Source organism: Pelodiscus sinensis, chromosome 5, assembly GCF_049634645.1.
Source record: "Pelodiscus sinensis isolate JC-2024 chromosome 5, ASM4963464v1, whole genome shotgun sequence".
NCBI classification, from domain to species: domain Eukaryota; kingdom Metazoa; phylum Chordata; order Testudines; family Trionychidae; genus Pelodiscus; species Pelodiscus sinensis.
In genome coordinates, this window is record NC_134715.1 from 55,900,617 (window position 1) to 56,925,706 (window position 1,025,090).

The window sequence follows — 1,025,090 nt, forward strand, 5'->3', positions numbered from 1 at the left end:
CTTGTTCTACAGTTGGAATTAACTCTCTTCTCAGTCATGTCCTCAGCCAGATGGCCTGCTGTCCAGTCTGAACTAATCTCTAGCTGGAGTTACCTAGCATTGGACTTTCTGAGCTGTGTAAAGCAATTTACTGATGAAAAGTGTTATATAAGACCTAGATATTATTTTATCTCTTCTACAATGAATGAAAATGGCCATTGCTTTTACTTTTTGGGGCTACCTTATGATAGATCTTATGATAGTGGATGATCCAGTATAATGAAGGTTGGCTCCTCTACATCTTGTCTGGCTCCGCCTCTGATGTACTTCCAGTCCCCATCCCCAATATATTCCTCCTCCTCGTGCAGGGGAGAGCTAAGGGAGAGTGGGTCAGTACTCTACAAAGTCCCTCACCAAAGGCTGTTGAGATAAGTAAACTGTCATGGGATAGATGAAAGGTCCTCTCATGGATTGGTAATTGGTTAAAAGGAAACAAAAGGGTAAAAATAAATGGCCAGCTCTCAGAATGGAGAGATCTGTACTGGGATCAGTACTATACAAAATATTTGTAAATGATTTGGAGAAAGGAATAAACGGTGAGATGGCAAAATTTGCAGATGATACAAAACTACTCAAGATAGTTAAGTCCCAAGCAAACTGCAAAGAGTTACAAAGTGACAACTTAAAACTGGGTGATTGGACTACAAAATGGCAGATTAAATTCAGTGTTGATAAATGTGAGGTAATGCACGTTGGAAAACATCCCAGCTGTACATATAAAATGATGGGGTCTAAATTAGGTGTTACCACTGAAGAAATTGATCTTGGACTCACTGTGGATTGTTTTCTGAAAATATCCACTCAATGTGTAGCAGCAGTCAAAAAAGCAAACAGGATGTTGGGCATCCTTAGAAAAAGGATAAATAAGAAGACAGAAAATATCAATAAACCCATAGTATGTCCAAATCTTGAATACTTCTTGCAGATGTGATCACCTCATCTCAAAAAAGATATGTTGGCACTGGAAAAAGTTCAGAAAAGGGCAACAAAAATGATTAGGGGTATGGAATGGCTGCCATATGAAGAGAGATTAATAGAACTGGGACTTTTCATCTTGGAAGAGATGACTGGGGGGGGGGGGGCGATAGAGATCTATAAAATCATGACTGGTGTTGAGAAAGTAAATAAGGAAAATTATTTACTTATTCCCATGACACAAGAACTAGGGGTCATTACATGAAATTAATAGGCAGCACATTTAAACCAAACAAAAAGAAGTATTTCTTCACACATAGTCAGCCTGTGAAATTCTTTGCCAGGGGATATTGGGAATTCAAAAAAGCAGAATTCAAAAAAGAACTATATAAATTCACGTAGGATAGGTCCACTAGTGATTATTAACCAACTTGGACAGGAATGGTGTTCCTTGCTTCTGATCTGGGAATGGGTAACAGGGGATGGATCACTTGATGATTACTTGTTCTGCTCATTCCCTCTGAAGCACCTGGCATTGGACATTGTTGGAAGACAAGATACTGGGTTCAATGAACCTTTGGTCTGATCTTGTATGGCTGTTGTTATGTTCTAATCCCATAGATTACCATGCGGGTGAAGTAATATCTTTTAAAACAGTATGTTTCAAACCTGTTTTGGAAGTATCAACTGTAGAGGTGAATGGGTAATCCAACCTTCGTAACCGTTCTCTATGCAGACTGCAAACAGGGGTACTATGTTATGGGAGGGGATGTTTGTTATGGACACCTGTCCACTAGAAATTAAACTGAGCACACAAAGTCATTTCACAGAGGTCACTGAAAACCAGTTGTAGATTACCATTTTATGTCAATACCAACTTGGGCTGGATTTTTTAATGGCTATTATGGAAATTAAAGACTCCATAATCCCATTATGAAGATTCAAACTAACCTATCTTCCAAATACTTTGCTTATAATCTGATCAAATCCTCCCTCTTCATCATTGAGATAGACAAGGTAAACCCCTCTGAATTTGTTGAGAAGATGAAAGAGAAGTAAACAGTAAGGCTATGTCTACACTGGCGCGTTCTTGCGCGAGAACAACTGTTCTCGCGCAAAAACTTGCTGCCTGTCTACACTGCATGCGCGTTCTTGCGCAAGTAAATCTACAGTAGAGCATCTGAAATCAGGGCTTCTTGCGCAAGAGCTCTGGCGCTCCCTCTCAGGAAGAAGCCATCTTGCGCAAGTGTTCTTGTGCAAGAGGCCAGTGTAGACAGGCAGCCAAGAGTTTTTGCGCAAGAACCAGCCAAATGGAAAAAAACCAAGTGGCTACTTAGACACTCTGTACCCACCACAGCACCAGACTTCCTGGTTACCGGAGCCCCCTTAAAGTCACATGCAGCCTGCAGAGGCCATGTGGCAGCAGCACCTCTGCCACCCAGCTCTCCTGGGCGGCTCTGCCTTGATGCAGCAAAGGCCCCACCAGCATGTCTGCTCCAGGGAGGCACCAGCAACCTGCAGCCTTCTTCCAGCAGCCATCCCAGGGGTCTCAGGAGGCCCCGAGGGGCACCAAGAGGTGCACCCTGTCCTGGTCCCCAGCCGAAGTAGAGGCCTTGCTCAACCTGTAGGCCAATGAGGAAGCCCTCCATGACCCCCATGCCTGTTGGCAGAATGCTGACATTTTCTGCCGCATGGCCCAGGCGCTCTACCACCAGGGACATCCAGCCCGGACCCTTGAATAGGTCGGGCTAAGGTGAAGGAGCCGACACCTGCCCCCACTATGACCGGCTCCATGCCATCCTTGGGGAGATGGAAACTGAAGGCCCCTCGGTGCCTGTGGACACCAGCATGCGGCCCCCCGTCATCAGGCCAGTTGAGGCAGAGGAAGAGGCAGAGCTGCCCACCGGGTTGGAGGAGGAGGACGATGACCAGGGCAGCAGCGTCACAGTGCAGACTGAGATGGTGCCAAGCAGCCAGGATGTCTCCCGGGCTTCGTCGGAGGCCGGAGAAGGATTCTCTGGTGAGTGTTGTGCTTTTCACTCACAAGGGCCGGGGGAGCCAGGTGCCCAGGGGTGAGGGGGAGGGAGCGTCACTTAGGCAGTTCGAGCTGCACACTGTGTACCAGTATGCAGCACATGCAACCTCGTGCAGCCTGACTGTGCGGCATGTGGACGCGGCAGGCAGCTACAGGGCATGCCTGGGACTGTGCTGCTCACACACGCCTGGACTGGGGAGGCAGGGGGATGCCGGCTGGAAGCAGCCAAGGCCCCAAAGAGCTCAAGCCAGACCCCACACCTCCCGAAGGATGCCGCACACAGACAGTGCTGGGAAAACCGCAGCGAGCCAGCCCTGTGAGCACAGCCCCCACTGAGCCCCTCGCCTGTTCCTGGCCCCTAGGCTGGGCCCCAAGGGAAGTCCCTCCCCTAGCTAGAGGGGGAGAGGGGAAGTGATTGGCCTGGCCCTAGGGCCACTTGAGTTTTGCTGAAAGGACGGTACACTCCCCAGTCACCCCTGGCTCTGTCTCCGAGGACATCACTTGACAGGGGTCCGAGAGCCCAGACCTTGTCTCCCATCCATGCTCTCATGCAATGTGGGGATTTATCAAGCTCCTCTTCAAACTCTGTTGAATAGTCCTAAGCCTTCGCAGCCTCCTGGCAAGGAGTTCCACAGGTTAACACAAAACATGCCAAGGGGCCAGGACACAGACAAGGGGTTACAATCCATGGAGGATCACTTTACTCCAGGGGGGAGTCCTGTATGAAAACATACACACACGGGGGGAAGTGAGTGGGCCCAAGCCACAGTACTGTGTTGTCACCTGGGCTCAGGACGGAGGGCATGGGGCGCAGGGACAGTGTGGGCAGGTCTGCCTGACCGACCCACAATTTCCTCTGTTCCCTGTAGCTGGACCCTCCAGGAGCAAGGGACCCTCCAGCCCTGCGGCGGCAGCAGCACCCCCAACGATCTAGGTACCAGCCCAGAGGGTCAGGCAGTAGGACCAACTGCTCCTTCACCACGTACGGGCCATCGAGCGCATTGAGGCGGCCATCACTAGGAAGACTGACGCCGACCTGGAGTGACGCCAGCATGCATGGGGGCAGTTTTTGCACCGGTGTGACCGCATGTGTGATGCAATCACGACTCTGACATCGCACATCAGGCAAGCCATGCACTATGGCATGGCATTGCCTCATGCATCTGCCCTCCCTGCCATGCCCATGCCCCCTTCTCCGGCCTTCACTCCTGCTACCGCCCTGCCCCCACCTGCTGCACCCTGTCCTGCCCATCACTCCATGCTACCTGCCCCGATGCAGCCTGAAGGCCATCCAGGACTCCGCTCCCGCAGAGGCACTGGCAGGAGCCACCTCTTCCACCAGTAGCTTCCCCTCCCAGTTCAGAGCCCCCTCCCACTGCCCACCCTTCTCCCCCATTGTAAATAAAAATAAAAGTTTTATGGTTGTTTGAAAAAAAAACTGTTTTGTTTATTGGGAGGTGAGGGGAGTGGGGGAGGGAAGGGTTGGGGATGGGAGGAAGACGTAACTGGGAGACAGAAGCAACCCTACTGTGGGGCCTGGGAGAACATCTTCTTCAGGGCCTCCCGGATGCACACTCCATCATGGTGTGCCTGGCAGATGGCAGCTGTGCGAATGCCTGGCCCTCTGCTGCATCCACACCGGGAGGAAGACCTCCCTATTCTGCTCCACTATGTTGTGGAGCACACAACACGCAGCCACTACTTCTGGAAGGTTCTGCTCACCCATCTTAAGACAGGTGAGCAGACAACGAAAAGCAAACTCAGCTTGGTTGCAGGATCGGTTGAGGCGATCGTTGAAACATGCCCGGTCAGGGTCTGTCCATCCTGTGTACAGCCACATCAACCAGGGCATCGGGGGTAGGCCGCATCCCCCACAACACAAATTGGTATGGGCACATCCCCAATAGTAAAGTCTCACTGGGGGAAGAAAGTGCCCGTCTCCAGCCTGCGAAACAGGCCGGAGTTTCTTAAGATGTGGGCGTCATGTGCTCTGCCGGACCACCCCACATAAATGTCAGTGAAGCAGCCATGAGGGTCCACGAGGGCCTGGAGCATGACAGAGAAGTACCCCTTGCAATTTATGAACTGGGCCGCTTAATGTCCAGGGCACGGACAGGGATGTGGGTCGCATCCAGGGCTCCCCCGCAGTTGGGGAACCCCAGGGCAGCGAAGCCGGCCACTGTTGTGTCCACGTCCCGAAGGTGGATGACTCACTGAAGCAGGATGTCGTTGATGGCGTGGATGACCTGCAGAAGGGTGCACAGAAACACAGGGAATGCACCAAATGAGGCAGGGTGAGTGCATGATCCTTTGGGGGGGTGCCCACCCCCCTATGATGCCCTCTGTCCCCAAACACACCAGGGCCCTCTTGCCCCACAGGCCCCCCCCCCATACCAGCAGGCCTGTGTGAGGGAGGGATGGCACAAACCCCTGGGTGACAGGGAGTCCCCCACTCTCCCAGCCGTGAGTCTTCCCTTCCCCCGGCAGGGAGTGCAGCACCCACCCCAGGACTTACCTGCATCACAATGGAACCAATGGTGGACCTGCCCACCCCGAACTGGTGTGCCACCGAGTGGTAGATGTCCGGGGTGGCCAGCTTCCATATGGCAGTGGCGACCCTCTTGTTCACAGGGATTGCAGCCCACAGCCAGGTGGTGCGTCTCTGGAGTGCAGGGGCGAGCCAGGCACACAGCTCCAGGAACGTTTGCTTTTGCATCTGAAAGTTCTGGAGCCATTGCTAGTCGTCCCATTGCCCCAGGACCAGCTAGTCCCACAGTCGGTACTGGTGTCCAGTTTCTACACATGCCTCTCCACGGTGGGGTGGGGATGCTCCAGGGCCGCCAGAGCATCTGTGAGGAGAGAGTCCAGCTCGAGCTCTGTCTCAAGGTCCTGGAGGAGCAATGCAGCAGCATGGAGCAACTGCTGCAGGCACTCCAAGATGGCCACCCCGGCTCCATGGCACAGCAAGGTGAAAGCACAATGCAGAAAAGGCACTAGGGCTCAAAGCTGTGGTGTCCAACAAGGCAGAGGGCAACCACAACTGGAACTGCTATGGCTATCAGTCCCTACAAGAGGTCCTAAAGTTCACAGCAGGAGAGAAACGGTTGTCCAGGAGTTGGGTGTTAGTAATTAAATACACTGTTCATGCCTGATAATATTATTATTTGCAAATTGAACAAATCCCAGCACGTTGATAATTCAGTCTTGGGTGCTGTAATGAACGCTAAGGTAAACAGAAAAATAAATGTCCACTTTTCAGTACAAAAGGCTAAACAAGTTCAACATCCCTTGTTTAGTTCTATTTAGAAACAATTTTATTTGTATGTGATGCTATGATAGTGCTCCTAGAACTCTAATTTTATTCATGACAGTGTGTTTTTTTTGTAATGGTATTACTCTATTTCACACTCCCACCAAAACACACTTTGCTCCAATTTTATTATTAAGAATTTCAGTATAACTTCCATTTAAAAATTATAATCTAGGCCATATACATTTTGTGAGGTTGCCATGGTAACAGTTTCTCTGAGGGGAAAACTGGCTGTCTGTAGTTTCCACAGAAACCACTCCCTGCTGAGACAGGTGCCTTGAAAGGAAGGGGAGAGAATATAAATGAGACAAAAAGGACACACACACACACACACAGAGTGATGTCATGATCTCTGCAGCATCCTTACGCTGTAGGAAGTCAGTTATATACATTTTTTATTTTATAGTTTTTCATTACAAGGTCAGCTTCCCTGTTCTCCAGTCACGTAAACTCTGATTTGCCAATCCCTCACCTCCATGGAGCTGGGTTTGTGGCCAGTGATTTGGAAATGTTCCATGCCAGCAAAGAACTGAAACAGATTACGTCAGACATTAAGGTCCAGGGTTCTAAGAATCACTTTGCATGACAACATTTAAATGGTAAACAAGAGCTTTCATTCATTTTTTTTCTGAAAAATTCAACCCATTTCCTTTTAAAACGAAGAAGGGGAGGGGAGGAGTAATTCCTGATTAATTCTGGAGGATGTGGGTTTTGTTCTCTTTTGGGGGTGGATATGCCTTGTGCGGAAAATGTATGGTGAAAGATCAGGTAAATAGTAAAAGATGAATGATCTTTGATGTCAGCCTTTGCTATTTGAGGGAGTGGGGGGAAGCAATGTTTTTATTTTTAATGTCATAGTGAAAAACCATTGAATACCATTACCAAGAGCCTTTTTTTCAGACAAAATAGTGTTGATTTATTTTATTTCTTCAATAACATCATGGCATTTGTTCAAGGGTTAGTACAGCCATAACTAGAGATTAACCTGCTGGCTATTTCATTTTTGTCCTATCATCTCTCTGCCTCGTTATGGGGGAAACAGGCTGACATGGTTATTAAATCTGGCAGCTGAGTTGCATGCACGTAGGAAGCAAGCAGAGCAGAGCTTATAGAAAATGAGTAGCTTTCAGATAGCAGCCTTCTTTTCACTGCTACCGGGCTTGAAAAACAGTCTATAAAAAAGCTCTTTCTCTTCTTTTTTCTGGATCAGTGCACAAATATCGCAAACACAATTGCAAATGTAAGTATTCCTGGCTTGTGGCTGCTTTCAGATTGCTAATTAAGGTTTCTAACTTCAGTGTTCTGGTTGAAAAAGCAATGAGATGAAAGCCAAAAACATCCCCAGTGAGAATGTTTCTTTGCGGTATTGTAATGGCTTTTAGTGAAACAGCAAGAGAGAAGGGATCCTTGGTAGCTTAATGGAACAAACAAATTACAGTTGTGTTAGCTGATTTTTTTAGGATGTGTGTGCTGCTTTGTTTGTGAAGGGAAGAGCCAGAACCCTGACAGAAATGCTATTAGAGAGTTTTTGATACACAGGGAGAAAGATACCTCTGCATACAGAGACTATTTACAAGCACAGAAAGGAATTTCTCTTGGCATTTTTCATTTAGCATGCTTTTTTGTTTTGTTTTTTAAACAAAACATATACTTGGACTTCTGATTAAGAAATTTGACAGTAACTTATAGAAGAAAAACCAAATCTCCATCCTCAGACTGCTATTTACCTTACATCTAAAGTGATAAGGACAATGAAAATAACAGGGTGAGCTATAAATGTCACCAAATCTCTCATGCTGTGTAGTGGAAGATGAGCTTTGTTTGTTTTAGGGCATGAATACAGAATAACATGGTGGCTGGGAAGCTGTGGAGTTGCAGGTTTCTCAGTGCCGCAGACAGGAATTGTAAACAAGGACACAGTGTTGCTTGGTATGTTTTGTGCTTTCTATAACCTGATTATAGCATCAAAAATAACATTTTGGTTACAATCTCCTGTATAATGGAAGTATTTTTATAGTGTGGTTATTCCACTGCAGTGAATTTCAACGTACAGCTGGTGAACTCTTAATATGCTATGAATGAAATCTGCCTATTGAAAACAATCTTCAACCAGTAACGTGTACACATTTCAGATAATTGCATGAGAAATGCCTGCCATGGCTAGTTTGTTTGTGCTGTCATGACATGTTTGTTCCTTTGCACTGTTTGTTATTTAGTAGGGGCTGTTTACAGTACTGTAAACCCTTTATAACTCATGTAACAATTTAATTCCTACAGTTCTTTTAAACAGGTGACCAGCATAAAGTGATCATGAAGACTGTGTTAGTTTCATGTATCAATGTACTGCAAATAAAGGGCCAAACACATCCCTCATGCAACTCCAGCAATGTTAATGTAGTTACAACAGGGATGCATTTGGCTGTTTTGCTGATAATCAGTCATCACTGGTGCCTTAATTTCTGAAGATATAGATGTCTCTCTCCATTGCAGCTATTTCACCATTGGCTATATATGAAAATGATCACCTTTGATCACAATTGGTAGAGTTAGGTTCCCCTAGACAGAGTGGCAACAAGCCAACTTCTGAGATAAGTGGTGACCTCTGAGGACTAGGTCTATCACAAACTTATAAACAACATTAAAATATTAAAAGGGCAATGGGGGGTAGGGAAAGGTTGCCAGGTGGGGATGGGATGGAATTATTCAATAAATGTTGAAAGCCAAAAATAAATCTTGTGAATGGAGAGAAATTATCTATGACTTCACTGAATGTATTCTTCCAGGAGAATTTGGAACATGTCTTAAAAATCTTTGCAACATCTTTCTGTCTACTGTCATTCATTTGAAGGGGAAGAAGGGAAAAACAGCTTTATCTTTCAGTTGTGATTCACACTCTCCCAGATTTCATCCAAAATTTTTCATCCCTGCTCTGAACTGAGTGTGATGGAGCCTAAGCAAAATTCAGTGATGTGCAGACATGCAGTGAAATGTGCAAATGTGTGCACTGACTTTTTAGGCATATGCTCATTGAATGTTAAACAACCCCTGCAGTTCCTGGTGCTGCTACTCAGAGACAGAGCTTCACTTTCTATTATGTGCATTAGTGATGATAGACTTTTTAAAAAAAGCTCTGGAGGCGGAACATCCTTTTGTATGCCTATCTCTCTGCAGATATTTTTTGCCTGGATTTGGCTGACCTTAGGATAACCTATTATTTTAAGGTTTGCCTCCCCCTCACAGTACTGAAGGGGAGTACAGTTCACTCAGGACATTTGCTATTGCAGTAGTTACATTTACCCTGGAATTTTTGGTATTTTCCATTCTAAATGCAGGTAAAGGCCAAGATACAATAAATGGCAAGATATGAATGATGGTAAACCCATAACCATCTTCATTATGTACTGAGGTACTGCAGATGAATAGCCTCCTCTTCATACTTTCCTTGGTTTCCCCCTCCCTGGACCAGGGGCCTTGTCTCCCTCTGAGTTACTTTTCCCCACAAAGAAAATTATCTTTCCCATTTTCTTAGTGTCCTCAGGCCCTGATACTAGAACGAACTTTGTCCCCCCAAGCTGACTGAGAGACTTGGACCAGCAGACTTTAGTCTCCATGTTGGTTTTTCTCTCCCCTCAGCTTTTAAAGCAACTCTTCTTCTCCCTCCTGAATCCCAGCAAGAGGAAGCAAGGTAGGTCAGGAAAATTTTTCATATCTATTCTGCTGAATTTTGTAAACCTGTTTGTGCCCTGTGTTTTGTCCTACCATGAACATAATTGTGACTTGAGCTTCACTAGCATTTATACCAGAGACCTAATTAATTAAATAAAATTATGCTCAAGTCATCAGGAAACAGTGCCATATGACCACTCCCAACTAAACTGCACAACTTGAGTTTTGGATTCTGAATTTCAAATAGCAAACCATTGAGTAAACAAAATGTATCAAAACTATTCAGGGAATATTTCAATAGCAAATAAATTAGAGAAAATCAGTCTGTTTGTGGACATTCCATGAAGAGGAAAACTAACAAAAGCTCGTAATAAAATATTTATTAGTAATTCATACAGAATTAATTTTTATTATTAATTAAACTATACTGGGCTGCATTATTACCCCACTTCCTTCGATTCACCTAAACATTGATGTCAGACTGTCACTATGGGGTTAGTCCTACATTTAGTCACTGTGTTTGATTAGGGGACTGGATGTGATAATTTTGTTCTGTGTTTTATTATTATTTGTCTTATACTGCCCAGGAACCATGTTCATGAATGCGATGAGGCACACCCCAATTCCCAACAGAAACAGACTAACAAGCTCCTCTGGTCTCAACTGATATGACATAGGCATACTTGCAGAGCCTGCTCCATTTGGAGGAAGCGAGATTAAAAAAAGGAGTGTTTGTCACAGGAAGGGATGGTAGCCAGGAGGAAAGCAGCTGTGCCCGCAGGTCTGATACAAGGGATGTCATGGGAGTGTAGCATTACTCGGTGGTGGCGCCAGCAGATGTGTCTTCACCTCCCCAGAATGCTATTCTTGTTCACTGTGGTGTAGGCACTCCCTTTTGAGCACAAAAGGGAGCTACTTTCAGGCACTGGGGTTCTATCATTTCACCATCCGCAGGGCATTGGGATAGCCCCAGATATCTTTGACTTTGTGGAAGGTGGACTTATTCCTATGGTGCTAGATGCTGAGGATCCTGTTGTCATTGACTCAGGCATAGGATGGATGCTAGGTCAGAACTTCATCCTGGCTTGCCACCCTAACGCATTGCTCTCTAGTCTAGAATCTTCCCATGACTGAACAGGCAGCCTGACCCTGCACGATGTGAGAATATCATGTAGATGGGCTTTTCTTAGTATGTAATTAAAATAATACTAAAATGGCATAAATCTTTCTGTGACCTGATTCAAAGTAGTTCTGACCCACTGGTAATGTCTCCCTTATGGTGTTTAATATCCAACTGTTAATTTAAGGAAGTATATTTATCTAAATTGAATCACCTCACCAAAACATAAATGTTAATTATGAAAATGTTGTGGACCATTGATAATGATTGCTTTAAGCCCATTAGTATAGAACCATTAATGTAATGGAGCATATTCACCCACATTTAATCACATCACAAAAACATTCAAGTTAAATAGCCACGTATAACAGCTATAGCATAAAGTCTCAGAGGAGTTAGTTCATCATGGAGTAATTTCACTCATTCATTCATGCAGGCTCTGATCCTATATTGTGATCCATGTGTACAAGGTGTGCCTGTACAGGAGCAGACTGTTAGCATGGATATCAGTGCCTTAGTTAGCACAGTCTGATTATATTTTCGAACCTCTTTGCTCCCCTCCATTTCAGCTGTAGATTTCAGAAGTAGTGCTTGATGGAAAACAAGAATTCAGTTTTTATTATGCCCAGTTTTTGGCATTTGGTTTTGTTCTGCACTGGGACAAAACTGAGACCCTTAGAACTTTTTTCTAAAAAAAAACCTGAAGCAGCTGGGATGGCCAATGGCCCACTCTTCTAGGTACAGGTTTTTTGTTAGGGTATACACCTACCAGTCTATACAATAATATTAAATACTATAAGTGTAAGTGAATTTGAATGTCCTGACTTTTTTTTACTTTAAATTCTGAATTCTAATTTGCAGTTACATAGGTTTTTGGTTCAATAGTAGTTTATGTAAATAAGGTGGCATATACATAATCAACTGTCAGTATTGAGATCAGTAAAAATATATCCTGACAGTCACAATGTTGTCCCTTCAATAAAGAAATCATAAAAATCTTAACTAAGGCAAGCCTCTGAACAGGAAGGGCCATTGTATCCCCTTGAATGACTTTTTGGCATGCAAAGAAATGAAGAACGTTTTTCTTGTATTCCAGAGGACAGTGAATAAGATGCTTTTGAAAGATTACTTGAGGGCGCGTAATTACTCAAAATATCCTTTCATCCATCCAGATCAAGCTGGATTTATATCAAGCTGGTTGGCTGGTAGTTTGAAAAGGATTTTACAGTTCTTATTAGTTAAGGGATAATAGGACAGGTGCCTCTTTTTAGGAGGCAATAATATGGTTCCCAAATGGAACTAGAAGGCAAAATAATTTATCCTCATGAGAGACCTTGCTTCTTACCAAAAGGTCAGAGCATCCCCTCCAATCATTCCCCATTATACAGTCCCATCAGACATGCTAACCCGGGGTGGGCAATAATTTTTGATGGGGGGACCCTCCCAAGATTTTGGAAAGTGGCCGAGGGCTGCACTCTTCCATGATGTTAATGGAGGAGGTGCGGGGTCTGGGATGGAGGTTGGGTGCAGAAGGGAGCTTGGGGTAAAGGATTGGCGTGCAAGAGGGAGAATGGAGTCTGGGAGGGAGTTTGGGCAAAGGAGGTAGTTGTGGCTTAGGGCAGGGAAATGTGGTGCAGGGTTTTGGGATGTGACCTAGGTTAGGAGGGGTTTGTGATGTCAGTCAGGAGATTGGGGTGCCGGATCTGGGAGGGGCTATGGGTTCATGTGGAGAAGTGGGGCAGGAGTGTGGGGCAAAGGGTTGGGGAAGGGAGGGGCTGAGATGCCAGAGGCAGGTTTTCACCAGGAGACTTAGCTGCCTGCCTGCCTGCAGACCTAAAGACTTGCAGAGCTTAAAATGTTTCTGCCTGCTCAGCCATGTGCTTGAGTGAGTGATCAGGAGGGTTGTGCTTTGTGGCTGCCTGTTGTTCAAACAGGCAGCTCCCATTGACCAGTGTCTGTCTGGAAACTGGCCAATGGGATTGTGCTGGGGCCGGAGCAGCATTTTAAACCCCCCTCCTCCTCCGGACTCAAAGAAAAAGCGCCCCACAGCCACATTTCTCAGTGGCATGCAGGGTTTATGGGGCAAGCAGGGGAGCTTGGCAGTCCAGATCTGGCCCACAGGCTGTATTTTGCCCAAGCCTGCGCTAACCCTATTTCTAATATGCTATAAACTAGAATGTGTGCACATTCAGCCCTTGTGCTTGCTATTTCCTAGTGCTGAGTCAAGTTGCCAGCACTTTGCAATTTAGGAAACTTTCCAATTTAATTGATGCTGACCTGGAAATCTGTCAGTTGTAATTGTTGGTTAGGGTTAGGACCACAAACAGACACAAAAGAAAAGATTAGACTTGGTCTATTAAATATTCCTTAATTCAGCTCTAAAAAGGGGAATCAAGGATCTGGGATGGGAGAGGAGTGGGATGTACTGAACAAAGGGGGAACAAGGTGTCAAGTTTTGGAGCTGTAATGTGGTGATGCAGCTCCATGGTTTAACTGGCTGAGAATTTCCTTGAATACAGTCAGTGCAATGGGGCAATAAGAGAAAAGACTAATATCGGAGGGTGTGTCTATACTAGTCCCCTAGTTCGAACTAGGGTGGCTAATGTAGGCATTCAAACTTGCAAATGAAGCCCGGGATTTAAATATCCCAGGCTTCATTTGCATGTTCCCGGATGGGCGCCATTTTTAAATCCCCTTAGTTCGAACTGACTGCCCGTGGATACATGCGGCAGTCAGAAATTAATCCGAACTAAGTCTTTAGTTTGGATTAACTGTTACACCTCATTGCAGGAGGAGTAACAGTTAATCCGAACTAAGGATTTAGTTCGGATTAATTTCTGACTGCCACGTGAAGCCGTGGGCAGTCAGTTCAAACTAAGGGGATTTAAAAATGGCGCCCACTCGGGAACATGCAAATGAAGCCCGGGATATTTAAATCCTGGGCTTCATTTGCAAGTTCGAATGCCTACATTAGCCACCCTAGTTCGAACTAAGGGGCTAGTGTAGACATACCCTGATTTCTCATCATTGATAGATTTATTGGGTGAAATATCTATGCATCTATTTAGTGGTTTTTAAGGCTGGAAAGGAATATTTTGATTATCGAGTCTGACTTCTTGCATAAAACAATGGAACTGGTTGAAAAGTAGAAGTTTAATTTGGGGAAGATTTCATTTCAAAACTTTCATGTAATGGGTTTTTCATATCAGTTTTATTATCTTTACAGTATTTCATGACATGTCAATAGTTGTCCTGCATAGTATACAGGCATTACTACTGGTGTCCTAACATAATAGTGGAAATGGATTATTTTTAATCTATTTTATTTTTTAAATCATTAAAGGCAGCTGCTATGTAGTACTCATTGAACATCTTTTCAAGATCAAAGTGTCTCCTGTTTGTGTTGTAATGAACGTTGTATTATTTCAGTGTGTATGTCATATTATAGCATTTCAAGTATAAGCATGCTGACCTGTCATGAAACAATGCAAATACAGTATAATAATCATAGCTACATGACAAAATTAAACCAAACTTGGACATTTTCTGCAATGAAATGTTTCCAAAATTGAAAAAAAAAAATTGTGTTTATAAGAAATTTTGTCAAAAAATGGTTTAATACAAACAGCTTTTTCTAACAAAAACTGTTTTTAATAAAAATGTTCTCATCACCTCCAATAACATGTCAAAAGTCCTCACCCAGTAATTTCTATGTCAATCCTATAACTTGTGTTGGAGCGATAGCATACAGGAGGACAAGATGATGGCAGGAATGGGCACTGTTTGGGGGATGTGTTTGGACACTGTCCCCCTTTGGCCCACTGGGTCTCCCAGGCCAGATTTTTGAATAAGCACTGGCCCATAGGCCATGAGTATGAGACCTTAGTCTATATACTGAAAGAGTTAGTGAGCTTTTTCTATAAAAAGTATTATAATGAACTTATGCCCGTTACAGGATTGAATCTGAACTGCTAAAATGTGTCGTACATGCTATTCTGCAAACAATGATTTCTCTTACATTGTAGGGGCCTGTTTTAGGAATAGGAGCGTTTGGGTTCTATTGATGTGACAATCTAAATACCAATGGTGTGCAGCCTACTGACAAATGGGAAACCCCAGGTGGTCATAGATTGGTTATAATAAATTTAGCCCAAAGACAAATTTTAATCAGTCATTAGTAAATGCTTAGGCATTAGGTAATTACTAAGTAAAAGGTGGAGCACTGAGGCTGAAAATTGGTTAAAGAATTAAATAATCTAATGCCCAACTTACGTTAGCATGTCTGGTGTTCCTAAGGCTATATGTTTAATAATTATAGGCCAAATGTTGTGCATATTTATTTATCTCTATATTTAGTGTTGCCCTATTATAGTCCACATAGTAGGATGGCTGATGCCCTCTCTTCTTTTCAACTAAACTGGAGATTGATTGAGGCAGTTTTCAAAATGTGTAAGATTTTTTTTCAGTGTATTTTAATTTATTGTTTAATCATTTAAAGAACAGTTTTCCTAAAACAGATCAGGCTTGTGACATGGCTAGCTTGGTGTATTGTTCATGACGAACACCACTGCATGGATTAACGTAAAATCCTGTTTTCTAGAAATCAATAGTTATTGATGGGAAAGCAACAATTATTTTCATTGTAATTAGTGGGATGCTAGTGATGGGTTGGTTGTGCTCTGCCCTTGATGCTTCATTCGCTGGAATTAAATAATTGCTGCCAATTCATTATTCCTAATAGCCTGCCTTAGACAATGTAAAAAGAGAAGAAATAGTGCACAAATTACTATTGTTTTTACATCAGGATTTATCACTGGATGGCAGAGAGCGGTTATGGCATTCTTTTCTGGCTCATGTTCATTTAAAAATTGTTCGGATTTTTTTTTTTTAAAAGAGCAGAGCATTTTTGCTATGCTTTGTTGGAAGAGGGAAAGATAAATAGCCACTGAGGGACAGATTCTTCCTCCTACCTAAGTTCAGGGTATAGTAGAGAGTGGGGACTGAACAGAATCAGTTGAAACTTAGAATTCTAGAATCATAGAGCTGCAAGAGACCTCAGGAGGTCATCAAGTCCAGCCCCTTGCCTAAGGCAGGACCAATCTCAACTAAATCAACCCAGCCAGGGCTTTGTCAAGCCAAGACTTAAAAATCTTCAGGGATAGAGATTCCACCACCTCCCTAGGTAACCCATTCCAGTACTTCACCACCCTCCTAGTGAAACAGTTTTTCCTAATTTCCAACCTAGACCTCCCCCACTGGAACTTGAGACCATTGCTCCTTGTTCTGCCATCTGTCACTACTGTGAACAGCCTTTCTCGATCATCTTTGGAACCTCCCTTCAGGAAGTTGAAGGCTGATATCAAATGCCCCCTCACTCATCTCTTCTGCAGACTAAACAAACCCAAATCTGTCAGTCTTTCCTTATAGGTCATGTGCTTCATCCCCCTAACCATTTTGGTCGCCCTCCGCTGGACCTTCTTCAATGCATCCACCTCCTCTTTCTAGTGGGGGCCCCAGAACTGGACACAATTCTCCAGATGTGGCCTCACCAGAGCCAAATAAAGGGGAATAATCACTTCTCTAGATCTGCTGGCAATGCTCCTCCTAATACAACCTAATATGCCATTAGCCTTCTTGGCTACAAGGGCACACTGTTGACTCATATCCAGCTTCTCATCCACTGTAATACCCAGGTCTTTTTCTGCAGAACTTTCTGATACTCAGTCCCATTGTCCTGGCACAAGTTAGAGGAGCATGAGAACACCTCTAGTACTTATGCAACTGCAAAAAGTTGTTTTCAACTTTTCACCAGTGGAGGCACAGTGCAGCTCCACCTCGTCATGTCTTCAACTCTTCCTTCCTCAACCTACTCGTGCCACACCGCAGAATCCCCCATAACATCTCCTTCCCCCCCTTATGGCATTGTGGCTGGTGGGGGGAGAGAAGAAGTGGCATGGTGTGTGGCAGAAGCCTGATAGAATAGCAAAGATTTTTTTTTAATGTAGAGAACAGAACAACTTGTAAAACATAAGCTGAATGCCAGTGCCACAACCACTCACTGCCATCCAAGCAATAAGTTCAAGCTTTCCCAGAAATAACAGGTGTTTTTTTTCAGAGCATTATCGTTGTGTCCCTCTGTACTCTTATATAGCACTGTGACTCTTATGACTTCTATGAACCAGGAAGACAAAAAGTGCTTAATAAAGAGACAGAGAGACAGACAGAGAGCAAGCACACTTTAAATTATTACTGCAATAAGGTATAAAAACTAAAAATAGATGCAGGCTGTCTGTTACACTGGAGGTACAGTTCTTTGGGTTTTTAGATTGCTGTCTGCATTGTGGAAGTGTTTATCTATATGCAGGTCAATCAATGACTAAATGTAAGAATAATTGTGTTTATCTACATACACAGAACAGATGCTGCAGTAACACAACTTTAACCGAGGAGGAATTGATAAAGAGCTGGGGTCTGGGTGGTACAAGAAACTCCATCCATTGTTTTCCAAAATGCGTACTGAATAACTCAATTGTTGCTGCTAACAATTGCTGGCTGTTTTATGCCTGACAGACAAACTACGAACTAAGGCAGGAAAATACAGTGACAGTGAAGTCTGTTTTTTTCCATTAAGTGGGCCCAAGTCATTCCGTAGACTGCCCTGGTTTCCACTGAACCTAAGCTGCACTTGTGAGTATGCTCAACAGCATCCAGTGGCACAAGCTGCCTGCCACCTCCTGTCTCTAAGAGGGTCTAAAATATGCTAACACAGCTTGAAAACTGAACCAACCCAGGAGGCAACAGGGATAGGTAGGTACTCCTTGTTATTTGGTGCTTAAACTTGCCATTGCCTGACTGAAACAGCCCTCATCCCTACTTCTTTACAAAGTGTAAGGTTTTACACGGTTTCCTAAAGATGGTCAGACTCCATTCTCATCTCATCTCCTCTGGAAATTTGTGCCATAGCTGGGTCACTTCAACAGAGAATGTTTTGTTCACAGCTCTGAAAGACTTTGTAATCTGCATTGCTGCAGAGGATCACAGCTGTCATGGTGGTTTATAGATGAAATTTGCTTGGCACTGTAGCTGCAGAGTGATAGCTTAATTGTGCTGAAAAGCCATAAGCTGGCATCAAAAGCTGAGTCTGATCCAGGGAAGACACTTGAGCACAGACCTGATGAACTTGTGGCAGAATAAGCCATTGAGGAGATGGGCAGCCAGGGCTGTGGTCAGAGTTCCCTCTAAGCTGGGTGGCAGCACAGCTTCCCAGGTGATTAATCAGCCCTGCCCAGTCAGAGGCTCAGGGCTCCACACAAGTTGCTGACTGATGGGGCGGGGCTGATTAATCAGCTGTGAAGCTGTGCTGCCCCACAGCTTAGAGGGAGCTCTGACCCTGGTCTCCACTAAGGAGTTATTTCTAAATAATAAGCAAAGCATCCACACTCAAACCTGCTATTTCAAAATAACAGGCTGGCTATTTTGAAATCTGTATTCCTGCTTTCCTGAGGGAATAAGCTTATTTTGAAATAGTTATTTCAAATCTAGTTATTTTGAAATAATTTCCTAGTACAGACATGCCCAGAGTGGTCAACAGACTTCACGGGGCCGTGGGCAAGATGAGGAGGGCAATTCAGGATTCCCAGAAGAAGCAGGGCCAGGGGATAGCCTCCCCTCGCCTGCCCTTCAGCGCTGCCCAGGGCTCTGGAGGTGATTTAAAGGGCCCATTTCTCTGGTTGCTGCTGTTGCCTCTGTAGTGGTAGCAACAGCCGGGAGGCCCAGACCCTTTAAAATCACCAGGCCCTTCCCTTCCCCCTACCATTGGCAGGCCTGTGGGTAGTCACTTTCTATACAGACAAGACCATATGAGTCATGTTCCCATTCAGCTTCAGATTAAGGATGTTAAATTTAGAGTGAATAGTCAGTGTAATTTGCATCAGCTATTCCATTAGTCGATAAGGGAGCCTCTGCATTTGAAATGTAGTGAGAGCCCTGCCAGCTCTTGCTACATTTCAAAAGCAGAAGTGCTATGGTGAGCATGGCCAGTAGAGGACTCAAGCAGCCCCCCACTGGCCCCACGCTCCTGGGGATCTTGTACATTTCAAAAGCAGAGAGTGTGGGGCCAGCAGGGCACTATGAGTCCACAGCTTACCCCAGGCTCCCTGCAGTTTACCTGCTTTTGAAATGTAGCAAGAGCAGGGCTCTTATTCAGAGGCAGACGCGCTGCCAGGAGCTGGTGGCACCTTTCCCCTTTCTCCCCTCGGAGATGATGCAGGGGGAAACAGTCTTTCAAGCCAGCTCCCCCAGCACTGGATCCTGCTCCCTCTTCTTTCTGCCTCTCTCTGATAGAGGCAGCAAGGGGGGGGAGGACTAATTGAGTCACTAGTTGCTAGTCAACTATCCGATAAGCATTTACATCAGATAATCATGAATTACAGCTTGGAGGCACCAAACGCCTGGAACACTGAGTTCAAGTCTGGGAGAAAGGTATGATGTTTCCTAACAAACTGGAGATTAAAGAAGGCATATTGATAAGAAGCATATGATTTAGAATTTTTCCTTTCTCCGTGTTTCCAGCTCTGTGACTTCTGAAAGCAACAGAAGCTTTCTATAATCAAAACTTATCTTCATTTTGCCTTTGTTCTTGTCTGGTTAAAAACCCTCGGGGGCATGACCTCTAAAATCCTAAAATAAATAAAGTAATACAATTGAAAAAAAAATCAGGCTTACAATGAGGAGGAAGACAAACTGAAATATGGAAAACCTTCCATCTCTTCATTATGAGTGCTAATTCTTATTCTGTTACATTACCATGATCATTTTTAGACTTGCTCTTTCTGGGAGAGCTGTTTTCTTCTCCTTAGTATTGGAAACAGCAGATGTAGTTCAATAGGTGCCAATGCTGTGGTCTCCAACCAGTTCTGAAGCAGTAGCCATTATAGTGGCTACTGCTATAGTGAACTAGCCACACTCAACCAGCCAAATAGCCACATGTGGCTAGTGTGTGGGACACCGCAGCTCTAGAACAATACCACACAATCAGATGGGTTCATAGAGGATGTTTTGAGGCAAGCCCCTCCATTTCTAGTGACCAGTTGGCTATGAGAGAATTTTCTATCTGCTGCACATCCAATAATGTCACAATAATGATGTTGGAGCACCCTCTCCTGGAAGCATGGATACAAACTACACTGTTAGGACCAGTTTGGGCCCCAAAGTGCTTCATACAGGGAAGCACTTTGGGGCCCACCAGCAAAGCTCTTTTAATCCATTGTGCCAGCACCTGGCGGACAAGCCCCTGAAGGTAGGTCTTTTCTCCAGAGCACTATCCATGTCGTCTTGCTTATATCCAGGAAATCTAAAACAGTGACCTTCACTCAGATGTAGTTTTGAGCCTGTTTTAGATCAAGGTCACAGTAGGTCTGCTGTGCCAGTCCTATTAGATAAGTGGACTTAGTTTTAGCTCCATGCTCCGGAGGCTATTGAGAGCCCAGTGCCACCTTCTGGAAGATGGTGTGGAATGCCTTTGGAATATCATCTGGGCTAGGGGTGGATAATAATTTTTTAATAGGGGGCAAGATTTTGGTAAGTGGTCAAGGGCCGCACTTCTTTGGAGGAGGCGTGGGGTCTGGGATGGTGGGTGAGGTGTAGAAGGGAGGGTGGGATAGAGGACTTGAGTGCAGAAGGGAGCAGGGCTGGCCCAAGCCCTTTTGGCGCCCCGGGTGCGTGGTGCTGCCTCCAGGGGCAGGGCACGTGTGTGGGCCCACCCATGAGGCACGGGCACGCCCCCCCCCACAGGGTTCGTGGGCCCGCCCCCTGGGGCGCACGGCACATGTGCGAGTCGGCCACGGCCGCTGGCACGCAGCCTGGGGCCCACTCCCAGGGCACATGGTGCATGCGCTGCCCAGGCTGTGGGAGCTGGGCGCGCAGCTTCTGATGGCAGCTGTAAGGGATGCCACACAACCCCCCTTCCAGCTGCCATCAGGTGTCCCTCATTGGTTGGCACCCTGGGCAACTGCCCGGCTTGCCCATGCCTCCATCCGGCCCCGGAAGGGAGTGTGGGGTCTGAGAGGGAGTTTGGATGAAGGAGGGGGTTATGATCTGGGGCAGAGGTTTGGGGGGCAGGGGCAGGGAGGGGAGAGGATTCTGGCCTGGTGGATGGATGTAGGAGGGAGTTGTGATCTGGAGGAGGCGGGGATAGGGTTGCCAGGTGTCCAGTATTCACCCAGACAATCCGGTATTTTCAGCTCCTGTCCTGCTCAACAACTTTGGTCTCCCCTCCCCCTTTGTTTTTCCCCTTCAACAGAATATTTTCCTGGGTGTTTTTTTTTTGGGGGGGGGGGGGTCAGTATTTTTATTTCAACCATCTGGCAACCCTAGGTGGGGATAGAGAGGGTTTAGGTGGTGGCCTGGAACAGGTAGATGGGAGGAGAGGGGGGGTACCAGAGTCAGCCTTTGGCTGTGAGATGCTTATCCAGGTGGCTCCCAGACAGCAGCTCTGCAGAAACCTGAGCCTCCCTGTCTTTGTGCTGGGCAGCTGCTCCAGGTGGCTCTGCTCCAGCACAGGGAGGGAGGAGGAGAGCGAAGCTTCATTCACTGCCTTTCCTTCAGCAGAATTTCTCATCTCCTATTGGCTGAAAACTGGCCAGTGGGAGCTGAGGGATTTTGTTAGGGGGTGGGGACATGCAAAGCTTTCTTCTCCCTGCCCAGACTGCATAGCAATTAGCAGACTGCTGTTTAAAGTGGCTGCAGCTGCACTTTAGTAAGAGTGCTGGTGAGAGAGCTGTGGGCTGGATCTAGTGGCTAGGCAGGCCAGATTCGGCCCACTAGCTGTCTGTTGCCTGCCCCTGATTTGGGCCCATCTTCATTAACTTCACAGGCACATGTGGCAGAGTTCTGCCTGTTGTTGGGCTCTGCAGGGTTTCCTTGGGCAGGCGATTGTGGTTTTAACTATCTCTGGAGTTACTGCTGCTGGGGCACAATTTCCTGCAGCAGCTTCTGTTGCTGCACTACTTGGATCAGCTGCTAGGCCACCTACTGCTGCAAAATTTACTGCTGGAACTACTGTTGGTAATTGACCTGCTGATGCTGCCACCTACTTACACCAGTGCTCAGGGTGAATCTTGGTGGATGCTCCCCTCTCAGTGGACTGGCGTGGAGTCTGTTTCTGTCTCTCAGCCTGGGGCTTCACTGCCTGCATTCTCCATTAATTGCAGGCAACGAGCCTTCAGCCTGGACTTGGCTGCAGTCCCTTCCAGTCTCTTGCCACCATGTCCCCCACTCACTGTGGATCAATCAAAAAGTTTTGTTTTGATTAAATTGAAACAGTTTCAATTTTTAATTTACTTAATATTTTTCAAATTGCACATTTTAATTTTCATGCTCTTAATTTTGTGTTTATTGCTTTTTTTATTTTATAAGGTTTTTTAAACTAAATTTCACTGAGATAAATGTGCAGTATTTTGACAAATGGAAACCTTTCAACTGAGTCCAGTGTTAGTTAATGTTGAATCTAAATCCCTCCAGTGTCTTCAATTATTGTTTAGATTAGGACACAAACAAAGCTCTACTGTTTCTGCCTATTCTGGGTTGCTCTTTGCATGTCCCCCACGTTGCTAAGTCTCATAAGTCTTACCTCTTTAACTATTGTTTGTCAGAGGAATTCTTTCAGTTGGCCCCATTTGCATGTGTCGCCAGCTGATCAATGGGGACACCTGCTGCGGCAGATGCTCTGCCTTTTTTTTTCTTAATGCTTGTTCCTGATATTTCCTCTGTATCCTTGGGATAACTTTAGAGATAAAACGCTGCTCTCTGACAAATCTTGGCACTTGTTATAAATTCATTTCATGTACTACCTAGTATTTTTCTTGGCATTCACTTTCTAAGGCATTTGTTTGTCTGTACCTTTGGGAGATTTCCCACTTTCACATACCTGTGTCAAGGTCGAAATAATATTAAAGATTCACAGTTTGAATGTTAAGGTGTAGATTTCTGTTTAAGCTGCCACTTGATTATATAATTTCCTTCTGATTATCAGTACAGGCTACCATGGTATGGGAATTGACTCACCACTTGTATTTCTTTGCCTTCAGACAATGCTTTTTATTTTTGACTTGGGGGTGGTGCTCCCTGCTTGTTATGTTCATCAATGCCCCTCTCTGAGGGTAGGCAGCCCTGGTTCTCCCTCCCCCAGCTGCCAGGTCCCCCAAGGCCAGACCAGCCCCAGCAATGGATTGGGCCAGGCTGAGGCTGGTCCGGATCTTTCCCCGTGGCTGCTTGAGGGTTGGGCTGACGCTGAGGCTGTAACCCACTGGAATGGTCTGAGGCTACCCCTGTGCCGGCTCTCCCCCTCTGCCTCCTGCTCACCACAGTCCCAAAGCCTTGCTCTTGCTTCCCCCTTGTCCCTTCCTTCCCTCCACCCACCAGCCCTGGCTCTTTCCTCCCCGCGGCTGCCAGGGAGGAGGGCTGGGGCAAAGATGGCCTGGCTCTCCTCTTGACCTAGGAGGTATGTATGGGAACCGAGGTGCAGGGAAGGAGTGTGGCTCCCACTCCCCTAGATCATCAGAGAGGGAGAGTCCTCAGAGAGGAGGAGGCTATGTGACTCACAGCTTCCATCCCCCTCAACACTGGGGAAGGGGGAGGAGAAAAGCCACTTGGCTCCCAGGGCCACACAGCTTGCAGCTTTGCCCCCTGCCTGAGCATAGGGAAGTGGAGAAGCTGCACAGCTTCTGCCCCCACCCAGAGCACCGGAGAGGAGTGGAGTGGAAAGGCCGTGCAGCTCCTGGGCTATATGCCTCTCAGCTTTGCCCGCCTGGTTTTCTCCCCCCCCCCCCCCCCCCCCCCCCCCCGGAGGCAGGAGGTGGGCTGCTCCGGAGTCTCCCCAGGCCCCATGTGGCAACCGAGCACTGGGGAAAGGGGAGGGAGGAAGACTGAAAGCAGACAGGATGCAGAGTGACGTGATGACATCACTCTGTCGTCCCGCAATAAAAGGGTTTTTTAAATATAGAGAGAGATTATTATTATTTATTGTAGCAGCTAGGAGTCCTTGTCATTGGGATTTAATGTTGCTAGTAACAATATGAAATGTTTTTGTAATAGGGATGTAAAAAGTTGTTTAAAATGGTAACTGTGCGACTGCTAAAAATCTTAGTGGTTATATGCACAGTGGACTGTGCAGTATAAAAGGCCTGCACTCTCTGTACCTTTCATCATTCACAGCTCTAATCAAACAGCTATTAAAAGAAAAGAGTCATTAATTCAGTGTCCAGAATAAAAAGTCTATTTTTAGAATGTATTACATTGCAGAGAAGAGTATTCATGTTCATAAGCAATTGGCTTGGTCCATTCTCCCAGTTTATATTGGTGTAACTACATCACTTAGGCTATGTCTACACTGGTGGCTTCTTGCACAAGAACCCTTGCGCAAGATGTCCTTGTGCAAGAAGTCTCGCGCAAGAGAGCATCCACACTGCCATGTGCGAGCTGTACTTTTGTGCAAGAGTGCCCATGGCAGTGTGGATGCTCTCTTGCGTGAGAAAGCTCTGGTGGCCATTTTAGCCATAGGGCTTTCTTGTGTAAGAAATCCCTGCCGAGCATACACACTACCTTCTTGCGCAAGCGCTCCTGCGAAGAGGGCTTACACCTGTTAAAAAAGAGCATAGCTCTTGTGCAAGAATCCCTCTCTTACCACGCCGTACTGTAAATTTCCTTGTGCAAGAGCGGGCGGGCAGTGTGGATGCTCTGCTGATATGTGCGGAAGAAGCTGCGAGTGTAGACATAGCCTCAGGGGTGTAACACAGATATACCAACCTAGACCCTGGTGCAGTTGGTGGGAGGGTTTCTGTCATGACCATGAGGGTTAGCCAGCAGCTTGGGGACTAAGGGGTTAACTATGTCCCTTACCTAACCAGGTAGCTGGCAGCCAATAGAAATGTAGGTAGGAATTTCAAACTGGGACAAAGGAATTTTGGGGTTTTCCCTCCTTTGTCCCTGGGCAGTTTTCTCTCCAGCTACTGAGGGGGACAGACAACATGTCTCGCTCCAAGAAAAGACTCTTTACTATCTGTAAGTAGGGTAAAGTTTAGATAAATGCGTTAAGTTTTATTGTTTTATGGTTTGGGAATGGGAATCTGACGTCTGCATTTAAAAATGGGTTTTCCTCTTCTTTGTAACTAAGCTGTTGGTCCATGGGGATACCCCCATGAGTATATTAATTGGTGACTTTTCCGTCTAGTCATTATGCTTATAACAGGAATATTGTAGTGATAATAAAAGTTCTTTCTCTTTTCTTTTTATTAACCTGGTATTGGTTAAATGTTGTGTCCTGGTTTTACTTTAGGGGCTGAGTTTTCTCAAGTGGTCTCTCCCTGGTTTCCTTATCATTACTTGGGTGGTGGCAGCGGATTTTTATCCCCAAAATCTAGGTTTTTAAGATTGTGAGGGGAAGTTTTATACCAAAGCCTGGAAAGATAAGGTTTTGGGGTACTTTTTCAGGCCCCCACTTCTGCATTCATCATGCCAGACTGGGTAATAAGCCTTAACAGTTTCTCCTTTCAACATAGCTACCACCTCTCAAGGAGTACCTGCCTAGGTAATGTCCTCACTAACTACTATCGTAAGATAGTGATAGAAATGGCTGTGACTATTTTCTTCCACTATTTGATCTGAGGAAGTGGGTCTGGCCCACGAAAGCTCATCATCTAATAAACCATCTTGTTAGTCTTTAAAGTCCTACATAGTCCTGTATTTTGTTTCTACTATAGTAAGAGTAAGACCAGCCCAGAGAAATACACAAACATCCAAACAGGAGTTGTGAAGGCATGCCGCTTACTTACAGGTGGACAACTGGAAAGAGGTCAAATGTGGTTTTGCTTTACAAGCAAAAGTGAAGTCTGTAGATTACAGTCTATTTTGTAGGAATGGTGTGCACACAGGCCATGAAGAATGACTCTGCATGGTCCAGACAGGAGGCTCACAAGCTAAAATGTGATTAAGTGAGTTGATTAGAGAGCCCAAGCGAAGAGAGATGATCTACCAAGAGCCAATTAATTATGAAGAGACCACGAGTCTCTTCCAGAATATTGGGGAGTGGGGTGCAGGAAAAAAAGTCTATTTTTACTTTAATTAAAAAAAGCAGTGTTAGTGAAACTGACTAAATTTGGTGTTACTGAAAATAAAAGATTTCAAGCTATAAGTAAAAATGTAAAGCATGTAGAGCAGTGGTCATGAACTTTAATAACCTGTGAACCCTGTTCATGAAAATGTTAAATCTCGCAAACCTTCTCCTACAAACAAATATTTCCAGGCATTTTCTCCCTAACCTCATCAAAAATTATAAATGCAGTGATTTTGAAAATATAAAAACAAATTTTATAATCACACTTATTAGTATTACACACTATTTATCATTAATTTTATTATTGTGAAAATAGCAACACTCATCCAAGATTTCACTTAACACTCTTGATCACGAATGCATGCGTATAAAGCTGTATTTTATATAATCATCATTTTTTCTGCTTTTTTTTCCTCCCGCCCCCCCCCCCCCCATAAGCAACTTTCCAGGACCATCATGATTATTTGAATTAGATTTTCTACCCTTTGGACTTGGCAAACCACTACCTGATGTTGAATGTTTCCTTTCTTGTGTCTTTACGCTTTCCATTTTCAGCCACTTGTCCATTATTGGCTATGCAACTGTTCACACAAAAATAACACTCTGAGAATGTTAAACTAGTAAAAGAGAAGATGCATGTATGTCTCTCAGGGGCAAAACAGCACACCACATGCCTCTCATTTAGAGTCAGATTATAATTAAGATGTTTCATTTCTCCTCCTGTGTATGGCCAGATAATCTCTACTAATGTAGACATATAGCTCAAGCGATTTTGCATCTTTTTAAGATTTTGTTTATTTCTGCCATATTAAAACAATCAACTTGTGTAAGGCTCTTTTCAGGCTAAGCATTATTTTAAAACATGTTACTCTTAACCCAGTAGATAAAATTTGCAAAAAAGCAATCTAGGTATCATCATTTTCAATTTTAAAAATGATAAATTGAATTACAATTGAAAACAAAATTAAATTCTACCCCTTTTTTACCCATTGTTGTCCTTTGCCTTTTATTTTTAAATACAGATGTACAGTAGTTAATTTTTTTTGGTGGGAATACACTGTATTTTCAAAACTAGCATACAAAAACAACTGGGAGTCCTGTAGCACCTTAAAGATTAACAGATTTATTTGGGCATAAGCTTTTGTAAGTAAAGAGCCACTTCATCAGATGCATGAAGTCCATGCATCTGACAAATGGATTAAAAAAAAACCCCTGAAAGCTCATGTCCAAATAAATCTGTTAGGGCATGTCTACACTACAGCTTTTATCCATATTGTAACTAAGGCAAGGGACAGTTAGTTTTGACTGAGTTCTGTTACTTGGCTATAGTTGCAGTGTAGGTGGGTCCTAATTTGTTGAAATCTCCATTTTGTTGTTTCCTGCCCATTGACTTTGAACTTTTTCCCTCTATTCCTTATGTAGCTTGGAAAATGGGTTTGTCTGACATGCTAGGATGGCAATGTTCATATTTGAGTAAATGATTTGTCCTTCATTACAGCCAGGTGACTCCAGTTAAAATGTTTAATTATTTACATATGTCCATATGCTAGATAACTAGCACATTTCCTCCCTTCTTTGATAACTAACTATGAGGGCCTTATAAAGCATACTGGCTGTAGTGTTTTTCCCTCAGTTTAGAAAATTACATAGGAGCAGGCCTACCTTTCAATGCATGAATAGTCCCACTGAAATCAATGGCACTATTCATGCCCTTAAAAGGTAGGTACATATTAAAGTGTATTTTTTAATCAAGGCCCTTATTCTTAAGCAGTTTTCATGAGAATTTAACATGTGATCTGCAAATATTTCTGGCTTTTGGCACATCCTCAAATCCTGGTGATAGAGGAATCAATCTTGTACCAAAGAAGCCAGTGGGATTTTAGCTGTTGACTTAAATGGGAGGAGAATGTGGGCCTTTAAATGGGAGTTCACGTTGTTCAACATCCTGTAAGATCAGATCATTAATGATAATAAATAATATCATAATTTAATAATAAGCTTCATATTATTATTGTAGCACCCCTACTAGCCCCAGAACTGGATCCACAAAGGATATGATTTGGTTACAATTCCACCTGTAAATTTTAGCTCAAGCTGTAATAGTTCATGCTTTCTGGTCTGCAGGTCTCTATTTCCATCCCAATGTGTTAGCCAAGAGGGTGTCTGTCACATAGGGAGCTCTCCAAACATAAGAGAAAACATCTTGCTCCTCTGTAAGTGAATTTGAGGAGGAGAAGGAACCTTCCTGTTAAACTGCATTTGAGTCTGAAAGCTATCAACACTTTTCAATTCCCCAAGTTAAAATCTGTGTACTACAGAATGGAGAAAATATGTATAGACCTATAATGCATCCATGCTTGGAGTTTAAAGAGGATGGGATAAACATTAATTTATTAAATGCTCCCAATTGCCTTTCATTTTCTTTTTTCATATGAGGCTTAGGAGATAAAGGCACATCCCTAGAGACTTACCTGGCACATGCTGTACTTTGGGAGGTACCATAAAGGGCTTAAATATTTTCATAATAGGTAGTTCTCTCTTGAATTAGGGAATAATCCGAAAGTTAATTGTTCAGAATACTCAGCTCAGTTTTCCATTGATCATGACCCCATTTTTCATTGCACTGTATCTGCCTGTGGCCTACCTTTCAGTTTCTGTTATATACCTTTGTTTTCTTCTAGAAGATTAAAAAAAACCCAGAAAACTTAACTCCTGGAGTTTTACTCCCCCTGGCCCCTGCAGCTCCCTCCCTCCCAGAGTTCTTTAGTTGTGTCTGAGCTTGTGTGTTATCTGAAAGTAACTTGTGACCCACTTTACAATTGAAAGCATGCCAATAAAATGTTAAAAACTGCAAACTGTACTTTGTTCAGCATGGGCAATTTGAAAAGAAAAATACAGGGTTATATGTGTGACAGCTATTCATAGAGAAACGGGTGAGATTTAAACCATGCAGAGGTGAGTTGGGGCCTGGATTGGGTTGCGGTCTGGGAATATAGGGGAAATGATACTGAAGTGGGGTTGCAGTCTGAGAAGGAAAGGGCATGGGGAACAGTGAGAGGCAAGCTGGACTGAGGCCTGAAAACAGGAAAGGGAGACTCTAGTTCCAGAGTGGAGAATAAGGAGAAAGTAGAAAGAAAAATCGCATGAGAAGGGATAGGGAACATAGCCGAAACTTGATTAAAACCCAAAGGCCAGAAAAAAGGGGAGGAGTGTGGATTATGTGATTTTTTTTAAAAAAATTTTTTAAACCAAAAATATTTTTTTGGTCTTGGTTGCACAAAACCGAAATGTTTTTTTCATTGAAAACTTTAAAAAATTGATTTTAAAAAAAGTCCATTTAATAAACAATTTTGAGTGGGGAAAAAAAATTTAAACAAAAATTAATGTTCAGATGTAGAAGTCTGCACTAGAAGTTGCGGCTGTGGCGTTAGTAGCTTTGGGATCCTAAGAGTGATGCACTCAGCAGAGGATTAGTGAGTAAAAACCCAGCACTCAGTCTACACTTGGGCTTACACTGTTGGTAATACCAGTAACAAATTTCCTCTGGTAGACAAGGCCCTAAGGACAAGCAGCCAAATTCATCCTTGGCATAACTCCATTGATGTCAAAGGAATTCTACTGAAAGTGAATTTTTCTGAAGAGCGAGCCTTTTCAGCACAGGCCTCTCAATCAGCTCATTCTTGCATTCTCCTTTCTTCTTTATTGTGGCTACACTACATTAGCATCTTAAAGAAATTGCCATGGGAATCAGAGATGAGACAGCTACCCTTTTTTTTTTTTTTTTTGTACAAACAGATTCACAATTCTGCCACAAACTGTATAAATCTGTCAGTGATATTTGTTGCCAGTCTCTAGCCTAAGACCTAACAGTAGAAGAGACTAAGCAGCATTTGCTGTGTGCATGAGAGGGAGATAATCAAATACACATCATAGTTTACATATATAAATACTTACTTATTTCATATAGGTATAATTTTGAATTGCTTCGTAATTACACAAATACTAATTTCCCCAACATTCTCCAATCTACCTCTCTCTGATGCCTCCTTCCCCACACAAATTAGCCATGACACATTTCTTGAAGGGTTTGTGGCAGAAGTGGTTGCAAAGGGATCTGAAGGGGACTGAATGTCTTGTAGCTCGCATCAGGAAGGCATTTCATGCATGATGGGGAGGGTAAAATGAAAAAGTTTGAGAGAGGAGACAAGTGCACAGTCAACACCAACGTTTTTGGTGGGTGGAGAGGATGGGGCAATGCAAGAGCAGTTAGAGGCATGAGAACTTAGATGCCTGGGGAGGCTAGCCCCTGCCCTCTCCTTCCTATCTAGCTCTGGCCCCATATTTCCTCCTCCCCCACAGGAACCCAGAGCACCCCCACCACAGTCCCTAGCCCCAGCAACAGATGGCAAAGCCCTGGGTTCAGTGCTCTGTGCTGCCCAGAACGGTGGATGGCAACATCTCCAATCCTGGTGCTGCAGGTGGTGTGGCTGCAGAACCTCCAGCCTCTGGGCAACCTTGGTCCCCCCCGCCCGCCCGAGCCTCAGAGTTCAAGATGGTGTTACTGGGAATATTAGGAGGCGCCTTGGCCTAGCCTGGCCTGACTTGGAGGTGGACTGTGAGTACGGCCAAGCTAGGCTGTCAGGGGAGGCACAGCCCTTCCCCACCTATGAGACCTGCCACCCATGGTTAGAGGGGATAAATGGGGAAAGGCGGAGCTGTGAATGGTTTTGAAGGTCTCCACAGAAGCATGACGGAGGAATGCCAACATCGAGTGTGATGTGGTCAGAGCAATGAGCAAAGATGATCTCAGCAATTGCTTTTCTAGGGATGAAATAGGAACAATGTGAGTTTTAGGGAGGCCAGTACAAGGAAAGCAGCAATAATCAAAACTAGAGATGAGGGTGTAGGTGACAATGACAACAAAGAAAGGATGGGCTGTAGAACTGCTATGAGGAAGAAGCAGCAAGATTTTTGTCACAGCTGAGATGAGTGGGCCTGGTAAGATGGTGATGTCAACAATAACAGAGCTTAGACGTATTGGAGAGGTCAAAGTTGGATGAGTGAATAGGCAATATACACCCATGTTTTAGGACACAGATGCTAGTGTCACGTGACTACACCAGAATTCCAGTGTTCATTTAAAACAAGAGTCCTGCTTATGAAGGAAAACTTGAAAATGTGACTCAAACTTACCTGATGCAGTGATGTACGCCTGAGTCTGCAGCCAGCCTAAAACAAACACTCTGACAGGTGTAAACCACCTCATCTTTGCCAATGAGGCATTAATGCTAACACCCACCTTCCTAGGGGGCTCTGCTCTCATACCTGAGCAGATGTGCTTTGGAGTAAAAGTTGGGGCCCTACTGCAATCCCTAATTCTCCAGGTGGGAAAGGGAACTCAGAGTACTAGCCTTATTGTTCCTGAGATTTGGGATGGCCTGCTGCTGGACTGGGGGGGGAAGGCCCTCTTTGGACAGGATTGGAGGGCTCTGGCAGAGGGTTATGAAGATGTAGCCACAGGGGCCCCTGTATTATGATGTGAATAGGACAGTGGATTATTTACTCTGAATGAAGATTTTGAAGGAAAGATCAGGAGATCCTATAGGGAAAAGCTAATTACAATTGACAAGAGGTCTGGGCAGAGAGAGCCAAACAAAAGACTAAAATAAGTGATTAGATGGAAGGAGAAAGCTGAGGAGTGGAAGGGCATAACTCTAAGTCCATGTCAGAAAAGTGTTAAAAGAAATTGCATGAGAAGTTGCATACCACCTGAACAGAGAATGAGAGAGTAACAAAGACTGCAGTCTGTTGCACATCTATAGAGAGTGGCAGATCCTCTGGAGGACACAGTGAAGGCTTAATTAATCAGAAAGACGAGAAGAACCAGAAGAAATTCAATAAGGCACTTGATTTTGAAGGGAAGTTCTGCTGCTTTTGGGTGGAGCTGGAGTATCACACTTGAGATTTATCCAGAGAGGTCATTAGGGATTTGATAGGACCAGGGAGGTAACATGAGAAAAGGGCTAAAAGAGTTTTGGATTAAGGAGAGGAAGGAGATTAGAATAGGGCTGAAGAGGGTAGAGTAAGGTGTTAGACAGCAAGTGAGAGGCCTCAGAGTCAGGGGAAGGAAGGAGAGTGTGCTGGAAGGGGGCCATAGGAAGAAGATCACTGGATTGTATAAACAAATTTTGGAAACATCTGTATGAGTATGCCAGTGAGATTTCTAAAAATGATTATATGTAAGTGAAGCAAATGTGTTTTTTCCTGAAATGACTTATTGATCCCTCCCCCTCCCCTTTTCTGCTCTAAGCCCCTTTCTGGTTAGTTGTAAACAATACAACACTCATTGGTTTCTTCCTAGTCAGCTCCTCTATGGGTCCCCTTCTTAAGAATGAAACACAATATCTTAAACAAACAGAGCCTAAAGAGGCTAATCATTGGCTCTCATTGTCCCCTGATACAGCAGTCCCTCCTCTTTGGCTTGTGCTGACAAGCTGTTTATATTTTTGCAAGGCCACCCTTTAACTCAGCCGCCTGATGACCATAATGGGACCAATTGTCTGAATGCTGCAGGGAACTGAATCTCCTGATCAGAGACTGTATTTCAGCCTCTGATGCTCCTGAATAGACATTATGGAACCCTAGTAAGTAGGCTTCTAACTGTGCCATTATATTTTTATGGATAATCCTCATCTCGCAGTACTGGTAAGAAATTGTGATTCAGATGTGTAGTTGTTAAAATAAATTATATCCTTCTGTCTGAAGTGAAAGAACAGCTGCTTTCTATTCAATGTCAGGGCTACAAACATCGGTCTATTTAATTTCGAATGAGAATGTGATCTGCCTAGATAAAACAAGGAGATAACTTAAACCAGATAGCTTGCATCCTGCTATTTAAAAAAAAATGTTTTTTGAGGAGTAGTGTTAAAGTTTAAACTATCAGCATTTAAGTCTTAAACAAGTTTAAAATATGATGGCAATTTTTGTAGTTGTAACCTTGGAAAAGTGTGAAATAAGTAGATATGAGATTCTGTAAAATTTATGCTTTATAAAAGTGTTGAACTGTGTTATCATATTCTAAGGTATATTCCTATTAATTAAAAAAAAAGAATCCAGGCTCGGCAATTTTAGTTTTCTTTCCTGCCTACCCTTACGAAATGCCTGCAGTTCCGTGAAGGGGGAAACCTTATAGTGGGGATGGTTTTAGCTTTCTGGGTCCTCAACTGTATCCTTTCCAGGCTTCAATATGTGTGGTGCTTTTTTTTGTTTTTTTTGTTTAAAGCCCTTAGCATTTAGCCAGTGCTTTACATCTTTAACGTGTTCTGAAAAGATTAACATACCTCCTTGTGAGGTAAATATTTCCACCCCTTTAGCAATGAGTACAGACCAACCCCCTTTTGAATTTTGGACAAGTCTGCATCTGGATTTAACTTTGTGGCTTGAAACATCTGTTAATTTGGGAAAATTGACACAATTGTTTTGTCAACCCAATATTTTTGGGGCTAGCAGAAGCAAGCCTGCCAGCCTGGGAAGACAGACGTGGGCTAGCAGGGTTGTGCTAGAGCTCTAGAAATTGTTCCACAGACAATGCTTTGACATTATGGCTTGGGCTGGAGCTTGGTTCTGAATCAAGGTTCTGAACAAAAGTCTACTCCCACTCACTCCGACATGCATAGCGAGCCTGGAATAATTTGTGTAGTGGAGGTGCTGAGAGCTATTGAATCCAAATGTAAACCCTGTATATAATGGAAACTCCTTCAAGCTAAGGGGTACAGTAGCACTCTGAGTCGCAGCACCTGTGTGTAGTCCTACTCAAAAACGTAAAGTGACTCTCCAAGGTGACACAGTGAGTCATTGCAAAAGCATGTTAAAACTAGACTTCAGTGTTTTATTTTTTTACAAAATCCCCTCAAAGACCAGCAATTTGAAGTTAAGTGAACCTCAGAAGATTTGCTTTGGTTAAGAGGAACACCCACATGTTTGGCCACTTTTCCAAATGATGGTGACCACTCAGACCTGCTGTGGACTGGAAACCTCAGGGGAGCAGATTCCTGAAATATTTTTAGTGCTTCCTTTTTCTGGTTTGGCTGGAAATGTCCCACAGGATATTATTTATTACTTCATAAAGAATACTGCCAGGATTGCCTTTCCTGCTGCCTTTTAGCTCTTCCTCTTCCAGTACCTCCTTCAAACTGGAGCTGCAGAACAAAGATCAATTCAGGTTTTGGGTAAAGGGATATGGGCAAGAAATATCCTTTTCTAGATCCATGGGAGCTGCGATCGCTGGTACCTGTAGCCGTGTAGGTAAATATATCAGTGGGGGCCTACCAGGACCTAACTCTGGAGGACTGGGTCCAGCCCATGGGTCAGTATTTGCCCACCTCTGGCATACAGCCATCTGCGTGATGTTATCTGATTAGACAGATAAACAAAAAAAATCATTGTTGCTACCACCATTATAGAATTGTGACCTCTTATACCAAGAGTGATACAGAAAGTGATAAGCATCTACAGGATAAATGCCCCAATTTCAGTCTTTCAGGTCATACTGGTAGATGTCTCCCCTATTTATTTTGGTCCTAGATATCCAACACATCTGAAGAAGTGGGCTGTTCCCATGAAACTTAAAGCTCATGATACCATCTACAACATGTTTTGTTAGTCTATAAAGTGCTACCAGACTGTTTGTTGTTTTTTCAGTTTACCTGTACAGAAAACAACAAATAGTCTGGTAGCACTAACTCGACTACCCCCTGAAGCTGTTGGTCTTTTTGTGTGTTTAGATATAGATTGTTAGAGATTAACAATGTAATCAAATGGTTCCTATTGTATTAATCTGTCTTTGAAATATTATGGCAAATATCTGTAAATGGTAAAAAGCAATTGCCTTATGTTAATCCCTATACCTAATTTTGGGTGATGTTTGAGAGGCAGGACTTCAGGCAGTCCCCGGGTTATGTACAAGATAGGGACTGTAGGTTTGTTCTTAAGTTGAATCTGTATGTAAGTCGGAACTGGCGTCCAGATTCAGCCGCTGCTGAAACTGACCGCCAGTTCTGACTTACATACAGAATCAACTTAAGAACCCCAAGCGTCCCCAAGTCAGCTGCTGCTGAAACTGATCAGCAGCTGATTCCAGGAAGCCCGGGGCAGAGCAACTCTGCCTCGGGCTTCCTGTAGTCAGCGCTGGTCAGTTTCAGCAGCGGCTAAATCAGGACGCCTGGGGCAGAGCAGCTGGGGTGCTGCTGGGTTGCTCCAGTAGCGCCGCTCCTCGGCACTACTGGACCAACCCAGCAGCACCCCATCTGCTCTGCCCCAGGCGTCCTGATTAAGCCGCTGCTGAAACTGACCAGTAGCGGCTGAATCAGGACCAGAGCAGCTGGGGTGCTGCTGGGTTGGACCAGTAGCGCCCAGAGCGGCGCTGTGGGACCAACCGGAAGCACCCCAGCTGCTCTGCCACAGGCGTCCGGAGAAAAGCCTAGTCTGCTGGGGGGGGGGGGGCGTACTAGCTGCGCACCCCCCCCACCCCAGCAGACCAGGAAGACACGGGCGGCGGACCGAGACGCACCGCGGTCCCGCCGCCTGGGTCCTCCGCGGCTTTGGAGACCAGCAGACCAGGGAGACGGGGCGCAAAGCCTCTGAGGACGCCGGCAGCGGGACAGCCGTGGGGCGTCTGGGCTGTCCCGCTGCCGGCTTCCCCCGCGGCTTTGCAAAGCCTCGGGGAAGCCGGCAGCGGAGCAGCCCAGGCGCGCCTGAGCTGCCTCGCTGCCTGAGCCCCCCCGCAGCTTTGCAAAGCCGCGGGGAAGCCGGCAGCGGAGCAGTCCAGGCGCGCCTGGGCTGCCTCGCTGCCCGAGCCCCCCCCCCCACCCCCCGCAGCTTTGCAAAGCCGCGGGGAAGCCGGCAGCGGAGCAGTCCATGCGCGCCTGGGCTGCCTTGCTGCCCGAGCCCCCCCGCAGCTTTGCAAAGCCGCGGGGAAGCCGGCAGCGGAGCAGTCCATGCGCGCCTGGGCTGCCTTGCTGCCCGAGCCCCCCCGCAGCTTTGCAAAGCCGCGGGGAAGCCGGCAGCGGAGCAGTCCAGGCGCGCCTGGGGTGCCCCGCTGCCCGAGCCCCCCCGCAGCTTTGCACAGCCGCGGGGGGGGGGGGGGGGCTCAGGCAGCGAGGCAGCCCAGGCGTGCCTGGACTGCTCCGCTGCCGGCTTCCCCATGGCTTTGCAAAGCCGCGGGGGGGGGGGGGGCGAGGGGAGGGGGCGAGGGCAGCCCAGGCACCCCTGGGCTGCCCGAGCCCCTCCGCGGCTTTGCTCTGCGTCTTCCTGGTCTGCAGACCAGGGAGACGCAGAGAAAGCCCCAGAGTACACGGGCGGCAGGACCGCGAGGTCCCGCAGTCCGTGTACTCTGGGGCAGCCCCGTTCGTATCTGCGGATCCGACGTAAGTCAGACCCGTGTAAGTCGGGGACTGCCTGTATTTAGAAGTCTTTATGATTACCTAAGGATTGTGTTCCCAGGACTAAGCTGGAGCACCCTTAATATGATGTTGGACCTTGGACAGTAACCTCTGGACTAAATTCCAAAAGAACTCTTTGCAACTACAAAGCTCACAATCTCTGCTATGAATCTGATCTCAGAACAATACCCATGTCTGTATGTGTATTGATGTTTTAACAAATATTCTCTCTCATTTTAGTTTAGTTAATTAACTAACTAAAAATAAACTAACCCTGTGAGGGTTCAGAACAGCAAACACCCAGGCTGCCCCGACGGAAGGCAGGATAAGGGATGCCCTGAAGACAAGGTGGTGAGGTGGGTTCCAGCATGGCCTAGAGGATAAAGTTATTCACCTGGGGAGGGCAGAGTAGTGGGTTCAAGTCCTGCATCCCTCAGGACAGAATACCCAACACCCAGGCCACCCTGATGAAAGGCAGGATAAGGGGCACCTGGGTAAGGTTTTGGGTTGGGTCCTGGCATAGCCTAGGATAAGATCTGAAATATTAGTTAATGTGGAGGTAATGTCTCTGAGCCTTTGGGATTCATAGAACTTTTTATACGATGAATCCTCATCCTATTTTACATGCGTGTCTGAGTGGAGGACTAAGGCTTGGTTTCATTAAAGCAGTGGTTCCCAACCTTTTCCAGATGGGAACCCATTTTGACAATTCAGGAAGACTTGGTGACCCAGGGCAATTCAGAAAATATGTGAAGAGCTCCTTAAGAACCACCTGGGGAAACACCTGGTGACCCTTTTGAAATGTAATGGTGACCCATATTTGAATCCCAACCCATAGGTTAGGAAACCCTGCATTAAAGGAACTGTGGTGGTGGTTTCTGGTAAGGTATTATAGAAGCTGTTTTGTTCTGACTTGGTAAATCTAGGTTTTGGAATAACCATCAGTTTTGGGGGTTGCCTGCCTCATTCTTTGCAATTCAGCACTAATTTAATAACCTCAACCCACTCCCCTGGGAGTCTTAGTTACATTCAGATATATGGAACAAACCATCATAGTAGGGGAGTCAATGGAAATAAGGTGTTTCTGTGCCCGGCCTGCCATTGTATAGCAAATTAGGTTTCTCTGGATTCCATCTAAGCAGCGCTTTGATTGCAGCTTAAATAGTAGGCTTGATGCAAATATGAACATGGATTTTTTTGTTGTCTTTAAGTCAAAGCTCCCAGACCAGATCCTATTGTCTATATTATTAGGAATAAGCAATTAGCTTACTGTATTGTGTCTAGCTATTGAAAGAAAAGCTGTATGTACCTCGAGTGCAGCACAACACAACTTGTTCAATAGGAGCTAATTATATATGTTTAATTTAGTTCAGTCTAAACAAGCAGCAGATTGAAATTAATTTCTTTCTCCCTTACTGGGAGATCATTTTCCAGATGTTTACAAAGAGATTGAGAAATCAGGGCATTTTCTTGACATCCCCATAAAAAGAGCTGACCAGGGTGTGCCATATATACTATAACACTTTGAGATCCTTAGATGTTACAAACTCTGGGGGGAAGGGGGGAAGTATGTAACAAATATTAATGAACAGAGCCTTAAATACGCTATAAATACTCAATATCAACACTCCATTGTATAAAAAGGGAAAATGAAATGCAGAGACATTTCACATGCATAGTCACAGTCTACAGGAGAGCTGAGAATAGAGTCACGCTCTCCTGCCTCCCAGGGCTGTGACTTTGCCACAAGACCTTTCTTCTTCTTTTTCTTCTTCTGGTTCTGTATTTCTGGCAAACCCTCATTCTGTCCTGCTTTGTCATTTTCTGATGGTTGGGTCTTTAGCCTTGAAGTACATTTGCAAGGTAGCAGCTTTTCTGTATTGTGCAATGACTCAACAAATGATGGAGGGTTTTAATTTCGGATTAATGGTAACCAATGCCTGAATATATAGTCTGTATAGCTGAGTCTGCGGTAATACATTTTCCCCTGGCCAGCTCTTGACAAAATGAATGTAAGACCAGCTCCCAGGCTTAGAAGCCATTTGAACTACTCTTAGAAAATGAGATCCTTGTAAAGAACAGGAGGCATTTTTAATCTGATTAATTGAATCTGGAACTGAGACATTGCTGAGTGTGCCCAATGCCTAGTGAAAGCAGGGATTTGAGGGTACTCATCACCTTGCAGTGGCAGTCCCTTAATGCATGCAGTGCAAGTGTTGATGGTTCATAGTTTTAAACAAGGTACTTTTATCCTCTTTCAGTTAAATTTAAAATCTGAGCTGGGTTAGGGGTAAAATACCTGACCTGCCCAGATATCAATGGCTATGTCTAGACTGCAGGCTTCTTTCGAAAGAGGCTCTTTCGAAAGCATCTTTCGAAGGAGCCTCTTTCGAAAGAGAGCGTCTAGACTGCACGGAGAAATTTCGAAAAAGCGGCTTGCTTTTTCGAAAGAAAGCATCCAGTGAGTCTGGATGCTCTCTTTCGAAGACGCCCTATTTACATTGAAGAACGCCTTCTTTCGAAAGAGGAACTTTCGAAAGAAGGCGTTCTTCCTCGTAAATTGAGGTTTACCGCCATTGAAAGAAAAGCCGCGTTCTTTCGAATTAATTTGAAAGAGTCTGGACGCAGGGGAAGTATTTTCGAAAAAAGGCTACTTTTTTCGAAAAAACCCCTGAGTCTGGACACAGCCAATGTGTCACAACAAAATGATTGACTAGAATGACTAGAAAATTGAGTTAATGAGAGAGCCAGAAAACTTTGAGGGCCCATGTCATGACCATGAGGGTTAGCCAGCAGCCTGGAAACTAAGGGTGTGTCTAGACTGGCAAGCTTTTGCGCAAAGGCAGCCACTTTTGCACAAAATCTTGCCGCCTGTCTACACTGGCCGTGAGTATTTGCGCAAGAACACTGACTTTGTATTGTATAAAATCAGTGGTTCTTGCGCAAATACTCCAATGATCCCGCTCAGGGATAAGCTTTCCTGCGCAAGAGGGCCAGTGTAGACAGCCAAGTTAATTTCTTGCACAAGAAAGCCCGATGGCTAAAATGGCCATTGGAGCTTTCTTGCGCAAGAGAGCGTCTACACTGGCACTGATGCTTTTGTGCAAAAGCAAATCTTTTGTGCAAAGGCACATGCCAGTATAGACGTTCTCTTGTGCAAATACTTTTAACGGAAAAAATTTCCGTTAAAGGTATTTGCGTAAAATCATGCCAGTCTAGACGCAGCCTAAGGGGTTAACTATGTCTCTTACCTAACCAGGTAGCAAGCAGCCAATAGAAATGTAGATAGGAATTTCAAACTGGGACAAAGGAATTTTTGTTTTTTTTCTCTCCTTTATCCCTGGGCAATTTCTCTCCAGCACACATAGTGAAGGCCCTGCTCAAGATGCGGAGGAGGGGCAGCTCAGCACTCCTGGAAGGATCAGAGCCTCAGGTCGAAGGGGTGGGGCTGGGGCCAGCAAGCCCTCTGTGCTGCCGGAATGTGTCCCCCCCCCCCCCCCTCCCAGCTCTGAGAGCTGCATGACACATGTGACACCAGTGGTAATTTAAAGGGCCCGGGGCTCCTGGCTGGCTTAAAGGGACTACGCAAATTCTATCCCAGACATCTTGGCTACGTCTAGGCTACATCCCCTTTTTGTAAAAGGGATGTAAATTAGACATATCGCAATTGCTAATGAAGCGGGGGTTTAAATCTCCCCCACTTCATTAGCATAAAAATGGCTGCCGCTTTTTATCGGCACGGAGCTTTGCCGGAAAAAAGCGCCAGTCTAGATGCTGATCTTGCGGAAAATAAAGCCTTTTCCGAAAGATCCCATATTTCATAGAGGGATAAGGGATCTTTCGGAAAAGGCTTTATTTTCCGCAAGATCGGCGTCTAGACTGGTGCTTTTTTCTGGCAAAGCTCCGTGCCGAAAAAAAGCGGCAGACATTTTTATGCTAATGAAGCGGGGGAGATTTAAATCCCCGCTTCATTAGCAATTGCGATACGTCTAATTTACATCCCCTTTGCAAAAAAAGATGTAGTCTAGACGTACCCCTTATGTAATGTAGCTGGACATTTCCTTTGCTCAGCAATTAGGGTTGCCAGGTGTCCCGTTTTGAACTGGGGAAACAAATTGAGAAAATATAAATGTCTGGTATTTTCTAAATAAGATGTAATGTAGATTGGGATGTAATGTGACGTGTGTCTGGTATTTTTGTTGAAACCAGGGCTCCAGCCACTGTGCCATCACTGCTACTGTGGCAGCCGGGAGCCCTGGGCCCCTTTGAATTGCTGGCAGGCCATACTGTTTCTCTCACTATCATTTGTCCATGAGCTGAATCCTGCTTTCCCACTGGGGATTGATAGGTGTGGAAGGGATGCAATGTCAGTCAACAGTCCCAATATGGAACTAGCTATTGCAGGGTTGCCACATGGTTTCAAGAAAAATACCAGACACACTTGACATTACATCACAATGTACGTTACATCTTATTTAGAAAATACCAGACATTTATATTTCTCAATTTGTTTGCTTAACAGAAAGCTCAAATACTGGACTGTCCAGTTCAAAACCGGACACCTGGCAACCCTAATTGCTGAGCAAAGGAAATGTGCAGCTACATTGCATAAGATGTCAGGGATAGAATTTGCACAGTCCCTTTTTTAAGCCAACCATACTATCAAAAGGCAAGTGAGGAGTTAAATGTTAGCAGTGCGGTGACTGGAAAGACAGCCATTGTCCACCCAACTCTAGTTCATAGGGATATACAAAGGAACAAAGGAAAGGCAAATTGGCTTGGAACTAACTTGAGCTTTCACTCATGTCTCAGTAAAGTTTTGAAAGCCTTTGTCTAAAATGTTATAGTTGACCTGACTTTGCTTTTTTTCAGCCTCAAGGACTGTCTAAAATTACTTTTCATTTCTGGATTCATTTTGTCTTGATTCCTAAGTGGAAACAAGTCATGGGAACATAGGAATTACTAAATTCAGCTGCTGCTGGTCAGAAAAAATATATGTTCATCATTATAAAATACCTAAAGGCATCCTAAATGTATGAACTTTCTTTTTTAAAAAAATAGCACTATGTGTGTACTGAGCTATTGCAGTGATTTAGCAAGAGCAAGTGACCCTCCTCTAATTTACAATCAGTTATGTTAGTCATAAAAAAATAACAAGATACATTTTTTTTTTGAACAAAGCTTTTTTCTTCTGAAAAAGCAGATTTGGGTAAACTACAACATTTTGCAAATTTGATGAATTGTTCAGTGGGGGAAAAATAAAAAAAATGTAAATTTCTCTGACATCTTTTTGAATGTTGCTTCAACTTTATTTTTAAAAAGATAAACATCAAATGAAATGGTGTTTTTGTCCAACCCAAGCCTTTAAAAAAAAAAAATCCATCTAACTGAAAAATGTGAAAGTCTTTTGTCTTGGATTGGCCTGAAACAATTTATTTTTTTTTCGGTCCAGCCACCAAACTGAACAACTGGTTATTCACACAGCTCTGGTACAGAGCAATGCAACAGGGCAGGCCATGCAGCCTTTGGGGGTGGGGGCAAAAGCAGTTTCATGTCATCTTTGCACTGCCTGAATTCTTGGCTCACATGGCGTCTGGTATACATTAGAATACTGGGGCTGCTCACACTTGCAGCAGCCTCCCCAAGAGTGCCCAAGTGGACACAGAACTGACTGCTATGACTTCTGTCCCTCCTCTCTTTAAAGCAAATGATGTAAAATTTAAGTGCACTCAGGTTCTTCTTTCAGAATCTGTTGGAAGCAGCTAATACCAGTCCCAGAAAATAAAGATTTTCTAGCATGGGTGACTCTAAACTAGCCAGGAAATTTTATGGATGCCTCTGCTCCTTCATCCAGAAAGGAGCTTTAAAATATTACCATCTCCTTCCTCTTTGCCTGGGAGCGGGGTCAGAGGTCAGGAGAAAGAAACAATTTAATCTCCTAGAAGAAAATTCCTTAATTGAGCAGCCAGCTCTCTGCATTCTGTCTTGGCTCCTAATATCTGAAAGGCTTGAAAATTCTGTCTTCAGGTTTTCCTCCTTGTCACTGTTTTTCCTGGTGTGAGTATTTGAGAAACACAGGCTGTATCATGCCCATTAAGTTTTAAGACTCTTGCTACCATTTGCTCCATGAAATGAAATGGCTATGGGACTCCCTTCTGTGCTGGGACTCCCAGAACCTGAAAACACATAGATAGAAATCAGATTCCCCAGGTTCTGTAGGTGATAGTCAAATGTTAAAGAATGTCTCAATCTCATGGGCTGCAAAATTCTGTAGACTTTATTCAGACACTATTCCTGTTAAAATCAAGTGAAGTACCGCCTGCTTACACACTGAGACAGGATTGCAACATGTAATTCCAAGATGCTGTTTTATCTTCTGCCATATACTGTTCCAATTCTTTCACTTTTGTTTTGAAAACTCAATCTCAGGGTTGGTTTAGTCTATAAAGTTAGATTGGATTAACTATGGTGCTTACGGTTGCCAGGTGTCCGGTATTCACCTGGACAGTCTGGTATTTTCGCCTCCTATCCGGTAAAAAAAAAATCAGATTCTCTGAATTTTTCCCCAGCCAGGAGGCAAAAATGCAGGGCACCTGGCAACCCTACAAACACTCAGCGCCCGGCCTCGTCCCCCCCCCCCCCAACACCCCCAGCTCCCTGACCCTAGTCTCCATGCTTACCTGGTACCCCAAGGCTGCTGGCACAAAATGGCTGCCAGCCAAAAGACCTAGGGGAAGCAATTTCAAGTAGGAATAAGAGATCCTCCGGAAAAGGGCTTTATTCCGGAGGATCGCGCCAGTCTAGACTCTCTTTTCCGGCTTTTCCCCAAGCCGGAAAAAAAGCAGCAGCCATGTTTATTTAAATCCCGCGGGGGATATTTAAATCCCCCGCGGATTTCCCTATTCCAAAGTTCAAAATTAGCATGCCTCTTCCGGAGAAGGGGCCAGTGTAGACGTAGCCTCTTTGAAATACAAAAATTGAAAGTTTCTGGAAAAAATTTAAAAGGATCAGGCATACTGTTGAGGTGAACTCAGTATTCGCCCTATTCTAGTGAGTGCCATTGTACAAAGCAAAAAAATGTTTTTCTTTACTAAATATGAGAAGGCCAAGAAAGTGAAAGAAAATGAAGTAGCTTTCCATTAACCACTGAACTGTTGGCATGAGTGAAGTGTGTAGTAATGAGAGACAAAAGAGGCCCCATCTTTCTGTCAGGCTTAGAAAGGAAAAGGGCTGCATGTATATCTCTCACGTACTTACTTCCAAAATCTTCCTGTCCTTTCTATCTATCCCTACTCCCCTTTCATTCCCTCCCAGCTCCCTCCCCTGGTTGAAGGGAGCCCTTAAAGGGACAACATTCCTTTTCTTTCAGCTAGCCGGAGAAATGAGTTTCCCTTTGACTTCTGACTATTTGATTAACTAGTTTTCAGAGAACCCTCCACCAACACCAGTACTCTACATAAAATCCTCTGTTAGGTCTAAAATCTTTAGAAATATATTTTAACATAAACATATGGTGAAATTTCATTAACATGTCTAATTTATTTTGTGTGATTTTTCATAACAAGTGTTCCATTTTTCTAAAAGCAATGAACTCTGTTATGAACATATTAAATTGCTCTGATTAATTTAAAATAAGGTCTTTGTTTCAAGAGCTTCAGGGGGATAGCCAAGTTAGTCTGTTACAGGAAAAAACAACAACGAATGGTCTGGTAGCACTTTATAGACGAACAAAACATGTAGATGGTATCATGAGCTTTCGTGTCTACGAAAGCTCATAATACCATCTACATGTTTTGTTCGTCTATAAAGTGCTACCAGACCACTTGTTGTTTTGTCTTTGTTTCAGTGAGTTTTAGTATGTAGCAATCTGGAATGATTACTTTATGAAGGCTTAAGCATATATTTAACATAGAAAATGTAAAACAAAGAAGGGCTGCATCGTGTATTCCATAATATTTAATGGTGTATTCAGCAGGACAACTGAGTTGCCTTTACTATGAAGTTTTTACAAATAAATCTCTGACAAACTTCAGAGTATATAAACCTGTGACTGTCACTTTTTATTCCCAAATGCAGTGCTTTCAATTAGGTACCTCCTGCATGTCCCATCTTTACAATCTGGCACGCAGTGGAAAACGTGCTCCATTTTCTTTAGAAAGACATTTTCAAAGAATGGGTTTCCCCCTCCCCCAATGTCATTTGCTACATTTGGGTTCAGGGATTTGGCTAGAATGGGTGAGAAGAGGGAAACAACGAGGAAGTGCAGGGATGGACAATGCATGGGGCCATACTCTGGGAAGCTTGCCTCCCCAAGCAGCAGCTTCACCCACTACCAATGGGGTCTGGTCTGTGTTCTGGCCAGTCACCTTACTGTGTCATACCCCAAGGATCCTCACAGTTCCACAGGGCAGGCCCACAACTTCTAAAACTCTGAAATGGAATCTTTGTATGCCAGCAGGGTTCTCTTCAGTGAATCCCGGGCAAGCCAGACTTCTGTGGGAGACTTGTTCCTACAGCTTCAGTTCACAGTGCTCTTAGCGCATATCTGCAGTGACACCAGGCAGCCCTTTCAAAACAATATAAGAATGTATTAGTCATGAGAGAGGCAGGCTTAGGATCATAGAATCATAGAACACTAGAACTGAAAGGGACCTCGATAGGTCATTGAGTCCAGTCCCCTGCTCTCATGGCAGGACCAAGCACCGTCTAGACCATTCCTGATAGATGTCTATCTAACCTGCCCTTAAATATCTCCAGAGATGGAGATTTCACAACCTCCCTGGGCAATTTATTCCAGTGTTTAACCACCCTGACAGGAAGTTTTTCCTAATGTCCAACCTAAACCTCCCTTAGTGCAGTTTAAGCCTATTGCTGCTTGTCCTATCCGCCAAGGCGAAGGAGAACAATTTTTCTCCCTTGTCCTTCTGACACCCTTTTAGATACCTGAAAACTGCTATCGTGTCCGCTCTGTCTTCTCCTTTCCAAACTAAACAAGCCCAATTTTTTGTCTTCCTTCACAGGTCATGTTCTCTAGACCTTTAATCATTCTTCTTGTTCTCTATATACAGTAAACTTCCGATAATCTGGCACCTTTAGGACCCAGGGGGTGCCGGATTATCAGATATGCCGGACTATCGGGGGGGGGGGAGCTATGAGGTGTCCAGGGTGGGGTGGGAGGGGAGGAAGCCACCCCAGATCCCTCATAACCCCCCTTTCCAATAGTCCGGCTCTACCCCAGGCATCCCTGATTCAGCTGCTGCTGGTCACTTTCAGCAGCGGCTGAATCGGGGATGGCTTTGGCAGAGCAGCTGGGGTGCTGCCGTGTTGGTCTCGCAGCGCTGAGGGGCGGCACTGTGGGACCAACCCGGCAGCACCCCAGCTGCTCTGCCCTTGGCTTCCCCGATTCAGCTGCTGGTTAGTTTCAGCAGCGGCTGAATCAGGGAAGCTGGGCACAGAGCAGCTCCAATTGTCCGGCTGCCCAGAGCACTTCCGGGTTCCCAATGGTGCTGGACCATCAGGAGTGCTGGAGCATTGGATGCCGGATCAATGGAGTTTTACTGTATATTTGTTGGTGAGAGCCAGGGCTCCATTAACCCTGCTCCCCTTTTGTCTTCCAGTTCCAAGAGATCCCCTCCTCTCAGCCCAGATACCTGACACATTTCCCCCTTTCTTTTATAGCTCTCTTGGATCCTTTGCTCTGCTTCCCTACAGAGAGATGGGGCAGGAGAACTCTATTGGTTGTGAGACATGGCTGTCCCAGGACTGGGGTTTCCATAGTCTCTTCAGAATCCTCCATTCATGTGTTGCCTCTGTCCAGTTAGAGATTCTGGTTTCCTCCTCATGCCTTCCCTTTATGCTCAATGCACAGCAGAACAAAGCCAAGAGGAAACTGAGATGGGCAAGGAAATACTTAAAATATTACCAAAATACACACATTTGTCACAACGCCACCTTTATGTTTCCCCTATTGTTGGGACAGCCAAGATCTTGTTAGAAATTGCCTTAGAGGTTCTTTCTCTTGAACCTGGCAGCCTAGCCTTAAAGTTCTTCCTCCTGAGGTTTTTTTAATCTATTACTTTCCCCGCATAATCCAGAAAAAATGATGGTCATAAACCTTCTTCCTGTTCTCGCCAGAAAACAAGTTATATATATCAGAAATAACAAAATTCACCAAGTAACCCAGCAGAAAAATCTGTAACTATTTCTAATAAATTCCAAAACTAATTCTCACCTAAAATGGGTTAATTATCAGAGCCAAGACCTAGAAGACTACATTCATTCAGCAGTAAAAGTGAATGCATGAATAAATAGATTGATCTAAGATTCCATATTGCGCTTGGGCAAAAGCAAATCGGTCTGTTTATCAGAATTATGTTCACATTCTGTATATGCATTTTATTATGGCTAGCTTGAAATCTGTATGAACGTGTTATAGAGCCCACCAAGCAGTCAATTAAAGCCAAACACACAATTGGCAGGGGGAGGGAAGAAGGGAGAGAATCAGCCTTCCTTGTTAATCTGCAGAATGAAACTGCAGACATTCTGGCATTGTTACTGATCCAAATTAAATGGTATCTTCACCTTTTAAGTGTCACTTACCCCCAGAACAACCTCTGTGGCGAAGTGCAAACAGAACAGAAAGGAGGAAAATCTGCTTTCATTTATTTATTTGGAATCCATCTAGCTTTAACATAAATGTCAGAGGAGAATCTAGTCCCACATAGACTTTTTTTTTTTTTTTTTTTTTTTTTTTTTTTTTTTTTTAAGATATCATCTACCATCCCATCATACTTTGTCATCTGTTAGTCATTGACTGCTGGGATTGACTTTCTATTTGTTGTAATGCAATTTTCTGTTAATCATTAATAAAATAACATACACAACTGGTATGTCTTATTTTTTTTGGTCTGCATTTGTACAGCACCTACCAAAATGAGCTACAGCAATAGACATTAATTATAATAATTAATAAACAGTGTATGAGCTGCACCTGCTGCAATCCCGTTAAGTAGGACTACAGTAACTCAATAACAAAGGAAATCTAATTTTAAAATAAATCAGGATAATCTGTTTGTATCCAAAAACATTGAAATTATGTATTTTAAAAAATAATATTTTAATTAGCATTTTAAAGGCTAATACCTAGGCTACGTCTACATTGGCCCCTTCTCCAGAAGAGGCATGTTAATTACCAGCTTCAGAATAGGGAAATGCGCGGGGGATTTAAATATCCCCCGTGGGATTTAAATAAACATGGCCGCTGCTTTTTTTCCGGCTTGGGGAAAAGCTGGAAAAAAGCGTCTAGACTGGCATGATCCTCCGAAATAAAGCCCTTTTCCGGAGGATCTCTTATTCCTACTTCAAAGCCGGAAAAAAAGCGGCGGCCATGTTTATTTAAATCCCACGGGGGATATTTAAATCCCACGCGTATTTCCCTATTCTGAAGCTGGAAATTTAACATGCCTCTTCCGGAGAAGGGGCCAATGTAGACATACCCCTAGTGTATGTAAAATGTCATTATTTTGGCAGGAAGAAAATGGTTTCTCAGATTCAACTTATTCATCTGGTCTTTTATTAATACTTCAGGTCTCCCCAGATACAACTTTTCACAAATATTTCTCTTCTACCAGTGCACTAGTAAACATTTACCATCCAGTTCCTCTAGAAAACCATGACCCCCTCCACAGCCAGAAAACAGAAAGAAAGGCATGTTGGAGAGGATGGAGCCAGAGCTGCTCTAGTAGGGAAATTGATACTATTAGACGGTGAGATAGGAAGGTAGTTTCTAATGAAGGCCTAGACTCTTGGGTGGAGGAAAGAGGTTATGAAACCAGGTAGCAAGCCTCTATAGAGCATAGTATCAAGGGAGGGGTACAGATGGAGGTGAGAACTTCGCCGATGACTGATTTAGGCCTTGATGAGGGAAAGAGAAACTATGGCTATGTCCACCCTAATCTATGTCAGCCATGCCCTTGGCTCCCTGTGCCGGGAGTGTATGTCCTCACCAAGAGTGCTTGTGTCAATGGTATTGTCAGTGTTGGACACTGTGGCTATATCTATATTGCAGGGTTTTTGCGCAAGAAGTCTTTTGAGGAAGAGTTCTTGAGCAAAAGCACGTCCACACCTTGCTTTTGTACAAGAAAGTGTCCACACTGCATGGATGCTCTTGTGCAAGAAAGCTCTGATGGTCATTCATAGCACCTGTGCTTTTTCGGATAGGCTCTATTTGCGCAAGAAACCCCTGCAGAATGTCCACACATTCCTTTTTGCGCTACAGCTGTAGCTGTGGGATGGCTTTCGGAGTCCAGTAAAAGTTGACATGAGCAATGCAGTGTCTTCACTGATACTGTATCAACCTAATAACATGGACCATGTCTCTATGCCACTCGGGGCGGGGTATTACTAAATTGGTGTATAGAGGCACTTATGTAGGTGGGAGCCAAATTTCAGTGAAGATGCTTCCATAGCTAGGTCGATGCAAGGCAGTTTACATTGACCTATGTTGACCTAACCATGTAGGGTAAGCCAGGTGTAGGCAATATTGCAAGCTGGCTAGTCAGTGTGAATGATGATAGAGTTCTGGGGAGAAGTAAAGGAAATAAAAGAAGCACTATTTTTTCCCATAAAAATGTTGGTCTCCAAGCAATAAAGTAAGGAGACTAGAAGGGTTAATTGCATTCACTTTAATTTCTCAAACAAAGTTTGAGACACAAAGTGGATACGGTCATATCTTTTATTGAGCAATATTACCTCTTCCACCTTGTCTCTCGAGTATTCTAGGGCCAATGCAACTACAATAACACTGCAATTGTCAATGAAAGTTTGAGAGACCATACAAAGGGAAATAATTGAATATGCTCTATACCGTAACAACAGGGAGATGGTCGGCTTTGTCGAGCAAGCCATGCTGAAAGGAGTACTTCATCTTCTAAAGTGAAAAAACTTTCTGGCTTACAAGTTACTACACCAGGGTTAGGGATTTTGGCTACATTAAAACTGTAAGTGCTTAGAAAAATGAAGTCCTTTTATCCCATTCATTTACTAGTGATGGGATGACTCACAGCTGCCAACTGTTTCCATTTACTTTTATTTATATAAAACACTAACCACTTTTCAAATCTACCCCTCCCAAAAAGCTCTTTCAGCTCAGTTTATGGCAGTGGCATTTAAAGTGTGATCTCATTTTTAGCTTGTATATTGGTTGAGGTGGGGACTGTGTGATAAGAGGAAAAGCTAAAATGCAGCCAGAGCCTCTTCTACATTTTTTTAACACATGCTTGATGGTTTCTTGGTGTCAGAATATTTGGATATGGTAGGTGTTTTTGTTGTTTATTTTTAATTGTAATACATTTAAAGGAGACCTAGTTTTGCTTTTTTAGGGCTGGGCTTTTTAAAATTAAATGAATTTAAAGGTGGATTTTTTTTTTTCAAGAAAAGAGGGAGGGAAGGAAAAGGGAAATAGTCTCTGTTTTCCTGAATGTTTAAAGATTGCCTAATTTTTGTTGTTGTAGTATTGTTTGTTTGTGGATTCGATTGGGATTTTTTACATTAGAAATCCATGTGCCATCTTTACTAGAAAAGTCCACAGTAATTAGCCAATAACTAGTGGAATCCTTATATTACATGAAATGGAAAGTTAGCAAATGGGAGAAGTTTTTAGTCAGACTTTATAAAGGTTTTTTTTTGGTTTTTTTTTTTTTGTTAATCTAATTGATGCTTTGGAAGAAGGATGTTTCTGTTAATAGTTTAACATTTGTCCCTTAACTAAAGTCTGACTACGCCTAATACACACACTCAAAGACTTTTTGCAGGTCTTCCAGGAATACTAGATCAGACCTTACATTCCTAGTATTTCTAAACCTCCTCCTAAATGAAATGCAATTCTGCTACTGTCAACCCTTCTTTATCCATGATAGAATAGCAGAAATCAATAAAAAATATTTTGCAGATTATATGTAAACCCTAAAGTATCAGAAAAATGTTCATAAATAATCAGACTTTTGCATATTTATATTAACTGAACAACTGAGGGATTGAAGATATGGGTAAATTTTTGAAAAATGCATGAGTGACTCAGGATTCTATTGACTTTCAACAAGAATTAGGTTGTTAGTCTTTAAAGTGCTACATAGTCCTGTATTTTGTTTCAAAATTTTACTTGTTTGTTGCCTTTTGGTAAGAGATACTCAGCCTAATAATTACTAGCTGCGGGGCTAAGTCCTGGGGTCCCTCCCTAGACCTGAGAGAGAATTTGCCAGTCCAAGAAAGACTTCCATGTTGGTCCCCAAATTCACTTACCCATTTATAAATAATGGGCTATTTTTAAGTCTCTAGTCAATGGTTTAGATCTTTTTCTTCTGGAAGGGCTGTTTGTGTTTATGGGGCAGGGAGAGTAGTTTGCTTGGTGCAGGAGTGAAAATGGGCCAATGCTTTATACATTTATTCATAACCGTATTGGTCTGTTTTTGGAGGATACCTACAGGAGTATTTAGTCATCTGCACTTATGAGACCATTTTAGCACAGGGTGGGAAAGCTGGCTGTTGCTTTTCTGTCTTTGTACCTTTGATTAGTTGCAGGGCCAGTGCTTGGAGAATGCGAGCAAGGCAGGCAATATATTCCATCCAGTTTTAGCAGTAATTTTCAGTTTATGAAAAACAGATGACTTAATGCACTGGACGTGGAAGCAACTGACATATGAACAGCTTGAACAGAAAATCCTGGGTTAAGAAGATTCAGGCTCAAGCTAGATTGTTTTTCCTTTGCTAATTTTTATTACATCATTGGTATGTCTCCAAAGAGAATTGGATATACCACTTGTAAATACAAGGGGATGAAGATTTAACTTTCAGCTCTCTTCAGACTGCAGAGCTCCAGGAGTAAATGAAGTGAGGGGAGAGAGGGAAAGTAAAAGCCCTTCCTGTGGTTTCCTGCTCAGCTGACAACCATTTAAAAAAAGGAGAGGAGGCAACAGCTCTTTCCCATTGTCTTTCTAAATACTGTAAGTTCTCTTACAATTGTTTGCAATTATCCTTGTGTTAATTTTCACTCAGGTATTTTCTGGAAGTGAATCCACTCTTGGTTGTTATGAATTCTGTCAGGGATTCTGCTGTGCAAGTGAGAAAGGAACCAGCTTTTGTTATTTTTCCTCTTTTTGTATATTGTAGACAAATATGTATTGGCGCATTTGACACCTCTCTTGTTGATGGGCATGTCAATGAGACTTTAGAAGTTTAGGTGCTGTTACCATTCCTGGCAGAACCTTTGCTGCATTTGGGAGTTAGCAAAAAGACCACTGTGAATGTTGTGCAGTGCAGAGTGAGTTTTTCAAAGAGAAATTTGTGTAATGATGAATAAACGGGCCAGGACATGACAAGGAAAACAAATGTTTTCTTCTGCTTTTAAAAGAAGCAGCAGAAGAAGGAAAAAAAACTTGACACAAATCCCAGGAATTTGCATGTGAAACAAACCCAAAGCCATTTATTCATCACAAGGTCATGCCTCTGCAGACTTGACAGGACAATATCAAGGTACATTTAGGAATTTTAAAAATAGCTTCCCCTCCCCATTGTTGTTTATCCTTCAGAAGCTTTGAACAAAATTCCATTGCCTTATCAAATTGTTTTCCTCTTCATACAGACTCAGGCAAGTTTCTCATTGTAACATTATTAATTGCTATTTGTCTGCTAATACTGATGGATTGGGAATGATTTCTATTGATTAATTATGTATCTTGACCATTCAGTGCACAAGCAGCTTCGGACAATTTGTAGATAGAGATGGGAGACCAAGTTCATGTGAAAATTCTGGGCCTTCACAATTTATATAGTGTACCCTTGAATCTGATGCTTCCCAGGACAGTACAAAACAAACAATCCAACCCCCGCTCTCAACTTTTATCCTTGAAATACTCTCCGATATCAACCTGTGAAATAAGCAAAACCAGCGCCTTTTTTGAGGTCCAACTTTCAACAGGCACAGCAGGCCAAAAAAAAAAACCCATGCATATGTGTACTGAACTTCCTGTGGGTCTATCAGAAGGCTGAAGTGAAAGATAAACTATAGCAGCTAAACAAATACTTAAGGGATCCATAGGATGGGGGGGGGGGGGGGGGGTAGTGGGCACTGTTGGAGCCTTTCTGGATCCTCCTTCAAATGAAAGGGGGAGGGAATTCCCTTCCTCTCCCACTGAAGATTCTGGAGTGTGGAATTGGAGGGCAGTGAGCCCACCTGTCCGTAACCCCTTGAAGAGCCGAGAAAGCAGTGGTGCCATATCTCATAAATTTATCATGGGTTTCATGATAGTTGGCATTTTCCTTAATGTCCCAGCTCCTGGAGTCAAAGGACTAAATAGGAATCACAATGTACTTTTTTTAAAAAAAATGAAAACTTCTAACCCTCATGATTGTGAGTAAGAGTTTGAAAACATTAACCCTAAAAGCTTTAAAAAAAATAGAGGTAAATAAAAATAACCTAAAATGTATTATGATTTAAAAAAAAATCTCATTATTTATAAGCCAGTCTTACGGGGGATTTTTGGAGTGGGGGAGACTAATTCATGATTTAAAAAAGAGATTTCTAGGGGTGCTGTGTACGTTGAGAGAGAAAGGGAAGTAGAAGTCCCTCTGGACTACTGCACCCAGCTGGAGCACAGCTAAAGATAAAAAGTGAGAGTTTTTCCCTTGAAAACACAAACAAACCGTGATGCTCTTCTTCCCTTTCTAAGGCTTATTCTTATGCAAAGCAAAATCTTCTCTTTTCCAAGCATCTCACATATTCTCTTTGAAAGCAGGACTTTACTTGCCACCAGCCACTCATTTCCTCCTTTTCCTTTTTATCCATGAGCACTATGCATTTGCCAGCCATTGAAACCCTGATTGCCAGGTTGCCTACCAAGCAGATTTGGTAGGAAAAGACTGGTTGTAAGTTTTGATCGTACTTGGGTGACATTGGCCAAACTACCTAGAGATTTTTCTGGACCCAGGGAGAATACGCCTTACCTAGTGACCTCATTTTTAACTTGAAGAAGATTGGATTGTTTCTGGATGTTCTGTGCTTACAATTATCGCAAAGACGTACTGGTTCTGTCCTTGCCTGATAATGAAATTAATCACTCAGCAGCTTATGTAAATATATTTCTGATGCTACTGATTCCTTTGTGGGAAATAATGGGTAAAATGACCCACATAAGTCCAGAATGTCCTGTCTGAGAATGGTGTTGTGTTCCCACATGAAAGCTGAAACTTGTCCAGCTGCATGAGTCTTTAAATATGCACTCTTTTGTGTCAACATGTTGTATTATGTCTTGACACATGGACTATTTGCACAAAACAAATGCTTGATATGGTAAATTAGGATTTGTCCTTGAGCCGAATTTAAAAGAACTGTACTTAATCATTCACCAAGTATATCAGCTCTTCAAAATAATTTCCCAAGGTAAGAAATATTTTAACACAGCTGATTAGTATTATTTGCTTATGTTATACAGCAGCTAAACTATACAGATTTCTTAGAGCAGCAAAAAGGGACCTGGAGTAATAAATGCAAATAGCCCCTTATATTGATGGTTCTACATATAAATCCTTAATGCTACTTTCTTATGCTTTTCTGGCCCTTCAGCAGAAATTAGCTCTTACCTATTTTATAGATGAAGTATTAATAATATCAAGTTCTTGTAGAACACTTTTCATTACTAGATCTCAAAGTGAGGTGCATATTCCTATTCCTAATAGTCTGGTATATCCTGTAAAGACTAATTTGGCTACCCCCTGAAGCTTTTGATTCCTATTCCTATTAATTATGCTGGTGCATAAACAAGAAAGCAAGCAACATGAAGACATGATGGTTTGTTCTAGAATAGTGGTCCCCAACCTTTTGAGGTTGTCGGGCGCCAGGGGTCGTGGCCGTTCGCCCGCCGGGCGCCAGGGGGTGGGGACACTTGCGTGCCCGCCCCCCCCCATAGCCGCATGCCCGGGGCCGGGGCCTCCCCCATAGCCACGCGCCCAGGGCCTCCCCCATAGCCACGCGCACGGGGCCGGGACTGGGACCGGCGCTTCACGCCCTCCCCCCCCGCAAGCGGCGTGCGCCCGGGGCCGACACTCCCCGCAAGTGCCACGCCATGTACCCGGGGCCAGGCCAGCCCTGAGCACCTGGCGGGCACCGTGTTGGGGACCACAGTTCTAGAATCACTGGAACAAAATATTTGCTAAATGAAAGTTTTTTGTTTTTTTTTAAAGGAATTAAAATTCATTTTCAGGATTGCAAGAAAAATGATATAATAAAGGGAAGATAGGACAGTTAAATATCTTTTTTTAAGATATAAAAATATCTTTTAAAGATGTATTTAAAGCCTTCTCTAGACCATATCTGAGAGAGAATCAGCTAGGGCAACAACTCCTAAGAGGGAAGTGTTGTAGTTATAAAAGCGCAGACTAGCTGATGTGATGAATATAAAGGTGGGGATGGATGAGCAGTGATCAGATGTATCTGTCTTAGCTTTACTATTGCTAACTAGCACTAACTGAAGTGTAGCTAATTTAAGAAGTAGACTAGTGGTTCCCAACCTTTTCAAGCATACGGACTCCTTTTCAATCTATTACAATTTTACCGACCCCCAAACAGTATAGCTGTTTTCAAACATTCCATTACCTGATCATCATTTGAAGTGTATAATAGTTCATGTTACCAAAACAAATATAGTAGTATTGAGAGCTAATACACCGTGTCCACAGTGAAATGTAGCAACTTTGAGATGCCATATATTTTTATTGAATAAAATTTTATTGGATCCACCATCCATTTTTGCTAGTGGCCCAACTAAACCCTTCCTGCCACTTTTAATAGCTTTGGAATGGTTAGAGTGGGGTGACATATTTAAATAAGAGGGGAAAAAAATGGTAAAATGTGACTGACCCGTTTATATGTTGACTCCAGAGTATGGTCGCAGCTTGTCAGCTTCAGGATGGGCTGAGTGACATGCGGACTGCAGGGCATGGAGCTTCTCAGTTCCCATTGGCTTCTATTCACCCACGTTGCTTCAACAATTCCTGCCCCCTCCGTCCTCTGCCCATCCACAGAGTCAGGGGGCTCTCATGGCCAAAGGGAACTCTGGAGCTGCCAGCTCCTACAGGACAGAACTTTGGGAGGGTCGGAGGCAAGGACAGAACTTTGGGAGTGCGGGGGAGTAGCAGGGAGAGGGACAGTAGTTGTGCATGCCGGGACATAGCTTGCTTTTGATCTCGTTTCCTGGACACTAAGGGTATGTCTAGACCAGTGGTCCCCAACGCGGTGCCCGCGGGTGCCATGGCGCCCGCCGGGGCATTCGTGGGCGGCCGGCCCCGCCCCGCCCCCGGCGCACGGGAGGCGCCGGCCCCAGGTGCGCGACACGCACCGGCTCTGAGTGCATGGCGCTTGGGCAGCCTCAGCCACAGGGCACATGCGGGCGCTCGGGTGTGCGGTGCTCGCGCGGCACCGGTGCTGGCCCCAGGCACGTGGCTCGGGCGGCAGCGCCGGCCCCGGGCCCACGGCACGAGGCGCTCGGGCGGCCTCAGCCCCGGCCCTACGGCACACGCCAGTGCCGGGTGCAAGGGCATCCCAGTCCCCTGGCGTGCCCCCGGGCGCCCGGCGCGTGAGTGGCCCCCACCTCCCGGGCTCCCGGCGCATGAGTGGCCTCACTTCCCAGGCGCCCGGGAGTCTCTAAAGGTTGGGGACCACTGATCTAGACTACATGGCTCCATCAACGGAGTCATGTAGATAAGTTTACTAGACATAGGAAAATGAAGCAGCGATTTAAATAATTGCAGCTTCATTTACATCAAAATGGCTGCCACGCTGTGCCGATCAGCTGTCTGGTGGTACAGCAGGGCAGTCTGGACGCGCCGCAGTCGACAAAGGAAGGCTTTGTCAACCAATCTGGTATGCCTTGTGAAATGAGGTTTACCGGAGCGGCTGACAAAGGCTTCCCTTGTTGACCGTGGTAAGTCCAGACTGCCCCGCTGTGCCACCAAACAGCTGATTGGCACAGTGTGGTGGCCATTTTTATGTAAATGAAGTGGCAATTATTTAAATCGCCGCTTCATTTTCCTATGTCTAGTAAACTCATCTACATGGCTCCGTCGACAGAGCCATGTTGTCTAGACATACCCTAAGAGAGCAAGGGGAAAGTGCTTGCATCCTGTGCATGTCTCTCATTCATCAGCCCAGGTATGAGAGGCATGCACACCATGCAAGCACTTTCCCCACACTCCCTTAGCTTCCGGGGAACGGGATCAAAAGCAAGTCGTGTCCTGGTATGCATGGCTGCTGTCCCCCCTTGTGCTCGGGGAGGGGGAAGAGGGGGGAAGAGGAAAAAAAGGAAAGCTTTAAAAAATGTAGCATGAGTCTCTAATCATTGCAAAGGTTTTATACAGTTCTTGTTTCATTGTCTATCCAGGATGAGTGGAGCTAATATTTTAATCAAAAGCTTGAAATTGTGCTGTACTATTGCATAGTAGTTGATTTAACAAGAGAAGAACCGTGGCTATGGACTGAGTTATTCTGACTGACTTACCTGTGAGTAGTAAGGAAATATTCATATACAAGTGTGCCCCAAGATTTTGTCTGCATAATCAACTCTCCCCTAAAGTTAGAAGTGCAGTTTTAGGATTATTAGGCTCATAAGTGTGTAAATTATATGAAAATGAGATTTAGGCTCCTAGGTCAGTTAATATTCCAGTGCTTAGCACCATGCCTATATACTTTTTAAAAAATCTGGGCCATACTGTTTATAGTTACAAAATAAGCAAGGCTGCTGTATCTGTTTTTCGTCTCTCCCATCTACATTGCAAGTCCCATTATTTCAGAGTACTCACTAACAGCATGCAGAAGTCCCCGAAAGTGGTAAAAAAAAAAATGGCTCTGTTTTAAATCCTGCCCACTCTGTTTTCATTTTTGTAGAATATTCCCTCTGGCAATGCTAAAAACTAGGTGTGATTGACATGCTCTTAAAGATGCTTTTCTATGCTACAGCTCCCATTGAAACTGTTGAATCGGTGGAAGCAAGGCTGAGGATTTTTTTTTTCTTTTTTGCTAAAAGCCCCTAATATAAACAAGACTCTATTGTGCAGCTGGGCTCGAAGCAGGTGGGCAAACCGTAGAATGCTTCAGCTTTGCATTCTGCAGAGCTGTAGCATAATTGAAAATATTATTCCATCCTATCATAGAATCATAGAACTGGAAGAGACCTCAGAAGGTCATCAAGTCCAGCCCCCTGCTCTAGGCAGGACCAGTTCCAACTAAATCAACCCGGCCAGGGCTTTGTCAAGCCGAGACTTAAACACCTCTAGGGATGGAGACTCCACTACTTCCCTAGGTAACCCATTCCAGTGCTTCACCACCCTCCTAGTGAAATAGTTTTTCCTAATATCCAACCTGGACCTCTCCCACCACAACTTGAGACCATTGCTCCTTGTTCTGCCATCTGTCACTACTGAGAACAGCCTCTCTCCATCCTCTTTGGAACCTCCCTTCAGGAAGTTGAAGGCTGCTATCAAATCCCCCCTCACTCTTTGCTACTGCAGACTAAACAAACCCAAGTCCCTCAGCCTCTCCTCATAAGTCATATGCTCCAGCCCCCTAATCATTTTGGTTGCCCTCCGCTGGACCCTCTCCAATGCGTCCAGATCCTTTTTGTAGTGGGGGGGGGGGGGGCCAGAACTGGACACAATACTCCAGATGCGGCCTCACCAAAGCCGAATAAAGGGGAATGATGACATCTCTGGATCTGCTGGCAATGCTCCTCTTAATGCAACCTAATATGCCATTAGCCTTCTTGGCTACAAGGGCACACTGTTGACTCACATCTAGCTTCTCATCCACTGTAACCCCCAGGTCCTTTTCTGCAGAACTACTACTTAACCGGTTGGTCCCCAGCTTGTAACTATGCTTGGGATTCTTCCGTCCCAAGTGCAGGACTCTACACTTGTCCTTGTTGAACCTCATGAGATTTCTTATGGCCCAATCCTCCAATTTGTCTAAGTCATTCTGTACCCTATCTCTGCCCTTAAGGGTATCTACCTCTCCCCCCAGCTTAGTGTCATCCGCACACTTGCTGAGGGTGCAATCCATCCCCTCATCCAGGTCATTAATAAAGATATTGAACAAAACCGGTCCTAGAACCGAACCTTGGGGCACTCCGCTAGAAACCAACCGCCATCTTGACATCGAGCCATTGATCACTACCCGCTGGGCCCGGCCTTCTATCCATCTTACCGTCCATTTATCCAATCCACAATCCCTTAACTTGCTGGCAAGAATATTGTGGGAGACCGTATCAAAAGCCTTGCTAAAGTCAAGGTATATAACATCCACTGACTTCCCCATGTCCACCGAGCCAGTTACTTCATCATAGAAGCTAATCAGATTGGTCAGGCACGACTTGCCCTTTGTGAATCCATGCTGACTATTCCTAATCACTTTCCTCTCATCCAAGTGCCTCAATATGGATTCCTTAAGGATCCCTTCCATGATTTTTCCTGGAACCGAGGTAAGACTGACCGGCCTATGGTTCCCTGGATCATCCTTCTTCCCTTTTTTGAAGATGGGCACTACATTTTGCCTTTTCCAGTCATCCGGGATTTCTCCCGATCTCCACGACTTTTCAAAGATAATAGCCAAAGGCTCCACAATGACATTTGCCAACTCCCTCAGTACCCTCGGATGCACTAAGTCCGGACCCATGGATTTGTGTATGTTTAGCTTTTCTAAATAGTTCCTAACCTGTTCTTTACCCACCATGGGCTGTCCATCTTCATCCCATCTTGCATCACTTAGCGCAGAAGTCCAGGAGCCGACCTTGTCCGTGAATACAGAGGCAAAGAAAGCATTGAGTACTTCAGCTTTCCCCACATAATCTGTCACTAGGTTACCTCCTTCATCCATTAGGGGCCGCACACCCTCTCTGATCACCTTCTTCTTGTTAACATGCCTGTAGAAACCTCTCTTGTTATCCTTCACATCCTTAGCCAGTCGCAATTCCATTTGCGCTTTCGCCTTCCTGATAACCCCTCGGCATTCTCGAGCTATACCTTTAAACTCTTCCCTGGTCATTTGTCCAAGTTTCCACTCTTTGTAAGCTTCCTTTTTGTGCTTAAGTTCACCAAGGATTTCCCCTGTAAGCCAGTCCGGTTTCCTACCATGTTTGCCTCTCTTGCTACGCGTCGAGATGGCTTCTTTCTGTGCCTTCAATAAGGCTCTTTAAAATACTGCCAGCTGTCCTGGACTCCTTTCCCCTTCATGTTAACATCCCAGGGGATTCTGCCCATCAGATCTCGGAGGGAGTCCAAAGTCTGCTTTTTTGAAGTCCAAGGTGTGTACTTTACTACTCTTTCCTTCCTTTGGTCAGGATCCTGAAATCTACCATCTCATGATCACTGCTTCCCAGGTTGTCACCCACCTCCACTTCCCCTATTAGTTCCTCCCTGTTTGTGAGCAGAAGGTCAAGCTGCGCACGGCCCCTGGTCGGATCCTTCAGCACCTGTGTCAAGAAGTTATCCCCAACATTCTCCAAAAACTTCCTGGATTGCCTGTGTACTGCCGTATAGGTTTCCCAGCAGATGTCAGGGTGATTAAAGTCCCCCACAAGAACCAGGGCCTGCGATCTGGAAGCTTCGCTCAGTTGTCCGAAGAAAGCCTCACTGTCTACACTGTAAGAAGAACTATGTGTTAGCCATGTCTAGCATATTTATAGTTGGGTTCTCCAATACTAAACAAAAAAACAGCCATATTGGATCAGACCAAATGTCTGTCTAGCTCAGTATCCTGTCTTCCAACAGTGGCGACAGAGGGAGTGGCAACAGAGAGAGTGAACAGAACAGGTAATCAAGTGATCCTTCTGTCAGCCATTTCCAGCCTCTGACAAACAGAGGCTAGGGACGCCATTGATGGACCTAACCGCCATGAATTTATCTAGTTCTTTTTTGAACTACTTTTTTGAATACCGTTAGAACTACCATGTAGTTCCTGACCCAATTCTCATGTGACTTTTTTTTTTAATTTGCATCTTCTATATGTGAATGTGACAAAATTACATGATATTTAAGAGATCACAAGTTCTAAATAAATGACTTTATATAGACTGGTGGATGAAGTATATAGGCACTAATTATTTACAGATTAACTCATGGCATTAGTGAATATATTTGTGGGGTTTGGGTTTTTTTGGGTGTGTTGATGTCAAATTCCTGTTTGTTTTAAACATCCTTTTCTGTGTGCATTTGAATGAATGGAAGAAGCTTTCTGAAGTATCTTCAGACAAAATTTAAAATCTGCACACCTGTATATCCTGATTTTTACCATTCTAAAGAGCATGACTCTTTCTTGGACAGCTCAGAATCTCCCTATTGTGAAAAATTAGGTCAGGAGGAGGTGAAATGTATGTGTTCCAGTTTCAAATCTGCGATGTCCCTCAGAAATAGTGCTTTTTTCCCTTTAGCCTATAAACACTTGGAGCCTTGAATATCTTTATCTTTGACTCTTCTACAGGGCTAATATACTGACAGGCTGTGTCTAGACTGGCAAGTTTTTCCGCAAAATCATCTGCTTTTGCGGAAAAACTTGCCAGCTGTCTACACTGGCCCCTTGAATTTCCGCAAGAACGCTGACGATTTCATGTAAGATCTTCAGGGTTCTTGCGGAAATACTGTGCTGCTCCCATTCGGGCAAAAGCCCTCTTGCACAAATCATTTGCGCAAGAGGGCCAGTGTAAACAGCACAGTACTGTTTTCTGCAAAAAAGCCCCGATCGCGAAAATGGCGATTGGGGCTTTTTTGCGGAAAAGCGCATCTAGATTGGCCACGGACGCTTTTCCACAAAAAGTGCTTTTGCGAAAAAGCGTCCTGCCAATCTAGACGTGCTTTTCCGAAAATGCTTTTAACGGAAAACTTTTCCGTTAAAAGCATTTCCGGAAAATCATGCCAGTGTAGACATAGCCACAGTGTAAAACAGAACATTATAACAAAATAGCAGATTCAACCACTCACAAGATCACTGCAAAAACTAGAAAATACTTTAAAGGTAAAATGATTTGATTTGGACTTGGTGGGGGACTCTTACCATATAATTCACTTTAAAAGTGTGAGATATGTTACATGAGCTTGTTTATAGCTGTAAGGTAATTATGGTCACAAGAAGCAATCTTGGAGGGACCCAGCAGGTTAGTGATGATTTCATCTTACTCAGAGATTATATGGCAAGTGGTGATTACGGGACACTACACTATACCTTGCTGAGCTGAACTGTGTTTGACCAACAAAATCCATTCAAAAGTAAATAGGCACTGAAGGAGAGGTTTGGGGGTGGGAGGAGCAGCACATGGTCTGTTGAGAAGCAACCTTTGACTAATCTTCTAATCATATTAATTAGCAGCATTTAGCATGTTACCCACTCTGAATGAAGAACTGAAAAACTGTAAGGACAAATTCTGTCTTGGTTGGTGCAGTGATGCAGAACAGCTGTGTTTGTATGCAGGGTTGGGTGGTTAAAGAGAGCTGCTCGCAGAAAGACTGAGGTGGCTTCTTTAATAGGTTGAACCTTCTCAGTGAGGAGTATCATCCGAGGTACTGAGCATTTACATTTAACTTTTATTTCAGCTTTCAGGTGCTGGGCACTTTTGAAAAGCCGGTCCTAAAAGGACAGATCTTCAGGTGTTTTAGGTGCCTAAAGAGGTAGATAAGTGCCTAGACACTTTTGAAAATCCCACTGGGTGACTTCCCATTGCTGTACAAAAGATAATTTCAGCTGAAGTGCTTATAGAAGTCACAGTAAAATGAGCCAACATTTCAACCCACTTATCAAAGCACTTGCTGTTCTCTTTTGAAGACACATGTAACTAAATGTTGAACAATCAGCCTGTCTGAATTCAGAGTATTTTGATACATATTCACATAATTATTACAGAAGTTCAGACCCAGTTAGATTTGCCAGCTAGGGTTTAAAAAATGTTTTACTCATAGGACGCCCAGGAGAGGGAAATGGAGTAGGGTGTTTTGGAAGAGGGAGCACAAGGGACAGGGAGAGGAGCAGAGAAGGAGAATCAGAAATAACAGCAGAAACTCTTGTTGTAGCAGCAAAGTGGGGATTTCTCCCTCCTACATACGGTGAAGGTGGCATATGCTATAGCACACTTTTCTATTCAGAACTAATTTAACTAACTGCACAGCAGAAAGGGAGGGTGCAGGAAATCCCCAAGGGAAAGTATTTTATTGAAAAACAGAATTTGAAGCAACCAACTAGTAATTGGTGTGCTGGTAAAGTGCAGTAAGGTTGTTCAGTGAACTGTAAATCTATTTCCTCTCCACTGGGGAAAAGAAACCTACATGTCAAACATTAAACATGCAAGAACAAAAGCATCAAGGGAAGCACTACAAGTATTCTTTGTCTCACTTGTGTTGGCACTGTCCCCACACTTATTTTTTCCAACGAAGAACTATTTGGAAAGAGTAAACTCACTGCTGGCTGGCAGATCCTGGGAATTATGAGAGAAGAACTTTAACACACTCTTTCATTTTGAGTTGGTGACACCTAATAACTGCTCCTAGTGAAAGTGACTGACTTCACCAGTGACTACCTTGCAGTCTCCTCCTTTAGCCATGAGGTACATTGTGGTACTGTATTAGCTGTGGTTCAAGGGGTGCATGGTCATTACTGTACTTAAGGCTGCCATTCCTCCAGGATTGTCTGGAGTCTCCTGGAACAGAAAATTAATCTTTAATTTAAAGATTATGTCATGGGATGAAACCTCCAGGAATACATTCTGGCCTAGTGGTTAGGTCCCAGAATTAGCCAGCAGAAAAGGGGTGCAGAATCCTGCTGCTGGTGACCTGGCCTAGAAACTCCAGCCCACCATATGAAATCTCACAATTTCCTATGGATTGGGAATTCTGTTTTTTGACTGGTTCTACTTACATTTTAAGATACAGGGAGAGTTTGTGGTAGACTGTAGAAAACTTAGATAAGCTTTTGAAAGCCTGCCTACACTTGAAAGAAAACCATATTAAATTAATGAGGTTAAGTTCAGTTTATGCTAATATAACTTGCATATTATTTGCCTTGCCAGTGCAGTGGGGGAGTAACTATTTTACGAATGATGTTGAATAGGGTTGACAATTCTGTCAAATCAGACAGACCAGATGTCATCATTGCCGCAAATGGAGTCTGGTGCAACTGAGTTGGCAACCCTCGTGTTTAAAAAGTCTAGATTGAACAATGGTTTTTAAACCATGATTTCTAATAGCATTTTGCCTGATCTAATTAGTATTTCAGTAATCCTTTATCTTTAATGTAGATGGGTCCTTAGAGTCCTTAAGTTTGTGGGAACTTTCGTAACACTTTACAGCTAGAACATTTGCATATGACTTTTTGGTTTTTTCCCCCAAAGAAATGTGGGTTCAGACCTAGAGATGCATATTCTACTTCATATGCAAAAAGACCATGTTAAAGGACAAAACTAATTTTGTTTTGCTTGACTTCAGTAGTTTCTGTGTAGTCAACATCTTTCTGATGGGATCAGTGACCTGCTTTGCTGAGGACATAAAATTGAAAACAAGCTTTTTGTGTTTGTTTCTCAATCTATGATTTTTTTTTTAAACTAGTAAATGGAAGAAGGGAGAGAGGCACAAAACTAGGCATGAGTGACTGGAGAAAAAACTTTTCAGTAGATTGTCAGCTGTGATTTCATTGTTCACTGTTAAGGTAGTAATGTGGATAATAATTGCTGTTTTATCATTTTGCTTGTGTCTGAGTAAACTGAAATCCCAGTTTATAGCAATAAAGTTTCTGTTGGTTTAGTGCCAGAAGTACAATTTTTGTTATTTTTCTAAAAAAAAATTATCTTCTTCTGCTTTATCCACCTGGGAAATAATCACAGACCACTTTTCTCTCACCTTAAATTTGGGGCAAGGTAGGTATATTGAATACAGTTCTAAGGCCTGGAAAATGATTGAAATGCATTAGTCTTGAGCTTTTATCTTCTTAAAATGAAAGCACCTTTATTTATAATCTGCCGTGACTGTACTGATAATCAATATTATGTAATATTCTCTCTGTCAAAATGTAATCCTTATTTTGATGTGAGTAGTATTTGCATATGGATTTCTTAGCTGCATTGGCACACCAGATGCACAGTGGTAGCTGTCTCCGCCTGCTAATCCTGTAATAACATTCTGGTGACCAAATTCAATGGCTTTGCCTGAGCCTTGAAACAGCTGATTGCTGACAAGGAAAGGAGGAAAAAAAGCAGCGAATCTCATTGCAGCTCTCTGCTGCATCCCTATCCCACAATCCCTTGCACAGTTTGCTGCAGTCTTTCAACACCGGCAAGTGAGAGAAAGATATGCTAAATAAAGACTGATTGGTCTGAATCATGAAAGGGTCTCCCACTTGTTAATGATCCAGGGAAGAAAAAAAAATTCATGATGACTTCACTGGGCCTCTTTTTATTTCTTCCATTTTTCTTTACACCTGTTCTCTACGTTGAATGGAGCATCACTACCTAGAGCAAAAAATATGCTGTGCCTCTAATAATGACACTGCTGCCTGGGATTCTTTAACAGCTTCATGCTTGAGGCTCTTAAAGTTGAAAAATTAACAGAATAATGCTTTGTTTATTTGGATTACTGAGGAACTGCAGCTCCATCCCTGAAAGGATCTTATACTCTGCACCCCACTGATTAAGCTATTTATCTACAAAGATGGGTAGGTCTGAAATGTTCAAATTTGCTTAGTATTATGCCTGATGACTACTATTGAGTCACTCCTGGTCTGGCAACTCTGTTTGTTCTTTATGATGCTGCATGCTGTAGTAAATGGAAGATGCTTACTCTATATTTTAAACAGTGGCACCAAACTGGTTACAAGAATGTACTAGGTTTCTGCATATTGATGATGAATTTACTTTGTATCTTGATCTTATGTGTTTGGAGACAGACTAACATTAGAGCAGCTGTTGTAACTGGATTGAATTAATCATTTTATTCCTATGCAGGTAGCTAGGCAGGCATAGTATCCGGTTGATGAAAGTTTACCCATGTCTACTGATATTTCTGAAGCAGCATTATTTAGAATCCCCCATCCTTTCCAACAGAACTCAGTGCCTAACAGTTTCATTGCAAACGTTGCCATTGGAAACCTATTCATTCATAATACATGAATAGACCCTGTAGGTTCTGTATATCATTGATAGGTAACAGACAAGGAACCAGCAAATGATTTGGTTTATTCTGATAGTTTTTCACACAGTCTACTTGCAGTTCTGGGTGGGTGGAGTTCTTGGATAGCACTGTCTGCAAGAAGGGAATGTTCTGCCTTTTTATGAAACTGAACTATGGCATATAATAACTTATTATGATTTTGTTTTAATTTTGTATGGACAATCCTATATAACTTCATAGATAATTAAATTCCTGTTTTAGAAACATAGGGGGAATAATGCATATATTCGTAATGTGAGAGTATTTAACTATTTCAACAATTAACCAAAAGTTGAAATACTGGCAATATTAAAAATCAAAATGGGATGATTTTCTAAAAGGTACGTCTAGGAAATATCATATAGGCCTACAGTATATAGGAGGCCAGAGTAGACAATCACAATGGAGGCTTCTGATCTGGAAATATGTGAATCTATTGAAAGTCTAAAGGCTGGTTTAAAAGAAATGGTAAGAATAATATTAAACTGTGAAGGTTTTTTCGGATAAGTCTTTTAGAATGTCATTTATGGAATCCTAATGGGTTTTATCCCTATGAAATTCTAAATGGGGTGGGGCTGCATGCTGACATTTCTGACTGAATTTGTGTACACTTTCCAAGGGTTTGGATGTTGTTCCACAGAAGTGGCATTTTTCTTCCTTGTGCTTTAAATGACATTTTGAATGAAAATTGATAAATACTTCCATACAGATGGATACCGGAAAGAGACAAAATATTATTTTCAGGAAAGCTGGGAATGTAATTTATGTGCACTGGGTGGGAGACAAAGAATACTTCATTTTTCTGAGCTCTTTCTGGAATTGATTTAGCTAAGATGAGCTGGGTTTCCAAGGCTCTTCTCATAAAATCAGAGGGTGGGGTTTTGATGTATTTGTATTTGACAGTCCATTCATCAGCTTCAGCTTAATAGATAGATATAGATTGAGAGAGAGAGAGTTCTATAGCTGTATATATACATGGAGACTCCCAGGGTCTTACATGAAACAGTGATGACCATTCTTAATCCACCTAGTTGAGAAGTTAAATTATAGTGCCATTAACATGCAGTATAGCTGTAGCCATGTACCTTGTGTCCCTAATGCCATTAACAGAGAGGGGAAAAGAAGTTTCCTGTCTTCTGTAAAACAAAGCAGTAGCCTGTTACACCCAAATGTTAGCCACATGGTTTTTCTGCAATGAGGATATGTGGAAGTTTAACTTAAACCACATAAAAAGAGTCCAAGAAGTTTTGGCTAAATGTGACAATCAAAAAATGGTATTATAGAATGTTTTCCTTTTAAAAATTACTATTACTATTGCTAGATCCATAATTAAAATAGCCCTGAAATATAAGTAACCCTGTGAAGTGCTGCTGCTGCCATAAATAAAAATAAAATTTATCTTCAACCAATTCCTCTGGGGGTTATTTTAGATGGTCAGCTCATACTTAGTGAGTAGTCCTTGATTATTCCTTTAGTAGTCAGTGGGTAAAATTCACTCCACTGATAAGTCCACTGAATTAGTAGAGCTACACTTGGGATGAATTTGGCTCAGTGGGATACTTGCACAAGAAAGGGTTGCAGGATCAGACAGTTAATCCCCAATTGCGCAAACACATATTCAACTATTGCATGGAACTGTTGGTATGTGTAAATTGCATATATAAGTGTTTGCAGGATCAAGGCCTAAGATTGTAATTTGTCAAGCTATTTCCAGCTGCCTGTATGCAGTGACAGGTGCTCACTATATTTTGTTTTTTAAAAGAAGCTTGCAGAGTAAAGACATTTGTTTAATCAAAAATAACTTCTCAGCCTGTATGCCCCTTGATAATATATGTCAGTTTTTTTCTGAAATCCTTAGGGGGGAGGGAGGAGAGCGCCAGTAAAACAACCTTCCATACAAATAAATGCAAATACCTTTTCTAAATCGCACGTTTGAAAATCCATTCATTTGGGCAATGGTAGGTGATAGTCCAGGTGTGGTATGTTTTAGACAAAATATATAGGGAACATTTCAGATGGAATGTAGTTATTTTAAAACTCTTTCCCGTGGTTTCTTTTGGATGATTAGTATCTTAAACCAGTGGACAGAATGAGATTGGTATATGATATTCCATTTACAATGAAATTTGGAACTGTAATTGGTGAGGATGAAGTTAGACAGATGAAATGTCTTTGACAATAAATAAATAAATAAGTCTTTGCATTCAATTAAACATTTTAACTGTAAAGAGCCTGCAGTCCTTAAAGAGCCAAAATTATAGAAATAATGAGAGTTTTGCCTAGGTAATAACTGCAGGAATTGACTTGAAGAATAGTTTTCTTTTATGAATTTCATTGGCTGTGTAAAAGCTCTCTGTGGTGGAGACTAACTAAGCATGTTACTTTTTTTGATTGACAGCCACATAAACTTTATGCTGTTTGTAATCTATTTTGTACTCAGTTTGAAAAACCTGCTTTTTAGTATGCAGTATTCGTATATGTAGTATTTAGTATATGCAGAAATATTTCTGTTTTTCTCTCTCTCTCTTTATATTTTAGGTTAGTATAGAGTGGGGAGCAGATGGAACTGTGAATTTAATGATCAAATAAATTTCCTTCCAATCAAATCTTTGAAATTCACAACCCTCACAGTCCAGTGAACTGATGCATATTCATGTTTGGCTAATACTGTTTCTGATCTCACTTTTAGAAGCTGTTCAGTTTGGCTGCCTGGTTTGGTTTTGTTTTGGTTTTTTAACTTGCACTTTTAAGATGTAACATGATCTCATAAGCAGGAGTTTGTGCGGGTGTGCAAGTGCAAGGGAAATCAGGGACCAGTTTAACCACTATGCATGTAAATTTCATATGTTATGTCTTCAGTTCACAACTTCTTACTGTTTTAATAATGAATAATTTTATAACACTTTGCTCATTATGAGGTGATTCCTAGAGGAGTCTAGCCTCTTAGAAAAGCCAATGCAGCTTTTCCATAGCCATCCTAATTAGTCAAACACACAAAAGAAAAACAGACCAGTAAAATATATGAATCTCGTCAGACACAACTCAGAGAATGCTGGGTTCATCTTTATTAGGTTTATACATTTTTGCCTTTGTAATTGTTGCTATACATAATGGATTCAATAGGAGACCAGACCTTACAATATTTACAAAATACCATGGACCAGATTTTGTGGAATTCATTTGGCTTCTGAATTCATGTGACCATTCATAGAGAGATGGGCACTGTTGTTAAACAAATGTTAGATGTATGAAGGAAACATTTCTTTAAGAAGTTTGCCAACCAAAGTATATCTCTGGTGCAGAAAAGGTATAGGCTTATTGGTTAGAAGGAAAATAAAGTATTACTTCTGAACTCGTACATCACTTCTTTTGTACCTGCAGTGGTCACTTTTTTACTATCATTTCCTAATGCATTTTAGCATGTAGCTATCAATTTCCTTTGTTTGATGCTACTGCTTCTCTTTCCCACATTGTGTCTCTCTAACTATTACCTGCTTTATGTATATTGCCTATCATTTCAGTATTATTCCACTAACCTTGAGACTTTTTTTTTTCTCCTCATGACTCAGTTTTATGGCAATTGTCCTCCTAGAGGAGCAGGATTTTCAAGTGTGCTTCCGATATCTGTTTCCTGAGGAGTAAAAACTTGCTGCTGTGTCAGCAGACTGTCGCATAGATCTCCCACTTTATATCATTTTTGCCATAGTGGTTTTGAGCAGACTTAAGATACAGAAATTTGGGCAATGACCATTTCTTCATTTGGGGGAGGGAGGGGGGAATGTTGTATTATTTCTTACAGCTATTCTCTAACTATCCTTCCTGGATCTCCTTCCTCCCTCTCTTCCAACTGCCACTGGTGGCAGCACTTCAAGTGTGACGGGCAGGATAACGAAAGCTCATGATACCATTTACATGTTTTATTAGTTGTTAAAGTGCTACCAGACTATTTGTTGTTTTTTAAGTTTATCCTGTACTGACTAACTCGGCTGCCCCTTTGAAACATTTATCTGTGTCAGTTTTGGGTCTCCGAGGTATCTAGGCTCTTTTACTGAACCCATTCATGTAGTTTTTGATCACATGCTCCTTCTCAGCGTCAGTTGCTTCAGAAGATGAGATTCCTTTCCTTTCCAGAGACCAAACATGCTTCATTTTTGGCACTGTCTGTACTGACAAGGAAACAATATTAGGCAACTAATTTTAAAATTTAATTTAAAATTTAATTTATACTAAAGTCATTGGGCTGGCTGGCTAATGCAGTCCAAACTATATTCCATATTTTAGAAAATGGTTATGTTTGTGAAGTGCTGGCTAGAGAAACGGGTATGAAGTTACCTTTTACAAGGGTCATGTTTAAAAATGGTTCTGTTGCCAGAGTAGATGGACTAGGGAAGAATTGATAGTGGCTTTAGCAGAAGCAGTCCTGTAATTCTTGCAGTTGAGCTGCAGCATGCTTCTCCAGGGCACTCACTGAGACATTCTGTCACACTAAATCATAAAAGCCTGACTATTTCCAGGCTGTAGGGGGTGATATGACATTTTTAGAAACTTACCTATGTCATTTTGATCTTTATGGAAATATTGCCCCTTAAATCAGGCTGAAGTATATTGGTGAACTGGGTATTGAAACTGGCATTTCATGCTGATTTAACATTGCTCCTCTCTCCTTCTGTTTCAGCAGTGTGCTGGGTAAAAGGGACCGGGACCCATATGTCAGTGGTCTAGGATGGCCAGTGAAGGCTCCAACATCCCAAGTCCTGTGGTGCGTCAGATTGACAAACAGTTTCTGATTTGCAGCATATGCCTGGAACGTTACAAGAACCCTAAAGTACTTCCCTGTCTGCATACTTTCTGTGAGAGGTGAGAGCTGTTTTCCCCATTGCGGTTCACTGGGAATGGGTGACAAGGGATGGATCACATGATGATTACCTGTTCTATTCATTCAGGGGCACTTGGCATTGGCTACAGGATACCAGGCTAGATTGATCTTTGGTCTGAGCCAGTATGGCTGTTCTAAAGTTCTTATTTTCACAGTTTTCTCTCAGTTACCACAATGTGTACCCACAAACGTATAGTTACCTTTAACCGACAGTATACCATCTGTCTGTCTAGATCATCTTGGAGCATGACTCTGAGCTAAAGATTAGAGAGGTGAACTGGCACTATTCATATTAGGCAGTGAGCAGAAGACGGTAACAGAATATCTGTCATCCCAGATTTTTATTTTTATAAATGAATGATTTATGCTTTTTCCTTTCCTTCACTCCACCATCCCCTTTTGGTTTTGCTTTGTTAAAAAAGCAACGACTGAACTTAAAGAGAAATAACTAAGTTAAGGTATGCCTAAACTTCAAAGATGTTTGTATTCTTAACAGAGGTTAGCTAATCACCATTAGCTGGCTTGGGTTAGAGTCCTTTGTTTTCTTTTCAGAGAGAATCATTCTGCTTCTATATTTTCAGTGGCATTACAGTGATGAGTAATTTTAATATCCATGAAGTTTCTTCATTTATACTGGAATGAGAAGAGAATCAAGTCCATGATATTTTAAATTCATTGTCCTTTTTTGTTCACTGTGATTCTACAAGGTTATTTCTAAATGACCGATAAATAGAGGAATGTCTTTGTATGTAGCATAGTGATAGGAATGTAGCCGTGTTAGTCTGGGGTAGCTGAAGCAAAATGCAGGACAATGTAGCACTTTAAAGACTAACAAGATGGTTTATTAGATGATGAGCTTTCATGGGCCAGACCCACTTCCTCAGATCAAATAGTGGAAGAAAATAGTCACAATCATATATACCAAAGGATACAATTTTAAAAATATGAACACATATGAAAAGGACAAATCACATTTCAGAACAGGAGGGGGAGGCGGGGGGAGAGGGGAAGGAAGGAAGGTCAGTGTCTGTGAATTGATGATATTAGAGGTGGGGAGAGTGGGATGTCTGTGAGCTAATGATATTAGAGGTGATAATTGGGGAAGCTATCTTGGTAATGGGTAAGATAGTTTGTATGTAGCCGTACTGAAGGTTCTCCTAGACTGCCATAGGTTTTTAGAGACTTCAAGGCCTGATCCAATTTCATTTATACCATTGTACATTAAAAGCAAATCAATAAAGGTGTTTCAGGGTGTTCTTCTAATATAAAAATGGTGTGAAATCAGAATCAAACCAAAAGATCAACAAGGTCAATTTTATAATTACAGGCAGTCCCCGGGTTACGTACAAGATAGGGACTGTAGGTTTGTTCTTAAGTTGAATCTGTATGTAAGTCGGAACTGGCGTCCAGATTCAGCTGCTGCTGAAACTGACCGCCAGTTCTGACTTACATACAGAATCAACTTAAGAACCCCAAGCGTCTCCAAGTCAGCTGCTGCTGAAACTGATCAGCAGCTGATTCCAGGAAGCCTGGGGCAGAGCAACTCTGCCTCGGGCTTCCTGTAGTCAGCGCTGATCAGTTTCAGCAGCGGCTAAATCAGGACGCCTGGGGCAGAGCAGCTGGGGTGCTGCTGGGTTGCTCCAATAGCGCCGCTCCTCGGCACTACTGGACCAACCCAGCAGCACCCCATCCGCTCTGCCCCAGGCATCCTGACTCAGCTGCTGATGAAACTGACCAGCAGCAGCTGAATCAGGACCAGAGCAGCTGGGGTGCTGCTGGGTTGGACCAGTAGCGCCCAGAGCGGTGCTGCAGGACCAACCGGCAGCACCCCAGCTGCTCTGCCACAGGCGTCCGGAGAAAAGCCTAGTCTGCTGGGGGGGGGGGGGGGGCGTACTAGCTGCGCCCCCCACCCCACCCCAACAGACCAGGACGACACGGGCGGTGGACCGAGACGCACCACGGTCCCGCTGCCTGGGTCCTCCGTGGCTTTGCTCCCCGTCTCCCTGGTCTGCTGGTCTCCAGCAGACCAGGGAGACGGGGAGCAAAGCCTCTGAGGACGCTGGCAGCGGGACAGCCGCGGGGCGCCTGGGGTGCCCCACTGCCCGAGCCCCCCCGCCGCTTTGAAAAGCCTCGGGGAAGCCGGCAGCGGAGCAGCCCAGGCGCGCCTGGGGTGCCCCGCTGCCCGAGCCCCCCCCTCGGCTTTGCAAAGCCTCAGGGAAGCCAGCAGCGGAGCAGCCCAGGCGCGCCTGGGCTGCCACGCTGCCCGAGCCCCCCCCGCAGCTTTGCAGACCAGGGAGACGCAGAGAAAGCCCCAGAGTACACAGGCGGCAGGACCGCGAGGTCCGGCAGTCCGTGTACTCTGGGGCAGCCCCGTTTGTAACTGCGGATCCGACATAAGTCGGATCCAACATAAGTCGGGGACTGCCTGTAGTCCAATAAAAGCAATACAAATGTTGATTTACATTGTAGAGAATAATTATCCCATTCTTTAATGTTCATGTTTTTAGACATGACATATTCAAATATCAATGACTCGTAACTAAGAAATAATTCTTTCATAGTTAGGTAAGAAATTATTTTTACCTACCAATTTTTCTCAGAAAGGAAATCTGAAAATACATCTGATTTCCATTTTGCTCTATTGACTGACACCAGTGCAACTAGCAATAATTTAGAATGATATTTTCCACCAAATTGTAGAGAGAAGGAAAAATGTTTGTTGAAAAATAAATTTTAAAAATACAATTTAGAGTCCTTTGTTTGGCCCAAGAGAGTTAGCTTGTGGTAGACTTTTAGTTTACATACAGAGCTGTTGAAAAATTGAAGTCAAATCATACCTCATGTGAATGTATAGTAAAGGTGTTAATTATCACTTTCTAGCTGGATTTGCAGTGGGTATGACCAATAACACTGAAGTGTAATATTTTCAGTTTTGTTTGCGTGAAGAGCAAAATGATTTCTCTTGGATAGTGGTTGCTTTTGACAGTGAACCAAATGAAATAGCTCTTAGAAGTCACGTAGCATGAAATCCTGGCTTCATAGAAGTAAATGTCAAAGTTGACTTTATTGGGAACAGGATTTGGCCCTAAATGAAAGTTTAAAATTAAAAGAGAATTATATTGAGAAGACAGCAGCTAGTCAATATATACCAATTAACGGGGCACAAATAGTTGATGAAGGAGCTTATATTTGTCAGATCAGATCCATGAAATCTAGTTTCCTGCATTCCTTGCATGTAGCAGTAGGATGTAGGAATGAGAGGACAGATTAAAGAAGAAATTCCTTTCTGATGTTCATGATGGCCAGATTTCACCCTTGCTATGCAAACTGCAGCAGTTGCTAGCTATAAATTATTCTTTCAAAAGCAAAACACCTTCTAAGAGATTTTGGGTTTTGATGCTACTCTCTGTTTTTCAATCTTTCCTCACACTAGGTGTTTGCAGAATTACATTCCAGCCCATAGTTTAACCCTTTCTTGCCCAGTGTGCCGTCAGACCTCCATTCTGCCAGAGAAAGGGGTTTCTGCACTCCAGAACAATTTCTTTATCACCAACCTGATGGATGTCCTGCAGAGAACGCCAGACAACAGCATTGAAGAGTCTTCCATCTTGGAGACTGTCACAGCTGTTGCTGCAGGAAAACCACTCTCCTGCCCCAACCATGATGGAAATGTAAGTGAAATGACTTCAGGTAATGCACAATCAACCAATCACCCTAGCTTGTAATGATGATGGTCTTTCAGATAGCAGGGATAATGAGACCCACAGCAGTTCTCTCTTCAGTACCATCTCGACAAAGGTAAGAAATTTGTTTAAAATGAGCCATGGGGCTGTGCCCCCCTGCTCGCTAGCCCCCCCCCCCTTGCTGGCCAGAGAACCTGTTAATCTTGTACTGAACACAGCTGTACGCCCCATGGCCCCAAGTCACTCGCATCCTTCTCCACTCCCACCCACCATCCCTGGATGGGCCCCTCTATCCAAACACTCTCTGCCTATCCCACCTGCTCTTGCCCTTCATTCACCAGCCAGTCCTCTCCACCCACACCCTCTCCGCTCCTGCCCCATCTGCCAATAAAATAGTCCATGGCTCACAGCCCACCCCCTCCTTCCATCCCTACCCCCACCTCCATTCCTACACCCCCATTCCTCTGCCTCCATTCCTACACCCATCTGTCCTCCCTAACCCCTTCCCCCCTCCACCCCACACTGCCTAGCCTTACCCCCACCTTCCTTAACCCCTCCCCCTCTACACCCCCACACTGCCCATGCCCCCACCTCCATTCCTATATCTCCCTCAACCCCACCATGCCCCCCTTACTGCACCACCCATCCCTCATACACCCTTATCCCCTTTCCTCCGTCCCTAGGCACACCCTGCCCCCTCCCATGAACAGGCAACCTAATCAGCAAGGAAACAACACCAGGCTCGTATGTGGGGCTACGCAGTAAGGGGGTCTCCAGGCACCACCACGCACAGGCAGGCACCCCGTTGACAGCCAGTGTTGACAGCCAGTGTGAAAGCTGTTTGGCCTCTCCTCTGTGATGCCTAGGGGGCTGCCGGGCTGCAGGAGCAGTTTCCATTGGGGTGGCAGAGGAGAGGGTGGTAGGCAGCTGGGGACACGGGGCATAGAGCCTGCCTTCATTCCCGGCACGAGTGGACTGCGCCCAGGGCCTCATACCAGCTGAAGCAGCCCTTGGGCTGGAGGGCTGAGAACCCCCTCTTGGGAGGAGCACCTGTCCCCAGGCAGTGAGCCAAAGCTCAGTCTACCCCATGCATGTGGTCGCGCACCACAGCCAGCTGCCAGAAGTGGACATGGCGCAGTGGTTGCTTCCCCTAAGCAGGGGCTTCCAGACCAGTTCAGCGCACTGCCAGTGCCTCCCCTCAGCCGCCAGGCCCCACACTGCTTCCCTTGTACGCCTGCTACTGCATATCACCTCAGGCCCGTTGGCCCCCAACGTCCCCACACCCAGTCATTCCGGAGTCTCTAGCTGGGGTTTCCCCTGCAAGCTATGGCGGTAGTGCCGTTACAGTCCCACCCCCTGCAGCAGGCTGATCCACAGTGGCACTTAGGCCTTGGATGGAATCACTCCCTGCCCTAGGGTTACCTGATGATTTAAAAAAAATACCAGACACACTTGATCTCAGATGGCGGGGAGAGGGGGCTGGTCGGGGGGAGAAACCGGCTGGCAGGGAGCGGGGCTGGTTGGGGGAAATTAGGGGGGGGAGAGAGGGAGAACCTTCCAGCAGGAAGCAGGACTGGCCAGGAGGGAGCTAGGGGGAGCGGGGCTGGCCGGGGGCGGGGAACCAGCTGGCAGGGAGCAGGGGTGGCCTGGGCACACGCAGATCCCGGGATGGTGCCCGTCCTGCTCACAGTCCCAGCGGGGTGCATGGGCTAGTCCGACCCTGGGTTTTCTATCCCGGCACTGCCCCTATCCCCGTTCTCTCTACTGTGTAGTTGCGTACTGCCTGGCTGGTAGACACGCTCATGCACATGTCTACCAGCCAGGCAGTACGCAACTACATATTGATACTCATAATAATAATAAAATTAACTTAATTAGAAAATACCGGACATTTATATGTCTGGTATTTTCTCAATTTGTTTCCTGGACAGAAAGCTCAAATACTGGACTGTCCGGTTCAAAACTGGACACCTGGCAACCCTACCCTGCCATGGACACAGTTCAGGCACGGCAAAGCCGCCTGGCAGCCTGACTTGGGTGGATTCCACCTCTGAAAGGTCCTGTCCACTCAGCTGTGGCCACAGACTTTCGGGAGGCATAATCTGCCCAGGCACGGCTGCCAGGCGGCTTTGCCTATCCTCGCACAGTAACTGGGGCAGGGAGGCCATGGGAGGGTGGAGTCTGCGGGATGCAGAGTGGCATGATGAAGTCACTCTGTTGTCCCACAGGAAAAACTTTTTTTTATATGTATATAAAGACAATATGAGCATAGAGTGCCTATTCGTTAATAGATTTGATTAAATTATCTTATGTTATTCAGGATATTCTTTTCTTACTGCTCAGCTCAGTTACCATTATCATTGTACTTGTTTATCTGCTTATTTTCTAGGCACAATAAAACACTATCAAATTTATATTATCAACTTTTATGTTCCCTTTTTGATCTTTCTGAATGCCCCCCTTCAAGTGTTAGATTCTGTGCTTTTTACCTATCCTGGGACAGAATTCTACAAATCTCCCACTCCTAGAATACAGTACTCTCAACGGTACCGCCAAGCCTCAAGCCTTATAGAAAAATGGCCTATCTTTAGCCATTCTGTTTTCATCCCGGTTATTTTTCGCGCAGGCCCCTATTAAAAAAAAATTATTCAGGTAATGTTCTAAGTAACCATGTCAACACCGAGCTTTCATGTATTATTACAAAGTAGCTCTGATTCCATCAATCATCAGTTTCCAAATGTTTCAGTGGGCATGGTTTGAAACATAAATGTACCAACCATTAACTCTGTTTATGCACCATAAAAAGCAGACCATGTTGCAAACCTTGTCCTTGTTGTCTTTGTTATATAAGCTAAGAAATCTGTGCTAAAATGTCATAGCAAATTTTTGAGGATTGTTTCATATGTGAATCAGTTTTGATACTGGCATAATAGAAAGTCATTTTATGTGCTGGATATTGGCATTATAGAGTAACGGTTGCTTACTCTTCTATTATTGTGCTGCTGGCTTCATCCAGATTGGCTTGGAAAACAGACTTCTTATGTGCTTGAACTAATGAGAAAACATAGACTTTAACAATTGAACTGTTTTTGTGTGTGTACTCTGATTACTGATTGACCAAAGTTGTCATTCAGGGTTCTTTGTCATTAAAGCGTAAAAAAAAATTTCTCCAGCTCCCCAATACTGTTGGGGAAAGCCCTGAGCCTGGGAGGCTGGATCCAGGCAAGTCGGGCACCACATTCAGCCCCTGGGCCTTACGTTTCCCACCCTTGACCTAGACAATACAAATATGTTAAGTCCACTATTCCTTTAATATGCTGTTATTGTCTCAAATAGTTATTCAGACATTTCCATTTGAACACATTGGATTAGATAAAAGAGCAACGCATGTTTATTAACTACAAAGAGAGGGATTTTAAGGGAGTACAAAGTGAAGCATGCAGATCAGAAATGGTTACAGGAAAATTAAAGATATAACTTTTACTAATCCTTAACTTAACAAAGTATAGTGGATTCAAGCAAAGTTTCTTGACACAAGTTTCAGCAGCATACTTACCAAACTCTCGCATCAGGCCCTCTCTCCCAGAGTCCAACAAATGCTTCCTTTGTCTCATTAGGTGTTGTGAGTTGGGGAAGCAAGTGGTGCCTTTATCTATAGCTTTAATTCCCCTCTTGAAAAAACAATACCAGCTGGGCACTAGGAGAAAGAGTCCATGTGGAAGGATGTTCCTGCTGGCATTTTGTCACCTATTTGAACTTTGTTTACCTCCCTGCTTGATGACTCTGTTTACTGCTTAAAAGCAATTTAAACTGAGTGCTCATTCCTTTGAAAGACCCGTTTGCCAATTTCTGTTTCGGCAGGGCTGTGGGGTGGTAACATGTATTCATAAAATTCTAGAGGGAAATCTTATAACTTGTGTGGCAATATGTATGTGAACAATACTGACTAGCAAATTATACGTTTTTTCACTTTCTCCCATATAGAGAAACTTTGTACAAAGATTATTACAAGACAGTGTAAAATGTGACTACAGAGGAGTATTCTGACACAGTGGCTTGCATATAATCCCTCCTGAGAGCGTAGGAGACCACACTGAACAGTAGCACGGGTTATGCCTTTTAAAAAAGATGCAGGCTTCCACCTTTGTCTTCCATATTACAGCAGTCCTAAGTAAGAATGTTAACGAGCGGCTATTTGGCTAGTCATGCCGTCAATACAATTTGTATCAACTACACAATTAGTCAATAAGGGGGGGGGGGGCTGCTCAGCAGAGTTGCAGCTGGGGTAGCTCCCAGGGCTGGCGTAAGCTGGGACTGAGCAGTCCCAGCTCGTGCTGTCTCTGGAACTGCTTGGTGGCTCTTACTACATTTAAAATGCAGAGATGCAGTGGTCCCAGACTAGCGCAAGCTGAGCCTGCTCAGTCCTAGCTTGTGCAAGGTCCAACAGCTCCAGTCCATGGTGGCCCAGGCTGGCTACTCCAGCAGCAGCCTCCCCTGTCCACAGGGGGGTCCAGCTCCCCACTGGGACCCTTGCAGATAGAGGCTGCTGCTGGAGCACCCTTTGCCCACAGTGAGCCTTGAGTGTTTGACTTTGCAGCCATCATGTTCTATTAACATAGTTTTTTTCTGTGTAGTTATAATTTGGTAGAACCCATAGGAACCCCAGTCATGGACCCATGGCCCCATTGTGCTAGGGGTTGTAGAAACACACCACAACCCATAGGTGCTAGAACTAGGGATGCAGCATCAACCCCTGCCTTGAAGTGGTTTCCATCAAGTGGGTTCTCAGTTTGGTTCAGTAACTCCATGATACAAATGGTTCCAGCATCCCTGGAACAAACAAGACTATCCCTGCTCCAAAGAGCTTAGAATCGAAATTAGAAGTCTACTAAGTCCAGGTATAGTGAAAGTTCTGTCTCTGGTATTCATGAGGCTCTTCCTATTAGCCAATTACTCCATTGGTCTATGGGAACATTCTGGTAGCTGTAATGGGATGCCATGGCACTTCAGGTAGTCAGTCAGTCCCACAATGGCCTCTATGACAAGAGAGATCCTGAACAAAGCTACTCATGAGAGCCAATGATGAAAGTGGCACAACAGGGTGATGTGTTCAATGTAACCCGTGTTTCTAAGCAGACAGGCTGCTGAATTTCATTGCATTTGGAGCTTTTCCACAGTGTTTAGATTAGATTCTTGACATAAGTTTCTATGAATGAGCCCAGATTTTGTGATTATTTAGATCACTCTGGTGAGATCTATGGCTAGGTGCAGATGGAAGTAGACATCTTGTGCTGCTATTGCTAATTTGGGTATCCAGTGCCTCCAAATAAATTGAGCATCCCCAAAGGCCTGGAGAGCTGATGGCAATGTTCCCTCTAATCTTTTTTGTATCCATGTGTCTGGAATAAATTTTATGTGCACAAAGGCATGTATGAATGTGCACCACCAGTAGAAACAAAAAACCTAGCTGTAGATGCTCTGCTAATCAGCTGAGTGGCATTTAAATCTCTTTCACAAGCACCCAGCTTACTGGGAACGCTGGTTTCCAACCAACATGACAGAACTATGTGAGTGTAAATGTCCTAGATAATTGAGACTGTTACAACAAGAGTATATTTTTCAGAATGCTTCTCTTTTGCTACCAGCATCAACATTATTGTGTCTGGACTCAACGTTAGCCAACTGGTCTTCATTTGGGTACTAACTTCAGCTAGCTAATAGGTAAGCTAGGGGATCATGCACATGTTGGAGATCAGTGAGCAGGAACTGGCTGTCCTCTGCATACTGCTGGCATTTCAGCTCATGTTATTTCACCTGCAATCCCAGCAGCTTTATATAAATGTTGAATAATATGGGGAGGAGGACTGAGCACTGTGGGACTCCACAGGCTTTTGGTAGTGGCCGTAATGACCTTCTAAATTCAGTCTGAAGGGAAAGACCTCCGCCATTTTGAGCGTTTCCATTCTTCAGTGCATCTTTTGCCAGATAGTACAAGAATGTGTGTACGTTGTATCAATTTCTGCAGAGAAATGCAACAGAATGAGTATGGCTGCCCTCCTCTTATCTGTGAACTGCACGAGTTTATCCAGCAGAACAAAAACGGCTGTATCATGTCCTGACTGAGACGAATACAGGATATTGGCTGTTTTTTGCTAGCCTCTCATATAATGGCTTAAAACAGGGAAGTTAGATGCTGGGCAGTAATTTTCAAGGTCTCTAGTATGGAATAATAGAATCTTCAGCACTGATGAGTTTTTTGCATATGTCCAGGGATGAGGGGCTGTGTATTTAAATGTTCCCTCTAAAGTGAATTGTGAACAATCTCTGTTAGTAAGTCAGAGTTGCAGACCCTGCTTCCTTTCATCTCCCAAAAAGACGTCATTCCTACTTCACAGAGCTTCTCAGTTATTTATTCTCCATTGGTAACAGCTAGAACCCATCAAAACTGGTAAGGACTTCTGAAAGAGTCTCCTTTAGGCTAGCTGAGAATGAATGGAGTGAATCTGTGACAGTCAGGTGTTGTTACAGGACACTGAAAGTGCATTTGACAACCGTAGAGAAACATGCTGAGAGCTGAATGTAAGATTTGAGAAAAGATGGGACTTTGGACAAGGGGAAAGGCAGGGAGACATGAGTAAAGATGATTATGTGTTTGTGTCATAGTTGTATGACTGGGCAGTCACTTTTCCTATAACCCTTCTCTTCCTGCTGTTCATTACCTTTTCTCATATAGTTTAGGTGTAGCTTTGCATGTTTTTGTGTATTTATTATCAAGGAGAGGGACACACATTTGATACATTGTACGTACATATTACCAGACTTTGTATTTTTTGTTTGGAAATCAAATATGTTTTTATATTATGGAAGCGACTTCTCATCGCTTTAGTGTTGCTGAATTAAGTACATAAAAATCCTCTTGACTAAAATCAGATAAATCCTGGTGTGAGAGAGGGAGGTCATATTTTTTTCCATTGGCTTGGTGCCTGATTTTAGCTTAACCTTTTTCTGTCCTTGTAAATTCTGTGATGTCTCTGCCTCTGTGCCACTTAATCTAACTCTGCTCGTTTTGTTAACTTATTTATCCTTTGATGTGACATCTTGGTCATGTTCTCCCCAGAGATAAGAGAAATTTAGTCTTATATGTCAGTGACCATTTCCTGTATTTGAACTATGAATTGTGATTTCTCATGCTTTTCCTTAAAATTAGGATGATAGGTTATATGTATTAGAGATGCTAAAATGCAGGTAATCAGAGAATCAAGTAGTCGATGGAATTTCCACTGACTATTTGATTAATCGATATGGGGAAGGGGGGGGCTCACTACCCCGCACTGTGGCTCTGCAGTTTAAATATAGTAAGGACTGCCTGGCTCTTACTACATTTAAAAGGCAGAGGTGCAACACTGAGTCCAGACTGCTGCGACTCTGCCTATCTTGCTGCCATCCACACCACTGAAATGGTGCTGAGGGAACCAGCTTTTCAGCTGTCTCCCCACAGCATTGGCTTCCCCTTGTCTCTGATATATATCAACTCAACTATCCTATAAGCCTAGGCTTATCTGGTAGTTAACTATTCGACTACTCTTTTACATCCTTAATAAGTACTGTAAAATTTTTAAACATGAGGATCTAAAGTTTGACTCCAACACTCAGTGGAGTCTGAAGTTGCTCAGCTTCTTTAAAATGAAGCTACTCTTGTCTCGGTGCCAAATATGATATAGGAGTCAAACTTTAGGCACCAAGGTTTGAAGATTTTGGCCTATTATCATAGAAGTTAGAAATGAGAGTCAATTACTAGAGCATCACATCCGTCTGCTGGTAACTGCAGTATATAATTCTATGCTAGAGACTGTGTCAGATGTTAAATTGATATTGTATTTGCTGTTTAAGCAGAAGACCAAAAAGAAGTGACTTGTCAATGAGCATATAACAGAGCCTGTGTAGAACAGGAATTTATTGTAAATTTGTGTGGAGCTACTGTACTGTCCTCTTAAAAATCCACATATCCCTTGATGCTCACAAGAAATGAGGTAAGTGGCATTTCACCCTCTTTTTGTACTTCTCCGTTTGTCACTTATTCATGTATTTCATTAGACAGTAATCTACATTACTGGTGATGTAAGCAACTAGTTGAGTCACTACTCGACTAGTCGCTCTCCCCCCCTTGTTGCCACTGTAGGCAGAAAGAGGGGGAAGCAGGAGCCAGTGCTAGCGGAGCCAGCTTAAAAGCTGGTTCCCCCCAACACCATCTCCGTGGGGGGCAGGAGAGGCAGAGGCGCAGCAGTGGACCTGGTGTGAGCCAGGACTGACAAGTTCTGGCTCATGTGGGGTCCCAGACGCTGCACCCTGCTTTTTAAAGGTAGTAAGAGCTGGTGGCGCTTACTACCTTTAAAAAGCAGAGCCGCAGTCAACCACCTTATCGACTAATCAAGTAGTTGATGGAAATTCTATCAATTATTCAATTAGCATATTAACTGCTATTTAACATCCCTGTCTGTTACCAGGCACTAGCCATGTTCAGTACATTGGCGAGACTAAAAAAATCATAGTGTGTGTCAGAGCTCCCACTCTAATGAATAATGTAAATAGCTGAGGTTATTACTGAGGATACATACAGACATGTGCAAGTTTGCAATTTGCGTATCTTTTTCTGATATAACTGCAGTCTAGACATAGCCACTCTTGCAGTCTAGATGTACCCTTAGAGATAAGAGCTTTTTTTCTCTCTTGGGAAGCATTTAAGATACTATTTGATCTTTAACGTAGCTGGAGAGTCACAGTTTGGGGATTCTGTTACTTTTGTCTGTTTCTGGTTAAATTTATCTCCGGAGTGTATATATATACTTGACTATACAGATTAAGATGTTGCTATAACTGTCAAATGATGGCAGTTAGCATACTCAGGTTGAAAAACAGTTCATTGTGTGATTGGGTGGTTTTTAAGAATTGGTCAATGGGTGGATCTTTAAAATGCATTTAGCATTGGTTTAACTCTGACCTCATTACAGCCAATGGTAAAGCTCTCATTGTCTTCAATGAAAGCCAAAGCTAACTTCTGTAGAATATCCAACCCAGGAAGATCAAGAAGGCCTCTTCTACCTGGAAAGCAGAGGTTCACTTGCTTGTTTTCTCAATAAAAAAGTCAAATAGGATATATATGTAGTTACGGCTAAAAATAAAAGAAAAATAAATGTTAAAAGCGTTAGCAGGTTGAGATGCTAAAATAAAATCTGGGGAAATCAGCTTATCTAAGCAGGACTGACTGTAAACAAAGTAAATTACATAGAAAGTAACTTTTTTCTTTGAGTTGCTATTTCATTATCAGAATGAAAGATGGTTCAGTGAAGCCCTTTAAAATGTATCTGAGCCAAAAGGGATTGCTTTTAGAGAGGCATATGTAAGTCATCTTTAGAACACAGTCACTTTTGCTATTCATGTTTTATATAATTCTTTAGAATTGGAACAAGGAGAGAAGGTTATATAGGATTGATTTTTCTATATGCCAACAAGCTGTATTTGGGTGTGTATGTTCTAACTCGTTCCATTTGAAATATCAGATATGTGTAGCTGCAGACATATCAGAACATATCATATTGTATTCAAAAAGGATAATTCAGTACAGTGCAGTAAAAATGTATTTTAATCATTGCATCTAAAGACAAAAATATGAAATCACTAATAGGCTCTGTAAAGTCTAAGGAATAGAAATAATTAAGAAATTGAAAGCTAACATCTTGATGGTGATATAAAATAAGGGAAAGGAAATGAAGTGCAAGACCATATGGCAAAGACTTTCAAAGTTGTCTGAGGTCTGATTATTTTTCTTTATTTGGTTTTCTTCGTTTCACTACAATTTATAACCGTGAATGGCTCCAGCCTTTGTTGAGCCTTGAAATCTGGAGCTACATTTTCTTTGTCTTAATCTTACTGTCACCGTGTGATTGGACCTATTGATGATTTTTTGTAAAGTGGCAGATCTCACTCTGTGAAGCACCATCAGCATTCAAAGGGTCTCATCCTGTGAGATGCTGAGCTCCCTGAATTCTCAGTGAAATCAGTAGAGGTGGGATGTTCCTCACCACCTTTCACATTTGCTATACTCTTATTTTGTCCATCCTAGACATTCCCCTTCCCACTCCCACTTTTATACTCTACCTAATGCTCTCTTCTCCAGCTACTCTTTTGTCTTCTCTTTTCGTAAAATAGTTTACATGAGCTGCCAATGAGTATAGAAACTCTTGCCATCTGTGCTGCCCCCATCTTGGGATTGTATCAGAGAGGATTCAATAGGTGTGACAGAGAAGCTTAGAGGAAAATACTGATTAAGTCTCTCACCTGATAAAATTCTTCTGTCTTTAATCTCACTAATTCTCAGACTGTCTTGATCTTGCTAGTTAATTTGTATAGCTCCCATAGAATTTTCTTGCCTCATCTGAAAATAGTGGATACACACTTCTGCTCTCAAATTTATTGGTGTCAACATGCTCAGTACAGATGGCTCTGCGTGCCAAAAACATGAACTTAACTACATGTGAAGCTGACACTGTTTGGAATTCACGAGTGTGCCGCCAGCTTCTCCATTTAGCACACATTTTATGTGTCCCTTTACATTCTTTAATAAACCTAGCATGCCTCATACTTTCTCAGCTGGAAAAATACATAATACCATACTCGCTCTGTGTAAGTGTATCATCTCAAATAACCTTTGGATGTTAACCCTAGGAATTATAGGCTCCTTGTCCTTTGTAAATATATACAGTTTCTCACACAGTGGCTATCAAAGGAGACCATCAGCTTTATCTCTAAATAGAATGTAAACATTGGACTGTGTAGCAGGTTGAAATGTTCTTTCTCTTATTAAATGTAGATCACTACTTCTATCAGATCCCCTAGTAAGATTATAATGTATTTAGGGGATTGGAAATGGAATATGGAACTTTTCCCCTTTCGGCTCAGATATTACCCAAGTCAGTAGCAAATAAATGTCATGTTTGGTGATCTCAGTCTCCAGTTCATAGTGCAACATTATGAAAAATCCTGTTTGGTAATCTTAGCAAAAAGGCTATGGATGAATTAGCACCAAGACTAAAGTGATCTGGTTTTCAGTGGCTGTCCATTTCATACCAACGTGTCTCCATTCAGCTATCTCTTGTTACACAGCATCAGGCGGGTGCTAAAGCTAGCTGCTGCTTTACTGGTATTTCAGTTCCAAGGCTGCTGATCTGGTATTTCTTGATAAATTTGTTTATTTCAAACTACCAAATGCAACTGCTTTAAATTAGTGGAAATAATCAGCTTATAAGGACATCACAAATTTTAAAACAATTTATTTTATTAAACATCTATACTTTATATGCTTTGTACCAGGCTATATTCTGAGGACTTAGATAATATATTCAGAACCTCCTTCCTGTTGTCTAAGAAATGCTGTAAGTGACACTGTTGCTGCAATGTTAAATTAAGAGCTGCATTCTCTTGTACCAGGTGATGGAATTTTACTGCCAGTCTTGTGAGACAGCCATGTGCCGGGAATGTACAGAGGGAGAACATGCAGAACATCCCACTGTACCTCTCAAGGATGTGGTAGAACAACACAAGGCTTCACTACAGGTTCAGCTGGATGCTGTCAACAAGAGGTACAGAGATTATTTTGGTTCCTTGACTCACTGCTGTACATTAGCTGAAACAAAAAACAGGACTATGTAGCACTTTAAAGACTAACAAGATGGTTTATTAGGTGATGAGCTTTTGTAGGCCAGACCCACTTCCTCAGATCAAATTGTGGAAGAAAATTGGGATGACCATATATACCAAAGGGATACAATCAAAAAAAGTGAACACATATGAAAAGGACAAATCAAATTTCAGAACGGGGGGAGGTAAATGTCTGGGCACTAATGATATTAGAGGTGATAACTGGGGAAGCTCGTGAAACTACTGTCTAAGATCACACTGCTCGTTGTGGAACTGTTGATGACTGCTCAAAAGTGAGAAGCAAAGAAAAAAAAACCCACCCCTCACTAACATTGCCTCCAAACGAGATGCAGAAAGACACACTCTACATTCCCCTGCATGCCAGAACCTAGGGGGGCCCAAGCTAGTAGATGTTGTGGTTCCCCCTAGGTTATGTGGTGGGGTCAATAATGAGGGGTTCAGTGTATGGGAGGGGGGATGCCAGGAAGTGGGCTTGGGGTGTGGGTCTGGGTGGTTGGGAGGGTTCAAGAATGGATTGGGGGTCGGTGGGTTGGAAAGAATGCAGGAGTGGCTGGGGGTGGGAGGGCTGGGTGGGAAGTAGGGTGCAAGAGTAAAGTGGGGGTGCAGGGTCTGGGTGGATGGGGGGGTGCCAGAGCAGGGTGGAGGTTGGGGGGGTTGGGCGAAGGAGAGGGGGGTGATTACCTGGTGCAGCTCCCTAGGGATACATATGGCTCCATGCCCACCCCCATCTCAAGCACTACCTCTGCTTCTCCTGTTGGCCGTGATGTAGGCAGCACTTTGCTGCACTGCCATTTCACCAGCTGGGAAGAAGGGGAGCAACAGCACACAGAGCCACATCCTTTCCCTGCCAAGCAGAGTCCATGGGTCAGATCTGGTCCTGGATAGCCTGACTCCAGTTCGCAAGGCTCCTGGCTCCCCCCTGCAGCAGGGAGCTGGTGTTGGTGCTCCAGCCCTGCGGGCGGGGACACAGGGTTGGAGCGCCAGCTCCCCAGTGCTGGGGTTGGGGGGAGCCTTGGGAGGCTGGAACCAGGCAGCTGGGGACCAGATCCAGCCCCTGGGCCTTAGATTCCTCACACCTGCTTTACAATGTGGTTTAAACTAATGTTTTGGAATATATAATATTTTAGCTATTTTTTTTTTAAATATATTTGGTCATCATAAAGGTGAGTGATCAAATGCACTGGATTCCCTCTGGGCAAATAGTAGACAGCTGCTTATACAAGCTTCTGTATACAGCTCTGAACATTGTCCTCACTATGCTAGTCCTAGATCCCTCGAGGAGAGATGCAGCATGGCATTTCTGCCCTGTTGTGTGAGGCGTTGCTCATTTAGTTCAGCTAAGATTGTAAGGAAAAATACTTTGAAAAAGTCACTGCTCTTAGGAAAGAGGGAAAGAATCTGTCTCATACAGATAGACCACTGGCCTGGGACTCAAAAGAACTGGGTTCAGTTCCCAGCATAACAAACTTCCTGTGTTACACTGGGCATCTGGGCATTAGTTCTTCACCTGTAAAACAAGGATACTTCTAATCCTGACTCTGAGTTGTGATTGTGAGATTAATGACTGCAACACACTCCAATACGACACAGAAGAGGACAGAGAAAAATATCTTGCTATCTTTTGCATGGTAGTGCCTGGGTCTTGTTTAGGCACTTATAAGAATACACCCCTTCCAAGGAAGGGGAATAGAAGTATGGGGAGAGAAATATTTGGCATGAGCATATAGACACAGAACACATGAATGATACCTGATCTTTAAAAATATATCAGAATTTGTTGGAAAGAGTGAAAGACTGTTCCAATTCCCCACACAACAACAGCATGAATTAAGGACAGCCAGCCAAAGGCCTTCCTTGTGGAGTTCCACCAGTTTCAGTGGAGTTCCACCAGAGAGGATTTTGGCCCTAGAATGTCATCCGGTCATGATCAAACTTTAACCATGTAAAACAAAACCAGATTACTATATTGTAATAAAGGGGTAGAATTCTGTTCCTGAAAAATACTGCCTTTAAAAATAACATGGGAATGGAGTTTTCATCACATTATCTTGTCCCTAAAATCCTGTCTTTTGAGTTGCCAATCTTTGTAATTTGTTTCCCCCACAGACTTCCAGAGATAGATTCTGCACTTCACTTCATATCTGAAATCATACGTCAGTTAGCCAACCAAAAGGCTAGCATTGTAGATGATATTCATTCTACTTTTGATGAACTTCAGAAGACTTTAAATGTGCGAAAGAGTGTGTTGCTTATGGAACTGGAAGTGAATTATGGCCTTAAACACAAAGTAAGAGATGTGTTCTTTCTCACGTGAAAAGTTATTAATTTAATAAGACAACTCTTACAGCAGGCGCACAGTGCCAACAGGTCATGTTGAAAGGACAGGAGACATTGGATGTGGATTAATTAGGCTGCAACTTTATTCTTAATTCTCCAGGAGTGTCAAGTCAGTAAAAATGTACAGCACAGATAATTCTATGATGATAGATATCAATATATATCCAGGGACTTCCATCAGCCCACCCTCATCTGGAACCTTCTCTCTTCTCCCTGCTACCCCTCCAAATGAAGGATATGGTAGGTAATAAAAGAAATGGGGGAGGGGGAGAGTTGGCTCCCTGCCAGGCTAGTCAGAAAAGCCCCAAACCCTCCACCCCTATTTCTGTTCTTCACTGAGACTGGTAAAGGATTTAAAGGAGGTGTATCTGACCACTGTATCTTTTCCCCGTGGAGTATCACTTCACGTAAGCATAATGAGTTGCACATCATAGCCTAACTCCTGGTCAGTGTTCATTCCCAGCTAGTCTCCTCCCCAGAATCTCCTGTGGGGAAGGCAACTGTCCCAGGTACACCTTGCCTAAGCCAATCTGGTGCCGAGGGGAAAATTCCTCACAACCACCCACTCCTGAGAAAGGAGCAACTATCACAGTGTCCACAGTGGAACCTGTCCAAAGTGGAACCTGACCAAACCTGATATTTTACTATTTCCATAGGTGGGAAGGTGAGTGCTGCTCTGCCTGGTCCAGGTAAAAGGGGTTCACCTGTGCCAAGCAGGTACTTGTATAACCTTCCCTCTCTTCAATGTGGGGGAATGGGACTGTCCTTCAGGCTGACCTGCTCTGAGATTGCAAATTCACACTAGCTCTTTATTCCCTAAAGAAATATACACCGTCTTCCAGCAAACTAGGCCAGTGGTGGGCAACCTGCAGCCAATGGGATGCATGCAGCCCATCAGGGGTCGACGTGTGGCCCATGAGACATTTTGCTTACCATTGCCCATGGGCAGGGTTGCCAGATTCCCATCTGTGTAGTGACATTACTAATGTGACCCATGCATAAAGCAAGGGCACGTGAAATGCAGAGCGTGCTGATTGCACACAGCATTGACTGTCAAAGCCAAGCACTCTCTGCTGCATCCAAGCAGACCACTGCTATGGTTCAGTCAGCACATCCTGCAAATTCTAGCTATGCAAGTGCAGCTAGTAAGACCATGTTGGTTATGGCAATATTGCAGCCCACTGAGATGGAGCCCTGGTTGCCCATCACTGAACTATACAATGACCCCCTACCACTTAATACGCAATGCAGCCTTTATATTTGATATCAAATTTTCTTTAGTTTGGAATGTTCCCACAGAATATATTACCATACTTTCCTTTACAGGTACACTTTAATCACTTTTCAGCTCATTTTATATTTTACAAAATCTAGAGGTTTCTTTGCATCAGCAAATTCCAGAAGAAATGTTTTAATGAAATAAATTTGAAATCAATACAGGCAGTCCCCGAGTTACGCGGATCCGACTTATGCTGGATCCGCAGTTACGAACGGGGCTTTTCTCGCCCCGGAGGACGGGAGAAGCGGGACGCCCAGATGCGCCGCGGTCCGCCGCCCCCGTCCTCTGGGGCGAGAAAAGCTGCCTGGTCTGCAGGGAGACGGGGAGCAAAGCCTCTGAGCACGCCAGCAGTGGGACAGCCGCGGCACGCCTGGACTGTCCCACTGCCCGCGTGCTCTGTGGCTTTGCTCCGCGTCTCCCAGGTCAGCAGACCAGGGAAACGGAGCACAGCCGTGGAGGATGCGGGCGGTCCTGCCACCCCCATCTCCCTGGTCTGCTGGGGGGGGTGCAGCTAGTGCCCCCCCCTCCAGTAGACCAGGCTTTTCTTGCCTACCCCTGGGGTAGAGCAGCTGGGGGCTGCCGGGTTGGTCCCGCGGCGCCGCTCCAGACCAACCCAGCAGCACCCCAGCTGCTCTGCCCCAGGAGTCCTGATTCAGCCACTGCTGGTCCGTTTCAGCAGCGGCTGAATCAGGATGCCTGGGGCAGAGCAGCTGGGGTGCTGCTGGGTTGCTCCAGTGACGCCGAGGAGCCGCGCTACTGGATGCAACCCAGCAGCACCCCAGCTGCTCTGCCCCAGGCGTCCCCAAGTCAGCCGCTGCTGAAACTGACCAGCGGCTGACTACAGGAAGCCCGAGGCAGAGTTGCTCTGCCCTAGGCTTCCTGGAATCAGCCGCTGATCAGTTTCAGCAGCAGCTGACTTGGGGACGCTTGAGGTTCTTAAGTTGAATCTGTATGTAAGTTAGAACTGGCGTCCAGATTCAGCCACGGTTGAAACTGATCAGTTTCAGCAGCGGCTGACGCCAGTTCCGACTTACATACAGATTCAACTTAAGAACAAACCTACAGTCCCTATCTTGTACGTAACCCGGGGACTGCCTGTAACTAGAAACAGTTTACATCAAAATGGCTATCACTTCTTTGCAACGTTTCAAACCCAAGTATTCCAGCATACTGCTAATGTACAGTATGAATCTCAAACATGAAATTGTGTATATATTGTATACAAAGTTAGTTGAACAGTATAGTGCAGTCATCTAAGCTGATAGGAATGTATATGTGTTTTAAAAAATATTTGATATATGTTAGAAATGAGTTGTGGTAAGGCTGAATGTAATCACACACAAAAATGTTTGGAATAGAATGATTTTAACTTACAAATGCAAATTGGTTTTCTCCGTAGTTAGTTTGTTCCTGTTACTTTTTAGCCCGTTACAACCACAAGTGGCGCCTGGCCGATTGAGACCGATTGTTAGCTATCGTACCTGTTCAGCTCAGCATGTCCTAAAATAAAGAATAGAACAGAAAAAATGTATGGCGTTTTGTAGATAAGCAAATAATTTTTAATAAAGAATTTTAAGATTGCAAAATGCTTTGTAATTATGTTGCTGCATGTTCATGTCAAAAGCAAATATTCCTGAATTTTCTCTAGTAGGTGGCGAACAGCAGTAAACTATGTAAAATTCCTTAAAAAATTTTTAAAGTGAAGTTAAAGTCAATGGTATGTGTCAATTTAAATGTAAAAATTCTTAAAAGAACATTGTATAGAAATAGGCAAATTAAAGTCAGACTAATTCTAAATTTAAATTTGGTGTACAAGAAGATATAACATTTGTAAGTCTGGACATTCACTTCTATGGCAGACAAATTACCTTATTCCCCCCCCCCCCCCCCCCCCGGAGCAATGCTATGCTGCTGTAGCCCCATGTTTGTTGTTGAAATATCAAACACATGTACCATTTTTTCTTACATTTTCTCTACAATATATCTAAAAGTTGGACTTTCTATGTTTGAGTGAGTTCCTCTATCTTTAGGGTGCCATAATTCAGGAATACTTTTCTAATTTTGTAATATGATTTCTTCCGTGTTTCCAGACTTCGCTTACCAATTCTGGGGTTGATATGATTTTTTTGTGTGTGGATTTTGGAGCCAAGGCTAAATTGAGTGTCTAATGGATATTTTCTTGCACCATTAAGTATGAAGTGGCTACCTTCCCTGCCTACCCAGCAACATTTCCTGATATCCTATTAATGCCCATCTTCCTGGCTGCTGAAAACTCTGAAATAGACTTCCCTCCCCTGGTTCTCTGGTAGAGACTCTTTCCTTTTCTGCTTCTTTTGGCTGAGGGCTATTCCTTCCATTTAGCCATTCTCAGACCCTGCTGCTTGATTTACAAAGGAAAGGAGCCCTCAGAGCTGTTTCTACCTACTGCAAGTGTGAGAGAAGAGGAACTCTGAGGCAACTTCCTGTAGTATCCCATGTAAATAGGAGAATGTCTGGTGTCTCCAAAATACCACAGTCTGTGTGTGTACAGAGTTTAACAACATGGACAATTTGTGACTCTTCTCAGACAAAGGGATGAAAATTCTTTTAGCATGTTCAGTAGTGAGGCAGATGGAGTGGTAATGTAACATGCTGCTGCTGGTGAATTTCTGAGGTCAATGCTGCAGGGTTTCACTTTAGGAAGGCCGCACCAAATTGTGTCCTGGTGATCCATGAATCTTGCTGTAGCTTACTGATGCGTACCAGGGAATTGTCACAACACTTTTGAAAAGCTGAAGCTTTTAACATATATGATGCAATTGCTTGTGCTTTAAAGGTTTGCATACCTATAAGTTTGCTTTTCCAGTTTGATGTCACACAATCTCATTCTGGACATGACCTGAACCAGGTGTTTCACATTTCTTTCAGGTCCTCCAGACACAGCTGGATACTCTGCTTGAAGGGCAAGAGAGTATTAAGAGTTGCAGCAACTTCACAGCCCAAGCACTCAACCATGGCACTGAAACAGAAGTTTTACTGGTTAAGAAGCAAATGAGTGACAAGCTAAATGAGTTGGCTGACCAGGACTTCCCACTGCAGCCCCGTGAAAATGACCAGCTTGACTTCATAGTGGAAACAGATGGACTGAAGAAATCCATTCACAACCTGGGTACGATTTTAACCACTAATGCTGTAGCATCCGAAACAGTTGCCACAGGAGAAGGACTGAAGCAAACTGTGATTGGACAGCCTATGTCTGTTACCATAACAACCAAGGACAAAGATGGAGAGCTCTGTAAATCTGGGAATGCTTACCTCACTGCTGAACTGAGCACACCTGATGGGAGTGTGGCAGATGGAGAAATACTTGACAATAAAAATGGAACTTATGAATTTTTATATACTGTTCAGAAAGAAGGGGACTTTACTCTCTCTCTGAGACTTTATGATCAGCATATCAGGGGCAGTCCATTTAAACTTAAAGTGATCAGATCAGCAGACGTGTCCCCTACTACTGAAGGAGTTAAGAGGCGTGTTAAGTCTCCTGGCAGTGGCCATGTGAAGCAGAAAGCTGTGAAAAGACCAGCTAGTATGTACAGCACTGGCAAAAGAAAAGAGAATCCCATTGAAGATGACTTGATCTTCAGAGTGGGTAAGGAAAGTATCTTCTGTTTGTTGATACTAGGGTCATAGCATTCAAATTATAATTAAAGACACTTTAAGAAATCTGGGTGAAAAGCTAGTTTTAAATTGTCAATACACAACTGAAATTTAAGTGATTAGATCTAGGCTTTTGACATTGTTAGGAGAACAGTAAATGAGGGTTTACATGGGATTTCATTCCATATGCCCTAAAAGAAAACGTCCCCAGAACTTTTGGTCTTGGAATTCCTACCCAATGCATTTATCTCTGACAACTGGAGAGAGAGAAGAAAGGATAGAAATGTTCCTGTGGGTAACATTTGCTGTTGCCTTTAGAACTTAATTTATTGGCTCTCGTGTACTATGAGGTGAAGACTATATTTAACAGATGCCAAACAAATAATCTGAAGTTTAGTGGCGTGTCCTAATTGGTGTAAGTGGGAGCTGAGGCTCAAAAGCAAGAGGCTACAGTCCTACAAGATAAAACAGGGACAGATTTATTGAGGTATCTTGGTGCTGAACTCCTAATGGCACCTAAATATCTTCAAAAATCTGGCCCTTAGAGTATAAAACTTTATTCCTGCCCCAGCTGTAATACAAAAAATGTATTTTTTTTCTACAGAAGAGTCTTTTTAGTTAATTATGGAATTGCCGGTCACAGCCAAGGTGAGGATTTTTTGTTTTGATTTTTTTGCATATAATGTAGAGAGTCAACTTTTTTTAGTACATGAAAGTGTACTTTTTTAGTACACTTGTTCTTTGGGTACTGAATACGTTTTCTGAGAATTTAGAATTGAATCTGTAAGCTCATTTGAGCTAAAGTGAATTAAAAATGGATTCTTAGATATTTAGTTTTCTGTGTTAGACCTCTCTTTCATCCCAAACGGTCAGATAATGCAGATTCCTCCTACTTCCCCAATAGCTAAAACTCCATGAATTCTTGTTCTTAGGCTGCACTCTAAGAAGTTTGTTCTTTTTGTTTGTTTGTTCAGTCTCTTCTTTGCTTGCTTGCTTCCATCCTTCCTTGTTCTCCATAAACGGGGCTGAGTAGAATCTTTTCCAGAAAATTTTGAATAGTTCCCTTCTTTTAAAATGGCTGTTATCTCCTATTGTTTTCAATAAAACTGGGTCCTAAATTGTTCTGTTTAGGTGCCCTCTCAAAAGATAGTCACTATGGCCACATCTATGCAGCAGGGCTAAAGCTGAAATAAACTATGCAATTTGAGCTACATCAACTACATTGCTTAAGCTGAAATAGCACCAAAAGTCAAAATAAGTTGTCTACACAGCAGGAAGTCCAAGAAAGAGCACTCTTCCTCCGACTTCCCTTATTTCTCGTAAAACAAAGGTTACAGTAGTTGTAAAAAGAAGTCCTCCGGCTCAACATTATTCCGAAATAACATAGTCTGCATCTACACTACAATCAGTTATTTTGACATAATGTTGAAATAATGTCAGTTATTCTGAAGTAACACTGCTGTGAAGACATAGCCTATCTTGTATCAAACAGGACCAAGACCATATGCTGTCTTTAGCAAAGGTAGCCACAGATTCCATTTGCCTTTTCCTCACAATGTTTCTTTCCACCACCTGACACCAAGAGAGGCTGTCATGTTCTGTGCAGGAAGTTTAACTCCCCAGCACCCTCCCCTACTGCGAACAACAGAAGGTAGTGTTTATTCTGAAGCAGGGCATATTCACTGAGTTCAGTCTTGGCTCTTGTTCCACTGAGAGATGGTTCCACAGTGAGATAAGGTAATCATTTTGAGAAGACAAATCTTTCTTCGTGAGTTTATCTGAAACAGAAGATTGCATTCTTCTGTCTGTAGTGATAAATTCATTTCAAGCTATAAAGAATGGCAACAATATCTTTGACCCCAATCCTTTTCACCCCCAAGAAAAGCCTATGCATTGCATTAGGTCTTCAGGAGGGACAACAGCTTTGGATCTGAGAGGGTGAGAGGGAAGTGTGATGTGTGCGTCTGGGGAAACATGGGGCAGTAGAAACCCTCTTGTATATGAGCAGGGAAAATGGAATGCTAGAAGAAAGAGAAAACTGAGGTGTATGAACAGGAGAATATATGGTGCAAGAGATAGGAAAACTGTGTTGTATGTGGAGAGCTGGAAGGAGGAGAAAATTGATGTGTGCGCTGGCTGTTTTTATGCTGCTCCGGAACGGTGTTTTTAAGTACAGAGTGTACTGCTGAATTGGGCCCTAAAATTTAATAGTGATACCACAGATCTTCAGAACATTTGAAATAGCACATGATAATATTCTCTTTGGTTACGTCTACACTGCAGGCTTTTTGTGCAAGAATGTCCATTCTTGCGCAAAAACTTGCGGAGCGTCTACACTTCACGCGCGTTCTTGTGCACGTAAATTTACAGTAAGGCATCAGAACTGAGGGCTTCTTGCACAAGAGTTATTCCTCTCCCATGAGGAATAAGCCCTCTTGAGCAAGAGCTCTTGCGCAAGAAGGCTATGTGAACAGGAACAGGGGGTTCTTGCACAAGAAACCCCTAAGGCTTAAATGGCCATCAGAGCTTTCGTGTGCAAGAGAGCATCTACATGGCCATGGCCGCTCTTGCACAAAAGCACATGGCAGTGGATGCGCTGTTGCACAAGAACTTTTGCGCAAAAAGCTCTTGAGCGAGAAGCCTGCAGTGTAGATGTAGCCTTTGGGTTTTTTGTTAATTATTAATGTATGAAAATGTTAATACAGGTTGGATCTTGCTGGTTTGGCACCTGGGGATCTGACTGGTCCCGAACGAGGGGATTTTCTGGACCAGGGAAGGTCTCTCCTCTCCTGACCCAAATTGTGCCTGGGTTAAGGTGCCAGCCTGCTCCCACTTCTGCTCCAGCTCCCCAGGGCTCTCTAAACGCCACTGGTCCCATTACTGCTGGGGCTGAAGTGCCATGTCCAGCGCTCCGCAGGTGGGGTAGAGCTTCGCAGCTGCCTGGCTCCGTGACTGGAGCTGGAGTACCGCAGCTGGGACAGAGTTTTGCAGCCACCTAGCTCGGTGGCTGGGGCCAGAACTCCCTGGCTGCTGCTGGGACTGGAGTTCTACAGCTGTCACTGGGGCTCCCAGCTGAGTTGCTGGTGCCCCCTTTGGCACTTCTACCCCGCTACCAGACCTCCTTGTTCTTGGGCTCTGTGATCCAGGACCATCCATGATCGGTGCCAGACAATGGATGTTGCTGGACCAGGAAGTCCCAGTTAAGGGAGGTACAAGCTGTATTGGTTGTTTAAAAAGGGATATTCCAAGACCAAAAGTGTTAAAATAGGACTCGGGTTGAGAATATGGTCAATGATTTAGGATAAAGAAAATTACAACCTTAACTGTATCCCATAATGACAGTGATACCATTCAGTAACCACGGTATTACATTGATGGTCTCAGATTAAACTTCTTTGTTGAAATTTCTCTCACATAGTAAGTGGCACAAATAGAAAAGAAGAAACCTACGTGTCTTTTAACAAATTTATCTTGGATTACAAAAGCTAAATGCTGAATCATATGCAGCTATAGCATGATGTCACTACAAGGCAGAGTTACAATGGTTTGGATTTCTTATCTGCACGTTTCCATACTTTTAGCGTCTTTGGAAGAGGAGGATTATGGGTGGGGAGAGGTTAGTTTAACCTTATTTCTGAATTTCTGGGCTTTTACAATGCTTGTTTTGGTAATAAATATAACATATTGGGAAAAAAACCAGGACTATAGAAATTCATGTATGGAATTTTGCTGATGAGACATCATGCTGGCTTTGCCAGTCACTGAAGAAAGTGATTGAAATAAATGGTAAAGACCTGAATACATTAAGAGATGAGATAGGTGTACAGTCATAAAAGATGTATTTGTGTATATGATTAGCCATATCTGTCTGAGCTGCGCATAACATCTATCTGTATTTTTAATATGTTCATTATCATAGTAGCTAGGTAAACTTTAATATTATCTTTCTGAAAATGGACCTAGCCATCTTATTTTGGGGAGGAGGGGAAATATTAAAAAGTGAGTGGAGAGCAGTAAAGTGAGTATTGGAGGGAACTGCTCAAAGGATCATCACCCTTTCCTAAAGGGAGAGGAAAGAAACAGATCAGTGTATTGCATTGTGAAATAAATGACCCTGTGAATACAGGCAGTCCCCGGGTTACGTACAAGATAGGGACTGTAGGTTTGTTCTTAAGTTGAGTTTGTACTTAAATCGGAACTGGTGTCCAGATTCAGCCGCTGTTGAAACTGACCAGCGGCTGACTACAGGAAGCCCGAGGCAGAGTTTCTCTGCTCCGGGCTTCCTGGAATCAGCCGCTGGTCAGTTTCAGCAGCGGCTGACTTGGGGACACCTGGGGCAGAGCAGCTAGGGTGCTGCTGGGTTGGTCCAGTAGCGCTGCTCCTCCCAGCAGCACCCCAGCTGCTCTGCCCCAGGCATCCTGATTCAGCCACTGCTGAAACTGACCAGCAGCAGCTGAATCGGGATGCCTGGGGCAGAGCAGCTGGGGTGCTGCCAGGTTGGTCCAGTAGCGCCCAGGAGCGGCGCTGCGGGACCAACCAGGCAGCGCCCCAGCTGCTCTACCACAGGCATCGGCGAGAAAAACCTGGTCTGCCGGGGGGTGGGGGGGCGCACTAGCTGTGCTCCTCCCCCCCAGCAGACCAGGGAGACGCAGGCGGCGGGACTGCTGAGACGCGCCGCGGTCCCGCCGCCTGCATCCTCTACGGCTTTGCTCTGCATCTCCCTGGTCTGCTGGGGGCCCCCCCCCCCAGCAGACCAGGGAGATGCGGAGCAGCTTTTCTCGCCCCGGAGGACGCGGGTGGCAGGACGCGGCGTATCTGGGCGGTCCTGCCGCCCGTGTCCTCCGGGGCGAGATCCGCGTAACCCGGGGACTGCCTGTATAACAGATTCAGTATATATCATTGAGTCTTTTCAGGGAGAAGATGGTGCTCAGTTTTATTGGCAATAACATTTGTTCTGATGGGGGCATGCCAAGCCTTTCACATTTAGTTCACCTGGTTCAAATTCAGCCCACTGAATTTAGTGACCAATCTTTGTATCCTGATGATTGTTTGGAGGATTAAATGAAATGCGTTTAGTTCCTGTTGAACGTTCTCCCATTTCTAGTGAGCAGGTGTTCTTGTCACACACATTCTACAACACACATTACCAATGGAACTATTTCTACTATCTGTACAGGCAGACTGATCATTGAAAGGGCTGTGAAGAATACAGCTTCCTTTTTTGTTTTCATTTAGGCTGTCCCTGCACTAGAAAATGATAAAATCTGTAATTCTCCACCAATGCAGTTCCATTAGTGATAGCAATAGCGAAGAGGTTAGTGCAGACATCTCTGTCACTAGCCCTTCTTGCAAGAAGGTTAAAAACACAATGGCAGAAGTTTCCCATTGTCACCATTGTTGCAGCTACCCCATTGAAAATTGTGGCCTAACTTTCCTAAAGCCCTAAGGATGGTACATCTGGTTCTGTGTTCAGGCCTACCAATGCAGCAGCATAAGGAAAACTTGCACAGCTGCTGAGATGTTCCAGTTCTAAGAATAAACGGGGTACCTCTTTTACAATATCTGTCAATCTGACATCTTTCATGAGCCCTAGTTTCTCTTGCTCATGCGTGTTTGCTCACATGCATCAAGAGAGAAGGCCAAATTCATCCTTGATGTAAGTCATTGGATTGCGCAGGGAAGAATTTGGCCCATCCTTAAAATGAATTATTTTTTACATTTGTCAGATGAGTTTATTATATTTTTTAAAATACTAAAATAGATAAGTTGAAAATAATTTTAAGAGATTTTGATTCATTTTTTAAAATGACCCTGTAGGTAGACATAATTTCTACCTGTAATTTCTGTTAGCACTACAACATTTCTACCTGTAATTTTGGTTAGCACTGCAGCATGTTTTGGTTCAGGTGAGCAGCTCGTACCATGAACTTGATATCTGGTTGGACTGCAATTCACGGGACATTCCCAATTTTTCATTGCCCAATGCTGCATTGGCAAGCTTAGCCAAATGTGTTTTGAAAATTGCAGTATAGCTTTATTCTGTTATAATAGAAACAACAAAATCTGATGGTTTTGTTTTTGTTTTGACTCCTTGGGAAAAATTTTTTAAAACTTGGAGCTTTGTCAGCTGACATTAGAGTAACCCCCCCTCTGGGCTATATGGGTCAATTCATCCCATTCTGTAGAGAATTAATATATATATTTAACAAAATAGTTCTTCCAAACAAAGAACATATGGAGAAGTAGCTGCCCTATTGACCATTGGACTCTGTAGTGTGGATTAGTACTACATGTACATAGTCCATTGGAGAGCTCCAAAACAGCACGAGTACTGGCTGAATAGTTTTGCAACCACAACTCAGTGTATAGATACACCTTTCTGGTAAAGAAGATTGAGTGCAGTCTCTTTCTGAGATGAGTTATCAAGGGTGCTTTCTCTCCCAAGGGCATAATTTATCATCCACTTTTCAGTTCCTCCTGTTTTGGCATTGATAAGACAGTATATGTCTGCTACTGATTCGCCTTTTAAATTTTGAGGCAATTGACCAAAAAGGGCTGTACATACAGTTTATCTCAAGTGACTGTGCAGATAGGAAGGGTTTTCTGTGTACATCTAGCACAAACACTTTTCTCCATCAGTTTTTGTAAATCTGATAAAGTGTACTCAACCTCTTTGCAACTGATGGTCCCAAGAGACTCATTGATTTTCCTTATAGCGAGCCTTCTGCTTCCCACCATGCTAACCTGCATTTATTGTACAGACTCCAGGGTTAGCCAAGTCAAGGACTGGCAGTGGGAAGTTGAGAAGGAATGGATTTGACTGTGTACAGCCACACTTTGCACTATGTAAAATGTGGTGTTCAGATAGGATGTGAAAGTTGCTCAAATTCACCTGGATTTCTTGTTCCTGTCAGGCTGGTCTTAATTTGTTACTATTATTGAGAGCACTGACAGTGGGCTTGGCACTGTACAAAACAGAAAGGTATTAAGAACAGAGTGCATCTATGAGGCTATCATCTCAGCTAACACATGTAAGAATAGTCCCACTGAAGCCAATGTAGCTAGGTCAGTTTGCACCAGCTGAAGATCAAGTCTAGAATGTTGCATGTACATAGAACAACCTCATCAAGTTGTAGGATTTTTATAATTAAATGACTCTGTGGTTATGTCTCCAGTACAAATTGTTTGAAATGTTAAGTAAAAACAAACACAAAATAAGCAGTAAGAAATTGATAGATGCTTTTCATAGCAGACAAATAGTATTTCTGGGCAGATGGAAGAATTAGTTAATTGGTAATGGGACTCGCAGATTTTCATTGCTATGTCATGGCAAGCAGTTCAAAAATTTTTACCAGGGTGGTAGAGACCAGAAATGTGTTGCCTTTTGTTCTTCTGTGTGATATGTGTTTCATCTCCTTCAAGTTTCCAATGACAGATAATCACCTCACACAAACAAACAAACAGAAATCAACCTGCTAACAAAGCGGACGGATCTGCTGCATAAATTTCTGTTGAATTGGTTCTGCTTTTTCAGAAGTTTAAAAAAATTATATACACCTTCCTTACCCTAGTGTACTGATAGAAGTTTTGAAATATATATTTGCATAGTAAATTTGACCATTCATTTTTAAAAATAAAATAAGATTTGTGGGCACTTACGCACGTTCTTCCTCCATTCCCTCAGCATATCTCTGTAGTATTAGGCATTTCTTACTCCTGCTCTAAACTAAATGTTAGCAGGAGGGCGTATGATATGAGATTTGAGTAAATATTTTTTGCAGATGGCTCTCAAAATAAGACAGTGGAAGTGTGGGCCCAAATCTTTGCACACAGTTTGCCCTTTTGCTTCAACATGCCTCCTATCCAAAGGGGAAAATAAATAGAGCTGTGTGAAGAAAGGAAATTCTGTTTTGTGATGTATTTTCATATTTTAAAATTTTGTTTAGGAACAGAACCCTCTAACTTTGAAATCCTCCAAAAAAGAAAGCCCTCGATCCAGAACCCTAAGGCAATCTGCCTAGATGGCTGTTCTGGCATCACAGCCCTGGGGTCTCAAGGAAGTTTACCTGGCGATCTTAGATTGCTGGAGCCTAGAAACATGAGCTCTCCTGCACCAGCCTTTGGTGAACTAGACAGTATCCAATAGGAAGCTGCCTGACATGCAAGTTTCTAGATAGGCTTGGTTTCCAACAGAACTTCATCAAAATCAAACAATCTCCACAAAACATTTTGCTTTTAAATTCCTACAAAAATATTTTGTCTGAGTTTTATAGCCAGCTATAATGGTAAGATACCTATCCTAAAAGTTCAATGTTATTCACTTTACTGTTGAGCGTAAAGTAGGAATAATGCTAGGTAAGCACAATTTTCTCCCTGATGAAAATTCACCCCCATACAAAAGAACTGAACAAAGGCTCATTGCATTTTAAGTTCCACATCAAGGGCTTTCGTAGGCGAATTTCACCCCCTGTGAACTGTGTTAATAAATCACGATTCAGAACGCCTACTGGGAAAAGTCTATAACTTCTGAGAAATCGCTATTCTTTTTTCCTTTCATGAATTTTACAAGGCCCCATTGAAAAGCATTCTAACTACATTTCTGTTACATACTCATTAGAGTATGTCTTTTAAAATGAAAATTCTTGAACTTTCAAGAGCATTCTTTTTGAGGGAAAGGAGTGTGCACTCTATAATGTCGATGTTAGTTGCTTCCAGATGTTTTAGCTTAGGCCTCCTCATTTTATGGTGAATGCTTTCCCCTTTCCACAAGCATTAAAGGGAACACTTCTCACTTACCTTTGGCTGGAGGGCACGACAACAAATTATCATTCAGATATGCAGGAAAAAATTACACATAAAAGGTGTGCCTCATTTTTTTTAAAGTACATAGCAATGAGTCCAGCATGACTGGTGGATAGCTGACTGTTCCCATAACATGTATTAAAAAGGGAAAATACTATAATTATCAAAAATATGTATTGTACTGAGAGAATGAAAGTACTCAGTGGTTGGAAAAAACAGAATGAGAGAAACAAAGGGTTACTGTTTCAGCACAAAGTGCAGAAGAATGAATGTTCTCATTGACCAATAACTGGTGCTGTGCACCAAACATCTATGCATCCCCATGGAAAATACTATTGAAAGGCGGAGCAGGAGTGTTGAATGCATTGCTCTTGAATGTGTATCCCTAACAAGAGCCAAAGGTAAGGTAGGGTTAATAAGTCACTCTTGTATCCAGAAGCATAGCCAGAACATTTTAAATTGCACTAAAGGATATTTTAGGTTCACTAAAACAAAATAAAAATTTTCAATGAAAACTGTATATTGAAATCTCTAAGTAGAAGGTATATTTGGCCAATGGATGCATGTAAAAATGCCCAGTGGAAATAATATTACAGCCAGTTTTTAGAATATCGAATAGAATCTTTTTGAAGATAAATTAATTGTTGAGTGTTACAAGTCACTTTGGTGCAAGTTCTGTCCATTCTTGCATGTTGTAGAAGGCAGAATGAGAACACAATAACTCCTTCACTACCTGTATAGGCATTCAAAGAATCCTGGGGCGTGTGTTCCCAGCTTAGACTCCCAGTGTGGCGTTGGATACGTCATTGTAGGATCAGTATTTTCAAAAGTGTCCACTTATTTTGAGAGGACTCAGAAGTGTCTCACAGTGAATACCCAAAATTAGTTAACACTTCTGAAAATATGGTTTTCACTTCCTGGGGTCCTCACTAAAATTGGGATAGTATCTGATCGCATCACAGCACTGTTGTGAGAATGCATTACAGGTTGTATGTCCCTTAACTGGGACTCTCTGGTCTGGCAACATCCATGATCCAGAAGGTCCACAGATGTTCCTGGACTACAGAGCCCAGGTTTAAAGCGGCCTGGCCATGGGACCGGAGTGCAAAGGAGAGAGCTGCACCATGGGGGGGAAGTGGGCAGCCCAACAGGGAAATCTGGCCCCAACAATTGGAGTAGTAGGAGGCCAGCAGCAGCCATCCAGTTGTGGTACTGGTGGCAGCCAGGAAGCTCCAGCCCTAGCTGCACAGCTTTGGCCCCGGCAGCAGCTAGGGACCGCTGGGTCTGACCATGCAGCTCTGGCCCTGGCCGCAGACCGGCATCTGCAGCCCTGGCCATGTGGCTCTGGCCCTGGTGGCGGACAGAGCACCGGCCCTGACAGCACATCTTCAGGACTGGCGGCAGCGGGAGCTACAAAGCTCCAGCCCAGGGAGCAACCAGGCAGCAGAGGAGGCTGGAGCCTTCAGAGGAGGGGTGAGAGGGAGGAGGTAGCAGTTTAGCATGTGCCAGGAGGGGAGAGACCTCCCCTGGTCTGGCAAATCCCCTCATTCAGGACCAGGTCCCAAGGGTGCCAGACCAGAGGGTAGCATTCAGAGACCCCAATCAGGATTAGGTCCTTGTTGTGTTAGCTGCAGAACATATCCTTAAGAAAACACAATCCCCACCTCAAAACTGTTTACCATCTAAATATGGCCTTAATTTATAAACTGGAAATGATATGTACAGATGACTGGCAAGTGTTTGATATAGAAATGGCTGAAAAGATTCCTCACAAACACACATCAGGTATGTCTAGCTAAATTTCTAATTTCATTGGTCCAGGCATTGTAGGACCATATTATATACTCATCCATTTGTCTAAATTCTTATGGAAATACCCATAGTATTGGATTTCTGAACTAACATGAAGCCTAATAGACAGCATTCTTCTTATAAGCATGTTCCTATTGTCACAGAGAGATGTAAAGTAGGAAGGTACCATGATTTCTGAAACACAAAAGGGATTATTACTTGAATAGGATTAAAATGGCAGTCAGACTGGTAAGTATGAGGACAATGCCTCTGTCTTTTACTGAGATTTGTTACTTTGGGTAGATGTTCCTTCTGACCGGTGACATGATGGTAAAAGGAACAATTCACCTTAGAAATCTAGGATACAAGAACAATTAAAATATGTTTTATTTTGTCAGAATTGAGAGCCCTAACCTGATTTATTATATGCTTTACATTCAATTTTAGGTACCAAAGGAAGAAACAAAGGGGAATTTACAAATCTTCAGGGAGTAGCTGCATCTACAAATGGAAAAATATTAATTGCAGACAGTAACAACCAGTGTGTACAGGTATTACATCCCTTTTAATATTGGTATTTTACTGTATTAAAGAGAAGCCTTGTAAGATACAAGCATGGGTAGAAAATATAGAGAAGCCTGCTTTCTCAGAATTCAGGATCACTCTGATTTTTTTAAAATATAGTAGCAATTTGAAATTCATATCAGATCTGCAGATAGTTGCTTCCTTTTGTATTATATTTGAATGAATATAAAGTTGAGATTGATCAGTAGTCATATTAGAAAAATATTGACTTTTCATTACAAGTTTATATTGCTTTAATTATGTTCCCAAATAAAATCCAGAATAAAGTGCCCAAACTTTCCTTTTCCATAATCTGATTTTGAGGAAATACAAGAACTAATATAGGTTTTATTTTTCAGCTTCACATTAGTCTAATTAATTAACTCTCTTCTGTGGTACTGTAAGCCCCAATGACCACAATAGCCTTTAGGTGTTCAGATCAAGCTGGATGGGTGAGCGGATAGTGCTTCTCCTCCTCCCCCTTTTTCTTCCACTATTAAGGATTTTTCAGCTCCATTCTGACTACACACATGGCTGAAGATGAATGAAACATAGTAGAATAGTTTCTTCTTCCTTGAGAATATTAGATTCACAGAGCCAACTGCAGTAAAAATTTTGTTTTATATTAGTGAACTATAGAGATTTTTAAAGAGACATGGGATCAGATTTCACCTGTCATTTCTAAACATGTTCTTTCATGAAATGTGAGTGCAAAACTGTAAGTGTAGCCACAAATGGAATTTTAGTGTTTAATTACTTGACAGATGGTGGATTAAATTCTGAGAGGTGATAAGCACCTCAGCAGATATTTACCTCTAACATTAGATGTTGAAATTCTATCCTAGGTTCTGTCCCTATCTCTTTCATAGACTTTTTGTGCAATCTTGGCCACGTGTTTTTGTGCTTCATTTTCTTATATAGTTTGGGAATAAGTGCACATCTTTAGCTCAGAGAAATGTTGTGAAGACAAATTCACTAACGTCTGTAAAGCATTTTGAGATTGTTGCAAGAATGGTGCAATGTCAGTGCAAAGTACTACTTCAATATAACTTGAGGGTCCTGGTTGAGGCCTCTCTGTAAACTGGATCCAGAGGTTTCAAATACATGCAATCACAGTGTTTCATTTTTACAGTCTGACTGTAACAATATTTCCTGTGCTTTACATTTATTTTTCTGTTTGCCAAAGACCAGGTCATGAAAAATATATTACCATGATTCATATAGAATAACTTTTTTAAATAAACATTCTTTCTCACAGATATTTTCCAATGATGGCCAGTTCAAAAGTCGTTTTGGTATACGTGGAAGGTCTCCTGGCCAGTTACAGAGGCCCACAGGAGTGGCTGTGCATCCTAGTGGGGACATCATTATTGCAGACTATGATAACAAATGGGTTAGCATATTTTCATCAGATGGAAAATTTAAGGTAAGGCTATAATATGAAGCTTTGATGGTTTTACAAGTGAATATGTTCATGTTGGTTCTATTTCACATCTCCAGTTCTTGAAACTAATTATTCTTTTCCAATGCATTCTTTTCTTGTGGAAAGCCATGATTCACCTAAAATCAAATATAATAAGAAATAGGAAAATTCAAAATTGAGATACAGAAGAATTATACTTTAAATACAATTATTATTCACTAGGTTCTTGGGTCCTACAACTTCAGAATTTCAACAATAATACACAGTGTCGAACTGTTTGGAGTTTGACACCTCAGACATATCAGTAAGTAGTCATCAGTAATTTAAGACTCTGAGGGAAGGCTAACTGATCCTTCGTAGCCCACTTTATAGCTAGGAGGCCACAACTTAAAATGAGTTGAGACCTTCAAATGGTAGTTAGAGGACGAACACATTGGCTGTGTCTAGACTGGCAAGTTTTTCCTCAAAATCAGCTGCTTTTGCGGAAAAACTTGCCAGCTGTCTACACTGGCTGCTTGAATTTCCGCAAGAACACTGACTTCCTACTGTAAGAAATCAGTGCTTCTTGCGGAAATACTATGCTGCTCCCGTTCGGGCAAAAGCCCTCTTGTGCAAATCATTTGCGCAAGAGGGCCAGTGTAGACAGTACAGTATTGTTTTGCGCAAAAAAGCCCCGATGGCTAAAATGGCAATCGGGGCTTTTTTGCACAAAAGTGCGTCTAGATTGGCACGGACGCTTTTCCTCAAAAAGTGCTTTTGCGGAAAAGCGTCCATGCTAATCTAGACGCTCTTTTCCGCAAATGCTTTTACCGGAAAAATTTTCCGTTAAAAGCATTTGCGGAAAATCATGCCAGTCTAGCCGTAGCCAGTGACGGGTGGCAAAGAGAGAACACAGGAAGGTCTGCAATTTGGCATTTGGCTCCTCAAAAGGTGCATCCCACTCTGTTTATTACCTGCATGTCAGCAAAGAATATTTGTAATTCACCCATTGTCCTATTGGCAGGCAGTGCAAAGACAGTAGGACAGGTGTATTATCTTCACAAAAGATTTCCACAGTGCTGTATTATGGGCCATATTTTGTACTTGTTGGCGTGCAGCCATCCCAGATTGGAGGGAGTTACATTATTTGATTAACGCTCAAATGGGGCCTAGCAAAATCTCCAATAGAGGGAAGGGCAAATTCTATAAAAGTTATGAACTTGCTAGAAACACATCTTACTTTTTCTTGTCCTACAGTTCCTTGTGGTCAGTGTGTAGTCATGAAGAACCACTAGTTCTGATCTCGCACTGGTAAAATCTGTTATGTGCTGTCTACATATAGCAAGACAAACTGGGCCTTAAAGTTTGACCAAGAAAATCTCTTGTGGGTCATGTACTCCAATTGCTTAAGAAAAAATATTTATGCATGTAATTTTTTTTTCTTCTCAGTGAAATGAAGTTTATAGTAATATATTGCTTATGTGTATTTGAGTGCATGTTGTTATTCTCTAATGGACAGTACATGGAAATAAGGACATACCATCAGTGCCAGACAGAGGTTTTCTCCTTTCCTTCAAGCAAAAGAGGCTGTGGTCTTGTCCCACCTTCCTGTGATTGTTATGTAAGGACTGATTCTGCAGTCATTATTCACATTAAGTAGTTCTTTTCTCATGCATGTAGGCTTCCACTAGACTTCAAATTGTCCAGTTTAGCACATGTCAAAGGCAGGCACCTTGTCTATATTAGACTCCTCATACACATTAATTAGCATCACACCTTAAGCCCTAGGTTAGATAAAGCCCTGTTGATTTCCAAGGAGTTATTTAAAAAGTAAGGTTACTAGTCATCAAGGGTAAGGGTGGCAGAATTTGCCCACCGTAAATCAGATACTGTTCTTTGTAGAGCATACTTATTACAATAGGTATGTTTCTGTGCTGCATTTAAATAACATACATAGGACAAATAAAGAGACAGGAAAAACCTTTTAGGTTTGAGAGAGCAATGATTACTTCTGGGAGTGGTGAGCCTGTTATCCATATAGGTTATCGTGCTGTTAAAAGGAACAGAGTGAAAAGTCAGCTAATGCTTTAGAAAACAAGGGGCTGTTTGCTGCAGGAATTAGAACCAGGCATCTTTGCTTAGCAGGTGATGTACTCAGGGTCAGGTAGAATTGGAGAGAATTAAAAGTCTTACTCTTAAGTCTGAGATGGAATCTGTGGGATTGAGTCAGATGCCAGTATGTTCATCAGTCGCATAAAAAACCTGCTGAGAAACCACTTACATACCTATTCATTCCCAGAGTCTGGCTTTGGAGCTTAATTTTCCATTTTGCTTTTCCTGGCAGTTAACAACCCAAAATCTCAGGTCCTGAACTCCTCCAGGTGGCTAATAACTGGGAGGAAATGCCTTCCCTTTGTCTGCTATTCACTGAATAACTCATTCTATGGCAGATAGCTATAAGCTCTTCAATGAGACCTCTTTTAGCAAATTGTGCAGTAATGTTACGGTGTGTGCAGCTGTTTCCCTACCTATTGTACTTTTGCCTGAAGATCAGTAATGAATCAATTGTTGATTTTTTTTTAAAAAAGTAACTGATCTGTTAAAGAAACAGATATAGAATGTCTCTAGGTGTGTGCATGAAATATGAGGTACAGGCAGTCCCCGAGTTACGCGGATCCGACTTACGTTGGATCCGCAGTTACGAACGGGGCTTTTCTCGCCCCGGAGGACTGGAGCGGCGGGACGCCCAGATGCACTGCAATCCTGCCGCCCCCGTCCTCCGGGGTGAGAAAAGCTGCTCCCCGTCTCTCTGGTCTGCAGGGAGACCGGGAGCAAAGCCGCGGAGCATGCCCACAGCGAGACAGCCTGGGTGCGCCTGGGCTGTCGCGCTGCGGGCGTGCTCCAAGGCTTTGCTCCCCGTCTCCCTGCAGACCAGAGAGACGGGGAGCAAAGCCCTGGAGCATGCCTGCAGCGGGACAGCCCAGCCCGCTGCGGGCGTGCTCCGCGGCTTTGCTCCCCGTCTCCATGCAGACCAGAGAGACGGGGAGCAAAGCCTTGGAGCACGCCTGCAGCGGGACAGCCCAGGCGCACCCGGGCTGTCCCGCTGTGGGCGTGCTCCGTGGCTTTGCTCCCGGTCTCCCTGGTCAGCAGACCAGGGAGACGGAGCAAAGCCGTGGAGGACGCGGGCGGTCCCGCCACCCGCGTCTCCCTGGTCTGCTGGGGGGGGGTGCAGCTAGTGCCCCCCCCCCCCCAGCAGACCAGGCTTTTCTTGCCTATGCCTGGGGTAGAGCAGCTGGGGCGCTGCCGGGTTGGTCCCGCAGCACCGCTCCTCGGCGCTACTGTACCAACCCGGCAGCACCCCAGCTGCTCTGCCCCAGGCGTCCTGATTCAGCCGCTGCTGGTCAGTTTCAGCAGCGGCTGAATCAGGATGCCTGGGGCAGAGCAGCTGGGGTGCTGCTGGGTTGCTCCAGTAGCACCGAGGAGCGGTGCTACTGGAGCAACCCAGCAGCACCCCAGCTGCTCTGCCCCAGGCGTCTCCAAGTCAGCCACTGCTGAAACTGACCAGGGGCTGAATACAGGAAGCCCGAGGCAGAGTTGCTCTGCCCCGGGCTTCCTGGAATCAGCCGCTGATCAGTTTCAGCAGCAGCTCACTTGGGGACGCCTGGGGTTCTTAAGTTGAACCGTTTGTAAGTCAGAACTGGCGTCCAGATTCAGCCGCTGTTGAAACTGATCAGTTTCAGCAGCGGCTGACGCCAGTTCCGACTTACATACAGATTCAACTTAAGAACAAACCTACAGTCCCTATCTTGTACATAACCCGGGGACTGCCTGTACTTCCCTTATCAAGATGAAATAGCTTTCAGAGTGCTCAGATACTCAGGGGATCTGGTTCTGTTCTCTCAGTAGGGCAAATTACTCCACTGAAATCAATGAATGAACTGAAAAGAAAGATGGTGTTGAACAGGTTCTACTGGGATCAGATTCAAACCTTTGGAACATTATAAAAATAATTGGATAGGAGGTAGACGCTGAAGTGCCATTTTCTTAAAGTCCCCTAGATCAGTGTTTTTCAACCAGTGGTACGACTACCCTGGGAGGTACATCAACACAACTGAAATTTGCAGAAAACTGATTTTTTAAGTTTCACAGTGCTTTATTATTTTTGTACTTTTGACACCCAAAAATTTCATCGCCCACCCGGCTACGATTAAGTTGTTTAAACAAATGTGTTGCAATGGTAGAAAAAAATTGTGTGTCTGAAACTGTAAGTACTGGGGTACTTATAATGTTGTGGGTTTTTTTTTAAAGGGGGTACTTATAATTTGTTTTTGAAAAAGGGGTACTTTGTTTAAAAAAAATTGAGAAACACTGCCATAGATAGAATATAAATTAAGCAAACTCGGTGATTGCTCTGGGGAGCTGTATCCTGTGCAGTATTCCCTGCTGGCACCGAGACCAGTATTTAAAATGTTAATATTAAGGTCATTTACATGACACACAGACCATTTTTGTTTAGTTTAATAAGTGCTTTTGTTGGACTATAGGAGCTCTGCAAAGGAAAAATGTTGGTAATATCTTTGTGTATCTAATACAAGTCACTACATCAGATTTTATCGTGCTAGTGTTTAGAATGATTAAATGGGAGAGGTCTATTTAATTAGAATAAAATACGTTTTATATGTAAGCATAATGCACAAAGTGTAAGTGAGGCACTTATGAGAGAAATTCAAGACTATTGTACAATATTTTATATTTAGTGGGAAGGCTTGGAGTTATGGTTGAAATACAGAACTGGGATTTAGAAGATCGGGTTATATTCCCAGCTCTACTAAAGCTGAATAAATCTTTGTCTCGGTTTCCCATCTCTAAATGGGAGCAATAATACTTTCCTCCTTCACAGGGGTCTTATGAGGTTAAATTTAGCAATGTTTGCCAAGTGTTTTGAAACTGTAGATAAACAAAGTAAATCCTGGGCATGAAATACTGGGCAGCTTATATGATGCAAGGAATCTGCTAGTTGTTACTTGTTAGGCTATATCATAGTTTTGATACAGAGTTTTGATACAGATGACACCAGAGTTTTGTTCTGATCTTATTCTAGGTGTATTTTATTCTAGGTGTATTTTTTATCGCCTTCTTCCTTTCCCCCTCCACTCCTCTCCCATTTCATTCTAGTCACTTCTCCCTTTGCACCATTTGCCAGTAAGAAAATTTCCTGGGAGCTCTGATCAAGCAACTCCATAATTACAAGACTTGGCTGGCTTATTGTAGCTGACTCTCATGCTAAGGAGAAAAGTTTCACTTTCCTTCTGCCTTGTCTCCAGGAGCTACAGGGGTAGAGTCAAAAGTTTGCTCAAGGGTATGAAATTTGGAATATTGCATAAAGTAGACTCAGCAAAACACTGCTGTAACACAACACCAAACCCTGAACTTCTTACAATTGGAGATGGTGCAGCCTAGTGAATAAAGTACTGGGTTGAGACTTAGGATACATGAAGTCTGCTCTCTGCTCTGCCACTGGCCTTCTGGGTAATCTTGGCATCCTCTGTGCCTCAGCTTCCCCTCTGGAAGGAGGGATAATGACATTGTCCTTTTGGAAAGTGGTTGGAGATCTATTTATTTCAGACAGAGGGAATACATGGAGATGTGAAATTATTGATATTAGCAGGGCTATCTGACTCCAAAATTGTGAAGCAACATGGGATTATGTGTATAACTCTCAAACAAGTAGGAGTGATGCCTTTATATTGTACTAACATATGGGTATACATACTGAAAATATTTTAGAAATATTTGAGAGCATTAGAAATGTTGGTTAATTCTGCTTTTTCCACCCTGCTATAGAGACAACATTTCTGTGTGTCATAAGTCCAATTGTAAAAGACAAGGAAGGAGAGAGGAAAACTGACAAACAATTTAAATGCCTCTGAAGGGTTTTAAAATACCCCAAAATAGTTTTTTCTATATGATATGAAGGAATCTTCTAACGCTAAAAGAGGAGGGATCCTTGGCTCTCTGGGGAGATTTTTTTTTCTTCCTTTCCAGCCCTGATGGGTCATATGCCATTAGTCCTTAAACCTATCACTAGTCTAGGATGGCATTGTCATCTTGGGCCTCAGGTCAGGATAGTATTTGAAGGGTGCAAAGGAGTAAAAGGAAACATGTGTCTGGCAGGTTATATATAAAAAAAACACCACCACAAAAGTGGACATTGTTTGAAGTTACTAAGTGTTTTGGACAATTAAAAATAATTCTTGCTATGAGGAGGGGAAAGAGACAAAGTGTAAGTGAGGTACATGATAGACATAGTTTGCTACATAGCTGTCTCCCTCTTTTAAGTAACTCAGAAAATGATTCTTGGACAAAAAAATAGAGCAGTATGTACATACACCCAAAAAGCTAAGGACTATAAATTAATTTCCATGCATTATGACCCTTCACAGCCACATGATCAGCAAAAATTAAACCTTAAAAAATAAAATCTAACATTGAATGTTGTCAGAGGCAAGTCTTTAAATTTTAGATATAAAGCAACTAATGATTTCAGGTGCACACACATCCCTTGGTGTAAAGCATTTTCCATGTATACAGGGTGACTGTACGAACACAAGGAATTTGGAACACAAGAAGGGGAAAAGAATATCTTACAGTTATAAGGGCATATAAAATAAGGGACATAGTATCCTTGACAGAACCCATTTAACACACAATTTTTGTGTGAAAGATTTAGATGAATCGTTACACTTTTTCTTTCCCAGTAGCAGAAAGCTCTAAAAATGTTTCCAGTCTCATCATTAACAGGAGCAACTAGATTTCATAATATTTTGTTTTAAATAATCAAGTTTATAATTCTGGGAGATTTTCAAGAAACACAAAGACAAAAAGGGTGTGTCTAGACTACATGGCTCCGTCGACGGAGCCATGTAGTCTACACACACCCAAACATTTGTTGCTTCAAACTAATGACCTATTACCTGCCTGTTTAGAGATAAACTCAAGATGGTATTTTTAATTGCAAGTGCTACAAACCTTAGCTGGATTTAATCTATATGATGTCTGCAAATTACTTTCAAAATATTGACCCGAAGTAATTATTTCATTGCTTCACCCTTTCAATGCCCATTAGTGTACTGTATAGTTTTTATTTGTTATTTTATACAAAGTATATGGGCAGGAAGAAACTGGGGAATGAATATTTTTCCCTATAAATTCTGGAAACGTCTTGAATTTTTTTAAAAGCAAGATTTAATCAATTCAGAGAATTAACTAGATCTAATAGTCTGGGTCTAGTGGATGCCTTTGCTTGTCACTCTGTAAACCTTAACAGATTTCCTAGATAAGATGTGGCTGTTCATTTTTCCCCCATGCCCAAAACATGCTTATTTTTACAATTTTCATTGATATTTAATTACATTTTTTTCAGTAAGTCTTTTTTTCTAATAGAAATTTTCAGAAGCATAATCTAAGAAAAAAGTATTATTAGCATACAAATACAAGGCCAGGTGTTCCCAGTGGTGGGAAAACCCATTAGAAATGAAATAAATATGCAGGATGTTGGAGAGTTCACTTTATGGAGTTTTCTCCATATGCTCCCTTCAAGAGAGAAGGGTTCAGGCAATCGTGTAGAAGTTGAGGCTCCCTGAGGAAAGGTAAGTTCTGTTATCTCAGAGTATAGGGCAACTTCAGCATTTTGCCCTTGATTCTCTACTAGGGATGTAATAACATAGTCAATTAACCAATAAGCAAAAGCTTATAGGTTAATGCTATAGACTACATTCATTTCCCACTGCCCCAGTACATTTTTTTGCAGGCTGGCCAGCAGCCCAGCTAAGTCCTGGCTTGCACCAGGTTTGGGACCTACCCTTGCTGCGGCTCTGCTTTTAAAGTGTATTAGGAGTCGGGTGGGCAGGTAGCCTGGCTCAGTTCTGGCTCACACTGTGTCTGGGAGTCCAGACCACCTCCCCCCACTCCCAGACAGGGGCTGCTGCTACCCCGCACTGCTGCCTCTCTATCTGAGGCAACAGTGCAGGGCAGCAGGCAGCTGGTCTGCGAGGGGAGCTGTTTTTTAAACTGGCTCCTCTTGTGGACCAGCTCTTACCTGGTATCGCATATGGCTGCCTGCAATATAGAGTGGCAGGGGGCTCCTTGGTAGAGAGGCTGGAGTGCACTGGCTGCCAGCCCTATCCCTGGGGGCTGTAGAATGGATGAGTAACCAATAAGAATTCATGAGATTAAATGATTATTTAATTAACTGATATTTAACATCCCTAAACCCTACCATTCAAAGTGGTTCATAAGGTATTGCCTTTCTTTTTCAGAATCTGTGCCCTAGCAACTCCACATGGGGAAGCCATGAAAATTGAGACAAAATTAAAACCACATTAACAAGCCCAAGCTACCATAAGGATGTCATCTGGTAGTCAAGGGAAACATGCTGTATAAAGTACCTTTTCCATATCTCTACCTCCTGCTATCCTGGTACAGCTGCTCCCAACCCCACAGATTCTCCAACTGCACCTGTAGGATCTCAGGAAGAAGCTTGTGGGGATTATGTTACAGAAGCACTGTTCACCCCAATCTTGACAGGTTGTGTGTCTGTCCCATCCCATACCTATCAACCTCAACGTGGTAGAGCCATGTGGAGAAAGGAAATCATGTTTCAAAAATATTAAAATTGTCCATGAAATATGATTTCATTCCTGTTTGGAAGAAACTCCCCACATTTTGGAATTCTTATTGAAAGAGAAGCCCTAGTTCTGGGGCAATCTGTATGTCAGGGCTTCCCCAGACCTGAGGAACCTGGTAGCCCTAGGGTCTCTAACTCTGAGGCAGTCTACCAGGCAGGTGAGCTGAAGAGAAACCAGGCAGAGTTCCAATGGAACTTTTATCAACATGGAATTATCTTCATAAAATGTTTCAATGAACTGGCGAATTCTAATGGGGGGAAAACATCTCTCGTTAGAATTTTTCTGAACCAGCTGTATTTGAAAGCTACAACATTTCAAGATTTTATGTAAATGAGCCCATGCTCAAATTTACATCTTTGGTTAATACATATTGCCATATTTACAAAAATGATAGCAGATGTTCTAATTATTACAATTTCTACCTGACAAGGTGAAAGCATGAACTAAGCTTTTTAGAAACAAGGGAGTTGCTGTGTGCCCAAGGAGCCTTGTCATTGCCCTGGGCTGATGTCCAGGTAACTTGAGCGGCTTCTTTGAGACTCTGGCCTAGTTCCTTCTCTTGGACTGGGTGAAGTGCTGTGGATAGGTTGCTGGATGCCTTAGGCCTGACTGCAGCTTTTTCTGAACCAGTCAGGGAATATGGCTGAGCTGTTGGCCCTTAGCTGTGTCCCCTTCTCGGATAGCTCTCTACTGCTTGCTCCCTGGCTGATAGGAGGGATTCTGACTGTGGTTGCCCCATGGGAGCACACTGAGCCCTATGACAGCCAGGCTGCACTACTGGCTCCCCAGTCACAGGGCTCCTCTGCCACTCTGCATCTTCCCCTGTCTGTGCTTCTCCCCCTCCCACCCTCTTTCCCTGATCCTGAGCGCCACCCGGGTAGAAGAAGCGTAGACGCTGGTACACTCATGTGGGGCTGAGTAGGGAACTCAGCTGCTTCTGAATCCCAGCCTGCAGTACCAACTGCTGGATCTGGAGCCCAAACTGCGCTTTGTTCAGAGTTACAAACATTTCAGCATCACAGACAACCTCTATACCTGAGGTATTGGTAACTCTGAGATTCAACTGTATTTGCACTTGCTATGGAGCGAGGTGTTTGGCTTTATTTGTGCTTGGTTTCTATAACTGCTGACACAGAAATTATTCTATGCAAGGTTAAGTCTGCCTACTTATGCCTTGAATGCTATTGGCTTTGCATCCTAGAAAGGGTCTATATTTCAGCAAGTTATCATCTTCTACTGAAGAAAAAAAATGTTATGAAAATGTTTGTAATAAATCTTATGGTGGCAGTTAAACTGTCCAGTACATTTTAAAGGATTAAGTTTTACTTGGCACACAATGCTTATAGAAAGAGTATAAGTAACAGGAGATCCCTTGAATTCTACTTGCTTATGTGTATCACACAAACTCACTCTTTTTCTTTCTTTCTTTCTTTTTCTTTCTTTCTTTCTTTCTTTCTTTTTTTTATAGGCAAAAATTGGGTCTGGAAAACTTATGGGACCAAAAGGTGTTTCCGTGGATCGTAATGGGCACATTATTGTTGTGGACAACAAAGCATGTTGTGTATTTATCTTCCAGCCAAATGGCAAAATAGTAACCAGGTTTGGTAGCCGAGGAAATGGGGACAAGCAGTTTGCAGGTACACTTGATGGTAATATGTAAATCCCCTTTTCTTGCATCTTCTGCTCACATTTGCATGATGTTTGAGCATGTTGAAGACACTAGTTATGAATTATTTTTCCTTTCCATTTAAAAATGAATGGGAACAAATCCGAAGTATGATCTTCAGCTTTCAGCAGTGGCACTGGAAAAGGTCTTTCTTGAGACTTTTTTTCTGGAAGTTGTTCAGAAATTAATCATGCTAATTTTCTTATTTGTTGCTACATTCTAGAAACTTCAGTCTTCTTAGGTTCACCTTTGAAAGACAACTCTGAGATATTACTTTTATACCTTGTTGAGTTCACATTTCACATAATATTACTCTGCAGTTAATCAGTCAGGAAGATTTAAACAATTTGTTCTTCCCCAATAACCATAACTAATTCTTATTAGCTACCTCTCTTTGCCTAGCTATGTTTCAGACTAATGACCTAGGGAAGATAGATCATAATTGATTAATACCATATAATGTCTGCACTCAACAGCTGATCATAACACTTTTACAGCACTTTATAATCTTCAAAGAACCATTAACTAAACCCATTTAGATAATAAAATACATTTTTCCCCTTTCCTGACATCTTTGAAAGTGGGCAAAGAGACTTTATTTGCAAATTTAGGTATGGATAGTCATAAGTAGAAATGGCTACTTCAGGAAAATAGCCATTATCCAGTGTGCACATTTAATTGTGAAAATTAGGCATATCCTTTTGTGCATACCTAATTTTGAGATGCTGAGTGACTTGCCTAGATCACTTCGCAAGCATTCAGTCACTTTGAATAATGTCCCCAGCCTGGTGCTCTCATAAGTGTGCAGAATGGGAGGAATACTTCCTTAAATTGTACACGGTTATAATCTGTCAAAAATTACTTCTAGTAGAAGTAGGTAGCTGAATGTGTTTTGGGTCTATTAGATCCCTTATTCTAATAGTGCTTTATGGTACATGTGTAACTGTGCATATTACTTACTGGAATTTTGGCTACAGCAATGATAATTAATTGTTCCCAAAACTTTCTGGGTATGTTGTTTTCCTTTTTCTTTTTAAAACTTGTAGGTATGAATTCCCGAGGACAGCTGAACAAGTAATCTCTAACAATGTATTTGATCAGTTTATTTTCTCTTTCTGATGCTGAAATAACAATAGCAGATCACAAGTTACTTAAATTTAGTTATTTGAATGTATGCATTGTATATATTTTCACATTTTATGAAATGATAACAAAACTGAAACTTTGTCTTGTGTTGACTGTAATTACTAAGGTAAATTTTATGGCAATGAGATCTTCTAATCCAAATACTAGTGTGTTTTGGATTTTAAAAATTGGTTTCTACCAAAACTTGGATGTGCAATTTTGATATATGGAGCTGGGTAAAAAATGCTTTTTTCTGCTAATATTTGTCCACTTAAGTGAATTTGCTTTATGGTAGTATCAGTTTTGTGTTTGTTCTAAAACTTGGTGACTCAAATATTTGTATATTTCATTTAAAAATATGCATCAGTATTTCAGAAAATCTGCTCTATCCCTGAACATTAGTATCCTTAAGTACCAATGTTAGTTAATAATCAGTGCATAAATGGGGAGGGGACAATAGGCATTACAGATAGACAACTATAACAGATGAGTGGATAGAAGACAGAGTATATGCTTGTTTAAACAAACATGCCATCTTACTGGAAAATGGAGTGGAAAAGATTCTTAATTCTAAATTGTTGCCCCGCCCCCCCAATCCATGATTAGTGATTTCTCAGATGTCAACCTTTAATTTTCTTTAGAGAATGCAATGGATTTTTGTCATTACATACGCTATTAATTAAAAAATGTTTACTTTTGAAGTCTATTTCTTATTATTTTATTTATTTTCCCTCTTCTTTATTGCAGGTCCTCACTTTGCAGCTGTAAACAGTAATAATGAAATTATTGTTACAGATTTCCATAACCATTCTGTTAAGGTACTGTCAATTAATGCCACTTTGCTATTCTGGCGGTTTGTATTAGCTTTTAGCATCATGCTTTCTAAACTAAAATTAAGACCTACTATAATATGATGAAGTTGTTGGTCCAAGGTCTTATTCACAAACTTGGCTAAGAAAGAAAGGCTTCATTAAGAACTGGGAATGCAGATATTTAACAAGGAATTTCTTAATGTAGATATTGTTTGATTTCTTGGATGGGATAATTTTTTTTCTAATGAAATAACATTTAAATGCAAGTTGTAACTGAAATATTTAAAAAAATCAAATGGAGTTCTGTTATTTTGCCCTCCTGCCAAATAATCTCTTACAGTGTATTCTATTATTTATTTTGTGAAAGACTTTTTCCCTACCTTTTGAGAGTCTCCGTAAATGTTTCCCTCACTTCTAGCTTAAAACTAGTACAACAAAGAATAGTAAAAGGAGGGCACATGTTAAATGTACATCTACACTGTCACAGATATATAGGTTTTAAAACAGGATGGACCATTTGTGACTCTCTCATCTTAACCCCTGCATAACACATAGAATTTCACTCAGTAATTCCTACATTGAGCTAGGGATGTGAACAGGTAGACCAGCATGGAGCTGGAAATAGCCAGGCTGGAACCGCCCCGTGTGCCATGTGGAGGCCACTCCAGCCCAACTGCCCCTCTGCTGCTGTCTAATCAGTTAAGTAGTTAAACTTAACATTTAATTGATTAACTAATTGAACGGCATTTTACATTGAGCGGGATTAGTAACTGGGCTTAGATATCTATATTAGCCATAAGAAGAGTCCAGGGGAGGCAGACTTGTATAATTTCTGGTGATACCTAGAATGGATCCAAGTCCCGCTGCTACTCCCTCCCTCCCTTGTAACAGGTGAAAACTCTGACTCTGGGGGTAGTGCTGAGGAATAGGGTTTTGGGAAGGGATCAGGGCAAAGGCAGAGGGTTGAGTTCACAGGTGGGAAGGGTTTCGGCTTGGGTTGCAGGCTCTGTAGTGGGGCCGAGCCAGGGATGAGGACTCCATCTCCCCTTCTCGGCACTCACCCAAGATCCAGAAGAAAGTCCACTATGAGTCACTGTGACTAGTGAGGGGGAGGCTGCCATGCACCTCCTCTTTTCCTCCTCCCGCAGATGCAGCTGTCAGCCAGTTGCTAGTGCCACTCCCTTATAGCCAGCCTGCTGTGGCAGCACCTGGCGAGGGAGAGCAGGGAGCCCAGGGCACATGTCAGGTAAGACAATCAGTGGAAGTGGGCTAGCTGGCAGGGGAGGTTTCAGGGGTGGCTGGCAGGGTGGGGAAAGAGACCCAGCCCTGACATGAGTGGAGCATGGGCACCCTGATCCCGTAGAACTCGCCACCCTGGAAGAGTCCTAGTTCATAACTAATTCAAAAATCCTATGAGAAGTCACTCATAATTCTGTTGCCTCAGGTTAGTAACATACAGGGCCGGAATGATGATTATCACCCATCATTAGATAGGTGTATGATTGTGGGAGGCTGCTGAGTTTGGAAGAAGTTATTCATCTGCATAATGGTTTTTATGGAGTTCAAGCTTCATCTCCAATTTAGAATGCTTGTTTTTCCTTATGTCCTGCAAAAAGCATAAGCCAAACACACCCCATCACTCCCATTATGCTTAAAGAAATTCTCAGATGTATACAATTAAATATATTGGGTGAAATCCTGATGCCAGTGAAGTCAATGGAAGTTTTGACATTGACTTTTAATGCATCTGGGATTTCACCTATTGAGTTTCTGTTCTGCTGAACATTAAGATTTAATTATTTTGATGAACATTCACATTGTACAGCCACAAATCTTAACATTTACTTAAAATACATCACTATCTGATTATTGTTACATGAATAATAAAAGAACTGCAATTTACTCTTTTTAACTTGGTACTAAATCTCTACCTTTTTGAATTGTGACCTTTCTTTCATCTGTTTTTCTGGAATTAGAGAGGCAACAGCAACTCATGTGGTTTAGATTACAAAAGGGGGGAAAAAAACACGGCAGAGGCCATAAAAGCAGATTGCTTACATGGTTCAGCAGCAGGAGGTCTAATTTGATAAATTATACCTTCACCAGCAGGGCTTCCTGAAGTAATAGGAGTGACTGCAGAGAGCTTCAGAAACTAGGAGCAGCTTACAAGACACAAAAGCCAGTCAAAAGAGAAGTAACAAATATGGCAGCTTAGTGAATTTAAAATATTCACATTGCCTTCCTAGTTAATGAGTTCCCATTAGGCCCTGATGTGATATAGTGGGTAACAATATTATGTGTTCTACCTTGATGGTATATAATTGTCAACATGTTGGAAAATTCTGTGCATTCTAGTGATATTTAAATTAATTTAGGCTTAAAGGATTAGAGAAAAGCAGTGAGCAAACCCCTAAAATTCACCTAAAATCTTCCACCAGACACCTATCTGCCAATTTAAATGAAAAATTATCCCTTGACAGTAATTGCCCCTTATATCCCCCATGGAGCTCTGTTTTCTTTTTTCTCTCCTCCACAGCACTTAATGTGACCCTGGCTATGGCCTCTGTATGATCTCCCTGTTCCTCACCAGAAATAGATAAACAAATATCTCTGTCCTCTTTTCTCTTGCCATCAATTGATTTCTTGCCCTCCGTCTTTTTTTTTTTTTTTTTTTTAAATCTCGGGATGCAACCTTATGTTAATTCATTTCCGTCACCCAGGAATTGTTTTCTCTCTCCTTCCACTCTCCAGGTCTTCTACAACCATACGTCTTCTCTTGCCTCCTATCCATTGAGAAAAGTCTTTTGTCCAACCTTTTCTTCCATTCTTCTCTGTCATCTTTTCTTTTCTGGCTAGTTCTGTTGTTTGTATACATGTATAGATGTATTTATTGGTTAGTCCCCATACTAGCTAAATATCTCATTTGCTTGCTAGGTTATTGTGATTCCCCAGCCACAAAACAGAGCTGAAGCGGTTCTATCCCTTGATGTGATGAGGAGACATCCTTTAGGCAGAGTTGAATGAGACTGAAGAGAGATTATTATTTTTCATAGTTTGCAACTGTCCCAGTTTGTCAGGGACCATTCTGGGAAATGATAGTCCCAATCTGAGACCCAGGCAGTTGGAAAAAGCCATAGAGTAATGAAACAGTATGCACATCATCTTAGTCAGCAGAGGGTGCAGCACACTTTATCCTCCGTGGTGAGCCAACTCGGATAGCTGGTATGGATGAAGGCTATGCAAAACAATGTCCCGTTTCACCCACCACTCTTTTGCATCAGTTGAATGTGGTGTACTCTTGCACCTCATTAGTGCCTAGTGCAGGATCCATGTGCCCTCCCCTTGAATACTTATGGCAGTTCAGACCTAAAGTGAAAAGAGGAGGTATATCAGTAGATGGGGAAAGCCAACTCTCTCTTCTTGCATGTATTTCCACATTTCAAAAAGATGCGAGTGGAGGATGGTCCTCTCTTTAACACATTTTCTAATATTTAAAAAGGGATTTTGTTCATATTGGATTCTAGAGACGAGGGTATTCTTATTTTAATAAACTGGTTAGTCAGAGTGTAGAGAATTTCAGGTGCTGGCGGTGAATCCAACAATAATTTCATTCTTGACAGACTTTCCCTTCTCCTTTACACCCCAAAACTGAAATGTTAACAATGTCAGCATCTGAACACAATGAAATGTAGATATAATACAATACACTGGCTATTTAAATTATTACAGATACACACAAACATCTGAGAGTATGGGATGTATACTAGTGCCTTTTTGGTAAGCTTAATATAACACTTCTGAGGGCAAAACTCTCCCAGAAAATAAAAAGAGCACTCTAATTCCCTACACCAGAGAGTACAGAAAAGACACGTTTTTCAAGTAGGGTAGAGAGTATTGTGTGCTTTTTAATACCCGGTTTTGTACTTTACTTACAAATTATTCTCAGGTCAATCCAGTGGCAATGAAATGGACAAACAAAACTGCTCAGGCCAGCTAGAGGTTAAAATAATATTTTACCTAATGCCTTGTTTTAAACTTCATGTAGGTATATAACCAGGAAGGAGAATTCATGCTGAAGTTTGGATCTAATGGAGAAGGCAATGGACAGTTTAATGCTCCAACAGGAGTAGCTGTAGATTCTAATGGAAATATTATTGTAGCAGATTGGGGAAACAGTCGAATACAGGTAAACAACAAGTAATTTTTTAAACTTATAGTGCTTTTGAAAGGTATTGGATTGACAGCCTCGGCCACTGAAACCCTCTTTTCCCCCACAAAAATAGGCACAAGCTTCAATAGGCCTCAATGCTGACCTGCAGGACCACTTTTAGAAGTAGTAGGATAGATAAACTCCATGCTCTTTCAGTCCTTACAGTGTTTAAAGCTGATGGATTCCTTGTGGTAAAGACACCTATTCTATAAAGTGAGCAAATACCACCAGTGGACATTACATATATCACACACGTCCACCAGGAGTCTGCAGGTTTCTGGCTGTCTCCTAATAGGAATAAATATGCCAGCCCTACCCCTTTGGTATTTTACACTAATATTGGTATGCTATTTGTCTCAGCATCGAGACACAGATACACTGCAGTGTTCAGGGTAGGGAAACTGAACAGTGAAATTGCTGAATGGTATTGGTATTGGTGCTTTCTGGCTACCACACAGCTTTTTAAAATTTCAGAAGAAATATTGGGATGCCAGATATTTGTTTTGCTGAGAAGCACTTCTAGTTCTGCCTTCACTTTACTCTTTTCCTGAACAAAACAGGGCAGGAAAGAAGGAGTGAATATTCTCAGCTGGCTTCTCTGTAGAGAACAAAAAGAATGAAGTGAAGCTTTTCAGGCTTTGAAGGAGCTACAGCTTGAAGATGTGAGCTGGCCAGACTCCTTCTTTTCCTTCAACAATACCAGCTCATGTCCCCTAAGATTCTCTCTTCCTCATAGCTGGACCTCTCCTATTGTTTTAATTTGTCATCTTGGAGAAAGGCATTGTAGCCTTCTAGTCTGTCTCTGGTTAGGCTATCTTGTGGACTTCTGGCAGACTCATTTCCCTCATCTTGTTGTAATTTGGGAGCCTGTTCTTCCTAATCCGCCTCCTTGGCAATGAGTAGATTGGTTGCTCCTACTTTTCTGCAAGAGCAGAATGAAAAACCTATTCTGCTGCTGCTACCACTGGTGCATACTGGACCTTTAACATTAAGGCTGAGAGAGTCTGCAGTGATCATACAAATCAGTTGAAGTCAAATGAGAAATTGTGTACAACTACTGCACATAAGAGGTTTATACAGTACAGTGCAGACAATACTAGTGAATAGTCACTGTAACTGAAGACAGAAGATATACTTTAACACGGGGGGGAAAAAAGAGACAAATCCCCAGTAGTTTATCATTGTATTTTTTTAACATATTGAGAAAATGCAGTTGGCTGCTGCATTTATAATGAAAGTTGTACTGCTTGGTTTCAAGTGCAAATCATGGTCCTTTCTCATTAACACAATCCTTTGCCAGAGTGTACTGAACAAGCAACAAAATGACGGATCAGCAGAGATGCTTCAGCTGAAGTTCACTTGATCTAAAAAAGAGGAAGGCTGTGGCAGGAAATTCTATGTGAAGGGCCCTCAACTTTGTCCCTGCTTTTGCTGCACCTGAGGACCTAACTACTATGATTTGGGAGACACATGCTGAAGGCTGTAACTTTTGGGGAAGGAGGGTGGATAGTGGTGGTTTGATTAATTAGAGATGGTTATTTTTAGAGTGAGGAACAGCTGTTTTATTTTTAATTTGGGTATATGTTTATTTTGGGGGCAAAGCTACCTATAGTATTAGCCCTTTCTAATTATTAAAATAAAAATGAATATTTTTAAATGTGAATTTTTGTATTTTGAGAATAGGAATTCAAGTTCTGCTCCCATATACATATCCCGTATAAATCTAGGGTTCTTTAAATATATAGAAATATTTCAGATTTACATTCATCCAGCTGAGACCATAATTTGGCCCATTATTTTTATCCCTATTAATAAATATAACATTACATATGTGTTTTCTCTCCTTAAAGGTTTTTGATGGAAGTGGATCATTTTTATCCTACATTAATACATCTGCTGACCCGCTTTATGGTCCCCAAGGTCTGGCGCTAACTTCAGATGGCCATGTTGTAGTTGCAGACTCTGGAAATCACTGCTTCAAGGTCTATCGATACTTACAGTAACAGTGGGCTTTAGATCTGCCTGGCCCTTAACAAACGACTGATCCTAGAGATCCTTAATCAATCTTTCTGTGCAGGATGTGTACTTTTATTTTTTAATGCTGAAAGAGTCGCCAGTGGACTTTTCATGTTTATTTCCAAACTTACCTTGTTTACATAGGACTTGCACCTCTTATGTTCTTCACTGAATTTATTGTTGTAAGGATAAATAAAACCTTTTGCTGAATTCATCACGACAATGAAATATTAAACATGTGAACTGCAGCTTGTGGAACAGGAATTTAAATAATTGACTAACTTTGCAAATAAAAATAAAATGAAAATATCTAAAGTATTTGACGGGGTTTATTTAACCTGTGAAAAGATAACGCCCGTTCAGAACTTCCAAATTTAAAAGTATCATTGTTATCCATTATTTAACTGGGAGTTTTTTTAACTGGTGAAGACTGGAAGTCTTTTTAAAATCTTATTATCATGGTAGGTACTGCACATGTAACATTCTTCAGTCTTAGTAACTATAACAAATAGGTTCTTTTAGTAAGATACAAGGTTGTGCAAAATCTTTCCAACTCTATTTGCCAGGCTTAACACAGCTCAACTTTTAGTACTATACAAATCAGTGCAAATTCTATATGCTTTGTGAGATTAATGAAGGATTGTTTCATGTGCTTGTTTCCAACCCCTCTTACTGCTCAGTGTGTAGTAAGGACTTTCTAGAGACCTGAAATTCCTACTTCTGTGGGACAAACTATACTGTAATGATACATTAGTTACTGATGATTTTCTGTAGAATGACGGACCCATTAACACCAAACTAAGTCATTAGAATCAGGGTCATGTTGGTCACTCTTCCATACATATTCTTTGCCATACTTTTTAAAGGCAATTTGATGTATGAATCAACATATCACACAGGACAGAAAGCCACACAGGTACCCCTTTGGAGGACCTACACTGTACAACCAAAGGAACTGTGGTTAACAAATGTATAGTGGAAAGCAAGGGTTATGAAAGCTATTTAATGCAAGAAAAGAACATTACAAATAATAATGAATTGAAGCAATTTCTGAAGACCTTAGTCGATGTGATGTTATTCTGAAGACAAAATAAGGACTGCAGAGTATGTGTGAATGTGTATATGTTTGACATGAGAATAAAGAAAGTGTCTGTAATTTGGGCAAGCCCTTTGAGTATGGCTGTACTCTGAAAAGGAGTTTCCCTCTCCCTGACTTAATCCCTGGTAGTCTTCTGAAAACCCAATTTAATTTAAAATGCTTCAGTGGACTCACAAAAGTTGGCTCTGTTTTAAGTATTTTCTCATGCATAATGTAGATCTGCCCATTTTAGGAAGCACTAGCTTTATTAGAAATTGTAAAAACAAGAATCAAAAGATGCGTTGATGCTGTTCAGGAATACAGGGTCATGCCCCCTCTCAACGTTGTGCAGAGAGGCTGTGGTCGGTATGGTGCCAATGCCTGAAATAATCTTGGAGCAGTATTTTTTCTTTATTTAGAAATCTTAATGTTTTATTTTTTTAAAGAGGAAAATGGATGGGGAACCATCTTCAGTATGTCTTCAAAATTTAGGTTGATTTTTGTGAAATTACTTGTATCAGCTTGTTTCAGGTTAAATCTGTTTCAGCTCTTTTTAAGAAACGTGCTTAACATCAGTTTTCTGTAATGAAGCAGAACTTGAAATTCACGAGAATGTAGTGCAGTCTATTTTTTTAAATTAAGTTATATTTCGGGGAGGACGGGGACAGAGTTCCCCTACTCTTGCTTATTTTTTTGCACATACAGCCCAATCTTTCAAACCCTTGCACACAAGATTAGTCTCATGATTAAAGTAGGAGGACTGGCTTGTCTAAGGGCTACAGAGTTGGACTATAAAATGTAGCTGGAAATTTGGTAATAACACTTTCTAGTTTTTAAAAACCAAGGCAAGTATTAGCAAGTGAGGAAGGTATTTTGTGTTTGAACTTAGTTTGTCCGAAAATTCTGCAGGGAGGATAGATGCCATCCAGTATATCACTATAAATTATCCTCTTACTCCCAAGTACAATTGTAATTTTTTTTGTTTTTTAGTAACTATCCTTTTAATCAATACTCTGACACACACAATCAGTCTGGAGCACTTGGAAACTACTAATACAATAAAAACATTTCAATTGCATTTACTAACCAAGAAAAAAAATCCACCCTTTTTTCTTTTTTTTTTAAATTCAAGGGTATGAATAAAATTATATATAATCTATTGCGATGGGTTATTTTAAAGGACAGTATCAATTTGATCCCAAATTTAGATTTTTGTAACAAATATTTTAAAGCTTAAGATGAATGGAGGTGTTTCTGTGGTGGGGGGAAGAGAAGAAGGAAAGAAAAGAAATTAGTACAGGACAAATCCTCCACTGACAGAAATTCTTGGTCTCACAGATATCAATCTCTAAATGATCTCTTGAAAAATTTTGTAAAACACATACTCAAGATGATACATGTCATGTATGTGTACATGTACATTGTTTCTATAAAATTTTCAGAAAATTTGCTTTTATAGTTTGTTTTTGAAACCTTATTACCTAAAACACTTGGATTAAAGATCCCCAAACCACCTGTAATCATGGCAGAAATTTGGTAATATTTTTGTGCTGGCAGATTTTTCTCTTCCAATTAAATAACTGCCAGAATTGCACTACTCAATCTACTGAGTTATTAGCTTATATTAAAGGTTCTAAGTAGAAAACACCTCCTGTATGCCATGTTTCCCCTTACTGTTCCACTGACTTCAGTGGCTTATAGGAGACTGGTCACACAGCAGGAGTGGTGGAGGTATGAGTTCTGTTTAAACTATGGAAGTAATGTCAAAAGGTTTTCTGGGAGTTACGTTCTCTGCAGTATTTTTGGACAAATTATCAGACTATATGTATTAAATTTTTGAAGTGGAAGAAAAGTGGCTGTTCAGTTAAATTTTGAACACATGTAAATGCATTTTTACATAGTCTAAAGTTTCAGCAGTGTAACTGAAAATAAAAATGAAGATGGCTTGAGGCAAAATTGTCTGATGCTGTTGGAGACTTATTAATTAGTAAATGCTGGTATGTCCTGTAAAAGTTACAGGGCTTTCAACTTTATAATTGTTAATTTTTTTTATAACTAAGGATCTAGTGTTGCCATAATGAAAACTATAAGTGCCGAATAAGTTATGATGTTATAAGGAAATAATTTTTGTTTATGGATGACAACAAGTTATGAAGTCAGAACTTTCATGATGAAATGTGAGCAGTGATTGTTTGGTCTGTTTGTGGAAACTGTATGAAAGATATTTGTAGTTAGAGTAGGATAATCCTAAATCCTGATGTTTCTGATGAATGTACAGCACTTCAGTTAATGTTTGTGAGCAACACAGCCTTAACCCTGATGCTTTTGCTTTATGATATTGACATGGGAATGTTCCATACTTTACATAGCGTATTGCAATATCCCTGTGCTAAAAATAGGTATCATTAATACATTGTCCTTTCCAGTCCTAAAAGTAAATATACATTTTTAAGTTTTGTACATTCCATTTTTGTAAGTCAATTTCATACGTTTTGTGTATAGAACATATAAAGTCTTGCATTCTCAAACTGATACTGAAATATTCTAGTCATTTGTTCTTTCTTTTTTTTCCTTGGAGGACAAAATACAAACTGTCTGCTTAAGATTGAGGATGAAAGATGTGCATCAAAAAGTGTTTGTATGTGTGTAGTTTTAGCTTCATGTGTGCCATGCTATTGTTGATGCTTTAGCCTACAATAAAAACTTAAAATTTACTCCTTCTTGGAAACATGGGGAAAAAAGTCAAATGTTGTATCCTTACCACGCACAAAAATTTCAAATAATAAAGCTTGTTTCCTCAACTATTTTCGGAGTTGGACTTTTCAGCGTATCATGTTCATTGTTCTCACAGATATCCCTAATTTGCTGAAAAAAAGGGCAATTGTTTTAAACAGAAAACCTCTTGCTACAGGTCACTTGGCAGGAAAACTGTTTGATATGTGTTTGACCCTTATCGCATACACACACAAGAAGGAGAGAAGGGTTTTTTTGGGGGGGCGGGGTGGGGGGAAGGGGCGGATTTTCTCGTGTCTTCTGTTTTTGAGTGTTTTTATTTATTAGCGGGAATATGATTAAGAACTGTAGAGTTTCTTCACTTAAATCTTTGAAGTATGGTACCTATTGAGCTATGATAGAGTCTTTTAAGATCCATACTACCACTTGTTCTGTAAGCTCTGTTAAAGTGTCTACTGCAGCCAACATCTTAGAAAAATAACAATACTAGTAAGGCATAAGGTTTGGTGTAAAGGAGCGGTCCAGACTCCCTCCCTATGGTAACAGCTTATTGGCCTGTGTTACCTTTCTCTTTTGATAATATTTGGCAATTTCACCATGACTATGAAGAATTCCCAAAGGTTGGATCCTGTGAAAAGACTGTTTCACCAAACTACTCACTTAACAAATAGCATGGATGGCTTGGAAATAGTTGGGTTGCACAGGCTTATGAGAAGTCAGGGCTAGTGTGTGGTTAGCAGGACAATCAAAAATGCAGAGCACCTCAAAGAACAAGCAGCCACCCCATTTATTTTCTCTTGGGCCAGTCCTAAGTAGGCATCTTTTCCCCCTTTCTTTAGTGCACATCTCAGAATATGTCAGCAGCCATATTTCACGGACTCCAGTTTTTCTTCCTAATGCAAAATGTAGTAGTGTAATGAATTAGTAAGGCTTTGTCCTACTTCATCAAGCCTCGCATTAACATATGGCTGTGAGGGACAGCACAACGATGAACTTGACAGAGCACTCAATCTGCTTTGAAGTTTGGCTGTACACAATCCATTTTATATGGCTGCCAGCTAGAATGAAATACAATGAAACAGAGCAGTATTGACTGGAATTTCAGAAGCACTTGCTACTCCCATAGAGGTGGGGGAGGGGGGGAGGAGAAGAGAGAACGTGAAAAGGAAAAGAGAAGAGAACACAGAACTCTTGGGAGAAAGGAAGGTGGAATTAGGTTGTGTTTTGAATGGGGTCTGGTTTCTTTGAACGTTCGTATTTAGAAATGCTAATGGAAAAATCATTGCCTAAATGACACAGTCAGTGTCCTTCAGTGCCTAACTTGGATATTTGTTATAATATATTGTTTAGTACTAATACATCATTCCATATTAACTGTTCCACTTGCTAGTCTTCTGAAAAGATGAGCAACTTTTTTCCAATACTCTGATTAGTCTTTCCATTAAAACTGAATGCCTTCTTACTCCACTAAACTGAATACTTTGAAATTATATATCTATTGATTTATTCTGTATCCCAAATTTCTCCTTCAAGGGAATTTTTACCAAATACTTTAGGGGAAAAACCAAACTGTTTTTTTTTATATTAAACAAAGGTTCAAAATGTAGCACTTACAGATATGACCTGCCAGAATTAAGATTACTTGCATTACAGTAGCAGGTAGGAGCCCTGGTCACGTGGCAGGACTCCGCTGTGTGAAATCAACAAAAAGATTAGTCCCTGTCTCAAGGAACTTACAGTCAAGGTGTTCTCCTCCTCTGTTGCCAACTTCACATAGAGGGAAATCACCAGACAAACCCTGAAAATGTGCTAGATATAGCTGCTTAAGACTCAAGAGTTAATATCACTAAACAAAATTTCCAGAGAATTTAACATATATTAAGGCTGTCAAATAATTAAAATAATTGTAATTAAGTGAGTGATGTAAAAATGTAATTAATTGCACGGTTAATAGCAGAATACCATTCATTTGCATATTGTGGATGTTTTCTACATTTTCACATTTCGATTACAACACACAATACAAAGCATATAGTGCTCACTTTATGCTCTTGTTTACAAATATTTGCTCTGAAAAAAAATAGAATTTTTCAATTCACCTAATACAAATACTGTAATTCAATCTCTTTATCATGAAAGTTTAATTTACAAATGTAGTACTAGGTACAAAAATACCCTGAATTCAAGAATAAAACAAAGTAAAACTTTAGCACTTACAAACCTAAAGTGCTTTAGCATCCACTCAGTCCTACTTCTTATTCAGCTAACCACTCAAATTTGTTTACATTTGCAGGAGCTAATGCTGCCTGCTTTTTGTTTAGTGTCACCTGAAATTGGGAACAGGCATTCACATAGTACTGTTATAAGCACTAACAGGACAAGTTGAGAGCATAGGAAAGAGAGTCTTCCTACTTTTAGTTCCTGTGCTTGACACAATAGTAGCTCCCAGCAGTTGGAGTAACTAAAAAATAAAGGGTTGCTTAGTCCTAGACTGAGCAAAATAAAGGCTATGTCTACACTGTAGCCTTCTTCCAGAAAAGCTTACGCAAATGAAGCATGGAGTGAAATATTGCCACACTTCATTTGCATAATGTGTGTGCCTAACGTAGTGAATACAAACAGAGAGAGGGTAAGTTTAGAAGATAGGATACACAAAGAACAAGTTAAAAATCACTTAGGAAAGTTAGATGTCAGCAAGTCACCAGGTCCTGATGAAATGCATCCCAGGATACTCAAGGAGCTGATAGAGGAGGTATCTGAGCCTTTAGCTATGATCTTTGAAAAATCATGGCAGACAGGGGAGATTCCAGAAGACTGGAAAAGGGCAAATATTGTGCCCATCTATAAAAAGGGGAATAAGAACAACCCAGGAAACTACAGACCAGTCAGTTTAACGTCTGTCCCAGGGAAGATAATGGAGCAGGTAATTAAGGAAATCATATGCAAACACTTGGAAGGTAATAAAGTGATAGGGAATAGCGAGCATGGGTTTGTGAAGAACAAGTCATGCCAAACTAATCTGATAGCTTTCTTTGATAGGATAACGAGCCTTGTGGATAAGGGAGAAGCGGTGGATGTCATATACCTAGACTTTAGTAAGGCATTTGATACGGTCTCACATGATATTCTTATTGATAAACTAGGCAAATATAACTTAGATAGGGCCACGATAAGGTGGGTGCATAATTGGCTGGATAACCGTAGTCAGAGAGTTGTTTAAGGGTGCTAAATCCTGCTGGAAAGGGATAACAAGTGGAGTTCCTCAAGGGACTGTTTTGGGACCCGTACTGTTCAATATCTTAATCAATGATGTAGATATTGGGATAGAGAGTACGCTTATTAAGTTTGCAGATGATACCAAACTGGGTGGGGTTGCAACTTCTTTGGAGGATAGGGACATAATTCAAAATGACCTTAGCAAGTTAGAGAAATGGTCAGAGGTAAACAGGATGAGGTTTAATAAAGAGAAATGCAAAGTGCTCCACTTAGGAAGGAACAATCAGTTCCATACATACAAGATGGGAAGCGACTGTCTAGGAAGGAGCATGGCAGAAAGGGATCTAGGGGTCATAGTGGACCACAAGTTGAATATGAGTCAACAGTGTGATGCTGTTGCAAAAAAAGCAAATATGATTCTAGGTTGTATCAACAGGTGTGTTGTAAGCAAAACTCGTGAAGTCATTCTGCCGCTCTACTCTGCACTAGTTAGGCCTCAGCTGGAGTACTGTGTCCAGTTCTGGGCGCCACATTTCAAGAAAGATGTGGAGAAATTGGAAAGGGTACAGAGAAGAGCGACAAGAATGATTAAAGGTTTAGAGAACATGACCTATGAAGCCAGGCTTCATGAACTGGGCTTGTTTAGTTTGGAAAAAAGAAGATTAAGGGGGGACATGATAGCGGTTTTCAAATATCTAAAAGGGTGTCATAAGGAGGAAGGAGAAAATTTGTTCCTCTTGGTTTCTGAGGACAGGACAAGGAGTAATGGGCTTAAAGTGCAGCAGGGGAGGTTTAGATTGGACATTAGGAAAAAATTCCTAACTGTCAGGGTGGTCAAATATTGGAATAAATTGCCAAGGGAGGTGGTGGAATCTCCCTCTCTGGAGATATTTAAGAACAGGTTAGATAGACATCTGTCAGGGATGGTGTAGATGGAGCTTGGTCCTGCCTTGAGGGCGGGGGGCTGGACTCGATGACCTCTTGAGGTCCCTTCCAGTCCTATTATTCTATGATTCTATAATTAATTAGCAGTCATTTTGCACAAGAGGCTATTGCGCAAAAAGGAGCTTGTGTAGACAGCTCCTTTTTGCGCAAAACCCCCCTCTTGCGCAAGAGCCGTTCTTCCTGCAAAAATGAGGAAGAACAGCTGTTGTGCAAGAGGGAGTTTATGCACAAAAAGGAGTCATCTACATAGCTCCTTTTGCGCAAAAGCCTCTTGTGCAAAATGGCTGCTAATTAACTATGCAAATGAAGCATGGCGATATTCCACTCCACACTTATTTGCATAAGCTTTTCCAGAAGAAGGCTACAGTGTAGATGTGGCCAAAGACTGCTAGAATCTTCGGACAATCTGCCATAATCTAATACATCTCTAATGAGCATTTGTGAACATAGGTTTTTCAGAGGTTCAGAAGTTGACCAAATTTTGATGGATTTTCACAGGGACAGATACTCAGCTGATTTCTCTCAAATTTTCAAAGATATTGCTCCAAAGCATGAAGGCACTGGACCATCTTTATAAAACAGTTGTAAGAATTTAAAGCTGACAAAATAACATTATTCTCTAATATTGTTCTAGGAAACAGCTGAACCATTTTTGCTGAAACTTAAAAATAAACAAAAAATCCAGCCCCAGACATGGAAAATTCCAGCCCAGTCTGTTAAAAGTTGGGAACTTTTTAGGCTACTTAAATCTTATAATGGAAAGTGTTTGATATGTGTTTAGTGAAGGCTGCCTATCAGCTCCTTCTGTTATAACGTTACTGTGCATCATTTAACTTATCTGACAATAATAGTATGATAATAGTTGTATCCTTAATAGCAGCCTTATCAACTAATCATACACTTACAATTGCAAAAATGTAAATTGGCCTGTCTTCCAAAGCCACAGGCTGTTACGTTGTGTGTAAAAGGAGCTGTTGTGCTAATTCAACCAGTAGCAAGAAATGGCAATCCTTTGTCCATGTCTGAAACTCTGTCTGCATTTTCACTATCTTAGTCCACTCCTCCCTACTAAATGCTCTGCTAATTTAGTATTAACCTTACGTTGCCAAATTAGGAAGTGTTAATAAAATTTTTCATTTCACGATGAAGCTGATCTAAAGATTTGGCCAGAGCTCAGGGCCAGCAAATTTGATTGGAGATTGAGTACGTTTACTCCAGAGAAAACAGCCAGAAAAAGTTTGTAACCCTGCGGTCATGCCACTAAGAATGTGACCTTGTAATGCTTCTAAGAAGAGTAGTAGATTGAGTTCTAACACATAGAGGTTTTTTTTTTTTTTTTTTTTTTTTTTTTTGTGAGCCGATATTGAAGCAATGCACCAGAACAAGGTTAATAGGCATTATGATGCTAGAGGTTTATTTTGTTAGATCACTGGTTCTCAGCCAGGGGTATGTGTACCCCTGGCACTACACAGAGATCTTCCAGAGAACACAGCAACTAATTTAGATATTTTCCTAGTTTTACAACAGGCTGCATAGAAAGGACTAGTGAAGTCAGGATTACCTAAAATTTAATACAGACAATGATGTGTTTACATAGTTCTATACATTATATTGGTGGTTTTCAAACTGTGGGCAAGTTCATTTTATTGGGGTCAGCAGGGCCTACATTAGACTCACTGGGGCCCAAGGCAGAAAGCTGAAGTAGATGCCTAAGGCTACGTCTACACTGCAGGTTTCTTGCGCAAGAACTGTTTTGTGCAAGAGTTCTTGCACAAAAGGTCTTGCTCAAGAGCACGTCCACACTGCCATGTGCTCGTGCGCAAGAGATGTGCTTTTGTGCAAGAGCGTCCATGGCAGTGTAGATGCTCTCTTGAGCAAGAAAGCTCTGATGGCCATTTTAGCCATAGGGGTTTCTTGCGCAAGAAACCCCAGTTGCCCGTCCACACTGCCTTCTTGCGCAAGAGCTCTTGTGCAAGAGGGCTTATTCCTCATGGGGAGAGGAATAACTCTTGCGCAAGAAACCCTCTCTTCTGATGCTTTACTGTAAATTTACTTGCGCAAGAACACACGTGCAGTGTAGATGCTCTGCACGTTTTTGCACAAGAATGGTTGTTATTGCGCTAAAAGCCTGCAATGTAGCAAAGTGTTTACGTGAGGTGAAAGTTGGGGTATACAGGACAAAACAGACTCTGCGAAGGAATACAATAGACTGGAAAAGTTGAGTCACTATGTTAGGTGACATAAAACCAAAGTAGTTTAAAGCTCCCATGGCTTTTTCTGTTGTTATAATGGGGTGCTACCCCTGGATATCTGAAAGGGTCATTTTCTAGACTCCCTGCAGGCCAAAGTTGCTGCATGTAATTGGGCAGTGTGTGGAAGCATGCATGGTCTGCCACTTTCTTATTGTGTGGCTAGATAAAGAACTCAGTAGCATGATTTATAGGTGTGGCCGTAAGCACAGCTTTAAAATGGGTGCCCTTTGACACAGCTTACTTCCACTGCTCTGCCTCTTCCCCAATTGCCAATGCCTTCTCTGGTTCAGTCGTGCACTGTCCTACGCACACTTGATGCCTAACACCTCCTGGTAATTCTATGAAACAGCAGCTGTTCATTCCTACTTCAGGTACTCTTTCCTCTTTTGCTTCAGAGTGGTAAACACAGGAGGAGAGCTACACTTAATTATTGGGTATGAAGTAAGTGGGAATAAGACTCAGTGGGGATGGCCACTGTGACAGGAGGAAAGAAACTGTGGAAGGAGGTATGAAGGAAAGATGGTGTGGGAGATGGCCCAAGCAAGGCTCGGCACAGAGACAGATAATTACAGAGTTTTCATAGAGGGGTGGGAGCAGGGATAACAGGGACGGGGGGAGGGGGAAGTGGGGGAATAAGAAAACTAGACTGATTTTGCCAGATAGTGAACTCATACTCATTGTCTAGTCCTGGTTTCTCTCACCTGAGTCAGAAGAGAATGGGAATATTTCGAAGTTCTGGGGAGTGCTCCACTATATTTGATAACATCCTGTCAAAAGTGCAAACACAGGGTAACATAAGAACAAGCATACTATCACAAACATAGCCTGCTCTGAGTCATTTTTTGGCTCAGTATCAGGGAGACGCTTTTTCCTTTCACATAATTGACTTGGGGAAAGGGATGTGCAGCATGGAGGAGGGCTGGTGAGCATTGTAATCTCCTGTTTAGCAGCTCACTCACAGAAGCAGTGGTGATTTAGCATACTTGTTAAGGTTTTAATCCTACTAAGTTTTGGGACGATTCACATACTACATCTAAAGATGTACATAACTGCTTACAGAATTGGGGTCCACAAGCATCTCTAGACAAAGTCTCTGGTTTAAACAAAATTAAGTAGGATTTTCTAAGTTATATCTTGAGAGATATGAAAACAATCCTGTTGCATGGTTGTTATAGTGAAATGTTTAACTATACTGATAAATTGCTGGTTAAAATAGAAATTACGACGTTTCTATTAAAATACAGCAATTGGATTTGTTAATAAAATGTCCCCTTCTAAAAGACATTTTAAGAATGCATAGGCTTTTAAACATTAATCCAGAATCCTGGAATCAGCTATTCTTTGATGTTCAAGGAAAGAATCAAACTTCAAAATCCTCAAATAATTTCTCTGTCGGTGGGTTAGCTGGAAGATCTACTTTATTATTGTCTAAAATGTGAATTTTGCTTATTTAGCTTGAGTTCTATAAGATTAAAGATGTGACTTCAATAAAAGCTATGTTATAAAAACAATGGTACAGAGGGGATACTTTGACACTCCTGAACAGAATGCTGAGGGACAACCTATCCTAAATTCTCAATTACTGAGGCCTTGTCTGCTGTGGTGATCGATCTTCTGCAGTTTGAACTCAGAGGGTGGCCCCACTGGCATCTGGTACTCCTGCTTTTGAGAGTAGTAAGGGAAGCTAATGGGAGCATATTCTACATAGCTGGAGTTGTATTCCTTAAGCTGAGCTGCCAGATCTCATGTAGACCTGGCCTGAGGGCTTGTCTCTACTTATTGGAAGATCAATACTGCAGAGATTGATCTCCCTAGGTTCAATATAGCAGCTCTAGTAAAGTTCTGCTAAATTGACTGCTGATGGTGCCGCCATTGATTCTAGTACTCCATTGCATCACAGGAGCAAGGGAAGTTGATGGGAGAGTTTCTTTTGTTGATCTCCTGCAGTGGGGACGCCACAAAAACATAACCTACCAACCTGTAGATCGGGATCTACGGGTAGATCTTGGAGTCTCTGGCTATGTCTTGGTTACGCTGAACTTTCAAAAGAGGATATGCAAATTCCTCTGGGAATTTGCATATCTTCTTCTGATCTCACTTTCGAAAGCAGAGCTTTTGAAAGTAAAAGTAGTCGGGATGCGGTTTTTTTCCGGCAACCCCCACCCTTTTTTTGAAAAGCCACTCTTCTGCAAAAAATTAGGTTTACGCAGCTTTATGCGGAATTTGCATATCCTCTTTCAAAACTTCAGCATGGTCCAGAGGAGCCCTCAGACAGGTGATCCTGACTGGTTTGGCTGGGAAGCTATCAAAGGCTGGCACTTCAGTTGCCCCTCCACCCCCTGTCATGCTGCTCCTGGTCTCTGCTTTGGAGCTACCCTCCAGGGAGCCTCCTGCTTGCTGTGCAGGGTATGATAGCCCCCACTGCTGTACCCCATCTCCACACAGAGAGAAGGGGATAGAGGGAGCTTGGCAATGCAAATCTGTCACTCTCACACAATGTGTGTGTCTCCGTCATTCTCACAAACACACATTGTCCTTCACTCTCAACTCCCGACCCAGCACACATGTGGGGGTTGTTGTTACTACTTTTACTGCTTGCAAAATGGATTAGTTTTGGTTTATGACGGGTCTGTGCATTTCATAATTTTAATTTCTCTCTTACTCTTAAATTTAATTCTTTGAGTAATGAGTTCTAAAATGCCTAACCTGTTATGGCTGGACTAATTATCCCTGTGGGAATTGTGCTCCTGAAAGTGGCCCTGCAGCCCCTGAGAAAGACAGAGCAGGGGGTCTTCACACTATCGTTGCCTGCAGATACTACTCCTGCAGCTCCCAGTGATCAATAACAGGGAACCATGGCCAGTAGAATCTGTGGGCTCAGTGCCTGTAGAAGAGGGCAACACACGGCACCATGGAGTCATTGCAGTACACACTAGTGCTACGTCTACACTGGCATGAATTTCCGAAAATGCTTTTAACGGAAAAGTTTTCTGTTAAAAGCATTTTCGGAAAAGCGCGTCTAGATTGGCAGGATGTTTTTCCGGAAAAGCACTTTTTGCGGAAAAGCATCCGTGGCCAATCTAGATGCGCTTTTCCGCAAAAAAGCCCCGATCGCCTTTTTCATGATCGGGGCTTTTTTGTGGAAAACAGTACTGTGCTGTCTACACTGGCCCTTTTGCGCAAAAGTATTTCGGAAAAAGACTTTTGCCCGAACGGGAGCAGCATAGTTTTTCCAGAAAAGCACTGATGATTTTACAGTAGATCGTCAGTGCTTTTCTGGAAATTCAAGCGGCCAGTGTAGACAGCTGGCAAGTTTTTCCGGAAAAGTGGCTGATTTTCCGGAAAAACTTGCCAGTCTAGACACAGCCCAGCTGTTTACAGGAGTGGGGAAGGGCCAGGGCAGGAGTAAGTCTGCCTTAACCTCACTGCCCACCCAGAAGCAATCTCAGTTAAGCGGTGCCCAACCAGACCCTACATCCTGAACCCCTGTCCCATCCCTGAACCTCTTGCCCAGACGTGAGCCCCCCTGCATCCAAACTCCTTCCCAGATCTTGCACCCTGAAACCCCTCCTGAACCCCAATGCCTTGCCCTGGACTGAGCCCAGAGCCCCTCCCACACTCCAAACTCCTTGGTCCAAGACCAGAGCCTCTACCCCAGCTTGCTGGAAGCGAGTGTGGTTCAGGGAACAAGGGGAATGGAGTGAGTAGGGTGAGGCCTCGGAGAAGGGGCAGGAAGGAAGCGGGGCAAGAGTATTTGGGTTTGAGGTAGATCTTTCAATGCATTTAAATTGAAAAAGCGATCTTGTGGTTAAAAAGGTTGAAGACCACCAAGCTACACTAGTCACAAAGCTGGAGTTGCCTATCTGAGGTTGACTTTCTTGCCTCCTGTAGACCTGCCTTGAGTAAGGGACAATCACTATTCCTATACAGTATTTACTTTCCACAAGCTACCTCGCCATATAAATTATGAGTGATGTAGTGAATATTTGGATGCTAATATTTTAATTGCATTATTACACTTATTAACCATAAGTTGGGATATCACTAATTATATACTATATGTATTTTATGACTTTTAAACCAAGCGGGGAGAATTTAAGTATTATACCCAGCTGCACAGTGTACACACTTTCCTGTGTATTAGATAATTTTTATAGTAACTTCAATAAGTTTGCAGGCACTTTTGCTTCCTTGGCTAATCAGAGGCACTCTGGGGGATGAGGATGTACATTTTGGAGACCGTAGGTGAGGAGTCAGGGAAATTAATTCTGGCAACTTTCACGTGACGTGCGTTTTCAATGGGTTGCGTATCGCTGTGAACAACTGAGTGCGGGGGGGCAGCCAGCGGCTGGGGCCAGGATCCGCTTGGGGAGGAGGGAGATGAACCAAGGCAGGAAGACGCGAAGGGACTGGGGGCCCCGCCTGCGGCCGCTCCCTCCCTCGGAGGCGCCAGGCGGCGCTGTGAGCCTCGCCACCCCCACCCCCACCACCGCTTCCCGCTGCCCTTTGCCTCCCGGCGGCGGCGCGGAAATCAAACTCCGGCGCCTGCCTGGGCCTTCAGCGCCGCCGCCCCGCTCGGGCGGGAAGGAGGAGACATGGTAAGCGGCGTCCGTCCCGCTCCTCCTGCCCGGGAGCCGCGCTCGGGGACAGAGGCGGCCGCCGCCCAGGGTGGGGCTGAGGCGCTGCCGGCTCGTTGCGGCCCCTCTGGCGAGCCCGGCCGCGGCGCTGACCTGGGGGCGCAGTGGGACGAGCGGGTCGGGCGCGGGGCCTGTTCGGGGCCGCCCGAGCCCAGCGCGGCTCTGCTGGAACCGGCCTCCCTGGCTCGCCGGCGCCACGCTCGCTCGGAGGGGCGCCAGGCCCGTTTCAAACTGCCCCAGTGTGAACTGAGTCCCAGCCTGAGTCCCAGCCTGCCCGGCTCCATCGCTTTCACCCCATACACATCCCGACTCACAAGGGGATTTCATGGGGAGTGCGATTAACTTGTGGAACTCACTGCGACAAAATCTGATTGAGGCGCATAGCTTAACGAGATTATTTTTAAAAGGGTTGATACTGATAGGGATAAGGAGTTGTTATATGGGGGGGGGGAGGTAGCCACCACTTGCTGGAGGATAGAAAGAAACATCCACTGTGGGCAGTAGGGATATATAGGGTTACCCTTATAAGCATTAGCCTTCTCGGCATGTTGACCAGGATCTCCGGTTAACTGGTGGCCCACTCCAGCTGAAGCAGCTGCTCCCCATTCCCATGCATCAGGTTAGGGGGCCAGGCAGTGGGCATTGAGCTAGGTTGGAGCAGCCCTTGCCTTAGGATCCCTGTTAATTGATTAAACCTACTTGTTAACTTTTTAAAACAAGATTTTACATCCCTAATTGGCAGATAATCCTATGATTGCCCATTGCTGGGATTCTTGTACCTGCATTTGGTAACTTTGCCAAAAGATAGGATACCAGATTAAATGGACTGCTTACTCAATATGGCAGTTTCGTATGTTCCTTCACTTGGACTTTGGCTCAGTATTCCAACTGTACTAATACATCACAGGGGTTCAATGTAGAGTTTAAAATGTGCTTAAAATAATTCAGTGGTCTTGTTAAGGAAAGGACTTTTCTTCTTAATAGGGATATATCAACATGTAGTCAACTAAATGATGAACAGATAAGCCTGGCTTTATAGGTTAGTCCTATGTACTACATATACTCCCTCCTAGAGGCAGCAAAGGAGGGAGAGGTAAGAGCCAGTGCCCGGAGGGAACTGTCTTTTAAGCTGGTTCCCCCCCAAACACCGGATCCCACGGAGCTGCCTTCTCTTTCCCCCACTCCCTGCTGCTGCCTCTGATAGAGAAGCAGCAGTGCAGAGGGCGAGGGGGGCAGGCAGGAGCCAGTACTTGCGGGAAGTTGGCTTTTATGCCAGTTCTCCACACATACTGGCTCTGTGGAGTCATCTGCCCTCACTTGCTGCCTCCCACTGGCTCTATGGAGCCACCTGCTGTCCTCCCTTCGACGCTGCTGCTGCTGTATCAGATGCTAGTGCAGCCTCTGTCCATGAAGAGCTCGGGTTCCCTGTGAACAGGGGCTGGTGCCACTGCACGCTGCTGCCTTTGATAGAAAGGCAGCAGTGCAGAGTGACGGGGGGCTCCCTGAGAGTGGTGCCGGGAGCACACTGGCTGCTGGCTGCACCCCCGGGGACTATAGAATAGTCATATAACAACTAAGTTTTGATGCGGTTACACAATTATTCAATTATTCATCATCTAACATTCCTACTCAATAAGATAACTGCTTGTTTCCTTGGAGTGACAGCTGCTGTTGGGGTTATGACAAAGAAAGTTGTAAAAAGAAACTATTGGATAGATTGTAGGGAGCAGAAACTGGCTGAAGGAGGAGAAAAGAGTAGACAAGCAGGACAGAATTGTGGGGAGAACTGAACTTGAATCATGAGAGGATTTTAGAGATTTTGAGAGTTGAACATTACAAAGCTGGATAGATACATTATGGTGCTTTTCTGATTGTCTTTGAAGCATCAAGTATATGTTATTGGTTGCTGATTTCACTACCGAATGAGAGGAGGAGTGGACCAGAGGTTAGAGAACTAGCCTAGGTCTTGGAAGACTTTAGTTCAGCTCTCTGATCTGCTCCAGACTTCCTCTGTGACCTTGGGCAAGTCTTGTAGCATTTCTGCACCTTAGCTCCATCTCTAATATAGGGATAATAGTATTTGCCTATTGCATAGAAGTTTGTGAAGATAAATGTATTAAAAGTTATGGATTGCTTTTATCTCTATTAATGACAAGTGATAGTGATGCAAGTATTATTGTTAATTTGTGGTGTCGAGTATACGATTAACTGATAAGCGTAAGTTTATTGGTTAATCTTCTCTACTACTCCCATTTCCTCTCCTCTCTTTCCCCTTCCTCCCTCCTTCCCTCCCCCCGCTGCCTTTGAATCAGAGACAGCAAGTGGGGGGAAGCAGGAGCGGGTGCTGTGGGGTGCCATCTTAAAAGCCAATTCCCACTAGCTCTGGCTCCATAGTGCTGCCTCCACCCTCCTCTTCTACCTCTGAGAGGCAGCGGCAGGGGAGGCTGTCATGAAGCAACCTCTGTCCATGTTGAGCCTGCGCCCACCATCGACAGAGGCTGCTTTACGGCACCTTTTTCCCCTCCTTCCATAGTGGAGCTTGGAACCCCCGTGGACGGGGCTGCTGCCTCAGGGTGGTAGGCAGTCTGTCTGCGTGGGGAGCTGGTTTTTAACCTGGCTTCCCTTGCAGACCGGCTCCCACCTAGCACCCCCCGCTGCAGCCTCTGATACAGAGGCAGCAGCGTGGGTTGGCAGAGGGCTCCCAGGAATGGGACCGGATTGAACTAGCTGCCATCCCTGTCAACAATAGACTAGTCAAGTAACCGATAATATGTGGTTACTCGACTATTCTGTTACCTGATATCTAACGTCCCTATTGCTAATATCGGGTACTGGTAAAACCTTTGTTTCTCTGCATATGATTGATTTCCTTCATGTTGCTTTTCATCTCTCCATTTTCTCTGTCAGTTGATGAGACAGAGGTAGGCAGAATTTTCTCAGTCATTTTTCTCTAAGTAGGGTAACTTATTAAACCATTTTGTGGATGGTAGTATTTTGTATTACTGTTTCATATAGCTACTTTTCATGCTTCTCTGCCAGGATTTTTCCATTTAAATCCTAATCTAATGTTTCTGTAGCACTAGTCAATGCAAAATTGATTAGCTGCACTCCATATTTCTAATAAAATCTTTTAAAGCTGAATCTGTTCTACGACCTTTTTCCCTTTTAGATTTGATTATGCCAGGTTGCCTATAGATCAGACTAATTTTAGCTGGAGGCTGCCTCTGTTACAAAAGGTCATGTAAAAATAACTTGTACTGGGTCCAGTCTTCTTAGTGTATGCACATTGTGACTCAGGTGCAATGTGACCAGGATTCATCATCCAATTTGGTCTGTTAGCTTCCCCAGATTGGGTTCGGTACTGATGGGAGGTACGACATGAACACTGATCTGTGTCCCCCAACAGCCTCAATGATCAGTAACACAGCTAAAATTGGAATACAGAAGGGTTTTGTGTAGGGATGTAAAATGTGATTATTTTGCCAATCAAATAGTCGATGCAATTTCCAATGGCTATTTGATTATTTGATAAGGGCACTTCCACCTTTGAAGTGTAGAATGGGTATGAATAGAATTAACATGATTGTGATTATACTAGGAATGTTAAAATTAGATTAGTCAACTAATTGAATAGTTGATGGAATTTCCATCGACTATTCGATTAGTTGATAAGGGTGCTTCCACTTTGAAATGTAGCAAAAGACCACTTGGCTGTTGCTATATTTCAAAGGCGGAAGGGCCATGGTGTTCCACCTTTGAATGATGGGGCTCTTATGCATTTCAAAGATTGAAGCACCATGTGGAGTCTGGGGCCAGTGGGGGACTCCATGCAGTGCTTCCGCTTTGAAATGTACAAGAGCCACCCCTACTCCCTACCATGGAGCTAGAGCTGGGGAAACCAGCTTTTAAGCTGGCTCTCCCCAGCATCCCCTCCTCTTCCTTCCACCTCTGCTGCCTCTTTCTGATAGAGGCAGAAAGGTGGGGAGTGGGGAGGTGACTAGTTGACTAGTGAGTTTTTGCTTATTGGATATGTGACTAGTTGATTAGTTGCTTACATCTCTAGGTTATACTATCAACACAATCCTATGAACATTAAGAATGACTTCCACACTTAAGTACATTTCAGAAACTTAATAATACTTCACGTTACCAAAACCTTAGTTAAAATGTCATGTTTCATTCATATATTTATGTTGCTGATTACCAAGATATTTGGGGGAAAAAAGAAAACTTATTAACGTCTAGTCAATTTGCTGTTTTATACAGCAGTGCCACATACTAGTGTTTGTAACATCAAATCTTCCATAATAACTATACAGGCAGTCCCCGAGTTACGCGGATCCGACTTATGTCGGATCCGCAGTTACGAACGGGGCACTTCCTCTCCCTGGTCTCGAGCAGACCAGGGAGAGGAAGCAAAGCGGCGGCGGAACGCGCGGCCACCTGACAGCCCAGACGCGTCTGGGCTGTCAGCTGGCCGCGCGCTCCGCTCTGCTCCCCCCTCCCCCCCTCTGCAGACCGGGGGAGGGGGAGCAGAGCGGAGCAGAGCAGAGCGGCGGAACGCGCAGCCAGCTGACAGCCCAGACGCGTCTGGGCTGTCAGCTGGCCGCGCGTTCTGCCGCTCTGCTCTGCTCCGCTCCGCTCCGCTCTGCTCTGCTCCCCCTCCCCCTGGTCTGCAAACCATGGGGGGGGGGGAGAAGCAGAGCGGAGCACGCGGCCAGCTGACAGCCCAGACGCGTCTGGGCTGCCGCTCTGCTCTACTCTGCTCCCCCTCCCCCTGGTCTGCAGACCTGGGGGACAGGGAGCAGAGCAGAGCAAAGCCACGGAGCCCGAGGGCAGCAGGATAGCCACGGCGCGTCTGGGCTGTCCCGCTGCCCGCGTGTTCCGCCACTTTGCTCCCCGTCCCCCTGGTCTGTAGACCAGGGGGACGGGGAGCAAAGCAGAGCAAAGCCACGGAGCCCGAGGGCAGCAGGATAGCCACGGCGCGTCTGGGCTGTCCCGCTGCCCCCGTGCTCCGCGGCTTTGCTCCGGACGCCTGTGGTACAGCAGCTGGGGCGCTGCCGGTTGGTCCCGTAGCGCCGCTCTGGGTGCCACTGGACCAACCCAGCAGCACCCCAGCTGCTCTGCCCCAGGTGTCCCCTAGTCAGCAGCTGCTGAAAATGACCAGTGGCTGACTACAGGAAGCCCCTGCCCCGGGCTTCCTGGAATCAGCCGCTGATCAGTTTCAGCAGCAGCTGACTTGGGGATGCCTGGGGTTCTTAAGTTGAATCTGTATGTAAGTCAGAACTGGCGTCCAGATTCAGCCACTGTTGAAACTGATCAGTTTCAGCAGCGGCTGAATCTGGACGCCAGTTCCGACTTACATACAGATTCAACTTAAGAACAAACCTACAGTCCCTATCTTGTACGTAACCCGGGGACTGCCTGTATGTGATGTCACCAATACAGGTATGTGACAATGTTGAATAAATTAAAGGGGAAGAGAGAGTTTGTTTAAAAAAAAGCACACAATCAAACAAGGTTTTGATCAAAAATTTTGTAACACTAAATTATTATACTGTTTTAGTATGTTCAGCAGTCACTTATGCTAGGGATGTTAAATTTAGATTAATTAACTAATCGAATAGTCGATGGGATTTCCATCAACTATTCGATTAGTCTGTAAGGGCACCTGGTGGGCTCTTGCTACAGTTCAAAAGTGGAGGCCTCACCCCCAGCAGGGCTCTTGTACATTTCAAAAGCAGAATCGCAGCAGAACTGGTGCAAGCAGAGACTGCTTCATTCCCTGCTCGCACTGTTTCCCACTGTGCTTCTGCCTCCTCTGCTCCCCACGGAGACAATGCTGGGGGGAACCAGCTTTTAAGATGACTCCCCCTAACACCTGCTCCTCCTCTCCCCCTCCCTTGCTGCCTCTCTCTGATAGAGGCAGCAAGTGGTGGGAAGTGACTAGTTGCATCACTAGTTGACTGTCTGATAAGCTTATGCTTATTGGATAGTCGACTAGTCGCTTACATCCCTAACTTATGCACCAAGTTATCTTTCCAAATTAAGATTTTATACAGTATAATTTTAAAAAAATCCAAAACATTCTGGTTCTTGTCCATGATTGTAGATTATAAATTCAAACATTTGTTGCTCTTGCCTATAGCCTGTTCCAGAGTGGAAAAAAAAAAGCTGTGAAACTGACAAGAATCCCATCACTTTCACTCGACTGAGGCTATTCATAGCATATCAAAGCTAAGGCAAAGTATGATCCTCCCTTTTCAAAATCCTATATACCTCTGTGGTCTTGAATGCTACGTACTACTTCTAGGAACTTGCCAAAATCACTTTTTCATCAGTTAGTGGTTTTAATGAGCCTTTTTAGTATGTGAAGATTATGCTTAATATATTTGCAGTGCATAATATGATCAAAGTGATGAGGTACCACTTTCTTTGCATAGGCTCTAAAGAAGGGATAGGTAATCTTTTAAAACCAAAGAGCCAAACAACATAAAAATTCAGAACAAGTGATCTACAAAGAGCTGTATAAGAATGTTCATTTGCATGACTGAAAATGTACAACTTAATATTCTTGATAATTGACATAATGATTGTCAGTTATTATTAATAATAGCACAAATGAAACATACTCACGGACTTTATTTAATGGGACTTATGCTGCCGCATCTTCTCACACAGTTCTTTATAGTTTACATCATAACTGGTCAAATTTAGCCTTATGCGCGCATTCAGGCTGTCTTCTCTCAATCTTATGGCTGGGCTGGTGATATGGGGGTGTATGAGGAGCTCAGGGCAGGAGATTGGTGTGTGTGGAGCTGCAGGCATGTTATGGCAGGGGACTGGGGATGTGGGAGTATATGGGGTTCAAGGCATGGGGTTCAAGTGTATGATGGGCTCATGGTTGGTGTGTGTAGGGTGTAGGAGCATTATGATGCTGCATCCAGATGGGGGCTGGGCCCCGACTGGGGACTTGTTGGCCAGGCTTCATTTTTAAATAAAGTAAAATATTATGTCCAATTCAAAAGGTTTTGACATTGTCTTTATTTATGGGAGGGGTGGGGAAACTTTTTTGGGTCAGTGGCTACTGACCCACAGAAAAATCAGTCGGGGACCACAAAAACTACCACCTTCCAAAAATCCCCAACCCTCACTGATGTGACCCCCCAATTGAAACACCTCATTCCCCTGGTGCTCCAGCCCCATAGTGGGGATAGGAGCAGGGAAGATGGAGGTTCAAAGCCTCAGGCCAGAGTTATTCTTCTGGGGTTCCAAGGTTAGTGGATTTTGTGGGCCTCCGTAGGCTCTGGGTTGGGGCCAAAAATGAGGCGGTAAGTGTGCAGGACAGGGCTACCAGTGAATGGGATAGGGGCAGGAGTGCAGGATTTGGGCGGAAGGTGGGATGTGTGAGGGTGCGAGTTCTGGCCAGGAGGCAGGCTGCCTGGCCAGGTGGCTGGGGGGGGGTTCTAGCCAGGAGGCAGAGGGCGGGGGGGGGGGGCATGGACAGGGAGCAGCAGGCAAGTTGTCTGGTCAGGGGACTGGGGGTAGAGGGCAGGGGGGAATTTGGCCAGGAGACTGGGGGCAGCTATCTGGCTGGGTGGGGGATGAGTGAGGGGATGGGGGTGTAAGCATCAGGGAATGGGGGGGAGGCATTTACTTGTTTTCACTCCACATGGCAGGCACTATGTATCATGCCTCCTGCTGCTCCCATTCGTCCTCTGGGAAAGGCTCGTATGGGAGGCAGCAGGAATTGTGAGAGCCATATTTGGTATCTGGTTTTCCCCATGCGGGGGGAAGGAAATGGCTGTCACGCCAAGGCATGTTTAGTCTGTTGTCTCTCCCCCTCCCCCCACGCCTTGCCTCCCTGGAAGCTGGCACTGGCGTTCCAATCTTGTAGCAGGCTGTAAGGTTGCAATGCCAGCACTGGGTCCATGATGTGGGGGGAGCCAAGAGGGAATGAGCTGGGGCTCCCAAAGAGACATATCTGACTCCCTAGAGAGCCTTATTTGGCTCATGAGCCATAGATTGCTGACCCCTGCTCTAAGGGGACATTATCAATTAAAAAAACCTATTGTTGTAAGTAACACTCAATGAAATTAAGAGATTGGAAAAGAAAATACTTTTAAATTTTACTTTTTTGTATTATACAGCACTTTATATACAATCAATTCCAATGTTTCCCTGTATATTCAGTCAGTTTCCCCTGCTAATTTTTTGACATAGCATGATGAAAAGAAAAATATTTGAAAAATGAAACATAGGATTTGTTCTAATAGGTGAATATAGCTGACCACGATATAATTAAATTTAACATCTCAGTGGCAGGAAAAATACTACAGCAACCCATGCTGGCAGCATTTAATTTCAGAAAGGGGGCCACACAAAAATGAAGAAGTTAAACAGAAAATTAAAGGTACAGTGCCAAAAGTGAAATTCCAGCAAGCTGCATGGAAACCTTTGAAAGACACTATAATAGAGGCTCATCTTAAATGTATACCCCAAATTATGTTTTTTAAGAAGAGAACCAAAAAACTGCCATCATGGCAAAAAAAAAAAACCAGTGAGTGCCTAAGGATTTTAGATATCAGTGAATAATCATGTACTTTCATGAAATTTTAGTGGTTACATGACTATTTGATAGACCCGGGAGAAGGGCTGGCAGCCAGTTTCCTACTGGTTCTACACCCGGGGTGCCAAAAAGGAGCCAGGTCACAAGGGGAGCTGGTTTAATAATCAGCTCCCCACACAGATCGGCTGCCTGCCGCCCTGCACTGCTTCCTCTGATACAGAGGTAGCAGTGTGAGGTGGCAGCAACTCCTGTCCACGGGGGGGGGGGGGGGTTGAGCTCCCCGTGGATAGCGACTGGTCTGTCTCCCCTGTCCACAGAGAGCTCGGACCCCCCCCGTGGACAGAGGCTTCTGCCAGAGTATCCTTTGTCTGTGGTAAGCCTGGGTCCCCTGCATCTGACAGAGGCAGCAGTGGGGGGGGGGGACTTTAAGCCAACTTCCCCCCAGCACTGGCTCCTGCTCCCCCCCCTTTGCTGCCTCTGATACAGAAGCAGCGGGGGAGAGAGGGAGGGGAATGCGTGTAGTCGACAAGATTAACCAATAAGCCTAGGCTGATCGGTTAATCATATAGTTGACTCCATGTTGACATCTCTAAAATGAAGTATAAAAATATAATCAGGAAGGCCAAAAAAGAATTTGAAGTACAGCTACCCAAGAACTCATCTTTTTTTCCTGCTATTACTTTTTAAGTATATCAGAAGCTGGAATTCTGCCTAACAACCAGTGGTGCCACTGGACGATTGGGATATCAAAAGAGCACTCAAGGACAATAATGCCGTTCCAGAGAAACTAAATGAATTATTTGCATCAATTTTCATGTTTTAAGATTAGGATATTAAATTTAGATTGATTAACTAATCGAATAGTCGGTGAGATGCCTTGGTCTACTGGGCTCTTGCTACAGTTCAAAAGCGGAAGCCCTGCATGGAACATGGGGCCTGCAGGGGACTCTTGCTGATCCCACACTTTCTGCAGTGCCTCAGCCTTTGAAATGTATGAGAGTCCAAGGAGAGCTCTTGTACATTTCAGAAGGAAGCCCCACAGGGAGTGTGGGGACAGTGGGGGAGTCCCCCCACTAGTCCTGTGCTCCCTGTGGTGCCTGAACCTTTCAAAAGCAGAATTGCAGCAGAAGTGGCGTGAGCAGAGACTGCTTCAGTCCCCGCTGGCGCCATTTACCACTGTGCTTGTATCTCCCCTGCCCCCCATGGAGATGGTGCTTGGGAACTGGCTTTTAAGCCAGCTCCCACCAGCTTCTGCGGCCCCGCCCCTTCCTGTCTTTCTCTGATAGAGGCAGCAGTGGGGGGGAAGCAACTAGTTGCATCACTAGCTGACTATCCAATAAGCATAAGCTTATCGAATAGTCAACTAGTCGCTTTCATCCCTACTTAGGTTATGAAGAAGATTCCTAAACCTGAGTCATTCTTTTTGGATGATAGTTGTGAGGAACTCTCAGAGATTGAGATGTCAGGTGGTTTTGGAACACATTCATAAACTAAACAGTAATGAAGTCACCAGACCCAGATGATATTCATCCAAGAGTTCTGAAAGAACTCGAATGTGAAATTGCAGAGTTACTATTATTTGTAACCTATCCTTTAAATCGCCTTCTGCACAAAATGACTGGAGGATAGCTGATATGACTCCAGTTTTAAAAAGGGCTCTAACACAGATCCTGGTGACTGCAGGCTGGTAAGATTGACTTCAGTACCAGGCAAACTAGTTAAAATTCTCAGACACATAGATGGACATAATTTGTTGGGAAAAAGTCAATGTATTTTTTGTAAAGAGGAATCATATCTCAACAATCTACTAGAATTCTTTGAGTGGGTCAGCAAGCATGTGGACAAGGGGGGTCCACTGGATATCATGTATAAGGATGTAAAATCTCATTTAATTGACTAATCAGTTAAACAAGCAGGGGTTCTCTGGGCCTATGGTTGGGCCCTGGTCTGCTGCGGACCTACCCTGCAGTCAGGGGCTGCTCTGGCATCTCTGCAGGAGCAGCCCCTGCCTGCGGGATGCCTGGGCCCATTGCAGACGGGTGCACTGGAGCAGCCCCTGTCTACTTGAGGCTGGAGCAGCCTTCTACTCGAGGCAGGTGGGGAACTGTTTCAGCCCCACCAGTTAACCTTCACATCCCTAATAGTGTACTTGATTTTGAGAAGGCATTTGACAAGGTCCCTCACCAGTGGCTTTTAGGCAAAGTAAGCCATCATGGGATAAGAAGGAAGGTCCTCTTATGGATTGGTAATTGGTTAAAAGGAAACAAAAGGGTAGGAATAAATGGTCCGCTCTCAGAATGGAGAGAGGCAAGTGGTGGCATTCCACAGAGGTCTGTCCTGGGGTCAGTACTTTGAATATTGCATAAGATGTCCATCTCAAAAAAGATGTATTGGTATTGGAATTGGAAAAGGTTCAGAAATGGGCAACAAAAATGATTAGAGGCATGGAACAGCTTCCGTATGAGGAGAGATTAATAAGATTGGCACTTTTCAGCCTGGGAAAGAGAGGACTAAGGAAATATATGATAAAGGTCTACAATGGTTTGGAGAATGTAAATAAGGAAGTATTTACTACTTCTCATAACACAAGAACTAGGGTACACCAAATGAAAACAAAAGGCAGCAGGTTTGCAACAAATGAAAGGAAGTATTTCTTCACAGAATACACAGTTAATCCGTGGAACTCGTTGCCAGAGGATGTTGTGAAGGCCAAGTCTATGCCAGGGCTCAAAAATACTAGATGAGTTCATGGAGGATAGATCCATCAATGGCGATTAACCACAATGGGCAGGGAATTCTCACACTATAGACTACATGGGGATTGGTGCCAGCTGTCGAGAGATTGGAATTGGTATGTCTAATGTTGGTAAGGCAAGACAAACAAGGAAATATGGGGATACAATAAAAAGCCTTGGAAACTATGTGAGGTAGGGGATGAATTAGATTATACAACAAATTAGTTCCATACTTAATGTCTTTGAAACAGTATATTTTGAATGGATTAGCCTGGCATGGTTTTCCTTTGTAAAGAAGTCCTATTCCAGGGAGTATTGTGGTATGGTAGAGTATTGAGAGGTCAAGGAAATGCTTCTTGTAGAGGTAACTAGATGTGAAGTCAGAATAAAATTAATTCTCAAGATAGCATTAAAAGATACCAGAGGATGTTGTAAAGGCCAAGTTTATACCAGAGTTAAAAAAATAATAGATAAGTTCATGGAGGATAGGTCCATCAATGGCTATTAACCACAATGCACAATGTTGGCATTAAAGCACTGAATATATTTTATGTTTTAGTCTAAGAAAAAGGGACTGAGTGTTGAAGAGAAGAGAACTCGTATGATGGAAATTTTTTTTGAAACAGTAAGTGTGTTAATTTTCATACATTTCCTGACCATTGGGAACATCCATAAGTTGCTAGTGGCTGAGTGGCCAGGTCACTGAGTCTTGGGTTCAGGTCTTGGCTCTGCTACTGTCCTGCTGGATGACCTTGGGCAAGTCGCTTCCCTGCTCTGTGCCTGTTTCCCCATGTGTAAAGTGCAGATGGTAAATACAGGTTGAACCTCCCTGATCCAGCGCCCTTGAGACCTGAGCATTCCCGAACAAGAGAGTTTACTGGACATGGGGCGGTCAGGCCTCTGGGCCCTCGGCTCTGCCAGCATGCTGCCCTGGCTTGCTTGCCAGGCTCTGCTGCTCCTGGCTGCTTGTGGGGCTCCACTGCTGGGCGCGGGGCTCCCCTCCCCAGCCGCCTCGGCTGCTGGAAATACATGGTTTTGAATTTAGGTACAATAGTCAGGAAATCCAAAGTTAGATTTCCCATAACATCAGTAATTGCTGTGCTTTATGTACTTCTGTGTAGTACTTATTAAACATTTTCCTGTAGAGGGTCTGGCATGTGTAACAGAGATGGATTGCACAAAGCCTTTTCATCTGGCACATTAATAAACTCCAGTCCATATGTGAGGGAGCAGCAAAGTAAAATTCAACAGGACTTAGGGAAGTTTTCAGTATTTGCTTTGTTCCCTCGATTCCAAATCTATCAGTTTCACTTTTCATGCCATAGGAGGAAGAGGGAGGTAGTTAGGGATGCTCAAATCAGACAATGTGGGAGCAGGATGAAACAGCAGAATAGGATGGGGAAGGATGAGAATGCAGCCAAAAGAGGACCATTGTAGGGGAAAGCACATCTTTGTGTTTGTGACTAGAGATGTTAAATTGCAGGTAATCAGCTAATCAAGTAGTCAATGGAACTTTCATTGACTACTCGATTAGTCAATAAGGGGGGAAAACTGCAGAGCTGCGGTGGGGTTAGCCGCTGAACTCTTAATACATTTTAAAAGCAGACCCCAGCTCACTCTCCCTCCCCCCACTGCACATCTGTTTTTTACATGTACTAAGCTGCTGGGCTCTAAATACATTTAAAAAGCAGAGGCGCAGCATCTGGGACTGGGCACGAGCTGGGGCTTAGCTGATTCCCTGCTCGCGCCTGGTTCCCCACTACGTCTGTGCCTCTCCTGCCCCCTGGAGATAGTACTGGGGGAACTGGCTTTTAAGCCGGCTCCCACCAGCTCCTGCCAACCTCTTCTCTGTTTCTATCGGAGACAGGCAGCAAGCTGGGGGGAAGCGACTAGTCAATTTACTACTACCCGATTAGGGGTGTAAAATTTAGATTAATTAACTAATTGAATAGTTGATGGTATTTCCATCGACTATTCGATTAGTCTATAAGGCCGCCTACAGGCTCTTGCTACAGTTCAAAAGTGGAAGCCCCGCAGGTATCGCAGGGCCAGCGGGGACTCTCCCACTGGCCCAGCGCTCCCAGGCACCTGAGCCTTTGAAATGTACAAGAGCTCTGCTGGGGCTCTTCTACATTTCAAGGGCAGAAGCATGCAGGGAGTGTGGCGCAAGTGGTGACCCTCCCTCTTGCTTCACGATCCCTGGCACCTCAGCCTTTGAAATGTACAAGAGCCCTGGGTCAGGGTCCATGCAGCATTTCAAAGCAGCAGTGACGCGTGGAGCCCAGAGTCTGACCCCCGGCTCCACGCGATGCTGCCATCTTGAAGCACCCCCTTTTCTTGCACCCCTTCTTCTTCCCCCCCCCCACTGCCTCTTTCTGATAGAGGCAGCAAATGGGGGGAAAGCGACTTGTCAACTAGTCGCTTACATCCCTATTTGTGACACATCCTACATATTTTAAATATTTAAGTTATTAAAATACATTTATTGTGGTGCAAAAGTAGCTAAATTAGGATATGAGGATCTGACCACAGCGTGCATTACCCTTTGGAGTCTAAATTTAGGTATGAAGCAATTAATTAAGAGTAACAGAGGAAAAACTGGAAGAAATAACAAAGGCTAAAACAAGATAAAATCACTTTTAATTTTCAAAAAACTTCAGCTCTGTCTTGAGAAGCATGCAGTATTTTTCCCAGAGAAATGAAAAAAAAATTAGATATGCTTACTTGTATGTTTGTTGTAATTAATTGAGTATAGAACATAAACATGACTTAAATAAGACTGTCATTTAGAGGAGATGTGCCTCTTGTCTTTTGAACAGAAAGATGTTTTTCAGTTAAAGGATCTGGAGAAGATTGCACCCAAAGAGAAAGGAATTAGTGAGTATTAACATTTTTTTTGATCTAAAATTTTTTTAGACATTCAGAATTGTTTTGTGAACCAGTCACACATTTGAATTTTTGTTTTCAAATAACACTGACTTAAGGATCTTCATAAGAATAACATGAAACAAAAGAAAAATACCTAGCTGTGAGGTGGTACTGGCTTGCATACATTTTATGCATAAACTTCTCAAAACTATGTTACCAGTAGCTGTAACTTATATTGCGCAATAAGGCCAAAATTTTCAAGTTTTGATGTCTAAAGTCTGGAACCTGTATCCCTGATTAGCTTCATAAATACATGGCATGATTCTTAAAAGTGCTAAGGACTCACTGAAGTCATTGGGACCTGTGGGTGCTTATCTTTGAGAATCGTGCTATATGTTTCAGTGTTTAACTAATGATTTAGGTGTCCAACTTTGGTCACCCACATCTTAAAGATTTGGTCCACACACGTGCATACTCAAACTGTAGTGTCTTGCATTTCTCAAGCAAAACTATCCAGTGCAGGAAAGACCTGTTTGAAAGCCCATGAAATTCAACAGAAGGCTCTTTGTTGACTTCCTTTGGCTTTGGATCAGGACCAAGATGACTTTTTGTATATTTTGTGTACTTCCAGTCCTGTTCCTATATTCCTTGTATATTTTTTCCTTTTTACAGCTGTGTTTTAGTACTTGTGTACAAATGTTCACCTTCTTGATCAGCTCATCTTTACAACATCATGCTTCAATCATGGATAAAGAAAAAGTAGTTTTGCTGCAGGGGAGCTCAGTTCTAACCTGAAAAATATTTACTATTGAAACACATTTTTTTAAAAAAGTCACAGAGGATAGAGGCACTTGCAAAAGCTCTATGGAGACAAGATAAGGTTTCAGTTCATTTCTCAACATACTTGCAGTATTAAATATTACGGGAAGAAGCTTAACAGATTTTTAAATACAATTTAAAAATATCTGATGTAGAAACTTTTTCTTGCAATCCTTTATTGAATACCTGAATACTTTGCCAGTTGACTCATGTAGATGACAATGATACCATTTCAAGTCTATAGAAGATTACTTGTGAACTTCATATTTACCATGCTTGAAAAAACCCACTTTGCTAAGTTGAATGGCAAACTTTCCTGGGCAAGTGTGGGGCATTAGTTTTTCAAGAATAAACATTAGTTTGCTTAAAATTGTCTCTCTCCCATCTGATTACAATATGTGTACTTAATATAAACACATACAATTTTGTCCTTTTGAGTCTGTAGACAGAGTGCTCCAGAACCTCTACTGCTGATTAATGCTTCACCCAGAGTACAAGTACATGCAAAATTAAAAAATTAAACATTAAGAAATGCTAGAATTAATGTTGCCCAGACAACTTCTAATTTGCCCTTTTGTCTTAAGATAATTTTAAATTATGTAGTCTCATGCTCCCTTCTCACAGATCACTGCCTCATTTAGTCAAGCTTTGCCCTGCAGTCTCTCGCCTTTTTGGTTTTCTTTCTTCCCACAAATTTGAGTTGTTTTAATATATTTTTGAATGTTAAAATAATCTCCCAGGTCCTTGAGAAATTTAAAGCAATACTATTATGCAAACAGCATCATGGAGGCATATTTTGCCACACATAAACCTATTCTAGATGGGATTGTGGCCCATTTAACTGGATCCTTAGCAACTTTAGAGCCCAAAAGAGCATCAGGCACTGCAGAAGTAATTTGGAGACTGCCATTTGGTCCTCTATCACTTTTACTAAGCACTACAGTTCTGACCTGCAATTTTACACATAATTGTCCTTTTGCACAAAGGTTTTCTCTTTGTAAAGCGGTACTTGTTACTTTAGAAAAGGGGATTGCTAATTTCACTTGATCTGATTGTTTTTCTTTATTGCTTGCTACATTACAAACTGCTTTGGATTATTAGGGGAACAATCATTACCCAACACGGAGAATATCAGGTAACAAATTGTCATCTTATTGTAAGCTACCCTATGCATGATACTGCCATTCACTTCAAAGAGATTCTCTGCATGGAGTGGCTGTGGCACAAGATCTTTATTTTTGATGTCTTCCAAACAGCAAATGAAAAAGGAGATAGACTATTCAGAAATATGCGTTTGTGGATTGGGCTATATTTATGTTGCCGTTAGGGATGTAAAATCCCATTTAATTAGTTAACTGGTTAAACGTTAAGTTAACCAGTTAACGTTCAGTTAAACGTTAAGTTAAATGTTAAGCTGTGGGCAGGGACCACTCTGACCTGGCTGCTTCTGACCCCTCTCGGGGCCGCCAATTCCCAGCTCACGTGTGGCCAACAGAGTTGGTGGTCCTGCGAAGGACTGATGGGAGCCAGCATCCTCAAGTGCGGGTTCACGGGGCTGGGTTCATCTGCAGTGAAAATGTAAACAAGTCTAGTACATTAATCTCAGTTACAGTGATATATTTGCTACTCAGTCATGTTCTTTTAAAATCAAATATAACCACCTAACACGTACACTGAAGAAAAACTGACTTTTGTTTTTGTTGTTAGCTACTATGTCAGTAAAGGAGATCCTGCAAAGTTTAGTTGATGACGGCATGGTGGATACTGATAGAATTGGAACTTCCAATTATTTTTGGGCTTTTCCAAGTAAAGCTCTTCATGCCAGGAAGCGTAAATTGGAAGCACTGGAGTCTCAGGTATATTTGCATTGAAAAAAGCACGTATTTGTCTGAATTGTGTAAGCATGCTGTTTCCCTACAGCCCTTGCTATATCTGTCTCAGTTTGTTACAGAAAATGCTGCCAGCAGGTCCACTGGCACCCAGCTAATAGTTTTTTTTTCTTTTTGTTTAATCAAAAGAGCCTATTCATAAGCCATGGTCACACTGCCAGAACCACAGATGCTTTAAAAAATATTGCCCACAGTTGAGAAGGTTTTTTTTTTTTTTTTTTTGGTTCCATCAATGAAGAAAATATTGTGACCTACTTAATTTTGAATCAAAACACTTTCACTGGGGTAACTATCTTTAAATTATTGGGCAGTATGTATTTTCCTTGTACCCTGCTATATATTGTGGCAGAGTGATGTTCTAAAAAGTATCTGCCTGTTCTAAAGACTAAAGTAGGCAGCATTCTGTTGGGATGCTCTAATGTGAACATCCATTTCTAACTACTGGTTGAAACTCTCTAGACCAGGACTCCCTGGTCCAGCAACATCCGTGGTCCTTCTGGATGTTGTTGTATATTTCAGTATAATTTCTATTTGTTTCTTAAATAAACCTAATCTTTCTGCTTGCTTGTTTGAATTGCTGTTCACTGGAAAGACTTCTTCTCATCACTTCTGTTTATTCCGCGTATTAAAAATAACCAGAACTTGGAGGACAAATTTTTATAAACTTTTTGGTCTGATCTTATGACGTTTCTTTTCAATTGTTCATTTCCTGATTTGGCACAATTAACTGATTCTTCAGTGAATGGGTCATGAATAGAAAATTCTTATTTTTGACCTGTGGGAAATATTTTGTGCCATCAATACAACTTGAGGTGTAATTTTGCCAAGTTATCTTTTTTGATACCCAAATTAAGTTTTAAAAAATGTTCTTTAACTGTAACATGAAATGACAAGGCATGTCCACATTTGTTTTCATAAACAGTCAAAAGATCCTTACCAAATAAATACGATTAGCTGTGCAGAAGATGACACATTTGTAGAGTAGTCCAGAGTGTAATTAGTTCCCCATACAGTAGAACCTAAGTGTTCTGAAAACCAGAGTTATGAACTGACCAGTCATCTGTACACCTAAATGGAACTGGAAGTACACAATCAGGCAATAACACAGGAAAGTGGGGGGAAGGGAAGAGGGGGGAGAGAAAGCAGTTACAGTAGAATACTTTGTTAATGTAAACTACTAAAAAAAAATTAAGGAACAACAGCATTTTTCTTCTGCGTATTAGTGCTTCAAAGCTGTATTAAATCAATAGTCAGTTGTAAATTTTAGAAAGACCAACCATAGCATTTTGTTCAGAGTTACTAACAACTGCTACTCCTGAGATGTTCATAACTAAGGTTCTACTGTAAATATTTCTTGCTAGTTCAGGGATTCTTTTTGTCATCGTACCTATAGATAATGGAATTGTTATACAGTAATTTCCTTTTCTGAAGAATAGTCAAATAAAATCTTGATTGTTTCAGTACCAAAGGTGTGTGTTAATTTTTTGTGAGACTCCCCTATCTTTAGTGTTCAGAAAATCACTTTTAAAAAAAAAGCTGGGATGTTTTAAATGAGACATTTTCAGTTCTTGTTACAGCCTTGTAGGCTTTGCATTTTTCTTAAATAATTCAAAGGTTTATTTTTGGAATATGACTGTTCACTATAAAGATCATGCTTCAGTTTCAAAGATCTCCCATTTTTTGCTATCATAATAACTAGACACTAGGGGGTGCCTGTTGTGCCTGAGCAGTGGCTCTTCAGTGTTAATCTGCAGATCTTTTTGTTTGATCTCCAATACTCAAATGGTATTTTTCCTATCCCCTACTGTTCCTCCGTGTTCCTCTTGGAATTCTTAATTTCACCCTTACTTTACATCACTAATGGTTATTGGTTCCTTGTCACTTTTCTGTCCACAAAGAATTATTTGCTTCAGATCCTGCCAGAACTCTTACTTAATTAACCAAAGGTGGAATGACCTGAGACCTTGTTTACATGAGTTTTTTCTCATTAAGATTCTGCATCCATACCGCTTTATCTAAACTGACCCAGGCCTCCCTTGGGAAACATAGTATCCACACAATGCTGTGCTTTTATTAAAATAGGTCCCTCACGTTCTGGGCAGGTGCCCCCTGGCCTGGTGTTTTGCAACCAAGCTCTGTATATTCTGATTTTTCTCTTGAGGCTTTGTAGAGTACCAATTGAAACCTACTCAGATTTGGGTCAGATTCACAAACTCCAGTAAGGCGTTCCAGATGTATTGAAAGTCATGTAGGCAGGTATTTTGGATGAGTTGGAAGACAAATGCTAGCATGACTGACACTGCATGGCTACTGAATCAGAAATATTGCCCTCATCTCTGTTCCTGATTCCTCCACTGCTTTGCAACACTTACCCTCTTTGTGCCTCAGTTGTTATAGTGGGTATAAACAGCTCCCTCTCAGGTATGTTGTAAGGCCTCAGTGTTTTTAAAGCCTTAGAACGCTCTTGTGTGATATCTATAATTGTCAAATGAAAGGCACTCATGAGCGCAAATTAAAACATAAACTGCTTCCTATGCTCAGTAGGATGATCTTACTGCATTTCTGAGCATGGTGGGGCATAGAAATTAAATTCATTTTTGCCACAAGCCAATATCACTGTGCTCATTCCTGTTTGATGTTTAAACAAGGTTTTTAGTTCTTTGAAAAACTAGATCAGTTTAACTCTTCTCCCCAGATCTATATTAGAATTAGGTTCCTAGCAAAAGTAGTAAAATTCATTACCTCATTAATGTCCAAGTAGGGTTGAGTCAAGACAACTTGGTAGATCTATAAACTGGCCAGTTAAAGAACCTGCCACAAAATAAATAAGCAGCTGAACAATCAACTCAATATATGCCAAAACTCCAGCCTTGTTCGCCCAAATACACCATTACAACTGTGTTGTTGAATGCAAATGATGTAGTTTCGGGCATCCTGTTTCAAGTCTGACTCAGTATAACGTATTTAAAAGAACACAGTCAACTAGCTGAATAATGAAATTGATATTATGTGATCATTATTTTGCCCTTTAGTATATCTTATCATAAACTTAGGGTGTATCTAGACTACATCCCTCTGTCGGCAGAGGACTGTAAATGAAGCACTTCGAAAGTGCAAATGAAGCCGGGATTTAAATATCCCGCACTTACTTTGCATAATCACGTAATGGCGCTCTTTCGAAAGATCCTGTAAACCTCATTTTTTGCGAGTGCCCTATTTTCAAAAGAACCACACCTAGACTGCGGTTTCAGTTTCGAAATAGCACTTTTTTGAAAGAGTACCATTACGTGATTATGCAAATGAAATGCGGGATATTTAAATCCCGGCTTCATTTGCACTTTCGAAGTGCTTCATTTACATCCCTCTGCCGATAGAGGGATGTAGTCTAGACGTAGCCCTTAGAGGCAAATTCTCAGGAAAGTGTCTTGATTCTTCCTCTCTCATATTGATGAATATTATATAGTGACTGCATTAAAATCACACTGAATATTTAAGACTGTATCTACAGTCTCTATTCTCTAATGTTATAATTAAAGTGATATAGCAACCCTAGTGTAGTTATAGTAACATAATAGTGCTTTATATCATGGCTGTTCTCATATGGGAAGGGGAATAAATGACACTGATTGAGCCCTTTTATATTAGTATAACTGCATCCACAATGGTGCTTGTACTGGCATACAACTAATTCAGGAGAAAAATCATTCTCCTAACTGATGTGATTATATTGGTCCAAAACCTATATGACCAGGCCTAAGACATTATTTAGGTTTCTTGGACCCATTATCCTATTTTATTGAAGAGAAGAGAATTTTATAATATTTCAGTAAGAAAAGACAAGTGGACTTGTTTCCTTCTGGATCCGTTCTATTCTTTAAGTAGACCTTTCTGAAGAAAAGTTGCATTTCACTAACTGTAGCTCTCTGGACACTTATTTTTATGGTCTATGATTGCACACTTAAAACAGTTAGCTGCATCTTAGTGTTTATATTCTTGCTTACACGAGCACTTACAGCCTTATTTTTTTTAATTCTTCCCAAATCCAGTCAACAAGTCTCTCAAAATATCCTGTCCATAACATACAAAGCAGCAAATAATTGTAAGTCATTGGTTTACTTCTTTAGTATATCACACTCTTTTCATACAGCCTACAGTGTACAGTGTGATGTTTCCCTTAGGTCTTGTCCAGATCTATTTTATGGTATATGTATTGTCCTCTCCCCATCAGTTTCAGACTCTGCAGAATGTAGGCTTTCATTATGGGAGCAGGGGGGAGCTAGCAGCTTGGTAGAGGGTGAATCTTTTATGTCTTCTGAATTTAACTGACACTATCCAATCTCTGGCTGTGCTATGAAAATTGTATTTTTTGATGGTAATAACAAATGTGGATGTAGTGAAGATAGGACTCTACTAGCAGACAAAATTTTTGTATTCCGGTGTAGACAAGACCTGTGTTTGCAGAACACCTCTCAGTATTGATTCAGGCTAACTCCTTCCGCTCCCTCCCCCATACCAACCTTGCATTGTCTAAAGCAAGGGTGGGCAATAAAAAACTGCAGCCTGCAGAGTTAGTCTCTGGTGGGCCACCACCAGTATGTTTACCTGCACCTCTGCAGGTACTGGAGGATTGCAGTTCTGTTTGGATGCAAACAATGGTTCACAGCCAATGCAAGCAGTGGGAAGCGTTGCGGACTGGGATGTCACTTCCCACCAATTGCATTCAGAGCCGGCTCGAGCCATTCCTGCGCCCCGGGCAGCGGGCGTGCGACGCATGCGTGGCTCCGCCCCGGGCGCACAGCGCATGTGCAACCCCAGCGCACTGTGCACCTTACAGCTGCAGTCAGGCACGCAGCTCCTGATTGCCGCTCTAAGGGCGCCATGCGGCCCCCAGCCCCGGGCATAAGGCGCCTGATTGCAGCTCTAAGGGGCGCTGCGCGGCCGGGTGCATGGAGCCCCTTAGCTGCCATCAGGCACCCCCCAGAGGTTGGCGCCCTGGGCAGCTGCCCAGCTAGCCCTCCCCTTAATCCGGCCCTGATTGCATTGGCTGGGAATGGCAATTTGCAGCCAACAAGAACTGCAAACTTGCGATACCTGCAGAGGCGTAGGTAAATATGTAAATAAGGATCCACCAGGGACTAACCCTGCCGACCAGATCTGGTCTAAAGGGTGGGAATGGGATTTGGGGGAGGTGGGCAAGATAGACCTGCTATAACTATGAGGTTCAGGAGTGTGGATTTTTCACACCAGCGGAGGTCTGAACAGTAGACCTGGCTTAAACCTCTTTCTTCATCTTTAGACGGTGTTAACAAGGATGATCTAACATCACAGATTTCTGTTAATAAAAATAAACAGTTGTGACACAGATGTGCCTGTAAATGTAAAACAGTGGGCCAAATTCCTCCCTGGTGTAACTAAAAAATTAAGCCTAGCCTTCTGCTTGACTAGCACATGTTAAAATCTACAGTTAGAGTTTTTGAATAAGTGTTTTGTTAACATGTTCTAACACACTTCGAAATCCTTGTGAAGACAAGCCTAGGGGCAGTCAGTTCAATAACTGCTTTTGCCACTTAACACTTGTTTGTGTTTTATGAATTACTAAACCACACCCAAATTATTCACTGGCTCACTAGCAATGGAGTCTGACTCACCTATTTGGAACCAAGAAAGTGAGGCACTTTATTCTTGGATGTCTCCGTGTTTTGGTTCAGCTTTCATTATGATTGTGGATTCACTTTTTTGGGGTGGGGTGGGGAGGAGAACTTCATAACATTATGCAAAGTGATGTACTGGGGAGCAACACTGTAACAGTGCTGGAATTCTATAGTTGTGCTTTTGCCTTTGCTATCACTGGAAAACCTTCAACAGTGTGCAACAGTGTGAGATTGAAAAATGCTAGTGCTAGACAAGACTGAAATATTCCACTTTTCAAGCATCTCCACATCCAGTATAGTAACTGTAAATTACTAGAAAGTCCACAGAGAGCAGAAAATACTCCCTGGGTGTTTTTATTTTTGCCTCCGCTGAAATTAACTTGTTTCTCCAATAATGATGTAAGGAGTTCAGGATTAAATCGTGGTTTTAAATGAATATTTTCTTAGAGGAGACACTTTTTTAAGAATCATAATGCATTCTGTCACTTAGTAGATGCTTTCTCATATTTTTTTTCACTTAGTGAATAGTGAGAAAACATGCTAGGCAGTGGTCCTATTGTGGTATCAGGAACATGGCAATTAATCTTGACTTTAATTCACTTTTCATTGTGGATGTTTATCACTGTTATTTGGTTGATTTTTGTTTTTGGTTTCCCATCTTGCTGTTGGTTTTCTGCTCACCGCCCAAGGTGGAATCCTGGCCACATTGAAGTCCATAGCAAAGCTCTCAGGCCATGTCTAAACTACAGATAAGATTGAAGCACCTGCAGTCGATCTTCTGGGGTTCAAATTACCTGGTCTCGTGAACATACTCTAATTTGAACTGAGAGTGCGCTTCCTTCAACTTCCCATAGTGTGGACGGCACCAAAATTTGAGTTAAGATACTTTGACTTAAGCTACATAATTAACATACCTGAAGTTGCATATCTTAATTTGAACTTGTCCCCTTCTATAGATCAGGGAACACTGACTTACATAGAGTCCTGTTTTTCTACCCAGTTTCCTTTTTAAGAACCACAGAACACCTGTGAATAGTAAAGTTTGCAAACATTTTCAATGATATCTGCAGCAAATCTAGCCTAATAAGAACTATTAAATGAGCCTCTGCCAAGAGAACCATTACTGACAGAGTTGAACAACAGTTAAAAAAAATTGCGGGGAATATACAAAAAGGTTTTATTTTCTTCCAAACTTTTCCCAGCATTAGGTCCAGATACCTTGTATGCAGAGTTTTAAAAAGGTTGACCAAGGAGTTTTCTGGATCATTGTTGGTTTTTAATATGCCTTAGAACACTGAGGAAATTCAGGGAACTAGAAGAAAGCTAATGTATATACTAAAATAATAAAATGGTATGCCCTGGATTCATCTACACGCCTGTCAATTTGATATTGATTCAGAGTGTAACAGCTGATATGGGACTTGATAAAGAAGTAAAGACTACTACTAATTAGGGATGTAAAACAGTAGTCAATTGTTGACTATTTGCTTCCCCCCCTCCCCCCCAACTACCTTTATATCAGAGACAGCAGCAGGGAGCTGGCTTAAAAGCTAGTTCCCCCCAGCACCATCTCTGCGGTGCCACTTGCCTCCCCCCACGCTGCTGCCTCTATCAAAGGCAGCAGCATGGTGCGGGGAGTGGGGGGGCGGTCAGGGGAGGCTGCCTCAAACAGAGGCTGCTCCGGCAGCAGTCCCCGTCCAGGGGGGGTCTCAGCTCCTGGCTGGGACGCCTCCCCCCCCCCAATGGACAGGAGCTGCTGGACCCAGCGCTAGCCAGGACTGAGCAAGCCTGGCTCAGTCCTGGCTCACACTGGGTCTAAAAGCTACCCCCGCTGTGGCTCCGCAGTTTAATGTAGTAGGAATTGCCCTGCCTGCATATCTGGTTCCTGCTACATTTAAATTGCAGAGCTGCAGCGGGGGTAGCTCTTGGACTGATGCAAGGTTCAGAAAAGGTCAACAAAAATGTCTAGGGGTTTGGAACAGGTCCATATGAAGCGAGATTAAAAAGACTTGGAATTTTTAGCATAGAAAAGAGGAGACTAAATCATGACTGGTATGGAAAAAGTGAATAAGGAAAAATTATTTACTTATTCCCACAATTTAAGAACTAGGAGTCACCAAATGAAATTTGGCAGCAGGTTTAAAACAAGCAAAAGGAAGTTTTTCTTCACTCAACACACAGTCAACCTGTGGAACTCCTTGCCAGAGGATGCGGTGAAGGCTAGAACTTTAACAGGGTTCAAAAAAGAGCTCGATAGATTCATGGAGGTTAGGTCCATCAATGGCTATTAGTTAGGATGGGTAGGAATGGTGTCCCTAGCCTCTGTCTGGAAAGGGGTGACGGGAGGGATCACGTGAGCATTACCTGTTGTGATCCCTCCTGCTGGAGCATCTGGTATTGGCCAGTGTTGGCAGACAGGATACTGGGCTAGATGGACTTTTGGTCTCACCCAGTATGGCTGTTCTTATGTTCTTAGTGCCTTCCTTTATCGACTAACCGAGTAGTCAATACAAATTTCATCCACCTCATGATTACGCTATTACCCACCTCTTAACGTCCTTACTACTAATGTAATTAATGCCAGTCAGCAGAGCTAAATAGAAAATGTCAAACTAATTTGGTATTTTTATGCGATTATAACTTTGGCTGATAAAGGTAAAAGTTTTAATGTAATATATTTAGACTTCTATAAGGCATTTAAGTTGGTACTGCATGGCAATGCTACAAAATTAATATTACACACATTAAATGGATTAAAACTTTTGCCTCAACATCAGTGAGAGCTGATTTAGGCAGACGTCTGGGTCAGTAATGGAACTACATGTACTGTTACTAGTAGGTGTATTGTGACCCTAAGGCTATGAATACACTTGATGGTATCTATCTTATGTTGACATTAGCTGTCAGTGTAGTATGGTTTATCAAATTCTGTATAATTCGTGGTTCTGGATCCATTTCCTGAAAGATGCTGAGACTTCTTTTGTTTAAAGTTATAGTGTTAACTGTTGTCTTGCAATTTATATGTACCTTTTTTGTATCTTGTATTATTTTAAAATCTAAGTTCTTGAAATGACTTTGACTTGGCTAAGTCTGTAGTGATTATTAGAGAACCAACCTTTAACGCTGTAATTTATTACTGCAGACTTCTGTAATGATATCTAAAGATATGCTTTGGTACTTTAGGACACTTCATTATGGCCTTCCTGGGCAGATGCTGGGAATGTGAATGGTTAACCATTTAATTGGTGGGGGCTTGAGCAGCTACACCCTCTGCCTCCCCCTCTCCCCTGTGAGCAGGGAGCTGCACTAGACTGGCAGGGGGAGCTCTAGACCATCCAGAGCAGCCCCTTTCCGTGGCAGAATTTTACATCCCTAGAAGATATTCTGAAAATGTGATACTCTGGAGATTTTTTATTAGAATTAAGCAAACTACTAATTCTGTTTTCATTTAATGGAATTTCATGCTTTCTCTTTTAGTAGCTATTAATACACAACCAGAATTGATGGCATATCTATGAACTATGGATTCATCCATCATCAGTTGATGTAAAATAGGAGTGATTTCATAGAAAACTTTTTTTTAAAAGCTGGTTGTATATGTATTATAAAGGAATTATGGACTAGATTTTAAAAAAAGAATTAAAAGATGTACATCACCTTATTTGTACCTTGTATCCCAATGATTATCTTTTGAAGGAAAAATATCAGCCTTTTAGATAGAGACTGTGAAACTGAATTCAGAATTTTTAATATCTCTCTCTTCTGAGAAATTACTGGTTCAGACATGTGCCTCATCTGCTTGTGCTGAAGTTGAGGCAAAAATCTCCTTGACTTCAATGTGAACTTATTTTGGGCAGACCTATTTACGGTCAGAGACTGTAACTTGAATTAAATAGTACTTTGCTTCATGAGTGAAGTACCACTGACTTAGTTAGTGAATAAGAAGATTTTAGTAATCTGTGGAATAGATTATGCAACTAAGGATAGCAAAATCTGGTCTTGAGTGAGGAATTTCTAGTATTCTAATGGTACTGTAGTATTTTATTTGGAAGCTTACTGGACACAGGTACCCTCTTTGGAAAGAGTGGCACAATAAAACTTCACAACAAGAATTTAAGGCCATTCATTTTTCTGATCTGTGAATGACATCCTTTGACTTCAGTAAACCTAAATTTCATAAACTTAATTTGAAGCAGGGACAATTCTTTTAAAAGAAAAAGTCACCCACATGGGAAACTTCACAATGGGAGACTGCACAACAAATTGTTACAATACCCATAGTTCCATTACAGTCAGATGTGACTTTAGAAGTGACTTAATTGTCTAAAAATTACTTCTAGTTTATTAAATCTACATAAAATAGAGTAACAAATGCAGCTGTAAAAGGCTGCTGTCAAATTGCTAGATTTAGGGTATGTCTACACTACAACACTATTTCGAAATAACTGGCGCTATTCTGAAAGAACTGAGTCAGCATCTACACAACTGGCAGTTATTTCGAAATAGTGTCAAAATCCTGGCAAGCTCGAGGACTTCTTACTACGAATCCTGTAACCATCATTGTACGAGGAATAAGGGAAGTCGGAGGAAGAGTCTCTATTTTGAAATAAGTGCTGTGCAGACACTCTCTGTTTCGAAACAAGATACTCAATTTATGTAGCTCTATTTAATGTGGATAAGTGTAAAGTAATGCATGTCGGGAAAAATAACCCCAACTATACGTACAGTATGATGGGGGCTAATTTGGCTACAACAAATCAGGAAAGAGATCTTGGCATTATCATGGACAGTTCTCTGAAAACTTCCACACAGTGTGCAGCGGCGGTCAAAAAGGCAAATAGGATACTAGGAATTATTAAGAAAGGGATAGAAAGTAAGACCCAGAATATCTTACTGCCCTTGTATAAAACTATGGTATGCCCACATCTTGAATACTGTGTACAGAAGTTGTCTCCTCACCTCAAAAAAGATATTTTGGCCTTGGAAAGGATTCAGAAAAGGGCAACTAAAATGATTAGGGGTTTGGAACGGGTCCCATATGAGGAGAGGTTAAAGCGACTGGGACTTTTCAGTTTAGAAAAGAGGAGACTGAGGGGGGATATGATAGAGGTCTATAAAATCATGAGTGGTGTGGAGAGGGCAGATAAAGAAAAGTTATTTATTAGTTCCCTAAATAGAAGAACTAGAGGACACCAAATGAAATTAATGGGTAGCAGGTTTAAAACTAATAAAAGAAAGTTCTTTTTCACACAGCGTGTAGTCAACCTGTGAACTCCTTGCCAGAGGAGGCTCTGAAGGCTAGGACTATAATAGATTTTAAAGAGAAGCTAGATAATTTCATGGAGGTTAGGTCCATAAAAGGTTATTAGCCAGGGGATAAAATGGTGTCTTTGGCCTCTGTTTGTCAGAGGCTGGAGAGGAATGGCAGGAGACAAATCGCTTGATCATTGTCTTTGGTCCACCCTCTCTGGGGCACCTGGTGCTGGCCACTGTCAGTAGACAGGATACTGGGCTTGATGGACCTTTGGTCTGACACAGCCATTCTTATGTTCTTATTTGCGTAGATTATTTTGAGGTAAGCCCTGCAGTGTAGAGACACTCTTGGTCTGTGTGTGTGTTCTACTCTGGGTTTTCTGATATGTTTCTAATACATAAATCAGAGGGGTAGCCGTGTTAGTCTGAATCTGCAAAAGCGGCGACTAACAGTCGTTAGTTCGAATTAACTTTGATAGGCGCTACACATACAAACTGCTACTTCGAACTTAATTTGAACTAGCGGAGCGCTTAATTCGAACTAGGTAAACCTCATTCTACGAGGACTAACGCCTAGTTCGAATTAAGCAGTTCGAATTAAGGGCTGTGTAGCCACTTAATTCGAACTAGTGGGAGGCTAGCCCTTCTCAGATTTCCCTGGTGGCCACTCTGGGCACCACCAGGGAAACTCGTCTGCCCCCCTCCTGGCCCTGGAGCCCTTAAAGGGGCACGGGCTGGCTACGGTGCCCGTGCCAGGTGCAAGCCTGCCAGCACCCAGCCAGCAGACCCTGCACCTGGCACAGCACGAACCAGCTACCCGCTGCCACCCAGCCCTCCACCTCTTCCTGGGACCAGGCTGGCGGCTCTCGGGAGCCTGCCCGGGTCCGCAAGAGGCGGGCGCCCACCTGGTCTAGTGCGGACATCGTGGACCTCATCCACGACCTCTGCACTAGGCACAGGAAAGTGGCCATCTAGGGCAGGATAGCTGCCAGCTTGGCCACCCGGAAGCAGGTTTGCATGAAAATCAAGGTGGTCCATTGAGACCCCCGACCCTGAGCCCTGAGCTTAGAATGTCCGTACTGGGTCAGACCAAAGGTCCATCTAGCCCAGTAGCCTGTCTGCCGACAGTGGCCAACACTAGGGACCCTGGAGGGGATGGACCCAAACAATGACCAAGCCATTTGTCTCGTGCCATCCATCTCCAGACTTCCACAAACAGAGGCCAGGGACACCATTTCTACCCCCTGGCTAATAGCACTCCATGGACCCTACCTCCATGACTTTATCTTACTTCTCTTTAAACTCTGTTCTAGTTCTAGCCTTCACAGCCTCCTGCAGCAAGGAGTTCTACAGGTTGACTATTTGCTTTGTGAAGAAGAACTTTCTGTTATTAGTTTGAAGCCTGCTACCCATTCATTTCATTTGGTGTCCTCTAGTCCTTCTTTATGGGAACTTTTCTTTATTAAGAACTTTTCTTTATGCACCCTCTCCACACCACTCCTGCTTTTATAGACCTCTATCATATTCCCCCTCAGTCTCCTCTTTCCTAAGCTGAGAAGTCCCAGTCTCTTTAGCCTCTCTTCGTATGGGACCTGTTCCAAACCCCTCATCATTGTAGTTGCCCTCCCCTCTCCCACCCTCTCTCTTCCCCTCTCCCACCTCCTTTTCCCAGTTTCCCCAAGTTTTGTTCAATAAAGAGAGTTTCTATTTTTGAACACACATGTCCTTTATTTTGTACATCAGGAAGGAGGTCTAGGGGGGGTAAGTGGAAGGAGGTGAGGGAGGAATGGGGTACGAGCCCCCGATGGGGAGGACTGGGGTGGCTCTGTGGGCTTCTCGGGGTGGAAGCTCTCCTGAAGCCCCTTGATTGACCCCCCCTGCAGATGGCAGCCTGCGGCAAGTGCAGCTGGGCTGATAGCCGAGTGCTGTGATGTGCCGAGTGTGGGCACTCAGGGCACTCCAAGCCAGGACTGCTTTGCAAGCCGGGAACCCCTGAGAACTGTCTGTCCGGGGTGGGGGTCAGGTCCCTTTAAGCACAGCCCTCGGCTAGCCTGAGACAGCAGCTCCACGCTCTAAGTCCTAACCTGATGCCCTGCCAGCACTGCTTCCGGCCATCCTTAACCTCGGTTCAGGGTCCACTCAATGTGGCCATGCTAGTTCGAATTAGCAAAATGCTAATTCAAACTAGTTTTTAGGTCTAGATGCACTAATTCAAATTAGCTTAGTTCAAATTAACTAATTCAAATTAAGTTAATTCAAATTAGTGCTGTAGTGTAGACATACCCTTATAGACTAACTGAAATGTAGGAGCATAAGCTTTCGTGGGCAAAGACGAAGTGGGTCGTTGCCCACGAAAGCTTATGCTCCTACACTTCAGTTAGTCTATAAGGTGCCACAGGACTCCTCGCCGCTAATACGTAAATGTAGACCTTAGACTTATGTTTTCAGCTTCCATAATGACTTGAATTATATTTGTACTCTCTTAGACAATAACTGGATGCAGAGTATAATTATCAGCCCATTTTGAGTAACACACATAGTGTCTGAGATTTTTCTGTTTTGTCCCTGAAACTTTGACAGTTAGTGCACTAGATGGTTAGAAAGAGCAATCATTGAAAAGCCCTGTAGGTAAAAGCTGTCAAAATGAGACTTTTTTGTTTATTTTTAGTGGTAGTGTTCCTCAACATTCTTTCTGCTGTTCACAGACCTTGTAGCTATTAATCCCTACTTGGTCTCTTAATTCCTAGTTCAGCAAATTCTAAACTGTGCATTAAGAGAAACAGTGTTAAAGGTTTGTGGGGTTTTGCACATGTTTAAAACTTGCACTGTTTTGTCAGATGTGTGTGATGGCTTTTTGATTGCTGTTTCAGCTCTTACAGTAAGATTGCTTGCTGTTGTGAAGTGAGGATAAAGAATGAGGCATTTCTGCTTGTTCTTGTTGTTGTTCAGGTTGATTTGGCATACTTGATATGTGAGTAGACAGCCATCTGTCCCTCAAGTCTTGCCAATTACACCAATTCTAAAAGCAGTCAGAGAAACTTAATTCTTCCATTTAAAATGGAAACTTGCACATGATTATCTTTTGTCAAATCCATCTTTTGTCTAATTAAAAAACACCTGAACTGTATTTATTTTCTGTTTCCCAGCTGAAGAGTTTACAGCTATCATTATAGATAAAACAAAATGCATACAAATGTGAAACATTTTTTTGGAAGAAGCATTAATGATTTAAGTGTTAGAAGAATTATTCCCAGATTAATTATTCCCAGATTAATATCACCGCTTCATTTAAATTTACATGGCTGCCGCGCTGAGCCGACAAACAGCTGATTAGCCTGCGGCTTCAGTCCGGGAGCCTGTGGTCTGCTGGGGACGGTCCCCAGCAGACCACAGGCACCCAGATTGAAGCGGCAGCAGCGGCGGTTCCCCGCGCCTCTGAGGCTTTGCTCTAGCAAAGCCTCAGAGGCGCGGGACCCCCCCGCGGCTGCGGCTTCAGTCCGGGAGCCTGTGGTCTGCTGGGGACGGTCCCCAGCAGACCACAGGCTCCCGGACTGAAGCCGCAGCCGCGGCGTGGTCCCTCGCCTCTGAGGCTTTGCCAGAGCAAAGCCTCAGAGGCTCTGCTTCCCGTGTCCCTGGTCTGCTGGGGAGGGGGGGGCAGTTAGTGTTCCCCCCCCCCCAGCAGACCAGGCTTTTGTTTTGGACTCTGGGGCAGAGCAGCTGGGGCGCTGCCGATTGGTCATGCAGCGCCCGCTCTGGGCACTACTGGACCAACCCGGCAGCACCGCAGCTGCTCTGCCCCAGGTCCTGATTCAGCCGCTGCTGGTCAGTTTCAGCAGCGGCTGAATCAGGACGCCTGGGGCAGAGCAGATGGGGTGCTGCTAGGTTGGTCCAGTAGCACCCAGGAGCGGCGCTACTGGAGCAACCCAGCAGCACCCCAGCTGCTCTGCCCCAGGCGTCCCCAAGTCAGCTGCTGCTGAAACTGACCAGCGCTGACTACAGGAAGCCCCAGGCAGAGTTGCTCTGCCCCGGGCTTCCTGGAATCAGCTGCTGATCAGTTTCAGCAGCAGCTGACTTGGGGACGCCTGGGGTTCTTAAGTTGATTCTGTATGTAAGTCAGAACTGGCGGTCAGTTTCAGCAGTGTCTGAATCTGGACGCCAGTTCCGACTTACATACAGATTCAACTTAAGAACAAACCTACAGTCCCTATCTTGTACGTAACCCGGGGACTGCCTGTAGTATATAATAATTATGCCCCATTCATTGTCTGCCCTTCACTAAAACTGTGGTTTTTTTGTACTCAGTGAGTCTTTGTGGGACCTGTTTCTACTTGGATTCAGTTCAATCAATTATTGTGCAATGTTATGTGCAGCAGTGGTAGTTTGTGAATGATGATTATGCCTTTTGGAATCAGTGATCTCTGGAGAACAGAGCAAAACTGCTGTCTGGTACACTTTGTCATAAATATGCTGCTTCCACTGTGAGATTCCTGACAGTGCAATTAGCTAGCAAACTTGTATCTTAAGTCTCTCTACCCTGCTTTACCCAGCAAGTGTGTGACTGGAACTATATACATAAGATAAATAATTGTATCATTGGACCTTTGAGTCTTCAGCTAAATGTATCTGAGTGGTACAGCAGAAACCAGATCAGGTTGGACATCTCTTATCCGGCACCCTTGGGACCTGACCACTCCTGAACCAGGGAATTTGTTGGACTTGAGAACATTCCCTGCCACAGCCCTCAGCGGCTGGGGTTGAAGGTCTACCTCCAGCCCCTTCTGGGCTGCCTGCTGAGTTGCTGGTCTCGCTGCTGCTGCTGTGAAGTACTCAGGCTCCAGTCCCAGACCCATGGCAGCCTGCAGGCTCTGGCCCCGCTTCCATGGGCTGTCCCAGGCTCCAGCCCTACCATGCTGTGTGTTGCTAGGGCTGCCGCCAGCCCCGGTCCCAGTCCTGCTGCTGTGGGCTGCCAAGAACCGCAGGCTCCTGTCCCACAGCAGCCCACAGGTTCGGGCTCCGCCTCTGTGGGCTGCCCAGGACTCTGGCCTCAGCCCCGTGCAGCCATGGGCTGTCGCCGGCCCGATCCTGTATTGCTAAGGGCTACCTTGACTTGGTCCCAGTATCATAGGTTGTTGGAAGCTGCCGGGGGCAACCACCAGCCCTAGCCCTGTCCCTCTGCTTCAGCCCAGCTTCTCCTGGATTGCCCTCCTGCCAATAGGCTACCAGGGTTCTCTGATCAAGGCACATCCATAGTCCGGCAGCTGGACCAGAGAATTCCGGTTTTGGGAAGTGCAGCTGGTACAATCACTTGGCTTACAGACTGATTTGCTTTATAAGTAGGCATATTGCTTTAGTTTATAGTTGGAGAGTGCTATTTTTGTAGTGTTTGTATACACTTCTAGAGCAAGGATTATGATTTTTACTTACCGTATCTTCCGGCGTATAAGGCTACTGGGCGTATAAGACGACCCCCTAATATTTTAGTTAAAAGATAGGTTTTTGTCTTATACCCCAGCGCCCCTCCGTCTCCCCGGCTTTGCTCCCGGTGTTCCTGGTCTGCTGGAGACGGTCCCCAGCAGACCAGAGGCACCGGGAGCAAAGCCACAGCAGCGGCGGGGTCCTGCGCCTCTGAGGCTTTGCCAGAGCAAAGCCTCAGAAGCGCGGCACCCCACCACCGCTTCGGCTTTGCTCCCGGTGCCTCTGGTCTGCTGGGGACCGTCTCCAGCAGACCAGGAACACCGGGAGCAAAGCCTCTAAGGACGCCCCGGCAGCGGGACAGCCCCAGCGCGCCTGGGCTGCCCCACTGCCGGCGCCCCTCCGCGGCTTTGCAAAGCCTCGGGGGAAGCCGGCGGCGGGGCATCCCAGGTGCGCCTGGGATGCCCCGCCACCGGCTTCCCCCGAGGCTTTGCAAAGCCGCGGAGGGGCTCGGGCTGCCCCGCCGCCTGTATACCCGGCGTATAAGATGACCCCCGATTTTTGGGGGATGTTTTTTAGCATCAAAAGTAGTCTTATACGCTGGAAAATACGGTAATGGGTCTATCTTTAATGTTTTCGTAGATGAATTGAACGGGATTCTTCTGTACTTCCGTATATCTATATTTTGTTGGACTCCTTTCTAGCTTCAGCTGATGAGTTACTCTTGCCCATAATTTCTGATGAAAACAATATATGGTGTAATAAATGCTGCAAAATTACCTCTTCTCTGTACCTTCTCTGAGATCCAGTTTAGCTAATCTCTTCCATGATGAGCAAGATTTCTGTAATATAGGAAGGAGTATATTATTTGTATACATGTGCAGTTATTTTAATACAAAATAGTCTTTTTGTTCAAATTAAAAAGCACACCAGTGGTAACCGTGGAGCTGAGGCAGAGCATGGAGAAATTTCAGCCCAGAAGGAATTAATTTAACTAAATTATGAACATCTGAGAAAGGGATGTTGGAATTTGGTAACTATTGTGTACTATTCCCACCTGTTATGGTGGTATTTCATCTTACCATCTTTGGTTAGGTTTCTTGACTGAAAGAAAACCAACTATGATCATATTTCTTTTAAAGATCAAAGTGATACCAGTGTGTCATATGAAAAAAATTCTCTTGGTGGTTGGCATGGAGACCTTTGGTTTGATTCCTATCCAGTGTACATACTGGGGACTATGTTTGCATGACTTATGACAGATTTACAGCTGTTTTAATATGATAGCAAGGCAGGTTACATGGTTGGAGGGATATTAGTGGTTAGAGAGCTTGAGAATTTGGGATCAAGAAAGATGATATCCGAGAAAAAAAATCACTGTTGCTCTGAAAAATAAGAGATCGTCACTTTAAGATAATGCACAGATTTTAGGAAGGTTTCAATCTTTGACTGCACCATAGGGAAGAGCAATGGGTGTGAACTGTGAAAACTGCTATTCTTGTGCAGGGAGAATGTATGGACATTGCTCTCAAGGTATATATCAGTGGAGTCCTAGAAATAACTTTAATGCAGTGGTTACACCAGTGCGAAATATAGAGATGAAATAACTTCCCTCCTCCTATTCATTACTTCCCTGTAAAAGCTGGAGTCACGGAGCCCCCCCCAGCAGGCCAGGGAGACGTGGAGCAAAGCCACGGAGGACGCCGGCAGCGGGACAGCCGCGGCGCGTCTGGGCTGTCCCGCTGCCCGCGTGCTCCGCGGCTTTGCTCCGCGTCTCCCTGGTCTGCTGGAGGGGGGGGAGGGAGACGCGGAGCAGCTTTTCTCGCCCCGGAGGACGCCCTGGAGGACCCCGGCGCATCTGGGCGTCCCACCCCTCTCGTCCTCCGGGGCAAGAAAAGCCCCGTTTGTAACTGCGGATCCGACATAAGTCGGATCCGCATAACTCGGGGACTGCCTGTATTTGAAAGTGGATTGTGTATGTCTACACTTGTACCCTCTTTCGAGAGAGGGATGCAAATGAAGATATTCAAAATTGCAAATGAAGCCGGGATTTAAATATCCTGTGCTCATTTGCATATTCATGTTATGGTGCTATTTCGAAATAGCGCTATTTCGAAATTGCGTGAATATGCAAATGAAGCCCAGGATATTTAAATCCCGGCTTCATTTGCAATTTCGAATGTCTTCATTTGCATTCCTCTCTCAAAAGAGGGTGCAAGTGTAGACATACCCTTATATAGAATCCACTTTCAAATATTGCTTCCTCTTCTGAACAAGATTTACCATTATACTGAGTAACTGTAAACACTCTCTGAAAGAGTAGAAGATCCCCCCTCCCCTCCAGTAAACAGTGATAAATTTACATAGAACGTACACTAACAAGTAAGGCACATACATTTGGTGAATTACGTCTACCTATTCCCTCATTACTGACAGTGCAAGTAACCACAAGTACTTAGTGTAGGCATACCCTAAGTGAGTAGTTGTGCAGCTTTCTACACATGCTGGCAGACAGCTGCAGCTTTAGCCTCGTCAGTGCAATTGAGCAGAACAGGACTTAGTGTACCACAGCTTTGCACACCATGGGCTCCTATAAACCAGGTGGTTGGGGCAGTGCCCATGGGTTACCAGACTTTGTGAAAGTTGAAAAGCAGAGCAGGGGGATCTGTTGCATTATGCACACATTAGTCATTGCTTCCATGGAGCAGGGGTGCAGCACTGAGAGACATAACTGCAACATGATGTTTATATGTCCTGGAGTTTATTATACAAAAGTTGGTTTATTGGATTTGGTATGAAATCCAGGGTTTGGGGCTGTTGTTGACAGTGGAATGAGGAAGTAAAATTGTGCCATCAAACCTTTAAATAGCGAATGGAATCCAATCAACATATTTTTTCTTTACTTAGTTTGCTGAAAGTAGCCAGAAGAAAGAGAGGTTACAGCAAAGCATTGAGAAATCAAAAATTGGACGGCAAGATACTGTAAGTTTTGTTTGTAATTTTTCATTTAAAGAATTTGGCTGTGAGGCTGTCCAGTCTGTAGATGTTAACATGTTTATATCAAATAATTGAAAATCTTAATAGAATGGCTAAATATTGGAAGAGAGATGAGGCTGACGTTGATCTGTTGTGAGAATAAGGTGGAGTGTTTCAAAGGGCAGGAAATTTGTGATTGCTTGAGCTGCTCTTTGTAAACTTGGATCAAATTGAAAACACAATAAACAAAATTAATCATAGTTAAGTGCTAAAATGCCCGGAGGCTGCTGAATGACCAAATGACCATAGCTAACTGTGAAGGTTTAAAATTTTGTATCATATAAAATCAAGATATTAACATTAAAATATTTGACTCAATTCAGTTAAGGTCCTTCTATATTGAAAATGTAGAAGGAGAACTGCCAAATAAAACTTAGCATGCTTACGAAGTGGCATGTTTTAGGTAGAAATATTTCATACCATATCCTACCTGAACTGAAAATTGGAGCAGGTAAAAGTAGATTTTTACTGATCAGTAATAAATTTGAATTAGATGATGTTACATTATTCTTTGGAGGGACCTTATAGATCTGAAATTTTTGAATTTGTTTTTGTACTTTGGAGATTCTACAGTGCCTAAATGATGAGAAACAAATGTAAGGCTTCTGTTGGAAACAATAATCCTATTAAAAAAACTATGCTAAGAGAATATTAATATTGCGCAATCAAGTTTCTAGGTATCAGAAAATGTAAAAAAGTTAAGGATTAATTTCTTATGATACAGTCTTGAATTACAGGATCACATACTTATTGCCAAATAACGTAATACAATTCTTCTATAGCCTACAATACGTGTCCATTTGTAATACATTTGTAATAGTTTTTTGTCACTCTCATGAAGTGATCTACAATATGGTACCTTTTAGTGACATAAAATTATATAAAGTGACTTCTCTTTAAAATAGGCTATAGACAGTATTTACTCTTTAGAGTACTGAATGAATAATATTAATAACATTAATCAATTACTGTAGTAAGAGAAACTGTTTCTCAGCAAGATGCTATATCCACATGTTAAAATGTTTAGAATGGAATAGGGATGTAATAGTGTAGCTGGTTGAACTGTTAACTGATAAGTGAAAGCATATGGGTTAATGCTACTGACTACACGCATCTCCCCACTGTCCCTGTGGCTCTGCCAATACATTTTTTAGAGGGCTGACCAGCAGCCTAGCTCAGTGGGAGCTGGGACTGAGCCGGGCTGCCTGCCTGCTGGCTCCGACATTACTTTCCTTGCAGAGCCACCGCAGGGGTAACTCCTGGGATCCAGCACGAGCTAGGACTGAGCTGGGCTGCCTGTCTACTGGCTTCTAAATTACTTTGCATACAGAGTCTCAGATGGTTCAGCTCCTGGAACCTGGCAGAAGCCTGCCCGTCCAGCTCCTGAAATACTCTTAGTGCAGAGCCCCAGCGTGGGTAGTTGCTGGATCTGATACAAACCAGGACTGAGTGCTTGCAGTGCTAACCCTTATTGATTAATTTTGTAGTCGACAAAATGTTTGTCAACTACATGATTAATGAATTACACATTTCTTAATATCCATAGAATGGAAGAGTGAGGCTTTTCTAATATTATTTTTATTTTAACTTTAAGCAAGAATTATCCTTCTCATGTACACTATTCTTAGCTGTCATAATAAAGTTAAAGATCAGTTAACAGAGTATTGCATTTATATTTCTTCCTCACAAATTAATCTAAACTGGAGATTAATTGTTTCACTGGTATATATGCAGTGGCATATTTTTTTAGTTGTTAAATAGTTAAGATTACACATGCTAGTGTGTGCTTAGTAGTAAGGGTACAGCAGAAGTAGTCAGTTAGGGCTCGTCTAGACTGCATTCCTCTCTCGAAAGAGGAATGCAAATGAAGCAGAGTGAAAATTCAAATGAAGCACGGATTTACAAATCTCGCGCTTCATTTGCATAATCGCATCCGAGCGCTTTTTTGAAAAAGGGTTTTTCCGGAAAAAACCCTGCAGTCTAGATGGGGTTCTTTTGAGGGAAAAAAACCCACCTTTTTCAAAAGAACCCGTACACTTCATTTTTTCAAGAGTACAGGTTCTTTCAAAAAAGATTTTTTTTTTTTTAAAAGAACCCTGTCTAGACTGGGTTTTTCTTTTCAAAAAACCCTTTTTCAAAAAAGCACTCCGACGCGATTTTGCAAATGAAGCGTGAGATTTGTAAATCCGTGCTTCATTTGAATTTTTGATCTGCTTCATTTGCATTCCTCTTTTGAGAGTGAAGTGCAGTCTAGATATAGTGTTACACTGTCAAGAAACAATTGCTAATTATTGATTATGAATTATAATGTGTATAGGTAGTATGGTGAGGATCTGAAGTGTGATCTCATATCTTTACATTCTTATTTACCCATGTGTATAATTAGGAACAAATAACAGTTTGGTTACTTAGAATAAGTTTAATTTGTCTTCTTGCTTTGCCTTGATCTTGCGTTCATTATGCACCGAAGACCCACTTTGACATAGGGATTTTGAATGTGCATAAAGTGCAAGATTGGTTTGCCTCCCTTAAAATAATAGGATATGCAGCTGCCAGTAGTGTATCTAATATTTTTGAAGAGTAAAAATTTGCATTTTGCATAAATGTGTAGTAATATTATAGTCACCGTCTATTTAATTTTATTTACTTTTGATTTCTCCCAAAATGCTTTGAATCCAGGCAGAACGTGCTGCCCTAATAAAGGAACTTGCTGCTCTCCGGGAGAAAAAAGAGCAGCTAAAGGCAGAAATAGACACATACCAAGAATGTGATCCAGATGTTGTTGAAGAAATCCGTAAGTTGTATATTGTGTTGCTTTGATGTGTTTGAAATTTCACAGAAGTATAGGTTTAATTAACTGGACTTCTGTTTAAAGGTCTGGAAGGCAAAGAGAAACCAACAAAGAGTGTTTTCTTTTTCAATTTTATAAATAAGAAATCACATGTCTTATGATAATTACTTTCCAGAGCACAGGGGAGGGCCATGAGTCATGCTTGCTTGGAGGACCATGGGGTGTGTATTCACACACCCCCTGTGTATGGGTCTACATAGGGCCGCACTTTGAAAAATTATTATTGAGGAGATGTGTCATTCACTGGTTACGATTCCTCCAAACACTAAGTGAGATATGTGTTCTGTGAGGAAAAAATAACATGACCATATAATTAGCGACTGCATCATCATGCATATGCACAAGGGGGGGTACAAATTAAAGCCTCATGAGCAACCTTTGTTCATGTATTCCCTATCTTTAGAGTGATTGACTTTGAAACTTCAATCTTTTAATATGTTTTTGTATATAACTTCCCAGGTTTTTGTAAAAATAAATACTACAATCCTCCAGACATTTTATGTGCATCTGTAATGACCTTCCCAGTCCATCCATCATCAGCAGGGCAATTTGGATCCTTGAATCCTCTGCATTTCAGCACTTAACTTGAGTTTCTGAATTAATTACAGTCGCTAGCAGCATAAATAAGATGTTATCTTCCATGGGTCGTATACTAGAGCATGGATTCCCAAATTGGGGGCCTGAAGAAATTTCAGGAGGGGCATGAGACAACCCATCTCATCCCACCTCCCTCTCCTCCCCCCGGTTAATGCTCCCTCCCCTCGAGAAAGAGCCTGGGCTGTCAGTCCATTCGGGCTGGCTGGGGCAGACTTCAAAATGAAACCTTAAAAGGGCAATGCCTGCTCTGTTCTTAAAAGGCTTTTTTTTTTTTTTTTTGCTCAACAAGTTTTACTGCAATTTTTTGGGGGGAGTGGAGGAGCGAGACCCCTCAGAAAGCAGAGCTCTTGCTGCACAGCTGTTACCACCTAGCTCCTGAGTGAGAGGCCTGCCTGTTAGGACTCAGACCTTTCAGCTGCAGGTGTTGCCTGCAGCCATTACTAGGGGCGGACTTAAAGCCAAGAGGCTGCCCCTGGTGGCGGGCTGCTCCGAAGGGGCGATCGAAAGGGGGCTGCCCTTTTGGGGAAGCCCTTCGGGGGCAGACCAAGGGCAAGGGTGTGTGCTGTGATGGTAGATTGTAATCGATGTGTGTTTGTGTGTGCTGGTGAGAGCAGCACACTTGGTTGTGTGGTGGCCTATTCAGTCCCTGGTGAGAGCAGGGAGGGCAGGCGAGAGTTCTTGGTGAGAGGAAGTTCCCTTTAGCTACCCAAACCAAAGGTGTGTGTTTGTTCTGCTACCCACCCCCCCTCTGCCAATATGTGGTTTGGCACAGATGGGGTGCCTAAGGAGGAGGGCTCAGATGGCATGGGGGCAGTTGTGACAGGTAAGGGAAGGTATGGAAGTAAGATGCGGACTGGCCAGCTAAGGGGAATGAGGTTTAAACAGTTATGTGCTATTCCTTTTCCCGGTCCTATTCCCAGCCTTAAAAATGTTGGTAACTCTAATACCTGGCCATCAGCCCTGAAGGTGCTGTTGCTGAATCCCAGGTCACTATCCCAGAAGACAGCTGTCATCCACGATTTAATTCTGAATGAAGGGGCTGACCTGGCTTGTATCACTGAGACCTGGCTGAGAGTGGAGGGAGGCATCGACCTTTCCCAATGGTGCCTGGCTGGGTTCTCGGTACAGCATCAGCCACGGCTTAATGGTCGGGGAAGTGGGGTGACAATTGTCTATCGAGATACTATCTCACTGGCTAGGGTTGTGGTCTAGGGATTGTTCAGCCATTATGGCAAATAGTCCTGTAGATACCCTAGTTGATACTTGGAACACTGAGGTAGCCGGGGCAGTTGAAATGATTGCTCCTAAGCGCCCTCTGTGGACCAGTTGAGCCAAGTTTGCTCCCTGGTTTTCTAAGGAGCTGATGGCAGCAAAACAGTCTGTGCAATGGATAGAATGCCGCTGGAGGAGAACTAGAGTAGAGTCTGATCGGCTGTGGGTTAGAGCTGAACTGCGAGCTTACTCTGTGGCAGTGCTGACAGCGAGGAAAAGCAACTTCTCCACCCGTATTGCGTCCGCACAATGCCGTCCAGCGGAATTGTTTCGAGTAGTGCGGGGCCTGTTGCAGTCTGGCACTCATGACAAAATAGTGGAGCCTTTGGCCCCCAGCTGCAATCTGTTTGCAAAGCATTTTGCTAATAAGATCGCCCGCGTCTGGTTGGATTTAGACTCTGGTTGATGTGTAAGTGGGGCACAGAATGTGTTGAGTGCACCACCCAGTCTTTTTTCTCTGGATCAGTTTCAGCTATTGCAGATTGAGGATGTGGACTGGTGCTTGGAGGAGTGCAACTGACCATGTGCTCACTTGACCCCTGCCCTTCATGGTTTATTAAATCTAGCCAGAAAGGGATAACTGGTTGGGTTCAGGGGATTATTAATGCGTCTTTTAGATCTGGTATGGTTCCTGCTGCCTTGAAAGAGGCAGTGATAACACCATTATTCAAGAAGACCTCCCTGGACCCACATGACTTAAATAACTATAGCCCAATTGCTAATATTCCCTTCTTGGGCAAGGTACTCGAGAGGGTGGTGGTGTTGCAACTCCAAGCTTTCTTGGAAGAAACAGACTATTTAGATCCATTTCAATCTGGTTTTAGGCCTGGTTTTGGAACTGAAACAGCTTTGGTCGCCCTGGTAGACGATTTATGCCGGGAGATAGACAAGGGGAGTGCATCCCTGTTGATTCTCCTAGACCTCTCAGCGGCTTTTGATACCATTGACCCTGATATCCTTCTGGGACGCCTGGCGGAGTTGGGTATTGGAGGCACTGTTTTGCAATGGTTCTGGTCCTACCTATCAGGTTGCTTTCAGAAGGTGGAGCTAGGGGGCTACTATTCGACTCTGTGGCGATTGTGCTATGGGGTCCCGCAAAGTTCCATCTTGTCCCCTATACTGTTTAATATCTACAGGAAGCTGCTGGGAGAGGTCATAAGGAGTTTTGGAGGGCGGTGCCATCAATATGCAGATGACACCCAACTTTATTTCCCTGTGACATTAGAACCAGGTGTGGCAATGACTGATCTAAATCACTCTCCGCACGGGACTTAACAAAGACCCCAGCTATCTTACACATTACAAAGATAGCTTCCCCAATTATCACCTCTAATACTATTAACTCACAGACATTTCCCCTTCCCCACCTCTAATATCATTAACTCACTGGCATTCACCTTCCTTGCCCCCCCCCCCCATCCCCCTTCTGTTCTGTAATGTGATTTGTCCTTTTCATGTGTGTTCATTTTTTTTAAATTGTATCCTTTGGTATATATGGTTGTGACTATTTTCTTCCATTATTTGATCTGAGGAAGTGTGTCTGTCCCACGAAAGCTCATAATCTAATAAACCATCTTGTTAGTCTTTAAAGTGCTACATAGTCCTGTATTTTGTTTGATCTAAATCAGTATCTGGAGGCTGTGATGGTTTGGATGAAGTCAAATAAGCTGAAGTTGAACCCAGATAAGACTGAGGTCCTATGGATCAGGAGTCCGTCTGTGCATGAATGTGGCATGGCACCTGTTCTAGACGGGGTTACTCTCCCTCTGAAAGAACAGGTACGCAGCTTGGGAGACCTCCTGGACCCTTTTTTAACATTTGAAAATCAGATTTCTTCGGTGGCCAGGAGTGCCTTTGGACAACTTCGTTTAATCCGCCAGCTGCAACCCTTACTGAACAAACATGACTTGGCCACAGTGATCCATGCTCTTGTTACATCCCGACTGGATTACTGTAATGCACTTTATGTACGGCTGCCTCTAAAGAGTCTTCGGAAACTTCAACTGGTCCAGAATGCAGCTGCTCGAGTTTTAACCAACACTAGTTATACAGAGCACGTTATGCCAGTGCTTCAGCAGCTGCACTGGCTTCCGGTATGTTTCCGGGCACAATTTAAGGTTATAGTTATGACCTATAAAGCCTTAAATGAGTTGGGTCCAGGGTATCTGCAGGACCGTCTTCTCCCATATGAACCTACCCAGGGATTGAGGTCAGCTGGGGAGGCTTTGCTTCTGTTCCCCCACTTGTGGAGATAAGATTAACATCCAAGAGCATTCTCAGCTTTTGCTCCCAGGCTGTGGAATTCTCTTCCTCGGGATATTCACATGGCACCACCGCTAGCGTTATTCCGGTGTCAGGCTAAAGCCACCCTCGTCTGTATGTGTGTGTTCCTCCTCTCTATATGTTTTAGCTGGTTATGTCCCTCTGAGGTCTCATATTTTAAATTTTTATATATAATATTTTAAATAGAAAGGCGGGGTAAAAATATTTAAATAAATAAATACCTTTCTCAAAAATCAAAAAGGGGGCGTGATGCCGAAAAGTTTGGGAATCACTGTACTAGAGGATATCCCCATCTGGAGCAAGACTGTGTGACAAGTGAGATATAGTGTGGTGCATGCACAATACTAGTAGTCGGTTCAGGGCATTTGTCAGCAAGCCAAAGATTTGTGAACCAAACACAAAAGGGAAAACAGCAGTTTTCAACTAGTGCACAGACGATTAGGGTCTGGGACATGGGCAATCAAATAGTCAGAGCACGAGTTGCAGTGGAGGGGTGTCAGAGGCCAGCTCCCAGAGCCAAGTCAAGCTAGAATCAGAGCCAGACTGCAGAACTGAGTCATCAGGAATAGAAAAGGCCAGAGAAGGGCTGGGTCCAAGGTTTGGGAGGGACTGGAACAAGGCAGGAAAAGGAGTTAGTGCAACTGGAGGCAAATGCTTTAAGTAGCCAGAGCCTGCTGCTGGGCTTATGAGCAAGTCTGCCAGTTCCCTCGGCCATCTGAGTGCTTGGACCACGGGTTCAATTGGGGTTTTGCTAGAAGGGAAGCAGCCCAGTTGTGGGCCTTGACTTCTGGCACACACTTGAAATCAGAGCGCTGAGTGTGTTCAGGGCACTTCAGGAACCTCTCAGCAACTTGGAATGGTGGCTTCAAGTAAGCATGTGCACCAAATCTCATTTCTTTGTTCCTCGTATTTACTGTGAAGATGAAGTCTAAAAATGGATTTGGAGTGAATTATTTACAGCGCTGGATACACACAGATAAACATGCGCACGCACAAAAGCAACTGCAGCCGTTTCTATCCATCAAGATTTCTTATTCTTAAATGTTTTGGTTAAAGGAGAATTTAACATCAAACTATGTTATAATATTTATTATAATAATTATAACTTACAATGGAAACAAAATTGAGACTGTTTAGCTATGGTTCCCACAGCATCTGTATCTTGGTTACTCTGTGTGCATAGTATAGTTAATCTTAACAATAATTGTGTACTAGCTGAACACCACTGTTCATATTTGAGGGCAGGCTTTTAGAGGAAGATCATCAACATTCCTGTTTAATCAGTGTGTTTTCTGGTGTGCCTGAGTTTTTATAGTTTTAGCTTTGAAATGGTGAGCTGAAAGTATTTGGAGGCATTTTACTTTAAAGAAGCAGTTTGCAAAATGTTTTATATAACCTTGGGACAGTTTTAACATGAGTAATAGAAGTCAAACTTTTCTCTCCTTAATATCATCTTAAATGATAGGCAGAAGTGTAAGTAGTCAAAAAATTAAGTTTGTTCATCAATTATGTTGCTGATAGGCAGGATTTTTACCTGGAACTGTCCAGAGAGTTGTCATTCAGAGTCTACAGTCCTCTTGTTAAGGGTAGAACCCTACAAATCTTCAGATTTCTGCTTTGTAGCTGCGCATATCTCCAGACCATGTTTACAGATCAGATGCAGATTACAAATGTTGTATCTACACAGGGCCTGTGTCACTACCAATCCAGTTGGAGCTCATTTATCTTTCAGAAATAATTGTTTCTGCAGCTGTGTAAGGATAGTTTTTGGCTATTTTGAGCATAGTATGGCAATGACGCTTTATAATGAAATCTGGCCACATTTCAATCTCAGTCTGGGTTTGTAATAGGAGGCAAACATAACATTACAGTTCATTAAGAGCCATTGATATTAACTGGAATGAGAAACATGAATTTTATAATCAGATAAGAAATTTCCTCTTTTAAGCTACTGATTCATGAGTCAGACCACTGGAAATAGGAACCATGGAAATTTTATACTAGAGTGTGGACTTTAGAAGTTTCCCCAGCTTTGTTTTTTCAGTACCTGTATTTCAGGTTTTCATTTTAAAATCAAATTGTGGAAAGTTGTCTTCACCACCTGGTGAACAGAAGGAGTATTCTCTTCCTGAGCCTCTTAAGAGAATGAAGCAATTTTGAGAGGTGTGAACTGCATGCTGATCTTGAAAACTGATGACAACTTAACTGTTTCACTGCTGATCCCAGTAGAAGCATCTAGTTGTTGTGCTTTAGCCATTGCTTTTGGATTAATTTGAAAGAGCACGCCAGACAGAAAAGTATTACAAGTTTTAAAGATAGAAAAAACTTTATTATTCCACCATCTATTGGCGTTGTTAGTTCCTTAAATTAAAATTACTATTTCCAAAGGAATCCCTAAGGGAAATGAATAATTGAATAGTTGATTAATCTCGTGAATTCTTATCAGTTACTTGACTAGTCTAGTAGCCGTGTTAGGACTGTCCAGTTTGGCTGATGTATATAGCAGCCAGTTGTATATCCAGTTTGGCCGATGTGCCAACAATGCCCCACTGCTATATACATCGGCCAAACTGGACAGTCCCTACGTAAAAGAATCAATGGACACAAATCTGATATTAGGAATGGCAACATACAAAAACCTGTAGGGGAACACTTCAATCTTCCTGGACACACAATTGCAGATCTAAAAGTAACCATCCTGCAGAAAAAAAACTTCAGGACCAGACTTCAAAGAGAAACTGCTGAGCTACAGTTCATCTTTAAGTTTGACACAATCAACTCTGGATTAAACAAAGACTGTGAATGGCTCGCTAACTACAAAAGCAGCTTCTGCTCTCTTGGAATTCACACCTCCAGATCAGCTGCTAGAAGTGGGCCTCATCCTCCTTGATTGGATCCACCTCATCTCCAGCCTGATCCTGGCCTGCATATTTACACCTGCCTCTGGAAATTTCCACTACATGCATCTGACGAAGTGGGTCTTTGCCCACGAAAGCTTATGCTCCTACACTTCAGTTAGTCTATAAGGTGCCACAGGACTCCTTGTCACTTTGACTAGTCTATAGTTCTCAGAGGTGGGGCCAGCAGCCAATGTGCTCTGCCCGCATTCCCGAGGAGCCCCCTGCCACTCCGTGGTGCTGCCTCTGTATCAGAAGCAGTAGTGTGGGATGCCAGGTGGGAGCTGGTTTGTGAAGGAAGCCAGTTTAAAAACCAGCTCCCCTCACAGATCAGCTGCCTGTTGCCCTGCACTGTTGCCTCTGATACAGAGGCAGCAACATGGGGTGGCAGCAGCAACGTGGGGTGGCAGCAGCCTGTGTCCAGGTGAGGGAAGGGGGGCGGGAGGAGTCTGAGCTCCTGGACCCCACTTGAGCCAGAACTGAGCTGGGTGGCTTGGTCTGCCTGGCTCCTAATACACTTTAAAAGCAGAGCCATAGCAGATTTAGGTCCCCAACCTGGCACAAGCCAGGACTGAGCCAGGCTGCTGGCCAGCCTGCCAAAAAATTTACTGATGGGGCAGGCAGGAAATTTGTGTAGTCTATAGCTTTAACCTATAAGCATTTGCTTTATCAGTTAATCAAACCAGTGATGGTCAACCTAGGCTAGCTAAGTGGACTGCCAGATTGAAATTGGGCATGTGTACTAACCATGACCCAAGAATAAATTAAATGCATTCTCCTTCTTTATCATGCTTTTTAAATACAAAGTGATCTGTTCATTATGAGCAAATTAAATTGCCAGCAAAAGTAACATAAAGAAGATGGAGCACATGGCTCTCACAATGTTGTGTGCAATCAGCATGCACCCCACACGTGCCCTTTGCTTTAAATGTGTGTCACTTCTCATTTTGCCAGGAGATGCTTGACCCTCATCTTTTCCCTTTCCCCTCCCCACGCATGCCCCATCCCTTCTCCTCCCTTGCTCTCCTAGCATTTCCAGAGCACTCCTCCTAGTCCTCCCTCCAGAGCTTGAATGTTGCAAAGCAGCTGATTCATAGCATTCAAGCTCTGGAAGGGAGGGAGAGGAGCAGGGACAGGGCATGAATCAGCTGATTCAAAGCGCTACAGAAGTTCTGGGAGGAGGAGGAGGAGGTTAAGTGCAGGACTTCCAGCACATGAGATACTTGGTGAGGAGGGCAGAGGGTGGTTGCACATGCCGCACATAGAACCTGATAGGCTGCAGGTGGGCTGCACATTGCCCACCACTGCTCTAAACTCAATCCAAAGGCCACCGAAGTCAATGGGAGTTGAACCAGGTCCATAGTGAGATTTTCTGACAACTTCCAGATCCAATGTGCTCATTTTACTAATAAAAAGATGTTTTGTAGTTACTCACCATGTCATATGCACCGGATATCAATAATTCAGTTGTGATCTTTGTGTCTTGTGCACTGACACCGGTAGAAAAGCTGCTACAACGGGAATGTAGTTAACAATTCTATGAAAGAAACACAAGCCTGGGTAGACTCTACCAATGGTGGTACTATGTTTACTGTTTAACCGATGTCTTGTTTTGTGAGTGAAATAAGCAGAGGTCACTGAACACACGTAGGGAATATACTGATTTGGGTGTTATTTTTAGGTAATCCCATTTCTGAGTATAATTGTACAAGAATTCACTAGTTTTTAACATTTGTAAATCTTTGTGAGGACATTATAGGTTACAAGTACAGGCAGTCCCCGAGTTACGCGGATCCGACTTACAAACGGGGATTTTCTCGCCCCGGAGGACTGGAGCGGCGGGACGCCTGGTCCCGCCGCCCGCCTCCTCCGGGGCGAGAAAAGCTGCTCCCCGTCTCCCTGGTCTGCTGGGGGAGCCAGCAGACCAGGGAGACGGGGAGCAAAGCGGCGGAGGATCTGGAAGCACCGCGGGTCCGGCCCGGGTCCTCCGCGGCTTTGCTCAGCGTCTCCCTGGTCTGCAGACCAGGAGGACGCTGAGCAAAGCCGCGGAGGACCCGGGCCGGACCGCGGCGCTGATCTGGAAGCGCCGCGGTCCGGCCCGGGTCCTCCTCCGCTTTGCTCCGCGTCTCCTTGGTCTGCTTGGGGGGGACGCAGCTAATGCCCCCCCCCCACAGCAGACCAGGGAGATGTGGAGCAAAGCCCGGGGCCTGTGGTAGAGCAGGTGGGGCGCTGCTGGTTGGTCCCGCTGCACCGCTCCTTGGCGCTACTGGACCAACCCGGCAGCACCCCAGCTGCTCTGCCCCAGGAGTACTGATTCAGCCGCTGGTGATCAGTTTCAGCAGCGGCTGAATCAGGACGCCTGGGGCAGAGCAGCTGGGGTGCTGCTGGGTTGGTCCAGTAGCCGAGGAGCGGCTGCGCTACTGGAGCAACCCAGCAGCACCCGAGCTGCTCTGTCCCAGGCGTCCCCAAGTCAGCCGCTGCTGAAACTGACCAGCGGCTGACTACAGGAAGCCCGAGGCAGAGTTGCTCTGCCCCGGGCTTCCTGGAATCAGCTGCTGATCAGTTTCAGCAGCAGCTGACTTGGGGACGCCTGGGGTTCTTAAGTTGAATCTGTATGTAAGTCGGAACTGGCATCCAGATTCAGCTGCTGTTGAAACTGATCAGTTCCAACTCACATACAGATTCAACTTAAGAACAAACCTACAGTCCCTATCTTGTACGTAACCCGGGGACTGCCTGTAATTGCAGTTTTTGATGGCAAACTCAGTAGAGAGGTCAAGCTTGAATTAATAAATTATTCACAAAAACGGAGAGCCGTGAATTAGGGACGTTAGAGAATAACCAATTAACCGTTTAATGATAAGCTGATGCTTCTCAGTTAATGGTCTCGGTTACATTAATCCGTCTCCCCGGGATGGCACTTTGCTGCAGCAGGACAGCAAAGCCACAGGAGCCTGGCCAGCAGCTTTATACTGCAGAGCCCACAGTGAGGTTAAGTGTGTAATCGCCGAGAATTTTTCAGCAGTTACACAGTTACCCTATTACGTGATTTTTAACATCTTTACCTTGAATTACTGCTGTCTGATTTTGTACACATTCAGTGGCTAGAGAATATCTTTCACATCTGCTGCAGTCAGTCTGGAATAGAAACTAATGTGATAAATGCTGTGACTCTGAGAATATAAATGCATACGTGGTATTTACACTTCAGACAAATTCAGACAAGTCAAAGTGACTAGTCCTCTCTGAGAACTAGTATCTCTGCCAAGTTTGTTTAAAATGAAGCTGTGTTTTAGTTAGCTAAGCAAAAATTAATTTTAAAAAGCTTAAACGCATGTTTTCTTCCACACTGAAATAGCCAATGACTGGCTCAATGCCTTTCGTTCCAGCTTTAGAGCAGAAAAAAAATTAAAACCCAAGAATTTTTTTTTCCTGTTTGTTCTGAGAAGGAAGGAGAAACATTATCCTGTAAGGAATATCTTTACAGTAATTGCAAAAGCAAGTCAAAGTAAGAGTTTCTAATGGAATGGCTCATTCAGACTTATAGGTACAGATCTGGCAATCTTCTTCTCCGCAGGGTCCTACGCAGGCACTTCAAAAGGATTCAGCACAGAATAGGGATTTGCCTTCATGGGTCCAGTTGCAGAATCAGGCTTTTAACTAGCACCTGCAACACCTTGTGTTTCAACCTTGAATAACTGTATTTGCCCTGGCATTTAACTGGTTTTTGGATAAGCTTTTGTTTTTGTGAGTTTAATTACTATTATATTCTAAGAGGAAAAAATATTGGAGGAGAGGAGTGGAAAAGGATGATGGGAGGGAAATTAGTGTTTGTTAGGAGCTGATACAGGTAAACACATGAAGAGTTTTGTGATGTGGACAAATGGCTGCAGAGAAGGAAATGGAGAGCATAACAATTTGCAATAATTTCTCAGTCAAGGAATAAATAAAAGCTAACTTAGAGGTTTCTTAAAAATATTACATGGAAACATACATTGCAATAGTTTGCCATTTACCAGAAAAAAAATGAAAGAAATGAGATGGTTGATACTAATTTGAGAGAGACAGAGACTGGTTATGTCACTTGAACCTTTTCACTGTTAAAGAAAGGAATGGAACATCCTAGTTCCTTGACTTTTCACTAACCAGTTTGCTCACCTCTTTAATGCAGATATTGCTGACTACTTAAAGATAAACTGCAAAGGAAAATTTAAAATATAGGTTTTGTGCCTGTTTTTCTGCTTCATGTTGTATAAAGTAGACCTGGAATTCTTTCTGTTTAACGTTAAAATATCAGGACTTTTCAAGTCTCATCTTCCCCAAGAAAATCTATCCGCATTTTCATGTATTTTGAGAGTGTTGCCATGTCTTCATTGGAGCTAGATGTGGGGCTTGTCTAGACTAGGGAAATTTATTGTTACACACCAAGGCAGACCCCTAATTTGGAGACACTGTGCTGGGCAGCTTACACCAGTAATGTATTGGGGCAGATTGTACTGATGCAAGTCCTGTCTTACATGTGGTGCACATGTACAGTGAAGATTAATGCAATTTTCTCTCCCTCCTTTGTAGGTCAATTTTATTGGAATGGTCAGGATATTAGATTTGTGACTCCCCAAAATATAGGAATATGGAAGAATTTTGGGTGAATCTAGGCTCTATGGAAGTTTCTAAACACAGTACAACAGAATGAAAGTCTTGATGTTCCCCGTGATTAACATCATGGCTGCACAGTACATGAGGGAGAGAATAGGTAACATCAAATGCAGGTAACTTATGAAAATATTGGGGGACAAATTAGGGATGTCAACGTGTAGTCAACTACACAATTAACCAATAAGTCTAGACTTATTGGTTAATCTTGTTGACTACATGCATTCCTCCCTCCCCTTGCTGCCTCTTTATAAGAGGCAGCAAGGGAGGAGGGAACCAGGAGCTAGTGCTGGGGGGAGCTAGTTTAAAAGCCAGTTCACCCCAGCACCAGCTCCATGGTGTCAACTGCCCTCACCACTGCTGCTGCCTCTGTCTGCAGGGAGCTTGGACCCCCCCGCCCCCATGGAGAGGGGCTGCACCTGAATGAGCCTATGTCCACAGTCAGGCCTGGTTGCTTCATGGCAGACTCCCCCACTTCCTCCCCCGTTTCTTCCTGCAGCAGCATCTATCCACGGGGAGCTGGGACCACTGTTGACAGGGGCTGCCAGCTAGCCTGTCTGCACGGGGTGCTGGTTTTTAAACTGGCTTCCCTTGTGGACCAGCTCCCGCTGGGCACTCCTCACAGTAGTCTCTAATTCAGAGGCAGCACCATGGAGTGGCAGTGAGCTCCCCAGGAGTGGGGCTGGAGTGCACTGGCTGCCAGCCCCGCCCCCAGGGACTACTGAATAGTTGTGTAACCGCTAAGGTTTCATGCGGTTACATGACTATTCAATTACCCAATATCTAACATCCTTAGGATAAATACATATAATATGCAGTAATTTAATATGAACATTAATGGTTTCTGAGAGCAGTATGGAATTGCCTTTGTGGGGTGATGTAGTTCCTGGGACTTCATAATGAGGGTATGTGTATACAGCAGTTAGACACCATGGCTGGCCTGTGCCAGCTGACTATGCCTCATGAGGCTTTGACTAAGAAGCTGTTAAATTGTGTAAATGTTTGGACTGGAGGCTGGGCTCTTGGCTCCTGTGAGGTGGGAGGGTATCAGAGCTTGGGCTGCAATTTGAGTCCAAATACGTACAACTCTGTAGCCTGAATCAGCAGGCATGGGCCAGCCATGGGTTTTTAACTGCAATGTAAACCTATCCCGAGTGAACTCTTTGTTTTGTTTTTGAAGTCAAAGGAAATACTCCCACTGATTTCAGTGAATACCAGATCAGGCCCTAAGTCAGTATGGTCACTTTCTCTTTAGGTGCATTGTTTCCCCGCTTGCATTAGCTCTTGTCTGCTTGGGTAAAAGAGGAGGGGCTTGGGATTTTTTTTTTTTTTTGGCTATAAGAATTACGAGAATGAAGGAGTAGGATTTTTTCTTTAAATATCTTGAAGGCTAATTGTGCGTGTGTGTGCACATGTACAAATGTGAATACATGACACTGCATTCTGACCACATTACATATGTACTGATGAGATCTGACAGTCTAACCACCTCATAGAGGATAGAGGATTGATGAGACTTGACAGCCCTTTTTGTTAAATAGACTGGCATAGATCTTAAACACTTTAAAAACACACTCCCAAACACGGGGATTAGATTACCAATAATTTAGTATGTCCTACTATGTCTCGTCGTATAGGCCAGGGTGGGCAATAATTTTTGGGGCAGGGCACTCCAAGGTTTTGGAAAGTGGTCCATGGCTGCAGTTTTCTATGGAGAAGGTACGGAGTCAAGGTTGGGTGCAGAAGCACCCACATGGGAGCCCGGAATCCACAGGACTCCCCACTGGCTCTGTGCTCCATGCAGCATGCCAACTTTGAAATGTACAAGAGTCCCCAGCAGGGGCTCTTGTGCTTTTCAAAGAGGAAGCGCAGCATGGAGCCTGGGGCCAGCTCAGGTCTCTGAGTCCCCTGCTGACCCCAGGCTCCATGCAGCGCTTTCACGTGGAACCTGGGGTCAGTGGGACTCCTTGCTGACCCCGGGCTTCACGCCGCATTCCAACTTTGAAATGCACAAGAACCCCCACTGGTGCTCTTGTACATTTCAAAGGTGGAACATGGAAATTCTTAATTGAGTAATCGAATAGTCGATGGAAAGCCCATCGACTATTCGATTAGTTAATCGAAATTTAACATTCCTGTTGTGGACCCTGACTTGCATAGGTACTTACATATGTGCTGCTGCCCTGCTTTCTCTCTCATGATTGCTGCCTCTTCTATGAACTGGTTTTTTTTTTATCTCCCTCTTATTGCTACAAATAGTCTCTGATGGCAAAATGCAGAATTTTGTTTCCCACTGGCAGTCCCTGGGCCTGACCTGGGAACAGGGAAGAAAGAGGGGCCATGCAGGCTGACCGGCCTTAGCCATGCTGTATGGCAAAGCAGTGCTGACACGGAGGCCACCAGTGGGTCTTGTGGATGGGGGGCGAGAGCTGGGGCTGGGAGGAGGGATGGCGAGACCCATCCCCAGCTGGCCATCCCTTGGTCGGGCTGGGAAAATGTCAGCCTGTGAGTCAGATCCATTCCACAGGGTTAGTGCTTGGTGGGCATCTACCTCTATATTTATGTGCATCTCTGCAGGTATTGGGTGATCGCAGTTCTCGTTGACCACAGATTGCCATTTGTGGCCAATGAGAGTGGTAGGAAGCAGTGTCCTGGTCTGCACCACCACCTGCTGCTCCCATTGGTCGTGAATGGCCGCAGATCACCAATGAGAACTGTGATTGCTCAATACCTGCAGAGACGCAGGTAACATAGAGGTAGAGGCCTGCCAGGGACTAACTACTGTTGTTTTTTTTTTTATTGCACATGGCTGCCCTTGGTAGTGCAGCTCCTCTAGTGGTCACTCTGCAGTATAGCTGTTCACTGCGCACTCTGCCAGCAGTCGTGACTTTGAGTATAGTATCCCTCCTCTTCCTGCCTCCTCCCTTTTCATGTTATGGAAAACAGTTGAATTCCAGGCACATCCCATTTTCTTAGAATAACCAAATCCTGATTTTGCTTTAGATTAGGATTAGAGGAAGCTGCATATCACATTTGGTGGTCCTAGCTTGTATCGTTTAGGAGGAGTTCTTGAATGAACACACCCACACCCTCTGTCTCTGTCTCTCTTTCTCTGTGTCTCTGTTTCTGTCTCTCTCTCTCTGCCTCTCTCTCTTTCTCTCTGTGCCTCTCTGCAGGCTAATTGTTAACAGTGTCCTTGAAGGGTTGCCTATTTTCTTTGCAATATCCATGAACAAATCCTTAAGACCTGCTGAGTTAGTTTGGTAGCTTACATAGTCACCAGCTGCTACTTATTTTGTAAATTTAGCTCCCCTTCGCCTCCCGCCGTGGGGCTCGGCTGACTTCTGCGCCACTCAGCCAGGCCGCCACGTGGGAGCAAGTGGCGCAAGCGATTGTTTAGGCTCCATGCTCCCCATGCAGCATGGGGAGTGTGGAGCCCAAACAGCTGTTTGGGCTCCGTGGTCCCCCGAGTGAGAGGCAGGAGGGAGAGAAGAAGAGAAAGAGAGAGGCAGGAAGCGGAGGAGAACGTGGGGGGGGGAGGCAGTAGGAGGAGGAGAGAGACGAACAGAGCGAGAGACCGGAGGCTCAGGAGAGAAGACCGATGTGGAGGAGAGACCTGAAAATCCTGTCTTATGACGGGCTAATTGGCTAGTTTATTTATTGATAACACTGCTGGGCCTAGATACATTACTTTTGCAGACCAACTTTTGAACATTTTGCCACTCTTTCTACAATAAACCACTAGAGATGGCCTGTGACGGATTTTAAATAAAAAATTTGTCTTGTGTGTCTTTTTGTTGCTTTATGTCTAAGGAGAGCCTAAAGGTTTTTTTTTTAAGATCTATGTTGTTGTTGTTTGTTTGTTTTTTAACTGTAAAAGTATCAGGGATGTCATTGTCAACTCTGCTTTTGCAAGATGGACCTACTGGATGTTTTGGAGCATGCATATTCACACATCTTAACTGAAAGGGTAGGCTATTTAATCTTTGACAAAGATTAATTTTCTAAACAATGTTACTCGCTCATTGAATAGACCTTAGGAAAACAAAGTTTGAAAGTGTGGGTAAAAATCCTTTCTCATCTTAATTGTTAAACTTTCACTTTTCAGCTTTTGTGATGTCATTTCTATACTTCTACAATCAGAAGCAGTGCTTAATTTTTGCCAGCACACTTGCACTTGGCAGTTCACAACCCAGGCATCTCTTGGCTTGCTGCATCAGTTATAAAAGTTAAAAAACAAACAAATAAATGTTACTTGAGTTCCACTCCTTTCATTTCAAATTAAGGACTAATCACTAGGCTTTGCCTGCCAGTGTTTCGGCTCCAGCAGAGAGAATGCTAACAAAGGCAAGGCTCCAGGGTGTTACCAACTTTTTTTAAAATTTAACTTTTTATTTAGAAAATTTTATCAAGTTGCATATCCTTGCTATGTAAATATTAGAGACAAAACAATAATTATCACAGTGACATTTTGTTTAGAGAAACACTTGCTATAGTAAAACAGCAATATAATCATCAGATCTCTCCATTTAACAGCGTGTTACCTTATTACATAGTGAAGTTCTTTAGAGTACCCATGAAATGTTTCTGGTGATATTATTAAAACAATAAAAATCTCTGATTGCTCATATATGACAAACCAAGAATGTCTATCAAATGTTAATATTCAAATTAAATTGAGCAGGTGTGATGTGACTTTTTTTTAAATCAGATAAATGTACTTTGTCTCAGTATTGAATAAATAGTAATTAAATATCTAAGTTTCTATTTAGGCACTATTTGCTGAGTATGTCCCATCATTTGAAGTGCTCCCTAGCCTAACCCTGCTCACAGCGAGTCTATATAATATGCTTTTGTTTAAGCTAGGATAAAAAACCCAAGTGTTAGCTGGGCAAGTTGTATATATTTTTAGTGTACACAAGTGAGTGTAGGTAAGCCCTAGAGTCAGATACATTTTTCCCTATCTATATTAGAGTTTTAAAACATGCTAACTAAAACATTTTAGTTAGCATAATACATTTTAAAGGCTGCACGCTTTATCCTAGACTACATAAGCTCTTATTTTGTAGACCAGCTATGAGCCAGGGTTAGGCCATCCGGTGCACAAAATGCTGATGCTGCCAGTACATTGTAAGTGCTAGCATTTCCATCGATGGAGCTGCTGAACCAGTGGTAGCAACAATGGAAAATTATCAGAGCAAATGCCAGTGCAGAGTCCAGGGTCTCTCAGGACAGACATGACCTGAATTTCCAATATAAAAAACGGAAATCAAATAAATACCTTCTCTTTGCCCTCATACATCATAAAGAAGCAAAAAGGGCACAGGGCCATTTTCTTTTTCATTTTTAGGTCATCTTTAAAGAATTCAAAGCTTTCATCATTATGTTTATCTATGATCTAAACATTCTTCACATTACTGACTGCAGCACATAAGGTTGGTTCTCATTATTCAACCTACCGTGTGCTAACTTTCTTTTGCAAGATAATTAAAATGTGCCTACAGTAGAATTGATGACCATGGACACTTTATCTCATATTCATTCTCAGCACCCCGTGAGACAAACTTTGTACTTCGTGCTGATCATTGTAAATATTGTCATGCAGGCACTAGCAAGGCTGACTGGAAATGATCAAGGAAAATATAAGCATGACAAATATAATGATCCTGATAAGTTTCCAGGCTGATGCAGCATTTATGACAGGGAGGACAAAAAGATGTAACTGAAGAAGTGGGTTGTCCCACAAAAGCTCATGATACCATCTACATGTTTTGTTAGTCTTTAAGGTGCTACTAGACTATTTGTTGTTTAAGGGTTTTTTTTAGAAATTGGTTTGTGTTATAGAAACTCTTGTAAAGCTACTTGCAGTGGAAATGGCTTTTCAAAAAGGAATTTAAACTCTATTTTTGTATTTGTTATCCAGAACATTATTCTATCAGGCTGTGTCTACACTGGCATGAATTTCCGGAACTGCTTAAAACGGAATACTATTCCGTTTTCAGTTTTTCCGGAAAAGGAGCGTCTACATTGGCAGACTGCTTTTCCGGAAAAGCCCTTTTCCCGGAAAAGCATCTGTGGCCAATGTAGACGCGCTTTTCCGGAAAAGACTACTGGGCTGTCTACACTGGCCCTTTTCCAGAACAGTGTTCTGGAATAAGGACTTATGCCCAAGCGGGAGCAGAATAGTTTTTCCAGAATAGCGGCTGATTTTGTACAGTAGAGCGTCGTTGCTTTTCCGGAAATTCAAGGGCCAGTGTAGACAGCTCGCAGCTTATTCCGGAAAAGCGGCTGATTTTCCGGAATAAGTGGCCCAGTGTAGACACAGCCTCAGTGTCTCATCAAAGGGATCCTTACTATCTGTGATGGAGTCCTGAGAACCTTTCTGGTTCTCTCTTCTAAGGCACGTGATATACACTGGATTTCTCTCACAGCCCATTATCATTGCTAGCCATAGGAGTGCAAAGTAGGGATGCAGGGGCGCTGTACCACCACCAGGATTTCCTCCCGGCTTGCCCATGCCCAGGGGCCAGTCCCAGATCCCATCATACCAGAGTCCCGATGTTTGAGCAGCCTCTCTCGGGTTCTGCCACCCACTGTTCCTGGGATTCAGTGGGTCTATAGGCTGCACTGTTGCTCCTGGTCCTGTCATCAGCCTGGGGCTCTGCCGCTGCCTTCAGCTGTGGCTAAGTTGCCAGCACTCTCTGACTGGACAGACCGAACGCCATATTCAGCAATGGCAGAGTTGGCAACCCTAGGTGTGACTCTTCCCCAGCAAAGGGGGTAAGAGGCACAATCAGGTTTCGGGGGGGTGGGGGGGATGGGGGGCACCAAGCAGGCGAAACCAGAATTATTTTCTTTTTGAAATACATTCTTAAAAATAGTTATGGTACTTCAAATGGTATCTTTTTTGGTCCTTTGTTAATGGTTTTTCATTAACCTAGTTTTGGAGAAACTAGACCCCCGGTGAATATTTTCATTATGGTCAGTGGGTTCATAGGAATTGTGTCAGTGTAAACATAATTTCACTGCCTTGAACTTGTTAAATTATGTGACTGTGCCTTGTGTGTACATGGATTTTCTTCTCTTTCAGGTCAAGCAAACAAAGTTGCCAAGGAAGCAGCTAACAGATGGACAGGTGGGTATGCATTTACAATGCTCAACAAGATTTCTAATTATGGTGCTTGAGTATAGCAGAACTCAACTCATAGTTTTTCTTGGTGACCTATAGGGCTTTTAAATTGTATATAATTTTCCGGTAAGCTTCTAGAAGTGCAGGGAAATAACCTCCCTAGAAATGTACTTACATAACTCAAAATCTAATGGCGTAATTTTTCCCCCCAAAATGCACAGCAAGACTACCTTTCCTTTAAAAACTTAGACTGCAAGATTTCAGTCTGGAATTAATTTCCACAGCTGATATCAGGAAATTTCAATAGCAGGGGTCCCTTAATGTTAGTGATATAGTTGGCATTGGCATAATTTTTAAGCTGCACGGAAAATCCCAGTTCCATATAGAGATACTTTGTCTTTAGTCTTCGTACAGATTCTAATATGTATGTAGAGCAGGGGTGGGCAATAATTTTTTTCCGGAGTCCACTTCAGAAATTTTTGAAGTGGCCCCAGGCTGCATCAGAAGGGGCGGGGCCTCAAGTGGAAGGGGTGGGGCCAGGATACTTTCCTGCTTCCCTACCCACAGACCATGATTAGTCTGGGGGTGGAGGAGCGCCTTTGCCCCCTCCCAGAGATTCCCCATAGGTGCCTATGCCCCTGGTGCTGGGAGGAAACTTTGCATGCTCCCTCTTCTGTCCCGAGGCCAATCAGGGCTTGGGGGTGGGGAAACGTGCAAAGTCTCCTCCTGCCCAGCCAGGAGTATGTGGCGCTTCTAAGTGCCACGTGCTCTTAGCAGGGCGGGGGCAGTGCAGAGGAAACTTTGCGTGCTCTCCACGCCCTGAATGGCCTGGGAACAGGGGAGTGCACAAATCCTCCTCCCACCCTGCCATGACCACGTGGCGCTTTGAAGCGCTGTGCGCTCCTTGCAGGGCAGGGGCAGGGTGGAGGAAATTTCGTGAGCTTCCCCCAGTCCCTAACTGGGGGTGGGGAAACAGCAGGAACTCCGCAGGCCAGATCAACCCGCTTGGCAGGCTGGATTCGGCCCACGGAGGCCCTTTTGCCCACCCCGAGGTAGAGTGATAAAGTAATTCTTGCTTAGAGCAGTTCATTTGATCAGTGTTATAGATGTAATCTATATACTGTTAGAGTTTTGAAGAAGATTATTTGCATTATGTGCATATGAAAATATTTTACTCATTATGTTCCCTTCCCTTTTGCTCTGCTGATAATTTGCTGATATTACCCGTTAGTAGAACAAACAATTTGTGTTTTCTTTTCAAAGTTTTAATTATGGGGATACTGTGTTTGGTCTCTTACAATTATTCAGAATGTATCCCTATATGCTGCAATAGGAGTTGAATAGCCCAGTCTTTTCTAGAAACAGAGCAATAGTAGGCAATAATTTGCATTCCATACTTTCTAGAAAAGACTATTTAATGACTAATACTTATTGTTTATATCCAGTCTTTTGAACAGAATTATTGTGAAACAGAAAAAAGTGTTTCAATTTTAAAGATAATTTCTGTATGGGTATTGCGTGTTATCAAGACTTCTGTTTGCTATCATCTGTAAAACTTGTTAATTGTTGTGGCATATATGTGCTTAATAACAATTGTATAATCAAACATCTGTTGGTAAAACTTGACTTAAAAGATAGTATAGAGTAGCTTGATAGATAATTCTTCTTAACCAATACAATTGTACAATTAGAGATTAGCATAATAATCAAATCATTTTTATATTGAAGATGTAATGTACAATATAATCAAAGCATACTGAATAATTATGATAAAATATAATAATCTAATACAACAAAATTTACAAAACTTGGGTATTTAAGTACACTTTTTTATTTTTCCCAAATTTTTCAGACTAAATTCATATTGTGCAACCCCAAAAGGGAAGAAATGTCTTACTTTGTAAATAATTATGACTAGCAGTGAGCAATTTAGCACTAATTCTAAAATTACCTTATATAGTATTATCCCCATTTTATTTCATAGTTAAAATACATTTACTAAAGAAGTAATTTTGCCTCAAGGAGTTTACTTAAAAAACCTTGGTCTTGTGCCTTTATTTGATACTTTATAACAATATATGCATTTTCTAGATTGCAGTATTTTACCATATTTGTTCACAGTTGTCTTCTGTCAAGCTAGATGAAACAACAGACCAAAACTTAGCAGTCAAGTATGGAGCAGAGCAAATCATGTTCAGCTTCATCCTGGTTATCTTATTTAACCGTTGAATAGTGGGGAGGATGTATTCAAAATGACTTTTTAAAGAGCCATTAACTAAACTAGTCCTTTGACCAGTGCTCTCCAGTGTACTGGTGGTCATTTAAAAGTCACCCACAATATACTGCTTCTTGAGTCTGTATTGGAAACTGTTAAGACACAGCCCTCATGGCATTGCAAGTCTAACATTTTAGAACAGTGCATTGCAGATGCATGGCAAAACTTGCAAAGATTAACATGATTCGATATAGATTTACTGAACTGTTTACCTTTACATGAGTTCCAAGCAATTGAATCAGTTACAAATGCTAGGTTTTCTAGTGCACACCAGCCCTAAAATGACTGGAGATCAGGTAAAATGATGACCTGATCAGAAGCAAAAGATGGCTGGGTAATTGAGAGGAGAAAAATTCTTCATCTGATGACTCATGCACATTTCAGTTTGGTTTTGTTATATCTATTTGACTTCACTGATTAACACTTCGTTAACAACTTTAAACTGAGAGCACTCACAGAAAATGTGCATTCTATTGGGCATTCAGCAGGTTCTTAGGTACAAGTATGGGAACACCAGATTTGATATTGCTGATGTTTCTTGGATGAAAAGAATCAGACAGGAATTGCTTTTTAAGGAAGTGCACACCTTTTCACATTTCTGTAATCAAATCTTAAAAAGCAGCCGTCCTCAAAGTAACAACTGCACGAGCCCAATTTTCCTAATCTTTTAAGTAATATTTTAACTATACAAAATAAAATAGCTGCAGAATTTATAATTCAGGACATAATAGTGACTAAGAACTTATTCTGAGCTGAATTTTACTTATTCACATATTTTTACCAAACCCATTTGCCTCATTAGCATTTGTAGCAGTGCTCAGTTACTCCTGAATCTAGTGCCACCCTTCTGCTTGTGAACTGAAACTTTTTTTTTCCCACTCTGTTCACAGATAATATATTTTCAATAAAATCTTGGGCCAAACGGAAGTTTGGATTTGAAGAGAACAGAATTGACAAAAGTTTTGGGATTCCAGAAGACTTTGACTATATTGATTGATGTATTACTGACACGTGTACATAGCTTATTTATAGTGCTCAGTTGACATTTGTCTGCATTGCTTTTCAAAACAAAATCAAAAATCCCCTTGTATTAGTTGCACTTTTCATTAATGTTAATAAAATGTAAAAAATACATTGTCAACTTTTGTTTTCTTCACCCCCGTTTCCCTACAGTTGCTAGGTGTTTGGTTTTGAACTGGACAGTCCAGTATTTGAGCTTTCTGAAAAAATATAAATTTTCTGAAAAAATACAAATTGAAAAAATATAAATGAGAAAATATAAATGTCCGGTATTTTCTAAATAAGATGTAGTGTTGATTGTGATGTAATGTCAAGTGTGCCCAGTATTTTTGTTGAAACAATCTGGCAACCCTACGCCCCCTTCACTTCCTGAACTCTAAATTACCCAGTGCCAGGGTGAGAGAACCCAACTATCAGAGAAGATTGTATTAGGGAAGTTGTCATAAGGTCCTGGTCTTCATGCATCTAGTTGATTGTCATAAGAAGCAGTCCAATCACAGGGAAACCAAAATCTCCAAGTAATTTTCATCTAGGCATGTTTAGCAGTTCAATACTGCTGAAGAGTCTGTGGAATGGGAATAACATTAGAGGACTTTGAAGGAAGGAGGATTCCACTGATCTGAATGAGGACGAACCATCCTAATCAACCAATACATGTCTACCTAGCCATGTGCATGAGTCACAAACTCTGAAATGTGAATAAGGATAATTAAGTCGCAGAGAGTAGACAAGTTGATCTGGATCATTTCATCATAAGAAATAATGACTAAAACTGTTAATCATCCTGGGGGTGTAGTGTTCAAGAGCTGATGGTGGGAAGTCAAGTAGGGTAGGCTGCTTAAGGAACAGTGAATAGACCTTGACACAAGAAGATTGGATAGAGGACTTGCTTCCTGAAAAGCAACAAGTACAGTCAATTGAAAAGACCCTGAGAGGAAGCAGGACATATGTCATACAATATACTACATGAGCTTGGTGATGGTCCACTGGATGTATCATTGTGTGGCCACGAGAAAGGACTGATCCCAGACAGTCAGAGGTGCTACTCATCATGTGTTTCCATAATGCAGTGGTCCTAAAACTTTTGAATGGGTGATTCCTGTCACACAGCAAGCCTCTGTGTGACTCCCCTTATAAATTAAAAAAGACCTTTTCTATATTAACATTATTATAAATGTTGGAGGTGAAGTTGTGGTTTTGGGGTGGAGGCTGACAGCTTGTGACCCTATTAGTGAACCCCTACACTTCTATTTTGTGTAGTTGCCCTGGGTCCTGTCTCCTTGCCAACACGTAAGTAGACTTTATGAACCATATGCTTCTGTATATGCCATTTGGATGGCTTTTGTCACAAGTGTCATAATTTTTGCTTTGACAGACTAATAAATTATTAGCACTTCTGTTTGTTCTTGCAGGAGATGTCTACATGGACTTAAATTCAGGCCTTACCTACGTCTTCTTCCCCTACATTTAACAAGTGTCCATGCTGTTAAGATAACTTCCAATGAACTGTCGCATCTGTGTCCTTGTTTACTTTCCTCTTTCACCCTTTCTTTTTCTGAGAGTGCATTCGGGTGTTACTGGTAAACCTGAATGTCTCTATAGTAACTCACTTTGGAGGTCTTGTTTGATCAGCGTGTGGGAGTCATCTGGAAAAATCTCTCTCTCTCTCTCTCTTTCTCTCTCTCTCAGACCCTCATGATCTTCCACACCTAGCCCCCTTAGCAATAGCATCCAGTACTTTAAGGCAATATGCAGAATGCAGCAAGCCAAAATAGTATTTCACGTTGTTACTGACTTCTGGAGCTAGATGCTACCAGATGTATGTATCTCAGTTTCAAGGTACTGAAAGATCTCTCTGATTGAACTGACACCCTGATGGGTAGCACCACAATTTAACTCTTGGAGATTATTGGGAGTTTGCCGCATAAATCATGAGCCAGGTTTTCAGAAATTAGGTTTTGTCTGCTACAAGCAAACTGTGAGAATTTGGCCAACATTCCCTGTCTGTCTCTGCCTTGATTAAATTGCTAATGTTGGCAAGAGTTCTATTGGAAAAATGAAGTTATGTGCAGAATTTTACTATCAGTGTGCAGAATACTTTTTTTCATTTGTGCAGAGGCATTTGTGAATAGGAACCACCAGTAGAAGAAAAAATATATAGATGTGGGTGCACTGCTAATCAGAATCTCTCCTGAGTGGCTGCGCAAGTTCACAGCTTACAAGGAACACTGTTCCTAGGTATTGGGCAGTTTTGTCTAAGACCATATGATAAACATTGCCAAGGATATATGTACTAATTGGATTGGAACTTTTTTTCTCTTCCTGTGGGTGACTTTGATGGCTGAGCATAGCCTGGCCTAAGGAGACTGTGTATGTAGTCACTGATACAGGAGATACGGAAACTCCAATGTCAGAGACCTAGCTAGTTGACTTATTTGTGCAGCCTTTCCCAGAGTGGTTATTACATTACTCCTGTGTAATGATACCACTGAGAAATGCTTATTACAGCTTAGAGTGGGAGACTTGTCTGATCCATATGGTAGTCCCCAGAACTCTGAAAGACTCCAGGGTGATGGTGATGTGGTTAGGGCACAGATCCTCTGTCTGCCTCTTCCAGATCCTCCAAATGTGCAGTTGAACTGAGAATTTGTCTCTGTTAACTCCATGCATCCCACTGGTTGCTTATGGGCCCTTGATTCTTGATTCCTGGACCTTGGGGTGTATAAGACACTTTTTTCCCCTCCTTTCTCTCTCTCTTTCTCCCATAGCCATTTATGGTACTGCAGCACTGTGAGAGACCCCCATCTATGATGTAATAAACCCAGTGCAGTACTTAAGTGAAGCAACGGTGGGTGCGAGGGTCCCTCTATTTGCTTCTGCAAACATGATGGTTAATGGGGCGATGCAGTGAAAGCGGTGGACTTTGCAATTATTGCAGGATATATCAGGTGCAAAGTGAGGTGCCAAAATAGGTGTCCACATGTGCATGAGTGCAGTTGTTTGAAAATTCCAGGAGCAGATGTAGATTTTTGGATATCCTTTAATATATCCTTCCTGCCAAGTGCACAAACAATAAGGTGTCATTCATCTTCCAGTTGCGTCTTCGATAGAAAATAGAGAAAGCACAGTTGACATTTGCACCTCTTTTTGGAGCACAAAACAGTGCCCTAGAGTGACCCCCACCCACCCACCCATGTGCTGCCTAGGCTTATTAGGTAGTTGACGACTCTCTTAATCCCTAGTCTCCATTAGCTCTAAAGTTTTATTATTAATGTAATTAGTATGTAACAGTTTGAATTTGGCCCCGTGTAATTAACAGGCAGTCTTGGTATAAGCTAGACCAGTTTATTTAAATGGAGTTGCAATTGCTCTGACTACGGTTGGGTATATTATATTAGAGGCCCGTAACCATCATGCGATTGAGCATTTCTAAATTATATTAAAACAAAGTGTTAACCCAGTTTGTGTCTACAGGGTTTTGAGTGGTTCTCCTTTTTCTTGGAATTTGGATTGTGCTGTGGGACACTGGCAAATTCAAAGCTATTTTTTCTTATCTGCTGTTTATTGAATTTATCTGAAAGGCCACATCCTTAATGGAGAAATGCCAAAAATGAAAGTAAAACTGTTCTTTGCTGCTGCTGACCCTAACTGTGGTGTCTGAGTTATTTGGCATAATTCCAATTAAGAGCACGTATGTGCCATGTGAACAGTGGCTCAAAAGGCCTGTGTGTTTTGAAGCAGTGCCTCCCAAACTGAGAGCCATGGCTCCCTTCAGAATCATAGAGGGCTCAGGTCAGAGCCAGGAGTATCTAAGGACAAAAACTGACATTTGAATTTTTGTTTCTTTTCCGATTAAGAAACTATTAAACTAGGCTTAGAAGTCATTGATTTGTTTTTCCTGCTGCAGCCCCCAAAGTTGGGAGCCTTTCCACAGAGAGCCCCCTGCAGAAGAGGAGAGCACAGAGACTTACTGCTCAATGTTTACTCCAGCAGGATGTCTCTGCTGAAGGTCCCCTGCTGGAACAAATAGCAGAGAGGATTCCAAAGCTAGCAGTGGTGCCATTACCAGGTAGGGGGCTGAGGGAGTCACGGGTATGTCTTCTTATTCTAATGAAATGAGACTATCAAGTACTTAGCCTACATGTAGCCAACATGGATCAGGAGAAACAATTTAAAAAAAGTAAAACAGAAAAGGAAGAACAGTAGAGAATGTGATGGTAGTTGCATTGTGTTTAGGGACTTTGTGTTTTTGTAATACTGTGGAAAGTCCCTACAGACATAATTTTATTTGTTTGGAAATTTTAATAAATGAGCCCAGGGATATTTGGAAACCAAGCATCTGGGATTTGTGGTTTTTTTTAAAAAAGTACTTCCCCACCCCCTAGAAATAAGACAAACAAAAACAGCAAAATATAGCCCCAGGCATGTCTAAAGAAGCAGTTGTGCCTCATCTTCTGTTGTGACCATGCTGATTGTAATATGCAGACAAGCCACTACACATCATTGACGAGACCCTACTACTTGCAGCAGCAAAAGACATATGTAGCACTGTAATTAGCGAACAAGCAGTCATAGCACTGACAATATTTCTCTTTCAAATAGTGCTGTCTGCTGACACATTGATGACCTTGCAGAAAACTTCACGGCCCAGCTGACAGAACAAGTTACGGAAAGTCAGTGTTTCGCATTGCAGCTTGAGGAATCCGCAGACATAGCCTACGTGACTCAGCTTTTGGGTTTTGAGAGATTTGTCAAAGCTGGTACAATAAATGAAAAACTTTTACTCTGTAAGCAAATCCCAACCCAACCAGCTGTTGAGAAAATGGTCACAATCCTCACTTTAGAGTGGAGAAACCTTAACTGGGTTTTGTATCTGGGGTTGTGCACTGCTGGGGGAGCAGCCCTGCTCAGAGAGGCTCTGTCTACACTACGAGTTTTGCCACAAGAGCCTATGCAAATGAAGCGCAAATTAGCATTTTCTTGTGCTTCATTTCCATACTTCTTCCAATCCATTTTTGTGCTGAGGGTTTTTGTGCAAAAATAAGCAGAGTGGAATTTTTGTGCAAAAACCCCTAGCGCAAAAACTGATAGGAAGAGAGTATGCAAATGAACCGTGAAAAAAATGCTAATCCGTGCTTCTTTTGCATAGATTTTTGCGACAAAACTCGTAGTGTAGACATAGCCAGAGTGTGGTGGGGTTGTATCACAAAGAAAGTGGTATCATCAGTAATTAGCGTTTGCTGCAAAACTCATCCCAAACTTTTGTCATCAAAGAAATTGCAACTTGAAATATGAGGCCTTCAATATTTTTTTTAAGTTTGTTAATTTTGTAAAATCCTTTGTAGTAAGCCTGCATTGTTTTAGTATACTGGGTCAACAGATAGGGATCTGCCCACACTCAGCTTGTGTTTGACAGTGAAGTCAGGTGGCCAACATGTAGGAAAGTGTTACATGTCTTTGAACTGGATGACAAAATTAGAATGTTCCTCCTTAGAAGAACAGATCTGCAGATTACATGTGGAATTCTTCTCTACATTAGCTTACCTAGAGGACATAATTGGCAAATTTAATGCACCGAACTTCAAGATAGGAATACCGATAGGGATTCATGAAATCGCTTTGTCTTTGGAGATGCCACATGTGAAAAGGGATTAACAAGATCTCTCCAGGATTATTGGACTTTCTTCAACAGAGTGAAAGTGATCAAATTAAAGATTAAATATCATATAGTAATTCATTTGTCTGAGCTGTATTGTCATTCTGATGAATATTTTACTGGAGTTGAACATGAATCTTCAGCTATCAACTGGATCAAAACTTGTTCTTGGTAACAGCTGATTTATTCCAATCTTAAATATCTTGGCTCAAGAAAATCTCTTAACTGTTAAGTAGATCACACACACAAGACCAAATTTTCAAATGTAACAAACTAGAAATTGTGAATTACTGTTAAAGGAAAGTACAGAGAACTCAGGGTATGTCTAGACTGCACTGTTTCCAGGATACTGGAGGTATCCAAGAAAACCTCTGCCGCATCCCAGGAATGCGTCTGCTCTTCTGAAATGTTTTTCAGAAGAGTAGTCATGTTTTTTGGCATCCCTGTAAACCTCATTTTACGAGGAAGAAGGAATGTTCCGAAAAAGTGTAGACGGGCCAAATGTCAGAAAAGCCTCTTTCGGAAAAAGAAGCGGGAAAAGCTATGCAAATTGCAGTTCGCAATTTCTGTATCTTTTTCCGAAAGAACTGATAGTCTAGACACAGCCTCAGTGATGTGACTATGAAAGTACTGTCTCCATTCATTTCCAGTTGTCTCTTTGAGTCTTAGTTTTCATCACTGATTTCTGTGAAAACTAAAATCATTTAAACTTAGTACGTTGTTTTCCATTGGAGAGTCCACCAAACACTGTGCAGGTATGCAATTAGAAACAAGCCTGTTCTTCTCACTGAAATCTTAGGCTGTGTCCAAACATGTCAGAATCCAGCAAGTCAGAATCTTTAGCCAGGTTCTTTGAATATTAACTTAATCCTGAATAAGTAATGGTGTGTAGTATGTTGTTACTGTAAGCTTTTTTCACATAGTTTTAAAAATCCAGATTAGATCAGATGATATGTGTATTTCAAGTCTCAAAGGGGTAGCAGTGTTAGTCTGTTTGTAAAAACAACAAACAAAAGAAGTGCCACAGAACTTCTTGTTAGTGTATTTCAAAGAATCATTCAAACTCTTGCATCCCTCTTGAATTTAATATGTCATGAGTCAGTTAAAAAAGAAGTATTTGATTGTGAGACGCCATGAAGCTTTTAAAGAATCTGTAAAGGAGATACAATACAGGTTGGACCTCCCTGGTCCAGCAACCTCTGGACCTGACTGGTCCCGAATGAGGGAATTTTCCGGACCAGGGGAAGACCTGCACTACCAACCGCCCAGGATACTGCCCCTCCCTCTGGCTGGCTGTGCTTCAGCCCCACTGCCCCTAGGCTCCAGCCCTGCTGCTACAGGGCTTGGGCTCAGCACACTACTGCCAGCCAGCTGGGGCTCTCCGGGGATGGAGCTCCCCAGCTGCCGCGGCCCTGCTTCTGTCCCACCAGCCGAGGCTTCTTGGGGACAGGGCTCCACAGCTGCCCCACTTCTGTTCTTCCTGGGGCCTCCTGAGGACTAGGCTCTGCAGCTACCCCACCAGGGCTTCCCTGGGAGGGGGCTCCATGGTTGCCCCGCTGCTACCACACCAGGACAGGCTCCACAGAGTCAGGGCTTGCCAATCCCACTGCTGCCTCGCCCAGCTGGGGCTCTCCGGGGTCAGAGATCCATGGCTGCCACACTGCTGCTGCACCAGGATGGGCCACTCCAGGATGGAGCTTCCCTGCCTGGCCAGGGCTCTCCAGGAATGGGGCTTACCAGTCTGATGGTGGGCTCTCCTTTGCTGGACTGGCTCGCATTCCCGCGCGCGGGGTTGTCCCAGCAACATCTGTGATGCCAGACTAGAGAGTCCCAATTTAAGAGGTTCAACCTGTAGTAAAAACAAAAATGGGAGGAGGGGTATAGCCTTTAAAGATGTTGACTTTTAACTTTGCTTCTCTTTGCCATAGTCTAGTGTGAACACAAACAGTGCCCTTTCAGGTTTGGGGCATCCACATAGCTTGAAACTTGTTCTCCTGAAGCTGCTGTCTCATAAAATCTATCACAGTAGCAGAGAAAAGGACCTTTTAAATAGTTTTGGTGCTGTTGGGTAATTTCTAAATTTAAGAAGGAATTGAAGATGTCCAGCAGAACGGATGCAACCACAGTGCTTCGTGGTTTCCTGTCTGGATTGGGGGGAGGGAATTGGATTCATTACAGATTGCATCAGTTTAGTGTATTTGAGATAAAAGATTACGCTGCATCTGTAAGATACCAAGGACATCTATAGTGTGCTGTGCATGCAAGGCTTTGTTGAAGTGCTGCAAGCTTGCGAAGTTCCTAGCAGAGTAGTTTGCAATACCTTTTTTTTGCTTCACACAGATGCAGTACTGTAATAGATAAAATGTGGATAGATAGTTACAGCAGTTGTGGACAACCTGTGGCCCCTAAGATTTTGTTTACTGTTGCCCACACGCAGGGCTGCCATGGCCAGATTTGGCTGGTTTCTGTCTACATAGTCCCCCCCCCCACCTCTCAGTATTACTAAAGCGCTACATATAAAGCCAGGGCATGTGAAGTACTTGTTGATTGCACACAACATTGACTGTGAGAGCTGTCCGTTCCCTCTGCATCCAAAGTGCTGCTATAGTTCAACCTCCCTAATTCCCCCTGCAAATTCTAGGCTTGCACGCCCAGTTAGCAAAACTATACTATCCTGGAAAATAGTCTTGGTTATGACGATCCATTGAGATGAAGGAGGTCCACTTGTGCAGCCACTTGTTAGCCTAGATTACCCCTCACTGAGTTAGAAACAGCTCTCAGGCTTCCGGTAACTTACTATTGAGTAAGATAAAGCTGTGAGCTAGAGAAGGGAAGACGCACACTGTTCAACTTGCTCAAGCTCAAATGTGGGCTGCAAATGCAATGGGTGCCAAAGATAGGGATGTTAAATATCAGTTAATTGAATAGTTAAGTAACCTCAGGAATTCTTATCTGTTAGTTAAATATTCTATAGTCCCCAGGGGCAGGGCTAGCAGGCAGTGAACTCTGGCCTCTCCTGGGGAGCCCATTGCCACTTTGTGCTGCTGCCTCTGCATCAGAGGCAGCAGCGCAGAGTGCCAGATGGAAGCTGATTTGAGGGGAGTCAGTGTAAAACCCAGCTTCCCTTGCAGATCAGCTGTCTGTCAACCTGTGATGCTGCCTCTGGTAAAGAGCTCCTGGACTCAGTGCAAGCCAAACTGAGCTGGGCTGCCTCCCTGCCTGCCTGGCTCCTAATATACTTTAAATGCAGAGCTGCAGAGGGGGTAGGTCATGAACCTGGCATGAGCCAGGACTAGGCCGGGCAGCTGGTAAGCCTGCTAAAAAATTTACTGTCAAGGAAGAGGGAAAGGAAATGCATGCAGTCTACAGCATTAGCCTATAAGCTTTTGCTAATTGGTTAATCAACTACACTATTACATCCCTAGTCAAAGACCTAAAATAAAGGGGGAAAATTACACATGCAGGAAACTAAAATGCTCATTTCTTTAGTATAAGTAACTATTTTCTGTGATCTGTGATTCTGATATAAGTACCTTTCAGTAATAAGAATCAAAGCCCAGTGGAGATGAATAGGGACAATTAACACCTCTCTCTTGCCCCAAACTGCTTGCAGGCGTTTCTGCTCACATTTGGAAAGCTTTCTTGTTAGAGAGGTAATAGAGATGTAGCCCTGTTAGTCTAGTCTAGCTGAAACAAAAAACAGGACTATGTAGCACTTTAAAGACTAACAAGATGGTTTATTAGGTGATGAGCTTTCGTAGGCCAGACCCACTTCCTCAGATCAAATAGTGGAAGAAAATTGTCACAACCATATATACCAAAGGATATAATTAAAAAAATGAACACATATGAAAAGGACAAATCAAATTTCAGAACAGAGGGGGGATGAGGGACGGGAAGGTAAATGTCTGTGACCTAATGATATTAGAGGTGATAATTGGGGAAGTTGTCTTTGTAATGGGTAAGATAATTAGCATCTTTGTTAAGACCCCAGTGTAAAGTGTCAAATTTAAGCATGAATGACAGTTCAGAGGTTTCTCTTTCAAGTCTGGTGTTAAAATGCCTTTGAAGCAGTATGCAAGTAATCAAGTCGTTGAGACAATGCCCTTTCTGGTTGAAATGGCAACTGTTTTTTCTTTGTGATACTGTCTGATATCCATTTTGTGTGCATTGATTCTTTGGCAAAGTGTCTGAGACGTTTGTCCAATGTACATAGCAGACGGACACTGTTGGCACATGATGACATAAATTATCCCCAGCAGACCACAGGCACTCAGACTAAAGCGGCAGCAGCGGCGGTTCCCCGCGCCTCTGAGGCTTTGCTCTGGCAAAGCCGTAGAGGCGCGGGACCCCGCCGCGGCTGCGGCTTCAGTCCCGGTGCCTGTGGTCTGCTGGGGACCGTCCCCAGCAGACCACAGGCACCGGGACTGAAGCCGCAGCCGCGGCGGGGTCCCGCGCCTCTACGGCTTTGCCAGAGCAAAGCCTCAGAGGCGCGGCACCCCGCTGCCGCTGCGGCTCTGCTCCCCGTGTCCCTGGTCTGCTGGGGGGGGGGGGGCGCGCAGCTAGTGTGCTCCCCCCCCCCCAGCAGACCAGGCTTTTGTTTTGGACTCTGGGGCAGAGCAGCTGGGGCGCTGCCGATTGGTCCCGCAGCGCCCGCTCTGGGCACTACTGGACCAACCCGGCAGCACCCCAGCTGCTCTGCCCCATGCGTCCTGATTCAGCCGCTGCTGAAACTGACCAGCGCTGACTACAGGAAGCCCCAGGCAGAGTTGCTCTGCCCCGGGCTTCCTGGAATCAGCTGCTGATCAGTTTCAGCAGCAGCTGACTTGGGGACGCCTGGGGTTCTTAAGTTGATTCTGTATGTAAGTCAGAACTGGCGGTCAGTTTCAGCAGTGTCTGAATCTGGACGCCAGTTCCGACTTACATACAGATTCAACTTAAGAACAAACCTACAGTCCCTATCTTGTACGTAACCCGGGGACTGCCTGTATATCTCATTGTATTCATAATACAAATTAGCACAAGTCACTAGTTGCAATCCTGAGTTCCAATTAAGATTTCTTGCGATTTTCTAAGAGAATATTTAGGGCTTTTAAAACAAACATTGTAATGTAAAAGGAAAGTGAAAAAGAGATTCTTTCCTGCAGTCACCCTTGTGGTTCTGTCAGTGCTGCATGGTGTATGTCTTCCTCTTTTTTTTTTTTTTTAATTGCACTGTCGGTTTCTTTGCCCATGTAAGGTAAATATTTTGAGCTGCTGTAGCGAAGTCAGCAGGTCAAGCCCATACTGTGAATCAGGTTTAAAATTAAACTGCCCTGAGTTCTAACATGTAAGAAGCAAATTTTATTTGATCAGTGCTTACAGTCATGTTTACAAACATCTGAAATAATTATGCTGTGTTCAGCCTTTCAAGTAAGACACAATGACAATTAATTAGTGCAAAAGGAGATACAGACTTAGGTTACACTTACTACTTCACACCGTATTTGAGCAGACACTGATGCAAAGCCAAGTACAGAATACATCTGTAAAAGTTGTAGTTCCCATTGTGTTCTCCAGCTAAAAATGTTTTCTTCCCATGTTGTCTGTGAAATCATCTGGGGATATTCTTATGGACTGTTGTGCCCCCAGACTCTTCCAACAGGTATTTCTAAGAATGGAGGTGAACTCACTGCTTGGTATTTACATTATTATGTGGTAATTTTGTAGCATTATAAGTTTTTATATAGGGTTTTACAAGCAACACTACCAAGTATACCAGGAGTAGCACATTTCCTCAGCTTGTACAGATATATGGGCCTCTGTATTTTGCAGTCTGTAGGTATCTGCTGTTATGATTAGTGGGGTATAATATATATTGAAATATTCATGTCTATGGGACTGTACCATGACAAGTGGCACTCTTGCGCCTTTCTCTTTCTGTTCATTCTGACTCCTCTTATTCCCTTTTCTTCCCCTTTTACTTTTCTCCGCTTCCCTCCTTTTGCTGTCCCATGTTTCTGTTATACCAGTCAACAACATACTGGATTCAGTAGAAATGTAGTGGCACAGAGACCTGTACACAGTAAATACAAAAATAAAAGTAGTCTCTTAAAATAGTATATAGAGAAGGTTATATGTCAGGAAGCTTAGAGATCAGCTAGAAACTTGGTAAATCAGGGCATGTGTATGAGAGCAGCTGAGAAAACAAACATGCATACTCACTGCTCTGTACAAGGTCTCTTGAAAACCTTGAAATGTTCCCTGAACAAATGAACATAATCTTTTCTTTGCAGATGAAGCAGTGACATGCTGAGCAAATAGTATAAGATAGAGCTGTTCAGAAATATTTTTTCCCATCAAAAAATTCATTTTTGTCCCTCCCCTAATCCCTTGAAACCCAATGTTTTTTCACAAACCAGCTTTTGGTATTCAGCTTTTCACCAACAAAAAATCAGATGTTTTTGTGTAAAGCAAATGGTGTCCGTACTCGTACGCATGTAGTTGAAAGTTTCATTTTTTGTTGGCAAAGAAGGTTTTGATTAATTTTTTTGACTGGCCCTAATGTAATGGCTTATAGAGTTCCAGTTTTGAGAGCCTACTCAGTATGTTATGGAAGATCATAAAGCTCTGCCATAAAGTTCATGATCTGTTGGAAAAAAAGAAAAAGATGCAAAAGTTTAGTAGGAGCTATATATATATATATATATATATATATATATATATATATAAAAAAATTAGGTAGCCTTTTTTTGGAAAAGGGATACATGTATTGGAAGTGACAATGTTCTGAACATAGACTCCATTCTGAGGCTCTGAATTTAACATTGGTCAGATGTCAAAAGTTGAGGTGCATCTCTTTCTAAATTTTCTAATAGCTGAAAGGGCTCAATTGTCTACCTGTTTCTAGATACTTAGGTAGCCCTGTGGTAACTGGACATCCATGCAATTTTGAAGGCTGGGTAAAAGAGATTTTTTTTTTTATAGCGGGGTGGGGAACCTAAGGCCCAGGGGTTGGATGCAGCTCCCAGCTTGCTTGGACCTAACCCCCAAGGCTCGGGGCTCCTTCCCAATGTCGGAGAGTCAATGATGGCACACTAGCCTTCCCATCTCAACCCCACTGCAGGGCTGGAGCACACACAATCTACTAGTCTTCCCCTCCCCCTCCCCAGGTTATGGTGTGTGAGGTGAATGTCAGGAGTGTCTTTCTGCTTAGTCAAGGGCCACGTCAGTGAGGATTTTTGGGGTGGGTTGCACTTCTCACTTGTGTGCGGCCCCTCACCCAAAAAAGGTTCCTCACCCCTGTAGTATAGACAGTAAATCACGACTCATGCATATTTCCTAGAGTATCATGTAGGTGTTTGTTGCTTGCATTCTCCATTATTTGTTCCACCCTACAAGTGATACAAAATACCAGCATTAGATATATCACATTAGAGCAGTGATTCCCAAACTTTTTGGCATCAGGCCCCCCTTTTTTATTTTTGAGAAATCCTTACGCAATAGGTTTAGGAACCCATGCAATAGAGTTCTAGTTTTTTTAAGGCAGGTAAGAATGATTTTGTAGTTTGTTCTCCACCAGATATTTCAATCAAGGATTTTTCTTACCCATTGCATGATTGTGATTCACTGTACCTTGTAAAAGGGATACCTGCATTATAGGCAACTTTTTGAGTAGGTGAAGGATACTTGAAGCATAATAGATAACTTTTCTGTGTGCTTATTTGCAGTTTAAAGTTCATCCTAGATAGGTCAAACAGGACAGGAGCATTGATTTGTGAGATCTGAGTATGAAAGAAAATTTATGTAGTGTTGGAGAGACACTGAAAAAATATCTAGGTTTTATAACATGTTTCTATCTTATCCCACAGGCAAGGTCATTGGTATCAAATCTGTGTGGGAAGGGAATCTGGAATATAACTTTTAGAAGGGGATTGGTGTAAAATTCTTAGAGACACCTTTATAGTTTTCAGTTTGTGGAATAAAAAAGAAGTCAGAAGTTTTATTTCGTCCTTACAATGATGCATTGCTTTCACTTGGATATTAATCACTGGTGTCGTCAGTGTTAAAAGCAACTCAGTCTGTTCCAGCTCTCTGGCAAAGTGATGATATCAAGAGTTTTCAATCAACTTAGTACTTCTGTGCACCTTCCTCACATTATGCATGTGGTGGGAGAGTTTATTCAATGACTAATCTGACAAGGTTCCATACAAACTGTTTTATAGTCCGTTCAAATAAATGAATACAGAAAATATTGGTCCATTGACTTTGCTGCCTGGATTAAAACTCTCCCAGTTTTGATCAACCTTAGCTTTATTCAAAATTGATTACTGAAGCTTTGAAACCGTCTCTTTTTTCAAATCTTGGGTTTATTTTGTTTTGGATAAATGCAAAAATAATAGCAGGAGGTGGCGAGGGGATCTACCAGAAATAGAATGCATGTCCAAGTGGGGTACAGAAATTCAGGACTCAAACATTGCAACTTACTGAAGGACATGGCCTGAGAGCATTCTCATCACCTGAGATGATAGGAAAGAATAAAGCCATGAGACACTCCACTCATTTTGTTTGCCAGCTGATTTGAGTAGCATCACCTGACTCTGGAAGGAAACACATTCTCTTTGTCTCATCAGAGTGATGTCGGAATTTAGGGACCTTCTGAGGATGGAGATAAGACAAAATGATACAAGTAGGAGCAGCAGCCTGGGGCTTTCAGAGGGGCTTGAGTCCCACTACTGTATTCTTTTCAAGAGGGGAAAAAATAGGAAAGGAATTTTTAAAAATGTCATTTCAAATATTTTTTGAATATTGGGGGGGAGGGATAGCTCTCTGGTTTGAGCATTGGCCTGCTAAACTCAGGATTGTGAGTTCAATCCTTGAGGGGGCCATTTAGGGATCTGGGGAAAATCTGTCAGGGATGGTACTTGGTCCTGCTGTGAGGGCAGGGGACTGGACTCAACCTCTCAAGGTCCCTTCCAGTTCTGTGAGCTAGGTAGATCTCCATGTATTTAGGTATATTTGCCAATGAAAATTATAAGATACTTCTTTCATGAAGAGGCAAGCACATCTCCTACCAAGAGGGCAACAAAATAGATTTCATTTTGATGACTCCTTATCCTTTAACTTTTAAAAGATTGTATCTGCTTTCATGCTGATCTCTAAAGTATTATTGTATTTTCAGTTGTTTGAGCAGGGTGGTAGATGCTTAACATATAAAAGAATTACTGAGGTGTCTAGCTGTGAGCATAGCCATTACTCATGTTGGCAATATAAGCAGTGACTACCCTTAATAGGTTACCTTTCATAGGTAACAAGTTTAAAACAAACAAAAGGAAGTAATTCTTCATGCAGTCCACAGTCAACCTATGGAACTCCTTGCCAGAAGATGTTGTGTAAGCCAGGACTTTAACAGGGTTCAAAAAAGAGATGAATAAATTCATGGAGGATAGGTCCATGAGCCAGGAGGATAGGTCCATGAACCAGGATGGCCTCTATTTGTGAGAAGCTTGGAATGGGTGACAGAGGAGGGATCACTTGATGATTACCTGTTCTGTTCATTCCCTGGGCACCTAGCATTGGCCACTGTTGGAAGACAGGAGACTGGACTGGATGGACCTTTGGTCTGACCCAGTATAGCTGTTCTTATGTTCTTATCCTTCAGGTGCCAACTGGTAAACAGCCTTTCTAAAAGAAGATGGTAAACTTTTCTGCATTCGTGGGCATTGTGAGCATAGGTAACCCTCTAGTAAAAGGAAATCTGGCTCATGGAATCCCTCCATCTTGAAATATCCATAGATCATCCAAGTATTTCGCTCCTTCATTAGATGAAGCTTCTATCAGTTGTTTGGGTACCTTTATGGAGATTTCTTTTGCACTGTTATCCACAGAGCAGATGATCTCTTATGGGCAGAGGGCTGGTGAGGTAGGGGTATAGGAGCCAGAATTGAGAATGAGAAGGGGCTCTGGGCAGGGGACTGAGTGTATGTGTAGGGAGGAAAGGGGCTGAAGCCCTACCAAGATTTGTATCAGGTTGCTTGTTCGTCTCCTTCCTGTCAGGGAGCAGGAGCAAGAGCTAAGTGCACAGCTTGTCTGCCCTCTGTGCTTCCCAGCCAGAGTGAGGAATGCAGCAAACTTTGCACTTTCCCTTCACTCCCTGACAAAGGGAAACAGCCAGCAATGTCCCCGTACAAATGGGCCACTTGGGGAGTTGGAGGCTCAGGGCTGGGCCAGTCCCAAAGCCCCTAGCCAGCCTCTTTCACCTGCCTGGTGATTCTGTCTTTTCTGTGTGCTTTTTCAAAACAGTATATTTCATTGTCTTCCATTTTTGTTAGACAGTGAGCAAAAGTGAATTGGAAGGTTAATCTTTTATCCCCTATCCACTGGGATTTCTGTCTCCATTCCAGCTAGAGTGAATTATCAGAGGGCCAGTATCAAGTACTCCTTTGCTTCATGTTGTGAATTTTTCAGTTAGAAGTTTTCCCTAAAAGCCTTAGGCTAGGAAAATATTTACTCTGAAGGCTAGGAAAATATTTGTTGTTGAAGCATCTGCTGTGAAACTAGGATTTGGTTTAGTAAATTAGTTTCATAACCAAAATATTTTAAATGAAGTTGTGCTGTTCATAAGTCCTAGTTTGATGGGAAATAAGAAAGTTTATTTCAGTTGTTGGGACCAAGTTTTTGGTTTCCCAAGGTTTCAAAAAAAAATATTTTCTACTATGCTATTGTATCAATTGCCTGGAAGTTCAACTACACTGATGAGGAGGCAGTCTTTGAAGGGATCACAAAGTATCCTTTTCCCCTCCATACATGATCAAACACTTCAGATCCTTTCATTTACAAACCTAAAGATAAAAATTAGTTTTCTCTCAGTGGAAGAGCTTATACGAATTTTAAATGTATTATTGGATCCACTGTTCAAGCCAAGGAAAGTGTATCTCTATATCTAGTTATGTGTAAAAGGACATTAGCAACTCCTGTCCTTGATTTTTTTTAAACTTCCTATTTTTACGTGTAACACTTAAGGTTGTTATTTCTGAGGCTAGGTCTACACTACAGCTTTTTCCGATTTTTTTTTTCCAGAGGAGGCTTTTCCGAAATTTGGCCTGTCTACACTGGATCAAATTTCGGAAAATCCCCCTCTTTTGGAAGATCCTTTCTTCGTCATGGAATGAGGAAGAAAGGGCTTCTGAAAGAACGCGTTTGCACTTCTGCAAAAAAAAGTACAAGAGTAAACACGTTCCCTGGACACGGCGGAGTTTTTCCTGGATAACTCCAGTATCCCAGAAAATCCTCACTGTGTACACGTATCCTGAGAGAAGAGAGAACTTTCTCTCTTCAGTTTACTTTGTGTGCTGTCAGTGTGCTGTTTTCTTCAGTATAGTCAGTTTCCTATGTTGCATGAAAGAACCATCCTGACAACAGAGGAAGAAAAACAGGAAATCTTATTGTAAAACTACAGTAATTGTCAGGCATTTTATGTTTCTCAAAATCCAGTCTGCTAATTATGCCTTTTAATATAACTACATGAGACTTTAATTTAGTCAGAGAAAAGGAAATAACTTGATCGGTTCGATTCTTTTATCTCAGTGAGGGGAGTGCTTGCTTACAAACTACATCTAGCTTTTTTTCATTGTTAGGGTCTGTCTGTTTCCTCCAGCTGCTGCTCCTGCTGCAATAGTCTCCAACCAACATCTTTCTTTTGAATTCTGTATTCAGAATGTTCCAGGTCTGAAACATAATACCCCCAAAGTCGCAGCAGTTCCATAAAGCACACTTTCCCTGGGTTATTTTATAATTTAGAGATTTCAGTACTTTGGGTACGTCTTGATTCTCTTTTTCACAGGAGCCAGTCAGGAAGAGCAGCTGTTACTACTTCATCATTCACCTTTACAGAAAGGCTACGTCTACACTGGCATGATCTTGCACAAAAACTCTTCAGCGCAAGAGTTCTTGCATTAAAGTAGTTTTGCAAGAGAGCATCTACACTGGCATGTGCTTTTGCGCAAGAGCATCCATGCCAGTGTAGACGCTCTCTTGCGCAAGAAAGCTCTGACGGACATTTTAACCATAGGGCTTTCTTGCGCAAGAAATTCATGTTCCCTGTCTACACTGGCCTCTTGCGCAAGAACAGCTGCGCAAAAGGGCTTATTCCTGAGCGGGAGCGTCATAGTTCTGGCGCAAGAAGCCCTGATTTCATACAGTAGAACGTCAGTTTACTTGCGCAAGAACACACGGCCAGTATAGACAGGCAGCAAGTTTTTGTGCAAGAGCGGCCGCTTTGGCACAAGATCGCGCCAGTGTAGACACAGCCAAACAGTTTCTGCAATAACCTAATTATTTTTAAACTCAGTTTCTATAGAAGCACTCTCATTGCAATAATCAATTTGTCAATTAAAAGGATAACAATTTTCTCTCTTGATAATTCTGTGGCCTAATGTCCATTAAATTCCCTGTTCATTGGAACCTTTACTGATCCTTTACTGCACCTTTATTGATCAGTACATTTGTTTATCTGTCTTCTCAGCCAGTTATGTCACAGACCCTGATACCTTCTCTTGCAATGCCTATTTTTTGCTCTTTTCCTCGGTGATTTCAAATCAGTGCCGTGTGCTTCAGGAATAAAAAGCTGGGTTTCTTACTCTATTGTATATTCATCTTTTGGCTAAATCATGTGAAATCACATCTGATTCTTATATAAACTAAATAATTTTGCTGGAGTTTCTGTGTAGCAGGTCTGTGGTCTTTTATAGTGCAAGAAAATTTATAATACAATGTTGGGAGACTACCTTCATTATTTTCTAATGTCCTTAGGAGTATCTGCTCAGAAAATGTTCTAACTCACCTGATGATGGGCATTAAAGAGCTGATATGTGGGGTGTGTTACTTAATTTCTCTTGAGGAAAATTTGAATGTCTTCAAACCAACTGATAACTGAGATTGGTTGTACAACAAATCAATCTCTCTGACCAAATCTTACATGGTAACCAAATTCTGCAGCATTTTAGCTATAAAAGCATTTGTCATGGGTTCAAATTGGAAATAAGGCCATCTTTTTTAACTGGAAGGATAATTGCAAACAGACTACCAAGGAAAGTGATGGATTCTCAAATTTTTGACATCTTAATCTAAAGACACGGGTGGCTTTCTGAAAGGGATGATGTAGTGAAACAAAAGTTATTCTGCTCAATAGAGTTAACTGGATGAAATTCTGTGTTATGCAGGAGGTCAGACTACATGGTCTGGTTGTCCCTTCTGGCATTAAAATCCGTGAATCTATATGTATCAACTCTGGTTACCTACATTACCTACAACAAAGTACATTTCCATATTCTTCTTTGACATGGCTTAACCGTTCACATCTGTGAATGGCATGGAATTGTCTGTGGTATTATTTGTTGCCTACTATAGGAAATTAATTTTACTAACTTCTCTTGTAATATCTTTGTCCAAATCTAGCCCCCAGAAAATAACCTCAACCCATACTGTTCATTTTCACTATGTCTTGGTGGTTGTCATGTAATTCAACTCGCACCCTAGCAAGAATATTGCCACTCTCATTTTATTATAAAGTGTTGTTCTGCATTGACAACTCACTTTGTCTAAGACATAAGGCCAGGATTTTGAATTCCTGGTATGATTTATTTAAACAGAAGAGCATATAAACTGCTCTAAAGATTTTTTTTTCTATTTCTATGCATCCCTTACTGTAATTGCAAGGTTATTTAATGTGGCTGCTGACCCACAGAAAAATCAGTTGGGGGCCACACACAAGTGAAAAGTGAAAAATACCAAACAGTTCCTGACTGATGTGGCCCCTGACTGAGAAGTAGAAAGACACTCCCCATTTTCCCCTTTCCTCTTGGGGGGGGCTCAGGCTAGTAGATTCTGTGTGCTCTAGCCCCATGGTGGGGTATTGGGTGCCTGGAGCACCAGTGCAGGCTCTCCAGTGCTGGGAGGGAGCCCTGAGCCTCGGGCCAGATCCAGGCAAGCCGGAGGCTGCATCCAGCCCCTGGGCCTAAGGTTCTCACCCTTGCGTACACTAATTTTGCCTGCTGTTTTCAGATGCAAAAGAATTGAGCATCAGCCTTTATTGTGTTACAGTGAAGCATTGTTCTGGATATAGTAATGATATGTACCCAAGATTAAATGCCACCTCTACATCCCGGCCATGGCAGAGACAAAATACTGTCCTTTGGAACTTGCATTTTTATCATTGCTTCAGTATCAATGATCAAGGTCAATTTCTTTCCTAATTCTTCTTATTGGAGTAAATTCTTGGGATGTGATGGGACGTTTTTGTTTCAGAAAGGTGTAGGAAATAATTGTGGGGCACCACACAAACATTTTAGACTTGGGTCTGACCAACTGGGAGGAATTTGTTGCAAATCTAAAGGTTAAGACAGTTCGGGTGAATGTGATTATAATGTGATTGATTACATGATTGTAAGGAAAGGAAGTAATGAGAATAGCAGAGAAAGGACACTGGATTTCAATAAAGCAGAGAACTGGTAGGTAATGTCCCACGAGAAGAAAATGTAAGAGAAAAAGGAGTTAATGAGACATGGCAGTTCTTCTTAGATTCCAATTCAGGTGTACATGCACTGTGTTCACGAACGTCTGAAACTTTTCCTTTAGCAGTTCCCGTACAGTTGGCTGTGGAAACCCGAAGAGTGGCGCTGGTATATCTGTACATATATACCACTGCCAACCCTACCTTCCCTCAGTTCCTTCTTACTGTCTGTGGTGATGTTGAAACTGTAGCTAGCTCTTGCTTAGTAAGTGCCTAGTCTCATTTTTCCCCAGTCTTTCCTTTGTTTTTCTCCATGATAAAGATCTTCAAGCAAATGAAAGGTGATTCAGAAAGGGGCTGGACAGGTTGTACCCGTATTGTCATCCATCTGTACCTCCTTGGGACATGAACATGGTGCTCAATAAATTTTTGGGTCCACGCTTTGAACTGATGGCTCAGTGTTCTTTGCTACATCTGTCTATGAAGGTAGCTTTCCTGGTAGCTGTTACGTCAGTGAGACAAGGGTCTTAGTTAGGGGACGTATCCTCAGAACCACTGTACACAGTCTTCCAAAGGAAAAAGTGCAGCTGAGGCTACACCCAGCTTTCCTACCAAAAGTGGTCTCTCAATTCCACCTACCAGAAGAGGTCTTCCTTCTAGTTTTTTATCCTAAATCTCATACTAGTGATAGACTGAGGGTATTGCATACACTAGGGCTGTGTCTAGACTGCACCCCTTTTGCAGAAAAGGGATGCAGATTAGACACAACACAATTGCAAATGAAGCGGGGATTTAAATCTTCCCCGCTTCATTTGCATGAACATGGCTACCGCTTTTTTCCGGCTCGGAGCTTTGCCGGAAAAAAGCGCCAATCTAGACGGGGATCTTTCGGAAAATAAAGCCTTTTCCAAAAGATCCCTTGTTCCTGATTTTAAGATGTTTGCATGTTCATGCAAATGAAGCGGGGAAGATTTAAATCCCTGCTTCATTTGCAATTGCACTGTGGCTAATCTGCATCCCTTTTCTGCAAAAGGGGTGCAGTCTAGACACAGCCTAGATGTAAGGAGGTCTTGAGCTTTCTATATAGACTTCATTAGGTCATTTAGGAAATCCATATAGTTGTTTGTGGCACTCTCAGAGCATATGAGGGGAGACCAGGTATATGCATAGTGCATCTTTACCTGGATAGTGTGGTGCATATGCACCTGGTATGACCTAGCTACGCATTGGAATAAGCTTCTAAGGTAAGTTGTGGAATCCCTGTCATAGGAGGACTTTTAAGAACAGGTTGGTAAATACCTGTCAGCAATGGTCTTAAAATAATGGTTCCATTTCAGCATAGGGGACTACACTAAGTGATCTTTTGAGATCCTGTCTAGCCTTACTTTTCTATGATTTAATTACTAAAGTAACAACTACAGGCAGTCCCCGGGTTACGTACAAGATAGGGACTGTAGGTTTGTTCTTAAGTTGAATCTGTAAGTCGGAACTGGCGTCCAGATTCAGCCGCTGCTGAAACTGACCACCAGTTCTGACTTACATAGAGAATCAACTTAAGAACCCCAAGCGTCCCCAAGTCAGCTGCTGCTGAAACTGATCAGCAGCTGATTCCAGGAAGCCCGGGGCAGAGCAACTCTGCCTCGGGCTTCCTGTAGTCAGCGCTGGTCAGTTTCAGCAGCGGCTAAATCAGGACGCCTGGGGCAGAGCAGCTGGGGTGCTGCTGGGTTGCTCCAGTAGCGCCGCTCCTCGGCACTACTGGACCAACCCAGCAGCACCCCATCTGCTCTGCCCCAGGCGTCCTGATTCAGCCGCTGCTGAAACTGACCAGCAGCGGCAGAATCAGGACCAGAGCAGCTGGGGTGCTCCTGGGTTGGACCAGTAGCGCCCAGAGCGGCGCTGCGGGACCAACCGGCAGCACCCCAGCTGCTCTGCCACAGGCATCCGGAGAAAAGCCTAGTCTGCTGAGGGCGGGGGGGGGGGCTACTAGCTGCGCACCCCCCACCCCAGCAGACCAGGAAGACACGGGCGGCGGACCGAGACGCACCGCGGTCCCGCCGCCTGGGTCCTCCGCGGCTTTGCTCCCCGTCTCCCTGGTCTGCTGGAGACCAGCAGACCAGGGAGACGGGGAGCAAAGCCTCTGAGGACGCCGGCAGCGGGACAGCCACGGGGCGTCTGGGCTGTCCCGCTGCCGGCTTCCCCCGCGGCTTTTCAAAGCCGCGGGGAAGCCGGCAGCGGAGCAGCCCAGGAGCGCCTGGGGTGCCCCGCTGCCCGAGCCCCCCCCTCGGCTTTGCAAAGCCGCGGGGAAGCCGGCAGCGGAGCAGCCCAGGCGCGCCTGGGGTGCCCCGCTGCCCGAGCCCCTCCCTCGGCTTTGCAAAGCCGCAGGGAAGCCGGCAGCGGAGCAGTCCAGGCGCGCCTGGGCTGCCTCGCTGCCCAAGCCCCCCCGCAGCTTTGCAAAGCCGCGGGGGGGCGGGGGCTCGGGCAGCGAGGCAGCCCAGGCGTGCCTGGACTGCTCCGCTGCCGGCTTCCCCGCGGCTTTGCAAAGCCGCAGGGGGGGGTGCTCGGGCAGCCCAGGCGTCCCTGGGCTGCCCGAGCCCCTCCGTGGCTTTGCTCTGCGTCTTCCTGGTCTGCAGACCAGGGAGACGCAGAGAAAGCCCCAGAGTATACGGGCGGCAGGACCGCGAGGTCCCGCAGTCCATGTACTCTGGGGCAGCCCCGTTCGTATCTGCGGATCCGACATAAGTCGGATCCACGTAAGTCGGGGACTGCCTGTAATCATCCTTTTTTAGTTTGAGACTAATGCTTTTCAGCTTTTAATATTTTAGATAAAAATGCAACAAGTTTTCTTTACCATCTTTACTGTAAAGGCCCTATCCCCTACTGGAAGAACAGAGCCTGCCAATATTAAAGAAAACTCTGGAATACAATGGATCCATACATTTGAACTATTCAGCTTTTCTTTTTCTTATACTAAAATCTCATTTTTCTTTACATCACAAATCTGTTTTGCATATTTGACAGTCAAGATATTGGCTGTATTGATGTAGACCAAGTTGGAATACATCCATTATCAATAATAATAATTGACTAATATGATGAAAATGATCTCAACATTGATTTAGAGGAATATAGAATATAGAGCAGTATTAGAAATTAGTTTATTTTTTGGAAATGACTAGATTTGAGGCTGATGATGTCGTTTTAGTGTCTGCTGATATGATATTAAGAGATTGGTGTGATCCACATTGTGTCTTCCCTTGCCAAAGTTACATTGGGTATCCTCTTTTTCTTCCCTATGTGTTGGTTTATGTTAAATAAATTAAGAATTTTTTAAATTTACTTTGAATTTCATAAATATGTAGTGTTCCAATACTACATTTGCACAAAGCAAAGGAGTATTAGTTAGCTATTTTGCTGACAGTTCATGAGCTAGCATGGATCCTAATAAGCTTCTCTAGCTTGTTAGAGATCATGCATCAATATCCCCAGCCCAGGTCTTTATAAAGCATGACAGGAAATAAACATGTCTGAGTTGTAAATCACATCTTACTACTTACAGAAAATAAATGTATTCGCCTCCTACCTTTTACTTTTAAAAGGTATAATTATCCTCCGTGATATTATAAATGAATAACACTGGCTATACATTTTTTGCCTGCTTTTAATATATGGCTCTGCTTTGCCTTCGTTTATTTGGTCTTCTGTGGGGGGAACCATTACTCGCTGAGGATGTTTAATTATTTTGTGATTATCCATATTTCATAGTCATAGGTAAATCCAAGCAATGGGACAGCAATTTAGACGTTTGAGTTGAATAATGTACCACCTCCTTATTCAGTCCATTATGGGTGAGGAAAATGTTATGCCAACAAACAATTTAATACCTTTAAATAGCATTTCTAAATGAAGTGGTCAGTCATTTTTATGAGTTCAGTGTTCACATGATGTAATTGCCTCTTTCTGCACTGCCAGACCATTAGCCCCACACTCTCTAACGCTGGGTGCTTAAGTAAGCCAAAAAATATAATTGCAGACTAGGGCTATGTCTAGACTGCAGGCTTCTTTCGAAAGAGGTTCTTTCGAAAGCATCTTTCGAAAGAGCCTCTTTCGAAAGATCGCGTCTAGACTGCAGGCGGATCTTTCGAAAGAGAAATCCGCTTTTTCGAAAGAGAGCACCCAGTGAGTCTGGATTCTCTCTTTCGAAGACGGCCTATTTACATTGAAGAACGCCTTCTTTCGAAAGAGGAACTTTCGAAAGAAGGCGTTCTTCCTCGTAAATTGAGGTTTACCGCCATCGAAAGAAAAGCCGCGTTCTTTCGAAATAATTTTGAAAGAACGCGGCTTGAGTCTGGACGCAGGGGAAGTTTTTTCGGGAAAAGGCTACTTTTCCCGAAAAAACCCCTGAGTCTGGACACGGCCCTAGTGTATTGAGCATTTTTATGTTGGTGGTATAGAATTTTGGAACTCCTCACTCTTTATTTTAGGGTACTCTTTGAGAAAATGATAAGCTGCCCCCCAGGATTTTTATGGTTATAAAATTGTCTAGAGCAGAGCAGTAACAAGGGTGGAGCAAGTGAGGCACTTGCCCCAGGCGCAGTACATTTAGGGGCGCAAAATTAAAAATTAGAAAGTTGAAATATTATTTCATTTATATCTTTACTATTATCTATTTGCAATCTCAATATATGTGCAATTAACATGTGCAATTAATAAAATTAATACAAAAAATTACGAATGTTATCATTTGGGGGGGGCACAGCTTAGTAGCTTGTCCCAGGCGCGGAAAACCTTAGTTACGGCTCTGGTCCAGAGACCAAATAGTTTGTTTTTACTACTGCAAATAAATATCATTAATGGAATGAAACAGTCTGCTGGTATTTTGGCATTAATTCTAGTTAATAAACTTCATGAGACTTGCAATAAGAGTTCAGATAATATGAATGTTATTTAATACAAGAATACCTAATCCCTGACCTGAAGAATTCAGAAACTAGGAGCCTGATCTTGCTCATATCACATGGGCTCCTTTGTCCTCTGCACAGTTCAGTTATGTAAGTGGACCATATCCTTAGAGGAGGCATTTGGGGCAGTTCAGAGTGGGGAGGGAGACAGTTTCACAGTCATAGAACTACAAGGCACAGGCAGTGTTGGACACTCCTGCTGCCTTGCAAAGAGCAGGAAAAGGTGTCATGTGCCAGAAGAATCCCCAGGTAGGTTAAGGCTACTTTACACTGCAGGAGCTGTACAAAACCACATCAGTGGGTACCCAGATTTGCCCTTCTGGGTTGTCACAGCTGTGGAGCTAAGGATCATGTGTACAGAGATTTTTGCAAGACAAAAATCTAACATGAGGTAAAATTATTAAAAGGAGTCATTACAGTTCCAGTGAGAGATGGGATAAAGGTAAGGTTTCCCCAAACCTGTACAACTTACCCAATGGCTGTAAAGTGGGGGGGGGGGGGGGGGGGTTGGGGGGAAGAACCCACAAAGAACCCCCCCCCAAGTTTCAATAATGGTTTCTCCCGTTTCTAATCAGAAAATGGCTAGCAAATTCCTAGACCGTAATTCATTATATAAGAACTTCCATACTGGAGTACATACCATAGCCTGCTGGTAGAGATTTGGAGACATTTTATGGTATGAGATAACACATGTTCTGGATCAGTAGCAATGGATCAAGCATCAAGGAATGCTTGGAACTGTATTATGCTTTCACCATTAACAGTGACTCTCACTGGGCTGGAGCCTTATGTGCGTCTCCAAAAACTAATTCATTAAAAATAATTCTAGCCTTAGGGATATGTTAAAAGTTTAATAAATTAGAATGAACTGGCATTTTTGTGACCAATAATGACTATATCCACAATTAATTTGAATTCAGAATAGTGTTCATTAGCACAGGGTATTTGTTGTTGCTTGTATTTTTGCATTTGGGACTAAACTAGTAGCTTGTTAACAGCATCTTATAAGTGGAGAAAAGAAAAGTGGCATTAAAAGTGACTCTGGTGAGGTGAAAATCAATGGAAAATATGCATTTTAATAAGCCTCTCTGGGTAACTATATATGAGTGGAATAACATCAGTTGTAACCTGATATCCCTAAGGAATGAGGTAAAAGCTAACTGCTTGCTCCAGTGAACCAAAAAATAAGAAACCATGTAAGTCAAGTATGTAATCAGTATAATGTATAATGCATCATAAAGCTGAATGTACAAAGCCCTAAAGTTACATATCGAATGGATAATATTTTCACAAATAGATGTTTTCATCATATGCAAATCTTTGTGCACCTATAGGTCAATGAAAACAATAGGATGTTTTTGTATGTAAAATGGCGCACCATATGTACATACAAAGTTTATCCAGAATATATATTATTAGTAAAATAGACTGATAGATTGAAAGATTCAGGATAGAAAAAAATGTTCTTTGTTGATCTTTTTCTTTCTTCTATGTGCCTGAAACTAAAGCAGTTCTGGATATGAACAAGTAATTTACAATAATAACAAATTTTTGTAGGGTTAAGTGCAGGAAATGCTGGTGACATTTTCAGAAGTTTCCTTGCTTGACATTTTTCTAGGGCTGTTAAGTAATGTCAAGCTACCCTTTATCCCCAATGCCATTATATGGTCTTTGGGTACAGTGGAGTAAATTTTCAGTGTGGTATGCAGGGAATTAGGCACAAAGCTCCTGTCGTCAATAGGAACTGCATGTCTAATTCTCCAAGCACTGTGTCAAAAATGTACCTCTTTTTGTCCAGCTGTTCTTTTTGTACTCTTGAAGATAATGTCAGTGAGCAAACTGGTATGGCAAACTAGTGAGTGTGTGGGGGAAGGGTAGAGGAGCAATGAAGTAAAACAAAATGCACCAAAAAAACAATTCTCCTGTAGTTAGTTATTTTTAATGAAGCCACAGCAGTGAAAATGCTATTTTAAAGGGACTTTTATTGCACTGGCTTGCACAAACATTTTTTTAAAAAAAGAATGAATACATTTCTGGGCAATGAAGTCTTCAGAGTACCCCATAATCATCAAAATTCTGTTTAAACCCTACATGTACTCCGTGTGTCTGTGTGTGTATACGCCCCACACACACGTGTCTTTGGGAAGAGGTTAAAATGTTTAATTTGTCTAGAGTCTAGACTGATTCCCAGTTAGAGGGAATTGAGGATATCTCTGCTTCCTCAGACATATACATTCTGAATGGCCATGACACATCTCTGAGCCTTCCACCCAATGAAAATCAGAAGAGATGAATGTCCTTTAATATTGCTCCATAATTAGCTAGAGGCAACCTCTACTGAATCAAGTGACCCAGTTGCACCACAGAAGTAGAATGTGATGCTTTCACAGCTCTCCCATGCCAGGGCATTAAACGAGGGTGCCTGCACTGCACCAGTCTGCAAAGATAATGAAAATTACAAAATGGAATGGAAATTACAAAACTTACACACAGCCAGATACAAATGACTTACAAGTACAGATTGGACCTCCCTGTCCAGCACCCTCAGGACTTGACCCATCCCAAATCAATGAGTTTGCTATATCAGGGGAGATCAATGCTGGCCCTTCCCCACACACTCTACGGGATATCCTGGGGGGTCACCAGCCTCCTGGCTGCTGGGCTCCCTTCCTGGCCACCTGGGCTGCCCTCCTGGTGCCAACTCCACTCCAGGCCCTGGACAGGCTTCCTACCATCAGGCTCCTGGCTGCCAGTCCAGCTCTGCTCTCGGCCCCTTCAATACTTTGAAAACATTCGTGTCCTCCTTATCCAGGTAATTAGATCCTGCTGTGCTTTATATCCCCTTTAAGAGCTAACATAGTCTCACTGGGTTACTACTCAGCTGTATAAAAGACTCTTTAGGGGAAAAAACAATTTAAAAATAACCAATTTGGTTAAAAATCTAAAAATTATACTGAGCTTCAAACTGGAATTACATACACAACATTTTTGTCAAAAATGGTTAATACTGCTATGAGGGGAATGCAAACATTTATTTCATTCATTCATTTTTTTTATATACTGGGTCCACTTCTCTACCTAGTAAAGTCAATATTAAACACATTATTTTCAATAAGAGTGGTATTGAACCCATTAAGGAGAATTTCGATAACCTTACTCTCTATTACAGTGACTGCCATTAAATGGTCACCATTTACCAAGGATGCTATTGTGGGACTTGTGGGATTTTCTATGTCTAGAATACAAAACATGACAGTGACGTGAGATGCAAGTCCTGAGGGATAGTAAATTATAATATGTAATAATGGCCCAGATACCTGTGGACAAAATTATCTTCAGTTGATCACCATAGTATTTGTTTTTGTAGTCTGTTTTTCCCCACATATGAGAATCTTCCTGATGTCTTCTTGGAATTCAGAACATGTGGAGAAAACAGAATGTTTAAGATAAATATTACCTTAAGAATCCACAAAGAGAATTTATTCCTGCATCCATACCCTCTTAGGCTGTGATCCTTTTAGACCTCTCAGAGCAACAGCGTGGAATCGTTTTGGCACTAAAAGGGAAATACCCAAGAAAAATCCTGAGTGCTGGAAGTTGTTGATACTGATTTGGTAGACAGTACTTTCCATTTTGAGTGTATACATAGCATAACCAATACCCTCCAGCATTGTGAGGGCGCACTTTGCTATTTTTAACTGGCTTAAAGGCAAGTACCTGGCCTCCTTTAAAAATTCCATGGTACTTTTCATTATAGTCAACCTATGATTTATCTAAATTCCCCCTGTAGTTTCAAATGGATATGAAACTTCACTTCCTGTTCCAGCTGTATGTGGCAATGTTAAACAGTTGGCGTGTTTTGTTCCAGAGGTGGCCATCTTTAGCTGGTTGTAATGATTCATGGGATAGTCTTCTAGTCCATTTAAACTATTTCTCTGTCAACCTACAAATTCCAGTTTTTGGAGCTGTGCTTGTAATTGCTCACTGAATTAAACCACAAAAGAAGTAAACATACTCAACTTTTACCCTGTATAGGGGAACAAATATCAGTCAAAACCCTCAAATCCTGTCTTATGATTTTTTTAATCACTCTGGCTCCTGTCCTGACTTTTTACAAAGGGTTTGTCTATACTTCATTTCTCTCTCTAGAGAGAGGAATGCAAATGCAGACACCCGAAATTGCAAATGAAGTGGGGATTTAAATATCCTGCACTTCATTTGCATAATCGCATTATAGATCGAAATAACGCAATTATGCAAATGAAGCACGGTATATTTAAATCCCCGCTTCATTTGCAATTTTGGGTGTCTGCATTTGCATTCCTCTTGAAAGAGAGAGGAATGAAGTATAGACATACCCTTAGACAAAATGAGTAACATGGGAGTTTTGCTTTATTATTAATTATAATCAATTTTCTCTGTTTCTATTGCACTTGTACCTAAACATATGAAACAAAATTAGAACCCACCTCTATTGTGCAGGTTGCATAAGTAACCTTAACACTGGTGTTTCCAATTTGCAGTTGCTTTATTTTGGAATCTCAATTGTCTTTTAACATTGAGGGGGGATAACGGGAATGGGTAGGTGTATTTATATATGGAGCTAGTAGCACCACTTATAGTTAGGGTTTCCCATAAGTTCTATAAGACTCTCTTTTCAGCAACTTATACATTTGTGCAGCTTTAATCATTCAGACTAAAATTTCCCATGCCAGGTGACTGCTTCAGGCTTTTTTTTTTTCCTTCAAGTTTGTGAAAAATTGTCCAGCTATTTCAAAGAACGAGATAAGGGAATATATATTTTACCTGGCCCATTATTTGGGTTTTTTCCCCCTCCCAACCATTTTAGTTGAAAAGTAAAAACTAAGAAATTCTAGTCTCCTCCACTAACCCAGGTGGTGTATGCTCTCCTTTAACCCACTGTGTGGAGGTGGAGAACATTTTTTGGCTTAGAGGCCACTTACCCACAGAAAAATCAGTCGGGGGCTGCAGCTGCACACAAGTGAACCCCCTCCCCCCAGAAAAAACAATAAAAACTCTCTCAAAACCAAAAAACACGCCTCACTGACTCAGAAGGAGAAAGACATTCCCCTCTCATACCAGAGCTTGTATGGCAGGAGGGTGGGGGGCTGGGGAGCACCAGCGCAGGCTCTCCAATGCTGGGACTGGGGGGCTGAGCCTCCAGGGCTAGATCCGGGCAAGCCGGGGGCCACATCCAGCCCCCGGGCCTGACTTTCTTCACCCTAGTCTAGAGCTTTTAATTTGAAGCAGACACCAAATGAAATAGGTGCCACAGTGGAATGGGATCTCATCCAGAAGAGATGACCAAATGTGGTTTATACTGCATCAGTCAAAATACTCAACTTTGATCAATATGATTTTTAGTCTGTGGATTTTAGCTCCTTGTCTGCTTCTAAATTCCCTGACAGCAGCATAGCGAGGAGTTTTTTTCACTTTCCTTTGGCAATGAATTTGCAGCATTTCACTGTAGATGCAGGCCTTGGCAGAGTTATCCAGAGCTTTGTTTCTTTCAAGTGGGATTATGCCAATGTGTTCAGCATGTTGACTCCGAAACATAAGTGGTGCCTCTTGTAGTGACAGTATAACACCAGTTCTCCATAGATTGCACTGCCATCTGATTTTTCCTGGGTACAGTTCAAGGAGTTGATTTTCATTTACAATGTTCTACATTTACAAAGTTGGGCCTTGGCTATTGTAGCAATAACCTCTTTCCTGATCCTCCATCCTAGCAACTGAATTCAGCTGGGAAGTTCTTGCAAACAGGGCCTGATACTTTGGATTTTTATGGGTAAAAATTCAGTTCCTTGGTTGGTCCAACAGAACTAGACTGTGTTGATCTTCAAAGCCTGTATGGTACAGCCTGCCTATTAAAGAGGGCTATCACCTCAAGGCAGTGGGTTTAGTAGGTTGGAGTATTTTCCTCTTGACTCTGTGGAGATATTTAAGAGTAGGTTAGATAAATGTCTATCAGGGATGGTCTAGACAGTATTTGGTCCTGCCATGAGGGCAGGGGACTGGACTTGATGACTTCTTGAGGTCCCTTTCAGTCCTAGTATTCTATGACTTGAGATTATATCTGTTTGTGTTTAATTTATGTGCTTATATAAAGGAGTGTACATGCTTAGAAGTTGTAGCAAGCATGTGTGTAAATTTAAAAATGAGTACTTTAAAGAAAATGTAACATTTAACAACCTGTCTCTCAAGGCTATTTTTTCCCAGTTTATAGACTGTATAGTTGTCATTGTGGCTGGGGAGTGGTTTGAAATGACTGAATTGATTTGAAAATAATAATTTTGAAGTGATGTGTGCAAACAACAAAAAGAAAAATAGAGAGAGAAATAGAAATTATTAGTTATAGAACGCCTGACCTCAAACATTGCTTTAAAATGTTTGAGATCCATAGTCCCGAGAGTGGATTTCATACCTTTTTATAAGCACAACAAAGGATGCACTTTTTTTTTCATAGTAGTCTTTTTTAAAGGCACATAACAATAATTGTGTCATAAATCTGTGCCAAAAGAGAGAATAAATACATGAACAAAATGCAGTGGAGGAGAAGATTCCAAGTTAAGCATTCCTTTCTTTTCTCAATGCACATGCATGATTCAGTAATATAAACTCAAAGACAATAATTATCCCTAATTTTTTGTTAATTCTCCCTTTTGTACCCAGGAATTGCAGGGCTCTGAGATCAGCAAGTATTGTTTCCCACGTGGTGCTATCAGTTCAAAGACTAATGGGGGAACTCGTGGATTTGGGTCCAGCGTTGTTGTCTCTGAAGCTTTCAAAGCTTCACTTTGGTTTTAAATGCCTCTTTAAGCACAGACAATGCTCAAACAGGCTTTCTGAAACTAAATGAAGCTTATAAAGCTTTGAACGCTATTGCAACATGGTGAGTCCTCCAAAATCCCGCTGTGTGTAAGGATCCACCTCACTCTCAAGTGGAAACACTACATATTGCAGAATGTAGGGAAAGGAGAACAAGAAAAGGGGTGTGTGCATGTGTGTACTTTGAATTACCTGGTATATGGTTTTTTACTTTTTAAATTAAAAGTATTTAAGATGTTTTAAAAACCTATTTTAAAGTAGGCAGAAAAAGTTAGGGTAGATACATTTTTCTTCATGGGGATTTCAAAAGCAAGTGCTTATGTGTTGCCTAGTAACCAAAATAATAAGCATTTTCTTATATTATGCAAGCTATTGCATCTAAGTAATCCAAAATGGTCCTATATTCTTCAAGTCTTTAGTGTGACCATGTAGATAGATACTGGGTAAGAGATTTGTTTTACTAGAGGATTTATTGTGAAAGAAGCATAAGGAAAAAGAAAGGTAGGCCAGGTAAATATGCTATTTATCTGCATACATTTAACTGAAGTTTTGTTTAAAAAAAAAGTCCAAGGAAATTGGCAAAAGAGAACCTGCTTATAAACAAGTGTGCGATATTGTCATTTGCAGCAATGAGCCACATTGTCATTAATAGTTTATTAGTGTAGCACAGATTTGCTTGTTTTCTTTCCCTTTCTTAAACAGATGATAGGTTGCTGACCCAGTTAGCGTTTGTAAGATAAGAACGTTTTCTCTCATGCAAGCCCCAACGGGGAAAACTGTTCATTAATTGTAAAAATTCTGCCAGCATGAGGCTTTAGAAACAATTCGAACTTCTCTAATTACGCTGCAAGAGTTGGGTTTGTCTTGTGCAGTCTTATCAGTCTGAATTAATGCTCAAAAGAATTAGCACCGGCCCATCACAAATGACATTTCCCAACTTTGCTAACAAGAAATGATCACCTCTCTCTCTCTCTCCTCCCCCCTTTTTTTTGGGGGGGGGAAGCAGGAAGGTACAATGGTCACTTTGAGTGGAGAGAAGAGAGACTTTTGCTGTTTTATTATTACAATAATGCATAGAGACTCCAAGAGAGAGCAGAGACCCATTGTATAAAAGCATAGTAAGAGATCACCTCTGACCCAAAAAGCTTACAGTCTAAAAAGACAAGATTGGAAAGGGAATGTTACCCCCATCAACAAAGGGGAACTGAGCCTAGAGAATTTTATGACTCAGTACTGCAAGATTTTGAGCCTTTTTGGTCCCAGTCCATCAATGCCCTATAACACATGCTTCACTTCAAGTGACAAATGTGACATTGACTTCAGTGACAAATGACTGCAATGGAATGATGCACATACTTAAAATTAAGCTTTGTAGTATCAGGGCTGGTGTGCTCAGAATCTTGCAGAATCAAACACTCGATGATTTGTTCAAGGTTCCACAAAAAGTCTGAAGCAGAGGTGGTAACTGAACCTAGATCTCTCAAGTTCTACTGAAGTGTTTTCCCTACAAGCCCATCCTTCCTTAGACTAAAAACCAGAAATACTATCTAACCATCTTTTTGTAAAATTGTCATTTTTTTTTACTGAATATGGGTTAGAGTGGGTTATGGACAAATAACGGCTCTTGTCTCCTCTATATCTTTTTTTCCATTTTGGATATTAGACTTGCATTCTGTATTTAGGAAACCTCCCACTGAAGTGGTTGTCCTATGTTTTGTAGGGATATATCTTATGTTCCACAACTACCTTCTAGTGGGAGCGTCTAAGAAGTTGATCAGGGTATTTTCAAGCAACAATCATGCAAAGTATAATACATTGATACAAATAAATGATTTTGTGCTTTGCATAAACCATGTTATGGACTAGAGTTTCTTAAAAATTAGCCTTCTCCAATATTTTTCATATAACTGTCACTTATCTTGAATTCTAGGTGGTCATCCTAAACTGAAGTTAAGGAGAACTGTACTTGAATGAGAATTGCAGAATTAGGTTCATTACTATATTTGTTCTATAATTTGCAATATTTCACAAAAGAATCTTCAGGATAGCCTGAGTAAAATGCAGCAGTTTCATCATAGTTCAAAGATAAAGGAAACAACAGTATAAACAAATATTTCAACAGTGTATTGTATTGTGATGAAAAATCAATCAGAGGAGGTGATCTTAAAGTACGCCAGTCTGGGAATTTGCTTCAGAGGAAAAACAAGTACAGGACTAGTCTCAAAACATGTTCTTTCTTATAGACAATGTAAGATTTTCAACAGATCTCTAAGTACAGGAACTCTGAAAGCAGATTAACACATTTAATAAATAACCTCGGGAAGTTCCACAGACCATTATGCTGTATTTTTCTTAGAAAGATTTTCTTTTATAAACAGTTCCACATTTTGATGCCTAATAGTATTTTGTTTTTCCCAAGATGAGTAAAGTGAATCTATTGGCTGCAGTTTAGGAACTAATTTCTCAGACACAGAATCACTTCCTTGGTGTGATGGCCCATCAAAAAGAGCTACTAAGGTCAGGCCAGTGGAAAGGATGTAAAAGTCTGATTAATCAGTTAACTGATTAAACATTAGATTAACGTTTAACTGGTTAACTGACTACGCAGGATTCCAGGTAGGGTACCGCTCCAGCTCAGCTGGAGCAGCTCCTAGCCTGCAGGAGCCTGGTGGGGCTGGAGCAGCCCTCTGCTCATGGCAGGCTGCAGGTAGGGGACTGCTCCCAGGGAACTGGTTAACCATTACCTGGTAAATTTTACCAGGTAAGTGTAAGATTACCCATTCTCATCCCTAGACAGTGGCTTTTCTTTTCCATCTTCCTGCACCCAACACACTCTCCATCCACTTCTGAATCGCTGAAGGCATTCAAATACAAAGTGTGCTTTCAAAATTTGCCATGCTGTAGATGTAAGGAGAGATCTGGAATCAGCAGAAACTGTGACCATTTTATGCAAGCAGCTGACAAGACTATATTTACAGGGCAGACATGCTTACTGTGTTGTTTAACTGGCTGCAAGTAGGCCACTGAAGTGAAACAGTGTACAAAATAAAATAATGCAACTCCAGGGAGTGAGGTAGCTTATGTAGGTCAGATTTAGCTGGAGAGCTGGCTGTGAAATTGCTGCAGATGTAACCAGAACAGTGCAGTATTATACATACGTAGGACTGTTAAACTAAAGGATAATGGTATTCCATTTTATACACTTACTCTCAATATTATGTGCCACTCCCAAACCCTAACTCTTGAGGAAGTAAGACTAATCTAAAAGCATTATGAAAATACTGAAAATACTTTTAAGCCGGCTCCCTCCGGCAACAGCTCCTGCTTGCTATCAGGTAGCAAGGGGGGCAGGCGGGTCCACGGAGCCGGCATGCACGGAGAGCCAAAAGCCAGCTCCCTATGTATAGAAGCTCCAGCCTGTCCCCCTCACCCTTTGCGCTGCTGCCTCTCTATCAGAGGCAGGAGCACAGGGGTGGGGAGGCAGGTGGATTCGGTGCTCATGGGCAGCCTGCTTAAAGCCAGCTCCTCATGGGCACTGGCTCCCGCCCCCCCTTGCTGCCTCTGATTCTGTGTGGCTACGTCTAGACTGGCCACAAATTCCGGAAAAGGGATGCAAATCAGGTAAGTCAGCATAGGGAAATCCGTGGGGGATTTAAATATCCCCCGCGGATTTAAATAAACATGTCCGCCGCTTTTTTCCGGCTTGGGGAAAAGCCGGAAAAAAAGCGTCTAGACTGGCGCGATCCTCCGGAATAAAGCCCTTTTCCGGAGGATCTCTTATTCCTACTTTCAAGTAGGAAAAAAGCGTCTTTCAGGTAGGAATAAGAGATCCTCCGAAAAAGGGCTTTATTCCGGAGGATTGCGCCAGTCTAGACGCTTTTTTCCGGCTTTTCCCCAAGCCAGAAAAAAAGCGGCGGACATGTTATTTAAATTCCGCGGGGGATATTTAAATCCCCCGCGGATTTCCCTATTCCAAAGTTTGAAATTAGCATGCCTCTTCCGGAGAAGGGGCCAGTGTAGACATAGCCTAGTTGCCTATGACAGTTACTCAAAAACACAATAGAACAAAACAAGAACAGCAACCCCTTTATAGGTAATAATACTAAGTAACACAAAAATAAACCAAATTCTTGCCTTTTCTCTAAACATTACATCCAAATATTTGCTTCTTCAGCAGCCCTCTTAAGAATATCTGCCCTGAAGGTCAGCAGATGTGGGCTGAACCAACCTTTCCTTGCTTCCTCATGCTATGTTTTCCTTCTCCAGACTCTCCTTTTTTAAAAAAATCTCTGCCAACTCTTTTAATCCATTTTTCAAACCGCATTAGTTTTTGGTCCTCAAGATATTCAAAAGGTAATAAAACTAGAAGTGTTTACTGTCTAGTCCTAATTTTAATAATAAATGTTGCTTGACAAGTGTGTGGTTGCATCACTTCTGTCCTCTGACTTTCAATCATCTTCCATGTCTGACAGCGTTAGGATCAGAAGTTTAAGCAATGAGAAATATTTCTAATCACGTACACAAACTGTGGAGCAATCCAGAATTTATTATATAGTTAGTTAAATAAACAGTTGGTTTCCATAGGAAAATACCAGCATGATTTTTCTCTGAATTATTTAACAGGAAATGAGGTAAGTCTCGATAGTTTGACTTTGCAGGAAAGTGTTTCCCATGGCTTTTGCATCTGACAGTGAGGTTGTCAACATTCCACATGAGTTGTGCATTAGTCTATTTCTGTCAACACCTGTTATAAACCTAAGCCTTACCATGAAGTCTCCCCCTTTTTATATTATGTTGAGGTCAGACTCCTGAGTCCTCTGGAAGCGGTCAGTGTCTTGTCACCCTCAGTGACAGCTTGTCAAATTCACCGGATATCCTCACACAACAATTGGCAAGAGGCCATTTAAATATACTTCCCTTTTCCCTTCTAAGTCCCTGTAAGTTTTAACCACCATTCTTTTAGTGATTTCTATGCAGGCTGTTTTAATTGGCAATAAAAATTCTCTGTAGCATGTGTATGCATACATGTGTGCATGCACACGCACACAAAATTAAACACTCCTCTGCTAGCTGTTGGAGACTGGCTTTGGGAGGAATATGGGCAGAATCATTGAGTACTAAAAGGCTATCACCTGCTGTTGGCATGTAATATGTTGCTTTGCACCAGGTCAGAAGAATGCCCTTTGCATTGGCAGCAGCATGGTGAGTAATAAGACAAATTACGGTGTATATGGCATACGCACACCCCGATCATTTGTTTATGAATGCTACTAGCTGGAATGCAAGTGCAGTGGTGGTGCACACTATTTTTCAGTATAAACGTGTGTGTGCATTTTGCATGCCACATATAGATATAGATATATACTCCCTGTGCCCCCGCCCGTGTATAAATGTATGCACGGGGGGGGGGGGAGACTTGCATGCATTACCGTTTTAAAACCCCGTGGAGAATGGAGTTGAGTGACTGGATTTCCCTTCGTTTGAGACAACAGGCCCCCGTCCCGCTCGCCTGATTCGGGCACGGCCTCAGTAAGGCGAGCAAGCTTTGGTCCAGTCCGTGCTGGCTGAAGATGCACCTTCGACCCCCAAGGAGCGCCTCTCGCGTGCCCCCAGGCTCGCTGCGGTTGGCCTCCGGACCATGTGCTCTGCAGCGGCGGCGGCCGCCGGGCGGGGCCCGCGTGGAGCTGCCTTCTCATTGTCAATGTCCCACCCCGCCTCGCCGCGCGGCGCCCAGCCCTCCCTATCGCTGTGGCACACACGCGCAGAGCGGAGCGAGGCGGCGGCAGCAGCCTGCAGCCCACACAGTCTCCGAGCAGCCGGAGCAGCATGGCGGGGCTGCGCTACCCGCAGCAAGGCAGCTACTGCCGCGCAGCCACGGCCGTGAACCTCCTGCTAGGCGTCTTCCAGGTCCTCTTACCCTGCTTTCGCCCGGGGGAAGCGCAGGGCCAAGGTAGGCGCTGGGAAGTCCGCGGGAGGGCGAGGGACTGGCGGAATGCGCGCATGGCGGGGGCAGGGGGCTATTGTCACTGGGGGCAGGCGAGGCTGTGCACGGGCGAGAGCCCTGCTCGAGCGCCGACTGCAGGATCGCGTGGGCTCGCCGAGCCGTGCCCCTGCCCTCCATCCTTTTGTGCCTGCGAGGCGAGCTTTGTGCTGGCTGCAATGGTGCCCAGCCCCGACAGCGGGGGGAGGGGGCGAAGAATGAGGAGGGCTCGGCTTCCTGCAGCATTGTGTGTGCCTCTGCTGTTGGGGCTGGAGTCCTGGGTTTGCCCGTCTTCTAATGCACTGGGCAGTTGTAACCTTGTAACAAGCTGCGAGCCAGCGTGTCAGCCAAATAAGCCGTCTCCCCTCCCCAGCCCCACATCCTTGTGGCTCGCACTCCTCCGTTGTACCGTGCAACGCGCACTGACATTGCAGAGAGAAGGGATCCTCCTCCTTAATCAGTAGAGGCTCCTCGGGGTAGGATTAGCCACCCCCTGTTTTGAGCTAGACACATGATGATCTTTACCCGCTGCTGCAAATTGGCTCCGTAGGTACCTTTATGTGCCAGGTTTGCCTGCCCACTTCAGATGTCACCAGCAGGCTGTGCGGTTGTTAAATATGGACACCCTCCCCCCCCATCTCCCCTTCTCCAGCCCTGGTGAAAAGAGAAACCTAAAATGTCACTCTAAGAGTTCTCTCGCGAGTGTAAAAAGCGATGAGTTATTTTAGTGTGTGTTGTTTTGTTTGGCTTGTTTAGCTATTGACCCAATCCCCACGGTGGTGGAGCTGTGGCAAGCTGAAGAAGGGGAGCTGCTGATGCCCACTCAGGTGAGGAGATATGGTGACAGCACTGAGGGGGTGCACAGATGGAGGAGCAGAAACAGCTTGAACAGCCAGTCCCCAGCAGCAGCGTCCGCTACTAATGTCAGTTTTCTTTGCAAACAAACCGTGTGGCCACTGTACCTGGCAACATAAGTCCCCCATGTGATACCATGAGTCATAGTAGATTCAAGTTCAGGTGTAGGGCGTGTGCAGGGGGTTGAGACTGCACCTTGCCAGGGTTACAGCAGCAAGCAGTACCCATGTTTAAGATTACATCAAGATATCATCAAGCAGCTTCTGATCCCTTTGGGAAAGGAGAGTCTAATTCAGTGTTGGTCTACCTGACTTTCTCAACAAAGACTGAGCTAAGATCTGCAGTGTTGCAGTGCAAGTGGAAGATAAGCAGCAGAATGCTAGGGTTTTATTTATTTGTTTAATATTATTAACAGTTTGCATTGGTACCACGTTTTGGCTGCATTTGGCCAGAGATGTTAATTTAATAATTTTGTTTATTTTTTCTGTCACATATATTCCTCAGTCCCCCCCCCCCATGTTAGCACGATAGAATTTTTTTCAAGTAAATGTGTGAATATATATCATCACATCAAACTAAAAATAACAGTTGTGAACGAGTTTTTCATGAGGAGAAAAATGTATAGTAAAGTATATGGTTGGTATTGGTACAGTAAAAGTGAAAGAGTGCTAAAAACTATGGTACAGACTTTATGGCATTTGAAGCAATCATATTATTTAATGTATATTGATGGATTATGCCCATAGCGTTGAGTTGTGCTTTTCTAGACTTCAAGGCACCAGACTTACAAATGGGAAAGATCAGTCCTTGGGGACATTGCCTTCTAGTGTAGAATGATGATAGAATAATTTTGCTCTCTTAAGCCATTATGTCATTCTTTACTGTTGGATATTGATGGTAGACTAGTCGCTTTGGAAAACTAACAGAAGAGTTGCTTTCCTGGTCAGCTTACTAGTAATTGATGATGTGGACATTGATTTAGAAGTGGGTAGATATCAGGGCTTTCTTTTTGCATTTTAGGGTTAAGGCAGCATTATTTGTAAGCATTTACAAGAATTATTGCTGTTTGTATCATGCTCTTACAATCTTGTCTTGAAGAGCATGGAAAAAGTTAGATTTAATGCTAATTAACAGGAGGCAGAGAATCTGTATAACCAGAGATATGCAGGCTAAAAAGATCAGTTTTATTTTTAAATCCTGAGGCTGAGTTTGCAGAACTGACCACTCAGGAAAAAGTATTTTAACTATAAAGTAAATAGTTTTGTTCTGGAAGATACAGAGACACATTATAGATGAAACCCTACTTTTTTTTTTACTTTTCATAGTAAAGCTGCATGATTTTATAAGGTTCAATTGGGAGGAGCAGGGCCACTTGAAAAAGACCCTTTACAGTTGATTTGTTTTTGAGTTCTCTTAGTAATGTTTTCAATCTTAGCATTAGCTAGTTCCTGTTGAATCCATGGAGAAGAGAAATCTGAAGATCAGGTGAATGTTTATATTTTCCATTATATTCCGTGTTAGATGTAGAAAGAAAAAAACAGCTTTATAATTTCAGCTATGCCAGTGCCACAAGTGTCGTCTTTAGAGGAGCATGGAAAAAGACAATAACTGCAAAATGATATCAACCGAAATTTGGGAAAGAAGTAAAGTTAGAAGGAAAGAAGCTTTACACAAAACACTTACGTGCTTGTAATTGCTTTACATTACTCTCTTAGCATCTTCTTGCTTCCTCTTGCCTACCTGAACAGTATCAAGTTCTGTCTAAGCATTTCCTCCTGCTTTTCTCTCCCATTGTTTTTGTTACTTTTGAGCCCCTCCCAACTTCCCCTCACATTTTCTTCTATGCTGATCCCTATGCTTGAAATCTCTTTTCTCCATTCAACTTTTACAAACGTTTAATCCCCTAAGACTGTTAGTGATGAATCCGCCTTATGCACAGCTTCCATGATATTTGAGACTGAACCATAATTGATGTGTGAAGCGTAATGTCTGTCTGCTTCATGCTGGTTCGTATCTAGCATGCTGACAGTCCTCTATAAATAGTAACTTGCAGCAATCTCTGATACTGATGTCTCACCTTTGGTTTGTATTTGTTTTGAAATAATTTCTTTCTGAATCTGACTTGGGCAGCACTGTTACGTTGGTTTCTTTATTATGTAGTTTCTTTTGTATATGATCTGTAAGTGTATGGAAGAAAAGGGGTGTTAGAACTGGGCTCATGTCTTGTTTTCAGGCCTCCTTGGTACATCACAAGAGAACAAGGTGGTTTTTTGTTTTGTTTTTTTAGTCTAACATGTTTGTAACATTACAAGTGTAGGTCCTGTTTATCCTGAAAGACACTGGATGAATGGAAAACTAGAGGAATGTTGACTTCACAAGTATGAGGAAGGGGAAACTTGATTAGAGCAGATGTAGCTTTTATTTAGACTCTCTAGTTCTGTGGGGTTTTTTGTTTGTTTGTAATTTGTTAATGTATATTTAAGTAAAACACTTGAAATAAAAGTTTCTTTGTAAAGGACTGAACACTCAAATGCTCTCAATTATAGACTGAAAAAACTCCAGATATGCACAGAGGCTCTTGAGTCCTCCAATGGAAAAAAATAGTTTTGATTTTTCTAAAGTAAAAAAACAAGCGCACAGATTTTTTTGACGGGTAGAGAAGATGAATCTTTACTTTCCTTATGTCTGTGCATGTGCGTGCACGCGCACGCACACACAAAATGGGTCAGAGACACTAACACAACTTGTTTTTGTTGACAGATGCTTTTTTAAAAAAGTTATCAGCAGATCAGCATTGTAGTGGCATTTAAAATCAAAGTATATTTTGTTAGTTACTGACAGAATCCTAGAAGCAATGCACGGTAATTAATAATTTGTACTCTACAAGACAGACTCAGTACATTGTTACTAAAGGGAATATTGTGATGTCAGGAGTGACTTGGAAATCCTCCTGGTTGAGAATAACTCAGCTTCCACATAGAAGAGGGTTTTTTTTTCCAATTTAAAAATAAATCCTGGGTATGGATATAAACATTGAAGTTTCCAGTATTAAGGCATCAATCACAGTTAGTTTGCACTGAACTTTACTTTATTTACTGAACTTTTCCTTTGTGGTTTCTGTGTCACGTATATCTTAAATTACTTTAAAATTTTGGAGTTTATATTCTGTCACATTTCTAGACATAAATTAAGTATAATAGGCCAGCAGGATGTTCTGTAAAAGATGTTGCTAGTGTGGATTTGGCGCTGTTTACAAGTGATAGCAGATTTCCACAAGTAGTGATATTAAATTACATGGAGCAGTTTGAATATGTTGGAATAAAAAGTAGTAAAAGGGATTGCAATAATATTCATACGTTTTATAGCCTGTTAAAGAATGCAGTGAGCTGAGGGAGATTAGGCAGGGTGAGACCTGAGTGGTGTTAGATATTAAACATTGGTACCTGTTTATGTCTGGATAATAATAATATAGTAATTTTGGCACACTGGGTGTCAGATGGCAGGGTTCTAACTTCAGTTCTTGTTGTATAATGCGGTATCAGTGGGTGCCAGTGCCTTGCCACCTGGGCCACTGTGCAGTGAGGTGCAAGGGTGAAGTCGTTTGCAGCAGACTGCTCTGGGTGGCCGAGATCCCACCATGCTGCAGGTGTAGGGCAGCTCTGGATGGTCAGGGTCCTTTTGCGGGCGGTGGGCTGTTTCTGCCAGCCAGTGTGGGTGGAGATTGTGCTGGCTGGCTGGGGTCATGTTGCGTTATGGCATGGGCAGAGAACTGCTTCAGCTGGCCAGGGTTTTGTGGGGCCACAGGAGGCAAGGGGTTGCTCTGGAGGAGCGGAGTCCTCCACGCTGCAGTTGGGGGGGCTACTCCATCTATCCAGGGTCAAGCTGCATTGTGGGTGGAAGGCTGCTTTGGCTGGCTGGGGTCCCATTGCACCATGGGTGGAGGGTTGCTCCGACTGTGCAGGGGACCCACTATGGCAGGCTAAGCTGTGGTTTGGGGGCTTCTCTGGTGGGACAGGGTCTGGGAGGGGATCTGCTCCGACCAGCCAGGGTCACGCTGCAGCGGTGGGGGACTGCTCTGGGTGGCTGGGGTTATGTGTGCCACAGAGGGTAGGGGACTGTTCCGGCCAGCCCTCTGATTAACCAGTTTTTAAGTAAGCATGTTGGTAAGGCTAAGGCTTATTGGGTTATCTGGTTAACTTTTTACATCCCTGCATTACAGTACAACCTCAGAATTATGAATACCTTGGGAATGGAGGTTGTTTTTATTTCTGAAGTGTTTGCAATTCTGAACAAAATGTTGTTTTTTTCAAAACAGTGTAACTGAACATTGTCTTAATACAGCTTTGAAACTTTATTATGCAGAAGAAAAACTGCTTTTAGCCATCTTAATTTAAATGAAACAAGTACAGAAACAGTTTCCTTACCTTGTAAAATCTTTTTTTAAACTTCCCCTTTATTTTAATAGTTTACGCTTACCACAGTGTGATATTGAATTTGCTCTTTTATTTATGTATTTATTTATTTAGTCTCTACTACTGCCTAGTTGCATACTTCCAGTTTTAAATGAGGTGAGTGGTTGATCTGTCAGTTTGTAACTCTGGTGTTAACTCCGAGATTCTACTTTACTATATTCCTCTTAATGCAGTGCTAGAGTGTTTGTGACCAGTAGTTCATACTACTAATACAGAAACTGTCCCAGTTTTTGCTAAGAATCTTCTGCTAAATATGGGACTCTACTACATGCTTTCTAGCCTAATACACACAACTGTCCATATGCTGAATCTTGGTTTTTTAAATGAGTTTTGGAGGGAAGAGGTTATATTCTTGTCATGAAAATTACCATTTCTAGCTCTATTGTGAGGTCAGGACTCCCTCTATTGTTGGTCTACCTCCGGAACAGATTAGATTTTGGATGGCTGCTGTTCAGACTGGCAACTTCTTAGATAACATATTGTCCTACCAAACTATCATTTTGTCCTAGAGAGTCAATGAAGTGGTGCCCAGTTAGACTCAGTGTCTGCATGTTCTTCCCAGATGATGATGATATATTGGTCGCCTTTGACAACTAGAAGAAGGAAGATAGTGCTAGAGCTAGAAGGCATGTTCCAAGTCATGAATGTTTGAGATCTTATGCTATAGCTGTACCACAGATGTGGAAGGATACCTTCACCACCGTCACCGTGAATGTGAAGTCTTGAACAGTAGAATTGTTAAAGAATGGTGAAGAGCCTGGTGATGCAGAATGAGATAACACAGGATTAGATTTTAGGTTTTCATGCTTGGAAAATGCTAATGGCTGTGGACAATACCACTTAGAATCAGACTAGATTGCTAGCCTTTGTTGTGATGTAGCTATTTGAGGGGATTCAAATTTAAAGTCTCACAGAGGTTTTGAAATGCATGGGGAATACTGGGAAACCGCATTTACCGCCCTTCTAGTTGGTAAAGTCTAGTGGGGAAGATGATAGCTTATTTATCAGAGGACAATGAAAACCCCTCGCTCTAGGAGGTTCAGAGACTAACATCTCTTGCTACGCTGATGATGAGGAACCATCTGAGGAGATGGTGAATTACTAACCTCCTTTTTAAAGGAAAGTTTATGAAAAGGTTTTGAAGTTATTGGGTTTTCTTAAATCCTAGAAGCCTTGTTGCAAGCCTGGATATGGTATGAAGATTGCACTTGTCTCATTGGTGGTTGATCTGCTTCTGGCAATGGACAAAGATTAGCTGTCTGTGTTGCCTTTTTAAAAAATCTATCAGATGCTTTTAATGCCATTTACCAATGATGCATTGATGCATTTGCTGACCCTGGCAAAGGTAGACACAATTGTATTTGAGTGCTTGTCTTTTTCCTCTCTTCATAGGCCTGTGGCTAGTATTTAGCAGTTGCTCAACTCTCCAGGATGTTTCTTTTCTGCCATAGCCTGCTCAGTGGGTTTGTGAGGCTGCTGGGTGGGCTTTAATCCCCACAGCTCTGAGAGTCCATTTATTGGTCCTCGGTGATAGTTAATCCCTTCTCCAATGTCAAGCCAAAATTGGAGATTGAATCAAGAGCTCTTCCTGGGCTAGAGGTAGCATGGGAAAGCAGTTGGATGAAGTCATTAAAGTTCTGCCTTTTCTTTTCATCATGCAGTGTTTTCCCACCTTTTGCTGTTCAGGTTTGCAAGCTGAGTATCTCGTGGGACTTTCAGCTGGTGCTTCAGTAGCTGAGAGAACATATTAAACTTTACTTTGACTTTGACTATGCAGATTGTATTGTTGTACCGTAATTTGCATTATACCTGAATAGCACTTGGAGAATTCATCTGCTTCTGAACACATCTATTTGCTTGTTTAAAGACATTTCCTGTGACAAGCATATTCAACCACAACTCTGTTTTACTTCTGTGTGCAATTCAAAGTGTTTTGATCTACAAAGTGTCATGATTTGTGCCTTGTGTATTTTGGAGACCACCTCGCTTCTCGTTTTATTTCAGCAATTGTGAGCTGTTATGATGTTTATGCTCATAATCCCTAAAAATGTTTGTGGTCTTATGTGTTCTTTGGCGTGTCTTAGATTTAAGAACCTGCTTCCCTTCCTTTGGTCGGACAAATGCCAGAGTTTGTAGACCTTCAAGGTGTGTTGTGGTCTGTTTTCACAAACCTTGAGTAATGAATGCATTGAATAAGCACAAGTACTTTTAGAGAAGAACTGATTGCTTTTTATGATTTGGGAGTGTTTAATGTTGTTACTGGTTTTTCTTTAATTCTTTCTGTATTTTAATTGTTTGAATTGTACATGTACATCCAGTTCTGAATAGGTACATCTGTCCAATCAGAAATAAATACATTTAGTTCAAAGTTTGGAAAAGATAATGGATTAACCATATTACGTAGCAGTAAAATCCTAAATCTTGCATAGATGTTGTTTGATTACTTAATGTAGGTTTTTTATATACCAAATGGAGCTACTTAATTATTTTATAATTTCTGTCTTTTTCTAGTGACTCATGATTGTGTCAATTTTAGTGGGATTGGGTAGAAGCATAATACATTTTCACTATATGCTGTTATGATACTTAAATCCTTACACAGTGTTTTTTCTGTTCATCAGACTGATTCTGAGGAGGATGTAGAAGAGCATCCACAAGAGCAAAGGTGAGCAAAACCTTAAACCATGGATATTAGAGTTCATGTCAGTTTATAAAACTTGATTATACAGATAAAAACACTTTCAGTTGTCACTGGACAGATTAGTTAACAATTCGTATTCTGACTTCACATTTTGTTTTATAATACACTTGAAATACCCATAACATTAAAGCTAGAGTACTAATATCATTAGCAATTAATTTTAATGCTAGGTGTTGCCAGTGAAGCTGGAAATAAAGTAAAATATTTACCAGGCTCAGAAAAATGTTCTCTTGCCATGTCTTCCTAATTTTTTATCTCTACTTTGTATTTGATTAAATTGTATTTGATGTGTATATTTTTTGCACAAACATTTGCAAACAGACTTTATGTATCTTTCATAATGTGTCAGTTATTTGAACCTGTAATGGGTCTTAAATCTCAGTTGTAAATTATAATAGTCTTACAGTGTTGCTGGCGTTGTGAGTGTTGTTAACACTTGGATATTACAGAGGTATGATAGAAGAATTGGAGTGGGGGGAGGGGCTGAAAGAATCATAGTTCAAAGATAAAGGAAACAACAGTATAAACAAATATTTCAACAGTGTATTGTATTGTGATGAAAAATCAATCAGAGAAGGTGATCTTAAAGTACGCCAGTCTGGGAATTTGCTTCAGAGGAAAAATAAGTACAGGACTAGTCTCAAAATATGTTCTTTCTTATAGACAATGTAAGATTTTCAACAGATCTCTAAGTACAGGAACTCTGAAAGCAGATTAACACATTTAATAAATAACCTCGGGAAGTTCCACAGACCATTATGCTGTATTTTTCTTAGAAAGATTTTCAGGGGGGAGGGGCTGAAAGAATCATTCTCCATATGTTTCCTGAACTTTAAGTTTCTTGAGCTTTTAGATAAATAATAAAGTTCTTAAGAAAGGTAGCTCTTAACTGTATTGTTTCTGTTAATGTTAATCCTTTCATTTTGAAGGGTTGGGTAGTATCTAAAGCTACAGATTTGTTTTAGCATAATTTATCCAAAGTCACTGAGAGGTCACGGTAAATTAAGTTAAAGCACAGGTTCAGGGGAAACAGTATGTAAAATAATGGATATGAAAAATCATTTATCTATGCCTTTTTAAGAGCAATATACATACATACTTCCACAGTAGTCTACAAACGCAGGAAAAACCTCACCTAGGGTACAAATTCAAGGGAGGTCACCAATATGCTAGTGTTCTTCTCTGCTGCTGTTGCTTCCTCACCCCCTACCAAGGGAGCACTGACCACCTTCACCAGCAACCTCCATCCTGGCACTGGTACTCTATTCCCAGCCTGATGAGGAAGGGGGCTCTGGAAAGTAAGGGGTAAGGCAGAGGAGAGACCTGGAGAATGAGCTCACTACAGCCCAGTGAATAGGAAAGGTCCTTGAGGGGAGGATGGAAGAACAAACCCCTCCCACAGTCCTCTCATAGGGCGGTTCTTATCCCACACCTTTAGGCCCAGCTCCCTGCTCCAGGTGTTCTCAGTGCCTGTGACCCTCTGTGTCATTATGATAGGAGGGTGGCTGGGCAAAACTTAAGTGAGTGATGCTGTGATCCCAAGCTCCAGAGCTGGGGAGCTCCAGGACTGATTGATATAGTAGATTTTGTGTGCTCCAGTCCTGCGGTAGGGCAGTGCGTGCGTGTGTGTATGTGGGAGGGGTCAGGGAGCTGGAGAGCCAGCACAGGTTCCTCAATGCTTGGGGGACCCTGAGCGTCGGGGGCTGGATCCAGACAAGCTGAGGACCGCATCTGGCCCCGGGGCCTTAGTTTCCCCACCTCTGGCCTAGAATATGCAGTCAGAAACATGCATAATCCAGGAGAGAATAAAAACTGTTACCTCTGTTGTCTCTGAAGTCCTAGAGAATGATAAAGATGGCATTAGGAATGGAATAGCTCAGTGGCTGTTACCTCTACCAGTTGCTGCTTACAGTTCCTGCTCGTGTACTACATGTGATGTCTTTGGCTGCTGCCCAAGCTATTTAGGGTAATAGATATAACTTTACCTCGTTTTTCCTTCTAAAGAAGGGTCAAATCCTTTAGGTGTTATTTGGGCAAAACTTCCATTGATAACAGTGGGGATTCTGTCTGGATAAATACTGGGGTTTCTTGTCCTGCTGTTTGTGCCTGTGACCTATAAGATTTTCCAGGCAGGGTTTTTAATACATTTCTAAGCATTGCTGAGATGAAGTCAGGACCAAATGAAGATGATGTTTGTGCTTCTGATTAGATGCCAGAAACATGGGGCTTGGGAGAAAAAATGTCCTTTGATGTTTGCTTTTCCCTGTAGTTTGTGTGACTGGCTCAAAGGGCACTGCTAATAAAAATATTGGTAAAAGATTACAATAGCTCCTGAGATTGTGATGGGTCCTGTGACCAATTTTTAACTACTCAGATTGTTTTAAAATATATTAATGGCTAATCCATCTCAAATATGGATCTTAGATGTGAAAGTAAAATTTGTAAGATACCCTGCATGCTCAAACTGTTTTCATACTTGAATGCTCTGGAAATGTATCTACAGTAAACTTCCGATAATCCGGCACCTTTAGGACCCAGGGGGTGCCGGATTATCAGATATGCCAGACTATCAGAAGGGGGGGCTATGAGAGGTCTGGTGTGGGGTGGGAGGGGATGCCACCCCAGACCCCTCATAGCCCCCCCTTACGATAGTCCAGCTCTGCCCCAGGCGTCCCTGATTCAGCTGCTGCTGGTCAGTTTCAGCAGCAGCTGAATCGGGGATTCCTGCAATAGAGCAGCTGGGGTGCTGCCCAGTTGGTCCCGCAGCGCCAATAGGCGGCGCTACGGCACCAACCCAGCAGCACTCCAGCTGCTCTTGGGGACGCCTGGGACAGAACAGCTGGGGTACTGCCCGGTTGGTCCCGTAGCGCTGCCCCTCGGGGCTGCGGGACCAACCCGGCAGCACCCCAGCTGCTCTTGGGGACGCCTGGGGCAGAGACCAACCCCGCAGCACCCCAGCTGCTCTGCCCCAGGCGTCCGGATTCAGCCTGCTGGTGAAACTGATGCTGCTGGTCAGTTTCAGCAACGGCTGAATCCTGACGCCTGGGGCAAAGCAGCTGGGGTGCTGCCGGGTTGGTCCCGCAGCGCCGCCCCTAGGCACTGCGGGCCCAACCCAGCAGCACTCCAGCTGCTCTTGGGGACGCCTGGGACAGAACAGGTGGGGTACTGCCTGGTTGGTCCCGTAGCGCTGCCCCTCGGGGCTGCGGGACCAACCCAGCAGCACCCCAGCTGCTCTTGGGGACGCCTGGGGCAGAGCAGCTGGAGTGCTGCCGGGTTGGTCCCGCAGCGCCAAAGGACGGCGCTGCGGGACCAACACGGCAGGACCCAGCTGCTCTGCCCCAGGGGTCCCCGATTCAGCCGCTGCTGAAACAGATCAGTGGCTGATTCCAGGAAGCCCGGGGCAGAGCTGCTCTGCCCCAGGCTTCCTGGAATCAGCCACTGATCTGTTTCAGCAGCGGCTGACTTGGGGACCCCTGGGGCAGAGCAGCTGGGTCCTGCCGGGTTGGTCCCGCAGCGCCGTCCTTTGGCGCTGCGGGACCAACCCGGCAGCACTCCAGCTGCTCTGCCCCAGGAGTCCCCAAGAGCAGCTGGGGTGCTGCCGGGTTGGTCCCGCAGCCCCGAGGAGCAGGGCTACGAGACCAATCTGGCAGCACCCCAGCTGCTCTGCTCCCGGCTTCCCCGATTCAGCTGCTGGTCAATTTCAGCAGCAGCTGAATGGGGGAAGCCTGTCCGGCTGCCCCAGCACTTCCGGGTTCTTGATGGTGCTGGACCATCAGGAGTCCCGGAGCATTGGATGCTGGACTAATGGAGTTTTATTGTGTATAGCTCTCAATTTGCATATGCCCTTTAAGCTGGTTTTTGTATTTTCTAGCAGATGCCGTAGTTATTTGGACATTGTGAATAAGGGCTAGAAAAGATAGCTAAGAAAGATAGTAATAAAAATTTGATTCCCCTCCTCTATCTAGTTACTTTGTTTTCAGATCCTGTTTCCTGTATTCGGAACATATTTTATTTTCCTAAAGCAGTGAACAGGAAGCTAACTGGTAGTGTACTGTATACCATAGTTGGGAATGTGATGTATGTATTAGGGATGCTAGATATTTTGTCATTGAACATTCATGTAACTGCATGATATCTTAGTGGTTATGCAACTATTTGATAGCTCCCCGGGGAGCTCCCTGCCACCCTGCGCTGCTGCCTCTGTATTAGAGGCAGCAGCAGGTCCTCCAGGGGAGCCAGTTTAAAAATCAGCTCCCTACGCAGACTGAAGCCTGCCTGCTACTCCCCGTGCTGCTGCCTCTGATACAGAGGCAGGAGTGCTGGGTGGCAGCAGCCCCTGTCCACAGGGGTCTGAGGTCCCCATGGACAGATGCTGCTCTGCAGAAGCAGCCTCTGTCTGTGGGAAGTTCGGATCCCCTGTGGACAGGGACTGCTGCTGTGGACAGAGGCTGCTCGTGGCAGATAGAGGCAGCACTGCGGAGGGAAACAGGCAGGTCCACAGAGCTGGTGCTGGGAGGAATTTGCTTTAAAGCTCTGTAGGAGGCAACGGGGGGAGGAAGGGAAGTTGTGCCCTCGGAGCTCCTGCCTGCCCCCCTCGCCCTCCACACTGCTGCTTCTCTATCAGAGGCAGCAGTGCGGGGCCAGGGGGAGGCGGATCTGGTGCTGGTGGGGAGCCTGCTTAAAGCCAGAAACAGGCAGCAAGGGAGGGGTGGGGTGCATTTAGTCAACAAGATTAACCGATAGCCCAGGATTATCAGTTAATTGTGTAGTTGACAATTCCTAGTATATAGCCGTCAGACCTAGGAAACTTGCAAGGCATTCAAAGGAAATTTTGCATACTCTCGGCATTGCTAAAAGTAGCAGGTGTAATGGTGAAAGTCAATCAAAAAGGTCTCCAAAGAAAGCAGAGAGAGTTCTGGATCTTGGGAAACACAGAAAAAGTTATCTTCTCAAAGCATTACATGGTTTGGGAAGTCTAATGCTAGGCTAATGGTTCTTTTGGGAGCTTGTTAATCTAATTTTAGAAAAATGATCACAAAGGCATTAACAGTCTATTGACTGACTTTGTGCATTTCAGAAACATCTGAGGTGTGCTTTGTGTGGTCCGTGTAAGAGGAGTAGATATTATTATTATTATTAATTATATTTGTACCCAAGTATCTACATAGGCTAATGCCTAAACAATATTAAAATATGAATACGGAGAGAGTTGACAAAACCCTTTGTAATACACTTTAGAAAGAACCTTAAACCAACAAGTCTGAAATGCTTTGTTTGGAGTTCTGTGATCTGACAGATGTCTGGCATGAGTGGGGCAGAGGGAGATAGATGTCGCTAGTTACCTCGGTTACAATTCCTGCATCCCTGATTGCTTGTACTCTGCTGGGCAGCTTGCCTCTGTCTTCTGGCTATTAAGGTTAGTGTAGGAAATGCTGCCATTGTGTATTTAGATGGTTGGATGTACTTTTTTGGAATACATTCTTCAACCAAATTAAAAGCTTCATTTACTTAGAAACAACCTTTTATGTTATTTCATTCTATTATTAAAAAAATTCCTGCATTTGAAGAACTGGAGGGAAAGGTCTCTGACTAAAACAACAAATGGTCTGGTAGTACTTTATACTCATGCATCTGACGAAGTGGGTCTTTGCCCACGAAAGCTTATGCTCCTACACTTCAGTTAGTCTATAAGGTGCCACAGGACTCCTCGTCGCTTTTGCAGATTCAGACTAACACGGCTACCCCTCTGATACTTAGTACTTTATAGACGAACAAAACATGTAGACGGTATCATGAGATTACGAATGCTCATGATACCATCTACATGTTTTGTTCGTCTATCAAGTGCCACCAGACCATTTGTTGTTTTTTTTCTTTAACTGACTAACTCGGCTACCCCCATAACTAAAACAAGTTTGGCATCAACAAACTTGTTAGCAGCAGAAGAAAATCAATGACAAGTGCTGACACTTATTTCTTCAAACTGTTGATACTTCAGAGTTTGAACAGCTGAATTTGGACATGCAAATACTGCTTGTGTGAAATGAGGGAAGATAATGTCTGTAATGCTGCCCAATTTTCTAAAATAGTGAAAGATAGAGTACGGTAAGCTCAGACGGATCTTGTGGCTAGACTTAATTTAGCTGAGGGTAAAAATGAAAAACCAAAAAGTGAAGTTGAAACTGTTGAGAGGTTACATGATAAACCAAGCTATGATAAAGGGTTTCCATGCCAAACGCCCATGATGTGGTGAAGGTTGGGGTTGGGGTTGGAAGGAAACTCAATTCGTAGGATTAGAGGCATTCTAGAATAGTTTACTTCTGAGCATTTAACAACATTTATTTTTATTACCCAGTTGTTTCTCATTAGAACATGCACATAGAGTAGCCAAAGATATTGCAAAATCAATTGATAAACAGAGACCGATACCTTTGAAATTTCTAAATGTCCATTATGAAGTCTTTATCCAGTCTACTGGGAAAAAGGAAGAATTATTTCATTAATTAAAAAAAAAGTCTGAATACTTTTCTCCTTCAAGTCTTTTGTTACAGTTTTTCAGTGTGTATTTTATAGAAAAGCTTGTCCTAAAATTACTTCTCACATTGATTAATGTACGCAGAAGGAAAGTTGCTGTGCACTTATATATTATAAAGGCATGTACCATGGTACTTAATGGGAAAGGAAGGACTGAAAACAGATGCTTAAAGAGCCACCCTCCCTCCAATAATATAGTAGTAACAAATATTTTATCCACTTTAACAGGTTAGACATCTTTGTTTCATGTAGACAAGTCTCAAATAACATAAGGAAAGTCATGTGTGATCTACTTATCCCAATCAAATAGTTTTGTTGTGTTGAACTTTTCCCCTTGGCTATTGAGAGGGCATTTGACCTGGTGGAGTAGAACTGCTTAGTGTACTTGAAGATATGGACTTTGAGTTGTTTCCAAACTCCCTAAGAATTCAATGTCGGGAGTAAGAATTAGTGGTTAGAATTCTTTAACCCTTTCACTTGTCAAGGAAAATTACTCTTGTTAATACCAGTCTTTGCTTTATCTGTGTAATACCACCCCAGAGTTGGCAAAGATAGCAGAGATAAATATAGGAAGAGAGAATAACAACATTGTATTATATACTGCTGTCACTTAGTTTTTCTTGGTGTTGGTCATTGAGGTTTAGTTGACATTAGTGAAGTATAATGTGTGTTGTTCTTGATTTATTAGTTGCCATCCTCAAGGACAATAAGATGAAGGTTAAATGTTCAATAGTTCATCTGGACTGGGAAACCGGTGAAGTATTTGTGGATTAACATATTCCCAAATATAAGTGCAATTTAGTTATAATTGCATACTGAAAAGAAGACATGAAAAATTGGCACATTTCACATTAGCTAAAATGAATGTGCACTGCTGTCCATAATCATAAGTTTATAGTGCTGGAGACCAGTTCAGAGTATCTGTGAAGACACCTACAAAGGCAAGAAACTTAGGATAGCTAGTGATGGGTTGTTTTTTGTACGGGACAGGTACTCCTGACCTTGATGTTTTAATTCCTAAATGCCCAGTTTTGGGGGGATAACTGCATGAAGCTATGATATATCCTTAAGCACTGGAGATATACTGAGCAGAAGTCAAATCTTCATAATAGTCTAGTGGAACTTATTTTCTTACTATATATAGATTATTCAGAAAATAAAAAATGCAACACTGTTATTTTTTTAAATTTAAACCTTTTTTACTTTCAATTAAATGGAGTTGCAGCAAATTAAAAATTGCCTCCAGCATATACAGAATGAATTAAGCTTTTGTAGTAGAGCATGGGAGTATCAGAAACATTTCTCTTCAGTTAATTTTTCCTTTTAAAAATAGCTAATACGCCACTGCAATAGCAGGCTTTATATGGCTCCAACAAATTGTCAGGGAGTCAGTAATTTCAGTCTACCGCCACTAGAGTGCAGGGGCTATTTCAGAGTTACATTTTGTTTTTCAGCATTTCTAAATGATCCAAAAACTGGGTGTGTACGTGTGTGCGTTCGTTTGTTCATTCTCTGAACAGAAAAATGTAAATAAATTCCTGGTGGCAATGTGAAGGAAAATGGGATTTAATCTACAGTTGGTGGAGTTACTCCTCCATTGTAAACTAAACTGGAATAATTTTAAAAAAACAACAAATAGTCTAGCAGCACCTTAAAGATTAACAAAACATGTAAATGGTATCATGAACTTTGGGGTACAACCCACTTCTTCATTTGGAGTCTCTGAAGAAGTGGGTTATACCCATGGAAGCTCATGATACCGTCTGCATGTTTTGTTAGTCTTTAAGGTGCTACTAGACTATTCGTTGTTGTTTTAAGTTTTTCCAGTTACAGACTAACATGGCTACCCCTCTTAAGCTTCTAAACTGCAATGTTATTTTGGATATAATCTGTAAAATTTCTCAACAACTTCATCTGGAGGTGCCTTTATTTGCGCTAAAAGAGTAGAAAAGCTCACAAGGTTTGACTGACTGGAAAACTGTCTTTTGCTGTTCCCTGGAGAAAACTATCAAAGTGGTTTGCAAAGGTATAGCATATCTTAATAAGGGAAAAACAGATGGCTGGGAAGGGCAATAACATTTCTAGAATACCCCCATACCTTTCTGGCTTCCTAAATTGGGGGTAGTGATGAAACACCAGCTGGCATCTCCATAGTCCTTTCTTTTACAGGTTTTTTTTGGCTTTCATATGTTTTCATTGAGTCACTGAGACCTGCTGTAGTATCCAAAACAGCCCTGTTACCTATTCAGTCCTTTTCCCAACTATTTATCCTACTGTAATTGTTCTAGAGACCCATACATACTATGTGCTTCTTACTTTCACTGTTTTGTGTTTATATTAGCCCACACAGTTAACTGTTGCATTTTTATTGTATGTTAAATTAATAAAAATCTCTTTCATTCCTCACCCGTCCTCCAAAATATCTTGGAGATGTCATTCTATTAAAGCATTTAGAAGGACCCATATGGAATTTATGGAAGAAAAACAGTCTATTAATAATCAGTGTCTTAAATGCAACTTCCTCAGAAAAACTTTTGCGATGAGACTTGGTTTATCTTTCATCCCTGGATACCAGTAGGTCCAGAGAGCCTGGCATTTTTATCCATTGCTTCATATTAGGTTATTATACATTTATATTTAAAATGTTATGGAGTACTACAAACAGGAGGGCTCATGTGCTATTAACAGGGTATGTCTGCTGACCTGTGGAACAAGAGACCTGAGATTATCCAAAAGTGTATTTCATGGCAGTGCTGTATGCTAACAAATGAGTCATCTACATTTTAAAGAGACTTTTAATCAAAGTCAGAAATTACAGCACCGGTGCAGGCCAAGTGTTTTGTGTTGTGTGTCAGATTCCATGCCTTTCTAAGAACTACTGTTAATGGAATATGAGTCCATCCATCATAATCTGAAAAAAAAAGTCAGACTCCTACCCTCATCTTTTTGATATTCTGGTGAAACATTGTGAAGGAGATGACTCATCTAAATTATTCTTGCTAATGCATTTTAGCTTTTGTGATAGTGTGAGAAAAATACAGAATCTGTACTTGAGCTGGAAAAAATTAAATGTTATGTGTCTCTCTCTTGCCACACTGAACTTTAATTAGCTGGAAGATGCAGGCTGTCATTTCAGTGCACCCTTGGTCTGTAGATTTGCTTTCTCACATAAGCTTAAAACGGACATTCTTGTCCCTCCCCACCTCCCCCCCTGTTTCCTTGGGTGACAGCCCAGTTTAGAAGAACACGCATAGGAACATAGGGCTTGTTGCTACACTTCAAAGGTGAAAGCACTGTGGGGAGCGTGAGGCTAGTGGAAGACTCAAGCAATCCCCCGCTGGCCCCGTGCTCCCCGCAGTGTTTCAAAGCGACAGCACTGTATGGAGCCTAGGGTCCAGCTGACCCCGGTTTTCATGCCCTGCTGCCACTTTGAAAGGGGAGCCTGGCATCAGGCTCCACGCGGTGTTTCAAAGCAACAGTGCCACAGGGAGCCCAGGGTCAGTGGGAGAGTCTCCTGCTGACCCTAGGCTCCATGTGGCATTTCAAAGTGGCAGTGCTGGGTGGAGACCCCCTTCCTCTCTCCACCCCTTTGTTACCTCTTTCTGATAGAGATAGCGGGGGGGGGGGAAGGAGGGCAGCAGCAAATGACTAGTCAACTAGCATGTCGACTATCCGATAAGCATTTGCTTATTGGATAGTTGACTAGTGGTTCACATCCCTGGTTTATTTTTGCATGTAACATTATTCTCTAATAAGGAGACATGACTGATATATCTTTGGGAGCTATTAGGAGCTTCAAAGTACAGTTTGAAACAATGTGAACATACAAAGTTAAGTGGGTTTCCCCAGGATATCTCCAGAGAAGTTAATGCAGATTTTCTTCTTCAGTGATGCAGGTACTTAGCCTTTAAAAGCTTCCCCTTGGGGTGGGGACCTTTGTTAATCACCTGTTATGTGAGGAAGGACAAGATCAGAAGCCCAGACTGTCTAAAGGAGTCACTCATAGGTCAATAGATGTGCTTGTTCTGAGCCAAGGCAGTAATGAGCTTCTGACTTTAGACAGGTCCTGGTAGGGTTTGAAGGACAGATGCTTACTAAAGCCTTTTTGGCAGGTAAGGGTGATCTTTGGTAAATTTATTAGCCTGCGTATAGGTTCTTTTCTTTTCTTTTCTTTTCTTTTCTTTTCTTTTCTTTTTTTTTTAATGTATTCTCTGTAAGGTTTTTACCTTAAGAATAAAAGTGTCTGCTTAGGAAAACTTTGCAGTAACTTACAGCTGTGGGAAATTATGCTGTTTGTAGCCTCTAATAAGTTAAAGCAGGCCTATGTAGGCTGGAAACCCTCCTCAGGGAGAAATGTGCAGATCTCTTTCCAAGAGAGGTGATCTGGGGAGCTGGAAGCCTAAGAGTAAGTGCTCTTTGTGACCAGAGAAGGGGGATACAGAACTGTGACAAAGCTCTCCTGATCTTCCTAGGCTTTGTTAGTCTGGAGAGTGAATTCTTGAGGTTAGCGCTGCTGTGTATCCTGAAACTGAGCCCCACTAGAACGTGGTGTTTTCATGGCCCAGGTGCACACATACCACACTGAGGAGCATCATATAAATGGCCTGCTGATTTCTGTGTTGCAGCTTTATTCAGCCATACCTGGTCTCTGCCTCTTTGTGTCCCTTTCAGCCAGCTGCCAGGGACTTCAAGGATTGGTGGTGGCTAGAGATTACCTCTTCTCTTTTCAGTGGGTTCACTCACTCACTGCCCTGCTATCTTATCTGAGAGATGCAGAGGGAGTTGGGGAGTTGTCCTGAGGGCAGGGAGAAGTGAGCAAGAGGCTGGAGGACAAGAACCCTTGTCAGTGCTTGCTTCACTGTGTTTCAGTTATAGAAAATTGATATAGGGAGGAGGGTGGATATATTTGTGTGGGTGTAACTTGGAAGTATGAGAGGAGGTCAATAGTGAATCATACAATTTGTGGTCCTATGGAAATGTGTGTGTGCGCATGTGCGTGTGCAGTTTTTTGAGCCCACCTGGAATTCATGGTCCTTAGAGCCAGAAAAGTTCTTTTCCTCAATACGTACGGCACAGGGACATCCTATCTGTTTCTCTGTGTCCACGTTTGTTCAGCTCCTAAAACAAGAGCATAGACAGCCGTCAGAGTGTTACAGACTGTTAATGTCTCTCTACAGCAATATGACAAATTGACAAATGCCAGTGCAGTGTACCGTATGATTATATACTCTCCCACTTCAAATGCAGTGCAAGACCATTATGGACATATTACATTTTCTGTGATCCCTGGAATAAAATATGTATCTTGTTAATCCTACCTTGCCCTGTTTGGAACAATAATGACTAATAGAGTAGATTCTTTTTATTATTATTATTTATTAAACAAAGGCAATTATGCTGATTGGGTAAAGGGGCTGCAGAGGATCGATTATATTTGGAAAAGAACATACAGAAAAAAGTGTTAGTACATGACAAGTCTGTCATCATTGATAATTTTATCTTTTCTTTCCCTTATCCTTATTTTATGTTTTTCTTGTGTAAGTTCGGTGTAGTGATTCTCTTCTGTGTGTAAAAATCATGCGAGGAGCTGTTAAAACCAATGTGAAAAGGCAATGATTTATTATTATTATATTTAATACATAAGAATTCTACATTAGAAATGCTCATGTTTATCACAAATTCCACTATCTGATTTTTGGGTAAAGAACCATATGATGGATTGATTATAAAATGCTTTGATTTTACATCACTAATTCAGAATGACTTATTGATGCCTTTTAAAAGAAAATGTAATTCTTATGGGTTGGTACATAAATACAAATGTGGATTTAGAGGATTGCGAGGTAGTTTTAACTGTGTTGAGATGGGGCACTACTACATTACATGTATTCAGATTCTTCTCTTTTACACAAACTATGGCAGACTATTTAAAAGAAAACCCAGAGAATTATATCTTGAGTTATGTAATAAAATTAGCATACAACAGGAAGCTTCATTTCCTGCTTCCCCTTTTCTCAGTTAGCTTAATGCATGTTGACTAACTTGATCTAAATGAAGAAAATATTAGTCCTCCCCTTCAGGAAACTTAAGTGATGTCACAACCTACTTTTCCGCTTTAACAAAGTGCCTCTGGGTGGTTATCTCAATGACTTCTTCCAGCCAAATGATTCTTCCTTATTTATTTCTTACATCAGACATGTACTTCTGGAAAGCTAAATTCCAGCCCTGGAACTAGTTAGGGTTGGTTGGAAATTAGAATTTATCTCTCTCATGTGGAGAAATAAGAGATTGATATCCAGATTCCATACCCTGCAGATGGTGTCTGTACAAAAGGTGGCTAAGTGTAGAAGGTGTGTCAGCCTCAGTCGTTTCAATAATTAGGTATTTGCTCTGGTAATTTGAATATACAATGTGGTCAAAAAAGTGAAGTAAAGCTCTCGTTTTATCTGTTTGTTTTGGCTACTTGCCTCAATTATAAATTCAGCTCTAAGTTTGTAAATATCTAGTTGAACTGGGCTAAATGTTAATTAGTATCCAGTTTGTCCAATAGCTATTTGGGAAGGAAGGTTCTTATTCTGTGACAGCAAGTTACCACTGAGTGGTCAGCTTATTATTCTGGTCAAAGGAGTCACATCTAACTTGGACCGTGGCAAAATGATATTAAGAAATACTGTATTTGTTGTATTTTTCTATTTAATTGTAATAGTGATAGTGTGGTTTGTGCTGTCATCAGACCACTAAAGTATCTTGGATGCAGCGTGATTCACACATTCCCTGTGGTTTTTATATTAGGAAAGTCATGAGATTTTTATAATGAAAATAAGTTTTATTAAAATCTTGTATTTGTGTGTTCATAACAATATCCTGGTTAAGGGAGGATGCAGCAAATAGCTTGATATTCTTTGAGCCAGATTGACTGGGAAACATTTCCCTTTGATGATGGGATCGTGGCAGTTGTGATAAACCTCACATAAATTACTTCAGTTGATTTGCAGGCCCTAAGGATTAAAAGGGTCCAGTCTCAGGGAGTTAATATATCAACTTAATGATAATTTGATGAATTTTCAAATGTTTGGAAAGACTTCCTGAAACATAAACAATTCCAGTGTAGGAGGAAATAGTGTAAGGGACTTTAAGTAATAAATAAGATCTCGGTTGCAATCTTTTTTTTTCTACTTGTTTCTATATTTAATTTTTCATTTGCAGCTATTCATCATTCTTTTTTGTTTCCCCTGAGACCAGATTGTTTTCATTAAGAGGCTGAAGGATAATAGTATGTCCATACTGTATGTCCATACTGTATAACTATGCAACCCGCCACTTCCACTCCACCCCAACTTTGAATTAAGGTTGTAGGTAGCAGGCCTCAGCATCATGAACTATAAAATGCAAGGTAGTAAGCAGTTAAGTCATTTTGCACCCTAGCTATGATCTGTTCATTAGTTCCTCTTCTCAACCTCAACTACCTTCCATCCCCACCCACATATTCTCAGGAATGTGATGTGGGAATTTCCAAGCTTTATGTTGCAGCTGCTTGGGAGCATTGACATTTAATCACACAGATCACCAACAGCACTGATATTTATTGTATTATCATCTTCCATGCCCCTGAGAGCTTCACTTCCCCTTCTGGCTTTCCAAAGAGCCTGGATGTAGATGTCCTTTATTTTGGGTTGAGTCAGGGAGAGAGTAACTTAGTAGCTATAGGGAATAGTTTTCATGCATGAATCTCAAACTTTCAAAATTAACATCTCAGGGTGGACTTTGAATTATTTTAGGCCTGTGACTTTGAAGGAGCTGGGTCCTTTCAGCAGAGGAGGGTGCTTAGCAGAGTGCAAGTCTTAGCTCTAAAAAAATTTTTTTTTTTTTAAAGTTTACTTTTTTTTATATTTAATTTTTTTCAGTATCTCGTAACATAATTCTCTTTGGTAACTTGAGTGTAAAACCAATCCTGTAATCTTCCCTGACCATGAAATTCTGCCTTTTACCCAACAAGTCGCGTGTGTCTTATAGATGCTGGTGAATACTTTCTTGTTTAATATGCTTACAGGTTTGGAACATCCCAGCAGACTCTTGAGTTTTACTCTCTGTTCAGTATTGTGTGAATTTTAGATGCTCATTTCCTATTAGCATGACTAGAAACTGGTTCAAGCCTCATGAGTCAAGCTGAAACTAAACCCCATGTACTACTGAATTGGCTGCCATATCTGGCATTTTGGACCCTAGCCCAGGGTTGCAAGAGTAGTAATGTACATTCCAGTGCCACTGGGAAGACACCTGGAGTGAAGAGGGACTTTGGGACTCCTTTGACATTGAGCCAGCAATAGTAGTGTGATGTACTTGGCTCTGGGAGAGTGAAATAGATGATTTGTGTGTGTTTTTCTTTTTTGCAGAGAATCTTCTTCAAAATATTATTTCCAAAGGGTATCTGAATGATTGAAATCTTTTAAGAGAGGTTTTGAGCTGGTTTTAGGGGGTCCATGAAGCAGGGCTGGTGTTAGACGTGCTAGGACCCAGCACAGAAAGCCAAAGGCCTGCCACAAAGAGCTGCAGTTCATGTCCCCAAGCTCCTCCATTCAGAGCTGAAGCTGAAGTTTGAGCAATGTAGATTCCTGGTGCACCCTGTAGTTTGGACCCCAAGGCAGTTTCCCTGCTTGCTGTCTCTAGTGTCAGCTCTGGTTTTCATATGTAGAAAAATAGTTGTCACAGGTGAATTATGGAATTTTTATAACATGGGGGGAGAAGGGACCAGAAATGGAATGATTGAGAACCTCTACTCTAAGGCTGTGTCTAGACTACATGCTTCTGTCGTCAGAGGCATGTAGATTAGACACATAGGCAAAGGCAAATGAAGCCGCGATTTAAATGATCACGGCTTCATTTAAATTTACATGGCTGCCGCGCTGAGCCGACAAACAGCTGATCAGCTGTTTGTCCGCACAGCGCGCTAGTCTGGACGCTCCCCTGCCGACATCAAAGCCCTTTGTTGGCAGCCCTGGTAAACCTCATCCCACGAGGAATGCCGACAAAGGGCTTTGATGTTGGCAGGGGAGCGTCCAGACTAGCACGCTGAGTGGACAAACAGCTGATCAGCTGTTTGTCAGCTCAGCGCGGCAGCCATGTAAATTTAAATGAAGCCGCGATCATTTAAATCACGGCTTCATTTGCCTTTGCCTATGTGTCTAATCTACATGCCTCTGACGACAGAGGCATGTAGTCTAGACACAGCCTAAGAGAAGCTTATTGGCTTTCTTGATGATCTCTGCCAGAAAGATCAGTGTTCAGATGTGGTCTTTTCTTGTAATCAGCATCCTCTAATGAAATGTACCCAATTTTCAAGATTTTACTCAACAGGAGAATGGAATTTGTCAGTCACCTACTGCCTTCCAAGCTATGTACAGTAAAACCTGTGTTATCCAGCACGCTCGGGGATTAGGGTGTTCTGGTTATCTAAAAATTCCGGTTATCTGAGGGTCCCATCAACCTAGGAAAAATCAATGGACAGTAATAGTAAAATTCATGTTTTTATTCTTGGTGGTTTTGTAGTGAGGCAGTTGGTCTCACGTTTCTATTTTGAATTAAAGATGATTAATACTACTTAAATAAAAAATTAAGCCAATCATGGTAAGCCAAGCCTGGCCTATGCATCTGAAGATGTTACAGTATTGTGGCTGGGGGCAATGCTGGTTAACAAGAGTGCCGGATAACAAAGGTTTCACTGTATTTTGAGTGGTCAATTGCCAATCAACATGCAAACCATCACCACATATTTTGTCTTATCAACAGTGGTGTTTATATTGATTGAAAATCCAGGTTGAAGCCCAGTAGAATTGATATAAAATCAAAATTTCACAAATCTGCATTATTGAATTAAAATGTTGTGTTATCTCGGTAATTTGTTCAATGTGACATTTGCACAGCCTCTTTGAAAGCCATTGATCTTATTTTCTAACCAGTTGCTCTGGATTTCCTTGTTCACTCTCATATTTCTAGTGATGATTATTGCTAATAATACACTGCTTTGAAAATGGCAGTGTATTTTAAATTTATTGAAAGGATACAAAGTGTATCAAGATGAGATGCCATTCTAAAACATGTACTCTATCTTAACCAGAAATTGTTACGTTTCATGCAGGAATTTCTGGGCGAACTTGTTGCTCCTGTTATCTAGTAGAACAGACTAGATAAAAAAGGGTTCTTATCCTTGAATCTTTTAGAAGGCAATGGAACATACAAAATGTTTAGAGGTCAAAAATGCTATCCGTGAAATCTTGACTCGATTGCATTCGATGGCAAAATTCTCATTGATTTCCATAGGTTTAGGGATTTCTTTTCTTAAACTTAATCCAGGCATCGTTTAGCAGCCTGTGCAGCTCATACAGCATTGGGGCTATATGCTGTCAGCAGGAAATGGTACTTAATAAACAAGCCACCACATTCTGGCCTAGTTGCAAGTTCGGTATGGTTTAATAGTCCTTCTCAATACAGTGATCAAACTTCTCAAGTGGTGAGAAAATATATTTTAAGAAATAAAACAAAACCAGAATGTATCTGTCAAGCAAGATGTGTTCATGTTTTGTTGTAATTGCTGTCTCTGCTCTCTGTTTCTCCTTTTTTACCAAGTTAAGACCTTCCCTGTTTTTATGTCAGAATTTAAGCATCAGACCTGAAAAATTGTTCCATGCCAGTAGATTGCTGAACTTTCAGCCAAACAGATTGCAGGAGCAGCCCCTTAGTTTGGATCATAAACCCTTTTTAGAGAAGGATAATGCACTTTTGGGTGCACAAAAGTAGGGATGTTAACTGTTGTGTTTTTATGTAAACATGTAACTGCTTGAAATTTTACCGTTTATATGCTTATATGGAGGGGGGGGCAGGAACTGACACAGAGGCAGCAGATAGGGGGGTAGGGGAGAGGCAGCTTCGCGGAGCCAGCATGCATGGAGTGCCAGCTTAAAAGCTGGCTTCCCATGCATATTGGCTCCTGCCTGTTACTGCTGCTGCCTCTGATAGGGAAGGGCGGGGGCGGGAGTGTGGGGGCTTCCTATATGTACTGGCTTCTACTTGTCTCTTTCATTCTCAGTGCTGCTGTCTGTCTATCAGAGGCAGCAGCACAGGAGGCATGTATGGCAGGCTACTCAGTGGGATCTGGTGCTCGTGGGAAGCTGGCTTTTAAGCACCGGGTCCCACCCGCCTCCTGTGCTGCGATCTCTGTGGGAGGCAGTTGGAGGGTGGGGGAGCTGGCTCCGTGGAATCAGCATGGATGGGAAACCAGCTTTAAAGCCAGCTCCCCAGAGGCATGTCTCCCACCTCCCCACCCCTTTTGCTGCCTCTGATACAGAGACAGCAAGGGTATGTGTGTCTGTGTAGTTGCTTGGATTAACCAATTAAGCCCAGGCTTATCAGTTAATCATTTAAATGACTGTACACTAACATTCCTACTCAAAAGAAATAAATAAGCTTCCCTGGGTATGGTAAGAGCTGTGTCTTTATTTAAAAATAAAAAAGTCAATAAACATTTATAAACATAAATCAAATATTAATATTTTTCTAAAGATTCGGCCATGTTATGTTTTCGTATTTTGTATAGGATAAAAATTTTAAAGTGCTGTTAATGGGAACATATATTTACTTGTATTTTAATTTCTAGATTGAATCTTACAAAAAATATTGGTAGGCTCAGTAATGAAGATCTTCTGTTCTTTGAATAAATCTGTTAAATTTTCATCTCATTTTTATTATGGAAAAATACATAAAAGACTGTTTTGTAAAACACTGAATGTAAAAGTGTGTGTTACATTGAAATCAAAATGGGTTTGCAAAAGTTGCACTATATTGTGTTTCGGGGTATATACCATGGATTAGCAAAGTGAGAGTCTATTGTACATGCTCGGATGGAATATTTGATTAAATATATAAGGAGTTGGTTTATATGAGCCCATTACATACATTCTGTGGGCATATAACAGCATCCAACAGCATAATTATTCTATTTATCATAATACACAAAATAAGCGTTTTATCCAAAAATCTTGGGATGGAGGTTGCAGTTTAGGAAGCAATGTTATTGCTGCTTATACTAGAGTAAATCCACACAAGATAAAGTTACTGTAAGGTTTTATTCAAGGAGAAAATGTGAAGGATGGCATTCCTGGATGCCAGAGTCAGAACAAACAGAAAGAAAGGAGAGTGATAGAAATGTAGCCGTGTTAGTCTGGGGTAGCTGAAGCAAAATGCAGGACAATGTAGCACTTTAAAGACTAACAAGATGGTTTATTAGATGATGAGCTTTCGTGGGCCAGACCCACTTCCTCAGATCAAAAAGTGGGTCTGGCCCACGAAAGCTCATCATCTAATAAACCATCTTGTTAGTTTTTAAAGTGCTACATTGTCCTGCATTTTGCTTCAGAAAGAAAGGAGTCTCTAGTTGATAGTTAATGACAGTTTCGTTGTCCCACAGCACTTCTTGGAAGGGCATCCAAGTGTCAAGATAAACTACCTCCTAGTTCTTTGAGCCACACTACTTATGTATTTGCATTTTTAATTTTTTTGCTGTTCAGATTGTTCAAGGTGTGTGTATTCAACAGTCGATTATCAAAACAATTAACACTGAATGCATGTTACTAATGGAATATATACATACAGAATCTTTAGTCTTTCCTGGAGAGGAAGAAAGCAGCTGTTTTGGGAAGGGAAGATGGACTTAAAGCTGAAGAGTCCTAAATAGTAAGTACTATATATCTCCCTTTCTTTCCTTTCCCATATAGCGGGAAAGTACAACATGGGCATTATGACAAACCAGACAACTTATTTCAAGAAAATGAATGTCTGATGCCGTTGAGACCTTTAAGCCCTTTTCTTGGACTTGGCCCTACCTGGTATTACAGTCATTGCTGCTATTATTTCCCTTGTTGCTATGCCACTGGGCTTCCAACTCTGTATCAAGAACACTCTGCTCCATATTTGCCCATTCTCGGATTCATCCAAGGCATAGTAGCAATGGGTGTCCCACAGACCTGTGTTACCCATGACATGTGGCAAACCAGACAACCTTTTCTCCATTTAGAGCATCGTGTGATACAGTCTGCTGCTTTACCTATCTCAGTTCACACTGGAAGTAACTCTTCAAGGAAACAGTAGAGCAGACATAAGAAAATGAATGCCAGACATATTTTATTTGTCTGTTACACAGGTATGGGCCTGAGGAAGGTACCTAACTGAACTAAAATTGATGCTGCTCGATGCAAGATCCATCCAACAACAAATAGTATGTGATCTCAGCATGCATGTTTCTATATATCTTACATCATAGACTCTTTCTTGGATGATTCCATGGACCTTGTCTTTGCAAACCTAACCCCTCCCCCCCCCGATTACTTGCAATATCACAGGCCCAGACAGCTGTATTAATCTTCTCCTCAAATAGCAAATCCAAAAAGAGCTGCTCCAGGTAAGATGAGTATGTTCAGATTCATTCATTTAACAGTAGAAACGAGAGCCAAAGCTAACCTCCATTTAAAGCTTCTTTACAGACAATGGAAAAAAAAAGGGTCCTCAGGAGTTAGCTGATCCCTTGCCAGTGCTGGTGGTGAAACACTCAGATTAGAGAGTCAGGTTTAGGCTTCAGATACAAGCTCCTTCCCTCCCTGCACCCAAGTTATTCTTTGTTTGGTTCCCTAGGATGCTGGCTAGTCACCTTTGGCCTAGCCTTCATAGCCAGGCCACACCCTGGACCTGGTCTCAGATTAGATGATGTTGTGGGCATCACAATGCAGCCACTATCTTGGACAGATAAGGCTGTTAAGGCGTTGGTCAGAAGTCTCCTAAGTCCCAGGCAGCAAGCCTTGTGAATCTTGATTTCATCTGGAGTTCACCTAGTCTCCATTGAGCTCCAGAGCATGCTAACAGACAGCAGTGCTCCATCAATAAAAACAATGAGTCAAGGAACTGGTGAATATCACCATCGACACACTGGCTCCTAATGGCCTCTTCTTCATTTTGTCCACATGATCATCTTGGTTTTCTAATGCTCTGCACCAGATGAAGAAAGAGGGTTGGAAATTCAAGTACCGATGATGGGAAAGGAGAGGCCGAAGCAGGAGGGTTTAAACATGGATACAGCATTAGTGGCATTGATGGATGAATGCATTGTGAACAGATAATGTGAATGCATTGTGGACAGATAACGTCATCCTTTGCGAACTTTCTGGAGCGTTCAGTGCTGTTGATGAGATATGGCTTTTCTACCTGAGAAAGGTAGCAGGTCCATGGGAATGTATAAAAAGTTTAAAGTTCTTTCTAGAGGGATGCCTCCAAAAGGTAGTGATAGGAATCTCCATCACTCATTTGTAGAACCCTCCCAGAAAGATCAGTTCTTTCTCTATCTCTGTTCCATGTTTGCATACAGACACTAGGTGAACTGGTCAGATGACATGGAGTCAAGTGCCAACCAATATCCAGATGACATACAGAGCTCTATCTGTCCTTCACAATATTTGACCTCACCACTACCTGAAAGAATGCTCGGTGCTTGAACCAGGTTGGTACATAGATGGAAAACAGCTGGTTGAGATAAACCTGAGCAAGGCAGAGATGATATTGATGGACAGAGGAAAACACTTACATTTTGCAGCTGCAGTGCAGTCATGTTTGGTTTAAGGCATACACCTACAGTTGGTCTGTGTGAGAATGCTTATGGATTCCTTGCTGACACCAAGCTCTCACACAGAAGCATCTGCAAGCCGTTTGGAATGGAAATCCATCAACCATACGAAGAAACTCGCACAGATACAGACAGACATCATCTTTCTATCCAAGTGCAAGAAGATGGACATCGTACCCAAAGGACTGAAAGTGAACAATCCATTAAGATCAACATACTGCACTGACTACAGTGAAAGACTCTGCCTCCTTTTCATATTTGTTCATTTTTTTTAATTGTATCCTTTTGGTATATATGGTTGTGACTACTTTCTTCCACTATTTGATCTGAGGAAGTGGGTCTGGCCCACGAAAGCTCATCATCTAATAAACTATCTTGTTAGTCTTTAAAGTGCTACATTGTCCTGCATTTTGCTTCTTTCTAGTATCTCTGTTCCCATTGTGGTTGATGATGGACCTGGTACCATTGGACTACATCAATACAATGTATCTGGGCATGAATTCAACAGCCTTTAAACACCAATACAGAGCTCTGCAGCACTATTCTTCAGCAGCACAAGTTACTACAAGCACATCTAGACTGTCCTCCATCCTCTACACAAGTTTCTCTCAGAATACATATCAAGTTCAAGATCTCACCTCTTTTCTTCAGGTTGCTCAGTGGCCTGGCTGAGGGTATCTAGCAGATTCCATACAGCACATGGATGAAGACTGTGATTGACAACTCTGCTCCTCAAGCACTATGGAACTTTCTGCCATACTGGTAAAGTTTGCACAGGAGATGGAACTTTCTTGGGGTCTGACTGAAACTGTGGACTAAGGTCCTTAGTTTTCACGGGAGTTATCACAAACCTCACCATCCTCTGTTCTGACTATAAGGTACACTTCTTCAACATGCCTTCTTTCATGTAAACACATAGCAGTATGTATGTTTAAAACACCCTTCTCCCCAAAAATTTGAGTTTTCTGTTTGTGTGGTTTGGGAGAAAATATACCATGTAACCGATATGGCTTAATGCCATATTTGAAGCAGCTGAAATTAGAATGTTGGTGAGGTTGGGTTAAGAATCCATCTAGAATTTTGAATGGGAAAAGGACATAAAGCAGAAGTTAATAGGCCAGACAGGGAAAACAAGGAAAGAATGGAGAGAAGCTGTCATGTTACTGGATTTTAAGGGGAGCAGCCAGATCACTGCTGTGCCTACGTGGGGGGTGTTTGCCCCAAAGTCTATACAAAGGGGGCCATGTGAGGTGTCAAATGAAAGCTTATATTCTATTGATTCTATGTATGCTATTCATGTACTTGTGTGATATTTGTATGTGGACTCTGTGCTTATACTGGGAATGCTCTCTGCCTGAGATAGAGCAATGGGCTCTGGACTGCCTGTTGTAAAGAGCAATTGTTCAGTCAATGACTATGCTAACTGGTGAAGCTCCAGGAACAATGGCTTTCAAGTGCCCAATACACACCTGAGGAATGCATCTGCAAACCAGCCAATACCATGACTGCAGCTATGAAACAGACAGGTCACTTGATCGTGTGACCCGCTCCAGCATGGGAGACCCCAGGAATAGATATAAAATGCCATGAGGTGGACTCCATCTTGTCTTCAATTCTGCCACTGATTGATGCAGCCTTGCGAGGGACAGCGAGCCGGGAAGAATTGTCGACCCATCCTGACATGGGACGTACACCAGAGACTTTTAAGATAGCAGTTTGTAACATCTCTACTGAGAGCCTGCATCAAGAAATTGGTGATTGGTGCATGTAATGTATTTTCTTTAACAACCTTACTCTCCACCTTTTCTTCCTTTTATTAATAAACCTTTAGATTTTAGATTCTAAAGGATTGGCCCAGCGTGATCTTGTGGATAAGATCCTAAGTGTAAATCGACCGGGAACTGTGGTTGGTCTTTTGGGACCGGGAGAACCCGTTTGGGGTAGGTGAGATTGGGTTCTATAACCTCTCACCTGTGTGTTAGGCCTGGGGCTGATTGTGGCACAGGGAGAGCTGGAGTGTCTGAGGAGTTTTGCTTGTGAGGCTTCCTGTTGGCCAGATTGGCAGCTGAAGCACTCAGTATAACTGGTTTGTGGCCTATTTGGGAAAGGCCTCCAGTCGGGCTGTAAGGAGCCCTGATTTTGAGCAGTTAGCCCTGATCGGACGCCCTCAGCAGTTCCCAGATCCAGCCCGGTCTGTCCCGCTGCCGGCGTCCTCAGAGGCTTTGCTCCCCATCTCCCTGGTCTGCTGGAGACTAGCAGACCAGAGAGACTGGGAGCAAAGCCGCGGAGCACGCTGGCAGTGGGACAGCCCAGACGCACTGCGGCTGTCCTGCTGCCAGTGTCCTCAGAAGCTTTGCTCCCCGTCTCCCTGGTCTGCTGGTCTCCAGCAGACCAGCAGACCAGGGAGACGGGGAGCAAAGCCGCAGAGGACCTGGGCGGCGGGACCGCGGTGCGTCTCGGTCTGCCGCCAGCGTCTCCCTGGTCTGCTGGGGGGAGGGGGGGCGGCGCAGCTAGTACTCCCCCTCCCCTCCCCCCCCCAGCAGACCAGGCTTTTCTCCGGACGCCTGTGGCAGAGCAGCTGGGGTGATTCTGGGTTGGTCCAGTAGCGCCGAGGAGCGGCGCTACTGGAGCAACCCAGCAGCACCCCAGCTGCTCTGCCCCAGGCGTCTCCAAGTCAGCCGCTGCTGAAACTGACCAGCGCTGACTACAGGAAGCCCGAGGCAGAGTTGCTCTGCCCCGGGCTTCCTGGGATCAGCTGCTGATCAGTTTCAGCAGCAGCTGACTTGGGGACTCCTGGGGTTCTTAAGTTGAATCTGTATGTAAGTTGGAACTGGTGGTCAGTTTCAGCAGTGGCTGAATCTGGAGGCCAGTTCCGACTTACATACAGATTCAACTTAAGAACAAACCTACAGTCCCTATCTTGTACGTAACCTGGGGACTGCCTGTATTTAAATTTCTCTACTTTACAGGTTATAGTGTTTTACATCCACTTTGCACTCATTTGATACTGTTGCAATTACTATATAAGATACAAGGCAGTGGCGAATCATACCTGACAAGTTTAGTTCTGTTTTAAAACTTTTATTATCTGATTAAAATAATGTTTGCTTACATACATTTCTGGTAAATTGAGTCTGATCAGTAACATCATGAGCTGCATTCTGGAGTTTTATTGTACAGTCTTTTCTATTACATTTAAAACCGCTCTTGGTTTTTGTTTTGGCACTGTAACAGAAATTGTATGGCACTTTGTGAAAGAAAGTATTATATGTGATATTTTGGAGTGCATTTTGTGGTTCCTTGCATTAAATCTAGAAAATATACCTTTTTTTATTTTCCCACTTACCTACTGTTGGAGAGAGATGCATTGTGCATCACTTTTTGGCAAATCTAATTCTTGGCAACTGGAGGAGAAACAGACTTGTACTTGACCACTTCTTGACCCAGGATTTGCATTCTTTGTTAGCTGCTTTTCCTCAACAGCTTTTGTTTGATTTCTGTCTAGGTGAATCTGTCGTTTGCGTTCATAGAATCATACAACACTAGGACTGGAAGGGACCTCCAGAGGTCATCGAGTCCAGTCCCCTGTCCTCATGGCAGGACCAAATACTCTGCACTGTGTGCCTGTTGTGCACGAGGTGTGAGACTGCTGCCCCCAGGTATTCCTTTCTAGCCTACTAGAGAGGTTTCTGCAGCATTTAAGGTGCCATTAAAATAAAAAAGGCGCTTGTAGCTCTTGTGGCAATGAATGTGACTTTCTGAAAGTGACCCAGACTGTGTGGCTGATTATGCAGATTCACAGCTGCGATTAGAGGATGATGATCTAATCTGTGTTCATCCTCAGTCTGACTTGATTCCTTTTCTGACAAAAATAAAATGTTTTGCACGAGATTGGGGTCTGGGAGTTTGCTTTTTTGTTCTGATATCATCAGTGGAAATGTTAATATACTATGGTCATTATTATGGGTGACAGTTCATGAACTAGAAAGACTAGAGCATGTACTTCTGATTGTGTAATAAGGTTACACGTAAATTTAGAAAAAGCCCTTTCATTTTACTTGTAGACTGGGCAAATTTAATATGGATGTTACTGTGAGAAAGTGAACACGGTTCTTCATAGTGATGATTTTCCAGAGTATGAGCACAGTGTAAGGTTGATATGCCATACTGTGCCTCTCTGAGAGGTGGAGCACAGTCCTCCCTCTCTAAGGAGGGGGAGGCTGGGACAGTCCTGACATAGCTTTAAGCCACCTTTGTGCCCTCCTGATTTGGGGCTCCCGTGAGATTCGAGAGAGCCCCAATGAAATTGCCTGTTTAAGTGATAGCAGCCACACTGCCTACCCAAAGCCAACAGCAATTTGCACAGTAGCCCCATCTCTGTTTTGCTACTGTCATCCCTTCCATCATTATTAACTCTTTGTTAGGACTTTGCTTTGGTTTGATGTTCTGTTGGTAATGAGTGCTGGATTGGTGGCATTGAGTTTGCTTTTGAGGAGATGTGCACATGTCCCCACCCCACAAAATGACACAGATTTTGTGTGCAGTGTTGTTTTAGCCCTCTTGGTCTCAGGATGTTAGCGTATGTCTACACTACCACCCTAGGGTGGTTAATGTAGGCAACCGAAGTTGCAAATGAAGCCCGGGATTTAAATATCCCGGGCTTCATTTGCATCTTGCCGGGCGCCGCCATTTTTAAAGCCCCGGTACAGTAAAACTCCATTAGTCCGGCATCCAACGCTCCGGGACTCCTGATGGTCCGGCACCATCAGGAACCCGGAAGTGCTGGGGCAGCCGGACAGGCTTCCCCCATTCAGCTGCTGCTGAAACTGACCAGCAGCTGAATTGGGGAAGCCGGGAGCAGAGCAGCTGGGGCACTGCCGGGTTGGTCTTGTAGCGCTGCCCCTCGGGGCTGCGGGACCAACCCGGCAGCACCCCAGCTGCTCTTGGAGACTCCTGGGGCAGAGCAGCTGGAGTGCTGCCAGGTTGGTCCGGCAGCGCCAAAGGACTGCGCTGCGGGACCAACTCGGCAGGACCCCAGCTGCTCTGCCCCAGGGATCCCCGATTCAGCCGCTGCTGAAACAGATCAGCGGCTGATTCCAGGAAGCCTGGGGCAGAGCAGCTCTTCCCCGGGCTTCCTGGAATCAGCCGCTGATCTGTTTCAGCAGCGGATGACTTGGGGACCCCTGGGGCAGAGCAGCTGGAGTGCTGCTGGGTTGGGCCCGCAGTGCCTAGGGGCGGCGCTGCGGGACCAACCCGGCAGCACCCCAGCTGCTTTGCCCCAGGCGTCGGGATTCAGCCGCTGCTGAAACTGACCAGCAGCATCAGTTTCCCCAGCAGGCTGAATCCGGACGCCTGGGGCAGAGCAGCTGGGGTGCTGCGGGGTTGGTCTCTGCCCCAGGCGTCCCCAAAAGCAGCTGGGGTGCTGCCGGGTTGGTCCCGCAGCCCCGAGGGGCAGCGCTACGGGACCAACTGGGCAGTACCCCAGCTGCTCTGTCCCAGGCGTCCCCAAGAGCAGCTGGAGTGCTGCTGGGTTGGTGCCGTAGCGCCGCCTCTTGGCGCTGCGGGACCAACCGGGCAGCACCCCAGCTGCTCTATTGCAGGAATCCCCGATTCAGCTGCTGCTGAAACTGACCAGCAGCAGCTGAATCATTGACGCCTGGGGCAGAGCCGGACTATCGTAAGGGGGGGCTATGAGGGGTCTGGGGTGGCATCCCCTCCCACCCCACTTCAGACCCCTCATAGCCCCCCCTTCTGATAGTCCAGCATATTTGATAATCCGGCACCCCCTGGGTCCTAAAGGTGCCGGATTATCGGAAGTTTACTGTAGTTCGGACTCCGTGCCCACAGCTACATGCGGCATGGAGTAGGTAGTTCGGATTAGGCTCTCTAATCCGAACTACCGGAACACCTCGTTCCAGAGAGCCTAATCCGAACTACCTATTCCGTGCTGCGTGTGGCCACGGGCACGGAGTCCGAACTACCGGGACTTTAAAAATGGCGGCGCCCAGCAAGATGCAAATGAAGCCCGGGATACTTAAATCCCAGGCTTCATTTGCAACTTCGATTGCCTACATTAAGTGTAGTGTAGACATACCCTTAGAGACACAAGATGGGTGACGCAACGTGATATTGGGCCAGTATGGGTTGATGAGCCAAGAAAATAGATCATGAGGAATGGGGAATTGAGAAGACGTGTCACATTTTTATCCTATTGATATTGTATGCAGTTGGCCATGTCTTGAAACAAATAGATTGGACTATCAAATTACAAATTTTCCCTTTCAAATGTCCTAATGCTGATAGCATTAAATAGTCCCTTTGAAAATTACATTCCTAGCAAATCTGTATTTTTAATTTATCATTGTGAGAACACACAAACTAGAAAGACCTACATTTGACATAATTAAAAACTGATTTATACGGGGCGAGATTAATAGGACTGAGACTGTTCATCTTTGGAAAAGAGATGACTAAGTAGGGGGGAGTCTGATAGAGATCTATGATGGTGAGTGTGGAAAAAGTAAATAAGGAAGTGTTCTTCGAATGCTTGTTCACGTCTATTCCAATCAGGCGTATGCACGCTATATGCACGTGTGTCAGAAATGTTTCCGTTCGCAACTCCCGTAGGGTCGGCACATGTGTACCACAGTTGACCCTACTCTCCCTCAGTTCCTTCTTACTGTCCCTGGCAACATTGGAACTCTGTAGCTCTTACCTTAGCAAGTGTCTAGTCCCTAGCAGTTCAGAACTCTGGACATCCTCCGCAACAAGGAGAAGTTGGTGCTAAGTCTGGTGCAGAGAATAGAATTTATTGGGGCAACACTAGACTCAACCCAAGGGAAAGCATTGTTGCCAGAGTCGAGGTCCCAGACATTCGGGACTTGTTTAGGTACCTTCTCCCAGTACCCAGTCACAATGGCAAGGACATTTCTCAGACTTCTAAGCCACATGGCATCGTGTTGCCAAGACTCTTTCAGGGCTGGCTTGCCTCAGTTTATCTACCCACATGCCACAGTCTGGAGATGGTAGTGGCCATCCCCGATGGGGTGATAGTCTCTCAGGTGGTGGATGGACCCATTAAACCTTCAGAAGGTGTGCAATTCGCTCCCTTAAGCCCCACCCTAACAATGATGACCAGTGCCTCAGATCTGGGGTGGAAGGCCCACCTAGGTGACCTGAGGACCCAAGGACTATGGTTGCCCATGGACATGAGTCTTCACATCAATGTGAAAACTAAGAGCAGTCAGACTGGCTTGCCAGGTGTTCCAAGCCCAGATGCAGGGCTGGAGTGTGTCGGTGTGTATGGACAGTACAACTGTGATGTTGTATATAAACAAGCAGGGGGCCGTGCGACAGTCCCCGCTCTGCAGTGAGGCACAGACACTGGCATTATTGCATAAAGCACAAAATCCACTTGGAAGCCCAGTATCTACTGGGTCTACAGAATATGCTGGCGGATGCCCTCAGTAGGACCTTTTTGGTCCACAAGTGGTCAGTCAGGGAAGATGTGATACGATCAGCCTTCTACAGATAAGGGATTCCCCATCTAGATCTGTTTGCCACCTGAGAGAATAAAAAGTGCCTGGACTTTTGCTCATTCCAGAATCACTATCAGGGTTCCATGGGAGAAGCATTCGCTCTCCACTGGGGATGGGAACACTCACCCTGTATGCATTTCCCCCAATTCCTCTGGTACATCAAGTCCTATGAAAAGCCCACAGAAACAGGCCCTAATTTTGTTAGTGCTGGTGTCGCTGTGCCAACATTGGTTCTCCACACTGCTCAACTTGTTGGTGGAAGCCCCAACTGTCCTTCCCCTATACGTGGACTTCCTGATGCAGCATCGGGGGCATCTCGGACATTTGGCTCTGCACTTACTCCATCTAACAGCATGGAAACTGGATGGTTCAATTCACTAGCACTTCAGTGCTTGACCCAGGTACAGGAGGTCCTCTTGGGCAGCAGAAAATCATCTGGGCAGAAAAGGTGAAAAAGGTTCTTCCGCTGGTGTACAGAGTGGGATGTTTCCCCTGGGCAGGTGCCTGTTCCAGTAGTGCTAGAGTACCGGTTGCACTTATGATCTCAGGGCCTCGCACCCTCTTCGGTCATAGTTCACTTAGCAGCGGTATCCACCTTTCACCCGGGTTGCTCCCAGTGTTCCCTGTTTGGCCACCCCATGGTCATACATTTTAGGAAGGGGTTAGACAGTTTAAATCCATACCATCTTCTACTTGTACCTGCTTGCAACATGAACCTAGTGCTCAATAAACTCATGTGACCACCCTTTGACCCCAATGCTGAGTGTTCATTGCTCTAGGAAGGTAGCCTTCCTGGTGGCCATCACCTCAGCAAGGAGAGTGTCTGAGCTGAGGTCCCTATCCTCAGAACCACCGTACACCATCTTCCACAGAGATAAAGTGCAACTCAGGCTGCATCCGTCTTTTCTACCAAAAGTGGTCTACCAATTCCATCTGATCCAAGAGATTTTCCTTCCAGTTTTCTATCCCAAGCCACATTCTAGTGCTAGGCAGAGAGTGCTACACATGCTGGATGTGAGAAGGGCAGTAGCCTTTTACATAGATTGCACTAGGCTGTTTAGAAAGTCCACACAGCGGTTCATGGCATTGGCGGAACATATGAAAGGCAACCTGGTTTCTACGCAGCGTTTATCTTCGTGGATAGTGTGGTGCATATGCACTTGTTGCGACCTACCAGAGTTCTCTCCCCTTCTGACCCTATGGGAGCTGTTAGGGGAAAAGTTTCCGACGCTCACGTACATGGCATGTGGACACCTGATTGGAGTGGACAGGAACAACACATCTCAAAGCACACCAGTTATGAGACTGGGTAACTGTCTTTTTCTTTTCTCCATCACATAACGCAAGAACTAGAGGTTATCAAGTGAAATTAATAGGCAACAGGCTTAACAGACAAAAGAAAGTACTTCTTCACTATGCACAGTCAATCTGTGGAACTCTTTGTCAGAGGAACTAGTGAAGGCCAAGACTAAAAGGGGTTCAAAATAGAACTCCATGATAAATTCATGGAGGATGGGGGTCTATCAGTGATGATTAGCCAGGTTCGGCAGGGATCGTGTTCCTGACCTCTTAATGCCAGAAGATGGGAAGGGCAACAGGATGGATCACTCAGAACCATAGAATACTAGGACTGGAAGGGACCTCGAGAGTCCACTTGATGATTCATGGACCTTTGATCTGACCCAGTATGGTTGTTCTTACGTTCTTAATAGCCACCTTCAGTGGTTAAATTTATTCCAGTATTTCTCCATGAATGACTATGGTGCAGTAAATATGGTATCTTCCTAAATTTTGAGTAGAATGTACTGCAATACAATGACAAATGTTTACAAACAACTGGAATAATCTCATGTTGGAATAGGTGCTTACGCAGCATTAACTGTAGTGGGGGGAAGTGTTGGAACGTCCTTATGTCTGGCATTCATACATCATAATGGTGTTCATATATCCTAAAGAATAACAAAAACTGTATTATGATGGTTGCGTCTCTCTCTGCTATCTAGTGCTGGTTATTGTCAGAGCCAGGATACTGGACTAGATCGAGCCTGGGTCTAATCTAGTCTGTCAGTTCCTGTGTTTCCTACTTCTTCTTGCCTGAGCTTTTGAATCAAAATAATGGAAGACATTTTTTTAACAAGTCTATGGAACAGAGTTTGTTTCATATGGTTCTGCTTTATTTAATAGCAGTGAATCGCAATATTCAGTGCCTTAGAAGAATTGGCTCTGTGAACGATTACCCATAGTATATTCTCTACACTGATTTCAACAGACCCCAGATATTTTTGTTAGGATTTGGCGAATTTCTGCACTGACCTTTATAACTTTACTAATCTTGATCATGCAATTATTTAAAAAATGTTGCTAAATATTTCTGACTTCCTCTGTTTTAAGTTTTTTTTTCATAGTGTACATTTATATTCTTTAAGAGTGGAATTTCATAAAGTATAATAAATACAGTAGAGTAGGTCAAGAATATATTAGAAAAAGGCTTCTTCCTCTTATGAATAGAAGCGCTGAGTGATATGAAGCAGACTTGTAAGCAACATGTTATAAAAAATGTATCTAAAAAATTTCTCCCTTATCTCTGTAGTGTCTTGGAGTTAAAAGTGGTTGACTTTTTGGGTCAGGATGTGGAAATGACTGTAGCATGCAGCATTCAGGATTTCCTCTTTCTCTGACTAGAAAAGGAAAGGGATGTACTTGGGAAGTATAATAGGAGAGAGTTGTCTGGTGTATATAAAGAATAAAAACTTGATTTGAAGGTAGACATTTGTTTGTTGGAGTATATAGTAGATGAAAATGCACACATCTGAGAAACAGTTAATATGTATAAAGAAATACAGGCAGTCCCCGAGTTACGCGGATCCGACTTATGTCGGATCCGCAGTTACGAACGGGGCACTTCCTCTCCCTGGTCTCGAGCAGACCAGGGAGAGGAAGCAAAGCGGCGGCGGAACGCGCCGCCAGCTGACAGCCCAGATGCGTCTGGGCTGTCAGCTGGCCGCGCGCTCCGCTCTGCTCCCCCCCCCCTCTGCAGACCAGGGGGAGGGGGAGCAGAGCGGAGCAGAGCAGAGCGGCGGAACGCGCAGCCAGCTGACACCCCAGACGCTTCTGGGCTGTCAGCTGGCCGCGCGTTCTGCCGCTCTGCTCTGCTCCGCTCCGCTCTGCTCCCCCTCCCCCTGGTCTGCAGACCAGGGGGAGGGGGAGCAGAGCGGAGCACGCGGCCAGCTGACAGCCCAGACGCGTCTGGGCTGTCAGCTGGCCGCGCGTTCTGCCGCTCTGCTCTGCTCCGCTCTGCTCCCCCTCCCCCTGGTCTGCAAACCATGGGGGGGGGGGGGAAGCAGAGCGGAGCACGCGGCCAGCTGACAGCCCAGACGCGTCTGGGCTGTCAGCTGGCCGCGCGTTCCGCCGCTCTGCTCTACTCTGCTCCCCCTCCCCTGGTCTGCAGACCTGGGGGACGGGGAGCAGAGCAGAGCAAAGCCGCGGAGCCCGAGGGCAGCAGGATAGCCACGGCGCGTCTGGGCTGTCCCGCTGCCCCCGTGCTCCGCGGCTTTGCTCCCCGTCCCCCTGGTCAGCAGACCAGGGGGACGGGGAGCAAAGCAGAGCAAAGCCACGGAGCCCGAGGGCAGCAGGATAGCCACGGCGCGTCTGGGCTGTCCCGCTGCCCCCGTGCTCCGCGACTTTGCTCTGGACGCCTGTGGTACAGCAGCTGGGGCGCTGCCGGTTGGTCCCGTAGCACCGCTCTGGGTGCCACTGGACCAACCCAGCAGCACCCCAGCTGCTCTGCCCCATGTGTCCCCTAGTCAGCAGCTGCTGAAAATGACCAGTGGCTGACTACAGGAAGCCCCTGCCCCGGGCTTCCTGGAATCAGCCGCTGATCAGTTTCAGCAGCAGCTGACTTGGGGATGCCTGGGGTTCTTAAGTTGAATCTGTATGTAAGTCAGAACTGGCGTCCAGATTCAGCCACTGTTGAAACTGATCAGTTTCAGCAGCGGCTGAATCTGGACGCCAGTTCCGACTTACATACAGATTCAACTTAAGAACAAACCTACAGTCCCTATCTTGTACGTAACCCGGGGACTGCCTGTAATATAGTATTCTGTAATGCAAGGATGGGGAACCTTTTTTGGGTCGGGGGCGGGTGACCCACATAAAAATCAGTCAGGGGCTGCACACAAGTGAGAAGCAATACATAAATAAATAAATAAGACACTCCTCACATTCCCCTCACACACCAGAGCCTAGGTGACCCAGCCTAATAGCTTTTGTGTGCAGAGCCCTGAGCCTCAGGGATGGAACCCAGGCAAGCTGTAATGGATCAAAGCAATGTAATATGATTGTAGTCAGTATTGAACTATTTACTATAAAATGCTATAGCATGAAGGTATAACTAAAGCTATTTAAAAATGATGATAATCCAGTGGGCTATTGTACCAAAATAAAAAGAAGCTTGGTTAAGCTACTTGTGCTTTTAAACCTTGCTTGAGAGAGAGCAAAGAAGACTTAATCACATTTGAAAAAATATGGTAGTAATATGTTGGCAAGGGGGAAAGAATGTTTTGGACCATGGCTCAAGGAACAAGACTACTGTTTTTTAGTATTTATGATTTTATCTTCCTTTTTTTTTTCTTTCCCTTTCTTCAGCTGTCCTTAAGGTCCCACACTGACACTTGCACAGGAAGTGTATCATTATGTTCATGCATAACAGCACTTTTTCCTGGCTCCTGTTGTTACTGAATTTGAATAGGATTATGTAACCAAAGTCAGTTTCATTCCACAGCAGTGCTGCAGGTAAAGTAAAAAATAGGCAAAAGTGTATCACTGTTCTTTCTCTAAAGATTTAATTATTTGAAATTCTGCAGTTACTGAAATACTGTTTGATGATATGAAAGATGCGGTGATATTAGAAACCTTATCGGTGTGCTCTAAATTCTGATTAGTTTGCACATGCCTCGAAGTATTCTATGTAATTTCCTCTACTGGAGAAGAGAATGAGTTTTAATAAGCAAGGAAAGTTATAGCAGCTATAAAGTTTTTCTAATAAAAATGTAGTTTCCATAGCATTGAGAAAATTGGATTTGTGGTGGAGATTTTTTTTTCTCTAGCATATATTTTGTGAAATGGTTTTTGGAAAAAGACAGCTGTATGTTTGTTTAAGCTTTCAATAGGGACACTGGCCAAGTCTATACTGGCACTTCACTGTGCTGTAACTTTCTGGCTTGGGTATGAAAAAGTACTCCCTCCTCCCCCAAGAGCAGCAAGTTACAGCACTGTAAAGTGCCAGTGTGAACCAGGCTACAGCGCAATTAACTAATCCCCGTTGCAGAGGTGATTTACAGAGAGTGCTGGGAGACCTCTCTCCCAGTGCTCCTGCCATTGCCACAAGTTCAGTTTAAAGTGCCGCTGCGCCTGCACTTTAAACTGCTAAGTGTAGACAAACAGCAGCCGCAGCAGTGCTTTAAACTGAAAGACTGGCCATTGCGCACTTAGCGCTCTGCCAGCACTCTAAGGGTACATCTAGACTACAAGCCTCTTTCAAAAGAGAGCGTCTATACAGCAACTAATATTTTCGAAAGAGAGAGCCACTTTTTCGAAAGAGAGCACCCAGGCAGCCTGGATGCTTTCTTTTGGAAAAGCACTGTTTGTGTTCAATAACGCGTTTTTTCCGAAAGAGCACTTTCAAAAAAAGGCGGTATCGATTTAATTTCAAAAGAATGTGGCAATAGTCTAGACGCAGGTGAAGGTTTTTTTTTTTTTTTTTTGAAAAAAGACTACTTTAAAAAAAAAAAAAAAAAAACCTGTAGTCTAGACACACCTTATGTGAACTATGTCTGCGAGGGGAGTAGCTTGATTCACACTGACACTGGTTCACACTGACACTTGTTGTGCTTGAGGAAGGGGGTGTTTTTTCATGCCCCTGAGCCAGAAAGTTGTAAAATACCAGTGTAGATTTGACCAAAACCCGCGTTTCCACTGTCTTTTAGGAGAGTGAAATACTTCTTTGCTTGGGTCCATCTGCATACCATAATTCAGTGTTTGCTTTTCTATAAAAATGAGTAGTCTGGGGTACCCTAGAGACAAATACAAATATATGATAGTATAATGAGCTTTCATGGGCAATACCACTTCTTCAGATAGGATTTTTTATAGTTTACATAACATTACACTCTGTTCATCCTGATACAGTGTAAATATAGCTCAGTAGTTTTGCATTACTGTTTTTATTTTGTGTTTTACATAATTGTGTGAACAAAAAACTGCACTTGAGATGTACAGATACACTTAGCATTCCTTATTAGCGAAAGCATAAATATAATTAACACAGTGGTTATTAAAGTCTGAGTGAAACATACACAAGGCAGGAAATGCCAAGTCCAGGCCGAAACTCACCACTTTTGAGTAAAACGGTTGTGGCTGGGTATTGCAGTTCATATAGTACATGAAATCACCCAGTGTTCTGTGGGCCCCTGACAGGAGCCAGCTGTTTCAAATGCAACATCTAGTCACAAGGGAATGAGCTACAGTCAGAGTTTGAGTCTGTAAGACTTGGCTCTAGATGTTCTGACATTTGTTTAGTTTCCTTTTTAGTTAGTGTTCCTTTTTATGTTAGTTGTCAGGGAATCAGAGAGAAGAGAAAGGGGTAGGGAATTTTGTGAAGACTTTAATATTTACCAGATACATTTTAAAGCCCTCTTATGATGATCAATGAAGGTCTTTCATGCAAATCTGCATATGGGTATTTCCTGAGTCTGTACACTTTCATTTTAAAAAGTAATGGAAAAGCCTGGGTTATCTTAAAGCAACAGCAAAAAGCAACATCTGCAGGAAGATTGTAAATGTTAATAATTAATTAGATTAGGTTTATCACCTGCTACAGAATTTTTTAATCCTTGTGTTCTGGGTTAGCTTAAAATGGCTTCTGTGAAGATGGAAATTTTTAGTTGCAGCTGTAGATAGAAAAAGGAAATGGTTTGGGTGTAATGATGTTTAACAAGAATGTAACTTCCTATTACTCTGAGTTTTGCAGGCTTATTGTGTTTCCTGTCAATAACCTCCCCCATTCTTTCAAGTGAGGATCTTATTGTTGTATGCAAGATGAATATTAAAATTCATTTATGCCTGAAAGTGAAATATTTGAAGCAGACCTGCTGAATTGCTCAGAATGAGCTGTTCTGTATTTTACCTGGAAAATGTTTTAAATAAATGGCGCTGGTGAAAAACTGATGATCAGTCCTACTCCTGTCTCTAAGAAAATGTGTAAAACCTTATTGTAAAGACCAGATGTTTCAGCATTGTCACCTTTTCATCACCATTTGCCTCCGGTAGTCTCTTTATTTTTTAATTTTCACCTTTTTTCTGTTAACTTCTATTTATTGTAGTGTTCAAGAGAATTTAACAAAGGCGGCCAGGATAAAAATCAATGTTTATTTTGTCACTATTCTTTGGCTCTTTTTACCCTGGAGCTCAAATCATGTTAGTCAGAACTGGGTTTAATAAAAGCTCTTGTCTGAAACAGAGTTTTCCTGGGTAGCATAAATAGGGCCAAATAGTGTTGAAATGTGTTATAGTGTTGTTTACAAAAGCATATGTGGATCAGCGTTAAGTATAGTGTGGTCAGAGACTTGAACAATGTTTCTGTTTCTTAAGAATATATTTTCCTATCTATTTCACAAGGATTTTGTGCAGTTTGGTTAACTTTTATAAAGTGCTTTGTTGTGAACTTTGGATAAAGAAGTACTATTGAAATTCAGTGTATTATTAAGACCTATGTGTATGATGTCTTGCAAACAATTTTATCTGAAGAAAAATTAATACTGCCATTGTAAAAGTGAGTTTTGTGTACAGTAAGTACTTTGCTTTTTTATAATTGTTTTTAAGAGACATAAGAATACTAACATTCTCCAGAGCTAAGCCAGCATTTTCAAAGCTCTTAAACAGGAAGATTTTTCAGTGGTACAGAGCAGTTGGTAGCTCCTAGTGAAGCCGGTGAGAGTTGGGAGTGCTGAGCATTTTTAAAAATTTGTGTGTTTGTTTGTTTGTTTGTTTACTTACATGTAACCAAATTGACTATTTCAATAGATATTTACTAGGGGTGTTAAAATGTGTGTAATTGATTAACTGTGTAACCGCTGAAAATTTCACCCTCAAATGATGCAATTTAAAAAAAAAAAGATATTTGTAAATACATTTGGAGATCCTTTTATTTGCCTTCTGGTTTCTGAGCCTTTAGGGTCAATATTTGAAGGTTTTCTCAGCAATAACGAGGGCTGGAAACTTTTTAAAGTGGAAGTTAAGATTCATACATCATCCTATTGCTACTGCAGCTTGAGATTTAGGGGAAAAAATTAAATATTGCAAAACTCCAGATAAGACCAAATATTGGATTAATTGAATGGATTTGTTTAAATTGATAAGAAAATGAACAATTATAAAACTTCTGATATAGAAAAAAAAGACATCTAAGACTTGTAATTATAAAGAAACTAAAAAAAACCCAGCTCGATCTCAGAAAAGTTCCTAGTTTATGAACACTTGCTCCCCCCCTTTAATATTTTAGATTAAATTAAACAAACTACTTCATCCTGTGTAGACAAAAATGAAGCTAGTTCTCCAGCCTTGTGAGTTTACATGAAGGCCTGCTGGCAGCAAGAAGATATTGTTAGATGGGTGTTCTAGACAAAGGGTCCAATTTAAGCCATAGAGATGACTAAGGGCTTGTCTCCACTACACGGGGGATGTTAAAATGTGTGTAATTAAGTAGCCATGTAACCACTGAAATTTTCAGCGGTTACACATGGGGTGGCAGTCAGCTCTCCTGGCTCACTTTATAAGCTTTATGCTGCAGACGCCTGCAGCATGTAATCATGTAACTGTTAGCATTTTGACAGGTTGCACGGTTAGCATTTTTAATTAATTTTGCACATCACTAGTACAGGAGCCACCTACATCAGTGCAGGGTTTCTTTCTGTGGATGTATTTAACCTATCTCTAAGCAGGAGCTAGATTTCTGGTAGAATTTTTCCATCAACCTGGCTGTGTCTATGCTATGGGTTAGTTTGACCTGACCACAGCACTCGGGGCATGACGTTTTTCACACCCTTGAGTTACATAGGTAGGTTGATCTAATTTGTAAGTGTAAACTGGGCCTAAGGGCCCTTGTTTCAAAGACATTACAATAGGAACAGGCAAAATCTGGCCCACTGGCCAAATCTGGCCCACCATGACCCCCAGCAATTTACAGGGGTCGGCAGCCTGCAGCTCTGGAGCTTCATGTGGCTCTTTGGCTGCCCCTTGCAATCTCCAAGCTACCAAGGTTCCATGGTACGACTGAGCATTCAAATAGACTGCCTGCTGTGGCCCCACACAGCTTCCAGAAGTGGATGGCTGCTGCTGGCATGTCCCTGTTTACCGCTCCTCAGTGCTGTATTCACAGCTCTCATTGGCTGGAAACTGTATGCTAATGTCTGCTTTCTTGAAGTCCATTGCTTTTATTTTGCTCTTTTCCTTCCTACGATTCCTTAGAATCATGAGCAGTTCCACCCAAGCGGCTTCTACCTTCAACTCTCATCTAGTTCAACATTATTCAGTCTCTCCCGTATTTGCTCTCTCCAATTTTGTAATAAAGAGCTATCTCTAAAGCATTCCAAGAACTTGTTGGATAATCTTGTTGTACCCTGCTATACTGTTTTACGCAGGACAATGTAGCACTTTAAAGACTAACAAGATGGTTTATTAGATGATGAGCTTTCGTGGGCCAGACCCACTTCCTCAGATCAAATAGTGGAAGAAAGTAGTCACAACCATATATACCAAAGGATACAATTTAAAAAAATGAACAAATATGAAAAGGACAAATCACATTGCAGAACAGAAGGGGGATGCAATGTGATTTGTCCTTTTCATATTTGTTCATTTTTTTAAATTGTATTCTTTGGTATATATGGTTGTGACTACTTTCTTCCACTATTTGATCTGAGGAAGTGGGTCTGGCCCACGAAAGCTCATCATCTAATAAACCATCTTGTTAGTCTTTAAAGTGCTACATTGTCCTGCATTTTGCTTCAACTACCCCAGACTAACACGGCTACATTTCTATCACTATACTGTTTTACCAACAGATGCCTGAGTGGTTGACTCCTCCATCCCCTCCAAATCTTGTGCTTTGGATGATTTTGTTAGTAGTTTAAAGAAAAAAGCCTCATCCACTTCTTTCTGGTTAATTGGCCTATAGTAGACAGTGCAAGAGTATGCATCTGTGATGTACAAAACACTTCCCCTTTCTTCCTCCCTGTTCATCCTGAAAAAACCATACCATTCTGTACCAATATTCCAATAATGTGAATTATCCCATCAAGTCTATGTGATGCCAGTTATGTTGCAGTAGTGATTACTTGCTGGTATTTCCTGTTCTTCCCCAGATTCTGACACTTTACTCAGGTCTCCGTAGTCTGAACTACCTTTGGGCTTTTGCTTCCTGCCCCTGATGAACCTGATTTAAAGCCCACCTCAGTCTGTGTCTGGAGATACTCTACTCCTTCCTCAATGGTGGACCCTGTCTCTGCTCAGCAGACATTCTTAGAGCAGCATCCCATGTTAAAGAAACCGAAGTGCTCTTAGTGAGACCTTCTTCCTCAGACTTTGAGTCCTTAGTCAGTTCTGGTCTGCTCAGTGCCATACCTCGCAGTATCATTAGTGCACACATGGATGAGCAGCATTGGCAAGTAGTCAGAGGGCCAGATGATCTTTGGCAAGCCTTCCAGAATGTATTGGATATAGCCCTGTGACAGGCAGCACACTTTGCAAGATGCCACATTAGGCTAGCAGATGGATGCCTGCTTCCCCCTTAGAGTATGTCTACACTTTCCCCCTAGTTCGAACTAGGGAGGCAAATGAAGCACACCGAAGTTGCAAATCAAGCGCGGGATTTAAATATGGCCGGTCGCCATTTTAAAATGCCGGTTGCCCGATTTAACTTGCTGCATGTAGTTCGATCGGAAACTCTTCCCTGGAATTAACTGGTACTCCTCATTGCATGGAGTACCATTGCATGAGGAGTACCAGTTAATTCCAGGGAAGGGTTTTAAATCGGACTACGGCGTCTACATGCGGCAAGTTAATTGGGCAACGGCCGCAAATATGCTAATCAAGCGCTGGATATTTAAATCCCGCGCTTGATTTGCAACTTCGGTGTGCTTCATTTGCCTCCCTAGTTCGAACTAGGGGGAAAGTGTAGACATAACCTTAGAGGTTTCTCTCTCTCTGCTCCTCTCTTTCTAATTATACTCTTGGGCCTTATTTGATCTTGATAATTCATAGAATAATAGAACTGGAAGGAACCTTGAGAAGTCATCAGATCCAGTCCCCCTGCACTTTGTCTAACCTGATCTTAAAACTCTCCAGTGATGGAGATTCTACAACCTCCTAAGGCTTAGCCACCCTGACAAGAAGTTTTTCAATTAACATTGAAAACATTCTTATAGTTGTTCTATACTACCATTTCAATTAACAATTAATGATTTGTCTGCACAAATCATATCTGTTCAGTTGCAGGTTTGTCCTATGTCCATTCTTGGACACATTTTCAGTTGCACTAGCTTTTGGGAACCTATGCCATAGAGAGAATTGTGGGAAAAGTGGTCATGGTTCCAGAGTTCCAAGAAAAAAATCATTACGTCCCCCAAACGCGGGTGCCACTTTCTAGTCTTCCTCTTAAAGAAAAAGAAAACTGATAGTCAGGTTTTGGTTTTGAGTTGAAGATACAGCAATTCAGAAAATAGCAGCGTGGACAGGAGAGGTGCTGCTTGGGTGTGTAAAGAGCTGTACAGGGTACATACCTAAGTCTTTACTTGCCTAAGCAAGCACCATCAACACTGTTCTTTGGAGGGTGCGGTGAAGTGTAGACCTAGTGAAAGACTGCATCAATAGTAAGGAACTTTTTAAAAATATATTTAACTCTGGGTGAATAGCTGTTGAAGAAAAGGCTCTGGGATCAGTACCTGTTTTCACTACTATATTTAAATTGGTTGAAAAGTTTAAACATTGACGAAAATGGTTCCATACCCGGAATCCTTCTCTCCACTGGATCTGTAACCCACAGCTGACAATATCTGAGAACTGGTGGGAATTTTTTTGCAATCTTTCCTAGTGCAGAAAAGAGTAAACTTGACAACTGAGGCATACATTATTCCATTATTTCTTCAGTATGCCTTTGGGGAAGAGATGCTAAAGCAATATCTGTAAATCCAGGATTTGCTATTGAAATAATGGTGGATAATGTAAGTATGGTGTCACAGTCCTTGTGGTGATTTCATTCAAATTCTCTTCTGCAGGGAAGAAATATTTTAGCGTGAGTAGTCATTTCACTCATAGTGATTGCCAGTATATTCCATGTCTCAGAAATCTTATAAAAGTGTGGCTAGTGCAACTCTACACAGGATTTATGAAAAGTCATGGAACAGTGTCCTTGGGAAAGGTGTTCCCTGTAAGCTGAGCACTTGGGCAGCCATGCAAGAGAGATTCAGATAATGGCCATCTGATAGTGCACATCTGCAGTTGCCATGGTGCACATAACAAAATGTAGTCCCTCCATGGATGGAAAAAAATAGATGGTACGTTGCTTGGGAGTTAAATTAAGAGAGCACATCATTATTAACACACTTAATGAGAACAAGTGTCATGTGCGTTTTTAGGTAGCAATCTGCCTCAAGTTCAAAATAGAATGTCAACTAACTATCCATTGTTATTTTTTTTTTCTTTTTCAGCTTCTCAGCAAAGATGCCTAATGGGAAGGCCTTATATTTTCATCCTTCAGTTCTGCATTTTGGAATGCAGTGAGTATCTAAAATTATTGCTCTCTAATTAATAATCAAGGGGAAGGTTACTGTATTGGGGCCAGTTTGGAATGAAAGCGCACTGGCCCAGATCATTCCTTTTCATGGGTGGTTCTACAACAGGGGTCTCAAAGGAAGGAAATCATCATAGTGAGCTCTCTAGAAAGATCCCCAGGCACGGGGTCCTATTGAGTGCATCTCCAGACAAGGTCCCCGCTCCCAGCAGCTCTTCTCCTTCCAGCTGCCTAGCAATGTAGTTCAGAGCAAGTCGTAGTGAAAACACAGACATCTTTGTGCACCAGGAGTCTGTTTCTGTCCCACTGATCTAGCCAGGCTAGTGTTGTTAAAAGGAATTTTTAAAGAAAAAGAATAGTATAGACAAAGCATGTAGGTACTCAGTTCATTGCTCCCAAATCATGAGCAATATGACTCACTCATTTGACTGCAGTAAATTTCCTGGGTTTGAGGAACATTGATCATTGGGGGTTGGATGAAACTGGTAGGTTCAAGGTTCGGAAAAGAACACAATGTCAGAAGGAGGATGGGTGATTGTAGACAGGAAACCAGTGAGCATTGAGTAAACAGCATTTGTAGGTAATTCTTGTAGCTGTACCAAATGGGCTCATACCATTGACTGTTTGTTCTCTTAGGATACGTCTAGACTACAGATACTGTCGACAAAGCATCTGTCGACAAAGAGTGTCTAGACTACAGCCAGTTCTATCGACAAAGCAAACCGCTTTGTCGACATGACCGTGTAGATGCAATAATGCCTTCTGTCGACAGAACAGGCATTATTCCTCATAGAATCAGGTTTACAGCCATCGAGAAAACTGCTGAGTTCTGTCAACGTTATGTCGACAGAACTCAGCAGCAGTGTAGACACAGGTATAGTTTTGTCGACAAAAGTCCACTTTTGTCGACAAAACCCTTTAGTCTAGACACACCCTCTATGACCTAAGTTGCCACTGTAGATATGGGAGCGGGCTTGTTGTGGGACAAGATTAAAGAAATGAACTCTCAGAAAGAAAAGAATAACAAATGCATTGATAGCATCTATAATGGTTTCTTTGCTGCTTCAGTTTTGGCTAGAGGAAAGCTTTTAAAGGATGATTAGCTACTTTATCCCAACAGTTATCAGAAAGCACAATCCCCTTGTGAGCTGAAGGAATGTTCCAGAAGAAGCACAGAATGTCTCATCAGAAACAGCTTTCTAACTTTTTACCAAAAATATAAGGTCTCAGAGAGTCATTTTGTCAACTGACCCAGCAAAGCATTGCAACCCTTAAGCATAATGTATTAGTTTCCTCAAAAATATGTACTCAGTAAGTTTAAAACAAAACAAAACAAAACAAACTGACGACTCTAGATATGTTTCACAAACTGTTAGTGACACTGTGGTTTTTGCTATGTGTAACCGATATGTTTCAATGTCATTTATTTTTCCTTATACTTTAAAGGGCAAATTTTGGGTTGTGTAAGCTTAAAAATATTTTAAGCTGATAAATGGTTAATAAAAGCAATATTTGTTGATTTTTCTTGCAAATTACAAATGTTTTTAAAATCAGTAAAGCTTTCTGTTTTTTCCCCCCCGTAGGTTACTTGGCCTGCCCAGATCTAAAATGCTGTATGCTTACAACCCTAGTAGGGATAGAGAAGTTGTAGTGAATTCTGTGTTTACAGCTACTAGACATTTTCATGTGTCTCCTGTTCATAGCAGGGTGAGTGTTGATGTACTCTTGGAAACTATGCAGTGGCAGCATGCCAAAGGTTCATGTTTATGTTGGCCTAAAGTTTCTGTTCTGTGCTTCTTTTCCACGCTTTTCCTCACTACGCCCAACTCATTTTTTCTATATTTGTTAGTTTGTGTTTTTGTTTCACTTATACCTGGGCAGGTAAGGCGAATAATTCAAAAGCCTGCAATTAAAGGGGCTCATTATCATAGCTCAGAAAGGAAAGAGATCATCATTAAGATGGTTTGTTTAATCTCACTCTACTATATGTACTATAGTGTTCAGTAGTTCCAAGGCCTGAAGCTGTTTATAGCCTTGGATTCTCATGAGCATAGTCCTGAACATTCCTTGTAAGGGAGATTTACAATAAAATGCTTTATAAAGATTTTGTATTTCAGTTACAAAAATAACAAACTTCAGGATAATGGTTTGACTGAAACTTTCTGTATGAAGCTTAAGAACATTTAAAGTATTTTAAAAATACACTTCAGTGCTCATAATTTGACAAAACCCACACTCTTCTGCAGGGTTGGTATTTTTTCCACATTATAGCCAACCAGCATTTTGACTAGCGCTGGATGAATAGCTCAGCAAACAAGCTTGAACTTGGCTAAGGCTATGTCTACACTACAGTGATCTATCAGAAAAAGGTACACAAATTGCACTCTGCAATTTGCATACCTTTTTCCAATTGTGTTTTTGGAAGAGGCTTTTCCGAAATTTGGCCCGTTTACACTGGGCCAAATTTTGGAAAAGCCTCCTCTTTCAGAAGAGCCTTTTTTCCTTGTGGGAGGAGGAAGACAGGGCTCCTGAAAGAGCGCGTCTGCTGTTCCACAAAAAAAAGCAGAAGAGCAGATGCGTTCCCTGGACATTGTGGAGTTTTTCTGGGATACATCCGGAACTACCGCACTACACCTGCAGTGTAGACATAGACCCACATAAATGGGGAAGAGTTAGGATTGTCCACACATGAACTTGATTCTGGTTTTATGGGTTAGCCTCAGACATGGTTGCCGAACAGCATGCCCAGCCTTAACTCTGACTCAATTCATTAAGCATTATATAGCGTATGCATTCAGTTCACTGTTACTTCACAGTGTATACTGGACTACAGAGAACCGACTGTTGGACTGAGTAGGTTCTGGACATTGATACTGTGTTGCTGTAGTGTGTACTGTTAAGTGATAGAAATGTAGCCGTGTTAGTCTGGTGTAGCTGAAACAAAATACAGGACTATGTAGCACTTTAAAGACTAACTACTGTTAAGTGTCCTTCTGACTATCCTAAAAATTCTGGGCTCAACATTGCTCGTTACTAATGCTCTCAGTTCTTGTCTTTATTGGTAGCTGATGGGGGACCCTGGATGTGGCCCTGCATTTGTGGAGTTCATGCACCTGGATTCATATATTGAAAAGTGATGATCGATGATGTCAGAGGGAAGGGGCTGAAATTAGCTTTATTGAGCAACAGGCTTTTATGTTGTCTCTTTAGGTGATTCCAGCAATGGGAAAAATTTCTTTTAGAGTCCTCTTTCTGCCAACAGAAGAAGGCAATATTGAAAGTTCATTATTTATAAATACCTCATCTCATGGAGTACTTTCATATCAGGTAACTTTTCAATTGACTTGTGCTTTAAAAATTACCTCCAAAGACATTAATTTAAAAATCTAACTTTGAAAATATGTTGAATTCCTAATGTAACCAGGATAAAGGGAGCAAAGTTTGTTGTTGACTAAGGCACTGATCCTAGAAATATTTATGTATGTGCTTAATGTTACTATAATTACTGGGACTACTCTTGGTAATCCAGGTAAGCACATGTGTGTTTGTAGGATTGGGGTCTACGTCTACCTGCCACAGATAGTTAGTTCTAAACCATGTGGCAGCATAGCATGCAGTGTGCTGGGATGCAACATGTATTAGAAGTGTTTAGGAAACAGAGTCCTGTATAGCTGGTCTTTTGAGCTACACTATGATAGATGAGCTGGTTGATGACCTGAAGACTCCTCTTAATCTGGTTACCTGAAGATTCACTACATATTTCTTAAGGGATGTGTATTTGCTGTTTTTTTCTGCTCTTTGATTAATTTTTAAATTCATTCTTCCATTATTAAAAAACCCAATAACTATTTGAATCACATGCCCACGCTGTCATCCTGAGGCTGATATGGGAAAAAAACCTCAAAATGAGATGTATGTCAACTAAATTGAAAATATACCTGATAATACACAATAGCGCTGTATTGTATTGGTAGAAATGTGGGGAAAGCTAGAAAAATGATACACTGATTTATCAACTCTTTTTTATGGCCAGCCTCTCTTCCCATTTACTTGACTTGTTGCTGCTCTTACAGAGTTCAAAAAAGAGCTAGGTAAATTAATGGATATTAGGTCCATCAATGGCTATGAGCCAGGATGGGTAGGAATGGTGTCCCTAGCCTCTGTTTGTCAGAGTCTGGGAATGGATGACAGGCGTGAGATGACTTGATTATTCTGTTCATGGGACACCTAGCACTGGTCACTCTTAGAAAACATGATATTGGGCTTGATGGAACTTTGGTCTGATCCAGTATGGCTGTTCTTATGGACATCACATTTCACCTTGTCTTTTTGTGGACAAGTGTTAGGAAGGTGTTTTATAAAATGACCAGTCAATTCACGTGCTACTCTTGCCTTCTATGGCTACTCCAAATACCCTGTTGAAACACAATCAGCAAAATCATCTTTAAAAAGCCTTCCTTAATATTGGGTGCAGAGGATTATCATAGGTGTGGAAAAAATTAAAGCCTGGCAGTTTTACAGCCCTCATCATGTTTTTGTTTCATTCATTTCTCTGCAGATTTTAAGTTTGCTTTGAAAAGTCTTATTCAGATCTGAAGATACAAACATTGCATGCAGTGTACTACTGCTCTGTTAACACAATTTTAAAGACGACAGGGTTCAGCCAAATAACAGTAGCAACAGTATGAATTCACTCATTCCCCATGCCGTTTTTTTCAATTGCCTTTTTCAATTGTCTATGAATAGCAAGCCCTGCACAATACATTGTATAGATGGAATTTTAAAACAGTGTTCCCTCATTTGCTTCCTTCTATGTAAAGAAGGTGTGAAATGTGTGTTCTCCAAATGTTCTTTTTGACAGAAAAGTTGTCTGGAGGCGTCTGATATCACAATGTGGTTCATAGGAATCAGCAGCAGCAGCAGCCACATATATGATGCAGCTGTTACAACTAACTGAAAGATAGTTTGCTATTTTTGCATTGTTTAAAGATACTCACATGTTACATTGATGGGTGCCCTTTTATTATGCATACATAACAATGTATGAATTAATGAATGAATGCACAAAGGGAAATGTAGCCACTTTTTAGAGTGGAGCTCTATGCACTTTAATGCTGCATTAACTTTTGCTTCAATGTGTAATTTTAAAAGCTAGTTGATTTTTTGGGGACCTAAGAACATAAAAAGGGTCATACTTGGTCAGACCAACAGTCCATTTACCCCAGTATTCTGTCTGCCAACAGTGGCCGATACCAGATGCCCCAAAGGGAGGGAACACAACAAGAAATTTTCACACGATCCCTCCCTTGTCACCCATTTTCAGACAGAGGCTAGGGGCACCGTTCCTACCCATTCTGGCTAATAGCCATTGATGGAGCTAACCTCTGAATCTGTCTAGCTCTTTTTTGAACCCTGTTAAAGTCCTAGTCTTCACCACATCCTCTGACAAGGAGTTCCAGGGGTTGACTGAACTGAGTGAAGAAAAACTTCCTTTTATTTGTTTTAAATCTGCTACCTATTAATTTCATTTGGTGATCCCTAGTTCTTATATTGTGGGAATAGGTAAATAACTTTTCCTTATTCACTTTTTCCACACCAGTCATGATTTTATAGTCTTCTATCATATCCCTCCTTCGTCTCCTCTTCTCTAAGTTGAAAAGCCCAAGTCTTTTTGATCTCTCTTCATATGGGAGCCGTTCAAACCCCTAATAATTTTTATTGGCCTTTTCTGAACCTTTTCCAATGCTAATATATCTTTTTTGAGATGAGGAGACCACATCTGTACACAGTATTCAAGATGTGGACATATTATGGTTTTAGATAGAGGCAATAAGATATTCTCTTTTTATTCTCTATCCCTTTTATAATAATTCCTAACATTCTATTTGCTTTTTTGACTGCCTCTGCACACTGAGTGGATGTTTTCAGAGAACTATTTACAATGACTCCAAGATCTCTTTCTTGAGTAGCTGTAGCCAAATTACTCCCCATCATATTGTATGTATAGTTGGGATTTTTTTTTCAGTGTGCATTACTTTACATTTATCAACATTAAATTTCATTTGCCATTTTGTTGCCCAATCGCTTAGGATATGTCTAGACTTCTAGAAAAAGCTTCTTTCGAAAGAGAGCATCCACATCTCAAAACCAGATCGAAAAAGCGAGCTGCTTTTTCGAAAGAGAGCGTCCAGACTGCATGGACACTCTCTCAAAAGAAAGCCCTGATTGCTATTCACAGAATGGCCACCAGGACATCTGTGCTTTTTTCCACTGCCTCGTCTTTCGAAAAATGTCCCTATTCTGCATCCTCACACGCCTTTTTTTCAAAAGAGCTCTTTTGAAAAAGACGTTCTTCCTCGTAATTTGAGGAGCACCAATGTCGAACCCCTCCCGGTGTTCTTTCGATTTAATTTTGAAAGAACGCAATTGCAGTGTGGATGCAGGTGAAGCTTTTTTTGAAAAAAGGGCAGTTTTTTCGAAAAAACAATGTAGTCTAGACATACCCTTAGTTTGGTGAGATCGTTTTGAAGCTCTTCACAGTCTGCCTTGGTGTTAACTATCTTGAGCAGTTTGGTATCATCTGCAAATTTTGCCACCTCACTGTTTATTCCTTCCTTTCTATAGATCATTTATAAGTAAGTTGAATAGGACCTACTAGCAAAATAGTTTCATGGTTGCTGATAAATATGAAATGTTGGAATAATATCCTGTTTTTCAACAGGTCTTTGGAATGGGATCTATGGGAACTCCTTCAGAAGATTCTAACAAGCAGCTAGTGAAGACCTGTTTACTGCTTCCACGTATCCAGAACATCCAGATTTCACAAACACTGGTACAGTATTCATTTAAAAAGAAAACCAACATTAATAAACTTAAAAATACAGGAACTTACATTTTTATTTTCAGGTATGTAAATAAAAACATATTGAAGAAAACTTGTATGGCTAGCAAACAAATATTTTTTTTCAAATTTTGACTTTAAATGTGTTCCACTTGAGATGGTGAGGTTTTAAAAAGATTTTTGCATATCGCTTTGAAAGTCGATCTCACTTTCTCTTAATAGTCTCATTGTGTGGTTTCTGTGCAGTGGTACAGTAATGTTATGGTAGGAATTACAACACAAGGGGTAAAGATTAAGTTTAAAAAGATTGGCATGAACAGTTGTTTATATGATTACCCTTTATAGCCATCTAAAGAGCAGGTAAGTTTAAAAGTGTTCTGCAGAGGATTATTTTAAAAAATTGGGGTTTTGCCATGTAAAGATTTTTTCTCCACTTATTACTTAAAAAATCAGGAATATGAACTCTGACCTTACCTAGTTTTGCTAAAGACCTCTTGCAAGTCACAAAAGTGTTCTGCAGAGGATTATTTTAAAAAATTGGGGTTTTGCCATGTAAAGATTTTTTTCCCCACTTATTACTTAAAAAATCAGGAATATGAACTCTGACCTTACCTAGTTTTGCTAAAGACCTCTTGCAAGTCACAAACGGGCCTTTATTAGCTAACCACTACAATTAAAGGAATGGTGGTTGTAAACTGGCCAACATTGATGTTAAACAAGGTTTAACAAAAACAAACAGTTTTAAATAGCCTGAACTAAACATACTTTCCCTACTCAGTTGCTCCACTTTCACACTCTTTATACTTGTGCTATTATTGTTTGGTTAGTTCTACAGTTGTTGCTTTAATATGTCTTTATGCTAGACAGAATCTCAATTTATAGTAAAAATAAAAAGAAGGGGAGGGAAAGCCTTTCAAAGCTCTTTTTAAGTAATTAAAAATCAAAACAAAAAAGGAGTCATAAGCACAATTCCTTTTGCTTTCATGGTTAAGGATTTTTATGTTATAAATTGTTTCCTGTAAAAGTATTTGAAATCTTCCAAAATGCCTGAAATTTTGATACTTAAATTAGTTGTCGGTAAGATGTGCAGGTGAGGCCTCATTATAATTATTTTCTGCCTCAAACAGAATCCTCTTTCTCTGTCAGATCTAATCATTGGTCTCTTCATATATTCTGTCAACATTTTTCTTTTTAAGTAGTGAGCTTTGCTTCTCTAATTTTTCTGTAGTGTTTTCTCTCGTGTTCTTGTAAAGAACAAAGACTTCTTTAATCTCAGTAATGTGTCATGAAGGAGGCAAGAATGAGCTTCTTTTTCACTACTTTGGTTTTGAACATTTTTTAACATTGTTCAGCATCACCTCTAAATAGTTGGCTGATGTCAGGTATTGTCAGAATTTAGGAGGGAAATATTGTTCTTTTCTCCTGTTCCTCTTTATTGTCTGTATTCCTGTGTAGAGGGATTTGGGGGAGCAACAGTCATCCTTATTACTCTATAATGAGGAAAATTCCCTTTTTCCATTACCCTGGAAAGAAGTTTGTGATTGGTACTACAGTAAAACTCCGATGGTCCAGCATCTGATGGTCCGGCACTCCTGATGATCCGGCACCATCAGGAACCCGGAAGTGCTCCGGGCAGCCGGACCATTGGAGCTGCTCTGCCCCCAGCTTCCTCGATTCAGCTGCTGCTAAAACTGACCAGCGGCTGCATCTGGGAAGCTGGGGGAAGAGCAGCTGGAGTGCTGCCGGGTAGGTACCATAGTGCTGCCCCTAGGGGCTGCTGGACCAACCCGGCAGCACCCCAGCTGTCCCCCAATTCAGCCCCTGCTGAAACTGATCAGCAGCTGACTCCAGGAAGCCCGAGGCAGAGTTGCTCTGCCTCGGGCTTCCTGGAATCAGCCCCTGATCAGTTTCAGCAGCAGCTGACTTGGGGACACGTGGGACAGAGCAGCTGGGGTGCTGCCGGGTTGGTCTGGTAGCGCCAACCCTTGGCGCTGTGAGACCAATCCGGCAGCCCCCCAGCTGCTCTGTCCCAGGCGTCCTGATTCAGCTGCTGCTGAAACTGACCAGCGGCTGACTCCAGGAAGCCCGAGGCAGAGCAGCTCTGCCTCTGGCTTCCTGGAGTCAGCCGCTGATCAGTTTCAGCAGCAGCTGAATCAGGACGCCTGGGGCAGAGCAGCTGGGGTGCTGCCGGGTTGGTCCAGTAGTGCCAAGGAGTGGTGCTGCGGGACCAACCCGGCAGCACCCCAGCTGCTCTGCCCCAGGCGTCCCCAAGAGCAGCTGGGGTGCTTCCGGGTTGGTCTCGCCACGCCAAGGGTCGGCGCTACCGGACTAACCCGGCAGCACTCCAGCTGCTTTGCTGCAGGCGTCCCTGATTCAGCCGCTGCTGAAGCTGACCAGCAGCGGCTGAATCAGGGATGCCTGGGGCAGAGCCGGACTATCGGAAGGGGGGGCTATGAGGGGTCTGCGGCTAGACCCCTCATAGCCCCCCCTTCTGATAGTCCAGCATTTCTGATAATCCGGCACCCCCTGGGTCCTAAAGGTGCCGGATTATTGGAAGTTTACTGTATATCATTATTCTCTCTGCATGGTAGTGCAGAAATATGCTTTTGTGTCACTAGAGTGTTCTGGAGTCTGTCTTGTACATAGTACAAAGTTGTAAGTGTTTTGTTCTATATTGTTTAAGTTCTGCTAACTAAAGCTGATCTCTTTGTGTAAATATCCAGGAGTCCTAGAATCATATCACTGTCCTGCTTTAGACTGTGAGCAAAATTAAATGCAGTGAGCCTTTATTGGCACGACAAGCTATATGAGTGTTGCCAAAGCATTCACCCCCCCCCCCCCCCCAAAAAAAAACCAAACAAACCCCAGACTCCTCAAATACCTGTCAGAGGCAATTAGGCAAGATCTGCCCATGATAGGGACATATACTCTTTGGGATTTTATCCCATAGAAAATTGTCTCCAAAAATGTTGTCAACCCCAGAGGTGCATGTCACCCTCTTTTAAATATCCCTGATCCAGAGTCATTTGAAGTGATGGGAATCTTCCCTTTGTCTACTGCGAGCTCTGAATGAAGCCCATAGTGAGGAATGGGAGCCCCTGAAATTAGGTGTACGTACTGTAACCAACAGATATTTGGGGAATAGCAGTTGTGGGAGGGAGAGGAGTGATTTTATGAGCATATGTTGAGACTGGGTGTGTGATTGACAAATAAAAATGGATTTACAAGCTTTGTTATTCATGGACAAAAACAATTACAAAATGGATCATATCCACTGAACTGCACTAGCCGTCTTCTGTGTTTATTTTTAAAGAATGAGATCAGGAGAATGTGTTTCTCAGCTGTAGCAACAAGGAGTCCTGTAGCACCTTATAGACTAACAGATGTATTGGAGCATAAGCTTTCATGGGCAAAGACCCACTTCATCAGATGCATCTGACGAAGTGGGTCTTTGCCCATGAAAGCTTATGCTCCAATACAGCTGTTAGTCTATAAGGTGCTACAGGACTCCTTGTCACTTTTGCAGATCCAGACTAACACGGCTACCCCTCTGATACTTGTCTCAGCTGTGTATTTCTACAACTTTAAGGGGTAATGTCAAAGTTAATTGGCTAAAAATATGACCTTCCTCTGCCTGACACAAAAATGAAACATGGACAGGTCTTGTTATGTGGCACATGTTGTTTGTGTTTCTCTTTCTTAATTACCTTTTATTTCTAAGACCATATTATTATATATTATTATTATATTATTTCCAGTTTCCTTGTATAGATTATGTTAGTGGGAGACAATGTGGTCTGGCTATAGTCACAGGGTCCCAGACCCCCTGGTGGTGGTTGGTTGTTGTGAAATTAGAAGGAGGAGCAACGAGCAGCCTCTTGTACTCAGGCTCTGCCCCCATGTTCATGCAAAAGGGTTTTGGCACAACTAAGCCACTACAGGCAGCAGAACTGGTTTGGGTCATCTGTGCTGCCCCATAGTGGGCAGCACTCTACAAATGTACAGAGGATGACATTAGAGATGGTTGTTGGATGAGTGAACAAAGGGAGGTATGTCTTGCTTATTATTTTGTCCATTTGCCTTGGGAAAAGAGTGGTAGTACTTTCCTGCTCTCCTGATGACCCTCAAGGTGAAGGAGATGGACCAGAGGCATAGGAAACACTGCATGCAGGCAGGATCCAGTACTGGCAGGAGCATAATACTTCAGAAGGTATGTCCTGTGAGGATGGATTGGGGAATCCAAAGGCAATCAATTTCTCAGCCTTGCTTGTGTGAGGGAAGGAATGTAACATGATGGCAGGGCTCTTCTGTTCACCCGTACTGGAGAAAGATGCAGAAATTCTGCTGAATTATTGTGACACGTATAGCTTGCTAACACCACCACGTTGGATAAAATGAGAGAGGGGGGATATCTCTTTTGGAATATGGAATGAGGCATTTAAGATAGAGGATATCCTAAAGGAAAATCCCAGTTGCAACCAAGCTCACAGAGGAAGCTTATTGTATGGCATTGTTTTTATTTATGATTAAAGCTAAACGCCTTGGAGGGAGGGAGTTTGAACAGCATAGCCTTGATCCAGCAAGCACATCTCTGTGCAAATGTTTGCAGAATCAGAGTCTAAGTGAGGACCTCTCTAGGGTGGGTTGTGGACATAGAGGAAAATTATGCCCAAGCTGCACACATTCCCTCTGGTGGTTGATCAGTATTTTGAAAGCTGTCCAGCTAACAGTCTGATCCTTTCTTTGGATGGGGAAACATATTCTTCACTGAGGTGACTATTATTACTCAGAACCACCCGGCTCATTTTTGTTTGTTTGTTTTACAGAATTATCAGAATATAATAATTTTAAGTAGAAACTGTAAACCTTTATGGGTATGTCTACACTACCCCGCTAGTTCGAACTAGGGGGGTAATGTATGCATACCGAACTTGCTAATGAAGCCCCGGATTTGAATTTCCCGGGCTTCATTAGCATAAAGCCGGCGCCGCCATTTTTAAAAGCCGGCTAGTGCGAACCCCGTGCCGCGCGGCTACACGCGGCACGGACTAGATAGTTCGGATTAGGCTTCTAATCCGAACTATCTGTACGTCTCGTGGAACGAGGTGTACAGATAGTTCGGATTAGGAAGCCTAATCCGAACTATCTAGTCCGTGCCGCGTGTAGCCGCGCGGCACGGGGTTCGCACTAGCCGGCTTTTAAAAATGGCGGCGCCGGCTTTATGCTAATGAAGCCTGGGAAATTCAAATCCCGGGCTTCATTAGCAAGTTCGGTATGCATACATTACCCCCCTAGTTCGAACTAGGGGGGTAGTGTAGACATACCCTATGAGAGTTGATCCAATCCCTTGCTCTTTCTTTAAAGGTTTCTCTCTCTGTACCATCTCTGCTTGGTGCTTACCAAGAAGACACTTGAAGATTTGTAATCATTTTTATTCTTACTCAGTTCTATTCTTTTCTCTTTGTACATCAGCATTCTTCCTCTCTCTCCACCCCTGAACATCTCTTCCTCTCTCTTTATCCCCTTTCCCACCTTCCCATTGGCCTTGGAAAGGGTTCAGAAAAGGGCAACTAAAATGATTAGGGGTTTGGAACGGGTCCCATATGAGGAGAGGTTAAAGTGACTGGGTCTTTTCAGTTTAGAAAAGAGGAGACTGAGGGGGGGGATATGACAGAGGTATATAAAATCATGAGTGGTGTGGAGAGGGCAGATAAAGAAAAATTATTTATTAGTTTCCTAAATAGGAGAACGAGAGGACACCAAAAGAAATTAATGGGTAGCAGGTTTAAAACTAATAAAAGAAAGTTCTTCTTCACACAGCGTGTAGTCAACCTGTGGAACTCCTTGCCAGAGGAGGCTCTGAAGGCTAGGACTATAATAGATTTTAAAGAGAAGCTAGATAATTTCATGGAGGTTAGGTTCATAAAAGGCTATTAGCCAGGGGATAAAATGGTGTCCTTGGCCTCTGTTTGTCAGAGGCTGGAGAGGGATGGCAGGAGACAAATCGCTTGATCATTGTCTTCGGTCCACCCTCTCTGGGGCACCTGGTGCTGGCCACTGTCAGCAGACAGGATACTGGGCTAGATGGACCTTTGGTCTGACTCCGTACGGCCGTTCTTATGTTCTTATTAATATTACCATTAAAAATGTCTTTTTTTAGTAAACTGAAGGTGTTGTTGGAAATTATTATTATTATTAGACTAGTTGCTTCTTGCTTATACAATTTTTTTGTAATCTTCTATCCCCGTATATTCAATACAATATTTAGAGTAAAACAAAATGTCCATAATAGCAAACTGCTTCATCAAATATCCATAATTTCCCTTCCCCCCGTAGAAGTTAATGAGAATAAATTGTGTCTAATTACATTTTTACAAACTAATAGGAAGCTTAGAATTTCCAAAATATACCAGTGTTCAAATGGCCCTTTATTAAAGACCGTGTGGCCTTTAATATTTGTGTGTTGGAGTTGAATGGAGGATTTCAAAATTTGATTTCAATTCACAAAGCGAACCAAAAATGTCAGAATTCTCCATGAAAGGGAATTACAGTTTTCCACCCAGTCCTACTAGGAGCCCTGACTCTGAGGCACCTATCCTGGTAGGCTTCCCATGAGTCCAGGCTGCTGAAGAGCCTAAAAGCTTTGGAGCTGGGATTTTTAGGACCTTCCAGCTGCCCATCATGTGTGCTGCCCAGGGGCCACGCAGGCATGCTGGTAGGAAACTAGACAGGTTTCCATTGGAACCCTGTCTGGCTTCTGACAAAATTTTGTGAAAATTGAAGCATTTCCACAAAATGTTTCGACTTTGGCAAATCCTGATGTAAGAGGATTGTCTTGACAGGCACTGTATATTGTTTGTCATAGCAGAATGAAGAACCTTTTCTTCTCTGCAGTTATCTTTGTACATTAAAAAAATCCCTGTAGAGAGCAGATAAACAAAAAATACAGCTATATTTTGGAATTTTTCTTTCTTTCTTTTTTCTTTTTTTTTTTTAAGTAATAGCTTCACTCATTTAAAATACCAAATTCCAGCATTCAAAACCATTATAATTGGGATTGGTTGACTGATGCACCAAACGGGGCTACTTGACTACTGAGCTCCTAGCAATTGTGGGCTACAAAAGGATAGCGGGAATTCTCTGTTCCAAGGCATTTAAAATCTAGATTGGATGGCATGAAATTCATATGTAAAAGTGGAGCCAGATATAAAATTCCATTGACAAGTCAACATTCCATTGACAAGTCAAGAAATCTGGGACAATTATAATTCATCTTTTGAATCCTACTCCTATTAAGGATAAATGTTTCTTAAAGCATGTAGGGCTTTCGTAATACTCACTTCATCACCTAGTCCCTGATTTATGGGCTTACAGTAAACTTCATTCTAGAAATTAAATCACATTTGATATATAATGGGAAAGAGACATGGAGCATGACATGAGAAACCTCCAAAATAACAAAGAGGGCTAAACTGTGAAGCAAAGGTATAAGACTGAGACATAAAATGCTCTTTGCTCCAAGTAGAGAGAGAAGTGGTTCTAACAAAACTATAGAAAAACTTAAGTCAGAGTATTACAGTTGGTTGACCTTTATCTAGAGAAAATATGAATGCATCTTAACTGACCAAGCACTCTGAGCAAAGAAAAAGAATGCATGAAGTAGTGGTGTAGGCTAGTGGGGGGAAAAATTCTCCCCAGGAAGATTCAGAAGGGAAATCTACATTGGAAAAGGTTTATCAGACCAATTTCTTGACTTGTAAATGTCTTCTCACATAAGCCCACTGCCAGTCATACAGTAGTCTCCAACCTTTTTAAACACAAGATCACTTTTTGAATTTAAGTGCAATCCAGGATCTGCCTCAAAGAAAATGCAGAAATAACAGTTTGTTATATAAAGCTGAGATCAAATCCTTGATAGACATAATTATACATTTTCCATATTTACGGAGTCTCAGTGTGGCACTTGTGACTGTACGTTGCCTGCCAGTGTCTTGAAAGGCAGGTTGTGATTTGAAATAATTAATTAAATGAAGTCCTGCAGATGAGCAGGTGGGTGTGATACTTGGATTTGATCATCTTCATTTGTGAGAAGGCGCACTGACACAGATAGGTGGAACCAAAGTAAGCTTTTACTTTTAAAGCACAGGACAGTTTGAGGCCCCTATAATCGCTATTTCTTGATCTGGCTTTCGGCTCAGTGTCACTTTGCATGGTAATTTGGGTTGGGGTGTGGGAAGGGTTCTGGGCTGAGCTTGGGGTAGGGAGTTGGAATGCACAAGGGGGCTGCAGAGGTGGTGTCTGCAGACAAGAGCAGTGTGCAGAGACTCCGAGGGGCCACAGGAACATGCTTGCCACTTCTGGGAACAGTACGAGGCCAGGGCAAGGAAGGGGCCTGCCTTAGCCCCTCTGTGCCTCCATACTGTTAGCAGCAATAGCCCAGTGAGGCTCCATCTATGCTTCGGAGCTTTTTTGGGATACCCAATGTATCCCGAAATAGCTATTCCATGTCTTTAGAGCAAGCCCGTTATTTCAAAATATAACTGGCTTGCTATTCCAACATCCTTGTAAACCTTGTTCCACGAGGAGTAAGGAACGTTTCGGAATAGCGATTTATTTCTAAATAATTTCTGCGTGGACAGTGCCAAATTTCAAAATAAGCTATTTCAAAGTTGACTCTAAATATTTGCGTAGCTTATTTCGAGCTTTGGGTGTAATGTAGACGTACCTGTAGGCTGCAGGAGCCTCCGAGAGTTGAAGTCCAAAGCCGTCAGACTTTTTGCTAAACCGTGAGGATTGGCAGCCCTGGCCTGAGACTGAAATAGACTGTCAGAGGCTCCACAATTGATCAGTCCATTACAATCTATTGCAGTAATAGTTATGGGAGGTTAATTAATGGTGTACATCTTGGTTTTTGGTGCCTGATTTACTTGTATAATTTGATCAGGACAAAAAAGAGTGAAATTGAGAAAAAACAAAAAGATGAATTAGTTGAGACTGCCATTCCTCAAGGGAGCCTATGCTAGAAAGAGAGCTTTTTTAAATTGTTTTTTAAATTATGTGTTTAATCATTGGAGGTGTTAGAACTCCCTCTTGTGGGATTCTGCAATCTTTGCTATATTAAGTGGGTTAATATCAAAGAAATCATGTTGACTTTTTCTTTTGTTGTGCTCTTATGCAGTCACATATCACATTATAAAAGAAGCTTTATGCAGTGGTGATTTGACTATGCGATAAAACAGTCACTACCATCTTAACTGTAGAAAAAGACTTCAAAGTGTCTCCTCATGATTGTGTTTCTTTCACGATTTTAAATGCACCTCTCTTCCCTGAGCAAATAATGGAATAGATTTCTTGTGACGTTTATATACAAAAACTCATCAGAGATAAAGTATGCATTACGTTATAACATCTTTTAACATTTCGTTCTCAGTTCTGATTCTTTCAACTTCAAATTATTTCAGCTTTTTTAAAGGAAATGGATTAGTGGATTTCACTGGCTTCTTGCACCTTTGAAGCTGCTGATTCAAATTTGAGTGAAGTCACAAATGAACAATTGACTGTGATTTTAAATTAGTCCAAAAATCATCCATGTAATTTGGCATGATTGGCAATCACCGATCAAGGGAAGCGCAGAATTATTATGGATGGTATGACAAACTAAGACAATCTTTAATGTAGCTAAAATGCATTATGTCTGGTTTTAGACAGTGATACTGCATAAATATTTTACAAGCTGACAAACATATTCATTTCCTCTTTCAAATCAATAAAAAGGTGAAGCAACAAATAATTTTTGTGGTGTTGTGTTATTTTATTTCTTTGTCTTGATGTGAGGCCTGAACATCAGGGCTGCATTCAGGAAATCTAACCACAAATTTGACCTAGCAGCAGTTTTTCATTGTACAAACAGCAAAGAACTTATACAGGAAAACAAAGGAAGTAAGCCTTAATTGTATATAAAAAGACATTGTAGGGGAAAATTGGGTAGGAACATAAGATTTGTAAGAGTACATCATGTATTGCTGCTGTATAAAATGTTTGATGATGATGATGAATAATTGTTTGATGTGAATAAGATCCTCATCATTGAGCAGTGAGCGTTGGCTTCCGTATAATCCAAAAAGAGTAATCAAATTACTATTTTTTAATTTATCTCTTTGATGATGTTCCTGTCAGACAGTACATTGTATTGAAAAGGAACGAAAATGACTACATTGCCATTTTTTTCACTGTATTGTTGGTTTGCCTTTTGTGTTTCCTTCAGCTAGTAAAATGAAAATAATGAAGTCAACTTCACATTCATTTATAGTGCGTTTTCACTTAGAGTTCTCAGTAGTGCAGTTTTTGGGTGGCATATATTGCATGTAATCAGTGTTTTAGATTTATGCTTTAAAAAAAACAAATGAAAATGTTAGATTTTTTGGAAAAGTTTGGCTTTCAGAAGCCTACGTTCTGGAGAAAAAATACCGTATCTTTTGGTATCTCAATAGAAATGTAATGTGAATAGTTTTATTGGCCTTACAAAATGTAAACTTTGGGCCAGATTTGTCTGGATGGAATCTGTTAAATCACTCTTTCATCTGTTGTCTTTATTTTTACTTTTTCTAGGCAGAAACTACAAATACCAGTCTCTTAAAAGTTCATCTTGAATGCAGTTTACATAACAATGTGTGCCAGCAACTTAAGGTATATCATGTACATTTTACTTTCATGGAACATTGACCTAGGTTTTAGGTATAAAAATGTGTCTACCTTTGTTCCCATAGTAAACATTTTATCTTAAAGGAAAACTCTAACATTATATAAAGTATATTCTGATGAATACTTTTAAATATGCTGAAGAGCAAATCAGAGAACTACAGGTTTTAAGCACCTTAAATAGAATAAATAGAGCCGTTCAAAATTTTGAAACAACTCAAATTTCAGCGGCCCCCCCCCAATTATTTTGTTCACCATTTTTGACCTGCTCGAATTAAAAAAAACAAACAGTTAAATAAGCAGCTGCTATCTAGACAGCCTATGCCCTATTTTCAAAGGGCTTTGAAACATACCCTTACTACAAAGTACGACTAAGGGAAAGCAAGTTCATTGCTTAAGAAACAACAAATTCTGTTGCCTAGGAACTGCCTTTTGTAGGGAAATCACATTAATATCACATCGCCCATTGAGAGACTTTTCTCAGCTATGGAGGTAGTGAAAGCCTCAGGTCTGTTATTAAATTCTATTTTATTATATATGCTTATGTAGTAAATCAGCATTGGTTCACAGTCTTGTTATCTGAGAAGACCCCCTCGACTCTCAATAGTTGTCAGTGACACCTTTCAACAGCTATGGCTGTCCGAGAGACTGCAGCCATTTCTCTTTATTACAAATATTGTAATAGTCATCACCTTCGTTCTCCTCTCAACACTTGACTACTGTACTGTAATGCATTCGAATTACTGCTACCTCTGAAGTTCACATAGAAGAAACAGATCGTGCAGAATGTAGCTGGAATGTGAAGAACGCATAACACCTGTGCTCAGATCTCTGCACTGGCTCCTGGTTCACTTGTGGGTCCATCTCCAAATGTGGTGATCCACAAGGCTGTGAGAAGTCCGAGATCCAGATTGCTTCTCTTACTTAATACCTCACCAAGCTCTTTAAGGTCAGCTGGGCACTCTTTCTGTCAGTCCCGGTGATTGGACACTGTTGCCCAATGTGAAGGTTCCCCACCTTATTCAGAGTGAAGGACTTCACAAATGAAAATGTTTTACATTTCCTGTTGCGTTGGGATTCTTTTGAGGCTTAACCTTTAGTGTCATTTGAATGCTTTTTATTATGTATTACTTGTCTTATGCTAGGACCTTGAAATCCAAGTCTTGGACCAGGACTGTGGTTTTACTTTTTGTGTGTCAACTGAGTGCTTGCAGAATGCCCCCAGGAGACTACAGCCTTCCATTAATCCAGAAGGTGGTTCAAAATTGACAGGAGAGGCTTTCCCATGTTGCACCCTAACATGCTTATTGGAGTGGAATGTGCTCTCTGTATCTGTGCGGCCCTCTGCTGAGAATTCTGTCCAAAGTTCTAATTATTGCCCTGTGATCGGCACCTTTGTGATGGGGACCTTTGTCCATTAGAAATTGGCTGAGACCATCAGTTCAGTGTGGTTTTTTTTTTAAATTCAGATTATTTTATTAAATTTCCCCTCCTTTTTTCCCCCAGAGTTGCTGTTTTATATCTGATGATCCAATGCTGCTAGAAATGAGCTTAGTACTCAGAATGGAACATTCACACCAAGAATTTGTGGATCACAGACAGTACTTACTGGAGAATCTTTTTGTAGTTTACGTAACAATGGACAAAACAGAGACCTCAAGTAAGTCCAAATTGTGACTGTTAATTTTCGCAGAAATTGCTTTTTATACAAATTTCAGAATGGTGTATTGAAAAATATACTGATCTCAGATACACCCTTTTTATATTGCTATTTGATGAGAAGGCCGGATTGGTAAAGTGATGCTGTTGGATGTTTTGTGTTTAATGCAGTTACTGTGGTGGTGTTTCTTACTGAAATAAGTAGCAACCATCTGCAGTTGTAAATGACATCTGTTATGCTCTTTTCCCTTTCCCTTAAGATTTCTGTAAAAAATAGAAATATTGTTTGCTTAGCTGTCTGTTGAAATAACACAAAATGTGTGGTGTTGGTGATTGCTTTTGTTTTCCTCTTTCAGCAAAAGTGTAATTGGTGAAAACTGTAGTACAGTTGGCTGGCTCCCCACCTGCTGCTAACCTCTTTGCCCTGCCGGCCCCACTGGGCTCCTAGCCCCACCATGGTATACCGCTGCCCTGCAGGTTGGGTTACCAGCACTGCCATGGCAGCTCACTGCTTCACTGGAGCCTGCTGGTGCTCTGGCCGCCCTACCAGTGGCCGGACTTGACTCCTGTGGCTGGGCTCTTGGCTGCCGGCTCCTCTGCAGCCAGTCCTGTATGAGCTCCCAGCCCCAGCAGGGCTCCTGCCTCCAGCCCTCCACAGGGACTCTCTTGTCAAGGAACATCTGTGCTTGGACCATGGATGTTGACAGACCAGAGAGTCCCAGTTTAGAGGGGATCAACCTGTATTGTTATTTTCAAGAAATTAAATTAATCGAACTAGACCTGCAAAGAAATCAGGACCTAGAAAGAACAGGCAGTGTGGAGATTATTGTAATAATATACTTCAAAGAATCTTCATGCCATCATTTTTGGAGGCTAGAATTCCACACGCGAAACAACTATCTACTCTACATTTTTTTTCAGTCATACATTTATTGGGTAAATAGGTAATTTTTCTCTCCATGTAAGGGAGGAGGAGATATCCTTGACTTTTAATTATTTATAGCACAGTATTACCTTTATAATCATTTAGGGTTTTTTTGGAACATCAGAACAAAAATATATTTTTAATTGTACTGTCTGATTGAAGGAAAAAAGGCTCGTGAAAATGGATAAATGATTCAGTTATCATTTTTACCACATAGAATTTACCTTTTAAAGGTCTTGATGACCTTTCTGCCTTTTGAGAACTCCAATTCAAGACTTGGGTGCAAAACACATTTATCATTCTTCCAGAGACTGCTCTGTGGTTGGGAGGGTTGGTAGTTGAGTGGAGTGTTATTTAACATTTGACTGACGGAGCTGATATAGCCACAGGAAATCTATTTTCCCTCATATCACATGTCAGTTTTTTGTTGAATAGAGTTATGGGGAGCGTACTTATTCTTGCAAATGTGGATAAATATTCACATCTGTGCAGGGGTGTGGTTACAACATTTTTAATGAGTCAGATGGTAGAAACACATTTTAAAAAAACTACACACTTCTTCAATATAATGCAAAACATAAATCCGTGTATACTAGAGTAAAGGCCTGTCAGAACCCTTTTATGATGCTGGCAGTGGGAAATTTTAGATCTTTAGTGGGCAGCTTTGCAACATCAGATGATGATTGTTTTCTTTGTTTATGTGAGAGAGAGACTAGGAGATTAAATCTCTTTTCACTGCACCCAAGTGAATTGAGAAGTCAATAAGCCAGATCGTGTGTTCTATGGCCTGCAAATTTGGGGTGTTTGGACACATGTGTGCGTGCAAAGGAGGCTTTGTAAAACATTTGCGACTCCTGATCGTGGACCCTACAGTACTTTAGTACTGTTTTAGCAACACCCCTCTCCTGTAGCCATACTTCCTATTGTTTGATGAACTATTGATTATGTATTAATCCTTTGGATTACTACTTAAAAATTCACAGTTAACATTCACAGTTCCTTGTTCCAAGATTATGCCCATTATTTTAAAATTACAATGCTGTTGGGGACCCCAGTAGGCATGGTTACAGCACTTACACATAGGAAGAACCTTCTGTGTTTGTAATAGTTTTATTAACACAGTGAGAAGAGTTACAAACACTCCAACCTAGGATGGTGGATAGAGATAATATGGAATCTCTCTCTGAGAATCCATTTACTTACTAGGAATGTCAATGTGTAGACCACTACATGATTAACTGATAAGCCTTAGTTTTCGGTTAATCTTACCAACTGCACACACTGTCCCCCGCTGCCTCTGATACAGAGGCAGCAAGGAGTGGGGGGGAGCGGGAGCTGATGCCTGTGAGGAGCTGACTTTAAGCAGGCACCCCACGAATACCAGAGCCGCCTGCCCCCCTCCAGCCCTCAAGCTACTGCCTCTGACAGGGAGGCAGCAGCACCAAGGGTGAGGGGGGCAGGCTGGAGCTGATACAAAGCTGGCTCCCTGTGTGTGCTGGCTCTGTGGACCTGCCTGTCCCCACCCCTTGCTGCTCCATCCGGAGGCACTGAGGGGGGTGGGCAGGAGCTGGTGTTGGGGGGAGATTGATTAAAAGCCAGTTCCCCCCAGCACCAGCTCCACGGTGTCGCTTGTCTCCCTTCCTCCCCGGTAGCAGCCCCTGTCCGTGCGGGGGGGGAGGGGGGGGTGTCTGAGCTCTAGACCAGCCTCTGTCCACGGGGAGCTCGGATCCCTGCAGACAGGGACTGCTGCCACCTCACGCTGTATCAGAGACAGCAACATGGGGTGTGTAAACAGCCAGACTATACTGGGAGCTTGTTTTTAAACTGGCTCTCCTCCTGTACCGGCTCCTTCCTGCCACCCCATGATGCCTGCTGTCCTATGCTGCTGCCTCTAATAAACAGGCATCAGCGCAGGATGTCAGGGTGCTCACTGGATTCCAGCCCTGCCCCCGGGGACTCCAGCTTGGAGTCTCTCAAGAGCTACATCTCCTACACAGGCCAGGATCAGTCTTCCCTCTAAAGTGCACAGCAGCACAGCTTCACAATCAGCTCTGCCCAGTCAGAAGCTCAAGGCTCCGTGCATGGATCTGACTGACTGGGTGGGGCTGATAGATCACTTGTGATGGTGTGCTGCCTCGTACTTAGAGGGAACACTGGCCAGGATGCAACTTTTATGTGTAGTTGATGCCACTGTACGTTTTCCTTATTTATATTTCCTCACCCTGCTAATGTTGCAGTTCCTTTCTCTCAGAGTATGTCTACACTACCACCCTAGTTCGAACTAGGGTGGTAATGTAGTCAACCGGAGTTGCAAATGAAGCCCGGGATTTGAATTTCCCAGGCTTCACTTGCATGTTGCCGGGCGCCGCCATTTTTAAATGTCCGCTAGTTCGGACTCCGTGCCCCGCGGCTACACGCGGCACTAACTAGGTAGTTCAGACTAGGCTTCCTATTCCGAACTACCGTTACTCCTCGTTCCACGTTCCACAAGGAGTAACGGTAGTTCGGATTAGGAAGCCTAGTCCGAACTACCTAGTTCGTGCCGCGTGTAGCCGCGGGGCACGGAGTCCGAACTAGCGGACATTTAAAAATGGCGGCGCCCGGCAACATGCAAGTGAAGCCTGGGAAATTCAAATCCCGGGCTTCATTTGCAACTCCGGTTGACTACATTACCATCCTAGTTTGAACTAGGGTGGTAGTGTAGACATACCCACATAGATTACTAACCTGCTTACCTGCAGCTTGTTAGCTAGTGTTATACTCTTGTGGTTAGACCTCTGCTGATGTACCCAACTTAAAATATCCCAAGCTGGTATAAACTGTTACCTTGTGGCTACATGTCTGAAGTTTAGTTCATAGAGCATTCTGTCTTTTATCTTTTCTAATCTCGGGTTACTCCTGGTTAATTGCATATGCTAAGGCTTTTGGGCCTTATGCTTTGTTTACCTAAGCTATTGATTTACAAGCTTTGTAATGGTTCTGCTTTTGCTTATACTTAAGTCTTACTTAGCAAATACCTATTCCTATGGGCTACACTATACCATGGCCTGGACAAAGGGAGGCTATGCTGGCTCTGTGCATAGGATTGTGTGCCAGCTGCAGATTTAGGAGCTGGTAATTATGCCAGCTTCCCAGCTAATTTTTGGCACCAGAATTTGGGCCAAAGATATGGCATGGTGGATTTACAGCAACATAAAATGGTGAGAGAGGAGTCAGGCCCGATGTGTGATTAACTTCTTATTTTTACATGGTACGTTTTTTCATACGGAATTATTAGATAAGTTAGATATTGTTTCTCATATTAATGTCTGACAAAGCAGTGGTACTTTGATCTTTGGTACTTATCTGGATGTTCTTTTTTTGGACAGATGATTCCACAGTAAACATGTATGTATTGCATTCAGGGAACAGCATTTTACGTATACAGGTAATTGTGGGGTTTTTTTTTCATGCTATCGTATTCAGGGATGTTGAATTTCATTAGGATATTAACTAGTTTGACTACTTACTTTTGCTGTTGCCAAAGTAGCCCACTTCTTTATTTTAAGATGAATTTAACATAATTAAATTTGAACATATATCCAACAGAATTTGTATATTTGTAAGCTACAGATCAGTTAATGACTTTAATGAACCCGGTAACCTAATTAAAAATCACAAAATTGTTTATCAGATATGACAAATGACAGTTCCTTCTAAGTTTGTCATGAAGATGAACTAAACAAATACTAAAATTATAATAATACTGGTAATAGTGCTACAGGGATTAGTAATATATCATTTTGATGCAGGACATACAACGTTTCTCACAAAAAGATACATCATCTGTGAGGTTTGAGCCAATACTACTTCCTTCTTCAACCACAAATTTTACAAAAGTTGCTTCCATTGTTTGTAAAGGTACAGTATATATATTTTGTGTATATAATATGATTATATGGGGTACATATTTACCTTTTTGTCAACAGCATAAGGTACTTTGAAAGGGATCATGACCAAGTTCTCTATGCAACTTTGCTCTCTTAAAACATACTGGGTTAAGAGAAGGAAGAATTCTCTGTGCTTATTTCATTTCCATCCAGTTTTATAGACACACACACCCCACCTCTAGCCCCACCCTCACCCCGAATCCTGGATCTTAAGATTCAATACAGGCCATATTAATAAGAAAGGAAAGTAGGTGACAATAAGATTGTCAGCTGATTTGAAAATAAATACATTTATTGCGTGTAACTTTTAGATTCCCTTTAATCCTTTAAATTATTATTTCAGATCAACTGAATAATACACGTTTGTGCTTGGGTGGTTAATTTTTTTGGCATGTTTTGTAAGGATGGTTTTAGTGAATTGCTTAAGACAAAAACATGTTTGTGGAAGAGCTAGGGTAACATTTAGAAGTTGTTCTCTGTTCTCTTGCTACTAGACCATGTTGATGATGGTATATTACTGAAATTTTTATTTAGTTTCCTCTGCCCGGGTCACTGTTGTCATGCAAACTTTGTCACTTATATACTCTGTGGTGTGCTGCACATTTTTGCTATGCTTTCACCCTTCTGATCAGTGCTTTCAAATTCTTTCCTCTTTCCTCTTCTTACAAGACCATGTGTTTTATTTTTTCCGTCTATCTGTTTTGGGAATGGTGACAGAGAAAACGTATTTTGTTTCTGAAAGAGTATACCTCCTAATGGGTGTGTGGGACTCTTCTTCCTTAGAAAGAGAAAGCAAAGAAGGCAGTAGAGAAGAAGAGTGAGTTTGTTATTTGCTTAGGCATTGCTTTTTTGTATTAAGAGTAGAAGCTTAGTTCAGTAGCTAGGGTAGCAGACTCGGATTCAGGAGACAAGTTGTTTTTACGGTGTGATTTTTCTGAAGTGCAGAGCACCCATAAATCCCATCTAAGTCGATATTTAGCACATCTAAAAATCAGAATAGGGGATGAGGTCATTGATGATTTTGCTCTCAGTAAAATGAAGATGTTGGTACTAACTTTCCTTTAAAGGCTCTTTGAAATCTTCATATGAAAAGCATTATTATTAAAAAGATTTTATTCAAGTATATATGTGCATTCTTTTCCTGAATGCAGTTGCATCATGTGACAATGAAATCCATTATGCTGGTGATGTGAAGATGAACGCATTAGAAGGCACCACAACACTAAAAGCATGTCTTTCCCATCCTGTGATGGAAGGGTAGGTTGATGGTAGGAATTTTTAAACATTCACTGGAATTGTAAGGAAACTGTAAAATGTATTCCGATTCTATAGAGTGAAAGCACACTAATTTTCTTACTTCATGGTGCTAAGCACATGAGAATGGAATCCTGCATATTGTTGCTGTGTCTTTCAACAAAACAAAATCCCATGGCATTTCATATAATTGTTTTATATTTCATACACATAAGCCGTCAAGATTTAGTTGAAATAATATATAAACAATTGAGGTCACATAGACCTTATTTAGAATCTGAGATCATTTTTTTCCTTCATAGGAACGGTGGTGAAATGAAAAATGGGTAATTAAACATTCTTCTTTGAGGAGTGTCCCTGTGAGTGCTTCACCTTAGGTGTCTGTGCACCACTGCACTTCTAATCGGAGAATTTAGGTAGGAGTGCCCTCAATCAGCTGTGTACGCAGAACAGCTGGCGCATGTCATTTGAAATGGCTACTCTGCATGCGCAGCCAACCGTCCCTTCTCTACCCGCAGTCACCCTCAAGTGTCAGTTAGTGTTAGCATTTTAGATAGTTATTAATAGCAGTTCAGTGTTTTCTCTCAGTTTAACAGTTCATAGTTGGTAGTGTAGTTGTTTAAAACAAATATTTTTTTTCGTAGGACAGCTAGAGTCAGTTATTTCTAGTTCTAAGCTTTTAAGGTTCCTCCATTGCAGTAACTGCTTTTTTGGGACATGCCCGGTTCTCCTGGGTTTAAAAGCTATAGAATCTGAAGGCTGTCCATTCCTGTCTCAGATGGTCATTCCCAGGGTGTCCGCTGCTTGGGTGAGGAGCACTCTACCTCTCAGTGCCCCTCTCCAAGAAACTCATGTCAAGGACCAGGGAAAATGTTGCTCCAAGAGAAAACAGTCTGACCCGCTTCTGACCTGGAGCACGCTGACCCAGGCAACTGTCTCTGAGAGAGCAGCTCTCACAAGGTTGAGCCCCAAGGACTCTGATAGGGCTTAAGTGCCCAAAAAGAAATCCCATTCCTCTCCAGGGGCTGAGCCCACCTTGAGGAAACGCTCTCTGCAAAAGAAAGCTGTCCCTGCACCGGCTGCACTGGAAAAGGAAGCAGCGGGCAAGTCCGGCACTGACATGTGCCGAGACTCTAAGGAGGACGCTTGATCCTCTCTAAGGCACTGACGGAAGCAAAGCGAAAGCCTTTTATGTCGGCACCAGCCAAAGCACTGCTAGCATCAACTGCGGCACTGACTAGGCCATGCTCAGCATCAGCACCAAGCACTATCATTCCTCCTCCCACAGCACCAACAGTGCCACCGAAACATCTGGCACCCTCAGTGCATACTAAACAAGTGGCACTGCCAGTGCATGCTAAGCATTCAGCACCAGCAGCTCAGCCTACATTGACACAAATCACCCTGGTACTGGTGCCTCTACCAACTATGTCTGCCCCTTTGGGGGCTATGTAGTACTTTTTGTCTGACATCTTGCATGTCGGGGAAGGAGGGGGGGTACTGTGGCTGACGTTTGCATTTGTCAAACGCCAGCCACAATACTCCAGACATGCATCAGACAGAAAGTATTACCTATAGCCCCCCCAAAGGGGCAGACTTCTTATTCTCTCATCCCACCCTAAATTCTCTGGTGGTTGAGGCTGTTAACTAGTGGAGTGGGCAGCAAACAGCCTACCCAACACTTTATGACAAAGATTGGAGAAGATTGGACTTGTTTGGGAGGAAGGTGTACTCTTCAGCCAGCCTACAGCTCAGAGTCTGCAATTATACAGTGCTTCTGGTGAAATACACCCACAACATTTTTCACCAGTTGACAACCTTTATTGGATTCCTCCAAGACAACAAAAAAGAGCAGTTTAAATCAAGTATCAGTGAAGGTGCTCTCATCTCCCAAACAGCTCTGTAGGGCTCATTAGATTCAGGCTGACACAGTGGCTAGATCAATTTCATCTGCTGTAGTGATGAGACGGTCCTCATGGCTGCAGAGAGGTGCAGTCCACAGCTGAAGATCTGCCTTTTGAGGGCACTACACTTTTCGCCTAGTCCACCGATACCTCACTCCACACTTTGAAGGACTCACGAGCAACACGTAAGACACTTGGTATCCACATCTCTGTCACAAAAAGAAAGCATGGAAGGTCATTTACACGCAGACCAATGCCATTTTAACCAACAACACGTTTATGTTAAGTGGATGGTTGTGGGGCTAATGTCTGGTCAGACACTTGTCTACGCCTATTCTAGTGTGGTCAGCACTTGTTGTCGTATTGCCCTACCCATCTTCTATTCTAAACCTCATAAGGACAGCAGGGAAGCAATCTTGCATATCTTAGATGTCTGTAGAGCAGTTGCCTCATACCTACAATGCACAAAACCCTTCCGCAAGTCTCCAAGGTTCTTCATCTCAACCACAGAGAGGTCTCAGGGTCTGGCTATTTCAAAACAGAGACTATCCAGATGGATCTCAGGATACATACATCTCACGTATAACACATTCCAACAGGAGCCCCCTGCAACCATACAGGCCCATTCCACAAGAGCAGTGGCGGCATCCATGGCTTTCCTCTAGACATACGGATAGAGAAATTATATAGAGCTGCTACCTGGGCTTTGGGACATACATTTATCAACCACGATGCCATCCAGATCTATTCTACCTCCGATGCTCAGTTTGGCTTAACAGTACTTGCTGTAACCAATTCAGGTCTCCCAAAGCTCCCTCCACCAAGCACGATTATCTCTGCACAATCACCTATGGTGGTGCACCCACAGGGACACTCCTCCAAGAAGAAGAAGAAAAGATGGTTACTTACCTGGTGCAGTAACTGAGGTTTTTCGAGATGGTTGTCCCTTTGGGCACTCCACCACCCACCTTTCCTCTCCTCTGCTTCGGAATCCTCTGTGTCTGGGACAGAGGAAGAAAAGAACGAACGATTGAGTGTGCATGCAGAGTAGCTGTTCCAAACAGCACACGCCGGCTGCTTCAATGTGCACAGACAGCCGGGGCACTGCTACTTAAATTCTCTGATTAGAAGCGCAGCGGTGCTCAGACACCAAAGGTGGAGCACCCAGAGGAACAACCATCTCAAAGAACCTCAGTTACTGCAGCAGGTGAGTAGCCTTTTTTTATCTAGCCTTCACTCAGCTACCACAAAATAACAGGGAAAGCATTAGGTAGCATTGTATTGTAAAATAGCATGACTAGCTATCCATCCCTCTTCCAGTTACACTTTGTCATCTGATTTTAACTTCATTTTTAATAAAATAATGTGTTCTTCCAGAGTCCTTAGAAACGATCATTGCCCAACAGTAATACTTTCATGAGTCTCAGTGTGAATTGCTTGCACGTTCAAGGACCCTTGCATTTTTTCTCTGTTTCCCTACAGGTATTTCGGCATTGATCCTTCTGCAGCACTATTTCACATAGAGCCACATCACAATGCTTCAGGATTTTGGTCTATATGGTTTACAAACAATTTTGAATTTAGCATTGAACTAAATGATGTCTTTGTAGCCAGAGAGACTAAGAACCTTTTAAAGGTAAGTTTTATTTTAGAATCCTGTAATGTCTTTTCCTTAATTTAAAAGGACTCAGTCCTTTGAGTTGGTTCTTTGCAGAGCTGAATGTTCTCAATTCATGCTGAATTCTGGGGCAGAGAAAAGCACATAGCCTTGTACTACCAGGCCCCAGAGTGGTAGGCTGTCAGTATCCATTATTTGATGTCATGGTATTTTAATATATGTTTAAGCAAATTGTGGCTACAGAGTCATATGTGCAATCAGTATAGTTACAGAGATAAATTAGGTGTACAAATGCATGTACGCAGAACTTTTAGAAATCAAATGCAGTTGTATTTTAAAAAGCTATATTGTAGTGTGCTGATAGTTTACCCTCATGTCCAGTACCTACGTATGTGTATATATAGGAGCAGGAGTGGCCCAAGGCCGGCTGCAGCAGCTGGCGCCCCCTAGGTGGGGCGGCGCAATCAGCGCCCCTGCCTGCACGGTTGTCAATGGCCGTGACCTGATCACAGGGTGCCCAGGCCAGCAGCGCCCTAGGCAGCTGCCTAGCTCACCTAGGCTCACGGGCCACCCCTGTATAGGAATTAAGTATTTCATGATAGAAGAAGGTCAAATTAGAAGCAGATGTCACCTTACAAGTATATAATTCATATCCAAAAGTATGCTTAAATCTTGCAGTTTAGATAAAAACAATTTTTGGCCAATTTGATATGATGATTTTCTTTCTAGATTCTGAATTTCACTGAACCCTTGACTCTACCTCCAGGCTGTTGGAATGTATTTTCTTTGAAGCTTAGTATCAAAGACACTGTAATAAATATATTTTCCAGTGTATTTTTGGCCACAAATGTAGGAGTCACGTTTGCGATACCTCTACGGATTTATTCAACACTATCCAAGGTATTGTATTCCACTGACTTGTATGTGTATTACATACAAAAAACTATGGAAACGTTATTTAGCTTGCAAAGCCAAACACTCTAAAGTGGGGAAATTATAGATGTACTGTTCACTGTGTAAGCTTAATACTTTCCCTAATACGTCCATCTTATGCACTGAACCAAGAAAGGGCCCAGTGGCAAAATAGTACGTGCTCATATAATTAAAGATTGTATAATAATGCAAATTCACAAAGGAGTATAATTAAGGTTCTAGGTTTTTTAGATCTTATTGTTGCTAGAGTCTAGGAATGTCAATTCATAGGTACAGGTTGAACCTCGGAAAACTGGGAATCTCTGGTTTGGCACGGATATTCTTTGACCAGAGAACCCTGGTGGCTGGCAGCCCTGACAGGAGCCCTGCTATGCCAGCAGCAACAGGCCTGGTGGCTATCAGCGAGGCCAGTTCGTGGCAATGGGGACAGTGTTGGGCAGTGGGGCTGGGCTAATGGCCGGCAACTGGATGCAGCGAAGCTAGGAGCCATGCTGGGTTGGCTATGGGAAGGGCCGACTGGTGACTTCCCCTGGCTAAGGTTGCTCCCTTATTTGGGACCAGTAAAGTCCTGAGGGTGCCAGACTAGGAAGGTCCAACCTGTATGAAACTTTTTGGAATAGTAGAATAAGAAATAGGAAGGAAGCTCAATCCAGGCTCTGTGCATGTAGAATCATGAAGCAGCATATCATCCACCCATCATGCTTACTGTTCTTGAATAAATTGTGATTGATTAAAGTTTGTAATGTTCATTGGTTAAATGTGGCTAGGTTTCTTTTATGTAAAGTGTTTCTTTTGTCAGATATTCAATCATTGATTTTCAGCAGGGGGATCTTCAGTTTGAAGCCGTAGCACATTGTGATATACACTGTTACCTGGGAAAGTCTGATACAGGTACGTTTATTTTCTGTAGGTCTCTATTAGCGTTTGGTAATGTAGAAAAAATAGCTAAAAAAAATAATATTTGTAGCCAGATTTGTATTACAAATATATAGTTACTACAAGTAAGTGTATTATGTCATTTAAGAACACCCTGATTTCTTAAAATATTGCTCCTCTATATAGACTTTAGTAACTTGTAACAAACACAATAACTCAGAAATGTTGGAACCAGCTCTAACTTTCAAAATATATGTTTGTCTTTAATGGAATTCTTTTGAGAAAATTATCAGTTGGAAAAGCAGTTGGAAAAGAGAGCATTAAAATGGAAATGAGTATTTGCTACTAGTGGGTACTATAACATGTTATAATTTTGTGCCATTTTGGGAATATTGAATTATGTATATCCCTTTGACTTCAGTTAAGAGCTCTGCTTAAAAATCTATGATAAAATATGGCCCTTAAATGCCAAATGAAAGACCTAACAATAAAGGCCTACTTTAGCATACAAAAGCATGCACAATTAGTTGTAGAAAATAACCGTTTTAACCATTTTATACTCACATACCTATTTTAAGGCTTTCTGTATTGATACCAGTTCTTCAAGTTCTGGGGCAGAATGATAGAGGTAGTAAATGTTGTTATAGTAAAATATCAAAAATCCATTATTTTAGCAAATCTGCTTTGGGAGAGGAGTTTGTCTCTGGACCATTCTACATGGAACGTGGATTCTGAGCTTGCAAGTGAACTTTATGAAAGGTGGCTGAAAATAAAACATGGGGAAGCATGCAGGTTTGTACAAAGATTGTTCATGTTCTCTATTCCAGCAGCTGTTACTAAGCTTCATATTGTTTTATAAGAAACAAATCTTGCTGCGCTATAGTAGTATACTATTAGAGCCAAAACTTTCAGACTTTGGTGCCTAAAATTAGGCTTCTCATTAGGTTTCCTGAGTTTCAGAACAGCTAAGCACCTCAACTCCCATTTTAACTCAGCTTCAATAATTATTTTAAATACCTGTACATTGAGTGTCAATAACATTTTGATTATAGTAACCTCTGCACTGCTACTTCAGTCTGAAAGAGGACAAAACATGCTTTAGAGGATCAGTTATGGTAGCACAAATCCTCTCTGTCAACAGGTTGCATAGTAGTCTCTTCAGGGTCAGGGGTTTTCAATAGGTTTTAAGCTCTTTATTCCCTTGCCTAATGGATGTGACACATTGGGGACATGGGAGGGGAAAAGTGTGTGTCTCTGCATGAGACGTCCTTGTCAAGCTGGTGAATCATTGACATCAGCCCCTTTCCTGCATGAGAAAGAGGAGCTGTGTAAGCAGGGGGTCATCATGCTAGAGGTAGGAGAGCCGAGGTGTAAGGGACAAATGAAGGGTTAAATTGATAGTTAATGCAGGGTCACAGGGCATTACTTTGTTAAAGACTTTTCCAAGAAAAGGTTTTCTACCATAGTAAAGTACTCCTGTAAAATTCATGTCTGGAGACTAAAATCAGTTTCTTTTGGCTTTGACAAAGCTTTCTGTTTTCACCAATGAAACAGGAGGAATTTTCTGGGAATGACTCGAATTGCTCGCCCAAAGAAGCCTGAAGAGGAGTCATTTGCTTTCTTTTTGCCACGTTTGATTACAGAGCCTGGCCTGACATTAAACTTCAGTGCAACTGCACTTAAGAATAGTATGGTAATGATAACTGTTTTCAAGTTTTATCTAAGTTTGTATGTTGTTAGTTAGTGCAAATTATTAAGGGTTCAGTTCAGTGTTATTAATACAGTGTTTTTATATTGTATTCAAACTAGTTTTGAAAAAGGCTTTTGGAAAACTCCATACTAGTATATCTCAAGTCACCAGTTTTTTAAAATCCAATTGGCACATGTAATGGTTGAAGTATCATTAGTTCAGTACATTAACATAAATAAATTGAGGATTAAAACAATATACTGTAGATCTCACCTTCTCAAATGTTCATTAAAGCTTTCATCAGCTAGAGTAGAGTAGCTTGTAGTAGTAGAGTAGCTTATTATGAAACTATTGAATAAAAAGGAATAGTATAAAACAACAAATAGTCTTGCAGCACTTTAACAAAACATGTAGATGGTATGATGAGTTTTCATGGGCACAACCCACTTCTTCTGATGAATGGAGTTATTAAACATTCAGTTTTGAAATAAATAGGGGATTGGATGAGGGAGAGAGAGGGGGGGGGGAAAGGGAAAGAAATAGTCTATTCAAGTCTAATATAGGAATAGTATGTCTAGTATGGTCTAGGAATAATGTGTTTGGATATGCCCTGATGAGGGCTGTCTCTGGGGCTGGAGAATAGGGAAGTCACCCTAGCCACCAGCTTTCAGGGGGTAATGAACTGCTATGCCACTCTTATTTTTTCCTTCCCTCCCAATTAGCTGGCTGTGCTATTTGTTTTGGTTGACCGCTCAGGGGCCTGAAAACATTTTCCGTGCTGACTAGCAAACTATCTAGGACTGCTCCTGGCTATGATGATCTGTACAATTAACGATGTTTATAATTCCCTCTTAATCTTTATTACATTATGCATACATCTTTTATGAATGAATATTGTGCTTGTGAAATATCCCAGATTGGGACTATCAGGTAACACATGTCTTCCTGGAACAAGATTGTTCCCAGCAACTCAGTACTCATCAGCCAGCTTTTGGTCCCTACTAATCTGGCCTTGGCTCGAACCTGTCATATGGAGATGAAAGTCTTCACATGCAAATATGTTTATTTTCTTAATATTCAATTTATGTTTCTTAAACTGTCAGTCAATTGCATTAGCCAACTGGTCCCCTATTCATGTGTCTAAGTGAGGAAGAATATCCTTGCATACTTCACCTGTTTCTTTGGGAAACTTTTATGCCCGTCTACCAGTGGAACCTGATACTAAATCAAAATCCAAATAAAAGGAATACATCTTGAAAATGTAGACTCCCTTTTTGCATGTGTAGTTCTTCAAGCAATGTCATTTGCTTTTGCATCATGAAACTTTGCGCAGGTGTTGCATATATTTTTGTAAAATCCTAATGTGCAAAAAGAGAAGTCAGATCGAGAGTCCTTTGAAAATGAAGCCGGTGTTACCAGGGCTGTATTATTTTTACCTTGTTTTACAATTCTAGCACATAAGTATGTAGTTTTAACTTTTTTTCCCTCCAAACTGTTTAGGTAAAATATTTTATTCTAAGAAACCCCTCATCCTTCCCAGTTATGCTACAACTTCTTCCTCTGTCTTATTATCCTGATCCCCAGGCTTCACTGAGTCTGCTCAGCAAATGGTAATGAATATATTTTTATCTCAGAATACTGTTATACCTTTAAATGATCTATTTCTATCCTTTAGCATTGTTAGCCAACACTTGTTTTAACTTTTTAAAAGAAAGCCGAAGTTATCTGGAGGCATGGTTTCCCTTCAGTTTAAAATCCCATTTTGGGTGGTATATAGTAATCATGTCTAGTCTACCTTGATTTTCTAAACAAGATGTAAACACAAAAGCAGAACATGTTGGCCACGTATACAATCTTTAGGAAACAATTCTTATCAGAATGAATAATTTATTCAATAAATATCCCTTTCTGTTAATGAATTACCCAGAAATAGACTGTGATTTTCTCTAAACCCTAGTGCATTTCAAAGTAACAGGCTTGGTAATGTGGATGCTCCACTTATTCGACCTCAGGGACGTTATTTTGAAATAAAGCCCTAGTGTACACCAGGATTTAAAGAAAACCACAGTCTATTTCTGGGTAATTCATTAACAGAAAGGGATATTTATTGAATAAATTATTCATGAAACTTAGTTGTACGGTAGTCTGTTATTATGCAGAACTTTGTTTCCAAAGTATTCCACATCTGCCAAAATGCAATGGTAGATATTCTTGTCCTAAAAATAAGTGCCAGCATATAACAATACTGTAATTTCTCAAAAAATGAATATAATGATGTAATATAATATAACTAAGTTTAAATGCTTAAATTCTTGTCTTGGTTTATTTAGGTTTGACACAAAAGTGCAAGCTATTAATTTCACAACTACTGAATTTAGGCTCATGGAAGAGTATGCACACAGGGTAAGATGTCTCATTTTGACAGAAATAACATCTGACAAGTTAGAAAAATAAACATATTCCTAGTTACATTATATTTAAATTGCTGCTGAGTGCTGTTTATAGTAATTCAATCATAAGTTTTTTTTCATCTTGCATTATATTCTGTGCTTAACATTCTATCTTTTTCCGGAGTTTTCTTTTCAGTTGTTTCCTTACCACCCCTCCTCCGTGCCAACTGGAAGCTTAGTACAGTAGACTTCTGTTAATCCAGCACCTCTGGGGCACGTGCACTGAGTGGCCGGCTTTTCTGTGAGCTGGCTGGGATGCCGTGCATAACCCAATCCCCTTACCTTCCCCTCCCCTTCCCCAGAGGCAGACATCTCCCCTCCCTGCTGTAACCCACATGAGAGTGGCTAACCTGAGCGGTTCTGGGTTCCGTCCCGGTTCCGTCAGGACCGCTTGCCATTTTGATGCCGGGCTATCGGGGGTGCCGGACTATTGGAGTTTTACTGTACTTCCAAAAAGCATGTGGGTTCAAATCCTATATTAAGAATTTGTGATTACCTTAATATTGATTATATACTTATAGAGCTGTCTGATCATTTTATAATAAAAGAAAATTGAATTGGTCTAGTAGCTAAAACAGAGTTCCAAAATCTGAATTTCTGATTCTTCATCTCAGTTAGAACCCTGACTTGCTGAAAGAGATCTTGGAAATATCATTGAACTTCTAGTTATACTTGGGAGTTGATTTTTCCCATTTATTTGAGAAGTACATTTTGAAATAGTAGGGAGAACATTCCTCATTCCATAATCATTAAGCAGGTATTGAAAAAGAGATCTTGGCTGCAACAGTGCATTTATTTTTAAAATCCCATATAAAACCATAGCATGGCAAAACTCACATTGATTTCAATATAGTCAGGATTTCACCTAGAGCTTTTAAGGTCAGAAATATGGATGGCCTACAACCTGATACAGGCCAGATTCTTTTGCCCAGCAATTCTCTATAGAAGTCTATGGGGCAGATTTTAATGTGTCCTCTCCCTGTTAATTCATTCTGAAGGGGTGATTATGTACCTAACTACTGTGTTTGTGCAACGAGATGTTATAATCACATTTCTATATATATAATTATAGGTTATGTTTGCAAATTGCTCCATATGTTTTGCTTCTCATAAACATTAGCTGTTAATTGTATGTCATGTTTTGTAATTTTATCTTTTGGGTTATAAATTATTACAAATCACAAAAATACTTTTGCTTTTTGGGTGGCTTTTGTTTTTGTTGCATTGTGGAAAAGGAATACATGATCCTACCAAACTAAACCAAATTTGATAGTATTTCCAGACATACTGTGTTGGTGCTATTCTTTAGTTACAATATTAAGGAGTTCTCTGTGGTTTATTTCCAATGGCCCAAGTGATTAGTAATTCCCAACAGTCATTTCATCAATTAAATCAAGTTCTAAAGTTCAGTAGTTACTACATTTTCCTATACAGTTAGTGCACTATCACTTGTCCTGCTTTATAAAGTGGCTTGGGATTCCTTTAATATGAAAGCCACTGTATAAAAATAAACACTTTTTTCCATCTTAGCAAGTAAAATGTGATTAAAAATAAAGTAATACATTCATCATAATAAAAGAAATGTTGTAATATGAACTTTTGATCAAATAAACAGCTTTATCTGATTGATAGGTTTTATGCTTTCAGATTTGAAATAATTTTCATAAAACAAATTAAATGTCAATACTTGTACCTGTACCAGTGATAATTTTACATAGTGCTGAGCAGTGATGCAGTGTCTGCTATATTGGGATGGATGGATTGCTACGTTGTGCCAATTAAATAAATGTGTTTGTGTAGCAGGATGCACAGCAAGAGGGTCTTACCAACATGAAATCCAGTTTAGAGGTGCTTCAGTTACATTTACAACCATTGGAAACCCGAAGGATCGGTGTAGTTTTTACACCAGTTGACTACAAAAGAGTGACTTCCCTTATATTAATCCGGTAGGCCAACTTCTGAATTTTACCTACCTTTGTAAGCAACAAGTATTCATAGTTTCATGAAATTACTGTAGCAGGGACAAATATAGCATGTTTCCATTTTACATACCTCCATTTCATGTTCAAATGTTTTCAAAATCTGGTCTACGCTTTGCACTTGTGACAGTGTAATACTTAGACTTGTAAGTCAAGTAATATTTTTTGGTACACAAGCATATTCAAAAACACAGAGAAACTTACAGTGGCAATGCTTCACATTGCAGAGTTATCGCCTCAATTTCCCTGTCCATTTCATTCCTGTGAATATAGAAGAATATAATTTGGCTCTTGTCACTAAAACATAATTTTCATTTAACTCCTTGATGTTAGGAATCCAGTTAATGTCATGTGGTCTGTTAGACTACATTGGCTCTTACGAGACCAAGTGTAGGGACCCAGAGCCTTGATTGAATAGCAGGCTGATTATTGGCATTTCTTTCAGAAGAGAATGTTGGGGAAAGAATTTTCTCCACCCCTCTCACTGGCTGAGGCTGATGCCATCTGTTGGCAGACCCTCTGGTTCCCAGCTACTCCCTGCCCACTACCTTGAGGAAGATCTCTATGGAATTTGTATCAACAGTGCACAGGGGGTAAAATTCATCTCTGCTCAGAAAGCCTAAATGAGTGGCCTTGTACTGACTTGCTGTATGAGGGTGAATTTGATCCACAGTGTGCACACTGATTCTGCTGCTGCCTGACCTCTGCAGCTATGGGAGTGGGAATTGATAGACTGACACCAAGCACCAAGATGGTGATAGGAATGGGTTGGTTTTGCCGAGTTATCTTTTCTGTATCAAAAGCTGATTGTGTGGTTTTCCTGTTGTGACAGAAATAACTTGACTGTTCTGGATGTGGTCAATGTAGAAGGTTTTGGAGCCAGAGAATTATTAAAAATAGGTGGAAGACTGCCAGGTACAGGGGCATCACTTAGATTTAAGGTGCCAGAAGCTACACTCATGGACTGCAGGCGACGTGAGTAACAAAAACCAAGTCTCTGATCCTGTAGCAACATATTACTGTGTTCCACATAGTTTGTGACTCAGTAGTGATGCTGCTGTTATACATTATTATAGCATAAAGGGGGATAAATCATAATCCTGATTAGCGATGGTGACTGAAATATTTTTTGTAAATTAACATCAACAAAACAACCTAGATGGTCAGAGAATCATCTTTAAAAAGCATTTCCCTCAAGCATGCCCTCCACTACCTTCCTGTAGTTCAGAAATATACTCCATATATGTTAGTGCAGTCAATATATGTAATGGTAAAAAATACTTCTTGAGTTGAATAAAAACCATTGTGGAAGAAATTGCATTTTGGTATTAGTAAAAAGTAATGTGGAGCAGTATGGAAATATTTTTTCTATCAATAATACTGCTGCTATATTTAGTGAAATATAATTTGTCAAAGAACAACTGGATAGCCCAGTAGAGAAACAGATGCAAGTTCTGTTATGTCATAACACAAGACTAATGATCTAACAAATTCTGTGGTATGTTAAACCAAAATGTAACTTATCAAATGAAAAATCTAACTGTTAGTTTTGGAAGTTCTTTTTAAAAATTGAACTATACGCAGTAATTTCTAAAATAATAATATTAAAAGTAAAATTACTATATCTATGCGCTATGTAATTCCTGAATGCTAATTTTGTTTCCTTTAGAACTGAAAGACAGCAAAAAAACTGTATCTATCACAAAGAATTTCAAAGTGGAGAATATTGGGCATCTTCCTATAACTGTATCATCTATGAAGATTAATGGTTACAGTTGTCAAGGATATGGGTTTGAAGTGTTAGATTGTCAGGAATTTTTCCTTGCTCAGAACTCTTCGCGGGAGATCAGCATTGTGTAAGCACTGATTGTGTACCGAGAACATAGTTTATCCTAAGTGTGAATTTGAAATAACAGAAGAACCTCACCTCATTAGTCCACAGAAGAAGTTCAGTCTGTTCTAAATTCACACACATCTCCTCTTTTTAGTTGTTATTATAGCGAGGTACTCAAGTGAGGTCTCATATTAGTAAAATTTTATTATTTTACAAAACATGCTATCATATATTATTACTATATTATGAACTAATTATTTTTGGCTGTTTGATCATAAGTTTACTGATTTGCTATGGCTGTCTGAGTCATTAGTACCAGCTAATCAGATATTTTAAGTGATTTTTTCCTAATGTCCATGTAAATATAACTCAAGATTTCAACCATAAAGCAAATACAGTACACTTTCAACTATTGACTAAAAGTCTCTACATTTTAGTACTGCACAAAGAATTTAATTTAGAATTTATTGATTATCCATTTTCTTTTTCTAGGAGGAAATATCAAAATTGCATAGTACTTTACAGTATGTCACATAGAGAATGCTGGTTTAATTACAGTTGTGAAGCAGGTACACAAGGAGTTCTCTTGACTTAGGCAGATATTAACATCAATATATAAACTGGTCAGCAGGAGGCAATGTTGGAGCAAGCTGCTGTAACCTGTCTTTTTTCATATTATTAAATTGGAAGTTCTTTACTGTTTTTAAATCAATGACGTCTTAATAAAACTAAATCTTATAATTGACAAATAACATGGGCCTCATTTGTTTTGTTGACAGGTTTACGCCTGATTTTACGTCTTCATGGGTAATCCGTGAGCTTACTTTGGTGACTTCTGCTGATGTAGAGTTCCGCTTCACTCTCAATGTTACTCTTCCTCACCATTTGTTACCTTTGTGTGCAGATGTGGTCCCGGGGCCTAGCTGGGAAGAGTCTTTCTGGAAGCTCACAGTTCTCTTTGTTAGGTAATATACTTGCTTCGGTGCCATGCACCTCTCTCCCGAATTAAAAAGAATATAAGATTTATTGTTGCATTTGGTTTTTTGAACTATGTTTCAGCAGCTGCCCTCTTTATATAAAATGACAGTTTTATGGAAATGTATAATTTCATGGTGTGCAATTAAGATCTGATCCTTCAAAGGGTTGGGTACTGAATATAGAGAATACTCAGCACTTTGCAGGATTGGACTTACAACAATTAAGTTTGGGGAGAGAACATATGTTTTCCTGCCTGGAAAGTGCCCTCCACACCAGTGGCACTGTTACATTAGATAACTATCAATTGTTAGCAGGGCTGCAAATAGAAGTTGTTCAAGCTTCTAACAAAGGCATACACTTTATGAACTAATTCTCTGTCTCATCCAAGTCTACTAAAGTGCAATTCTCTGTTGCATCCAAGTGTTCTAACTTGTGCCAGGTGAATATGAACCGTATAGAAACACGCGTCAGCTAAGGATAGTTAGAACAGAGCAGTGCTTTTTTTGTTTAAAAAAAAAAAAAAAAGTCCTGGTACAAGGGTTGCCAGATGGTTTTAAAAAAAAAAATTGATAAAAATGTGTCGATGGGGGGGAAAAAAAACAAAACACCACTGGGGAGTAACCAGGGAGACTTGGGAGGTTGGGGCCTCTTTAATTGCCACGTTTTCCGAGCAGGCTTCCATCCGGCACGGCACAAGTGCTCCCAGGGCCAGCTGGGGGCTGTGCCAGGGAAAGCAGTGAGTGCTCTCAAAAAATGGTGATGGTGCCATACTGCTGCTTACCACCACAAAAAAAGCACTGGAACAGAGTAAACATTAGCCATTTCCCCTTCTACCTCCTGGAGTCCCTTTATCCTACAGTGCATTCCTCCATGCCAAGGAAATCCTTGGCAATAGATGAGTGCAGTTTCAGCCACTGCCTGAGCAGCCCAGAAAGAGCTGAATAGCATTTTTGGTAGGTTTAAATGGATTTCAGTGATGCTGTTTAAAACAAACAGCATACAATGAGGTTTACCAGTTATTTTGAGAGAGAGGTTTTCTCTTGAAATAACTGCATCTTAACAGCGTCTGTTATTTTGAAATAGTGCTATTTCAAAATAGCGCCATAACGCGAATATGCAAATGAAGCACGGGATATTTAAATCCCGGCTTCATTTACAGTTTTGAATGTCTACATTTGCATACCTCTATCGAAAGAGGGTGCAAGTGTAGACATACCCTGACAGATTTATTAGGGCATAAGCTTTCATGGATAAAACCCACTTCATTAGATGAGTTGGAATGGAAATTAGAGGCAGGGAATATATAAGCACAACAGAGAAGTTATTTGTCAAATGTATGACCAGTGTTAATGAGGCCAGGCAAGTCAGGGTGGATGTGGGCTTATACCTAATAAATCTGTTTAGTCTCTAAGGCAGAAGTGAACAATAAAAAATAAAAAAAAAAAGAAAAAAGCAGACCATAAGGGTTAGTCTCTGGCAGGCCACCACCATTAGATTTACCTTACCTCCCCAGTTATCAGGTAATCACAGCTCTCATTGGCTGTGGATTGCTGTTCGTGGCCAATGGGAGCAGCGGGAAGTGGTGCAATCTAGAACACAGTTACCTGCCGCTCTCATTGGCCACGAACAAAGATCTGCCAGCAAGAACTGCAGTCACCCTGCGCAGTTAAATAATGGAGGTGGGTGCGCAGGTAAATATGGAGGTGGGAACCCACCAGAGACTAACCCTGCAGACCACATCCATCCTGCAATCTGGAATTTGCCCACCCCTGTTCTAAGGTGCCACAGGACTCCTCGTTGTCTTTATATTTGTATCATGCGTAGCAATGAGCATGTTATTGGGGCTTAAGAAGTAATGATATCTCAGAATCATAGACGTTTGAGTCAGAGAGGACCTAATAGATCATCCAGTCTATCTTTCTGCAAAAATATGTTTGCATGTCCCATACATGAAAAGTACGTAGTTTAGCATAGTATGCCCATTAGCTAGTGATGTTAAGTAGTGACTAATAAGTTAATTGAGTAGTCGATTGAATTTCCATCAACTACTCGATTGCTTGATAAGGGGATTAGCTGCCGAGGCGGCTTAAGCCGGGACTAAGCAGTCCCGGCTCACGCTGGGTCCCAGAACACTACAGCTCTGCTTTTTAAATGTAGTAAGAGCTGCCTGGCTCTTACTGCATTTAAAAAGCAGAGCCGCAGTGGTCTGGGACCCAGCGCAAACCAGGACTCCTGCTGCCCCTCTCCCTCCCATCTCCCCGCGCCCCTGTGGAGATGGTGCTGGAGGGAACCAGCTTTAGAGCTGGTTCCCCCCAGGACTGGCTCCTGCTCCCCTCCCCTTGCTGCCTCTGGCAAGGGGGGAGAAGCGAGTGGTCGAGTAGTGACGGCTTATCGGGTAGTCTACTACTCAACAAGTTGCTTACATCCCTATCATTAGCACTTGTATTGTTTTGAGACCTATGCTGTATTTAAGCAAAATGAGATATGTCTGCCCTCAGTTTAGTCTGCACATTTTCTTAGTTGGTATAGGTTTGAATATTTTTGTTTTTGCTGTAAAACTAATAGTTCGGTTGTTTTGCTGGAAAATATTCATAGCTCTTAGAACTTAAAAAACAGTAAAAAAATATGACTTTTAAAAACTTTACATTTTACCATACCCTATTCCTCCAGTTTAATGTCAGCTATCTTCATGTTTGGAATTTATCAACACATAGTTTGAAAAACAATCCTTGGTGTGGAATTTATCTGTTTTGTTGATTTGTCTAGAGACATGAATGTACCAAAACCTATTGTTTTCTTTTGCAGTTTCTCCCTATTGGGTGTGATTCTAATAGCCTTCCAACAAGCGCAGTACATTTTGGCAGAATTCATGAAATCAAGACAGAGACCAAATCCCAGTTCTTCGTTACAGCAAAACAGCAATCCTTTGGATATAATCAACTCTGATTCCTACAAGTAAAAATTCTTCTTCTGAACTGCTCTCATTTACACTTTGTCATTTTCTGAATTTTGTAATGTGAACTTCTTTATGGAAATACTGTTCCGGGAAACGTTTCTCATTCAGGGTGCGTCTGCACAGCACCCTAAAATCGAAATAAGATACACAAGTTGCACTAAGCAAATTGCATATCTTATTTCAAAACTATTTCAAAATAGTTTATTTTGAAATTTGGCATGACTACACAGCTCCAAATTTCAAAATAACGTACTATTTCGAGCCATCTGTATCTCTCCTGCAATGAAGTTACTAGGATGGCGAAATAGCTGACCCGTTATTTCAAAAATATTTTGAAATAACAGGTGGTTTATGTAGATGTGGGGTAGCTATTTTGGGATACCTTTGGTATCCCGAAATAGCCATGCAGTTGTACTTTCAGTGAGCTTTCAGATGCACTCTAGTGTTTTAATATTTACACAATAAATAATCTTGTATACTAGATAATGTAATATAAAATGGGTAATGTGAGTAGCTGCTGTTACGGTTTGATAGGAATTACATGTACTTATTTAACAGTCACAGAAATTAGGAACAGAAAACATTCTGTAGACCATCAAATCTTAACCTCTGAATTTAGGTTCTGATTCAGCCAAGCATTTACGCGTGTATTGGAATTGATCCAAGCACTTAAGGTCATACATAAAATCACAGTGAAAGTGTGACATTTAATTAAATATCAGGGTGCCCATAACCTTTGTGTAGGAATTGTTGCTGCTGTTGAAATCTAGATATAAATAAAAATGCAAATTCCTGTGTGGCCAAACAAGATGCACATGCATAAGGCTGATGCTCCTTTGTGGCTGCCTTAGTACTCAGTGGGAGCTATGCATGCAGCTTTGGTGAGAATTTAACCAATAGTCATTACGTGAAATCTTTACACTGTGAGCACCCATTTCTGGTAGGACAGAAAATAGATTCCAATAAATTGTCCCTTCTTGAGTTTTATGCAGAAAGAAGGTAGAAATTCAGTTCTTCTGTTTCATTAATATTCATACCTCTCATTGAATACTGTTTAAAAAGATATAATTTAATGATGGCTTTGCATATATTTAAAAAACACCATAATAATTATTTATTGTGTTTCCAGGGGCAGCTGCAAGACCTTTATGGATTCCTGTAACACCTCTGATAAAGGCAAAGGAAAAGGATTCCTTTCTGTAGCCACTCCATCCAGCCGAAGCCAGAATGCTGCAAAGAGAAGTCCAGCAACCTATAGCCACTCTCAGAAGAAACACAAATGTTCAGTTTACTATAGTAAACAAAAACCAAACACAATAACTGGCAATGTCATTACAACTACTGATGAAAAGCAAAATCAGACTCTAGAGAACCAAACCTCGGCACCAAAAGAGGACATTTGCACTGATATTGTTAGTGAGAACTGGCTAAAGTATGCAAATGGTATAAATGAAAACATGCAGAAGAATTTAACTCTTCCAGAAAACTTTCTGGATAAAGAAGAAAGTGCACTAAAAAATACAGTTCTCATGAAAAGTTCTTCTTCAGTGTGTGATTTGAAGGAGGATCTTCAAACATGTATGTTTCCTAAGGAAACTAACCTTAAAACTTTAGAAAATATAACTGAGCTCAAAGAACAGGAGTTCTATCCTCTGCAAACATCTAAGAAGCTACCTGAAAGTCACTTGTCAAGAAATTCACCCCAGCAGCAGCCAGAATTGCAAGACATTTCCAGGAAAACTAATGGTAATCTTTCCATTTATATAATTCATTTTGAAATTATTGGACTTCTTGGGTGAAAATCTTGACCCCATTGAAATCAATGGCAAAACATTCCTTTATTTCACTGGGGCTAGGATTTCACTCTTTGTGTGGAATAGTGGAGATTTTACTCATGCTTCTTGATTTTGATATGTTTATGCAGATTTGCAAGCAAGAGGATCTGACCAGAAAAAATTCCTTTGTGTTGTAAATCACAGCTGTGGCTAAGATTCAACTTCAAGGGTATTTCTGAAAGTTTGCAGCTGAAAGCAAGTTTCATATCACATGGATATGATAAAGTTTTAGGACTTCACACTTGCTTCAGTGCATAAATCCACACTGTAATATTTGTAAAGGTTAAACAAAGTTTAGATTTGAACACATTTTCATCATAGATATAATTAAAATACTGTTTATCTTTGGTCAGATATTCAAATAATTTAAATCCTTAAAAATAAATAAGTAAATAAACAAACTCTTTGGGGAGTGTAGCTATATCTGATTACTATTTAGGTCCACTAGAAATCTGGGGTATTATTGCTGAGCTGCTAGCATACCCACTGATTTTGTTTGGAGTTGTGCTTAGCACTTCTGAAAGTCACTCATTTGGCTTTTGTAATAATACAATAACCTAGAAAGGCCAAAAGCTGTTACTGCAGTATTTGGCTATTCTCACATTATTAGGAGTTCACAAGTTGCCTCTTTTATCAAGAGACGTTTAGTTTGTGACCTTAAATTAAAAGACGCGCTTTCCCCAGGAAAAAGCATAGGAACTCACAGGAGCAATGCAGGTTAGGAAGTCAAAGGAATATTTCTTGTGGCTGTGTGTTTTCACTGAGAATGTAGCAAAAGCAAATCCATTGATTAAATCCCAGATATTCAGTTGACAAAGTTTGTTTCTGTTGACATCCTGATAAGTAACTCTCTGCTTGTCTGTTGGTGGTGGGACTAGGAAAAAACAAATCTGGGTTTTGTTCTTAGATCTGCCACAAACTTACTATTTGACCCTGAATCAGTCAGTTCCCCTGTATATTCCCTCATCTGTTAAATCTATTTACAATATTACTATTTACTCATCCCAGATATATTGACAAACTAATTTCACTAATATTTATGAAGAGCTTTGAAATGTTTGATGTTCTAGAAGCACAGTGTTGTTGTTAACCTACTTTAGATTCTCACAGCAATGAAGTAAAGTTTAAAAAAGTTGTTTACACTTTTAAACATAACCAAATACATAGGAAAATATCTTCAGTTACGGTTCAGAGAATCATTCTTTATACCTAAACTAAGATGTTTCCTACTGTAAATGGCACTGCACTCTTAACAAAAGTGTTGCATAAAAGCCTCCGCCCGAGGTATTACTTGATTTTACACATGAATTTTCTGGAAATACACTAAACTGTAAGGTCTTGCCAACACATGACTTAGAGACTGACAAAAACCTCCTGCTGACTGCATTGCTGTGGGGGGGATATAATTATTTACAAAGCCATTTTTATCATCACAAAATATAAAATCTCAGAAATGTAAGGTTAGGAGGGATCTCAAGAGGTTATCTAGTCAGATTATCTGCATTGGGGCCAGATCAAGAACACCTGGACCATCACTGTTTGTTAAATTCTCCAGTGATGGGGACTCCACAGCCTCCCTTGGAAGCCCATTGCGATACTTAACTGTCGTTATAATTAGAAGGATTTTCTTAATATCTAACCTAAATCTCCCTTACTCATCCTATCTTCACTGGACATGGAGAACAACTGATCGCAGTCCTCTTTATAATAGCCCTTAAGTTATTTGATGACTGTTATCAGGTCCCCCCCCCCTTAGTTTTCGTTTCTCAAGACTAAACATGCCCAGTTTTTTTTTTTAACCTTTCCTTATAGGTCAGGTTGTTTAAACCTTCTATCATTTGTTCTCTGGACTTTCCAATTTGTCCACATCTTTGTTGAAGTGTGGTGCCCAGAATTGGACACACTATTCCAGGTAAGACTTCATGAATGCCAAGTAGAGCAAGACAGTTACTTCCATATGCCTTGCATATCATACTCCAATTAATACACCCCAGATACTATTTTTGTGCAAAAACATCACATTGTTTGCTCATATTCAATCTATGAACCACTATAACCCCAGTAACTATTCTAGTACTGCTACCTAGCCAGTTATTTCCCACATTGTAGTTGTTCATTCCTTCGTGCTTGTCTTTCTTGAATTTTACCTTGTTGAGTTAACCAATTCTTCAAAGTAGTTTTGAATTATAATCCTGTCCTCCAAATTGCTAGAAACTCCAGCTTGGTTTCATCTGCAGATTTTATAAGTATCCTCTCCACTCTATTATCTAAATCATTAATGAAAATTATATATAATATTGGTCTGACCCAGTGGGACTCCACTAATACATCTCCCTAGTTTTACAGTGAAGCACTGATAACTACTCTTTGAGTTAGGGATGTTAAATATAGTTGAATCAACTAATTGACTCATTGATAAGTGGGGGAGTCTCAGGAAAGAGCTAACCCTGCTGTGGCTCTGCCTTTGAAATGTATTAAGAACCAGCAGGGAACACATACACACCCCGGCTGCACTTTAGCCTCTTAAATGTATTTAGAGCCTGCCAGCTCTTAATGCATTTAAAAGGCTGAAGCGCAGGGGGGGGGGGGGAGACCAGGCACAAGCCAGGAATCAGCTGTCCTAGCTCATACCAGGTCCCTCTCCTCTGTGCTTTTGATTTTTAAATGTATTAAGATTTGGCAGGCTCTTAATACATTTTAAAAGAAGAGGCGCGGTGTCTGGGACTGGGTGTGAGCTGGGAATCAGCTGAAACTTTTAAGCCAGTTTCCCCCCAGCACCGGCTCCTGCTCCTCCCCTTACTGCCTCTGATAGAGGCAGCAGTGTGGGGGAGGAAGCGATTAGTCGAGGGACTAGTGGACTATCCGATAAGCTTTTGTGTATTGGATAGTTGACTAGTTGCTTACATCCCTACTTTGAATATGGTATTTGAATCAGTAATAGTAATTTTATCTTGACCACATTTCCCTAGTTTGTTTATGAGACTGTGAAATGGGACTTGGTCAAAAGTCTTATTGAAATCAAGATATATCATGTCTACCATTTCTACCCATCTGTATCAAAGAAAGAAATTTGTTTGGTTTGGTATGACTTGTTCTCGATAAATTTGTGTTGGTTATTACAAATAAGCCTGTTATCTTCTAGATGCTTACAAATTGGTTGTTTGATAATTTATTCCAGTCTCTTTCCAGGTGTCAGAGTTAGGCTAACTGAGCTATAATTTTCCCAGTCCTCCTTGTTTCCCTTTATAAAGATAAATACTGTGTTTGTCCTTTTCTAGTCCTCTGGGACTACATCCACCCTCCATGAATTCTCAAAGATAATTGCAGATAGTTATTGCTTCAGCAAGTTCCTTAAGTTCCCTAGGATGAATTTCACCAGATCCTGCTGACCAGTTATGTCTAACTTATCTTATATTCTTTAACCTTTTCTTTCCTTACTTGTTTTGTGTTCCTTCCCCTTGTTGTTAATATAAATTGTCTTGAGCATCTGGTCAGTTTTCTTTTTTAGTGAATAATGAGGCAAAATCAGCATTAAACCTTAACCTTCTTAAGGTCTGTTGTTAGCTTTCCTTCCCCACTAAGTAGTGGACCTGTGTTTCCCTTAGTCTTTCTCTTGTTCCTAATATATTTATATGACTTCTTGCATTCTTTTCTGTTCCTTATTAAATATAATTCATTTTGTTTGTTAGTCTTCTCATTTTGTCCCTACGTGCCTGTGCTATTGTTTTGTACTTGTCCTTCACAATTTGTATTGTAGAATTCCTTTTTGATTTTTCAAGTCATGAAAGAGCGCCTGATGGAGCCATATTGGCTTCTTATGATTGTTCCCATCTTTCCTTCATGTTTGGCTAGTTAGCTATTGCACCTTTAATATTGTTTCTTTTTCCCTTAGATTTTCTTATCTATCAGCAGTTTTTAAAATCTGCTGTTTTAAATTCAACTCTTTCATAGAACATCTCTTGGTTATTCAGTATCAAATGTTAAAGAACTAAATGAACAAGCAATGAAACAAACAAGCTGTTTGTTTCAATTATCTGTTGACTCCTTGGCATTCTTGGGGCTTGTTGGTGGTCCAAAGTTCTGAGGTTTAATTTGTAGGTGGTTTGGGACTATAAATTCAATCTGTATCAGACCAGTATGAAACATTCATGAATGTTAATTATAGAGAGTCTTCGTGGCACCAAGCCTTCAGGAAACAATTTACTCTGTGTATTATATCTTAGAAGGCAGTTACACATTTTTAGAAGATCAGTAACTTGATTTTTCCAGCTCCACTCTGTGATCTTGCTCATTGCTTTGTTTTGTGATGATTCTTCACTTCTCCTTATCCCCTCCATGCTCATCCATGCCCCTTTCATTGTAATGCTGCTGTCCACAGAGGGAGGGTTGACCTCTTCAGAGGCTTCAGGCGTTGCTAGTTAACTGGCTAATAAGCAGCACCGAAGAATGCCTCCAAGGATCTGCACTACTGTTCTGTCTGTGGTATAATCATGACTTTTGTTCCTTATGCATGCCATGTGCAGTGCGCCAAGAGCCTTGTCATTGGGTCACAGGGTAATCTGAAATGTTTTTATTTCTTAATCTTCTGAAGCTGAAGAACTGAGTAAGTATTGTTCAGTAATATCAGTGTAGAACATTACAATTAAAAAGAAAGCTGAAAATAGGGGTCAAATCAAATAAAGGCTGCCAGACAAAAGAGAACACTTCTCAAGTAATGCAAAGAATAAGGAAGAAAAAAGAAGCCTGCTCTGACCTCCCCCATGCCCTCAAAAAGTCAAAGGAAAACTTTCAAAAATAAATTGAACTTAAGTCACCTAAAAGCAGCCCGTGAAGGAAATTCAGCTGACTTCTTCTCAGCAACATTGGGCAGCAGGACCGTCTGTTGTCTCAGCACCTTAGCAGCCCAACCACAGACAAGTTTTTGAGGGCATCATAGCAGAAAGCATTTTAAGGGGGGGTTTGAAAGGAAGATAATGAATAAGTACTGATCTACATATGAAAGGTAATTTAGAATAAGGTAGAATGAATTTACTGTGAGATTTACTTTTTCTGATTAGCTCCAACGCTCTTGTTCCAGGATAAGAGTATGTTATTCTGAATTATTTTAGTCATTTGCTTAATCTGTGTTATAGAGGATAAAGATAATTTGAAATAAGGCATTCTCATTCTAGAATAAGATCATCCATATATGGGGCTAGGCAGGCATAGCCTTTCCATTTTCAGCTCCATTCCGTCATCTTGCTCTTTCTCCATGTAGACAAGATGTTAGTTTTGTGGATGATTGTGAGAAGGGGAGCATAGGAGAAAGCAGTAAAGTGCTTGTTTGATAATTTAAACAGTTGGTCTTTGGAGGCTGGCCTGATTTTGGGGTTGGTAGAAACTGACATCTCGATAGAGAAGAAAAAATGGAAGGTAGAGTGGACCGTAAAGAGCCTTGAAAGTAAAACAAGTAGCTTATGTTTAATGTGATGAAAAAAACAGGAGCCAGTAGAGGGATGTAAAAAGAGGACAAATAAGAATGATGCTTGCAGTAGCATTTTGCATAAATATGAGCTGTTCAATTGCATGCATTAAGGACAGGGAAAAGGATGTTGTAGCAATCGAGATGTAAGATGAGAGTCTGGTTGAGAGTTTTAGCTAAATATGCCCCCAGTGTGATTCTAATTGTAGGGGTTAAAGATCCAACTGACCTAGGGTATTTATAGCAGGGTGGAGGAAGTGTATATTAATACCGTTATATAAATAACTGCCTCTTGTAGCCAGGTTTAGAATTTTTGCAACCTCACTGTTAACTTTTGGATGGGGGAGGGACTAAGGAGCAAAAGAAAAAAATGATTATAGTGTTTTGGGAAGCATCCAAATGTGGAAATGTTGGCCAGGGTGAAATGGGAGCGACTGGGGAGCCTCATGTTCTTCACAAAGTTACACTGTTTGTACTGTTTCATTCCAGGGAATAACCAGCAAGTGCCTCTCAGGATTGAAACAGAAAACTGTGAAATTCTGAAAAAGCAGGTTAACATGAAGCCTTCCACTGAGAAAAAGATTAGTAAAGGACCTAAGGAGGATATACCATGCTGCGGAAAACAGGAAGTTGTTTCAGTTGAGGTTTGTATTAAATGATCCTATTTCTTTTCATATTTAAAATGCCTAAAATAAAAAAGAGAAACAGTCGGTAAAGAATAAATCCTAAAATACTGATAATCTGGTGAATGACTAGAATCCTCAGGTTGTGATATTCTCTGTATCCTAGTTATATGCATTAATACTGGATTATAAAATGATAAACATGTTTTGGTAGATTCACAAGTAGGCTCTACATGTAGAGTGGGCGATATCACAGATGTGTTTGTTTCCCTCCAATTAATATTAGTGCAAGCACAAGCTTACATATTTACACAGTCTGACTTAAGTCTAATTAATACTAAGTGTGAGCATCAGTACTGTTGTGTGGGAGCTCCCTCCTCTAGCCCTTGTTAGAGAGCAAACAATGATTGTCCTTCCCCCTTTCACTGGGTTTTTGTTTTTTGTTGGTTTTGGTTTTTTGGAAGGGGTGGGGAGTTTTATGGCTAGAATTATACAGGAGGTCAGAATAGATGATCACAGTGTTCCCTTTCGTCTTTGGTACTGTTACTCTAATCTCTGTGCCAGAATCTGAATTTGAGCATGACAAAAGACAAATTAATTTACACAAAATGGTAACTAGTAATAACCACAAGGAACTTGCAAGTTAGCATCTTTTCATCAAAGATTTCAGAATCTTTTTCTGAATTTGCTATTTACATTACAAAGCAATTAAGTGGCTTTTTAAGGTCACTGGTAGAGCAGGAGATAGAATCAGAAGTGGGATCTATGTAATCCTTTCATGAAGAGCTTTAATAATAAATTACATGCCGTACTTCCGGACTGAAAACGTACTGAATACATTTGCTGTATCCTACTCTTGTTTTCAGAAAATGTTAATGCAGTGATGTTTCTAGTGTTTAGTCCATTAAGATTCGTATAGTTCATTTCCCTTGTCATCCTGTTCATTCCCTACTTCGTTCAGGGACAGGGAAAGAACCAGGAGATTCCAAAATTTTTCTCTCTCAACTGTTGTTGGTGTTATGAAGGTCTGAATCTTGGGTAGGTAGATTAAGTGGTGATCTTGGAAAGTGGCACTAAATCTAGGTGTAACTGTGTAAAAGAGTCATTTTGCGAATGTACTTTGGCTAGATAAGTATCCCTAATACATTTGTATCAGTGGTTTTAATTGATAATAGACAAGTTGTCTTACTCGTTCTTGCCTTTATCTTTTCAGCAGGAAGATGCTTATAGGAAGAAGAGATCGCAGGAGAAGAGAGAAGGAAATTTATTGAATACAAGTTGGAATAGAAATAGGACATCTAGAAAAAACAAGAAAAAGAATGTTAATGCATCTCCAAGGTGTGTGTTGTATCCTCAGATGATCACAATTTTATTACGCCATTTCAAAACTGGAAATGGTTTCATTTCTGGATTTTTAATCTCTTTAGTGCAGGTTATAGTGCACACTATAGAATAGTGTGCAGGTTATGGTATGATAATGCAGTCTGAGGTAGAACTGTCATATTAATACTTTTCTGTACTATATTGCACAGAAAAGTGTGCACGTGCCCACCTGTCTGTGTACCTATGCAAATGTGTATGAATGTGTGTATACCACATTCTGAAAGGAGTCTTGCTGGTTTCAATGGGATATGTTGTGGTTGTGAAGCTTCATCTGGATGGACCTCTTTGCAGAATCAGGACCATGTTTAGAGTTTAGGTAGAGAGAATGGGAGAATTTTAAAAGGGAAGTTAGGTAGCTTTGAAAAGCACTACTTTAATTCTTGAATTTATTTTTCAACTGTAAATTGTTTCTTGCTGGGGACTTCAAATTAAAGGAACAAAACATCCAGAAACTTATGTGCCCGACAACAAATAAAATAATTTTATAATCGCAAAATATACTTTTATAATTGCACTTTTATAAATACAGGCAGTCCCCGGGTTACGTACAAGATAGGAACTGTAGGTTTGTTCTTAAGTTGAATCTGTATGTAAGTCGGAACTGGCGTCCAGATTCAGCCACTGCTGAAACTGACCGCCAGTTCTGACTTACATACAGAATCAACTTAAGAACCTCAAGCGTCCCCAAGTCAGCTGCTGCTGAAACTGATCAGCAGCTGATTCCACGAAGCCCGGGGCAGAGCAACTCTGCCTCGGGCTTCCTGTAGTCAGCGCTGGTCAGTTTCAGCAGCGGCTAAATCAGGACGCCCGGGACAGAGCAGCTGGGGTGCTGCTGGGTTGCTCCAGTAGCGCCGCTGCAGGACCAACTGGCAGCGCCCCAGCTGTTCTGCCACAGGCGTCCGGAGAAAAACCTAGTCTGCTGGGGGGGGCGTACTAGCTGCGCTCCCCCCACCCCAGCAGACCAGGAAGACGCGGGCGGCGGACCGAGACGCACCGCGGTCCCGCTGCCTGGGTCCTGCGCGGCTTTGCTCCCCACTGAAACTTGAGACCATTGCTCCTCATTCTGTCACCACTGAGAAAAGCCTCTCTACATTCTCTTTGGAACCCTCCTTCAGATAGTTGAAGGCTGCTATCAAATCCCCCCTCACTCTTCTCTTCTGCAGACTAACTAAGCCCAAATCCCTCAGCCTCTCCTTGTAAGCCATGTGCTCCAGGCCCATAGCCATTTTTGTTGCCTTCTGCTGGACTTGCTTTAATGCATCCACATCTTTTCTGCAATGGGGGGCCCAGAATTGGAAACAATATAAAAATGTGGCCTCACCAGTGCCGAATAAAGGGGAATAACCTCTTTAACAATATTAACATTTTTAACAATGTTAGATCCTAAGCTTGCAGTCAGATGCCCATGGTCAAACTTTACAGCTCTGCAGAAATAGTTTGACTTCAATGGATTTGATTGCAAGATTGGCATATAGGAGGGCAAATGATATATAGTGTTAGAGAGAGAGAGAGAACATGAAAGATATAAAAATTTTATATTTTAAAGAAATGCGATAATACTTCCCATGTTGTCTCCCAACCTATACTTTCTTGTAGGGATGTCAAAATGTAGTCGACTACACGATTAACCTTGTAATCTTGTCAACTACATGCACTTGCTGCCTCTGTATCAGTGGGGAGAGGAAGCTGGTTTTAAGCAGGCTCCCCATGAGCACCAGATCTACCTGCTTCCCTCTCTCTTCCCACACTGCTACCTCTGATAGCGAGGCAGCAACGCAGAGGGTGAGAGGGGCAGGCTGGAGCTGATATGCACCGGGAGCCAGGTTTCAAGCAGGCTCCCTGTGTGTACCAGCTTTGTGGACCTGCCCGCCCTCATTTGCTGTCTCCTACCGAGGCAGTGAGTGGGGCAGGTAGGAGCCAGTGCTGGGGAAAGCTGGCTTAAAAACCAGTTCCCCCCAGCATTAGCTCCATGGTGCTACCTGCTCTGTCCCTACCTCTCTCCCCCCACTATTAGAGGCAGCAGCGCTGGGGGTGGAGGGCAAGGGAGGTTGCCATGAAGCAGCCTCTTGTCAGCCGACGGTCAGGGCAGTGAGTGGTGTGTATGTGTGTGTGCTATACACCCGAGACTTCAACTGCTGAGACCGGGGTCCCTTGCAGGGGGCAACCTGGAGGAGGTTGACGAGCACCCCAATAAGTTTGCAGGGAGAGCTTATTACACTTCAGATTTTAGCTGCTAGAATCTGTGATTCCTTCACAGCGGGCAGCCTGGGGGAGGCTGAGAAGTGCCCCAACAGATCTGCCACCTGGGAGTGACACAAATCCAAATGCCCAAGCTCTCCCTATATCTGTCCCTTAAGACCGGCTGAAGTTCTTTTAAATTGTGCCTGGTTCTGTTACAGCAACTGAAGGAGTCAGGTTAAAGCTTAAACAGTTACAGGTTTATTGAGGAAGCTTATAAATCATATGGTTGCAATGGCTATTGTTCTATTTCTTAACTGCTAGCAAAATATAGATCTTAAAAATGGTTACAAAGAAGATAAAGATAGGAAAACAGAAATAATAGTACCAAGTAACAGCTTAATCTTTAAAGAGCTCTAAGTCTGTGTACACTTAAGACAGAGGACCACATCCAGGTACAATTTTTACCCCCTTCTGTGCCTCTCGACTCCAGTGTGTCAGGCCAGGGCCGGTCCCTCAATTCCTAGGAAAGACGGAAAGACGAAAATACGAGGTGGGCGTCCCCATAGAACCTCGGGAGGTCAAACACCTAACCCGACCAGCAGGTAGAGGGTAGAATGACACTCAAAAGTGAGTGCGCTGCTGTACCCACCTTTATACCCAATGGGTCACATATTTCTCTTTGTTATCTGGTATGCCAAATGGTGCTGGTCTGTCCTTTGTGAGACCAGTTCTTACAAGGGAGTTGTGAACTTAATTTACACTTGTAAGAGAGATAACTAAATTGGAAGTACTGGGCATTCTTTTCTCAGTGGGAAATTCCTCTCCCAGGGACTGTGTGTTCGTATCAACATGGGTGCTAGCCGGGTACTTCTCGCAGCCTTGAGGCCAGCTTATTGCCTTAATCGTTCTCTCCTCATATCAATGTTTTCAGCTTCTCAGGATCAGATGAGCCAGCATAGACTATGCTGATTTTATTGCTCCTCCTCTGTCCTGAATGCTTCAGGAACCTCAGAGAGGCAAAATAAGATGGATGAGATGGGGGGGCTGTCTGGCTACACCTCTGTCCACAGTAACCCAGTCTCACCTCGGACAGAGACTTGTCCACGGCAGCAGCCCTTGTCCTCAGGGAGTCCAAGCTCCCTGAAGACAGAGGTTACTCTGCATTCCACAGAGCGTTCACTATCCTCAGCGAGCCTCAGCCCACCTCAGACAGAGGCTGGTCTGCAACAGCAGCCCTCATCTGCAGGGGGTCCGAGCTCCACATGGACAGGGGCTGATCCGTGGTAGCAGCCCCTGTCTGAGCTCGGACCCCACAGACATGGGCTGCCTCTTTATCAAGCAGCCGGTCTGCGTGGGGAACTGTTTTTTAAACCGGCTCCTCTTGCCGACCAGCTCCTGCCTTCCACTCCACGCTGCGTCCTCTGATAGAGAAGCTGTAGCGCAAGATGGCAGGGGACTCTCCAGGAGTGGGGCTGGAGTGCACTGGCTGCCGGCCCCACCCCTGGGGACTTATTGAATAGTCATGTAACCACAAAGATTTCAGGCGGTTAAACGACTATTTAATTACATGATGTCTAACATCCCTACTTTCTTGTAGACAACAGAGAAGAAGTGTGATTTGAGGAACAACTTGAAGTAGAGGGTAGTGGCCTTGTGAATCAGTGAAAAGGGGTGCCCCACAGGTAGGGGGATATAACAGGAAAGAAGCATGTGGTGGTTCTGAACTCTTTAAGTTGTTGAAAATATGCAGCCAATTCTTTCATTGCATTGTCTTGTCTGGGCTCTGAGGTTACCTGCCATCTTTGTCTCACTCGCAGTCTCTGCCAACCTGACACATAAGAATCTAGATCTTGGCTTGACTGAGTTGCTAATTTAGTATTTGCAAGGGGGGAAATGGTAGTTGAAATATAATCACGTTTTGTTTTGTGATTATTTTAGGGTTCCTGAACAGAACGAGTTGAAGCGTATTTGCAGTGAATTTGAAAGGCCTGAACTAAGAACTAACATTGGCATAAGAAACTGTTGTGCTCAAAGTAATGGAGAAATTTGTAAAACAGACCAAAAAGTTGTGAGCTTGTCTACGCAGGGAGAAACAGGTATGAAACCATTATTGGAATTGCGTTGGGAAAAAGGTAATACTTAGTTTATGACACCACAGCATTTTAATTCCTTTCCTTAGGGACTTTTATTTTTCTTGCCCTCAAGGACTCCTTAGTGTAGCTACTCTGGAAGCCAACCAGCATGGTTGCTGAGATGCCAAGAAATGCCTAAAAGTATTCCTTTTCTGAGGAGCAATTTATCCACTATACTCCCTAGCCAAAGTTAGAAGATGTGGCAGGGCATGAAACTGTATTGCCTTAAATTGTTTGAGGAACAAAGTGGGTGAGAGAATATCCTTTATCCGAGCAACTTCTGAGAGAGGGAGAGAGGTTTTCCATCTTACAGAGAGCTCTTTTTAGATCAGCTCAGTGTAAGCTCAAAAACTGGTGTCACTCACCAACCAATAAAATATATTATCTCACCCACTTTGTCTCTGATATCCTAGGAACAGCACTGCATTAAATGGTTCAGCATATGCCTAGCTATCAACTGCCTCTTTGTGTGATATAATCATGGTTGAGATCAGTTGAAGTGACAAACCAGAGACCACCTGTGCAGAGTCAGGGTGTGGAATGGGTAGGACATTTTCAGTGAATAACCATAGACTTTAAAACTTGTGCTTTAGTTCACGGGGGCCAGGGCCTGTTCCCCTTTCCTCAAAGTCTACTTGTTTTTCCAAGTTTTTGAGAAGGGGATGTGTTTGGAATTTAAAAGATGAGTTTACATGGTGATTATTCTTATTCTCAATAATAGTACAAGCAAAGTCTGTAATTCACTGCTGGTTTATTCATTAGGTTTGATTTGGTTTTTAATGTGCACATTCCTAGAGTCTCTTACATAAGCTCTCTGCCTACAAGAATATCTGTGCTGCGACAAGAGCAGTATGCACCTCCCATTTCTTACTCCTGTTTTAGCCCTAGTATGCCATGGTTTGTTGTCACTTTTTGTTGTGTTATACACGTAATTTAGATGGTAAGCTCCTCAGGGCAGGAACCTTGTCATATTATATGCCTATAAAATGTCATGTCACTGATGCTATCTATTAACAGTGTTTTCTGCTGAGAAGATTTAAAGGATGAATATAAATTCACATTTGAAAAACAATTTTTATTTGAGGGGCTTTTTTCCAACTTTTTCAGAAAGTTTATATCAACGGTCTAAGAATTGTTTGGAAAAGTTTTGTTCTGATTCAAGCTCTGACTGTGGAAGTTCTTCCGGAAGTGTCCGTGCTAGTCGTGGTAGCTGGGGCAGCTGGAGTAGCACCAGCAGCTCCGATGGAGATAAAAAGCCCATGATTACTTCCAGGCATTTTCTTCCTTCAAGTAAGTGTTGGAAATAGAATATGCATAAGAACATGCAGAGTTTAGGACTTTGTTTTGGACAGTTTGAGGCAATGGAATCCTTACTGATAAAGAGACTGTAACCAGTGCAGCCTGCCCCAGCTTCATTTACCAGTTGCTAAATTTTTTCCAGCTACTTTTTTTCAAGTTGCCATTCAGTTCTGAAAGAGCACATCCTGAGTAAATAATGTACATACATCTTGTGTACAAATATCACAAAGGGAGGTTTGTATTCATCCCTTCATGGTTTGTCTAGTCTAGCCCAGAAATCTAAAAACAAATATCTGCATTAAGACTATAACCATTATAGTATTGTAGGTTAGAAATGAACCAGAACTCGTATATCTGACCTGAACACATTCTGAAGTAGCTGAGATTTTTCTTGTCTCTGAAAATGTGCTGTTTGAATTTTTCAACATGAAAACTTGGAGAATTCCTTGTAAACATTAAAAATGCTCAAAATTCATTCATTGCGCTGCAATACTTTAGTCAAGGCATCTAGTTGCCTCTAGTAATATGTACACCTTTTGTGCTCCTTCATGGGGAATAATGGTCTCCTACTCAAATGTGTCTAAAATGTGCAATAATTTTCCAAGATATATTAGAGTGAATGCATTAGTGATTCAGGTTGCCATGATATTATACCCAGCTGTATGCTTTCTTTGACATATACCAGTGATAGATGCCTGAGGCAATAATTTAATGGTGGGATCCTTGAGCTTAAAATTCAAGTTTGCAGGTGTGCTGCTGCTTAGAAATGTGGAAAGCAGGAAATGTACCAGGCAATCCAAGAACTCATCAGGTAGTGAACTAGGCAGTATTATGTGTGCTAGTTAAAACTTATGAACTAGCACTAAACCATTACATTATATGGGGTAATAGTCTGTCTTTGAACGTCATTGAACACTGAATTTTCATATCAAATCATGAGTGAATTTTAGTTAACACGCTTTTGCTGGGACACACTGTTTTCTTTAGATAATTGCCTGTTTCTCTTCTGTAATAGGAAGTTCTGCTGGTTGTATATTTGGGTTATAATGTAAAATGTTACTTTTAAAAATTTATTTGTATTTTTCCCATTCTAGCATGTTACACTAGTAATGTTTTACGTAACCCCGGATGCATTTTTGTTTCCTTGTTCAATAATCATGTGAACTTCCCCCTCTAATTTCTTGTTGTCATACTACACTTAGAAAAACTTGTTTCTGCTCCATCAACACTATGATACTCATTCTCCAACTCTGGTTACTGCTCTAGATAGGTAACAAAGTTAGAAATAATATAGCAAATAGAGAAACTTGAAGCAAAAAGAGGTTGTTCATTGCCTAATGGCACACACCAGCAGGTAGCAGTGAGGAATAAAGCCTAGATCTCCTGCTTCCTCTTGCTATAGAAATTCTAATTACCATAAGTGAGTAGAGAGAGAAAAAAATAACATGCCCAGGTTTGCTCCTTTAATGTTACTGTTTTCTGTTTGGGGGTATGTTGATACGTGGAAATGCCAGGCTGGCTGAAGCCACTCTTCAAACTTAGCTGTAGAATTTTGTGTTCCACCATATTGAATAATTTGATTCCCTGCTAAGAAAAGTCCGAGATTTGAAAACAAATTATACAATGAGAGCATCACAGAATTGCATTAAAATGGGTATTTCCAGACACTGATGACTTTGTCCTGGGATGGAGCAGGGGAAGGGTGAGTGTGAGTGAAAGGGCTCCAGACATAAGGCTTAGGGCTGTGTGTAAAGGAAGGGGGAATGTAGGAGAAAAACACTTCTTAAATGACAGCTGAGATGTGAGTAAAAGAGTGAGAAAGTGAAGTGGAAAGGGAACAAAGGGAGCCTTTTGGTGTAGCTATGGCCAAGCCCGCACAGGCACAAACTCATAGCATTACAGGCACAAACTCTTTTATAGCATTACAGTGTTTTCATAGAAACTGTCGTGTGGGGAGAAGCCTTCTTCCCCACATGACAACCCCTGGCAACTGGCTATTGTTTTCTACATGGGAGAGTAGTATTAGGAATGTAGTGAAGTTGCTGATGTTCAAGAGTTAGGTCCCTTCTGAAGTGTGCAATTTCATTGTCTGCTTTGCTTTGCATTTTTTCTCTTGCTGTCCACTTGCTTGTGTGCACTTCCTTTTCAAGCCCCACCTCCCTTTTTTTCTCCAAACATTTTTTTGTACTGCCTAGTGCTGTCTCTTCCACCCCCTGTCTCTTCCACGTCATTCTCCTCTTCCACCTTCTCCCCCAGACATTCTATCAGGAAGTTCCACCTCTCAGTAGCTGTGATTCCTCAGGAGAGCTCCTATTTCCCCTCCTCTTCTTTAGTGGCAGCCCCTAGTTAGAAGCAGCTTGTCTTCCAGTTCCTCTCTCCTTCCCCTCTTTTTGTTTCTAGTTTCTTCTGAATATCTCTAGGCACTTCATTTTGAAGGGTTTGGGCACTTATATAAGTAGCTTGAAACTGGAAGGAGAGTAGACAGCATGTGACCAGCCCCTATGCAGATTACCTGCAAGTGCCTCATAGTCTGCAGAGAAACGTTTGCATTAACTGAGTCAGGATCACTTCTAAAACCAGGCAAGGGTAATCAAAATCCAAATGTGAATTACAACATAACGAGAGTAGTAAAAGCACCAGAGGAAGTAGAGAAAGAGTCATCAACATTAAAAGCAAAAGGGGAAAGAGAAAATGTTGATAAACTGAAAAAGTACCTCCTCAGAAATTAAGGAAGCAGTATTAGTCACTTTGGGGAATAGTGCAGAACTGAGAACTACTAACTCTGCCAGCATTTTAATTCAATTCTTACCATCCATCCATGCAACTTTTCAAAAAATTACAGAAAATACCCCAGAATCATGTGCTTGTATTTAGCAATACAGCAGATTATATATGGCAAAAAAGCTAAAAGCACATCACTGACATCAGACATCACAATTATGCTTTACTGCTGTGTCGAATTAAAAAGAATGGAGAAAATCCTTAGTACCAGTAGTATTATCAACAAGTAGCTTGCTGCTGCATTAAAAATAGCTCTCTAGTGAAATTAATAATAGGTTTAATATCTTTAAATTCTATTTTGAATAATATGGAAATAATTTAGTGTCTGAGCAATAACGTATCAACAAACCTGCCTCCAAAGTCAGGAAAAGATTAGCTGTACCTCTCATCTGTTAAAATGAATGGTCTCTTGAATAATTTTCTGTGTATTAATAATGTGCAGTAACTCCTTTCAAACACAGCGTCATTTTGATTGTAACTAGGAATGCAATAATTAACTTAATAAATATTAGCAATAATCATTTTAAGGTGAACATTACACAAAAGACCATGAATAAATGTTAGACTTTATGAAAAAAAAACCCACCACAGAATAACTTACTCTTCCATTAGAATAGTGGTTCTTGATCTTTTCCATACCCTGCACCCATAGTGTAATAGGGGGAAAAAATTACACTCTCCTCTTAGCTAGCCATAAAGAAGGAATTGTGGACTCCGGGGTGAGATGCCACATAATATGTGACAACTATGTAGATGTAGTTTATGAATATACATATTTGATAAATACATTCTGAAATGGTAAGCATTGGTATTGATGTTCCACACTGAAGTAGGTTCGTATACACCATCGGTAAGCAAATTGTATATATGTTTCTATTTTCAAAATCATTTGATTCACAATCATTGTTTTATTTAGGGGAGACTATTTCACAAACTGATTTTCCAACTGAAACTCCCATCACTTTAAGTCTGTCTCATAACATCTGCAATACCAGGTAAATTTTTGTTAAGTCTACCCCAGTAACATGAAAGAAACTCTATAAACTTGAAATATTGTCAGTTAAAAAATAATTAATTAAAAATCATTTCAGGTCTTATACCTTGTTGTGATTCTTAATACTAATTTTTTGTGGTGGTACAGTTACGTTTTCCTATTATTGAAAATGTTTTTCCTTTCCCTGTAGCTGTATGAAAAGACCCACACAAATGATAAGGAAACCCTGTTTATAATGCAGGGGAAATATTGGGATGCATAACAGAAAATAAAGAATTTATTTTTTCCTTATTTTTCCATATTAGTTTTTTAGTGTTAATTTATAGGTAAGAAAATGTCAGGCAAATATGTCACTTTTTTAAGTTGATAGGGTTCATTTTATGAGAATCAAGCTTTATTAAGAAAACTCAATAATTGTTCTTATTCTTTCTCTGACATATCCTCCCCCTTACTATTATATGTGCAGTGTCTAAAGTTTTAGTTACCTAGACCTTCATCTCACTTCCAGTTTGAGACAAATGGGATTCAACTATCAGAGTCAATTCCATCTTTTCAGTGGGGCTCCTGATAACGAAGTATTACAGTGCTGTTTCAGAAGTATTCACCTTGTGTAGTGGCGCAAGGGCCATGGCCAAAATCTTGTAGCTCCAACAACAAATTAAGAACTCTCTGATATTTGCAGGAAGAGAGGTAGAGCCCCAAATGTCACAAACTGGGAGAGAGATGACTCCCAAAAAAGAAAAGTCGGGCTGTCAGTGAGAAGAGCTTTTTCTGCCTCTTAACTTCTGCAGAAGTAAATTTCTGTAGTACAGTATATTGAAAGTTGACCTATTGGTTTTAAATATGGGGGTGAACCTCTTTTGTTTTATCATCACTAATACATAAAACTCACCCCAAATTTAATCTCAATCTGAATCTATGAACTATGCTCTTATTTAGTGTCAGTATAGTATGTGTTCCAGTTAAATTAGAGCTATATGGAATATGTGAATACGCACACATTAAAATATGGAATATGTTATAGAGAGAGCTCTGCACGGATTTAAAATTGGTATCTGCAGCCACAAAAATTATCTGCAGATACCCACAAATTTCCAGATTTTGATACAAAATTTGTATCCTCATCCATATCAGCAAAAAATGAGCCACATCTTGTTCTGTGGATACCCCCAGATGTAAAGCGGATATTCATGGATTTGCAAGGCTCCAGTGCAATATATTATCTTAAAGTAAACTGTGATTATCTGAATGCTTGGGATACATCTGAACCCTTCAGCTAATCAGAATGTTTGATAAATTAAATGTGGCTCCTGTTTTAAGATCATTTACTTGTTTGCCACACATGATAAGTGCTGTAAACAATGGAGTTGTGACTTAGGTGATACTTCAAAATAAGAATAGGCAAAGGAGAAGCTTAATTTGTGGAGTAAAGGGAGACAAATTATTATCTGCATAATCTGTTTGTGTCCCACCACTCCATTCAGTAGCTTGCATTCTAGAGACATCCATCAGAAAACTTTCAACATGAAAAAACTTGAATTTTCTTTCCCAGGAGAAGAATCACTAGGGTATTTTTAATATTGATAATCCAGAATTTTAAAAAGTTCTTTGTCTTCATTCAGCAGAGACATAAATACTGTCTCCCAGTATCCAGAAACCTTATGTCCCAACTTCAGTGACATAACTGCAGATCCTGACAAAAATAAAGGTTAGTTACTTTTTTAGTAGCAGATTTAGTGCCATTGTTTGTATAGTAGTACACATAAGTATTATATGTAATGTTTCTTAACTACATGTATGTATAAATCCACATGGGGTTTTCTGTCATACTACTTTTTTTAGCTCTATTGCTGGGGACTTGCATTTTTTTACAACTTTCTGACTCCTTAAAGGAGTTGGAGAAGACTTTCTTTGCTGTCACTAGCCTTTGTTTATAACCCAAACTTTGTTTATAATAGTCTCACAGGATAAAGGCAGGATTTGGCTGTCATTTAACACTTCCAGTATTCTTTCCTGACTTGCTTTTTGCATAAGCTGAGCACCCAGACTGAAGAGTAACATTTAAACAGTACTGTACCAGCATGTTTGGGAGGTCAGAAGAACTGATTGCTTGTCTCAGTTGAGTTGAGACATGGTTAATGCCATCAGAGGTATCTTTCCTAGTTTTTATAGTCATGACTGAGAAAAAGTCCTCAGCATTTTTTACCTCACTCCACTAACAAAATGAACAATGAATGATGTGATGATTTGGGCTCTTAAATATTGACTTCATTTGTCTTCATTTCAAAGGGAAATAATATTCATTTGCTTGGTGGGGATAATAAATTGTGAAGTAAAAGATTATGGGATAAATTAGAGTTTGTAGAATAGAATTGTTGATCAAAGGAAATCTGAAACTTGCTCTCTTTTTTCACATCTTTTTCCATTTAAGAAGTATATGTGCTTATAGTTTGTTCCAATTTTTAGTGGCTCTCGCAGCAGCATGAGCTCTTCTGTTCAAAACTTCCTTGAGGGAAAATTTTAATATTCTCATTTAGATGTAAAAACAGTCTTGGGAGGAGACTTGTTTTCATGTAGTCCACCAGGTCTCATTACTGATTGGAATGCAAAATCACATTTACTTTCCGCAGGGCGCTTTGCTTTTGCTGGGTTGAATGTCAGAATCCACTCCAATCTTTTTTACCAATAGAAATGTGTCTGATACGTTTTCATCTGCACAGCAAGTTCCATTAAATATAAATATTTGTCAGTATATTCCTCGCTATGAATTTTATCCACTGACCGTACATGCTTAGCACCAGATCTTCAGCTGGTATAAATTGGCCTAGCTCCATTATGTCAATTTATATCAGCTGCAAGAGCTGGCTCTGATAATTTGTTTGTCTTGTAGTCTTTTAGTGAGGTTAAAAAAAAATTAGCAGCCCTCCCCCCCCCTGCTTTTTTTTTTCCAAGTAGCACTAATAGGAGGGAGGGGCAGGTACTATCCTTACTATCCATACAACTGTTTACTGTGGATCTGGGAATCAGATATCACCACAGTATTAAGCTTTGATGGATCCTTCATTTCTGTTCTGTTGCATTTCATATACTGCAATCAAGATCTTTTTGCCTTTCTAGGTTTTTATCCAACAGGAGACTTGTGGCCTGCTCAACCAGTCTGTCTGACAAATAGCTTAAACTATAACCTTGAGAATAATGTTCCATGCATGATCCAGGAAACCCCTGCTATTCACAATAGGCAAGTTATTTTTTGCTTCAGTTTTTGGTACCACGTTCAGCCTACAGCCTTAACAGCGTGAATGTGAATCTGAGCTTATTATACAATAGTTCTTAAACATGTGCTGTTTAAACAGTTTCCATGGTATAAGTTGCATGTTAAAATTAGTAAGCAAGAATATTACTGTGGACAATATGATATTAATATTGTCGGCACAAATTGATCAACTTCCTTAATCATATACAGGTGTTTCAAAACTTCATATTTCTCCTAAATTTAAGCAAATCATTGTTTGGAAGCTTTAATTTCTCTTTTTCCTTCTTACGGACATGAGTGCCTCATCTCCATGTGTGCTTTCCTTTTGCTATAGTTATGAATCCTATATTGCGTGGGTGTATTCTGTAGTATTTATTACCCTTACTATATTAAACGGCAGGATAAATAAATAAAAGGGTTCAAGAAAGATAAACTCAAATACTGTATTCACAAACTGAAAAAATATAAAAATGAGGGTTGGGTTGCCTTTTTTATACTTTATCATAGCTTGAGGACATTGACTTTCCTGTAGTGGTAAACCTCAAGCAGGAAAGATAAATTCTCTCAGAACTGTATCTCCATCCTGTAAATTGTGGAGAAAAATAGCTTAAAGTTCGTGGCACAGCTGTTCCTGAAGGCTACGGACAAACACACCGCTTTTTACTGTCGTCTTCAAGCTGCAGAATACCATTGGCTCTTCCTTTCACAAAAAATGTGTCACCAACCAATGAACTTTTGAGTTAAAGCAGCCCCTGCCTGGGCTTCATGCTTTTGCCCCCTACCAGTTGACCGCAACCAGGAAGTAATTACCCATTTAGGGTTATACTTCCTGGTTAACCTTCCACATCCCTAATGCGAAATAATAGTAATTAGTATTTGAAGCTGTAATTCATAGGCAGAGCAAGCTAATGGTAATATGTGGCTCTAATACGGCTCTTTGAAAGGTTCATATCATAATTTTGGTATTATTTATACAGAATTATACATGGACATTTTGTAAAATTATTTATTTTTAAATGGCAGTGATTCATTTTGGCTTCTTATTGCAGTTAACTGATAACACAACTTTAGAATAAAATTGTTTTACCTTCCTAGCCTATACTGAGGCATTATTGCTCTCTATAGTCACTCTTCAGTAGTGCTTGTTTAATTTCTGATATATCCTTAAGAACTACTCTTGGGAAAAACCTCTTGTAAGATTTAAATAATTTTTGTTTAAAAAATAATACAATAACACATCCAAGTAAATATTTCTATGAGAGGACAATTTGTTTTTCAGAAGCCTCATGTGATTTGAAGGGATTAAGGCTGAAACTCCTATTTTTAGCAGTTTTCTTAATAGAAACATTGAGAGAACCTTGATTATAACACCAGTGTGAGGATTCAGGCAATTTTTGTACAGTCAAATACTATTTCACATTAAGTGGATCTATAGCATTTTAATAGGAAATACTTTCAGATTGCTTTGTATAGATACTAATTAATAAAACTCCCTAAAATTCTATAGTGATAGTATCATAATTCCTTTTTTTTTTTTTTGGTTTTGTTTTGGTTTTTTTTGTTTGTTTGTTTTTGCTGGGAGGGAAGTCAAGTTGCAGAGGGTTTGTCCTTGCTTTAGTAATATAGGAAGTTTGGGGCAGATCTAGACACAGAACTTGTATAACCTGCCTTCCAGTCCTATACTGTAGTCACCAGTCTGTTCTTCTGCCTCATGGGGAAAAGATTAAAAAACGCTCAATGTAAGAATTAATTTTATAGTATCTTAGTGTTTTTAAACTATTTTTGTAAACTCTGTATTTTTGTTGTCGTTTATAATAGCTTCATTGGCTGGAACACAACTTGTGATAGCCAGTTTCCCAACATTTATTGCCCACTAGAGATGAATGAGTACGGTGCTTTTCCAGAAGGTAAGAGTGCTGCAAAACTTCCAAAATATCACTAAGCATTTTTTCTCTCCCCCCTTTCAAAATCCAGATTATTAATGTCTTTCGTGTTTTTTCTTTTAAAACCAGTAGTGTTAGACTATTAGAGAGCTGAGTTTGCTAATTTTTAAAAATAGGTTAAAATAGACTAGGAAAGATTAGTTATTAGATATGTGTATTACGTAGTGCTTAGAGACCCTAGATGATATCAGGTGTCCATTGTGAGAGGCGCTGAACACACACACAAGAGACAGTCCCTGCCCCAAAGAACTTATCTAAGTGGACAAGACAGACAAAGGATGGGAGAAGGGGAGAAAGTGCTGTTACGTCCGTTTTCCAGTTAGGGAACTGAGGCAAAGAGGTGTTAAGTAATTTAATCTATGCCAGATTTCTGAACACAGGTCTCCTGATCTCTGATCTAGTGCCCTAGCCACATGCTCCGCATTCCTTTCAAAAATAGGGGCTTTCAAACCCACTTTCCTCTTCCTCCCTGAGTTCAGATCCTGACTTGGAACAACATTAATGAGTTTTGACCCACTCACCCAAAACCTGGTTTGCATAGCTTCCTAAAGAACTGATTTTTATTTCAGTTATGTCAGTTTTCTACTGTTCTAATGTTACTGCATTAACTCAAGCAGAGGCATCAGGCCCAGGGTGCTATTTTTACCATTCTTTCACTGCAACCCACTCTCAGCACTCTAGTCCCCTTAAACAAATCTCAGACCTCAACTGTGTCATTACTTATTGGTAGAGAACAAGGGAACAAAAACAAATCTATTAATAGAAGACCTGAAAGCTATGTGTTTGGAACCGTTTGAGAAGTTGTTTACTCAAATTTAAGTTTTCAAGACTAAGTACTAGTCATATGCTGGGTGTCCATGTGAGAAACAAGAAGACAACTTAAAATGCTATGCAAAGATCAGGTTTCGCAAAGCAGAAATCCCAATAGATTGTGCACTTTGTGACAGAATTCAGTAGTATGTAGGACGGAATGTCTCTTATGACCCATTTTTTTCCCCACGATGTAAGTTATTTTGCATGTTAAATGCATTCAGTTACTTGGAATATTGTACTACTAGCTAGGACATATTTAAAGCTGAACCTGAAGGAGCATAGGACTGAATCACAATAGTCTCTTGGGAGTTTAGGGCTGAAGCATGTGGGCAGGGAAGGATGGAGAAGCTTTCCCTTAATGTTGTTCATGCTCTGCCTATTTTGTTGCTAATGGGGATTTCAGTCTCTAGCGATAAAAGATTTTATGTAGCCTTTACCCATTCTCCTTTTGTAGCAATTGGCTAATGGCCCCAATAATATCTAATAAAATGTTTAGATTGTAGGTTTGAAAGATGCACAGAAATATGTAAATGTTACCAAGAGATGAGTTCTGTATTGTCGGTTTGTCACTTTGGATTGAAGAAAGCTGGCTAGCGGTTCTAATGTCTCTTATGCTGGGGCAATTCAGCCTCCCACGCAGTAAGTTTACTTTATAATACAAAAGCTTAATTTTGTTCTCCATCTCTCGTCCATTGCAGAAAACATGAATTATCCCAATGGCTTCCCATGTACTGCAGAGGTGCAAAATACAGCCTTCATTGATCACAATTGTCAGTCTACCTGGAGTGCCCCACCCAGCATGACTCCTACCTGGGAACCAGCCAGTTATGTCAACTCTTCAGTGAGTTTTCCTGTCATTAGGTGTTGGTCTAATGCAGGGGTGAGGAAACTTTTTTGGGTCAGAGGCTGCTGACCCACAGAAAAACCATGTGGAGGCCTCACACAAGTGAGGAGCAAAAAACCCCCAACAAACCTTCATTGATGTGGCCCCTGACTGAGAAGCAGAAAGGCACTCCGCACATTCCCCTCACACACCTGACAAAAGTTGGGGGAGGGGGGAGCCAGGCTAGTAGATTTTATGTGCTCCAGCCCCACAGTGAGGGGGCGAGGGATTGGAGTACCACCAGCACAGGTTCCCCAATGCTGGGGGGAGCTCTGAGCCTTGGGGGCTGGACTCAGGGAAGCCAGGGGTTGCATCCGGCCCCCGACCTTAAGTTCCTCATCGCTGGTCTAACGTGCCTCATTAAAGTGCATGTTTTCTCTTTTCCTTTCTTTCCAGTAGGTTACGGTGTTTGATATTGATTTTGTTAGCAGTATTCATAGTTGGTCACCAAAATTTGGCCAAATTTCTGTTGGGTCATATTACTTAAAAAATGTATTGAGGCCCTTGAGAATAGAAATGGGTCTGTTGAATGTGAGTAATCTGTTCACCCCTCTCCCTCCATTTCTTTCTCCCTTCTGCAAAAACCAGGTTTCAGTGGAGGATAGCAGCAAGTGTTGCTGACAACAAAAACAAATCTAAAGTCAAAAACACAAAAGGGAAGACAGAAATTGTACAGTAGCATGTACAGTCTTGGTGCTCTTGATAACGACTACACGTACAGCTCTAACTGACTTCAGCATGAGTCTTTGAGCACTCACTTTGGCTCTTTGTGCTTGTCTCCAAAGAGAAAACTGTAGCAGATGAATGGCAAGAGATGGAACAAGTTAATTTCAGTCCCACAATGCAGTGCACTGTAGTGTTGTTTTTAGATATAATCACCTTTGCAATAGGAGGAAAACCTGCTACTTAGAAATTACGTTGTGTGTGTTTACAAGAGGAAAAGAGTTTAGTAGACAAATCTCATCAGTGAACGCAAGAGATTATTTCAACAGCACACATTCATGCTGGATTCAGTTGGGTAGTGGGTGGAAGAAGTGATAGAAATTTGCATAGGGCAGAGAGGGACATTCTGTATTTTATTTGAATGTATTCTGAAATCACAAAGGTTGAGACTGGAAAAACCTATTAGACAATTCACTAATTTCCTGGCAGAACAGGATTTTCCTTATAACACATTTCTTAGTGTGTGTCTACACTCCACTGTTTTTCCGGAATAATGGAAATTGTGTTATTTCAACAGAAAGTCGAAATAACAGAGGGCTTTTTCTGACGGCAGTAAACCTTATTCCACAAGGAATAAGCCCTTTTGAAAGCTTTTTTGGAAGAGGGTGTGTGTAGACGCTCCACTCCTGCTGTGACGAAATAGCTCCTCACCAGGGCCCTTCTAAAGTTATTCCTCCCCATTGCCTCCTGGGGTTCTAAGTTGAGATAGCGCGTCCACATTAGGGCAGCCTGCCTTGGACTATTTTGTGTCTTTCCTGTAGTGTAGATGCTCTATTTCAAAATAAGCTTGCAGTGTAAATGTACCCTTTGGCTGTGTCTAGACTGGCAAGTTTTTCTGGAAAATCAGCAGCTTTTCCAGGAAAAACTTGCCAGCTGTCTACACTGGCCACTTGAATTTCCGGAAAAGCACTGATGATTTCATGTAAAATCATCAGTGCTTTTCTGGAAAAACTATGCTGCTCCCGTTTGGGTAAAAGTCTTTTTCTGAAAGACTTTTGCCCAAAAGGGACAGTGTAGACAGCATAGTGCTGCTTTCCGCAAAAAAGCCCCGATCGTGAAAATGGCGATCGGGGCTTTTTTGCAGAAAAGCGCATCTAGATTGGCCACGGACGCTTTTCCACAAAAAGTTCTTTTCCAGAAAAGCGTCCTGCCAATCTAGACGCGCTTTTCCGAAAATGCTTTTAACAGAAAACTTTTCCGTTAAAAGCATTTTCGGAAAATCATGCCAGTGTAGATGTAGCCTTAGTGTTTTAGCCATTTTTAAAAGTCCTAAGGCTTCTATGACCACTTTTGGCAGACTACTCCACAGGCTAATATATCTCACTATCAGGTGGTTTTTCTGATATTCATTCTAAAATTCAATTTACTTACACCACATAACCCCTAGTTTCAGCACGGTATTCCATTTCAAATGATTCCTCCTCAACCTGAGTGATTTTAGCCTTCCAGTAGAGCTGTAGCAAGTCCCTCCATTAATCATCTCTTAGCCAAGGTTATACATTGTTAGCTCTTTCTATCTTAAATCAGTCCCCCTGATATTTCTTTATTGCTGTTCTCTAACTTTTGTCCATCTATCTATATTTTTGCTGGAGTAGTAAGTCTGGTCAGAACTGAATATAGTACTCCAATTGTGGTCACATAAGACCCATATATTAAAAAGCTAATACTGCCCTGCTTAGTGAAATTAAACTTCTGTCTGATTTCCTGGATATATGATCTCTGGGTTTCTCTCAGCAGTTCTGTTCCCAGGCCTCTCTTCCCCCCGTGTAGAGTATGTGTTTTCAGATTATCTTTCCCCAAAAGTATTACCTTTCACGATGTCCTGATGCTTTTTTTCTCCTTGTTCTGCAGCCCTACCTCTCAAGCGCCAGAAGCTTGTCTCCAATGTCTGGACTTTTTGGTTCCATCTGGGCACCTCAGAGTGATGTCTATGAAAACTGCTGCCCAGTCAGTGCCACTGGTCAACACTCAGCTCATGTTGAGAACCAGGCAGTTATGTGTAAGCCGGAGTATTATCCAAGATTTAACCCATTCCGTGCCTATATGAACTTGGACATATGGACTACAGCAGCCAACCGGAATGCAAATTTCCCACTTTCTAGGGACTCGGGTTACTGTGGAAACATGTGACAGGAATTTGATTTTTAAAAATGTGAATGACGATGCTTGCGATTTTTGGTTACTAGATTAAGCTGGTTGTTGACTAGATTTCAGTGTTGGTGGATATTTTGGCACTTTTATATGGACAATAAATTTTTTTTACAGAAATCTGTGCATTAAGTACTTTTTAAAAATTATAAAACATGTTAACGTCACGTGAAGGTTAAAAATTTAAAACACAATTGTCAAAGGATAGAAAAAATTCAGATTTTCATAGAAATAGATTCACCCTCATTGCATAAGTTTCGTGTAAAATTTACCCTTAGTGCCCAATTTTCAGCAATGGCCTCTAAATTTTCAGGCACAAAATTACACTCACAACTAATTGCAGCCGCAGCAAATGGTAACAGTTGGCCATCTAACTGTTTGCAAGTACAGCTGCTGATACTTAGATATCCAACTGGTGCTACCAAATGCAGAGTTATTTCTGAGTGCAAAAATTGAACCCACAAAAAATAGTGGTTGGGTTGTAGCCTGATTATAAAACCCTTACTCATAATTTGATAATACTGTATTTGTGCAACATTGGTGAGTCACTGTTTCTGTGAGAAGCTTTCTCCTCCCCCCTACCTCCTAATATATTGTGCCTTAACTTTCATACTGCAGTAGCATTTTTGGTGCATTTTTTACTTTAATGTTATAGGAGCATTCTTTGGTGCATTTAATTTCCTTTGTTTAAAAACGTGAACGTTTAAAGTGGGGCATGCTTGTCATTGAAGGGCGAGTTTATGCTTTTCTGCAAAGCTGCATTAACAGAATAATGACACTTTGGTTTGTCTTATGAAGGCTGAATCTTCATAGATGTAAAGGTTACTAAGAGAGGAGCCAACTCCTTGCTAATTGTATCTGTCAGACAAGTTGTGTCAGTAGCCCACCCCTAAAAACCATCTCCTCAGGCATGGAAAATATGCAGTTCTCCCTGCCCCTTTTTATATATCATAAAGTGGTCAGGAGTTGGTTTGACTCTGCAAAATGTACAGCAATATCTGCAGGACACCTTTCTTTGTCTTAAAGTGTTTTTTGCTGAATTCAGTTATAAAACTCACGTTGATTTCAATGGGACCAAACCTAGGCCAATAATGACTGCTTTTGAAAATCTCATGTTTTTAGTGTTATCGTTTTATTATACTGGTAACCAGCCACGAGATGCTGTGCTGTTCTTTCTGCTGTGTGTTGTTGGACTGTCACAGTGACTGTATATAGAAGTAATAGGTTACAGGGCTCTCTAAATTCAATGTTGCTGGTATACCAGAATTGAGTAGTAGGTCTACAAAGGTAGACGTCACCATTAACATTCCCTTCTATGCCTTTGTCATCTGTGACAGCATGTGAAGACAGGAGATTTTAAAAGATGTGTATTATGAGTGTGTAACAAGATGTGTGAAGAACACTAGTGATCATTTTGTTTGACAGGTTTTAATGTGAGGAAGTCTCTCATTTCCCAGATACTCTGTTTGTTTTGTACCATGTTAATTCCTTGCTGAGCCACAATAAATGCAGTCAGCAGAGGTATCTAGCAAATGTAGAGCCACACTCGGTTGCTATACTTAACCAGTTCTGTTAACCTAATGATGTCTGTAGGACTGGGAAGACCTAATTTTCTCTCTTTGGAGGTAGAGCAATGTAGTTTTTGCTCATTTAGTACAGGCACCAAAGTTCTGCTCCCTGCTTTAGATAACTAGCCTTGCACTCACATTGCACTGCAGCTAGAAATTTCACTGATGACTTAGTCTCTCTGCTCAGCTCTGCTTAGGCTGTAGTGGGAGTTATGTATTCTGCATCTCGCACACAGCATATTTTAAAAAATAAATATAATAGAGAAGGTTCAGTGTTTGGAAAACAAGTCCTCTAAGAAAAAGAATTAATGAGAACTGGCCGTATTCTGGCTAAAAAAAGACCACTGGGAAGTCATACAACACTTCAGATACATAAAAAAATGTTATTAAAACAGGACACACACACGTCAAAATGGCACTGAAAAAAAGTATTAGTTCTTGTGGGAAGTGGGTCATTTTAAGCTAAACATTATAGATAACAAATGTAACAACAGTTTTATAATAGTGTGAGCTGCTAAAAAACTGAGGAATCATCAATACCCCAAGAAAACATTCTCAGTGCTCAACTAGTTGTAATTAACTAATCACATTATGGCTAGTTAAATCACTCCTATTGCAGTGCAGAATAAGGTAGGTGACCTACCACAGGTTCTTCATACCCAAGTGATTTTATGATTCAGTTAGAAGAAAGAGTCAGAAGTCTAAATAAATTATAAGGAAATCTCATTTCTCTTGAGCAATATTATCCATAATTTCTTGCCTCTGATCAGGTAATAATGACAGTAGGAGTAGGGTCTTCACAAATCACTATGAAGCTATTACAAGATATACTTAGGACTGCATAGAAACAACAAGAAAGTGCACATATACAAACTAAATTGTGAAGCAGAGTTTGCGCAGTTGATTAATTATTGCAAATATATATATGTGTTTGTTGCACTTGGACCAGAGATGCATGTTCCATTTCAATCCTACAGTGCAAAGTATTATAGTATTGTCTTAAATTATTATCACCATCAGCATTAGTATGAAAATCTTCCACTTGAAACAAAATTATGTTTACAACAAGGAAAGAGTTAAATAGACAGATCTCATCAGTGAAAGCAAGAAATGATTTCAACTGCACACATTCACACTGTATTCAGTGGGACAGTGGATGGAAGAAATTATAGGAATTGGGCAGGGGGAGGGGGCAGGCCAGAACATTAATTCTAGATTTCATTTATATGCATTTTGGAATCATAGAACGTTGAGACTGGAAAATCCTACTAGATAATTTAGTCCATTATTCTGACAGAAAAGGATTTTCCCTGCAATGCCTTCTAGTGTTTTAGCCTGTTTTAAAAGTCCTAAGGCCTCTATGACTGTCATTGGCAGACTGCTCCACAGGCTAATACATCTCACTGTGAGAAGGTTATTACTGATATTCATCCTAAAATTTCTTTTTGCTCACACATTGTCACTCCCAGTTACAGCACTATATTCAGCTTTAACTATTTCCTTTCCATCCTGAGTGATTCAGCCTTTCAAGAGTGCTATAGCATGTTACCATGTCCGTCCATTAATCATCTCTTAGCCAAGCTTATTTGTTGTTAGCTCTTTCTGTCTTGACCTTTAAATAAGTCCTCCTTCCCCAACATTTTTTGTTATTTTTTAAATTTTGTTCCCATTTGTCTGTGTATAGGCTGGTAAGCCTGGTCAGAACTGATTATAGTTCTCCAGTAGCAGTCACAGCTGAGACATATAGAAGAAGTCTAATACTGCCCTGCTCAGTGAAATACCTTTGCATATGTAGCCAAAAACAGCACTGACTTTTTTTTGTAGCTACGTCATTTCTAAACTCCTGTCTAGTTTCCTAGCAACATAAAGACTGGGTTTCTCTTGGGCTTCCTCCTCCCAGTTAGCGTATGTGTTTTCAGACTCTATTTCACAACACATAGCATCTTACACTTTGCTCTGATGCTTTTTCCTTGTCCTGCAGCCCTACTCCTCAGGCACCAGAAGTTTGTCTCCATTGTCTGGACTTTTGTGTCCATCTGTGCATCTCAGGTGGAATGAGTGTGAAATCCGCTGCCCAGTCAGCTCGTGTTGAGAAGTTGGCACTAAACAGCTAGAAGTGAAGGGCAGTGGTAGTATTACCTGCCTTTAACTTTTAGCCCAACAAACAGGGAGACAGCTGGCACTGACCTTGACACGTACAGAATGAAGCACAGGGTACTCTTTAAACCTCTAATGTTTTACGTTTTCTCAGAGAGTCAACCCTGCTGGGACTTGGAACTGCTTCATTCTTCCACTTGGGGGTATTCTCCTAATTCATTTTGCTCCTGGGTCTGTGTGGGGGTGATTGCTCAGTGCATATGGTGCTTATAATAGTGGGTTCCAGTGTACTCAGCGTGTATAATGATTTCAGTTAACTCAGACTGAGGAGGCCAACCATGAAACAGTAGTACAAAAATTTGAGTACTGCACTCCCCATAAAAACGAACCCTCTGAGAGAGGGTTTTTAAATAGAGAACAAAAGAAGGTGAAACCAAAGCAGAGTTTGTGACTGATCTAAGGCTGAAGAGCCATCTTTCAATTTTGCAGGTCTGAGTTCCTGATAAAAGACCACAGTGTCATTGAGATCTGAAATTTCAGAGTCAGATGACTGGGATAACCAAATTAATCCTTGACAAAGCAATAAGATTTTGCCAAAAAAAGGAAATCCTTCAGAGTGAAGCTTATTAGAGGTAGAGGTGGACAGAGAACCCTAACCCCACAAAGACAGGAAAGCAAGTGACAGTAGTGTCAGCAGAGAACAAGAATGCCTGCACTTGGTGGAAACTCCTATCAGAGCCATAGGGGACTTGCAGACAGCCAAAGGACAGAGAAAGGAAAACAAAAACTCAGTGTGATTTAGGGGGCTAGGAGCTGCCACCACTTCATTAACATGATGCAGCGTATCCTATGATGGGAAACAGTGATTGAAAATGGAAGTGGGGTCACAAGAGATTGCTTTATGTCACCCCAGATGGACATGAATCACTGAGGAATAGTCCCAGAAGGGAGGGAGATAAGGGGCACTGAGTCTTCTGTTTTGCTAGGAGGGAATCAGACAAGCACCAGGAACAAGTTAAAAACAAGTGGACGCTTCCTCCTGAAAACAATAGTGCTGCTTTTCTAGGTGAGCCCCACAGATCCAAGCATCAGTGCCAGCATATCGAAGGCTGATTGAATATTGGTAACAATTGTGTGTTGTATTAATTCTGGGTTTGTAAATGTTTCTGTTACTTGGTTGTGCTTGGTAGGGACTATGTGGTAGTGGGAACTAAGTCTATTAGGGTATGTCTACACTACCCTCCTAGTTCGAACTAGGAGGGTAATGTAGGCATACCGCACTTGCAAATGAAGCCCGGGATCTGAATTTCCCGGGCTTCATTTGCATAAGCGGGGAGCTGCCATTTTTAAATCCCCGCTTGTTCGAACCCCGTGTAGCGCGGCTACACGGGGCTCGAACTAGGTAGTTTGGACTAGGATTCCTATTCCGAACTACCGGTACACCTCGTTCCACAGGATTTAAAAATGGCGGCTCCCCGCTTATGCAAATGAAGCCCGGGAAATTCAAATCCCGGGCTTCATTTGCAAGTGCGGTATGCCTACATTACCCCGCTAGTTCGAACTAGCGGGGTAGTGTAGACATACCCTAAGAGCTGAGTTGGCAGACAGCGTGGAGGGGCTCTGGGGAAGCTCTTGTCACAGCCTGATGGGTTAGAACAGGAGACAGAATAAAGTAGAGTTCTTGCAAGTGCTGAGTGATCATAGGATGGCATTGTTGGGAGTCTCTCTACCTCTCCCCCCATCCCCCTTAACTGAGGAGTCAGAAGGGAGAAGGGGTTTCATTGTCACATAGCTAAAGCAGCAGTATGATGCAACTTTGGAGATTCTGCGTGTCTCTGCAGCTTTGTGATCAATGCAGAACTGACTAACATTGCTCTTCCAGCTCTCTGATCGCTGTAGTAGCGCTCTTTAAAAGTTCCCCACCATCTTGGGTTGACAGAAATTACCCTTTTGCCACAGTGGGACTTCAGCTATGGAACTCATCCTCCTTTGGCATCAGTCTCAAGTTCTTTCTTTCTGCTTCTCAAAAACCCACCACCCATTTTAATTTCATTGTGACCACTCTTGGCTCCTTACTTCTTGCCATCTTTCTTTGCATTGAACACACTGCTGTTCTTTTTTTTAAAATGTGTTGTGTGCCAAAAAAAAACCTGTGCGCTAAAAATATTGCAGTTAATACATGGGCATGCAAAGCTTATGGAAATAGTGTGGTCTTGTTTTTTGTGTGTGCTCCATACTTTGGCTCTTAGAATTTGTTCTATTTATTACCAGAAAAAAAAATTGAAAAGTTTAATAACTATAATATATATATCTCACAAAAAATGGCTTGTTTTGGTGTAGCCTATACCTATTTCTGATTGATTTAAACTAAATTGTAAACAACCACTGTTGAACCAAAATAAGTGTCCATTTTGCGGTTTGCACTAGTTTAACATCCAGCAGCCTTCTTTCCTCTTAGGCTACCTTTTCAGACTCCAAACTCTCTAGAAGATATTGCCCCACCCCTCACATTTTCTGGAACATGTGGGCATGTTAAGGAGATTTATGCCAAAAAGCTAGTTGTGCAAGACCTCACTTCTCAAACTAATAGTGACAAAATTTGTATTTCTGGGTGTTCTTTTTTTTTATTTAATTTTATTTTATTTTTACAGTTTTTGAAAGGAAGTGGTGGTTTTCCACTTCTGGGCAGGCACAGATGTACAGGAAGCTCTATCAGTGTACTTGTCTGACTTCCAGAAACTACTTTGTGCAGCGTGATAGACGTTCAGTAGATTTCTCTCTTTCACCCCAACCATCTCCAAGCAAGTTAAATACATCATTCACTTTCCCCTGAATGTAGCAGCTCAGGCTGCAGTGATGAAACAGTTGGGGCTCATCTACACTGGCCCCTTTTCCGGAAGGGGCATGTAAATTTCATGAGTCGTAGTAGGGAAATGCGCGGGGGATTTAAATATCCCCCGCGGCATTTAAATAAAAATGTCCGCCGCTTTTTTCCGGCTTTTAGAAAAGCCGGAAAAGAGCGTCTACACTGGCCCCGATCCTCCGGAAAAAGCGCCCTTTTCCGGAGGCTCTTATTCCTACTTCGAAGTAGGAATAAGCGCCTCCGGAAAAGGGCGCTTTTTCCGGAGGATCGGGGCCAGTGTAGACGCTCTTTTCCGGCTTTTAAAAAAGCCGGAAAAAAGCGGCGGACATTTTTATTTAAATGCCGCGGGGGATATTTAAATCCCCCGCGCATTTCCCTACTACGACTCATGAAATTTACATGCCGCTTCCGGAAAAGGGGCCAGTGTAGACGTAGCCGTGGCGTTATACATGGGTTTGTTATGGCTGACCATTGTATACTGAAATAAATGGCTTCACATAATTTGCATGGCTTGTTAAGTGAAGGTGTTTTTCTGCGTAGATAAGGAAATGCCAAAGAATAGAACCAGATGTTGAAACTGGCAAGGGAACTTTTCAGGAGTGCAATAAAAGTCAAGTCTGATGAAGAAAAATGGTATCTCCTTCAAAACAGTCTTCTCAAGGCATGGTGACATGTTCAATTAGGCTACACTCTTCTTTTAAGTACTTCTCAAATCAGAAACGAGAGACTATTGCAATATTTCTCCTACTAACTTGTTATTTGCACACAGGGTGAATTACTCTTCATGAAGCGTGGCTCACAAATCCCCATGTAGACCGTGAAAGGAAGAAGTGTGTGTGTGTGTGTGTGTGTGTGTGTGTGTGTGTGTGTTTCAGAATGACCTCATCATTGCCCTATCACTTTTGCAGTGTGTTTAGTTATTTCTGTGTCTGTTGCCCCCGTTTGGTGCCACAATTAATTTTTTAAACAAATTGCTTTTAAACAACTTTTAAGATTGTGAGCTGCTTCATAGCAGAGCTAGAGGAGTTGTTCTCTATGGGATATGGCTACTGGTCTGATCTCTTACCAGTTCAGATGCCCCTCAGCAGGTTGAGAGTATGCCCTCTCTGATATGTCGGATCATTGCTCCTCTCCAGCTGCATTAGAGGATGGGATCTTCTAACCATCTTTCAGTCGTGTGTACAGTCCTTTATAGGACGTTCAACTGAATGGTGAAGCAAATGACACTTTTTTCAGTTCTCTTGCCTTCACATCCAGCCAATGTAGATGCTCTGTAGTCCCAACCTTTTGCTAATAATTAGCCAGGGCTCTCCCCGTCTCCATTCAGCATCACCTTCTTTGTGGCTCTCTCTCTCTGTTGTTAATGTGCTAGCCAGCACAGCCCCATACCACTCATGTTTTGTGGGTTCATCTTTCCTACTGCCCTCTGGAACTTCTCCACCAGATCCCTGCTGCTCCAGTACTTCCCAAGTCCACTCTATCCCCAACCTATCCTAACATTTAGGACCTTCAAATGATGGGCCTTAAGACCTCTCTGAGACAAGCCACTACCACAAGATTGCTTGGCCTTAAATTCCTGCAGCACGGCTCAGTGATCAGTGCACTTTCACAGCCAGCCCATGCACATTTTCCACTTCATCTCTGGCTCATGATATCCCTGATCTTAAGTGCGACTTTGGAGCAGACCGTGTATGGCTCCTAGGTAGTATAATAATAATTCATATGAAAATGTCTGTTGAGGTCTCTTACAGTCCCAACCAGCAAGACAATAGAGCAGAAGGATCACCTGGGAGGGTGAACCCAGGTCTGCTTTGCCCTTCCCAACTGGTTTTCAAATGAAAGCTTAGGATTTTCTTGCTGACAAGATTTGAATTCAAGGTTCTATGTTTCTCTTGTACCAGTTTAACACCTCACACGATACAGAGGAGGAGGTGCGTCGTTTTTACCTTTTTTAGGCAACCTCAGTGTTTGCACGAGAACATTCAACATAGCACTTGGGTTTTTGGCAGGTAAGTATAGAAGGAAATAATTTGAAATGTATTCAGGTGTAGCTTTTAAGGCTTAGAACTGGATTCTTTCAAAAAACAAAAGCTTTCCTGTTCACCCTGAATATACTTCAATGATTCATGCCAAGTAAATTTAATGTAGAATGAGTAATATTTTCCTCCCAAGGCTGTTGAGGCCCACATAATTGTGTAAGAACTTTCAAGGCTTTAAATGAAAGTTGCTGAATGTGTAAAGTATCAGTATTAATAATCATTGATTCTTGTTGGTTAAACGCAGCCCAGGGAAATATATAATACAAAGGAACTTCCTTTAATATCCAGTATAGTGTCAAAGACACACTCAGCTTGTTTCTTATTTACAAAGAGGTCCCTCTCCATGGCAAGAAGGGTATAAACGAGAATCAGACCCACTATTCTCTGTTGTGTGTATCCTTCAGCATAAGTTAAGCGAATGAAAGCTGATGTGCTGTGTTTGTGTATGTTATATGTTACTGGGATCTAAAATATCTTATGTCCAAGATCAAGAAGTCTGAATAACTAACCAAATCGGTGCTTTGCTGAAGGAGATTATGGAGGAGTCTTAAATTATCTACTTGCTTCCTTTCGTTCCTGCTTTGTCTTTTATCTCCTTCCCTTGTCCACTGGTCTGTTGTCTTCAGGATCAGTTCTCCCCATCAACTTCTCAGGCAGGAGGGCACGTCTCAACTGTTTTGGTATTTTCCGTAATGTTGGTAGCTACATGCCAGAGTGTAGGTCTACTAAGAAAGCCTCCAGAGAGTTCTATCAGTTCTATAAACAGAAATAGGAAACAGGTGTCCAATATCTTAAGAAATGAAGTCGCTTTAACCAGTAAACTGTATTCTTCCATGTTACAAAAATTGTATAGCTCTATTTTATAAAGACCAAAAGGCCAAGTTAAAAAGCAATCAGTGCAGAGCGGAATAATGCATTTTAATAGATGATCGATCAGATTTGCCTGCAACACAAATGGGTGCAATCCACTGGTGTCAAGAGCATCCACTTGTGCCAACAGTGGATTTGGCCTGGTTTTATATTTTTTTACAGCTAAAGTTGACACAAACATATACCTTAAGCATTAGGAAATGGGGAAAAAATGTCCAGTGCTTTACATATTTGGTGTATGTGCTGATAGATTATCTTAATAACAAGTCCTCAGCATAATGGGTTTCTCCTATTATAAGATATATACTCTGATTTATAGTTAATTAGTCTTTCTGCTGTATAATAGAAGGATTGGACATTCCATATTAGTAAGAAAGAAACAAGCTGCTCTGGCTGATCATTAGTCTTAACATTCTCAAAGTGCTCTGTATCATAGATTGTGAGTGGAAATACAAACCTTTTTTGTAGTAAAGGAAATGTTGATGTGGTCTGTGCATCCTAGCTGGATTATATAAACTTTTGGGAACAGGCTCAGATTTTAACAAGGGGGACTCGGTATATCAGGCTTGTAAGATCAAGGCACACAGAAGGTATGATGGAAGTAGAAGGACATTAGGCACTACCTGGAAATAACTGTGGGCCAGTGGTTATAATCCCTCTTGCTCCTTTGGAGCAAAGCACATAAGCTGTGGAACTGAAGCAGAGTTGTGTGTCTGACGAAATCAGTTGAGCAGATGAACTTCATTGCCTGAGGGCTGGTGGGGTTTGAAGTAATGTCATTCAGAAGAGAGGAAGGACAATCAGACTTACAGGGAAACAGGTCTCAAAGGTAGAATCAGTGATGTTAAATGGGTTAGTTTGGTTTAAACTATTTGGCATTTATTTAATTTAATTGCTGACCTTGTTATACAGTGCAAGTATAAATTGCAGTGTGGGTTGTTAAAAGCTCATGCTGTCAATAGAAAAGCCTAAGTGAAACCAAAGCAAAAGGTGTGGTGCTTTCTTTGAATCATAAATACAATACAGTAAGTAACATTGTGCTTATGTTATTTGTGAAGTACTTTGGAATCCTAAGAAGGAAAGAGACTCTGTTCAGGTAAAACTTTTTATTCTAACTCCAATGGGTCCTAAAGATATTATATTATCTAATATAAAGTGTGCTTATTGTACATAGTTCACAAACTCTGCCAAAAATCTTCTGTAACTTTAGTATTATCACATGTTGCATTCTGAGCAGGTCTCTAGAAAGTGTTAATGACTTTGCATTTATAACTGAATGAATAATATTTCATTATGATGTCCGAACTGAACAAAATCTGGAAAAACTATTGTTTTTTTTCCCAACCAAAATGAATTTTTTTGTTGTTCTCTCCCCTAACAAAGCCAACAATTAGAAAAAAAATCAAGTTTAAAAAAATGTTTCGAATGTTTTGAAAATGTTGATTCAAAATAGTTTGGTTTGAAATGAAATATTGAAGTGGTTCATTGTGAGAAGGTTGAAATGAAATGTTTTACATTAAAAAAAAGTATTTAACCATTTACCACATTTGTGAAAAAATTTTGCTCAGCTCTACTTGCATTCCTACAGAAAATAGCTTCCCTACAAATGTGGTTGATTTTCTATAATTGATGGCTTTATGTGGCATTAAATGTGCATTTAAAGGCAATGTTTACTTTTTGAAGAAATATGTTGTATTCAAGCACAGTGAGAGAAAAGAAAGGTGATCAAATGATCTGAGGCTATCTTGGGAATTGGGAGACTGAGGACCTCTGCAGATATCTTATATGACCTTTGATAAGTCACTTAGGCTTAGATTTTTAAAGGCATGTAGGCCTCTAAAGACAGACATACAGGGCTTTTGAAGATCCCAGTAGGTATCTCCTTTTAATTTCAGTAGCACTTCCCCACATTTCCGGAGTGTTGTGAGGATAAATACGTTAAAGAGCATGAAGCACTCAATTACTCCTTATTATCTGTACTACTGTAGTGCCAAGGAGCACTAGTCATGAAATCATGACCCCATTGTGGTGGGTGACATTCAAACACCCAACTTCTACTACATTTAAACTGCAAAGCTGCAGTGGCCACTTATCTAATTGTGCACTCAATAAAAATTGGATCGAGTACACAATTAGTCATTTACTCACAACTTAACAGCCTCGCTATGTAGAGTTCTCTGAAAACATCCACTCAATGTGCAGCAGCAGTCAAAAAAGGTAACAATGTTGGAAATCATTAGGAAAAGGATACAGAATAAGATAGAAAATATCATATTGTCCCTAGATAAATCCATGGTATGCCCACATCTTGAATACTGAGTGCAGATCTGGTCACCCCTTCTCAAAAAAGATATATTAGAATTGGAAAAGGTTGAGAAAGGGACATCAAAATGTTTAAGGGTATGAAACAGGTTCCATGTGAGCAGAGATTAATGAGAGTGGGACTTTTCATCTTGGAAAAGAGAGGAACAAAAAGATTGTCTATTAGAATGGTCAGACTGAGTCAAACTAAAGATCCATCTAGCCCAGTATCTTGTCTGCCGACAGCCAATACCAGATACCCCAGAAGGAGTGAATAGAACAGGTAATCATCACATGATCCCTCTCCTATTGACCATTTACAGCTTCTGGGAAACAGTGGCTCGGGACACTATTCCTTATCCATCATAACTACTAGCAGTTTATGGACTTTTCCTTCATGAACTTATTTAGTTCTTTTTTGAACCCTCATATAGGTTGGCCTTTACAACATCCACTGACAGAGAGTTCTACAGGATGACTGCACTGCATGAAGGAATATTTGTTTTAAACCTGCTGCCTATTAATTTCATTTGGTGATCCCTAGCTCTTATGTTATGAGGAGTAAATAACACATTCTTATTTACTTCAGACCAGTCATGATTTTATAGGCCTCTATTATGTCCCCCCTTTGTCCTCTCTTTTCTTTTTCATTCTGCTAAACACACATTCTACCACTATTTACACTTGCTTGGTATGTAATTAAATCTTCTTTAGCCAAGCTTTCTAAGCTCAGGATATACTTTCACAAGGGCAAGACAGAAGAAAGGGAGACATAAGGTCCACCAGAATAACCACGTAGACCGTAACTCTCTTTATGACAATGTCATTTGGTGTGAATAGTGTCCCAGCCTGTTCACGAATGTAGACTCCAGATCCTCTGAAAATCCTGGTGTCATGAACTTTTTCATTACAGTCCCCACTGTTTTGATAAACCAGTGCTCCACAAGGGCCTGCCTTTATAGCTAATGTAGTCATTTGCTATCAGAAGAGGGAACCTATGGGCAGGTGAGTCCCATCTGTGGCCCCACCCAGTTTTTAAACCTCATTTGCTCAAAGCTAGCAATTACTTTGGAAATATTGTTAATTTCCACCACCTGGGGGTCAGCCATCTGCTCAACTGTCTCCATCACCAATTCAAGCACAGCTGATTTTCCAAAACCAATCTGGTTAGAAACAGAACTGGGGCAATCCAGGGTAGCCAGCTTCCAGCAATCTTCAGAAACAGTATGGCCACCCTCCTGCACACATCATGACTAGGACTCTGTGTCTGTAATGGAGAGTGCAGAAGTCACCGATTCCCTGACTTTCTGCAACCTCTCTGACTTCTGCAGGGGGCAGTGTAGCTGACCAGAGGGCTGCCCAATCAGCTGACTCCAGGGCCAGCTGGTCAAGTAAAAGGATAGACTATTATATGGGCCATTGAATGCTATTCCCTCCTTTCTTACAGAGGTGGGAATGTCACAGCAATGGAACTATAGTGCTAAACTGACTAAGGGGAGGATTCCTTCCCCTCGACTGTCATCACGAGTGGCTAGACTAGTTGTAGGACTGACGTTAGCAAAGCCTTATTTAAGCAAGAAGGAAATAGATTAATCAGTAAATGTACTGATTGCAGCAGGTGCAAAGTACAGCATCACTACATCCAGACATATGTGCAGTCTTCTCTGTAGAGTCAATTTTTTTTCAGTGAATAATAAAAATCAAAATTGCAGAGAAATCCCCTTAGCTACATTTTAAAACATGAATTACAGATACAACATTAACACCCTCCTCCAAGATATAAACCCCAAGATTCTTGTCTTCTCATCTTTCAAAAGCAGTTGGGACAATGTCTTCATTCACAATGACATTTCACAATATTTACGTAACAAGGTCTGCCAGACTGGTATTTACACAGTCTGAGATGTTCCTAAATGTAGAACTCAGCTAGTGGAAAGATGACAGCTGGAAATTTCAAAACAATTACCTGATAATTGGATCTGTGTCAAATTTCTTTGCTACCAATGTGCTTTATCAATTCTAGTTCTCCCATGGGTGTTTGCCTTATGAAGATGGTCAGAACTAATCTAAGTAAGCCAGTGATTCCCTGTGAGAAACATTTATTGCAAAAAGGAACTTGTTTTTTAGCATTTTTAAGCATTTCCTGGTTTCAGTGATTTGTGGTTTACCTGACCCAATCAGCCAAACTAAACTAAATCAAGCACTGCCAAGCTACGCAGAAGTTTGCACAGACATGGCCTGTCCCTATCATTTCAGTACATTCACTGTAGGAAATAATAACTTAAGAATTAGAGCCTAAATCCTCTAAGCTATTCAGGATTCCCTAACTTCTATTAAAATGTAATAGGCATGGTATGCCTGAATACGTATGAGGATATGAGCCTTAGGTGATTTTCCTCCACTGCAGTATGTATGCGGCTATAAGGAAGCTTGGCGTATGGCTGTACAAACATTAGATGCCCATTCTTATATCTAACCATAATCAGAAATCTGAAGCTGTGACGGGAAAGACTCTGTAATAATCTAGTGTCTGTCATAGTGTTACCTTGGACAATATTTACATATCTACTTGTGCCAGTGAAGCTATTGAAAATTACAGAGACTGGTGTTCCCTTTGCATTGCTCCCTTTGTCCTACTTCCCAGCAAGAGTGGGAGCTAAAGCAGCATATGCAATGCGGTCCCTGAAAGGTTGTATCAGCAGCAGTTCCATTTGGAAAGTTACCATTGCGAGCATGAAGGCTAGAATTAAATCTTTTTTGAATTGTCAATGACAGCTTAGATTCCTCAATACAAACAGATCCAAGAATAAATAAGGGAAAAGTGGTGGGGGATAGAGGGGGCAAAAACGAGTAGATTGTTCAAGTAGTCACAAAAGGCTGATAAGAACAATTGTCAGAGCTCGACAAACAATGTAATCTACTCGCCCGTGGGGAGTAGATTATACCCCCAGAAGAGCCGGCGCAGAGCGATCTGTGCATGTGCAAAATGATGTGCGCATGCGCAGAGCGTAGAACCGCGTGGCTGGCGAGCGGGGCTACTTGAACAATCTACCTACTGTCCTTTTTCCCCCTCCCCTGCTTTCCCTTATTTTTCTTGGACTTCTAATATTCCAATCATCTGAAGAAGTGGGTTGTGCCCACGAAAGCTCATGATACCATCTACATGTTTTGTTAGTCTTTAAGGTGCTACTAGTCTTTTTTTTTGTTTTTCCTGTTACAGACTAACTTGGCTATCCCTCTGAAACTTTCAATACAGACAGACAGGGAGACCAACAAACTCTGCTCCTCCTCCAGGTTAATGATTGGCCCCATTTCACATTGTTGCGGAGGGGTAGCTGTGTTAGTCTATTACTGAAAACATTGTTTTAAAACCCCACGAATGGTCCTGCAGCACCTTAGAAACTAACAAAAAATGTAGATGGTATCATGAGCTTTTGTGGGCACAACCCACTTCCTTAGATGAATGGAATTAAGGGATCCAGTTTGCAAAACAGCAGAGAAAGAGAAGGGATGGGGAGGGAAAGATATGGGGAAAAAATGGTCAATTAGAGTGTCCATGCTAAATGAAGCTGATAGAGTGGGTTCTAAGTACTCTTAAGTACCTGATACCTGGCTATATATGTCATTAGGATGTGGAATATAGTGTGTAATCCAGTTACCTATTGCAGGTATCAAACTTGTAAATTACATTGTTCTGCAGCTTCCCTTTCAAGCTGGTTTTTTAAATTGGCTTGTAATAATATGGTAATATGAGATCCATTATTGAGTGCCCAGGAAAGTTATATGAGATCTGCATTAAGGATTACGACATGTCAAAGACAATGTAGATTTTGATAAACTGGGGGGGGGGGGGAGGTGTCAGAGAAATAGTGCAAGGACAGAGAAATAGTGCCAACTGGGACCTCGAGTCAGTAGCAATATGCAAATTTGAATTATTCCTTTAAATACAAGATAATTTGTCTGAATAATCTCCATTTAAATCACAGTGGTGTTTTTGGAACTAAAATTAACTAGTCTCCCTTTCACTTCCCATTGAAACGTCCTCCATCTCACCTTCCCCCATCCCAATAAACTGACAGAAAAGAACAGAATGAAATAAAACTTGGAAACATGAAAGCTTCCAGGAGCAAAAATAATTCACAACAACTAAATAGCATAAATCAGGGCTACTCAACTTTGGAAGCCCCAGGGACCACGATACTCACAGCACATGCAACTTAAGTGTGGTTACATATACATGCAAAAATATATGCAAATACATGCAAATAGCTTTTTACACTGACAGGCATGAATACAAAGCACTTCCCACAATGCCCCTGGGAAAGGTGGGAGGTCTGGCTCTGGGGCATCCTGGAAAGGGGGGAGGGGCCTCAGGTGGAAGGGAATGAATGGGGTCTAGCATCCCCGTCAGCCCTTTAGCACTGTCCAGACTGCATGGTCAAGGGCTCTGCCAATGATTTAAAAGGGCCCAGATCTCTGGCTGCTGCCACAGCTGCAGTAGCAGTGGTGACAGCCAGGAACCTTGGGCCCTTATAAATCACCAGACTCTGGGGCAGCTGCCCTCTTTTACTCCCTTCCACCTATGAGTCAGGCCTGGGGTCCAAAAAGGTGGCAGAGGTGTAGTAATTGGTCAGTGCCGAATGTTTCTTCAGGTCTAACCTAGGTTGATCTAGGGCATTTTTCCTTTTTTTACTGTTTCTTAACTCCAGCCCTTGTAAGAGTCTAAATGGGGGGAGGGAGAAAAGAAAAGAAAAGAAAAAAAATTCTCCTGTCAGCTGTCCTATTTCCCTCTTCCTGTATTCAAACCAATGGGACAAGGCCTTTTGGCCATACTTGCCCATGGCTAGATGGGGCAATCAACAAAGCTTTTCTCCTACAAGGGCCCACTTTGATAGCCCTCCTGGAAGAGAAGTGGGAGCTACACTTCCTGTCTGAGTTCACAAGTTCAGAGCAGACATTTTTAAAATGATAAGCAAACTCATTTTATGTTGTGGCACAGAATGAAGACATTTGCAGGTAAGATTAATACACGCAGCAAATTTCAAGCATTTGTGTAAACACTGGGTCTCAACTATGGATGTTAAAATGTGTTTGTTTATGTAATTGTGTAACGGCTAAAAATTTCAGTGGGGGCAGGTGGGACACCCTACGCTACTACCTGTATATCCGAGACAGCAGTGCTGGGGGAGGGAGCAGGCAGGAGTCGGTGCATGATGCTGTCCCTATATCAGAGGCAGCAGCAGGGAGGCAGGCTCTGCTGTTTTTTTAAATAATCAAAACAGAAAGGCGATGAGTTCATCTTCTAGGCTTCTAGTCACAATGTCTCAAGTACACCTAAGATCTCAGTCTGTGACACAGAGTATAAGCCAACCAGTGAAATTAGTTTATTATGCCTCTTTTGCCATGATGCTATCCTCACAGAACCAGTCAAGTCATTCCTAATCAGAGCCTTTGCCCCCGCCCCCCAGCAAGACATAGAAAATCTCTTCTCTGTAGCTCCAGCATGGTAGAGGGGAAAAAAAGGTTTAGTCAGTCTGACTCAGGAGTTTTGACCACCACCGGTGCTTTCCGATCTGTCTCTTTTGCTTCCTCAACTACAAGGAGTAGGTAAACCAGGATACAGGACAAAGGAAGTGTCCAAGAACCATGTGTCAAGAATATTGCTGCCTGTTACTGTAGTTGGGAGCCTTCCCTGTGTAATATATAAAAATAGCAAAGTCCTTAGAGCAATCGTGGCCAACCCACGGCTCACAAGCCGCATGAGAACTTGCCCCCAAAAGTGCAGGTCACAAAGCCATTCCTGCACCCCCCACCCCCCCATGGCCTCCATGCCCTGCTGGCTCCCCCCAGCTTCCCTGTGCTTACCAGGTTGGAGCTGTGGGGTTTTAAAAATGGCACCTAAGATGGCGGCCATCTTAAAAGGGTAGCCTCCTTTTAAAAAAACGTTTTTTTCAATTTTTTTGTTTTTGCTTCACAATTCTGGTGTGGTTCTTCACATTTTTTCCGCCGCTGTTCTGGCTCTCTCTGTTAAATGGGTTGGCCACCCCTGCCTTAGAGAATTGCATGGTGTCATTGGCACAGCTCACTTCATGGAGTGAGAACTCTGCTTGGAGTAGGGTTTTTGTTGTTGTTTGGAGAGTATGTTGGGAGAGTTGGGGATGTAATGGGTATTTGAGAGAGCCTTCCCACTATAAGTGACACTCACTGTTCAAAGAGGAAGATTTTGAACCATTTCTAAAAAGTGGTCAGACTCTAGATTCACCTGATGTTCTCCAGAAGGTAGGCCAGAGTACTGTGTACCAGCTGTGTGTTGTCTTCCCATTTAGCTTCAGACACAATGTAATAACCCATCGTGGAGATGATGAACACATGGATCATGGTGTCATGCACCTGGTCCAACAGGAAGAGATGAAGTTCCCTAGAGAATTGGGGATGAAAGAGAGCATGTTTGCAAATTGATGCTCCCTGGTCATCCAAACTTAGCGAAGAGTCAAACAGGACCCTAGGGCTTCAAACTACATGGATGAATGGGAGCTGCAGGCCTTTAATGGAAGTGGCAATGATTTCTTGACCAGCTCTTTGAAGCATTTCTCTGTTGTGACCGGTATCAGGATTTATCTTGAGCCAGCTGCGATTCATCCATGGGATGAATTTTATGTGGGAGTTATGCCATGTTAACAGTGACAGTGGTTGCATCAGTGAAGAATGAGATATATAATGAAACATCATGACTCATGAGCATAGTATTGGGAGTCAGACCCATGGCATATTACAGTACTGTCTCTTCCAATGATCTCATGTAGGTTTTGAAGGGGAAGGGATACTATTGATCCCTGTAGAATCCTATAAGATGAGAGGAGGAGGAGCAGTTATCCATTCCCACTAAGTTATGCTGAAGGGGGATGACTGGAACCACTGTAGTACTGGACCCTCTACTTCTGATAAGTTATGTAAGCATGTTAGTAGTATCATGTGGTCTCTTGTGTCAAAGTCTACAGATGGGCTTTCTCAACCTAAGCCCAGAGATCTTATTTGTGTCCATGAACATGAGGAGCTCATCTTTGATGTCACTAGAGCAAACTCTTTGCTATGCCCTGTTCTGAATCCTGATTGTGAGGCATCCAATACAGTGACTGATGTCACATGTTGTTGGTGCTTACTACTTTCTCTGTTGTTGTGCAGAGAAAACACCCCCTTATTTCAATGGGTCCATACTTGCTGAAGGTAGGTTATAGAAATGGATGCCACAGGTGAGAAGAAAGTCTGGATCTCAGTACAAAGGAAGTAATGTTGATTTGACCATAACAATGGTGTATTTTATCTACAGAAAGGGGGGCAAGTTGTTTGGTATTTTATATTATTCCTTGCAGTGGGCTAAGAAAGGCTGCTTTTTGCACACACCTATAAAAATGTGATGGTCTTTCCTCATACTGTACATACAGTGTTAGTCAGGGGCCAAGATACTCATTCAGTGTAGTGACTGGAGTGCAGAGCTGAGATGAAGCAATCTGGAAAGCTTGAAGTAGGTTGTTCCAATTTCCTAGTATGGTTTAATTTTAAGTCCCTGTTCATTTCTATGTATTTGCAATTCTGCAATGGAGTTTTGTGACATACTGTACTTGAAAAGGGGCACCAAAATCTGCTATTGGATTTGACGATTAGGAACTGTTACATACATGCTGTAGCTAATTGTAATTCCTAGCATTTATGTCACAAACCAATTCCACTTGTTAGAATCTATATATCTGGAAAAAACTGAATTTAACTTATTTTTGACTGGAACCTTAGAATATTTGTTTTTTTTATCAATTAACTTTTCGATGGGACTTAAAATTACAAGATCCATTGTTCCCCTGAGAGACAATCACGGCAGAATCAGTGACCAGAGGTTATCAAAGGGTTACTATCATGAGACTATGTGGTATGCAATACACCAACGCATTCTCTCCTGTGTAAAAGCAACTGTTGAGCTACCTGTCGTTTCAAATGGAATGTTTCCATAAGTGGCTGGAAAAAAGTTTTCCTGGTTCATGGCACAGAGAGTGAGACTAGCTGACTCTGAGTGTGCTGCTGCTTTTGTGGCTTTGTATATTCTTCTGAGAAAAGGGATCAATCTAGGAACCCCAAGAGGGAAAGCTGTGGAATCTGCTCCTCCAGATTTAAAATTTCAGTTTCTCTTACCAAAGACTGTGGAATGTTCAGCTAGTGACAAACGAGTTCTGAATTAGTGAGGACTGTGGAAGAAACACAAGTTGAAAATGACTTTTTTTTTTGTTACAATTGTTCCACTTTTTGTAGTTAAGACTTAGTGCCCACAGCCATGCAGGCAGGGTGAAGGTATTGGCCCTAATGGTATATTTTTAGAGGCCAGACCCTGCTGCTGGAGGCGGTGGTGATGTCAGGCTCCCGGCTTTCATTTAAATCAATATGAGGTTTCTAGCTGCACAGGCTGTGAAGAAAAGTTTGGAAACATGATGCAAGAGCGGCAGTTGGCGTGAAGTTTGCAGAGACTCTGAACCAATAGCTCAGAGAGGTATGAACTACCACCTTTTGTGAATTGTCGATTCTGAAAACCACTTTGCTGGAGAGACTGCCGGAGAGACGTGAGCAGCATTCCCTGGCCTCTAGTGCTAGTCCTGGTCCATGCATCCATGCTCCTAGACAGATATATCCAGGCTGGTAGGGTAAGTACAGTTGCATATTTCTGTTGCTTCCAAAGGATGGGGATATTTCCTGCTGCTGCTCCCCACTTCCCACTGGATGGAGAAAGACCCCCTGCTATTCCTGCCTCTCTCATCATTGGGATGAAAGGCTTTCTCAGATCACTCTTGGTTTCCTCTCCACCACTTACTCTCATCACTCCCCCTTTCACACACACTCACTCCAGTGGAAGCAATAGAATGCAGAGGGTAGAAAAAAAGAGCAGGAATGAAGGAGTGGGAATAATGAAAGGACAGATGGAAGGAAGGAGGGGAGAGAGAAAGAGACAAAAGGAAAGCCTCACTGCTGTCATCCATCCTGGCGCAGATCTAGTGGGACCGGTGGCCCCACCTCACAGGACCCTCTGCTAGGGTGTAGGAGATTGGACTTTTTATCTTGAGAAAACCCATAGTTCAGCAGGTGGCACAAGTGGACCTTGTCCTTGGTGGCAAAGCCTATGTCTTCAGTGCTGTGCCTTGAGATCCAGATTGCTTTTTTCTGGCCTGCAGCCCAGGGTTGCTGGTTTTGGCTGGATGTACTCCTGGAGGTTTCTTCACTAGGGTTGCCAGGTGTCCAGTATTCAACCAGACAGTTTTTGGGCCCTCAGTCCGGTTTAAAAAAAATCAGAAAATACCAGACATGTGCAATGTCGGGTATTTTCTGGTTTTCCGGCTGGGTGCCCGACGGAAGCCTGGCGGGGGGGGACTGGCGATCCGTGCTGGGCGCCCTCATCTGGTTGCGTGGCATGTAGGAATGACGCCATGCTCCAGAGCACTGTTCAAGCGTGTGGTGGAGCTGCAGACGGACTCGCTCATGCTTTGTTGTGACCGTGCGTGGGATGGGCAGTACCCTGGGATCTGCACGTGCCTGGGTCAGTCCTGCTCCCCGCTGGCCGATTCTCTCCTCCCGCTCCCACCCGACCCTCTCCCGGCCAGCCCTGCTTCCTGCCAGCCAGTTCTCCTCCTCCTGATCTCCCCCAGTCAGCCCTGCTGCCCCCGACCCTCCCCACCAGTCCTGCTTCCCACCTCTCCCCCACCACTGGCCAGCCCTGCTCCCCTCCCAGCCAGTCCTTTCTCCCCCTCCCATTAAGTGTGTGTGTTTTATTTGAAGCTACCTGGTAACCCTATTCTTCACATGAAATCATCTTTAATTAAAGATTAATCTTTAATTCCTGGAGATTCCAGGACAATGCTGGAGGCTTAGAAACCCTACTGAGGCTAGATGGCTCTAGTGCAGGGGTGGGCAATAATTTTTGCAGGGGGCCACTTGCTGAATGTTGGTACTGATCATGGGCTGGCTCCACCCCGTCCCTGGAAGAGTTGTCTGGGGCCAGAGGTTTTGAAGTAAAAACACAGCAAAGGGTTTGCAGCTCCCAGTTCCAGCACTACCGCATTGCCTGGCGGCTGCCTGCGATTGCTATGGTTATTTAAAAGGCTTGAAGCATCAGCCCCTGCTTGGGGTAGCACCATGATTGTGAGCTGTGGGCCATTTAAATAGAATCCTACTGCCTGAGCCACTGCCTGGAAATTAGGTGGCACAGGCAGCTGTGTAGATATAGAAAGAGGCCAGATGCAATCTGCGGGCCAGATCAAAGTGTTAGGCAGGTCAACTCTAGTGTAATTACTACATATGACATAGTTGAGATGCTATATATCAGGGCACTTTAGTATTGCATCACTGACAATTTATTCAGAAGAGAGAAAATTCTAGAAGGGTCTGGAAAACAGAGCAGTATATGGAAATTTGAAAGATAGAAGCAGTACAATGTCACTTTTTTAGAAACCTTGCTACTCAGAAAGACTTCAGAGAGGGATAATGGGACTAGTGACAAATAGCATTCACTAGTGACAAATAGCATTCACTAGTGACAAATAGCATTCACTAGTGTCAGTGTTCGAAAAGAACATCAGGTGAGGAAAAAGGAGGGAGGGAGACAGAAAAATGGAAAGAGGAAATAAGCCTGAGGCTATGTCTATGCTTAAACTGCTGCAGTGGCACAGCATAGCACTTCACTGTGGACACTCATAGCAATGGAAGGGGTTCTCTTGTGACATAGTCAGCCCAGCTCCCTCAGAGGAAGTAGGTAGGTCAACAGAAGAATTCTAACACTGTCTACACCAGAGGTTAGATCAACTTAACTATGTTGCTCAGGGATGTCATTTTTCACGCCCCTGAGTGATGTAGCTGGGCCTTTTTAGTGTGCATCTGGCCAAAATGGATAAATAGCAGCAGCCTAATGCGGAGACAGCAGAGACCTAAGTGGTGGAGCAGCACCATTAACTATGGTGGACAAACCAATTTAGGGCTATATATTCAATCAGTGTTAATTGTGTGTTTTTAAAATCTTCGTCTTTCCTTAGAGTTGTGTCCTGCGCAGAAATATAGATCTATCCATACCAGATCAGACCCCAGTATCTGTTTACTTCAGTATTCTGTCTTTCAAAATCAAGAGATTGTCTTAAAAAAATGAGATTTTAAAAGTCTAATAAATATTGGGTATTTTTAATTTGCCTTTTGTGTTTTGAACCTGTAGGGATAATGATTTTTTACACAATGATGAAGTCTGGAAACTTTCTTTTTTTTAATGGAAGCTGAGATTTTTATGTATTCAAATGATTCCAGGAGCTGGGTATTTAAGGGAAAAAAACCTCAATAGCACAAGTCTCATGATAGAATGATGGGAGTTGGTGATATTGCTCATGCTGTGCAGCCCTTACGTGCCTAGTCCGTAGGGTTGCAGTGAGCCAATTTAAGAATAAATGCTACTCAGTCTGCACAGGGGTGGTAGGCCAGGACATACAGCGAGAAAGAAAGATGGGCACACACTCATGTGACTTGTAATCAAACAAAACCCCACAGACTTACACTAAGGCGAGTATCAATTAAGCAATAAAAGACTTAAAGGGAGAAAACTTTGAAAATAAAATCTCGTCACTCACCTGGCTATGTGACATTTCTGTGTTTCTGCTCACTTCTTGATGAAAAAATTGCCACGTGCAATAATCTGTAGCTTGATGTAAGTGCTTGAAAGGCTATGGTTTCACAAGCAAAGATTTAGTTTCATTTTTGTATTCTTATGCTGGAAAAAAAGAAATAAAATGCTCTCTCCCCCCGCCTTTTTTAAAGCTCTATGAAAGAGGAAGAAAGAGCATCACTTCAGTGTAAAGGACACAAACACTTACTGGACATACTGACGTGTCTGTTTATCTAAGTACTAAACATCAGCCTCTCTTGGCTGGAAATTAGAGGAAGTATTTTGTTCCTTTTCAAAAATATGCATTGAGCGAGTGTGGTTTTTTTAAACTAAGGATAGATGGTTCCAAAAGATTCTTTTTGAGCCAGTCCTCAAGAAACTAACTCTAGATATTCACAATCTGTCTAACCAATTGACAAGGATTCAGTCTCTGACTTTAGGAAAAGTTACCAAGGAGGTTATGACAGAGCAGTTGTGGCTTTTGTCTGAGTCCGGTTCCTTGATGTCTGTTGATTGGGCTATAGCCGGGGTCACCAACCAGTAGATGAGGATCTACCGGTAGATCTTGGAGCCTCTGACAGGTGATCCTGACTGCTTTGGCAAAGAGGCTATTGAGGGCCAGCACTTCAGCTGCCCCTCCTCCCACTGCTGCTCATCTCCTGCCCTTTGCCTTGGAGCTGTTCCTTCCCCCCACCCCCCAGCATCCTCCTTGCTGGGCAGGGCAGGGCAGGGGAGGGAGAAGAGGGCTAAGATGACAAGGTGTCTCCTCTCCCACTTCATATCCTATCTCCACAGAGTAGAGAGGGGGCACAACAGGATTTGAGAGGGAGTTTCTGGCTGCTTTTGGGAGTGCTGCAGAGTCAGGGCAGGGATGAGCCTGCCTTAACTCCACTGTACCACCACTCACGTGCCACCTGAGGTAAGCAGAGCCCAGTTGGAGCCCACATCCCAAACTCCTACCCCAGTCATGAACCCCTTCCTGCACTCCAACCCCCTGCCCCAGCTCTGAGCACCCCTGCCTCCAAACACCCTTCTAGAGTCTGCACGTAGAACTCCCTCCGGCATCCCAACTGCCTGCCCCAAGAGCAGCTCAGGACCCCTCTCACACTCCAGATCCCTTAATCCAAGACCAGAGCCTGCGCCCTAGCCCTCTCCTCTCCTCCAAGTAAATGAGGATGGGCAAGAGAGTGAGGATGGAGTGAGCAGGGGCAGGGCCTCAGAGAAGGGGCAGGAAGGAGGCGGGGCAAGGTTATTTATACTTGAGGTAGATCTTGAATTGCATTTAAATTCAAAAAGTGATCTCGTGCTTTTTGAAGACCACTGGGCTATAGGAATGAAATAGAAACTATGCTGCTTATGATTTCTACCCACCCATGGATGGCAATGAAGTATTTGTATTGATTAGCTTGAATTTTCAGCAGTTTCTTGAATTGAATTGACTCATTAGTGGAATCTACTAAGGATGAATGGAGCTGGTTTTGAGGGACTCCATTTTGATCTTTTAGAGAAATCCCAAAAGACAATTGTGGACAACTGTTCTTATGCCCCAAGAGTACAGTCCTGCATGATACTGTAATGCAGGGCTACTCAACTTTGGAAGCTATGGGGGCCACAATGATACTCACAGCACATGCTGAGGGCCACAACTTAAGTATGGTTGCATAGACAAGCAAATATATATGCAAATATATGCATATAGCTTCTTTCACACTGACAGGCATGAATACAAAAATAAGGTAGGACTACACAACACGCAGGCCCCATTTAAATCATTTCTGCTGATATTAATAAAATGCAATATTTACCTGATTCCCACCCATATGACAGCACTTTTAATGACCAATGACAGCCCAAGAATTTAACTACTTCAATGCATATCAATAGAAGACCATTATATTGACTACTTTTTTGTTTTAGCTCCCACTCACAGGCAATGTGTTGAGGAACCCTGCTGTAATATCTATACAAGCAACCTTTTTGTTTGAATTGTATGTCAGGTTGAACAGAGCGTTAATGAGGAAACACAGGCTGCAAGGTAGTCAATATGTACTTTTCCATGACCTCTGACTCAGCTGGAACAATGGAACCAATAACTCATTGTCTAGATGAATTTGGGATAGGATGAAGGCTTGTTGGCTGCAACTTATGTTCTTATGTTCTTATGACAAGACTGAGAGAATGTCACGGGGTTGGGAAAAGCAGCCAGAAGCGCTGATGTAACTGATTTTGGCTCAGCTGATTGAGGGAATAGGATTGCTATGTGCAACACAGGTATGTTGTTAAATCATGGCCTGGGCCTGGATATCAGGTGAGGTCAATATTTCATTAAATGTCCCAGTATTTCTCACCAATTCCAGATTATACATAATCAAAAGATGTATGTATCAAAAGATAGCAGATACCTCAAAAACAAAACAGTATGGCTATGTCTAGACTGGCATGATTTTCTGCAAATGCTTTTAACGGAAAAGTTTTCCGTTAAAAGCATTTGCGGAAAAAAGCATCTAGATTGGCACGGACATTTTTCCGCAAAAGCACTTTTTGCGGAAAAGCATCCGTGCCAATCTAGACGCGCTTTTGCGCAAAAAAGCCCCGATCGCCATTTTCGCGATCAGGGCTTTTTTGTGCAAAACAAATCTGAGCTGTCTGCACTGGCCCTTTTGCGTAAAAGCTTTTGCGCAAAAGGCCTTTTGCCCGAATGGGATCTGCATAGTATTTTCGCAAGAAGCACTGATTTCTTACATGAGATGGTCAGTGTTCTTGCGGAAATTCAAGCGGCCAGTGTAGACAACTGGCAAGTTTTTCTGCAAAAGCAGCTGCTTTTGCGGAAAAACTTGCCAGTCTAGACACAGCTAAGTATTAAATAGAAAATACATTTATCTCACACTTTTTCATTTTTAAAGTGATTTTACAAACTGAAATCTAGCTTTGGCAGTTTTCATCCTGATTATAAAAAAGCTATTAAAAGTTTTTTCAAAAATCCTAGTAATCCTGCATTGCCTGTCTAAAAATGTTTTATCTAACATTGTTACAACTGAAAGGAATTAGAGGGGGAAGTCTCTGTTTTTCTAGCTTGTTTTCTGTATGCATTTGACGGAACTTCATAAAAAACAACTTCCCTGTTTCCCTTGTATAATAACCTTCACAGAGGAAAAATGCTTTAAGAATGAACAAAATGTGATAAGCTGGGAATTTAAGACGTGCCACATTCACATGGAGGTAACGAATTTTAGTACATGAACTTCATTTTTTTCAAAATATGTAAATATTATTAAATGTATTCATAGGTGATTCACCGAGATAAGTGTACGTGCAAAGTTCTGAACCGAAAAATGCTCAACATATTTTAAAAGTTTGGTGTATAGAATCCAAAAGGTTCCTCTTTCAGATCTGGTAAAAAAAACAACACTTCTACCTTTTTCACTTTTGCAGGTGTGTAACCCCTTTTTTGGTCAGGAAGTGTGATGAGGCACAAACACTTTTAGTCCATCCTTTCCTTTAGAGGTGGCGTGATTGCAGAATTTACAATATCCTTTTTCTTAGTACAGATTCCATGCTGACTTCTAATTAGATGCCCCTTTTCAGTGAGAACTTGAAATTCATGTTCATTAAAATTCTCTTTCTTGGATACAGGATTTTGATCCATTTTTCAGAACTGTTGCCTATTAATTTAATCTTCATTGATAAGAAAAGTCCATTTTGGGTAATGTCTTTGAATACAGTGACTTGGGAAATGAAAATATCTCTAAATAACATTTCTCGATTTTTTTTTCAGGCTAAACAACTTGATTCAGTAAAATATTCTATATATAAACCATAGTATATAGAACCGAACACTTTCTACTCAGAGAGACCTATATAAAAAATAACGTATGTGAGCTGAGATGCTCCATTGCCAAGAGAATAAACTAAGGCAAAAATTATCCAACCCCTAAAATAATACGTACAGATTTAAATGGAAGTAATGGGAATAGAAAAGTACTAATGACTATTCCTGTCAGAGCTGCAGTCACAGATTGTGAAAGAAAAAATTGCACAAAAGCATTGCATCAGTGGTTCCACCAATGACAGCTGACCAAGCAAAAGAAAAGAGACCTACTGCTGAATTCCAGTATTTGGAGAAGATATAATCAGTAACTTCTGTATCTATTTTCTGTTATAAAAATGTGGTGGTAGTAGAAGTTGAGTATAAAGAAAGGTCTAGCTCTGAACAGCTGTGCAGTGGGAATACTGAACCATCCCACTCATTTGTAAAGCAATGAATTAATAGAGTGTGCGCAACAATTACTTGAACCTATTACCCTTACATTTATGGGACACAGATAGTCAATTAATCTTTCGAAATTGTTAGCTTGAACTGTTGCCTACACAGGACAGATCAGAGTGCCTGCCAACTTGAGAGCTGGCACAGCATCAGTCCTCCATCCTTCCATTGTTTTTCAGTCAAAAGATTTTCAGCTTCTGTTGGTGTATGGCAAATATGAGAAGACTCTATGGATTCTAAAGCATGAGATCAATAGGAAGCACTGGCACCAGAGCTGTAAGCCTCAGTAAGAAAGGTAAGCACTTCATCTCTGACTGTTAATGACTGTGAGCCTGTTCTTACTTCCACTAAAGTCAACGACAATAAAGCCAGTGCTGTTCTGGCAGTGGGAAGATAATGTATAGCTGTTCAGTTGTGTACATGTAGAAGGCAGAAAGGACTTGTTTGTTTGAATAGCAGACCAGAATTTCAAAATATAAACTAAATTGCCTGTGGCAACATTTTTAAGGAGTGACAGACCTGCCTTATTCTTTCCTTGATTGTTTATGTGGTTGCATTAGATGTTCTGAGCAACTCCAGGGGCCCATTATATTCGGTATTGTACAAAAATAGAGGCAGAGACTGAGGAGACAGGTGTATATGTAGTTTGATGGTAAAAATATAAGCACTTTTTTTGCAGTTGAACCTTACTGTTAATGAAAGGGAGCCTCAGAAGTCTGAGCATATGCAATCAGCATTAGTTGATTATGTTAAAACATCTAACGATATTAATGACTATTACAATTCCTCCGTGACTTAAACCAGAATTTTTAAATATCCAAAGGCATGTCTCTGTAAAAATAAGGCCAGGTCTGTCACCAGTGAATTTTATTAATATAAATTTATAGTATGAATTTGCTTTAAGGACTTCTTGTACTCCCAAAATAAGGTATCAGGAATGCGAGGGAAAAAATCCAACAGAAAATTGCTATGTAAAAAGAAATCAGAATCTGAATTCCTTCATAATTAAACTTAAACTGGGTTTGAATTCACTTGTATTGATTTTTCTCTTCCCACTGCTCCTTTTCTCTTTTAAGAAATTGAATAAAAGAAAACCAAATACAATGACTAAGCTATTCTGGCTAGTATGGATCTTCTTCATGGTCATAACAGCAAATGTTTCTGAAGAAAAAGCCACAAAACAGCTGTGTCCTTCCTGTGATACCACTCATTTTTGTGACTGTTCTTCAATGAATTTGAGCATCATTCCTTCAGGACTAACAACTGATGTCACAGGGCTAAATCTGTCCTACAACAGAATCAAATCTGTCAAAGAAACTGATTTGCAGCTAGGTCTGAATCTCAGAGTGCTGCTCCTGCAAGCCAATCAAATTTGGACAATAGATAAGGATTCATTTGTTTTCCTTGGAAAATTGGAACATTTGGATTTATCAGATAATAAGTTGACTAACTTGTCATCCAATTGGTTCAGATATCTTTTTTCCTTACAGCACCTAAACATAAAAGGTAATTTATATACAATATTGGGGGACAATCCCTTATTTTTTAACCTCAAAAATTTGAGCTATCTGCATCTGGGGAATAAAAATTCCTTCTCTGCTATACGGAAACAAGACTTTGATGGAATTACAGTTCTTCGGCAACTTGACATTCATGGTCAAAGGCTCAAGCAATATGAGTCAGGGAGTCTGACAACAGTGAACATAAATCATATAATCATAAACATAAATGATGTTCACGTGTTATCGCGGATGGTAGAAGACTTAATACATTCTGTAATATGTTTAGAACTGAGAGAGATAGACTTCAGAACAGCTAATGAATCTTCGTTACTGGAGCCAATGAGTCATTCTGTTATGGAGAAACTTGTGTTAAAAAATGTCTGGTTTATAGATTCAACGATTGTCAAAGTGTTAAACATCCTAGGTCGAGCTAAAAAATTTGTGGAGCTGGAGGTGGACAATTCTGTACTACGGGGGACTGGACAATGGCATGGACAAATTGAAGTAAACAGAGAAATCTCCTTTAAAGTGCTCACAGTACAGAATTTAGTTATAGAACAATTTTATTTGTTTTCAGATCTTACGGGTGTGGAAAATCTTCTAGCTAACATTACCAAAATCACAGTTGTGAATACCAATGTCTTCTTGGTGCCTTGCAGCATTTCAAGACATTTTTCCTCCCTCCTTTATCTTGATCTCAGTGAAAATTTGCTTGCAGATCCAAGTTTGAAACATTCATCTTGTGAAGGTGCATGGCCCTTGCTGCAAACTTTCAATTTAAGTCAAAATTCACTGGGTGATTTAGAAAAGACAGGGCAAAGTCTATCTCATTTAAAACATCTTACTCACCTAGATATTAGCCGAAACAATTTTGGTGAAGTTCCAGAATTGTGTCAATGGCCAGAAAACCTGAGATATTTCAATATCTCAGGCACTCAGATAACCACGCTGACAGCTTGTATTCCTCAAACTCTAGAAGTTTTGGATGTTAGCAGTAATAACCTTAATGATTTTAGATTAAAGCTACCATTTCTCAAAGAGCTCTACATTTCAAATAACAAATTAAAGAACTTGCCAGGTGCTGAATTTATTTCTAACTTGGTGTCCCTAAGAATCAGCAGAAACAAATTAACCAGTTTCTCTAAGGAAGAATTTGGATCATTTAGGGAAATGAAGACACTGGATGCTAGTGACAATAATTTTATCTGCTCTTGTGAATTTCTCACCTTCAGTCAGGGCCAGGAAGGAATAACAAATGTCTTGGCTAACTGGCCAGAAAACTACATCTGTGACTCTCCGTTTTCTGTGAGAGGGCAGCAGGTGAAGGCTGCTCGGCTTTCACTGTTTGAATGTCACATGACTTTGGCTGTGTCCTCAATTTGCATTCTAGTGTTCTTAGTAATCCTGTTTATTGTTATCCTGAGCTACAAACTTCATCTGATCTGGTACATGAGAATGACCTGGGCTTGGCTTCAAGCAAAAAGGAAACCCAAGAAATTACTCAATCAGGACTTTTGCTACGATGCTTTTATTTCCTACAGCGAGAGAGATGCCGAGTGGGTTGAAAACTTAATGGTACAGGAACTCGAGCATGCTCTCCCCCCATTTAAACTGTGCCTTCATAAACGGGACTTTTTGCCTGGGAAGTGGATCGTTGACAACATCATTGACTCCATTGAAAAAAGCCGTAAAACTCTGTTTGTGCTGTCAGAGCACTTTGTTCAGAGTGAGTGGTGCAAGTATGAGCTGGACTTTTCGCATTTCCGTCTGTTTGATGAGAATAATGATGCAGCAATTTTGATCCTTTTGGAGCCCATTCAGGAGCAAACAATTCCCAAAAGGTTCTGTAAACTGAGGAAAATAATGAACACAAAGACCTACGTTGAATGGCCTCGTGACAAAAATCAGCAGCAAATATTTTGGAATAAACTGAAAGCAGCATTAAAATCCTAGGATGAGTCATTTAAAATTGAACTATTAACTCATACTACATTTCCAAGAAGAACATTTTCTAAGCCTTTTTTGGTTAAGAAATGTTTTGTTATGCTCATTGTTGTATCAGTATTGTGGAGGCTTGATTTGAGAGATTACTAAACTAAGTATTGCTTTGTGAAATGAAAGAGGATACTAAGAACATCCAAATGTTGTATTGATTTTTTGTTGTTCTGACCTTTCTCTTAATAACTACCCAAAGCATCCCTGTCTATAAAAATGCATTTGAAAGAAATCTATTGATTACATCATATCTTATTTTTTTTAGATACCATCAGATTATTTAAAATCATTTAATGAAAATGGAGTGGAAAAGTAGAAATTGCCTAAGTAGATTCAAAACAAGATCTCTGAGGCTAGGTCCTCATAGATAATAGATCAAACTTGTAACTCCCATGGAAACAGTGGATTTGTACCAGGACTGTATGTGGCCCAACAATTAAAGAATGAAGCAATCTGACAAATATGTCAGATGCTGGGTGTAAAAATGTTGTGATGTATCTAGGCTCAAAGATCACAGGAATACTGATAGTCTATGTCAGTGGTTGCCAACCTTTTTGAGCATACAGAACCCTTTCCAATCTGTTAAAATTGTATGGACCCCCACAAGAGGAGCGGTGGGAAGCGGCAGCCGGCACATACCTTGGCCTGTGCTACTTTTTCAGTTCCCGCCCCGTCTGTCCTGTGCCCATCCATGGAGGATACGGTGAGGGGGCTTTTGTGGCAAAAGGCAGCTCCTGCCTCAGCACTCCGCCCTTGGCCGGGCAGGGAGCCCTGGGGGAGAAGAAAAAAGAAAAGGAAAAGAAAAGTCAGAATCAGGCCCAATGCCATGCTGGGATGGGGGAGAGGGCTGGAGTATGTACAACAGTGTAGCTGGTGGCAAGAGGATGGATATTGACCCTTATATCAAGAGCCCATCCCGAGAGCAGGAGGCAGTGAGTGCAGCCGCGAATGGTGAGCCCTGGGCAAGAATCACCTGGTGGAAAGTCCCGGTCCCACAGTGGACCCGATCCTTACTTTTTCTTTCCTTTCTTAAACTTTCTGCGGATCTCCTACATTACCATTGCAGACCCCCAGGTGTCCACAGACCTCAGGTTAGGAACCACTGGTCTATGTACTTAATTATTTCTGTGCGTGTATTATTTATGTTGGGGTAGACACTATAAAAACATTAAAGTTGAAGTCCCCATTTCTAATAGCTTACTATTAGATAGTCAAACAGACAAAATGCTTGTGTCTGATGTTAAGTACATACGGTTTCCTCAACCTCTTCCCAGCTAATTTTTTCCACTATTTCTGCCCCAATATTACTCTTCTTTCCTCCTACCTATACCACTATGACATAGGGGTGATGTTGTGTCCCCATATTTTTTATGAAAACATGGTTTTGAACATGAATATGCCTAACACAAATATGCTTTATACAAAATGGGGCATGTAACCTATCATGGAAGAGCCTGTAATCCCCTAAATGTTTATATTCTGTTTGTGTGCATATCTCATCACTGTTTTAAAAGTTAGAAATATGAAGTATAAACCTGTTTATTAATCTAGGTTTGCTAGTGAAAGCTATTAGTGGTACTTAAGGACCTGGTATTCAAGACCTGTGAATAATCTTGTGTTTCCTGTAAGACTGGTTTAGGGTTAGTGCTGCTAAGACATGTGTCTAAGTCACCTGCTGCTGGAATCCATTTGAATCAGCTAAACACAAAGGATTCCTATTTTGGGCAGAATCTATTTATAAATAGGGAACCAGACAATAAGGGTGTTAGCAGATGCCAGACACCAAGACATCCCCTACTTATCATCAAGATGACTGCTGGAAACATCTAAGACTGAGCAAGGGGAAGGATCTGTCTAGCTTGTGAAAAAGATGATTAAACTATTTTTAGGATAAGAAATTATATGTAACTAGTTTCTTAAAATATTAAGCTTAGCTGGTGTGTTTTTTATTTTGCTCAGTAACTGACTTTGACCTGTCTGTTATCACTTGCAACCACTTAAATCCTACTTTTTATACTTAATAAAACCACTTTTATTATTAAACCTGTTGTAAATAGTTGTTATGGGGAGGCAACAGTTGTGCATATTTCTCTTTCATTGATAAAGGGAGCCAACAACATATGAGCTTTCTCTTTGTAAAACTTTTATGCGGAGTAAGATAGATTCGTCTGGGGATTTGTTCTTATTTGGGTTATGTTCCTGGGTACTGTCAAGTCCCCGTGGCTGAGCCTTCACAGAGCTGAGCTGCTCTGTGTCTGTGTTGGTCTGCTTTGTGACCCCAACTCTGGGCCTTTGCTGTGGGAGACCACAGCTCTTGGCTCTACAAGACAGGGTGGTGGGTCAACAGCAGAGCTGACAGCCTCCAGGTGCTTGGGCAAGCTGGGGGATGTGCGGCTGCACCACGTTCCTGGAAGGGGCAGGGCTGAGAGCAGCTGGCTTTCTCAGCACTGCTTGGAGTGCAGCACAATGCACCCCTCACGGCCCATAGCACTGCCCAAAACATACGGTGTAGCCTCCGGCAATAATTTCAGCAGTGGCTGGAGACCTGAGACCCTTTGAATTGTTGGGTTCCAGAGCAACTGCCCCCTGTGCCCCTTTACCCATCTGCAGGCATGTGGAGTGCCTCAAAAGGCTGGTAAGTTGGCCCAGTGATATGATCATCAGGTGAGTTTTAAGGGGATCTCTGTGATCAACCCATCACAATATGTATAGTAGATTCATAGTTTTTAATAGGGTTTTTTTGCACAGATGTACCTTCACCTATGTCATCAGTGCACACCTCATCGGTAAAGACAACATTGTAAAAAGTGAGTTCCACCCATTGTAGTTTGTCATTTTGCATAACTGAGGTACTTCAAGTTAGTCAACATTACTGCAAATATTGGCTACGATCTTTCTGTACCTTAGTTTCCCGTTTGTAAAATGGGGACAATAATACCATCTCCCAGAGAAGTTGTGAAGATAAATTCATTAATGTATGTAAGCCACTAGAAACCTTGATGTTAAACACCATAAACAAATCCCATGAGGAAATTAATGTTATTCAGTATGGGGATTGAATGGTGAGAAGTAAAGTAGCCATGAGACTTCATATTAAATTATGGGCTCGTCTACACTGGCCCCTTTTCCGGAAGGGGCATGTTAATTTCAGCTATCGTAGTAGGGAAATCCGCGGGGGATTTAAATATCCCCCGCGGCATTTAAATAAAAATGTCCGCCGCTTTTTTCAAAGTAGGAATAAGAGCCTCCGGAAAAGGGCGCTTTTTCCGGAGGATCGGGGCCAGTGTAGACGCTCTTTTCCGGCTTTTCTAAAAGCCGGAAAAAGCGGCGGACATTTTTATTTAAATGCCGCGGGGGATATTTAAATCCCCCGCGGATTTCCCTACTACGATAGCTGAAATTAACATGCCCCTTCCGGAAAAGGGGCCAGTGTAGACGTAGCCTATGAGTTTGAAAAGTAATACTGAAGAGTTCCTCATTTGATGAGAAACCTTTTCTCACTCATATTGTCACTTCTTTCAAGTGCTTGACTTCAGAACGTTAATACAGTAAAACTCCGATAGTCCGGCATCCAATTGTTCAGCACTCCGGATACTCCAGCATCAAAATGCCAAGCAATCCTAACCAGCTGATTAAAAAGCCTGCCACAGAGTCCACACGCTGGCTGTAACCAGAGGGAGCATAAGGCTAGGGGAGGGGGGGAAGGGAGTGGGATCGTGTTACACTATGGAGAAGAGCGTTTTGCTTCAGCGAAGGGGAAAGGGAGGAGGATCAGGTTACAGCACAGAGGAGCTGCGAAGAGGAAAGGGGAGGGGAGAGGAGGGAGATTGTGTCCTGGCCAGCTGTTAAACCTTGCAGCTGTATGGGATCTCCTGATTCTCCGGCAAATCTGATAATCTGGCACCACCTAGGTCCAAAAGGTGCTGGATTATCGGAAGTCTACTGTAGTCTATCTACTGTTAATGTAGGTTTTTTTCTGTAATTTATAAATATAGCAGGACTATGTCTTTATATTTTATTGGATGGAATTGAGAGAGAACTGATCACACTGTATCTTAAGAGTACAAAAAAGGAAAACTTTTACAGTGTTTGGTTAACATGTAAAACAAAGACTTTCTGAGTTACTATGCTACTGTGATTGTCTTTGGAAACTGTGTCTGCATAAAGCTATTGAACCTCTGATGTACTAAACAACATTTCCTTTCAGGCTGACACTGCAGACTTTCATATCCCTGACAACAGCTAATAGCTGATGTTGTTAGTTCAACTTGTTAGTGGATTTAGGACTAAATGAGAGTTGGAGTTTTTAGTTTATGTAAGAAAATCAGGACCCATGGTTTATCTGGGAAAAATTGCAATTAAACCCCTTTGACACACAGGAATACTCAGAACTTCACTATTTGTGTAAAATAGTGGCTAGTAAGAAAGACACTTGATGCTCAAAAATATTTTATTCTGTATTAGCTTTTCTATCACCGTTATCTCCATTCTATCTGTAGACCACTAAGGGACATGACTAATATCTGTCTCACGTGTTCCATTCTTTCTTTCCTTTCCCCATGGGTAGAATTGTGTGTACAGTGGGATGTTTTGTTTTTGTAAGAGGGATTTTTTTAATCCTCAGTTGTAAAAAAAATATGGTGGTGCCTCCATATCTTGGGTTCAAAGCATACCTTTGTTGTAGCTTCAGATCCCCTGTTTAGTTTCCATCTTTTAATTTGGGAAATCCACTGGAAGATTTCCCAACATAGTTTCCTTCCTGGAAGCAACAGATATGAGAATTCTAAAATAAAGTAGACTTAGAAAGAAATAGGCACTTGCACCCAATTCAGAGACCTGGATTTGAAAGGAACCATTTCAGGCTTCACGTAAGTTTTCTAGAAGGAAAACCAGATACCGTGTGTAGACTGCTGCAATAGATTATTATTCATGGGTGAGCACCAGGAAATCAGGATTTTAAAAATACACTTGATGAGTTAGAATGATTTGGGGTTTTCAGAAGAAAACAACCTGCTTTTTGGAGTATCCATGTCCCAGAAACGGTAAGCATACCACACAGTTTCTGATGACATATGCAATAGTCTTGGGCCTGGTCTGCACTAAAATTTTACCATGTTTTCATGTGGTTGGAAACAATAGTGCTCATGGACATAAGGTTGAATATGATGAAGCAATCACTGTAGACCAAGATAAAACATGTTTACCATCATACCAGCTAATCATGATGAATCCTTCACCTCAGCAAAGGTCTGTAGAAGGATAAGGAGCAACTACAGGTGATGAACTTAAGCTCTGAAGCAGTGATATTTTTTGCATAGCTGGGGTAACTACAGAAGTTCCACTCATTCGTGTGTGATAACCACTTTTGGATTTTTACTACACTAAAATCTGCATCCTGAGCTATGCACTAAATAATTGCAGCTGAGCAATGAATTAGACAAGTTCATTATCTTATGCTTAAAAAGAAAACTGGGATGAGAAAAGAGGTTAGGAGTGGGAGCAAGTGGGAAAGGCATAGGTGACTCGTAGTAGCACTCAGGAGATGAACTGCTCACTTGTGCCTGACCAAAATTTTAATTGCTAACGGGGATGCCTCCACATGCCCCTCTCTGCCCTCTGCCTCTGCAGGCACCAGTCACCCTTGGGCAAAGGAATGTAACAGTGGTCATATTGGGTCAGATCATTGGCCAATCAAGCCCTATATCTTCACTTCTGACAGTGGCCAATGCCAGGTGCATCAGCGGAAATTAACAGAACAGGGCAATCATGGAGCGATCCATCCTCTGTCATTCACACCCAGCTTCTGGCAGTCCAACCCTAGGGACACCCAAAGAAAGGGACTGCAACCCTGCCCATCTTGGCTAACAGCCACAGATGGTTCTATCCTCCAGGAACTTATCTACTTTTTTTATTTGAACAGTTATAGTTGGGGCTTCACAGTTTTCCCTGCTAAGAAGTTCCACAGGTTGACTGGGCTGTGTAAAGAAGTACTTTTTTTTAGCTTCATTGTGTGATCCCTGGTTCTTGTGTTGTGTGAAGGAATAAATAACTTCCTCATTTTCTCAACACCATTCCTGATGTTATAGACCCTCTATCATATCCCCTGTTAATTTGCTCTTTTCCAAGTTGAACAGTCCAGTGGTTTTTAATCTTGCATATGAAAGTTGTTCCATACCCTTCGTAATTTTTGTTCCCTTTTTCCCCTAGTTCTAATATCTGTTTTTGAAATGCAGTGACCAGAACTACTAACAGTATTCAAAGTGTAGGTTTTCCATGGATTTATATTTATATGGCGGCATATTTACTGTCTAATTACCTTTCCTAATGGGTCCTCACATTTTTTATTTTTGACTGCCACTGCACACTGATTGGATCTTTTCAGAGAATGTATCTATGAAGATCCCAAGATCTCTTCCTTGAGTTATAACAACTAATTTAGATCTTATCATTCTGTATGAATAATTATGAAGTTTTTCAATGTGTATTACTTTGAATTACTCTGCATTTATTGACATTGAATTTCTTTTGCCATTTTGTAGCTCCACCATCCAGTTTTCTGAGATCACTTTGTGACTTGTTGCAGTCAGCTTTGAACTTAATTAGCTTGAGTAATATTTGTAGTATGTGTATAGTTCTGCCACCTCACTGTTCATCCCTTTTCCCAGTTCGTTCATGAATATGTTGTCCTGAACAACACTGTTCCCAGCACTAAACCTTGGGAAACCCCACTATTTTCCTCTTGTCATTCTGAAAACTGACCATTTATTCCCAGGCTAGTTTTCTATCTTCACAGCAGTGATATTCAACCTTTTTGAGCATACAGACCCCTTTTCAATCTGTTAAAATTGTATGGGACCCCCTGTAGCCAGAGAGAAACCTCCTCTCTCTCTCCCCCTCCTCCCTCTGACATCCTTGGGAGAGAGAATCCTTGAGAGCAAAACTCTGTCTTCAAAGGCTCCAGGGCCTCCAGAGGTGCTGGAATAACAATGGCCCTGGATACTAGACAGGAACCAGATAACAGCAGCAATTGGGTCAGCAGGTGGTCAGGGGACCTTGGGCTACCTATGGCTGGTATTAGTATTATTACGCCTACACACACTTCCCAGAAGAGGAATCTGTTGCACCATCAGAAAAAGGATGTCTGGCCCCAATGATTTAGTTACTTCCACCTCACAGGTGCAAATTAAGCTTTGGACCCCCTGTGGGAATGGGCGTCACAAAGACGTTCCAACTTAATTGGCATTTTAATGACAAGAGGAAGCGTCTACGTGACCACAGGGTATAAAGTAGGGCCCTGTGCCCCACTCTAATTGGAGATCCACCCACATACCTGCTGGTCAGGTGGTCTTGGACCCCCAAGACTTTAGGGACACCTTAGTCTTGTACTGACTGCTTCCCATTGGGATTGAGAGGAACCTGGCTTCGCTGGAGTAAGGATCACAGGGGTAAGAATATACCTGCTAGCTGTCTGTTTTTACGCACATTTAATAAGAGCTCAGAGAACCAAAAGGGTTTCATGATACCTGTAAGTTACTTTTTATTGTAATTTCTGTCTTGTCCTTTTTGTAGTGGCTGTGTTATCTGTAACACAGCAGTAACATTTAACAGCTAAGCTTGCCTTGTAACAATAAGATAGTAACTGTTTAAGCTTTAACCTGACTCCTTCAGTTGCTGTAACAGAACCAGACACAGTCAAAAGAATCATAGCCGGTCACTGGGTAAACACAGTAAGAGCTGAGTGTTGGGGCGATGCTGCCTTTATGAGGCAGACCCTTGGGGCACCCGTCAGCCTCCCCTGGCTGCCTGCTGCAAAGGGACCCTGTCCTAGCAGCTAAAGACTTGGGTGTAATAAGCTCTCCCAGAGAACTCTTGGGGCACCCATCAGCCTCCCCTGGCTGCTCGCTGCGAAGGGACCCTGTCCTAGCAGCTAAAGACTTGGGTGTAAAACTTTGGGGCACCCGTCAGCCTTCCCGGCTGCCTGCTGCGAAGGGACCCCATCCTAGCAGTTGAAGACTCGGGTGTTTAACAGGGCTCACAGACCACTCACTGCCCTAACCACCGGCTGACACCCCCCCAAGGGGAGCAGTGGCCAGCATGTCCCTTGGCTTGTGCTGCTTCCTTAGCTCCTGCCTCCTCCATCCCATGCCAATCTACGGAGGATATGTTGAAGGGGCTCTCATGGCCAAAGGCAGCTTCTGCCCTGGCACTCTGCCCTTGGCCAGGCAGGGAGCCCTGGGAGAGAAGAAAAGGAAAAGAAAAGTAAGGGTTGACCCCACCACGGGACTGGGAGGGGGAAGAGTGCTGGAGCATGAATGGGGAACCAAGATTGGATCCCGAGGGTGGGAGGCAGTGTGTGTGTGGCCAGTTGTGAATAGGGAGCCCATGTGATAATGGCTTGGTGGAAAGTCCCAGTCCTGCGGTGGGCCTGATCCTTACTTTTTCTTTCCTAAACTTGCCTCTGACCCCTTACAGTACCGTCATGGACCCCCCAGGAGCCCATGGGCCACAGTTTGGGACCTACTGTTTTACAGCAACTGCTCCATGAGCGGAACCCTCTTATCCCATGACTGCCTTAGGGAGCGGGATGAAGGGGGCGAGATGGAGCGTGCAGAGAGTGAAAGGGAAGAGGCAGGACTAGACAAACGGAAGTCTGGCCCAAGTCCCAGTGCAAACCGGCTTCAGTGCCGCTTTCCCAGCAAGGCTGGCCTTACCATGAAGTGAACGGAGGCGGCTGCCTCAGGTGCCAGAGTGGGGGGAGGGGACCCCACTAGGACCCACAGTGTAGAAAATTGTGTCTGCTGCTGGTGCATATGTGTTCTCTCTGCTCTAGCTGCACAGAGAGGGTGGAGGGCTGAGCTGGAGGAAGGAGGGCACAAGAGACAGAACAGGCAGGCAGGAGAAAAGGTGGCAGGGGGGCGCCATTTGAGCTTCCTCACCTCAGTTGCCAAAATGTTGTGGGCCCGTGTATAGGCAAAAAGTGAAACTTCTCAGTTTTTGTCCAGGCACAGAGTGGCCTTAGCTGGGAGGGAAACGCTGTGCTGGGGCTAGCGCGGAGCGGGATGCGGAGCCAGGACTTTCGCCTCTGCCCTTCACTCCTGCTCCGGGGAGCCGAACACGTCTCTGCGCGCGGGCAGGCCGGGGAGTTCCCGCAGCGCCCGGGCGGCCCTCGCTGCCCCTGCCTCCCGCGGGGCCATCCGGAGCCCGGGCGGAGGGGGGGCAAGCGAAGAGCAGCAGGCTCTGGTCCGCTCCGCTCTCGAGTCTGGCCCGGGCGATCTGCCCCGCCGAGGGGGCAAGGCTGTGGGCTGATGGGCGTGGCTTGTGGGGTGCGCTTTGCGCGCCCTGCAGATTGATTTACACTGGACTGCGAGCTGCGCGGCGGAGAAGCCCGGAGCTGAAGACAGGTGCCTCTCGCCTTACCCCTCTGCCCCGGTACAGTAGCAATAGCCAGCTCCTCCTGGAGCCGGGCCCCGGGACATTGCGTTAGCTAGTCGGAGGTTTTTCCTGGGGCGCTCAGCGTGGTGGGATCCGACTGGTTCAGGATTTTGCATGTGTGCGTCTGCGACGGGATTGAGCCTTTCGCAGTTACCCACCATACAACGCTAGCGCAGTTACTCCGGGTAATAGTAGCACTTACGCTAGCCTGGTTAGGGCACGATCCTGTTAACGTTTATTTGTAAGCGTTTAGCTTAATGGTTTCCTGTAATATTTAGTTTGCAGAACATGGGCACGTTTCATTTTGAGTGTAATAAGTTTATACTTACATAAGTTTCGGCATAATCATTTATATTAGAGCTTACAGGACCCTGGCCTGAAAACACGGAGAATAAGGGATACGGATTGTCCCTCAATGTGGTGAAAACAGAAGGAATGTATGTTGGTACAGCTAACAGAAACAGGGTGAACGCAGAGAGTATGACTAATGGACAAGTTGTAAAGGCAGTAGATGAATTGAGTTATCTCAGATCTTTTATAGCCAACAAATGAGGTGGTGCCAAAGAAATGGTGGTGCAAAGACGAAAAGACTATTTTTTCCATAGCCATTTATGGATGCGAAATTAATGCTGTTGACAGTTTAAAAAAAAAGAGAATGCTTTTGAAATGAGGGTGCTGGTGAAGATTCTCACATATATTATGGATGGGAAGAAAAGATGAATGTGTGTGTGAAAACTATTAGTGCAGAGAAACAGTCCCTGATGGAAATCAGCAGATGCACATTGGTCACATTAAGTGTAGAGATGGAAATCTCTTTGAGACAGTTATTAAAGTAGGAATGATGGTGGCCCTTGTACTAGGGGACAGCCAGTAAGATGCATGGATGGCGTGCAGCTGGGCAATCAGCTGTTTGAGTGGCTTATGTTAATGGATTGTAAAGTTTCTGAAAATTCTAATGTGATAACATTGATATTCAAACCTGTAAACACTCGTGCATTTGCTTAACTTCATTCACACAAATTGTCCCCTGAAAAGAATAAAACAGTGAGACTACTTGAGTGAGTGGAAAGAATCATGACAGCAGAATCAGGTCTTGAATATATTCAACAACTTGCAAGTTGCCAAATTAATTAATAATCAAGTTTACAGTACAGACATTACCTTGTTTCTCCCTGTAAATACTTGTTTTTGTGAGTTGTTTCTGAGTATCTGCGATCTAAAAAGTCAAAAGCCAGCCCATGAGTGAAAGGATTACAACACATGCAATACTCTTTTCCATTTTCAAACAAACACTGTGGAGAAATATCTTAAAAATAATGTAAGTATTAAATCAGATATTTCTACAGGATATTGATTGTCCCCAGATCTCATTTTCTTCTATGGGCATTGGAATGGACAGGAAATGTAAGCACCCTACAGCTCAAAAGTAGTACACAAAATGAAATCTGCAGGTGTGTGCGTGTGTGTTGTGGGAGGAATCACTACTAGAGGGTTTTTATTAAAAAATCAATTTGTTGGAACCTAGTTATTTATTAAACAAAAAAAGGACTAGGTCAGTAATTAATTTATTATTATTATTATTTTATTTTAGTCTGTTTATGAATGTTTGATTAAAGTATTCCCTGTTCTGTGAAACACTGGAGCAGGTAGTAATTAATTTGAAGTTTTTCATTCCAGATTTAAGGACAAAAATGGAAAAAAGGAAATCAATGCAAGGCAGGAAATAATTAGAGCATATTTATTTATAATCAGAGTTTCTTGATTTAGTATTTTAAATAGCTTTATATAAAAGTTCAAAGGGATTTAGAAACAAGAAATATTAAGAATTTATTGGAGATAGATTAGGAGGGACTATTTTTCAAGTTTGGCTTTTTTAACACTAATCATTCGTGTTATGTTTGTTCTGTCCCTCTTTTAAATTTTAGGTAAAATCATGCCTACCCAAATCTGGAAAGGATGGGTCATTTATGTGGTCATAATGACAAATGGCTCTGAAGAAAAAGCCACAAAGAAGCTGTGTCCTTCCTGTGATACCACTCATTTTTGTGACTGTTCTTCAATGAATTTAAGCACCATTCCTTCAGGACTAACAACTGATGTCACAGGGCTAAATCTTTCCTACAACAGAATCAAATCTGTTACAGAAACTGATCTACAGCTGGGTGTGAATCTCAGAGTGCTGCTCCTGCAAGCCAATCAAATTTGGACAATAGATAAGGATTCATTTGTTTTCCTTGGAAAATTGGAACATTTGGATTTATCAGATAATAAGCTGAGTCACTTATCACACAGTTGGTTTAGATATCTTTTTTCCTTACAGCACCTAAACATACAGGGTAATTTATATACAATATTGGGGGACAATCCCTTGTTTTCTAATCTCAAAAATTTGAGCTATCTGCATCTGGGGAATAAAAATTCCTTCTCTGCTATACGGAAACAAGACTTCGATGGAATTACAGTTCTTCAGCAACTTGACATTCGTGGTCAAAGGCTCAAGCAATATGAGTCAGGGAGTCTGACAACAGTGAACATAAATCATATAATCATAAACATAAATGATGTTCATGTGTTATCACGGATGGTAGAAGATTTAATACATTCTGTAATATGTTTAGAACTGAGAGAGATAGACTTCAGAACAGCTAATGAATCTTCGTTACTGGAACCAATGAGTCGTTCTGTCATGCAGAAATTTGTGTTAAAAAGTGTTTTGTTTACAGATGCAAGCATTAACAAAATGTTAAATATCTTGGTGTATACTGAGCAATTGTTGGAGCTAGAGTTGGACAACTGTACACTTCAGGGAACGGGACACTTCCAAGAAGAAATTAAAATAAAGAGAAAAAGCCCTGTAGAAATAGTAACAATACAGAGCTTAAATATAGAACAATTTTACTTATTTTCAGATCTTAGTAGTTTGAAAAATCTTATAGCTAACATTACCAAAATCACAACTGTAAATACCAATGTCTTCTTGGTGCCTTGCAGCATTTCAAGACATTTTTCCTCCCTCCTTTATCTTGATCTCAGTGAAAATTTGCTTGCAGATCCAAATTTGGAACATTCATCCTGTGAAGGTGCATGGCCCTTGCTGCAAACTTTCAATTTAAGTCAAAATTCACTGGGTGATTTAGAAAAGACAGGGCGAAGTCTATCTCATTTAAAACATCTTACTCACCTAGATATTAGCCGAAACAATTTTGGTGAAGTTCCAGAATCGTGTCAATGGCCGGAAAACCTGAAATATTTCAATATCTCAGGCACTCAGATAACCACGCTGACAGCTTGTATTCCTCAAACTCTAGAAGTTTTGGATGTTAGCAGTAATAACCTCAATGATTTTAGATTAAAGCTACCATTTCTCAAAGAGCTCTACATTTCAAATAACAAATTAAAGAACTTGCCAGGTGCTGAATTTATTTCTAACTTGGTGTCCCTAAGAATCAGCAGAAACAAATTAACCAGTTTCTCTAAGGAAGAATTTGGATCATTTAGGGAAATGAAGACACTGGATGCTAGTGACAATAATTTTATCTGCTCTTGTGAATTTCTGTCCTTCATTCAGGACCAGGAAGGAATAACAAATGTCTTGGCTAACTGGCCAGAAAACTACATCTGTGACTCTCCGTCTTCTGTGAGAGGGCAGCAGGTAAAGGCTGCTCGGCTTTCACTGTTTGAATGTCACATGACTTTGGCTGTGTCCTCAATTTGCATTCTAGTGTTCTTGGTAATCCTGTTTATTGTTATCCTGAGCTACAAACTTCATCTGATCTGGTACATGAGAATGACCTGGGCTTGGCTTCAAGCAAAAAGGAAACCCAAGAAATTACTCAATCAGGACTTTTGCTACGATGCTTTTATTTCCTACAGCGAGAGAGATGCCGAGTGGGTTGAAAACTTAATGGTACAGGAACTCGAGCACGCTCTCCCCCCATTTAAACTGTGCCTTCATAAACGGGACTTTTTGCCTGGGAAGTGGATCGTTGACAACATCATTGACTCCATTGAAAAAAGCCGTAAAACTCTGTTTGTGCTGTCAGAGCACTTTGTTCAGAGTGAGTGGTGCAAGTATGAGCTGGACTTTTCGCATTTCCGTCTCTTTGATGAGAATAATGATGCAGCAATTTTGATCCTTTTGGAGCCCATTCAGGAGCAAACAATTCCCAAAAGATTCTGTAAACTGAGGAAAATAATGAACACAAAGACCTACCTTGAGTGGCCTCTTGATGAAAGTCAGGAACCAATATTTTGGTTTAATTTGAAAATAGCATTAAAATCCTAGTAAATGTTTGTCTCGACTAAATCAGTAACGGGTCCACTATAAGAGCCTGATCCTATTACATTTGCAGAATTAGGCTCCTACATTTGCCAGAAAGGTGAAAACACTGGAATTTCTATGTGGTGTTCTGAAAATAGTTTTAAATCATTTTATGTTTTGTTTTGGCCATTTATTGTCTCCACATTTCAATCTTCATCTACTAATGAAGTCTATGTTAAGGGAATATATAAAATGAAGACCAAACGTTATTTATAGATTTGTCCGTGTGCTCTATGCATGCGTGTCGGAAAAAGGCTGTAGTGTGAAAACATGCAAAATCTGGTGCAATTCTGTATTTTTTATAAAAACTATTTAAAATCAGTTGTCATCCTATTAATTTATATGCTAGTAGCACCCATGCCATCGAATGTCCGACTCCTCAAAGATATTAAGGCACCTAACTCCTTTTGACATCATTTGGAATTAGGCACCTGAATACCTTGACAATTTGGAACTAAGTGTGTGCCATATTATTAGACTGGCAATGGAAGAACATTAATTGACTTCATGGTGTCTTCTGCGTCTCAGTGTTCCCTGGTTATGGGGTCTTTTTTTGGGTGTAGGTTTTTGGAGGTGGGGTGGGAAGCAGTTTGAAAAAAGTAATCTGATTATGGCTTTATCAAAGTGTTAAAGCTAGCTCTTTAAGTTTGTAAAGTAAAACAATGTAAAGAAAATAAATCCAGAATTATAAATATATTGTAATCTAATTAAACATTTGGCTAATGCTCAAATTTATTAATTCTTTTTAAAGTCTGCTATAACTTGCATTTAAATCAATTGGGAAACTTCCCATTTGACTTCCGTTGCAATTGAACCATGATAAAAATTTCAGAAGTCCATATTAGTGTATACTTGTGTAAATGGTTAACTGATAAGCCTGGTCTGTCCATTAACCCAAATGATTATAGCACTCCTCCCCCCTTGCTGCCAGCGGCCGCAAGGTCGGAGATGCAGGAGCCAGTGCCTGTGGAGAGCACAGTCCCTTCTTTGTCTGGCGAGTAGGGTTTTCCATAATTTGTCGAGCCCTGTACATGCCTGTGTGCACATGTGAACATAGCTATAAAACATTATGCAGTTCAAGAACAGTATATACTAAAGAGAAATGTATGCAAATGAGCACAAGACCATGAGCTGTTCATTGTTATGGAACTGCCTCTTGAAATAAGGCAGAAGAATCTCATCCTGCATGATCACTAATTTCACCATGCTTTCTTAAAGGCAAAAATTCCACCCTCAGTGCTCTTCCTATTTGCTGAAGTTTTACTGTTTATTCTTCATCCATTTCTTATTCTCTATATAGAAACTTTAAAGTTATCCTTAGTTGGCTCAATGTAACTTAAAATTTATCCTAGAATATGATCCATTTAAGTGAAGCTGTGTAGTCTGAATACAGCTGCTATTTATATATGCCCTGGAGAAATTACCCTTCCAGGGGCAGCTTCACTGATTCCTGAGAAGCAGAATACAATCTCTCATAAATGATCTGTGTTGTAGACCCTCCTTTTTGGGCTGAGGAAATACATTAGTCAGACTCTGAGGAGGAAGGATCCCATATATCTTTTGAATAATGCCTCTAGTTTAGCTAACACACGGAATTGTGGTTATGGATCCTGTTTTCACGCATCCTTAGTGGGAGAAATGGTTGCTATGAGGTGGCCCTTTAGAATATGAGGGGAGACTAAAGGGTCATCCTGAAAAAAAATTACTTCTTTGTTGGGGAGTTGGTGGGAGACAGTCACCGGCAGTGGACTATGTCTACAGAAGTTCATAAGGCCAGAAATTAAATGGAAGGAAGCATTTTACATTGCTGATACCACAAAGTGGCACTTGTTTTAATTCTGAACAACTCACTTATTAAGAACTGGACTACTTTACACAGTTAGGTTAATTTAACTGCATCACACAGGACTGTGAAAAATTTCCCAGCCTGTTCAATGTAATTAACCCAACCTAAGTCCAAGCACAGACACCAGTAGGTGGATGGAAGAATTTTCACACCAACTTAACTACTGCCTTTTGGAGTGGTGGATTTACTACAGTGATAGAAGAACCTCTTTCTTGCTGTAATAAGTGTCTGTGTAACCCATACACCTACGCTACATATACACTGTGAGCCTCTTCTGCAAGAGGAAATGCAAATGGAGCATTCGTTTGCATATGTCTCACTCTCATTTGCATTTCCTCCTCGGATCCCTTTTGCACAAGAGGTTTTTGTGCAAAAAAGTGCTTTGTAGGCGGTTACTTTTTGTGCAAAAACCCCGTTATGCACAAGAGCCGTTCTTCCTCAAAAAATGAGGAGTCCCAGCTGACCCTGGGCTACATGTGCGGCACTGCCCCTTTCAAAGCGGCAGCACCGCACACTGATCCAAGGCTCAGTAGTGTGGTCCTTCTGTTTTGAAGTACCCCCTCTTTGCTGCCTCTATCTGATAGAGGCAGCAATGGGAGACGGAGGAGGAATCGACTTAGTTGACTGACTATCCAATAAGCACTTGCTGACTATCTGATAACTCTAATCCTTAATATCCCATGTCTAGTTTTAATCTGTGTACAATGGCACAGATGTTGTAGTGTTTCAGTGTACACACTGCCAACACCAAAGAGGTGAAGTTCTCCTGTCACTGTAGGTAATCCACCTCCTCAAGAGGCAGTAGCTAGGTTGATGGATGAATTCATCCGTTGAGCTAGCACTCACAACAGTGGTGGTAGTGATAGAAATGTAGCCGTGTAGACCAATACTTAGCAGTAAAAGGGCTGTAGTGTCTTCAACCAAAATGGAACTTTCTTGTAGCAAAGTCAGTTTACCCTACCAAAATATAAGGCCCACCCCCATGTATTACTATCCCACTCTTGCTACACGTATACATTTTTCTTATTTGACTGATTGAGGATAGGAAAATTATAACAGGAAAAAATACATAACATAGTAGACATAAAAATACTAGTTTCTGACACTAAAGATTGAACCAGGATATATCTAACCAACTCAAAAACTTGAAAAGCGTGGCAATAACAAGTTGAATTGCTTACCGCTTTCAAATCTCCTACTGTGCTATTGTTAAAGCACTCACAAGTCTTTCACTTCCACCTTCAACAGATCCCAAGAAGCAGTATGTACCTCAGCTTCACAGAAATTGCATCCTTATGCAAAAGCTTATTATTATCTGTGACTTCTGATGCCTTTGTATCTACAAAGGAGTACATGTGAGGAGATTATTTTGCAGTTTTCTGATTACCTTCAGTGGAGTTATGATTAGAACAAGCAGTTCTTTAAAGAGGTATGCACTGATACAGCAACAGCAATGGGAAGAGAGGTGTCTATGGCGGATAGTGGTATAGTCAGGTCTTGTCTACACTGCTCTGCAGGACTGTAGGGTTGTGACTAGTAGGGTGCACCAAAGCATTACACTGTTGCTTTCTAGTGTGTGCACTGTAGACATGAACTAAAAGGATCCTACTTCACATTAACTTAGTCTTCTTCCAGCAGGACTACCTTAATACAAAACATAAGCCATTTAATTTATGTCCACAGCACCCACTGGGAGTGACACAGCAGCATTTTTGTACACACTGCTATTAGGGATGTTAGATTTAGTTTAATCAACTAATCGAATAGTCAACCCTGGCCAGCAGTCTCTTAATACATTTAAAAAGCTGGTGTGCAAGGAGGGCGGGGGAGACCTGGTGCAAGCTGGGAATCAGGTGTCTTGGCTTACACAGGGTCTCCCCCGCTGTGCACCTGCCAACTCTTATTACATTTAAAAGGCTGGTGCGCAGTGCTGGGGACCTGATGCGAGCAGGGACAGCTGATTCCCAGCTCACGCTGGTCCCCCCGCTTGCACTTCTGCTTTTTAAATGCATTAAGAGCCAATATGCTTTTAATACATTTAAAAAGCAGAGACGCAGTGTTTGAGACTGGTTATGACATGGGAATCAGCTGATTCCTGGCTCAAACCTGGTCCCCGCTATCGCTCTGCTTCCCCTGCTCCCCCCCCCCCCCCCCACGGAGACAGAGCTGGGGGGAACTGGCTTTTAATCCGGCTCTTCCAAGCACCGGCTTGTACTCCCGCCCCCCTGCTGCCTCTGATAGCAAACTTGAGTTAGTCCTGACAGCTATGGATAGTCCTCTAAATAATCCCATTAATGGGTGTTGCTAAGACTGTCTGATAATAGACTGTCTATTTAGGTCTGCTGCAGGTCTGAAAATTTAAAAAAACAAAAAGAAAACCCCAGCCCTAAAGGAATCTGTGAGCTGAAATGTCAAAAAAATTGCATTTCAATTTCAAGGTTTTATTTGAACATTTTCAGACAAACTCATTCCAAAATCACACTTTTTCATTGCAGAAAGAACATTTTGTTTTGGAAATACCCAAATAAAGCAATGAAATTTCTATTTTTTTTCTTTTTCAGACCTCAACAATGAGCCAAAATCAACCCAAATTTGCAAACTGTTTCAGTTGAGCTGAATCTGTCCATAAGCCAATCCTAAATTTCAGCAGCCGGGGCTACCTATCAGAACGGCTCGGTTCCTTAAGGGTCACAGGCCTCAGCCCTGTCTGGGACAAGCTTTGCTCATGTCCCCAGATGGGGAGGATGAGTACTAATGAATGAGGTCATGACTGAGGCCAGGCCAAGGCATATAAGGGAGAGGCCTGAGGGACAGTGAGAAGCAGGTTCTCACTTTAGTTGGGTAAGGCTGGGACTGCTAGGCAGGAGAGAGGCAGCTGGCCAGAAGAAGCTGTTGCAGGTGAGTGCTGCAAGGAGGGAAAGAGAGTAAATGTACTGTTTAATAATACACAGCTTCAGGAAGGAGGGGCATAGGGCCTTGTGATACAATGAAAGAGATTGAATCCAGCCCCTTCCTTGATGTCCACAAAGATTTTCTGTCCACAGACTGACATTTTGAATGTATTTCGAAATAGCTTATTTTGAAATTTGGTGCTATCTACACAGACATCTCTTAACCCTTGTTCCACAAGGCTTATAGGGATGCCGGAATAGAGCACCCATTATTTTGAAATTAACTTCAAAATAACGAGCACATGTAAAAGACGCAGAACAGTTATTTGGTATCCCAAAAAAGCTCCGCTGTCTAGACGTACTCTCTGGGAATGTAGCTGTCCTTAGTGAAGGCTAATTGCTTCCTTAAGAAGAGAAGACAAGACCTGTAAAAAGGGAAACATTGTAAGGCTCTTTCACTGGGTTTTGGAGAACTAATAAGTAGAGTCACCTACTGCAAGAAGGAGTCCTTTATTTTATTTTTTTTCCCTCTTGTTTACATGGACTTAGGTTGAGAGAGACCCTATTTTTGCCTCTCTTTGTTTGGATCAGATTTTTATGTTGCTATATAGGGATTGTGACTCCTAACTCATACCACTAAATACTCACTCATTATACTATATTAAGAAATTACTTTTGAAACTAAGATCAGTCAGAAAGTAGAGTTTGCCTATGGCACAGTAAAAGATTTCTTTAAGGAAAGATTAGATAAACTTCTCCAAAGAGTAGGAGGGACCTTCTTTCTAAAAGCATGGGGCTATTACTAGACTCAAGAGATCACTGCCGGCCCATTTGACCATCATTCAAAGTAATAAAACCAGCACTACCCTATAGGGGAAGCCATGTAATCCGAGCAAATCTCTACTAAATCTCTCCCCATCACTCCATAGTAGAATCCATAAAACAGCAATATCACATGAAAATCCATTGAATCTTCTGTCTTGATTCTGTATAAAAACAGGTAAAGAACATATGGGTGCATTTGCTAATGTACAAAATTACAGAAGAAAATATCAAACGGATTGTTATGCTTGATCGCTCTGAGTTTGGTTTTTCCTCATTACAATTTGTTTTCAATTTGTAGCCAATTTCATATTTGTGGTGTAATAAGACACACAATGTTAATTTCACAAGCTCTAAACAATTTCTGTTATCTTCACAGACACTTAACTATCTTATGAGGTATTATAGAAAGTGCAAACTGGTATTTTTCCAAAGGAAAATATCCTTAAAATACAAATGAATTAGGCAGGACATATTATGGTTTTGAGGAAGCAACACAACCACTCAATAACCTGTAAAAATGTAAAATGCCTTTCAAATAAATGCTAATTTTTTATCTGAAAAAACCTCATCCTTATCAACAATAAACAGTGCTATATACTTTATATAGCAATAATTACATACAGCATTCAGTCTAGTTGATACTTTATAGATCAGGTCCCTGTCTGGATTAGTTTATAACTGAATTATGCATTCACACAGACAAAGAAATAAATTAAATCAAAATATGGTGAACATTATAGCTAAATAACTCATAATTCAAATTGCATAACTCAGTTTATAGGTAAGAAGAAACCACTTGTAGACCAACCTGTAGATCAGAAAAAAGGAAACATATTGAAGACCTCCAAAATCTCATACAGTATCTTAGACTGCTACGTATATTTTTGAAAAGTCAGTTTCTAACAAAAGTGAGTTTAAAAATATTCTCTTTGTCAATATTCAACATTAAACTGCAGTTAAAATATATTTGGATAGAAATTCCTTTCTTATCACACAATGTGTCTATCACTGCACCTGCCTTATTGACATTGCTAAGAAGGTGCCCTGGGCCTGATTGTCCAAAAAATAACTAGTGATCATTCTGACTGACTGCTGTGAATAGTCCTTTTGAAGTAAATGATAGTGCTCAAATGGAACTACTCACTGCAGTAAGCACCACACAGTAGTGTTTGTAGGGTGAGTCCCATAGCTGAACATGAGAGTAAAGATACATACATATTGAGATGATCAAGAATGAAAGTTAAAATTGACATTTCAAGTTTGATAAAGATCACCAACCAAAAAGCATATTTTGGTATCAAAATTAAAAGAGTTTGATTTTTCTCAAGGTGTTATTCAAATATAACAATGTGATTAATAAAATGTCTTAATCTACAATTATAAAATGGCCTTTGTTCCATTCATTAAACTTTGAGAAACGTGAAAAGTTATGATTAAAAGTCCTACCAAAGTATCCTTTTAACAATCCCCAACCTCCATTTTCAACTATGCTTCAAAAGGAGGAGGTTTTAAAGAATACATACTGCAGAATTCTTCCTAAGATGGGTTTGTGTGTAGCTCTGAAGATGACATAACTGGTAATAATATTCCCCACATGGACAGAAATTGCCACCATTAAAGTCTTATGGTGAAATACAAAGGAACAACCCACATCTGCAGCAAGATTAAATGCTGTCAGGGAAATACAGAAAGTCACTTTAAATTATTCGTAGCCTAGAATTTTGTCACATCATTACTTTAACTAAAGTATACCCAGAATATTGACAAACCTCTACAAAATATATAATGGCTCTTTTTTTTTTAATAGCACCTAGAATGACAAGGCCCTGATAGTGATTTGGGCATAAATGCATTATAAATAAGAAATAATGAAGGATGATTTTGCTCTTACTTACAGGATTGTAGCTCAGGAATAATTCCAATTCAGTGAATAGCTACATTGCTATAAAATGGGAGTAAACAAAATCAGAAATCAGGCCCATAATCAAAAGGCCAAGTCCTCTGATCATGTCACGAAATCAATTTTTTTAAAATCAATGTACTATAATAGTTCATGAGTCATCAGTAAAGAATTTGGCCAATAAGCTTTAGAGTATCAGATGCGTAGCCGTGTTAGTCTGAATCTGCAAAAGCGGCAAGGAGTCCTGTGGCACCTTATAGACTAACCGAAGTGTTGCAGCGTAAGCTTTCGTGGGCAAAGACCCACTTCGTCAGATGCATGAGACATGAGACATGCATCTGATGAAGTGGGTCTTTGCCCACAAAAGCTTATGCTCCAACACTTCAATAAGCTTTAGAATCACTCTTAAAAGCCTCTGACATTAATCATGGTACTGAATTCAGGCCCAAGTAAACCATCCATAAAATACTGGCAATGACTTCCTAAAAATGTCACTCAACAGCACAAAAAATGGCTTAAACTTTTTCACCTTGTAAATTAATAACATCAAACTTAATCACTTATACTTGCTCATCTTTACTTTTCAATTTGCCTTAGTTTTTCAAATATTCTGTGCCTGATCTTTTTCAATATGCAAACATTTTAAACCCACTGAATTGTCAGCACTTTTCAGTCTTCTATTCATTGACTATGAATTTGGCACTGGGAAAACCTGATGGTGACAGAGATAAAGCTATAATGAATTTAATGTGTGTTTGTAAAGTTTAAGAGTTTCAGCTTGTAAGAGTGTACTGGTGGGCTTTTATAAGATTGCTTAGAATAAAAGAAACTGGGGAGACACATTTAGAATGCGGACTATATAGGGCACGTCTAGACTACATGCCTCTGTCGTCAGAGGCATGTAGATTAGGCTACCAGGCATAGGAAAATGAAGTGGCGATTTACATAATCGCCACTTCATTTAAATTTACATGGCTGCCGAGCTGAGCCGATCAGCTGTTTGTCGGCTCAGCGTGGTAGTCTGGATGCGCGGGTGTCGACATCAAAGGCATTTGTCGACCACCCAGGTATGCCTCCTGGGATGAGGTTTCCCTGGGTGGTCGACAAATGCCTTTGATGTCGACACCTGCACGTCCAGACTACTGCGCTGAGCCGACAAACAGCTGATCGACTCAGCGCGGCAGCCATGTAAATTTAAATGAAGCGGAGATTATTTAAATCGCCGCTTCATTTTCCTATGCCTGGTAGCCTAATCTACATGCCTCTGGCGACAGAGGCATGTAGTCTAGACGTACCCTAAAACAAAACACAGCATTCCTTCTCCCCCCACCCCAATATTATGTATAACAGGTTCACAAATTCCTTATTTGGGGGAGAGGAATTGGAAAGAGAGCAATCTCATCTCTTGGACCGAAAATGAAATTGAGTTGTGCTCCATCTTCTTCCATCTGACATCTATTGTTGTTTTGTCATAGACTCCAATGGAAGCAAATTGAGCCTTTCCTCTATTAATAAGAAAAATTAGGAACTCTTTTTTTAAATAAAACATAAATATAAACATTTCCCTAGAAAACTTAAACAAGATTTTGTAAAAATTAGTGTGTAATTATCAAGGTCTTCATTAAAGATGAGGTCATTTAAAATAGATAGATGTAAAATATAGGAATAGAGCAATTCTAGATTGGACAACAATCCAGCTGGACCAAAGGCATGCACTTAGAGGTCAACTTCTGCTGCACAGGTGTGGGGAAGGTGGCTATTCCCTTCCCATGTACAGGCAGTCCCCGACTTACGCGGATCCGACTTATGTCGGATCCGCACTTACGAACGGGGCTTTCTCGCCCCGGAGGTCGGGGCGAGAAAGCCCCGTTTGTAAGCTGCTCCGGTGCCCCTGGTCTGCTGGAGACCGTCTCCAGCAGACCAGGGGCACCGGGCGGGTTCCCGCGCTTCTGAGGCTTTGCCAGAGCAAAGCCTCAGAAGCGCGGGGAACCGCCGCTGCTGCCGTTTCAGTCTGGGTGCCTGTGGTCTGCTGGGGACCGTCCCCAGCAGACCACAGGCACCGGGACTGAAGCGGCAGCAGCGGCGGTTCCCTGCGCCTCTGAGGCTTTGCTCTGGCAAAGTCTCAGAGGCGCAGGACCCCCCCGCGGCTGCGGCTTCAGTCCGGGTGCCTGTGGTCTGCTGGGGACCGTCCCCAGCAGACCACAGGCACCGGGACTGAAGCTGCAGCCGCGGCGGGGTCCCGCGCCTCTGAGGCTTTGCCAGAGCAAAGCCTCAGAGGCGCGGCACCCCGCTGCCGCTGCGGCTCTGCTCCCCGTGTCCCTGGTCTGCTGGGGGGGGGGGGCGCAGCTAGTGTGCCCCCCCCCAGCAGACCAGGCTTTTGTTTTGGACCCTGGGGCAGAGCAGCTGGAGCGCTGCCGATTGGTCCTGCAGCGCCGCTCTGGGCACTACTGGACCAACCCGGCAGCACCCCAGCTGCTCTGCCCCAGGTCCTGATTCAGCCGCTGCTGGTCAGTTTCAGCAGCGGCTGAATCAGGACGCCTGGGGCAGAGCAGATGGGGTGCTGCTGGGTTGGTCCAGTAACACCGAGGAGCGGTGCTACTCGAGCAACCCAGCAGCACCCCAGCTGCTCTGCCCCAGGCGTCCCCAAGTCAGCTTCTGCTGAAACTGACCAGCGCTGACTACAGGAAGCCCGAGGCAGAGTTGCTCTGCCCCGGGCTTCCTGGAATCAGCTGCTGATCAGTTTCAGCAGCAGCTGACTTGGGGACGCCTGCGGTTCTTAAGTTGATTCTGTATGTAAGTCAGAACTGGCGGTCAGTTTCAGCAGCGGCTGAATCTGGACGCCAGTTCCGACTTACATACAGATTCAACTTAAGAACAAACCTACAGTCCCTATCTTGTACGTAACCCGGGGACTGCCTGTAGTACCAGTTGCCTCTGGTGAGTAATTACAATTACTCCTATTAAGAATCAGGATTAAGTTTTCTGCCCCATGACAACTCCATTCTTGAATAGGTATGACCAGAAATGGGCAAAAGTCCACTATCATGCTTTGACACACAATTGTTGCATTTTGCCTGAGAGATGTCTGCCTTAATCTTGTAGTCTCTCTGGGCTATTTCATCTGATAGGCTGCTGTGTAATGGCCTGTCCCATGCACTAAGACCTTGACCGTGGTCAGGTGATAGCAACAAAGGTCTCCAACACAATAGTTATCTGATGGGGGCCACCATCATTCTTCTTCAAGCATGTTTAGATTAGGACTAGAGGTCTGGATAAGCCAGAGTTAATTAAACCCAATCTTTTTTTCCTAATCTAGACAAACTTTAGCATTCATTTCTTGTCCTATTTATGCTAGGATTTAAAAATGTGCATTAAAATGACACCTTTTATCCTATTCTAGGTAAGTTCACAGAATCTTCTGTTGGAGTGGTGCTGGTAGCCTTTAGAGAAGCAGATTTGAGAGTATAAACCCATTCAGATGAATAGAGCAGTTTGCAGAGCTCTTGTATCAGGCTCCTTGAAGACTGAGACAGAATTATTACATCTGCTTACAAGGTTTTCTGTGCAACCATGAGAAAATACGAACACACATGCTTCAATGAAAGCTGGAAATCTGGCATCATTGGTATGACTTCAGGAACTAGGGCCATCAGCAAGTGCCTAGCCCTTTGCAGGAACATACTATATGGAGCATCTGGTCTACTCTGTCTGCATTTTTAGTGTTTCTTTGAACACCAGACAGGGCAAATGCAACCTTTGTATATCAACAGCATAGTGTAGGATCAGCACCTGATACTTTAGAAGAAGGCAAAAGGAGTACAGTATGCTTCCCAATATGCAGGGGGAGCAAGCATGCACCTGGTAACATGTACTCCTTCATGGAGTTCAGCACATTCTACTCTTCAGTGGTAGACATGTGAGAAGGCAGAGCTGTAACTCTGAATTCTTCCCACCCCTTCTTGCCCCCTGTATGGGATTGTTCAGCCTCAGGAGTAGTCTGATCAGTTCCTGAATTCCTTTTACTATAGGAACTGGAATTCTGACCAGTCCTCACCTAACTCATTCTAGTTGCACAAGGATTCTGTTCTTGCTGCCTCTCCTTCTCACTGCACCTGTGTCAGGGCCAAAAGGAACATGATCCTAAAGTTCTAGTAATGTCACATGTTTTTTGACTGCTGAAAGTGGAACCTGAAATTACAGGTCAGCCTCTTTAAATTATCAGGCCCTTTGCTACAGAGGACCAGTGACTTTTACACATTTGTAACTATTCATGTCTTAACCAATTTTAAAATTGTACCTTGAGATTTTCTTTGCTAATTCTATAAGGAGATTGATTAAAAGGAACTTATATCTTCAAAGCTATTAAAGATACTCTCCCTTGTGTTCTTCACTAATCAAACTGTTAATTTTAATAGTAATTGCCATATATGAAATGTAGGAAAGTTCTATCATGTAAATAATTTAATATTTTTATACTTCTATGACAAAGACACAATGCCTAGTATCTGCAATATATTAATGCTGTAGGGTCACCATCTGGACAACTTCATATAATAACACATCTGCATTGCTGGTAAATGGCACTCTAGCATCTGGATCATATTATTTCAAATTTTCCTCATCCACATATCATAGCAAGAAGAATTTCCTGACAAATCAGACAGCTGCCAAAAAGTAAAATGTTTTTCTCATTATTGTACTTTAAATTAGCTCAAAAAGACCTGGAAGTGAAGTCAGCATTGGCGTCATAGATAGCATGCCCATTTTCTAATTATACAGATGGAACAACAACTCACACAAACACACAATGATTTTTTTAGGTTATGTTTGTACTCTGCCTCAGTCTCAAATTATCATTTTTCTGTTATAAACAAGAACTTATACCACAAAAAAAATCCAGCCCCCCCAAAAGCATTATTATATACTATTCCTTCTGCCTTAAAGCAAGTGATGAAAAATGCATAAATAAAGAAAATAACTCTGTAATAATCAGATTTATTGTGAGAGAATGACCTCATCAGAACTTGTTGACTTGGCAACAGAAGCTAAGTGGCTTCCTAAATGTCTAGTTTCTTTTGATGTAGACATATTCAGATACAGGCAGTCCCCGGGTTATGTACAAGATAGGGACTATAGGTTTGTTCTTAAGTTGAATTTGTACGTAACTCGGAACTGGCCCCAGATTCAGCCGCTGCTGCTGAAACTGACCAGGGGCTGACTACAGTAAGCCCGAGGCAGAGTTGCTCTGCTCCCGGCTTCCTGGAATCAGCCACTGATCAGTTTCAACAGCGGCTGAATCTGGAGCCTGGGACAGAACAGCTGGGGTGCTGCCAGGTAGGTCCCCCCAGGACCAACCCGGCAGCACCCCAGCTGCTCTACCCCAGGCATCCACAACAAAAGCCTGGTCTGCTGGGGGTGCGCCCCCCCCAGCAGTGCGCCCCCCCCCCCCAGCAGACCAGGGAGACCCGGAGCAAAGTTCCCCCCTAGCAGTGCGCCCCCCCCCAGCAGACCAGGGAGACCCGGAGCAAAGCCGCAGAGGTGGTGGGGTCCCGCGCCTCCAAGGCTTTGCTCCGGAGCAAAGCCTTGGAGGCGGGGACCCCGCCGCCTCAGCGGCTTTGCTCCGGGTGTCCCTGGTCTGCTCGGGGTGTCCCTGGTCTGCTGGGAGGGGTCCCCAGCAGACCAGGGACACTCCGAGCAAAGCCGGGGAGGCAGCGAGGTCCCGCACCTCTGCGGCTTTGCTCCGGAGCAAAGCCTTGGAGGCACGGGACCCCGCCGCCTCTGCGGCTTTGCTCGGGGTGTCCCTGCTCTGCTGGGGACCCCTCCCAGCAGACGAGGGACACCCGGAGCAGCTTTTCTCGCCCCGGAGGACGTGGTGGCAGGACCACTGCGCGTCTGGGTGGTCCCGCCACCCGTGAGTTCCGGGGCGAGAAAAGCCCTGTTCGTAAGTGTGGATCCGACATAAGTCGGATCCGCGTAACTCGGGGACTGCCTGTACTTAAAACGTGCATGAAAGCAGTAATAAATCAGTTAAATTTAAAATTAATTTAAATGGCATTTAAATTTTAATTTAATATGGTTGAATCTATTGTATGCCAGAAGCTGGAAGAGATTTCTATATTAATCAAATCAAAATGATAATATTGTCAAGTTTAGACTCATTATTTATTAATATAAATCAATTATTTGTTAAATATGGCTACTATAAGGTGGGTGCATAACTGGCTGGATACTCATTCTCAGAGAGTAGTTATTAACGGTTCACAATCCTGCTGGAAGGGCATAACAAGTAAGGTTCTGCAGGGGTCTGTTTTGGGACCAGTTCTGTTCAATATCTTCATCAATGATTTAGATATTGGCATAGAGAGTACACTTGTTGGCTACGTCTACACTGGCATGATTTTCCGAAAATGCATTTAAGGGAAAAGTTTTCCGTTAACAGCATTTTCGGAAGAGCACGTCTAGATTGGCAGGATACTTTTCCGCAAAAGCACTTTTTCCGGGAAAGCGTCTGTGGCCAATCTAGACGCGGTTTTCCGCAAAATGCCCCAATCGCCATTTTCGCGATTGGGGCTTTTTTGCGGAAAACAGTACTATGCTGTCTACACTGGCCCTTTTGCGCAAAAGTCTTTTGGAAAAAGACTTTTGCCCGAACGGGAGCAGCATAGTATTTCTGGAAAAGCACTGATGATTTTACAGGAGATCGTCAGTGCTTTTCCGGAAATTCAAGCGGCCAGTGTAGACAGCTGGCAAGTTTTTCCACAAAATCAGATGATTTTGTGGAAAAACTTGCCAGTCTAGACACAGCTGTTAAGTTTTCAGATGATACCAAGCTGGGAGGGGTGGCAACTGCTTTGGAGGATAGGATTATAATTCAAAATGACCTGGACAAACTGGAGGAATGAAGTTTAATAAGGACAAGTGCAAAGTACTCCACTTAGTAAGGAACAATCCATTTCACACATACAGAATGGGAAGTGACTATCTAGGAAGGAGTACTGCAGAAAGAGCTCTAAGGGTCACAGTGGATGACAAGTTAAATGTGAGTCAACAGTATGATGCTGTTGCAAAAAAAGCAAATATGATTCTGGAATACATTAACAGAAGTGTGAGCAAGACCCGAGAAGTCATTCTTCCACTCTACTCCGCGCTAATCAGGCCTCAATTGGAGTACTATGTCCAGTTCTGGGCATCACATTTCAGGAAAGATGGGGAGAAACTGGAGAAGGTCCAGAGAAGAGCAACAAGAATGATTAGAGCTCTAGAGAACATGACCTATGAAGGAAGACCGAAAGAATTGGGCTTGTTTCATTTGGAAAGATGACTGAGGGGGGACATGATAGCAGTTTTCAGGTATCTAAAAGGATGTCACAAGGAAGAGGGAGAAAATTGTTCTCCTTGGCCTCTGAGGATAGGACAAGAAGCAATGGGTTTAAACTGTGGCAAGGGAGGTTTTAGGCTGGACATTGGGAAAAGCTTCCCAACTCTCAGGGTGGTTAAACACTGGAATAAATTGTCTAGAGAAGTTGTGGAATCTCCATCTCCAGCGATATTTAAGAGCAGGTTAGATAGACCATCCCTGAGATGTCTAGACTATACTGGGTCCTGCTGTGAAGGCAGGGGACTAGACTCGATGACCACTCGAGGTTTCTTTCAGGTCTAGTGTTCTATGATTCTATGACTTGTCAATTGTGTTTGAAAGTATTCATTACATGGGAATCTTGCAACAGAAGATGTATGACTAGTAGAACAGATAAATTTATACAGTCATATATGATCAGAAGCATCTGAAACAATTTGAAGATGAATATTCCTTTTTTCGCCTACATATTTTAAAACTTTGTATTATGCCAAAAGAAAACAATTTTCTGTATGCAGATCATATATATTAAATATTAATCAGTGGATAGCTTCCAAAGATAAGCAAACTCTATGATAAAAAGTAGCTCAGGGTCTGCTAGTCCGACTTTCCCTCAGAAAAAGGTAGAGGGTCAAAACATTGACAAGTTTTCTTCTTAATATATTATTTTCTTCATCTGGAGATACTGGACCTGACTCTCCACTCTGTCACATCAATTTGAAATTGACTACAGTGGACTGAAATCAATGTACAACTAATGTAATGGAAAGGGGAAACTGGCCTGCTACTTCCACACTGAACTGAGCACTTTCTGAAAATCAGGTTCTTGAGAGATTTTTCAGCTCAGATATGAAAAAAGAGGGATCAAGAATCATTGCTCAACTTTGAAAATCGTGGACAGCAAATTTAATTTGTCAAGAAAACTAATATGAATTCCATGTACTCTTATGGTTTCTGTCCATCTGCATGTCCATCATTTGGGAGCTAATTCTTATTGGCCAAGTAGCAACTACAAGTACTGCAGTCACTAGGTCTACTAAGATCTATTCCAACATCAGCAAAACCACAATTCTTTTTTCCAGGCTTACACCCAGCCTATTTTACATCTGACCATCTGGTGGCTAGCAAATTCTTCCCTCATGCCAGAATTATCCACAGATGAATTTTGGCTGGTTTGTTGCAACAAATGCTCTCCCTCTTTTGACAACAGGAGCTTTTCCCAGTATGTACCTTTTCAAGTTGCTAGCCTTCCAGATTCTGAATACAGGCCATCCTCACTATAAGTCCAAGATATGTTCCAAAAAACTTGGAATTATAGTGAAACAACTTAAATCAGGGAATTTTTTTCCCTGCAGCTGACTTTCATTTATGCAAATTGGGGTTTTTTTTTGCACAACTTAAGAACAGGGGATGGGAGAACTTATAATGCATCAGTTCCTACAAGCATCAACTTTATTGCGGAATGGATCTATACTAGGGTGACTTATAGTGGGGACGCCTTGTAAACCTACATAGCCCATTTTAGAAGCTGTAGGCTGAAACCATACTTCCCTTGCATTCAGTAAGTATTTGGATATTTTTCTTTTTAGACATACTAATACCATTTACTTCTAGGTTTGATTTTATGCTTCCTGTAGCCTATTTTGCCCCTCTCCCTAGTTTGGTTGTAACCTCTCCCCCACCCAACACACACACTCTGACTCCTACCTGCTACAGTCATGCAAAGATCTCACTAATGAGTCAATAAAACAGGCACCCCACAGGGGACACACACACACATCCAACTCAAAATAAAGAAAATAGAAAGCATTTGCAAGAACCTTTGAAGGAATAAGAAGAGTGCCTTCATAGCACTAGCAATAAGATTGCCACTAGTGCCAAACCAAGCCACAACATGTGATGGTAATCTGTTTCCTTAATCTCCTAGGGAAAGGGAACATAGAAGAAGGCAGTTTCCACTCTCCCCTTCCCCCATGATTGTAACCATCTGCATGTACTTTCTATCAGCAGACTAAAATTCCAACTATATTTCAGCTATACAGTTATTCTACTGGGAAGGGGCCGCACAGTCCTCCCCCATCTCTCTTACTCCCAAAGAGATTAGTATTTTGTCTCAAGCATCAGATATAAGAATGTTAATTTCTCTTACATCTGTCCTTAGAATCTGACACCAGAGTGAAAATCAATTATTTTTTTATTTTAATCTGTTTTTTATAAGTTTCTTCAAAATGCATTTTAACTAAAAATAGTTTTAATTAAGATACATTATAGCTCAAAGCTATCTCATCATGGAATATGGACTATATTGTCTCATACTATAGAATTAGAACATACAGTCATGTAATGTTTAAGAAAAGTTTTTTAAATGAGTTCCAATAGTTCATGGATTAGGGACCAAATTTTCTAGGATTCCAGAGGCTTCTGCGTAGATTGTTGAGGTTAATCTTTCTATCTACCCAAATGGACTCAGTGCTCAGTCTAGAAAATACATCAGAGATGCTTAGTTTTACAGTTCTTAAACTGTGGATTTGTGTCTCCAGAGATAACATATTTGTAAACCGCAAAAATGTTTCTAAATAAATAACAGAGAGAGAAATAACAGACCTCAACCCTATTGTCCCTCTGCAAATTATGTCACAGAGTCAATCCCTTACCTCTCTCTAAAAGTGCAAAGTTTCAAAAAGTTCAATGTTAGAACATTTTTTTGAGGGCAGAATCGTTCTGAACAAGGAGAAGAAGTCTGGAGATCAATGTGAGAAGGGAGGGACAGGAAGTAGAAACAAAAGTAAAACTGCTTGCACAGCATATTTCAGAAATCTTGAGATCTTTCCGAGTGTAGCTTTCATTGATTTGAGATCTACCATGCCATTCTCTCACTAGAATACACTTTTATGTAGAAAACCGTGATTAAATTGAGTCTTCCTGACTAACCATTGTTTAAATCAAATCCACCCTGTCTGACACACATACAGAATATAAGTAAACTACTCAGATACAATCTGGATGACAAAAAGCTGGGTAGCAAACAAGAGAAATACATAAGCAACAAGAGCAGAGAGAAGTTTTCTCTTTTTAATAATGAGAGTTGGATTTGGGTTTTTTTGTTTGTTAAACTAGGACTTTGTTAAATTTCTTTGATTTGCTGAGATTACAGTGATATCAGTCTGTACACACCATATAACCATAATGATATCCACCTGGCAGTATCTGTAGTGATGAAGAAGCCTAAATCTGCCCGTATTTAGTTTGTTTTTTAACTCCAAATGTGCAAGTTCCCTGTATGTGTTAATCAAGTTAATTAAGTTTATTAATGCAGGTACATTCACACCCTCTGCTTCTAAATGAAATTTTTCTGATCTGATAAATCTGTGTGTTGGTTGTTTTCAAATGCTACATTCAGATTATTTTGTGTAAGACTCTAAGTAAACTTTTCTGTCCTGATTCTTGTCCTTGGTATTACTGTGCTACATAAAGTGGCTAAGCGTCTGTTATCCATTACACTGGTATAAACTTAGAATGACTGCTTTGATTTCAATATTCTTGCAAAGTTATAGTTAAAGAGGAAGTGAATCCTTTAAAGTAAAGATATTAAAAGACTTTACTAGTCGTGTGATTGAATTCTCTTCTTTCTGTAGCTGTCTAATACACAAGCATTTTAAAATGCTGTGCTCAAGTTAGCTGACAGATTCTCTTGACTCTCAGAAAATACCCTAAAAGGATGTCTGTGTCAATTTAAAAATTAGATAATATGTTCCTGGAATTTCCATATGGGTGTAGAGCTATTCTTTTTCACAACCTATAAGATATATTCATGAAAAATTATCTGAAGTTATCTGATATGGAACAGTGTTCCCTCTAATTTTTCCATTCATGTGCAGATTTTTTCCACCCAGAAATGGAATAAATTGTGTTACATGCATTGAGGCATATGCAAATATGCACCACCAGGAGAAACACTAACCTGGATGTGGTTGCTCTGCTAATCTGCAGCATTTGAATCTCTCCTGAGTGGCCACACAAGCATACAGCTTACAGGGAACACTGTTATGGAATCCATGTTCTGCACTCTCCAGTATTAGTTAATGTTACTTGTACTGAATCTAATGTTGTAAAAGTAGAGGAGCACAGATGTGAAATTAAGTTATTCTCTCAGCTAAACAGTGCATAAAGCAGAACTGCCACAAACAAGTGCAAAATTAGCTTCAACTTCTGCTAAACCAGAGATTAATTTTGTAGTACATTTAAAAAACCTGCCCTTCTTATTAAAAACCGATTAATGCTTGTATCTAAAATGGGTCTTCTATAAAGTGAATATAAGCCTTCTCATGAATGAGTCCAATAAAATAAACACCCTGCAACCACATATAGTTATAAATGTGATTAACTAATGATTGAGGCTAAAGGTTAAAAAAGCAGACCTAAGTAAGCAACATAAGATATGGAACAGGGGCTAGTATACTACTGGCCTTTTTAGACACCAAGAGAGTGACCCAGAACAACTGATTATCTATGCAGTACTGTAAGGGAGAATTGTGAAAGGATAACCCAGGATGCATGTTCCTGAGAACTACCAGAGATTTGCACATGCTAGGAGGGGTCATTACAAAAGCTCAACACTCAATATATATTAAGTACGCAACTCTGTGTATGTCCAGGTGGGACAGCAGTTTTGCCCCCTCTCAGAAAGTGATTTCAACAGATAATACTGGTATGAATGCTCAGTGTTGTGGAGTTTTTATTGACATGAAGCCAAATTCATCAATGGCTTACACCCATGGTAAGCCCATTAAATGCTTTTTATTTTGACAGCTGAAAGTTTATTTATTACTGAAAGTTTGTTTATTTTGTAACCTTCACGGTTAGGGACTAATTCACCACTTCACTATTCCAATGTTTGTATTGTAATTCCACTGAAACCAGCAGAACTACTCCGGCATGAGACTGAAGTATGGCAGTACTGAATTGGCCTCTTGACTTTGGCCTAGATTGTTCATTTCCAAGGACAAAGCCATAATGGAAACGAGCTACTTACAAACAATTTATTGGCTTTGGTCAACTTGCTCTTATGCTTAAAGTTCTGTTTAAGGCAGTACATAGTTCCCAACCTGTGGACCATGGACTCCCTGGGGTCCTCAAAGTTTTTAAAATAAGGATCAGGTTTTTAAAATAAGATCTGGCTCACCGCTTTTCTTTTCCTTTTCTTCTCCCCATCCCTCCCCTGGACCATGTGGGGGAAGCAGCAGTGTGTGCTGGGATGCGGCTTGCTTTTAATCTTGTTCTCCAGAAGCTAAAGGGAAAGTGTTTGTATGCTGTTCGTGCCCCTCATGCCTGGCTGGTGTGTAAGAGGCATGCACAGGATACAAACACTTTCCCCTCATTCCCTTAGCATCTGGGGAATGGGATCAAAAGCCAGCTGTGTCCTGGCACACACAGCTGCTCCTCCCTGCCCTGAACTCCCGAAGTTCCGCCCTTGCCCCCTATCCTCCCGAAATTCCACCCTTGAGCTGACAGTTCCACAGCTCCCTTTGGCCATGAGAGCCCCTCACTCCATGGATGGGCAGCGGACGGAGGGAACAGGAGCTGAGGAAGCAGTGCAGGCGAACAGCAGCCAATGGAACCTGTGAAGCTCTGTGCCCTGCAGTCTGCATGTCCCTCAGCCCATGCTGATGCTGACAAGCTGCGATTGTTCTCTGGAGTTGGCTTATAAATGGATCAGTCACTTTTTACCATTTTTTTCTCTTTTTTGAATACATCACCCCAGTCTAACCATTCAAAAGCTATTAGAGTGGCGGGAAGGGTTCAGTTTGGCTAGCAAAAATGGACTGTTTGGGGGAGTCCGTGAAATTTTAATAGATTGAAAAGGGATCCATATGCTCAAAAAAGTTGGGAACCACTGGTCTAAGGTATTTATTGGGCCCCCATTTCCATAATATTTGAGCACTTTACAGTCTTTAATGCAGTTATACTCACATAACTCATGACTAGGATATTATGTTTATTTTAATAGTTTGGGGAACTGAGGTGCAGAGAGCCTAAGGCCCAGAGCCTCAAAGATATTTAGCTTCCTATTTTCCATGGATTGAGGATCCAGGCTAAGTGAATTGCCCAAGGACACACAACAGTCTGTGATGGACCCCAAGTATTCTGAGCGCTAGGCTGGTTTACCTTTACTTTATAGTTAGTCACTTGCAGACGTACCCTGTGCAATCAAAGCCTCACACTCTCAGTGGATCCTTCTCTATATCATCCCTTCGGTTAGGTAAGGATGGTGACTTAGCCCTGCTGTGTAGATGCACCCTAAGCTACACAAATCGAGCTACGTCAATTGTGTAGCTTATTTTGAAATTGGGAGTGCCTACACCGAACTTATTTAGAAATAGAGCACTCTTCCTCTGACTATCCTTACTCCTTGTACAATGAGAGTTACAGAAGTCAGAGTAAGAAGTCTTCTAGCATGCCAGTATTTTGACATTATTTCAAAATAACTGCTTGCTGTGTGGACTAAGTTATTTTGATACAACACTAGTTATTTTGAAATAATGTTGCTGTGTAGTTGTACCCTGAGGAAATTTGGATCCAGATCTTTTTGTTGTGGCTCTGCTTCTCAGAAAAGAGATGTTAGCTTCCTCTTTTCTCGTTTAAAATAGAAGTAGTGGTTGAGAGGGAATGGATCAGGATGCACCACTTCTCTCAGACTTGTCATATTGATTTTTCCATTCTAAACCCAATGACTAGTTAGGTCTATTCCAAGGTCACAGATGAGTGCAGTATAGCTATCCATCTCAGACACTTTCTCCTTAAAAATGAAGCTTTTTCGAAGTGTCCCTATTACGCTTATTTTAGAGCAGTGGTTTTCAAACAGTGGGTAGTGACCAAGAACTGAGTTGTGCACCGTGTCTCGTTGCTGCAGGATGATCAGGTGACCAGTGGGAGTGCTAAGGCAGGCTACCTGCCTGTCCTGGCACCACAGACTGCGCTGCACCCCAAAAGCAGCCAGCAACAGTCCTGGCTCCTAGGTAGGGGAGGAGAGAGTGCATAGGGCTCTGCACACTGCCCCTGTCCTGAGCACTAGCTCTGCACTCCCACTGGCTGGGAACCTGCTGTTTCTGAGGTATAGAATGGTCTGCAGTGCCAGGAAAGGCAGGAAGCCTGCCTTAGCTCCCTACTGTACCACTCACCAGGAGCTGTTCAAGGTAAGCCCCTCCTGCCTCAGCCTTGACACCCGTAAAGCTGAAAGCCCCCTCCTTAAACTCCAAAGCACTCTAGTCAAATTATAAATTGTTGGGTTGCGGGCATCAACAATTTTCTTCAAGTGGATCACAAGAAAAAAAAGTTTGAAAACCACTATTTTAGAGAATATTGAAAAATTTACCTTAATTACATTGTTTTCCACAAAGTTAAAAGGCTATCTAGTCATAAATAAAATAAGCATACATTCCTATAAATATATCTCAGATTTTTCTGGCAATCTCCAAAATCAAAATATCTTTCTAGACTTTCACATAGAATGCAGTATATCACTTTAATAAAGATGATATGAGAGCTCTATCACAGATATGAGGAGTGTGTGTCAAATAGCACTGTAGAGTTTTGCTGAATGACTCATAGTCAGACCACACTTTGAACTGCAGATGGGGAGAATGTTTACGTATATGTTTCTGACACATGAAATGTGGATGTTCTGATATAATAAAATCATCACTTCTGCTATTTTATTGACACCACATTCAATATAAATATTTTAAAGTGCTCAAAGTGATGCACTTAGCATCTTCCGCCTAGAAATAAAGTACATTGCTCTTAGAGCGCTCCCTACTGGATTTACATGATATACTAACAGAGGAAGATGCTCATTCTGTTTCATGTGGAGCATACTGGAATGATGGCCTAAAATTGCAGGAATGGGGAGACATCTAGCTTATATATTTGGGTATGTTAAAATCTTTTGTGATGGAGGGGAAAAAGTGAATTGATCGCATAATGTGATCCCATTCTCTGCATCTTAGTCTTGCTGGTCTTTTATTAAAAAAAACCAAACAACCTGTAATTAAGGGACATGCCTTTATATTATATTTGACTTATGAAAGGAGATAGGAAGCACTAACTTTACTATATAGATAACCTCTAACTTATCAAGTAGAATACTATACTGCTTTAATTAGTAATAGGGAAGATAATTATTTTGTTCTACTGTTAAATTGACTTAATGTGTCAAATAAGAAGTACTTATGCAGTATTTTGTAACTTTTCTACTATGGATAAATGCTAGAGGACATGTAAATCATCTTCATGCTTAATATAGAAAATGAAGAAAAAAGATTAGGCTTTCTAAATCTAAAAAAGCATTTCAGAGAACGGCTCTGGAAATCGCTAGAACTGCTGTATTGAAAAAACAGTTTGATATCTGATACTAAAATGCAAACTTACTCATGTCCATTGTGCATCTGTTGATAATCTTAACTCATCTGCCTAAAACAGACATTAATTATAGTTTAATAATCTAGAGTAGTCAGATGGATTTCCTTGTCAAAATCATCTTTCCTCTGTACCAATGGGATACATATGCCACAGTTCCCTGAAGTAAACTATGGACTCCCTCTTCATCTCATTTCCCCCAAAATAAGGGGGGAATTCTACCATTAATTTCAGTCTGAGCAGGATCAAGACCTCAAAACTGAAACTGCTATTATTTAGAAGGGAAGACCATGAAGTACAATTTATATCTATTGCAATTTTGCTTGTTCTAGGATGGTATAGTAAAATGCTGAATATTTTGTAAATTTCTTTTAACTTTTTTCCTTAAATCCATGGATAAAATTACATGAAATTATCAGGTTGAGTTTGCCAATATGTAGCCTACCTCAGCAGTTGCTGCTGGTGTGATTTGTTCTACTGAAGTCATCTAAACCCACAGAATTGCTGACATAAGTAAGGCCTTGAAGGATCAATCCCAGAGAGTGAAACATCTAGCATTGCATATGAGACCTTTTTAAAACTTAAAAACCTTTTTAAAACTTTAAAAAACAGGTTAGTTTTGAAGAACATTTTACATTAATATTTGTTTTTCTTCAAAATATTCTGATTTTTAACATTTGAAAAGTGAAGATCTGCAATTTAAAAAAAAATCAAAACTGAAAATGCATTCTTCTTTTCAGTGACAAGTGGAAAAAGAGGTCTTAAAAAAAAGGAAAGACAAACAAAGGGGAAATACTAAAAACCAATTTCTATTCTGTTTTCTCCCATTAAAACCTACATTTTTAAACCTTTTTACAAAAAACTCATTTTTATTTAAGTGTTCACAAAATATTTGTCATTTCCCAGTCAGTTATATATATTTAAAATCTTGTTAATACATTTTAGCTAAATTCTGAGAACATATTGACTACAATGGGACTACTCATGTGTGCATAACTCTTACATTCATTTTATTTATTTAGAGGCATTTCTATGGTGCTGTTTGCTATAGAAATCCTACCAGCAGGATTTACAGCAAAATGCTAGCACAAAGGACCATCTAGAGCTAGACTGTAACTTTTTAATCTGCCCTGAATAATGGGTGGTATATAGCTGTACTGTTCCGCAGGAAGAATTGCATCTAAATACTCATTTACTTTGGGGAGGGAGTAAAAGCCAGATTAGTAAAGATTTTTGTGCCTAAAGATGCAAATAGGAGTTTCAAAAGTATTTTGGACTTCTACCTGCCATGATCCCACGCTCTCCTCCTTCCCATCCACTGACCTCTGCTTGTTGCAGGAGGGACTCTTAAGCAAGTAGCTCCTGTTCACTTTCTCTTGGAGTAAGGGGACAGAAAGTGGAGGGAAAGTTTTCCTTGGACAGCAGAGATATTGGGTCTATGAGTCTAATCAGCAAGGGTTACACAACATGAACTTTATTTTACTCTGTATATATGTATTAATTCATATGACTTTATATAAACTTACTCAGTACTGGAACTGCACATTGCAAACAGCTCTCTAGAAGTCAGTTGAAAACAAGTTAAAATGGCCACAGTTATGCTGAAAAGCAGGAATTGAAAATTCATTTGAAATGGCACTTGTAGCTAGGTAAAAGCATTCTACTAAAGTATCCAGTCATCTTACAGAACTGATAACTTTCTATGTTAAAATGTTTCCATACTCATCAGTCTTATTTGTGCTGTCTGTGTACAAAAGGTTGGCAATGTAATCAGGAGTCAGTAGGTCCTTTATTCAGATGTCAAATGCACACACATTCTGTCTCCGTGTTGGTCTGGTCTCTAGCAAGAAGAGTGCTTGAACTAAAAATAACTTAAACTTGAAAAAAAGTAACTCATTTGATGGTATTGAACCATGGTCTCTGTATATGTGCACCAACACATGGAAGGCAAAGAAATGTGGCAGTAATATTGGGACACTTTTAACCCAAGTCAGTAAATCAAGATTTTAAAAAATTGTCCATTTTAGAAGGCTGTAGACCTTAATAGCAATATAGAAAAGCATGCTCAGCATAACATTATATAAAAAGCTCTGCCACGGGTTCACCTCTTATCATCCATATTTCCTTAATAATGAAGAACGATGAGAAAAACAAAAAAGTGCTGTATACGCAAAATCCTTGCCATAAAGATTATCTTCCAAAAGTAGTTGTTTGCCATCAACAGCTTTGACAGATAATGCAGAGACTAGAATTTATTTACACAGCAAAAAAGCTCAAGTTCAGAGTGTCTGTCAGTTGAAAAGTACTCTCTAATGAAGTGTAAAACAGTAGCATCCATTTAAAAAAAATGTACAGCACTGGAAAACAGACTACTAAGAGGTTTTCCAATCTGTAAATTTGCATAACTATGAAACACAGCCACAAGTAACCCCCCACCCCTTTTTTGACTAGCTAATTACATTGAGGCAAAATATACAGACTGGAAATATGGTTGTAGACAAGTAGATAATATGTTGTACAATTTCCTACTTCCTGGATTAATCTTTTGTTTGGGTAAGTGACAGCCTTCTTTTTCTCTTTAACATGCTCTTCAACAAAGCCATGTGGCTAACTGCATCTTCTGAGATAATTATCACATTGATGTAAACATATACTACACAATTTTGAACCCATTTTTCAAAAAATCTTTTTCAAAATACCCATTATCTTGTCTTACCCATTATCTTGTCTTAAATTTAACTGTAAGACCATCCAGGCAGACACTATGTGTTCTTATGCACTTGTACAGCACTTTACACAAAAAAATCCTTGCTGCTGATTGGGGTCTTTGGATATTACCACAATACAAATGAATAATACTTATAATTAATATAACAGTTCTCCTACATGGAGACCTAATACCACTGTTCTAAGGACCTGTGTATGTGTGTGTGTTACAGCGTGTGTACATATGTACGCACATACTCCTGGGAAGGAGGTTGGGGGGGGGGGGGATAGAAAATCCTGCTGCATGGGCTGGCAGTTCACAAACCCAAAATCTAAGGGTTTCTGCAAGCAGGGGGAAGGGAAAAATCTTATATTTTGTGGTTTGTTTTGACCACATTTTAAGTCTCTCCCTTTGTAACAAAAGATGTGCTGCATGTACCTAAGCCATTTAGAACTCCATTAATTACTATTTGTAAAGAACTTTGAGATGGAATATACTAGTTAAGAAAAACAGGCTTGATTTGCCAAACCTTTCTTCAGGTTAGTAAAGGTTTTCAGGATCATTCAAACCCATAACATGTAGTTGTTCCAATCTTCCTCAGTCAGCTTATCAATTTGTGATACCCCTGGAGCATAAGGAATTATTCACTAGTTTTCTTCTTACACTGTAGTTTTTCCTTTTTGCTTCTGATTTTTATTTAGAAAAGGGTTGTGATGTACATAGATGCAGAGTAAGGCATACAATATTACTTGGGTGAGTCAGTACTACTCAAGAATGGGTTGCAGATCTGGCTTACATCTATGGAGAGACAGCAGAGAGGTGAAACTGACAATCAATCAGCAACTCTCTGGGAGAGATCGGTTTCTATTCTTTTTGCATAACTCTGAAATGCTAAAAAGTGGGATTAATATTGATAACATTACAGCGAATTGACCCAGATCCCCAGACTAAGAGCCACGATATTTCCCCTTATTCGTACAACTTCCACATGCTGTGAAACTCCTCCCCCCCGCAGCTGATACAAACGCAGCTCCCATTTATACAACGGACGCCCCATGATCAATAACCACGCTGAAAATCCTGGCTCTGTTCCCATTGCTGTCGGTAGGGGCGGGCTCGGGTCCAGCCGCGCGGACACCTCCCCGCAGTGCTTCGTGGATGGGGCGGGATTGGAGCTCCCTGAGCTGCTGCTGCTCCAGAGCCGCCGCTACCGGCTCATGCTGGGCAGGGAGCCACGAGTGTGCCCCGCGGCCAGTGCCTTGCTCTTCCCGGCCGGCCAGCGCTCTAGTGCTGCAGGGGAGCCCGGTGGCACCGAGCGAGGGCGCCTGGATGCGGGGGGAGCAAGGCGGAGCCTCAAGGGAAGTGGCAGCCGGGGGGGGTTCCACTTTCGGAAATGGCTGGAAGGCCTGGAGCCTTGGCTGAGGGGAGCTCGAATCAAGGCCTGGCTTTGGCCCGGCTCCCCCCCCCAGTTGGCCGGGATGGGGGGTGGCGAGTTGCGTGGAGCCGGGTAACAGCCCAGCTAGCAGCGCAACCTGCGTGCACGAGCCAGGTGGCTGGCGGCGTGTGGTGCAGCGCGGTGCGGGTTGTGCTGCATATGCAAATTGGGTAACTGCCCTTTCCTGAGGCGGGTTGGCTTGGGCTGTCCTCTTTGGCGTGGGCAAGCCAGTTTAGTGCCTGTGAGCAAAACAAGTATATGCCCGTGTCCTTTGTGTGTCGTGTGCAAATACAGCCAGTGACTAAAAAGTGGCCCCGTGGAGAAAGTTGTCTCCCTCCCCCGCCTTCACAGAGTATTTAGTATGAGTGTGTTTTAGGGGAGCAAGCTGGCTCTCCAAGAGATAAATGCACTGACTTGAAAACAAAGGCGCGTTTGGTGTTGCTACTGCTAACGCTTGATTCCCCAGGAATACATGTGGAATACTTGGCGCCAAGGACTTTTCCAGGACCTTGGTGTTCTGAATGAGGGAGCGAGTGAGGTAAATGACCTTTTATTAGACCAACTTGTTGGTGAGGGACACCAGCTCTCCAGTTACAGATTGCAATTTCCCAAGCCAGTTTCTTGTTTCTTCAGTAGTATTGGTAACATTGACTAAGTACAGATGATTTATATTTGTTTCTCCAGTACAAATATCTCACTGTCCCTTCAAATATTTCACTGTCACGGTGTCCCATATCAGAGAGGGGTGAATGCCGAGCTGACCACCAAATAAAGCAGAAGGCACAAGCCAAAAACTGTATTTTGCACTTACCATTTCTTCTACCACCACTTTTTAAAGTAATTGGAAAATGATAGAGAAGCAAAGTGGATAACAAGTTGAATGGCTGAACTGACATTCCATTTGGAACAGTAATAAATACATTCAGTAATTCAAGTTGAACCTTCCAAGTCTGGGACTCTCTGGTCCAGCAACATCTGTGGTCCGGCAGGGCCACAGATGTTGCTTGACTAAAGAGCACCAGATGCAGCAGTGGGAGTCAACATGATAGGCAGGGAGCTCAGGCTGGACCAGCAGCTGGGGAGCCCCTTACCTGGCCTGGGAACCACTGAAGTTAAAGGGGCCAGGCATGGCTGGAGAGCCACTGCCCCGGTAGGGGTATTCTCGGCGTCAGGTGGGCCAGGAGGCTGGGGAGTCCCAGACCCAGCCAAGGAAACCCCTGCTGCAGATGGCTGCCGGTGGCCCATCCAGGGAACCTCTGGCAGAAGCAAGGCTGGCAGCAGCCAGGTGGCCCCTGCCAGAACCCCGGGAAACCCCTGGTAGCAGCAGGGCTGGAATTACTGGGCAGCGCTGGCCAAGAACATCCCAGGGAATCACTGGCTGCATTGGGGCCAGCCCTAACAGAGGCGTGGGGTAGCTGGGTAGCCCCTTCTGGGGAACACCCTGCAGCAGCGGGGCTGCAGAGGCCACACGGTCCCAGCTGGGAGCCCAGAGAGCTGCTGAGGCATTTTACCTTTGGCCTGAAGGGATCATATTCTATCCTAACATTTGTTTAATTTTTCATCTTTGTGCTGAGACACCTACAAGTCCCTATATTTTTAAGAGTTACTTGGGGATTTATGCAGCCAAATCCTATTAAAATCAATAGGAATTGAGCGCATAAATGCACTGCAAGCCTTTTCAAGCATAGAGCAAGGTAGTTATTGTTGCTTGTGATGATGATCTTGGTAATATTGATATGTTCAGTGGTAACTAAGACCACCAAATTATTTCACATATTTGTATATTTTTTCAAGTTTACCTGAAGATAACCTCAAAGAGCTGTGGGTTGATGACTTCTAGTCTAGTGTGTTAGCGGTCCATCTATTCTCCATCTTTTGTGGTTTCTTTTCACAGTCTCAGTAACAAAAAATGGTGTAAATAGAAATCCCCACAATGAGGTCTGTTGTTGAGCTTGTAATGCTTACATGAAAGGAAGCTGTCTGGAGTGTGAATGGAACAACTGCTGCATAGCAGTAGCAGGGAAATAGATGACTTGGCACTGGAGAGCTGCAATCAGCAGGGTGCATATGCCTAGTGTAGTAACTAATAATGGTTAATCTGTCCAGTTGGAAGACTAAATGAGAGTACATTGTTTAACCCTGTAACTGTAACTAAATTGTAACCTGAAAAGAGTTTATAATCATCTGGCTGCTACCCCATATCCGAGTTACATACCTGATCTGATGTTCAGATATAAATTGCAATTTTATTTATTACTTGATAGTAGTATCTTATGCAGATTAATTGCTTTGCAGGATTATCTACTATACTGGTTACATTGTTGTTTTGGATTCCTCAGCTGTGTGTTGCTGTGGTCTCAGTTTTCACAAGATCAGTGCCCTCTGATTACCATTATAATGATTGTTTGACACTTGTTAGTTAGCAGAAGAGATAAGAATTAACCTTACCTTGATAGCTCTATTAATAGAGTATTAACCCAATAATATATCTGTGTAAACAATAGCAACACAGAAGTTATTGTATTTGAATCGTGATTGAAATTAAATAACTGGCATATTCATATCTTGATTTCATGATTTCTTGCTTTTTAGAACTTATCGAATTAGCACTTCATATATAGCAGGAGAGAGGCTGGCTTCAAATAACGCAAAGAAAAATGTTTTTTTTTTTTTTAACACTGTACCTCGTTCCATGATAGCCAAATACATGATAGGAAGGATAGTTATACTTCAGAGTGACCATTGGAGGGCGGCCACACCAGGAAGAGAGTGGCCAGCTGGGGCCAGGGCAGCCTTCCCCCCCCCCGAAATGCCTCCCCAGACTTCCCGCTCCCACCCCTGAGAAACCCTGCAAGAGGCTGAGGTAGAGCTGTGCAGCCCTGGCCCCTCTTCCCTGGAGGAGCCCTAATCCAGCCCCTGCCCTCCTGGTAGAGGAGCCGGCAGCTAGGGCTGGGCACCTCAGCCCTTCCCTAAGGAATCCTGCTGGAGCCAGGGCTGGGCACTGAACTCCCCACTCCCTGCCCTGAATCCTGCAACCCCCTGACCTGAGGCCCCGCTCTCCCCCCCCCGCCATACTTCAAGCCCTCTACCCTGAGCTCTCCCTGCCCTGACTCCTGAATCCCTATCCCCTGTCCTGAAGGACCCAAGCAACACCAAGTAAATCTAGTGAGTATATAAAGGGATCAGAGATAATGGGCAGGACTGCCAATTTTTATCAAAATTGCACTCTTACTTTTTAAAAAGTCCCTAACTTCTAACTGATCTTTTGTCTTCATGCTTTGTATGAATGTCTGATTCCTCTAGATCCATGAAGATCTACAGTTCACACATAAAACCTTTTTTTATTTATCACCTCTTGAGTAATATGTTTTAAACAAGTTTTGTCTTGTACTGTATAAAGTCCTGATAAATAGTATAACATCATTAAGTAAATTCACTTTTGTGTCTGAAAGTAAACTGAAGTGATTGATAGTTCTGTATCCAACAGAGCACCTACATAACTACATAGTCAAATGGGTTTATCCTCATATGTGGTTCAAACTCAACATAACAAAAAAGCCTTTAGATAACGTTAAGTATCTGAAGCAAACTCACAAAAGCAAGGAAATTGTCAGTGAAGGATTAATCTTCTCCTACCTGACTATAACCGGTGTTGGAGAACATTAAAGTGGCACCCCATAGTGGCTTAGTATGAGAGGCTTAATGCTTAACTATGAGTTTTGTGGCTTTTGAGTTTTGGTTTCAGAATTTAACTCCTACATAGGCAAAAATTGTGTTGGCCTACCCTCATTTTGCATTGATGAGCTGTATCTCTGTATATATTGCTGTGTACATGTTGCTTCCATTGACTACAAGAAGAACATACTCTAGTGTTTTTGCTTAAAAAATGTGAGTTTAAATGACTCCAAAAATGAATGTTTGGTGAAACCTTGAATCATCTCCATTTTTAAAAAGGTGTTGTTAATACAGTAAACTTTTTGGAAGTGCAGTTGTGCATTTGCACTTATGGAACAACTTTTCTATGTACAATAGTTGATTTTTAGAGCTTATTGTATCAGGATATTCTCTTATTCCAACTCTAGTGGTTAGAACTCTTTGTCCAATTGCTCAGCATTTCTTCCTGGCTCTCTGACAGACTTACTTTCTGACCTTAATCAAGTGCCTTACTCTGTGCCTTGGGTAATCAGTAATGAGTAAAATGTGGCTAAAGTCACTTTTGAAAATGGAGCTTAAGCTTCTAGCACTAGATCCACAATGGAGACTTGGTCTCAGTGTTGCAATGCCTAGTATTTTGGCACCCTGCTTCTTAGAACGGGATCCACAAAAACAAGAATATTGAGCCGGGAGCTGCCATAGGCCAGGTCTACACTAGACCTGATTGGTCGGGGTAAGGTACGCAACGCCAGTTATGTAAAATATGTACAGTGAACCCTCGCTACTTCGCGGTTCGACCATCGCGGATTCACGACTTCGCGGACTTTTTTCATTACATTATGTATATACGTGAATCCGCGATGGTCGAACCGCGAAGTAGCGAGGGCTCGCTGTATACATGTTAAATATACATGTCCCTACTTCGCGGATTTTCAACTATCGCGGTCGGGTTTGGAACCTATCTACCGCGATAAACGAGGGTTCACTGTAACTGGAGTAAGCTTACCTTATGCTGAGCTTGGTGCCATCTTCACAAAGGGTGGCCAACAAGAGCAAATGCTCCCATTGGCTTTCCTTACTCCTTGCAACTGTGAGGAGTATCGACGATGGCTGGAGTCCCCTCAGTGGTCAATTTAGCGGGTCTTAGTTAGACCTGCTAAATCGAATGCCAGAAGATCAATCTCCGGCATGACAAGTGAAGACGTGGCCTTAACTAGCCAATAGGAAATGTCAAGGAGGGATATCTGGCCTAAGTTGTGCCCTCAAAGCCATTGAAGTGCCTAGCTCTCGACTGGAGGTAGGTGTCTGCCTCAGCTTGAGATTCACAGCCATGAATCCCCCCAATCTTTGGAATACCTAACACTGTCCCATAACTGAGGCCAGGTCTACACTGGGGGGAGAAAGTCAGCTCAAAATATACCACTCCAGTTACGAGAATAGTGTAGCTGGAGTCCATGTATGTTAAGCTGAATTTCTGCAGTATCTATGTTGTGGAAGGTCTACAGGAGAAACTCTCCCGTTGACTTCCTTATATGACCCTGTGGAGTACCAGGGTTGTTGGGGGTGCCATCAGCAGTTGATTTAGCAGGTCCTTACTTGACCCATTAAATTGAACCCTGGAAGACAGGGTAAGTATAGACAAGGTATGAGGAATAGGTGCCCGCTTTTGCCCAACAGTTAGGCTGTGTCTAGACAGGCCAATTTTTCCGGAAAATCAGCTGCTTTTCTGGAAAAATTTGCCAGCTGTCTACACTGGCCACTTGAATTTCCGCAAAAGCACTGATTTCCTACTGTAAGAAATCAGTGCTTCTTGCGGAAATACTATTCTGCTCCGGTTCAGGCAAAAGTCCCTTTTGCACAAAGCTTTTGCGCAAAAAGGCCAGTGTAGATAGCTCAGATTTGTTTTCTGCAAAAAAGCCCCGATCACGAAAATGGCGATCAGGGCTTTTTTGCGCAAAAGCGCGTCTCGATTGGCACGGACGCTTTTCCACAAAAAGTGCTTTTGTGGAAAAGCGTCCGTGCCAATCTAGACGCTCTTTTCCGCAAATGCTTTTAACAGAAAACTTTTCCCTTAAAAGCATTTGCGGAAAATCATGCCAGTCTAGACATAGCCTTAGAGTACTCAGCCAAGATGTAGAAGACTAAGGTTCAATCCCTTTCTCATTCCCCCAGATGTGCAGCAGAGATTTATACCAAAGGGAGTACCTTAACTGCTCTGTCCTGAGAAGAGTCTCAGTTTCTCCTGTTGAAGCTTTTCCACAAGTTATTGGAACAAGGACTTGAAAATGGATCTCCCATATCATAGATGAGCACCATAACAACTGGCTTGTGGCCTCATTCTCTCTTCCTCTGGCAGAATACAATTCTTAAGTTCTAAGAATACTTGAGCTAGGAAGGAACTCTCGTTGCTCTGCTAGCAATACATCTCTATTCTTTTGGTGGAGCTGCCAAAAGAAGGCAACATCACTCCTACCTCACATAAACAATGTGATGCTACCAGGTGCAAGAAGCAGGCAAAAGGAACAAGGGTTTATCATGCTGTTTGCTTCTACTTTGTAAAGATACATCTACACTGCAGAGGAAGATCAAAGCTGCTACTGTCGATCTTCCAGGGTTCAAATTAGTGATCTAGTTAAGACAGCTAATTTGAAATGAAAAGGAGCACTCCGGTCGATGCTGGTAACCCTGCTTTCATGAGGAGTAAGGGAAGTTGAAGTAAGAGTGTTCTTCCTTCAACTTCCTGCAGTGTAGACAGTGCCAAAAGCCAAGGTAAGGTACTTTGACTTCAGCTACGCAATTAATGTAGTTGAAGTTGCGTACCTTAATTCGACTTTGTCCCGTAGTGTAGACATACCCTAGGAGTGCAGAAAGGAATTGTGCTGCTATGCCTAGAGGCCTCAGAGGGACAACAAGCAAATGTTTCCATGTCCCAGAATTTTTGTTGTTACTCTGTTTCCTCAGAAATTAAAGAGAAAAATCAGCATGACAGTTGAAGCATGACTCAATGCAGCATGGTCTTGCTGGGTGCAACAAGGAGGTAGAAGAAGAGGTGTGTAAGAGTGTGAGGGATGTTACACTGTAATTGTCTGTGAACACTGCAGAACATGAATGGTGGTTGTGCAGGATGGGGTCCAACATGTACATGCATATATTTACATATAACCTAGTTTGTATCTTCCTCTCACCCAAAAACATTGCCTTGCCTTTTTTGTCTTTTTACAGTGTTGATAGAGCTGATATGCTCCTGGGATATTACAGAAAAAAGGTGGGTGAGGTAATAACTTTTATTGGACCAACTTCTGTTTTGTGAGCTTGGGTGCTAACTTCCCCTCTGAGAGAGTTCTCACCCCTTCCTCTGCCCCATCCCATCTGCACTGCACTCTTTCCTCCAAGCCCAGACCCCTACCCTGCCTCTTCCCGCCTCCATTCCAACCTTTCCCCCCAGTCCCTCACTCCTGCCCCACCTTCTCTCAAGTGCACCACATTCCTGCTCCCCTCCCCACTCCACCAGAGTCCCAAGTGCTGCAAAACACTTGTTTGCAGTGGGAGGTGCTAGAAGGAAAGGGGAGGAGATGGGCTGCCGGTGGGTGAGAGGTGTGTGTGTGGGGGGGGGGGGGGGGGGGGTGGTTTGACTGCCAGCACCCAGTGATGGTTTTTTTTTCCTCATGGATGCTTTAGCTCCCAAGCACCCCTGGAGCTGGCACCTAATTTGATGAAAGAGACAAGCTTACACCGCTAACACAGCACTCATCTTCAGGACTTGGGTGTTGGGTTTTGTTGTTGTTTTGGGTTATGCGTTGTATACATGCACTGGTGGATTATTCTGTGATTTTTGCTGGGAGTGAAGGGGAATTTCATATTACATTTCTTATATAAATAGCCAACTATTGTATTTCATTGCTAGCCCAATTTGGGATTTTTTCATATGATGTTGCAATACATTTTACTGTTATCTATTCTACTACCGAGGGTCCCATTGGGTCACTTTTTCCATTGCTAAAGGATTCCAAGTTTGTTGTGCAGCCAAGCTATTCTTAACCATACTGTTTTGGATATGGAAGACTCATGTACTTCTGAATGTTACGAAAAAGATTGGCTGTATCATACAGGCAGCAAGAACAGCAAAATGCTTGGTAATGCTTTATGTGGATGATTGCAAGCTGGTTAAAGACCATCTAGCTAGTCTGTGTAGGGCAGCACAACTTGTAGAGCTGGCAGAGGCAGCTTCTTTCCATGCCAGTGAGCTGGGCAAGCAGGAAGGGCAAAGTAAGGAGCAGGGTGGAGGAAGCAGGGGCTCCAGGAAGATCAGTCTAGTGGAGAGGATGCTCCCTCCACTACTCTAGGAGAAAGATGTTTTGGTTGCGTGCCTCCTTCCTCCCTCTTTTACAGATTGTTTAGGTATATTTTATAATTTTTCAGGCCTTGTTTTAATATAATACAATAATTTGATGTGTAATATTATTTTCCCATATAAAACAATTTTTAATTTAAATATAAATTTAAGGTACTTTTTAATTTTTTATATGATACATAACTTGTTTTGTTGAAATAAAAACCAGTATAGACCGTGGTTAATCAATAGAACAGGCTTCTGTGAAAATTTCAGATACTTTATAAGTTTGAGATTTTGCATAAACATATAATCATGCTATTGCAAAAAAGTGACATATTTATTGACATAAAATTAATATACATTTTGTGGTTTTATTTGAGAATGAATGAATAAATAACAAAATGTTAACAAAATGTCCTCCTCCTCTTCCCCAGAGCCAGGCACTCCCATTCCCCCCATTCTAACCCAATCCTCCTCTGCTACCCCAGACCTCTCCCTGCTCTAACCCAATGCCTCATCCCTCCTCCAGAGCCAGGCACTCCCAGCCCCCCCAAACTAATGCCTCCCCCAGAGCCAAGAACCCCCCAGGCCTCCCTAACCAATGCCTCCCCCAGAGCCAGGCACCCCCAAGCTAATGCCTCCTCCCACCCCCAGCGCCAGGGACTCCCAGACCGCTCCCAACCTAATGCCTAGGTCCCAGAGCTGCCGCCGCCACACATTTCTTCCTCGGGCGCTGGGGTGGCGTGAGTACAGTGGCCAGCTGTGAGCAGGTGCTTGATACCTGTGCAGAGCGGCTGGCCGGCTGTGAGCACATGCTGGAGCACCCACTGCAGAGCGGCCCGCCCAGCTGTGAGCTGTCACTGGAGCACCAAGTGGCTCAGCTAGCCCTGAGCAGTCATTGCGGTGCTGTGCCCAGAGCAGCCGGTCAGCTGGCTGTGATCTGCTCTCGGCCACATACTCCGAGCAGCCAGCGGGCCGCACTTTATTCTTTTATAAAAATGTAGTGGTGGGCCGCAAAAAATTTCGATCGGGCTGCATGCGGCCCTCCAAAGGCCTGTTTGACATGCCTGGTCTAGTGTAAGGATGTAAGTGAGAAGTTGAGTCAACTACTCGCATTCTCTCTTACCCCCACTTGCTGCCTCTATCAGAAGCAGCAAGGGGGGGAAGCGGGAGCCAGCTTAAAAACTGGTTCCTCCCAGCACCATCTCCGCAGTGCTGCCTGACTCCTCTTGTTGCTACCTCTATGCAGTGCAGGGGGTAGGGGGAAGCTAAGGGAAGCTGCCATGAAGCAGAGCAGGTTATAATTGTAGGCCTGCAGCAGGATTTGGCTCCAGACCCTGAACCAGGCTGCCTGCCTGGCTGGAGCAGCTCCTGTCTGCAATGGCCTGGGCTGGTCCCAGGCAGAGGCTACTGCAGTGAAGCAGCCCCTGTCCACAGCGGCCTGGGCTGCTGCAGACAGGGGCTACTCCAGCCAGGTAGGCAGCCTGGCTCAGTCCTGTCTTGTGCTGGGTCTGGGGCCAAACTCCGCTGCGGCCCTGCAATTTAAAAGACAGTAGGATCTGAGTAACCTGTCCCCTGGCTCTGACTGCCTTTTAAATTGCAGAGTCATAGAGGGGTTTGGTCCCGGACCCGGCATGAGACATCACTGAGCTGGGCTGCCTTCCCCTATCGACTAATTGAGTAGTCGATAAAAATTCTATTAGCTCCTTGATTAGTAAATTAACCTTATTTTAACATCCCTAGTCTAGTGGTTAGAGCACAACAATTGGAAGCAAGGAATTAGATTTGCTCCAGAACTCTATAAATGTCTGCTGTGTGACTGAGCAAGTTATTTAGCACATCTAGATCTGATTTTCCTGATCAGTAAAATTAGGGAAATTGTAAAGCACATTGAGAAACTTGGATGAAAACTGTTTAATAAATGTCAAGTATTATTTTCCATATATTAGTCCATTGTAGTCGATGGGCATTTTATGTATATTTTATGGAAGCAATAACAATGTGATCGCTGTATTTGATTGCCTAACAATACTCTTTTTAATTAAAGAGGATAAGAGTGCCTAGATAGTACTTTTCCTCTTAAAAATATAAAAGTGAATCCCTGTTTTACTTTGCTAGCAAATAACTCAGTTATCTAACCTAGAAACTTAAAAAATCAAGTGAGAAAGTTAAACAAACATACAGGCAGTCCCCGGCTTACGTACAAGATAGGGACTGTAGGTTTGTTCTTAAGTTGAATCTGTATGTAAGTCGGAACTGGCGTCCAGATTCAGCCGCTGCTGAAACTGATCAGTTTCAACAGCGGCTGAATCTGGAGGCCAGTTCTGACTTACATACAGATTCAACTTAAGAACCCCAGGCATCCCCAAGTCAGCTGCTGCTGAAATTGATCAGCAGCTGATTCTAGGAAGCCCGGGGCAGGGGCATGTTTACTTCAGAGGAGATTCACTCTTCTATAGAAAAGCAGAAAGGAAGAATGCATGCTGGTCTATGATACAAAGACACCACGTAGTGTAGAGGTGAGAGACATTGGCATATCGTTCTGATAAAATTGTCTGATGTTTGTGATACTTTGGAAGCCATGGGTCAATATAAAACAGAATTGGGAAACTGAGGAAGTCTATGATCACAGCTTGTGGTTCTAAAGATACAACAAAACACTGAAATGTTACTTTGGAAATACATCTCTGAGCAATGCCCCCTGGTGATCCCTAGGCAAATTTCCACTTCAGTAATTTAAATCCCTTTCCCTCACTCCCATCCCACTTGCTTAAGATGACAAGAAATTATAGTGAAGTAGAAAAAGAAGATTCAAGTTTGGCACAAGCAATGGGCCAACTTTATTTCTGAATGATTTTCCTAAATACATATGGATCAAATTGCTTTTCATTTCAATTTAAGAGTCCATTAAAAAGATTTTGAACACGTGAATATAAATTACATTACACAGTGTTAAATTCCCTTTCCTCTTCTGAATGTGGTGTTTTTTTATGATGTTCATGCTAATTTAGTTTTGGGTATACTGGTAACAAATATTCCCAATATGTTACATTCTTCTATGTTTATATTTTAAGTGACCTAGCAAAATGGCCAGAGAATACTGGCAAACTAATGGGGAGAGGGGTAGGAATGAGTGAAAGAGAATGCAGAACTAAATGCTATGTAGAGACACCTAGATATCTCAGAACAAAAATAACTGCTTAATTATAGACACAATAACAAGCACAGCTGCAAATAGGAAATTGCTTCACTTTTGAAGAGAGTGCCACTAAGATATAATCTACATACAGGCAGTCCCCAGAGCAAAGCCGTGGAGCACGCAGCCAGCTGACAGCCCAGACGTGTCTGGGCTGTCTGCTGCCCGCATGTTCCGCCGCTTTGCTTCCTCTCCCTGGTCTGCTGGAGACCAGGGAGAGGGAGGGCTCCGTTCGTAACTGCGGATCCGATATAAGTCGGATCCGCGTAACTCGGGGACTGCCTGTATATGATTCTAAACAAACATACATTATTCAGCGCTCATCAAAAGTTATTGATCTGCATGGCTTTTAGCTACTTACTTGAATCTCTTTTTACTTCATAGAACCAAAGAATTCCAGTTATAGGCAGGCAAAAGGATCTCCTAAAATGTAAAAATGGTGAAATGATTAAGTGGATATTTTTCTGTCACAGAATCTTCTCTATTGAGAAGATTGATCCCAGGTTGAGCTCTTATAATGCTAGTTTTCAACTCAGCTGGATTTTCAATAGTTGGTTTATACACCTCTGATAATGGATTTTATAAAACAATCTCTGAACCTTTCCTTTTTTGGTAAAATGAATGATTATTGTTATAACAACAAGTTGTCATTAAAGTGGTCAGAAACATAGTTAAATCAGGGGAATAAATAGGCATTAAGTGATTTGGTGCTATTCTTGACACTGGTCTAAACCCTTCATACTTCACACGTGATATAATCCCACTAATATCAATGTAACCCTGAGCAAACAGTCCCACTGATTCAGTGGGACTCTGTGCAAGTGACTTGGTACTCGCTTGTGCTCCCATTGAAGTTAAAGCTGTTGTTTTCAAAGGGGCAACAATGATTGTCCCTATCTTATGGCTAGCACGTGAGAGCTTACTATCAGTCAGAAAACCAGGAGTATTCCCAAACTGTGGACTGAATTGACTATTTGTGCTTGTGCATCTTCAGTCAATGGAGACTTCACCATAGTAGCAAACTTCTTTAAGTGCTTTTCTCTGCTAAACATCATAATTTCCACCGTGCTTCTCTTCATTCAGCTCTTTTTCATCCATGAGCTGATCTGGTCCAAGCACTGGATCAGTTTAGTGACAGTGATCCTGTAATGTGTTGCGAAGGACAGGTAGAGCTGTGTGGCATCCTCTTATTGTTGGGCTTGGACAGTGCTGAATTCACTGTTGGTACTCAAGTAATAATGTCCAGGCACAAAAGGGATCCAACATATTTCATGAGAAGCCCTATAAATTGAGAGGAAAAGCCTTAAGAACAGTTCTGCAACGTGTTAGCCACTTAATTTTTAAGTTTGTTTTCAGAGAGTCCTGTGAAAGGCCAGCCCTACTTTGTTGACCTCAGGGAAAATATTGAGCATGTAAAGAATACAGGATGAGGCCTTGGGATCATATCCTGTTCAAAAGAAGCTCTATGCAATAGAAAATAAAAGGTTTAACTTTGTTTCCTGCAAGTTAAAATTCACTCTGAATGCATCAACATAATGGACTTCAGTTTCTAGTTTTGACATTGAAAAACTGATTATGTGGTATGACATGTTGCAGTGTGTCAGAGGACTTTGATCCTGAGAGTCTAATATTCTCACTGCAGTCAGTAGGACTACTGAGTGTTCAGCATCTTTGAGGAATGCACCCGTATTTATATTATGTCAAAGTATATGATCAAATACGACTGTGTAATCCCATCCCTCTGTAACTGTTTGGAAGAATAGGTGCTGCTAAGATAGTCTCCTTGTTAAGCTCTTATGTAACTCCACTGATGTTTTGTTTAAAAAAAATTGTATTATGTTTGATATTTCTTCCCTAAATATTAATATGTGAAATAGAAGTACCAGAGTTTGGTGGGTTTTTTTAGTTTGTTTGTTATTTTACCAATTATTTCTATGGCCCTTTTTGTTTTTACTAATTTTTACTGAACATGTCTTGGGTTTTACAAAACCCGTTGTTTTTTTACTGATTTCGCCCCCAAGAGAGTAACTGCTAGGCTACGTCTACACTGGCCCCTTCTCCGGAATAGGCATGCTAATTTTGAACTTTGGAATAGGGAAATCCGCGGGGGATTTAAATATACCCCGCGGGATTTAAATAAACATGGCCGCTGCTTTTTTTCCGGCTTGGGGAAAAGCCGGAAAAGAGCGTCCAGACTGGCGCGATCCTCCGGAATAAAGCCCTATTCCGGAGGATCTCTTAAAAGTAGGAATAAGAGATCCTCCGGAATAGGGCTTTATTCCGGAGGATCGCGCCAGTCTGGACGCTCTTTTCCGGCTTTTCCCCAAGCCGGAAAATAAGCGGCGGCCATGTTTATTTAAATCCCGTGGGGGATATTTAAATCCCCCGCGGATTTCCCTATTCCAAATTTAGAAATTAGCATGCCTCTTCCGAAGAAGGGGCCAGTCTAGACGTAGCCCTAGTAGGTGGCTGTTATACTGTAGTGGGAGAATGAGACTGGCAGGGCTCTGGGCCCAAGAAGTCAAGGTTGCGCATCAGCCTCCAGGTAGTAGAAGGCACCAGAAACTGCCATATTGGTGCTTGGCATGGACCTGAACTTCCTCAGCTGCTCTATCAGGATTATGTAGAGTGGCAACACTAAGACCATTGCCAATCAGTACAGCAACAGCTATACCCTGTGGCTATGTCTACACTGCCCCCGTTTTTTTGCACAAAACGGGGGCAGTGTAGAAATAGCCTGTAAGTATGGGCACCCACCACCCCGTCTCCCAGCAGGAACTCCGCCACTCTGCCCCCGAAATATTGAGCACCTCACCACACCAGGTGTTTTCTAGGCCCTACCTATCGTGGCCCCTTACAAATATTGGCCCTAGTGATAGCCCTTCTGGATAGCTAGGCCCTTCAATGCTGTCTGAGGGAGGGACACAAGATGTACCTGGAGAGAAGATGCAGGTCACAGAGCTCAGTCTGCTTCTCCTGCTGGACAAAGTCCCCAGTATTAATCCCAATATTTACCCCCCAAAAATGAAGTTAATTTTTGCACCAGTTTTTAAGTTTTAGTGATATACACAAATTCCTGGGAAACGTTAAATAAAATAAATCCCCTACAATCAAGGGCCTTAATTATTTTGCACTATTGCATTGTTCTAACAGAGATTATCGGGTAGGCCTTTTTGTTCTTTTTATACTTTCTTTAATTGGAATGTATATGTATCAAAATTGACCTTATTCTGATCATTTAAAAATAGAAAAACCATTGTAACTCTACATTGGTAAAGAGCAAAGTCTTCCCCTCAGACAAATTTGAAAAGAGTTGGTCCAAATTTTTTGAAATCTTTGACTGATTCCTGGTGTGTGGAATGTGAGGGCACGTCTACACTTAAAATGCTGCCTTTGCAGCTGTGCTGCTGTACCATTTAATGAAAATGATCTATGTGGATGGGAGAGCTTCTCTCCCTGAGTGTAGTTAATCTTTCTCCCTGAGAAGTGATAGGTATGCAAGTGGGAGAAGCTCTCTCCATGACATAGTGCTGACTATATGGGGGGGAGGGGTTGGTGATCGGTATGTGTCATTCAGGGGTGAGGCTTTTCATACCCCTGAATAACAGTTGTATCAAAATAGGTCTGGGTGCAGCCTAGACCTGACATGCTACTTTTCTCCTTCTCTACCCTTTTTCCTTTCTTTTCCTTTTTTGTTCTTTTTGTCCTTGTTCTCTTATTTTGCGGAGGTAAAAAAAAAAAAAAAAAAAGAGCAAGATAGCAAAAATCTTCCTAGGAGACATGGTGAAACCATAAGTGGCCCCCCAAAGGACCCGCAAAGAAACTGTTAATCTTTAAGATATTAGGCATTTAAAAGCCCCACAGAAATATCTCGGAACCAATATGGATTAAACTGTCTGTATCTTTGTATAGATATTTAAATTTGCGTGGAAGTCCTATTCATTCAAGTCAGAGTCCACCCACTTGGCTCTAATAACAGGAGTAGGATCTCTAAAGTGTTATTGACTATTGGAATTGGGGGAGGAGGGGACCAGCTTTGCTGTATTATGCCAAAAAACCAGTTTGTGGTGGTGGTTCTCAATTCTCTCATTTTCAAAACTCATTGAAATACCTCCATCTCCAAACCCCCAAAAGGAAGACAATGAGTAAGCTGTGATTGTAATGTTTATATACAAGAATATAATGTTTATCTGGAATATTTACAAGATTGGTTAAAACAATATTTTACAACTTTTTTAGGTTAACCATTAGGTATTTTACAGTTAGGCTATGAATGGGTTAATTTGCCATATTTAGAAAAGTTAAAAGCTGTATTCAGATCACTCTACAAAGCTGTTCTTTTTTGAGTAGAGGATCAGATTTGTAAAAAAAAAAAAAATGTGCATATGGTTAGCTTATTGTTATCAATGCATATGTACCTCATGCAGCTGTTGTAATGGTCTCCTGTATAGTGTTAAAATAGATGTTATGCCATTTCACACATGGACACAATTCAACTCAATGTACAAGGCCAAGAAAAGGGGAAAATGTTTGTTATCATCTCTGAGTGGGTCAGAGAAAAATACACACAAGCACACATGCATGTGTAGAGAAGGATGATGTCCTCAATTGACGAGTTGTCCCAACGTGAAGGAAAAGGAAAAAGTCAGACCAAAGTCACATTTAACCAAACCAGCCTAGCTTTAAGCAAGATATTTTAATACTTCACAAAATATTCATGATTTTTATTACACTTTTAATATATTTACAAAATGTGAAGAGGAGGGTTTTGTCCTCCTCTTTTAAACAGCTATCGTCTCCCATGCCTGCTATATCTTGTGGTTCAGAAAGGCTGAAACAAGAAGGTGCAAGAGGCTTGAAGAGCTCAGAACTGGGGCAGCTGATGTAAGTGACTAGGGTAAAAGTGACTAGCATGGAAGTGACTAGCACTGCAGTTTGCGGATGCTGCGGGAGAATCGTTTGAATGCCCGCTGTCCTTTCTGCCACCGCTTCACAGATGTGATCACTAGCTCCCCGGCCTGCCTTTGTCCCATCACTAAATAAGGTGCATTTATGTCATTCATCTCATCACAGGTACACTGCAGGCCACCTTTGAGCCACAGCACTGTCTTCCTCAGATCCCTGTCCGTCACCCCATTCAGCTTGTAGATGGTTTTGCTCTTTGTTTCAGGAGTGATCTTGGTGTCCCCGTTGATGTATGTGATCTCCTTCACTTTTATCTTCAGGGCTAATAGGGAAAGAGGGGAGGAGGGAGTGAGAAGTGGGATGAGAGAGATTGAGAGAGTTTTTTTTTTCCCATTAGTGCACATAAAGGAGACCTGGGGAGGGAGGTCTTCTATTGCTAATTAAACTGTCAGGGGCTGACAGAATGGGCAGCAGGTGGCTCATTTTCTAAAGCTACTAAGTGCATGCAAGTCATCTCAGTTTGAATCAACCTTAAGTTTTTTTTCTTCTTTTCTAAATGAATCTTTTCTCTATTTTTCCTAACGTTTGCAAACACAGAGCAGGCACATTTTATATACTAAATATATATCAGGTTTTAACCTAGCACTAGACATTTTTACTGAAACCCTAGAATTTGAAAAGGAGTGAGGGGGAAGAATCTAAAGCTAATTTGAAATCTGATCGCTTCTGTGGCTGAAAACTTTAAACTCAATTTATTAGACTGGAGAGGATTTTTAGGTAAACCTGTGAGGAAATTATATTTCACATGTATTTTTGTTTGAAAGAATAGATTGCATGGAAGGAGAAATGACCTAACAGCTGCATTTGATTTGGTAAAATAACTAGGCGACGGAAATACAAGGCTCTTTAAAAACTTACAAAACATGTTTCCTCTAGAAAGGTTTTATCTGAAATCCTCAGGCATTGTTTGTCAGTCCAAAGCAAGGATAAATACAGGGTCTATGACTATGTTGTCTTAATCACATTTGAATTACTTTACAGTACACATCCACTTACTGCAATTATAAATACTGACCTATTACAATCATTGTTTTCTTCTTTTAGAATGTACATACTCCGGTTTTTTAATTTCCCTTATTCTCGGTTAAAGAAGCTTTCCTGTTCTAATCTAGAATCTTAGAGCATGTTGTATATAAATATAAACCACCTTCCCGGTTAAATTGACTGGGGGAGGCTCAATTAGAATCTGTAAAATAAATATTTACAAATTTTTGAGACAGTCCAGGCAAGTGGATCGTCTCTCTCTCACAAGCCTATATGAAATCCTTCCATTTTTTCCCAATGGCCAGTACTTTAGACCACAGGTTATTCTTGTTCATTGTATTATTCCACCTGCTCAAGTTCACTGTAACAGTCGTAAACATCTAGACAGATTATTGTTGGTAAGTTTGTTGGTTTTTGAGATAAGAGTAGGAAATGGCAAACAGAAATCTGACTTTATAAGGATTTACAAACACTTTTTTCACTCTGTGGATCAGGAATGTACATTGCATAACTGAATCCTTCTGAAGCAGTATATTACTAGGACTGAATTCAGTTTAATTTGCAGACAAGGATAAATCCTGACAGTAGTTCTTAGGAGTTTTTTTTAAATCAGAGTATCACCTGATCATCCCAGAAGTGAACCACTGGAATTCTAACTAGGGGGTTCTTTTTCACTTACCAAAGTCATTTTTGCAAAGGTTTTCCACAATGTCGTTGTCATCTTCGTTCTTGTTTTTGCAGGCATCGCAGACCTTTGGTGCTGGAAAATGTGAGGAACAGCTTTCAGCAAGTTTGGTTAAAAAAGAACAGCAGGTGGCGTTTGGGAACATTGAAGTGAATTGAGATTTGTATACCAACTGATATATGCCCTTATAGAATTCTCACAGCTGCCTTTAACTTCTGACTTTCCTCTCTGTTCCTAGAAGACACCAGAACTCATCAGACAGAGATTATTTTGTTAACGTACCATCTCTGAATGGACTGGTTTTTCTTTTAATTCTCAGACAGGATGGATTTTCATTAAAGTAAGAACGAATTGTTGATGTGTGCCTACTCTTTCAACTATGGAAATAATATAGATCACGTTCTGCTCAAAATTCTTCCTTTTGCAGAAAAAAAAGATGATCTGTGAAATGAACAACTGCAAAGAGCCAGGGCTTCAAAGTAAAATGACCAAGCTACCAAGTCCCTCCTAAATGCTATAGGTTTTCTACTGTGTTCATTTGTTTATTGCTCGGGATGGGAAAATGTTCAAAAAATGCAAAACATTTCCAGAGAATTAGCCATCTAACCTCAAGCGGATTGGAAAGTCACGCTGCATCATGTAAGAAAAGATTGCTAAGCAACTTTGCAATTGATTTAAGATCTGCCGAGAATGAAGCAGGGGCTTGAAAAGGAGTTCCTGTTGAATCCCATGAAAAGGATTAAGGAGGCTCCTTTCCCTCCCACGAGGAACAAAAATCAAGACAGGCACACTGTGGGTTTTTGTGAAAGAGTATCAAACGCACGAGGTTCCCCTGATGGGCTTTCTATAGCAACTCCCCCTCCCATTCCTTTTAACACTAGGGACAGTCTCCTTTCGCTTGATCTTCTCCACCTAATTAAAACCAGGCCTCAAATAAAATGCAGGTACCACTAGAAGAGGAGTCCGTCGTTCGTATTAACTATCGATCCACTGGTTTTGCTGATAAATCTGAGCATTTTTTCAGCTCCTCCCTCCCCCCCGCTATCTGTGCACTCCCTTTTGCAATGCTACAGCGAATTAGAATGGCAAATAAAGGTGCACAAGAGACTTTGAAGGCTGGTCCCTCACATCTGTTCACCGCAGCGAACAATTCCGTTTCGGCGGCTTTAAAAGTTCGCTCATGTCCAGCTGCAACCACGATGCCTCTGTAGCGGACGCGCCTCTAGCCACGTCCATGTGCTGCGAAGTCCCTAGACTAGGTGTTCTGGTCCTGGTGGAGTCACTGAGGCAGGGAAACCTATTAGCCCCCCCCCCCCCAAGTCGTTCTTACCTTCTCTGGTGGTAGAGAGGACGTGGTCGCTGCTGGCCGGGGGGATGCACAGGTCGTTGTCCTGGGGGAAGCGGCTGCAGTCCAGCATCTCCGGCCAGGGGAAGCCGAAGGCGGACATGACCGGGGCGCAACTGTCCTTCACTTGCTCGCAGAGCGAATGGCAAGGCTGAATGGTCTCATCCAGGTCGTCGATGCAGACGGGCGCAAAGAGCGAGCACAGGAACTTCCTGGTGTCCGGGTGGCACTGCTTCTGCACTAGCGGGATCCAGGCTCCAGCCTGCTCCAGGACCTCCTGGATCGTTTCATGCCCCAGCAAGTTGGGCAGCCTCATGTTTGGGTACTCGATCCCACGGCACAGCAACAAGGAGGCGGGGATAGGCTTGCAGTTGGACCTCTTGTAGGAGAACTCGGGCTGGCCAAAGAGAAAGAGCCCTTTGACTGACCCTATGCAGTGGGAGGCGATAACGACCAGGAACAGAGACCAGTATCCCTGGTACATGGCTGGTGACTCACGCTCTAAACCGGGGGAGGTAAAAAAAACCGGCCCTAGCGGGGCTTCCAGTTTCTTACAAAGGCAAGAGACTCTCTAGCACAGAGAGAGAGAGAGAGAGAGAGAGAGAAAGAAACTCTCCGCTCCCCTTAGGCTACATGCAGCTTTTCAGGAGGAGGTTCAAGCTCTGACTGTGAGACAAGGGTGGACAGACTGATCAAGATGCTGGGCAAACAAGAGTTTTCTGGATTTTTTTATGCAAATCGAAGGGGCTGGGAGGAGCCTTCTGACAATAATTCGAAAAGGATTGGTCACTACTTTCTTGGTCTGGTTTCCCTTAGGGGATTCTCTTTGGCAGGCAGTCCTTAAAAGAAATGTTACAGTGCATGTTAGAAAACACCCCTCTGAACAAAGAGCCACAAAAGAGATAGGAGCTCATTGTTCAGGCAAATGGAGAGGGCTGCTTTAAGGCTGGGGCTTACTTTTAAAGGTGAGCTTTGCAGCTAATAAAGCTATTGTAAAACACCCTTTCTCTTCCCTTCCCATTGAAAACGCTGGTCCGTTTCAGGTTAAGTCTCCTCTACTCAGTTACCACTCTGGGCTGTTGCTCTAGCTGAATGTTTCAGGAGAGACGTGTTTCTTTTCTAAGTTTGACCCCTGCGGTGTCTCTTCACCTCTGCCCTGTTTCTAATTCATTCGAATTTGTTGCAAGAGGTTTATTTTTGAAACTGACTCTAGGACAGGATTCGCAGTAGTGTAGCTATTTCATAGTCTTTACTTTCCGCAAGCACCTTATTTCAAGAGGTCTATTTAGCGATTAGGACACGCCATATACATGTTCATTTTAATCCTGAGGATTTTTTTCCTGGCGGCTGCTACACAATTAAAGCTGATTTTCTCTTTATTAAATCTGGCGCATGCAAATCAATGAAAAATAATAGCTCGTAGACTAATCAATGGCTAATCAGTCTCCAATTCTCAGAGCGAACTAGGTAGAAACTGCCGTAGTTCAGCAGTTTGATTGCCTCGAATTAACTGGTTCTCTAGGATTTCAATCTTGTAATCGCAAGGATCAATCTTTACTTATTAGTATCACGGAAAAGACTTTGGCATTTTAGTAATCATTATTTATTGCACATGCTTATGTATTTATGAGTCCAAAGCGCCTCTAATCCTCATCCAATCTAATCAAGGAAACGCACAAATACTGTACACTTAAAGTAAAACGTTGGCTCAATAATAGTTGTTGGATTCGGGGGACACAAACTAACCCCATTATACCCGTTACCGTCGTATAGTAAGAAAAAGAAACCCATTTCTCAAGAGAAAGTACCGAAGAAAACAAACGATGGAAATCTGAATACTTAGTGTTCAAACGGAAGAAATAATTGGACAATACGGTGTTCCCCTAAGTGGGTGTAAAGTGCATGCCGCTCAGTTCCGAGAAAGGCACCAGGAGCAGTGCCTCTGGTGGTGTGATATAGTATTGCATGGCTGGTGGTTTCTCCTCCCAACAAGGTTTCTGGAACTTTTTTTTTTTTTCAAGGTTTTTTTCATTTTCTGTCCCCACCTCATTGTTGCATTTCACCAATGAAAAACTGAGACCTCAGACTTTTGCCCCATTGCAAGAATTAGACTGTCTTTGAAATAGTGTCTCTAAACAATGAGTTTTTCTATCGGGAGAAAAGAACAACAACCCACATACACCGGTTTCTAACCATCTGTCTTCATCTAGAAATATATGGGATTGAATATTGACTGGATTTGCATTGGCAAAAACCAACCGAGGAGGCTTTGGGATCCCATTCACATCACAGCTTCTCTGTCATTTACAATATTGCTATCTGAAGGTACTGTCAAATATTTTCTTAAATGTATGGTACAAGATGCTTAACTTGGAAATAATGATTGTGGCAAATTATTAATATAGCCTGTAATCCATATATACATTAGCTAACTTCAGAAATATTGGGTGCCATTTTCTTCATATTTTGTTAAGCAGAATGTAAGCAGAGTATCTGTAAGGGTGTATTAGGCCATTGTGCATCAGTCACCCTTTTGTGTACATGATCTGACCTTCTTGATGATAAAACAGAATTTTCAGAGCACCAGTTCATCTGTAGAAGTTTCTGGGAGTTCTGGTTGCTCAGACTGCAGGCTAGGCCATAAACCTAGAGTTTCTCACTATTATATTTCTCTCTGCCCCCCCTTCCCCATAGGAGTTGCCATACTGGGTCCGACCTCTGGTTCATCTAGTCTACATTAGGAAAGTATTTCAAAATGACTAAATGCGTCTTCTCTCTTAAGTTAACACATTTGAACTAGCATGTCCACACTAGAGAGAAACCTCAAAATTAGTCTGGGGCAGGCTCCGTTAATGTGGGACACATTACCTTGGACTTACAGCCCCAGAAAGCACTGGGGAGTAATTAGTTCAGATTACTCTAGGGAGTAATTATTTCCAAATAGCGTCACCAGAGCATCTACATTACTATTATTTTGATATAAATATTTCTGAATTAGCGTTACTCCTGATGAAAAGCAGGAGTACAGATTTCAAATTCCGAGGCCCATTATTTCAAAATAGCAGGCTTGGTAGTATGGATGTGCTGCTTATAAATTAGACCTTGGAAGGGTTATTTTGAAATAAAGTTCTAGTGTAGACCATGGTTTAGAGAGCAATATAAGGTATTTCAGATACTTTTGTTTCCACAAGATACGGGATTTCAGGGCCCTGTTCTGCTCCCAGTGGAGTCAACAGAAAAACTCTTAGGCTTGCTCTACACTGAAGTGGAAGGTTAACCTAAGATATGCAAGGTTAACTAAGGTAGCTGTAGTTGATTTATCTTAAATTGCTATCCACATAGCAGGAATGTTGATGGGAGCAAATGCTCCTATTGGCTTCTCTTACTCCTTCGGAGGAGCAGAAGTACTGGTGCTGATGGGGGCACCTTCTGAGTTCGATTTACTGCATCTTCACTAAACTCACTAAATCGAACCCCGAAAGATTGACCATGGCAGCATCGATCTTCCCCATAGTGTAGACGTGCCCATAGTGAGCTCATTGGGGGAATAGGGTCTAACCCTACATTTGACTCTAACCTCTGTTTTGTGTAGTTTTATAATTTAGAGGGCTTCATTTGCCACTGGCTTCCATCTTGAGTAGTCATTTACTCTTGTGCAAAGTGGGTTTGGAACATGACCAAACCACAATTCTTCTCGACTGTGTCTAGACTGGCAGTTTTTCCGGAAAATCAGCTGCTTTTCTGGAAAAACTTGCTAGCTGTCTAACACAGGCCACTTGAATTTCTGCAAAAGCACTGACTTCCTACTGTAAGAAATCAGTGCTTTTTGCGGAAATACTATGCTGCTCCCGTTTGGGCAAAAGTCCCTTTTGCTCAAAACTTTTGTGCAAAAGGGCCAGTGTAGACAGCTGAGATTTGTTTTGCGCAAGAAAGCCCCAATCGCGAAAATGGCGATCGGGGCTTTTTTGTGGAAAAGCGCGTCTACATTGGCCACGGACGCTTTTCCGCAAAAAGTGCTTTTGCGGAAAAGCGTCCATGCCAATCTAGATTCTCTTTTCCGAAAATGCTTTTAACGGAAAACTTTTCCATTAAAAGCATTTCCGGAAAATCATGCCAGTCTAGACGTAGCCTTCTATTATAAACTGGTAGAAGTCTTTTATACCCACTTTTCATAGATAAGGCTGTGTAGTCATGTGCAAAACAATGGGGATGAAGCTCAGACCATCTATAGGTCAAGAGGAGGAGCAATTTCCTAACAAAAAGGATACAATTTTAGGAGAGGATCCTCCAGTCATTGAAATCAATAAGATTTTTGCCATTGGCTTCAGTAGTAGAAGGATGGAGACCACACTGTGCTTTTCAAGTATTAGGTGTTAGATGAGACTTGATAATAGAACAGCATTTCAAAACCAGATTTTGAGAACCAGTCTCCTGAAAAAGTGAGATGACTGGAATATATTGAAAAAACCCTGCCCCAAGCAATATTTGTTTCTCATTCTGATCTTTTTTATGGAAATTGTTGGGTGCTTCAGAAGGTTGAGGTTGATCCTTGTGATTGTGAACTCTGGTATCACTTCCCTAAACTGCAGGCTTGAATACCAGTATTTTGATAGATTCACGTCATTACTCTAGTTTCATCCAAGCTTTCTGATTTACAAGAGACTGGTGAATTAGCTCTGCATCAAGATATTTTGATATCAGTGATATTTTAGGTCAAGATATTTTTATATCAGTGGCACACAACTTGCAAGATCAGTTTTACAGGTGTGTCTGTGTGTATGTGAGAGAGCGAGACAGAGAGAAGTTGCTGTTTAAAATAGTTGAGGAGAAAGAGAACTTTAGAAATAGGCTGACTAAGGGTTAAATGTGTGTGTGTGTGGTGGGGAGATGCTTGTCCCTTTTGGAGGGATACTTAGGAAATTTGACATCTCAAATTACAGCTTCTGGTAAAGACACTTCTCAACCTCTTCTTTATCAGCCTGGCTCTGGTTGATTTTCATGAAATGTTTTGGGTTAAGACCAGGATTGGATTTGGAATGGGACTCTTAACTGTTTAAAATTGGTATTGTGTTTCCTAAGTGAAGTTATGCTCCAGAACTGTCAGTGCATACATTTTATAGCTTAAACACACTACTGACATGTACCACCTGGATTAGCATGTAAGATTTTAGTATAGTACTGGAAGGCATTACAGCCTTGTGCAAAACAATAGTAGTGATATAGCTTTCCAGCTACTGTTGATTGCATCTTAATACTTTTGTAGACTACAAGGAAACTAATTGTATTAAATTTAATCTACACTGTTCACACCAAAGCTCTGGCAATGCTTGTGTTTAAGTAAAGCATACTGTCAAATAAAACACTGTGGCCTACATTTTCAAAAGTGACTAGCCACCTTGAGTGCCTAGAGACCTATTTAAGGAGCCTGATTTTCAGAAGGCAGGTATTTAGCACTTTCTGAAAATGAGACTCTACAGGGGTCTCAATTTGAGCACCCTAAATTCTTAGTCACTTTTTGAAAATTTAGGCTATGAATGCATTATTGCAGTTGTATGACTAAGCTGTCAGGCATGCTTGGCGAGGAGGTGTTACCAAAATTGATCATCACAGAATTTGAAGTGAAGCCAAATGGCTGCAGCCTTAATGCAATAAAATTTTCCCAATGTTAATAGTATTATTTCCCTAAGAAAAACAGAATTTCTGAATATCTCTGTAATGAAATCCAAAAGCTCAAGAAAGAGCTGTAAAAGAGCTGCATGTCCATAAAAGGAATGTGTATTTGCCACATGTCAAATGGTACAGAAACTGGACTGAGTACAGATCTGTGAGGAGCTCTTGAGTGTGTTGTTTGATACTTCATTCAGTTTTAAAAACTGGATTTTTTTTTTGTCCTTAGATTGGAAGATTAGTTTTCCTCTAAAGTCCATAGCAAAACTCCTTTTCTGAAAGGGTGGAATGGAAGATTAACCTAGTTGTGCTTGCCTGTTCCAGAGAAGTTGAATTTACTGGCTTTGCAGAAAGTGAAAATGCAAAAGTTTGCAGGCTTTTGAGTACAACTTTTTTGAAGGGAGGGGGTAGCTCAGTTTCACCCACTCTCCAGATTTATTATTAACCACATAAACTCTTTGTATTAAACATTCCTAGGGAAAAAATCCTTCCTTGGTTCATTTACGCCAGGGGCATCTATTGGCACACAGAGTGCAAAGGCAGAAAAGCTGCTGTCAGTCTTTTAAAAGCTTCGCATCCTCTGGTAACCAGCTCCCTGCTTTGGTTTGCTTTCTCAGTCGTGCAGTATTTGGATGTAAATAAGAGGCGGAGGAAAGGCAGGGAGGACTTAATTCCTGAAGGTACCGCGCGAGGGAATGGTTGGTGCGGGAAGGGAAGTGGAGGAGAGCGCAGAGGGCATCCAGAGGAAGGGAAGGTGCTAGAAGGGAAGGGAAGGGAAGCGGCGGTGCTGTAGCTACAGCCAGCGGTGTCCTTCTCTGACTGCCTCATCCCTGCTTGGCCCGAGGGGACCCAGCGCTCGGATCCCCCCGCTGCACGCGTGCACTCCAATAAACAACCGCAGTTTCACGCTTAATTGGGAATGAAACTAATGAGCTATTTATGGCCCTTGGCTGCATTTTCCCACGTACTTCACACATTAGCACCCCCCCCCCCCACACACACACACACGAGTAAATCTCAGTCCTTCTTTGAACAAGGAGCCAACGCTGTGATTTCGCCCTTCTTTCTCCCGAGGGAGGGGAGTTTTCGCAGGGCTGGGACCTGCCTCTTCCAACGCCGCCTGGAAACAGCCCGGGGCTGGGGCTGGGGCTGGGGCAGCGCAGCCTCACGGAAAGGCTGGGTGGGGGCTGTGTTGGGAGACTCTTGTAAGCCTGCAACACCCCCGAACTTGAAGCAAGCTACAGGACGCGCTCCACGCGCAAACAAGGAGCCTTGGCGACCGTCCATCCCCTGGGCAAGGTAGCCCTGGCAAAGCGCCCGGGGCGAACAATTAGCGTGTGGTTGATGGGGGATATTAGGCGAGTGTATTTAGGGGGCAGCGTTGGCCCCTTGTTAAAAGGTTCAGATGTGTATCGCGGCGTCTGAACTCTGCTTAAACCCCACTTCCATCCTGTTCCCGTTAAAGGGGATAATTTACTGCAGAAGCCAGACGCGACCGAGTGGAACCTGCTCGCGGGTCCATTTTGCAGGCTGTGGCTCATTGGCCTCCTCGCTGCAGGCTCGGCCTTTCAACGCTGTTAACCAATTCAGCAGCTCCGAGACTGTGTTCCAAGCACACGGGCGCCCCCCGCCTTCCGGGGGCTCTGAGCTGGCCGGGCTGCGCTGCGCGCTGCAAACGTGCGCAGCCCCGGGCACCAAGAAGTCCTCCCGGCCCGGGACATTAGAACAGCTGCTTCGTAAAACTGCGGGTCGCTGCTTTTTACTGCTCAAACTCAAGCAGAATGGTTGGCGGGTCTTTCCCTATTGTCTTTTTACGAGGATGCCGATTATTCCACCGGGCACCTCTTGGTTCGAGCATCCCCCAGTTAATGTGTATATTTAGCAGCTTCTGTTAGACCCATCATTACCCAAGCGCTGAGATTTACAGCTGCTGATTTCTTTACCCTGGAGTCAGATTGGGAGACTCCAGGCGATTGCATTTACCCTTTCACCTCCCCACCCCACCCCCGTTTCTTCCAGTCCCTTTCTGCTTCTGAAGATTCAGTAATTTATTGCTCCACTGATCTGTTGAGGCCGCCACGAGGTCCCTTTAAACGAAGCATCTCCTAATTGCACACAGTCGGAACTTTTGAATAAAACCTGGCACAAACGCAGCAATTGAGGAAAAAAGAAGGAGGCCGAGCAGCTCAGCAAGCAGTTGAGAGTGTCTGCAAGGACCTGCTCTATTGTCCGTCTGGGGTCACTGGCTAACTTTGGTGTTCCACACTCGTGGGAATTTATCTCCATCAGATAAGAGGGTAAAGAGACTAAAGTCAATATTATAAAGGCGATTTGTGGCAGAGGCAACAGATGGAATTTGAGTTTCTCCGGGAAAAGCTTTGGAGTGTAACTCTAGAGGACATCCTCAGCATAAAAAGTGGGCCCTCGCTGCTGCTCTGGCCCCCAAAATGAAATGTGTTGCTTGGAAAGCATTTTGTTAAAACCCAAATCCATCGATCAATTTATCAGAGGATGGATCAATCTGTTTAATAGGATAATATAATTCAGAGGTTGCACGTTTCAGACAAAAATAACCAGGAAATGGCCTCATACAGTAGCATGGTCAGTTTTGTTGTATAGTATACTCTGAATATTCTATGAAATAAATAGTAATGGATAAAAAGGGTACATTGTTTTTTTAACAAACAAAATGAGGACTAGAAAAATCCTCTGTAGCTACAATGTGGATAAGTGCCTGATGTTTTAGGACTCTGAGTGATTTTTATTTTAAATTTACAACCCTCCTGTTACATTAACAGATTGTTCTATTTCATTTCCCGATTTTTTTTTTTTAAGACAGGCAGGAAGAAAAAGAGGAAAGCATCCTTAAAATGTCATAATCTTTTAAGCCACTTTATAGTTTTTTTAAAAGGGAGCATAAGATTTTAAGCTTCCATAAATGTATAATGTGGCATAGACAGTTAAACCACATGAAATCCTTAAAGTAGCACAAGCAGTTAAGCCACTTCAGATCCTAAGGCAATGTGTGCCGTTAAAATGCCTTAAATCCTTAAGGCAATAAAGTGCTTAAATCACAGTAAGACTTGAGAGTGGAGAGAGGGAATAAGGGATCTGAAAAATTGATCTCAGGGTACAAAGGTCTAGATTAAGAGGCAGCAACAGAACACGGTGACTATTATATTGTGTGTGTCTATATATGTCAATCTTTATAAACCCATTTCTCTCCTTATGTTCCCCCATCTAAATTTTATATAATCTCAGATTGTCAAAGGAACACTACCACTAACTTTTTCAAGGACAACTCTGAGGGTTGAGCAATGAACAAGGAAAAGAAGATTGAAGGCTATACTAGTGTGTGCATTAGATGTACTAACAGGTAAAAATGGGCAGCAGTTTGCTGAAACATACTATAATAAATAGCAACTATATTTATTTAGCTTTTGCACATTTTTACTAATACAAATTGGCTGCCTTGAACATGCTTAATACAAAGAGTGAGGAACTGTACTGATGCTTAATACAAAAAGTGAGCAAATACTGCTTAATACAAAGAGTGAGCAAATACTGTACTGATTTGCGCTGCCTAGTAGTGTGGTTTTTGTTTTAAGAGTCTTATGTTGTAGGTGTGGGAAATATGCATAGCTATAATATATCCTGTCCCAATAAATTATTGCCTTTTTTCAGGAACCATCAGATTGTTCAAGCGCTACGTCAGAACCTAGATAAATTTCCCACCATTGTTCCCTCCTCTTGTTTGGTCATCTCATTTGGTGAATCATCTCTAAATTCATAGGCATAGTGACAGTCTCCTACTATTACTTGTGCAAGATCTACCACAAGGGGTTTCCATCCTTGATTGAGAAGTCAAAGCACCACACTATAGAACATAATTTTTAAAAATGACTGTGAATGTTTCTTTCAGTTCAGGTAGCACGGAAAAGGCTTAGTTAAGGCTTTTTTAGTTACACTCAGGAAGGGTCTCTAAAGATTCTTCTACTTTTGCTCAGGGAAACAGAGGCTTTCAATTTTTTCCTCCCCTCACCAAAGGATCTTGCTCATGGTGAAATGTAGGGTGGGATTTTTTAATGCATTCACTGCTGGCCTCTCTCTGTTCTCACTGAAACTTACATTGACTTAAAAGGGAGCAAAGTGAGGCCAAGGCTGATCATCTTTAAGAATCTCACTGATAATTCACAGTGAGCTATTGGAAGATCAACAACTGACCTGAACTGATCTGAGATTTTGCTTTAAAATATCATCTGAATTTGCATATTCATTAGCCAGCTATCTAGGGTGTTTTGTCACTGTGTATGGGTAACACCTGTTATATAGCTATTCTCAGTCTCAGGGTTTGAGAAATAGGCTTCATTGCCAAATGAAATACATCTTCTCCTAGCCTTTGCCATGGTCTCTCTAGGATTTCATGATCCAGCTTTGATTCGGTTTGTTTATGCTTTTCTGAAGTGACCACACAGATTACAAGAAGCTATCATATCTTTTATCTGAGCAGTCATATCATGCCAGAACAAAATATTCCTTGCCTTTTACTTACATTTTCTCAATGCCTAGATAACTGTTGTGCATTTTAGGGAGATTTTCTTCAGTCACTGCTGCTGGTAAAAATATGCATTTCTTCACTTAATACTAAATTATTCCTTAAATGGTCACAATATATCAAACTCTATTTTTCTTTAGGCCATAAAATTGTTAATTTCTGATTCGAAAAACAGATCTTTCTTTTTTTTTTTCAATTTGAATTCTGTTGGAAACCTAGTTTGCATCTGTCTTTGATTGAAATCTTCTCTGACTCAGCTCTGTATTCTTAGCATCACAAAGCTTTTTCTCTTTTCCCAGTGCATATCCCCTGTGCTGGATCCAGCTAGTTGGGCTGGGCATTGAGGGCTAATGATATGTGTAAAGTGTAGCCACAGTCAATAAAACTCACATTATGTGGTACCTCAAAATAGAGTCTCAATGCCTTGATGTAAGGAGCTATCCAGTAACCTGGTTCCTAACACAGAAGACAAGTAAATTAATTGGGGTGCAGAGAGAGAATTATTCTGAGGTGGGGTATGTATCGGGTTTGAGGTGCTTTAAGGAAGGTGGGGAGCCTCAATTTCTTTAGTGCATAGGACCCCACTGCTCTTTAATCCAGGCCTACATGATGAAATTAGAAAGCTAGCCTGTCACCTACGTCAGGGGGTTCTTGCTGGAATATTTGTCAACCTGTTAAATAATAGGATTAGTTGAGATTATCTGACCAATCAATTAACCATTTTGCAAAACTACTTTATTTATTTGACTGTGCTTGTAGTGTGGGTTGTTCCATTATTCCGCCCGTCAAGGTAAATTTGCCTTTTTATTTGTGGTGCTCTTCCACATGGCAATGGGCAAGAGAAAATCATTTATAAAATTAGGAATCCTCTTCCGCATAATGGCAGGTGTAGTGCTTGAGACTCCTAACTTATTTTGAAACTGAATAGATTTAAATTTGATGGTTACATTTTAAAAAATGCTGTCATCTCCAATTTAAACAAAAGCCAAACAGTTAAAACTGCAATACCAGTGGTTACAGAGATAGTGTGTACAGAAAAGTAAGCAGCAATGCCTTGATGAATCCTATGGGCATTAAGCTTTGCTTCACTGATAGCCTTTCTTGCTTGAGTTGATCTTTTTGATTTAATGGCCATAAAGGAAATAAACCCTTTTTGGATAGACTGCCGGATTTTAATGTTACATTGCAATGGGGAAAAATAAATACTTTTTTTGCTCTACTCATCTGCAGATTTGAATCATCTCACTAAAATACAACAATAGGTTCTGGAATGTAGTTTGCTCCACATTTATTACCTCAGTTTGAATTCTAAACATTTTAATTTCAAATTTGGATAGCATGTATTTAAATTGTACCGCATGGACTTGTCTCTAATCCTGCAAAACTCTGAACTATATGATATATGCAAAGATGAGCGTACATCTTTTATACTATTATGCTGACTTATTCGATGTGGCCATCTATTCTCAAGGCATGAGAGAGCCAAGTGTTTGACGAATATAAGTATTCTACCATCAAGATTAAAATATTGTAGGGGGAATGGGAATTGGTTCATGTAAACAATAGTGCTAGGAAAAGAGCCATACCTAATAATTTGAGTCTCAGCAAATAAGGAGAGCACCTCAGAAATGGAAAGTTGTGCTAGTCAAAAGAAGAACATATGGGCTTGTTTCTGAGCTCCCTGAAATACTGTAACTCCATTGACAATGGAATGATTCCTGATTTTTTACCAGTAAAAATGAGATGAAAATTAATGCCAGTCTTCCTAACCCTCTGGTAAATATGGTTGAGCTTATAGAACTTGTTAAAAGTGAGACAGGTATTTCAAGAACCACCCATGTGTCCAGATGAGCTACCTGAACAGAAAGAGAAATGAAGGTTGGTCACTCACTGCTTGCACAAGGTTAAAAAAAAGCTGTAGCTTTCCAAATGTTAAGCACATTTAACAAGTTCACTGAGTATAACCAATAAGGTGCTTATGGGGAAGCTGATAGACCTAAAAATGGCCTCTCCTGGTGACAGAAAATGCTGCTTTACCTTTAAAAACTACATTTAGCACTGACAGGAATATCAGGGGAAGAGTGTTGCATGTATCATGATGTGAAACTCACACTCATGCTTTGTTTATAGTACAGTTTCTACAGAAAATCAGACATGCATTTCTTCATGTTCATTGAAGAAAATGGGATTTTACAGGTTCTAACCAAAGGCACGATTTTGTTTTCTAATTGTAAGATGGTTGCTGGCTGGACTTTGGAGGCTGATAAGAGGCAAATTTAACCAAGGTTAGAGATAGACAATGAACTGCATGTCTGTATTATCACAATATTTTATAGTCTTAGTTTCAAAAAAATCAAAAGTTGCATGGAAATTATTTTTGCTTTAGATGAAAATATTCTAGTTTCTGTTGTATATTTACAATGCTGTTAATTGAATACTGTAGAGATAGATGGTTTAAGTGCTAAACAGTGCCCTCAGTTAGTACCAATGTGCTGTGAAAATGGAAAAAAAAGTAATAAATGAAATATGAAGGAAGAACCTCTTGGTGGCGCTTGTGCACATAATGTAATTTTTTGCTACAACCAGTAACATTTTCAGTGTACTTTACTACTGTTCAAATTACTTTGGCATCCTTATCTTCTTTAGGAAGACAGATTTTGGGATTGAGTCCTTAAGACTAGTTTCATTGGTTTTCAACATAACAGAAGTTCTATGCTCAGGAACATTTTGTGCTGCATAGGCTGAGAAGAACCTTGATTGTTTTCAAATGGCACAGAATAAAACTTTTACCACACTGGAGATGGTAATTCACTTTGGTTCAACAATTTCCCTTTATTTGCTACTGCTAAGCAAATTATAGTAGTTTTATTTATTATCCTCAGGAAGATCATTACATTTTATTTTAGGTAATTTATATTTAATGTCACATTACACTTTATGATTTTTCCACATTTATATTTAATGACACATGAAAACAGCTGGATACACATTTTTATAAAATCTACACTATTTTCACTTCAGTGTTTTTTGTCAGTAGTGATCTTATTCATTTATCTGTGGTATAGCTATATTTGGCTGTTGTTCTTGCCATTGTATGGATTTCTGCTTAATGCAGTATTCCTGTTTGGATATAATTGGAGTACTAATCACATCTACTGTAAGTTTTGGACCACAACAAAAGTTCACACAGAGCATTTCGTAGTATATTTCATGTTATTAATGATTTAATGTACCTCTCCTTCCTTCTGTCTCCATATAGTGTCTACTTTTCCTTATTATTTCTTATTTTTATGATGGTTGCATTTAGAGGCCCAAACTTAGATTGGAGTCCCATTATGATGGGCACCATACAAACACATAGTAAGGGGTAATACCTGTCCTTTGTAATATAAATAGACAGGACTGACAGGAGTGGGAGAAAAGAAATATTGTTGTCACCATTTTGTAGATGTGGAATGGAAGCATAAGGGTGAAATCATGACCCATTGAACTTCAGGGGAGTGTTTTGCCATTGATTTAATTTACGGACAGAATTTCATTCGAAGAGATTAAATGTCATGACCAAAGTCATATAAAAAGACCATGGCAGATTTGGAAACCAATCCCAAATCTCCTGAGGCCTAGTCTAGTGACCTAACAACAAGATCATTCATCTTCTCTTCTTGCCTTTTACTTGTTCATAATTATGGGGGTTGGTCCTGTGGGCTACTGCCACTGTAGCTATAGTGGAAAAATGTGTAGAGAAAAGGTTGATTTTTACATGCAGCCTGAACATGCTTACTGTAATATTCTGTGGCAAAGTGTTACGTAGCCTGATACAATGATTTGCCTCCTCTTCTGAGGAATCTTATCCTGGGCAGAACTAGTTGTAGTATCCCACTGTCTTGCTAGATCACATTTTCTTTCTTTCTTTCCATTTGCTGCTGTGCTTTTTTAGTCTGACTTTCCGATTTTTTTGGCTTTATTCCTAATCTAGGCTTGAAAATACAATTTTAAAATGTCCAAAAAAAGAGCTTTATGCACCCAGTATTCTAAGTTATACCGTTTTCCTCACTTTATAGCTCAACACTGCTCCGTTTCAGGTCAATGCCGATAGTTCCATTGACTTTAGTGGGACAAGGACTACAGGAAAAGAGAATATTCATATTCTCAATCTGAAGCCATTCAAATTACATGCAGATGATGATATGATTTCTTGCCTTTGGTGTCCTCTCTCAAATAATTGGTGTTCCAAATTAAAGGATGGATGCCATAACATTGAACCTGTGAAAGAGCCATTAAGTGGCAATGAAACTATTTAACAGGCATGTGCCAATCCTCATTTTACTGACACAAACAGTTGAGCATTACTACATCTACAGGATCTTAGTTTAAAATTTGCTTTAAATATTTCATTAGTTGTTTCTGAAGATTATAAAATCACATCCCTTCTCTAAAATATCCATTTCAATTTTTAATTATTATAGTATAAAAACTTGCTTTCAAAACCATCCTGTCCTTTCTATCTATGCCGACTTCCCTTTCACTCCTCTTCACTTTGAAGAGAGCCCCTAAAGCAGGGGTTGACAAAATATGGCCTGTGGGCTGGATTCAGCTGACAGGAGCCTCCATTAGGCTCCCTGCCTTTTTCGCCCCCGTTCTGTGCTCAGAACATCTCTCTGAATACTACAAACCTGGGGGGAGGAGGAGAGAGGTTTCATATGCGGCCTTCCCTGCCCCTGCTCTGTGCTCAAAGAAGTTCTCTAAATACTGCAAACATGGGGAAAGCTCTCTAAATTCTGCAAACATGCTTCCCCCACCCCGCCAGCAACAGTTTGCAGCTCCCATCAGCTGGTTTTTGGCTAATGGGAGCTGCCTGTTTGCAGGACAAGCAGCAAACAAAGAACACCCCCCCCTCCGGGCTTATTGTATTCAGAATCAGACACACATGGCCTCTGCAGTTAGTGCAGGGGGATGGAAGGCAGGGAGCCTGGCTGAGGAATTTGCTGGGGTGTTGGCCAGGAGCCACCCAAGTAAGAGTCTCCTGGCCAGAGCCTGCCTCTGGCACCTCAGCCCCTCCCTCCCTCTAACCAGCTGCCCCCCTCCTGCATTCCAACCCCATGTAAACCAAACACTCTGCATCCCTGCTCCTACACCCATAACCTCTCCCATACCTGGCATCCTCTCTTACACCCACTCACAGACATTACACCCCACCCCTATTCCCAGTCACAACACAAATTCCTGCACCCTCTCCTGCACTTCTGCCCAATGTCACAACCCCCTCTCAGACCCTGCACTCTCTCCTGCACCACAGTCCCCCAACCCAGATCACAACCCCTTCCTTCACCCAAACTCCCTCCCACATCCCACACCCCAGTCCCATATCCTAAGCTCCCTTCTGTACCCAACCTCTATCACTTGACTACTTAACAAATTCTTGAAGTGGCTCCCCCATCAAAATGATTGCCTATCCCTGCCTTAAAGGGACAGCATTCCTTTTCTTCCCGATAGCTAGACAAATGAATTTCCCTTTTACTTCTGACTATTTGATGAATTCCTCTACCATCCTCAATATTTTACTAAGATAAAACCCTTTGTTATTCCTAACATTTTTAGAATCTTATTTTAACATAAACATGTAGTGAAATGTCATTAACATGTCTAATTTATTTAGTGTGATTTTTTTCATAACAAGTTTTCCCTTTTTCTAAAAGCAATGAACTTTGTTATAAACACATTAAACTGCTCTGACTGATTTATCTTAAAATAATGTCTTTCTTTCAGTGAGTTTTAATATGTATTAAGAGGACATTTAAAATAGAAAATGTAAAACAGGGAAGGGCTGCATCATGTATTCCATAATATTTAATGTTGTACTCAGTAGGACAACTGACTTGCCCTTACTACACCTTTTTTGGAAATAAATCTCTGACAAACTTCAGGGTACATAGTTACTGGTGGGGTTTTTTTGACATTTTTTATTTCCAATTTTAATGGTTTTAATTAATACAGGTTGGACCTCCCTGGTCTGGCACCCTTGGGACCTGACTGGTCCCAGATGAGGGATTTTGCTGGACCAGGGAAGGTCATTTCTAGCTCTCTTGCCACTGCCTCCTCCCCCCCGCCCCTTGCCTCTTGAGAAGGGAGTTGAAGAGGGCTCACCTGCTTCCCAGGTGAATGCCCTAATCACTGGGTCACGACTACAGTGATGAAGGCTCCAACAATGTTACCTGTTGAAGCTGTTCCACTTTAATTAATTATAGTACTAGGCTGAGGTGGAGCATGAGGCTCCCTCCCTCTTTATGCCAATGGTGAGACTTTCTTTGCTGGGTCAAATCTCCTTTCTGCTCCCTGAAAAGGGAATGTGGGCAGAGGGATGTGCTGCAGCCCATGTGTGTGCCTGAGTTCTACAGCTAGCGATGGCGATGGAGGCTGGGGACCCCTTGAGCGTGCCTGTTGAAGCTGTTTCACTTTAGTTAAATATTATTGAGACAGCCGCAGTTCTGAACTTTGTAGTCCAGAGGTTAAACTACCTACTCTGTTTAGTGATGCTGTGGGTTTGGAACCTCCTTCTGCTTGCCTTAAAGGCAGCTTGGGAAGGGTTGCAAACATGCTGTGGAGAATACCAAGCTGGAAGGGTTGCAAGGACTTTGGAGGACAGAATTAGAATTCAAAATGCTCTTGAGAAACTGGAGAAATGGTCTGAAATAAGTGGGATATTATTCAATAAGGATAAATGCAAAGTACTACACTTAAGAAGGAATAATCAATTACACAAATACAAAATGGAAAATAACTGCCTAAGAAGGAGTATTGCAGAAAGTATCTGGGGTTATAGTACATCACAAGCTAACTATGGTCAACAATGTAATACTGTTGCGAAAAAAGTAAAGCTAATTCTGGGATGTATTAGTAGGAGTGCCATAATCAAGACACAAGTAATTCTCCCATATTACTCAACACTGATAAGGCCTTGGTTAGAATGCTGTGTCCAGTTCTGGGCACCACACCAGGAAAGATGTGGACAAATTGGAGAAGGTCCAGAGGAGAGCAACAAAGATTCTTGAAAACATGACCTATGAGGAAAGACTGAAAAAATTGGATTTGTTTAGTCTGGAGAAGAGGAGACTGAGGGGGGCATGATAATGATCTTCCAAATATGTAAAAAGTTGCTTAAAGAAAGTGTGTGATAAATTGTTCTCCTTTATCCACTGAGGACAGGACAAGACAATGGGAAAAACTCCTACTGAGCTAACTAGGATCAGGATTTCACTAATGAGCTTTCTATTAATGAAGAGTGTGTTTGTTCATCTAAATTATTAAAATGCATAAATACATGTAGGACCCGGGCCTAAGAAATGGGGAAAGAATTGCGGAAGCTAATAAGATCAGTAAACCTTGACAAGATTTCCAGAAGGTGATCTAAACAAATGTATTGTGAAAAGATGAACATGCACTTCCAGAAACTCTTTAGTTTTTAGGATACTTGTCATGAATTTTCCAGTGTGACTTTCTCTGTTTTATTTTAAGTGTTTCTCTTTTGACATGTCAAGCCAGCATGTACAAATTTTAGAAAGCTGAAGCGTTACTTTGGAAGACCTTGTTCTGGGAGTGAGTGCACATATCCACAGACATTCACAGCTCTCTTAGACTTTCTTTGATGACCTATATGTTTCCCAGATGTAATCTATAAAAAGTGCAAGCATGATATGTTTTTCTCCTATCTCTACTTTAGCTTATTTCTTGCAAGATCATGTTGTAATATGATGGAATGGCAGAACACTGCAAAAGGTAAGGGTTGCCAATTTTGTTGTTATTCTTTATTGTAAGGTTGAAATATGATTATTTGTCACATGAAAATGCTTCAGGAAGAAACATGACCATGATTTGTGCCATCATGCTTAAGGTCTAAATTACTTTTGCTTTCCTGCGCTGGTTGGTGGCGTATTAGTTCCCAGGGCAGGGAGTGCATTGCTGTTCAGTAAACCACATCCCCATTCAATGCATGGTGCAGTCTTGATAGGCTCTTACTGTATGAAAAATTAAATGTATTTATGTTTAAAAATGGTGGCAATATAATTCTCCACTGTGCTCATAATACTTAGATGCATAACTTAACACTTTGCAGGTTTAAGGGTGCATGAAATTTACACAGGATTGTAAATCACTGTCTTCCCACTAAGTTAAGTTGTATTAACTAGTGTTATTGTTGTGGTAGAATTAATATTTACTTTAACAAGTGAATTGGGGAAATTACGTTGTTTAGCTCTGTGATATAGACTCATAGGCTGTCTCTACACTGGGCCACTTATTCCAGAAAAGCAGCCGCTTTTCCGGAATAAGCTGCGAGCTGTCTACACTGGCCGCTTGCTTTTTCGGAAAAGCAATGACGATCTACTGTAAAATTGTCAGTGTTTTTCCGGAAAAACTATGCTGCTTCCGTTCGGGCAAAAGTCCTTTTCCGGAAAAACTGTTCCGGAAAAGGGCCAGTGTAGACAGCATAGTAGTCTTTTCCGCAAAAAAGCCCTGATCGCGAAAATGACAGTCGGGGCTTTTTTCAAGAAAAGCGCGTCTACATTGGCCACAGACACTTTTCCGGAAAAAGTGCTTTTCCGGAAAAGCATCCTGCCAATGTAGACGCACTTTTTCTGGAAACACTTATAACGGAAAACTGTTCTGTTTTAAGCATTTCCGGAAAAGGGTGCCAGTGTAGACGTAGCCATAGACTTTAAGGTCAGAAGGTACTATTATGATCATCTAGTCTGACCCCCTGCACAATGCAGGCCACAGAATCTCACCCACCCACTCCTGAAATAATCCTCTCACCTATATCTCAGATATTGAAGTCCTCAAATGATGGTTTAAAGACCCAAAGATGCAGAAAATCCTGCATCAAGTGATCTGTACCCCATGCTACAGAGGAAGGTGAAAAATCTCCAGAGCCTCAGCCAATATACCCTGGAGGAAAATTCCTTCCTGGGCCCAAATATGGCGATCAGCTAAACCCTGAGCATGTAGGCAAGACTCACCAGCCAGACACCCAGGAAAAAGTTCCCTATAGTAACTCCTATCATCCCACCATTGGCCTATTTATCACCGATAGTGAAAGGTCAATTAGTTGCCAAGATCATGTTATCCTATCAAACCATACCCTTCATAAACCCAGCTAGCTTAATCTTGAAGCCATATAGGTCTTTTGCTCCCACTACTTCCCTTGGAAGGTTGTTCCAGAATTTCACTCCTCTAATGGTTAGAAACCTTCGTCTAATTTCGAGTCTAAACTTCCTGATAGCCAATTTATCCATTTGTTCTTGTGTCCACATTGATATTGAGCTTAAATAATTCCTCTCCCTCCCTGGTATTTATCCCTCTAATATATTTAAAGAGAGCAATCATGTCTCCCCTCAGCCTTCTTTTGGTTAAGGTAAACAAGCCAAGCTCCTTGAGTCTCCTTTCATAAGACAGGTTTTCCATTCCTCGAATCATCCTAGTGGCCCTTCTTTGTACCTGTTCCAGTTTGAATTCATCCTTCTTAAACATGAGAGACCAGAACTGCACATAGTATTCCAAATGGGGTCTCACCAATGCCTTGTATAACGGCACTAACACTTCCTTGTCTCTACTGGAAATACCTCGCCTAATGCATCCCAAGACAGTATTAGCCTTTTTCATGGCCATGTCACATTGATGGCTCATAGTCATCCGGTGATCAACCAGGACTCCGAGGTCCTTCTCCTCTTCCGTCACTTCCAACTGATGTGTCCCACCTTATAACTAAAATTCTTGTTATTAATCCCTAAACCTTATACTTCTCACTATTAAATTTCATCCTATTGCTATTACTCCAATTTACAAGATCATCCAGATCTTCCTGTATGATATCCCGATCCTTTACTGAATTGGCAATACCTCCCAAACAGACTGAAAACATTGGTACCTTGGTTTATACACATGTGTGTTTTTTACTGATTACACTTAGATATGAAATGAAGGTGCTTAGGCTGAAAAGATAGACCACACTGAAACATAAGTATAACATAGCAGCCTGCCCCTTTAGCAGCTAGGAGCCTTGGGCCTGCCAGACCTATTCATGTTGTCCCAGTGTGCCATAATTGACTACCGGTTATGGGAAGCCTACAAGAAGAAGATTAGGCTGCTGTGTGAGGGCCATGAGATGGGGTCTACAGGAAGCAAAGCAGTGGGAACCTGGGAGGAAGAAAGACCTCCAAGGGGAAAGCCCTGGGAGGCCGTGCTTACCGAAAAAGAGGAGAAAGAAGTGGGGGGGGGGGGGGAGAACTCTGCAGAGCCTGGGAGTTCTTTCTTGTAGCGATATCTTCTTCCCATGTTGGCTACTAAATATGAGTCTGCTCTGATCAAAGTAGAAACATAGGAAGGGAATCTTAAGAGACTTCTGAACATGATGAAGTGCACTATCTGATCACATTAGTGTTAGCTCATAAGCTTGAACAGATTGTGCTTCAAAATTGAAGATTAGCTTGTGCATTCAGTATTGTTGTAGCCACATTGGTCTCAGGATATGAGAGAGACAAGGTGAGTGAGGTAATGTCTTTTAATGGTCCGATTTCTGTTGATAAGAGAGACAAGCTTTCAGGTGTACATGGAGCCAAAGAGCTGTGTGTCATCCTGAAAGCTAGTCTCTCTCACCAACAGATGGCATAGGGCCACAAAAAATATTCTCTCACCCACTTTGTCTCTCAATTATCTTGTGGTTTGTCTGAGATGGAATCAGCTCACTAACTAAGCTGAAATAATTCAGGAATGTGCGATGTGTGCATTTCTGTATCTATAGCTGCATATTTCACACTAAGTTGTGCCAGAACTGGTCCAGATTCTAGGGCTACAAGACCATTATGTATATGGGGGGGGGGGGGGGGGGAAGAGGGTTATTTCTAATTGAATATTATTTGCACTTAGGCTATGTGCTGCAAGCAATGAAAACTACTAATAATTTCCCATTGGAATGATTTGAAGGTGGGTTTTGCATCATGTTTGTATTGCACAGTGTACTTGTGCCTATATTGGGTACCATTATACCCTCATCGTTCAACCCTGACATAAATGACAAGGTTGGATATACAGTAATCTGTTTTACTTTTCAGACTGTATAGTAGAAGTAATCAGATTTACAAAAAGACAAACAGTGTCACTGAATGTTGCTAGGAGTAGCTCCAAATGGTTAGATTAATAACCTTTGGTATCATCCCTTCTAATTACCTGAATTCCAGGTGCAACCAAATTAATTCCTCCAAACTAAGAAGCAGGATAGGTTTGCATGTATTTCAGGGAGGGGAAGTGGGAAGATATCAACAGAAATAGATCTCCACAGTAGTTTTGTGAACTGTTCTTATTTGTGAAGTATTTGTTAGATCAGTTATGTGAGAAATTCATTATATGTAAATATTTTGTAATAACAAAGTGAATTAGCTACTTGCAGACCTGCAGCTCTCTGTGGGAAGATGCCATTAAGTATGGGAGTGTGCTAAGTTTTAGTGTTCTAGACATCACCAATATATCTGTTTATTCTCTGAACCTGGAAGAGATCCAGTAGGATTTAGTTTTATGAGGTTTAATGTAAAGGTGTCATATTTCATGAGATGAAATCATAACACAGTGGGCTTGCAGGAATTCTGAAAGATTATTTTTTCAGAGTGCTGGCAAGCACTATTCTCCTGAGAATTACATGTCTAAAAGAAAAATATAGATATTCTTTCATTGGATTGAAATGATAACTAATCCTTAATCCTTCCTAGATGGCCCGCTGGCTGTGCATTTAGAATGTATGCACCAGGTACTAGTTTTAATGCTATGATGCTGTGAAGTATTTGACTGTTCCTACATCCATGTTTTCATAATCCTTCCTGTTTACTTTTAGGGTGCTTGTATTAGATTTTTTTTCCTGCTCCTCTAAAGAGATGTGAAACCATATAAGCACCTTTAATCTAATCTATTTGTGGATAATATTTAACTTACAATATGAACATGCATACTAATTCTGTGGTTATTAGGGCAATTCTCCTTGACACCCTGACCAAGAAAGGATTATATTGACCAATTTCTCAAGTTTCCTTTCTAGCATGGTCTTGTGCTTTAAGCAAACAAGATCTCATTGACTTGGTTCTGTAGAAAGCCAGTTATTTTTCCTTGATGGTTTAATGCTTGTGTAGATTTCCTTTCTCATGCTTTGTTCTGGGAAAGGGAAAGGAGGGCTTTGTGTTTAAGGCATAGGACTGGGAGTCAAGCAATCTGGCTTCTATTTCCATCTCTGCTATAGGCTTCTTCTATGTCTCTGAACAAATCTCTTTATCTCTCTGTGTATCAATTACCTTTTTATTAAAAGAAGATACCATTACATGCTCATCTCAGTGGGATGTTATTAGTCTACATTCACTAATATTTGAGAATAGGGTTGCCAGGTGTCCGGTTTTGAACTGGACAGTCCAGTATTTGAGCTTTCTGTTTGGAATATAAATGAGAAAATATAAATGTCCAGTATTTTCTAAATAAGATGTAATGTAGATTGTGATGTAATGTCAAGTGTGTCCGGTATTTTTGTTGAAACCATCTAGCAACCCTCTTTGAGAAACACTTTGAAATGTTGGTTAGAGATGTAAAATCCCAATGAAATCAGTTAACCGGTTAAATGTTAGGTTAACCTAATGTTTAGCCAGTTAACCAACTAAGTGGAATCCCAGTACTGGAGCTGTGTCTACTTCCAACAGGTTCCCAGCTTCAGTGCTGAGGCTGCTGCTGCCATCAGCTCCCAGCAGGCCCGGCAGTAGGGGAAGGTGAGCAAGGTGGTTGCCTTAGGTGCGCCGCATCTCCAGAGCTCCACACTGCCCCTGCCTGCCCGACTACTCACTTGCTGCCCTGGCGGGGAGCCACCCGGCCATGTGGTGTAACCAACCACAACATGCCTCCTTAGGCTCTGCAAACTCTTTGGCCAGGCCTGGCTCCTGGTCAGGGACTGCTCCTTGGCACCGGTTAACTGGTACCTGGTAAGTATCACCCAGTAAAGTTACTGCTTACTTGTTCACCTCCCTAGTTTGGATGGAAACAGTATCCAAGTGCAATGCATTATAATTAATATCTAGACTGGATCCCCAACTAGTATAAATCTTCCGTAGTTCCACCAGAGTCAATATAGTGATGCCAGTTCATACTGGCTGAAAAACCACTCTAGGAGAAAGTTGATTGTTGTCTCCCTTTAGCAGTTGATCCACATAAAATATTTATAAATGTGCTAAATTTTTAGTCAAGGGCCTTGGAACTTATCTACACAGTGGAGTAATGCATACTATTAAGGTGTGAGTTCTAATGGGGACTCGTGTTAACACATTAATTTCTCCATTCAGACTATGCCTGTGCTCACTAAATATACATATACACAGGGGCTGTGTCTACATTGGCGCGATCTTGCGCCAAAGCGGCCACTTTTGTGCAAAAACATGCTACCCATCTACACTGTGGGGAGTTCTTGCGCAAGAACACTGATGTTCTAATGTGTGAAATCAGTGATTCTTGCGCGAGAACTATGATGCTCCCGCTCAGGAATAAGCCCTCTTGCGCAACTGTTCTTGCGCAAGAGGTCAATGTAGACAGGCAACGTGAATTTCTTGTGCAAGAAAGCCCGATGGTTAAAATGGCCATCGGAGCTTTCTTGCGCAAGAGAGTGTCTACACTGGCACGGATGCTCTTCCGCAGAAGCACATCTCTTGCGCAAAGGCACATGCCAGTGTAGACGCTCTCTTGCGCAAATACTTTAATGCAAGAACTCTTGCATTAAAGAGTGTTTGCGCAAGATCATGCCAATGTAGACGTAGCCAGGGATAAAAACCCCATAGCTGGTTCACAGGGCTTGGGCTCTGACACTTAAAATTCACTGTGTAGACATTTGGGCTTGGCTTGGAACCTGAATTCTGGGATCCTGAGAGGATGGAGGATCCCAGAGCTCAGATTCCAGTGCAACAATTTGTAGCCCCGCAGCCTGAGCCCCATGATTCCAAATCAGCTGATCCAGACCCAGCCAAGGCCACGCTGTGAGTTTTTATTCCTGTGTAGATGTATCTTAAAGGTTCTCTAGTTTCAAAGATCACTTTATTGCAGTGCATTAGGGTTGATCTGGATGGACCAAATAATGCTCTTAAGAAATCACATTCATGCTCTTAAGAAATCATAACCCAGTAGTGCACATAACCCAACCATGTAACAAATCCCTTAGTTATTTAGCACAAGCTGAGGACACTCAAGCTGAGATTTCAAAGCCTGCTATCAGCCTGAGCCAGATCAGATTGTTTTGGTGATGTGAACACAAGCAGGAGGGATAGCATCCCCAAGAATGTTTGCTACCTCTTCTAAGTATGTTTGCTCCTTTTGCTACCAAATGGAAGGTGGATTTCATGGGCTTCCAATGATTGAGTATGAAACATGTAAGGAACTGGCAAGAAATCCCAGAGCATGTAATTTAAATACAGAAAAGCAGTTTGTGTTTTGTCTTTCCTGTCTTTTTTGGTACTTCACAAGCAAGGGATGGATCCTAAGGCTCTAACAAAAGGCCCCTCAGCAGTCGACACTTTAGGAGTAATGATGTGTGTTTGCATCAGACTGTGTATTTGATATACTTCATGGTGAGACTCTAGAGAGCCATTGATAACACCAATAACATTAGTACTGCAGCTGATAAGAAGAGCAATTTATCCATTATTTCCTTGAAGCTTATGAATGTTACCATTGTGCTCAGAGTTCACTGTAAAGGTTATACTTTTCTGATGGAGTTAGAAAAACCAAAATTATGTTTTGTTATGGCGGTATTTTAATTGGAAAAAAAAAAGCAAATTATTTAAATTACTTCTCCCATCTGGGGAAGCTACTGCTAGCAGCTGCACTAGATTGGAGCAGTCTTTGTGCTTGCTCAAGGAACCCCTTCTGCAAAGCCAGACGGGGCTGATTTCAAGTGACCCCTAATACCTAAGTTTTCCAAAGTAGCCATTGATTTTGGGTGATTCATTGTTTTGGAGGGCCAGAACTGAGATATTACAGACCTGATTTTTCAAAAGATCTCCAATCACAAAGGCTACATCTAGATTGGCATGATTTTCTGGAAATGCTTTTAACGGAAAAGTTTTCCGTTAAAAGCATTTTCGGAACAGAGCGTCTAGATTGGCATGGACGCTTTTCTGCAAAAACACTTTTTGCAGAAAAGCGTCCGTGCCAATCTAGATGCGCTTTTGTGCAAAAAAGCCCCGATCGCCATTTTCGCGATCGGGGCTTTTTTGCGGAAAACAAATCTCAGCTGTCTACACTGGCCCTTTTGCGCAAAACTTTTGCGCAAAAGGGACTTTTGCCCAAACGGGAGCAGCATAGTATTTCTGCAAAAAGCACTGATTTCTTACAGTAGGAACTCAGTGCTTTTGTGGAAATTCAAGCGGCCAGTGTAGACAGCTGGCAAGTTTTTCCGGAAAAGCGGCTGATTTTCCGGAAAAACTGGCCAGTCTAGACACAGCCAAAGTGTCCCAGCAGCCAAGGGAAGTTGCAGATATCTCTTCAAATCAAGAGCTCTGCAAATCAAGCTCAACACATCGCCAGCTGGGTACCTTTAATCAGTTACCACCCTTGAATATAGATGTATGGCCATCCTCATCTATTATTCTTTTGAAAATGGGTCCAGCATTATACATTCTTAATTGCTGCCCTACTGAACCATCATTTGATCCTCCTGGAGCTATTAGTTCCATAAATGAATGAGTATGGATAAAAGGAATCAAGCTTGGGCATATGCATAAATGTGTAATGTACTTCCTAGACTCTCTTACCTTGCAGGCTACTGCCAAAAGCTGTCAGCCCAGAAACATTAACTGAAATATTGCAAAGAGTAAAGAGGGATGAAGTAAATAAAAATATTTTAGGGTTAAGCTTTTAAGGCAACAGAAAAATTTGTGGAGGATGGGTACATGACACAAACAGAGCCAGCAGTATCTCAGGAGAAACTGAGTATCAGAAAAATCTGGTCTCACCATTCTGGAGTAACATAATGTATTGTGGTTTTTGAGGTTTTTGAATATAATGAGTTACATGGAGTCTGACTCCTAGGGCACGCAAAATGTAGTGCTGAGCATCCTCTGGTAACAATAAAGCAATCAAACTTTTAAAATGCATGTCTCAAAACAATAACACGATGAAGTATGAAATAGTCTTTTAATTGAATTCCAATGTTCTATGAGTCACTTTGCCACTCTATAATCAGAAAGGGTCTGAAAATAGAGAGAGGTCAGGGTTGGAGAGAAAAATGGTGCATAAACCCCAAGGAGGCATTCTGAACACTCAAAATAGAAAATATGCTGTAAATATGAGATGTTTTCTTCAGAATAAGTTGTAATGCAAGGATGATTTCCAGGAGGGTAGCCAATATCAGATTCATCTTTTATACCTATTGTGCATTTTAGAGCTGTAAGCTGTAGATGTCTCTGATTATGTTTTTTCTGCTGTTATTATACCAGAGGATAGTGTAATAATAAAAATGCAAGTTGTTGTTTTAGATTTATACCAGTGTATCTTAGAGCAGAATTTGACCCTAAAAATATTGGGAGGATACCACAGTTTTGAGAAATTTGATTCCTCTAATAAAACAAATAGCTTTTAAACCACAGAAAAATTCTGCAATTTCCCCCACTCTAGGGATGAGGTATATTGGGTTTCAGAAGAGATGAAACCTTCCAGCTGGTGCTGAATCCAATCTCCAACCTTGCAAATCTGGGGCCAGCCATGTGGCATGCCTATTTATATGCACAATCCCCAGCCCACTCCCTCCCCTCTCTCAGAGCATCATGTCCTTTGGAGATATGCTGCCATTGGTTTAAAGTTAGGTTTGTGCTTATATGCTTTGTTGAATTGGGGCCTGAGTTATTACAGTGAATCACTGGAGTTTTCCTTAAAATTTAGGGCAGAGTGTATGTGTATGTGAGCGTGTCTCTGAATGGGCATATTTAGACAGAGGAAAGGTTAGCTATAGGAATTTTAAAAGGTCTTCTGCTTTGGATTTAGACAGCGATAGGAAAAAGTACATCGCTTATCACAGTAGGACGATCTTGTCTGAGTGTGAATGTTTTATTTTTTAATTATATTTGTTTTAGTTCTGAACACAAAGGCATGCAGACAAATATAAAATCAGAAAGATCAAGGACAGTAGACATCTGGGACACAACATAAAAAGCCATTTTCACAATAAAATCACAATGTTATATCATTTTGAATACTGATGAATTACCCATCATTAAAATTGCTAAAGGAAGTTCTACAGCTAGTAGAGTATATAAAAGATTACCACATTTCTGTTTGTTTGGGTTTTCTTTTAAGTTTTTGTTTCTTGTCCTAATAATTAGTGAAAGGCAACCAGTAGGTTAAATAACTGGCATATGTGTTTCTCCTGTAATTCATCAGCTTTTCCATTGCAAGACCATCCCAGACTTCTGTAATCCATCTGTTCAGTTACTGTAAATCTGAGTTTCACCATTCTGCTGCTATAACAATTCTCACTGCAAGTACCATATGTTGGAATAATTTATGAGATCTAGACTTATTATCTTCATCCAAACCAGGAAGAATGTATAACTGAGATAATTGGTCCATCATTTCAGAGTAATATTTAGCCTTTTCAGCAAACAAAAAAATATTTTAGCTCTGACTGTAATTTCTATAACAATATTACACCAGTGAAATACCACTATTTCAGTCCTGATTCTTTCATGCATTTGTAAGTGGGTTCATATAGAGGCTGTTTAATGTTAGTTAATGCAAAATATGGGGAAAAGGTGCAGTACCTTGAGAATTACATATTCTCCAACCCTAGTCTGATATTTAGTTTAGTTTATGTGGTGTATGGTAAGAATTATGGATAATTTGTTACCAAATTGAAAAAAAATAAAAGAATGATGTAAACTATAAACAGCAGGACAGAATTGATTTAGATTCTGAATAGGAATCTTCCTCTCCACAAGGTTTAATGTGAGTGTGCTTTGTGGGTGTGTTTGGGGAGGGAGGTTTGGAATGTGTGCACTGTGGAGAATATACACTAACAACAGTAACTTCATGAATAATCAAATTATAAAAAAATGTAAACATTCTTTTTTTACTCAGTGGCATGGAATCAATCTTTCTGGTGGGGATTGTCCATGCAAATTTGTCTTAAATCCATGGAAGTTGATTTCAGGGGTTGGAGTCCTTGACTTCCTATCCAGTCTGTGAATATCTGTGGGATTGTGAGTTAATCTAAATTCAGTCATTTGTTGGACTCTTCAATGGAATGTGAGAAAATATCCCCATGAAAGGAAATGGGAAGTTGTAGATGAAGGAGGATCAGTCTCTGAGTTCTATGCTATCTGTATTAATAATCTTCTGCAAAATAAATGTATCTCTGCAGTGTTTTCACTTTCCAGTTGCTTTCACTGGAATGGCTGGCTGGAATGTTTTCTTTCTGATACATTATGGCTGATGAATTCTGTTCTGTTGATGAATTAGGTAATGTGAAAATTTTACATGAAAATTTGTCTAATTATCTTCTAAAGCTAAAAGAAAGGCCAGCCTGTCTGCCTTTGATCAAATACACATGGTCCTATTTTCCACTTTTCTGCACAGGCAAGCTCTATGCTTTCAAAGTTGTAATGGCTTAGACCTTGCTTTAGGGGCCATACAAGTTTTTCAATAAATAAAATAAATAATCTATTTTTGATGAATCAGTGAAAACATGTACTACAACTTTCGATGTACAGAGTCTAAATAAAATGCCATTGGAAACATTATGGCATGGCTACATGTATGTGGCTTTTATTTAAAAAATGTGCTAAACCTTGTAAAATGTACCTCAGCTACTATAGTATTAGGCCATTTGTATTTTGCTAACAAAATATCTTGAATGTGATTTTCCCTTTGTAAACCACACTGGTGATTCAGACTGAAGAATGCTGTAAACCTTTTGTCTACAAGGCAAATGTCTTATGTAGGCTTCTGTTTTAATTTATTGCACTTGTGTGCAGGTTTTTCAAACTAGTCACAGTGGTCTCTTATAAATCATGAGAAATAGTTCACTCTCATACCATTTCCAGTCCTACCCAATAAGTCAAGGCTTGTCAAAGACCATTTTAGAAATCTTGAATAAATCTGACATTATGTTGAGACAGCTGTTAAATATATTTCTTCCCTCCCAGCCCTCCACCCCCAGGTTTCCTTTCCCTGACTATGAATAAAGCAATTGGCATAGTGCTATTTTTAGCCTTACTTTTCATTTGAGTCATATGTACACCTACCTTCCACGCATACTTAAGCTAATTTATTCTAACATGAAAAATACTGGACAATTTGCTATTCCACACAAAAATACAAGCTGAAATAGAACCTGGCTATTGCACATATATGCTTCCAATATCTAGCAATACAGAAGTAAAATCTGATTTCAGGGTGAAGTCCAATTCTTATTTACTTTCCTAAAAGCAAATGAAATTCTTTAAATAAAGTCTCAACAGGTTTGAGTGAAACAACTCTGCATCTGAGGGCAGTTCATTGATCACAATGGGTGATATAAAATGTTGTGCTCCTCCCCTTGCTTATTTTCCATTTCTTGAAATACTAAGCTGTAAGATCAAGGGCCTTTAGAAATATTAGCTAAGTTCTCTTCTCATTAATCCTTAGTAACTCATTTGAGTCCCAATTGTGCTTCCATTGATGTCAGTAGAAGGTTTACCGTTACGTCAGCAGGGAAAGAATTAGATTGCCATTGATTTGATGGTCATCTTTTCCTTTCTCAACATTGGCAAATATATATCACTTCTTTGCTCATTGTTTTCCTTCATGTGCTGTTCGTGAAGCCATATTTTGAAATATGCGTGAAGGTAATTTCACACATACAATTGCCTATTCTTCAATTATGTTTGCAATTTATTGTTTTTATAATGCATGCCAGTAACTTCATCAAAGACATAAAAAAAGACTCACACTTTAACAGAGAGCAAAATCTGCATCCCTAATCCTCCAGCTATATCTGTACAGATTGACCTTTGTTATTTGCTGGGAGAATCTGCATTGGCTTCAGTGAGATTCTGCATGAATGCTTGTATTCAACCAGATGGGTTAGATTGTAGTGATGATGACCAGCAACAAGCAGGGACTAGGAGAACAACAATAAACACAAAAAACAAGGGAAATCGCGACAGTCTTCTGCTTTTATGTAAGGCTTGTCTCTAAAACGGCACCACGGCAGTCAATGCAGAGCTGTCTTTAATAATTGCCCAACTTGGGGATAATGCAAGATGGAGTAAGTGGCATTAAGTAATACATTAACATATATGTGGGAAAGATTTATGCCTCAGTGCTGTTGTGGCTGTTGTTCTTTCTACTACAACCCTCCTGGAGTCAGGTGGGCTAAATCACTGCCGTTCAAGAGCTCTTTATACATAGAAAATAAGCGTATGAGCTTTGGATGCAATATCATAGATTTATCTGCTGACAAGGTCTTTTTCATTGCTAGAGATAGCATACCTAGAGATGCCATGAATACACGTTAGTTGGACATCATGTTAAAATGATTATCAGTAAAATAATTTACCATGTTATTTAAATTGCCATCATTAGGCATCAGCATTAACATCACATTTAGATGACTCAAGGCAGTGGAACTCTTTCTCAAATCTGTCCTTTCATGTTGTACATCTATTGACTTAGAAAGATAGAACTACATCTGTTCAAATGATGAATGTCAGGTTTGGGTTTGCTCCCTTATTTCTTTGCTATCATAAATATTAGAAGCCTAATTTTAAAAAATGAAAGTTTAAATTTTTGCATAAAATGGGTCAGATGCAGTCCACATGACATGATTTGTGCAATACAGTTTGAGACATTTTTGGACAGTGTTAGGTGTCAAGATTAACCCTCTTGATTGAATCACTCTTGAATGTGACTTGCCACCATTCTTTTGTTTAAGCATCTGGAAGTTCAATGCAGGATAGTGTCAGTCAGGTATTACCCTGAATCTTCCTTTCTGGGCATTTCACATACATGTGGGTCCCTATGGCTCCTTCCATATAGGGAACTTATGGCCTCAGTGTGGTCCCACTTGCTATGCAGTTTCATATCAAACAGTCATTTGTTCTGCTTAGAAAGGAAATACTGCCCCTCATTCATTCAATTGTGCATACCTGAGGCAAGAAGCATTACAGGATTTCTAGTTTTATCATTGCACACTGTTTCTCTTTTTCTTTCTGTTTTTCCCTCTGCTCCTATTCATTCTGGTCACTGGTCACCAAGACTGACCCAGTGGAGGACAGCAAATCAATGGAGGATAGCATTGTCTGTGAACTAAAAGTCACTTTTTCCTAATATTAAGTCTTCCTTCTTCCTGATGTAATGGTTGGAGTATGATATAGATAGGCCAGTAATTGCATTGGAAAAAATGTTCTATTATTTTGCTCCCTCTCTTTGTATGTTAGTGTAGGAATATGGCTTAAATATTAATTTTACGGAGTGTTTCTCAAAGGTTGAATGTAAAGTTCAATTATGCATTCCATCTGCAAAGCTCTGGATGCAGAGCTCTGCATTAAATAAAAACACAATGTGTTTAAAGTAAGGAATATGGATATAAAAGTTAGAGAAGAATAGCTCTTCAGCATGCTGGTCTCTGTGCAATATCAAAGGGGGAAGTTTTAGCCAGATAGAAGTCATTCAGTTGGCTCTGAAGAGTGGGCAAACAAGTCCAAGATTATTTCAAACTATTAATCAAAAGCATCTTGCAAGATATAGTCTTGGAAGTAAGATGATTCATACGATCAACTCAGTATGTTCATCAGAAACTCTTTTAGCCAGAAAAAGGTGATTTGGGTAAAGGATACAATATGGGAAATAGATTCTCATGATAATGGCAACAAAATAAAACTGCTCCTAAATAACAAAATATTTTGACTGTCTTACAACACCATGAATCTCTGCCTCAAACTCATATTCTTTAAATGCTATCCCCAAATTGGGAGGTAAAACCAATGAGAAACAATTAAATTAAATGTAATTTTTAAAAGACGAAGTAATCCCTTCACAAAAGTAAGTTTCCTCACCATTGAAAAGCACAAATCTAATTTTAGAAATGAGTTCACATTAAAAGAACATGAAGATGTTCGCACCAAATACCAGGCCCAGACTAAGTGGCTGTATAGGATGCAGGAGCCAGTAATTGCCACATAAACTGCTTGTTCATAGGGCTAATTTGTCCTGGGGTGGCTGGCCTGATTATTAGGGAGGGTACAGACTGGAATTGTATCTTCCCTATGAGCAGAAGTTTCAGAGCTCATCTAAATGAGCTCTCTGAGCCCTAAATACATTTATGCAAATCCTGGTCCCTGCTCTTCCCATTAGATCATCCAGTCTTGCTGTGTAACACAGGTCAAAGAATTTCATTCAGTTACTCCCTTAATGAGCCCCCAAACTTGTGGCTTGCTAAAACATATCTTCTTGAAAGGCATCATATCTTGACTTCTTTCTCAAAGATACACATTCCTCTTGGAGCTGCATGAATTGCTCCAGTTTTATAGTTGCATTAACTGTTCTGCAGGTCTCTTCACCTCCCAGGGAAGATAGACAGGAGTGGAGTCTCTTTCTTTATACATGAAAACATTATTATTTTAGAAGGAGGAGGGTCTCTTTATCTTATCTGGTTACTCTTCTTTCACCATATGGATGCTGATTTGGTCTCACACAGACACTTTATAGTTTCCACCGGGGACTGTTGTTTAGCTAGGGAGAAATCAGAGTGCTTTCCCTGATGTGAATCCCCAGTGACCAAATGCCACATCTCTCCTCCCCTGGGAACAGGTTATGCATTTGTCTGAGGACAGAAGGTGTGTGTTTCTGTTTGTGGTCTGAAAGGTAAGGTTCTATGGCAGCAGAGATCAGAGAAACTTTACTGCTCCTTTGAGCTCCACACCACACAATCTGAATATGGCCTTTCAGTTTAGTAATGATAAGACCTGGTAAAAGCCCCACGTTGTGAGCTGACTTTCTGGCGTGCTGCTAATAAAGGCAAGACAAAAATAGAATGCCTATTTATATAATTGTCCGAGGGAAGAAACTGTCTTCAATGTGGTCCAAGCGCCAAAAGAAATGACCATTTAGAACACAGATGTCTTGAACATTACCGACAGCAGGTGCCCAGATGCTGCTTAGTCCAGATTTACTGATGGAAAACCGTATGATCTTATTAGGAAGCAGTGATGACAAGCACAACAAAGAAGTAGACCTTACCTTTTCCCCTGAGAGAACAATCCAAATCTATGCTGGACTGGGAATCTACCAATTCAGGTTTGCTAAGAATTGAATTTCAAGTGAGATTCCTCAGCAGGTCTGCTTTTCCAATACCATGCACTAACTCTTTCTTTGGCATATTGTTAAGTGCTCCTGGCAAAGCTGTTAAATATGTTATTGTAATGGGAGATCTTACTGAAAAAGTTACAGCAGTTAGAACTGACTTGTAGGGTCTGTCAGTTCTTAGGACTGATGAATCTATAAGAGTTGGTGGCAGGGTGTTCACAGTGGAAAATTCTGGACTCTGGAAGTCATGCTGTTTGGGAGCTTCACTGAGCCTGTCTGGCCACCTCTTGGGTGCAGTGCAAGACCTATCACTTTTATTTGGCTTTCCTGAGGCTTTCCTTTTTGCTTTTCCGGGTTTCTGCATGTATGCTTTTCCAATACCATGCACTAACTCTTTCTTTGGCATATTGTTATGTGCTCCTGGCAAAGTTGTTAAATATGTTATGCATAGGTTGAAGCAAAACCAATCAATTTCCTCTGCAGAGGTGACAATAGTGCATTTTTTTCAGGGCATTTTGGTGAGCTAACTTACACACAAGTACCATGCTGATGAGCTTCTAATAAAGCTTTACAATAACACCCCCCCCCCCAAAGTATGATTAGTTACTGAATCCCTACAGAAAAATTCAAGTTGTACCCACACTTCAACTACAGGTATGGATTAGGCATCAATTGTAGCTCTTCGCCCCCCCCTCCCCTTATTCCTGGTAGCTGCCCTTTCTTCCTTTATTACCCTCACATATACTTCCATCTATTGCTGGTTGCCCCCATCGCCTACACTACCCACTTAATGCTCCCTTTGGGGGCTTGTCTGGTCTCTGTTCTCTTTTTCTGATGGAAGTTGATAGTCCCTTTTTTTTATACATGCTTATTCCCTGAGGGTTCACCCCATCCTTTCTCCTGGGGGGGGGGGGGGGGCGGAGCTTTTATCTCTTGTGTCTCACTTCCCGTTTCTCTTCCTGGGAGCTCTCCTCACAGGAACTAGTGCATACACTCTCACTAATTTAAGTGAAAATCAGGTTGTTAGGTTTAGCTTGCTAAAGAGTTTGGTCATTTGCAAAACATTTTCACACAAAAGAAGGCATAAATTTGCATAGAGCTCCTGAGAAGGGAAATTGGGAACATTTGTAGGGGTCTAGGAAATATGGAGCCTAATGTTAGACACTTTACAACAGTGACTTCTTGAGTAGTAGAATGATCTGGAAATCCATCACTGACTCACATACATTATCAAAGACAATCTGGAAAGCAAGATATCAAATAAGCAGACTAACTCTACAAGTACCACATGGAAGCAGACTGAATGAAGAACAAATGTTAAAAATTCAGGCTACTTAATGGAAGATTCCCCATCGATCAAGGAAGTGGCAGATTTATATGGCAACTGGCAATGCAGCAAGGACTAGGCTAGGTGAAAGAAAAGGAAGGTCCCAGAGGAGATGACTTCTGATGCTGTGCCAGCTGCATCCAGAGGCTCTATTTGAACCTCACCACATCCAAAAACAAATCACAGGATTAATGTATTTTAAATGTTAGGAGGCACCTTCTATTTGCACATTTTATGTAAGAATGCTTTGACGCATATTATTCTTGATGAGTACTATAGTCCATAGTTAGCTGGAGGAAGAGTATTCTCTCATTGAATTACCTTAGCAATACATTTTGCTGAGTCATATGCTATTCATAAAGCATTCCTGGTCCCAGAAGTCCTTTGCAATGTGTAAAAATCAATCAGAAATTTTCACAATAGCTTTTGAATATAATCTGTTCTTGGAAAAATGTTTAACAATCCTGCAGAACAGAATAAAGGAAACAAAATGTCAGGTAATGTCTGATGATTTTTCAGATAGGCTGATATTCAGCACAACTATCTTATCTTGTAAATGTGCTTCTTAGAAACAGGTTTACATTGAATATTTATGCAATATAACACTGTCACCTCTCTCCATTTTATTGATTAATCTCTTTTATAGCTATGCAGCCTGGCTGAATGGTCCTCTTCAGTTGAAAATCTATAAGGAGTTAGGATGAGCCTATGTTTGAATGAAGGACCTTCAAGTAATATTCAAGTGCTGCATTTAGAAGTGGTTGAAATTTATTATTTGGCAATCTTCCTCCTGAGCTTGCATTGGCCTAATACCTTACAAGAGAAATTGGTGGTACTATATTTAGGATAAGATTTAAAACTAAGCTCTTGATCTTTTGTCATTATTGAAGATCCCATAACAATTTTTCCAAGAACTGTGGTGTTAATTACACATCTCAGCATCCTGACCTAATTCAAATTCAGATAAATGCATTCTTCATTTCTAGATTCCTATTGCAGTCTGAATGGGAAAAAGATATTATTCACTCTACACATTTAATTACTTTCTAGTGTTATCATGAAATGTTAAAACAACTTCTTTCACTCCAAAGATGAATATACAGTGACCCCCTGTATATAACTGGTACATTGTTCAAGTGTGTTCAAAATGTTATTTTTTAATTTGCCAACAGCCAGTTTGTACAGCATCTTTTACAAAAAGTTCCAGAAAGAAGGTTGGTGTTTTGAATATTTTAATCACTTTAAAATAAATCTATGTGAAGAATTAGGAGAACATTTTATTAAAGATTATGATAGATTCTCCATCACTGGCAATATTTCAATGAAGCTTGGATGCTTTTTTAAAAGATATGCTCTAGTTCAAAAGGAATTATTTTAAGGGCATTCCATCATCTGTGTTACATAATCTACATGATTGTAATGCTACTTTATATCCTTGGATTCTCTAAAAAAGATGACTTGCATTTCTGCAGATGTATCTTCACCTCTATCCATTATGTTTCCCAAAATCAGATTGGCAAGTCATGCCTTTTAACTGTGACATCAATAGGATCATAGCAACAAGAAGAAAAAAAATCAAGGGTCAGAATTTTCCTGGCCCTACCCTATTATGCAGTGTGTAGGGAAGTTCAGACTGAGTCTTCCATCCCCCACTTTTTGCCAGATCCAGGGAAGGAGCCAGCAAAATTACAGTTGTTGAGCTCCATGCAGCACAAGAACTATCTCAGCCTTACTCCCCTAGGACCACACAATGCCTCAAAGGGGGAGTAAATGGGGCCCTGGCTCCATCCAGCTTTGTACTGACCAACCAAAGGAAAATAGCTGCATCCCCTATAGGTGGCACACAGCCTCTGTATACCTGTATACTCACAGGGCATGCTCCCTCTGTGAAGCAAAATGTCTTCAGTTCTTCCTCTTGGAGAAGGGTGGCTCCACACAGTTGACCATGGTTTTTGCACAAATCTCACAAACCTCAATTTATACAGAACAGTTAGACTTATTCATTGCTACATTGTCTCCAACCAACAGCTTCTTTCCATCTGAAAAGTCTTTTGAACTCTACCACTCAAAATATTTCAGACTGGAAAGGTACAGTAACCATATATGGTTCTTAAAGCCTCGGACATACTTTAGCATGGATATATAACACAATCTGTTTATGAGTACTTGGTGCTAATGGATGTAGTGGTGCTGTTTCTGAAGTGAAATGAAAGTACACGTTTCTTTCAATACATTGTAATATGCTGATTTCAACCTGACTAGTTTAATCTCTATTTATAGTAAGTTGTTCTTTCCAAAAAGAGAATGATTTCGCTGAAAGAGGATTCTCTGTATTTGAAGAGTAGCAGCAGCTGCACAATTTCAATCTGGATATGAACTTTTGCTTGGTTTGAGGTGTTCAGATCTGGAGGACTTCTCTACCCAATTATAAAGATAAGAGCCACTTGCAAACTGGTGTCAGAATCCGGATCCAGATTTCCACAAGGTTCAGTGGTATTCAGCAGGGCTGTCCCACAACATTTTGGCACCTGAGGCGGGGAGCTCAAATGACATCGCCATGCCTCCTCGCTTGGGCCAAAACTTTGAAAGGTCTCAATTCTGCCTTCTTCCTGTTCTACTCCTCTCATGGTACTGCTCTGCTACCTACCCCAATAAAGGAGAACTAACAACTTAAAATGCCTTGTTCAAAAATTTTAAGTAACACTTAACTGTCAAATGTCTGAACTGCAAACGTAACTTTTCTTGTCTGCATAGTAAATACTGGCATTTTTATCTGTTTGAATAATCAAAGTGGTGCTTTCCGTGCCTTTTTGGTTGCAAAGATTTGAACTGCTTCCTGAAGGTCCACAGTCTGGGGCAGCTCATGCTCTATTGAGATGGTTGTAAGGCCGACCAGCCTCTCCTGTGTCATTGTGTTTTTATTAACTTCAGCTTGGAGAACCTGCGTTTTCCACTGGCAACTGTTACAGAAAGTGTTAGAAGTATGCGCAGAGCAACAAAAGCATTTGGAAAGAGGGTGGTCATCTTAGTTGTACACATATATTCCAGAACAGCCTTTGGAGTTGATCCTGCTGAAATGTATCTTGAAAGGGCTTTCAGTTCATCACTTGAATCACTCGCATCAATATCGCGCATGTCATCATGTGTCAACATTGTCTCTAGTGCCCTGCATTGCTGGTTTAGGTCTTCTTCGGGTATAGTGAGGATTTTTGGAATATCATACAACATTCCAAATATACTGCTGTGTTCCCTGAGCTGCATGAAACATTCTTCAACTGACTGTATTGCACAATCTAGCACCTGGTTAAAGAATTCAACATTGAATTGTTGTTTGGGGTCTCTTATGGGATTATCCCGTGCCTCGTAATCAAAATGTTGTCTTCTTTGGTGACTCTTGTATTCTTGAATGGGTGGAAAAATAGCTTCGATGTGAAGTTCTGTGCACTCTTCAGAACATTTTGAAATCCCTCATCTGACCGGTAAGGCTGTAGGTATGACTTTGCTTTGTCCAGTTGTTCCATTGCTCCAGATATATCAAGGTCAACACCTTGGAGTCTCTTGCTTACAACATTTATTTTAAACAGTATGTCATGCCACAACACTAAGCCACACAGAAATTTGAAGTTCTGTATGTTTTTGGTGATTCCATTTCCCTCCCATGAACAGTTCCTGTCATAGCATTATCCTCCATAATGGCAACTATGGCATCATCTATCTTCCCAATTTGGTGTTAGATAGGCTTTATCACCTCCACTCGACTTTCCCATCGTGTAGCACTCAGTGGTTTCAGTGTCAGGGAGGATGTTCTCAGAGAGGATGTTTTTAAGAAGCACATTTGTGATATCAGCTCCTGTAGTATCATCAATGTCAATAAATTCTAGAAGATGCTCTCTGACAGTCACCATTGCAGGGACATTTTCACTAGCTTCTGTTGTTGTTACAAAAAGTACCATTAAAGTCATTTGTTCCGTATGGCTGATGTCAGGTGTTCAGTTCAGAATAACAGAGTAAAATCTTGCTGGCTTCAGATCTGCCACAATTTTCTGTTTGACTTTTGTTGCCAGTAATTGTATGATCTCATTTTGAATTGTTTTTCCAAGGTAGTGGTGTGTTACATTTCTTGGGTGGTGACTCTTCTTAGATGCTCCTGGAATACAGCATCAAACTCAGCCATCAGCTCCACAATTTTAAGGAAGTTTCCATTGTTTGGCACATACAGCTGATCTGAAGTGCCATGCTATGCTAGGTTTTGGGTAGCAAGCATTTTCACAGTGGCAATGAGCCTTTTCAGAACATTTTGCCAGTAAACAGACTCTAATGCAATTTTCTTTTGATGCTGATCATCTATGGTGGCCTTTAACCTTAGTCTCATCTCAAGCTCTTTCCACCTATGGAATGCTCTCTGGTGATTTGCTGCCTTCTCATGGCTTACCAGATTTCTAGCCAGATTTTTCCAGTCTTTTCTTCCTGTAGAACCCAATGTGGCTGGAACATTAGACTGGAAGAGTTTGCAACAAAACAGTATGAGAATTCTGGGTTTTTGAGTACATAAGCCATGGCCTCTCCACTTTTTCACCATTGGGGATTTCATGCCAGTAATGTGTTGGATGGAAACTTCTATTTTCATTGTCTTTGGGGAACATGAAGTTTTTCACTTGCTGTGGCCCATGAAGTACAAGGAAGTCCCTCAGGCTACTGCTCAAGTGGGTTCCACAATCCAGGATCATCTAGACTTAAGGAACTAAACACAGCTGCAGTTGTTTCTTGCACCTCCACCACACTCTTCTCTGATCTACACTTTTCTTCAGGAATGTGCATGGCTACATCCATTTGAGATGGAGATATGGATGCTGCAGTAGCTGCCAGGTCACCTGCACTTTGACTAACTGGAAGATCAGTGATCTCCTCACCACTTACATCCTCACTGGGGCCAGAAGGCTCACTGTGAACATTTGTGTCTATGTATCTCAGGAGAGCTCCTTACTGCTTAGATAGAAAAGCTTCTTTTGCTTTCTCTCTTTTTCTGAATGCTGCCCCAGAGGGGCGTTTTCTTCTTTCACTCATGACTGCTGTTCTGTGTAGCTATCGTGGCTCAACAAATAAGGGGACAAATAAGCAGGCTGGTAGCAGGGCCTAAGTGAGGGAAGATATCAGTGTCTTAAGGACCTAACTGGCTCCTACTACTTCAGCTGACTGCCTGTTCTCCTCAAATGGGTTCACAGAAGCAGCAGAAAACAGGAAGCTCCCTGAGAAGCTGGTGTTAATCAGTCCAGGCTCCTGGGGGTGCTAGAGAGGTACATAAGAGGCTTCTCCTCCTCTCTCTCCCTGCAGCTCCTGCTGCTTTCTGTTATTCCCTCTGGCTGTGTCCAGACTCAGGGTTTTTTTCGAAAAAAGTAGCCTTTTTTCGAAAAAAATTCACCTGCATCTAGACTGCAGCCGTGTTCTTTCGAAATTAAATCGAAAGAATGCGGCTTTTCTTTCGACGGTGGTAAACCTAATTCCATGAGGAAGAACGCCTTCTTTCGAAAGTGCTCTTTCGAAAGAAGGCGTTCTTGAAAGCACACAGGCTTTTTAGACAGAGAGCATCCAGACTCACTGGGTGCTTTCTTTCGAAAAAGCGGCTTGCTTTTTCGAAAGTTCTGCGTGCAGTCTAGACATGCTCTTTCGAAAGAGGCTTGCAGTCTAGACATAGCCTCTCACTTTTTCTCCTGCCCGCCCTCCTTCCTCCAGCACAGCACTCCACCATCTCCGTGCATCTAGAGCAAAGAGAACAGGGCCGGCCCAAGCCATTTGCGTGCCCTCGGCCCAGGTTGGCCTGTACCTTGGGCCGGCTCAGAGAGAGAATACATATGCACCAGTAGCAGACACAATTTTCTACACTTTGGGTCCTAGTGGCGCCCGTCCTCCCACAGTCTGGCACCTGAGGAGCCAAGAGCTAAACACCTCAAGACCAATCATGGAAATTGTTGAGTGGTGCCTTAACTCAGGGGTCTCCAAACTACGGCCCGGGGGCCTGATGCGGCCCGCGAGGCCCTCTCATCCGGCCCGTGGAGACCTTTTTGGATTCAAAGGCAGAAGAAGTGAGATTGTTTCAAAACCCATTTGAAGCAGATGCGGCCAGTTGCCCAGATGAACTGCAGCTGGAAGTCATTGAGTTGCAAGCAAATGACCTCCTTAGGGACAAGTTCAAAATAGGACTGGTGGGTTTTTACCAGTTTTTGCCCAAGGAAGACTTTCCTAATGTCAAAACTTTTGCATCAAGGTACCTTTCAATCTTTGGAACAACATACCTGTGTGAACAAACATTTTCAAGAATGAAATACGTGAAGAACAATTTGAGAACAAACTTGTCCGATGATAATCTCAGGTCACTGTTGATGTTAGGGACATCAGAAATGTCTGCTATTTTGGCATCCAGGAAACAATTTCACCATTCACACTAATACAGGTGTTCATGTGTAGTGTATGAATGTGTTATTAAATAATAACTGAATAAAATAATATTAAATAAATAATTAAAAACAACATCCATGTTTTGATTGTTTTTATTTGGACCTCAAGTGTGTAGTCGGCCCCCGAACTGCTGTTTGATAGTTAATGCGGCCCTCGGGCTGAAAAGTTTGGAGACCCCTGCCTTAACTGACGCAGAGGGCCTTCAAATCCCACTGTTATGGCACCTTAAAGGATTGGGCCTTAACTATCTAATAATTTATTTTGAAAATAAGTATAAGACCTGGAGCTTAATTCATCCTTGATTTATCGTCTCTAAATCGAATAGAGATGCACCACGACTGCAAACTTGATCCTGAATTTTTAAGATTTGTTTTTGTTTGCTGATAGCTTTCATTTTGGCTTCTGTGGTTCGCACAAGATATGGCTACATTAATTGTCACACACACAGAGGGGAAAGGAATTAAAAAATCAAAAGACAGACCCAAACCCCTTTAAAAAGCATGATTTAGGGGCCAATCTCATTTTGGGGACTAGTCATTGCCCTAGATTTGTTAACAGAACGTCTATTGTTATCCTAGAAAGTACAGTTTATGGCTCTTAGAACCAAAACAAACAACAACAGACATCTGAAATTAAATGTAAAGACACTACCAATAATATAGCTATACTTAAGTTTTTTTATTAGTTGCAAGGGATAATTGCAACCAAAAATTCCGTATAAAAAGTATTATTGAACAAATATTATTACACTGATATGAGTCATATAAGTAATTTTCTTGCACACCTCAACATAAATCTCTGGACCTGTTAAACAGGAAGTAAGAAAACAGAGATGACAGAGCTGGCAAAAGCTGATACAGTTTAACATTCATGTTCACTTCTTTGAAGCTCTTGCTCTAGCTCTTTTTCTCTGTACAAATAACCCAGGTAGACACCCAACTTGCATGAATATATTCAGATTTTCTGTTTTCAGTGGCATGATCAATATTCTTAGTGCTTTATCCCTTCAAAAACACTACTGGCTTCTGCACTGCTGAAGTCTGTCTCACAGACACAAGTCCCACTTGAAAGGTGGCAACAATAAAATATCACCTTAAAAGAGTTTAGAGTGATGGTTAGGAAGATAATACATATCTGTGCATGTAAATTTAAATGTTAATACAAGACACTTAAATACACTAACTTCAGTAACATTTGGGAAGCTCTCTATGGGAATTCTGCAATTGACCTCAGTAGGAGTAGGACTGATTCCATTATACACAACTAATAATGGACATCAATGTCCGTGCATATGAGAACCCTCTTCAAAACAATAGGAAGATGCAACTAACGGACAGGTCTACATGGGAAACTTTTACTAACCAGCATATGCATTACTCTGTGCATACTTACCGATTTTGTGGGGGGAAAGTTTAGTCTAATATTGAATATGTATCTATTGCCCTCCCATAATATCATGGCCAGGGCTGTTTATTTTTTCACTTCTCCTGTGCTGCATAGCTTGTCTTCTGGCATTTTAAGTAACAGAGATATTACCTAGGTACAATCTCAACTACATGGTGAAACAATGAGGACTGTATTCAGATCTCCCATCACTTTCACACTGGTATAATTCGATTGGTGTCAATGGAATTACTCCTGATTTACACCAGTGTGAACAGAACAAGGCCTCATGTACATATATTTATATATTGTGGGTGGGATTATTAAGAACTACTGTGACTTGATTACTGCTTGATTACTTGTGGATTACTACTTGATATCAACTCATCTTTTAAATGGGAAGAAGAAAGGAGGGAAATTCATATTGCAGCAGTTCAGCTCTGAGGTGGGGGAGCACAGAGGATGTCCTGTAAAATAGGGGGTGAGCCTAGCAAAATAGATGCAAACCAGCCCTCATACTGACTATGTTCTCCCCTCCTTCTCTTTTCCCACTGTGCCCCATCTCCTTTTTTCAGACGGTTTCTTTTGTTCCTCTATTCTTAAAGCCTTGTATTGCTGCTTCTCCTTTTTACAAAACAATACAAGATTTTTTGTTTTTTAAATTCACTAAACCTTCTGGAACTCAGCTCCTTTGAGTCCCTGATTTGAGTACTTTGATGCACACTAATTTAACCTCTGCTATCCTCCCACCTTCCTTTTAGTTCCTTTCAGTTAGCTTCTAGTCATCTAAACTTAATTGCCACACGTAATAAAGTGAAAGTAATAATGATCCATTTTGATAATATGGCATTTTATCTGTGAATGTTGTCCATGGTGTCCAACACGCTTGCCACTACTCACATGTGGCTTTTTGGCCAATTGAGTATGGCTAGTTCGCTTCAGAACTGGTTGGACACCATGGTTGTAGCTAGTAAATGCAAAATGCTAAGTTGTTTATAAGAAACAGATTTTTTTAAACAGATCCCCAAAACGCATTTATATTTCATGCACAGATAATAAAAGAAGATAACCATTGTCTAAAGAAATGTGTTCTCTGTTGCAAGTTTTTCAGCCTAAAACTAGTTTTTAAATGACTTGTCTTTTTCAAAAAGATTTCTTTTCTTTTTTAAAATATTTAAAGCACTTTTTCAAATGTTCTTGCTAATTTACATTATTATTTAGGTGTAAACATAAACTCCACACAGAATTCTTATTCTGTTTATCTATAAATCAGTCAGATTGTGTGTGTGTGGGGGGGGGGGGGCGCTATGTCTAGACTACAGGCTTCTTTCGGAAGAACCTTTTTTCAGAAGAGATCTTCCAGAAAAACTTCTTCCGAAGGAGAATGTCCACACATACAAGTGCATCAAAAAAGCGATCTGCTTTTTCGAAAGATCGCATCCACACTGAATAGATGCTATCTCGCATTTAAGCGGTGATTATTATGGACGGAATGGCCACCAGGGCACCTGTGCGTTTTCCTCTTTCCTCTTCTTTCGAAAGAACTCCCTCTTCCCTGTCCACACATGCCTTTTTCTGCAAGAGCTCTTTTGGAAAAAGGCTTCTTCCTTATAGAAAAAGCAGTACCAACGCTGGAAAACCCCCTCTGTTCCTTTGGTTTACTTTTAGAAGAACACAACTGTAGTGTGGACATAATTCAGGTTTTGTTGGAAAAACAGCCATTTTTCCAACAAAACTCTGTAGTGTAGACATACTCTTAGAGTGTGCAGTCATGTAATCTGATTAATTCAGATGTTTAGATTATTCTACTAGGTCATTTTGGCTTCTTTTGGATTATGAACTATTTATCTGTAAATTCCTGCCTAAAGCAAAAATTATCTATGCTCTTTCCATCTTGAAAATAATCAAATTATGTTAAATGTTCAAAAAAGTCATGCTGTCAAATAGTTCTGAGGATTGATGAATTAGAATTGGTAGGTTCTATTCCTGGCTCTTCTATTCCTTTTCTATGGGTGAGGCAGTTAATCTGTCAGGGTATGTCTACACTACAAAGTTAATTCGAACTAATGGACTTTAGTTCGAATTAACTTTGATAGGCGCTACACAAGCACTCCGCTAGTTCGAACTTAATTCGAACTAGCGGAGCGCTTAGTTCGAACTAGGTAAACCTCATTTTATGAGAACTGAGCCTAGTTCAAAGTTACTAGTTCGAATTAAGGGGCGTGTAGCCCCTTAATTCGAACTAGTGGGAGGCTAGCCCTCCCCAGCTTTCCCTGGTGGCCACTCTGGCCAACACCAGGGAAACTCGTATGCCCCCCTCCCGGCCCCGGACCCCTTAAAGGGGCATGGGCTGGCTACGATGCCCGTGCCAGGTGCAAGCCTGCCAGCACCAAGCTAGCAGACCCTGCACCTGGCACGGCTCGAGCCAGCCACCCGATGCCCCCCAGCCCTCCCCCTCTTCCCGGGACCAGGCTGGCGGCTCCCGGGAGCTTGCCCGGGACCGCAAGAGGCGGGCACCCGCCTGGGCTAGTGGGGACATCGTGGACCTCGTCCACGACCTCCACACTAGGCACAGGAAAGTGTCCGTCTAGGGCAGAAGAGCTGCCAGCCTGGCCACCCAGGAGCAGGTGTGCATGAAAATCAAGGTGGTCCACTGAGACCCCCGACCCTGAGCCCTGAGCTTACAATGGCCGTACTGGGTCAGACCAAAGGTCCAGCTAGCCCAGTAGCCTGTCTGCCTACAGCGGCCAACCCTAGGGACCCTGGAGGAGATGGACCAAAGACAGTGACCAAGCCATTTGTCTCGTGCCATCCCTCTCCAGCCTTCCACAAACTTTGGGCAGGGACACCACTCCTACCCCCTGGCTAATACCACTCCATGGACCCAACCTCCATGACTTGATCTCACTTCCTTTTAAACTCTGTTCTAGTTGTAGCCTTCACAGCCTCCTGCAGCAAGGAGTTCTACAGGTTGACTCTTTGCTTTGTGAAGAACAACTTTCTGTTACTAGTTTGAAGCCTGCTACCCATTCCTTTCCTTTGGTGTCCTCTAGTCCTTCTATTATGGGAACTAATGGAGAACTTTTCTGTATGCACCCTCTCCACCCCACTCATGCTTTTATAGACCTCTATCATATCCCCCCATCTCCTCTTTTCTAAGCTGAAAAGTCCCAGTCTCTTTAGCCTCTCTTCATATGGGACCTGTTCCAAACCCCTCATCATTGTAGTTGCCCTCCCCTCTCCCACCCTCTCTCTTCCCCTCTCCCACCTCCTTTTCCCAGTCTCCCCCAGTTTTGTTCAATAAAGAGAGATTCTATTTTTGAACACAATTGTCCTTTATTTTGTACATCAGGAAGGGGGGCTAGGTAGGGGTAAGTGGAAAGAGGTGAGGGAGGAATGGGGTACGAGCTCCCGATGGGGAGGACTGGGCTGGCTCTGCGGGCTTCTGGGGGTGGAACCTCTCCTGCAGACCCCTGATTGCCCCCTCTCCCCAGATGGCAGCCTGCGGCAAGTGCAGCCCGTCTGATGGCCGAGTGCTGTGATGTGCCCAGTGTGGGTACCCCGGGCAATCCAAGCCAGGACTGCTTTGCAAGTGGGGCATCCCTGAGAACTGTCTGTCTGGAGTAGGGGTCGGGTCCCTTTAAGCACAGCCCTCGGCTAGCCTGAGACAGCATCTCCACACTCTAAGTCCTCATCTGATGCCCTGCCGGCACTGCTTCCGGCCATCCTTAACCCCGGTTCAGGGTCCACTCTGTGTGGACAAGCTAGTTCGAATTAGCAAAACGCTAATTCGAACTAGTTTTTTAGTCTGGATGCATTAGTTCTAATTAGCTTAGTTCGAATTAACTAATTCGAACTAAGTTAGTTCGAATTAGCGCTGTAGTGTAGACATACCCTCACTGACTTGCTTTATCCATCTGTAAGAAGGTGCTAGGATCTATAACAACACATATTGCTAAAATACAAAATATTATTTTTAAAATTGTTCCTTTAGTGAAATCAGGTAATACAATTAGTGAACTATTCATGAATTTGAGTATCTTGTGAATCAGCTTGTTAGAATAGCATGCTCTGTCCATCCATTTTGACCTCCCAGCACTTTACTGCAAGGGACCATGAAGGCCAGGACATGGACACAAGTGGAGCTGGTGTAGTGCAGGTGCAGATCTTTGTATTAATAGAACTTTGAATTCTGAAAGTGCAAAGAAGAAATTAGTTGCTAGTGGTGGTCGAATCTTAAGTATGTAATATAATACAACTTTCCTTTTCCTCCTGCCCCTCCAAAAAACACATGGAACATTTTGCTTGTGTGTTCTCACCTTTTGCATGTGTTGTCATCCTCTGAGAGTGGAAGCTAAGGGAGACCTGTCTACAGCCATCAGCACCTTTTGGGTGCTAGTGTTATACAATCATTGCCATCACAGGTGATTTGGTCCTTTGTTACTTTTAAAGCAATGGCATTTGTTTGTATTTAGCTTAAGACTTCAGCATTAGCAAAAGATCAAATAAGCACTGATCATCTGATTGGAGAAGAGTGTGTGCTACAGTAACAAATCAAATGAACTGACAGTGGATTTGATTTTGACTTTTCAGAAAAATTATAACTTATTTTGGCAAATCTTAAAGAATTTTTTTCCAACTTAGTAGCTGGCCATAAAAATGAACAACTTAATGAGAACATGAGTTTCTTAGAAGCAAGAAAAATACCTCTTGTTTACTTTAGGCCCTGTAAGCTCAAACTTGAGAGTTTTTATATAAACCATTTTTTAAAAAGGAACAACCATTATATGCTAAAAGTTGTACAATAGTGTAACTAATTAGTCCTTCAGTTCAACAACAAAATAAATTGAATAGGACACACATACTCTAGTGCTTGTGAATTACTTCAGTCTGTCTTCAAATTCAAACAAACTTGTTGCATAAGCTCAAGGAAGAATGTTAATTGAACACAGGACATGTTTATAAATCTCATGCAGTGAACAGTTTGGCTGGTGCCTCAGCTATTCATTCTCATCATTGTGCTATCCATAATTAAACTTCTGAATTTTGAGTGAAATGAAGGGCTTGTGTCTGGTTTCAGCAGGGATTGCTCTGGGCTCAAGAGCAACTTCTGAACAACTGCGATCTAGCAGTCACTGCATTGCTATTTAGACAAACAGCACAAGATTGAGTGACTCAGTAACACTCTGTTCTAGTTAAATAGCATTGTGATTTTTTGAATAGATTATCCAGTTAAGTCTTCACTTTGCTACTCAGTTCCTATAAACAAAATGTTTTTGTACTTTCCCAAATATTTTTGAACTGGTATGTTCTTGATTCATGCACCTTCTTTTCCCTATAAACAAACTAGCAGATTTACCAAGCGTTATCCAGGTCCTTAACTGGAGTAATGGCTTGTTTTTTTGGAAGTTAAAAGGAAAATGTACATGCTTTATTTAAATGATGGGGCTCAGGGCAGGGGGTGGGAGGGTGCAGGAATCAGGGCAGGGGATAGAAGGTGGGGGAGCACAGGGCAATGGGTGGAGGAGTCAAGGCAGGGTTTGGGGGGAATCACAGTACAGGGTGGGAATGCAGGAGCCAAGGCAGGGGGCAGGGAGGTGTATGAAGGATTCAGGGCATGGGGTGGAGGATGTTGGAGTCAAGGCAGGGGGTGGGCAGCTCAGTCCCCTTGCAGCTGGTCGGGGGGGCGGAGGGAGGGAGGGAGGGAGGGAGGGGACGTTCCAGAGGTGGCTCTGGACTCTGGCTGCCTCCCCCCACCCTGCAGGAGACTGGGCTCTAGGGACTGGCCCTAGCCTGCAGCTGCCTCCCCACCTACAGCTGGTTCAGGGTTGGGCCTTAGCCCCGGCATGTCCTTGGGAAGGGCTCTCCTCAGAGGGGCATTTCCCAGCCTCTCCTCTGGGGGAGGTGGCCATGTTTTCTGGCACTGGCTTCTCTTTGGGGAGCATCTACTTAGTGGGGGCCGGGGTGGTCCTGGTGTGGGTCTACGATGATGGGCCTTTGGGGGGGCCTCCCTCCCATTTCCTGGCATTGTTTGGGACAAGGTGGCAACTAACTTCATCCAGTGGCCAGTAATGTGGCAAGGCCCATCCCTAGCTGTCCATTCCCCTGCTGGTAGTGCTGCTCCCAGTGGTCTCTCTGTTGTATAGCTCTCCCTCCAATCAGTGCCCTCACTTTCCATGTTATGGAATATAATCCCATTTCAGGTACTTCCCATTTTCCTGGCACAACCAAACCATGACCTGGCTTTAAGTTAGGGTGAGAGGAAGCTGCATAGTAAATTTGATGGTTCTAGCTCTTGATAATTACATAGCTTCTTGTTAAGTAACTAATGAGTATTTGAAGGGGAGTGCCTGCCTCACTCCAGCAGGGAAGGGTTAAAACAGGTTGGAGGGAGTCTGTGCAGAGCCCCAGCTAACCAGGAAATGGGCTTAGAAGAAGCTTATCATAGAGCAGCTTGCTGGGGGCAGCCCTGTATATAAGGTGATGCTTAGCAGAGCAGAGAGCAGTTAGGTCCAGACAGCAGACTGGTTCCCAGAGAGGCACCTTGGAACAGCGGTGGGGAACCTTTTTTGATTTGGGGGGCCGCTGACCCACAGAAAAATCAGTCGGAGGCTGCACACAACTGAAAAGCAAAGTGAGAAGCCTCTGAATGAGAAGGAGAAAGACACTCCCCACATTCCCCTTCCACACCACAGCCTAGGGGGCCCAGGCTAATAGATTTTGTGTGCTCCAGCCCTGCAGGTGAGGGCCTAGAGGGCTGGAACACCAGCATAGGCTCCCCAATGCTGAGCCTCGGGGGCCAGACCCTGGGCTCCGGCTCCCAGGCCTGACATTCCCTACCCCTGCCTTAGGGAAAGCAGTGCTGGGCAGGTTCAGGGGAGCTAGAGAGAGTAAGGCTCCAGCCTGACAACTGCCAGGCTGATGGTCTTGATGCAAGTCAGGAAGGTGCAAGAATCATAGGGAAAGTGGCCAAGGGAACCAAAGGCAGTAGAGGAGGAGGGCAGGCCAGAAGGTCCCTGGTCTGGGACCCAGAGCAGTGAGTGGGCCTGGGCCTGCTTTGCACTGCAATAATCAACCCTGAGAAGTGGCCTTTATGGGCTGTGACTTGTCCCAGAGCTGAGGGGCTCAACTGACACTGAAGTTGGCCAGTGGCAGATGTGGGGATACAGACTGCTGATACCCCTGGAAGGGGGTGAGACTCCAGTGTGGTGGGCATTGCTGGAGGGCAGTGTCCCAAAGAGGATACCGGTCCCGGGAGTGAGTTGGGGGTGGTGTGAGTGTGGAGAGAGGGCAGAGCAATGATGGGTGATACCGTGCAGATGGAGTTCTGAACCCCTCTCTGATGTCAAATTTAGGGACTGATCCAGTGCCCATTGAAATCAGTGGGAATATGTTCAATGATTTAGTGTAGGATTAGGCCCTTGGCAGGCAGAGTTAGATGTAATGCATTGATTAGTCAAACTCTGGATGAAAACATCCTTATTTTGGCCATTGTTTTAAGGCATTTTTCTAATATCCAGTCAAAAATTACATACTCTTTAACATTCTGAACATATGGTACCATAAAGACTTCAGTCCACCACAATTGCACAACACAGTTGGATTGTTGTAATTTTTTTATTAAAATTAAGCTTCAGTTTTTTTCTCTATGTTTTGTCTTCCAAACACGTGCAGGTTTTATGGGTATGGAAGATATCAGCAACTGTTCACTTTTTCCTCCATGTGGTTCTTTCTGAATTGGCTCTTTTTATTAGTGTCCTAGCAGAGTCCATTATCCAGTCCACCTTTGGGTAAATAGCATGGGTTGAATCAATATCTGGAAGACACGTTTATCTCCATATAGAAAATGATAGGTGAATGAAAATTACTATTACTGAAATATTTTCACTGCCATAAAACATCCTTTTCTTCTCCCTGTGTTACTGCAGTTGAATAAACACTCAGTTTAAGGTAGAGAAATACTTCTGTTATCTTTCTCTAAACTTGTTTTGTCTGAGTGCTAACATCTGCAGAAATAACATTTAAAATATCTGCTGCTGAAGTGCAGCTCTTTGAAATGATTGTGGAATGAGGCAGAAAGTGAATTACAAGATAATAGCATGACTAAATGAGAGGGAAACCTGCATGTTTCAATATAATACTGTAGACCTGGTAGACAACTTTGATTGTGGGGAAAAATGACTTTTTAAAATAAAAGTTTGAGAAAAATTTGACCCCCAGAACTGTGAAAATGCTCATGACACCTACTAGTTTTTTTTATTGAAAACATAACCAGAACTGTTATCAAAAGTGTAAGGTATCTCATTTATAGTAAAACACTTTGATAATTGTTTTGATGAAACCCTGAAAATCAGAAAAAAACCCAAAATTTCATATCTTTTACAAACTTTTTAAAATATACCAGCTCTGCTTATAAAATATTCGAATCTAATAAATAGGACAGGCAAAGAGAAGTCTCTGTTAAAGAGTTTCGCTTTTTGCTATTTCTTAAAAATACATTATTTAATCACTTATATGTAAAGTTTGTTTATTAGAGGAATGTCTTCATTTCTGGTCTTGCTAAGTACTCAACTCTCTCCCCCCACATGGAAGCTGTATATGCATATGGACTGCAAATGTTGGTTATACATTTATGACATTCTTATTTATCTGCACACTTCTTGCAACAAGCAGATAGGATTCAGTTTAATCCTTAAATGTGGTGCTTAAAGCTGTAATTTAAAAGAGTGTTTGGAGTATGATCTTACCTTCCTTGGAGTCAAAACCACTGTTGACCTCAAAGGTTCAGGACCAGACCATTAATGAATTCAAATGGTTGGCTACATGGCCAAATTAAAGAAAATAGGCATGCATCTTTTTGACGGGTTGCTTTGTGGTATCAAGTAATATGGGAGTTAATTTATTCAGAAAAAACATGGAGAAAGTAAGCCAGGCTTTCATATGGCAAGTGAGAACAAAGCTTTTTTCTTAAAGAAAGTTAATGCTCCTTTAGCACTTCCAAGGCATCATACAGGTCAGTATTACATCATAAATGATTTACGTTTTGTGTTCTGAATCACTGCCTCTTCCTTGCCTATGAAAAGCTACATCTACAGAAAACCTGTATGTACTTTATAGTTCTACAGTTGGGTAATAACAGTTTAATGGCCACTTTCTTGTCCATCATTTATCATCATTATAATATGTCTGTCAACAAGAAACTCTTTAACAGAATTCCACAAGGAGCTGCCTAATGTTTAACTACCACATTTGGTGACAAGGAAAAGACAGGGCAAAGAAAAAGAATTTTAAAAGAGGGGAATAAACAGAGGCTTTTAAATTTAATTTCTGGTTGTCATGATCCTCATTAGCAATGGGACTATTTGATGTTCCAGTTCAGAGCATGTGAACAGAGCTGCTTCTTGTCTGTCACAGTGATTAATGGCATTGGTAGGTAATAACTCAATAATATAGTCATACACAATCTTCAAGAGTATAGCGTCAGAAAACAGTCATGGAACATAAACCAAAATTACTGCAATGATATTCTCTTTGAGTTGTTGAATAATCAAAATGTTATGACAGGAGCGTATGTTGAACCAGAAAAGTTAATGTAACAGAAATTATACAGCTATGAAAATACATTACAATTAATAAATCATCTGGTTTAATTGTCTGCTTATTTTGAATTGTTCTATTCATCCTGAGAACCAGCTTTCTCTTTTCTTTGCACATTCTCCAAAAGACTCCCCCAACCCTCCAAAGAAGGAATAACTACATCACATTTCAAGTGTCTGATACAATTTCTAGTCTATCATCAAAAATGGTTAGGTATATAGATTTAATTCACCAAATCCAGAATTTAGTGCTGTGCATTTTACTAAAATGATAGCTCACAAAGGACTGTCAACACCTATTGAAGAAAATGGAAAGATTCCCCTTGATTTGAGTGGGTTTTGTATCCGATTCTAAGACAATAGACTTAGACAATAGATACTAAGACCACTGAAAATCAGACATACACTTCTATTTCACATTTAAATAAAGGCGTTGGAGCATGTGTGCAGAGCGGCTGGCCATGAGCCTTCTCGGCACGTGGCTCAGAACTACCAAGAGCCACATTTCATTAAGCAAAGAGCTGCATGCGGCTCGGCCACTCCCGCTGTATGGTGCTTGGTCCTGCTATGAGGGCAGAGGACTGAACTTGAGGACCTCTAGAGGTTTAGAGTTCTAGTATTCTATGAAAGAGATGAAAGGATGGGTTACCAACTGTTTTTTTTTCTCTTCCTAAAGGAGCTATTTCTGAAGGTACTCCTGGCCTTAATCACTTATCTATGAATTACTGTGCCTGAGCGGGGTGGGGGAGTATGCAATTATAATTAATGTCATTTCCATTGAAATACGATTGAAACATTTTTGTTTGTTCATAAAACAGATTAATGTAGAGTTAAATAAATAACCAGAATATACTGCAGGATGTTATAACTCACTCTGGCAGACTAGACAAACAGACGCTATCCAAGATTTTTCACCTGACAAAAACACTTCTAGTTTAGAATTCACTTAGAGAAAGATAGCACCCTGAAAAAGTTGGCAAGTGTTGCCGGCTATAAGTTGAATGAAATACAAGATTAATGTTCATTTGGTTCATGATGAATGCTCCTTCCATTTCTTGTGCAGCAGGCTGTGTTGGGGGTTCTTGTCAAGCAGTACAAAAATATACTGCTTCCCCACTTACACCTTTCTTACGATTTCACAGAAGCATAACAATTAATGTAGATGTATCTGCAGTATACATACTGTTTAGTGTTACGATTATATTTAGTTATGATTATAAATAATATTTTGCATTTGAATGTTAATAATTAGCTTTCATGTAAATCCATAGATCTTAAAGCAATTTATATAGGAAAATAGGTATTGTTGGCGCCACCCTTAAAAGGGAAACTAAAGCAGTGAGGTGAAGGGATTTGTACAGGAGATCAGTAATAGAGCCAAATTTCAAGTCTCTTGACTCCTAGTCCAGTACCCTAGCCACTGGACTATGCTGCCTCCTATTCCGTTTAGTGAATGTGTATATTTACGGTATAATAGAGTTTCTGTCTGTGGGTCTGCCTTTTTGTTCAAGAACTTCTAAATGGTAAGACCTAGGATCACCGAATGTGAAACTACACAGAAAAGAGACAATTACCAGGTAGGTGAAAGGTGCTGGTTGAGTGAGTCTCCCCTGCCTGGGACTGCCTCAGCCTAGAATATCCTACCCCTAAAGCATCCTTTAGGCAGGGTATGTATATGTTTGTGGGGGGGTGTGTGTGAAGCTCCCACTTGCCCCCGATTCATCCAAGGACATTGCTGGCTGTTCCTCTTCATCAGGGAGCAAGGGGCAAGTGCACAGTTTGCTACATTCTTCACTCCATTCCTCACTCTATCTGGAGAGCACTGGGGGCAGATGGACCTGCCCCCATTGGAGGACATTCACCTCTCCCCTGGCTGAGTCTACTGGAGCTGCAGGAGCCATGGAGAGGCTCTTCTCACCTGGCCCCCAAGCTGCCGCAGTGACAGAGGGCTGGAGTCATCCTCTCTCCCTGGGGCAGCCTGCAGACTGAAACACTCATGCACATATTCATGTTTTCCAAAAAACAAGACATTGAGTTGTGGATCTGAGCAACACCAGGTTAATTTTCTAGTATGAATATATAATATGGACTTGCATCTGCTTTCAGTGAAGATCAATTGCTGAACTACTATCACATAGATGAATGCATATGTGATGTGCACAAGTAATGAGTATGTATATGATACATTTATAATTAAGGCCCTATTGAACTTGTAATTTTATGGAAATTGCATATTCTTCAATATTAGACTTCCACTGCATTTTTGACAGCAGGAACCTCTAACATAAGCCATGTGTCCTGATTCTTGTATATCAACATTCCTTTCTGATTATATTCTAAACATTGATGGTGATTATTTATGAAACAATAACAAACTGAGTATTTTGCTTGGCCACTTTTGCCCCAAATGGAAGCTGGTCACTGAGCTGCTCGCTGTGTCTTTGCACAGAGTGTGGCCAGCCACAGAATTTTAAAGCTTGATCAGAACTAAACAGCTTAAATTTTTGGCAGATCAGAGTGCCTCAGGGGTTTAACTTTTCTTTCCCCATGTCCAGACTGAAAACGAAATCCCTCATATGCTTAAAAAAATTAAAATAGGTCACACAATTAGATAGTTCACTAATCCACATCTCTAGCTTTTATAATACTAATCAAATGCTTAATAACATAGTATTCACTTTGTAAAGAATGTCTCAAAAGGATGGAATTAGTGCACGCTTGGGACAACTCAAACTAGGCATAATTTTTATTGTTAAATGACTATGTAACAAATTGGCTCTATCACCTGCACATAAATTTAGCAAAAATAACTAAACTGATTAGACAATAAGGGAAACTTTATAAGCATAAATACGAAGATCTGGGTCAGGTGAAGAAATACTGCTACATATTAAATCTCAAATATATACAGTTCAAATAACATTAAGGCATGAAAGAATGGAAACTGAGACTTAAGGCTAAAGCTTCATATTTTGCTCACTCTTGTGCCTTGGTACTATTTTATTATGTATGATCTTTCTGTAAGATATCCCAATGGTTTTAGAGCCCAGACAACATGTCTGCCTTATATAGAGGGATAAGAATGAAATGCCATCCTTAAACCATAAAAACACAAACATTCAGACTTTAGTGGGCAAGTATTTTTTTCATGCAGCATGCTACACTGCACATTATAGCATATGGAAAATGTTTTTCAGAAAGTTGTAATTACAACTGACTGGTACACTTTTATTTCATTATACCAGGAGTCATATCAGCATCAATGAAAGAAACACTCTAGAGCCTGATGGTTAGGGCACTAGCTTGGGTTTCAGGTTCCAGCTCTGCCTGATTACCATATAAACAAGCCCTCAATTTAGTGCAGAGCAAGCTGAGGTGTAAATCTATGTCACTCTAGCCTGTCATGCAACACCTGGCTGCATGGACTCTGCCAGCACCCACTAGTGGTATGTCTACACTGCAGGGTTTTTCCCAGAAAAACAGCTGTTTTTCTGGAAAAACTTCTCTTACGTCCACACTGCTATTGCGTTCTTTTGACAGAAAGTCGAAAGAATGGGGAGGTTTTCCTGACAGTGGTGAACCTCTTTCTATGAGGAAGAACACCTTTTTCTGAAAGAGTTCTTTCGGAAAAAAGTGTGTGGGGACACAGCAGAGGCTTTTTTTTTCGAAAGAAGAGGCCCTTCAGGAAATAACAGGTACTCTGGTGGATACTCCGTCCAAAGTAATCAGAACTCTATAGTTCCTGTCTCCTGTCAGCTCTTAAAGCTGCAGGCACTCTGGACAAGCCTTGTGACTGCACACTTAGGCCCTACACCAGTGCAGAATCCCATTACAGTCAGTGAGGCTTAACCCAGAGTTCACTCACATGGTACAGTTTGTGGATAAATTCTTTTGAGCAGGGACTCACTTTTGTGAAGCACCTAGCACCCTTGCAGAAGTATATATTAATATGGGACTGATTCTGCAGCCTTTACTCATTTGATTAATCTTTACTCAGGAATCTATTCCCCCCTGAATTCAGTGGAATTAGGAAAGCGATATAGGACAACTCAAAACAATAAGCATTGCAGGATTAGCCCCAAATGCACAGACACAGTGTGCAAGGTACATAATGTTCTTGTCGGGAGGGGAAGGAAGGATCCAAGAGTGCAAGGAATCATTCCTGGTAACTTATGCAAGATTGTACTGTGACTGGATTCTGCACTCAAGGTGTACAGTGATCACTCAGGCTATGTCTAGACTATATCCCTCTTTCGAAAGAGGGATGTAAATGAGCCCAATCAAAAGTGCAAATGAAGCGTGGATTTAAATATCCTGCACTTCATTTGCATATTCACATCCAAGCGGTGTTTTGAAAAAGGGTATTTCGAAAGTGAAACTGCAGTCTAGATGCAGTTCTTCCTAAAAAAAAAAAAAAAATTAACCCTTTTTCAAAAGATCCCGTACTCATTTTTTCAGGAGTATGGGATCTTTCAAAAAAGGGTTGTTTTTTTTTCGAAAAAACCATTTCTAGACTGCAGTTTCACTTTCGAAACACCCTTTATCAAAACAGCGCTCGGATGCGAATATGCAAACGAAGCGTGGGATATTTAAATCTCCGCTTCATTTGCACTTTCGATTGGGCTCATTTACATACCTCTGGCGTCCTGCCAAGGCATCCCATTGAGAAGACAGGCAAGGGTGCAGCGTCTTGGCCCCAAATCTTGCCCGCTCCAAGAACCCAATACCAGTACCGAACTAGCTGTACGCCTAGGTGTACAGAAGCCTAATCCGAACTAGCTAGTCCGTGCTGCATGTAGCCATGCGGCACGGGGTCCGAATTAGCCGGCATTTAAAAATGGCGCCGGCCGGCTTCATGCAAATGAAGCCCGGGAAATTCAAATCCCGGGCTTCATTTGCAACTGCGGTTGACTACATTACCCCCGCTAGTTCGAACTAGCGGGGTAGTGTAGACATACCCAAAGAGACTGAAATCCAGGACCTCTATGGTGGCATTCTTGGAAATGCTTCCAGTTCCACGTGCAGGGCCAGGTAGGCAGGCAGAGCTTCAGAGCCTCAATGCATGGATGAGATGATGGTGTAGGGAAGAGGGGTTTGGCTTTATTAGGAACTGGGGACACTTTTGGGAGAGGGGGAGCCTATACAGGAAGGATGGGCTCCACCTAAACCAGGGTGGAACCAGACTGCTGGCACTAAACATTAAAAAGGCCATAGAGCAGTTTTTAAACTAAGAGATGGGGGAAAGCCAATTGGTGCGGAGATGCACATAAATCAGATGGAGACTTCTCTTAGAGGAGAATCCATTGATAGAGAGTCTCTAAGCTGTAGTCAAAAAGAGAGGAGGGAAGAGGAAAAACCATGGGCGAGAGCAGACAAACAACCGCATATAAAGGAATCCAATGCATCAGGGAAGGGCAGACAAATAAGCAGTGGCAAATTTTTAAAGTTCTTTTACACAAATGCTAGGAGTCTGACTAGTAAGATGGGTGAACTAGAGTACCTCGTATTAAAGGAGGAGATTGACATAATAGGCATCACTGGAATGAGGAAAATCTGTGGGACATAATCATACCGGGATATAAAATATATCAAAAGGATAGAGCAGGCCGGGTGGGTGGCAGAGTGGCACTGTATGTGAAAGATAATGTAGAATAAAATGAAATAAAAATATTAAGAGAATCAACATGTTCAATAGAATCGCTATGGATAGTAATTCCATGCTCCAATAATATGAAATTAGCAGTAGGGATATATTACCGACCACCTGACCAGGACAGAGATACTGACATTGAAATGCTGAGGGAGATTAGAGAGGCTACCAAAATAAAGAACTCTATAATAATGGGGGACTTTAATTATCCCCATATTGACTGGATACATGTCACCTCAGGAAGAGAAGCAGAGATAAAATTTCTCAATGGCTTAAATGACTGCTTCTTGGAGCAGCTGGTACAGGGACCTACAAGGGGAGAGGCAATTCTCAATTTAGTCCTGAGTGGAGTGCAGGATCAGGTCCAGGAGATAACCGTTACAGGACTGCTTGGGAATAGTGACCATAATATAATAACATTTAACATTCCTGTGGTGGGAAAAACACCTCAGCAATCCAGCACTCTGGCATTTAATTTCAAAAAGGGGAATTACACAAAAATGAGGAGGTTAGTTAAACGGAAATTAAAAGGCACAATGACTAGAGCCAAATCCCTGCAAGCTGCATGGAAACTTTTTAAAGACACCATAATACAGGCCCAACTTAAATGTATACCCCAAATTAAAAAACGTAGCAAGAGACCTAAAAAAGAGTCACTGTGGCTTAACCACTATGAAAAAGAAGCAGTGAGGGACAAAAAGGCATCTTTTAAGAAGTGGAAGTCCAATCCTAGTGAGAGAAATAGAAAGGAACATAAACACTGTCAAATCAAGTGTAAAAATGTAATAAGAAAAGCAAAAAAAGATTTTGAGGAACAGCTAGCCAAAAACTCAAAAAGAAATAACAAAATGTTTTTAAGTACATTAGAAGCAGGAAGCCTGCTAAAAAACCTGTGGGTCCCCTAGATGATCGAGCTATAAAAGGAGCAATCAAGGACGATAAAGCCATTGTGGAGAAACTAAATGATTTCTTTGCTTCAGTCTTCATGGCTGAGGACGTTAGGGAGATTCCCAAATCTGCACCGTCCTTTGTGGGTGATGAATCTGAGGAACTGTCCCGGATTGAAGTGTCATTAGAGGAGGTTTTGGAACAAATAGAAAAACTTAATGTTAACAAATCTCCAGGACCGGATGGCATTCATCCAAGGGTTCTAAAAGAACTCAAATGGGAAATTGCTGAGCTATTATCTGTGGTTTGTAACCTATCCTTTAAATTGGCTTCCATAGCTAATGACTGGAAGGTAGCCAGTGTGTGACTACTGTGTGAATACTGTGTACAGATGTGGTCTCCTCACCTCAAAAAAGATATTTTGGCCTTGGAAAGGGTTCAGAAAAGGACAACTAAAATGATTAGGGGTTTGGAACGTTATACATCCACCAGAGACAGGTCACCTCGTCACTCACCATCATGACGGCATTATCGAGCTCACTATTCTCGATCTCCATCTCGCTACTCCATGAGATCTATTTTACCAAGGTCCTCAAGACCCTCAACATACTCACACCAATACGGAGCACCAAGAGGGTATTCTCCAAGATACTCTCTGGGGTCATACCATCACAGACGATATTATGACCATTATTATGACGACCACCCTTCCTCAGTCAGCAGACAGTACCCGCGTTCATGATCTCCACGTTCCAGTCGGCTGGTGTCTCCACCTTGTGCACCATTAGATTTCCCACCCCCTTCTGCAGTTCCACCAACTCCTGCGAAGAACAGTACCTCAGTCCCTAGCCACGAGAAACAAGAGGACAACCACACTCCATGCCAGGAACAACAGAGCCCCGATTCCCCTGTCAACCGCTCATCTTCGTTGCTAGACGATGCAGTTTTCCCAGGGAATTGTCTCCGACAGAAGATCATAAGCAGTTTCAGGAGTTTTTTAAGAGAGTTGCTCAATCTCAGGACATTCAAACTACAGATGTGCAGCAAAAACAGCACCATTTCCTGAAGAATTTACAATCTTCTCAGAAATCAAAGCTGGCACTTCCTTTTGATGACGCCATTCAGGAGATTGCTGATGACATCTGGAAGACTCCAGCTACTTCTTTACCAACCAATAAATGATCGGATAAGAAGTATTTCATAAGCCAGAAGGGTCTGGAGTTCTTGTTTACCCACCCCCAGCCCAATTCCCTCATCATGGACACCGCACAACAGAGGTCAAAGACGACACAAACCAAAAACACCTCAAATGACAAAGAGGCTAAGGGTCTAGACATTTTAGGCAGAAAAGTATATTCTTCCGCCACCTCAGCCCTCAGAATGTGTAATTATGTGACGAATCACGATTTCGACAACTATTCAAAATGAGTCCCTCTTTTAGAACATTTGCCGGACTCTAAATTCTAAAGATGGTAATACAGGAGGGCTACACAGCAGCTTGAACAGCATTGCAGATCATGCTTGACACGGCCGACGCAGCAGCTCGAAACACTGCTACAGCTGTAGTCATGTGTCGTGCATCTTGGTTGCATCAAGCTGCTGTCCCAAAACCCTACAAACCAAGGTCGAAGACTTACCTTTTGACCGCCAGTCGCTCTTTGTTCAATACACCAATCAGGTATTTCACTCGGGCAAAGACTCCCGCACGACCGTGAGAATGCTGGGGATGTACACGCCTCTGTACAGATGCAAGAGATACATGCCCTACAACAAACAGAGGCCCTTCTCTTATGCGACACCTTGTGCTAGACCATACGAGCAGCAGAGGCTGAGACAACGTCTGCAAAAATGACGGCAACAATTTAACGAAGTGCCCATCCACCAGCAGGGCCGGCAGCAAGTTTGACGTGTTGATTGAGGGAATGTGCATGACCCCTTTGACGGAGGCTCTACACAATGTGCAAGGTTTATTCCATCATCGGTTGAGGCCTTATCAACAGCATTGGTCTCTTATATCCACCAACCGTTGGGTCCACGACATAGTCACTTCAGGATACGTCATCCCTTTCAACTCAATCTCTCCCCACTCTCCACCTTCCCTGTCCCTTTTCAGGGACCCCTCTCATGAGACTCTTCTACAGCAAGAGGTCTCTCGTCTGCTTACCATAGAAGCAGTGGAGAGGGTGCCAACTCAGTTTTGCGGGAAGGGGTTTTACTCTTGGTACTTCCTCACCCAGAAGAAGTCAGGGGGTTGGAGACCTATCCTGGACCTACGCCGGCTCAACCGTCACCTGCTGAAACAAAAATTCAGAATAGTTATGTTAGCCTCTATCATCCCAGCTCTCGACGAAGGGGATTGGTTCGCGTCCCTCGATCTACAGGATGCCTATTTTCATATAACAATACATCTGGCCCACAGACAATTCCTTCGGTTCATGGTGGGCACAGACCATTACCAATATCGAGTGTTATCTTTCGGACTTTCAGCAGTGCCACGAGTTTTTTCCAAGACCCTGGCGGTGGTGGCGGCTTACCTTCGACGCCTAGACATCATGATTTTCCCATATCTAGATGATTGTCTATTAAAGGCTCTCACCCTCGACGAGGCTACATGGGCGGTTGCCACTACCACGACAGTGTTCAAAGCTCTGGGACTCATAATCAATTTAGAAGAGTCCTCTCTGATGCTGAGTCACGGCCTAGAATTCATTGGTGCAAGACTCGATTCACTGACCACAAGGGCATACTTACCCACTAAGAGGTTCCAATTGATCCAGGACTTGGTCTAGACTGTATCAATTTTTCTCAGATCCCGCATACTTACCTGTATACAGCTGCTGGGGCATATGGCTGCCACCACACGTGGTGCCATACGCAAAGCTCCACATCCGCACCCTCCAGCATTGCCTATTCACTATTTACATGCTGGGTGTACACAGCAAAAACAGAACAGTCTCTATTCCCAAACACATCAGGACCTCACTAACATGGTGGGACAATCCTGAGAATATGCTAACAGGGGTCCCCTTTCATGGACAGAAGCCCTCACTGCAGATCACAACGGATGTTTCCTTGCTCGGCTGGGTGCCCATTTGCAGGAGCATTGGACTCAGGGACTCTGGATGCCCCAAGAATCCCTGCAGCACATAAACTTCCTTGAATTACGAGCAGTATTTAACGCCTGCAGGTATTTCCTCCACATAATCCGAGGTCTTACGATCCAGATTCTCACCAACAACATATTCACAGTTTATTATATCAACCTGCAAGGCAGCGCGCGCTCACGCCCCCTCTGCACGGAGGCCATACGTTTGTGGAACTGGGCAATTCGGCATGGTATCACCCTTACCGCATCATACCTTCCCGGCAAGGACAATGTCATTGTCAATACCCTCAGCAGGCACTTCTTTCCCCAGCATGAATGGGAGTTACATAATGAAGTCGTACACGATCCCTTCCAACTCTGGGGGTTCCCCAGTATAGACCTCTTCGCCACCCGTCACAACAGAAAGTGCCATCATTATTGCTCCCGAGCTGACGTTGGCACAGATTCCATGGGGGATGCCTTCCTGCTCGACAGGAGTCATCACCACCTGCTCTACGCCTTTCCTCGTATCCCTCTCATTCTGAAGTTGCTGGAGAAGATAACATTGGAGGGTGCAACAGTAATTTTGATAGCCTTAAGGGGGTATCCCTGCAGGACATATGCCGTGCAGAAACTTGGGCATCTGCTCTTACCTTCGCCAGACACTATGCCCTCACAAAAATATTGACGAGCGACTCAGAGGTGGCCCACACTCTTCTGTCCATAGCGTAGAGGCCATAAGTCCGGAGCACATGTATAGCATTGGACCACTTACTACTCTAAGTCTCACCTTGAGTGGAGCTTCCTCAGGGACACTACTTGACAAAGAAGAGAGAATTACTTACTTTGTGCGGTAACGTTTGTTCTTCGAGATGTGTATCCCCGTGGGTGCTCCATGTCCCTCCCTCCTCCCTGCTCCAGAGCTTCTGTTTTCTCTTTTTCAGATGCTCCCGGTTGTGAGGAAACTGACGGGGCTGGACTGCACTCAGCTGAGCGGCGCGAGGCAGCAGGCACGCATGCGCGGTCCAGCAGGGCTACTGCTGATGAAGATTCTCCAGTTTTGCAGCACCAGGATGAGCCCAGCACCTTGAGTGGCTCACCCATAGGGGGACACATCTCGAAGAACAGATGTTACTGCACAAGGTGAGTAACTCTCTCTTCTTCCTTCCATTAATCCCATCAAATCGGGTCAGCTGTCCAGATCTCCTCCTTCCAAAATGCAGTCATCAATGCCATGCACTCTATCACACCCCTTACTTTAGGACATCCCACCACGTAGGTCAATCTTTTTTTCCTTTCAATCTTGATTTGTTGCACTCTTAACCACACAGTTGTCAGGACTGTATGTTACTTGACAAACCATCTGAGTTTGTATTCCTTTTGCAGTCTTTCTTCCTTACACCACTCATTCATATCAATGTTCACATTTTTGTGGGACAGATCATTTTGCATATGTTTCTTTTTTGTTGCCCAATAATGCTCAGTGCCATAAACTTAACTATTAATCATTTAAAAGACATTCCGTTTCAATTCTACCAGTATCTTCTAGTCACATACCATTTACGTATCACCATTTGATCCAGACGATTTTATTATCCTCACTAATTTTGTCCTTCTTTGTCCTGGATTCTGGAATCCAGATACTTGAAACTTGCATTTTCAGTGTTGTCTTTTCATCTAGGTTCAAGGATATGTCTTCGGTTGTTCACATTAGCTTTTTTCAAATCCATAATTCAATAATCTGGTTGTATTTGTTTAATATATATTAATATTGACACTTATTTGTAAAGTGACAGAGTCCCTTTCCTGTTGGACAATGCTAACAAATGGGAAGTTTCAAAGCTGTTTTAATGTTTTTTAATTTATTTTTAAGAATTGTAGATTAACTGAATAGCTGGTTAAACACCGTTCAGATTAATTACTCTCATTGTGGGTGGAAATTTTAACCCCCTCCATATGATTTGCTACTCTAAGTCTCATTAACGTTGAATGGGAATGAGGCTTCTAAGTCACTTAGGCACTGTAGAACTTGACATTACAAGACCTTTCAAAACTCTCTGTCACTGCTGCTGAAAAGAGGAAGTTAAATAATTCAGTCTTACTTTGATGAAGCAAACTGACTCCAACTGGGAAATGTCAAAGGGCTAAGGTCCATGTGTGGTGTGTAATTTTGATTTACTCCTTTGTGCAGTGGCTACGCTCTGCAGGGAGGTAAAAACTTCCTATGTGCTACATTCCATAGGCAGTATGCTGCACATTGGTCTGTACACTGGTCTGAGGAAACTATTGGGATTGGTTGTGGTAATGTGCTAGTTATCGGAACTGGTACTCCACACTCCCTACATGTGGCTTCTGATACAAAAACTATATTGATCATAAAGTGCAGGCAGTTGTGCTAAAGGACCACTATTTGAAGTGTGTGTGTGTGTGTGTATACACCATGGAGTTCTCACAGTAGTTTAGGAAGAGTGAAAAATGCCTGATACCAAAGTACAAATTACCATAAACTATAATTAACGACAGTCACTAAAATTAGGGTTGCTAGATGGTTTCAACAAAAATACCGAACACACTTGACATTACATCACAATCTACATAACATCTTATTTAGAAAATACCAGACATTTATATTTTCTCAGTTTGTTTCCTGAACAGAAAGCTCAAATACTGGACTATCCAGTTCAAAACTGGACACCTGGCAACCCTAACTAAAATATTGAAGGGAGTGAAAAAAAATTTTTTTTTGGGGGGGGGGGGAAGGGGAGAGACTGTATTAAGACTACTCCCTATGCATGCTAGAGGGATTCTGTATAGAGTGCAGCACATGGACTGTTCTACAGTACATATAAAAAAGTTTGTTTTGGAGGTGTTCACAGAGCCTGGTTTTCACTGGTTATCAATTCTCTTTGGGTGTTACTCACCTCTCAAATGAGAGCCCTCACAACACCTATGCATTACAGAAGTCCCCACTTAAGGCCTATGCTGAGGGCTGAAGTGGGAATTATTGCTACAAAGGATCTATGCTGGTCTTCTGCATAAATTAATCTCATCGTCTATGTTTAAATCTTGTCTAGAAATCTCAGAAGTTAAATTTATTCAGATCTCATGTGTTTATAACAATGTTTTCCTTTGGATCTGAGCTGAAGCATGCAGTAATAAAAATGCATCAGTAATTAAACTTAGTAGATTTATTTAAAATGACTTACCAGCAAGTAAACAGATGGTTTTATATAGTGATGTCTTCTTCTCAGACTAAAATAACCAAGCAAGTCAATGGTCATGATTCATTTGTAATGAAGGAGGTGCCAGGGCTCAAGCATTATTTTTTAACATTCACCACCAACACAGCAAGCCTAGAAGTTCTGGGGCTATGAAGTGCCACACCTAGAGGTGCCAGATATCAGCCCTGGCACAAGTTAAGCACTTTCACTGGTTCACCTGTTAACCCTCTGCACTGCCTTGCAAAGATTTGGTTTCTAGAGAGACTTCTGAGATACGAACTAGCCCCTCAGGATGGTTTTAATTAGGATGGTGGATGAGGCAGAGCCAACACATTGGTGCCTGAGGTCCCCCTGCAAAAATTTTTCTCTTTAATATTTACAGTGTAATTTTAGGTCCTATAAAGAAGCCTATGAGGAAGCTTGAATTAGCGGAATTGTTTTATTTGGATGCTTTCCACTACAGTCAAGAAACTCTGAATGTGGCAGACACTAGAATTCTGGCATCTCTGATATCAAACCTGGGTTTAAGACTTTAGATCAAATGTAACCTGGGGAAAAACATAAACATTTGCATGTGTGTTAATTATTTATCTCCCCATGTTAGATACCATACTGTTGTTCAACTTTTTTTGGTTCTAATGCTGATGCGTTCTATGTGCATTATTACTTAGAAGAGAAGTGACAGAATACTGGGGGAGGAGAGAGAACAAATAAGCACATCCCTAAATCCACCTGCAAGAGAAAAAAAAACTCTCTAAGCTCTTTATTTGAAAAAGAAAAGCTTTCCTTTAAAAGGTAGGGAAGAAAGGGCTCTATTAAAATAAAAGAAAGAAAAGAGAACCTGCTGATTTAGCTGAGCAGAATGAAACCTACTCAGAGAAAGGAAAAGGAGAAAACTAAAATGCTAGTAGAGCCTTGATTATTGGCAGCAGAGGGATATTAGCCAATTTATAAGAATTGTCAGACTAAGTTCTTGTTTGTATAACCTCCCAAGTTCCTTGTATTGAGTGAACATTTTGCCATCTGGGAAGGAGTGGAAAGAACATTTTGTTTAAAAAATAAAATAACTTTAAAAATCAGTTCAACTTGTTAGTATCATATGTGAAGAAGTGTTTAAAAGAAAACCATACTTCTCTGAGTAAAACATTTGTTTTTATTCTTTACACTTGTAAGTTTGAGTTCATGTTTGTTACATGACCTTTCATTATTAAATCCTAGAGGTTTCCCCCTATAAACTTTAAAATATGTATCATGAAAATAACTCGCCCACTTGAAATTCATAAGATTTTTGTGTGATATTTTTAACCTTCCAGTGATGAGCAAGAATATGTCTTCAGGAATAATTCTAGGCTAATTGTCAAGAAGACATACTTGGGTTGCATTTTTAGAATCTGCAGTCATGTGTCCAGCTAGGTAAATGACTGTACTTTAACATTTTCAAAAGATAGTACTTGGTATGAGGAAACTATTGAACAGCTGAATTAGAATGCTGAGTAAGTCTGGGCACATGTTCACTAGCAAACTCTATCCTGAAGTGTAATTAGTTGTGTGCCCATGTGAAATTAATGTCCAGTAAGCATATAAATACCCTTTGAGGATCTGGGCCCTTCAGGGTTAATGGGTCTTGTGCACATAAATCCACTGATCAGACCAGCATGTGTATATCTAAATCTGAGTGTGGTCCCTTGTCAGAACATTTGCACATAGCCATAGCTATGACATACAGTGTTTAATGCTGCAGTAAGAACTGATTTTTGGGCCTATTTGAAAGCCTATTGAAGTCAATGGGTAGATAACAATTGACTTCAGTGGACCTTTGATCACTGACTTTCTGGCTTTTTTAGTGCAAACATTTAGTAATTTTCAAAGCTTACCCCCAGTTTTAAGCAAAGCTTTACTAGTATGGAGTTGTACTGCTCTCTACCACTGCTAAGATTTCATTTATTTTAAAGTGAGATGTGTGGTAGAAAAACCCGGTGTTGGCTCTCTGAACAGTGGTGAATTTCACAATCGAGAATACACAAAAATTTTACTCCTGCTCTCCTGAGCTCCTCCTGGGAGCAACGTAGACAGAAGTGATTAGAAAAGGCTGCAGGAGAGGCAGGTGTAAAACATACACTTCTCATTGGCATTGGCAGAGACAGAAACGGTGCTTCATACAAGCTGTTTCCTTTATACTTTTTTCTGGAGTGGAGTGACTCTATACTGTTCTCTCACAGAGCTTGATTTAAAAGTTCCATGGAGAAGCACATGACTCTCTATTATAATCTAAAAGTAATTAGAGTAGTACCCATAGAGCCCTATTAGTTTAATCTATTTAAATTCTTTCTGAGTAATTACATTATGGGTAAGATTCTGTATGTTCTTATATCATGGTTGCTTATTTGCTAATTTTAAGAAGTTAAGTATACCACAATCGTTGGGCTATAGGAAACTTTCTACTTTGCTTTCTTTATAGTGCTTTTTCCTCCACTTAAATACAAGTTAATGAACTAATCTGGACTCAGATGGCCCCACCCTGCCACATCTGTCAGACCAGAAGAGAGAAACTTAAAAAGGAAGTCCAAGGCCATTTGGTGGTAGAGCATATCTTTCCTCTCCACCTTAGTGTGTAGGTAAAGGGGGTTAATAGAAGGTAGGAGCCCTTCAGTTGGCTGGTTGCCTGCTACCTTGGTAACTCTTGAGGGAAGAAAGATGAATGGGTGTATGGGCAGGCTGGCTGCTCTTTTGAGAGGACCAGTCCTCTGTACTTTGGTTATGAAAGCACTGATTCACAAATTGACAGGCTCTCTCTGAAGGTGATTGGTTCGTGTTTACCCTTCCTCTGGTCATTGCCAGCCTGGAAAGTGGTGAGGGGACTATCTGGGGCTTAGCTGTAGGCTGAGCCTCTTGTGACTGGAATTTAGTGGGGGAAACACCTAGATGTTGCTGAGTGGAATGCTGGGGCCCAGCCCTTGGGAAGGAATCCTATTGACAGTCTCATGTTATAAAATTTGGACTTACCAATAAACTTCAGTGTTAACTTCATTTCTGTCAATAGATGAACAATTAAGGCAGCCTATGCCTCATTTAAAGATGTTGTGCCTGGGGCTCACTTACAATAGGGCCTCATTATACTCTTCTTGCACTGTAGAGATGGAAATTAATGTCCTCATTAAGGACCTTTACACTGCCCATTCAGTGTAAAAGGACCTTGGAATAAATGAGACTTAGATCCATTGCTTGTCTTCGCTAGTCATCACCATATTGGCTTACTTTGAAAGTTTTGTTTGTGACCATAAAGACTTAAAAACTTATTTCTTTTTTTTAATGGACAGATTTAAATGTTGAAGAAACAGATGGGACTGTCTGAGTAGTGGCTTAGCATACCATTGCACATATGTCATGCATGTTGCCCATAATAAAGGTGGAACCATCCACTTAGAGTGGTTGTACTTAAAAATGTTGTCATTGATATTTACCAATACTTATATGATAAATCTTTAATACTGCATTCATAAAGTGAAAAGAAAGACTGTTATAATTTTTTGAAATTAGATGGTCTCATGTACTACAGTTAAGACCATATCAGAATGTGGTTTGGGGTTTCAGATTTATGTGTTGTGTAGTAGTCTGACAAAAGGTGAATAAGGAGGAGTTCAAGGAAAATAGTCTCCCAATAGACACATTTTGGAGTTGGAATCATGAGTCACTTGACTTTTAGTAGGATGAAAATCTCTTCATTGCTTTTGGATAGTCTAGCAGAGAGAGAGATTTCAATGTAACCTGTGCTTCTGGCTTCTCTAGTCCTCGTCATGTGGATCCAGCTAGGCAAAAATCATTCCCAAAATGCACCTATACATTTAGAAAACTGAACTTTCCTTCTCATGTTGTGGCCTCTGGTTGATCGTACATTTGGTAAGACCTAGGACCTCTCATGTAGTGATAGATGACCAATATGTGTTCCTTGTCCATAAACATACAAATCAGTGCTCGCCTGGCCTTCTAGCGCTGAATTCCAGCCTATTGAGAACTACATTCTGTGCTAGGGACAGAAAAAGAGTAGTGCTTAGAAAGGGGCATGACAAATCAATAAACAGAAAACTGTTCTCAGCAGGTTTTGTTTTACTGAACAAAATCCAAATGCTTGGCTTTTTTATGGTGTAATAATTTCAGGGACTCCACAATGCCTGGGATGGAAGAAAACAATCATCTAGCATATGCTAAGAATATGAAGGAAAACCCAGAAGATTGGGTTTGGCCTGATTTGGGTCTGATGCTGATTCAAATCCCAGCAGAGAGTGTCACAGACTTGCTGGCTCTTAAGGGGTCCATCTGTGATGGACCTTAGCTGATCCTAGTTGGCTGGAGATCAGGTGGTTTAGTTATTAGATCCAGCTGCAGATTCTCAGAAAGAGCTGCATGAGCCTATTTGGAGGAGGAGATGAGAAGTGTTTTCTCCAAAATAATCTGAAGGAAGGCTGTAAAGATGAAAAAGGAGCAGGCTAGTTACTCCCAAGCTGAGCTAGAAGCCAGGAGCTGTGATGAGCCTGTCTGCATCTCTGGGTAAGCAGAGGAGTATATCAGCCTCTGGTCAGGGATGTGTTCTGAGACACAGGAACTTGGGAGTAAGTGGATGGGGCAAATTGTTGAGCATCAAGGAGTACCTACAAGAAAGAAGCATGCTGCTGAGCCTGATTGGGCTGAAGATGCAGTTGTTCTCAATATTTGTTCTTTATTAAAGGAATGTGGGATCCCAGCAGGGGTGGGACTCAAAGGCTACGTCTACACTTGCGGCTTCTTGCGTGAGAAATATGCAAATGAGGCTAAGCATGGAATATCGCTGAGCCTCATTTGCATACCTAATGAGCCACCATATTTGGAGAAGATGCTCTTGCGCCAGAAGGAGCTGTCTACACTGCTCCTTCTTGCACAAGAAAAACCCTCTTGTGCAATGCCGTTATTCCAGAAAATAATTGGTGTAACGCCATTGTAGGTGGCAACTGTGAACTGACCCTTAGGAATCTGAAACTAGGTTGTCTTCCTCCGACCTCTGCTACTGATTTGCTGTGTGTCCTTCAATGAGATCCTAAATAGCTCATCCAACACCTGACGAAGTCAATGAAAAATTTATGGCCATCACTCAATTAAACCTTTTATTGCTGTAAGTCTCAGTTCCTTCTTCTGTAAAACATGGATAGCTGTGCTTGCTCCACTGCTCTTGTTACATGTTTTTAAATACACAGATGAAAAGTGCTACCTAATGAATGAAATTGACCCTTTGCACAAAGCCACTAGTCTGTGCTATTCAAGTTCTGCGTAGGCCCTCATAGCTTAAATGGGACTAAAATGCTACATAGGCCATGTGCTGGTCCTGTGATCAGAGTACATCATTTAACATGCCAAGTTTAATACTGTTTATTCTATTTCAATGTTTGAAATGCAGATGTCTCCAACAGTGATGATTACCTGAAGCTTTATCTTCTTCTAATGAAGTTTTGAGTGAGAATTTCCTTGAGTGTTTTTAAATGGTCCTATGGCTGATGAAGAGGAGACCTGTTACTGCAGAATGTCCACAAGAATAGAGGCCACCTTAAGAGTAGCAGCTATAATCGGTCCTGGTTTTGGCAAGGCACCTACAAGAGGGAAATGCTCCTGAGCCTCTCTCCCATGTACTACAGCAGGGCCAGCGACAGTCTGTCTGATAGTAAAGAATTCTGTTGATGCGTAGTAAGGAATAGTATCCAACTTTCTGTCACTGAAGAACTGACATGAGGAAAAAGCAATACGTTACTTTATCCACTAAGGATTTATCTGCACATGGAGTTATTCCAGAATAGCAATTAAAGAAGAGCTCCATGTGTGGGTACCTTTATTCCATTATAAGAGTGTCTTTTTACGAACTAACTTATCTAGCTTTGGAAGTAGATTCAGAAAAAGGCACTCTTATACTGGAAAAAAGGTATCCATAGATGAAGGCTTTTCTGCTTTAAATTCATTGCCTAAACTTTTTCTGGAATAACTTACAACCCATGTTTGACAAGCACCAGTAAAATCATTTAGTTCTAAACACTGAAGTGAACAGAGGTAACTCTGCCATTTAAATCAGTGGCAAAATTTCTATTTTTTTCCCCCAATAAAATTAGGATCTGGATGACAGGGCAGGTCTGCTAAGTAAAAAGGTTCCTGTTATTACACAATCACTCTTCCGTGTAAAACTGTGAATCTCTTTAATTTACTTTCAGCAAAATTTGTGCACTTACTGAAGTGTGAGACTTTCTCAATAACCAGCCGGGGTGGGGGGAGGGGGAGGAAGACACAGTTTGCCAGGGTTATCTCTTGGCAGGCCACTGCTTCTGTATTTACCTGTGCCCCCACAGGTAAGAGTTCTTGCAGCTCCCTTTGGCTGCGGATTGCTGTTCCTGGCCAATAGGAGGAGTAGGAAGCAGTATGCCATTCTGCACCGCTTCCATAGCTCCCAGAGGCCAGCAAGGATGATCTATGGCCAACAGAAGCTGCAAGTGCCCATACCTGCGGAAGCTCAGGTAAATAAAGCAGCAGTGCTCGGCCAGGGACTAGCCGTGGTGAACCGCCACTGCCTTATTGCCCACCCCTGTACTAAGTGCACATATGGTACAAACAGGCACTTTTCTCAGAATACACACCACAATTCATACTAATATACTAACATATATGTAGCTTGCGTCATCTAAGATCACAAAGGGATATTTGTGGGTGCCTGAGGGCCACAACAACCCATTTCTGAACCAATATCTTCTGCCAACTTATTTTGGAAAGTAGCTTCATAAACCAGTACAAATACTGCATAATTTTATTATTATGCATGATAAATAGATGTATATCTCTGGTCACACTAAAATTATCAGAATTTTATTAAGGGGAAATAGGTGAATATACTAATACATAGAACATTTCATTTTAATTAAGCTATGTTTCTTGCTAGAATCATATGTAAAGGATTAGCAGCTATGCAAAATCATGAATGTGTTACATAAAATTTCAAATTAAATATAAAGTAAGGGCAAATAACCTGCATACAGTTATTAGATACTTAAAACATAACATGGTTACAGTTTGTAGTATAATTGAACACCCCCTACTACAAATTTGCCCTCTGATTTAAATCATATGTGTAGTGACAGTGGGTGCTAATTGTAAGGATTGTACCTGGTGGTGCTCTAATTTAGAAGACTAGGAGCATTGTTTCAATATGTCTTTGAGTCTTGGTTGGCAGCTAGCTGCCAAAGCGTTGTCTGCATGTGGTAGAGTGGCGTCTCATGTGAAATTTAGGAAGTGGATGTTGTCCATCTGGGTTCAACGTAAAATCAGAAGTATTAGAGAAAGTTTATACATTTCCCTAAAGTTATATTGTACAATAATAAAATTTCAGGCTAAATTAACCTCATTCAGTTGCTTCTGGACAACAAAGTCACATTGCATCACATTTGAAATTAATATATTTCCTTCTCTCTGTGTATGTATTAAATTGCTTCCACATGTATTCCATACTTAACAAATTTATCATAGAAGTCTTATTGTCACTTTAAATTATTCTGCAATTAGGTCAGACCCTGGGTTCTCAAACTTTTTCTTTTTTCAGAGCCTGGATCACATTTTAATAGTGTGGTTTTTTTTAATACAGCCCCCTGTCCCATCTATGATTGCATAACATCCCTATGGCAACTACAGCTGCTGCCTACATGGAAATGTAAAGTTAGGAAAGTTTTTTTTTTTTTTGCATTTCTTGCTCTCTTCAATAGCGTGAAATAAGGAGGAGCTGTCGACTGGTGTGACCAGCCATTTCTTCACAAAGCACCACCACCAGTTGTGCTGTGGTGAATAGTTTAGGAATATTGGGATTAGACAACATCATTGTTGTGTTTGAGTTGCACGCGCCTGCCTTCGCTTTTATTTTTTTCTGATTAGTAGACCCAATCCTTTCTAGATGTTCCATCTCTTTCTCTCTTTGTGGGGCAGAAGCTGGAAGGCTGAACAGAAAGTAAGTAGCCCTCTCCCAATTGCAACTGGTTGGGTTGTGTAGCACCACTGGCAATGAGCAGGGGACCAGAGGCCAGAAAATATCTATCTGTTCTGAGGTGCTTTTCTACGACAGGGTATTAGAAATAGGGCTGGGCAAAAATGTCGTTTTCAAATAACAAACTTTTTTCATGAAATGTTTCTCTGCAGAAAACTGAGTTTCATCAAAGGACTGAATGCTTGAAAATGAAATATGTTAGCTGAATACTCAAATATTTTGATCTGGGTTTGCTATGATGGTATCTCATGCCTAATGCTCCCAACTTCTTCTATAGCTGGGCTCCCCATCTGGATTATATCTCCCCTGATGCAGCACAGCCAGGGACTTCCATTTTGCACTGCTTTCCCAATCCAAGAGGGGAGACTGTTGGGTTTCATAGGAGATGTAGTCTTTGCAGGGAGTCTTGCCTCCAGGAAAAAAAAGAGAACGTGAGTCACTGAAGCAGATGTCTGAACCAAAAAAGTTTGGTTATAAAAATATTTTGATTCTCATATAATCTATTATATTTTAGAGAGTTTGTCTGTTTGATCAAGAATGCTTCCTAAATGGTAAGAGCTAGGACCACCAAATTTGGTTTACAGCTTCCTCTTATCATAACTTAAAGCACTGTCAGGGTCTGGTTGTGCCTGGAATGTGATTGTTTGTTTTTTCATAATAGAGAAAGGGAGGGGAATGCTATCAGGTACAGTTATACTGAGTAATGACCACGGGAGGAGGGGGGGCAACAAGTGGCCAGAGACGGGGACCTGGACAACTATAACCTCATTTGGGCAGTAGGGGACAGAGGTGGAAGTAAGCTTCTCACCCGTCATGGCAAGCACCAGGAAGTTGCTGTCTGGGCAGCGCCATCCCCTGTATATCCCACATCCTCACCCCCCAGCTCTGAGCCCTTCCTCATCCCACAGATGTCTTCAGCCGCCTGCCCTGAAGGACCCGAACAACACTGGGTAAATCTTCTAGTTTATATAAATGAACCTGGTACATTTATATACCTTGGGTCCTTAACTCAATTTTTATTTTCCAAAAAACATAATGAAAACGTACATGCTTCATGTAAATCATTGCTCTGGGGTGGGGGTAGAGATGGGGATATGAATGAATGGTTCAGTATTCAGACAGCCCCAGCTGGGAGAGGGGTGCATGTTCCCTGGTTGGGGCAAGTCCAGGTTTGTCTGCCCCCTATGTTCCCCAGCTAGAGTGAGAAATGCAGCAAACTGTGAACTTCCCCTCGTTCTGGGATGAAAGGGAACAGCCAGCAATGTTTCTGTAGAAATTGGAGGGGGAGGAGTTTCAGTCCCCTGTCCATCCTAGGGGTGGTGGTGTTCTTAGCTAGGGCAGTCCCAGATGGGGAGAGGGGAGTTGGATGCCCCGCCAGCCCCTTTCACCTCTCTTTTCTGTATGGTTTTCTGAGAAGCAATCCCATGCAAAGAAAATAGGATGTGCCTGGAATAACCAAACCCGTACCTTGCTTTAAGTTATGTTAGGAGGAAAATTATACCAAATCTGGTGATCCTAGCTCTTACCATTTATGAGGAACTCTTGAACAGGCACACAAACTTTCTCAAATATATAATAGATGAGGTCTGTTTAGAACATTGAAATTTTCAATTTTCCTTGGGAAAAACTTGATTAAAATTAAATTTACGACAGCCCTTTTCTGCGTGGGAACACTGCCTGTTTTCTGACCAGCACTGAGTGCAGTTAGCTTCAAATATGTGGTGATGAGCTAGAGAAGTACAGGTTGGACCTCCCTGGTCCGGCATCATCAGGACCTATGAGAGAATTTGCCAGACAGGGGAGGTCTCCTAAAACTGGCCCCCAAACACACCACCCAGCAGGCAGCCCTACCTTGCCCCCACCCTCCAACCTGTCTGGGCTGCTTGCCCAGCTACTGCTGGCTCCTTGGGCAGCACAGGTTCTGGCTCCTGCCGCAAGGCTCTGGCCCCATGCAGGCTGGGGACAACCACAGGCCTGGGATTCTGGCCCCATGCTCCTGGGGGTTGGTGCAGGGACTCTAGCCCTATGCTGCCACAGGGTTCCGGCCTCAGCCCCAGCACCACACTGCCAGGGGCAGCTGTGGAATTCTGGCCCTAACCCCATGCTCCTGAGGGTTGCCATGGGGACTCTGGCCCCACACTGCCATGGGGCTCCGATCTCAGCTCTACACTCCTGGGGGGCTGCTGGAGCCTGCTGCAGGGTTCCAGTCCCAGTCCTACACTGCCCCCAGATAGGCTGCTGACCCTGATGCCCCGCCCAGCTGGTCATTCTGCTCTTAAGCTCCCATGCTCTCTGGTCCAGGAGCAACCATGGTCCCGCTGGATGACAGTTCTTACTCGACCAGGGAGTGCCAATTTTTGGAGGTATAAATTGTAGTGGAGGGGTTCAGGCTTGCACTTTGCCCTCCCGTCATGTAAGATATTTTAGGATTCTCAACTATCTCATTTGCTTGTGGTCAAGGATAGGGGTTGAACAGGTTGTCTCTGTTATAAAGTCCACTCTCTTCTCCAGTGGGCCAGCAAAATATGTTCAAGAGAATCAGTACTTGTCCACTTACAGTGACTTTGGCTTGCATGAAAGTAGCATAGTACTGCCAGCTAGAGTGCTAGGGATTTAGCCCAAGATCTTTACTTAACTCTATTTTTCATACCATGAAGCATGATCTAACACCATTTATCATGTAGACGCCAGCTTGTCATAATTACATAAAACCCCATGTTGCAACTACGACAGCTGCTTACATGGAAAATATTAAAGGACAATATATTTTTCTGATTAAATTTAATATTTGGGAATAAGAAGTGGAGACAGCACCATGTGATCAATCAGTTTTGCACAGGCTTTTGCTATTAGCCATTTGTGAAGCTTTTGCCTAGTATTTTATGCGGGAATGCTAGTCTGCACTCTCTGTGATTACTGTCTGAAAGCAAAGACACAGGCCTGTTTCCAGTTTCCATACAAGTAAAACCGTGTGTACTCTGTGACAAGCTGGACCTAACTTCTGTGGCAAGAGCCTCTGGTTTCTTTGCCAGGCCATTGCAGATTCCTGTACCAGACTGGAAGTATATAGCAACTTTGTATAAATTCAAAAGCAGAGGAATTTATTGAGCAGCTGAGGTTTTTCCAAAAACAAACATTAACTTCAGTTCAATGCACCTTGTGTTCCTTTATTTTGATATCAGGTTAAATTTCTATTTAATGTACCACAATTTTTTTTATATTGACTGCCCATTATAAAATTTTTCGGGGATGTTTTGACAGCTGAGTAATGGGGTTTTTGATGCCTGGGGAGGCATGAGATTTCAGATGGAGTTTTGGCACCTCAGATATTTGGAGCAAGTTGTGATAAAGGAAGATGCATCTCTTCCCCCTGTTTGCCTTGTGAGCATAGGCACAAGTGACCTGAAGTTGTTTACAAGGGTTCAAATTCCTGGGATTAAATTCACAAAGAGAATTTAGATTTGCAGTGTCTATCTCTTACGTGCTCTGCCAGATAGTGGAATTTACAATCCTGACATGCATTCTACAGGAAGCCTGAGTACTTGAGGAGCAGGTCTGCTGAGGAGGGGGTAGAGCTGCAAAGGGGGTATTCAAAGGGGCCTAGGGCTCCTGGATACTCCTGATACTGTGGTTGCAGCTAGACTAGAACCCCAGGCCCTTCATGTTACTGCTGAAGCACTACATGGCATTATCAGGCAGCTCTGAGAGCTGGGGGGAGGGGGGGGGGAGGGGAAAGCGTGGTGTGGTCTGGGTGGCATCTGCTGCCTGAGGCTCCACTCCTTTCAAGAGCACAGAGCCATCCCTGCCACCTTGCCCAGAGGTAAGTCTGTTGGCCTCCGTGATGAGGAGAATGAGGTGTCAAAAATAAAAACGGGATTCGCAGAACTGTAAATTACCTAGGTTCAAATCCCCACTCTGCCTGATGGCAAGCAGAGACTTAAACACGTCGTCTTTCCCGCAAGTGAGTGCTGTAGCCATAAGCTAGCCTGCTGTGGGTTTGCCTGAATCTCATTTTTTGAAGCTAGTCCACTGTATATGAGCTGCTTTACCTCCTCCCTATTTATATTTTTGAAATAAAGCTATTTGGGCTGGGGATGAGGTTATAAGTGGAAGGTCACTTATTCTCAGTAGCTTTTATTATATTTGTTCTATTGTCTGACATTCTCACAGTATTCCCTGTAGACTTGTTGCTCTAAATATGGATTTCAGCTTTTTGTTTTCTATTATCCTTACTAGACTGGAAAGTGTCAGAGCATGAGTGTCACTGCTTCTAGTATGAAATGAGCTGAGGTGTCAACAAATGTATATTACCCTGGGGAAAGTCCTTCAGTTATCTTCCTGAGTTTTCTCTTATCTGAAAGAACATCAAAAGATGTTTCTCCTTTCCTGTTCCAAATTTGAACCTGATGTGGGGGGTTGAGATTGGTATGTGGGAGGGAAGGGAAGGACTGAAGGGCTGACAGTAATAACTATCTAGGTTGGTCAAGTGTCTTACTCTTGGAGAATTTCTGTCAGAGCCAGGAAATGAGATTTCAGTCTCTTCACAGAGGTCAGCATACAGGGAAAAGTTGAAGGAAGTAGTGAAATTGGGGTGGGGGTGAGAATTATGATTTTCCTTTGTAGAGAAACTAGAGACTATCCTGAAAAAACACAGGGCATCTAATGTAGAGGGTCAAGCAGGTGATTGCAGTTGTTGCTATAATTGCATGGTCCTAGGTTAGAAACATTGGCATCTGGAATCAAAAGTGCTATTTAAATAATATACAGGACTATGTAGCACTTTAAAGACTAACAAGATGGTTTATTAGAATAAACCATCTTGTTAGTCTTTAAAGTGCTACATAGTCCTGTATTTTGTTTCAGCTACAGTGAACCCTCGTTTATCGCGGTAGATAGGTTCCAAACCTGACCGCGATAGCTGAAAATCCGCGAAGTAGGCTTTGAAAGCCGCGGAGGGGCTCCGGCGGGGGGGCATCCCAGGCGCGCCTGGGCTGCTCCCCCGCCGGAGCCCCTCCGCGGCTTTCAAAGCCTCGGGGGAAGCCGGCGGGGGGGCATCCCAGGCGCGCCTGGGCTGCTCCCCCGCCGGAGCCCCTCCGCGGCTTTCAAAGCCTCGGGGGAAGCCGGCGGGGGGGCATCCCAGGCGCGCCTGGGCTGCTCCCCCGCCGGAGCCCCTCCGCGAAGTCGTGAATCCGCGATGGTCGAACCGCGAAGTAGCGAGAGCTTACTGTACACCAGACTAACACGGCTACATTTCTATCACTACTAAATAATATATAAACTGTCAAATTTCCTCTTTACTGCAAATAGAATTTGGAGAACCTATCCCTCTTTAAGCCTTTTCAGGATTGAACTATGTACCTAGCACAATGATTGCCTATATAGTGAACAATGTATTGATTTTCAAAACCAACATCAACATACAAAGTAGCCCAACATTTTTCAAATCTGATGGCTGTTCAGAAATCTTTGTAAAATAAAGACTTTGCATTTGTAGTTCTTCTCCAAGTCAAGTCCTCTTTTTTTTTTAACTTTGAATGGCTAGGGTATGTGTTTCCTCCTCCCTCCCCCCTTTCCTCCCATCTTTCTACCTTCACTGGGCTGACTTGGAGTTGTTCTCATAGCAACCGTTAGAAAGTCTAATGGCCTCTCTACCAAAAAAAATCTTATTTCTAAATACACCACCATCAGTAGTTTTGCTATATAAACTTCTGCCCAGATGAGCTGTGCAAAGTAAAGACACTGCCAGCCTGGTAAGTAGATTGGTTTATTTGTGCTAGTTGTACACCATATAAGTAGCTGGAAAACCAAATCCACTTTTAATCCTGAGCTTTCATGTTCAAAATCTTCATTATATTTGAGAAATGTTTAGCCATGTACAGCCTGAAAGATAAATCCTTATAATATTTGTCTCCTTGTGGACACTATCGAGTCCCTCCTATCTTTGCCATATATGATCTGTTTAAAATCTACAAAGTCTGTTATAAAAGAAAATATATGGATTTTGTAACTGTCACTTACTATAACAAAGATCAGGATTAAAATTTTTAGGCTCATAGAAAAAGGAGGAAGTGTCAAGGAAGTATCAATATTTTCCAATTGATCTTTATAACTGGTTTCATCAGACTCTTTGGTGGGGAGAGGTGGAACTCCGTCATGGTCTTGAACCTTTTTATGCTTGAGATCACTTTTTGAATTTAAGTGCAATCCAATATCTACCTGTAACCCGAATATCCTTGTCCCACCTCTTTGTGCCCTTTCTTCAAGATCCCGCCCCGCTCACCCCATCCTCCCTCCCTTTCACTAGGATGGGGCAGAGGGCTGGAATACAGGCTCTGGCCTTGGATTAAGGGATTTGGAGTGTGAGAGGGGCTCTGAGCTGCAGGCAACTGAGATGTTGGAAGGGGTTCTAGGTGCAGGCTCTAGGAGGGCCTTTGGGTGCAGGGGTGCTAGGGGTACAGGAGGGGGTTTATGACTGGGGTAGGGGTTCAAGATGTGGGCTCCAGCTGGGCGCTACTTACCTCAGGTGGCTCCTGGGTGGTGGTGCAGTGGAGCTAAGGCAGGCTCACCCCCACCCTGACCCTGCACCACTCCCAAAAGCAGCCAGCAAACTCCATCCCAAGTCCTGTTGTGCCCCCTCTCTGCTCTGTAGAGAAAGGATACAAAGTGGGAAAGGAGGCACCTTGACATCAGCACCTTCCTCTCCCTCCTCTGCCCTGCACAGCAAGCAGGAGGCTCCTGAGGGGACAGCTGCAAGGCAAAGGGCAGATGTGCAGCAGTTGGGGGGAGGTGCAGCTGAAGTGCCAGCATTTGATGATAGTCTCTTGGCCAAACCAGTCAGGATCACCTGTCAGAGACTCCAAACTCTACCAGTAGATCCCGATCTACTGGTTGGTGACCACCTGCATAGAAGGAGAGTGGTAGAGGTTCCACTAGAAGATTGGTGGTCATTGAAGTCAAACCTCCAAATGGTTAGCTTACTTCCAAACTCCTTCAAAAGGAACTATAATTGTGATATTCACAATGTACACTGCAAACCAGGCTCTCCAGAATTTGCACAGAGGCAGTTCATCCTTTGTACTGGTGCAGATAAAAGAAAATCTATCCATGGGAAATTAAAACACTTTAAAAGGTTTAGAAAGTGAAGTTAGTGTACAGTATATCTTTGAAATTTTTTTTTCTTGGGCCATTTATATACTGGTTTTTTTCTTTGTAGAGATAAAGAAAACAACACATCTATGATTAATGAAATAGCATATATAAGATACTGCTACAAAATTTATATTAGAGTTACAATTAAATCATGTTTAGTATTTGTACTAGAGATGTTTAAAAAGCACTAAATATTAAAAGGATTCTTTCAAAAATATTTTTATTTTCAGCAACAATATTTTGAAATTGAACTGTTTAATTCTTTCCTCTTCTGAAAACCTGCTGAAAAATTTTGTTCACCTTTTTGAAAGGAGATACTTAATTAAATTGAATTGTTGACCCTTTTTGTCAACATTTTAACATTAGCACAATTTCCTTCAGCTATAGTATTACATGTTCTATGTTATCTTACCAACATTCTATTCTTATTGTTTAAAATACCGAAGTACTAATTTTAGCTATTTTTGTGGAATCATAACATTGGAAGAAACCTCAAGAGGTCATCGAGTCCAACCCCCTGCTAAAAGCAGGATCAATCTCAACTAAACCATCCCAGCCAGGCCTTTGCCAAGCATGGACTTAAAAACTTCTAGGGATGGAGATTCCACCTCCCCCCCCAGGTAACCAATTCCTGTGCTGCCTCTTCCTCCTAGTGAAATAGTTTTTCCTAATATCCATCCTAGATCTTCCCCACTGCAACTTGAGATCATTGCTCCTCATTTGTCACCCCTGACAACAGCCTCTCTCCATCTTCTTTGGAACCCCCCGCTTCAGGAAGTTGAAGGCTGCTATCAAATCCACCCTCAATCTTCTCTTCTGTAGACTAAATAAGCCCAGTTTCTTCAGCCTCTCCCCATAAGTCATGTGCCCTAATTGTTTTGTGGCCCTCCGCTGGACTCTCTCCAGGGCATCCACATCCTTTCTGTAATACGGGACCCAGAACTGTATGCAATACTCCAGATGTGGCCTGAACTAAATTAATGTACAATGTTTCTGTGTAACTTTAATTAAAAAAGTGTATTCAGTTTTTAAATGTTTGAAATCAACTTTGTTTTCCTTCACGATCATGCACTGATTGTTGCTGTCAGGTTGCCATAAGTGCTGAATTACATATGCTGGTTGTCTTACACTGAAATGGCATTTCCAGAAATATTCGTCTGAGTCATGTATTTCCATAAATAATAGAATTCAAGAGGATAGCGTTTATGGATGGTTGGAGGCGGGGGAAAACTGTTTTAAAATACGGCATAGGAATTGACATTTGGGTATTAGCGTTAGCTATACCATGGACTCTGTCCAAGACCTGACAAATCACTTATGGCAACATTTTCAAACTTGGATGAGTAAAAGTAAGCCCATAACCCCATATTTAAGTACCTAATTAAGTGGCAAAATTTCAGAGGCACTGAGCAGCCACTTTCTCGTGCTGGTTTAGCAGTCCAATACAGAAGTGTCCAAAAGTAGATATGGGGATCTAACATTGAAAATATTATTTTAAGTTTCTTGTCTCTGTTTCCTCACTATGCAATGGAGATAATTCCTTATACTTGGGAAGATCTTAGGGTACGTCTACACTTGCTCCCTAGTTCGAGCTAGCGATGCAAATGTAGCCAACCGAAAGTGCGAATGAAGTGGGGATTTAAATATCCTGCATTTCATTAGCATAATCTCACCTGCGCGTTATTCCGCTCAACATCTGATTCGAACCAGGAAGTGCGCTCTGGGACGCATTAGTTCGAATCAAACCCCTTGGTTCGCACTAATGTTACTCTTCAAAAAATGAGTAACGTTAGTTCAAACCAAGGGGTTTGATTCAAACTAATGTGTCCTGGAATGCACTTCCTCGTTCGTATCAGCTGTTGAGCGGAATAACGCACAGGCGAGATTATGCTAACGAAGTGCGGGATATTTAAATCCCCGCTTCCTTAGCAATTTCGGTCTGCTACATTTGCATCCCTAGGTTTAACTAGGGAGCAAGTGTAGGAGTACCCATAGAGAGCCAAAGATGCAAGATCTTTATTTGTAATTTCCCATCAATGGGTCAAATCCTGACTTTTTTGCTTTTCTTATATTAAGGTAAAACTCTTGCTGGGTTTGAATCAGTTGTGACTTGGCCAGAGCAAAGACTGAGTATAAAATTAGTTACAAATGGGTATTTCCAAATATTTCATATCACTTTATGGTTTCCAAAACTCTTACGTCAGTAACTCCTCTATAGCACTAATCAGTAATCGTCTACAGACAAAGTGAAAATATCAATCTCATATTTTTCTAATTCACTTTATAAAATCCATTGACTATTTGTGAAAGGTTTAATTGAAACTGAGGTGGCCAGTGCCAACACCGATCCTGGCGGTGCTCGGACAGCCCCGCTGTTCCAGGAGTGGGCCCAGGCCGCGCTGGGAAAGAGCAGCTGTCAGCCGCTGGGGCCGGACCACTGGTGTCCCACCACGTCATGGGGGGGGGGGGGTTCCAACCCTGGACCCAGCGTCCCCAAACGGGGGGACACCGAGGGGGGGGCAACGTCCCATGCCGGGTCATGGTGGACCAGTTGAAAAGGACCAGTTGAAAAGGAGGAAGCAACGGGGGTGGCTCACCCAGCTGGTGCCACCAGGTACACCGGGGGAAGTGTTTTACTCCTCCCAGGTGGAGGAGCCTAGGGAGCCGCCTGGAGGGACAGTACACCGAGCCGGGACCAGGGAGACACGACGGAGTGATAAGCCTGGTGGACCCCGCTGGAAGGCCCGCCAAGCGGGAGGGGGATAGGAAGCAGCCTGGGGCAGAGCGCTTCTGGTACCCGTGGGCTGACGTGATTCAGGGAGGAGCCCCGTCAGTTGGGTAGGGGTTTAACGCCCGATCCCTTAGGGCCCCGGGCTGGGACCTGGTGGAGAGGGCGGCCCGGGTCCCCCTAACCCTCCCCCTTCTTGCACTGCCACCTTGGTATTTGCCTTGTCCGTGTGTTTAAACTCCTCCAAGGGTTTGCCTCAGAGATAGTTTGGGCCCAGACAGAGGGGCCATCCTGTAAAGGGGAGAAGGGACCCTGTTAGATCCTCAAACACCCCGGACGATGGGCTTTCAGGGTCCTGCCCCCTAGTAGGGGCCATCGCTTGCACCCGTAAATCCTCCACTCTGCTGAATTTGAAGGCAGAGGGCTCGCTGGGCCTTGTCCCCTAGCGGGGACAGGTGCTCGCGCCTGCTGAACCGTCACAGGCACAAAGTAACAGCCAAATTTAATATATTAAAACTTGCTATTTTCTTTAGCTCTAACAATTCTGACTGATTCTAGTTATCCATTTTTTCCTTTTTTCTGTTTTAAAGCAACTCCAGTAGTTTATGGGGGCAGAAGAAAAGTAGTAAAAGTATTTGTATTAGCCCATCCTTCAAAAAAATTCCAAAGATTTGGAAACAGCATATCATAGTGTACTTGCATAGCATGTGAAGCAGAACAACTCAGTCACCAGCTCGCTCTGTAGTGAAGTTTTAATAGGAAAAGTGAACAAGCATAAAGGGGTAGTGTCAACTATGAAAAGTCGTTGTGTTTATATTTAAAGTTAATAGCTGTTTCTTGTACAATAGATCTAGAGGTCAGGATTCCCTGCTCTTCCTTTTCCAAATGGCTAGGGCAGCTTTGTGGTATCTGGTTTTGGTTGCTTCATTTTGTTTAAACCATATTTTTGTGCCCTCCATGCACAAAGTCAAGTGCATGAGACTTAGAGGTTCTTATTAGTTAAAAGTTATAAAAAGAATGAGAATGAAACAGAATCCATTCCTTTGCCAGTATCAAGTCTGTAAAATTGTGGTACACATGGGATGCAATACTTTGTGTTTTATGACCACTTTACTTTATTATAGGGAAGAAATGTCAAACATCTTTATCTAATTTATTAAGTTGTACATTATCCAGATTTGGCTGATGACTTGAGCATTTGCCCTTTTAACACATGATTTAGCGGAAAAGCAACAGATACCTATAGTATCTTCCTACATTATTATTAGTTTTGGAATGTCATTTTGGCTTGTTAGTAATTCTATGGTACGCTTAGTTTATCCAGATGTTTAGGTAACCATAACACTTATGTGGTAATTATTCAGTTCTATAGTTTGCACACACCGCTGACCTGAATCAGTTCACATAATAAAGAAAAGCTTTTATTTTGTTTGCAAACTGATTTGGAGTAACTTCCATCCGTGGCATATGCCTACTTTTTTATTAAAAGGGGCTATATTTATCTCTTGAATGTGTTGCCATTAACAACCTAAAAATTCCTCTTCTGGAGGGCAATATATTGTTCAGAATGACTTAGTTGGGGTGCTGCTGATAGGATAAAGCTGCAAGAAGTATTTAACAGATAATGCTGATGTATGAGGCACGGTAACAAAAAAATCAAAATAATTGAAGTTTTTGTTTAAGCCAAAGGCTGGATGTTATGCCGGAAATCAAACACGTCTGTGTTTTATTTTGCTTTTTGCCTGCAAATTATATTCCCGTCCAAGTCAACAATTTAGCTAGCAACCAAAACAAAATATTTCCCAGTCATTATCTCCTAAGACTGTATGTGCTGCAGCTGATTGACTGAGAATTACTTGATAACTAAGATTTTACACCTCCAGGTAATCTTTAACTTATTAACATTCATTTGTAATGCAAAGTTCACTGTCTCACATCAAATCAAGATTTACTGCTGCAACCCTTTGTGTGTTTTCATGAACTGATTTCCATTTTATTTCGATTTCATTCAGTTTAGATTGAGTAACTAATACTAGCTCAAATGTTTTGAGATGTCTTGGTTGAAAATAAGACGTTGCAAAGACAGAACTACATCAACAAAAGTTCTTTCTGCCAAACACCCCGTTCTCCTTCCAGAAGGCAAGGCGAGCAAAGAATATATCTGAGTGGGGATGTTGTCTGGGCTGCTGAGGTCATGAAAGTACAGAGTATGAGTTTTGTGATACTGTATATATGGCCTTCTCTATCTCCCTGATCCTATGGAGACAAACTTTTGAATGCATTGTAGGGATTCATTTCCTCAAGTAGGGAAAGCGTGGACTAGTTATCAGCCAGGGCTGAGGGTAAGGTAGAATATTGGCCCTTTACAATGTCACACCCAAAAAACAGGTTTTGGGGAAATATCTAGTTGGGGGGAGTGTTGGAGGAAGGGGAGGAGCAGAGTAGACTCAATCATATTTAATTATGTGGGTTCCTCACCAAAATGGAAGCCCCCACAGCCAAAGACATGTAATTTAAGCACCAGCAGTCAGAACAATGTAAGCCTAAAATATCAGCTATATTTTGCTTATTAGTGAAGGTGCTATTGGTTTTCAAGACCACAAGTTTTTGCCTTCTTGTTTGAAACAGGTAAGAGAAACTGCAGTTGCTGATTGAGAAAGGTGTATGTCTTAATGGGAGACCTGAATATAGCATGAATACAGTAAGCTAACAGACCAGTGAGTAAGGGGTTACTGTGACTGCATAAAAGACAGATATGTGATTCAGGAAGGAAAGAATTCAATCAGAGGAGAAGTATCCAAAAAAACCCTTTTTTGCTTGAGAAGAACTGACCATGTGAATAAAATGCAGTAGTAAAAGCATTTTAATTTTCAAGAAGCATGTCTTGGAAAGAGTGTAAATTTTAAGCATGTGCTTAAATCCCATTGGGACACAAGTACCAAATGTGTAAGTGTTTTGTTGAATAGCAATGGGATTATTCATATTCTTAAAGTTAAGTATGTGCTTAATTCTGGGCCCTAGAAAGCAGTATACAATGAGCATAAGTTCTCAGTCTGAAACAAAGCTGCAGAATCCTAAAAGAAATAATAAATTAGGGTGCAACAGATTAAAATTCTTCTGAGAAGATATGCAAAGAACAAGAAACAGCCAAAGTGGCTTCACAAGGGACGGCTCAAAAATCTGAGGTTAACAAATGAGCTATTCTGGAAATGGAAAAGAGAGAGGCTAGAACATTCGGTATGTTAAGGCTCATAGGACATAAGAAGTAAAAACACCCATAAGGTCCATCCACATTGCGGGGCTATTTCGGGTTACTTTTAGAATCCCGAAATAGCTATTCTGCATCTATTGAAGCAGCCCATTATTTCAAAATAGATTTCAAAATAACAGGCAGCTTATTCTGACATCCCAGTAACCCTCATTCAATGAGGGTTAAGGGGCATTTCAGAATAGTGAGTTATTTTGAAATTTGGCGCTGTGTAGATTGCACCAAATTATGAAATATGCTATTTTGAAATTAACTCAAAATAAGCTATGCAATTTGTATAGCACAAATTGCATAGCTTATTTTGAGCTAAGGGTGCTGTGTAGATGTACCCATAATGAGTTAAAGCTACTCAAAGAGGGTAATTTGTGAAAATTCCTTATTCTTATTATCAGAAGGGAAAAGATTTCAGGCAGAAAGTATAATGGGAGGATGAAATCAATGCATAATAAAAATGCATTTAACAAGAAAAGTACAAAAATGTTGGCTAACTTTTATACTTTAAAGTAGGCACTGCTTAAAAAAAATAAAACAAATTATTGACAAACTAGGGTATCTGAATCAGCAGCTGGAGTTGAGATGTAGCCTGTGACACTTTAGTAATGTCTACACTGCAAAATAAGGTCTAATTTAAAGTCTATTTTTAGCACTTGATTTTGTAAAATTGAAGGTGCAGGTCCCCATTGTATGCAAGAATTTGACGTAGTTCGAAGTAGCGTGTCCCCAGTATGGTGGCTAATCAACTTTGAGAGCAATGTACTGTGGGTAGCTATCCTACAGTGCTTGCTCCCCTTTGCATTCTGGGTTATGCTCTCAGGGCACACTGAGACCAAAATTTTACAGCAGGCGATTTTGGGTTCATGTCATCAGCGGCCCGTAATGCATTTATTTCCTTCCTCCACTCCCTGCAATGGCAAGCAGTCCATTCATGCCCTTTTTCCCTTTGCTGGTTATCTGCGCAAATGCCAGCATGAGCATGAACCCCATAGTGGATATTGTTCATCATCAAACCTCTATGATGAAGATGTTAGCCTTGGTGCACCTAATGCTGGAGCATGTTCAGAACATATCCGAGATCTGCCAGAACAAGGAGATCACACCCGATTGCCTTAACCCATTTTTAGTAAGATAAAAGATGTGAACTCACCAGGGGTACGTCTAGACTACATGGCTCCGTTGACGGAGCCATGTAGATGAGGCAGGACGACAAAGGGAAATGAAGCGGTGATTTAAATAATCGCCGCTTCATTTAAATCAAAATGGCCGCCGCGCTGTGCCAATCAGCTGTTTGTTGGCACAGAGCGGCAGTCTAGACGGGGATCTGCCGACCCCAGAATCCTTTGTCGGCAGTTCCTTTATGCCTTGTGAAACTGTATCATAAGCCATATTTATAAGGAAGATGAATTCAAGTTGCGCAAGCTACTTCTGTCATTTCCTAACTTTTGGGTGCTTGACTTAGTAATCTTAATGTTCTTTTTAATGTAGCTTTTGTGTATAATTTTTTCCTTTGTTTTCTAGCCCCAGTTTACTCCATCCCACTGAGGATTCTTGTCCCATTCTATGCTGCCCTGCCCATTCTACAGGTCCAGCTCTGGATTTGAATTGGAGAACTCTTCCCTCCATGCTGTCTAGGTGCAGTGTTTGTAGTATTGAGATGACAGGAGAGAGAGCCTCCTTGCTCTCCAGAACCTGTCTGCCCTGGCAGGCTGCATCTGAGAGAAGCCATTACAAAGAAAATCCTTTTCAGTCTCAAGCTACAGTATTCCCACTAAGGACATTCCCAGTATACTATCATACTCTAGTCTCTGGGCACATGCACATTTTTTTCCAGAGGCTTATAGTTTGGCCAAATTCGAGCAAATTTTTACAAGAATGGCTAAAGGACATTTCCCCCGTCACAAGCCACCTTTTGCCCAAATTCAATTCCCTGCTCCAGACATGGGGCTACCAATCTCATCTGTAATGTAAAATTAGTGCAGCTATAATTGAATGATATCTTGGCCTTAAAAAAACTCTTTGAAGTGTTTTGCCATGGAAAATTGAGCTCATTAGAACAGTCCTATAGAACAGTTGCCAGAGTAGTGTTTCACAAAAGTTATATTTGAGACCTGTGGGATCTATCAAACCTTGTAGGTTTGGTGCTCTTCCTTGCCAGCCACTGAATCTGTTTACAAGTACAGCTAATCCATGGTTTACTGAGGATCCAATGGAGGAAGGTTCTAAGGAAACAAAAAGTATGAAACTACGAAAAAGAGGAGCGCAACAAAACCATCTGATTTATTCATCTCTAAGGAGGAAATTCTGTTGTGAGGTGATGGCAGTTTCCTAATAAGAGGAAAAGCAGAATGGACAAGCTAAAAATTGGGTTCATAAGATTTTTTTTTGATGGAAGAATGGGGGAGACACTAGCATCATTTATGCTTTCTTTGAATGTCTACAGTGAAGCAGACTTGGAGCCTTTCACAGCAGAAAAGCTTTTTTAGTTCAAGCCAGTGTATTCATTGCCAGCAAAAGCTACATGAAGCTATTTATTCCTCCTCATAAAAGTAGAAGGGTCTTGTATATCATAGCATTAGAAAAATACATCAACCTCATGCAACAGTTGAGAATCATACTGGCCCTGTTTTGAGTAACTATGTCATATGCTGAATGATCACACACACACACACACACACACACCCCTTTATCTTTTGTGCCAGTGTCTTGGAATAAGGGCTTAATTTTTTTGCTTGAAGAAACAGTACAAATCAGATCTAGATATAGTATCAAATATTCTAATGCAAACAGAAAATAGAAGAATGAAGAAATAGCAGAATTAAAAAAGTCAGAAATTAAACTGTTTAAAAATACAGTAAATCAAGTACCTAAACAATTGAGGTGTCTAAAAGCAGATATATCTGGTAGTCTGATCACTTCTAGTCTCTCTGACAATTGGCTGAAGTAATTATTTTATTTAGTACACTTTTTGTTACTAAGCATAAATGATCATGTATGGTTTTTCTGCTGCAGCAGTCAGTAAAGCAGATGAAACAAGGTTGCTGGTACCATTACAACACACTAGGTTTTACATATTGCCTAGAATGTTACATGGTTGGCATGTCAGGTTTAGCACCAATGGCCTAAGCATAGGGTATGTTTATAGGTATATTTCTATAGTCTTCCATTATGTATGGCTTTTACAAGTGGATTTTTTTATATGGATTTTTTTACTTTCATGACTCCTGTTACAAAGGTTTTACACAATTTCTCTCTCCTCCTCCCCAAACTTCTAAATAGAAGCTCTATTAGGAATAAGCCTCACTACCATGAATTTCATGCTGACTAATTTAGGACCTAATCCTGAGGTCCCTGTAAACTTGGAAAACTTCTGTTGATTTCTTACATTAGTAAAATTCATACTGTAGGTGTTTAGCTTGTTGTAAGCAAAGGTATTTCCGTGTGCCTCAACTACTTGTGGAGTTTAAGATAATCATCCTAGTAGAGCCCTTTTTTATTCTTCATATATTTGTCTAATTCTAAGATAGTAATGTGGCTTGCATCACCATAGTCTACGGAAACCTCACTATTTTGAATATATTCATTCTCAGAGGAGCCCGGTGAGGAAAGATGTACAATTATTTCCCCATTCCAGATGAGGAACAGAGTGACCTCTTTTTAGTCCTAATTATCTTTGAAGATCTGGGACTTAGAACATTGAGTGAAGTAGTGCCTAAACCTGTTAATAATGTGATGCTAAGTGACTTGCCCGAGAGCACACAGAAGTCCTGTGGGCGACTTCAGAATGGAGCTCATGTTTCCTAAATGTCAGCTTAGTACAGTGAACTATCCTTGTTAGAATTTCTGTGCATATTACCATTAAGTCCCCCATGTCATTTTACAGAAGGATTTGTATCAGAATGAGTCACATGACTCTCTTGTGGATTCCTCCAGCCAATCATAAAATGTAAAGGGTGAATTACCAAAAGTGAGTACAGGATTATAGTATTTTCAAAAAGCTCAATGGGAACAGGCAGTATTGCCCACTATCTCCTTAGTGGTAAAAAATCCAGACATCTTGGGCCTGTTCCCAAGAACAAGCTACTACGTCTAGTGTTGGCTACTTGAAGAGCCAGTGCCAAATTTGACAAGAAGGAATTTCAAATATATGTGAGAATATGTTGGACGCTAGCCCATTAGATGTTTACTTGGAATGTTGTGAAATATGCAACTTGATTACATGGCAACAAATGTTTCTTCAGGGTACCACCCTTGTTATGCAGCTCAGGTGAATAGTAAAAAAGTTTCTAATGGCTCAATGTATGTATACATAAGCACCCAGACTGCCAAATACTTATCCAAATAATCCAAACCTCCTGGATGTACAAAATCCACTTATTTAAATAGTATAATTAGTGCTTTTCACTTTCATTTCTCCAGAACGGTGATAGAGGGTCTGTGCTTTATTGATTCATGATGCTGAATCACTGCTGCACTATTCTGTAGTTTTTCTAATGATATTTTTAGCTTTCTGCTGCTTGTTTTACCCAAACTAGTTTACTAAGTGTCTTTGAAAAATCTCACAATATGCCCCCCCCCCCCTTAGCAGACATCCTCATTGGAACTGACAAAACAGCAAATAAAAATTTGGAGGATCCAGAATATTTTAAAAAGACAATCACTTTATGAAGTGCTTGTTGATTTGAGCAAGTTCCTGATCTCTCTATTCATTAAGCTTCTTGGAATAAAATGTAACTTTATTTTGAAAAATGAAAGATGCAAATGGTACAAAAATCTTCCTAATATGGACATTTTTAAAATAAATGTGCATGTGGTAATTGAGTGAATTCTTGGATGCTTTAGAGTATAAAGCCATTATTTAGCTTGATCTCTGGCTGTGTTACAAAAGGCTTTATTTTAATTGAACCATTGAATCTGGGAACCATTGAATATTTTGATTGTTCATTCAAATGTTCTATCTGAGAGGAGATGTGGTATCCCCAGGATAACCTTTTACCTTCTTACTATCCCATTCATTATGCTTGGCAACCCTCCTTCAGGTTGTATTTCAGGCCAGTTGAAGGAAGTGTCCGTATTTCTAAGGCCCTGGAAAGTTCTCTCATCTTTTCTGCCCTAACTTTTCCAATTGTACTGGCTGTCTACTCCACATGTCCTCCTTTGGCTGCAGTCTACCCAGAATGGAGGGACTGTGTAATGACAATTAGTTTGGGCTATCATCTGAATTTGCAGAAGCAGTTCAATGTATGGAAGAAACAGTTATTATACGTCTATTCTAAGGGCTGAAGAGGAAAAGGGAGGTGGGAATGATAGCTAAAAGTATTGGAGTATCCACACAGCCTGAAAATACGTGTTAAAGAGTCCTTGAGATGAAAATACTGATGTCCAGTTCATTTCAAAAGTATTGCGCAGCTTTTATGCATTAAAGGAATATTTTTGGTTCTTTTTAAATTTCCTTACAGCAGGGAAGATCTTAGTATGCAGGCTGATGATTTATTATAAATCAAAGTTATAAGTAGAAACATCACACACAATATTTTAACTTATGATGTTCTTTTGCAACAACTCATCACACTGCCTGTGGTCTCTGACTCTGAGCCTGAGGTGCATTGGTAGAGCTAAATGGTGAATTGGACCCAGCATTGTTCCTGGTTCTTGCCTATTAATCACTTACTTTCGTGTGCTTAAATTCAGTCCATTCCTTCCCTCCCATATCAAATGCCTCCAGATCTGACTGATCTCTCTTACACTGGTGGTATGCCAGTTAAATTTTATTGTGTGTATGGGTCTCCCCCTCCTTTCTCCTGAAAGGAGGTTACTCTTGGCTCTCAAATGTGATTGCCTGCTCTCAAAGATCTATTGGAAAAGATAAAGAAAAGGGCAACAACAATTATTAGGGTTATAGAACAGCTTCCATATGAAGAGCGATTAATGAGACTGGGACTCTTCAGCTTGGAACAGAGATGACTAAGGAGGGATGTGACCGATCTGTAAAATCATGACAAGTGCGGAGAAAGCAAATAAGGAAGTGTGACTTATGCCTTCTCATAATGCAAGAACGAGGGGTCATCAATTCAAATTAATAGGCAGCAGGTTTAAAACAAAGGGGTGTATATCTTCACGCAATGCTCAGTCAACCTGTGGAACTCTTTGCCAGAAAATGTTGTGAAGGCCAGGAATATAATGGGGTTGAAAATAGAACTAGATAAATTCATAGGGGATATGTCCATCAGTGGCTATTGGGAGGGATAGTGACCCATGCCTTCAGTTGCCAGAAGCTGGGCATGGCTCACAAGCGATGGATCACTTGATTACCTGTCTGCTTATCTCTCTGAAGCAACTGGCATTGGCCAGAGTTGAAAAACAGAACCCTGGGTTAGATAGACCTTTGATTTAATTCAGTATGGCTATTTTTAAGCTTATGTTTAATGATGTAACTGAATCGGTTACAGTCCAGAAGATTTCAGAAATGTGGAAGCAGGCTCAACTGCCAGTCTGAGCAAGAGCCAGTTTACTCTTGTGCAGGTGCCATTTTGTCTAAAATTTCATACTCTGTTTAGTAGAGTGGGACCCTGATCTGGGGGGGGGGGGGGGGATGGGGCTCTGATGCCACAGAACAAATACAATATCCAGAGAGTGAAGAGAGAGATGTTCCATTTAATGGAGGATTTTAAAATGTGGGACACTCCAATTTCCCTGTGAAAGGTGTTAGAGAAAAGAAACTGTCCCCCCCAGTAAAAAAGTTTGGCCAGGCGGCTCTTGTTCTGCAGTACTCCTTGAGAGAAACCGGCCGCACCCTTCCTGCATACCATTGCCTTTAGACAAAGGAAAGGTGTGAAAAGGGGAAAATAGCCTCAGACTCTCCCACCCGTCACCTTGGCGTGAGAACTGCGGGGCTTACCTGGTCGCATGAAACCTGCACAGTTTCGGCCCAACCCCTGGGACACAGACCCCCCACTTGGTGACCATTGGGCCATATATGGTAATATGCAAGCGCGGGAAAGCGATGTGCAGATTTGGGGATAAATACCCATGGCACAGTTTGCTCTAGCAGGTCTTCGCAACACACGTACCACCGTGCGTGTGCCTTCTCGTATACTTCAAAGCCCTGCCGGCCTGATCAACCGACCAGCCACCTCCCCCGACTCTCGGGCATAACCAAGGCCTTCCCAACCGAGCCGATATCTGTGAAATGTTCCGTGTGCTGTGTAAGTTGGTATGTATGATTTGATTTTTTCCTGTTGTATAAGCTTAGTGTTGTAGTTGTTTTTGGGTAGTACATAAGAGTTTGTAGTTATCACTGTTATTTAATTAGTGTAGCTGGATATTTTCAGATTAGAGACTATTCCCCTTGCCATTCCCATCCTTATATCTCTGACACGTTTTACTAGAAGCCATAGAATAAATATAATAAATACTGTAAATCCATTATTAACACGGTCTATTAAAAATCTTAGAATAAATACTATAAATTCACCATTGTCATAAATAAATATTTTTTATTTGATAAAACTGTCCACCTGGTTCTGTCCTTCCCCCCTTGGGTATTTATCATCGGATCTGTGATTCTCGCGACAAAAGGGAATGAAGTGTAGGCTTCAGGGCTGTTGTCTTAGTGGGCTTCCTGGAATCTAGGGACCCTGGAAACTCAGGCTGTGAAGAACTGTGAGCCAGGGCTTCAACACTCACTGTTTCCCCATCGGTGTCTGTTGCCAAATTGCTGGACTGGTGAGATGGCAGGAAGCCAGACAGGCTTTATAACAGAGCTCTGTTGAAATCAAACAGACTTCCATGAAACATCTTGATTTCAACAAACTGGCGGATTCTTAAAATATGTTTCATTAGAATTTTTCCAACCAGCTCTAACTGTAATATAATGGGAGCTTTCAATTTTAAGTAGTGTTCTTTTTTAACCAAGTGATGTGTGGGGAAATTTGTTTCATGCCTCACTTAGAAGTTCATCCATGGGTGATGCTAGGGTTTAATCATCCCATTTACGTAGATTTGTTCCCTGGGGAGTGTCTGATGTAGTGGGCCACATGGCATGATCAGAATATAGGGAGTGTGCTAGGAGTGTTGTTAGAGCCCTTGGGATGTCCCTACATTATTGTTGCTCACTTTCCTTCGCTTCCTGGCTATCAAATTGGGCTCAAAAGGGCCATAATTTAAGAATAGCCTTCAGGCAATGGGGGGGGGGGGGGGGGGGGGGGGGAGGGGGGCAAAGCTACCCTGGCCAGCACAGGATAAAAGCAGCACAAAGTAAGTCTCCAAATATCCTCCCTTCATTAGTCCCTGTGGTGAGATTAAGGATGTTAAATTGCGGTTACCTAACTTATCATATTGTCGATACAATTTGTATCGACTACACGATTAGTCAATAGGATCACTCTGCAGGGCTGCAGCAGGGATAGCTCCAGGAGCTGGCTCAAGCCAGGACTGAGCAGTCCCCGCTTGTGCCAGCTCCGGGAGCCACCCATGCTACGGCTCTTGCTACATTTAAAATGCAGAGGCACAGCATCTGAGACCAACACTTTAATGACTAACATTTTCAATTTACATGTGGGCAATTAGAACACAGATTTCTCTACTGGAGTTCCCTGCGGGGCTCTTGCTACATTTCAAAGGCCGAAGCGTCACAGTGGGAACCAGTCCCCACTCACACCGTTTCCCGACTGTGCCTCTGCTTCTCCTGCCCCGTGGAGATGGTGCTGGGGGGATTGGGCTTTTAAGATGGCTACCTCTGGCACCAGCTCTTGCTCCCCCCTTGCTGCCTCTGATAGAGGCAGCGGGGGGCGGAGGGAGAAGCAACTAATCAAGTCAGTACTCCACTATCTGATAAGCTTTTGCTTATCACATAGTCAACTAGTAGATTAGTCACTTATGTCCCTAGGTGAGAGAAGTTCCAGTAGAGAAGCCTGATTTCTAATTGCCCAAATGTAAACTGAAAATGTTGGTCCTTAAGCAACCCTGAAAACTTTTGATCTAAACCTTCAACGACAAATTTGAACAGAGGTTTTCCACAGAAGATGCAAATTGTTGTTCACTAATAGCCACACATAGCCCATGCAACATCTGTATATTGACGGGGAAGAAAAAGGGAGTGTTTTTGTTTTATTTTTAAACATGCATTGTTATTGTGCAGATTGACCCAATTTTTTGTTTTAATTCAGGCTGAATTTTCTTACATGAATTTTTCCAGTATGGAACAAATTGCCCAAGTCAGTAAAAAAAAGCAATGCATATCATTTCAAGAGTGAGAGACAAAGTTATGGAAAATTAGGAAATTCAGAGGCTGAATTCATGGAGTTAGGACTTGTTGAAATACAGATTTATCTTTTTTCTTGGTGTTGTAAGTATAGATGGACCAATAGTTTCTGACTCTGGACATACCTATTTTTTAAGTGCAAATATTTTTTTCTTCCCGTATTAAAGACAATAAAATGGTAAAATCTAATTGTAGTGGAAACATTCTCTATATGTGCAAAATGTGGTTTTCTGTAAATTTTGTTAGGCTTAGTCTTTTTGCTTCAGTGTTGGTTTTTGGCATCTCTGGTTGTTCCATGAGGGGAGGTGTCCATCCTCCTCTTGTTACAGATCCAATCATGATGTCAAAATCAAGATTTGTGTTTTCTAGCCAGAGAATGAGTGGGGAGAAAATAGGTTTCATTTTGTACCCACTGTGAAACTAGATCCTTACAGGTGCAAATTAGACCCCGTTGTAGTCCCAGTAGTAACTGTTTGTGTGATCCATGAAATGATGCTATGAGCAACATGTAAAATGCCAACAAATTTATGGGGTGCACTAGTTTGGACAGTTTAATCAAATGTGCTCTCAAAGGGGAATGTCATCCTTCTGATGACCTAGGCGAGCAGGCTTTAAAAGCCAGAGGTAGAGCGACCAGGGGAGTGAAAGCGGACAGAGGGCTGCAGACAGGGGAGTTTAAGAGGGAGTTTGACAGAGGGAGGCCTACGATGGTTAGGAAGACCCGCAACACCTGTGCCAGCACTGCTTCTGTCTCCTCCACCTGCGCCTGTAACCAGACAGAGCGCCTGAGCATGTATGCCTCTACCCAGATCCTGGTGTGGTTTTGCAGGGACTGTGGCTTGCAATTCCCACTTATTGATATCCAGGCTCGGGGGACCATCCAATGTGAAAGGTGCCTGCTGATGGAATCTCTCAGGCAGCAGGTGGGAGAGCTACAGGAGGAGGTTGCTTGGTTGAGGAGCATCCAAATCCATGAGCAATTCCTGGACAGTGTGCATGTGGAGACAGCTGAGGTAACTGTCCCAGTCCACAGGACTGCTGACACATCACTGGTGGAGGAGGAGATGGCCCAGGGTGGACACTGGCAGCTGGTTACTTCTGGCAGCAGGCAGTGTTCCACCCCTGCTCTGAGCCCTCCTGCCATGGTACTAGGAAACCGTTATGCTTTTCTTGATACAGGAGATAAGGAATCACCCCGTACAACAGAGGAGGAGAAGCCCCGTACCCCCAAGGCTGGGAGGTCTGCTGCCACCACCGTGAATAGGAAACGTAGCTAGTGGTGGTCGGAGACTCTCTTCTGAGGGGGACGGAGGTGCCCATCTGTCGCCCTGACATTTCATCTTGGGAGGTATGCTGTCTGCTCGGGGCCTGTATCCGGGATGTTACGGAGGCATTATCCAGCCCTCTGACTACTACCACATGCTACTCATCCATGTGGGCACAAATGATACTGCGAGGTGTGACACTGAGTGGATCAAGAGTGACTTCAGAGCTCTGGGAGTACAGGTGAAGGAGTTTGGAGAGCAGATGGTATTCTCTTCGATCCTTCCTGTCAAAAGTAGGGGCCCGGGCAGAGACAGGTGCATCCTAGAGGTGAATGCCTGGCTGTGAAGATGGTGTCGCCAGGAGGGCTTTGGCTTCCTCGACCATGGGATGCTATTCCAGGAAGGACTGCTAAGCAGGGATTGCGTCCACCTTTCGAGGAGGGGAAAGATCCTATTTGGATACAGAATGGCTAACCTAATGTGGAGGGCTTTAAAATAGGTTCAACAGGGACAGGTGAGCAAAGCCCACAGGTAAGTGAAGAACATGGAAACCTGAGAGATGGGTTGGAAATGGGAGGGAGCGTGGGCTATAATGGCAGAGAGAGAGGAGGGTCAGGGCAAAACTGGGAGGCAAGATCAAATCAGTATCTTAGATGCCTAAATACAAGTACAAGAAGTATGGGTAATAAGCAGGAAGAACTGGAAGTGCTAATAAATAAGTACAACTATGACATTGTTGGCATCACAGAAACTTGGTGGAATAATACACATGATTGGAATGTTGGGATGGAAGGGTACAGCTTGCTCAGGAAGGATAGACAGGGAAAAAAGGGAGGAGGTGTTGCCTTATATATTAAAAATGTACATACTTGGACTGAGCTGGAGATGGACGTAGGACACGGAAGTGTTGAGAGTCTCTGGATTAAGCTAAAAGGGGTAAAAAACCAAGATTGATGTTATGCTAGGTGTCTACTACAGGCCACCTACCCAGGTGGAAGAGGTGGATGAGGCTTTTTTTAAACAACTAACAAAATCATCCAAATCCCAAGATTTGGTGGTGATGGGGGACTTCAACTATCCGATATATGTTGGGAAAACAACACAGCGGGGCACAGACTATTCAATAAGTTCTTGGACTGCATTGGTGACAACTTTTTGTTTCAGAAGGTTGAAAAAGCTACCGGGGGGAAGCTGTTCTAGATTTGATTTTAACGAATAGGGAGGAACTGGTTGAGAAAGTGGAAGGCAGCCTTGGTGACAGTTATCATGAAATCATAGAGTTCACAATTCTAAGGAAGGGTCGAAGGGAGAACAGCAAAATAGAGACAATGGATTTCAGGAAGGTGGATTTTGGTAAGCTCAGAGAGCTGATAAGTAAGGTCCCACGGGAATCAAGACTGAGGGGAAAAACAACTGAGGAGAGTTGGCAGTTTTTCAAAGGGACATTGTTAAGGGCCCAAAAGCAAGCTATTCGATGTGTAGGAAAGATAGAAAATATGGCAAAAGACTGCCTTGGCTTAACCATGAGATCCTGCATGATCTAAAAATAAAAGTCCTATAAAAAATGGAAACTAGGATAAATTACAAAGGATGAATATAGGCAAACAACACAGGAATGCAGGGGCAAGATTAGAAAGGCAAAGGCACAAAATGAGCTCAAACTACCTACAGGAATAAAGGGAAACAAGAAGACTTTTTATAAATACATTAGAAGCAAGAGGAAGACCAAGGACAGGATAGGCCCACTGTTTAGTGAGGAGGGAGAAACAGTAACAGGAAACTTGGAACTGGCAGAGATGCTTAATGACTTCTTTGTTTTGATTTTCACCTGAGAGAAAAGTCTGATGAAGGAATGCCTAACATAGTGAATGCTAGTGGGAAGGAAGTAGGTTTAGAAGATAAAATAAAAAAAGAACAAGTTAAAAATCACTTAGAAAAGTTAGATGCCTGCAAGTCACCAGGGCCTGATGAAATGCATCCTAGAATACTCAAGGAGCTGATAGAGGAGTCTCTAGCTATCATCTTTGGAAAATCATGGGAGACAGGAGAGATTCCAGAAGATTGGAAAAGGGCAAATATAGTGCCTATCTATAAAAGGGGAGCTAAGAACAACCCAGGAAACTACAGACCAGTTAGTTTAACTTCTGTGCCAGGAAAGATAATGGAACAAGTAATTAAGGAAATCATCTGCAAACACATGGAAGGTGGCAAGGTGATAGGGAACAGCCAGCATGGATTTGTAAAAAGCAAATCATGTTAAACCAATCTGATAGCTTTCTTTGATAGGATAACGAGTCTTGTGGATAAAGGAGAAGTGGTGGATGTGGTATACCTAGACTTTAGTAAGGAGTTTGATACAGTCTCGCATGATATTCTTATCAATAAACTAGGCAAATACAACTTAGATGGGGCTACTAAAGGTGGTTGCATAACTGGCTGGATAACCATACTCAGAGGGTAGTTATTAATGGTTCTCAATCCTGCTGGAAAGGTATAACTAGTGGGGTTCCTCAGGGGTCTGTTTTGAGACCGGCTCTGTTTAATGTCTTCATCAACGATTTAGATATTGTCATTGAAAGTACACTTATTAAGTTTGCAGATGATATCAAGTTCGGAGGGGTTGTAACTGCTCTGGAGAATAGGGTCGTAATTCAAAATGATCTGGACAAATTGGAGAAATGGTCTGAGGTAAACAGGATGAAGTTTAATAAGGACAAATGCAAAGTGCTCCACTTAGGAAGGAACAATCAGTTTCACACATACAGAATGGGAAGCGACTGTCTAGAAAGGAGTATGGCAGAAAGGGATCTAGGGGTTATAGTGGACCACAAGCTAAATATGAGTCAACAGTGTGATGCTGTTGCAAAAAAAGCAAACCTGATTCCGGGATGCATTAACAAGTGTGTTGTGAGTAAGACACATTCTTCCACTCTACTCTGCGCTGGTTAGGCCTCAGTTGGAGCATTGTGTCCAGTTCTGGGCACTGCATTTCAAAAAAGATGTGGAGAATTGGAGAAGGTCCAGAGAAGAACAAGAAGAATGATTAAAGGTCTAGAGAACATGACCTATGAAGGAAGGCTGAAAGAATTGGGTTTGTTTAGTTTGGAAAAGAGAAGATTGAGGGGGGACATGATAGCAGTTTTCAGGTATCTAAAAGGGTGTCATAAGGAGGAGGGAGAAAACTTGTTCATCTTGGCCTCTGAGGATAGAACAAGAAGCAATGGGCTTAAACTGCAGCAAGGGAGGTTTATGTTGGAAGTTAGGAAAAAGTTCCTAACTGTCAGGGTGGATAAACACTGGAATAAATTGCCCAGGGAGGTTGTGGAATCTCCATCTCTGGAGATATTTAAGAGTAGGTTAGATAAATGTCTATCAGGGATGGTCAGACAGTACTTCGTCCTGCCGAGAGGGCAGAGGACTGGATTCAATGACCTTTCAAGGTCCCTTCCAGTCCTAGTATTCTATGATTCTATGATGTTTGCTTTCTTGTGTGTGGTTTTTCCAGTTGGATTTTCATTTTTTAATAAAACCCTATTTTTACATACAATTTTTATCCAGTACACAGAACAAATGCCCCCTCTCCTCAGGAGCTTAAATGTTTTGTACTATCATCTTTGATGTTCAGGGCTACAAGATTTATTCTCTTTAGGGTCAGGACTTTATGAAAATATAGTGGAATAAATATCATGTAGTCGGGTGCTTTCATGGCATGGTAACATCAATGATATTACAATCTGTTCTAAAGAGATTTCATTTTTCCTCTGTGGGTAGTTAGGACTTAAGCTTCAATGAGTCAGAATTTATATTCAGGATAGTTAAGGAGAAAAGTATGGGGAGGGAAGGTAGATTTAAGCCATCTTTCCTCTCCTATTATCCTAGGCTAGCTGTAGCCACAATGGCCGCTGGCATAAATTAGAGCCATTCTAAATTACCCCTACTGCAGCCAGATACCACACTAGCTAGGGATCTCTGCCCTTCTCTCTCTCTGTCCCCATTTGGTACACCACCTGCCTCTCACAAACATGCCTCCTACCTGGAGGAAGAGAGGAAATGGAGGTGGTTGCATACAACTGATTGTGTGGGCTTTCTGCCATCCAAGGATTTTCCTATATTCATGAAAATCTGTTAACCTATTAAAAGGAGTATTCTTGCTGCACTGTGCTGTCTTGTAGCACAACAGAGACGGTGCTAATCATGTACCCTTAATATCCCCTACTTGGTCAAAATAAAGATAGCAGTCAATACTTTGCTAGGCCTCATTTCTACTGACATCTGCAGCCTTTGCCTAGCAATGCTTTGTTTGCTCTAAGAGGGAAATGAGAAAAATCTAAGATACCTGACCCTGTCAATTATTGCAGGTACAATTGCCTATTAATCCCCATGTAGGTCTTCTCTGGATGCAATCACACAATAGGAAGACAATAAGCCTATTAAAACTAACATACCAAACTTGGGTTATGATGTATCCAGTCATAACTTTTATCAGCTGGCAGACAACATGAAGGATTGTATAAACAGTAGCAAGTACTGGTACAATGCTTCAATACAGATGAATAACTAGGCACACCATCTCTCAGGGCTAAGAGTTGCCTATACCGTGATGCACCTGGTGGAATATAATATGTACTGCAAGGAAAGAAAAGGTTGGGTGATTTGAGACCTTCAGATCCTTTGGAAATATGAATGCATTGTCATAAGAACCAAAATGATCTGTTCTACTAAAACAGCAGATGATCAGCATAGAACTTCATATTAGAACCAAATGTACCCATGATCATTCTGGGTATGTCTACACTACCCCACTAGTTCGAATTAGCGGGGTAATGTAGGCATACCGCATTTGCAAATAAAGCCCGGGATTTGAATTTCCCGGGCTTCATTTGCATAAGCGGGGAGCCGCCATTTTTAAAACCCCGCTGGTTCGAACCCCGTGCAGCGCGGCTACACGGGGCTCGAACTAGGTAGTTCGGACTAGGATTCCTATTCCACGAGGTGTACCGGTAGTTCGGAATAGGAATCCTAGTTCGAACTACCTAGTTCGAGCCCCATGTAGCCGCGCTGCACGGGGTTCGAACCAGCGGGGTTTTAAAAATGGCGGCTCCCCGCTTATGCAAATGAAGCCCGGGAAATTCAAATCCCGGGCTTCATTTGCAAGTGCGGTATGCCTACATTACCCTCCTAGTTCGAACTAGGAGGGTAGTGTAGACATACCCTCTGAGAGGGAGCAATGGGCTTGGACTGCTGATTGTGAGGAAGGATTGTTCAGTGAATAGCTCTGCTAATTAGCACTGCTCCATGGACAATGGCTCTCAGTGGCCAATACACACCTGAGGAATGTGTCTGGAAGCCTGCAGAATAACCAGTGCATAATAGCTACTTGCATGTGAAACACAGACAGGTCACTTGATCATGTGACCAGCTCTAGTTTGGAAGGCAGCAGGAATATAAAAATCCCATGAGGCTGTCTCCATCTTGTCTTTAGTCTTGCTCCTGATTCCAGATGCATCCTTGTTAGAGATAGAGAGCTGGGAATAACTGCTCACTCATCCTGATATAGGATGTACACTAGAGACTTCTAAGCTAGCAGTTTGTAACATCTCTACTAGGAGCCTGCATCAAGAACTTGGTGATTGATGTATGTCATGTATTCTCCTTAACAATCTTACTCTCAACCTTTTCTTTCTTTTATTAATAAACCTCTAGATTTTAGATTCTCAAGAATTGGTCCAGCATGCTCTTGTGGGTAAGATCTAAAGAGTAAATTGTCCTGGGAACATAGCTGGTTCTTTTGGACTGTTCAGAGTTGGTGAGATCGGGTTTTATAACCGGTCACCTGTGTATAAGGTCCGGGGCTGATTGTGGCACAGAGAAAGCTGGATTGTCTGATGGGTTTTGCTTGTGAGGCTTCCTGCTGGCCAGATTGGCAGCTGAAGTGCTCTGTGTGACTGGTTTGTGACCTATTTGGGAAAGATCTCCAGTTGAGGGCTATAAGTAGCCCTGCTTGTGAGCAATTTACCCTAAGCTGATGCCTACAGCGGTGCCCAGATCCGGCCCGGTCCATCACACTTTGCTCTTTGAATCTCCCTTTTTAACCAGGAAAAAGAGGCAAGAGATTATGAAATAACACTGACTTATTTTCTTTTAAACATCATATTACATGCTTTTTCTATCCAACCCAATAAAAGAAATATTACAAGTACCTTCTTAATGAAAGAGAAAGCAGGGCCTTCAAGTCCTGCAACATCTGCTGGAAACATAATCTAAATTAGAAACATATGCTGAATTTGAGTAGAGTGGGGGAAGGAGGGAGCAGGAGAGGAGTGGTCTTTCAGTAATAGGAAGTATCCAAAAAACTTAATTTTGACATCAGTAAAAAAGTCATGCATGACAGAAGGAGATTTCACAAACAAGGTTTATTTTCTTCTTGGGGGATGGGCCTGGGAGGTAGGATTATCTGCATATTGACAGAAGTGTGTTTGCTCCCGGCAATAATCAATTCCACCACATTCCTAAATAAGAAAATGCTGGCGGGTAAGGCCCTGTTCATCCATACTAAGAGCCATCATTCCTCTTCTGGGAAACAGTATAATTTGCTGATTGAACCAAGGGATGCTATATATTTGATGGTGGCAGTTAGACACAAAAGCTGCTTATTGGTGTTCCCTTTCCTTGTTAATGAAAACTGCTGTCCACCTCTGTTCCTGTAAGGGAATTACATGGCCATAAGGTGATTTATGCATAATTTTTGGAATATGAGGTATGCCTTCATGTTCCCTAGATAGGAAGAGCTCTGATCAGCCTAACTGTACCTGTATTAGATTTTTAATAAACCTCTTACATGTGCCTTATGCCTTGTCTGAGCGCAAGTATCTCAAAGTACTTCCATTTGCCTCATAAATACACCTTTGTATTTTGCCTAATATGTATAAACATCACGATCCATGTCTGAGAATGTTGGGAATTTTATTAGGTCCATAAAGTTTTAGTTGCAGTCTAGTCCAGTTGGTCCAAAATAAACACATGCAAAGCAAGAGTAACAATTTTTTACTTACTACTTTCCCTTTTCCCATCCCTTAATACCAGAGAAGCTCTAAAACAACTTTGCCACTATTGTGGCTAGAGTTATTTCTCTTTACTACCTAAGTGAGAAAAAATAGACTAAGTGGTGGTCTCTGGGTGAAAAAAAGTAACTGATACTCAGCTATTCACTGAGTTTTTTCCCCCCTCATGCCATTTTTATCCTAGAGGAGTAGAAAAATTCTGAATAATTTTAGGACAACTTTTTTTCCTCAGTGCTGCTCTTGAGAAATTGGTTGATGGATGGTGCTTCTGCAGCATTCTCATCTCTGAAAGTGAAGGGAATGAATGACGCTGGTGTTGAGATGGAAAAATGGCTCTTATGATAGTGTAGAATATGAACCTTTGGACTACAAGGCCAGCCTCATGTATTATACAGATTTTTTTGTTGTTGTTGTTCAGGGACAATCCCCTCTTGCACCTCGGGAGCCCTCACTCTGGCTCTGGATGTAGCTTCTTGAGTTTCGCAGTTCTGTTCTTGAAATTAGCCAAAGGAGTCACTTGGTGTAAATATTTTAATCCAGGGTTTGTCTCCACTTACTGGGAGATCAGCAGTGAGGAGTTTGATCTCCCGGGCTTCAATTTAGTGGATTTAGTAAAGACCTGCTAAATAAACCTTTGATGGTGCCCTTATCACAGGCCTGCATAACTCGGAAAGTGGTGAGGGCCATATTACTCCAAAGAAAACAGCTGTGGCCCGCAAGTAGGGTTGCCAGATGCTCTCCCAAAAAATACCGAATATGCGGGCAAACAACAAACAAACAAACAAAATAACCATACATGTCGGGCATACAAACAAAGCCCACACTGTCCGGCTTCAGCATGCAACCACAGGAGGCGGTGCCACCAGGCTTCCGTCCAGTGCCCAGCCGGACCCGCCCTGCACTCCAACAGCGCCGATTCCCGTGCCGCATGGGGAGCGCAGCGTTCTGACAGTGGTCTGCGCCGTGCAAGCAGCCGCCCAGCCAAGCAGCGTGCAGGGGGGCTGAGTCCTGGGACGGGAGCCGGAAGTGGGGGTGGGGCCGCATGCGGGGATAGGGCGGGGCCAGAGCATGCGTGCATCCCTGACGTCAGGGGGAGAGGCGCCAACACAAGAGAGCGCCGCATTCAAAAGGGGAGTAGAGGAGAGTGGAAGAGAGGAGGGAGGCACAGGAGAGTGAAAGTTATTTCCGAAAGTCATCACAGGCCGCACAGTGAGCCCCTTCAGGCCGCATATGGCCTGTGGGCCGTATGTTGTGCAGGCCTGCCTTATCAACTCACTCTGATACTCCACAGGGTCACCAGGAATAAGGGAACTCTCCCCTCGACCTAGCATGGAAACTCTACCTAACATAAGTCAACTCCAGCTAAGCTATTCATGTAGTGGGAGTTGCATATCTTTCTGTTGACTTTCTCCCTTCATGTAGACCTGGCTCCATGCTAGAGCCATCTCTGCACTAGCTTCTTTTCTGGAAAAAAAAAGTTCCTGCTATTGCTAATAAAGGTAAAGCTTCACTAGTGGTAACAATGATAGAAGCACCAGAGTAGACAAGACTCCAGATGGCCACGGACACATTTGGAACAGTGTCATATAAACCTGCTTACGTCTTCAAGCTAATAGAGGTCCCAATACTGCAAACTGTTTGAAGAGGCTGCTGGTAGATAGTCAGCCATATCTGTCAGCATAAAGCAACCTGTTATGGATTGCATAGGGCCCATGTGTCTCAAGTTAGTTGTGTGTATGCCTTCCTCTCTGTGGAAGCATATTGTGTTTGCCTAGACTGCTAGGGTACTATTAAACTATCATACCTTTTAAAAAATAATTGTATAAGATGAGAAAGAAAGCACTCTTACAAAGTTTGCAGATGATATCAAGCTGGTAGAGGTTGCAAGGACTATGGAGGATAGGGTTATAATTCAAAATAATCTGGACAAACTGGAGAAATGATCTGAAGTGAAAAAGGATGAAATTAAAAAAGGACAAATGCAAAGCACTCCTCCAAAGGAAGGAACTATCAATGGCAAACATTCAAAATGGGAAATGACTGCCTACGGAGGAGTAGTGCAGAAAGGGATCTGGGGACCATAGTGGATCACATACTATAACACTGTGATACTATTGCAAAAAAGCAAACATCATTCGGGGTGAAATTAGCAGGCATGTTGTAAGCAAGATACAAGATGTAATTCTTCTGTTCTACTCCTCATTGTTTAGGTCTCAGTTGGAGTACTGTGTTCAGTTCAGGGTGCTAGATTTCAGGAAAGATCTGGACAAGATCTGGACAAACTGAAATAAATTCAGAGAAGGGCAAAAAAATGAGTAAAGGTCTAGAAAACATGGCCTATGAGGGAAGATTGAAAAAACTGGGTTTGTTTAGTATGGAGAAGAGAAGACTGGGGGTGGAGGGACATAAGATTGTTACAAGGAGAGGGGAGAAAAATTGTTTTTGTTAATCTCTGATGATAGCACAAGAAACAATGGGCTTAAATTGCAGCAAAGTCAGTTTAGGTTGGATGTCAAGAAAAATCTCCTAATTTATAGAATGGTGGAGTACTGGAATGAATTGGCCAGGGAAAGTGTGTTATCTCCATTATGGGAGATTTTAAAGAACAGGTTAGAGAAACACTTGTCAGGGATGGTCTAGATAATATTTAGTCCTGCCACAGGTGCAGGAGACTAGCCTAGATGACCTCTTGAAGTCCCTTCCAGTCCTATGCTTCCGTGTTTTCTTTTCTGAGATTTCCTTTTACACCTATCTGGAACATACTGATGACTACACTTTTAAAGTTAAGGAATCAACAAGAGTGACTGCCAAGCTGGAATCAAAATAATGGCTCAAAGCCGCTCCAGAGGAAATTGTTTGACTATTATCTGTCCAATAGTTGCAGCATCAGAGCCAGATGATATGATGAATTTGAAGGGGAGAAAACAGTTGAGGTACAACTATTTTTAAGAACCGAGACCAAAAGGGATTATTTGTTTATATAATGCAGCCATTCCACTTCAAAATTCTTGGAGAATTATTTCTGGAATGCAATAATTGGCATACTGTATGTTACAGTTACCATTCTTGGTTTGCCATAAAGCTTATGGAAGTGCTGTGTGAGTAGAGTTAGGCAGCTTCCTTTTTATCACTGAGGCATTTTTACCCAGAGAATAAAGATTTTAAAATGCAAATAACTATAATTAACTACCATTAAGAACTAAATAAGACAATACTTGCTCAGAGCATCAGTAGGTATTGCAGAAGGATTTAGCTCTAGTGAGAATGAGACAAACAGAGGAATCTCATTTGCATTAAGGGACCTTCAGACTGTTTTTTCACACCTGCCTCTTGGATGCTCTGTGTAACAGATAATTGCAGTCCCTCAATTCAGGGGACCACAGAGACTACTCCAGCCACATGTATCTGCAAGTACATACTGCTGCCATAAGGCTGTTAGTCAAACTGAGCTGTACCATCCTTTGGCTGGTACAGAGGGTACAGCATAGTCACTCCCCTGGGCACAAGTATCTCCGGGTATGTCTACACTGAACTACTACGGATGTTAGTTCGAACTAACTTTCATAGGCGCTACACTAGCGCTCCGTAAGTTCAAACTTAATTTGAACTAACGGAGCGCTTAGTTCGAACTAGATACTCCTCATTCCACGAGGATTAAGCCTAGTTTGAACTTACTAGTTCGAATTAAGGGCTGTGTAGACCCTTAATTCGAACTAGTGGGAGGCTAGCCCTCCCCAGGTTTCCCTGGTGGCCACTCTGGCCAACACTAGGGAAACTCGTCTGCTCCCCTCCCTGCCCCGGACCCCTTAAAGGGGCACGGGCTGGCTACGGTGCCCGTGCCAGGTGCAAGCCTGCCAGCACCCAGCCAGCAGACCCTGCACCTGGCACGGATCGAGCCACCCACCCGATGCCCCCCAGCCATCCCCCTCTTCCCGGGACCAGGCTGGTGGCTCGCGGGAGCTTGCCCGGGACCGCAAGAGGCGGGCACCTTCCTGGGCTAGTGCGGACATCGTGGACCTCGTCCACGACCTCCGCACTAGGCACAGGGAATTGGCTGGCTAGGGCAGGAGAGCTGCCAGCCTGGCCACCCAGGAGCAGGTGTGCATGAAAATCAAGGTGGTCCACTGAGACCCCCGACCCTGAGCCCTGAGCTTACAATGGCCGTCCTGGGTCAGACCAAAGGTCCATCTAGCCCAGTAGCCTGTCTGCCGACAGCGGCCAACCCTAGGGACCCTGGAGGGGATGGTCCGAAGACAGTGACCAAGCCATTTGTCTCGTGCCATCCCTCTTCAGCCTTCCACAAACCTTGGGCAGGGACACCACTCCTACCCCCTGGCTAATACCACTTCATGGACCCAACCTCCATGACTTGATCTCACGTCCCTTTAAACTCTGTTCTAGTTCTAGCCTTCACAGCCTCCTGCAGCAAGGAGTTCCACAGGTTGACTCTTTGCTTTATGAAGAACAACTTTCTGTTACTAGTTTGAAGCCTGCTACCCATTCCTTTCCTTTGGTGTCCTCTAGTCCTTCTTTATGGGAACTAATGAAGAACTTTTCTGTATGCACCCTCTCCACCCAACTCCTGCTTTTAGAGACCTCTATCCTGTCCCCCCTCCGTCTCCTCTTTTCTAAGCTGAAAAGTCCCAGTCTCTTTAGCCTCTCTTCATATGCGACCTGTTCCCAACCCCTAATCATTTTAGTTGCCCTCCCCTCTCCCAGCCTCTCTCTTCCCCTCTCCCACCTCCTTTTCCCAGTCTCCCCCAGTTTTGTTCAATAAAGACAGATTCCATTTTTGAACACAATTGACCTTTATTTTGTACATCAAGAAGAGGGGCTAGGAAAGGGTAAGTGGAAGGAGGTGAGGGAGGAATGGGGTACGCACCCCCGATGGGGAGGACTGGGCTGGCTCTGTGGGCTTCTGGGGGTGGAAGCTCTCCTGCAGCCCCCCAATTGCCCCCTCTCCCCAGATGGCAGCCTGCAGCAAGTGCAGCCGGCCTGATGGCCGAGTGCTGTGATGTGCCCAGTGTGGGTACTCCGGGCATTCCAAGCCAGGACTGCTTTGCAAGCGGGGCACCCTGAGAACTGTCTGTCCGGGGTGGGGGTCGGGACCCTTTAAGCACAGCCCTCGGCTAGCCTGAGACAGCATCTCCACGCTCTAAGTCCTCCTCTGATGCCCTGCCAGCACTGCTTCCGGCCATCCTTAACCCCAGTTCAGGGTCCGCTTAATGTGGACGCGCTAGTTCGAATTAGCAAAACGCTAATTCGAACTAGTTTTTAGTTCTAGACGCGTTAGTTCTAATTAGCTAATTAACTAATTCGAACTAAGTTAGTTCGAATTAGCGCTGTAGTGTAGACGTACCCTCCAAGAATAGTTGTGCCTCCTGGGTCACAATAGTTTCCAAGCTCTTGTGGGCTGCTAAGGCTTTGCACAATATCTAATCCAAGCTCTGGCTAACTGCCACCAGCTAGCTCATAATTGGTAATAAAGCCCTTACATTTTTTTCGCAGAGCAAGTGCAATGGCTCAAGCTGACTAACAAGCCTTGCAGGGAACCAACCACAAAATAGAGACGCAAACCCACAGAAATGTTTTCTTCTCAGGGCTCAAATTTCATCAAGCACTGCTCATGTCAAGGTCATGTAGCCAAATCCACTGACTTTTCAGCTATGCAGCCCAAAAATGCAAGTGTATTAACAGCTCCGCTTGCAGGTAGAACAGCACTACTAATTTTTATCAGATTACTAAGTCGCCACTCCACTTTGAGCATATAAACCTCCCTCAGGGCTCACCTTCCTGCATACCTCTGGCAACTGCATCCATGTTACAAGCCTGCCTTTCAGGCTAGGTCTACACTATAGGATTTTATCAGAAAAAGCTATGCAAATTGCACGACGCAATTTGGGTAGCTTTTTCTGATTGCTTTTCCAGAAGAGGCTTTTCCACCATTTGGCCTAGTCTAGGTGGGGCCAAATGGCAGAAAAGCCTCCTCTTTCGGAGGAACCCTTATTCCTCGTAGAACAAGGAATACAGGGCTCCCCGAAAGAGTGTGTTTGCTCTTCCGCGAAAAAAAAAAGGGAAGAGCAAATGCATTCACTGGATGTGGTGGGGGTTTTCCCGAATACCTCTGGTATCCGGGAAAAATCCTGCAGTGTAAACATAGCCTTAGATTCCTAACTCATGTAATGAGAACAATTGAATGCTCAAAATGCACTCAAAGAATATGAGAAAAATCTTTACGTGCCCTTCTCTTCCCTTCCCCAATCTAACCAGCTCTCACTCTTGGGGTGTGTCTAGACTACATGCCTCCGTCGACGGAGGCATGTAGATTAGCCAGATCGGCAGAGGGAAATGAAGCCGCGATTAAAATAATCGCGGCTTCATTTAAATTTAAATGGCTGCCCCGCTCTGCCGATCAGCTGTTTGTCGGCAGATCGGGGCAGTCTGGACGCGCCGCGCCGACAAAGAAGCCTTTCTTGATCGGCACAGGTAAACCTGATTTTACGAGGCATACCTGTGCCGATCAAGAAAGGCTTCTTTGTCGGCGCGGCGCGTCCAGACTGCCCCGATCTGCCGACAAACAGCTGTTCGGCAGAGCGGGGCAGCCATTTAAATTTAAATGAAGCCGCGATTATTTTAATCGCGGCTTCATTTCCCTCTGCCAATCTGGCTAATCTACATGCCTCCGTCGACGGAGGCATGTAGTTTAGACGTACCCTTGGAAAGGGTAATATTTTCTTTTCAATTACATTGTATTAATTTTGTCTTTTTACAGTGAGAAAAGCATGAGCAACAGTCATCACATGGGCCCATTAAAAGGGCCAGAAAAACAGAGGGAAAGCATGGCCTTGTAGTTAAGGCATCAGGATTTCATGTTCTTCCAGATTTCTTGTGTTTAATTTTAAAGCAATGGTAGTTGAGCAAAAGTCTCACTGGGAGCTAAGTTTGTGTCTGCCATCTTGCTTTTGCGTCTCTCTGTTCAGGTCTCTGTGCTCAGTTTCTCACAATAATTGTACTTCCCTGCCCTCACATGAGGGTTGTGAGGAAACATACACCAATGATTGTGAAGCACTTAAGAGATGGTAAGTAGTAAGAGCAACATTATAAGATGCAGGGGAAGACAATGCCTTCCCAAACAGCCAACCTCCACCCCAAGCTTGTGCTCCTCTTCAGAGTATCTCCATATCAGTCTCCCAGGGCTGTCTGGGCTTCAGCTCCACCGTGACTTATGGATGGGAAAGCTGGGGTTGGAGGGGGCTGCCCATCACATGCCCTCCAGGATTGGGGCCTGCCCTCCTCATGTTCCGGGGAAGGCTGTGGACATGCCCTGCCTGCTCTCCCCATGCTCCTGCTGACACCAGGGAAGGCTGGGGCTTCCCACTCTCTCTCTCCCTCCCCATGTGCTGCAACTGGGGCCAGGGAATGCTGGAGCCATACACTGGCCCCCTTCCCATGCTTCTGATGAATCTTCTGGCCTATGCCATCTACAAGGAGAGGGTAGCCTGTCCATACAGTGGGGGTGCACTTGGCTCCCATGGAGTCCTGGTTGGAAGGAGTGGGATCTCAGGTTGAAAGAGTGGGAGCTTGCCTCTCTCAGCCCTGGGATCAGGCACTACCCCTGGGTGATGGTGTGGGCACTGATAAATGTAGATATGGTTACAAGCAGGAGGTCAAATCCTGATTACCCTAAGTCCTTACTCAGCTCTTACTCAAGCAAATCCTCATTGAAATATGCATAACAGCTGAGTAGAAACTGACTGAAGACAGACATTTGGTCAGTATGTTGGTTGATCTACATTTGGTATGTGCAGAACACAGCAGAAAGCTAACCAGCTAGCTCTTTATGTAACCTCTGTGTCTTCAAAGTGTCCTTCCATTCAGAGGGAGAGTGTCTTGTATGCGGCATCTGTCAGTGCTGTTGTTGAAAAAGGTAACATTTAAGAATATTAGGAACTGCAACAAGGCTTTAATTTAAATAATAATGTTCACATAAATCAATAAGTGTTTGAAAGTTAATACTGCCTGGAGGGAACCACATGCAAGCTGAGACTATTGCAGTCTATATGACAGGGTATTTGGAGCGGGATAATAGGTGAAGAAACAGGAAAATGAAGAGAGATTTGGCACATTGATCAGGTTATTTCTGTCTGGCTGTGTCAGCACTGAGTGTCTGGTGCCAGAATTGGATGCGTGACTTTTGTCAGTTTAACTTAGACTGCTGTCCATGGCCCTCGTAATTTGTATGCTTCCATGTGGAGTCCTGCAGTCAATCTCCTTCTGCCACTCCAACACATAAGGAATCCCTTAAAAACTGGCTTTCCTAAAGTTTAAGGAGGAAAAACAATGTTCCAAGCCCTTAAAGGTGTATTGGGAGGGGAAAAAAGAGCAACGAATGCTAGTAATCCTTGTATTGCCTGTATCTCCAAACACACAGAAAATACAGAAAGTATAAACTAATCGTTGAATAATGTGAGAGTTTTATTCCTGATATTGAAATAAATAAATGAAATGAGCTCTCGATGATTATCTCAATGAGATAATCTGTCAAGCCTGTATGTCTGATTTCTTGCCCCACTGATAATGCTTGTTCAATTCCATTTTATTTTAGTGATGTCAGGAGCAATTCAAAGCCCACTGAAGTCAATGGAAAGGATCTCACCGACCTCAATAGGCTTTGGATTAGACCCATCATGCTTATATAAGCTACTGAAATGACAGCTCAGAGGACTGAACGTCTCTCTCTCTCTCGACTCAGGGCTGTGATATGGGTAGTACAAGCTCTTGCACATCTTACAAGATCCCTGGAGTGAATTCCAGGGTCATGAATGCATCCAATCAAAGGAGAGTATATAAAAGGGTTAAAATGCAGTGGACCTGCTGGAGAACCATAGCCATACTTTTTGACTTAACAATACTGAATTGTTAAGAAATATTGTTGGATTGTTTCCACATTACTGTAAACTGATGATCACATTCAAAATGACATTTCAGACTGCAAGGAATTATGGCCACCCATGAAATAGGCAAAGCAAAACATTTGGGGCACTTCTCTTTATCCTCATTTCCAGAATGATTTCCTTTGTGACAACTTCAGATGTCACTGTCTAAACTCAAGAATGCTTTAGAGAGGAAGGATGATCTTGTGGCTTTGGCAAGTGACTGGAATTTAGGAGGACTGGGTTCAGTTCCCGTTTCTTCTGCTGTTTTTCTTGTGTGGTTAAAGAAGCCACTTTGACCCTGCTCCAACTCTTACTGAAATGGATGACAAAAACTGATTTACCATGAGGCAGACTCAAGCCCTAAATCTCTCAGCCTCAGTTCCTCTATTGGTAATTGGGATAACAATGCTTGCTTTGATAGATAGTCTATTTAGATAGTAAGCTCTGTTGTCTCCTACATTACTCCTGAGGGAATTTTGCACCAAAAATTAAAAACTCTGCACTCAAATAGAATGTGCAGAATTTTAAAATTATTGTCAATAAATGCGGAGGCACCAGTATGGCAGTGGGGAGCACAGGCTGCTAGCAGCACAGACATGGGAGATGACTCTGAAACCCCCCTACGGCCACCCTCCCTCTAGCCTGACACATTGCAAGGACTGGGCCTGCTCCAGAAACACCCCAGTGCCCTGCCCCTCCCTGCCAGGCATACCCGGTGTGGGTAGGCAGGCTCAGCTTGGCAGGATTCAAGTGTGGGGGGATTCAGGTTTGAGGCAAGGGCATTCTCTGTGAAACAGTCTGGGTGGCTCACTGGGAAAGCCTGGAGGTGGATCCCGATGCATATGGGCTTGTGTGTGTGTGTAGGTTCTAAGTACAGAAGCAATGGGGCTCAGAAGAGGGAGTCCAGGTGAAGGCTCAGCACAGGGGGCCTAGGTGTGGGGTATTTAGCAGGTACAGTTAGGTGGGGGAGGGAGGGATTCTGTAGGGGGCTCATCAAGGTGGGGGTGGGGTGTGTAGGGAATCACAGGATGGGGTGGTCTGGGTGAAGATGGTAGAGTCAGTGGGAGCAGGGGCAGATGACCATTTTGCGGGGCCCGGGCAGCAGAATTCCGCAGGGCCCCCCCTTTGCCATGGCGCATGCACACTGACGCCATGCACATGCGCAGTGGCTTTTTAAAGCGCGGGGTCTGGGGCGGCTGCCCCGTTCACCCTGCCCTATATCCGCCCCTGAGTGGGAGGATCTGACTGGAGGAGTTGAAGCTCAGCAAGGTGGAGATTCATTTGCAGTAGGATTGGTTGGGAGGTTCTGGGCATGCAGGGAACCAGAAGCATGGGGACTAGGCAGACGGCAGAGCAGTTCCTCATATGGTGAGCCCTTACCCAGGAGCGGCCTGAGGCTGACTGCGGCAGCTGGTGCTCCAGGCGGAACATGCGATCGGCACCCCCGCCTGCATAGCTGTCAATGGCATGACGTCATCATCGGGCGCCCATTGAAGGCGACGCCCTAGGCGACCGCCAAGTCGGCCTATACTCACGGACCACCCCTGCCCTTACTCCATAGCTGAGGAACAATAGGGGTAGGGGGAAATGTTCAGTATTTCCTGCATCCAGGGGAGGTTTCTGGGGGTGGGTCTGACCTGGCCCAGGTTGCTCTTTTCAGGGTAAGAGCAAGTCCTGTGCCCCCAGCCCAGCCGAACCTGACACAGACTAGAAGCCACTGGTTGAGGCATCCCCAGCTGCCCCTTTGTGAAAGCTGTAAACAATAAATGGATTTTACAGCATGTCCTGGAGGTCAGTAAAATGGGGCTATTTTGGTCTGGAAAGAGCATTGGGATGTGAATAATCAGTTTTGCATTCACTTCTCTCTCCGTACACCATCTAACAACTTTTGGGCACCACTAATATAAAGAAATACAAAATAATAAAACCAGCTGTTTGTAAATTAAGACACATTAAATCAAGAGGCGCGCAGTACAGTTATAATATCACTCTAGTGTTTTTGGGCTAGACCCTAGTTGGAAAATCGAAAATGGGAATCAGTTAAAAGTTTTATTGGATTCATTTAGTCCAGAGAAGGAATTGGTCCCAGTTCTGCTGCCACTAGAAATTCTCCAATAGCCTGCAGTACCCCTTAATGCCCAGAAAGTCTCCTAAGGTGCTCACTTCTCATGGTCTGCAGGTGATTTGACAAGGGGCTGGGAGAGCAGTAGATCTGTAAACAGAGCAGGGATGGGCAATAATTTTGGAATTGGGGCCGCTTCACAAATTTCAGAAGTGGCCATGGGCCAACCTGGAAGGGACGGGACCTTAAGCGGAAGGGGCAGGGTTCAGAGCTACCCTGCCAGGAGCTTTGCTCGGCCTGGGGAGTGCTGGGGGCTAGCCTCCTCCCAGAGTTGTGTGTGATGCAAGGAACAGTACAGAAGGGAAGTGGGAATAATGGAGAATGGAGAGAGCCAGCAGACTGGGAAAGCAGCAGAGAACTAAGCATGGAGAGATGCAGAGTAGTGAACATTCTACTACAGGGTTCTCCTGTTGCTCCTCTTTGTTCCCACTTACCTCCTGACCATTTAGGACCAACCCCTTGAAGCATTAGGTTGCTTGTTGGGAGTTTTGTCTCCCTGGGAAATAATGTACTATTCTCATTTCTCATATGTAGAATGTTGTTGTTTACTGCTGTGCATGTGTATATTGTAGTGTAATACAAAGATGGCCAAGATGAGTGGTTCTGTGTATCCAACATGGTGTTTTTACAATATTGTAACAGTGAAAATTCCTGCAACTTAAACATGAACAGGAGCTGGTTAATCATTTGTTATCCAGTTGAGACAGTACTGTTTCCTTCTTCAAAGAAAAATAAAACTCAACCCAATAGTGGTTCTTTAGAAAAGGCTTTTCTTTTCTACTTTGAATCACATACTGTACTTACCAGCTGCTGTAAGCAGATTTTGAACATTTCTTTATGTAACAGTTTTGCCTACCCATTTTTAGATCACCAGCCTTTAAGTAGAATTTGGTGTGGCTCGAGGCCTCTCTCTCTATATATATATCCTATGCTGTATGAAGTAAGTTGTATCATCCCAAGGCAAGAGACAGTGTTCACCATTCAAAGGTCAGCATTTCACTGTAGTTTGCAAATACTGTAATTGCAAAAGCTGTAAAGAAATGATCTTTTATCAAATGATGGCCTCTGTAACATTGAATTGTCTCAAACACAAATTGATAATAGAGAAGTTAGTTGAAGCATGTTTAACATCATTACATTTCAGTTAATGTCCTCTCTGTTGAAAAGATATTGCTTTTTAGGGAGAAGGCAATTATCACTAATGTCTAGATTGTGACATTTCACTCTTCTTAAATAATATCTTACAACAAACTAGTCCCACTGAAGTCAATGGGGCAATGGTAGACAGAAGTTTTACTCAGCATTAGGGAGGCCATCATAGTCTGGCTCATAATGTTGTCTCCTGCAGAATATTGAGATGTGCTGTATGAAACTAAATAATTGTATTTGGGACCTCACATTCTTTCGGATGTAGTTGGGACTAAACAATGTATTTGGGACATCAAGGGAGTGTTAAGTGGGCAGTGACCAGTCTATCAGCACAGGCGGTTTATAATGTGAAACAGAAAAAATCATAACGTCGTTACCCACGTGTACATCAAAGGCAAATTTCCTAAAGAGCAGCTTCCATTTTGTGGAGAGATACTCCTCAGAGCATTTGTACCTATAACTTTGCCATTCACATTTGAACTGAAAAATCTGGGTATCTGAGCCTTGAACTATCTCACTGCAGACACAAATCACGAAAGAAAACATGATGTTACTTTGATTTGTGCAACAGTAACCCACACTCCCTGTGGCTTAGTTCTCCCCCCGCCCCCCCCCATTGGTTGTAAACCACATAAAGATTCAGGAAATTGTGTCACATTTTAGATGAGGAGTGGCTAAGTGAAAGAGAGTTTTCTAATTGCTTTCCAATCATGTATTGTGTATATTACACTCTGGTCATTAATTTTATTACTCTTTAAAGTCCTATTTTGACTGTTAGCAATGAGGCTTGCTAAAAATGTAGAGCTTATAGATAATTGGATGTTCTCATGGGCTAAATATGATTTATGTTGCAAAGGTGTCATTAGTTTGGGAAGGAAACAAATTGCTGTGTGAGATATGGGCAAAAGGATTACAGGGTTCAAGATGGCTTTTTAAAAAGCACATGTGGAGGGAAGAGGTGCCAGAAGGACCAACAACATTTCAGTGGGAAGATGTTGGCATGTAAATGTTAATGACTCCACAAGGCACCAGGAAGAAGAAAGATTTATCCAGGAATCCCAAACTGAGGATGAAGTTGCTGCAAGCTAGATTTCCAGAGAAGAGAAGCAGGAGGAGTTTAGTAAATAAAGATATGCAAGGCAGTATTGAAAAGTTTGAGCCTTTGGACAACTCAGTAAATAAATTACAATTTACAAGTCATTGTATTAAGGATAGTAAGTGCAGGGTAAAAATCCACTTGAGAGGTAGAGCTCTCATGGATACAAAACTTGTATCCACATCTATACCTGTATCCACAAAAGCGGATATCCATTTTGACATCCATGGATGTGGATATCTGCAAATTTGCAGGTTTCTAGATACAAAATTTGCCTCTGCAGCCATATCCACAAAAAATGAACCACAGATATCCTCATTGATATCCATGGATGCAGATACCCACAGAAATAAAGTGGATAGCTGCAGATTTGCAAGGCTCTGCCAAGAGGATCTTAAACAAATGAAGAAATTGCTGTTCCCCAACATCATATTCTGTAATGCTGTTATACCTAATATAATTTTTTAACTAGGGTAGGGTCAAAAGGTCAATTTTGTGGGTCAGGTTTTCCCAACTTGCAGATGGGAGGTATATGCCAAAGCTATTGATATGAAAGGGAGGTAATCTGAGTGTATAGATCAGTCAGCAACACAGAGCTGAAATGATTTGGATTCTTTCCTCTACATGAAGCCACCAAATGGACATGTTTGCTCCTTCAGCATAATCCATAATGTCTACAGTCTTGAAATTCCATAAGAATATTTTTCTGGATTAACTATGGAATCTCCATTACATTTGATAGTGATACTTCTTTCTGTAACAGAAATCCATGTATTATTGTTTATATTTTCATTATACCTAAATTAGTCACTTACCCTTTTCAAATTCTTTGGTAGCATCCAGTGCAATAATAATTATGAATTAGACATTGCTTTTAAGTGTTACAGACCTCTTTCATAATGATAATCAGTTTTCTCAACCATTTGCATTGTTCATACATCTATCACATTCAAAAGCTAGCTAGACCAGCTTCCTGGGACTTTCCAGGCACAACCACTGTATTATGTCTGTGGATTGTACCTCATTAGGTGCTAAGTAGTGTTTGACAACTCACTGGCACATAATCCAAGTCTTTGCTATTTATCAGGGGGGTTGAGTGGTTTGTGGTCAGTCAAAAGTTGAAACGAATCGATGGAAGAATTATTCTGTACATTTTTCACATGCCTCTATTACAGTGAGAGGCTCCTCAGTCTGAGCAGGATGATTCATAGCACCAGACAGTGTCATGGAGCAGTTTGCAACTGTCTGACTCCCATGTCTATGCTTCAGCGCTTTGTTAACCTATGGCTACTTGGAATCCACAGTTACAACAGTTGGCTGATAAACCTAGGAGAAAGGAAGTACATCACAGTTTATAAGAGTTTCATTTTGCTTATTATTTTTTCTTGTATTGTGTTCTAACAGTGGGTGCTTCCACTTTCTAGGTGTTCATTCCAAGGATGTATTATGCTTTACGGTAATTTAGGATTATTGCATGAACTTATTTCCTCACTGAATCTGGTTTTATGCCTAGATTGCTTATACTATGTCCCAAGAAGCCTACCTATTTCTGACACAATGGCTATTTATGTTTATTGAGCTTTAGACCTAAAGACTTGGTTGTCTAGATTTACGAAAACAACCTTCTATTCTGTTTTATGGGAATATACCAGGAGATTGTCCCTATAAGCAACTGCTTCTTTCCAGGTGGTGGAGTAGTTCTATCATTTCCTTTGGAAGCCATTAGGTGCCGTAGCTATGCCAAAAGGAAGTCTGCGGAAATATTACCATCCAAAAGGCATATTGAAAATAATTAACCTGGCGCCATTTGGGTGTAAAGCAATCTGCCAGAAACCACTTGCGGAATCTAAAAGGGAAAATACTTGGGCATTCATCTTGGAAAGATGTCATCCAATGCGGGTAGGACATATTTCTCTACACACTGTTCTGTTCAGCAGATTCAGGTCAACATGTTTGCTGACTGTTCCATTTTTTAATGTCCATAAGCATTGGTACACCATTCAGTGGGTTCTGAAATCTCATTTGTAACACCACATCAAACCATTTGAGCTAACTCCTCTTTTACATAAGGAAGCACTAAATTGAAATTGCTGTCACTGTCTAGTTGCTATAAGCAATTACTCCATCATTTAGCTTAGGGAATCACCTCTGTAGTCCTATTTCCTCAAATTCTATGGGGTTCTATTTCTTCCAGCTAGTACCCAAGTGTCATTACCACAGCTGCATCCCAGCTTATCAAGTTACTACTTTTGGATCACGGGAAGTGTATGACCTACATTTCCTGTAACATTATAGTTTCACAGCTTTTAACTCACCCACAGCTATATACATCCACCAATCACTCCAAGATGTCCCAAACATTCCCTATTCATTTTTCTCACACATAATGAACTCAAACTACAGAATATTGATCCTTCTTTATGCCTTATTACCTCAAAATGCCATACCTGTCTCCCCCACTATTTGGACTAGTGGATTTTTAAAATGGTGACCGGACGCGAATATGCTAATCAAGAGCAGGATATTTAAATCCCGTGCTTCATTAGCAACTTCGGTATGTTATATTTGCATCCCTAGTTCGGACTAGGGAGCAAGTGTAGACATACCCCTACTGACTTGCTATATGTCCTTGAGGGAATCACTTAAACATTTTTGGAAAGTACATCTGAAAAGGCTTGTATTAGAATTAAGTATGGCTATTATTTCATTCTGTGCCCTAGGTAGAATGCCCTCCTGTTCAGGGGATTTACTGATTTTGAAACTTACAAGAGACTCTGTAACTTCATCCATAGTCTTCAAACCCTTAAAGTAAGGATCTGATTTCCTCTATAATAGCAATTCTTCACTCCAATCCTGTAATTTTCTATAGGAAAGAATGACACAAAAAAATCAATTGAACATTCATTTGACTTCATCCAAATGCATTGTCCCCCCACCATCCCTATTGTTAGTTTAAAGGAGTTGAGCAATATTCAATCTTTTATCTTCTAATATATTTAAGTATTTCTTCATTGTTTATCCCTGGGTTTTTTTAATGTTCTCATATAATAAGCAACAAAAATTATTCAGCCATAGAATTTACCAAACACAGGATTATGGGAAGGACATATGTGTACTCTTGATAGAAAACCCAATCAAAGCAGCTTTCTTCTTTTAGAAACATTACATATGAAGGATTTTAAAAAGAGACCAGTGATTTTGAACGCCTTTGCTTTTGGTTGCCCAAGCAGATGCACATAGGGTAGGTCAGGGCTGATCCGCACTTTGGCACTCCAAGTGCAGAAGGTGGGGGTCCACAAGAGACTTTAAAATATCTTGCCTCTACAGGCTCTGCTTACAAAAACTCCCCAGAGTCACGGATTTACTGACTTTTTTGTTGGGGACTGGGGGGGGGCGGGAGTAGCTGCCACCATCAAGTGATTTACCCTAAAGAACAGGGGGAACACTTGAATCCCTCCAAAGGTACCCCACGCTCTTTTGCCTCAAAAGATCTTGAAACAAAAAAGAAAAGAAAAACAAGCTGCAGTCTCTGGTAGCTGACTTCTCATTCCGGGCGGGCAGACACACAGAGACACTCCTGTTACTTTCCAGGACACAGGTGATTTTTATTACAAAACAGAAGACATGCTTGATAAAACATACTTGATTGCTAGGTGTTACAGAGCAACTAAGTAAAACAAATTAAAACACAGAAAATATCTGAGATCAAATCTTAGATGGAGAAAGGGGGGGCAGAGGAGGCATAGATTCACACAGAGCAGTTCAAACCAAACCACAAAAATAAAGAAAAATACTCTGATCGTGACTAGATACACTTTTTTCCCTTTATTTACTCATAATCCCTTCCTGGTTCAGTCCACTTACATGTCCTGAATTCCTTGGAGGCATGGTAGTCCTGCCTACGTTTAAATCATTCTGTGTTTCTCAACTCCTATCTTAACTCTCCCACACAAAGAAAACAGGCAAGGTCTCTTATACAATTCAAAGTTCAGCACTCTCTACTTGAGTTTAACCCTTTAGTCCCTGGATGCTGGCCAGCACTCCTCCTATCCATCACATGCCCCCCAAATCACAGACAGTGTTGGACAGGCTGGCCCATACTGTTTGTGATTTCTTCCTAGAGATCTGGGATAAAACATAGTTAATAAAGTACATGAATGGGGTTGTACCATTTGACTGGAGAATTGCTAATATAGTTCCGATTTTTAAGAAAGGGAAAAAAAGCGACCCGGGTAACTATAGGCCTGTTAGTTTGACATCTGTAGTATGTAAGATCCTGGAAAAAATTTTGAAGGAGAAAGTAGTTAGAGACATTGAGGCTAATGGCAATTGGGACAAATTACAACATGGTTTTATGAAAGGTAGATCGTGCCAAACCAACCTGATCTCCTTTTTTGAGACAGTAACAGATTTTTTAGATAAAGGAAATGCAGTGGATCTAACCTACCTCGATTTTAGTAAGGCATTTGATACAGTACCACATGGGGAATTATTGGTTAAATTGGAAATGATAGGGATTAATATGAAAGTTGAGAGGTGGATAAGCAACTGGTTAAAGGGGAGACTACAGTGGGTCATATTGAAAGGTGAGCTGTCAGGTTGGAGGAAGGTTACTAGCGGAGTTCCTCAGGGATCAGTTTTGGGGCCAATTTTATTGAATTTTTTTATTGCTGATCTTGGCACCAAAAGTGGAAGTGTCCTAATAAAATTTGTGGATGACACAAAGTTGGGAGCAATTGCCAATTCAGAAAAGGATCGGGATATCATACAGGAAGATCTGGATGATCTTGTAAATTGGAGTGATAGCAATAGGATGAAATTTAATAGTGAGAAGTGTAAGGTTATGCATTTAGGGATTAATAACAAGAATTTTAGTTATAAGCTGGGGACACATCAGTTGGAAGTAACGGAGGGGGAGAAGGACCTCGGAGCCCTGGTTGATTATAGAATGACTATGAGCCGTCATTGTGACATGGCCGTGAAAAAGGCTAATACAATCTTGGGATGGATTAGGCGAGGTATTTCCAGTAGTGATAAGAAGGTGTTAGTGCCATTATACAAGGCATTGGTGAGACCCCATTTGGAATACTGTGTGCAGTTCTGGTCTCCCATGTTCAAGAAGGATGAATTCAAACTGGAACAGGTACAAAGAAGGGCCACTAGGATGATCCGAGGAATGGAAAACCTGTCTTATGAAAGGAGACTCAAGGAGCTTGACTTGTTTACCTTAACCAAAAGAAGGCTGAGGGGGGACATGATTGCACTTTTTAAATATATTAGAGGGATAAATACCAGGGAGGGGGAGGAATTATTTAAGCTTAATACCAATGTGGACACAAGAACAAATGGATATAAGCTGGCTAGTAAGAAGTTTAGACTTGAGATTAGACAAAGGTTTCTAACCATTAGAGGAGTGAGGTTCTGGAACGGCCTTCCAAGGGAAGTAGTGGGGGCAAAAGATCTATCTGGCTTCAAGATTAAACTAGATGGGTTTATGAAGGGGAGGGTTTGATGAGATAACATGTTCTTGGTAACTAATTGACCATTCATTATCAGTGGGAAATAGGTCAATGGAGGGATGATAGGAATTACTAGAGAACTTTCTGGGTGTCTGGCTGATGAGTCTTGCCCACATGCTCAGGGTTTAGCTGATCGCCATATTTGGGGTCGGGAAGGAATTTTCCTCCAGGGTAGATTGGCAGAGGCCCTGGAGGTTTTTCGCCTTCCTCTGTAGCATGGGGTACAAATCACAGCTAGAGGATTCTCTGCATCTTGGGGTCTTCAAAGTATTTGAAGGCTTCAATATCTGAGATATAGGTGAGAGGATTATTCTGGGAGGAGTGGGTGAGATTCTGTGGCCTGCACTGTGCAGGGGGTCAGACTAGATGATCATAATGGTCCCTTCTGACCTTAAAGTCTATGAGTCTACATTTATTACTGAATACACAAAGAACCAAACATGATTCCCCACACTAGTCACTCTTGAAAATCTTGGCAAATCTCGTAAAAGTATGCAAAGGGTATTTAAAATGATTTTGAATCTCAGATCTGAAGTTTGCTCAAACCCTAAAATGCTTAAATCCTGATTTTGTTGTTCATATGGGTATGTTTACATTTCAGTGAGACATCTCCCATATAAGGGAAGCAGAATTTGTCTTCATGCTTGAATGTGTCTCCTCATCTGTGTCAAGTGAGCAGGATTTAGTCTCTGTGCACATATACAAGCATGCATGAAAGGGTAGCTTGCTAATACTGGGGAATTGTTTTGAACGTACAGACTAACATAGTGCTTGGTCCTGGATGTAAGAGGCTGAAAAGAGAAATTAAGGAGATTGCATCCAAATAGAGAATTGAATCATCACCCTCTTTCCTCATGTGTGGGATATATTTTCATTTTAATGGTTATGGATACATGCATCAAACTCCCTATACACAGAAATGGGAATATCTTGGAAAGAGTAATAAACGAGAAAAATGTTACCAGTCAACACTAGTGAGACAAAGCTCTTATATGAATGTGTTTGAGAGCGGAGATTTTTGTTTTGTTTTAAAAAGTCTTCCTATGAGAGAGATGAGAAAGAAAAAAGTTCTAATCTTTTCTATGCCTGATACTCATGAGCCCATAATTTTTGATGGATCCTTGGATTCTGTACAGCACAAGTAACCCTGAGAGCAGTTTACTGTAAGTAATTTAGCATGAGTGCATACTTTTTATGCTTCATGCCTCTCCAAAAACATCATTTATTCCTAACTATATTCCTGTTCGGCACAAGATAAAATTGCTAGTGAACTGAACTGGAAACAAAATTAGTTTTAGGGGGGTTTTAATTAAAAAAGAAACTTTTTAGTAAAAGTACTTGTATTTGTATTCTACCACTTCCAGAAAGTAGACTCTTGTTTCTGGTTGGCACTAAGTGTAAGATAGACAGAGTATGCATCTGAAATATCATTTGAAATTGTATCAATCTCTCTGTTCCAGATTATCCCCTCTCATTGGAAAATCTGTGAGAAGGGACACTTTGCAAAGAAGAGAAATTTCTCATAGAGCCTCTCCTCATTCTCCCACCAGAAGGAGGAAAATCTGCCCCTAAGCCTCTGTCCTTTTCCCTCTCCAAGTCCTACCTTATTATCATAGCTCCATTTGGAGCTGTGTTACAAAGGTCTTCCCCAGGACTGCAGCATGGGATGTTGGGGTGAAAAAAATTAATGCAGCCAGAGCTGTATCTTTTATGTGAGCAGAAGTATGATATGCCTACTGAGAGCAGAAACTGATAGATGCGCATATGTGGGAGCAAGTGTGGTGAGGTAACTTCCAAATGTCCATCTGTTCAACCCCAAATCAAATTCTCTATCACCACACTGTCTCCCTGCAAATACTTATGAAAATGGGACAGAGCAAGATTCTCTTGTTAAATGTTGATAACCATTCAGCATTCATTCTAAATCACAGGTCAACAAAACATGATGTATTTGCTATAAAGGACCTCATGAGCATAAAATATAAAACATGTAGGCTTTGTCTACACTGCAAATTTTTGCAGCAGAAAATATGCTAATGAGGGACTCATTAGCATAAGTCACAATCTCATTAGAATATTATCTTACATTTCTTTTTGCGCAAGGGGTCTTTGCGCAAAAAGAAACAGTGTAGCCACTTCCATTTTGCACAAAACCCCCATTTTGCACAAGATTCTTATGCCTCTGCAGGCATAAGGGAGAGAAGAATAAGGATCTTGCGCAAAACGGCGTTTTTGTGCAAAACAGAAGCAGCTACACTGCTTTTTTTTGTGCAAAAAGAAATGGCAGACAATATGCTAATGAGATCATGACTTATGCTAATGAGTCCATCATTAGCATATTTTCTACCACAAAAACTTGCAATGTAGCCGTAGCTGTACAGTATTTTGCTATCTGGCCAACAATTAGTATTTAAGATTCAAGTGAGGGTGCAGCTAAAACAAAGATCCCACTCTTCCTTTATAATCGTGATTTAAAACTGCTCTTTGATATGTGTCTAGGAATTTGTTATTTCACTGTTTATTAGTTAAATACTAATACTGTTGAAGTTTTGTATTCTGACACTTTTTTTGTGCGCATGGTCTAACTTGACTTCTTTTTTTACTGGTTATGTAAATACTCATAAATACAAAAATAAAGCTTTTAAGAAAGTAAAATACAAGACTGAATATTTACAAACATTTTAACATGAAAGAATTGAGAAACAATATTCTTACTAGGGTTTATTTTTTTGTATTACGCCTTTGCTTTTTTGGCAGTAAGCTAACAATGTTCATTTGCAAGTCTACATATTTGCCAAAGAGGGACATAGCAATTTTAGTAAATCTCATAAGTGATGCTAATAATTTCTGCAAATCAGTACCAATATTTTTGCACAAAATCTGTCATTTGTTTACAGTTTAATTTGTTAGTACATTGAGTATGGGTTTTTTTATGCAGCAGTACAATATTCTTACATTTTATGAACTGTGTAATTGTGTGTTTACATGTCCTGGAGCCTAAAAAACACAATAAACATAATGTTTAATTGTAACTCTTCTAAATATTAACACTATTAAAGTTAGAACAATAGCACATGTAGCAAAACAACGATAATGTGAAGATACAGGTTGAGAGGCAGTAACCAATATTGTTTAATCAGAGAGACATGTTTTGGGGCTCTTGTCCTTTCTATTAAAGAAAGTTCTATTGGGGAGGTCAATGCCAGGCCCTCTCTGCCGCTGGCTACAGGGCTCTACTCTAGCAGCTGCAGAAGGGCCAGCATTGACCGAGCAGGGACTGGGAGGGGGAGTGTTCAGGGGAAGAGGGAGGATGGCTGTTGAACACCAAGAATGCACGGAGCCCTGCAGTAGCCGGGCTAAGCTCCTGCCTCTCCCCTCCACTGCCAGCCACAGGGCTGTGCTCTTGAGCCCCGACCGTCCTAACTCTTTCCCCAAGCATCCCTCATCCCTATTCCTCTTTCTCCGGAGCTTGAACAACACACATGTGCCATTAGTGGTGCTCTAGGAGAACGGGGGAGGAGTTGCTGAGCATGGGGCCCCTAGCTTTCCCCTATGAGTGCTCCAGCCTGGGAGCAGTCATAGGAATGCTGGACCATACATGTTGCTGGATTATGGAAGTTGGACAACAGAGGTTGAATCTGTACTGCAATATTTCTTCATGTTTGTAGTAGCCATTGCCTTAAGAAATGGGAAGGATCAGGTCATAGGAAAAGAGAGACAGACTGGGTTAGGTCCTCAGATGGTGTAGCGCCTTCGATTCCAGTTTAGTTACCTTGTCTTAAATGGCAACTACTGTATGTTATAAAGGTCATACCATCTTAGACTCCTCTGTTTTCCCATTTTAGAAATGAGGGAAGATGAGCTACTTATCAAATAAGTATGTGATGAGTCTCAATTGGTTAGCACTGTCAGGACACTTTGGGCCTCTCAGAAGGAAGCTAATATACATTATTTAATTGGATGTCTTTGATATGCATGAAATAGTATTTGTGATTAGACTTGTTAAAGGATTTGTTTCCAGTCTTGTAATGGAGTAGACAATATCATCTGAATTGACAGTTATTAACAGGAGCATTTTGAGAGTGATGGGAAGCTAGATTTTTCCCTTTGAAATTTCATCAACATTTCTTATTAAAAGTTGTCTGAATATCAAAACAATACTGCTTGTGTCTTTAAGAACATGGGGGATACCAGATTTAATTGGTGGGGTCCTTTAATATCTCAGCCTATGGTCAATTGTTGCTCATATCAGTCACGAATAGTTGCCTTCCTCTGCCACCTGTGATTAGACTTATCACTGGAGCTGCAAGATAAGAGTGCCTTGCCACCATACCATACTTCAAAAGGAGGAAAGTGAAACTCCTGATACAGATATATTGAGCATATAAAATCCAATATAAATTACCGTAACTTGAAAGCAACTAAAAATCCAATCATTGTCCTCTGGATAGACAATTACAAAACAAGGTCCCAATCCTACTGTCAAGTACGCACATAACCACAGAATGGTTAAAATGGTTCTTATGATATTTGTGAGTAAGGCCAAGGGTTGTCCTGAATAGTTCGTCCAATGGCTTTATTGCTGCACGAACAGGAACCTATTACTACTCTGAAAGTTGTTGACAATCTTTTCAAAGACACTTTTTCCCATGTTTGTTTTTTATTTTCTGGCTGAATTAGTATGTGTCCTGTGAATTTTCTCATTGTTCTTTGCATTAATCGCAGTGACATCTATGGTAGAGGAGGAATAGAGCTTATTAATCACAGGCTCCCCTCCTGCTGTAAATAGTCAAGAGACAGCCTGTGACACATCCAGCAGCTGTTTCTGCTTTATAGATCAATGGAAATGTTAAAGGAGAAGATATTTCTCTGTCCCATTCAAAAGCAGATGCCAGCAAGTTTGAGATCCAATATCTTGCTGTTGGACGCGAAGAATTTTCTTTGGTTTATTATATTTTTTTAAAAAAATTGAGCTGTCAGAAAGTCATCAAAATATATATTGCTTTAAATGGCAGCTTTTACAGACATGAAACTACCATCCAGTTATCTACAGCAGTCTTGGCTGTTTGCAGAAGTATGAAGTGTAAGTTTAGGCTAAATCCATGCGAACATACACTGAGTCCTGATCAAGTGGTGGTGGTGGTTTCTGCTACAAGTCTGTATGGAATCCATGGAATAAATTGTTATTTCAGAGGACATAAAGAAAATGTGATATTTAAATCCAAACAAAGAAAAAAAGGCACGTCTCTCTAAATTATCTCCATCTATTCTGAAAATCCTGCTGCATGGGAGAAAAGGGACATTTCATGCCTGCAATCTCTTCTTAGTACAAAAAATGGGAGAACGTGGTCTTTATTCTCAGATATGCTGTGATTGTACTTCAGGTGTGTTGGCAGCTTTTAACACACCTGAAGATTTGCCCCTTGTCTAGGAAACAATTGCTGCCTATTAATAGGGGAAAAAAGTTATTGACTAGTAAAGCTAATCTGTATCTTAAAACTAATCATTCAGGAACAATGAAACTCTTCAAGACCTTCTTTCATATCATGCTTTGGTTTTGTATAAAGAAAAATTTACAGAGTCATTAAAGGATCTATTCTGTTTACATGTCTGGGTATGTTGCAAGACAACTGGCATATTTGACATGCTTTCTTAGGCTCTCATCCTTGTGTGTGTGCGCGTGAGGGGGAGATACTTGTGCTTTTTGACTTTAAAGTTAGTTTCTCAAGTAATTTAGTTAAAAACCTAGTGCCAGGTCTTCATCTGATGTAAGCTGGGCTAGCTCCAGTACATTAACTCTCATGGAGGAGGTGTCCTATGGAGTTAAATGAATGATTGTTGATAAGTTTGTAGCAAACAATAAGCAAAATGGACTTCCAGAGATCATATCCCCTTTAGAAAATGGTGTTTCCTTTCTTAAGGATTGAAGACATGATCTTACCATGTTCAGGAATCTAAAAAAGCCCTCTGCATTTACTTTTTGGACATCCATTCTTCCTTGGTAACATAGTAAATGCTTTAGCTCTATGGCTTCACCTGAAGGTTAGAGAAGTAGTCGCAGGTCTGGAAATGTGAGAGTTAATTATGCAATAAGCGACACTACCAGTGTAAATTAATCCCATTGGAAGTTCTGATTTGGCTTCAGTGAAATGTGAAGAAGATGCCAACTGTGTATCTTTGCTCTCATGTGCATGCCTGTCAGCCCCCTGCCACCACCCCATGGGCTGGCCTGCGGCCAGCATTCAAAAAAGAATAGCTGGGCTGTTGTGTATGAGAGAGTGAGGCCTCTCCTAATTATGCTTCTGCATGAGGCCTCTGAGTAAGAGTGCAGTCTGCTTCTGAAACTGGCATAAAGACAGCCATAGTTGATGCCATTAGAAAGAGGGGGCGGAGAATTTAAACAGTTTAGAGGTAATTTATTAGCATCTGTTATTAGCCTTTTGGCCAGTCAAGGCGCAAGCAGTTCTGGTTTATTAGGCTGTAGGAAGTCCCTGTTTATGCATTCACATAACTTTTACAAAACAGAGATACTGATTCTCAATTAGACAGCATCTTTTGAATGTGCCTCATCTTAGAATGGGGCCCACAATATCAAAAGATCAGAAAATATTTTAGACGTCAAGCCTATTTTATCCTAAATCACTTCTTTTATTGACTGTCAATAAGGGTGCTGTCTTGTAGGGACCCTGTCAGGAATGCCCCCCTGCAGCAGACTGCAGCACGTGTCCTGCCTCAGTTTCCCCATTCAGAAATCTCCAAAATAGTTGTAACCATCTTTGAATACAACAATAGCCCTTGGGGTTTCACTTATTATGAATTGTGTGCACCTAAGCCTTAAAAACAGAAGTCCCAGTGATCTGTCAACAACCAACCTAGCATCCCATACCATGCTCCAGCTGGATCCAGCCCTCTCTGGATTTTTGGTGTCAACTCTCTGCTATTATCAGCCTTCAATCCTTTCTCATTTTTTCGGCTCTCGGTTCTTTGGCAGGAAACGCCTCTTTACCCTTCTGGTACTGGCTATGGCTCTTGAAGCATGCTACCACCTTCCTTCTGCTCTCTGCAGCTTTCCCCAGAAGACAATCTCCAGTTGCCTGACCCCCAGGCAGCTCTCATATGCCCCAACATCCACAGACTGCACCTCACTAGGTCTCCTCCCTCTCATTCTCCCTGATCTTTTATGGCCCCAGGATGCTGCCCCACACTTGTGTTCCGGCACAAGAGAGCTGGACCTGATTCATTTATGTGATGGATGCCAGTTCTGACTAGTTTTTTCCCAAGTGAAGAGGAAACTGGATGGAGACCACAAACTCCTTTCCTCCAGAATCAAATTGTCATTGGCCAATACCTTGTAAACTGCCCTAGTAACCTGGACAGGACTAGCAGTAACCTAGAAGTGAAAGACTGCATGTTCCATTACCATTGTCCCAAAAGAGTTCTCATTAAAATAACTGTGTGCTTGTCTATACCTGCAAAGTTAATATGTATTCCATAGGTGACCTGGTCTTCTTGTGTGGTTCTTGTTACTGTACCGAATTTACAGCTCACATAGGGTATTGTACATGAGGTTTTCCAAATACCCATTGAAATTTAAAAAAATCCACAAAGGAGTAATCTGAGTGTGGTTCTGCTGCAGCTAGTTCATTGCTGAACAAAGACTAGGGAAGAAAACCCTGAACCCAGTCTGAAAATATTAATTGGCTGGCAGCGAACTCTGCTCTTTCTCCAGGCAGCGCCTGCAACTGTTCTGTGTTCCAAATAACTTGGTATCTCGGCCTTTGAATCTGATAAGTATTACTGAGAGAGGGGTGCTTTGATCCTAAGGCAGGCATTTGCCTTCTTATTTTCATTGCCCAGTTGAATATGCTCTCTTTAAACATGTTTCGAATGTGAGGACAACATTCCTGCATTAAATGGCCGAAGAGGAAATCAATGACTAGAACGTCTGCTATGATTTACAGAGAGCTGGAGAAGTCTAACACAGACATGTCCATTTGTTCTGGAACCAGACTAGCTAACAGAGGCTCTCTACATTTGTTGTTGTTGTTTGTTGTGGACAACGGAAACAAGAGCAGAGCTTTTGCAGTTTAAAAACAATTAGCATCAAAGGTCAACTGTCCTGTTCAACATCAGCATGTGTTTATATCACCAAGAATATCTACTGCAGGCCAATGTCATCAGTATCGATGCTCTAACACTCCTCCATTTCTGAAGAGGAGAATTTGTTCTATAAACAACTCTATAACATAATCAGTAAACCACCATCAGGAGAGTGACTCTATCTGCTGAGAGACTCCTCCAATGCTAGAGTTGGTTCAGATCATGAAGTGTGGCCAGTGTGAATTGGTCATCATGGAGTGGGAAAAATGAATGACAAAGACTACAGCAGCTCTGTGCCCACTGAGGAGTGTGCATTCCCAACATCTACCTCAGAATGCCTGATGGAGACACTTTGGCAGTGGAGGCTAGGTCCAAGTGGATTTAACTGGCATCCATAGAAAACCCCTACAGGTGTTTTCACAGTGTGGACTGCAGAATGGCCCATGTGCTTGTATACTAGTAATTCAGGTGTTCACTGCTGAAATTCCATGCATAAACATTAATACAAAAGATCAAGGAAGGTGTTTCTAATTTACTATGATGATCAGGGGACCTATGTCATCAGTTGCACCAACCTTGTATGCTGATGCAGCATGGAGCACACTTGCGGGATGAATGAGAAGATTAGGGAGAAGCACAAGGTGTCAGGCTAGCTTACCAGCTGGTCCCAGGCAGCCTTCCATTGTTCCTGGTCAACTCAGTGCTCCTCCCAGTTGGCAGCAGGCTCCTGGCATTCTTCCTCAAGTCCCTGGACAAGGGACTGCAGCCATCTGCTCCCACATCAGGTCTTTGCAGGTATGTTTCCTCCCATGAAATTGTGCAGATGGCATAGGAGGTGGAGGATACGCCAAGCTCGCAGCTGGCCCAGCTGTGAAGAAAAGCAACAAGGGCAGTCATCCCCAGGAGACACTGGGTATGTCTAGACTACATGGCTCTGTCAACGTAGATGAGCCATGTAGATGAGTTTACTAGACATAGGAAAATGAAGCAGTGATTTAAATAATCGCTGCTTCATTTACATCAAAATAGCCGCCGCGTTGTGCCAATCAGCTGTTTGGCGGCACAGCGGGGCAGTCTGGATGTGCCGCAGTCAACAAGGGAAGCCTTTGTCGACCGTTCTGGTATGCCTCGTGAAATGAGGTTTACCAGAGCGGTTGATGAAGGCTTCCCTAGTCGACCGCGGCGCGTCCAGATTCCCCCACTGTGCCGCCAAACAGCTGATTGGCACAGCGCGGTGACCATTTTGTTGTAAATGAAGCGGCAATTATTTAAATTGCCACTTCATTTTCCTATGTCTAGTAAACTCATCTACATGGCTCTATCGATGGAGCCATGTAGTCTAGACATACCCACTGTGTATGAAGCCTAGCCCCAATCTCTGAGTCGACACCGAAGGTCTCAGTGTGCTTTGAGCAAAGCCATATGTTGCCTACAGAGTGGGCACTTTTCAGCAGGGATACAGTCATCCCAGGGGAGCATCGCAACATCCACGTCCTGGGAACAAGCAGGCATGGGAAGGTGCTGGCCAGGCCAGGACCCTGTGGGCAGGCAGAGTGGATGGGCTGGCCTGGCTTTCTTCTGTATCCTGCACACACCGGATCTGACACTGGCAATGTCTCACAGACAGAAAATGTCTATCCCTGCCCGTTGGAGGATGCGAGAGAGGTGTTGGGGGAGATGTATGTGAGTGACAGATGCCACTTGCTGGAGACAGTGCTACTGGGTTCCCCTCCTCTTCCTACCCCCATCAGGTTCCCATTCACAGGATCGGTCTCCTCCGCATCACTGCGCTTGACCAGAAGTGGATGCTGCCTGAGTATGGGCATGACCCTGTGCCGTGTGCGGCACTGCTGTGTGGTTCCATGACTACTTAGTGGTGGCTTGTCATGGGAAGGTGTCCTACTACGGAGTCCAGAGTAAGGCCTCTCCAGGAATCTTGTGAGAAGAATTGAGGGGTTTCATGGAGCTGAGTGCTTTGGACTGGCACTCTATGTGTAGACACATGAACAAGCTGTTGTGTGAACCCCTGGCTGAGTAGACAGAGAGACGAATGTGCAGCCACTTGCAGCCTGTCACCTGCTCCCCCGCGTGTAGATAAGAAAAGTTATAGAACTTGCCTGAAGAGCCTTCCCCCAGGTTTTTCCAAAGCCTGGGAGACATCCTGGGAGAGGGAGACTGGTTCCAAGATGATGAGTAGGTCCTGGCTGGCAGCCATGGTCACCTGGCTGGCCTTTTCCTATTCCTCCTCGTCCTCCACCACCCTGCCCTACTGGAGGCTGATGCTGGGCGTGTCCTGACTGGACTCCACAATGAGAGAGGGAAGGGGAGAGGTGACCGCTCCCCCCTCACAATGGCATCCAGCAGGTTGAAGTACTGGCAGGTGTGTGGTGCCACCCCAGAGCATCCACTCTGCTCCCTGGCCCCTGTGTCGGAGCTTTTTTATTTTCATGTGGATCTTGTGCAGTGTCCAGGTGTGATCTTTGTTTCCCAGGATGGCAGTGATCCAGCTGTAGACCTTCACATTCCTCCATCTGGTACCCTGGAGGTTGGTCTCCTCCCCTAGATCTCAATGCGGTCCAGTATCTCTGCACCAGTCCAGGCCAGAGCTCTCCTGCATTCCTGGCCAGTGGCAGCCGAGGGAGCAGCAGGAGTGCTGGCAGCCACGGGAGGTTCTGAGGGAGTTTTGGAGTCGCTCATGGCTCCCTCGTTGACTGCTGTCTCGCACTGGGCTTGCAAAGCTGGCCACATACAAGAAGCCCTTCTCCTGCTGCTGGGAGTTTTAAGCTTCACAGGAGGGGAGCAGTGGAGATGCCATGTGTGGTCAGAGTGGTCAGAGCTGCAGCTGTGAGAGGCCTCCTGAGGCCAACTATTACAAATTATCAGCACCGGAGTGTCCACACTTTCACTATTTCAAAATTAGCGTTATTCCTGAAGGAAAACAGGAGTGCAGATTGTGAAATAATTAGCCTGTTATTTTGAAATAATGGGCATAGTAAAGTAGACACTCCACTTATAAGTTTGATATAAGGGGGCTTATTTCGAAATAACTCCCTAGTGTACACCAGAGCCAAGTGTTGAGACGCTAACTCAGCTGGTGGTGAGTAAGTTGGGATCCTAAGATGGAAAGGGCTGTGAATCACACAGTAAATGTTGTTGTTGTTGTTGTTGCAGTAGCATCAGCATCCTGGAGCTTTTTGAAAAGCCTTATGTGAATTTCAGTGAGGCAGCAAGGAAAACAGCTGGGATCAGGAGCTATCTATTTTTTATTTATGATGGCAGGGTTAAACTATTCACTGCAAGTTATTTATCTGACATCTCTCTTCAAACCTATTTGTAAATTTATCTGCAAATATTGTTTTTCCATTATGACTAGCTCTAGAGTTGATTTCAGCAGATTTTGGTGACAACAACTTTCCCCATCTATCATGAAATGTATGTATTTGTAAGTACTTTTATACAACTGCCTCTAGCTGTAGTGTTGTTGCGTTCACGCTCACTCCATCTTAATGGTTCCTTTGTAAGCTCTGTGGTTGAAAAGTGTGTTCAATGTGGTGGTCTGATCTAACAAGGACCTTGAGTTATTTAGCCACCATTGTGCACCAAAGAGTAAGGACCCCCATAACTTTAGCGTTTTCTGGGACAGTTCAGCTCCTTTTGACGAGTGAAGGATCATTAAACTTTGCTTCCCTTCCCACCCAACACCCATAGACCATCTTTTTAAACTCCACTTAGTGCCCTTATGCATTGCCCTTTTTTTGAAAGGGTCATATGCTAACTCTGGTAATTTCACGGAGTTTTCTCATAACCTAAAATCCCTGTGCAGGTTGAAAGGGCAGACAGCAGCAGTGTTAATCTCCAACAAACACTAAGAACACATCACCCCTCAAGAACCACCCAACTCCAACCATCAGCAATCAGAAGCGGTGCTTTCTCCTGATCCATGAGCCTACCTTAGCAGGCGGCAGGAACAGCAAAAAATAGAAACAAAGAAACTGGTAAGTAAATGCCTTTGCCATCTTGGAAGGAGATGAGCAGGGGATGAATTAGAAACCATGGGGACTGATTTTTTGTAATATGTTTGTGAATTAATTTCATGTGCAAAAGTGCAATAACCATAATTAACATAGCTGCAAAGCTTCTTTTGTCTAGAGAGGGAGCCTCTGCCCTCACACTCTCATTCCTGATAGCTGAAATACCATGCATCCGAAGGGCAAGAATAGGGTTCCCTTCTGCATTTCTTCTCAGCTAGTTAATACTACTTGCCGAGCATCTGAGTGGCTAGACAAGCCTTTCTCCTCCATTCTCTTCCCTTTCTCACAGGTTCCTTGACCAGGATTCCTGGCGTGCTTTCCAGTCTCTGCCATTGACTCAGCATATGACCTGGGATCTCCCTGTGCTTCAGTTTCCCTTTTTAGAATGGGGGGAATAGTGGCCTATTTCCCAGCATCTCAAGTACTAGTATTCATTTATTGCTATTGGAATTGGGGAGACAACAGAGCAAGCTTTCTCATTCAACGTGCTGCCTTCTCAGGTGTCCCTAGCTCTCTACTGAAATGCTAGTGTTCATCCCAGCTATTTGACCTAGGGACTGGGATAGGGAGTCACATATTAATGCAGGGCTTGAGTTCTGCACAGAGGCTACTACATTGAAATGGATAGTGCTTTAGTCTCAAATAAAGAAAATGCACTTGCTGGACACTAAACTTGGTCAAATTTGAAAGTGCTTGGTTTCTATTCTCTTTTCACCAAAACAGTTTTTGTTTAGTCCAGTATCTAAAAAGCCCTGTGACATTTTCCCACTTCTGTTTGCTATTACATTGACATGCTTGTTTGTGGCACTTAAGACTGACCTAGACATAGGACACTAAAAAGGTCTGCTGCACACAGTCACTGTTTTATTGCTGTTCTAGCACCTTCAACAATCAGCTGCAGGAGCCTAGGCTGACTTTGCATTTTGGCCTTGATCTCTGGCTTAAAGATAATTAGGATAATTCAGAGTTCACACCTATCTCCCTGAGGGATTTGTTTAAAAATACATGTAATGTGAGTTTTAAAGATTTTCGTTTGATTGGAAATGTTCCTCTCCACTGGTTTTAAAAGGTGTCACTTCTGTATGAATGGTGAGACATTGATTAATAAAATTCCAAAAGCATTAACTAAACTGCATAAACTCCAACTTTTTATTATTATGATTCATGAAAATGAATGTAATAAAAAAGAAAATCCCAGCAGCTCTGTTAAATTGTATCCTTCGCAGTCTCCCTCACGATAGCATTACCAGATGTTTTATAATGCTAGACACAGAGCCATTTGCTGTTTTCTCTGGGGGAAAGCAGCAGCGTTGGCTCAGACTCTGATCCTTCAGCTTGTGAATCTATATCTAAGATACTTTATAAACCAGCCTTCACTTAGTGAGGGGGATGGTCTATTTGCAGTCTCCACACTATAAAATATCAAAAACAGCCCCAGATTATTTCTCTGGTGCCTTCTTTTTGTCCAGCTCTCCTGATCCTACTAGAAGAGTTAACAAGAGGATGACAGTTAATCTCATCTTGGATCACATACTATAATGTGTTTACACCCAGAACTCCAATGAAGGCCCATCAGTGTTCTGACTATGTGAGGATTACAGGGCTGGGGTCAGTAAGCAGTATGCAGGCTGTACCAGATATTAACGTCTCAAAGCAAGGCTCTTCAGGGGCATAATCTTTCCTTTGTAATTTGAAATTCAAGACTTTTTACTAGTCTGCAGTGATTGAAAATAAATAAGCTATCTAAATGGCTTAGATGGAACAGGCTATATCACAAACCTTTAACATTTTGGGGAACAAGTCTACCCCCAGCACATTGAATTTTGAAAGGATTTACAATCCTGGTTGTGTTTGGGATGCTGGCTGTTCAGAATAAGCATCTATCCTGCACGTCTGAGTTAGCTGCCACAGGAGATTCATTTGTAAACAGGCCTAACTTCTTCCTACAGTTTTTCTCTCCTACAGCTTCTCTTTATACTGCAAAGGCAATATATTGTTCAAATTAAAACGGGCCTAGGGACAGACGATTGAGCTAGTTATTGAGTGGAATGGATTCATGAGGAGTAGGTAATATATTTAAAGACAGAGTAGAAGCCACTAGAGACAATATAATCTGATTTATTGGATTTAGCATAGTTTAGAGTATGTTGGACCATACTGTCATGCTTCAGGATTTTATCAGGAAATTTCCATTCAATATTTAAGAATCTCTTGACAGACACACTCTTTCCTTTATCATCTTGGCTTTAAACAAGTCACCCCATGTATCACAGACTATTTTAGATGCATATAAAAGATTAACATATTCAAACAGCAAAGTATTCCAAGAACTAGGACCAGCAAGGGAAATAGATTTGTCTTATCCTTTTCCAACTGTGTGGGTAGATTTTAGAAAAACCGTATTTCTATTACAAAATAGTCCTTTTCTCCAGGATTGGGGTATGGACCTTCAGTCAGCCATCAAGTTATAGTGAGGTAGAGTCTCAACTCGTATGAATCAGCATAGCTCAACTGAACTACATAAAGGTACATATGCCGAGAATCTGGTTGACTATATCTACTACTAAAAGCGCTACTAACTTCCATAGATGGTCAGAAAGGTCCATTAATGAAGTAGTGTGACCTCCTGCATAAAACAGGGCAAAGAATTTCATTTAGTAAAATACATAATTGTGACCAGGAAGGATCTATTTGTGGACCCTCACATGATTTCCTCCCTCCCCCATCTATATCATTTTTTCAGAATGTAAACGTGTAATAATAAAGAGTTTTGGTCATTTTCCCTCTTCAAAGTTTCTCTCTAGAGACTCTGAAGTCCCAATTGTACAGAGAGGTGACTGCTCAACACTGAAAAAGGAGGCTAAGTTCAGGTCTACACTAAAAGGGAACACTGAATAAAGATACACAACTACAGCTATGTTAATTATGTAGCTAGAGTCAATGTACTTTGTTTTGAGTTTCCCTCCGTCCCCATAGAGGCAGGTCAACAGGAGCAAACGCTCCCATTGGCTTCCCTTACTCCTTGGAGAAGCAGAAATACAGGATGTTGGTGGGGCACCCTCTGAGTTCAATTTAGTGAGTCTAGTTATGACTCGCTAAATTGAATTCTGAAAGATTGATCACAGCAGCGTCTATCTTCTGTTTACTGAAGACATAGCCTAAGAGTTGAAGTATCATGGCACACCATATCACAGCATTGGGTTAGGTGCCATGTTGACAGCTCTGGAGATAAGAATTCTTTAAATACACAGAGCAAGAGCAATGTACATTCCCTATGCTGCCATCCCTACCAGAACCTTGGCCCTTTTGGGGAAGTTCTACCTCTGGGAAATAAGTTGGCATTGTATCTATGCTCAAACAATCTTAATGAAAATATGAGATCTTGAGGCATTGATGTTGTTCTCAAATCTGTGATACTTTATGGTCTCAATAACTCTGTCAGACCCTCCATTTTTGCTTTTGAACTAGTCTGGATTCATCTGTTGGCTCCCTGGTCTGGTCTGATTTGTGGTTTTGGTATGGAATTTTTTCACTGAGGGTATGTCTAGACTACATGACTCCTTCGACAGAGCCATGTAAACTAGTTTACCTAACATAGTCAATGAAGCAGGGATTTAAATAATCCCCTCTTCATTAAAATAAAAATGGCCGCCACGCTGTGCCGACAATCAGCTGATCCGGCACAGCGCGGCAGTGTAGATGCGGATCAGTCGACAAGGGAAGCCTTTGTCAACCGCTCCCTTATGCCTCGTGAAATGTGGTTTTCAGGAGCGGTCAACAAAGGCTTCCCTTGTTGACCGATCCGTGTCTAGACTGCTGCGCTGTGCCGGATCAGCTGATTGTTGGCACAGCGCGGCGGCCATTTTTATTTTAATGAAGCGGGGATTATTTAAATCCCTGCTTCATTGACTATGTCGAGTAAACTAGTTTACATAGCTCCGTTGACAGAGCCATGAAAGTGTAATGGGCAAAGGGCAACAAGTTCATAGGCTGAAGTTGGAAAGTGCTCAGCTGACAAGAGTTTTGAAGCCCTGACAAACTGCAACACCACTTAAAGAATGTTGATAATCAGGCACATAGTCTTCAAAGTTTTAACAGGCTTAAAATTAACCCCGGAGTCCACCAACATCTGCAACTATAATTTATGATTGCCTTTTATTTTGTGGGTTTAGTATATTGTACATGAGAGGATTCTTGGAGACTTTGGCAGCCCAATGTACTGTTTCACGTTTCATCTGTGCTTTTGCCAACTGTTTGGTTTTTTCTCTCCCCCCCCTCCCGCCCCCCCATTGGAAGACATTCTTAAATACTTAATTTGGAGCTTTGGTTTGGAATGCACTTTATCAGACACCTTTTCTGTGCCAAGACCCTTTACACACTCTATTAAGGATAACTTTCCACATGCTAACATGTTTATTTGTAAAAAGCTTTTATAGGCAATGTGTATTCCAAATGGTATAATGTAAAGCACAATGAGTTAAATGCATCTGTAGAGGTATTCTGACTTCAAAAGAATTACACCAAGAATGAATGGAGCCTGATGGTTTTAGACAATATTGTTCCTGACCTCGTTTCTACCTGTTCATTCTCTCTGGCTTAATTTGATGGAAAAATGCCTCCTTAAGTATGATGAATAGTGAGTAATGAAACCCTTATGTGAAACTGTTTTTTAAAAGTATAAGGATTACAATAATGTTAGGGAAAACACTGCCTGATCGAACAATGTGATCCAGTTCCACAACCCCTTTAATACTACTTTGCCCTTAAATAAATGCTTTTCAGCTGGAAATCGCAAAGGCTTTACAAAGGAATTTCAGTATTGCTGTAATGAACTCACAGCCTCATTACTGGGTTTCTCCTCTCCAGCTCATCTGAGGGGGAAGGAAAGCATCCACCCACTAGAGAGCTCCACAATGCCAAAAACATGGAAAAAAGGAAGCAGAGTGCTAAGGTCAGAAGGTACAAACCTTGGGAGCAGAAACAGCAGGAGAATGGAGGCAGCAGTTTTGTAGGTGCTGTCACGGGAAGGCTGTGCAGTAATTAGCTCAAGAGCTGAGACTGTTTGCCTGACAGAGGGAGGGAAAGAGAGAGAGAGAGACATACACCCTATTGCTGGCAGAGTCATCCCATCCTGACTCCTTATACCACTGCCCTTTGGGATGGGGGTTGGGAAGTGTGTGGCTCATGTTTTGTAGACAGTACAGTCATTGTACCTAGGGCATTGGAACATTTTTGCAGCCCTCAATAGCAGCATCTTCTGGGCTATGTGTGGTTTTTTTGGAACCTACCTTGTGCTAAAGCCAGATCAGTGCAGAATGACTAAATGCCTCCAACCTCCCAGTAGCTAGGGCCCACTACCAGACTGCTGGAGGTGGGTGGCCTATCTCCAACACACAGGTTAATAATATAACTAAGGGGACTGTGGTCAACTCAAGATCTCTGATTTCTCTACTCCTGAAAGTGTTTGATTAGAGAGGAATCTCCGGGTTTTTTAAAGCAAGATTCTAGATTTTTCTGACTACAAGTAAAAAGCTTGAAAAACTATGAAGTTAGGATAGCTTAAAGGCCTAAGTACAAGAAGGCAAACATTTTTAAAATCCCCCACCAAATCTATTCTTTGAAGTCCAATTATTTTAAGACTGCCTCATGATTTTTGAATGCTAGGGCTTGGCACCACTGTTATTGCCATTTTATGGAAGGGAAGAGAGAGGAAAAAGCATAGGCTCCTGATTCTCAGTCCAGTGCCTTACTTATCAGACTATGGTGATGCTTACTGGCTTATTCTCCTTACGTAAGCATTTCACTGGGCTATTCATGCGAGACTACTTTCATGAATAAAAGTTTGCAGAGTAATGGTGGTATTTTAATGATGGGAAAGGGGTTGTCTTTAGAGACAATGATGAATCCACCAATGGTAGATTTTGAACGTTGGCTTATACTGGTTTTGGGGATAATTCTTGTTTCCTGGCAATCATGGATTTCATGGATTTGCATGAACTTGGCAGTTACAATCTGTAGGAAATCACCATTTTTCCCTCATAAATCTCATTAATTTACAAAGATGGTAAAGTTTTCATTCTGCCAACACTGAGGGCATGGCCTCAAAGTGACAGGTTCTACAATGTGTATATTTCTTTCATTAGTGCACTCCCTGTTCTTGTTCCTTTTAACTGAAGGCTACATGGAGGGCAACAGATGGCTTGTGTTTGAAGAAGCAGTAACTGAAATGTAAAAATCATAAAATATAAGTAGCTAGGTGTCTGCTTTTAATAATATATTATTAATGGGATAAAACTGCATAAAAACAGTTAATTGAACATGAAGCAGGCTATTTTTAACTATGACAAAGTAAGGTTTAGGGATTTTGTACAAAAAAAATCAGATGCCATTCTTCAAACTCTTAATTGTCAACAACTTCTGCTCTGACATGTATGTATGCTTGTTTTATATTAGTTCACAGAAAGAGTATAGAAATTAGTGGTGTAGTAATCTTGCTTGATTCACAGAGAACTATTTTGCTTGTTCTATATTTGATGGAAAAGAATTCAAGCCAAAAAGGAGGCAGGAACTGAAAAAGTGCTATAAAGTGAAACTGGTCCTACCTATCTATTTTTTAATCACTAACTCTAAGGCCCATGTGTAAACTTGAGTAGGTTTATATTTTACTGACACATGAAGTTGATACTAAAACCAGCATTTACGCTGTCAGCAGTGTTAGCAAAAAGTTATCTTTTAGTAATAACTGTTTAATTCTAGAATCCATAATGTGCTAGTCACTAGATAAACACAAAACCCAGCAAATTTCTCCTTTAAAGAGTTTATGCTAATCTATTCTGTTACATAGCCCTTTAAAATGACTTCTGAATAATTTCCCCAGCATTATTTGGTACAACACTTTCCCATTTATATATTCATGACAAAATGACTATATCATACTGAAAACACTATACAATTGTCTATTGAACTTTTTGGACAAAAACCATTTGAAAATCATAACATTACAAGCTACAGAGTTCAAATACTTCTCATGGTTACAATTCAGCAAGTCTTCTGTGTGCAGCAAGCCCCTTAACCACCTTATTAACTTTAAATTCTAATTCCCATGGACTTTAGGGCCATAACAACATGCTTTTTGTGAAGCATCTGCTTAAGTGCTATGCTGTACCATAATGGAGTTAATCCCATGCTTACGTGTTTTGCTGACTTGTGGCCCATTGTAGTAAGACTTCACTATAAAACTGAGCTGGGTAAGTTAATGGGTATCATGCAGTCAAAAGAGAAAATAGTTGTAATAACCAGCAGTGAACAACTACACACTCCCATATGGAGCCTACTTCCCATTTAAATTATTAATAAAAGCCCATAAAGAATTAAAATCTGAGGACCTAAGTGTTGTGGAAGAAGTGAAACAGTACCTTATTACACACAAGGCAGAATCTACATTCAGGATCCTTGTTGTCAAGAAGTGTGTGGAGCTTTTTGCAGCCTTTTGCAGTGTGCAACCAAACGTACTCACCTTTTACAGCTGTACCTCACTTAGCCTTTTTTATTTTAAAGACTTTAAGGCAGATTGTCCTCTCCACAGGAATTAGCCACAACCAGCAATAGAAACCCCATGGATACTCTTCTTGTAGAATGTCCCTGTCAATGCTTGCTTTTGGGTGTAGATAGTTAAGACCACACAACCCATGAATCTCAGGGAATATTGGGTCTTCTATTACAGAGGGCTTGTATGTCTGAACTGGTGCCCAAACTGCTCTTATGCTCCCTGGGTTGGGCCCTCCCTTTGGTTCCTTTGTAAACCTCTCAAGGAAGCAGGACAGTTGAAAATAAAGCACATTCCTAAATCTGTATCATCATGACCCTAACTTCTAACATGCAGGTAAATCTGTTGCATGGAGGAGGGATTTCCCATGCACACATGGCTCCAATTGCAGAGAGTGGGTTAATATTAACTGGTGACTGTAATTGCATAGTCTTCTCCAAAATGATTACTTTATGAATATATGTGCCTAGTCCTGTAATATAGAGAACCTAGACATTCAATACTCACAAACACTCCACTGGATGTCAAAAGGGAACTTAATTCATCTGTTGTGATTTTATCTGGAAGCTGTTAGTGTTGGTAATTTGTGACAGAGAAGAGAATATAAATGTTGGCATTCCAAACTGGTTTAGTTTATGAATTTCCTTTTCTTTGTCAGATTACAAAGTGGGTATCACCTAATTTTCTTTTTCAAACATGCCTTCCCGAAGATAATTTTTTTCCCAAAACAAAAACAGTCAACCTTACCATGAAGCAATGCCTTGCAGAATGTTTTAATTCTCATGATAAGGAAAAGGAAAGGAATTGCAACATCTATATCACACAGATCAATAGAAAAATTCTATACAGTACATTTAGAAGCATTGAATGAGGACTGGTGACTATTAAGAAAGGAGGGAACTATAAAACATTAGACAGAAAAATGAATATGGCTTGATATCTGCCTCAAGTTTTCTTTGACTTTACCCAAAAGATGTTAGCACTGAGAATAGAAATACCATAAACAATGTAATGCTTTCATGCTGAAATGTAAATACAGGCTGAACCTCTGTTATCCAGGACTCTCTGGTTCGGCAACATCCATGGTTCCTAGGTGGCTGCCATGAATGTGCTTTCTGAAGCGTGCTGGGGGCTCTGGTTTATGTTGATGGGCTACTGAAACTCGGTACAGCCTTTAGAGCAGTGGTCCCCAACCTTTTGGGGTTGCCAGGCGCCTGGGGGCCAGGCCGCTTATGTGCCGGGCACACAGGGGCGGGGACGCACACATGCATGGGGCCAGGGCCACCCATGCACTACGCACCCGGGGCTGGCGCCACTCCTGCGCCGCGTGCCCAGAAGCGGGGCCACCCATATGCCGCATGCCTGGGGCCAGCACCACTCTTACAACACGTGCCCAGGAGCTGGCAGCACCCATGTGCGGTGCACCCGGGGCCAGCGCAGCTCCTGCGCTGCGCGCCCAGGGCAGGGGGCTGCCCATATGCCGTGCACCCGGGTCTGGAACATCCCATGTGCCGCACGCCCAGGGGCAGGGCTGTCACCGCCCATGAGCTGCGTGCCTGGGGCTGACGCCACTCTTGTGCCGTGTACCATGAGGCAGGGCCACCCATGCACTGCACACCAGGACCTGGTGCCGCCCCTGTGCTGCACACTCAGCTGGGGGGGCCACCCGTGCTCTGCGCATCCAGGGGTGGGGCTGACCACACTCTGCACGCCCGGAGGTGGGGCCAGCCATGATCACTTGGCAGGCACACTGAAATGTTGTGGACCACTGCTTTCGAGTATATTTGGAGACTCAAAAAGGAAACTGAGACACAGGGTCACTTACAGGACTTCTGAGGCCACAAGTGGGCATGTGGGAGGAGGCTACCTGTTTGTTCATAAGTTCTGAGGAACTAAACTAGGATTGCTAGGATTGTGTAAACAAGGATTGCTGTGGAGGTTCTGAATGTTTTATTTCAGAGATTTATTAAGCTATTTCCCCTAAAGGATACCAGGAACTTGGGGTGTTTTCAGAGGTGAGTGTTCAAGCTACTATAACCTTCGGGTGGGCTAGAGTTTACTTCATTCCCCTACTCCAGGGTCTTAATAAAAACCCAGCTCCCTTAGAAAAGTACTGGAGATCCAGAATTCAGATTCTAATGATTTTCAGCAAGCTTTGCGCAGAGTCAACTGAAGCCAAACCCCCCCAAAAGGAATGAACTTAATTCTTCAGTACAAACACTATAAAATCTTATGATAAGAAAAATAATTTAAATTTGACAACATGGCTACTGTATAAGTTACATATATTCTCAACTATTTATAAACAAATTAAATCTAAACAGGCTAGTCCCCACAGAAAAAGAAGAAATTCAAGAGTCTTAACCATAGTTCACCTGAGTCTGTTAGATTTAATGATCAAATACTCTCTAGTTTACTGAGTTAAAAGTAACATTTTCCCTTCATGTGCCTATTGAAAAATTTTAGTTAGAATTCATGCAGACTCTTCCTCCTCTACTGAAATAGCTGTTAGCTACATCAGTTAACCAATTACCCGCTCAGTTTAGTATATAGATTTAAAAAAAACTCTTAAAAGAAAAATACAAAACTGAGACTAGCAAAATAATTGACTCTTTCTCCATTATCACATTTAAATAAAAGTTGAGACAGTTTAACTAAAACAGCTTGGATAAAATCAAGCAACATGCAAAGTATACAGTTACATTAAAAAAATTATTCTGTCTATAATTAACACTGCCAGGTTAACAGTATTACTAACCTGCTTCAAAATGCTTCAGAAGTAGTGAAAACAGTCTTCTTTATGCTCCTTGGCTCAGCTTCTCCTAGCCCAAAAGGACACATGGCATGCACTGACTGCTTGCCCTCATGAAGTCTGAGACCTGCAACAAGAAATATATCGAGCCCAAAATTACCACACCAAATTCCAGAAAATTCTGAGTGTAGAGAGCTAATTGTGCATCTATCTAGCATCAAGGACTGAGACAACTCATTTCTCCCCCTTCCCCTATTTATTACTTAAGAGAGAGCTATATAGTTTACACTCTCAAGTTGTCCTGTGGCACCTTAGGTTACGTCTACACAGCAGTATTATTTTGAAATAATTTAGTCCTCATCTACAGAGCAGGCAGTTATTTCAAAATAATGTCGAAACACTGTCAAGATGGAGGACTTCTTACTCCAACTCCTGTAACCCTCATTGTACGAGAAGTAAGGGAAGTTGGAGGAAGAATGCTCTATTTCGAAATAAGTGCTGTGTACATGTTCCCTATTTCGAAATAAGCCATTGACATAGCTCAATTTGTATAGCTTATTTCGAATTAAGCCTTGCTGTGTAAACGCACTCTAAGGGTACATCTAAACTACACCCCTCCGTTGGCAGAGGGATATAAATTAGATGTATTGAAAGTGCAGAAGGGTCCAGGGCCCAGTCCAGGCAGAGCCGGGGGAGAGACCCAGCTCCACATATTGGTGGAGCAGGGGCCCCGGCTCTGTAACTTGCCGGCACTTCTGGATTCAGGGGCACAGGGCCCGATGCGACTGAATCGGTTGAATCGGCCTAAGGCTGGCCCTGCCGGCAACCACCAGGCACACTGAGGCCCGGTATTCTTTTCCCCCATGGCCCATAGTTTGGGAAACGCTGCTCTACATATATGCTAAAAATGAATTGCAGTATTCACACATGCCCCAGTAAAATCATTTGGCATAGGTCCAAACCTTTGTTGTTGCCTTTCTTCTTAGAGATGCATTTTGTGGGCACCTTAACTCCTCCTGAAGTATTGCTGTGCTGTTTGACTGTTGCCCTTTCCCACCCTATTTTGTGGCTCCAGATCTACACTCTTTCATTCCCTCCCCTTATCGGCACAGCACCTTCTAAGCTGCTTATTCATGCTTTCCTCCAGAGAAATAAAGCTACAGGTTGAACCTCTCTAGTTCAGCAGTCTCTGGTCTGGCAACATCCGTGGTCCAGCATGATTTTAGTTAGCTGGATGTCCACTTATCATGGATGTGGCCAAGATTCCCATGGTCCCATGAAGTTTACTTACAGCTGAGAGTCTTAGCTCTCACTGTGCTGTTATTTAGCTCCAGTTTACCCCTAAATGTCTTCAAAGAGCCCAATACGCAGTGGAAGTGTTAGTAATGCTACTAGACAATATTAACCTCCTGTGGTTTGGCAAATTCTCTGTTTCAGCACTGGTCAGGTCCCAAGGGTGCTGGACTAGAAAAGTTCAATCTTTATCAGTATTCCTCCTCAGTACAGTTTCTGTCTGCAATTGGATACAACTGTAACTTTCTTACGTAACACAAAACTCTTCCCACAATTAAGAGCCCCAAGAGCTGCAGGTTGGATGCTGTTTTATTTAGGAAATCAAAAATGTTTTCTTGAGGATAGATACAAAACATGCCTCCTCCCCTGCAATACTGTAGCTTTAAGCATAGAGATTCAAAAAATGGTGGCAGTAAACTTAAAGGTAAGAATAATTTCTTGTAGAGTGACAATGTTTCCTATATGTGCAAGTGTTTGCATGCACAAAATTGCTCATGCCTACACCAAGGCTGCTAAATGTTAAAAATGTCCTTTTTGGTGAGATTCAGGATGCAGGAAGTACACCATCCAAATGTAACATTTAGTTTATAGTTCAATTAAATGTTTTATCATATTTGAAATGCATTAAAACTGGCATGCACTTAGGTATCAGATAGCACAGCTTTGCACGCCACATACTTTTGTTTGACTGGCTTTGGTTAGAGAAGGCACTCTTGATTATTTTATTTAGATAGAGACACATTTGAAGACCAGATACCACCTCTACTCGTTACCAAGGAAGATGGCTTGGGGCACTGCTCAATATCCCAAGAGTCTCCATAGTGCTGTTTTCTGGCTGAGAAAACAATGGGTTACTTCCAGGAAAAATATGGAGGATAGACCTGAGCCTAGAAACTGTCAACTTTATATCACTATAAATTCTACAGATATAAAAACAAACGGTCTCAATTTGATTATGTGCGTTTTCCTTGGTATGCATATGACTGGGTCTGTGTGTGATCCAAAGACCTTTCTCCTGTCAGGCTGTCTTTAAAGAGAGAACACTCAAAGCAGTCTAGCCTCTATGCATTGTAGAAATATGCTTACACTCAGAATTGGGTTATACCTATTCTGTCGTTGTAGGATACCATCTCCTCTGTTGATCAGAGACTGTCTCCTTCCAAACAGACTTCTTGGTCATGACAATAAAGTATTGTGTATCATATTTTGCTTATTTTTTTTCTTAAAATAGTTATTATTCTAGCCTTTATATGTGAAACTAGAGCTATGTTTTGGGTCTTTCAGACCTCTCATACTCTGCCTTTGTAAGTTTTTTTTTTTTAAAAAAACCAAACATTTAAAGAGAGCTTATGAAAAATGGCTTGGAGGCGTTTTGTTATAAAATGGGAAATGCTTTAATGGAATCATAAATGTACGCTGCCATAGTTATATATTTAAGGGTATGTCTCCACAGCAAAGTTATTTCGGAATAACGACCGTTATTCTGAAATAACTAAGCAAGCGTCTACACAGCCATTCTGTTATTTCAAAATAATTTCGAAATAATGGACAGCTTATTCCGAGTTTGTAAACCTCATTCTATGAGGAATAACGCCTATTCCGAAATAGCTATTTCGAAATCAGGCATATGTGTATGCTCTACTGCTGCTATTTCAAAATAGCCATTCACCAGGGCCATTCTAGGTTATTCCTCCCCAGTGCCTCATGGGACTCTAAATTGAGATAACACATCTACATTAGGGAAGCCTGCCTTGGACTAATTTTGAGATTTCCCTGCAGTGTAGATGTGCTATATTGAAATAAGCTACTTTGGAATAACTATTCCGGAATAGCTTATTTTGAAATAAGTGTGCAATGCGGACATACCCTAAAAGTCCCACCCACTTCAACAGATTAGATATATTATCTTGAAAATAGTGACCAGATTCTGATGTTAGCTATATCAGATTTACTCTGGATTTAAACTGGTATAGTTAAAAAATCTCAATATCATTATAAAGAAATCCATTAGCAAATCTTGAAGTAGGCGTTCTATATATTTTATGTGACAGTCAAGTAAGTCTATCTAGAGAATTTAAAACAGAATAGAATTTCATCATGCCAGAAGCTGGCAGTAGGGAGGATAACACTCAATCCATAATTACCCTGTTTGGTTCATTCCCCCTGAAGCATTTAACTCTGTAACTGTCAGAACCCAGGATACTGGGCTAGATGGACCACTGTTCTGACCCAGTAAGACCATTCTTGTGTTACATTCTTATCATAGTAGCTGAGTACTTCTGTAGTATCTGAGGGTACGTCTAAACTACATGGCTCCATCGATGGAGCCATGTAAATTTGTTTGTTTGGCAAAGGGAAATGAAGCTGCGATTTAAATAATCGCGGCTTCATTTAAAATTACATGGCTGCCACGCTGAGCCGACAAACAGCTGATCAGCTGTTTGTCGGCTCAGTGCGCTAGTCTGGACGCTCCCCTGTCGACATGAAAGCCTTTTATCGACCTCCCCGGTAAACCTTCCTACGAGGCATAACGGGGAGGTCGATAAAGGGTTTTCAGGTTGGCGTGGGAACATCCAGACTAGCGTGCTGAGCCGACAAACAGCTGATTGTCGGCTCAGCATGGCAGCCATTTACATTTAAATGAAGCCACGATTATTTAAATCGCGGATTCATTTCCCTTTGCCGATCAGCCTAATCTACATGGCTCCATCGATGGAGCCCTATCCCCCATTAGCCCTATCCCCAGAGCCCTCCAGTGCCAGCCCTGTCCCCAAATTCCCCCCACTACTAGCTCCACCTCCACTAACCCTGCCCTGGAGCCCCCAGTGCCTGCCCTTCCCTCCTCACCTAGCCCTGCATTGCCTCCCAGCTGCCTGGGTCGTGGCTGCTCTAAAGCTACCATGCTGGACTCTGCACGTCCCTGCCACCACGCCGCAAACTGCTCTTCCATGGCCAAGAAGAGACCCCATCCCTGCCCTGCCAGGCTTGGCGAGAGCCAAGACTTGACACATGCATGGGATCAGCAGTGTCTGTAGCACAAATGACAGGGGTGGATGCATGTTTCTGGTGGCTTGAGAGTTCCTCCCCAGGCCATTAACAGTTGGCCCTAGAGGCACAGGGTCACTCAGCCTGTGCGTGTCTTGGGCTCACGGCACACACCCAACTGCCAGGCAGGATAAGCCCCCGCAGCACCCACTGGTTTGAGTCAGGGAGCCCCGCAGTTGCTGGCTGTGGCACCCTGGGATATTGGGAAACGGCCAGACAGGTGGTGCAGGCCAGAGCTGGCAGGGGAGATCTGTGGGGGAAGCCAGGCCCTGCCAGAGGAGGGGTAGCAATCGCAGACACCCAGGCTATGTCTAGACTGCAGGATTTTTTCGGAAGAACCACACACACAAGTGCATCAAAAAAGTGATCTGCTTTTTGAAAAGATAGCGTCCACACTTAATGTCACTGTGATTACTGGATGGAGTGGCCACCAGGGCACTTGTGCTTTTTCCAATTTCCTCTTTTTTTGAAAGAACTCCCTCTTCCCTGGCCACACATGCCTTTTTCTGAAAGAGCTCTTCTCGTAGAAAGGCTTCTTCCTCGTAGAAAGAGGATTACCAATGTGGAAGAAAACAGATCCTCACTCTGAGTTTGTTAGCAACAAGTAGCCAGAGGCAGTTTATTTTACGAGCAATTGCAAGGGAAGGGACTGCGAGGCAGACCTTCAAAAACCAAAACAATTAAAACCAATATAGATACTTTCCCGTTACATATAATAACAATAAACAATTATTCTCCTTTCCATAATAATTCCCTTCAGACGCCACCTTATCTCGGGATTCTCACTAGAGTCAGCATTCCATCATTATCTCCTAAAGCAAGGCGAGAGCAAAGGTGACATTACAGTTCTCGCGAGATTAGGGTTAGGTCCATTCCTAACAATTCTAAAATGGCTAACACAGTCCTTGCTTCCACACCAATGCTGGAAAAATCCCTCTGTTCTTTTGATTTACTTTCAGAAGAACACAACTGCAGTGTGGATGTAACTCAGGATTTGTCAGAAAAAGAGCTGTTTTTCCAACAAAACTCTGTAGTGTAGACATACCCCCAGTGAGGCTTCCTGGGGCCTCTAACCTGATCCTCCTCGATAAAGGCTGGGATACTCATGGCTGCGAAGGCTCTGCTCACTGGTCCCAAACATGCCACCCGCAACAGAAATGACACGGGGCAGCCACCTGCCATGCAGCCCTGCCAGTTGGGTACATGGCTGCCACCAGAACTTGGAACCAGAGCAATGGTGAGGCTGCCCAAGAGGGAACAGCCTCACCATGGCCTGGCTCCAGCCGCAGCACACTCAAGCATTCTGCAGTGCCACTCACCATGGAAAGGCAGGAGAATTTTTAGTGCGCATGCTGGTGCGCACCTTATAGGGAACGGACCTCCTCCATGGGTGGGGCTCCCTAGCAGCTAGGGTCATGGCCCGGCAGAGTCCCATGGCCCGGCAGGCAGGGGTTTGCGGCCCGCCACCCACCTGCGGCCTGGTGGTTGGGAACCACTGTACTACAGGACCTGATGTCTCTCATCAGCAGACTAAGAGTGACATGCAGGTCTTTCATTCATATGTTTTTCTCTGATGCTTTTATAATCTAAGGGTCTGTCTACACTGCAAGCTTATTTCGGAAAAAGCTAATAGCTTATTTCGAAATACAGTGTCCACACTACAGGAAAGCCTGAAAATTGGTCTGAGGCAGGCTCCCCTAATGTGGATGCGCTATCTCGATGTAGAGCCCCAGGAGGAATAATTTTAGAATGGCTCTGGTGAGGCGCTATTTTGACGTAGCAGCAGTGGAGCATCCACACACCCCTTCTTCAGAAAGAGCTTTTTTGGAAGAGGCATTATTCCTCATGGAATGAGGTTTACCATCATCAGAAAAATCCCTCCATTATTTCAATTTTCTTTTGAAATAACGCAATTGCTGTGTGGACACTAGTATTGTTTTTCTGGAATAACAACCGTTATTCCAGAGAAACAGTGCAGTGTAGACGCACCCTAAGAAATGATGATTACCTTATTGTTTTATGTGACATGAATTCAGTCCCAAAGAGAAATACTACAAGACTAAATGCTGAGTAATTAGAAATGCCAATGTTTTTTTCAGCAAAGTTCAGGTTTCCAAGTTTTACCAGTGATTTGTAATCATTTGCTCATTAAAATAAGAGGCTAATTATAGTGGACTTTAACCAGGGATAATTTAGGGACAGTGTGTTTAAACTTCTTTAAAAGGTGTTTCAGAAGCTCTTCATTTCCTGTAATGCCCTTTACTAATGCAGTTATCCTCATACGAGCAGACAAATTCTCATGCAACCTCGTAGTGTTTTGTGATCTGGAAATAAGGATAATATCACCAACTCCTCTTCAATTACAATTTTAAGACCTGATCCTCTAAGAGTTAGGTATATGAATAACTTTACTCGTCTGAGTAGCAGACTCCAATAGGTCTACTCACTTACCTTCACGTTTGAAGAACTGGGCCCTAAAGCAGCATTTGAAGTGAGGTCTCCAGAAGTCACATGTTGGTGTAATCAACCAACCAAGCTATTTCAGCTCCAAACTTGCATTAGCAGAGCTATTAATGTCCCTCCCTCTCTTAACACAAACAGAACAAATTCTGAGCCACACTTCTTTCACGAACATTAGAAATCACTTCTTCAGTCAATACACTTACCTATAAAGACGAATAAAAACTCCCTTCTACCTTTTTTTTGAGCTGGGAAATCATAGAATTGGTTGACACAATAGAATCTGAATTCTACATGTTTTGGAGTTATGGGTTATGCCACAGTCCTGGTTTTTAAACCTGGCATGCTCTATGAATTTATTTGCAGGGTCCTTTCTTTTGTCTATCATGGAGCTGCTGTCTGTAGCAGTGATATGAGAACAATATGCAGATAGATTCCAAGTGGAATTACTCATTAATGCGGACAGTTCTGAGAGTGAAAGCAAACAGCATTTGGCAGCAAGAACTTTTTTATGAGAATGTCATTAAAGAATTCAGACAAACCACAAAATGATTCATATCTCAGCCTACTGACTGCTCTGCCTCTGTTTCTTTACTGTCCACTAAGCAGAAAGATAGCATTTCGGCTCTGTTTCCCCAATTTACTAGTATCATATCATAGCTTCACCGGAAGGCTGATGCCAGCTTCTCTTGTGGAAGCAGAGCAGAAATAGAGCAGCCAAACATGAGGATAAACTGCTGAACCAATGTAGGTTACTGTCAGTGCAGAAGAAAGGAGAAGGTAGACCAAGTACTACTGAGGTGGAGCTGAGGGAGTGGGATAGTGCTGAAGGATTCATAGCACCCTGCCTTGTATAGCCTTCATTCTCACTATAAATTAAGTGGGCTGAATCAAAACCCACAGTCAAGCCTACGCCCTCAGTTGTATTTGCTGCCATGGGTTAAAAGAGCCTTAAGCCCATGGGAGAGGCTTTTTTGCACCTGTAACCACATACAGGACAGATTCAAACCTGGGGCCCCTGGAGCTTCAGTGCAGCAGCCGCTACAGTGAGAGCTGTAAAGCCAGCTAGCACTCAGCTTAGGCTGTTGAGCTTACTCATTCTTATCTCTTGCTCTAAATGGCCTAAGGGCCACTACATGGGACAGGGGCGAGGAGTCCTGTGGCACCTTATAGACTAACCAAAGTGTTGGAGCATAAGTTTTCATGGGCAAAGACCCACTTCGTCAGATGCAAAGACTCCTCGCCACTTTTGCAGATTCAAACTAACACAGCTACCCCTCTGATACTTGACTACATGGGACAGGGAATCACACCCACTAGGTGTGTGGGTTGCACATAAACAGTTGGACATTTGGGGTAACACATGATTAGAATTAGGGTTGCCAGATGGTTTAAAAAAAATACCGGACACACTTGACATTACATCACAATCTACATTGCATCTCATTTAGAAAATACCGGACATTTATATTTTTTCATTTATATTTTCTCAATTTGTTTCCCCGAACAGAAAGCTCAAATACTGACTGGCTGGTTCAAAACCGCACGCCTGGCAACCCTAATTAGAATGTGGGCTACCTGTTCATTGAAGACATAATTTTAGGGAATAAAATAATCTTCTTGATGCACACTGGTGTTTTTGTTGGCAGTTTCAGCAGACTGTTCAAGAAATGAATGAACACAAAGCCTATACTATGTTCAGCAGGGATATTGGAAGGCCAATGTGGAGAACCTTGCACTCTTGCTGCCCTAATCATTCAGCTGTTCATGGGTTATAGTACTTAGATCTCCACTGCTGTTATGAACACCCATCAGTTCAGAGCCTCTCCTGAAGAAAATTTTAAGCCTCATTCTTTTGTTATTTAGCTAGACCTTAATTCAATTAATACTTTCTTTTTAAAAACCTGTTTTTAATGGAAGAGAAATAAAAAATATAAAAAGCCATGACAATGACTGCATACGCTGTTGGTATACTTAACTGCAGAAGTAAAATTGCATAAAAAATGAATAGCAAGATGCAGAAAACTTCTTAACTGGACAAGGAGTAAATTTAGCTTTCTGTGGGCTTCACTAGTTAGCATGATATGTAAATGAGTAACATATGATATGATTTTAAGTCCTTGTTTATAGGAAACGTATCCTAGTTTAAGTGGTTTGCTGGAGAGTTTTTCATATAGAATGTGGTCTTTGTTTAAGAGTGGCAGCTAGGTCTCAGTTTTCTTCATTTTTTCTATATTGTACAACTTTTTTGTCATGGATGACAAATGCATGAAGTTTGAATAAAATCCAGTCCATTAGCATGAACGTGCATTGTCCAATGTTGATTTAAAATACTAGAAGGAATCCTAACCACACTTGTATGGCTGTCTAGGAATCTGAAAGTGCCTCTCAAACCAACAAGAAATCATTGGATTTGCCTAAATGCACTGCTGCTGGAGTTAGCTTAAAAGTGTCATCAAGACACGATTTTCACAATAGCTCCCTAAAGTTCTGCTCTCAAACCTATATTTAGAGACCTAAAGTAGCCTGAGATTCAAAATTGATCTGCACCTTTAAGTTCTCATTGACTTTAGTGGAAGCTGCTGAGTGTCCTGCACTTTTGAAAACCAGGCCACTTTAAAGCTCTAAATAAAACCATGGGAAACTATCATGAGGCATCCACTTTTAAAAAATTGGTTTGTTTTCAGTTGTTCATTTCATCTGACTACAGTGAAAACAAAGCTCTGTGTATAAAGAAACATCTAAGTAATAGTGCTAGACAAATGCTTCCTATTTCATTTTGAATGTTTATTCATTTGAATTTTAAAAACAAATTCCCTTTTTTTGTGTTTACAACCCTACTGTGTGTTTGTTGCAAATGTTCTGTCAAATGAAAGCTACCCCGTATGAATAGACATGTCAAGGGCTTCTGCTGATATCTTAAAAAGAGTAGGGACAGGGGACTTAAGTGGTGCTTTGGCAGTTGCTGGCCCTGTGTATATGGATTACATTTCATCCTGAAAGATCAATTTTTAAGCAAGGGTTTGGATTTGCACATATTTATTTTCACCAGAAGTCTGATTCTAAGAGTTACACTTATCTAATCAGGAAACAGACACATACCGCGTAACCTGGGCATCCAGTCAAAACAGTTGACATGAGTAATATTGAAATCTCACAACCAACTACTTGCCAATAAGCTTTAGTGCAAGAATTCTTAGCCAAATCATTTAATAAATCATTTAAAATTAAAAATGAAAGAGAAAAATTACTTTATCTGCACCAATTCAGAAACAGTAAAAGGTGAAATGTGGCCAACAAATTATTCATTACAGATTATTCATCCAGCTGCCTGGGCAGAGGGTATAAGAGGCTAGGGGAGGCAATGCTTTCCCTGGGTCTTAGTGCTCAACCTGTTCCCCCTTCCTATTCCTATTCTGACCATTCGTGAAGGCTTCCACAGCAGGCTATAGCTGCTTGCAGACAGGTGACTCTAACCCCAAAGTGCATTTGTTAACTTAAACAGTGAAAAGTCTTTCTTCCAGTTTGCCAGACCTATTAGCAGCTCTCTCGACAAAAAGGAATGTTGTCCTTTTAAGAGCTCTCAGTGGGGAAGAGGGAGGAAGAGGGGAGTAGGGATTGACAGGACTGGATGATTTTTGGAAGCAAGTTTTTTATACTATATTAATTCAAATTAAGATGTATATATTAGGCTGATATTTTGAAGAATTTATTTTAAAAACTATATGTCTGAAGAGCCAAGCATTAAAGCTAAAAGCTGATTTCTCAGATTATGCATCTAAATAGCTATGCAAGGATTTTTTAGACGTGATTTTATACTCTTCTGCAACAAACTAATGAAGTGATGCAGTGAAGGCTAGAACTTTAACAGGGTTCAAAAAAAGAGCTAGCTAGATTCATGGATGTTAGGCCCATCAATGGCTATAAGCAAGGGGTGGGAGGTAGGAATGGTATTGCTAGCTTCTGTTTGTCTGGAAGTGGGTGACAGGGGAGGATCACATGGGAATTGCTTGTTATGATCCCTCCCTCTGGGGTATTTGGCCACTATCAGCAGACAGGATACTGGGCTAGATGGATTGTTGGTCTGATCCAGTATAGCCGTTCTTATGAATTATTTAAAGCACATTTTAAAGTAAGGTCCAGTAGACAGGTTGAGTACATTGCCTCCCCTTGCCCCTTATACCCACTGCCCAGGCAACTGGATGAATAATCTTTGATGAATAATTTGTTGGCCACATTTCACCTGCACAACTGTTTTTGTCAGTGAATTCAGGGTTGGCACTTGCCCGTTAAATGGTTCCATTTCCACTTAATGGCTCTTTCACAGGCTCAATGTTATTTTACTTCTGACGATTTGATGAACTCTTCATCAACAGCAGTACCTTACTAAGATATAAAATCCTTTGTTATCCCTAAAATCTTTAGAAACATATTTTAACATAAACCCATAGTGAAGTTTCATTCATATGTCTGATTTATTTTGTGTGATTTTCATAACAAGTGTTCCCTTTTTCTAAAAGCAATGAACTTTGTTATGAACACAATAAACTGCTCTGACTGATTAATTTAAAATCATGTCTTTCTTTCAATGAATTTTAATATGTACTAATCTGGCATGATTACTTTATGAAGGCTTAGCATATATTTAAAATTGAAAATGTAAAACAGAGACGGGCTGCATCATGTATTCCATAATATTTAATGTTGCATTCAGCGGAATAACTGATTTGCCCTCACTGAAGCTTTTGCAAATAAACCTCTGACAAACTTCAGGATATATCAAAAAACTGTGACTGACATTTTTTATTTCCAGATTTAGTGCTTTTAATTAGGTACCTTCAGCATGTCCAGTTTTAACAATCTGGCATGCAGTTGAAAACATGCTCCATTTGCTTTAGCAAGACATTTCAGAAGAGTGGTTTTTTTGCAAATGTAATTTGCTACATTTATGTTCAAAGAAAAGAGGGAAACAATGGTGAGGGAGAGGGATTGGGGCAGAGCAGGGTGCGGGGGCCACAGGCTGGGAAGCTTGCTCACCACTCATGATCCTCACATTCTCCAGTCCAGGATACTCTCATGGGTTGTAAGAGAGCCTGGTTCAAATTCCCCAGCTGCTCATTCAGCAGGGGTTTTTCACAGGGATTTCACTGCTCTACAGCCAAAATGTGTCTGAAATAAATGTAGTCAAACTTTACTAATTCTGGGTCACTGAGAATGAAAATGATGCTTAAAATTGTTGATTGGCTCTAGTTTTCAAGATATGCTATTGGGTCAGTATATACAACCCTTGACTTGCAAATGGCGGCAGATAAGTGAATTATAAAGGGAAGGGATCTCAATTTAAACCGGAAATGACTAAAATACATCTTTGACTGGATCTGTGAGTAATTTCTTGTGGGATACCTTTGAAGCCCTTCTCCCCACAACAGTGATGAGAGAGGGAAGGAAGCTGAAGTCTACCATACAACCTTTATCTTAGTAGTTAGGGGCTTCACCTGTGACTGTAGGGGAGGGGAGGACAGCTTCCATTTCAGCATGGAAGAACCATTGCAAAGGTGGAGTATGGTAGAGTGCCATACAACATGTGGAGAAGTGAATAAGGACGTGTTATTCACCCTTAACATAACACAAGAGTCAGGGTGACCCAAGGCCATGAATAGGGAGTAAGCTTAAACCAAACCAAAGCTGGTATGTCCTCCTGCAAGGCACAGTCAGGATGTGCCACTCCTTGCTAATCAGTGTCATGAAGGCCAATCTGTAAATGGGTTAAATAAAAAAAGTGAGCATTTGCCCCCTCCCTTTCCATGTTATGGAACAGTTCCATTCCCAGCACTTCCCATTTTCCTGGAACAACCAAACCTCGACTTTAAGATAGGATAAGAGGAAGCTGTATACCAAATTTGGTGGGCCTAGCTCTTCCCATTTAGGAGGAATTTTTGAACAAATAGACTCAAATAGAAAGACAAATGCACATTTCTAAAAGAGAGAGATTTTGAGATAACTCTCATGTAACATGCACTCTCTTTATACTATACAGTTGATGTTTCTCAAATAACAGCTTTGGATTGACATAATCCTCTGTGTCATGGATTGATATAATTTTATTCTTTCTTCCAAAATAATTTGAGGATAGATTCTAAACTCACATACCCAGGTTTTGCTGCTCTGCTGAAATCAGTGGAGTTGTATCTGTATAAAGCTGGCATAATATCAGAAGTCAGTGTAACTGTTGCATACAAATAAGGCAAGTTCTAACTTCAGTTATTTATCTAATGGTATAACACACAATTATAGCTATCTATATGTTTTGTTTAGTTTTGGTATGGGAGAAAAGTTACTAACTTTTAAACCAATTAATATAAATTTCAATTTTGTGCATATTTACACAATTTTGCTGTTATCAAAATTGCAGAACAGCTCAGATACGCTCACAGAAGTGACCATTAAAATTGGCCTTTACTTCTGGGAAGATTCTTCATTTACATACAAATCTGCTGTTACTTTTTTGTCTTCAGTGGTATACTTTTAAGAACATAAATGCAATCAAACATAACAGAAAGGATTAATTTAACAGTATGTGGTTGTCAAGAGAGAATTTCTGCCTTGTTATTGGGAATATGAATATCACCATGTTGCACCAGGTATCATTATATGTACCTTGAGATTTCTTGGTTTTCACTTATTTTGGAGGGCTACAATATCTTTTTACACTAAAGAGCATCAAGTTGTTTTGATTTCTAATGGGGTTTTTAAAAAGCACTCCCTGGGCATAATGATCCTTTTATAGAATATTCTAAAGGTTTTATATTCACCAGAGGTGTAAGCAAGCAGCAAAGAGGGCAGAATTTGTCTAGGTGCCAACTCTTCACAAAAGAAAAGCCTCATAAATCACTCACGCAAACTGTCAGTGGTGTTAGCAATTCCCTCTGGTTTCATACAAAAAGGGACTGAAGAGCGTGTTCAGCACAAAGCTCCTTTACAGCCAGAGGATTCCTGCCTCGGTTTATTTTTCTTTCCTAATTGCCTATAGTGAGGGAAATCTGGTCCAAACTGTGGAGCCTTTTCAGGCAACTTATTATTAGATGATTAAAAAAGGGTGACAAGGCTTCTTCATTGCCCAGCAGCTAATTGTATACAGTAGTCAGTATCTCTATCAGAGCCACTTGGCATCATTTATCTCTTCCTGAGCTTCTTGGTCATGAACATTAGTCATTCTCTGGAAAAAAAATGTATTTGAAAGAGAAACAGTGTGGCTGTCTGAACCACAAGTTATACAGCTAACACACACACACATACACACAAGATTCCTTATGTCAGACAAGAACAACATGGGCCATAAATCCTCTGCCTAACTTTTTTTTTATCCATCCAGACAGTTTTCATTATAGCAGATGTTGTGTGAAAATTTGCTGCAGCATATACAGAAAGATGGTATGAAAAGAAGTTCCCAGTATTAGGATATATTTCAAAGACGCCTGTTCATTAAAACAAAATCCACATACATAGTTGAGCAGCATAGTTAACTTAAGGCACAGATTCCACGCACGGGCGATTAAAGAAAATTGCCCATTTCATATGTTTAATGTTTGTGTCTACCTCTGAACTGAGTTTGTGTCTCATGTACAGTGATATATAGAATAAAATTCAGGACATCAGGTACACAATTAGAGAAAAAGAGTAATTTTGGAGGTTTGTGTTCCTATGTCTTAAGCATACCATAGTATATAAATACCATTTCCCCAATACACTGGTATACAACTAGGAGAAGATTGTATAAAAAGACTCATTCCATCAACTTTGTGAAGAAGGCAGCACAAAATCTCTCCACATCCCTCAAAAAAACATTGACAGTTGTGTCTAGTTAATGTACTGGCACGTATACCACCTCCTGCAGGATCATAGAGCCAAATTTTCAAAGATAATAAAATATGCTGCTAGAACCTAGTGGCATTTTCAAAAGCATCTATGCAGATCAGGCAATTAAATCCCATTAGTTTGAGTTGGGCCACTGACAGGTGATTTTGAAATCCCACTTGGTTCCTATATGCACTGTCAGGCACATAAATACCATTGAAAACCTGGCTCTCTGGTGTTCAATATAAATGGAAATATCTGGAGCATATTGAGTGAAAATAGTATCAGAAGAAAGAAAGCTTGCCTTTCACTCTGCTTAAAGGGATTAGCAAACTGCATTTACTGGTATGTCCTTCTTGGCTGTCTGTGTGGAATGTAGCTATAGTCAACAAGATTCCTTTTGGAGATTAACTGAGAATCTCTGGTCCACCCTTATACCTGCCAGTGGATGCAAATGGTCTGTGAAGGCTTTACATAGACTTAGAGGCACAATTCTGAGCAAAGATCTATGCTAGTAACTTTACTAATTGCAAAACCAAAAATCCCAGGGAAGACATATGCTGGAAGTATGAGCTTCATCAGAAAAATGGTCTCCAAACAGAACATCCTTCTACTGCTCTTTTATGCCTGTTATCTGAGACCAAACTGTTTACCTGGTGAACCTTGCTCAGAAAAGATTTGTAACATATCACAATGTATGGAAAAAAACATTTTTTTTAAAAAGTCTATCGTCATAACCCACTTTCTACAAAGTAGAACAGAAAGGATAGTTACGGTATCTTTCAGCAAACTGCATCTTGTCATGGACTTAAAAGTCCTATTTTTTCTTTCCTCATTTCAGTCCCTCCAGTACTGTTGTCAAACTGTTTAGAAAGAGCTATCTTTCATATAGAAAATTTGCGAGATTTTGTACATTCAGTTGTACCTAATTTACATTCTCTCCCCATTAATTTTGCAACTCCTCTTCTAATCAGTTCTGATTCAGACTTCTTACTGTAACATTTGTTTTCAATAAGAAAAAAAATGTTGATTAAATTGTATTTTCCATGCCAAAACTAGTAATTATTTTCTGCATTTACCTTTCATGGGTCCCATTTATTATTTTTCCCTAGCTTACTGATGTAATTCCCAGACATTAATATAAAGAAATGAAATAATTTGGACTGCCATAGAAGAAAGCTGACCTATATACTTCAACTTGTATTTCTGAATCCCATGCTCTCTTAGCAGATAGGAAAGAAATATTTTGTTGGACAATTCTACCCAGTCCATCTTACATCTCATATTCTGGCTGCTGTGGTGTTGGTTATAACGCTAGCTGCTGGGGTTGGTAGCTGTTGACCTCTGTTGTAGAATCATAAAAACATAGGGTGGCAAGGTGTCTGTGTAGGGATAACATTAATGTATTGAAAATGATTCCCCCAAATGGAAGTGACTCCCCATAATTTGTTCCCCACAACTTAAAGTGTTTAGATTTATTATTAATTCTTCTTATTATTATTAGTTAAGATTGTTAAATGTTTAGATTTATTATTATTATTGCCCCTTTAGAATATAATGTATTAGGTCATGTAACTTACAACTGTTAAGAATATAATCCTATGTAGCCAGAAACAGCCCCCCTCTGTGTCCCAGGGCATGCTCAAGATTGTGCAAGGGGGCTGCTTGAAATTGACATTGCAGAGATACATTGTAACAATGCATTGTCAAGCCACTAACTCTGCTATTGGAGCCAAGCCCTGTAATTGACTAAGGGCATTGTTACACAATTGACGCCTGTTCTCTTCAAAACATTGTAACTTTACTCAGCACTCAAGAGAATATTTTAAGCAGTATCACCCAGAAACTTTTGTAACTACAACTTTTATTATTATACAAAATACCGTATGGGAAACATTTATTAGGGAATGTAAGTAAGAGAGAGAGAGAGTGCTTGGACGATGAATGAATGGTTCTGAGAGGTGCCAGCCTGAGAATACAGCAACAAAGGGCTGAAGAAAGCGTCAGGTGCCAGTGCAACCAAAAGGTGTCAAGTGGAGAAAACCAAGTACTGGAGGTCCACACGATGAGATCACTGACAAGCACCTGGCAGCCACCCTGAAGACATCAGCATGATGCAGCAATTTCCATAGACTGGCATAGGAAGAAATTCCTATAAGAACTGGACTACAAGACTATGGAATTAGAGTCCAAGGTTCTGCTGCCAGCCCACCAGGAGCTTCAGATGCGCATCTGATCAGGACTTCGCTCCCCACTACCATCGCTTGTGTACAGAATACCTGGCCAGTATTCTGTCAGAAGCAACTTCCAGGCTGGTAACTATACACAGAACTTGAATGAATGGATATATATATATATATATAAGTGTATAAGGGTTAAGTAGTGATAGGAATAAGTAGTTAAACAATGTTGTTTGCTTCTATCTTTTCTTTATTCTTTATTATTTTTACAATAAATGTGGCTTTTTGCCTTATCCCCCTCATAAGATCTTGCTTGCTTTTATTTGGTATAACATCTGGAGAGGTCACTGAGTCCAGCCCCTGCCCATATTATGAGACTAGAGCTAGGGATGTAAGAGTTTAACTGGTTAACTGATAAGCATAAACTTATTGGTTCCTGTTCATGGACTGCTAGTGCTGCTGGGAGCTTGTGGAGCTGGCAGTCTGTGGGGCTGGTAGCACCAGAAGCTCACAGGGGCCAGTGGTTCTGGATGTGTATAATGCTGCAACCAATGGAATTTTGATTGGTTAGACAGTTAATATTTTTAAACCTTTTTTTTTTTTACATCCCTAACTGGAGCCAGGAAATAAAGTCCAGCTCCTTAGCAGCACTTCTGTGTGTCATCAAGAAAAAGAGCATATGATGCCATGAAGGCTCCTGACTGTGCCGTGCCAGGTCCACCTGGTCTGAAAACTCTCCTGCTTTGGAAGTAGAGGGAACAATCTTGCATCTCAAATAAATCAATGAGAGTTGCAGGAGTGAGGGCAAAGCTAGGCACATCAAGAACAATTGAAACCTATTTTATTTTGGTCTTAGTGTTCAAAGTGAACACTTAGAAATAATAAAAAAAACTTAACATTTTAAGTACTTAAACCTTAATATTTTTATTTAAAGCTGTTTTGACTTTCAATACAATTGGAGAAGATGGATGGTCCCATAGTTAAGTGATGGGCTTAAGAGTCAGAAAATCCAGCCTTCTTTTCCCAACAGCATCACAGGCTAATACAACTTTTCTGAACTTTTCATTCAGACAAAAAATTTTATAGTTCAAACTTTCATCCTGTTTGGACTGAAAAAAAGAATTGTACTTTTCAAAATTTCCCACTCAACAGAAATTGTGGATTCCAGTCAATTCTATGTGAGGTACAATAATCCATGTCAAAATACAATGAGCTTTCTTAACCTCTTTTTAAAGTTTGGAACCTAAGAAAATGTATCTCCTTGTGACAATGGCTCACACATGGTACAAGATGGCTTTTTAAAAGTAGGATGACATCATCTGATGCCATCTTGTGCTGAAACTATCCTCTAAAAAGTCTAGTCTTTGTCATTGAAAAGAAAATCTTCAGACCATGGAATGTAAAGTGATGCAATGTTGTCTGAATCTGCACACAGCTTGAAACAATAGCCCTTGTTTGTGAGAAGTGCTGGTATGTAACTCTCAAGCATTATAATAGAAAGACAAATCATGTAATACAAAAAAAATGGACCATGAGCATCTGATGTCACTGCATACAGACTATGCAAAGAATGGCAATCGTTATGAAGATACACACCTAATATTGTGGTCTCGTTTTGCTGGACCTTTAACTTTAGGGAGAATTTTGTTTGTGAGCCGAGCTCGGGAGAATATCACTACTCCTCCACCACCAATATTTCATTCCCAAAGCTATCGTACCTGTTGTATTTACACCACATGTACTTTCTGGTTTCGATGGGCAGAGTTAATATGAATTACCAGAAGACTGTTTCAGATCACTGCACCACAATTTAAGATCAATGCCTGATCCTTTTCATTTCCCAGTGCAATGCAGAATTATGTCATCCTACATGCCTTACAAATGAGAAATACATTCATAAGGACTTCATATTGCTTGGGGTGAAGTGAATGGCAAGTTGTCATTGATTTCAGTGGCAGCAAAGTGAGGCACAGCGTGTTGGCCATAAAATGTATTCATGCATATGGTCATTTGTCTGGGCCAGGGGACATAGGTGTCAGATATATTTTCAAAGATTAGAACTATTATCCATAACATTTACATTATAGAAACATTCAGTAACATTGAAGATACTGCATATTGTTTTCAGTGACAAACTCTGACAGCTTTACTCAGTCATTGGAAACATATGTGCAGGTTTCCTGAAAGGTGGAAGGGAACTTGTAAAAATTCACTGGGAGTAATATGTCGATTTGAACTTAAGAGGCTGAAAGATCAATGAAGATGTAGTAACTGCCCATCTGAGGAGTGTGCAATGCAACATTTCTAGGAGAATACACACATCTCCATTCTATGTAGCCTCGTTAAACTGAGACAGATTTTTCAGCCTAGAAACAAATCCTAAGACTGAAAGTTTAGGAAAGAGGAAGTGTCTTACAGGCACCAAGGAGGGGGAGGTCTCTCCTTTTCCAAAATGCATTAAAGGGACAGTTTAAACAAATGTTCTGCAATATACCACATTAATTAAAGGAAACATGTTGTTCTCATTTATCTCATTTTAAACTCTTATAAAATGTACTGCAGTGAATCATAACTCATAGTTTGTGTGTAATTTGGCACATATTTCCTCTAAGCCTCAGTAAAAATAATACATGCATATTAACAATGTATACACAGACATTAATCACTATGAATACTGGCTAGGTGTTGTGGGTGAGAGTGGGTTTCCACCTGTGTACAGTCAGAGAGAAGAGTGAAGACTTAGATGCTAAGATGAAAGCATTTGTTTTTTGAAGCCACTTCAAAGCTCCCCAACTCAAATTGGCTCCGTAATTTATAACGTACATACAGATTTCAAAGTCATTGTTTTAATAAACATTGATAAGAGAAACAGAAGTCAAGATCTTCTCGTGTTTCATCCAATGACTCTGAGCAGCAGAACACATACACACTAGCCATTAGGCTTTGAACTCTCCTTAGAATGATCGAATGAGGAACCTGAAGGCATGTCATTCTTCCACTCCTTAGAGCTAAGCCACAAGATATATTCCTTCTGGTGGCACAAAAGGCCATACACTTTCCCTAAATGAGCAAAAAAATTCCCAGCTTGCGTACAGCAACATTTTAAATTCAGGTTTCAGCACATGTGAAAATAAAGGTCTTCTGACTAGATTTTTGCATTGTGCCACTGCAATAGCATTCTTGCTTTGTTTGGAAGCGAAACTGTCTATGTTCATAGAACCATAGGGCTGGAAGAGACCTCAAGAGGTCATCAAGTCCAACCTCCAGCCCAAAGCAGGACCAATCCCAACTAAATCATCCCAGCCAGGGCTTTGTCAAGCCAGGTCTTAAAAACCTCTACAGGAATGGAGATGTTATTTTAATACTTGAGTTTGAACCTAATTGGCTTTTAAACCAAGTTTAATAATACGTTACATGAATTGGATGAAGAATTAAGAGTTAAATAAAATGTTCAGATTGCTGGTACTAAATGAATAGGTCCATAAAGATTTTATAACTTCACAGCTGCCCAGGCTCATCTGTTAACCTGTTACACTTTCACGTCCCTATCTGGAGTAGGACTGTTTCACGTTGCCACTTAGTATGGAATGTTCCTACAAGGCTCAATTATTCCCTAAATTACAACTAAAGAGGAAAATAGTTGATTTGTTGCTGAAACAGGTCATTTTCTAAAAAGGTATTCACTTCCATTTGTTTAGACAGATTTTGGAACTTGAGGAAATATATTTTTAAATAGACAATAAATATTTAAACCCCAATTTTGGGATTGTGTAAAATGTATTGAGTGCTATTATAAAAGCCTTTTCTTAGTAGTATTTGCAAACTGCATGAATGTATGTTTTTTTCAAACATACATTACATTGTTTGTAGATGGTACAAAGCAGCAGGTAGGTACCCAAAAATACTTTCCTTTCAATGACACTTGGTTGTGAAAAAAAGAAGTGAAAGAACAGAATCTGATTCTAATTGCCTTATGCTAAGCAAAAAACCAATTACTCAGCTTTGTAAGTGTTATTCTTCAAGATGTGTTGCTCATATCTGTTCCAATCAGGTTTGCACACACCGTGTGCATGGCTGCTGGAAAGTTTTACCCTAGCTGCTACCTGTCAGGTCAGCCATGGAGACCTCTGGGGTGGTGCTGATGTCACACCCTATATCCCACTCTGCTGACCCAACTACCCTTCAGTTCCTTTTTGCTGGCTACTCTGACAGTAGGGAAGGAGGGTGAGTATGGAACAGATATGAGCAACACATCACAAAGAACAACAATTACAATGCCTACCTTCATGCCTCCAGCTTCCATCCCGGACACACCACACGATCCATTGTCTACAGCCAAGCACTGAGGTACAACCGCATTTGCTCCAACCCCTCAAAGATCTTCAACAAGCATTCTTGAAACTACAATAGCCGTACGAGGAAGTAAGGAAACAGATCAATAGAGCCAGACGTGTACCCAGAAGCCTCCTGCTGCGGGACAAGCCCCAAAAAGAAACCAACAGAACACCACTGGCCATCACCTATAGTCCTCAGCTAAAACCTCTCCAACGCATCATCAGTGAAATACAACCCATCCTGGACAACGATCCCTCAATTTCACAGGCCTTGGGAGGCAGGCCAGTCCTTGTCCACAGACAACCCGCCAACCTGAAGCATATTCTCACCAGCAACTATACACCGCACCACAGTAACTTTAACTCAAGAACCAATCCCTGAAACAAACCTCAGTGCCAACTCTGCCCACATATCTACACCAGCAACACCATCACAGGACCTAACCAGATCAGCCACACCATCACTGGCTCATTCACCTGCACATCTACCAATGTAACATATGCCATCATGTGCCAGCAATGCCCCTCTGCTATATACATCGGCCAAACTGGACAGTCCCTATGCAAAAGAATAAATGGACACAAATCAGATATTAGGAATGGCAATATACAAAAACCTGTAGGAGAACACTTCAATCTCTCTGGACACACAATAGCAGATTTAAAGGTAGCCATCCTGCAGCAAAAAAACTTCAGGACCAGACTTCAGAGAGAAACTGCTGAGCTGCAGTTCAGCTGCTAGAAGTGGGCCTCACCCTCCCTGATTGAATTTATCTCTAGCCTGATTCTTGCCTTGTCTTGGGTGCTGGGGCAGGGTACTTGTGGGAGTTGGGAGGGGGGGAAGGGACAGGGACTAATACCTGGGGATCCTATAGCTGCCAAGGCTCAGGAAGTTCGCGGGCTGCTCCTCTGTCCCCCAAACAGCAGCGCGGTACCTGACATGCTGGTCCATTGCACGCCTGATGCCTTCCTGTGCAGGAGGAGAGGGAGTCCTGGACTGCGCCAGCCCCAACCGCTTGGGCAGCATGTACCTTGCTCCTCACGGCAGCACGTGCCACCCGAGCAGCTGGAGTCAGTGCAGTCCCAGATCCCCACCCACTCCGCTGCGCGCAGGAAGACAGCAGGGGAACAAAGTCCCCAGAGTGCGATGGACTGGCATTTTAGGTACCACACCGGCTGTTGAGGCAGGTGGGAGAGCAGCCCGCACACTTCCAGAACCTGGCACGCGGCTGCAGAACTGCCCCCCGACGCTGTAGGAAGTCTACACTACCTCCGTTGAAACTGGGAGTTGAGCTCCGCGTTCATCTTGGGTGTTGCGGGCAGCGAGCCGAGATCTTGCAAAAATTTTTCTGAGGCCTGGTATTTTTTTCCTAAGCACTGGTACTGGGCCGCAGACCACAGTTTGGGAAACGCTGAGTTATAGAGTGTTTTGGAGCAACTGTTATAGAATTCAATTTCAACCTTATGAAAAAAAGTGCTGTAGGATTTGATAAAAGACCTGGTTGTCCAATGGGGAAAAGGAAAGGAAAGAGGAAACCAATGAGGATTTGGAGGAGAGTGATTGACATTAATGGAGCTATGACATGAGCTGAGAACCTTCCTCTTGGTCTTAGCTTGCCTCCTCATTAACGATAGGGAGTAGATATACTGACCCAAATATGGGGAAGCAACTTAATAAATCATTTACTGTGGTACCAATGAAATACTTCAGGATTTTACAAAAGCGGCGAGGAGTCCTGTGGCACCTTATAGACTAACCGAAGTGTTGGAGCCTAAGCTTTCATGGGCAAAGATACATCTGATGAAGGGGATCTTTGCCCACGAAAGCTTATGCTCCAACATTTCGGTTAGTCTATAAGGTGCCACAGGACTCCTCGCTACTTTTGCAGATTCAGACTAAAACGGCTACCCCTCTGATTCAGGATTTTGCAATATCTTGGCCAAACTATCTGTTTTTGAAAATTCTTCATTTTCCAAAAGCAGCAAAATCTTTGGTTAGCAATTACTTGTAAACTTTTACTGCCCAAAAGAACCTCTCTCTCTCAATTGTTCATGAATGTAACCAAACACAGATTGTTTTCTGTGAAGTTCTTTGCACAGATTTAATGTGGCGTACAAAGCGTGTCCTGGCGATTGGCAAAATTGGGATAGACAGAAGAAGAGTATTAGACTGGTGATACAAAGTGCATCATTCAGAACAGAAAATTGTTGCAGTTTTTTAATTCCAATCATGCATTGCTTTCTGGAGTTTACCTATGAACCAGCAGCCTGGAATTCACTTTTAAAAAAAAAATCAAATCTTCTGAGTAATACAGTAACAACTCATGAGGGAATTGTGTGCCAAGAAAACAAAAATTCTGCATATTTTATTCGTCAATAAATAAATGTGGAAGGTCTGGCATGGCAGTGGGGAGCACAGCCACTGACTGCTTGGGTGTGGATGATCACCCTGCAGCTCCTTCCCCTCCTCCTAGGACAGTGGGGAGGCTACACCTGAGCCTGACACAGTGCAAAGGCTGGTCCTATCCCTTCACATCAGATGTAAGCAAGAGGGACAGTGTTTCACATACACACACTGCCCTGGACTGTCATCTAGGTCTGGGGCAAGTAAGCTCAGCCCAGCAGAATCCAAGCGTGTGTGTGTGTGTGTGTGTGTGTGTGTGTGTGTGTGTGTGTGTGTGTGAGAGAGAGAGAGAGAGAGAGAGGGGGGGCTTAGTATGTGGAGAACCAGATATAGAGTGAGAGGATTTTGGGGGGTGGGACAGTCTGTGTGTGGGCATCTTTGTGGGTGCAGGACGGGGGAGACTGGATGCACAGGGGTTTGGTGGGGGCTTCAAGGTGCAGGGGGGATGGGTTTCCAGGAAGTGAAGGTGCTTGGATCTAGCATGGGGTGGGGGGATTAGGGTGCCAGTGAAGGGCTTAGTGGGAAGGTCAAAGTGCTGGGGGAGTAGGGTTGGTGGGAAGGAAATCTGAGTGCGAGTGAACAAAAGACAGGACTATGCAGCACTTTAAAGACTAACAAGATGGTTTATTAGGTGATAAGCTTTCGTGGGCCAGACCAAGGCGGGGGAGGCCTTGTCAGCATGGAGGGGGTACAGATGCAGAGGGCCAGGTATCTGCAGGGGATGTGATTGCAGAGGGGAGTCCACCTGCACAGGGATTGAGCAGATGGGGCAGCAGCTCCCCTTACAATGACCCATCCCCACAGCTGTGGGAATGATGGGGGCAAGAAGCAGGGGGTGCATGGAGCTTCCTGTAGTTGGGGAAGTTCCTAGGGATGGGTCTAACCCGGGCTTGGCCACTTCTTGCAGGGGAAAAGGAACTTAAGTCCAGCTAGGATTAGCCCAGCTGAGCCACCTCAGGGTAGGAGCTATTGGCAATGGTGTAATAGCCCCCCTATCGTATACCTCTGCTGAGAAAAGCCAAGGAATTAATCAAATTGTGAGTTGGCTCCAGGCATGTGAAACACACCCTCCTGCACTGCTGAGGAGGGACATTTGACAGTTCTTGCAGCTTCCCTTTGCTTCCTCATCATTTTCTGCAGTGCAGCAAGGAAAACCTGTGGGGGACATGAATTATGCACACATGCATGCAATGGTGCAGAATTGCCCCAGGAGTAATTCGCTCAACCAAGTATCAGTCACCTCTCTATACAATTTCAATAATACCTCAAAAGCACTTATTGCTCTTGGCTCAAACAACAAAATACAACTCTGAGTGGAATAGGCAACAATCCATTCCTTCAAGGCAAGTTCTTTACTCATTTAAATTTCATGAGGTTACAGTAACTGAAAAAAGCAGCTATACTGAGTTTTAATTATACTTCTTAATGTATATTAACTATTAATGCCATATAATAAATGTTTTTAACTAGCAATTCATGGTCATAAAGCAAAGCCACACCAGAATCATTTCCAGAAGGGCACCAGAAAGTGTATGTACATATTTAATGTGTCACTATTGGCAATAAACCTCAATGATGCATGCGATTAGCTCACATTCAGGTTAGGGACTTATCCAGTAGTGAATCTGCAGTTGATTTCAATGTTCCTTGGATCATGTCCTGACTGCAAAATGGGAAGAAGAAGAAAAAAACCTCTAGAACATCTGGTTGTGCCAATAAGGAGGGCGACATTATTTATATCGATTAAAAATGGAGTTAGGAGTACTGTTCATGATAGTGTACTTGACAAATTTTCCTTTGTCCTATTTGTGAACCATCATCATTTTCCCAGTTGTTTTTGTACATGTTCATCAAATCATTTGCCCAGATAAATTACATCCTGTGGATTACCCACAAATATGTAACTATCTATTGTGAGAGATTGTCACCTAAGTCACGTGATGCTGTTTCTGTTCCGACTGGAAGACTGAACTTTTTAAAATAATAGAATAGCAAGTGACAAAAAAAGGAATAATGAACAACAAAGAATGACAAATACTGTTCTTAGTACACAAATTTTCACAAAAAGCACCTCAACAAACAGCCATATGAAAATGACCAGTTGCCTCAACATTAATGGAAAAAAAGCCAAGGCATGAATCAAATTGTGAGTTAAATTTTTCAAACATTTTTGTTCATTCATCTCTAATTAAAAGTTGCCTTGTGACAAAATGAAAAAACAAAGCTGTTTTACAATATTTGACTGAAAAAGTTACCTAAGGGATTTGTATGGCAGGATTTTGATGTCTAAGTTAAAGTACTAAAAATGTGATAAAGTAAACTTCAGGGGCCTAAGATAACATATGAGATAAGAGTTGTTGTAGATAGCTCAGATTTGTTTTCCGCAAAAAAGCCCTGATCGCAAAAATGGCGATCGGGGCTTTTTTGCAGAAAAGCGTGTCTAGATTGGCACAGACGCTTTTCCGCAAAAAGTGCTTTTGCGGAAAAGCGTCCGTGCCAGTCTAGACGCTCTGTTCCAAAAATGCTTTTAACGGAAAACTTTTCCATTAAAAGCATTTCCGGAAAATCATGCCAATCTGGATGCAGCCAGTAAGATTGGAGTAAAAATGGTAAGACTAGCCTAATAAAGGCATAAAAACATCAGTGTCCTACATGTAATATTTAATAAATTAAATGATCAATTTAAAAACTTGACTAGAAGAACTCTGTGTGGCTCAAAAGCCTGTTGCTCTCACAGCAGAAGTTGATCCAGTAAAATGTTATCTCTCCAATTTTAAAATAATCATTATTTAGCCACATTGCTGATGACCAGTACATGTACTAGTGTTTGAAACACTACATAAATGCAATGAAAATTAATTAATCTTATTGGTGGTTGACATAGTGGTGACGCAACTAGTGTATTACAGTAGTTGCGTCACCACTATGTCAACCACCAATAAGATTAATTAATTTTCATTGCATTTATGTAGTGTTTCAAACACTAGTACATGTACTGGTCATCAGCAATGTGGCTAAATAATGATTATTTTAAAATTGGAGAGATAACATTTTACTGGATCAACTTCTGCTGTGAGAGCAACAGGCTTTTGAGCCACACAGAGTTCTTCTAGTCAAGTTTTTAAATTGATCATTTAATTTATTAAATATTACATGTAGGACACTGATGTTTTTATGCCTTTATTAGGCTAGTCTTACCATTTTTACTCCAATCTTACTGGCTGCATCCAGATTGGCATGATTTTCCGGAAATGCTTTTAATGGAAAAGTTTTCCGTTAAAAGCATTTTTGGAACAGAGCGTCTAGACTGGCACGGACGCTTTTCCGCAAAAGCACTTTTTGCGGAAAAGCGTCTGTGCCAATCTAGACACGCTTTTCTGCAAAAAAGCCCCGATCGCCATTTTTGCGATCAGGGCTTTTTTGCGGAAAACAAATCTGAGCTATCTACACTGGCCCTTTTGCGCAAAAGCTTTGCGCAAAAGGGACTTTTGCCTGAATGGGAGCAGAATAGTATTTCCGCAAGAAGCACTGGTTTCTTACAGCAGGAAGTCAATGCTTTTGCGAAAATTCAAGCGGCCAGTGTAGACAGCTGGCAAGTTTTTCTGGAAAAGCGGCTGATTTTCCAGAAAAACTGGCCAGTCTAGACATAGCCACTATGTATTTTAGAAATCTGCATCTATTAAAGAACTCCTCCTAAACCGTAAGAATTAGGACTACCAAATTTAGCATGCAGCTTCCTCTTATAACAACTTAAAACAAGATATAGGTTTGGTTGTGCCAGGATAATGGGATGTGCCTGGAATATTATTGTTTCTTATAAAATGTAAAGGGAGGGATATGGTGGAAGGGACAGTTATACTGAGAATGACCACAAGAGGGCAGCAAGAGGCCAGAAAGGGGGACTGGGACAGCAATAACCCCATTGGACCAAGGTGGGGTGAAGAAAGGGACAGCTATCTATTATATATTTCATAGAGTTTGTCTGTATGTCTGTCTGTCTCCCAATCAGGGGACATGCACCCCTCCCTCGACTGTGCCCAGAGCAACTGTAGCAGCCATGGATATGAACTTCTGTTCTAGCTCCAAAAAGCTGTGGTGAGAGGGCTGGAGCTGTCCTATCTCCCCAGGGCAACCTGCATACTGAACCCTTCATCCCCAATCCCACCCCAGAACAATTATTTAAATGAAGAAAAACAAAAACTTATTTAAGTTAAGGATCCAAGCAACACTGGGTAAATTTTCTAGTGTGCAGGCATGTTTGTTAATAAGTGCATATATAAAAGTATTGCCTGAGTAAAGACTTAGCAAAAACTTCAGAATTTGACTCAATTACTTTATTAAGTAAAGCAGTGCCATTGAGCCATTTGCTGTAGAGTGACAGAAAATATTAGATTTGACAAGGATAAATCAACCTTATTCAAACAGCATTCTACTGCTCTATCTCCCTTTCTCCCTCATTTCCTCACTGAGTTCCCCTCCCTTTGTTCAAAATGTCTCTTTCCTTACACCCTTTTCCTTTCTTTTTTCCTCCCTCTGTTCCTCCAGCCTTTATTTTGTTCCCTATACAAGTGGCTCTCAACCTTTCCGGATTGTTGTACTCCTTTGAAGATTCTGAATTGTCTTGTGTATCCCCAAATTTCACCTCACTTAAAAAATACTAGCTTACAAAAAATCAGACATTGAAATACATTACTGGTCACAGCCACTACAACTGAAAATGGCTTACTATCTCATTTTTATAAAATAAATCAACTGAAATCTAAATCTTGTACTTACATTTCAGTGTATATTATATATAGTGACAATGCTCCTGTTGAATTTGGTGAGTCCTGTGCTTTCAGGCAGAGCTGCTTGCCTCAGAAGCTTACAGCAGCCCTCAGTGTTGGGCACCTCACTTAGGGCATTAGCTTGCTGTTTGTTGAGCTCCTCTCATCATTGGCCAGTGTAAGGTACAGAGGAAGAATAAGCTCCACAGTCTTTTCCTTAAGTGGAAATGGGTGTTGGGGGAACCCAGGCCCACCCTCTACTCCGAGTTCCAGCCCAGGGCCAGGTGATAGGCGCTCCCTATGAGAGTCTCCAACACCTGCTATGAGACAGTTACAAGATCCCAGGGCTACTTCCCCACACCTTCCTTCTCTCAGGCTCGCCCTTGAGGTGTCCACTTGGTTCTTGTTTTCCTCATACTCCCAGCAGTACTTGCCTCCATCCTCTTAGCTACTCACTTGCCCCACCAACTGCAGGGACTGTCCTTTTATAACCAGTCTCAACTAGTTTCTTTAATTCTAATTAACTCAGGCTCACTTGACTCTGCCAGGCTACTCAATTAGCCGTAGGTGCTTAACTACCCCAATTGATACTGCTAATTCTAGACTAGCCCCTCCCAATTACCCTGGGAACAGAGATGAACAAAGATGTACCTCCCTTCCATTACTTTTTGTTTCCCTCTGACCTGACTGTCACAATATATATCAGTATAAACAAGTATGAAATTTAGTTTGTATTGACTTCACTAGTGCTTTTTATTTAGCCTTCTGTAAAATTAGGCAAATACCTAGATGAGTTGATATATCCCCTGAAAGACATCTGCATACCCTCAAGAATACACATACTCTTGGTTGAAAACCACTGCTTTATATTAACCCCAAGTCTTCTTCCAGTTACCAGCACTACACATACTGATGAGAGGAAGTGTGGTCTGTCTCCTATCTTTGATAGCTCATCTATACACTCTTACATGTATCCCACATATCTATAGACCCACAAAATAGAGACCCAAATACACAAGCTTAACTGTATGATTCTGAGACACAACTCCACCACTATGGGATCACAAGAAACATCTGCTCATGCACTTACGCAATCTTTTCATTTACTGTCCATGGCACAGGAGTTCTTTCATAATGTCAATCATGCCAACATACAATAGGCTAAACATTTCCATAAGGTGGACAGCCACGTTAACTCTACACATCGACTCCACCTCAACTGATGGGTGGGGGTAGTCTCTACACATGTACAGTAGAATCAATGGTGTGTACTAAACTGACATGGTTTCACTACATATTATTTAATTATTGCTCTCAAGAACAATATAGAACCAAATAATGTATTTCCATATATAATACTGGACTACATTTAGAGCCAAATCTTAATCCGGGGCAAATTGCATTAGTGCCACATGGACCTTAGCTTTTTTAATGAGTGATTTTAAATAAGGAAAATTAATTAGGATAATTAGGAAGAAAATAAGAACAATCTTTCAGTCTCAGATAGAAAATACTACTTAAGAATGCGCTATATCATATGAAAATGCAGTGTCCAGGGGTATTGTGGTGAAATTTTACACAATGCATTGGTTGTCATTCCTTTCTGAAATATGTTGCTTTGTTTATTCTCTCTCTTGCTTATGAACTTAAAGTTGATTTGAAAGTTAGAGACAAAAACAAGGGCAAGACAGGTCAACATATTTCAGAAACAGACTTCTATGTTTAACTACATAGAAATTAAAATTCCTGTGTATAAAAATCTAACCTGTAACTAGCATGTTGATCTGAGAAGTGGTAAAGTAAGGAAGGAGGGATGAGAAGTAAAGCTCATGTGAGTTAAAAGTGAGAGAAGAGCATTTTGTAAATGTTTCAGGTCAAAGAAATAAAATACTTTTTAAGTCCCAGGCCAGCCACTACACGTGCATTTTGGCACCAGGCCTGTAAATAACTAAGCTTGATGTGGTGAACAAGTGTGACTATTGGTCACGTACTAGATTCTTCTACCTTTCCATAAAATTTCACTAGCGCTTTATTACATTGCAGCCTTGGCACAATGTGTTAAAATCAGCAGATATTCTTGGATGAAGAGATTTGCTTGGGGTGCTATGATAGATTATAAAGAACTGAGATTAGAATAAAATATGGGGGAGGGGGTCAGGGAAGAAAAGATTAAACCAATTTAGTTCTAACTCATGTATCTTTGTTATGTGGCAATCATGGTATCTGAGCTAGTGTTTTAGGGACCCCCTCCACTGACTTTAATGTGCTGAACCCAAAGTAGAGTTAGGTAACATTTTTCAGAAAACTTCTTTTAGTTGACAAATGCAGATTGTCACCAATTCATATCAACATTTCACCAATCCATATCAAATTTTCTGAATTGTTTTGATTGAGGGGAAAAAAGGATTCTAATCCTCCCCAATACTGACATTCTTGACATTTTTTAAACAAAATATTTCATTTTTTATTTGAAACAACTTTTCTGCTGTTTGAAATTTATTTTAACTTTTTTTAAAACTAAAAAAATCTCAAAAATGGAAATTTTACTTCAAGTGAAATGGAGCATAGAGCAGCAATCAGATTTTCCTCAATTCTTTATTTTGCCAGAAAAGCTGAAAAACATTAATTGGGAATTGTCCCAAAACAATTCACCCCTGCAATATGTCAGTTCAGTTACTGAACCAAAAATATTAATTATTCACACAATTCTAACTCGAAGTCACTTTCTTTAAAATAAAAAAAAACAGGCTGTCAAAAATATGACCAATATCTTAATTTTAACTCTTTCCCCCCCAGTCAGAAGCAACAGCTGACCTAGACCAATCTAGTGTTCATTACAGAATCACAATAAAAATAAATTACAATAGCAGATGGTTTTTATTTTAGCTCTACAAACTAAATTGAAATACAAATTAATGAATCCTACATGCCTGTTATATGTTTCTTTTTTCATAGGTAAAAATAATAGAACATTGCATTAAAGTTAATTTTATCAAAAGAGAAAATACGTTCAGACAATTTTACTAGATAGATTACAAGGCCAAATAATTGCTCAAAGCAAAATGTGTTAAAATGTAAATATGTGGCTAGTGGAAATGAAATGACTGGTATTAGCCATCTGTTATACAAAGGGGTTAAACAGACACAAAAGTCCTTTTCCTGGAAGACATCTGCACAAACATTAATTAAGTAGTTTCATAAAATCCTATGTATTAATTTACTAGCTGACGAGATGATAGCGTGTACTGTAGGTTTGTGTTCCCTGTTATTCTAAAGCAGCTAAAACAACATAGATGTGCATTTCTTTTTCCATTAGCATTATTGCCCAAGGAGACACTGGAATCAAATCCAATGTAACCTGCTGAGAGAAGTCTGTAAAATATTTTCCTGTTAACATCAGACTAAGAAATAACTTGATGTTCCAGAAAATTGAATGCCACTTAAACTACATGATCATCACCAGGTCAGCCAGCATGTCATTTTATTTTACTAGTTTAAGGCTATGTTTATTAGATCAATTTAATTCACTTTTGTTTTAATTAGTTTTAAGCACTAAAGATTCAAGATCATAGGTTGTATATACAAGACTGGATTTCAGCAGTATCTTTTTCAATCTCCAAACTATTTGAAAGTTGCGACTTTTTTTGGTTTCCAAATGCTGACCTTGTCATGGTGATTCATGCATTCATGACCTCTGTGCTGGATTGGTGACTGGAACAAACCACCTTTGGAACTACCCTTGAAAATCACTTATATAGTTTGCATCTGTTGCAGAAACCAACAGTATGACCTATGGGACTTTGTCAGAAAAAGTCCAGGGTGCCAGTTTTCCACTGTGCATATATTAGAGGGCAGCCATTTTGAAGCATATTGTGCTTGTCATCCAGTCCCCAATTCAGAAAAACTCTTAAATATATACTTAGCTTGTCAGGCTTGCCCTCCATGAATGCATTCCCAGGGAGCTCTACTTGGGTAGCTAGCTTGCACCACCAACTGCACTGCTATTACTATATTGCAATTTGTAGCAGGCTCATGCAGGGTTACTAGATGTCTATCTATTACTGTGCTGGGAAGCACCCTTCCAGCTGCTGTGCAAACATATTATAATTGGTGGGGGGAGACAGTGGCTCAGAAGGCCAGGCTGCTTAGCAGTTAGTGCACCTAACCTCCAGCCCTCTCTCTGCTGGGGGGATAGTAGAAATGCCTTCTTTCTGACCTTAAGCCAAGAGTGATTTAGCCTCCAACCACATCAGGGCCTTTGCACTTAAGGAAGTTATAGCAGGGAGCCCCAGGACCTCCCTTTTCACCAGATCCCAGCACAGGGCTTGTGGGAAGCAACATTGGCAGGGTCTTCACTGCAGAAAATCTAAGTCTGCTGCCGTGAGCTACTTCCTACTTCTGTGCTTCTTCAATCTGAGGGTATGTCTAAAGTACATGGCTCCGTTGACGGAGCCATGTACATTTGTTTGTTTGGCAAAGGAAAATGAAGCCTCAATTTAAATAATCGCGGCTTAGTTTAAATTGAAATGGCTGCTGCACTGAGCCGACAAACAGCTGATTAGCTGTTTGTCGGCTCAGCGTGCTAGTCTGGACTAGCTGACCCGAAAGCCCTTTATTGACCTCCCCGGTAAACCTCATCCTATGAGGCATAACGGGGAGGTCGATAAAGGGTTTTCAGGTCAGCGCGGGAGCATCCAGACTAGCGCGCTAAGCCGACAAACAGCTGATCAGCTGTTTGTCGGCTCAGTGCGGCAGCCATTTAAATTTTAATGAAGCCGCGATTATTTAAATCAAGGCTTCATTTCCCTTTGCCGATCAGCCTAATCTACATGGCTCCATCGATGGAGCCATGTAGTTTAGACTCACCCTGAGGTGTGGCCCCTACAGCACATCACTTAACAAAAGAATCCAAATGAGCAGGGTTCTACCATACCTTCTGGCTCTCAAAGGAGATTGTGGTTGGAAAAGACACTGCCTATGTGTTTACCTGCTCTGTCCCTCTCTCTCTTAGGTTCAACATTCAGTCTGGCTTCCCAGAACAGGGTTCATTTCTCCTGCAGCTCGTCCACCACCATGGTGCCTAGCTTCTGAGCTCTTTGTAATTGTGCCTCCAGTTGGAGCATGCTCAGCAGTCCTGAAGGGATGGGGCTATCTGGGCCCAGTATTGCATTTTAACTTTTCCAGGCCCAGTATGGGGGTTGTATATCCCATTATATTTATTTTTAGAGAGTCACTCAGGTACAGTTCATATCTGGAAATACCCCTTGCCACAAAATTCCTTGGAGATGATTTTTTGAGGGGAAGGTATATGTTTTTTAAGCACACGGGTACCCAGACCTCAGCTGAGTTGAAATGGAGAAGTTCACAGGCCTTAGAGCTATTATCAGAGAATTCCAGAATACTAGAACTGGAAATGACATTCAGAGGTCAAGACCAGTTCCCTGCCCTCACAGAAGGACCAAACACCATCTAGATCATTCCTGACAGATATTTGTCTAACCTGCACTTAAATATCTCCAATTATGGAGATTTTACAAGGCAAATTATTCCAATGCTTACCCTCACAGGTAGGAAGTTTTTCCTAATATCCCACCTAAATTTCCCTTGTTGCAATTTAAGTTCATGGCTTCTTGTCCTATAATCAGAGGTTAAAGAAAATAATTTTATTCCCTCCTCCTTGTAAAAACCTTTTAGGTACCTGAAAGCTGCTTTCATCACTGAGAGGGTCTTAGTCTTCTCTTTTCCAAATTAAACAGACACAGTTCTTTCAATCTTCCCTCATTGGCCATGTTTTCTAGAACTGTAATCATTTTTGTTGCTCTTTTCTAGATCTTCTCCAATTTCTCCACATCCTTCCTGAAATGTGGCACCCAAAACTGGACACAAATTCTCTAGTTGTGCTCTAATCAGCACAGAATAGAGTGGAAAAATTACTTCTCATGTCTTGCTTATAACACTCCTGTTACTACATCCCAGAATGATGTTTGTTTTTTTTGCAACAGTGTCATACTATTGACTCATATTTAGCACTATGACTCCTAGGGTATGTCTACACTACAGCGCTAATTCGAACTAACTAAGCTAATTCGAACTAACACATCCAGACAAAAAAACTAGTTCGAATTAGCATTTTGCTAATTCGAACTAGCATGTCCACATTAAGTGGACCCTGAACCGGGGTTAAGGATGGCCGGAAGCAGTGCCGGCAGGGCATCAGATGAGGACTTAGAGCGTGGAGATGCTGCCTCAGGCTAGTCGAGGGCTGTGCTTAAAGGGACCCGACCCCCACCCCGGACAGACAGTTCTCAGGGGTGCCCCGCTTGCAAAGCAGTCCTGTCTTGGAGTGCCCTGAGTGCTCACACTGGGCACATCACAGCACTCGGCCATCAGACCGGCTGCACTTGCTGCAGGCTGCTATCTGGGGAGAGGGGGCAATTGGGGGACTGCAGGAGAGCTTCCACCCCCAGAAGCCTGCAGAGCCAGCCCAGTCCTCCCCATCGGGGGCTCGTACCCCATTCCTCCCTCACCTCCTTCCACTTACCCTTCCCTAGCCCCCCTTCCTGATGTACAAAATAAAGGACACGTGTGGTCAAAAATAGAATGTCTTTATTGAACAAAACTCGGGGAGACTGGGAAAAGGAGGTGGGAGAGGGGAAGAGAGAGGGTGGGACAGGGGAGGGCAACTAAAATGATCAGAGGTTTGGAAGAGGTCCCATATGAAGAGAGGCTAAAGAGACTGGGACTTTTCAGTTTAGAAAAGAGGAGACTGAGGGGGGATAGGATAGAGGTCTATAAAAGCATGAGTGGGGTGGAGAGGGTGCATCAAGAACAGTTCTTCATTAGTTCCCATAATAGAAGGACTAGAGGACACCAAAGGAAAGGAATGGGTAGCAGGCTTCAAACTAGTAACAGAAAGTTGTTCTTCACAAAGCAAAGAGTCAACCTGTGGAACTCCTTGCTGCAGGAGGCTGTGGAGGCTAGAACTAGAACAGAGTTTAAAGAGAAGTGAGATAAAGTCATGGAGGTTGGGTCCATGGAGTGGTATTAGCCAGGGGGTAGGAGTGGTGTCCCTGGCCAAGGTTTGTGGAAGGCTGGAGAGGGATGGCACGAGACAAATGGCTTGGGCACTGTCTTCAATCCATCCCCTCCAGGGTCCCCAGCGTTGGCCGCTGTTGGCAGACAGGCTACTGGGCTAGATGGACCTTTTGGTCTGACCCAGTACGGCCATTGTAAGCTCAGGGCTCAGGGTCGGGTGTCTCAGTGGACCACCTTGATTTTCATGCACACCTGCTCCTGGGTGGCCAGGCTGGCAGCTCTCCTGCCCTAGATGGCCACTTTCCTGTGCCTAGTGCGGAGATCGTGGACGAAGTCCACGATGTCCGCACTAGCCCAGGCGGGTGCCCGCCTCTTGCGGTCCCGGGCAAGCTCCCGGGAGCCGCCAGCCTGGTCCCGGGAAGAGGGGGAGGGCTGGGGGGCATCGGGTGGCTGGCTCAATCTGTGCCAGGTGCAGGGTCTGCTAGCTGGGTGCTGGCAGGCTTGCACCTGGCACGGGCATCGTAGCCAGCCCGTGCCCCTTTAAGGGGTCTGGGGCCGGGAGGGGAGCAATAGAGTTTCCCTGGTGTTGGCCAGAGTGGCCACCAAGGAAAGCTGGGGAGGGCTAGCCTCCCACTAGTTCGAATTAAGGGGCTACACACCCCTTAATTCGAACTAGCTAGTTCGAACTAACTCTGTAGTGTAGACATACCCTATCTCTGGGAATGGTTATCAAGACAGTGATGCACCTACTTTAGAGTAGCCCCATCTAGGATGTATTTTCTGAGCTTGTTTATAAGGAGGTTAATTGAGACTGTATCAAATGCTTTACTAAAATCTAGGTAGACCACATCTACTGCTTCCTCCTTAAATACAAGACTTGTTATCCTAGCAAAGAAAGCTATCAGGTTGGTTTGACATGTTTTGTTCTTTACAAGTCCATGCTGGCTGTTACCTATCACCTTATTATCTTCTAGATGTTTGCAGATAGGTTCCTTACTTATTTGCTCTATTATCTTTCCTGGCACAGAAGTTAAGCTGTCTGTAGTTTCCTGGGTTGTTCCTATTTGCCTTTTTTATAGATAGGCACTATATCTGCCCCCTTTCCAATTTTGTTTCAAGCTGACTGCAGACTCAGAGAAGCATCCATTTGTTTAGGAATGAGTACTGAGATTCTGGAGTGCAGCTCCCTTGCAAGGGTTGAACCTCAGGTCCTATCGTAGTACAAGTGTAGAGCTCAATTCTTGAAAGGAGCAGGGGAAACCACGTAACTACAAACATACTTCACTGTCCCCTCCCTTTTATGAAAAGTATTTAAACACAATACTAAAGCTTCTGAATCCAAGGGCCTCTCTGCAGAGAAGGATATTGGCAGACTCACCAAGCCCATTTACGTTCGTTTCTCTCACAGATGGGCCTTCCCACAGCCCAGGTCATTTTCTCTGACTCCACTGTAAATAAATTAAAGGTGCCTTCACATGCTAGCAACTCTACTAAGTCCTGTGAAGAATGGAGATCAGAAACCTTTTACGTTGCAGAGTGTTTTAGACAAAAGATATGGCTGTGTATGTTGATTAGGTCAGCTGCTATTTGGTGGATGTGGGGCAACTTAATTTTCAGTTCCAATTATTATTATTAATCAACATTTATATTGGAGTAATATCTAAAAGCAACAACCTATCACAAAGTATCATGCATATAATACATACGTGTGCATATGCATGCAGAATGTAAATGTTTATACAATAGTACTGCCCAAAGCTTATGACTCAACAAGAATTAGGTCCACATTATACTAAGGGTTGTCTAAAAACTTAGAGTTCTTACAGGCTGAAAGACACAAACAGATCTGTAGGGGAGAGAGAGCAAATGGTTGGTGCAGTTCAGTTACATGATTTTTTGTTTTGTTTTTTAAACTGCACAGTTTATACATTAAGATTGCAAGGAAACCTCTTAAAATTAGCTTTTCACTGTACCTATGTATAATAGATTAACATGAGTTACACACTCATCTGCTAAAACTATAACATTTTAGAGTGAGCAAAGGAAGGGTGCTAAGTGAAACAAGTGTTTGTTTTACTCTCTCTCTTTAGTGAGGTTATAAGAAAATATACCAGAAAGTAGTCTTTTCTTCTTAACCAAAACTCCTACATGTTTCACAAAGAAATACACTCAAAGAATAAAGTACATTGTACCATGACCTCAAATTGTTATTGGCTGTCTCGGTGTTCACTTTTTGTGATCTGTTCTAGATGATCTTTCCTTCTGCATGAAAGCAGATCTCTGTTATAAGATTTTATTTATATTTCCTATTATACATATCATTATTTAATGAGAAACAAAAGGAAGCTAGAATTATTGCAAGCATTCAGAAATTAAAAAACAAACAGAACAAAGAAATTCAAATGCAATATTAAACTCTTAAATGACTAAAAATATATAACATGTTCTTAAAATAATACAAGAAAAACTGAAATATCACAATCCCTGAGGTCTGTTTTAAAATTTGCATTATTTTGGCACTTTTAGATGCTATTGAGTGAGAGACTTGTTTCAGTTTTCATACCCAAGAATCTGAACTGAGCTCTTAAAAAACAAAAAGGGTGGGAGAAGGTGTTTTGAGGAGAAATTATAACACATAGTAGCACATTTAAATGTATCACCCAGTGTATGATGCCTAAATATAAATGACCTATTGGAATTGTTCAGGATCTTATTCAATTTCCATAAGAGCCTTTACATTCCCTGTAAGTAATTAATATAAAGGAGTGTATGTGTGGCCGGGGGAGGAGGGGTGGATTGTCGACGTTAATCAGCATCACCAACATAAAAAAGTGCCTAATGAGCAATTCTGAATTAAGGTCCTAGAAAGAACATGGAGATGAAAAGGCATTGATAAGGAAGAATGAGGTAACTAGAAGAAACACAAAATACATCTGAGTATGTTCTGCTTTGAGTGCTGTCCGTGAACCAAGCCACTGTCAGTTGCAGGAGGCATCTGTCTGCTTATTTTTGCTAATTATGAAGCTGAATGCTGGCTGCGAAGAGCATTACCTGCAGGGTCCTATTTATCCCAAGAGCTGCAATGTAGTTTTTCAAAACTATAGAGGTCTTTTATGACCACAGTCCCATTTCCATGTATAACTACTATAATGGTTCAGGAGAAATACTTCAATCCGTAAGTCTCGGTTCAATGGTGCCCTAAGTTTACATCACTGACCAGAGCTATATTTCTATATTAAACATGCAATGATAAACATCGAAGGTTTCACACAATCAGGATATGGTAAATGTGATATTATGTGGTTTGAGAATGGGTTAAAAAGTTTCTCATAATGAGTTTTCAATACAGTATTTATAAATGGAAACAGCTGACTTATATTTTTAAGGTTAATAAAAAAAATCCTGGAGTTCAGGAGTAAAATGTTCCATTAAACTACCTCTTTAGGTCTTGTTTCAGGAAATCTCTAAGGACAGGTACATTAATCTAGCACTTTTCGTTTTTTTTAGCAGAAGTCTTTGGGGAATAAAACTAATACCTGTGTCATCATCTTATAAAATAAAATGTAAGGCTCACTTTGCAGCAATATTCTTACAATTTTCACTAAGCTAGCAATACTTCATCCCAATCATTTTGTAATCAGATCTCTTCATTTGGCCTTGTGCTTAATACTAATCAACAGAAAACACTGGGACTCTTATTTCTAAAATAAAAAATAAATTATTATGCTGTGTTAATTTTCTTTTTCCTCTTAGCCCCCTACTCTTAAGTAAACCAGACAAGAATGAGTCACCACTTAGCAGTGCTGTGTTGGCATGAAAGTAGTTGCCAAGATATATAAACCATACATAGAACTTCTTCCAGTGCAGCCTTTTTTTCAGTTCTGAGCTGAGGCTTGCTTATTTAAATTTCCATGTTTTTGAAGAGCCCATTAAATAAATAAACCTTCTCACTATTCTTTTGATGTAAACACAGGACTCATGAAAAGTGCCAAAATCAGACAGCCTTTGACAATGAAGCCTTCTATCAGTACACAGGACAGTTTGGCAGCTCAGACAGTTGCAACAGAAGTGCAGAATTTATGTGTTTCCTCAACTTTACACCTTCCCAAAACTGAGATGGTAACTCAACCTCGACATAACAATTTATTCCTTGGCTTCTGTGCAGTACCTCTCAGTTATCAGTATCAGAGGGTTAGCTGTGTTAGTCTGAATCTGCAAGAACAACGAGAAATCCTGTGGCACCTTATAGACTAATAGATATATTGGAGCATAAGCTTTCGTGGGCATAGACCCACTTCGTCAGATGCATGTAGTGGATATTCCAGAGGCAGGTATAAATATATATGTATATATATCTGGGAGGGAGTTTGGGGGCAGGACAGAGGCCAGGAAGAGGGTGCATGGGACTACAGTAGGGATCTGCTCTCTCCCATACTCACCATGCCAGCCCCCCATAATCCTCTGGCTCGCATTGCTCAGGGGAGAGGGCTATGGCAAGTGGGCAAATCAGGGGCAGGGCTGTGTGGAACAGGAGCGGTGGAGAGGGGGTTTCAGTGGGTCCTGTGCCGTGGGCACTGGTGTATATTTATACCTGCCTCTGGAATTTCCATTGCATCTGATGAAGTGGGTCTTTGCCACTCCGATACATCTGTTCAGTTATCAGTGGATTTTTGTGATGTGTTCAAGTGCCCATGAGCACAGGCAGTGAGTTACATGGGCCCGTGGTGCTCTGGCACCAGGAACAGGGCCATTCCTATGGAAACGCAAGGCCTATGGCAACCCACCCCAGTGCCCATGGCAAAGAGCCCACTGAAACCACCCTCCACTGATCCTGCTTCACACAGCCCTGCCCCTGCTTTGCCCACTTGCCATAGCCCTCTCCCCTGAGCAATGCGAGCCAGAGGATTCTGGGGGGCTGGCATGGTGAGTATGGGAGAGAGCAGATCCCTACTGTAGTCCCATGCACCCTCTTCCTGGCCTCTGCCCTGCCCCCACACGTCCACCCAGAGCTCATACTCAGGAGCCTCCCCCCTCATGCCAGAGCCAGCACCATGACTGCATCCCAGACTCTCTCCCAGAGCCTGCCCCTTCCTGTCCCCTGTCTCCTGCTCCAGCCCACAGCCAGAAACCCTCCCCCCACCCAAACTCCCTCTCAGAGCCATAGGCAAGTGTTTCTGTGGAAGTTTAAGTAGGGGAGGGATATGGGCTCTAAGCATTCTGGGCACTACCAAAATTTCTGCAAACCTGCCACCCCTGCCCATTTGTGGTATTTAAGAATGTGCTCCAAGCAATGTTCTGTGAATAGTTTTGTTTTTTGCTGTAAGCCTAACTGTGGTTGGTCCTACAAAGACAGGTTATCGTGCCACCTGGTATTGGAATCCATCTTGACTTTGCTATGTTTCCATTGGGATGGGGAGGATAGAACAAAGATTTCCCACCCTGGGGAAATTCTATTTAAGGGGTGGGTAGCAAACAATAGGTGTCTTCAGTTGGCTTTTGAAACTGCCTCTCCACTCTAAGAGGACTCATAGGAACACCTGGAAAAAAGAGAGAATTGTAACAAGAGGGGTGGAGAAGCATTGCTGGGCCCAAGACAGAGAAAAAGATGAGCTTTGCCTTGTAAAGAAGTGCACATGAAATAAGAATTAGGGTGAGAAATATGATTTGTACCAACTTCTCTTAGGCCAGGTCTATACTAGACCCAGAAGATTGGCTTACGGTATGCAACTTCAGCTACGTAAATAATGTAGCTGGAATCGACATACCTTAAGCTGAGCTTGGTGCTGTCTTCACATTGGGAGGCTGACAGAAGCAAATGCTCCCATCTGCTTCCCTTAATCCTTGTGACTGCAAGGAGTACCAGTGCTGATTGGGGGTCACTTCAACATTTGATTTAGTGGGTCTTAAGTAGACCCACTAAAGCAAGCACTAAAAGATAGATCTCCAGTACAGTAAGTATAGATGCGGTCTTAGTGTATTAGGCTTAGCTGGTGTGTTTTGTTTTATTTTTGCTTAGTAACTTACTTTGATCTGTCTTATCACTTGCAATCACTTAAATCCTACTTTTTTGTTTATGATCAAATCCAGTATAAATAATTGTTACCTGGAGAGAGGACAAGAGCAACAGCTGTGCATATTTCTCTTTCATTGATAAAAAGAACGAACATATGAGCCTTCTCTGTGTAAAATTAAGACAAATTTATTTGGGGTTTTGGTCCTATGTGGAGCTGTGCTTCTGAGTAATGACAAGTCCCGGTAGCTGAGCCCTCCCAGAGCTGAGCTGTTATCAGCATCTGTGTTACTGTACAGAGTTATCCCAATTCTGTGCCTTTGCTGGGAGGAGACCAGAGTGTCTGGCCCTGCAGGACAGGGTAATGGGGTGTCCCAGAGAACAGGCAGGCAGGATCAGTGGTATGATCAGCCCATCAGGTGACAGTCTCAAGGGGACCTCTGTGATCCAACCCCTCATACTTATCATTTGCAATTCCCCTCCAGCACTGGGGAACTGCCAGAATGCAAGGGGGCTGCAAGGGGAATAGCATATACTGCACCTCTTATAAAAACAACTTGAGCAGTGCTACTAGACAATCCTATTTCCAGTTGTGTTAATGAAGCTCCTAGCAGAATCCACATTGCAAAGCCTCCCTGAAAGTCCAGTCCTATTACAGCTGTATGCCCTTAGCAGTACATCAAGACTCCAGAAAGTAATTCTGGGTCCTCACTTAGGGTTGCCAGGTTTCCTGTTTTTTAAACAGGGACCCTGGCAGCTCTAGTCAGCATAACTGAATGGGCACTTAGAAGTCTGTTTGGCTGCAGCCTGGCAGGCAGGCTCCAAGTCTGGCTCCACATGGCTCCAAGGGAGCAAATGGCATGTCCCTTCAGCTCATAGGTATGCTGTCCCACCACAGGTGCTGCCTCAAGTGCCAGTTCCACAGCTCCTGTTGGTTGGGAACCATAGCCAATAGGAGTTGCAGAGGTGTCCCTGTGGTGGTGCATGGAGCCCCCTGGCTACCGTTTTGCCCAGAAGCAGCTGGAACAAACCACCACTTCCTGGGAGCTGCATGGACTTCCTCTGTTCCTGGTAAATTCTGGGGCTACCTGAGGTCAAAGCTGTCTAGACCCCAACCCCACCCTCATGCCCCAAATCGCTGCCCCATCTCTGAGCCCCTCAGTGCTAACCCGGAGCCCCCTCCTACATCCCAAATTCTTCATCCCTACCTCAGAGCCTGCTCTCACCCCACTCCCTGCCCTAGCCTAGTGAAAATGAGCATGTGAGTGAGGGTGAAGGAGAGTGAGCAACAGAGGGAAGGGGATGGAGTGATAGAGTGTGTCTATTGAGAGAAGAATGCAAATGCAGCCGAGCAAAATTGCAAATGAAGCACGGATTTGAATTTCCTGCGCTTCATTTGCATAATCGTGTCCGGCCGCTATTTTGAAATACCCTATTTCGCGATAAAAAATGCTGTGTAGACGCGATTATTTTGAAAGAAAGGGTTTTTTTTTATCTCAAAATAGAGTATTTCAAAATAGTGGCCGGATGCAATTATGCAAATGAAGCACAGGAAATTTAAATTCGCGCTTCATTTGCAATTTTGCTCAGCTGCATTTGCATTCCTCTCTCAAAAGAGGAATGCAGTGTAGACATACCCATAGAGAAGAGGTGGGGCAAAGATGTTTGGTTTTCTACAATTAGAAAATTGGCAACCCTACCAATAGGGCACATTTATTAGTCCATGTAATAGTGTTATATCAGTCTCTTTAATCTAGTAATAACTACCTTCTCGATCAAGGGAAAAAAATCCATCTCTGTTCAAAATAAACAAGCAAGAAAACCTGAATCTAAAAAGCAACAGGTAAAGGGAAAATCTCTAGTAGCTACCTTAGCAGCCTGTTAGCAGGCCTCAAACCACTAGGGAGCAGTGTCTAATTCACTGTACAGGCAGTCCCCGGGTTACGTAGAAGATAGGGACTGTAGGTTTGTTCTTAAGTTGAATTTGTATGTAAGTCGGAACTGGTACATATTGTAGGGGAAACTCTAGCCAAACATTTCTCCAGAGCTCAGTTTTATTCTCCCACACCTCACTTCCCTAGTCCTTTATTCTCAAGCTGAGGTGTCTGCTGAGAAAAGCTGCTCCATGTCTCCCTGGTCTGCTGGGGGGAAGCAGCTAGTGCGGGGTTGCCTCACCCCGTTTGTAAGTAGGGATCCGATGTAAGTCGGATCCATGTAACCCGGGGACTGCCTGTAATTAATTGAATATGTTTATTTTGAGCAATGTAATTTCAGTCCAGCATAAGTCTGAGAAGTCTATGAGACATTAGTATTAATTGAAAGTGAGCCACAAATTCAATCACAACTGAAACAGCCTCAGAACCCGTGATGCAGCACTTTGCAGACTTACAATTTGCCAGACATATCATAGCCATCACCAGGGAGCCTGAGCTGATCTTGCCCATGAAGAAGAAATTAAGAGTAGGCATATCTCTTTGTAACACACGGCACAATTCTCTCTTAGAAGCACTTGTTTTTAGCATAATCACACACAATATATGAACCAAATATTATACTTGGTGGATAAAATCCTACCATTATTGGAGTCAGTGGGAGTTTTATCATTGATTTCTGTGGGGTTAGGCTTTCACCCCACAAAGATAAAAATTTCTAAATGTAATTTGAGAAATACAAATAAGTTAACCAAGGAGGAGTACATATACATTTTGTTAGCTATTGTTACTGGAAGCGTCCACTGCATTTTTACACAACTGAAAGTCAACATCGATTTCAGAGGAAGTCGAGGTAGGCTGGCACTGAGGGCTTTTTGAGAGTACTACTGTAGTATATCAAAGGAATAGTTTCTGTGCTTCATAGGACATTAACAATTCACATGTAACACACAGCTTTGCATAAAAGTATTCATCTTTTGTTGTCTGTCTGAAAACGGTTAATGCTGGTTTCAAATATTATCGTCACATCTTCCAAATAGCCAGTAAGGTCTGAATGCTAGGAGTGGGGAATATTGAGAAACATGAGTTAAGACAGATAGAAGACATTATGTCCTAGTTTAATTTATTTAGATATATGTAACATTTCTGAACCAGAATGCTAGATGGCAAAAACAAAATGAAGCAAATAATTTACAGACAATGCACACCAGAATCCAGTAGACAGCTGTAGCCCAGTTCCCAGCTACGTCCCTCCCCATATTTCTCTCAAACACTGTTCCAAATGATTCTTTAACTGCAAAAATATTAAATCCTAAAACCACACTTTCCCTCATCAAATGGCCTTGACAGCTTTGAAATATGATCAAAACCCCATTTTAATACAGGGACCAGAAACCTTCCTTGCAATGCAAAGACTGAAATGTCCGTTGACAGTAGATAATAAAGTTCAACAGCACAAATTGTTCTTCTCAATTAAATGAGCTCACTATTTAGTAGATTTGCAGTGGTTAGCTTGGCATGCTCAAAAATAAACCACTTAAGCAGATTTATTATTTCCATATCTTTATCACCTTGTTCCATGACACAGACCTAAAAAACTGTTTAAAATAACATAAGGCCAAGGAAGCGATAGTCTCCAATCCTGAAGTTACCCAAAGCTTTACCTGCTTGAGGTTTGCAGGGTCGGGCCCTAAATATATACCACATTTTATTTTGTACCACTTCTATTTGTTTAAAACCTACTTGCGACTATGGGCCTAATTCTGTTTTCATTTACACTGTGTTTCATTCTACTGACTTCCATGAAGTCATGACTTATGGCAGGGAAAGATCAGAATCAGTCCATTATATCTCTAGGAATATATATAAATTGTAAAACTAGAGTATACGCATATCTAAACTACTCCCAATCTAAAACTTGAGCAAATGGAGGAATTGAGCACCTTGTTTTAGATTAAGTAAATCTGGGTTATGGGTTCGTCTTCTTTTTTTTTTTTTTTTTTTTTTTAAACTAACAGGGAAAGTAAATTCCAGGTCCACTGTTGGAAACAACTTGCCTGTAAGCCCTCAAATTTTCAAATCTTAGAACATCTAGCAAGAGTGCACTAATTTACAGTGGTATATGGGAAGGGAGGTAGTCTCTCAAGGCTATATTGGGGTTTTAACCATTGGTATAGCTGCAGGAGTGCTATACCCGTACAAACTCTTGCTGTTGATGTATTGCACAAGGTAAGAAGTGCCCTGCACCAACATGCTTTATCCTGATCTACACTTCCAATGCATGTCTCCTTTTAGATTGGAATAAAGCATCAACACGAGGTGTTTGAACTAGTGCAGCTACAACAAAGTCTAAAATTTCAATGAAGAAAAGACCTCACCCTAAGTAAGATTAAAATAATGTAGTTGATACTGACCTGGCTTGAATTGAGGAAGCTGCAGCACCACTGCAACGTTTCCAGCAGCCAACAAGTCAAGCTGCTGCTGCTGCTATGGCCCTATAGTTTAGCACCATATAAAGTGTACTATAGTAACATAAACTGGAGGCGACAAAGGTCTGGATAATGGTGCCAAGTTCCACATCTGAGAACAAAACGTCTTGATTATCCTACTAAGCACAGGTGAAATACACAATCTTGGCTGTCAAACTCTATGAATCTCCAGAACAATCAAAAATACTGCTACAACATGGACCTCTTGAGGAAGGGTAGACAAACATATGAAAAATGATGGATGAGACACCACCACCCCACCATATTCTCTAGATGATTCTTCCCAATCAGCAAACACAACTTCCTCCTGGTATCCGGACTGGGCCTCCTCCAGCTCATTCCTATCCAAATAGTATTCTCATGAAGGAGACCAGGAAAGCAGTCACCACACCAGCGTGATCAAATGGAAAAAGCAGATATCACCACTGTGCTGGCACTACATTTCAAAAAAAGGACACTCTGGCTGTGTCTAAACTACATCCCTTTTGTCAAAATTTTTTTTGAGCAGTACAGAATCTTTCGAAAAAGGGATTTATTTTCGATCGATCCCTGTCTAAACTGCTGTTTTTCTTTCGAAAAGCCCCATTTCGAAAAAAACCATGGCTGCCATTATGCAAATGAAGCACAGGAAATTTAAATCCGGGCTTCAATTGCAATATCAAAGTGTCTAATTTACATCCCTTTTTCGAGAAAAGGGACGTAGATTAGACATAACCTCTGTCTCCCTTCAGAGAAGTCATCCTTACACTGAGGCATTAATCAGTGTTTATCAAGAGATGGTTTGTTGAGCCAGGTCATTTGAAGGATGTCAGCATCGGTATATCCTTCCCTAACTATCTTCAATAGCCATGGACCAAGCATCTACTTGATTTCATTATCATTCCCATGAGAGGCATGAGTCCTCCTCACACACAGTAGCTGAAAAGTCCAACCACCCATTTGTAACTTCAGATGCCCAAAACTCACTAAATGTCAGCCAGACCTGATGTGAGGTTCATCCTCTTCAGGCATTAATCTGTTCATATCAACCTGGTCATTCTGTCCAAACAAAAGCAGCCTTATCTTTAAAAAATTAAAAAGTTCAAACCATAGTTTCGAAAGTGTTGACATCCTGGAAGCACCCAGCTATCCACAAACAGAAGAGTTCCACTGGATAAAGCTTTGTGGATGCTATTAAGAGTCAGAACAAAACCTTCATGTCGTAGGGCTTTATATATTCTATTTGCCAAAATCCATTGGTCTTAGAGAAGGACAATTGTGACCTGCAAACCAATCCTTGATATAATCACCTCTCTACCAATCTGACCCCTGAAAATGACATGTAGGAAGAGGACATCCATGGAGCATTACTGAGAGTTGTAGAAACAGATGATCACATTGTAGCACCGAGCAATCTACAGAATAGTTCACTAGCACTCTCTCCAAAAGATATCTGAAGATATCCTGGGTCCATTCTTTTAGGAGGGAATTAAATAGGCCCTCTACTGATTGTACCTAAGATGAGCTCTTACTTCAAAACCAGAAACAGAGTTCAGCAGGCAGAGGTATCATCCTCATCCTCGCTCATTTCAATCTAGAAACAAGATTAAAATGTGCTTAGATTCATGCTGTATGTCTAAAAGCCACCTGGGATATGGAAATGTTTATCCTGGTGGTTATGAGAAATTAAATCTATCCAGAAAGGCTTTTATGTACAGAAATATTGATATCATCCATGAAAGTAGGCCTGAGTAATCCAATACCAGACTGGATAAAACTCAGTCAGTTGGGAGTATAAGGTGGAAGGGAGGAACATTATCAAAACTCTTCCCAAATATATCTCATCAAATAAACTCAGACAAATCCATTTTCAGACAGTGAATTCTTTGCAGAGTCTGTATTTCATTATGTATTTTTACTGTACCAGCACAATAGGGCCCAAACCTGGCTGTGGCCTTGAGGCGCTACCTCATTACAAAAGTTAAATAGTAAAAGTAAAAAAATAATAATGCATCTCTTAATGTTTCGGAAACATTCAAAAATCTCGCAAGGAGATGGGTACTTCCATGTTGCACTGAGTACCAGACTAGAGAGAGGTTAACAAAGACCTTGCTGCAGCATCTAGTCAGGATTCAGTTTTATCTAAAAATCAGGGACCTCAATCCATGATGACATCATGAAGAATTATATTTTTTATCATCTTCCACTCTTGAAGACAAGTCCAAAAGCAAACCCTGATATATCTCCACAGTATAGCAACAATGCTTAACCTGATTAGATGCCATATAGGGCAAGTCTACACTAGGAAATTATTTCAAAATAGTTATTTTGGGAGTTATTATTTTGAAATAAGTTATTTCGAATTAGTGTGTCCACATTACAGGAAAGCCTTGAAATTACTCCAAGGCAGGTTCCCTTAATGTGGATGTGCTACCTCGACTTAGAGTCCCAGAAAGCACTGGGGAGTAATTACTTTGAATGACTCTGGGGAGTAGTTATTTTGAAATAGCAGCAGTGGAGCATCTATGCTACTGCTATTTCAAAGTAATTATTTCAAAATCAGCATTATTCCTCATGGAAAGCAGGAGTTATTATTTCACAATAAGGGGAGTTATTTTGAAATAATTCCCTAGTGTAGACCAGGGCATAGTGTCCAAAGTATCACACGGTATTACCCAAGTAATAATTTACAGAGTAAGTAACAAGAACATCTTAAATCTCTTAGTAATGGAAATGTTCCCAACTGAGACACTTTTCAGAAACTTTCAGAAAGTCCCAATAAGACCATCATTAAAAATTATCTTGTCACCATGTTACACCTATCCTAATCCCTCTGCCCTCAATCCCAATGAGGAGGAGGAGGAGGAGGAGGAGGAGGAGGGAGACTACAAAAATCTCTTTTCCTTCTTCCTTAAATCTATTAGCTGTCTCTAATAGGACATTACTAATAACACAGAAATAAAGAACTGCCACTTCCCTGCAGAATATGATCAAAGATCCTTTGAATTATACCCACAACCTTTTTCCTAAATTCACACTTGCAAAGATAGAGGGCTTCCAAACACCCAGTCCCTACTACCCCTGAGATGAAGATGGTTGGGAAGTAGTGTAGGAAGAGCCAAAGAAAAGTTCCCCAAGATTCACTCTCGAGACAACTAAATAATATGCCCTCTCTCCTTCCTGCCCAATATCCCAACAGTACAATTCCCTCTACATACACATAACACTTCACCTTCCTATTTTCCGGTCAACAAACCACTTAACTGTCCTGTACCTTACATAATTCCTGTCCGAAAGAATCACTCAACAAAACCCAGATTTATATTTCCTTACTCCCAAGTGGTAGTGATGCCACAATGGGTGTACCAGGTGGCACAAACTGGAGGAGATTGTTAATCTCTTTCCAATAGCTTCTCCCTGCTCTCCTTAAAATGTGGACCACAGAAATGACAACAAATAGATCAATAAACTAATAACTGAGTTGTGTCAAGTGATGTCTCAGAGAAAACACCTGAGAAGGACCTCTAAACCAAGCCAGTTTTTCTGTTCACTTGTAAAGTGAAAAGCACTAACTACTTTCAAATTCCAACTCAGTGGGATAACTCCTACAGTCTTCTATCAGAAAGAACGCCCTACAAGTTAATGGGAGTTTTGCCTAAGTAAGGATTAAAGGATTTGGTCCATACTTTGCTTTATCTGCTGTGCACAATTGGTGGATCATTATGTAGCTCTATAAAATGAAAAATATTGTCTTGTAACACAGCATGTACCAGAGCATTCTGCTTTCTTCAGAAATGGCTATTAAATGCTAAAAAACTGAACTGCCTCTTTAAGCCTTTGGCTATAAATCTTGTAAAACATATTCGCTGCTGGCTTTCTAAACTGCCAAAAGGCTTCTGAGAGTAGAATTAAGAGGGAAATCCAGATGTATTTTGCAGGTATGATTTTCTCTCTTTTTCTTTCTCTCTTTTTCTGTTTGTTCTTAAGAGCTGTTGGTTGTAAAAGGACAGGTAAAGTATTTTAGCTGAAAACATTTAAAAAATTCAAAAGATGGGATACTATGCTCAGAATTGTCTATCTGTTACACAGTTGCTAATGGTTTGGTGTACACAGATAAATTTTAGTAGCATTTTTTTATTCTCACTGGATATAATTCCTTTTTCTGGGGAAGAATGTAATGTTTCAAGTGCTTTTTCAACTTCTTCTAAGACTGTTTAATTCATAGACTATGGAAAATTCAAATCTCACAAGTGATCATCCCTAGAATCCAGAGATTAGGTTTCCATTTTTAAATCAAACTGGATTTTGAGTAACTGAGATTCACAGTACTTAATAAAAAATGTAAGCTATTAAAAAGAAAATTCCCACTCTTACAAACTAGGCAATACATGGGAACAATGCCCTGCTTTTGCTTTTGATTCAATGTTCACTCTAGGCAAGTGATGCATTTTAATTGGGGTGCACCGCTTAATACAGAGACGGAGGGTTAAATTTTCTGCTGGCATCTGAACAGCTTGTGAATAGGCAGATTTGGAGGGTAGATTCCAGTCTACACAGTGAGCATTTGTGTACACACGTGCATGGGCAAATGTCTGTTTTCTTGCACAACTTACATGCATGGTTTTTCTGGGAGAAAGTTTAGAGGCCATGAGTAGAAATGGAGCCAAGAAAAACGATCTTATCAACCCATGCAAATGTAATTGTAACAACTTGACATTGCAGTGGAATCAATTTTTTATATTATTTCTCATCTTACAAATATCCGGCAGCTTTTGAGGAAAAAAAAGTGAAGAAGTGTCATCTCAATTTCCATTACTTTATTAAGTGCCTTTGTTCAGGTGATGTCTAGAATTGGATCACTTCACATGTCTTCAGCAATGGATGGAGCTAACTTATTGCCAGTAATAACAATCTAATGGGTTTTGGAGCTCCTAAGAAGAATGTCTATTCTGGCTAGAAATGGTAGAGCAGCATAACAAATCTTCCAAAGGACTACGCAAAAACCAAATGAAGTACTAGGAAGTGGGGAGTCCTGGATACTGAAAATGCTGACTTTTCATTTCATTTGACAGTGACATACAAGCAAAATGTTTGCCTGAGGCAGCAAAATAATAAAAGAAAATTTAGGCAGAAGATTAGGAAAAATGTCCTACTGGTGAGATCTATTTAGTCTGTGCAATATCCTCCCAAGGGTAGACTAATTGTTTGAGTAATTTAAAACTGAACTGGACAAAGCACTGGAAAATGTACCGTGAATGAGGCACAATCCTGTATTAGCAGGGAGATGCACTAGATTATGGAGTAGGTATTTTCCACTGCTGATTTCTATGATTCTATGAGAAGTCACCAATGATACCATCTTGAGAGTAATGGATTGTTGAAGACTAATATGCTGAGTCTGGATTCCAAGACTGCAGCATATTAGACCAGTAACACCTAAAAATGATTGTGTGTGCACACTGGCCGCAGTTCAGTATGGTTCTTAAGCACGTGCCTAACATTTAGATAGAGGAATAGTCCCATTCACATGCTTAAAACTAGGCATGTGCTCAAGACCCTTGCTGAATTGGAACTATATAGATTTCAGTAAACTGAAGATATACCGATCAGCTGGTCGTGTCACACAAATATGAAAAACTGGGTATGTTCATATTAATTCTAGTAGAATATCATAACGTCATCCTTTAAAAATGTGGAACTGCTCCATTCTTCTTTTGGAACCAAGAGGAGATTGGCCACTGATTTCAATGGAAGCAGGAGCATGCTTTTATTTGTTTTCCTTTTTAATTTATCAAAAAGTCAAGGACTTGTACATTATTCATAAAAGCCTAGACAAAACATTATATTGGATTACTATGTTTCACAGGAAACCCATATCCCCCAGCATAATTAACTCAGACAGTTGAATATAACCATTCCCCCATTTCAACCCATTTCCTAAGGGAAAACATGGTACGATAAATGGACCTTATAGCATGGCTGCATGACAACCAAATCTGGGCTCAGTCTTAGGTACTAGAGGTACCAAAGGACCATTCACTGCAAGCAGATTGCACTGCCATGGCATCACAGAAGGAGAGAGAGATGTTTTCCAGAGTAACCAGAAACCAAACACTTTAGGGCTCAGAACTATCATTCTGCATAGATTATTTCGAAAACAAGTGGAGATGTAGACAGCATATGGGTATATTGTGTTTCTGGTGAAAAATGTCACTTATTCAGCAGGATGTCCTGGTCTGAAAACAGGTGAAGTTTCTGCACAGACTTCAAAAGCAGCCATAATGGCAAAGGTGACAGACAATAAAGAAGGCAAAAATGGCATTCAGTCCAGCAACCATATTGTATCTCCAACAAAGAGTTGAAAAATCCAACACCCAGTCATATCATTGCTTTTATAAAAAATATCCAAAATGCATTTGCATGCAAACATGGTACTGTCTAAGCCCTGGAGGGATAAAAATGGACAATGAGAAAGACAGATACATTTTACTTTAAAGGATTTCAGCACAGGGCTGGTGATAAGTTGTGGGATTCTGGTTGTTTCGAATCTGTTAGTTAGTTCTCAGCACCATCTCTGTGACCTATCACTGTCACCCTGCATAATGGAAATGTTCAGCCAGGAGCGAATACCTTGGGGTTTTGATTGGCTAAAATGAAGGAAGCACAAAAATATTTTCAATCAGCATTGGAACAAACTTCACATTGCACAGCTGCAGTGAAAGTACCGTTCCTCTGAGACCCTCTAGAATTTGATTAAGGTATAAGTAAACTTGACTCGTATTTTATGAATGTTCATTTTTATGATACATTTTTTAAAGGTACAGCATAGATTTTCATCAAGTGGAAGAAATGAGCACTATTATTTTGCCGTGACTCTTACGGTTCTAACATGAAGCAATTTTTTACACCCAGCTAAGGAAATCAGGCTCGTTGAGCCACGAAATGTAATGCCAAAGCTTTGAAATTAATTCTTTTTATGTTATTCAGCAAGAAGTAATGCAAAAATGTCAGGCTTGCACCATGAATTGAGGTGAGAATTGTGGTGATCTCTGGATTTCTTTAAGAACAAAGAAGTGAGGAGTGGAAGGGGAGAGGAAAAGGATGGCTGCAAATGTTACTGAAAGGTCTATGTATCTTTTGGCACAGAAATTTGACACTACAGTACAAATAAATGATGGTTACATAAACACCATCCTATACCATCCTTGTTGTTGTTGTTGTTATTGGCTGGGGTGTTTTGTTTTTTGCAGATGCAGACTAACACAAATACCCGTCTGAGACTAAGTAAACTTAGTGCCTAGCAAACTTAATATCTGAAACTAACATGTCATTTGTAGAAAACTTTTTTAAAAATAAACCTTCCAAAAATTTTATAAAGTACCATAAAATTAAATTTCCATTATTATTTAGTTACACAAGACCACATTTTCCTACCATGCTATAGCAAGTGGGAAGGAGACTATAGAATTTAATAACTTAAAGGGATATTAGTCACCTCTAAGCACAAAAGTAGCCAACTATCCTTGTAGGGGCCAAGGAGGAGGTTTTTTTTTCTGAGCATGCTTTATTCAACAAGGGATATGTGTATGTGATTGGTATTAGGCACTGTGGTGGGAGGAGCTCCCCAGCTCACCCCTCGCCTTTCGCCTGCCCCAGTCTCAGTCCCTTTGAGTCCGCCGGGGGGGGGGGCACCCCCGGTTCTTTTGGTCTCTGGGTCCCCTGCGCTCTGTTTGCGCTCCCCGGCCGTCGGGCTCGGAACGCCCTCCCCCGCACTTGGCCTTCCCCGGCCCTTGGGTGTCCAGTCTGGCCGGGCTCACGCCTGCCCGCTAGGTCCGCTCCGCCGTCTTGGGCCCGCCGATCTCGGGGCCGGTCCGCGGTCCTCCCTGGTTCGGGTCCACGCCTGCTGGTCGCTGCTCCCCATGAGCTGCCTGTGGGGAGAGGGAGAACTCCGCCAGCCCTCGCCCCCACTTCCTCCCCTCTTCCCGGCCCCACGGCGCTCTTTTGAACCGGCGCGCCACTTCCGGCCGTGCCGCCACAGCCGTCAGTGGCTTCCGCGGTCCTAGGGCCCGCTCTGGAGGGCGCGTCCTATGCCCTGGTCCCCTGCTGGGCTGCGGGTTCGCCCTGCATCCGGGCCGCCGGGCGGCTGGTGTCCCCCGAGCTCTCCGCCCGCCTCCAGCCCCCCGGGCCCTCCGTGTCAGGGCTGAGAGTGCGGGGATGGTCTTCCCCGTCACAGGCACCAATAGGCATGTTTAATTTTGCTAACTTCCAGCACAAAAAGTGCAGAAGTGGTGAAATTGTCATCAAGAAGTGCTAGATATGTAAGTTTAGGACTTTCTCATACAACATATCTGTGCAACTATGTGAAGAAACAAAATGGCAGCTACATCTAGAATAATATACATTCTGTTTTCCCTTTGAAGCACATCAACAGATAGGTTTCCTGGGAGAAGGAAAACTCTGTGAGGCAACCCTTGTAGATTTCCCCACACTTGTGGTCTTTGGTAAAAAGGCAGGTTTTGGTCCCTGAAGAATGAATGGAGAGGGAGGAACACACCCTTGGAGAGATATATATATATATAGACCCCAGAGCCAGGGCAGAAGCACAGGATAATACATTCTTAGCTAGTAATACTTTCATAGATAATACATTCATAGCCTAAAGTGCTATGATAACTTACACCACTTTAGGATTTGTCCCAGCATACCAAGAGAGAGATACTCCCCTATATATATATATATATATATATAGGGGAGTATCTCTCTCTTGGTATGCTGGGACAAATCCTAAAGTGGTGTAAGTTATCATAGCACCATTCACACTAGCTAAGAATGTATTATCCTGTGCTTCTGCCCTGGCTCTGGGGTCCCCAGCCCCTCCTTTTCCACAAAGAGCTACATCCTGAACAACAGAGGTGTAGAATATTTCACAAATAAGCACCACTAAAAACTGATGACAAAGACATGATGTACAAAGGAAAACAAGCATCAACTCATGAGACCACAGAGGCATGGCAACCACATGAAAAAGTCCCTAATTGAAACCTAGCAGCAGGAGTATAACTGAGAGGGGGGCATATAGTTAAGCTTCTAATAGCCATGTTGTGATGGCACTCAAGTTCATGGCTGCTCAGGCCCATAACTCACCCATCATTTACTCTGCACTTTTGAAAGTAAAGAAGTGGGCGTGCAAGGGGCTTGAAGCTCTTGTTCTCAATGCAAAGGCCCCTGCCTAATGCTTAATGTCATTTGCCTTCACACAGAGTAACTTCTTACACAGTGGCGAAGTGCAACAACTTTACATTCTGTGCTATGCATTGGGTAATAACTTGCAGAATCAAGGCCAAAGTGATCATTATGTAAACACAACTGGAATTAAATAGCTGTGTTTCCCCATGCCATGGGTACTTTTTTTTTCCTGAACAGGTTTTCATAAATTAAATTTGTACATGACTCTCCCAACATGTTTTGCAGTTTTAAAATGTTGTTCATGATGAGCAACGGATAAACACATCTTTAAAAAGGTGAAGAAAATGCATGCCCATTAGCAGAGTCACTTAGTAATCCATTGTTAACAAGAGGTATCATGGGCTGGTAGTGCAGTGCTTTTGCCAAGAAGAAGATGGAGTTTCACAAGGAGACATGGAATCCATGTCCCTTGCAGATGGAAACTAAGCAGGGTTTTCTGTATCTGAAGGAGAAGACTTATCCTTCCACAAAAGAGAATTCATATATAAAGATGCAAGATGGCAGACAACAGAGAGAAGAAGACCTAAGTTACAGTGATTCCATTGGTCCAAAAAATAAAAGATTAGATAATTAGTAACAAATTCAACAGCAATCAGAAAACAACATTGTTTCTGGAGTTACCACATATTTTGAAAGTCAACAGCATGCCTGGCAGTGTAAGGCAGGGCAAACATGTAAGAACTGTATTAATATATAAACCAGAAATTCTGCAAACCTTTCCCTGCTATGCTTAAAGGACATTCAAATTACACAAAATTGCTTAAAAATGATTTTAAAATATATTGGGACAGACATTTCTCTCACTCGTCCCTGAGACTCTACTGAAGTGAGGGCTATATTGGATTTACATTAGTAATGAAAGCAGGGTACCATACAGTGCTTCCTCTAAGCTGGGTGGCAGCACAGCTTCACAGGTGATTAATCAGCCTGGCCAAGTCAGAGGCTCAGGGCTCCCGGCCTGGAGCTGACTGACTGGGTGGGGCTGATTATCACCAGTGAAGCTACGCTGCCACAGAGCTTAGAGGGAACATGCAGCCTTTGTTACTATTGTTGTGAGGAAGACACACTTTGCTAAAGTATCACCCTTGTGGTAAGACCTTTCTAACATCTGTTTTTATGTAAATAATTTACAGTGTAAGATTTATGTAATGGATTATATTTGAATTATTTTTTCCAGTGCAATGAGGATAATTATATATATATATATATATATATATATATATATTACACAGCTGGTTTTACTTCTCTTAGCACCCAACATTTTTGTTACTTCCACATGAATATCTTTACTAGAGGAAATGTATTATAGCAGTGTTGCATGATGTGACTTTTAAATCTGAATAAATATCATGGGACACATTTTCAAAAGTGGCCTCTAAAATTGTGGATGCAGTTTTGCACTATATCCAAGTGTTTATGCATAGAAACTAGGTATCTAATTAGCTCATGTTCATGCAACAGTTCAATTTTTTGCAAACATTAAAAATGGGCCTGAATTATTTCATACACAATACATCCTGACATGTTAAAAATGCTGAGCTCTGAGGGACAAGAGCTGTGTTTATTATTTGTTCATATAAAGTCCATCACAATGAAGGCCTAATCCTTGATAGGGCCCCTAGTGTGCTCTCATAATACAAATAATAAATAATAATAAATGTTACCAGAGTGGTTTAACAGAATGAATTGATGCTAAAAAGTGACTGTATAGGTTCACATTTTCCTGATGGAACTGGTTCGCATTCAAGCTGTATGTATTAATGATAATGATCTTACATTATATTGGCTCCTCTCAGCCAGATGGGTCCCAGAGCAAGCTTTACAATCTGGTTATACTTTTTATATATGAAATAGTTTGTATCTTTCTCATAAATGAAGTGTAGGGTACTTCTGAGGGGAAATGGTACAGGAATTTAGCAATGCAGAATGACAACTGTTACATTCTTTTGAGGAAGAAGGAACTTGAGTGATGTCTAGATGATACTGGTGTGGGTCACTTTACAAATACTTACGGTAAGAGGTAGACCGATAAATAGGTAGGACAGACTGTTTCCATCTCTGGTTTTATTTTTATCCTATCTCTGGCTAACCATTCAAATAGCACTCCATGAGACAAGGATTGACAAAAGGACAGCCTGGTATCCTGCAGTTAATAGTCTCAACAACTTGACATGATAGCTCCAAAGGGGCATGATCTGGCAGTGTAAGCATGTGCCCAATTCCTGTTCACATGCCCACAGCTCTCTTCTGGAGAACCAATAAAGGACACCACAGAATACACCACCCACATTCCCCTTCTGCCACCCTGAACAATCTTGTCCAACTTCCCCATAAGGGCACAGCTCACCAACTCCACACGTTCCCTCCTTAAACAGCCGCAGTCAGAGGGCAAGCTTTTTCCTGGGGAGGATGTAGTGAAGGGGATTATAAAGAGAAAGAATAGACCAAAGCACATGACTAATGGAGCCATTTTATAGATTATGCAGTCAGTCAAGAAAATGAACTTTTAAAGTAGATTTTTACTTTTGCTGTAAAGAAGCTGTCAACTAATTCACTGAGTTTTAAAATTTTTGGTGAGAGGCCACTCCAAGATTTTGGAAAGTGGTCAAAGGCTGCACTTTTCTGTGGAGAGAGTGTGGGGTCTAAGATGGAGGTTGGGTGCAGAAGGGTAAGAGTGGGATGCAGGATGTGGTGTGAGGTCTGAGAGGCTGTTTGGGGAAAAGAGGGGGTTGTGACCTGGGTCAGGGGATTGAGGTGTAGGGTCAGGGAGTGGGTATGGGTGCAGAGGAGGATTCTGACCTGGGGGAGAGGCACTTGGAGGGGGTGCAAAGTCTGGGAGGGAGCTGTGATCTGGAAGAAGGGGGAAAGGGGGGGTGCAGACTGCAGAGGGTGTGGGTGGTGACTTGGGCAGCGGAATGGGGTGCAGGGTCTGTGAAGGTGTTTGGGTGCAGGAGAGGATTCTGGCCTGGGGGAAGGCTGTAGAAGAGGGTGCAGAACCTAGGAGGGAGTTGTGTCCTGGGGCAAGGGGGTACAGAGGGTTTGGATGGTGACCTGGGGGAGGGAGTTGGGATGTGGGAGGGGCAAGGGTGCCAGAGGCAGGCTGTGGTTGGAAGGTCCTTACTTAAGCCTGCAGCACCCCAAGCCAGGCTGGGCTCCCTGCCTGCTGCAGCCCCACTTGAAACTGCAGGCTGCTCCTTCCACATGGCTCTCGGATCTGGGAGGGGAAAGAGATTTGCGCTGCTCCCAACCCCCAGGCCAATTTCTCAGCTCCGTTTGGCTGGTTGTTTCTAGTCAATAGGAGCTGAGATATTAGCTGTTTCTAGCCAATAGGAGCTGAGGATTGGGCTGGAGGTAGAGAGATCTCACAAAGCTTCCCCCACTCTGCAGAGCAGAGAGCTGCACAGACTGTGCTGTAAACCATGCAGCTGCCTGCCTAATGGATCCAGAGGCTTGGCAGGCTGGATCCAGGCCCCAGGCTGTATTTTGCCTAGCCCTGATCTAGATCATCCCTGATAGATGTCTATCCAACCTGCTCTGAAATATCTCCAGTGACAGAGATTCCACAACTTATTTATTTATTCATTCCAATGTTTAATTTTGTAGTCTTGTGTCACACTCCTGTAGCACCCATCTGAAATCTCATTCATCCAGCTGGATTTCAGAAATAATCTGGGCTTGCAGCTGCTGGCTATCAATGGCTGCTTTAGTGCCTGTTGAGCAAGCAGCCAAGTGGTCTCTTGGGCTGTCTCTTTGCTGCTTTGCCTGAGCATCACAGGAGCAGGTAGGACAAACCAATGATGGTGGCAGCAGGGACAGTGGCAAGCAGAAAAGATGGCAGTAAGAACAGAAGGTGAGGAAATCGATACTGGGCTGAGGTTCCCCCAGATAGTAAGACACCACCCAGCTCTAGACTCTGATCCATTATAAAGCACATGGGCCTGCCACGACAGCCAGTTTTAATACATTTCTCTGTTCTACCTCTAGCACTGCTTGGAATGAGGGGTGTTGCCCATAAATTGAACTTTATGCAAATTTAGTCCATATATGCAAAGTAGCCCAGTGAATAATGTGCATAAATTATAGTCCACAAAACCTGGCAGCTGTACCATATATTATCCACTCTACTGTATGGGAACACGTTATCTCACTACATGTCTCTTAGAAAAAGGATAGGCAAACTCAGGTGGTTAAATTTAGGTGAGCATCAATGTTTCTGCTAATTTATTCCTCCATGTGTGGAATAAATTTTATGTGTACCACCCAGAGAAACAAAAACCTGTTAATCAGCAGGGTGGAATCTGAATATCTCCTGAGTGGTTGCACAAGGGCACAGTTTCCATTGTACACTAGTGAGCACCCAGAAGTACAAAGACCTAACAATATTGTCTTAAATCTGTAGATTTGGGCTTTCCCATCACTAGTCAGCATTATTGCTTTGGTCTTTGGGTCTGGACTCAAAGATGTGATTTTACAAATAGAATACATCTATGTTAAAAGACTAAATTAAATCTGAACCACCCTAGATTATCAAAATCCAGATCCAAATGTTGCCATTTTTTTTACAGACCAAATTAAAGCTTCAAATCTGAAAGTCCATAATTTTTGAATGTTCAAAATTAGGGTCAAGAATCAAATTCTGGAGTCTGATCCCCTCTCTAAAAATAATGGGGCTAAACATTAACCAAATTTCATTGAGCCCAAATGAGGGTCAGTTCAAATCCAGTTTTGGGTATAGCTTTAGTGTGGTGTCTTTTGTTTTAAGTGACATTATAAGATTTACCTGACGTTGCTGAATTCCTTAACTGAATTAATGTTTGCTTTTGGGAAAATAAAATGAAAATGTACATACTTTCATTTAAATCATTGCTCTGGGATGTGTCTGGAGATGAGGGGTTCATTATGCAAGCTGCCCTGGGGAGCGAGAACTGCCCCAGCTCATCACAGCAATTTGGGGCCAGGTGAAAAGCACCTATTCATGGCTACTGCAGCTCTAGCAGGAATAGCTGAGGGAAGGCTGCATGTACCCCCAGCTGGGGCAGGTCCCGGTTCATCTGTCTCCTACACTCCCCATCCAAAGTGAGGAATGAGAAAATTGTGCCTTTTCCCCTCTCTCCCTGACATGGGGAAACAGTCAGCAATGTCCCCATATGAATGAAATGGAGCTTCAGCTGTCCTACTCTCTCTAAAGGGCTGTGAAGTGGGGGGGAAGGCTCTGAGCTGGGACAGTCCTGGAAGGGGCAAGATATCAGCCCTTTTCACCTGCCAGTGATTCTGTCTCTCTTCTGTATGGTTTTCTGAGAAGCAATCCCATTCCAGGCACAACCAAACCCTGACCTTGCTTTAAGTTATGATAAGAGACAGCTGCATACCAACTTTGGTGGTCCTATCTCTTAGGGTATGTCTACACTACCACCCTAGTTCGAACTAGGGTGGTAATGTAGGCAAGTGGAGTTGCAAATGAAGTCCGGGATTTGAATTTCCCGGGCTTCATTTGCATAAAGCCAGGCGCCGCCATTTGTAAATGTCCACTAGGCACGGAGTCCGCACTAGTGGACATTTAAAAATGGCGGCGCCCGGCTTTATGCAAATGAAGCCCGGGAAATTCAAATCCCGGGCTTCATTTGCAACTCCGCTTGCCTACATTACCACCCTAGTTCGAACTAGGGTGGTAGTGTAGACATACCCTTACTGATTAAGAGGAGTTCCTGATCAGACAGACAGACACATGGACAAACTCTCTCAAATCTGGAGTAGATTGGTGAAGAAAAAATATTAAAACTGGTGGAGTAACTTTCATCTGGTGTAGACACAGCATAAGATATATTATATTACAAAATACAACTGAAATAGTAACAATAGAAGTTAAAAAAATCTGAATAGTGTTTGCCTTATGTCTGTAACTAAACTTTGTTGATTAACTTGATTTATACTGTAGACTGCTATGGCTGTTCCTTTAGTTTTTAGAGTTTTGTTATAAAAGAAGTAAAAGATTACTTATTTCCTTTATTCGGGTAAAAATCAGGGTTGAACCATATTTCAGTCACAGGAAGTTAAGCATGCAATATCTTTTTGTTTCCAGTACTTATAGCCTCTAAATTTGAGTTCCTTGGCCTTAAGTGAAACCACTGAGGACCACTGGATTTGATGAAAGAAATACTGTATTAAAGCTACATGGACAGCACAGTTATGCTGGATATAAAGCATGCAAATTAATGTGACTTGGTTAATTTATAGGATAGAATTTATAGTTGTGCTTTGCTTGTGGGTAATGTATGATTTAATCTCAGTTTCTAACAATAGTTATAGCATAGTGATGTAGAAGAGAGCATACAGTTGAGAACTGGGAATGACCAAGGTCTAGTTTGAACTGGGGGAATAATTCACAATGAATAACTTTATTTGATTAATTTAGCCTTATTTGCTGCTCAGAGTATGACCACAAGCAGATTGTGATGTCCTCAGATTATTCTTTATTCCAGTGTACTCTCTACAATCTTTATGAGTTTAGTTTTATTTTATGGTTAGATCACTAGCAATTTGCTCCATTTTTTGACATTTGCTATTCATTTACTGCTCACATACGTCACCTGGCATTTAGAGCACTATGTAAGAAGCTGCCAGGTGGAAGTCAGTTGCAGTGCACAACTTCATGGCTCCTAGAACACCTAAGCACAACTATGTATATTCTTTAGTGACATCCATTGGCACACTGTGTCATAGCCGTCTACATATATGCAGCCCTCTCTTCTGTCAAGCACTCTTGTAACACAAAGCTTGCATTCTCTGATTGGATGAGCATGATGTCTGTTAGAATTAGGAGTCTTGAAGAACATAAGAACGGCCGTACTGGGTCAGACCAAAGGTCCATCTAGCCCTGTAGCCTGTCTGCTGACAGTGGCAAGCACCAGGTGCCCCAGAGAAGGTGAACCGAAGACAATGATCAAGTGATTTGTCTCCTGCCATCCTTCTCCAGCCTCTGACAAACAGAGGCCAGGGACACTACTTCTATCCCCTGGCTAATAGCCTTTCATGGACCTAACCTCCATGAAATTATCTAGCTTCTCTTCAAACTCTGTTATAGTGCTAGCCTTCACAGCCTCCTCTGGCGAGGAATTCCACAGGTTGACTACACGCTGTGTGAAGAAGAACTTTCTTTTATTAGTTCTAAACCTGCTACCCATTAATTTCATTTGGTGTCCTCTAGTTCTTCTATAATGGAAACTAATAAATAACTTTTCTTTATTCCCCCTCTCCACACCACTCATGATTTTATATACTTCTATCATATCCCCCCTCAGTCTCCTCTTTTCTAAACTGAAAAGTCCCAGCCATTTTAACCTCTCTTCATGTGGGACCCGTTTCAAACCCCTAATGATTTTAGTTGCCCTTTTCTGAACCCTTTCCAAGGCCAAAATATCTTTTTTGAGGTGAGGAGACAATATCTGTACACAGTATTCAAGATGTGGGCGTACCATAGTTTTATACAGGGGCAGTAAGATATTCTGTGTCTTATCTTCTATCCCTTTCTTAATAATTCCTAGCATCCTATTTGCCTTTTTGACCGCCGCTTCACACTGTGTGGACTGTGAAAGAAGCTGCTGTTCTTTGAATTTCTTAGCTAGCAGCCTCAGCAGAGGTAGCAGATAGTATGAGGGGATTGTTGAAAATTTCAAATCTTTTCATTTCTGTATCACATGGATCTTGTCTGAGGCATCATTGCAAGAAAAATTAGGTTGCTGTAAAGTCTATTGGCTGCCTGCAGAGTTCCATTTTTATTTTATTTTTTGTCATCAAATGAATATAAAGTGTCTCAGTTGTGAGGAGCATATTCTTGTTTGTTGTACGTATTGCTCTAAACAAACTTGTGTATGAATTCTCCTCTGTCACTGATCCAAGACTACATATTATCCACCCTGTGCAAAAATCCCCCCAAACACGTAAATTTGATAGTAAAATATGCATTCGGGGGAATGAAGGAAGCACCGTTTAAACCACTGGCTTTAAAAAATGCAGCCATTTGAAATTTGCTCTGAAGTGTGCCACAAGAAACAGAAGTTCTGGTGGAGATAAATTATTGGGCAGAATGCAGGTGAGGTGCTCCTAGATGCAAGATAATATAACTTATCTGGATAATACCACCTCAAACATTTTTCTTATGGATGATAGAAAATTAATTTTAAAATATATATAGTGCCTCTGTGTGTATAACTAATATTCTGCCTTGCGTATAAATGTAATAATCTGCAAGATCTAGTAAGAATGTTCTCTTGTTATGTCTTCAGACAATGTATTGTCTCTTTCATTCGTCTCATATTTGTTCTGCTTTTCTTGACAAAAAGGGTCAATGATGATTGATAATTTGTTGAAAGCACATCTGGTTTGTTGTTACGCATTTCTGTGGAATGAAACTAAGTTTTGTAAATGTCACTCTATATATTATAAATATGTACCGTTTGCAGCAGAGTATTTGATCTATGATGTGAGAAGTAGGTAGGGAATAAAATTTGCCACAGAAGTTAATGTCTTAAAACTCATTGGTGGTTTTAAAGCTATTTTTTTGTCAGCACCGCTTCAGCAATGTTACAGAAAACAAGCCAAGATCTTGGGAGGTAAAAAATGCAAATTTTTTCTCCTGGTATGAAGAAACTTCTAATTGCAAAATGAATGAAACTGGCTAAACTTGAAAATCTATCACTTGATGTTGGCTGGACACAAACTTGAGTGCAGAATCATACCTTACTGTTAGCTATTTTCCATTTATTTGACACATTTTCTTCTGTAGAATACTGCTTTAAAAAGGGGGCAAGGGACATGAAAGTTGAGAACTCCACAATACACAGTTTGCATAAAAAACAGTTGCTCACCTTTGTAACTTGTTCTTCAAGATGTGTTAATCAGGCTATGTCTACACTGTGGGGTTGGTGGTGGTGTTTTTTGGAAAAAGATATGCAAACTGCAATTTGCAAATCTTTTTCCACTTTGTTTTTTCAGAAGAGGCTTTTCTGACATTTGGCCCATCTACACGGAGTCAAATGTGGAAAACACCTCCTCTTTCAGAAGATCCCTTAGAGATGCCAAAAGAACGTGCCTGCTTTTTCAGAAACTTTTCTGAAAAAGCAGACACATTCCCTGGGACGCAGCAGAGTTTTTCTAGGATACCCCTGGTATCCCAGAAAAAATTCTGCAGTCTAGACATAGCCTATTCCAGCTGAGGTGTGCACACACCGCATGCATGACTGCTGGAAATATCTTACCCTAGCTGCTACCCGTTGTGTTGGCTGTGGAACCTTCTGGAGCAGAGATAGTGTGACACCCTATATATGATCCTGCCAACCCAACTGCCCCTCAGTTCCTTCTTGCTGGCTACTCTGACAGTGAGGAAGGAGAGTGGGTATGGAACAGATATGAGCGACACATTTCGAAGAACAACAGTTACAAAGGTGAGTAACCATTTTTTTTTCTTCATCTGCTTGCTCATATGTATTCCAGCTGAGGTGATTCATAAGCCTTAAGGGATCGGAGTCAATGTGTAGCATAGTCCTGTCAATGTAGACTGAGAGAGCTCACCTGCCATCCAGAGAGCTCAGCTGCTGCTCACAGGTTTTGCTGAAGGAGGAAAATGTCCTGGCCTGGGTGTCCTTATGGAACACAGTACACGGAGTGTCTGACATGCGGGTATGTAGTTCCAACACCCATTTGGCAGAGGTAATGACAAGAAAAGCCACCTTCCATGAAAGGTAAAGTAATGAACAAGTCTCTAGAGGCTCAAAGGAAGGACTTGTGAGTGCCTAGAGGTCCAGATAGAGAACCCAAGCAGGGACCAGAGGCCAGACCAGGGGGTGGAGCCTATCTATTTCCTTGAGGAAAGGCCTGACTGGGGGCTAGTGATGATGGAGTGACCAGCCTCTCCCAAGTGAAAGACCAAAATAGCTGCCAGGTGAACCTTTATTGACGAGTAGCCAGGCCCTGGTGTTTCAAAAGACTAAGTATTCCAAAACCTGAGGAATAGCAATAATGGTTCCAGGTTACGCTGGAGGCACCAACAGGAAAATCATTTCCACTTCACCAGGTACGTATGCCTACTGGAAGTTTCCTACTGCTATGGAGGACCTGATGGACCTGCTCGGAGCAGACCATCTTGACATGGTTCAGCCATGGAGTCATCACACTGTGAGACACAGAGAGCATAGGTCCGGGTAGTGGAGGCAACCGTGGTCCTGAGTGATGAGGTCTGGGATCAGGAGAAGCAGAATTGGCAGTTGAACTGACAGGTCCATGAGGGAAGGATACCAATGTCGGTGCATCCGGGCCAGGTCTGTCAGAATGATGTTTGCCCTGTCCCTGTGGAGTTCAAGTAACACCATGTGGACCAGCCATTCAGTCCGGTGTGGGATCAGAAATGCATCTGCTAGGGACGCTGGGCTCAGGCCCCTGAGCAAAAGAACTGTGAACATTTCTGATTGTTCCAAATGGCAAAGAGGTCTGGGGAAACCCCCACACTCAGAAAACCGTGTGGAGGACATCCTGCTGAAGCAACCACTTGTGAGTTAGGAAGCACCGGTTGAGGCAGTCTGCCAGCTGATTTGGATTCTCAGAAAGTAAGACACCTCTAGGTGAAAAGAGTGGGCTAGGCAAAAGTTCAACAGATGAAGGACTGATGATGTAAAGAGGGGATGACTTGGCTCCCCCCTGTTTGATGTACATCATGACTGCCACACATTGACCCTAAAAGTGATGGAGGAAGGCCAGACATGCAAGGCTGACTGCCTGAAGATCACGTATGTTGATATGGAGAGACAATTCCTCCTCTGACCACATCTCTTGAGTGGGGAGCTCCCTAAGGTGAGCGTCTCAGCCCAGAGTGGATGCATCAATGGTCAGAGACATTGTGGGATGAGGAGTGTGGAACACCGACCGGTACCAAGCAGGGATTGGGCCTCAAATGAGGGTGTGAGTAGTGTGGCAAGGCACTGTCCATACTGTCCCACTCCAGTCAATATGCTGGTGCCAGCCAAGACTGGAGTGGCCTCAAGCAGAGCCTGGCGAATGGTACTCCGTATGTGTAAACCGCCATGTGCCTCAGGAGCTTGAGGCACATGTGAGCAGTGGTGACAAGAAAGTCAGAAAGAGACCTTTAGTAGCTCAGTAAGAAGGCTCAGGTTCTGGTGGAGTCAAGCACAGCTCCAATAAACTCGATCCTCTGTGTGGGAATGAGGGTTGACTTCCCGGAGCTGAGCAGCAGCCCCAGCCTGTCAACTGAGGCAAGAGCCTCCACCATAGAAGCTCTTCCAGGTAAACCTGGACCCTACAATGCCAGAGGAAGTCTGCCACCACTGCCGTGCACTTGATAAGCACTCTGCACACTGTGGAGAGCCCAAAGGGGAGGGCCATGAACTGGGAGGGCCATGAACTGGAAGTGCAACTGTCTCACCAGAAACCATAGATACCGTCTGTGGGACAATTTAATTGCAACATGAAAAAAAAATCCTTTAAGTTGAGGGTGGCATACCAATTCACCAGATTCAGTGAAGAACTGATGGAGTCCAAGGTGGCCATCCAAAATTTATGGCTGATCACAAATTTGTGGCGCTCCCGAAGGTCAAGGACAGGTTGAAAGCCCTGCTTTGCTTTGGGAACAAGGAAATAATGAGAGTAGAAGCACTTGCCTCTGAAATCCTGAGGAAGCTATTCCATGGCACCCAAGTCCAGGAGCGTGTGGCATTCCAGGTCAGTGCTGTGAGTCTGGGAACCTTGAGGGGCCGCCAGCTTCAGAGGTGTGGAAGGGGCCAGTAGTGCTGGGTGTGCTGACACTGAAGACTTGGCCACTTTGGAAGGCCATGCTGGGGAATGAGAGTGGTGCCAGTTGGACTTTGCAGGGGAACAAAGGTGCCAGTAGGTCCCCTTTTTCGGTGCTGGTCCCAGAACCAAAGGAGGTGCGCTCCACACCAAAGTATTCGGTGCTAGATCTTGCATCTGAGGTCGCAGAGCAGATTCCACAAGCAGCTGCTTTCAGCAAAAGTCCCACTTCTTTCTTGTATGTGGTTTAAAGGCCTTGCAGATCTTGCATTTGTCAGTGTGGTGGCCTTTCCCAGGCACCGAAGATTATGTACAGTGGCATGTAATAGTATAGTTCATAGAATCATAGAACTGGAAGAGACCTCAGACAGTCATCAAGTCCAGCCCCCTGCTCTAGACAGGACCAATTCCAACTAAATCAACCCAGCCAGGGCTTTGGTCAAGCTGAGACTTAAACACCACTAGGGATGGAGACTCCACTACTTCCCTAGGTAACCCATTCCAGTGCTTCACCACCCTCCTAGTGAAATAGTTTTTCCTAATATCCAACCTGGACCTCTCCCACCACAACTTGAGACCATTGGTCCTTGTTCTGCCATCTGTCACTACTGAGAACAGCCTCTCTCCATCCTCTTTGGAACCTCCTTTTAGGAAGTTGAAGGCTGCTATCAAATCCCCCCTCACTCTCCGCTTCTGCAGACTAAACAGACCCAAGTCCCTCAGCCTCTCCTCATAAGTCATATGCTCCAGCCCCCTAATCATTTTGGTTGCCCTCCGCTGGACCCTCTCCAATGCGTCCACATCCTTTTTGTAGTGGGGGGCCCAGAATTGGACACAATACTCCAGATGAGGCCTCACCAAAGCCGAATAAAGGGGAATGATGACATCTCTGGATCTGCTGGCAATGCTCCTCTTAATGCAACCTAATATGCCATTAGCCTTCTTGGCTACAAGGGCACACTGTTGACTCACATCTAGCTTCTCATCCACTGTAACCCCCAGGTCCTTTTCTGCAGAACTACTACTTAACCGGTTGGTCCCCAGCTTGTAACTATGCTTGGGATTCTTCCGTCCCAAGTGCAGGACTCTACACTTGTCCTTGTTGAACCTCATCAGATTTCTTGTGTCCCAATCCTCCAATTTGTCTAAGTCATTCTGTACCCTATCTCTGCCCTTAAGCATATCTACCTCTCCCCCCAGCTTAGTGTCATCCTCAAACTTGCTGAGGGTGCAATCCATCCCCTCATCCAGGTCATTAATAAAGATATTGAACAAAACCGGTCCTAGAACCGAACCTTGGGGCACTCCGCTAGAAACCGACCGCCATCCTGACATCGAGCCAATGATCGCTACCCGCTGGGCCCGGCCTTCTAGCCATCTTTCTATCCATCTTACCGTCCATTTATCCAATCCACAATCCCTTAACTTGCTGGCAAGAATATTGTGGGAGACCGTATCAAAAGCCTTGCTAAAGTTGATTCATCAATTAACCGATAAGCAAAAGCGTATAGGTTAATGCTATAGACTACACGCGTTCTCCTCCCCCTCCCTCAGTAAAACTTTAGCAGGCTGGCCAGCAGCCTGGCTCAGTCCTGGCTTGCGCCGGGTCTGGGACCTACCCCCCATTGCATTTAAAGCGTATTAAGAGCCAGGCAGGCAGACAGTCCAGCTCAGTTCTGGCTTGCGCTGGGTCCGGGAGCTCTGATTTCTACCTCCCCACCCCTGGGCAGCGGATCCTGCCACTGTGCTGCTGCTCTGTATCAGAGGCAGCCAATCCACTAGGTGAGCTGGTTTTTAAACTAGATCCCCTCGTGGACCAGCTCCCTTCTGGCACCCTGTGCTGCTGCCATCGGGGCTCCACAGGAGTGGGGCTGGAGTGTACTGGTTGTGGGGTTCATTCGTAGGCATAGATTTAAGGGAACACCTACAGGGTTTGAAGTCCTGAGAGTCTGACATGCCCCAGGCCCCGAAGAGAACACGGGCTGGGAAGGGAACCCCCCTTCACATCCTGCTGCTAACTCTCTAACACTAATCTTAACTGCTAATCTAACAAAGAGCTGAAAGTGCTAGGGAGTTGTGGCTCTCTTGCTTTGCAAGTGCCTCAAGTTCTAACAGTTGTCACGGATAAGAAGGGACTTGAGGGGCTGTTGGGATATAGGGCATCACGCCAGCACCAATCCAGGGTTTCCACAGTCAACCCAAAAGGTAGCAGATGGGGTAAAAACTTTCTGTCTGCTGTGCCCATGGTGCACATACCTCAATTGGAATAGAGATGAGCAAGCACTCAAAGAAGAATTGGCTTTGTCATGTTGATAATTGCCAGTATTAATACATTGTTTTAAGTGCTTAGTATGGTTTGTTGATTGTGCCTACATATAAAATCAATATTGTTTCTAGTATACAATTTATGCACTAGAAGAATTGCATGCAATGTGAGTAGCCCATATACTCTTAGTGGGGAGTAATGAAATTTCCCTCTTAGAGCTATCAAAAAGCAACATACTCTTTTAGTGCCAAACACAATTTCCCAGTTTGTGCACAAAAGTTAGGCCAGATTTCTAGCTGGTATAAGTCCATAGACATTATTGGAGCTATTTACACCAAGAAAGACTTTGACCAGAAGGTCTTAAATTTCAAGCCCTACAATATGTTTAAAAATATTTTTGTGATATGATCTGTTTCTAGATGACTCACAATGGAAAAGTTCATCAGAGACCCGGGATTCAGATGTACCATAATTGTCAATTGTAATTTCATGAAAATAAATATGTTGGATCAAATTCCTCTTTAACATAACTGCGTGGATTTCAGTGGAATTACACTAAGAATAAATGTGGCCCTTTATTCTGGATTAACAAGCACTGTGTGCTAAATAAAGTAACTCATAAAACAACCCACATTGTATGTTTAGGTATTTACATGAACTTTCACAGGAACATCTATTTTGCCATATTTTAAATGGCACCATTAAACAATGGGAAATGCACTGCATTGTGCTATATATTGGCAGATCAAGATCTAAGGTGCATGGAAGAGGCACAAAGCAAAGTCATTATTAATTATTTTTTAATTTAACTAAGTTTTAATGGCTCTGAAATCAGATTTGAGGATAAGTACTAGGAAAGCTAAGGCAAGGAAACTTTAATGTAATAGTTTTAAGAAATGTGGGGATTTAACTACATTAAAGTATTTAAAAGCAGGCCAGAAAGGGGAGAGATTTTTCTGTCAAATCTCCAAATCACAAACTTTACTATTATAATTATTGCTAGTTAGGTATACATGGCACTGTGAAGGAAACATACGCCAGGTTTACATTAGACCTGGAAGGTTGAGTTAAGACAGTGGTCTCCAACCTTTTTATCCACGAAATAACTTTTTCAATTTAAGTGCAATATAAGATCTCTCTCATACCTAAATACCATTGTCCCACTTCTTTCCTGCCTTTTCTTTGAGGTCCCACCCCTGCTCTACCCCTTTCTCAAGGCCTCACCCTGCTCACTCCACCCTCCCGTCCTTCGTCATCCTCACTCACTTTCATCAGGCTGGGATAGGGGACTGGGATACATGCTCATATCTTAGGCTAAGGGGTGTGGAGTGTGGGAAGGTCTCTGGGCTTAGCCCAGGGCAGGGGATTGAGGTCCCAGAGATGTGGGGGTGGGGGAGAGGGAGTTCTGAGAAGGAGTGTGGATGTAGAGGGACTCACATCTGAGGCAGGAGGGTTGAGTGCAGGAGGAGGTTCAGGATGGAGGTTCTGGCTGCTCACTGTCTAACTGAGACAGCTTCTAGGTGGTGGAGCAGCGGGGTTAAGTCAGGCTTACTCTGGCCCTGCCCCATTTCTGAAAGCAGCTGGCATGTACAGCGATTGCTCCATGGCACCATGTGCTACCCTTCATCCACAGGCACTGAGCCCACAGATTCTACTGGCCACAGTTACCCATTATTGATGAATGGGAGCTGCAGGAGTGGTATCTTCAGGCAAGGACAGCATGTGGAGACCCCCTGCTCTGCCAATCTCAGGGGCTGAAGGGCCATGCCAGCCACTTCCAGGAGCAGCAATAACCATAGAGATAATGACTCCAGTCATGTCAGGTCAGGCATTTTAGAACTCGCTACTCAAAGAATTACATTTAAGCATAAGAGAGAAATGAAAATTATGAAATTCACAGACCAGTCAAAAACCTAAAATAACCCCCTTTGCAAGAGGTAAAAGAACTAACCCCCACCCCCACGTATGTGCTGGGTCAAGAGATGAGAGTGAAGAATTGTGTGTGTGTGTGAGAATGACAGAGATTTTCATTGCCAAGCTCCCTCCATCCCTTTCTCTCTGTGGAAATAGGGTTCAGGAGTGAGACATCAGTGTCCTCCCACACTCTGTACAGCGAGCAGGAGGCTTCCAGGAGGGCAAGGCAGAGGGCAGGAGCAGCATGACAGTGGGTGGAGGGGCAACTGAAGTGCCAGTGCTTGATAGCTTGCAGGCCAAACCAGTCAGGATCACCTGTCAGAGACTCCAAGATCTACTGGTAGATCCTGATCATCTGATTGGTGACCACTGGGTTAAGGTATTTTACATAGCTGGAGTCGGCTTACCTTAAGATGAGTTTGGTGCCACCTTCACAGAGGAAGGCCAATGGGAGCAAACACTCTGGTTGGTTTCCCTTACTCCTTGTGACTGCCAGGAGTACCGGCGCTGGCATTGGTGTTTGACTTAGTGGGTCTTAATGAGACCCATTAAATTGAATGTCAGAAGATCGATCTCCTGCATGATAAGAATACATATGGCTATAGTTCTTAAGCCCAGAAGTGACCATTATGATAATCTAATCTGACTTCTGGTATAATATAGGCCAGGGGGTTACATGAACTAATTTTTGCATTGGCCTGTCAAGACCCAGTAAGTAGTCTGGGGGGGCAGAGCTGTCACTAGGCATTTTAGCACTCTAGTGAGCAAGCATGAGATGAGATGGGGGAAGAATGCAGGGATTGACATAACCCCCCAGATTTTTTTGGCTGCCCCTCTTCCTCCCTGCCCCCAAAACTAGACAGGCTGGGTGGCCCACTGAGGTGAATCAAAGGGCTAAAATGGCACAACCTGATATGCCTTAGCCTCCTGACATTTGTGCTCTGGGCTGCTGTCCCGCTTTCTCCACTGTGGTTAAGGCCCTGCCCTGGGGCTCTTGTGCCCACGCCAGAAGGTTTGGGTCCTGCTTGGAACTCACCCCACAATCCTGGCTCCTGCGCCATGGGTCTGTCTGTCGGCTTGTGTGTCTGCTCTGGACATTACAACCTCTGGGCTTCCCGTGCTGCCCAGGTTTGGCTCTACCCCCTCCCCAATTGGAACAAAAGTTTGTGAGCGGAGTGGTGACTTGGCTCATGGAATTGCAGTGTCACCCACTCAAATCGGCCTTGCTGTCATGATGAGGGCCGGGCTAGGACTCCAGGGCTGCCATGCATACAGTAGGTCGGCAAACCCTAGAGTGATGGGAACTGCCACGTGGCCCTTTGAACCATCCTGACAACCCAATTTTTGGTCCTGATTTACAGGCTGAGAAACCCTGTGCTAGATTACAAATCAGTCTATTATCCCAAATCTACTCCCCAACTAGGTAATTATAGACCACCCATCAAGTCATCTCCTTAACAGTCTCTTGGATTGATTACATAGATTGGCCTTCTTTAGTCTTACACTTCCAGATCTCAAATCATTCTTGTTGCTTTTTTCTAGCAATTTTTCAACATCCTTCTGGAAATGTTTGGACAGAACTGGACACACTATTGCAGTAATGATTTAATAAATACCATACGTAATTGTAGTAACCTTCCTATTTCTATGCAACTTTCCCAGTTTATACATGCAAGGATTGAAATGGCTCTTTTAGCCACATTTAGTATCATGCTGGCAACACAAATTCAGGGATTATCCCCAGGGTTCTTCTTTCTTTGGGGAATTCCCAGGTAACTGGGTAAACTATTTGCCATCCTGTGTACTGCCAGAAAAGCACAAAGTAGGTGATACATACCTAGAATACAGCCCAAGTTCTTTGCATTAAAGTATTTAAAAACTAAGGGCCAGACCCATAGGAGACCAAACTCCCACTGATTTTAATAACTAGGTTGAATTCTAGCTGAAACACAAGCTGGGTGTGTGATAATATCCTTTATTGAACCAACTTCTGTTAGTGAGAGAGACAAGCTTTCGAGCTTACACAGAGCTCTTCTTCAGGTCACTAATTCTACATTTTAATAAACATTTTTTTATTTTAATTTTAATAAAATTCTAATTTCCCACTTCCTATTATACAGGCATTAATTGGAATAATACCACTGAAGTCAAGGGAATTACATTAGTGTCAAACCAAATAGACGAGAGAATAAGACCCAGTTGTTTGGGATCCTGAAGATCCTTACATGAATAGACCTCATTCTTAGAAGCACCATTGATTTCAGACTAGCCTAATTATTTCATGCTTCTCAAAATCAATATCCATTTTAAACAGTTTTATAAATTTGCTGTTTTGTCTTTTGCCTTTGAAATATAACTAGAGTAATATGAAGAAACCACATCAGAATGGTGAGGTCAAAATAAACATGCTTACTCAATAGACACAGCATGCAGTGCCTAGGTACGTATGCACCCTGTTGTTCTGTTTGGGTTTGTTACACTTCTAAACTACAGAATACAGTGAGTGCCACTAGAGAGCTCACAAATTATTTAAAGGGACACCATTCCATTCCTTTACACTATAGTTGCCATACAATTGTCTTGCTGATCTCTGTAGATGGTAATTCATTTCAATAAAAGTGTGTATCTAGACAGAGGCTGGATATGTACAAAGACTTTGTTACATATTTACCAACTTAGCTAATGGAATATATTTGTCTAGATTACTCATTTTCTGCATGTGATTCATTTGCCCAGCTGCATTGAAATACAGCATGTGGTTTTCAACAAGTCCCAGCTTTTTCACCCATTTGTGTAAGTGGGTTTATATGAATACACTGCAGTGAGTTACTGACTCAGCCAAAATTAAAGCAGTCCAAGGCTTTGCTCTATCCACTAACCCTTCACGTACCTACCCCACTCTTATGAAATAATTATGACAAAATGGGCCAAACCTTGGGGCTTCACTATGACCACTTCACATCATTCCACTGGTGCAGGGTGCTACAGAAGCATCTTGGCTGCCTACCTAAGGATTTCTGAACATATGAGAATCCCTTAACACAGACCCAGCACTGATGGCATGATGCAATCCTCTGCCAGTCCCCTCAATGCAGCGCATACAACTGGAACATATTTGCACTTTGTTGGCTGCCTGTTTATTGGAATGAACCGCTGCCTAACCAAAGCAGCTCTTGGCAAGCCCCAGAATCAGAAAGCAAAAAGCCCATCTTTGTTCCTGTCTCCACTGAGGTCTGCATCAAGTAGTGGTCTGGTGTCCTGAGGATCCACCCGGTGTATTTAAAAGTTGCACTTTAAAATAATTTGTGAATCCAGGTGTTATGTTAGCAGCATAACTCTGAAGTAGGGACAAGTGACAAGACATGCTCCATAAATTCTATTTCTTGGACTTGGAGGAATTTTTCTTATATTTTGAGGAAAATGGGACAGTCTCACTATCTTGAGAGAGTGACAGCATCTCTGTCCACATAGTAGGAACATCACTGATAATTCAAGCTCCTCCTTTACACACTACTGTTCTACCACAGGAGAGACTACTTGTGGGCGGGGGGCGGGGGGGGGGGGGTGAAGATGACCACAAAGCACTACTTCCAGACAGATCAGTCTCTGTGCCAGTCTAGTGTATGGTCCCTTGGATGAGATGGCAACTAAGATGCCATTTTGCTAATGGTGTGAATTCCTGTCCATTAAGAAATGGAATGAGACCTTATATCAGCCACTTCTTTGACACAAGCCAACAAGCCATATACAGATGGTCATGATTTCTAGCTACCACTGACTGGAGCAAAAGGATCCTTATTTAGTTATCAGTACCTTTTGAGTTCCAGTAGCACCATTTCATAATTGTTTTTCCCCAGACTGTCTATAGTTAGCACTTTTCATTTGGGGTTTTTATTGATTTTTACCACAAAAAAAATCTGGGTTTTAAAAAGGTGTTATTTGGTTAGTACCAATTTCCCCCTCAATTTGGGTGATTCAATTACATTAAAATATAGATTATATTAAGAATATCCAATACAGTATATCAGGTAATGTGTTTGTTAAAAATAAATTAGTCTAAGTGTGAAGGCAACCAAGTGGAAGATATACACTCACACATGCATGGGGACGGGTGTATGTTCTGATAATGGACAATTCATGAAATAAATTGCAACATTAAATTACATGCTTTAACTTTCAGTACTCTTACTTTTCTATATTTGGTGCTCTTTTCTGTCCTTCCATTTCCCCAGTATTGAACTCTGCCATTACCACAGAAATTTGTGAAATTAACATTTTGCACCTGTTTTTAATGTTTATAAGAAACAGACATATTTCCAGGATATTTTAAATAAAATGAAGAGCAAGCGCACTCTTTGAGGTGGTGGGTCTGATTGTCCTCTGAGGTACATTAGTCTTGCACTGGCCTCATTGTCCACTCTTGTACCCTTGTGGTAAGTGGGTGTAAAGCACTGTCATTCTATCCCCATAGTATTTTTACTCCTATTTTGTACCCATTTTGCAAAGATGCAAATGACTACACAAGGTGCAAACTAGAGAATCCAGGCCCTGTATGTGTGCATTACTCCTAACTTACATTGATATAACTGAGAGAAGACTCGGGGCTTGTATTTCTTAAACATTTGGGAATCACTGGTGTTCTGAAATAAAGGGCTGTATTACTTACAAAGATAAAGCAACTGCTGTTTTTCCAATGTTTAAGAACTGAAATGACCTTCTGAGCTAAATTCATAAACAAGAGCTATTTCCCAGCTCATGCTGTTCTTGCAAATTGATAAGATTGACATCAGATGAGAAGCTTATTGAGTTCTGCATGACTGATTCATAAATCAATTACCACATGGCAGAAATGAAACAATATGTTCACTCAAGCAGAAATTAGTTCATTATCATGGCTGCACCAGTCCTTTGTGATGGGGGGAGCTGTCCTAAAACAAGGCCCTATAGGTTGTTTACTGCCTCCAAAAATACAGATGAATCTTGGTTTTCTGAACCTTGAGTATCCACACATTTTATCTGAAACTCAGATCTAATCCAATATCCAAAAAATTGAATTGAAACCAAATTTGACTATCAGCAAAGTGAAATTAGTTTGGTGTGCTTGGTTGAAATGTCATTACTGTCTTTGACTGCAAAAATAATATACTAAAATGAGCTTTTATCTCTGACTGCATTCATAAAAATAATTTGTTGGTCTGTGAGGCTCTGTGACTTCCACAAAGTCAACCAACCAAATTATGGTGGTGTCACCAAATAACTAGTTTATTTGATATGGAATTTATAACATTCTGAAAAAAATTCTGAACATTTCTGTATGCATGGTCCATCAGGTAAAAATAAATAAATAAAACCTTTGTCTACTCATTAGTAAGTCAGTAAAAGCTATGATGAAGTCCACCTTATGCTCTGGCTTTATGTGCATTAGTAGGCCAAATAACCTAGCTTCATTTGAAACTGGTTTCCAATTACTTGCAGATGGCTGGAGGTAGATGAAAGACTCCAGAAAGGTGTTCCTTATTCTATTCTGTACTCCCCAGACTATTGGGCTATGTGCTGACACTTGGATGCTTGTTTTACAATATCATTTGACATGTGGGATTTATGTGTCAAAATTTCATTTAAAGCCAAGAAAATGTCAACTAGCAAGTACAGAAATGAAGCAAAAAAATCTGCTGTTTTTTAAAGACAGAAATCAGTAAGTTAGATAGTGCCAAGTCTTAACCCTGTACCAAATACATACACAAATATGACCTGATTGCCAGCAAACTGAGATTCCTTTAGTGTGTTCTGTTGAGATTCCATTACTGCCTTTATCATTAAGAAAATAATGTAATAAAATGACTTTTTCCCTGAATGCATTAATAAAGATAACTTGTTGGTCAAACTCCAAAACCACTGGAGCCACGTTTAATTTTCTGCTTTTATGGATTTAGGATTTGGTATGCTGAGATGTTCAGTCCACTGCAACAATATAATGGGAAATTGTAATGGCATGTTTAGAAAAAAGGGTTTGTAATCTACCACTACTGAATCTTTTAAATGCCCTTCGTTTTCAGACATCCACTATTAAATGCTACCAAAAATGGGTGTATGGTAGGGTAAAAATGTATACCCAATAAACTATTAGAGTTGTTTTTAGTTACTCACCTTTCAAACACTCCAGGGGTGAAAACTGATAAAGTTTCCCCAAAATTAAAAAAAAAGCCCAACCCACTCATGCTGTTGCTCCTCATATTAATAGCATGTGTGTATTACTTCATAAAACATTAGATAACATACTTCCTTACTTGGAGTCAATAAAGAAAAACAATGAGTTATGCAAGTTATTTCAGACATAGTACAAAATAACTGTTAAGGAAGGTATTCTTTCTTTGTCAGAGCCCAGCTCTCGCTTTAGGCGCTCTTCCATCAACAAAAACCAAAAACATTTAGAAAATTAGTGCAGCTGCAGACTTTTGTGCTATGTGCCAAACATGATAAATGGGTTACAAATAAAACTGTGCTGAAAATAGTAACAAAAGACCTTAGTCTATCAGTTTACTCCATCTCTATATATTAATGCCATTATTTGTTAAGGCCCAGATTCTGCATCCCTTATGTTGAGTAGGAATTACTCCCTCCAGATATCCCATTAACTTTTATTGGACTATAACATTCAACATGACAGAGATGAAGACTGGGCCCCTAAATTTACAGACTATTTTAAACATCCTTTAAAATTTAAAGCAGAAAATCACTCAAGATGAGCTGTGTAGGTTTGAGGGATTAGTAAAAAACTTGTGAAGGCTAAAGGGAGGAGGAGGTTCAAAAGGGTGAAATGTATTCTCAATCTATTATATGGAGTTCCTTCAAACTTACACCAGGACATTGTGCTGGTGGCTAAAGTGCATTTACTACAATATGCCTACACTGAAATTTTTTGAAGGGCAGCTACATCACTGTTGGGGTTAGTAGAACTAGGCACCTTGAACTGTATTATGAGATAGCACTGAACTAGTGGTAAGGGGAGTTGAGGAGGTGCACTAGCTCAGAAGGAGCTCTACAAAGAAGTCTGTGTCAGAGGTGGAATTCCTCCCAGAGCTGCCTGGCCTGGTGGGTAACATGCCCTCTGCTACATATCTCCAGTGAGCATGGCTTGCTACTGCCTCTGAACAGGGCATTCTCCATGGGGCAGCTGGAGCTAGAAGTGGGGAAGCCTATCTCCTGAAGAAGTACATGGAAGGAGCAGTCCCTGTATTCTTAGGTACACAGGACTGCAGTCACTTAAGGGTAGAGTGACTGGTCCACACAGAAGCCAACACAATAAATGGAGAGGGGTCATATTAGTAATTTAGGAATCCCCTGTGGCCCCACCCTTTTGCCATAATCCTGCCTCCAACTGGAGTTGTAGTGGGAGGGGACTGTCCTACCCTCTCAGAGGTAGGGGTGCCGCATGAGACCTCTTTCTTTTTCCCCTGTTTTCTTTCCTTGTGCCCCTCCAAGAAAGGGAGAGGCTACAGTAAGGGCTACAGTACGTGCCCAAGCAGCCAAAGGTGTATCTGTGAAGATGGGTGACCCAGGCTAGCTATGGTGGTATTCTACCACATGCAGCATTCTATCTGGGTGGTCTTGATGCAGCAGACCTGGAGCAGCAGGTCTTGGAAACAACAGGAATGGGGAAGTTCCTCTTTTTTTTAAGATCTATTGCTCTAGGCTGTCTGTATACTCAGATGTACCTTTCTGTATTGAGTACACTCCAGTCACATTTTAAAACTTTTCTTCACAATCACAAAGACTAGAAATTCATTTTTTTAAAGGAAAGCTAGAATTGTAACAATGGTATGACTAGGATCCAAGGTACAGGTTTCAATGGTCTATGTCTTAATCCAGCCCTGAATGATGAAAATTAGAAGCATCAGATAGAAACAGAAGTAAAAACTGATTCATTGCTTTTGGATTTATTTTAGGATTGTGGGTTTTGGGAAAACAAATCTGACAAATCTCTTGGAATGATTAATTGTACTAGTAACCTAACCCACCTCTGAGTTTAGTGCTTAAGTACCATCTTACTATTGACAGGAATCATTTTCTGGTGCTGGAGAAGTGCATTCTTCAATGCCCAGATGGAGATGCATGACTCACTTAGTTAAAGTAGCCTGTACTGAGTCTTTTGCCATTTATTAAAGTGGTTGCACTATTAAATAATTAGATTGTTTTTTATTTGGTTTTGACAATTTCCATTTACTGAGTCTTTGCCAGCAGACAAAAGTGAACTTAGAAAGAGGCTTGTGTTGTATGATTTGCCATTCAGTCAGTTTTAAAGATGAGTGCCTGGACACTCATTGATATCTGATTTCCTTTACTTGTTTTGCTACCAAGGGAGGTTTCCACATGTAATTTTAAATACACTTAGTCTGGTTTCTTGTTATATATTGAGTATATAATGTGTCTTTTCTTCACTATAAGGCTGAAAACAATTTTTCTTCATCTTTATTCCAGCTGTTCATTCTTTATTAAAGCTAAATTCCGTTTAGGTTGAGAGAACATATCAGTAACTTAAGAGTTAAAAAATACTTACAAGAATATTGTAGCATTCAATAAACAGCCATTAGAAACCTGGTGGAGCTGGAGAACCAGGATCTCTGTAGGACACCAAGAGCCAGGGAGAAGGGGGGAATAGGGAACCCTGTGGGATTAGGAATTCGGAACAGTTCTTTGTTCCTCAGGTGGACTCTGAGTCAGTTCTCCACCTCCTTTCAACCTTGTGTGCTCCGTTCCTTGATTATTTCCCACCATTCCAGTTTTGTCTTCATACCAATCTTCTGAAGTCCACAGGACCAGGTGCAGCCCTTGGTATGGGGCCAAGAATAAAGTCTTCGTTGGGCCCATGTTTCCGGTGAAATTACTAAGAGACACTGCAGCAGTTTTAGACCTCAAAAAAGGTCCACAGAGAAGCATGATATTAGATAAAGGAATTAAAGGGTGGAAGACAGCAATTATTTTTCCTAATTACTTTTGTAAGCAAATGACACACAGAGATTTTCTAGCAATCATTTTCCATCGTGAAAAACGTATCCACATGTAAAAGAGCTAGAGATTTACATTTTTTTTAAATGTAAACTTTGGGCATTAACAATTCCATAGTGCTTTTAAAAGTGTGTCTTCTGACATTTCTAATTTTCAAGTGAATAACTTCTTGAATATCTCTTACCCCATCTTAGAATTGGTGTGATGCACCAGGTTCTTTTTAATACACTCCAGCTCTCTCCTGAGTAAAAGTGCAGGCCATTCTTGTTATAAGATATGACCAGAAAAAAAAATTCAAAATCTGATTATTTAACTCCTATTTTATCAGTGATAAATATTTTAAAATATTTGTCCAGATCACATCAAATTTGGACAAAACACTGTCTTCCAGCCAAAGATTTGACTTTGAAATTGAAAATGACATTTTAAAGGTTGTTGATGGACTGCGGGCAAAGAGAGAAGAAATTATGATTATTACAAAAAATATGATTTGATACCTTAACTGTGGAGTTGAGTTGTTCATGTCTTATGACAGATTAGTAGAATTTTTTGAGACAGAAAATAGGTTTCTTATAAACATAAATCATAATGGATAAAATAATCTGTAATTCTGGCTTTAACTTCAGAAAGCACTTAAGCACACAAGGACTTAAACTGCTTAAAGTTATGCACTGTCTTAAGTCTGTCCCTATTCAGGAAAGTACTTAAGAATTTTCTTAAAACAGAGTCTTTGTTGTTATCATTATAATAACCATCAGTTTGAGCTTGTTCCTTTGAAGACATCTTTTAATATACTCACCATGTCTTTATTTTAACTTTATACTCATTTTAAGCAGTGACTAAAAGCTAAAATGTCAGCTTTAACAAATATTGTATCTACCATTTATCACAGGCAGTTGTTTCTAATAAATAAATCAGTTCTTGTAGCATTTTCTATATAAACTCAGAAATTCTAACACTGTGGTTCAGATAATGTTCTTTGAAGTAGAGACTTTTGCACTGTAAATTTGTTTTCTTTTCCTCTATACCTGCTTATTGTTTGGATGTGATTTGTCATCTTGTTTATAGAATGTGCAGTCTTGTTTGGTATCAAAAAAGAGAAATAACATTGAGGGCCAGAAAGAAGTCCAGAAAGTCTGTGTTAAATGATATTTGCCCTGGATCTTTAACTAATCTCTTTCATGCTTTTGTAGTGCAGTGGATATGATCCACACAATAAAGCATTTAGGCACTTGCATAACTATAAGCATGTGATTAACCACATTGACTTTGATGTCAAAACGCTTTGTCCTATTGACTTTGCACCTACTTGGGAAGTAAAAGCTGAGTTTTAGATACCTACAGCGTACATGAAGATCCTCCTATATATCATTAAAAAATTATATTATGTACATGCGTTGTTATTGTTATTCAATAACTTCTTGATTGCATAAAATGATTTAATTTAGCAATTCATATATTCCTCACTGGGAACAATATACTTGCTTAATTTGATGATCTAAATCCAAACCATCTTTTAGCCACTCATCTGCAAAAAATATATGGAATTTTTCCCCTTGTCTGGATAATTCAAAAATGCTTAAATGGAGTTTGTTCAAAGATTTTTAAAAATTCACTTATGAGTTCAGAACAAGTATTTTCATAATTTTGTTGTGGTGGACTATAAACTAAGGAAAATAGGAAGACTTCTCCATCGTGACCATAAGTATAGTGTTACTAGTGCTATAACACTGTATATCAGAGGAAGATCAACCCATGAAAGTTCTCTGAAAAATCTGAGATAACATTGCCTCATTTTTGTAAATTTCCTTTATGAATAAGCACATTTTCAGCATTAGAGCTGGTAATTTATCTTTATTGGCAACTCCACCCCCATTGTTTGAGCTATGGCCCCACCCTGGGGAACGCAAGAGGGGGTGATCACTTACATCTGACAAAAAAAGAATATAATTGTAAAAACATGGGCTGTGCTCAGAAATTGCTTTTTTTCCAAGTAATATACATTGGAATCTCAAGCAAATGGAGTGTATAATTCTTTGTGAAATGGGCACAGAGTTAGCACAGAAACAAATACTCAGAAACACAAAAAAAATTTCTATATATTTGAAGGTCATTATTCCTTTTATCAGGATAATCCTGCATTCTTTCCTGCCTGCCCTGCAACCTCATATTTTCATGTACATTCAAAGAATGATTTTTTTAAAAAATTAAAAACACTTAATTTTTTTTAATGACAAAGCCACAGCAGACTTGTGGTAGGCTGCTGGAGTGCAGTTACCCAATTCCACTGCACCAGTCACTTCTTTTTTGGATGGCAGTCACAGGTTCCAGATGCCAATGTACTGAGGCTAACTTTTTCCTTCAGCAGCGTCTAGCTCTTTGGCAAACTCTTCCAACAATTGTGCTGGCTGCCTTGGTGCTGTGTCTTGATCTTTTATGTGGCTGTGTTCCTCACATTACTGCCTTCTCCTCAGCTGTAATTTATTATAGAGTTTACCTTTGACAGTGTAATTGGTGCATTTGTATCTATTAATGAACACAGCTATGAATTATCCTTTCATGAATCCTTAAATTCATTTATTTTGTTAGTCAAAGTTGGGTTCCTGTGCTCAGCTGTTCTTTTTTTATTCAAAGGTGAGATTCCATGCTCAAATATTTGCCATCTGGCACTAAAATGTTCATCTCAAGCATACATTTTCCTATATCACAACATAACACAAGGCTTATTTAAACAGAGCTAGTTCTTGCAAACCTGATTTGTATATAGATCTGATTATTCACTCAACATCTGTAGTTTACTTGAAATATTCAGTGTCTAAGCTGACTGACACAAAATTGGACGTTGCTAAAGAAAAATGTAAGTGTTTGCTGAATTATTGAGTTTATAGCCTTGATCTTGAAGAGTTTTCATCCCCTGTGTAAGCAAAGCTCCCTTCCTGTAGATCTTAAGTGGAATCCTATACTAGTATTTGAAAGGAAGGTTCACTAAGAACTTACAGAAATGACAGATCATCACCTGTAGTTCCCACTATCAGAATATCAAATGTGATTCAGAGAACAATGAAAGCTCGCTTTCCAGAAGCTAAAGGGTTGGCAATTTGTTGCTATTCAGCTTACATGGTGGAACTTTTTATTTATGAGCTGAGTAACAATAATTATGTGTTATATCAGTTTACATATTAGACTTTCATATTTTAATTAGAAGGCTCAAATTTCCTTTGAGAGGAGCTAAAGAGCCTTTCATTATTCTATTAGGGCTGGGTCTCTAGCAGCTGTGTAGCCTAGTGGTTAGGCTGCTGAGTAACCAGGCAAAAGGGGGGCACTGTCCCCCCCATCCCGCTTGTGTTCCTGACCCAGGAACTCTGAACTACTCTTTATCCAGGTCCCTAAGTTTGGAGCATGGCTCCAAGAGATCATATTGCCCTTAGCTGGGGCGTCTCAATAGTTTTCCCCTTTTCCCAAACAGGTGGGGGTGGGGCTTCCTTGCTTCTCTGGCTGCTGCTTAGATAGCTTCTAGTTTGTGCTGAACCAGGCTTCCGTCTCCTTGCTAGTCTACCCCAAATTGAGCCAGGTTCCTTCCTTTTTTTCTCCCTCCAGGCCTGGCATTGGCTACAGGTAAAGCAGGGTAGAGCTAGCTGGGCCTAATGTCTTTCTTTAACTCCTATGATGTAAGGTGTGTGCATGCCTTATGTACAATCTCCAGAAACTTTCCCTTAAGTGGTACCTATCAAGTTGGCGCTAGCGCCCTCTGGTGCTGTGTGCTTATGAAGAAGCATAGAGGGTCTGGTCAATTCTGCACTCTCTAAAGCCAGCAACAACAGTGTGGTAGAAGCGTGGGTCATGGAATGAGAATGAGCATCTTAAAGAAGAACAGATACAGAAAGCTTGGTAACTGTTTTCTATTCTTTGAGTGCTTGCATTCTATCTTAGGTGACTCCAAAGCCATTCTGTAGAACAACACTTTTGATCTATAGGTTTGAGGCCTCTCCAATGGGCCATGAGCAGGTTTCAGGGGTACTCCAAACAGGGCTAGCATTAGACTCATTGGGACCCTTGAAATCTGCTCAAGGCCCAGCTTGTCTTAGTAAGCTCCCCTTGCTATCTAATCCAGGCCCTGGTTGTTCTATGCAGAAAACCATGGAGTTTTATAGCCTGTTGGGGGAAGAGAGAAAAAAAGGTTAAGTAAGTGAGCTCAGAGTCCATGGATATGTGGATTACAAAAACAGCATAATCACTACCTTGCTGGATGATGGCATAGGGGGAAGAAAATGTATGTGCCAACAACTAGGTTGCTTCTCTGCAAGTGTCCTGGATTGGTTTTGGAGCCAGAAATGTCACTGAGGAAGCCTGTGTCCTCATGCAGTAGACAGAATGCTTGCGAATGCACAATGTAACCCTGGATGACATTTGCTGAGCAAAAATGGATAGTCCTTCCATTCCATCTGCTATCACCACAAAGAGCTCCTTAGAGCTATGGAATGGTTTTGGCTTTCTCCATAGAATGCTAGGACATGCCTAACATCCAATGTATTGAGGTGCTGCTTCTTCCTATATGAGTGCAGTTTCAGGAAGAAAACTGGCAGGAAATTAGGCTGATTACAGGAAATTGCACAATTACCTTTGGGAGAGATGCAGGGTGAGGGCAGAACTGGCCCTTGTCCTTAAAGGAGACTGCGTGCAACGGTTCTGCCAGCCTTTGGACTTGGTGCTTACGGTACCCACTCAGTCCTTGCTTTCTTCAACTGGTGTAGAGACCCTCGGTTAGGGGGCTCAGATGCTCCCTTTGCCAGGCTCCAGCACTCAACATCCCTACTCTTAGATACTGGGGGAGGAGGGGAAAGCAGCTTAACTAGGGCACTTCAGGACTTTGGGTCTGTGATCTCCAAAAGAGCTCTCATTACATGTAAATATCCAAGAGCTCAGAGTGTTCCATGAAATGTATCAAGTGTTCTTGCTCCACATTGCAAACAAGGACATGACAGTACTTACAAGACAACATGGCAGCCATGTTCTACATAACAGGCCTCCTTCAAGCCCTTGGCATCATGCCCCTGTGGTAACTTCCCTGGAAGGTGGTTTCTCTGGCAGCAATTACCTTTGCCAGGAGGGTCTCAGAGACTCTTACATCAGAACTTTTGCACATAGTCTCCTTTAAGGACAAGGGACAGTTCTGCCCTCGCCCTTCATTTCTCTTTGTTAAAATTACTTACTTAGAGACTTTTAAAACTCTAAATATCTACTTCTGCAATCTTTCCCCAAATCCTTAATGTGTTCCTCTGTGTTATTCCCATTTATAAATATATTATCAAAATAACAGAGATCTCGAGCACCTAATACATTATTCTCTGGAACGTATTGGAGAGACACAACCATTAACTTCTGAACAAGTGAGAACTCAGTCTCTCTAGTCTCCTATATGGGAATAAACAAAGTTGGGACAATATACAGGTAAAATCAGATAAACCAGTAAACGAATAACCTGAAAGATTCTCTTACAAAAGACCTCAGCCTGAGGTTTTGCTTCATATTTCTGTCACAAGAATTAACATTTTGACATGCCTATTCTTAGGAAAATTAAGAATAAGCAGAAAGTACAGATATTCATCCCGTACTATAAGTCTAGGATCGATGTTTTCAAGTAGGGTGCTTTTGAGTCAAGTCCATTGTTATTAGGACACTTTGAAATGCAAGAAAAGGTACAGATACATCTTCAAGTCCTAATTTTTGTGTGCCATTATCCTGTTATTGTGTGAGCAGTGATAAGTCGGATTCCAGGACAGAAATTACAATGCTCTTTTGTTAGCCCCTTGAAAAGATAAAAATAGCAATGCCCACAATTCAGGTACTGGCCTTTTCACCTTCTGCAGACAGCCACACTCCATGCAGTCTTTCCACGGTTATGCTGCTTCTGTCCACATTGAAGAGTCAGTCCTGTAAGGTATGTTTGATTCCTGTCTTATAGGGTATGTCTACACTACATGGCTATTTTGAAATAAGCTATTCTGGAACAGTTATTCCGATATAGGTTATTTCGAAATAGAGCATCCACACTGCAGGGAAAACTCAAAATGAGTCAGAGGCAGGCTTCCATAATGTAGACCTGCTATCTCAATTTTGAGCCCCATAAGGCACTGGGGAGGAATAATTTAGCCCCACACCAGGGCCATTCTATTTTGAAACAGCAGCAGTGGAGCATCTACACATACCTTATTTTGAAATAACTATTTCCGAATAGGTGTTATTCCTTGTAGAATGAGGTTTACAGATATCAGAATAAGCTGTCCATTTTTTCGAAATAATGGAATGACTGTGTAGACAGTCACATTGTTATTCTGAAATAACGCAAGTTATCTTGAAAGAACGGTGCAGTGGAGATGCACACATAAGGTCTATCACTTCCCAGAGGTACTCAGCACCTTGCATTTACTTCTTACTAGCTTGGAGATTTATTTCTGTTGATTGAATCAGGGCACGTAGGGTTCCTCTCACTGTATCATTTTCTTTTATGAGTTATTGTACACTGAGACAGTACCAGCCCGGCACTGGGAAAGCTGGGTTTGACCAGGCTCACCTGGCTGAAGAAGCTCTGGTCCTGTGGCCCTGTCAGCATACCCAGACTGCAGCCCAGGTATAAAATCCTGGAGAGAGGCTCAGTCTGGGTGGGCTGTTGAGGAGGAAGGAGGCATTGTCTGAGCTCCTGCAGGTGAACCACCAGAAGAACCGGCCCTGGAAACCTGCTGGCAAGACACCAATGCCTTAGCAGCAGATATGGAGGCAGGACCCTGGGAAGAGGCCAATGGAGACTAGTAGGAAGTAGCCCAGGGTGGGATATTGTGGCCTATGACTCTCAGAGTCTTGTGGTGGGATTCCCAACTGAGAGAGCAATGGACTTTGCAACTGCTGATAGGGCCCTGGGCTGGGACTTGGTGGAGTAGGGAGGGTGTGGATCCCTCTATCCATCTGCTCAGTTCCTGAGCTGGGGGCCCAGCACTTGTTTATTACTGACTCCAGCTGCTAGGCCACACTCATTTCCATTAATATGAAATTTTGTGACCAAAAGGAGGTTTGAAACACAACCCTGTCTCAATGTCAAGGAAACTATACTATGCTCAGTGAGAAAAACAGACCTTTCCAGACCTGTGTTATAGCATGATGTTTCAATGTTCCCATTTAATCTGTAGTCCTGTACAAACTTAAAAGTAAACAACTAACGTGAATATTGAGCAATTGATGTAGATCATTTTTAATAGGGACAATGAGCATGAAAAATCAAGATGAATACATTGCTTCAATTTCATGGACAGCATGAATTAGAAACAGGCCGCTTACATTCTGTTTTATTTCAGTGAATAAAATGTTTTCATTGTCTCAAAACCCTGAGTTTATTTTCAGTAACACTGAAGACTTATTTTTCTTCATACTTCTGACTTTCCTGAAGTGTCTCACTAACAGGGAGTAACTTGATTTTGCTATTTGAAGGGTTTATGGCTGGCACAGACTCCACCTTTCTTACTGTTAATTAACAATGACTATGGAAAATATGAGAGAGATCAGATTAATTTTTTGTGTTGTTTGTTTTTCAAGCCTTGGCTGAGGAGAGTGATTGATGTAAGGAAAATGGTAGACAACAGATTGTAGCCCATACTTGCTATTTAAGTTTTATTTAAAAACAAATACTTTTAAAAACCATCTGCATCAATTTAGTTTAGGTGATGAGCTCTCTTTGAAGATGTGCTTCTCCATATCCAGGCCCAAGATCTGAAGGTGTCTGAAGGACACAGACTAAACTGAATTGTGCTATCAGACACCAAGAAGTTAGTTTATTGGCACCTCATCGTCTTTGGAACCTTCTCAAGTATAAAAAAAGTATAATCAAAGTTCTTAGGGTAAGGCAGGAAAAGAAATATTATGTTATATTATTTTTACCACATAATTAAGAGAAGCAGGAGCCAAGGAAGGAAGGAAAATCAAATGAGGGAGTGTCGTGAATATGTAGACACTGGATTGGGTTATCTGGGTGCTATTCCTGGCTTTGTGACTGAGCCTTTGTGTGGCTTCTGACCAGTCACTTCGGTTTTGTTTTCCTTGCCAGCCCTTTTCTATTGTAGACCAAGGCCTGATGTACACTACATTGGAAGGCTGAAGTAAGATACTTAACTCTAGCTATGTAAATTACATAGTTGGAGTCGACATATCTTACATTGTGTTTCTGTGCAGTCCACACACAGCAGGTGGCCGATGGGAGCAAACACTCCCATCAGCTTCCCTTACTTCTCGTGAGGTGCAGGAATACTGGTGCCGGCCAGAGCTGTCTTCACCATTTGATTTACGGAGCTATAGTATACTCACTACATCAAATGCCAGAAGATCGACCTCTAGTGCTTTGATCTTCGGGGTAGTGTACATGTGCTCTGAGAGTGTAACTCTGACTGCAAGTTCCCTGAGTCAGGGGTGTTTTCTTTACACCTGTGGGGTATCTGGAACAATAGGACACCAAATTTGGCTAGTGCATCCAGTCACTACTGCAATACAAATAATAAATCCTTAAAAAGGGCAGAGAGTGAAGTACTAGCTGATCCAAGATAGAAATTATATTAGTAAAGTGAGAGCAAGAAAAGTAAAGGACTATAAAAATGTTCCATAAGAAGTAAACTGAGAGATGATGAAGCTAGCATTAAAAAAAAAAAAAAGGTGTATTAAAGCGTAACTATTGAGCTTAGGAAGGAGAGAGGGGATGGGAGGGTGCATTCAAAGAAACAAGAGAGAACTGAGAACAGATTGGAAAAAAAGGGAAAAGAGAAGAGCAAATGATGAGAAGTAAATAAAGCCAGAAATATAAAGAATAGAAAACATATTTGTTTTACTTAAATATCAGTAAAAGAAAGAGACTCTAAGGGTGCGCCTACACTGCACTATTTCAAAATAACAATGAGTGCCTACACAGCCATTCCATAATTTCAAAATAACTTTGGAATAATGGACAGCTTATTCCAAAATCTGTAAACCTCATTCTATGAGGAATAACGCCTATTCCAAAATAGCTGTTTTGAAATAAGGCATGTGTAAACACTTCATTGCTGCTATTTCGAAAAAAACCCTCACCAGGATCATTCTAAGTTATTCCTCCCCAGTGCCTCCTGGGGCTCTAAATTGAGCTAGCACATCTACATTAGGGAAGCCTGCCTCAGACTAATTTTGAGGATTCCCTGCAGCGTAGACATGCTATTTCGAAATAAGCTATTTCGGAATAACTATTCTGGAATAGCTTATTTTGAAATAAGCATGCAGTATAGACATATCTTACGAGTGGTAACATATTAGCCCACAGGATGTTCACTTTATGGCATCCATCTCTACTGGCAGGTGTATTATTCCTAGCTCCCTAAATTTGCTGTTATTGCCAGGGGTTCAGATTCCTTCCAAGGCCAGTGAATACTATTCAGGGTAGAAATTTTGTCTGAGAAATAAGAATGAGAACTTTCTGACTGAACTGAAGACCAGGATGCTTCCTCCTGATTTATTTAGATTTAGATATTTCACCACTTAGAGAAAGAAAACTATGAAGACAATAGACACATTGTGATGCTGGCAAACCAGGAGACAGCTCATGCCAAGGCCCCCAGGCCTCACTGAACATTGACAAATACACAGCTAGAAAATAAGCCTTGTTAAGAAAAATTAACACTATGCTGTTTGCAATTTAAGGGCAATATTTCAAAGCATAAGGAATGGATCGCAAAGCTTTTGTGTGTGTGTGAGCCCATAAGAACATATAGAGCTTGCATATTACAGCAGCATCTGTTACGTTTTGAAACCTAAGACTGCCTCTTTTGTGTATAGTGATAGAAATGTAGCCGTGTTAGTCTGGGGTAGCTGAAGCAAAATGCAGGACAATGTAGCACTTTAAAGACTAACAAGATGGTTTATTAGATGATGAGCTTTCGTGGGCCAGACCCACTTCCTCAGATCAAATAGTGATCACTATTTGATCTGAGGAAGTGGGTCTGGCCCACGAAAGCTCATCATCTAATAAACCATCTTGTTAGTCTTTAAAGTGCTACATTGTCCTGCATTTTTGCTTCATTTGTGTATGTTATCTGCTTTTTCTGGAAAATAACTCATTTATTTCCCTAGGTAATTTATCTGTGGTTAATTTATTATAGGATTGGCTACAAGTGTTGGCTTTGATTTGAGATCTGAGGTGCAATTGACTTGGGGTGAGTGAGTGATCCTTTAGAACTAACCTGAATATTATGCCTTTTTTATATAAGGGGCCATCTATCCCAAAGGCCCGCTTCTGTGGGCGGCAAGATAGACTCACGTGCCCAAGAAGACTATCTGTGACTCCATGTTTGGCTTGCGATATTGTTTGAGGAGCTCACACTTGATATCTGGTTGGTGAAATCTAATTACAGAAAACACAACCAGTTCAGGGTCTGTGCCCTGCGTCTTGACAGTCAGCCCTGAAGTTGGCAGGACATTTTTCATCCCAGCTATTCCAATAGTATTTATGTGTGAAAATGTAAGTGAATGCAATTCCTGTACCATTTTCTCATCTAACAATTGATACAAATTGCTAGTTAGGTAGCACCAAAAATGTGCCTGGTTCTGAACAGACGAGGCACATGGAGGGATTCTCCCTATACCTGCAAACCTTATATGGCATAGTAGGAACATACAGAAGCTATATAAGCCCACCCCCTGGGGCAGACACTGTTAGACAACCCTTGGCTTTCCTGTGCAGCTCCCTACCAATTGCCCTTGCAAGACCTGATGCAGTGGAGATGCTGGTGACAGCAAAGGGCATGTTGGTGGTGAAACCACAGTGCGCTATGGAAATCCCAGGGGCACTCTACATTGTGAAGCTGCACACAGGCAGCACCAGGGAGGCTGCCATAACTTAGGTAACCCTGGGAGCTATTGTAAGTTACAGTGAAGGTTATTTTGGTCACTGACTAAGGGGAAGTAAGGACATTCCACTCATTTGCTCATGCTATTAGGGGTAGGTTCAGCAGAAACACTGCTGTCTGGATACTCCTGTCTGTGAACAAGTCAACATGGAAGGCATGGAGGAGGCAGCTAAGTGCAGCTGAGGAAATAAATGGCATCGTTGCCAGAGCTGCTGTAACTCCTCCCCAACAGAGCTAGAGGGGAGCAAGGGAGGAGATGTGTGAATCACGAAACAGAAACAAAAACAAAAAGCCCCACACATGAACTTATTGTGGTAACTCTTAACCTTTCTACTTTCTCCTTGTGTAGTACCCAAGGATGTGTCTAGACTACATGGCTTCATCGACGGAGCCATGTAAACTAGTTTACCCGGCATAGTCCATGAAGCGAGGATTTAAATAATCCCCGCTTCATTAGAATAAACATGGCCACCGCGCTGTGCTGATGATCAGCTGATCCAGCATAGCGCGACAGTCTAGAAGCGGATCTGTCAGTTGGGGAAACCTTTGCTGACCGATCCCTTATGCCTCGTGAAACCCCACGTCCACTGTTTCAAAATAATTTTTGAAATAATGGGCGTGCTATTTCAGCATCCCTGTAAACCTCGTTCCACGAGGAATAAGGGATGTCTCGAAATAGTGCTTTATTTTGAAATTTGGTGCCATGTAGACACGCCAAATTTAGAAATAGCCTATTTTGAAATCAAATCGAAATAAGATGTGTAGTGCAAATTGCATATCTTATTTCGATTTTAAAATGCAGTCTAGACATACCCTAAGGTGCTGCAAGACTATTCATTGTTTTTAAAGGTTTTCCATTATTTAGCCAGTCAGCCTTGGTATTCATCTCATTTCCTCTGAAAGTCACCGAGTTCTGTGATCTTCACTGTTTCAGTCTGAAAAATCAGTCTTTAATGTAACTGGGGCTTGATCCATTAGTTGCTCTGAAGATTAGAACTAAAGCCTAAAACTTTCATTGGAAACTAGGACTAGGAACCAGCTGAAGGACTTAAGCACAGGTTCAATGAGCTGATGAAGGTCTAAACCATGGAGAAGGTAGGTAGCTGCACTCTGTAGCCTGTCAAATAGTCATACACTTACATAGTCAAACTCCAGGCTAACTGAATCTAACACAAAGCAAAACTTCAGAGACTTTTCAACTCCCATTCAACTCAAGGTAGTGCTCAGGACCTTTGAGAATCAGACCTCTTTCCTTTAGCTACTGAAATACTGATTAGGTGCCTAACTTTAATCACACTTTTAAAATGGTGGTTTTAAATGCTTCAATTTATCCTCATAGAAAATACCCTCCAGGATCAAGATCAGCTTGACAGCTCTTCTCTAGGCCTTCATGTGAATTAGTACTTCTTATGGAAATAAAGTGTTCAAGAGCAAATGCTGTTCTCTGGTGGGGCCTCATCATGCTCTTGTGCAGGGGTCTCCAAACTTTTCAGCCCGAGGGCCGCATTAACTATCAAACAGCAGTTCGGGGGCCGACTACACACTTGAGGTCCAAATAAAAAACAATCAAAACATGGATGTTGTTTTTAATTATTTATTTAATATTATTTTATTCAGTTATTATTTAATAACACATTCATACACTACACATGAACACCTGTATTAGTGTGAATGGTGAAATTGTTTCCTGGATGCCAAAATAGCAGACATTTCTGGCTTTAGATTTGTTGTCCCTAACATCAACAGTGACCTGAGATTATCATCGGACAAGTTTGTTCTCAAATTGTTCTTCACGTATTTCATTCTTGAAAATGTTTGTTCACACAGGTATGTTGTTCCAAAGATTGAAAGGTACCTTGATGCAAAAGTTTTGACATTATGAAAGTCTTCCTTGGGCAAAAACTGGTAAAAACCCACCAGTCCTATTTTGAACTTGTCCCTAAGGAGGTCATTTGCTTGCAACTCAATGACTTCCAGCTGCAGTTCATCTGGGCAACTGGCCACATCTGCTTCAAATGGGTTTTGAAACAATCTCACTTCTTCTGCCTTTGAATCCAAAAAGGTCTCCACGGGCCGGATGAGAGGGCCTCGCGGGCCGCATCCGGCCCCCGGGCCGTAGTTTGGAGACCCCTGCTCTTGTGTGATAGTCTAATAATTTTGCTTGTCTTCTTGTCAATGGAACATTACAATATTGGTCCTTCTTGCCACAGTATTGCAGAGCGTTCCCATCTAGGGGGTCTGATTAACATGAATCCATAACTGCTTTTATTAATGCACATTCCAGTTATTTGCCACAAATATAAACAGAGATACCCAGCAAGAAAAGGTCACTGTATGACTAGAATGATGCAAGAAACACAATCAAGGCTTGATGCAGCAAACTCTTACATGAGCAAAGTTACTGACATGTAGCTAATCCTACTGTGATGAACCAGTAAAGGACCTCTTACATGAACAAAGCTACTCTCTGTGTGTATTTGTGGAACTAACCCCCTATTTAAGCAAGTTTTGTAGCTCTGTGAAAGGGTACATGATTTTTGTGCCATTTAGTATAAATAAGCATTGGGCAAAAACACAAGCCATATAATTAAGTTAATGAAATCATGTAAGGGTGTGCTTACACCGCAGGGCTTAACTTGAAATAAACTATGCAAACTGAGCTACGTCAATTGCGTATCTTATTTCAAAATAGCTTATTTTGAAATAAAGAGTGTCTACACAACACTTATTTCGAAATAGAGCACTCTTCCTCTGACTTCCCTTATTCCTCGTATAATGAGAGCTACAGGAGTCGGAGTAAGAAGTTGTCCAGCTTGACAGTATTTTGATACTGTTTCAAAATAACTGCCTGCTGTGTAGACAAAGTTTTTTCGAAATGGCGCTAGTTATCCTGAAATAGTGTTGCAGTGTAGATGTACCCTAACATAGCTTTGGTCTACACAAGGGAATTATTTCAAAATAACTCCCCTTATTTCGAAATAACAAGTGGAGTATCTACACCCTCAAGCCTGTTATTTAGAAGTAATGGGCTGGTTATTTCAGAATAACTACTCCTGCTTTCCATGAGGAATTACGCTTAATTCAAAACAGCGGTAGTGTGAATGCTCCACTGTTTATTTAAAATAATTATGCCTCAGAGTCATTCAAAGTAACTACTCCCCAATGTTCCTGGGGCTCTAAGTAGAGGTAGAGCATCCACATTAAGGGTACATCTAAACTACATCCCTTTTTTGATAAAGGGATGTAAATTAGATGTATTGAATTGTAAATGAAGCCGGGATTTGAATTTCCCATGCTTAATTTACATAATGGCAGCTGCAGCTATTTTTCGAAAAGCTGCTGTTCAGAAAAAAAATGCTGTCGAGATGGGAATCGTTCGACAGAAATGCCCCGCTTTGAAAGATCCTGTAACTCTCATTTTTTGAGGGTTACAGGATCTTTCAAAATGGGGCATTTCTGTCAAATGATCCATGTCTTGACTGCATTTTTTTTTTCTTCTGAAAAGTGGCTTTTAGAAAAAAAAGCCATGGCTGCCATTATGTAAATGAAGCGTGGGAAATTCTAATCCCAGCTTAAATTACAATTTCGGTATGTCTAATTTTACATCCCTTTATCAAAAAAGGGATGTAGCTTTAGATGTACTCTATGGGAGTCTGCCTTTGACTAATTTTGAGGCTTCCTTGTAATGTGGACACACTATTTTAAAATAGTTATTTCGATAGTTATTTCAAAATTTCCTAGAGTAGACATGCCCATAATTTCTGTTTGTTAGAATTGCTATTAGTTTTGAAGCCACTTGCTATGAAGTTGATGGGTGCTAGATACTCATATCATTTCATTGGTGCACACACCTATGTGCCGGTGCAGTCAATGAAACGCTGCCTACATTAACTTTGGTCATAACTTGGGTGAATTCACAATATTTTTGGAAGCTTTACAAATATCCAGGGAAAAATAAAAAAAGATGCCTGGTTAGTTAGAAAAATATTTCATTAAAAAAATGCCTAGGACAGTTAACAAATTTTTTTAAAAGAACCATCTGGCAAATTGGCAAGCTTACATCAAATAAAGAAAACTAGATCTTAAGCAAGAATCTTGCTATTTTTTCCATGATTTATAAATACTTATGCAGACAGCAAAAAGACAAATGTTAAGCTTTGGATAGTAGAGCAGTTGTATTTTGGGAGACATGAAAGACACACACATTAATTCACACTAAAAGCATACGTATGTATGCATGACAAAGGCTCACATATAAGTATAACAAACGTGAAATATTATTGGTTAATGGTATCTTTGTACGTCTGAGATCACCATGTTGAAACATACTAATTTCTATTCATTTTTATCAAGCTCTCTTTCAATGAGGCTCTAACTGATACTGAACAGAAAGTACCCAATAATGGGAGTTTCTTAAAATACGCACCTAGCACCTTTACTATTATTTTCTTTTCTTCCTACTTATAGAGAGGGACTTTAAAATATGTAATGTTGCAGTGTCTCCTCTTGAGTCTGCAGCGATATAATCAGTTGCTCTAAGAATTATGTGAATTGCCTTGTTCATCTCAGTGGGTATAACTCTGAAACCTAATGATAGGAGTTCATAGACTATAAGGCCAGCAGGGACCAGATGTGATCATCTAGTTTGGCCGACTGCATAACACAGGCCATTAGATTTTCCCAAAATAATTTCTGTTTGAGTTCTAACATCTCTTTCAGAGAAATGTCCAAACTGGATTCAAAGATTTCTAGTGATTGAGAATGCCCCAACCTTTGGTAAATTATTCCAATGGTTAATTAGCCACGCTCTTTAAAAATGCATTCCTTATTTCTAGTTCAAATTTGTCTAGCATCAGTTTCAAGTATTGGACTGTGTTATGTCTTTGCCTGCTAAACTGAAGAGTCTATTATCAAATCTTTGTTACCAATGTAAGTACTTTAGATTGATTACATCACCTTTCATCTACTTGTTGTTGAGATAAATGGACTACACTTTTTGAGTATTTTTCAGTCCTTCTCGTGGCTCTTCTCTGATTCCCCTCTTCAAGTTACCAATATCCTTCTTGAATTGTGGACAGCGGAATTGGACATAGTGTTCCAACTATGGTCTCACCAGTGCCAAATAAAAAGCTAAAATACTCTCCTCAGTCCTACTCAGTAGTATTCTGTTTACACTTCCAATGACTGCTGTAGCCCTTCCTGCCACTGTATTGCTCTGGGAGATCTCATTCACCTGATCAGCCACCATGAAGCCTAAGTCAATGTCCAGGATGGAGGCCCCCACACTCTAAGTATGCCTTACAGTCTCTGTTCCTAGATAGATGGCCTTCTGTTTGGCTGTATTGAAACAATATTGTCTGATTGCATACAGGTAATCCTTTGATTCTGATTGCTCTCTAACAGATCTGGCCTCTTCATTATTTACTTTGCATTATATCCTTAAGTATCTTAAACAGTCATTGAAGCAGAGAGTGGACCCTGGGGTAGCCAGGGAAGAGTGTTAGCCACCAGGCTATTGAGTCACACTGCCTTACTGGTCCAATGAATATTTAACTACGTTGTACATGTGCAAGAGCTTCAACCAGAGTGATTGTGAGAGACTCATCCCAGAATACTCTACAGGCCAGCGGTTAGAGTATTCATCCCAGAGGTAGATGAGACAGGTTTTAAGCCATACTCTGCAAAATAAGAAGCAGAGACTTGAACTAAGGTCTCATGCCTCCCAGGTGATCTGTATTCAAATCTCTGTCCCAAGACAAGTAGAGAGTTAGATGGCAGCTGAGAAAGCATGTTGAAGATCTAACTTTTGGACTTACTTGTGTGCCTAAAGTGGCGGTTAAGCACCTAAATTCTTTTGTGGATCTAGCCCTAAAAGCTTGCTTTTTCTCCCACAACTCAGTCCACTTGTGATCAAGTCGATGATAGCAGGATCCTGCCTTCATTTAAATTCCCATGTCCCTCTTGCAATAACAGGGCTGTTAACCAGATGTTCTGACTAAGTTCCAATCTGCGTCATTATAGTATACTTTCCTAAAATCTCCCATCACTTCATTTGGCATTTGGTTCACTTGTACTTCCTATCTGGAAAGCTGAATAGAGTTTCTGTGTATGTTTCACCGTAGAAGAGTCTGCACATCACTGGAGAAGAGAGTCTTAGATTGGTATTTGGAGAAGGACGGCCATAGTCCAATATACCAAATGGATCCCATTAAAAGCTGATTTTCATGTGTCCTCATAGGAGAAAGTGATCACGAGCTGATAGAATTCAATATCCCAAGAAAAGGAGGACATGAAAACTGCAAAACAAGAACACTGGACTTTCAGAAAGGCAGATTTCAATCAATTCAGAGAAATAGGAGAAAGACAAATTAGAAAGCAAATGTGTCAAAGAGGGGTGGCAGTTCCTGAAAGCTAAGAGCAGTAGGAGGCTAAGGGGGCTGCATAAGGAGCTTTTCACCTATCTAAAAAGCAAAAGAGATACATATAGGTAATGGAAGGAGGATCTGGTTGCCAAAGGAATACCCATGTGAATGTGTAGGGACAAAATCAGGAAGGCCAAGGCAAAGAATGAGTTACAACTAGCAAGAAATGTTACACACACCAAGAATGGTTTCTACAACTGTCAGACAAAAAAAAATAAAGAAGGATCGGGGATGCTGTGGGTCCGTTGCTCAGTGGAGAAGAGTTGGTAACAGAAGATGATAGGAAGGCAGAGCTGCTCAATGCCTGCTTTTCTTCAGTCTTCCCACAAAAAAATAAGATTGACCAGATGAGTAGCAAATTTGCCATAGACAATAAAGGGGCAGCGATGCAGGTCAATATAAGTAAAGGACACAGAATAGATCTTCTGACTAGTTTGGATGAATTCAAGCGAGTGGAACCTGATGTCATTCACCTCAGGGTACTGAAAAAATGCATGAAGAAATCTTGACTCCTCTAGCAATAATGCTTTCAAACTTATGGATGACGCGAGGTCTCGGAAAACTGGAGAAGGGTTGGCATAGTACACATCTTTAGAAAGTGGAAGAGGGAGGAGCTGGGGAACTATAGATCAGTCAGCCTGATTTTGATACCTGGGAATCTACTACAGCAATCTATGAAATATTCTATTTGTGAATACCTGAAGGATGAAGTGGCAATCACTAGCAACCAGTATGGATTTACCAGGAACAAATCATGCCTAAGCAGTCCGATTTCCTCCTTTGACAAATTAACTGGTTTGGTGGATAAAGGGAATGCAGTGGACATAAGAGACCCAGCCTTTAACAAGGCTTTTGACACAGTCCCATGTTGTATTTTGATAAATAAGCTGGAGAAATGGCAGGCTTGGAGGAATAACCATTAAGTGGATACATAATTGGTTAAACAATTGCAAACAAAGAGTAGCTATTAATGGAATGATGTCAGATTGGATGGAAGTCTCAAATGAGGTTCCACAGAGAACTGTTCTGGGTTCGGTCACCTTTATTAATGACCTAGGTATAGCAATAGAGAGCATACTGATCAAATTTGCAGACAACACAAAACTAAGTTGTTGCAAACACTTTGGAGGATAGAGCTAAAATTCAGAGGGATTTTGATAAATTGGAGACCTGGGATGTAGATGACAAAATGAAATTCAACAAGGACAGATATAATATCTACACTTAGGGAAGAAAAACCAAATGCACCAATACAGAATTGGGGGATAACTAGCTTGGCAGTAGCACTGCTGAGAAGGATCTGGGAGTTGAGGTAGATCACAACGTCAACATGCGTCCATAATGTAATGCTGTGACCAAAAAAAAGCAATTTTAGATTACATTAACAGTATCATCATGTACAAATCATGGCCAGTGCTAGTATAGTTCTACTCAGATCTCAGCTGGAGCAGTGTGTCCCATTTTGGTCACTAAGGTATAGAAAGGATGTAGCAAACCTGGAAAGGATCCAGAGATAAGCAACAAAGATGATCAAAGGGATGAAATCCAAGCTGTGTGAGCAAAGGCTGGAGAAATGGGTTATGGTTAGTTTGGAAAAGATGAGATACTGGTCTTTAAATACTTGAAAGGCTGCCATAATAAGAAATGGAGAAAAGTTGTCTCTTGTGACATGGGGGAGGCCAAGAGGCAATGGGTTCAAACTACAACATGGCAGATTTAGATTAAATCTCAGGAAAATAGGATAATGGAATAGTAGGACAATGGAACAGTGCGCCTATGGTGGTCCTGGAAGCCCCTTCTCTATAGGTTTTCAAATGGAGGCAGGATAGCCATCTGTCTTGGATAGTTTAGACCCAACAAATCTTGCATTTTGGCAGGTGACTGGACTAGATGGCCCTTTTGATCTCTTATGATTCTATGATCCTTGCTTTCTTGTGTGGCTTAGTATATTACTGTTTATATAATGTTTATAAAATGCAAACGATAAAACAGCTGTTCCCATTCCCATTCTCAAATAATTAATTTGAGCATTGTTCCAGATTGAAACATAATGGGTTACTTCTGGTACAACATTGAGCAGCTAATGCTCTTCCCCAAATAGTTACAATACTTTAACTTTGGGTTAAGTAATTTAGCACTGGTTCATCTAGGCAGAACTGGAATGGATAGGTATGTTTTTTTGGTAGTTCTTCTAACTGGATCCAGATAGAAGCAGAGACTCAATAGATACAAGAAAGAGAGCCAGTTCTGAAACCCATTTGCAATATAAAATAATTCTTTTGTGTTTAGGAGCCTTAAGCCACCTTTTGTTTTATAAGCTTTTGGTCTTTTCCCTTCTCATAAAAAGGTTTCAATTGTATGTTGAATTCTTTTATAGCAGTTAAGTAAGATTATAAGAAGTAGCAAACTCTTTAAGGAATTTATCTTCTGAGCTCTTATTGTTTCAGTTCAGTCCCCAAATGTGTTGGTTTATGACTTTACAATCTACTCAAAGTAAAGTGTGGTCTGTAACTGCACCTGCCCAGGAACAGACCAGAGAACAAATTGTGACTCAACACTAGAAAAGAAGGAACTTTTCTAAGACATGAAAGTGATTATTTGAGGATTTCACAGAGTAAAACAATCAATTATGCCAAGCCATCTGAAACACGGAAGATTTTCAAGGGAGAAATTGGCATACCTACTGTTTTCTCTGGTGCTACCTTCAGCCTTCCTTTTTTTGTCACCCTGTTTGTTTCATAAGATTTAAATGTTGTACCATATTTTATAGCTTGAGCCAGATTTTGCTTTGTCCACACATGGATGAAATTACTTCAAATTCACAGGGGTGCAGCTGAGAGCAGAGTATGAGCCTCCACATTTTAGTGCAGGCTAAGCAAAGTTTCCTACTTAGTGCTGAAATGTTGAAAACTGAGGAATTGGCAGAGCAAAACATGAGAAAAGGACTCTGTGTCTATTATGAAAAGAGAAAAAAGCTAGGGTTTTATTTTTCCTCTGGTTATAGCTAACAGGGAATATTTGAAAATTCTCTAAAGTTCATCTAGCTAAGCTTTTTAAATTAAAATATGATACCATTTGGGATTGAAATCTAACCTTTGCTTACATTTCAAATTATTTCTGCTCACTTGGCAGTATTTTTCCCTTGATCCTTATCTGGATCCGCTAGAGCATCTCCTTTAAAGTTAATGAGCAAGTTATGTGAAGACCCCTAAAAGTATGAATTTCTTGTAGATGGGAAAGTATAAAACTACATGGCTACATCTATATTGGCAAGATTTTGCGCAAATACTCTTTAACGCAAGAGTTTTTGCGTTAGAGTATTTGAGTAAGAGAGAATCTACACTGGCATGTGCCTTTGCGCAAAAGATGTGCTTTTGCGCAAGAGCATCTGTGCCAGTGTAGATGCTCTCTTGCACAAGAAAGCTCTGATGACCATTTTAAACATTGGGCTTTCTTGCACAAGAAATTGATCTTGCCTGTCTACACTGGCCTCTTGCACAAGAACAGTTGCGCAAGAGGACTTATCCCTGAGCGGGAATGTCAGAGTATTTGCACAAGAAGCACTGATTTTATACATTAGAACGTCAGTATTCTTGCGCAAGTGCTCGCGGCCACTGTAGACAGGTGGCAAGATTTTGTGGAAAAGCACTGGTTTTGCGCAAAATCTTGCCAATGTAGATGTAGCCCATGTGTTTAATTGTATGGGTCAGATTCTCTCACATGTTAAGTACCACTTTCATGAGAACTGCCATGCGACTGTTAAGGGTGAATTGAAATCAATTTAACTATTCAGAGGACTAGCCTGTAGTTTCCTTACAAACTTGAATGAGAGGCAGCACTTATCTGTGCTGCCTATCTTGGATAGAGATCTGGGACCAGGCTATAGCTTAGGGAGACAGTGGAGCTCCATGGGCATCTACAAGCCATCGCAGCCCTTGGATTGAAAGCTGTTCAGAGCAGAGAGCATTTGTCTGGGTGCGTGTGGGAGGGGAGGAGGCGCACGTAGCAACCAGCACCACAAAGCTCTGATTCTGACTGGCAGCTCTGAATGTGACTAGAATATGAGTATGCTACCTTCTCCTTCTCCCAGGAAAAAGCCTCCCCAAAACAGGATCTCTCTATAAGCAGCTACTTGTAGTTTTTTTCCCCCAAACCATTTAAAGGGAACATGGAAAATAATACTAGTCCTTATATACAAGCACTACAACTATTAATTAAGGTCTAGACTATATCAGAGATAATCTTGGAAGACTGGAGGAAATTTGGACCTGAGAGTTTCCCTGCATAAACAGTGCAGTGGTGTGCGTGCTAAATGTTTGAGATGAAGTTGCCATTTTGCCAAGGAATGCTACGATAGCCACTGTCCCATAGAATTCCAGGATATATTTTGTTATTTTCCCTTAGGCTTTGTCTATACTGCAGGGTTTTTGCACAAGAAGCCTTTTGCCTAAGAGGTCTTGCGCGCAAACTTCTTGCGCAAAAGCACATCCAGACCTCAAAGCGCATTGCAAAAGCAATGCACTTTTGCACAAGAGAGCGTCCACGCTGCATGGACCCTCTTACGCAAGAAAGCTCTGATGGCCATTTGCAGAATGGCCATCAGAGCACCTGTGCTTTTTCTGATAGGGGTTTCTTGTGCAACCCCCCGTCCAGAGCATACACACCTGCCTTTTTGCGCAAGAGCTGTAGTGCAAAAAGGCGTTATTCCTCGGGGGAGAGTAATAACTCTATTGGCAAAAGCCCCCTCTTCTGTCGATTTTTCTTGTGCAAAAACCTGCTTGAGGTGTGGACACTCCACTTTTTTTGCACAAAAACCTTGTAGTGTAGACATAGGCTTATAGTTTAAGAGCAAGTAGGATGGGAAGGCAGTCCATGCTCATATCCCAGCATTTTCTCTATCTACTCCCCTTGTTACCTACTTTCTCTCTTCCCCGTCCTTTCCCCATAAAAGTCCTCTTTTCAACTGTTTCTCTACAATGGTATCTATGTGTATTTAATCCAAGAAGTAGCCAACATGGAGGACAGCTCATTTATAGAAACTCTACCCATTGGTGTTAATTTAAGGGTAGGCCTGCATTCCGATATAAAATTCTAATGTTTTCAATGCATGCAGTTTGGCAGTACCTAGAAGAGTCCGAACATTTTTCTTTGAACAAATATATTTACTAATCTAATAAATGGTCTTTTACATGTCCCTTTGATTTTTCACCTACATTCTGCTCATTAAACATTCCCTACTGGGATTATTTCTAAAATTCCAAACTTCTGAGTAGTTTCGAACAACTATGTTGGGATGAGACACAGAAAGCCTTGTCAGCGAAACATTTGCTTCTCCTCCCCTTCTTTCCCCCAAACATAGTCTCTTCCCTCTCCTCCCCTGCCCCGCATTGCCATTCTAAGTCACACGATGGGAAATATTGACACAACTGATCAATGTTAACCCTACCATCTCATGACCCTCCCAGGTTATAAACAGGAGTTTCATTCCCGTTAAAAGATCATTTTCTCCTTTCTTCCCATTTTCTGTGGGACAAGATCTTTTATTTCCATCCCTGGCTGACCTTGAGATATTGGCCTCTAAGGGCATGTCTACACTAGGAAATTATTTCACAATAACTTATTTAGAAATAATAATGCCTAAAATAATAATTTTGAAATAGCGTGTCCACACTATGGAGAAGCCTCGATGTTAGTCCGAGGGAGGCCCTGTTAAGGTGGACATGCTACCTTGACTCAGAGTCCCAGGAAACACTGGGGAGTTATTACTTTGAATTACTCTGAGGAGTAATAATTTTAAAATAGCAGCATACTGTTCTTTCTGAACTCTGAAAAACAAACAAGCCCTTTCAATGCTCATCTCCCAAACTCTCAAATTCCTTTGTTTGGTGTGTTGTTTACATAGTACTGAGAGCCACAAGCAAGCCAAATATTAAGATCATTCCTGAGAAACACATAACAAAATTTCTGCTTAGGACATACTTCTTGGGATAAATGCACATACAGTTTTATAAGTGTGGAATTCAAAAGTGGCTGAAGGGCTGAAACGATCCAAAATAAATTTGCCTCTGGGAGTGGACACAATTTGGAATGTGGCATTCCAAAATCTTAATTTAAAAAAAATGTATTTGAAAAAGTTATTGGCAAATGGAAAATTTGGATGTGAGGCGAGTCAAAGTTACAATCTCTGATGATTCTTTACCTTAATTCTAGCAGCCAGTACTGGTCCCACTTAAATATAGCAGTTATATTATATATATATATATATTTATTTGGTTATACACTCTTTACCCTTATCTAAGAGAATGGCACCACAATGTCAAGAAACATGTAATTAATTCAGGATTTATGAGCTTTTCAGTAAATACAGTGAGAAAACATGAAGCATTCATAGTTCAGCCTCCTGTGCTTTGAGGGTATGGGACTCATTTAAAGATTATTGTAAGGGGTTACTGCTGTTACATCAGCTGAAGAGGAAGGTAAATGATAAATTAGAAGAGACAGAAAAGGAAATGAAGGGATTGGAAACAAAATAAGCAATGACTAATGATCAAGAAGACGAGATCAAGTGACTGTAATTAAGAGACAAATGTAATCTTCTCGTTATATAGAAGCCTAATCTAGTTTGCATAAAGTGCAGTTGTAAGAATAGGATAATAAACCTAGCAAGCTCATGCCCCAGCAGTTGAAATATAAGAGAGAAGAAACATCAATTTTGTAAGTTAACATACCATGAGATATTCTATAAGGGATACCATAGAGAATATTCAAGCTCTTATTAAATAATATATTCCTCATTAAGGACAGGAGCCAAAGCCTATTGAAGTCAATGGGGAAACAAACAAACAAAAAACCCAATGAATTCAGAGGGCTCTGGATTACGCCCTACTTCCACAGAGTTTCCCTTCTATTGAATGGAGTCAGAAAATTTTAGAAGATATTAATTTAACCTTTTTGATGAATGGAAGGAAGAAATTCTTAAGTAAAGATCATGTACCTATTCATGCTATACTACACAGAGTCCTTGAAATTAACAGCACAGAATTCCTGACCAAAGTGGCCTACACTGTAGGTTTTATTGATGGATCCATTTAAACAAAAATATCTTTACATTTTATTCTTCTTCATTTAAAATTATATAGATTCACCTCCCCCCCCCCCAATCCAGTTTATACCAGCAATATATCTTTATTCAATATAGGACTCAAAATCTTTCACATTGAACATGTATTTTCACTGCTATGTCCTTACAGTCTAGATAGATTTCACTCAACACCAATATGCAGAAGGCAACATTCATGGGATGAGTCCCACGACAGAAATAAGGAAGTGTTGATTAAATGATTTCTTTGTATACTAAAATTGGTCACAGAGCCGAAGGCTAGATGGCTTTTTATCTGAAATAACTATTAAAATATTTTTGTAGCAGTATCTACCTTCCTACATTAACTAGAGAAGGTATTAACTCTCCTTCATAATAAATATAAACATTACAAATTTTATATAGCTGTGTCCTGGGACTATCCCATAACCTGAGCTGGCAGCATGACCTGCAGCTGGTTTGTTTCTGAACCATGCTAAATACACATTTTTCATTTCTTCACCCTTGTGTCTTGCCCTGATACCAAGTGGCAGACTTCCTGCTACCAGCTGAGGGTGAGAAGCTCCCTTGGACTAGCATACATTCCACCTTGGTTCCACAGCCTACCAGAACATCATCTGGCAGCTCCTTCATGGACCTGTGATAACAGGCGTGTACTTGGCACAGTTCACCCTCCCCCTGATACGTGCCCCTTCTTCAGTGTGACCTGCAGTGTGCTAGGTTCCAGGCCCTTTTCCAGTTCCTCCAGAACCTTATATTAAGGTTCTTGCTGCACTTTTCCTCACACCTAATTTCTGCATACCCTGTTCATTGCTCCACAAAGTCCCAAGACCTTCTCATCAGTGTCTTCCTGACAGTGATCATCTATAAAACTAGGAGGAAGATGCTGTATGGGCAGGTGCTCAGTGACTGTTTAGCCTATCTTTGCTCCTCCCTGCAACCATTCATCTAGGCCGAGCTCTTCTGGGCTATGTCTTCTGGCTCCCTAGACACCATCAAGAAGTGTATGTAGTCTGGGGGGGCTCTTCTCAGAGTCCCCCTTCAGTTCCCTGCTTGTGCCCGTTACCTCACTCCTGTCCTGTTTTCTTATTAGTTGTCCCCTAGATTAATTTGGCCCCATTTTAGTCACTCCTCCGCTTACATTGAAGGAGGGCTCTGCAGATGATGGGAATTCAATAGGTGGACCAAGGACACAGCAATGTACACTTTTTATATTAAGAAGTAGACATCCTTTACAAAAGTATTTTTAATCATTATTTCAGATAATAGTTGGCACATTATCTGAAATAATGATTAAAAATACTGAGATGAGGAGAAAATGGCCTTATGGTTTACTTCTCACATAAAAGACCACATGGAACAAGCTACTGAAGTGGTTTATGTGGAAAGTTAACAAGGGCTGGTCTTACCATCTGAATGGAGGAGGCAGGAATAACGAAGTCCTGATTATGGTTGGTGTTCATTGTTGCTTGGCTTGCAGTCAGGCCCAAAATATGGATAATCTTTCTAGGATACCACACAGAAACTTAAATAAATGGGCTATAAAACATTGTATGTCGAGAGTGTTTTATATGGGAAGTTTACATGTGAAGAGTTTTATAGTGGGATGATACATTGTTTGCTTCAAATCATAAGCTAAACAAAATTTTGGATTAATCTGTGAGATATTCCTATGGTATTCAATTAAAAATGACAGACCATACAAAAATTCACTGATGAGCCATCCTTGAAAAATTCTCTATAAAATATAATATTACATGACTATTGTTTTAAAAGATTGTGCAGACAGACAAAATTTAAACCAAAGAAGGCTAAGCTGTCCTGAGACAATGATTATACACACGTTAACAAACCTTACTGAAAGAAAAGAATTTGCTAAGAGTCCTTGGAGGAGGGAATCCGTCCAAAAAACTGTTCCAAAAGAGATGTTTGCTCATACTCCAAAAAGGGAATGGATGTCCTTTGAACAGGTTTCAGGGTATTACTACTAATACCCAGGGACAGTTCTTTCCTAGCTCTGAGCTAAAGGTCCGTGGTTTCACTGATCATATGCAAACATGACATTATTAGATGGTCTGAATAGAGGCTGGGAATGGCTAGCTCGCTACAAAACTAATTTTTCTTCTTTTGGTATCCACATCTTCTCAGCAACTGTTGGGTCTTGGCCACATATACTCTGACTAAATTGACCTTGTTAGCTAAATTGACCTTGGTCCTCCAAAGAGCAATGTAACACACCCCTCTTTGCACATGTATATATCCCAGTCAAACTGAATTCTCCACTGCATGTATCTGACAAAGTGGATTCCAGTCCATGAAAGCTAGTGCCTAGAGCCCTACCAAATTAATGGTCATGAAAAACATCATGGACCATGAAATCTGGTCTTTTGTGTGCTTTGTACAGATCTGCGAACAGGAGAGATGAACTTTTCTCAAACTGGGGGCCCCTGACCTAAACAGAGGGGACATGGGAGGTTGTAAGGTTATTGTAGGGGGGTTGTGGTATTGCCACCCTTATTTCTGTACTACCTACAAAGCTGGGTGGCTGAAGGGTGGAGACTGTTAGCAAGGCACCCAACTCTGAAGGCGGCGCTCCATAGCAACAGGGCAGAAGTTAGAGTGGCAATACCATGTCTCTGCCTGCAGAGCAGGGTGGCCAGAAAGTGGCATTTGCTGACTAAGGGCAGAGCTCACCAGGCAGCAGTGTGGAAGAAAGGGTGGTAATACCACACCAGGCCAACTTAACTTCTGTGCTGCTGTGACGGCAGCTATGCTATCAGAGCTAAGTCCTGTGGCCAACAGCTACCACTCTTTGGCCACTCAGCTCTGAAGACAGCACTGCACAGAAGCAAGGAGTACTACAACCCCCTGTACAATAACCTTGCAGACTTCCTCCACAACTCCTTTTTGGATCAAGATTCCTAGAACTACAACACTGAAATTTCAGAGTTATACATCAGAAATCATGACATTTATGATTTAAACTGACTGTGAACTTAAATAAAATAGACACTGAATTTGGTAGGGTTCTACTTATGACTGATTACATGTGTAGTCTTCAAAGGTGCCACCAGACACCTCTTTGTTTCTGCTGAAACAGACTAACATGGCTAACCCTTTGAATCAAGAGCTGAATGAATTTTGAATATGGTTGAAACCATTCTTCAATCACATTTCCTATTGGTGGTGGATTGGTTTGTTTTTCATTCTGAAGACTGGCCCTATGTGATTTCCAGAAAAAACAGTGTAGGATGAAGACGCACTGAGAAGTTTCAGTTTTAGTTATGATTCTCTCTGTGGATGACTGGTAAGTTCAATGGCTTTTGAAGCCACAGAATTTATTTAAATTTAGAATAAAACAGTAGAAGCGTGTTGCCCCTTTAAGGCCCTGTAGTCCAAACTACGTACCTAAGACAAGGCTAGTGTCAATCATCATGAATTATAAGGGAAAACTCTACTCTTGTTCCATTCTCTATTCCAGGCTCTTGCTTTCTCAGCTCCTCCCCTGCTGGTTTATATCCCCTGCACTTCAGGGAACCAGTTCTCTGCTGCCAATGATACTTACCACAGTTCCAGCAAGAAGCATGTTGCTCAGTTCTTCCAGGTGCAGTCCCATACCAATCCAAGCCCTGTTAAGTAATGAAAGTCCATGGGGTGGGATAAGAGCCCAAGAGTTTTTAGACTTTTCAAAATTTAATGAGCCCTGGAGCTTCTCATATGGAAGAAGCAGGAGAAAACCAGTCCATTCCCTGTTGTGCATAGCATGAAACAGGAGTTTGAGTAGTAAAATACAAACAGTATCAAGCTTATTCTGCCTTTACTTGTTATTAAACTCTCTTGGAAATGGCATCAGCAAAGCTATTTTAGACTTTGTCTCAACATCTGAGTTTAAAAAATGCAGTTGGACTAGACTCTGCTCTCATAGCAATGTAAAGCTAAGTAACTTCATTAATACCAGGGGAACAGTCCTCAGGTTTACACTGTGAGGAGGGTAGAATCCAGTCCCACTGTTTCTCAGCTGTAGCTCTTTATAGATCTATTAGCTGCCCAGAACTACAAGGCAAGTTCAGTTTCCTAAGATCACTGACATCTGTTCAGATGCCAACATCTTAATAACCACATGCAATTATATCTGAATATTCTAAGTTTCAAAGTGATATGGTGTGTAAGAAATTATGGCAAGACTGACATTAATGCCTGATTTTAAAATATTTGTTAGTGATGCTGCTCTGATTTTTCTTTTAATAGTCAGTGAATCAGAGCTGCTGTAATTACAGTGATATTTTTAATTGAAGTTTTGAATGATCTGCTAAATCACTGCAGCTTTTTATCATGGCACCTGTATTTTCAGGCACAATAGCTTAATGCTGCCTCAGAAACCAAGAGTTTTTGGATTCACCCAAGCAGTGGCATGGCAGTAAATCCTTCTCAAGACTATTAGCTCTTAGTTTACAATGCAGGTATTAAGAAAAAGAATATATTCACTCTTTCACCCTTGGCTATGTAGCTGTACATCCATTTCTAATCTGTAGCCTATATTTTAAAGTGGGCAGAAGAGGAAGCATTTAAATGTTCATAATTTTGAAGACTGGACTCAGTAGCAATGTAAAGTGTGAGTCTAAAATAATTATAAGGTTTTATTAGGGCACCTAAGCATGGGACTAAGATTTTCCTTTCTACAATGCATCGTTCCTGGACAGCTATATTTTTCAATGTATTTTTAAAATGTAGTGTGAATTTAGGTTGGGAATTTCAAACTCACCTAAGAGATTTATGCCAGATTCCACTTCATTTTCATTTTATCTACATCCCTAGCCAGCCTGAGTGCAGGAGAAAGTGAATAACTAATCAAATTGGCACCTGCAATGATTTCTGGAAGTTCTACAAATACATCACAGCCTGGCTTTAAACCAACATTTTTTGTTGTTCCAATCCTGGGCACGTCTGATCATAAATAATCAGGTCACTTGTTCCCCCAACATTCAGGTTTTATTATCTAGGTCACTGCCAAATTAATTTCATTTGTGATGCTTTCGAAAATAAAACCAGCAATTTAAAGCAGTGAAACAGAAGTGTTTTCACTGGTTGTGCCATTTATACCTTTCTGCTCCCAAGAGTATTGTGGATGGCCACAAAATTCTTCCTCATTTACCAAACAATGCCAACTCCCCTATTATACAGATATCATTCCAGTCCTGCATATTGCCTTTGCAAAGAACTGTACTCATATTTGGGGGGACACTAAAAATGCTGTCTAGCTAATCAGAGTGGTCTCCTGAACAATCTTAAATATGCAAAGCCAGTGTACTTTAAGCCAAACTTTCTAGGGAAGTTTGAACCTATATTGTCCTACATGAGACTCCTTTCTTCCCTGCTAGTATAGTGGTTGGCAATAAGCAATATAAAGCTGTATTTGCTCACCTGGCAGTAGCTTGGTCCTGTGCCTCATGATTTAATGAGAGTTTTGACTAAGTAAAGATTGCAGGTTTTGGTTTATAATCTCTTCAAAGCACAGAGGCATGTATGTATTAACAGGGAGTGTCATCCTAATAAAACAAATGTTAGTATACTCCAGGACAGTACAGAATAGATATTAAAGAGAATAGATGGAAACAAAATGTAAATTACAAACATCAGTTGGGAATTGGTGGCACACTAAAGTTGGGGGTTATTCTTAGCAACAAGGGAATATCTTCTTCTGTAATTAGATAAAAATATATTGGGAATAATGGCAGTCTTCTACAGAAGGGCTGTGTCTAGACTGACCAGTTTTTCTGGAAAATCAGCCGCTTTTCCAGAAAAACTTGCCAGCTGTCTACACTGGCCGCTTGAATTTCTGCAAAAGCACTGACTTCCTACTGTAAGAAATCAGTGCTTCTTGCGGAAATACTATTCTGCTCCCGTTCAGGCAAAAGTCCCTTTTGCGCAAAGCTCAGATTTGTTTTCCGCAAAAAAGCCCCGATCGCGAAAATGGCGATCGGGGCTTTTTTGCGCAAAAGCGCGTCTAGATTGGCACAGACGCTTTTCCATGCCAATCTAGATGCTCTGTTCCAAAATGCTTTTAATGGAAAACTTTTCTGTTAAAAGCATTTCCGGAAAATCATGCCAATCTAGATGTAGCCAAGATGTATTTCAGACTAAATATATAATCATGCAGTGTTATGGTGCTTTTTAGTATATATTTATAACTCCTAAATGGTGGATTCCGTAAAGATGAGGTTTTTTTCTTTGCATAGCAATTTGCTCAAATGCCAATTCAATTATTACTACCTATATTTGAAATGTTGATAACCATTTGGTACTGATTTACACCAGTTCCGAGGCTGCCAACAAGCAAATACAGAATGGCAGCCACTCAAAATTCCAGAGGAGACAACTGTCTTATTTTGTAGCTCATGCAGTTTGAGCTTAATATGATTTTCCACTAACAAATTCTGTGCCTCATCCGAAGTGCTAAAATTAGTATGCAGATCTACAGTGTAACAGATTGTTTGAGGCAAGTTAACACATGATAAATTAGACAAATTATATTGTTTACTTACGAAAAAAGAAAAAGGTTGAAAGACCTGACACATGATTTATTGCAGACACTTGCCTTGCATATTCACATGTTTAAGGTCAGCCACCCGAGGCAGCAATACATTGGCTTAGTATTATTCTCTGCCACGGGATTAGTAAATATATAAAGAAATTTTACTGGACAACTTTAATGCAAAACAAAATACCATGGGCTAGTTATCACTTTTGGAATACAGCATGCAGTTGACAAATAGGATTCAAGTCACATCCAATCCTTTCAAAAAGTGATTTTAAAAAGAACTGGCGTGATCTTGTGCCAGAAATATGCAAATGAGGCTAAGCATGGAATATTGCTGAGCCTCATTTGCATATCTGAGCTGCCATTTTTGCGGAAGAGGCTCTTGCACAAGGAGGAGTGTCTACCCTGCCCCTTCTTGCACAAGAAAAACCCTCTTGCACAATGCTGTTATTCCTGAAAATAATCAGCAAGAGGGTTTTTCTTGCGCAAGAAGGGACAGTGTAGATGTTCCTTCTTGTGCAAGAGCCTCTTCTGCAAAAATGGTGGCTCATTAGATATGCAAATGAGGCTCAGCGATATTCCATGCTTAGCCTCATTTGCATATTTCTGGCACAAGATCGCACCAGTTTAGACATAGCCATGGTGTGCTCACTTTTCAGGTGGACTGTAGGAAAATGGGGAGTGGACTTCCAAAACAAGATGGTAAAGTAAGCCCCAAACCCTGTATTACAAATCTCTTCTGTGAGAAGCATTTTTAAAAGAGCAAATTAAAACTCAAGGAAACTGTGTAATTAGAACAAGGGTTGGGGTCCTTGGAGAAGACTGTGGGATTAATCACCAGTTAATGTAATGTAAGACATATTTGTCATCTACATATTGTCAGTATAAATTCATAACACAGAACCTGTCTATTTTGAGGTAGCATCTGTATTAGATGGGGGTTATATTATAATCCATTCCTGATTCATCAGATACAAATGAAAGAATATGGGGCCTGGTCATTTACTGTGCTGCAAAATAACTGCATATGCAGCAATGAGATGAACACAATTCTTGGCTTTAAGTAGAGGAGCAGAAATAATGCTTTGGGTATATCATGGAGAAATGGCACACACAGGAATCTGAAGAGATTCACAACCAAATCAGCTGAACATTTTAAGCTAGATTCACAAGGAAACTTAGGTGTGGTGATGCTCAACATCATCCCACTTCATTTTTACATGTCTAGAGTAGGACAGTTATGGTAAGACCTTTTGTGAATCAGCTACTTGATAGCTGATCTGCCTCATTGTCTTTTTGATTCAGGACTTAATTTTTCTACTTTCCATGTGTATAGTTTGTCTACCCATTTCTGTTAAGTTGATAATATTAACAGAGAATCTTTATAGCCCAATTTGTTCTGGTTACAGGAAGCAGATATATTATGGGTCTTCAAACTTGTCCTGGAGTCTACTGAATTTTTGTGTGCATTACATTTGGTGACTCAGCTAATATAGCTAACTAGTGTATCAGTTAGTGCACCCTGATGTGGTTAATTACTGAATTGCTAGTATCAATCATAGAGCTCTACTATTAATTTCTAAACATGATAACACTGGTTCTAAGAAGTGATATTATTAAAAAAAATATGGACACCTGTATGCTGTAATATTTTATTCAACAACAGTGCCCCTAGCTTTCACGTGATGAAAAAGAAAACACACCAATGCTGTGCAAAATATTTATTTTTCCACTGATCATTATTATTAAATATGATACCTTCTATCATAATGTGAATAAAATTGTCCACTGTCTCTTGTCAGAGCACCGAGCTCTCACCTCAACACAAGTACTGATACTGAAAATATTAATTAAGAGTTGACCAGACAGATAATTTAGCACTGTGTGCCATTAACACCTTCTGAAATTGTAGCTGTATAGAATTACACACCACACCAGTGGGCAGATTCCATTCTTTCAACATGTAAAAATAAAAACCTTATAGATTAGCAGACATTATAAATGTTAACAGATGGGAGGTATGTTATGTGGATAATTTTTAACCATTAATAGTAGAAAAAGTATATAAAATTATTTTAAAAATATTTTTAGCTACACAATTATACAGGTTGTTAGTACAACATTACATTTTGGTTATTTTTATGTACATAAATTTCCCACCAATACAGAGTTCATAAATTAATATTGTCCATTCTGAAGAACCCAAAACTATTTAGTGTGAAAGTTTATAAATTAACTTTAACATTTCAAAAACCAGACATGCATCCTGTAAAAAGGCAAAATGGAAAGAATATGCTCTGCCTTCTTTGGAGAAAGGTTCAAGGCAGTTTATGTAACCCTGAGGTGGCCAATATAACGACCCCAAATGCATTCTTAGATGTGGCCTTGTGCCCATAAGCTTATAATTCTTTGCTCATATATTAATTGAGAGTGACTACTTTCCTTTGCTTTCCTCTTACTGGCAGAGGCTTCTGGCTAACTTCATTTCTGATTCTTTTCTTGGAAACAGCTATTGCCTGCATACTCCTAGGAACAGTATGTTGTGTACAGATAACTTAGGAGCAACGTCAGCTTATATCCAGAAAGAATCCAAACATCCGACAAAAGCTGCCTAGAAGCCACTACACATAGAATATACCCACTGATTCCAAAAAGGTAGCCGCCCTAACTCTTTATAAGACATATTTCCCATATTTCACCCAGTTCTGTTTCCCAAATGCCTACTCTGATTTAAATTATGATAGAAATATATGCATGTGTTTTTTACTGATTTGATACAATACATACAAACAGCATCTGCATGCATGTGCCTGTGTGTGCATATACACACAAGCTGTTATATGCATAGTATATCTTATATACAGGGCCCGATTCTCTGCTCCAACTGAGATGTACTCAGCATAGTCCCAGTGATGAGGGGGGCACAGATGGCTTTATACAAACTTTAGGCTTCCTTGCTCCTGAGATTGCAGCTCGATTTGCCCCACACAAGAAAATTCCACAGGTAACCAACATTTCAGCTGCCACAAAAGTAGCTGAAAGAAGCTAGGTATTAAATGTAAACCCTCATCAATAAGCAGCATTTTAAATTGAAATCCTCAGTGATATAATCACAATGAAGAGTTATTAAAATCCTTAATGATAAACAATATAGCCCGTCACTTGGGTAAGTCAGATAGACATCTTGGTATGTGATGTACATTAGACATCAGAACTTATGGAAGATAGAAAAAAGGTCAGTAATGGGGGACTAGCACAGTTTGAGAGTGTATTTTGCAACCAACAAGACAGTTTAGAAGGTTTAAGACTAAATTATCTTCTGTAAACCATAAAATGAATATCGGTCAATTCTGGCATGCTGTTTTACTCATTAAACAATGAACAAGTATGTTTTAATCAAATGTACCTTTAACATGTTATCAGTGGTTAACAACCTGCACATGAACTTCTTCCTCTGTTGCACAAATTGGGCCAGTTTGGTATGTTCTCATCAGTCCTGCATCTGACATCACTGGAGAAGCTGTAGGAGTCTGCATGGTAAGTAGAGACAGTGAAGGAGAAAAACTAGGAGTCATGGCTGGTGGAGGGTATCTAAGATTATTAATAAGGGGAGAATGAGGGTATTTTTTAAATGCCTGTCCAGGTACTATAGTCGGCATTTGTGGTGGCACTGTCCTTATGCCAGGTTGAGCTACTGATGTTATCAAGGGAGGAGGGAAAATGAAAGATTTCTTCTCTTTAGGAAAGCTATGAATTCGTAAGCTTTCATCTTTCAGTTTTGCAATATCATTAAACACCGAGGCAAGAGGCTGAAATCTGGGTTCCCAAGTGAGCAAGTAATCCCAGTTATAACTTCTTCTAAGATCCTCATCAGAGGCTACAAGGGTTGCAAGTGATCCATAACGGGAATTCTGGCCAGAGACAAAGACGAATTCTCTTGTGATGTCTGTCATTGTGTCTCTCTCTCTTATCCCGATTTTTTGAAGAGCTTGGGACAGCATTTTGTTATGTGCATAGATTGGGTCACAGCCTTCTCCTCCTCCTTCATCTTTGAAGGTGTAGAATCTCTCTAAATTTTGAGTGACAGCCAACACATCAGTTTCTCCTGACTGATAAGATAACTGGTCAGAGTCTCTTGGAATTCCTGAGTCTGGCACTCGTGAGCCTCGCTCACTTAAAGCTGAACCCAAACCCTTTCTGCATGGATGCTCATTGATCCTTTTGATTTCCTCATCTTCTGCAGTTTCCCCTTCTGTTGAGCCATGACCACTAGAATCTGAGTGCCTGCTGGTGTTACCAATATCTGCCTTTTCCCTTATGCTGACTAAATTAAACCAATCTGTTACAGAGCCCATAGGAAGTGTACTACTCTCAGTGCTTCGGAGTTGCTGGCAGTCTTTAGGAACATTATCTTCATTGGTCAAGCTCAAATCAGCTGATGAAGATGATGTTTCTCTTTTCACACAGGAATTTATCATGTCTTTTCGTTTGTATCTCAGAATAAGTGCAATAAGGCTGATGGCAAGCAGCAGGAATACTACAAAAGAGACAATAAGGCTAATAGACAGGATGTTTGCAGACGCTATGGAATAATTCTCAAGACAGTTGGAAATATTTACCAGAACAGTGCATGTAGTGGATTTAGAGTCTAGTTTGGGGCTATGAGCTTTTACAAACAATTCAAGGGAGTCATCTTTTCTTTTGGTACTGCTCTTCTTTCTGTGAAGAGTTCTAGTCAAGTAGATATTTCCATTGATTTGATTTACAGAAAAGAAAGGAGAAGGTTTTAGCAGGGAGTAGTGAATAACTCCATCCAATCCGCTGTCGTTATCTAATGCTGCCACTTTGCCAACCAGCTGACCTGCTTCATTTTTCTCAGGGAGATCAAAAAAATAATGATCTTCAGTAAAAACAGGCTCAAATTCATCTGCCCCTTCAACATCTACATGAACTGTCAATGTGGCTATTGAGTCACCTTTGTCTTTTGCCTGGGCTATGAAACAGTACTTACTTTGACTTTCATAATCAAGCATTTGCTTTGTCTGAATATCTCCTGTCAAATGATCTATGAAAAACATGTCATGATCTTGAGGAGATCCACGATCAGACAAACATGATGACTGGATTGAGTAGGTAAGGTGTCCATAGGGACCTGTATCAAAATCTAGAGCATAAACGGTGCACACATAAGAAAAGGCAGGCAGATTTTCACGGACAACACAGTTTAGGCGAGGAAACAAAAACAGTGGAGCATAATCATTGTCATCCAGGACACTGACAAAAACAACAGAAAATGCTACATTTCTTTCATTGATCCCTCCATCAGAGGCTTGAATAGTCAAAGTGAATTTAATTGTTTCCTCATAATCCAGAGTTCTGACCAAATCCATAGAGCCAGTTTTCCCATCTAATCGAAAATGCCCCCTGTCATTTCCAGAGATTATAGTGTAAGTGACTTCTGCATTGGCTCCTGCATCACAGTCATTTGCTGAAACTATAGTGATATGACTACCTATTTGTATACTTTCTCTGACATGAATGCGGTACTCCAGATTGCTAAATACTGGTGGATTATCATTAATGTCTAATACAGTTATCCAGACAGTAGCACTGCAATTCAGGGAAGGTGTTCCATGGTCAGATGCAAAAATGATCACATGGTGAGAGGAAGCAATTTCCCTATCCAGTGAACTACTCAAAACAAGGCTGCCAATTGGCCTGTAAGATGATGTTGACTCAATGACACTTGTTTCCACATGGAATAGGTTAGTAGTACTGCTGCTGCTAAGAGAATATTCAATATATGTATTTTCAGGCATCCAATCATAGTCAATGGCTGAAAATATGAGGATAGTCGTTCCAACTGAGGCATCTTCGCTCACACTCACATTGTATAGTGCCATTGTGAATTGAGGGGCATAGTTATTTACATCTTGTATATGTATCTCCACTGAAGTAACAGCACTCAAATTAGGGTCTCCATTGTCTTTGGCCTCTATAAGAAGCTGAATAACTGAACTCCTCTTACCCAGGTGTGTCACTGGTTTGGCAGTAAATATTGACCCTGAAAAAACAAAAATCAAACAAAAAGGCAGTAAGTTAGGGATCTATATGGATTTAGGATCTTAACTATGGATAGCCAAGTTTGAAAATCATTCTGATATAATTTAGGGTATGTCTGTGTATGTGAAGTTTCCATCTAGATAGGCAGTCCCCGGGTTACGTACAAGATAGGGACTGTAGGTTTGTTCTTAAGTTGAATCTGTATGTAAGTCGGAACTGGCGTCCAGATTCAGCCGCTGCTGAAACTGACCGCCAGTTCTGACTTACTTACAGAATCAACTTAAGAACCCCAGGCGTCCCCAAGTCAGCTGCTGCTGAAACTGATCAGCAGCTGATTCCAGGAAGCCCGGGGCAGAGCAACTCTGCCTCGGGCTTCCTGTAGTCAGCGCTGGTCAGTTTCAGCAGCAGCTGACTTGGGGACACCTGGGGCAGAGCAGCTGGGGTGCTGCTGGGTTGCTCCAATAGCGCCGCTCCTCAGCGCTACTGGAGCAACCCAGCAGCACCCCATCTGCTCTGCCCCAGGCATCCTGATTCAGCCGCTGCTGAAACTGACCAGCAGCGGCTCAATCAGGACGCCTGGGGCAGAGCAGCTGGGGTGCTGCCGGGTTGGTCCAGTAGCGCCCAGAGTGGCGCTGCGGGACCAACCAGCAGCACCCCAGCTGCTCTGCCACAGGCGTCTGGAGAAAAGCCTAGTCTGCTGCGGAGGGGGCGTACTAGCTGCGCCCCCTCCCCCGCCCCAGCAGACCAGAAAGACGCACCGCAGTCCCGCCACCTGGGTCCTCCGCGGCTTTGCTCCCAGTCTCCCTGGTCTGCCCCAGGCGTCCTGAGGCTTTGCAAAGCCTCAGGGAAGCCGGCAGCGGAGCAGCCCAGACGCGCCTGGGCTGCCTCGCTGCCCGAGCCCCTCCGCGGCTTTGCAAAGCCTCGGGGAAGCCGGCAGTGGAGCAGCCAAGGCGCGCCTGGGCTGCCTCGCTGCCCGAGCCCCCCCGGGGCTTTGCTCCGCGTCTTCCTGGTCTGCAGACCAGGGAGACGCGGAGAAAGCCCCGGAGTATACGGGCGGCAGGACCGCGAGGTCCCGCAGTCCGTGTCCTCCGGGGGAGCCCCGTTCGTAACTGCGGATCCGACATAAGTCGGATCCGCGTAAGTCGGGGACTGCCTGTATATATAAGAAAAAAGAATATTGTTAAGGTTGCAAAGTCAAGGACTGCTTCAATAACTGGGTATACATATTCAGAGTTCAACTGCAAAAGGAAAATGAAAGTTTATAAAATGTAACAATACACTTAAGAATAAACGCTGATTTGGTAAATCTATAAAAGGGAGACAGACAGGCTGACATTAACATTTAACAACAGTGTTAAAATTTTGTCAAAGAATTCAAAGAGATTGTCTAGGCATGACTTCCCTTTACAAAAGCCATGTTGACTTTTCTCCAACAAATCATGTTTGTTTATATTCGTTTTAATTTTGTTCTTTACTATAGTTTCAATCAATAAACCTGGTTTTGAAGTTAGGTTTACTTGCCTCTAGTTTCAAGGATCACCTTTGGATTTTTTTTTAAAATAAAAATTGGCATTACTTTAGCTATTCTCCAGTTATCTGGCACATCTGATTTGAGTGACAGATTACATACCACACAGTCATTCTTCAATTTCATATTTGAAATCCTTCAGAACCTCTGGGTTCCTACCCAGAACTGGACCGGGTGACTTAATACGGTTTAATTTATCAGTTTGTTACCAAACCATCTCTATCAACACCTTTCTCTGGGACAGTTCCTCAGATTTGTCACCTAAAAAGAATGGCACATACAGGGACAAGAGGGATCTTCCTCACATCCTATGCAGAGAAGACAAATGCAAGGAATTCATTTCACTTCTCTGCAACAGCTTTGTCTTCCCTGATTGTTCCTTTAGCCTCCTGATCATCCAATAGCCTCCGCTGATTGTTTGGCAGGCTGGCTTTCTGTTTCTTGATGTATATTTTAAAATGTTTACAGTTTGTTTTTATATCTTTTGTAGGTTGCTCTTCAAATGCTTTTTTGGTCTGCCTAATTATACTTCTATACTTGACTTGCCAGAGTTTATGATCTTTTCTATTTTCCTCTGTCAGGTCTGACTTCCAGTTTTTAAAGGATGCCTTTTTCGCCGTTAAGCACCTCTTTTGACTCTGTTTGGCCATGGGGCAGTTTTTTGTCCTTCTTACTATTTGAGCCTCTATTACAATGTGTAGGGAGGCAGAGGGAACTCCCTTTGAGCCTGAAATGCAGGGACCACTATATTCTCTCTGGTGGGTGTTGCCAGGCCAGAAGCAGAGGGTTGGGAGAGGAAGCATCAGTAGGGCTGGAGCCAGTTATGGAAGCAGCTATCTGTAGCCTGCTGCAGGACTCAGGACCAAACCCTGAATGGTTCAGTGCTGTAACCTGGAGGAGGAGACCAAGAATGGAGAGAAGCTGCTTAGACTGCCATCTGTCACCTACACCAAGGATTCTGAGGCCCCACAGACTATGGAGCCATACCAGTAGATTGTGATAAGAAGTAATCCAGGGTAACCAGACATTAGGCAGGCTGTGCTGTTGTCACATGAGTCGGCATGTTTTGGCAGGAATCCTGCTGCCTCAGTGGTGGGATACCCTGCTAGTGTTAGGGTCCTGGGATGGGACCTGGTAGAGTTGGGTGGGCCTGGGTCTCCCTACCCAGCTATCATCAACCCAACAACTGAGCAGTGGCCTACTCCCTGTAGGTAGGAAAGTCTATGACTTGTTTGCAGTTTGCCCCACCTGAAGGATACAGGCCCCCTAGACTGTGTGCTGTCTTCCCTACTTAACTGATAGTAGCGCCATAAATCCTGTAAGACCTAGGAAGAATTTTACTCTCTGAGGGGGGGACTAATTAATTTTCAGTAGATACTGGTTCAATTTAAGAAATGTGTCCTCTTTTAGAGAAGCTTTCCTTGTCACAAAGTCCACTATACAACTTGTACAGAGATGGCAGAGAAGTGGTTCTGGGAGATTTAGAACCCCAGGTCTGAGGGGAGGTTGGTTGCAAAGACAATATGGCTTAATACTATTTTACGCACAACAGCCTTCAGTAGCCAATCATCTAAATAGGGGTAAACCAAAATAACCTAATTCCTCAGATGAGCTGCTATGAGAGGCAATTTATAATAACTGTAGGCACCGTGAAGAAGCTAAATGGAAGCACTTGATACTTGAAACCGTGTCTTGCTGCCAAGAAAAGAAGGTACTTGCAATGAGTGTGATGAACTGATATATGAAAATGTGTGTCCTTTGGATCCGGAGTAATAAATCAATCCAGGACCATTAGCAAAGGGGATTATGGATGCCAAAGTCAGCATACAGAAAAACAAGACTTACAAATGTGTTAATTCAAGTCCCTTAGATCAAGTATTAGACAAAACCCACTGTTCTTATTCTGCACCAAAAAGTAACAGGAATAAAATCTCTGATCCCTCAAGGTACTTGGAGACTGTTCTTCTCAGAACCAATTTTTCTACTTCTGCAAACAGTGTAGGGTCCCTGTGAATAGGGTCCCTGAAGAGGAAAGGGTAAGGGCAATTGGGGAGCAGTTGTTTTAAGTAGATAGCATAGCCCCCTTTTTACAAATTCTAGGACTTACAGGTCCAATGTAATCATTGATAAAGCATGCTGGGCTAGCTGTCTTTAAAGAAGGGGTACACTGGATTTGAATAACTAGTTCCTGACTCTTGATAGTCTTGTCAAAACTGAACTGTGTGTTTCATAACAAATATACTGACAAAGAAGAGGACTGTTTAGATTTAGACATGGATTAGAAAGGCCTCTTTCTATGCTGACTCTGAAAAACTGCAAATTGCTTGACTTGATGAGATATACAAGAATGAAGACTGGGAATGGGACTCCCTCTGGTACCAGAAAGGAGTAGAGGGCTTCCTCCTAGCAGAGGGAACCAATTCCAGAGAGAGGGCTGTCCATCTTACGTCCTCTAGTTTTCTAGCAATGCGACTTTCAAAAGCAATCCCTTTCAAAAGGGAGATCCTCCAGTTTAAGTCTAATGTCTAGCACTAAAGAGGACGATGAAGCAAAGTCTACTTCCTGATGGACATAGCAGACATCAGTGCTTTGTTATCAGAGGCCAAAGTGTCCAAAGAACCTGGAAGAGGGCTTAACTACATATGACTCTCCGTTAAAATGGCATTTACGAACCCTTCTGGCACCAGGTAAGCCCTATAAAAATGTCATCATCTCCCTCAAACAGAATTGGTAGTGGGCCATGAGCTCCTGATAATTCACCACCCTAATACCAAAGAACAATGAGCAAACACCTTTCTTTCCAGGAGTCAATCTTTTTCCTCTCCCAATCAGCTAGCATGGCTGGCATTGTCCAGATCATGCCCTATTACTGGCAGAAACCACTGCCAATGTGTTAAGTCTATATGAAAGCAGGAAAATCTCAGAGGGGATTTGATTCCGTTTGTCAGTTTTTTTGGAGACAGGTTGTCAAGAAAAGCAGATCACACAGATTTAGCCGGTTGTGGCAAATTATCCAAAATGGGTTGGGATATTCTACTCCTAGAAATAGTACCAAGAATATTAAATGCTAGGTGAGAAGTGTCTTCTACTGACACTATAGGGAGAGTCAGGGTGAATACCATATGATCCACAAAACTGAAGTGTCAGAAGATGAGGAGGCTGAAGTCACAGCCAAGTATTTATGCATTGATAAGTCAGGTTCATAGTCTGTTTCTAAATTCTCTTGGTCAAAAAGAGGAACTCTACACTTCTTTCTTCCTCCTCAGATAGTATTTTAGGCATCACCGTCTGTAGTATTGACATATCTGGAGAAATTAGATCTGTAGAGCTCTGGACTGCCAGTTGCTTAGTAGATGAAACATTACCTTTGCATCCATGTGGAGGATAACTGTAAAAATCCTGGGGTAGCTCACAATAAAGTCATGGGCTCCAGGACTGCCAGTCTCCCCAGCAATGGGGGGTTTGGAAACAGGAGACAGATGAAAGGATGGTACAAAGGAAGACACTGGCTGCTGCTTTATCTCTCTAGCCTTTTCCAAAGAAAGAGTGCACCGGGGATAACCTATTGAGAGGGAGTCATGTAGATATAGCTCTCTGTGGAAGTATCCTATAATGAGAGAGCCTACAGCAGTGGTCTCCAACCTTTTTAAGCATAAGATCACTTTTTGAATTTAAGTGCAATCCAGGATCTCTGAGGCCTTCCCCCTGCTTACTCCATCCTCCCTCCCCCTCCTCATTCACTTTTATCAGGCTGAAGGCAGGGGTTTGAGTGCAGGAGGGGTTTGGGACTGGGGCCGGGGTTCGGAATGCAGGATCCAGCTGGGCACTGCTTACCACAGATGGCTTCTGGGTGTGGTGCAAGGGGCTAAGGCAGGCTCACCTCTACCTACACTGGCCCCGCAACACTCCCAAAAACAGCCAGCAAACTCTCTCCATACCTGCTGCTCTGTGGAGATGGGGTACAGGATGGAGGGAGGGGCACCCTGACATCAGCACCCCCTCCTCTTCTTCCCATGCCCTGCATAGCAAGCAAGGGGCACCCAGGGGTGAGGGGTACCTCCAAGGCAGAGGACAGGAGCAGCATGGCAGTGCTGAGAGGGGCAGATGAAGGGCTAGCACTTGATAGCCTCCCGGCCAAACCTCTCAGGATCACCTGTCAAAGGTTCCAAGATCTACCAGTAGATCCCGATCTACTGGTTGGCGATCACTGGCCTACAGTATTCAAGAGGAAAACCAGCCACCACTTCTGGATTCTTTTTCCTAGCATGAGATGAAAAATATGATCTTGGAACTGGAAACAACATATGTCTGTTTAGAAGCATTGCACTTCACACTTAGATGCAATATATGAACTGGAGTTTAAAGGAGAACTTGGCTTGCAATGATCATAGAGCTCTGCAAAACCAAGGTTGCAGTCAGATCTGACTCAGGAACCAGAGAAGGAATGTTTGATTTGACAGCTGATTTGAAGGTTTGGACAACATGGGATCAGATGATGCACCTCCCTGGCTATTGAAGCTGGAGGTGGAACAATTATCTGCACTGGAATTAAGGCATTCATGGCAGAACTGGACAGATCTAAGAGTTCTGATCCAGAGGAACTGACACTGTTAACAATGGTTGCTCTTACTTCTATGTCTCTTTTTCTTCAGTGCCGCAACAGGTGGAAGCAAAGGTGCCTGACCGACCTTGTTCTGACACATGAATTATATCATTTTCTTGGATCTGAAAGTGGAAGTTAGAACCAACCCTGATTTTGCAGTCATAGAGGTTCTCTGGGGATTGGACAGCTGTGAAAAACAAAGAGGGTTGCTGTACTGTGTCTCAACCTTTCTTCCAGAACTGCTGCATAGTCTGATCTGACCATGTGGCCCTTGATTTGATAACCTCAAGGACTTAACTGAAAGAGCTGCACAAGTTAAGTCTGGGGCACTAATAGGGGCTGCAGTTCCTTGGAATCCTTCAGCCATTTGGAACCCACAAGGACTGTGCCTGGCATCTTAGACCTTGAACTGGAGGTCTGGATGAATCTAGGGGGTCTAGCCTTGAGGGCTTTCTTAAGCAGGAGGAGCTGCAAAAGTGTCTCCCTATTCTTGTCTGTAGTGTTGACGGATTTGGAAGAGTTGGATCCTCTGATAGAAAGATTTGGTAGATCAAATATTCAAAAGGCAAGTGTCTTCCTCTCAGACACTTGAGGCACCGCATATTGTCAGATGACAGGATGTGCTCTTAATACCCAGCTTCTACTGCATCTTTGATTCAGCCATACTCTGAAACTGGGAAGGAAATTCTGAATAAGTACTAAAACAACTTAACACTATATATCTTTGGAAAAAAGAGGCCATCGACCCCAAAGAAACAGGAGAGCTTCACATCCCTCCAGGAAAGGTTGGTGCGGGCACTCTACCCTTATATAGCCTCCCTTTTAGATAACTGGTGACATTGAGGAGAGGAGCAGGGCACACAAGAGCTGACTCTAGCTGACTCTGCTTGAAGAAGGTTCTATGGCAAGGCACTGCAGTACTGCATGAGAATATGCAGAGCCACTTTAAATGCAGCAGGAAAAATAAGTCATATGAATGCACTCAAATTGAATAAATGTCCCCATGCTGCTTTCACAGTACACAATCAGCTCTAATGGCAAATCTCAAAAATCCACTTAAAATATACAGTGGCAACAATTTTTCTAAATAAACAGATATACATAACAAAAAAAGTAGATGCTCATTTCTGAAGAGAATTAGATGCTTCAGAGAGGCCTTTCGTTTTAAATTCTATTTAAAATTACTACATAACACAATCATGTACGATACTAGCTGTTCCAATCGTCATAAATACTACGCTTGAACAGAGCTAAACGGAGGCATGGGCGAGCCAGGCAGCTGCCCAGGGCGCCAACCGTAAGGGGCGCGTGGGGTTCCTTACAGCTGCCATCAGGCGCCACGCGCCCAGCTCCCACAGCGCCGGCTGCCCTTCCCCCCACAGTTGCGGGGCCCTACACGGCCCGGCACACGTGCCAGCAGTGACAGCCGGGTCAGACTGGGCCAGGCTTGCACCGTGCGCCCTAGGGGCAGGCCCTGGGCTGCGCGCCAGTAGTTGTATCCGGGCCACGCATGTACTGTGCACCCCGGGGGTGGGCCTGCGCACCCTAGGGGGGCGGGTCCACTCCCCATGGGTGGGCCCGCGCATGTGCCTGGGGTGCCAGAATACCTCAGGCCGGCCCTGCACTTGAGCAAAACTCTGCACACAAGCCCTATTATAAATTTAAGAGGTTTTGATTAAGCATGAACACCAAATCAGCTGAAACATAATACAAGAGTTAAGTTAGCTTTCATTTTAAATCATGGTAGAGGAACAGTCTACAGGATGCTATGACCAGTAACTTTTTACCTAGTTTGAGCATAAACAAGGGACTTCAGTCTTTAGTACTATCAATTTTTTTAGCTTTTAGCACCACTACAGGCAGTCCCCGGGTTACGTACAAGATAGGGACTGTAGGTTTGTTCTTAAGTTGAATCTGTATGTAAGTCGGAACTGGTGTCAGCCGCTGCTGAAACTGATCAGTTTCAACCGCGGCTGAATCTGGACGCCAGTTCTGACTTACATACAGATTCAACTTAAGAAACCCAGGCGTCCCCAAGTCAGCTGCTGCTGAAACTGATCAGCGGCTGATTCCAGGAAGCCTGGGGCAGAGCAACACTGCCTTGGGCTTCCTGTAGTCAGCCGCTGGTCAGTTTCAGCAGCGGCTGACTTGGGGACGCCTGGGGCAGAGCAGCTGGGGTGCTGCTGGGTTGCTCCAGTAGCGCCGCTCCTCGGCGCTACTGGAGCAACCCAGCAGCACCCCAGCTGCTCTGCCCCAGACGTCCTGATTCAACCGCTGCTGAAACTGACCAGCAGCGGCTGAATCAGGACGCCTGGGGCAGAGCAGCTGGGGTGCTGCCGGGTTGGTCCGGAGCGGCGCTGCAGGACCAACCTGGCAGCCCCGAGCTGCTCTACCCCAGGGGTAGGCAAGAAAAGCCTGGTCTGCTGGGGAGGGAGGGCACTAGCTGCTTCCCCCCCCCCCCCAGCAGACCAGGGAGACGGGGGTGGCGGGACCGCCCAAGTCCTCCACGGCTTTGCTCCGTCTCCCTGGTCTGCTGACCTGGGAGACGCGGAGCAAAGGCGCAGAGCATGCGGGCAGCGGGACAGTCCAGGTGCGCCGCGGCTGTCCCGCTGCGGGCGTGCTCCGCGGCTTTGCTCCCCATCTCCCTGGTCTGCTGGTCGGGAGACGGGGAGCAAAGCCGCGGAGCACGCCCGCAGGGGAACAGTTCAAGCGCGCCCGGGCTGTCCCGCTGCAGGCGTGCTCCAAGGCTTTGCTCCCCGTCTCCCTGCGGACCAGGGAGACTGGGAGCAGCTTTTCTCGCCCCGGAGGACGGGGGCGGCGGACCGTGGTGCATCTGGGCGTCCCGCTGCTCCCGTCCTCCGGGGCGAGAAAAGCCCTGTTCGTAACTGCGGATCTGACATAAGTCGGATCCGCGTAACTCGGGGACTGCCTGTACTTCCATCACCTTTGCTGCATGTATATTCTGGCTGAGGTTCACAGTAGCTAATATACTCCCAGATGCAATCAGTTTCTTAACTCTCAAAAGCAGTCAGTCAATCACCTGATTTTCCTCTCTGCCATGGACAAGGTACACTAAAGGAGTGTTCGCTGTGACTCTTTCAGCCACCCTTTACCTATGGATAAACAGAAGACTGCAGGTACCAAAGACACGTAGAACTGCATGATCACCAATAGCATTTAGAAATGGACTATGCATTTTCATTCTAAATTATATGACCTTACTTCATAATAAACTGTACAACAGACTTACCATTTTTGTGATCAATTGAAAAACCCTCATAAGATGACAGGATTGTATAAGAAACCATTCCATTATGTTCTGAATCTCTGTCTGTAGCAGAGACAGTCAGGACAGAAGTACCAACAGGAATAAGCTCAGACACAGTCACCTGAAGTGTAACCAAAAGAAAATGATTGATAAGAGTAAGATAAAAAAATCTTGGACATAGCAAGTTACATTTTTGTTGATTTGATTACAGAAAACAAATACAGTTCTGAGGTTTGGGAAAAGTTTCACATGCTGAATTTCATAAATTCAGCAAACTTAACAGGACTGAGATACTAAAACAATACATACAACCAGTCCAAGATTCGGAGTGAACTATATTTTTTAATGAAATTATCCAGTTCAGATTTCATTCCAACCATTATTTCAGCCAAAATAGTTCAGTGAGCTAGAGTATAATTTTTTTCACTGCAATGAAACACTAATGGAAGCAAGGCTTCCTAAAAAATTACAGTTCAATTTAGTTTCCCTCCTGTGCTTCTGTGGACATATTGTTTTTAAGTACATGGAATAGAATTTTGAATTATTCAATTAACTACATATTGTCCCGTTCCCTTAAAAAATGTTATGGGCTCTAAAAAATCGATAGATATATTTTTGTTTTTGCAAACTGCTTGCTTTCTTCACAGAATTTTGGAAAATAAGGAAGCATTTTCCTCTTTCCTGTATTTCCATTATTTGAAGTCCAGATGCACTATTTTTATGATCAAAATGTCTCTGCACTTTTTCATTCAAATTTCCCATATTAATATGATATAGCAGCTCTCTCTCATATTGTCAGATGTTAGACATCTTTAGATAAAATCACTTTAATACAAGCATTATATGCAGGTAAATCAATATGCAAAATGAACATTAAAACCTGAAAATACAAGGGGTAAAAATTTCAGTGCAATGAATAGGTAATGAGATATGCTTGTATACTTTTAGTGCAATGGAGGTGTGTAATTTTACTGCTCAAGGAACATGTCAAAAATTACAATCTTTGGGCCAGAAATTCAGTTGGTTTATATTGGGGTAGACAAACAATGGTTATTTCTTTCAGTTAAAAATATTGTTTATTGCTTAGTGCTTGCCTAAACCATTCTTCAAACATGGAAGATAAAAGTGAAATAGGGAGGGCTTAAGTGACTGGAACAGAGAAATTGCTCTCTCAAGATCCCTGTTCATATCCAGCACAAGAGAGTATTAACCAACAGTTAATACTAGTTGCTAGCTGCTCGATGGCCTATATGAACAGAATGTGGTGGTCTCAATCAAATTTGTTGTGGGTAGATATTTACACCATAAAAAGAATTAGTACTAACTCCCACTTTTCTGGATAGTCTCAGCAATGACTCTAGAGAATGAAAAAACTTAAAAAAACAATGAATAGTCTAGCAGCAAAGTTTTTCCAGTTACAGACTAACTCGGCTACCCGTCTGAAGCTCTAGAGAATGAATAAGCATGGAAACTTAACTAGCCCCTCTAGGTCAGATAGAGGTATAATGGAAGCACTGCCCAGGCTGATGCTATAATGGTTGGTAGATAAATAGAGAATCTCCCTCTCCTAAGTAATTATATACCTTTCAAGGGCATGTGTATATATGGTGTCTCTATTTGCCACGATCTTACCTGATATGAATACTGAGTAAATACTGGTGGGTTGTCATTGACATCCAAAATATGGATAGTGAGCGCTGCTTCTGTTTGATGCACAGAATCTGAAACTCGAATCCACAACTCATACTGAGCAGTTTCTTCAAAATCTAATGCGTCCACCACTATGATCACTCCAGTGTGTTGATTAATAGCAAATTTCATTCCTGGATTACCACTGTCTGTAAAGCTGTAGAGAAGAGCTGGACTTAAATCCACATCATTTGCAGAAACCTGAGTCACTATGAAACCAGGTGGGGCATCTGAAACAGTGATGTTCAAATAAATCTAATTAGTTGAAGTACATATATGATAGAGTTTGTGTATAGTGTAAATTTGAATGCATAATATATTACAGTATTTTTGGCATATTTTGATGGTATATCTTAAAATAAGATATATACTATATCTGTTGGCATGCTATATAAAACAAGTATCAGAAGGTGTCATAATCCTACTTCATTCCTCAAATATCTGAACTCTAACTTGTATTTTATTTTTGACTTTCAGCCCTATTGTACCCCATAAAGACTTGAAGGGGAACAGGAAATTCTATAATTTTCTACATGGCACTTCCTATGAAATGCTTAAATAGGTTATACTAACTGACAGAAAGGAAAGCCTGAGGCCAAGTCTACATTCAACATTTAAGGGCATGTCAACAATTGCCATTTAAAGCAGAAAAAGTCCTCTTTTTTTGTGCAAAATCTGTGGGAGCATCTGCACTTGCCAATGACTTTTTGCAGTGAAACCCTGACATTTCACTGCAAAAAGAAATGCACCTCCACAAGAGGCGTACAGTTCTTACTAGTGATGCTTTCGCAGTGACGTGCAAGCGAAGACATGTTCTTGCTTTTTAGAGCTTTTAGCTTCCAGATGATATGCCACAGTGCTTAGATCACCACTCTGACCAGCTCTTCTGCTGCTCTGAAGCCAGGTAAACAGATGTCTGCCCCTTCCCTTGTAAAGCACCAGGCCCTTTGAAACTCCCCTTCTTATTTTCTTGGCAAATGCTCAACTATCTTACCAGGTGACAATGGCTTAACCCCTGGTTGTTGAGCTACTGCAGTGGATCAGGGTTTGAAGAGAGGGGACTGGGCAGGGCTGATCAACCCCCTTCCCCGCCAGACTTATTGTCAGAATGGAGAGTGCTGCACTGTGGGACTGCTGCTTAAGTGGTCCATGGTCACTGCTCTCATCAGCAATGGAAGTGCTGCGAATGTAAGCACTCTCTGATGTCTGTGGAAGTAAGACTGCACAAACCAGTGTGTTTTTTTTCACTGGTTAACTGGCAGCAAAAAAATTCTGCAAGTGTAGTTGATCCAGCTGTGTCATTTAGGGTGTGAAAAATCCACATCCTTGAGCATCATAGTTAAGCTGACCTAACCTTCAGAGTAGACAATGCGAGATTGATGGAAGAATTCTTCTATTGACCAAATTAACCACTTCTGAAGGAGGCTTGCTCTGGGGCTGCACTGTGAGCTCATCCCCAGAGCAAGACCCCTACCCTACACTTGCCAGCTCTAGCCCTGGGGAAGCTGGTGACCCACCTGTCTACCTTCAGCTGATGCCAGCTCCAGCTGTGGGGAAGCTGATTATGGCTGTCTGGCTGCTCCAGGGCTGTACCATGGCCCGGCTCCAACTCCGGCACATGGCAATAGTGATCTGTGTGGCAGCTGCCCAGCTGCTCCTGCCCTAACTGCAGCTCCAGCCCTAGGAAAGCTGGTGGTGGTTACCTGGCTGTTCCTGGGGCAGGTGGCTTGCCCTGGGGCTGACTGACAGGAGAACCCCATCTTTCACTATAGTGAATATCTACACTGTAGTACTATAGAGGCCCAGCTGTACAATACAGGATTTCAAGCATGGCAACTTTTGTAAGAATATATGGGCACAGCATATGTATCCCTTCGTTTTTGTGAAATAAGGACATGCAATTCTCCAGCTCTCCTCGATGAGATAATGAACAGCAAGAGCTGGTACAAGATCCTGAGGACCCAAGGTGCCCTTTGGGAAATGAAGACTAGATAGTTTAAGGCCAAATTCACATATACACATATAAGTTACCTAATTTTCACCCATATAAAAATACAATGCCATGGTGGAGTCTGTCAACAGGAGGTATGGATGCACGGCACTACTGAAAATCAAGCTACTTGTTTAGATGTATAAATATGGATTACAGTGCCCGATATGACATAAATTTGAACAGTTTCGCCTAAGTGGTCCACGGTCACACAATAAATCAGATGCTGAGCTGGAATTACAACTCAAGATGTTGAGATTCCAGTCTCCACGCTCATCTAACAAGGCCATGCTACTGAATCTTTCTAAAAAAAGGTGTCTCAGTATAGAAAAATGTTTCCTTCAAAATAATAAAATTCCGAAGATTTTTCTCAGTGTTGGCTTTAACAGTATTTTTTTCTATTTAAAAAAGATAAATTTAAGACATCTGTAGAATCTGAGCCTGAAGTCCACAGAGAGAATACCACAGCTGTATTTTTTTAACAGTTTATGTATTTTGGCACCAAACTGTTTCTAAATATAATGTCCAAAGATTAAGAATCGTTCCTTTGAAAACAAAAGCAGACCATATTTGATTCAATATTTCTGAGTTAATATTGCCATGAGTTTTTGAGATTTCTTCCACTATAAGAGGACTCACCCTGTGCAGTAACGACGTTTCTTTGAGGTATATGTCCCCGTGGGTGCTCCACTTAAGGTGTCCGGCTCGTCCCGGCGCCACAGGTTGGAGAGCCGTCAGCCATGGTCCAGCTGGACCATGCATGTGTGGGACGCGTGCTGCTCGCACTGATTGTTAGCTTGTGCTGAGTCTGGCTTCCCGCCAGTTCCTCCAAACTGGATCACTCCTGAAAGACATAAGGAGAAACTCCAAAGAGGGGAGGAGGGCGGGTTGTGGAGCACCCACGAGGACATACACCTCGAATAAATGTCATTACTGCACAGGGTGAGTAACTTCCTCCTCTTCTTCGGTGGTGTCCCCGTGGGTGCTTCACTTGAGGTGAGTACAGAGCAGTAGCCTCATCTGCGGAGGCGGAATCGGAGTTAAGATCTGTCTGCTGTGGACAACACCGCAGAGGCCAGTGCTGATTCTTGAGCAATTGTGTTGATGGCATAGTGCTTAGCAAAAGTCATGTCCGAAGACCATGTCGCCATATGGCAAATGTCTTGGATTGAGACTCCTTTGAGAAAAGCTAGAGAAGTGGACATTGCTCTAGTAGAATGAGCCATAATAGGCGTTGATATGGAATTGTTCCATAAAGTATAGCAAGCGGTAATACATTTCATGATTAATTTAGATATCCACTGCAAAGACAACGGTTGGCCCACGGATTTTCTGTCAGAGCACAGGAAAAGCCGCTGGGATCATCGAAAAGGGCGAGTCCGATCCAGATAAAAAGCGAGCAGCCTGCGGATGTATAAGGTATGCAGACGGGCTTTGTGAGTCATTGCATGTGGTTTGGGATAAAAAATTGAGAGTATTATTGGTTTACTAATATGAAATTCTGAATTCACCTTCGGCAGAAATTTTGGGTGAGCGCATAGTATTACCCCTTGGATGGTGAACAGGGTGTATGGAGGAGCGGCCAAAAGAGGTGCCAATTCTCCAACTCGTCTGGCCGATGTTATGGCTAGAAGGAATATCACCTTCATGGTGAGAGTCTGAATGTCACATGTGGCTAGAGACTCAAAGGGTGGAAATGTAGGAGTATCCAAAACAAACTCAAGATCCCAAGGTGTAGGTGCTTTCCTGTGCAGAGGGTGTAAGTTCATTAATCCCTTCAGGAAACGTTTAGTCATCGGGTGAGACATAATTGAAAAGCCTTCAATTAACTGTCTAAATGCAGAAAACGCCGAAAGATGGACTTTAATAGATGAAAGACCCAGTTTAGAGAGGTGCAGATGGAGGGCATAGTCCAGAATGCAGTGAATTGGCGTGGACATCGCATCAAACCCATTGGCTACACACCGGGAATGAAACCGATGCCACTTACAAAGTTAAGTCTTTCGTGTGGAGTCACGTCTGATATGAAGTAATATATGCTTCACCTCTTGTGAACAAAGTGCTTCTGTGCTATGGAACCAGCTAGGAGCCATGCCGTGAGGTGCATCTGGTCGATTTGCAGTTGTGGCATGAACATCCCTGGATGCATGAACAGATACGGTCGTTTGGGTAACGGATATGGTGGTCGGTGAGACACCATAGGAGGAGGAGCCAGGTCTGTCTGGGCCAGAAGGGGGCTATTAGTATCACCATCGCCCTGTTGTCGATTATCTTCTCCAGCACTCTTGGGAGAAATGGAACAGGAGGGAAAGTGTAGAGAAGACAGTGATGAGTTCAGCTGATCAGGAATGCATCCCCCAGAGATTTGGGGCCCAGACTGGCTCTGGAACAGTATCTGGGATATTTGGTGTTGTGATGTGTGGCAAACAAGTCTATCCTGGGGTGTGTCTAGCGTTGGAATATAGAAAGGACCACTTTATGATTGAATTCCCACTTGTGTTGAGGAAACAAGTGTCTGCTCAAGGCATCTGCAATGGAATGTCTTTGCCAGGTAGGTATGTTGCTATGAGAATGATCTTGTGATTGATACACCAATTCCATAACTTCGTGGCTTCTGCATACAGGGATCTTGATTAGGCCCCTCCTTGTCGGTTGATGTAGTACACTATGGTGGTGTTGTCGGAGAAGACCTGAACTGTCTGATCACAAATCCTGGGAAGGAATGTCTTGCATGCATTGAACACCGTCCTGAGTTCCAAAAGATTGATGTGCTGCAGGGCCTCCTGAGCATTCCACTGGCCTTGAGCGAATTCACCCTCGCAGTGGGCTCCCCAGCCTAGGAGAGAGGCGTCCTAAGTAACTCGGACAGTGGGATGCAAATGGTGGAAAGGAACCCCGGAGAGCGTGTTGGTTGGAGAATTCCACCATGCAAGGGATTGTTTCATGGCAGTGTTACTAGCCTGTGAATGTCGCAATTGCCCGGACAATATATGGATGGCAGCCAATGTTGCAGACACGTGAGGTGTAGTCTGGCGTGCTGTACTATGTATCTTGTCACCGCCATGTCCCAAGAGTTAGAGGCAAGTAAGTATTGACACTCTTGGGCTGAGGGACAGTGCCTGTGTGAGGTTTTGAATTCTGTGAAACCTTTCTGTAAGAAAATATGCCTTGGCTGTCGTAGAATCTAATTGTGTCCCAATGAACACAAGGGATTTTTGTGGTATGAGCAAAGACTTCGGAACGTTCAATACAAGGCCCACATCAGTGAATAAGTCTTGTGTGATCTGAGTGGCCGACAGTGTGCTTTCAATGAGCCTTGACCAGTCAATTGTCCAGGTACGGGAAGATCATGATGCCTTGATGATGATGGTATGCTGCCACCACCGCAAGGGTCTTTGAGAACACTCTGGGTACGGAGGAGAGGCCAAACGGAAGAACTTTGTACTGAAAGTGCTGCGTGCCTATGACGAACCTCAGAAAACATCTGTGTGCTGGATGTATTGTCACGTGGAAATACACATCTTGCAGATGGAGGGACGTGAACCAATTGCCTTTGTTCAGAGCTGGAAATATAGAAGTTAGTGTTACCATCCTGAATTTCTACTTCCTGAGCTACCGATTGAGATTGCGAATATCCAGGATCAGTCTCCATCCTCCTGATTTCTTCTCGGTGAGAAAATAGCAGGAGTAGAATCCCTTGCTCCAAAATTGATCACGTACTGCCTCCACCGCTCCAATCTCTATGAGATGGAGAACCTCCTGCATTAGGAGATTCTCGAGATGGGTCCCTGAAAAGGGACGGGGTTGGAGGGGTTGTGGGGGGACAGGAAAGAAAAGGGATGGAGTATCCTGATGTTACTATCTCCCGGACCCAGCAGTCTGTGGTATGGTCTCTGTGCTAGTATAGTCTCAGTTGGTGATGGAATAACTTCTGTGTTTTCGGGTCGTACGTTAAAGGAATGGTCCTCAGTCCCTCGATCGGACCATCAAACTTGCTGTCTTTTGTTTTGGGAATTAGGGTTTCGTCCGGTTTGCGGTCTTCACTTCTGTTGACATGGTCTGGGGGGGGGGGGCGTGTTGTGGGTGGTCCTGTTGTCGGAACCTGGGTGCCCCATACGAGAAGCATCTGTCTGAAGTAGGGTGTATGTCGTTTGCAATGATATGGAGGTGTATACATCCCTAATGTTTTCAGGGTAGTTCTAGAATCTTTGCCCGAGTGCAGAACTTGGTCCGTTTTCTCTGCAAATAGACTCTGTCAAAAGGCAGGTCTTCTACCTTAGATTGTAAATCCTTAGGCATGGATGCCATTTATAGCCACGAAGACCGCCTCATAACAACTGATGTCACTGTGGCCTGTGCCGCTGCATCGGCAATATCCAGGGAAATTTGCAAGGCCATTGTTGAGGCCGTATAGCCTTCCTGGATAACTGATTTTAAGAGATGCTGTTTCTCGTCAGGCAAGTTCTCTAAAACTGCTACCATCTTCGAATAATTATTGAAGCTATGGTTAGACAGATGCGCCATTCTCAGTATAAGCGTGGCTGAAGAATAAACTTTCCATCCGAAAAGATCTAAGCGTTTAAGATTCTTTATCCACTGCAGCATTCCTATATTGTGGTATCTTCGATTTTTGCTGGGCTGCGTCCATGACTAACGAGTTCAGCTGAGGATGCATGAAGAGAAATTCCATCCCCTTTGGGGGGAATGAAATATTTCTTGTCCATCCACTTATGAGTGGGCTGAGCGGACGCTGGTGCCTGCCATATGTCATCGGCAATTTCTAGGATTGCTCCATCAAAGGGTTATGCCATTTTGTATTTTTGGGATTTTTGAAAATTCTTCAACAGCTTATGTTGTTTCTGTTGGACCTCTGGCTACATGTGATGCTGCCACTCTTTTAAAGAGGTCTTGAAACTGACACGAGTCATCTACTGGAGAAGTATCTCCAGGAACACCGCATCATCTGGAGAGGAAGAAGCAACAGAATGGTCCAGTAGGGATTGTTCCTGCTGTTGCTGTTCTGGTGTCACTAGGTGTGCTGGCTCTAAGTGTACCTGAGGGCGAGGCACATTTCCAGCTGATGTCGAGGGTCGAGTGGAAGCAGCTGGTGGCATAGGGACTCTGGAGCTGTTGTGGGAATGATACCAATAGCGTTGTGGAGATTGGGAAGAAGAACGTCCAGAAGAGTGCGGTCGCTCATTATGATAGTCGCTATGGTGACAGTGATGATCACAATGATAATGAGACGATGAATATGCAGGTGAGTATCGTCTTCTGTACTTGTGACGATATCGAGGTGAAGATGAGCACGTTGGTGACCTAGGTGAACGAGATCTGCGTCTGGTGTACGAAGGTGATCGAGAACGTCTGCAGTAGCGACATGGCAATGGTGAGTATCGTTGGTATCGTCTTCTCGAGATATTAACAGCACAAGTCTCATGCCTATGTGGCTCAGAGAAGGCAGAAGAAGGTGATCTGTGTGAATAGGGAGCTAATTGCTCAGGGCTTGGTGAAAACTGAAACCCTGTGCCTGCTGAATGGTCAGCTCCCGCATGCAGCACTAATTGATGTGAGCTGTGGGGGGAGCCCTGTTGATGTGGTGCCGGTGAATAACCTGGGAGCTGGCATGGTGCAGCCCTGGGGGCTGAGACACTAGCGCTCCAGCGCTTATCAATTTCATGCGCTGAAGCCGGCGCTGGTGAAGAGCTTGCTGACAAGGAGCTCAGCGCCGGTGATAGTGCCGGAGTGAAGGGGCACTGAGCCTGCCCTGAAGCAGTCGGTGCTGTGCTCAGTGCCGCAGCAGCCGCACCAAGGTGACCGGTGCCGTAGTCTCCCGTGCCCGGATCGATGGTGCCGCACTAGCCAGCACGTAAGCCGATGGAGCCGGCATGGTCTTAGACGGTGCCGCAACAGCCGGCACAGAGGCGCTCGAAGACGACATTGGGAGCGTCGGTGCTGCTGCTGCTGCTGCTGGTGCCGATGTCGGGACTGCTTGGGCTGTGGTACCCACCGCCGCGGGTGTGTGAAGGTGCCGGACGATCTGTGCTGATTCAGATCTCGGAGGCACCGTCGTTGCTTAGTCCACCCCTCTGCTAGAGGTGGGCCTGGGCTCGGAAATACTGCGCTCTCTGCATGCCGCTGTCCCTGATGACGGTGCCTGGACGATTTCTGGTCCCTGCTCTTAGATGACACGGTCGGGGTTTTTCAGGGTCGCCAGATTAATTTGCTGTGATTGCCCGTCCTGCGGCTGAAGAGCCTTGCTGTAGAGAAGCAGTTTCAGCCACATATTGCGGTCCTGCCTGGCTCTACTAGTCAGTTTTTGGCAGTGTGGGCATTTGTGGGGTACATGCCTCTCGCCCAGGCATTTGACACAGAGTGAGTGCCCATCAGAAGCTGGCATGGCGTCATGGCACTCAGAGCACTTCTTGAAGCCGGAGGAAGCCGGCATTTTGAAACTGACGAAAAGCAGTTTGTTTTTTTTAAACAGAGAAATATTCAGAGAACTGTAATTAACTAACTAACTAAATACCTAATTACTAATGGCTGACTGACTGACTATTTACAGAGATACAGAGATCTTGGTTAACAGTTGAAGAGAAGGGAGTTGCTCCACCTGCAACCATTGAACGGTAAGGAGGAACTGGAGGGAAGCTGGACTCAGCGCAAGCTAACAATCAGCGCGAGCAGCACACACCCCACACATGCGCAGTCCAGCTGGATCACGACTGACGACTCTCCGACCTGCAGCGCCGGGACGAGCCCAACACTTCAAGTGGAGCACCCACGGGGACACCACCGAAGAACATTTTGATTAAAAAAAAAAATCAATGAAAGGTAGTATTGTTGTCTGATATTGATTCAGTAACACTTTTCTGCACCTCCACACTTACTTTCATAGACCTCCACTTTGCCTTGTGGTTGGATAGTTGGGGTGTTGTCATTAATGTCAACTACCTGTATCGTTAGTATGCTTGTAGTAGAAAAGCTGGGGGTTCCTCTATCAGCAGCTTGTACAACCAACCTGGTATTAAAAGAAAGTTACACTTGTCTCACACAGCCAGAAATCATAGAATTATTCAACAGTGATTTCAAATGTATAAAACAAAAATGAAAAATGATGAGATTAGCTACTATGTCTTACCTTTTTTTCCCACATCATCTACATTACATTTTTTCACATCATCTATATTACATTTTAATTTCCTGTATAAAAATGAGTGACTGGAATTTTATTTTCTGACAGGCTGAAAAATAAAGTCCAAAAGATCCTGGGTGAAAGACAAACTGAACCCAAAGAAACATTAACAACTGTTGTAGGACTAGCTAGACTATATGCTCTTCCTTCATAATAAAAAACTCTGAGGCTACGTCCACACTGGAATGATTTTCCGAAAATGCTTTTAACGGAAAAGTTTTCCGTTAAAAGCACTTTCAGAAAAGCACGTCTAGATTGGCAGGATGCTTTTCCGCAAAAGCACTTTTTGTGGACAAGCGTCCATGGCAATCTAGACATGGTTTTCCGCAAAAAAGCCCCGATTGCCATTTTTGCAATCGGGGCCTTTTTTCAGAAAACAGTACTGTGCTGTTTACACTGGCCGATTTGCGCAAGAGGGCTTTTGCCCGAACGGGAGCAGCACAGTATTTCCGCAAGAACACTGACAATCTTATATGAGATCGTCAGTGTTCTTGCGGAAATTCAAAAGGCCAGTGTAGACAGCTGGCAAGTTTTTCCACAAAAGCAGATGATTTTGCGGAAAAACTTGCCAGTCTAGACACAGCCTGAGTGAAATCCTACCGCCATTTAAGTCAGTGACAAATTTCCGATTGATTTCAACAAGGACAGGATTTCACCATTAGCATAAAAAAGAAGCATCTACCTTTTAAGTCTTTGTTAAATATCTGCACAGGGAATGGCTGTGGATTATTATAATGTCATTTTCATTTCCTTTCATGGACAGTACCACGAACAAAGCAATGATCCAATTAAAGAAAAAACCATAAGAAATTTGCTCTTGATATTGTGTAGCTTAGAAGTTTAATTCTGAGAAACAATCAAGAACAAATTGCATATTAGAAGCAAAGATGGATCAAAAAAATTTCCCAGAAAGGGAATTTAGAGTTGAATCTAATTCAGCTCCATGTATTCTTCAATAAGGTGCACAAAAAGTATATACACTGCAGGGATTAGCAGTGTGAAATGTTTTATATTGTATAAACATTTAAATGGCAAGCAGCACTTTCTCTCCCTTCCTTGTAGAATTTAAAGAGTTAATCTGCTCCTTAATCTTAGTAGGGGGCTGTGCCCCCTGCTCACTGCACTAGCCAACCCCACATTCATGTGGGGTAGGCAAAGGAAAGAGCAGACAGGCTGGTGTGGCAGTTCACTGAAGCAGCTTGGGGGTGCTCTGGCAGCCATGGTAAGTGCAGCCACTGAGGAGGCGAGACTCCATGGGGGCAGCCGGCCTCAGGTCAGTTGCACACCATGCTCTGGCTCCTCAAAATCCTGGTAGTGGGGGAGCCCCCAAGGGTCAGCTGCTGGTATATAAGCCTCTGTAGGAGCTCCGCTCCTAGTGCCTGTCCCTGGGCTGCTGTCCCAAGCACAGCACTCTCTCCCTGGGCTGTCACGGCTGTGATGTGGGATCTGCTGTCTACTGTGCCCCATGTCTTGACATTAAAAGCCCTTTAGGGTGGGGATAGCGGAAAGGGAGTAGAAGCCTGGTTTAAAATAGCAATTCTGAGTGGTGAGGAGAAGCAGTGAGGTTGGGCTTGAGGGCGGAAAGAGGGAGGACGCAGAGAGATGTGATGGAGAGAAGTATTTTCTGATGAAAGTGACAAATAGCAACTTTTGTAATATTCACATGATAATACTGAACATTAGAGCTGTAATTCAAGCTGTGGATTCTTGGGGATTCATTCCCAATTGTGAACCACGCATGCTATATTCTGAATTTGCTTGCTGTTTATGACACCAGCAGAACACAAAACTTGAATTACAGACTTCTAGTCATTTGGTATTGTCAATGTACACATGGAAATGTTTTACTAAAAATAATAATTTTCTAAAGTATCAGTGGAAAAAAATCTCACAAAATCATCCCAAAACATTAAAAGGAAAGTTCTGTCAACACTTTTATGATAACCCCCTATTTTAAAGTGCTTAAAAATTCTGGGGATGAAAATGTCTGATTTAGCTGAAATAAGTAACTCTTTTCATATTTTGAAAAAAACCACCAATTGAATCATTTTGAAAATAGACAGAAAACTTATTGGAACAGTTTCTGTTGCTCTTCTAAAAACACAAGAAAGGTAATATTGGGTCCAAAGGTCCATCTAGCCCAGTATCATGTCTTTCAAAGGCAGCCAATGTCAGATGCCCGAAAGGGAATGAACAGAATGTCCATTCCTGTCACTCATTCCCAGCTTCTGGCAAAGAGAGGCCAGAGACACCATTCCTGCTCATCCTGGCTAATAGTCATTGATGAACCTAACCTCCATGAATTTATCTCTGTTTTGAACCTGTGTATATTCTTGGACTTCACAGCATCCTCTGGGAAGGAGTTCTATAGTTTGACTATTTGCTGTGAAGAAATACTTCCTTTTGCTTGTTTTACACCTGCTACTGATTAATTAAGGATGCTAAGAGGCAGGTAATTGACTAAGGCACTGTGTCCCAGCTTCTGCCAGTCCAGGAGCCACCACCACTGCGGCTCTGCAGTTTAAATGCAGTAGGAGCCGAGTGTGCAGGCAGCCCAACTCCTACTACATTTAAACTGCAAGAGTTTAAGGTGGGGTGGGTCAGAGCCAGGACTGCTGTGGCTCTGCATTTTAAATGCAGTAAGAGCAGGGGACTGGCAGTTAGGAAGTTTTTCCTAATGTCCAACCTAAACTCCGTGGCTGTAATTTAATTCCATTGTTTCTTGTCCTATCCTCACAGTTTAAAGGAGAATAATGTTTCACCCTCCTCTTTGTAACAACCTTTTAGATACTTGAAAACTGTTATGTCCCTTTCCTCAGTCTTCTCATTTCCAGACCAAACAAACCTAATTTTTTCAATCTTCCCTCATAGTCATGTTTTCTATACTTTTAATAATTTTTGTTGCTTTTCTTTAATTTGTGCACATCTTTTTGGAAATGTGGTGCCCAGAACAGGACACAGTTGAGGCCCAATTAGTGTGGAGTGAAGTAGAGCAGAAGAATTACTTCTGATGTCTTGAGAATTGACTAAATTGATTGCTGATGGTACCTTATTGACCCTGGTACCGTACCAGGTTGCGAAGAGTAAGGGAAGTCGTCGACCTCCTACAGAAATTTGCCTTAAGCTATGCTGACTCCAGCTATGCTATTCCCATAGCTGGAGTTGTATCATTCTCTTTCACTTTCTCAAGTAGAGTAGACCTGGTCTGAGACAGACGGCATGAACATATCAACTTGAGTTAAACACAATTAGCAACAATATATATTTTATGCAGACACTATGCACAACCTGTATGATGAAACGTCTTCACGATTCAGGATTGCATTAGTTGCTATAATCCCCCATGTTGAATCAATCAGGAATGCCTTGTTTTCATTACCAGATAAAATTGAATACTCAATTTCTCCATTTAGCCCACTGTCAAGGTCGGTGGCAAAAATCTGGGAAGAAAATCCATGCTTAATCTGAGATATCAAGCTGTATTTTCAAAAAGCAAAGTGTTATATCACATATATCTATTTCTGCTAGTTGGCTCCATTTTGGCCACACAGATTAAAAAGGGACATCCAAGTAATTCAGACCCCAAATTCTGTATGTGAGCCCAGGGAAAGTTACCAAGCCCACTATGAATGGAAATAGTTTTGTAAAACAGAAACAATTTAATTTTCTTGGATTAAAACATTCTGCTGCAGCATTGGAATTTCAAATAATAGAGCAAAATTGTGGTTAAATTGATCTGGTCATGAGTATATGATTATTTTTAGGCTGTTGCACGATCACTATTAGGAAACTAAGTCTCTGTTATGTGTAAACGGTCACTACCATAACGCAGTCCTAAATCCTGGTTCCATTACAAATAAATGAAATAATTAATGGTTAGGACATTCTTTAGGCTATTATGAATTATTGTTTAAATCTAAGGAAATAAAGAATAATGGAAAAGGAACAGAAATAGAATACAGAACTAGCTGAATGACCAATGTTTGGCACCAGGAAGAGATACCAGTGCAGGATTCTTAAGATAGACAACACTTCAGCCTTCCTGAAGAGTCCCCACTAGTTCCTGCTGTTGAACACGAGGCATACTGTACAGAATACAGATTAGCCCAGCTTCACTGATTGCCTTGTGGCATTTTCCTTTCATAGACATATGTTTCTTTAAATATGTGTATTCTCATCCATCTCCCTAATGACTTCACACCCAGAGCAGTCATTTTATTCCATTTATTTATTCTCAGAGGTAAAACATCTTCACTTCAATCTGACCTAATTTGTAAGGGGAAAATTGGAGGGCGTGCATGCAGAAAATTTTTCTCCTTTCTAGTTCAAATGATGTCCCTCTTTTGCTCCGCCATATACATAGTCCAGGAACAGCTGGAAATACTTTTGGAGAAATGTTCAGATAGAGCATTTTCAGACATACAATGAGACAAGTTACTCTTTCAGCAGCACATTTAAGATCAGATACTTAGATCTGACAAAAGGATTTTACTCCCGAATGGAGATGAATGGATTCAATTTAAAGTAGCAAACCCTAAATACACTGCTGGGAGCAAGAATCTATCTACACTGAAACTATGAACTAGCCTTGAATAATCATTCTCTGAGCAAGAATTGATCTTTGTTAGAAGCAGAGGGAGACAACAAGATAGTTGAATTTAGTTTCTATTCCCACAGCCAGTCAGAAGTTACAGAACATTGGCCTAATTTGATAAAAACTGAACTGGATCTTGAGCTTTAATGCAGACAAAATAATTATATATTTTAGATTTCCAGGCAAAGTCATAGCAATGTTAAAGAACATGTATGCATCTTGCTCAGAGTGGAAGCCCAGTGAATACAATGCTGGACTGGAGCTTTAATTCTTAATTTTAAATTCAGAATCAGGCTTGTAAATATGTATTCCTAGTTACCTGCATGACGTATGTATTGTAGATTTGGCCTTCCCACACCGATGTTTTGTAAGAGCTTTGCTCAAATTTAGGTGCATTATCGTTCACATCTTGTACCCAAACTGTCACTTCACAGAGTGCTGAATTCAAGCCATTTTCAGCCAAAACAGCGAGATGCACTTTACTCTTGATTTCATGGTCAAGGGATTTTGGTTCTTTCACTATGAGTTCACCTGTTTTATTTTCCAAAAAGAATTGAAAAAGACAGATTATACTAATATTTAGGAAAAAATTTTGAAAATGAGGATGCATACTGTGCAATAAAGAAAACAACAGCTGTTCAATATGTCCAATAAAAGCACAAAGGATAATATATGTTCAACTAAAGGGGAAACTGGAACATAAATATACATCTGCGCTAGACCAGTGTTTCTCAATTTTTTTTATAAAGTACTCCTTTTTCAAAAGAACAAAATTATAAGTACCCCCAGTACCTACAGTTTCCAGACACAATTTTTTTTCTACCATAGCAACATATTTGCTTAAACAACTTAATCGTAGCTGGGTGGGTGATGACATTTTTGGGTGTAAAAAGTACAAAAATAATAAAGCACTGTAAAACTTAAAACAAAAATTCAGTTTTCCCTAAATTTCAATTGTGTTGATGTACCCCCCAAAGACTTCTCTCGAGTACCTCTAAGGGTACTCGTACCACTGGTAGAGAAACATTGAGATAGACTTCTCACAGATTCAGGATACTTTTATTAAATAATTTGTGAAATGACAACAGAACTGTAATCATGCCTCTTCTCTGAGTGTAGATTTCATTCCCTCATCCTGCTTACAGTACAAATCCAGGGAGTCTAAACTTCATTCAATCAATGGCCACATGAGAAATTGCTTAAAAGTCCTGGACGTCATCTGAATCAGATTGGTTAAATGTGTGACACGGCATCCCAAACTGCTATCCAAGGAAGCCCATTTTAGTAATGCAGTTGTAACATGTCATCGAGGTTAACTATTATTCCACCACTAACCAACAATGAAAGCTGCTGAAATCATGAGGGAGTACTACAAGTTGGGATACAGAGACACCAGTCTCTACAGATAGCACTTCCATATTAAACCTGAAGCATTTATAACCTACATTTAGCGACTAGGTGGTTAGAGCTTCTATAGTAATTAGTACTAAATTATCAAAATTCTAGATTAAATATAATTTTAAAAACTCTTCAATTATTTGCACATTTCATGAAAAATTCAAAATCAGAATTTTGTAAAAGTTTTTTTACAACAATGTCAAATTCCTACCAAGAATATCAACACAAATGTCTGAGTAGCCAAAACACTGTGGCAGTAGAACTTCTCAGTAGAAGGCATGAAGACTTCAAAAAGCTTTGTTTTCAGCAATAATAGAATAGTTAACACTGCATCATTTTATCAGTATATTACAAATACAATATGCAATATACAATTACTATTGAGTAAAAAAATGTGCCAATTACTTAACTGGAATTCTCAGCCACATGATGCAAAATAATTAGCTTGTGAAATAACATCACATTGGTAATCTTGGATTCCTTCTGCATAGGTGACATGCAGTACAATCACTACTAATCAAAGATAAATGTGATTATTTGCACCCAGCAATGTGAGAAGGAACATCAATTATACAGAAGTATTTGCTAATGGTGATATAATTTGCTGAAAGCTTTTGACACCTGTATGAAATTTACTTTGTCATCTTTGTGTACCTTCAAATCAGTGGATGTATTCCACTATACTAGCTAGGAAGGTATCTGCAATCAGCTAGAGAACAGTACTGAATTTTTCACTAATGTTCACTTGTTATGTGCATATGAGAAGGACCTGTGGTCCAAAAAGGAAGAATATACCATATAACTCAGCAGGTCCATATGATGTCTGTCTTGATGAATTTTTTTGTTAAGAATTGCCTTTTTCTTAAATAAACATAATACTCAAAAAAGAACCTAGATTGAAAACAGTGGAGGGGAGTGGTTATGGCTATGAGGCATGAGCACCACCCATCTACAGGTATTCCTAGCAAAATTCTCCAGCTTCAGTGCAGTGGGCACATACACTTCTAAGTGAAAATATATGTTCTCAAAGAAGAACAGAAGTATTTTAAAGAGGAATGCTCTTGGGTATGATTTTCCTCTGACCTAAGTTTTACAAGTATGTAACGCCACAGATGTCAAGGATATTGCTAATGATTTACCCCAGAATAAGAAGATAACCAGGCCTTATATTCCAGAGTAACTGTAGAGAAAAGGCATGTTTATATCGAAGACATTAACAATGATTGTTGTGGCAACAAGTTTGTTACATATTACTGCCTATCACTACTAGTTTTTTATTTTAACTAACATGAACTATTGAGAATAGTTTAGAACAACAGCAATCCCAACATGAAGGAAACACTTTGTGTATAATTGAATGTTTATTCAAATTTTTTTTAAACAAATTTAAATAAATAAATTTACCTGTAATAGGATGTATGGAGAAAATGTCTTCAGTGTCACTGAATATCCTGTATTTTATGTGTTTTTCCATTAAATCATGATCATAAGCTTCTACAGTCAAAAGAGAGGTGCCTACCGAAACAATAATAGTTTTAACAGAGTCAACTTTGTAAGATAGTATCTTAATTTTTTACTTATAGATTTATGCTGATCAGTAACAATCCAGGCAAAATTGCCCAGCAAAACTCCACCCGCATTATAACCTAAGAGACAGGAACTTCCCCACCAACCTCCTTTGCCCTGTCAACAATCATCTGTATTCTGCTCCAATATCTTCTGCTGCCTAGGCAAAACAATGGGCTTTGCAGCATGCCCTAATAGTCAACAATCGCTGATCCTCACTCTCTGTTCCAAGGTCATACATTCACTGGCTTGATGGCTAAACTTTCTTATTTCCCTGATGCTGTCTGCAGGAATCTCTCTTGGGTTGTATTCAAGAGTTAATGTAGTTTATCCTATGCAAGTTTCTCCATCTTTGGTCATTTTACACTCCTTTCACAACCCTTTGGGGCAGAGAAGGGGGAAGAGGAACTTTTATGAGAGTGTGACATCTCTCAGCAACTGGGAAGGGATTATTTAATGTTCATTCACTAAGTTTCAATAACTCAGAGATTTGTACTGGTGGACAATTTAATTCTGAATGAATGAATGAATTCTAAGTAGACAAAATCTGAATACAACTCTCAATAGCTTTTACTGCCATACCAGGGTGCACAGCTATATTCAGCAGGTTGTTAGCATTGAAGGAAGTATGGGTATTCTAAGCATGAAGAATCTTAAATTCAACTAAAACAGTAGTGATCTGACACAGCATAGAAAACCATGTCATAAAAAAATGTTTGCAATAGAAATAGAAAATAAATGTGAAACTGAATGTTATCCTGATCAGAAACATCACACTTGGCATAAATGGAGACAAAGTTAAAAAAAAATGCATCAAAATTTCCAAATGGTTGTTCCTTTCAAGCCAGTTATGACGCCATTTAACAGAGGACAAATTAATTTCAATCAACTGTGATAGGATCTGTATAACTTGACCTCTTCCAAATGGCATTATAAGCTTACTTTTTTATATTACAGGAGACATGCTGTTAATATAAAATGTCCTAGATTTGGGGTGGGACTGTACCATCACAGTAGTATGGATTTACCTTTAATTACAAAATTCACACACTTAGTATTTTGTTACAATGGAATTATTATCTCAATTGGTTAGTCATTTGCTCTTACACATGGCAACAAACAAAAAGTACTTGCATGGGAAAAAGATTGTTACCTTTCGTAACTGGTGTTCTTCGAGATGTGTTGCTCATGTCCATTCCAATTTAGATGCGAATACCACATGCACAGTTGTAGGGAAGATTTTCCATAACTGGATATGGTAGGTCAGCAGGGGAGACCCCTAGATTGGCACCAATATTGCTAGGTCGGCAAAACCCTGCCAACTGCCCCCCTCTCAGTTCCTTCTTGCCAGAAATAACTCTGACAGAGGGCAGGGACTTAGGATGAAACATGGGTAGAAAAATATCCCGCAACACATGAAACTGGGAAACAACTTTCGGGAGGAATGATGGACGTGATCACCGCTGAACTTTATCTTTAAAGAAAACAGCATAAGGAGGTTCTGACATTAACACTTTGGATGCATCTACATTGGCAAGATTTTGCGCAAAAGCAGCCGCTATTGCTAAAAATCTTGCAACCTGTCTACACTGGCCATGAGTATTTGCACAAGAACACTGACATTGTAATGTACAAAATCCGTGCTTCTTGCGCAAATACTCTGATGCTCCCACTCAGGGATAAGTCCTCTTGTGCAAGCGTTCTTGCTCAAGAGGCCAGTGTAGACAGGTAACATCAATTACTTGCGCAAGAGAGCCCGATGGCTAAAATGGCCATCAGAGCTTTCTTGCGCAAGAGAGCCTCTACACTGGCATGGATGCTTTTGCGCAAAAGCAAATCTTTTGCGCAAAGGCACATTCCAGGGTAGACGATCTCTTGCGCAAATACTTTTCATGGAAAAACTCTTCCGTTAAAAGTATTTCCGCAAAATCATGCCAGTGTAGACACAGCCTTTTAGTTCAGAAATGCGTCAGGCTGAAGTAAAGGCCACCAAAAATACAACTTTCATTGACAGATACAATAAAGAACAAGTAGCTAGCGGCTCGAACAGAGGAGCCATTAACTTTGACAATATGAAGTTTAAATTCCATTGGAATACTGGGTCCCTCACATGAAGGTACAGTCTATCCAAACTCTTAAGGAACCTGCTCACCAAGCGATAAATATCAAATGGTCCTCCAACATCAGGTGGAATGCTGATATCTGAGCCAGGTGCACCTTAATGGATGACGTGGCCAACTTCTGCTGTTTTAGCCCCACAAGGTACTCCAAAATAAATGGAACCACCAAAGCCTGCAACAGCTGGGTGTCCCTCTGTAAAGCCCACAAAGTAAACTTTTTCCACTTGGAAGCATATGTAGCCCGCATGGAAGGATTCCTACTACCTAACAACACCTCCCTGACTCCCGCCGAACATTGCAGCTCCACTGAGTTCAATCACGGGGCCTCCAGGCCGTCAGGTGTAAAGCACTGAAGTTGGGGTGCATTAATATGCCGTGGTTCTGGGACGACAAATCTGAGAACAAAGGGAGGGAGGTCAGAGGTACTACTGAGAGCTGATGGAGCCTCGTGTACCAATGTTGCCTGGGGCAGGCCGGAGCTATCACAATGAGGTCTGCTCTGTCCTTACGGGCCTTGGTCAGCAATTTGGGGACAAATGCATACAAGAAGCACTTCTCCCAATTAATTTGGAAGGTGGCATCCAAAGAGCCCTTGCTGCTGCCCTGGTAGGAAAGGAAGGCCCTGCACTTCCTGTTCCCCTTCATAGCAAAGAGGTCCAGATGGGGATGGTCCCATATATGGAAAAGGGCCTGCACAACCTCACACTTGAAGGACCACTCGTGCATTTGAAATGTGCCGCTGAGGTTGTCCATCAACATATTCTGAGAACCCAGCAGGTACAAGATTAGTAGGTGCATCTCGTTGCGTACGCACAACTCCCACAGTGACATCGCCTCCTTGCACAGGGGAATAGAGCACGCACTACTCTGTCTATTGATATAAAACATTACTTTGCTGTTGTCCATGTAAACCAAGACATACTTCCCCCTTATTCTACCCAAAAAGACCAGACAGGCCAACCAGACAGCCCTGAGCTTCTTTACATTGATGTGCATTGCACATTCCAGACAACCTGAGACCAGACAACCTGAGTCTTGAGTCAGTCCAGATGAGTGCCCCATCCCAAGTCCAAGGCCTCTGTAACCAAAGACAGGGTGGGCTGAGGGGTGAAATGGAACCCCTCAGCCACCAACAAGAAACCTCTATCACAGAGGGCAGAACAGTTAACCCTCTGTCCAGACAGTGGCAAGATGGCCCCGGTACCAGCAACAGTATGGCGGAGCCACTGGGGGCACTGATAGGCCAGACATTAGCTAGATCGGGTTGAGGGCAACCTCATATGTCTCAGGGGTGGATGACATGTGGCTCTCCTGGTACCATGTGGTACCAGGAGACCACTTGCATTGCAGTCAACCATGCTTTATGAGTGGGTAGTTATGAAGGGTACTCTGACTCTGGATGTGACCCTTTAAGCCTCTTAGTGCTGGAAACGGGACCGTCCTCTTTCCCTCCTCTGCTGATGCTTCTGCACTAGAGAATGGGATTGGTACCGAGAGCTAGGCTTCAGCAACTTGCAACGCTAGGGTATCTTACCCGACTCCTCCCTTGGAGCCAGCGCACTGACAAAGATGCACTGCACACTGAGACCACAGATTCTGATCTCATGGCGCCAGACGGGGATCCAAAGATGCCTCCATTAACAGATTTCAGAGGCAAAACTCTGTCTTTTCTAGGTCTTGAAATAAAGGCTCTACAGATCTTTCACTTAGAATCATAGAAACATAAAGCTGGAAGAGACCTCAGAAGGTCATCAAGTCCAGCCCCCTGCTCTAGGCAGGACCAATCCCAACTAAATCAACCCAGCCAGGGCTTTGTCAAGCCTAGACTTAAAACACCACTAGGGATGGAGACTCCACTACTTCCCTAGGTAACCTATTCCAGTGCTTCACTACCCTCCTAATGAAATAGTTTTTCCTAATATCCAACCTGGACCTCTCCCACCACAACTTGAGACCATTGGTCCTTGTTCTGCCATCTGTCACTACTGAGAACAGCCTTTCTCCATCCTCTTTGGAACCTCCCTTCAGGAAGTTGAAGGCTGCTATCAAATCCCCCTCACTCTTCGCTTCTGCAGGCTAAACAGACCCAACTCCCTCAGCCTCTCCTCACAGGTCATTTGCTCCAACCCCTTAATCATTTTGGTTGCCCTCCGCTGGACCCTCTCCAATGTGTCCACATTCTTTTTGTAGTGGGGGGCCCAGAATTGGACACAATACTCCAAATGTGGCCTCACCAGAGCTGAATAAAGGGGAATAATGACATCTCTGGATCTGCTGGCAATGTTCCTCTTAATGCAACCTAATATGCCATTAGCCTTCTTGGCTACAAGGGCACACTGTTGACTCTTATCCAGCTTCTCATCCACTGTAATCCCCAGGTCCTTTTCTGCAGAACTACTACTTAGCTGGTTGGTACCCAGCCTGTAAAACAATGCTTGGGATTCTTCCATCCCAAGTACAGGACTCTGCACTTGTCCTTGTTGAACCTCATCAGATTTCTTGTGGCCCAATCCCCCAATTTGTCTAAGTCACTCTGGACCCTATCTCTGCCTTTGAGTGTCTCTCTCCCCCAGCTTAGTGTCATTCGCAAACTTGCTGAGGGTGCAATCCATCCCCTCATCCAGATCATTAATAAAGATATTGAACAAAACCGGTCCTAGAACCAAACGTTGGGGCACTCCGCTAGAAACCGACCGCCACCCCGACATTGAGCCGTTGATCACTACCCACCAGGCCCGGCCTTCTATCCATCTTACCGTCCATTTATCCGATCCACATTCCCTTAGCTTGCTGGCAAGAATATTGTGGGAGACCATATCAAAAGCCTTGCTAAAGTCAAGGTATAGCCCATCCACTGACTTTCCCATGTCCACAGAGCCAGTTACCTCATCATAGAAGCTAATCAGATTTGTTAGGCACGACTTTCCCTTTGTGAATCCATGCTGACTATTCCTAATCACTTTCCTCTCTTCCAAGTGCCTCAAAATGGATTCCTTAAGGATTCCTTCCATGAATTTTCCAGGAACCGAGGTAAGAGTGACCGGCCTATAGTTTCCCTGGATCGTCCTTCTTCCCTTTTTTGAAGATGGGCACTACATTTGCCTTTTTCCAATCATCCGGGATTTCTCCCGACCTCCACAACTTTTCAAAGATAATGGCCAAAGGCTCCTCAATGACATTTGCCAACTCCCTCAGTACTCTCGGATGCATTAAGTCCGGATCCATGGATTTGTGTATGTTTAGCTTTTCTAAATAGTTCCTGACCTGTTCTTTACCCACCAAGGTCTGTCCACCTTTGTCCCATATTGCGTCACTTATCACATTCGTCCGGGAGCCCACCTTGTCCATGAATACAGAGGCAAAGAAAGCATTGAGTACTTCAGCTTTCCCGACATCATCTGTCACTAGGTTACCTCCTTCATCCACTAGGGGCCGCACACCCTCTCTGATCACCTTCTTGTTAACATGCCTGTAGAAACCTTTCTTGTTATCCTTCACATTCTTTGCCAGTCGCAATTCCATTTGCGCTTTTGCCTTCCTGATAACCCCCCGGCATTCTCGAGCTATACATTTAAACCCTTCCTGGTCATTTGTCCAAGTTTCCACTTTTTGTAAGCTTCCTTTTTATGCTTAAGTTCACCAAGGATTTCCCCTATAAGTCAATCCGGTCTCCTACCATGTTTGCCTCTCTTGTTACGCATCGGGATGGTTTCTTTCTGTGCCTTCAATAAGGCTTCTTTAAAATATTGCCAGCTGTCCTGGACTCCTTTCCCCTTCATGTTATCAACCCAGGGGATTCTGCCCATCAGATCTCTGAGGGAGTCAAAATCTGCCTTTTTGAAGTCCAAGTGTGTATTTTACTACTCTCTTTTCTTCCTTTGGTCAGGATTCTGAAATCTACCATCTCATGATCACTGCTTCCCGGGTTGTCACCCACCTCTACTTCCCCTATTAGTTCCTCCCTGTTTGTGAGCAGAAGGTCAACCTGCGCGCGGCCCCTGGTCGGATCCTTCAGCACTTGTGCCAAGAAGTTATCCCCAACATTCTCCAAAAAATTCCTGGATTGCCTGTGTACTGCCGTATTGGTTTCCCAACAGATGTCAGGGTGATTAAAGTCCCCTACGAGAACCAGGGCCTGCGATCTGGAAGCTTCTCTCAGTTGTCCGAAGAAAGCCTCGTCTACCTCAGCCACTTGATTCGGTGTTCTGTAGCAGACACCAACCACAACATCACTGCTGTTGTTTGCTCCTTTAAACTTAACCCATAGACTTTCAACAGGTTTTTCTCCCTCTTTATACTGGAGTTCAGAGCAATCATAGGGCTCTCTTACATACAGTGCAACTCCTCCTTTTCTCTCCTGCCTGTTCTTCCTGAACAGTCTATACCCTTCTATGACAGCGCTCCAGTCATGCGAGTCATCCCACCAAGTCTCTGTTATCTCAATTAAATCATATTTCTTAGACTGGGCCAGTTCTTCCTGTTTGTTGCCCAGGCTTCTCGCATTAGTGTACAAACACCTCAGATAACCAGTTGATCGTCCTATCTTTTCCATTCAAATCAGGGGTCCTCCTTTGTTGCTTGTTCCTCTTTGCATTTCTTCCTGGTATCCAATTTTCCCACTCCCCTCAGGGTTTTGGTCACCGTCCCCTGACGAACCTAGTTTAAAGCCCTCCTCACTAGGTTTGCAAGCCTGCTCACGAAGATGCTCCTTCCTCTCTTGGTTAGGTGGATCCCATCTCTTCCTAACAATCCTTGTGCCTGGAACAGAGTCCCATGGTCGAAGAAACCAATGCCCTCTCTGCTACAACCATGCATTTACTTCCTCAATTCAACGATCCCTGTTCAGTCCTTTTGATCAATTTGGTAAGTGTCTCAGTCACATCCTGAATGCGAGCTCCCGGTAAGCAGCACACCGCTCGAGAGTCCAGGTCCGGACGGCAGATGGATGGCTCAGTCCCTCTTAGGAGGGAGTCCCCGACCACGACCACCACCACAAGTCGTTTTCTTTTGTGGGTGGTGGCCGTGGAACCCCCATCCCTAGGACTACGCATCCCATGCCTTCCAACAGATGGTGTTCCCTTCCGGTTTCTTCCTTGTGAGGTCCATTCCAAAGCATTCAGCGCTGCAGAGCCTGTGGAAAGAGCCTGAAAGCGATTACTTACCTCTATAGCACTGGGGGATTCCCGTGTTGGCCTTTTTCCCCTTCTAGAAGTTACATGCTGCCAGTTCTCTTCCTGGTCCTGTACTGCCCTCTCTGGCTCTTCCACCTGCCATGCTTGAAGGATCAAACGCTGCCTTCTATCGAGGAAGTCTTCATCCTCTCTGATCGAGCATAGGGTCGACACTTGGGCCTCCAGTCCTCTAATTTTTTCTTCCAAAATGGCGACCAGCTTGCACTTAGTGCAAATGAAATCCGTTCTTTCTTCCGGGAGGAAGACAAACATGGCATACTCCGTGCAGGTAACAACAGCAGACCTATCACCATCCATCGCTGCCGTCCTGGAGAAGGGATCTGAAAAGAAAGGCAAGAGAACCTGGCCCCTTCCCTCTCCCCTTCCAAACTCCCTCTCTAAACTCCCTGTTATCACTCACCTGTTCACAAGCTCCTTGGTCACTTGCCCACTGCCTTATAAAGCCCTGGCGTGCCTGAAAGTCCCTCTCCCTACCAAGGCTCAGCCAATCACTTGTCTGCTAAACGGGCCACTCCAAAACACTTTAAGCAGGAGTTGTGAAGATTGCCCACAGGCATATACTTTGTGCACTGTCTCCACTACTTGAAGCCAGGGAGGTGAGATATGCCCCTCCTCCCACAGAAGAACAACAAAAATGGAGTCCCCATTATGATCTTAATCACTACTTAACACTTCAGAAAAACTAACTACAGGAGGAACTAGTGAAAGCACGCTTGCCCAAGGCAAGAGACTCTAGCTCCAGCAACAGTCACTAACTGTCAGTAAGAAGCAGCAGCCTCAGCAATTTGTTACTTTGGTTTTTCAGGGTACTGTAGCGAGGTCAATAAATTTCTGTTCTGGGTCTACAAATTTTCAGCTCAGAAGCCTTTTTTAATGTTTAAAACCGTTTATGCCTTTTTTGAGAGAGGGGAAAGAAATGGCATCTCTGTGGTTTCTGATGAGTTTTGCTCACACTGGCGTAGCAATATGGCTTGCATTTAAACAACAAAATGCTGCAGTTTTCATACAGTTCATTTTCATATTAGATAGAACCTTTTGGTATCTTAAATTGATGAAGCCAAATCTTGAAATCCCTAATAAGGCAAAACTAGATGTACAGCAAAAAGCAGTACCTTTATCCAACTTACTTGACTCTGTCCATTGTGCAAAGATACTGCCTCAGATAAAGGACCCAATTTCCAACTTCTGTCTGAAACAGTCAAGCATAGTAGGGCAAGGCAAGATTGCAGCAAGAGCCTTAACTTAGAACTTCCTGCTTTGTCTGTTAAATCAGAAGCATCCTCCTATGATGTTAAAATACCTCTATCTGTATTAAACAGCCAAGTACCTGAAATTCATTAGAATGTAACAGTTTGTATAGTATGTGTGACTTTTCTAAAGAACAAGAGGCAAAACAGACATATTCTGGCTTGAGACACACATGCACAACTCAGAACTGATCCACCGGTACTGTCCAAGTTAGTTAGGGTTGCCATATGGCTTCAACAAAAATACTGGACACACTTGACATTACATCACAATCTATATTACATCTTATTTAGAAAATACCAGACATTTATATTTTCTCAATTTGTTTACAAAACAGAAAGCTCAAATACTGTACGGTTGTGTTCAAAATCGTACACCTGGCAACCCTAAAGTTAGGAGACTTGTGTTTATTCATAAAGCCAGATTGTGTCCCCATACTATTTTCTTTCTTTTTTCCTCTCTTTTGTAATCTGTACATTGGAAGCAGAGATGCCCATTTTTCCTCTAAATTTGCATCTCTCTTGCCTTTCTGTCTGAGGATAGATTTCTTGGGTGATAATGAATAAAAGACTCACTGAATATAGAGAATAAAAGAAGGAACATAAATTTCGAGATACCTTATATGTATTTAAAAATAAATAAAAGCGAATCCTGCAGAAACAGCAGCTGTGACTATGTTCTATTGGTGAATCTGACACCCAGACAGTTCTACACAAACTACAATACAACTGTAAGAAGACATGGTGAATAATGAAAAGGTTTCTTACACTTGAAGGAGTGCACTGACTTGATTATATTGGTTAACTTCTAAAAGTATCTGTACACTATGTAAGACCATACTGGAGGAATGATACAAATATTTTAGTTGAAGAAGTCCTGGGGTTCTTACTAAGGAGGAGTTTGTCTGCATAAATACGGAGTAAAAACAAAGCAAGGACATCAGCCATTGGCCTTCATTATGTATATTACTTTGATTCTTTTCTGACTACAATGAAGTTTTGACTGCATGATTCCAAAGGGAACTAAAAATTATAGGAAAAGTGTCTGCCAATTCTGAGTACATTAATATTGAATTTTATAATGTATACACTTTCATAGGACTAGGTGAGAGAGTAAGTGCTATTCATATGGAGTAACGGTTCCAGAATCAGGACTGTAGCTAGCAAATCAAATCTTAAAGGGTTTAATTATAGTCATAACTTTTTGTAACAAGTAAAATTAAATTATTTAAATCATATAAAATATTACAATAATTAGAAAAGAAACAGAACTTCTACTTGGTAAAACCATCACATAAAACAATGCATACATGTATTTGCACTTCTGTACCCTATAGTTTTCTTACTACACACAGCAAAGCTTTTTGGCTGAAATCTTCCAGTTTCCCTTGAAGTTTCCTTAAACTTCCTTTAATCAAAACAATTTAATTTTACTCTTATTTATGTTTGCAATATATTTAGTGGGAGATCATCTGACTATGGTGTTCTCTTACTACTGTTCCTTGGAGTATTTCCATAATTTTAGGTTACGTTGCCTACCCTGCCCCATTAGTGCATCTGTATTTAGGCATATGCAGGATCACAAAAACTTATCAGTAACTGAAGGAATTCAGTCTCTATCTATAGGGGGGCATTTAACAATGTGGGCTTCTATCTACTGCTTGCCCTTTGTGCAAACCTACTGATTTCACAATGTTTTATTAAGTAAGAATGTTTTGCAGCCTCTGTGCATTCCCCACCTACTTCAACACATTCTTTTAGGGAGTTTGGAAATGTGAGGAGAATGTTGGAAAATCTCTGAATGCAATTACAGTGCACCAGGGATTTCACTAAAGCCAAAAAACATACATTGCAACAGATATTTGTAGAGTTCCCATCTACCGGAGCTTTCACTACATCTATTTAAGTGAACTATTAGAGATATATTACGTAATCAGTCTCATTTGGTTACACACACACACACACACACACACCTGCACAAGCACACACACTCAGACCGATAAATTTTGCCTTTATTCCAAGGAGATGTATGTTGGCAAGGAAAACAGCACAGGATAAAAATTGTTCATTCATCATTAGAGCATTACAGGCATTCTACAGATGCAGAGCATAGATGCTCAAGGGCTGTCCAGGGTGAGGGATGAACACTCAGTGCAACATCTCTTTCTTCTCTTGGAAAAAGGAGCAGCCTGCCTTCCATGATTGGCACTCAGATGTATGTGTGCAGGGGGACAGAAGCCCACCTATACCTCTGAGACAGTACATCATGCTCCCAGTTGGGCCATGGTGCACTGGCCAGGAAGATTTTTTTCCTCTTAACATATTGTTTGCCTATATGCCAATTACAATTTTACCCTAATGCTCCATATTGTGAAAAAGGCTCTCTACATGCTTCATCCTCAATAATGCCCAATGTCTTAGGACTCTGACAAGTCAGAGTTTGATACCCACCTGCTTCACTGTTTTCAGGCACTGCTACTGCATACAAACTATGGCTGAATGACATCATGTCTTCTAGTTCCCTTGTAGAAATGGCCAATAGAGCTGTGGCTGTCCTCGCTGGCACACCTTGATCTGAAGCCAATACCAGCAGATGGGTACTGAAACCTTCAGAAGGAAATGGCTCTTGAAGAGAAATCTCTCCTGTATTGATGTCAATATGAAACATAGTTTCAGGCACTGCAAAACTAAAAGCCACTGCACCATTTGGCCCCTGATCCACATCCTCAGCTCTCATAGTAGCTATTGTTTGATTCACAGAAATTTCAGAAGGCACATAAATTCTGAAAGGGTTCTGTAGAAAAACTGGACTATTGTCATTGGCATCATCAATGTGCACCAGAACGTTAACTGTAGAGCTTCTGGGACCTTGGATGCTACAGTCACTTGCCACAGCTCTAAATGCATATTGAGATTTGGTCTCCCGGTCTAGTGCTTTTGTAGTAACAACAACACCAGTTGTACTGTTAACAGTAAATGCTCCAAAGGTGTCATCAATCAGTGAATACATGACCTCACCATTCAGGCCACCATCTTCATCTGAAGCAAAGAGCTCAAGAACTACTGATCCTTCTTTAAGGTCTTCTCTCACAGAGGTCTGATAGTTCTTCTTTGCAAATATAGGGCTGTTGTCGTTTTCATCCAGGACTGTAATCTGGAGCTGTGTTTTGGAGCTTCTTGGTGGGCTGCCCAAGTCATGACATTCAATTATGAGGACAAAGTTCGGGACATCCTCCCTGTCTAAGTTACGAGTGGCCAAGAGTTCTCCTGATGTATCATTTAGAATGAAGTATTCTCCAATATTTCCACCTTTAAAATATAATAAAAATAAAACTATCAAAAACAATTTAAGTTTGGAAAAACCCATTGCTAGTACCATTGTGTTAATTGTAATAATATGATCCTATTGCTAGTACAGCTGGTGCACTCATGTGCCTTTGGCATATTTTCCTCCTTTTATAAAAATTAAAACCTGCACTTCATTTAAATCAGTGGGTGGCAGTGACAGTAAATCCAGAATGTCATATCCCTTTACAGAACAGCTATTTTGCCAGATGCATGTCTTTTTTCCCAAATCAACACACCTTATAAAATCTAGTGCAACTATGCTGCTGCACAAAGTGAACTCTTTCCAACCTTGGCTACGAATTCCAGAAACCCATAAAGCATTGCTGACAACAAATGTCGTTATTTGCCCCTTGCTCTCATCTACAAACCTGTCTCTTAGAAGTGAACTGTAATGAAGTCTTTTCTTTTTCTTTTTTCATTTAAAAAACTACTATTAAATATCCGAAGTAATGGATTTTAGAAAGTTACAATTTTTTTAAAGTGACTGGAATAAGTATATTGTAACAGATGAAGATAATTTTCAAATGAAAAGTATAAAAATAAAAGATGAATATTTAGCCCTTTCTACAGAGAGGGAGTAAACAGTTAACCATGCTGCTATCGAGTTAGCTTTGTAATACTGCTGAGGGTCAGAAATCAAAGTGAACAATCTCTTGTCATTTTTTAGATGAGGATTTTTAAGAGTTGGAGAAGGGATGTGTTGGAGTGTCGTGGCATGGTGTACATAGGTATGTGTTGGCAACTAACTTAGAAAACCAGATGAAGTTTTTAACATTCATGGGTGAAAGATGGAAGGTGAACTGGGTATCTATCCACCACTATTTGGAAAGTGAAAGAGGATTTAGGCAGGGGCACTTATTCAATATGTGATGTGTGTGAAAAGAGAATAATAACAAGACTGAAAAGGCATTACTTAATCTAAAATGAAACAAGTAGTCCTGTTGCATCTTAGAGACTAACAAAATATACAAGATCATGAACTTCTGAGGGTAAAACTTCATGAGATGATTCCAACTCATCTGATAAAGTGGATTTTACCCATGAAAGCTCATGATCCTAAATATTTTTGTGAGTCTCTAAGGTGCTACAGGACTACTCATTTTTAAAGATACAGACTAACACAGATACCCCTCTGAGACTTTTTAAAATGAAACAGTTACTACAGTCTCTGTGTGTCTTTGAGATGTGATGCAGACATGCATCCCACTGAGGAATATGTGCACCTGGAGCACTGGAATCAGAGAATTTTGCCTAGCAGTACCCATAAAAGTATGGTGCTCAAACTTAGTGGCCATAAGCTCTCCCCTGGCTATATTAGGAGTTGTTGCCCTGACCTCACTCATTTTCTTTGCACCTAATGCCTAGACATCAGACTCTGATGCACAGGGGATGGAAGATGGGTTGTGGAATACACATTAGAATTACATCTCACAGAATGACAGTTGCCATGTCCTTTCTTTGAGTAGAAGCATGTATTCCACTTGGGGTGTGTCTAGACTACATGCCTCTCTCACCAGATATAAATTAATGTAAATTAGATATACTGACATAGTCAATGAAGTGGGGATTTAAATATCCCCCACTTCATTAGAATAAAAATGACCGCTGCGTTGTGCATTGCTCAGCTGTTTGTTGGCACAAAGTGGCAGTCAAGACGGGGATCGGTCGGCAAGGAAAGCCTTTGCCGACCGATCCTGAAAACCTTTGCACGAGGCACAAAGGATCGGTCGGCAAAGGCTTTTCTTGCTGACTGATCCCCATCTTGACTGCCGCTTTGTGCCAACAAACAGGTGAGACGGCACAATGCAGCAGCCATTTTTATTCTAATGAAGCGGGGGATATTCAAATCCCCGCTTCATTGACTATGTCGGTATGTCTAATTTACATGCCTCTGTCGCCAGAGGCATGTAGTCTAGACACACCCTTGGATGACACACACAGGATCCAAACCTATAGGAGATGGGGATTCAGAGTGTACTTAAATAAGGACTGCAGGACTGCCTTCCAAAATTCTGCATCTGATCTGGATTCCATGATAGTGGCATAATGGTTCATAAACGTATATATCAATGACCACGTGGCAACCCTGCAAAACAACAATATTGAGATACCACTGAAGAAAGCTACTAAAATAGCTTGCTCTTGTTATAGAATGATCTCACACCCATAACGTGCATAGCCAAAACTGTTTCATAGACAGTTTTGACGCAGGAAGTTATTCACTTAAATTGTATGCAAGGAGACTGCTTGTCCCTTTGTACAGTCTGGATATGATACAAACAAATAAGATGCAATCCTGTCCAAATAAACGGCCTGAAATTGTCTGATGTCCAATGTCTGAAGACACTGTTCTTTTGGAGATAAATGCAGCTTAGGAAAAAACTACAGTAAAATATATCACCTGGTTTAAATGGAACTAAGAGACCACTTTAGACTCAAATTTTGGAAGTGTCCATAACATCACTTTGTCTTTGGAGAACTGTGTGTAAAGAGGCTCTGCCATCAAAACCTGAAATTGACTCTCCAGAGCATGAAACAATAGCACTCTCAGAACTCAAGGGGGACCTCTGATCTGATGAGACCCTTGATGTCCAACTATGCCAAATGAATTGTTTGTGCGGGTGCTGTTTTAGCCAACAGTGCCTAGCCACCTATTCTGTTTCTTGACCAATCTACAGATTGAACACCACTCCTTGACTTGGGCCTCACCTAAACACAACATACAGGACTATGTAGCACTTTAAAGAAGTGGGTCTGGTCCACGAAAGCTCATCATCTAATAAACCATCTTGTTAGTTTTTAAAGTGCTACATAGTCCTGTATTTTGCTTCAGCTACACCAGACTAACATGGCTACATTTCTATTACTAAACACAACAAACATTATTATTGAGATCATTCCACCCCACGAGGAATGATGTTCAAACCCTGGTGATGACATCACAGGGGTATTTAAATAAATACAGCTAACACTAAAATGAACACTTGGTACACTACTAACTATATACAACTAGAACAAGACACTAAAACAGTGAAAAGCTGTGAGATTAAGACCACAAAGAGACCTAACTCCAGCCACTGTCTATAAGAAGAAATTGATGGGGTTGGAGAGACATGGAGAGGCGAAGACCATGAGGCATGAGCACTGCCCTTCTCCAAATACTGCTAAGCAAAATTCTCTGGTTGCAGTGCACTGGACACACTGGTATGTAAGTGGAACACACTCTAAGAAAAATCTAGAATGGGTGGGCAAGAGAGCCTCCATGGGCCAGATCAGGCCTGGCAAGATGATTGATCTGGCACTCTGCACCTTGCCATTCCCCCACCCCAAGACCAATGAAACCTGGGGACGCTGAGTGCATGAAGTCTCCTCCCCTGCCAGGGGCACGCAGTACCAGAGGGAACCACCAGCTGTTCAGAACAGTTGGCAGTTCACTTTAGGCACCGCACTCCCCTTGCAGGGTGGAGGTCGGCGGCAAAGACTTCACACACTCCCATAACCCCAGACCACGATTGGCCTGGGACCGGGGGGAGCGTAACACCTAGTGGGAACCTCCAGATGTTCAAAACAGCTGGTGGGTCTCTCTACGTGCCAAAAGGTTGAGGGGGGGGGGGAAATATGTGAAATCTTTGCCCACACCCAGGCCAATCAGGGTCTGTGGGCAGGGTAGCACAGGAAGTGTCCTGGCTCTGCTCCTTCCACCTGAGACCCCGCTTCTTCTGGGGCAGCCCTGGGTTCACTTCAGAAATTTGTGAAGTGGCCCTCCCTTCAAAAATTATTGCCCTGAAAATTATTTTCCTGAAAACCACTGATTTAGTCTATCCCCTGCCACTGCAGGATTTTATCCCTGCTGTATATTTTTGTAATGCTTTGTGCAGTCTGGTTTTATATGTCCCAAGCATCTGAGCTTTCACCTCTTCCCTTACATCAATACCCTCATCCAAAAGAGCTCTCTCAACATAATTTCATTCCATTTATAATACCATGGAAAAAATGTCTCCTTCTCCTTGGTGATTATATCCTCCACACACTTACCATGCTCTCTCTGTCAGCAAGTTCTATTTTGGCCTTTTAATCTTTCTTCCTAAATTCACCACTCCAGCCCTGGATTCATTTTGTTGCTCTCCTCTGTATTCTCCCCAATCTGATGGTTAGTCTGAGAGGTTGGGTTGGAAGTTATGCCAATGGAAGACATGGAAGGTGTTTTCAATTTAAAAGGAGTCTTAAGACTCCTTATTTCACTAGCTGAATGAGATCAGAATTAATTTAAACCTGAAATGCCTGTTGAAACTATTTTCTTACATTTTATATTAGTAATATACAGAATAAAGACCATACTTACCAATTATATGATATCGTAAAGTTCCATTATCGCCAGCATCTAGGTCTATAGCTAGTGTAGTATGCACTACTGCTGGCTCTTGATTCTCTGGAATTTGAATCTCAGGAACAGGAAGGAGAAACTTAGGAGTATAGTCATTTTCGTCCAGTACTCTGCAGATAATGGTCGCTGTGCTGGATAAAGAAGGTGTTCCCCCATCTCGAACCAGCACTGATATGTAACACATAGAAAGCAAAGTTATATTACTGATGTCAGTGAAGTGACAATTCTTCATCAGAAATAGCAAAATATTAGAGTCCATAAGCTATATAGGAAAATTAGAGCACATGTGCTAATATAGCTGCTTTCTGATCATGCTACACATATCTGAGTAAGTCAAATAAAATTGAGAAACGATCATACTGAGAAGTGAACCCACACTTTCCACATCCCTTTTTGTAGTACTTCAAACATCTCATACTGTTACCTTTTATACTAAGAATCTCTTGGGTCTCCCTGTCAAGTGAGGCAGTTGTCATCACCTCTCCAGTATCTGAGTTTATCTGGAAAATCTCATAGCCATTTCCTGGTAAGATTTCATACTGAAGCATGGAATTTATTCCTTAAAAACAAAAAGGAAAATCCAGCAAAATACAAAAAGTTCCAGTTGTAAAACCCACTCTCTGGATACTGCTTTGTAATACTTTTTTTCCCTCTGATCTTTTGTCTGGGGAAGGTGTTATAGATGAAATTAACAGAACTGCATTGTTTTTGAAGAAAACATACACAAAATGAGCTAGGCATTTCATAGACTCAATTGAAACACAAAGTCCGTGTTTTTGGTGTGACATAACTAGCATAGGTAATGTAGTAATACTAAAGCCAAGAGTTAGAGAAAGTTTACACTGCCTGCTGTGTAAACTGAGAAATCTGATTCATTCTTATCCATTATGAATTCAAAATAATTTCTCTCATTTTTTCTTGTGATTTCAATGCTCTCATGAGAAAAGTATAATGTCATTTCTATTATTGAGTATAGAGTAAGATCATTCACACTTAACTTTAATGAGATTAATCTTATATTATACACAAAGGGCAATAAGAAGTCATATTTAAAGCTTTTCACGAGTTCCATTCAACCATTTTTCTGTGTTTTTTTAAACTAACAACCAAACATTTAGTAGTTCAGCTACAGTTAGTGCACTTGGAAAAGGATGGAGTTCTATACAAATGCTGAAACTCTTCTACTTAGGCGCAAACACCCTGGGCTTGATTTTGTTCTCACATACACTAGTGGAAATCAGGATAAATTCCACTAGAGTTGGAGTTGTATCCATATGAAACCTGTAAGAAGAGAAAAAGTGGCCCTATAAAAGCCAGCAAAGGTCATTTTTCTTTTAATTAGCTTTGGTGAAACCATCATTCACCTTAATAAACTTAGTACCTTTTGATTAAGGGACTAACTTCTGTAAATAGACTTGCATCTTATTAATTTAAAGGGATGATATGTTCATTAAAATATAAGTAAAGTTGTGTAGGAGAAAGAGGATACATTATATATACACTTACATCTTTCTAGGTAAGAGAAAAACATGCACTGGAGAAGACAGCTCTGAAATAACCCACTGCAGCTCTTCCTCATGCAAAGTCTATCTTTCCTAAATATGAAAACATCTCTGAAGTTCTAGCTCTTTGAAAAATGGCTACACTAACTGATCAGATCATCTGAAGTCAAGATCACCTCATCTGAAGAAGTGGGTTTTGCCCATGAAAGCTCATGATACTATACATATTTTGATAGGCTCTAAGGTGCCAAAGGACTACTTGTTTTTAAAAGTTGTTTGTAAAATTACAGACTAACACAGCAACCCCTTTGAGACAGATCCAAATCAACTGCATATAGCAATTATTAAATACACATGGAACTATAAAATCCATAATCGGCAAAAGAAGATAACTACCAAATTGGGGATAGAAATGTCATGAACTTATGGGAAAAGCCTGTGTCCTTTTGGAAGTAAATGGCCCTGATTTAATACCTTCATGGACAAATTATTCACAATGGTCACTATTTGTAGCCAATGCTACACAGACACATAGCTACCGTAACAGTCAGCTAACCACATAAATGCACTATTGGAAATAAAATTTCCAACCTTTAAAATCAAAACCACAAGCTTCTATCCTTTGAGCTAGAGGACATTCTTGATTAATTGCCAGTGTGGGAGTGCTTATAATATTCTCCTTTCAGGTCTCCAGCCACTGGACCACAAGCCCATTAGCGGATGATAAACACTTAAGCATGTCAGACATTTTATCCAGGAGAGGGAAGCAGTGATTATACATTTAGTACATTATAATGTCATACACCTAGCAAAACAAGAGACATATGTACACTGTGTAGGTGCACTGTTGACTGTTCTTGCTAAGGAAGCTTAAATATTTCCATTCCAACACCTCTTTTTCAGTTGCTCATAACTTTCTGAAATATTCCCTTTTTTGACAGAAATTTTCACTGCCCAAGTGGAATTATTTTTCTGGAAGTGAGTGTGGAACTTTGCTCCAACTACTGGCAAAAATGCTTGGAGCCCAACAAACCCATAATGAGAAAATACTTTTCCATCCTTCAGAAGTTCCCATCTGAAGAGTCTGTACTTCACCAGCCAGTAAAAACTCAGGATGGACACAACCATTGCCCCCTGCATGCTCTCTCTCTCACTTTAATTCTTGGCAAAAGAGTACCCTCTCTGTGGCAGAGCTCAGAAGCTTTGCAGGAGGTAAGAAGTCTCTGTAGCTGCTCTCCTACAGAGTTCCTAACCTGAAAAATACTCCTGCATTTTACAACTAATATGAAATGTATGAATCAGAACTATTTACTGCATCTTATAATTGCTACACACTTATTTTTTCTATAAATCCTGTATACCTTGTTGTTACTTTCGACCACACACTATCCTTTACAGCCCACAGTGAGAAACTGAAAGACAAACATTGAAAAACAATGTTTTCAGAAGCTATTACTCTTCTGAATATGCCTGCGCGGCATGCATTCAAACCCCTAATGCGAAAAAGCTAGACTCTGTCCAGTATCCTCATAGGTATTGCTTCTGGCATACGTTGGGAAGTTAGTAGTACAGTAGAGCACACAAACCAATGCACAGATCCAAAATACCTGCCCTATGATACGGTACCAATACTAAGCTGACTAAAGACAAAGTTTTCTTACCATCATTAACCCCTTAACATTGTCACCCAGAGAGGCAAGGGTTCAGTAATGGCAAACAAGAGTAGATAATGTCCCTGTTGCCTGTGTTCTTTGGCCCTCCACCAGTCAAACACTATTTGTTGAAGATCAACTCTGGACCGTAAGGTTTTGTTTTAATAAACTCCACACTGTAGATGGCCAGTCTAGCAGCGTAATGATCAAGTGGGGCTACATCACTAATTCCAACACCGTGACTACAAAAAGAGCTTAAAATATGAAACTTCTTCTGCAATGCCAGCTCTTATGAGTGCACTTGGCAGAGTTCAATGATCAGGCAATCACATATGTATAGATGTGATGGAAAGCAGTGTGAGGACATGGCAAGATTACTCTGGAAACAGGGACTTCTGAACTGGATGCCTCTCAGGACATGGCACTTTTTACCAGATTTAGTATTGATTTCCTGTACTTGAAACAATTCTTCTTGCACATCAAAAGCTGAAAAACATCTTATCTAGGTTTCTGGTACTACGATTAATACTCTGATTTCATTTTCATGATACTTATCTGTGGAACTACAGACAACAGTGACCAGGCGCTTAAAGGCAGAACTTATTAGACATACTAAGTGGTGGTTCAAAGCCCAAGATTTTTGCCATAAAGGGGGTTCCTCTACCCAAGCATCTTACCTAGTTGGAACATTCTGAAGATCTTTTTGCTCTCATGTCTGAGAATTTAGATTTGTTGATTTTTTGCATCATATGCTCTTACTGGACCTGCAGGATGCATGTATCTCCAGACAGTTTTAGGGATTCAGTTTAAGGAACGTACAGGAAGCATGTTCAGGAGAAACTGCTCAAAACTGTTTACTCGGTACAATGGCCAAGAAGAAGGAGATAAGAGTTAGAGTTCCTCCGGGGGAGGTGGAGAGTCTATGGGAGCACAGGCCCTCATACAATACAAGACCTCAAACAAAGAGGTTTTCCTGCAAGGAAAGTATGGGGTGCCAATAAAAATGCAATGGTTGCTTGCCTAAGGACTAAATGTCTCTTTCTATGGAAGTTGGTGGAGCAGGATGTGCAATGGATGTTGAAAAGAGTAAAAGTGGCCTCAGCTACTAATGCAGTCTTTCATAACCGATCCTTCAAAGTGGTGGTCTGACTCAAAGCCTGAGTCAAACACAAACTATTTTACAGCTGCATGCTTTCGCTTTTCTGCAAGGAGACACTCTACAAAGTGGGAGGAAGAGAAGGCTGCAAGGTACATTTGACAGTAAACAGGACACCTCCATGTGGCCAGTTAAGGAACACATGACATGAAAAATATCAGTGAAGGGAGAAAAATAAGACTCATATGTAGGGCAAACAAGTAACTTTGTGGACATGAAACATCTCTATCCACCTGTTGTAACTGAAAAAACCAAGGTGATAGCCCATACATGACAAATAGTTGTGGCATTAGTCCCAAATATATATAAAAAGCAAATAACACTTATTTCAATATGTTATATGTTTATTTAACTACATTGTAGCTTTTCCCACCTTTTGCTTTGGGGTTTGAATAGTACTGCAATATATACATAAAATTGGCCCAAATTCTGATACCGTGAGAAAAAGCCCCAATGGAAGGACTGTGGTTTCCAGAAACTATGTTCAAAAATAACAGAGCTGGAGGAAGGAACCTTCAGCCACAACATACTGCTCCAATCCAATGCATCTATGCAGACAGCCTGTTGCTGGCTACTGTTCCATGCCACCCCTTAAGTTTGGAATGCTGTTTCCATCTCTTTTTCCCAACTCTCTGCTACTACCTCCTCCTTATTCTATATGCTCCCACAATTCTCACTTCCCACAAGAAAAAAAATAAAAAATGATCATGGGATTGGGTGGGGCTAGCATTCAAGCAAATTATTTGTGTATCTTGGCATCCCTCTTTTTTCACATCAGGTACTGTTTTCACTTCTATATTGAGTACAGTGTTGAACACACTCTTGGTGATTAACAACAAATAAATAACATACTTTAGGGGTAAAAGGGTGGACAAATATTGCTCAGCTGTTCTTCTGGCTTTTGGCCATGTAAATTCACACCATTCATGCAGCCACTGGATTACCTGCCTCCTTCTTCCCTTCAGTGGTCTTCTTCGTACAGCTGTTGTCCAACAGTGAACATATGTGGCACACATGGGATGAAAAGTCCATCCTATGTAGTCTGTCTTCCTCAGACCTGCCTTTCATAATGATTGTGAGCACAGTAGTAGAATTGTAAATCTTGCTGAGTGCAGAGGATGGTTTTGTTAACCAGCTCTAACAATTTTTTTTACATAGCACAGCATTATACAACACTGCAAAACACATGTGGAGGAGGAAGAAAGCATGTTGTACAGAGGAAGTGAGCATATGAAGAACCTCTCTACCTCATCCATTTTATAAGCCTCTGAAAAAAACATTAACGTTATTAACTTAAAAAATATACAAAGTCTTCATGTCCTCAATTTTTCATCATGTTACAAATTTGTAGTTGGCGTATAAGTCAAAATTCTTTTCTGTGCTATTACAACAAAAGTCTTGGGTGACAGTGCCCCTTTCTGGTCAAAAGAGATTAATGCATATTTGCTCATTCCATTACAATGAAAGGATCTTTATCTAGTAAATTAACTTTTAACTCAAGAAGTATATTGTTTAGAAGGAACAGAAGTTGCAAATATTTACTTAAAGTTACTTTAACTTTACCTTAAAAAGTTTCAAGTTTTAGAAAAAAAATCACTGTCTTCCACATCAGGTTCCCAAACAATTCTAGATCTACTTCTTTAAAGTAATAGTTTTCCAAAATTAAGGCCTGATTCTGCTCTTTCTGTTATTGACTGATGTTTTGTCTTTCAATTCAAAGGCAGGAGAATCAAGTCCTTTGCCATAATAGTCTTTCTTTAAGCATAAAGGATAAATACGGGCCTACAGAAGTCAGTAGGGATTCAGTCAGTCATTGACTTCAATGGAACCAGGATTTCACTCTGAAAATGGACTCTCTGCTCGCTTAATGTAAAATTTTTAATATAGGGTGCTGGAGCAAAAGACTCCTTCTTGGGAAAATCTGAAATTTGGGAAGTATGATTTAAAGGGACACTGCTACATAGCTTGACGCAACATTTAGTTTTTCTCCCTTTTGTTTAAAAAAACCATACTCCCTGAAAAAAAAATGAAGTTTTTTAAATATCAGTTTTTAACAAATTTAAACATTCCTCTTTCGTGTCTGCAACCCAAACACTGCAACATTACGCTAGGGCACAAACCCAAGAACCGAATTCTCCAATATGATCTGTACAGATGGACTCTTGGACAGAACCCCTAGACTCTGACTGTATCTTGGCACATGTGCAGGTGTCCTGTGTATCAGAAAGCCTAAGTGAAATGCAAAGACTAAACTGTATAAAGGATGACAGGAGAAATTATATTTTAAATAGCTGTTCAATTTTAATCATTTAAAGTGTTATTACTGAGTACTTCCTTTTTTCTTTTTTTTAATTTTCTTCCAGTAACATCTCTTTTCTCAGCTGTGGCAATCTTCTGTACTTTTTTTTTTTTTTTTGCACTGATTATTTCTACTTTGGAATCTGAAAATGAGAAAACTTACATACAGTTTTAGTATTTGGCCTGAATATTCAAAACTGGATTCTGGTTTCAGCAAACTCTGAGCCGAACAAGAAAGACTATTTCTATTTTTCTCACTTTCTGTGGCTTGTTTACATTTTCCATGTAGAAGAAAGAAACCTTATTGGAGAGCCCAACTTCAATCACAGTCTACACTGTAATAAACAACCCATGGCACTGAGTCTCAGAGCCCGACTCAAATGACTTGTGCACAAGCAGGTAAAAACTGCAGTTGCTATGTTTAAGCTTGGCCTAGAATCTGGACACTCAGACCAAACCTCCACCTCCACATTGGGTTTCAAAGACTGGGCTCCTGACACCTTCCTATCTGTGGATCCATTGATGGCTGATCAGCCTGATTCTGGAACCACAGGTCTTATCACAGAAGGGGAAGGTGCTGGTGGCTATTTGCTTTAGCTATATAGACATTAGGAGCCAAGATCTGGTAATTAACATTATGTTCAGTATGAAATAATAGTTAAAATGACTGAAATTACCTGAATCTTGGTCTATAGCTTCCACCTTAATGACAAATTCTCCTGGATCTTGGTTTTCAGAGACTTCAGCTTCATAAAATTGCTTTTGAAATACAGGCCTCTCGTCATTTATATCTAAAATGTTTACGGTCAGAATCTGGGTTGCAGAGAGTGCTGGTGTGCCATCATCAAGAGCCACGATAGTCAAACTGTAGTACTCTTGACTCTCGTGGTCCAATGGTAAGGCAGTGGTTAGCAATCCTGTTGTAAGGAAAAGGTCAAAAAGACATTATTTCATGACAACACTCCGCTCAGTACATTTAGTTACATTACCACAATAAATAGTCTGGTAGCACTTTATAGACATAGTCACTATTTATTTAACCTGTGCAGTCCAAGAGAAGTTCAAATAGTGCAAGTATTTAGATGACTTTTTAATGTGCAATGAGCTTTGAAAATGTATAACTCTAAATAGGGCACTGATTTCCATATTAAATACGTTCAGTTTACAAGATTTTTTTCTATTAACTGTAAAGCACTGTGAAATCATAACACCTTTTCAATAGCCCTGCAAACTCAGTCTTGGGCTCCATATGAGTCAAACTGTATTTTTATCAACCACTACACAATAAAGGTTCCTACAAGACAAATTATGTCATCAGTGACATAAATGTGACCCCACTGCTTTCTTAATACTGTGCTAAAAACTTTGGCACTTTTCACTGATGAAACTTTTAGTCACTATGGACATGTCTACACAGGGATAAAACTCCCATTGCTGGCCCAGATGAGCTCACTCAAGGTCTTAGAGCTTAGGATTGAGGGATGAAAACTCATGATGTAGACACGCAGGCTTGCGCTCAAGCTCTGGGAACCTCCACCCAAGGTCCAACCCAGGCCCAAGTCAGCTGACCCTGACCAGTCATAGTCTTTTATCCCGGTGTAGCTATACTCTTTGGGGCTTCCAATGGAGTTGCACTGGTGTAACTGACTGCAACTAAGCATTTGTCTATACAATTAGTTCATAGCCAGTTGGTGCAGGACTCTCCCTCACTTTGCCCGCCATGCTCTCTGCCTATGTGCATTTTCTTGATGTGCATTAACATGCATTGATGGGTTTTGATCTCATCCTGTTTAAAAAACAAACTAGACCAAAGTGTTTTAGAGAATGATTGATGCACACGAGCAAGGTCCACACTGAACATGGCAGCCAGGGTAAATTCACACCCCAGCTTGCCATGAACTAAAATTTGTGTAGCTAAGCTCTTAGTAAATAATTGTGTTGTTGTATAAGAAGGAACAAAATCCAATCTCTTACGCGTGTTCTTTCTGTAGTGCTAACTCAGGAATAAACTTATTTTGTCACTAAATCATTTGATGTGAATAGCATGTATACAGGAAGGATCTAAACAGCTTAATAAAATGTGCCATTTTAAAACATACAAGTATGCTGTAAAAAGATCTTTTTTGCCTCTCTTTTGGTTTATTGGTCCTTTGTCAGATTTTAAAATTCATGAACAAAATATGGCTCTCTTAAATAGTTCTGAAGTGGCCACTGTATTCCAATACCCTCCAAGGGCAATGAAGTGTAAATGTTATTAATACACAGTCTTACTGTTGGTTTTTCAGACATGTATGTTTTGTTTCTATGTGTTCATTCATATTTTGCATTCATTTTTCCTTGTTTTAATTAAAAATTAAGGATTTGAAAGCTGAGTTTTAGGAAATTAACTTTAGAATACTTATTTACGTTGAATTTGTAATCAGAACTCTTACCAACCTGAACTCCTCTAATGCTTTGAAAGTCTTTTTATAGGAACCATTAGCCTTGTGACACAGATACACCTTTCACGTACTGAAGTATTCACCTACTAGTATCCTTGCCCTTAGGGGAAAAAATAATTATACAACTGATGAAACAACTAGATCTACATGATTCACAAAACCTGGGCTTTCCTGGGGCATTTCTTCTCCTGAATCTGTCCTTATTTTCCCTTTCTATAATTTTAAGTCAGCCTTAAATCAGCCTACCACTGTTTAAACTTCTGCCTAGCAATTCCAAACTCTGAGAAGATCACAGAGCAAAGGTCTAGTGAGTATGTGTTGTTTTCGTTATTGCATTCTCATTACCAAGGAAGAAACCTATCCTATTGCTTTCTGATGAGTGAGACTTTTCAGCAGTTTGCTACAAAGGGGCCAATTCCATATTGCTCATCCAAACAAAGCTCCCAGTGATCTCATAAGAAATGTCTTACACACCATTTAGGATTAGGCCCAAAGACGGGAAGGGGAACACACTGCCCACAGGTCAGGTTTGGCATGCCACTGTTCTGCAGCCCAGCAGGAGCTTTGGGCAAGCTTTCTCCTGCCGTGCCCCCTGCACACCACTCAAAGTGGCCAGCTGCATGCTATGCACCCTTAGTGCACGGCCCTCGTCTCCAGCATAATCTTGCTGCTCCTTTTGGCTGGAAATCTGCCAATAAGAGCTGGTTGGGCAATGCTCGCAGCGCAGACAATGCGTGGAGACTTGCCCCCATGTTAAGCACCTCCCAGTCATAGCCTGCACCTACCACTCTAACCTCTTCCCCCTCTCAACAGGCTGCCCCAGTTCACAACCTAGACCCTCTGTACACCCTCCTGCGCCCACACCCTCTTCCAGAGCCTGCAGCCCAATCTCCTGCCCCAGATCACAACCCTTGCTGTCCTAGGTCACAACCCAAATCTCTGCATCCACACTCCTGTTCCCCTGCCCAGGTTACAACTCCTTCCGCACACCCTGCACCCCTCCTATTCCCCTCCTCCAGATCAGAATCCTCTCCTGCACCCTCTACTCCCAGACCCCGAGCCTCTCCCGGACCCCAATCTCCCACCCCAGGTCATAACCCCCTCCTTCACACACGCTCCCTCTCAGATCCCACATCCTCCTGCATCCAAATCCCTTACCATGATCTCCCTACTGCACACAGCCTCCATTCCAGATCCCAAACCTCTTCCATTAATAGAAGAGTGTGGCCCTCAACCACTTACTAAATGCTTGGAAGTGCCCTCCAGTAAAAATTACTGCCCACTTCTGCCCAAAGGGAACTTTTATTTTACTTTTCTTTGTCCACAGGGCCTTATAGGTGTTCGTTAAAAGATACAGAACATAAACTCCACTAAGTCCATATGCCAATGCCAGATATTTTGCAGTATGTATAGCTTCTTTCTCTCCCTAGTCACTCTTTAGAAAATGTGAGGTTTAATTTATATCTAAGAAGATGCTTTTCTTTCCATCATTTTAAAATACATCCGTGTGTCTATGATAGTAAAAGAGCAGTAGCAGTGAGAGAAAATTTGTGTTGTTTCAGAAATCTGTCCCAAAACTATGGGAATCCCACAGATAATAGTTTACATACACGGGCCTGCAATCACAGAGAGGACTAACAATGCGTGTATAAACCACAAATAAGTGGTAGCAATTATTTCCTAAAAAAGATATACAACTGCCTACCCTTTCTGAAAAGAGAAAAAAAATGGATTCATGTTTGAAATTGACAAATCACAGATCTTGTGTAGCTTTCTGCACAGCCTGAGAATGGGGAATGAAAGACCCGAGAAATTACAGGATGTTTCAAACCTCACTATCTTCCTCTCTAAGTATAAAGTGCATTTCTTTTACCTTTTCTCTCTCTCAATAACACATCTGACACAAAACACTACAAAGCACACACGTCTCTCCTTAGGGAGAGGCTGAAAAACCAAAACTGTGACAGATGTTAGTCACTAGTTAACACAGTCTTGGAAGACAGACAGATATTATGGTGACAACCGTAGCCTTAGAATCTATATAGAATACACAGTACCTGTGGTTTTATCTAGCAGAAATGCTTCGTTTTCATTGCCAGAAAGAATGTGATATGTAACTTGTCCATTCCTTCCTTCATCTGGATCCTCTGCAATTATGTGATGTACTAGCGAGCCTACCTGTGCATTCTCCATGATATGGGAAAGAGAGGAAGACACAAAACTGGGAATGTTGTCATTAATATCCAGAATAACAATTTTTGCTGTTAGTGAACCAAGTCTGCGTTCTGTTAAGTTTATTGCCTGATCTGATGCAGATACTGTCAGGACAACAGAATTAGTGACCTCTCTGTCTAATGGAATCGTTGTGATCAAGGTGCCATATGAAGGATGGATGAGAAATGGATTTTCTCCAGAGTCACTTGTTGCTATGGAATACTGTATTTTGCTGTTCAGAAAGCTGCCATCCCCATCTTTTGCATTGAATGTATAGACAGGAGTGCCAACAGGTACATCCTCCTCAATGCCAATCACTATAAAGTTATCCTGGAAATAAGGAGAGTGGTCATTTTGATCTTCAACATCAATACAGAGAAAAACAGTATAGTTATGTGAAGGATTCTTATTATAATCATTCATAACAACTCTCAGAAGGAAGTGAGAAGTTGTTTCATAGTCAAGTTCCTTGGAAAGAAACAGATCTCCTGTTGAACTATCTATTTCAAAATGATCATCATCCTCTTCTTCAGAGATACTAAAATGCAGTTTTCTGGTGGTTTGCAGTTGATGACCAGGCAACTTCACTGAGCTCAATATCTGTGCAGGCTTGAAATTCTCAGGTATGACAAAGTGCCTGATATCTTGAGAAAAGACAGATCTCCCTTTGGGAAATGGGATTACCTGAAACAAAAGCACAAAGACACTAATTTTCCATTGCTTCTATTGGGATTTTTGCAATTTACTTCTTCTTTACTAATTAAGGGTGTCTAGTCATTTGTAGTTTGCTCATGTATAATTCCCATTAGCATTAAAAGGCATCGAGGACAGAGCAGACTTTATAATTGTATATGTATAACATAGGGAAAAGCTTTAATACCTTCCTCCCCTGCAATTTAAGTTAAAAATCAACATTAAAAAATCCTCTAAGTCACTACTCATATTTATTCTTCTGAGCCACCATTGCATCAAGGTTGGAGCAGAGAAGGGAATAAGAGGTTATTTTCCCTCCCCTTAATTTCATGAGCTCCACAGAGGGTCCATACACACTGCTGTCTTCTACAGTGGAGCTCTGCAAACTGAGCTGGGAACATTTTTCAAAATCTCAAATTCGAATAGGGTGACAAAACTGTTTCTCACGCAGCTTCACTCCTGAGCTGCCTTCCCTCCTGTGTCAGAGATGTGGTGTTGCCATAAAATCACTATCCATCATTTATGGGTACGTCTAGACTACATGCCTCTGCTGACAGAGGCATGTAGATTAGGCTACCTGGCATAGTAAAATGAAGCGGCGATTTAAATAATCGCTGCTTCATTTAAATTTATATGGCTGCCGTGCTGAGCCGACAAACAGCTGATCAGCTGTTTGTCGGCTCAGCGCGATAGTCTGGACGCGCGGGTGGCGACATCAAAGGTATTTGTTGACCACCCAGGTATACCTCATCCCAGGAGGCATATACCTGGGTGGTCGACAAATACCTTTGATGTCGACACCAGCGCGTCCAGACTATCGCGCTGAGCCGACAAACAGCTGATTAGCTGTTTGTCGGCTCAGCGCAGCAGCCATGTAAATTTAAATGAAGCGGCGATTATTTAAATCGCCACTTCATTTTACTATGCCAGGTAGCCTAATCTACATGCCTCTGTCGCCAGAGGCATGTAGTCTAGACGTACCCTTAGTCTGTCAAATATAGATGGGAAGTTGATTCAATTGCAGATTGGTTAAAATGATTCAGAAATTCCTTCAGCTCAGATCACTGAAATGATCTAAGAATGAGAGAAATTCTTCAATAATTGAGCTGCATCAGTCTCATGACTGAGAAATGTGTATTGTATTCTTTAAAAGTACCAAAAATTGACTTTCTACTGATGATGTATGAATAATATTCTTGGCGACCTATAGCATAGGGATTTACAGAAGGCCCACAACAAAACAGATCCACTGTGATTCTGATGATAGGTGGCTACATAGCAGAAATGAAGGTAGATTTAAAATTTCCCATGCATGGCAGAGCTGATTTCTTTGACAGCTCTATATAGGGCAGCATGGCGGGGTGAGAGCAAGCAGAGAATGGGACATCATATATAAAGGAAATTGCATCCTTTTATGTATTTTGTCATCAGAATGTCTCTATTTTCAGTCTTGCTGTGTTTGCTTTTCGCTTTGCCTACTCGCTGCTCCTTTTTTAACTTTTTCATAGGATAGTTTTCCTCTGTTCTTCTATGTCCACACTCTTTCCTAACAGGGCATGAACCCGTAATATTGCAGGGGTATCAAAATTAGATTCAGTAGAACAATAGCTAGACTAGGGAGAAGTCTGATGAGAAGATATGTTCTTTTTGTCAAAATATATACAATTTACTTTCAACATCATCTTCCTTTTGGATCCTAAAAGATATCTTTTAAAGACACAGAAAATACAGTATCCATTTTCTAATCAGGGCTAAACAAACTGGTACCTGAATATTAACAACTGCATGTCCTTGAAGAGCAGGCATTCCTTGATCATTTGCAGTGACCAATACTCTGTAGTTAGGTCTCCAATTGTATGAAAGAGCTTCAGTTGTTCTTAATTCACCATTCTGGGCATCAATCTGAAAGTGACCTAAACCGTCTTCTATAGCAAAAAAAGAAATTAGTTGCTGTTAGTATAAATATTGAAAATACGGTTCAATAATTGCAGATCTTTCATAGTCACACATTAGTAATATAGGGCAAAAGTGAACAATAATTTTTGAAGGGGGGCCACTTCACAAATTTCCTGGTCTTTCCCAGAAAGGGCAGCACCAGGACACTCCCCATGTTTCCCGCCCACAGACCCTGATTGGCCTGGAGATGGGGGAACATGTGATGTCTTTGCCCCCACCTACTCGGTGCCTAGGGAGAACCACCAGCTGTTTTGAACAGCTGGCAGTTCCCTCTAGGTGCCACATGCCCCTGGCAGCAGGAGGAGACTTTGCTTACTCCCCCACCCCCAGGCCAAACAGGGCATGGGAGTGGGAGAGCATGTGAAATCTTTGTCCCCTGCCTTCTCCATGCAAAGGGTACGTGGCAGCTAGAGTGAACCACCAGCTGTTCTGAACAGCTAGTGTTTCCCTCTGGTGCTGCATGCCGATCAGTGGGAAGGAGACTTCGTGCACTCCCCTGTTCCCGGTCTCATTGGCATGGGTGATTAGCAAGGCAGACACAGGCTGGATCAAATGGCTTGGCAGGCCTCATCCAACCCACAGAGGCTCTCTTGCCCACCTGATATATTGCATAAATCTGAGGTAAGAGAATTTGCAAGGCCATTTTACTTCTATGAGAGTTGTGGGAGCACTACACCATTGAGGATCAAGCTTATCATTAGTATGATTTGCTAACTGGGAGCTTAATTGTAAAATACCAATTCATGGGGATTATGAGGGACAAGGCACCTGTTTATATACATGACCAGGCTACCTAACTAACTGGTCTGTGCACAAGTGGGAAATAAGCTCTCATAGGGCTGCTACTTATACAAAAGGCAATGTGGACAGGGAATGGACAGATCTGAGCAAACTATTGGTGGCTCCTTAGCAGGTGAACTGTTATGGAGGGCAAAGAAAAGGTCAGAGGTGTAGAATTGACTTACTCCTTCCATAGAGCAAGGAGGAAGCAGGAAGCTGACAGAGGCATGTAGTTTAGACGTACCCCAAGAGTCTGATCTTTACCTAGGGCAGCATAAATACAGGTTGGACCTCCCTGCTCAAGCACCCTTGGCACCTGAGCGGTCCCAGATGAGGGAATTTGCCGGACCAGGGAAAGTCCCTTGCACTCACCCCTCCTTGTCTCCAGCTCCTTTGGCCATTCTGGCTGGGCTACACAGCTGTACTGATCCTGCTGCCATAACTGTTGCTACAGCCAGCACAGCAGCAGACAGTCCTGGCCCCGCTGCCAGCCAGTATGCGGCTCCGATAAGGTTGCAACCTGCCATGGTCCCAGCTGGGTTGCAGTGGCCCCGGGTCCACAGCCACAGCCCCAAACGCGCTTCCCTGCGGGGATGTCATGGCCAAGCTGCCACGGCTCTGTCTCCAGTGCCAGGCCAGCACACAGCCCCCATCAGGTTGCCACAACACAACTCCACTGCCAGGTCAGCATGCACAGACTGTCCTGGCCCCAGCTGGATTGCTGAGCTTCACCTATCCCGCTACCACAGCCCCACGACTGCCGCTGGGCTGCTGATGTCCAGCTCTATTACCACAAACATTACCTTGCCCGGGACCTTCAACTGCTGGCCCTCCTGCCACAGTTATTTCTGGATGAGAGAGTCCTGGTTTAGGGAGGTGCAACCTGTATAATAATCTACTTCTGTATTTGTTCTGAACAGGAAAAATATAGTCTAAGGGTACGTCTACCAGAAGCATCCCAAAATAGTTACCCCACTTCTTTTAAATATGCCACTATTTTGAGACCTACTTTGGCATCCCTGTAACCTTTATTCCGTGAGGGTTAAGGGATGTCTTGAAATAGTGCATTATTTCAAAATTTGGTGCTGTGTAGATGTGCCAAATTTTGAAATACAATATTTCAAAATTCAATCAAAATATAAATAAACAATTTGTGTAGTGAAAATTGTGCATCTTATTTCAAATTTAGGATGCTGTGTAGATGCTCCCTCAGGGTAGGTCTACACTACAAAGTTAATTCGAACTAACGGACGTTAGTTCGAATTAACTTTGATAGGCGCTACACTAGCACTCCGCTAGTTCAAACTTAATTCGAACTAGCGGAGCGTTTAGTTCGAACTAGGTAAACCTCATTGTATGAGGACTAAGCCTAGTTCGAACTTACTAGTTTGAATTAAGGGGTGTATAGCCCCTTAATTCGAACTAGTGGGAGGCTAGCCCTCCCCAGCTTTCCCTGGTGGCCACTCTGGCCAACACCAGGGAAACTCTATTGCCCCCCTCCCGGCCCCAGACCCCTTTAAAGGACACGGGCTGGCTACAGTGCCCGTGCCAGGTGCAAGCCTGCCAGCACCCAGCTAGCAGACCCTGCACCTGGAACGGCTCGAGCCCTCCCCCTCTTCCCAGGACCAGGCTGGTGGCTCCTGGGAGCTTGCTCGGGACCGCAAGAGGCGGGCACCCGCCTGGTCTAGTGCAGACATCGTGGACCTCGTCCACGACCTCCGCACTAGGCACAGGAAAGTGGCTGTCTAGGGCAGGAGAACTGCCAGCCTGGCCACCCAGGAGCAGGTGTGCATGAAAATCAAGGTGGTCCACTGAGACACCCGACCCTGAGCTTACAATGGCCGTACTGGGTCAGACCATAGGTCCATCTAGCCCAGTAGCCTGTCTGCCGACAGCGGCCAACCCGAGGGACCCTGGAGGGGATGGACCGAAGACAGCGACCAAGCCATTTGTCTCGTGACATCCCTCCCCAGCCTTCCACAAACTTTGGGTAGGGACACCACTCCTACCCCCGGCTAATACCACTCCATGGACCCAACCTCCATGACTTTATCTCACTTCTCTTTAAACTCTGTTCTAGTTCTAGCCTTCACAGCCTCCTGCAGCAAGGAGTTCCACAGGTTGACTCTTTGCTTTGTGAAGAACAACTTTCTGTTACTAGTCTGAAGCCTGCTACCCATTCCTTTCCTTTGGTGTCCTCTAGTCCTTCTAATATGGGAACTAATGAAGAACTTATCTTTATGCACCCTCTCCACCCCACTCATGCTTTTATAGACCTCTATCCTATCCCCCCTCAGTCTCCTCTTTTCTAAACTGAAAAGTCCCAGTCTCTTTAGCCTCTCTTCATATGGGACCTGTTCCAAACCTCTGATCATTTTAGTTGCCCTCCCCTCTCCCACCCTCTCTCTTCCCCTCTCCCACCTCCTTTTCCCAGTCTCCCCCAGTTTTGTTCAATAAAGAGAGATTCTATTTTTGACCACACGTTTTCTTTATTTTGTACATCAGGAAGGGGGGCTAGGGAAGGGTAAGTGGAAGGAGGTGAGGGAGGAATGGGGTACGAGCCTCCGATGGGGAGGACTGGGCTGGTTCTGCGGGCTTCTGGGGGTGGAAGCTTTCCTGCAGAACCCCAATTGCCCCCTCTCCCCAGATGGCAGCCTGCGGCAAGTGAAGTGTGGGCACTCAGGGCACTCCAAGACAGGACTGCTTTGCAAGCGGGGCACCCCTGAGAACTGTCTGTCCGGGGTGGGGGTCGGGTCCCTTTAAGCACAGCCCTCGGCTAGCCTGAGGCAGCAGCTCCACACTCTAAGTCCTCATCTGATGCCCTGCTGGCACTGCTTCCGGCCATCCTTAACCCCAGTTCAGGGTCCACTTAATGTAGACATGCTAGTTCGAATTAGCAAAACGCTAATTCGAACTAGTTTTTTAGTCTGGATGTGTTAGTTCGAATTAGCTTAGTTCGAATTAACTAATTCAAACTAAGTTAGTTCGAATTAGCGCTGTAGTGTAGACATACCCTCAGAGTTAAAATCCTATGCATACTTGCCTTAGAACAAAATGGGAAAATCAGAAACAATTCTTTTATAAAAACAGTGAGTCCTACGCCACCTTATAGACCAACAATTTATTGGGGCATAAGCTTTCAAGGGATGGAGCTAAAAGCTTATATCCTAATAAATTGTTAGTCTTTAATGTGCCACTGGACTCTTCATTATTTTTGCCTATCCCTCTGTAAATTAATCCTTTATAGTTCAAACAAAGAATGGCTACAAGTCCAATAATGGGTAGATTATCATTTAAATTAACACTAGTAGCTACCCCATATTAGTATTTATTCTAGACTCCAAGGAAATGTTAGCTAATAAGAATATTGCCACACCATATCTAGCTATTTATGCCTTCTCTCTCCCACTTGAAATATTGAAATTCCTAGAATGAAATCCCAGGTTTCCTCCCCAATTTTAGCAGAATGTTCAAAAAATATTTAAAACATAAGAAACTGGAAATTTCAAATGCAGTCTAACAATTTTCCCCTCAAAATATCGTGTATACAATATGTTGCCACATGTATTTTAATAAGGTTTGTTTGTGTGTTAAATATAATTGCATAGCATAACAGCTGCTATCATCCAGCCAAAAGGCAAGAGAAGAGGTCATGGATGTGGTTTAATTAGGCCACAACTTTATTGGCTTAAAATATCTGGGAGAGGCTGACAATACATTGCACAGAGCAGGTCATCATTTCCTTGAAAATTTCCACATAACCCTCAGTCTGGCCCTAGCCATCCTGTTGCTGGGACCTTGCTTCCTTCAGCCTCTCATTTAAAGGTTAAGGGGACTATACACGGATTGGAAATCTGGTACAAGTTTAGGTACTAAGTTGCAACATTATAGCCTAAAACCCTCATCCCATTTCATGGATCCCAAACCCACTGTGGGGAAGGCCAAAAAACCCCAACCAATCCCACTTCAGCGAGGGGACTGGGAAGGAATTATTTCCTCCAAGGAAGACTGGGTGACTAGCATAGTGACCACAGCACACCATGAAGAAACCCAGATCTTTTTCAGATTCTATGGGTTGGAGGCTGGATGCTGCCAGCCAAAATCAGATGAAAGAGGACTTCTGGGAGCTGAATGTTTCTAGCCTCTGTTTCTCTGGAAGTGGGAGACAGGGGAGGGATCATGTGAGGATTACCTATTGTGATCCCTCCCTCTGGGGCATCTGGTATTGGCCACTGTCGGCTGACCGGATACTGGGCTAGTTGGACCTTTGGTCTGACCCAGTATGGCCGTTCTTATGTTCTTAATGGGGTATAAATAAGACACACACCCCTTTCAGTCAGCTGTAAGGGAAGTGCCTTCCCTGACCTGGGCCAGACTCCTCCTGCTCCACCTCAGTATACCCCTTCCTCTCCCTCCCTCCAGTGGCAAAGAGAGCCCTTAAAGGAGCAACAATTTATTTTCTTCTGGCCAAACTACATGTCATATAGCTGCTGCAAGGACATTCTAATAAGCAATTACAGTAAAAACAAATCAAAGACAGATGATGTAAACAAAATATACATAAAGAGCTATATTTCCATGGAGAACCTGAGTATGAAACTGTTCCCCAAATCTGCATATGCAAATTAGATGCACATGAAAATGGCCATTTATGCATGCAATAAGCTTAGCCCAGAGGTGTCTGCAAAATATTTGGGTCTCAATATTTTAATATGCAATTTAGGAGACTATTGTGAAAACACGGCATTGATTGTAAATATTCAGGAGATCTTTTTCATTAGTCTTCAAGGCTATTTTAGAGTGAAAATTCATTTCCAGTGCATCATTTAACCCCTTTTAATTTGATTCTTGCTTTTCATTGTGCAACAAACCTAGGAAATTACCAACCAAAAGGACATAGGGTGAACAAGCAAATATATTTTATGGAAAATATTGTATTCTGCATTTTCCATTTTATTTTCAGAAAATTAATGTTTCTATACAATTATTTTCATATATAGCTCTTGGTAAGGCTTGTGTTTAAGGCTTTAATAGCATGTGTCACAGTATTCACAGCTACCCTCCATTATTCCAAACAACATTTTATCACAGAAAATTCCAGCGCAAGAGAAAGTTAAAGGAGAGAGAAAAATAGGACTAAAAAACTCTATAAGCATATGTTTATAAAATTTACTACAAATGCTATATTTTATAGTAACTGACAATAATAAACAAAAGTGCATTAATATATCCTTCATGTTCTAACAAATGAAGCTTAAATTTAAAAAAACCCTCCCCAAGTAACATGAAAGGTAGGAGAGAGAGCAGGTGGCCATGCATTCAAATGGAGTGGCCATGAACCTTATTAAGACAAAGTTAAGGTCCTACTGGGGAACAGGTACATGAGGGTAGAGCAGGGGGAAGCAATGATTTTTGATGGGAGGGAGAAACCTCCAGGAATTGGGTAAATGGTCAAGGGCTTCGCTCTTCTAAATTAATGGAGAAGGTGTGGGGTCTAAGATGGATTGGAGTAGGAGGGGGTATAGGATCAGGGAAAGAGTTTGCACTGTAATTCTGAGTGATGAGGTCCAAGCATAAGTGGAAGGCTACTATTCTGTCGAACCAATGATGAACCAATGCTGGTGGGACCACACCAGTGCTATTAGGATTCATGAAGCCTTGGGTTGGCAGATCTTAAAAAGGACTCTCGGAATGAGAGGGAAGGAGTGGGAAAGGGTACAGCATGTAGCTCAATCGAAAGTGGTACAATACATCTGCAATGGAATTAGAACTGTGGTTCAGGAAGGGCAGAGCCGTTGGCACTTCCTGTTGCTCCATGTCACGATCAGATCCAAGTAGGGAAGCCCCCAGCTTTGGAAGTTTGACAGGGCAATGTTAAGCTTAATGGCCAATTTGTGACTGAGGAATGAGCATCTGAGTTGGTCTGCTAGTTGCTTCTGTGCACCCAGAAGGTATGACACTTGCAGGTGTATCAATTTGGCAATGCAAACCCCCCAGAGTTCTAGGGCTTCCTGGCAAAGAGGAGAGGAGAATGTACCACCCTGGTTTTTTTATACAGAGCATTGCCAATGTGTTGTCTGAGCACTGCCACATAGGCACTCTTGAATATAGTTTCTGAATGCCTGGCACACCAGATGAACGGCCCTGAGTTCACATACAATGACATGCAATGAGAACTGCGCCTGTGACCACAGGTCTTGGCTTCTGTTATTGCCTCCCTGCACTCCCTACCCTAGTGCTAAGATGTCCAAGACTAGAGACATGGTAGGGCTGCAGTTTGATGAAGGGGACTTCTGCACTTGTAGCCACCAGCATAGAGCCTGGAGAATGGGCAGGGGGAAGGTTACAATACTGTCCAGGAGTTCCTGACCAGCTTTTACCCCTCCATTAACCATGCCTAGAGGGGCAGTTTGGTGTGCTGGACCATGTATGTAAACATCATGTGGCCTAGCAGCTTCATTCTGGATGTTGTTGTGAGGAACTGGCAAAAGGTCTCAATGATGTCCCTGCAGGTCAGAAGTGTCCCCTAGCTATCATGGAGTCAAAGAGCCCCTGTGAACTATTTTTTGTATAGGACCAGTATGGATTTGGGCACTTTCAAAATGAGGCCCAGCCTGAGGAAAAGTGGCATGAGTCAGGGCCAAATGCTCCATCACTTGAACTTGTAGCTTGACCCTGATGAGCAAATCGTCCACATATGGGAACAATTGACCCTGGTTATGGTAGAGGAATGCTGCCACTACTTCGTGAATATGTGGGGAGCTGCTGAGAGCCTGAATAAAACCACTGTGAACTGGTTGCACTGGCCACCAACTACCAAGTGGAAGAACCTTCTGTGGGCCATGGTAATAGAGATGTGGAAGTATGCATCTTTCATGCCAAGTCCTCTGAATCCAGGAAAGGAGATATAGAGAGCAGGGAGACCAATCAAAACCTTGCTTTCTTGCTGGAAGTGATGAGGTCTCAAAACTAGGCAGGGAGCTGAGGTTTGTAGGGCTTCTAGGATGCAGGAGAGTGAATCCCCAGGGAGTTCAATGCTTCCCTCAAGTCCTTCAGCCTGTGAAAGAAGGAATCCATGTCCTCTGCAACAACCACACACAGTCAAAGGGCAGGTTGATATAATGTTTTGGACCATGAGGATATAACTGACACCTGCAACCATGCACTGAACTTCAGGGTAACTTCAGTAGCCATGGTATGGGGTGCAGAGTTTCCTGAAATGAGAGCTGCTTGTAGAGAGGTCCTTGATACCTCCTTGCCTTCCTCCATTAACACCATAAACTAAGAGTGTGAGTATAAGGGAGCAAGCTCCTGGAGTTTTATTAGTGAATTCCACAGGTTGAAGGTGTAGCTGCTAAGAACTGCCTGCTGGCTAGCCACTTGAATCTGAAGACCCCTGGTAGAACAGATCTTATGGCCGAACAGATCCAGCTTTTTCACTTCCCCGACTTTGGTGCAGGACTCAGCTGACCCTGCCACTCTTTGCCTTTTGATGTATTCAGTCACTAAAGTTCCCAGTAAAAAAGTGTTCACATATTCTTGCCAGGATGTATGGATTGGATAAACGAACTGTAAAGTGGCTAGATTGTTGGGCCCAATGGCTAGTGATCAATGTCTGGTTGGCAGTCAGTTTCAAGCAGAGTGCCCCGAGGATTGTTTCTAGGGCCAGTTTTGTTCAACATCTTTATTAATGAATCGGATGAGGTGATGGATTGCGCCCTCAGCAAGTTTGTGAATGACACTAAGCTAGGGGAAGAGGTAGATACATTGGAGGACAGGGATAGGGTCCACAGTGACTTAGACCAGTGGTCCCCAACGCGGTGCCTGCGGGTGCCATGGCGCCTGCTGGGGCATTTATGTGCGCCCGCCGAAACATCTGGGCTGGCCCCGCCCCCGGCGCGGGCACATGCGTGGTGCTGCCCCCGGGCACATGGGCGGCCTCTGCCCCGGGCGCGTGGCACATGTGCGGTGCCGGCCCTGGGCTCAGGGAGCGTAGGCGGTCCCTACCCCCGGCGCGCAGCGCATGCATGGCCCCACCGCCGGAAGCGTGGCGCGTGAGCAGCCCCGCCCCCGGACACCCAACATGAGCAGCCCCGCCTCTGGGTGCCCGGCAGCCACAAAAGGTTGGTGACCACTGACTTAGACAAACAGAGGATTGGAGGAAGGTTACTAGCGGAGTCCCTCAGGGATGTTTTGGGGCCAATTTTATTTAATCTTTTTATCACTGACGTTGGCACCAAAAGTGGAAGTGTCCTGATAAAATCTGCGGATGACACAAAGTTGGGAGGTACTGCCAATTCAGAAAAGGATCAGGATATCATACAGGAAGATCTGGATTACCTTGTAAATTGGAGTGATAGCAATAGGATGAAATTTAATAGTGAGAAGTGTAAGGTTATGCATTTAGGGATTAATAACAAGAATTTTAGTTATAAGCTGGGGACACATCAGTTGGACGTAACGGAGGAGGAGAAGGACCTCGGAGTCCTGGTTGATTATAGGATGACTATGAGACGCCATTGTGATATGGCCGTGAAAAAGGCTAATACGATCTTGGGATGTATTAGGCGAGGTATTTCCAGTAGGAATAAGGAGGTGTTAGTGCCATTATACAAGGCATTGGTGAGACCCCATTTGGAATACTGTGTGCAGTTCTGGTCTCCCATGTTCAAGAAGGATGAATTCAAACTGGAACAGGTACAAAGAAGGGCCACTAGGATGATCTGAGGAATGGAAAACCTGTCTTATGAAAGGAGACTCAAGGAGCTTGGCTTGTTTACCTTAACCAAAAGAAGGCTGAGGGGGGACATGATTGCACTCTTTAAATATATTAGAGGGATAAATACCAGGGAGGGAGAGGAATTATTTAAGCTTAATACCAATGTGGACACAAGAACAAATGGATATAAACTGGCTAGTAGGAAGTTTAGACTTGAGATTAGATGAAGGTTTCTAACCATTAGAGGAGTGAGGTTCTGGAACGGCCTTCCAAGGGAAGTAGTGGGGGCAAAAGATCTGTCTGGCTTCAAAATTAAGCTGGATGGGTTTATGAAGATGGGTTTATTTAGATGGGTTTATGAAGGGGATGGTCTGATGAGATAACATGATCTTGGTAACTAATTGACCCATTCATTATCAGTTGTAAATAGGTCAATGGAGGGATGATAGGAGTTACTATAGAGAACTTTCTGGGTATCTGGCTGGTGAGTCTTGCCCACATGCTCAGGTTTTAGCCGATCGCCATATTTGGGGTCGGGAAGGAATTTTCCTCCAGGGTAGATTGGCAGAGGCCCTGGAGGTTTTTCGCCTTCCTCTGTAGCATGGGGTACAGATCACAGCTGGAGGATTCTCTGCATCTTGGGGTCTTCAAAGTATTTGAAGGCTTCAATATCTGAGATATAGGTGAGAGGATTATTCTAGGAGGCGGTGAGTGAGATTCTGTGGCCTGCACTGTGCAGGGGGTCAGACTAGATGATCATAATGGTCCCTTCTGACTTTAAAGTCTATGAGTTTATGACGATTGAGCCAAAAGAAATCTGATGAGGTTCAACAAGGACAAGTGCAGAGTTCTGCACTGGGGATGGAAGAATCCCAAGCATTGTTATAGACTGGCTAAGTAGCAGTTCAGCAGAAAAGGACCTGGGGATTACAGTGGATGAGAAGCTGGATATGAGTTAAACATGTGCCCTTGCAGCAAAGAAGGCTAATGGCATATGAGGATGCATTAGGAGGAGCATTTCCAGCAGATCTAGAGAAGTTATTATTCCCCTTTACTTGGCGCTGGTGAGGCCACATCTGGAGAATTGAATCCAATTGTGGGCCCCCAACAACAGAAAGGATATGGACGCACTGGAGAGGGTACAGCGGAAGGCAACCAAAATGATTGGGGGCTGGAGCACATGACCTATGAAGAGAGGCTGAGTTATTTGGGCTTATTTAGTTTTCAGAAGAGAAGAGTGAAGGCAGATTTGATAGCAGCCTTCAACTTCCTGAAGGGAGGTTCCAAAGAGGATGGAGAGATGCTGTTCTCAGTAGTGACGGATGGCAAAACAAGGAGCAATGGTCTTAAGTTACAGTGGGGGAGGTCTAGGTTGGATATTAGGAAAAACTATTTCACTAGGAGGATGGTGAAGTACTGGAATGGGTTACCTAGGGAGGTGGTGGAATCTCCATCCCTAAAGGTTTTTAAGTCCCAGCTTGACAAAGCCCTGGCTGGGATGATTTAGTTAGGATTGGTTCTGCTTTGGGCAGGGGGCTGGACTCGATGACCTCTTGAAGTCTCTTCCAGCCCTAGATTCTATTATCCTATTTGTGGCACTACAACTATTTACAACTAACTATGAGATGCTACTAGAATAGTGCTTGGAAAGCAAAAGCAAAGTAGCTTCAATGACTGTCACTGGGGTGTAAGAAGGAACAGAGCAGGCGGCAGGTCAGCTGTAGCCTATATACACTGCCATAAGGGCGTCACTCCTGCGGGCTCTACAGCTGACTCAGTGGGTGATACTAAAAGAAATCTTTCCAGAGATCAAGCAGACAGCATAGACACATACCTATTGGAATGGACATGAGCAAGCACTCAAAGAAGAACACAGGCATTCAGCTCATTTATTTGTCTCAACTGATTGTCAAGCCCTGTATCCCAGAGCTGTCACAATCTGTTCCTGGAAACCTAGCTGTCATTAGTAACTAATCACACAATGACACTAGATCTTTCTCAAATATAATTGACTTTCATAGGCTTCAAAAACAGGTGCCCTTTTTGGAACTGCTATACTATAATTAATAAAAGCGAACTAGTCCGGATAGATACATTTTCAGTTACTGGCGCTATAAAGATATAAGTTTTTGAGTATACAGCTGAGTGTAGATTACTAGTTATTTATGAATGATGATATAAGAGCAGTAGAACTGTGACTAGATGATCATGCATATCTGGATATTTTAGGGTTTCATGGTATTTTGTTTTGATTTAATTTACATTTTAAACTTTTAAAGCTCACATTTGTGTCTTTGAGTAAACAACAATGTTCACTTAAAAGTTTTCCTTTTTAAAATAAAGGTGCATATTTATGATTAACTCCTTTACACAAGCTTCAGAAGGGTAGGCTAGCACACTACCTTCCACAGCCCAATGACTTAAAAAAACAATGTGTACATAACAATTTGCACCTTCTCTGTCAGTTTCATGCAACATGAACACTCTAATTGACTTCTCTCCCCTTTTCCCTTCTATTTCTCCCCCCACCATACCCTACTATTTATTTTGGACCCTACTATTTATTTTGGAACTGGACCTTTAATACTCCATTTATATGAAGTGGGTTGTGCCCACAAAAGCCCATGATGCCATCTACATGTTTTGTTAGTCTTTAAGGGGCTGCTAGCCTATTTGTTGTTGTTTAAGTTTTTCCCTTACACAATTTAATTTGTATTTTAGCTCAAAATTTCTTTAAGGATCTTAAGAATATAAAATATTACTCAGTGTCTAGCATCCCAGTGGAACTGATATCCATAACTCTTGATCTTGAGACAGTCCCTTAATAGTTGAAAAAAATATGCATATCACAAACTGATCACGGTGTTTTTACAGTAGTTCTTATAGTCATTAATACAGACTATATTTATTCATTATATTTTAGTACTGGGTTATCTTCTGAACAAAAGCTCATTACCAAATTATTGATTTCTGACTTTTAAAAATATTAAGCCATTTATCACTGTGAAATAAAAGAACTAGCTATGAAATGTCATTCACCAGGTAATACAAATGTATTATTGGGGAAAGTCAGATGTCTCTAGATTTGTTCACTGACAAGATATCTAGTTTCACTGTTGAAGGTTTTGGGGGGGTTTTTTAGTTTACTTTATTTGACCAAATAAGGTTTTTAGTCAGAATATAATATATTTAACCTTTTGACATTTATAGTGGTAACATACTAAAAAATTAAATGTGGGGATAGTAATCATTTTCATAATTTGTATTCCTATTGAGTTATCTCCAAGGTTTCTATTGTACAGCCAATGAGGGAAATCCTTTGTCCTACTGAAGGGAAGGTGGGACTCTGCAGAGGGACAGTTACCTACACAGACAAACCTTTACTTCAGCATTCTTGGTCCACAGGGTTGGAGGCCTTGATTGCCACCTGTTCTGCAGCCTTCTAACTCCCTACTGCACTAGAGGGGACAGTTTCCTGACAGGTCTTTAAGGCTCAACATAAAGCAGTTCTCATGCCTTTTTTATCCTTTCCCCAGGAGGTGGCGATCTAGTTCTATACTTTTAGGAGTAACATAGGTTCCTAGCACTTTGTAATTCTCCCTATTTAAGAGAAATAGATGCAATAAAACAGACCTTCAGATAAATCGATGATTTTTATTACACAAATACATTACAACTGCAATATTTTCAACCCAGCTGCAAAAATGTAATTTTAAAGTGTCTGTTTGTAGGAGAGCAGATTTAACACTCTGACCCTTTTGGAGATCGGGGTGTCTTCCTCCTACAGAAGGCAAATTTAGTGCATGAAGGTAGAGGGAACATAACTCATAATAAGTGACCTCAGCCTTGCCATGAAGGGATTACTGACTTCTTTTTTCCTTTAAGAGTGAGAGGTAATTTAGTTTTATGGTACTTTAGTTTTGGTTTTTTATTCTGAAGTGACAAATAATCATGACATGTATAAACTGACAGAGGCATGGATTTGAGCTCAAGTTAAGCAAAAGGAAACAGATGAGAAACTACAGAACTCAGATGGAAACATCAGAGCTGTTTTATTGCATAGCCTGTTTTCAATCAATTTACATGTTTTGTGTGCCAATTACTGCAGATTTAAAATATTAAGCATGAAAGACACTGACTCCTTAAATCATGTGAAACAAAGCAGAGTGTAAAGAATAATATTATTGCATTCTAATATGAACCCTTTACTAATAGTTTTTCAGAAATCATTTTTTTCTTAACATGTTTTACATTCTTGAACAAATAATGTGGAATAGCCAAGGGAACTGCCATTTTTTCTCATTGTTTAGATCAGGGGTGCACAATAATTTTTGATGGGGGGGCACTCCAAAAATTTGCAAAGTGATCAAGGGCCACACTCTTCCATGATATTTATGGAGGAGGTGTGGAGCATGGAATGGAGGTTGGATACAGAAGGGAGCTTGGGGGAAGAAGGCAGTTGTGACCTGGGGCACTGGACTGGGGTCCAGGGGACTAGATTGTGACCTAGGGCAGGGAATTAGGGTACAGGAGAGGGTGCAGGGGTTTGGGTTGTGATCTGGCACGGGGGGACTAATCTGGGGCAGGGGATTCGAGTATTGGATCTGGGAGCGGGTATGGGTGCAGAAGGGGAGCAGAGGATTTGGGTATGTGGAGTAGAGTGGCAGGAGTGGGGGGCAGAGGATTGGGGTAGGGAGGAGCTCGGGTGCCAGAGGCAGGCTTTAGCCAGGAGACCTACCAGCCAGCAACCCATCCCTGAATCAGCCTCCCTGCCTGCCCTGCCCCCGCCTACGCACAGGCTGCAGCTATGTGCTCTATGAAGAACTAAGAGCTCCTTGTGCTTCATGGCTGTCTACCAACGGGATTGTTCTGGGGACAGAAACAGCTCCTAAAGCTTTCCGCGCTCCCCTCTGGACTCAGTTTTTAAAGTTAAACTGCCCCGTTTCTGAATGGCATGCGGGTGGAGCGAGGCAAGCAGGGAGCCTGTCAGGGGCTCCCCGCAGCATCCATGGGCCAGATCCAATGGCTTGGTGGGCTGGATCCAGCCCACAGATCGTATTTTACCCAGGCCTGGTTTAGATGGTCCTTCCGTATGTTATGTATGATGATGACAGACAAAACAGATTTGTCTCTCTGATCAGCATTAAGGGATCAATCTTTCTCCTGCAGAAGACTAGGAGAGCTTTGTCATTGATTTTACTGTAATCAGAATCAGGTCCTATGGCATATTTTACCTCTTATGTGCAGGAGTTCTGTGGATATTTTTTACATTGCCAAACAGTATCAGGCAAACAATGTCAAACAAGCCTCACTGTTTACTCAGGCTACCTTTGGATCCCAGGCTCAGACTGTCATGAACTTTTCCTATAGCAGGAAGATTTTCAGTTGGACATGGGAAAGGAGAGATCATGTTCCCACTGAGATGTTAAACAGATGCTCATAATTATAAACTCTGTACTATGTGTGCTATTGGATGATTATGGTCTTAATCCTGGGGGGAGCTGCTGCCTTTAATTGAAGATTCTGTGACTTGCCATAAGAGCAAGTGAGTCCCCATAAAGAGGCAGAGAGTGATGGGAAGGGAGCTAAGTGCTCATGCCTCTTCAAATATTTTGGCATGATATATTTGTCATACGTATCCTGATTACTATATACATTGAAGCCTCTGCTATGGCAGCATAAAGAGATTCCAAAAATGTTTGTAAACATAGTCTTCCTTCAAAGTCCCTTTTCACTACCACAGTTGTATAATTGAGCCTTAGTCTAAATAGGAATCACATTCCATATGTTTAGTAAAATGCAGGACAATGTAGCACTTTAAAGACTAACAAGATGGTTTATTAGATGATGAGCTTTCGTGGGCCAGACCCACTTCCTCAGATCAAATAGTGGAAGAAAGTAGTCAGATCTGAGGAAGTGGGTCTGGCCCACGAAAGCGCATCATCTAATAAACCATCTTGTTAGTCTTTAAAGTGCTACATTGTCCTGCATTTTGCTTCAACTACCCCAGACTAACACGGCTACATTTCTATCATATGTTTAGTGGCTTCTTTAGTCCTATAATTATTTGATTATATTTTCTATGGGAATCAACAATTATAAATTCTTACCTGATGAAACTGAATATAACACTAAACCATTGTTTCCAGAATCAAAGTCCTTTGCAAACACAGTGGTGACAAGTGTACCTTCTGGCAGCCCTTCCAAAACCTGCCATCAGATAATGTTTATAAGAGCACTTTACATATTATAAAGGACATTGATGAGTTGTAACTGAATTCACACACCACAAAATAATTAAAGTAATTATATACTAAAACTTTCCATTCTAAAAATTTCAAACACATTGTTAAATAAATATAATTATAAGAAAACTCCAATAAAATTCATTTGTCTTTTCTTTACAGAAACCATTAATATTCCATTTTGAGTCTAAAATAAAATATGACATGCAAATTTAAAAAAATACCAGTATAAACTTCAGCTCCTAAGAATCCTGAAACAGTTCAAGTCCAACTGCTCATACATTCAGATATACCGGAGGCCAACTCCTGAGTGCCTTATCCAATTTTTACGTTATGATATTTAATACCATAATAAAGTAACAAATACATTAGATATAATTTTCTTTAACACCTTAAAATGTCAGGCTTTAATTAATCTGAATATGCTGTTCATTTAGGTCAGGGGTGGGGAACTTTTTTTGGGTTGGGGGCTACTGACCCACAGAAAAATCAGCTGGACGGCTGCACACAAGTGAGAAGCAGAAAAAACCCTCAGTGTGGCCCCCAAATGAGAAGGAGAAAGACATTCCCCTTGCACACCAGAGCCTGGGGGCCCCAGTCTAGTAGATTTTGTGCGCTCCAACTCCCCAGGGGACAGCTGGGGGGCTGGAGCACCAGCACAGGCTCCCTAATGCTGGGGGCCCTGAGCCTGCGGGGCCAGAACCAAGCAACCCAGAGCCCGCATTTTGTTCCTGGGCCTGAGGTTCCCCACCCCTGATTTAGGTTATGCTAGGGGAAATAGACAATGTAACTTTCACATGGAATAAAAGACACGTCTTACTGAGAGAATACACTTGATTTAATCATGACCATGTACCATTCAGAGCACATGTTTTTCATTAAACATAAAACGCTTGGTGCGAACAGAACTTTGGAAGGAAGTCTCAATTCAAGCTTTGTTGCCACAAGATGGTGCTCAAAACAAATCCTGTACCACTATGACTGACTGGATTAGAGTCACTGAAACAGTTACTACAAACCTTGATGGTCACTTCTTTTCCAGATGGAATTTGAGGAAAGTAAGGCTGATTATCATTGAGGTCAGCAACTAAGACATATGCCATTGTTGTGGCATTACGCCGTGGAGCACCATGGTCAGTTACTAGTACGATCAACTGGTGGTAGGTTTGCTGCTCATGGTCTAATGCAACCCAGTTTATAATTTCCCCTGTTGGACAAAGAAGATGAAAGAAAAAGGCACTGAGATTGTATTAACAAAATCCTAAAGTAAAATTATAGACATATACACTGCAGAGTATAAACGAACTGCTTGCATCATTTGATATGCCTACTATATAGAGTACTATTCCAGTTTATTAAACAACATTCTATAGAAACACTGAGTTAATCAAAGTTTATTTATATACCCCAGGGTTATATTCCACTCTTCACTGCACTTCGGATCCCACAAACTCATACAATGAAACAACATCAGCCAACTATGCAGGCTGGCTGTTTTAAAAGGAGCAGTCTGGTTTTCTCTGTAGGCTGGAGAACTTTTTAAAGTGCAGACTTTAACTGCTGGCCTTATCTTCACTGTGTTTCATGGTTAGGAAATTCTCAACAGAGACTCACTCTGGTGACCAGCAAATCTGATCTTCATCATACTCTAAGACTGGAGATCCCAGTGGGCAAATTTAATACAGGCTTCCGGACAGCTGTTCAACTGCATTCATGTTTTATCTGAGGATTTTTAGTATCTCCCCTGACCCTGTTTTTCAGATAGATGGACTTATAATACATTTTATAGAGCTACTCTGTTACTTATCTCCCTCTGTTTACCTTTAAACTTTTATAAGATTATACAAAACTTTACTTTGAAATAGTAGTTTTCTTTAGAGATGCCACATTTCCAAAGTAGAAGGGCCCTTCAACCCCTTAGGTATACACCATTTTACATGGTGGAAACTTAGACTGCAGATCTGTGTTGAAAAGCTGTCTCTCACTAGTCAGTGTATTCACAGTACCAGTGTTTCTTAAAGGCCTCCCCTTCTGCATGTCTTTCAGTATTTTATTCTATACTGCTAAAATATACTGGAGATAATAGCTAATACTGAGAGCATTCTGGGATTCATTTTACAGTGCATAACTTTTCGAGGACAACGTGTTTTTTTGTGATACTACTGATATCTTCAATTCACAGTTTTAATATATAACTAATTAATATTTTAACACATGTGCTTCCTTTAAAATGTCGCTATTCCTTTCATTCTTTCCTTATCGCTGATAATTTCCTTTCAATCTTACCTGACCAGTAGACAATTAAGAATTTTTTATATGATTTACTAAAGCAATTATTTAATACTCCTGAAAATTCTGAGATCAAAAACAAACTTATGAGTGAGTGAGTGAGTGAGTGAGTAAGCAAAGAAAAGCCATTACTGAGCTGAGAACAAAAGAAAAGAAACAAACCCTCTAGGTTATTCTACTCTTCATTGATTATTCCATCCCAGCTTTTTGCAGTTCTGAATTATGCATATTAATTATTCATATACCCTCCTGAAATAAGAGTTAATAGTTCCTGGACTTCACACATTACATTAATGCCTATAGAGTAACACTTCTTTCTAAAAGCAATAACAGGGAGATTATAACTCATAACATGCTACCTGTGTTAGAATTAATTTTGAAAAATTTTCCATCTGACAAAAGGAAATAGGAAAGCTGTCCATTTCTTCCTGAGTCTCTGTCAACTGCGGTGATGGTGCCAACCACACCTCGGGGAACAGGACTTTCCTCGACTTCAAAAAAATAAAGATCATGAATGAACATTGGAGAATTGTCATTTTCATCCAGGACATTAACTATTACCGAAGTACTTGCATTTTGCCCTGAGTTGTCCTCTGGGATGCTGACAAAGGCTCTAAAATTGTACATCTGTATAAATTCATAGTTCAGATGCTTCCGGATGTAAATCCAGCCGGTGTCAGGATCAATTCCAAATGCAGCAGAATCTGCGCTAGGCTCCAGGGAGTACACTATCTGTAAGGCAGTGTGCTGTGAAATTTGTGTGTGGGCTTGTACTTGCAGAATTTTGGCATTCAGTGATGAAGTCTCACTGACTTCTACTTGATATACCAAGTTTTCAAAAATCAAGGTAGGGCCCATCTTTTGCTCTTCAACAATCACTTTCAGAATTAATAAAGATCTCAGTGGAGGAGTTCCATGATCTTCAGCTGTTATAGGCAGAGTGTATTCATGCTGCTTATTCGTGAACAGAGTCCTGATGAGAGATACCACCCCAAGGCTTGGGTCAATGTTAAATGCATCTGACTGCCTGTTTGCAATAGTATATTTGATTATCCCATTTAGCCCACTGTCTTTATCTTCTGCATGAGCAATGTACAGAGCTGTGCCAGGAACTGTATTATGTGGTATAGTTATCTTATCAGAGTCTGTAAGAAATACTGGAGGATTGTCATTGACATCAATCACAGATATATTGACCTGGGTGCTACTGTAGACAGGGGAGCTGCCCAACTGTGACTGGATAGTAAGTACAATAAGAGACTGGGCTTCATGGTCCAGATGCTTTTTGGTGAGAATGATACCAAACTGAGGGTCAATAGAGAATCTTCCATATGGATCACCAGAGGAAATTTTGTAAGAGATCACTTCTAAAGAATCTACAATTGGGGAAAAAAACAACCAATTTAAAAAAAACATGCAACTGATAATCTGAATGCTTAATTCAATATTCTGTACAACATCTGTGAAGAATATGCTACAGTGTTGTTAGAATCAGCTGAACAACTATAACATTTTTACAGATGTTTTTTCTTTCCTGAGCTCTTTATGTTTCCCTGTTTATGTCCCTGGAGTGCTTCAATAAAATGAATACTATACAGGCTGCATCAGACTGCATATATTTTGTCCATTTATGAAATGCCTGACTTTCACTTCCTTCGTATGATAAACCTTTATAGAGAAAATGCTGCTGCTTTCTATTTTTTCCCCATTTTATAAAATATAGTAAAAACCTTTAATAATTATGTCATTTTAACAGAATAAATTTGTCTATGGGATCCACCATAGCTGAAACTGAAATACATGGCTATACATTAAGGCTATGTCTAGACTGGCATGCTTTTACGCAAATGCTTTTAACGGAAAAGTTTTTCCGTTAAAAGCATTTGCGGAAAAGAACATCTAGATTGGCACGGACGCTTTTCCGCATAAGCACTTCTTGTGGAAAAGCGTCCGTGCCAATCTAGACGCGGTTTTGCGCAAGAAAGCCCCGATCGCCATTTTCGCAATCGGGGCTTTTTTGTGCAAAACAATACCGCATTGTCTACACGGGCCCTCTTGCGCAAAAGCATTTGCACAAGAGGGCTTTTGCCCGAACGGGAGCAGCATAGTATTTCTGCAAGAACACTGACAATCTTACATGAGATCGTCAGTGTTCTTGTGGAAATTCAAGCGGCCAGTGTAGACAGCTGGCAAGCATTTGCTTTTGCGGAAAAACTTGCCAGTCTAGACACAGCCTAAAAGAATTGCATTTCACTGAGTTTCTCTAAATGCACAGTTATATTCAAGAACATTAAAGATTCCATTATAGTATGATTAGTAAGTATAATATTCTTTCCCATTCTTCTCCACCATTCCACAGAACATTCGCAGAGCCACTTGTTGGGCAAATCTGTAGTCCTGACAGGATACCTGTGGCCAATGCACTATCCTTCCATGGGGAAAAAGGGGGTGGATTCATGTACTCACAAATCTATGCAAAACCCTTATCCCTTGTTCTTTATATGAGGAACTCCATTACCAACATGGTATTTGAATTCCTTTTGCGAGATTCCTAAATCCCACCTCCACAATTTTCTGTAGAAGAGCCATACCAGTTAGGGTCTTCTGCAGCTATGAAGGATATAACAGGATTTGAGCTTTTTCCTCTCAGAAAATAAAGAATCAAATTAATTTAGAAAAACATTATAAGAACACCAGGATTTCTCCATTTAATTTGGGAAAACATTTTTCTAGATTCCCTCAAACAGTTTCACCTTACCATTGCTCTAATACACAGAATTGCTAACTTTTTCATAGTGTGGGCCAACCATTAACATAAAGATTGCCACAAGAATCTGGAAATGCATAATTGCACTGACCTCTTCTCTACCTACTTGGAACGTAACATCCACATTGCAACTAAAGCAACTGTTTATAAGAAAAAACAATAATGCACAGTATTCAATGCATTTTAACGGTCTTTTAGTGCAATTTAGCAACTGTAAATAATAAGGTGGAAGCAGTACTGCAAGTGACTTGCCAGCTCACCACTGATCACCAAGAAGTGCTCTGTGGACCATCATTATACAAAGGGAATTAAGTTTTAAACTTATACAAGCATTATGATTATGTAGTATTGTAATGGTGAACTGTCTTTTTAAGGCATGCATAGCTGTGTTCTGAAGAGATGCCAACAGGCAGGTGCTAGGAATCATCTGACCCAGCTGGCCAGCATTAGGTCACTCATTATGATGATCATCAGGCAGGAATATAGATGAGGGTCTCAACTCTTGGAGGGGAGGTTCCAGGAAAGAGTTGGGAAAACACTCTTGGAAGACTACAAGGAGGTGAGGGGCTCTGTAAACTCACCTATCCTAGGTGGAGGCCCTGACTATTAAGAAGGCAAAGGGTCCCACAGACCACGTTAGAAACAGGACTATTACTTTGCATTCTCACACAATGTGTCCTTTTTTGTGTGTTATACACAGATCACCGAGGGAAGGGCTAAGAGTTAATCTGGGTGTGGCTGATTATTTTCCCTACAAGCATGTCTGACATTAACAAAACAATGAGTTAAAAAAGAAAAACATAAGAAACAACGAATAGTCTAGCAGCACCTTAAAGACTCACAAAACATGTAGATCAGGGGTGTCCAAACTTTTTTCAAAGAGGGCCAGATTTGATGAAGTGAACATGCATGAGGGCCGACCATTTTGCCTGACATTCTTTGAACCATTAAAATTAAATGCAAATTAACTATTTTATGCAAAGTTTATTGCAAACAGCATACTTTTCATTTCGTCACATGGATGACAAATCTAAACAGGTGTTAAATCACTCTGCCTTTCATATCTGAAGGCCAGATGAAAAAAAAAATCCAGGAAGCTGAAATATATGTCAGGAACATTGTAAAGTACATTACATATTATTGGTAATAAAGGCTGTCTGTCAACTTTTAAGTTCAAAAAATATGAACAGGAACATAACACCAAGTATACATGTTGTGTCCAAATATATTTATAACTGATTTAGACCAACTGACATTAACTGAGATTTTACAATGTATTCATCTCAATACATATGGATTCGTTGGGGGCCATAAAAGATAGATATTGCCAAATTACCTGGGGGGCCATATTAAACCGGAACACGGGCCGCAATTGGCCCGCGGGCCGGACTTTGGACATGCCTGATGTAGATGGTATCATGAGTTTTTGTGAGAAAAACCGAAAATGGGTTGTCCCACAAAAGCTCATGATACCATCTACATATTTTGTGAGTCTTTAAGGTGCTGCTAGACAATTCGGGTTTTTTAAAGTTTTTTCAGTTAGAAACTAACTCAGCTACCCCTCCGTAGCTTTTAAAAAAGAAAGATAGTTTGCTTATGATTCAGTGCTAGTTACAATGAGAATATGTTGTAACTTGTCTGAATGCCATCTAAGTGGGCAACTTACTTAAAGGTTCCCTTGCTTTTACAGTTCCAACATGGCTGCCTTCAGGGACATCTTCCAGAACAGAAAAAGTATACCGTGACCTCTCAAATATTGCTGGTGCCAAAGTGGTCTGGAAGATGTTTACTGTGACAGTTGCATTAACAACAGAGGTAAGACCTCCTCCATCCCGTGCGGAAACAGTGAAGAACACCATGGTATGATCCAAGTGACTGAGAGTTGTTATCAAGTAAATAATTCCTGAAAATATAGAAAAAAAATGAATAATGAAGACACTGCGTTCATGGAATCCTATTCCAAATTTTAGCAGAGCACTCCAAAATGGGGAAAGGGTGGAATTTAAGTATAGTGGGAGACAGACTAAGTCGGGGTGGGCAATAGTTTTTGCAGAGAGGCCACTTAATGAATTTTGCTATGTGGCCTCAAGCAGGCTACACTCGCGCTCCCAGGGGAGTGGGGTTTGGGGCAGAAGGTGCAGAATCTGGGGCCTATCCTCCCATCAGAGTTGTCTAGGGCCAGAGGCTTTGAATTAAAAACATAGAAAACGGCTGCTGGCTCCCAGCACTACCATTACTGAATTGCCCAGGAGCCACCAGGGTTGCTGCAGCGATTTAAAAGGCTTGTGGCACTGGCCTTTGCCAGGGTAGCGCCATGACCAAGAATCATGAGTCATTTAAATAGGACCCTGCTGCCTGAACCATCACCTGGAAATCTGGTGGCTCAGGCAGCAGGATATAAATAAAAGGTGGCCAGATACAGTCCACAGGCCAGATCAAAGTGTTAGATGGGCTGGATCTGGCCTCTGGGCCATCTCTTGCCCATGCCTGGACTAAGTAGTACATATTTCCTTATTTTGATTGCATTTGAAGTAAATCCAGAACTTCTTCAGTGATTTCAGCAGAGTAAATTTGAACTCAGAGAAGGATCAAGGAGATCAAAGTTTGACCAATAACATTAACAACTCTGGAAGTGAATTAGAGAAAATAACTTGATTAATGTTAAGAGATTAATCCCACTTCATTAACAAAAAAGTTAATGCCACTTCAGAACTGCAAAAATGGCATTCTGTTCACAAACATTCTCGAGTAATACCCCCAAACAAATGTAAGCCACAAAACCCGTGGAACCCATGTTTGGACATGACAACAATCACTTGTTGGCTGATCATAACTTAAGGGCATGGCATCTTTAACTAGAAATTTATGAAATCTGTTGAACTGGCCAAATATTACCAATTTACTATTTTCCTTAAACTAAAGAAAATAACTGCCATTTGAAGGGCAGCTGTCTCTGGGAGCAACATTCTTCAAAATAAATCAATTTTCAGCATTTAACTCAGATGAAGGGGACTAATAGCACTAAATATATTTTATTTTGACTGCTCGAATAAGTATTTAATTACATGTATGATGCCTTTGTTAAATCTCCCATAATCTACATATAATTACAGAAACAACTTTTAACTTTAGCTGTGACAGGATCAGGTCAGAGGGTGGGAGTGAAGTGGGATTAATCTCTTACCAATTTTTCTTCTTACAAAAAAGTGTAAGAAGGAAAGTATGTGAGCCTTAGACTAAGTAGGTCTCATTTCCCTGCGTAAACTGGCAGGGGCTGGTCTAGAACCAGCAGGAACTTTCCAGAAGCAGTCTGGACAATCAGGCCAGTTAGAACACCTGGAGATAATAAGGAGTAGGGTTGCCAGATGTTTTCAACAAAAATACGGGACACACTTGACATTACATCACAATCTACATTACATCTTATTTAGAAAATACCGGACATTTATATCTTCTCATTTATATTTTCTCAATTTGTTTCCCAAACAGAAAGCTCAAATACTGGACTGTCTAGTTAAAAACCGGACACCTGGCAACTCTAATTAGGAGCCTTCCAAAGCAAATGGAGTCAGGCTAATTAGACCACCCGCAATCAAGAACCACTTGGGACTGGTTTAAAAGGGCTCTCTTTTGTTAATTAGGTGGCACATGAGGAGGAAGGAAAGAGTCGAAGTGCTGAGAGTGAGAAAGGTTTGGGTGAGAGCTGGGAGCTGCAAGGCAAGGAAGAGAGTGATAGAGGATCAGGAACCAGAGGGAACGTACTGGAAGGGATCCCAGTTTGGGGAAGTGGCACAGGGAAGTAGTTGTCTTAGGGTCCCTGGGCCAGAATCCAGAGTAACGGGAGGGCTTGGGTTCCCCCCCCCCCCCCCCCAGCCCTCCCCACACCACTACAGAGTCTGTCCCTGGATAGGGAGACCGGGACTACAGAGGAGTTTCACCACCACATTATGGACTAGCTTGTGATGAGTATGGCTAAATATGCTGTGAACCCTGCCTCTAGTAAAAAGAATGAGGCCATGTGTAGGGACACAGAGAGCCTCTGAGGCTGAAGGCTATCTTCCAGAAGCACAGGACCCATGGGCACAGCCACAGCTGTGCCAGAAGCACTACTTGCAATGTAAAAGACAGTAGCATGGGCATGCAGTCTTTTTTTGGGCTCTGCTTCCTCTTTACACAGTGAAAACTCCTACTGACATTAAAGAAAGTTTTTTCGAGTCAAGAGTTCAGAATCTCAGTAATAATGGTTATGTCTAAACATAATTTTCTATCAGACTTTCATAGAAGACTAGAGTGATTCTCTAAAATCAATACCTATAATTGTTTCATGAGATATTTCATGCTGACCATTCATCCTTTACAAGCATAGACATGATTTCTGAATTAATAAGCAACAATAAAAATAAAGGAATTAACTTTTAAAGTATATGGGGGTGGTTAGTGTACACGACATGAATGGAAATACCAATAGATACAGGAAAGTGCACTATATACCATAGTATAAAAGAGCAAAAAATATTATCAGGATATGTTTGTTGCATCATGAATTGCATGCAGGCACATTGTGAGGCACAAGTGACCATATAATACCTGGAATAATGGCACAGTAATTATGTTTTAGAATGCTTTTCTGCTTTTGATTTGGATAGATGGCTTTAATTTTAAAAATGTTTTAAATGTATATATTATGTGTTATAACTTATAACATAACATATCTTGTACATATTCTGCCTTAATTGTTAGTTTTAGTGGAGTTCAAGACCATAGATGAAACTCTCAAAAAAAATCACAAGTCTATTTCAGTTCAAATTTATTCATTTTTCCTATCACGATAATGATCTAGCTATGGGTAGAAGGAACCCCATTTCTGCTTATGTATGTCCTTAAATAAGTACAATTTGAACAAGAAAACTGCCCGGAGTCCAATTTAAGGATTTTTGAGGACGTTATTCATTGAGATTAAATATGGATTTATTAAGGAAAACTTTGTTAATGCCAGAGTACTAGTAAGTGTATAAAGTACCTCAAATGACCCAACCAATGTAGCAGAGTAAATATGTACAGGGTTCTATATATAAATAAACATCTATTAGGAAGATCACCATATCCCAAAGCCCTTTGTGGAAACCAGTGGAGGCAATAAGACCTCTAGAAAAATAGGTGTGTTTTTTAAGTTGAGCACTGGCTTCATAATTTTCTGACTCACAAGAAGGATATATTAAGAATTATAACAGGAGTTCAAGACTGACACTCAATCTGGTGGTGCACTTCATCAAATACAAATGAAATGAGACTGAAGTCACACCACTTTAGAAGGATTAACTATGACATATTTGCTTGAAAAGGAGAGTCAAACTGAATCACTAATTTGGGACAATGCATTAAATGGAAGAATGGAAAACACTTAAAATTAGTTTAAATATTCAAATATACATATAATGAACTTTCCAATTACACTCTCAGTATATTATAACAAACTGTCTCTTGACATAATTAAAATATATTCTAAAGAATGCTCAGAATTAAGGAAGAATGATTTCTACTAGTAAAAGACGACACAAAATTAGCAAAGATACAGAGGGATTCAGAATTATTATTGCTCAGTTTCTAACTCTTTACCAGATGTCATTTCTAAGAAGGAGCCTTCTTCTCTTTTGACTTATTGTTTTCCTTCAGACCATGACTGCATTTTACAAACAGCTCAGCAAAATGTTATTTCAGGGACATCAACTTTGGGGATTTCCATAAATAATTAGAGCAGCTGCAGCTTGAAAGGGTATTTATCATTTTCCCCACAGGTTAAATGTATAAACATGGATTTTATATTTTTTCTAATATTGTCACTGTCAGCTCACATCGAATGAGCATGTGTATATATTTTTTAGTTTTGACTAATTCACTGTTGAGTATTTTTGTGTGGAATAAGCCAATGAATAGTTAAAGTCTCTTTCATTGTAGGTAAAGTTAGATGTAAGTGAATAATGAAAAGGTTCTGGAGAAAGTGTTAAATATTGAAATTTCCACTCTCTGGGGAAGAATTTAACTTTGGTACATTCCTGAACAAAGGGTGATGCCTAAAGTTGCTTCCCTCCAGAAGCATTGACAGGATTTTAAAACAGAAATACCTTGGAATGAAATTTTTATCTTCTAATCTATATCAGCAGCAAATTGTAGCTCAGCTGTACTGATCAGAAGATACAGGAGATGAAGCCCAGATTCTGCCCATTCCCCAGTCTTCTCCCTTCCCTTACCTGCTCCAGGAAAAGAAGACATAAAGGGGTATAACAGTATTCAACTACGCCTATCCACCTTGACCAGATCTGTGCAAAATATGACCCACAGGCTGGATCCAGTCCACCAAGCCACCAGATCTGGCCTGCAGTGGGGCTCTGGAAACAGGAGGCTGGCAATAGAAGACCTGGTACAGGGGGCTGGCACTGAGAGGTTCTGAGGATGAGAGGCTGGCACTGGGGGGGGGGGGGGGGAGAGCTGGGTGCAGAGGACTCTGAAGTCAGTGGCTGGTGCTGGGGGATAGGGGAGTGGTGGGGAACTCTAGGGGTTAGGACTAGCACTGGGAGACTATTGGGACCGAGGCTTTTGGCAGACTGGTAACAGCACTGATTCAGGGGACGTTAAGAGCACTGAAAGCATTTTTCTTCAGAGTTGCCTATGCCTGGAGAAAAGTGCAAAGTGCTATATCTATTTAAGAGATGCAGCATGTCTATGATGGTTGGTACTGAAGGAGAGCAAAATCATGGCCCTAGCTGCTCTCTGTCCCTTTACATCTTTCCTCGCTCCATGCTGAAGGGAATCAATTAGCAAGAAGTCCCCGTGCTACCATCAGTGCTGGCACTGCAATTCTAACAGGCCACAGAAGTTAGGGTGAAGCTTCATACTTCTTCCCCCACAATGTCAACCAACATAAGGGACAGGCAGAATCTAACCCTTGTGGACAGGCCATTCTTGTGATAATTACACAGCACTCATTATGGGCCTGATACTGCTGTTCTTACTCTTGTTGAACAGCACCTTACTGCGCAGGTTGTCTCACTAGTTTCAGTGGAATTTCTATGGAGTAAAGCACTATTTTTCAGGAGAAAGGGGAGAGAATAGTGCCCTAAATATAAATCTCTAAGACACTCTTTGGCTCTTATTCCTCACCATCATCTTGTGTTCCATTCCTTTTGGACATCAAACCTGCCATGAGAATGTTATGGAGATAGATTTCCAAAGCAGGCCCCCAGACAAGAGCACATTTTGCTGGTTTTGTTAATGCATGTCTACATATTTTTCCCACTTATTGCTTTGGACAGTTACAGTCAACTTATTTCTCCATGGGCTCTTCAAGTAATCAAGTTCAAAATCTCAGATTAGAATGATACATTCAAATCATCCAAGAATAAAGGATGGTGTGGTGGAGGAAGCCCCCATGCTCCAGCAGAAAATATTTTGCTACAGCCTTTTTCCAACATAAAGCATTGACTTCCCTTTTACATCCTTATTTGCTGATGCATTAGCAGGGAGTGAGGTATCTTTGCCCATTTGTTCATTGGGTGGGGGATGTCAGGAGTGCAACCCCCTCTTTTCCACCTTTCACATCCCTACCAGAAACACAATCTGGGCAAGGCTGATACAGTTTCACAAGGCAGCAAGACAGCTTTTCTCATCCACATCATTTGGTCATTGTCTACAGCTATAAACTGCCATGTTTTGGAAACCAGCAACTTCTTTCGCTTGAAAAATGTCTTAAAATAAAACCTAACAAAAAAAGGAGAAACACTATAGTATCAATGCCCCTAAAAAAATCTTGGTTTCTGGCCAAAAAGTATTACTATTTATGCTTTCAGCTACCAGTAGCTAAATATGTTTTGTCGCTAGTTATCCATTGAAAGAGACAGAAATTGAGAATCTATTCTAACTGAACACACTGTTTTGTTTATAAGTTCACTTAATTATTTAATTAGCTCGCTATTTTTCCTCTTTGTTCACAGAATGTAAAGGAAATTCTCCACAAATAACCAAGATAGGAGTATTTAGCAGCAATCTTTCAGGTGAATTTGCATGCCATCGTGGCTTTAACCCAGACAGTATTTCTGTAGAAGATTCTTGGACTGATCTACTTATAAGAACTGACAGCTAACTCAGACAGTAAGCAGATGGCAGAAATGGTATGTATAGTACATTACCCAAATTCACCTTCAAATCTGGCAGCTTGAACCCATTACTTGATACTATGTAGGTCAATGCTCATCTTCCAATGACCTATTCAGAGTATGTTTTAACCTATCAGCAATGGGGCTTACGTACAGATTTGGCTGTTCAGTGTGACAGACCAGTTACTATGCTAGAGAAATTGGATAGTAAAAATGTGCAGAACAAGCAAACAGGAGGTGATTCCTTGACCAAAGACAATGATTACAAAATAGGATTCTTTGTGTAGCACTAAAAACATAGCTGCAGAGGAGAAGGAAGAGAAGGATAGTCCTTTATCTCACTTCTAGTTCATTTGACTCATGGCCTATTTTTGCTTCTCATATAATCTTTGAAAACCCAATTTAGCTTCCAGGTTTATCATTTCTTCTGCATTCAAAAATATGTGTTTTATTGAAGCTATTTTCTTGATAGCAACCATAAGAGCACACTGCAAAATACATTTTGTAAAGTACTAGCTTAATAACTATCAGGAAATAAAAGCTTTCTTGAAGGAATATACAATTTTGTTTTCATTCTATTTGCTATAAGAGAAATAGCTTTAACTTGAAATGATGTTTATAAAGCTTGGCAGTAAGGCCCTGTACCCACTGGCAGGACTATTTAATCACACATTTGAAAGGTCTATGTATTCTGCTGCTGTTATACCAGGCAATCCCTTATGTGCCAATCTCCAGTTAATCGTTTCCTTCCTAACCTACATGCCTATATGGAGAAAGCTTTCTACAACCTCTTCTGCCTGGGATTCTTGTGCTAAAATTATATTTTCTTTCTAATAAAAAAGCACACACATGTGGAAAATATCTAGATGTATAAAATTATAGGTATTGGAACAACAGGTGCTTAATTTATGGAAATCTGTATCAAAATGTTTTTGCTATGATAATAATTCAATATAAAAAATATGAAACTAGGAATAAAGAAAATGTCATTTTGATCTGACTAGTCTAACATGCTGTATACAAAAGGGGCCGGTACTTGGATGCTTAAAAAAGGAGTCAATATCCATCTATATATGTAGTCTAGACAGCAGCAGATTATTCCTTGAAACATGACACTATTTTAGGCTACTGATAAACCAGATATTATTCATCAATGCATTGCCATTCTAGTGGTACAAATTACAATGTTTCCAGCAAAGCAAGAGTAGGGATAATACAGGCAGTCCCTGGGTTACGTACAAGATAGGGACTGTAGGTTTGTTCTTAAGTTGAATTTGTATGTAAGTCGGAACTGGTACATATTGTAGGGGAAACTCTAGCCAAACATTTCTCCAGAGTTCAGTTTTATTCTCCCACATCTCACTTCCCTCAGTCCTTTATTCTCAAGCTGAGGTGTCTGCTGAGAAAAGCCGCTCCCTGGTCTGCTGGGGAGGGGGGGGCTAGCTTCGCGTCTCCCTGGTCTGCTGGGGGGAAGCAGCTAGTGCGGGGTTGCCTCACCCCGTTTGTAAGTAGGGATCCGATGTAAGTCGGATCCATGTAACCCGGGGACTGCCTGTACTGTGACTTTCAGGCACAAATTTGTATTATGAGTAATACGGAGCTGTACTTCCTGCCTCCTAGAATAGCCCCACTGCTATACTCCTGGGGATGCAGCAGAGGGATAGTGATATGGTCTCTGCCTACTCTCTGACCCATTTAGGGAGCCATATGCCTCTGGGACAAGCATGTCCTACACTACTTTGAGCACTGGAATTTGACTGAACTTGATAGGCTACATGGATCCATTGAAGGAAATCTCCTTGTACCTCTCCTACCCCCAGTTCATTTGCACAGTTGCCAGTCACAATCTAGTGCCAGAGGACTAGAACGTGGCCAGATATCCATTTACGCTTCAGTTAGCTTTCTGAATTTGGGTTCTGAGCCTACTGTGAGGCACATGTGTGTTATGAAACATCCTGAATGCAATGGTAAATCATTTTCTGTTCTAGAGTCCAGCCTATCCACAGGACAGTCTGGTGTCTCTCAGAGAAAGTGTATAAGCCTCATCAAAGAAACAGTAGCTCAGTCTGCCCAACATCACTTCATAGAGTGACACTATTCCCTGCCTAATGAGTCACAGACTCCATTAGGCTTTAGCCTGCTCCAACTACAATCATGTTCTAGCCCTGTCCTTGCTCCTTCCCCACTACACTTTTGCTTTGTTCTGAACCTGCTGCTGATTCTGACCACTGGCACCAATTCCTGCCCTGGCATGACACCACACCAACCACTAGGCATGACTGCCATTGCTACATCCATTTGGCCTGATCCTCCACATTTCAGTTTCTAATACCTATTCACTAAACACTCTGAATTCCACCAAAATTTTCTCTTCCACAAACTTTTATAAATATTTAAAAGTGAGGAAAAATAAATACTAACATTTAAATTTAACTGTTTCATGGACCTACTATAACCCCCTCACACAAAATGTTCGACATCAATACATCACAATCATTTAGCAGAGATTTCAATTGCTAGTTCAAAGTCTATTCAAATTTGTATGTTTGCTTTCCAATGAAAGTTATCTTGGAGATTGCAATGCCAACATGAAATGGTGCTAATTTGTCTTAAAGTTACCGGGCCAACTTAATCAGATTTTATACAAAACTGTGTAATCTGTTCTTGGCAGGGTCTTCCAGTGAGCACTCCTGCAGTGGAGGCCAAAATCACTTTAATCTATAAATCTTGGAGAACTGGAACTGCTGTATTCCTTCTCTTTTTGTCACTCAGACACAATATAATAAACTTAAAACAAATAGTCTGGTAGCACTTTAAAGACTAACAAAACATGTAGATGATATCATGAGCTTTCATGCGCACTCATGATACCATCTACATGTTTTGTTAGTCTTTAAAGTGTTACCAGACTACCCCTCTGAAGCTTTTGAACATAATATGTGAGATATGAGAGCTGAAACCAAGGGATAGGAAATAAGATATGAGTTAAGATGTGTGTGTCAGAGAAAGAAAAAAGTACAGCCATATAATATATTAAGAATAATTTAAAAAGGTATAGAAAATAAGAGAGTATATTTTAAAGCCTCTATATAAAACTGTACTACATGTAGATGTGGTCGCCTCATCTCAAGATATGTTGATTGGCATTGGAAAAAATTCAGAAAAGGGCAACAAAAAATGATTAGGGGGTTTGGATTGGGTCCCATACGAAGAGAGATTAAAAAGACTTAGACTTTTCAGCTTAGAAAAGAGGAGACTAAGGGGAGACACCATAGAGGTCTATAAAATCATGACTGGTGTGGAAAAAGTGAAGAAGAAAACTTATTTACTTATTCCCATAATATAAGAAATAGAGGTCACCAAATGAAATTAATAGCAGGTTTAAAACAAACAAAAGGAAGTTTGTGTTCACTCAATACACAGTCAACCTCTGGAACTCCTTGCCAGAGGATGTGGTGAAGGCTAAGACCTTAACAGGGTTAAAAAAAAGAGCCAGATAGATTCATGGAGGTTAGGTCCATCAATGGCTAGTAGCCAGGATGGGTAGGAATGGTGTCCCTAGCCTCTGTTTCTCTGGAGGTGAGTAACAGGGGAGGGATAAAATTGTGTTCCCTCCCTCTGGGGCATCTGATATTGGCCACTGTCAGCACACAGGATCTTGGGTTGGATGGACTGTTGGTCTGACCAAGTATGGCCGTTCTTATGTTCTAATCTTATGATTTGAACGCATCTGACCCATGATTTATTACATTTTGGGTTGGAAGCTAAGTTCCCTCTAACTTGCATAACAAATCCCATGCAAAGGTCAGGGTGGGTTCCTAGAGCCACCTCTGGTCGCTAGCCCCAGCACAGATTTGAGGAGAGAGGGTGCCTCCCGGTTCTGCCTGCAGCTGCTTCCTGACACCCAACCCAGAGCTGCCATTACCAGGGGACAGATGCCCCTTCCACAGCCCCCGCCCCCCTTAGCCTTTCCTAGACCTGCACTGGATGAGGGACAGGCACCCCTTTTCCAGCTGTGCCCACTGGAGTTGTAGTGGCTGTGGAAAGAGATGGTTGGGGACAGTCCTTTTCCTGGGATAACCTGCACATTGAACCCTTCATTCTCAGCCCAACACCTCCCAGACAGAGCCCTTGCATCCCTATCCTCTGTCCCAACCCGGAGACCTTTATCCCCAGACTCACCCCAGAGCCTGCACTCCTCAACTGGAGCCTTCACACTCCTCTACCCCAACCCTGTGCTCCAGGTATGAGTCCCCTCCTACAGTCAGAACCCCTTGCCCCTCACACATAACCTCCATATTGATGCACATAAAATTAATTCTGCTCAGGTGTGGGAAAAATTAGAGGGAACACTGGTTGGCAATACTGAAGATATATGGATTATTTTCCTTCTTGTGTACTATATAGTTCCATAAAACTCTCCTTTGTCATGATGCCTATAAAATATTTGACAAGAGGTAGGCAGCCAGAATGCAGAAACATCTGCTCATCATGACAATCAGTATCATATCATACTTTCTGAGGCAGGAACTGTCTTTGTATTATGTATATGTAAGCACAATGAGGCAATACTTGTGATTTGGTCCTAGGTGCTACATCAGTAAAAATAAATACATTCATAAATAATATGTAGCTGTTTATTACTGTTTTCTCCATTGTGCACCTTTGCATTTTTAAAGATGTCTGATTGTGCCAGCAAGAACAGCAGCCATTTAGTGAGGCACAATAATGCAGCATGTTGCAGAAGAGACACAATATACAGTCTCCTGGAGATAGATTAAAGGGAACAGAACTATAACACAGAAGTCATTCAGAGGTTGTTCTCAATATGGAAAAAAAATTAGGGAACAAACTTCTAAACAAGTCTTGAACAGGCAACCAAAAGTACTCAAAGCACAGGATAATGGAGTATGCTGGAATCCAGGCTTATGATGAACTGCAAATCTCCTAGATGGAAACACTGCTCTCCTATGTATTCCTATGGCAAGGAAACAGTCATGTACATTTTCAAAAACAAGAGCAGAGACTTTCAAGCTTACTGCCATGGCTCCTGGACTGCAAAATCATTTCACCTGGTCAGCAAGACATTAGACATGGTCAGTGCTTTCTGATTGCTTAACTTATTGCATTTCTCCAAAAGCATTTCTGTTTAAATCAACAATGTTTTCATTAAAAGAGCTTTGTGAACTGTCAGGCTTGCAGATGCTAAAATAGCTCTCAGCACTAAACCTGACAAAAATTCCACTGCCATGGCAACTAGAGACTATATTTTGTTCAAGATGCTCTACAAAGAGAGGCACAGAGACAGACACTGAAGCAGAAGCCCAATCCTGCTCTGATGCCCACTATTCTCCTCTGTGACAGTCCAATATCATGAAAGAATGCCAGTCAGCCATTCATAAAATGCTGAAAACTGGAAACCACTCTTTAGGATACCTTAGATCTATAAAATTGGCTCTGGAGCACGAGTTAATGTGCAATTTTGCTCCATCTCTGTACCCATTGACTAGGAGGATAAGTCCAATACCACCCGACTAAAAGAGAGAAAAAAGCAAAACTTGCTGGTTGTTTATGTAATACTTGGATTATGGTCTAATTGCCTATATTATTTCATATATTATATGGGAGAAGCATGCTGAATGATGATATTTTGCACTTGCTAAGGGCATGTATATTTTACATTTTTTGTACAAGCAGTTTCTGATGATATACTTTTTCTTCTTTTTGCTAAGTCAGGCCACATGAGCGGCTTCTTGCAGAACAAACAGCTGTGGCAATGGAATGGCTGCTGCATCTGCCATCTGGTAAAACTGTAATTCATAGGTAACACCCAGTGCATTTCAAGATATTTTGTAGAACAGTTTGTAGTGTGTTGTAGTTCAATGCATTACAAATACACTTGACACCCCATCACTGCACTACAGAATCTTCAGCAAATCATGCACGAGGGCTGGCACAGTGTATTTTTTCAGGCTATTCTGCAAACCATTCTGATCCTACAGTCTAATCCCGTGTTCTTTACTGTTCCCAGTCTTAGTCTTTTCTATAGCTGAGACTGATAATCAAGTTCAGTTGTATGACATTTTGTGGCAGTTTTGTGATGGAGGTAACTAACCATTAATGACTAGATGGAGGCCACCCACCCATTCTTCCTTTGTGACCTAACGTGCTAACTTACTGTCACACTCAGTCCCTGGATTTTTCAGTGTTGTACATACGCTATCAATTACTTATGCAAAATAGAAGAAAGCAACATTGAAGGGGTTGTAGTAAAAAAAAAAAGTGGCCTTAGAACATTCCAAAATAAATCATTCCTAATTTTAAATCTGTTTTTACTCAACTGAACCCCTTCATGTGTGTAGCAATTTTACTTTATTGCATACCATATAAAGTGCCAGGAGTAGTTTAAAATTAAGTGAACTAATCTTTCCTATAATAAATTATAGTATGAAAATATCATTACCAGTCATAAAAAGCTCTACTTTCTTTAAAAGAAGTACACACCCTACTTTTACTTTGATGTCTACAATCTGGCACATACTAAACACTATGTAATAATTAGTACTTGTAATAAGCAAAACTCAGAATTTCTTTCCCACAGCAATTTTTCATATTCTGACATTTTACCAAAAAAAAAAAAAATCCAATTAAAAATGTCAGAATAATCCACTTACATATTTTTAACTGAAACAAAATTTTTGACACTCTCTAGTTGACAAATTTTATTCTGGTGTGAGGAACTAAATCTCAATGTTTCACTTTGAGTCCATTCAACATTAAACTGTATTTGCCTAAGATAGTGCAGAAATTCATGGTAGTTGTAGTTCAAGTGCTTCATGCCTTTATTCTTTTTTTTTGAACCAGCTGTTTGGCTGGACTTCTCCCATGATGCACCAGAGCAATGTTACTCACATGATTCACCATGTAGCTCAGTCAGAGGGAGGTTGTCAATAGCAAGGAGTTCAAATCACAGACGAGAATGAGGGAGTGAAGTACACATCTGTGGACTTAGGTAAATGTAGCTATTTTATTTCAATATTCTCACAGGTTCTTCTCTTTTTTTGTGAAAAAAATGAGCATTTTCCCACAAAAAAATCCAATTTTTCAACCTACTGAAATAAACAATAAGACTCCCAAAAACAGTGAAAGTAGTTCTGGTAAAACCTAAAAATCCAAAGAAGATGAAGATTAGCTTATGTTGAGAATACAAAAGAATGCAAATTTTTGACTGTGTGCTTTTATTTAGCTTTCTTGATGTAGGTCTTATATGTAGAATGTAGTTGTAGTCTGTTAGTGCCAGGATATTAGAAAGACAACACGAGTAAGGCAATATCTTTTATTGGACCAACTTCTGTTGGTGAGATAGACAAGTTTCTCTTTTCTTGAAAAGAAGTTACTCATCTTCATGCAGTAATGATGGTTCTTCAAGATGTGTCCCCATGGGTGCTCCACTGTTGGTGTCAGGCTCGTCCTGGTGCCGCAGATCGGAGACTTGCAATAGCCATGCTCAGCCAGACTACGCATGCGCGGTCAGCATCTCGCGCCGTTTGCGCCCTTTGTCCATTGTGCGCGGTCCGGCTCCTGCCAGTTCCTCTCACCCGCTTGATCATCTATAATGAGAAAAAGAGAAAACCAAGATTCCAGAGCGGGGAGGAAGGAGGGTCATGGAGCATCCATGGGGACACATCTCGAAGAACCATCCTTACTGGACAAAGGTGAGTAACTTCTTCTTCTTTGAGTGGTCCCCGTGGGTGCTTCACTGTTGGTGACTATGGAGCAGTACCCCAGTCCAGAAAGTGAGCTATGGAATCAAGGCTTCTGATACAGTGGAAGTACTGCTATAGCCGAGGAGTCGGAAGCAAATTGATGTATGATTGCATAATGCTTCATGAAGGTGACATTGGAGGACCATGTCGCTGCTCGGCAAATGTCACGGAATGGGACTCTTCTTAGAAAAGCTGTAAATGTAGCCAATGTTCTTGTCAAACGGGCTTCAGGTTGAGATGGACGCTTCTTATTGCAGATGGAATAACAGGTAGTAATACAAGAAATTATGAGCTTCACAATATGTTGGGAGGATAAGGCCTGGCCCCTGCAACGATCCGCAAGTGATATTATCAGACCGTCTGTCTTGCGAAAGCCTCGCGTCCTGTTGATGTAAAAAGCAAGGGCTCAGCGTATGGCCAGTGTATGGAGGATTGCTTCCCACGACAAAGTATGAAGTTTGGGATAAAAGGAAGGAAGAACAATTGGCTCGTTGATGTTGATGTGAAAGTTGGCTAACTCTGTGCCGACATGGCTAATAAAAAGAGGAACTTGATTGTAAGTAAGTGCAGTGACGTTGTAGCCATCGGGTTAAATGGAGGACATGTTGGGGTGTCCAGCACTAAGTCCAGATTCTAAGAGTGCGGTGGGGGCCTTCATGGTGGGTTAAGATTTGTGAGCCCCTTCAAAAACCTCTTGGTTATGGGAAAATAATGACCCACCTTCCACGATGTGATGGAATGCATTGATTGCCACTAAATGTACCCTCAAGGAGGCTATGGAGAGCCCTGCTTGTTGCAGATGCAGGATATAATTGAATATACGATGTAAAGGTGAAGCGTGTAGGTCTATATTACACTATGCTTTAAATCTAGTCCACTTAGTCAGGTAAGTGGCTCGCATGGAATCCTTCCTGATATGCAGTAGGACGGGTTTAACTTGCTTTGAACAGAGGTTTTCAGATGCCCGGAACCAACTAGTAGCCAAGCAGTCAGGTGCAGGATTTCGGGTCTTGGATGAAGCAGAGAGCCGATCTCTTGAGTGAGCAGGTCTGGTAGTGGGGGGGAAGACGGTATGATGGTTGTACGGACATTTGGTGAAATATTGGATACCATGGCTGTTGAGCCCAGGAAGGTGCTATAAGAATCACCCGGGATGCGTCCATGTCGATTTTCTCTAGGACCCTGGGTACAAGGACAACCGGTGAAAAGGCGAAGAGTAAGGACGTTCCCCAATGAAAGAGAAAGGCGTCTCCCATGGACTGATGGCCGATTCCTGCTCTGGAGCAATACTTCAGGCATTTCGCATTGCTGAGAGTTGTAAATAGGTCTATCAGAGGAAACCCCCAACGACGGAAGATGCGGTGAAGAATATTGGTCCGGATCTCCCACTCGTGGTCGCGAGGGAAATGTCTGCTGAAGGAATCCGCAATGGCATTATTGGCACCAGGTAAGTACAAAGCTGTGAGTACAATGTCGTTGAGGATGCACCCGTCCCATAAGCGGACCGCCTCCGCACAGAGGGATCGAGACCGAACCCCCCATTGCCTGTTGACATAGTACATTGTTGCGACGTTGTCTGTGAGCACCCTGGTCATTGTCCCTATTATGTGGGATCTGAAATGTCTGCAGGCGTGAAGAATTGCTCTGAGCTTGAGGATGTTGACGTAGAGCAACATTTCTGCTTCGGACCAGCACCCCTGAACTGTTAAATTGCCCATGTGAGCACCCCAACTGGTGAGGGAAGCATCTGTAGTTATCTGCTTTGACAGTTGAGAACGGTGGAAAGGGATACCTGCCATGAGATTTTCTGGCTCAGTCCACCAATGGAGGGACCTTCGGACATGTTGCGGTAGAACTACCAGTTTGTGCATGCTGTATTTTGCTGGGATGTAAACGGATGCCAGCCAATGCTGGAGTCAACGAAAATGTAACCTTGCATGCTGAACCACGAAGGTGGTAGCTGCCATGTGACCCATTAATTGTTGAGAAACGTATGCAGGAAGAGTTGACGCACGCAGCAGGGTGTTTATTAATTCAAGGATTGCCTTGAATTGTTCAACAGGTAAGTATGCATGTGCTGAGATCGAGTTGAGTTGTGCCCCTATGAAATTCAGAGTCTGAGCTGGCTCTACTGAAGATTTTTGCACATTTATGATGAGTCTGAGGGACTCGAAAGTCTGTCTCATTACTGCTACCATTTGGCGTATCTCTGAACATGTGCGACCTCTGATAAGGCAATCATCTAGACAGGGAAAAATCATAACACTTACTCTGCGAAGGTGGGCTGCAGCTACTGCTAGGGTTTTGGAAAACACCCTAGGGGCAGATGTGAGACCGAAAAGAAGCACCCTGTACTGGAAGTGCTCGTCTCCTACTACAAATTGAGGAAATCGTCTGTGTGCCACACATATTGCAATGTGGAAATAAGTGTCCTGTAAGTAGAGGACCGCGAACCAATCTCTCTTGTTCAGCGACGGTATAATAATGGTTAGGGTCACCATGTTGAAACGTTGTTTCCAAGGGTATCAGTTTAGCTTTCGTAGTTCAAGAATAGGTCTCCATCCTCTGGGTTTTTTTGGTAGTGAGGAAATATTGAGAATAAAACCCTTTTCCCCGGAACTTGTGGGGTACTCTCTCTATGGCTCCAATGGCGAGAAGATGATGGATCTCCTGTTTCAACAGGTCCTCGTGAGAGGGGTCCCTAAAGAGGGACAGGGTGGGTGGGGTAGTTGGAGGAATGGAAGTGAACAGGATGATAAGACTGGATGCTATGATTTCTAAGACCCATCGGTCCGAGATGATGCTGGCCCACTGGTGATAGCGTGGTCTTCAGCGATAGTGAAAGAGAAAGGGTGCGTTGCACTCTGTGCTGACAACAGAAGGTATGTGCGCATCCTTGATGAAGCAGTCTAATCTGCTGCTTTGAGGAAGGCTGGTTGGACGAGCGGGTGGGCTGGGGGCGCTTTCACTGTGGTCACTGTCTGAACCGCAGCTGGTCAAAGGTGCGATGTTGTCTATGGAATGAATAATCGCACCTCTTTTGATAGGTATAGCATTGTTTACGCCTATAGGGAGGCGTATACATCCCCAGCGTGCAAAGAATCATACGAGAATCCTTTCCTGAATGAAGGACCTCATCTGTCTTGGTGGCAAAAAGTTTCTGCTTGTCATATGGGAGATTTTCTACTTTATTCTGGAGCTATATAGGAACTCCCGTAGACAACAGCCATGAGGATTCTCCTCATGGGAATCCCTGTAGCAGTGGTGCCTTCAGTCGTATCTGCTACATCCAGGGCGATCTGGAGTGAAGCTCTACATGAGGCGTATCCTTCCTGTACCACCGATTATAAAAGTGGTCTTTTAGCCTACAGAAGGTGTTGCATAAGGTCCGCCAACTTTGAATAATTGTCAAAATTATGGTTTGAAAGAAGGGCAGCATAATTTGTGATATGCAACAACGTGTATGACGAATATACTTTTCTATAGATGTCTAGTTTTTTGTTATCTCCGTCAGGGAGGATGTTCCTGTATTGCAGCGCTTTGGTCCTGTGTTGGGCCGCATCGACCACCACTGAATTAAGCTAGGGGTGATTGAACAGGAACTCCAACCCTTTCGAGGGCACAAAGTACTTTTTTATCAGCCCTTTTGCTCATTGGTGATGCAGATGATGGAGTCTGCCAGATCTCTTCCGCAGCCTCCATGATCACCTCATCGATAGGGAGCGCGATCCTACCCAGGTGCTGCGGATGTAGATTTTTCAACAGACTATGTTGTTTTGGCTGAATCTCCCCTACCTGCACCTCTTGGCTCTCCAGAATGCGTTTAAAAAGATCCTAAAATTGTTTCAGGTCATCGGGCAGAGAGACATCACCTTGGATTACCGCCTCATCTGGTGAAGATGATGAGTGGTCCGTTGGCGATGTATCTGGCTGAGGATCTTCTGCTTTGGACAACTGTCCTTCTTTAGTCTGACTGTTCCGGCTGGATCGTAGGACTTTGTGGAAGTGGTGGAGGTGAGTGTCGTTGTTGCGATTCGGAGGGCAAAGACTGTACACTGGCTGCCGCGCTCTGTGAAACAAGGTTTACCTGCGCCAGTCGACAAAGGCTTCCTTGTCGACAGTGGCACGTCCAGACTGCCCGGATCTGCCAACAAACAGCTGATCATCAGCTGGTTGGCAGAGCGCGGCAGCCATTTAAATTTAAATGAAGCCACGATTATTTAAATCGCAGCTTCATTTCCCTCTGCTGATCAGCCTAATCTACATGGCTCCATCGACGGAGCCATGTAGTTTAGACACACCCTTAAAGTCGACAGCTTTTAATTGCCTGTTCAGCCATGCCTATAAACATACCAGACATCTGTGATGCTGACAGACCAGCTCAGGCCAAAGCCACCGGCCAATTCACTTCTGTGTGAATACAAGTTAACTGTAGTACATGTTGTACTTCCAAAATCCAGCACTCTCTGGTCCAGCAACATCCCTATTCTGGCAGAACCATGGATGCTCCTGGACCGGAGAGCACAGGAGCTGAGAGACAGGAGGGGCCAGCTGGGCTGGGCATCAGGGTCAGCAGCCCAGATGGGAACAGCACAGGACAGGGGCCAGAGCCCTGCAGCAGCCTCTGTGAGTACAGGACCGAGGCCGGAACCCCATGGAAGCATGGGGCTGGAGCCTCACAGCTTCCCCTGGTGGTGCAGAGCCAGGGATGGGGCTGCACGGGGCCAAGGTCAGAGCCCTGCAGCTTCCCACAGCTTTCCCCAGCTGTCTGGGGCTGGGGCTAGGGCTGGGGCTGGGGCTGGGACCGGGACTGTGTGGGGTTGGGGCTGTATGGGGCCGGGATCAGAGCCCTGCAGCTTCCCACAGCTGCGCGGGGCCAGGGTCGGAGCTCTTGGCTACACAAGACCAGAGGCCTGCTGCAGGAGCCAGAGCCCATGCCACCTAGGGAGCCAGCAGTAGCTGGGCAAGCAGCCGAGCCAGACTGGGGGTGACGGTGAGGGTGAGGCAGGAGCGGGTGATGAACTTGAGGCAGCCTGCCAGCAGCGGGTTATGAACTTGAGGGCCAATGGCAGGAGACCTTCCCTGGTCTGGCAAATTCTCTTGTTCTGGACTGATCAGGTGCTGACAATGCCAGACTAGGGAGGTTCAACCTGTAGTAAATATTCAGGCCAATTCACTTGTGATAGCAGATATTAAAAGAGATGTTAATTGTATTTTTCCACCTAGCTATATATTGTTGTTTTCTATTATATTACATTTACATTAAACAAGCCCCATAAATTATATTTATATTATGTACATTCCTGTAATTAGATAACACTAGATAAAAGGGTTTAGTATGTGACTGAGTTCAGGTGTTCAGTTCATGGAAACCAGTGAAATACCCTCTTGTTTGTTATTACAAATACTTGAATGAATGGATAACCATTTAATTAAATTACTCAAAGAAGTCTTGAAAACTAACAATGAACGACCTAAGAACTGTAAAAGCAAATGCTAAGTGTAAAAGCGGTCATGGAGAGAGTAAAAATCGGGCTGTTTCTACACTTCAAATGTCGAGACACCCTCTTGATTAATCAAATTACCCGCAATTTAACATCCCTAACTGGAATATGTATACGGGCAGTCCCCGGGTTACGTACAAGATAGGGACTGTAGGTTTGTTCTTAAGTTGAATTTGTATGTAAGTCGGAACTGGCATCCAGATTCAGCCGCTGTTGAAACTGACCAGCAGCAGCTGAATCGAACACGCCTGGGGCAGAGCAGCTGGGGTGCTGCTGGGTTGGTCCAACAGCGCCCCACCTCGGCGCTGTGGGACCAACCTGGCAGCCCCCCAGCTGCTCTACCCCAGGCGTCGGCGAGAAAAGCGTGGTCTGCTGGGGGAAGGCAGGCGCACTAGCTGCGCCCCCCCCCAGCAGACCAGGGAGACGCGGAGCGGCTTTTCTCACCATGGAGGACGCGGGCGGCGGGACCGCCGCGGCGCGTCTCGGCGGTCTGCTGGGGGGGTACACAGCTAGTGCGGGGTTCCCTCACCCCGTTCGTAAGTAGGAATCCGACATAAGTCGGATCCACATAACCCAGGGACTGCCTGTATGTGACTGCCTAATGAAAAACTCTTGTTCCATCTGATATAGAAAAACCACACAGTGAACCTGAATCAGAGCCCAATGAAATAAATGTTGTTTTCCAATTGACTTCAACAGGTTATGCATCAGGCCCAACTTGATTCAATTTCTGGTCAATTGCTATGAACAATAGATCATGAAGATTTCTTACACTGTGAACATACTTTGCTTACTGTGTGAAACATGGTTTTGGTAATACAATGATATAGTTTCCTTAGCAAAGCCATAGTTGGCAGGAAGTGATATTCAGTAAGCAGAGATTTTGTAATTCCCTTATCCATTATTTTTTTCAGAAAATAGAAAGAAAAATTTATTTTTTGGCAAGTGCAATAAATCCTGAATATAGCAATTCGAGATCGTGTGTTATTGTAGCTTAGCTCAACTCAGGAGCAAACACATTATGTACACTGTACAATAAAAATCTCATTTGGCCTGGAGAACAGCTTCTTCTGGTACATGAGTTTTGTTATACTACCATAATTCTCAGATAGTAAAAAATTTGGATTTAGTAATATCTTTTCCTACAACTGAAAATGCCATTGTCTGTCTCACGTACATATCAAAGAAAACAAAACTACTTAAGGACTAACAAAATAAATCAGAGAGAGACAGTTAACTGTCTTGCCTGATCCATGAACACATTTCCAACAATTGCAGTTATCACTTAGAAATTAAGAAATTGATTAGTAAAATAAATACACAAGAAGCTTCAACCCCAACCATTAAAATACCCATACAACTTTGTCATCTCCTTAATCCCTTCTTTGCAAAGTGAAAAAAAATCAAAATGAGATGGGACTTGCCATGTTAAAAATCCACAATATTGTATGATTTACAAGCCAAAAATAGTGACTTCAAGGGAAAGTCCACAGTGAAAGCTAGAAAAATGACCTCCTTTAAGTATGTTTTCAAATAGCTTTTGGGAGAGGAGAAATTGTACAAGTTTGCATCTCCTCCCCATTCCCACTACACAAGTTCTATTTGTGACAGTCTCTATAGATCTTCTCCCCATGACACTAGGTCTCCCTCCAATATCGGAAGCAGAGGAGAGATTCTTACAAAAAAGTAAAATGCTAAGTGCATCTGGTCATTTTCCCACCTCTTAGAAAATGAGGAAGAGAAGGAACTCAGTCTTTGTGCTGTCATAGAGCAAGCCACAGAATTTGCTTCAGATTCGTACTAGCAATCAACTTCCATAGCTACTTAACACAAGAAGATCACAGAATTTCTGGGAAGTGGTGTAACAATCTCAGGGGCTCTTGTCACTTATCATCAATAGTCTAAAAACAGTTTCTGCTTTCCTGTAATTCTACACACTGCTTCAGGTGGACAGAAAGAAGGCAAAAGGAAAAAAAGCATATATACACCATGTGTTCCCCCCACTTTTTTTAAACCAAAAATGACACATCGGCATTAATATTAATAGATTAAAATAAAACAGCCAGATATCATGAGGTCTGATTAAATGCAATTAGATGTCAAGTGCTATAAGGTAGGAAATAGTGTCTTCAACACAAATGGTTTTTCATTTATAAGTGCCAGCAATAACGACCTCAGGTTATTTCATTAAAATTTTGGTCTCTGTTTGATAAAATATCATTATAGTTCCACAAGATACTGATGACATAGGTGTTCCTCATGTTTAAAAATGACATTTACTTTATACAAAGCATCCAAACTGGAAAAATCAGGATAACGGGCCACAATTGAAGGGAGAAGAAGCCTTTGAGAAAGGAGTATTACAAAGCTATTTCTTCTTGAGTAACCTACAGGGGCTCTCTCTGACAAGGCCACTGATGCAGTTTTGAAACAATCAGTTAAATGATTATAGAGATCTAGTTCCCTGATTATTGATTGACCTACATATTTTTGGCATCCATAATGCCCCAGGAGGGACTGATTTGACAAGCAGTTAAGGTCCACAGTTAAAGTAAATTATGAAATAGCCAAGATAAATGGACCAACATCCTAAAAAGATTAGTTTCTTCTGTTCATCAGAATATTTTAGGTGTTATGTCACAGGATGCAAATAGGCATTATTTTGGGAGAACAGAGTATTTCCTTATGATGATTTCCATGCCAAACAACTAACACACACACACACCCTAACAAAATTATTAAAACATATGAAATAATTCCCTATGTCTAAGTTAACTAATCTTAAATGGCAGTCAATCAAGATATAATATTGATGATCAGGATGCATTCCTGGAAGGATACGTACACTAAATTTCAAGTTGAACTGTACACTTCTGGTTTAGTTCCCAAATATTACAAGCAAATATTGAAAGATCAGTATACTTAGGGCAATGGTTAGCGCTCCTAGTGTTTAATACATTAGGCACTGGAGAATTTGCCAGGGTTACCAACCCCTCCCCCCCAAACAAACAAACCCTAAAAACCATGAGGGATTGCTGTTTTGGCAGTGGTAAAAGAGTGAGTTCTATGAAGGCAAGGTATATTTAAAGTGTCTTAGAAATAATTAATCCTGACTTGCATTCACCCTATCAAGAATGTCCTCTTGCCTTTGCTTTCACTACAAATATGATTCAAGGCCCCCAGATGTGGGTTTCAAACTATTCCCTCAAGCTAGAATGGGGGAGACTGTCAGGTCAAGAAGTAAGGAGCAGGAAAGGACACTCACGAAGCTGACAGCTGAATTCAAGCCAAGACATGGAATTAGAAGTGAGAGCAATTGGTGGGTAACAAAGACTGTCAGTATGCAGGGAAATGTGTTGTGGCATACCTTGAAAGGCTATGAGGAAGGGTCTTATTTGATAGATGGAGGGAGCAGAAGGCTGGATGAGAGGGCTCCTTGTTGGTGCAGTGAGAGACTGTGTCTCAGTAAAAATCACTCGAGGTAAGTCTTTATTATCTTAAGCATTAACATAATGTATGAAGTGTATATCGTAAGCATGGCAGAAATGCATCACAGGTTGCACCTCTATAAACCGGGACTCTCTAGTTTGGCAACATCCATGGTGATGTTCCAGGATCAGAGAGTCTCACCATGGGTTGAGGGAGGGGAGGATAGGCGGAGCATGGCTCCCTGCCTGCGTGGGAGGGAAGTACAGCATGATGCAGCAGGACTGGAAGCCTGGCGCGTGGCCCAGCTGTGTCGGGGGGAGGAGCCAGAAAGCCCAGTAGGTAGGGCTTACTGGGCAGGCTAGGGTGGGGGGAACAAGGCTGGTCACAGGGGAGCCAGAAATGACCTCACCTGGGCCTGCAAAATTCCTCATCTGGGACCAGTAAGGTCCCAAGGGTACCAGACCAGGGAAGTCCAACCTGTAATTTCCAATTTAAAATGCTAAAAAAAATTGCATCAGCTGCTATGAGACACATTCTAGAGCTCTATTTATTCCAGCAGATGTAAAGCTCACTTAACATTTGCTCACAACACAAACCAACAAAAAATAAACCAAAAAAATATACAATACAAACAAGCCAAAAATATCTTCCACATATGGCACAGGGTCTAACACCTGATTTTATGACTTGAGTCTAAATAAGGAAATCAAACTTCAAAGAAAAATGTGACAGAGTGTGTTAGATTTTCTTACAATTTCTGGCTCTCACATGTATACTGTACCTGAAGTAGTATCCACTGTGAAAAGGGAAGAAAATTCTCCTGGAACCAGCTCATATGTCACAACTCCATATATCCCTGAATCCCTGTCTGTGGCAATGACATTGATGATCTCTGTTCCTGGGTGTGTTTGACTACTGATGCTTGTCACATAGCTGGGTGGGTTGAAAATAGGTTGATTATCATTAATGTCCTGTATCTCAATTCGAACAAAAGCCTGGGCACTCAGCCCACCCTATTGAATAAAGCAGAAAACAACAAAAATCAAAGTCAGCTGCATTTAAACAAATACCTGCCTCAATGCATTGCTAGAATATTAAACAATCTACAATGAAATTGGACAACTAAACATTTGTTAAAACTATGTAAATGCACCAATAAAAGCCAGAAAATTGAGCTTAGAGGATTAACAGTATTTTTAATGCAATTCCACTGTGCCAGCTAGTTAAGTATACAAAAGGGGGATATTCTTCCACGGAGCAAGACGTGGGTTAAGTATAAAACTTGTTAACACTAACAGAGCTATCCATGTAAATCTCTTGTACATCCATGCACATAGGATTTCACAGTCAACCCCAATGATGCTTTTTATGGTTTTACAGATAAAGGCACGTTCTTCTTCATATGCCTCTAGCACAGTGGTTCTCAAACTTTTTGGCCTGTGGCCCACCTTGTTCAATGCAGACCTTTCTGTGGACCACAAGCCAAGTACCCATGAGGACAAAATGGTGCAGGCAAGGGTGGGGGATCTCATCAGGAAGTAAGGTGCAGGAGCGGAGTATCGGTAGAAGGAAGGGAGAGGATTATTCTAAGAGGGGTGGGCGAGATTCTGTGGCCTGCACGGTGCAGGGGGTCAGACTAGATGATCATAATGGTCCCTTCTGACCTTAAAGTCTATGAGTCTATGAGTCTATGAGGAGCAGGATGGAGGAGTGTGGGGTCTGTGATTCTGGCCAATGGAAGAAGCAGGGAAAGCCTTCGGGTGAGCAGTTTCCTGCGCTGCCATTCCTCTAGTTGGGGGGAGGAGTAGCAGTGCATGAAGCCACTTACTGCCCCTGCCAGCCAGATCTGTCTCACAGTCTCACTCCCCCACACAAAGCGGGAAGCCTATCCTGGCACTCCAGCCTCATGGGCGGATGGGGGTGGGAGTGCTAACGCAGGCTCCCCGCAGCCCACGTGCAAGACCATTGTGGACCACTAGTGAACCACTACTTCAGCACTTTAACAAATTGTATTAGCATTAGGGCCCATTTCCTCAATAGACTAGCTTAGTGGACAACACACTTTCAGGCAGTTCTGACAATGCATCCAATACCCATATACATACACATACACACACACACACACAGGTCCTTGGGTACTCAGAAGTACAATGGGATCAAATTCTGCAGCAGTAGCCTCTGTATTCCATTCCCTACTTTCCATGGCAACATTAATTTAGTCTACTGACATGCAATACTATCCATTCTCATTTCTCACACAAAACACAGACAATTATGGCTCATAGTTAAAAATATTCACTGATGTAAAATTAATTCATAAGTATGTTTGAGCATATTTTTTCACTGTGTTATCCCAGAAGCCTGACTCTACATACTGGGCCTTGACTCTTCTTTCCTCCCTGTGTGCTTGGGAGAAATGGGGGAAAGTGAGCCTAGTGGCTGTTATTACAAACTCATCTCCTCAGCTACTTAAGAATAGGACTTCTATGCTGTTCTCCTTTCGACATTCACTTCTGCTTCTCATTCATCCTGGATAGAAGCCAGTCTCTCACACTGTCTCCACAGAACATACAAAGAGCATGCACCAGTTATTAACTCAACATTGTGAGGAAGGCCAAACAGAAAACAGCAGCTGCAGGCCTGCATGAGCAAGGCAAAACTACAGGAAAATGGTAATACGGCAAATTCCATAGCAAAAATATTGAATTTTGTGCCATCTTGGAAAAAATGAATTGTGTAGCTGCAGAATCATGTGCACATATCAAAATGAATTGTGTAGCTGCAGAATCATGTGCACATATCAAAGCTGAGTAAGTAATTATAGAAACTACACACACACACACACACACACACACACAAATTGGATACTGGCATGAACAACGTAATTTTGAATTTATACATGCTCTCACATGTAAATACTTATGCAACTTAGTTTAAATGTATGAGGAAAATAAAGAATACCAGAATAAAATAATGAAAAGATTACTTATTTGCAGTAGCCTTACAACAGACCCAATCCTGAGCTCACAAATGAAGGATAAAGAGGTGGAGATTAGGTTGAAAATTGAATCTGTATCCTTCACCTATTTGGTGCTCTGGAGTATTTTAGGAGGGTGGGGAGGAGCCAGGAGGAGGACAAAAATAATGAAAAGGGAGCAAAGGTGGGAAGATGTTAAAAACAGCAAACTATTAGTATTAGTTTTAAACCACTTGACCCAATCTGTAGTCTTGACTGCTAAGAAAAAATGAAGACATCTCACTCTCCACTCTAACTAATTCATTTTCAGGACTTAAACTGGAAAAAACTTTTTTGGGGTTGGGGAAGGTCCATTCTGAAATATTTTTTTAAAAGGTGGGTCATGAGATGGGGGAGTATATGGCTGGTCTGCCTCACTCCTTTCTATCCTTGTGCTAACCACTGTTGTTTAAAAGCCAGTATCTCCTTTTTCTCAAGTATATCTATTAGACAAAAGTGAAGAGAGGTTCTGCTAATGTGACCATCCAGTGTAATGGATAACATGCAACCCTTCTGTGTTCTGATGTGGTAGAATTTATTTAAGATTACTCTGTCAGTGGTAATTTTTTTAAAGACCCCTAGCAACTGTAAACAAAAGGCTACTATTTCTAACCACATGAATACGCTCCTTTATCTGTTCAGAGACAAGCATGACATTTGATTATCCACGAAATTTAAAGACTGATTTAAGCACGCTCATTGTTGAAAGAAAATTACATTTGTTAAAACATATTACAAAGAAACAGGAGAACAGGTTGTTCATTTTGCCTTTGTATTCTAGAAATACTGCTCATATAACTTTATGTCTCTTGAATACTTAAATAACCTTATAACTACAATTGTGCTGATTAATGAAATGGCAATAAAGTTTGGTACAAGTCACATTGTTGTGATTCTGAAATTGTGACCTGTCAAATAAATAATGAACATGATATATTACTACAGAGTTGAAATTACCAAAACTGGAGACTATCTTTTCCCTAGTAACAGCCAATCTGCCTAAAACCATAAAACTAACAATATACCTCTTAAAGTAATTTTCATATATAAATAATACTACCTTCTTGACCTCAGAAATTACACTGCTTAACAAATACCTACCATTTTATTTAGAACAGCTGCATTTTTGTTGTTAACATTGTTGGACTGCATAAGAATCTGACAAGATTTCTATTACAGCCTCCAACTTTCTGAGAGAGAGATTGCCACTAAAATATTACTCCAAACTGAAAGGCTATATATAGGTTTTCAAGACTTGAACATAGATTTTATTTTCTTTGAAATACATTTATGCAATTTTTAAGTTATAACGCTATAGTAGTTTAATGAAGGAACAGAATTATCCATTGATTTCAAAAGCTTTAATTTCAATGGGAATTTTGCCTCTGCATACTATAGTAATTGCTGTAATTAAATATGAAAGAGAAGAACAATAGTAGACATTACATGTAATTCTAAAACAAAAGAAAAAGACATCAAGTCTCTATACACAACACATAGTAAGAAAACCATTTAGCCTTTCAGCAGAATCATCACACTTTCACTGGAATCCATCAAGGAGCACTGGGAAAGTTTGAAATATTGAACTGATCCAACGGCTTTTGCTGTTTGCTTTAAAATTAACTACTGTCATTCAGTCAATATTATTATAAGGGCTTTTCATAGACATTTCTATTATATATAATTAGGATGGTCACTTAATCACAGAGTTAATTCATACAATTAAATTTAAAAAATTACTTCTAACTAAAAAGCTTAATCATAATTACAATTTTAATTGAACTGTTAAACAATAGAATACAAAAGCCAATTGAAATGTACTACATTTCATTCAAAAATAAATTAAATGAATATCTGAAAATGTAGAAAACATCCAAAAATATTTAAATAAATGAGTCTATTATTGTTTAACAGCATGATTATTCGTGCAATTAATCACAATTTTAAATTGCTTTGCAGCCCTATATATTATACTTTATACACAACTGTCTGTAATAGTTCAGAAGACATCATTGCATTTTATTATGTAAATGACTCCCTTTTAATATTGTGTCCAAGTGTCATATATAATCATTAGTTTAGGTACATTTTAACTTATCAGGTAAACAATGTATGTTTTATAATGTTTACCAGTATCTTATGAATTTGGTAATTTGAGGCTTAATCCTCAACTCCTTTTTGAGATAAAGCTCCCAATAAAATCGTTGTTTCAGAAATATTATTTTGGCATGAGAAAACAGTGGACAGATAAGCCACAAATTATTAAAAATGACCTGATTAAAAATTGTCACAGGTACAAATTTATCCCACAGTATGTCAAATGCAGTATGTCAGGTAAACAATATGCCTTGAAGGCAATTTTATACAATTAAGGAAATAATACAAACTGTATTTCTAAAGTTCCCAAATAGACAGTAACAATATCCAACATTGTTCTTTTTAGTGTTTTGTGTGGATCCTGACAAATAGATCAGAATATGCTAAACATAATGCTCATTCATTTTTTCCCTTAAGATTTAAGTTTTAAGATTTATCTCTCAATTGCATTTACTTCTAATTTTCAAAAGATTGTGCTTAATAGCAAAAGTATTTACAATTTCTTTTTCATAAATAACAAAACAGACCATTTTGAGTGGATAGAGGGATAATCATTTCTGAGAACAACTCAATTGTCACCATAATCAGTTATGTAACTACACCTTCATAGTAAGCAGATGTGCTTGCATATGTAATTAGAAGTGATTTCTTTAAAAACACTGTGCTTGAAATGTTTTGTCTTTGTCTCTCCAAATGCAATTTCTGCAGAACAGATTTGATTTTTAAACTTTTTAAAAAATACAGGCAAAAGGGCTAGTCTTTTCAATCGTTCAGCGGAACAAGCATTTTAAATAAAATAGAATGACAGAACCAATTATATTGGCACTAAATTAAGAAGTGTAAAAAAAAGGTTAATTACTTTTTGTAACTGTTGTTCTTCAAGATGTGCTACTTGTGTCCATTCCATGTAGGTGTGCGTGTGCTGCATGCATGTGTCGTCGGAAGATTTTCCCTTAGCAGTATCCGTTAAGCCAACAGGGGACCCCCCCTGGAATGGAACCGCTATCTCAGCTAATATATACCCCTGCTGGCCCTCCACCCCCTCAGAGTTCCTTCTTACCAGACTAATCCGAAGAAGGGGAAGTGGGTGAGATTTGGAATTGACATGAGCAATGTATCTTGAAGAACAACAGTTATGAAAGGCAAGTAACCTTGTTTTCTCTGAGTTATTGCTCATTTCCATTCCATGCAGGTGACTCCAAAGCAAAAACCCCAGGAGGCAGGATCGGAGTTCTCTAACTTTCAACTGAAGAGAGGACAGCCCTACCCAAGACTGCGTCCTCCCTAGGCTGATGGGCCAAGGCATAATGATTTGCAAAAGTGTGGACCGAAGACCATGTGGCAGCCCTACAAATGTCTGGAATAGGGACCTGAGTCACAATGGTTGTAGAGGAGGCCTGTGCCCTAGTAGAGTGAGCTGCGAGGGGAGGAGTTAGCACTCTGGCCAGCTCATAACACTCCTTGATACAGGATGTGATCCACAAAGAAATCCTCTGTGCGGAGACCAGCTGCCCCTTCAACCATTCCGCAATTGCTATAAACGGCTGAAGGGACTTATGGAAGGGCTCTGTCCAATCTAAATGAAACGCTAAAGTTCGGATACACATCTGGCCGAAGTGATAGCCACCAGGAAAGACACTTTTCAGGAAAGGTGCGACAGTGAATATGTTGCTTGGGGCTCAAAGGGAGGGCCCATGAGTCTGGTCAGAACCAGGTTAAGGTCCTGCTGAGGGACCAGACGACAGAGATGTGGATAAAGCCTGTCCAATCCCTTCAGGAGCCAATAGACCACTGGGTCCATGAAGAGTGTCTTGCCCTGTGAGCCCAGATGAAATGCTGTGATGGCTGCTAGGTGCACCTTAATTGACAAGGAGGATTGGATTCTGAGGTCCGGTAAGTAATCCAGGATCAGCAGGACCTGGACATTCATAGGTGATACCACTTTCTGGGTAGACCAGACAGAGAAATGCTTCCACTTAGTCAAGTAGTTCGTCCTAGTGGAAGGTTTTCTACTTCCTAACAGTATCTCCTGCACCCACTCCGAGCACTGCAGATCCGCTGTTTTCAGCCATGGAGCTTCCAGGGCATCAGGTACAGGGACTGCAGGTTCAGGTGGCAGAGCCTGTCAAAGTCCTGCATTATCACATCCGGGTCCAACAGGAGGGCTATCTACCTCTCATAACATAGGCTCAGCAGGAACATGAACCAATACTGTCTGGGCCATGAGAGCACAATGAGAATTAGACAGGCCCTGAACTCCTGAAGCTGCAGGAGCACCTTGCATACCAGTGGGAAGGGCAGAAACACAAAAAGCAGCCCCTTGTAATAATGAGTGCATCTTGCAGTGATCCCCGACCCAGCCCCATGAGGGAGCAGAACCTGGGACACTTCGGGTATGGCTAGACTACATGGCTCCATTGACGAAGCCATGTAGATGAGTTTACTAGACATAGCAAAATGAAGCAGCGATTTAAATAATCGCCACTTCATTTACATCAAAATGGCCGCTGTGCTGTGCCGATCAGCTGATTGTCGGCACAGCACAGTAGTCTAGACTGGGATCAGCCGACCCCAGAACCCTTTGTCAGATCCCCACCAGCACCAGACACAACTGTAGAGGGCACATGTGAAACCTGGCATGCAAGCAGCCATGTGTTCCAGCAGACGCGTGCAGTTTATGGACATGACCATTAGGAACACCCATATGGTTACAACAGCTTCTCTGACAGCCAGAAAACGTGACCTGGGCAGGGAGGCCAAGGTTGAGATGGAGTCCAGCTGACGCGGAGTTTTCCTGAACTCTATGACCTGAGTGGGGAGCAGGATATACTTGGCCACATTCGGTAGAAAAACCAGTTCCCAGAAGAGTTCTCATACCAGGGCAATGTGGGCCAGCAGCTGATCCAACGAGGGGCTCTGGATGAGCCAGTCGTCCAGGTAAGGGAACACTTGGACGCCCTGCTTTCTCAGGATGGCAGCAACTATGGCCATATACTTCATGAACCTCTGAGGGGCTGCAGAAAGGCCAATGGGGAGGGTCATAAACTGGCATTGGTCCAGGCCAACCATAAAGCAGAGGAACCATCTATGGTGAGGGGCAATGGAAATATGGAAGTAGGTGTCTTTTAGATCAAGGGCAGCATACCCATCTCCAGGATTTAGGTATGCGATGATGGACATCAGGGTCACCATCTTGAACCTGACCTTGGAGACTGAGGCATTGAGTTCCCTGAGGTCTAGAATGGGTCAAAACCCCACTTTTACCTTGGGAACCAGGAAGTACCGGGAGTAAAAACCCTAACCCATGAACTCTTGGGGGACCACTTTGGATGTCCCCACTCTTAGGAGCTGCAGCACCTCCTCCCAGAAGAGATACTTCTGAGAGGGGGTCCCTAAAGAGGGAACAGGCAAGGGGATGGGTGGGTGAAAGGAAAGGGATAGAATATCCCCTCCCCACCATCTTTAGGACCCATTGGTCTGAGGGAATGGACTCCCAGGCATGGTGGAAGGTGAATAAACAGACAATCCTGGAACTGGAAGGAGGAGGCTGGTAGGCTGTCCCTCAGGCATATCCTCAAAATCCTTAACAGGGCCCCAAGAGCTTGCTGGAGGGACCCCGGCTCTGATCCAAGGCAGGGAGGGAACAGCACCTATTATTCCTTCTGTCCCCATTTCTCCCTCTACAGTGGGAAGTCCACTCATGCCCTTTTGTGCGGACATAGAGGGGTTCCTACCCAGGAGAGAATGTCTCTGGGGAGCTGGGGTGTGAAGTATCTTTTTTTGGGGGGAAGTATCTTTAAGGCCGTGCAGATGCTGATCAGTCTGTTCAGAGAACAGGGACGGCCCTTCAAAGGAGAGGCCCTTAATAGTAGCCTGGAGCTCAGGAGGGATGCCAGATCCCTGCAGCCATGAGCTGCAGCGCAAGACCAGTCCCATGGCCAGGGTGCAGGCCACTGCATCCATGGCGTCTAGGGCAGGTTGTAGGGCAGCTTGGGAAATTAGCCTGCCCTCCTCCAAAAGGAACCTACAGATTGGGAGTCCCTGGTGAGCAGTTCACTGAACTTCTCCATAGCAGCCCGTATATTATACACGTAACAACTCATCAGGACCTGCTAATTCACTATGCAGAGCTATAAGCTTCCTGGGGCATAGGTCTTCCTGCCCAAGAGGTCCATCTTTTTGGCATCCCTATTTTTTGGCATAGCACTCGGTTGGCCTTGCCTCTTGCTCTGGTTTACTGCCTGGACAACCATGGATCCTGGGGGCAGGTGGGCAAAGAGGTGTTTGTTCCCCTCCTGCAGTACAAAGTACCTCCACTTGACCTTTTTATTGATCGGAAGACTAGAAGCTGGGGTTTACCAGAGGGCCTTCATGAACTTCGTTATGATCTTGTTGATGGGTAACTCTGGTGGGGGTGTTGGATTGGAGAATGATAACCGTAGGGTCCAAATCTTCTGACTATCGGCCTGTACTTCCAGACTCTGGGCCAGGAGAAAGAGGAGGTCCTCATGGGACCTAGAGTCCGTAGCAGGCATGGAAGGAAGGGGCCCACCAAGGGCCTCGTCAGGTAAAGAGAAGGATGACCCCTTCATCCTCACCACCTCCTACTCAGGGATCCACAAGGGGACCTGGGAAGCTGCTGATGAGGCCACAATAGAGGGCTGGGAGACAGATGGACCTCTCTCTGCCATAGGTCCAGGTGAGGCTTGCTCCGAGGGAGGAGACTGTTCCAATATTAGGAAACAGGTCCGTGGAGTCGCTAAAGGGGAGCCCTGGGCCCGGAGTAAACCAACCCCAGCCTAGAGGGACCTGCACCCTGGCTTTGGTGGTAGGCCCAGGGGGTCCAAAAAGGGCATTGAGCTTGGGCCTGGAGCTGTGGAGGCCAAGAACGTTGGTGGTGTTGCACGGACATACTGCAGTGCCAGGACCGGTCACAGGAATAAGATTGGTGCCGTGACCTTGATCTGAAACCCAAGGAAGACTAAACTGATACCGCCTCTGAATCAGTTGAGTATTCAGACATCAATCAGGATGGTAGAGAGGCAGTTGGTGACTCCTGGCGCAAGGCATGCTGGGCCATGGATTCAGACTTCCCCCAGGGTTGACGGGGAAGTGGAGGAATGGCTGGAAGTGAAGAAGGGCCACTTGGTGTTACATCTGAGGGGCCCAGCACCCAGGTTGGTTCCACGTGAGGCCCTGTGCCAGTACCAACTCTGGCATTGGTGTCTGGGTTGAGGGGGAAGCCAGGGCCGGTGCCATCACCAGGGGCTGTACCGTGCCTGGCACCAGAGTCAAAGACGATGGTACTTCTCTCCTCCAGGGCCAGAGCACTGGGTGTGTCAGTCTGGTTCCATTTGTTGTCATGTTCCTTAGCTGGACCCAGTACCGAGGACAGGGATGAGGTCAACTCAATCAGGTCCCTCACTGCCTCAAAGGTGTCCATAGTGGAAAGGGTCCAGGAGATCCACCACTGGACTAGGGTTTCAGAGCAGTGTCGACCCGACATCGGTGGTCCAGGTGCCGTGCTTTCCTGGTGCCACATGCCCCACCTGAGGGCACACGGAGGGCACATGCCTCAAAGGTCTCTTTTTCTGCATCACCAGGAACTGAGACTGGTGCCGAGGCCTGCGCAGTGCCAGAAAGGCACTTGACTAACTAGGTGGCTCCCGCACTGAAGTCAGTGCTGGAGTCACTGGTGCTGGGTCAGATGCCAGCACTGAGCTGCTTCCATGGGGCTAATCTTGAGCGAGACTCCCTCTCCCTTTTTAGTGCATGGTTTGAAGGCTTTGCACATCTTACAAGCCTCAGACAAGTGGCCTTTGTCAAGGCACTTGAGGCAGGCTCCAAGAGGGTCCCCCCAGGCAGGCTCCAAGAGGGTCCCCCCAGAGCTTGACACCTCGGGGCCCGGGCATGCCCTGCCGGATGCACCAGGGACATGAGGCAAGCCCTGAGGCTAAGAACTACTCACTAAGTCCTACACTTAATTGCTGACAACCATTAATTACTCAATAAGGGTATGTCTACAGTAGCCCCCTAGTTCGAACTAGGGAGGCTAATGTAGGTATTCGAAGTTGCAAATCAAGCCTGGGATTTCAATATCCTGCGCTTGATTTTTATCTTCCAGCCGGTTGCCCCCCCCTTTTTTTTTTTTTTTTTTTTTGAAATTTACAAGTCCGGACTAACTGCCCACGTCTACACGCGGCAGGGTCCCGGTAGTTCCAATTAAAGCCCTAGTTCGAACTACCTGTTATTCCTCCTGGAATGAGGCATAACAGGTAGTTCGATTTAGGGGCTTTAATTGGAACTACCGGGTCCCTGCCGCGTGTAGACGCAGGCAGTTAGTCCGGACTTGTAAATTTCAAAAAATGGCAACCGGCCGGGAAGATGCAAATCAAGCGTGGGATATTTAAAGCCCGGGCTTGATTTGCAACTTCGAATGCCTACATTAGCCTCCCTAGTTCGAATTAGGGGGCTAGTGTAGACATACCCTAAGAAACAAAGAACTGTGAAAACTTTAACAACGAACTGAACAGCAAGGAAGAGGCGCTTACAGAGCAAAAGCAAAGCATTTTTCAACAGCCATCACGAGCGGTAAGAAAGAACTGATGGGGTGGAGGGCCAGCAGGGATATATATTAGCTGATATAGTGGCGCCACTCCAGAGGGCTACCCTGCTGGCTCAATGAATACTATAAGGGAAAATCTTCCAACGATGCATGCGCTTCATGCACACACCTACATGGAATGGACATGAGCAATCACTTGAAGAATTTGTTTCTTAATGTTAATAAACTTTTTAATGTCTATGTATATTAAAAGAATAATCTATTTCTCCTTTTTGCAGAAATCATAAGATTCCCAGTTTTGTAATTCCTGCCCACATACTTCAGAGGTAAGTACATTAGTGGTGAAGACAGAGAGGGATTCTGTCTCAGCATTCCTTCAATTACATTTTTAGTAGGTTTCCTTTAGCAGCTGTATGGACAACTGTTTGTTTGGATAAAATAGAACACCAAGCTGTTGGACATAATGTAAATAAAGCAAGTGAGCACACAAAAAGATGGCACTATGTATCTTAATTAGCAACAAGGCTCGATCAAAGAGTAATACTAGACACTTTGAACAATTGGATATTGTTTAATACATACAGCTGAGTTTATCTAATGCTCCACTGTACAACATTATGTACATGGAAATTTTTATTGCGTTACATTCTTATAAGCAAACGAAAACCAAATAAATATATTAAACACAGCAGACATTATCCCCTTTCTTGTTCACCTATACACTGCATTAGACCTTTCATTAAACTTCTTGTTTTTCATATTCTCTCTCCCCAAAATTCACCGTTGAAATTGACATTTTCCATGCCTGGTCTCAAACTACAGCCGAAGATTTCCTGAGGCAAATACTTTCATCTGTTTTTGTGTTATCTGAGAATGAAAATCATTATACTCTTGCAGCAGTTCAAGATCTGTTCAGTTCACTAGTAACTCAAAAACACCTGAAAACAGGATTTTGCAGGTAGAAAGAGAATTTAACATTGCATTTTAGGCACAGAAAAAAAAACAGGAAATGCAGAAAATTAAGGTTCTTCTAACATCATTAAGTTATCCACATCACACTTTAGTTGAGCATTGTGCAGATACATGTGAAAGAGGGCAGCTGATGTGCTTTTCTCCCTCTTTCTGCTACGCTCCCACAGTGGGTGCAGCCACAATCACAAGTCTCTGCTCTTTAGAAGAAAGATTTTGACAAGCAACTATAAGGCAAAAGCAACCACACACCAAAAAAAAAAAAGCAAAGAAGCAAGGCCATCACCCACAACTGGACCTGCTGTGGAGGGGGAAACAAGCTGCACAGTTAAGGGATGGCACAGCATCTACTATCCACAATAAATTTCAGGAGATCTCATTAAAGCACTACACTTCCTGGAGCCTTCCAAGGAATCTGTGGCTTTGTATTAGAGTTATGATTTACTGGTACAGTCCAACTCTAAATGTATACTTAAGGATGTACAGTACATGAGGTGTGAATTAATGCTACTGCACATTAGCTCTCAATCTTCCAAAGTCCACATATGGAGCACCATGTGAGACAAAGACCCAAAATGAATAAAACAACACTTTTTCATGTAGGTGCTAAGGGATTCATTCCTTGTAAATAGCTTTCTATGCCTTACATACAACCGTTCTAATGCATTGACCACTGTGGGAAGACAGGATACTAGGCTAGATGGACCTTTGGTCTGTGCCAGTATGGCTTTTTTATGTTCTTTGTTATTTTTCAACCCAATCTTGACCCAATCTTGTTCCCACTAATATCAATGAGAGTTCTGTCATCGTTTTCATGACAGAAAGATAATATCTCATAAGCAGAGTTGATTGAAAAACTGATTTTTGGTTCATTGGCGGTTCTGACATTTTTTTTAAACCAGTTCAGGGCAAATTAAAAGTTTTCAAAATACTTAGCAAATAAAAAACAGAAAAATCTTGTTATGGATCATTTGACCAATAATGACATATTTCCGTTTAATTTCAGGTACTTAACCCTTTGTTTAATGAAAGAAAATGAAAAGCTAGGTTCCTTTTTATCTAATGTTTGGTATGCTTTCAGGTGTGAGAAACACAGATTCAATCTCCACTCTGGAGAAAGGTTTGAACCAAAATCTTCCCCTCTCTCAGGTGAGTACACTAACTACTAGAATATATGGCACTCTGACTGAGGAGGTAGGGTTCTTTCACTTTCTATAAATAATTATTAATTGGCACAGGAACTTGGACCACTGTGTCCCTCCTCTCAGATGAGTGCCCCAACCACTGTACTACAAAGCCATTCTTAAATTTTTCCTCTATAAAGAGTGGAGCAGTTTCAAAAGATGTTAAAGAATGATTCATCCCAAAATAGCCAAGTGTGGTGCTTAGGGAATTCATCTGAAAGGAGGGAAGATATGGGTAAAAATTCCTCTTTGAGAGTACAAACAAGAATGTAGGTCTCCCAAATGAGACCCCTTGCCACCAGACTATAAGAAGGGAACTATCATATCATCCTTCTTCATTGTAAAGGGCCCCATCAATCTCACTGTGAATCTAGCTTGAAAAATCAAAGTGATTAGTTTTGACATTTCTGAATGTTTGTATCAATTTGCTGAATTCATGAATTTGATTTACCTATATCTGCATTTTTTGGAGAAAAATTTTTAGCTGAAAAATTTCATCTATCTTTATTTATACACATCAATTTAACAAAGGCAGTTTTTACACTTGTCTCCCTGTGGTCATTGCTGAGCAGTTCTGCTTCTCTCATTGCTGCTTCTAAAAAGGCACATATAAAAAAGGCAGACTGGCTCAGAAATCATGTAATGGAGAAGAAACAAATGGTGAAACATCATTTGTAAAATGAGCTGTGTACCACCTGGAAAATTCACTCTGCTCTTCCTCTGCATTGTCTATTTAACCTTCTCAGTTTCTTTCTTCCTCCCTTCTCTTTGTCACTACCAATGACCCTTTCCTCTTCTCCCATCCTTTTCTATTTATTTCTGTCTTATTTTACCAAACCCCTCTTTCACAGCTAACATCTATCACTCACACTCCTTTCCAAGCATTGAAAATAAGCACTCAGGCTATGTTTGTTTTTAACTTGGGTTGTTAACTAAGGTTAAAATTACAGTGAAAACACAGCAGCTTGGTTTTTAATTCACATTAGCAGCTGCTGTTCAATCCCAGACTCCCTGAACACTTTAAGAGTATGTCTACACTGCAGTAAAGAGGTATGATTCCTAAAGCAGACAGATAGACTCTCACTAGCTCAGCTAAAGCGATGTTGTTGTCATGAAAATAGCAGCAGCTTAGACTAGCCATCTAAGCTCAGAGACAGTAGGCTGGGCGGGCTTGGGCTCCAGCATCTAACCCGAGCCACTATCAGTGCTTCAGTGTCCACACTGCTATGTTTAGCACGCTAGCTTGAGCTAAACTACCACAAGTCTGTCTTTCTGCACTGGGAATCACACCTCCTAGCTGCAGTGTAGAAATACCCTGGCCTAGGCAAAGCTGCTAACATACGTTACAAATCTCAGTTACCATTATCTTCATTGCTATTTTAACTGGAGTTAGCTAATATAAGCTAGCTAACGTTAGTTAAGCACACAGACCCCTCTTTTCATTTTTTGGAATAAAGACATATTATAATGGTCCAAGAGGAGATGCAAGGTGACTCAGTACTAGCTTAGATATTCATTATAGTACAAAGTTTGAAAAGTGGACATAGATTTTAGGTGCCACCTTGAGGAACCTAGAATCTGATTTTTAAACACACAATTCATACTCAAGTCAATTAAGTGTTCGGAACCACAGAAAAAATCAGATATTTGCTGTCCCACACAGGAGAGCTAAAAACTAAGGAACACTTAATTAGGGACCATTTTTTATAAGATCCCAGAAAGAAGATAAATTCCAGACTGATCCAAAAAGGAAACAGGCTATTGTGTTGCCAAGCTTACAGTTTTCCCATCATTTTGATTTAAACTTATTACCGGGTCATTAATCTAATCAGAATACACATATAACATTTCTAACCAAGCCTCTTTTACTATTGGTTTTTAAAAATCACAGTGTTCTGGCAGAACCCAAATCTTCTGAGCCAAATGAAAAGGAAACGTGAGAAACTTAATATTTCCAATGCTCTCATCCAGATCAAGTATCCATTATTAATATATCTAATCTTGATAACACATACATATATGTATTTTCATAACCTATTCAGCAGCACTATTTTTACCCATTGGAAGAAAGCTAAAATATGATGTACACAAACTTTAATAACTTTATATTATTCTTTCTATTATTTAGTTTATGTATGTCTTTATTTCCTTAGGGGTAATACATTAGTTCCAATTAAAAGTTCTACAACATCCACATTCATGGTTACACATTCAAGGAAACACAACAAATGTTGACATGGCCGACCTTCCCACAGTGGCTACTGGTCCACTTACAGATGGTTGTTGTAGTACACTGTGCTCCCTGGCTTACCTGCAGGCTTCAGTCTGGGCTCACTGATCGCTCTCTGCAATGCTGCACCACTCTTGACCGAGCTTCTTCGGACTGGGCAGTTGTGGCTTCAAGTTGTCAATAGGAATGTTGAATTTGCTGCTATATTAGAGCTTTGGCTTTCCTCGTGTCACGGGCAGCTCTTGAGTTGGTCACAGAGCACAGCCTTCAGCAGATGTTCTTGAGGCATATGTTACATGTTTAAAGCTGATGGACCTGAATCATCAGCAGGTGGGATTGAACCTGGGACCTTAGGGGCTAAGGTCATGTTCCTCTACAGCATGAGCTAAAAAGCTCTTATCTAAGGCTGTAGAGAAGATTTCACTAAGTTGTCTCAGTGCTTCTGGGTTACACTTGTCTTCCACCCAGCATAGATTGACAGCATGTAGTGCACTCTGCATAGATCGGGGTGGGCAATATTTTTGATTGGGGGGGGCACTTCAAAATGTTTTGAAGTGGGCATGGGCTACTCTGGAAGGGATTGGGCCTTATGTGGAAGGGGCATGGCCTTTAAAAAACAAGAGTTGAAAGGGCTCCTGCCTTCCTTTGCAACTCCCAGGCAATGTGTTAGTGGGGTGTAGGAGCTGTGAGCCTTTTCAACCAAAGTTCCCTCTAGGCTGTGTGGCTGCACAGCTATTTTCTGAGCCTTGTTCAGAGGTTCAAAGCTCCCTGTGCAGGCAGGAGCTCAACTTGTGGGAGTGGGGGGCATCTGTAAACATGCTGCATGCTGAACTGAACAGCTCACAGAGCAGAAAACCAGATGAGATAAGCAGCAGAGATAAGGAGGCAATAAGTGGCTGGGGAGAGTGAAGCTTCAGGGGGTAGCCAAGTTAGTCTGTACAGGTAAACTGAAAAAACACCAAACAGTCTGGTAGCACTTTATAGACTAACAAAACATGTAGATAGTATCATGAGCTTTCATGGGCACAATTAAATAATTGGCTTGGGGGAAGTCAGAGGGGAGAGGAGCGTGGAGAATCCTGTCTGTCGGAGGAGAGACAGACAGACAGAGCCATCTGTCCAGTGAGGTGGAGGCAGGGGGTAGTTTGTTTGGTGTGTCCTGAATCATTGAAGTCCCTCTGTTAGACTGCTTAAAGGAGAGGAGGAAACACTGCATGAGGTATGCGTGAGTGCTAGGAAGACATTTGCATGATTGCATTTCACACAAAGTTTACATACGTATTAATGGCTTAAGAATCTTTTTCTTTCTTATTTTAACAGAATTTTTTGGAGTGTTGCAGATATCTGAAACTCTGAACTTAATGATTTTTTTAAAATCCTGGGTTACAATTAATACATGGTAAATTGTATTGCATTAAGACCAGAGATCTTTGCTATATGTGAAGGTTACTCACCTTGTGCAGTAACTGGAGTTCTTTGAGATGTGTCCCCATGGGTGCGCCACTTAGGTGTGTCAGCGCCCCTGTGCACACGGCCTGGAGATCTTTGCTAGCAGTCCCCAGGCCACCAGCACATGCTGCACTATTGCACAATAGCTCAGGCTGACAGAACGGAGGGAACGACCACTGGCGTATGCCTTTCTCTACGCCAGACTATCTTAGCCCAGAGCAGAGGGGAAGAGAGAGGGTGTGGAGCACTCCTGGGGACACATCTTGAAGAACTCCAGTTACTGCACAAGGTGAGTAACCTTCCTTTCTTCTTCAAGGGACCCTGTGGGTGCTCCACTTAGGTAACTACACAGCAGTATTCCTGCTTGGTGGTAGGTGCTCTGTGATGCAGGACTAAAATGTTGGACAGGACCGCACATCCAAATCTAGTGTCTGAATCCTCAAAGGTCTGAATCACGTAAGGTTGCACAAAAGTATTGGCTGAAGCCCATGTTGCTGCTCTGCAGATAACATCTATGGGCAGACCCTTAAGGAAAGTGGTAGTGGTAGATACTGATCTCATGGAGTGCACCCATATGACTGTCGGTGACTGGCTGTGTTACTGGGAGTATGCATGTAGAAATCCATTTGAATATTTGCTGTTTGGAAACAGGTTGATCCCTAGACCTATCTGCGCATGATATGAACAGTCTAGGTGTTCGTCAGAAGTCTTTTGTGTGGTCCAGGCAAAAGGCTAATGCCCTCTGTACATCCAGCATGTGTAGCACTGCCTGGTTGTCGTCCTCATGTGGTTTTGGAAAGAACACATGTAGGTATATCAGTTAATTACAATGGAATGATGTAGGTATCTTGGGAAGGAATTACGGGTGGGTTTTAAGGACAACTTTGTCTTTGTGGAACACCGTGTACAGCAGATCTGCCATGAGTGCTGCTCTCTCCCCCACTCTCCTGGCCAATGTTATTAGTATGAGAAAGGCCACTTTCATTGATAGGTGGAGTAGCGAGCAAGTTGCAAGCGGCTTGAAAGGTCGTCTCATGATTGAGTCCAGCACAAGGTCCAAATCCCATGATGGAACTGGGTCCCTACATGGTGGACATAGGTTTCGTATCCCTTTCTGAAATCTCTTAACACACGGGTGAGAGAAAACAAAATACCTTTGGATGGGTGGGTGTATCACAGATATGGCTGACAAATGTACTTTGATGTACTAATTGATAGTCCTGTGGCCTGCAGGTGGAGGATGTATTCTAGTATGTGTGATATCCCCCCCTCATGTGGATCCTGTGTGTGAGCTGAATTCCAGGCTGCAAATCAGACCCACTTCTGCAGGTATGTTTGTCTTGTTGTGGGTCTCCTGGAGTTAATGAGGATGTCTTTGACCCTTTGAGACAGGGTTAGCTTGCTGTCTGAGAGCCAACAAGAATCCAGGTTTGCAGGTTGAGTGTGTAGAGCTCAGGGTGTGGTATGCGTACTTTGTCTTGAGTCAGAAGAGCTCGTAACGGGGGAAACTTGCACCGGTGACACGTGCTGAGTTGCAGTATGGTAGGGTACCAAATCTGTCTTGGCCAGTTGGGAGCTACAAGGATGACTCCAGCCACATCCTGTTTGATCTTTTGTACCGTTTGTTATATGAGAGGTATAGGTGGAAATGCGTACACCAATGGGAAGTCCCAGTGTACCACAAAAGAATCTCCGAGAGATCCAATGCCCACCCTGGAACAGTATAAAGGGTACTTGGAGTTGCTGTGCGTTGCAGACAAGTCCACTACCGGATAACCCCATTTCCTGAAAAGGTTTATGATGGACTTGTTGATCTCCCATTCATGGTTCTGAAAGAATTGTCTGCTGAGGGCATCCACTAGTATGCTGTCCTTACCCGGCAGATGCATTGCTGTAGGTGTGATGTTATGTACATTACACCATTGCCATAGTCTCATTACTTCTACACATGGGCTGTGAGATCTTGCGCCCTGCTGTCTGTTTATGTAATATATCGTGGCAGCATTTTCCAACATTATCCTCACGGTTTTGTTTCATATGTGAGAGAGCAGTTGGGAGCATGCCCTCCTCAGTACTCTGAGCTCCAACACATCGATGTGAAGCCGGGACTCGTTGCGTGTCCATTGTCCCTGTAGCACCATGCTCCCCAGATGGGCTCCCCATCCCAGCAGGGACGTGTCCATCATGATGGTAATACATGGCATTGGTGCCTGAAACGGAAGTCCTCTGCAGACGTCGTTTCTGTCTGTCCACAAGTTCAGAGTGAGTTTGACTCAGCTGGGTACAGAGTGTTTTATGGAGAGGATTGTGCTTGGGACGATACACTGAGTGTAGCCATTCCTGGAATGCCCTCATATGTAGTCTGGCATTTGGGACTACAAACATGGATGCTGCCATGTGCCCGTGTATTTGCAGGCATGAGCATGCCATGGTGTGTGGGCCTCTGTATTGACATGATAAGGTCGCATATTCACAACCATCCATGGGTAGGCAGTGAGGCTGTACCTTGGGTGCAGTCCAACTGCGCTCCTATAAACTCCTGTGTCTGGATAGGAGTGAGGGTGGAACTTGTCCAAGTTCAATAAGAGCCTGAGCATGTCAAACAACACTCTTGTCATCTCCAACAATTGCTCTGTGTCCCCGTAAGTGGGTGCCATGATTAAGCAATCGTCAAGGTAGGGAAATATGTTTATTTGCTTTCTTCGCAGGTGTGCGGCTACCACAGGGAGGACTTTAGAGAAGACTCTTGGTGCTGTAGACAGACCGAACAGGAGCACCCTGTACTGATAGTGTGAGTCCTTGATGGTGAACCTGAGGAATCGTCTGTGTGCTGGGTGAATTGATACATAAAAATATGCATCCTTGAGGCCAAGTGTAGATAGCCATGCTCCTTTCTCTAAGGCAGGTATATGATCTTTGCCAACGTAATCATCTTGAACCATTGATACTTGATGAACCGGTTGAGTTCGCAAAGATCTAGGATGGGCCTCCACCCGCCCGATTTCTTGACAGTTTTAGGAAGTATCGGGAATAGTATCCCTCCCTCTGTATAGGCTAGGTACCTCCTCTATAGCGCCTAGTTTTAGGAGGCGCTGTGCTTTTTCCAGGAGAACCAACTCGCAAGAACGGTCCCTGAAGAGGGATGGGGAAGGGTGCTTCATTTTGCCATCACTGCTTCTCTTTGAGGAGGATCCCTTATCCTACATCTATCCAAGTTTCCACTTTTTGTAAGCTTCCTTTTTGTGCTTAAGTTCACCAAGGATTTCCCCGGTGAACCAATCCGGTCTCCTAATACTTGCTTCTCTTGCCACACATTGGAATGGTTTCTTTCTGTGCCTTCTATAAGGCTTCTTTAAAATACTGCCAGCTTTCCTGGGCTCCTTTCCACTTCATGTAAGCATCCTAGGGGATTGTGCCCATCAGGTCTCTGAGGGAGTCGAAGTCTGCTTTTCTGAAGTTCAAGGTGTGTATTTTACTACTCTCTTTTCTTCCTTTGGCCAGGATCCTGAAATCTACCATCTCGTGATCACTGCTTCCCAGGTTATTACCCACCTCTACTTCCCCTATTAGCTCCTCCCTGTTTGTGAGCAGCAGGTCAAGCTGCACACAGCCTCTGGTTGGATCCTGCAGTACTTGTACCAAGAAGTTATCCCCAACATTCTCCATAACCTTCCTGGATTGTCTGTGTACTGCTGTATTGTCCTGCCAACAGATGTCAGGGTGATTAAAGTTCCCCATGAGAATCAGGGCCTGTGATCTGGAAGCTTCTCTCAGTTGTCCAAAGAAAGCCTCATCTACCTCATCCACCTGATTCAGCGGCCTATAGCAGACACTAACCACAACATCACTGCTGTTGCTTACACCTCTCAACTTGACCCACAGACTCTCAACAGGTTTTTCTCCCTCTATATACTGGAGTTCTGAGCAAGCATGTCCATTACCCTCCAGAACAGGTCCTGGAACCTTTTAAAATCATCCCCTCTGATTGGTAACAGGGGTAGACTATGCTCATCCATCATGGAGTATGATGTATTAGGAGGGATAAGCAAATCATGTGTTGCTTCCACTGTAGAAGAATCGCTGTCATGGTTGTCTGGGCTATAGTCAGCTTGTCTCTGCGTGTTTCTATCAACCAACTGTGCCCGGGGTACCTGGACAGTTTGTTGTAACTGCGTTTGTTGGATTCTTTAGGGCGCCCATAGGTTCCTGTAGGGCCACTGTGGTGGGAGGTGTGGGGGTATCCATTGTGTCATCTGCCAGTTCTGGGGCTGGTGTTGTTGTGCTGCAGCATATTGGGGTTGGTCCCTTATATCCCTGTCCTGAATCTTGGTGTATGTCGGTACCGGAAGCGGTGGCGGCATCACCGTATAACTTGCCACCGCTGAATTCATCTGTGTAGTCTGTGCTCTGGGCTGCGCCGGTTCCGTCAGTATTGACCATTTGTCTGTGCATGGCACTGTGCTGCTTCAAAGCTTGTCGGTTTTTGTGTTTGCTGCAAGGAGAGCCCAAAGCTTGGACAGCATCTCTGTGCTTCGTTTTGCCATCACTGCTTCTCTTTGAGGAGGATCCCTTATCCCACTTCTGACAACCCTTTTCAGGGCAAGCATTGTCAGCTTTCTTGCCAGGAGGTCTTTTGCTGCTCAATGGCAGAACATCAGCAGGGGTCCTGGAGCATTTTGTGCTCTGCTCCTGGTCCTGCTTTCTGGCATGTCCCTCTGAGGGAGTGCTCCACTTGCCCTCCATCCCAGTAGGAATAACTCGGGGAAGAGGGGGGGTTAAATGAGGCTGCGGTTCAGCCATGGTGCTCTCCGTAAAGAGGATTCTCCTCTGTAAATCTCTCACCCTTTTTTATCTCAAGGCAAGTTTCTGGCAGTGCGGGCATTGGCTCACTGGGTGGTCCTGCCCCAGGCAATGCAGACACTGTTCGTGTCCGTCTGCTGCTGAAATAGAGATCCAGCACCCTGTACGCCTTTTGAAGCCAGATAGTGCTGGCATGGCAGGGTTGTGGTGCTGTAGGTGAGCGGGACACAGCGACAGCACCCATGGCCTGCTCCACTTTTTCTTCTGCTGTTATAGACGTATTAATAAAAGAAAGGCTCTTTTTCTTCTTATCCTTCTGGTTGCTGTTAAACCCTCGAAGAAGAAAGTAAAGTTCTGACTCTTTAAGACCCAGAAGTAGCAGGTACTATGTGTGATGCCAATTTTGTAGGATGAAACCTTATCTGAAAGCTCTTTGAAACATGCATTTGTCTACAAAGCCTGAAGCCATGTGTTAATTGGTTTTGGGGCTTCTGCTCTTCCTCAAGTGAAAGAAGGCTAATTCCCTACCTTTGTAGTCACTAACTAAGGGAACTCACAGCAACCAGACCACGGTGTCTTGTTTTTAATATATTTTCTTCCACACATATAGACTGCTTAAAATATATGTGTATATGTGTGTGTGTACATATACACACTAAATTTTATGTGTGTGTATATATATGTATGTGTTTGTTTTGTTTGTATCAGTGGTGCACATCCATACACTACCTCAACACTCGTGTTGCACATAATACATTTCAACCCATCAACGGACAGAAAAAGTTAGAGCAAACACTGCTTTCAACTCCAGCTATTTAAAGAGCTTGCACCTTAGCAGCTGCCCAGAAGGCATGAGCCCTTTAAACAGAAGCAGTTGAACAGGCTTGACGCTGCCAGCCCCACTGCATAATATGTTGCCTGGGAACCATCAAGGAAGCACAAGCCCTTTCACTTGTTTCTCTTTAGAGGGCTTGAACCTTCTGGGTGGCTGCCAGGCAATGCGTTAGCAGTCACCAGGCAGGCGCAAGACCTTTAAATAGCAGGAGTTGAGGGGGCTCGCACCTTCCCAGCTCTCAGGCAACACATGGGGGGGAGGCGAGAGGGGAAGGGCTGAGAGCTGCCACATAGGCCGGAGGAAAGTGCTTCGTGGGTTGGATCTGGTCTGCGGATAGGCTCTTGCCCTGCCCTGGCATACATAGTATGCTGGTTATCTCAGCTTCCACGTAAATATATTAAACACTTCCCTCCCTTGTTAAAACTATATATTTGTACTCAAAATACAAAACATACTTACAAGTCTAGTTATATTCCAGGGTGAAACTTACCCCATCTGTAGCTTTCACTAAGAGATCATAAGTAGCTGGATCCTCTTCTCTATCAATGTCTTGACACACACAGATGTGTCCTGTATGTGGATCTACCCGGAATGCTTTAGATTTTTCATAATTATGAAATCCATCATAAAGAAAATATTCAATATGACCAAACTGGCCTGCATCTGCATCTGTTGCCTTGACCTACAGGGAAGAAATAAAAATAAAATGAAACTAGAATAAACTATTACATAACATTTCAATTATTATGGATATTTGATTCCAAAGTCTTTATTATTGGTTTTAAAAAGTGTATTTACTTAATATATTAGCTCTAATACTTAAGGGATCACAATGGACTTTTCAAAACAATTAGTTATAGAGTGGTAGTATACGTATTTTCATAGGCAAATAAAAGATCTATTAGGCACTATTCTGACAAGCCAAAAGGATGTATTTTTCATGTGTATCAATACTCAATCAAGCAGTTTACTACAATTGAAAAGCCTAGTAAAAAGACACCAATTACCATCCATCAAGCCACATTAGCTTTAACCTCAAAAGCTAAACCAAGGCTTATCAATATGACGTTTAAAAAGTTTTAGCCTGTGTCTTGAAGAAGTTCTTCAGTCAGGTTAAGCCAAGTCAATTGAACATGATTAAAATAGCCATCAAGACAACGCCTTAAACCCAACAATAGCTCTCCTGCAGAATTGTATTACTGAGAGGGAGAATATTGGCCAGGACATATATCTACTGAGTCTTCTGATACATGTCAATAGATTCTTAGAGCTTAGTTTAACATCTCATTTGAAGGATGGCCTATCTAACAATACAGTATTTATAGGAGTACAAGAAGTAAGTTTTAATCCATGACCTCTTAGTTTAAAGGCAGGAGTCCTACTAACTGAACTAAACTGCCTGCATGATAAAAAGACCTCCAATGGCAAAGTTATTTGAAAAATTCTTGCCACAGGCTAAATTAATTAATCAGTGCTGTTTTGCAGATGGTTAGGAATGCTGAGTAGAAGATAACTAGAATCATGTGTTTCATTTCCCACTACAGTGAGTAGATCTTACCAGGAGAGCAACACTTTGCCTTCATCATTTAAAAGCACTCAGCTATAAATCTGAAACCAAATTGTGTAGATTAATATTTCACAGAAATGCCTCCTTTAGAGCTATGTTTTTATAGAACCAAGTAGTAAACAGTTTTGACTGGGATGTAGCTTGTGAAATTTTGTAGATAGTTTTGCATAAAGTGGAAATTCTTCCTACATCATTAAAAGTTTTATAATCCATGGGTGAGATTTACCCATTTAGAGATTTTAATGGTTAACCGATAAACCTCATTCAATGTGTGGCTTACCAGTTATGGTTAACCAGTAAGGGCTGGAATAGCCCCATAGAGCCCACCAAATCCAGATGGCCATCCTAAACCTAACTGATGCATAGGCTTTGTGCTAGCCTCTGGAGAGAAGTTAATTCAATCCAGCACCAATAAGGCAAGCAGGGTATGGCTCAGAGGCTCCACACATCACAAAAAATGGATTTACCTTCTTTATCTTGGAATTCAGCTCCTTATTTATTCTCAGGACTGGAGCTGGATGCCAGGCACATGTCGACATATCAAACATATTAAAATATTTGCCGTTCTCTTAAATTAGAAAGATTATGTAAATGTCTGTTGAAGTGAAAGACTTGGCAGCCAGATATATTACTTATTCAAGGCAGAGGCCCAATTTTTCCATTCAACAGAATCTACTTCTTTAATTTCTCTCCATTAGATTCCAATATTAATCACAAGCCTATCTTTTCTTTCCAAAGAACAATATGGTATCAGAATGGTGAATTGGGAGTGAATCTAGGTCAAATGGGAGGAGTTTTGAAGGTTACTGAGATTTCTGTTCCCTCTGTTAGTATGAGTGTTCACATGTGTAAAAAGAGAAAAGGAGAGAGATCTGCTTTTAGTTCAATGATTTATTTACACAACTACCTATCATCACATATAGGGAGGTAAAATCTTGACTAATCAGTTAAATTTTAAGTTAACCAACTAAGCTACCCAGCAGAAACTGGTTATCCATTCACATCCCTATCATCACATGGCTAGCTGTATTTATTCCTCTGCTATCTGCAATCTCATATATTGTAATCTTTATCCTTTTAAATCATTATTACTCAAAGGAGGTTAGATATAGGTGAGGCTGAAAAGAAAAGAACTGGAGGAAGTGGAATGGAAATAAAATTGACCAAAAAAGATTATGCCAGTCACTTCCATCAAAATCTACAATTCAGACTTTTAAAAGACTTTTAAAATGTTAATTAATAAAGGTTCAACTTTTCTAATCTTTGGATTTTTTCAGGTTGATCACTGAACCCTTTAAAAGATCCCTAAAATGTTCAATGTTTGCTCTATTTTAGAGAAAGGGCTTCTCTCATCATTTAGATATGCATTAAATATTCTTATGCAACATTTCAACAAGTCATCTGGTGTCAGTAATGAAAGGTACCATACTGGAGTGTCTATTACTGAATTTAGAAAATTCGTTCCTAAAAATTTGCCACGGGTCTTATAGTTAAAAAATAATTCATACTCCATTCACTTTCTTGACATTTACACTCCACAGCTGTAGTACCCATTTAAACTATGAAAATGATATTGATTATCTGTTTAATCTTTAACATGACAAGGGACAGAATGTGTAGTCTGTGACAAGGGCTGACACACATCCCCACACAACAGAGGGTTAAGATCTGGGTCTGCTGCCTATCTGTTTTAAATATTAATTGCCATATATTAATGGTAATACTAATACTTATTGATTAATCATTTAATAACTTACATCCCTATTGTGGAATATTTGGTATTTCACCTACCATTTAATTTGCTATTTCTATTACTTTTTAAATCAAAGTTGTATGCTGTTTAGTATTTCTCTGTTATCAAGTACAGTAATAGTTTGGGCCATATTTTAAAACAAAAAAAATACAACATTTTTATGCCTGTAATCTACTGTTCAGGACTACATTAAAATGTAGCTCTGCCTGGTTGTGCCAGCAGATAGTCCAAGCTATAAATGCTAGAATGTGTGCCTGTAATTGACTGTGGAAGGTTAATTATGGGTGCAAAATTAAATGCTATTGTTAGAAGGTTAGTCCATTAGATTCAGCAACTTGTTTTCCTTCTTGCACATTATACAGTCCTTAGATTTTTAATAATACATGCAAAGGAATAATGAATGAGGGATTTAAATAAAAATGCTTCAAACAAAGCAATACAAATGAGAGGGCCTAATTACATTCGCCCTTAGTCATCTGAGTGCCTCTGATTTCAATGACAGTAGTTGCATGGATAAGACGGTCCTCAGCTCATTTGCTTCCCCTTGCTCTTTCCCTTTCTGACATGTTCTATGTTACTATCAACATGATTTTATACAAGCCCCCTTTTTTGTATCTAGCAAATTATAGAATGGTGTTGAAGGGACTGCTGTTCCTTAGTAGGAGGCACCATTACTCTGAACAAAAAGGGGATGAAATTTTAGGAAAAAGGCCTTAAAGAAGAATACAAATTAGATGGAAACCACAGATGAGGTTGAATAGAACCATTCTATGGAAATTCTTGATGTATGGGAGAGAGATTTTGTACTATTGCTAGAGACAGGAAGCTAATGAGGATAGCACATTTTGAGATACAGGTGAGGAGACAAGGCATCACACATTTTGGAAATACAAACACAGTATAGTGTGATCCAAAACACAACAGCTTTACAAGAGTGTTGTGGTACTGCTATTATTGTAGATTATGGTAATTTAAGAGTCGGGATGCAGGGGGAAAAAAGTATAGCAGGATCCATATAGCAGGATCCAAGGAAGTGAATTACAGCAAAACAAGAGGAAATTAAGGTGTCAGAAAGAATTTTCACAGTGGACTGATCAAAAGTGTTCAATGTTTACAATAATACAGAGGTGATAATGCTGAAAAAAAAAGAATTATAATCCTCAGATGTGGGGGTGGGAGGACAGGAGGGTCAAATAAGTTTGTTGTTGTATCAACCACCTCTGCTCTTAGAGGTAGTCTGAATGTGATATTGAATTCCTGGAGAAACAAGATAGTAGAGATTGTTGAAAGTGCTCTTATTACTTAAACGGATACTTTTTGGATATGCTAAATTAAAAGAATGCATGAGTCTAAAAAGTATAAGCTCAGGAAACAGGAACTAGATGACTACAAATATTTTTTATAAAAAAAAGTACAGTGCAACAAAAGTCATAGAACCGAAAAGATGCACGTTAAACGTCTCCATTCAGTAGTACTGCTAGTATAGTTTCTTCCCTTCTGTGTATGCAAGCTCTTTTAAAAAAATCATTTTCTTACCTATCTATAATGCCTTACACACTGTTGACATCTCCATATATGGAAAAGGGGAACACCTTGAATTCTGACCAATAGTCATTAATTATCACAATTTAAGGTCCAAACTGACAAATATCTTCTCATAGACACAACATTTATTTGGTGAATATTCCCATGAAAACAGACAGAATATTACGTTTAATGTCAGTGAAACTTCCTATGGCAGGAAGTACTACACTCAGTAGTCAACTCTTTCAATCTGACACACTGCTCAATAATGTATGCAAGACAAAAAAATTATACATTCAGGAGTCTTAAAATGCTCAGGAATTTCTTTTGTGTGTGTGTAAATGTCACCTCAGTTTCATGACTTTTTTTATTTCTAGTGTAAATAATTTTGAACAAAAACAAGGTGAAAGCAAATTTCTGCAGAATGTAAGTGAATGTGGTACTAAAATGAGTGATATTCTTTGTGACATTCAGAGTTATGCCTGTAGTAAGTGTTTGCATTATTAAGTCTTGATTTAGTAATCAGAACACAAAGATCGCATACAGGAGTGGCTCAAGAAGAGCTGCTGGCAATTGGCGCCCTAGGCGGAATACATGATCGGCGCCCCCACCTCCATAGCCCTCAATGGTGTGACGTCATCATTGGGTACCGGGTTAAACGCAGCGCCCTAGGCAACTGCCAAGGTTGCCTACATCCACGGGCTGCCCCTGATCGCATATATTTAACTCACAATTAAGGCTGTGTCGCCAGTGCACTGCAATGCAGACTTCCAATATATGAATTGCAGAGCACTCCAAAAGTTGTGCTTCTAGCTACCCCCATGGTTATGGGTGGCACAAACAAAAAGCTATGTATTTCATGTAAACATAGTCCTGTTTGAAAGAGGGCTATGTTCACAAGAATTATGTATCTTCTTTTAGCTTGTGACAGCAGTGTACAGATGGGATTATTAGAGTACAACTTTTTAGTGCAATTCACACTCCTGTAGGCTGTACTGTGGCACTGTGTAGACAAGCCCTATGTTTTCTTCATCTGTCTGTCAAATAATTCAGGCCCAATACTGTACTATGTTATAATTTTGTTTTTTATAAAGTACAAATAATAAATCAATACCACCACCAATAGTTTTTTTACCACAGTTGGAAATAGCTCTGATTCTAAGTTGTGCATCACAATGCACAGACTGAGTGTGGGTATAGAGCTCTTAAAATTAATTTAGCATTTTTGAAATTCTGGGAATTACCTCTTGTATAACTCAGAAATCCCACAGTCGGCTCTAACAAACTTTAGAGTGACAAACCACAATCACTGGTACGTAACTATTCACAGCCAAATCCTGTTCACTTTCCTCACACAACTATTGCTGTCAGGACTCATCATAATATTAACACAAATTATTATTTATCCCAACAAACCAATTAAACGTGTTTTTTACTTCAGTTTAAAAATAACATTTCTCTCACAAATACACAATATCTGGAGTTCTTACTGTGTTACATTAGGCAGACTGCTGAGAAGAAATATAAACGGGATCTAGAGACAGATTTTAATGCTATTTAGGCACGTATCTGCGTTATGAGGTGCCAAAAGCTAGTGCCTTTCTGTTGTATGAAATATGTTTAACTTGCTTATTTTTGCAATCACAATAACAATATTTTCTAATTTGTTACAGAATGATTTGGCTCAATTCTTACAAACATGGCCTATGCATCTTTCAATCTGGTTAATAATCACAAGTGAAAAACAGAATCAAGTTACCATCCTAACAAAAGCATGTGTGTTGTGAAATCTGTAAAGTTTACAGTGATCATTATATTTAGAAGCAAGGAGTATTGTAAAATGAAAGCTGCCCTGGTTAAGCCCTTTGGCTATGTTTTAACATTTTCCATTTGAGCAGGCAATCTCACAGCTTGTTTAATGTATCCACATTGCTTTAAAAAAGGCTCTCACATTTTGCTCAACACAGACACAACAGTTGGCCTATATATCCTTATTGACTGGTACATAAATCAGGCTCAATTCAAATAAAAAAATGTCACCCACTCTTTTATTTTATCCACCTTTTCTCATGTATAAGCTGGGATGCCCCCATAGACAGGGGCTGCTGCCGGAACAGACTCTACCCGCAGCCAGCCCGGGCTGCCGCGTATAGGGGCTACTTTGCGGCAGCCTCCCCTCACCACCACCCCCCATGCCACCTCTAAGAGAGGCAGCAATGCCGGAGGGAAGCGGGGGGCGAAGGCAGCACCACAGAGCTGGTGCTGGGGAGGGGGAAACCAGCTTTTAAGATGGCTCTTCCCAGCACCAGTTCCTGCTTCCCCCCAGCCTTGATTCCTCGGATACAGAGGCAGCCGGGGAAGGGGGGAATGCGAGTAGTGAATTCAACTAACCGATAAGCCTAGGCTTATCGGTTAGTCAACTACTCACTTAGGCTATGTCTAGACTACATCCCTCTTTCAAAAGAGGGATGTAAATTAGACATATCAAAATTGCAAATGAAGCCGGGATTTAAATTTCCCACACTTCATTTGCATAATCGCATCACAATGTTTTTGCAAAACCGTTATTTCGAAAGTGAAACTGCGATCTAGATGCGGTTCTTTCGAAAAGCAAAGCCTTTTTTGAAAGAACCTGTATTCCTCAAAAAATGAAGAGTACAAAGGCTTTTCTTTTTGAAAGAACTGCATCTAGACCACAGTTTCACTTTTGAAATAACGTTTTCCAAAAAAAATGCCATGACGCGATTATGCAAATGAATCATGGAAAATTCAAATCCCAGCTTCATTTGCACTTTCAATATGTCTAATTTACATCCCTCTTTCGAAAGAGGGTTGTAGTTTAGACGTACCCTTACATCTCTAAGATGATCCTCACTGTTTGAGTTTGGTTCCAGAAGGAGCAACACATGAAACATAGCTCAGGAATAAGTCTTCCTCCTAAATAAGAGAGGCACATAGCCATCTGTTAAGTGGCACTGAAGCATAACACAAAATGTGGATTTTTTTAATCAACTAGCAAGAAGACTAACAACTAAATAATTAACCATATTAATAACTAATACACACTTCAAGGGTTCCATTTTCTGCCATGAGCAGCAAAAAGGAACTGGGGAATGCTGGGGTTGCTGCATCCCTTATGTCCATGCGACAGTGCAGGGGGCACACAGGTCACAGGCATGGTCTCAACAGATGCTGCTAACCAAAAGCATCTGATTTTGAATAAACGGTTCACATGTGCACTCAGAATGGAATCCATGCAGACAATCACTCAAAGAACAATGAATTTTCCATTTAAAACAATTTTTGATGAGAAATATTTTTTTCTGGGATTATTTGACATTACACAATATATTGTTCATGACAGCGAGCAGGGTCACATTTACACTAAGGAATTTTATCGAGCACAGGCATGGCCCCTTCAGCTTTCCGAGTTTTTATTACCATATCTATTAAACGTGCCTTGTAGATCTAGCCTATGACCCAGAAGATACCTAATAATTGAAATAGGACTCATTACCGATAATAACCTCATTCCTCTGAGGACATTTCCTTTCTTCTCCTGACAAAGACCTCATTCTGTGTATTTGAAAACACAATGTTCCTTCAAGCAAGGCTCCTTTGCTATATAGTACCAGCAACTCTGGCACAAAAGCTCTGTAAGGAAGCTGTTAGAAGTTATTATATTGGAGAAAAAAGTCTAAAACATTGTCTTTTTCAGGAGTATTTCTAATCTTTGCTCGGGTATTTTCTCCTCCCCAAAATGGTGGATGCTGACACATAATTAGTTTCCTGTGCAACTCAATTGACTGTAATTGTTGGTTAATTTAAAACCTACACAACAAGTTTTATTATAGGAATTTTTCTTTTGGGGGTTTATGATTTTTTTTGACCTTACAGAAGAACATGAAAAAGCTATGGAAACTATTAATAACCAAGATTTCTAAATGTATTTATGGATACTTACTCTATTTATGCACTAAAATTGTAGGGCTTCTTTGGCTTTTTCATAAATTCCTTACGAGATTACAATATTTTGTTTAAAAGGGTTAAATCTGACTATAAATAAAGTCAGATGGTTGCAGGGGAAAGATGAAAAGTATAAACACGAGAAGACTACAAATATTGGACAAAAGTAAGTAAGAGTTAGTTATTATTTGAGGTGGTAAATGGAATGACAATTAAGAGCTCCATGATGAAAAAAAAGTTGAAAAAAATTAGACCAAATACAAACAAACATATTCTTAAATCTGTTCAATTGTTCACTAGTCAGTAAGGGAGCTCCACTGCTTCACATTTGAGCCCAACATCACTAAACTCTAGAAATTAGAAGATATGGGACAATTCTGGAGTGGCAGATGGACATAAGAAGTCACCCAGTAGATCTTTCTAATTTCAAAGATTTTAAGATTATTAAGAGAAAATCTAAATAGAGTCAGTGGATCTGGGTGAAGGCAGGAATGAGACTAGAAAATTCAACAAGAAACAGAAAATGTGGCGGGCTGCCCGGGAGTGAGAGTAGGCTTATACAAAGCATTAGACGCGGCTTTTCCGCATGGGTTCATACAGGCGGGCGCAATAACGGCGGTGCCGGGACTCCGGTGCCAGGCAACTGCTATACCGAACTGGGAGCAGGGACTGATTGGAACAGTGCCATTAGTGCTGGTGTCTGTGCCGGTGCCAGTGTTGCTGGTGCAGGCATCGGAGCAGGTGCTGCCGCGGATGCCAGCGCTGGTGCCAGTAGTGAAGCAGCCCCCACCGGTGCAGTGCGGTGATCCGTCGCTGCCCTCATCGACGCTGTCGGTGCAGGTGCTGACTCCGCAGCCAACAATGGTGCCAGCAGCGATGCCCGTGCCTCCGAAGTTACTGGTGCCGAGCAGGCCTCCGGAGCAGAGGGCCGGTGCACTGGAATCGGACCCAGGCTCTGCACCCGTGGTGGGTCAGTCCTCCTCTTCTGTGTGCCCCTACGACCGGGAGAGTTCAGGCCTGGAGAACGACAGTGACGGTCCCCATGTGCCTTATGACCAGGTGATCTTCACCCTTTCAGAGCTTGAGACTGCGACTGGTCCTCAGTGCCAACATATTCGGTACCCCGGTATGAGAGGGGCCAGTTGTGCCTCCCACACCGAAGCCAGTGCACTGCGCACCACGGTCTCTCTAGATGATGCCAGTTGGAAAGCTGACCCCATAAGCAGCAGCTTTAAATAGGAATCCCTTTCCCGCTTTGTACGTGGTTTAAACCCACGACAAATTTTGCACGAGTCTGTGAGGTGGGACTCTCCCAGACACTTTAGACAAGCGTCATGAGGGTCTCCCTTAGGCATTGGTTTAGCACAGGACGCACAAAGTTCAAAGCCGTGTGGGCCTGGCATCACCCTCCCCCGGAGGGGAGAGATAAGAACTGCAACTACTAACTAAGTACCTAACAGTTACAATACACAAACAACAACAACAACTAACTGCCAACGGGAGAACAAACTATCCTAGCTGGGATCTGTATGAGACAGCAAAGCTCCAACGACCATCACGAGCAGTAAGAAGGAACTGAGGAGGGGGAGCACTGGCAGGGGGTACTTATGCTCCGCTTTAGCGGCACCACTCCATGGGGCGACCTGCCAGCCCGACGGGTACAGCTGCAGGAAAAAACGCTCCGGGAACCATGCACACAGTGCGCGCACACCTCATTTGAATGGACGTGAGCAACCACTCGAAGAACAACTCATATTTTTGTGATAGAAAGTGGAAATGTAATCTTGATTTCATCACCATGCTACAGGTTTAACCTCGCTGGTCCAGCACCCCTGGGACCTGACTGGTCCTGAACAAGGAGATTTGCCAGACTAGAAGATGTCCCACACCTCCTGGCCTGTGCTGTCACTGGGTTAGAGTGCCAGCCTGCCCCCACTGCTGCCCCAGCCCCTGGGCTCTCTAGATGCTAGCAGCGCCCCAGGGCAGAACTCCACAGCCTCCTGGCTCCACAGATGGGGCCAGAGCTGCACAGGCAAGGCCGGAATGAAGCTCAGTGGCTGGGGCCAGAGCTCCCTGACTGTTGCTGGGGTTGAAGCTCCCCTGCTGCTGAGTCAGAACAGCGCTGGGGCAAGAGCTCCACAGCTGCTGCTGGGAACAGAACTCCTCCCTCTCTGACACAGGGCTCTTGGCTAAGTTGCCAGTGTCCCCTACAGCACTTCTGCCCTGCCGCCAGACCTCCCTGTTCCTGGGCGCTGTGTGGTCCAGGAACATCCATGGTCCTTGCCGTATTGAAGATTCAGAATCCTGTCATTTGAGCTCCTTCCACATCTGTATCCTAGTACTCCAATAGCCTTTTCTGCATAAATATTCTGGGCCATGACACATGCTATATCTACAAGAGAACAGGTTCAATGGTATAAACTATAAAACAAGCATATTTTAAGCAAGTGCAAGAGAGATTTTAAAAGTGTACCTGGAAATACTGAACATGATAATCATGTCTGTGGCAGCCAAAGCTCACAGATAATATGTCCATAGATTTTATTCTTCATTTTTGGTAGACCTATTTTTATCATAAACATAAATAGGCTGGGATGGATTCGATCACAACAAGGCAATGAAAAAATATTTCCATTGACAATAAAAATTTACAGATAGGCAAAGTAAGAAATAAAGAAATATGATGTTTGAAAACATATTTTAAGGCTATTTACATCATTTTGAGATATGATGTTGGAACTTTGTGTTTTAATGGTTATAAAGCTTTCTTTTTTAATCTCAATGTCTACTGCCATTAAATAACTATCAACTGACCTTCCCCCCCATTATTTGATCTCCCCCCAATTTCCCACAACTGTGAAAATGTACACAGATAAAATTTAAAATCAAACAAACATCAATATTATGTATCTAAATAATAAGAAAATAAAAACTAAGTTCTGTCAATATAAACAGCAGCATGTATTACAGAAAGTAGATTACTGAACATTGGCAGGTGCTCAGATAAACAGGATCACCAAATACTAAGGCACAATTGCCAAACAGTGGATTATTGGAATTATCCATGGGGCTGTACAGCAACACTCAATGAGATTTACCAGCAAGATAAAGAGATTTACTGACAAAAGCTTCAAAAGTAGTTGTATCAAACAGCAACAAATATTTTCTCCAAAGCTCCTGTATCATCCCGCAAAAATCACTTCAGTGAGAATGTTTTGAAATAATAATGTTTGTACTTGGGTTCTCCTCAAATAAACTTTTTGATTTGTTTCCCTATATTTGTGAGGCTTACACACAGTAATCTGTGTTCTTTATTCCCATAACCATTTATTTACAGTGCTACATTTAAAGAAAACAATAACAACCTTTGCCATGCAAAATATCAGATGGTGAAATAAACCATTTCATTGCTAAGGGGGGCAGACATCTTATACGCTTTCACTGTGTAAAACTTTTACACAGAGTAATACAGATTTATTTGGGGGGTTGGTCCCTTTTGGGGTTGGTTTCCTGAGTGCTTAGCCCTTATAGCGGAGTCCCCCACTCCAGCTGAACTGGTTCAGTCTCTGTGTTGCTCTGCAGAGAGCAGTAACCCCAACTCTGTGCCTTGATGCTGGCATAGCAGGACGGAGTGCTGGGAAGCCCCAGAGGGAAGAAAGGCGGATGTCAGTTGAATGATTAGCACACCCATTAGCAATGATTAGTACAACCACCAGGGAAATTCAGTGATTCAACCCATCACAGAAGAAATTCAGCAAAACTAAAATTCAGCAAAACTGGTTATCACTATGTGCTCAATTATATCTTAATTTTCACAACATGTAAGTGAGGCAGGTATTATTATAGCCATTTTTTCAGAAAAAATAATTGAGGCTTAAAAATATTAAGTTATTTGTCCAAGGTCACATAGAAAGAGTATCACAATAAATTACTGATAGAAATGTAGCCGTGTTAGTCTGGTCTAGCTGAAACAAAAAACAGAACGATGTAGCACTTTAAAGACTAACGAGATGGTTTATTAGGTGATGAGCTCTTCATCACCTAATAAACCATCTTGTTAGTCTTTAAAGTGCTACATAGTCCTGTTTTTTGTTTCAATAAATTACTGAGTTCAATATCCAGCCATAGATAATTTTTAATAAAATGACAATCTGAAAATCCTCACCCACATCACAATTTGCCAAAGCACAATGTTGAATGAAAAAAAGGATAAATCTAAGGAAATTTAAAATGTGGTGGGATTTATTTCTTTAAATAATTCTGCAACAGAGGGGTAGCCACGTTATTCTGTAACAAACAACAAGTAGTCAGGTCACTGGTCCTTTATTTCAGAGGTAAATAATTTAGAAACAATAAAAGTTACAGGGGCACCAATTTGGGGTGGAATACAGGTAACTCTTGGACTAAAATGAGTGATGTTTCTTGAAATTAAGTAGAGCAGAGGGGTATACATAAGTTAAATATCATGTATTTTAGATATGCAAAAACCCAATGAAATCAATGTAGGAATAGTCTCAATTGTTACATTTTCTTAGTAATTTTACTGATTACATTCAATGAATAAGTCAAGACGGACTCTGCAGAAAGGTCAACTCAGATGTCAAAGAGCCAAATTCTGCCCTCCGTTACAAGCATACAAACAACGCGTTCACTTCTATGAGTGTGGTATACAAGACAACAAAGTTAGGTAACACTATCTAATAGATTTTTGGCCCTAAAACTGAGCCAGTTATCTATCTTTGTTCATATGTGCTCTTCCTATGACTCTTAAGAAAACTGTAGTTTTATAAAATAAAAAACAGCAACACTTTTTGCCTTTACAAGGATTAATATTATTGATGCTGTGCTAAGAAATTATTTGATTTAATTTATATGCCATGTTTGTCAGTCAGAAATTACCTCCTTCTGAAATTGTGTATACTTTTTGGGGGGGAATGATTAATCTGAAAGTATAAGCCATCTCAGCTTGATGTTAGATATTACTCAAAGTTTTGAACCTTGAGCAGCTGGAACTGAAAAAAAAATTATTATTTCTGATAACATTTAAATAAATATTAGTTTAATGTCAGACCTATGTTCTGGGTTGAAACAGCATTTCATTACAGCATGATAAAGCATGAACAACACTAAATCCCGCTGATCAAATGAAATAAGGTTCATCACGTGGATTTTGTCTCCATACAAAGCTCTAGCAGCTGTCTCATATTAACATGCTTAAACACATAAAGTTAAAATATAGATGTAAAATTACAAATGTTTGAATTAATTTTAAGCTAGTGTATATTTGATATAAGTTCTTTTTTATGGTTAGCATCAGAAATCCATAAATCCCAACTACTGTAGAGGTCTTAGTCTTTATTTACTTTGGATGGGCTGTATGTAAGTATATCTACTTTCCTTCTTTCTCAGGACTTAATTCTTGAGTATTAATTATATTGTGTCTATTGGATTAATCTGTTCTCAATTACACAGTTCTTGTCAGCCTTTAAAGGTCACCTGGCAGTCATTTTTTGGGTGACCAGGCTATATCATGTGAACTCTTATTTAAATCTTTAAATGTAAATAAATGTAATGAGGCATTATTAATTTTATGGGAACCTTTTAAAGCAGATATTTTCTCTCAATAAATTTAGTTCCCATAAAAGGTACCAAATGGATAGAACAGAAAACTCTAAGTCCTTTATTTCTCCTTCGCACAACTTCCTGCTAATATTAGGGATGTAAGTGATTATTCGACTAGTCAACCATCAGATAAGCTAGCTGAGAGAGAGGTGTCACGTTACTGAATTTGAGGGAAGCAACCAGATCACTGCTGCACCCATAGGTGGGGATGTTGGCCCCAAAAATGGTATAAAAGGAGGCTATGTGAGGTGTTGAATAGAAGCTTACTGTCTGCAAATCCTATGTACGCTATTCATGTGATCATATAATGTCTGTGTGTGAAGTTATCAGCACGTACTTTGTATGGATACTGAATATTACTCTGCATGTGGTTGAGCATTGGGCAGAGCCCGGCCTATGGACATGCTAATTAGCGAGGCTCTGTGGGACAATAGCACTCAATGGGCTAAGGATACACCTCAAGAATGGGGACTGACACATAAGGGCTACCAGCAGGGAACACAGGAATAGGCCGCTGGCCAGGTGAGCTGCTGCAGCCAAGAAGAGACCAGGAAGGAGGTATAAATATGTCAACTCCATCTTGGTACTCAGCTCAGCACTCAGCAGTGCAGGGATTGAAGAGCCAGAAAGAACCGTGGACCCATCCTGACCTAGGATGTTCAACAAGGACTTTTAAGCCAGCAGTTATAACATCTCTGCTAGAGCCTGCATCGAGAACTGAGAGATTCGATGCATGTAATGTATGATTCTTTAGCAACCTTACTCTCATGCTTTTCTTTCTGGTAGCAATAAACCTTTAAATGTTAGATGCTAAAGGATTGGCTCAGCGTGATTTGTGGGTAAGATCCGGAGGATAAATTGACTTGGGATCTGTGGCTGGTTTCTTGGAACCGGACAGAACTTGCTTGGGGTAGGTGGGATTGGGTTCTAAGACCGCCCCCCTCACCTGTGTATGAGGCCCGGAGCCATCTGGGGCACAGATATTGCTGGGGTGTCAGAGGGGTTTTGCTCATGAGGCTTCAGGCAGACAGCTGAAGTGCTCTGTGGGACTGGTTTGTGGCCTGTTTGGAAAGGTCACCAGTCTGGGGGCTGTAAGGAGCCCCTAGTTTGAGCAATTCGCCCTGAGTGGACGCCCTCAGCTGTGCCCAGACCGGCCCGGTCCATTACAAGAGGCATCTATGATTTATCAGAGGTGGCGGGGGTGGGGGGGATGGGGAGGAAGATACAGGAGCCGGGGCTGGGGGAAGCCGATTTAAAAGCCGGTTCCCCCCAGCACATCTCCGTGGAGGGGAAGGCCGGGGGGGAGGGAAGACAGTGGGGAACAGTGATGTGTTTTCTGATTAATACTTTAATACACAGAAAAGTAGTAAAAGTATCCTTTTGATGTAGTAATTTCTACTAGTCAAACAAATAATTAAAACTAAACCCCTGAAAACATTTATCGTAGAAATGTATTCTTATTTTCAGCCTGCTTAGGGAAAACAGATCCTTTTCCTAAATCACCACATAAAAAACTAGCACAGTGAATTAGACTTAATATGCTCTTCTCTAATCATTAATGTTAGAACAACAGTGTTTCATTTTATTCTTTAATAGCTTCTTTGTGTATGTCATCTGGTACTACCAGGCATACAACACAATACAGTATTCTGAACAAGAAAGTGGCACCAAAGCTCTGCCTGTCATGTTACATAAACACTTGTTAATCCAGAGAAGAAACAGGTCAGTAACACTACTGCAAGAACTTGCCAACACTGATTGCTTTTGTCCAAAAAGATAATGCATGCAGAATTTCATCACCACTGTAAAGACATCTGCCATGTTTCTAATGCCAGAGGAACAAAAAAAACCCTCTTTATTGCTTCGTTTCAAATTTTCAAAAATAATTCACATTCACTTATGTCATATAGATTTGGTATTGCATTTGGTTGTGAAAACAGCTCTTTTATGATAGCTGCAGTTTCTATTTCTGCAAAGGCTGAACTGAGCACAACAGCCATGTAATGAGTCATCATTCAGGTAAAGTGCAGAAAAAGATACCCAGACCAGAGGAGAGAACAAGGTCTTTTTGTCATGTAATCAAGTAACTTAATATCTACGGCCTCTGAACACAACATAGAAGCTTGTGAAACTTCTTAGGAGAAACTGAAAAGCAGATGTTACATATCTTATTTTCCCTTAAGCTCTTATTTCACAGAGAAGACTCATGGTGCATCTACACTGCAGAGCTTAACTCGAAATACTCTACACAAATTGAGCTATGTCAATTGCATATCTTATTTTGAAATACCATAACTCGAAATAGGAAGTGTCTACACTGCACTTATTTCAAAATAGGGCACTCTTCCTCCGACTTCCCTTATTCCTCATACAATAAGTGTTATAGGAGTAAGAAGTCCTCCAGCTTGACAGTCTTTTGACACTATTTCAAAATAACTGCCTGCTCTATAGACACGGACTTAGTTATTTTGGAATAGCACTAGTTATTTCAAAGCAATGTTGCAGTGTAGACGTGCCCTCAGTATCCTGTTTGACAACTAAAGTGGGGGGAGGAGGGCTTCACTATCAAATCAGACCTGTTTGTTTGGAGCTCATCAGATGAAGGCACTTGAGCACCTGACAACTGTTCAGGTCCTGAATATTTCCAGCAATACCGACACCTGAAAAATTTGACAGCTACTGCAAGATAAAATAAATCTCCTCACAATGTTTTTCAAGTCTGGATGAGAAACAGCTTCTAGTCTTTACACTCTCGCATTATTGGGATTTGGTTTCAGTGAGTGAGGGAATTAACTACGTGTGCATACATCTGAAGACATACTGCAAATAGCTCAAATGATTTGTTCAAAATATTTTGTTCAAAAATACATCAAGTATCTTCACAAAAATCACTATGGATATGAAGACTCAACAAAAAATTGTACAATTGAAACCCTTAAGATACTCAAAAACAATATATGGAAATCATCCCCATGGTATAATATTGAGACAAATAGCTTTGCAAATTTGAAAAAGAGTATAGGAAATTTTAAGGCCAGTTTTAGATAACTTTACTCAAATTGAATAGTACTGTATTCCATGAACACCTGCCAAAGTCAGTGGACCTGCTTGCAGAATAAGACACTACCCAACATGAACAATAGCTGGACGTAAATAAACAGAAATGGTATTTACACTGTTATGGATTAAATTACCTGGGATACAATTAAAAGTCATCACCATTTTATACTTGAGCATACAAATTGATCACCTGCTGGGATTTTTAAGAAACTTCATCCCAACATAAGTTGAGCAACAGCAAAGTGCATTAGGAGGCACTTTCTTCAAAATTTAAAAGCTTCTGACATTGGCCACTGTCAGAGACAGAATACTGAACCTGATGGACTGTTGGACTCTTTCAGTAAGACAGTTTCTATAAAAACTTCTAATGTGATTATTTTGTATATATATCAGCCTCAATCAGTTTGCTTTTCAATGTTTTGAACTGCTAAATTGGTCTTTGTGCCATGTGATGGGTCTCCATGGCAGCAGGGTGACCTAGTGGTTAGGTCCCAGAATTAGCTGGTAGGAAAAGGGTGCAGACAACTGCCACAGGTGCCACAGGCCTAGGAATTCTGGCCAATTGTCCAAGTATAGGTCTTAAGTTTAGAGCGTGGCCCCAAGAGTCCAAATTTCCCCCTCCTCAGTGAGGAGGAGCTCTCCAAAATACTCTCAGTTCCTGCCCAGTTTCACTTGGTAAGCAAAGATTGCAGCCAGGCTGACCTTCAAAGGCTCCTCGTGTCTCCCTACCCTTAAGGTCACTTGGGTGCGGGGGGTAGGCCTTCACATCCTTGTGGATACACTGAAACCTAGTGGTGCCCTGAGGAGGGCCTATGTTAGGCACCAGAGCGCGCCACACCAGGGTCTGAGCACAATCAGAGTCAAGCAGCCCAACTGCCTCTGTCCCATTTACCCACAGTGAGATGGTTAGTGTTGCAGGGTCTTGAAGGCATACCTGTGTTTGCGGGGCCCAGAATTTTGCAAAATTACAATCCACTTATGAGCAGTCACTCAATCAATACCCAAAGCCCCCACACGTAAAACAGAAGTCCCAATTCTGGGTGTCACCTCTGGTTGTCTCCTCTGGCTGGGTACCTGAGGGGATGGGGATGGGCCAGCTTCCCCGTCGGGGCTTGGGGATGGGCAGAGGAAGCCAAAGTTCCCCTCGGACCTGGGCCCCCCAAATAGTTCCATCCATCAGGATCATGGTGCCCTTAGTCACTCTATAGCTCAAAGAGAGGGGGGGGGTTGCCCCTGGGGACCTGGTCGCCAGATAGTTCTCCATCAGTTGGATGGCAGTAACAATGCTATCTGGGTAAACTGTTCAAGCACGATCTACTTGGCAACTTGCACTCCTGTCTTCTGGCCTTGTGCAGGACTGCCAGCTTCCACTGCTCTCCAGATACCAGATAACCACTAATATCAATCAATGGAATGAGAAAAGTGAGAGTCTGTCTGCAAAGCAAGAGATGAGCAGGGGAAGCTCCTGCTTACCGTCACTGGCAGTTAAGAAGGAACTGAAGCGGGGAGGGCTGGCAATGCCCTATATCAGCAACCATTTCGGCACCATTCCATGGGGTACTGAGGCCAACCCTACAACAACTAAGGGAAAATTTTTCCAGCTACTGTGCAGATGCCCACACATACTGTTACCCACCAGCTCTGTGATTATTGGGGAACCAGAACATGGTCACCTGTCAGCCTTGTGCTCTTGGGGAGTCAGGGAGTGACACTCATGGAAAACCATTCCCCTCCCTCAGGCCTCTGCTAGAATCAAAGACAAAGCAAAGAAAAGGCCAGGGAAGACACACCTAAACTGCTTCAGACAAGGGTGATACAATTAAGGAAACACCCCAGCCTCATTTACATTAAAGATGGAACAGAGGGACATCTCATTAGCATACAGAATGGAGAGCAGCTCTTCCAAGGCAGGAACCGCACTGAACTATGGGACACCGAAAGCAGAGAAGCACTGCCTGATGGGAAATCCCTGCTCCAGATGCTAATGAACCTAAGCCTGCTCACACCCAAATTAGTCATTATCAGACCAATTCTAGTAACGATCCTATTGACATCTAAAATACTGAAACTGCCAAGTTGCATTGTGAGCTCGTTCAAGGAACATCACCCATAACCAGGGGTGATCAATCTCTATTGTCTCTCCTCTTTCTCTTTGAACTATCCCTATAAAAACTCCTATCCTTGCCCCAAGAAAACTGTTCTGATACCTGGACTTAAACTGCATCAGTTCCATTGAGACTTCTTCATCTCCTGTCTGATGGTGCTGGGGGCTCTGTCCTGCTTTTCTCCTGCCCTCTGGACCCCCGGCTACCATCATCATCTGGGAACCCCGATCAGTGCAAGCTCCGTGGAGTGGTGAGGTCTCTCTCTCTCTCTCTCTCTCTCTCTCTCTCAACTATCTCTCTAAGCATGGCCTCCTGACCCTGCCCTGTGTAAACTGTTATATGGTTACCTAACATGTGTAATCAGCTTCAATTGTTAGATTTAATATTGTAATTGTTAGATTAACTGTTTGATATCTATTCACTACTCAGAAATAAATCACTTTCATTGTTAAACTGGTTGCTTCTCTCTCTTTCTTTCTCTTTTGCTCACTCTTCCTTAAGGGGTGTTGTTTTGGCTTCCCCATTCGCTCTGCAACAACGCTTCTTGTACCCAAGCAAAAGATCCCTGTAGTGCCCAAAATCCTGTGGGGTTTGCTCATCGTGTGGTTTACCTGTGAATGACTGTGGTGTGAAAGTGGGGATAAGGGGTGCTGAACCTGGGGGCTTATGAGGATGGCAGCTTAAAGTGCTGTTTAATCCAGCCCACAGAGTCCAAAGGCACATGAGGGTGCAGTGTGGCATTGCTGTGAAACCCAGCCAGCTGAGTCCAGGGACATATGAGGGGGTCAGCTTGTGAGTGCTGAGTACCCAGTCCTCTCAGACGTGCTCTGTTAGTGGGTGTGAGTGTCTGTGTGTGTTGCTAAGGTGGGAAGAACCCCATCCTGAGGAACCTAGTTCCTGCAGGAGAGCTCCAGTGGGAGGGGGAATTGGCAGCAGGGAGAATTCAGCTCCATATGAGAGCCCAAGTAAGCACCAACAGCACACTGATAGAACTGTTAACCTTCCCCCAGTCCCATAAGGGTAACCCTGATAAATGAGCATACCCCAGAGTTTTGGGCAAATCTGGTAACAATACCCCTGACTGAAAGTATGAAAGATGCCAATGTTTCTTTAAAATATTAAAATAGGTTAAAATAGCAAATTTAGTCTGCACCACTCTCTTGTCTAAGACTGAGAAAAAGAGACAGATTGTGCTTGAGTGTTTCCGGGGCAGTGTTACAAAAAAAGAAAAGCTCTGGGTGACTTAATTGGAACAAAAAAACCCTGCAGCACACCAAAAATAAATCACATCAGGATTAGTGTTCTGCATTTGTCACGATAACATACATTAAATGTTCCTCACTGGTAAGTGTGAAACTGCAAATACTGCTGACAAAAAACAAAAGCTTTTTCCAAGCACCCAATGAAGCCAGCTGCATTACTAAAAGCACTTTTCATTTGAGCAAGTTCTTTAGAAGCAAGAAAACTTAAACAATGGTCCTGTAGCAATTTTGAGACTAACAAAAATAGGACTATTGTTGTTTTTCACGTTTTTTTAGTTACAGACTAACACAGCTACCCCCTGAGACTTAGAAGCAAAGAAAGTAAATCATTAGTTTGGTTTTTAGTTTATATTATTAAATCTAATCTAAAAATATTGAGATAATGAATTTTAGTCTAAAATTTTAACAGGGTCAATAAAAAGAAACTGCACATAAATGAAACTTTTTAATACTTTTGGAAATATTATTCTATTAAACCACTGTTTGTTCCAGTCTTCAACATGACCACCGATGTTGCTAGATTCAGAGAGCCCTAGCCCCAGAGATTGAGCACAGCTGGGAGCGGAGCCTGTCTGGTCAGCCAGGAAGCTGGGACGCTCCGGGAGCAGCTGCCGCCCCTTGTTCAGGACCACTCTGGTCCCAAGGGTGCCGAACGACGGAGGTTCAACTTGTATGCTGTGCTCTGCTGCACTGAACCTTAATCTGGGTTCTGATAGTTTAAAGTTACCTAATAATTTATAATATAGAATCTTCTACTGCCATGTTCTACTTCTCATATTGGATAGTAATATGTATTCTAGTTTAATAGAATTCATGGAAATATGATCTCACTTAATGGAAAATAAAATCTGAAATCAGATAAACCTACCTTACACAATACTCTTCCCATATAGACATAATAAGAAACATAGTTTTGTGATTAATTAGGCGCTCAATATGCCTCTAGTTGTCATTCATGTCATCTAACTTTTAATTTTGTTATATAGTTTTAGGCTTCTGAACATCACTTTTTCCTAATGCTCCATTTTTCTGTTATATTGCGCATAATAAATTAGAAAAAGAAAGGAATGATATATGAAATGGAGATCTGTGATGTAATATCCCTAGTGAAAAATGAAGGAATGATTTATATTAATGCAGAACAGGTGAAACTTCTAGGGAAGAGGAATGAATACAGTAATAGTCTCTTGCGCAGAAATGAACTATGCTAATACTATTAACTTACTAAGTGTTATGTCCCAGTACAGTAAGAAAGACTAAGGCTGTACCCCTTTAGGATTGTTAACATCTGGACAAAGCAATTACACCCTGAAGTGACTAGTTATCTTTCCAAAACAAGTGCCTGGAAAGATTTACCATAATGTATAGAGAGGGCAAAGTGTTCCGGAAGATTTTCATGTATTTCTCCATTTCCAGAATTTCAGTCCACGTCTCTTCCTTGGGTCTCTCACTGCTGTGCATTTAACACTGAACTAATTCAATGTAAAAACAGCAAGTCAGGCTGCTTCCAGTACTAACTATGCTGATGAGGGAAAGAAGCTAGAAGTAACAGGACAGTGAATAACAAAAGAAATCCCAAACATTGTAATATTTTGCTGAAGCACAACAAAAGTTTTTCTTCCTCCTTTGTGGTCCTCCTTCTGAACTGCAAATTCTACATTTTGGCTTTGGAATCGTAAGTTTATCAGGGTATATGTCCCAGTATTCCATATGGTGTCTTTCACATACTGTATATGCACTGAGATTAATGCCTTCTGGTCTTAGCTAGCATGGGGCAGAGGAGGAGGAAGTACATTTCCAGCTGCATATCCAACACAAGAGAGATCTTCTATTTCAGGAGAGGAGTTAGCATATGAATTGTTGCCTGCTCAGGACTTTCCTTGCAATAGTTGCTCCTAGCAATCCAGACACAGTAGCACCAGACAAGAAATGAGAGAGAGACAGTTTCTCTAGCAGAGGTTTCCCTAGATATAGGCAAGGTAGGCAGCACCCTAAGGCAACAGATTTTGGGACCTGCCCCACTTCCTTGCATAGATGATGGCAGTGGTCAGGTATGAGGCTGGCAGGCCTTCTCAAGGGAAGGGACAGTCACCGGTTGGGGTGCCAAGGAGCCAGAAGTGGCCACCTGCCAATCTTCTAGGGAAGCGCCACCTGCCAATCTTCTAGGGAAGTACCACCATCCCTCCCCTGCAAGTGCCTATCCTTGCCCTGGATAAAATCATGGTCAATACAGAGGCACTGAGCAACTTGTGGCTGCATATAGAGGGCACTACGAGCACTGTCAGGGCTTCAACCTCAGAGTGATCCACCTGACTCCATGTCAGCCCCCAACTTGCAACTCCTGGTCCATACTCAACCCTGGCAGGCCTTACTATCCAGACATCCCCCGACTGTGCCCCAACTTCTGTCACCACTCTCGGCTAGCAATGCAATTACTCGGCGCTACAAGCTGAACAAGGAGTTGACGCAGCAAGGTGGAGGGACATATTGGGAGAAGGGCAGAGGGTTACAGGATAGGATATGAATGCAGGCAGAGGATATGGATACGACTATCCCTGGCATCAGATGGGGGTTGTTCAAGGCAAACAGGGGAGGAGTGCAATAGGCAGATGGAGAGGATGCCCCAACTGACAACTCCTCAGAAAAGGTGGGGAGAGAGGTTCACTGAGGCTGCGTTTAGACTGGCATGATTTTGTACAAAAGTGGCCGCTTTTGCGCAAAATCTTGCCGCCTATCTACACTGGCCGCTAGTATTTGTGCAAGAACACTGACTTTGTAATGTACAAAATCAGTAGTTCTTGTGCAAATACTCTGATGCTCTCGCTCAGGGATAAGCCCTCTTGCGCAAGTATTCTTGAGCAAGAGGGCCAGTGTAGACAGCAATTTCTTGCGCAATGGCCATCGGAGCTTTCTTGCGCAAGAGAACGTCTACACTGGCACAGATGCTTTTGTGCAAAAAAATCTTTTGCGCAAAGGCACATGCCAGTATAGACGCTCTCTTGCGTAAATACTTTTAACGGAAAAACTTCTCCGTTCAAAGTATTTGCACAAAATCATGCCAGTCTAGACGCAGCCTGAAGTTTTGCCTAAGGTGGAAGAATGTCTTCAGAATCCCCTGCTCTCAGTACTCACCTTCTTTTGCTAGTGAGTAGAAGAGAGGCATGTGGGGTGGGAAAAGCCAGGCACAAGGCAGTGAGTGGTGGATAGAAGCATGGGAGAAGGACAGGATCCTGGAGCTGTGGGATTAGAACCCACTGCTGCTACCAGTTACTTCATTAATTCAAGTAGGAGGCATTCGCACTGTGGCTCTAAAGCTCTAAATCCTATTGACCCACCTTAAAGTCAACATGATTTCTCCTGACTGAACTTCTGTTTTGTCTGTCTGTTTATTCTTTTAAAATAGGAAATTACATTAATAAGCCTTTATTAAAAAGTCAAGCACTTGAAACTTAGGAAATGCCTATATATTCAATTTATGTTTATAGTTTATGGAACATCCATATTAACAATGTCTCATATGAAATATTAATTTGTTTGAAGACATTAAGTCCTCCAATAAATGATATGTGTTTATATGATTTCCCTGAGGACGAGATTGTTGTACAATTTTTAAATCTGAGTTAGCTAAAATACTAGTAAAATCCCATGCACAATAAGCAGACTGCTCCAAAGGAATTACTCACTTCAGAATACCCACATACATTATTCCAGCAAACATGTGGAATAAATTATATTCACGAAAATTTGTTCCTAAAGTTCCTGTTTCAAACAACAGTATCCAAATAATTAGTGCATAAAACCACACTTTTGGTTAAATCACATTTTTGTTATCGTCAAGGGGAGATGCAAGATTCTATATTGTATGTTTTGACGAAAAGTACATACATATCTAAAGGAAGAAGACTGTCCTAAGCGTATTTTGACTTCAATATAGCTAGGCTGATTTATAGCACAGGATCTGGCATCAGGACATGATTTGTTCTTAAATTTGTCCTGCCACACAACAGCAGAAAAAAGTGTAATAAACTGGCCTACTGCTGTGTGATCATCTTTTATTCTTGTGGCTGTTTCCCCCGCCTCCAACTAAAACAGCCTTTTATTTGTCACAGCTTAAGGAGTTTACCCTGACCTCAAATAGCAGAACAATGTCTTTGACACTGAAGTTCCTATATTCAATCCCTTTTACCTACCACAGTGTCTTGTAGGCAGCCACAGTTTGTTGCAAACTGACACCAGTGTCTTGTAGACCCAACACTCTCTGGATGAGCTTTCTTAATTCAGCAAATGTACAGCCTTAATTAACGTGATCATGACTCTTCCTAATGGGTGGCTGCTGCAATTAAGCAGTCTGTTACTATCTCACAGCAAAGAGAAAATTCCTCTTTCTTTAGCTCAAGTCTTGGAGACCTATTTTTCTGATGCTGAATTTATGTGGCCTCAACTGCTATTTTGGCAGCTTGCAGGATTCTATTTTAATCCTCCCGTTCTGAAACAATCATTCAGCTTGAACATGGATTTTTTCCCCTTTATTTCTCTTTTGTAGTATTTTATAGGGAATCACACCATGGGGTTGTGACCAAAGTTCCCTGTAAGCTGCGTGCCTGCACACTCGCGCAGCAGTTTTCTGCTCGGCTTCTGCACAAGCAGGCAGGGAGCTCAGCTGATTTGCGGGGAGGGGCCTCCCACGGAGCAAGCTGCTGAACTGAGCTCGCTGCCTGCTTGAATGGAGGAGCTTCAAGAAAGCTGGTGAAAAGGGAGATAAGGAGACAATTAGTGGCTGGGGGGATGGGGAGGGAAGAAGGAAGTAAGTGAGTAAGTAATTAATTGGCTGATGAGTCAGTGGGGAGAGGAGTTGAGAGAATCTCCCTGCAGGAGGAGAGGCAGAAACTGCATTCTCAAGCCTCCTGGGAAGGAGGGAGATAAGAGTGGCTGGGTGCGGGCATCTGTGCAGTGAGGTAAAGACGGGGAAAGTTTGTTTGGGATGTCTGAATAGCTGCAGTCCTCGCTGAATGGAAAAAAAATGGTCTGGTAGCACTTTATAGACTAACAAAACATGTAGATGGTATCATGACCTTTCCTGGGCACAGCCCAGTTCTTCAGATACCATTTACATCCATGGTCACCAACTCGTCAATCGTGATCTACTGGTCAATCTTGGGGGCCCGACCAGTCGATCGTGAAGCTTTTGGGGGGCCCCCCTCACTGCCCAAGCAGTTGGGGCTGACGTGGTCTTCCCCATTCCCACTGCCCGAGCAGCTGGAGCCGGAGTGCTGGGGACTTTATTCCCCTGCTGCTTGCCTGCAGGGGAGGGGGGAGTCCCAGCTCACACCAACCGCAACTGCTCAAGAAGCTTGCGCCTTACTCCTCCCCTCCCCGCGGCAGCACGTGCTTCCTGAGCAGACAGAACTGGCGCAGTCCCAGACACCCAACCCCTTCCCCGCGTGCAGAAAAGCAGCAGGGGAACAAAGTCCCCAGTGCACAATGGACCGGCATTTTAGGTTGGGGCTGGCGCGGTCTGGGACTCTTCCCCTCCCTCCCACCGCCAAGACAGGGGGGAATAAATTCTCCAGCGCACCAGCTCCAGCTGGCGCGGTCCGGGACTCTTTATCCCCTCCATTCCCAGCCTGCCCAGGAAGGCATCAGGCTACGCAATGAACCAGTATTTCAGGTACTGCACTACTGTTTAGGGCTCAGGGGAGCAGCCTACTCACTTCTTGGGCCTTGGCCTGCAGCTGCAGGATCCCCAGGTACTGGTCCCTGTCCCCTCCCCCTGCCCAGACCCCCCAAAGCACCTTGTCCCAGAACCCATTGGTATTGGGGAGGAGTGCCATGTCCCCTATCCCAGTATCCCCTGGCACCCTTCCCCAATACCATGTCCCCTGCTCCCACCAGCACAGTTGGGGCCACATTAATGAGGCATGTGGGAGTTTTGGAGAAGTTTTTATTTTGCATCTCACCTGTATGGCCCCAACTGACTTTTCTGTGGGTCAGTGACCCTGACTCAAAACAGGTTCCCTACCCTTCTCATAAATAAAGACAATGCAGAAACTTTTTGTATTTGACACAGTATTTTATTTAAAAATGAAGCCTGGCCCAATTAGGGCCAACCCGCCATCTGCCCACAGCATCATAACACTCCTGCACTCCCCCTTTTCCCAGATCCTAGATCTGAACATATCATACACTGAAACCCCCTGACCTGAGCCCCTCACATACCCCAACCCAAATTTCTGCACCCTCATACCCACAAGCCTGTGGCTTGCTTAATACCCCAACCCTACATCTAACCCCAACACTGCCTGGCCTGAAGCCCCCTCCCTGACCCAGCATCCCCTTCTCCACCTCCTCCTGCATCCAGATTTCCTCCCAGAGCTTGCACCTCTTACCTCCTTCCCACACCCAAATCCCTCATTCCCACCCCAGAGCCTACACATCCTGCCTCAACCCAGCAAGGGTAAGGCTAGACTGCAGGAGTTTTTCAGGATTCCCGTTTAAGTGGAAGAGCAAACATGCTCTTTCAGTCACCCCTATATTCCTCTTTCCACGAGAAATAAGGGAGCTTCCAAAACAAGGGGTTTTTCTGACATTTGGTCCAGTCTAGACAGGCCAAATGTTGGAAAAAACCTCTTCCTACAGAAGAATTGGGGGGAAAAAAACAGGGCCTGTCTACACTGGCCACGAGTTCTTACACAAGCACACTAACATTTTAATGTATGAAATCAGGGCTTCTTGCGCAAGAATTCTGATGTGCCCGCTCAGGAATAAGCCCCCTTGCACAACTGTTCTTGCGCAAGAGGCCAGTGTAGACAGGCAAAATAAATTTCTTGCGCAAGAAAGCCCTATGGTTAAAATGGCCATCAGAGCTTTTTTGCGCAAGAGAGCGTCTACACTGGCATGGATGCTCTTGTGCAAACGCACATGCCAGTGTAGACGCTCTCTTCTGGAAGAGTTTTTGCACAAGAACTCTTCCGCAAAAGAGATTTTGCGCAAGATCATGCCAGTGTAGATGTAGCCCAGCAGTATAAGGGTTGGGGATAGAAAGTGATGGAGAGGAGGAAAATAGAGAGAAAGGGGCGGGGTAGTAGATCTTGGCTTATTCTGTCATTTAAAAAGTGATCTTGGGTGTAAATATGTTGGAGACCACTGATCTACATGTTTTGTTAGTCTTTAAAGTGCTACCAGACCATTTGTTATTTTCTGTACAAACTAACTTGGCTACCTCCTGAAGCTCTCTTACTGAGATGAGGGTGGAGCAGGTTTGCAAGGGAAGTGTGTGCACCAGGACATTTGAATGATTGTTTCAAAACAAAGTTTACATAAGGTGTTAATGGTTTATGATAAGAAAGAAAAAGATTCTTTTAACAACATTTTTAAGAGTGTTGCAGATATCTAAAAATGACTCTGAACTTAATGATTTAAAAAAAAATCTATGTTACTAATATGGTATATTGCAGTGTTTCCCAAATGGTGTTCCGCCGAACCCCGGGGTTCCACAAAGTGAAAATAATGGTTCTGCAAGAAAATTCAATTACAATAATATTTTATGATTTAAAAAAGTAATTAATATGTGATTTTTTAAAAATATGTGCATTTAAACAAAATATTGATCTCATGACCTTGTTTAGCATTTGTTTATTATTATCATGCTTACTTATTTGTGGTCTACTTTTTCAGCTCCATATATTAGACTATTAGGGCTTCCTCAAAATTCAAGTTTAAAAGGGTTCCGTGGCCAAATAAAATTGGGAAACACTGGTATACTCAGGGGCGGCCCATTCATATAGGCGAACTAGGCAGTCACCTAGGGCGCCAAGTTAAAAGAGGTGCCAAATGGTGGCGCAATATTATTGAGAGGTTTGGAGGTGGGGGCACAGATTGCATGTTTCGCCTAGGGCACCAGCCTAGTCTAGGGCCGCCCCTGGGTATACTGTATTACATTAAGAACAGATCTTTGCTAATTGGTAAAATTCTGGCTCTTATGAGTCAGAAGTAGCAAGTACTAGCTTGAGCTGTTAGAAAGGTTGATACATGTACTCCAAGAGTAGTGTTAATTTTCTTTTTTATTTAAATTTCATATTAAATATTGTATGCATTGTTCCATGTTAAATATCCCTTGTTTGAATATATTTTCTTCCACACATATGGACTGCTTAAAATTATGTGTTTGTGTTTTATTTGTATTGGTGGTGTGCATCCATACACACACTACCTCTGCAAAAGAAAATCCAACCCACCCGAGGATAGAAAATGTTAGAGGGAATACTGGTTGTGACTTCATATCAAATTACTAAATGGCAGGACTACTTTTCAATAGATAGGAGCCATTACCTTACACTGGCTCCTGCAGTCCCATATAGGGACATAATTCCCCTTTGATATTTTTGTTAAGTAGTTCCAAAATTTATCATAACAGACATTCTTCACTAACACTGATGGCAATGGGGTTAAGTGTTCAAGGATGGTTTCTGATTTACAAGCCATATTAGCTACCCTTTCAAACGACTTGTTGAAGAATGTATTTTCCACACTATATTATTAATACTTGTTCTTTTTTTCCCTCCAATTTGGCATTCATACCAGATATGGTTGAGTGGTACTTATTGATTTTTATAATCCCTCCAGGGCCGGCCTGAGCCATTTTCGTGCCCCAGGGCCGGGCACGCGGTGCTGCCCCCAGGCTCACGGCGCATGCACGGGCCCGCTCCCAGCGCGCAGCATCTGCCCGTGCAGAGCCCCGCAGCCATGGGGGGAAGGGCGCTGCTGGCCAGTGCCGCGGGAGCTGGGCGTGCGGCGCCTGATGGCGGCTATAAGGGACACCGCGCGCCCCTTACAACTGCCATCAGGCGCCCCCCCATTGGTTGGCACCCAGGGCAGCTGCTCAGCTCGCCCACCCCTTAGTCTGGCCCTGAATCCCTCTACTAGTTTTTGTCTGTATTTTCTGGCTTGGACAAGATGTCAGAGAAGTAGATGGATTCTCTTGCCTGAATCTAATGGTGATGTTTCCTTTGCAGCTGTCTATCTCTGGTGGCCTTCTCTACTCTTGTATGTTTCAATTCTTTCTGATTCACGAGATTTCTGCACAAGAGTAAAAAATCCCTTTAAATGTCACTCCCTATCCAACCCACAAAAATAAAGTAGATTATGCATCTGTTATAGCTCAGACACCTAAGAGTTCATAACCATCGTATTGTGCACAGCAGCACTCAAGATCTTCGCCGATAGAATTCAGATATTTCTTCTCCAAAAATCACAGTTCACTTATCTCTCTTACATAAAAGTTTTATGGAACCTAATAACGGTGAAATAAATAGGAGTCTAAAGCAATTATTCTAAATCCCCAGAGGATTTAAAGAGTTGTTTTCTATAGAATTTTTAAACTAAGGTATAAAATTTAACAGAGAATTATAGTTCCCTATAGCGTTCTAGAGGCTGATTTAATGATTATTAAAACACACGTGTGCATATACATATAAACCATTCTCTTATTAAATTATCTAGGATGCCTTCCATATGAGACACAGAGTCTAGCATTTGGATTCATGATACACATTTAAGAATGTCTGATTCCATCTAGTACAGAAAAAGGGTAATGTTCATAGCCATCAACTAAGACATTATATAAGCATAGGATGTTTTCACATGCATGCCTGTGAACCAAAAGAAAGAAAATGATGACCAGTCTCTAAGCTAAGAAAATAAGATTTTAATAATCGTGGAACCTTTATATTAAAAGTCATTGGTAGGTTTTTTTGTTGTCTCTCCCCCCCCCCAATCCAAGATTTTCCCCCCTGCTCTAGCAACATTTTAAATACAGTTTTTAGCAGCTGTGTGAACTTCAATAAATGACAGACTACAAGGCTTCTATACCAACGATCCTCAGTTTGCAACCATAGCTCCACACACTTCATGAGACCATTAGGGATACAATGTAAGCGAGGTTTGAACACAGCATCAAGTCTAGCTTAACTCAGACTTGAACCTTCCACCATCACTGGATCCTGAGACTCTGGGACCAAGCCATGGCTTAGTGATATTTGTGTGCAGACTGACGGGTTAGGCTTGAGCCAGAGTTTAAACCCTGGGGATACACTTCAGGGTAGACATAACCTGAGTCAAGCTGGGACGCAGCGTGTGAGCCTAGATAAAGTCCCCTGGCATCACACAATCCCGTGGTCTGATTTGCTTTCTCCTCTTGACAAATATGAGGTACCATCAAGTTTTCTCAAACTGCATCACAAAGGGCCATACTTTGGGAGGGTACTAAGAAGTCGGGGATATGGGTGATCAAACTCAGGCAACCATGATGAGGAGCTCCAGGCTGGGACCCAGAGTTCAACAATCTCTAACTAGGGTTACACTTGAGTATAGGCACTCAAGTCATAAAATAAACCCAGGTTCTACTAATTCAAGTTCTACTTACCCTGGACTTACAGTGAGGTCCACACATACCCTTAACACTCTACATTTTGAGCACAATGCCTCTTGAGACAGCCACCCTTTTTTGCTTCCCAAAAATGTGGTGGATGATGAGAGACTGTATCAAATTTAAATCACAGAGCTCCTTGGGTTCTGAGGATAGGACAAGAAGCAATGGTCTTAAACTGCAGCAAGGGAGGCTTAGGTTGGACATTAGGAAAAACTTCCTAACTGTCAGGGTAGTTGAACACTGGAATAAGTTGCCTAGGGAGGTTGTGGAATCTCCATCTCTGGAGATATTGAAGAGCAGGTTAGATAGATATCTATTAGGGATGGTCTAGACAGTACAGGGTCCTGCCATGAGGGCAGGGGACTGGACTCAATGACCTCTTGAGGTCCCTTCCAGTTCTAGTGTTCTATAATTCTAACATGAGCAATCCATCTCAAAGAATACCAGTTACGGAAACAGGTAACTGACTTTTCTTCATGTCCATTCAACATAAGTGACTACAAACAATATCAGAGGAGGCAAACAGGAATTTAAGGACACGCAAGACTGCAACACAGCTCTGCCAAAAATGGTGTCATCCCTGGCTTGCTGCATAATGGGACATGAATTTGTGCACTGAAGACCACATTGACCCACAGCAAATATCCTAGATCAGGACATGGGCTAGAAAGGCCACGGATGAGATCTGAGCTCTGGTAGAATATGCCCTCACTAATGGGGGCAAGCAGAAGCCCTGCTTATCATAACGCATGCAAATACAGGAGGTGATCCTTTTGAAAATCCTCTATGAAGATACTGAAAGACCCTTCATATGATCAGTGTAAGCCACGAAATCCTGTAAGAATTTACAAAAGGGCTTTTTTCTCTCAAGGTAAAAGGCAAGCACTCTCTTGACATCCAAAGCATGCAGGTATCTTTCTTTACTGGTCTTATGGGGCTTGGCATAGAAGACCGAAGGAAAATATACTGTCTCATGTGGAAAGCTGATACCACTATGGACAGGAAGGCCAGGTGAGATCTAAGCTGTACCTTATCCTTGAATAAGAGTGTATATGGGCACTCTGACGTCAGGGCATGGAGTTTAAAGGAAAATTAAATTAAAATCCATTTAGAAAAACCTGCCAAGAAAAAAAATTCTGCAAGACTTTCAGGGGAAAATTTTCAAACAATGTATGAAGCTCGGTTCTGCATCTCCTACTAATTAGAGTTAGAATATTATACACTATAATTTGAGAAAGAAAAACTGAATTTCAACCATGTACCATGTGATATGAAAGTTGTACAGTTACTCTTCAGAGATTATTATTAGAACTTCAAAATACACAAAAGTTGAAGTATAACAGCTCCAAACAATTTACTGGATGTACATTACCAGTCAGAGACTCTGGATATTACACTAAACCATATGTGTTTATTTATATTAGTAAAAAACAGTAAAGCATATACAAGTTGTTTGTTTCAAGTGTGTTTAGTCAGGCATTAGTTTAAAAACTGCCCTTCCTGTCACCTCTTCCCAAATACTAGATTTAGGTACAGTCAGTGGAAGTGGAGCAGACACAAGCATGACAAACTAATTCTCTGCATAGGAGGGACAGAAAAAACATGTCAGAGTCTCACAAGGTCAATGCAGGAGACATATTTCAGGGCTGAATTTGGTATGCTTACTTATTCTGTGGAAGTAGGTCTTTTATTATTAAAGTTCATACTTAAAATAACCCAGACATCAAAGTTCAGACTTTGATTACCAGTACATAGGCCTAAGATCTTTACCTATTGGCTTGGCTCATACAAAATAGAAATCTTAAGAGCTAGTGAACGCTGGTATAGATACAAAAATATTTTTGTGGGAGCTGACACAGAGAATGAAAAGAGACTCTAGAGATGCATATTTGTTGCTTTATTTTCCATTAAAGAACTACCAAAAACAATTATTTCCAAACAATAAGGCATTTTAAAATTGATGGGCTTGATTCAGTTCTGGCGTATCCTAGTTTATAATACAGTTGGAGAAAGAAGAAAGTTGCAACTTATGTATCTTCCCATAAAATCCTGCACCATTCCCTCTATACAACAGTTAACATGTGAAGCCACAGAGCAGAGCAAGGCTTTGGGCTGTAGTATGCAATTCACCCCTCTGCAGAAGTATCAGGCCTTTGTACTTCTTAAATCTTATTTAAGGGACTTACTAGGGCAATGTGCTGGTTTCACATAGTCGTAAATTTCATATATTTTACCACACAATTCTTACATTCTAAACATTCACCTCCCCCTAATCCTGACCAAGTACGAATGGCAACTGAATAGAGATTCTACACGCATACGTACCTGGCTAGAATAAGAGTCTAATAAATGTTGCTTTTATGCAGTTGTAGTGTACCAATAGTGAATGCATACAATGGTTGAATTTGGTCATGTGTGTTAGATAGGAATGTAAAATCCCAGTTAATCAGTTAAAAATGTTAGGTTAATCTAACATTTAATCTGTTAACTGATGAAGCGGATCCAGTCAGGGGAGTCCCCAGATCACAGGGCTCCTGCTCCCAGCCCCACTCATGGATGGAGGACCCAGGTTTGAAAATTCCTGGCTTAGATCAACTTGTCTCTACAGTGTAAACCTAGTTTTACTTGCAGAAGGGTATAGAGCAACATATCTAATATATAGATTAAACAAGGCCAGAACACACTTCTCAGGCCACACTGGCAAGCATCAGTACTTAAGTTCAAGTACTATACATCATTACACTAAATACTTTTTTCATCTATCAACATGAAACACTTCATCCCACTCAGTTATGTACTTCACAGTTTTGTGAGCTGCTATTTGTGATTCTCTGTTCCAACAGAGCTGGCTATTCTCTCAAACAATCCAGATCCCTATTCTATTACCTCTCATTTGTAATGAATGCAGAATAGGAATTACTCCAAATATGCTGTGTAGTAGCAGCATTGCACAGAAGATTTCTCTTAGCTTTCCACAAGCATGCTGAATTGAGCTCCGTGAAACTTGTGAATACATTCTAAATCAAGCTTACAAATTCTTAGCCAAACAGACGCTGTACATCATAGATATCTTTTCAGCATAATTTGTTATTCAAGAATGAATTGTTCCTACAGCAGCTTAGAAAATAAAAGCCTCATTCTGTGACATCTCAGGCCATAGACACCCACCCCACAATAAGTTCATAACATTTACATTTAAAATTTTCCTGCCCTTATTTTTCCCTATGCTTTTACACTTTCCAGCAAAGACTGAGAATTCACTGTCTGCTAACTTTTCTGTTTATAGCTCTACTAGCTGCAGTTACCCAGCATTGCTTGGGGCGAGCGGTGGGGTCCTGCTGAGGGTGCCCCATGTGAGGGGCGGATGGGAAGGAGCGAGCACAGGACCTACGGTGGGCAGGGCGGCCCAGCTCATGCCTGGGGCTGCAGGTGCCATGGGGAGCAACGACCCCACCAGTCACTTTCACCCCGCTACCTGCTGCATTATGGGGCCACCCCAGGGACTCCCCTCTCTCCTGGGCCACGCTGAGCAGGTGCCGGGCTCCCCACCATGTGACCAGGAAGCTGCGCCTGACCCTAGGCCGCTCCCAGCACAGCCGCCTCCACCTCCCCGCAGGGCTCGCCCCGCAGTGCCCACAACCGCCCCCTAGCAGCGGCCACAAGCTCCAGCCCTCCACTCCGCAACCCTCGGCCACCACCGGAGGGGAGGGGTCTGGGCTGAGTGACATTGCAGGAGGGAGAAGGGGGCTCCCTCGCCCCAGACGCGCCCGCGCAGTGGAACAGCCTGGTAAAGGCGAGTGGGGCAGCTGCTGCTCAGAGCGCCGCCCCTCCCCTCATGCCTCCGCTGGCAGCCTGAGAGAGTGACTGTCCCCACCGCATTCCCTAGGAAGCCGCTTCTCCCCGCACTGCCAAAAGTACCTTAAAACCTTCTCCTGGCGGGAAGGTTACCCCATGCAAAGTTTGGTTGTGGTAGCTCTTATAGTGCCCAAGTTATTAGCGCACAAACATTCAAACATTCTTCTTTATATATTAGATGTATGGATGATAAACTGATGTTAATATTGATAAAAGAGTATATGAGCCATACAAACACATTTACGATATATTAATAATTTGCTTATTGTGAAAACAACTATTAGCAGAAATGTAAGCAACAGCAAATTCATATTTCTGAATTGGATTTCTTTCCATTTGACGGTGTCCATCAACCTATTGATATGGGAAGTCAGTGACTGAAAATGAACACCAGCCAAATTTTAAATAAACATAGGCTACATAAACCTTTAGAAAAACCTACTACATATGTTAGAGTGTTTGTGCATCTGCCTGTGTGTCTGTCAGTCCACTTGTTTAATTACTCCTCCATAAACAGTAAGAGGCAGGGACACCAAATTCGGTATGCAGCTTCCTCTTATAACAAAGCAAAGTCAGGGTTTGATTGTGACAGGACAATGGAATCTGTGTGGGATGCAATTGTTTTTCATCAAATGAAAAGGGAGGGATGTGATAGGAGGGAATGTTAGGCTATGTCTACACTACACGATTATTTCAAAAGTTATTTTGAAATAACTCCTAAAATAAGTATTTTGAAATAGCACATCCACACTGATTGGAGGCTGAATCACATGTAAAGCCCCCCAGAAGCACTCCAGGCAGGATATCAGGACAGCAGTCATGTCCTGTAGTTGCTTCCTGAATCGGAGACTCGTGCTTAAAGGGGCACCTCTCTGCAGCTCTCTCTCACACTCTTCTTCACTGCCTATCTCCTCAAGGGACAGCAAACTCACACCACATGCTCTGGTTACCCTTGCAGACACCACAGCACTTCCAACATGGAGCCGGAGCTGCTGCAAAGCAGTACCAGGCTCTTTGACCTCCTTCTGCACCTTCTCGTAGTTTATGCAGACTGCCCACATAGTGGTGCAGGAGCACAAAGACCAGCCCGGAATGGGGGACCTCCTCATTCAGGCCTGGGAGCTGCTCCTGAACCACATTCACTTCCATCCTCCTATGCACCAGCGCTTCTGGCATTGGGAGACCAGTTCCAGCTGGTGGGACTGCATCATCATGGAGTGGTGGAATGACCAACAGTGGCTCTAGAACTTCCACATGCAGAAGGCCACCTTCCTGAAGCTCTGCAAGCAGCTCATCCCTGCTCTCCCATGACAAGACACCTGGATGACACCTGCCATCACCCCTCCAGAAGCATGTTGCCATCACACTACTCCTTAGTGGTGGCTTGTGATGGGATGGTGTCCCTTCATGGAGTCCGCAGTAAGGCAGACCTGTGCAGGAACCTTGTAAGAAGGAGTGAGGCATTCCTTTGTGAGAGTGTCATGGGGGCCAAGTGCTCTGGACTAGTGCTGCATGTGCACCCACACACACAGGCTACTGTGTGAGCCCCCTGCTGCCCACTGCCTGGCCCCTGCATATGCTTAGGGAAAGCGATGGAACTCATTTGCAGTGCCCTCTCCGGGTTAGTCCAAGCCCTGGGAGACATCCGGGAGGGATGGACATGCTGTGCAGGCTGGCCTGCTCGTCCTCCACAGCCCTGCCCTCGTAGAGGCTGAGGATGGGCGTGTCCTGGCCAGAGTCAATTACAAGGGGAGGGAGGTGCCCATTCCCCCTCTCAGGAGGGCATCCAGCTGCTTGTAAAAGTGGTAGGTCTAAGGTGCAGCCACAGAATGGGAACTTTGTTCCTTGGCCTTTGTGTAGGCTAGCCACAGTTCCTTAATTTTCATGCACACCTCATCCTGGGTGCAACTATGCTCCTTCTGGGCTAGGCTGGCAGCCATCTGGGTATAGACATCAGTGCAGCAGCATTTAGTGCAGAGATCCTGGAGGTTTGATTCCTCACCCCAGACCTTGATGTGATCCAGGATCTCTGCACCAGTCCAGGCCAGTGCCGTTTTCCATCCCTGGCCAGGGACTTTTAAGCAGTTGCTGGTGTGCTTGCAGATGGGGCAGAGGGGGACAGAGTGAGCACTGTGGTCTGCCATGGCTGCACAGAAGGGTGCTGTGTGCTGGCAGGGTTCATGTGGCGCCACAAGCCCTTTCCCTTCTGCCTGCAGCTCTAAAGTCTGTCTTGGCTATGCCAGAGTGGTCACAAGGGCAGCTGTGAGAGGTCTGTGGAGGTCAATTATTTTGAAATAGCAGCTGAACATCCACACTAACCCTTTTTCAAGATAGACATTATCCTCATCAGAAGCAGGGGTTATTCTTTCAAAATAACAAGCCTCTGATTTCAAAACGAGCTTGCTGTGTGGTCACTCACCATATAGAATCATAGAACTTGAAGGGACCTCGAGAGGTCATCAAGTCCACTCCCCTGCCCTCATGGCAGGACCAACCACTGTCTAGATCATCCCTGACAGGTGTGTCTCTAATCTGCTCTTAAATATCTCCAGTGCTGGAGATTCTACAACCCCCTTAGGCAATTTATTCCAGTGTTTTACCACCTTGACAGGCAGAAAAAATTTTCTGGTGTCCAACCTAAACCTCCCTTGCTGCAATTTAAGCTCATTACTTCTTGTCCTATCCTCAAAGGCCAAGGAGAACAACTTTTGCCCCTCCTCCTTGTGAAACCCTTTTAGATACTTGAAAACCGCTATCATGTTCCCATCTCAGTTCTCTCTTTTCTAAACTAAACAATCCCAGTTTTTTCAGACTTCCCTCATAGGGCATGTTTTCTAGATCTTTAAACATTTTTGTTGCTCTTCTCTGGACTTTCTCCAATTTCTCCACATCCTTCTTGAAATGTGGCACCCAGAACTGGACACAATATTCCAACTAAGGCCTAATCAGCGCAGAGTAGAGTGGAAGAATGACTTCTCCTGTCTTGCTCACAACACTCCTATTAATACATCCCAGAATCATGTTTGCTCTTTTTGTAATAGTGTCACAATGTTGACTCATGTTTAACTTGTCTTCCACTATGACCCCTAAATCCCTTTCTGCAGTACTCCTTCCTAGATAGTCGCTTCCCATTCTGCATGTGTGAAACTGATTGTTCCTTCCTAAGTGGAGTAATTTGCATTGGTCCTTATTACATTTCATCCTCTTTACCTCAGACCATTTCTCCAATTTGTCCAGATCAGTTTGAATTTGACCATATCCTCAAAAGCACTTGCAACCCCTCCAGGCTTGGTATCACCTTTAAACTTAATAATCATATTGTCTATTCCATCATCTAAATTATGGTTATTTTGAAATCAGGGGAGTTATTTCAAAATTACCCCCCAGTGTAGACGTGCCCTTATACTCACTAATGACCACAGAGAAGTAACAGTCATGGTGGGGCAGCAGCTACTGGCCACCACACGGCCCCTACTACCTCTGGGCCACTGTGTCTCCCAGCCCCCCTCATCCTGAACTGCCCCCAGGGAGCAGACACTCACTGGGCCAGCCCCATGAGAAGCTAGTAAGCAGCTGTGTGGCACCATGCTGCCCAGGGCTGGCCTTGCGAAGAAGCCAACAGGTGAGACACATGGCCCCCCGCCACTTCGAGCAGGACCCACATAATGCTGGATAAGTCTTTTCTAGTAAGGACAGAGGGGAAAGTAAGCAGGTGTGCCCTGGTGTGCAGCTCTGGCAAGAGTTGGCTGAGCTGCTGTCATAATCAGGAGTGCTGACCAGCAATTTCAAACTGGAAAAGAGGGGGTTTTCTCTCTGTCTCCTTTGTTTGTGAGGGAGAGCAGTTTCTCCCAGGTATTAGGGAGATGGGAAATGCTTCTCTCTCTCCAAGAACAGACTTCTGAAAATGTGTAAATAGGGAAAAGTTTAGATAGTCCAGCAGTGTTTATTGTTCTCCTTGTTTGGGGATTTGGAAATAATGTCTGAGCTTGCTAACTGTTTCTCTTTTCTCCTTTGTAACAGCCTTCAGCCCAGGGACTTTACCTGAGTATCTATATCAATGGTGGCTCTTTCCATCTACCCAATTTACTATGCTTGCAACTGTAGTTTTATTTTGATAATAAAAGTGTGTTTCTTTTTTTCTAATTAACCGATATTGCTTGATTGTTGTGTCCTTCGGATTCAGTACCTAGTTACAAGGGCAGAGTCCACTGTTGTCTGTGGATTCCCTCGGTTTTCCCAATTCCAAGTAAAGCAGAGCGGGGGGAGAGTTTTACCTTAAGGAGGGGATTTCCCAAGTGGTCTCTTCCCTGATTCTCTTGGGTGGTGGCAGCGGATCCCCCAAAATCTGGGTATTAGGACTTTATGGGGGGAAGTTTTTTTACCAGAGCCTGTAGAGGCAAGGTTTTGGAGTGCTCTTGCGGGACCCCAATTCTTGCATTCATCGTGCCAGAGTGGGGAACAGCTTTGACAGCTACAACAAAAGCCAGCAGGGAGCTATTTCAAAAATTCGGAGGGACCCAGATTGCAATGGGACAATATGAAATTGTTACTCACCTGGTGCAGTAACATCTGTTCTTCGAGATGTGTGTCCCCATGGGTGCTCCACAGTTCCGGATTGCGGCGCCGGGTCGAGCACCCATGGGGACACTACTCAAAGAAGAACTTTAAGAAATTTTAAGTTACTTCCATCACTGAGTAAGGAACGAAAGATACTTCCAGCTTTTCATTTGCATGTTTGCCATTGGTGTTTTATGTTTTCATTTACCAATATTTTAATACATTAGTATCCCTTAATGGAAAAGGGATCACACCAAGCACATTTAAATTTAACGCTATCTTGTCAAATGCTAACACCACATTTACTTGCTCCACCAATATTTGATAAGTGAAGTCACTCATCAAGACTACAGATTGCAGTGGGCATGCACTGATAACTGACCTGCCTGCACAAACCTTTGAACTTTTCCTTTCCCATTAGAGTCTGTCCAAAAATACCATTTTTCCCCCCCACAAGAAATTTTTGGTTCTTCCAAAAACAGAAAACTTAAAAATTTCAATTTAATTTTTTTCTCTGAAAAAACATTATCTAAAAATCCATCTCCCAGATCCAGGTCACATTTGTTTCAGTTGCTAGAGACATGTCCTAGCACCTACTATATCTAATGGTTTAAATGTGATATGAAAACAAACCTGTTGGCTATTGTCAGCATTATCTCTTTCTTTAACAGTTCAGTTTGAGTTATGACAGAAATAATAATTAAGGATAATTAAATGCTACCTTCTTCTTTTGCATGGGACCTCTAAATGATGGGTTAATTAATCAGCTGTTCATATGGCAAACTAGGGCTCAGATGGTTATCCTTCCTTAAGAGATCTGGCTTTTTCACAAGTCAGATGATGAAAACTCATGACTTGCCTTGTTCGCGACTTTTAACTGACTTAGCGGAATTGCAAATGAAAAGCAGCAAAAGTTATCATGTCCCTATTCCCACGTCTCCCACCGCTGCAGTTATAGTAGTGAATCTGAGCTTTATATAGTCACCAAAAGTGCTTTCATGTATGTCAAATATTTGAGACTGGCTCTGAAATTATTACAATAAGAAACACAACATAAAGTCATTAACTGAATTCCTTTTCTATCCTTAAAAATCCTCAAAAGAAGTCACTTAAATAAAAGAAAGTAAATTCATTCTAAAATTGAAAGAGTTATTGAAGAAAAGGCATTAAAGTATTTTTCTTGCAATTATAGAACCAGTTACAGCATAGCTAGTGTAAAATCCTTTCTGGATTTTGTGATACATTTCATGTCCCTCTGCTGAGATCTGAGCACAGCACATCCATAAAATATTTCTGTTCACTAAAGACACACATTTTATGGATTACAAGATGATATATGCAGTCATGAAAGTGATTTTAGTGCCATACAGCTGTTATACTTAGTTTCTAGAGATGCCACTGACTGATTTCAGGATGTTGTACCAATAAAAGCAAGCAGGATCTTATGAGGGGGATAAGGCAAAAAGCCACATTTATTGTAAAGATAATAATAAAGAAAAGATAGAAGCAAACAACGTTGTTTAACTACTTATTCTTATCACTACTTAACCCTTATACTATATATATATATATATATATATATATATATATATATATATATATATATATATATAAACATTAATTCATCCATTCATTCAGGTTCTGTGTATTTGTTATAGTTACCAGCCTGGAAGTTGCTTGTGACAGAATACTGACCAGGTATTCTGTACACAAGTGATGGTAGTGGGGAGTGAGGTCCTGATCAGATGCGCATCTGAAGCTCCTGGTGGGCTGGCAGCAGAACCTTGGACTCTAATTCCATAGCTTGTAGTCCAGTTCTTATAGGAATTTCTTCCTATGCCAGTCTATGGAAATTGCTACATCATGCTGATGTCTTCAGGGTGGCTGCCAGGTGCTCGTCAGTGATCTCATCGGGTGGACCTCCAGTACTTGGTTTTCTCCACTTGACACCTTTTGGTTGCACTGGCACCTGACGCCTTCTTCAGCCCTTTGTTGCAGCATTATCAGGCTGGCACCTCTCAGAACCATTCATTCATCATCCAAGCACTCTCTCTCTTACATACATTCCCTAATTAATGTTTCCCATACAGTATTTTGTATAACAACAACTTTACATATTCAAGAGTTGTAGTTACAAAAAAGTCACAAGTTTCTGGGTGGCATTTCTTGAAACATTCTCTGAGTGCTGAGTTAGTTACAGTTGCTTTGAAGAGAACTGGCGTCAATTATGTAACAATGCCCTTAATCAATTACAGGGCTTGGCTCCCTGGGACACAGAGGGGGGCTGTTTCTGGCTACATAATTATATTCTTAACAGTTCTAAATTACATGACCTAATATTATATTCCTAATAAATTATATTCTAGAGGGGCAATAATAATAAATCTAAACATTTAACAATCTTAACAAATAATAATAATAATAATAATAATAAATCTAGACACTAAGTTGTGGGGAACAAATTATGGGGAGTCACTTCCACTTGGGGGAAATCATTTTTAATACATTAATATGTTATCCCTACAAGGAGAGCTAAAAAATACTCAGCATTAATTTAGAAATTCAAGATATAAATTGATAGAAATTGCTATAAACCATGAACCACCAAGGAAGTCACCTTAATTTAATCTAGACTTTTTTTGAAAAGGTAAAAAGTGAGAAGTGGTACTGGATACTAGTTATAGAGACTGCTAATAATATGCAAAGGCCTTTTATTTTTCTGGAGGTAGCAGAACTAGCTTGTTTCAACTCTGGCCCACGGTTGACAGCAACCTGTCAGCTTTTGATAGCTGTTTGTGACCCATGTGAAATAAATTCTCCATTCAATTCTTATAGCAATCACAATTTGCATTAATTGGATAGTACTGAATATATTTAAAAAAATTAATCTCTCATGTCATGTCCCCTGTTTGGCACTGAGGAACACAGATGAAAGAAATATGCACTGCTAAAGCCTGTACTGTTCTGTGCAATTGCTAAAAAGGAGGATTTCAGTCCCCAAACCAAGTAATCCAACACCTTTCACAAGCACTAAATTACCTTTTTTGGGAAAAAATAGTAAGAGAAAATCCCCAGAATATTAAAATACAAGTCTTTCAAAAAAGAGGAAGTTACTCAGCTGCAGGGCCGACTTATCCATTAGGCACAGTAGGCACACTGCCTAGGGCCCACGATATTTTTAGGGGCCCATGAAAATGTTTTAATTTCTTTTATAATCAGAAGAAAAAAAAATGAACTTTTAGGGTCGAAGAAAATGTTTTAATTTTTTCAGGAAAAAATGAAACTTTTAGGGCCCACGAAAATCTATTAAATTTTGCCTAAAACAGGAAAAAAAATAAAATGCTGAAATATTTAAAGTGATATCAAAAATAATTTTTAATATTGATATTAGTATGGTGGGAGGGGCCCACAAAGGCATAAGTACCTTGTGCCCACGAAACTTTTAGGGCCCACAAAAATGTTTATTAAAATACAAAAAAAAATCAGTTTTTAAAAATTTAATTGTTTATAGTATATTATTAATTGCAATAATTCAAATCGAAAGTTAGAGCTCAACTCAACAATCTGATATTACACCGTAACGGAATTTCCATCAGTAATACACTTTTGCATTTTTCCTGAATAATTTCTTGCACATGTATACATATAATAATTTTATGGAACTACTTATCAATTCTGAAATAAGGTAAGTATATTTCAGATGTAACCATTTTTTTCAAATGTTATAACTAAGCACACAATATAGACACGATAAAATATACATGTGCACTTCATACCATTGAAATTTATTCACACGTATTTAGTGAATAACAATCCCGTGTTTGCAAAATTAATAAATTATTTATATAAGGTAATCCATAACCTAAATAGATGATAACTTACTGATGAAATTACTTATAATACGTACCTTTTAAGTAACCAAAACGGAGAACACTTTGATATATGCACTATTATTTTGTACTATAGGGAGAAGCTTAGTTTCTGTAAACTGTATGGCCAATGTGGCCTCAGCCATAGGTGCCAACTGAATGATGGTGGATAGGAGGCCCACTTGGCCTCAGCGCAATTTACTTCTCGCAATAAGCAAGATATATACTTCGACTGCATTGGAATAAAGATGAATATAATCCAGCCTGGATTATATTAGTCTTTATACCAAGGCAGTCGTAAAATATAATTTTTAATATTTTTTTTAAATGGAGGAAGGGGCCCACGAAGGCAAAAGTGCCTAGGGCGCACGAAAGTCATAATGCGGCTCTGCTCAGCTGGTGCAGTAATGAGGGTTCTTCAAAATGTGTCTCCCCATGGATGCTCCACTGTAGGTGTCAGGCTGGTCCCAGAACCGCAGATCAGAGTTTCGCCAGCAGTGGTCTAGCCAGACCGCACATGCACAACGACCCTCGCACCATTTTTGTGTGGTCCAGCTCCCGCCAGTTCCTCCTAAGCAGAAAATATCTGAAAGACATAAAGAGAGACTCTGAAAAGGGGAGGAGGGCAGGTCATGGAGCACCCACGGGGACACACCTTTCGAAGAACCCTTAGTGCACAAGGTAAGTAACTTCCTCCTCTTCTTCGAGTAGTGTCCCCCGTGGGTGCTCCACTGTAGGTGACTTTAAGGCAGTAACCTGAGGCTTGGTGGCAGATTTCGGAGCTATAAATATCCCACCATAGACAGTACTGCGGAGGCAACCGCAGAATCTCGCAGCATGATGTTTGTGATTGCATAGTGCCTTGTGAAGGTAAAGGCGGATGACCATGTAGCGGCCCAATGGACGTCTTGCAGCGAAACGCTCCTCAGGAATGCAGTGAAGGTTGCCACCACCCTAGTGGAATGGGCAGTGGATGGGTGTGCAAGTGGTCTTTTCTGTAATGAGTAGCACCGCACAATGCATGCCACTATCAATTTGAAGATGCGCTGTGTTGACAATGGTTGGCCCTTTGAGCGTCCAGTCATTGACACGAGCAGATGCTGGAGTTTCGAAAGCTCAGTGTTCTATCAGTATAGAACGTTGGGGCACGGTAGACGGCTAGCGTATGCCACCGGGTTTCCTGGGGTTTCCTAAGTGTGGCTTAGGATAAAAGGTCGGGAGGACTATGGGCTCATTAATATGAAACTCTGAATTTACTTTTGGTATAAAGGCCGATTGGGGCCTCAGTATAACCTCGTGGGGAGTGAAGAGTGTATAGGGTGGTGTCGCCAATAGGGCTGCCAATTCCCCCACTCTATGTGCTGATGTAATTGCTAGAAGGAAGGTGACCTTCATCGTCAGCATCATTAAGTCACACATGGCCAAGGACTCAAAGGGAGGTTGTGTTAGTGCTTGCAGAACTAGTTCTAAGTCCCATGAAAATGGTGGCTCTCTTTGTTGAGGGTAGAGATTCGATAACCCCTTGAGGAATCTTGTGGTGAGTGGGTGGGCGAACACCATATAATCATCTACACAGTCCCGGAGAGCGGAAATCGCCGCTAGGTGAACCTTGACTGAAGACATCACAAGACCCGACCGTTTCAAGTGGAGGATGTAATTGAGGATATGGTAAATCAGAACAGAGGACAGATCTACATTGTTGAGAGAACACCATGACCGGAATCGTCACCATTTCTGCATGTAAGTATCCCAGGTAGTGTTATACCAACTATGAATCAGGACGCACCTCACTTCTTGGGAACAGGTGAATTCGGCTTGATGTAGCCAGCTAGGAGCCAAGCTGGGAGGTGTAAGTGGTTGAGTTGAGGGTGGACCACACTGCCGTGATGTTGAGTCAGGAGGTTGTGTTGGTTTGGTAGACAGTATGGCCGTTGAATGGACATGCGAAGGAGCAGGGGCAGCCACGGCTGTCATGGCCAAAATGGGATGAGTGGAACTGAAGGAAAGGCGTACGGCAGATAATGACTCCAGCTGATGAGGAAGGCGTCTCCCAAAGACTCTGGTTCGGTGGCTGCCTGGAACAATAAAGTTGGCATTTCGTGTTGTGACATGTGGCAAAGAGGTCTATAGTGGGGTATCCCCAGCATCGGAAAAGATCTTGTACCACCACATGGTTCAACTCCCACTCATGCTGTGGGGTGAAAGTGTCTGCTGAGGGATTATTGTGGAGTCATCGCAGACTTGGAAAAATTAGTTATGAGACCGAGGGCCTCAAATACCAACCTTGTCGTATTGATTGCCTGTAACACCTCATTGAGAGAGGGGACCTTGATCAGACAATCGTCCAAATACGGGAATATGGCAATGCCTTGACAGCTGAGAAATGCTGCGACTACCACCAGCGTTTTTGAAAATACCCTGGGTACTACAGAGAGGCCAAAGGGTAGAACCCTGTATTGGTAATGATCTGTGCCTAGTACAAATCTCAAAAATCATTTGTGAGCCAGGTGGATAGTCACATGGAAAGTAAGCATCCTGGAGGTTGAGAGATGCAAACCAATCCCTGGTATCAAGAGCTAGAATAATAGATGCTAGTATATGAATTTTGAATCTGCTCTTGCGGAGGTAGCGATTGAGCCAGCGGAGATCCAGAATGGGTCTCCAACCCCCTGATTTTTTCTTGGTCAAGAAATAATGAGAGTAGAACCCCTGCCCCTGAAAAGGGAGGGAGGGAGGGAAGGATGGAGCAGCACTGTGAAAGGGATTGCGAAGCCAGATGTCACTAGCTCTAAAACCCATCTATCAGTTGTAACTGAGGCCCATCGGTGTTGGTAGGGCCTGAATTGATGGTGGAACATCCTTGATGATTTGCTCGGGTGATGTACAAGAGGAAAGGTTCGCAGTCCCTCGACTGATGTATCAAACCTGCTGACGGTTGTTTGGTTGATTGGGCACTCTGTTTTGCTGGCGCCTTTTCTGGGAGCATTGTCTAGGGCATTGCTTGTCATACTGCCTATAGTAAGATGGCAGGTACACGAAAGGCCTTTGCCTCTGATAGGGAGTGTATCGCCTTTGGCGATACAGTGGGGTGTACATGCCCAAGGTTCTAAGTGTCATACAGGAGTCTTTACCGAAGTGTAAAACTTGAGCCGTCTTTTTGGCGAAGAGACTCTGCCCATCAAAGGGTAGATCTTCTATCTTGGACCGAAGCTCCCTGGGGACTGCTGAATGTTACAGCCATGATGCTCTGCACATAAACACCGAAGTGGCAGCTGTTCTTGTGGCAGCATCAGCAATATTGAGGGCAATTAGCAGTGCCGTCCGTGAGACAGTATACCCCTTTTGAACCACGGACTTCAATATCTGGTGTGTACTGTCTGGCAAGTATTCTAAGAGGGTCACCAGCTTGGTGTAATTGTCAAAATTATGCTTAGCGAGGAGCGCAGCATAGTTAGCCATTCTTAAGGTGAGAATGGCCGAAGAATAATCCTGTCTGCCGAAGAGATCTAGACGTTTGATGTCCTTATCATTACCATTATTTTTGTACTGAAGGGCTTTGGCCGTCTGTTGTGCTGCATCCACCACCAAGGAATTCAGATGAGGATGTGTAAATAAGAAGTCCATGCCTTTTGAGGGAACAAAGTACTTCTTGTCCGCCTTATTATTAGTGGCCGGGGACAGACGCAGGTGTTTGCCAGATATCATTGGCAGCCTCAAGAATGGCATCATCGAGTGGATAATCCACGTTAGCTTTTTGAGACGGTTGTAGATTCTTCAGCAGGTGGTGATGTTTCTGTTGCACCGCAGTAAGCTGCACTTAACACATTTGAATAATTATTGGAATTGCTGGACATAGTCCATAGGCGAGGAGTCTCCAGGGAACACCACATCATCAGGGGAGGAGGAGGATTGATCTGTCAGGGAGATTCCCTGCGGCTGTTCATCCTCCGATGAGTGTTCCTCGTGTACTTGGGTGCCCTGAACAGGAGCTGGTCTCTCACCCGTAGGGGTGGGGGGCCTTGTGCCCAAGGAAGTAGGCAAGGTAGTACTGTGCATCTCATGTGATTGGCGAGAATATGGTGAGCATGACTGGACTCATTCGATGGAGTAAGAACGTGGTACCATATATCTGTGCTCTTGTTGTCGAGAGTAGTGGTACCTCGGAGAGTACCTACTCCTGCTGCCATGGTAGTAGTGAGAACAAATTGAAAGCATAGGCAACTTGGGTGATCGTGATCTGCTACGCCAGTACCTGAGTGATGGTGGTGACCGATGTTGTTAGTAGCATTGCGGGGAAGTAGTGCGGTGAGCGGTTATATGACCTGACGAGACCGTGATGTCGCGCATCACTGGAGCAGATCGGTTCTGGACATAAGAGCTCCAGAGAGAATGGGTGGGATTCCAGCACTGGAAGGAGGAGTAATAATTCTCCTTGACTTGTGTTTCGCTTTCGTCGGTACCAGGGATGGCTCCCTTGAAGATAGCGTCGTGCGGTGCCAGAGCTGGTAGCGCCGGAGCTGGCAGTGCCTAAATCATAGGTGCCGCTGCCAGGCATATTGGCACCGAAGTGCTGCCGTGTTCCACCAAAGATCTTGGTGCTGATGGTGACAGTGCCGGCATCGGCAGCAGCCTTGTCGGTGCCAATTCAGATCTCAGCGCTGAAGAGGAGCCTGTTGCCGGTTCCTTAACAAGGGGTGGACTAGGTGTTGACGTGCTGCAGCTTGTCTTCTGCTTCTAGGGATGGTGGCTAGAAGCCGTGCCCGAGGTACCCGGCCTATCTGCTGAGCTCACCCATATCAGTGGTAGGGATTGAGATGATGAAGCTTTCTTTGTATGAGCACTCATTTGCTCAGTTACTGCCAGAAGCTCATCAGAGGAACCTTGCCCAGCGGGTTGTAGGGCCTTATTGAACAGAAACATCTTGAGCTGCATTTCCCTGTCGCATCTTGCTCGTGCCGTTAGCTATGAGCAGTGCGGACATTTTTGAGGAATGTGGCCTTCCCCTAAACATTTTATACATCTGGAGTGTCCGTCTAATGCGGGCATAGCGTCCCGGCATGAGGAGCACTTCTTGAAGCTGGGAGACCCCAGCATATAGAAATGCGTAGCTAATAAAAATTCCCTTTTTTTAAATCTATGAACTATACTAACTATAAACTTGAAACTTTAACTAAAAATGAACTATAACTAACAAGTATGTTTTATTTCTCTCTCTCCCGGTTGTCTGAAGAGAAGCCTTTCACTCCGTCTGCAACCGAGGACTGTTGGGAGGAACTGGCAGGAGAGCTGGACCAGCTCTTGTACATTTCAAAGGAGGAATGTGGAAGTGCCCATCGACTATTCGACTAGTCAATTAACTGCAATTTAACATCCCTAATAAATAGGTGGCATCATATAATCTAAAGGTATTTAGCATAATTCATTAAAGGGCAAATTTGACCCACAGTCTAAGTAATCAATTGGGCACTGGAGTGAAACATGAGCACAGGCAGGGAGGAATCCTCACCACTAAAGAGTCTGTGGACTCTTCTAAGAGATCCTCTTTGGCCCCTGAGGAGGAAAACTGTAGGGAACAATACATAGGAAGATGCTCTGTCTTTATCTCAAAAAACTTTTGTCCCAGGCAGAGGTCATGTAACCTGAGCCACACCACTCAGAGGATGAAAGCCTCTGGCTTCAGTTTTGGCGTAGGTGGTGGGACTTAGGCTTCGGCACCTGCAAATCTAAATCAGCCCTGATGAAGTGACCCACTTTGGGGTCCTGACACAATTTAAGAACTGCTATAATAACCCATTCATTTCCCCCCACCCCCCAGCCCTTTGGAATTGTTTCTATTTGTTTAGATTTCAGGTGATAGTCTAAATTATTCCAACCTACTTGTTTTTTCTCAGTGATGCAGTCATTATGCTGTCAGCTTCTTTGAATTAATAACTTCTTCTCTCAGCTGCTGCATATAAATACAGTTTATTTTCCAGAAAATATCTTGTCTCTCATTGAGCAGCAGGGATACTGTAAGGACAGCTCGGATTGATCTTTGTGTTTATGCAGTTAATACTGACTTGCATCTATTTAACCTACCCAACTGCTTGCTGAATATCACATTGTGTCAGAAGCCACATCAAACAAAGAGATGAAGTAACTGTTTCTATTAAATTAGGTTGATTTGCAAGACTATCTGCCTGAATAAAATGAATCCCTATGAACAAAGTTTTAAATTTTTCTTATTGGTCCTAAGATTGCACTTAAAGCAGAGACAACAAAATTACATTTTCTCATGCTGGTAGGCACTGACAGCATAGAGTTTCTACATGAGAGGGACAGGCAGCTGTTAAGTGCTGGTTCATTCAAGCTATGGCTATTTATAAAGCCAGCAAAATTAATCAAATGCAGATTAGGTCAGAGTGATCTAGTACCATTTAGGTATGTGAAGGACTAGTCAAATATCTGATAAGAAAATGCTTATCAGATAGTCGACAGGCTAGTCGACTAGTTGCTTCCCTCCCCCCTCTTGTTGCATCTATCAGAAAGACGCAGCAAAAGGGGGGGAGGGCGAGAAGGGGGTACTTCAAAGCAGCAGTGCCACATGAAGCCTGGGGCTGCATGCAGCATTTCAAAGTGGTAATGCTCTGTAGAGCCCGGGATCAGCTGGGAACTCCCCTGCTGACCCCAGGCTCTGTGAAGCGCTTCTGCTTTGAAACACTGCATTGAGCCCGACGCTACTCTCCCCATGGCATTTCAAAGCGGCAGCACTGCACGGAGCCCAAGATCAGCAGGGGAATCCCCAGCTGACCCTGAGCTCCATGTGGTGCTTTCGCCTTTATAGTACAGCAAAAGCCCTAGGACTGTTGCTATACTTCAAAGGTGGAGGCACCCTATCAACTATTTGATTAGTCAGTTACTCGCAATTTAACTTCCCTAGTACCATTCATACAACTAGTTTATGAGACATCATTTCAAACAGAAAAACTAGAAATGAAGGAAACCCAAAATATCAAAATAGGAGTAAAATTTCTTGACAGGCAATAATTCTTGGGCACATCTTGTCATTTGGAACTCAAATGAAGAATGCTCAGTATTTACTGACTGACTAGTAGAGTAGTAGAGTGACTACTAGCAAAATCTAGAACTAAGGATGTTAAAATGCGGTTAATTGACCGGCGGGAGCTCTTGTACATTTCAAAGGAGGAATGCAGAACACTGTGTACAGCCCCCCAGGGCCAGTGGGAAGTCCCGCTGACTCCGGCCTGCATGCAGTGTGCCTGCTTTGAAATGCATAAGAGTTCCCAGCAGGGGCTCTTGTGCATTTCAAAGCCATGGAGCATAGGGTCAGCAGGGGACTCTCAGTCGCTCGCTGAGTCCCGGCTCCATGCTACACTGCATGCCGTGCAGAACCTGGAATCAGATGGGGAGTTCCATGGCTGCCCGGGTTCCATGGCTGCCCCTTTGAAAGGCGCAGAGGCAGCAGTTTCAAAGGGGCAGCCGCCACACAGCTGATCCATGGAGCAGCTGTGTAGCAGCTGCTCTTTTGAAACGCTGCGTTAGGGCTTTGAAAGTGGCAGCGCCAGTGTGCGGAACCGTTTGCTGCTTATTGGATAGTTGACTAGTCTTTTACATTCCTATCTAGAACACAGTTCTTTGTTACCAGTCATCAGTTTAGTGGGGAGAAAGCAAGCCTTGTATACTTTAACCTCTCTGGGTTGAAAAAATCCACTCATCATTCCAAAGTGGGAAGTTTTCCTGATGAGCAAAGGGAATTAAACTATTCATTGTGCAGAATTTAAATTTTCATTTAAAAAAATATTGTAGATCCTATTTTGTGAATCAGAGGAGAACCAATTCAGAGCTGTATTCCTTATTATGCAGTTAGTTTCAGTCAATTTCTGCTGCTAATAAGTTTGCCAAGCAACAGCAAAGTGAAATTAACAAACTTATTCACTTACTCAGGATCTATTCAGAACCATGGGAGTAGCAATGACACAGTCAATAAGGATGTCAGTTTCACACAGGTTCTTGGCTATCAACAGTAGCAAAGTGAAAGACTGAGCTTACAGGCCCCAAAAATGGCTACAGAAGGGGTGGAAAAATAGACACTCTTTCCCTCCCTACCATTGCTACCAGACTATTTGTTGTTTTTTAGGTTTAGAATATAGAAGTATATAGAACATACTAGGATATAGAACATAGACACAGAAATCCCAGCAGCTCCCTATTTCTAGCAACTGGAAGTGTTTGGACTTCATTGGGTTATTCTTCCTAAACCTTGATGATGAGCCCTACTACCCTTACCTTTTTATGTTCTTCTGGTCAACAGGTTTAGTCCTCCAACTGGTAGGTACATGGCAACTTTTTCAAGCTCTGCTCATAGTTGCAGAAGTGCAGTGATAGTCAATATATACTGTACTTTAAAGATTTATATGAAATGTGCTGGAAAAACCTCATTTTCTATTAGTTTATATAAATCTATTTTTTTTTTAAAAGATCTCTGTGAATGCATATTACGTTCCCACTGCAGACTTGAGGCCACACCAAGTGGGAAAAAAAACTCCTTTCCTTCAGCACCATGGACTGCTGGCTGCAAACCTCACTAATGCTACTACTCACAACCCTAATGTGGTGAAAGTGTTTCACTACTTCTTGACTAGCACCATATGAACCCAAATAGAAAAAGCTGGCGTAACTATCCACATAAAGCCAGTGGGAAACATAAGTGTGACCTGTAACAAGAAAGTTTTAGTTTTAAAAGCTTACTATCTTCAATAAATAGCTGGGTTCAACACTCTTGAATGCAAATATAAGATAACCATTTAAAACACTGGCTACATTTTAAGCTCATTAATTTTAATATTATGCAACTCCCAAAAACAACGGACACATGGATATTTTGAAAATAACAGCCTTGCTAAATTCTACTTTCGCGTACTTTTAGAGGAGTATTGACAGACAAGTAAAGACCTTTTAAAAAAATTGCAATGATCATCATAATAAAGGTTCAGTGAACTGACAAGTAAACTTTTATGATCATATTACAAAGCTATCTATTCCTTTCCCCTTCATTTCAGTTCCCTCAGATGCATGCTGTTTGGCTCCTTCCCTACAGCAAAGCTCCAGAATCCATCATTCAGTAATAATTACCATTAATACCAGCTCAAAGGGACTTTGTGTTTATTATCTAGCCACAGTTTGAAACAGTTTGTGTGTCAAGAGATAGAAATTAAATCTTGGAAAAAAAACCACTTAGGGAGCATAACTACAGGCCGCATGACTACAGAGGAGGTAAAATGAAGGGCACCAGAAGATAACTATAGTTTCAAGTCAGTCATGTGTTGAATGCCAACCAATTGGCCTTGCTATTCAGGGCATTCACCGTCTATAAAACAAAATGCAACTAATTATGGTAATTGCACTACCTACCACATTGTAGGCACTACAGAAGACAAATAATACATTCCATTAATTTTTGCAAAGGTTATAATTCATATTAAAATGAACACAACTATAAAGACCTGATACCAAATACTTCATCACTTTACTGACAGAAAGCACACATGAGAAACTCCATCATTCATGTGATCCATATGCTGCAACTAGGATTTAATTGGAAGCACACACACTTCACTGTAAAGAGACCAAACACTAGGAAAATCCCCGCAATGCTTTGGAGCAAAAGGATTCCACTAGCAGAAATATGTTGTGAATAAACCCTGGTTGCAACATATGAAGCTCATGAAAAAGTATACTTACTGGGAGCTTCCCTTCTGGTTTTCTTTACCTGCTGTGGCTCCAGTTAAGGTCAAGCTCACTATCAGCAGTTTATTCCAGATTTTTTTTTAGGGTTTGGGGATTTTAATTTTTTTCTTAAAGGCTAGATCCTATAGATATTAGGGATGTGAAAGTGTAACCACGTACACAGTTAACTGATGAGCCTGAGCTGATCAGTTAACCTTCACGGTTACATGCAGGCTCCCAGTAGATGTGGAGCAGGCCTAAAAGCTGGCTCTCGGTCCACATTGGCTCCCTGGGAGCTGCCTGCTCCTTCCTCCCCACACATACATTGCTAAGTTAGTCCCCCACCCCTGCATATCAGAGGCAGCAGCACAAGGAGAGGGGGAGGCAGGAGCTGTACTGCTTTTCTACTTTTTCTTTGTATATTATATTGTCTTAAAAGAATAAAAAATAGTGAATTAATTTGAAATAAAAAATTAAAGTAAATAGAAAAAATAAAAATCTTTGTTTAACCCTAAAAAGAAGTATTCCTCTGTCTGTGGTTTCAAATTCTTTAAAGAACCAAACCCAGTTACCGAAATTCACCAGTATAAATGTTTTCAGGGTCAGGCTTTAATGTTGGAACATATTTACTGCATCCATGTTGGAAAACTAGTCAACACTATTTTACATCATCTTCCATAAAATTATCACACTAAGACCACGTTGGCAGTCAATCCTGAGTAGGGCAACTAATAAAACTATTATAAAATTTTAATTTCTAAAGCAACCTTACTAAAGTGCTTGCATACTGTACAAAATCAACACTAAGATTGGTGCAAAAATAACCCGTTTCCCTCCCTTTGGTTTGTTTATCTTGTACCAACTGGAACAGAACTACACAAACATCTTGAAGCCATGACTATGATAAAATGTGGTTCTATTCTATTATACCACATGTAGCAAATGCAAAGCCCAAAGGAAACTATGGAGGAGAAAGAACAATATGCATCCCCAGGGTCTGTGGGATGCTTAGAACTGGAAATACTTTCCCCCCAGAGAAACCAGAAGGAGTACAACAACTATTGTTCTGCAGAGGACCAAAGTTTGCCTCTCTCACATGGAAAAGCCAGCCTCCTATACAGCCTCAAGATATCCACGTGCCTTTCCACTGGCTCCACACTAAACAGACTTCAACAGAATTGTGCTGCCTTGGATCTTTATAGCCCGGGGTGGCCAATCCATTTAACAAAGAGAGACGAAACAGCGAAGGAAAAAATGCGAAGAGCTGCACCAGAAAAAAAAGGAAAGCCCCCTAGAATTGTCAAGCCAAAAAAAAAAAAAAAAAAAAAGAAAAAGGAGGCTGCCCCTTTAAGAAACAAGCTTAGGCTTTTTGGCCATATCAGGCTCCCATCAACAGCCATCATCTCGAGCACCATTCTGAATCGCTGCCCCAGTGAGCACAGTGGAGCAGGGGGGAGGGAAGGGAGCCAGGGAGAGGGCTGTTGAAGTAGGGGAGGGGGGCCAGCAGCAGCTTCAAGAGCCACACTTTTGGGGGAGAAAAGCTGCATGCGGCTCCTGAGCCGCAGGTTGGCCATCCCTGTTCTAGCCAGATCATTCCTCCAAAAACCCCTTTGCATGAAAAACAAAACAGATACACAAGTGAAGTTAATATTGATATCAGAGTTAACACTACTAGGGAATCCATGCAAGCCTGAGGATAAAAGACACTCGCTAAACACTTCTAGGCATACCTCCCCAGATCTACAGCATTATCTTCTGTAGTATTGGGGAAAAGGAGTGTTGCAGATGCCCTTTTTCTGTTCTTTCTACATAATCTGTAGAAGTTTTCCAAAGAGGGTCTGGAAGGGAGAATTTTGGAAGGGTGCATGAATTTCTTTGGTTCCCCCCAAACCACTAACATAACCTACCAATTTTGAAAATATGACAGTGTTCACAAATAGGAAAAGATTCCTCTGGCTTCCTTCTTACAACTAAGTAATAACAGGAGCAGAGAGAAAATTGTTATGGCTTGCAAATCAGTGTGTGAGCAGAGCTTTGAAACAGGAAGCCCATGGGGGGGGGGGGGGTAAGAGCATTGCAATTTGGGAGTGACTACAGTTAAGCTGATAGAACATGAATTCAGATGCTCTGGGGGGGGGGGGATAGTGGTCATAGCAGATGATATTTTATACTTCAGCCAGTTCCATGCAGAGCCCCATGGCAGAATATAAAATTTGTATCTGCAGCTGTATCCACAAAATATCTGCAGCTACATCTACGGAGGCAGATACCCACGGATATAAAAAGGATATCCACAAATGTGCAGGGTTCTAGATACAAAACGTGTATCTGCAGCTACAAATGCAGATACCTGCGGATATAAAGCAGATACCTGCGGATCTGCAGGGCTCTAGACTCTGCCAAGGCGGCCTGCTGCCCCCATTCTCCTCAGTGGGCTGCTGTCTGTCCCTGCAAAGGAAGGGGTCAGCTACAGGCTCCTGAGCACAACCCAGAGCGAACCCAGGTGTCTCGGGAGATGTTTAAGGAGCCCCAAAACTCGAGTCCCTCCCGCCTACCTGCAGCAGGCAGTGCCCGGGCTCCGCGTGCTCCTCCAGGGTGGCGTTGTAAACCTGCTGCTCGAAGACGGGCTCGTTGTCGTTGGCGTCCTCCACCTGGACGCTGAGCAGGCAGGACGCGGAGAGCGGCGGCTCGCCCAGGTCCCGGGCCACCACCCGTAGCTCCAGCGCCGCCTCCCGCTCGCGGTCCAGGCGGCGCCGGGTGCTGATCACACCGCTCTGCGGGTCGATGTGGAAGAGCTCGGGGCCGGGCAGCTGCCCCGCCGCCTCCAGGGCGTAGCGCACCTGGGCGTTGGGGGAGCCGGGCTCGTCGGCGTCCGAGGCGCTGAGCCGCAGCACGGTGGTGCCGGGGGAGGCGGCCTCGGAGACGGCGGCGCGGTAGCGGGGCTGCGGGAAGGCGGGCGGCTGGTCGTTGATGTCGGTGACCCGGAGCAGCACCGTCTCGTGGGCGGAGAGCGGCGGGGAGCCGGCGTCGGTGGCCGCCAGGCGCAGCTCGTACAGGTCCCGGCGCTCGCGGTCCAGCGGCGCCTCCACGCAGAGGAAATAGAGGCCGGGGGCGCCGCCGGGCCGCAGGGCGAAGGTGCCGTCGCCGCCCTGCAGGCTCAGGCCGATCTCGCCGTCCCCGGCCTCGTCCGGGTCGGAGACGGAGACGCGGGCCACGTAGTCCCCCGGGCGCGCGGCTTCGGAGAGGCGGGCGCCGCCGCCCTCGGTGAGGAAGAGCAGCTGGATGGCCGGGCCGTTGTCGTTCACGTCCAGCACGGCGATGGAGACCAGCGCGCTGCCCGCCTCGGGCTCGGCGCCGCCGTCGCGCGCCTCCACGATGACGCGGTGCAAGGCGCGGGCCTCGCGGTCCAGCGGCCGGTTGACGCGCAGCAGGCCGCTCCGCTCCTCCACGGCGAAGTAGGCGGCGGGGTCGCTCTGGCGGCGGTTGATGAGGTAACGCACCTCGCCGTTGGCGCCCAGGTCCGGGTCGGTGGCCAGCAGGCGGCAGACGGCGGTGCCCGGCGCCGCGTCCTCCCGCACCCGCGCCCGGTACTCGCGCTGGCTGAAGGCGGGCGCGTTGTCATTCTCGTCCAGCACCCGGATCTCCACCTGCAGGCGGCCGCTCAGCCGCGGGCTGCCCCCGTCCCAGGCCTCGATCGCCAGCCGGTGCGAGTCCGCCCGCTCGCGGTCCAGCCGCCGCAGCAGCACCAGGTCCAGCGGCTCGGCGGGGGCGCCATAGCGCAGCTGAAAGAGCGGCCCCTCCGCGTCCCCCTCCGCGGAGGGCTCGGCCAGCAGCGTGTAGCCCTGGGTGCCGAAGCGGCCGGCGTCGGGGTCCCGGGCGGCCGGCACGCGGAAGGCGGTGCCGGGCGGGCTGAGCTCGGACACGTTGATCTGCAGCCAGTCCCGCGGGAAGCGGGGCGGATGGTCATTCACGTCGGTCACCGCGATCTCCACCTGCACCACCTCCCCGCGCAGCGTGGCCGCCACGAAGCTGTAGCGCCCCCGCCGCTCCCGGTCCAGCCGCCGCGCCGTGCGGATGATGCCCGTGTCCGGCTGCACGTGGAAATCCGCCAGCACCGCCGACTCGCCGCTCCCCTCCGACAGGAAGAAGCCGCCCGGCTGCCCCTCGCCCGCAGGCAGCCCGGCCCGGATGTCCCCGACCAGCGTGCCCGCCGGGAGCCCCTCGTCCACCGCCAGGCTCAGGTTGTACAGCTGGGCTGAGCAGCCCCGCGCCGCGCACAAGCACAGGAGCAGCGCCAGCCACTCCCCGCCTCTCCTGCTGCCCGGGGCGAGCGGCTCCCGCGGTCTCTGGCACCTGCTGCTCGGCCCCGCGGGGAGCTGCCGCTGCCCCATTCTTCGCTGCTCCCCCATCCCGGCCCTTTGGGCTCAGCCGAGAGCCCCGGGGTCCCCGGAGCGGGAAGAGCCGAGAGTGCGCCTCACGGCCCAGTGCTATGCCACGGGGACCGCTCGGAATCCCGCATCGCGAGGGCTCTGCAGTCCTATGGCTCAGACCGGAGTCGGGGACCCTCGCCGCACGCCAACTGCCAGAGCTCTCAAAATCACCGCCCCTTCCCCGGCTTGCTGCTGCAGCCGCCGCTGCCTCCTCCTCCTCCTCGCTGTCGTCTCCTTTATGTCTTTCGGATCCCTGCCTCGCTCCGCTGGCCTGACTGGCCGCTTCCTCCCGCCGGAGTCAGGTGCATTATTCCTCTCGCCAGAGCAATAGGAAACTCGCTAATCCACACATACCCGCGCCAAACTTGGTGCGGGAAATAACAAGTGTGTGAGGGGGAGGGAGGGGACAGCAGCCCCCTGGCTGCTGCAGCAGCAGCTGAGACTCCTGCTCTGCCTGCTACCCACAACGTCTCAGGAGTAGCGGAGCTGCAAACACACCCCCTCCCAGCCTTCCCCATGTGACTCAGACAAGGGTAGACTCGCTCCTACCGCTACTGGAGCAAGCACTGCAGCAGGGAGTTGTCCCCTTCTCTCTCTGGCTGGGAAGTGAGATGCTGGGAAGAACAGCACACCAACTAGATCCTGCTAACTTGAAGCCAGGTTTAAAGGAGATAGTCAGGCCCTACATCAAGTGGTCCACTCAAAGTAGTGATTTGGGATCTTACAGAAAAATGGGGGGGGGACGCGGAGGAGGGGAGAATCCACATTTAGATTGAATAACCTTATACATAAGATACAGGAATAATAATTGATGGTACAATTGGCTAGAAGGACAAATTATGCTAAAAGAGCTATTTAGCTTGTGGGCTTAACATAAAGGATAAAATTAGTGAGTTGCACATTCATTCTGTTTGTGCAATGATTAAATAATGTGATGAAAAACAAGCATCTTGCAGAGCCGCCAGGTTAGGTGGAAATGAAAGCCTAAAATCAGCCCCTTCTGCCTAAGTTATAACAGTACAAGGAGAGACTTGAGGTTCTTAGACTGCAGAAAATTGACAATCTGGGAGAAATCCCATCTCATGCTGCATGTGGCCTTATTACAAAGTCATGAAGTTTGCCTGTAGATTGTAACACTCTAGATCAGGGGCTCTCAAGACAAATTATTTGGTGGCCTCAGAGTGCTACTACCAATTCTTGCTGGGGTCTGCTCTCATACTTTCCCCTGATATACTTTAATAATGTTAGGAGAAAATTAAATATTCATGTATACATATCTAAATCATTGTCATTTATTTATTGTTAGCTTATAAATCTGTAGTAAAAAGTGATGTTAATAAACATACACATCACTTTTCAAAGCAGATTATCCTCTAAGCTTGAGGATAATTTAAGCCCTGCATCTAGGAGCTCCAGGAAAGAGAAGGGGCCACTGCTTCTCCTTACCCCTACCTACCCAAGAAGATGGGACTGCAAGAAAAGCACCTAGTACTTATATGTGGTCACATTTGAGAAACCCTTCTCTACACCATGTCGATTGATAATGATCTGGCATTTTTAACAGCACCTTTCAGCTAAGTGGAATCCAAAGCACAGGATGTTAAGTATCGAGTAAATGACTAATTGTGTACACAATTAAGTCCATAAGGGACCGCTGCAGCTCTGCAGTTTAAATGTAGTAGAAGCCAGGCGTGAAGGCAGCCCAGCTCCTACTACATTAAACTGCAGAGCTGCAGCAGGAGTAGTTCCAGGATCTGGCACAACCTGGGACTGCTTCAGTCCTGCCTTGCCCAGGGTCCATATAGTAAGAACTACCTGGCTCTTACTACATTTAAAAGGCAGAGGCACAGCATGGGACCCAGGCCTGCGCCTCTGCCTCCCCCGCCCCTCCTCTTCTCCCCATTACACAGATGCTGGAGGGAACTGGCTTTTAAGTCAGTTCCCCCCAGCACCAGCTCCTGCTCCCCCACCACCACTGTCTGCCTCTGATATAGGGGCAGCAAGGGGGGGGGGAAATGTGAGTAGTCGATTTGACTACTTTTTTACATCCCTAAGCATTTCATGAATTTTACAGTAATGAGCAGGGTAAAACTGCAACTATAAATAATATTGGACTAATTTATGAAATCCCTAGAGGGGAAGCCACACAAAAGTCTGGAGATTGCATACTGAGGTACATATGGTGTAATAATATATTTACCAAAAATCAGAGCAAAGTACATGAGAGGAAGATCTATTTCTTAGAAAGTTATGGTGGCACCTTAAAATCTCAGTGTACAGGCATTTTAAATATATTTCCTTGGCTTTCTGCTCATACAAATAAATCACTATATTTTTGTGAATCCTGCAGTCATCAGCCCTGCTGTTGTGTATTGCTAAATTTTGCAACGTTTGCCATGCTTCAGTGATCTAAAGCAAACTAGAAGTATGAGATGTCTTTTGCAAAGATTGATTTTTGGAGGGTGGAGGAGAAAGAACTTTTTAATTAACACAGTGAATAAAACAGACCTCTATTAGATGCAGAAATATGCTTAATCAGGAGAGAGAATTTAGATCATGCAAAAAATCTGAAAGAACAAACAGTTTTATTACATTCAGTGAATTTTCGTGAATTTTCATTCTCTTTAATATTCTGAACCAAATTTTCCATAAAGTGAATGCTAGCTCTTTATCCCATATCTATTTAGCTCAGTAAACAGTGAAAAGTGCTACAAGGAAGCATTTACTATAAATAACTTCCAAGTTAAATGAAATTGAATATCCAGTATAGTCTTTTTTTTTTTTTTTGGGTCACATTTTTTGCCACACCTTCTAAAATCCAGCTGCTCTTGGCAGTAGCTATTGTGATTTCTAATGTCACAAAATAATTGTCTGAATTGATTATTGCTAAACTAGTTTCTCATTTTCCTGGTTAAAATGAGTCATGTTAGTCCCCAGAAAGTTCTGCATCTTTTTCAGTAATATTATATTGCAGAGGTGGTTTATTCTGAAACACTGGGGAATTTGGGATTTTATAAGCAGTGAAGACTAGACTAACCTTAGGTTTAGCAGCCAGGAACTCCTGAATTGTAATCCTATATCGAATACATTTGAGCAAATAGTATAAACTTACTCTAGTTGGAATCCTGTCTCCTCTATTCAAGACACACTTGCAAAAATTTCTGTTTATTGCAGTGGGGTCAGAATTTCACCCTTTGTCTGTTTCCCCATTTCTTATGTGTTTACCTAACAGGATGTCTTGTGAGGATTAATTAATTTATGTTTCATTCTACAGGTTGAATTTCTTTAGTCCAGCACTCTCTTGTCTGGCAACATCTGTGGTCCAACATGATTTTAGCGTGATGTCCACTTATTAGGGGTGTGGCCAAATTTCCTATGGTACCATAAAGTTTGTGTACGGCCACCAATCCTGGCTCTATGTGTTCTGTGCTATTACTTAGCTCTAATTTACCCCTAAATGTCTTCTAAGATATCAGCAAGTAGTGAAAGTGTTAGTAGTGCTGCTAAGCATAAGCATGATTGTTATGTTTCATCTACTTATTGTCAATTCAATAACATTGTGTAACAACACTAACCCTTTATGAAAAAAGCTGATAAAGTCTTGACAAGGCGTAGGCTTGTATAGGATGCATTGGTACAGTCATACATGATAATTAAGCAGCATGGCAAGCATTGTTCTGTTTATTTTTAATTCACAAAGGTGAATAAAGAGAGACCCAGGCACTACAATATTGATCTCCTGTAGTCCTGCAAATTCTGTTTCGGCATTGGTCAGTTCCTGAGGATTCCAGACTAGAGTGATTCAACCTATACTATTCTGAGAACATACAGCACACTGCATGCTAAGTACTGTGGCATCTATCTTTGTGTGATATCTAAGGATAATACTTCAACATTTCCAAATGTCTAGCTCTTATTAGCACTTTGTGCTGAATCCCATTTCTAGCATTCAGACGAGACACATTTAACATGAGTAGACAAAAACAGGGCGAGTAAAAGAAGGTAACAGGAGGACACATTGTAGATAGGTCATATGGTATAAAATATTACAGTTTTTGTGTTTGCTACTTCCCTCTTTTTCAAGCATAGTAAGAACTACCATTTTTTACACCATTTCTAAGTACTACTCCTGGGATAGCAGTACTCCTAGGAATGGTAGTGCTGCTGTAACATTTAAAATACCAACTTTGGGGGAGAGATTTTTTCCAGTATTGTTACAGTTCCACATATCCAGATGTGATAGCTATTTCTTTTTGACATCTCTTTTTCTCTGTATATAAATATCCAGGGGGATTAACTAATGAGGGAATACAAGAATATGTGAGAATTTACTCCTACCTCCATATTTTTATAACATGGCTCGCTGTCTTTTTTAAAGACAAGGTGGGGCAGAGTAAAAGCAATTAATCTATCTGGATGCAGCAAAACACACTGATTATATATATTATAGTAATAATTCTAGACATGGACACAAGAAGGAAACATTCAGAGTCTTGCCAGTTCTATAATATTCATTGAGAAAACACATGGATCCTTCCCAAGTCACAGATGTTCAGTAAGAAAATGCCTGGATCCTATTGAATCACAGCACATTGAAAAAAATCCATGTCCTATTCAGTCCATGTAGTTACTAAGGAAACATATGAATCATGTTCAAGCAAGGCAGTTATTGAGGAACTAAACAAAACCTCCTGTTTTCAAGCACAGTCACTGCCTAAATGAGGATAGTCGGTATTCAGATATAATTTGTGCGGAAGTACCTGAATGCACAGCAATTTGGTGAGGAAACACAATGAATGGCTGTGTGTATTTGGATAATATCTGGATCCATTAAACTCTAGCTAATTTCGCCCCAAACTTGTCAGACTATCAATATTGATGCATGCATAAGTGTCCATGTAGTTTACAGCGAGCTGAGTATTTCCTCACTATTTGTATCCAGTAAACTTGCCTATGTAAGGAAAAAAATCTCCAGTTGGCAATAGTAAATGTTTCTGTTGCAGCATTAAGTTTCCACAATTATGGCATCCTAATTAGAGGGGAAATGTTCTCTCTACAGTGTGTTTGCGCATGTGTGTGTGCGTGTCAGAGGAGTGTTCCCCCCCACACACACACTTCTGCCAATCTCTCTTTCCCTTATCCTTGCCTTCCTCCACCTTTTCTTCCTCTGATGCATTCCATCCCCACTTAGTCTCTTACTTCTTTGCTGCTTTTTTCCATGTCCATGATGACTTATTTTCTCTCACAAACACCACTTGTAAAAGATTTTAAAACCTAAAGCAAACTTGCATAATATATTTAGTCAATGCTTCTGATTACTCACTGTAGAGTGACATGAACTACATGACGAGTAGGATTAACACAGATTATAGACATAGGGTATGTGTTGAGTGGGGGTTTTTTGCAATTAAAAAAGGAAGGTTCTTAGTTCAGGTTGGCTCCTGCATTAAAATAGTACTGAAGAAATAGCAATTTGGTATTTCAATTGGGTAGCAATTCAAGTTCAACCCAAGTCTCCCCTAAAGACTTAAACATGAGCTGCTAACTCAAGTTAGAAGCAGAGCTGCTGTCAATCATTGCTATTTTTAATCTGATTTAACTAAATTAGTTAATCAAGATAAGAACATGTGTGTTTTTGCAGAGAAGACATACCATAGTGGCAGCAAAGGAATATTATATCAGCTTCACTTCCTAGATTATTATAATGGGAGCAGCCTGGAGATCACCTGTTACAGTAAGTGCAAGGCTTACTAGGGTTTGAAAATTTTGACTGGTATTTTCATCACTGAGGTGCAAGTGGGTTTCATACACAGAGAACAAAGTGTTATTCTCTGCCTTTCCTTCATGAGCATAACTACTGTGGAGATTCAGCCTGGAAGATGCCTCAGGTATGTAGATTCTCAGCTGTTTGGTTACTTATAGGTCTGTTATAGGACCCACAAAGATGTTGTGGCAACCAATGAGAGCTATCACATTTACTATTTTGAAAGGCGGGAAGGAATTTGGCTGCAGGTAAAATACGAGTAAAACATTTTTCTCTGAAGAGATTTTCCTGTAGTCATTTGTCCAATTTGGAACATTCACTGTTTTATAAGTCTGAATGTGGTGATCATTCAAAGTCAGATATTGATACTGTTATTTATTAAGTCTATGGGTCTATTTGTAGAGTAAGACTATTGGAATCTAACGTGCAGATAACAGTCAAAACAGAGTTGCCTAAATTAATACTTATATTATATTTTCCCCATTGGTCTTATTTTCCCCTCTCTTCTCTACTCCTTCATTGTAGCCTCTTTTGTAATGGCCTCAGCTGTTTTGCTGGCTGGGGAGAACAGTTTTTGTTTCCTCATGGTGCCTCCAGTAGCTGTGGAGCAGCGGAAATGCTAGCCAATCAAGAGCAAAACAAAAAACAATTGCTGCAAAGGTTTTCCCCCTCCTTTGTCTCTCTTTATTATTCTCTTTTCTGTAGAACTTGTTCCATGCTCTTTTTGTCCCACACTTTCTCCCACTATTATTTGAACTACTATCATCACCTCACTCAGTTACATTTCTCCTAGCTATCTTCCTTACAACTATTAGATTCTTCTCAGAACTCTCCTTGATTAACTTAAGGGAACATAGAGGTTTATGCATGCTCTCTATCCCAGCCACAATTAAACAGAATACATAACTAAAGTATTTTGAATCTAGGTTCATAATTTTACATAATATGTTCCTAGCTCTCCCAAAGAGATCAGGATGTTTAGTTCTGATACATAAACACGCCATCACATTTCTTTTTGTAAAATATGCTTCTGGAAAACTAAGGTAAAATGAAATATGAAAATAAATACTGAAATATGAAAATAAACACTACATGAATTCAGTGCTGCTGGGACATACTTAGAGCCAGATTCTGTTAACTTACTTACTCTAAATATTTCCTTACCCTACAAATGGTCCCATTTAAGTCACTACTGGGTGGGACCATTCATGGAATTATACTCTTAATCATGTTGAGTAATACATAATAATTTAACCTAGACAACAGTAGGTCCTTTTCATCTTTAATTATAACTTGCTCTATCATAACACACTAATATGTACAATATGAAAGTAAGAGAGAGAACCATATTCAAAACCACTGACATTTAATTCTTAAATTCCTTTTTGTCATTTACAATCAAAAGGAAAATTTCTGACAGACACTTGAGGAAATTTTGCTAGTTTCTCTCCTGACCTCTTATACTGATTAAACTAATGATGGTTTAAAGCAATCTCTTTAATTTGTTTCTGAAAAGAGTTCACTGTTTTTTATATATTGTGTTTATTTTGTATTCAAACAATAACCACAAAAAGTTTATACTACATTATTTGTTTTACACAAAGTTCTCTTGTGCCACCTAGCTACAGTTGAGGGAATCAAAGTACAGTGGCTCTAATAAAGTTGGACTTGGACACCAGAAAATCTTTTAAGAAACTAGGTCTACCGAATTAGTCCTAGTAGCACAAGCATCCTCAAGTCATCTCCATTAAGACCGTTCATGTGTGGCTAGCAAGGATTTTACTATGCCTAAATAAGGGGCCATTCAAGTTGTTCTGACTCTTACTAGATATGTAGGAAGAGGTCCAACCAGATTCGCTAGTGCAAACAACTTCCCATGCAGGGCTCTATTGTATTTATTTTTGTGCATGCATGGGAGAAGGAAGGGAGAAGAAGATATAAGGCAAACAATAAACTAGGGCAAAATTCTACCCTTGGAAAAGCATGCAACTCTTGTTGACTTCCAGAGGAATTCTGTATATTACCAATGACAGAATCTGGCCCAAAGGTGATAAGCTTTCTTTATCTTTATGTGTTCTCTCAACTCAGTTAAGTGACTTCAGGACCAGAGAGGTCTGTACACATCTATCGTATGGTAGACTCTGAAGTATATTAGAATACTTTAAATAACTCCATTTCAAGCACACTACAAAAAACAAGATTTTAGTGAGAGCAAACAGGATAACAAATTGGTCCTTTCCTATTTGAATATAGAGCTGGCCAGAACTCAGGAGTTTGAGTGTGTGAGAAATGTTGATACTTCCTAATTCGCTTTTATTTCACTTCAGAAAGAAAGCAAAATTATTGAAATTTCAGCATAGTGGAGATCCCTGGAAATTTCATTTTGGAAACACCAAAATATGGTGTTCTTGAAACAGTAAACTGTCTTTCAGTTGCTGTGTAGTAAGGATTGTGCCAGAGCCTCAGGCTCTGGAAGCTGTTGGGCTCTCCAATTAAGCCAGAGCTCTCAGGGCTTCCAGGGTCCCTGCCACAGGGAGGGAGACCAGAGGCCCTAGGCTCAGCTTCTCATGTCCTCAACTCCAAGACAGCCTTGCCAAGTGGACTGCTCTGGACATGGGGTCTTCTTGCTTACATGCTACCAGGCCAGCTGATTGCTGGAGTAGACTTTTTCCTAGCTGGGCCTGGGAGTGCTGACTGGAGTTGGGAGCCAGCCGCCTGTAGAGACCCAGTCAGGGCTTCAGGGGCTTGCAGTCTTCTTTCAGCACAGCTAGAAGTCTATCAGCCCCTAGAGAAAAGCTCTGCTGCAGAGCTGTCATCCTTTGAACACTGGCAGATTTCTACTGTAAATCTGCTGGATTCAGCAAAAACTTTTCCCTCCAGCAAATCAGCATTTTCTGAATAAGAAAATTTAATCAGAAAATTTCCAGACAACTCTCTAAATACTTGATATAACCAGAAGGTATAGAACGCATGGATTTTTCTGATCACTCTGCCCTCTCACCCAGATAAATCCATACCATAATCCTAAATCTGAGATGCACTGCTGGAAAAATATTTTCTGGAAGCAATGCACTTGGACCAACCCCAAGCTTCTCCTAAAGCCACCATTTCAAATAGCCAGTTCTGATTTTTGATCAATGTTGTGTGCAGGGCCATTGGTGCCAGGACATCCAAATGAAATCAGCCGAGTTCAGACTGGAAAATGGTGAAAATAATGAATCACAGGAACAGATTACCATGGGATGTGATAAATTCCGTCACTTGGAGTCATTAAATCAAGATTAGATGTCTTTCTAACAGATATGTTCAGCTTTAACCACCAACTATGGGACTTGATGCAGGAATTACTGGGTGTACTTCTAAGGCTTATGTTATATATGAAGTCAGACTAGATGATCAAAATGTTCCCATGTGGCTTCAAAACCTGTGAAAATGCTGTTTCTGGAGCAGTTGCCCTCATCACCAAAGAACAGCCCACACAATTAGTTTGAGATATGGAAACTTTCTGCTATCACATCATCAGTTTAAGTCCCTATTGGGGACTCAAGTTTGTGGCAAATAAAGCAGAGGGTTGACACATGAAAACATATCATTAATGTGCTGAGCCACTGTGCCAGCTCCTTCCCTTGCTATTTTTAGCTAAGTAATTATTTAAAGTAGCTATAAATCAAGAGAGACTTTGCTCTTACAACTAAAGTATGCAATAATCCATATGTGAATTAAGGCCTCTAGCTATTTTTGCAAAAAAGAATCAAAAGCAAGTCACTTGGCATTGCTAAGCCTGTGGACTGCTTTTTTCCAGAAGAAAATTTCACAAGGAACTTGACCATGTAAAGCTTAGACTGCCATGCACTAATTAACACCATCGCTATTATGATTTCAAAAAGGTCTACCCATTGTATTCAAATACTCTTTTAAAGAGAAAAAAATAAGCAACAAAAAAAAAACCAATAAAAACCTTGGTTTTCCAGCTTTCCAACCTGAAACAGCTCTGTTCTGTTGATTTGCAGGGCACTCTATAAGGTGTGTCTATTTGTGTGGGTAGCTATAGAAAGAGAGGTTTGATGGGATTCAATCCCCCATAAATTCAAGGAGAGGGGACCTATATGTTTTATGTTTTGGAGGGCGGTGAGTTTTGTTGGCAGTCAAGGTAAGCTATTCTTTTATTTTATAAAAATATTTACCTAGAGTTTAATTAATCAATTTTTGTTTTTGAACAATAAAATTAAACTGTACATGTTTCATTTAAATGATTGCGCTGGTGTGGGGCTGGAGATGAGGGATTCACTATGCAGGCTGCCTTGGGGAGAGAGAACTACCCTCTCTCACTGCAGCAGCTTGGGGCTAGGTAAGAAGTATCTGTCCATGGCTGCTGCAGCTCCAGTGGGCACAGCTGGAGATGGGGTATTTGTCCAGGTTTGCCAGTCCCCTGCACTTCTCAGCCAGAGTGAGGAATGCTGCAAACTTCACTCTCTCCTCTCTTTCTGATGAAGGGGAACAGGCAATATTCCTGTATGAAGTGGGAGAAGCTTCGCTCCCCCACTCTCTCTAAAGGATGCCTGTCGGGGAGCCTTGGGCAGACCCAGGCAGGGAGAGGGGTTGCCCCCAGCCAGCCCCTTTTACCAGCCTGGGGATTTGTCCCTTTTGTGTATGGTTTTATGAGAAGCACTCCCACTCCAGGCACATACCATTTTCCTGGCACAACTAAACCGTTGTCCTGCTTTAAGTTATGATAAGAGGAAGCTGTATGCCGAATTTGGTGGTACTAGCTCTTACTGTTTAGGAGGAGTTCTTGAACAAACACAAAAACTCTCTCAGGACTTAGAGTCCTATGGAATTCATGGCCATGAAAAACATATCACAGACCATGAAATCTGATCTCCCAGTGAAATCTTTTATCCTATATTATACAGATTCATCAGAAGAGACCAGTATTTCTCAAATTGGGGGTCTTGTCCTAAAAGAGTTCCAGAGGGGAAGCTACAGTAGCAATAACACAGTAACACCCTTACTTCTGCTTAGTCTTCATAGGTGGATGGCTGAAGAACAGCAGCTGCTGGCCAGCCATGCAGCACCAAAGACAGTACCCTGTCAGCAGCAGGATGTAGGGATGTCAACATGTAGACGACCACACCATTAACCGATAAGACTAGGCTTATCAGTTAATCCTGTGAGCTATATGCACCACCACCTCCTCCTCCACTGCCTCTGCATTAAAGGCAGCAAGGGGAGGGAGAGGCAGGAGCTGGTGCTTGTGGGGAGACAGCTGATAGAGGCAGTAGCGCAGAGGATGAGGGGGCAAGCGGAAGCTGATATGCATGGGAAGCCAGCTTTTAAGTCAGCTCTCTGAATGTGCCAGCTCCTTAGACCTGCCTGCCCCCCCTTGCTGCCTCCTCTATCAAAGGCAATAGCATGGAAGGGGCAGGAGAGACCTGACTTCAGGGAGCTCTAACCCCCCGCAGACAGGGACTGCTGCCACCCCATCTGCTGTCTCTGTATCAGAAGCAACAGTGCGGGGAGCTGGTTTTTAAACTGGCTCCCTTCACAGACCAGCTCCCACCTGCCAGTCCTGTGCAGCAGCAGCACAGAGTTGCAGGGGGCTCCCTGAGAGTGGGGCCTGGAGCGCACTGGCTACCAACCCCAACCCCTGGGACTATTGAATAGTTGTGTAACCACTAAAATTTAGTGCATGATTATTCAATTATACACTAACATCCCTAGAAGAGTGGCAATATTATACCATGCCACACTTCTAAAGTGCTGCTCAGAGCTGGATGACTGGAGAGTGGCAGCTGCTCACTAAGGGCCCAGCTCTGCAAGCAGCAATGCAGAAGTAAGAGTGGCAATATCATACCATGGCATATTTATTTCTGCACTGCTGCTGTCAACAGTTCTGCTTTCAGAGCTGGAATCCTGGCCAGCAGCCACCACACTTTAGTTGTCCAGTTCTGCAGCAGCACTACTGCCAGCAGCAGCACAGAAGTAAGGGTAGCAGTACCACAACCCCTTCTCCCACATGCATACAAACTCCTTTTTGAGTCAGAACCCCTACAATTACATTACCATGAAAATTCAGATTTAGAGAGCTGAAATCATGAAATGTATTATTCTTAAAATCCTCTGACCATGAAATTGACCCAAATGGACTGGATTTGATAGGGCCATAACATATATAAACTGCTACAATGGGCATCTAAGAGCTTTCAGATCAGAGGTGGGGAACATATGGCCCAGGGGCCAAATCCAGCCCCTGGCTTGTCTGGATCTAGCCCCCAAGGCTCAGGGTACACCCCCTCCCCAGGATCAAGGAGCTGGCGCTTCAACCCTGCTTTCCCCAACCTGCTGCTGCACCCCCTCTCCATTCCTGCACCCTAACTCCCACCCAAGCCTCCCAGCCCCAGCATGCTCCTGGCATCCTCCCAGATCCACAAACCCACAACTTCCTGGCAGCCCCCTCCAATACAATGTACCTCTCATTTTTGGCCTCACACCGGAGCATAGAGTCTGGCCCCCTAGACTCTGCTCTGTGAGGGGAATGTGGAGAGTGCTGTTCTGCTTCTCAGTCAGGGGCCACATCAGTGAGGGTTGGTTTGGTTTGCTTTGGTTTTGGGGTTTTTTGCTTCTCACTTGTGTGGCTCCCAACTGATTTTTCAGTGGCCCCTGACCCACAAGAGGTCACAGTTTTGTATTGTGAACATCCTAATTAATTAATGGATTAAATCTACCCAAATTTGAGCCATATGTGAATCCTGAAAGCATGAGATGACCCAGACCTATTTGGTTTTCATTTAAGTCCATATGTGTAAACACTTTTATGGAATTTGCATATTTCATCTTTTCAAATGTACTTCAATTTCTTTCCATCTTTCAATTTTTTTTTGGTGTAGGGTTTTAGGTTGTGTGGGTTTTTTTTTATATAATGCCCATCACTAAAGTATCTGAGCATCTCACACACATTATTGAGTTTATCCTCAACACTTTGGGAGGTGTGGAGATTTATTAACATTTTATGGAAAGGGAATGCGAATACAGAAGTTAAGTGACTGTGGTCAAGGTACGGAACCCATATTTTTGATTAGCTGTGAATGAAAAATGGGAATTTTGCTTTTCCAGAGTTTTTAGTATTTTCAGATTTGCTTTCATTTTGATTCAGAATGAAAGCAAATTTATCCAAAATGTCTTGGCAAAGCAGAGAGCCCAAAATATTGTGTTTCAGAAACAAAAAATATGATGTTCCTGACATGAAATGCAAATTTGATGTTTTTATCAGGTTTATAGTTGCTGTTCAGTGAAAAGCAGTCATCCAACTGACAAGAAGGTCGATTCACTTAGCTACTCAGCTGCTGGGAACCTGACACCCCCTAAAGCCAGGGCTCTTGAGGCTGCTAGACTCCTGGCTCCAGCTTGGGCTCCAGGGGCTGGCAGGTTTCTTACTCTACGGCAGCAACTATGGACTCAAGAATTTCAGGGCTTTGACACCTATTTTTGAACCTATTTGTTGGCTCCCTTTTCTGTATTGTATCAAGCTGCTTGGCTTCACTTTCAGGGCCCTTTCACAACCTATCTCCTTATCCTTGTTGAGCATCAGAAAGTTGACTCCCATCTTCAGCTGGCCCATGATGAAAGCCTTCCTCTCCCATTTATTACATTTTCAAATAAGCTCTTTCATTCTTTATTCCATGGTGCCCCACACACCTTCAAGGGGCGTCTCGTAAACACCTGCAAAACTAATTCATTATACTCCTTCAAAATCAGCCTTAAAACTCCTCTTTTTTGAGGCTTACAAAAAGTGTAACAACAGTCAGGCTGCTTGTGTTAAGACCATTGCTTATGCTGCCCAATGTTATCTCTTTGTTTTCTTATACTCTCTTGTCTGTAACCATATGTTCTTTCTTGTCTTTTACTTATATGATAAGGGGAAAGGGCTCTGTCTTTTTGTTCTGTGTTTACACAGTACCTTGCAAAGTTAATTTCTGGTCTATAACTTGCGCTCCTAGGCATAGGTGGTGTGTGAGTATTTCCTCTGAGCTGCTATGGAGTGCTAGAGACCTCTTGAATCCATGAGCAGGACTCCATCAGTACCAATGGTCCTACCTCTGTAAAGTTTTTCCCCCACTAGGGATGTTAATGGTTAACCAATAGTCTGCTGGCTATTTGACGGAAAGGGAAGGTTTCATAAAGCAAGGAGTTGAGAGCTCCCCCATGAAAAATAGCAGAGGAGTGGTTTTTGGAAGCCTGTTTTAGCTGGAACTGAGCTCCTAAGAGGATTCCCGAAGGAAGCAATTGGGGGGAAGCCTTCTGAAGGAATAGCGGGGGAGTACAGACTCAAAGAAGGGCCTGAGTAATCCAGGTGACTCCAAAGGCAAAAAGAGAAAGGAGTAGCTGAAATGCTGCATTTAGCTGGGAAATTGAAACCAGACCTCAGAGAAGAGGAACTTGGAAAGAGAAATAGATACCAGAAAGAAAGGATAGTGTCCCGTGAAAGACCCTGGGAAAAAAAATTATTTCAAGCTGCAAAATTGACTTCCTTAGGGGGAGAGAGTGGCTGTAATTGTGTGCTGTACACACTGTACATTAATAAATTAGACCCCTGGAACTGGTGTTAGTATGGGACACAGACCTCTGAGAACATATTGGGGAGTTTCTGGGGGGTAGGGAGAGACTCAGGCTGGATGCTACAGAACCATCTGAAGCCAGAAGGAGACACTGCAAAACAGTTGTGGCCTTTTATAGGAGTCTAAAAAATGATGGATTAGACCCCGCTCAGAGCAGATCTATAATGGCAGACTGATATAAATACCTGTGGCTACCTGGCCTTGTGTTCACAATGGCACAGAACTGTTACAAAATATCACTAGCCCACTAGCATAGACTTTGATTCTTTAGTTGATCTCCATATTAAAGCATTTAAACACTTGCTTAACTTCAACTAGAATTCGTTGGCCATAAGCATATATACCACTGATTCAAAACACTGATTTCTGCAGCACAGACATGACCCTGATTTCTGTTTATAACATTCTTCTTGTTTTCAAGCATCTTAGCCGTTGCAACTTTTATGGCTTCTTCCATTGACATGTCAGTATCCTAGAAATCTCTTTTGGCTAGATGGTTAGGTTTTGCCTAAGCGCTGAATTTATTTTTTGCCTGATCTGGTTTCATTAGAAATGTTATAGATTATTTTTACCTCTTTTCTTTTCCATTATCATGGGTTATAATACATAGCCCAATTATGAGAGTTTATGCCTTTGTAAGAAGATACTAAAAATTTTTTTAAAAGATAAATATGCTGTCAGTTTCATTACATAGCTCAACACATGCATGCTTTACACTTCCTTCACAGTTTTATTGCTGATTTTTCTGTCTGAATAAAAACATAAAACTAGGGAACAGTTATCAACCATAAGTAGTGTTCTGAAGCACTGCCCCCTTGTGGCAGCATACAAGAGAGAGGAAACAACCTTTTTAAATAGTTTTACCTGATCATTTCACTTCCGGCATCACTGACATCATCAACACATGATTTCTGACTGTTCTACTTGTAGCTCATCAACCTTTTGGTAGTGTACCTTTGGTGGCATCTTAAAAAGGGCAAGCACAAAATTTTTCTCTATATGTTGTTTTAAACTGCCATATAGAGCTGACCATTTAATGGCGACAAGATGATGATAATGATCACAATAAAACCCAATGATTTTTTAAAACTCTTCTGACCATTAACCTGGCCTTGTGCTTACTGCTGCTTCAAGGGGAAGGACAGAATCAGAGGATGTTAGAGAGCTGGACCCACTGGTGACTAGTTTATAATTTTCAATTTGAGATCAGCTTATAAATTGGATTCTGATGTTAAAAAAACCAAAACACATTGAAGTACTCTTCTGAGATTCAATCTGTTTTCTGTCTCAGGCTTATAGCTCAGTTTACACCCATACCAAAAAACTCTGCCAGCATGAGCTCATAACATAGAGATCCCTTTCTCAACACTCGCTTTGGCTCTTATACTTGGAACAGTTTGCTATTTTCTCTGCAGCTCAGTCGTGTGATATTATCTCAGAATCAAGATGGGGTTTATACTGCAAAGAAGTGAAAAAATGACAGTGGTTTCAAATTAATGTGCACTTTTTTTAAAAAATGACCGTTGAAACTACTGTCACAATGTTTATTACAACAGGGAATGAAATCCTTCAATTAGCAGATTCTCAATGAATTGCACAATTCAGGTCCATAAGAGCTACTTTCAGTGACTGATAATCAGAATTTCAGAGTATGAAACAGCTTGCAATCTCTTGCAATCAATAAAATAATATGTTAATTTTAAGAACATACCGTAGTTATTTTCATATACCTTAATAAAATAGCATTTAGCCATAGCTGTGTGAGCCCAGGGACATTTTTGAATATACAGTTATAATACACAACTTCACTATTTTCCTCCTCAACCAACAATAGCCTAACCACAGAAATTTACTACAGACAATAACCTCACCTTCTCTACTATGTCACAGACTCCAAACCACTTATTGCCCTAATGGTTCTCCTCCTGTCCCCAAAGTTATGGGAAACAGACTGGCTTCACAGCATGCCCTATAGGCCAATCTGTTCAGATTATTTCAGATCAAGGACAGGAGCAAATTCCAACACCAAAGGATCTACACTGAAAATACCTTCCTAGTAGCCCTCCCACTTGCCCTTTGCAAAAGGAGGCTCCAGCCCAAGTACCAGCATTAATTGAAGTCTGGGGCAGAGGTACAGCTCTCACACCAGGACATCTTTACAGGCCAAAACCCACACTGTAAAAGTATCAAGCAAAAAAGGCAGCCAGGACAACTCATGGTATACGGTATAACATGCTAACCACTCATGCTCCTGATCTAGGATTCCAACCAGAATCTGTCTGGAAATCCAACCTATCCCCCTGGATTGTGAATTTGGAACAACCTACAACAAACATATTTTCAAAGAGCAAAGCATTATCCTCAGTTTATCTTCTGGTTACTTACCCCAGGAAGTAAGTGTCACCTCAGCCTTATGTGGATCCAGTCTCAGTCATTTTGCTTCCATCCATGCTCCAGTTTCAAGCAATCTCTGAATAAGGTAAATCTCCTGCCTTTGCCAAATCAGATAAGGTTAAAATATAAAATGGAGTACTATTAATACACTGAAGATTAGCAATCCATGTCTCCTACCATTGACCCCATGTACACATTAAACTAGAAGAGTGACAAGAGGAAGCTCTGTGGCTGTATGAAGTATGCCCCATCAGAGGGGAGAAGTTTTAATTCAATCATCGATAGCCATAACATATAAAATATTGGATGCAATCCTGTCCCCAGCAAAGTCAATGGCAAAACTCCAAATGACTTCAGCATGTCCAGGATTTCAACCACGTTTCAAAATAAACATTTCCAACTACATTTCCTTGGACTTTAGGCAACACAGCCTATCATGCCAGAGGTCGGAGACTGTATAATCTAGCAAATCAAGCAACCACTTGGGCTGCTAGCACTCTCATTAATAGTGTATACCAACACAATTTGGGACTTATCCTGTGTTTTCCCACTCTGATAATGTGTTGCTGTGCAACAAATTTGAAATACAGTAAAATGTGGAAGGAGAAGTAAACTGTAAAGTAGAAAAGTTAAGCAAAAGGAAAATATATGGGATTTTGTTTCAGGCAATATATCATCAATATCCAAGTGTCAGGGACAGGATGGGTAGGGCTAAGTTTGGATATTTGAGGCTTCAGATAACTGAGGGAATTCTCTATGTACAACGCCTGAGGAGTGAAATTATTTCAGAGAACAGGTAGTTAACAGGCTAGTCTAACACTCAGGAGATTTATAGCTAATTGCATCCATGAACTTCCTATGTGAATTTGTACAAGTCACATCAATTCTTCAACTATAAAACACGGACATTATTTTTCCCTGCCACACAGGGGGGCTGTGAGGATGAATTAACTAATGTTTGTGATCCTCCCGCCTCCTGACATAGATTCACAGATTACAAAGAGCAGCATAGAACAGTGGATCATCTAGTCTGACCTCCTGCATAACATATGCCATAGAACTTTCCTGAATTAATTCCATGGTCAGAGCAGTGTCCCCTAGCACAGCCCCAGAGAAGCTGTCTCCCTGCCCCAGTTCTTTGGATGAAGAAGCACCTTGTCCTGGCTGCTGCCCTGGGCCTGGATGAGCTGTTCTGAACTCCCCCTCCCACCATGAACCTCAATCCTATTCTACGACAGTTGCTTTCAAGACTACATTTGTGTGTTCTTTACATGGCTAGAACACTTGCTGTAGCCAAACTTGATCTATAAACACTGAGTACATATGTATGCTCTTTTGGGTGAATTAATACATTGGTGATTGGTTAATAGCACCAAGCATTCTGGTTTGAGAAGTTCTGTCCAAGATCAAAGCTGACCTGAAAAGAGCCTACCTGTAACATTAAAATGAGTAAACTAATACTATCAAGTGAATACTAGTAAACAAATTTAATTACGCTAACTGAATTCCATTCCAATATTGGCTACAGTATATAATAAATTGGCTAATCTAGTCTGTTACATTTTAAAGCTGAAACCTAACTGGCACGCTGGCACGTTCATATACAGGCAGTCCCCGGGTTACGTACAAGATAGGGACTGTAGGTTTGTTCTTAAGTTGAATTTATATGTAAGTCGGAACTGGTACATATTGTAGGGGAAACTCTAGCCAAACATTTCTCCAGAGCTCAGTTTTATTCTCCCACACCTCACTTCCCTCAGTCCTTTATTCTCAAGCTGAGGTGTCTGCTGAGAAAAGCCGCTCCGCGTCTCCCTGATCTGCTGGGGGGGGGGGGGCACTAGCTTCGCGTCTCCCTGGTCTGCTGGGGGGAAGCAGCTAGTGCGGGGTTGCCTCACCCCATTTGTAAGTAGGGATCCGATGTAAGTCGGATCCATGTAACCCGGGGACTGCCTATAATTGATGTCTGTTGACCTTCACAGTTGCAAGATTTCTCTATTGGCCCAGGCCTCTGGGAAGAATGAGAGGGGAATAGATGAACGGGTTATGCAAAGCATTATGCTGTGGATTTGGAAGGGTCAAGTATGTGTTGTTATAGAAATAATGCATATTTACCCGTACCATTGAGGATCACATTAAAAAACAAAGCAAAAAATTCCACTGTAGTTATTTCTCAGTGCTCATTTATTTTTGCACTCTGATTTTTCACTTCCTGCTGCTGAAACAAAAAAGCTGTAAAAAAACATAAAAATACATTTATGAAGTTTAAAGGGGGGATTTATGTCAAACAGCTGATAACATACTTCTAACTAATTTGGCTCTTATTCCTTTCTACCATCCCTCTTAACCTCACACCCTGGTTTCTATACCCTTTACAAATCACAGGATTCTCCTCCACATTACACCTATCATATATGTATTTACATTGGAAGAATCTCAGTTTCCTCCTCTTCATTCTGAATAAAGTACAAAGAATGTGAAAATCCATCACTCTTATTGGGGAGGTAGAGAAGGATGTGGAGAGAAAGGAAGGTGGGTGGGAGAGAAGAGAGGAAACACCAGAGAGGAGTTTGAACTTTATGTTAAACAATTTATCTTTCAATAGTTTGACAGGCCATTCTGGAGGTTTTGATGGTTCACTTAAAATTTAATTTGAAGTAACAAGCATTTCAAATTTATATATGCACTAATGGAAAGCAAATGCACAACTCAAAAGAGCCAGATATTGAGAAAACTTCAATGAAGAGACTTGGCATGAAAAAGAAAACGTAAGAGAGTCTTCATAGTGACAGTAACTGCAGCTGGGAGTAAAGGCATATGTAGGCCTGGCATGTATGTCAAGAGTCTGTTCTGATGATGTTTAACAACATAAGCAGAACCATGCCTGTGGAATAAGCTGCAGAAAAAATAAGATAAAGTAACATGGAAATGAGAGAACAACACATATACATATAAGAAAATATTAGAAATAATTTTATGTAACAAAGGGAAGTTGAATCTGTAATGGCCGGTACTGGAAGTGACTCTAATGATATTGTGCAGATTGTTTTCTCACTCGTAGCTGGTCACCACTGCTGAATGTTTTACCTTAATAAAGATATGTGAGGCCAATATGCTGAATAAGTGAATCTCAAACCAACATTCTCGTGAGTCAGCCAATTTGCAGTGTGCGCTAACAGCCAGTATACCAGAGACTGCAGTCTAAGGGTATTGATGGGTTTAAGATATTTTTAAAGAACAATGGAGTTGTTGCAAAAGTATATAAATATCTGGCCACACAAGGTCAGGATGAGAGAGGTGGATATATTCACAAAGCAGAATCCACTTGAAGCAGCAGCTAATCTTCTGAAAAGTAACTTTTTTGGCAACAAAAAGCTGCTCAGAAAAGAGTAAAAGCCAGATTTTTTTTCAGGATTTGAAAGTGACAAAGCTTTTGTGAAACAAAATGAAGCACTGAAACTGGAATACAGAAAATATTAAACTTAAGCTAATGAAATGCAAGAGGGTGAGACAATAACTAAGGGTATGTCCACACTGCGGGGGTTTTCTGGGATACTGAAGGTATCCCGGAAAAACTCCACTGTGTCCAGGGAACGCGTTTTCTCTTCCGCTTCTTTTTGCGGAAGTGCAAACACTCTCTTTCAGAAGCCTTCTTCCTCATTCTACGAGGAAGAAGTGATCTTCCGAAAGAGGAGGATTTTCTGAAATTTGGCCTAGTGAAGACTGGCCAGATTTTGGAAGAGCTTCTTCCAAAAAAAAAATTGGAAGTGCATTTTGCGTAGCTTTTTCCGTAAAAAATATGTAGTGTAGAACTAGCCCAGGACACAAGATTACTGAGCTATGGGCAAAATGCATTACAAATTCTGAAGCTTTGACTGAGAAAAATCAGGAATGGGAATTTCTTACGATATACACTGTACAGGTTGAACCTCTGTAGTCCAGAGCTCTTTGGTCCTGCAATATCCGTGGTCCAGCATGATTTTAGTTACCTGGATGTCTAATATCATGGGTATGGCCAAGACTCCTGTGGTCTAATTTACCCCTAAATGTCTTCTAAAAGCTTATCTAAGCAGTAGAAGTGTTGGTAATGCTGCTAGACAATATTGACTTTCTGTAGTTCGGCAAATTCTGTAGTTCAGCATCAGTCAGGTCCCAAAGGTGCCAAACTAGAGAGTTTCAACCTGTAGTTGGATATCAAAGACACTCAGGCTATGGCTACACTACAAACTTTTTCCGGAAGAGGAAATGCAAATGGAGCGCTCATTAGCATTTCTCGCACTCTCATTTGCATATTGTTGCCGATCCTTTTTACGGAAGAGGTTTTTGTGCAAAAAAGCACCGAGTAGACGGTGCCTTTTTGCACAAAAACCCCCTTTTGTGCAAGATCCCTTCCTCATTTTTTGAGGCATAACGCTGCTAGACACTAAAAGATATGGACTGAATTGATACACTGGATTTATGGCTTATCACAATTTGTAAACTCCCCCCCCCCCATTCCTCTCTTTTTGTCTTCTAACTACAGAGGCATTAACAGGCCATGATACCTTTAATGGGCCCTTTCAATATGAATTAACTTCTTATGCTAAACAATCTGTTCCATCTTGCATGTGTCCACAAGATTTTTGCCTTCATTGTCTAATATTATATGAACTATTGCCTGAATTGCCAGGATCAGACAGACCGACCTAGTTAAGCCATGCATGGCTTATCTATTCACCTGAGAAAAATAAGTCCACTTTACATTTAAAAAACCCATTGTTGCAAGAAATGATTTGTCCTTGACAAATCAAAGCCAAATAAAGATTCCATTTCTACAGAAGATATTTTGCAGAAGGGGTAAAGGTGAAGGCATGCCAGCAGCATTCATAGCATCCAAAGAAGCTAGCAGCAATAAATGTGTCCAAAATCCACTGGAAAATAAAATGCAATATACATGCAATAATACATTTAGAAAAATACAAATGCTATTGAATTCTGGGTTGACTTATGCATAAGCATTTAGAGAAGGAGATAAAAAAGCAGTATTAAATAACTTCAGTGTAGGAAGTATTGGAAGAAAGAGCGACACCAAAAGATTGATCTTAAAGCTGCTCTAGCTATGCAACTTCCATTTAAGTCATTGATTTGAAAGGGAATTTCTTGTGCAAAGGACATGAAGTATTGGGTCCTATGTTTGGAAACCAAAGCGAGGCTGAAGCTGAAGTCTAAGAATGTTTTTCATACCCTTATTAGATAGTGCCTTTGAGAATTGAATACACTTTGCTATTCAGTGGTTGCTAGGATACTTGCCCATTATGAGAGGAAAAGTCTTCTTGATTATATCAATATGGTATTTTTGCAGGAAAGGGGCTTCCAATATAAAAATTATTTAATGAATACTTCTTCTAATGTTTTATATTGTCAAGTGTCTGAAACTCATTAAATGGAAAGTATAACGCTATCAATGACCAGTCTTAGAGGTGTGGAAGTGGTGTGTTTTATTTTTTATTTTTTTTAAAGAAAAATGTATTGTTCCATCATCATCACAACAAACAGAAAAATATGTTCTTAAAGGAATCATAAGCTCTAAGATTAATCCCAGAACAAGTATAGCACTGGAGTGGCAATGAAACCATTGTGCCTCAACACTATCCTGGAGGGATGACTTCTAGATATGAGATGGTAGCTCACATTCCATACCCACTCCCGGACCTCCCTATTGACACTGCTATTTAAGTGTCAGCTAATGTTGGTAGTTCTCATTACATAATCCAGTGCCTAGTACACAACAGTTAAGTCCACTAGACATACAGACCACCAGAAAACCATCAGACAATGATGATTCTTGATCACTTACCAAAATGAATGCAGTGTCTTGGAAGTAAGAAGCGCCACACCAGTAACAGTGATCCAGTTAGTTTCCAGCATGCCAAGTTTTGTAGCTAAAGATAAATGGAATCTCTCTCTCCTCTCACCATCACATTCCAATTCACTTCAATGAGAAGCCTGTTTACATTCAAAGAAGTTGATCCACAAAGTACAAGTTCCATTTATATAACAACTGATATTAAAATAACAGGATGTTTGCAGTTGTCATTCTTTGCAGTATTATTTTGTTTTGGTGTTCAAAACAGCATTTAAATGATAGAACATCCAAGTACATTTATTGCTTCCTGCAAGATACTCATCTAAAAAACAACTATAAACCTCAGTTAATATGTACAGAATCTACTATATGATAATACAAGGCAAAAAGCCATCTTTGGACTTGAACTTTATTTCTGATTCTCTAAAAAAAAAAAAAAAAATGCTGTTTCTATTTTTGTTTGATTCACAGTTACTTTTCACATATTAATTTGTACAAATAAAATGGTTTTCACGAACTGCAAACTAATCGGATGCTTCAGCAACACAGTAAAAACTCTTTACCAAATAAAGCAAAGAAATAAAAGACTAGAAGTTAATTAGACTCCAGAATTTGTTTAAAATATATATACAAAGATCCCATGTTCTATGATAGCATTTTATCCTGGAGAAGAAAGTAGCTGGGAAGCCCGTTTGTTCTGAAAAATCTGCTCCAAAAATACTTGATTTCCTCTACTTTGTATCAAACTGAAAATAAAAGCTTAATAAAAATTGCTTCTCCTGCAACAAATGAAACAAAGATGTTTCAACAACATAAAAGATATTGCCATATGAAAAAACATGGTAATACTTCAAATTTCAGGAAAGCTAAAAGTGTAGTACAGGTTGAACCTCTCATCTAGGACTCCCTGCTTGGCAACATCCGTGGTCTGACAGGACCACAGATGTTGATAAACGAGAGCGCCCCAGCCACAGAGGTTGAGAATGGCTGGGAACAAAGTTGGTCTGCTCGGCAGTAGCCTTCAGGGCCAATGGTCTGGGGGCTGGCAACCCCGGAGCAGCTGCCGCTGCGTACGAGACCAAAGCCAGAGAACCTCGGGAGCAGCTACCATCCAGGAGAAGCTGCCGCCCCGCGTGGGGCTGGAGGCAGGGAGCAGCAGAGCCAGGCAGGTGGACTAGAGGAGAGGTCAGTCATCCATGTTCTCCTGAGGCAGCAGCCAGGAAGGGAGCTCCTGAAGAGCCTGGATGCCTGACCTTCCCTGGTCCAGCATGGGACCCCTACGGTCCTTAACGTGCTGGACCATGGACGTTCAACCTGTAGTTCATTCACTAGTAGACACAAATGAAAATGTAGGGCTTCTGGGTTTCAGCTGAAGGAAATAACACACTGGATTGTGTGTACACATATATACTCTCAGATGTGTGCTTGGTTTTTTATTTCTTTGAGTCCAGGAGACTTGTCCAGCAATTATGAAAAAATTAGGACTCTGATGTCAGTATCCACATATGGATTCAGTAGCCTAATTTTAGGCAGCCATTCTTGAAAATCCTGACATAAGACACTAAAGTGTTTCACATATATAATATGAAGTAGGTAGCATTCTGAGCCTACCCTCTGGGCGAATTCCTGGCTCCACTGAAGTCAATGACAAAACTCTCATTGATTTTAGTGTAATCAGGATCTCATCAGATCTGTGCAATAACAGCACCACAAACATATCCCCATCCTTTTATTGGTAACTTAAACCACAGCCAAAAACCAGGTAATTACCCTAAGCTTTCTCCACAAGCTTGGTTGTTCTCAGGTTCTGGATGAAGACTTCTATATCCCAGGCCCTATTTATCTCCTTCAGAGAGGCTTCAACCTCAACTGAGGCTAGTGGGATCCACCTGTTAACTCCACATTAATTCTACTGCACCTTCACACAAGGTTGAATCAGCTGACAACAGAGGAACCCAGCCTTCTCAACCCTCTCTGTTACACATAATCAGGTAAAATATTCTTGCTGTACTAAAGTAAGCCAACAGTAAGTGATGCTACTCACTGTTTTATCTTGAGTTACTTTCACTCGCTGACTACATTTGTTTTGTTGTATTATCATACCAGAACCACAAACTGAATATAAAAAAATGACTAGAATCATTTTGTATTTAAAATTTTATTAGTGATTAAATTGCTGTCACTTAAAAGTCAGGCATAGCAATTTTATTTCTAGAGGACTGGACAAAAAAAGATTAAAGGCTTATTTTTGTATGCTGTTAAGAGGCAAACTACATAATCATCTTCTCCAGGCTTCAGAATGCCCTCAAATGACAACTTTCTAATGTTCTTTAATTAACACGGTATACTTTACTGGACAGCAAAATGCAATTTTATAACCTTATCACCCTTACCAATTTTGCAGTTATGTTACAATCAGAAATAGTTTCCCTAACTTTTCTATAATTATGTACAGTAAAAAACAAAACTTTCTGGGTAGAAATGGGTATATTTTACTATATATACATACACACACACACACACACACACACACACACACACACACACACACACACACACACACACAGAAGCAATAATTATCCATGTATCAGATTAGATTCCGGTGAAAAATTACGGTGACAGAAACTGTGGCATAATATTGCAGCAACATGAAAATTAAGCTAAGAGTCCGATTTTCTTGTGTGGCCCATTACCTTATTATTTATTTAGATGTACAAGTCTAAAATATTCACTGTACATCTATAGGGAAGAAAAATCACAATTGTATATAGCTAATTATTAAACTAACCTTTCAATAACATAATATTGAAAAATGAATTAATCTACCCCTTGATTAAAGATAATTGTTAAAGAATATTAAAGTATAATTGATTAGAAATAAAGCAGGTATAATGATATTCACACTACTGAAAAAACTAATAGAAAAAAAATGAAACTGCTGGTAAGAAATTTAACTCAGGCTAAATGTTAAGAAAGCAAGGAGAGTGGAATTAGTACCAGAAAGGAAACTGTAAGGCCAAACAGTACTGACCACATACCTCTTAATTTGGAAACCAAACCTATGTGAGTTAATGGCAATGATGTACATGCTCTGCTGCAAGGAGGGAATGACCCTAACTCTTTAGTGCTGCCTCACTCTACGGGGGTTCTGCCAGACAGCATGTGAGAAGCATAGATTCTGCTGTGGAATATTCATCCATCTTCACAAAGTAGAACAATAGTGCAATGACAGAAGATATTAACGAAGGAGCTAACTCAGAAGAACACGCAAGAGGTCATGAAGCCACGTCTCTAATTTTTCACCTTTGTACTTCAAATGTATGTATACTGATAAAGGCGATTAAGATATTTCAACATTAGTCTAAGATTTTTTGGGGCGGAATTATTTCTCCCTATTCAGTTTCTCTACAGAGGGCTCTGTTCCCAAACTAAACACTCTGCAACACATGACAAACTTGTGAATTTCAGGGATGCAAAAGAGTTTGTGGTCATAATAAATTTACAGAAATACAATACACAAGAATACAATACATTTTCCATATAACTGAGGTTGTAATGGCCAACAACTGTTCAAGAGTGCCACCACTTTATTACTCATGAAATAATATCAACTTAAATAGTATGGTGCCTACTAGCCTAATTGTCAGTAAATTTGATGAGCAGCAACATGCATCTGAATCTTTGCAATTACTTAAATCTTTAAAAAAAAAAAATCTCATGCGCATAGCCATGTTAGTCTATAACTTTAAAAACAAGTGGTCTGTGGCACCTTAGAGATTAACCAAAATATACAGAGTTGGGTTCTGCCCACAAAAGCTCTTGATTCTATATATTTTGGCTAGTCTCTAAGATGCCACAGAACCACTCATTTTTAATCTTTTAAATCAGGATTCCACTTGAAGAATATTTAAATAATGAAAATAATTTGATAAAAGTGACATGTATGTAACCATTTTACATATTAATACTCTGTTAATATGTTTTACAAGGAACCAAATTGTCTGTAGAATTAGATGTATTATTTGTTGATTAGTAGAATGTATTTTTGCACCTTATCTACAAGAATGAAATGACTATACATCCACTAATCTGAGGGGAGTCCACATGCAGACTCTTTTCAAATTTGAAAGGTGTGTTTACCAGCACAGGCAAGAGACTGCAGGCAAGGTTTTATGCATAGAGAAAAGGGAGCAAAAAGAGGCTGAAGCTTTTTTTTAAAGAATCAGAAACTATCAAAAATACATTTAAAAAAAATTAAGAGTTGGAAGTGTCCCTTCAAAAATGAAATGATCACTTATTTTCAAAGCTTCTTTATCCCAAAATGTAATATTGGCAGCATTTCAGATTTTTGTATTAGTGCATCTTCTTTTCAAGAAGAAACATGTATGCCCATTAAACAAAGTTATTGCAATTATATGTCTAAAACGTCATACAAAATGGGCATAACACTTCAGGAAATATACCAAAATGCAAGGAGTGTTTTAAAAGGACGCTGTCAAATCTATTATTGTTACTTAAAAGTATTCGACGAAGGATGTATACAAGACTTTGTTCCTTCTAAAAAATTTTAGGAGGCATTAAATACCCTTATAATGTTAACTTACTTGCATTAAAAATGACCCAAAACTAAAAATTCTTTAAACTAGTGGCTCCAAGAACTGGCAGCTTTACACCATTAGTTCACAGCTTTAAATATCAAAGCCAGGTTGGCAACAACGATAAGTTGTTAATATTCAACTACTGGCAATAGTTGATAACATTAAAATATGATTTACAGCCTCCAAATATAGTTCAGAAGAATTTTAGCACTGAAAGAATGGTTTTAAAAGTTTTATAAGATGACTTATGTATGATTTTGATAACTGATAAAGACCAAATATAATCATTTGGACCTAACATCTTGACAATGATCCTTTAAAAATAGAACTACAAAATATTGACCATAAAGGTCCTAACAGATTTTACTTTCACACCTTACTATCCAAATTTTAAGAACAAAGTAAAAGTTTTTCTAATGGAAAAAATTGACTTTAAACTCAATTTCAGCAAATAGTATCATCTCTGGCAATACTCAATGGCTCATGTTCATGAAGCAAAGGATATTAATATCATACAGTCCTGCCTCCTCCTTGATGGTTTCATTATTCAGTGACAGAGTAACTTAACAGTAATAAGGGATAAATAATACTGCTTTAAAAATCTAAAAATGTCATTTGCTAAGAAAAATCCTGTAGAATGACCTCTGTGTATAAGCCTGTCATTAGGTTCTTGGAGTCAAATGAGTGTCTTCCAGAAAAAAATGATTTGACAAAATATCTTCACAGCTCTTGCACTCAATGAATATATAACAACATAATAACCTGCACATCTATTCTATTCATGAACTACACATGCTCAAAAAAGTCAAACAGTTAACAGCTACAGTTGATTTCCTGGGATTGTTTAAATAAAAGACAAACCCTAATAGAAACAAAATTTATTGTAAAACAAGGTGAAACAGCAATGACTTTAGCTGAGTTACTGCTCTACAGTTCGATACAGAGCACAATGCTCTTAGGAAGGCCAAAATAAAATGATAGCATAACTACGCAGATGTTGCATCATTAAAATCGCTTTCTCTTGATAATTTCTGGTTTCCAGCTGACAGGATGAGTTTCTTCAGTCTGGAAATAAAAAGTAACAAAAAATAAAGTCTGAAATTGTAGCAAAAGTATATTAACTGTAAACTAAGCTATAATTAGTTTATGGCTTGAAGATCATTTTACACATATAACCAGGGCTTGACAAATCACTGAATCTACTCATGGGCGAGTAGATTTCAGCTGGTCACCCCATTCACCAGCAGCGCGCGCATGCGCAATGCGGGTCTTGCGCATGCATAGTGCAGGGCTGGCGAGTAGGTTTTAGCGCCGTTTATCAAGCCCTGCATATAACTATACATTTTATAGGTACACAATATTCATATCTTTATAATACTGAAACATTTATATATTTGCTGTAGATAGAATTTTAATTTAGAATGCTCAGTGGCTTCATATACCCATTAATTTTGTTTTTCCTCCCTCTCCCATCCTTGGAAATCCTAGACAAATCTTGTTTTTGTGAATTTTTTTGGTAGGAGAACAACATCTTGAGAGGTCAATGGAGTGTTAAGAAGAATGTTCTGATGATCAGGTACAGGACAGAGTCAGAAGAGTTGGGCTCTACTCTCAGTTCTGCAACAGACATGACCTTAGGCAAGTTCTTTAAACTCTGTGCCTCATTTACCCAATGTTTAAAGTTACCTCAAAGAAATGGATGCTAATTATTATTTGTGAAGCACTTTTAAAATCTTCCATGTCAGTAACATTATATAACAATAGTCTTATCTAATATTATTTGTATTATAGTAGTGCCCACTGGATCCGAAAATCCAAAAATTATTATTAGATCCCAAGCACTACATACACTTATTATATAGAATGACTATACAGTAACTGATCCCATTCCTTGATGTACTCACAATTTTTAATAGTGCAATACTTCAAAAATAAGCTGTCTACACTAGATGCCAGTCAGCTTGCCTTATAAACTACTTTATAGGAATTGCATAAAGAAGAGAAATATATCCCTTTTAAATTGTGATTACAATGAGGCATACCATTACATTGGCCTCAGTTAGCAATGCATACTCCTTTTGTAATGGGATATCCCCTATATCACAAGGGGACATTTGTATTTGAATAGATGAACCTCCTTTAGACAAGCTTTCTATAGAGAGTGCATCTCCCTAAACCAGGACTCTGGTCTGGCACTATCAGTGGTCTGGCAGGACTACGCATGTTCCTGGACAAAAGACGCCCAAGGCAGGAGGGCCAACAGCCGGGAGCCCAGGGGGTTGGCGGTAGCGGGCCCAAGGCCACGACAGTCCGATTAGCATTGGGGTTGGGGCAACCTGCTCAGCAGCGGTGCCTGGGCCACAGGTCACTTGGGCGATGTGGGGCTGGGACCACAGCAAACTGGCGGGGGCTGTGACAATCCGGTTGGGGTGTGGACAGCCTCGTAGTCTGCATGGGGTGGCGTGCCACCCGGCCAGGATCATGACAGCTCAACCAGCAGTGGGTCTGGAGTGGACCAGGTCCGGGAAATGCTAGCAGGCAGCTCAGCAGGGGTGGAATTAGTCAGTAAGTAGGAAGGGGTAGAGGGCTGAGGGGCTGTGGCAGGGGACCTCCCTTGGTCCAGCAAATTCCCTCTTTTAGGATCAGTGAGGTCCTGAGGGAGCCAGACCAGAGAGGTACAACAATAGTTAACAGGTAATCACTAGTGCAAAAACTAAATCCTGTCCTCCACATATTAGACAAACTACTATTTTGCTCTCTGATATAAATGTTGTGACCTTAGCCTGAATAAAACAGTTCTGCAGAAATCTTGACTGTTAACCTAATGCTTTATATTAATTTTGTATAGGAACTGTGGACTTCAGGAAAATGCAATTAAGACATTTCAGCATACCGCAGTATCATCTTCTCTGTACACTTTTATGGTTTTATCAGCTTCCGCAGTGAGCAATCTGCTTTCCGACTGGTCAAATGCACAAGCAAATATTCCTGATTCACTGTCCAAAGAACCAGGCTGTACAGCTGCATGTACTCTCTGGAAATTATACCCAGTTCTCCAGTCCCAAAGATGCATAGTGCCATTATCAGCTAAAAAAGAGAAATAAATTCAGTACTTCAGACAATCCATTTCTGTCAACTTTCTGTAAGAACAGTATTCTGGACTTTTGACTAATGCATGAGGAAATCCCCTGATTTGAACTGGTTAGACAAAAATACTCAATTAGAATAGTTTATTGCACCTCAATAGGTTCCCCCATTTCCTCTTGGATTCCTAGTTCCCTTCCTGACAAAGAGGGAGGGCTACAGAACAGATAGTGCTGGAATCTTGAACTTCAATTCCCCACTTGGTAGTATATGACATTACCGATTGAATGGCATTTCTTAATTCAATCATGAATTAATTAGAAACATTACAGGGTCTATTACCTCGATTAAGTGTAAAGTTTATAGAAGCTCTTTCAGATTAAACCAGAGCCAATCACTGCCTGTAGCATAATTTTAAGGGTATTTCCAAGGATCTGATCTCCATGTTTGGAAAAAGTTTATATCAAAGCACTATTTCAGTTATGATAAATGTGTCTCCTAAGTCAAATGATGTTTAATTTGTGCACAAATACCAGACCTGGAATCTAGACATTTCAGGAAGTGTGTTTTCTAAGGTATGCCTTTAAACATTAATGTTTCTTATTTCAGCATCAGTTTCTTTAAAATTGTGGCAGACTGTATACTGATTTTCAAGAAAACCTGTTCTGTACAGCCCACTTTTTAAAAAAGTCTTTAACATTTAGTTCTGTCTAGAGCAGCAATTTTGATCTGTGGAAAGAAATTAGTTTCTCCGTAAGTTTCAGCTATTTCAAAAGGGCAGCCTACAGAATAAGAGCAGCCCTGTTTTATACTAAAACCAGTACAAATACTCCTAACAATGTCCTTGCAAAATTTATCCTTCAAAATCACCTAGAATTAAATAAAAAAGAACCCATTTTAAAAGCTTTTACCCACGCTATTTGCATAAATGCTGAAGGTTATGAACTATTATTTATAGTGACAAATACAGATTTAAATTATATTTAAAAAGAAAGCACACACTGAAATTTTAAAAACAATCAGAATAAACTGACCTAAACATATTTAGCAGTCTTTACCCCAAGTACTCTAATTTTTATTACAAATCTTTAGTCTTGTGCTTACCACTGCACTAAGTATGACAATAACCAACATTTAGTTGTTTGATGATTCTCCTCTAAAAAGTGGCTTGTATCTCAATGACTTCCAGAGCAAATCTAGTCTAGTTAGGAAGTATTCAGCATTTAACTTAATATACTATTTGTAAAATTTCCTGGGAGGTAGTTTCAAAAAAGGGAAATAGATTCAAGGAATTTGAAAAAAAAAAAAAAAACACACACACACACACACACACACACACACACACACACTTTGCTTAGATGTATTCATCTTGTGGTGACATATTAAAAAGTCAGTGCCTACTTCAGATTCAGAGTATAGTGGGGGTTCACAGAATGACTGCAGACACTCCACTGCAGCCAATGGAGGGCTGGTGAAAAGACAAGACTCCTCTTCTTGCTCTTGGGAGCTAGTTAGCCAATCTACTTAGGCTGCATATTTGACTAGGGATTTAGGCTTAAAAGCATACACAAAGAATAATCAAGCCATTTAAATTTTACCTCCTGATACCAACACTCCATCAGCATTCACAGCCAATGTGTTGATTATAGCATTATGACCAGAAAGGTTTTGAATGAAATTTCCATCTGGGAACTTCCACTGTTTAATGTTATCTGGAGAACCAGATGCAAATGTATAACTGGAACAAAGTAAAAAAGAGAGGTAAAATATAATTAAATCAGATCATTATATTAAGAATTCATTTCAGTGTAGCATATAACTATTGAAGCTGCAATTGTATATAGCAGACGTTGAATGTTATTTCCAAAATTACTTTTATCACTAAATCACGTTATCTGAAACAACCAGTTTATAAAAACAAACTTTTATATTTATATGCATTACATTCTAAGAGTGCAAATGTCAGTTATGTAATTCTGCTGTTTTGATTTTTTTTTAACTTTATTAATTGCATTATATAACTTAGGGGAGGTATTTTTGTTTGTTTTGTTTTCAGGTATGCATTAAAAATGATAAATGTTTCAAAGGAACAGTAATACTCAATAAGAACACAGGAATATTAGCTTTTATAGCACCCCACATTTAAATTGGCTAGTGTTTTGCTCTGCTTTGCTCCCCATCTCCCTGGTCTGTTAGTCTCCAGCAGACCAGGGAAACGGGGAGCAAAGCCTCTGAGGACGCCGGCAGCGGGACAGCCGTGGTGCGTCTGGGCTGTCCACTGCCCGTGTGCTCCCCGGCTTTGCTTCCCGTTTCTCTGGTCTTTATTAGAATTACACTTCAATGCATGTGCCCCCGCTAACTGACAGAGATAAACAAGAAACTTTCTGTAGACAGATTATTCCATAACTATCTACTACCTAAATAACAACAGATGATCTGGTAGCAAGTCTATAAAGTGCTACCAGACCATTTGTTGTTTTCTAAGTTTATCCTGTACAAACTAAGCTGGCTACCCCCTGAAGCTATCTAGTACCTGGCTTTTTTGTACCTGCCTCAGAAGTATCTGATACTGGCATATGCAGACAGGATACTGAACCCAACAACCATCTCATTTCCAGACTTGTGTACAAAAGAGAATTTGCAAAATCTTCCCATTTTCTTTTAATTCAGATTCAGCCTCATTATTACTGGGAGTCCTAGTGCCATGGGTTGTAAGCACAATATCATCTATCCCTGGTGCTCAAGAATCTACACTAGAGCTCCACAACACTAACCCCAGTAGAATTGAACTGGTGTTGTTAACAAATGCTTCTCAAGCCAGGTCAACACTAGGGGGCAATGTTGAACCAGCTGCATGAATAGTGCAGCTGGAGTTGATGAACCCTAGTTTGCGTTATAACAGCATTTCTGCTATGTGGAGTCAATGGGAGGAACTCTCCCTTTGACTCCCACACTTCTTGATGGAGTACCAGAGTCGACAAGAGTACAACCAGCCGTTGATATAGCAGGTCTTTACTAGACCCGCTAAATTGACCCCCAGGGGATCGATCCCCACAGGGCCAAACTCCTAATAAGTGTAGACAATGTCTTAGATAACTTAATTGTAATGGTTTCTTTTTGTGTACATATTTTTTAACTCTTCATTTGCTGGACTGGGCATTACATATAAAACTAATGTTCTACAACATTTCTAATACAAACTAAAGGAATGAAAGAATGAGGAAAACTTACTGCCTTGGATGCAGTACAACTGCTCTTACAGATTTCTTGTGATTTGTCAAAGTGACACGAGTTTTTCCTGCCACTAAATCCCACAGTCGTATTGTAGTATCATGGCTTCCTGTGATTTAAAAAAACAACAATAAAGAACAGTATACGATAGATAAACACTACCAACTTTCATTTGGACAACCAAATCTCATATACAGAAGTTGCTAATAAATAAAAACAAGTCCTTTAATCCTCAAGTGCTTAACATACTAACTAAATATACTGATTTTTAGTTGTATATTAATATGCAACCACCTCTTAAGTAAAACATACTGCCTTTTAACAGTCTACAGAACCATTATAAATGTTTAAAAGAAAGAATGATTATTTTATCTAGTTTTAAACTAGAAAGGAAGGCAAGTTGTCATAATGGATTTTGACTATATATGGGGTTGACATCATTTTTACTCTTAATTGTACAATCTGAAATTCTTTATTTACATTTAAATTGACATACATGAAAAGAACCACGCAAATGTTTTATATATTAAATGAAAAAAATTGAGAATATTTAAGAACAAGACGACTCTGGAAGTGCAGAAAGTAAAGTTTCCATTGAATAATACATACAACATATTATTAGGCACATTATTAATAGGCCAACAAGTACTGGAATTACGCATTGTGCAATATTACTATCAGAATCCTTACTTCTGCATTAACTGATATGTGCTTTAACACAACCTTACTTTTGCATTCATGTAGCAGTTATTCTGTATTATTTCCTATTTAAGAACATAAGAACAGCCAAACTGGGTCAGACCAACAGTCCATCTAGACCAGTATTCTGTCTGCCGACAGTGGCCAATACCAGATGCCACAGAAGGAAGGAAAACAACAGGTAATCCTCACGTGAACTTTCCCCTGTGACCCATTTCCAGACAAACAGAGGCTAGGGACACCATTCCTACCCATCCTAGCTAATAGCCATTGATGGACCTAACCTCCATGAATCTATCTAGCTCTTTTTTTAACCCTGTTAAAGTCCTAGCCTTCACCACATCCTCTGGCAAGGAGTTCCAGAGGCTGACTGTGCGCTGAGTGAAGAAACATTTTCTTTTGTTCATTTTTAAACCTGCTGCCTATTAGTTTCATTTGGTGACCCTTAGTTCTTATATTGTGGGAATAAGCAAATAATTTTTACTTATTCATTTTTTCCACACCAATCATGATTTTATACACCTCTATCATATTCCCCCTTACTCTCCTCTTTTCTAAGATGAAAAGTCCAAGTCTTTTTAATCTCTCTTCATATGGGACCCATACTAGCATTAACCATCCCGTTGTGATGGTAGAGGTACACGTAGCATCCTCCATCCCCACTGTTCCTGGGAGCGGGGAGGCTGGGACAGACTTGGGCTGCAGGGCCTCCTCCCTCCCTGCTGTTCCCAGGGGTAGAGTAGATCAGGCCATGCATCCTATTCCCTCCCTGCTGCTTGGTGGATATGAGGGCATCCACATGCTCTTCCCCTCCCTGTGACTGTGGAGGGGGGCGCACATGCTTGCTTAGAGCGCTGATTCTCCTTCCCTCCCTGTGGTGTGGAGCGGGGCCTAAGCAGAGGGGGTAGGGTTGTGGTGGGACTGGGGGCCTGCCTGCCCCCAGAAACGTCTCAAATCTTCTCAAATGTTTTCTGTGACAGATGGCGTGACGAACCATTCTCCTTTTATAATAGTATAGATTACATTAGTTCCAAATCTGAGCATTGTATAAATGTCACAGTAATGATCCTTACTTGCCTCCAACAGCTTATAAATTGATTTAATACAAGACACAGCAAATGGGAAAAATAAATGTGATGAATTGGGATTACTCAATTAAAGTAACAGCAATATGCACATGTGCTTATTCAGAGTAGTTATATGCACAATTAGCAATTCTGAGTAGTTCCATCTAGGAAACAACATGTACCTGTAATAATCTGTGGTTCCGCAGCTTGGCACTTCACTGTTGCCACTGCATTTGTGTGTCCCGCTAATGTATGCACACTGGCTTTTGTCCTCACATCCCAAATCTATGAGAGCACAGTAAGTTCAATTAGTCAAGAAAATGTACGTCCATCTTTTTGGTCCTATCACTGACTGCATAGATTATGTGCCACAACCTTGATAAATGAAACTACCATGCTTATGCTATAAACTTGTCTTAAAAATTCACCACAGAACTATGCAAGCTGGAGAAAACATTTGAAAAAGCTGCCATTCAATGTATTCTAAAAGACATCCTTACCTTAGACCAGAGAATGAAACCTCAGGCCTGGGGGGCCAGATGCAGCCTCCAGCTTGCCTGGATCCAGCCCCCAAGGCTGAGGGCTTCCCCTACTATAGGAATGGCACACACAAAATCTACTAGCCTGGGTTCCCCTAGGGTCTGGTATATGAGGAAAATGTGAGGCGAGTCTTTCTCCTTCTCAGTCGGGGCCCCCTCAGTGAGGGTTGGGTTTTTTGGGGGGACTTCTCCCTTGTGCGCAGCCCCAAATGGTTTTTCTGTGGGTCATCGGCCCCTGACCCAAAAAAGGTTCCCCACACCTGCCATAGACCTTAGTTCATCCCATGCTTCAGCAAATTGGGCTACTCTAAGGAAATTAGGACAATTTTATTTAAAGCCAGTGACCATAAAGCTGTACTTACCCTCTTAGGTCAATAACTTTAATGAATAAAGGTTCTTAAATATCTAAGTGATCTTTCTTATTAGCCTCAGATACAAGAAATATAGAAAACATGTTTCCTTAAAATGCCACTAGCCTTGCCACTGTTGAGCCCAATTTAAGGCTTCAATGTTACGCTATAAAGGCTGCCATGATTTGGATCCTGACCACCAAAACAATCCTTCTCTTCATGAGCCACTGTAGGAATTCTGAGCTCCTATGCTAATCTTGAGTATAAAATTCCCAGATTTAAATGTCTGGGACCTGGAGGCATAACGCTCTTGGTGGAGAGCTCTCCATACTGAAATTTGTTCATTCATTGGACTGTCAGATCCAAGTGTGTTGACCTTTTAACTTCCGGTTTTCACTCAGGCTTCTGCCTGACAGAACAGGGACTTAATGCAGTAAGTAAAGGTACAAAAGGTGTGGCATTTTTGGCAAAGATGTTCATGAAAATAGCACAAGTTGCCTACTTACATTTTAATCTTTGTATGCTTATAGGTTTTTTAATTATAAAAGTGGACATGTAACAAAGTTAAATCTCACTGTTATACTTACTCGTGCAGTTGAATCTCTGCTACATGTTACTAGCACATCTATTGTTGGATGCAAGTCCAAACCATAGACTGCACTTAAGTGTCCATGATAGTGCCTAATAACCTAGATGGATAAGCAGACTTTAGTTAACTATTACGATATTTAAAAGGACAATCTTTCATTCATTGTGCCTTGACCAAAGAAGTCTAAACTTACCTTATTATATTCAAGATCCCAGCACTTCACCTGTTTATCTTCTCCACAAGAGAAGAGGTATGGACTTCTTCCACTTACTATCACCCCTCGTACAGTACTAATGTGGCCCGTCAAAGACAATTTTAATTTGCCACTAGCAAGGTCCCAGATCTGTATTGACAGATAAATATTTCTAAGTTAACCAGATACCACGCATTATATAGTTATAGCCTATGAAACTCTATAATGTATAATTAAAACCAATAGGTTTAAGAACTAAATTAGTGTATAAATGTTTATCACATTAGCATCTCGTGGTCTTGAGCACTGGTACTCAGACTGAGACTCATGAGCTGCAAATGGCTCTTTAATTTGTGGTTCTTTCCAGCATGATCCTAAAATATTGTGGTATTTTAGCATATGTGCCATGCCTCCCATGGCACATGACCAGGATCCAACCCCAAATTGGTCTACTGGTCGGATTATTAATTTCCTCAGCCTGGGCCTGGCACTGACAGTGAGTGCAACATGAATCCTTAACCAATCTACATTTTTAACCAATTAGGATGCTTTTATTATGTTATTAACCAATTGTAGTTGATAAAATAATAATACTTGGTCATTTTGCTGAGAATAATTATTATATCTACAAAAACAGCAAGTGAAGCAATGATTCTACTATACTGTCACTTTTCTGAATAATGTTGATTGCTAATTTACTCCTAAGCTGCTGAGGTCTGAGTATAAATGATCGAGAGTGTTCAATATTAATGTTAATTCTAATTTTGGAATGTGGGGTGAATCAAATCTTAGACAGGAAGTAATTCTCCAGAACAGGATGAGTGACTGGATATTGAAAGAAGACACGTTTTATAGCTTACTGCACGATAACAAAGAAACCATTTCTAACATTGGAAAACATATTTAAGAAGCAAGTGAAAATGAAAAGTTAAACGAGGACCATCATTTGCCAATCCTTCCCTCTACTACTTACCTTTATAGTTCTGTCAGCAGAGCCAGTAACAAACCATTGATTTCCTGGTTCAACTGCAATACATCTCACCCAGCCCAAGTGACCACTGATAACCTTTAGAAATAATAATAAAAGCCCTCTGAACCAAAATAAATGTACATTTAACAATATAACTGTTCATTCTACTTTTGATTTTCCAACAATATTAACATAAGAAATTTAATGCTTAACAATGAAATCAGATATCTAAAATTTGATTCGGAAAACAGTTAAATATTGGCTGAAATAGAAGCAAAATTTTCAGAAGAATGGGCATGTAAGCGTCAAAATATGAAAAACTGGATAGCTCAGGGAATTTGTAATGAAAGAGAGACCTTCACTTATAAGTCACTGATTCATAACAGGTAAGACATTATTATAGATTGCTATTTAGATTCCTAAGGCAAGGACCATGACTTGGCTGCATTTCTTCTACATTCCCATACAGTTGTAAATGAACTTCCTGTACTCATTCAACAATATCTGCAGAAGGATGTTACCATCAGCTGATTAAGCAGTCATAGCCGGGAAGTAAATCTGAGAGGAGAGAGGTGTTGAAGGACCCTGCACTATCTTGTACGTAACCTGAGGACTGCCTGTATAGCTTCATTACACCTCATCATCCTGTTGCTCTATTTTCTAGGCAGCACTGAATCTGGAAACCACATTCTATTTTCTGCAACTTCTACTCTCTGTTATATCAGAGTGCAGCTCAAGTGTAGTAGTGAATCAGGGCCAGAGTGCTAAAACAAACTGAACTCAAGCAAGGCTCCCCTGTACAGATGAGTTCAATGCACATTATACAGCCTTGCGCCCTTTTTGGGTTGTAACAGCCAGTGCTGGCCCTGACTGAGCAGAAGCTGAAGACTATCTTACTGAGCCTTCCACCATCTTTTCTCTAAAGTTCTGTTTTCCTCATTAAACTGTTCCCACTATTATTTACTTGTTTCCATTTTTTACTCAGATGCACCCATTAAAATGAAATTTGCCTCTTAATTTTTATAACTGAACTGCTGCAGAACTAATCTTACATCACACTCTTTACATATTCCTTTGTGCTTAGCTGGCTTTCAAAAAGACTTATTTTTAGATTAACTATGGGTTTCATGGCTAATAAATCTTCAGTAAGTATTTACAAATGTCAAGTGTACATAGAAAGGCACTATACAAGTGGAACGGTGCTAACAAAGTACTCCTCTGGTAACTTAGCATTGCTGAGATTTTCCAGTCTCACATAAAGAAGTCTGATCTTTCTTCAGTAACTAGACCATTTCTCTGACCACAGTTGAAAGCTACTTGAGTTTCATATCATGTGCACATTACTTAAAGGAAATGTTTACATCTAAAGGGAGTGTTTCATTGCTATCAGTTTATTTTTTCTACCAGAAACCTTTAGAATGTTTTTCTCTTTAAGCTTATTTTGCCATATCATACTCATTTCACAAGGTATTTAAATACACTGGTGATAACTTAAAAAGACTGGTGTCATCTGAGAGAATAAAATAAAGGCAACAAATTAACATCAATGCAATATTTAGAATGAACTCAAGCATATACAAGTCAAGCAGTTCTAAATGAAGTGACAATTCAGTAGTGTTCAGACAGTATTCAGTTAGAAAAAAATGGTCAGATTTACTGAAAAGTTCTCCAATATTGCTGTATTTAAAAATTGTATTGGATGCTTGTATTTCATTATTATTTTTAACACTGTTAGAACAGCAACTGCAGGGTTATCCACTTGAAATCTAGTCTATTTTAAAAACTTAAAGAAGTTTAGAAGTTGTATCTTGACTAGGAGTCACTCTAAGTTTTTCTCTCACCATTGTTAAAGTGAAAGACCTACACAAACAAGAGGGAAAAAGGTAATTATAAAAAATGTGCTGCCAAATGTACAAAGTAAACAAAATGGAAAAAACCCTTCACATATTTTATTCTAATTTCTCTTTTCAGGTGAAACGTAGAAGAGGCAGAAGGGACACTCACATTTCAGCCAAAGGCTTGACTTTTAAGTTGATTAATTCCTTTTTTGGCATAAGATAAGGAAAACTTTAAATGGTATGGGCTTTAGTTTATCTACAGAAAATGTTATACTCCTTTTTATTGTGTGCATATTCTCAACTTACTCTGTACAGTTTCCATGGTGGGTGCCATTGGGGTTTAGGCATTGTTGGAGCTTTCTTTGCAATCAGTGCAGAATTTTTGTTCCCCCCTGCTTCCATCATAGCCTATAAATTGAACAGAAGGTTACAATTACATTATTTTACAAACACTCTCCACTCAACTCTGGAGTTTCTTGCACTCCCTTTCAAAGCCTTGAGGATGCTTTTTCCCCCTCAAGGCCTCTCACATTTTGGTGAGTTTTTCTATCAAGATTGCTGCATGGAGCTAATTGCAGAATTAGGGCCCAACTCAGTAAAAGATTACCATACCAATATTAGAAGTGATATGTATTATAAGACTCTCACCATTGATAAACCAGGAGGCTGTGTGCGGTCTGAAATCCCAGCATGTCTGTAAATATCACCCACACCTGCAGCAGTACGATTTGCCTCTAACCTGGATAGAAAAAAAAATTCTAAACAATGAATAAAAAATGTGCCACATTTAAAAGTTAAATTAAAAGCTGTAAAATATTTGTATTCAAGAATCTTCTTTTTTCTGAAGATCTCTGCCCAGCTTGTGGATTCTTACAAATTGGAGATTATGTAGCCTATCAAGTTAATTGCCTATCATGCTAATAATATGGTTGTGTTGATTTAGATTAATTCGTTAATATATTAATGGGTAGATTTAGTATAGAGGTAATAGTTAAGAGCTGTAACACAAGAAATCTGCTAAAGGCCATTTGCAAGATCAGAAGAAGCTAAGTATTCTGCTTGGTATTCCTCATAAAAAAATTATGGTTTGGTGTTCCTCCGTCTTAAATAGTTTAAGAAACACTGGTCTATAAAGTGCTACCAGACTATTCGTTGTTTTTTAAGTTTATCCAGTACAGACTAACCCTGAGGCTTCTACTTTAGTGTCTTTCTAACCACCAAAACAATTATCATCATCATGATGTTAAGAACACTACACTTTTCTCTAAAACCCATAAGCATAAAAAAGCTTGGCCACTCCAAGTTAAGGTTCTGCTTAAGAAAAAGCAAAATATATACAAATGCAGTTAAAGACATCCACATTCTTCCTCACTGTGCTACTCTGGGGTTCTATAATTTTAGCATCCCATCCAAATAAAATTCATCTAATCAACCACAAAACAAATTCTTAATTTTAAAGAAAGTGTTAGGTGGAATGCTAAGAATATAATCTGATTACCAGTAGAAAAAAAGTTAAGATTGCTTGGGTTACATTAATTTTTCAATGAGCATATTCTCTAGTAATCAGATGTTTAATTGCAAATAGCAATCTTATTTTGTAATTTCCAAGAAAATGTTAGGAATTTTATTTATTGCTTTAAAAAGAAAAGCATACCACTTGAAGGTGTTTTTGTCTGAAGAAAGATTCTTTTGTTGTTAAACCATATTACACTTTTTACCTTCTTACAGATTATATAAAAGAAGTTTAAGAAAATAACTTCGCAATACCTGGACTGAGAAGGAGGAAGGGCTACAGCTAACGACTGAGCAGCTGATTCACTGGGCATTCTCTGGATTTTAGTGTCAGCTGTCAGAGCCACACCTTGTAAAAGAAAGTATACAAAAATCTGCTCAGAAATTTATTAATATTTTTCTATATCACTTTTGCATAAAACTGAATATTTTGGAAACAAAGAAATCTTGTTCATTCATTGACACAGCTAGATAAGAATATTGCAAAGCTAAATAAAACAAGGTTATTGTTCATTTTAGTTCAAACCCTTTACCCTGTGACTCAACACCATACAGAGACATATACAAGACTTGAATGGCAGTGCAAATGGTGTGGTTCTATTACAACCGGCAAGAAATGTCTACATAGAGAAAGTATGCACACTCCTTCTCCCAGACACTAAGGAACACTGAGCCCAACATGGGTGGAAATTGTTTTCAGGAGAAGTTGCTGAAGTGACAACCAGAAAACCCACAATTACATAAATCAGGGGAAGGAAAAATGTGTCTTGTGGGCCGGGCCGCATTCAGCCCACAGTCCAGCAGGTCTCAGACAGTCTGTTCCCTTCCCTTAAAGCATACCAGTTCAAAATGTTTTTATTTTGGTTTTGCACAAGGCTAGGGAATTTTTCCACGTCTCTTATCATATGTTTTAAGTACTGGATACTAAGGTAGTACAGGCAGTCCCCGGGTTATGTCAGTCCGACTTAAGTCGGACCCCTAGTTACGACAGGGGAGGGGAGGGGGCACAGCTAGTGCGAGGTGCCTTCCCCACTGTCGCCGCCTCCGGCGGCGCGGGGGGCACTTCCCCCCAGCAGACTAGGGAGATGCAGAGCAGCTTTTCTCACCGCGGAGGATGCGGGCGGTGGGACCACCGATATGCGCCGTGTTCCCGCCGCCCGCGTCCTTTGTGGCGAGAAAAGCCGCTCCGCGTCTCCCTGGTCTGCTGGGGGGGGAGGGAAGAGGGGCGCACTAGCTGCGCCCCCCACAGCAGACCAGGCTTTTCTCGCCGACGCCTGGGGTAGAGCAACTGGGGGGCTGCCGGGTTGGTCCCACAGCGCCGAGGGTCGGCGCTACCAGACCAACCCAGCAGGCGTGTCCGATTCAACCGCTGCTGGTCAGTTTCAACAGCGGCTGAATCTGGACGCCAGTTCCGACTTACATACAAATTCAATTTAAGAACAAACCTACGGTCCCTATCTTGTACGTAACCCGGAGACTACCTGTATTCAAATGAAATTCTACTTTTTCTATACCAACATGACAATTTCAATTTTGCCTACAGCATATATTTTGATAACGTAATGTAATTAGGAAAGTATAGTTAATAGTATTTCTGATAAATTCCATTTAAACTGTAAAAACATGGGTATCAACCTACAGACCTGAATCAAGAAAAACTCCAACTACTGAAGTTAATATAGTTGAGGCCTCCTGTAGATATCCAAAGTAGGATATATTTTAGATGCACCTATTTTTCCACAACTTTCTTCTAATATAGACAGTCAGAAAGGTTTAATTCAATGAAACACGTTTAATCAATATAATGCACAGATGAAATGAAACCTAACCAGCAGTTGTCTAGATCATCAACAAAAACTCTGAATTTCCTGGGTTTTTTTAAATAATTTTTATATAATTTGTGCTTGAAAAGCATAAATAATTTAATATAAAATTTTACTTACCAGGACCAGCTGGATATGGATGTGTACCTGTTATCAAATATTCAAGTTCCTGTCCTAGAAAATAGATTTTTTTTCTTGATTATTGCTTTTTGTTGTAAACACTAACTTGAGCAATTACCAAAAATCATAAGATATCAGCACCAGAGAAAATGGCCATCACATCTAATTTGTAACATGAAGGGTACATCTATACAGCAACATTATTTCAAAATAATTTAGGCCACATCTACACAGTAGGCAATTATTTCAAAATAATGTTGAAATACTGTCAAGCTGGAAGACTTTACTCCGGCTCCTATAAATCTCATTGTACGAGGAATAAGGAAAGTCAGAGGAAGAGTGCTCTATTTTGAAACAGGGATGTTAAATATCAAGCAATTAACTAATCGAATAGTCGATGCACTTTTGCACCAACTATTTGATTAGTCAATAGAGTGCCTTCGCCTTTGAAGTGTGACAACAGCTGTAGTGTGACAACCCTTCAAAGGAGAAAGCGCTGCTGTGTGGAGCCCAGGGTTAGCTGGGGACTCTCCCGCTGACCTAGGCTCCATGCGGCGCTGCCGCTTTGAAACACCAGCGGAGAGCCTGCTTTGAAATGCAGCGTGCAGCCTGGGGACACCCTATCTGGCCCCAGGCTGCATGTGGTGCTGCAGCTTTGAAGTACTCCCTTTTCTTCCCCACCTTGCTGCTTCTTTCTGATAGGGATGTAATAGTGTAGTTGATTAACCAATAAGCAAAAGTTTATAGGTTAATGCTATTAGACTACATGCATCCACCGCTCCCAGTTGCCAGTACATTTTTTAGTAGGTTGGCCAGTAATCTGCTCAGTTCTGGTTTTAAACGGGTCCGGGACCGACCCCATCTGTGGTTCTGCATTTAAAGTGTATTACGAGGTGGGCAGGAAGCCCAGCTCAGTTTCAGCTTGTACCAAGTCTGGGAGCTCAGACCCCCCCTAGACAGGGGCTGCTGCTAACCCGTGCTGCTGCCTCTTTATTAGAGGTAGCAGCACAGGGTGACAAGCAACTGGTCAGTGAGGGGAGCTGGTTTTTAAACTGGCTCCCCTTGCAGACCAGGTCTCACCTGGCACCCTGAACTTACTGCCTCTGATAGAGAGGCAGCAGCATGGAGTGGCAGGGGGCTCCTCAGGAGTGAGGCTGGAGCTCACTGGCTGCAGCTCACTGGCTGCCAGCCCAGCTCCCAGAGACTATAGACTAGTTGACTAACTGATAAGAATTATTGAGGTTACTCGACTATTCAATTAACCGACATTTAACATCCCTACCAACTATCCAATAAGCATTTGCTTATCAGACAGTTGACTAGTATTTATATCCCTGCTTCGAAGTAAGTGCACTCCCAATTTCGAAATAAACTATTTTGAAATAAGCTAAGCAATTGACATAGCTCAATTTGCATAGCTTATTTCGAGTTAAGCTCTGCTGCGTAGACACACCCTATCGTACCTGAGGGTTTTCTATTTTCCTTTTTCTTATAGCCTCCGCTCTTTAAGGAAGATATCTAGCATTGATCACAAAAAGCACCGTTGCTGATGCTACTGCTAGCACCAGCAATAACTTGGCTTCAGGAACACTCTAGTCTAGCGGTCGCCAACCAGTAGATCGGGATCTACTGGTAGATCTTGGAGCCTCTGGAAGGTGATCCTGACTAGTTTGGCCAAGAGGCTATCAAGTGCCAGTACTTCAGCTGCACTTCTCCCTACTGCTGCATATCTCTTGCCCTTTGCCTTGGAGCTACCCCTCCCCCGGGGAGCCTCCTGCTTTCTGTGCAGGGCAGGGGAGGGAAAGGAGGGATGCTGATCTCAAGGTACCTCTGCCCCCCTACTCTGTATTTTATCTCCACAAAGCAGAGAAGGGGGCACAACAGAACTTGGGATGGAGTTTGCTGGCTGCTTTAGGGAGTGATCCAGGGGTGAGCCTGCCTTAGCCCCACTGCATCACCAACCAGGAGCCACCTGAGGTAAGCAGGGTCCAGCTGGAACCCACATCCTAAAACTCTACCTCAGTCATTAATCTCCCCCCCCCCCCCCCACAGCCCTAGGCCCTGCCCTAGCACTAAGCATCCCTGCATCCAATCACCATCCCAGAACCTGCACTTGAAACCCCCCTTACATCTCAACTGCCTGCCCCATGAGCAGCTCAGAGTCCCTCTCACACTTCAGGTCCCTTAATCCAAGACCAAAGCCTGCACCCCAACCCTCTGTCCCAGCCTAATGAAAGTGAGTCAGGATGGGCAAGAGAGGGAGAATGGAGTGAGCAGGGGCAGGGCTTCAGAGAAGGGGCGGAAAGGAGGTGGGGCAAGGATATTTATACTTGAGGTAGATTTTGGACTGCACTTAAATTCAAAAAGTGATCTCGTGCTTAAAAAGGTTGGAGACCACTGCTCTAGTCCCTCACAAAAATACTAACTAAAAAGTATATTTTCAAACAGACAAGGATATGTTAGAGAAACTCAGAAAAAAGGATTCTGTTACCAAACAAGTGCATATTTTGATTTTTAGAAAAGAATTAATCAAGTTATTAAGCTAAGAATGAAATTAGCATGAGATTAGAAAAGGGAGGGGGAGGAAAGAAGGGGAATACAATTTACTTTTTCTTTGTGTTGTTAAAAGAATCCTCACCACATCAGCTTCTCTCACCATCTATATCTCTCTCAGAAGGCAAAATCTTTTGAAAAGAAAATCTCAACTAGAGTATGAATATATGAGGCACTTTTGAGAGAAGAGCTACAGTAGAAAGGGTCACTGAGAAGTTTAAAAAAATCTCAAGGAACATGTCATGTGCCTCTAGAAGAGTTTTATTAGATACCTACATATCTAAAGGCAGTTGAAAAAGTTCTGTATCATTCCTAACCAAAACTTCCCATCTTCTTTACCATCAGTGATAAACTAGAAGAACATGACAGATCTTATTCTTTCTTTGCCACTTACATGAAAACACCCATATTGAACCTTTTTATTTGTATAACATCGTATCACACATTAAATTCTGAAAAAGATCTTCCCTCTTCCAAATAACTTATGCTGTATGGGCATATTCCAGTGGAACACAAAACAATGAAAAACTGATGTTTTTCTTCCAATTATTTCTCTGCTAGGAGATGTAAATATCTGTTAAAATAGTTAACTGGTTAAACTATTAAAATTATAGCATTAACCACTTAACCATTGGCAGGCCGGCAGCTGGTGTCCTGCTTGCTCTTCCCTACCCCACTCCGGGCCACTCTGGCATGACCAGGGTCCCGCCTGCTCCTCTAACACTGCTGGGGTCCAGCCAGCCAGTCCAATACAGCTAAGGTTGCTCTTGCCTTATGGGGCTGGCCATCCAAATGGTTACCCAATAAGCATTCTGGTAAGCCTAAGGCTTACCAACTAGCTAACCTTTTACATCCCTAATCACAGCGATCTTGAAATTTAATTTCAGATAACAAGAAAAGGCACACTGACCTTGATTTGCAGGATATTGTTTATGTCCATAAGGATCCCCTGCATCTGGAGAACCCTTCTCTCTAAAATTTTCCTTCAGAATAGGCATGTGTAGGACAGAACCATAATCTGTGCGAAGTTTGATTGACATCTTTAATTTGTGGCTGTTTAAAAAAATAAAATATATTAAAACTTGATTTTGTAATCTATTATTCATTTAAAAATAAGATTTACAAAGAAATTTTAAAGCACACATTTAGTTATGCTAATACAGGTTGAACCTCTCCGGCACACTATGGTCCAGCAACATCTATGGTTTGGCATGATTTTAGTTAGGTGGGATGTTAACTTATCATGGGCGAGGTCAAGTTTCCTGTGGTCCCAGAAAGTTTGATTACAATCTCCAGTCCTGGCTCTCTGTGTTCTGTGCTGTTATACAGCTCTAAATCACCCCTAAATGTCTTCTAAGAGCCCAGTAAAAAATGGAAGTGCTGGTAATGCTGCTAGACAACATTGACCTCCTGCTGTTTGGCACTGGTCAGGTCCCGAGGTCACTGACTAGAGAGGTTCAACCTGTATTTTCCTTTTACTATTACCAGAGAGCAGTTTTGCCAAAGAGTTTGAACATACACTATCTGATTTGGAGGACAACTAGAGCTGGAAAGAAATTTTCTAATGAAACAATTTTGTCCAACCAGAAACAAATTACAAAAGTGAACCAGGTTCTATTAATTCATGGTAGCTGCTGGGAACCCTAAGCTCCCTCGGTGTACAAATTCACGGCAGTTGCATTGCACAGGCTGCCCCAGAGCCAGAGATTCCAGGTTTCCAGGGCTTAATTGTTAACGGGTTAATGGGTGAGGCTTACTGGTTTTGGTTAACCAGTGAGGGTTGGAGCTGCTCCCCGCCCACTGCGCATAGGGGGGCTGTTTCAGATGGGGCACTCCAGACTGCCCAGACCAGCCTCTGTCCACGTCAGGGGTGGGGGAGTCCACAAACAGGCTAAAGCAGTCCCCTGGCAGCCTCACCTTTAATAGGTTAATCAGTTACACATTACAGTTAATCAACTAAATGGGATTTTACATCCCTAGTTCACATTTCCATGGCAATCCCTCTACGACAGTGGTCCCCAACCTTTAGAGGCTCCGGGGCGCCCGGGAGGTGGGGCCACTCACGCGCTGGGCACCCGGGAGGTGGGGGCCACTCACGCGCCAGGCGCCCGGGAGCGGGGCCGCGCGTCCTGGGGCACGTCAGGGGACTGGGATGCCCTTGCACCCGGTGCCGGTGTGTGCCCTAGGGCCGGGGCTGGGGCTGCCCAAGCGCTTTGTGCCGTGGGCCCGGGGCTGGCGCTGCCACCCAAGCCACGCGCCTGGAGCTGGCACCAGCGCTGCTCGAGTACCGCGTGCCCGAGCGCCCGCACGTGCCCCAGGGCTGGGGCCGCCCGAGCGCCGCGCACCCAGCGCCGGTGCATGTCGCGGGCCAGGGCCTCCAGTGCACCGGGGGCAGGGCCAGCCCAAGTTGTTGGCAGGCGCACACGAATGCCCCAGCGGGTGCCATGGCGCCCGCGGGCACCGCGTTGGGGACCACTGCTCTACGACAAAGCTATTAAAGTCCTTGCCACTGAACTGACAGCCAGCCAGTCAGCCTTGCAAGCTCCCAACCCAACCAGACAGGCTTTCAGAAGATAAGACTCCTAGCTCCACAGCAGAGAATCTATAAGCCCTGGGAACCTTAGCTTCAGCCTGGATTTCAAGACTCCCTGCTATGAAGCTAGGAGCCTGGAAGTCCTGATACTGACTTCCACACTCTGTGTATCTAGGACAGCCTCACCATGAAGACTGCCCTGGGATCAAGAATCTCTCAGCTTCCGGACTCTGACTAGCTGCTGGCTAGTAATCTGGAAGCCCTGAGATCATTGGGCAGGGTGGTCTTCAGGGAGGGCCGCCTGAGAGCTACAGACCTTGGGAGCTACAACAATGGCTGACTGAAAATGACATTCTTGTCAGTTTCTGGACTACTAAATGTCAATTTCCAACAGCAGTTGCCTGTCCCCAGAATCAGTATTTTATTTTAGAAGCACCAAATATAGTTTCCAAAATTAATTTTTAGTTTATAATGAAATCTAAACTGGACCAAATACAAAAAAATTAAATGAAAGCAAAGAAACTGGAAACAGTTGCAAAGGAGGGCCTCACATTAATGTTTTTAGACATACCAATAATTTTATGATAGTTGTTCTTACCTTACATCATCCAATGGTATAGGCTTTCCATTATCAGCCACAAACATATCATGAGTTCTCTTCAAGGATCTGAACACTAATGTGTGCACAGAGTGTTTTTGCACCTCCTGCAGCAGAGGAGATACATTTAATTATATATATGGTTTAATTATATATATGATAATTCAATGAAAAGCCTGAAAACTACCAAGAAAATTAATGATTCTTGTCTTCCATATGTAAGAAACGAACTCAGTTTAGTGTATGCAGTGGTGCTTGAGTGGTAAAAACTATAATTTGGTGTAAGAGACAGTTTCATTTTCCCCATCCTCAAACTTAAATCACCACTTAATTATTTTTTCCTTTCATGGGATACTGTGAGAAAAAAAATCTAGCAGGACAAAACTTTGATCAACATTTTATTTCCAACTGTAGGCACATAAGTGAATTTAATGAAGACAAACAAAAAAGGTTTTTATTTACACTTGCCAGCTACATTTTTATAAATAACCAATAAAGCGAGTCAGGAGAAAAAAAGCTACTCAAGAATTTATTGTTGAGTGATTGAAGGATATTTATTTCCTATATTTTGACATGTGAGGTTGACAATTTGTGTTTGAACAGTTATCAAACTTTTAACTTTTTGAATCAACATCTATTGTCATTCAATAGTCTGAGCCTCCATCAATAGTTTCCAAGAAGCATGAACATTTAAATTCTAAAAATTGGAAAAAGCTTACAAATGAAAATGGATATTACTAATTGGTATAACAAAATTATAGTTCTACAGAGCCTAAATATAATTTTAAAACATAATTAACAAGATAATCTGCTGGTCTGGTCTGACTGAACACTGCAATTCCTATTGTTTGATGCTAATGCCACTTGCTTTTGTAAAGTACTTTGAGATCTATGGCACCTAACAGGCCATGTAATCAGATAATAAAAGAAATTAGTCTGATGGTTTTCTGTCCAGTTTTACCTGCCAGACCTCCATATAAACGCAGCACCACAGGGGCAAATACTGGCTGCGGGGGAGGGGACATCCCATGTAGCAATTAAAATTTTGGTGAGACACATGGGGAGGGAGGGTAATCAACAGTCCCCTACGCCGCGCCATACCCTTTGCTACTGGTCAAGCCCCTTGGTAAAGCCAGCAGAGGCCCAGTGCCGGAGAGCGGCTGTCGGGTTTAGGGCTGACAGGGCGGCAGGAGGGTGCTCACGTTACCGCCAAGCGGCAGAGACGGCGACACCTTTCCCGCAGGTTTAAAACCTTTTCTGCAGGAACGCGGCTCCCCCCGTCCCGAGGGCACAGACCCCGCAGGGGGCGTATCGGGAACGCGGCGCGGAGCTAATCGCTGACACAGGGGAGGCCGAAATCCCCCCGCCCCCCGCGTGCGCGCGTTGTTCAGGCCGCGAGCTCCTCGCTCCGGCAACGGCAAGCCCCGGGCCCGGGTGCTGGAGTTTCGGGGGCGGGGCCGGTCTCTCACCTCCACCATGGTGCCCGCTCCCCCAGCAGGAAACCGGCCGCGCTGTCCGGTCCGCTCTCCTATGGAACTACTTCCGGCGCCTGCCCGGCTGCCCCGGAACTGACGCGCTGAGACATGCGCGCGCACACGCGCGGCACTGTAGCGCTGAGGGGGCGGGAGGCACTAGGAAGAAGGCGGGAGGAGCAACGGACCTAACGGGCGTGGGAGGCCCGGCCCCTCCCCGGCGGAGGCGGCTCGCGCTGCTTTGGGAGCCGGGGGTTCGATTCCTTCCTCCCCCCCCCCCCCGATGCCCAGTGCAGCGGGGGGAGGTGCCGGGGGCGCTGAGAGCTGCGGAAGGATGAAGTGTTTCTGGCTCCCTGCAAAAGATGCGCGGCGCTAGGTGCTGGCGTGAGGATGCAGGGGGGGCTCTATACAGGCTTTATAGTTTGGTTGAGTAGCTCTCAGCACCCCGCAAGGCTACCAGTCTGCAAAATGCACAGCTGCAAGGGTACCCCCCAAATTACCTTCAGCAGCTTTGCAGGCACTGGTGGCCAGGCTCATCACCACCCCCTGCCTGTGGCCTGAGCACAGCAGAGCTGTCTCTAAATTGGGTAAAACTTAATCAAAACAAATAGTCTAGTAGCACCTTAAAGACTTAACAAAATATGTAGATGGTATCATGAGTTTCTGTGGGTACAACACACTTCTTTAGATGCCTGCAATAGATCCAATAAAAGTCCAGAGCCAAGAATAAATAAGGGAAAAGGGAGGAAGAAAAAGAGAAAAATGACAGTGAACAGATTGTTCAAGTTACAAGAGGCTGATAAAAACAATTAGCACCTCCGTTGGTTAAGTCATTAGGATGTGGAAGGTAGTGTGTGGAGCCCACCCCACCCTTTCCGGAAGCCCCACCACTGCTTTGCTGCACCCACACCACCCTGCTCTGCTCCCTCCTCGCCTCCATTCCACCCCAACCCCTGAGCAAAGTGGGCTAGGAGACTAAACGGGGGCCTAGTGTTGGTAGCAGGGATCAGGACCAGCCCCATACTCACTGGTGGCAGCAGGAAGCAGAGTGATCCAGCTGCAGCCTGCTCCACTCCACTAGCTTCCAACCACATCACACTGCTTTCCACCACCACCAGCAAGTTCAGAGTTAGTTTCACCCTTTTTCCTAAACCCCTTCCCAGGACAACAAGGCTATAGCTACACTGGCGGGTTATTGCACATGATCAGCCGTTCTTCCACAGAGCATCCACACTGCCCATCTGCTCTTGCGCAAGAAGATTTACAGTAAAGCGTGGTAGGAGAGGACTTCTTGTGCCAGAGCTATGCTCTTTTCTAACAGGTGTAAGCTCTCTTGCACAAGAGGGCAGTGTGGATGCTTGGCAGGGGTTTCTTCCGCAAGATAGCCCTTTGGCTAAAATGGCCATCAGAGCTTTCATGCGCAAGAGAGCATCCACACTGCCATGGATGCTCTTGTGCAAAAGCACATCTTGCACATGGCATTGTGAACGTGTTCTTGCACAAGAACACTTGCGCAAGATGTGGGAACCAGCAGTTGGGCTGGGTCTGGGTCTCTCCACTTCTTGCTGCTGCTTGTGAGTGTGGGGGTGGGCCCAACCTCTGTTGCTTCCCTGCCTGGCTGCCCTGCTCCTGCCTACCCTCATTGATGGACTGCCCCTACTACAGAGTGTCCCCCACGGGGGGCTGTGTAGGACACCAGAACTGCTAAGGACAACTTTGGCCTTCCACTATAAATATTGTTGCAGCATCTCTAAGTAAGCTTGTATGGTTTAGGGCCATTGATTTTAGATGAGCCTGGTTCATCAAGCACCAACAGCACCTTTTGTGGTGACACAGCATTCACAGCATGTTTTGGGTGTTGAGGCAGCTGGGGATAGATGGAGCAAGCCACTGGCGGTGAGCCCTGTATATAGGGCAGCATAACTTTCAGGAGAGTCCTTTCTAGTTTCAAACACCAGAGTTACTGAAAGCATTGTTCTATCTGAGCTGTGGGACGGCCACTCATCATCCCATTAAGACCTGCACAGGCGCTGAGGATGGCAGCGAAAAGAGATGCCTCTACCCAAACCCCAAAGCTACCACAGATAGGGGAGAGGTGCTCTACCTTACTTGCTGGAGCAGGGAGCTGTGGTGGATGGGACAAAGGCCCCCTCCCTACTGGCCCCAGCACGAAGCAGCCACAGCTGGCAGGGAAGCGCCACTCACTGAATCCCATTAGGAAGAAGCCATGGGTAGCAGCAAGGGTGCCATTTTTGGGAGAGCGAAATGGGGCAGCAGCTGGGTGTACTGGGACACAGCTTGCTTTTCTTCCTGTTCCCCTGATGATAAGGGAATGAGGGGAAAGTGCTTGCATTCCGTGAATTACTCCTCTGCCCCCTTCCTTCACCAGCCAGGATTGAGAGGCATGCATGGAATCCAAGTACTTTCCCTTCGTTCCCTTATCATCAGGGGAACTGGAAGAAAAGCAAGCTGTGTCTTGGTATGCACAGCTGCTGCCCTCCTCCCCCTCCACACACACCCCATGCTCTCTTGAAACACCACCCTTGGCCAGCAGGGAAGCCATCATCAGGTTCAGCTCCTCGGCAGAGGATAAACGATTCTATGCATTGAGCACTGGAACTGCACTCTCATTGACTGGGAACCAGCCAATGGGAGCTGGGGGCAGGCAGTGTATGTGGGCAACAGCAGCACGCATGGTGGAGCCTCTTGCCACTTTCCTCATGAATTGGAGCTGATGACCATTTCTGGGGCACAGTGTGATGCCCGAGGCAGGCAGGCATCAGGCAGCCTGCCTTTGTGCTGCTGACCAGGAGCCTCCATGTAAGCCCATCACTCAACACTCTACACCACACAGAGTCCTTCCAACTTGGAGCCACCTCCTACACCTCAAACACCTCATTCCCAGCCCCACTTCAAAGCCCATGCCTCCAGTCCAGAGCCTGTACCCCCTCCTGTACACCAACCCTTCCCAAAGCTGGAGTTCCCTCTTGCATCCCAAAATTATCATCCTTAACCCAGCCCCAGAGTCTGCACCCCCAGCCAGAGACCTCACATCCCTGCACTCCAATCCTCTGATATAAGCCTGAACCCCTCAGATTCAGCTCCATACGAGAATCCATACCCTCAGCCAAATCCCTCCTGCACCCCAATTTTCTGCTCCAGGCCTGAGCCCCTACCACACTCAGAACCCCTTGACTCCATGAATTTTGTTATGTGTACCAATATGAAGGTGATGTGTTAAACATTACCTCTATATTGGTGCATGCAACAAATTTCACTTCACTAGAGGTGGGAAGAATTAGAGGTAACATTGGGAACCCCTCTAGTGAGTGAACTTCCCCTGGCACCCTGACAGAACAGGACTCCTTTGAATGAAAAGCTGTAGCCAATTGAAATATGCATCTTGATCATGTGTTAGAAGATAATAAGGGAGCAATGCTTTGCAAACCTGTTGACAGTTTTTACAGACTACCCCCAAACAGGCTGAGAAACAGCTTTAATTTAATTTAGGCTCAAAGCCTGACCCTTACTCCCAGTCTGCTTGCCATAGAGTAAGACCTCACACATTTTCTTTACCTAAAATGGTTTACTGAATTGATGAGGAACTTTAAAGTGCATACACATTGTTCACTAGCCTAAACAATTCAGCCAGATGGCAAAAAAAAAAAAAAGTTAATAAATGACTGAAAAGAGCTGTTTAGAAGATACGTTCTTATGCAGCTTTAACTGCAACAACACCATGTTTTATCCAGACTACCTTGTGTCATTTCTACTCCTCAATCTCTGGGGATTATTTGATGAGGAATACATCTAGCCATGTAGCAACACAGAGGTTTTGTATAAACAACCATTGCACCGAGCTATTAACCATCCAAACATAGCAACTGCAATTACAGATGCTAAACAGAAGAGTGCAACAGTTAGCTTTCTAAATACAGGCAGTCCCCGGGTTACGTACAAGATAGGGACTGTAGGTTTGTTCTTAAATTGAATTTGTATGTAAGTCGGAACTAGTACATAATGTAGGGGAAACTCTAGCCAAACATTTCTCCAGAGCTCAGTTTTATTCTCCCACACCTCACTTCCCTCAGTCCTTTATTCTCAAGCTGAGGTGTCTGTTCAGAAAAGCCGCTCCGCGTCTCCTTGGTCTGCTGCAGGGGGGCGCTAGCTTCGCATTTCCCTGGTCTGCTGGGGGGAAGTAGCTAGTGCGGGCTTGCCTCACCCCGTTTGTAAGTAGGGATCCGATGTAAGTCGGATCCATGTAACCCGGGGACTGCCTGTAACTGTAATAAAGATCAGAATCTGCTGAAAAGCATGTTGACAATTCCAAAATGAGAAATATCTCTGGAGTATTGGTTTCTGAGTTTAGCTTCAATTTTATAAAACTTGATCCAACTTTTTAAACTTATTAGAATGCAGAGAAATATTTTAGTTAGTTTTTTTCTAATTAATAGACATTGTAATATATTAAACTTTATATATGAAATAAACCAGAGTAATGTGGACAAGGAGACGTGTTTTTAATCTAGAATCACAATAAGCAATTTTTAAAGGAAAACTGCATTATGATGTGATACTTTATTCATTACACTTAATAAAAATTAAATTCACTAAAGAACTGAGCTGTTCAAGGACATATTTAAGCTACCTTTGGATACACATTTGCCAAGTTTATATGTGCAAATCAGTAATTACAAATGTGTTTGATGTACCTCTCAGTGTTCACATCTGTGTTTGTATCTATTCGTTAATACTAGAGGTCTGTTTCTCCCATATTAAATATAAAAAAGTTTTTCTATTATGTATGTGAGTCCTGGATGAATAGTAACATGGGATGGGCATTGATGTACAGAGTATCCCATTCCTAGAGTCCTGTATGGATTCAAAATTTATATCCACATCCAATCCACAATCCATCAAGCTTATCTGCAAACATCCGCAAATTTAAATTTAGATCCACATCCATAAATGATTTTCAGAAATGATCTATGGATGCAGATGTGGATCTAAAGCAGCTGCCTACTGAATTGCAGTGCTCTACTGCATTGCTTAAGAAAATAAAAGATCCTCTCTATAACAGCTTAGGGCTAACCAAGAAAGATCATTCTTGGTGATTTCACTTTTCATTCAGATGGGATAACTTGAGATATAAGGGCTAGCTTGACAACCAAAGGATTCTTTCAGATGCCTTCTGATTCAGCACATTTCAATTCTCCTCTTAGAGCTGGGACTGGAGGTAAGATGTATATGCCCTCTTCATGAATGGACCATTATTTTCTTGGTTTTGAGCTTAGTGTGCTGCTTTTATGCCAAGTTAAAGGACCAATTTTGATGGTTCACCCCCTGGATTTAGTGGAACCTGTTGGGTTTCAGAGGACTTTAGGAAAGATTACCATCTTGCTTACAGGTTATGGTAGCAGAGCTCTTTGGTGAGTACCAACAAAATCTTCTTTGTTTAAGTTACAAGCAGACTTGGTTGCTCAGGTCCTAGAGATATTGGGAGTTTTGTCAATTATAATAAATGGTTCAGATCTTTGCTTCTTTTGCATGGTGAAGGCCAAAAGGATAGTTATTATTGGAAACTGTTGTTAATATCTCTTAGAGGGAGAGCAAGATACTAGCTTTTCTTAAAGAAAAAATTATTAGACATAGTCTCTTGTCTTGGATAATCTCTCCATTTATTGCCTTGTCCTTAATTTTCCTTTCATGAAAAGATAATCAAGAATAAATTTGCTGATGCAACTCCAGAGATAACTGGAGTCCTTAATCACTTTGACCTGTCAGCTTATTTTATATGAGAGTGTGATATGAAAACTATGCCACTTGTATTGGTTGATGGCTTCCTAGCAATGACTAAGAATTAGGGCCCTGCTAATACTTTTAGACCTGATAGATACCTTTGATATTTTTGACCATGGAGTATTGTTGACTTGCCTATAGACCTGACAGAGATAGTCACTCAAGTGGTTCCATTTTTTTCCCTTCAGATCCTAGAGAGTAGTATTAGGCAGCTGCTTTTTATCCCTCAGGCCTGTCTTTACAGAGTTTCCTGCTCTCTTCGTATATAGGATGGGGTAGACTGCAAGTATCAGCTAGATACCTACCATCAGTTGAAGTGTATTGTTTCAAAGTCGATTTTATGAAGAGGATTTCAGTCATGGAGAATTGTGTGTATCTGTGTGAGCAGTGCTAGGGAGAGAGATGGTTGATTGGTTTATTTATTTTAAAGGTGGAAGGCAATTAAAGGTGGATGATGATGACCTCTGACAATACACAAAGTACAGGCAGTCCCCAGGTTACGTACAAGATAGGGACTGTACGTTTGTTCTTAAGTCGAATTTGTATGTAAGTTGGAACTGGCGTCCAGATACAGCCGCTGCTGAAACTGACCAGCAGCTGACTACAGGAAGCCCAAGGCAGAGTTGCCTTGCCCTGGGTTTCCTGGAATCAGCCGCTGATCAGTTTCAACAGCGGCTGAATCTGGACGCCTGGGACAGAGCAGCTGGGGCGCTGCCGGGTAGGTCCCCGCAGCGCCGAGGTGCGGCGCTGCGGGGACCTACCCGGCAGCGCCCCAGCTGCTCTGCCCCCCGCGTCCTGATTCAGCTGCTGCTGAAACTGACCAGCGGCGGCTGAATCAGGACGCCTGGGGCAGAGCAGCTGGGGTGCTGTCGGGTTGGTCCAGTAGCGCCGAGGAGCCACGCTGCGGGACCAACCTGGCAGCGCCCCAGCTGCTCTACCCCAGGCGTCAGCGGCGAGAAAAGCCTGGTCTGCTGGGGGGGAGGGGGCGCACTAGCTGCGCCCCCCCCAACACACCAGGGAGACGTGGGCGGCGGGACCACCGAGACGTGCCGCGGTCCCGCCCACATCCTCCGAGGCTTTGCTCCTCGTCTCCCTGGTCTGCTGGGGGGGTGGGCCCCCCAGCAGAGCAGGGAGACGCGGAGCAGCTTTTCTTGCCCCGGAGGACGCGGGCAGCGGGACCGTGGCGCGTCTGGGCGGTCCCGCCGCCCGTGTCCTCCGGGGCAAGAAAAGCCCCGTTCGTAACTGCGGATCTGACATAAGTCGGATCCGCATAACTCGGGGACTGCCTGTACCCTAATGTGTATCCTTCATGTCTTTTACAAACAAAACCAAGGCTTCTTTGTCTTTAATTTTGTAAAAGGAAGTCTTTATGTGAAACTCAGTGTTGTTTTTCTTCAGACAAAGAATCCATGTCTCTCTCACACACACACATACACACACATGCGCGCGCGCACACACACGATGTCAGCTATGGCCATATGTGGGGAGGGAAGATGACCAGGCTTTATTTATTTATTTATTTATTTATTTATTCACATAGCACCATAGTCATGCTTGACATTTACAAGTAAATAAGAAGACAAGCCCTGTACCCTGAGGAATTTATAATCTCAGCTGATTTGCCAAAATACTTAGGATGGCACTTCAGGAAAAGATGACACAAGTGTTACAAGGATGGCACTCCAGGAAAAATATGTATCTGATGACCCATGAAGAAGTACAATGCAAACATTGTAGTGCAAGGTGCACATTTCAAAAAAGGTCAAAGTTTGTCCCTGTAGCTTTAAAAGCCAAAGGCCAAATTTTTATCTCTGGTAATTTCATTTGTTCCTGTACATTTACACTGATGATGAACTTGGCTCCAGATATTTAAAAATAATAATTTCAATGGTAATTATTACAGGCCAGTATATTGACTACAAAATACAGGAGTCTGATTTATTTTCTGTAAACCAGTTACAGCTGGAATTTTGGAAATTCTAACCACAGAAGAAATATTTTTAATCATTATTTAGGACAGGTTACAATCATCTGCACACATTTTGCAGTACTGTTTACAATACTGATGTAAACAGTTATGAGTATCCCACACATTTTCTTTAAGAAATTGCTTGCTCTCAAGGCAAGTTGACAACATTATACTTAGTTTGAGTGTCATTTTCAAGAAACTTTTGAGGGCAAATATTTGACAACCTGACAATTTGAGAGGATGAGAGATTAGTGTCTGCCTACACTATTGTTTTCATAGTCAATATAGTCTTACAACATTATTTGTTTTAAAAAGACATTTCTAAATCAGTTGCAAAGCAAGAGTTGTCTTTTTTCAAATTTAATTCAGTAAACAAGAAAGCTTATCTATGGCCTAAGAAAGTCCTATTGCCTCCCACATCTAGTCTCATGACAAGGACATATTTATCTTTGATACGAGAGTCACTAATTCAATGCCCTTGACTTGTCTGACTTCAGGGTCTGGCTTAACAGCCATTGTACCATTGATCAGGCAAACCAAGAGAACAACTACTGTAGCTATTGAAGAAGTATCCATACCTTTTTTAACTCTAATAGTAAATTTCCTTTTGTGTCATATATGACATAATCAAAGTAGAGCTCCTGAAACAACATGGAGTTTACTACTTAACATCTATCAGGGATGGTCTAGATGATGGAAGGGGCTGGACTTGATGTCTTCTCAAGGTCCCTTCCAGTTCTAATGTTCTATGATTCTATGATTTTATCATCACTAATGAAATTTGTGACAAAACCTTTACAACTGTAATTCAGTTTCTATCCTTTGAAGTCACGAAGAATAAAAAGAGAGGAACTTGAAAAATAATATGTTTATAAACTTTTCCTTATTGGGGGCCCTGAAAAAGTTTGTTTTTATCATTACTAATAACAGTAGTTTGGTCCCATTGTACTGGAGCATATGCAATTTGAAGTTATAAAATATCTTGTGTACACTGTCAAAATTGTTAATTTGTTTTGCTTTCCTGGTAAATCCCCAGAAAACTGCAATAAATAAATCATGATATGCTCTATTTTGACAACAGTATAGGGGAAGTTAGAGAGGTCAATTGAACATGTTGAGGGGAATAGGTCAAAGACTGAATTTCAGTCACGAAGGCTCATGGGGAAATTTTCTGTGGCTCTCATGCCAGTGACCCATCCAAGAGAAGGACATCAGGGCCTGGATTCTGTCTTCACAACTGCATATTTCTTAATCCATCAGAATAGAATTAAAGTTTATTTAATTTAGTGAAAAACACATTGCTAGGACCAAGTATTTAAGAGTGCACTATCAAAAGAAGAACTAAAGCAGAACACAATTAGAAATGTGTAAATTTATTACTAACTTTAACTATAAGTCTTAGAGGGGTAGCCATGTTAGTCGGTATCTGCAAAAAATAAAAAAATAAAAAAGAGTCCTGTACCACCTCAAAGACTAACAGATTTATTTGGGCATAAGCTTTCATAGATTAACCACTTGCAACTGAATAAGTGGTTTTTATGCACGAAAGCTTAGGCCCCAAAAACACCTATTAATCTTTTAGGTGTCATAGGACTCCTTGTTTTTAATTATATGGAAGGATTTCCTAGTGGTTAGGGTCTTAGGTTGGGATTCATGAAACCCAATTTCTGTTCTCTGCTTCACTGGAGGTTTGCTTTGTAATGCTGAAGATCCTCAAAAATATTTATGCCTCTAACTTCCATTGTTTTAAATAGGAGCTATGAGTCATTCCCTTGAGGATCTGAGTCAGTGTCTCTGTCAGAGTTCCTCATCTGTAAAATGGAGATAATAGTACTTCCCTTTATCAGAGGAGTGTTATGAGAATAAATACATTAAAGATTGTAAAGTGCTTAAATACTATAATAATGGAGGACATATAAGTATCTAGAATAGTTTCTAGGTGATAGCTTTCAGGAGTATCCAATCAAGTACAATCAGTACAATAGCATATTGTGTTACTGTTGCTAATTTTTGGCTTCTACACATTCTTTCATTACACATTAACAGGAAAGGCGAGTTGTACAAAATGTAACAGTGATGTGGATGTCAGCATACAACGGACCAAATTCAGTGTGGCAGCACTTGCTTAGGCCAGGCCTGCCTTTGGTCCAAGATGTTTAATAATTAAGCCAACAGTCAGGTTACACCGTGCTCCCATATTTCCTGTGCCTACAAGAAGTTTGATAACAGGACAGATACAGAAAAATAATCTAAGATATGCAGCTTTTTCTGTTTCCCTTTGTTTTTCATTAAAACTCCCACCTAAGGAAAGTGTGTCTTTATAGGGGAATTTATGTCCATCCTCAAAACTATTTTTGATTGAATAAAAATATCTGTCACCCTTGAATGAAAATGTCTTTTTAATAAAATTAGTTTTGTTTAGTTTGTTTTATGAATGTCCATTTGTTGGATAGTTATCTTATTACTACAGGAAAATACTCTGCATTTCATATATAATTTACAGGAAAATTATAGAGGGAAATAGCCAGTGGTATTATAAAACTTTAGTTATATGAGAACCTTGAATAACTGAGAAGTGTTTACTAATATCTATTGGAGAAATGTTGGACAATATATATAGGGATCTAGTTTTACAGAATGTATGCTCACAATTTCCATATGTGTATGTTTTTAGGAAAATATTGAGAGTAAACAGTAAATAAATGAAATAATAAATCTATGGCTCTATTTATATACAGAAATCACAGTTGTCACTTCAACTCCCACACATGAAATAAAAGGGGAACAAAAACAAATCTTCTGCTCCTAAGAAGGCCCCTATTATTTGAATGGAAGAACAAGCTTTAATGACTGGAGAACCTATTTATAGGGTGCCTACTAGCAAGGTATATAATCAAACACTTGGACTATGTCTACACTGCCCCCTCTTGCACAAAATAGTATGCAAGTGAGGCAAAGCATGGAATATCACTGCGCTTCATTTGCATAATTAATGAGGCTCCGTGTTTGCTCAAAAACTCCCTCTCGTGCAAGAGCTGTTCTTCCTGAAAAAAAGGAGGAAGAAAGGCTCTTGTGCAAGAGCCTCTTGCACAAAAATGGAGCCTCATTAATTATGCAAATGAGGCATGACGAGGGGCAGTCTAGACATAGCCCTGGAGTTCTGACCTTCAGCCAAGTAGAAGGTGACAGGACAGCCACTGTCTATTTTATTATAGCGTATACACTGAGGCACGGATTTTTTCTGCTTCAGCATATGAGTATGAAACTTCCATTAGGAATTATGCACACATATGTAGGGACAAAAAGATAATATACACAACTGTTCACATTGAGCATCTAGTAGATAAGGATTGGAAGCCCAAGGGAACTTCTTTAGAACAGTATTCTTTGGGTGAGATTGTCAGAGGCAAGGAGAATTAGGCACTTCCATTTGTGCCTTTGAAAACCTCACCTTTAACATCAACTGAATATTACCTCAAAATGTGGACACCTATTGTGATTATACAAATCATCTTCAAATAATTTCCCATGATTTCCTCTAAAAATATATTAAATTCACTATCTAATAAATTAAATGCATTCTCTTATGTTAGTGGAATTTAACCCCACTTTCGATACATTGTGATTGTTACCATTTAATAAGATACTTTAATTGTACAATATGTTCTGAACATGTAATTCTTTTATTAATTATCATTAATAAGTATAAGATGTCTCTTGATTATGTAATTTACTTTTGCATTTAATAAGGGGAAAGAACTATATATGTGAAATATATATAGAATAAAAATTATTATTATTTCAATGAATGTAGACTCTTTGGTTTGTGAATTTTTTCATCAAGCTTATGATTTTTCATACTTATTATCTAGTAAAATTTCTTCAGCATATTAATTATAATTTCTCCAAATTATTCTTCACCATATTAATTATAATTTCTCCAATCTGTAGATTGATTGTGAGCAAATCTAGTTTGGTTGGTTAATTTTGACTGTTTACTTGATTGTACAAATACAACTCTTAAAATCAGGTTTCTAGTATGAATATTCACAATTATAAATTCATAATTGTCCTTCCATCATTATTCTCCTATGTTTGCTTACACTGCTACTGTGAATATTCCTGCTAGTCAAATTATTTACTAGAATACTAATTACGGGAGAACAGATAGGGTGTAAACACAGCAGAAATGAAGTCAGCTTTAATAAATCAAATGAATATTTTCAGACCATTTCTTGAGATACACAAGCAACATCTTGGAACAAAAAAGGGTATATACTAAGGATTTTGTTTTAGTGAGGGTAAATGGGTCCTAAGTTTGTATTTCTGACATAATAGGTAGCGCTAGCATTTATGATGGATTTTCAAATATTTTGCTTACTATTAACCCCTCCCCCATATCTTTCAATAACCCCAATATTAACCAGGACACGTAGGAGTCGGATCTTTTTTGGCATCCAACTCTTCCTGGTTATCTTGGGAGTTATGTTGCATGTTCTGGGCCTGATTCTGCCAACTCAAGGTAGTAGACCTTTTGATGTCAATTACTGTTTTCTTAAATAAGGATTTGCAGGTTTGATCTATTAATTTTTATTTAGCACTTTTGGTTTGTTTTCCAAATTTGTTTTGTTTTTTAAAAATATGTATAGGTTGTAAACTCTGGGACAGATTATGAAAATAATTCTTCCTTTTAGGTATCTTAATGAATTTTATCAGGTTTTCAAAAAGGCTCAGTATTCGGTGACTCCCATTGAAAACAGATGGATACTGAGCAGTTTTCAAAATCTGGACTTGTTACTTAGGGGAGTAAAAGGAAGATGAGCACTTTTGGAAATGAAACCTTTTTATTTTTAAGTGATTAAATAGGAATCAACTTGTATCAATAATATATATATTAAGGAAGCCCTTAAAAATGTGCTGAACATTTAAGTTCATGAGTAGTCCCATTGTAACTGAAATGCTATAGTGATTTGCTGGATAGGGACTATAGTTTGTAAGTTCTTTGGGGGCAGAGCTATCTTGGTCTGGCCCATGAAAGCTCATCACCTAATAAACCATCTCGTTAGTCTTTAAAGTGCTGCATATCCTGTCTTTTATTTCAGCAAGACCAGACTAACACGGCTACATCTCTATTATTATTTTATTATATGTGTGTGTGTGGGTCCTAGCTCACTAGGACTCTACTCCCGACCAGGACTTCTTGCTGTTGCAGGAAAAGTGACAATTATCTTGTAAGCATTATGTACTTGTCTTAATAGCCTTACTGAGGTTTGTGCTAATATACTACAGGAAACATGATGCTCATAGAAATGTAGTTAGAAGAGTGCATACGTAAAGCCATGGGACTATACAATATAGCTTAGCATTGTGTATTATATGAATTTTGATAAATATTTAACAGAATGTTTTAAAAAGTCTGAGGCTTCAAATAGGAGTAAAAAAAAGTGGCTTTCTCTTTTGTGACTTTTGGTATTATTTCATTCACCTCAGCTGACATGATGTGCATCTTTCCAGGTGTTCAAAAGGCTAAAGATTTTTGGGAAAATATTAAATGCATGTAATTTGAGGAAGAGGTGATTTTTAGGTTTTGTATATTTAAACTATGCCATCAGATATGTGGAGTACATGTAACATGTCAGCCTGGAGGCCTTATCAACGTTGCTCAACTTGGAATTTGTTCAGGCACAAAGTGAACAAAGAAATTAAATATTAACAGGGGAATGTTAACTCTTCTTTCTGTTTAAACCTATCATTAGCAAGCCAGGAGAATTTGGACTGTCTGATATATATATGAACACAGTGCCTTTCACTGTCAGTGCCTTCAGCAGGGGAAGGTTATCACGATATTTAAACAAGCCAGCATTATGAAACTGCTATTGCTGAGTCTTTTCTGTGTTTTCACAGTTAAATTCGTGGCTTCTGTAGACTATGATGATGAGGTTGTAGTAGTGATAATAATAATAACAATAGTAATGATTAATCTTAGTTGCAAGTATGCCTTTATAAACTTTTTAAATTAAATTAAGTTAAAAAGGACATAAAATGTTAAATTATTCATCCTTAGCTTAAGTTATTCAAGTAAAATTGTTTGTAATTATTTTTTTTCTTATATGTGTAATAGAACACATGTAAGGAGTTATTCTTATTTTCTTATGTATATTCCTTCTCCTCTCTCTCTCTCTCTTTGTAGGACAGTGACAACGCTCCCAAGGTAAGACTGGATTTCATTACATGCTCAGACAAATTCAATAAGGAAGCTTGTTTAGCAGTTTTAACATTTATTTATGAGAATGATAAAAAAGCTCCATGTAAATAAAAGAGTAGCACGATGTGTGTTAAATAGTACCTTAATCCAAAAACTATTGCAGTGAATAGGGTCTTCCATTGATTCTATGGGCTTTGAATCAGACCCTAAATGGACAACAAAAGGAAAGAACTAACTCCTAGTTCATACTGCACTGAATTTTGAAAGAGAAAGATAACATTCTGACACAGAATTAAAAAAATAACAAAAACCACCACCACAATCTGTCTAAAATGAAGGTATAAAAATGTGTACTACTGGTATATTAATTTTGCTTAAGGAAAGGAATTTAAGAGAAATCAATATTTAATTTAAAATTAGATTTTAAAAAATCTTTTACAAATTCCTAGATAAATAAATGCCAGGTTCAAAAATCAGATTTTTTTTCATCTGTGGCATAACTGGCTTGGTTTATAAATTGTATTTGTTTCTGATATACTGTTTTACCAACTAACTTGCCAGACATTTTCTAAGGGCACATCTACAAAATAGGGCAAAAGTCAAATTAAGTTTTACAACTTCAGCCACATCAATTGCGTAGCTAAAATTGAAATAGCTTAATTTGGCTTTTGGAGCTGTCGACACAGTAGAAAGTCCTTCGACTTCCCTTACTCCTCATGAAATGAGGGTTACAGGAGTCAGAGTAAGAAATCCTCCAGCTCGACATTATTTCAAAATAATGGCTTGCTCTGTAGACGCGCATTTTGTTATTTTGAACTAACATCAGTTATTCCAAAATAATGCTGCTGTGTAGATGTACCCTAAAATACACACTATTTATTTCTGATATCACTAAGAGTTTGATCTTGCAGCTGTTACACACTTGGTCGTCCTTACTTGTAAGAGATGTCTCATTTACCTCACTGGGACTTCTCACAGTAAAGCTATGAAGTATCAGACCTGCAAATCCTGAACTTGTTGGTTTAAACAAAACGTTTAGGGCCAAATCCTGCATCCTGTATTCAGCAGTTCCTTTTTAATCCTAGTAATGATTTGAAGTTCCGTGTCCAGTGGTCATGATTATATAAAATAATCTATTTCCTTTTATCAGTTTTAAGTTTCTTGTTATAAAGCTTTTCTGACCTTTTCTATTTTTTTATGTCTGTTTTGAGATGAGGGACTAGTTTTGCTGGAAGATAACAGTACAGCTTAATTACAGTATTAATTTCAATTTAATCTTTTAACTGACCATACGTGTTCACTTTTTTTTTTACTGTCAAAGCACATTGATTCATCTATCCACAATGATGCTCATGTCTTTTTCCTGCATTGAATGAGAGTATTTTTTTAACAAATACATGAAAGACACATGAGATGTAAAATATACTACAAATGGATTTGTTTTATTTTTATTTTATACTGACAGTTTGCCTGCTTTTCAAACATTGATCCTAATTACAAAGATTTTTTTTTCTGTCCCTCTGGATTTGTGCAGGCTGATGGTGGAAGAGTGGATGCTCGAGGTCACAGACCAGTAGATAGAAGACGGGAGCCAGTTCCAACTCTCAGACCAGCTCCGCCTCCCATTAGTAAAGGTGGATATCAGGCTCGTCCAACAAAACCACCTACTCGGGGCCAGAAGAAAGAAAATATTGTTTATCCTGATGCAGGAGGCTGCAAGCATGCATCAGATGAGCTGGTAGGTATGTTTCCCTTGTAACTGCAGTGGAGGCAGATACACTTAAGAATATTTGTACCCTGGCTTCCAGCAATATACTAAACCTCACAGTGATGCGTTTGGCAACTCAGCAGGTATCTTGTACTTGGAATATTCAGTAACCTTCGGGCAGTTACAGTGAATTTAGTGGACTTCCCTTTGTACTGCTTTGATCATACTCCTCCAGAACCATTACAGCCATCACTAGTTTTCAGAACTCACCTTTTTAAACTGTTGTGCCTTTTAATATTTTTTCTTCCTTTAATAGTTGTGAAGAACAGTTTCCTTAATCAATCAAACACCAAGAAGTGGCCATTGTTCATTGACATCCCAACTCTGCCCTCCCTTGCTCATGTTAAGAAGCATGATGGAGCAAGTAATCTTGTTGATTTCATGGCCTTGCTTGTTGAGTCTGATCCTACCTACAATGAGCAGAGAGGCAGAACTGAGTCCTAGATGATGAATGTAAATAATTATGAGCTAGATTGTGCCTGACCCTAATTACTCACATGACTGTGCATTGGGAGGGAAAGAGGAAGGATCCTCTCTTCCCACTCTTTATGGCTTGCAAAATGGCTGGCAAAAGTATGTGGTGGATCATAGAAATGAGGAGGTCTTCTCCCCACCCTGAATTTTGAGTTATCAAAAAGGATCCCTGACTGGAATGTGAGCCTGTTTTTTCCATTTAGGATGGCAAGGTTTTTTTTTCCCCCTATGAATTGAATGTCCACATTATTTTGAGTCCATATTGAGACAACTAAATAAATGGCTTAGAATTGTTAGATGCTCAGAACATTTGGACATCTGGTTATTCATTTAGGTGCCTGAATGAGAGACTGGGAATCTAGCTTTAGGCACCAAGGTTTGAAAATCTTGCTCCTAATCTATTGCACTTGTAATTGACTCTTCCCCCTTCCCCCACCCCTTTCTTTTAGGGAGTGTTGTGTCCAACTGGGTGTGAGCTGCAAACTTCATTGGTTAAACAGGAAAGAAGTGTAAAATCAGACCTTCGGGACCTGAAAGAAAAAGTAGAGAAACAGTCTGATGTCTCTACAACATTCTATCAGTACATAAATACACTAGAAGATAAACTGGCAAAAAGACAGAAACAAGTAAAAGGTACATTGTTATTATGCATCATTGCAGTAAATCGGTATTATAGACAAATTTATATAGCTACCAGTACTAAATATATAGGGCTTATTTAAAAAGGTTAAAAATAGGAGCATTAGTCTCAATAGCTAAATAACAAGCCCATAAAACTAAATCTAGAAATTCCTAACTGAGGGGATCGAGGCCTGATCCTGCTTTCATAGAAGTCAAAGGTAAAACTATCATTCGGTTCCTAGGCTTACTCTACCCAACAATTAAACATCTGCAGTTGGCTCAAGTCAGCTGATGCAGACTTGCAGAGCTCAGGTTGCAGCACTTCAAAATTGCTGGGCTCCAATCTGTGAGCCTGAAATCTGACTTAACACTGCAGTTTTTAGTCCTGCAACCTGAGCCCTGTGACCCCAAATCAGCTGATCCAGGCCAGCCACAGTCATGTTGCTAGTCTTTTATTCCAGTGTGACCTAGATGTCCCCAGCTCCTGGACAGCCATAATAAGCTTCTGTAAGGATGCTAACTACAGGCCCTTGGGAGAATATAATCACAATAAGAAATTTGCCCATTTCTATGGAGCCAGAATTAAAAGTATGTCCTTTTTACAGGGGCTAAAGCCCTTTGCACACTGTGAAATAGGGAAGAGAGGGAAAGGTCACTCATGGTGTGTCTACGCAGCAAAGTTATTTTGGAATAACTATGCAAGAGTCTACACAGCAATTCCGTTATTTCAAAATAATTTCAAAATAATGGATGGCATATTCAGACTTCTGTAAAGTCTACAAAGAATAATGCCTATTCCAAAATAGCATGTGTAGACTCTCCACTTCTGCTATTTCGAAATAGCCCCTCACTAGGGCCATTCTAAATTATTCTTCTGGGGCTCTAAGGGTATATCTAGACTACATGGCTCCATCGATGGAGCCATGTAGATGAGTTTACTAGACATTTCACGAGGCATACCTGAGCGGTCAACAAAGGCTTCCCTTGTTGACCGCGTTGCATCCAGACTGCTCCACTGTGCCGCCAAACAGCTGATTGGTACAGTGCGGCGGCCATTTTGATGTAAAAGAAGCGGCAATTATTTAAATCGACGCTTCATTTTCCTATGTCTAGTAAACTCATCTACATGGCTCCATTGACGGAGCCATGTAGTCTAGACATACCCTAAATTGAGATAGCACGTCTAAATTAGGGAAGCCTGCCTCAGACTAATTTTGAGGCTTCCCTGCAGTGTAGACATGCTATTTCAAAATAAACTATTTCAGAATAACTATTCCGGAATAGCTTATTCTGAAATAACTGCACAGTGTAGACGTAGCCTTAGAGCACTCTTTTCATTGCTGCAGTAGAAATAAAGTTTCAAATAGTACTGAGTGGATCATGGTTTATAATTTGGATTAGAATACGCTAGTTGGAAAATGTGTTGAAAATTGTGGCACTTGTTATACTCTCTTTTCTAGACAATGAAAATGTAATTTCTGAGTACAACACAGAGATAGAGCAGCACTATACTTTTATCAGAGAGAACATGGACAACAACATTCCATCTAGTCTCCGAGTCCTCCGTTCAGTTGTGGATACCTTACACAAAAAGATACAAAAACTGGAAAATGCTATAGCAACCCAGATGGACAATTGCCGCTCTTCATGCATTGTTTCCTGCAATATTCCAGTGGTGTCAGGCAAAGGTAACTCATTTACATGTACAGAAATCTCTCCTTCACCCATTTATATCACTGTACAATGGACAGATGCATTCTGGGTACAAGTTCACATTTCTCCGAAGCATATGACGCCGGTCACCAATCAGGATATCAGAGTTGATGGACCACTGGTTTGATCCAGAAAGGAAAATCATATGTATTAGCTCTCTTATTTATCTGTTGTGTGTGGGATTTTCGAAAGCACCTAGATGATTTGGGAGTACAAGTTAACAATGACTCTTAAAAAGGCATTGCAGGTCAGCGGATCTGTGCTCCTAAGTCACTAAGGAAATTTAGAAAATCTCACCTAATAATATGGGACAATACGGATGTATTAATCTTTCTTTCTTGATTTCCTCCTACAACATTTTAATCTAATTTAAATCAAAGTGACATCAAGCAGAATTAGATGTTGCAAAATATCTCTGTATAATTAGCAAATAGAAAGCTATTCTGTTAATTATTGTCTTTATGCAGAGAATTGATCTGCTAGAATTTCATAGATCACTCCTAAAAATAAATGGTTGATTTATGATTGCAGAGTGTGAAGACATTATCAGAAAAGGAGGTGAATCATCTGAAATGTACCTCATACAGCCTGATGCTTTCTTCAAACCATACAAGGTTTACTGTGATATGAGCACAGAAAGAGGAGGTAAGTGGGAAATAGTCTGTGGTACAGTGACAATACAGTGATGGCTATAAATATTCATAACAATAATTTGCACTTCCTGTATTTCTTCGCATTTGTTGCTTAGCTGAGACTGTTACTTTTGAAGCTAATTATTAGTTAATCTAAAGCAATTGTTCTCAAGTGATGGCTTGTGAACCATTTCAGAATGTCATCTACAGAACATTTTGAGAACGACGTACTGAGGGGTCTCACTGCTGGAGTGGAAGGTGGCCTATTTTCTCTAATAAAGTTGAGAAAGAATTGTTGGCTAATCAATGTCTGGGCTTGGTAGATGAAATTTTAACTCATATATCTTACAGTGGCTATGGAGCAAGAAGGGAGTCTGACTTCCCCCATTTCCACACCCTGAACATGGGCTGTGTTGGAGCTTCCTAGAGCAGAGTGCAAGGACAGAGACCCAGATGCTTACAGTTTGGGCAGATAGGGAGCTTTGGCTCCTTCCTCACTCTGCCTTGTCCTTTGGCCAGACAAGTTGGCTGGGTGCATGGAGGAGAGTAACTTGCATGTTTTCAAAGCCTGCAATATATTAAAACCTCCATCAATGGAGACAGGGGCAGATGACCGTTTTGCGGGGCCCCGGGCACCATAATTTCATGGGGCCCCCCTTTGCCATGGCGCATGCGCCATGACGCCATGAGCATGTGCGGTGGCGCCACGGCGCATGCGTGGGGCTTTTTGAAGCGCGGGGCCCGGGGCGGCCGCCCCGTTCACCCTGCCCTATATCCGCCCCTGAATGGAGATTCTACAACATGCATTCTTTGCTTCTGACAAGGATATAGGAACACTGGCTAGTACAGCAGTTTAACTCCTTATAAGTTATTTCAGAGAGTACACCGCCAAAGGTTGCACTCTTGCTTCATTAGCACTTTGATCACATCTATAATAAGGGACTAAACAAGTCCCTTACTCACAGGATAAGCTACTAGTCAATGTGGGTTTGTCTAGACTACATGCCTCCGTCGACGGAGGCATGTAGATTAGCCAGATCGGCAGAGGGAAATGAAGCCGCGATTAAAATAATCGCGGCTTCATTTAAATTTAAATGGCTGCCCCGCTCTGCCGATCAGCTGTTTGTCGGCAGATCGGGGCAGTCTGGACGCGACGCGCCGACAAAGAAGCCTTTCTTGATCGGCACAGGTAAACCTGGTTTCACGAGGCATACCTGTGCCGATCAAGAAAGGCTTCTTTGTCGGCGCGTCGCGTACAGACTGCCCCGATCTGCCGACAAACAGCTGATCTGCAGAGCGGGGCAGCCATTTAAATTTAAATGAAGCCGCGATTATTTTAAACGCGGCTTCATTTCCCTCTGCCGATCTGGCTAATCTACATTCCTCCGTCGACGGAGGCATGTAGTTTAGACGTACCCTGTGAGTAGGGCTGGTAGAACTAGACTCTTAAGCTCTGGGATTCTTCCACCCTTCAGAGTCCTAAAGCCTGAGCTTCTGCTCCAGCTCAAACGTGTACCCAGCAATGAGACAGCCCCACAATCCGAAGCCCTGCAATCCCGAGTCTGCAAGCCTGGGCAACCCATAGGAGTCTCATTGCTGCGTGAACATACCCTAAGGGCTCAGTCCTGTTCCAGTTGAAGTCAATGGCCATGTGATTCGAAGTCACTCTACTGTGCCCTGCCTCCACCCCCTCCCATTTTAGAACTTATTACACCAACTCCGTATACTTTTTATGTGGTCAGAATACCAATTTTTGGGTCTGCATATGCACATGGATATGAAATAAAATCTGCAGTCCCAAATTAAAGTCCAAAAGACAAACATTTTTCTTCCTACTTCCAGGCCTATCTGCCTAGGGTCCTCTCCAGTCCATCTCCTGCTTTCTTGGCATCTCTCCCAGGTCTCCTTTCCTGGAGAGCTTTATGGCCCCTTTCTTTTGGTCCTCCTGTTTGCCCAGGTTCTCTCTACCTTCAGTGGCTGTTCCCAGCCCTTCCTAGCTGGAGTCTTAGTCCCAAATCCCAAGAATCTGATGGAATCTGCACACTCCTAGTAGTTTCTGCTATCACTGAGTGAGCAGGTCCTGCACTGCATCTTCCATCTGCTTTTTCCATGGTAATCAACTGCTATTTCTTGAGGTGTGCTTCTTTCAGTAATCAGGGTTGGCTAGCCCCAGGCCCTCCAGTTTCAACAGGGGAAGTCGCCTTCTAACACGTCCCTTAACACAAACAAGAGCGGGCTTACAAGATAACAGTGTTTGTTCTCTTGTTAACTGCAATTTAATTCACATCTTGTTGCCCCTGCAGGATGGACTTTGATTCAGAACCGCCAAGATGGCAGTGTTGGCTTCGGGAGAACATGGGATGCATATAAACAAGGATTTGGAAATATTGCAAAAAGTGAAGGGAAAAAATACTGTGATACGCCAGGTAAAATTCTGAACACAAACTTTGAAGCATTTCTTTTACTGAAACTTTCTTCTTGTGTTTTGCAATAGGAATGTTACATTTAGCTAATGTTACAATTAGCTAATCGAATAGTCGATGCAGGGCTGTTGCTATACTTCAAAGGCGAAAGCGCTGCAGGCAGCACAAGGCCAGCAGGGCTGATTTTGAGCCCTGCTGGTCCTGTGCTCCCTGTGGCTTTTCAAAGTGGCAGCACTACATAGAGCCCAGGGCCAGCTGAGGACTCTGAGTCCCCAGCTGATCTCAGGCTCCATGAGGTGCTGCTGATTTGAAATGCTGCGGGGAGCCCAGTGTCAGGCTCTATGTGGAGTTTCAAATGGCACTGCTGCATGGAGCCCGGGGTCAGTGGGGGAGTCCTCAACTGCCGCTGGGTTGCACATGGCACTGCTGCTTTGAAGCATCCCTATCTCTTTTGCCCCCTTGCTGCCTCCATTCTCTTCCCCGCTTCTGATAGAGGCAGCAAGGGGGGGTAGCGACAAGTCAACTAGTGTGTCGCCTATCGGATAAGCAAATCCGATAAGTTGACTAGTTATTCACATCCCTATTTTGTAAAGCTATCCACCCTGGATCAAAGGGTGTTCATTAACTATAGCTGATTTATCAGGAAATACTCAAGTGTCCGTAAAGCATATTCTATAAGTAGTTTCACCGAGTTTCCTTTTTTGGTTGTCAGGTGAATATTGGCTTGGAAATGACAAAATCAGCCAGCTTACCAAAATGGGACCCACTGAGGTTTTAATTGAAATGGAAGACTGGAATGGTGACAAGGTTTCAGCTCATTATAGAGGATTCACCATACAAAATGAAGCAAACAAATATCAGTTATCAGTTAGTAACTATAAAGGCACAGCTGGTAATGCTCTTATGGATGGAGCTTCACAACTGTATGGCGAGAACAGAACAATGACAGTTCACAATGGCATGTTCTTCAGCACTTTTGACAGAGACAATGATGGATGGTATGTACTTGCATTAGCAATATTTTTTAACATCGAGATGAAGCTATCAATTTGGAGATCATCCTGCTTTATGTGCAGCTGAATATGGATTGTTCCACAGTCTAATATGCTAATATGTGGTAATTCTGCAAAATTTCACAATCTCTTAGAATATATTTACTAACTCCTAGCCATCAGCCAAATGCATTCACTGCACCACTGGAGTATTCAAGGGCAGAATTTGACTCAATTATGATTTAGAATAGAATTGTAGCAGAATCAGATATGGAGCCCCTGCAGACACATGGCAGTAGGAGTTGAAGTTGTTCTAAGAATCACATCAGTGTCTACAGCCTGGCACCTTTGGATGCTGTATTATCATTCACAGTAACCCATGAGTTTAAGGCTCCAGTGTTGCTGTCACTGAAGCTAATGGGAATTTTGACAGTGAAGTCAATGGGAGCAGATCACTGTACCTTCATCAGTGTGAGCCAAAAAGGAATGAGATCCACTGCAGAAATTAGCAAAATATCCTGTTCTAATGGATAAATTCAACCTAATCAAGGAAAGAAAGAATTTCAATTGATACTGATAAGGTGCATAATTTAGAATCTCTTTGGCGCTATACCTCTAAAATTCACTTTAACACTTTTACACAATCATTTGTGCTATTATAATACTGTATTTACTAATAGAGGAATTGCTTGCATTGGCAAATCCATATGGTATGTATTGTTCAGAGCCATTACATCACCATGATATTTGTATTCTAAAAAGCAGGAGAATTGTATACAAATTCTTTAGGATGGTTCCTTAAAACACAAGATTGCCTAATCGGACAGTCTCTATTTCAAGATTCATTGTAGATAGATGTTCCCTGTGAGCCTATCCTTTTCATTATCAACTCTTTGGGGTTTGAACTCAGCCATATGTTATTATGCATAACAGATGCCCATATGAAGTGTGGAAAATTCAGAGCTAATTTTATTGCATCTTGAAGATCAGAAAACATAGATACCTATACTAATGTATTATTTAGCAACAATGCATCTATCTCTATTAACTGTGTTTTCCTTCTCCCTTCCCCTGCCACTTCCAGGGTTCATGCTGATCCAAGAAAACAGTGTTCTAAAGAAGATGGTGGTGGTTGGTGGTACAATCGATGCCATTCAGCCAATCCAAATGGCAGATATTATTGGGGAGGGCAGTACAGTTGGGATATGGCAAAACATGGCACAGATGATGGAGTTGTATGGATGAACTGGAAAGGGTCCTGGTATTCACTGAAGAAGATGAGTATGAAGATTAGACCATTCTTTCCACAATAATCATAATTAAAATGAACGTTATCAAATGTTTTCATGCACATATCTAAGTTAACGTCTGCTAGTGCATGATATTTGATTTTGACTTTACATAAGACAACCCAAAATACCAAAGATTATGTTTTTGAATATATTGTGACATGAACTGAAGAAGCTATGCTGGACAGAAAAACTTATGTATGACCCATTAAATAAAACATTGCAAGAGTCTTTTGTACCATTTGTACTTGATCCCATGATGGAAGTAACTGACAGCTATATTGTTAGTCTAGAAATAGATCCATATTAAAATATCCATTCCTTTTGCTTATAAAACCATTCAAACCCAGATATGAGGAGGGAGACACTTTAGTTTCAGTGAAAATGTTTAAGATAACAAAAATCTTAAAATGAAAGTTTCTTATAAATTATAGTTTTTTATATGTGACCAGTGAATAAGCAAATGTTTTCAAACAGGTGACACAAGATATCATATTGTTTATTAAATGTTTTCTACTATGACAAAAGATTGTATTTTTATTCACAAAAATGCTCAAAGTAACACAAACCGAAGTTATTTCCCTGACCAACTCAGGCTACAGGGGTCCAGCAACGTTTCACTCTGCTCACCCCTGTCCACTATAGGGCCAGTTCTAGGACCAAGTGTCCTCTCTGCAGCCCTCCTCCAACTAAGTTATCAGAGTTCTTATAAGCATCACCTGACGCCTGTTCTCCTGGGTCTGATAATTGGACAGCACTGTCAGGCCCCTGGCCCATAGAGACTCAGACTGCCCTGTTACAGCCTCTATAGAGAGGCAAAAGCCCCCCTTTCTGTGAACACAGGTTCCTGACCACACGAGACCATGGAGGGAACTTCAGGGTTATTTTTGGCAAAACCTCCACTGATATTAAGTAATGAAGCTCAGTCTGACAAGAACTGTGTGACAACTAGAAGAGTGGGTCCATGATTACCCCTCTGTCAATGCCTAAAGATATTGTTACAACACATGCTAATCAAATCATGGGATTAGAAGCAGAGAGAGGCCAGTCATGCTTTCAGTGTCAGAAAGAAAACTCAAGCACAGTGAATATTTGTTGGTTAGCTTGAACCCTAAAGGTACATATCTGCAGGATGAGCACAATGCATTCTTGTTAACCAAAGCACATAATTGTACCTCCATACAGATAAGCTTTTAATTAAAAAATATTCTTATCAGTATGTCAGTATATAAAACATCGTACAGTTGTGCATGAACCCTCACTACACATTACAGGAAAGAAACATATGAAGAAAAAACGAACTATTAAATCTAATATACTATTATGGATCATTCACACTAGGTACTAGTGTTCTGTTACTAGTTCTATTAAACTCCGTGGGATTCCTCTCACAGCAATGTAAATAAATGTGGCAGAATCAGGCCTTAAACTGAATGTAGACACTTTCAGTCAAATGCTTTCCACTCCCTGAATAAGCTCGTTTTGGGAACCTTGCTTTGGTGAGTTACACTCTAGCATTTATGGTGAACTAGCCACAAGGCAGAGATGGGGTGGAGGAGCTACTTGTGGAAGTGTTTGCAGGACTGGGGACTAAGATGCCCACAGCCATCTAGTCATTCCCCCAAATGCTTAAGTATTTTCTTTTATTAAAGGTAAATCCTGCCTTCCTCCTTCCTTTGTGGCTATGAAAGACTCTGATTCCTTCTCCAGAAACAATGTTGTTCTGTGCAAGACAGGAAACTGCTAGCACATCACACAGCAATCTGTGTGGAGCTTCACTTCACCTCTGTGTGTTGGGACCTGCAGGAGGGACACAGAATGAAATTGTTCAATTGGGGTATGTCTAGACTACATGGCTCCATCGACAGAGCCATGTAAACTAGTTTATCAGGCATAGGCAAAGAAGTGGGGATTTAAATAATCCCCGCTTCATTAAAATAAATATGGCCACTGCGCTGTGCTGACAATCAGCTGATCCAACACAGTGCGGTAGTCTAGACGCGCATCGGTTGTCTGGGGAAGCCTTTGCCGACCGATCCCTTATGCCTCGTGAAAAGCATCTGGTCTAATACAGTAATTCCACATTTAACAGTATAGATGTGTTTCTGAAAGTGTTTGTGCTAAGCGAAAACGTGTTATGCGGGGTCAATTTTCCCATTAAAAATAATGGAAAAGGTGGGGGTTGCATTTCAGGTAGTGGTAGCAAAGTCAATTTTTTGTTGGTGCTGGGTCGTCAACGTCAACATTAGATATCTAGCAACACAAGGTATCTATCAACACAAGTCACCGCGGTTTGTTAAAACACAAAGATAAACACGTGAGTGAGCGGAGGAGCACTGTGATCATGTGCATTCATCTAGTCATGCGTATTGCCACTGTTTTCACCAACTTATACCGCCACGCAAAGTAGTTTGCCACTTGATAATTTTAATGTTATTTTGGGGACGGTAATGTTATTCAAAAAATGTTCCCTAAAAAAAAATGTGCTATTGCAAAAACGTGTTAAGTGGGCACGTGTTAAACGAGTAATTACTTTAATTCCACTTGTACAATGGCTTTCAAGAGCAATAATTGCTTTTTAATTTAGTGGGAGTTTGTAAAGGGTTGTAAAGGTTTTATAAATTACCTCTGTGACTTATGTGATGTTCTGCTTGTGATTACGGGAAGTCCATGCATCGAAAAGGAGAAGATACATTACATTTTTAGAGTTTCCCATTGAAAAGGCCCAGTGCTAGTCTAACAGTACATTCTGAAAGAAAGCCTATTACAAAAATGTAAACTTTGTATTGTAAATGATGTTTTGCATAATTTTGGGCATGGATATTCACTATTTTTCTAACTTGTAAAGGAGGGCTCCCATTCCAAAGTGTCCTTTTCCAGGAATGTTTTAGAATATTGCAGTAAGAGTTTTGTGTGACTTTTAAAATATCTTTAGTGTAATTAAGGTCAATCAGCAAATGTTATGTTTTTTACAAGAATGTAGAATGGAAAGAGGGTATTATGGGAACCAGCTGGTTTGTTACAAAGCACTCTTAAAATTCCACCTTAAAATATTATTTGAGTTTTTCTGTAGGTGGAATATAATTCTTGATTTAAAATGTGAACTATTTGACCTCAGAAATAGTGTGTCCCCTCCAGAATAACAGCAAGTTGAACTCCAACTCTGTCCTGAGAAGATCACTGCATACCAGAGAACTTTTTATTAATTAACGTCTGCTAGAAAATAGATAGCTGACTAGAAGAGACCAGCAAGCTATAATCATTATTTAATTTTATTACCTTAAATGTGTGTTTGCATAATCTGTGAAAATATTTAACAAAATTCAGATAAAATGTGTTTCCTGAAATCCTGTAATAGCCATGCTTGCTATAATAACTTACTTTTATTACCCATTATAAAGATTTATGAAATGGCATTTTTTTCAAACAGTCTTGGTTGTGAATAAGAAGGAAGAAATTGTTTAAAATTAAACAATGTTTATTTTTAAAGTACAAATGTGTCTTGGTTGTCTTCAGTTAGACTGTATAGAGATATTCTATGTATTTTGAGGTATAGTAAACAAAATAATAATATTAATAATAATAATAATAATGCCTGTTTTACTGTGGTTTGCCTACTGGGTTTCTATGGGCCTGATTTTCATTCTAACAACTTTGAGAGAATAGTCCGAGGCTCTAAATGGTATCCAGACCACTCCGTTTTCAATCTCATAAGGAACATTGTTCCTTGGGTCATACTGGCCTCCTTGGTAGTAAATGCCATTGAGATTAGCAGCTTGACAGTTGTTGTACCACCAGCCTCCTCCATACACTTCAGCACAGTTCTCCTCCCATTGGTCACTGTCCCTGTCAAAAGTGCTAAACTTCATGTTAGCATGAGCTGTGTATTCAATACCTTCCTCCACTGAGCCTATGATCAGTGCATCCCCAGCAGTCCCCTCATAAGCAGACACACTGAGGACATAACCATCGGACTCAGAACCTACATGTATATTATATTCTGCATAAGCTTCATTGCCATCCCAGTCCTCTAATTCGACTCGAAGGACAGTGTCCTTCTGGGTCAGTAAGTGGATGTTTTCATTGCCCAGCCAGAACTCTCCTTTCCCTTTGCCATCCATGCTGCCGAAACCTTTCTTGTAGTCTTGCCAGGTCCGGTTAAAATTCACTGATCCATCCAATCTCTGTTGGATCAAAAGCCATCCTCCCAAAGTGGTCTCTTGGTCGCAATAAACTGAAAAAACTTTATCGGATCCTGCTGGCTTGATTCTGAAAATGCCACTTTTGGCACCAGAAGTGTGTTTCTGGCGGATATCATCACAGTCTAAAAAAAAAAGTTGATCTGGTTGACAGAAGTTATCAGTAATACTTTACATAGGCTCATTGGAATCCAAACAGTAGTAATATTGTGGGGAACTTGCTAACCATATTTTGGACTACATTGGGAAATGTGCCATGCAACATTTTAAAAAAGGAGAGTTTACATGCAATTTAAATGGAAAATAACATTCTCTGTGCAATTCATTTAGCATCCAATTATTGATATAAAATTTTGTTTCTGTCTATCTAAATGGCAACAAACAGACACATTGCTTGTACTGTATAATCAAATTAAATGTTTTTCAGTGTAACCAGTGTGTCAGTTTTGATTGTTGACTGAATCTGGCTCTGCTACCTCAGGATCTATTTTCAGTCATGTGGATGGATACCTGTCCCAGTGTAGCTTGTCCCAAGCTTCTCTCCTGCTGTTCTCAAGCTGCGTGCCCGAAAGTCTGGGGTATCCTCTCCACTCTCCTCGTGTTGCAACCCACCTAACTCCTCAGTCACTGCTCGGCTCTTTAGCGATTTGGTTTCAAAAGTGGAGCCACCCTTGTTGAAACTAGTAGAGCTGCTACTGCTGCTGGTCACTCTTGTCTCCACATGAGCCGAACTGCCACTCTGAACTTTGCTGGAAGGTAACCTAGATGGGTCAAAGTGAGGATCAAAGATGTCCTCTTCCCCCTCCCCTAGATCTGCAAAACTTTCTGTCCCTCCAGAATGCGTAGTGTGACTAGCAGTTCCACCACTGCTATAACGTCCAGTACCACTGCCAAAACTTCCAGTTCTAGTACCATGGTCAGTGCCACTATCGCTTGTGTAGGTGGTATGGAATTTGCTACTACTGGACCCGGATTCAGTGAAAAATTTTTCATATTCTGGGATTAATTTAGATAAGTCACTTGTTCCACCCTGAGAGGTCACTCTGACATGTGTAATGTCCCCACGGCCAGTTACTTCTTCCCTCCCTGAACCTTGAAAATGGGAGCAGTCAGAACCATCAGGTGAAGTCATTGTTTCAACAATTTCTTCTCTAGGGCCACCAGGACCAGTGATAATTTTTTTGGTGATAGTTCTGGTACATGTATGGCGGATTATAGAGGTATGCTTTCCTCCCAAACCAACAGTTTCCTTCCCATGGCTAGAGGTCACTGTTTTGCCATCTTGTGCTCCTCCACCTACCCCTGATACTACTGAAACACGTGAGGTTTCTACTTTTTCCTCGCCTTCTGGCCGTTCTAGAGTCATCACAACCTGTACAATTTCATCAAGAATGTTTAGTTCTTGAGTTTGAGGCAGAGTTTTGAAATGCGCAGGAACAATAGAGTCCTTCAGTGGCCTCATTTTCAGCACCTTCAAGGAACTAGTTTCAAGTACAGACTGCAGATCGATTGAACTGGCCTGTGTGAGCTGCTTCTGGATATTTTCATAGCTCTCTGTGTCCACCTGGTAATTTAAACTTTTAGCACAGGATCCTTTGCAGGCACGTATCTTAATATCAATGTCCACCTTTACAAGAGACAGAGAGAAATACATGTGTTTAGTTGGTGATTCTGGACTCTTTAAAACACCTATCTCTTTGGGTCAAAGTGAGACCTTTGGTGATTGTAATAAAATCCATTCTTGGTCAACTGCCTGTGCTCCTACCTACTCCAAACGTGGTCTTTAAATCTGAAGCACCAAAGCACGGCTGAAGATTGCAGCATTTATAACTGGAAACACTAAAATCATCCCTACATGGCCCAATTTTTGCCAGTCTTATTCACGCTGTATAATATGGTCCCACTGGGTTGTGTTGGATTCTCTTGGAGTAAGGTACTACTCAGAGCAAGGCAGAGTGGCAGATGTGGGCCCTCAGTAGAGCAGGGGAATCTACAGTACTTGTTTAAAAAATCACATGCCAATAGTAGTATGGTGGGTGGGGATCACTGGTTCGAAGGAGTGACTGATGAAGCATCAGCCTCTGCATCAGGGTTCAGAATGATGTTGCTCACACTTCTTAGTGAGCTAGGGTATTTTTTGGCAGGCCATCACTTTGACTTTGCTCCTTGACCTGTCGAGGGGTATGTCTACACTAGAAAGTTAGTTCGAACTAACGGACGTTAGTTCGAACTAACTTTCCTATGCGCTACACTAGCGCTCCGCTAGTTCGAATTTGAATCGAACTAGCGGAGCGCTTAGTTCGAACTAGGTAAACCTCATTTTACGAGGACTAACGCCTAGTTCGAACTAGCTAGTTCGAACTAAGGGCTGTGTAGCCCTTTAGTTCGAACTAGTGGGAGGCTAGCCCTCCCCAGGTTTCCCTGGTGGCCACTCTGGCCAACACCAGGGAAACTCTATGCCCCCCTCCCGGCCCCGGACCCCTTAAAGGGGCACGGGCTGGCTACGGTGCCCGTGCCAGGTGCAAGCCTGCCAGCACCCAGCTAGCAGACCCTGCACCTGGCACGGCACAGAGCCACCCACCCGATGCCCCCCAGCCCACCCCCTCTTGCCGGGACCAGGCTGGCGGCTCCCGGGAGCTTGCCCTGGACCGCAAGAGGCGGGCACCTTCCTGGGCTAGTGCGGACATCGTGGACCTCGTCCACGATCTCCGCACTAGGCACAGGAAAGTGGCCGGCTAGGGCAGGAGAGCTGCCAGCCTGGCCACCCAGGACCAGGTGTGCATGAAAATCAAGGGGGTCCACTGAGACCCCCGACACTGAGCCCTGAGCTTACAATGGCCGTACTGGGTCAGACCAAAGGTCCATCTAGCCCAGTAGCCTGTCTGCCGACAGCGGCCAACCCTAGGGACCCTGGAGGGGATGGACCGAAGACAATGACCAAGCCATTTGTCTCGTGCCATCCCTCTCCAGCCTTCCACAAACTTTGGGCAGGGACACCACTCCTACCCTCTGGCTAATAGGACTCCATGGACCCAACCTCCATGACTTGATCTCACTTCCCTTTAAACTCTGTTCTAGTTCTAGCCTTCACAGCCTCCTGCAGCAAGGAGTTCCACAGGTTAACTATTTGCTTTGTCAAGAACAACTTTCTATTACTAGTTTCAAGCCTGCTACCCATTCCTTTCCTTTGGTGTCCTCTAGTCCTTCTTTATGGGAACTCAGGAAGAACTTTTCTGAATGCACCCTCTCCACCCAACCCCTGCTTTTAGAGACCTCTATCCTGTCCCCCCTCCGTCTCCTCTTTTCTAAGCTGAACAGTCCCAGTCTCTGTAGCCTCTCTTCATCTGGGACCTGTTCCCAACCCCTGATCATGTTAGTTGCCCTCCCCTCTCCCAGCCTTTCTCTTCCCCTCTCCCACCTCCTTTTCCCAGTCTCCCCCAGTTTTTTTCAATAAAGACAGAGTCAATGTTGGAAGAAACGTTATCTTTATTTTGTACATCAATAAGAAGGGGGGCTAGGGAAGGGCAAGTGGAAGGAGGTGAGGGAGGAATGGGGTACGAGCCCCCGATGGGGAGGACTGGGCTGGCTCTGCGGGCTTCTGGGGGTGGAAGCTCTCCTGCAGCCCCCCAATTACTCCCTCTCCCCAGATGGCAGCCTGCGGCAAGTGCAGCCGGGCTGATGGCCGAGTGGTGTGATGTGCCCAGTGTGGGCACTCAGGGCACTCCAAGCCAGAACTTCTTTGCAAGCGGGGCACCCCTTAGAACTGTGTGTCCGGGGTGGGGGTCGGGACCCTTTAAGCGCAGCCCTCGGCTAGCCTGAGACAGTATCTCCATGTTCTAAGTCCTCCTTTTATGCCCTGCCGGCACTGCTTCCGGCCATCATTAAGCCCTGTTCAGAGTCCACTCAATGTGGACTTACTAGTTCGAACTAGCAAAACGCTAGTTCGAACTAGTTTTTAGTTCTAGATGCGTTAGTTCGAACTAGCTTAGTTCGAATTAACTAATTCGAACTAAGTTAGTTCGAACTAGCGCTGTAGTGTAGACGTACCCCTATTGCCTTCTGACAGCCATCTTGTGTTGTCATCAGTTCAAATAACTAATCAAAAAGCCAAGCCTCTTAATCCAAATGTAGATGGGCTACACTCCAGCTGTGAGAGCCCAGAAGAGAGATGAGATACTTTTAGAGGTGCTCCTTCCTATTCTAGCTGCTCCCAAGTCTCTAATCAGGCTCTGACTGCAGCTCCTCAGAGAAGGAGGAACATCATTCACCAAAGCTAATCAGGGCCAGTTGTAGGGACACATACTATCAATTCTTGTTTCCTACCAAAGAGAGGGCAGTAGACAGAAGCTTTCCCAGTAACACAAGAGGAGAAACAACACAGAAAATAACTGAGAGAGAGCTAACCATCTTGATGAGTCCTCAGGGGCATCTGAGTCCCAAATGGGAGGATCTGAGCCTCACTGAGCAGAAAAGCCTATTAGAGTTTGAGGATATCTGTCTCATATAGGCAGAGTTTGGATTGACAGTAGACCTAGTGAGATTATTGATTCATTTTCTTTTCAGCTGCAGAACTGCTCTGGATGTAAGGACTCATAGATCCTGTTTTTGTAGCTATGCTTGGGAAATAAAGAAAATTACATGACAGTCACCTACCTCCAAGCGTTTCATCTCCACAACCTGGTCTCGGATACTGTTTTGCAGTACTTTAATCCTGTTTACTTGTACAAGAACTTTCTGCTTTAATAAAACAAGTCTCCTTCTCAGATCTTCTGAAATTTGTCCATATTTGTTGTCACTCTCTGGAACAGAAAAATGCTCTTGTCAGCTGTATAGAGATTCCCCCCCCCCCCCCCAAAATAGCAGATTAAAAAAATAGCAATACATTTACAAAAATTCAAATTTACATGAGATCCTGTTAATATTTTATTAAATAGATAGAAATTAGCTCAAGATTTTATTTTAATTAAGAGTCTCATTATTATGTTTGATCTGTCTTTTTGATAATAAGCAGCATTGTAATATATTTACTTTATTTAAATATTAACTGGTCGTGCAAAGTAATGCAGGAAAGAAATCTAGTGTGTCTTAGAAACATTAGCTCTGCAAAGAAAACAAGCACATTTTGATTCCTTTTGTAGCACAAAATTACCATTTTTTAAAAAGTATGGGAACAAATATGGAATTTGTGTGGCTGGAACAAACTTGCACTATAATCATGAAGATTTTAGATATGTAAAATTAGATACAGAATGCAAATGTATTTTTGCTTTTGCACAAATATTTTTCTGGCAAAAGTATAATTTGGAAGAGGAAACATCCATCCATGTTTTAAAAAATGATTAAGCGTTCTCATCTATAGTGATGTAGCAAGAGTTTCTAAACTATGGTAAAAGAGCAAGTGATTTTTAAAAAATCAATTAGATTTTCTCTTCCAAAAGCATTACAGGTTTCAGTCCTATGTAAACTGAAATGTTTGAAGATCATTACTGTAGAATATTACTCTGGTTCTAATCCTGCACTTGCCATAGCCAATAGCTGCTATCTCTCTCTGCTCAGGTCTGCATTTGAAACATTTTTCAGTTATAGATTTAGAGTCTGATCCTACATTTCTTGCACACACTGCCAAAAAATCTCATATATTACAAAAAGAGTATAAAGTAAATTATAAATTATAAAAAGTACTTAAAATGATAGGCCTAATTCTCCACTGCATTATGTATTTAATTACACTAATGTAAAACTGGTGCAATCCACTGAAGAGTCAGGCCCAATATCTTTAAGTCATGGTGATCTGATAAGAAGGACAAAGTAAACCTGTTTTCATCTACCTGCTTTTAACAGAAGTTAATGTAACTTTGGTATATATTTTAGAGCAGTGTTGACACTTACCCAGGGCACTGGCCAGATTTCCTTTCAGGAAATTAATTGTTTCCACAGTTAACACGTTGGATTTTTTGTACTTGTTTTCATTATCTAATAGTAGGTTCCTAATTCTTTGTATTCTGTGATGAAAATCTTTATCAGTTTCATCAATCAACCCTTGCATCCTGCAGCCTGAAGGACATTTGTGACCCTAAAATGTGCAAAAATGAAAGTTAAATATCTGAATGATAAATATTTCTTTAATATTATTACTACCAATTTTTCTACAAAACTGGAAAACAACAAATGAGCTCAGGGCAAGATTTTGCCTCATACCCTCCTTTATCTTACACTCACTCCACTATTAGGCCATATATGGTATATATGGTTGTGACTGTTTTCTTCCATTATTTGATCTGAGGAAGTGGGTCTGGCCCACGAAAGCTCATCATCTAATAAACCATCTTGTTAGTCTTTAAAGTGCTACATTGTCCTGCATTTTGCTTCCACTATTAGGCCGATTTATTTTCAGTTGAAGAGGTTTGGTCTTGTGGTTAAAACTCAGGACTGGGCCTCAAAAGGCCTGCTTTCAATACTCACTAAGCCTGGGTCCTGAAGATCCAATAATGAATGCTCTATTGGTGGTTGGACTGTAACTACGAATACAACTACATTGTTGACCCATGAAGCAGTTTTCCTTCCAAATCAGGTAAAACATCCGTGACTACTGATGCATTACAGATATACCATGTAAGATGCAGGCCTAACTTTAGTGTAAATGTTCATGCCACAAAGGCACCAAAGGGCTTGGGGTCCATTTGGGTAACAGTGATTTGCTGAACTTTCTGCTTCTCCTCTTCTTTTCTTACCCAGTCATCATCTGCACAGAAAGGCCAGCCCTTATCCTGTTTGCATTCAGATTGGCTTGCATGTTCCATCACTCTGGGGCCACGCACTCCTCCTCCCTCTTTCAAAAATGTGCTTTCATCATTTGTTGCCTGCCATGAAGACAAAGGAAAAAAACAAATGTGAGATTTATTTCGCAGGCGACAGTACAATGAAGCAATAATGCTGAAAATAATGTTCTATGAAATAGTTAACATGTGGTTCATATAGGTGTGTGGTAAAATATAATCAGTGTAAATAATCTAGTCTGTAAATTTTCTTCATGAAATATTGTTTTGTCAGCAAGTTCAGGGATGACATTAGCCTGGGGTAGATATGCTGGAGGGTAGAGATAGGATCTAGTAACTCAGAAAAATTTGAGGATTGAGCCAAAAGAAATCTGATGAGTTTCAACAAGGACACGTGCAGAATCCTGCACTTAGGACAAAAGAGCCCCATGCACTGTTATAGGCTAAGGAATGACTGGCTAAGTGGCAGTTCTGCAGAAAAGGACATGGAGATTACAGTGGATGAGAAGCTGGCTATGGGTCAACAGTGCACTCTTGTTACCAAGAAGGCTAATGGCACATTGGAATGCATTAGTAGGAGCATTTCCAGCAGATCTAGGGAAGTGATTATTCCCCTTTATTCAGCACTGATGAAGCCACATCTGGAGTATGTGTCCAGTTTTGCGTGTGGATACATTGTTTAAAGGCCAGTGGAAGGTAAGGAAAATGATTAGGGGACTAAGGTGCATGAGGAGACACTGAGGGAACTGAGTTTATTTGGTCTGTAGAAGAGAAGAATGCGGGGGAGGGATTTGATAGCAGCTTTCAGATATCTGAAGGGGAGGTCCAAAGATGATGGAGCCAAGCTATTCTCATGGTGGCAGATGACAGAACAAGAAGTAATGTTCTCAAGTTATAGTGGGGGAGTCCAAGTTGATACTAAAAAAACACTATTTCATGATGAGGGTGGTGAAGCACTAAAATGGGTAACCTAGGGAGGTGATGGACTCCTTAGAGGCTTTTAAGGCCAGACTTGACAAAGCCCTGACTGGAATGGGTTGATCCTGCTTTGAACAGGGGGTTGGACTAGATGAATCTCCTGAGGTCTCTTTCAACCTTAATCTTCTTATGATTCTATGAAATAAGTTTCTCGTTTGAATGTAGTTAAAGCAGATGATTATGGGATTTGAATGGTGCTTAAGATATTTTAATAACAGAATGATTAAGCTTGCAATTAATATCATATGTTTTCATAATACAACTGCTTTAAAGTGAGTTGATAGTCATTTAGTTTTCATGGTGGTTTTTAATTGTGTGGCTCAAAATCAGATGTTAACTATAAACTTATAACACTTGTTAGACATAGCTTGAAAAGCACAGGAAAATAACAATAACAACAACAGTAACAACAGCAATAACATGATATTGGTGGTTGAAAGAGGAAATAAACAGAATAAGATTTTATATAATCCGGAAAGAGGAAAAAGTCCTTGTTCACTAACTAATTCTACATGAAAATGTCATAAAGTTTTTTGACCATGCATACTAATCTTTGCTCAGAAAAGTGGGCATGGCAATATTTTTATTTCTCTAAGAGATGGGACAGTTTTTCTGAGAGGTATCAAGTGGCACTGGTCTCCTTTGAACACATTACCAATTATCAAAGTAGAATAAAAATATATTGTCAGAGATGGCAAAGATTTTAGCTTCCAGAGCCAGCTCCTCAACTAGTGTCAACTGGGGTAAAGTCTTTAAAATCAACAGACTAATGCTGAATTTACACCAGCTAAGGATCTGCCACATATATATCTTTAAGCTAATGAGCAAAAAAAAAAAGTTCCTAACTATGCTTCATAGGCTTTTAAATATTGATTTGACATACAACTACATGAAAGAATGTAATGGCTCCAAGTTCACTCAGACTATTAAACCAGATCACCCCACACACTCTGATTTCTTCAAAAAGAATAATAAGGAAATATGTATATAAGAATTTACCATAGTAATATAGGCGGAATCTTAAACTAGCCAACAAGAGTGTTCAATTAGCATTGACGAAGTGGATCTGATCAAGTGGGTCTTTGCCCACGAAAGCTTATGCTCCAATACATCTGTTAGTCTATAAGGTGCCACAGGACTTCTTGTTGTTCAATTAGCATTGTTGGGAGTTAAGGCTACCACTCTCTTTATTGAAAAAACAATAACTCCTGAGCTCCCTTTCAGCCTGATTATGTTGCCACTGAAATCAATTGCAACATTCTTGTTCTATGCATATGTACTTTAGCAAGGATGGGACCAAATTCTGCCTCATTTACACCCAGAGAATCTCAATGACAGGAACTGGAATCCAGGGATGTAACTGAGAGTAGAATCTGGCTAATAATATCTAAAATCCCACACTGTTTGGCAACCTTTCTATCTAGGTGCAGTGGAATGGGTTAAAGACTTACAATCTCACCTCTGAATCTACTGCTTATTGGTCATTTAGCCTCTTTGCCTTGACAGATACTTTAAGCAAAATTCATCTCAAGTGCTTCTTGAGGAACCAGACAGACAATAAAATGCAGAAGAGACTCAAGAGGGAAACGCCGGTGATGAAGTGGTGAGACTTGTGTTCATGTGTACGTGTGTGAATTTTTCAAGCTACCTCATAACCAAAGAGAATTTTGTCAGTTTGCTGTGTGACTGTTCATTCAATAAAAATGCCCCTTTTTAAAAAGAGAAAGCCAAACTATCAAAAGAATCAAATAAAGTAAAATCATACCCAGGCTATGCTGAGGCACAGCCACATGCACAAGATCCTCAGCGGTATCATCTTCAGTGGCAGGGTGAGGAGGAGTCTGACAGAAAGGATACGTTCCACTTGTTTTTTTTGCTTCATTTTAAACCTTCATGGATAGCTTAGATTAATCATTATGTTCCCTTCTGTTTGCAGAGTTACATGCAACCCACCCCCAGTTGGTTACCTGAGGCCTCTTGCACAAGCGCCTGAGTTTGTTTGCTCTAGATAAATTTGTGCAATGCCAGTCGGGGGTGGAAGTGGAGGGAGTGGGAGGAAGGAACACACATTCCAGGAAAGTCTACAGCTTTAGTTTCTGATAACTAAATTTTGGAATAACATGCATGTAAAAGATCCAATAATACTTAACCACTGGAAGATATCTATGTTGTAAATCTGGTATTTAAATAGCATGACTAAGCAGTCAAAAAATCACCAAATTGTTCCTACTTGTATGATCACACTCCATGGACATCAAGTCAGAGAGACTACTTAGTGCAGTAAAAGAAGCAAGATCATAGTCTAATAATTGTTAATTCAAGAACTATATGGTCATCAAAATAAACCAGTTACTGAGAGATATTTTTATGGAAGACCCATGCTCAGCTCTGCCAATTTCATGATTCTGTGTCAGTCTCAGACAACATTCACTCTGAAGTCAAATAAAGCCAGAAGTCATCTCCTATAGGGCAGACCCAACAAAGAAAGCAACAGAACACCACTAGCCATTATCTACAACCCCCAACTAAAACTTCTCCTTCACATCATCAATAAACTACAACCTATCAGAGATGATGATCCCTCACTCTCACAGACGTTGGGAGGTTGGCCAGTCCTCACTTACAGACAGCCCCCCGAGCAGAGGCAAATATTCACCAACTTCACACCCCACAACAGAAACACTAATCTAGGAACCTATCCCTGAAACAAACCCCATTGCCAATTCTATCCACACATTTATCCTAGTGACACCATCAGAAAACCTAACAACATCAGCTATACCATCAAAGGCTCATTCACGTGCATATCTACTAATGTGATATATGCCATCATGTGCCAACAATGCCATGTATATTGGACAAACCAGACAGTCTCTACAGATGTTAAAGAGTGCTATTCACACATTTTTATAATTGAACTGTGTTTGGTTAGTATGAAATACATTTGTCCCAGGGTTTATGTTCTTTGGACACTAAAATATAATTAAAAATTAAAAAGAAAAGAAAACTTCAGTATGAAATGCTTTACATGGTTTTCAACTTGCACTAGTAGATGTAAGAAATATGACTGAGTAAATCTTCCTTGAGTAAGCATCCCGTGTCCTGTTTTCCACTTTATTCCTTTGAAATAAACATTGATTTATAAACATCAATTGTACAGCAGCTTGGTGCCTCTACATAGCTGGGAGCAGAAACAGAGGATAAAGCTGTTTTCTAATGACACTTGCTTGTATGTAGACCATGCACTTTAAGGTCCAGGCACTTCTAAAGGAAAATGTGAAGAACAGAAAATATAAGAACAGTCCTATATTATGAGATAGGATTTGGTGGTAGTAGGGTTATTTCTCTCAAGTCATTTTTTTTTCTTCTGGGGAAACAGGGATTGGTTTAGTCTTGTTTAATATCACTGATTTAATGGCAATATAGTGCATACTTTCATAATTTTAATGAAGTGAGTGCTTTAGCATAGGAGAAATATTTTTAGAATGAACACACCCTACCTAAAATCCTATGACATGGTGACAATTTCAATTATATCAATATGTTTGATCATACCATTATACAAGAAACTAGTTAAACGAATAACCTGGTAACACAAAAAGTTCTTTCAACATATCTTTTTATTCAAAATGTGTTAGTCTATGAAGGTTCCGTTGCATTATTAAAGAGCTTTGGTTGTCAGGCAAAAGAAAATATGTTTGTGATGGGTCAGGAGGGACACCCTTCAGATTGTCACCTGACGTGCTGAGACACCACTGAGTCTGTTTCCTCTGACAGCCTGGACACCCTATAACCCTCTTTTGTTGAGCTTAGCTCTTGGCCTGCTTCAGTTGAGACACAGGGACAGGGCAAAACCCCAACGCTGCAGACACAGTCTGAAAGCAGTACAGTATGGGTGCATCTACACTGCACCCTTAACTCAAAATGAACTACGCAATCTGAGCTACACACATTGCATAGCTTATTTCAAGTTAATTTCAAAATATCTTATTTTGTAATTTGGCGTTGTCTACACAATGCCAAATTTTGTAATAAACTACTATTCTGAAACATCCCTTAATCCTCATGAAATGAGGTTTTCAAGGACGTCAGAATAGTGAGCCCGTTAGATTTCAAAATAACACAGAATAGCTGTTTTGGGGATACCGGAGGTATCCTGAAATAGCGTCACAGTGTAGACGTACCCTGTGAGACCTTTCCACAGCAATCAAGTATACAGTCCCTCTGAGATCTAAACTAAATCTGTCTTAGGCTGTGTAGAGATATATACAGTGTAAGCTAATGACATTCGCCCTCTTTCTCAAGGTAAAGAGAGATATGCACAGGTTCCTTCCCCCTCCTCTGATAGTAATTATTTTCACTAGGTTAATTGCAGACGGAACAAAGTAGATAACTGAGCAAAATAAACAAACATGCAGGCTAAGATAAATTCAGTAAACAAACTAATTATATGTAAGATCTCACCCTAAATGTGGTTCAAATAGTCTTCCCTCACAGGCCAGGCACCCTTCTAGCCTGGGCCCAATCATTCCCTCAGTTCATACTTAGTTGTTTCCAACAGTTATCTTGGTTGAGGTAGCCAGGGAGGACTGAAAACTAAGATTACCTCACTCCCCACCCTTAAATAGGATTTAAGGTGGGAGTCCTTTGTTTCAAGTTTGACTCACACCCAGCTTCTCATGGAAAAGTACAGAAATCAATATGGGTTCCAGTATTTTGTAGGCAGTATTCCAGCAGGCAGCCTGGCTCTTACTACATTTAAACTGCAGAGCTGCAGGGTGAGTAGTTCTGGGACCTGGCGCAAGCCGGGACTGCTTCAGTCCCAGCTCATGCTGAGTCCAGACTGCTGCAACTCTGCCTTTCAAATGTAGTGAGAGCTGCTTGGATCCGACGCGAGCAAGGACTACTTCAGTCCTGGCTTGCACCGGATCCCGTGCTGCACCTCTGTGGCTCTTACTATATTTAAAAGGCAGAGCTGCAGGGCCACTGTGCCTCTGCTTCCCCACCTCTGCCCCCGCCCCTCCCCGCACTGCAGAGACAGTGCTAGGGGAAACCGGCTTTTAAGCCAGATCTCACCAGTACTGGCTCCTGCTCCCTCCCAGATATAGAGGCAGCAAGGGGGGGAGGGATGCAAGTAGCCTAGGCTTATTGGGTAGTTGACTATTCTACTACTCTTTTATATCCCTATCCTAGGCTATTTATTCCAGTGCTTAACCACCCTGAAGATTAGGAAGTTTTTCCTAATGTCCAATCTATACCTCCCTTGCTGCAATTTAAGACCATTGCTTCTTGTCCTATTATCAGACACTGAGGAGACTAATTTTTCTCTTTGTAACATCCTTTTAGGAACTTGAAAGATTCTATCATGTGCCCTCTCAGTCCTCTCTTTTCCAAACTGAACAAATCCTGTCCTTTCAGTCTTCCCTCATAGGTCATGTTTTCTAGACCTTTAATTATTTTTGTTGATCTTCTCTGGACCTTCTCCAGTTTCTCCACATCTTTCCTGAAATGTGGTGCCCAGAACTTGACACAATACTCCAGATGAGGCTTAGTCAGCACAGAGTAGAGCGGAAGAATGACTTCTCATATCCTGCTTACAATACTTCCATTACATGTCTCTGCAGCCATTCTTCATGATCTGACTCTCATGTTCCAGAAAGCTCTTTTACAGTTCATTGTCTCTTGCTGATGAGCCATCAGCACTATGACCTCTTTCATTGTTGTACCTGAAGCGTCAGCAGTGCGTAACACCCAAAGCAGTAAATATGAAATTACAGATACCCAGGTCAATATTCCTAACTTAATCTACAAAAATGATACATATGTACAAATGGGGATAATCAGTAAATTATAGCCTTTCCAATAACATTTTACACAAGCCATCTTGCATTCAGCATATCTGAGTTATGATATATCTGAGTTATGGCATATTCATATCATATGCATATTTCATATGCTTTTACTGGTTCACCTTTCTTTACTTTTTTTTTAGGGCTCTGAAATCTTATAGACTTCTGTTATTAAAATCTGGTCCATGTGGAGGTTGCTAAAGAATTAATAAGGATGGTTCTTCAGTTCACATGAAATTGTATATTGATCAGAGACATGAGCATACTTTAAATACTGGCAGAGTTTATAGATTCTGATGGTGAACAACTGTGCTTGTGGTATTTATAAACTTCATTGGCTGAACCTCCCTACTGGATTAAAGAACAGGCTATGTCTCAGGCTATGTCTACACTCCTGGGGGACGGGAGGGAGGGTTCGGAAAAAGGTATGCAAATTGCAAACCGCAATTTGCATACATTTTTCCGATTCTTTTTTCGGAAGAGGCTTTTCCAGCATTTGGCCCCGTGTAGATGGGGCCAAATGTCTGAAAAAACTCCTTTTTCAGAAGAGCCCGTGTTCCTCATAAAATGAGGAATACAGAGCCTCCAAAAGAGCACGTCTGCTCTTCTGAAATTTTTTTTGGAAGAGCCGACGCATTCCCTGGATGCAGCAGATTTTTTTCTCCATAGCATAGACATAGCCTCAGAGGCAGGCTGAGCCCAGGAATGAGGTTGATTCTGGAGGGAAGTTTGAGTGAGCACTGAGGGGTAGGACTCACAGGCAAAGGAGAGTGGGGAGGGGACATTGCAGGGGCCAGAAGATGTGAGTTGAGGGCTGTGGGAGAAGAGCTGCAAGAAAACTGGAGAATTGCCAACGTTATGAAGTTCTTGAAACAGAGGCATAGGAATTGCACCAGAAAGACTGTTGACCATTGGTAGGCATCTTGGACATGGTGACCCTGGAGTGGAGGGCTGAATGGTTGCCACATTTTAACCTGCTTTACTTCAGGTTGAAATTTGTCTGATACACTATGTCTGGAAGCAGACCTAGTGTTGGACTCCAAGAAGGACAACACCCTTTGCCTGGGTTAGTGAAGTGATCATCAAGCTGATCCATGGTGAAGAAAATGTGCAAAACAAATCCCTGTTGTCTTTCTTTCTGTTTGATTTATTATTTTTAAATTAATTGGGTCCTAATGCTACATCTGGTAAAATTATCTATTGAAGTGTAGTCTGTAGATAAGAGTAATATGATTAAATAGTCTTTTATAGCTTCAGCAGTGAATGTGTAAAATGATCCTTAAACTGGAGTTTCATAAATTTCAGGTCAGTCTATAATGATTGTATTGGCAGATTACTTCAGAAAAATATATGTAAGGATCCTCATGCATAAACATGACATCACATATAAATAGACTCCTTAGGCCTAGATCTGTAAAGGCATTTTGGCATTATTGTGCTTGGTGTTGCAACATCTAACTGATTAAGGACCTAAACCATATTTTCAAAACAATATAGGCACTTAGAGATGCAAATCCCACAGACTAAAAATCGGATTTTGGCCCCTAAATCCATTTTGAAAATGAGAGTTAGGCTGTGAAATGAATGAGGTATTGCAATGCTGGGCACAGCAATTCTAAAATACCATTAAAATTATGGACCTTATCTTCTAACTTCAGCATGATATGATTAATGGTGCACTCTCACTTTGAATCCTCTTCAGTTTTGTTCCTTCTGTCTCAGAAGTAACATAACAACACTAGAATAGAAAAGACATAGAGAAAAGCAAAATAGTTAAAGCCAGGAAAGAAAACACTAAAAGGATTTTGACAATTTGATGTCAAGAACTGATAAATAGAGGCCTTATCCAAAATCCATTGAGGTCCATGGAGTCTCCAAGGCAATATCTAGACTACATGCCTCTTTTGAAAAAGAGCATCTAGACTGCAACCACTTCTTTAGAAAAAGCGAGCTGCTTTTTCGAAAGAGAGCACCCAGGCAGTCTGGATGCTCTCTTTTGAAAAAGCTCTGTTTGCATTCAATAATGCCTTTTTTCAAAAGAGCACTTTTGAAAAAAGGTGTTATTCCTCATAAAATGAGGTTTACCACAGTTGAAAAAACCACCGCATTCTTTCAATTTAATTTCGAAATAACACACCGGCAGTCTAGACGCAGGGGAAGTTTTTTAGAAAAAAAGGCCACTCTTTCTGAAAAAACCCTGTAGTCTAGACACACCCCAATTGTCTTCAGTGAGGTCTGGATTCGGCTCAGAGACCACAATACAGAGAAAAATTCATAAAAATACACAAAATAAAACTTATGTGCAAAGATCTCTAAGGCTGCAAAACAAAGCACTCAATAATTTTTAGAGAAACATCATTCAGATAGCCTGTGCAGTCTTCATTTGGCGGCTCCTTTGTGAGTTTGCATTAAGATATAGTCTTTAACTATCTGATCACATGCTATTTGCCCCCTCCCCTCCTCCTCTTGCAGCATGCCAGCCTCATTCGGTATGCAGAACTGACAGGGCTCAAGAGCTCATATTTGATATTTTTTTATCCTCATCATTCAGTGCATGGCTCTGCTCTTTTTTATAGCACACTTTTCAAATCCTCATGGGCTTTCTTGTGGGACTCATCCGTACAGTAAATGAGTGCTTCAAAAACTTAAAGGCAACCGCAATTTGCGTATCTTTTTCTGCTTTTCTTCCGAAAGAGGCTTTTCCGACATATGGCCTGTCTACATGGGGCCAAATGTCAGGAAAAAACCCTCTTTCAGAACATCCCTTCTTCCCCGTAAAACGAGGTTTGCTGAAAAAATGCTTCTGCTTCTCCAAAATGCTTTTTAGAAAAGCAGATGCATTCCTTGGGCACGGCAGCTGTTCCAGGATACCTCCGGTACCCTGGAAAAGCTCTGTAGTATAACATACCCTAAGTCAGAGATGAGGACCTAGAGACATTTAAGCCCCGGCTTGATGAAGCCCTGTCTGGGGAGATTTATTTGGGATTGGCCCTGCTTTTATCAGGGGGTTAACTCGATGATCTCCTGAGGTCTTCCAACCCTACAATTCTATGACTCTCTGATTCTAAGGCACAGGCTCTTAAAGCCACAAAGATATGCAGATGCCTCCAGGGTTCTCTGGGAGTCTAAGTTGAGCATTTACATGCCACTGATATTTTCAAAACCACTTTTCAGTTGTTGCCCAAGTCTGCAGGGCCCTGGGTGGCTCAGATGTTGAAGTGAAGTTCCCAAAACCACCTAAGCACAGACACCATCCCACAGTATCCATAGCTCTGGCAGCCCCAAAGCAAGTCTTAAACTAGTGATCCCACTGCATATCTCACTAGCAGGGTCAGATCCCAAAAGCATACTCAGAGCACAACTAAGACCTAATAGAGAAGTCACAGAAGACAGTTAGCAGCCAGGAATGGTTTGAGTGTGTGTATGTGCGTGCGTGTATGCGTGTGTGGGGGGGTGTCTTAGGCACTCTAGTGGCTAGGGCAGTCACTGGGATGTGGAGGACCCCAGTTCTCCCTCCCAAGTGAGTGCCCTAATCAGCAGAGTGTTTGTTATTCTGCCGTTGGTCTCTGTCAGTCTCTCTTATTGTGAACCAGTTCTGCTTTGTATATTAAGTTAAATGTGATTTGGCCAGGAGAAAATGAGACTGCTTCTACAGCTAGCAGTTAGGACACTCCCCTAGGATATAGATTTAAGTCCCTGTTCCAAATCAAGGCAGAATATGGATTTAATTAAACTCAGGTCTTCACAGCCAAGGCCGATACAAGGGCTGGGCAAGCGAGACACTTGCCCCAAGTGCATCACAATCAGGGGCGCAAAGATGCAGTAAGCATAAAATAATAAGCTGTAAAAGTAAAGAGCTCTGCAAAAGTAAAGTGTGCTAACCTAAGGAGTGGGAAAGCATAATAATATTTGCCGTGGGTGCAAAAATACCTAATTATGGCGCTGTTCACAGCCCACCTGGGCTTGTCTACTGGTCTATTACTGAGGCAGGCTGGCTCTCCTGTCTGGGTTTCAGGCATGGGTTACGTAAGAGGCTGATCTATCTAGGCAACTAACTCAAGGGGTATGTCTACACTGTAGAGGTTTTTTTCAGAAAAACAGCCGGGTTTTTTTTTAAAAAAACTTCACTTATGTCCACACTGCAATCACGTTCTTTTGAAAAAAAAAAATGAAAAGAACAGAGGTGTTTTTCAAACATTGGTAATCCTCTTTCTACGAGGAAGAAGCCTTTTTGCAAAAGAGCTCTTTTGGAAAAAGGCGTGTGTGGACGGGGAAGAGGGAGTTCTTTCGAAAGAAGAAGGAAGAGGAAAAAGCACAAGTGCCCTGGTGGCCACTCTATCCATAGTAATCACAGCTTAAATGTGAGATAGTATCCATTCAGTGTAGACATTCTCTTTCGGAAGAAATTTTTTTGGAAGATCTCTTCCGGAAAAGCTTCTTCCGAAAGAAGCCAGCAGTCTAGATATAGCCAAGGAGACAAGATGGAAATCCTGAGCAGAAGGTAATGACTCCCTCTGGCCTAGCACTCAGGTACCAAAGGCTCAAACCAATGGGAGTTAGGCACCTAAATATCTTTTTGGATCTGGGTCTATGGCTTAGGCCTTGCTTCTTTCCTCTGCATTTCACTCCTGGCTAACACAGGAGGCTTTCTACTTAGTTTTCTAGCTTCAGAGGATCCTTTCCTAAGGAATCTACTGCTCCCATGCCCTATATGTAGAGTGCGGGTGCCTAGCTCTGAGGTGAGTATTCCAGTAGGTGACACAGTGCCTAATGGTAAAACATTACCCTGCTGAGCAGAACAAGGCCTAGGTACCTCTGTGGATCTCGCCCAGAGAAGTCAAGGCTAAAGAGTCCACTTATTTTGAGACAAAAAACAGGACTATGCAGCACTTTAAAGACTAACAAGATGGTTTATTAGGTTTATTAAGTTTATTATTTATCATCGTACCCAAAGGACTAAAAGTGAAAATTCACCTAATAAACCAGCTTGTTAGTCTTTAAAGTGCTGCATAGTCCTGTCTTTTGTTTCAGCTAGATCAGACTAACATGGCTACATCTCTGTTACACTAATTTTGAGATATTTGGTCCTGATTTTTTGTGTACTTGGTATTTTATAGCACTTTACTTATTCAAAGCACAGCTCCCATTGAATTCAATATGAGCTATCATGCTCAGCCCCAGGGATCTCAAGCTATACATCTATAAAATGTAGTAGTAGCTTATAGTCCCATTTATGCTAACTAAAGGGGCTGAAGCACCGTAAAGGGTCTCTAACAGCTTGGATCTCATTAGGGACAAATGCCCCTGTGAAAGAATTCAGGAAGAAAACTGCAGGATTCCTGGCAAAGGAAATGTGCAGTGGGGTGGGGATTCCTGGATTCAAGCATTCTGGCCCCTGGACAAATGAAATAAACAGCAGTTGTCCATAAATTATGGACTGTATTAGGAGACGGTTGAATCCTTTTTGATGTTGTTGTTGTTGTTCTACAAAACACTATGGCTACGTCTACACTGGCCACAATTTCCGGAAAAGCCATGCAAATCAGGTAAGTCAGGATAGGGAAAACCGCGGGGGATTTATTCAAAGTAGGAATAAGAGATCCTCCGGAAAAGGGCTTTATTCCAGAGGATCGTGCCAGTCTAGACGCTTAGCGGCGGACATGTTTATTTAAATCCGCGGGGGATATTTAAATCCCCCGCGGATTTCCCTATCCTGACTTACCTGATTTGCATGGCTTTTCCGGAAATTGTGGCCAGTGTAGACATAGCCAACGAGGGACAGGTGGGTCCTAAAAACCACCACAAATGTGTTATGTAATTTATGGACAGTCCCACAATTAAAACTGAAAGATGCTCAGAATGCTAGACCAAGCACCACAAGTCACATGGAAAAACTATTCAAATCTATCAACAAGCTGGATTGCTACAGAACCCTGCACTAATCAGTCCACTAGAGACCTGTCTCAGGGTATGTCTACACTGCAAAGTTAATTCGAAATAACAGCAGTTGTTTTGAGTTAACTTTAATAGCATTTATACATGCAAACTGCTATTTCGAATTTAATTCGAAATAATGGAGCACTTAATTCAAATTTGGTAAACCTCATTCTATGATGAGTAACGCCAAATTTGAAATAGCTAATTCGAAATAAGTGCTGTGTAGACACTTAATTCCAAATAGGGGGCCTCTAGCCCTTCCCAGTTTCCCCTGGTGGCCACTCTGGGCCAAACCAGGAAAACTCCTCTTCTCTCCCCTGGTCCCGGAGCCGTTAAAGGGGTAGACTCTGGCCAGACTGCACATGTCAGATCCAGGCCTGCCAGCAGTTTCTGCCCCTCACCCAGTGGCACCACCATGAGCCGGGCAGTCAGTGCCAGCCAGCCGTCCCCCCCCAGTCCTCCAGCACCTAGGAGCCAGCCAGGGATCGTAGACACTGCGCTCCCTCCTGGACTAGTGAAGAGATCATGGACCTCATTGAGATTTGGGGGCAGGCCCCCAATGTTCATGATCTCCGCACTAGATGGAGGAATGCGGCTGTCTATGGTCGCATAGCGGCCACCATGGCCCAGAAAGGCCACAGGTGCACGCAGGAGCAGGTGCGTCTGAAAATTAAAGAGCTGCAACAGGGGTATGCCAGGGCAACTAAGGGCAGCTCCTCAGCAGGGGCAGACACCTGCCCCTACTTCAAGACACTGGAACATATCCTGGGTTGGGTGGTCTGTGCCACCCCGGGGGGCAGTGAGCCAGGACCAGAGGGCCCTGACCAGAGCGCAGAGGAGGAACCGCCACGGAGGGTGCCACACCGGCAGGACCCCTGAGCTGTCCCAGCAGCGGAGTTACCAGGGTCGTTCGGGGAGGCCACACCATGTAAGTTCCATCACTGTCCCCTTCCCAGGGTGGGATGGGGAGGGAGACTAGGGGCTGCGTGCATGGACCTTGCTTACCACAGATCATGCAGCAACCTGTGTACATGCGAGCACATGCCGTGCCACCCCTGGGCAGGTGGCTCCAGCTGTGTGCCACACAAGGGCCGTGGCCTGATAGCTACACGCGTGTGTGAAGAGACCTGAAATGCTCCTGACCCCGGGGCGGGACACAGCAGGATGCCCTCCCTTCACAAGTCCCCTCTAACATCTCCCCCCCACCTCACCCACACTACACACAGCACAGGGGCATGGGTGTGTTCTCAGGGCAACTCCCACTCCCAGGGATAGCTGGACATTCCAACCATGGCTTCTGTGCAAGCACAGCAGCTCTGACAGTGCAGGCACAGTCATCCTCACCTCGCAGAGGGGGGCTGGGCTTCACCCACTGTGTCCCCGGGAGAACTGACCACTTCTCTTCTTTCTCCACAGTCACACCAGCCGCACATGCAGAGCGCACCACCCCACTTGGGACATGCTCCCGCACCCGAGGGCTCCACAGGACGACCGCAACATGGCAGGCGTACCGAGAGCAATAGCTGGGGGCCCTGCAAGCCCTGACCCGCATCATGGAGCAGCGGGCACAGGAAGAACGAGAGTTCCGGAGGGAGCTGCTTGCCTAGGGTTGTGACATCTGTACCCATCTGCAGACCTTGGTGCAGAGCGTGCTGCCTCCTCACCTTATTTCGAAATAGATTTTGTGTATAGATGCGTTATTTTGAATTAGCTTAATTTGAATTAACTATTTCGAATTAAGTTAACTCGAATTAACGCTGTAGTGTAGACATACCCTCAGTGAATGCATATAACTAAGGCAGCCTTTCAGCAAATACAGAATTTGTAACCAGAAACTAGAGATGTAACTCAGGAGACACAAAGCAAGAATACTGTCTGTGGACTCAATGGGACCAAGGACAGCATGAGATAAACTCTATTTCTTTTTCATAAATACATTAATAACTAGCTCTTATTTAGCACTTTCAATATCACAGCTCTCCAGGTGCTTTACAAGGGACATCAGTGTTATTATCCCCATTTCACACATAAGAAACTGCGGCACAGAGAGATGAAGTGACTTGCCTATTGGCAGAACCAGGGATAGAACCCAAAACAAGTCCCAATTCACTGTGCTATCACTAGTTTCCACTGACACACTGTACAATATGAATGAAAGTGAGAAAAATACTCTTCAAACTACAACTGACCATGAAAAAAGTCTCATAAAAACAATGAGGAAAACCTGTGCCTGACTTTAGGAGAAGGGAAATGGCATCATGCTTTGCAGCTACCAGTTACTAGATAAAGAATGGACAGTAATACCAAAGACCCAGGGGATCACAAACACCAGGTATAATAAAACCCTAGGTGGGTTGTACCTGCCTCTGGCAGGTACCCGAGGAGTTAAAAATATGTAAAGGCAACATTATGAGGAATGCATAACAATGTGAGAAAACAGTTAATGATTTGCATATGGTTCACCTCTTTGGGTACGTCTAGACTACTGGCTTTTGTCCACAGATGCTTTGTCAACAAATACTGTCGACAAAGCCTCTGTCAACAAAGGGCGTCTAGACTACATCCAGTTCTGTCAACATGACAGTGTAGATGCAAAGGACGGTGTAGATGCAGTAACGCCTTCTGTTGACAGAACTCTGTCGACAAAAGGCGTTATTCCTAGTAGAATGAGGTTTACCGCCATCGACAAAACTGATGAGTTCTGTTGACATTCTGTTGACAGAACTCAGCGGTAGGGTAGACGCAGGTATAGTTTTGTCCACAAAAGTGGACTTTTGTTGACATAACCTGTAGTCTAGACACACCCTTTATGAATAATAGGACAGTACCAGTACATAAACTTTGGATAGGTGAAATAGAATAGATTTTTCTGACAACTTTTATAATGTTTGTTTTGATTTGTTTACTTGCTACTAGATTATTAATGGCAAGTTTTAGATGTTCTTTGGAATAAAAATTTATTGAAAGTGCATACATAAAAATAACTGCACCCAGAGCACACACAGAAAGCCTTTTCACACAGAAAGCCTTAGGCGTTTAAAGATATTGTTTTAATGGTGGGCATCAATTAACAACCAAAGCTGAACTGAAGATTTAGATGAAGATAGTGTCCAAGAGGTGAAAGGTTTTATATTTCTGTCCAGATAAAACTTTGTTAAACTGTCTCTTTAAATGTCTCCAACCTACAATAGAAAAAAAAAGAAAGCATTATACTATTCTCCACCAAAGGATGAACTATGTATGGTTATGTTGATATGTTTATGATGGTCATACATAATTACAATAGTTGAATTTCAAAAGGGATAGTCCTCTAAATATATAAAGGCAAAGAATCATTACTGATGACAGCATCCCTTTATTTGTCAATTAGCTGAAATAACAATTGTACAAATATACTAAAATAAAAGTACAAGTGGTTTTCTGAGAAAATGTTGCACAGTGAGAACTTCTATTGATTATATGGGAGTTCAGTGTGAAGCTACATATATACACCATTATTTGAACTGTTAACTGCTATCTGTTCTCTTTCTAAATATCGCCTCTGCCATCTGATCCAACCTGTTTGGAGCCACCGAACTGGTGCTGCTGTCCTTCTCCTATTGAAAGTCTGTTGAATGGGATGACTTTCATTGTCGTTTTCTTCATGGAATACCACCGAGAACGCCAAGTTGACCAGATAATACCATTGTCGTATCTACCTGGACCGACCTCTCTTGCAGAGTAAGTACCACCTAAAATATGAGTTGTAGCAAAATAGATAATTGTGTGTAAATAATGTATATACACGTGCTCAAATATACTTATCATGCACCATTGACTGCCTCTGTCTACTAAACTGTTTCCCCCAGGATTTATTCTAACATTCCAAAACTCTGAGCAGCTTCATATTGCTGTCACTGAAAAAAAAGTCAGCCTTCCAGAAATATGTTTCCTTCCCCTTTCCAAATGTAGATTTCCCCTCAAATTACATTGGTCTTATATACACACAACCAATATTCAGTTCTGCATGAGTAGCAGGCTTAAAGATTGAAATCTCAAGATCATCCAAGAATCCATGATGGCATGGTGTAGATATAATCCATATTTTATTGGGACCTGAATGGCATGGCTTCATAACTCCTTCATAGTTGCATGATTTATGAGTAATGTGGCCATCCCAAACTTACACTGATAATCTCTTTCTGCTACATCATATCATCATGTATAGCTTCTTAACAGGTCGCTAATGCAGATTACCTCTCCTATTCTCCATTTGTACAAACTTCTCTACTATCAAGTCTGATTCTCTCTTGAATTCCCTACCTCTCACCTATTTTTCCTTATCTTTCCAACTTGACATGGGTTTTTTTGGGAGGGGGTGGGGTTGGGTTTTTTTGCCCACCCTCTCCAAAGGGCTAATGATGGGGCCCTCCTACTACTGACAATACTTTTGTAATTACAAGTCCAATTCTTATTTTTGCCTCTAGCAGCAGTAAAAGTCAGCACCTGAGTTTTAGCTCTTCCATACAATACCTTCCCCCCAGGCTCAGCTATCTGGAGTAACAAATAAATACAGATAGAGTATCAATTTGTGTTGTTCAACAGCAAGGATCAGCAGTGATGTGTAAGGAATGGGATGGCCAAAAATAAATGTACAGCTAAAACCTAGACACATTTTCCTCCATCACTAGAATTTATTGTAAAGCCATGAAGTTATTTTGTATCTGAAATAGGTCCCCAAACCATGTAGTACCTGGATAATATTTGCCATTGAGGTTAGCAGCGTGACATCTATTCATCCACCATCCCGCTCCATCCTGTTCAGCACAATTGCCCTCAAATTTATCATTGTCACTGTCATAGGTACTGAACTGCATGCCATTATGGGATGTAAAAAATTTGTCACTGGGATCGTCTCCAAAATCAAAACCATCAAAGGCATCCCCAGCTTCACCGCCAGTAACGAAATATGCGTAGGTCAGTCGGTACTTGTCTGCTTCAGCTCCCACTTTGAACATGGCATAGTCTGCAGTACTGATAAAAATATAATAGTGAATGTGTGTACACTGAATTCCCCCCCAAAAAACTCACAATCAGACTAAAAATGACAGTATTTTAGCATCAGTTCCTGAGTCACTATGTCTAATTAGAAAAAGGATATTTCCTTGAAAGATTGTTCATCACTTTAATGAACCACAATGAGCCCTTCAGTATGCCCCTTCCACCTCCCCACAACTTTAGGTAGCCAAAAAAAAGGTAAAGTGAGTCATCTCAGTGGCCTTAGAGTAGGGCTTTGTAAAGGCTTTCAAGAGATGTGAATTAGACAGATAATCATAGGGTGTGTCTAGACTACCTAGTTTTGTCGACAAAAGTGGACTTTTGTCGACAAAACAATACCAGCGTCTACACTACCGCGGAGTTCTGTCGACATAACGTCGACAGAACTCCGCGGTTTTGTCGACGCTGGTATACCTCATTTTACGAGGCAAAACACCTTCTGTCGACAGAGTTCTGTCGACAGAAGGTGTTATTGCCTGTAACGTTGCGTCCAGACTACGGAGTTCTGTCGACAAAGCGGCTTGCTTTGTCGACAGAACTGGATGTAGTCTAGACGCTTTTTGTCTACAGAAGCTTTGTCGACAGTATCTGTCAACAAAACTTCTGTCGACAAAACCCTGTAGTCTAGACATACCCATAGTCTCCCATTCACCAGGTTGGTATGAAATGGAGCAAATTGCTCCTGAAAGGAGAACGTGGCTTACATCTCTCAACACCTCTCTCTTTCTATGGAATGGAGAAGTATGACAACAACGGACTCAGACTGGACTCTCAGACTATTTCCAGAAGTTAGAATGATTAGTTATCAAATGGGATGTCTAAGGTGTCATGGGCGGCTCACCAAAGGGGGGAAAGTAAAACACCCTAAATACTTCACATGGAATTTGAAGAAACTGTGAAGGGAAATATCAGATACATTATATTTTCCAAAGACGATATCAACATGGAGCTTTCATGATTACCTATTGCTTCTTTTTTCATCACAAAGTTGCAGCTAGTAAGAAAACTGGAAATATATGTATAGTTTTATAAACCAAAAGAGAAGATAGTTTGATATGAATGGGTTAATGACTGCATTATCCATTCTTCTGAAAGATGTACAGACTGATCTGATAATGGAGATAAGTGTCTGATATCTAGTAGTAGAGACAGATACATGTGGGCCTAGCCAAGCAATCAATACAAATGACAGGGGTGTATTTTAAGTTGACTTTTTAGAAGCCTCATTAGCGAAATACCTTTTTTTATTCTCCCAGTCTTCCAGTTCTATCCGTAAGGCATATGGAAGCGTGGATTGAGTGGTTATTAGATGAATCTTTTCATTTCCCAGCCAGTACTCTGTCTTGTCATCTGGTGACAAGTGTCCAAATCCTTCTTTGAACTGAACCCAGTTTTTATTGAAGTCCACACTTCCATCAAGCCTCTGGTAACAAATTGAGAAAGCAAACAAGCAAGTCAGCCAAAGCCTATGTGAATTAAATATTGTTAGATAATCAGAATTATTCATGACCTGAATTTACAGTTTACTTACTCTCTGCAACACTGTCCATCCATTGCCAAATGTGTCAATCTCACAATAGACTAGGAACTGCTGCTTAGCTTTTACAGGCTTGATGAAGTAAAGACCACTGTGTCTGGCACCTTTATTTGCAATGTCTTGACAATCTTCAATAAAAAAAATACCATTGTTTTTATTTTGGCTACAGTCTTATCTTGTTCTAAACATGGTGTCTTACCATTCTCTAGGACAGTGCAATATACACACCACATATAATAATTACTGTGGCAAAGTAATATCTGTAGGCTAGGTCTTCATCTCATTCACACAGAAGGAATTTCTATTGAAGTTTCCTAAGACTTGTATAAGGATGAGCAGAATTTTGCTATTAGTAAATCTCTAGCATAATTTGAAGGTAAAATACAACCATTTTATTGGTTTCTGCAGTCATAAAAAGGGCATTTTTAGATCTAATGTATCTCTGTATGGCAGAGTAGAAATATTATAATATACTCTCCTTTCTGTTCTTATAACTCCATAAAAGCTTTACCTGTTCTATGGACTACAACAAAGATGGGGTTTACTGAGATAGTCAAACCTTGGTTAATTATTCCAAAGTGGGAATGTAAGACCTGTCCCACAACTTCCTATATGCAGAACACCTGTCTAGTATTTTTGTTGAATGAAGCAATGGCCAGCAAAGAAACAGTCATAAAAATAGCAGTTACATAATCTTGGCTGTGTCTAGACTGGCCAGTTTTTCCGGAAAATCAGCCGCTTTTCTGGAAAAACTTGCCAGCTGTCTACATTGGCTGCTTGAATTTCCGCAAAAGCACTGACTTCCTACTGTAAGAAATCAGTGCTTTTTGCGGAAATAGTATGCTGCTCCCATTCGGGCAAAAGTCCCTTTTGTGCAAAACTTTTGCGCAAAAGGGCCAGTGTAGACAGCTGAGATCTGTTTTCTGCAAAAAAGCCCCGATCGCGAAAATGGCAATCGGGGCTTTTTTGCGGAAAAACGCGTCTACATTGGCACGGACGCTTTTCCGCAAAAAGTGCTTTTGTGGAAAAGTGTCCATGCCAATCTAGACGTTCTGTTCTGAAAATGCTTTTAACTGAAAACTTTTCCGTTAAAAGCATTTGCGGAAAATCATGCCAGTCTAGACGTAGCCAATATGTAAGAGCGTTCTTTATGCTGGTTGTGATGCTGCTGGGCCCCTGATTCTCATTAGTAGTTTTTGCAGAAACCAATGGTTCATGTAATTAAGAATAACTCCTGAAAGTAAATTTTGCATGATCACCCATTTAAATATTCAGCCATCACCACTAGTTTGTCCATAGATAGCACATAAGAATTAATCTAAACCACACAGTAAGCATTTCATGTACCTCTTCCAGTTGTTTCCAGTATTTGGACTGTGTCTCTGCATGGCTCCTGACATTGTGATGCAAGCTGATTAGTCTTCTGTTTAAGTTGTGTAATCTTGTTAGTGTTTAATATCAACATATCTGTCAGTTGCCTAAGATAAAAACATAAAAATCACATGTTATATCAGTTTGTCTTAATGAGAACAGTACATATGAAATATGACTTCCATATCTAATCTACTAATCTGAAATGTGTTACTTTATGTAGTGAGACAGTCTGTATCATTTTGGGCTACAGTGTGGTATTTAGCCACAGCAGTACATTGGGAGGCATTGCAAAGCTGCCCTATCCCCATACAACCATTTGGACATTCTGCTTTCCGGAGCTAACCATGTGCACTGCAAGAACATAATTTGCAACAGTCAGTTCCTGGGTGGTGCACTGAAAGTAGAGCCAAGACTCTGCCTGCTCCTATTCTATCTCTCTCCCCTTTTTTTGCAAGGTGCTTTTGAGTAGGAGCAATTTCTGCACAGCAAATACTATTGTTCTGGGTAGCTCACAGGAAGGCTGTACAAAGACTCATTTTCACAATCTCATGCATGAGGCTCAGTCACATTCTAGCCCTTATAAATACCCGTTATACCTATTAGTGGTTCCATATATGTTTAGGTATAATATGTATTTATAAAGGGCTATATACACATTTTCTGGAGTTTTCACTTTCATGTAATATTGATTACATGTATCCAGAACTGAAATTGTATTTACCTGACCAGTCCAGATCTCATGCCTTCATTACCTCCCTGTGGTTTGAATGTCTTTTGCCTGGTTAGTCTTCCACTGTACTGAGCACTCTGGCCCTAATCCAACAAAGTACTAATATATATGCCTGATTCAGGAAAGCACTGAAGCGCATGCTTAACTTGGACGTATTTTACTTGGACTAGTATCTCTTTAACCAGGAAAGCTAATTTCTGCTGTCAGTACATGGACAAAACTCAATTTTTTTCTTTTGTGAGACTTGCAGGTCTGAGTTCTGCAGGTAAAGTTATAGTAAGGTAAAAGAAAGTATAATAGAAATCTGATTTTATGAGTGTTTGAAGGGTTTTTGACAAGTTCATAAAATTGGAGATCATAAAATCACAGGAACTTCAAATAACATGGCAAAAATAACAGAAGTCTGCATCCATAACTCTACATATTATGAAAATGAACTGTTGCATACTTCTGTTTTTAAAAAAGCAAATATAGCTGAGAGCAATTCATTCAAACATTATATACAATATATTAATTAAAAACTTGGTATAAACCCAAATTTAATATGAAAAATAAAATGTCACCAGTGAGTAGTTGAACAAAAAGTGCTCTCAGACCAGGTGATGCAAAGGCATTTAAGATAAAATATAGTTACATTAATTCCAAATTTCTAAAATTCAGATTTACTGTATATTAACCAATTATGTCATGGAATATTTGCAAGGTCAGAGTCATCCCTGACATAATGTTATCACAGGAGTGACTTGGCATATAATGGCTAACTACCACAATTATAATTTATAAATTACATTTCATTATTCAAATTTAGATAAGACAAATATGTTTTCAAATGTATAGAACAGTGTAGATTTAAGATGAACACCTTTGAGTTTAATAGTTATTCTGGATTCACGCCAATGAAACTGAGAGAAGAATTTGGTTCATGATGTGTATTCAACAAAATCAATAAAAAAATATTTATTGTCTATAAACAAATATTTGGTAAGATCCATGTTACAGTCTCATGTTACTAAGATTTCTGAAGTCTAAGAATAACGAATAGAAAAGTTTTGAACAATTACTTAAACAAAAATACCGATTAAGGGAAAAAGAACAGCCAAATTTTCTTACAGCCTGATCTTGTATTCCTTGTATTCCAGTGAGAGATGTAGAAATGCACAAGAAATACAGGATCAGATCCTAATTATGGTTTACTGTGTGGTTACAAATGAAAAGATACCGATATAGTCTTTATATGCAGAAATGAAGTGTTAGGAAAAAGCTTGAATTGCAGATGGTAAAATAAAAAAAGGAATAGATATGCAGTTAGATAGTATCAAAAGTGGAAAATACCTACTGTATAATATTTTCATGCTCAACAATAGTGTTTTCATATCTGACAATTTCATCAATTATTTTCCTGGTTTTTAGAGTAAAACCATCAATCGTACCTGTGGAACAGGCACAAAATATTAATGCAATTATAAGTAAAAGTAAGAAAACTTAATGAATGCGTATTTGCTCAATTTTGTAATGGTCTTTATGTTCTCACTTGGTTGAGTCTTCTCTGGGGGACTGAGGATTCTGATTTGGCGGATCAACTGTTCTGTTACAACAGAGGAGTTAGTGATCTGCTGCAAGAGATTTTCAAGAACCTGCAGCTGCTTATCCACATCAGGTTGGTATTTATTCAAGAAGTCTGCAATGCCGCATGTAGTTGGGCAATAGCTACCCTAAAGAGGAAACAAACAAATAAAAATCAGATCAGATTCTACAGTGAGACAAAAGAGATGGTCTCTTAAGGCAGGACAATATTAAGGGCTGGCCAGTATTCCATAAGGATTTATGTAGGTAACTGTGGACTGGTAGGACTGACTGGGTAGTCGATACTTTGCCAGGAGAATCAGAAGCTGTAGAGACAGTCCTGATAATATATATGATTAATTATTAGTATTATTATTATTATTAATAATAATAATAATAATAATACACATAAACATATATTATAATAGGAGTGATTTCAAATAATAGATGGTATTATTAATGAAATTTAGAGTATATTTCAGGATAATGAATGCTGTTATTAAGAGTGAATCATAAAGCCTAATATTTAATAACAATAAATAAATGAAAATAATAATGCATATTAAAGCAAAATTAAAATGAATGTTAATTAAAATTAGAACAGTATTGTATTTGGTTCCTTAATTTACAAGAAAAAAAATCACACGTCTACTTACAAATCGTTCGTCTAAGATGCAGCAATTATCTCTAGTAGCAATATACTGAAAGGGGGAAAAAACAAAATTATTTTTTAGTTATTTTTCTCCTTATAGTATTTTTGAGGCATTGTAATTTTTTACTGGTCAGTTTGTACAGTTTCACTTACTGCCATGCAAGTTGAAAAGAGTAAGAACAGGAGATGCGCAGTCGCCCAGCTGTGTAACTTCGGCACCATTGTGTCTATACTAAAGTGTGCTCCCAGCTAGAGCGTTTGCAGAGGCAGTGACTGAGAGATTCAGCTCTAGGGGCTGCTGGAATCTGCCCTGGCTCCTCTGCACTTCACAGCAGGAGTTTAAGGGAGCTGACTGACCCTGGGGGCGGGCAATGTGTAGGGGAGGGACAGTGGTGGAAGAACAACTTCTCATTACATTTGTCATGGATTCCCAGAATTTGCACTGCAGCTTCTGTTCCTCCCATTTTTAGCACCAGCTTCCCACTCACCCGCACTATGTCCTTTGCAGTGTTAGAATCTCTTTTGAAAAGGTAAAGAGAGGCATGGAGCGATCTCTTCCAGGAACACTAGAGTAAATAAAAAAATGTAATTCTGAACAATGTTGGAATGGGGCTTGAAATGAGCCCTAGTTGTTTAGTTCAAGGAGAAGTGCCAGTTTCTCTCTAGACTGCTGTTTATCAGAGACAATGAAAGATAGGTTCTCCCTGTCCCTCCTCAGTTCAAGCAGTTACGTTCTTACAATCCCCAGATTCCATTCTGGGGAACTGTGTGCATCAGTTTCAGGATCAGAGTGTTTTCCTTTCTAGTTAGCACTGGTTCAGAACCATGCTTTGAAAAGCATATTGCTTTTGTAAGCAAGATCGTAAGCTCTTACAGACAGTGACTCTCTTCTATATAATGTTTAGACTATGCCTTGCCTAAAGTGGCTAGAGAAAGGACAGGCTAGGCTGGCGAAGCACTTAGATTTTCCCATTCTCAGCATTGCAGTGCCTACCTTTGGGTGGCTTGCCATCCCCCAACCTGGGGAATTCAGATTAGGTATCCAAGCTATCTATACAAGGCATGAGGAAAGACTGGTGCTTAAAGAAGGACTCCTCAAATCTAGCAGTTTAGCTGGCTTTTACATAAGCTAACCAGTGGCCAATGTTAGCCAAAGTTGGTTAGGTGCTTCACTAAGGCCAGAGGGAATTGCTTACCCTGGTTTGGGAATTGCTTACACAGACTTCTCTATGGCCAATAGTCAGGTGGCTTGGGCACTTGTCTAGGATTCATACAAGCAAGGACATGAGCTTGGTCTCCTACATCCCAAGTGAGTACCCTCAGCTGTTTTTTGGGTGAGGCCTATTTAAGATGGACAGGGGAATGCCTAATTGAAGACTCCTACCAGAGCTTAGGTGTGAGCTAAAGCATGGAGCAGCTCAGGGACATCAAGATTTAGATGGTTTTGCATATGCCCACCAGCAGAAACATAATCTTTACTTGTGGAAATTAGACATCTATAGAGTTTAGGCACTTCCAGGATTACATGGTATCTGAGGAGGGATTTTAAAGCCCTGGATGTTGCCTAAATGTTAGACGTAGGCACCTAACATCCTTTGTTGATCTGCCCCTTCCTGCATAACTGGTGACAAGTCATTTCATCACTCTGTGCCTTGGGTTCCCATCTGTAAAATAGGGATAATAATATTGCTTCTCTCGTGCTCTTTGCATATCTCTTCTATGTTTCTGTCTCTCACTGTTTTTAAACATTGTTAAGCATTCTCCACCCTTGTCTTGGTTGTTGTCTCAAAGGTCAATTAGTTGATGAGAGGCAACGTGACCCATTCCACTGGGACTTACGAGTCCTTGGTTTTATATCTAGCTCTGCTCCTGGCCTACAGTATGACCTTGGGTAACTCACATCTCTCTACACCTCAGTAAAATATGGATAATGACACTTTCTTTGAGACATAATCTGAGTTCTATGGACAAATTATGCTTGCTATCACTGTTAATAAGCATCAAAATATGAGTATTTGTAGCCTTTATATTTATATTCTAGATTGTGTCATTGTGTGTCATGTTGTTTGTATCCTGATGAAGTTTTATGATGTAACTTATCTGGGCCTGGCACAGCCCGGACCCTATCATATACAAAAATTGACAGAGAACCAGATGTGATGTAATCCATGACACCATCAGTCAAGCTGAGAGGGACATAAAAAAGGTGGTATAAAAATTGTGTTACAGATTGGGGAAGCATCATTCTAGAGGATGCACTGAAACTCAATTAGGGTATGTCTACAGTACAACATTAATTCGAGTTATCTTAATTCGAAATAGTTAATTCGAATTAAGCTAATGTGAAGTAACGCATCTACACACAAAACCTATTTCGAAATAGCATTTTGCTATTTCAAAATAGCACGTCCACACTGAGTGGACCCTGAACCAAAGTTAAGGCTGGCCGGAACCAGTGCCGGCAGGGCATCAGGTTAGGACTCAGTGTGTGGGGCTGCTGCCTGAGGCTAAGTGAGCTCCACGCTTAAAGGGACCCTACCCCCACCCCAGACAGACAGTTCTCAGGGTTCCCTGCTTGCTTTTCTACCTTGATGAGGGACAGTAAAGCAGTCCTGTCTTGGAGTGCCCTGAGTGCCTGCACTCGGAACACCACAGCACTCAGCCACATGGAGCCAGAGCTGCCCCTGGGTGCTCTGGTGCATCTTGTGAACGCACTGCCATCAGCCTGGCTGCACTTGCTGCAGGCTGCCATCCAGAAGGTCCATTAGGAGGCTGTCAGTATCCAGGGGGTCTTGTGGGAGAGCTTCTGCCCCGAGGAGCACTAACAGTCTCCCTGGTCTGCCCCACTGGGGACTTGTGCCCCATTCCTCCCTCATGTCCTTCCACTTATCCCTCCCTAGCCCCCCCCCCCTTCCTGATGTTGAATAAAATACACTTTTTTTCAAAAATAGAAACTCTGTTTATTTAACAAAACGGGGGGTGGGGCGGGATGAACCTCTGGGAAGACTGGGGAAAGGAGGTGGCAGACGGGAGGAGAGAGGGCGGGAGAGGGGAGGAGGGAAAACTGAGAGGAGGGAGCTGGAAGGGGGAAGCAAGGGAAGGAAGGGGGAGGGGAAGCTCAGCGCTTAGGGGTGAGGGTCTTGTCAGGCCACATGTCTCCCAGTACGGCAGGTGCGGGGGCCTCGGTGTCCCCGGGAGGATGGGGAGGAGGGTGTGGAGGTTGAGATGGGGGGTTTGGAGATTGAGGAGGAGGGTGAGGAGGTTGAGGAGGGAGAGGCAGGAGGGGGAGAAGAAGTGGGACAAGGAATGGTAGCTGGGGGGGGCAGCAGGTGCTAGAGTGGCACGAGGCAGCATGCTCTGCATCACGGTCTGCAGATGGGTACAGATGTCACGACCCTGGGCAAGCAGCTCTCTCCGGAACTCCTGTTCTTCCTGTGCCTGCTGCTCCATGATGCGGATTAGGGCTTGCAGGGCTCCCAGCTGCTGTGCTCGGTACCCCTGCCGTGTTGCAGTTGTCCTGTGGAGCCCTCGGGTGTGGAAGCATGTCCCAGGCGGGGTGGTGCGCCCTGCATGTGTGGCTGGTGTGGCTGTGGAGAAAGAAGAGAAGTGGTCAGTTCTCCCTGGGGACACGGTGGGGGAAGCCCAGCCCCCCTGTGTGATGTGAGGATGACTGTGCCCTGCACCTTCAGAGCCGCAGTGCTTGCACAGAGGCCATGGTCGGAATGTTTGGCTATCCCTGGGGTGGGAGCTTCCCCGAGAACGCACCCATGCCCCTGTGCTGTGTATAGTGTGGGTGAGGTGGGGAGATGTTAGAGGGGACTTGCGAAGGGAGGGCGTCCTGCTGTGTCCCGCCCTGGGGTCAGGAGCATTTCAGGTCTCTTCACACACGCGTGGCCCTTGTGTGGCAGGCAACTGGAGCCACCTGCCCAGGTTGCTGTGTGGTTCATGGTAAGCAAGGCCCACGTGCGCGGTCCATGGTCTCCCTCCCTGCTCTCCCACCCCCGCCGGGTAGAGGACAGTGACAGCACTTACATGGTGTGGCCTCCCCAGACGACCTTGCTGACTCTGTAGGTGGGACTGCTCGGGGGTCCAGGCGGTGTGGCGGCTCCTGCTCTATGCCCTGGTCAGGGCCCTCTGGTCCTGGCTCACTGCCCCCTGGGGTGGCACGGACCGTCCCGCCCTCCAGGATATGTTCCAGTGCCTCAAAGAAGGGGCAGATGTCTGCCCCTGCTGAGGAGCTGCCCCAAGTGGCCCTGGCGTACTCCTGCCGCAGCTCTTTAATTTTCAAGCGCACCTGCTCCTGGGTGCGCCTGTGGCCTTTCTGGTCCATGGTGGCAGCTATGTGGCAGTAGACAGCCGCGTTCCTCCATCTAGTGTGGAGATTATGGACATTGGGGACCTGTGCCCAAATCTCAATGAGGTCCATGATCTCCTTACTTGTCCAGGAGGGAATGCAGTGTCTACGACCCCTGGCTGGCTCCTGGGTGCTGGGGGACTGAGCAGGGGTCGGTTGGCTGGCACTGGCTACCCAGCTCATTGTGGTGCTACTGGGTCGGGGCAGAGACTGCTGGCTGGCCTGGATCTGGCACATGCAGTCTAGCCAGAGTCTATCCCTTTAAGGGCTCCAGGGCTTGGGGAGAGGAGAGGAGTTTTCCTGGTTGTGCCCAAAGTGGCCACCAGGGCTCCCTGGGAAGGGCTGGAGACCCCCTATTTCAAATTAAGTGTCTACACAGCACTTAATTCGAAATAGCTATTTCAAATTTGGCGTTACTCCTCGTAGAATGAGGTTTACCAAATTCAAATTAAGCACTCCGCTATTTCGAATTAATTTCAAAATAGCAGTTTGCATGTGTAGATGCTATTAAAGTTAATTCGAAATAATGGCTGTTATTTCGAATTAACTTTGCAGTGTAGACATAGCCTTAGAGTTGGCTGTCTCCCTCCTTTGAAAATGCCAGTCAAGAGATTGGCAGCTCTCCCACCCAATGATTAACATTAGCGATCTCCATTCATAATAGACTCTGCTGGCTTTAATAAATTATGAAGGATTTGGCTCCATCTCATAGTAAATTTGCTTTGTTCTCTAGACATTTAAACTTTTGTATACAAGCCAAGCAACACTTGTATATTCACCTCATTGGTACGGTTCACACAGAAATGGTCAAGCAAACAACAGCTATCGTATGGGAATGTGAACCTTTGCCTACAGACTGCTCCATTGTCTGGCAGTGACCTCCTGACACTGCTGCTCCAACATACTACTCCCTATGGCTTCATTGGGTGTACATCACCCTCTGGAATGAGACTGACACAGGGTCCAGAGGCATCTAGAAAGCACTGATTCAGTGTTTGCAGACAGCATGGATTTCAATGTTTCCCTTAGACTATGAACATAGTGGTTCAATGCCTAGGCAGAGTAAATTGAAAACACCTATGAAAAAGAATTGACTAACCTGAGTCAAAACTGCACACTCACAAACAGACTTGATGGCAGGAGAGAGGTCCTGACCCATATCTGTTCTTGTACTAGCTCTATTTGTGTGAGGCATGAGCCATATAACAAACTATTGATATATTCTGTATTTTGTAAGGACTAGAAAAAGTGGCCTTCTCTCCTCCCAAGAATGGATTTTATCCATGGTTGAGGCTTCCCAGTGGAGTTTTCAGTGACATGCACAGGGGAAGTGTTTTTTTATTTATTCTATGCAGGAGTTTCAGAAAAAATGGTGAGTCTATATTGGTAGATGATAACTACTATTCCCTTGTGTGGGTAAAGGTATGATTTCAAAACATAGATCTCGAAAATGGTTTTGAGGGTAATACAATAATTCTTAATGAAGTTCTTAATCCTCTGCTACCCTTATTAAGGTTCCAGTGCTAATAGTTTGACTGTCATATATAATTGGCAAATATCGTAAGAATTAGCACAGGATATTTGGGAGCCAAATTTGCAGTGAGTTCCTTGTATTATGCAACACTGATATTAGGACAACGGAGTTAAAGTCTATGAAGAGATGAATTTGTCCATCTGTATAGTAATTGTCAGATAACATTTCATTTTTTAAATGTTGCTATTTTTCATTCCCTGCCAGTACCTAGTTTACTTCTGAACAAGAACTGTAGATTTGTACATTGCATGAAATATATATCTTTCCTGTGCTTTGCAACTGTGTATGCGTCATGATTTGGCCCAATGGAAGTTAAATATATATGGTTGAAGATCTGGGTCTGACTTTATTGTATCTCCACTTCCAACATTCTCCTCCTGAGCTTTCACTTTACATAAACCTGGAAATTATTGATTCCTGGTTTTCTGCTGGGCTCCAAACCTGAAAACAAGACCATAAAGTATGTATGGTGTTTTATTACCTCTCCTACATGCCACTTTCTTTGTGTTAGTGATGGCCCCGATAGAGTTAATCCATTTATAAAATGAATGTTCTCTTGAAGAATGGATGATTCATATTTTTGGAGATTTATTTGTGCTTTACTACAAGTTCAATTTAGCTTGGCTATATAGATTTTTAAGCATTGTTACCTTTCCTGTGGTTTATTGGCTGATTTGCCAAGAAATGATGAATGATTAATGTAATGCAGACAGAAGGAAGATTTCTTAAATTCAGTTTGCTTTTTCCAGAGAGTTTATTTTTTGAGTAGATAGCAAAGGTGAATCAGTATTTAGTTAAAAGAGGATTGCTAATCTAGTTCAATAGCCTAGTGACATATTTATTAATCAGATAAGCTGACAGACAGAATTTTGGTACATTTGTTATGCAAACACAGTTTTAATTCAATTGTGAGGGTTTTGCGTATGGGGGTGTTATTATGTCAAAGGGTCATTGGAAAGTTACCCAACATTTTCCTGTTATTAGTGATAAATCCTTATGTTCAGAAAAACAAAATAAAACCAGGAAACTTCATGATTGTGAAGTAGTTGCTGATGCCTATGACATTATTTTAATTTCTTTTGGAAAAATTAAACTAGCTTCTACTTATTTATCTCTCAGAGATTTTTTATATAGCATTTATTGATTTAGTCTAATCATTGCCGCTTTGAACAAATTGCAAAATGCCTATTGTTATAGCTGCCTACAAAGCATGAAAGGAAATAAACTAAAGTGGGCACACTTTTTAATGTGCAGAAGCAGTATTATTTTATGTCCACATTTTGGGGTAGATTATGATCTCACACACACACAGATGGAAATCCAGGCTATGTCCACACAGATAAAATCAATGATGGTATTTCAGAGTTACATTGTTGTAATGGATACCAGAACCTGGCCCTTTGATTGGCAAACCTAGCCCTTGACCCCAAAACTACTTATCATACATAATTCCTGCATAAAACACAAGTAATCTGTGCTACTAATTGTGCATAATTCCCAAGTCAAAGATACTACATGACAAAACTGGATAATGGGTGGGCTGGTTATAGGGACAAAAAATAAAGGTTATTTTAAAAATTAATTGACTAGCCTTTTAAATACTGCATAGTAGCAAAGCTGAGTCAGTGTGCTACAGACATATTTATTTGAATAGTGACTTAGTTTATAAATAGTTATACAAAAGTGAAAATGAAAAAATGTCCTAAGTCATTTCACCAATGTACACTTTCTGTTTCAATATGTAAATCGGAGGAAAGCAGTAAAAAGCAACATTTCCTTGCCAATTGAATAGTCCACTGCTGCAAAAGACATACTGCTTCATGCATCCTGAAATAAAATATGTGAAATATTTATGAATCACCAATTATAATTGTTAGCATAATTTTATGGGTGATGTCAAATGTTTCTATTTCTTAAAAAGAAGAAATTATTCCTTCCCTTTATGTTGCATATAGACATTGACTGCATGACATTTGTGCCTTTTCACTCAAAGTTAGATTGGAAATGTATGTCTCTGAAATAATTTTTTTTTTAAATGTGAGATTTTATCACTTAATGCCATTTGACAGTTTCTGTTTGGTGAATTTTTAAAGAGTTTACAATATATATAGCTCCATATTAAGGATGTTAAATTGTGGATAATCAGCTAATAGAGTAGTTTGGCTCTTCCTACATTTAAAAGGCAGAGGCGCCGCGACCTGGACCCAGTGCAAGCCGGGACTATTCCAGGCGGTTCTTACTACATTTGAAAGGCAGAGGCGCAGTGGGGGACCACATTTGAAGGGCCGAGCCACTGCACCTCTGCCTCCCCTGACTGACCCTTTGCAGAGACAGTGCTGGGGCGGGGGGGACTGTCTTTAAAGCCAGTTCCCCCCAGCACCAGCTCTTGCTTCCCTACTCCTTGCTGCCTCTGATATAGAGGAATGTGAGTAGTCGAATCAACTACCCAATAAGCCTAGGCTTATTTGGTAGTTGGCTATTCAGCTACTCTTTTACATCTTTACTGCATATACCTCAGTTGTAAAAATTATTACAGGTAGTTAAAGCTATTTTTAAAATATAATCACATAAGAATGGCCATACTGGGTCAGACCAAAGGTCCATCTAGCACAATATCCTATTTGCTGACAGTAGCTAATATCTGATGCCCCAGAAGGAGGGAACACAACAGATAATCAGCAAGTGATCCCTCTCCTGTCATCCATTTCTAGGCAAAGGGTATGTCTACACTGTCACCCTAGTTCAAACTAGAGTGGCTAATGTAGGCATTCGAAGTTGCAAACGAAGCCCGGGATTTAAATATCCCGGGCTTCATTTGCATCTTGCCGGGCGCCACCATTTTTAAATCCCCATTAGTGCGGATTCCATGCCCGCGGCTACAGGTGGCACGGAGTAGGTAGTTTGAATTAGGCTCCCTAATTCGAACTACCGTTACGAGAGCCTAATTCGAACTATCTACTCCATGCCGCGTGTAGCCGCGGGCACGGAGTCCGCACTAACGGGGATTTAAAAATGGCGGCACCCAGCAAGATGCAAATGAAGCCCAGGATATTTAAATCCCGGGCTTTGTTTGCAACTTCGAATGCCTACGTTAGCCACCCTAGTTCGAACTAGGGTGGCAGTGTAGACATAGCCAAACAGAGGCTAGGGACACTATTCCTAACCATCCTGGTGAATAGCCATTGATGGACCTAACCTCCATGAATCTAGCTCTTTTCTGAACCCTTTTAAAGTGCTGGTCTTTACAACATTCTCTGTTAAGGAGTTCCAGAGGTTGACTGTGCGCTGAGTGAAGAAAAACTTCCTTTTGTTTGTTTTAAACCTGTTGCCTACTAATTTCATTTGGTGACCCCTAGTTCTTATATTGTGGGAATAAGTAAATAATTTTTCCTTATTCACTTATTCCACACCAGCCATGATTGTATAGACCTGTATGATATCCCCCCTTTGTCTCCTCTTTTCTAAAATGAAAAATCCCAGTCTTTTTAATCTCTCTTCATATGGAACCCAATCCAAACCTCTAATCATTTTGTTGCCCTTTTCTGAACCTTTTCCAAAGCCAATATATCTTTTTTGAGATGAGGCGACCACATCTGTACGCAGTATTCAAGATGTGGGCATATGACGGTTTTATATAGAGGCAATAAGATATTCGCTGTCTTTTTTTAATGATTTCTAACATTCCATTTGCTTTTTTGACTGCCACTGCACACTGAGTGGATGTTTTCAGAGAGCTGCCCACAATGACTTCAGGATCTCTCTTGAGTTGTTGTAGCTAAATTAGTCCCCATCATATTGTACGTATAGTTGCGATTATTTTTTCCAATGTGCATTTCTTTACATTTATCAGCATTAAATTTGATTTGATATTTTGTTGCCCAGTCACTTAGTTTGGTGAGATTTTTTGAAGCTCTTCAGTCTGCTTTGGTCTTAACTATCTTGAGCAGTTTGGTATCATCTGAAAATCTCTGAAGACTGTGTGTGTGTGTGTGTGTGTGTGTGTGTGTGTGTGTGTGTGCGCGCGCGCATGCACATATTGCTCCTGGAGAAATTCTGCACCAAAAAAATTAAAAATTCTGCAAAATTTTGCATATTTTATTTATTAGTGTAACAAAAACAATATAATGCCGCTTTAAATTATTCTGGTAATTTATTTAACCTACAATACAATGAATTGAAGAGCATTGGAGGAAATTCCCTAATCTCCTCTCTCTAATAGTAGTATTGATTCTTTACTTTTTGTTATTAATCAACAAATAGACTAAGCCAGATGCTCAGTGTTACTGAAGAGCAAGTGTGGGCTGGGGACTCAAACTCACAATTTATATTGGCTACTGACTATCTACAAAAAGGTCAGTAGCAAACAGTTCCTGGAGCACATTTTGATAGGAAATATTTTTCAGTCCAACAAATTAGATGAGCTCTAATCACTAATGTATCATAAGCATTTATAAGGTCACACTGTCCTTTACAATAAGGCTTCTTTACACCACCCCTAGCAAGGTAAAGGAGCCTTAAAACTTTTACACCTGTTTTATACTCCTAAGGTAATTCAATAGGAACAATGGGGAAAATTCACTTTAGGCAGGTTGCTACATTCTGCTCTCCCTGCGGTGACAAAGCCTGCCCCTACTCTACGTTACTAGAAAACTCCAAAGTCCTGCCCCTCCATTCAAAGCATACCATAACAGTGAGTGAGAGGGACAAGGTCTCTTTCTCTCGCATGTGTAACTGCCCAGACTCCTCCTTGTGATTTATGTCTTTATGTGTTTTGCTACAGCACAAAAGTCTTGTGACAATATATTTTATGCAATTTGTGTTTGCAGAATTCAGTTTTTGTCAAGTATTTCACAATACTTGCTTGTTAAGGTAAATTAGTGAATGTGTAATATATGTAATTGATCACAACACAGCCATAAATGCAAAGTCTGATATTCTGATGATATTCTGATCCTACAGTTCATATAAATGAGTACATTAGGCCTGTATATGATAGGGAAACAAAACAAAACAAGGCAACTAGAAACAAATTAATTAACTGAGGAAAGATGCCTGCTAATCAAGCTCCATATTCTTTTTGGGCAAAAATGTATAAAATTCATCAGTTTCCACAGAGCTACACCAATTTATGTCAGCTGAAAATCTGGCCCTTAGAGTGGCAATATTCAAATTCATAGTCTTAAACAATCCCTAGGATACACTTGTTTAAATGTAATGTATCATATGAGTGCTATTATTGTAATTCCCTTTGGAAAAATATGCCTCTATGTATTGCAATTCAGCCTGACCCTGTGATCAGATCTAAATGGGCAGAACCTTGTATCCGTGCAAAGTTCCACTGAAATCAAGGATCAGAGGTTAAGGATTGTACTGCCATCTGTGGAAGCAAGTCCCAGAGCCATTAACAAGAATTCCATCACGAGCTAATCATAAATACCATCACAGCTTTCCAAGATCAACTGGATTTTATGCATGCCTATCTAACATGTGGTGTACTTCCTTCCATGCCCCTTAACACCTATGTGGGTGAAGCCAGACAGTCACTCAAAGGAAACTTCTAAACACAAGCCTTAAACTCATAACTTTGCTAAGCACTTAAAATCATGGTCTTAATAAAGACTCTAGATTGATTGATTTATTACAACAATCTGTAACTCACTAAATCACCTATTTTTATTCCATGACTGCAGAGGTCTTAAAAGATCTCTCCACCTTGAATGGCCCCTTAGAATATGTGTTAACTACTTAAGGTAAACAATCTATTCCAGGTTGTATTCAGCTGGGGGGACACTGTGTATGTTTCCCAGACGTGAGGAAGAGCTCCTCTCTCTTTTACTGACATCAGTTGATCTAATGAAAGATAGTATCCAACACACCTTGTCCATCATGTACAAAGGACAGTACTGGCACAGGTTGTTTTCATTTTTGTTTGAGAAGAGCAAATAAGTAGAAAGTGTAGGTGTATCTTTGCTGTACAAGGACAGCTCAGCTTACATAGCAAAAGCACTGCCAGTTTAGGCAATTCTGTGTAGTACATCTGCTCATTTCCATATCCGTTCTCTGATAAATAGTTATAGTTTAAACCAGGCAGAGTCTGTCCTCTGATCCACACATTGAAATAATGTATATTTTTTATCTAAAACTGATCATCTTTTTTGATTATAATGCTCAGATTCAACACCCTAAGCAGTTACTTGTCCACTGCTATGTCTTCCTCAAAGGGGAAGAGAATGGAAGGATCCTTGTAGCAGCAGTTCCTATGACCCTGAGTGCCTTCTAATCTCTGCCCTGCTCCTATGTAGTGCAAATGCAGAAGACGATTGTGAGGTCAAGGAAATTAGGTGGTGTACCACAATCGTTCCTTTTGTGCCTGCATTTTCTTACAAGCCTGGATGCTCTAGGCAGCCATTTGTGCTTTTTGCTTCTTATTATTCTTTTGTTATTCTCAAAGAATTAGCTGTTTGCTCAAGATGGAACAGTGTAGGATGCACCGTTGACTTTCAACAAGTTCTGGGACAGGTCCCAAAGCCATGCACCTGGTATGGGAGTACAGGAGGGCTTGGGAAGATCACATAGCTATATTTGCAGAATGTTTCCCACCTGATAATGCTAATTATTTGGCCTGGGAAAATATGCAAAGTATCAACAAGCTAATTATTGGATGTGGAAAAATATGCAATGTATCAACGATCTTGTTAGGGTCTCAGAACAACAGGGGTGATTACTGTAGATCCAACAGTATATAAGTGCCGGGGATATTCCTAACATTAGAACCTTGGAGTAGACCAAAGCAGCAGAAGGTGCTACACACTGGCCACTAGGGTCCATCCACTGTCCTTCTTCAGAGGGTTCCCGGCAGCAGAGGGATGTAGGCATTGCATTTTATTCTGAGGATTGCTTAGGCTTAATGAGTATTGTATTTTCTTAATAAGTATTGTATTTTATTCTAAGATATGCTTCGTTGTACTTAACTCTAATCTCAGCATTGTATTGTACCCTAATATTTGCTTATTAAAATCTTTAAGCTTTCACCCAATTTGTGTGCTTATTGTCTCCGAATCCCTCAAGGGATTGCCTCTTGGCAATACATCCTATTCAACCTCAATACTGAGACACAGAAAACCACCATAAAAATGAGCTCCATGATGTGCAAAGGGTGTGCTCCTCAGTGTTGACCCCCACAAAACATTGCCCCTCCCTTTGGCAGTTCAACCATAGCAATTATGTTATGAAAGGATTCCTGCAACCAGGGATAGGAGTAGGCTTGCTCCTCAGTTTCATCAGTGCATGCTCACTGAGGTCAGTGAAGTTGCCCTCATGTATGTCAAGTCAGAATTTGGTCCCAAATCTGTTTCTCGCCTACCTTTTTCTGCATGCTACAGATTTACAGTTTCCCTGCAGAGTTACATAACAGCTCCTTGGAGTGTATTTAAATTTATTGGAAGAAAATTATAAATATTTCTACATGCCCAGTCTTATGCTCCTTCAATGACCAATACTCCTTTTGATATCAAAAGGTGTTCAAAGCAAAATTTTCAGAAGTAGTTAGTGATTTAGGAACCTGAAAGTCAACAAGGATTAAAATCCTAAATTATCCAAAATGCTTTTGAAAATGTTATTCTACAGGCACAAAAGAACTTAAGGCCAGGCTTTCAAAAACATGATGATTTGAAGGAATTATCAGTCTTTTGAAAAGTCTCTTCATATTCATTTTTAACCATCAGCATGTTTACATGATTTTGTTTAAATGCCATTCAAATTCCAAGCAATTAAGAGAAGAGATATCTTCTATAAGAACAGAAATGTGATATAAGGCAATAAGAGCACTATAGCTTGTGCTTACAAGGGTATGTCTACACTTGCTCCCTATCTCAAGATAGGGATGCAAATGTAGTGTACCGAAATTGCTAATGAAGTGCGGGATTTAAATATCCCACTCTTAATTAGCATAATTGCATCCGGCCGCCATTTTGAAATCGCATTATTGAGAAATAAAATGCCCTGTGTAGCAGCGTTATTGTGAGAGAAAACCCTTCTCTAGAAATAACTGTTAAATCTCATTGCATGAGGAATAACAGTTATTTCGATAGAAGGGTTTTCTCTTGAAATAGCGCTGCTACACGGGGCATTTTATTTCATAATAATGCGATTTCAAAATGGCAGCTGGACACAATTATGCTAATTAAGCACGGGTTATTTAAATCCCATGCTTCATTAGCAATTTCGGTATACTATATTTGCATCCCTATCTTGAGATAAGGAGCAAGTATAGACATACCCCAAGAAACTGTAAGTTATTATGTTGGTCTGTTGTAACTGGGGTTTGGCTGAGTCACTGAGCATGTGTTGTTGAATTTGTATATGCTAAAATTCCTAAACAAAACAGGATTTGTTAGGAACTTAGGGTTAAACTTCAGCATTAGCTTTGAATGATGCTGCTTTTGGGAGTTGGTAAAACAACGTGTTTTCTGTAAAATGCTGCATTGCAAATTCCAGCTTTTTACTGATTTACAAAGAACAGTTTAGATTGTTGGTTCATTTAGAAAAGGTTAATTTTTAGAGTATCTTCAAAAGAGAGATTACAATGTATACTTTACCTTGAGTAGAAGAGTAGTGAACTCCATTTGCTAAACAAAAATGTGCACTGATTTGTCATGATAAGATAAGAAATCAATTCAAATATTTGCTGAATATTTTGTAATTAGTTCAGGCCAGAGTATACAATGACCTGATAGCTATTGATGCTGTAGTTTCAGAAAGGAACAGTTACAATGTAACACCATAATGTAACACCAATGTTAATGTAGCAAAATTTATTTCTGGATCGGCGAGTTTGGTTTGTTGCAATGCTTTAGCAAGTTTAACGGCATGCCAAACAAACAAACAAACAAACAAACAAAAAACCATGGTGAAACATCCTGAAAAGATATTTACTCATAAGGTATGTCTAGACTACATGGCTCTGTCATGTAGTCTAGACATACCCATATTTTCTTTAGCAATAAGGAAAACTCACTATCCTATGCCCTTCACTATCATATGGGCATCTCTAGCTTATGCCTGTGCACCAGTCATGAACACACAGTCCTGTTTTTTGTTTCAGCTAGACCAGACTAACACGGCTACATTTCTATCAGTGTTCTCATTACAATGGGAATGTCTACGTGAGTTTTGTGCTACCATTGCTCAATCTCTGACTTGCACTTGCACTCCACAGTCATAGCTGAAAATCTGGCTAAGAACTTCATTCTTAGCTTTACTATCCTTCATTGTAGCATTATCAACTCCCATAATTAGCTGTTGTTCTGATATAACTCAAGTTTCTTAAAGCACAATTCAAAGGGAGAGAAACATGCTCATTTATTTCTTTATGTTAGAAACTAGAGTTACTGAATATAAACAAGCAATTAGCAAGAAGTAAGAATTCATCTTTTTTCACAGTTTCCAGGAACTGAACAGACTTGTATCGTGAGACTTATGGGAACAATTACATCATTTATGAATACAAATCTTGAGAATTAAAATTGGAAAATGTTTTGGATGAAGAGCCAATTTAGCCTATAAAATGTGATATCTTACTTCTTGAGGTTTCTTTTCTAGCAAATAAGGACTAAAGAGTTTCTGATGTCTGCAGTGGCTACCCTATAGCTTCTAAATTCCACAGTAGTCTCTCTGAAATTTATAAACTCTGTAACATTCCTTATGAGTTGCTGGTGCAGACAGTGGAAATGTTTCAGCAATTTGTATAACTTGCTTATAACACTTGAAGACAAGAATCTGTAGAACTTGGGCACTGAAATCCAGTAGAACTTCAGTGTTATGAACATCATGGCTGTGTCTACACTGCACCCCTTTTCCGGAAAAGGGATGCATATGAGACAAGTCGGAATTGCAAATGAAGCGGGGGATTTAAATATCCCCTGCTTCATTTGTATAAACATGGCTGCCATTTTTTTCCGGCTCGGGTCTTTGCCGGAGAAAAGTGCCAGTCTAGATGGGATCTTTCGGAAAATAAACCCTTTCCGAAAGATCCCTTATTCCTCTTAAAATCAGGAATAAGGGATCTTTTGGAAAAGGGTTTATTTTCCAAACGATCCCGTCTAGACTGGCGCTTTTCTCCGGCAAAGCCCCGAGCCGGAAAAAAGCAGCAGCCATGTTTATACAAATGAAGCGGGGGATATTTAAATCCCCCGCTTCATTTGCAATTCTGACTTGTCTCATCTGCATCCCTTTTCCAGAAAAGGGGTGCAGTGTAGAGGCAGCCCATGGGAATGAAAATGTTCATAACTGAGTAAAATGTTATGGTTGTTCCTTCAAAATTTTGCAACTGAACATTGATTTAATACAGCTTTGAAACGCTACTATGCAGAAGAAAAATGCTGCTTTTAGCCATCTTAATTTAAATGAAATAAACACAGTAACAGTTTATTTTTCTTGTCAAATCTTTTTTAACATTCCTTTCTAGTAGCTTATCTTTTAACACAGAACTCTTATGTTTATGTATAAACTTATACAGCATTTATTGTTTATCACTGACTTCAGTGTGGGCCTGGGTGTTATTGGGGTCTGTCTGTATGAAGCTCACACAGAATTAGTCCGAAACTCTAAAAACAATAAATATGTGTGATAGCAGTAACTGGGGACAAATCTACAAAACAATTCTGAAGTCTTTAGGGCAACATGTTTTTGAGTTATAGACAGAAGCTTCAGAATAATTTTCACACACACAAATGTTTGTGTTCCTCAACTTGAAACATATGTGCTCAAGGACTTTCCCCCAAAAGTATTCTCTGATGTAAAGGTTAGACCATCAAAATTTCAGGTCAAAAGGTGTTTTATTCTCTGTCAAATTTTAGGGGAAAAGGGGAAGAGGTTCAAAAACAGGCTCAGAATACAAAGTGTTTTATAAACTGTCACTGGAGTCAGTAGTAACTGGCCCTGCCATATGACAGGGTTATCACCTTTTGTAATGTTGATCCTCATGTGATTATGGCTGGGAAATAAAGCTATTTCTGTCTATGTCTATCAGCAACCCTATGTATTAGGCCATTACTACATAATCGTAACCATACAGTCAGTACTGGACATCACTGATACCCACAGTGGCTGCGTCTACACTGGCCCCTTTTTCGGAAGGGGCCTGCTTATTTTGAAAGTGGGAATAGGGAAATCCGCAGGGGATTTAAATATCCCCCGCGGATTTCAATAAACATGTCCGCCGCTTTTTTTCCGGCTTGGGGAAAAGCTGGAAAAAAAGCGTCTAGACTGACCCGCTCCTCCAGAATAAAGCCCTATTCCTATTCAAAGTAGGAATAAGAGATCCTCCGGAATAGGGCTTTATTCCGGAGGATCGGGCCAGTCTGGACGCTTTCTTTCCGGCTTTTCCCCAAGCCAGAAAAAAAGCGGTGGACATGTTTATTTAAATCTGCGGGGGATATTTAAATCCCCCGCGGATTTCCCTATTCCCACTTTCAAAATTAGCATTCCCCTTCCGAAAAAGGGGCCAGTGTAGACGTAGCCACATAGTGCCATCTAATGTCCTGTATGTGCAGTTTTACTTTTTCCAATTCTGTACTAGGTTATTCACATAAAACCAGCAAATCACAAAATTTAAACTTACAACACTGCAACATTTTCCAAACTCAATATGAAAACGGCCCTTAAGTGGCTCACTTATACTTTCATTAGGGCATAAAGAGGCATGTTCATCCTGATGAAGTTGACAGTTAAGTGCTTCTTGTAGTTATATCTCAACTGCTACTCAACCCATGTCTTTCAGAGATACATAGATCCTTTCTGAAGCGTATGATTAATTGAAATGGGCTCTTTATGTAGGGCTACTAACATACAGGCACTGAACTAGGAATCAAAACACCACTATTTTATTCCTAGCTCTGCAGCAGATACGATGTGTGGTCTTCAGCAAATCACTTCACCTCACTAAATTTCTGCTTCATCTGTCTGGATTGTAAGCTCTTCAGGAGAGCATCTGTCCGTTATCATGTGTTTGCACTCAGGCTATGTCTACACTGCAATTTTTTTTACGGAAGAGGATATGCAAATTGAACACTCATTTGCATTTCTTCTTCCAATTCTTTTTGCAGAGGAGGTTTTGCCGCTAAAAAGCCTCATGTCAACGGAGCCATTTGTTGGGAAAAACCCCTTTTTCACAAGATCCTGTAAACCTCGATTTTTGAGAGATAAGGGAGCTTGTGAAAAAGGGGGGTTTCTGACAAATGACTCCATCTACACGGGGCTTTTTAGCAGCAAAACCTCTTCCACAAAAAGAATCGGAAGATATGCAAATGAGCATTCCATTTGCATATCCTCTTCGGCAAAAATACCGCTGTGTAGACATATCTCAGAGAGCATCTACACTGCAAGCCATTATTTAGAAATAATGGTGAGCTGGAGGACTTCTTACTCTGATTCCTGTAATCCTCATTTTATGAGGAGTAAGGGAAGTCAAAGGAAGAGTGTTCTTCCTTCGACTTCCTGCTGTGTAGACTCCAGTTGTGTAGACTATTTTGACTTCAGCTACGCAATTGATGTAGCTCAAGTTGCATAGTTTAATTTGACTTTTGCCCTGCTGTAGGTGTGCCCCTAGAGAGTGGGTCGCATGAATGGCTCTCCTTCATCTCAGTGGGCCACAAAATTGTCATAACCAAGATGATCTTCCAGGATAGGTAGTATTGCTAACTGCGCTAGCATACTAGAATTTGTAGGGTGTCCTGATTGAACTGTAGCAGTGGTTTGATTGGATGCAAAGGGAGCATACCATTCTCACAGTCGATGTTGTATGCAATCAGCACACATCTTGCTTCGTTTGCCCTTGCTTTACTTGCATGTCACATTAGTAATAATGGTAGAAAAAAAATTACACAGATGGAAATCAGCAGAATGTGGCTGCCTACACATGTGCAATGGTAAACAAATGTCTCACAGGCCACACATAGAATCTTGATGAGCTGCATATGGCTCTGGGACTGCAGGTTTCCTATTACTGCCCTATGCAGTGTATCAAATAAG

The 1,025,090-nt window shown here is 42.0% G+C and overlaps 11 protein-coding genes and 4 long non-coding RNA genes across 45 annotated transcripts; 9 read left to right on the top strand and 6 right to left on the bottom strand.

Annotated features, from left to right (window-relative positions):
• Positions 1-7,391: 7,391 nt before the first annotated feature.
• TRIM2 (tripartite motif containing 2) lies at positions 7,392-128,339 on the top strand. Of its 12 annotated transcripts, none has more exons than XM_014574269.3 (13): positions 7,392-7,539; positions 9,933-9,984; positions 70,529-70,710; positions 74,163-74,400; positions 85,897-86,048; positions 88,234-88,414; positions 92,651-93,374; positions 104,423-104,526; positions 105,798-105,965; positions 116,097-116,277; positions 118,167-118,237; positions 122,277-122,417; positions 124,292-128,339. In XM_014574269.3, the coding sequence occupies exons 3-13, from the start codon at positions 70,577-70,579 to the stop codon at positions 124,442-124,444; spliced, it is 2,247 nt and encodes a 748-aa protein (XP_014429755.2). In that variant the 5' UTR covers positions 7,392-7,539; positions 9,933-9,984; positions 70,529-70,576; the 3' UTR covers positions 124,445-128,339. The 12 variants fall into 12 exon arrangements, with proteins under 12 accessions (XP_014429755.2, XP_014429787.2, XP_014429825.2 ...); XM_014574275.3 differs by lacking the exons at positions 7,392-7,539; positions 9,933-9,984 and adding exons at positions 32,693-32,838; positions 51,494-51,632; XM_075930071.1 differs by lacking the exons at positions 7,392-7,539; positions 9,933-9,984 and adding exons at positions 49,823-49,945; positions 51,494-51,632.
• A 10,685-nt stretch (positions 128,340-139,024) lies between these two features.
• MND1 (meiotic nuclear divisions 1) lies at positions 139,025-207,762 on the top strand. 3 transcript variants are annotated; one of them, XM_075930076.1, is made up of 9 exons: positions 139,025-139,279; positions 151,182-151,247; positions 153,442-153,499; positions 156,017-156,165; positions 175,422-175,496; positions 178,230-178,344; positions 197,194-197,238; positions 204,435-204,596; positions 205,130-207,762. In XM_075930076.1, the coding sequence occupies exons 1-9, from the start codon at positions 139,277-139,279 to the stop codon at positions 205,180-205,182; spliced, it is 726 nt and encodes a 241-aa protein (XP_075786191.1). In that variant the 5' UTR covers positions 139,025-139,276; the 3' UTR covers positions 205,183-207,762. The 3 variants fall into 3 exon arrangements, with proteins under 3 accessions (XP_075786191.1, XP_075786193.1, XP_075786192.1); XM_075930077.1 differs by lacking the exons at positions 204,435-204,596; positions 205,130-207,762 and adding an exon at positions 200,398-200,639 and having other exon boundaries at positions 139,035-139,279; XM_075930078.1 differs by lacking the exons at positions 197,194-197,238; positions 204,435-204,596; positions 205,130-207,762 and adding an exon at positions 181,095-181,863 and having other exon boundaries at positions 139,032-139,279.
• A 30,339-nt stretch (positions 207,763-238,101) lies between these two features.
• Positions 238,102-359,160, top strand: TMEM131L (transmembrane 131 like). Of its 13 annotated transcripts, none has more exons than XM_075930079.1 (37): positions 238,102-238,428; positions 239,215-239,285; positions 243,840-243,881; positions 246,407-246,450; positions 265,666-265,746; positions 287,982-288,050; positions 289,648-289,771; positions 291,275-291,391; positions 294,786-294,896; positions 305,514-305,591; positions 307,110-307,263; positions 311,556-311,614; positions 311,979-312,087; positions 313,268-313,373; positions 316,757-316,910; positions 317,622-317,792; positions 318,647-318,716; positions 319,376-319,493; positions 320,256-320,394; positions 321,892-322,001; positions 322,722-322,794; positions 324,642-324,787; positions 325,653-325,795; positions 326,490-326,676; positions 327,434-327,619; positions 330,438-330,587; positions 331,718-332,334; positions 338,374-338,528; positions 339,721-339,845; positions 344,010-344,167; positions 345,311-345,493; positions 349,200-349,278; positions 350,900-350,985; positions 352,395-352,515; positions 354,349-354,437; positions 355,985-356,127; positions 358,744-359,160. In XM_075930079.1, exons 1-37 carry the CDS (start codon positions 238,305-238,307, stop codon positions 359,020-359,022), a joined length of 4,971 nt encoding a protein of 1,656 aa, XP_075786194.1. In that variant the 5' UTR covers positions 238,102-238,304; the 3' UTR covers positions 359,023-359,160. The 13 variants fall into 13 exon arrangements, with proteins under 13 accessions (XP_075786194.1, XP_075786198.1, XP_075786197.1 ...); XM_075930083.1 differs by having other exon boundaries at positions 350,903-350,985; XM_075930082.1 differs by having other exon boundaries at positions 339,724-339,845.
• A 20,170-nt stretch (positions 359,161-379,330) lies between these two features.
• LOC102457158 (toll-like receptor 2 type-2) lies at positions 379,331-404,287 on the top strand. 5 transcript variants are annotated; one of them, XM_075930093.1, is made up of 2 exons: positions 379,331-379,462; positions 401,571-404,287. In XM_075930093.1, the coding sequence occupies exon 2, from the start codon at positions 401,579-401,581 to the stop codon at positions 403,928-403,930; it is 2,352 nt and encodes a 783-aa protein (XP_075786208.1). In that variant the 5' UTR covers positions 379,331-379,462; positions 401,571-401,578; the 3' UTR covers positions 403,931-404,287. The 5 variants fall into 5 exon arrangements, with proteins under 5 accessions (XP_075786208.1, XP_025041083.2, XP_006111619.2 ...); XM_025185298.2 differs by lacking the exon at positions 379,331-379,462 and adding an exon at positions 386,877-387,011; XM_006111557.4 differs by lacking the exon at positions 379,331-379,462 and adding an exon at positions 399,488-399,642.
• On the top strand, positions 386,896-392,243 carry LOC102457570 (toll-like receptor 2 type-2). The gene is made up of 2 exons (XM_025185305.2): positions 386,896-387,011; positions 387,793-392,243. The coding sequence occupies exon 2, from the start codon at positions 387,820-387,822 to the stop codon at positions 390,169-390,171; it is 2,352 nt and encodes a 783-aa protein (XP_025041090.1). The 5' UTR covers positions 386,896-387,011; positions 387,793-387,819; the 3' UTR covers positions 390,172-392,243.
• A 26,662-nt stretch (positions 404,288-430,949) lies between the features above and the next one.
• LOC142829603 (uncharacterized) lies at positions 430,950-732,732 on the top strand. Its single transcript, XR_012904172.1, has 8 exons — positions 430,950-431,011; positions 431,809-431,880; positions 437,958-438,045; positions 438,219-438,261; positions 468,444-468,499; positions 513,393-513,591; positions 727,095-727,219; positions 732,366-732,732. It is a non-coding gene; the product is annotated as an uncharacterized LOC142829603 (long non-coding RNA).
• SFRP2 (secreted frizzled related protein 2) lies at positions 446,677-451,209 on the bottom strand. Its single transcript, XM_075930101.1, has 3 exons — positions 450,490-451,209; positions 449,154-449,234; positions 446,677-447,752 (listed from the first exon to the last, which is right to left on the bottom strand). The coding sequence occupies exons 1-3, from the start codon at positions 450,986-450,988 to the stop codon at positions 447,448-447,450; spliced, it is 885 nt and encodes a 294-aa protein (XP_075786216.1). The 5' UTR covers positions 450,989-451,209; the 3' UTR covers positions 446,677-447,447.
• LOC102456986 (uncharacterized) lies at positions 568,607-571,726 on the bottom strand. The gene is made up of 3 exons (XR_331234.4): positions 571,599-571,726; positions 570,501-570,597; positions 568,607-569,060 (listed from the first exon to the last, which is right to left on the bottom strand). It is a non-coding gene; the product is annotated as an uncharacterized LOC102456986 (long non-coding RNA).
• On the top strand, positions 651,700-665,431 carry LOC142829606 (uncharacterized). The gene is made up of 3 exons (XR_012904175.1): positions 651,700-651,798; positions 659,968-660,148; positions 665,190-665,431. It is a non-coding gene; the product is annotated as an uncharacterized LOC142829606 (long non-coding RNA).
• On the bottom strand, positions 708,108-898,161 carry DCHS2 (dachsous cadherin-related 2). The gene is made up of 20 exons (XM_025185469.2): positions 895,398-898,161; positions 840,041-840,232; positions 817,187-817,418; positions 793,223-793,459; positions 789,149-790,165; positions 787,520-787,707; positions 786,366-786,465; positions 770,568-770,725; positions 767,951-768,791; positions 764,130-764,369; positions 757,269-757,403; positions 756,803-757,012; positions 751,564-752,421; positions 740,392-740,502; positions 737,909-738,120; positions 736,284-736,435; positions 732,691-732,821; positions 723,754-724,040; positions 722,104-722,242; positions 708,108-712,723 (listed from the first exon to the last, which is right to left on the bottom strand). The coding sequence occupies exons 1-20, from the start codon at positions 897,249-897,251 to the stop codon at positions 710,079-710,081; spliced, it is 9,939 nt and encodes a 3,312-aa protein (XP_025041254.2). The 5' UTR covers positions 897,252-898,161; the 3' UTR covers positions 708,108-710,078.
• LOC142829604 (uncharacterized) lies at positions 896,218-927,469 on the top strand. Its single transcript, XR_012904173.1, has 3 exons — positions 896,218-896,333; positions 926,006-926,123; positions 927,334-927,469. It is a non-coding gene; the product is annotated as an uncharacterized LOC142829604 (long non-coding RNA).
• On the bottom strand, positions 925,349-947,810 carry PLRG1 (pleiotropic regulator 1). Its single transcript, XM_075930100.1, has 15 exons — positions 947,654-947,810; positions 946,185-946,291; positions 943,964-944,106; positions 940,501-940,554; positions 938,813-938,906; positions 937,694-937,784; positions 937,352-937,453; positions 935,211-935,303; positions 934,238-934,387; positions 934,043-934,144; positions 932,749-932,851; positions 930,801-930,909; positions 929,168-929,307; positions 927,379-927,572; positions 925,349-925,550 (listed from the first exon to the last, which is right to left on the bottom strand). The coding sequence occupies exons 1-15, from the start codon at positions 947,660-947,662 to the stop codon at positions 925,491-925,493; spliced, it is 1,551 nt and encodes a 516-aa protein (XP_075786215.1). The 5' UTR covers positions 947,663-947,810; the 3' UTR covers positions 925,349-925,490.
• Positions 947,811-961,224: 13,414 nt separating this feature from the next.
• On the top strand, positions 961,225-971,772 carry FGB (fibrinogen beta chain). The gene is made up of 9 exons (XM_006111554.4): positions 961,225-961,363; positions 961,615-961,635; positions 963,164-963,367; positions 964,321-964,504; positions 965,953-966,180; positions 966,737-966,850; positions 969,141-969,263; positions 969,973-970,258; positions 971,337-971,772. The coding sequence occupies exons 1-9, from the start codon at positions 961,289-961,291 to the stop codon at positions 971,563-971,565; spliced, it is 1,464 nt and encodes a 487-aa protein (XP_006111616.2). The 5' UTR covers positions 961,225-961,288; the 3' UTR covers positions 971,566-971,772.
• A 3,226-nt stretch (positions 971,773-974,998) lies between these two features.
• Positions 974,999-988,038, bottom strand: FGA (fibrinogen alpha chain). Its single transcript, XM_006111553.4, has 7 exons — positions 987,959-988,038; positions 985,260-985,383; positions 982,472-982,600; positions 981,630-981,813; positions 980,394-980,539; positions 976,251-977,367; positions 974,999-975,865 (listed from the first exon to the last, which is right to left on the bottom strand). The coding sequence occupies exons 1-7, from the start codon at positions 988,021-988,023 to the stop codon at positions 975,156-975,158; spliced, it is 2,475 nt and encodes an 824-aa protein (XP_006111615.2). The 5' UTR covers positions 988,024-988,038; the 3' UTR covers positions 974,999-975,155.
• Positions 988,039-998,306: 10,268 nt separating this feature from the next.
• FGG (fibrinogen gamma chain) lies at positions 998,307-1,006,503 on the bottom strand. 2 transcript variants are annotated; one of them, XM_006111552.4, is made up of 10 exons: positions 1,006,327-1,006,503; positions 1,006,178-1,006,222; positions 1,005,490-1,005,670; positions 1,005,295-1,005,388; positions 1,003,202-1,003,332; positions 1,001,849-1,001,982; positions 1,001,556-1,001,740; positions 1,000,013-1,000,293; positions 998,839-999,011; positions 998,307-998,462 (listed from the first exon to the last, which is right to left on the bottom strand). In XM_006111552.4, exons 1-10 carry the CDS (start codon positions 1,006,393-1,006,395, stop codon positions 998,448-998,450), a joined length of 1,308 nt encoding a protein of 435 aa, XP_006111614.1. In that variant the 5' UTR covers positions 1,006,396-1,006,503; the 3' UTR covers positions 998,307-998,447. The 2 variants fall into 2 exon arrangements, with proteins under 2 accessions (XP_006111614.1, XP_006111613.1); XM_006111551.4 differs by lacking the exon at positions 998,307-998,462 and having other exon boundaries at positions 998,616-999,011.
• Between the last annotated feature and the right edge of the window lie 18,587 nt (positions 1,006,504-1,025,090).

Coding starts and splice junctions, on each gene's coding strand:
- TRIM2 (XM_014574269.3), top strand. CDS start 70,577: ATGGCCAGTGAAGGCTCCAACATCCCAAGTCCTGTGGTGCGTCAGATT. Junction 88,415..92,650: donor ATTATGGCCTTAAACACAAA/GTAAGAGATGTG, acceptor CATTTCTTTCAG/GTCCTCCAGACACAGCTGGA. Junction 105,966..116,096: donor CATCAGATGGAAAATTTAAG/GTAAGGCTATAA, acceptor TTTTTTTTATAG/GCAAAAATTGGGTCTGGAAA.
- MND1 (XM_075930076.1), top strand. Junction 156,166..175,421: donor TGGAAGCACTGGAGTCTCAG/GTATATTTGCAT, acceptor TTCTTTACTTAG/TTTGCTGAAAGTAGCCAGAA. Junction 178,345..197,193: donor AGATGTTGTTGAAGAAATCC/GTAAGTTGTATA, acceptor CTTCTCTTTCAG/GTCAAGCAAACAAAGTTGCC.
- TMEM131L (XM_075930079.1), top strand. CDS start 238,305: ATGGCGGGGCTGCGCTACCCGCAGCAAGGCAGCTACTGCCGCGCAGCC. Junction 288,051..289,647: donor GTTCTGCATTTTGGAATGCA/GTGAGTATCTAA, acceptor TCCCCCCCGTAG/GTTACTTGGCCTGCCCAGAT. Junction 325,796..326,489: donor ACTCATGGACTGCAGGCGAC/GTGAGTAACAAA, acceptor TGTTTCCTTTAG/AACTGAAAGACAGCAAAAAA.
- LOC102457158 (XM_025185298.2), top strand. CDS start 386,960: ATGAGATCAATAGGAAGCACTGGCACCAGAGCTGTAAGCCTCAGTAAG. Junction 387,012..401,570: donor TGTAAGCCTCAGTAAGAAAG/GTAAGCACTTCA, acceptor TTTAAATTTTAG/GTAAAATCATGCCTACCCAA.
- LOC102457570 (XM_025185305.2), top strand. CDS start 387,820: ATGACTAAGCTATTCTGGCTAGTATGGATCTTCTTCATGGTCATAACA.
- SFRP2 (XM_075930101.1), bottom strand. CDS start 450,988: ATGTACCAGGGATACTGGTCTCTGTTCCTGGTCGTTATCGCCTCCCAC. Junction 449,235..450,489: donor CCTCTCTACCACCAGAGAAG/GTAAGAACGACT, acceptor CACATTTTCCAG/CACCAAAGGTCTGCGATGCC. Junction 447,753..449,153: donor CCTTTGCAAAAATGACTTTG/GTAAGTGAAAAA, acceptor TTTCCCTATTAG/CCCTGAAGATAAAAGTGAAG.
- DCHS2 (XM_025185469.2), bottom strand. CDS start 897,251: ATGGGGGAGCAGCGAAGAATGGGGCAGCGGCAGCTCCCCGCGGGGCCG. Junction 770,726..786,365: donor GTTATATTCAGTTTCATCAG/GTAAGAATTTAT, acceptor TTTTTGCTATAG/AAGACGGTTTAGGTCACTTT. Junction 757,404..764,129: donor AGCTATAGACCAAGATTCAG/GTAATTTCAGTC, acceptor TTTGTTTTTAAG/GAATAAATTCCATGCTTCAG.
- PLRG1 (XM_075930100.1), bottom strand. Junction 937,785..938,812: donor CTTCCTCCTTCTCAGTCCAG/GTATTGCGAAGT, acceptor TTTTCTATCCAG/GTTAGAGGCAAATCGTACTG. Junction 929,308..930,800: donor GTTGTACTGCATCCAAGGCA/GTAAGTTTTCCT, acceptor ACTTTGTTCCAG/TTATACATTTGCATCTGGTT.
- FGB (XM_006111554.4), top strand. CDS start 961,289: ATGAAACTGCTATTGCTGAGTCTTTTCTGTGTTTTCACAGTTAAATTC. Junction 964,505..965,952: donor AAGACAGAAACAAGTAAAAG/GTACATTGTTAT, acceptor TCTCTTTTCTAG/ACAATGAAAATGTAATTTCT. Junction 970,259..971,336: donor GACAGAGACAATGATGGATG/GTATGTACTTGC, acceptor TGCCACTTCCAG/GGTTCATGCTGATCCAAGAA.
- FGA (XM_006111553.4), bottom strand. CDS start 988,023: ATGATTGGGCCCAGGCTAGAAGGGTGCCTGGCCTGTGAGGGAAGACTA. Junction 981,814..982,471: donor TCTGTGCAGATGATGACTGG/GTAAGAAAAGAA, acceptor TGCACATTTTAG/GGTCACAAATGTCCTTCAGG. Junction 980,540..981,629: donor AAATCTGGCCAGTGCCCTGG/GTAAGTGTCAAC, acceptor TTTCTGTTCCAG/AGAGTGACAACAAATATGGA.
- FGG (XM_006111551.4), bottom strand. CDS start 1,006,395: ATGGTGCCGAAGTTACACAGCTGGGCGACTGCGCATCTCCTGTTCTTA. Junction 1,005,671..1,006,177: donor GCATCTTAGACGAACGATTT/GTAAGTAGACGT, acceptor TTTCCTCTTTAG/GGTAGCTATTGCCCAACTAC. Junction 1,001,741..1,001,848: donor GATGGACAGTGTTGCAGAGA/GTAAGTAAACTG, acceptor ATTTGTTACCAG/AGGCTTGATGGAAGTGTGGA.